The sequence below is a fragment of the Sycon ciliatum genome, chromosome 6 (genome assembly GCF_964019385.1).
Source record: "Sycon ciliatum chromosome 6, ocSycCili1.1, whole genome shotgun sequence".
Lineage (NCBI taxonomy): Eukaryota > Metazoa > Porifera > Calcarea > Leucosolenida > Sycettidae > Sycon > Sycon ciliatum.
In genome coordinates this window covers 26,495,073-27,355,072 of record NC_088648.1, presented here as the reverse complement: position 1 = coordinate 27,355,072, position 860,000 = coordinate 26,495,073, and the positions used below count along the sequence as shown (strand labels likewise).

Genomic DNA, 860,000 nt, shown 5'->3' with positions numbered 1-860,000 from the left:
GTACCGCTGTGATCAAGCCGTGGCAATAACTATAGTAGAGTTCTTGGTGGACAGCGATTACCATAAAGAAATGGTGAGATACTACAGTTGTACCCTCTACTGACACAATGCAACCACGTTGTCCAGTACATGTTCGAATCAAAAATACTTTCGTACATTCGTGACCATTTCAATTTATATTCAAGCGCGACCTCCACAATTCACTGGCTTCAGAGTCGATTGATCATTATAGAACGGCCATTCTTGACAAAATAGACAAATTTTGCGAAGGATGGCGTTCTACTGTGGAAGGGACTCGCCAAGTCACTTGAACCAATTCAACGAAAATACAAAATACTCAGGTTTTACACATTCACGTACCCGTCTGTGCCGTCCCCCATTCCTTCCAAGACATCCACATAGACTCCAACGCTTCTATTCTACTCTTTTTCCGAAGCCGACCATGGGCATGGGCAGTGCCTGCTGGAAGGGACATCCCAACACTTCTCTGACAGGTGACAATTTCCACAAGTAAAAAATGCACCTAAAAAAAGTAGCCAAGTGAAGGAGTGAAAAAAAGAAGAAAAAAGCTCACACACTCTAGACTCGATCGAGTACGAGAGTTTCGTACTCAGGCCATCTGCTCGAGCTGGACCCTTCGAAACTGGAGTGCGCTACAAGCTCGCTACGCCAACTCCGCATGCACTTTTCTCGAACGTAGGATGCGCGAGAACCTGCGCAGAAGACGAGTTTAGAAATAGGCGCGAGCCACCTTAAGTGTTGGTCAATAATGACGCCAAGATGCTTGTGTTTTTCAACGATGCAGAGCGGGGTTGTGGTGCCTGGAAAGGTGAAGGGACTGGTTACTAATGAAGATAGGTCACAGGAACAACTGGGGGGGATACACATTACAGCAGTTTTCGAAGAGTTGGGCTGCAATTTCCATTTTTCCATCCAATGAATAACGCCATCTATGTTGGACTGTAACTTGGCACTAGCCTTGGGGAGAGTGGGTGCTGTCACAAGTAGTGCTGTATCATCAGCATATAGTGATGTGTCATCCATTTCTGCCAGATCGTTTACATACATAAGAAAGAGGAGAGGCCCCAGGATTGATCCCTGAGGAACTCCAGACCGTGTTAATCCCGAAGACCGTCCGTACCTGCGTTTCTTGTGGCCCGGTCGAAGCGACAGCGATGAACTGTTAACCTGGAGGCTAACGAAACTGCCATTTGGCGTAAACTGCTCGCCATACATGCTTACTGCGGTGATTCAGCATCACTTGAAGGAGCTACGGGCGTTGTCTGCACCCAAAGAGTGAGATCGTATTGATCTCTTGCTCACGAGTTTCTACGTTGACGATTTGGTCTCTAGTGTCTCAAATGCCTCGGAAGCCAAGGAGATGCAAGAGTTCAGCGTGCGTGTGCTGACGGATGCTGGCATGGAGTTACGCAAGTGGCGAGGCAACGAAATTCCGTACGATCCAGTGGCCGGAGATAAAGTCCTCGGTCTGAAATGGAAAACCAGTGATGACTTGCTCAGCATAGCAGCGCTAGGCGAGTCCGATAGGCCGTCTGTTTGGACCCGGGAATCCCTCCTCAAGTGTGTTGCGTCAGTGTTTGATCCGCTAGGTCTAGCAGCACCGGCAGTTGTGCCGGGAAAGATACTGCTACAGGAAGCCTGGAAAGTCGGAGGCAACTGGGATGATAAGTTGCCTGATGGCATCGCAGCCGCATGTGCGCAATCGTAGGGAGAGTTGGCCGAAGTGGTGAGCATTGACATACCACGTTGGATTTGCTGCAATCTTGACACGCCGATTGCGCTTCATGCCTTCGAGGATGCCAGTGAGAAAGCGTTTGGATGTTGTTTGTATGCAGTCGTCAATGGACAGTCACACTTGGTATTTGCCAAGGCCAAAGTGGCACCCGTGTCTCCGCCCACGTTAGCCTGCCTTGAGTTACAAGCAGTATGGCTGGACTGACAGTCTCACTACCGTTCATTGGATCAGTAATCCATCGTACAAATGGAAAACATTTGTGGCTAACCGCGTCAGTCAAGTCCAAGAGATATCGAAGAAGGTCGGCATTGTGTGGAACCATTGCCCGGCCTTCACAACCCAGCATATTTACCGTCGCGTGGGAGTAGTGCACAGCAGATCCGTAGTCCGTTCTGGAGGGGCGGACCAACCTGGATCAAGGAGCCCAATGACTGGCCCACCGCATCCTCAACCGCAGCTACAGATGAGTCCGGTGTAGAAGTACGAGTGTCAGCCACCACCTGTAGTCGAGAATCTGATAAAGAATGGTGGCTCCGATTCAGTAAGTGGTCGAGGGCACAGGGCATGGTGACTCGGATGTTGCAGTGGAAGCACACTGAGCCTCGTGCTGAACGCTATTTTGCAGCAGACAACGTATTGTACCGCATCGTTCAAGCCACATGTTTCGCTGAGGATCTTGAGCTGATCAAGCAAGGTCAACCAGTGAAGCCTGGGTCGAATGTGTATCAGCTTGCACCGTTTCTGGATGAGCATGGAGTGCTCAGAGCCGGGGGACGACTTCAGCACAGCGAGTTGGCGTATGGAGCCAAGCACCCAGTCCTCTTAGGCCAACATCATCTGACCGAGTTGCTGTTGGAGAAAATGCATGTTGAAAGGATGCACCAAGGTGTAGAAGGAGTCTTGTCGTTCATCCGTCAGAAATTCTGGATTATCGGTGGTTGACGAGCGCTACGCAACATTACTCAGCGATGTGTTACATGCCGCCGCTACAAGGCTAAGGCTGCCTCAGAAGTCTGCCCGCCGCTGCCAGAAGACCGAGTTGTTCACGAGAGGCCGTTCGCAACTACCGGCATCGACTATTTTTTTTTTTTTTTTTTTTTTTTTTTTTTTTTTTATTGAAAACCACAAACCTTCAGACATGTGAATGTGCACATGATATACAGTGTACATACGTATGTATCGAGAAGGCAGCACGGAAACGGCAGTGGTGGTGAGGCCTGGGCAGCTCGTCCGACCGTGGGTCTCGGAGTCAACACTGGGCAGACGCACCGGGGGGGGGGGGGGGGGGGGGTAGCTTAGGAGATAAGGGATGAAGCCAGCATGATCATAGTATGTAATGCATATGCAGAAGTAATAATGATGTTAATCTTAAAAACAATAGTGCGGTGGACCTGCGCAGAGGAAAGGCATCATGGACATGATCTACGTGTATAACATAATAATATAATAATTAAAAGTGAGCTAGGGCACATCATACACACACACACACATATGCGCATGTTCAAATAGGAGATCAACCTGATAGGGCGTTCACCGGCCTTGGGTAATCTTGAAATAAAGATATTAATTTTATTGAAGAGATTATTATCATACGCTCACATAAACACCACATACCAACCATGTGCACCCACCCCCACACACACGCGCGCGCACACACACACACACACATGCTCGCACGCACGCACACACGCACGCACACACATACACACACATACACACACACACACACACACACGCACACACATACACACACACACACACACACACACACACACACACACGTACACACAGACAGACACACACACACACACACGTACACACAGACACACACGTGCACATTCACGCAGACGCGTAATCATACATAATATTTGTGTACAGACTCACTCTCTCACAGTAACGTCCAGAAAACCACCACGCCGAGTCCCTACAGCCGGTCGGTCGCCCAGTCCCAGTGGCTCGAGCGCAGGAATCGGTGGACGCTGCACTTGAAGGACTGCAACCTCTTCTGGTCGGGCTGATCCAGGAGGTGTTGGCGAGGCAACTGGTTCCAGGTGTCCAGCACTCCTTCAGGGAACGACCGGCGGACGTTGTTGCGAGAATTGGCTGGGATATCAGACTGCAGCTGGTAGCGGTGGCCGGCCGCCACCCGCGCCTGCTGCCTGGTGTTGGCAGGATGTTGGTCGTGGTCTGGTACTGCTTGGGAGGGGGGCAGCATTCGGGTTAGCATCTGTGGGCCTGTCAGGTAGTGGATTTTGTAGAGATAGCAGAGAGCAGCCACTTTGCGCCGGAGTTCGAGGCTTGGCAGATATGCGCCTTCGCCGATCAGATGCAGGGCTCTCCGCTGTACAGCATCGAGTTGGGCCAGCACCGTCTGAGAAGCACCCATCCAGACTAGCATGCCATGCTCTAAGACTGGGCGAACAAAGCCGTTGTAGACCGTGAGACGGCAGCCAGGGTCAAGCACTGCTGAGGCCTTCTTCAGGAAGCCCAGTCGCTGTGTGGCGCGCAGGGCTGACTGTCGAATCTGCTGGCAGAATGACTATGCTGGTCCGTTGTACGTGAGCCGTGGTGAGTCATCTCCGAAGGTATGGATAGCATTGTTTGTGTGTGCCACCACCAGAGCAGTTCACTGGGAGGTGGTCGATACTTTAAGTACTGAGTCATTCTTGATACTTGTAGTAGCTTTTCGGAAGTTTGTCGCGAGACGTAGTTTGCCGTCTCGGATCAGGTCTAACAACGCTATAACGTTCATGACGGCCTCTGACAAACTGAGTGTGCCATGGATGTTCAATCCTCCAGCTGCACCATGGCATGGAGGCTTCTATGAGCGAATGGTTGGTACAGTGAAGAGTGCCTTGAAAAAGGTAATGGGAACAGCTTTTCTGAAGGTCCAGGAGCTTGAGACCCTCTTGTATGAGGTTGAAGCAGTGGTGAATAGTCGTCCGCTAACTTATGTGTCTGATAGCCTGGATGAGCCACCAGTAACCCCTGCAATGATGATGGGTAACATCTGGATGTCGTCAGAGAAGCCAGCAGGTGCCCCGGACGCTACGCAGATGTCATCGAGATTGCGTTACCTCAGTCGGACACTGAAGCATGTCAAGAATCGTCGGGAGGTGGAGTACCTAAGTCAGCTGAACAAGCACCAACAGACCATGTCGCGCCTTTTAGCTGTGGGTGATGTTGTCTTTGTTCTCGATGATACCAAACGCAAGCAGTTCTGGCGTATGGGACAGATCATCGAGTTATTCCCTGGTCGAGATGGTAAGCGTTGTGTTGCCAAGGCTAAGTTGAGTACCAGTACCCTGTTGAGGCCAATCCAGAGGTTAGTGCCATTAGAAGTATCGTCACAGGACGTGGCTCCTGGGCTTGCTGATGCCGCTCAACCTGCTATCGTCCCTCAGCAGCCAGCGTATGAACCGTCAGCACCGTTACCACCACCACGGCAGCAGGAGATGATGCGTTCTGGGCGCGTAGTCAGAGCCCCGGATCGTTTTTGACTTGTGTGCATTGTTGTACGGCGGTGAGAAGCCCTTTGGTGGGGAGAATGTTGCAAACCACCAGTTCTCAAGTGGGAAAGGCTTTCGCGCTTTTGGCATTGTATTCGTTGCAATGTTGTATTTCGACTCCGCCGTACCGCTGATGTTGCTGCATGGCATACGCTATATGCGCTGTGTGCGTTTTGCTGTATACGCTGTTATGTCCCGTTTTATATGCGTATGTTTTGCATGTACGCTGTTTTGCATGCTATAAATAGCTGGTGTTATTAGTGTTCATTGTTAATTATTCGATGAAGTGAAATATACTGTTTAAAGGAAAAGAGTTGTCCTCGTGCCGTGTGGTCGTACGATCCTGACAATTTAGAGAATCGTAGAGGGTTCACAACACGCTATAACTACTTGGTGGTTTTAGTGTTACTTGTATTTTTATTATTCGATAAAGTGAAATACTTATACTGTCAAGAGTTAATAGTTGTCCTCGTGCCGTGTGGTCGTTCATTCCTGATTTTTAGAGAACCAGAAGGGTTCGCAACTTCTATTTACTAGGTTTTCAATAGAAATGCCACATTTTCATTTACACATGGTGGACAGGTCGCACTACCCTGCAGTCTTTTGGGATCCAGCCATATCTTAAAAACGTATAAACTCGTCCTACGTCCTCAGAAGGTGAAAGAGTTATTGTTAAGGTGGCAGCCTACCCATAAATTTCATATGACATTCAATTGACCGTAACTTTGGTGTCTCTCAATGGATTGGCCAATCCTGCCACTATGTTGGCCCTATGGTCATGATTTAAAAGTTCCTGTGCCTCACTGATAGGCTTTCCACGCCTACTGCCTAGTACTGAATCCTACCTGACTTCTTCAAATAACTCAAACTTGCCAAAGTCACTAAATCAACGTCTACTTCAATAATCAAGCCACATATCTGCACCGTCACGAGGGTGCTGGAAAAAGTCCTGCTGCACAGCGGCGAGCAAAGCCCGCCCGCGTACAGCCCGATACATGGCTAAAAAACGTGATTTTTGTACAAAAATCCTGCACACTTCTGCGTTTTCCATGATACGATAAGTTTTGCACATGGTCTCTCCAGATTCAAAATACAGTGCTGCCAAAAAATGACAGCATGCAGCAAAAAAATCTGTCCTTGCAAGGGCACATGTTCGGCAATAACTCTTGACTGGCTGGTCAGATCGAGACAAAAATTTCAGAGATTTTGCAGCTATTCATGCTCTTTCAACTGATGTGGTACTCGATATGAATATACAAATTCGATTTTTAAGGGAATTTTTGGGTATTCTGCTGCCTTCATTTTATGTCGGTGCCATGTGGAACCATGTCTTTGCAGCAAGCGATTGTGGAGCGATCCAGAAACCTGTAAATGGAATGTTCTTTACGAACGGAACTACTTATGGCTCTATGGCTTCATTCACATGCAACATTGGTTACAACCTTGCTGGCTCTTCGTCAATAACTTGTCCTGAGAGTGGAGTATGGTCGGCTACCTTCCCCAGCTGTGACCGTAAGTTCAGAGTATTACCAAAAGCTGAGCCCTCTATGCACTGGCTCCGGGGATGTTGTACTTGATAGATCACACACGGTATTGAATCACATTTCTATGAAACAACTGGCAGTCAAATATTGTATTTTTTGGGGGGGGGGGGGATAAGAGACGTCATCTGAACGATAATATCTCTGCTCACTTCAAGGGTTGTCGCCAAAGGTACTTTGTCGTCCCTTAACCCTTTGAAGGCCAGCTCGTTTTCCATAATTCCAAGGCGTTCGCACAATACAGCACGCAGCCACGGATGGGCGGTTTCAATAATTTCCAACTTCACTCGCCTGCAATGGATGTTAATGATGTCGAGATCCCAGAAAAGCTTGTTATCTTCTTCATCGAAACGTAAACAAAAGCAACGGTAGCCCCTCCAAGTCCTTTGAATGCAACTACATTGCGCCTGACTGAGATACACCACCCACATCCACAAATTCCTTTTGTTCAGGACTTGTACTCAACGCAGAATAACGAATCAAACTTCTTCATGTTGAGAAAGTTCACGCATTCGTCTTGGTACCCACTGCGCATGGGCCGCTCTGCTATGTGTCATGGGGATACCCACGGAATTTCAGCTCGAAAATTTAAAAAGTTAGCAAGCTTTCCTAACTTTGCCCCTCGGTTATTTCGTATCGCACCACAGCAAACGATGCACCTCTTCAAAGGACTTTCCCTCAGCTTCCCAATAAGCCCTGGTTTGCGAAAATCAAGCACAGAACAATCTTCACCTTCTACATGAACACAGTTTGATTATGCTGAGTGATGAGAACCTCATGCACGTACTGTGTTGATCTTGGCGCAATTTGTGAATAAAAAATGTGTCAAATTAGTTGAAGATTCTAACCGTACCTTGTCGGATAGTGAATGGGCGGTTTTTAGCTCTCAAAAACATTCTCGAAATATCATTATTACAAGAAAAGTGCAATATTACATAGAAATATACGGAATATCCCCTTCTGAACCAGAACATTTTCATTAGTCTCTAAATGTAAGGATTACATAGCTTACCGTACTCGTGTAGCGGGCCGCAGTCTCTCGGAGGCAAATGCACACGGGTCTCTGTGAACACACTGTAACTGGCAATTGAAATGTACTGGCAACGAAATTAACTGATTGGCAACTAAATTAACTAACTGGCTATAAAAGAATCGTGAGCAGCAGCTTTGATGCAAAGGCAGACTTCGTACGCTAATGTACGGGGATACGCTAACGTATGGGGATACAGTACGGGGATATGCTATACTCTAAACACTAAACGCTATACGCTTTGAAGTCACCAGCGTGCCAACGCTACACTCGCGCGGTTAGTGCCCCTGGGGCACTATTCAAGAGAGTGCACTATCTAAGAGAGGGCACTATGTTTTCAATGCAAGTACATTTGCATCATGCAGCGCAAAACAGAGCAAAACAGAGCCCAAAGCCTACTGTAAACTATCACGACTCAACAGAAACGGCATCAAGAACTGCGATGTTGATGTAGAAGCTACCAGTTCAATGATATGGACAAGAACATTACGAATAGAACACCAAACTTTAGGGTTCACAGATTGGCATGCTAGCGTCCCCAGCTACATCATGCACTTGAGAGGCGCGTGCATATACTGTACCACACAATCAGTCAGTGCTCAAATCGCATTTTCCCATCAATATCACTCACTTTGAACTCTAATGGATTCATTACGTTTGCCTGAACTTTTGAATCCACACGCACGAAAGACGTTCCAAGACTTCCACCGTTCGTATTTTTTCAAACGAGTCACCGGGTTTTCCAGTAACTTAGGGCAAAGTTCGGCAAAAAAAGGGGGAGCAGTTGCATTTCCGTAAAATATTGAACGGTAGAAGGATAGCCAAGGTCGAGAGCAAAACAACAAGCCATTATTTGTCAAAATCGAACAAGAAGCGGCTCAGCGCATCTATTTTCCGTGCACGCGCGCGCGCGTACTTTGGCCGACAAGGTGTCAGAATTTCTAAAGAAGAAGAATAACAAGAGCAGCAGCGCTCGGAACAGCTGTGCTGGATACTTCCAATCCCGACACGATGGAGCGTGTTGGCTGTCGTGAGCTGCTGAAACGACCATGACATTTCTTTTTCCTTGTATACCCTACATATCGTGACGTGCCCTTGCTCAGTTTCAGCCTCTTTACAGGAAAAATATTTTCTTCCTTGGCATCAGCGGTGGTAGGTGAGTATATCAGACCCACCACAAAGTGGTCAAAGACCGAAATCCCATTCACTGCATCCATGTTTCCCTCGTGCCAGGCCACGAGTTCCCAATTAACTGTGGGTCGCAGCACGGCTGGAAAAAATCCTTCCGCTTCCAAGCAGGACTTGAACCTGGTAGACCCAGGTGCTCGAAGTCCGTACATGGTATCCTAAGTTCGTACGCCCATAATTTCATGTTCTGTTATTGTATTCGACTCAAATATTTTATGGAGGGGACAGTGTGGTATGTTCTCCTCGCGTAGCAATTTTCAGGGATCTACGATATGCAGAAGTCCCATACCACGCGAGTGGGTTTTCGAGTGTCCATACGAAATACAAATTGGGTTACATTTCATGCAAAAATCAACTTTGCCAAGACCGATTTCGAACGGACACAGCGTCAAACAGACCTTCACTCAATCATCAAGAGCCAGCTTAGAGCTGACAATGGCCAGAGGAGAAGAATTTACAGAGAACCACCAATCCTTGCAGAAAGGTTGACACTCCTGGCATCTCCACCACTGTTTTCCCGCGGTTTTCACAGCGCAGCTGCTTCTTCTCTGAGCCGACTAAAAACAGCTTGCATTTCGGCAACAAACTACGCTTTTGCAAGAAATACTGGTGGAGGCACATGCCAAACATATCCCTTCGGTGCTTTCGTCGTAACTGAGGGATTGCAAGTTAGCAATTAGCAGAAATATGTGTGTATTTCGAGTCACCTCTGATCAGTACGGACTTAGAGTACCCTCTGCGACACCAAAATTTGATATGAAAAATCAGCGAACTCCAGAGAAACAGATCGGATCGAAAGTTGGCCTGGTTCAATCGAGCCTGGCCTCAGAACAAACTTGGACAAGATACCTTCCATCCACGAGCAGGATTCTGGCAAGTGATCACTGCTAGTGTGAGTTTCAGCTCGGCAAACACACACTGTAAAAGTGTACGGACTTCGAGCACCTGGGTCTACCCTCTGTTTCTCAATCATGGTCTTAGACCATCCCACTATGCCTGCCTGCATCTGCGCCTTGATCCAAGAGGATCCAAGAGGGTGGAGGGTGGTGGCGTTCCTGCGGATGCGGAAAACTGGGCCTTTGGCCGAGTCTCACGCGAACCGTGAATTTTTTTGCATTAGCTGCCAAACAGCAAGTAGAGCAACAGATCGAGATTTGCAGGGCAAACAAAGGATGCGTGCAGCTACATCTAGTCAGGTTCGATGCAGCTGCGCTTTGCCAGAACCTCAGCAGATAAGAAAAGACAACAAAGTGTCTCAGATGGAACTGGATCTTTCGCCAAGACCGCCACCGCCGCCATCATCAAGTCCAGGTGCTATAGGTCAGTCAGAAAAACCGAAGAAAAAATGCAAAGCCCGAGTGAAGTGAAGCCACTGAAGCCAAGGAAAAATTCTAAAAGTACGCTCTCCGGCTAGACTTCGAGTCGATATTTATTTACTTCGATAGGCGCTGTCGTGGCCTGTAGCGCGCGTCCATAATCCAAACTGGAGGCGCACGTGGCGGGTGCTTTTAGTGGCAAGCCGTGAACCCTAAACTTGCACATGCGCTTGGTTACAAACTCGGGAGGGAGGAGGGGGGGGGGGCATTATTCAGGAGAGAGAGAGACGAGAATTGGTGAGCACACATGCTCATTCCCTGGGCACTGCAAATTCACACCTCATTTCATTTCACAGAATCATTTTCAACGTTTCGGCAAATTGCCATCATCAGGATGCAATATGAAGTGGAAGTCTGCCAAGGAGCAGTTATATACACTAATTTGGTGTTCTTAGGTGTTGATAATATTTCTATGACTGCACATGTTACCTCAGTGCTAGAAATATGACATGTCTAAAACTAGTGAAAGATCACAAGTTTTCACTGACTCATATGGTGGGTGTTGGTAATAAGTTAGCACAGCGCAGATGTCACCAGATAACTTGAGAAATGTGTGAACAGGTTTCTCGTGAGTAATACATGAATGTGACCATATTAGTGGTTTCCAGAAAATTCTGTCACCTTGATAACCAGTGTGGTGCGACTGTTTCAGAGTAATGGCCATCCAGCACTGGTGTTGATCTCTGGGCCTTCGTTTCTGATCTCCACTGCCTCCCTCAATTTGCAGCTTGCCCTGTCACTGGCTCTTGCAATCACAGACACTGCTGCGAAGCTGCTGTCCCTGACGTAAAGGTTGATCCCTGCATGCTTAGCTCGCATGTCGTCACCTCATGGCTTATCAACAGTGCGCCTACGAGCTTCACTGCTGTGTTCCTCCAGTCTTGTCTCCAGTGTGCGACCCGTCTCTATGATGTATTTTTCCCTGCACAACTTGCTTTGCAGAGAGTATATCACATTCTTCCTCAAAAATATTTTCACCCCACCCAACTTACAAGTCAGACACGGACCCATTGGGCGTCCTCCTCTCTTTGTCTTTCTGATGTTGGGCTCCTTAATGCAGCTGGGCGGACTTTGTGCTGAGTGACAGAGCTGACGTTTGAGGCTACCCGCATGCTCGTAAACCACCCGGACTGGTAACTTGTGCTTCCAGATAGCTTTACTGACGCTGTGATGCACCCTGTCCGACTTATATGGCAGCTTCAGAAACGTACAACACGGATTACCTCGGCGGCGATGCTTGGGTTTCCTTGCTGCTTCTTGGGCATTAATGATGAGGCTCTCTACACAGTGGTTGAGTTGAAGTTGGTCTTGAATTTTCATTTTTACACATGGTGTCATTGGAAGACCGACGTTGTGGTCTTAAGAATTGAGACTTGGCAACTGCAAGTTTGATGTGATGGAGCACAGCAGATGCATAGTCTATTAGCAATCCACTATTGCATGGCTTTTGGAAGAGCTTGTACGTCATCTAGCCCGACTGTTGTATGGCGATCGTCCCGTCCATGTAATCAATCCAGGCTTTGCTACTGCTGAGCTCGTAGGTGAACTTGAGTCGGTCGTGTCCTGCATTGAAGTGCTGTATTATCTCCAAGATGCGTTTCTCACCGTGGGTCCAGAGAAGGATCAAATCGTCAATGTACCGTTTTTACAGTACAAGCAGAACCGGTGAATCGGCAAGAAGGCTCGTTTCCAGAGAGGGCATGAACAATATCGCGAATGGTGGGGCTAGATTATTGCCCATTGCAACTCCCTCTAGCTGGTGGTAAATCTGTCGCCCGAATCTGAAGAAATTGTTAGTGACAACAAATTGAAGCAAGTCCTTGACTTCGCTCACGTTAAGGCCGAACATGTTGATTCTTTTGAAATTCTGTTCCAATATTTCTCCCATTGCGTTGACTGCCTCTTCAATTGGAATGTTCGGGTATATACCCACGACATCCAAAGTGGCAAGAATTGTCCCCTCTGGAGCTTTGAGATCTGGGAATAAAGCGCAGATGTCCTCAAGGGCTTCATTCGTATTAGTGAGGTGTGCTGGGACATAGCTTAGCAACTTGTGTAGAATGCGTTCTAGTACGATTTATATGCCCGTGAAAGGACTATCACATGCTGACACGATGGGTCGTAGGGGTAGGTTCTGTTTATGATCCTTTGGGAGACCATAGAACTAGGGGAATCTTGTATCATTGGGGAGAGTCGACTTAACAGCTTGGAATCCATGTTCTTGCATTTGTCCCTAAGGACAGCTTCCACCCGTGTCTTGAACTCGGTTATTGTTAGGTCAACCTTTTCGTACATAGCGCTATCTGATAGCAAGGCGTCTGCCTTTTCCAGGTAGAGCGTTTGTTTCAGTGCGACTAACTTCTTACTGTTGTCTGACGGTTTGATGACTGTACTTGTGTCCTTTCGGAGTCTGGCCACACCATCTCGTACCTCCTTGGTCATGTTAGACGTCTGTAGCTTGTGTTTGGTGTAGGCAGCGAGAACATTGTCCCTGAAATTTGCAAGCTTTCTTCCTTCATCGTCACACATTTTCGGCGGTTTAAACCCATGCTGCTTGAGCTTCCAGAGTTTTCTGTCGCCCATCGTGTCTCGTCTGGAACCTCCACCTCTTGAGGCTGCGCTTGCTGCCAGCGCAATGTGTAGGCCATCCGCTCGACAGACGGGATCACGTCCAAATGCTCACGATCCGTAAACTTGCCTGTCGAAGGAACAAAGCTCGGCCCAAGCTCAAGAATCTGCCTAGTGCTGTCCGGCACAAAATCATCCACAACCAATGACCGCTGGACACTGGATCCATCACAAGTCGCCGCACTACTGGTCCGAGCGCCAAGCTGGGCTTGCGAGGCGGCTTGCGTAATGTCATGCTCTTGCTGGCCAGCTTCTGCACGAAGCTTGCCAAGCTTCCGGGCTAGCCTTGCATTCGTATCGATGCGCTCCTCTGTGGGTACACAACGCTTCACGGTACGGATCCTTATGCAGTCCTCCCGAGAGAATGACCAGAGCTTGTCCCGAAAGTGCGTGCTCTGTCTCAAGCGAAAGTCCTTCTCTGCACACTTGTCCTCTATGTCGTCGCTCAGAAGACGAAGGCAGTACTGGTGTCTTCTTCTTTGGCGAACTTCCTTTTGCCTGGAAGACCTTGGCTGTCGGGTGCACTGAGTTATAAATCGTGGAACCAAGTTTTCCCTCCGGCATTGTAGCAGAATGGACAACTGACACTCGCTCCTTTGCAACTTCCACGCCAATTGCAGATAGCGCCAGAGGGAGAAAGAGAGAGTGAGAGAGAGAGAGAGAGAAAGAGAGAGAGAGAGAGCTCTATTTGTTCACTGTCTCTTAGAGACTGGGGCACTATTCGAGAGTGGGCACTATTCAAGGGAGGGCCCTAATTGCTCGCGTACGGTATATCTTGTTGCTCCACTGCACAGGAGTCGTGTGCAACACACTGGTGAAGCCCACGCTTGGCACCGTAAGAATAGCAGCTAATGATTATCTATCCACTGCAACTTATAGTTGCAATGATGGCTATGTGTTGTCTGGTGATGCTGTGACTACGTGTCTTCTGACTGGACTTTGGTCTACATCACCACCCACCTGCCAACGTAAGTACCGACTAATGTATTACGTTTAGTTTGTGCAAGAACTTTAGGAGTTCTGCACAATAGCTATTATGGTTGTCGAAGCTAGGCATCAGGATCAATATGAGGGACATACACATAAACTTATGAAGTGGGTGTTTCGATTTTTTTCTTCAAAACAACAAAATGCATTATCCCAGTGAATACTTATGATGAATGAATAGTTGAAATCTTTTTTTGAGCCCTTTGACTGCTGCGGAATCCTGTGTCGCCAGTAAATGTACCAGGAAAGGGACTAATTTTCACTGGAAACACCCCACACCTAAAAGACCGTAATCTGGGCACCAGCTCAAAATTTACACACCGAATCACTAAAAAATCAGATGGACAGCAAAGGAAAAAATTGTAACATGGACATCTGGTTTAGTTGGTGGACTCGATCGCATATTTTGTGCTCTAATGTTTCCATGAATCACTATTGTTTCAGAATTTGCAGTAAAATGCTCACTCCTTTCTAGGGATTCCACCGTAACGTCATTTGTACTTCACCAATGTTGATGATGTTAGGTTCACTGGAAAGCTCTTAGAGAGATAAAAACACTAAGGGGTCGTCCGTAATTTTCGAAAAATTAAAAAATCCGTCCTCGTGCAGAATTGTCTCTGACCCCCCCACACCCCCCCCCCCCCCATTTTTCCCCATTAATTTTTTGATTTTTACCGATGCCGGCATGCCCAGCTCGAAAAATAAGAACTCCTGACCCCATGTTTTCTGACTGCACCTGTGTCAAGTACTAGTAGCTAAGTACAGTGAGTATTAGGTCTACCGACGTCACGGCCATGCACCGTCCTACAACTTATTGTCAACTACATGAAAAGTCATGTACATGTACATGTATATCATAGTAGATACTGGTGTTATTATTATTATTATTATTATTTATTCATATTTATTATTATTTTAATAGGGCAGTCCCCACAGACTCAAGGTCTTCTTACGGGGTACCCTAAGAATGAAAGTAATGCATGGCGAAATAAGGATGGCGATGCCGCAGTGCGGATATCAGATGGAGCACTATTCCATCTGTCTGCAGCCAAATAAGAGAGAGAAAACAGACAATCGATCCTACACTACGTCTACAGTACAGTACACAGCCAGCTATAATCAGTGCAACAAGTATGAAAGTCACTGGAGCAAAAAAACAAAAAAAGTACGAAAAATCAAAAAATTAAATTCCGCCAGCACACTTGACCACCCACCCCCTTTTTGCCTGAGGACGGATTTTTTAATTTTTCGAAAAATACGGACGACCCCTAATTACAAACTTATCAAAAGAATCAATCACTCCGAAAACTTCAGAAGTGCTGGTATATCTAATCTCCAAGTCAAGTCGTCAAACACCACATGCTGTGTAATTTCATCTCCATTCAGTCAAAGCTTCTAAATATTTTGGAAAATATTCCAATCATCCGTTGCCGTCTTCTTTAGGAATGTTTTCATACTCGTCCGCGGCAGGGACACAAAACCTGTCAGCTGTTCAAATTGTTTAAAAACTGCAAAAGTTCCACCAAGTGCAAGCTGCTCAAACGTTATCTCCAAGAATTGAACCATGTTCAAGCCAACAGACATTTCTATGGTCCGACTTCTACCGTGCGCGATAAGGAGAGTATTTTTAACAGTGCGGTGCCATCTGTATAATGATAACAATGTTGCCTGTCACCTGATCTGCATCTTCTTTTCCAACCATAGGTATACCAACATGTGCAGTCCTGACAATCGCCAATGGGGCATTCAGTGAACAGCAGACGCAGAGACTGAGCGCGGTTGCGAATGTGACATGCAACGAAGGATACAAGATCAACGGCAGTAGATCTGTTGTGTGCTTGGAAAGCGGAAAATGGTCTGACACTCCACACTGCATGGGTGAGTGAATGATACAATTCCCTACTCTATTTCTCACCTCATGGAATGGAGATCTCTGTACGCTTGTCAAATTCGCTATCCCATCTGATGCTGAGGCGATATTCTTGAATGGATTTTATGACTCCTGGGCACTGAGCCCTTACTATTATAGGATGAGTGTAGAATGCAATATCGTTTCGTGGACTGGCATGTCTCTGGGTGAGAATTGCCCGTTGGCATCTGACAGAGATGCCAGGCAGTCACACGGTGCATTTACTGCTTACACAGCTGCATAATGCCGTTTGTTATTAATATTAATTTTATTTCTATTTTTTTCGGCAATGCAGATGATGATGATTATGATATATGACAAATATATGAGCAAGAGCTGGCTGGTGAACGATTTGGCACTCTGCTTTTCAGGTGTCTGAGTTGGCGTTTTGGGAGTTTGTTGGTCCCTGCCGTAGCCCTTTACATTCTGTGGTGTGTTGGGCTTTGCCTGCTGAATTTTGATAGAGGTACTGTGGACTGGTCCATTGTAGTTTGGAGGCAGCTGTTTAGATTTGTTCAGGCTGGCCATTTTCTTTTCCATGGTTGTGTATCTGGCCTTGCCTTACGTTCTCCTGAGCTGTGCTGGAGCTGGTCCTGGCCTCCGTGCATCAGAGCTGTCAAGTGCTGGGTAGAACACATCACCTCAGGGCGTGAACTGTGTGTTGGCAGGGATACTGCCATGGATGCCACCTTGAAGCTGGACCTGGCGGTGCTCACGTTTGAGCAACTCTGTGCCGTTGCCCAGGGCCATAACGTTCGCGCACCGGACGGCCTGACTCGTGCACAGCTGGTACCGCAGCTTCGGAAAGCTGGCATTGGTGTTTTGCCGTCAATTGTGCAGTCTGGTCTTGATAGCGTCGTCAGGGGCAAATTTGATGAATTGGTGCATGCTGTGGGTTGCGTTTCAGCTGGGGAGGCTTCTGTTGTAGCAAGTCTGGACTCACAAGTCGTACACCTCGAGAGAGTGAAGTAGAGGCTCTCCGTCTTGCTTCACTTGGATCTCTCAAGGAAGACGTTTACGCCTCAGAGTCTGAATCTCGTATTCATGCGCAGGAGCCTGCTTCCTCACCACCCCCAGCCATTTCTAGGCCTCTGCCGGTGGAGTCCCGCTCTCGAGTTCAGCCTCCGTATAGCGCTGTTCTGCAGCGGATGGTGGGTTCTTGTGCTGCTGCTGCATCTGCTCGCCCTGACTCTGTTCGCACTGGTCCTGGGGCCGGTAGTTCTACGGCTTCCGGTTGGCGAGATGTCAGTCGGCGGCGACATCGCAACAAGTTTGACACAGCCCCGACTGCTGCCGCTTCAACCACCCCTAATGAGGCTCTGACCAGGACTGTCACTTCTGCCTATCAAAAGCCCACACCCGTTAATACCTCTCCGAACGTGCTAACCGGAGCTGTGCGAACCCGGAGGAAGGTTTTCTTCATCGGCAATATCACTCCTGGCTATGAGGCGACATCTATTGTCAACTGGTGTAAAGAGCGAGATGTAGAGGTGCTTGCATGCTCCGTAGCCATATAGCTGTACTTTGGCACCTCGTACGCAAGCCTAACCGTACCTGAGGAGACCACCAATCGGGTGATGGGTGACTGTTTCTGGCCGGAGACTATTCAGCATGTTGTTCGCCCATGGAGGTTCAGTGACAGGGTGGGGGTGTCTGCGGACATCGCTGCTCATTGACTGCTCTCTCCTTTCATGGCTTCGCTGAACCCAGATGCAGCGCCATTCTTCTTCCCCGAATCCCGTGTCTGTTCTAACCTTAACCCCAATGCTAGGCCGTATGCTCCTCTGCGTCATCCAGCCGGGCAAGTGAAGGAGACTAGCTTCGAGAAGCTCCTATTGTATACAACAAACTGCCGTTGAATTGTCAATAAACATGCTGAATTGTCCGTAATCGTCGAACAACACCACCCTGATGTGATTTGCTTAACTGACACTTCACTAGGGCCTACTATACCTTTCTGTATTCCGGGATACCTAACCTATCGGCGAGACAGACCGCCTGGTGAGAACAAGTCTGGCACCACCTCCTGGGCATACGGTGGTGTTGCAATCCTTGTTCTTGAACACCGTTTTAGATCCATACGATATCGCCCGGATCTACTCCGTCCTATGTGTGATTCTGTATTGGTCCAGTTCACACCCAGATCAAGCCGTACTGAACCAATTGTCGTTTGCTGTACGTATCGACCGCCTTCAACCAGGAGCTTGGACATAACTCGCTACTGCGACATGATTGGTGATTCTCTCAGGATGATTCCTGTATCGTCCTCTTACGTCATCATTGCTTGAGATTTGAATGGAAAAAAAAGCCTCTGGTGCTCAACAGACCATACATGCCCTGCTGGTGCTGCAATACAACGAGAGTTTGGCTGTTTGGTCTTCAACAACTGGTCGCCACAAACACGCACACCGCACCTTCCGACAACCAGGCATGCTTGGACCTCATCTTCAGCAATCGTAGCCAACTAGTGTCGTCCATAGACACAGCCTGTGCTCTGGGTGCATCAGATCACCTCCTCGTTTCATGCCAGTTTGATATCCCCATGGACACGCTTCCCTCTTGTGCTTCATCCAGGGATTTTGTGCAGTCATCTTCTGCCCGTAAGTACAATTTTAAGAGAGTGACACCTACCATGTGGGCGGGTATTAATGATGATCTAGCGGCAGTTGCCTGGCATACGGTTGTTACGTCAGATGTGGACGAATCACTTGCAAATATTCAGACTGTTCTAGACCGCATCTTTACGCAGCACATCAGTGTCCAGCACTATGAGCGTTGCTCCATCAAGTATACAGGGAGATCACGCCTGTCGAAACAACTTCCGCCCTGGATTAATGCGGAATTGAAAGGTGCTATCCGTCACAAGGCGGAACTTCACAGTCTGAGTAGGAAGTACCCAAGTCCTGTCAACATATATCTGTATAAAAAGCAACGAAATATTGTGAGGTCACTGTCCCGGAAATGTCACCGGGAGTATATCCGAAAACTGCAGGTCCTGATTTCCGATACCAGTAATCGCCCTTCATTGCATAAATTCATCCGCATGCAGAGATCTTCGGGAAATAGCCCTGGAATACCTGACCTCGCATCAAATGGAAAGTTGGCAGCAGACCCTGCAGCTAAAGCTGCAGCTTTGAACGAGCAATTTGCATCAGTGGCGGTTGTTGACGACCCACGCCTACCATTTCCGTCCTTAAACCAACACCATCGCCTCCCGAATGCGCTTAGTGCTCCGATAATAACCACAGCTGGAGTTCGTAAAGCTATTGCGAAGCTTAAGCTTAAGAAATCGCCTGGAATGGACGGCATCTCCAATGAAGTTGTTAAGGCTCTAGCACCATCATTATCCTATCCTCTATGTCTTCTATTTAATTTGTCTTTCAGAAAAGGGAAGTTTCCATCGGCATGGAAAGTGGCCAAAATAACGCCGATATTTAAGGGCAAAGGTAGTAAAGCTACTCCTGGAAATTACAGGCCAATCTCCCTCTTATCATGCATTTCAAAATTATGTGAATGAATATTTTATGATCAGTTGTATAGCCATGTTGCCCCTGCCATTCACCCTGCTCAGTCTTGCTTTCGTCGTGGAGACTCGACTTCACTGCAGCTGACTCGCCTTGTACAGGACATTATCGGAGCAAGAGCAGAAAAGTTGTACACGAGCATTTGCTTCTTCGATATTGCCAAGGCGTTTGACACAGTGTGGCATAGAGGTCTCTTGAGGAAGCTTCAAGTCTTCTTTAACATCTCTGACACACCGTTGAAGTGGATAGGGAGCTATCTTTCTGGGAAAAGCCAATTTGTGTCCGTGTCGGGAGCAGACTCTTCCAAAGCTACCCGTGCTGTCGGGGGTGCCTCAGGGCTCAATTCTTGGACCATTGCTTTTTGTTTTGTATGTTAATGATCTACCAAGTCATGTTCCTGGAATGTCATTGTTTGCTGACCATACAGCTGCTTTGCGCCACTGTAAAACTGTAAAACAGCTTGAGTCAGAGTTGCAACACTCGATAAATATGATTGTCACCTGGATGTCCAGTTGGAGGCTTCAGGCAAACGTTTCAAAAACCAGATTACTGTTTCTAACAGATTCTGCCTCAATGTTTAAGGTCACCTTTCCCAATTCACCCACAAAAATTCAGACGGTAAAGGAGCACAAACACCTGGGGGTAATGTTCGATTCATCCATGTCCTGGTCGGCTCATGTAGATTACATTTGTAATAAAGTCAGCCGTGCTCTTGGCTATATTAAAAGTCATTGTAAACATCTCTCTATTCCGTGCCGTTCCGCTATATATAAAATTTATCTCCTTCCATTGTTTGAATATGCTGCCACAGCCTGGTGTTGCTTAGCTAAGGTCTTATCCGATTCCATTGAAGTTCATCATAAGAAAGTCCTAACAATTTTGTTCTCGAAGAAACCTTTCTTTTCCTTCAATGAGTTGTACTTATTAGCTCAGACTACTCCGTTAGAGCAACGCCGACTAACTTGCCTCTGTATATTGGTTCATCGAATTCTCTTGGGTTGTGTCCCTGAACATAATCATAAAGCCTTATAACTGGTTTGTTTCGGGCCGCTCAACCAGAAACAAAGTGTCTCTTCCTAAGGCCAAGTCAATGCACTTCACAAGATCGCCATTCTTCCAGGGCTACTGTGCGTGGCTACAACTTCCCGACTCAGTGAAGACTTCTGCATCATCGAAAGAATTTAAAGTGAATCTGAGGGCCTGCTGATGACTGAGTGCACCATAATAATAATACTTGCAAGTAAAAAAACTAATCAATATAGCTTTTCGGCTCTTTCCTTTTCATGTATATGATCTTCTCCTTCTTTTACCATGGTTGGCTATCACCCACATCTTCCCGTTTTGGCTGCCATCGGAAGCCATAAGATGTTGAATAAATAAATAAATAAATAATGATGAGGTTGTAGAATGCATATTGACGAGAATTTACAGGAGTTAAGCGTGTTAGAATGAATAACTCTAACTTCGTGACTGCTTCTCTAATCCATTCTCCCCATGCTAATACGAAGGTTAAAGAGGAAGTTCCCGGTTTGTGATTGCAACAGTTTGTTTAAATACAGTTTGCTCAAACTTCATTGTAGATAACTTATAGTTCTTGAAACCGACAGCTCAGAATCTGCGTTGTTATTTGTTTCGAAGATTCGGATTTTACAAAGTGTTAGGAAATTAGATCCCACATGCCACGTACTGCTCTTTTCTCTCCGAAACTCAACACTTGCAAGCCAGATATGAAAGAAAGAAAAAATCATCAGTCACACCACCGAGACTCGGACCAGGGACATTGCTATTCGCGAGCAATGCACTAACCAACTGAGCTGCAGTTGCACTCTTATCCACAGTGATGGTAAATCTATCCTTCTTCGATCAATCAATATCTGGCTTGCATCATACTGGCAACTCACACCAATTAAGAGGGCCCTCGGCCATTCGCTTGATATCATGGGGAGCGCATCAAACTATGCCCACTGCAAGAAAATACAAATTGCAATTTCAAATTTGGACTTCACGGAAAATTTCACGAAGTTTTAGGAAATTAGAGGCCACATGCGAGAAAAGAGCAGTACGTGGCATGTGGCCTCTAATTTCCTAACACTTTGTGAAATTCTCCGTGAAGTCCAAATTTGAAATTGCGATTCGGATTTTGGGTGAAATTTGACTGAATTACCATCAATAGTTGCCACCCACCTACGTCAACACACAACCACATCGTGCCTGGACCTGGCCATCTCTACCTTCAGCTTAAGAGAGCATGTCTGAGAATACCAAAGTATGTGTGCAAGTGGATCTCTCCGATTTCGCTCAAAATTTGCAGGTAGGTTCCCTTTGGGGTGTGGATCAATTGTGCAAAGCCCTTGAAAAAGTTTCTGAAGGGAACCTTGAAATTTGCATACCCCTCAAAAATGGCCGAAATATCACATTATTTATGGGTCTAGAAACGAGTCACCCCACAGCGTATACGAACAAGCTATGAATAAAAATCCGTCAAGCCAACATTGCCTCACCTTAGAAGAGTTCCTGGAGCAGTACCGCTTAGCCACGCCAGCATCCCAGAAGACGAGGTCCATCACCCCCTGACGCCACAAATGATCGTCTTGAAAATAGCCAATTTACAAGCGCTGAGAAAACAGCCAGCTACGTCCTCAATTGGCCAGAACTATACTCCGGCAGATAGTAGAACACCTCTTCTAGCGCTGAGGACATGTCCCCCATCTTCCTTTTGGGGTTTTCTTGAAATAACATTTTTTGAATTTTTCCACTCGACCATGCTGAAATACGGCCAAAGTCATACCTGCGCAGGAAAGCTCGCCACTCCGCGACGTCTCCTCAGCAATTTCTACTCCAACACTACTCCCAAGGCCGCAGAACAAAGTGTAGTGTTGACTCTGACAAGGAAAAGCAGCGGTGATCACTTGTCACTCCAAACGACAAGCTTCTCCTTGCGCCACCAATAATTTTTTGTGCGACTGTTGATGCAAAAGTGACTGAAGGGCTGAGCGCAGTTTTTGAATTTTATTGCAAGATGCACGGTGAGATCGCGCGCTCTGTGACCTAGGATGACGCTTGCTGCATCACGATACGCGGCCATCGATCGCGAATGTGCCTGGAACGCTACTCGGAACAGACCATGATGGCAGAGGTAAGATGAGCTTCATTTCCTGCTTGAACTGCTGAGAACCCCCACAAACTGTCCAAGGAGTGTTGCAATGGCAGCAAGCCGTTGAAATATGCCCCGTACAGCATGGAGAGTTATTCGTCTTTCACGCTTACCTCCTGCAATCCCGAACATAGTCCAACACTAAAAGTCCCTTGTTTTCATGTCGATGCTCGACAAAAGCGGCTAGCTCGGTACGGTCCCTTTGTGTTGACTGGCGCGTGGCACGCGAGCAGCACTGGCTGCACGCACTTGTCGCGTGAACTGCATGAGAGATTTCTTACGTCATAAAGAATGTGATTTCATCATCATTTCACTGGTCTTCGACCTACATGGTCAGGGAAAGTCCCGGTTCGTAGGCCTACAACACGGTCAGCGTGTTCTTGAGCGACGTAACAAAACAAGTATGATCACTTCCAGACCAACGGGCGTTCAAGGCGAGTAACAAGCGCACTTGACAAAGGTGACTCTGAAATCTCATGAGCCGTGGGCCACGCGACTTGACATTCTTGCGTCACAAGGCACGTGATTTCACCGTGCATCTTGCAATAAAATTCAAAAACTGCGCTGAGGCCTTCAGTCACTTTTGCATCAACAGTTGCACAAAATATTATTGGTGGCGCAAGGAGAAGCTTGTCGTTTGGAGTGTATATTTGTGATATTTCGGCCATTTTGAGGGGTATGCAAATTTCAAGGTTCCCTTCAGAAACTTTTTCAAGGGCTTTGCACAATCGATCCACACCCCAAAGGAAACCTACCTGCAAATTTTGAGCGAAATCGGAGAGATCCACTTGCACACATACTTTGTTATTCTCAGACATGCTCTCTTAAGTAACATCACCATCACAAGCTTGCCTCCTTTGGGTACCTTTGATCACGTTGTCATACAAGGCAACCTACGACCTCAGCAGCACACCACCCACAGAAACAATAATTATTATAATAATGTCAAAATACAGCAATTTATAGGGCTACAGCAAAAGCATAGATCGAGAACATAGATCGAGAGCTTTACGTGCGGAAAAAATTATATTCATCAAAACAGGTCAAACACAGGGTGAAGGTAAAGGAACGACTAATTTTTCAATTTTTCCATTATTCCCTGTACTTACCCATGATGAAAAGGGAACAAAAACTTTCGGTTACCAAATTGGCTTACTTGACTGTGTGAATTGCATCGGTGCTGTCACCTTTTCTTTTGAAAATGGATACGCCTCCAATTTTTTCCTTACATTTTTTGCCCACGGATGCATCTTAGGTTACTGAGCGCGCCTTGCTCGGTAATTATTTGCATCAGCACTGCATGTGCTTGCTCAATAGCCACTAATCCTGTCTAGTAAATTGTAGGTTACATAGGTTGCTGGGCGCGCCTTGCTCAGTAATCTTTTGCATCGGCTGTACAATCATGTTCTTGTTAGTAGGCACATATCTTGTCGAGTCAATTGTAGGTTGCATGGTAATCTGTTCTCTTACAAATTACTACATGAGCCGCAGCCAGCAAAAATGGTACTATAGGGTGAATTTTTGGAAAACGGTTTTTTAAAAACACTTCTTCATATGTGAATTATCATTCCTGATAGTTTGAACGTATTCTAAGGTGCTGGGGGTGGTTAAATACCACTATATGTACAAGGGTGTCCACATTGGCAATAGCTGTCAGTTTACTTCTGCATTATAGTTAGTTATAAGTCCTCTGCCATGCCCTCGGCCTCTTCTTGGCCTGTGGCATTGCTCCAGAGTGCTTCTGAGTCTTGGCCCAGGTATTGCTTGATCTCCTTGTTCAGGTACAGCAGCCTTGTATCACTGATACCACCTGATGGCAAGGTTGTCGGCAGGCGGCTTGCAGCGACAGCAGCAGAGTTGGTGGACGAGCACATGTGCCTTATCTCAACCTCATCTGCTTGACAGTGCTTCTTCATGCAAACGACACCAGGAGATTCCCGTGCACGCAGCCGCTCACACTCACAGCGTGCGCAAACATCAGACCTCTGCTTCATGATGCATATAATAATATATGGAGTATTACTGTTAGCTTTCCAAAGCCGTTTGAACGTGGTCAGACTAATAGGATGCGCACCTTCAGAGTCACAGTATAGACACTGAATTTCTTTCTTTGTACAACTAGCAGGAAGATATGTGGGCGCCTTTGCTGCGCGTCCCCTGGGTGCTGCTGGTTGTGGCATTCCATAACGTGATGCATAGTTTTTGATAAAATGCACAACATTGTCAGCCACTGCAGTAGGTAAGATGTTGGGCGGGGGTTTGCCCTTACTCTTGCTGCTCTGTGGCGTTGTAAGTAGATGTTCAGCGTCTTCTTGTAATTTACGTAGTAGAGTATGCCACAATCCATGTGCATCTTGGAACACTTCACGGCAGACGACAACACCAAGCATTGCATATGTGAACGAAAATTTGCGAAAACTTGCAGTTGCAGCTCCAGCGCTGGGGCTAGATATTTTCATTAGAGAGGTTCCGCATAACGTAATTATGTTAGTAAAAAACGTAGTCGATCTACGGAAAGTCTTACGTAAACTGCATGCGCATCTGTGTTCCGCCATACGGAGTTTTCAAATCACGTAGCTGCCCTTGGCAACTCCGAACGCGGCAGTGTACAACCAGATCGACCTGGGGAGAGAGTCATAAATTTGTACCCCAATCCACTTACGGACCAGCTACGTTATCAGAGCCCTATCTACGTACTCTACGTAGACAACTTTCCGTAAGTGGAGTGCAAATTCGCGAATTCACGGGTTTACCCCGCCCACTAACGTAAAGTTGCTCAACTTAACGTAGTGCGGAACCTCTCTATTATCGCTGCAAGTTCGCCCAGCATGTACCACTTCAGCTCACTCCTCTTCATTGCTCTCAAGTTACATACCAGTTCCTGGAGCTGGTCCGGAGGTAGCTTGGTCCAATGATTCACTTTGCATTTGCAACCGATGTCCAGTGCGTCGCGTATCATCGCCGCTGCCGCTCCACTTGCTGCACTCGTTCCATCGCTAGTGGTATCCTCTGCATCGCTGAAATACTCGTCATCGCTGCTCTGTGACTCCAGCGGTAAATAGGTCCGCTTTTTTGCAGGTGTGTCCGAATCTGAGTCGTCTGAGCCAGACGATTCGGCAATCGTATCACTGCTGTTTAGGCCGTAAAAACTTTCGTCATGTTCCCGTAGCACAGCGAGGTCGTCAACGCTCGCCCCGCAAATTTCTAGGCTTCGTCTTCTACTCGTGCATGCCATGACAGTCTGTGGATTCTCTACTTTCAGTACGCGTCTTCCATGCACTCACACTTGTTGAAAGATGAAGTTGCGCCACTTGATAGCTTGTCAAGATGAAAACAAAATAATCTCGAAGCGATCTTCATCAAGGAGACAACTCGTTAAAAGTACAAAATCACCTCAACTCAAAAAGATTTTTTTCAATTCCGAACTTCAAACACCCATTCTGAACAATTTCCGTAATTTTCTATAGTACCTTTTTTGCTGGCCGCGGCTCACATGTTGTTTTGTTAGTGTTGACGAGTGGTGCCTGTGACCACTCATGCCTGTGTTGCGCTGGTCTTACTTCGCCCCAGTGAAGTAGGTGGCCTTGCCCACATGCTGATGGCCTGTCTATTGGCCTAAATGCAATCCATGACAAGCCTTGCTATCCTATGGTTTTTGTCGCCTCGACGGTGTTTTATCTATGTCATGCAGCGGCTTCCTGCTGCACAGTTGGAGTACTTGAATGATGTCATTGCACGCCGAGGATGCCTTAACACTGCCATATTCCACGTGCGCCTACTCAGGCAATGCCTTCAGTTTTCCGTTGCTCCGATGTACCTCCAAAAACGTGTATAGAAGTTGAAGCTACATGATTCCATCTCCATTGAGAAAGTACTGTTGAAGGGCGATTTAGAGAAAGCCAAATACAATCTGCAGAGTGCACGGTGTAAGTTTACATCTGCAAACTGCAAACTTCGCTTGTCTCTCAGTATCTTTGATTTCATTGGATTCTCTTGGCAACTGTCTGAATGTGACCGTAAACAACGCACTAAACTAACCAACAAACACTCTTACCTAATTTCCACATTGCGGATGGATCGATTTGGTGCCGCCAGCAAGAATTTTAACACTATCATCAATCTCACCGGGGTCACCCTCACTCAGATTGAGGAGAAAGTTCTCTGTGGTGGTGTGGACTTCGGTATACTTCCTCGGTTTAACCTTTTAGACATCTTGGCTGAGTTTGAGCTTTTTCAACAACAGCTATCCTCCATTCCCGCCAAATCAGACATGTCAGCAGCTTCATGCCGTGCATCATTAGCTGCGGAGGCGTATAGGTTCGCGGAATCACCTCCAGAAGCTTGTTCCTTTTCACTCACTCGCGAAAACCTTAGGGTAGCAGCCTACCCATAAATTTTATATTGCATTCAATTGACCGTAACTGTGGTGTCTCTCAATGGATTTGAGTGAAATTTTCACCACACACTCCTGCCACTATGCTGGCCCCCTGGACGTGACTTAAAAGTTCTTGCGTCTCACTGGCAGGCTTACCAGCCCGGAAAACTCCAAATTCCGGCATAGTGCCACGGTGTGGAAGCCACCCAGGAGCCAAACAAAATTTAATGCATTTACAATTTTTCACATATTCTTGCCATTAAAGCCCAGTAGCAGCCATGGGTGGTGGGATAGGGCCCCTCAACGTGGCCCTGGAATCTGTCACAACGGCACGAGTGGGCGTTCTCTCCCAGACTCCCGGGATCCCACAGACCCAAGTCAATTTTTGAATTATTTTAGGTTTAGCACGCGCTACGACGTCTTACCTTTCATACAACATCTAGTGCTGGGACCTCCATAGCAAGCCATTTCCACAGCGCTGCACACCAAATCCAGGACCCCCTCAAAATTCGGCAAGGACTGCCACTCACGTTCCACTATTGCCTAGTACCGAATCCTACCTGACTTCTTGACACGACTCAAACTTGCCGAAGTCACTAAATCATCGTCAACTACAATAATCAAGCCACATATCTGCAACGTCACGAGCGTGCTGGCAAAAGTCCTGCTGCAAGCCCGCCGATGTTCAGCCCAATACATGGCTAAAAAACGTGATCATGGCCAGCAATCAAGGACATCTGAGAGTTGTAATTTTTGTACTCCTCCGAGGTGTGATTTTTGGCGTGCTGGGCCAAGCACAAGGAAGCCATCTGCAAAAAAACTGCAGAAAATGGTTGTTGTTTGATCCTTTGGTGTAATCTTTGTTTCTAGTCGAAGCTAGTTGCTGTTTGGAGCAGAAACGCTGAAATTGACTATTTTCTGCATGTACTCATACATGTACTCATGTACTCAGGCATGCAGTCTCACTCGTATTTTAGCTATTTTTCTGGAATGGATGCTGCTCTGCGCCCCTTGGTGAACATTTCCTGCGCTCGTGGAGCAGCTGAAAAGGACCACTGGTCTGTCTGGTTCCTGGTTTGAAAGTGGAGAGTCGACTTTTGTGCCTTGAAAAAGGAGTAGAGAGCGATAAAGGTACGTCTGTGGCTGATTTTTGAGTGCTCCTCGTACATTTTTGATCGTGATAGAAATTCTCAGACCAAAGTCAGACCAAAGTCAGCGCGATGATGGTCGTACAGTTTTCTTGTGAATTTTTTAGTTGTTTCATCTCGTATCTATGTCAGTATCGTGATGGTGAAGTGGAGAGGGTGATTTTCTTCCTCTAGGCTTCGTTCGGCCGACTTTGCTTCGTCCTCGTTGAAAAGTGATCCTGAAAAAAAGGTCGATTCGCAAAATTATGTTGATTTTCAATGTACGAGATTACATGCGATTGCTGGCTATGTATCTGGACAAGTTTCGCACGGTCTGCTCACATTCAAATACAGTACTGCCAAAAAATAAAAGCGTGCAACAAAAAAATTATTCCTTCCTTGCAAGGCAACATTCTCGGCCATAACTCTTGAACTGCTGGTCAGATCGAGACAACTTTTCAGAGCTTTTGTAGCTGTTCAAACTCTTTCAACTGATGTAGCATTCGATATGAATTTAGAAATTCGATTTTTCCGGGACTTACCGCCGCGCTGCCCCTTTAGGCCATTAAGCAACTTCGTAAGAACCCAGATGTTGTTATATCCCGTCCAGACAAGGGTAGAGCTACCATGATAATGTTCAGAACGGATTATCTGACCAAAATGATGACCATCCTCGGGCCATCTTCGTGGGCCTGTGGGACGATCGACCATGATGTTTCGGGGAAGCATTCTCTGAAACGGTCTCCCCTCTGATTTTAGAGTGATATGTGTCCCTGGTCCCTTCCGAAAAGCTCTTTCTGCCATTGATATACTCACTTTGTGAATATCATCGTTAAACTTCTATTATCTGCCATAAATTCCAACCTTCTCATCTATCAATCATTTGGAGTCAGAAATAGAAAGACAATGATTTCATGGAGTCAAAGAATAGAAAGACAATTTCATGGAGTCAGGAACACGTGGTTGATTTTATAGACATGCATAATATTATTTGAAACTCGGATGTTGAGCAAATAAAAAGCGTAGAAAGGAAAAGGAAATATAGATACGAGTTGAGAGTAACTCTCCATCACTGTAACCAGATACTATATACAGTGATGGACTAGTTGTGATGGACTAGTTGACTACTAAACAAGTTGTTTCACACGACGTACGTTTCGCCGTATGGCCCGTGACGGCTCATCAGGTGTGCAATTTGAAACTCGGATGTTGAGCCAATAATACGTGTAGAAAGGAATAGATACAAGTTGAGAGTAACTCTCCATCACTGTAACCAGATGCCATATACAGTCAGAAAGTGCAACAACTAGGCACAAAACTGACAGAGTACTGAGACATTCGACGTCCTGCCACCTAGCTTCAACACATCTCCGTAGCGATAACCGACAGCCTTTCAACTTGGAAGGTTCAAGGTTATGGAAAGACCAAAGAGGGGAAGGCAAGCGCAACGAAAATGAGCACAAGCTACAGTCCCAACGGAACAAAGAATGTCGATTGTTACTGGACTATGACGAGACCAGTAGGATATTTGACAAAGCGGTCTAACTACAATTCGAAGCAGCACAGCAGCAGATATTTATGACCCACCCAAGTTGGGTGGTGTGCTGCTTTGCTGGTTCGAATTGTAGTTAGACCGCTTTGTCAAATATCCTACTGGTCTCGTCGTAAGCTGAAGCCGAAAGCTGAAAGATAAGCGACAATATCGCTCACTCGGACCAAGTAACTGGCTAAAATCTCTAGCATATCTTGGATGCGCACTCCAACAGCCTTCCAATTAGGAAGGTTCAGAAATAACATAAGGAAGGCCGGGTCAGTGTCGTGCAATGTCATCGCATACATTGAGAAGTTTTAAAGCCACTTTTCTGCCAACTATTCCTTAACTTGCAGACAGCACAATGGCGTGCCCTGAATTACTTGCCCCCGCCAACGGGCTGATAGACAATGGTAGTCTGGACCTAGGAACAGGGAGAAAGTACTCCTGTTCTGCTGGCTACACAACAATGGATCCAACAACAACGTTTTGCTTGAAAGGTGGACATTGGTCTGAACCAGCTCCAGCCTGTGCTCTCCCCTGTACATGTAAGTCGAGATTATGTTTGTTTTATACAAAAGAGAAAGGAACCAAGTTACGCTATACTGTCCACTAACATCATCAGCTACTAAGCAATCAGCTCATGCGATAACATTGCACGACACTGACCGACGGTACTGACGTTCTACAACTAACTGGCTAACGGCTCTAGCACATCTTGGATGCGCAGTCCAACAGCCTTCCTGCTTGGAAAGTTCTAAGTTATTTATTTATTTATCGTCTCCACTTCATGGCACATAATCATACATAGCCAATATAAAAAATGGGGGTGATTCCAACCACGGAGAAAAGGAAGGGAGGTGACACCATGTGTCAACAGCAGGGAGCACAATACAGTACTATTTTAGCTGAAATGCATCCTTAAAAGCTGAGAGAGACTGTGAACAGTGAATATTATAAGAAAGTTTGAGCCAAAATGTGTAGGCCATAAAGATAGGTGATTTGATCATTAGGGACAATCGAGGGGAAGGTAATGATACCTGGTGTCTTGTATTTCTCTCTCACTGGAACTAATCACATTTCTTGAAGTGCCTGGGAGTTTGCTTAAGATAAAATTTCTGAACGAGTGCACACAGGTGTGCTTGGCGTTGATCGGCAAGTGGAGAGGAGAGTACAATACGCTTACTGTTATGCATGAGGGATTATGATAATTATGCAGCCATTTACACTTTGCTTTGTGGGTATAATTATAAACCAATACTGATCCAGATTTCTCATTACTGTTTTCTGATGATTGCTTAGTGCGTGAAAATCGGATTTAAAACAATTTCTCTGTCCTCTTATTGTTTGAGGAATTTTCCAAATACTAGTAGCCGTTAATATTTTCTATGGTGAATTTCAAGCTTGGAAACAGCAGCTACACTAAGACCACACCATGCTATGTCAGCGTACTCATAATAAAGGCAGAATATAGCATCGGTAGAATAGAATCTTGCAACTGTTTGGGAGATGGGAAAAATGAGGGGAAAATGAGGGGGAGAGAATGCTGGTGACTGGCTGGAGGCACGTAATGAAGCTCTAGCTGTCGCAAGAGATGCTGTGCTGGACTGCTGGTGGCTCAGGCTCGTCAGACAATTTATGCTGACCGAGGCCGAGCACCCGAAAATTTAACAGTTGGAGACCTAGTGATGGTGTACAGGGACTTCCTCTTGATACCGGAGGCTCGGTCCCGACCATCTCACAAGCTTCGTTGATACCGCTCTGGAGACTGTCTCGCAGTCTGTCTAGACACTCATTGAACCGGAGCAGTGCAGTAGTCAGCGAATAAGGACACACCTTCAAAATGACTGGGAAGATCATTAAAAGCCATATATATATAACGAAGTGCTAACTCTAACGAGTTAACAAGGAGACATCTGTCGTTAGAATAGAAATCGTTACGCAGAAATCGATACATATACTGTCCTATTGAGCGTTGAGAATGAGTGGGAATCGTTACCTTTGGTACACGTAAGCTAGTCAATTTTGGGAAATCGCTATATATGCGCGTCGTTAGAATAACGGCTTTTACAGTACATCTAGGAAAGGGAGAGGCCCTAGGATGGATCCCTTGGGCACTCCGGACAGAACAGGTGATGCATCTGAGGGAAGTCCACCTACAAAGACAACTTGCGTTCTGCCGGATAGGTAGTCTGTAATCCACTCCAGCGCTGCGCCACACACGCCGAAACCTTTGGAAAGTTTAGCAAGTAATGCACAGTGCCACACGGTGTCGAAAGCTTTCTCGAGGTCGAAAAAGCACATGGCAACTTTCCGCCCCATATGACGATGGTCGGCAATGTTTTGGACCAGCTTGGTGAGCTGTAGAGCGGTCGAGTCACCACGACGAAACCCAGATTGCGCGGGATCCAGAGCAGGAGAAATATGATTATATAATTGATTGAAGAAGAGCCGTTTGCAAAGTTTGGAAATACAGGACAGGAGGGAAAATGGGAGGTAGTTACTAACTTGGGATTTGTTCCCTTTGCACTTGTAAATAGGCACAATTTTAGCCAGTTTACAGTCGGCAGGGAACTTGCCTGTGTTGAAGGAGAGGTTAAATAGGCGGCTAAGTGGAAAAGAAATCGCAGGAGCTAGCTTCTTTATCGTATTGTTTGTGATACCATCTAGCCCTGGCGCTTTCCCAGATTTCAGGTTTGAGATTGCTTTACGAACATCTGCTGTCGTGGTATGAACGCGGGTGAATTGGCGAGTAAGACGAGTGTCATACTGGAGAGGGGGTATTACTAAACGTGGGTCATCAGGCACCATGACAGAGGTAAACTGCTTGTTGAGGATGGTTGGTTTTTGGAAGCTGTCAGACACCAGCAGCCCATCAGGGCTTGCAATGTCAGGGATGCCAGGTTTTAGTTTGTGCGATCATTGGCTGCGGACAAACTGGTGAAGCGTAGTGCTGCCTGAGGGAAGTGTTTTTTTGATTGAACGAATGTACTGGCGGTGGTACCAGCGGGAAAGATGCCTCACCTTGTTCCGCTATGCTTTATATGCTGATAGGTTGTAGTCCGTAGGGAATTTCTTGGAGAGGCTGAATAGGACACACTTCAACTTGAAACCCATGCATGATATTTGCGTGTAGACCCTGGGGTTGAGGGGGTACGATTTGGTTTGCGGGAGCTATGAAGGGGAACATACTTGGACAGCACAGTCTGCAGGACACTGTGCAGGTTACTAAGTGCACTGTCCATGTCTGAGGATATTAATGAGTTCCAAGGTACTTAGTCTAAGTCTGCATTGACCGCCTCCCACGCAGGTGCAACGTGTCGGAGATCGAAAGACATAGGGTTAGGCTCCTGAGCTTGAGACTTTGTCTCGCGGGGAGACTGAGGCAGTGGGATGTCGAACTGGCAGTACACAATGGCATGGTGTGAGGCGCCCAGAGGGCACTCAGTTTCGACGCAAGATGAGAGATTGGCACGGTCAATCAACACCAAATCCAAGCAGGGTTGGACCCCAGAGGGTGACATGTATGTACATGTGTTGACGAGTTAGTGAAGACCAAATGAACTGTGCGTGCGATACAATTCAGCACCGGCAGTGTTGGTGGAATCTGTTGAGCACCATGAAGTGTGCTTGCTGTTAAAATCACCCGTCAAGATAACGTGAGAAGATGAAAGAGGAAGAGTAATGAGTGCGTCTTCGAGAGTCTGGCAGTACCTTGCTATATCTGTAGTCTTAGCATAAGGTGGACGATAACTGCAGCGGAGGAGGATCGGCTCAGCTGCAGCCGGATACGGCTGGAGTTGAACCCAAACGGCTTCGCACCCATCACGAGCTAGATCGGGACGCACGGCAACAGACTTTTACTTATTCTGTTGAACAAGGATAGCGACACCACCGTAACCTCTTGCACTTGTCCTGGACTTATTCTCTGCAGGGGGCCTGTCCCTCCGGAAGGTCTCATAATGCGTAATCATGATTAATCCTTTCAGCCCTGACCATAAAATCCTCTCCCAGAGTGCCAAAAATGGAGATTTTTCAAAATGCTTATTCTCGTCCAAAATTTGTTGTAGGTTGTGGGTATGTACATATGTACAGTGAATCTATTAAACGAGAGAACTTGGAAGCTCAGGGCCCTACGCTATGCTTTTTTGCCTTGATGACCTAGACAAAAAAAGCATAGGGATGTTATAAATTCTTTAAAAAAATCCTTTATTTAAAGACATAACCTGGGATTCGAACCCGCACTATCGTGCGCCCTGCATGCATCCCCCGATACACTTCGCATTCATACTAATTCTTCCAAGTTGCTCCACGTTATGATCTTGCATTTCAAAGCCCTATTTGAATATGCATTGTGGCCAGCCGTCTTTGATGGTACGGTACGGTACGGGATAGGTACGGGACATGTACGATCGAGGGTAATACGACACCGTCTACCGCCTTGATGCCGGCAAAAAAAGCATAGGGATGCTTTGCTTTACGGAAACGTATTTCATTGCGAAGAGCTGCGCTTCGGTCCTCTGAGCTGTGCTGATGAGCTCTAACAGAGCGAAACAATTGCTTTCCACAGACTTGAGCATAGGGATGTTATACATTTTTCAATTCTCCTATTTTTTCAGGCATATCCTGGGATTCGAACCCGCACTATCGCCCTACATGCATTCCCCCATACACTTCGCATTCATACCCATTCTTCCAAGTTGCTTCACGTTATGATCTTGCGTTTGAAAGCCCTACTTGAATATTGCGGCCAGCTGTATGTGGCCAGCTGTGTTTGATGGTACGGTACGGTACGGGACAGATACGGGATAGTGCCAGGCGTGACACAAACAAACAAACAAAAACACAAAATTTAATAACAAATTAAAGCTGTGTGGACCCTGGCTAGCGCCAGACGTTACTGAAGTAACGTCTTCTGCATAGCTACGGGAATAAATACAGTTGAAAGTAGGCGATTTTTGCGAATTTTCCTATAAAATCAACAATACTGGCAGATCCTTGCATTTCCCAAACAGGACTTGAAAAATCTGGCCATAATCAAGCTGTGTGTGGCACACCTTGAAGCAAGGTGCAGCACACAATCCTGGGGCAATGGGGCACTCCTCGCAGACGTATCGAGACTCCCACCGGACACCTCTTGCCGAGTATACAACGCAGCGCTTTTGTGGGCTCTCCTCCTTCGGTGTAGCGGGGAGAATTGTCGGCTGATGGCGTTCAGTGAGGCAGAGGTGTGGCTGACACTGTGGCTGCTGATGAGCTGCAGCAGTTGTGGGCAGTGGTTCATCGGCGACACGGATCTCCCGGAGCTTAACTTTCCCGGCGTCGATAAGCATGGAGCACACAACACGGATGAAGTCGTAGTGGGATAGGGTGCCGCCATTCTTCTTCTGACTTAGGTAGGCATTCAGAAGGCACTCTTCCATCACGTGTCCAGCCCACTTCTTGTACCATTTGTAAGACTGTTCCGTGCTGACGTGTAAAAGGAGAGCATCTCGTCGTTCCTGTCAACGCCACCCATGAACTTGTTGTAATCCTGCACAAGGGTCAACTTTCTCACCATCCTGCCCTGGCGGTCACGTTTCCTGATGGCGATGACATTTGCGGCGTGCATGGATGACAAAAAGCAGAATTCCTTCATGTCGCGCAGCTTGACATATAGAAGGCCATCAGAGCTGCGGCTGACGAACTCTCCCTTCTTCAACCCACCCTTGCTTGCAGTGCGCTTGGGCAACCCCAAGCGGTTCTTCCGCACTGTACCACAAACTGCGGTGCCGTTGTCAGCCAGGTATCGTGCCAAAGCCACTCCACTATACCAGTTGTCAACGAACAACTGGTATCCCTTGCCAGCGAGAGGTTTCATCAGTTTGGCGACGACAGCTCCGGATACACCGACTTGGCGGACCACATCAGCATCAAATGAGGCATTGCCTTTGCCGACATAGATAATGAAATTATACAGGTAGCCGGAGTCCTCACACAAGGCAACGATTTTGATTCCGAACCGAGCTCGCTTGGACGGAATATATTGATGGAAGCTGTGGCGCCCCTTCCAGGCCACAAGCTCCTCATCAATGCTAATGCGCGCCATGGGCATGTACACTTGCTGGAAACGGCGGTTCAGCAGTGTGATCAGTGGCTGGATCTTGGTCAACTTGTCAGATTGGTCTGCATTTGAGTTGTCGGCAAAGTGCAGGAACTGCAATATCGCCAGCCATCGGTCAGGTGGCATTGCCTTGCCGAAACCAGGTGTGCAGGTGTAGGGGTCGGTTGACCAGTAGTGGTCCAGCTCCGGTTTCCACACAAGACCTGTCATAAAATACAGGCCCATGAAGACTTTCATGTCTGCGGCGTCCACATCCTTCCAACACCCCGCGATGCTGTGTCGCGCCAATGCGTCACCTTTTTTACTGTAATATACTGTTCTGCAAACCGGTTGGTCTCCGTCACCAGCAGTGTCCAGAACTCGTCTGTGAAGTACAGCTGGACGTAGTCGAGTGTGGTGGCGTTGTATGGTAAGTACACTTTTATGCCAGCATTTCCAGTGAACTAAGGTAGGTTGTAGATATTCCCTTCCTTCTTCCATGCCCTTAAGCATTATGGTGTGCCAGGCATGTACATGCATGAAGCGTACGAATGCGTGCGCGAGCACACATACAGAGAATACACGCATGTAGCAAGCAATATCCGCATTCCTCTACTGTTGGTGTATAATGATCAGTAAAAAATAGAGATTCCTCACAAACTTTCCAACAGCACAAATATAAATTTGATTTCTTCTGTTCAAAGAGTCGGCGTGGAGAAAGCAATTTTATTAGTGCAATTAAGAGTACAAACTTTTTTGTACACAGTACCCTCATTTCCGATACTATTCACTGATGAGCGGAACACGAAAATCGATTTTGAATAACATAAAAATCCTTAAAAATTCCATGAACTCGTTGTTGTCTGGCCATGTCTGCATCGATTATACTCTTAATTGCACTAATAAAATTTCTTCTGTTGTTTAGCCTTTGTGATAGTTCTGGCAGTGTTGTGGGCACCACGTGCATAATTAGTTTGTGTACCTGCCATACTGGGTGTCACTGCACATGCATACGTGATTATTTGTACAACAGACTTCAATTTCAATTTTTTCCAATTTTCAAAAATTCTCACCTTCACTCCCATCAAACTTCATTGTATGCGACGTGACTCTTCTCTGAAGCAGCCAATCAACAGCATCGTTGTCGGAGGCACTGCCGTTACTTTCAATATCCTCCTGGTCACGCGCGTCCACTTCAGTGTCAGCTGTGACATCGTCAACGTCAACAAATTTGTCATCCTCTGAGGATGACCCTTACGCGATATCGCTGTCACCAGAATAATCCCCGGAGTCACTATCGTCTACAAACGGCTCAACATCGCTCCCAGCATCAAGGCTGACAACTTGACAAACTCAGCTGCTTGCCTTGCTGAAAAGCGCCGCTGCATCATATCGAATACTCACTTTCATGCAAACTTTTTTCTTTCTTTCTGTGATATGTGAAAAACGCACTTCAAACTATGAATCTCGTGGCCTGCAAGTTGTGCAGGCCGGTCCACCGCGGTGGCCACGTGTTGGTGAATGCCTTCTGTCCACTGAGCTGCAGCTACAGGCCCCACTGACGCTTTGGCATCGGTACAAACTCACCGTACTCTGAGGACCTAAAGATGTGTCATCAGTGGGGCAGGTGTACAGGTCATGACGTATATGTACGTTTACATTGGTGAAAGGGTTAAGAGAGCATGTCTGAGAATACCAAAGTATGTGTGCAAGTGGATCTCTCCGATTTCGCTCAAAATGTGCAGGTACGTTCCCTTTGGGGTGTGGATCAATTGTGCAAAGCCCTTGAAAATGTTTCTGAAGGGAACCTTGAAATTTGCATACCCCTCAAAAATGGCCGAAATATCACATTATTTATGGGTCTAGAAACGAGTCACGCCACAGCGTATACGAACAAGCTAATAACAAAACTCCATCAAGCCAACATTGCCTCACCTTAGAAGAGTTCCTGGAGCAGTACCGCTTAGCCACGCCAGCATCCCAGAAGACGAGGTCCATCACCCCCTGACGCCACAAATGATCGTCTTGAAAATAGCCAGCGCTGGCAAAACAGCCAGCTTCGTCCTCAATTGGCCAGAACTATACACCGGCAGATAGTAGAACACCTCTTCTAGCGCTGAGGACATGTCCCCCATCTTCCTTTTGGGGTTTTCTTGAAATAAACTTTTTTGCATTTTTCCACTCGACCATGCTGAAATACGGCCAAAGTCATACCTGCGCAGGAAAGCTCGCCCCTCCGCGACGTCTCCTCAGCAATTTCTTCTCCAACACTACTCCCAAGGCCGCAGAACAAAGTGTAGTGTTGACTCTGACAAGGAAAAGCAGCGGTGAGCACTTGTCACTCCAAACGACAAGCTTCTCCTTGCGCCACCAATAATATTTTGTGCGACTGTTGATGCAAAAGTGACTGAAGGCCTGAGCGCAGTTTTTGAATTTTATTGCAAGATGCACGGTGAAATCACGTGCCTTGTGACGCAAGAATGCCAAGTCGCGTGGCCCACGGCTCACGAGATTTCAGAGTCACCTTCGGAGCTTCGTCAAGTGCGCTTGTTACTCGCCTTGAACGCCCGTTGGTCTGGAAGTGATCACACTTTTGTTGTGAATACTGTGCTCAAGAACACCCTGACCGTGTTGTAGGCCTACGAACCGGGACTTTCCCTGACCATGTAGGTCGAAGACCAGTGAAATGATGATGAAATCACATTCTTCATGACGTAAGAAATCTCTCATGCAGTTCACGCGACAAGTGCGTGCAGCCAGTGCTGCTCGCGTGCCGGCATGCCAGTCAACACAAGTACAAAGGGACCGAGCTAGCCGCTTTTGTCGAGCATCGACATGAAAACAAGGGACTTTTAGTGTTGGACTATGTTCGGGATTGCAGGGGGTAAGTGTGAAAGACGAATAACTCTCCATGCTGTACGGGGCATATTTCAACGGCTTGCTGCCATTGCAACACTCCTAGGACAGTTTGTGGGGGTTCTCAGCAGTTCAAGCAGGAAATGAAGCTCATCTTACCTCTGCCATCATGGTCTGTTCCAAGGAGCGTTCCAGGCACATTCGCGATCGATGCCCGCGTATCGTGATGCAGCAAGCGTCATCCTACGTCACAGAGCACGCGATTTCACCGTGCATCTTGCAATAAAATTCAAAAACTGCGCTCAGGCCTTCAGTCACTTTTGCATCAACAGTCGCACAAAAAATTATTGGTGGCGCAAGGAGAAGCTTGTCGTTTGGAGTGACAAGTGCTCACCGCTGCTTTTCCTTGTCAGAGTCAACACTACACTTTGTTCTGCAGCCTTGGGAGTAGTGTTGGAGTAGAAATTGCTGAGGAGACGTCGCGGAGGGGCGAGCTTTCCTGCGCAGGTATGACTTTGGCCGTATTTCAGCATGGTCGAGTGGAAAAATTCAAAAAAGTTTATTTCAAGAAAACCCCAAAAGGAAGATGGGGGACATGTCCTCAGCGCTAGAAGAGGTGTTCTACTATCTGCCGGTGTATAGTTCTGCCCAATTGAGGACGTAGCTGGCTGTTTTGCCGGCGCTTGTAAATTGGCTATTTTCAAGACGATCATTTGTGGCGTCAGGGGGTGATGGACCTCGTCTTCTGGGATGCTGGCGTGGCTAAGCGGTACTGCTCCAGGAACTCTTCTAAGGCAAGGCAATGTTGGCTTGATGGAGTTTTGTTCATAGCTTGTTCGTATACGCTGTGGCGTGACTTGTTTCTAGACCCAAAAATAATGTGATATTTCTGCCATTTTTGAGGGGTATGCAAATTTCAAGGTTCCCTTCAGAAACTTTTTCAAGGGCTTTGCACACTCGATCCACACCCCAAAGGGAACCTACCTGCAAATTTTGAGCGAAATCGGAGAGATCCACTTGCACACATACTTTGGTATTCTCAGACATGCTTCAGTTAGGCAGATTATGTCAGGCTGCCACTCTTCAGCAACTATAGAAAGCTCTGTACACTTATTCACTACAGAACGACAGTTTGCTCATAGGAGTGTAAGCTGGGGTGGTCCAGAATGCTGGTGAGTGGGAAGGGAGTGTCTGGTAGGAAAGAACGGGTGTGCGTGTGGGTTCAGTGAGGAAGGTGGGTGTGGGTCCAATTGCATGGTTTAGTTACTAGCAGACTGATCCAAGGTTGTGCTGTCAGATGCAAATATCCATTCCCTGATGGAAACTTTGCTTGGCCAGAAATCTTCTTCGAGAACCTGGTCAGTATGCTCAGCCGGAACAACAAGGTGAGCATAAGCAGGGCATGTTCATCACAGATACGATTGTTTTATGCATTTTATGTTATGTCGCTGATCCGTTTTCTCTTCAGCGGAACAGACAACACCATCTTCAACATCGTCCAATATTGTTGCAGGAGTCATTGGTTTTCTCGCTGGATTGATTATACCTGCTGCTTTGATAATAATTTATTTGGCGCGATATCGAGGCAAGGCAAAGACTATCACCATTACAGAGAGCGAGAACGCCAAGCCATCGGCCATTTTTGTGAGTCAATTGACAGAGAACGATGCGTACGAAATGACTTCAACTGGGGTCGAAACAACCCCCGAACCGGAGTATGCAACAATGAGCACGGCATAACTTTCATTCCTTTCTATGTTTCTTTCTTTGCACAACGCACCACAGAGGAATGATAGGCGCAGTTTGCATATTGCTGCATGTTGTTTGCTGTTCGTCCTTGCTTACCATTATGGCTTCTTTTCGTTCAGTAGTAATACAAAAAATCCGCGCAGCCGGCAGATAAAGTATCAACGATATTGTTAAAGTAAAACTTGCAAAAAAAACATGCCCCTTCACCAATTTAGAACTCCTGTAATGCTTTGTTCTTTTTATCCACAGCTGCCTAAAAGGCCTTTTTTTAGCCCTGCAATGCCAGGTGCTCAAACTCTGTATTGCCAGCCATCATGCTGACAGTCAAACTCAAGTTCTGACTTCCTTGATGATGGCACTGTCTGCTGTAGAAACAAGAGCACTATGCCTTTCCTTTGCCCTTAAAGCTGCTATACATTATACTATGCTTGCGCCACCAGAAACAGCATCTGTAAATCAAGTTCTTCAGGTAGAGCTTTCCGGTTGTGTAAGAGAGTCCATGCTCATACATGTGTAGGTGTGTGCATGTTTGGGAGTTTGCCGCAGCTCTCCAGACAGCCTGTGCTGGTGTTCAGGTACTATGCATGTGCATGGCTTGCTCATTGAAATCCAGTCGCATCACTCAAGTACGTAACGGGCATTCCGCATCTGTGGCCCATGTTAAATCCGGGGTGCGAGATCGTGCACCACGCTAACTTTGGTGGCGCGACTGAACTTCATTGAGCAGCACTGTAGTTCATGACTTTTAGAAGTTAGTTTGCTTCACACTCATACAGCATACAGCCGAATATCTCTTAGGGCGCAGAGTTCACAATATCCTATACTTTCATAGCATGTGATGGGTTGCTACCCCATTGGCATTGACGCACGCATGCAACCACATGACACGTAGTTGACAGCATCTAAAACCACAAGCAAATGCTTAGAGCTTCTGAGACCAATATGCACTGATCTGGGCTGTCAACCTACAATGCGCCTGGCTCTTGACGGTCCAGTAGTAGAACAGTCCATCAGGCTGTCTACAGTGCATTCTGGTCAGCCATACATGTACATATACCTACAAGTGAAGACATCATTCTATTTACCGGGTACTGATAATGTGTTCACAGTACGATCCGTTCTACGGTCAACAAAGGCTAGCCTGCCATTGATCCGAAAACCTGTCCAAGACTATGCTGATGACGAGCATAAGCTGAGTGGGTTTCTGTTAGGGAGTGCTATGTTTTTAACTCCATTGGTAGCTGAAAAGGGCTGAGAGCGTACAACGGGAACTGTCCGAACATGACAACATGTGATGTGAGTTTTCGCGATCGGCGGAGCGTACCCCATAGAAAATGTACTGGTAGTGGTATGTAGAGTTGAACACTGATTTGTAGGCATTAGCGGATAATGCTCGAAAAGCAGTGAAAGTGGCAGAACCATACAAACCTTATGGCGGGCAATTCCTCGAATTCTGCTCCATTTCTTTATCCACATACCAAACATGCATGAAACTTACCAGAGAAAGTAGCGAATTCTGCCAAGTTTTCTGCCGGCATTATCCGCATATGCCTACTGATGGGGCTTTGGCAATCTTGCTAATACAGAGTGTGATTCGAAGCTGCAGGGTGGAACAAAGTCATCATCACCATCATCATCATCATCATGAGAAGGGCCTCTTTTACGGGCAATCCAGAGAAAACTGAATAGATTATCAGCAATGAATATTTCAATATAGTCGGGTAACCATTGAATTGAGTTAAATTAAGAATATTATTGTGCCAGATAAATATTGGAAGATTGCTGATATTGCACCAAAAATATATTGTCTAATGTAAGAATAATGATACTAATCCCACATAATTATTGAAGTGACATGCGATATTCCGCTCAAGTCAAGTGCAATGCACTAACGAGCCTGACGGCACTGAGTAACAAATGAGTTCAAACATCTTTTGTTATACGAGCCACGGCATCCACGGAAGAAAGTAACTGCCCACCGCAAAAGGCAAAATGATAATCGGGTACGCAGCATACCCATGACAACAGGGTATTTAAGATCATTATGGCGCTCTACAAAAAGGGAGGCCAAAGACTTCAAGAACTGGTAGTCGTGTGTAGCATCATCATCATGAGAAGGGCCTCTTTTACGGGCAATCCAGAGAAAACTGAATAGATTATCGTCAATCAATATGTCAATATAGCCGGGAAACGATTGAATTGAGTAAAATTCAGAATATTATTGTGCCAGATGAATATTGGATGATTGCTGGTATTGTACCAAAAATATATTATTGTCTAATGAAAGATAATAATCTCACATATTTTATTGAAGTGACATGTGCTATTCTGCTCAGGTCAAGTGCAATGCACTAACGAGCCTGATGGCACTGAGCAACAAATTAATTCAAACGTCTTTTGTTATACGAGCCACGGTATCCAGGGAAGCAAATAATTGCCCACCGCAAAAGGCAAAATGATAATCGGCATCATCATGAGAAAGGCCTCTTTTACGGGCAATCCAGAGAAAAACTGAATATATTATCATCAATGAGTATGCCAATATACCGTACTGGCAATATATGTTGCCGCAGTGAGGCCATGAAGCGTTACATTGGCACATGTTTGCCGCACGCAGGGCGTTACATGCAAAGTCGCACAGGAGCCGTTACACAGGTTTCTATATTGCCGCAGTCCTTTTTTTGCTATTGCCGCATCACTTTTTTGCTATTGCCGCATCATTTTTTTGCTATTGCCGCATCATTTTTTGCAAACTGCAATGAAAAGATCGCCGCACCCCGCCGGACGCGCGTTACAAACTCAACGAAAATTTGTCGCACTAGCCTGGTCGCGCGTTACGCCGCACCCCCCTGCGTTACGCGTTACGCGGCAACATATTTTGCCAGTACGGTAGTCGGGAAACCATTGAATTGAGTTACATTAAGAATATTATTGTGCCAGATAAATATTGGATAATTGCTGGTATTAGGAAATTTGAAGCCACATGCCACGTACTGCTCTTGTGGCCTCAAATTTCCTATTAACCTTAATCAGGCCAATGTTCCCAAAAGGGAACATATCTTTCCGCATGCGATTTGGTCAAGGGAAATTCATTTTTCCTCCGCATTTTCTGTTTATATACATATCAAGAAGGCTGATGATCATGAATCTTGGAATAATTGTCAGGCTTTTGAAATTGTCAAGTATCGGGATATAACGCGAAATGTCGTGAATTTTCGGTATTCGGCCGTACTTCAGAAATTGAGAATTCTGGTGTGAAAAACAGTCTTTATCAGGCTAATCCACACGTAAGAATTGCACTCTGCTACTATGGCCACCCAACTGGCCTGAAGATTCACCGAAAATTTGGTCATAGCACATAGAAACCCGCCGTCTTCCTTCGATGTTCCCAAAAGGGAACATTGGCCTGATCCGAGACCCAGATATACCTCATTTTCACCAGATTTCAGGAACCAGCATATCTAACGCATATGCCTTGTTTGTAACATCCGTAAACGTGGATATATAACTGATGGAGCCTTTTTGATGTTTTGATGGTGATTGGACCGTCTCCATGGTAACCAAATTTGGTCATATATTTGTGATTCACAAGCATGCGGAATACAGCAATGCTGTGCGAGCCTGACATTTGCCAAAGTAAAGATTGCTAAACAGTCTCCAAAGGGATATATTTCTGAAGTAGGTTTTCTTTTGTGTGAAAAGATTCACTTGAACAATATTCAGCAAAGTATGGGTGCTTTATGCCGTTCTCCTGGACTTTCGATGATTTTTTCCTCCGCGCGGTTGCATTTTTGTCAGAAAATATCGCTTTACCTGTAATTAGGTATGGCAGAGGGACATTTTTACAGTAGCACAGCCCTTTCTGGAAAGGGACTCAAAAGTGATTCCAATGGAAGCTAAGGGCATTGTTGAGAACTCCAACACACTTCAGGACCTAGTCATAGCGCCACCGATTACTGGCAATCTGAACGTAAGCGCTATAGGGGTAAGGCATTCTGCAGCTTCACAACTCGAAAAGAAGTGGTGAGCACACTTGCTCCTTCCCTGAGCACTGCACATTCACAACTCAGTTCACTGCATGGTGGGTATGGTTCAGTGATTCTGATGCAGTGAATTTGCTGTGCCCAGGGAAAGAGCATGTGTGCTCACCACTCTCGTTGATCTGAACATGGACGATGAACTAGAGTAGTAATCAGATGATTCAACGGATGATAAGGGTTTCATCGAACTTGCAAGATATATGGACCTAGACAACTACCAGGTGACGAATGGAGAGGATGATGATGATGTTGGTGCCTGTCCTGTTGATAGTGAGTACGACGGCAAAAAAACGCCAACCCGCTGGAGCAACGCGTTGGGTGAAATAGACTGGTGTTTACGATAGGGGTCCTGAAATAGAACTGGACAAATCCCTTCACGATCACCACGAGATCACTACAGCATCACCCACTTGCCAATTGCGAGATATACACACCCTGTACATCTCTAAACACTATTTGACGAGTAAGTACCGCGCGATACCGGCGATACGAACAAGGCCCACATTAGCTCCGAGACCGACAATCTTGAGAGATTCAGTGTACTTCATGAAGTAATTCTTTTTGTCTGGCTCCACAGTCTTACAACTGATCTGGGAGTGCCAATTTTTCAAGCAGCGACGAGCCCCAAGCCGACGTCCTACATCCAATTTCATTCCGAGATCGCCGTCCTATTTTATTATAGCCGACCCCGCCCAGAACCACCAGTGTCTTGCTGTTGATGTGCAATATAAGGGCGTTTGACAACACAGAATATGAAGAACACAATGTCGTTTTAAATGGTGCAGACAAACCACGATATGTTACTGTTCTAAGTGTGGAGTTCGACTGCATTTCGATCGTGGATCGAATACCACGGTGTATACGAGACGCGAACGGTATCAGACGAAAACACTAAGAAACATTGTTGGACACTCCTTGACGACTATTACATATTTTTTCTTCTCCATTACTGCTTGTTCATGTTTGCATTGCTCCACAAACACTTAGAAGGCAACATAATCCATTATATCATATTGCATCTTCCCTTCATAAAAACCAGGGTCTTTTTGGTACGCGATCCGGCCAACGTTCCCTTTTGGGAACATATAAATATTTCCATAACGCATGGACATATTCAGTTCAAACTTATAAACATGCTTAATTGGTCCAATACAAGCCGAAACAAAACATAAAAACTGCAAGAATACGCTGAATTCTTGTGACGGCCAAATTAAGGTTAACATTCTACTCCCCATGCTAGAGTATAGAGTAGACACACACGCATGCAGGACGCGACACACCAAAGGACACAAGAGTGAGTTTGGAAGAATGGGAATGTCGGGCAGAGTAGCTGGCCTCAATTGAGTGCGCGTTAACGAATCGTGTGGTCGGCCTACGAAGGGCAGGAGCTGTATATGACCAAGTGGGTCGGCCTGCGCTGGGCAGGAGCGGTTTGTGACCCATGCGAGTTGGTGGGTCGGCCTGCGTTGAGCAGAAGCGGTTTATGACCCATGCGAGTTTAATAGTAGTGTGCGAGAGGCCAGTTACGGAGGAGTGCCTGCATCCGTGTGTTTCAAAATATGTGGAGTGGAGTGTAAGAGTAAGAAAAGGGATGAGGAGGGTGGGTCAGAATTTTAAAGCTGACTGCAGGCAAGGAAACTGGAAATACAGCAAGCTCTGTTATGCGCACAGGAAATCTGCGCATGCGCAGAGCGTGGGCAGGTGATGTCTATGATACACAGCAGTATGTAGAGAGAGCAAGATTGTGCACACACGTAAGGAGGGTTATGCAACCCGTTATAAAGGCCAACAGCGAAGCAATGGTACAGGGCTGTTACCAACGGTTAACTCCTACGTTAACCGAACATTTACTTTGAAATTCTCCGTAAAGTCCAAATTTGAAATTGCAGATTGCTGGTATTGTACCAAAAATATATTGTGTAATGTAAGATATTAATCCCATGTAATTATTAAAGTGCCATGTGATATTCTGCTCAGGTCATCATCATCATCATTGCCATCATCATCCTCATTATCAACATGAGGGCGCTTAGAGACTCCAATGTCCGGAGAGAGCAGTGAATATTGAGCGCGGTGCCTTTGCACCCTAAGTGTTATCCGTGAATGAGGCAGCTGCGCTGGCATCCACGGCCTTCCTCAGACGCCTTTGCCTGCTTAAATCTCAATCTTCGGGAGGTAGCCATTCGTCGTTGGTGGGTTACTATCGCTGTCGGGTGTCTTTTGCGCTGCTACGTTGCGCTGTGTTGTGTGTCAGGGGTGCTCGGTCGGCCCGTCACAGTCCAGTTCATATGCTTCGTGAGTTGGCGATGGTGGAGGGTCGGGTTCACCTGCTGCGTTTGGTGCTGCACCGAGCTTTTTTTGTGTGAATGTAAAACTATTATTATTATTTGAACAAACGGCGAGCCCCACAATCAGTAATACAAGCTGGATCGACATTTGTGTACACTTTATTCATGTAATGTAAAACTGTGGTGACAATGTGCAATAAAACGATGAAAATGTGAAGAAATGGTGTAGAGAAAATGAGGATTCAAACAAATTTTCGTACAACACTCATCAGGAATCTTCGTTGTAGTAAAAGACGATGAAAACAAAATTGAACTATGATAGAAAATCTAAGTTAGAGAAATACCACTAAGAACAACAGCAGTGAAACTTACAAGTGTGAATTTTATCAATGAAAGCGAGAGCAATAACGAATGCGTATACTGACACTAAACTTGCAACTGAAAAATGAACAAAGAAGAGAAAGGGACGAAGTGATAAAAAATAACAGCAGTACATTACACCTAGAAAATGAACGGCCAAGCTTGGCCGCACAAAACAGGACACTTTACTTGAACAATAATAATTATTATTGTATTTTTATTTTTTTATTGCACATTGTCTCCACAGTTTTACTTTACATGAATAAAAAAACAGCAGTCAGTCTAAGACCAGAAAAGGTAGTTATTGCATGTGCCACAAAAGGAAAGATACTGCGGCTGACTTTACTTGTCCCATAGTGAAGTGTAAGACTATTGGACAGACCGGCCTTACTACAACATACCACCCAACTTGGGAGGCTCAAGTTTATGTGATAAACATTATAATTACTAGCTTCGTCATCATCCAGTTACTTTCGGCATTCTTTGTTGCCGTCATGCTCTTCTTCGTTGCGCTTTCCTTCCCCTCTTGGACCTTCCCGAACCTGAGTCTTCCAAGTTGGAAGGTTGTTGGTTTGAGCCTTGGAGAAGTGTTGGAGCTAGGTGTCAGGTCGCCGAATGTCTCAGTACCCCTTGTCAGTTTTGTGCCATTTTGTCGCGTGTGCTGGCTGTATAAGATCTGGTTACGTTGGTGGACAGTTTGTCATAACTCGTAACATTTTGTCCTTTTCCTTTCTTCATCATAAATAGAAGTATTACAAAAAAATAATCATCATCATCGTCATCATTATCATTCACATTCACTTTTAAGGTCTCTCATATGCGGCTGCCTGAGTTTTCGAAAGCCGGTTCGAAGAGAGTGCTACCTGGTGGTGCGGTGCCGCGTGACTATGGCCACGCAGAGGATGATGAGGAGGGGGTCAACATCGTCCCATTGGCTTTGCCCGCCTCAGCCGAGTCGGCTGATTTAATTTCTCAGTGCCGTTCGGAATCCGGGTCTACACTTCCTGCTGGGATTCAAGCACAGCCATTGCTTGAGGCTGGTTTGGGTGGAGTCGTGGATACTCCAGTGGACGAGATTTACAATAAGATCGTTCATTGGGACAAGCATTTACTCCTCGTGCCCACCGGCAGCACGGGGAAAGAATTTGTGCGGCTCATGGCTCAAGAAATACAGACAAACAGACCTTTGTAATCTCCGGTTCCATCGATGCCTTGTATAAACTGTTCGTTCTTCCTGCCTTGCCCTTGCACCGAGCTAACAGGAGTAATGGGACAAAAATGCATTCACAGCACCTTCGCCGTCGGCTAGATTTGTGGCGTTTTGGAAACCTGCATGCGCTCTTTCAGGAGGGCCTCGAATGAATGGCAGGACATTTGGCGCAATCTCGGTGGCCGATCCGGTGGTAGAAAACGCGGCGGTACTGACCAAGCCCGTGAGTTTAGGACTCGCATGGCTATGGGGAGAGTGCATGATGCACTGCGTTGCCTCGATGAGGCTATTGCTGGCACTGGACAGCAGGGTGTTTTACAGATAACGGATGAGATAACGATTGATGAAAACATTGTGTCTTTGGGCGCGGTACTTCAGAGCAAGCACCCAGACGCAGCACCCGCGGACAACAGTGCTCTACTGTCCGGGACACTGCCGTTTGTCGATCCGGTCAGATTTTCTGGAGTCAATGGTGACTTCATCCGGAAAACAGCGATGAATTTAAAGGGGGCCGCGGGTCCATCGGGTGTGGATTCCCATTTATGGCGTCGCATGTGCAAAGCATTTAAAGGTGCTACCACAGAGATTTGCGAAACTTTAGCTGCTTTTGCAAGAGCGCTGTGCTCAAAGCCAATCTCAGGTGAGGCACTACTGCCTTTCACGTATTGTCGCCTAATTGCTCTTCAATAAAAATCCAGGCGTTCGCTCCATTGGGGTTTATGAAGTGGTGCGCAGGCTTGAAGTCAAGGCTGCGATCTCAATCTCTTGCTCACAATTACAGCACGCCTGCGGTTACATTCAAACCTGTAGTGGTTTGCCGGCGGGTATTGAGGCAGCCACTCGGGTTATGCGGGATGGCTTTGCGAATCATGACACCGAGGGTGTATTGCTGGTCGATGCCAGCAACGCTTTCAATAATTTAAATAGAAATGTGGCCCTGCACAACATCCAGTATAGTTGCCAGGCTCTCTCCTTATTGGCGAATAATACGTATGCCAAACCAGCGCGGTTTTTTGTAACTGGAGGGGGGTGGGGAGTTGGCATCGGCAGAGGGTTCAACCTAAGGTGATCCTTTGGCGATGCCACTGTATGCCCTATCGACTGTTCCTCTGATCAAGGAATTACACACAGCCCACTCTGAAATACTTCAGGACTGGCATGCGCATGATTCTGCTGGTGCTGGTAGGCTGCTTGAATTGCGTAGATGGCTGGATATGCTGGCTGAACACGGCAAAGTTTATGGGTGTTAATTGGAATAAAACTAAGCTGCTTGTAAAACCTGAGTTTCTTCAGAAAGCTGAATGTGTTTTTATCGGCACGGGCATCCAGATTGTCACTAGTGGGGTGAAATATCTGGGTAGTCCTATTGGATCTGAAGAATTTGTTAACACATCCGTGCATCATGCAGTCTCCCAGTGGTGTGGTCAAATTGATAAACTACGTGGTTTCGCGGTATCTGTAACAGGTTTAATCGAACTTGAAAAGTAAGAGGCCTGGTTGAGCGTGCCTCAACCAGTCATGTGCAAAAGGTGATAGTATACATGTGGCAATGGCGCCAATGAAAGTGCTAATAGACAGGCGTAAGATGCACGAGGTGCGAGGGAGTGCAAAGTTATAGCGAACAGGGGAAAACTGTTACATCATCCCCCTCCTATGGAGAGGAAGGAGCTCATAACCCAAATGCTCAAGTGGAATAGAGTACAATAAGCGCAAACACGTGCGAGACGAAAAGGCTTCGCACTGAAGTAACACAATAAGACGACTGAAACTCCAGGCAAATAAAAGTGTAATAAGCTCCACAAATGTGTAAGGTGAAAACTAGAAGTTCAACTGCAAAACTCAGCGGGCAGAAGCCAAGATTTTGTACTTCTGAAGTGGAACAATGTCATTACCAGATTCATCCAACAAATAATGTTCAGGCTCCCAAGTGGCATCAGAGTAGCCTTGCCACTTGACTAGGTACTGAAGCTGATTCTGGCGGCGGCGGTGACTGAGAATGTTCTCCACCACGTAGCGGGCATGACCATCAAAGTCCGTGATAGGCGGAGGCGTAGGCTGTCTCCTATTAGGAATAGCGTTCTTCTCGTAGGCACGGAGTGCCGACACATTAAATAACGGGTGACAGCGGCTGGTATGTGGCAACTTGAGCTTGTAGGCATTCGGGTTATTGGAAAGGGGCCAAACCACTTGGGGCGTAATTTATGGGATGGTCGGTCCCGAGCTTCAGGAGTCAGGAGGAAATCCCCGTAGACCATTACCAAATCTCCTACGTTCAGCTTTCCCTCGACCCTTGTCCGATCTGCATAGAAGGCCTGACGAGCTTGAGCTGCCACTAGCGCATCTTGTGAGATCTTGACCGCGTCTTGTCTTGCTTACAACCAATTAGCTGAATCTCTGCCTCCCTGAATCGGGTTGAGGAAGTCGGGTGGCGCTATGGGATTTAGACCATAATGTAAGAAGAACGGTGTGTTTCCTGTAGATGATTGAGTAGCGCTGTTGATAGAAAACTCACAGAGAGGTAGGAGCATATCCCAGTTATCTTGCTTATGATTTACAAAAGCCCTCAGCACATCCTCTATTATTCTGTTTACTCGTTCAGTTAGGCCATCTGTCTGAGGGTGATTGGCAGTACTAAATGCTAAATGCTAGTTTTGTTCCTAAGCGATCAAACAATTCCTGAAAAAATGCTGCAGTAAATCTTGGATCACGATCACATACAAAACTAGAACTCAAACCATGAAGTCGAAATACATGTTGAATATACAGATCAGCACTTTCTTTAGCGTCAATAGTAGAGGAAGTAGGTGCTAAATGTACACACTTTGTCAAGTGGTCTACAAATACATATGAGCCCCAGCCAGCAGAAACCTGAACATGTGTAATTTTTTCAAAAAATATTTTTTCCCTCGAAATTGTTTCTACACTATTAATCATTCAAGTTATCAAGTTTGGTGACAATCTGATAAGCGAAAGCATGGAAAATAGAGTTTGAAGTCACACAGGTCAAGATTCGGTACAGTTGGCGCAGCATCCATGCCTAGTGACTCCATGCAAGTTGATCCTACAGTTTCTGATTGTGATGTGGAACAGGTACATGTAAGTAAATAGAATGCAAGTCAGGCTTGCCCTCTTGGTGCAGCAGGCATGAGTAGTTCAGAGGTGTGACGATATTCCGTATACATCACTACCTTCTTTACAACACCAGAGTGCAAAACGATGATTGGTGGCTGGCCTTCCAAATTGTGTTCAGGGACCTCTGTGCTGGCAGTTTGAGCGTTGTCCCAAAGCTTGCCATACTGATAGATGTACTGACCAATACCACTGACATCCACTCCCTTGCACACTTTCACTCAGACCATGATTTCAGCAGAATTGTATTTCAATGATATGAGCGAATACTCGCGTTTTGTAGCACCTGAAGATGTTGCCCCAAAGCGTTCAGCCGTTTTGAGTTTTTAGGGATCCCCTTTCTCAGCACAGGCAGCACCCAGCTTGGCGTCGTCTGGTAAGGTAGAGTACTGATAATACTACGCTCTGTTTTGCGCCGTGAGAAGCCCTCCATCAGTGTCTGCAACATCATTGTTGTCGATGTAGAAATACGGATCACTCATCGGGTCAACATTCAGCTTCTCCTCGCAGTCGCTATTACTCCCGCACTGACTATCATCGCCACCAGTATCCAGTGTCGATTTTATGAGGGCTCTTCGTTGCTATGCATATGAGACTCGCCACTGCTGGACAAACTCAGCGAGATCGCCACCAAAGAAATAATTTCGATCGCGAACTAACTTTCAGCGCCGCTTCGTACAGGGAGTAACACGCTGACAACTCTGGACCTAAGTCCTTGTCGCGACACCTGTCGCCATCGCTGTGTCTAAACTCAGCCTCCGTGTGATGAGCTCTCACCTAGCGCTAAAATCAATTGACCAGAAACATTTGAAGACACTTGAAACTCCTTTGACAACAAAGACACCCACTCGATCGAAAAAGAATCTTCAAAAGTCAGCTCACTGCGCGTCCCAAACTTTGACGTCACATTTTGATGATTGATATCAAGTACACAAGTGCTGGTTTTCGCTGGCCGGGGCTCATATATAGCATCATGACCTGTATCGGTCCTAGGCAAACCTATGATAAAATCCATCGAGATATCCGCCCACGGCTGACTGGGCACTGGTAAATTCTGCAAGAGACCAGTTTTTAGCTGGCCGCCTTTAACTCGTTGGCAGACGTCACATGACTTGACAAACGCCTTTACATCCAGTTCCATTCTGGGCCAATAGAAATATCTAGCGAGTCTAAAATAGGTGCGATCTCGACCGGGATGCCCCGCAGTCACACAGTCATGGTATTCTTGAAGCAGGGCGAGTCGGAGTTTGCTACTCTTTGGAATGCATAACCGGTTCTGTGGTGAATATCTGAGATAAAGATAACTGGGTGTTTCATTTAGAAGGTAACGGTCGTGCAGATTCTCATGGCTTGAATTTTTCAGTCTCCTGATAATGGGAGCAAGATCCTTGTCGCACTTGTAACCGCTGACAATTAACTGCGCTATGTCTGGATTAATCTCTAGGGTATGCTCTATGGCATTCAACTGAATGTTAGGAGGATAGGATGACCCGCCTATTTCAGAATCACTGAACAGATCTGGACGGCGTGAAAGCGGATCGGCAATGTTTTTCTTTCCTGGTTTGTGAAAGACCGTAAAGTCATAGTCAGCTAAAAACTCTACCCATCTTGCCTCACGCTTGGTGAGAGTCGGTTTGGTTCGTAAATAGACAACACCCATATTATCAGTCATCAGGTCAAAGTGGCGGAATAGATAGATTCTCCAGCACTTTAATGCAAATACCACAGCCAACGTTTCCCTCTCGGCCGCAGTTTAGTTGTGTTCTGCAGCTGACAGTTTCCGACTACAATAGGCTACGGGATGCAAATCCATATCTTCTCCCTGCTGCAGGAGCACGCCCGCCACGGCAAAGTCACTTGCGTCAGTTTCTACCGTGAAGCTTTTCTCAACATCGGCCAGTTGCAACACTGGCGCCTCGAGTAATGCTGATTTTAGAGACTCGAATGCCTTCTGTCTAGCAGCGCTCCATTCAAAGCGTGAATTTTTTCCGGTGATTTCTTCTAATGGACGAGAGATGGTCGAGTGTCGATCTATGAACCTTCGGAAATAGTTTGCAAAGCCAAGAAACTTCCTCACATCAGTTACTGACGACGGAGTTGGCCATGTTTCCACAGCACTTATCTTCTTGGGATCAGGGGAAATTGATGTGCCGTTGATTTTACGCCCCAAGAAGAGAACATCTCCCACGCCGAATTCGCATTTAGACTGTTTGCAATACAGCTCACTATTTCTAAGTGTTTCTAGAACTGTTTGAAGATGATGCTGATGATCTTCCCAGGTCTTGCTGAAAACTAGAATGTCATCCAGTTCTGCGGTTGCAGTATAGAGTTCATGAGTGACGAAAGGTGGCCGGGGCATTAGTCAGCCCGAATCCCATGACTCTAAATTGGAAGTGGCCGAACGGCGTATTAATGGCCGTCTTAGAAACATCCGAGTCTTGAATTCTGATTTGATTGTACCCCGACCCCAAATCCAACTTGGAGAAAATATGCACTACCCTGGATTGTGCCGTATAAGTCATCAATATTAGGAAGACAAGCTTTGTTTTTGATCGTAATTCTATTCATTTCTCGCCAATCGCACACCATTCTCAGAGTACCATCCGACTTCTTCACAAAAAAACAGAGGTGCACCGTATGGCGATTTACTTGGCTCAATGAATCCATTCTCAAGTAATTCTGACAGCTGTGACTGGAGCTCGTCCATCTCTGGTTTCGGCAAGCGGTAGGTGGGTCGAGACGGTGGTCTGGCTCCATCTTCTATCTGGATTTCATGGTCGACTGGTCTCTTCGGTGGAAGCTCATTCGGCAGCTCGTCTGGAAATAAATCCTGGTTCCTCTTGAGCAGGTTCTGGATGTCCTGTTGCTCTGATTCCTAGAGTTGTGGCCCGGAACGATTCTCCTCGTTTGCAGCAGTGACCCATGCAAGAAACCCCTCTGCTCCACTCCTCAGGGCATGACGAGCTTGTCGGCCACTGATAAACATGCTTTCCACAGTTGGCCGGTCGGCTCCCGGCGGGTTAGCTGAAGGCAATTTGGCAACAAAGGGCTCACCGTCCAACTGAACTTCGTTCGTACGGAGGTTGATGCTTGGGTTGTTCCTTGTAAGCCACGGCTTGCCAAGAACAGCGTCGTAGCGAGTCAGGAGATACACAGTAACGTGCCGTTCCTCACTGAAGCCCCCGACTGTCACCTTTAGCGTGCGTGTGGAAATCTGCGGGACCTCGCTGGTCGAGCCGTCCGCCAATGTTACGCTCAGCATTTCTGAGCTTGCATCCGTGTCAAGATGATGCTTTCGAACAAAACCGTCTGCAATGAAGTCATGCGTCGAACCGGAATCTATCAGCATCACTGCACGGTGACCGCCGATCTTTCCCTGTATGCGCAGTAGGTCGTGTTCAGGTTCATTGCCGACGCTGACATTGCTGACATGACACCTTTCTGCAACGGGACAATTTTCTACAGCTATGGGTGTCTCCGGCTTCGTAGGTTCCTGGAGAGCAACGTCTTCAACCTCCAGACCTCCGAACCGGTTAGTGACTGGTACCGGCGTGGGTGCTTGGGTCGTCGCCAATAAGCGCACCCCCTTTCTTACTGGCGACCAGCGTTTGGGTAGCGCTGTCCACCCTCAGTAGACCCAGGTGCTCGAAGTCCGTACACTTTTACAGTGTGTGTTTGCCGAGCTGAAACTCACACTAGCAATGATCACTTGCCAGAATCCTGCTCGTGGATGGAAGGTATCTTGTCCAAGTTTGTTCTGAGGCCAGGCTCGATTGAACCAGGCCATCTTTCGATCCGATCTGTTTCTCTGGAGTTCGCTAATTTTTCATATCAAATTTTGGTGTCGCAGAGGGTACTCTAAGTCCGTACTGATCAGAGGTGACTCGAAATACACACATATTTCTGCTAATTGCTAACTTGCAATCCCTCGGTTACGACGAAAGCACCGAAGGGATATGTTTGGCATGTGCCTCCACCAGTATTTCTTGCAAAAGCGTAGTTTGTTGCCGAAATGCAAGCTGTTTTTAGTCGGCTCAGAGAAGAAGCAGCTGCGCTGTGAAAACCGCGGGAAAACAGTGGTGGAGATGCCAGGAGTGTCAACCTTTCTGCAAGGATTGGTGGTTCTCTGTAAATTCTTCTCCTCTGGCCATTGTCAGCTCTAAGCTGGCTCTTGATGATTGAGTGAAGGTCTGTTTGACGCTGTGTCCGTTCGAAATCGGTCTTGGCAAAGTTGATTTTTGCATGAAATGTAACCCAATTTGTATTTCGTATGGCCACTCTAAAATCCGCTCGCGTGGTATGGGACTTCTGCTTATCGTAGATCCCTGAAAATTGCTACGCGAGGAGAACATACCACACTGTCCCCTCCATAAAATATTTGAGTCGAATACAATAACAGAACATGAAATTATGGGCGTACGAACTTAGGATACCATGTACGGACTTCGAGCACCTGGGTCTACAGTCTTTGGCGAGGTGGCCTGGCTTCCTGCAAGCAAAGCAGTGTCCCATTGCTCGCAGTTGGACACGCTCTTGGTCCGTCAGCTTGCGGAGGCCCTGACCACGGAAGCTGGGCACGGAACGCGACTCTATACTGGCTGTTGGCCCCGACGCCGGTGGCCCTGACGACTGCTCCACGGTGTTTGCTGCCATGACAGCTTGCTCCAGAGTACGTGGATGCTCACGCATGACCTGTCGCTGGATGTGCGGCACTAGACCCCTGACGAACAGCAGCGCTCTGGTGTGGTGGTCGATTTCCGGCACGTGCAGGCTGAGGCGAGTGAAAGCAGCAATGTATGCGCTGCGGAAATTAGTCCCATACGCGATGTTTCCTCGTTGTGTCGTGGTCCGTACACATCGCCAAGTGCCGCTTTCAGAGCAGGCCAGTCGGAAAACACTTGGTTAGCTTCCAATGCCGCTATCAACCAAAGACGAGCGTTTCCAGTCAAAAATCCTGCCGCGTAGTCGACACTCGGTGCCGCATTTGGGAGTGCCAACGACCGTAGGGCCATGTCCATTGCAAACGTCCATTCTTTGAATGTAGCGGAATCTCCTCCAAACACAGACGGCTCTTTCGTAAGGCGGAGTTTTGGCTCCCACGGTTCCTTTTCCTTCGTTCGGTTTCCTTGGCTAACGCGCAGAGCGGTCTTGATATCGTTTATCAGCCGAAAGACGAGTACGAGGAGCGTAAGCAGAGCGACAAGAACACCTGCCAACAGCAGAGTAGTAACCATCCTCTTGCTACCAGTGTAACAGGTTTAATCGAACTTGAAAAGTAAGAGGCCTGGTTGAGCGTGCCTCAACCAGTTATACGCAAAAGGTGATAGTATACATGTGGCAATGGCGCCAATGAAGGTGCTAATAGACAGGCGTAAGATGCACAAGGTGTGAGGAAGTGTAAAGTTATAGCGAACAGGGGAAAACTGTTACAGTATCAGAGACACATGCTGCGTATTCTGCGTTAGTACATGGGCTACGGAGTCGTTGGAATTACTTACTTCGCACCACTGCGATAGCTCCCGAGTCACTTGAGCAGCTTGATATTGCTTTGGCAGGTGCTTTCCTCCGTGCCATTACCGGACGGTCGTCCTTTACGGACACTGAGCTTTCGCCTCTTCGGCTTCCTGCTCGGCTCGGTGGCATTGGCCTGCCTTCAGTTGTCGAGATGGCGAGGGAGCAGTTGGAGGCTTCTGGCCGTATTACCGACGGCCTCGAGACGCTCATTCGGAGGCAGGAGTTCCCAAATGGTGCAGATGTGGTTGATAGAGTTTTATCCGCCGTAGCTTGCGCCAAGCGGGAGTGTCGTAAAGTTGCGGGTGAGCGACAGGCAGAGCGCCTGCGTGCTCTTCAATCGCACCTGTCTTTGGAAGTTAATCGTCGCGTGGAAGAACTGGGTCGCCCAGGTGTTTCATCATGGCTGTCGGCGCTCCCTATTGCTGAGCATGGTTTTGAATTATCGAAGGGAGACTTTCGAGCTGCCATTGCGTTACGCTATGACTGGCCGTTGCGTGACACCCCTGCTGTATGTGCTTGTGGGGTAGGTTTTTCCACTAGCCATGCTTTGAATTGTGCTTTTGGGGGATTCCCACCTATTCGACATAATGAAGTACAAGATCTTTTCGCTGCTGTCCAGACCGAGGTTTGCTCCAGTGTGTCTGTAGAGCCACCTCTCGCCCCTGTCGAGGGTGAGATTTTTCAGGCCAAGTCGACGAACACCACCGTCGAGGCTCGCCTTGATGTGAGCGCTCGAGGTTTCTGGACGGGTGGGCAATATGCATTTTTTGATGTTATTATTATTACTATTTTGCTTGTTCGCGTTGGCATCAACCTGCATAAAGCAGGTATATTGCCTTCGCTTAAGCTGCCATAAAAAAGAAAGCTCAATTTCACGTTCTTGTTCGGCATCTTGCCCAAATTCAACCGATTTTCACGATTCAAACTGCGCTGCAAAGCTGAGATCCAAGCGGTTCATTTGACGTCCATCATGCATGCGTCGTGTGAAAGGGAAATCCCCTGGCATGCCCCAAAAAACTACGAAGTCATGCACAAAAAATTTCGCGTTCGCTCAGTGCCGTGATTTCTGTGTTCATCCTGTCGCCACTCAGTGATTTTTTATCCTATTGAGACGAGCTCTATATTCCCGGACAAAAAGATGAGCTCAAGACCTTTCCAACGGTGTATTGATTGTCGCGATGCGTTTATGTTTCATGGAGTCACGATAGTGTGTACACTGGTTTATGCAGTGCGATAGAATGGGTGCTCTCTCCCGGCTGTGATTTCGGTGTTCATCTTGTCGCCGCTCAGTGATTCTTTATCCTGTTGCGACGAACTTTATATCCTCAGCAAATCCTTCACCCATACACTTCCTGCAGTGTGAAAGAAGTAGGGCACCAATCCGTAGAGGATATAACCTGGCTTTATTTCAGCATGTTGAGCTGGTATTTCTACGGGAGGTATTCGACTATCACTTTCTGGGGGTCTGATCTACTCACCTCCTATGCCTAGGACATATGCGCCGTTTTCCACAAAGGGTGGTGGCATCCACACGGATGCGAAACACTCGGCCTCCAGCCCAATTTAAAGGGAAGTTAAGCCCAAAATCCTATGTTCACCAGTTGCAGTCTTCGGGTTTGCGGAGTCAAATGCCATGGTCTTGGTCTGAGGAAGCTGAGACAATGCCTTCCTACTTTATTCCCAATCGAACTCGCCAATTCTACCGAAACTGGTGGACTGTGCCCAACTAGATGGGGATTTGCATCCAAAATGTCACCAAAAGCGCCATTTCGTTCTCATGAAAGCACGGATAACTGCGAATGGCCCACTGGTTTTGGTCCGAGAAGGCTGCGATGCAGCATTCAGTCCCTATTTCCAATCAAACATGGTTGAACAAGCGGTCATGTGCTCATGTGTACACCAGTCACCTGGTCAACTTGCCTGCAAGCCACAACTTTCACAACAAGGTTCAACTCAAAGGTTCAACTCGTGTGACAGGAACGCGCCCCAACAAGCTATAAGAAACGCGTTTCCAACTTTGCCGCTCAAGTATTTCACATAGCACCACAGCAAAGGATGCAACTCTCGAAAGGTCTTTCCCTCAGCTTTCCAATTGTAGAAATGCTGCCACACTTCCATAATTATGTTTTCTATGTTGTAGGTTTTCAATAGAAATGCCACATTTTCATTTACACGTGGTGGACAGGTTGCACTACCCTGCAGTCTTTTCGGATCCAGCTACCGTATTTCCTCGATTAATGGACCATGCTCGACTAATAGACCATGCTCAAATAGTAGACCCTCCTAGAGGCCTCACGGAAAAATAGTAGACCATGCCCGAATAAGAGACCCGGTCTCTTATTTGAGTTCATCGCTTTGCGTATGCGCACTAAGAAAGCACGTGGTGGATCAAAAAAGGACGCGATTTTAGGTTGCGCAACTACAATTTTTGTAGTGGCTAGTGCTTTCTTTTGTTATTTGAGCACGGTCCACTATATTTTCATCGGCACATCGCTGGAAATGGTGGATTTTTAACATGTCATAATATAGAACTTCTATATTATGACATGTTAAAAATCCACCATTTCCAACGATGTGCCGATGAAAATATAGTGGACCGTGCTCAAATAATGGATCATGCAAAAATAAGAGACCGGGGGTCCAGCCGCCTTCAAAAAACAAAAGACCGGGTCTATTAATCGAGGAAATACGGTATACCTAAAAAAAAACGTATAAACTCGTCCTTCGTCCTCAAGACGTGAAAGAGTTATTATTTATTTTTATGTTAATGCCATGTTGAACCATGTCTTTGCAGCAAGCGATTGTGGAGCAATCGGAGCAATCCAAAAACTTGTTGGAATGTTCTTTACAAGCGGAACTACTTATGGGGTCTACGACTTCATTCGCATCCAACATTGGACCAATTTGGTTACAACCTTGTTGGCTCTTCATCAATAACTTGTCCTGAGAGTGGAGTATTGTCGGCTACCTTCCCCAGCTGTGACCGTAAGTTCAGAGTATTACCAAAAGCTGACCACTCTATGCACTGGCTCCGGGGATGTTGTACTTGATAGATCGCACACTGTATGGAATCCCATTTCTATGAAACGACTTGCATTCAAATATCGTATTTGGGGGGGGGGCGAGGGACGTCATCTGAACGATAATATCTCTCCTCGCTTCAAGGGTTTTTACCAAAGGTACTCTGTCGTCCCTTAACCCTTTGAAGGTCAGCTGGTTTTCCATAATTCCAGGACATTCGCATCATACAGCACCCAGCCACGGATGGGCGATTTAAAAAAATTCCAACTTCACTCGCCTGCCATGGATGTTGCTGATGTTGGGGTTCTTCACTAAAAAGCTTGTGATCTCCTTCATCGAAACGTAAACAAATGCAATGGTAGCCCCTCTAAGTCCTTTGAATGCAACTCCATTGCGCCTCCATTTACTGAGATACACCATATACATCCACAATTTCCTTTGGTTCAGGACTTTTACTCAACGCAGAATAACGATTCAACCTTCTCCATGTCACCGAAGTTCACGCATTCGTCTTGGTACCCACTGCGCATGGGCCTCTGCTATGTGTCATGGGGGAACCCCATGCACGCGCAATTTCAGCTCGAAAAATTCGAAATCCGCAAGTAGAGTGTATAGAAACGCGTTCGTAACTTTGTCGCTCGGGTATTTCGCATCGCGCCACAGCACAAGACGCACCTCTTGAAAGGACTGTCCTTCAGATTTCCAATAAGCCCTGGTTTGTGAAAATCAAGTATAAACCGCCTCCTACATGAACACAGTTGGATTATGCGGAGCGATGAGAGCCTCATACACGTACTGTGTTGATCTTGGCGCAATTTGTGAATAAAAAATGTGTCAAATTAGCTGAAGTTTCTAACCGTACCTTGTCGCATAATGAATGGGCGGTTTTCCGGTCTCAAAGACATTCTTGGAAAATTATTCTTACAAGATGAGTGCAATGCTACATACAAATATACGGGATATCCCCTCCTGAAAGAGAAAGTTTGCATTAGTCTCTAAATGTAAGGATTACATAACTTACCGTACTGGCGCGATTAGTAGTACCCTTGGGGCACTATATTTTCAATTTCCATCACAGATGGGGCAGTATTCAAGAGAGTGCACTATTTATGAGAGGGCACTATGTTTTCAATGCCCGTATGCTTGCATCATGCAGCGTATAACAGAGCAAAACAGAGCCCAAAGCCTACTGTAAACTATCACGACTCAAAACAAAAAGGCACCAAGAACTGCGATGTTGATCCAGAAACCACCAGTTCAATGACATGGACAAGCACATTACCAAAAGAGCACCAAACTTGCACATACGGTTGGTTACAAGCTCGGGGGGGGGGGACTATTCAAAAGAGAGAGCTCATTTTGTTCACTGGCTCTTAGAGACTGGGGCAGTTTTCGAGATAGGGCACTATTCAAGAGAGGGCCCTAATCGCTCGCGTACGGTATGTCTTGTTGCTCTACTGTACAGGAGTCGTGTGCAGCGCACTGATGAACCCCACGCTTGGCACCGTAAGAGTTCCAGCTAATGAGTATCTATCCAAGGCAACCTACAGTTGCAATGATGGATATGTGTTGTCTGGTGATGCTGTGACTACTTGCCTACTGACTGGACTATGGTCGACATCACCACCCACATGCCAACGTAAGTGCAGAATAATGTATTACGTTTAGTTTGTGCAAGAACTTCAGGAGTTCTGCTTACTAGTTATTATGGTTGTCGAAGCAAGGCACCAGGATCAATATGAGTCACATACACATAAACTGATATGAAGTGGGTGTTCAGATTTTTTCTTCAACACAACCAAATACAAGATCCCTGTGCATATGATGAGTGAATGGTTCAAATATTTGGTTTTGACTGCTGCGGAATTCTGTCGCCAGTGCACTGAGTAAATGTACAAGGAAAGGGGATAATTTTCACTGGAAACACCCCACACCTAACAGTCTGTAATCTGGGCACCAATTATCTAAATTTTCAACCCGAATCACTAACAAATGAGAAGGAGAGCAACGGAAAAAATTGTAACTTGGACACATCTGGTTTAGCTGGTGGACTCGATCGCATAACTTGTGCCCTAATGTTTCCATGAATCACTAACATTTCAGAATTCGCAGTAAAATGCTCACTCCTTTCTAGAGATTCCACGGTAACTTCATTTGTAATTCACCAATGTTGACGATGTTAGGTTCACTGGAATGCGCTTAGAGAGATAAGAACACCAATTACAAACTTATCAAAAGAATCTATCACTGCGAAAACTTCAGAAACTGCCGATAGATCTAATCTCCAAGTCAAGTCGTCAAACAACACATGTTGTGCAATTTCATCTCCATTCAGTCAAAGCTTCTAAACATTTTGGAAAATATTCCGATCATCCTTTGCCGTCTTCATTAGGAATGTTTTCATACTCATCCGTGGCAGGGACAGAAAACTCGTCAGCTGCACAAAATGTAAAAAAACAATTGCAAACGTTCCATCAAGTGCAAGCTGATCAGAATTCATCCCCAAGAATTGAACACTGTTCAAGCCGACAGACATTTCTAGGGTGGGACTTTACCGTGCACGACAAAGAGCGAATTTGTTGAAAACAGTGCTCTGCCGTCTGTAAAATGATAACGATGATATTGCCTGTCCCTTGATCTACATCTTCTTTTCCAACCGTAGGTATACCAACATGTGCTGTCCTTACAATCGCCAATGGGGAATTCAGTGAACAGCAGACGCAGAGATTGAACGCGGTTGCGAATGTGACATGCAACGAAGGATACGAGATCAACGGCAGTAGATCTGTTGTGTGCTTGGAAAGCGGAAAATGGTCTGACACTCCACACTGCATGGGTGAGTGAATGATACAATTCCCTACTCTATTTCTCTCTTCATGGAATGGAGATGTCTATACGCTTGTCCAATCCGTTATCCAATCCGATGCTGATCCGACATCATTTTTAAAATAGATTCTAATACGCCTGTGCACTGAACCCATACTATTATACGATGAGTTTAGAATGCGTATGGATGAGAATTTCCAGGAGTTGCTCTTGTTCACATGATTCTAAATTCGTGATTGCTAACCCCATGCTAACACGAAGGTTAAAGAGGAAGTTCCCGGTTTGTGATTGCAAAAGTGTGTTCAAATACGGTTTGCTCAAACTCCATTGTAGATATATTATAGCAAGCGTACATACCGTATTTCCCCGTAAGTTAGTATGTACTAACTTTCGAACTTAGTAGCCACATGAGTACTAACTTTCGGGGGTGATACTATCTTTCGGAAAGTACTTTTTTATCGGGGGTAAATGACTCGCAGTGGGAAGCCTGCGCAACTCTAGTGTCCGTGCATACGATGTATGTACTGTACGGTGTCTGTACATGTAGGACGGGTACGAACTTACTACCTTTCGAGGGGAACTGTCTTTCGGGGTGATAACCTCGGCAATGGAAAGTGTATTTTATAGGGGGTACTAAGTCATTGGGGAGAAATTACTTACGGTGAAATACGGTAACCCCCAGAGTGTGTATCGCCGATCCAGCTGTGCATAGTGTCTTGGTCCAGCAGAATCGGATCTTCTTATGTCATGCGTACACTACACACCAGCGCAAATCCTGCCTCGAGGCAGGGCACCCTTGTTTTTGATCCGAGAGTACCCGCGACTCCCTGGGTTCCCCTGAGATGTGTAAGGTATTATGACGCAAAGATCCGATTACGCTCGACTAATACACTATGCAGAGCTGGATCACGCGTTGCACGCTGTGGGGGGTTATGTACTCTTGCTTATAGTTGTTGAAACCGACAGCTCCGAATCTGCGCTGTTATTTGTTTCGAAGATTCGGATCTCAGTTGAGATTTGACTGAATTACCATCAATAGAGTATAGTTGGGAGGGCTCAAGTTTCCATGGACCGACGTCAGGCAATCCACAATATAGGATTGATAGGTTGGAAAATAGGGCTGCTCTGTTGGTTTTTCGACCCAAGACATCACAAGCATCCATAATGATGGTGATGGGGATAAAATAATGTACACTGATCCCGCCTTATGTTTGATTTCCGTTCTTAGAGATACCGACATGTGCAGTGCTCCAAATCGCCAATGGTGCATTCAGTGAAGCGCAGACACAGAGAGTGAACAGTGCTGCTGAAGTGACGTGTAACACCGGATACCAGATCAACGGTAGTAGATCTGTTGTGTGTTTGGAAAGTGGAGTATGGTCCGACAATCCACACTGCATGGGTAAGTTGTTAATGACTTTTCCTCCTACATTTCTTACAGCCTAGAATGGAGAATGTTGTGTGCTAGTCCGATCCCTTCAATTTGATACGTTGGTTCATTGAAGTGCTCCCACCAACCATTTTGGAGAAGAGGTCACGGCCACTTTGGGGATACCGGGGTAATTGTTGAGTGCTCTACAGTCCATTTCAAAACTATAGACGCGTACCTAGGCAAAAACCGTTATGCCAGCATCTATACCACATAAAATCTGTGATCACTTTGTGCATAAATTTTTCCAAATTGGGCGTCTGTTATCCAATCCTTTAGAAACTATATGAGAGTAATTGTGGAGCGATCCTGAGCAATATTCCGAAAACTATTCTCAAAAAGTTCCAGCCAAATTTGAAATATTTCAAAAACCCTACGCGTCTATAGTTTTGAAATGTGTTCTATACTTGGGACGTCTAGCTTGTCATACCTACAGTCAAACCTTGTTAGGACGAACACTGATAAGGCGAACTTTCCATTAGTACGAACTAGGGCCAATCCTATGGTTGGCCAGGCATCATATCAAGTCAAAATGGTTCGTTTACGACGAACTCCTGTATGGCGAACTTTCGTGAAGACGAACTATTTTCCAGTGTGATTTGAATAAAATCAGCCGCGTAGTACGAACTTTGGTGTGTGCACGTGCGCTGGCTGTCTTTTTTCTTCTTCTTTTCGATAGCCGAGTCCATACATTGATTGTGCATGCCTGGGAACTCGTGGCCTGGCATGAGTAATACATGGATGTGGCAAATGGGATCGATGTCTTTGGCCTCGGGTTGGTGGATCTGATCTATCCTCCCCCACCGTTTAGGAGCCGCATCTGACGCCTGATCCTGGGGTGGTGGCGTCCCACGGAAGCGGAAAGGTGGTTCCTGACCAGGGAGTTGTACGACTCCTTGTTCTTGACCTGCCCGGTACGCGAACCCCGTCGAATTTATTTATTTTATTTATACATTGATTGTACGTACATACATAAACATAATACATGTAGATCTACGTTGTGAATCGTAGTAGACGCACTGAGGTACGTGCTTTCTAGGCATAGTAGTTTCAGCGTGCTAGCGTACACTATTCGCGTCGTTGATCGCGCTTCAGGCGAAGGTGACTTTTTTCCATTGATGTTTGCAACAACTTCAAGGTGGTCCCTGCTAGTACCAGTGTTCTAGGTGAGTTATGAAGTGAGCTGTGAAGAGATTCGTGAAGTGTTTTGTGAAGCAAAGAGCGTTGATCCGTAGAGGGTAGTGGCGTTCCTACGGATGCGGAAAACTCGGCCTCAACTGGCTCCAACCGAGTCTCACACGAACCAAGAGAGTTTTTTTGTTGAAGTATGAAACTCGGATGTTGAGGTGTTGTGTTTCACACTGTGCTTCACACTCGTAATCGCTTATATTCAATCCATGATTTCATCGTAATGTATTTGTATGTGTATGGAGGCACAGTCACATTGTACTTACCTGTTTCTGGCTTATGCTCAGAATAAATGTTTCCCATGTACCACAGTATGCACCTTCACGTAAATACAATCCATATGATATGCATAACGATTTTTTTGTCAGATCTGGATAAGAAGAACTCCCGATAAGACAAACAAAATTAATGTGTTCAGTCCCTTGAAGTTCGTCCTAGTGAGGTTTGACTGTACTTGCATTCTCACTTTATTGACCCACGACTGCCATCCCGAGGACATGAGAAACAGGTGGCACCTTCCAAATCTTCTAGAAAGCACCACTAAAAGCTAAATATGCGGTGTTTCAAAATTCCCCCTTCGTCCTCTACGCTTGAGCAGGATAAAGAAATAATTAGTGCTGAACCGGGTATAATTTTTTCGGGTTTCAGGTTCGGGTAGGTTTCCACGGGTACACAATCGGATAATGTTTCCATGGTAACAGCAGACAGATGGAACATGCTTCCACCTGGATGTCGTCAAGCTAAGCCCCTTTCTGCATTTGTCACAAGCACCAAGTCATTCGTAGGGCTCCCAGTAAAAAGGCAACGCCTGTTGCGAGTTCTCTAGTAAAATAATAAATTCTACTACGTGTACTACTACTACTACCACAATGCACCCCTCCCTTACACACTCGACACACGGAGTATTACATGAATTTGTACACGTGCACTGCACATGATGTCATGTGCGACTTCGGGTTTTCGGGTACTACACCGTATGTACCCGGTTACCCGAGGTTCTCACGGGTAGCACGGGTACCCGACTACCCGTGCACACCCCTTGAAATAATGTAGTCACATGAAGAAAATATTACTGAAATATTGCCACAAGATGATGTCATAGGATAGTCAAGTAAGCACATGATTTCAAGTAAAACCATGTACACTAGCATCTTTTGTGCACCACTTACCTGGGCCGACGTGAGGGCATCAACCTATAAGCAAGTAGACGTATCCGATTCCAAGCACGTATCCAAGCAAGTTGACTTATCCGTGGAATAATTATAATCTTTTGGCTACCGTTCTGCTTTCGTTGGGCGTGATTCTTCGAATTAATCCTGACCTTCCCAAAACATTTCGTCACTGAAAGCAGAGGGGTGCGATCAAAGATCATTGTGCACGTTCATACAAAACTTAGCTGTCGTCATCTGCTGCACACGAGTCGTCATCTCTCTCGAGTCGTTGTTCAGCTCATTTCAGCCTTGCCTCGGCTTCTTTGATCACACTTTGCTGACCTTGATGTCGCCGTCGTTCAAGTAAGTAGGTTTTCAAGCTGCTTGATCCGCACAATGGCGATTGCTCGTTTCCACCCGAGTCGTGAAAACTATTTTACGACTCCCTGGTTTCATTTTCGCTCTCCAGAACTCTGCGAAACGACAAGTAAAGGCACAGCCAAACTGATTCCATTTTCTGAATTCCCCTGCCAGCACAGAATGGCAGCGGCTAGCAAGTCCAGTCGACTTTCTTTAGCCACGAGACTCGCATCGGCATGGCGCATGCCCATCAGCATTTGAATCTGGGCTTTGCGCAGGTTGAACGAGAACTTGATTTCAGAAATATTTTCATTGAGCCGTGCGATCGAAGCAGCTCCTTGTTCACTCGCTCATTGTGTAGGCTCGCTGCTCCGTTTTATCGCTTTCTATCACTCTCTAACTTACTCAGTGCTAAAGTGGTAGAGAGGCCAGGTAGCGCAATATCCCCTCGGAGAAGTGGTATTTTAGTTTCGCTCGCCATGACTGTCATCACCTATGTTCGACAGCGCAACCATCGATTCAGCTCGGCTTGTTGTGAAGGGTCGCTTTTCTTGTATCGTACCTCTTTCATGGCATGCCAGGGAAGTCCAAGAGAGTGATTGCGACTCATTTCACGGCAGTTAGTGCCCAAATCAGCCCCTCAAAAAATCCATCACGAAGGTTTTGTTAACGGAGGAAGTAGCACAATGTTATATACCATTCTTCTGAGCTATCTGTTATCCATCAGTTTGTTTTCCGTTTCTTTTCTCTTTGCTCGCAGCCAATCCCACAACTGCTCCAGTCACGGAGGCGGCCTGGCTCGAACAATCTAACAGTCTAATCGTCATCATTGTGGTTGGCGTGCTTGGCATCCTGCTCCTATTCTTCATCATCGCCTTCATCATCGTGCGACGAGGAGCGTCTGGTCACAAGGGCGAAATCACGTTCAACAACCACCAGGCTGAGGAAAGCTATCAAATGGACGTGCAGAATAGCACCACCACCTCCACGTTCACGCAGAAAACCGATTCAGCCGCAGACATGTACGCCGTACCGGAGAAAGCGCCAAAAAAGCCCGCCCCGCAGGTTTCTGACGAAGGCATCACGTATGCAGCAGTGGAGTTTTCGGCCGACCGGAAGCCCACTATCTCGGTTTCACCCAAAGTCGACGACAACACCACCTACAGTGATGTCACATTCCTGCGAAAAACGGCCACGTAACTCAATCTTTTGCCATGTTTTACCACTATTTTTTTCATTTCCAAACCCATTGCTATGGATGCGGTATGCCAAGCTTGCCTTGGGAACTGCTTTATTTTGCTATGTCGTCACAAGATAGGATTTAAACATGGTAATTTTAACTATCAATAATATGCGTAGGCCATACACCTAATGCTACATTTGTTTCAATTACAGAGGCAATCTTTTTTGGTTTAGATCTTTTTGATGCTAGATATTCGCTTGCCATAGCTTTTTCCTTGTAGATACCCCCATTTTCATGTGTCTTCAGCATGAGCTCAATTATCTTTACATCAATGCAATTATGCTGATTACCGGTATGTGCAATGCCACATTTGGAGGAGTAATTCAGGCCTGGCCCGATTTAGTGGTGGCCTACACATATGGATCACTACAGCTGCTGCTAGCATGCATGCATAGTGGGTTGGTCTAAGACCATGATTGAGAACCAGAGGCTAGCAGGTTGAAGTTAGTTCTGCTTGGAAAGCGTAACTTTTTTCCAGCCATATGCCGCCCACAATCAATGGGGAACTCGTTGCCTCAGTCGGGCGCGAGGGATGCATGGATACAGCGAATGGGATTTTGGATCTTTGACCACATTGGTGGGTTTGATCTAGTCACTCCCCAACGCCGTAGGGCCAGGTTCCAATTCCGCTCTGCTGCTCCGCTGCATGTCATCAGCGCCATGAAACGTCATCAATACCATAGCGACGGCGGCCAGAGTTGTGCAGCGAGGCCGCGGCTGCGATTCTTGATCAAAAACTGGGAGCCGTGGTCACGGCTCGATCTGTTTCCAGAACTCTGCATTGTTTTATATGCGAGAATTTTAAAATTCTATTTTTAATTCGATGTGCCCGCCAGAACAAGCGGAATTTTTTTATATTTCTCGCACTCAGGCAGGTAAAAGACCATACAAAGAACGTGAATCACGACCGCGGTACCGCCATAGTGAGTGTCAGCGGAACCTCGCCACTCGTCTGCATACAGCGAAGTGCCATAGAGTAGTGGAGCCGCAGAGCCTTTAAAAGACCGATTCATACTTTATTTCGCGTACGAGAAACGCGTCGCGACGCGAAAAAGTTGATCTGAGCTCAACTATTTCGCGTACAGGAAAGTCATCGCGCGACGGTCGCGCGATGGCTTTCCCGTATGCGACATGAAGTATAAATCGGCTTTAAGGGATGGGTTCTCACTGCGGCTCCGCTGCCGCGGTAGGTCCCAGAGCTGCAGCTAGCAGCGTACCAGCATAATCAAACTACGCACAGTACAATTCTTGCTCAGGCTGGAGCGAAACCACAGGATCCTGTGTAAGATATCCAGTCACCCTGAGCAACTGGTTCTCGTCAGCGCTTGTTCATGTGAATGCCTGTCCTTTTATGCGAACTACAACCAGCCGGGGCGTTATGTATTATAATAACAAATCAAAACCGGTATTTTCAACACCCCTACAGGTGAAATATCCCAACTGGTACATACCGTATTACTCAGACCAACGTTTCTATAAAAAAAATGTAGAGTCACCTCCACCATTAAACTGCGCTCTTTAGCCGACTAGACACTCCTGCACACAACCATCACCATTGCGAGGACACTTCCGTAGACGATATTGATAAACTCCTTCAGAACATTATCTACAGTGTAGGTCTGCATCGTGTAGTACGTCATGAACGTGCATGGCATGACATTTTTTTTGTGTTCGCATAATTTACACTGGGTAAAACCATGCTACTGTCGTGGACATGGAAATCCGGTCGCACGTCTAGCGGTCCCACTGCGCTGCCCATGCAGCCGTGGATACGCGGTAGATCTACACCAGGGAGTGGTATTACTGTCGTGGACATGGAAATCCAGTCGATTGACCTGGGCCGCCGCCCTCAGAACGTTACGATGCATGCAGTGGACAATCATGTTGATCCGCTGCGACCAGCAGCGAATAATGCATGCGTGTGCTGCATATCTACGTAGTCTACGGCTGCATGCCGATGATGGCCAGCGCCCTGGGGCCGCTAGACGTAGATCTACGACCGGACTTCCATGCACACGACAGGAGTAGGACTCCCGGATCCCTGATGCACACACAATGCATTCGTATCGTGCGCTGCATGCAGCGTGCTGGTCGCGTCGAGATCAACATGTGCACTGCATGCAGCGTTCTGTAGATATACGCGCTGAGGCCGTAGTGAGGGCGCCGGCCCCAGTCAATCGACTGGATTTCCATGTCTTCGACAATAGATCATGGTAGATGTCTACGATCAAGAGCACATAAACACGACAATGCTCTTCCTACAATTAGTATTAATAATACAGCCGGCTGTTCAGGCTCAGACAGCACTGACTCAGTGACTGTTACTCTGTTGTGGGCATGGAAATCCGGTCACACGTCTAGTGGCCCCGGGGCTCTGGCCATGCCGCCGTGGATAAGCGGTACATACGTACATGTACATGTATCTAATATTGACTGAGTAATATTAATAATATAATAATTTGAAACTCGGATGTTGAGCCATAAATAAATGTAGAAAGGAAAAAGGATATAAGGATACGAGTTAAGAGTAACTCTCCTTCACTCTAACTGGATACTATATACAGTCAGAAAGTGCAATAACCTGGCACAAAACTGACAAGAGTACTGAGACATTCGACGTCCTGACACCTAGCTTCAACACATCTCCGTAGCGCTAACCGACAGCCTTCCAACTTGTTACTGGTCTCGTCATCGTCCAGTAACAATCGACATCCTTTGTTCCGTTGGGACTGTAGCCTTTGCTAGTTTTCGTCGCGCTTGCCTTCCCCTCTTTGGTCTTTCCATAACCTTGAACCTTCCAAGTTGGAAGGCTGTCGGTTAGCGCTACGGAGATGTGTTGAAGCTAGGTGTCAGGACGTCAAACGTCTCAGTACTCTTGTCAGTTTTGTGCCAAGTTATTGCACTTTCTGACTGTATATAGTATCCAGTTACAGTGATGGAGAGTTACTCTTAACTCGTATCCTTATGTCTTTTTCCTTTCTACAATAATAATAATAATAGTAATAATACCACAGCATGCGTAATAATATAATTATGTGGGTATAATTATACGTTCCGCTTCTGTCCTGTCTCCTATGATCAAATTGCATTATCCAGAATAATTATTAATACCGTGCACTGATGACCTGTGACGCCAGGTCATGGATTGTCGGCCAGATTTCTCCATTTAGGCTTGTCCAGAGCGATAGCCCTCACATTCTCCAGCTGATTGCTGCGCTTCAAGTCGATGTTCCTTCACTGTAAGTCGCTTGTGATGCGCGTCGCAATGGATGTCCTTGCCAAGTTGGACGTCCACGCCCAGCCTTGGCATCTCCTGCAAAATAGCCTGTCAGCGCGATCCATGGCGGCGCATCCCTGTCCATACGGAGAATATGGCCGGCTAGCTGCCATCTTCTCCTATCCTCGATGTCAGATAGTGGTTCCGTGTTGCACCTCTCATACAGCTCAGTATTTGATGTTTATATTTCCTAAATTGTATATTGACTGAGTACGAGGTCAATATACAATGAAGGAAATAAAGCCGAGTAAAGGAACAAGGCGAAGCCGAGGTCTTTTCCGAGGTTTTTATTTCCTATGCTGACCAAGTACGAAGTCAATATCGATTTATCACGACAAACAGTCCGTATTTCTAATTCCAGGACGATCCATCTCATGAATCCCGGTTTTATGATTGCACAACCGTTGCACCATCACCATGATCACCTACGCATGCAGTGACCATGCTGCACTACATATTTTAGGCACCGTTCAACTGCCCAACCCCTAAGCAGTCAATAAGCCCTTAGGAGTGAAATATGCAGGAATAGTTGACTGCTTAGGTATAGCGAAAATCAATGGGAGTCTAAGAGAGTGACAATGCATTTATGCCCTGCAGCGCGCTGGTCGTATCGGATCAACATGTGCACTGCACGCAGCGTTCTGAACGCGCTGAGGGCGCCCGCCGGCCCGGCCCCAGTCAATCGACTGGATCTCCATGTTCACTAGCGCTACAGCAGTAGACAGCGATCCTACACCATGGGCGTTTATTTTCAAATCATGGTTCATACTACAGTAATAATAATTATGCATGTTCCCAGTTTTAGGTTTGCACACTGCTTGGCTAGCCCATGCACTTCACAGGTTTGTTTGGAGTTCGCTGAGCTGTTCAAGCAGTATCTTGTCTTGACATGCACAGTCCGGTACCGCAACCCATCAACCAACAGACAACAACACCCTCGTGAGATCTTACACCTGTCATGGTCACAGCCAGCCACGCAGAGACAGTCGGCTGCCCCGAAAGACGAGTGGAGAAATCAACATGAAGTCTATGTCCAACGCACCAGTGCAGTGGTATAAAGGGTTAGGCTGCGCCCTTTGTTCGCGCTTTGTAAAGTGTTGTTTCTGTTCTGGATCAGTGCGGATCCGGATGGCAGTCTGGTACAGGGCTGCTCTCGATATAACAACTCTCACTTGTACGCAAACCTCGCTAGCACGTAAAAAACAAATAAATGACGCGCCCAACTCGCATCACTGCCATACAAATTTTGTTCTGCACAACGCAACCCTGCATAACGTAAACCTCGACATAACGTACGCTACGGCGCGGTCCCCGCCCGACGTGCGCACTCTCTACAGAACGTAGATTCACGATCACGTGCGCCGTACGATCCAGCTGTAGCTGTAGCTAGCCAGTTTAGTCCTATTGTGCATATATTCTGCGGCATTGATGGTATCTTATGTCGATGGTGTTGCAGTGTTTACAATCTTGTCTTTTACTTGTCGTCTTGACTTTTTTTACGCCTCTTATACGTGCAATCACGGAACATGATTTCACTGGCCTGACCGCGGCAACAACTGCAAAGCAAAACAAAACAAAAAATGTAAATAAAAAGAAACACACGGCGAGGAGACAACAATTTTATAACCGCAATCAATAAAACTAGCTGAACCGACATTTGTGTACTTTATTCTCGCATTGCTCTAAAGGCTCATTACTCACAGCATAGATATTCTCTGACTGGAATTCCGAACTTTTCCGTTTGAGAATTTTTTTTCCTTGAAATTTATCCTTGCTGGTTTTTTTTTCATCTAAATGTCCCGCTATTATCTGCAGAGGTGATTTCTTCCCTCGTCGATTTCTTTCCTGCTTTTATACCTCGATATTTAGGTACTTGTTTCCCTTCTTCCCATGCTTCATCTTCCACTCTCCTCTCCCCCATTTCCCCATTTTTCTTGCGATATTTATGTGGGAGACTTCCGTGATAAGCATCCATTTGCTTTTGGAGAATCCTTTTAAATAAATACAATACAATACAAATTCATGCAATGTAAAAAACGGTTGAGACGATGTGCAATAAAATGATGAAAATATGAAGAAATGGTGTAGGGAAAAATATGGATTCAAACAAGTTTTCGTACAACACTCATCAGGAATCGTCGTTGTACTAAAGGACACTGAAAGAAAAGTTGAACTATTATAGAAAATCTAAGTTAGAGAAATAACACTAAGAGCAACAACATAGTTCAACTTTTCTTTCAGTGTCCTTTAGTACAACGACGATTCCTGATGAGTGTTGTACGAAAACTTGTTTGAATCCATATTTTTTTCCCTACACCATTTCTTCATATTTTCATCATTTTATTGCACATCGTCTCAACCGTTTTTTACATTGCATGAATAAAGTACACAAATGTCGGTTCAGCTAGTTTTATTGATTGCGGTAATAAAAAGAAAATGAAACTTTACAATCTGCACAGAATGACAACTCCATTTTTAACATAGTCTCTGTTGATCAGTCAGTAAACTCAGTATCCGTTACCCGTGTTAGCTAGTTGCCAATCTTGTCTGCATGGTTGGATCCGCCTTGTAATTCCCATCATTTTGAGGTACATATTGTATTTTATACACGGCTTTCTACATAGCATACATTTCGATATACATGTAACATAGTTTTGGCGTGATCTTGGGTGGACATGAAAATGGGACGGACACACATGTAGGCATTTCCCAAATCGGAGGGCCGAAAAATTGCCCCAAAACAGTGGTTTTGAAGTAATCACCGATCTTTTCGCCGAATACGCTATTTTCGCGCTGAATTCGATGAAAATCGATGTTTTAGGGCCGCAACAGCATGCAAATACAATTTCTGTAGGCATTATGATGAATATCTGCGAAAGGTGACTGCGACTTTAGTGCATTTCCGAAAACGGTCAGCAGGAAAAGACGCCGAAATCCATGGCTGTCAAGAAATCGCCTGCAATTGCTCCGAATTTATCAATTTCGCGCTGAATTCGCCGAAAATGGATGCTCTAGTGCCTCTACAGTGTGCGTGTTAACGTACATCTACACAGCGAGAGGTGATGTCAAGTACCGCTTTGGGCCGAATTCTGACTTTGGGGCTCATTATATGGCCAAATTTGGACATTTTCTTAGCCGATTGAAAGTGGATTAGGCGAAAAAATTAGGCCGATTTGGGAAATGCCTACACACATGTCATTTAGGCGCTCGTGCAGCAATCATATGGGCAAATAATTGGTCATAGATACTATTTTTCTTTTCAATTCGGCCACAACAAAGAATCTTATTTTCACGATCAACACTTGGCATGAGTTTTAGTTTTATTCCAAGCAATGCATGTCTGCGGTGTCCAATGACCACTTTTCGTGGCGATTGCAGTGTTTTTATAACCAAACACGGCTAATACGATCATATTGAAAAGCTTCTTGTACGGGCATAACGGGAACTAGAACACAACACACATCTAAAACCATGGCAAGTACAGACATTTGGCGGACACATGGCAACAAAAATCACCAAACGTAAGCGATGACAATGTTGAAACATGCTTGCAGAACACAAAGACCTAGGCAGCCGTGCAAGAAGCCGTGGTCTGCCCTGCACCTAGGCCCCGGCGGATAATGCTCGGGAATTAGGCCCATTCTGCTTTTCATTATGCTCGCATTCTGCTCGCAAAACACCCACATTCTGCTCAATTCTGCTCCATGTCAGTGATGACATGTACATTAGAGTATTACTTGAACTTCATTATAGATCAATATAATACAATAGACAAGTTCCTCTTTTCTTGTACAAGTGGTGCGGCAAGAATTTTAAAGCAGAGGAATGCCTTTGGTGTTTTACAGATCTAGAGGTCAGCAAAGTAGGAAATAGACCTGCGAGGTGTGTGACTCCATACACTTGCTGTAGGACAGGTGGTCATTATGCAAAATCATGAGACAGAAAAGGTTACAGTCACCTTAGAATGAAATTGCTTCGCAGTATAATCTACCGGATGAGACGACGAGCATCTCGTCTGGGAATCATCCTCCACTCGCTGGTGTGGGCTAACATTCACTTTTGTGCTGCCGCCTGAGGCAACCACATCCTTTTTGCGGACGTCCGTTTCATAGACCTTACACGGGGGATTTCAGCTTCCTCCGCTATGTCCAGGCTTTGCCACTCTTCGCCAGACTGGCCTTCCGTGTCCACTGGTGTATCATCTTCGTCGTCAAGAATATCAACAATTATAAGATCTTCTTCGGCGGAATCGAAGTCGGCTGATCTGTCACGTCCATCACCGAATTCCGCCATTGCCGCACACAGAGCATATCAGGGTCGCAGGTCAAGACACTAAATTACCAGCCCACAATTCAACATCCAGGCAATGGTAATGAACTAAAGTACAACAAAAAGTAAAACATTAATATCCCTTTACAGTAGAACATCGATTATCCCGCGATCCGGCCTTTCCATTTCTGAAGGCACCAGCCCAAATTTGGGCTAAAATGGCATGTAACGATTCACAAGGTGCTGCAAAACTCCTCTATAGAGCTTATGCATACCCGTCACGTGGTCATGAACAACGACCAAAAATGTCCAAGTACAGTGAGTCTGAGCTGAGGCGAATCTTCGAACGTCCAGGGAGCCATACACGAGACCGTCCTGATTACCAAGGACTCCCAAATAGGCACCAAAACTGCAAAAGGTCCGTTACGGATATCGAAGCTGCGTGGCATGACGTCACGTCGACGTGCATAAGCTCTGCGTACTGAGAACTACAGTGCTCCGTTCTGCTCGTCTAGAGGTCGGTTCTGCTCGTCTACCGCTCTGCTCGTTTAGTGCTCGGTTCTCAGCTCGCCTACATTTGTAGTGCTCGGTTCTGCTCGTCTCATGCTCTGTTCTGCTCGTCTGGTGCTCCGTTCTGCCCGCCAATTGCCTCATTCTGCCGCATTCTGCTCCGATTTTGAAACCCCTGATTCTGCTCGAAATTCTGCCGGCATTATCCGCCGGGGCCTACCTGCACCCACGGAAGCATGTTATGGCCCAACGGGGCAAGGTAAACGACAGGAGGCTTCGAAGCTCGCCCATTGCTACTGAATAAAAATATTATGATAATTTCATAATATTTTTTATTATCATACACAACGTTTGGGCTTACACAGGTCTGCGCGATGAGATCAAATAGCACGAGTCAAGAAACCAGGGCTGCACAGCGCCCTGATTTCCTTCCAGAAATGAAACCATCTGTGACTGTGCTGGAAATCCAAAACTGCATTATAGAACGAATGAAATTCGTTCTAACCTCTATGGAATCCCTTTTGTCGAGGCCCGCGTCTGTACTGTGCAATCATAATCACTGAGTGTGTGTAGTAGCGCTAACGCTTGTAACAGTAGGGAGTTTTAGCAACTCGTAAACGAGAAAGAAAACGAAACGAGTGAGACCCATTCGATATGCATGATGCACGTCACTAATTTCCATAGTCGATATGCGCTAGCACTTTTGCGCACTGGAATTGTACGCTAAAATGCATACAAACAGGAGTTTGCAGAGGAAATCGAAGCAGTTTGGCGCAATCGTCGCGGCTGAGCTTGTCTAACCCAAGCCGAGGAAACTTCACAAATCATGCTGCTCACCATGATCATGCCGCTCACCGCGATCAATTCATCCAGTGCAAAGTAAAGGAAGACTATTTCGTCCCCATCAATGATCTTCTCGCCGTATGCCAGAAAAAGGACACGAGCATAGAAATCAACCACCATACAGTATGTGTATGTGTAGGCTCCCTGACCACGGACTCGTAACTCTACTCGTTTACGAGTTGCTAAAACTCTCTAGTATTGACATTATCCAGCGATTCGCAGCGCGGCGTGACTGTACGTCACGGACCCAAGTACCGTCGTGGACGTGGAAATCCGGTCGCAGGTCTAGCGGCCCCAGGGCGCTGGCCATGCAGCCGTAGAGCTGTTATTATGCGCTTCTGCTGGTCGCATCGGATCAACATGTGCACTGCATGCAACGACTAACGTTCTGTACGCGATGAGGGCGCCGGCCCCGGTCAATAGGGCTTGAAAGTAAACACGTCAAAAACGGCCAGGGAGTAGTAAGTTGCCATCAGATTTCTATTTTGGATCCACTAAGGTATGACTTTGCTATTGCCTCAGTATGTGGGTGCATAGCAACCCACTAATGTCGTATACAGTAGGCCTTGACGGATTATGCTAGCATAATTTTTCGCATAGTTCCTACCAAAATCGAATAATCGCAGAATTCGAGGCAAATTGCATGCGAATCGCATAAAATTGTAATAGTCCGCCTGTTCGCATCAAATTCCATACAGTTGTACATGTTGTACAAGTACAAGTAGATGCACTAGGAAGTTGTAGGTTTACGACTCCCTTGATAACATGTCCAGTCCACTACAATCAGTGATGGTCGTAGCTAGGTCGGACGGTGCGTTGACCCCGTTGTCACTTGTGCTACTACAGTACAACGCCCTCTACAAAAAAATTCTGGTGTTATTTTGCACAGAACCATTATGCATTAGCAGCATACATGTGTGTGAGCATAATGCGGCATAATATGATAACTTTTAGCATAAAAATAGCATAATTCTGCAATTTTTTCAGGAATGCCGAAAGCATAATTTCACGAAAATATTAGCATAATCCGTCAAGGCCTAGTATGCAGGGGTGACTTTTACTTCGCCACCAGTTGTAACCCCGCCCGCAGTAGCAAAATCAGTCAGTTTCACTGGCTACATCACCTTGCTGTGAGTAAGACGGCTTGAAATGTGCTTGGATCCATACAATTTTTTTGAATTTTGAAATTGTTGCTATGCTGTGACGTAGCACTTTCAAGCCCTATCGACTGGATTTCCTTGTCCACGACTGTACAGTTCATGATTCAGGCAAGGGAAATCACTGGTACCGGTATTGTACTACTTTGTAGCCTAAATAAAGGGCTTGAAAGTGCTACGTCACAGCACAGCAACAATATTTCAAAAATTCAAAAACTGGATTCACTTGGATCCAGTTTTTGTATGGATCCAAGCACATTTCAAGCCGTCTTAGGGGTAGGCCCCGGCGGATAATGCTCGGGAATTAGGCCCATTCTGCTTTTCATTATGCTCGCATTCTGCTCGCAAAACACCCACATTCTGCTCAATTCTGCTCCATGTCAGTGATGACATGTACATTAGAGTATTACTTGAACTTCATTATAGATCAATATAATACAATAGACAAGTTCCTCTTTTCTTGTACAAGTGGTGCGGCAAGAATTTTAAAGCAGAGGAATGCCTTTGGTGTTTTACAGATCTAGAGGTCAGCAAAGTAGGAAATAGACCTGCGAGGTGTGTGACTCCATACACTTGCTGTAGGACAGGTGGTCATTATGCAAAATCATGAGACAGAAAAGGTTACAGTCACCTTAGAATGAAATTGCTTCGCAGTATAATCTACCGGATGAGACGACGAGCATCTCGTCTGGGAATCATCCTCCACTCGCTGGTGTGGGCTAACATTCACTTTTGTGCTGCCGCCTGAGGCAACCACATCCTTTTTGCGGACGTCCGTTTCATAGACCTTACACGGGGGATTTCAGCTTCCTCCGCTATGTCCAGGCTTTGCCACTCTTCGCCAGACTGGCCTTCCGTGTCCACTGGTGTATCATCTTCGTCGTCAAGAATATCAACAATTATAAGATCTTCTTCGGCGGAATCGAAGTCGGCTGATCTGTCACGTCCATCACCGAATTCCGCCATTGCCGCACACAGAGCATATCAGGGTCGCAGGTCAAGACACTAAATTACCAGCCCACAATTCAACATCCAGGCAATGGTAATGAACTAAAGTACAACAAAAAGTAAAACATTAATATCCCTTTACAGTAGAACATCGATTATCCCGCGATCCGGCCTTTCCATTTCTGAAGGCACCAGCCCAAATTTGGGCTAAAATGGCATGTAACGATTCACAAGGTGCTGCAAAACTCCTCTATAGAGCTTATGCATACCCGTCACGTGGTCATGAACAACGACCAAAAATGTCCAAGTACAGTGAGTCTGAGCTGAGGCGAATCTTCGAACGTCCAGGGAGCCATACACGAGACCGTCCTGATTACCAAGGACTCCCAAATAGGCACCAAAACTGCAAAAGGTCCGTTACGGATATCGAAGCTGCGTGGCATGACGTCACGTCGACGTGCATAAGCTCTGCGTACTGAGAACTACAGTGCTCCGTTCTGCTCGTCTAGAGGTCGGTTCTGCTCGTCTACCGCTCTGCTCGTTTAGTGCTCGGTTCTCAGCTCGCCTACATTTGTAGTGCTCGGTTCTGCTCGTCTCATGCTCTGTTCTGCTCGTCTGGTGCTCCGTTCTGCCCGCCAATTGCCTCATTCTGCCGCATTCTGCTCCGATTTTGAAACCCCTGATTCTGCTCGAAATTCTGCCGGCATTATCCGCCGGGGCCTAGCCCGTACTCCAGCAAATTAGCACCTTTCGCGCCGCGGGCAATAATATTATGCTATAATGCCAACAAAAAAATAGTTTATTTGCCCGCAAAAAAATAGTTTTCACTCACAAAGCAACTGTTCAGTACATGGGGTAGTGGTCTACCAGGGCAATCACACTCACCACCGTAGTGGTTTTCCAGAAACGAGTAGAAGCAAAAAACCACACTCGCAGCCACATAATAGATGAAATAGCCGAAAAACATCTAAATCCATCAAAGAACCGCCAGCAAGCGGGAGAAAAGGCCGTATAATCGAGTGAAACAGCATGGCCAATGGTGAGCATGGGTGACTGGACGGCAGGGGAGCGCCTGAAATCAATGACTCCCTACATTCCTAGCCGCGACCGCTCAACCGGGCTAGAGGAAAAACACGACTTTCGGTTAAAAAACCTTTCTATTTCATTAATTCCTGCCCGCTGCCAGTCGGACCCAAGAATAGAGACAGCAAGAAATGGTATGTAATAACCAGTGGATGTCATAATCATAAGCCACACACATTGGCATACAGTATCAAGAAGAACAGGGGAAGACCCCATGAAACCAGGGTGGGTGGGCGGGCAACTTCAACTACCACGAGGAAAAACAAAGACCACGATGGCAGGTTCAACGGAGTGGTATGCCCCCACATGAGCGCGACCCAAAACAGCGCCGTTGACTTCAGCGCCCCCCAAAAGCCCCATCCCCATAACTGGACATCCCCAAAACAGATCACCCCGTCAGCGCGCACGCTCAAAACAGGTCGACTCATTTACACTCAAACCCAAAAGATGGACACTCGACTTGTCAAAGACTCAAATCATGATCAACTCGAAATGGCCAGTTCAGTATTGAAGGGCGATATTGCCTGGACTCAATTTATAATCAACTCTAGAAAGCAATGATGAACTAAAAAAGCAATTATCGACTCAAAAACACCAGTTCAGTATTAAATGGCGATATTGCCTGGATGGACGTTAACAGGTCCAGATACAAATAGGTTGTAGTCAACTCTAGAAGGCAATGATCAACTCAAAACAAGCAATGATCGTCTCAAAAAACAGTTCACTGTTAAAAAAAGAAAAGAAAAGACGTTAAATGGCGATATTGCCTGGAGCGAATCCATGAACAAATTGTGGGCAGAGTCACGAAATGGCTTGGACGTTAACAAGTCACTGCAGCTGCAAGAGGTGATTGTGCTTCTGCTGGCCCCGAAACAAACCCGCTGTCCGTGCCAACACGGGGCAACATGCCAGAATATGGTCAACAGTCTCCCCCCGGACCTCCGCACAAACGGCACACGTCAACCACGGAAGTGTCGCCAATGACTGACCTCTGGTAGTTCCTGGTATAAACCACCTGATCCTGAGCAGCAAATACAGATGACTTAGCAGATGGACGCAATGTGGCAGACTTTAAGAAGGAGAGAGGCATGCCCAATACACCGTCACTCGGCTGCCAATAGCGACCATGCAGGGGCTTCTGCCGCAGAGAACCTTGGGTGGTGGTTACTATAGCAGACATCAGTTGCTTCACCTCCGAAGTCCGGGATGTTGAAATGCTCCATAGCCGTGGCTGCCCGGGAGATGATCGACTTTGTAGGTGGGAGATTTTCGGGATGAGAATGCAGAGCAGCAATCAGCGGCAGGTCAGAGTGCACCTGGAGGTATATGCATATCTTTCTTAGGAATGGGTTTGCTCCTGATATCCACCATGGTAATACTAACATCAAGAGTACATAACACTGGTTATGGACTCTTGCTAACATGAGCCTGCACATTATGGGTCACGTGTGTAATGAGCTGGCTTATATTCGGACGTTAACGTAATTGGTCGCGCCAAAATGGGGCGTGCAAGAGATGAGACGAGCTGTAGTGACACCGTGTCACATTAGGTCGCGCTGTACTGGGGGTGCTAATATGAACACGCGCCGTTTATGGTTGCGCTGTTTTGGGTGTAAATCAACGGAGTTGCGCAGAACAAGAGCAAACGCATGAAAATATTTTGCCGTTGAAAAATATATTTTACACTCTTTCGCTACGCTCAGCCGTGAAAAAAACAAAACTTCATTTCAGTGGCTCTGTAGACTGTACGACTCTACGACGAGTCGCAGTGTAGCATTGATCTTTTTGAATCGAGACGAAGATGGAATTCTTCTTGGAGATGGACGTCCCGGCAATGGACATGGTCTCGGACGTCTGCCGTGTGGTGCTTGCAGGGATCATTTGTTCAGTCCTGTTGGCAGCCTGACCGTCGGTAAGCTTGTGTATAAGATTCAGTTCTGCTCGATGTGGTACTGTGATCAAAAACAATTATTTGAAATAAAACAAATTCAACTCAGCATCGTGCGTTTCAGATCCTCGCAAAGTCATTGCTTGTGTGTGGTCTTCATGTGCCACGCAGAACTCTTACCAGGCTCATCTGTCCTCTCCCTTCACCTTTGCTTGAACAACAAACACAACAATTCAGGAATGTTTTGCAATGAAAAATACAGCTATCTGGAGCTGGAAAAAAAGAAGAAAAATTGTCCTCAGAATGACACACCCACGGCTGTTTTTTTGTGCGATTTCACGCCACTTAACAATATGGCCGCCGAAAGTCTCGATTGGGCTTCAATGGCAAGAAAATTTGAATTTTCAAATCGTCAGAACACGAGTAGGCCATGGTTTCCACTGGATTTTGGAGACTAGTCAGCCCGGACAGCCCGGGGAACACGCTAATCATCTGCGTCTTGTTTCAAGCTTTCCGCTCTTACCTCACATGACTGCCTTTCCTTCAAGAAACATTTGTTCTGTGTCGTGCGACTTTGGCTTCGTTCGGGAATACTCCTTGTGTCGTCGCTGACAAACTCGGCTCCGAGAAGCCCTTCCCGATTTCTTCCCAGCTTAGATCGATTTTTTCCCAGGTAGAGGACTATCCTCTGGTTGTCTTCCCCAAGTGTCATTAGAATACGCGCGTGAACTTCTAAATACGCGCGACGAGTCAGGAGCCTGTTTTCTCTTGATTTGGAAGAATAAATGGTGTGGCCCTTTAGTTGCTGTTGAGTGTAGAAGGCTGCTTCCTGCTGTAAATTGCTTAGTCGGCATGTGGGATATCGTAGAAGAAGACAGCAGCCGGCCAAGTGAGCTTGAAATTGTGATATCTACCCTATTGTGCGTTGAACGATTACGAAATGTCTAACTTGAATGTTGTACACGCGAGCACGCCAAGCAGAGGCTGACAATCACTGGCGAGATCAATCTCCAGACTGCCAGGAGTACTTCGAGCAAGTTTGAAGCGGAAAGACAGCTAACTGGGCAGGCCAGGACGCCTTTCCACCCTCTTTCTCTCTCAAATTGCCGAAAAGTCGAGTATCTCGCTCGAGCGCTTTCAAAACTTTTCTCTTGGTTTCGCGTCCCAAATCGTGGAACCACGCGAGGATCGACATGAGTTTCTTGCAAAAACGCAAACTCATCGCGTATTTGTACTATTCGCACAATATTACATAAATCGCACCGAACAACGCCATATTGATAAGTGCCTTCACGTGAACAGCCGTGCACCAGGGAGTCGTCAAATACAGTTGTGGCAAGTGAAATCCGACACTTGCCATAGGGAGCAGCGCCACAAATGGACATCAATGATGTAATGCACTGCACCTAATTTGTACTATAGAGCCGTATGCATCCCAAACAGATCGAAAGGTCACAGGGTAGATACACACAGTTCACAAATATGGTACACATAAGGAGTATTGGTATCCAATCCGCATTCATTTTTGCCAGCACCTTTTGAACCTTGACTGTGATGAGTACGAGTTTTGTCATCAGACAGCTAAAGTTGTATGTAACACATGTACTGTACGTATGCAGGGCTGCAGGGGCTGCAGACTGCATGGTGCAGTCCCTTGCCAAGTGTTGGATTTCAGTTGCCACACCTGTACTTGCAGTACTGCATTTGACAACTTCCTGATACACATGTAAACATGAAGAGACTCTTTGTTGTAGCACTCTTAATTGTTCAACTGAAATTATGATTCTGCTGTGTTTTATTGTGGTTGCCATGTCTATTGCTATGACGATGCCGCGCCGGCACTTTTTTCTGTCTCCGTCTTTCAGTACTGTATATTCTCTGATGGCCTGTAGCAGACGTTTTGTTAGGGTGTAGGGTGTTTTGATAATGATAGCACATCAATATACATTGTGGTCATAATGTGTTGGCCTTTGGGCTAGTTTCAACAGCAGCCCAATGGTCTGCTCTGTGGGCCATGTGATAAATTTATTATCGCATGGTTGCTGCGGGCCTTATGGCATATTATTGCCCCGAGAGGTTAGCCCGAGGGCCGTAGCCCCGAGGGCTAACCTCGAGCGTCAATAAGGGCCTCGCAACCATGCGATAACATATACTTATGCAATGAATGGTTAAATTTGCTGTTCCACGGCTAGCCCTTATCGGTCCGACAAGAACGCTGTGCAGGTCCAAATTGCAATTTCACGACATATTTTACCTTCAAAGTATCACTCAATCTGCGGACAGAACTGTTTCGTCCTTTGTGGACTCGTCAGCGCAGCACAGAGGAAATGAGGCCGAACCTGATAGCAATGGAAATAAAAATTTCCAATCAGGCCCGAACGTACCTTGCCAGAGTGCTCAAACTGACAAGTCAGTGAGCTCTGCATAACGCAAACAGCAAAGGCACTACCCCACGCAAGAGTGCTCAACTGCTACAAGAGCAGGAGCGAAAAACTCAATCTGCGGATCTTCAAAGTATCATAAGTTTAGTCTCCATTTGGCCGAATTCGATGGTCTTATGCTTCCGGGAATGGTCCTTCCACGGCGAAAGCACAGAGCCCACATTCAACATCTATAAAGCCACTAGTTAAGCGCTGCCACTTGCCAAACCTGCCCCAGCGCCAGATCTTGGGGCAGATTCCAAATGTGATAGTCTCGCCATTTAAATCTCCTCCATCACTGGACTTTGAATTTTTGTGTACAGAACATTTTACTTGGTTCTTACGTCATTAGTATGTGCTTGGTGTTGTAACTGTAATGCAAAAATAGAAAAAAATCTGACTTTGAAGGGTTCCCGAGAGCAGAAAAGTCACAATTGCCGTGAATTTACTTTCGGCGGACAATGTCGTTGAAAGGGAGCGCCGTAGCTCTTCAACAATTGTTCGAGACGATAGCCTGGTGTTTTCTAATGGCGATAGACCCGTCGACCACGGAATTCGGTCAATAGATGACTGAGATAATGATGGATTTACTGATCGACGGATAGTCGTAGATTTTTGACTGTTCGGACCGATAAGGGCTAGAGATTACACGCACGCGCTCTTTGCCGCATGCCTCTCCAACGTGATCGATGCTGGGCCATTATAGAGAGTTCGTCAAGATTGTACGCATACATCAGTGTCTGCTCCAGCGCCGGGTGAGCCGGGTAATCCACCCGGTTGGGCGGCGCTTGGACCCGGTTGAAAATATAGTACCGGGTTATCTGTGACCCGGTTGGTACTTTACACTTTCGAACTTTGAAAGGACTGACTACATGGCTTGTAGTTGTACATGTATGTGTCAGATACTTCTTCTTTCGTAATTTTCTAATTCCTGTCCTCTCTTTTCTTAATTCAGCTTATCCATTCGCCTTTATATCATTGGGCCTGTAGTTCCCGTTTATTGTCCGAATTAAAATACACCAACCAACCAGTTAAATCATGTGACTCGGCTGGTGAGACAGCGCCAGGTACATGACTGTGTACCCGGCTCTGACCCGGTTGAAATGGTTGCGCCAGGTACACGTGTGCCCGGCTGTTCTACAATCCTAGAGCAGACACTGATACATGTAGTTTTATTGTATCAAGGGGCCCACTTTGTATGCACCATGTTCCAGGTACTCCCTCCCATATACTGTTGTGACGTATATAAAGGCCCATCCGCTTATGAGTGGGTTTTAGCTTTTTTTGCTATTGTTGCGCGTCGTTTTGTCTCACACATAGACGCATGCGCTTGAGTTGCTACTGTACCTTGCATAAGTATGCAAATAGTGCGATACCGCAAGGCACATTTGATTATATGAACATGGTGGTATTTGTGGTGTCCGTTTGTCACGGTATGGACTGCATCTACGTTCACCTATGAGCCCATGCTTTTTTTGTGAGGGTGCGCTTATGCCCGGGTATAGGCACATGTGCTTAAATGTGTGTCACTGCGGTGTGCATGTACACACGCACTCACACGCGAATGAGTGTCTGCACCTTGTCCCCGATTCCCAGTTCTCGATACTCGAAGTTTGACCCGCACTCCCCCCCCCCCCCACTGACATAATCCTTCTTTCCCTCGTTATCCGTTTGCTTCACAAGATACATACGCGCTCATTGTTCATGCATTTTCATAGCTACCCAGGCCCTTTATAGCTTTGTGCAGCCGTTTCAGTTGATCTCGACAATTCTTCTCATTCATGCGATCGCAATCTAATAAAGTACCAGAATGTTACAGTGTAGTAGTATCCCTAGTTTGTCCAACATTGGCAACAAGATATTATGGAGTTAGAATGTGCAACAGCTAGGAAAATACTGACTGATGCGGTACTGAGATTCAAAGACCTTATGGTATGCTCTATCAGGTCTCGAATGAGCAAACCAACAGCATTCCTACTCGGAAGGTTCTTGACATGAGCTGTGGCTGTGCTGACCTGTGGTCTTCTGTCACCAAGTTGTCAAATCTAATATTCGCTGTGATATGAATGTTACTTTTTGAAGGGATCCTTGAAACCCCTCAAAAATACCCCTCAAAAATGGACTAAAAATCACATTATTTACGAGTCTACTAACGAGTCACGCCACAGCGTACACGAACAATACCGACAAAACTTCATCAAGCCAACATTGCCCCTGCGCGATGTCTGGGATGAGGTCCTCACTTAGGAAGAATTATACACCGGCAGATAGTAGAACACCTCTTCTAGCACTGAGGACATGCTCGTCATCTTCCTTTTGAAGTTTTCTTGAAATAAACTTTTTTTAATTTGAATGAAATACAGCCAAATTCAAATCGTCGCTGGAAAGCTCGCCCCTGCACGATGTCTCCTCTTCCATTACGACGCCAACACTAATCCCAACGCTGCAGAACAAAGTGTTTTGTTGAATTTGACAAGGGAAAGCGGTGATCACTTGTCACTCCCAACTAAAAGATTTTCCTTGCGCCACCAACACTTTTGGTGGGACAGTTGATGCAAAAGCGACTGAAGTCCTGAGTGCAGTTTTTGAAATTTAAAGCAAGATGCACAGTGAAATTCCCTGCCGTGTGACGCAAGAAGGCCAAGTCGTGTGGATCCCGGTTTCCGAGATGTCAGAATCACCTTCGTCAAGTGCACTTGTTACTGGCCCTGAACACCCGTTGGTCTGGATAGTCGAGGAGCCAAGCCAGCAAAAGTCCAAGGAATAAGGAGTTAGGGTGAAAGCCTGTTCAAGGAAGGATTTTCGGCAGATAGGGAATGGCATAACAACCAGTGACTGATCCCTGAAAACCAGAATGTGCCAAAGTTCAAGAGTTATGGCCTATTTGCAAAAATGGACATGGCTACCATAGTAACGGACATGTACAATGCATCTTCATAGCTCAAGAGACATGCAATATGGGTCAATTAGATAATGAATGACTGTCAAAGCCAAAAGCGAAGATAGAAGTTCCGAAAACTGCCTTCAAAATATTATACAATTCGTAAAAAATGTGAAGTTTGTAATAGTGATGTGATTTGTACATGCTAATTGAGGACGTAGCAGTCTGTTTTATCAGCGTTTGTAAATTGGCTATTTTCAAGACGATCATTTGCGGCATCAGGGGGTGATGGCCCTCGTCTTCCGGGATGCTGGCATTACAAAGCAGTACTGCTCCAGGAACTCGTCTAAGGGTAGGCATTGTTGGCTCGATGGAGTTTTGTTCGTAGCTTGTTCGTGTACGCTGTAGGGTGACTCGTTTATAGACCCATAAATAATGTGATTTTTAGGACACTTTGAGGGGTATGCAAGTTTCAAGGTTCCCTTCAGAAACGTTTTCAAGGGCCTTGCACAGTCGAACTTCACCCCAAAGGGAACCTACCTGCAAATTTTGAGCGAAATCTGAGAGATTCACCCGCACACATATTTTGGTATTCTTCCAGTTCTCATGTTACTCTATAGTAGCAGGAAATTTTCGGACCGGATGTATTTTCGTACGATTTTGTACACGGCCTCTTTTGTACTAAATTTTCACCAGTCTTCGGGGTGCTGAGTCAAATGGTCTTGGTCCGCGGAAGCTGCGACGCTCCCTTCCTTCTTCATTCCCAATCGAACTCGCACACTTCCACCGAAACTGGGTGACTGTGCCCTACTAGATGGGGATTAATATGCAAAATCTCACTAAAAAGGCCATGTCGTTTTTATAAAAGCACGGATGACCGCGATTGGCCCATATGTTGTAGTCTTTTGGACGCTGAATCAACTGGTTTTGGTCCGAAAAGGCTGCGATGAAGCTTCCGGCCCTTATTCCCAATCGGACATGGCTGAACAAGCGGTCACGTGCTCATGCGGACCCCTGTCACCTGGTCACCGTGCCTGCAGGCTACAACTTACAGCATGTTTGAGCGAGGTTCTGTCACTCGAGTTGAACCTTTGCACCTTTGAGTTGAACCTTGATGGGAAATTTGTCGCCTGCTGGCGCGGTGATGAGGTGACTGGTGTACGTAGGAGCACGTGACCGCTTGTTCAACCATGTTCGATTGGGAATAAAGGCTGAACGCAACGTCGCAGCCTTTTCGGATCAAAACCAGGCGACTTAGTGTCCAAAAGACTACAAAATATGAGCCAATCCCGGTCATCCATACCTTTATAAGAACGAAATGGCACTTTCAGTGAAATTTTGCATACAAATCCCCATCTAGTGCGCGAGTTTGATTGGGAACAAGGGAGGAAGGGAGAGTCTCAGCTTCCTAGGACCAAGAACATTCGAATCAGCACCCCGAAGACTACAACTGGTGAAAATTTGATTATAGGCTTACCTTCTCCTTTTAACATACAACACTATACGAAAATAAAATCTATTGAAATTCGGCATTGTCCGAAAATATTCCCGTCCGGAAACTTCCTGCTATGCAGTGATTCTTAACTTAGAGCCTTCCCAGACTTTCTTTTGACAAGTTAAATAATTTATGGTTCACGTAGGTACTTGTTTGGGCCGAGTTTACCTTATCCGTATGAATGCCACCACCGTCAAGGATTAATATACAGATGCAGCTCCTAAAGGTGTGGCATGTGACTAGGTCAGATCTACCTCCAAAGTGATCAAACCGAAAATCCAATTCAATGTATTGATGTTTCGATTGTGTCAGACTGCCCACATGCTCTGAAAGGTGTAGGAACTTCGGAATGATTACATGTACTTCATCTTTCGCTTCAGAATGTTATCAGGATTTTTCTTCACACGAATTGTTTCCACGATGTCAGTGAAGTTTAGCTGTACGTTACAAGAAGGCCACAAGGAGAATCCCAGGAACCCTCTTCCAGCACCATAAAAGAAACCTGTTCTACTCGACGTTCCCGTAGAGAAGTCAATTGGAATGTGCACTTTGGTCGATTTCTGCTGGCTGTTGAATAATACCCAGCAGACCAGCAAGCATTTTCTTTGGGTGTGCCACAAAGCACTCTCTGGTCTCCCTTGCCAACTAGACATTAAGGAGTTCGAGCTTCAGCTTCTTCCTCCTAAATAATCTCACCATTTTCGTCATACCCCTTATTGCAGTCCTCTCTTTGTTTCTCTCCTTTTTATTTGGTTCGCTGTGGTTGGCTACCACCCGACTTCCAATAAATCTTGGCAGTCTTACGACGAGCAAGGAGATGTTGAATAAATATTAAGTAGAGAACCTCATCTAGAAATCTGGACCCAAAACACCCGAGGCCGCATACTCTAACCCATACATTTGCACTCTACGTGAATTCTCTACTTTCGCGTATTGCAACACCTCTGCACTGTCTCCACTTTTCTCTCTTTCTTCCCATTAGCCCACTATAATTGCAACGATGGAGGGCTTTATTTTTTAAGCCACAGCGTCTGGATCGGAACTGCTTCCTCAGGTGCAGAGGCTAGGTGTACTGCTGCCCATGCTACATTAGTGAACATGTCTGACATCACTGGAATCTGTGCTCAGTCCTATATCGCTTACATCAGCACCGCGCAGAAAAGATCCATTTCCATTTGGGTATCTGACGGAAGCGGAGGTGTTACCTGCTATCCTGCTATGGTGACACCGTGCCCATCCGGTGATGTTGTCATGTGTAAAAACGTCAGAGCTGATGCAGGTAAAATCTGAGAAATTAAGATGTATTTTTGCCAGCTAGCTAGCCTCTGCGTACACCGCACACACACCCACACACAACAGAAAGATACAGATCACAGTAGTAGTGTGGTCTTTGTTCACTCACGGTGGAAGATGGAAGAGCTTAGCGTAGTGTATACATGAGCAAGAAGAAGGGCATGCCACCTCACACATATACACGTACACGTATGTACCAGACCAACATCATGCAAGAAGTGAACCACTGTGGTGAATGGGGACGCCGGATAATTAACCAGCCCGAAGCTGGCAGAAAAAACCTCAGGACCCCGGCGGAGGCACAACCCTGAGGAAAAAGCGGTTAGCATAACCCCATAAGATATATGAACAAAACATAGCCTGTAGGACCTATCCAGAAGTGAGAATAAAGGGGAGGGTGGGTGGGAAACTACAACGAAAAGAGAAAGACCACGATGAAGAGAAAAGTTCGAGAACACTGACAAAAAAAACAGCTGACGCAATCCTGGTGCCGTAATTGTGGTGAAAATGCTGGCAAAAAATACATTTTTCTTTTCATTCGCTACGTCCAGCCAACCGAAAATAACACATTTAATCTTTCTAAAAATGGTTGTATTACGGAGCAAACTTCTAATATAACCTCAAGGTGGGAATAAAAAATAAAAAGTAATTATTGTGTCCGGGAACTCACGATGGCCGCTAGCATCCGGTAAACCCTAGCGGCAGATGCAGCCCCTAACGGTGGAGCGGGGAATAAATCTCCTTCATAATATTTATGAGTACATAATTGTGACTAAACACCATGGAAAGGTGGAAGTATCCCGCCAGCTTTCGACTGAATGGCTGAAAAATGTGAAGTGCGACCCCGCATCTTCAACAAGAGGAAAAGTTGAATTTTCATTTTTGTTCGACAACGATCTTATAGTGGCTGCTAACACCTTGAATAACTGAAGAGAATTATTATTTGAAACTCGGATGTTGAGCCATAAATAAATGTGGAAGAGAAAAAGACATATGGATACGAGTTAAGAGTAACTCTCCATCACTGTAACATGATACTATATACAGTCAGAAAGTGCAATAACTAGGCACAAAACTGACAGAGTACTGAAACATTCGACGTCCTGACACCTAGCTTTAACACATCTCCGTAGCGCTAACCGACAGCCTTCCAACTACAACAACTGTATATAGTATCATGTTACAGTGATGGAGAGTTACTCTTAACTCGTATCCATATGTCTTTTTCTCTTCCAGAATTATTATTATTATTATTATTATTATTATTCTCGTATCCGTCCCGAAAGGGTCTCACGACGGCAGAATTAACCGTGAGCATGTGTGTGTGAGAGTGGGAGAACGAAATGAAAAAGAAAAGAAGAGTCTTGTAATAAAGGTCAAATTTAAGAAGAGCAGTACTAGACTAAATGGCTGAGCAGATGTTACTCCATTGTGCCCGCGACAGAAAACTGAAGAGAATGCAGAGGGCAAAAGGAATCTTCCCATTCTCACGTACAATTTGAATCACTTGCGTAGGGTTGAATTTCACCGCCTAGAAGTTCATAGTTTTCTCAGTCTTGTAATAGTCCAGGACAGTTGGAAATGATGACCTTCTGGAGTTGCCGGTGTATAGTGTGTATTATAGTTCGCCTTAGTTTTGTATAAACTCATGTGCATCATTCAGAGGTGGACATATCATTATTTTTCCTCTTGGTGGAATTGAGCTGGGAAAAAAAATAGATAAAATCATGCACGGTCTGAGTGAGCCTCAGTTAGACTGATTTCCCCACGGTAGGATCACCATCACCTCCCAGGATTGAAGTGCATATTTACCTCAATTTACATATTGGGAGGTGACTAGATTACTCCCCCTCCCCCCCCCCCCATAATAATGATAACAATAAAAGAACAGTTCGGGTACAGGGCAGGAATTTAGTGCCAACCTTTCCGCTTCTGTCTCTATTGAGCTCTGATACATGCGATGGTTGATTGTCCACATGAAAAAGGAAAAATACCCTGAGAGAAATAAAAGTGCACAACCGGATGGAGATGGGTGCATGTAGGTACGTGCAGGCGTGTGCTAATGTGCGAGCGAGGACGGGCGTGCGTGTCTGGGGAATGGAGCGCAAGCATCAATTGTTACTGAGCGGCCAAAATTCAGCGGTGACTGGTTTTCAGCTTATCGATCATCTTGCAATCCAGACAAGGGTACGTAGAAGATGCGAGCGATGAAAATTTCTTTTTTCCAAGCCTTATGGTACGGCCTGCTCACCAAGCGAGCGGAGATTCCAGATGTCAAGGACTTTGAGATTTTCCACGATCGTGATGGAGCGGAATTCCACTCGACTCACGTCAAAGTGCGAAGGAGCCACCCATGAAATCTGTTAGTATACCGCTCCAGTCCAGTCTGACAGCTGTCATGCGGCGACTCGGATACAAGTGATAGTAATGCTATTTTTTTGTCCAAAATGGCTCAGTACACATAGAATGGATGTTTGTCTTTTCCTCTGTTTTTGTTTTTCTCTGCCGGCCCGAATGCCTTTTCCAGAAAATGTCGAACGAGTAGCATAGAATTAACTTGGTGGGCCTTAGACATAATGATGTTCGGTGCCGTATATTTCTCAATTATCGCTAATTATCCGTTCGAAAGAATGCCCACTCCTAGCATTGACTATGTAGCTCAGAGTGCAGTATCTTGACAAACCCCTTTCAGGTTTATAATGAGCATACTCCTTGTCGATGCAGACCACATCGCATCTGGAGGATGAGGGTTATCCTCGCAAATTGCATCTTGTAACCTTAGATTGTGCAAGGCATGAAGTGAATAGTCGTTTGCGAAAGTATCCATAGTTTTAGAGCCGAATATCAAATCACCAGGGTCAATAAACTGAATCCTTCTTCTGCATTGTATTTTTACCATGCAGTGTCACCACCAAGTTCACACTGTGGTACCGCCTTATCTCCTGTAGCAAAAGGAAATGTCCTCTATCCAAGTGGAGATGTATTTCCTTCACAGGCCTTCCTCGATTGTGATCTGGGATATACAAAGAGTTCCATAAATTGGTACGCAGATTGTGGAACAGGTGGCTCATGGGCACGCACGAGTGGTCCTCAGACTTGCAATGGTAAGGGAAATACTAACGACTAGCCTCCTGATCTGGTTTGTCCTAAGTCCCAGAAACGATTCAGTTTGAACCACCGATGCATTATGTGGGAAATAATGCATGCATGCACTTGTCTGGCAAATGTATGTATGAAGTGAGTTCATTGCTTTTCTACTTTCCAATACAGCTATCGTGTGCACTGCACCTACAATAACGAATGGAGTGGTTACTGGTAGTGCACCAGTATTCAATGTAACCTGCAATGCTAACTTCGGCATAGTGGGTAGTCCTACAGTGACATGTACAAGTGTAGCCACGACAACGACAGTCCCGACCTGTGAACGTTAGTACAGAATGTGTAATAACGTTATGCCAATGGCGTCACTTTAAACCTTGTGTCCATAATAGCCAGTTTCAACTCTACTTGTACAGTATAATACATAATGCAGTATCATACATAATCTAGCTAGACTAACGGCAAGTAAATATTTAGGATCAACAAAATCATGTCTAAGGGGATAACTGGGCATGTCACGGCCAGGGTGTTCTGAAGCTTCGGAACAACACCAGTGTGATCGCTTCTAGATCAGCGGTCGTTCCAGGCAACATACTGGACAAAGGTGATTCAAATATCTCGTGAGCCGTGGTCCGCGAGATTTTTTGCATCACTTTGCACGTAATTTTACCATGATTCTTCCAGGAAATTTCAAAAACTGCACTCAGGGAGGGAGAGAGAGGGAGAGAGGGAGAGAGGAAGTGAGATAGAGAGATAGAGGGAAACAGACAGAGGGAGAGACATAAAGAGTCTGGGTAGTTTTGGCAAATGTTTGCGACGAAGCGGATATGGGAAGCTACCACTACAACTGTGTGCAGCAGCAGAACTGAAGATCCTATTTCTTCATTTTGCCTGAGGAGCGCGCAAGCATGATACTCTGAGTTGCCATGAAATACGTGTTACACTTTGCCCGTGATAGTATAATTATTATATGGGCCAATTGAATGTTGCTCTTTTCTTTTTCCAACCACAGCGATTTGCCCGATCCTCAACATTCCCAATGCCAATTACAGCACAGCGAACCAACTCGTTGGTACAAATGTCAATGTCACTTGCAATGGCGGATTTGAAATGTATGGTCCTCAAACCATTACCTGCCAGGCATCTCAGTTATGGACAACCATTCCAGAATGTGAAGGTAATAGAACTGGACATGCCATGCAGTTGAAATAGCCAAATACCGAAAAGGACAGTGAATGAGAAAATGGACATCCCATCAGTTACCTTTTCATAGGAAAGTATACCTGGAACCTGTATATGGATTTAACATTTCCTTAACGACGCAAAATCTTGTAAGTTTACCATGACAGCCCTCCTTCTGACAGACAAAGCAGTGAAATAAACAAAGCAGATGCTAGGGTATTTTATTCCACTACATTACGCTACTATGTTTTAGGAAGTCGTTTATAAACTCGCCTCTTCAGTTACGTCCAAGTCTGACATACCAGAAGCCATAGGTAGAACAAAACCTGACCTAACTGACATTTGTTTAGCCCCGTGTGTGATCTCTTGGAATTATGCCTTGTCTGATCACAGCTATTGTCTGTAGTACGCTGCCTACAATCAACAATGGCAGTGCAACAGCCAGCAGCATGACAAAGTATGGTGTACTACACATCCACTGCAACACCGGCTATACATTGTCTGGAATGGCAACTTCCAAATGCCTGTCTACTGGCTTCTGGGAAAGTCCCATAGCCAGCTGTACCGGTGAGAAGACTAAAATATCTCCTTGTGTATACAGTACGTATCTATTATTGCACGATTAAAGAATATATGAAATATAGAACGAGTAAAAGACCGAGGTCCCCCGAGGTCTTTTACGAGGTCTATATTTCATATATTGACCGATTATGAGGGCAATAATAGATTTATCATGACATAGCATACCTAAAACTGTTTTTGCTTTGCTATAGGAAGAAAGGAATACTATTGTAATAGTATAATAGTATGTACATATGCCGTTTACATTGGACATTACTTCTGTGTAAACCGAAGTTTTCAGTTGTCTCTTGTAGTATGTTCCCCAAGTTCTTTGACTGAGAATCTGACAGTTTGGGTTCGAATCCCAGCAATTGGCTTCAGATTTTTCTTCTTTCAGTACTGAAGTTGAGGAAAAAGTTCTAAGTCCTCGGGCTAAGTGGTCAATAATAAGTGGTCAATATAAGCGGTCAATATATGCTGATATTTGACCGCTTAGAGATCACAAGTTTCTGTGGGGGTCAATAATAAGAGAGTGATAAAATACATTATAGTCACTAGTTGAGAGAATGGAAAAAGGTTAATAAAGTCATCCTACAGCTCAGCCTTCTCCGATGAGGTCTCAATGACTGAAACAGCAGTTAGTCTGAATAGTGTTTCAGTACTGTAGAATTACTAATTGTAACCGGTAGTTTTGTTGGCATTTTCTGAATTTAGACCAATTCTCGGTGAAATATTTTTTAATTTCGAGTTTCAGAATTAAACAAGAAGATGACTAGTGCTGTGTTGTACATAAAAGAGTTCGATTTGTGCTGCAAAACTGTTGCAAAAACATTTTTCCCTAAAATGGTTAAATTGGCATCGGTGTCATAATTAGCGGTTTTACAGTACTCCGAACCTCTTGTTGCTGTGCAAAGTATATGTGGTTGGCCACAGAGTGCAACAGTGGTGGTGGTGTAGTCAACGCAGACTTTTCAAGGGCCAAATGGTGCTGCTTGCCTTCTTCTACAGCCTAGCAGAGTAAAAGCATAAGAATACCTAATCATTTGATTATATGGGTGATATAAGCCTTTATCACTCCCTTAGTATTGACTCCCATTGATTTTCACTATACCTAAGCAGTCAAATATTCCTGCATATTTCACTCCTTAGGGCTATATTGACTGCTTATATTTGACTGCTTAGGGGTTGCGCAGTTGAACGGTGCCTAGTGCAGCATTGCCACTGCATGAGTAGGTGGCGGTGCAACGGTTGTGCAATCATAAAACCGGGATTCATAAGGTTATCGTTCTGGAATTTGAATTAATATGGACTGTTCGTCGTGATAAATCTTATATTGACTTCGTACTTGGTCAGTATAGGAAATAAAACCTCGTAACCTCGGCTTTTATTTCCTATATTGACCGCGTACTCAGTCAATATCAGATACGTATTCACCCTGAGGGGGAGGTTTGTACTTCCTCCGTATACAAAAACTTCGTGACTTTTTTTCAACTGTGTTTTGAGCAAGAACCTGCTCAACGAACCGCGCCAAAGGCTGTCATCGACAACCCACATTCATGTTGAAGTAGGTTTGGTTGATCCCGAACAGATTCTCCACGGAAGCCATGCGTGTGAGGACGTTGCCGACAAGAACTCACGAGTCAAATGAAAAAAACTAACACTTACTTTTTCGAAACTGACACCGTGACGAAGTCGAGCTCGCGGCTGGAAACACGGAGTCACGCAGCACTGGCAGTCGTGAGTCAGTCAAGTGTCAAGTAAATCGGCGGAATAGCGCGAGCTCCGGTGTGGGGAGCAAACCTTTCTTACAAATCATCGCCGAAGTCGCAACCACTACTTCGTACTGTTGTGCCCAGCGTGGGCTTGCGACTAGTTGGTTTGGAGGTGACAGCGTTGCGAATGACCGAGGGTCCTCGACGTTTGTCTCACCGTCCAGGAGCGACACTGACTCACGCTACTATCTGGTGTTCACGAGGTGTTTGTCGCGCTGGAAGCGGAGCGTCTCTGTAAGTTTGTATCCCTGGTGATGTTTGTGCCTGGAGAGCACTATATAAGTGGTGCTCTTCAGGCACAATCTTCCTCAGCCTACTCAAGCTCAACTGATGAGGGGTGAATTCCCCGAAACACTGTGTATTGAGCAGGGAGTGGCGCTTTCTTGCAGGTTTGCCGAGTCGAAGGTTCGATGGACTTCTCGTGTGCTCTGGATGGCAGTCGTGAGTCAGTCAAGTGTCAAGTAAATCGGCGGAATAGCGCGAGCTCCGGTGTGGGGAGCAAACCTTTTTTAAAGCATCCTGTAGAAAGTGACTGATACAAAGCAAAGCCCTGGCCATTCAAATATATCGAAATCCGAGCAACAGTAGAACGAATGAAGGAGATGGCGGGGTGTTTCCTCGACGCTTTCCGGTACTTCTCCCAAAGAATGACGCTATCAAAAGTTCTGCCATGTGTGTACCAATCACAGCTCGAGATAGAAGTTGCAAACTCTTAGTTTGTGTATTCTCGATAATACCGTATTTCCCCGAATATAGGTCGCACCTTTTTACACTAAACCTCACACCAACAAAGGAGGTACGACTTATAATCGAGCATGACTTACTACTGAAGTGAATATTATTGAAATGATATGACATGGACCTGAAAATGGGGATGCGACTAACAATCGGGGAAATACGGCAGGCACTGTGTAGGAAGATCCGGTCCAATGTCATAACAAGAGTAAAGGAAATAGTGGTAACGACTTCAGTGATGTTTACATAGCTTTTCCATTGACTTGACTGGAGGATGTAAGTTGTAGGTTGTCATGACTGAATTTCATTTCTAAGGTGACGTAACTTTTTGGAAAAGCGTGCGCGGCTGGGAAGTGATCAGATTGTTTTTGTTTCGACTACATCCTTGTCGTCGACAAGAAAGCGAGTGGGCGACTAGCTTTTGAAGAAGACGATCTTGAGAAAAGCTCACAAGATAGTTGGATTGAGTGTAGTGCACATGCAGAATGAGTCATCGTCGCAGTTTGGAGCCCATTGGGCTGGCTGCAGAAGAGCGAAATGCACTTGAACCACTTGACGCGAGCTACTGTCAAATTTCCGAGTCGGGCGAGTCGAGCTCCGCTGAGGGTCAAGTACAGCAGGCAGTTTCCGCGGAGGAGCACTCAGATGGCTCATCTGACAGTGATAGCAGCATCGAGTTACAGAAAAAACGCGTCGACTACGGAGAAGCCCTCCGCGGCGATTCGAGTGAGTCTGTACACAGTGAACTTTCCGCTGCTTCCGACAGCGATGACGGCGCCGGCGCGACAGGGCAGGGATCAGCAGATGAAGAGCGTGCCCTACTCGCTGCAGATATTCGAGACCTACTTGGTCCGCCCAGTTAAAATTGGCGCTTATCTTCTCACTTGGTTTTTTGGTGTTCTGCCTGTGCCACACGCCATGGAACCACCGATTCACCATCCGAACCTGACCATTGACCATTGCATCCGACGACATGGCAGCACAAACCATCACAGAAGTTGCGATCGGTTCGTTTGAGTCTTTTTGACGGAGCTGCCGCCGACGAACACTTCCGTCAGCGCAAGAAAACAGTGCAACCTCCGCTCGAGTCCGTAAAATAGGTCAGGATGGTCGCATTTCAGAGCGATGGAGAATACAGTTTCTGTCTACTTCCAGCTGTCTGATGGCAAGGATTGTTTACCCCGGGGAGGTATAGAAAAGCTGAAAAAGCGCTTCGCGACCTTGAATTTCAGTGCTTGCACAGTACAGCGCCTAGTGAAGGGCTATCACCAGCAAATTGCTGACGAAGAAACTGCAGCTCATGTCGATATCTCCAGTAAGTGAGACCAATCCGACGGACACACTTTGAAGCTCACAGAGGACAGGGCAAAGGAGCTAATCAAAGGAAACACCAAGTCCTGGGAGAAACACTCGTGCAAAGGACTTTCAGGAAACTAGCCGAAAAGCCTGGTGCACGGCGTTGTAGGTGCAGTACGCACAGGAGCTACATCAAGCGGAAGCTATCACTGCGCTGCATGTACAAGCACCAGCGGCTCGCGTGGGTACGGTGCTGATCAGCAAGTGCGACAAGCGCAAGAGGCGATTTGAAAAAAGGACGGTGATATGGCGTTGCCTTTTTGTCTCGAACAAAGTCGCATTATTACGACGAACGGGGATAACACTTACAGTCAACATGCGGGCAGTCTCACTCAGCTTCTGATGGGAAGGTGACAGGCACGCACTGCCTTTGAGCGTGATTCGAGACGAGGAGAAGTGGAACAAGCTATGAAACGACCCGTGCAGCAGCTGTCCGGATCGTACGTTTTGAGCTCTCCAGCGACGATAGTGGCGAGGAGGATGTGTAACTTGCTTGAATTTTCGACTGAGTTGCTTCCTGATATGTAAATAATCATGTATATAGTGCTTTGTGATCGTGGCTTGCTTCAAATATTCGTATTTCTTTCCTGAGATAAGTGTGAAGATAAGCGCCAATTTTAACTGGGCGGACCAAGTAAAATCATCCGGCTGCAGCTGTAAGGGCAAGAACCACTATGAATCGCTGTCGCCCAAGCTGCTGGAAGAGCTTATGTTCAGCGCGAAGCAGCTACACAAGTTCAGCGCGAAGTAGCTGAAAAAGAAAGCAAAAAAGTTTTCATCGTGGGCGTACTGACAACTGCGCTTCGCTCTGAACCTGGCTCCTTGCGACACCACTATTCACTGCTGGGATCTCAGGTTTATCAGTCTGTGGCACTCGATGTGTTTGGTCTCAGTCCTTAAATGCTGAAGTCGCTACAGAGCATTGTGGAAGATGCAAAAGCAGAACCACTCTTGCATGGCTTGGCTGGCAAATCGCCTGTGAATGTGACTCCTGCGGATGTAGCTGAGCGTGTTGTGACATTCATTAGGAAGTATGCATCCGTCCATGGGATGCCACAGCCAGCTGCACCACGGGGCAGAGCAGGAGTAGCCCCAACAAACATACCTGCCAGCATCACTGTCCAAGCTCCTTGTGTACAAGTGTTCTGCAGCGTGTGAGGAAGATGATGCAGTGTCCTATGAAGTTTTCAGAAGGACTTGGGTCAACCAGTGCTCTGTGGAGTTTATAAAGCCGCAAACAGATGTATGTGCAATTTGGGAAAAGTGTTGTTGTTGAAATTTTATTTTGTATCGCAGACCAAACGGGCAATGGTGCCCAATATTATGATGGCGATAAAGTAACGGCCGAGCGCCAAGGATAAAACAAGCAAGCCTCCACGAAAGAGAGAAAATACAGAAAAGACAGACTGCAAATACTCAAAAAGAAAAAGAGAAAGGGAAAAAAAGAAAAATGAAGAAGAAGAAAGCACAGTTGAGTCACGACTCCAAGTCCAAGCCTAGATGCTGGCTAACCATAAAAATATACCTTTAAAAGTCTCTTGAATGATCTATGGCAGGCGAGGGACTTGAACTCTTGGGGCAGGGCGTTCCATAATCTAACAGCAGAAACGAGCGGCCGACAGTCACCAGAGACTCGCCTGGTGGCAGGGAAAACATACGCATTTGGATCGTTGATCCGAGTGACGCCTTCAGTCTGGCGACGTAGGCGCTTGGACAGGAGATTACTAATTCTGGCGGTGTGGATACGAAGCATGAGGAGGCGGAGTTTACAGTGGGCGTTTTGGATGATGGGGATGAGGCCTAGACGTGTGTAGATGGATCTGTTTGGGAGGGGAATGGCTGGTTGGCAACGCAGCGGATACATCGCTTGTCGAGGACCGAAAGCTGATGCCGTTGGTGCGCAGAGAGAACCGAGAAGAAGGCATTAGATCCATACAACATGTCCGGTAGTATTAACGATCTGTAAAATAGCAGGGCTTGTTGCTCAGTTAAGCAGGAGCGAATGGCTCGCAGCACCGTCAGTTTCTGGGAAGTCTTCCGTGTAATAGTTGCAACTTGAGTCTCCCACCGAAGCTGGGTGTCGAGATGTAGACCTAGATATCGAGCTATTGTGGTCTGAGCTAGGGGATTTCCATTGCATTCTATGTTAAGTAACAAGGGCTGCCTGCGAGACGCATGAAGGGCTAGGACGTGGGTTTGGAGGGATTTAGTATTAAGCCTCTTTCTTCCAGAAAGTTGGCCAGGTTGGAGATCGAACGGGAGAGGGTTAAATTCAAGAATTCGACGGATTGACTGATGGCGTCTAGCAGGATATCATCAGCAAATAGCTGTGAGTGGGCTGGAGCTGTGATCTGTTCTATTTCCATTGTGTAGATGGAGAACAAAAGAGGACCCAGCACACTTCCCTGAGGAACACCACACTCACAGGGAGAGAGGGCGGACGACTGGCCATTGCTCAGGACGACTCGCTGACGGCGGTCAGTTAGGTAGCTCATGAACCAAATGAGCGCCGTTGAGGTAATACCAAGCTGAAATAGATCTGTAACCAAAATTTGGTGTTTGACCTTATCGAAGGCCTTGCTCATATTGACAAGTACAAGACCTGTATGGCGCTGCTGATCCGCTGCCTCCAAGTATCTGTCTACAGCCAATGTTAGGGCATGTTCTGTGGAGTGAAGTGGGCGATATGCGAACTGGTTTGCGGGGAACAAGGAATTTCCAGAGAGGAACTTACAGAGTCTCGTGTGGACTACCCGTTCTAGGACTTTGGAAACTATTGGCAATAACGATATGAGCCGTCAGATGCGAAAAGGGTGCTTCTGGCATATTTTGGTCAAATTGAGATAAGGACTCAAGCAAACTCTATAGGCTTTTATGCTTCACCTCCAAAAAACCGGACTCAAAAATCCAAACCCTTCATGAAGATATCGTCAATTTAGGTCAGGAGACAAAAGAATTTCGTTCAGAATCAGAACGGAGCTCGTGAGAACTGCGCCACAAAAAAAGGCAGTTTCTTTTGTATGTAAATCCGCCGTGCTTTGGAGTTTCAGGCCGGTTGAAGTATCTACGAAAAGCTGGGAATCTCAGCAGTGCGCTAGTGTACATACCAGCGCCGGGCCGGGGATGCACACTCACACATCATCCATATCCCCCGCAATGATCGAAATAATGACGTCACATCAAGATTCACTCATGCATGTGACAGGTACTTGACAGCCTGTCACTCTGACGCACTTTACTCTATTTGCTCTGTGATGCCATAAGCACCCTTTTCGCATCTGACGGCTCATATTGGTCTATAGTTCTTAGCGACAGCTTTGTCGCCTGACTTGAAGAGGGGACGAACATCCGCAATCTTCATAGATGCAGGAACAACACCAGAAGCCAGAGATGCATTGGTTAGTATGGTGAGGGACGGTGCAAGGACAGGAGAACAGTGTGTGGGGATTGCAGCTGGAACCTGGTCGCTGCCTGCAGCTTTGCGCACGTCGATGTTGGAGAGCAGCTTAGCGATCTCTTGCACACTTGCTGGAGCAAATTCTTCGAGGCATTCCTTCTACGTGGGACCAAATGGGGCTGAGAGACGTAGTGGTCTAGTTGGGTCTGACACAGCACCGCGGAATTGGTCACTGAGCTGTGAGACACTGACGGCTGGTGGAGCTGAGGACTTGTTACGACCGCTGAGGTAGTTGATGGTCTACCAGGCTTTTCGTGCGTTGGCCTGACTAGCAGCAAGAAGGTCCCTAAAGTAGGTGGCTCGGAGATGTCGTGACGTACGCTTGGCTTCGTCTCGGGCAGAAGTGAAGACATTGCGTAGAGCTGGGTCTGCAGGTGATGCTTTCCACCGTCGATGGGCCGCGTCACGTCGCTGGACTAGGTAATGTAGAGCTGGCGTCTTCCAGGGGAAGGATTTCCGGGTAGGAGCTCTTGGGAGGTGTAGACGAATAGGAGCATGAGTGTTCAAGGCAGCGACAAGTTTCTCCAGCCACATATCCCACATTTCATCTTCCATCCGCGCAAAGCAGAAGTTCTCTAGATCGCTATTTAGAAGGTGGTGTGCAAATTGACCCATATCAATTCTTGTAATGTTACGGCCACGTCGCACGGCCGGTGTGCAGGACGTTATGAGTCGCAAATCAAGTGCCAGAGCGAAGTGGTCACTGATTGTACAAGGTACTACGACACAAGAGTTCACATGATCGTCTCCGACCAGAGCGAGATCCAGGATTGTTTGGCTGCCTTGGGGTCCAACTCTGGTAAGACTGTCCACTTGGTTCTTGATGTCGAAATAATTACACAGGTGCAGCAAGCTGTTTAGCTGGGGGCTGTCGCGGGAGCTTACATCGACGTTGAAGTCTCCAACAAGGACCAGAGGTGACGTGGGAAGTGTGGAGATGACATTGTCTAGTGCATTTGTAGTATCCCTGCCTGGCTGATACGGAAGTAATACGGAAGTAATACGGAAGCAATACGGAGCGACCTTATGTATATTAATTTTAGTGTATCTTCGCATATAAGCGTACGGCGTTTGCTGCATAAAAGCAGCTGCGCTTTTTCTGTTTTAATTAGATTAGATTAGATTGGATAGCAATGAAAGCTAACTCGAAGAAGAAGGATTCAACCTCTAGGTGAGCACCGGAGAGAAAGTTATTTATTTTGCCGCTTCCTCTTTCACTAACAATTATATCTCAGGTGTGTACCTGAAAGTAGAATAAAAGTAATTCTTGTTGATTTCACCGCGCCTACCACTCGGCTACCCATTACACATTCGTCAAGTCTTGCCAGAATTGCACAGGAGTGCCTGGAGGACGGTACACACCACCAAGGAGAACCTTGGAAAGCTGCCCGCTGACCTCTAAAATGAGCATTTCCACCTGGGTGTCAGCCTTCACAATTCGGGCTCGGGGATGATCTCTTACATATGCTGCAAAGCCTCCGCCATGAGTTGGCCTGTCGCGTCTGACCAGGGTGTAGTTCTGTATGCGTAGGATGTCATCGGAAACGGAGGTTGTTAAGAAAGTCTCTGCCAGCATCATTATATCAACTTTATGGGAAAGAATATAATCTTCAATTTCATGCTTTTTATTGAGAAGATGGCAAACATTTAGGAATCCTATTCCTCAGGATTCCTGGAATCCTGAGGTTACTTTTAATAAATTCATGCTGTAGGGGATTTACAGTGGGGCAAATATTTCGTGGCTGAAAGATAGGTGCATGAGGGTTTAAGGGTTGAAAGGGGGCTGCGTGAGGATTTAAACAGAACATTTAGTGCTCCTCTGCAGCTCGACCAGTTGCTACACTGTCAGCCTTGAAGCGCCATTCTCGAACTCTGACGTTTGAAGGCCAGAATTCCGGTTCCAGAACAGTAGCTTTGTGTTGTATTGGCAGAATTACGTGAGCAAAGGCCAACCCGAAGTACTTTGTCTCAGATACGGAGCGCTTGATGACAGGTATATTTCGGCGTTCACACCATTTGGCAATCGATTCTGATGTGCACCCACTATTGACATTGCCCACATACAAAGCGCAACATTTTGTACGTGATCCTCCTTGTAGTTGATCAGAGCGCTTGGGCCGGTTTTCATAGTACGACGTGACCTGAGTGCGTGGGTGACTTGTTAGGGGTCGTGTAGTACTGGCCTGCTGGCTGGGGCCTCCCCGTGTGTTATCCCGTGCTCGCACTTGTGACGACTGTGCACGTGCCGCGGCACTGTACAACCTGACGCTGTCAGCAGGCGGTTGTACACGTACGCGTTGAGGTTCAGTTGTGCTAGTTTGTACAGGGTCATGATCAGAGTTCCTTTCTTTGAGAGCCGCCAATTCTCCTCGAAGGGACGACACCTCCAACTGCAAGGCAGAAATTAGGGCTACATTGGCGGCCAATTCTTTTACATTTTTTTGCAATATCGGCCAATGCCTGCTGAACAACATCGCGCACTTTGTCAGACTGACCTGCTGAGTTTGTCGACGAACCAATACCATTGTCGCGAAGAAGCTTGATTATCTAGGTACGGGAAAGTCCCGAGTGTTCTAGTCTGTGACTCTTGGCGAGATACCGGATCTCCTGATTGTCCATCACAGCAAGGTCTACATCTGCTGGTGCGGTGGGTGACTCCTCAGACGACATTGTCACATCAAGGGGCCTGTTATGCCCACCTCCGGACCGGCCTAGTGCCGGTTGGGCTTAAAAATTTGCAGAGCTCAAAAAGTCACAACTGCCCCGAACTCTGCATTCTTTGTATAATTATAGTGTGGGTGCGCGAGTTAAGCGATGGTCCTGAAAAACTTATTGAAAGCCAATGCTGGCGTTCCAGCTGGTCGCCCTGCCATCCTTGCGCCCAGTGGATCGTGACAACAGCGCTGCTCCTACCTCAACAAGGAAGTACTGCCCTACCTTAGCCAAGGCGAAGAAGCAACCTGGGCTTAGAGAACATCGTGTATGTGGAACAAACGACAGTGAAAGATGAAAATACTGTTTACGATAGTAGAATATGGACCCCAAGACATAATAAAGTGATTTTAAGCAAGATTTATGTGTCGTATCAGTCAGAAATTTAGTACAGAGGTTCAATAAGTCCATATAAACAAATTCCAATCAAAAAATTTTTTTCCCAAATTTGACCCCTTAGGTCTGTCATTGCTTTGGATGGCCCATATACGGAAATCGGTTAATGTTACCTTTGCATGGTTATTCATTAAAAATCAAAAATAAATGGCGTTGGCTCGATTGTCGTGCGGGAGGACCCGGGACTTTTGGTCTCGCCTAAATTCTACATTTCAGTCGCCTTTGTTGACACAAACGTTGGGTGTAGGGAACATACTTATCTTCTTTGACTATCCAGAGGTAACAAGAAGACGTCAGTGACGCTTAGGCTGTCACCAGACAACGGTACAAAGAGTTTTTGAGGTCGGAATCCTACACGGGGTGAAAAGGGGAGCAGAAGGAAGGGAATGGGTAGATGTGGCAGGGTGCGGTGGGGCTGGGGTGGGGTTATAATAAAAATAAAAATACATAAAAACAGAAGAAAAAGCATATCACACAAGAATGTGACAACGAGTGCAGGGCAAGAACTGTGCGTTCGGGATGGCACAACCACCCATTTTGGAATTTTCGTACAGTGAATCAATGAACGTAGTGTGATAATGGACACACTATTTTATAACTCATTCCCCATATGACTGCATGCTTTACACCAAGCCAATGCTCGTGAATAAAAACCACTCTTTCCTACCGGTTTGAGGGTTGGCACTCGCAGAATATGTTGTATGTTCTTTTTTTGTGTCACAGGAGTCCCAGAATGCCCTCTGCTAATTGTTAATAATGCTGTTGTGTCAGGAGGCTCAACTAGAGTTAACAGTATTCGCAACGTCACATGCAATGTCGGCTTTGAGATTTCGGGTCACTCGTTGGTGGCATGTCTACCCAATGGGGAGTGGACTACCTTGCCAGTTTGCAATCGTAAGTATTTGCTATTTTTGTGTGTGAGAAATACCCATGTATCATATTTTTCAAACTTAGAAGTTGCGACTTCGGCGGTATTAGTCATGAAGATGGTTGCTCCAACGAGGAGCACACGCTTCTTGCCGAACTTGACAATTCACTGACTCACGACTGCCATCCGGAGCACACGAGGAGCACGTCGCACCTTTCGCTCGGCAAACCTGAAAGAAAGGACCACTCCCTGCTCAATACACAGTGTTTCGGGGAAAAATTAATATACTTGGTCCGACTTATTAAAATGTGCGCTTCACTTCAAAACTCAAGCATATGTACAAACGAGCACCTGTACTAAAAAATCAACCAAGAGACGGTAGATAGATAACTACTGTGTCGTTTCTTGGCCTGACCTTTTAGTTTTCATCGCTGCTGGTGTCACAGGGCGCATCTGCAAGTGCGTCAACCTGCAAAACGTCGCCATTTTTTTCATCTCCTCCAAGCTACAATGCGCTTCTTTGATTTTTTCACTCCATAGGCACGATTTACACGATCGACTTCACCTCCTCCTCGTGCAGTACGACTACCAAAATAGTGGCTGTAGGTGTTTTCGCCTGAAGCTCGCACGACACCTTCAAAAGAGGTGAACCGTAAACCACCACGCATAAAAAATCACTTCTGACCACCGTGAACCGCGCGCATACTGAGTCTGAGCTGTGTCGACATGTCATGCAGTCAGACCATGCGTGCTCTTCCCTGCCTGTTTCACGAATCCACTGCACTGGCCCCGGAGACTGGCGATCTTGTGACGCATCGCGATCGCGGCTTAGCGCGGGGTCCGAGGACTCCGCACAGTATCTGCCAGATAATTCCCCCTTTCTGCGCTTCAGTTTTCCAGGCAGGTTGTCGCCTGAAAGTCGACCTCAAGGCCGGTTATATATTCCGATCAACTTCTCGACGATCTCTTCTGTGATCTTGATTCGTCGGCCGCCACATCGTGAACGACTGCGACAGAGATCAGCAAACTGACGGAGCGATGCTGCTGCTTTCTGCACGAGCTTCTGGATGATGCGTTTGCTGAAATTCTGCCTAGGAAACAGCGATTGCAGCGATTTCCATCCGCCAGGAGGCACTCGAGAACGATCGTCCAGGAGGTTTTGGTACTCCGTGACAATCCCCCATCGCAGCGGGGTGTTGATTTCAGCACCAGGCCTTCTCTGTGTTGCACGAGAAGCAACAGGAATCCTCTGACGACAAAATTTGGTCGCAAAATGCTCGAGTCGACTAGGATCCTGAGCCGCTGCGTCCGTTGGAGTTGGAGCCATTTCTTCTTCAACATCACAAATTGACAACTGAAGGATATTGTTAGGTAGTTGGAAAGTTTTATCCGTCCTGAGATTATTTGAATTTGTTTGGTTGACGTTCAAAGTGAAACGCACATTTTTAAGTCGGACCAAGTAAATGTTATTTTTAGAGACATATGCAGCAGAGACCCTATTTTGGAGTTGACCTACCCTTTTCAATGTGTATGTGGCTGCAATGGAGTCTGTGAGTGGTTACAATATTTTTGGAAATCTTGTGAATAAACTTAAAACCGATGTGTTTTGTGCGATCAATGGCCCATATCCATTATGATAGACCGTACATTCTCTTGGTCTCTTGCCTTTCAGGAGTGCTTCAATGTCCACTGTTAACTGTTAGCAACGGAATCGTGTCAGGGGGCTCCAATACAGTGAACAGCCTCCGCAGCATCACATGTAATGCAAACTTTGACCTCTCGGGAAACTCAATGGTCATATGTCTACCCACCGTGGCTTGGTCTTCAACTCCTGTGTGCAATCGTAAGTGTTTGCTATTTTCTCGTTGTGAAACGTGCCCATCTACATTGGAACTTCTAATATCCTTTGCTAAAGTCACGGTCCACTTCTTGTGTGAAAACCCGCTAGCAACCTGCCAGCGTATCATAAGTTTGCTGTTCATTGTTTGTCCATACATTGTATGCATGTCGTGACAGAAAACTGTCAGCGATGCAACAAACCGTTCGTGCAATTATAACATGGTAGATGTTTGTACTTCGTGACTACAAGTTTCGTGCGGGTGGGATAGCGACCCTCAGGTGTACCAACAACTCATATACTTTCAACTGTTCTAGATGTAACCGCAACTCATGTGTCTTCAAGCACATTCAGGATATACCAGCAGACATTATACTTTAGCCCATACACAGCCAAGCTTATAATTATTAGATTTGTTTGGCTCTAAGCTGGTTTCCAACATAGCGAAACACATCTTCTTGATCATCCATTTCCTTGCTGTAGCTTTTCAGGAAGTAGAAAGCCATTCGCCATTATTGGTGGTGCGGCACTAGGCTACAGCAAATTAATTGTTGAAATGCTTTGGGTACCGGAGGATGTACCCAGTGTGCTGACAATGCTCAACACCGCATATACTTTGAGTATTACGAATCAGCTTGGTTGACCACTCTTTCCAGTTCCTGTCAATGTTGTCTGCATTCGTCAAAAACTCGCAGTGTCTATCAGAGCTAAAGCATTCTGAACGAGACGCTTTGAGCCTGTCTTAGGGCCGGGTTCCACTGCGGCTCCGCTGCTCAGCGGCACTTGGCTGCATGCAGCGGAGCAGCGCGGTTCCACTGACACTCGCCATTCGCGGTACCGCGGTCGTGCTCCACACTTTTTGATGAAGTTTCACCTGCCTGCGCGTGCGCGCGCGCGCGCGCGAAATCAAAAAAATCATCGTGTTCTGGCCTGCGCCACGAATTAAAATTTGAATTTTAAAATTCTGGCGTACAAAACAATGAAAAATACGGGAAACAGGTCAAGCCGCGACCGCGGCTCGCAGTTTTTGGTCAAGAATCGTAGCAAAAGCTCGCGGTGAGCCGCGGACTCCCTGCTCCAGCTCGAGCCGCGGTCACTATGGTAATGATGACGTTTAAAGCTTCGAAAGACGAGCAGCGGAGCAGCGGAGCCGCAGTGGAACCCCGCCCTAAATGCCTTGTCCTTCGTTAGACTTCAGTGCAAACAGGTCGGCCAGTAACTTTAAACTTCACTGAAGATGTCTAACATGATTCAACAAACAGATCACACTTTGAATGCTCATAAAGGACAACTTCCTTCTTGGCCCTGGTCCGTGTTCGTTATTCGCAATGTGGATGGTGTTTCTTCTTATTCTGCTGTGTTACAGGAGTGGCAGAATGTCCCACGCTCACTGTTAATAACGCAGTATTGGCAGGCAGCTCAAACACAGTGACCAGTGTTCGCAACATCACATGTAATGCCGGCTTCGAGCTTTCCGGTAACTCAATGGTCACGTGTCTTCCCGGTGCGGAGTGGTCTTCCACACCATCTTGCAATAGTAAGTGTTGTGTATCTTGTACTTGAACTGTTTCTACTCGGAGCATACTATATCTATCAACAGTTGTTCTGGCCACTCTTTGACTATGTTTCTACATTGACAAAAAAACGAAAATGACAGAAAAAGCATGATATGCCACATCAACTAACCCAGCATACACATTATTAGGCAGGGTTTCCCAAGAAATACACTGTTTCAAATCCTTGCAGCCATTTGTCTCTGGCATCTATACTCCTTGATGAAAACAACCGGTCCTAGGCTTGGTAGGAAATATTTAGACTTGTCAACTGCAGCCATGCTGGCTCGTAGCAGTTCGAAGGATAGAACCACAAATCACAAATGACTTGAACCCTGACTCCCCAATGCACAAACAGTTCCCCAGTAATGCAGTACTTCCTCCGTATACAAAAACTTCGTGACTTTTTTTGAAGAATCCGCACAGCTCTGGAATCGTTCAGTTTGAGTTGGAATAACACTCATGACATTGTCTCGCCTATGTACAAGCTATATACAAATAAAAAAAGCAACTCAGATGAATGAGATGGAGTTCATCCAGCGTCTTCGTCGCTCGTGTCACTTTCACCTGATGACGCTGACTCCGCATCGTCAACAGCCGCTGCTCGCGCTTGCATTTCCTTCAGCTTCTTGTCAGCTGCAGTGAGGAAACGACGCTGGACTTTGGCTACATCGTCTTCATCTTCGGAGCTCCGTATGCCTCGGTGTCGACTGTATTCGTTCCCACCCGCGCACTCCATGATCCCGTGAAACGAGCCGTACAGACACATCCACACGCTGCGCATTTTCTCGGCAGGATACTCCTCCCAGCACTTGACAACTGCTTCGAGGAGGTCCCGGCGATTCTCCTTGGCGACAAGGGAGACGTCTGATTGAAGAGAGGCAAAGAAAGCCAGGTCGTCAACATTCAGGTCGGGGCTCTGCGCTGGTTGCACGACGACTGAAATGCTGAACCCTTTCATCTTGCCGTGCGAGCGGAACAGCTTCGTGTTCACATGCTGTGTATGTGGCCGCGCGCCGTCATGCTGTAGGTACAGGGCCTGGCCAGCTTCTGGGCAGCGAGTGCCGCGTGACTTGTGGAATTTCCACTTTCCAGCCACGAGCTCCCCGCATGGCTTTCGTACACCGCCGACGATCTTGTACCGTGCTTCAGCGTGAAACCACCACATGCGCTTCCTCATCTCGTCGTACACGCCGTCCTTGGAGATTATTTTCTGGCGATACGTTTCGGCGTTCACTGTCACGTCTTCAAGGATGAGAGTTTCTCCCATGATTGTTCCAGTTCTGATGTCGCTCCTCTTGGCCAGAATCTCTAGTGTGAAGCTCCAAATCCCGACACGTCCGTCGTAGCCGTACTCGTCTCTTGGCTTTGCGCAAGCAGCCAAGAGCATGACCTTCGGACAGCGGGACTTATGGTAGAGTTTCGGCGATGCCGGCAGTTTGTATTTGCCGTCCTTGTCAGGAAAGACGCGGCACACCTGGCCATCCTTCATGAGAAAAAACCACTTCTCGTCAGCATGTACAACGTTCTCCAGGTTGGTGAATCGTCTGGCGGAGCGGTCGATCTGGCCCAACACGAACTGCAGGCGATTTATCCGGTGAGTTGCCGTCAGCTTCGGCTTGATATACCGCCTCCGCTTCACCATTCCCAGTTCTTTGCACCATTTGCGAATTGTCATGGCTGTTACTTTGGTGCCGCGCTCCGCCAACTTTCCAGCTAAGCGCTTGAATGATAGCTGGCCCCAATGCCGATTGTTGATATCGATCAAATCTTGCGCGATACTCTCCGTAAACTTTATTGCCTCTCTTCCGCAGTGCTTTCTTTTGCGGCCCCATTCCATAGCAGATGTTGGTACGCCACCGTATTCTTGCTCTTTGTACCACTTCAGTTGCTTTCGAACAAAGTTAGGCTTCAGATTTTGGTCCGGGAAGTCCTCCTGCAGCTGGGAGAAGGCTGCTTTTGTAAGACGACCGCCGCGCGTGATTGCCGCCGCGCGAAGTGTGACATCTTTCCTTGCAGGTGTTTTGATGTCTTTTCGACCCGCGCGCTTCGCTTTGGTCATCGTAGGGGCAGTTTTCGTTTTCACAACTTTAGCAGCTATACTTCTTAGACTCTTTCTCTCCGCCATGGCGATCAGTTCGAACTAACTCCATGAGATGATGTGCTGTTGTTTTGTTTCGTCTTCTTGGGTGCACCTGTGTCAGTTTCGAGGAAGTAAGTAATGGTTTGGCTTGACTCATGAGTTCCCGTCGCGAATGTCCTCAAACGCATGGCTTCCTTGGAGGATCTGGTCGGGATCAACCAAACTTACCTCGAAATGAATGTGAGTTGTCGATGACAGCCTTTGGTGCGGTTCATTGACCGGGTTCTTGCTCAAACACACCTTTGAAAAAAAGTCACGAAGTTTTGTATACGGAGGAAGTATAAACAAACTCAAATGGTGGAGCCAACCTACGGTTGGCTGTTAGTGTCACAAAAAATGTTCCTGTCATGGCTATTGTTGCAGGAGTTGTGCAGTATGGCTTACTGCAAGTGTCCAATGGAAAGGTCTCGGATGGAGAGAACACTATCGGAAGTGTGCGAACGGCGACCTGCAATCTTGGATATGAGCTGGGCAGTGATAAGACAGCAGTGTGCTTAGCGAACGGCAATTGGTCTAGCAACCCAGTGTGTACTGGTGAGTGTGAGATAACCGCTCAAAATATTGACAGAAATCACTACCCATTCTATGCAGATGGTGGAGGTCAATTAATTTGACCTTCTGCTAAATTGCATTATCATCAGATAATGCCCAATAAATTAAAAGGAACGGCGTCGGGGGGGGGGGGGGGGGGGGGATTGTTACACGAACATGGCAGGTATAAGAACACATTGCCAATATGTCTCTATCAGCGTAAATATACCTCTGCATGTAAAACAAAATAATTGTTTCACCCCTGACAAATTCACTACTACAGAATCCTATAATTAAATGCATCTCCTGCACTTTACTTTCACCAGACAGTCTTTCGAAGTACTATACATTCCTCTTGCTCTGGACTGGCATTTTGGGCACCGTCATGCCCTACAAATTCAATATCGCCATTTACTAGTTTTCATATCAGACGTGGTGATTCTGACATCAATCTCTCTTTACATGGCCGAGGTTTCCATAGAGTGTTGAGATATTCGGAATACATGGAAGTTTGGGGGACGCAGCTTTCTCTACTTGGTCCGGGTCATCAATATAGTCGCTTAACTGTCATTTTTGTTTTATGTCGCCAAAGCTCCCTTGGCAGCTCATTTCATCCCGATATCGGTTAGTAAGGTTACTATATTTCGAGTTGATTTTGAGAGCGACGGGTGGGTGTTTCTGGTTGATATCACGCCGCAGAAAAATAAATCTTCTTGTCACACTGCGCAGACAAGAGCAGCACGATGCACACGAAAGTAATCGGCTACTCAGAATCAGTTCCATTTTGCAAAACGGCTTAGATAGCTTACATCGGACATCATTCGCCTAGCAGAGATCGCTGTTCCTTTAGGTCCATCTCAACACTCGGCTTATTGTCATCCCATGATGCACGAAGATCTAGGCAAAAAAGCCCTGAGCTTTCAAGCTCTCTCGTTTGACAATATTTTCGGACATTTGGGGCGGACTTCTTAGCAAATCATCCCCGAAACAATGTGCAAATTGGAACCTTTTCTGGCCGCTAAATCTTCACACACACTTTCTGCTGCCAATGTATTTTAATTTACAGACGGCACAAACTCATGCCCTAAATTATTCGCTCCAGCCAACGGGCGGATAGACACAGGGACGGAAGTCATCGGCATACGAAGAACGTACTCTTGTTCTGACGGGTACAAAACTATGGATCTAACAACAACGGTATGCTTGAGAGGTGGAAATTGGTCTGAACCAGCTCCAGCCTGTGTTCGCCCCTGTTCTGGTAAGTAAAGACTAAAGATCTGATTTCTTGTCAGCAATGTTAGCAAAAGGAGGTTAGTCAACTGACAACCGCTCTATTTGGTTGCAATTTACTCTTGGCGCATGCGCTGGATGCAAATTCTTTTATTATTGACGTCGAGAAAATTGTTGACGTTTTGGGCCTGTCACCTATCGTCAGAACACTTAACCCTTTATGTACGGAAAAATGTACGCAGACTGAATTTGATCTCGACTCACCTCCAATTCCAAAATTCGGGTCATAACTTTGGTCTCCTTTTGACGATTTTTTCAATCTTGGGCTTCCTGGAAAGCTCGTCGCAAGAGAAACACATTGAGCCCACACTTGCCACCACAAAGGTCAAAACGCCAGCGCTACAACCCAGCGTCTTAGTTGCAACGCCAATATTCCGACAGAAGTCGTCTTGTATCAGCCATTTCGCTCTCCTTGCTTGTTAAAACTAAGTTTTACACATTTTGAACGTGTTTCTACGTCACCGCATGGCAAGAATTATGGGGAAATCCCTCACTGAAATTTGCGCACGCGGCTATTGAGGGACAATTACCGCGATTTGACTTTCGAGCTTCGTACCTCTGGAACCGCACTTCGGAGTGCGTCCGCGATTGTTTCAATGGACAGCAGGGAGTTTTCTCTTTGACCTACATATTTTATTTTTTAGAAATAACCCAGAGATGACTGAGTTACGATCGATTGACAATTTGAAAAGTTTCGACCCCAGGGGATCGAAAGTTGTACAGTCCGTACACAAAGGGTTAACAAGCAGCGAACCTGGCCTTTTATAACAAAGGCAAGCTTTATGCGTATATATCTCCATGTTAAAAGCAAACGAAACACACGATAGCGCTATGAAATTGAGTGTATGAATTTGCATGTACAACAGACAAAGAGAAATGCGCTGAAAGAGTGGGTACGGCGCAGCTCAGCAGATAAAGTGCAGGAAATGTGTGCCCGAAGGTGTACATCACAATAATAGTGTGTACACCTCTGTAGAGACACAGCAAGATTTAGCAACTTCTTTTTGAGGGTGCTAGCGCCTTCAATGGCCATCCGAAGGAGATCTTGATTTCCGGACGACGCTCTTGAATCTCGATGGACTCCCTGATTTTTCTTCTGACATCTGGCCATCCGTGTTTCCAGAGCCTTTGGCCTCAATGAAAATCACGTCTGTGCTCTTGATGATTCCGTGCTGCTGGTGATCAGTAGCCATGTGTTTACCCCACGGTTTGTCGAGCATCCTGTGACGTGCTTCGTAGTGGTGCTACTCGAAACGGTCTCGTGCAACCCTGATGGTCTCCACAACATAGCGCTTGCGACACAGTGCACACTTCAGATAATGCCGGGGGGATCACACATACAGCTCGGCAAAACAAAGGAACATGAGATGGAAGGGGTGACCGGTCTTCCTCACCTCCGCTGGTCTCGGCGCGTCACTCGTTCTAGTGTCGCGCTGCATTTTATTTGATTCAGCGCTGACTTCACAAGGGCATCCTTGAGGTTGGGAGTGTGTTCAGACACAACATTGACCGGGAATCCCGAGCGCTCGACTGGATGCTTCGCCGTCCGCTGAATGTCTTCTGTGCGAAAGGGTAGTTGAAGTATAGCGGACTCTTTTTTAAATGGGTGGCTCATGTCGCTGGGCAGTGTGGCAACCTTTCCGACAATCTCTTTTGTGATTGCCTCGGGATAGTTGTTGCTTAACAGCAATCTGTCATACGGAGACTCTCACAGGCTTCTGCCAGTGAGGATGAATTTTTTCGAGCAGTGACGAAGTGCTGCTTACCGACCGCATACTTGACAGGGCGAAGCACTTGAGAACGAGAGAGCTTGGAAGCTCAGGGCTCTGCGCTATGCCTTTTTGCCTTGATCACCTAGACAAAATAAGCATAAGTAAGAAATTAAATTATCGTGTCCGTTCCCGAAGGGAACTCACGACGGCTGCTAACACCCGATAAACCCTAAAGCATAAAGGCATAAAAAGTATAGGGATATTATAAATTTTAATAAATCTATGAATAGGAATGAAGGCCGCAGACATCACGCAACTACGTTACTTGTTTGACATGTATTACTGTGTATTTTATAACAAAAATATTATTGAAAACCCAGAATCGATTTTCTCGTTCCTATCATCAGTGGGAAAAAAGCTATATTAAAATTATTATCTCCACGTAGGTTATTTGTATTATTATAAATTCTTATAAATTTCTACTTTTTGTTTTTAGACATAACCTGCGATTCGAACCCGCACTATCACCCTGCATGCATCCCCGATACACTTCACATACATACTAATTCTTCAAAGTTGCTTCACGTTATGATCTTTTATTTGAAAGCCCTATTTGAATACGGTTATGCCTTGTGGCCAGCCGTCTTTGATTGTACGGTTTGGTACGGGACAGGTACGGGACAGGTACGGGACAGGTACGGTCGAGGGTAAAACGACATAATCTACCGCCTTGATGACGGCAAAAAAAGCATAGGGATGTTTATAAAGTTTTCAATTTTCCTATTTTTTAAGGCATTACCTGGGATTCGAACCCGCACTATCGCCCTACATGCATTCCCCCATACACTTCGCACTCATACTCATTCTTCCAAGTTGCTTCACGTTATGATCTTGCGTTTGAAAGCCCTATTTGAATACTAGTAGTGCGGCCAGCTGTGTTTGGTGGTACGGTACGGGACAGATACGGGATAGCGCCAGGCGTGACACAAAAACACAAACAAACACCAAATTAAAGCTGTGTGGACCCTGGCTAGCGCCAGACGTTACTGAAGTAACGTCTTCTGCATAGCTATGGGAATAAAAGTTTACTTTGACGCCATCGTTACTAGGCTTCCTGAGCAGTCGGTTAGTAATGGTGCCTTTAGGGGTAACCTCAACGCGAACGTCAAGAAATGGAACGGGTCCATTTTCACTGCTATCATAAGTGAACTTGATTTTGGGGTGCTGGCGATTGTAGTGGGCAATGAATACCCAGAGAGCAGTGGAGCCACAGATCCGAATTATAATAATTGTATCATCGATGTGTAACAGGTAGCCGAGTGGTAGGCGCCGTGTAATCAAGAAGAGTTTTATTCTTCTCTTCTCTCAGGTATAATTATTAGTAAAAGAAGAAGCGGCAGATAAATAACTTTCTCTCCGGTGCACACCTAGAGGTTGACTACTACTTCTTCGAGTTAGCTTTGTCGTTGCTATAAAATCAAATCTCCTCAAAACAGAAATGCGCAGCAGTTTATATGCAGCAGACGCCGTACGCTTACATACGGAGATACACTAAATATACATCAGGCAAAGTTCCGTATTAGTTCCGTACTGCTTCCGTACTGGTCGGGCAGGGATACTACACCCTCCCTTCCTACAGATAATCACGCCCTCGTGATTTTCAAAAATAGCGAACAAAGTTATGTACTCAGCGTCAACCGGAAAATGGCAAATTATATCGGAAATGATAACGTTTAGAGTAGACAGAAGAAATGAACTGATAACAAATCATAACATAGAAGTAAAAGCACACCAGGTTCACACGATCCCTGGGGTCAAAAGGGAAAGAATGTTCATCCAAACAGGACGTGAAAGACAGCCAAATTTCTGCACATCGTGGGCTCAAACTGCCAGGAAATTCACAATTACAAAAAAATGCACTGCATCGTGGGAACTTACTCCGGTACACACCCCGAGTGTAAAAGGGGATTCTCACACACTTCTCTCACAAGGTTACTGAGGTAAACCGTGGCTCACCATGATCAGACGCCTACCAAACAAAACTGGATTCACACACTCGCATAAAGTAAGACTGAAGAGAATAGGGAGACTGAAGGAAGTCAGGAAAAATGCCATACCTGGAATCAGCGTTAGTAACCACGGCGGGGGCTGGAGCCACGGTGGAGGGCAAGCCAGGTTTTATCTTCATCTTGGTTGAGCCGGTCACTCAGAGCGGCTAGCTCGGCATCAGACAAATGACCTCCCTCCTCGTCTTGAATCGTTGTCTTCACATTGTCGATAGCATCGCTTTGCGCGACGTAAAGAGTGATGGTCTAGCCAGGAAGATTGTTGACGAAAATCTGCATCCCACCACGGAGGCGAAGTACCAAGTGAAGAGTGGGCTCCTGCTTTCGACTGCGTGCCGGCGAAAATCAAACGCTGCTGATCTTCGGGAATATCCTCCTTGTCTTGGGCAGCAGCCTGCCTGTTGTCGTCCTCATCAGCTTCGCCATCACCACCGGTAGTATACATGTAGGTAGCGGGTCGCTTGGAATCGCCATCGGAGTCTCCAGTGTGTGCCGTGCGGAGAAAAGGGTGATTCACGCTAGCACCCTGACTGTGCTGAAGGCCAATAAGCAGGGCCAGGCCCAGGAAGGCAAGAAACATGATTCTCATCTTGAATCATCGCAGGGAGCTGCAGCGGGTTGAGCCATGGGGTTCTGGGGGTCGAATCACGTTGTTTTATTAAAAAATACACACCGCTGCGACCAATGTAACAGGTAGCCGAGTGGTGGGCGCGGTGTAATCAACAAGAGTTAGTTTTATTCTTCTCTTCTCTCAGGTACACACCTGGGATATAATTATTAGTAAAAGAAGAAGCGGCAAATAAATAACTTTCTCTCCGGTGCACACCTAGAGGTTGACTACTTCTTCTTTGAGTTAGCTTTGTCGTTGTTATAAAATCTAATCTCCTCAAAACAGAAATGCGCAGCAGCTTTTATGCAGCAGACGCCATACGTTTACATACGGAGATACACTAAATGTCCATCAGGTTAAGTTCCGTATTAGTTCCGTACTACTTCCGTATTAGCCAGGCAGGGATACTACAGATGTACCTTGCATAGAGGGATGGCTGGAGGATGGCAGTCTCCAACATACGAGTCTCGACGCAGTGCATGAAGACAATAGCAATTCGAGGAGCGAGTTGGTTGCCCATGGCAACACTTTCCTTCTCCTTGTGGCGTTGATCTCCATAACAAAAATAATTGTGGGTAAAGGCAAATAACAGAGTAAGTATTAATCTTACTTCAAAGAGAAAGGAAAAAGGACTTATGGAAACGAGTAAGGAGTAACTCTCCACCACTGTAACTACATACTATATACAGTCAGAAAGTGCAACAACTAGGCACAAAACTGACAGAGTACTGAAACGTTCGACGTCCGGACACCTAGCTATGTCCTTTTCCTTTCTACTTTTATTATTGGCTCAATATCCGAGTTTCAAATTGCTTCAAGTATTATTATTATTAAAATGCTTACGTGAGAATGAAGTTGAAGACACCACTGCAGCTGTACTCATGGTTGAAAAATATGGTGATAAAGACACACCGGGCAATATGGCGGTAAACACACGCCTGCCCACACATGCTCTCCAAGCTGCAAAGTTCTAGCACAGAGCTCTCCTTCTCACCACCACCACCATCAGTACGCGCCTGGCGCCTAGTCGATGCATGGTTGGCGGTATCCGACATAGCAGGCTGGTACATCAAGTATCGCATGGCACATAGAAGATGACACAGCAACGTACGTTTCGTCCCCGCTGGACTCATCAGGCGAACTTCTTCTTGGATGTCTTCACACGGCGGTTGACTCAGGAGAATGAAGTTGAAGAAACCACTGCAGTAGTACTTATGGTTGATAAATATGGCGGTAAAGACACACCTGGCAATATGACGGTAAACACACGCCTGCCCACACACGCTCTCTAAGCTGCTAAGTTCTAGCCCAGAGCTCTCCTTCTCACCACCACCACCATCAGTTTGCGCCTGACCAGCCTGTTACGTCGCCAACCATGCATCCACTAGGCGCCAGTGCAAGAAATTCTGTGTTCAATGCTGTTCCTGCGATGTTTATTGGCCTTCTTTTGCTTTAACCGAGGATGACTGTGGCCATTCGCCATCTCTACATAGAAATTCTCGGCTAACTTTCAGAAAAGTACAAGATTATGTTGCTCGTTAATCTCCTTCACCCGTCGTCTGACTTCGCTAAAAATAACATGTCACGAGAGAAAAAGGAAGTCGCCAACAATCATTACATGCATCCATCAGGAAGTGGAAAGAGCAAACGGCATGGTCTTTGGTTGGGGGGTATGCTGAACGTCTGATTCGTCTTCACCGAGATTTCTGCACTTGGTTGTCTCTATTTTTCGCGTATCTTCTATTGTCTCCACAACCCAGCGTAGAGGATGGAGATCTTTTAAACCAGAACACGGTTCCGATCACGTCTTCTTCTTCTTTTACATGTGCATTTCAAACATTTCAAAAACTATCATTTCTCTCTCAAGTGTGTTACTATTGCAACGAGAGAGCTTGGAAGCTCAGGGCCCTACGCTATGCTTTTTTGCCTTGATGACCTATGCAAACAAAAACCATAGGGATGTTAATAACATAACCTTGGATTCGAACCTGCACTATCGTTCTCGAGTCGACGTGATGTCTGTCCTGACGTTTCCTGGGACCGGCGCTGACTCTGTCGATCACGGGCGTTCAGGAGTCGACGGGATCTCTTTTCCGACGTTTCCTGTGACCGGCGCTGAATCGCCCATTCACGCTTATTTTGGGGACAACGGGATCTCTCTTCCAAAGTATGTTTTTGCTGACGGATCCTATCACCTATTCTGCAGCTAACGTCCCTTCTAATTTCATTCCCTCCTCGTCTCCCTATTTCTTTCCAAATCTCCCCATACCTCAGGAAGTCGTATACATAATACGACGAATACGGTTGCCAGCTATTTGCGGCCAGCTGTGTTTGATGGTACGGTACGGTACGGGCCAGATATCTGGATATGGGAGCCAGCAAATATTGTGGCCAGCTTTTTTAACACTTGTCCAACCGTGGCCAGCAGTGTTTGATGGTACGGTACGGTACGGGACAGATACGGGATAGCTAAAGGCGTGACACAAACAAACAAACAAACAAACACCAAATAAAAGCTGTGTGGACCCTGGCTAGCACCAGAAGTTACTGAAGTAACGTCTTCTGCATAGCTACGGGAAGAAAGCATGATTACCGCACAGTTAGGTCTCACGATTGCTGTATTAAAGTTTCTGTCTCCGAAACGACTTTTCACCAACGTTAAAATGGGTGATTTTATGCTCATATATGGCTTTATCTAAGAGCAGAATTGGCCCAACCCTTCCAGGTGTCTAGGGCATGATTTCATATCAGCACACGAAGCACAGAAGCCATGTAATTTTTTCGACTAGGCCTTTCATTCCATTACTTTTCAGGTCGAATACAATGGTTATTGACAAGGTAGTAAGCAAGTCCTTATAACCGGCACTTTTTGGCGGGCAGAGCATTGACAAAAATGGCACTTGAAAAATAGCGCTAGTGGCGTCAACAGCATATTTCGCGGTCAGAGCATAGACCAAATAGCACTTTAAAAGATTGCAGTAGTGGCTCCAACTACACAGTGAGACAATGAATATTACCAGTATCAGACAACAGTGGGGACCACGGTACTACAATGTAAAAACAGTGACCACTTTCGCACATACTTCTTTTGCACGCACAGTTCAGGCTTCAGCTTTGCAATCTACACTGCCTGCAGCACAGCAAGGTGAGATTTGTTGCGCGCACGCGCTTGAATTGTGAAGTGAAAGTGGGTGCAATGTTTGCAGACTGCACTTAGGCAGGCTGGTGACGATGTCAGGTGACGGAGTATCGCTGAGTCCTTCTCATTATCGTCATTGTCCGTTGGTCCATTCCTGTGGTAGCTATTCTGCATCGCAGTTGTGCCGCTGGCGACTTCTCTGCAGGGCGAGGAGTCACAAACTCCTCCACATGCCAATTCTGTATCAGCCGCTTGTTCCAGAGCATTGTTGCGGAGACGCAGCCGTTCACTTTGTCTCATGACAGTTGCTGGTGTTTTGATCGCCAAATATGCTGTTGGTGCCACTTGCAAGTGCTATTTTTGTCAATGCTCTGCCCGCCAAAATGTACCGGTTATAAGGATTTGCTTACTACCTTGTTAATCATCATTGTATTCGACCTGAAAAGTAATGGAATGAAAGGCCTAGTCGAAATAATTATATGGCTTCTGAGCTTCGTGTGCTGATTCGCTTTACTCCAACCAAAATCTATTCATGATTTCATTCGATGACATGTACATTCCGTGTTCGCGCCGGTGTTGCACTGTATTGAATTCATTGTACTTCGGTTGCTCAACAGCACAATGTACTACTGCACTACAAAGATGCACGAAAAGCCGATTCTAAGGAGATAAAAGATTAAGCAAATTGTTATGGGTGTTCCAAAGTGTATTCACTGAAACTTCAGCTTTAGTGGAAGAATGAATGTTATAATAATGAATTTTTTTATTCAGTTGGGTGCGTCGGTTTGCAGTTGTTTCTGGGAACTAAAGCTATCAACAAGTCGTCTTGGGCCAAAAAGCTTGATGCTGAACGCAAGTGGCTGCTTGAGTTAATCTCCTTCCATTTTGTGAGGTGCAACCACAGAGGTGGGGAAGGTTAAGAATGCCATATTCGGTAGATGAAACCTCTCCAGAAAGGCGTTTTCTTCAATGATATAAATGTGTTATGTTATGTTTAATGTTAATGTGCTGGCTTGATTTTACTCTGCAGAGCAACAAACAATGGCATCTTCCACAACGTTCACCATTGTTGCAGGAGCTATTGGGTTTCTTGTCGGCTTGATTATTCCTGGCACTTTTATGATAGTTTATCAAGCGCGACGCAGGGGCCCGGCTAAGATCCCCACGAAAAGAGAGACTAGCACCAACGAGCCACCAACGGTTTTTACGAGCAAATTGACAGAAAATGATGCTTACGAGATGACCTCAACTGCAGTGGAAACAAACCAAGAGCCCCAGTACGAAACAATGGGCCAGATTTAGCCATACATGCTTTCTATATTTCTTCCTCTTCTCTTCTACGTTTTCTGCATCTGGAGCACTTACCACCATTTTGCATATTCTTTGCATCCAGCTTATCGCCCGTTGGAATTAGCAAAACTTCGGATATTTGAGAAAACAAGGCGCTGTTTGCCGATTCCTTACTTACTATTTCAATATATTTAGCTTTATTGTTAGAATTTGTAGCCCCATTGCAGCATGGGCATCTTTTGCACTTAACCTCCAAGCCGTTACACGTGGACTGTACGATTTTCTTTCATATCTTCACTAGGTGGCAGAATACAGCATATTGGACCAACCGCCGAGCATGGTGTGCTCGAGGACTGATACAAACCAGACTGTCCTTGAAAGTCGCCAACTGGACATTATAAATTGTCGAATACAATCAATGTGTTACTTACGGGAGGTTACGTGAAAACAGACCATTTGCTGTTCTTTTTTTGCGGGCTTTTTTTAGTACTTTTCAAGAACAGTAAGACAAAATGCAACCACATCTCCTCTTGGGTTTGACTGTCTTTAGCCTCTATGATACCTAAGGCGAAATAATTTTCTGATATCACGCTACCACGCTATCCTTTACACATTGTCAATGCTTGTAATAATTGTTTATTGCCTAGCCTGCTTGCAACATGTACGCTTTTCATGCCTTTTCTTATCGCTCATAGCTGGAGACACTTACTCTACTCTCTGCTTGCTCCACTGCAAACCCACGTAATAATTATCTTCAATTGCACCAATGATTATTAAAGTTCAGTGTCTCGCTATTCCGTTGCAATATGGGGAGTCCGCGGTCTTCCAGAGGGTGTACACTATACAGTTACTCGTGCACTAAATAATGCACTGTAACAAAGCCATAACCATAGCATGAACGAAAAATGTTCTGTTGCCAATAGTGATAATTGCAGTCTGGCCAGAAGCACAAAAGGAAAGCAGAGAGTACGAAAGGGCTAGGAATGTTGAGATAACGGTCCTTATAAAGAGAGGACTGATGGGTTTTTTTTACTGGGAACACAGCCCTATAATTATACGTATGAGAATATGGGGAGAACACCAATGAAGGGAAGAAGTATGACTCTGGAAGGGGAGGGGTGGGCGCGCAAACGAATTTGTGTACCTTCCTTCGGTCTTATGGAGTAAATATCTAAAAGATGCTTCCATTCATCTCTTTGTGAATAAAATTCCTTTTGTTCCAGTGTGAGAAGTTCAACAATCGTACAGGACAATCCAGATATATATACATGACAATCAAGTGATCCATACCGGACAATCAATTCGTCCATCTTCAACTACATATACACGCTGCCTTTAGTATAGTATTTCAATAATGACGGTGCCAGCACACAGATGAGCCACAACTCCGAGTTCTGTAACGTGCCGGACGTCAGTTAATGATATTTGCAATGACGTTTGGAACAATGAAGCAGTTCATTCTGTGAAACACTTTCCTTTTTCAATTCCTGTTGTGAACCCTCTGGTTCTCTAAAGTATCAGTAACGAACGACCCCACACGGCACGAGGACAACTATTTATTCTCAACAGGATATTTCACTTCCATCGACTAATAACAATGAACAATGAATGAATAATGAAACAACTGAATGTATAACACTAAGGGCATGTATTTTTTTTGTATTTATATCATTATCTCATGGCACATCCTGATGACGGCCAATAAAACTGAGACAAGGGTGAAAGCCAACCACAGCAGTAAAACAGATAAAAGAATACAAATAAGAGGCAAAGAAGGCAAAGGAGGAGACAAACCAGCAGGATATACATGAAACCTATAATTGAGCAGAGATTTTAGCAACAAAATTATCCATCGACGTGCTGGTCTTGGCCTGCGTTGGTAATGTTGCCCAAAACACATAGCCAGCAAAGATCGGGGATCTAGTGAATAGGGTGGAGGCAGCGCGTGGGAGACTGAGTGAGTTCCGGGTGTTCCGTGTTTCGGAGAACCAATTATAAGCCTGCATATGCAAGGGTATTTTATTTAGTAATATTTTATGTATGAGAACACAGAGGTGGAACTTATGTCGAGTGGAAAGGGGACTGATCTTGGCAATTTCGTAAAGACTAGCGGAGGGAAAGCGACGATCTTTGCTAAATAAGATTTTAAGGAGCATGCGGTTATGGGGGGTATGTTCGATTGGTAAGGATCGGGATCGGGATCCAGATCTCAGATCCGTCGGATCCTGCAGAGTCAACTGGACACTTTTTTGGGCCTTGACTGTTGCCATGTTGACGAAAGTAATAAAAAGTCGTACTCACCATGCCAGTTGTACAAAAAGTCAGCAAGGTCTATCTCGATCCACGTGTGCGTACCACAATGTGTACAAAAACGATTTTTACCCGCCATATACGCACAAAGGTCACATTTGGATCCGTTGGATCCGGTCAACCCTGCTCCCCGAGGTGGGTTGACCGGATCCAAATCCGAAGGATCCGGATCCAGATTCGACCAATCGAAAGGGTGCGAATCCAGTGGATCCGGTGGATCGGGATCCCGATCCTACCAATCGAACATGCCCTAAAACCACCAGGTAGTTATAGCGTGAAAATGACAGCGTATATGAGAAAAGCATACACATACAACATACAACTACAGCGCACACAGCAAACCGCACATGGCGCATGTAGCGTATACTGCGTCGTAATCATCAGCGGTACGGCGGAGTCGGGGTACAACTGCATTGACGCGAACACAATGTCACAAGCGAGAAGGCCTTTCACTCTCGAGAACTTGTGGTTTCACAACAATTCCTTTAACCACCAAAAATGCACCACAATCAAAAACCAATACACCAATAGGGCAGTGTTTCTTGTGGGAGTGTCTTGTTTGTTTGTTTTCGTGAGGGGGGGGGGGGTGAGGTGTGGGCATAGGTGTATTTGTGTTTGCAGGGAGGGGTACGTGTCTCGGTCTGCGCGTGCGCGTGTGTGTATGTATGTGTGTGTGTTTGTGTGTGTATGTGTGTGTGCGTGTGTGTCACATTGAGCATTGGAGTTTTGCCACTCCAATGCTCATTGCGTCAATGCCAGTTTTCGCCATCCGGTTTCAAGCCGCACAAATGCAGCCATGGCAGTCACCCTACTTGAAAACAGAGGGAAACATTCGAATGTGGGTGCCGGCTCTGCAACAAACGGTTTCGGCTTCCACTAGATCTCAACCGGCACGTGACTCACTGACTCAAGACTGCCGTTCAGAGTACATGAGAAGTCCATGGAACCTTCAACTCGGTAAACCTGCAAGAAAGCACCACCCCTTCCCCAATACACATTATTACGGGGAATTCACCCCTCACTCAGCTTGAGTAGGCTGAGGAATAGTGTGCCTGAAGAGCACCACTTATATAATGCTCTCCAGGTACAAACATCACCAGGGATACAAACTTACAGACACGCTTTATTTCCAGCGCGACAAAAACCTCATGAACACCAGATTGCAGCGGGGGACAGTGTCGCTCCTGGACGGTGTGAACGCGGGTTTGCGACTAGTTGGTTTGGAGTTGACAGCGTTGTGAATGACCGTGGGTCCTCGACATCTGTTCTCACCGTCCAGGAGCGACACTGACTCAGGCTGGTATCTGGTGTTCACGAGGTGTTGGTCTCGCTGAAAACGGAGCATGTCTCTAAGTTTGTACCCCTGGTGATGTGTGTGACTGGAGAGTACTATACAGTACATGTATAAGTGGTGCTCTTCAGGCACAATCTTCCTCAGCCTACTCAAGCTCAACTGATGAGTGGTGAATTCTCCGAAATACTGTGAGCAGGGAACGGTGCTTACTTGCAGGTTTGCCGAGTCGAAGGTTCGATGGACTTCTCGTGTGCTCTAGATGGCATTCGCGAGTCAGTCAAGTGTCAAGTCAAGTCGGCGGAATGGTGCGAGCTCCAGTGTGAGGAGCAAACCTTTTCTTACTTGTCTGAGATGTTTGCACAAATCAATAGGGTTTATCCAGTATCCATGCCTGGGTGTGTGCGTGTTCATCTGTGTGCATGTGTGTGTGTGCGTGTGTGTGTGCGTGTGTGTCCCGTATGGTGCAGTGGTATGTGCAGCGATTTCCTATCGAGAGGTGGCGGATTCGGTTCCCGACGATTATGGTCACACACGTCTTTCTTCTCTTACTCAGACTCCTCCTGACTTTTCTTTCATTCTCCTGGGTGGTTACCAACAGCCAGTGCATGCAGGAGTATGTAGTGTAATGTCAATTCTTCAACCTTGCAAGCTGTTGAATGGTGCAATCCTAGCACAGGCTTCTGCTGTAGCATCGCTATCATCGCCTCCGGCGATGGGCGTCAAATGGTCAAATGGTGTGTGTGTGTGTGTGTGTGTGTGTTTGTGTGTGTGTGTGTGTGTGTGTGTGTGTGTGTGTGTGTGTGTGTGTGTGTGTGTGTGTGAGGGAGAAGGAAGAAGGGAGGAAGCCCCAGACATCCCGTGCCCCAACTACCGCTGTGACAGAGTGTTCCATCGTCCTGGTGACCTCAAGCGGCATGCGCCATACTGCAGATTTCGAGTTTAAAGCCTCAGCGTGAGGAAGCAATCGCTATCATTGCTACGGCAATGGGCGTTCAAGGTTCAAGTTTCAAGGTGTGTGTCTGTTTGTGTGTGTGTGTGAGTGTGTGTTTGTGTGTGTGTGTGGGGGGGGGGGTGAGTGTGTGTGTGTGTGTGCATGTGTATGTGTGTGCATGTGTGGTGGTTTTGTGCTGATACTAGATATTGCTGGGAGGACAATATGACGTCGTGGTGCGTTGCGATATTGGTATTCAGTACTGCAGTATCGTCCGTGACTGCCGGGCAATATGTCAGTAAGGGAATTTGAAAGGGAATTGAAAGCAGCATAGTGAAATGACATTCACTTACTCATTTTTGACTGATTTCGAACCTTGCAGTGTACAGATGCCAGATCAAACTAAGCGGACTGGAGAGCATGGATCTGCATGGTGAACTTTGATAGAAGGCATTCCGCTGCGCCTCGTCAATGGTGACGGGACGGAAGAGAAATTAAAGAACACCTTTACATGATTAAATGCGGGAATGGAAACGAATATCCAGCATGCCTTCACGACGGACTGTATAGAATTGAGTCAACTTTGCGATCAAAATCTTCTTTAAGTAAATTGTGGTCTGAAAATATATGGACATGAAATTACTCAATCTACGATTATAACTGAAGTAGAAGAAATCACATGGGAACGAGTTATGAAGCCACTATCCACGACTGTAACAAGATAATAAGCAGTCAGAATGTGCGATAACAGGGCACAAAACGAAATGTAGTCACCTCGTCCACAATACTGTCATGCATAAGGAGTACCATTAGATACTGGCGTCTTGTTTTGTACAATTCGTTTTCGCAGAGCTTCCCGATTTCTTTATCTCTGACCCACCCAAGTTGGGTGGTGTGTTGCTTTGCTGCTTCAAATTGTAGTTAGACCGCATTGTCATGTTATTAACTGGTCCCGTCATGGTCTCGCAAAAGTCGGCATTCTTTGTTACCGTGAGACTTAGCTTTTTCACATTTTCGCCGCGCTCACCTTCACCTCATTGGTCCTACCAAAACCGTGAACCCTCCAAGATGGAAGGCGGTTGCGCGGTTGGTTTGCGTACTGGAGATGTGTGAGAGCTAGGTCACAGGTCGTTGAATGTCTCAGTAACATGACAGTTTTGTGCCCTGGTATTGCACTTACTGACTGCTTATTATCTTGTTACAGCCGTGGATAGTTGCTTCATAGCTCGTTTCCATGTGGTTTCTTCTATTTTAGTTATATTTATTGGCTCAGTACCGGAGTTAAACATGACGTATTAATGTGCATTCCCCAAACCTCGACCCCAGGTTTTCACAGCATCACTTGATTCTTATTCAAGATCGTGAAGTTGCTGACTTATATAAGTCAGAATTATGATAGCCATTGTTAAAAGAGAGCATGTCTGAGAATACCAAAGTATGTGTGCAAGTGGATCTCTCCGATTTCGCTCAAAATTTGCAGGTAGATTCCCTTTGGGGTGTGGATCGATTGTGCAAAGCCCTTGAAAAAGTTTCTGAAGGGAACCTTGAAATTTGCATACCCCTCAAAAATGGCCTAAATATCACATTATATCCGGCGTGGAGCCCGCCCCACCCAACAGGACTGACGTGACCAGACATGTTGTATGCATATTCTATTTTATTTTATACTTTGGATGAAGTTTTCCATTAGTCATATTGGTGTTGTTGCAAACGTTTTTTTACGTCACTTCTGTCATTTCATTGTATCGTATTACTCTTCAATCAATCCTGAATGGCAGTAACGAAAGTGGCACCCCCGCCACCTACACGGACATGCTTTTCATAATAATAATAATAATATATCCGGCGGGGTATAATAGTCGAGGAACGAAAGGCTCTGATTGCAACCCGCCATAAACAACCATGCATAGTGAGAACTATAATTATGCCATGCATGAATGTCCCTTCTCTTGTCTGGAAATTCCAGCCAACGTCCATTAAAACCGTGGTGCTATTGATTTCTGATATCAATAAATTCACCAGAAAAACAAGCCTGTAAAGATTTGCCGCTGCCCATGGAGTACACACCGAATAGAACAAAATTGAATTTCCACGATTGTATCCGTGGCGATCTGTTCAGAAGGAGTGCCATGAATTATTCAAGTAACCAAATAACAAAATGCAGGTGTGTGCTAATGCTTCAAAGAGTATGCTCGATTACATAACAAATAAGCAGAGCAATGTGGTCAGCTGTGGGATGTAGATGTAATCATTCATCCTGGCCACTGCAAATTCAAACTGTACGGCGAGCTACTTGACTTGAATCAAACCCTTGAGCGTTGCCCGTTCTCTCGCTGTAGACACACGAACAGCGTAGTGAGAAAGTAAACCCAACACACGAGAATGACTATTTTAAGAACAATGTGAAATAGTAGAAGTTTTTATTATTTACTAGGAGAGTCCCAACAGGCTACTGCCTTTTTACTGGGAACCCTAGGTGAAGTTTAACAATGTTAATGCAGACCATGAAGGTTCAAAAGATGCTGAGGAGCAGCTGCGAACCCACTACCACTACAAGTGCGTCAACATTATTATTGACGTTATCATTGACGTGATCATTGACATTTTCATTGACGTTAGGTTTCAGAAGTATTCACACCACCAATAACCGCGTGAAATGCAATTTCAAATGCTGTGCCAAGATATGTACTTCGAAGTATGTACATACTTTGCATGAGCAATCCCTATCAATGTTTCCTTTCTCAATGATCTCTTACTGATTCGTACTTATATAACGAACGAGATGAGACAAGCAGGCAATGCAGATCAGATGGGCATTGAGTGTTTTTTTCTCAAATGAAAGCTTCACCTGTTCTAGTAAAAGGAGAACCCTCTTTCGGGGCGATTTTAGTGAAAATCGCAGTAATTCACGTGGGGTCCACCATAAGTATAGTTATTGCACGAGGTAAATAAAATAACTTCTTGAACAAGCAAACGATTGAGCTAAAGCTGAGGTCTTTTACGATATCTATATCTCCTGTATTGACCGAGCATGAGAGATTGAGGGCAACATTAGATTTATCATGACATAGCACACTTGAACTTTGTTTCGCTTTGTTTATAGAAAGTAAGGAATTTAACTCGGTTACTGAGCCAGTATATAAAATAAAAGACATAACATGGAAACGAGTTATGAAGCATCTTTCAACGACTGTAAAAAGGTAAAAAGCAGTCAGAAAGTGAATAACATGGCACAAAGCTGACAGGCTACTGAGACATTCGAAGACCTGAGACCTAGCTCCAACACATCTCCAGTGCGCAAACCAGCAGCCTTCCAGCTTGGAAGGCTCAAGGTTATGGTACCGTAGTACCAATCAGGGTAGGTGAACGCAGCGTAAATGTGCACAAGCTAAGTCCCATGGCAACAAAGAATGCCGACCGTTGCAGGGCGATGAAGAGACAAGTTAAAAACTGGACAATGCGGTCCAACTACAATTCGAAGCAGCAAGGAAACACACCACCCAGCTTGGGTGGGCCAGCAATATCAGAGATAAAGAAAGGGGAAGCTTTGCGAAACCGAATTGTACAAAACCGGACGCCAGTATCTAACAGTACTCCAGAGTCTTCATGTATGACATGGTTGTGGACAAGTTAACTACGATAACAAGTAGTTTCACACGACATACGTTTCGCCGTATTGCTCATGTCGTGAAATAGTAAAAACAGAAGTTTCAGTAATCCAAGTCCTCTGACTAGGCATATGCGGATAATGCTGGCTGAAAAATTGGCAGAATTCAGTATTTTTCTGGTAAGTTTCACGCATTTTTGGTATGAGGATAAAGAAATGGAGCAGAATTCGAGGAATTGCCCGCCATAAGGTTTGTATGGTTCTGCCAATTCCACTGCTTTCCGAGCAGAAACTGCCACCTTTTCGAGCATTATCCGAACACCCCTACCTCTGACTGAAAATCAGACAGTTTGTGCTCAAGTCACAGCATAATTATGGTTTAAGATTATCTTCTTTCATTTCTACGTTTAGTAATAACTGACGTCAGTACCTTTATCACTACAGAGAGTAACATGATCGGGCGATAACTTTCCGGTTTTCCGAGTGGCTTGCCTGGTTTGTCTACAGGTACTACGAGGTCAATACAGGAAAGAAAAGCTTCGGTCCTTTACAGGGTTTTTATTTCCCATACTGACCAAGTACGAAGTCAATATTAGATTTATCGCGACAAACAGTCCGTATTTCAAATTCGAGAACGATAACCTCATGAATACCCGTTTTAGGATTTCACCATATCACCTACTCGATACCAGCACGTATGGTGTACTGCATGCAGCTAGTGCAACCCAGTAAAGTACAGTGACCATGCACTAGACACCGTTCAACTGCGCAACCCTAAGCAGTCAAATAGTATAAGCAGTCAATAGAGCACTAAGGAGTAAAATATGCAGGAATATTTGACTGCTTGGTATGATGGGTATAATCAAGAGAACATAACCCCCCAGAGTGTGCAACGCCTGATCCAGCTCTGTATAGGGTCTTGGTCGAGCGGAATCGGATCTTTGCGTCATAATACCGTACACATCTGAGGGGAACCCGGGGAGTCGCGGGTACTCTTGGATCAAAAACAATGGTGCCCTGCCTCGAGACCGGGCTTGAGCTGGTGTGGAGTGTACGCATGACATCAGAAGACCCTGATTCCGCTCGACCAAGACCCTATGCAGAGCTGGATCGGCGTTGCACACTCTGGGGGGTTATGCACTCTTGGTATAATGGGAGTCAATAATCAGAGGGTAGTAATAATAATTATTCCCTCAAATTTTAGTGTTTACCTGCTGCTGTTACCATTACATTATGAATATATGTGTCTGCTTTTAAACTGACAGGTCATAGCCGCCTAATCTTACCGACTGTTGGCAGGCTGGTATGCACATGGCAGCCGTAGCTCCGGGAAATACTTGGTTCCGCTGTGCCTGTGATAGTCGAGATGTACTTAATTCTCCATTGGAACTCATGGTCATGGTGTTAGCTGCTCCATTAGCATAAAAGAACAAAGTCGTTAAGTTATGCTCGGGGAATTTCTCCCTGTGCGTGTTGAGCACAAACTTGATACAGGGCAAATCAGCGGAGGTTGGCAAACGACTTTCTACATTTGCTCCGCAGTTTACAAGGTGATTGTTATAGGTTTGCAACGGATTAGCACCGCTATTGTAGAGTACGTATTGAATGCCACTTCCTGGGCATTTCAACACTAAAAGCAAAGGCAGGCATGTGCACACAAAGACACCTTGAAAACACGTAAATTACCAAATAAGCAGATCAAACGTCTTCGAAAATTCTATCACTGTCTAGTCTAGAGGGATCTTTAAAAGTCATTCTTTCTTTCTGGATTGTGTGTTGCTTACATGGAGCTCGCGCTTTCCCTGCGGCTTCAATAATTATAAGTAATTTGACTGACTCTCGACTGGCAGCTGAAGCACAGTAGGAGTTCCCGACCCATGCACTCGGCGAACCTGAAAGGAAAGGAGCCACCATTCTCTGCTCAATAAGCAGTGTTACGGTGAATTCACTATCCATCAGTTGAGCTTTAGTAGGCTAAGGACGTTTGTGCTCTAAGAGCACTGAATTATGTATTCCTCTTCCAGCTTATGCATCACAGTTAATTTTGTTCTATTTTGTTGGATAAAGAAAAAGGCAATTTTGGGTTCTCAAATGCGAAAACTAAACGGGCAACGTTCGGTGAAGGTAGCTGCAGGGTGGATTGTCTAAGGCTTTGATATTCGCGTCAACGGCCGATTTCATAGTCCAGGAACCCGGAATAGTCATACCTCGAAGATGCCATCTTGCTTTGTGGTGTGCGCGGCGGCGGTGAGTTCCCTCACGAACGAGACGATGATCCTTTTATGAACGAGTGTTTCGGAGATAGAGTCCCAGTGTTCTCTAGTAGATCATGTACACATACACTATTATACAGTACAGCTCAACGACATCCTGCCGAGTTTCTCAAGTACGCCCCGTGCACCTTTTTGCAGCCCAGTGTTCGCAGGTCTAGGGCTGCGCAACGCCCGGCGCGCACTTGAGAAACTCGACTGGATTACTCTTTCATATTGATGCAAATCCTGCCATACGTCGCCTCCATGGCTCTCCATGATTTCTAAAAAATCTTCGACTAGTACTCCTTGTAGATCCTCGTTACGGATCGTCTAACAGCATGGGAAGTTTGGTTGGGCATGCTACATGTATATGGCGTACATCTTCATGCTCGTCTGCAGCTGTATGCCATCGAAGATCCTTGTTGATATGATCAGACGTTGCCTCTACTGGATACTATGCGTAGCCTTGAACGTTTGCGGTACTGCACAGTACCAGTCGTGTGCCGTCTGCCGCCTCCCTTAAGTTTTGCTCTAACGTTATTCATTGAGCGAGCGTTCTTTGCTTTGTATTAATTCTGCTATTGTTTGCATTCGCTGTCATGTAATTGGGCGACACAGCCCGCTTGGTTCTGCTAATTGAAATAATAAACGTACCTACCTACCTACGTACTTACTTGATCTCACTACATTGCTACATAAGGTTTCTACACAAATTCATGCACGGGTGCGGTAGAATGCATGGCGAATTACTGGATATTCTTCCCGGTTGTAACTAGCATAATGCTCGTTTTGTTTATTTTTAAGATGGATGACGCTTCTATAGTCTCATGATGCCGAATGTAAAGCCGGCATTATCCGCTGGACCCTACTTGTGGATGAATTAAAGCTGCTGTCTCCAATACATTGAATATAATGCTCTTCCTTTTGTTCCATCTCTTGAGTGGTGACAACCACTGAAAATATTCTCAAGAAAACGTTCCGCTTAACTTGAATTAGACTTTCAAGTTTGTTGGGACTTGTGCGCGTATTCCACATGACAGAAAAACCAATTACTTCAAGGATAATAATCGCCTAGTGTCTCCACTGCTTTAATTGTTTAACGTGTATCTTTTTGTAGGTGTAATTCTGTAGTAATAGTAGTACTCACTTGAGGCACAGCCATCTCCCGGATATTGTACCCAGTGGTTGGGAGGATTAGATGTTAACGAGCCGCATTTGTAATGTCGACGGCGGGGAAGATATCCATTGTCACACACAGGAGTAAAGTAGGTGAACCGTGGCACGCTATTGATCCGACCATGAGGTACATTCTTTCCTTGGCACAAGAGCAGAAACGCTGTGTAATTGAAAGGTGATCAGAAAAATAACATTCACGGGTTAGACGGAAAGACACGGGAAAGGGTTGAAGATAAAGTTGATTGTCACCACCACGACAGGAACCAGAGACCTATGCTTGAGGCCAGCCATGCTCTAAATAATGAGCTATGGTGTAGCAGCAAAGACCGTTCACAGTTTCTTCAGACTTCGTAACTCACACTTCCTTGAAGTCACAGGTGGATAGGACACAGTCCTCACTCTATCCCACACTGTTCATGTAGACAATGGCACACAAGGAGCCCCAAGTGTAACAGGTTTAATCAAACTTGAAAAGTAAGAGGCCTGTTTGAGCGTGCCTCGACCAGTTATATGCAAAATGTGATAGCATACATGTGGCAATGGCGCCAATGAAGGTGCTAATAGACAGGCGTAAGACGCATGAGGTGCGAGGGAGTGTAAAGTTATAGAGAACAGGGGAAAACTGTTACATCATCCCCCTCCTATGGAGAGGAAGGAGCTTATAACCCAAATGCTCAAGTGGAATAGAGTACAATAAGCGCAAACACGTGCGAGACGAAAAAAGGCTTCGCACTGAAGTAACACAATAAGACGACTGAAACTCCATGCAAATAAAGTGTAATAAGCTCAACAAATGTGTAAGGTGAAACTAGAAGTTCAACTGCAAAACTCAGCGGGCAGAAGCCAAGGTTTTGTACTTCTGAAGTGGAACAATGTCATTACCAGATTCATCCAACAAATAATGTTCAGGCTCCCAAGTGGCATCAGAGTAGCCTTGCCACTTGACTAGGTACTGAAGCTGATTCTGCCGGCGGCGGTGACTGAGAATGTTCTCCACCACATAGCGGGCATGACCATCAAGGTCCGTGATAGGCGGAGGCGTAGGCTGTCTCCTATTAGGAATAGCGTTCTTCTCGTAGGCACGGAGTGCCGACACATTAAATACCGGGTGACAGCGGCTGGTATGAGGCAACTTGAGCTTGTAGGCATTCGGGCCGACCACATGGGTTATAGGAAAGGGGCCAAACCACTTGGGGCGTAATTTATGGGATGGTCGGTCCCGAGCTTCAGGAGTCAGGAGGAAATCCCGGTAGACCATTACCAAATCTCCCACCTTCAGCTTTCCCTCGACCCTTGTCCGATCTGCATAGAAGGCCTGACGAGCTTGAGCTGCCACTAACGCATCTTGTGAGATCTTGACCGCGTCTTGTCTTGCTTGCAACCAATCAGCTGAATCTCTGCCTCCCTGAATAGGGTTGAGGAAGTCGGGTGGCGCTCTGGGATTTAGACCGTAATTTAAGAAGAACGGTGTGTTTCCTGTAGATGATTGAGTAGCGCTGTTGATAGAAAACTCACAGAGAGGTAGGAGCATATCCCAGTTATCTTGTTTATGATTTACAAAAGCCCTCAACACATCCTCTACTATTCTGTTTACTCGTTCAGTTAGGCCATCTGTCTGAGGGTGATTGGCAGTACTAAATGCTAGTTTCGTTCCTAAGCGATCAAACAATTCCTGAAAAAATGCTGCCGTAAATCTTGGATCACGATCACATACAATACTAGAACTCAAACCATGAAGTCGAAATACATGTTGAATATACAGATCAGCACTTCCTTTAGCGTCAATAGTAGAGGAAGTAGGTGCTAAATGTACACACTTTGTCAAGCGGTCTACAAATACATATATAGCATCATGACCTGTATCGGTCCTAGGCAAACCCATGATAAAATCCATCGAGATATCCGCCCACGGCTGACTGGGCACTGGTAAATTCTGCAAGAGACCAGTTTTTAGCTGGCCGCCTTTAACTCGTTGGCAGACGTCACATGACTTGACAAACGCCTTTACATCCAGTCCCATTCTGGGCCAATAGAAATATCTAGCGAGTCTGAAATAGGTGCGATCTCGACCGGGATGCCCCGCAGTCACACAGTCATGGTATTCTTGAAGCAGGGCGAGTCGGAGTTTGCTACTCTTTGGAATGCATAACCTGTTCTGTGGTGAAGATCTGAGATAAAGATAACCGGGTGTTTCATTTAGAAGGTAACGGTCGTGCAGATTGTCATGGCTTGAATTTTTCAGTCTCCTGATAATGGGAGCAAGATCCTTGTCGCACTTGTAACCGCTGACAATTAACTGCGCTAAGTCTGGATTAATCTCTAGGGTATGCTCTATGGCATTCAACTGAATGTTAGGAGGATAGGATGACCCGCCTATTTCAGAATCACTGAACAGATCTGGACGGCGTGAAAGCGGGTCGGCAATGTTTTTCTTTCCTGGTTTGTGAAAGACCGTAAAGTCATAGTCAGCTAAAAACTCTACCCATCTTGCCTCAAGCTTGGTGAGAGTCGGTTTGGTTCGTAAATAGACAACACCCATATTATCAGTCATCAGGTCAAAGTGGCGGAATAGATAGATTCTCCAGCACTTTAATGCAAATACCACAGCCAACGTTTCCCTCTCGGCCGCAGTATAGTTGCGTTCTGCAGCTGACAGTTTCCGACTACAATAGGCTACGGGATGCAAATCCATATCTTCTCCCTGCTGCAGGAGCACACCCGCCACGGCAAAGTCACTTGCGTCAGTTTCTACCGTGAAGCTTTTCTCAACATCGGCCAGTTGCAACACTGGCGCCTCGAGTAATGCTGATTTTAGAGACTCGAATGCCTTCTGTCTAGCAGCGCTCCATTCAAAGCGTGAATTTTTTCCGGTGATTTCTTCTAATGGACGAGAGATGGTCGAGTGTCGATCTATGAACCTTCGGAAATAGTTTGCAAAGCCAAGAAACTTCCTCACATCAGTTACTGACGACGGAGTTGGCCATGTTTCCACAGCACTTATCTTCTTGGGATCAGGGGAAATTGATGTGCCGTTGATTTTATGCCCCAAGAAGAGAACTTCTCTCACGCCGAATTCGCATTTAGACTGTTTGCAATACAGCTCACTATTTCTAAGTGTTTCTAGAACTGTTTGAAGATGATGCTGATGATCTTCCCAGGTCTTGCTGAAAACTAGAATGTCATCCAAGAATACTACAACGAATTTTCGGAGATGCGGTTGCAGAATAGAGTTCATGAGTGACTGAAAGGTGGCCGGGGCATTAGTCAGCCCGAATCCTATGACTCTAAATTGGAAATGGCCGAACGGCGTATTAATGGCCGTCTTAGAAACATCCGAGTCTTGAATTCTGATTTGATTGTACCCCGACCGCAAGTCCAACTTGGAGAAATATGCACTGCCCTGGATCGTGTCGAATAAGTCATCAATATTAGGAAGACAAGCTTTGTTTTTGATCGTAATTCTATTCAATTCTCGCCAATCGCACACCATTCTCAGAGTACCATCCGACTTTTTCACAAAAAAACACAGGTGCACCGTATGGCGACTTACTTGGCTCAATGAATCCCTTCTCAAGTAATTCTGACAGCTGTGACTGGAGCTCGTCCATCTCTGGTTTCGGCAGGCGGTAGGCGGGTCGAGACGGTGGTCTGGCTCCATCTTCTATCTGGATTTCATGGTCGACTGGTCTCTTCGGTGGAAGCTCATTCGGCAGCTCGTCTGGAAATAAATCCTGGTATCTCTTGAGCAGGTTCTGGATGTCTTGTTGCTCTGATTCCTGGAGTTGTGGCCCGGAACGATTCTCCTCGTTTGTAGCAGTGACCCATGCAAGAAACCCCTCGGCTCCACTCCTCAGGGCATGACGAGCTTGTCGGCCACTGATAAACATGCTTTCCACAGATGGCCGGTCGGCTGTCGGCGGGTTAGCTGAAGGCAATTTGGCAACAAAGGGCTCACCGTCCAACTGAACTTCGTTCGTACGGAAGTTGATGCTGGGGTTGTTCCTTGTAAGCCACGGCTTGCCAAGAATAGCGTCGTAGCGAGTCAGGGGATACACAGTAAAGTGCTGTTCCTCACTGAAGCCCCCGACTGTCACCCTTAGCGTGCGTGTGGAAATCTGCGGGACCTCGCTGGTCGAGCCGTCCGCCAATGTTACGCTCAGCACTGCTGAGCTTGCATCCGTGTCAAGATGATGCTTTCGAACAAAACTGTCTGCAATGAAGTCATGCGTCGAACCGGAATCTATCAGCATCACTGCACGGCGACCGCCGATCTTTCCCTGTATGCGCAGTAGGTCGTGTTCAGGTTCATTGCCGACGCTGACGTTGCTGACATGACACCTTTCTGCAACGGGACAATTTCCTACAGCTATGGGTGTCTCCGGCTCCGTAGGTTCCTGGAGAGCAACGTCTTCAACCTCCAGAGCTCCGAACCGGTTAGCGACTGGTACCGGCGTGGGTGCTTGGGTCGTCGCCAGTAAGCGCACCCCCTTTCTTACTGGCGACCAGCGTTTGGGTAGCGCTGTCCACCCTCAGTACAGTCTTTAGCGAGGTGGCCTGGCTTCCTGCAAGCAAAGCAGTGTCCCATTGCTCGCAGTTGGACACGCTCTTGGTCCGTCAGCTTGCGGAGGCCCTGACCACGGAAGCTGGGCACGGAACGCGACTCTCTACTGGCTGGTGGCCCCGACGCCTGTGGCCCTGACGACTGCTCCACGGTGTTTGCTGCCATGACAGCTTGCTCCAGGGTACGTGGATGCTCACGCATGACCTGTCGCTGGATGTGCGGCACTAGACCCCTGACGAACAGCAGCGCTCTGGTGTGGTGGTCGATTTCCGGCACTTGCAGGCTGAGGCGAGTGAAAGCAGCAATGTATGCGTCCAGCGACCCGCGCTGCGCTGCGGAAATTAGTCCCATACGCGATGTTTCCTCGTTGTGCCGTGGTCCGTACACATCGCCAAGTGCCGCTTTCAGAGCAGGCCAGTCGGAAAACACTTGGTTAGCTTCCAATGCCGCTATCAACCAAAGACGAGCGTTTCCAGTCAAAAATCCTGCCGCGTAGTCGACCCTCTGTGCCGCATTTGGGAGTGCCAACGACCGTAGGGCCATGTCCATTGCAAACGTCCATTCTTTGAATGTAGCGGAATCTCCTCCAAACACAGGCGGCTCTTTCGTAAGGCGGGGTGTTGGCTCCCACGGTTCCGAGTTCGGATGTATCGTTCGGTTTCCTTGGCTAACGCGCTGAGCGGTCTTGATATCGTTTATCAGCCGAACGACGAGTACGAGGAGCGTAAGCAGAGCGACCAGAACACCTGCCAAAAGCAGAGTAGTAACCATCCTCTGCTACCAGTGTAACAGGTTTAATCAAACTTGAAAAGTAAGAGGCCTGTTTGAGCGTGCCTCGACCAGTTATATGCAAAATGTGATAGTATACATGTGGCAATGGCGCCAATGAAGGTGCTAATAGACAGGCGTAAGACGCATGAGGTGCGAGGGAGTGTAAAGTTATAGAGAACAGGGGAAAACTGTTACACCAAGTCACAAAAGAAGCACTGGTTTGTAGGAAAAAAGCAAACGGGACGAAATATTGACTATCAACACCAAGACTCGAATCAGGCACCTTCGCTTGAGGCCAGGGATGCTATAACCTCTGAGCTTTGGTGTAGTTGCTGTCAGAAAAAATGACATTAAAATTATTAGCACAGTGACGTTAGTAGATCTGCACTACCCCAACTGAGTTACCACAATGTCAAAACAGGAGACACGATGCTGCCCCTGTGTTTCTGTTGTTGTCTCAGTGTTGATGTTCCTGTTGCTGTCGTCTGGGTAGCAGCCAGGCTGGGAACTTGTGGCCAGGCACAAGGGGCACATGGATGTGGCTAATGGGATTTCTCGGCACTTGTGCCAGTGGGTGCGAGACGTAGCCCTTCATCCCCATCTTTAGGCGTTGAATCTGTCGCTAGGTTTTACCTGGTGTTAGCTGTCGTCGTGTGTTCGCTTCGGGCATGGACACGGTAATTTACTTTTTTGTTTTAACGATACGAAAACAAAACATAACCGATCTTGTTTCATGCTTGAGTTGGCAACGAGTCACCAACCCTCCACGATACCGATCCAATGCAATAAACCCGTTATTCTAGTGAAACTCTGTATGGACAACTTACATGCACGTTTACATACCGGAAACTGCTCGAAACTATATGATATCCCTAAAGCGACGTTCGTTGCTTTCCATCCGTTTTCCGTGCACCTAGCCTTGTATTTGGTTCTATGACCGGCGTTACACGAAACCTGAATTTCATGGTTTACAAACGTGCTATTCACAAATCCACCATTCCGCACAGCCTGGCCGAGGCACTTACGCCCTGCAATACACACAAAATCATGGCACCAAAAATATAATTAGAGACAGCCCTTAAAAAAATGAGCGTTGCTCTCGGAACACTGTTTTTCCATTTCATATTACAGAGTGAAATAATTGCATTCTAAATGGTTTATGGGACAGTAAAGTTCTTCCTGTTACGTCTTGCAGATACTGTTTACATTAGATTTTAAAATTCTTGCTACGCCTTTCGTGGCTGTCCTTGCAGCGGCAGGGTCCATCCTTGTGGAAATGTTTCAAAGCACGATACTTAGTAAGGCGTTCCATGATCTTCTGTTCAACATCATTTCCTCCCAAATCCTCCAAATAATATCATTCAAGCGCCTCATCCCCCGCTCCAGGCAACGAATCTCCTCTGCTTCGGGATTATCGCATGCCACACTCCAGGCATTTCCATGGTTAGTGCGAACTTAATGAGTTGTGAGAAGGTACCTCTTGCTGCATTATTGTCGAGCAGGAATGTGTCATATGCTCACCTGCTGCCCCTTCCGTAATCCAATTTGAAGCATCATGGATTCAGGATTGTCATCGTCTCACTTTGTCTGGATAAAACTGAATGTGGCTAACAGGAACTCTCCGCAGCTGTCGCCTGGAGGGTGTTGATGACTACTACAGGTGAAGGGGCCATTTTAGAAAGGTGCAATAGCACCTTCAGAAGGCGAATACCTCAATCGGAGGAACGGACATGTTGTAACATGAAAAAAACTTTCACAATATTTCCAACTCGGATGGTGAGCCAATGAAAGTATGGTGAAAAAAGCAGGACAACATGTTACGAGTTATGACTAACTGTCCACGACACCAACGTAACCAGATCGTATACAGTCAGCGAGTGTTGTCCTCCTTTTTTGTTGTCCTCCTTTTTTCACCATAACACATTTTATCTAACTCGGATGGGGGGAAGGATTAAAATTATGAAAAAACGAGGACCATAAGTTTACAAGTTATCCGTTTTGTCCAACACTAACGATTATAAGAAGAATACTGTTGAGTCAAAAATGAGCAACAATTAGCTCAAAACCTGACCGATGAGATCCTGACATTCAACAACCTGATGCTTAGCTGCATCACGTCTAGAATGCGCAAACCAGCAGCTAAGCATCAGGTCTTAGAATGTCAAGATCTCATCAATCACTTTTTGAGCCAATTGTTGCACATTTGTAAGTCAACAATATTCTGCTTATAACCGTTAGTGTTGGACAAAATACTTGTAAACAATATTTTTATGATCGCAATTAACAGCTGAGTGTGCATGTATAATATCTCGTTACCTTGGTGGACAGTTCATCATAACTCGTATCATATTGGTCGTTTTCTCTCTATAAAGTACCAACGGCTCAACATCCGAGGTTATTTTAATCAGTTTAAAAACTTCAGGTTCTTCAACAACATTCCAGATTGTCCGCAACCATAATGTCAATCAAACCTTTCGTTCAGTTGATGTACGGGCAAGAGAAAATGCCTGCGAACAAAAGAGGTTCAGTATCTTGCAATATACCCTATTTTGTGGAAGTAACATTTCCCTGTTGGCAAAGAGAGGTTTTCTATCCGAGGAGAGAGAAAGAGATTATCCTGTTCCTAAAATTATGATAATTATGAAACCTATTTTTGGGGAAAAATCTGGAAAGGTAAAATTAAATGTACAGTAAGTCGAGGATGTGAACTGCTTGAAAAGAGAAAGAATCGCTAGGACTCAAGCTCGGGACCTTACTTGTCTTAAGCAATGGCCAATGCTCTAATTTATGGTGGTACCTGCGTCATGGGGTCGGGCCCAGCCTAGATGGCGCTAACAAGGTTTTCCACTACAAAGGCAGGTAAAACAACGTATAAAATCCCTGATGCCAAAATGGCACATGAGTCCCTTTCCCTCCCCCAGTGGAACAACCAGGAACTCCAGGAAACCAAAGAAGTGATAGAGAGTGATACATTACAAAACTGAACGTTGATCTGAATAACCACAGACGTGCGACACTTACGGCGACATATGTAACTTCCAACGGTGTTTTCACACGTGAAACTTGGATCACAAACCTCTGGTGAGTCCTCACATTCATTTCGATCTATCTCGCATGCAACATAGAAAACAACACACGATTTCTAGTCGTCAAAATGGTTACCTATCTAACGATTATGAAGACGGCACAAACCAAATCTAGAGATTCTAGACTTTTTGCGAATACTGGTACATTGAGATTGCATCCAGTGCACCATAATCATGGGTAACCATGGTGTCAAATGATTCGAAAATAAATTTTGCATTAAAGTTCTAAACACGGTCATTCACGTTCACTACGGGCTGAAAGACACTTTATTATTACTTGTTGTATTATTTACAAGTATTTTTACTCACTGGTTTGAGGGAAAGAAACAAACGGGTAAAGTCTGAAGAAAAAATTGACTGTCACCACCAGGACTCGAACCAGGCACCCTCGGTCGTAGCCAGCGATGCTCTAACCACTGATCTATGGTGTCGTCGTCACGAAATATAACCGGACATGGCCAGATTACCGATTTCGCTCAAAGTCTGCTCCTTTTATCAAAAAAATTCTCCATTCGCCACATTGTAACAATGGCAATTACCTACCTTCCGTCTCCTTTGTACCGGACCTGCATGCACAATATACTCTGAAAATCATTGCTTTTAGGCAACTCTTCCTGGAGCCCTCGTCGACGTCTCGAGATTCGCTAGTGTTGCCAGACACTATTCGCCTTCTGGATCGGCAATAGTATTGCCTGCTCCAATCTCTGCCGAATCCATACTCAAATCTTAGTGGCTCCTTAGTAATCACGTTTCCCCCAAAAGGGCATTTTTCAGAGGACACACTTTCTGGCATGTTGCACATGGAATAGCCTGTTATTGTGTAATGACCGTTTTTTTCTATCTCTACAAAACACAAAATCTGCCCCAGGGCCAAGGCCATGCATTCCTAGTTCTCTTTTACGTCCGAGCAATTGTGAGAAACCTAAATGATAATAATAAGCTCAATAGACCTTATGCACATTATAAAGATGTACGAAGCTCTGTACTATAACCCTAGTTGCAATTTAGCTTACCTTTAGCACAAAAAAAGGTGCTAGCAGATTGGCCTGTGCTAACGCTTTCAGATTCCAGTGTGAAAACAACACCGGTCGAAGGTGATGTCTTTAACCAGGTGGTTGCCAAATTGTGAATTTTTAGCCCAGACATGATATACTGTATGAGTGCAATTCATACAACACACCCGTGTGCATATACACACATACACGAACACACGCGCACACGCACACATACATTCACAAATACACTTCAAGCTAGGTTTTCACTTTTACAGAAGAAACCTTTTACGATGTCCAGATCAGAGTGCTGTTGAGAGCGGCCCTACACACAACCTAACTTCATCATGAATTGTTCTACTTCTAAGGCCGAGCTATATCTGTTTTAGCATTCGCAAGGTTAGAACAGATCATGGTTGGGGATCATCCACCCAAGCGTCACTTTTCTGGCAATTTACAGAGGATTTCTCGCACTCACACAAATGGGCGTACACATGTTCATGGCTTTTGTAATCCAATATGTTCTTTCTTGTTGCTGTTTCTTGTTCTATGCAGGCATGTGCACTTTCATAGATAAATAAATGCTACTCGGCGCTCCAAAATTATCGATTTCACTCATACGCACAGTCTCGCATTGCCGTACACACATACCATTTTTGTGCACAAACTTACTATCAAACACTCCCATATGCAAACACTCAATCACTCACGATTGTCCACACACAATAGTCAGAGACAGACATTTTCCGACACACACACACACACACACACACACACACACACGCACACACACACACACACGCACACACACACACGCACGCACACATATACGCACACACACACATCCACACACGTATACACACTCATAAACACGCACACACAGACAATTGTCTATGCCAAAGATCAATTATCTGGCTTTTTATTTCTAGACCAACATGTCCTACCTTGGAGCACTGGGACTGTTTCAATGCATCATAGGATTGTTGCGTTAATAGCGTTGCATCGCGGCGTTCACACTCACTAATTGCATCTGCGTATAGCGCTGGGTCCGAATGGATGCTTACATTGTACCAGTTACATACAATAGGGTTATCTTCACGGGGCCAAGCAAGAAGAACAAAGAGCACAAAAATGAAATGAAATTAGGACAACCCAAAGGCATTTTGGCTGGAGATTACGACGGAATGTATTCATGCACTACCGACATTATGTGTGGTTTAAACATTTTACCCCATTTACGTATAGAATAAACACCGATGTCGTAGTGTTTAAGGGAATATAAACACTGCTGTAAAAACCGAGGCGTAGCCGAGGTTTTTATAGACAGTGTTTATATTCCCATAAACACAATACAGAGGTGTTTATTCTATTTATACCTAGCTTCGTTTTTGGCCTGAAATACTGGTCCGAAATAGCTATTTTAGTATCCCAGTATACTATAGTATACTATTATGTGTAGGTAGCACTGCGTGTTCCAGACCTAATACGTATCTTTCAACCAACATCTGCGTCAACACCCTGGTGGCTGGGTGGTCAAGATAGGTGCTTGGGAGTCTTATGGTTGCAGGTCCGATTCCTGCTGAAACTTCTTTCTTCTCTTCAATTTTTTTCTTTTTCAATTGGAGAGAAAATTTCTAAGTCCCTTGAAAGTTGAAAAGTTACAACCTCTAAGTGTGTAATAATTATTAGCAAAGTATATACAGTCAACTTCGTTTATAACGACATTCGGCGGGGCATCAAAAAAGTGTCCTTATTTGCGAAGTGTTGTTATACCCGAAGTCTCATTATTATGTATTTAATACAGTTGGATGGAACTTTGCTCTGGGCATGGAAATTCTGTCGTTATTCGCGAATTGTCGTTATATCCGGAGTCGTTATTAGCGAAGTTGACTATACCCCAAGTTAAAGTGGCGAATATGGAGATATATTCACCAGTTATAGATCACAGGAATTAGTGGGGTTAATATGAGCTGGGTATAAAGAAGATTATTTTACGAAATACTCCATTGTGAGCATAATGTTTCTCCAGTGTTCAGCAATTTAAAATACAGCACCGGTAGAAGTTTTCACCAGTGGCATACGCGGAGGGCAACAAAACGGAAAATCTAAAGAAATATGGGCCGAGTACTCAGCAAATATTCCAGTGTTCAAAGCTGACCGCCATACACTGGGAACGTGGGAAATTAGTCAACACGAAACAATGGCTGAAAAGTGGTGAAAGACGGTGGCATCGTATGAGAAGCACATCTGCGCTTAACACAACCATCCTAGACTAGAAGTGCAACTGGCATGACGAAGCCCAGTTGCAAAATTACTACTAACCTAACGTAGGAAAACAGTCAACACGAAACGATGGCTGAAAAGTGTTTGTAGACAGTGGCTTCGAATTACCAGGATATCTGCACTTAACACAACCAACCTAGACTAGTAGTGCAACTGGCATGACGACACCCAGTTTCACAATTGTTACTAACCTGGTGGACATAAGGGCTCGGAGTAGGACCAGCCAGGCTTGGTGCAAGTGGCCTTAGCGTCATATGCCTTGTAGGAGCCGTTGTTACACGTTACTTCGGCATCATGATTAACAGGCGTCTCTGCTAATGACCCGCTGCCAATTCGTTTTGCTTCGCACTGTGTTCCTGCAAAAATGATCGTAGCATGCCACCAGAAGATAATTACATTAAATTTGATAGCTATCTAAACCCAGATATTTGTAAGTGATACTTACCCATACTTGAACAAAAAATATACAGAACTGTTCTTAGCCATGGAGCGATGATTGCAGAAAATGGATTAAAGGTTGTTGCCTTCCATATATACAACCAGCACAATCTACAAGAAATTTTTTAGGGGTATCGGATACTAGCAAAATAGTAGTCGTCGAGGCCTGGATTGCCTAACCCTGAGCAACCCTGACTCTTCCTTCTTTCTGATGTTCACAAGGCTTTTATTCGTGCTTGAAAAGGACATCTTTAAAGGTTTGTATCCATGGTGAGGTTTTAGTTTGAAGAGCACTATAAGTGAAATACTTCGTGCACAATCCTCTTAAGCCCGGGTGGTGGTGGGGGGGGGGGGGGGGGGGAGTGGTGCCTTAAACACTGTATACCGGGCAGAGAGTGGTGCTTGCTTGAAGCACGGTTTACCAAACGGAGGGTATGATGGACTGCTCGTGTGCTTCTCCTAGTCCTAGGACTTACTTGATGTACATATGAATTCATTGTACGACCAGCCATTTATACCGCAAGTAGCCTTTTCTCCTAATGCACTGAATCCATCTTCGCAGATGGGTTCGACGGATGGGATGGGTTCGGCGGATATATCTACTTTCGTCCTTGCTAGTGAACCGTTGGATATCTCAATCGCGCCGCAGTGTGATCCTGCAAAAAGGCAACATGCAAAAAAGAGCTCATGACTTCAGCTAGCTGTCAAAACACGCATATTGTCACATACGAGCAACCCACAACACACCCAAGAAGGGTATTTTCACACCAAGAAGATAATTATGGCCCTGACCCTAGCTTGGTGAATGCAGAGAGGGATACCAGTTTGTGTTAACGAGCTACAGATGAAGTCAGATATTGTAAATTGAAGTCCAAAATGAATTGGGTGCCGATATTAGTAGGAATGTCTGAATAGGAGTTTTAAAAGAAACTTTTCAGCGGGCTTTGCACAGTCGATCCACAACCCAAAGGGAACCTCCTGCACATTTTGAGCGAAATCGGAGAGATTCACTTCCACATAATATACTTTGGTATTCTCGCACATGCTCTCTTAAGGGTCTTCTCGAACATTATGAAAGTTTTCTGTTTCACAAGTATACTTTCAAGCCTTCTCGTCAGGTGAAATACAGGAAAAGGGAAAGGTACAACAAGAACAGTGGATTCAGTACAGTAAGGAGGTGATAAACAGTGCCAAGCAGAAGATAGCTTTAAAAAACCAGTGAAGATGCGTGACCCACACATATACATGAAGCAATAAAGCCAGAAAGGTGCAAGTGCGAGAAAACCCAACAATCGTGAAATGTGGTGTGACAACAAGAGACCACCAATGGGCATAACGAACGAGTTTTTGACGACCTAACTAATAGTCTAACTGTTTATCAAATTTACTTCTCTTTTCATAGGTTGAATTTTTTGTGTGAATACACACAGCTTCAGAAACATGTTTACTGTTTGAATCCACTGTTTTTGTTCATGTCCATTTGCCTGTAATTACCTAACGAGAAGGCTTGAAAGTATTCTTTTGAGACCGAAAACAATCCATACTGCATTATTCACCCCAGTGAAATGATGTGGAATTTGTGAGTCAATCTGCGGATTGGACTTTTTTTGTCCTTAGTGGACTCATCAGCGCAGCACAGAGGAAATGAGGCCGAACCTGATAGCACTGAAAAATATCATCAAAAAGTATACTTTCTAGACCAAAGAGTGGTATATTTGATAACATTTAATAACGATAGAAATTTTTACGATACTTCTCCAGACGTTTCGTTGTTCTGAACAATATCGTCAGTGGATAAAGATTCTTCTTTATCCCCTGACGATGTTGTTCAGAAGAACAAAACGTCTGGAGAAGTATCGTAAAAATTTCTATCGTTATTAAATGTATCTTTAATAACGATAGAAAGTATTCTTTTGAGACCGAAAACAATCCATACTGCATTATTCACCCCAGTGAAATTATGTGGAATTTGTGAGTCAATCTGCGGATTAGACTTTTTTGTCCTTAGTGGACTCATCAGCGAAGCACAGAGGAAATGAGGCCGAACCTGGTAGCAATGAAAAATATCATCAAAAAGTATTCTTTCTAGACCAAAGAGTGGTATATTTGATAACATTTAATAACAATAGAAATTTTAACGATACTTCTCCAGACGTTTCGTTGTTCTGAACAACATCATCAGTGGATAAAGAAGAATCTTTATCCTCTGACGATGTTGTTCAGAACAACGAAACGTCTGGAGAAGCATCGTAAAAATTTCTATCGTTATTAAATGTTATCAAATATACCACTCTTTGGTCTAGAAAGAATACTTTTTGATATTACAATGAGAGTGAATAATCAACGGCTTGTCCACCAAGTCTTTAATGAGAAATAAGTTTTCCGAAATCATGACTTTGTAGTAGTGCCTAATACCGAACAGTTCTATTCTTCAAATTTGTTCTGAAACACTTTACTAACAGCAATGCAACATTCCTAGACGTTAATACTCTCAAAGCCAAAACAAGCAGCAAAGCGAAACTTACTCTCACAGCGATGAAGAGCACCGATTGCCCGTCCTTGTCTGCATTTTGCGTTAATCCCACATGGATTTGGGTGGCAAACCTGCTGTTCTACAAAAATAGCACGGAAACACTTTAAAGTATTTAATCAGTAAAGCTAGCAGAGAATTCAGCAAATACAAAACAAAACCCCTCGCTCCCCCCCCCCCCCTGACTGTTGTACTTGACATAGTCTTGGGAACGGACCACTGCCATCATATAAATGTTATGAATGTGAAACTCACAATTCCTGATAGTCAACATTGGCTAGTGTAGCCTGCGCAAACCAATGAAGCGGCTAGCCCTAGTGCTCATACATTTGGTTAGATACTCAGAATTTAAACAGAAAATTGCAGAAGGTAGAAATCATCCACATGCAAAACAAGAATTTATTCACCTTAACTGTTGTGAAAGGGAAGATTCTCCATATTGGGGGCCCAATGGCAGAAAGTGAACAATTTCAAAGCTCTTCACAACATACAATGCACGTGAAATGAGTTTCCAGAAATGCAAGACCGGCTAGCCCTATTGAATAAGCAAAGCATATCACTATTAATTTTGTTTTTGTTTCAGTGTCCGTTAGTACAACGCCGATTCCTGATGAGTGTTGTACGAAATCATGTTTGAATCCTTAATTGTTCTCTACACTATTTCTTCATTTTTTCATCCTTTTATTGCAAACTGTCTCCACCGTTTTACATTGCATGAATAAAGTGTACACAAAATTAATGTCGATTCAGCTTGTCTTATTGATTGCGGTTATCAAAATTATTAAAATAATTTGAAAAATAATTAACCTCGCTGAGATGGTGAGCCAAGCAAAATATTAAATGGAAACCTGGAAACGGTAGGGAAGGTTCATTGTGCACGTCTGACTGCGCAAAATCTGGTTTAGTTGGCGGACTCTAACGCATAAATAAGTTACGTGTGTCCGACCATTTTCAATGTTTCCATTTAAAATAAATGTACGGTAATTATAATTTACAAATAATCTACGTGGAGATAAAAGTTTAATAATAGCTATGAAAAGTATGAATGCCGCAGACATCACCACGCAACATGACAATTTGTTCAAGGTTTGGTTTTGTGTGTTTCCAAAATCGATTTTCACGCTCCGATCCTCAGTGGAAATACGGAACTAAAGAGATCAAGGGAAAAACAAAGGTTAAAAATCCAAATGATGAGGTAAGGACAGTGGCACGGGACAGACGTAGGAAGGAGAACATGGATGGTATCAGACGACTGACTGGTGGTGAATATGAGTTGGGTGATGATGCGGCGGATGACGAGAATACAGATGACGACGAGGCGGATGACGGCGAGGATACAGATGACGACGAGGTGGGTGATGACGAGGCGGATGACGATGAGACGGCTGGTGGTGATGGTGATAAAACGGACGAGGAGGAGTCAGGTGGCAGGGAATGTGATGGAGCTGATGAGGGTGAAATTCGTAAGAAGTCAGCTGTGTACTTGCATTTGTTATCTCGTCCCGATTGTTTGAGTGTGTATGATGATTCCCACTTCTCTGTACTGTGTCGTGCCCGTTATGTCCAGCAGTTGAAGGTCCTTGAAGCTGTTTGTATTCGTCGCATAAGCCCGATTTGTGTAAGCAAAAAGAACATGTTTTAGCACTTAGGCTATTTTCGTGAGTTTGCAACCCGTGTTCATGAGTTGTTTCTGCACTGTTCATGCCCGTTTGTCACACTTACTCTTTATTTCAGCTCTCACATTTTGGAATATTTACCACAAGTTACCCGTCATGAGTCACACTTCTTTGGATTTTTAACCTTTATTTTTCCCTTGATCTCTTTAGTTCCGTATTTCCACTGATGATCGGAGCGTGAAAATCGATTTTGGAAACACACAAAACCAAACCTTGAACAAATTGTCATGTTGCGTGGTGATGTCTGCGGCATTCATACTTTTCATAGCTATTATTAGATATAATTTCACAGTTTTAACTTAAAATAAAATAGAAGAAAACACAAGGGAACGAGGTTTGAAGCAACTATTCTCTACTGTAACAAGTTTGCAAGCAGGGCCCTTTAATATAGTTGATCCATACGTCGCGTTCCTTTGCACCCTACCAAAATAATGTGATAGGCGTTAAATGAGGTAATGGGACACATCATGACGCCGCATGTCATTTTCTAGGGCGGGAGCATTTGTTTCACGTTGCCCCTTATAACCTTCTTCAATCTTGCACCCACACCGAGACAAGAACTATCACGTAGAAGGGATATCTCTTGCATCTTTACAGCATACGCTTCAGTAAAAAAGAAGTTAACACTCACTTGAACGGCAGATACCGGCACCCTGGGCCTTTTGGTTTTGCCCTTCACTTGCATTACCACTTTTGAGATTGATGAGGGTTTTCCCGGACAACCAGATTGCGGCAATCTTTCCCTGGAGGTCTCCTAATAGTTCCTGGATAGACGCAAAGATTGCAGAATTAAAGTTGAGAACGGCAGAAGTAACATTGAGGGTACCAATGTACGTTTTACAGTTAGATTCCTGCTAGACAGGATCAGAACAAATGTCTCAGCATTGGCATCCGGCAGTGAACCAGGTGGAGTATTCAACTTCGTTAAGGAACAACTTTCACGCTTATGTTTTCGCAATACTTTCCACAGGTACGACAACGGCACCACAACTATTAATAACTTCCCTCTCAGCCTATCCGCCTTTTATTAGCATACTACAATGCAAAAAACCTTCAAGGCTCTGAACATCAAAACCTAGGTGTGGCGGTATTTTTTTCATCATACTATTGGTTCAACTGAGCAATATAGACATTACATTGGTGTTATTGAAAATAGGATACATGTATAGGCAAAATATCAATTGAAAGGAAAATGTCTACACATGCATGGACGTCAGCACGTACAAGAGCTGTCAACCCCACGATAGGCGGTCCTTGACCAAAACGCCGCGGCCACGTTTCAAATCGTGACGGCGACCTCCAGAGAGGTGTGCCACGTCTTGGCGGCAACATGATCGTAGACGTGAAGCGTATTTGTGTTCAACCTTGGCCTGAAGTATGCTCAATTTCTCAAATTCCAGTGTGTTGATTCATGAAATTCGGCGGTTGTCGATGTCATCCTCGACATTTGCACATTTTGATTTGTAGTTGCGGTCCTCATGCACGCACCGCCATAATTATATGCATTCTTTGCCCTTTTTGGACAATGTCAATTTTGTTTTTAGTTGCTTCGTTATCAGTTGTTCGGGTCAGTGACCAATTTCTACAGTGTACTCGTTCAATGAAAGTGCACAACCGAATAGAGGTGTTTATGGAGATCGGTGTATGTAAGTACCCGCATGCGTGTGCTAGTGTGCGTGCGGGGTGGTATCCGTGCGCGTGTGGGAAACGGAGTGCAAGCACCAATAGTCTCTATCGGGTTGTGCACATTCATTTCTCTCGAGGTTTTTTTCCTTTTTTCACAACCATCACATGTAGCAGAGCTCAAAAGAGACAGAAGCGGAAAGGTTAGCATTTGCTGCCTTGTACGCGAACTGTTTATTATTTATTATTTGAACTCGTAACATGTTGTCCTTTTCCTTTCTTCATCATACTTGGTCCGGCTCATCGCAATTGTCGCTTATCTATCGCCACTAAGAACTGGAGTTTTGTTGCCGCTCTGTGAAATTTTCAATGGGCATAGTGAGGAAGCATGATACATGAATACTCTCCGCCACAAGAAACAAAATTCAGCCCTGGAATCAGGTGAAGCGAGTCATAGAAGGGAAGCAAGGTAAGCAAAATGCATGAAATAAATCAGCGAAGGAGCGCTCTTGCACTCACACTCCTACAGGTCCAGACGCTATATTTAACTCTCCATCACTCGAGCTGCCGCCGTTACATGGGCTGACATTAAAGTGCTGGTGTCTTGCTGCTGGCGTAAACTGATACAGTATCTCTTGCTTTGTCAGCCTGTCGAGTGTCGTATGGCAGCAATGGAAAAGGAACAGTTGTGTCTGTCACTTCGGTGCTTGAACAGTTGGAGGAACCGTGGGCAGTGTGACCTATGTGTCACCACAGTGTGTTTCAACAAAGCCTTCGAATGAGGCATACAGGCGTCTCCAGACAGCTGTCATACGCTCCGCTGGATACGCTGACGACGACTCTTGTAATGCTGCTGCCAGGTCCACGAAGGAACAAAAGGAACAACCAAAACTTCCCTCGCATGCGTGCATCGCATCGAAAACACCTTTCTTCTTCAGCATAACGCTCATACTCCTCTGCCGTGCACGCATGCCTGTCACGCTCTTCAGGATGTCAGTTGCCCCTGCTACAGTTCCGGTCTTCGGGTCGCTGCGCTTGGCTTTTTTGGCAACACAGACAGTGAATGGCCAGATTTCCACTTCCCAAAAAAGTCGAACACATCGCGAATCAAAGCGCTAGTCGCGATCATTTTTTCTTTGGTGCCTCATTTGATCTTGCCATCACAACCTCCCAAGCAAAAGTAAGTTAGATATCGTGATTGGACTGGGTTTTACCTGTCAAAAAATGCGGAGGAGATAAGCGACAATTGCGATGAGCCGGCCCAAGTATTTATTATTTTTTAATTTTTTATTCGTGTTGGGTTTAACTACTCATTGTACTGATACATGGTGATGATTGTGCTTTGCTTTGCCCGCAAAAGAGGCCTTACAACAACGGGAATTTCCACTGCACTGGCACTTGCTCTGACGACGAGGCCAGGAAAGCCATAGCGCTTGGATATCAGCCCCTCAAGAGTCCATACCTACATGATTGTATGAATTATTTTCGTCGACTTCAAGAATACGAGCCACGAGGCACTTCCACCGACATGCAACATGCGAAAATTACATCCAAACGGGCCACAACTTTATTTGGAAACGCACGAACTCTTTTGGATACGAACTGCAATTCGTAAAGTTTGTGCGACAACTTCACGTCTACGTGTGTACGAGACCTAGTGCGAGCACGACTGCCACGTTTCTGGGTTTTGCTGACACATGGACGCGTCCTCATGGTCGCAGTGTGATCGCGCCTTAAGTAAAGTTCCCCGAAATTTCATATCCACCATAAGTACCACGCGTCTGGATTGTTTTAACTAATAGTTTCATGCCAGATGGCAATCTTCAGACAACTGATCAATTGTCTGAAGATTGCCATCTGGCATGAAACTATTAGTTAAAACAATCCAGACGCATGGTACTCTGCGACTCATGTGTTACTGCTCTGCTTCCGCATTGAGCACTCTATCGAACCGGAGGACTCCGCTCTCTGTAACTGCTGCTACATATATAACAAATTTCACATCTTACCCTATAGCACCGGTGATTCTTCTTCAAAGAGTCATGTTCTTTGCGTCTCACGAGTACACACCTAAACTGGTTGACCGCATCTCCATATCCAGTTTGCTCAAGCCTGATGGTGAAATTCACCTCGGCACATATCTTGGAATATACCGGTGCTGTTGTGGAGCCACAATGCACATACAGCAACAAATAAATGTTGGCAACAGTCCAAAAGCAAAGCCACACAATTTTCAAATTACTTTATTGTCAGCAAAGTTTCCTTTTAAAACTAACGGACGGACGCTTTCCAAATATCTTCGCATTCACTTTGTTCTCTAATTTTCCTACTTAGCTTTCATCCTGGTTGATATAGGCTGGTGCGTTCACAATATGCTTAGCCTTTATCATCCCGACCCTTCAAGGATTTATTCTTTCATTTCGAGATTTGTCACGCAAGTGTTTTTTGTTGTTGTTTAACCCCAGAGGTTAACATAGCTGGGTTAGAGGGATGTTCCCATTTGGGAACAATGGGATAACGGGCGCATAAAAATACCCAATTTGGATGATAACGTTCCTATTGAGAGTGATCGGATTCATCCAAATGGATTGGTGAGAGAAACATTTCCCAGGTTCCCTAGTGCCAAAATTGCCCAAAAGCAATTGCCAAAAGCAATTCACAGGGAAGAACTAGTGAACTAAAGATAAAACTAAATCCCACAGTTACAACTACATGTGATCATTAGTCGTATGGAATAATCTTTTACTTCAACTGCTTCACTTCTTGTCATAGCGGGGAAAAACTAAGGAAGTTAAATGGGGTACGCATGCTGCTCTCAACATTTAAATCATTCTTGTTATTCTAATTGCGTTTTGTGGCTAAATCCTATGAAAGGAATGATCCGCAAAAGGGAATGGTCAAGTTGTAATCGGGGGTTGCCAAGAGGCATATTATCACCAGCCGCCTGACCTAATTTTGTGGTATATCTTTACCTGATAAGCCTCCTGTCTGTGTCAGTATCTTGTAGTTATGGTGATTTCCATGGTGATTACCTTAGGCCGAAGTTCCGTAGACATTACGTCAATGCATACTGGTTAGTTACTTTTGTGATGTCTCTTCAGGCGATAGATATGAAAATCAGACTAGTACTTATTTTAGGGAAAAGTGCAGCGCTACATGGGAAATGGCAGGGGTGTTATTAATGTGGTACCAAGAGTACATAACCCCCCGGGGGGGGGGGGGGTATGGACTCTTGATGGTACAATTGAAGGTGTGGTCAATCATGAGAGTGGGTATTTGCCAAAGGTGAAGAAGACGTTGGTGTGACTTCGCGATAAATGAGGCATTGTGTGTTGCTCCCTACGTGGGAGCTTGCAAGTGAGAATTCAAGTCGGCAGGAATAGCGCAAGCTCCCACGAAAGGAGCAATACAAAATTCTTTTTAAAGCTGATAGAATAATAAAAACAATATAAAGGTTCTTCGTAAAGAATATTCCAGGTGAAGGCCTGATAAACATTTCAATGAACGCCGCTTGCGACACTTACCACGACACATGTAACTTCCAATGGTGTTTGTACAATTGAAACCTGGATCGCAAACATCTGGCGAGTCCTCACACTCATTTCGATCTATCTCGCATGCAACATAGAAAACAAGACACGATTTATAGACGTGAAAATGGTTATCTTTCTAACGGATCTGAGGCCGGCACAAACAAAATCTAGACTTGTTGAGAAATGCCTCATTTCTTGTTGAATGAGAGCAACGAAGTAAACAAGAAATGCTGTTCTTTTCGAAACGCGAGTGCACAGTCCAGAGTTCACGGACTGTGCTGGGTATGCGGTACGCACTGGCTGCACAGTGCGGAGTTGCAGCATGCACATGAAGGTGCATGCTGGTCTGAAGACAGTGTTCTTTTTGTTCTTGCGCGACCCTGCAGTTCTATTGCTGTTGTTGTTGTTGTTGTGGTGTGTACAAGAGAGTCGAAAAGAATACATGCAATGCACCATAATCATAGGTAATCCAGGTGCCAAATGGTTCGAAAATGAATTTGCATTTTAATGCAATATTCAATTTAAAAAGTTCCAAACACCGTCATTCACGTTATTAATTACAGGCCGAAAGACACTTCAGAAGTCAGAAAACACTAAAGATCAGGGCAATTTCGCTGATATTGGCCTAATAGTTCAGATGCGGTTTCTTTGTGTCGTAAACAAAGCATAAACATAATTCATCGAACTACGGTATAGGGAGAACCGGGATACACTTCGACATTAAAATAGAGGAATTTTTTGGGATGCAAAGCAAAGAGCGAAAACACGATGGACCGAAGATGAAAGCGTCATGGCGGCATCATTTCGCCAGCGGAGTAGTGTTAACATGATCACCACACATATCTTTGAGTAGTTTAATGCGCTGCAGCTACGCATGTAAGAGAAATCCGCTCTCGGTCCACGTATCGAGCTCAATGGTTTTTCTTACATCCCACGAGCCAACGGCTAGTTTATCATGGCACCAAGCGGCGACCACACAAAACTCAAGCGTTCAGGGGCTTTGCAAAACCTTGCACTAGCTTCCCAGGACAGGAGAACTGTGCGGGCCATCTTGCGCCACTGTTTCGCTGATTTGTTGTGGTGGAGCAGTTCTTCTTTCTCGTCTTGTTGAGCTGTTGATCAGCAAGTGACTCTTCGCGGCGGCTTTCATTCGAGTTTCTGGGAGCGCTGGGGTTATTCCCATGGTTTCTAAGTGGTGGGAGCGAAATGGCATTTGTAGGCGGTTGAATTCAGTTAGTGCATGACCGTGGAAGAGAAATTTGAAATTTTTCTCAAGTGATATTAATTTTAGTGAATAAATTTATTCAAGACCACTAAAGTCTTGTCGGCGCTTGGGGACATGTTGTAGCAGACTATGGTGGTGGTCTACCCCACATTTCAAAACGTAGTCTCGCCCTTGAAGATGGCCTTCGCAATGGCCGCCTTTGGACAGTTTAAATAGATCGATTAGTTCGAGGGACTCAGCAAGTCGTCAGTCGAAAGTTGGATAGCTAAATATTACTAATTTACTAGGTAACTGGAATCGGCTTGCGAAGATAGTTTGTTCGGCTGCGCTTTATTGTGGTGTGCAACGGTGGCCCATCCTTCTTGTAAGTGGTTTGAATACTTGGCGAATATTTTTTCGATTATTTAATTTTGGAGCATATCGAAGGAACGCAGCGTTTTGGGACCAAACTGTCCTGCTGGGTAAATGAAGTCCACCAGGGGTTAAAAGGAGGCAATGTTCCAACGGCCTATCATTTGCGGAGATTGGAGAAAGGACAGCAGAGTTGCGATAATTTGAGCACTGGTTTATATGCACTGTACAAATGTATGCACAGTAAGAACGAGTTTACTCGTCCTCGTAAATACAGCGTACATAATTTGGACGAGTTAACTCGTGCTCGGTCCTCAAAGGGTTAATAGTCAACATCTTTAACCACCAAATATTTTCGGACATGGCCAGATTACCGAATTCGCTCAAAGTTCGCTCCTTTTGTCAAAACAATTCCCCATTCGCCACATTGTAACAATGGCATTACTTACTTTCCGTGTCCTTAGTACCTGCATGCACAATTTATTATTATATTATTAAAAGCATGTCCGCGTAGGTGGCGGGGGTGCCACTTTCGCTTATGCCATTCAGGATTGATGTCTGAAGAAGAATACGATACAATGCACAATATTCTCTGAAAATCACTGCTTTAGACAACTCTTCTTGGAGCCCTCGCCGACGTCGTCCCGAATTGTATTGCAAGGCCCACCGACAGGCATGACCACTCGAGGTCAATTGGGACGCAACCTTCCACTCCCCCTGGCCCACAGTGCTTCTGGCGCATGCCGACCGCTTCAAGCCAGCTGCTGACTCTGGAATGGCCTGCCCGACTGTATGAAGTCCATAGTATGTGTCCGTGAATTCAAGCGCACGCTACGCGTATTTTACTTCGGTTAAATGTAATGGCTTTCGTAACCTGCTGATCAGGCTCGATAGAATCATGCTACGATGACCCGACTTGTAAATTTGAGATCCATTTTTTTCTGCTCGTCTTGACCCTGCCTCCCCTCATTGCTACTTCCATTTTCGTATTTTTATTTTCATTTATTTTCCTCTTCATTTCCGACTCCTCTTACTGGTTGTCATCGCTTCCATAATAACGTTATTGGGCAGAACTGCCCGTTTGCCTTGCGATGTAAAATAAATAAACAACAACAACAACAACGTCTCGAGATTGGCTAATGTTGACGCTCCTGACCCGAGAGCCAGACAATATCCGCCCTCGGATCGGTAATAATATTGCTCGATCCAATCTCTACAGTAGCCATACTCAAATCTTATATACTCGTGAAAATCATTTCAATGAGTGCCGAGGCAAGACCGTTCCTCGAACAAACAGCAGATCACGTAGCCTACCTTCACACTTGTAAGTCCCTTTGCCATTGACACAGATTTCTCCTTGAGGACATGGATCAGTGCTGCACTCATCCCAATCTTACACATGGAGAAAAAAGTGATTATACAGAGCAATGAGAGCACGGTCATGCAGTGGAGACAGAATCCAAGGACTCTTTCTTCAAGGTTGTAATACATTTAGTGCATATGAATTCAAAAACGGAATCACAAAAATGTCCATCAATATGCTAGTGTGCAGTATGCCCCGCCGAGTGTCGTTATACGCAAAGTTGAGTGTATAATTATAATAGAAGCATTTTGTTTGGACAAGTGAATTGGCAAAACTGTGACTTGTGAAAATACTGCCACTGGCTTAACGAAATGGTTTCGGTCGAGGAAACAAGCACCATCCCGAATGGCGTTCGCCAGTTCGAAAATTTATCTTGAATGCGCCACGGAACAAAGAAAATATGGATCTCGTGATTCCCAGAGTGAGATACTGCTATATATGTCCTCATTATGAGAAACCAATTTATGTACATCGCTTACCTCTTGCACATATGAATGGTCTGGGCGTATCGTCCGGCTGCTCAGTGATCCTGGACATCTTGATATCAAGAGAACCTTTTCCCTGTCTATTGTAAAGCCATATATGTTGTAGTCCCCGCCTGACAAGTCTGTCTATTACTTTCTGGAATCAAATTTAAAGCAGGCAGGCACAGTGGGTTGGTCAAAGACCATGATTGAGATACCAGAGATACCTGGTTCAAGTCTTGCTTGGGAACGGTTTTTCCAGCCGTGCTGCTACCCACAGTCAACTGGGAACTTGTTGCCAGGCACAAGGGGAACATGGATGCGGCTAATGAGGTTTCTCAGCACTTGTGCGAGTGGTGGTGAGACTTATCCACTCACCCCCACCGTAATGCGCTGCATCTGCGGCTAGGGTTTACCAGGTGTTAGCGGCCTTCGTGAGTTCCCTTGGGAAGAGACACGATAATTTACTTTTAATCAAATTTAAAGAGCGCTTTCAGAGTTGGTCAGCAACATTGCACATCAAGTTCTTATCCCCGTCACACCATGGTAAGTGAATCATGCTTGCTTTCTCATTTTGCAAGTTTTATATATCGATCTTGTTTGCAATAAATATGCATTGCTTTGATCATCCAGTCAAAACGAGAATGTAAAGTTACATTACCATCTAAGTTGGAACGCTGTTGGTTTGCGCATTCGAGTAGTTGTAGAGATGACGTGGAAGTTTTTGTTTGTTTGAATTTTATTACCATCGCAAACCAAACGGGCGGTCCTTGAACATCATGACGACATCAGTGAGCGTTGTGCTAAATTTTACATCCTCTCACTGCACACATTTGGCGCTTTCAATTACACAGTTTGGTCCAAGTTTTATAATTCTCGAATGCAGTTAACGGATTGCGGCCATGTGAACGAACGACTACACTTAGAAATCGTAAAATGGGATCACGTGATGATTCCTGTGCACACCTCACACGTGCAACTAGCATGGCGTTTTGGAGGTTTCGCTCTACGGAATTACGGATAAAAATCGAGAGGTTCTGCTATACGTGAAACGCAGAGAAATCACGTAGGCCCGGGTAGTCTCTTCGCGTTCCCGTAAAGTAAAGAAAAGCTGTTCTGCTCTACGTTCACGTAGAGAAATCACGTAAAATGTGTAGTGGGACTTTCACCTTCCATATTTTGGCAGTTTTCTGCCTGCAGTTGATCAATGCCCAGCAGATCCATACGCATTTTCTCGTCGTGTGCCACAACGACGTTACGTAGAGAACCTCATCTCCGCGTAGAAATCTGGACCCAAAACACGCGAAGCCGTAGACTCTAACCCAGACACCTGCTCTCTGCGTGATTTCTCTACGTTTCACGTATAGCATTTTTTTATGTTTTATTGAAAAACCACAAAACTTCAGACATGTGAGTGTGCACATGATATACAGTGTACATACGTATGTATCGAGAAGGCAGCACAGAAACGGCAGTGGTGGTGAGGCCTGGGCAGCTCGTCCGACGGTGGGTCCCAGAGTCAACACTGGGCAGACGCACCAGGGGGGGGGGGGGGGGGTGGTAGCTTAGGAGATAAGGGATGGAGCCAGCATAACCTCCCTGATAACGTTACATAGGAACAGCACGGACTTTTCAAACGTCAAAATCAGAGCTACTAGGGAGGTTCTGCTCTACGTTTTGGAAAAACGATGCAAAGAATCACGCGAACTCTCTTCGCGCTCCCATAACCTAAAGAAATCCTGTTCTGCTCTACGTTGACGTAGAGAAGTCACGTGGAATGTGTACTGGTAATTTCGCCTGCACTCCTAATGATACCCAGCAGATCCGTACGCATTTTCTTTGCGTGTGCCACAACGACGTTACGTAGAGAACCTCATCTACGCGCGGAAACCTGGACCCAAAACACGCGAAGCCGTAGACTCTAACCCAGACATCTGCTCTCTACGTGATTTCCCTACGTTTCACGTAAAGCAGAACCTCCCTGTTGACTTTCACTCTACGTGATTTCTCAACGACTGCTAAACATGCGTGGTTGCTTTGGAGACGCTTTGGCTGCATGCGCCCACCGAATGCACCACGAACAGAAACCGCATTTACCCTTTTATTTTGCACGTGGTGTACGGTGTGTGTACCTTGTGTTTCGCGCGGCTTGAACGTTGCCATGCATGGCATGGACAAATCCGGAAAACGGGAAATATATTTCAAAAAGGACCCAACGTAGGAAACAGCTTTCCTACGGAAATCCGTAGAGAGATTTACGTGTAACCGAACGGTGCATCCACCATAACTAACTCTTAAATTGATCGAAATGTGTGTAATCTATTAAACGCACTCAATATGACAATAACTTAGAAAGCCATGGTCTTTCCGCGTCTTCGGCTGGGTTACAACGAAGAGTGACTGGAATGGAAAGAAATCGTTGCGGTTACTACTATCATTAACACGATAATGCCGAAAACGCACCCGAAACCGAACGAAAATGGAAACGCACTTCAAAGTAGTTTGAAATGTTTTCAAAACGCTTCCGCTCTATTTTAAACACTGAAAACGATTGGAAAAGGAGCGCGGTCATGGAAACCATTCCGCGCGGCAATATACATGATAAACATGTATGGTGTGGACAATATTCAAACCAAGAGCTCAAAACAGCGTTCATGAGCTAGAAAACTGCAACTAGCGTGTTGATTCGCGCAAATGGTTTGAAAACAATTCGAGGGCAGTTCCGTTTCATTTCGTTTCGGTTCGTCTCCGTGTAAACGCTGTCTTAATTAATTGTTATCATTGTCTCTCCATCCAAGTCTAGCATGCACAGTGGTTCCATTGCTATTAGGGATAATGACTTTATTGATTTTGATACTGCAAAGGCAGTATTGAGTATCGGCTCTATTTCTAGGTCTATTGAAAAAATGTTAATCTTTCGCTACCTGGAAAAGCCAGGAACCGCACGTACTTCCTACATTTATAAGCCAACCCCACAAGAAACAGTATCAGTATGAGTCCATAACACTCGTGCTCTTGAGAACTGTTCAGAAGCATTCCAGAGCATTGAACATTAAATGTTTTCAACAAGTACCGATCAATCGCCAAAGGATAATTTTGGATCTCTTCAGGGAACTTTAGGCGGCCTATAACACAAAGCCTACAGTCCATTCATCGGAAACAGTCCCGCAGACTTTTGAAAGTCCGATTTGGGCCGAATTGAGGATCAAAACTCCAATTTTTAATTGAAGAAATCTGGGTTTGGTATCTGCTTTTCCAAACATTTTGCCATGCCATACCTGTCCTTATTTTGTAAAACCTTGCTGAATTTCTATTTCTCTGTTCCTGGACCTTTCTGCCCTCAACTGTGGCAAGGAGTACATGTAATTGCAAGGGTCACACAATGCAGGATGTACTGTTGTTTTCACGATATCTACAACTATGTGCGGGAGACACCAAAAAGTTAGGGTGCCAGTTTCCAATGAATGGACTGTAGAACAAACGATAGGGCATTGTGTTGGGAGTGAACAGGAAATTCTCATCATGGCACTTAGTGTCTGATAGCAGTCCTACAGACCGAATTAAACATATCTAATAACCACAGTGCCTTGACAAACGAAATAATGTGAATGCCTTATTGGTTTGATGAGGGTGTTGGTATTATAGTGATTGAGTGCAGAATGTTTTCAGAACTTTTAAACGTGCTAAATTCTTACCTTGTAGCACCGGGATTTTTTCAGCAAGTTATGTTCTTTGATTCTAAGAAGCCCTATGTTCTGTTCCGAACAGGCGCTACGGGCACCTCCGTACGAAAGTTTGTTGGTATTGATGCTAACATTGAATCCGTCACAGAAAAATGTCCTCGCTGTGGAGAAAGATCACAATGGGCACATCGTATCTGTCATTTTACGCAGCTGGCGTTGTTTCGTCAACAATTCTGAATGTATCATTGTATTTACAGATACATATACGTCATGTATAAAATCAGCAAACGAAGCACAGATGCCATAATGATTATTATAGTTTAAACTAGACCTTTCGTACCATACTTTTCAAGTCGAATAAAATGGTGGTAAGCTTGTAGTCAAGCCACAACACAGACACCCCATATGCACATTATCAGCCAACATACATTGTAGTAGTGCACTTGCACTGGGTTTTACCACCCTTTAGCAGCAGCAAGTTATCAGATATTGGCGCCTCGAACCAAGTGGCATTCTCACCTTCACATTCCTGTAGCACAGCCATGGCGGCCAAGGAGACTAACACCAGCACGGGGAGAAGTGGCACTCGCATGTTGAAACAGGTACGCGAAATGTGGTTTCTACGTTTGGGAGAGAAGAAAAAGAAAGTTTGCATTTCCGTAACGTATCATAACACAATTGAATATTATAATAGCGAACAATTATGCTGCACAACAGTGAGACCAATTTTGCGATGCAACAAAACATCCATCAATGTTCATAAGCGCACTGAAAAAATCTAACAGCTATTATGCCAGGCCACAGTTAAGAGGATGCCATACAAGATGCACCGACCCCAGAGTATAGCAATAATTCAGGCGTTTTACCTTTCTCAGCAAGGGGTTCAGATCGCTGCCCGAAGGGATGGCAGTAGACAGATCAGTACACCAACCTTACCCAACGAAGAGCAAGGAGAACTGGGACGACTATTTCACTATCACTGTTTTATAAGTCTTGTTGTTCCTGGCGTTGGTCCAAACATGGGCTTGCAGCAATCGATTCCAAATACGGTAGATAGGATCATGGGGCCTAGGAGATGAAGTTGTGGGCCTAGGCAGTGATCCTGTTCTGCCTAATATGGGGCTAGAAAATTGCTCTTGAGGCAGCATCACTTTAAACAGGATATTCAACGCATAATGATGTCCATGCTGCTGAAGTACCTGTACACCCGTATAAAGCACTCCTGCCTCGGAGTATTTTTAACATCCGGTTTGCCACGTTACAGATTGCGACACGAAAACGTGCCTCCAATTCATCCTACAGAGTGTCCGATAGCTCTGATATGAGTGCACAGAATGAAGCCGTTGAATTCTCACCAAAGAAATGTACTGCTCTTTAGATTCTTATTATGACTCCTTATAGGAAGGAGATGGGACATTATGAAAACGAACTTTGAGCATAATTAGTTCCAAAGATGCAACCGGACAATATACTGTCAGAAAGTGAAACAAATAGGGAAAAAAGACACAGATACATGTGCAATACACGAGTGTGATGGGCCTGCGTTTAGCCGCGAGCTAACACATGCAAGCAGTCATGACCTGGCGTTACCATGTGTCACTGATCACTTTCAATAACATTACACCTGGCGCTAACACATGTCCGAAGTCCAGATTTACAACTTTCGAGCCGCGGACGTTCACCTTTATCGAAAGACCATATGATCTCGTCTCCTCTTCATCCTGTAATGTGTATGCAGTATCAGTAGACTCGAATAGTTGCTATAATGCTCATTCCTGTTCCATCAACCTTCCCCTCTTTGGCCTCTCGTGAGCATTCCAATTTGGTTGTGTTTTCTTTCGCACTATGGAGATCTGTTGGAGATAGGTGTCTGGGCCGATTTAAAAAGCTTTGTTGTTCATTAGACTTCATTAGACTTCATTTTGATTTGAGCTGATAAGGTCACGTGATACGTACTTAAGACCGAATCCAGGTACGCCTTTATCTGAATACATATAGTTTGCTTCACAACATGATCGCCAAACTTCAAGGTTGTTCACTCAGGTTTAATATTAGTATTCTGCTTGTTCGCGTTAGGCCTGGGCGGATAATGGAAGTTATTTTGCGGGATAATGCTACCGGCAATGCCAGTAAAACTGTATCATCATGCTACTTATAAGACTATGTTTATTCTCTTTCTTTGCTCACCTATTGCTCATTACTTCTTTTACAGATTTGGTATTATGAAAAGTTTGGAAACCCCCTCGATAGGCGAAAGCCTTTGGGGAATCCTTAAACAATAAAAATGGAAGTTTTCGGAGGAGGGAACTGTTATCACCAACCGTCACCGCGCTCAGCTCGGGCCGCATGCCGCGTGCGACCTGAGCTGGGCGCCCTGCTGGCCCTGGGCCAGCGACATATTTGGCACCCCTGTGTGCCGCCTACGGGATCCCAGCTACGACAAGCGCTCAAGGCAACATCGTCACACCCCCCCCCCCCCACCCCCCCCCCCCCCCCAGGCTGGTCGCGTACGCGGCAGCCTGGCGCGCGACCTGCAAGGTCGCATGCGCATTTGTATCACGGAAGCGACACAGGCGCTTGGGCCGAAACCCGGGTTACATCAGGGAAGCCTTCTGGGGCTCAGGCAGCTCGGTAGGTGTACCGTATACAGGTATGTGTAGGCGTAGTAGCAGGGAAAGATGCCTGCTGGAGGTGCAGCACCATCCGGAAGGCCTCACGGTCGAGTGGCCTTTACACAACTGGCACTTCTTACTGTTGCAGCTTGCAGAAAGCCAGGTTATTTTTTTTATTACGATAATGCTGCTGCGTTTTCTCACCAGCCGTCCTTTTGCGGCGCACTACCACCTGCGTTGCGCTGTAGTTGATGTGGAACCAACAGAAGACCTTCAACGGCAGAGCAAGACCTGAAAGGGGTGTGTGTGGGGGGGGGGGGGGGGTGGTGTCCATTATGAACACCATATTTAGAATATTGTCACAGCATGGGTTGCCGATAGGTACAACGTGTCTATTTGCCTACACTTCAGAAGCCGGCGCTGCGGCGCACTTCCACCTGCAGTTCGCTGAAGTCGATTTCGCCTCGACCTCAGACGGTCAGGTGACAAGGCATGGCGGCAAAGCAAAGCCTGGCCCGTATTTGGCAAAGCCCTACCTATTTACGGTGAGAAGGGGAATACTAGTATTCCTCTGAGGTTTGTGAGAGCCGAAAAAGGGGGCCCCTGCCTCTGCCCTAACATGCCAAATACAAGAAGTGCAGATCCGTGTCGAACACCATTCAGAAAAGCATCCATTTTTGGCTTAATAGCATGGCCATGCTGCAGGATAAAACCATGCATGTTAGTCAAGAATGCTTCAGTCGCTTTCTTTGTGTAGCGGAATTTTCATTTCCAGTCATTCAAGGAGACGAATTTCCTGATCGATAGAAGGTAAGAGTTCTGTAGCCTGTGTTAGCCCGCGTCCAGTACTCTAAAACTAGTGCACATTTCCAGTGCATTACATCCTATACATGTGTTTATGCCATAGATCTTATCTTCCTTTTCGTCGAGTATGCTTGTGTAAGCTGAAAGATTAGTGTTCGTAGAAGTGAAGCAGTTTTGGATACTAGCGATGTAAAATTATATAACGTTCAGTGTTATGATATCGTTCGTATTTTGGCATTTGTCCCTTGCAGGCAAACATGTCACGTGCTACCTACAGTATGCAACTGCCACTTCTACAAGTGTTCGGGTTGCTGGCTGTAAGCGTACTGGTGTTACTACACGAAATTGAAGGTGAGATTAAGTGAATGAATTTTTGTAACATGGAAATTGTGGGTACACGTTATGCGATCGAGTCCACCAACTAAACCAGATACTAAACTTGTGCCCACAATTTCCATGTTAAAACTTTTTCCTTGGATCACCATCTGAGTTGTGAATATATTTAGCCGGAATTTCCGGTCTACAGCCTCACAATATCAGGGCCAGCCTTTAATGCCAATGTTGTTGCTGCTTAAAATCACTTGGTTCATTGCGCTTGGTTCTCCAGTCTTCCCAAACCATGTACATAATTCCCGTCCCTTTGTCCTGTCCGCCAAATAGACGTTGCACTCCCTTTAATCAATTCATAATATGTATTGATTAAAGGGAGTGCAACGTCTATTTGGCGTGTACTTAGTATGCGGTATATTATACCGCATACTAAGTACACGTCTTTCCAAGTGGTGAATCCCTGGACAGGCGATCTGCCCTTTGCGTCATTCCGAAACATTTTATTGGGAAATAATTCCTCGAGGTCACGTCGGTTTGTTTCGCTCTTATAGAGTTTGATATCATGTAGCAAAAATTACTTAAGTAGAAATGAAAGGACATGTGGATACGAGTTAAGAGTAGCTGTCCACCACTGTAACTACATTTAGATAGCAGAGAAGTTCTGCAAAAGGAAAATGGGCACCAAATTTCACTCCACATCATGAAGTGAGAAACTTCGCACGAACGTTCGCAACTTTGGACGCGAAACTTGCAGGGAAAGCGAAATGAACTTTCGTGGGAAGTTTCGTGAGATTGGGTCATGGTGTACGTGCAATTGGCGCGTGCAAACTAGGAAAATGTGCAGAACTCAAAGTTCGTGCGAAAATTCATATATACATTTTCGCAAGGCCTGTCGCGAAACTTCGCTCAATTTTTTGTTTTGTAGAAGTCACTAAGAATCCCTCTACTGTATACAGTCAAAAAGTGCAATGAAGATATGTTTTAAAGCTAGGTGTCAGGTCGTCGAATGTCTCAGTACATTGTCAGTTGTGTGCCTAGTTGTTGCACGTTCTGACTGTAGATAGTATTTAGTTGCAGTGTTGGACAGTTACTCTTAACTCGTATCCATAATTATGTCCCATTCCTTTCTACATTTATTATTGGATCAACATCCGAGTTTCAAAAATTATTCTGTAGTTGATTTAAAAAGAGAAAGACCAAGGAACTACAAGTTACGCTATACTGTCCACTAACACCACCAGTTACTAAACAATCAATGTTATCAACGTGCAATGTTATCGCATCAGCTGATTGTTTAGTAACTGGTGGTATTAGTGGACAGTATAGCGTAACTTGTAGTTCCTTGGTCTTTCTCTTTCGTATAAATTAAACATTGGCTCTCCATCTGAGTTGATTTTTCTGTTTGACAAAAACCGCAGTGCGTCCAATGAACGTACTTTTGCGCAAATCAAAAATTACCGTTTTTGCTTCGTTTTCTTGAACCAGCTTCTGAATTATACTGCAACGGATTCAACATCAGTAGCCATTTGGATCCGACGGATTACAAATCTGCTCGATCAGTCTGCTCTCGGGAGCAGTTAACGCTCCTCAGGATCAAAGATCACAATCGTTTGCGAAGGTCAACATGTTACAGCGTAAGTATTGTCGAACGATTCTAGGTTTCAGATGATTAGTGGGGAGTAATACCAAGAGTACATAACCCCCAGAGAGTGCAAAGCTTGATCCAGCTCTGCATAGGGTCCTTGTTGAGCGTAATTGGATCTTTGCGTCATAATGCCGTACAGATCTGAGGGGAATCCCCCGGGGAGTCGCGGATCAAAAGCAACGATGCCCTGCCTCTAAACCGGCGTTGCGCTCGTGTGGAGTGCACGCATGACCCCAGAAGATCCGATTACATTCGTCCAAGACCCTATGCAGAGCTGGATCAGGCGTTGCACACTCTGGGGGTTATGTACTCTTGGTAATACATAATTGGACAGAAAGCAGCAGCTTTCAGACGTTGACAATGCTGAGTTGACACCACTGTTGCGCTCTTTGGCCGACAAACATTCTACTTTCCACAAAAGGAAAAACTGGTTCCTTAGTATTGAAATGGTATTCCTTTTGACAGATGTTTCCGTCATTGCAAACTCATCAGAGAAAGTTGAATACACCCGAGCGGTAGCTGCAGTAGCTCACCCGACTCCTAGCATACAATTTGCTGACGATATTGCACTGTACCAAAGTGGTTCCAACACGGCAACTATTTCACTGGGACTCTCGTCATCCGTCACTGCGCTGGCCGACTGGCTCGAAAACCGCGGCCTGATATTGAATGAACGCAAAAGTCAAGTTCTGTCCATCTGTGGGAGGGATGCGCAAACCAGTATCGCTGTAAATTGCCATCAGACCCGCTTACCTGCTTGTACTGCGGCCAAGTACTTGGGTTTAACCATCACCGAGCAACTGACCTGGGACCCTCATATCCACGATGTTACAGCGAAGGTGAACAGGAAAGTCGGAGCATTGTGGCGAGCCCGGCGATCCCTTTCCCAGAAGGCCAGGGTCCAATACCTAAAATCCGTTGTGATGCCCGACCTATTATATGGAAGTGTGGCCTATAGCACGTCCCTCTCAGCTTTCGCTCTAGGGAAACTCCAACGTCTTCAGAACCGTGCCATCCGCGCTGTGTTCAGCCTACCACCCACATCTTCGGTAAGCCACCAAAGGGAGAGCATATCCCTCCGGAAAATCGAGGAGACACAACACCACCGACTCCTCGATCTCATCTGGCGCGGCCTGAACGGCCAATGTAGTACAGCGCTTTCAAAGCAGCTGAAGCCCGCAACCACGGCCCCAACTCGACATCAAGCCAACGCAGGGCTCATTCTCCCGCTGGCCAGGACGAATACAGGCACTCGCCGACCGTTCTTCCGTGGACCTGCGCTGTGGAACACTCTGCCAGCCAGTGTACGTTCCTGCAAAGCCGTGGCCGATTTCGCAGCAGCCGTGTACCCGCACACTCTCAGGCCATAAACGTTTTTAAAAGAAGAGAAACAGTGACATGCCCCCCCCCCCCCCCACACACACACGGACAGTATGTACAGGCATATAACGAACGGTCTTTTCCTGTTAGCTCTGTTTGTCCAATACATGAGATATAACGTCTTTCTTGTTGTTTTTCCTTCTCCATGTAGCTGCTTCCAGCATGGTAAACGACAGTACCATGGCCTTTTCAGATTTTCATTGTATCTATTTGTAGTACCTCCCGGGATCAGTATTTTCCACTTGAAATAACATCCACCCCAATGCCTCATTCTTAGCATTCTTTTATTCGCTTCCATGTAATTGGGCTTATTGCCCGTTTGGTATTGCGAATTCAAATAAAAAACAACAACAATTGTAAAATGAATGGAAAATCACCTATTTTATACTGACGCTTGAAATACGGATGGCGCAATAATGAGCGCCAATGAGGTAATGATGCACAAAGTTGTTGCTTAACGGGATCACACATATCGCCAAGAATGGAAGCAAACAACAACAACAACAAAAAGAGAATAGAGATTTGAAACAACAACAACAACAACAACAACAACAACAACAACAACAACAACAACAACAACAACAACAAGAACAACAACAACACGACGTGAGAATAAAAATTTGAAACAACAGCAAGAGAACATAGGGGACTACAAAGGGCGTGTCCGTGCTATAAAGCTGTGAGGTGAAGTGCGCTCTCCGACCAATAGTTTCGGGATCAAGGCACACATCATGCACCATGGGGGAGAGAGAGAGAGAAGAAAGACTGTGGATGAAAAAGTGAGAGCCTGATTGCGCCTTGAAGAACCATAACACTAGGAAAGAGTGCACACGTAAGACTCTTGAACCACAACATTTTGAAAACATTTATCGAGTTTATTTTTAAAGCCTTTCTGTTACGGTGAAGTACAAGCAAGAGTATAGGAACGTATTGATAGCCGAAAGGAATTAATTTCCGCCCATCCACACAGAGGATGACGTAAGGTTGCAGTGGACATAGGTAACGCGTTGTTGACGACTTGTCTAAACCTACGTGTGAATTTGTATCTCACTTGGTTAGCCTAGCTATATATATACTATGAAGAGAAGGCGGATATGTATTACACTTTTAAAAGGAATTCTCGTGACATTTTAAACATATGGAAGAAGCTGCAGTGTGCATTTCCTCCTTCAGACCATCTTTAACTCTGTAGAAAACTTTCGTAGCTATTCATAGTTTCTTCGTCTTCTTTGATTCACAGAGTGTACTAGAACCTTTCCAATCTAGAGGCATAGACGTTATTTGGCTGGACAACTTACGTAGCAAGAGTGCTCTCCGCATTTCCACCTACAACAGCATGGTTGAGCCCACTGATGAGCCTAAACCGTTCATCTGTGCAAAAGGTAAGAGTTCCCCATTTGCTTTCTGAACACAAAAGCCCCATCAAGGCTAAAATTTGTTGCAATATCACATCGGGGGCCCCCGGCCTATTTTACCTGTGATTTGGAACCAAAATGTGAGATTGTGTCTCAGAAGTCAGCCGGGGATGATGAAGGGGGAAATCTGTTTACTTCTTTCAAGTTCTTCGTTAAGTTTTAAATCCACTTCCCAGGGCCACCAAATATACTTGTACATTATGGCAGATTATGCTTCCACATGACCAGTACCTTGCTTTACAGGCAATCGGAATGAGAGTTTGCATAATAAAATTGAGAAGAAGGACACACTTCAGCCTCTCGATCAACTGAAGTGTGTCTTTCTTCTCTGTGTTATTGCATTCTTGGGGATTGTTAAGGCAAACTGGTATCTTGAAAATTTGAATGTGAAGATTCCAAATTGCCTGGGCGATCTGCAGATTGTGCGCGCAATCTGGGGTGACACAAAAGTAAGTGTGGCACGATAATATTTTTATTTTTATTTTTACAATGATCACAGCTCACAGGCAAAGACAAAAAATTGCATAGTGGGAGCATAGTGATGGTGAGGCTTTTTGCCCTCAGCCGACCTGAGGTCTCGACGTCATGGGGACATAAAACGTACCAAAAAAAGAAGAAAAATGAAAGGAGTGACAGGTACATGATACGAAATGTTAGGAGGAGAGACAGTACATTAGAAGGAGGGGAATGATAAGACAGACCGTGCTAGGAGGAGGAGGAGAGAAAAGAAGAACAGACGTTATTGGGAATAGTATGTCGAGCGGAATTTGGAAGTCATGGGGTGAGGCAGATATGATGCTGATGATCAGAGATGGTCATGTGCCCACGACCAGTCGTTGGTCTTCAAATAGCGGTTGGCTGCAACTTTGAAGTGTTACAAGTTCTTGGTGCAGAAAGGACCAGAGAAGACTCCGGCGGGCAGCTGGTTCCAGACGGGGACAACTGCGTGAGGGTAGGCTCGACACAGGTTGTTGCGGGAACGGACTGGAAGTTCATTGGCCAGTTGGTGTGCGTGAGCATTACATCTCTGGAATGTACTACGGGTGGAGTGGACTGTTCGGTGTTGGGGCTGCTGGGGTGGCAGCATCCTCTGTAGAAGGGGATGCGCATCCGGACAATGCATCTTGTACAGGAGGCAAAGTGCTGCAACCATCCGACGAAGAGCAAGACTTGGCAGCCAACACATTGGGGCGATGGCACGGATGGCCCAGGCTTGCACACGGTCGAGTCTTGCAAGATGGGATGGGGCCGCTCCCATCCAGACAATAGGGCAGTACTCCATCACTGGGCGCACAAAAGCATTGTAGGCTTGGATGCGACCGGGCACGTCTAGGAGGTGGAAAGCCTTACGCAAAGCACCAAGTCGTTGTGTTGCCCGGAGGGCTACGGTACGAAGGTGGCGCCGGAAGGTAAGCTTGTTGCAAAAGAAGGATCCACGAGCGGGATTCGAACCCAGCACCCCTGTCTTTCCGGGACAGTGCCCTACCGATTAGGCTACCGGGGATCACACACCATCGAAACTGATGCCCAAGATTTTGAACTCCTCCTGTTCCGTCACATTTGATCCGTTGAAGTCAATCGGTGGCATGCCCCATTGGGTGCGGTGGAAACTGACGGTCAGTGCCTGGGATTTGGCTGGTTCAAATTTTATTTTCCATTCTTGACCCAAGCGGGAGATGTTGTTGACTGCTAGCTGGAGGGCTTGGGTGGTATCTTCTTAGGTGGTGGGGTTGATGTTGGCATACAGCGTAGTGTCGTCTGCGAACGAGGCTAGGTCAGCACCGGCTGGTACGTGGTCCTCGCAGTCGTTCACGTACATTGTTGTTGTTGTTGTGTTTATTTAAATTCGCAAACCGAACGGACTGAACATGTCCAATGACAAGGAAGCGAATGAATTCCAAATAACCCAGGAATGGGGACAGAGATGAAAAGAAAATAATGGGAACAGAAGGTTCTCGGCAAGGGAAGAAGAGAAAGGAAGGAAAGAAAAATAATAATGGAGAAGAAGAAGAAGAAAAATCGTGGTCACGGCGAGAAGAAAGCTTTTAGCAAAAAAGACAAAGGAAAGGATGAAGGAGAAAATGGGGAGACACATCGTGGTCACGGCCAAAGCCGGAGTAGCGGCAGGACACAGTAGACAAAACAACACCAGGAACAAGCACGCATGAAGCATGGGCCATGCCGGCCCAGAAGCGGGAGACCCCGAAAGGAAGAGAGAAGAGAAGAGAAGATAGAGAAATCGAAGCATTGCACATCTACATGTACGCCCACACATCCACACATCCACACACCCACACATCCACACACCCACACATCCACACACCCACACATCCACACACCCACACACCCACACATCCACACATCCGCACCTACACCCACAAACACACACACATACATCTACATGTACATACCCACACCTACGCACCAATACACACATACTTAGACACATACCCCCCCCCCACACACACACACGCGCGTGCACACACGCGCGTGCACACACACACACAACACACACACACACACACACACACACACACACACACACACATGTACATTGACAGCCACACATACAATTGCTTTGCAATGTTCTCAGTTCATAGAAGAAACGGGACTGCGGCAGTACGGAATTGACGAGGAACAGAGATGGAGCGAATACAGCTTGGCAGGTTGTTCCAGCATAGCGCACCCTGGAAGGCGAATGTCCCCTTTCCAGAGTTGCTGCGGGCGGGTGGCAGGCAGAGACCCATGCTGGAGTCCAGGCGCGTGGACCGGCCACAAGCTGGCAGTAAGAGAACCTGAAGCTCAGGACTTGCTTGGCCGTAACGGCAGCGCCATGCAAGGAATGCCAGCTTCTGCTTGTACACTTCGGTAACCCGATACAGTGAAAGGCGCTCCAGTAGGTCATGTGCGGATGTCCACGGCGGGCGTCCGAACACTACACGGGCACCACGGTTTTGCAGAACCTGTAGTCGATGACAGTGCCTGGCTGCCAGAGATGTCGAAAATGCATTTGATCCATATAGAAGATCGGGCATTATGATGGACTGGAAATAAGTGATCCGACCCTGTGTGCTGAGGCAACGCCGCATCCTCCACAGGACTCCGATCTTTCGTGATACACGGTTTGCACAGCGGGTTACGTGGTCATCCCAAGACATGTTGCTATCAAATGTTACGCCAAGGTACCTGGCAGACTCCACAAGAGGCAGCAGGGTCCCGTTACAGTTCACCGAGAGTGGAGTATGCTTCTCAGGTAGGTTCCCGGAAATGGAGATCACCTGGCTTTTGGAAGCATTCAGGATCAAGCCACGGTCGTTTAGCCAGTTAGCAATAGCTGAAGCTGACGCAGACAGAATTGCAGACACTTCAGACTTAGTCGGTTTGCTGCAAGTGAGACCAATGTCATCTGCAAACTGCAAAGACAAAGCATGTCCAGCAACATAGGGTATTTCCCGAGTGTATATGTTGAACAAAATAGGGCCGAGCACAGATCCCTGTGGCACTCCGCAGGTGCAGAGAGTGATAGTGCTGCGTGATGGTCCGATACACACACGCTGGGTCCGTTCGGAGAGGTAAGAAATGAACCACCGCAGGGCTGTGGCCGTGACACCAACATTGAAGAGGTCGAGAATTAGTTGGTGATGTCTAACTTTATCGAATGCTTTGGACATGTCCAGTAAGCAGACACCTGTGTACATTCGTTTGTCCCGGGCAGTAAGGATACGGTTGGTGATGAGAGCTAGTGCATCCTCAGTGGAATGGCCGCTGCGAAATGCAAACTGAGTGGAGGGAAGTGACTCCGTGATGTTCATGACTGATACAAGTTCCTTCTGCACTAGCTTCTCTAAAAGCTTGGACAGGATTGGGAGAAGGGAAATGGGACGGAAGTGAGTGGGAACTGCTGGGTCACCAGCTTTATATAGCGGTGATACGTGTGCAAGCTTGAAGGCAGAGGGTACTGTACCACGGGATAGTGAGGCATTGAAGAGAGCAGCAACAGACGGAGCAATGATATCAGCACAGCACTTCAGAAGTACTCCTGGGATGCTGTCACTGCCTGTGGCCTTGGCTGCATTGATGCCTCTCAGGAGACGATAAACAGAGTTGGTTCGGACATACTGGAAAGCTGATAACGCTGTGGGGCGTGATGGACCCTGTGGCATGGTGAGCACAGGGGGTCTATCATTATCAGTCACAACTTTACTGAAGGCTGTGGCGACATCCTCCACATCACACGTTGGCTCAATACGTTGGCGAGTTCGAGATGTTACAGTGTTGATGATATGCCACAGTTTGCGTGGATTGCGACTATGTTCAGCACATTGGATTTGGAAATACTCATTGCGTTTCCTACGATAGGCATTTCTGGCAGCCGCACGGGCACGCCTGAATGCCGAGTAGAGATGGGTGCTGTCCTTCTTCTGAAGCCACTGGTGATGTAGCCTTTTCTTGCGACACTGGAGTTGGTACAATTCCCTGTCAGACCATGGGGGATATGAGCTCGCCTTCCTGCTGGTGGATTTGAGAGGGGCATACATGAGGAAGAGAGTAGGACCCAGAATACTGCCCTGGGGGACTCCAGCCTGAATTGGGAGCCTTGAGGATGTCTGGCCACAAATGACCACTTGAAGGTAGCGTTCACTGAGGTAGCTGCTGAGCCACTGGTGCAGTTGCCCACGCAGGCCGTATACGCCGGACTTGTGTAGCACACCGGGGTGTGATACGCGATCAAACGCACCGGCGATGTCAATGGCGAATATGCGTGCTGCGCCTTTCTCCCCGGCTGTATGTAGCCACTGGTGGTGGAGGCTGGTAAGGAGGTCGGCTGCACTATGACCATGGCGAAATCCAAACTGTCTGGTGGAGAAGACGTTGTTCGACTCGAGGAAATTTGTGATTGTTCTGTTGATGATTGTCTCCATCACCTTGGACAGAATACACAAGAGCGAAACTGGACGGTAATTGGAGGGTAGAGACTTTGATTTCCGTTTGAATATAGAGACTATGTTGGCAATCTTCCATGTCTTGGGCTGTATCCCAGTTTGGAAGCATTGGGTAAACAGTATGGAAAGCGGTTGCGCCAGTTCAGCAGAGCAGGCTTTCAACACTCGTGCTGGTATCCTATCCGGCCCGGTTGCCTTTGATGGGTTGAGCTGGCGAAGGGTGCGTTCAACAGCAGCGACGCGGAAACGGACGTCCGAAAGAGCCTGGTCAGTTCGAGGTATGACATATGGGAATGGGGCGGACAGGTTATCTTGTGCGAGACTGCATTTGCTTGCAAAATAGCGGGCCGTGCATTCTGCTTTGTCTGCGCTGGCTGTGTACTCTCGTCCATCGGGATCACGTAATGTCGGAACAGATTCACTACGCCCATTGCCAGAGGCACGCTTGACGGTGCGCCACCAGTCACTGGGTGGCAGCTGCTTTGAGGTCATTTTCTGTCTCAGTTTCGCCATGAAAGCACTCTTGGCAGTTTTGAGACAGGCAATCGCGAGCCGTGCATCTTGGTAGGCTGACTGCCGATCGTGGTCAGACTGGTCGTCTCTCAGGCACCTCCATGCACGTCGTTTCCTCACTGTGTCAGCAGTGCACTCAGGGGTCCACCATGGAGGATCTGATGCTCGGGTTTTCAGAATTTTAGAGGGGATGAATCTCTTCATACCCTCCAGGATTCTCTCTGCGATGCCAGTGCATGACAGGTCTGGATCAGTCCGAGCAATAGCTGCCCAATTGGTGGTTCTGAAGAAGTGACGGAGCCTGGCCCAATCAGCATGCTGATAACTCCATACTGTTCTTGATATGGGAGGCTCGCGTGATGCACGGATCTGGAAGTCAGCAAGTATACAGGCATGGTCAGATTTGCCAAGAGGTGGCAAGACAGTAGACAATGATTATACGGGTAGGTTGGACATAATCAGGTAAATCCGTGCCTCTGAGCTACTGTGAGACATCTAGGAACACACCCAAGTGCGCGTGGTGCAAAATTGACGTGTGTGGGTCATGCAATTTGTGGATATTGTTGAAAACCTGAAGAGGACGTGGAATACATGTGGGGCGCAATCTGTAGGCGCAATCTTTGAATTTTGTTGCAAAACATGAAGTGCAAGCGAATCGGTGCGGGGCGCAATTTGTGTTTTTCGTTGAAAACCACAGTGAAGAGCACAGCGACTCTATTTGGGTCGCAATCTGTGGGTTGCGTTGAAAAAATGAAGACCACAGAAAATCCAGGTTTGGGTGCAATCTGTGGCGCAAACTGTGGATTTCGTTCAAAACACGACGAGTACAGTGAATCCGTGTGGGCAATCTGAAAATTCCCAGAATTCACAAGCAGTCATTATCACGATTTATTTTCACTATTTGAAATCGAAACAACACCGTTAGTAGTCCGGATTTAGGATAATCCTATAACAGCATTAAGAGAGGTGCTTGTGGTTCTAGGGCCGGTTGAAACTGCGGGAAAGGTTTGTCAGGTTTGGATTGCGCAGCGGAATCTCCAGTTTCTCCAGCAAACTATCAGAATGAGCGGAACAAATACGAGGCTTCTCACATTCAAGCCGACGAAATTTGACGTTGATATAACAACCTTATTTGGAATACAGGTTACCAGCCTTACGAAGGATATGCCTTGTTCCATGTTTTCATTAAGATAGAAGCCTGAACCCTCCAAGGTGGAAGGCTGTTGGTGTGCGGACTGGAGGTGTGTTAGAGCTTGGTCTCAGGGCGTTGAATTTCTAGTAACAGGTCAGTGATGTGTCCTGTTATCACACTTTCTGACTGCCCATTATCTTGTTTCAGTCGTGGATAGTTGTTTCATAACTCGTTTCCATGTGATCTCTTCCATTATAATTATGTTTATTGGCTCAGAATCCGAGTAAGCGTAAGTTCGATTTGTATTGGTTTCTTAGATTTTAATGAATGCAAAGATGCGGATATTAGGCAAGTAGACCTGTGCCCAAATGGATACACGTGTGAGAATACCAAAGGAAGTTACACATGTGAAGGTAGGTGTACCTCCTCGCGATGTCATAGCTCATATTATCGTGGGGAACTGTGCTGATTAGACTTGGGATAGCTATTTTTCACATTGAAGTTTGGCATAAAACGTTTTCAATGTTCGCATCCAAAACTTGAGATCTGATGGCCATAATGTGATTTCTAAATGAACATCGCCAACCTAACGATATGCATATCTTGCACTATATATATTCTAGAGAGAAACGAATGCGAAGAGGCGGAAACTAACGGCGTAGACCTCTGTCCCAGTGGATATACGTGTAAGAATACTAACGGCGGTTACCAATGCGAAGGTAGGTGTACTTGCTTTCTTTGTTTGCGCATATGCTTAATATTATAATTATAACCGGGGCTTCGGATGACGTTTAAGCAAGGAACCTGCTAGTTCTGTTTCCATACAGATATGAGGAGAAAGGCGCAGCAATGTGACTGACATGTATGGTGCTGTTGTGGAATAAACACGAATGGATGAAGCACGGAGGTGGAAATCTGCCAAATTTTATTGGGTCTGAGGAGATTTTTACCTCGCACATACGTATTTACTTCACCACAATCACTTCATATCTAGTCCCGCACGCAAATTGTTTAGTAGATGGTGAATGTCGCTGTCTGATGATCGGTAAAATTCGTGAACCTACTTCACGTTTAAGCTCCACAGTCATTGGTGTCCGGTGCTGGTGTACTGAGTGTGTTACTTGCTGGTTCAGGGTTCTCTAACTAGAGTGCAGTTAGCCATGGCGTCTCGGGGCCTTGTAACTAACAGACAGTTACTGTAGATGTTTTTATTTTATTATATTTTTTTACTAGAGCCACGTAAACCCGTCATGTGTGAGCCATGAATAAGGGGAGTGGTGGCGTGGTCTGGGATGCTCTGCCGACCTTGGGTCTCGGCCTCATCACAACCAGGCGCGCCAATAGCAGACAGAAAGAAAGAAAGAGAGAGAGAGAGAGTCAGAGAAAGAAAGAGAGAGAGAGAGAGAGAGAGAGAGAGAGAGAGAGAGAGAAAGAGAGAGCGAGTGAGAGAGAGAGAGAGAGAGAGAGCTGAGAGAAAGAGAGAGAGAAAGGGGGAGGGTTGGGGAGCAAGAGAGGGGGGAGAACTAAATATAGTATAATTACATAATGCGTAAGGGGTGTACATTCAGATCCAGAGAAAAGAGTAAGCAGGGCACAAGGCGTATGGCAATATGCAACAGTGTGTAGGCAGATGTATACATATTACAGAGTGTCAGTGGCCCAGTGCCATTGCTGAGCACTGAGGTGCCTGAAGACAGACACTTTGAAACTTTGCAGCCGTTTCCAGTCAGGTGGCTGGTTGAGGACGGCGGGAGGTAGGGCATTCCATACAGGGACAGCACAGGCGTGGAAGGCTCTATGGCAACTTTCCCGGCTGTTGACAGGTAACCCTGTCTCAAGCTGGTCGTTATGCATGTCGAGACGGACGAGAGAGAGACGAGTGGGTCGAACATGGGCTGGTCGGGGGGGGGGGGGGGGGGGGCTTGAGAGAGAGGCAAGAGCTGGTTGCTTAGGGTTCTAAACGTAGACTGAATTGTGGCTTTAGTAGGCTTCCAAGGTTAACGTGTATAGTGGCTTAGGGTTCCTATAGACCTGGTGGGCAGTTCTATGCTCATAGTGATGCACTCTGCGTAACTTGAAGAATGCCGTATGTTCGTGTTGTGTTTTTCGCTACAGGTTTATGCGGCGGATATAACATAAGTATCCATACAAACAAACTGACTTACCGAGAGACCCGGGCTGTATGTCATGGGCAGGACTTACGGAGACTGAAGATGAAAGATCACAACCGGTTGAGAAAGTCCGAGTGCTACAACGTAAGAATATAAAGTGTAAAAACTAGCGTTCTCGCATGTATGTGCTTGATGCAACCAGCCGCAGTTGCGTGCACTCCTAAAGCGTTCTCATGTGTGATGACTGTTTATAACGCCACTCAAGTAGCATGGATATGCTGATTGTGGAATTTCAATGCGCACGGCCGCACACTTGACGGATAGTAGCCAACACTAAATTATAACTCGAGTACTGACTACTACTGAGGAAATATAAAAATAAAATAAAACGTTTTTCTTGAGGTTTAAAAGAACGTTCTATTCTGATGATCATCATTTTGAAAATACATGACAATAGGGAATACAAGAAAGGAAATGTTTTAAAATAAGTACCGTAAATAAACTCGGGTGGAGAGCCAACGACTAATTCATAAGAAGAAATGAGGACCAAGGAAAATCTTCCAAGTTGGAAGGCTGTTGGAGTGTGAATCGAAGATGTACTAGAGCTGATTGTCAGTTAGGTGTACAAGTAGAATGTCAGTACCGTCGGTCAGTGTCGTGCAATGCTATCGTATGAGCTGATTGTTAAGTAACTGGCGGTTTTAATGGACATTTTAGTGGAACTTGTAGTTCCTTGGTCCTCATTTCTTCATACAAAAATATGCAAATTATGGAGAATGTCACCTGTGCGAAACATTTAGGTGAGACAGTGTGTTGGTATCTCAACGTCGATTGTAAGAAATAAATAGCTTGTATTTTGCCGGACAAACACCACTGAAATTGTGAATATGCGCTCTGATAAACTGTGACTGCACTGTTCTCATCATTTGACTGCCAGGGCGCACTGCAATCTATGCTAGATGAAGGTATAACAAATATTTGGCTGGACAACTATCGGGATAAAGATGTTCTTAACATTTCTACCCACAATAGCACGGCTGAGCTAACTGACCAACCTAAACCCTTCATTTGTGCCAAAGGTAAGCCCCTGAACTTGGTTTGGAAACATGACCTACTTCTGTGAAAATACTATCGTTGCAAATTATAGCAGGACCAAACTGACATTGTTGTTTAAATATCGTTGAGACTTATGTGAAACGCTCTTCTGACACCATTGCTCAGCCTTTACATGCAAGGCCTACTTTTTATGGTTTCGTGGCTGCTTTGAGTTGAACTATAAGACGGCCATACTCGGTTAGACCTTGTAATTTATGTTACTATTTATTAGCACAATATGTTTTTTATTTTATTTTCACGGAGAAGGTGGAGAGCCCGAACGTGCCGGTAAAAAATCAGAAAGGAAGGAGAAAGACGAATCCGGTTGTAAACCTGAAGAGGCCTTTCGTACCTTTACTTTTCGAATCAGTACACATGATGGTATGAGTTATGCCAAACACTGTAGTAGAAGAGCTATACCATGAAGGAGGGAAGTCCGCATAGCACTCTTTCCCTAACATATTCCTTCTTTGTACAAAGCTGCGGCGATAACTTGGCAATGTGAACAGCCTGTACCACATGTAGGTGGCATTCGCTGCTCGCCGACGCGTGAATCTTGAAGCGCTCCGGAATGTTCTTACACACTGCCGGGACACGAAAAGATCTGTTGTTATTTATTGTCCGAACATTCTTTTTGTTAAGCTGGTGGGTTGTGTTTGCACTTACACGGGATAGTGTGAGTGCCCTGGACCAGGTAACCAGCCAACCTATCCAAGCCCATGTTCAAAGCTAGAAAAAACTTAACTAGAAAAACCAGCAGTTTGATAGCCTACCGAATCACGTTTGTCTGTACGCTTCTGATTGGATTGTTAGATTTTGATGAATGTTCAAATGGAGGCACTAACCTGTGTCCGAATGGAACTCGGTGTCAAAACCAGAAAGGCACTTACTCCTGCGAAGGTAAGTGTTGCATTTCTCCTATAATTATTTGGTTGAGTTCTCCGCGGAAATGTCAATTGCAAAGGATCCTGATGCTGCTCGTGACTTTCTACAACCTGCCGCTTGGCAGTGACAGTGCTGGCAACTGAAATCCGCCCCCCCCTGGGCCGTGCGTTCACATTCTAGCGGTCTCTATTTCGTAGTTTTGCAATTGCGTGTTGGGTCGTTGCGATGTTAGCGAGGGGGTCGGATTTCAGTTGTTAGATCTCATTATCTTAGCTTGGAGGTACTGGCAGAAGCGATTGCGATGAAACCTTTTGAAACCGGCTCCGTCCCTCTTTATTTGAAACCGCCATAGTCAGCGTGCTTTAACTGGGCTAGATTCAGCCAGATTTTTCAGAAGGAGATACATGTGACGCTTGCCTTGATCCTTGAAGGGTGGTCTCGTTCCTATGGATGCGGAAAACTCCGCCTTTAGCCGAATCTGACGTGAACCGTGAATTTTTCTTATCTGAAGGATGGCTCATTCAAACCAAGGCAACTGAGATTTATATTCAATCTCCGAACAGCCAGCCGTTTCCATCTTTTTGGAGATTGTCGGCAGAGTTCACATTGGCAAGCCAATGACAACGAAGTCTATTGCATGACACAGCCTTTCTCAACTGGCTCCAAGCATCAAGGCGATATTTCTCTACCTATAATATTTCTGGCAGATGCAGATCGAGAAACGAGACGCTTTGAAATTGACACAACAGTCCCAAGGTGATTGTGCGCAGTTACTTCAATTCTCCTCTACCTCTTCCTTTTAAAATGGCAATCAATAAGATTAATTGTGCACTCATTACAACAGCAAAAAATGAAGAAAGTTAAGTTCCATAACGTTTCTTGTGACTTTCATTGGAGTGGAGTGGAGGTGGAGGTTGAGAGTAGTGATGAGGAGGAGTTTGATGTGGACAAGAGGAAGACTGCAGTGTACAAGCATTTGGTGTCCAGTCCAGAATGTCGTAAGGTGTTTGACGATTCCTGGTTTAGTGTTACATATTCGTTGCGCACGTTTCTTCAAGCAATTGCAGGTGTTGGAAGCAGTGTATATTCGTACTCGTGACCCTGTGCTATGTAAACAGAAAGAAAACGTTGTATCACTCGCACTCTTTAAGTAATACACACGCACCACATTCATTCACACAGTATCACATTCTTCTGCCACTGCGTTTCTCTCATACACTATATTCACACATTGCAAAGGTGCAAACTTCGCCCGTCTGTACTTGCTGGCTGCTGTATTTCTACCTGAAACCATATTAGCTACATGTATATAAGTGTGTGTTTAGTTATTATATTTTGATGTGACGACGTTCCACTGATGAAAGTCACAAGAAAATGTTATGAAACTTAGCTTTAATAGCAATGAAAAATATCAATTGTGCACTCATAACCATGTATAAACAATTAAAATGAAACAATTCCAGAACGTTTTCGTGTGACCATCATCAGTGGAACATCGTCATATAGTAAGAATCACTAAAACAACCAGTTATATAGCTAGAGTAATATGAAAAGAAGCGTGAGAATGCAGCACAGCTAGCGGTTATGCATAACGCGTGTAGTGTGAACCTTTGCAGTGTATCTGAGAATGGTAGCAGTAGATGAATGTGGCAGCTGTGAGTGCGTGTGCACAAAAACTGGTGAGTGCGTACTATTTAAAAAGTGTGAGTGCTACAACATTTTCTTTTTGCTTGCATAGAACAGGGTCACGTGTGCGAATATATACAGCTTCCAACACCTGCAACTGCTTAAAGAAACGCGCGCGACAAATAACACTAAACCAGGAATCGTCAAACAACTTACGACAATCCGGACTGGACACCAAATGCTTGTAGATGGCAGACTTGCTCTTGTCGATGTCGAACTCCTCCTCGTCCGTATCACTCTCATCCTCCACTTCCTGTTCCTGCTCACCCTTGCTTTCCTCATGACCATCATGTTCATCCCCATCATCATCCTCCATCTCCATCTCCTCATGCCATCGCTTCTTTCTCCTTGAAGTGTTCACTGCACTCACCAGTTTTTGTTCACACGCACTCACAGCTGCCACATTCATCTACTGCTACCATTCTCAGATACACTGCAAAGGTTCACACTACACGCGTTATGCATAACCGCTAGCTGTGCTGCCTTCTCACGCTTCTTTTCATATTACTCTAGCTATATAACTGGTTGTTTTAGTGATTCTTACTATGTGACGATGTTCCACTGATGATGGTCACACGAAAACGTTCTGGAATTGTTTCATTTTATTTGTTTATACATGGTTATGAGTGCACAATTGATATTTTTCATTGCTATTTTACGACTGTTGTCTCCTCGTCGGTTATTTAAAAACTTAGCTTTCTTCATTTTTTGGTGTTGTTATGAGTGCACAATTTATCTTATTTATTGCCATTTAACGACTATTGTCTCCTCTTCGATTGTTTAAATACCTCTTCATAAATTAATTGAAATATCTTAACATGTACAACATAAGCATGGGACATAGAAGAAGAATTATCGACAGGCGTGTAACGCCGTATCGCAAAACTCGCAAACAAAGCAGCTAGAGTTTGCCGTACAATGTCCGCAAAACAGGGTAATACGTATCGCAGAGTGCCTGCGTTCAACGTTCATCATATCTATGTGTCGATGCGTGGACTGGACTTGTATAGGTAAACGTGGCGGGTACGTGGCGGGTAGATCCTTCACACATGTTTTCTAGATCTACATGTAGGTCCGTCTCGGAAATTGTTGTACATGCGGCCATTGTCGGTATCTTTGCAAACCGTAGCGTGACAGCAGCGTGACCGGAACGAGGGAAGCTGAGTATGAACGTGAAGCAGGGAGTAGCAAGTACTGGTGTTTTACTGCTCCCTGGTGTGAATTGACTATACTGCGCTCTTTTTTGGTCCAACTTGCTGCTCTCTGCAATTCGAGGAAAAGAAGCACGTCTGCAAGTCTAAATGTCGTAACCTCCTGCAAAACGTGTGTAAGAAGCAGACGATGGTACATGTACTGTAGTTTAAGATCAAAGGAGAATGATGTATAATGTACATGTAGTCTACTGAATGAGACTCGTTTCTGAGAGTGCTGTTTACAGAAAAATTCAAAATAAAAGAAGCTGGACGAGCCAGTATCCTTGGCTGCAAAAATGAAAATAGGGACTTCTGTACACTATAATTATGACGTCACATGACCTTTTTAACAGTTTGAAAAGGGCTACGCTACGCCCCTGATCAAGATAATATGCTTGTTAATATGCCTATTTTCTACCTCAATTATCGACCAAGGGCTGCTGTGCTGAGCGCCCGAATTGCTCTATAAACCGCTTGTAGCTTTATGTCGTGCGATTCACGAAAATTAGGTTGAAATAGACGAACGAAGCATTTTCTTCAACTTTCATTCAGGGAGGTTCCTGAATTCATGTCATTTGGACGGCATGATTCTACTCACACCTATCCATACAGTCCATAAAGGTTTGTTCTTCCCGATTTGTTGAAATCTATCCTCCATTTTATCGTTTTTACAGCGGCCGAGTGCCTTGAAACTACTATTCCTAATGGCGTAATGCGCAAGGTTGCACATCTTGAGGCGGGCTATCCTCTTTGCGATAGCGGTTACATGGCCATTGGACAAGCCAGATGTGTCTCGAATGAATGGCGAGAGTTCAAGACTCCAGAAGGTCTTCCGCTGTGTCAGCAACGTAAGTATTTGTACTGTCTTGTTTTTGGAAAAACTGCATGAAAATATCAATTACAAATCAAAGTAATTGTGGAGGGATAGAGAGGAGGAAATAGGAACGCTGGCCGGTGATAACGATCGGCAACTTCAATCTCGTGTCCCTATTGCTGTTTGCATTACCAAGGGATCCAACTGCCAGTGGTTATTACGTGGCTTTCCATGCCGCAGGTTCGCTGAAGTATCTGAAAAATATCACTATATCCATTGATAGAGATAAAGAGATAGAGACAGAGATAGATACATAGATAGATACCGTAAAGTCTTGTATAAAAGCCGCACTTGAATAGAAGCCGCCCTCGAATAGAAGCCGCAATTTTGGGCCCATCAAATCACACATAAGCCGGATTTAGGGTTGACATATATAGAAATACCTGTCTTGTATAGAAGCCTGTCTCATATAGAAGCCTGCAAAATTTCACCAAGAAAGTCATAGAAGCCTTTTAGACAAGACTTAACGGTAGATAGAGAGATAGAGAGATAAAGAGATAAAGAAACAGGAGATAAAGAGATGAAGAGATAGATAGAGATAGATAGAGATAGATAGAGATAGATAGAGATAGATAGAGATAGATAGAGATAGATAGAGATAGATAGAGATAGAAAGATGTAGAAAGATGTAGAGAGATAGAGATAGATATTAAAGGGAGGTAGATATAATTATGGAGAAAGAAAAAGAGAGAGATAGGGCCACACTCGCACTAACCTCCTGAAAATTCACCATACATTGAATATCACAGGAGTATTTAATGTTGTTTTTTACCTAATTTGTTGTGTACAAGCCGGTAACCATGTTGCCTTGTTGTTTCCGTATCTGTTTACATTTTCAGTGAGCACTTGCCCAGGACCGGACGGTTCCAAGTACTTCATTCACCGAGAACCAGATATGAATCAAACTTACCACACTCATTTCGAACGGTGCACAATCGGTTTTGACAGTCGTTTGCCAGCGTCCATGGACATTCCTTGCCTGCAGCAAATCCTCACCCAGTCTCTGGCAAACGAACCAGAGAAGGGCTTTCGAAGTATATTCTTGCATGGTACAAACGCTGGCCATGTCCTGAGCATAGATGATGATGGTGCATTCACTGCAACTACTCTATCCAGTGATCAGAAGGACGAGTTCTTTCCTGGAGCAACACACAAAGTCTGCATGCCATTCTGCCAACAAACGGTAAGCGTGGAAAATAACCTAGATCACCTTCGCACTAACTGCGTTTTATAGGAAAATTCTCTAAGCCTGAAAAGCCAGTGTCTATGTGGTAGAAGAACATGGATAGAATGTGTTCCCTATCGCCTTCCTCAGTTGCTCTTTGAAGCCCTTCTGCATATTACAAAAATGTACAAAGAGATTCCGGCTGAACTTGGCGGTTGGCTTACTTCTAAATTGTTCATTTGAGGTAGATCTCTTCCTATGTCTTGTATTACTCCCCTGAAAAGGAAACGCCAAGGTATCAAGACGAACACAACTAAATACAATGGGAACATTATGAGCCTTTCATTCTTTATTTCAATCCTGTGCAATCCATCCCATTCTATAATACCCTAATAGTTTTACTTCTGTTCAATGTCGCTGCCACATTCTTGTTTGTTCCCTCAGGTAACTAACAGACATCATTACTTGGATTGAGTCAAGGCAACTTATGAATGCGCTCTGCTCGTTGCATTGGTAAAAGCCGCGAGATCGCAGCTGGCGGCGTTTGGGGTATACCGGTACCAAGCCGCTGCTGGATGGCTTTGATATTTGGTTTATAGATGATAGCATGATAGTTCTGTGTGTGCACTGTGCAGCAGTCTGGTCATCTGATAAGTCGATACAGATCTGACAGGCAGATAATCCTGCCATCGCGATATCTCCAAAACTAGCAAATTTGTATTGGCAACATTTCACTGTGCAAAGTCTCCCACTTACACACCTTGTTGAAGGTCGATTTACAATTTTAAATGCTTGTTCCGCATCCATGTTTTGGTCTTCGCGCAACACTGGGGAACATTAATTTTATACGTCGCGGAATGCGAGGAATTGTGTAGTGAACGATAAGTGACAGGATAGTGAAACCAACTGCATAGATATATGAAGAAGTTCGTTCCAGCAGAATTCAAGCAGGTCTCCCTCGTGATAACTAAAAGTCTGTAGTGTACGCACTAGATATGCACTTTACGGATCTGCAAATTTCGCACTTAATTTGGCGGAAATCGATGCTATGATTCATCTGAAGCATAAAAAAATAACTCGTTTTGTCCTTTCCTTTCATCCATAATAATAGTAGTTAGCTTGAATTTTCCCTTAGCTGTGCGAAACGCGGAAAGGCGATAAAATAATGGGGACTTCTTGCCAGCGGTTTTGTATGCACCAATTATTATTATGATGCAATCCAGAAATCAGTTCGTGATAGATATCCATGCAGTAAGGTCAGAAACTGCGCACGCTTGGTTTCATGTCCTCTTAATCTGAGTGAGAAGTCCTAACTCAAAACGAAAAACATTGTATAAGAAGAAATTTGTACCAAGGAGCTACAAGTTACGCTATGATATCCACTAACACCACCAATTACTTTACAGTCAGATCAGGCGATAACATTGCACGGCACTGACCAACCATACTGACGTTCTACACCTAACTGGCTAACATCTCTAGCACATCTGGATTGCGAATCGTGGTTTGACCGTTTTGTCATAGTCTTACCGACCGGTCTAGTCCTCCACATACATGTACATCCACCAACGTCCTTCACAGCTGAGACTTTTAGCTGGTGCTTGTCTTGGTTGCGTTCACCTTCCCCTCCTTACGTGATTTCTATAACTTAGAACCTTCCAAGTTGGAAGGCTGTTGGAGTGCGTATCCGAGATGTGCTATAGCTGATTGCCAGTTAGTTGTAGAACGTCAGTATCGTTGGTCAGTGTCGTGTAGTGTTATCGCATGAGGTGACCGTAAAGTAATTGGCGATGTTTGTGGATATTATAACGTAACTTTGTAACTCTTTGGGCCTCTTTTCTTCATATAAATTAACCCTTGGCTCTCCACGCGAGTCCAAAAACCTTTTCCAATTTTTGGGAAATACCAGGATCGATTGCACAGCAGATGCTTAACAAGAGAAATTCGTTCCTGAAATTTCCCGTTGTACGCAACCACAATACGCGGTCACATAGGCCATCTCAGACCAGGCTGCTGCTGATATTGCCTTTCCATCATTGGCAACATTTCAGTTAGAGTATGTTCATGATAATATTGCTCACATTTCCTACTGTTGCACCCTTTGACTTCCCTCTAGCGCTGTTCCTCTTTTTACTAGGAAGAAATATCACTATTTCTAGCATTAATTCATTGTTATCATGCTTTCAACCTTTTTCCGGACATGTATCTCTGGTTGGTTGGTTTTTCTTTTACTTCACACATTCAAACGGGATGACAACCCAATAAAAATGATGCTAATAATATTCGAGTAAACGGAGGTGGGGGTGGGGGGGGGGGGCGGGAGGGAGGGAGGGGAGAGAACACCATGTATACATCTTTGATACTACGTGAGGATTACTGAACTGCACGGGGAGGCAGAGCACAGCGATCAGCAGAAACTCGAACTACTCCCTACAGGCGTATGGTACACATGCAGGAACTTCTACATCCAGCCACTGCATGGCCTGCATGCACTGACATGCAATCCAGGCAGTTGCTTACAAAATAGACTCTTGCCACGAAGAGTACATATTATGGGGTATAATATGCACTCTTGTTGCTACCTGCATGAAGATATCCAGATATCGCAACAAACATGAAGAATATTGTGAACGGTGTATCGCTGTCGCAGCTCGTCGCATGTGTCGCAAGTCGAATGTTGCGTCGCAAGAAATAAGTTGTATTGTGAATCGGCCAAGTCTTGCCAAGCGCGTTGTGCGCGAATGGAGTGCAGTTCACTAGGCTGGGTGCACGTGAGGGTACTACGCACTGCCCTTAGATGTCACAGAAACAAAACAGATTATGAATCGTCTGTCGCGGTTGCAGCTCATCGCAGGTGTTGCATGTTGCGCATCGTGGAAAGTTTGTTGTTTGTTTGTTTGTATTTATTTTGATTCGCAAATTCAAACAAGCATAGAACCCAATAAGTTATAACATGAAAGCAAATTTGAAAGTTATAATGAGAATGAGATGTGTGGCCGGGATTTTCCCTGATTACGTCACCTGTTGACAAGGCTACACCGATTCAACTTCAAACGTGTGTTCCCGGGAGTCTCTACGAAAAAATTTAAGTTTGATACGAGCAACAGGAGTGAAATGGTGGAGAGAGATAGATCTTGAGCGTGAGCCCAGCGCTGGTGGGCCTTCCCTGGCTTGCAGCGCTGGGCCAGTGCAGCCCGTAGAGTCGAGTGTACGCTCATTGCGCTCCTCTCGTCAAGGCCTTTCCAGGATGCCCAAGATCGTGGAATTTACCCAGTGCAAACTAAAGTTACGTCCAATTTAGGTACAGGTTTGGCGATTGCGTGGGCTTGTGTGGTTGGCTAACACCCTCTCTCTTTGTATTGGGCGGTGTTTTCACTGTGCTATGAGATGCTGTAATGAATAAATAAATCAAGGGGGTCTCCGAGAATAAATACACGTGCACAATACGTGTACAATAGTGTGCAATGTTTAAAAGGAAGAAAATATTGAGAAAAAAAGATTAATGTGAAGAAATTAATTAAGAGGTCTGAGTAGAAGCAAGCGAAAAGGGAACTGGCAAAGAAGGGGGTAGTCAGGAAGTAATAAAACCTCGAGGATGGAATCTATAATTATCTGTGGAAATGTGACTTAACGCGCCCGCTAAATACACTATTAACGTCTTTTTTACTGAAGCATATGGTGAAAAGATGCAAGAGATATATCGTCTACGTGATAGTTGTTGTCTCAGTATGGGGGCAAGAAGAACATAAGGGCAATGTGAAACAAATGCTCCCGCCCTAGAAAATGACATGCGGCGTCATGGTGTGCCCCATTACGTCATTTAGCGCCTATCACATTTGGTAGGGCGCGAAGTAACGCGACGTATGGATCAACTATATTAAAGGGCCCTGCTTGCAAACTTGTTACAGTAGAGAATATTTGCTTCAAACTTCGTTCCCTTGTGTTTTCTTCTACTTCATTTTAATGTTAAACTCTGAAATTATGAAGTAAATGTTGATTGTTCCTACTAGGAACACACGCTTCTTGCCGAACTTGACACTTGACTGACTCACGACTGCTATCCGAAGCACACGAGGAGGCGTCGCACCTTCCACTCGGCAAACCTGCAAGAAAGCACCTCTCCTTGCTCAATACACAGTGTTTCTGGGAATTCACCCCTCATCAGTTGAGCTTGAGTAGGCTGAGGAAAATTGTGCATGAAAAGCACCACTTATATACTGCTCTCCAGGCCAAACCATTCCCACGCATACAAACGTACAGAGACGCTTTGTTTCCAGCGCGACAAACACCTCGTGAAGCCCCAGGTAGCAGCGTGAGTCAGAGTCGCTCATGGAGTTGTGCTAAACAGACGTTGAGAGCCAGTATAGCTATTCACAACGCTGTCACCTCCAAAAACTAGTCGCACACCCGCATGAGGGACAACAATACGAACTTAGAAGTTGCGACTTCGGCGTTAATAGTCATGAAGTTGATTGTTCCTAATAGGAACACACGCTTCCTGCCGAACTTCACACTTGACTGACTCACGACTGCCATCCGGAGCACACGAGGAGCACGTCGCACCTTCCTCTCGGCAAACTTGCAAGAAGGCACCACTCCCTGCTCAATACACAGTGTTTCGGGGAATTAACCCCTCATCAGTTTGGCCTGGAGAGCAGTGCATAAGTGGTGCTTTTCAGGCACAATCTTCCTCACCCTACTCAAGCCCAACTAATGAGGGGTGAATTCCCCGAAACACTGTGTATTAAGCAGGGAGTGGTGCTTTCTTGCAGGTTTGCATTATCCGCACACCCCTACAGTCGGGGGTAGGGGTGTGCGGATTCTGCTCGAAAAGGTGGCAGATTCTGCTCGGAAAGCAGTAACATTGGCAGAACCATACAAACCGTATGGCGGGCAATTACTCGAATTCTGCTCCATTTATTTATCCACATACCAAAAATGCATGAAACTTACCAGACAAAGTATCGAATTCTGCCATTTTTTCTGCCTGCATTATCCGCATAATGCCTAGTCGGGGGGAGGGGGGGGGGGGAGGGGGTTGCGAAGGGTTTTGTGTTGTATTTACTGGATTCTCCACTAGCTTTAGCGATTAAATACTTCAAAGTGTTCTATCCAATTTCCGTACTCTTTTTGTAGAACAGTTGCTTTGCGACCAAAATCCATGCGGTATTAACGAAAAATGCAAAGAAATATGGGCAATCGGTAGTCTTCATCGCCGTGAGAGTAAGTTTCGCTTTGCTGCTTGTTTTGGCTTTGAGAGTATTAACGTCTAGGAATGTTGCATTGCTGTTAGTATTGTGTTTCAGAACAAATTAATTCTGAAGAGTAGGACTGTTCGGTATAATAGGCACTACTACAAAATCAAAATTTTATGACTGAATGTCATCTTCATCTTGTCCTTACATTTAAAAAGAAGAAAAGACACACTTCAAGCTCTTTTTTCTTTTTCTACAAATTCCACAATCATTATCTCCAGACACTGGGGTGAATAATGGAGTGTGTTGATGGGGCCCATTACGCTAAGCCCACCAGAGGTGTCGACTTTATAGTCTTTACGAATATCTTCAAAGTTTTTGGTCTCAAAAGAATACGTTCAAGCCAACTCCTCCGGTAATTACATGTTCACGGAAAGGGAAAGGAACAAGAACAGACTAAGTACATTAAGGTGATCGAACAGAGCAAACAATTTCTCACGCTATGTATATTCACACAAACAAAGCCAACCTTTGAAAACAAATCACGGTTCGCTTGAGACTCGGTTGGAAAGCGAGTTTTCCGCATCCGTAGGAGCGCCACCACCCTTCAAGGATCCAGGCGCAGATGCAGCGCCTAAAGCGGTGAGAAGTGAGTAGATCAGCTCACCAGCAAGTGGTCAAAGACCGAAAACCCCATTCACTGCATCCATGTTTTCCTCGTGCCAGGCCACGAGTTCCCAATTAACCGTGGGTCGCTGCACGGCTGGAAAAAAATCCTTTCGCTTCCAGGCAAGACTTGAAACTGGTACCCTGTGCTTCTCAATCATGATGTTAGCCAATCCCACTAGGCCTGCCTGCCAACCTTTGAAAACAGAAGCAAATTTGATTTAGATTTAGACTGTTGGTTAGGTCGTGAAAAAAACCCGCAGGTTTCTGACGAGGGCATCACGTATGCAGCAGTGAAGTTTTCCGCCGACCGGAAGCCCACTATCTCGGTTTCACCCAAAGTCGACGACAACACCACCTACAGTGATGTCACATTCCTGCGGAAAACGGCCACGTACATGTAACTCTTTTGCCATGTTTTACCACTATTTTTCACATTTCCAAACCCATTGCTATTGATGCGGTATGCCAAGCTTGCCTTGCGAAATGCTTTTTTTGCTATGTCCGTCACAGGATAGGATTTAAACATAGTAATTTTAACTATCACTATGCGTAGGCCATACAGCTAGTGCTACATGTACATATCAATAAAGGTCCTAGTAAAATGATTTATCTAGAGACAGAAAGACATTTGTTTCAATCACAGAGGCAATCTGTTATGGTTTAGATCTTTTTGATGCTAGATATTCGCTTGCCATAGCTTTTTCCTTGTAGATACCCCCATTTTCATGTGTCTTCAGCATGAGCTCAATTATCTTTACATCAATGCAATTATGCTGATTACCGGTATGTGCAATGCCACATTCGGACGAGTAATTCAGGCCTGGCCCGATTTAGTGGTGGTCTACACATATTATGGATCACTACAGCTTCGGCTAGCATGCATGCATAGTGGGTTGGTATAAGACCAAGATTGAGAACCCGAGGCTAGCAGGTTCAAGTTAGTTCTCCTTGGAAAGCGTAACCTTTTTTCCAGCCGTGTGCCGCCCAAAATCAATGAGGAACTCGTTGCCTCATTCGGGCGCGAGGGATGCATGGATACAGCGAATGGGATTTTGGATCTTTGACCACATTGGTGGGTTCGATCTAGTCACTCCCCAACGCCATAGGGCCGGGTTCCAATTACGCTCTGTTGCTCCGCTGCATGTCATCAGCGGCATGAAACGTCGTCATTACCATAGCGACGGCGGCCAGAGCTGGGCGACAAGGCCGCGGCTGCGATTCTGGATATAAAAAAACTGGGAGCCGTGGTCACGGCTCGATCTGTTTCCCGAACTCTGCATTGTGTTATATGTGATAATTTGAAAATTCTATTTTTAATTCGTTGTGCCCTCCAGAAAAAGCAGATTTTTATGTATTTCTCGCACTCAGGCAGGTAAAAGATCATACAAAAACGTGAATCACGACCGCGGTACCGCAATGGTGAGTGTCAGCGGAACCTCGCCACTCGTCTGCATACAGCGAAGTGCCATAGAGTAGTGGAGCCGCAGAGCAGGGCTGTGCAGTGGCACTGCTCAGCCAGCGGCGGAGACATAGAGCTAGCCGTGGACTGAATGAATAACATGCAGATACATGTACAGATGTACTGATGTGGACATGGAAATCCGGTCACACGTGTAGCGACACCTGCGCGCTGGCCATGCAGCCGTGGATACGCAGTAGATCTACACCAGGGAGTGGTATACTACAGTACTGACGCAGCCTACTGTCGTGGACATGGAAATCCAGTCGATTGACCTGGGCCGCCGCCCTCAGAACGTTGCGATGCATGCAGTGCACAACCATGTTGACCCGCTGCGACCAGCAGCGCATAATGCATGCGTGCGCTGCATATCTACATGTACGTAGTCTACGGCTGCATGCCGATGATGGCCAGCGCCCTGGGGCCGCTAGACGTAGATCTACGACCGGACTTCCATGCACACGACAGGAGTATGACTCCCGGATCCCTGACGCACACACAATGCATTCGTATCGTGCGCTGCATGTAGCGTGCTGGTCGTGTCAAGATCAACATGTGCACTGCATGCAGCGTTCTGTAGAACTACGCGCTGAGGCCGTAGTGAGGGCGCCGGCCCCAGTCAATCGACTGGATTTCCATGTCCTCGACAATAGATCATGGTAGATGTCTACGATCAAGAGCACATAAACACGTCAATGCTCTTCCTACAATTATTAGTGAGGTTTTGCATTCCGAAATTCGGCAAAAAGATTCGGCACGCGGGAGCGAGGTCGAAAATGCACATGAAGATTCGGCTTGTTTGTTCGGAAAAAGCTCTTTTTGGCGAATATATTTTTCGGATGCATTTTCTTGTAGAAGAGCGCTAGCGCGTGATTTATTCAAATAGGTTTCTTATCTCGGCATCGCTTGGCAGGCGTCTTTGGCGATATAGCATCGTCAGCTACCTCTGATTGCTCCTCTCCACTGCCTGTCTACTCTCTTTTTCGCCTGGAGTGTCCTCACCGTCATCTGTGTGGCTGAAAAGACTATGGCGACACCCATAAAATTTGACTTGGCCATGGAGTTGGTTTTTCTGAGGCGACTGAGGAGGCAGGTTTGGCCCTCGACTCTTTGGGCAATCAAAGTTCGTTGGGAGCAGCAAGAAAAGGAGCACGGGACAGGACGTTGCTGATGCTGGGGCTCACGAAATGAAAACACATCATTTTCGACTTGCAAAACAAACGTTGGTGCGAAAATTCGACATTTTGATGTTCGACAAATGACCGAAGAACGCAGTACCGAAATTCGGAATGCAAAACCTCACTAGCACTGACTCAGTGACTGTTACTCTGTTGTGGACACGGAAATCCGGTCACACGTCTAGTGGCCCCGGGGCGCTGGCCATGCCGCCGTGGATAAGCGGTACATACGTACATGTACACCCCATGCTGTAGACAGCATGTACATGTATCTAATATTGACTGAGTAATAATAATAATACTTCAAAATACGAAGTAGTGGTTGCGAGCTCCGGTGTGGGGAGCAAACCTTTCTTACAAATACTTCAAAATAATAATAATAATAATAATAATACGGAGGATTAGCAAGACGAAATTCGCGTTCGCGTTCGCTCTCCAAGGAAAGTCGAACTCAGTGACGGAATTCGCGTTATGAGAAGGATTATTACTATTATTATTCTCAATTCATGGATGACATGGTGTCAACCAATATTATGTATGAGGGCTACCAGCCATTAGCAAACAGAATTCGCACATGCATGACGTTCACGCTACGTACATTGTGTACAGGTAGTACAGCGTGGTAAATTTATGACTGCCCCGACACGAATCCGCGATTCGTGTTCTGACTACTTTTCTGAACGAAAAATGCGAAAGTTCGCAGTCCAGTTCGCGAACTGAAAAATGTTTGCGAACGCGAACGCGAATTTCGTCTTGTTAATCCTCCGTAATAATACCACAACACGCGTAATAATATATTATTATGTGGGTACATGTATAATTATACGTTCCGCTTCTGTCCTATCTCCTATGATCAAATTCCATTATCAAGATAATTTTTTTTTAAATACGGTGCACTGATGACCTGTGACGCCAGATCATGGATTGTGGACCAGATTTCTCCATGTAGGCTTGTCCAGAGCGATGGCCCTCACATTCTCCAGCTGATTGCTGCGCTTCAAGTCGATGTTCCTTCTCTGTAAGTCGCTTGTGATGCGCATCGCAATGGATGTCCTTGCCAAGTTGGACGTCCACGCCCAGCCTTGGATCTCCTGCAAAATCCATGGCGGCGCATCCCTGTCCATACGGAGAATATGGCCGGTTAGCTGCCATCTTCTCCTGTCCACGATGTCAGATAGTGGTTCCGTGTTGCACCTCTCATAGAGCTCAGTATTTGATGTCTTTACTAGTATTTCCTAAATTGTATATTGACTGAGTACGAGGTCAATATACAATGTAGGAAATAAAAGCCGAGTAAAAGAACGAGGCGAAGCCGTGGTCTTTTACGAGGTTTTTATTTCCTATACTGACCAAGTACAAACTAGATTTATCACAACAAACAGTCCGTATTTCTAATTCCAGAACGATCCAACTCATGAATCCCGGTTTTATGATTGCACAACCGTTGCACCATCACCTACGCATGCAGTGACCATGCTGCACTACATAGTTTAGGCACCGTTCAATTGCCCAACCCCTAAGCAGTCAAATAATTATAAGCAGTCAATACATGTAGCCCTAAGGAGTGAAATATGCAGGAATATTTGACTGCTTAGGTATAGCGAAAATCAATGGGAGTCTAAGAGAGTGATCAATGCATTTATGCGCTGCAGCGCGCTGGTCGCATCGGATCAACAAGTGCACTGCACGCAGCGTTCTGAACGCGCTGAGGGCGCCGCCCGACCCGGCCCCAGTCAATACAATAGACTGGATTTCCATGTCCGCTAGCGCTACAGTAGTAAACAGCGATCCTACACCATGGGCGTTGATTTTCAAATCACGGTTCATAATAATAATTCATATGCATGTTCCCAGTGTTAGGTTTGCACAGCGCGTGGCTCGCCTGTACTTCACAGGTTTGTTTTGAGTTCGCTGAACAGCAGATCTGCGGAGTCTTGTCTTGACATGCACAGTCCGGTACCGCAACCCATCAACTAACAGACAACAACACCCTCGTGAGATCTTACACCTGTCATGGTCACAGCCAGCCGCGCAGAGACAGTCTGCTGCCCCGAAAGACGAGTGGAGAAATCAACATGAAGTCTAGACTATGTCCACTGCACCCAGTGCAGTGGTAACCAAGGGTTAGGCTGCGCCCTTTGTTCGTGCTTTGTGAAGTGTTGTCTGTTCTGGATCAGTGCCGATCCGGATGGCAGTCTGGTATAGGTCTGCTCTCGATATAACAACTCTCACTTGTAAGCAAACCTCGCTAGCACGTAAAAAACAAATAAATGACGCGCCCATCACTGCCATACAAATTTTGTTCTGCACAACGCAACCTTGCATAACGTTAACATCGACATAACGTACGCTACGGCGCGGTCGCCGACCGACGTGCGCACCCTCCACAGAACGCAGATTCACGATCACGTGCGCGGTACGATCAAGCTGTAGCTGTAGCTAGCCAGTTTAGTCCTATGCCATGGTGCACATATTCTGCGGCATTGACTGCATCTGATGTCGATGGTGTTGCAGTGTTTACAATCTTGTCTGCATGGTTGGATCCGCCTTGTAATACTAATACATGTACCCATCATTTGGAGGTACATGTACAGTGCTGGAAACTGAAATCCGACCACCTTGCCAGGGCGCCGCGCCGGCAAGGGGGTCGGATTTCAGTTGCAAGCACTGTATTTTTATACACGGCTTTCTACATAGCATAAATTTCGATTTAACATAGTTTTTGCTTGATCTCAGAGATTAGGTTACGTGGAGAGTAGAACTCAGACCTGTGCTGTAGATCTACTAAAATGGGACGGACAGTCGGACACACGTGTATAGCCCTTTCTCAAAGGAGCTTTTTTAATTCGCACTTAGTGGTTTTCGCGTCCCTCAAAATATGCTGAAAAAGTGCTCTTTTTTCACTGAAAACAGGCAAAAAGTGCTCTTTTTCAGTGAAGCATAGCCATGATACATGTTCTGATATGAACTCAAGATGAGAAATGAATACGCACTATTCCAGTTATGGGTCCTAGAAAGGCAAACCAGAAGTAAAGTTCAAAAAACCCACTTTTTACAGCATTGTGTACACCGGGTACAAGCTTCACCAACTTGTTACCCCCATGGGCCCCCAAAAAAAGCTGATCGCATGCATGAGCAAACAGAATTTAGCACTTTTTCAGCTAAAAAAGCTCAAAAAGGGCGATATTCACAAAAAACGCAATAAAGGGCGAAAGAAACGGGCTTTTCCAAAAAGGGCCAAAAAGGACGAAAAAGGGGCGAGCACCTTTGGGAAAGGGCTACACGTGTAGGCATTTCCCAAATCGGCCGGCCGAAAAATTATGATATCATACATAACGTTTGGCCTTACACAGGTGTACGAATCAAGAAACCATGGCTTCACAGCGCCCTGATTTCCTTACAGAAATGAAACCACCTGTGACTGTGCTGGAAATCCAAAACTGCATTATAGAACGAATGAAATTCGGTGTAACCTCCATGGAATCCCTTTTGTCGAGGCCCGCGTCTGTACATGTGCAATCATAATCACTGAGTGTGTGTAGTAGCGCTAACACTAATACCGGTAACAGTATTGACATTATCCAGCGATTCGCAGCGCGGCGTGACTGTACATCACCGACCCAAGTACAGTTCATGATTCAGGCAAGGGAAATCACAGGTATTATTACTAGACCGCATTAGTTAGAACCGCCGCGGTCCGTTTGGATTTGGTAGTAGCCTGTTGGGTTCAGCGCCCAGCACTACTTTATCATGATGCATCGATGTCGAGTTCCTTTTCGAATTTCAGGATTAATACTGTGCGTTTCACTACATCGTGTAGACAGCTGTACTCATTGCACGCGTCTACGTGACACCGGGTAGAGCTAGCATGTAGCATTCGCCTGTGCATGCAGCGTCACCATGGGTGATCTCATCTGACATGGCATTTTGTATGTATTTCTTCACTGCACTCACGAAGGGTAGTTCTATCGATTTCAGAGCAAAACGTGAGGAGTTTTGCACCAAAGGACACGGTTTCATATCCTCGTGCGGATTGCCGAAAACACGAGCACTGCTAGTGCTAGCATGTGGTGCTGCCTGCCCGGGCGGTGCCAGCTGACACCTCGTCATGAGTTAGTCGCACCAAAAATAATTATTGTACTTCAGGCTTCAGCAGAGGTCGCAGAAGCCAGGCATAAACACACGCTACAGCGGCAAGGGCTAGGACGACGCTTGACATGCACCTACTGCCTTCCCCCGACAATGCTGAGATTCTTTTGGGAATAGAGTGGACATTCCTCTCTGGTCGATGTCCTGAGTTTAGGACCTCGTAATCAAGACAAATATCCTTTCCACCTAAGTCGTAGGCTAGGCTTAGCGGAGTATCGTGTGCGTGTTATGCAGCAGAAGAGTTGAAACACGGAGATCTAGCTCAAATTATCCTTCCAAGGTGCTGCGACCATTCATTCCACCCACCTGTTTTGTGGACAGAGCTAGAGAGAGAGAGAGAGAGAGAGGTAGAGACAGAGAGAGGATTTCCAACACCTGGATTTACTGATTGTTTGCAGAGAAGCTGAGGAGTGTATCTGCTGGACGCCAGGCAGGGAGTGCTCCCGTTGGTATAGTGACCAGTGACGGAGGTAGGGACGAGTAAACATTGCAATGACTGTCACGCGGGTCGCTGGTTTCATTCAAGAAATCACACCCAGTTGTATCGTCCACTTTTTTCATTGCACCACATGTTCGCTTTTACCCGCGCCAGTATTTGATTGTAAACGAGGGACCCACAAACCTTGTATCTTCCGCCCTTTCTGTAATAAATGGGTGCAAGAGGAGCGCTGGTAATGGAATGCAGTGAACATGTACTACTGTCGTGGACATGGAAATCCAGTCGAATGACTGGAACCGGCGCTCTCAGCGCGTACAGAACGTTGCAGGCAGTGCACATGTTGATCCAATGCGACCAGCGCCCTGCAGCGCATAGTGTCTGTTTTTACTGCTTACTCCCGCCGCCAGGGCTGCATGGCCAGCGCCCTGGGGCCACTAGACCTGCGAGCGGATTTCCATATCCACGACAGTAGTATGATTGTACTCAGAAACGCCAGACAGTACTGTGGGCACGCGAGAGTGTCCCTATTTCGCATTTCACAGGTGACCGCATTTTCAAGTGTACTTGCGAAATACACACAAAGTCAATAGGACTGCGATGAGTGCGATGAGCTGTCTTCAATAGACCAATCCCGAAAAGATTGTCTGGGTTCGAAAGGGGGCATGTCAACTGAGAGTACACTGTACAACACATACATGGCACTACCTGATCAGCATGCGGCACAGGACGTGTTTGATAGTTCGCGTGTGAATGCGAGGGTAAGTACACGATTTTCTCGTTAGTTGCATGCAAGAGAGACGATGCGACAGAAAGCGAAGCCCTTTGTAGTTTTCTCTCTCGCACTGGTAATGGTCTGCTGTTGGAGTTGAAATGCTAAGACATAATCCTTGTTTCGCTCTTCTGTGTAGTGTGAAGAGGTCAACGAACATGTAGAGCTCACTTTGATGAAGTAGGCAAGGCTGTGAGCGCTGTGGCTCAAAGCGATAGGCCCTAAATCTTACGAGATATTTCGAGTGCTATTGTTTGTTGCGAGCGCTTCGTCTTCGATGAGTCCTGCCTCTTTCCTGGCAGCTGCCCTCCTATAGGACCAACCACGAAGTGACTGTACTCATCTGCAGCCGATCAATGTTATATTGCACAAGAAGATATCGTTTTCGCCAAGCCAGTGCCCCGCCAAAGACCATCGCCGTGTCACACCGTCGGAACGAGTTCATGATGAGAAACATCATTCGCGCGAGCGTGATGAAGAAATATTTCGAAAGACAACATAGTCTTTACCCCCGGGACGACAACTATGTGCACGTCCTGCAAGGGGAGAATGTCACCAGCGACATCAACGAAGACGACGGCAGCATTTCGGAAACCTGGAGGCAGCGGAGGTCGTCAAGCTCCTCCGCGACCCGGTACATGTACAGTATGTGACATGTCGACACGAGCGTGCGGAAACACAGCATACTCTGTAGTACTGTTGCGAGAGTTTGCGGAAGGAGTCCAAGTCGGGAAATCCATCAGCTCCAAAAGCTACCTGTAGGTGGGCGATGAGACTCCAGCTTCAGACTACAACAGTCAGGACTTGTAAATAGTTGAACTTTGTGAAGCATCAGATCGAGAAGTTAGCTGAAATCGTAGCTGTTGCAGTATGTCGGCGCTATGTAGCTTGCATTTTTTACGGAGAGTCGATCGCCACGCGAATGTTTCTCTCCTCACCGAGAGCTATCTGGCCTCCAAACTCCGTCAGGGTCTGCCTAAGGTACCGAAGGTCCTTTGACTAGCTGCTGGCAGGACTCCATCAAATCCTTTAGCTTCAGCTCGGCGAGCAAAAGTCTCTCTCTCCTCCGCCATGAGCTGACACACACAAACTGAATACAAAACGATACACTTCACACGTGCTGGCTTGCACGCGTGCCCCCTTTCACGAACCCAGACAATCTTTTCGGGATTGGTCTATTTGCATGTGTCCATTTGTCTCAGCTATAGGCAAGGACAGGTTTGACTGAATTATGAATATGGCAACAAACGAGTCTAGCTTTTACACTTGCAAATACCTGAAATATATACAGGAAGCTCTCGAATGGAATTCTCAATAGGTTGGAAGTATTTAGAGTATCAATATTTATTGAGCATCAGAGGAGAGTTGCACCAAGACCAATAGGGCTGTGTTTCTTGTGGGAGTCTCTTGTTTCTTTGTTTGTTTTTGCGAGGGGGGGGGGTAAGGTGTGGACAAAGGTGTATGTGTGTTTGCAGGGAGGGGTACGTGTCTCGGTCTGCGCGCGCGCGCGCGCGCGTGTGCGTGTGTGTGTGTGTGTGCGTGTATCACATTGAGCATTGGAGTTTTGCCACTCCATTGCTCAATGCGTCAACACCAGTTTTCGCCATCCGGTTTCCGGCTGCACAAATGCAGCCATGGCAGTCACCCTACTTGAAAACAGAGGGAAACCTTCGGATGTGGGCCGGCTCTGCAACAAACGTTTTCGGCTTCCACTAGATCTCAACCGGCACGTGGCTCACTGACTCAAGACTGCCACCCAGAGTACATGAGAAGTCCATGGAACCTTCAACTTGGCAAACTTGCAAGAAAGCACCACTCCCTCCTCAATACACATTATTACGGGGAATTCACCCCTCACCAGTTGAGCTTGAGTAGGCTGAGGAAGAGTGTGCCTGGAGAGCCCCACTTATATTATGCTCTCCAGGTACAAACATCACCAGGGATACAAACTTACAGGCACGCTTCATTTCCAGCGCGACAAACACCTCGTGAACCCCAGATTGCAGCGTGAGACATTGTCGCTCCTGGACGATGAGAACGCGGGTTTGCGACTAGTTGGTTTGGAGGTGACAGCGTTGTGAATGACCTAGACATCTGTTCTCAACGTCCAGGAGCGACACTGACTGTTATCTGGTGTTCCCGAGGTGTTTGTCTCGCTGAAAACGGATCGTGTCTGTAAGTTTGTACCCCTGGTGATGTGTGTGACTTGAGAGCACTATACAGTACACGTATAAGTGGTGTTCATGGAGGTGTTAGTCGCCCTGGAAACGGAGCGTCTCTGTAAATTTGTATCCCAGGTGATGTTTGTGGTTGGAGAGCACAATAAAAGTGTTGCTCAACAGGCACAATCTTCCTCAGCCTAATCAAGCTCAACTAATGAGGGGTAAATTCCCCGAAACACTGTGTATTGAGCAGGGAGTGTTGCTTTCTTGCAGGTTTGCGGAGTCGAAGGTTCGATGGACTTCTCATGTGCTCTAGATGGCATTCGCGAGTCAGTCAAGTGTCAAGTCAAGTCGGCGGAATGGTGTGAGCTCCAGTGTGGGGAGCAAACCTTTTCTTACTTGTCTGAGATGTTTGCACAAATCAATAGGGTTTATCCAGTATCCATGCCTGGTTGTGTGGGTGAGTGTGCATGTGTGTGTCCCATATGGTGCAGTGGTATGTGCGGCGATTTCTTGTCTAGAGGTTGCGGATTCGATTCCCGAAGATTATGGTTACACACGTCTTTCTTCTCTTTCTCAGACTCCTCCTTTCATTCTCCTGTGTGGTTACCAACAGCCAGTGCATGCCGGAGTATGTGGTGTGGTGGTCAATTCAAGCTGTTGAATGGTGCAATCCTAGCACAAGCTCCTATGGCTTCTGCTGTAGCATCGCTATCATCACCTCCGGTGATGGGCGTCAAATGGTGTGTGTGTGTGTGTGTGTTTGTGTATGTGTGTGTGTGTGTGTGTGTGTGTGTGTGTGTGTGTGTGTGTGTGTGTGTGTGTGTGTGTGTGTGTGTGTGTGTGTGCATGTGTGGTGGTTTCGTGCTGATACTAGATATCGCTGGGAGGACAATATGACGTCGTGGTGCGTTGCGATATTGGTATTCAGTACTGCAGTATCGTCCGTGACTGCCGTGCAATATGTCGGTAAGGGAATTTGAAAGGGAATTTGAAAGCCGCATAGTGAAATGACATTCACTCACTCATTTTTGACTGATTTGGTACCTTGCAGTCTACAGATGCCAGATCAAACTAAGCGGGCTGGAGAGCATGAATCTGCATGGTGAACTTTGATAGAAGGCATTCCGCTGCATCTCGTCAATGGTGACGGGCCGGAAGAGAAATTAAAGCACACCTTTACATGATTAAATGCAGGAATGGCAACGAATATCCAGCATGCCTTCACGACGGACTGTATAGAATTGAGTCAACTGTACGATCACAGTCTTGTTTAGGTCAATTCAACTCAATTGTGGTCTGAAAATATATGGACATGAAATTACTCAATCTACGATTATAACTGAAGAAGAAGAAATCAAATGGGAACAAGTTATGAAGCCACTATCCACGACTGTAACCAGATAATAAGCTGTCAGAATGTGCGATAGCAGGGCACAAAACGAAATGTAGTCACCTCGTCCCCAATACTGTCATGCATAAGGAGTACCGTTAGATACTGGCGTCCGGTTTTGTACAATTCGTTTTCGCAAAGATTCCCGATTTCTTTATCTCTGACCCACCCAAGTTGGGTGGTGTGTTGCTTTTTATTTTATTTTTTTATTGAAAAACCACAAACCCTCAGAAAATTGAATGTGCACATGATAAACAGTGTGCATACATATGTATCGAGAAGGCAGCACAGAACCGGCAGTGGTGGTGAGGCCTGCGCAGCTCGTCCGACCGTCTTTGCTGCTTCGAATTGTAGTTAGACCGCATTGCCATGTTATTACCGTATTTTTCCGGTTGTAAGTCGACCTTTTACGACTGAAAATAGAAGGAGAAAGGGTGGGGGTCGACTTACAACCGGGATTCGACTTATAACCGGGAACTATCAGTATCTTACAAAAAATGACCTGCACTGCATGCACGAGTGCACCATGTTTATACATTTTTGCCAGTTTATTGGCCTTTTTCAAGGATTGGGACGTTATCCTCCAATAAGGAATGTTTACATGATTTGTTGATGTGTTAGTAGCAGGAGGTGGTTAGTAGTGCTTCTTTGGGTGAAAACTTTGAAACGCAGAATTGTGACCTCCAGAAAGGGGGGTCGACTTATAACCGGGGTCGACTTACAACCGGTAAAATACGGTAATTAACTGGTCCCGTCATGGTCTTGTAACAGTCGGCTTTCTTTGGTACCGTGAGACTTAGCTTGTGCACATTTTTTGCTGCGCTCACCTTCACCTCATTGGTCCTACCAAAACCGTGAACCCTCCAAGATGGAAGGCGGTTGCGCGTTTGGTTTGCTCACTGGAGGTGTGTGAGAGCTAGGTCACAGGTCGTTGAATGTCTCAGTAACATGACAGTTTTTTGTGCCCTGTTATTGCACTTTCTGACTGCTTACAGCCGTAGATAATGGCTTCATAACTCGTTTCCATGTGGTTTCTTCTATATTAGTTATATTTATTGGCTCAGTATCCGAGTTAAACATGTATAAAAGTGCATTCGCCAAACCTTGACCCATAGGTTTTTCACAGCATCACTTCATTCTTATTCAAGATCGTGAAGTTGCTGACATAATTATCAGAATTATGAAAGCCATTGTTTTAAGCCGAAAATAAAGTGAATGCGGTTAAAATTGATCAAGATATGTGCAAAACAATTTTTTTCAGATACCTAACTGTGACAGATCGCATTTCATAATGCATTGACACAATACATATGATAATTATAAGCATTATGCAATGAATGGTTTCATTGCTGTTCCTCGGCTAGCCCTCATCCGTCCGACAAAATCGCTGCGCAGGCCCAAATTGCAATTTCATGACATAATTTACCTTCAAAGTTTAGTCTCCATTGGCCGAATTCGATGGTCTTAAGCTTCCTGGAAAGATCCTTCCGCGGCGAAAGCACAGAGCCCACATTCACCATCTATAAAGCCACAAGTCCAGCGCAGTCACTTGCCAAACCTGTCCCAGCGCCAGATCTGGAGGCAGAATCCCAATTATATTGCCTCGCCATTTCAATCTCCTCCATCACTGGACTTAGATTTTTTGTGTACAGAACATTTTACTTGGTTCTTACGTCATGAGTATGTGCTTGGTGGTGTAACTGTAATGCAAAAAAAGAAAAAAAATCTGATGTTGAAGTGTTCCCGAGAGCAGAAAAGTCACAATTGCCGTGACTCATGATTACTTTCGGCGGACAATGTCGTTGAAAAGGAGCACCGTAGCTCTTCGACAATTGTTCGAGACGATAGCCTGGTGTTTTCTAATGGCGATAGACCCTTCGACCACGGAATTTGGTCAAGAAATGACTGAGATAATGATGGATTTACTGATCGACGGATAGTCGTAGATTTTTGACTGGTCGGACGGATACGGGCTAGAGATTACACGCACCCGTTCTTTGCCGCATGCCTCTCCAAGGTGATCGATGCTGGGCCATTATGGAGAGTTCGTCAAGATTGTACGCATACATGTAGTATTTTAGTGTATCAAGGGGCCCACTTTGCATGCACCATGTTCCAGATACTCCATCCCATATACTGTTGTGACGCATATAAAGGCCCATCAGCTTATGAGTGGGTTTTAGCTTTTTTGCTATTGTTGCGCGTCGTTTTGTCTCGCACATAGACGCATGCGCTTGAGTTGCTAGTGTGCCTTGCATAATTATGCAAATAGTGTGATACCGCAATGCACATTTGATTATATCAACATAGTGGTATTTGTGGTGTCTGTTTGTCACGGGATGGACTGCATTTACGTTCACCTATGAGTCCATGCGTGTATTTGTGAGGGTGCGGTTATGCCCGGGTATAGGCACATGCGCTTAAATGTGTGTCACTGCGGTGTGCATGTACACATGCACTCACACGCGAATGCGTGCATGAACCTTGTTCCCGCTTCCCATTTCTCGATACTCGAAGTTTGACCCGCACTCCCCTCCCCCTCTCCCACGCACACATAATCCCTCTTTCCCTCGTTATCCGTTTGCTTGACTAGCTACTTCCTCCGCGTCATCGAAATTGTCGCAGTTTGACTAGTGACTTGTCACTTGTTACTGACAACTCCATAAGCAAAGCTATTCAAAACTTATCACACAGTATGATAGTCTGAAGACTAGAGTAACGTTTCAGGACAGTTGGACTGAGAGTTTTCATGCAGAGATGAAGTCCTCGTCGTCGCTGATGTCAATGGACGCAAAAACATGGTTCCGAAATATTTCAAGGAAGGTTGAAAGTTGGTCGCGCCTCATCTCAAACGCTTTGACTTTCTCCACAGGACAAGAGCTGCTATGCTTGTCGTCTGCTAGCTCTGGATGATTTCGACTTCACCACCAACGAAGCCTAGTAAGAATACACGATCGTTGTAAGGTCGGTTGATTACCGTCGGCGGAATCACCTTGATCTTGAAATGAACTTTTTTAGCCGTGGCATGCCCATTTATTTTAGCTGTGTGGTCACAGCTCATGCAGGTAAGTGTACTATCACGTCCAGCGCGCCCTCGTTTTCAGCATCACTGCCGGCCCGGCCCTGATTCACTGGTATACCATGGTACGGCACCTGCGCATGCATCACTAGTACAGACACTAGCACTACGTGTAGAGTCTACACGGCACTTGCAGGTACAATCATGTACTGGGTGTCTCGGCCAGAGCGACACATTTTATCGCTGGTGCAGGCATTTAGTTTGCTGACCCCTCGATGTTTCTCCAAGCGCTGCCACTTGTTCCACGAAGTCATTCTCACCCCAGCTAAGGTAAAACAGTGATTAGGCTTGAGTAAATGGTCATAAGCACGAGAAATGTGCAGGCTGCAACGCCTGACTGATCTCAGCGAGTCGAAATTACCATCGCAGCGACATCAGCGAAGAAATTGCGTCTAGTTCAAAAATTCCAGCTTCCAATAACAGAAATAATAGAACTTTGCCGTCACCGTATACTGATGACCGTCGCCTATGTCTGATTCCTTGCCTCTGGTACGAGTGCTGGTGAGTAAAAAACCCGTTTTATATCGAAAGTCAAACTGCGACAATTTCGATGACTCGGAGGAAGTACATCCGCTCTCATCATTCATGCATTGCCATAGCTACCCAGGCCATTTATAGCCTTGTGCATCCGTAGAGCCTTTTATCTCCTTGTGCACCATAAAGGAAACCTGTTCTACTCGACGTTCACGTAGAGAAGTCAATTGGAATGTGCACTTTGGTAGATTTCTGCTGGCTGTTGAATAATACCCAGCAGATCCGTAAGCATTTTCTTTGGGTGTACCACAAAGCACTCTCTGGTCTCCCCTGCCAACTTTGCCTTAAAGTTTGCACAGACATTAAGGACTTCAAGCTTCAGCTTCTTCGTCCTAAATAATCTCACCATTTTCGTGGTTACCCTTATTACAGTTCTCTCTTTTTTTCTCTCCTTTTTATTTGGTTCGCTATGGTTGGCTACCACCCGACTTCCAAATTTTTTGGCAATATTACGACGAGCAAGGAGATGTTGAATAAATATTAAGTAGAGAATCTCATCTAGAAATTTGGACCCAAAACACCCGAGGCCGCATACTCTAACCCATACATTTGCGCTCTACGTGAATTCTCTACTTTCACGTATAGCAACACCTCTGCACTGTCTCCACTTTTCTCTCTTTCTTCCCATTAGCCCACTATAATTGCAACGATGGAGGGCTTTATTTTGTAAGCAACAGCGCCTGGATCGGAACTGATTCATCAGGTGCAGAAGCCAGGTGTACTACTGCTGGTGCTACAATCGTGACAATGTCTGATATCACTGGAACCTGTGCTCAGTCCTATATCGCTTACATCACCACCCTGCAAAAAAGATCCATTTCCGTTTGGATATCGGACGGAAGTGGAGGTGTTACCTGCTATCCCAAGGTGACACCGTGTCCAGCCGGTGATGTTGTCATGTGTAAAAACATCAGAGCTGATGCAGGTAAAATCTGAGAAATTAAGATGTTTTTTGCCAGCTAGCTAGCCTCTGCGTACACCGCAGACACATCCACGCACAACAGAAAGATGCAGATCACAGTAGTAGTGTGGTCTTTGTTCACTCACGGTGGAAGATGGAAGAGCTTAGCGTAGTGTATACATGAGCAAGAAGAAGGGCATGCCACCTCCCACATATACATGTACATGTATGTACCAGACCAACATGATGCAAAAAGTGAACCACTGTGGTGAATGAGGCCGCCGGATAATTAACCAGCCCGAAGCTGGCGGAAAAAAACCTCAGGACCCCGGCGGAGGCACAACCCTGAGGAAAAACCGGTTAGCATAACCCCATAAGATAAATGAACAAAACATAGCCTGTAGGATCTATCCAGAAGTGAGAATAAAGGGGAAGGCGGGTGGGAAACTACAACGAAAAGAGAAAGACCACGATGAAGAGAAAAGCGTGAGAACACTGACAAAAAACCAGCTGACGCAATCCTGGTGCCGTAACTGCGGTGAAAATGCTGGCAAAAAATGCATTTTTCTTTTCATTCGCTACGCTCAGCCAACGAAAATAACACATTTAATATTTCTAAAATGGTTGTATTACGGAGCAAACTTCCAATATAACCTCAAGGTGGGAATAAAAAATAAAAAGTAATTATTGTGTCCGTTCCCGAAGGTAACTCACGATGGCCGCTAGCACCCGGTAAACCCTAGCGGCAGATGCAGCTCCTAACGGTGGAGCTGAGAATAAATCTCCTTCATATCATGAGTATATAATTGTGACTAAACACCTTTCGACGTAGCGGAAATATAACCGGTGATCATTAAGACAAAAATGGAAAAAAGGAGCGCAATTCAGCTGCTACCATGGAAAGGTGGAAGTATTCCGCCAGGTTTCGGCTGAATGGCTGAAAAGCGTGAAGTGCGACCCCGCATTTTGAACAAGAGAAAAAGTTGAATTTTCATTTTTGTTCGAGACGGATCTTATAGTGGCTGCTAGCACCTTGAATAACTGAAGAGAATGCAGAGGGCAAAAGGAATCTTCCCATTATCACGTCAGGGGCGTAGCAGCCGCTCCGGCCGGTCCGGCTTTGGCCACTTTTTCGCCCGACCACGACCACCATAGTAAAACAATGCCAAAACTTGCCCAGAATGCAGGATTTTGCACCCTAATTTCAAAAATATACTCAGGGGGGACACGTCAGGCGAAATAGCACGTCATAGTACATTTGAGATCAGCGGGAAGAAGATGACGACGTCCACTAATTTAGTATCTGTGCACACGAATCTGCTGTGTGTGTGACTCTGTGTGTCAGCTATGATATCATCTTCTGTGGTTCCATGCCCAGCATGTACGTCTGAACCATCCTGCAAAGTTTGAATGACGTAGGTTGAGCGATCGCTCCGCGAAACATACTTTTTGAAATTCTCTTCATAGTATATCTTCCACCAATGAAATTTCGAATTTCTTCAAAAAAAGTGCTGAGAGGGGTGGCTTGCAACCTCGATATGGCTTGTTCCAGGCATGCTTTGGAGCCATCTTCTGTTGAAGTAGTGGCGGGGATCTGCCCTGCAACTGCTACAACAAAAAATGATTCGATCTGAGAAAGGGTGAGTCCGCGAATCTCGGTTAAATATTGAGTATTTCAAGCCTTGTCACGACGAAGATGGAGTTCTTTTTGGAGATGGACATCGCGGCAAAGGACATGGTGTCCGACTTCTGGCGTCAGGTGAAGCCAGGGATCATTTGTCCAGTCAGATCGGCAGCCTAACCGTCGGTAAGCTTGTGTTTGGATCCCGTTCTGCTCGATGTGGTAGATCACAAACAATTTGATATCGCACAAATTGATCTCAGCATCGTGCGTACGGTATTTTATATTCAGAAAATCCCAAAGTGTCTCTGTGTGGCCGTCCTATGCCACGAGAAACTCCAATCAGGCTCCTATGTCCTCTGCCTTCATGATTGAATGTCCACTTCGTTTGAACAACGAACACAACAATCGAGGACGGCTTTGCAATGAAAAATACAGCTATACTGGAGCTGAAAAAAAGAAGAAAAAACGTGCTCAGGATGAGACTCGAGTACACGCATACTCTCCCAGCAGGTGAAACGCAAATTTTTGTGAAAAATGCGTGTCGCCGACTGACCAGTAATTTCGCCTGACGATCCCCCCGCACCCCCTGGCCGGACCACTGCCAACGGCGGTGCTACGTGCCTGCACGTACAATTTGAATCACTTGCGTAGGGTTGAATTTCACCGCCTAGAAGTTAATAGTTTGCTCAATCTTGTAATAGTCCAGCACAGTTGGAAATGATGACCTTCTGGAGTTGCCGGTGTATAGTGTGTATTATAGTTCGCCTTAGTTTTGTATAAACTCATGTACATCATTCAGAGGTGGACATACCATTATTTTTCCTCTTGGTGGAATTGAGCTGGGGAAAAAAATGATAAAATAATGCACGGTCTGAGTGAGACTCAGTTAGACTGAGTTCCCCACGGTAGGATCACCATCACCCCCCAGGATTGAAGTGCAGATGTACCTCCTTTTACATATTGGGAGGTGACTAGATTACTCCCCTTCCCCCCCCCCCCCCCTAATAATGATAACAATAATAGAACAGTTTGGGTACAGGGCAGGAATTTAGTGCCAACCTTTCCGCTTCTGTCTCTATTGAGCTCTGATACATGTGATGGTTGATTGTCCACATGAAAAAAGGAAAAATACCCTGAGAGAAATAATAGTGCACAACCGGATGGAGATGGGTGCATGTAAGTACGTGCAGGCGTGTGCTAATGCGCGCGCGGAGACGGGCGTGCGTGTCTGGGGAATGGAGCGCAAGCATCAATTGTTACTGAGCGGCCAAAATGCAGCGGTTACTGGTTATCAGCTTATCGATCATCTTGCAATCCAGACGAGGGTACGTAGAAGATGCGAGCGATGAAAATTTATTTTTTCCAAGCCTTATGGTACGGCCTGCTCACCAATCGAGCGGAGATTCCAGATGTCAAGGACTTTGAGATTTTCCACGATCGTGATGGAGCGGAATTCCACTCGACTCACGTCAAAGTGCGAAGGAGCCGCCCATGAAATCTGGTAATGTACCGCTCCAGCCCAGTCTACCAGCTGACATGCGGAGACTTTTTGCCGATTCGGATACAAGTGATAGTAATGCTATTTTTTGTCCAAAATGGCTCAGTACACATAGAATGGATGTTTGTCTTTTCCTCTGTTTTTGTTTTTCTCTGCCGGCCCGAATGCCTTTTCCAGAAAATGTCGAACGAGTAGCATAGAAATAACTTGGTGGGCCTTAGACATAATGATGTTCGGTGCAGTATATTTCTCAATTATCGCTAATTATCCGTTCGAAAGAATGCCCACTCCTAGCATACACTATGTAGCTCAGAGTGCAGTATCTTGACAAACCCCTTTCAGGTTTATAATGAGCATACTCCTTGTCCATGCAGACCCCATTACATCTGGAGGATGAGGGTTATCCTCGCAAATTGCATCGTGTAACCTTAGATTGTGCAAGGCATGAAGTGAATAGTCGTTTGCGAAAGTATCCATAGTTTTACAGCAGAATATCAAATCACCAGGGGCAATAAACTGAATCCTTCTTCTTAACACTGAATCCTTCTTCTGCTTTGAATTTTTACCATGCAGTGTCACCACCAAGTACACACTGTGGTACCGACCTATCTCCTGTAGCAAACGGAACTCTCACCTATCCAAGTGGAGATGTATTTCCTTCGCAGGCCTTCCTCGTTTGTAATTTGGGATATACAAAAAGTTCTGTTAATTGGTACGCAGATTGTGGGGGCAGTGGCTCGTGGCAATTAACGACAGGTCCTCAGATGTGCAACGGTAAGTAAACTACTTACAACTAGCATCCTAAACTGTAATTTTGGGAACATGTACCGTACTTACCTAATTGCCAAGACAATGATCAGTTTGACCCACCGATGCAATACGTTAGTTTACAAAATCAATCAGCTACTACTTCCAAGGGGATAATATGATGAAACAATAAAAAAGCAAATAATGCATTGTCCTTTTATGTTTGAAATCAGTTCATTGCTTTCCTACTTTCCAATACAGCTATCGTGTGCACTGCGCCTATAATAACGAATGGATTGGTTACTGGTACTGCACCAGTATTCAATGTAACCTGCAATGCTAACTTCGGCATCGTGGGTAGTCCCACAGTGACATGTACAAGTGTAGCCACGACAACAACAGTCCCGACCTGTAACCGTAAGTACAGAATGTGTAATAACGTTATGCCAATAGCTTCACTTTAAACCACGTGTCCATAATAGCCAATTTCAACTCTACTTGTGTAGTATAATACATAATGCAGTATCATAAATAATCTAGCTAGACTAACGGCAAGTAAATATTTGGGATCAACAAAATCATGTCCAGGTTGATAAGGCGTAAATATTCTAAGGAGATAACTAGGCATGTTACGGCAAGGGTGTTCTGAAGCTTCGGAACAGCACCAGTGTGATCGCTTCTAGACCAGCGGCCGTTCCAGGCAACATACTGGACAAAGGTGATTCGGATGTCTCGGGAGCCGTGGTCCGCGAGATTTTTGCATCACTATGCACGTGATTTTACCATGATTCTTCCAGGAAATTTCAAAAACTGCACTCAGGGAGGGAGAAAGAGGGAGAGAGGGAGGGAGGAAGAGAGAGAGAGAGAGAGAGAGAGAGAGAGAGAGAGAGAGAGACAGATAGAGATAGAGATAGAGAGATAGAGAGAGCGAGAGAGAGAGTGAGAGAGAGAGATAGAGGGAAACAGACAGAGGGAGAGACATAAAGAGCCTGGGTAGTTATGGCAAATGTTTGCGAAGAAGCAGATATGGGAAGCTACCACTGCAACTGTGTGCAGCAGCCGAACTGAAGATCCTATTTCTTGATTTTGCCTGAGGAGCGCGAAAGCGTGATACTCTGAGTTGCCATGAAATATGTGTTCCACTTTGCTGGTGATAGTATATTATATGGGGCAATTGAATGTTGCTCTTTTCTTTTTCCAACCACAGCGATTTGCCCGATCCTCAACATTCCCAATGCCAATTACAGCACAGCGAACCAACTCGTTGGTACAAATGTCAATGTCACTTGCAATAGCGGATTTGAAATGTTTGGTCCTCAAACCGTCACCTGCCAGGCATCTCAGTTATGGACAACCATTCCAGAATGTGAAGGTAATAGAACTGGACATGCCATGCAGTTGAATTAGCGAAATACCGAAAAGGACAGTGAATGGGAAAATGGACATCCCATCAATTACCTTGCCATAGGAAAGTATACCTGAAACCTGTATATGGATTTTACATTTCCTTAACGACGTAAATTCTTGAAAGTTTATCATGATAGCCAGCCTTCTGACAGAAAAAGCAGAGAAATAAACAAAGGAGATGCTATGGTATTTTATTCCACTACATTGCGCTACTATGTTTTAGGAAGTCGTTTATAAACTGGCCTCTTCAGTTACATCCAAGTCTGACATACCAGAAGCCATAGGTAGAACAAAACCTGACCTAACTGATATTTGTTTAGCCCCGTGTGTGTGATCTCTTGGAATTATGCCTTGTCTGCTTACAGCTATTGTCTGCAAGACCTTGCCTACAATCAACAATGGCGGTGCAACAGCCAGCAGCATGACAAAGTATGGTGTACTACACGTCCACTGCAACACCGGCTATAAGTTGTCGGGAATGGCAACTTCCAAATGCCTGTCTACTGGCTCCTGGGAAATTCCCATAGCCAGCTGTACCGGTGAGAAGACTAAAATATCTCCTTGTGTATACAGTACATACATTACATTCACTAGTTGAGAGAATGGAAAATGGTTAATTAAGTCATACTAAAGCTCAGCGTTCTCCGATGAGGTCTCAATGACCGAAACAGCTGTTAGTCGGAATAGTGTTTCAGTACTGTAGAATGAAAAATTGTAGCCGGTAATTTTGTTGCCTTTCTCTGGATTTAGACCAATTCGTGGTGAAATTTTCAAGGGTCAAATGGTGCTGCTTGCCTTCTTTTACAGCCTAGCAGAGTAAAACCATAAGAATACCAAATCATTTGATTATATGGATGATAAAAGCCTTTATCATTCCCTTAGTATTGACTCCCATTGATTTTCGCTATACCTAAGCAGTCAGATATTCCTGCATATTTCACTCCTTAGGGCTACATTGACTGCTTATATTTGACTGCTTATGGGTTGTGCAGTTGAACGGTGCCTAGTGCAGCATTGTCACTGCATGAGTAGGTGGTGGTGCAACGGTTGTGCAATCATAAAACCGGGATTCATGAGGTTATCGTTCTGGAATTTGAAATACGGATTTTTGTGTCGTGATAAATCTAATATTGATTTCGTACTTGGTCAGTATAGGAAATAAAAACGTCGTAAAAGACCCCGGCTTCGCCTCGGTCTTTTACTCGGCATTTATTTCCTATATTGACCTCGTTCTCAGTCAATATTAGATACTTATTACATGTCAGGTGACCGTTTCCAGGTCTACAGCCAATCAGCGACCAGATAGAGCGGGCAATATTTCTCTATACAAGCCCGCTCAGGCGGTCCAATATTACACGATATTGCCCGGCATTTGACCCCATACACACTGTACACATACACATACAAGAGGTGCGCATGTAGATATAATACGAGTTGGATACATGTGCCTCGCAGTTTTTCGTAGTACCATGATTCCGAATTCCACGTGTGAAGGCAGTGTACGTTTATGAGTACATCAAATTAGGAAAGTATGCATGTCGTAAATGTGTTATTAGCCTCGTAGTACGGGCAATACCGGCTACGATATCTGCCGGTATTGCCCTGATACTCGGGTAATAACACATACGTATTCACCCTGAGGGGGAGGTTTGTACATGTAAATTGATTAATGTTGTAGATGACATGTTATGTTCTGTATCTTTATAGGTTGTATGTTGTTATAACTGAACTTCATTACTATTGCGATAATATCTATCTATGGGTTGGAAATTGCATGGATATCTACTCTGCATAGCATGTTTTGCCTGAAAAGAGCTCTAGAATAGTTGTAGCCTTTTTTGTTGTACATGTATAATTATTAGTGTGTCTGTGGGTGTGTTTGCTATATGCAGAGATCACATGCACTTCTCCAACAACAGCACCAGCAAATGGTGCTGTAACCACTGGTACCAATACACTTTCATCAGTACTTCAGTACAGTTGCAACGAAGGTTATCAATTGAGTGGAACGAGTTACACAGTATGTCAAGCCGATGGGTCTTGGTCAACTGCCAATCCAATGTGCACACGTGAGTATCATACTTTCTGCACTACTATTCATTGCATATAGCTGGTATGGTGAGTCAATAAATTTACGGCACATGTGTATTTTCGGCTATCTTTGGCCTGATCATATCTGGCCGAAAATTTGTTGCAGCTCTAATGTGTTTTAGCCCTGGGAGTCCGAAATTTGAATGGGGCGAACATTTGTCGACTTACAGTATTCTGTAGAGAGTGACTGCTGAAAAGCATAGCCCTGGGCAATCAAACAAATCGAACATCACACAACACGAGCACGAAAGAACGAGACGGCTGGGCGCTCTCGGAACGCATTTCCTTCCCTGAAGGACTCGAATTTCGGCAGCAGCGAAGCTCTGCAGAAATTCAAAAAATATTGAGCAAATCTCAATTTGTGCGATTAAAGCATGATATTTTTGGGTCCGGAAACTGGCCGTGCGCCGACCTCCACTTGACATTGCAGATCGAGGTGATCGATGATTAAGATCAGAAAACGTAGAACCCTTTTTACGAGACATGTCCTGGGTGGTGGTAGTGGAGATAGTCCACTGTCCTGCAGTGCAAGTTTCAGGACAATAGACGACGTAAGTGGTTCCCGCCGTGGCCCTCGAAATTTCGCTATTTTAGCGATGCAAATTAGTGATATTTGGAGATGATAGCCATTGCTTTCCTGGATGTAGCCATGGCTCTATGTGGTGGTAATGCGAAGACTACTCAGGTTAGGTAATGTTGGCATGGTGCTGGTTTGTTTTCAGCTCCTTGTGTATGCTGTACCAGCGCTAGTTTTTGGACCCAAAATTCAGTCGTATTTTGGGCCCATTTCGAGGTGGTCCCAGTTCCAAGGTGTCCGTAAGTTATGGAGCAAGCCCTTTTGCATGGTTGTTGTAGACCCCAAAGGAAACGTACTTGCAAAACTTGATCGAAATCTAAGAGATGGCCCAGCCCAGCTTTTCTGGGTTTCTCAGACATACTCTGAAATTTCTCCAAACACGTGACCGACTGTACGGGTCAAAAACTGTGGCTGAATTATGAGACAACTGCCCGTTTGGAATTTTCACCGTGAGACCTGAACGTAGAAGAGAGTCGGTGAACGTAGTTTAATGACAGCCTCAACGAGTACATCATATACATGTTTCACTGTATTTAATCACCTGTATCTAATGTGTGCAATTCACTGCTATAAAAGCACATGTCCTTGTCTTTTGACTACAGAGATTACATGTCCTTTGGCTACGCCACCTCCAGTAAGCGGCACTGTGTCCAGTTCTGCAAACACCTATTTATCATCTCGTCAGTACTCCTGCATGACCGGATATATGCTGACTGGTAGTACAGATACGGTTTGTTTGTCAAATGGAAAATGGTCCGGCACTCAGCCCACGTGTTCAAGTAAGTGGAAATGCCAATGTTATCATTATTTGCGAATTGGTGTTGCTACTTTTTTTGTGTTTATTAGAATTCGGATAGCTCAACAGTACAGAAGTACAACTACAAAGAGTACCGAATAGAAGGCCCCGAGAGCGGGAAACCAAAAACAAAACAAAACTAAAACAGCAACATCAATTTACTGATTATGCACATTGCTTGAAGGAAATTAAGAGTTAAGCTGTTTTTAGCCAAATAGCCAATTTGACGCGGAAATCTGCGATAGTAGCAGGACTTCAGGTCGTCTGGTAAATAATTCCAAACAAGTGCCGATTTACTTGAAAAAAGCCAGACATAGATCTATAGCGATTGATACTCATGTTATGAGTTGTTGAGTCGCGAGTAGTTCGGGTAGACGTACAGATGGGAAAGAGGGACTGCAAGCAAACAGTTGGCTTAATACAGTAACAGTGGAAAATGAATACAAGGAACATAAATACTGATCGATATTGGAAAGAGGAAACATTGAGGAGGTGAAGAAGTGGCATGACATTAGCTTGGGGTGATGCGCCACAAGCAACTCATGAAGCGCGCCGGTGGAGTGAGGCTAGCTTGTTTCTATTTTTAGCGGATATAAACGAAAGGTATACAGCGAGAGCATATTCTAGATCAAGCTGAATAACACCGACAACGAAAGTACGGCGGGCAAACAGGTTCATCTGGCTACTGAAGTCGTATTTCATGTGCATGGGTGATCAAGTGAGGAACTTCGATGATTGCTTTCCCATTACCGTATTTTCCGGGGCATAAGCCGCCCTTTTTTCTCTAAAAATCGGACCAAAATCGCCCCTGCGGCTTATACACCGAATATGCTTGCACGAATGAATTCTTAGCATACATCACATACATATGCATGCTGACGTCATGTGACATGTCGTTCGACTCAGCTTCACGCCTGTGTTGCTGATCAAAATCAGTGGCACTGGCAGCGAGACTGAAGATAGTGCAGATGACATGGAGTGATCTGTAGTCAACACAGCAATACACCAACATCTCTGCAGCAACCTGTGGTGCACTAACACTTCATAATCTGATCTAACATGGTATTTAGCTCCATAACCATAGTAAATTTGTAGAAAGGCCATTTGTCAATGAGTGTGAAAAACCTTGGTTTGTGGGTGCGGCTTATACTCCGAATACCAACTTTTAGTCAATATTTTGCCTCAAAAAGGGGGGGGGGGGCGGCTTATACCCCGGAAAATACGGTATTTTTTCTTCTTCAACAGGAATTATGTGTTCGGCACCAATTCCACAAGTAACCGATGGTGGTGTAGAAATGGGAGGGACAACATATTTGACAGTGCGAGGATTTTTTTGTAACCCAGGCAATGCCCTCAGTGGAAGTAGGTACACTGTCTGCCAGGCTGACGGTACATGGTCAACAGCAAATTCAAATTGCACAAATAATGACATTTGTAAAATGTAATTCTGGTTGCATAATGCAATGCGATGGTGTATGCATGGAGCACCGAAATGGCCGATAAAGCTTTTCGTTCAGATGTGAAATTTCTTGTTATCTCTCTAGATAATTATGTTTCCACGCTCTTATGTCCACAGTAAACATATGCCGGATTCTATCGGCCCCTACCAATGGATATGTCTACGTGGATGACTTAACTTTTGGTTCAAAGGCAAGTTTTAGCTGCAATGTTGGATATCGGTTAACGGGCGCGTCAAGTGTTACGTGTCTCACCAGTCAGAGCTGGTCTGCAATCAGTCCAACGTGTACAAGTAAGTAACAAACACTTTCCAACACATAATGTAACACATTTCTTTGTGCTGCGGTTAGTTACACTGGCATGAGAGTCGGATTGAAGACCATAAGGCCAAGGATCTGCTAAAACCACCCTTTGGTGCTATTTTGCCGAAAATGAGTTTTTGGCGGGAAGTTCGTCAGGCGAAATTACTGGTCAGTCGGCGTCACGCATTTTTCACAAAAATTTGCATTTCACCTGCTGGGAGAGTATGCGTGTACTCGAGTCTCATCCTGAGCCGTTTTTTTTCTTCTTTTTTCAGCTCTAGTATAGCTGTATTTTTCATTGCACAGCCGTCCTCGATTGTTGTGTTCAAACGAAGTGGACATTCAATCATGAAGGCAGAGGACATAGGAGCCTGATTGGAGTTTCTCGTGGCATAGGACGGCCACACAGAGACACTTTGGGATTTTCTGAATATAAAATACCGTACGCACGATGCTGAAATCAATTTGTGCGATGCTCAAATTGTTTGTGATCTACCACATCGAGCAGAACGGGATCCAAACACAAGCTTACCGACGGTTAGGCTGCCGACCTGACTGGACAAATGATCCCTGGCTTCACCAGACGCCAGAAGTCGGACACCATGTCCTTTGTCGCGACGTCCATCTCCAAAAAGAACTCCATCTTCGTCGTGAAAAGGCTTGAAATACTCAATACTCAACCGAGATTCGCGGACTCGCGCTTTCTCGGATCGATTAATTTCCTGCTGGAACAGTTGCAGGGCAGCTTCCCGCCACTGTTTCAACAGGCGATGGCTCCAAAGCATGCCTGGAACAAGCCATATCGAGGTTGCAAGCCACCCCTCCCAGCAAAAAATTCGAAGAAATTCGAAATTTCAATGGTGGAAGATATACTATGAAGAGAATTTCAAAAAGCATGTTTCGCGGAGCGATCGCTCAACCTACGTCATTCAAACTTTGTAGGATGGTTCAGACGTACATGCTAGGCATGGAACCACAGGCGATGATGCCATAGCTGACACACAGAGTAGCACACACAGCAGAATCGTGTGCACAGATACTAAATTAGTGGACGTCGTCATCTTCTTCCCGCTGATCTCGAATGTACTATGACGTGCTATTTCGCCTGACGGGTCCCTGGCCATTGCCCGAACATATGGTGAAGTATTAGGCTCAAATTGTATATATTCATTGAAATATGACCGATCTTATGCAAGCTTTTGGTGCATAAAAATGCCGAAAATAATTGATATTAACACTATAATTCGTATCTGAGGCTTCATACACCTGTCATACACCTGTCTATGTACAGAGAAAAACTATTTTGCACAGTTATCCAGTATTCTACTATGTATGTTCCGAACATATAATTAGGACGTTGGCTCTGCTTGGTCTGGTGCTGGGCATGTGATATCTCTGCTCTCTGCGTGGCAGTGCTGACGAATCTGTTGGTGCAAGTACTTTGCACGCTTGGTGAGATTCCAGCCGTCTCGAGCGTCACTGGCAGATGATCAGATGCCAGGCAGTAATACACTTTTGATAACGGTCACGGGCCACGTTAGCTTCATCAGTATGAGCTTTGAGTGCGTCAGTAAGCTTAAGCGAGTTTCTGCCGTTCTTGCCCTTACAATCTGAGACTGCAAATCGGAACATACACCGCACACATCTTCTTTTGGCCTCATAATTATCACATCACTGCACTCTCTGCTCCATATTTTCAGGAACGTTGTGTATGCTGCTGTTCCTCTAGCCTTGATATATTCAGTATGCGCATGCTTCTTGGTAGTAGCAAATGGCAGTTAAGTTGGAGTGGGCCTCTGGCCCTGGGGCAGCAGGCTGGGGAAGTCCATTGATGTCACCATAGTTGCAGGAAGTGCATTCCAGGGCAAAGTACCCTCATGTGCGTGCTGAGGGGGAGCGACAGCATGCTCATACTCATAGACATCCGCCGTTTTAGCTTCCACTCCTTTACATAATTATTATGTGCGTACATGAAAACTATCTGGCACACTTCGTCATCCTCCACTTCATAGCGATAAGTGGACCGGACCTCTCTCCGCGCTGCATCCGTTGTGCGATGCTTCCATGGTGAGAAGTAACTGCACCGCGTCGTCTAAACACATCGAGCTTTCCAGCGACGTAACAGTACAGCTCCTCGTTCGTCATTGCGAGCGCTGTGTTGCGTGCAGTGAGTAGAGTATCCTGTGACAAGTTAGTTCTTGAAACAGTTGACATCGGCACAACTGCAGCCCTTGTCCACTCCCGCCTGTACCTCTTCAACAGTACTGGGCGCCGCCTGGCCACGGGATTTCTTATGTTGGCCCTGTCCTCGGGCGGCGAGGGCTTGTGCTGGCTGTAGCGCTGGCGCCTCGTCCAAATTCTCCTTCGCATCGATCGCAAGCGCGATCGGCAGGGTCACGAGCGAAGAGACGTTGGTCGATTCGTTATCGCTCTGGTCGTCAGAATCTTGATCTGACCACCCGAAGAACGATCTATCGTCATTTTGGAAGCGCTGACGACCCCGCTGCCGAGAATCCGACAACAGTTTGTGCGAACGAGCGCCGTCATCCTCCTTCCGCCATAACTGTCACCTGCGATGATGAGAAAATCGAGACGTGCTGACGTTTTCATCATTTTCTCCGAAAAATTACACAGCACCGAAGGGTGGTTTTAGCAGATCGCGGGCCATAAGGTACCAGTCACAGTCAAGATGCAGCCCAAGTTAACTTTTCTCTGAACCGATAACATGATGCCATGCCCGAGAAATGCAAGTTGAAGATCACGAAGCCCAAAGGGGAATTTTTAAGTTCCATTTGAAAGTACGGAGAACGATCGCGGTGAAAAGTGCGCTTTTCAATTTCAGCGCTCTACGATATATTTTAGCAATTTCGAACATGTTTCTGTTCGTTTACACTGCTTCTATCGGAAGTATAGCTTGCTCTAGCTGTTGTCGATGTGTACTAGTGATGGTGAATGCCTGGAGAGAGTTGTAGCAACGATATAGTCTCAGGGTCTGAATCGAAAATGAGAATTTCCATCGCTGAAGCCATTGCAGTATTCGCTCTCCAAGCAGCAGCGAAAGGGAGCACAGCGATGGCCTGAAATAATCAAGGCAGGTGAAATTCCTCACCCAGTGACTATTCCTGGTCTTTTCAATCACCAAGACCCTCGTTGGACGTGAGTAGCTAAGCGAAAGGTACATACTCAAATCTGACACAATTTCAATACCGGTAGACTCCATTTAATTTGAACCTCAAATTGCCAGGCGCTAACTTCGAATTATCCTGAACTTCTAATTATCCAAATGCAGCCCCATGCACTGATATGTATGTCAAAATGCTTGAAAGTACATGCTGAATATTTTTTCCACATTTTTATTTGCATCAACGAAACATAGGTGGTCGTACCGGTCATGTACAACCAAGAGTCCATAAACGTTTATGCACTCTTGCCTTGGTACAACGGATCATCAAAACACTGGATCGACACAAAATCATTTTGACATTATCTTCATCTTCTAGTGAAGAAGTTGTCAGTCACTGCAGCTTTCCTGAAACAATTTCAACGGAAAAGAACTGCGCTGTCTAATCCGCGTCGTGAAAGGCCGTCGGACAGCAGCACGTCGTTCTGAAGAACGGAAGTGAAGCATAGGATAGGCATAGACAATATTTACAACAATAGTGTTGTTGTGCGCCAACATCTCCGCGCACGAGCTGGCGCGGGAAGAAAGGCCATCGAGATCTGCGAAGAGAGTCAGCCACCTGGAAGAAGTCGTCTTCAATGAAACCTTTGCAATTCGCCTCGCACGGGCTTGAATCAAATTTCGAGAGAAGGTGGGTTTCTTGAACGCGATAGTCGATCCTGCAGCGGACCATCGATCGATTTTTGAGCTACTCTTGGCGAGAGAAGGAGAAAAGAATGAACTTCGAATTACAAGGATAGCAACTCAATCTCACTTCGAAATAAGCGTTCAAAGGACATAGCCAATGTACTGTAAACAGCTCTTCTGTACGAAGACTGGGTTCGAATTATCCAACCGGCGCACTGTTCGTACTTCGAATTATGCATTCGATTTTGACTTGAAGTGACTTGCAGAAGATGGAAACGACGAAAAAGTTCGAATTACACGGAATGTTCGAATTATACCGTATTCGAATTAGAGTGAGTCTACCTGTATTTTGAAATTTTGATGCAAATGTTTGGCACCTGGTATTTACGCATTATGGCTCTTTTCCGTCCATTTTGCTATTGTTCAAGCAGGCAAAGGGCGGCTGTACTCTAGTACAGTGGTCTCCTGTCGCTCAGTGCGAAGCAGGGCAATGTTAGCAAGTCTATACACGATTCAAAAGTACACTGATCTAAATTGTCAGAAATATGGACAATGGACTCAGAAATTGGTATTCCAGGTATGGCCTGTATCTGTAGTGGTGGTGCTCGGTCAAAATATTTTTAGTACCCGGACACATTGATACCAACAGATTAAGAAAAACATAACTTCCATAGACAACATGTGTCTTAGTTTCACGCTATAGGTCCATCATTACCGATGAGTACCCTGCGGATACAGTAGATGCCTGGTACACAAAGGGTTAAGAAAAATTGCAAAGGGAAAAGTCATCCAACAGCTGAGCTTTCTCCAATAAGGTCTCAATGACCGAAAGAGCAGTTAGTCGGAAGAGTGTTTCAGTACTGTAGAATTACTAATTGTAACCGGTAATTTTGTTGGCTTTCTCTGGATTTACACCAATTCGCGGTGATTTTTTCAATTTCGAGTTTCAGAATTGAACAAGAAGATGACAAGTGCTGTATTATGCATGAAATAGTTCGATTAGTGCTGCTTCAACTGTAGCAAAAACATTCCTTTCGATAAAATGGCAAAATTATCACCGGTGCTATAAATACTGGTTTTACAGTACTCCAAAGGAATCTCTTAAAAATCTCAGATTTTGAGTTTTTTTAACTCCATACATAATTCTATTTTCATTATTTTATTGGTTTGGTGAGACTCTCATGATAGGTATCCATTTACCTCTGGAGAATCCGTAAATAAACAAACAAAACCAAACTGTTGTTGTTGTGGGAAGTATATGAGCCGTCAGATGAGAAAACAGACCTTATCGAAAAACTGTACAGTGCAGAAAAGTGCACTTGAAAGTTGGCGAGTTTACCCACTGGTGCGTCTGGACAACCAAGCTACAAACCGTCGTATTTCAGTCAAATATCGGTCTTTTGGGACAATCCAAGTATGTAAATCGAAGAGAAAACTCCAGGGAATCCAATGCAGCAAGCGCGATCGCGGCACGATGACGCGTTCCCGAGATGCGAAGCCTGCAAGATACGTCACGGCACTTTGCATTTCTACACGCGAGTCAAACGCTCCAGACCAGGGATTTCCCCCTTTTCAAGCAATCAACGATCTCGGCAACAGGCTCAGACGTCTTGGAAGCTCTCACTGCATCTTCACGAAAAAAATTGGGCGTCCTGGGATAATGGAGATGGAAATGGCGAGCGATTTTCGTGTGACGGCGCAAGTCTAGCGCTGAAGCGATGTTTGTAGCTTGTTGCGCTGGAGCTGTGCTTTATTTGCTATCGGATTAGGGCCCAACGGGTTGCTTGTAGCCAGAGCTTTCCAGAAAGCCCAAGTTTGTGGAAATCGGTCAAAGGAAACAGAAAATATTATCCAAAGTAGGTGAAACAATTGTTGGTATTGCACCCAAAATTGAGGTGCAATTTGTAATGGTCTCCTACTGTCAAGGCTATAACTTTACTTTCCCTGGTCCAAATCAACTCTGGTTTTCTGCATACGATTCCTGGTGCTCCTGGCAATCAGATAGCACCACAAACAAAAATATGACTTTTTTGTGATAAGGTCTGTTTTCTCATCTGACGGCTCATATGATTGTGGTCGGCCACAGAGTGCAGCAGTGATAGTGGTGTATTCAACGCAGACTTTTCGAGGGCCAAATGGTGCTTCTTGCCTTCTTCTATAGCCTAGCTCTGTATAGGCATAAGAAAACCTAATGATTTGATTACAGTGTTGATATCAACATATATTCACACTGAGGTGGAGGTTTGTGCATATAAAATGATTAATATTGTGGATGACTTGCTATGTTCTGTATCTGTATAGGTTGTATGTGGTCATGACTAACTTTCATTCCTATTGCTATAATAGCTATCTCTGTGTTGGACATTGTTGGAAATTGCTTGCACTTCTACTCTCCATTGCATGTTGTGCTTGAAAAGAGCTCCAGAATGGTGGTAGCCATTCTTTTGTTGTACATGTGTATTTGTGTGTCTGTGGGTGTGTTTGCCCTATGCAGAGATCACTTGCCCTTCTCCACCAGCAGCACTGACAAATGGTGCTGTGTCCAGCGGAACTAATACATTTTCATCAGTGCGTCAGTACAGTTGTATGGAAGGTTATCAATTGAGTGGTACGAGTTACACAATATGTCAAGGCGACGGGTCATGGTCAACTGCCAATCCAATGTGCACACGTGAGTACCATACCCTCTGTGCTGCTTTTCTTTGCATATAGCTTGTACTGTAAGTCAGCAAATGTTCGGCCCATGTGAATTTTCGGCTATCTTCGGCCTGATCATATCTGGCCGAAAATTTGTTGCAGCCGAAATGTGTTTTAGCCCTGGGAGGCCGAAATTTGAATAGGCCGTGCATTTGTTCACTTACAGTATTCTGTGGAGAGTGACTCCTCAAAACCATAGCCCTGGTCAATGAAACAAATCGAACTTCGCACAACACGAGCACGAAAGAACGAGACGGCTGGGCGCTCTCGGGACACATTCCAGTACTTCTCCCAAAGAATGACGCTATCAACAGTTCTTCCATGGATGGACCAATCACAGCTCGAGATAGAAGTTTCAAACTCTTAGTTCATGTATTCCCGATAGCATGGACTGTGTAGGAAGAGCCGATCCAATGTCATAACATAATTTTAATTCTAAAGAAAGGAAATAGTGGTAACGACTTCGGCAATGGTAACACACTTTACTCTCCACACCGGAGTTCAAGCTTTTCCGTGGACTTGACTTGAGACTAGACTGACTCATGACTAGCATCGAGAGCATGCAATACGTGCAACAAGCTTTTATTTCCGGAAACTTGCAAGAAAGTGCAACTCCTTGCTCAGTACATGCTTTTTGGAGAATTCATCCCTCATCAGTAAGGGCTAGTTAAGTTGGCGGAAAAGCGGCAGATCCAGTGTGGGGAGCGAAAACCATTCCGATATAAAGAAAGGGGAGATTCAGACAATCCACCCTGGTGAATCAGAAGTGGAGTAATGCGCGAGTGCTACAATTGTAAAGACTCTCTCCATTCCAGTAAACTCATGCCCGGTGTGCCAGTGGACATGTAGTTCACCCTACTTTGTCATGCTGCTGGCTGTTGCTCCGCCATTGTTGATTGATGGCAAAGTCATGCAGACATTAGCTGTAATAAGAAAAGGCATATTACATGAGATCACGCACTGGGCCCAAGTAAATATTAATAATATTGCACGACTATAGCGCGGGTTATGTTATTCTTATGGCTTCTCGTACATCACAATAGGTCATATACGGAGAGTCGAATTTTAGTACCACTTTATGCTGGGATAAAAGAGCATGGCACTTCCTATGTTTAATTTTTCAGTTTATTTTCCTGACCAAAAAGGAAAGCTCAACAATTAACAGCTACTCTTGAATGCAAATATTCCCTGTTTTTTATGCACGGTTATGGGTAGCGGCACACATTTATTTATTTATTTATTTATTTCACCTTCCCGTGGCCAGAGAATATAGGCCAATGTGGAGGGAGGTGGGGGATTGGTGGGGGGGGGGGGGGGTTGTTGGTAGCCAGCCATGGCAATAAACAAAAACAAAGCAAAAATAAATAAAAATAACGCATTACTGGAGGCAAAGAGAAACAAATCTCGATGAAGAATTAGCAGTTATTAAAAACGAGCTTCATGTTGGCCTCGAAATCATTTAGCATACAAGACGATTTCACTTATAGAGGCAGAGCCAGCCAGAGAGAATAGGCAGCGAAAAACGGAGATCTGGTATAAGCTGATGTTCGGGCTTTTGGCAAAGTGCAGTGATTGCGCCTAGGACGAGTGGAAAAAACCAGTTATATTTACGCAAGTGTGGCAGGGCTTTGTTAAGACGAATAGAATGAACAACAATACACAGTTTTTGATCCGTTTGACTAGAGATATTAACCCTTTCAGCCCTGACCGGAAAATCACCTCCCACTGGGCCAAAAATGACATTTTTTGAAAATGCATATTCTGGTCCAAAATTGATTGGAGATGTTGGGTATGGACATACGCACTGTGAATCCTAAGAAATTTTGAAGGATTTCATTGTACGAGACTCATAACACCATATTTAGATTTAGATTAGACTTTTGGCGATCTTTCCTCAAAATTCATTCAATTTAGGCAATTGACGACAAAGATCAGACAAGCAATGGCAAGCAGTGCTATAACTGGTCAGTGTTGACTTCAGAATGGAGAAATGTCATTATAACATGCTTGATATGATCCTGGTGTTCTACGGCAACCTAGACTAGAGTACAGCAACTCTCGGCGTATACGGCGCTTGCATCATATGCGACTTCGCGATCCAGAATGGGTCTTTCTTTTTCTTGGGCGCCTCGTAAAGCTTGAATCCTCAAGCAACCCTACCTACTTCAAGAAAAATGATGGACAGTGAGGATGCCAAGTAACTGGAGTAGCAACCACAGCAACTGCATCAGCTATAATAGCAGCCAGTGCAGTGGCAGCGGTTGGCTCACTGTGCTCGGCGCATCCCAGGGTGAATCATCACTGGCCGCACGCGTCTCCATTGTGTACGCTGTACCAGGGCTAATTTTTGGAAACAAAATTCAGTCGTATTTTAGGCCCACTTCGAGGTGGTTCCCAGTTCCAAGGTGTCCGTAAGTTATGCAGCGAGCCCTTTTGCATGGTTGTTGTAGACCCCAAAGGAGACATACTTACAAAACTTGAGCGAAGTCGAAGAGATAACCCAGCCCAGCTTTTCTGGGTTTATCAGACATGCTCTCAATTTCTCCAAAAACGTGACCGCATGTACGGGTCAAAAACTGTGGCTGAATGGAATGATGAGACAACCGCCCGTTTGGAATTTTCACCGTGAGACCTGGACGTAGAAGAGAGTCGGTGAACGTAGTTTAATGACAGCCTCAACGAGTACATCATCTACATGTTTCACTGTATTTAATCATCTGTATCTAATGTGTGCAGTTTATCGCGATAAAAGCACATTTCCATCTGTATCTAATGTGTGCAATTCACTGCTATAAAAGCACATGTCCTTGTCTTTTGACTACGAAACATAGGTGGTCGTACCGGTCATGTACAACCAAGAGTCCATAAACGTGTGTGCACTCTTGCCTTGGTACAACGGATCATCAAAACACTGGATCGACACAAAATCATTTTGACATTATCTTCATCTTCTAGTGAAGAAGTTGTCAGTCACTGCAGCTTTCCTGAAACAATTTCAACGGAAAAGAACTGCGTTGTCTAATCCGCGTCATGAAAGGCCGTCGGACAGCAGCACGTCGTTCTGAAGAACGGAAGTGAAGCATAGGCTAGGCATAGACAATATTTACAACAATAGTGTTGTTGTGCCCCAACATCTCTGTGCACGAGCTGGCGCGGTAGGAAAGGCCATCAAGATCTGCGAAGAGAGTCAGCCACCTGGAAGAAGTCGTCTTCAATCAAACCTTTGCAAATCGCCTCGCACGAGCTGGAATCAAATTTCGAGAGAAGGTGGGTTTCTTGAACGCTATAGTCGATCCTGCAGCGGACCATCGATCGATTTTTGAGCTACTCTTGGCTAGAGAAGAAGAAAAAAATGAACTTCGAATTACAAGGATAGCAACTCAATCTCACTTCGAAATAAGCGTTCAAAGGACATAGCCAATGTACTGTAAACAGCTCTTCTGTACGAAGACTGGGTTCGAATTATCCAACCGGCGCACTTTTCGTACTTCGAATTATGCATTCGATTTTGACTTGAAGTGACTTGCAGAAGATCGGAACGACGAAAAAGTTCAAATTACGCGGAATGTTCGAATTATACCGTATTCGAATTAGAGGGAGTCTACCTGTATTTTGAAATTTTGATGCAGTTGTTTGGCACCTGGTATTTACGCAATATGGCTCTTTTCCGTCCATTTTGCTATTGTTCAAGCAATGGCGGCTGTACTCTAGTGCAGTGGTCTCCTGTCGCTCTGTGTGAAGCAGGGCAATGTTAGCAAGTCTCTACACGATTCAAAAGTACACTGATCTAAATTGTCAGGAATATGGACAATTGACTCAGAAATAGGTATTTCAGGTATGGCCTGTATCTATAGTTGTGGTGCTCGGTCAAATATTTTCTTACCTGGACACATTTGATACCAACAGATTCAGAAAAGCATAACTTCCATAGACAAAATGTGTCTTAGTTTCATGCTATAGGTCCATTATTACCGATGAGTACCCTGCGCATACAGTGTACACAAAGGGTTAAGAAAAATTGGAAAGGGAAAATCATCCAAAGACCGAACGAAAAAATTAGAAAGGGAAAAGTCATCCAACAGCTGAGCTTTCTCCAATAACCTCTCAATGACCAAAGGAGCAGTTAGTCGGAAGAGTGTTTCAGTACTGTAGAATTACTAATTGTAACCATTAATTTTGTTGCCTTTCTCTGGATTTACACCAATTCGCGGTGATTTTTTTTCAATTTCGAGTTTCAGAATTGAACAGGAAGACGACAAGTGCTATATTACGCATGCAATAGTTCGATTAGTGCTGCTTTAACTGTAGCAAAAAAATTCCTTTCGATAAAATGGCAAAATTACCACCGGTGCTATAAATACTGGTTTTACAGTACTCCAAAGGAATCTCTTAAAAATCTCAGATTTTGAGTTTTTTTAACTCTATACATAATTTTATTTTCATTATTTTTTTGGAAAAGGACATATGGAAACGAGTTAGGAGTAACTCTCCACCACTGTAACTAGATACTATATACAGTCAGAAAGTGCAACAACTAGGCACAAAACTGACAGAGTACTGAGACATTCGACGTCCTGACACCTAGCTTCTAGTTACAGTGGTGGAGAGTTACTCCTAACTCGTTTCCATATGTCCTTTTCCTTTCTACTTTTATTATTGGCTCAATACCCGAGTTTCAAATTATTTTTTTGGTTTGGGGAGACTCTCATGATAGGTATCCATTTACCTCTGCAGAATCCGTAAATAAACAAACAAAACCAAACTCTTGTTGTTGTGGGAAGTATATGATTGTGGTCGGCCACAGAGTGCAGCAGTGATAGTGGTGTATTCAACGCAGACTTTTCGAGGGCCAAATGGTGCTTCTTGCCTTCTTCTATAGCCTAGCTCTGTATAGGCATAAGAAAACCTAATGATTTGATTACAGTGGTGATATCAACATATATTCACACTGAAGTGGAGGTTTGTGCATATAAAATGATTAAGAGAGCATGTCTGAGAATACCAAAGTATGTGTGCAAGTGGATCTCGCCGATTTCGCTCAAAATTTGCAGGTAGGTTGCCTTTGGGGTGTGGATCGATTGGGCAAAGCCCTTGAAAAAGTTTCTGAAGGGAACCTTGAAATTTGCATACCCCTCAAAAATTGCCGAAATATCACATTATTTATGGGTCTAGAAACGAGTCACACCACAGCGTATAAGAACAAGCTATGAACAAAACTCCATCAAGCCAACATTGCCTCACCTTAGAAGAGTTCCTGGAGCAGTACCGCTTAGCCACGCCAGCATCCCAGAAGACGAGGTCCATCACCCCCTGACGCCACAAATGATCGTCTTGAAAATAGCCAATTTACAAGCGCTGGCAAAACAGCCAGCTACGTCCTCAATTGGTCAGAACTATACACCGGCAGATAGTAGAACACCTCTTCTAGCGCTGAGGACATGTCCCCCATCTTCCTTTTGGGGTTTTCTTGAAATAAACTTTTTTGAATTTTTCCACTCGACCCTGCTGAAATACGGTCAAAGTCATACCTGCGCAGGAAAGCTCGCCACTCCGGGACGTCTCCTCAGCAATTTCTACTCCAACACTACTCCCAAGGCTGCAGAACAAAGTGTAGTGTTGACTCTGACAAGGAAAAGCAGCGGTGATCACTTGTCACTCCAAACGACAAGCTTCTCCTTGCGCTACCAATAATTTTTTGTGCTACTGTTGATGCAAAAGTGACTGAAGTCCTGAGCGCAGTTTTTGAATTTTATTGCAAGATGCACTTTGAGATCGCGTGCTCTATGACGTAGGATGACGCTTCCTGCATGCATCGATACGCGGCCATCGATCGCGAATGTGCCTGGAACGCTACTCGGAACAGACCATGATGGCAGAGGTAAGATGAGCTTCATTTCCTGCTTGAAATGCTGAGAACCCCCACTAACTGTCCTCGGAGTGTTGCAATGGCAGCAAGCCGTTGAAATATGACCCGTACAGCATGGAGAGTTATTCGTCTTTCACACTTACCTCCTGCAATCCCGAACATAGTCCAACAGTAAAAGTCCCTTGTTTTCATGTCGATGCTCGACAAAAGCGGCTAGCTCGGTCCCTTTGTGTTGACTGGCACGCGAGCAGCACTGGCTGCACGCACTTGTCGCGTGAACTGCATGAGAGATTTCTTACGTCATAAAGAATGTGATTTCATCATCATTTCACTGGTCTTCGACCTACATGGTCAGGGAAAGTCCCGGTTCGTAGGCCTACAACACGGTCAGCGCGTTCTTGAGCGCAGTAACAACACAAGTGTGATCACTTCCAGACCGACGGGCGTTCAAGGCGAGTAACAAGCGAACTTGATAAAGGTGACTCTGAAATCTCGTGAGCCGTGGGCCACGCGACTTGGCATTCTTGCGTCACAAGGCACGTGATTTCACCGTGCATCTTGCAATAAAATTCAAAAACTGCGCTCAGGCCTTCAGTCACTTTTGCATCAACAGTCGCACAAAAAATTATTGGTGGCGCAAGGAGAAGCTTGTAAATGGAGTGACAAGTGATCACCGCTGCTTTTCCTTGTCAGAGTCAACACTACACTTTGTTCTGCGGCCTTGGGAGTAGTGTTGGAGTAGAAATTGCTGAGGAGACGTCGCGGAGGGGCGAGCTTTCCTGCGCAGGTATGACTTTGGCCGTATTTCAGCATGGTCGAGTGGAAAAATTCAAAAAAGTTTATTTCAAGAAAACCCCAAAAGGAAGATGGGGGACATGTCCTCAGCGCTGGAAGAGGTGTTCTACTATCTGCCGGTGTATAGTTCTGGCCAATTGAGGACGTAGCTGGCTGTTTTGCCAGTGCTTGTAAATTGGCTATTTTCAAGACGATCATTTGTGGCGTCAGGGGGTGATGGACCTCGTCTTCTGGGATGCTGGCGTGGCTAAGCGGTACTGCTCCAGGAACTCTTCTAAGGTGAGGGAATGTTGGCTTGATGGAGTTTTGTTCATAGCTTGTTCGTATACGCTGTGGCGTGACTCGTTTCTAGACCCATAAATAATGTGATATTTCGGCAATTTTTGAGGGGTATGCAAATTTCAAGGTTCCCTTCAGAAACTTTTTCAAGGGCTTTGCCCAATCGATCCACACCCCAAAGGGAACCTACGTGCAAATTTTGAGCGAAATCGGAGAGATCCACTTGCACACATACTTTGGTATTCTCAGACATGCTCTCTTAATATTGTGGATGACTTGCTATGTTCTGTATCTTTATAGGTTGTATGTGGTCATGACTGACTTTCATTCCTATTGCTATAATAGCTATCTCTGTGTTGGACATTGTTGGAAATTGCTTGCACTTCTGCTCTCCATTGCATGTTGTGCTTGAAAAGAGCTCCAGAATGGTGGTAGCCATTCTTTTGTTGTACATGTGTATTTGTGTGTCTGTGGGTGTGTTTGCCCTATGCAGAGATCACTTGCCCTTCTCCACCAGCAGCACTGACAAATGGTACTGTGTCCAGCGGTACTAATACATTTTCAGCAGTGCGTCAGTACAGTTGTATGGAAGGTTATCAATTGAGTGGTACGAGTTACACAATATGTCAAGCCGACGGGTCATGGTCAACTGCCAATCCAATGTGCACACGTGAGTACCATACCCTCTGTGCTGCTTTTCTTTGCATATAGCTTGTACTGTAAGTCAGCAAATGTTCGGCCCATGTGTATTTTCGGCTATCTTCGGCCTGATCATATATGGCCGAAAATTTGTTGCAGCCGAAATGTGTTTTAGCCCTGGGAGCCCGAAATTTGAATAGGCCGTGCATTTGTTCACTTACAGTATTCTGTGGAGAGTGACTGCTGAAAAGCATAGCCATGGACAATCAAACAAATCGAACTTCGCACAACACGAGCACGAAAGAACGAGACGGCTGGGCGCTCTCGGGACACATTCCAGTACTTCTCCCAAAGAATGACTCTATCAACAGTTCTTCCATGGATGGACCAATCCCAGCTCGAGATAGAAGTTGCAAACTCTTAGTTCATGTATTCCCGATAGTATGCACTGTGTAGGAAGAGCCGGACCAATGTCATTATATAATTTTAATTATAAAGAAAGGAAATAGTGGTAACGACTTCGGCAATGGTAACACACTTTACTCTCCACACCGGAGTTCAAGCTTTTCCGTGGACTTGACTTGAGACTTGACTGACTCATGACTAGCATCGAGAGCATGCAATACGTGCAACAAGCTTTTATTTCCGGAAACTTGCAAGAAAGTGCAACTCCTTGCTCAGTACATGCGTTTTGGAGAATTCATCCCTCATCAGTAAGGTCTAGTTAAGTTGGCGGAAAAGCGGCAGATACAGTGTGGGGAGCGAAAACCATTCCGATATAAAGAAAGGGGAGATTCAGACAATCCAACCAGGTGAATCAGAAGTGGCGTAATGCGCGAGTGCTATAATTGTAAAGACTCTCTCCATTCCAGACAACTCATACCCGGTGTGCCAGTGGACGTGTAGGTCACCATACTTTGTCACGCTGCTGGCTGTTGCTCCGCCATTGTTGATTGATGGCAAAGTCATGCAGACATTAGCTGTAATGACAAAAGGCATATTATATGAGATCACGCACTGGGCCCAAGTAAATATTAATAATATCGTATTGCACGACTATAGCGCGGGTTATCTTCTTTTTATGGCTTCTCGTACATCACACTTGGTCATATACGGAGAGTCGAATTTTACTACCACTTTGTGCTGGAATAAAACAGCATGGCACCTCCTATGTTTAATTTTTCAGTTTATTTTCCTGACCAAAAAGCTCAAACATTTACAGCTACTCACGAATGCAAATATTCCCTGTTTTTTCCGTTAATCGTTTTTCTTTGTAATTTTCCATTCATTTTCTGCTTTAATTCATATTTGCTTTGTTTTGCTAGCTTACTATTGCCGTGGCTGGCTCAACGCCCTTGTCTCAGGGGATTCTGTCCCTGCATTAGCTATGCTTGTCACATGCTATGAGATTATGTCTAATAATAATAATAATAATGCACGGTTATGGGTAACGGCACACATTTATTTATTTATTTATTTCACCTTCCCGTGGCCAGAGAATATAGGCCAATATTGACGGAGAGGGGGGGGGGGGGCGGTAGCCAGCCATGGCAGTTAACAAAAACAAAGCAAAAATAAATAAATATTACAAATTACTGGGGGCAAAGAGAAACAAATCTCGATGTGGAATTACCAGTTATTAGAACACGAGCTTCATGTTGGCCTTGAAATCATTTAGCGTACAAGGCGATTTTACTGATAGAGGCACTGTCCTGCTGTGCAAATTTCAGGACAATAGACGCTGTAAGTGGTTCCCGCTATGGCCCTTGAATTTTCGCTATTTTAGGGATGCGAATTAGTGATATTTGGAGATGATAGCCATTGCTTTCCTGGATGTAGCCATTGCTCTATGTGGTGGTAATGCGAAGACTACTCAGGTGAGGTAATGTTGGCATGGTGATAGTTTGTTCTCAGCTCCATTGTGTACGCTGTACCAGCGCTAGTTTTTGGAACCAAAATTCAGTCGTATTTTGGGCCCATTTCGAGGTGGTCCCCAGCTGCAAGGTGTCCGTAAGTAATGCAGCGAGCCCTTTTGCATGGTTGTTGTAGACCCCAAAGGAAACATACTTGCAAAACTTGAGCGAAATCGAAAAGATGGCCCAGCCCAGCTTTTCTGGGTTTCTCAGACATGCTCTCAATTTCTCCAAAAACGTGACCACATGTACGGCTCAAAAACTATGGCTGAATTATGAGGCAACCGCCTGTTTGGAATTTTCACCGTGAGACCTGAATGTAGAAGAGAGTCGGTGAACGTAGTTTAACGACAGCATCAACGAGTACATCATCTACATGTTTCACTGTATTTAATCATCTGTATCTAATGTGTGCAATTTATCGCGATAAAAGCACATTTCCATCTGTATCTAATGTGTGCAATTTATCGCGATAAAAGCACATTTCCTTGTCTTTTGACTACAGAGATTACATGTCCTATGGCTACGCCACCTCCAGCAAACGGCACTGTGTCCAGTTCTGCAAACACCTATTTATCATCTCGTCAGTACTCCTGCATGACCGGATATATGCTGACTGGTAGTACAGATACGGTTTGTTTGTCAAATGGAAAATGGTCCGGCACTCAACCCACGTGTTCAAGTAAGTGGAAATGCCAGTGTTATTATAGCAATGTCCCTTTTTATGGTAGCAGCCTGGTCGTAAATTTCATATGGCATTCAATTGACCGTAACCTTAGTGTCTCTCAATGGATTTGAGTGAAATTTGCACCACACACTCCTGCCACTATGCTGGCCCTCTGGACATGACTTAAAAGATCTTGCGCCTCACTGACAGGCTTTTCAGGCCGGAATTTTGGCATAGTGCCACGGTGTGCGAGCCACCACGGAGGCAAAAATATGCATTTACAATGTGTTCACATTTTCTTGCCCCTTCTGTCCATGCGCGGGATCCAAACCTAAAAGAAGTCCAGAAGCAGCCATGGGTGGTGGGATAGGGCCCCTCAACTTCGCCCTGGAATCTGTTACAACCGCAAAAGTGGGCGTTCTCTCACAGACTCCCACAGACCCAAGTCAATTTTTGATTTTTTTTGGTTTAAGGCGTGCTACGAGGTCGTACCTTTGATACAACATCTAATGCTGGGACCTCCACAGCAAGCCATTTCCACAGCGCTGCAAACCAAATCCAGGATACCCTCAAAAATCAGCAAAGACTACCACTCACGTTCCACTATTGCCTAGTGCTGAATCCTACCTGATTTCTTGACACGACTCAAACTTGCCAAAGTCACTAAATCAACGTCAAATACAATAATCAAGCCACATATCTCCAACGTCACGAGGGTGCTGGCAAAAATCCTGCTGCGCGGTGGCGGGCCGGTGCCGTGCAACCCAATACATGGCCTTAAAAACGCGATTTATGGACTTGGAGCAAAATTCGTTGCGCACAGTCTGCTCACATTCAAATACAGCGCTGCCCCAAAATTACAGCGTGCAACAAAACAATCTTTCCTTGCAAGGGCACATTTTCGGCCATAACTCTTGAATGCCTGGTCAGATCGAAACAAAATTTTCAGAGATTTTGCACCTGTTCGTGCTCTCTCAACTGATGTAGCACTCGACATGAATTTACAAACTCGATTTTTCAGGGATTTTACGACCAGGCTGACCACTTAATTCAGGACTTCACAAAACAGGAAAACCTTTCAAAAACCAAAACGTTCTGAGATTTTTTTAATCCTGCACCCTCCCTTATCTATCATAACTTCCAGGGAGCAAACGGTGCCGGATTTTTACCCACATCTGTACATAGGGAATATTTGCATTCGCGAGTGGTCGTTTTTGGTTTAGTTTTGAGTTTTCCTTTTTGGTCAGGCTGAAAGCATGAAGTCAAATTGCCACTATATCCGGACAAATGTTAACTATTTGTGAATTGGTGTTGCTACGGATTTCGAATTTCATGTGCATGGGCGATCAAGTGAGGAACTTCCATGATTGCTTTCCCATTATTTTTTCTTCTTCAACAGGAATTCTGTGTCCGGCACCAATCCCTCCAGTAACAAATGGTGGTGTAGAGATGGGAGGGACCACATATTTGACAGTGCGAGGATTTTTTTGTAACCCAGGCAAAGCACTCAGTGGAAGTAGGTACACTGTTTGTCAGGCTGATGGAACATGGTCAACAGCAAGTCCAATTTGTACAGGTAATGACATTTGTAAAATGTAATTCTGACTGCATAATGCAATGCGATGGTGTATGCATGGGGCACCTAAATGGCAGATAAAGCTTTTCGTTCAGATGTGAAATTTCTTGTTATCTCTCTAGATAATTATGTTTCCACACTCTTATGTCCACAGAAAACATATGCCGGACTCCACTGACGCCTATCAATGGATATGTCTACATAGATGACACGACTGTTGGTTCAAAGGCAAGTTTTAGCTGCAATGCTGGATATCGGTTAACGGGTGTGTCAAGTGTTACATGTCTCACCAATCAGACCTGGTCTGCAATCAGTCCAACGTGTACAAGTAAGTAACAAACACTTTCCAATACATGTAATGCTTTTCTTTGTGCTGCGGTTATTTACACTGGCATGAGAGTCAGATTGAAGACCCTAAGGTATCAGTCACAATAAGATGCAGCCCAAGTTAACTTTTCCCTGAGCAGCTCGCATGATGCCATGCCCAAGAAATGCATGTTGAAGATCATTAAGACCAAAGCGGAATTTTAAGTTCACCAGGAATTCTCGAAAGCATCCAAAAACAGAATTCACCATATCAATAGGTTTGTTCCTGTACTTGCGCCCAAACAAACCTTTAAGCCCTTGACATAGCCAAAAACTTCCTCTTCATCTAACAGGCACCTCCTTATTGGGGCTCTCCTATTCAATCAGGTCATGCGATAACAGTGTCGTGCAATGTTATCGCATGAGCTGATTGTAAAGTAACTGGGAGTGTTAGTGCATGTTCTAAAGTAAATTGTAGCTCTTTGGTTCTCTTTTCTCCTTATAAATGAATCCTTGGCTCTCCACCCGAGTCACACAAATTTTTCATGTAATTTTAGCCAACTTTGAGGTAGATCACGTTCGATTTTAACGCTAGCCATAAGGCACTTAAGCATTTTTTCACGGTGGGAACCATCAAGCATGGTCCGTGACAGAATGACTTTCGAACATAATTACAATTTATAATTAATTATCTTCCAATGAAGCCTAAACCATGTAGTACAATAATTCCGTTCCTATTCCTCATGTCCATATCGGTTACCTTCAGACCATCCCGTTGGTTCCCATAATTCCCCAAGTTAAGTCCAGTTGCGCCACTTGGAAGGTGAATTAAACTTTGTACTGGGAGGATGTGGTTCTAGCATGTATGTAGTAATGAGTGTTTGATTTCGAAGGATGAATTTAGTGGCATAACCAAACCAGAATGTCTGGAGAGGTCACATGATTAGGTGCATTGGTATGGTGGTTCTGTCAATGTTCAGTGGTCCTCAGTGAAATCCAGTTGTATCCCTCAAGTTTGTGTCTTGCATCATTCTGCAGCCCAGTGTTCGCAGGTCTCTGGCTGCGCAACGCTCCGCACATACTGGAGTTACGTAGATGGATTTCATTGAGCATCACAGTATATTCTGTGTATTCACTTGCAGACATCACCTGCCCAGTGCTGGCTACACCACCCAATGCAATAGTATCTGCTGGCCCAGTGGATTTCCAGGCCAAACGTACATTCTCCTGCAGTGATGGATATACCCTGTCGGGGGATTCACAACTGGTCTGTCTGTTGAATGGATCTTGGTCTGCCCCACTTCCAAACTGTTCCAGTAAGTGCTTGTGGACATTCTACTCTCACCTTTCAATCACATCAGGATTAACCCTTTGCATGCTGAGCCCCTTTTCTCCAATCCACTGGCTTCCCAGCGCACTGACTCTCTTGGTGGAGTATGCATTCACAGCTCCGAACGAAATTTATTCTCATTTCACTCAACCTTGATGGATTTTCATCGTCCTAGGCTCGTTGGAAAGGTCAGGACCAAGCGAATCCATCCTGGCAGCTCTCAGCTCCATAGACACATCAGGGACACTTCCACGTCCTCTCCAAACTACTCCACCATGCCTCGGAACGGCACCACAACTCCATTACACATTCTTGTTCGGCTTGTTGCCCAAATTCAACACATTTTCACAATTCAAACTGCGCTGCAAAGCTCAGATCCAAGCGCTTCATTTGATGTCCATCACGCATGCGCCGTGCCAAAGGGAAATCCCCTGGCACGCTCCTCAACAAACAGAATTCAAGAACAAAACAATTCGCGTTCACTCTGGGCCGTGATTTTTGTGTTCATCTTGTCGCCGCTCAATGAATTCTTATCCTATCGCGAAGAATTTATCCCCGGAAAGATGAGGCCAAGACCTTTCCAACGGTGTATTGAAAATCGCGGTGCGTTTATGTTTGACGAAGTTACGAAAGTTTGTACACTGGTCTATGCACTGCGATATATCGCGCGAATTTTTTTGCGAGTTAACTCGTACGTAGTGGATCAGGTCATGCATAAAGTGCGAGTTAACTCGTACTCAGCACACAAAGGGTTAAAAAATATTCCCACATGACACTGGGTATGATGCTCCATGTGTTGGGGCCTTAAGTTAATTTGGTATGCTTAAACCTGAGGGACAGATTTCTTTGTCATAGATTGGGAAACTGCCCGAAATCGATGAAAGACACAACCTGACATGCTTCCGACGAAGTTTTGGGAAGCGTTCTGGAGGCAGGGTACAAGAAAATAGCCCACTCTTTTTTCATGGTTCCATTGATATCCGCACACTAAAAAAAATTAAAAAAATCCGTGGTTACCATGGATATTTACCGCTGAGCGGGACATTTGAGAGATTTAATCCATTCGATGAAAATAGCTCAAGGCCTTGCTTTTCCGCCGAATATTATAATCATCCGCGGCTTCCAATGGATTTCTTTGAGTTCCCTTGTTTTTTATTGCGCTATGAAGTGGAGCGATACTCTAGATCTGGCCTGATGCAGCTCTGGCCCAGGAGCGTGGCTGACAGACTGCCAGAAGCGAATAGTGACAAAAAATAGCTAGTGTGGGTCAGATTTTGTTCATTGTGCGTATCCAGTGTGGCCGTGATGAAAAGTAGAAAACATATTCCCGGTTTATAACCTGCGGATTGTTCCCCCAATGTGACCGGCCCCTTAGATCAGCATCAAGAATCAAGGTACAGATACAGATAATAATTTTACATAAGATACAGAAATCGGTTAACTTTTCATTTGCATGGCTTTCCGTGTCCACTAGGAAATGTGATGACATTAGGATAGCAATGGTGAAAAAAGTATCACCGAAGTCGTACCAACCTCTTCTTCACAATGGTGACAAAGCTTCCAAAAATAATTATATTTCACACAGATGACCGCACATTGTATCTGCTTGTGTGTGCGCGTATCCATGGCCATAACCGATTTATCCTCATTGCGACGGATTAGAAAAGGGGAAAGGTCTGCGACTTAATTCACTCTCACCATCAGTGTGCGTGTATGTTTGTGAATGTGTATTAGACTGCTAAAACAGACACGCTAATTTGACTATTCAATTTACCTCGACATGCTCTGGTTAAATCCAGATGTACAGTGTCGCTCAGTGATATCCAGTCGTATCACTCAAGTATGTGCCGGGCGTTGAGGAGCGTTGAGGAGCCCTGAGCAGCATCGTGTTTAGTCCATGTTATTTACCTGCGAGTGATGGGCAAAGTCACCCATTATCTTCATTATCTCCATTATCTTCATTATCTTCATTGTTGCAGACCGTCAAAAGCAAGTGCGGTGCAAAAAGAATTGTTGTATGGGTTCATTTGACATTTAGAAGCAACAATGTGTTGCTGGAATGTTTTTGATACTTGTTGATAGATGGCATAAATGCGTGAATGCGTGAAAAAGCAGTGTCTGTTCATACTTAGGATGCTATTTTTTCTGAGAACCAGTTTACAGCCGGTTGACTGGAACCAAAAAGCGGTTAACCCTCCAAGGACGAGATACCTCGCCATGAAACAACCACCCCTGAATGGCCAAGGACGATGTAACTCGTCATGCACACGGAGCATATATAAATGAGCATAGACCACTGAGGATTGGCACTCACAGCATATGCTGTATTTTCTTTGGGTCCTTTGTGTCACAGGAGTACCAGAATGCCCTCAGCTAATTGTTACTAACGCAGTTGTGTCAGGAGGCTCAACTAGAGTTAACGGTATTCGCAACATCACATGCAATGGCGGCTTTGAGCTTTCGGGTCACTCGTTGGTAACATGTCTACCCAGTGGGGAGTGGACTACCTTGCCAGTTTGCAATCGTAAGTGTTCGCTTTTCTGTGTTTGCGACATAACCAATTACTCTAATTTCAGAAATTTTCGGAGCTCAATATTTTCGGTATGAGGGCAACATGCTAGGTTCGGTGAACAGAAATTTTCGGTACAGAGAAGCAGTTCCCCATTGGATTATGTGTGTTAGTGTTTGTTCGGTGTATTGAAATTTATGTATGAAACAGACGCACCGAAAGTACCAAAAATAAAAGTACACCGAAAATTTGTGAAATTACAGTACCTAATTTTGAACCCGAAAATAGTTGCTGCTCCGCTACTGTTGTGGACATTGAGATCGATTGAAAAATCAAGCGGGCATGGGGCGCTGGTAAGGCAGTCGCGAGCAATGCATCCCAATATCCCAACCTGCTTTTAGATTGGAATAATATGAACTTCCGTTTTTTTATGTATGCGATAAGGCAGTACCCGTATTTTTCGGAGTATAGTGCGCACCTTTGTATAATGCGCACCCCCAATCTTCATTGGGGGTGCTCACTTCAATCTTCATTGAAGTACATGCATTTCATATTCGAAGCGTAGTGAGCACCTGCGATTTAGGGCCTAAAATAGCACATCTAAAGTGCGCACTATACTCCGGAAAATACGGTAAGGGTGCGATCTTTGTTCCTTTAGCGGGATTTCAATGTCCACAATAGTAAGATGGTCATAACAACGGTGAGAAACGTAGCACGTCCTAGGACGTGCGACTGCCAAACAAAATGCAAAAGTACGCCATGACGGTCAATACGCTCAAGGCCTTTACTTTAGATATAGTGCTCGAAGTTGGATCATGGAACTATCAAAGCATACCTTGGCAGCCATAACGCTTGCTTCAATTTGAGAATCACTGAAGCAGCCGAGGAAGTGAGCAATCTGGCAGCTGGTCGTAAATTTGGCATTGATTTCATTTCCATACATTGTACTTCCTCCACGTCATCGAAATTGTCGCAGTTTGACTTTTGATATAAAACGGGGTATATACTCACCAGCAGTCGTACCACAGTTAAGGAATCGAACATAGACGATAGTCATCAGTATAGGACGACGCCAAAGTTCTATTTTCTGTTGTTGGAAGCTGAACATTTTGAACAAGATGCGATTTCTTCGCTGATGTTGCTGCGATGGTACTTTCGACTCGCTGAGACCAGTCAGGCGTTGCAGCCTGCACATTTCCCGCGTTTATAGCAATTCAGTCAAAACCTCGTCACTGTTTTACCTGAGCTGGGGTGAGAATGACTTTGTGGAACAAGCGGCAGCGCTTGGAGAAACATCGAGGGGTCAGCAAACTAATGCATGCAAGAGCGATAAAATGTAACGCTCTTGCATTCCTGCAAGGAAAGCTGAGATACCGAGTAGTAAGACAGTACCTGCAAGGGTCGTGTAGACTCTGCGTGTACACTGTAGTGCTAGTCATGCACGTGCAAGTACCGTACCAGTGGCCGTGATGCTGAAAAGAAGTGCACGCTGGACCTGATAGTACATTTCCCTGCATGAGCAGTGACCACACAGCTAACATGAATGGGTATCCCACGGCTAAAAAAAGTTCATTTCAAGATGGAGGTGATTCCGAAGACGGTAATCAACCGACCTCGCAATGATCGTGTATTCTTACTGCGTTGCTGGTGAAGTAGAAATCATCCAGAGCTAGCAGACGACAAGCATAGCAGCTCTTGTCCTGTGGAGAATGTCAAAGCGTTCGAGATGAGGCGCGACCAACTATTTACAACCTTCCTGGATATTTCGCCGAACGATATTTTTTCGTCCATTGACATCAGCGACGACGAGGCCTTCAGCTCCGTGTGAAACTCTCAGTCCCACTGTCCTGGAACGTTACTCTAGACTTCAACCTATCATCCTGTGCAATAATCTTTGTATGGTTGAGCTTATGGAGTTGTCAGTAACACGTGACAAGTCACTAGTCAAACTGCGACAATTTCGATGACGCCGAGGAAGTATGCAATTCACGACAGAAAGCTGTCACTGTGGCAGCATACTGTGTGTGCAGCGAGTCGAGGAGGCAGCGTGCACACAATTATGGTACATCAGGGCCGCTGGAATCGGTCCGGTCGGTCCGGTGATAACCGGCAGGCTTAAAAAAAATAAAAATAAAATTGGCCTTGGGATTCCTCTAAAACCGGGGAGGAAAACTTCTGGGTACATACATGTCCAGTGTATTATGTACTATCAATCATGCATACATGCACCCATACTCCCATAGTTTTGCCCGTAAAAAAGGCCGTTACCCCCGAAAAAAGAAGAAAAAAACCTCCCATAGTAGGCCATACATTGTACAGTCATGGACATTGATATCCATGCAAATTTATTCCTTGTAGTGGGTTCTGAAAACTCGTGAAAGGGCCAAATTCTGCTATTTCCGACCGGATTTGTCAACAAATTCACGGCCGAGATCCCCCCCCCCCCCCTCAAACCGGACCAACTCCGCCCGCCTTCCGGTAGGCCTGTACATATCTGTACTCCGGGATTATACTGGTCAATTGAACCTCTTGTATTGTGTGTTACAGTCAATAAACAACCCCGGTGTACCAAAACCAACACCTGAACGAAAACCCTCCTCAAAACCCACTTGCCATGCTTCTGCTACGTTAAACCTTACATAGGATATCTCTACTCCAATATACGTTCTCTCTGCTGCATACGTTACTATAAAATTAATAATAACGAGAGAGCTTGGAAGCTCAGGGCCCTACGCTATGCTTTCTTGCCTATCTCATCGCGCATGTTATTAGAACTGATGGAAATGTTTTTTTCCTCTGATTGGCTACATCATTTTATTGCAAAAACGTTTCAATCAGTTTGAATATGAGTTAGGCAAAAGTATTCGTAGAATTTATTGCGAATCGTTATTTTTCTCTCTCTTAAACGGGCTGTACTCGGATCGTTTTCAAACCGTTTATACGAGAACGGCAAATTGTTTTGAACCGTTTACACGAAAACGAAAAACAGGCGATCAGCGGCCTGGAGAGTGGAGTTATCACGTGCTGGCTTGGCGCAAGGGCGGGAAACAACACATTAGTTAAAGTTGGTAAATGCTGGTGGTCGCAAGGGTTGGGTATTTCCCACGAAATATAGTCCTGTGCGGAATGGTTTCCATGTCCGCGCTCTGTTTCCAATCGTTTTCACTGTTTTCACCGTTTACACGAGAATGGAAACGGTTCAAAACACTTTGAAGTGCATTTCCATTTCGTTCCGTTTAGGCATCGTTTTCGGGCGTTGTCGTGTTGTCATATACCAAGCCGTACCGCTTATCGAGACAGATCAGATGCGGTAGAACCCTGGATATGAAAGAGCAGCCATACTTCACAGCATACCGGTGCATTCAGATTTCTCTCATGATGCGACGCTTGACACGCGGCGCGCTATCTGGGCACTCGTAAATAGCCAATTTGATAACAGTTAGACTGAGGCCTGGAAAGGGCAGCCATACTTCACCGCATACCGGTGCATGCAGATTTCTCTCAGGATGCGACGTTTGACACGCGCCGCGCTTTCTGGACACTCGTAAACACCCAGTTTTCCTGGGGCCTCGTTCGACAGACTTGACGAGAAGGATCTCTGTCTTAGCTTGCTTGACCAGTATCGTGTCTACTCTATGCAACTCTTGAATGATCGATGCACTGCACTATCAGCCTGCATGCATTCCCCCGATACACTTTGCATACATACTCATTCTCTTGATGGTACGGTGCTCTTGATGATACTGGACAGGTACGGGATAGCGCCAGGCATGCCGATGGCACAAACAAACAAACAAATAAATAAACACCAAATTAAAGCTGTGTGGACCCTGGCTAGCCCTGAAGTAACGTCTTCGGCATAGCTACGGGAATAAAATGTTAATTTTAGTGACTTATGCATCAAAGAGAACCTATTGAAGTTGATGTACTCTCTTAAATGTCTAAGTGGCTGCAATGGAGTCTGCGGGTGGCTAGAATTTTTTGTAGTGATGTAGGGGATATTCGAATTATTCGAATTTTCTAGAAGACCGTTCTTTGATTACAAAAGTTTTTTGACTTCTGTTTTCTTCTTCTCCGAGAAGCTAGAGAAAATAAGAAAGTATCTTTAAATTGTGACATTCGGGCCCAGTCACCAGAGTCCCGATGCACCTAATAGATGTTTTCAGCCATGAAGAGCAGATGCAGTTTTTGCCTCTCCCTGGATTTGAAAATTTCTATCGTGTAGGTTCATTCCTTACGGGCAAGCGCAGTGAGTGGAATGCCTGTAAATCAGTAAGCCGACTGAGTAGTTGTATTGGTAGGTGCTTTTTCCTCGTCCCACCATGGATCTCGAGGAGTTTGCAGTTATTACAGATGGTCAGCTCAAGGAGTTCGTCAAGTCGTACAAAATTTCTGACCGTGCGAAGGCCCCCCGATTAGAGCTGCTCTCGCCCCTCCGTACGCACAAGCAAGTCGTTGCAAGTCCGTCTGACAATAATAATGATGCTCACGAGGGGGATGGGGAGGTGTCCAACCTGTCAAAGGCCATTGCAGAATTAACATTACTGATAAAAGATCTACGCAGCGAAATGGCTCAAATTCGGGAAAATTCTAGTGCTGAAATTCAAGCTTTTGAGGGAAGGGATAAGCTGCGTGGTGTACGGAGTTCATTCAATAATATACGGTCACGGGGTCCAAGTTTGAACATGTTGGACCATCACGAGCAGAGGCTTGATGAACAAGCTACATGTAGTGCTAGTACAACTACACGTACAAGAGATGCTAGGTCCCGACCTGCACCTCCACCTCGGACGTACAGTAATGCCGTCTCTACCAACCCGGACCCCGGCCCTTCTCCGTTTCAACTACCCCGTACACGCGATGTATCATACTTCCACCGCCGACCAATACCAACTGAGAAACTGTCTTCGGGTGAGAGGGTCAGGTGTTTCCCCCTTTACGCCGGCAATCTAAACTCCGGAGTTTCATCTGACACCATTGTCCATCACTGCGAACGCAAATCAGTCCACGTTATCAAGTGCTCGGTATCTGAGACGAAGTATTTTGGACTTTCCTTTGCCCATGTTGTTGTCCCCGAAGAGCATCGGGCAACTGTTCTCAGGGAGGACTTCTGGCCATCAGAGGTGCGCGTCAGGGAATGGAGATTCAAATCAGACCGCATCGCAAACGAACCATCACCCACCCTAGCAAAAGGCTAACCATTTGAATTATTCTGTGTCCCACCAGACTTCAACTCTAGATCTCCACGCACCCCTTTTGTTTCTCGTTCAACTACCTGTCTCACCTCACTTCCCATTGGCTGTATCAATGCCCGTTCACTTAGGACCAAATGTGCCGAACCGGTAGATTTTTGTGCCACAATACTAATTTTTTATCTTAAGAAGTGAATAATATAAAGGATTAATGGGTGAGGCAGTTTTCTGGTTAATATTCACTTCTTACAGCAGATCCTATGTCTAATTTTGAACTTTGGATAGGGGATGCCTAATTGGCTGGACTTTATACAGGAAGTGTTGTCCACATAAAGACCCTTTTTAGTTGATTTCAAAGTTTGGCCTCTGTTCAGTTGATTTTGGACAAATGGACTCTATATAGGGGTTCGACATCATATAGGGGCTGGACGATCTACTGAGTCCAACATAGAGAATATTCTTTCGTTCTTCAAAGCAATATTCGAGAGAATATTCGTTGGAAGAAAACATACTTGGTCCGCCCAGTTAAAATTGGCGCTTATCTTCTCACTTGGTTTTTTGGTGTTCTGCCTGTGCCACACGGCATGGAACCACCGATTCACCATCCGAACATGACCATTGACCATTGCATCCGACGACATGGCAGCACAAACCATCACAGAAGTTGCGATCGGTTCGTTTGAGTCTTTTTGACGGAGCTGCCGCCGACGAACACTTCCGTCAGCGCAAGAAAACAGTGCAACCTCCGCTCGAGTCCGTAAAATAGGTCAGGATGGTCGCATTTCAGAGCGATGGAGAATACAGTTTCTGTCTACTTCCAGCTGTCTGATGGCAGGGATTGTTTACCCCGGGGAGGTATAGAAAAGCTGAAAAAGCGCTTCGCGAGCTTGAATTTCAGTGCTTGCACAGTACAGCGCCTAGTGAAGGGCTATCACCAGCAAATCGCTGACGAAGAAACTGCAGCTCATGTCGATATCTCCAGGAAGTGAGACCAATCCGGCGGACACACTTTGAAGCTCACAGAGGACAGGGCAAAGGAGCTAATCAAATGAAACACCAAGTCCTGAGAGAAACACTCGTGCAAAGGACTTTCAGGAAACTAGCCGAAAAGCCTGGTGCACGGCGTTGTAGGTGCAGTACGCACAGGAGCTACATCAAGCGGAAGCTATCACTGCGCTGCATGTACAAGCACCAGCGGCTCGCGTGGGTACGGTGCTGATCAGCAAGTACGACAAGCGCAAGAGGCGATTTGAAAAAAGGACACTGATATGGCGTTGCCTTTTTGTCTCGAACAAAGTCGCTTATTGCGACGAACGGGGATAACACTTACAGTCAACATGCGGGCAGTCTCACTCAGCTTCTGATGGGAAGGTGACAGGCACGCACTGCCTTTGAGCGTGATTCGAGACGAGGAGAAGTGGAACAAGCTATGAAACGACCCGTGCAGCAGCTGTCCGGATCGTACATTTTGAGCTCTCCAGCGACGATAGTGGCGAGGAGGATGTGTAACTTGCTTGAATTTTCGACTGAGTTGCTTACTGATATGTAAATAATCATGTATATAGTGCTTTGTGATCGTGGCTTGCTTCAAATATTCGTATTTCTTTCCTGAGATAAGTGTGAAGATAAGCGCCAATTTTAACTGGGCGGACCAAGTAGTTCATTACATCACTATTTTTTTTCTTGTGAATTGAAACCATTATATTTTGCACAATCAAGGGCCAAAATTCATAAGGTGGACTGTACTTTCTCTTGGTCTCTTGCCTTTCAGGGGCGCCTGAATGTCCACTGTTAAGTGTTAGCAACGGAATCGTGTCAGGGGGCTCAAATACAGTGAACAGCATCCGCAGCATCACATGTAATGCCAACTTTGACCTCTCGGGAAACTCAATGGTCATATGTCTAGCCACCGCAGCTTGGTCGTCAACTCCTGTGTGCAATCGTAAGTGTTTGCTATTTTCTGTTTGTGAAACGTACCCATCTACAATGGAACGTCTAATATCCTTTGCTAAAGTCACAGTCCACTTCTTGTGTGACAACTCGCTAGTAACCTGCCAGCGGATCATAAGTTTGCTTTTCATTGTTTGCCCATACATTGTATGCATTTCGTGACAGAAAACTGTTAGCGATGCAACAAACCGTTCGTGCTGCAAGTGAGGGAGACAGTCTGCACAAAAATTTTAACATGGTAGATGTTTGTACTTCGTGACTACAAGTTTCGTGCGGGTGGCATAGCGACCCTCAGGTGTACCAACAACTCATATAATTTCAACTGTTCCAGATGTAACCGCAACTCGTGTGCGTCTTCAAGTACTTTCAGTATATACCAGCAGACATTATACTTTAGCCCATACACAGCTCAGCTTATTTTAGATTTGTTTGGCTCTCAGCTGGTTTCCAACACAGCGAAACACATCTTCTTGATCATCCATTTCTTTTCGACACTCTCGTACACACCACAACAACAACAACAATAGTACTGCAGGGTCGTAGCAACAGCTGCTCCAAGAACAAAAAGAACTGTACAGCAGCAGTGCAAGAACAAAAAGAAGACTGTCTTCAGACCAGCATGCACCTTCATGTGCATGCTGCAACTCCGCACTGTGCAGCCAGTGCGTACCGCACTCCCAGCACAGTCCGTGAACTCTGGACTGTGCACTCGCGTTTCGAAAAGAACAGCATTTCTTGTTTACTTTGTTGCTCTCATCCAACAAGAAATGAGGCATTTCCTTGCTGTAGCTTTTCAGGAAGTAGAAAGTCATTCGCCATTATTGGTGGTGCGGCACTAGGCTACAGCAAATTAAATGTTGAAATGCTTTGGGTACGGGAGCATATACCCAGTGTGCTGACAATGCTCAACACCCCAAATACTTTGAGTATTACGAATCAGCTTGGTTGACCACTCTTTCCGGTTCCTGTCAACATTGTCTGCATTCGTGAAAAACTCGCAGTGCCTATCGCAGTTAAAGCACTCTGATCTTGATGCTTTGAGCTTGTTTAACCCTTTCCATGCCGGGCCCCTTTTCTCCAATCGGCCAGCTGTCTAGCACACTGACTCTGTTGGTGTAGTTTGCGCGCAGAGCTCTGAACGAAATTTAATCTCATTTCACTCCACCTTGATGGATTTCCATCATCCTGGGCTCGTTCAAAAGATCAGGACCAAGCGAATCCATCATGGTATATCTCAGCGACATAGACACACCAGGGCCACTTCCACCTCCTCCCCAAAGTACTCCACCGTTCCTCGGAACGGCACAACAACTCAATTTCACGTTCTTTTTCAACATCTTGCCCAAATTCAACCGATTTTCACGATTCGAACTGCGTTGCAAAGCTGAAATCCTAGCGCTTCATTTGATGTCCATCATGCATGCATTATGCCAAAGGTAAATAAATCCCCTAGCACGCTCCAAAAAACTGCGAAGTCATGATCAAAAAAATTCTCGTTCGCTCCGGGCCGTGATTTTGGTGTTAATCATGTCGCTGGTCAGCGATTGTTTATCCTATCGCGACGCACTAGATATCCCCGGAAAGATGAGCTCAAGACCTTTACAACGTTGTACTGGTTGTGGCGATGCGGTTTTGTTTCACGGAGTTACGATAGTTTTTACACTGTTCTATGCACTGCGATATAATGCGCGCTCGCTCCCGGCCATGATTGCGGTGTTCATCCTGTCACCGCCCAGTGATTCTTTATCCTATCGCGACGAACTTTATATTCTCGGAAAGACGAGCTCAAGACCTTTTCAATGGTGTATCTATTGTCGCGATTGCGTTTATAGTTCATGAAATTATGATAGTTTGTACACTGCGATATAATGTGCGTTCGCTTCGGGCCGTGATTTTGGTGTTCATCCTGTTGCCGCTTAGTGATTCTTTATCCTATCGCGACGAACTTTATATCCCAAGAAAGATGAACTCAAGACCTTTCCAACGGTATATTGGTGGTCACGATGTGTTTATGTTTGACGGAGTTACGATCGTTTGTACACTAGTCTATGCACCGCGATATAATGCGCGAGTTTTTTTGCGCATGTATGCGCTCATGGCCAAGCACGTCATAGTTTCAGAGTGCATATATGCCCTCATGGCTCGAAAAGGGTTAAACGCCTTGTCGGTCATTACACTTCAGTGCAATCAGTTAGTCCAGTAACTTTAAACTTCACTGAAGATATCTAACAAAATTGCAACAAACAGATAACACTTTGAATGCTCATAAAGAACAACTTACTTCTTGGCCCTGATCCAGGTTCGCTGTTCGCAATGTGAATTGTGTCTCTTGTTATTCTGCGGTGTTACAGCAGTGGCAGAATGTCCCATGCTCACTGTTAGTGATGCGGTACTGGCTGGCAGCTCAAATACAGTGACAGGGGTTCGCAATATCACATGTAATGCCGGCTTCGAGCTTTCCGGTAACTCAATGGTCACATGTCTTCCCGGTGCGGTGTGGTCTTCCACACCATCTTGCAATCGTAAGTGTTGTGTATCTTGTACTTGGACTGTTTCCACTCAGAGCATACTATATCCTTCAACAATCGGTCTAGCCACTGTTTGACCCGATCAAAGAAGTTCTGTTTCCAATGTTTCTACATTGACAAAAAACGAAATTGACAGAAATAACATGATATGCCACATCAACTAACCCAGCATCAATTAAACAAGCATACACATTATTAGGCAGGGTTTCCCAAGAACTACACTGTTTCAAATCCTTGCAGCCATTCGTCTCTGGCATCTATACTTCGTCTTTACCTTGATGAAAAAAAAACCGGTCCTAGGCTTGGTAGGAAATACTTAGACTTGTCAACTGCAGCAATACTGGCCCATAGCAGTTCTTAGGATAGAGCCCCTAAACTCAAATGATTGCAACCCTGTTTCCCTATTATATGGGCCGCGATCAGCTAAAACATGTCTTTGGGGTTTCGTAAAAAAGTTTGGAAATGACGAAATGAAAAAAATGTATTTTTTGGAGCGCGTTCACTCTGCACTTCATTCAAATGATTCATGATGTGGCGATCATCTTCTCAAATTTTATTCAAACACCTGTTCGGCGTTCTACTTCAAGTAGCTGGCGAGCAAAGACTGACAATGTCCGCATCTAGTGATACAAGAGCAGCTCGCACGGCCAGATGATCGCTGTGCATGGCCCAGGTTTGTTCAGGTGTCTGCAAGTCCGTGGCGGCGGGTCTGCAGAGCGACGCTGACAATTTGTTGGGATCTCATTGATGTTGATGTCGACAGCGAAGCTGAATCGTCCCCGTCGTCTCCAGTAGCGAAGAGGCACAAGTTGTGGGCTAGTACATAATCATTTAGGCGGCGAACCGGCTGCCTTACGACGTTACTTGCGTTCAGCTCTCATGAGGCGTCTGACGCAGTCTGGGAAACGCAGGCGACGATCGAAAGTGTCACTGCCAGAATCGAAAGAGTATGCAAGTGCAGCGCCGCCCAGCGCATCGTGTTGCTTTCCAGGAAGAACTTGGGCCATGCCTTTGAACTGATGTCGTTGACATGCTCAAGTCGGTGTCAACATCTTTAGTTCCGTTGTATTGTGCTCCGCCACAAAAGCCACTAAGTAATAGTTTGTCGCTTTGTGCCAGACTGTGCGAAAACTGTCATTTTTTAAGTACATATTTTGAAAGCGGTGTTTGGGGCACTTGTAGACTACTTTTCTGCCCTGTATCACCTTCAAGGGGTCAAGTAAGGTCCCAAGAACTGTTTTCTAGAGGAAAACAAAATTTGAAAATTTCCACCCTAAGACATGTTTTAGCTGGTTGTGGCCCATATATATATGCAGTTTCCTCTGACACAAAAAAGCGATAATACTCATGAAAAGGACACACATCCCTTGCCTGTATTTCAGCTGATGAGACGGCTTGAAAGTATATTTGTGAAACCAAAAGCTTTCATGATGTTCGTAATGAGCCTGAAGTGTGTCCTTTTTATGAGTAATAATTATATACCTGCACATACATTTCCCCAGTGATGCCCTATCAACAAACTCCAATGGTGGAGCCAAACTACGGTTGGCTCTTAGTGTCACAAAAAATGTTTCTGTGATGGCTATTGTTGCAGGAGTTGTGCAGTGTGGCTCACTGCAAGTGTCCAATGGAAAGGTCTCGGATGGAGAGAACACTATCGGCAGTGTGCGAACGGCGACATGCAATCTTGGATACGAGCTGGGCAGTGATCAGACGGCAGTGTGCTTGGCGAATGGCAATTGGTCTAGCAACCCCGTGTGTACTGGTGAGTGTCAGAACAGTACTCTGATGGATACCATTTCTAGTTTGTTGAGCGGGGCAACGGAGGGGGGGGGGGGGGAGTTGAATCTCTGGGGGTGAACTATCCCCTGGAAGGGTCAAATGTATTATACTGACAAATATGGTGGGGGGGGGGGGGGGCAGGGGGCACGATATGTGACATGGAGATTGTGAGGTGAAGCACATTTTCATTTTCATACTATTATTATTATACAACTCTGCATGACTGGACCTCCCCACGGAAGGCAGAGATCTGATGTTTGTTGGCTTTCATGATGTCTGGTTTCAACTAGGCCGACATTTTGGCCAATGCTTCGACACAAACTCCGGCATGATATCGGCGAACTTCATGTGACATTTTGGACTGCCTGCTTATGTCTGGTACACGCTAGGCCGATTTTTTGGGGGGACTTGGAGTTTCACGTCAAATCGTCAGACAACAGCGAAAATCACCTGTTGTGGACGATATTGTCGCACAAGATTTCGACAGTTCTGTGGCAATTTTTTTGTCATGCCAGTATGATTTTCCGTCGAAATTTTGGCTGGTCATTATCAGGCCCAAAAGTCGGCAAATTTGTGGTGTTTATGGTGTTTGTGGTGGCTTGGACCTCCAAACAATGACTGATGGTTTTTCACCATGACACCAAAGGCCGTAGGCAGAGAACCGTCTGCACTGGATTGCTGCTAGACATCTCTTCACGCCTTTGAACCTGAAGCTTGTGCAAAACGATATTATTTCCGCTCTCTGGAGTCTACTGTCGTCCAACTTTGTACTACCATTACATGCGTGAACACACAGGACAACTAGAAAGAAGAGAATCATGGTTCGCGTCGGACTCCGCAGTGTCTTTTGCATGAGTAGGAACGCGCAGAACTAGTCTAATCGAAACCGCCAGCCGTGTAGTGCGAACACCTAGTCCGACTCTTACGACACAGTCTGCCGATTTCATGTCGGAGTCGGCGCCGTGGCAATGGCTGAAAAATTGACCAAGTGTGGAATTAGGCACAACATAACGGCGAGCAATTTTGCTCGTCTGTCACACACTCACACGTCGTGGACCACGGTAGTCACCAAGGAGGAAATGATATTGTTTTACATGAGGTATATTAACCAAAGCGAGAAAAAAAAGCTAGCATCTACTTATGATCCAGTGTAGCCAATTCATGCTGTGGACTGCTCACGTCTGTTGTGATGGAGAAAAGCCGTCAGGGATTGGTTGGAGGCCCGCTGCAAAAGGTGCAAGGCCTATAATGAAGCCAACATTTTGGCCAAAATGTCCACTAGTCCATACTTGGTCGAAAAAATCGTAGGACTAGGAACTCGCCGCAAATTTGTCGGTGACAGATCGCGGAGGATTTTAGTGCTGATAATGAGGATTGTTGGTACGATTCTATGTTCGGCCGAAAACGCTATGCAGTGTTAGCAAGGCAAAAGACGTGTGTCACCCCTGATAAAGCCACTACTATAATCCATTGCCAACGTGTTCTACACATTTGTGTTCCTCTTGACTGGCTACTGTATAAGTCCGTAAATAAGTCGTACACTCGGACAGAGTAGCAGAGAAGGTAGTATCTTGCAGTTGTATATGCTACAGGCGCCATCTCCGCACCATACCTGTACTTAGTTAGGACAGTATATTATTTTATCGTGCTTTACGGCGAGCTCAGACTTTCGAAAAAACTGATGGAAAGGGACAGTTTCAAAGATGATTTGATCACGTAACTTTACTGGCACTTTGCCGGCGGAAAGGTGTTACTACGCCGGTTGCTGCGGCAGTAACAACATTCCTTCAGCCTGTAAAACCCGGTGCTGAGGCTGGGGGTACAGAATAATTCCTTATCAGTGCAGCGGTGGGAGCTGCAGAAGTAACGATAGCTTATCGCCGTTCACGGTTTGACGGGATTCTCGGTAGTCTTTAACCCTTTCAGTGCCAGGCCAGATATACGCTGTTGGTCGGGCCATTCAAAAAAAAATAGATTTTTTTAAAATTAGTTGTATCAACTCAAACCGACTTGTTGCCCTGCGCTGGCGTAGCTTGTGCTGCTGCGACCTGCTCAAACTCGACATCGACATCTCCGATATCCTCAGGGCCGTCCAAGGCGACCACAGCAGTAGGTACGACATCGACCACGGCGGACTCGTCTGCGAAATTTGTTCCGTCACGATCGTGGGTGCCTATGTCCGAGTCTATGAATGTCTGAGTCTATGATGGACTGGAGCACCTCTTCAGCCTACGTGCAGCGACTCGCCGTGCCTGAGTGACAGCTAGAGAGACCTAAAGTACGTTCCGTCAATCAAATTTTTCTGAATCGAACAAATTTTTTTCGCCCGAGCGCTCTGAATGTATGCTGCTGCGCGCTTCCCTACTCAAACACGGCGAGTGAGGTCTTATTCAGCAGGGGAAAATCTTTAGTTTCCCCTCGAAGAGCCACAATATGCCAAGCTAGATTGTAGTGCATGGCCGGTGAGATATAGTAGTGCGTACTACGGGGACGAGATATCTCGTCCTTGGCCAATCGCGCGGGGGTCTGTAGGACGAGTTATCTCGTCCTTGGCACTGAGAGGGTTAACGTGTCCTAACTTTACTTCACAGAGCCAGAGAAAGAATTAAGGGAGCATTTGAAATTTATTTCGGGCGGGCGTTTTTTTAAAAGTATTCTGAAGTCTTCTGTTGCCATTGGTTACTTTTCAAACTCCCCTCGAACGCATCTGCTAGGGTTGGTTGCCACCCACTGTCTTTATATTGCCCAGCGTCACCACAATGCATTGAAAAGTTACAAAGCATAACTACAAGGTTGGAAAACGGAATCTTCGCTAGCAGCTATTCTTTCTTTCTGCTCCATTTCCATGTACTCTGCAGTGATAGCAACAACTGTGCCGCCTACCGTTCAAGGAGCAACAGAAGCCTCGTCGTTCTTCAGTCAGAGCGGCAGTGTTGCTCTCATCGCTGTGATTGCAGTCCTAGCCGTGCTTCTTATACTCGCCATCGTCGGAATCATCGTAATGCGGAGACAGTCGCCAGACCGTAAAGGCGAAATGACTGTCACGTTCAACAACAAGGGAATCGACGGGGAGGTCGCCACGGTCTCCGAAACGCCACAGTTGTCCAAAATGCCTCGATCCGACCCCTCGGGTGTGAGTTTGTATGCCACACCAGCGAAGAATAGCCCGGCGCCTCAGAGCAAGCAGGACATCACCTACGCAGCCGTGGAGTTCGGCGGGGGTGCCAGGAAGAACACGGTGGTCGCTCCCAACCCCCGCACCGATGACACCACCATGTACAGTGACGTGACATTTAAAGCCCCTACTTCTTAGGTTACTCACGCAGTTGCTAAGAGCTTGGCTGAATGTGTGAAGCAAAGTACGCGTCCCTTAGGGTACGTACTGTATATGAATTTCATTTCAGTAGTCTCCTTGTGTTTGTGTTTAATTAGAGTATGAAATGTATGACATCATGTATGACATCATGTATGACATCATGTCAGTTAAACTAGGATATGTGTGTGCAAAAAAATGTTATCATACCTCTACAGATTTCTGATAGTAGACTGAAGCTAACAGTCTTGGCATGTCCATCGCATGTCCCGTTTTCTCTCTCACATGTATTCAGGCTTGCGTTGTGCATCTTTTGTAATGACATCAGCAAGGTGTTGGCAGGAAAAGAATTGTGGCTCTCTTTGTTGGAATTTTCGTTCAAGTATGGCGGTTCTCTGCTGATTTATACTATTTTTTTACATAATTGTTTTCTTCCAACTCCTACTGGAGTCCTCCCCAATCCATTGGTGTCGAAATTTAAAAATTCCATATGTCCAATTATTTCAAGTCCCTAAAACTTCGAAATCTTCGAAATGTAGAAATATTCTAGGTCATATTTCCTTAAATGGCTATTATTCCAATGTAGAGAAATATTTGCTTTGTGATACATCAGTGGTCTTGCCTGTAACTTCGTGTGTGTGGGTGGGTGTTTGGGGAAGAACGGATGGGGGGGGGGGGGGGGGGGAGTGACATCGTCAATGGATTGCATGTGTTTTATTTGGAGGCCATCTCGGTCACCGTTTAGGTCCGTTGAGGAGCCGCAGCTGACGCCTAATCATACGGTGGTGGCGTCCCACGGAAGCGGAAAGGTGGTTCTTGACCAGGGAGTTGGGCGACTCCTTGTTCTTGACCTGCCCGGTACGCGAACCCGTCGAATTTATTATTATTTATTCCCGTAGCTATGCAGAAGACGTTACTTCAGTAATGTCTGGCGCTAGCCAGGGTCCACGCAGCTTTAATTTGGTGTTTGTTTTTTTGTGTCACGCCTGGCGCTATCCCGTATCTGTCCCGTACCGTATCGCACCATCAAACACAGCTGGCCATTTGATGGCTCCAGTATCTGTCCCGTACCGTACCGTACCATCAAACACAGCTGGCCACAAACAGCTGGCCGCAATATTGGTCGTATTATGTACATGTATACGACTCCCTGTGTGTTGCAACTGTGCTTGAAGGGGACGGTTGCACTTTTTGTAGCTCCGTTTTATCTGAGTTTTCAGTCGTTCCCCTTACTTGTCTTGCCAAGGGGGTGGCTCTGGTTCCACCAGAGTCGCCCCTGGCGTGTTTCTGAATTTGCTGGGGCGAGGGTTCCGCGACGCGGTCGCCAAGACAGTGTCTTTTCAGTCACGACCGTTGTTGTCCTCGTCTCTCCATTCGCGGTGGTGTAGCTGACCCCCGAATGGTTTCAAACTGCGAAGCTCAGAGGAGTACAGTGGTGGCAGAGGCATGAGCTGTGAGTGGAGACGGTTGCTGGAGATGGATGGTGATGTAGGGAGAAGAGTTACGCTGCCTGACGGCGCGTGGGAAATGGTTTGAACCTACAATTTCAGTTCGAGCGCGGTGGACTTCTAGACGAGATCCCTTTCCGTAGTAGTGTGGATGACGGTTGGACATTTTTTAGCTCCGCGGGTCGGAGTATTTTGGGTGTCGTGTAATCAGTACTAATCACCCAGATTCGGCGCATGCTGAAGACCTCCTCTCCTCACTAGTGACTAACACAGACATGTCTAAACAGCTAGCAAACCCCTGGATTACCTCCGAACGACGCAGGAGACCCAGTCCCAATGCGGAATCCTCACCTGATTTCAAAAATTCCAAAAAACAAAAAAGGGAGCAACAACACATCGACCCTGGCCAAAGCCAACCCCTTGCCCCAGCACAGGGCTCACGCTTCAGCCCAATGGTGTCACAGGTTACCCAATCCTAGCGCTGTCCTCCACACAATATCAGTGAGAACCATACCTTCAATTGCGGAAATACCAAAAAAACCAAACAAATTACAAAAATAATAATAATAAATAATGGAAGTCGCGAATTTCATCAGATCGAACGTCAGGTGCCTGTTTTAACAAGATGGACGAGCTTAGCCATGTGGCAGAGTTTCAACAACCGTCAATAATCGCCATCCAGGAAACCTGGGCTGATCCATCGGACAGCGACGGGATGTACGCCATCAACGGCTACAAACTCATAAGAGCGGACCCGGACACCTTTGGTCGAGGAGTCGCCACATACATACCACACAGCTGCCAACACGAGACAATTACCATTCCCATGACTCAAGCGGAATGTATTTGAATTAGAATAACAACCGGCCATCCCTCCCTTGTGGTAGGGAACATCTACCGTCCCTCACGGTCCGACCCGGCAGAGTTCGTGATGGAACTGGAGAGAGCCATACAGCTAGTTGAAGACCCCAGGATGAGTTACATCTCCTTGGCGATTTCAACGCCAAGAACTGCTTGTGGCACCCCAGCGACACCACTGATGCCTTAGGTGAGGACCTGCATTGGCTGTGCGAGACTCGTGGTCTCACACAACACGTCTCCTTTGCCACCCACGTACGCCAACACACACCTACATCGTGCCTGGACCTGGCCATCTCTAGCTTCAGCCGCAATAATACCACCATCACAAGCCTGCCCCCTATGGGTGCCTTTGATCATGTTGTCATACAAGGCAACCTACGACCCCAGCAGCACACCGCCCACAGAAACAATAATACCAATAATAATGTAGAAGAGAAAGGACATATGGATACGAGTTAAGAGTAACTCTCCATCACTGTAACTGGATACTATATACAGTCAGAAAGTGCAATAACTAGGCACAAAACTGACAGAGTACTGAAACATTCGACGTCCTGACACCTAGCTTCAACACATCGCCGTAGCGCTAACCGACAGCCTTCCAACTTGGAAGGTTCAAGGTTATGGAGAGACCAAAGAGAGGAAGTTGAAAGGCTGTCGGTTAGCGCTACGGAGATGTGTTGAAGCTAGGTGTCAGGACGTCGAATGTTTCAGTACTCTGTCAGTTTTGTGCCTAGTTATTGCACTTTCTGACTGTATATAGTATCCAGTTACAGTGATGGAGAGTTACTCTTAACTCGTGTACATATGTCCTTTTCTCTTCAACATTTATTTATGGCTCAACATCCGAGTGCTAATTATAATAATAATAATAATAATAATAGATGAGAGCAGTACTACACAGCAAGTACCTCCAGCACATACTGGTTGTGGAGCGAGGAAGGCATTGCCTCCCTGCGTGAAGCTCTTGCTACCTGCAATCTGCAGTACGATCCACATCCCACTGATCCTCAGCCAGTAACCTCATTCTGGAACTTCTGGAGAGACCAGATACTGAAACTAGCCGTGCACCACTGCCAAGTGACCAGAAGCCAATCTCGCAAAAATACTACGCCCACTCGTCCCTGGATGACGAAGGATCTCCTCAGCCAGGTCAAAACAAAGCACAAACAGTTCCGCACCTACAAGGCGACCGAGCTAGACTCAGATTGGAAACTGTTCACAGTCCAGCGTAACCGAGTAACCGCTCTTTTGCAACAGGCTTAGTCCGATTTTGTTCAGCAAACAACGTCAACGGGTACAAATCTCCACTGTCTACTGAAGCACATGAAGAAACCGCGTAAGAAACAAATTCCCACACTATCGACAGCCAACTCCACTGCAGCCACGGCCATGGAAAAGGCAACAGCTCTCAACAAGTTCTTTATCTCCCAAAGCCAACAGTCCATCGACAAGACGGCCTGTACTACACCAGACATCAACACTACCCTTGACATCAGTCATACTCTAAATACAATCGCAGCCACAGTGGAAGAGGTCGAGAAGCTTCTAAGCAGTCCAGACACTGGCAAGAGCCCAGGCTTTGATAACATCTCAACTCGGCTCCTGAAAGAAACTACAAAGGAAATCTCCCCATCTCTCATTAGTCTCTACAATCTGTCCTTCAGAACCGGAGAAATACCACAGGATTGGAAAGACGCAACTATTACACCCACCCCCAAGTTGGACAACCCCTCCCATCCTACCAACTACCGACCCATCTCCCTGCTCAGTATAATATCAAAAACACAAGAAAATATAGTCCACTCTCGTCTGTACAATCACATAGCACCGCACTTACCCTCCGACCAATCCGGCTTCAGGAAACAAGACGGGACCGAACTGCAACTCGCACGGATCGTCCAACAGATATCCACAGCTAGGGATGCTGGGAAGCACGTTGTTACGTGTTTCTTCGATCTCAGTAAAGCCTTTGATCGTGTATGGCATCAAGGCTCGCTGAAAAAGCTGAGCCACTACGGTGTCGACGGCAAGGCTCACAAGTGGCTCGAAGCCTACTTGACAGGACGCAGACAGCGGGTGCAGGTTGAAGGCACAACATCCGCCTTCATACCAATACCAGCGAGAGTGCCCCAGGGCTCTGTCCTGGGACCACTTCTGTTCCTGGTGTACACCATTGACCTGCCCACTGGCTGTGAAAATGCTACAACCTCGTGTAGCCAGTTCGCGGACGACACCGAACTAATTGCCATTGCAGGTAGCTACATTGAGTGTGAGGCTGCGCTACAAAGAAGCGTCGATGCTGCAGCAGAATGGCTAGAGCGCTGGCACCTGCTAGTCAATAAAACGAAAACCGTCATCCTCCCGTTTTACCATGCTAACCGACCCCCACCACGACTACCCGAAATAAAACTTGGGCAAACCCTACTAGAAACAGTAACACAACATCGTCACCTCGGCATCATCTTTCAGCAGCCTAAGATGGTCAGCCCGCCTTGACTTTGTGCTGTACTACACACTAAATCACTCTCTCTCTCATTTGCAAAACATAATATCCTGCCTATAATAGAAAATGCATGCATTGCTGTCACCCCGCTCTCAATCGCAGCCCTTGACCGTCTTGAGTGAATCCAGCGCAAAGCGGCCAGAATCTGCCTCCGTCTTGCCCTCTACACTCCTCTGAATCATTCAACAATGCTCCATCGGCTCAAATGGCCGACAATGTTCTCTCGCCGCAAAGTGAAGCTCACCCTTCTTGCCCACTCCATAAAATACCAATATGCCCCACAACACATACGCATGCTCAACACCCCCGCTCAAGTTACGGCCCAGTACAGCCTTCGACACGCACGCACTTGGCACCTGCCACCCTCCAGAACCGATCGCTGTAAAGACTCCCCACTGCATGGGCGTAGGAACCAGTCCGGCAGGCCCGGCGGTCGTCATTTTTTTTTTTAACATTTCAACTTTGTTGATGGCTTGTCGACTCTTGTACAGGTACCATGTTTTACATCGACAATGCGGTGTATCATCAGCATGCATACTCTTATTTCTCATATTATTCTGTAGCATAAAATATTGCCTTTTAGGCCCAATTTTCAAAACAAATCCCGCGGGATCCGGGAGGACCCCGGACCCCCTCTCACAATTTCGCCGCACCAATATTAAACTGCTTCCTACGCCCCTGCACTGTGCAAGTCCCTAGAATACTACAATGCCCTCCCTGCTAGCATTCGTGATGTCTCCTCCCAACCTGCTTTGAAACAAGAAATCTGCTCACTGCTGATTAACTCAATCTGCTCCTGCAGCGCTCACCCTCTCCCATACTTGTAAAAGTCAAAGTGATGTAAATCACTTTCCAAATGCATAACCCACAATCTCACCTTCTCATAAATTTATCTCTTATTGGCGATGGTGCCATCGTGAGAATAAAGAATTCAAACCAAACAACCTTCGACAGACAACGACCTACTCCATCGGACACGCACACACACAAACACGCACCGAGATTCCGCCATCAACAGTGCCCTCACCCTCTACAACCCACTACCTATCGACATCGCAACCCAACATCGTAGAAATTATTTCCGAAACAATGCATCCAGTCTTTTTTGGAGCAGTACCTGTTCCTGCTCCGCGCACCCACTGGTTTCTGATATCTCGAACGTGTAATTAACTACCTCGATCACCCCTGCGAACGTTTTTCCTCCGCTTGTTTTTCATGATCCATTGCTTCTTGCCTCCCCGGGTTATTTCCATCTAGCTGTTTCTGGATAGTATCAGTTCTCCCACACTTATCAATCGTCCTTATTGGCGTCACGCCATCGTGGAATAAAGGAATGAATTATAATAGTTCTGTCCGGTCTGTTTCACTTCGCGTTCGCGTAACTGCACTTCCGAAAGCTGATTGGTCTTGTAGCTGCCCGCATGTACTTCCAAATTCAAAATTAATAAAGAAACCAATGCGCACAGAAACACTCTACTTGTAAACTAGATCACACGAATCTCGCCATCCTTGCACAGGTTAGCAGCCACGAGCCAATCAAGCAACGAACCGAAGAACAAGTACGATTAAGACTAAGACATTGAGATCACAAACAGTTAGTGAAGTAGAAACGTACCTGAACTAGGTCGCCAATTGAAGTATTTCACAGTAACGCACCGGGATGAAAAAAACACTTGGGAGAGGAATTTTAAGGTGGTAGAAAACCGAGTCCGGTGTCCGGTAGAAACTGAGTAAATAGTACCATTGTTGACAGATCTGAACGGTAATAGCCCTCGCCGAATCAAACGAAAACTTTCTTTGCAAACAGGTTGTCGTTCTGTGAGCAACAAACTTTCTGCCGTTGCCGTTGCTTCTGTTGTTTCATTCTCGATCTCGATACTTCTCATTTGTTGCTTTTTTTCCTGCGTCTATATTTGGCATAGTCACTGGCATGGCTCGTGAACAATACATGCATGGTAGATCCACAATCACGGACACTTCGTGAATAGTAGTCACAATCACGGATACTTCGTGAATAGTGCGGTCATGTACATGTAGATCCACCGCGAGTAGATAAACGTTTCCCGTATGTCACGTGATTGTCGCCTTGGAGTTGACCAATGACAGATCAAACAGCGCGGGCTGGAAAGCGCGGTCCTGCCTGCTCAAAGGTGATGGAACTGGATCCACTGCCCGTCGTCAAGTGACGACGGGCAGGAACGGATTCCACTGCCCGTCGTCAAGTGACGACGGGCAGGAACGGATTCCACTGCCCGTCGTCACTTGACGACGGGCAGGAACGGATTCAACTGGCCGTCGCCGGGCAGTAGCCACTGGACTGACTCTACTTCAAGGTCTTTCAAGTTTCATTGGTTACTAATAAAATAACTAAAGCAGAAGAGCGACTGTTTGCAACCACAACTGTCATCATGGCGCTCCAACATTTGATCTGGAACTGGGAGAAAAGAAGCCCCTTTGTTGAACGATATTGGCGATGCGAATGAGCTCCTCCGAAAAGTTGAGGAAGAGACTGAAACTTTTATTGCGGAGTCGCTCGCGAAGGAGATCTTGGACGAGCCGGATGAGCCTCAACCAAAGCGCGCAATGCTCAGCAACCTGCAGGATCCGCGCAATTTGCCGAGGTTTCCGATCAAGACGTGTAGTGGGAAAAATCCGTAGGAACAGAACAGCCAGAATGCCCGATGCCCAGTCGACAATGTCAATGGCCGCGCGAGAAAAAAAGCACTATGGACTACTACAAAAAACTGTACCAGAAAACAATCACAAAACACAATGCAGGTGTGTCTGTCATGTATCTCTTTATTTGGCTTGGGTGCACACGGGAAACACGTTCCAGTCACTCATACTCGGCCAGTACCGCTGTTCATCCAGCCCTTGCCGCTATCGCGGCGCGGGCTGGATTCCGCGGTACTGGCCTCGTACTCGTGCAGGAACCTGTACTTACTGTAAAACCAGATAGTCTATAACGAGCCACAAAGTCTAACGTTTTGTCGAGCAATTTTTTTCGTTACATTTGAAGAAACGTTATGGCGAACCAGGTTGGAGATGACTGTGTAAAGATACGCATACAGATGGGTGGCCAGGTAGCCGCCATCGTTAAGCTATAATGGGGCTGTTAAGTGTGACGTCACTGCTCCTTCGATATGCATAGCAAGGAGAGCACTGGGGACAAACAAAGTCGCGTCCTCTGGATGGAACGTGATGTCAAGGGCAACAGCATCTACATGTATATAACTGGAGATACAGCAGTTTTTTTTTGCTTTTTCTTCAAGCAATAGGTGTTGCTCTTTACTTATTATTATTATTATTAAATTTTTGATAGGGCAATCCCCACAGGCCTAAGGCCTTTTGACAGGGTACCCTAAAAAATGAAGAACAGAATTACGGAAGGTATGCAAGGAAGAACTTGAGCGGACCTCCGCTGGGAGGGCATTCCAGCGGTCAGAGCCAAGGAAAGTGACAGAAAATAAACCATAGCGACGTTTGGCTGTCGGAAGAGCAAGGGAAGAGGACACTTGAGAGCGGGTGCGAGAACTAGTGCAGGTAGAAACTTCTTGTTCTGTCCTCTAGAAATCTCCTGAAGTCGTCGAGGTCCTTCATGATGGCTGTGTAATTGGGTACCCCGTAAGAATACCTTGAGTCTGTGGGGATTGCCCTATCAAAATATGAATAAATAATAATAATAATAATAATAATTTGATAACCGCAATCAATAAAACTAGCTGAACCGACATTTGTGTACTTTATTCATGCAATGTAAAAACGGTGGAGACGATGTGCAATAAAACGATGAAAATATGAATTATTTATCATATTTTTCCCTACACCATTTCTTCATATTTTCATCGTTTTATTGCACATCGTCTCCACCGTTTTTACATTGCATGAATAAAGTACACAAATGTCGGTTCAGCTAGTTTTATTGATTGCGGTTATCAAATTATTGTCTCCTCGCCGTGTGTTTAAATAATAATAATAATAATAATAATAATTGGCTGCCCCTGTAAAACTCCGTGTTTAAGAGTGCTTTGAAGATTTTTTCGTCCTGATGTATCAAAGTATGAGCGCTCCCTGTGGATTCGGTTATATAGTAGGTGAGTCGTTCAAGAAATCAGTGTCATCTTTCTGTCTCTGTCCTTACGCTGGCACAAAATCAGCCTCTATATCCATGACAGTTCGCATCTCCCGTAAACTGCATGACTTGAATGAATATATTTTCGCCCTCCGTGGTGATTGAAGACCCATGGAAGAAGTTATTATGATGTACTAAGAAAATGAAATAAGATAATTCTACGGAATTGTCACAGGGTATTTTTGGAAGGATGGAGACCGAGAGAGAGAGAGAGAGCCCTGTTTGAAGTGTTCGTCTCACTGTTATTACTCCAGATTATTGAATGGTGTATAATCTACTCTATATTTTCCACAATGTTTTTTCCTGATTTGCGGGATCTCTTCTTTGGCTTTTTGCCTGTTTACAGGAAGTGACTGTCCAGTGTAACTGCACCAGATCCTGGGGAAATTAAGTCAGATGCAAGGGTGGGGTCGTCCAGTGGTGCAAAACTGCCGTTCTGTGTGCAACGTGACCGCTAATTCCACCGGCGAAAACACAAAAAGACAAACACGTGAAAAGACTGCAGTATTGACCGCTCTGCTAATAAATCCATGACTGCTCGGACAGTCGATCATCGAAACACAGAGCACCAGCATGATGTTTTCATATTGGGAACCACACAACAGCTCAATTCTCAAGCCCAAAAATTGATGAATACAAAAGAGCAACGCAACAAGAGATCATCCAGCAACCAAACCAACCTGGGTCTAATGCACTGAATAGTCCTGAGATGCGCAGGTCAGACAAAGCAGTGCATGCACATAATGTTACCAGGTACGTGCGTTGAAGAAGAAAGTGTAACCAAAGATACACAGGGTTATCGCTGCACACTTTTGTATGTGCTCGCTCGCCCCAAGAACACACAATCATGATGATAGAAACAATCCGGGGGAAACACGCTAACACCAAATTGAGCATCAACACGAAAATAGTGCAGCTCTGAAAAAGTAAAAAATTACTTTGACATTTACATTGATGAGCCGAGTAGTATCATCCTTGATTACTCATCCAACCAAGACGTTATCAGGATCCAGGTCCTAGACGCGGAGATCGCACGCCGAATGTGAAGTGCATTTAGCCTTGAACCTGTCGCACAAGGCACACACATATGGCAACATAACATTCACTCTGATTATTTCCAGAGGCCAATCATGACAGAACGCAGAAATGAAACCACGGGCTCAACCAAGTTAACGCAAAGGAAGTAATCCATGCAGTGCTCTTTTAATTGCAGCGCTGACTCCAGTGTGGCGTCGTAGCCCGATATCCGCTGAGCACAGACACAAACTCCATTCGACAGGGGTAAGATGACACTCTTTTGAAATAAAGTCATAAAGTACAGCATTCCAAAGACATGACGTACACCTCGTGCAAATGCATGGTCTGTTCATCTGGCCGACTCGGCCACGCATGAGAGTGTGTGCATGTACGTGCGCGTACATACAAGCGTGCGCGCGCACACACAAAAACGATGTATTCGGTGCGTATGGCGTACCAGTTGCGGGGCAATAAAGATGGAATCATTATCATGATGTGACATGTACATATACAGTGTATGTTTGAGTGTAAATTTATTATATTTTTTATTTCACATTTCTTCGACGCAATTTACTTCACATCTTAGCATTTCTCATAATCAATCCACCTACACTCCGTATCAGTCGAGCAAAAATCTCCGAGATATTCACTAGTCACCACTGCCATGTGATGACATCGGGATGGGCGCCAAGCACGATTGCATGCTCCAGTTACAATATAGTTGCCCAGATTATCTGTGAAGACGAAATGCAATGCACAGCGGCAATCGATGGATGAAGAGAGAGTTTGTGAACACAAATATCTTTCCACTTGGTCAGGAGCTTACCTTTTGGAGTTCACATCGTTTACACGATCTCTCATGCTGTCTAGCACCTTGGCTTTTTTGACCATCGATACGCCATCCAAGAAAACATTCTACATGAGCTACTAATGCAGAGCGTTTTTCATGCTCGATCTGGGCGATCTACATTGTCAACCCCAATAAAATCCTCCGTGACACTGGCTACAGTCACAAGAGACGTCTCAGTAAGGTAATGAGCAGGAAAACACCGTCGCCATCAAGGTCAAAGGGAAAACAATACACTCACTGAAAACAGCAAAGAAGAAACGAAGACAAGTACAGGATTATATATGTTGCCACTCACAACTGGTTCGGTGGAGACGACGCTAATTTTGTTTGTCCCCAGAGGGATCGTTGTTATCCGTATCGAAGGAACTGTAACGTCATCACTTAACAGCCCCAGAGTAAGGGTGGGGAAATTTTGGCTCTGGTCGCCCCCCAGCCCAACCCCACGCTGGGGGGACACTTGTTCGATTCCGCACACGAATGCATACAAATGCGTGGAAAAGAAGTTTCTCTAATCACTGGAACTTGTGAGTTTCTTTCGATATAGACTACTGGTCTTCAAGGTATACAATAGTAGTGACCCAACGAAGTGGAATTTGCGGAATACAACGTTCGAGACGGCTCAACAAGTCAAGAGTAAATTGCGAATTTACTATGTACGCAAATGAGAAAACCTACTTGTTTCCCCGCCGCGCTACCAGTCACGTGCGCCTTCAGTGAATACGTGCCATTGGCTTGGCCGCCCCAGTGTGGGTTCGAATGATCAGTCCGCCACACTTGCAGTGGCAGAAGCGCATATTGAATAGATATTTTGCCATAGCCTTGTTTCCGGTCGGCAACCCCTCAAAAAGGAGACTCGATCGGCATGTCGGCATGACATGTGTTACTTCCAGAAAAACTCCAAACAATTGTGAATGTTCGGTGTACGGTACATCACAGAACGTCGCTAGCGCCAGACGATACAATCATGTATACAGTATGTAACGTCTATTGCATACATTTAGCCACGGGAATAAAGCCTAATGTATCATGTACAAAATGCACCTATACATGACGTCGTGGGTGCACTTTCTCAATCAATAGACAATACTCGCGTTTGTGGTACTGTTCTGCAAAGCACAGTCTAGTACTAAACTAGTAAAAGGAGGGATTCTCTAGCTGTTTCATATCCCCGTATCACATCCCTGTATCACATCCCTGTATCATATCCCTGTATCATATCCCGTCTGACAGTGACAGACACTATGGTTATAGACTCAATGCCAGCCATCACCTTGATCATTCATTCATCATGCATCCAGCGTTGGGTACGCTTTGCAGTCCTAGTGCACTGTGAAGCTGTGTGAAAAGTAGTTTATGCACAACAGGGCTATAGATAGCACTGTCGCGGACATGGGCATATATGGACATCCAGTCGATTGACGGGGCCGGCGCCCTCAGCGCGTGCAGAACGTAAGTCGTTGCATGCAGTGCACAATCATTGTTGATCCTGGCCTATGCGACCAGCAGCTAGCAGCGTATACATGCTACGGCTGCATGGCCAGCGCCCTGTGGCAGATAGACGTGCGACCAGATTTCCATGTCCACGGCAGAAGTAGCACTGTAGTTCACTTTTTGAACAGCTGGGTGACACCATGACCAAAAATTGGCATCCTTTTAGTGACACCTTACCTTGACAGCAGCTGTAGCGGCCGTGGCAGGGCCAGGTGAAGCACCCGGAACAGGAGTCCATGCATTCAGCGACCTCAAGTTTAGCGTCAACCAGGTGAGCGCGGCCGTGTCAGCGCTGTGAACGTAAGCGCCAAATCGTATAGCGCCAAATATTTCAGCGCCAGCAGCTAAGCACCGAATAGCTCAGACTAGTCCGAACCAGATACATGTACTGTATGTCCGCGCCAAATACGTCAGCCACATATCTCAGCGCTATGTATATGAGAGTCAATTAAAGACGGCTCATTAATTAAATTAATTAATTAATTTAAAAAGTCAATTAAAGACGGTTGGAGTGCGCATCCAAGATATGCTAGAGCTGTTAGCCAGTTAGTTGTAGAACGTCAGTACCGTCGGTCAATGTCGTGCAACGTTACCGCATGATCTGATTATTTAGTAACTGGTGATGTAAGTGGACAGTATAGCGTAACTTGTAGCTCCTTGGTCTTTCTCTTTGTATAAATTAGAGTCAATTAAGTTTTTATTATTTATTATACCGAACTTGTAAGACGAACTTAGAAGTTGCGACTTCCGCGGTAATAGTCATGAAGTTGATTGTAACTTGTAATAGTATAAGCATTATTGTCATGTACACCGGAGGATGTACCCAGTGTGCTGACAGTGCTCAACACCACCGAGGCAGAGCGTAATACAAAACAACGAGGACAATAAAGGCTTGATTGCTGCTACATCAAGTTTCTTGAAGTAGAAGCAAACTTGATTGTCCTGGTTGTTTTGAAATGTCATGTACATGTACATGTAATCTCCTGCCAAGTTAATAGTTGGTACAGACGCTGCAGAAGTGGGTGAGGCACGTCATAATAAGCACCCTGCCATTCCGAAATACAACGCAGACATGGGCAATAAACTGGAGACTCTGACGCAGCAAAACACGGAACCAGTGCAGTGGTTCCGCCTGGATAACATGGTACACTGGTCGGGTTTGCTGCAGAGTCATCTCTGTGGCGATCAGGCGAGTAGGACAACTGGTTTGTATGTTAGTTTGTATACTTTATTTGAATTCGTTAATCCAAACGAGCACAAATACTCAATGACAAGCCAGCTAATATATTATTATGATACAGGGAAGGAGGGTTGGGGAGAAGATCAGGAGAACAAAGAGAGATTGACAGATATCTCAATGAAGAGCGAAGCGTTATCAAAACTACAAGTAAGCCAGCGAACGACAGTTCTGTAACCCACCTAATAAACTAAGTACTTTTTTTCGGCGTGCAATGGACTGTCATTAAAGCAGAAACAGAAAAAAATGATAATAAGGGTTGAACTGTTCATGGACGGAATTTCAATGTGGCTCCTAGAATCCCCGTCTAGTAATACTAAGTGTTTCGCCAGCTGTACATGATTCTTGCCTGTGTGCAGGAAAAGGTTCTCCTTGCAACTTTCCTGGCACACTGTACATGAACATGGCCGGTAATGAATGTGACTGTGCAACTGTATACATGCATATTGTTGCAATGACAGCATGAGACAAGGACACTGTGTTCGGAAACAGTGACCTTGCTACAACCTTCCGCGGTGTCCACCTTGTTTCAAGCTGTCAATCTACCAATATGCGTGAACTATAACAAGGTTGATCTAATACTATTTCTGAGCTAGTATTGGGTTATACATGTACTACGTGTACAGTCATGTGTCATATTGGCTTCGCGCTGTACTTTATCGCGCTTACATTCTTCGCGCAGAACTTCCTCGCGCTGTAAAATACGGCGCCTTTTTCTTCGCGCTGATTCATTGCGCAAATTCTGATCGCCCCTTACCGTATTTATGCTGAAGAAACTGAGGTGACAAGGCGCCAAACAGTTCACATGTATACGCTCAACGGGATTTTCATGTGTTTACGCACGTTGCTCCTGCTAGCATGGCAAGTGTCTGCTCAGAGCTAGAGGCGAGTGAAATTGAATGAAATTTGATATATGTCCCAACGTCACACTGAGCTCAACCCGCTGGAACATCGCAAGCGAACGGTCGACGGACGCTAAAGGAGTGGTTGCGGAGGAGAGATTTCCAGTGCTGCTATTTCAGCGTACTCTGCCAAACCTACTCGTCACTTGCGCTGAGCGACTGCGTCGTGCGCTAATCCAAAAGGTATTGTTAGCGGGTTTCCCATGTATGATAATAACAATGATTCGAAGAGGATCGCATAAGAGAAAGAATGAGTATTTGAAGCGTGCTGGTGTGCTACTGACCGGACCGCCATGTGCCCTAAGCAACAATACTAGCAGCTGCTTATATACCCTCTTCCGCATCCTTTACAGTTTACAGTCTATGAATGAAGTAAACCAAGCCCGTCTGCAGATATGCGCATGTTCTAGTAATAGAAATTCAGAGAGTACATGCTTTGTTTTGTTTTAAATTTCGGCCAGTCGGCCATTAATTTTCGTCTTGGGGGTTAGACAAGGGGAAGTAGCCATGTAGGGGCGTTAGCCCGCCTTTCGGCACCGGGAGTTGCAGCTCGCTCGAATTGACTCTACTGAGTGCAGAGGACCCACACCTTGATCTGGTGAGCTGCGTCGTGGGGATTTTGCAGTCAGATGTGCGACTGCAGGGCTCGAACCCGCGACCTCTGGGGTCGCAGGCAAGTGCAGTACCCAATGTACTACCGGGGAGGCCCCCATGTATTTGAGAGTGGGGAAGGCACGTTGAAGACAGACCCCGGTTACCACATCAGTGTCCGTCTTGGAAAAGCTCAAGTCCAGAACCATGCACGTAATCGTTGCAAGTCTCTTACACCGACGCACACAGCACACGTTGAAGTGCTTACGGTCCAGCGGATAATGTCGGCATTATTTTCGGCATTATGAGATTATCCGTCGGAGACTCGGAGTAGCAGTCTGCAAGCAGAGCAGCTTGGAGCACTAGATTGAAGAAAAAAGAGAGCATTATGTGAAGTTTGAGTGGCACTACGAGTTGCACAGTGCCCTAGTGGAGAATATCGGGAAATCTCTGTTTTTTCGCAACAACTGGCTACATACAGGCATGTGATCCAACCTTCATCCTGTCTGAAATGCGTGCAACCGTAATTCATTTTACGAGTTCATGACGATATTGACACGTAACACTTTTAGCACTTAGGCCGCTGTATGTAGCAACGCAGTCAGGTGCGTACCGGTAAATGTATAGTCACGTACACTCCTACAATTGTAGCCAAAGAAATCCAATCCACACTATAAGTCAAAAGCAGCACCAAAACGGTGCTCGGATGGGTTTTTGGACGATGCAAGATGTACGGTATTGGATTGAAATTGCGAAATAGTACTTGTTTCAGTCTGAGTAGTAGTAGCAGTATTATTTTTATTTTTTTTATTAGGGCAATCCCCACAGACTTTGAGTCTTTTTAGAGGGTACCCTGAGTGTTGACTCATGGGTCAGATTCCTTTGGCCACGGCATAAAATACCCAACCAAAGCTATTCCACAAATCCGAAACGATTATTTGCACGGAGTAGGTGTTTTGTTAAGAAGTCATGCAGAGCCATGGAGGAGACAGACGAAGAGGAGTGTTCTCGTTGTGCCTCAGGCTCTGGCGATAGCGCTTCCACAAGATGTAGCGATACTGAAGTAGACACTGATCCATTGATAAAGTTGGACCAGGATGAAGGAGCGGCAATGAATAGAAAGCGGAGCGCGTTTCAAAGAACTGCCATTGCCGAGTCCATCCCAGGCCAGCGGGTTGGAAAAAACTAGATTAGCTCGTGGACTCAGTACCAAGTCCACATGAGCTCTAAGCTTGGCATGTTCGACTTTCCTTGTGAAGCACTCACAGGGACTGAAGTAGTTATGCACGGTTATAGTACCAAGCCTGCAGTCAAGTGCTATCAAAGAAGAGGTGTATGGTGGCCATGCATTCATCTACACAACACCACCGGGGAAGAAGACAACACAAGAATTGTTGCAAAGGCTGTAGAGTGGAAGAATAGCTGCGGACATCATGTTTCCAGGCTTTCCACCAATGGGAGGAATCTCAATCCGTGGTGCCTCCTCCGCCAGAAAACAGCAGTCGGCTACCATGTGGATACCTTTCTGTGACCAGCATCGTTCTAGATGCGACAGAGTTACAGAAACGTATCACTATTAGCACAGTAGCAGCGTTCCTCGCAGCAACCATGTGCAAGATGAAGGTGTTTATCGATCTCAAGGACATCACCAGCTTGGTTTGGCAATCTCAAATCTACAGGTCAGCTGACCCGGTCATGCCCATCCCTCTTAATGCGAGGCATGGTCATATTAATCTGATTTGTTCACGGATCACTGCGAATAAAGGAGCGAAAAGTCGCTCGAATATCTTCTATGGTTTGCTCATGACTGTGTCCTGTTTTGCCTGGCACTTGAGAACCTAGATATGTTTTGGCTTCTAAAGAGTGCAAAGTACCGTTACTCCCCCATCACTGGCCATAGCCAACTTAACCATCACTGGCCATAGCCAACTCGACCATCACTGGCCATAGCCAACTCCCCCATCACTTGCCATAGTCAACTCCCCCATCGCTGCCATAGCCAAACTCCCTCATCACTGCCATATCCAACTCTCCCATCACTTGCCATATCCAACTCCCCCATCACTTGCCATTGCCAACTCCCCGATCACTTGCCATAGCCAACTCCCCCATCACTTGCCATATCCAACTCCCCCATCACTTGCCATAGCCAACTCCCCCATCACTTGCCATAGCCAACTCCCCCATCACTTGCCATAGCCAACTCCCCCATCACTTGCCATAGCCAACTCCCCCATCACTTGCCATAGCCAACTCCCCCATCACTGCCATAGCCAACTCCCCCATCACTGCCATAGCCAACTCCCCCATCACTTGCCATAGCCAACTCCCCCATCACTGGCCATATCCAACTCCCCCATCACTTGCCATAGCCAACTCCCCCATCACTGGCCATAGCCAACTCCCCCATCACTTGCCATAGCCAACTCCCCCATCACTTGCCATAGCCAACTCCCCCATCACTTGCCATAGCCAACTCCCCCATTACTTGCCATAGCCAACTCCCCCATCACTTGCCATAGCCAACTCCCCCATCACCGCCATAGCCAACTCCCCCATCACTTGCCATAGCCAACTCCCCCCTCACTGCCATTCAGATGTATACAGGCAGGTAGGTAGCATGACGTTGGTTGTTTCAAAGAGGGACACACGCTTCTTGCCGAACTTGACACTTGACTTAGTCGTGAGTCAGTCAAGTGTCAAGTTCAGCAAGAAGCGTGTGTTCCTCGTTGAAACAACCAACTTCATGACTAGTACCGCCGAAGTCACAACTTCTAAGTTAGGAAGGTAGCAGCCATGATAAAGGGTAGGGTGGCAACTACCCAGGTTAGTAAACCTATTCACCCAGTACAACCCTCTAAACTGTCCAAGTACACGGGTTGGTGGGCAGATGTTCATCAGACAGTGGTTCATCTATTGCAAACGTGTGTTGATGGGGGTTAGGGGGGGGGGGGGGCAGAAACATGGGATTGTGGATATGCATAGGTATTTGTGTATGTGTGTGTGTGTGTGTGTGTGTGGGTGGGTGGGTGGTTGTATGTATGTGGGGGGGGGGGGGGGGTGCGGGTGTGTGTGTGGGGGGGGGGGGGGTGGGTGTATGTGTGTACGTCTGCATGGTTGCGTGCGTTGATGTGTGCTTGTCCCAACCAATGCATGGATTAATGTTCTACTATATTTGAGTCTTTTTGGTGGTCTCGCTTGCTGACTTGTATTTGTATGCATTTTGTGATATGTGTTTGCCCTTCTCTATTGACTTTGGAATGCTCTATAGGTCAACAAAACCTCCTGGATTGACTACAACACTATGTTGCCTGTTGCTGTCTTCATTGTCCTTATTACAACATGGATGTCCGTTCCGGCATCTGCTGGTAAGAATAGGACAAAAGCGTTATTTACAAGCATTGCAGGGGCTTCGGAAGGTTTTTTAGGGTGGTACGGTCACACATCTGAAGTACAATTTACTCGTGGGGGGAGTGGTGGCGGAGCCGAATATTTTGGAATTTTAGATCCCAGCTCAGTGTATTTTATTGATTCACTGGTATCTGGGGCAAAAAGTGGTACGGTCAATACCGTAGTGACCATCAGTGTCTGCTCTAGGATTGTAGGACAGCCGGGTACACGTGTACCTGGCGCAACCATTTCAACCGGGTCGTAACCGGGTACACATGTACCTGGCGCTGTCTCACCAGCCGAGGCACATGCTTTAACTGGTTGGTTGGTTTATTTTAATTCGGACAATAAACGGGAACTAAGTCCAATGACATAAAGGCGAATGGATAAGCCGCATTTAGAAAAGAGAGGGCAGGAATTAGAAAAGCACGAAAGAAGAAGAAATATCTGACACATACAAGCCATGTGGTCAGTCCTTTCAAAGTTCGAAAGTGTAAAGTACCAACCGGGTCACAGGTGACCCGGTACTATATTTTCAACCGGGTCCAAGCGCCGCCCAACCGGGTGGATTACCTGGCTCACCCGGCGCTGGAGCAGGCACTGACCATACCATGTGCGACGCCCCTGCATTGCGATATGTTTATAGAAAAGAAAAAGTACCAAGGAAGTACATGTTAGGCTATAATGTCCACTAACACCACCAGTTACTAAATAATCAGCTCATGCGATAGCATTGCACAAAACTGACCAACGGCACTGACGCTCTATGTACAACTAACTAGCAAACAGCTCTAGTACATATTGGATGCGCACTCCAACAGCCTTCCAAAGATAAGCACAAGCTGAAAGTCTCAGCTGTGAAGGACGTTGGCGGATGTTCATGCATGTCGATGATGATCCTGGCAAGACCGTTGGACAATACGGTCAAACCATGATTCAAGGACGCAAAGCAACATTCCAAACCACTTGTGTGGCTCAAAGGATGCGAAGATCAATAAAAGGTCAGGTTGTCAGATGCGTGCAATGTTACCGCACGAGCTGATTGTTTAGTAACTGGTGGTGTTAGCGAACATAACAGCGTAACTTGTAGTTCCTTGGTCCTTTTTCTTTTCCAGAAATTATTCCTTGGCTCTCCATCCAGTCCATTATTTGTATAATTAATATACCGAAATAATGGAAAAAAGAATGCCAAGCCTTACTGGACGATGGCGAGGCTAGTACGACAATTGGAGATACTGGTCTTACTGCACTTCGACGACGCAAAGCAACAGATCACCTAATTTGGGAGGCTCAAGTGTATGTAACATCGTTGGGTAGTCTGTTGATTTCCGTTGTTGTATTATAGTTAGGCCTCAGTACAATCACTTGTGGATCCAGGGTGAATTCATACTACCGTATTCCCCATATTTTAGTACGTACTAACTTTCAAACTTAGCAGCCACAGGAGTACTAACTTTCGGGGGTGGTACTATCTTTCGGGGAGTACTTTTTTATCGGGGGTAAATGACACGCAGTGGGAAGCCTGCACAACTCTAGTGTCCGTGCATATGATATATGTACTGTACGGTGTCTGTACATGTAGGACGGGTACAAACTTACTATCTTTCGGGGGGGGGGGAGGACTATCTTTCGGGGTGATAACCTTTGCAGTGGAAAGTGTATTTTTTATAGGGGGTACTAAGGGCATGTTCGATTGGTAGGATTGGGATCCCGATCCACCGGATCCACTGGATTCGCACCCTTTCGATTGGTCGAATCCGGATCCGGATCCTTTGGATTTGGATCCGGTCAACCCACCTCGGGGAGCAGGGTTGACCGGATCCAATGGATCCAAATGTGACCTTTGTGCGTATATGGCGGGTAAAAATCATTTTTGTACACATTGTGGTACGCACACGTGGATGGAGATAGAGCTTGTTGACTTTTTGTACGACGCACGCGATGAGTACGACGTTCACCCTTTTGGGTGCCTTGTGAGCGCCATTTTCAACATGGCAACAGTCAAGGTCCAAGATATAGCGTTCAGTTGAATCTGAAGGATCCGAGGGATCTGAGATCTGGATCCCGATCCCGATCCTTACCAATCGAACATGCCCTAAGTCATTGGGGAGAACTAACTTACGGGGAAATACGGTACTGCCAATTAAGGATTCATTCATACTATGGGATAGAGCAGCAGTATAGGGGAAATCACCCTGGGAGTGTTCGAAATTGCCGCCCACCAGTAACAGCTTTTCAGTTTCTCCCGACCCCTTTGGAAGGGTTTGGGATAGGCACCGGCGAATTATGCTCGAAAAGGTGGCAGATTCTGCTCGAAAAGCAGTGAAATTGGCAGAACCGTACAAACTTTATGGCGGGCAATTCTTCGAATTCTGCTCCACTTCTTTATCCACATACCAAACATGCATGAAACTTACCAGAAAAAGTACCGAATTCTGCCTATTTTTCTGCCGGCATTATCCGCCGCTGACTAGTTTGGGAAACTTTTTACTGTCGGAAAAACATTAGTAAAAAACTGACACTCAGTGCTACGATAGGTACAGACCGCTGCACACGCAGTACTAAAACCACGGTACTGCCAGCCCTTTCAGGACGACTGATGATTCCACGTATTCCCGCCTGGGCACACGCTGATGCGTGCCTCAGCCAGAGTACGAAAAAAAAGTTTTGCAAGTTCTGCAAAGTTTTATAATTTAACTCACCAATGCCAGAATTTCTCCATCTTGGGCTCATCAGCGTTCTACAGAACTCCTCTTTCCTAATCATGCAACTAGATGCCCAGCAGGAGCAACGGAATCGCCTTCATGCCATTTGAGGGCTGCCCCATTGCGCCTGACTGAGGTACTTTGCCTGCCCCGACAAATTTCTTCAGTTCCGAAGTTTTACTCAACGCAGAACAACTATCATGGCCAGCAATCGAGGACATCTGAGAGTTGTAATTTTTGTACTCCTCCGAGGTGTGATTTTTGGCGTGCTGGGCCAAGCACAAGGAAGCCATCTGCAAAAAAACTGCAGAAAATGGTTGTTGTTTGATCCTTTGGTGTAATCTTTGTTTCTAGTCGAAGCTAGTTGCTGTTTGGAGCAGAAACGCTGAAATTGACTATTTTCTGCATGTACTCATACATGTACTCATGTACTCAGGCATGCAGTCTTACTCGTATTTTAGCTCTTTTTCTGGAATGGATGCTGCTCTGCGCCCCTTGGTGAACATTTCCTGCGCTCGTGGAGCAGCTGAAAAGGACCACTGGTATGTCTAGTTCCTGGTTTGAAAGTGGAGAGTCGACTTTTGTGCCTTGAAAAAGGAGTAGAGAGCGATAAAGGTACGTCTGTGACTTATTTTTGAGTGCTCCTCGTACATTTTTGATCGTGATAGAAATTCTCAGACCAAAGTCAGCGCGATGATGGCCGTACAGTTTTCTTGTAGATTTTTTAGTTGTTTCATCTCGTATCTATGTCAGTATCGTGATGGTGAAGTGGAGAGGGTGATTTTCTTCCTCTAGGCTTCGTTCAGCTGACTTTGCTTCGTCCTCGTTGAAAAGTGATCCTGAAAAAAAGGTCGATTCGCAAAATTATGTTGATTTTGAATGTACGTGATGACATACGATTGCTGGCTATGTCAAAGTTCTCCAGATTCATGAAGCTCAAGCGAAACCTTTGAGCTCTACTTCGCATGCGCTGTGCAACGACGAGTCATAGGGAAAGTCCCCGTTTGAGAGATACTGATAAGTGCAGATCACTGCGCACACAATTTGTCAAAAAATTCAAATTCCAAACTTCTCTTTTTTTGTTTCGCTCTTCGGAGCTCCGTGAATCCACATTGCGCTATATCAAACGACATATCGCTGGAGAGCTTATTTTCTCAGCTTTCCAACATGCTATCATTTGCGATGATCGGAGAAAGGATACCAGAGTTACAGTAATTTGAACACTGGTGTATATACACTGAACAAATGATTGCACTCTCAGAATGAGTATACCGGTACTTGTCCTCGGGAATACAGCGTACATTTTTGGACGAGTTAACTCGTCCTCGGTCCTCAAAGTGTTAACTTAATTAAACTGACTTCCCATTTTCAACTTCTTAATATTTTTTTTACGCACCAAGTTATCAGTATAGGATAGTGCACGGATCCGAGGAGAATATTTTTCATACTCCCCAAGGCGCGCAGCGCCGCGGGGATTATGAAAAATATTCTTCCGAGGACCAATCCGTGCACTATCTGTATATAGCTCGACTTGTCAGGGGTCAGCGCAGCCATCACGGTACACAGCTTTTGGCTTTCACACTTTTTCAGTTGTAAGCATGCAGGGAGTACAGTACATGTACTCAGTACGTACTTTTTCAAGCTCACAAAAAAGGAAAGGCAAGGAAACATGACACAGGAACAAAACACAATCTGACAAATGAAAAAACAATACCTGATATTTTTTCTCTTTACATTGCCTCACCCTGTTATGGCCCGGTTTTCTTCAGGGAGTATTGTACTACTCCCTGGTTTTCTTCTTGTTCTGGTGGGAGTTCAGGCCCCACATGTTGTGCCGGTACTCTTGTAAGTCCTGATCTGTGCGTTTTTCTCTTTGAATTTTCTCAGCCAATTAATTTTTGAGGGGGAGGGAGGGAGGGTGATGCCTGATGGGCAGTATGACCAGTCTTCAGTTTCCATGGCAACATTGTTGTTGAGATCGAAATGCGGGCGTGTTGGATTTCTTGCGAATTCAAAATACAAAGAACAACATTTCTCTTGTTTAGGTTCCATAGTAAACCTATTTACGATACAATACAATGTATTTGCTTTCATTTGTTGTTCAGTTCCCATGGCAACGTTGTCGTTGACGTTGCAGACACATGTACCTTGTTGCCAATTATTATTCATGAGTAGCTGTAATTGCACGTTCACATCCATGTTCATCTAATACAAAAACATATTCACGGTGCTCATGTAAGAGTTTTGTAAATATGTCCACTTGTTCAATTACCTTCCTATAACAAGATCATTTGATTGAGATATCACACAGCGGCTTCCAGGCTGGCTCTTTGGGGTTTGTTTGGCTAGCTTGCTTTTGGCCTACTCTCGCTAGGTATAGTGAGAGCAGTCCAAACGGACCAAAGTCTTGGGCTTTTTCCCCTCACCTAGGGGATTATGAAGAATAATCCCCTGGGTCAGGGGATTATCAGCCCTAAAACGCTTAACGAGTCGAGCTATTGACTTATATTGTTTGTGAGTCTGCCAGCTTTTGTATCAATTTAGAAAGCCGATGGTCCAATTGAACAATGGTCCGAAATACCAGTTTTCGATGAAGTGAAGGGACGAAATTGGGTTTATGGTAGGGGTCAAACGGGTGTACCGGGTACCCGCCCGTTAATCTCAGGTACCGTTAGTAAAAGGGTACCCGTTTGTAAAAAAAAAAAAAAAAAAAAAAAAAAAATGATGTGAAAAGTGATCCTATCGTATTCCAAGACTCAAAATAGGAGTGCGGATACTCTTTTCCTTTTTCCTGTGCATTCCCGCTTTCGACTTTATCAGGCAGGAGCAGGCTGAAAGACAGACTTGACAGTTGTTCTCTCCACTCTAGTGCAAGTAAAAATCCTCGTACTGGAGGTTTTTGATTGTGATGTGAGAAGATGCAAGACTTGAAACTCGTTCGAGGTGGCAGCTGAGTAACTAGAAAGTAACTTAGTTATGATGGTTCTCCGACATCGAACCTGCCACAGTACTTGATGAACTAGTGTCACCAGGCTGAGTGACCAGTCGGAGTGTCACAAACGGTGATGTCCGTAGGTGGTAGCTACATGTATGATACTCATGGTTGTAGTTTGTTCCTTCAATCGACGAGTTGAAAAGTAGTTCGAAATATTGCATACAAGATTACGGATTTGTGAAGATTCATTTCACGAGTTCAACAAGCTAGCACTAGCAGCTAGCTGGCCAGCAGCACATCAGCTGTGTCAGGCACCCCAGCTAGCTATGGGCGCGAACATCTTCTGAATGCAACGAGTACCAGTTCTCTGCGAACATAGCAAATAGGATTGCGTGAGATCACGGAAGTTTTGCAAAACCACTCTGTCCTTGCATGCATGGCTTGAATCACATCGATCTGCAGTTGATTTGCGTAGTGTATCAAAATACATGTAGCTTGTAGGACCATCTACATGTACGATTGTAAGTTACTGCCTGTGAAGTTATGTACATGGGCAAATGCACGGATGACATTCATTTGGAACCTTTATTGCCATAATAATATTATGATACACGAATCAATTGCGAATCATAATGTAGTATCAAAATACAACCTGAGAATATACAAATTAAAATCATGATTTATGTGAGAAATGCGCCAAAAAATAATATGGCTGCTAAAGGGTACCCGTTAACCCGCCCGTTAAGGAAATTACCCGTTCGTTAGTTAAAGGTACACCCGTTTGACCCCTAGTTTATGGCCATTTTCCCCACCAGAAGCAGCATTGATTGAATTGGTGCACAAGATGTTTTAGAGTAGGTTTGGGGGGGGGGGGGGACAATGTATCACAGTAGAGTCATGATGAAGAAATAAAGTGTGTCTAGTTCCTGTGGAACAACCGAACAAAATGAGAAATGAAAGCAACATGAGGGAAGGTACATGTCCCAGGTGGATGTGTGACTGCCTCCTTAACCAAACCTTCTCCGCATCCGAACCGCCTGCCCGCGCGCCCAGGGTTGCGTATAATCGGCACTCTATAAAATAAACTAACCCTACAGTTTGATAAGTCGAATCAAGTAGCCGATGTCTATCCTCGCTAAGTGTGAACGATGGAATTGTATAGTAATGGTTCTTCACACTCCGCGGAACTGTTTCATTCCCTACGGATGGTGGATCGGTGATACTAGTGAGCCTTGCTTCATTAACCCTCATCCGAACAACAAAGTGTACTAATTATTACAGTCAACTTCGCTTATAACGACACTCGGCGGGGCATCAAAAAGGTGTCCTTATTCGCGAAGTGTCGTTATACCCGAAGTCTCATCATTATGTATTACAGTGGGATGGGAATTTGCTCTGGGCATGGAAGTTCTGCCGTTATTCGCGAATTGTCGTTATATCCGCAGTCGTTATTCGCGTAGTTGACTGCAGTCTCAGAGAGACGCCGCGACTCATTTCGATGACAACTTTACAGGGGTGTTTCTGGTCCAGGTTTTAAGGGTGCGCCGACCACATATGTGCAGGATGCCTGGTGCATGTCATTCATGCTCATTATGTTGAAATATTTAGGAGGTGCACATCCCAACCCCCCCCCCCCCTCCAACGCCGAAGCCCCATGTGAGCTACACGACTGACTTTAGGTTCCCTTAAGTGATGTTGACAATTTTGGCCTTTTTGGAAAGGCATGAGGAGGTCTCTAGAAATTAGGGTACCCCGTAAGGAGACTATGGGTATGTGAAGACTGCCCTAGAGAAATATGAATATATATTAGAAAAAAAATGTCGAACAGTCTCTGCTGGGATAACGGCTACACCATAGCTCACTGGTTGGAGCATCGCTGGCTACAAGCGAGGGTCCCCGGTTAGACTGGCTACAAGCGAGGGTCCCCGGTTAGACTGGCTACAAGCGAGGGTCCCCGGTTAGACTGGCTACAAGCGAGGGTCCCCGGTTAGATTGGCTACAAGCGAGGGTCCCCTGTTAGACTGGCTACAAGCGAGGGTCCCCGGTTAGACTGGCTACAAGCGAGGGTCCCCGGTTAGACTGGCTACAAGCGAGGGTCCCCGGTTCCAGTTCTGGTATGACAGTCATTTTGTTATTCAGACTTTCCAGTTTACATCCTTTCCCTCAAAAAAGTAGAAAGTAATTACAAAATCATAATTATAGAAAAGAAAAGACCAAGGAACTACAAGTTACGCTATAATGTCCACTAACACCACAAGTTACTTGACAATCAGGTTATGCGATAGCATTGCACAAACCTGCTTGACAGTACCCAGCCTGTACATCTACTTGTAACTGGCTCTCATCTCTAGCCAGTCTTGGCTGCGCAATCCAAAAGCCTTCGATCCAACTTGGAAGGTTGCAAATTATAGGAACACATAGGATGGGGAAAAATAATAATAGAGACAAGTTCTAGCCTTCAACTGCAAGAGGAACAAAAACTCTTCATGAATTTCTTTTTTGAAGAGAAGTATGGCTCATCTATATGTGGGCTTTTTGAAGTCCCTTTCACTGCCACTGTCGACTGAATTCATGCACTCTGAATGACATAGTCGACGTGCGTCGACCAGCAAACATGCAGTTCCCGGTGATACTGTCGACTTCCGTCCACAGGCAGACTTCACCCAGTTTGGGCCTCTATATTTGAATGGTGGAGATTCTTTGTAGAGGTAGAGGGCCATTGGCCCTGAAAGAGGTCCATACCCATCAAAATACGCTGCCAGACGTATGAGTTTCTATTTGAAGAAAAAAACCCGAACCAGCGTCGTTGCAAATGTGCATCCAATTTTGAAGGTAGGCATGGAAGAAATCGGTTCTAACACACCTCACCTTGAGTTGTCAGCTGGCAGTGAAAGTGCTTAATTTGTAATAATGCTAAAAAATGAATGTGCCATCAAGGAAGACTCTAGGCAGAGTTTTAGAAGGACAACATAATCATTGCCAACGTTCCACCATGTGGAAACTTCTTTCTTACGCAGCATGAAACAGACCTCTTTCAGAGACTTAAAACTTTTTTGTGGAACAAGATAAGACGGTCGTTTTTTTGAAAATGAATGGTAGGTCTTTCCTGCTTCTTTTGCTACCAAAGGTGATTTACGTATCTAATATTGACGGAGTACGAGGTCAATATAGGAAATAAAAGCGCAGTAAATGACCGAGGCGAAGCCGAGGTCTTTTACGAAGTTTGTATTTCCTATACTGACCAAGTACAATTTTTTTTAGATTTATCACGACAAACTGTCGGTATTTCAAATTCCATAACCTCATGAATCCCGGTTTTATGATTGCACAACCGTTGCACTATGCACCGCAGGACACCGTTCAACTGCGCAACCCATAAGCAGTCAAATATAAGCAGTCAATATAGCCCCAAGGAGTGAAATATGCAGGAATATTTGGCTGCTTAGGTATAGCGAAAATCAATGGGAGTCAATACTATAAGGGAGTGATAAAGCGTGTTAACATCATTGACCGATAGTTTTCAATTTTGCCTGGCGGGTCAGTTATGGGTTAAGGACCAAATTTGGAGACAAATTCCTGGTGCGGTCAGTTTCGAACATTGTGTGTGTGTGTGTGTGCGTTGTGTGTGTGTGTGCGTTGTGTGTGTGTGAGTGTGTGTGTGTGTGTGTGTGTGTGTGTGTAATGTGTGTGTGTGTGTGTGTGTGTGTGTGTGTGTGTGTGTGCATGTGTGCGTGCTTCCTATTGTGTGTGCGCGTGTGTCTGTGTGTGTGAGTCTACATGTGTATATGTGTGCCTGTGTTTATGTGTGTGTGCGTGTTTGTGTGCACTGTTTCCAACCAGCCACATGTTCTTCAACACCAAACCTCTCGAACGGATATTATACTACCAGTATTAGCAGTTTTACAAATGGTGGCATAGCGTTTGCTGCTTGTTGTCCAGGATACCAGGTAAATCGACCATTGACAATCACGTGTGGTAATGGCACTTGGCCTAGTGGTGGATCTCGTCCAACTTGTACATGTAAGTGGAACATAGTGTACTTGGTCTGATAAACATATCTACATACACAGTGCTGCCTTGGATGGCAGTGCAATTGCTTTATCCATCTGCCATTGCTTGTGAGCCATAAACAGCTCTTGGCATTGTCCAATGGTTTTCATGCTGATGAGGTTGTCCTCATTATGAGTGATAACGAGAATGCGGGCCCTGCATGGCATGTTTTTTTTGTGGTGTAATTTACAGTGCGATTATGTGCAGTTCACATTTACTAGCAAGTAGTTCGATTGCAATACGGCACTTCATATTTGCATACTCTGAAGTATGATAAACTTATGACTTTAATATACGCGGACGATACAGCGCTCCATATAACCGATCCAGGATTATTACAAGCCTGCGACTCGCTACAGTATCACATTAATCAAGTTGTGATCTGGATGTCGAAGTGAAAACTCCGCCCCAATGTGTCGAAAACGGCAATCCTTTATATCCCCCCACGACCCTCCAGTGACCTCACCCTCTTTACGACTCGGCTTTTTACTTTCCCTGATGATCCTATTGCTATCAACATCGTTAAAAATCACAAACACCTTGGTATATTTCTTGATGAACACTTGTCCTGGGATTCGCACGTAACCTATATTGAAAAGCGGGTTTGCTGCGCGATAGGCTGCATTTCTCCTCAAATCTCCCATCTACACCATGGTAGTCGAATACAAATTTATCACTCTTATGTTCTTCCTTTGTTTGATGTTTGATTCCTTTGTTTGGTCCTCCGGTCTATCCTCCGCTCTTATGCATCGGTTAGAAGTCACCCACTGTAAATTACTTCGATTAATATTTCGCATGTCCCCTCTGACCTCCTCTCAGACGCTATACATTTTGGCTTCCTCTTCCCCTCTCTCAGAACGCTTTCCCCGCTCGGCATGCAAATTCATTCACCGTATTAAGCTTCAACTTGCTCCTCCTCATGCACTTGCACATTTAAGCTGGTTCAATAATAGCTCGCGTACTAGATGTTCTCTCCATTTCCCACTTGCCAGATCATCGATCCTTTTAAAATCCCCTCTGTTCAAGTCCTATTCTCATTGGTCTCGGCTTCCGCAGGAGGTAAAGTCTCGTGACACCTTCGCTGCATTTTGTTCCATTCTGCCCGCGCCTAAGTCGAATTGAATTGAGTTCGTTGTTTTCCATTGCTAGCCTAATCTTCATACTGCTCTCTCCAGGTTCCTATAGTACTTCTTTTGTTTTGTTTTCTTTTCTCTCTTTTTTTCTCCTTCTTTTTCTCAGTTGTCCCCACCATGGCTGGTTAAAATCGCCCGCATCACATGCTTATTGGCACTATGTCATCGTGATTGTGGAATAATAATAATAATAATAATAATACGAAGTAGTGGTTGCGACTTCGGCGATGATTTGTAAGAAAGGTTTGCTCCCCACAAGTGTCAAGAAAAGTCGGCGGAATAGCGCGAGCTCCGGTGTGGAGAGCAAACCTTTCTTACAAATAATAATAATAATACTAATTACAAAAAATGTATTATCTACGCATGCATCTACGCAAGAGTCACCACCAGCCAATTAGGACATGTGTAGTATCCCTGCCCGACCAATACGGAAGTAGTACGGAACTAATACGGAGCTTTGCCTGATGTATATTTAGTGTATCTCCGTATGTAAGCGTACGGCGTCTGCTGCATAAAAGCGGCTGCGCATTTCTGTTTTGATGAAGATGAGATTTTGATAATAACGAGCTATCCGACCTCCAGGTGTGCACCGGAGAGAAAGTCAGTTATTTTGCCGCTTCTTCTTTCACTAATAATAATATCTCAGGTGTGTACCTGAAAGTAGAATAAAAGTAATTATTGTTGATTTCACCGCGCCTACCACTCGGCTACCCATTACATTGGTGGCAGCGGTGTAGTTTTAAATAAAACAACGTGATTCGACCCCAGACTCCCATGGCTCAAACCGCTACAGCTCCGTGCGACGAATCAAGATGAGAATCATGTTTCTTGCCTTCCTCGGCCTGGCACTGCTTATTTGCCTGCAGCTCAGTCAGGGTGCTAGCGTGGATCACCCTTCTCTCCGCACGGCACACACTGGAGACTCCGATGGCGATTCCAAGTGACCCGCTACCTACATGTTTTCTACCGGTGGTGATGGCGAAGCTGATGAGGACGACAACAGGCAGGCTGGTACCCAAGACAAGGAGGGTATTCACCAAGACCAGCAGCGTTTGATTTTCGCCGGCACGCAGTCGGAAGCAGGAGCCCACTCTTCACTTGGTACTTCGCCTCCGTAGTGGGATGCAGATTTTGTCATCACTCTTTACGTCGCGCCAAGCGATTCTATCGACAATGTGAAGACCACGATTCAAGACGAGGAGGGAGTGATCTGTCTGACGCCGAGCTAGCCGCTCTGAGTGACCGGCTCAACCAAGATGAAGATAAAACCTGGCTTGCTCTCCGCCGTAGCTCCAGCCGCCGCCGTGGTTACTAACGCTGATTCCAGGTATGGCATTTTCTTTCCTCTCTTCCTTCAGTCTCCCTGTTCTTTTCAGTCTTCCTTTATGCGAGTGTGTGAATCCAGTTTAGTTTGGTAGGCGTCTGATCATGGTGAGCCACGGCTTACCCAGCTAACGTGGGACAATGTGTGTGACAACGCCCCTTATAGTTATAGTGTATTCAGTTCGGTTTTTGAACTGCGATGTTCCTGGCGGGTTGTGCCAGCGTAGTGCAGCAAGAGTGCTGTGGTTTCAGGTCCTATTTGGAGGACAGTTCTTTCCCTTTTGACCCCGTGAGATCGTGTGAACCTGGTGTGCTTCTACTTTATGATTTGTTATCAGTTCATTTCTTCTGTCTACTCTAAACGTTATCATTTCCGATATAATTTGCCATCTTCCGGTTGACGCTGTGTTCGTAACTCTTCACTAATTTTTGAAAATCACGAGGGCGTGATAATCTTTAGGAAGGGAGGGTGTAGTATCCCTACCCGACCAATACGGAAGTAGTACGGAACTAATGCGGAGCTTTGCCTGATGTATATTTAGTGTATCTCCGTATGTAAGCGTACGGCGTCTGCTGCATAAAAGCGGCTGCGCATTTCTGTTTTGATGAAGATGAGATTTTGATAATAACGAGCTATCCAACCTCCAGGTGTGCACCGGAGAGAAAGTCAGTTATTTTGCCGCTTCTTCTTTCACTAATAATAATATCTCAGGTGTGTACCTGAAAGTAGAATAAAAGTAATTATTGTTGATTTCACCGCGCCTACCACTCGGCTACCCATTACACATGTGTCAAAGTATTGAACGTTTTCGTTCCCTTCTTGTCAAAACACTACAGGGAATGATGGAAATAAGCTAAAAGACTACAACTATAAGGAAAAGAAGTTCAGAACTTCTTTTCCTTATAGTTGTAGTCTTTTAGCTTATTTCCATCATTCCCTGTAGTGTTTTGACAAGAAGGGAACGAAAACGTTCAATACTTTGACACATGTCCTAATTGGCTGGTGGTGACTCTTGCGTAGATGCATGCGTAGATAATACATTTTTTGTAATATTTTCTGCCTCCGTCCTACTTTCAAATAATACTAATAATAATAATAATAATAATAATACTGCTATTTTGCCTGTCTCTAAATCCGATCAGTGGCGAGTTGACCAGGACGGGTCTTGGCTACCGCTGTGGCCCACCGGCCCAGGTGTGCCCTGTATCGCACCTGTGGTACATGGACGACATGAAGCTCTTCGCCCGAAACGACAATAATCTGCTCTCCATGACCAATGTTGTGGAGTCAATGGGCGACTGCATTGGTATGCGATTTAACCCATCAAAGTCTAGCTGGCTCACCATGAAACGGGGAAGAGCCCAGAGCGATCAGCATTCTGCTCTCCAGACACTCCAGGGTCACGCCATTGCTAAGCTGCAGGCGGAGGAGTCCTACAGGTACCTTGGTGTCCCGGAATCAGCACATTTTCACGCCACCGAACTGAAGACCACAGCAAAGGCTGAGTTCGGCCGCCGCCTTCAATTGATATGCTCGTCTCAATTGAACGCCAGGAACTTGGTCAAAGCCATCAACACCTTTGCCATTCCAGTCATCCTCTACTCTCTGTGCATCGTTGAGTGGACAAAGGCAGAGATAGAGGAACTCGACCGACAGACCCGCCAAGCACTGTTTAAAGCACATGCCCGTCACCCCAAGGACTCTGCCGCCAGGGTCCACCTGCCTCGTGACATGGGTGGTCGAGGAATTCTATCATTCCGGGATCTCCTGGATAGAACCCGTGTCCGGGTGGCGCGGTACCTACAAGCCCACCCAAACGTGCCACTGTTGGCTGCTGTTAAGCGCCATCACGACAATGATGTGGCACCGTCAAAATCAGTTACACGTCAAGCCTCCAGACTTCTGGGTGAACTTGACCTACCCGACTTGGAGACTGCCACAAAAGTAATTGTCAAGAAGGCCATTGCTCTCCGGTGCCTGGCCGTTATCCAAGGTAAGCCTCTCCATGGCCAGTTCTGGAGACGAGCTTCTGATGCTGGCTTGGACCTGGGCTTGAGTTTTCGCTGGCTGAAATCGCCAACGATCAGGCCTGCGACAGAGGGACTCTTGCTGGCTGTACAGGATCAGGCCATTGCGACCAGGCACTATCAGGTCACGGTCATTGGACGGGGAGACGTTGTGGACATTTGTCGAGTTTGCGGCACTCGCGGAGAAGCAGTTGATCACATTGTGGCCTGTTGCCCAGCCCTAGCCAAAACACTGTATATCGAACGGCATGACACGCTCGTCAAGTTGGTGCATTGGGCACTATGCAAGCGGCATGGTCTGGGTCAGCCGGGAAGCAACCCGCTGAAGCATCATCTTGTGCCTGTCACGGAAAATCCTGACATGAAGCTCCTGTGGGAGTTCAATATCCCAACGGATACGCAAGTGCGCCACAACCGTCCAGACCTGGTGTTGCGGTCCAGCACACAGGTGCTGCTGATGGATGTCAGTGTTCCACTGGACCAGAATGTGCCCACAAAAATCGCCGAAAAAATAACAAAGTACGCTCCCCTTTGCCAAGAGCTGCGGCGCATCTGGCATGTGGATGATGTCCGCGTTGTGCCCCTGGTTGTTGGGGCGCTTGGTGGACTGACTGGTGTGTCCCTGTCACACTTTGTGTTGGCATTGGCAGGCACTCTGCGCATTGAAAGGGCTCAGCAATGTGCTATCCTGGGCACGCTGAACATCATCAAGTCGGTTCTTGGCATTCGGCATTAGGCTCCTCATGTTACGGGTAGAGCTAGTCTGTATAAACCTCCAATACCGCATTTGCTTTGACATCCATGAATGTGCAGTATGACGGTTCTCACAGCCTGATTTTTCTCTTGCCATTTGAGTATGTCCAGCATTCATCTCTTCCTCTATTTCTACAGGTCTATTCCTGTACTGGTAGTCCATTTTTGTGATTACTCTTTTTGTATTCGAATATGTCCTGTCCTCCTCCATCTTTTTGTATTCGAATATGTCCTGGCATCCTCCATCGTACTGCTTATTTCTGTCCGTCTCTCAGTTTCTGCGTCGGCTTTCAATATTTTTGCTTTGGTTTTTACAATCCTTTTTGCTTCGGCTTCATTGCGTTGGCCATTTTTTTTTCTCTCATTACCCTTGGTCTCTTTGGCCCGGTGATGGGGTTCTTACCTCATGTCATGACAACGTGAGTGAAATAAAGCCAACATAATAATAATTAGGGGTCAAAGGGGTGTTCCGGGTACCCTGGTACCCGCCCGTTAATCTCTGGTACCGTTAGTAAAAGGGTACCCGTTTGGATTTCGATGATCCAGTCAGTACGGAACAACACCGCTGGGATCGCGCATTCCCGGCGGGAATCAATTATTTACAACTCCACCCTGCCGGCCTGGATGTCTGCATGCATTGTTGTTGCATTTTCGCACCTAGTAGGTCTGCCTCTGCAACTATCAGACACAAATAAATTCGCGAATCACAATGTGATATCAAAATGCATCCGGAGACCAGATACAAATGTAAATTAAAATCATTATTTATGTAAAAAACGCGCAAAAATTAAACATGGCTGCTAAAGGGTACCCGTTTACCCGCCCGGTAAGAAAATTACCCGTTCATTAGTTAAAGGTACACCCGTTTGACCCCTACTTCATAGCTGTGTGGTGTACACCGGGCTGAATGTATGTATGTATGTATGTATGTATGTATGTATGTATGTATGTATAACTCATAATCACAAGGTGATCGTAGAGGCATTAATCAGCGAGAGAATTAGTGGTGGTCAATTCTTCAGCCTTGCAAGCTGTTGAATGGTGCAATCCCAGCACAAGCTGCTATGGCTTCTGCTGTAGTATCGCTATCATCGCCTCCGGCAATGCGTGTGTGTGTGTGTGTGTGTGTGTGTGTGTGTGTGTGTGTGTGCATGTGCGTGCATGTGTACGCGAATGCGTGTGTGTGCATTAAATCAACTATTTACAACTAGCAACTACATGTTCTGCAGCACCACCAATCGCTAACGGCTATCTTACTTTCAACAGTAGGAGTTTTATGGATGGAGGTTCAACAACTGCCAATTGTTTTCCAGGATACCAGTTGAATGGAACAGCTGCTATTACTTGTACAAGTGGCCAGTGGCCTAGTAATGCTTCTCTTCCAACTTGTACACGTAAGTTGAATGAACTAGACATGATACAATACATTATCTTCTTCATAGTTTTAACCCTTTCAGGATCACAGTGCATTTATAGCATCTGGGCACTGTGATCCAGTGCATCAGTGCAATTGTGGAGACAACGGCAAAGATATTGTCATAAAATGAACTCGGATGGAGAGCCAAGGATTATTTGTAAAAAGTGAAAAGAACCAATGAACTACAAATTACGCTATAATGTCCACTAACAGCACCAGTCACTCAACAATCAGAAAACATTGCACGACACTGGCCGACTGTACTAAGGTTTTACAACTAGCTGGCTAGCCGCTCTAGCACATCTTGAGTGCGCACTCCAACAGTCTTCCAATATCCGGTATGCCAATTTCTGTTGGCTCTTGAAGGGATGGAAAGGGTTTTTTGGTCATGTTCACCTACCGAAGCACCATTGAAGGGGTGCACAAGATATATTCTGCAACAGTGAGAGTGACAATGTATGACAATAGAGTAATTTTGAAGAACTAGGGTGTGTCTACTTCTTGTGGAACTGATGAAGATAATACAAAAAATTAATGATGGCAACATGAGAGAGTGTGCATGTCTTAGGTGGAGGTGTGACTACCCCCTTATCTAAATCTTCTCCCCAGCTGAACCCGTTGATTATTAGCACTCTGCTGTAATGTGGTGTTATTGAAATAGTGTACATGTGAGTACTGTTCTTGGGCAGTAATAGGTCAATAACGTGCAGCAGAGCTGGCACAAATACCCGCTTGAGCACATGGAGAAATGGACTCGGTTGGAGAGCCAAGGATAAATTTATAGAAAAGAATTTTAGCAATGTTATTGCATGAGCTGCTTGTTTAGTAACTGGTGGTGTTAGTGGACATATTAGTGCGTTACTTGTAGTTCCTGAAAGGGCTAAGTGTGTACATGTGTGTATGCCTGTGTTTATGTGTGCGTGTGTGTTTGTGTGCATATTTCGAATCAACTGTTTCCAACCAGCCACATGTCCTTCAACACCAAACCTCTCGAACGGATATTACATTACAAGTAGTAGCGATTGCTAATTGTTTTCCAGGTTACCAGAGAAATGGACCATTGGTAATCACTTGTATTTTTTTCTACAAAATCCACATATCTCCAGATACAGGGGTGAATGATGGAGTGTGGTGGTGGGGCCCATTAATCTCCGCCGACCTGAGGTCTCGGCCTCATAGCTCCATGGACGCACCAAAGGGAGATTGGGTAGGGAGGATTAAATTGAAAAAGAAAACAGAAGAAAGAAAATGGAAAGTTTGTACTGCTCAGTGAGCAAAAGAATAAGTTGAGTATTGATAACGCTGTTAGACTTTTAAATTCAAGAGGAGACTGTCTGTGAGGAGAGATTACATGTATGACCAAGCAGGGTAGGACACTGTACCCTCTTACTCGCGTATGCTATGAGTGGCCCAGTGCCAGTTCGTTCTGAGGAGGTGGTGGTAAGCTGCTGTCTTGAATTTTGGATGTTCTTTGGGTGAAAAGGGTGGGAATGACAGAGGAAGGCAGCTGGTTCCAAATTGGGATGATGGAGTGGGGAAAGGCTCGGCTCACATTGTTCCGGGAATTGGCCGGAAGAACATTCTGTAACTGATGGGGATGCACGGTGGACAGTCGTACAGCCTGGCAGGTGAGGCGTGTGGTCCTGGGTTGGTGTGTCGGGGGTGGAGCCATTCTCGAGAGAAGAGAGGGAGAATTATCGCAAAGGGCTTTATACAGGAGGCAGAGGGCAGCGATGGTGCGGCGAATTATGAGGCTAGGAAGCCAGCATTGCGGATGTATTGCCTTGATTGCTCGCTCCTGCACCCAGTCCAGCCGGTTCAAGTGGGAAGGAGCTGCAACCATCCAGACGATTGGGCAGTACTCCATAACCGGCCGGACAAAGGCTTTGTAGGCTCGATGCCTGTCAGGAATAGCCAGCAAGTGAAATGCCTTGCGCAAGGCTCCAAGTCTCTGCGTTGCTCGGACTACAACAGTTCGGATATGCTGGCTGAATTTTAGCTGATGGTCAAACATGACGCCGAGTACTTTGATGGAGGGCTGCTCCTCGACAGGAGTTCCATTGAAGACAATGGGGGATATTGGCCAGTCCCGAAGATGGTGGGAAATTGTAAGGGCCTGAGATTTGGCTGGCTCGCACTGCACTTTCCAATCCAAGCCCCAACTGGATACTAGGTCAACAGCAGCCTGGAATACTCTAGCGTTGTCAGGAACAGCAGTGAGAGTTGCAATTTCGGCGTATAGGGTTGTGTTGTCGGCGAATGAGGCAAGGCTGGAGCCGATTGGGAGGTGGTCTTCAAGGTCTTTGACGTAGACCAAGAATAAGGTGGGGCCCAGGATACTGCCCTGTAGCACCCCAGCCTTAACTGAGCGTCTGGCTGATGTCTGGCCGGAGATGAGGACTTGAAGTGTGCGGTTGCAGAGGTAGTGTTGGAGCCACCGATGAAGGTCTCCCGAGATGCCATACACTCTAGCCTTGTGCAACACACCTGTGTGAGACACCCGGTCAAATGCTCCAGCAATGTCGATGGCCAGCACTCGAGAAGCTCCTTTAACTCCTGCGGTGTGCACCCACTGGTGGTGGAGAGCAGTCAGCAGATCTGCTGCACTGTGGCCGCGACGGAAGCCAAATTGCCGTTCTGACAGGACGTGATTCGTCTCCATGAAGTTGCTCATTGCCCTGTTGACTATGGTCTCCATGACCTTGGAGAGGACGCTCAGTAACGACACTGGTCGATAGTTTGATGGCGACGATGTAGACTTGCGCTTTTGGACTGGAACCACGTTTGCAGCCTTCCAATGTTGCGGCTGGATGCCGGAGCGAAGATAGCTTGTAAATAGTTTTGAAAGCGGTCGTGCCAATTCTGTAGAGCAAGCTTTCAAGACGCGGGCAGGTATCCCATCTGGACCAGTGGCCTTGGTGGGGTAGAGCTGGCGGAGAGTTTGCTCGACTGTGGTCTCGCAAAACCGGACGGTGCAGAGGTTGCGGTCAGTATGTGGTCGGACGTGAGGAAATGGAGTGGATAGGTCGTCTGTCCCTAGACTGCATTTGTTGGCGAAGTGTTCGTCCATGCACTTTGCTTTGCTGCGGTTGGTGTCGTGCTCCGTGCCATCGGTGCTGCGGAGAGTAGGTATGGATGGGCTGTTTCCGTCGCCAGAGGCCTTCTTGATGGTTCGCCACCATTCACCAGATGCCATACACCCAGAGGCTAACTTCTGCGCCAAGCTTGCTGTGAATGCCTGCTTGGTAGTTTCCAGGCAATGGTTAGCTGAGTGCTTGGCGACATTGTAACGGGCTTGCAGCTGGGCACTTGACCAGTCGGCGCAGAGTCTCCTCCATGCTTATTGTTTCTGTGCTACAGCCTCAGTGCATTCCGGTGTACACCAAGAGGGATTAGATGGTTTCATTCACAACTGCTTAGATGGCATGTATCGGCGCATTCTTTCCAGAATGTTCTGGGTCAAGTGCATACACATTGCATCAGGATCATCACTGACGGTGGACTGCCAATCTGTCGTTCTAAAGAATTGGCGGAGTCTGTCCCAGTCTGCGCGTTGGTAACGCCAGACAGTTCTGGTCACTGGTGGTTCCTCTGTCGTGCTTACATGAAAGTCAGCTAGGACACAGGCATGGTCAGAGTTTCCCAGAGGTGCTAAGGTATTGACTATCGCATCTCCCGGTAGGTCAGTCATTATTAAGTCGAGTGGGTTAAGGCCCCTGGTGGGCTCATGCACGTGCTGCTCCAAGCAGTGAAAAGCACACATGTCTTCAGTGTACACACCTGCATGAGTTGTCTTGGTGCTGCCGAGGCAATCCACGTTGTGTACGTTAAAATCTCCAGCCAATACCACATATTGACAAGGTTTACGGGCCAGGTCTATGCCAGCACTGATGGCTTCAAGGGTACTGATGTCATTGTCGTGGCAGGAGCCAGAGTGATATGCAGCACACACAGCCACTGACTTCTTATCCACAGTTCTGACACCCAGCCATGTTAGCTCCTCATTACCGACCTGGATATCATCGAGTTCCCGGAGGGCCAGACCGGCTTTAACCCAAACCGCAACTCCTCCTCCATGAGCTGTTCGATCCTTCCGCAGTGGGAGTAGTAGCCAGGCAAGGACAGTTCGGAATCAGTAGCCTTCTCAGGGGTTAGCTTGCTCTCTGTGACAATGGCAATGTCAGGTTGGTGAATGTGTACAGCATGGTGAAAGTCACCCAGTTTACTCAGTAGTCCAAATGTGTTCGTCAGTAGGATCCGAAAGGATCTAATTGGAGCTTTGAGCTTGAGTGTCGGAGGACTCGGAGAGAGCGTCACTGTGTGAGCCGGACAAGTTGTCCCCCTTCGGACGCTCACGGTGGCGCCAAACCCGCACGTACAGTGGGCGAGGCCAAAAGTTTGGAGCAGTGGCGATTTCACGTTCAGTCGCATCGATCATCAAGCGGGCAGACACTTTCCCATCTTCTGTGGTGCGTATGCTGCACTGGTGAACCTTCACCGGCTTGTTCACTGCTGCAGAGTGTTGCTCAGTGAATTCCTTGACACTTTCTTCACTGCTATGTTGATCGACAAGTGGATGCTGCAAGTGAATCGCCTGGCGGAGGTGGCTTCCAACCAGCCACATGCTGCGTATGAGGTGTTTGTAAAGGGCCTCGTGTCCAAGTGGCGGTATCACTTGCGCGTCCTATCTTGCCCGGCGAATCTCTTTGGACCGTCTCGACGCCGCCATTACGACCAAGCTGCTGCCAGCGCTCAGCGGCCATTCCTGTTCGGATGAGTCGGCACTGAGAAAGCTGCTATCGCTACCAGCGCGGTTTGGTGGCATGGCAATCCCTGTGCCCTCGGTGGAGGCCAAGAAAGAGTTTTCTGCATCCAGATTGATTGTGGCTCCTGTGGCTTCCTGCACACGACCACCAGCACCCCCAACAAGCACTAATGAGACTACCCAAACAGACCAGCTGAACGAGGCAATAGCCCTCAGCAGGCAGGAGGCCGGGCGTATTCGCAGGGAGAGAGCTACCCAAGCGACGGATTTTACGGTACTACTAAACTTCTATTTGAGAAGAGTGGTTTACTGCCGCTAAATTCACAGGATGTGTGTAATGCTGACACTGAAGAGACTGTGAAGGAGACCTTACAGAAAAAGCATCCTGCCCTGGCCGAGCCTCAGCTCGGGTGTTCTCCTTCCTGGTGAGCCATCAGAACCTTAATCCATTATTTATGAAGCGGCAGATGTTGTTAAGAAAAGAGTCATGCAGTCCGCCGGGCCTTGATATGCAGGCATGGGAACGTATGCTGTCCTCCTTCAAGGGTGCGTCGTCCAACCTTGCTGCTGCCATGGCTGCTGCCGCAAGGAAGTTGTGTACGGATCAAGTCAGAGGTGCAGGAGTGGATGCATTTTTTAGCAGCGCGTTTGGTGGCTTTCAACAAAAAACCCTGGCGTACGCCCCAGAGCTGTTGGCGAAGTGTATCGCAGGATAATTGCCCAGGCTATTCTGGCATTGCTGCTGCTGTTGTGCCGCATCAGCTATGTGTTGACATTCCCTCGGCTTGTGAACCTGCCACTACAGAGGGTTTGCATTACGATTTGCGGAATTATTTTTCGGAATGTGGCAGGAGTCGAAAAAGTAGTCGAACTTTCGGAAGTGTGGCGGCGAAAGTGCATGGTTTTCCGAAAATGGATTTTCGGCTCTTTACTGTTTGGCAGCGCGTATTTGAATAATTTTCATGTGTGTATTTTTGTTTTCTGCTGCATCCATGATCTCCCTGATTATAATTATTTGAAAATTGTCCACGTGTGTAGTTTTGGTTTTTGCTGGTTTTTGCTGCTCTCGCTCATCTCGCCATGTTGACTAGATCTTCTCACACTCCATTACACTCTATCTTCCTCTGCCATGGAGCCTACTGACATTATAAGACAGTAGTTCGCCAACCTCGTCTTCAGCTGTTGCATCACTCAGCCCACCATCAGTCCGTCCTCAAACCGCACAAATTCATTTTGACCTGCACATGGATTTGATCCTGCTCAGGCAACTCAAATTTTGTGCTCAACCCCTTTTGGTCGCGGCTCTGTGGGATCCGAGGAGACTGCAAAGGTTCTAGTCTCGTGAGACGAAAAGTTTGCTGGTGTCACCAGGAAGTCCGTCAGAGACCACCACGCTGCTGCTGTTGAATGTTGGACCAGCACGCCTCAAAACCGAATTTGTAAGATTCGGACGCAAAACGGTTTCGGTTTTGGCGCCTTCGAAGCTCTCCATTTTGTTTTGCATGGCAACCCTTGGAAACGAAGTCGAATCATATCTTCGGAATGCAAAACACTGAAAATGCCGTTTTTCGGCATGCACTTTTTTTCGGAAAAGCACAGTCGAAAAACATTCCGAAATTCAGAATGAAAAACCACTCTAGTATCTCGGTGCATTCTCAATATTCCAGTGAGGAGACTGATGCAAATCTCCTCATTGATGCTATCATCTATTATGCCTTATTGCGAAACTATCTAACTGTGCCAATAATCTTGAATTGGGCTCTAAAGAAAATGTAATATGGTAACTAATTAATTTAAATTCAAAGCATAACATCTGGAGGGTAGCAAGAGGGAAAGTGGTTAGGCGTGAATTTGTGTGGGTGTGTGTGGGGGGGGGGGGGGGGCTGCATGCGCGCGTGTGTGTGTGTGTGTATGTGTGTGTCTGTGTGTGTGTTTGTGTGTGTGTGTGTGCGTGTGTGTGTGTGTGCGTGTGTGTGTGTGTATGTTTTGGCGTGTTTGTTTGTGTGTTTCAGTTCGTGCACATGCATGTATGTGTGTTTGTGGGGGGGGGGGGTAACTGGCCAGAAAAAGCCACGTTATATCTGTGTGGTGTAGACCAGGCTGAAAAGTGGCGGCCAATTCTTCAGCCTTGCAAGCTGTTGAAGGGTACAATCCCAGCACGAGCTGCTATGGCTTTTGCTGTAGCATCGCTATCATCACCTCCGGCGATGAGTATCAGATAGTCAAGTGATGTGTGTGTGTGTGCATGTGTGTGTGTGTGTGGTTGTGTGTGTATATAATTATATGTGTGTGTGTGTGTCCCATAGGTTGCAATGGTATGTGCAGTCGATTTCCACTCGAGAGGCTGCGGGTTCAATTCCCAGCGATTATGGTCACACACGTATTTCTTCTCTTTCTCACTCTCCTAGCTCTTATTTCATTCTCCTGGTTGGTTACCAACAGCCAGTGTATGCCGGAGTAGGTGTTGTGGCGTGTGTGTGTAAAAGAAGGAATGAAAATGGAAATATTAAAATGAAAAAATGACAAAATGGAAAATAGGGATTCACTGGCCAGATAATGCCACTGCAATCAGCTGTGTGGTGGATACCAGGCTAAAATTAGTGGCGGTCAATTCATCAGCCTTGCAAGCTGTTCAATGGTGTAATCCCAGCAGAAGTTTATATGTCACACAGCTGTTCACTATCATAACTTCCGCGATGGGCAGGTCTAAGGTCTGAGGTGTGTGTGTGTGTATTTGTGTGTGTGTGTGTGTGTGTGTGTGTGTGTGTGTGTGTGTGTGTGTGTGTGTGTGTGTGTGTGTGTGTGTGTGTGTGTGTGTGTGTGTGTGTGTATCTTCACTCGTATGGTGGCGTACAGCACTCTCGACATGCCCTCCCCTCACTGTGGATAATGGAGATGTGTCAAGCGGCTCAGGCAACTTGAACAACATTCACGGTGTCACATGTACTTCTGGCTTCGAGCTAATGGGAAACTCAATAGTGATCTGCCTTGACGATGGCAATTGGTCTAGCATACCTGAGTGTGTCCGTAAGTGTGTTCTCTACTTTACATGTGTGCCGCAAATTGATATTCGGTGAAACCACTTTAACGATATGGACACTGAACAAAGTGAATCCAGGATGACAAAATGGAAGGACAAATTGTTATGCGTTGTGAGTTATGACGAACTGTCTACTTTTAAAGAGAGCATGTCTGAGAAAACCAGAACATATGTGCAAGTCGATCTCTCAGATTTCGCTCAAATTTTGCAGGTAGGTTTGCTTTGGGGTGTAGATCGACATTCCAAAGCCCGCGCAAAATCTTTTGAAGGGAACCATGACATTGGCATACCCCTCAATATTGGCCCAATATTGGCACGATTTATGGGTCTACAAACGAGCCACGGCACAGCGTACAAGAACAAGCTACGAACAAAACTCCATCAAGCCAATATTACCTCACCTTAGAAGAGTTCTTGGGGCAGCACCACTTAGCCACGGCAGCATCTCAGAAGACGAGGGCAATCATCCCTTGACGCCACAAATGATGGTCTTGAAAATAGCCAGATTACAAGCGCTGATAAAACGGCGAGCTTCATCCTCAATTAGCAAACACTATACACCAGCAGATAGTAGAACACCTCTTCTAGCACTGAGGACATGTCCCCCATCATCCTTTTTGGGTTTTCTTGAAATATACAATTTTGAATTTTTCCACTGGACCATTCTGAAATACGTCCCAACTCATACCTGCGCAGGAAAGCTCGCCCCTCCGCGACGTCTAGTCAGCAATTTCTACTCCAACACCACTCCCAACGCTGCAGAACAAAGTGTATTGTTGACTCTGACAAGGAAAAGCAGCGGTGATCACTTGTCACTCCAAACAACAAGCTTCTCCTTGCGCCACCAACATTTTTTGGTGCAACAGTTGAGGCAAAAGTGACTGAATTTTTGCGTGTAGTATTTGGATTTTACTGCAAGAATAATGATGAAATCATGTGGTCCGTGACACAAGAATGCCAGGTCTCGTAGATCACGGTTCAGCAGTTGTTCCGAGTCACCTTGATCAAGCGCACCTGCACTTACATGGATCACCCGTTGATCTAGATCGGATCAAGTGCATCTTGATGTCCAGCTCAAAGAGCACGCATGTCGTGTTGTAGGCCTTCCAGCCGGGACTTTCCCTCAACATGCAGCACACAGACTAGGGCGAGCAGGGTCAAATCACGTTGTTCATGACGTAAGAAATCTGCCATGTGGGCGCGCCACATACCCAACCAGTGTAGGCCGAGCACTGGTCAACTCCAAGCCGCAAGCGACCTTGATGGCATGGACAACGGTAATTCCTTGCTGTTGCAGATCTATGTGGATCATCAGCATGTAAACTAGCAGAAGTTCCTGTTGAACCCTGTTCGGGATGAGCGAGGTTAGTGTGAAAAATGCATCCCTGTTCTTACTGCAAGAGGAAATATCTCAAAGAATTCTTGCCAATGCAATACTGCTAGTGCTATAACGATAGTTTCTGAATGTTCTGAGCAGAGCATGCAAGAAATATAATGCATCTTACCTCCTCCCTCATGGTCCGTTTCGAATAGCGCCTCGGGAACGATCGTGATCATGTGCATTGTGTCGTGCACCCGAAAGCATTATTGTACGTCACAATGAACGTGAATTCTTCATTCCTCTTGCAGTAAAATCCAAAAACTTACACGCAAAAATTCAGTCACTTTTGCATCAACTGTTGCACCGAAAAATGTTGGTGGCGCAAGGAGAAGCTTGTCGTTTGGAGTGACAAGTGATCACTGCTGCTTTTCCTTGTCAGAGTCAACAATACGCTTTGTTCTGCAGCGTTGGGAGTGGTGTTGGAGTAGAAATTGCTGACTAGATGTCGCGGAGGAGCGAGCTTTCCTGCGCAGGTATGAGTTTGGACGTATTTCAGAATGGTCGAGTGGAAAAATTCAAAATTTTTTATTTCAAGAAAACCCAAAAAGGATGATGGGGGACATGTGCTCAGTGCTAGAAGAGGTGTTCTACTATCTGCCGGTGTATAGTGTTAGCTAATTGAGGACGTGGCTCGCAGTTTTATCAGCGCTTGTAATTTGGCTATTTTCAAGACGATCATTTGTGGCGTCAAGGGATGATTGCCCTCGTCTTCTGGGATGCTGTCGATCAACACCCGAAAGCAAACCTACCTGCAAAATGTGAGCGAAATCTGAGAGATCGACTTGCACATATGTTCTGGTTTTCTCAGACATGCTCTCTTTAAAAGTAAACAGATCATAATGTTAGAGTAAAGAAAATACAACCAAGAAACTACAAGTTACGCCATAATGTCCACTATCACCATTAGTTACTATACAATCAGCTCATGCGATAACATTGCACGACACTGACCGACGGTACTGACGTTCTACAACTAACTACATGTAGTTTCTTGGTCCTATTTTCTTTACTATACATGTTTCCTTGGCTCTCCATCCGAATGTTAGAGTAGTGCAACAACAAGGAAGAAAACTGACAGGGAGTACTGAGGCATCGAAATCCATGCCACCAAGCTCCTACACATATACTGGGCTCAATCAAACAACCTTATAACTTGGAAGCAAAACCCTCTGTTCTTTGGATATTGACAAAAACCAAAAAATCGAAAAACAGGAACTGAAACCCCCTTAAAACAAGGTACAAGACCGATGGGTGGCTGCTGCTCACAATAATACAGCACAGCCGAACACACTATACGAATAAGCGTCTCGGAGAAAATAATTTTAATAATTTTAGCAATCAGCAGAATCAGCGAAGCGGACATCGGACGTAGTATTGAACAAGAATAAAATATGGTTGAACTCGGATGTTGAGCCAATTCAATTATGATAAAAAAGGAAATCTGGTTACGTTGGTGGACAGTTTGTGATAACTAGTAACATTTTGACCTTTTCCTTACTTTTCGTAATATAATATGGAGAATAAAATTTCTTACCATTTTTTCTAGAGACAGTCATTAGGGAAATACGTCTCAATCATGAATTCTAGCCGTGAACAAGAATAATATAACCATGGAAGAGTACGAAATGCACTATGTGCAAGAAAAATCGGAAGAGAGAAGGTGAAGTACGAAAGACTAGAGAAGTGTGAACTATTAACAGGGTAGACGAAGAGAAAAAAATTGTGATGAAGTGAGAAATATTAACAATGCGAGACAATGAGAGGGCAAAGTGTAAGGAGTACGAGTGTGAGTATGTATCGCACATCGATCCAAACTACCTAGTACTGTTTAGCCATCCAACTTTCGTCTGGTGACTTGCTGAGTCCCTCAAACGAATCGATGAATTCAGCCCGTTGAATGCCGGGCGGCCATCACAAAGGCCATCTTCAAGGGCCAGCGCCTCCATATATACCTTGTCGCTATGCTACCAGCACTAAGACATCATGGGATCCTTGCCCTCGAAGACACTCGAATACTAATAAAGCCGCCCCAAGCGCCACTTGCTGAACAACAGCCCAATATGACGAGACAGAAGTACTGCTCATCTGGAAAAAATGGAGGGGAACGAGGTGAGGAGAGGACTAACGAGGAGAGGGTTAGGCCCCGGTCACACCGAAACAAGCCACTTTGGGCTTGTTATCGCTGGCGCTCAGCTGGCTTGCGTGATCCTTGTGACGCGGTCACACCAGACCTTGAGTGCAAAGCTTGAATGGCTTGTTTTTCTTACCCGCCAAATAATTTTGAATATCTCGAAACACACCAATGTTTGCAAGAAACTGGAGAGCAGAACGTTCGCGATCTAAAACTGTACTTGTTCTAGTGTTCAGTTTTGATGAAGAAGCAAAGGAAGCCCGGATTCTGAATTGCGAAGTCGTGCTCTTTTTATTTGTTCGGTGTGCATGGACGCGATGGTTCGGGTGGTGTTTCCTGATGTCGAGCTTTCTGCCCCGCCGGTTGCCGTTATTGAACTCATTTGCAATCCACTCTCTTCTTCGTACCCGGCTTTCTTCATGATTTCGGTCGTGAGTGTGGTGCCTTGTCTTGGCCTCAAACCACAGCTCCAACAATCTACGCAGCAGTCTAGAGGCACAGCGGCAGAAATCCATGGTCGTCGGACAAAATCCAAATCAAACTGAATACAGTGTAGTTGGGGTAGACAGACTCACGGTCAAAACCAAAGCCAAAGGCACATGGATAGCACGGTTCCACGGACACAAGAAAGAACATCAGTTCATCATGTCAACTACATGGTGTGCTCCGGAGCTCCAAGCGCACTCAAATTATTTTTTGAATTTCGGCTTTCAGCCGCTTGTACAAGCTGTGGCTGAAACAAGCCGGAAAAAAACGGCTGAGAGTCAGCCACGGCTGAAAGTCGCTTGTAGGACATTTTTCAGCCATTTCCATGGTAATAGTGACGTAAACAAGCGCTTGTTTCGGCTGAACGGCTGAATCGAGCTCGGTGTGACCGCGGCCTAAGGGTATAGGAACAGGGACAGGGAGCGGTAGCAGGCGAGCAAAAGCCAGATGAAGAGTTCAAAGGAGAGGAATTTGGCTGGCTATACCTGGGTCTGACTTCATCTCAAAGTGCGCTAGCATTTATGATGAGTATCATCATCCCCGATAGGCAAAGTAGAATGCAAAGACTCTGTCTTTAAAATTGATGATTTTTGAGAACTGAAGCCCAGCAGTACTGTGTTTGTGGTTTGTTTACACAGAATCTGTGGAGTGCAGCTCCCTCACGGTTGCCAATGGACAAGTCTCTCAAGGACAGAACACGGTTGGCAGTGTGAGGACAGTGTCGTGCGATGATGAATATGAGCCCAAAAGCGATAGGACAATAGTCTGCTCGGTGAATGGCAGCTGGTCCAGCAGTCCAACGTGTCAAGGTGAGTGTGCGGCAAATCTTGCAAGTACAAAATTTACGACCCTCCACTTACTGTGGACAGCCGTAACAGAACCGTAGCGGGAGTAGACAATTGGGTAATTAACCTAAGAAATGACTTGGATTCAAATTTGCATCCTTAGCTCTCCTTATTGGCTTTTCTTGACAAATGACCTTCCTATTTCGTGCGCGATCACTGCTCTGATGTGTCTGAACAACGCAGAGCAGCGGCTTTTTTCTTTTTCTTTTGCAAAACAACCATGCATACCATACAAATGTTTGCCGTATCGATCGACTGAAGTTTGTTGAAATTGGAAAAGACGACCATCCGCCATGCGCGCATTTCAAGAATGCGAGTGTATCTCTTGGGGCCGTGTTTGACAAGCGCTCTGAGAGCAGTAACATCACCCGTCCAGGCTGGATGTCCCGGGAGGTTTTGCAGTGTAGTGTGTTGAGAAAAAGAGCTCCGTTGAGTCCTGCTAGTTCAAAAATATATCGTCCACGAATGAAGAAACAAAATTCTCCAAACAGAGAGGAAGCCTTCTTGCTGCCGACACGGCGACAGCGACTGTCACAAGGACTCGTCAGGTGCGATCAGCTGATTCGCCTGGCCGTGAGAATCACGGCATGCGTAAGCTCGCGCCTGAGTACTCATCTGAGCGAGAGTGAATCTGACGCGAGCAGCGCTGAGATGAACAAACCGAAGCTGCGATATCGTGCAATGGAAATTGCTGCTGCTGGCGTATCGCCGATGGCGAGGTGTTGGTGTTCAATGGCGGTATTGTAGAGAGCCTACATTTCTTGTAAAGACGTAGCCCTTACCTGATTGTTTATCGTACGACTTCAGCTCCATCACGAACTTGGTATGCCCTTCGTGCTGTGATATTCGTGTATTTCATTCGCAATTGTATTTTCTCTCAACTTGAAGGGCTACCATGGGCCCTATCCTTGCCTGGACCTAGTCATATTTGAATTTTCTGGACGCGTTCAGGCACACAGATTTTGAAAATATATGGTTTACCCATACCTACATCACATGGTTCTTGAGTTATTGCTGGTTGTGTGTACATGTATTTGCGTGACCACCCCTCACATACATTGAGTTAGACCGGCAAAGGGTTAACTAATAAACTAAACCCTACTAATAATGAGGAAAAGAGTACAACTGAAGTGACACTGGACAACAAGACAAAGGGGAGTAGGGGCGATGTACCGATGTGGTTTGTGAGGCTCGTCTGCTCGGAGATCTCGCAATTATCGCGCACGACCAGGCATCAATAGAAATGCATCTAGGGAGGGTGGGAGGGAGATCCAGTGAGATTAGAGAGAGAGAGAGCGATAGAGACAGAGAGAGAGAGAGAGAGAGAGAGAGAGAGAGAGAGAGAGAGAAAGAGAGAGAGAAAGAGAGAGAGAGAGATGATAGAAAAAGAGAGATAGAGAGAGAGATAGGAAAAGAGAGAGAGAGAGATAGAGAGAGGTAGAACGATAAAGAGTGATAGAGACAGAGAGAGCCGCTTGAAAGAGAAAGATAAGCGAGAGAGCTTGGAAGCTCAGGGCCCTACGCTATGCTTTTTTTTGCTATTATGCATGTTATTAGAAACGTTCTTTTTGCACTTGAATAGTTTTCAGGCAACCAGCCTACACTCAAGAGAGCACTGCATTTCACACAAATCCATTAGAGGTATCGTTTCAACGTGTCGGTCTTCATGACCATCATCAGGAATGAGGTGAACATGTAAACAACAGCAGTATAAAAGAAGGCAGCAAAGCGCGGTACCTAGTGACAATGTGCGTAGAGAAGTGCAAAAGCACATCGTGGCGGTTTCTGTTTGCATTCGAGGTTAATACGACACCGTCTACCACCTTTATCACCTAGGCAAACAAAGCATAGGGATGTTATACATTTTTGATTTCTCCTATTTTTTAAGACATGCATGCATTCCCCCGATACACCCCATTCCCATGCATTCCCCTGATAAACTTCGCATACATACTCATTCTGCCAAGTTGCTTTCCGTTATGATCTTGCATTTGAAAACCCTATTAATATTGTGGATAGCTTTCTTTGATGGCACAGTACGGAACAGGTACGGGATAGCGCCAGGCACAAACACGGAATTAAAGCTGTGTAGACCCTGGTTAGCGCCAGACGTTACTGAAGTAACGTCTTTTGCAAAGCTACGGGAATAAGATAAAATAACTCAGACGGTGAGCCAAGGAAAAAATTGTAACATGGAAAAAGGTGGGCACAAGTTATGCGATCAAGTCCACCAACTAAACCACATGTTTGAACAAATCTGACAAGGAGAACGAAGACATTCCACGGCATGAAAGTCAGCTTGAGCACTGCTCCATAGCGCAAACCAACGGCCTTCTAGTTTGATAAAGTTCATGGATATTTTAAAATGCCAAGTTTTAGGGAATTGTTGTTTGACAGTTTTGTCTTGCGGTCCCTTTATCGTACCAAGCAAGCATTCCTTGACACCTTGGAATCATGTGTAGTTGGTCGTCGAATCGATGGCGCTCACCTTCCCCACTTTGGATTTAGCACAAATATACATGCACCTTCTCAAGTTGGAAGGTTGTTGGAATGTTCTTCATTTGTTAGTGTTTGTCTTCGTTTAACATGTATATTACTCAGCATGTCGTAATTGGACACTGCTCGATTATTCTCACATTGTGCATTTCACTATTTGTAACGTGGCTCCTCTGCTTCAGTTTTCGTTCTATCTCTCTGGCAGGCGCATTCACCACCCGTCTGGTGGGTGCCAGCATCCTCCGGCAGTTGCGCTGGGACTCTACGATACATTCTTGTTCTTCGATAATTAGAAATCTGCCTTTCTAGTTCTTCGCTGTTTGAATTATAATTTTATTTGTGCAGTTTCTTGTTGCACTTGCTTTTGTGTAGATTTGACCTTTTGTGCATGTCCGAGTGAGCACAGATGACATCATGCATTATTTTCTGTCACGTGTTTTGCTTTGCGCGTGTCGTTCAAGATGTGTGAAATGCGCCCTCTGGCAGGTTTTCTTTGCTTGCTGTTTTCTTTGCCAGTCAAGCGTGGGGACGCTACGGTGTCGTCCTCCTGGGAAGTGCGTCCGGTACGGGGCCGGGTACGTGCGTCCCCAGCTCTCCGTTCTTTGTTCTTTTTGAGTTGGTTTCTTCAATGGTGTTTTGAGAACATGTTTGGTAATACAGTCTTCTAATAGTTCGATGCCTCCAATGGTTTTTCGAGGGTCTGGGTGCATACACTGCAGCCTCGACGGAGCTTGAGCGCTAGTTTGGTGGTTTCGATCGCCATCTTGTCTTGCTAGAGAGGAAGATTCTGAATCACCCGCGCATTGCCTCTGAAAGGGACACCGAGTCTGTCCGGAAGTTTGCTGTCAAGCTCAGAAATGTGCTCGTGAACCTGGACTTGGCTGGAGAGACCCCTGGTAGGGAGCTATTCCTAAGTGCGCTTGAGAAGTTACCCAGAAGTGTAGTTATACGATTTTACGAACAACATCCAGACAGCAAATGCAACGCAACCACGCTGTCATTCTGGCTGGTAATACGGGTCCAGAACGCTAAGCGAGCCGATGACATCTTGGCGACAGTCAGCACAGAGAAGTTGAACAAGACACCTCCTGCGGTCCCGCCAAAGCCTAGGTCATCTGCTGTGTATGCTGTGGAGCTCAGTACTCAGCAGTGTACCAAGTGCAGCGAGAGCCATGTCACAGCAGAGTGTCCGGAATTCAGGGCGCTGACAACCAAGCGCCGCTGGGACCTGGTCAAGCGTGCCAAGCTGTGTAGCTGTTGTTTGAAGCATGGACACTGGGGGCGTGAGTGCCAGAAGCTGAAACGTTGCCACTGTGGAGAGAGGCACCACTCACTTCTGCACTACAGCAAGTCAGTACAGCCACAACAAGCTGTAGCGCAGAATCCCGCTACGATGCTACCAGCAGCTATGGCACCTCGGCTGGAAAGTTCTCACCATGCTAGTATTAGCGTGCCGCAGACTACCACTTTCGCTACCGTGCCAGTGAAAATTATTGGCCCAACTGGCACGTCGGCAATCTGTACAGCCATGCTGGACTCAGGCTCGACTGCAAGCTTCATACGGGATGATGTAGCCCATGAGTTGGACATGGCAGGTGAAGTTCACATGTTGAACACATCCACGATTGGTGCGCAGCAGACCTCCGGCTATCGGGAACTGGTCAATGAACAGATGGAATCCATTGATGGAACAGTGTCATACCCGCTCAAGGCATGCGTATATGATCGTGTGACCAAAAAGACGCAGGTCGTCGACTGGAACCGGTACAAGTCCAGCTATGAGCATCTGAAATTCATAGACTTTCCCGAAATCTCCAGCACCATGGTCGACGTCCTGATTGGTCTAGACGTCATTGATGCCCACACCACACTCACGGAGTACAGAAGCAGCAGCGGTGGACCAATTGCCCGCAAGACGCCACTGGGATGGGTGTGTTTGGGCCCAACGTCCAGTGCACCCGGTGATGACGAGTTGTCCGCCAACTTCGTGCATGCTCTATACGGCGAATGCAACATAGACAGCCTGGTCCAGAATTTCTGGAATCTGGAGGCAGTCGGTATGAAGCACGAAGGCACCTACATCACCCCTGCAGAGAAGCTGGCTGAGGAGATTGTTGAGAAATCCATCAGCTTCCATGATCCGCGATTCACCATGGCAATCCCATGGGTCCACAGCAACGGCGAGCCTGGTGTCACTGCTAATCGCGCCATGGCAGACCATCGCCTGCGCATGCTAGAGAAATTGCTGGACAAGCGTCCAGAGCTGAAGGCTCCGGACAAAACAAGGACGTGACAAGACCCAGCTCAAGAGGTACCTCTGTGTCTTCTGTTGTTTGCAATCTCGAGCCTGTCATTTCGAGATGGCATATATCCTGGACACCGAGTCATTTTTGCTAGCATTCACCTGTTTCTGCAAGCGCAGAGGCGTGTCAGCTGAGGTCGTGTCAGACAACGGGACCAAATTTGTCGGTGCAGAGCGCGAGCTAAGAGAAGCCGTTCAAGCACTAGGTTCTGATGAAGTGGCCGCAAGTATGACCAGCCAAGGAGTTCACTGGCGCTTCAATCCGCCTCTCGCTCCGCACTTTGGCGGCGTACTTTAGTGTGTTGTCAAGGCAGCAAAGCGCTCAATTATGGCAACTCTGTACCAGGCCAATCTCACTGATGAGGAACTTGTAACTGCCATGGTGAGTGCGGAAGGCCTACTCAACTCGCGTTCATTGACCGCTGTCCGGACTGACGTGGATGACGCCGCTCCGCTTACACTGATGCACTTCCTAGCTGGACAGTGCGAGCTGACTCTGCCACTCGAAGAAGTCGCTGAGTTGCACCCACAGCGTCGTTGGCGGCTCCTCCAACAGCTCCTACGCGAGGTATGGCGGTGATGGCTTCGAGAAATAGTGCCTCGGCTGAATGTGCTTCAGTGATGGTCTCGACGCAGCCGCAACATCAAGCCGGGTGACATTGTCCTCTGCATGGACAAGTCTCCTCAAAGAGAGCGTTGGCCGCTAGCCAAGGTGATGGAAGTGTTCGCCGGATTGATGGATTGGTCCGTGTGGTAAACATCAGAATTGGCGCCAAGCAGTCCAAGTGGCCGATAACGCAGTTGGTGCCATTGGAAGTTGAACCTATCAATGAAGGTACTGGTCAGTATGATGATCTCATGACTTCCGATTAGTCTGGAATCGTTCGTGAGAGGGAAAATGTTGGAACGTTCTCCTTTTGTTCGTGTTTGTCTTTTCATGTATAATACTCAGTATGTCGTAGTTGGACACTGCTCGATTATTCTTACCTTGTGCGTTTCACTATTTTTAACGTGGCTCCTCTGCTTCGGTATTCTATCTCTCTGGCAGGGGCAGCCACCACCCGTCTGGTGTGTGCCAGCATCCTCCGGCAGTTGCGCAGGGACTCTACGATACATTCTTGTTCTACAATAATTAGAAATCTTTCTTTCTAGTTCTTCACTGTTTGAATTATTATATATTTTGTGCTGTTTCTTTGCGGCACTCGCTTTTGTGCAGATTTGACCTTTTTTGCATGTCCGCATGAGTACAGATGACATCGTGCATTGTTTTCTGTCACGTGCTTTGCTTTGCCCGTGTCGTTCAAGATGTGTAAACTGCGCCCGCTGGCAGATTTTCTTTGCTTGCTGTTTTCTTTGCCAGTTAAGCGTGGGGACGCTACGGTGTCGTCCTCCTTGGCTGTGTGTCTGCTACGGGGCCGGGTACGTGCGTCCCCAGCTCTCCGTTCTTTGTTTTTTTGGAGTTGGATTCTTCAATGGTGTTTTGAGAACATGTTTGGTAATGCAGTCTTCTAATAGTTCGATGCCTCCAATTGTTGTGTCTGATGTAAGTGTGGGTTTGCGAGGGAACCGGTGAAATAAAGGTTGTGGTTTAGTTGGTGGACTCGATCGCATAACTTGTGCCCACATTTTCCATGTTAAAATAATATATAAAAGAAAGAGATAATGGACGAGGGTAGTTGCTCTTTGTCGGGTGACGTAGCCTCACAGGAAGTCCGTTGCCCTTGCTGTTAACAGCATTCCTAGGCTGGAGATGATGGCCGCAGCTCCGGTTTTGCGGCTTTGAAGAATCTTCCACCTCCTCTCGATCTCATGATGAGTACTGTCACGTTCTGGTCTGACAGTGCTGATGTCCTCTACTGGATTCGTGGACAGAGTCGACAGCACATGCCGTTCCTTGCCCAGAGAGTGGGCACGATTCAGATAGCGAGTGTACCTGAGTAGTGAAGGCATCCATCTACTTGTTTTAAGCCAGCCGACAGGCCGCTGCATGCATGTCCGCTAGTCATGCAGCTGCCGGAATCCCTGATCTGATGATTTGGTCCAGATATGTTCGCATTGCACACGCAGACCCCAGGAATGGCATTTTCCACAACAGCAGCGCTCAATCTAAAGAAGCCCATGATCAAGATAGCTCACGTCAGTTGTCTGGCTCGCGCCGCTTCATCCGGAGCACCACAGAAGCCTTGCAAAGACAGGGGAGGGTGATTTTGACCGACCCTTCACTCATTGTGTGGTCTGTCAGGTTCAATTGGTTGTGACATATTAAAAATATACTGGTTACGGGTCAGATCGAGTATGTATATATTTTTAAAATATTTTACATCGGAAGTCAAACGGACAATCGTGCCCAATGTTATGATGAGTGAAAGACAGGGTTCCGTAGTTCAATGAAAAAATCGCACTCGATGAAAAATCGCACCCCTTTTTTCAGATTTTAGCCATAATGCTTTGATATCTTCACTACAGTAATAAGGAATGCTGGATTGTAAGTCGTATCCCATTTTTTAGCTTTGAATTTTAGAGCGAACAGGTATATTCTGGGAAATAACGTAGTTAGTAAAGTCCAGTGGATTTCTAGGATTTCACCACGACCGATTGTGAAATTAACTGGTTTGTGTTTTTGCATTTTCATAATCGACATTTTGATGATTTTTGCGAAGAATAGCAATAGCCCATTTCACTGCTCTTTTGCTGCATGTCTTTTGTTATTTCCGTACTTTTGTTTTTTTGCAGCTACTACTACTACTACTACTACTACTACCACTATAGGTACACAGGCGCATGCGGAGGGAACTATGGCTGATGCTTCATTCCTGAGCCAGGGTGGCGCTGTGGCTCTGATTGTTGTCATCGCTGTCTTAATTATGATGCTTGTGATCGCTGTCATCGCCATCATCAAGATGGCAAGACGCGTCTATGAACCTAGACGTGACGACAATGTCTGCTATAACAATAAGTTAGACCACGAGCAGGTAGCAGTGACTGTAGATACACAAGACTCGTCTGAACCACCTCGACCAATCGCCGTGTACGCCACTCCGAACAAGACGACTCAGCGGATGCCTGGAGGCGAAAACGCAACTAACTATGCGGCCATCGAATTTGCACCCAGGGCCAGCCCCAACGAACAGTGAAGTGGCAACTACAAATTTAAATTGTTGTTTTTCCACCATGATTAGAGCATTTGTTGGGCTACTTTTTTGTTATTCTCTTATTAGCTTATCGCCAGCATGTTATTCACGACATTAGATTGCATAGCTCAAGTTTAGTTTTGGGTAATCCTACACAGGTTTTCACCTTACGTGACTTTTTTGGCAGCTAGGTGAGCGATGTACATGTACATGTAGCTCAAAATTTCCCTAATGGCGAGGCGTCGCTTTATGTTTTTCTTGCTCCAGCTTGCATACAAATTTTGAAAATGTCAGGCAGGGATCTTGTGGTTTTATTCATTTCAAACCGGTCTCCTTTTCACTGGAAATTTGCTATCTATGAAGTTCATAATTTCATACTACGGATTTCTTCTGAGATTTTCCCTCTTTGGGATCAGCACATCTGATATCTCACAGAGTCACAGGTGGAACTTTCTAATTTGCGATGCATTGTACAATTCTACTGGTCTTGTATGAGTAACCCAGTTTTCGCACACCTCCCAATATTTCTCTTCGTTACTTTATCTGTTATTGATATGTGCTACTAGTAGCTTTGCATATCATGCTGGCAACATCCAAATGTACGTTTCCCATTTCACCATGCCATCTGCAGATAGCTAACACGTGACACATCTAGCATCAGCAACAACGCTTTGCTGTCTCTACTGTGTACACGTTCGTAGTAGTAAGTGCGGGGCGGGTTCTGGTGCACTTTTTGACCTTTGACCTTTGGGCCAAATAAGGCACACTGTGTCGGGCTCGTTTGGTCTGGCTCGGGGACTCCCCCAGGGTTTGACCTTTGACCTTTGGGTTAAATAAGGCACACTGTGTCGGGCGCGCTTGGTCTGGCCCCGGGACTCCCCCAGGGTTCGACCTTTGGCCCTGCCATGCCATAAATGTCATCATGTTCTTTTCCGTGGCGACCGTGCACTTGTGCAAGTTCGGTGCATTCGCACCGGGGAGTAGTAAAATACGTACTACTCCCTGATTTGCACATCGTAGATGTGCAGTGACATATTGCGCATGCGCGCATACGCACGCGGAGCGTGCGACCTTCAGTGGCCCTGCGTGTGGAAAAGACGTATACACAAGGTGTACTAGTACACGTGTCATTTCGATTTTGACAGCATGTTACAAGGCGAGGACGCGTAGTGCTCCTGACTACAACCATAAACCGGTTGGCAGAGTCCCGGTCTTGCGACCATTTGAACCGTATTGGGAAAACCCAGGTTCGGACCCTCGTTACTCTACGGGTTGGTAGGATTTTTATAATTTTCGTTTTTTTGTGTTGTAGAATCCATCTACAACCTTCTCTTCGACTCTTGTTTCCGAACAACACAGCGCTCAGCAGGCAGTACCACGCGAACAGATTACAGCATCCATTCACCTAGAGACTAGACAGTTACAATAGGGGCGCCAATATTTACTGCACTCTGCAGCTCTCGCTATACACAACAGGCACACTCGACCGCCGGCCGGATCGAGCCGTTTTCCTCGGACCGGAGATCATTTTCGATCTCCACCAAAATAAAATAATTAATCCACCACACACGGTTCACGTGGTAGATTCGTACTCGGACCTGACCACCGCAAACCCAGATCAACGGAGACCGCACAACACATCCAGAACAAGCGGTATGGACAACGCCCGGGTCAAATATTGACCCCAACGGCGGAGATGCAACGCACACTCGCGAAAGAAGCAAGTCCGCAAGTACGACTCACCATTGTCGGAACGACGAGGACGACAAACGCCCCGGAGCACCACGCGCGCCAGCATCACCGCACGCAGATCTACGCGCGATCCCCGCGCACGACCTACGACACCACGCAAGATCGACGTCTCCAGAACACAACTCGCGAAGACAACAAGAAGCCATCACGTCGTGTCCGACTACACTCCACATATCTTCCTCAGCCTACGTTCACCTTCGACGTCGACGACCATCTTACCAGCTCCTCGGACAACCTGGAGAGATCTCCCGGTAAGTCCAAAGTCAACACGTGTGTCTCTCTCAGAGACCCGCCAGTGAGACTTCTCTTCTCCTTCGATACACCAATAACCGCCGTCCTGTCTGTGTGTTTTATAGCTCCGTCCACCTGACAGAAGACTCAGCCCACGCCACGAAGAACGTGATACAACACTAACCCCTTCATCAATAATTAATTAGTAAACAATTTCTCGTTCAACAAAGGATTAATACCGGAGAGCCCAAACCCCCTGGGGGGACGCACAATTAATTAACTACGAGTGAACCCAAGACGGTCCAGCGCAACAGCCGAGGTAAGCAATGCTGACTTCCGACATTTGATCCCCAAAAACCGGTGTACCTCACCTGAACAACATACTGGAAGCTGCACTGAACTTATGTTTCCATGTTACCAATTGCAACATTCCACAAATCATTCATAATTGAAGGAAAAGTAACCCTGAAGCTGATTCAAGAAATATAACTCTGTTTTATTTGTGGAATTCATGAGGTCCGTGAACAAGACTATTAGTATTACCAAGACCAACAGCAACAACGAGAACAACACTAAGGAGAACAACAACAACAACAACAACAACAACAACAACAACAACAATCAACGACAATTACAACGACAACAACTATTACAACAACATCAACGTCCATCAACACCCAGACCCCAACACCAACGTGCAGACGGGGTGTTCCGACGTGGTGAAGGCCTACCCATGGCCTCGTCGGGACATCACCAACCTCGTCGGCAGCGAGCACCTTCTCACAACAGTCGTCATGGTGATGACTATGACTGTTACAGCTGACGAGCTGAGAGAAGGACGCCATGGGCAGAAGTTGAAAAAAGACAAGAAAAAAGAAAAAGAACAAAAGAACAAAAAAAGAAAAAAGAAATAAATCACAAATAATTTAATTACAGAGGAAGACAAGAAAATAACATCACAAATCCTTCCAGACGTGATCCCTGCAGCGGCAGCAACGTGAACAATACTACGGCGGCAACACGACGACTTCTACAACACAAAAAAACGAAAATTATAAAAATCCTACCAACCCGTAGAGTAACGAGGGTCCGAACCTGGGTTTTCCCAATACGGTTCAAATGGTCGCAAGACCGGGACTCTGCCAACCGGTTTATGGTTGTAGTCAGGAGCACTACGCGTCCTCGCCTTGTAACATGCTGTCAAAATCGAAAAACATGTTAACTACCAAGCAAGGCTTCTGTATATACTACACGTGTCATTGTAGGGTGATAGCCGACCTCATATACGCTGTACGGGGAGATTATTTCCTCAGTATGTTGTAGGCAGTGCTGGAGGTGACGTGACGATGGCGGAGCCAAGTGCAAAACGATCTAGGCAGCCCAGACAGCCCACCTCGAGTGCCGTGCGTGGGTTTTTGAAAAAGTTTTCTTTGCCAGGTTCAGGCACTGATCCTCTCGTCTTTTTCAGCAGCCATCATGACGAGCTCAGACAGGTTCTCCTCGAGGAGCTTCAGTCTCACCCTTTCAAGGTGGTTTTAGTTTTGAGGGTGGAGATGACACGAGAGTCGGCCACGGGTAGTACGTCTGCCGTCCCGTTTTTTAGAAGTAGACCGGCTCGGATCCTCAGCGAAGGGGATATTGATAGTGCAGTCAAGACGATGGTGGCGAGGATCACTGGTCTTATTGATAAGTGGGTGCAGAACGGATCCGACTGGACCGTTTCTCGAGTGAGACAGCTGGATGTGTCGACAGCAAAGTACACTCCTCTTCGAGGTGAGTTTCTGTTCATCCGGCAGTGTTTGTTCGAAGCCTGTCGAATTTCTTGTGGAAAGTTGTAGATGTTTTGTACTAGATGTACAGTTTTTCGTGATTGTCGAGAGGGTGTAGTTGTGATGTGGTGTTACTCTGAGCAAAGCCTTCGTTGTATTTTTGTGGTGTACTGTAGGTGGTGCAGCTGATATCCCACCGAAATTAGAAAAAAAGAAGGCCATCATTAACGTAAAGAACAACGATGACAGGTGTTTGATGTGGGCGTTGTTGTCAGCGCTGCACCCCGTCGAACAGAATGCTGAGCGGGCATCCAAGTACACCCAGTATGTTGATGAGCTGCGGTTCGATGGTGTGATGTTCCCTGCAACGCTCCGTGATGTACCCAAAGTGGAGTTACAGAATGGTCTTGCAATCAATGTGTTTGGCTACGAGGGGAATCTGTACCCACTCTATCTCAGCGAGCGACATGAGACTCCAATCAACCTCCTTCTACATGACAACCACTTCACATGGATAAAAAACTTCAGTCGTGCATGTGAGAATAAGAACAAGCGGGCAACACACTACTGCTTGCGATGCCTCTCCGCACACAAAACAGCAGACTCCCTGCAGCATCACAGCGAGAGATGTCAGGTGATGAAGCCCGTGCCAGTCGTCATGCCCACAGCAAAGGACAGCATCCTCAAATATACAAATTTAAAGCACAGGATGGTGGCTCCATATATCATTTACGCTGATACGGAGGCCATCATTGAGCCGATGGAGGAACAGCATGGCAGCAGCACTGTACGCACAGCACGTCACGTGCCATGCAGCATCAGGTATGTTTTGTTGTTGGTGTTGTTTTTGACTAATGTTTGCTGTACTCGGGCCTGCACAGTGCTTGCTGTTATTCCTTCTTGTCTTGTTCACAAATTAGGTGTTCGTGTTGTAGTATGTGCATTTTGTGTGATTCCATTTTTTCAAAATCACTTATTCTTACTTTCCCTCTTCTTTTATGCTCTTGTAGATATGCTGCCATCCGATCCAACGGTGAAGTCCGGGGCGAGTTTGACGACTGCAGTGAGAATGCCATTCACAACTTTTTCGACAGTCTCAAAGAGTTGGAAGGCAGTATCCAGGAGGATTTGGCTGATATCAAGCCAATCCGCATGACAGCAGAACTGGAGCTTGAGTTTCAGAACGCAGTCAACTGCTGGATATGTGACGAAGTACTTGGAGAAGATCGTGTTCGTGATCATGATCATCTCACTGGTAAGTATTATAATTTGTTTGTTTATTTTTGTTGTTTTGCAGTTGTGTGTAGATATGCACATGATGTGTATAGTGCATTTTCATGTCTTTGTAGCTGTTTGCGTCTGTGTTTTATCACGGTGTATTGAATTGTATTGTCTGTGGTATCACCTTCATTGTAGATGTTTACTATGTTTGTGTATTCCCCTCTTTCTGAATATCTGCACAGGCGACTATCGTGGTGCTGCACACTACCAGTGTAATATTCAGCTGAGTATCTACCCAGATCGCCAGATCATTCCGGTTGTGTTTCACAACCTGAAAGGGTATGATGCCCACCACCTCATCGCCCACATTGGTATGACCGAGGTTGAAGAGGTGGAGTACGAGGACTCTAACCAGCGTAAGCGGATTAGGAAGGTTGGTGAGATCAGTGTCATCGCCAACAACATGGAGAAATATATTTCATTCAAGTGGCGTCAGTACCGCTTCATTGACTCCATGGCCTTCTTGAACTCCTCTCTTGACTCGTTGGTGAGCAACACCCCGGAAGATGCCTTCAAGCTTACTCGTACATTAGCCCATCATGACCTTCTCCGGCGTAAGGGTGTCTACCCCTATGAGTACATGGACTCCTTTGCTCGGTTTGATGAGACACAGCTGCCACCTAAATCAGCATTTGAGTCTAGTTTGACTGGAGAAGGTATCAGTGATGCCGACTATGCCCATGCTCAGAACGTATGGCAGGTAAGCAGCTTGTGCCTTCTGTATTGACCCTCGGAATTTCCCTGATGCCATGCTTTTTGCATTATTGTGCTCTACTTATGACTTTGTATGCTGTTGTGATGTGCCCTACACATTTTTTTTGTACTCATTGCTCTCTATCCGTGGATATGTGGATGCTTGTGTGTATGGATGTGTGCATGCGTGTGTGCGTTGCTGTTTTTTGTTTTGTTTGTTTTTTGTTTTGCAGACATTTGAGTGCAGTACAATGGAGGCCTATCATGACCTCTATTTGCAAACAGATGTCTATCTTCTAGCAGATGTCTTTGAGCATTTCCGCAAGACGGCATACAAGACGTATGGGTTGGATCCAGCTCATTACCTTACTCTCCCAGGTATGTGCATCAGTCTTTGTTGTTGTCCAATGTATTCTCTCCTTTAGATGGTGTTCTCTGTTAGTATTCTTGTGCTTTCTTGTCGGTGTATTTTTATACTTTTTGCATGGTGTATTGACTTTCGTGTTTGTGTTCTGGTGTGTTGCATGGTGTTATGTAGGATATGCATGGGATGCTCTACTACGGTTCACCCAGATTGAACTGCAGCTGCTCACGGATGTAGACATGCATCTGTTTGTCGAAGCCGGTCTACGTGGGGGCATCTCAATGGCGTCGCAGCGGTACGGCAAGGCCAACAACCCAACGATGGGTCAGTACAATCCTGCCGAGCCCACATCATACCTGCTATACCTTGATGCCAACAACCTGTATGGCTGGGCTATGTGCCAAAGTATGCCGACATCTGAGTTTGCCTGGTGTGACAAGAACCTGTCCGAGATACTGGCACACCCTGTAGATTCGAGCACTGGGTTCATTGTGGAGTGTGATCTTGAGGTACCCTCTTCGCTGCACCACTACTTCAATGATTATCCACTCGCACCGGAAGTGATGAGAACATTCTCAGATAAGCTATCACCATACCAACAAGCACTTGTGGAGGAGCTCAAAGTGTCAGCCGTAGATGGAGTCAAGTTGACACCCAGTCTCCTACCCAAGTCCAAGTATGTGTTACACTACCGTACACTGCAGCTGTATTCGCGTCTGGGCATGGTGGTGACCGCTGTTCACAAGGTGTTGGGATTTCAGCAGAGTGCCTGGATGGCTCCCTACATCAATCTGAACACTGCACTTCGCACGAGGGCTACAACCGACTTTGAGAAGAGCTTTTACAAGGTAAATGCAACCGTTGTGTGCAGTCCCGTATGTTGTTGTTGTTGTTTTGTCACAATGTCATATACATGTATGGTGCAAGTGTGACGTGGAGTATGCTAATTGAAAATATGCTGGTGTGAAGGAATGGCATGATATGATTCTCATGTGTCATGTTTGCCTGTTTGTGTGCTGCAGCTGATGAACAACTCAGTCTTTGGCAAGACGATGGAGAACGTTCGTAATCGAACACGCATCGATCTCTTGCGAGAAGAAAGTGAGGAGCAGGTACTGAGGGCAGTGAGCAAGCCTACATATGTGCGGCATGACATTTTCCCGAACGGGCTTGTCGGAATAGAAAAGCAGTACACTGAGATCAAGCTCAACAAGCCGGTCTATGTGGGTATGTCGATACTAGACCTGTCAAAGGTACACATGTACTCCTTCTACTACGATGTGCTGAAGGAGCAGTATGGTAGCAGAATCCGGCTGTTGTACACCGACACCGACTCTGTTATTGTGCACATAACCACCGGTGATGTTTATGCAGAGATGGATCTGTCTCTGTATGACACCAGCAACTTTCCCACTGACCATCCTCAGTACACTTCTGCCAATAAGAAAGTGGTTGGCAAATTCAAAGATGAGCTTGGTGGGAAATCCATGGTGGAGTTTGTAGGTCTAAGATCGAAGATGTACTCCTACATCGGGCAGGAATCGGCCAAACGAGCCAAGGGTGTTCGGAAGGCAGTCCTGGCAAATACCATCGCCCACAAGGACTATGTAGATGCACTGCTCAGTCATCGTGTGTCTGCCAGGCCTATGACGGGTCTCCGATCACATTGCCACACAGTGTATGAGGAGGTAACCACCAAGGTGGCATTGTCTCCATTCGACTGCAAGCGGTATATACTGGATGATGGCATGGCCACACTTGCATATGGTCACAAGGACATTTAATGGGCAGGACCCCACATTGAACATGTTTCATCATTTTCATGCAAAACTCCCCGCCATTCTTCTGTCTAATATTCCTCCTTTCTTGACGTGTGGAGCTGGCTCCAACACTCTACATTTTTGTTAAATATTTCAGGCTTGTGCCTCAATTATATTGCAGGATATAGTGCATTGTGCGGTATAATAATCTTCATCGCATCATAAAATATTACCCTACATACTTTGGTTTGCAGTGTGTGCGCAGCATAGTCCATATATCATCAAATTGATCAAGTTCAGTATCTGCGGGCATATATTTCCCCAGCTTGAGAAAATGCTTATATACTTGCGTAAATTTATGCTCACAATGATGACATAAAAATGAGATTAAAGTCCATATGATGGCCAGTATGAATGTAGTTATGATGCTTGTTCTTTCGGCTGGTGAGGTTTGAGTGGATTTCTCTGCCACCACATTGCTGGCTCCGAACAGCACTGGTGCAAGCAGGAGTAGTTGTTGAGTAAGTTTAACTTTATTCAAACGCCCCTTCACTTTCTCATAGGCTTCGCTGTTGCTCGTAGTTGATGGCTCGGCTGATGGGGTGGCATTGCTTGAGGAGTCCATCTTGATCTTACTGTACCGGGAATTTTTTCTCACATCCATTCAACCATTAGTATGAGAAAAATTATGGCCAAAAAGGCTGAACGGGGATGAGTCCATACTGAGCGATTTGACCAGTTGAAGTCGTGTGTAAGGGTGTTTTCAAAACTTTGCCAACCTCCTTTTTCCGCCAACCAGGGCGAAACATTGGTGGTCATGTAATCTAAGTGCCAGGTCATGACATGATGTACATAGTGCAATCCCAGTTCCGCTGAATTCTCCATACAGATGTTCGCTAACTCGCTGCTGAATAAGTACAGGGCCACAATTTTAACATGGCTGATACCGTTTTTAAATAGTTCTTTTGCAAATGTAAGAAATTGCGTACGACCCGTTCTGGAGTTGAAACACAGTTGCTGCATCAGCACCTGAAATCTCGATCCACTGCACCTGACTAAGCGACACACTCGTACCAAAACTCTAGAAAGCCGAGATGGTTTCGACTCCGGCGACGATACACATTGTGGTAGGTCTACATGACCTTGTTCTGCCAGTCGATCAGCAATAACAGCAGAAAGCAGATTTCTTGCAGTAGTCTGCATTGTGCACTGCATCATCGTTTCCCTCTACTACTATCCTTGGAAATATACCTCATTTCTTTCTGCGATACCCATTGGTTGAACTTTTCGGGGTATCCCTTCCACTTGACCAGCAAACTACCCTTACGTCTTTTCAACACCTTATCGATTCGAAATGTAGCTTGCGCAGTCTTCATGAGCTGCTGTTTGTAGAAGCTTCCTGTGATGGGTTCATCCGCAAGGTCTTTCACTTTGTAGGTGACCGGATAAGTGGGGAGAACCTTACGAATCACAAATACCTCTTCGGTCCAGTTGGGTGTGTATCCCTTCGCAAACATTCTTTTTTCCACTGTAATGCGAACTTTATCTCCGACTTGAAAGACAGGCTCATCCGCAATGGGCTCATACAGTTGCTCAATCGGTTTCCCTAGGGAGGCTTCCATGGGGGTCATCCCAATTGTACGGTGTTTACTATTGTTGTAGTTGTCGACAAGTTTTTGCAGCACATCGATGTAGACGTTGGTCGAGCGAGCGGTGAAGTGCTTCCACATACGAGATTTTAGCGTTCTGTTGAAACGTTCAACGACGACGGCTTTTCCTTCATTCTCTGTACTGTACATGTGAATGTCGTTTTTCTTCAACCACTCCTTGAACGTTTTGTTATAAAATTCCGAGCCATGGTCCACCCATAGTAGCTTAGGTTTCCGATTGGTTGTGACGGTTTTAAAGGCTGAGACAACACTATCCCCGGTTTTGCTCTTAAGTGGCACACTCCAAGCATACTTCGTGTATATGTCTATAACATTGAGAATATATCTAATTCCTTCGTTATATTCGCTAAAGGGCTGCATTTCTACGAGATCAGCACTCCATACATCGTCCTTGCCGTAAACGTCCACTTTTCTGCGTGGGAAATGTACTCGCTTAGGTTTATGTAGCTCATCGGCAAGATCATCTTGCCAATCCCCACCAACCATGACTTGATCGTTGTGAAGGGTATCGTGAGAGAACGTACAGGAGAGGAATTCCAATACTCCGTCTATACCAGTCTTTGAGAAGACTTTCGCTACCAGGATGGCATAACGTCCGCAGACCGCTGTGCTTCTATCTTGAATGACTTGCGTATTGGTGTACAGGTTGCAGCCGGAATAAACATTAAGAAAACATTGTTTTAGTTCCGGTTCTTTATAGTCTTCGGCCATCTGCATCAATGCACGCCCGAAGCTGTCAAATATCAGAACATTATCGCCTTCCCTACACACCGTCAGCCAATGGTGTCCCCCTTCGGGTTTGTCCAATATCGGGAGTATGTTGTCCGTGTTACACACACAAAACTCGCCATGGTTTAAGGCAGGCAGGAGATCATAGCTAGTCACACCTCGGAACCCGCGAATGTGTTTCAGCGCAGACTCGATGTCCACGTTGCTCAGCTCCACATCCATACCTAGTATACCAGGGATTTTCCTTTCAGAATAGCAAGTGTTCGGTAATAGGGACTCCTTGTATTGCTAGCCACTTGCCGATTCTTGAAGACACTTTTGATAAAGGTGGCATCATCAGCCATGTACTCTTTGAGACCTAACATAAATTGTTCTGCGTTGATAAGTTTTGCTTCTTTGGTTCGAGTGTAGGCGTTGATCATATCTCCTATACCGGAATATTTGTCTGCGGATCCTGGTATGGCTAGAAGCTGAGTTCTTATTGCAGCCAATTTCACATTACTCCTCGAGTGGTTTGGAAGCGCATTAAGGTTGGCTGCTGCTGCAATCTGCTGGAATGGATAACGCGACAGGTGAAACTGATTGATTTGGTTGACCAGAGTAGCATAGTCTTTGAGGATTTGAAATTCGAGGGTATCTCTAGTGTTTTCCATTCTACCTCTGAGCCCCTGCTCATCCTCCTGATAGACTTGGTGTAGTTGCGGCCTTGCACTGAAGTGGCTGCTTTGCAGAAAGGCTTCCGGTATCTTATGATCTACTAGGAGTTTACCAAATGTATTTATCACTATTCTATCAAACTTTGGCTCCATGGCGGTTTGCAGTGGGATACTAGCGGCAGAGATGTTTCGCCTCATTCTAGCCTCTGCTATGGACCCTCTTGCCATTCCAGAACTCTGATCATAATCGAGGAGATTCGATGCAACAGCATTAGTAACCGAGGATGGGTTTATCAGATCCGGATTGTTCTTAAATGTTCTATCATACATAGCCTTTACTCGAGGGTTTGATTTCACTTGGGAGATAGGAAATGGGCGATCTTCTTCGGGGATATAGGCCAGTGCTTCTCTCACTTGCCCGGAAAATTTCTTATAATCTCCACCTCGTACTGGAGGAGTACCTTGAACCTCCCACACGGTGTCACCTTTACTCAGGATATCCTGGGGGTTTTGTAATATCATCTTCATGGTCTCGTCTCTCTTCTCTGGTGGTATTGGGTGAGTACGGCCGTTGCACTCGATGCAGATAGGTTGGAAGTGCACCCGTATTCGCTCCATTTCTGTACAACGGGCTTAATCAATCTCATCCACTCCTACCCCCCGTGCTTCACAGCCAGCAATCCACTCAAAACTATCAACTTCGGATTCGATTTGGACAATTAATTTTACTCTAGGGAATGTGACCTCCCAGGTGTCTCCAATCTTAGTGACGGTAACCGCATCCCACTCACTGTGGGTGGGTATAATGCGAACACTGACACCATCCATACTTACTATAGGCAGAAAATATTTTATTCAAACACAACCTTCGATGTTATAGAATCACAGTGAGTATAAAACTCATTGCGTGATGCATCGACCGCTAGAAAGGGTCTCCAACAAGCTTCTAATAGTTTTTCATAGAGTTTATAGACAAGATTAGCTTTCAAACAGGATCCGCCAAATAAAGTATGAAGATAGCGTTTGATGTTGGATTTATCTGTAAAGCGAAAAAGATAGAGGAAGTTGGTATTTATCTTCATATCTTTGATGTTATCAAAGCTTTGAGAGAGAAAGAACACATTAAGTTCATAATGATGGCTATACATGGTGAAAAACTTGTAAAGACATTCCCTCTGACTGCCATGCTTCAGTCCCATGACACGTATATCATCTATAATGACAAAGGACTTGGGCTGAATGTCCGTCTCTTCGATACACTCAGGCATTGCACTGTAATGTTTCAACTCCGTGCCTTCCTGCCTGTATTGCTCCGGTGAAGTATTGGAGATGACGTAAAGTCGTTCCGGCAATTTTCGCTGTTTACTTTAGCTATCTTCTTTCTTTCTTTCTTTCTTTTTGCGCTGTTTTACCACCTTCTTACTGTATTTAATCCACTGTTCCTGTTCCTTTTCCCTTGCCTGTATTTCACCTGATGAGAAGGCTTGAAAGTATACTTGTGAAGACGAAAACTTTCAAGATGTTTGTAATGAGCCTGAAGTGTGTCCTTTTTATGAGTATTATGGCTTTACCTCTCGAAGTATTTCCTTGAGGTAATGGGATTTCCCCATGCTGCTCTGACCCAGAAATAGCACATTTTGTCCCCATGTTTGGAGGGAGGGGAGAATCTCAGAGTACTTGGGTTGAGATCGTAGAGACAGGCCTGCTACGCGGAGTAAAGAGGCAGACCCTCCTTTCAGAGACAGCAGTGATGAAAAGTCCATACTTACTATAACGAGAAAAAATTAAATGTTAAAGCTCTGAGGTATAAACGAAGGGTTATGGGTATTTTCTATGCGAGTTCGGATACGGTCAGTAATGGTTTCTGGAGGGTTTGAGGATCGTCGTCTTCTACCTCTCTTCTTAGCTCCTGACTTGATGCCGGACTGTACTCTCGACTTTGCATGTTCAAACAGCTGCCTTCCCAGACCTTCAACCTCCCTCTTCAAACCGTCTCCTTTGCGCTTCCTTGCACGTTGCCCCCTGGAGAATTTGTTAGTGGGTGGTAGCTTCGATCGTCTTTTCTGAGATCGTCTCTTGCTTGCTCGAGTACTGCTTTTTCTACTATTTCCCTTTCGACCCCGGCCAAATACCTTGTCCACCAGATTGTCACCGACGGACGCTAGCGCCCCCATAGCTAAGGGTGCACCAACGGTTTTCAATATGGGTAGGGCTTTAGCCACGAGTCCCGGTGGAATGCTCAGTCCGCCTCGCTGCATCATGGGTTCACGGCCGGCTACCATCTGACGTCTGATGGACTCGCCGTCTTGACCTCGACCCAAGAGCATGGGAAGAAGCGACATGCCTAACATCGCCCCCATCCCAAGCCCACCCCTCTGGGTGAGCTTTTGGCCTTGTTCGGGGTCTTGCATTCTTTTTCGAAGCTCCTCAGCCTGTGCACCTCCAAAGATGTTTTTGATGAAGCCCCAGATACCAGACCCGTATTGTCTTTCCAAAGTCTGTAGATCACCTCCCCACGCTCGGGGTGTGGTTTCCAAATCTCCTCCCTGCATTGTTACTATAACGTGGAAATATTTACACAGTCTCCCACTTGATGCCTTCTTCCTTGCTCATGGTATACATATACTGGTCGAGACATAATAAATTGACCTTGATCGATGTGCTTGCGTGACTGGGTACATTGATCGGGGCGTTGGCCACATTGGCGAATTGATAATCGAGTGACATGTTACCCCCGACCTTTTCATTGTCCAGCATCCTGTCTAGATTGAGGTTGATTGGTATCATAAAGTAATGGTTACAGTAATCCGAGGCTGTGATAGGTATTTCAGCCCCATAGGTCTTTCCAAAGAACTCTTGAACCAAGTTGTATCCACGTAAATAGCTCGACTTGTTATAGTCATAATAGTGCTTGGCATCACTGTTTTCGGAACACTCCCATCTGAACTTCAGCGGACTGTCGAACACAGATTCATCGTTAATGGTTACTCTGAGTTGGGAAAGATTCGCATGTACCATGGCCAGGCGATTGCTGAAATTACTGGCAGCGCCGCCACCCAAGACAGCATCTTCTCCGAGTTTCAGATCAGAAAAGAACAGGATCATCCTCCTAGGAATATCTGAATTGTGGAGTAGCTCCAGAGTACCTGCATCGTCTGTCAAACTCTTCTGTACAAGCCGAGGGCACCAGGTATGGAAATATAGTTCTTTAGGCAGACGCACTTGATCTACGTATGCCTTATCCATTCTATAGGTAGGGTAAACAAAGTCCAGCTGCAGCAGATCAATGTTGACAGGCCCAACACCTGTTAGACTGTTTCCTCCTCCGCCTCTATCCGAGACAATCATATATCTAGAGAGCTGGGTTTGCGGTAAATCAAACCGTATTTTGATTTGTGTTCCTGGAGGCAACCACGCATCATCCACATTGAAGAAGGGAAGGAATGGTCTCATTTTGAACTGGAAATGCCCTGATGTCACACGGGCAACGTTTTCCAGAACAGTATTACTGAAGTTCTCCTCATTCGACAGGTGGACAGTGGGCCGTCTTTTCAGTGTCGTACCATCGAAATCATCTTCGCCATCTGTGTTTGTTGCAAACGCATAGGCGTGCGAGCGTTTTACACCATACCGATAATTCCCTAGAGGTATATCTTTAACACACTTCTGGGGGTCGAGTTTCTGAAGTCCGTACAGATCAGAATCGGAATATTGGAGTTTAGCCACGTCACTCTCCATAAGGCTAAGAATGTGTTGCACACTCTGCATATCTTGCACCTTGCTAGATTGCGTCACCTCCGTGCCATTTAGTTCCACGCGGATATTCTTGAACCATGAAAATGCAGGGGAGGTGGTACACACCCAGTGTGGATATGATCTGGCTCCATTAGCCCGACTATCACTAACTTCATACCGGAGTTTGACGATAAAGTAACTTTCACTCAAGGCAATGAAATTTGGTGATGATATATCCAATTCGCTGTTCAGAGAGGGTGGTGAACCATTTCGAGAATACAGTCTTACAAAGTTTCTCCCCTCTAGGAGTGATATCTTCTTTTCGGTTCGCTCTAGGATGCTATTCTGCACCACTTTAGTTTTCGACAGCAGCCCCTTAAAGGGGTCTGGGATCTGAGTGGCCACGACGTGCTGCGCCATTCTTACTTGTACGTGGAAAAATTTACTCGATTCTCAGATCCAATAACGCCGGGTACCCCGTGGTGATAAACTCTCCAGTGTTGTACTTCAGCCAAAATGATATTTCCGTAACGCTTGAGTGCGGAAGTAGAGCGCGTTTGTCTCTCTCTCCAAATATGTAATTGTTGATACCGTTGTGAGTTTGAATGGGGAACGTCTTCAAAATCCTCGAGTCCTGATTGTCTTCATATTCCACGGCCTGGGCGATCAGGTCTGTATACAACAACACAAACCTTCTCCCTCTAGTCAGATCAACTGCATACGGTGATGTGAAAAGACCAGGTTGTATGGTCACGGATTCTGCAATCGATCCCAAGCCCAGAACGACACTGGGGGAGTGGGGTTTCAGGATAATTTTTTTCCCGACAGGTACGCTGATGCTCGCTCGGCTTGTATAGCGGGAATAGGAAAACACAATATCTGGGTGATTTGCACTTTTCAGTGCCTCGTTAATGACTGTAATGAGATCTGCAATATCCGCGTGAGTTCCTGTTAGGATGGAGAGTTGAACTTCCCCTTCTTGCGTCTCCACGTACAATTTGTTACTCTCCGTATCAACGTTTTCAGAATGAAGTTCGAACTGGGCAGTGTCCAAACTGATGTGTTTCCCTATGGTATTCAAAGACCTGATACGCAGTGTAAAATGAGGCGTGAACGCACCGGCTATAACGGCAGAAGCGTTGTTTACTGCAGACAGTACCACCGCCATACCTACTGTACAGGGGAAATATTTCCCCATAATAACAAGGATGGCGTTTTGGAGCATGCATTTCCACAAGAGCCCGTCTGAGGAAACCTCCAGCCGAACAATAAGAACCTTGAAGGATGATATTGCGCAACTCAAAACTCTGGTGGGTAACGATAACACCAAAAACACCCTGATGTACAATGTCGGGGCACTACAGAACAGCAAGTTGAATAAAACAGATGCTGAGATCATGGAGGGTCGAATCAAAGAATTCGCGGAGTCAACGGTGATAGATGACGAAACCCATTTGAAAACGGATGGCAGCGTGAGGATGAGAGGAAATCTGCACATGTAGTAGTAAGTGCGGGGCGGGTTCTGGTGCACTTTTTGACCTTTGACCTTTGGGCCAAATAAGGCACACTGTGTCGGGCTCGTTTGGTCTGGCTCGGGGACTCCCCCAGGGTTTGACCTTTGACCTTTGGGTTAAATAAGGCACACTGTGTCGGGCGCGCTTGGTCTGGCTCCGGGACTCCCCCAGGGTTCGACCTTTGGCCCTGCCATGCCATAAATGTCATCATGTTCTTTTCCGTGGCGACCGTGCACTTGTGCAAGTTCGGTGCATTCGCACCGGGGAGTAGTAAAATACGTACTACTCCCTGATTTGCACATCGTAGATGTGCAGTGACATATTGCGCATGCGCGCATACGCACGCGGAGCGTGCGACCTTCAGTGGCCCTGCGTGTGGAAAAGACGTATACACAAGGTGTACTAGTACACGTGTCATTTCGATTTTGACAGCATGTTACAAGGCGAGGACGCGTAGTGCTCCTGACTACAACCATAAACCGGTTGGCAGAGTCCCGGTCTTGCGACCATTTGAACCGTATTGGGAAAACCCAGGTTCGGACCCTCGTTACTCTACGGGTTGGTAGGATTTTTATAATTTTCGTTTTTTTGTGTTGTAGAATCCATCTACAACCTTCTCTTCGACTCTTGTTTCCGAACAACACAGCGCTCAGCAGGCAGTACCACGCGAACAGATTACAGCATCCATTTACCTAGAGACTAGACAGTTACAATAGGGGCGCCAATATTTACTGCACTCTGCAGCTCTCGCTATACACAACAGGCACACTCGACCGCCGGCCGGATCGAGCCGTTTTCCTCGGACCGGAGATCATTTTCGATCTCCACCAAAATAAAATAATTAATCCACCACACACGGTTCACGTGGTAGATTCGTACTCGGACCTGACCACCGCAAACCCAGATCAACGGAGACCGCACAACACATCCAGAACAAGCGGTATGGACAACGCCCGGGTCAAATATTGACCCCAACGGCGGAGATGCAACGCACAATCGCGAAAGAAGCAAGTCCGCAAGTACGACTCACCATTGTCGGAACGACGAGGACGACAAACGCCCCGGAGCACCACGCGCGCCAGCATCACCGCACGCAGATCTACGCGCGATCCCCGCGCACGACCTACGACACCACGCAAGATCGACGTCTCCAGAACACAACTCGCGAAGACAACAAGAAGCCATCACGTCGTGTCCGACTACACTCCACATATCTTCCTCAGCCTACGTTCACCTTCGACGTCGACGACCATCTTACCAGCTCCTCGGACAACCTGGAGAGATCTCCCGGTAAGTCCAAAGTCAACACGTGTGTCTCTCTCAGAGACCCGCCAGTGAGACTTCTCTTCTCCTTCGATACACCAATAACCGCCGTCCTGTCTGTGTGTTTTATAGCTCCGTCCACCTGACAGAAGACTCAGCCCACGCCACGAAGAACGTGATACAACACTAACCCCTTCATCAATAATTAATTAGTAAACAATTTCTCGTTCAACAAAGGATTAATACCGGAGAGCCCAAACCCCCTGGGGGGACGCACAATTAATTAACTACGAGTGAACCCAAGACGGTCCAGCGCAACAGCCGAGGTAAGCAATGCTGACTTCCGACATTTGATCCCCAAAAACCGGTGTACCTCACCTGAACAACATACTGGAAGCTGCACTGAACTTATGTTTCCATGTTACCAATTGCAACATTCCACAAATCATTCATAATTGAAGGAAAAGTAACCCTAAAGCTGATTCAAGAAATATAACTCTGTTTTATTTGTGGAATTCATGAGGTCCGTGAACAAGACTATTAGTATTACCAAGACCAACAGCAACAACGAGAACAACACTAAGGAGAACAACAACAACAACAACAACAACAACAACAACAATCAACGACAATTACAACGACAACAACTATTACAACAACATCAACGTCCATCAACACCCAGACCACAACACCAACGTGCAGACGGGGTGTTCCGACGTGGTGAAGGCCTACCCATGGCCTCGTCGGGACATCACCAACCTCGTCGGCAGCGAGCACCTTCTCACAACAGTCGTCATGGTGATGACTATGACTGTTACAGCTGACGAGCTGAGAGAAGGACGCCATGGGCAGAAGTTGAAAAAAGACAAGAAAAAAGAAAAAGAACAAAAGAACAAAAAAAGAAAAAAGAAATAAATCACAAATAATTTAATTACAGAGGAAGACAAGAAAATAACATCACAAATCCTTCCAGACGTGATCCCTGCAGCGGCAGCAACGTGAACAATACTACGGCGGCAACACGACGACTTCTACAACACAAAAAAACGAAAATTATAAAAATCCTACCAACCCGTAGAGTAACGAGGGTCCGAACCTGGGTTTTCCCAATACGGTTCAAATGGTCGCAAGACCGGGACTCTGCCAACCGGTTTATGGTTGTAGTCAGGAGCACTACGCGTCCTCGCCTTGTAACATGCTGTCAAAATCGAAAAACATGTTAACTACCAAGCAAGGCTTCTGTATATACTACACGTGTCATTGTAGGGTGATAGCCGACCTCATATACGCTGTACGGGGAGATTATTTCCTCAGTATGTTGTAGGCAGTGCTGGAGGTGACGTGACGATGGCGGAGCCAAGTGCAAAACGATCTAGGCAGCCCAGACAGCCCACCTCGAGTGCCGTGCGTGGGTTTTTGAAAAAGTTTTCTTTGCCAGGTTCAGGCACTGATCCTCTCGTCTTTTTCAGCAGCCATCATGACGAGCTCAGACAGGTTCTCCTCGAGGAGCTTCAGTCTCACCCTTTCAAGGTGGTTTTAGTTTTGAGGGTGGAGATGACACGAGAGTCGGCCACGGGTAGTACGTCTGCCGTCCCGTTTTTTAGAAGTAGACCGGCTCGGATCCTCAGCGAAGGGGATATTGATAGTGCAGTCAAGACGATGGTGGCGAGGATCACTGGTCTTATTGATAAGTGGGTGCAGAACGGATCCGACTGGACCGTTTCTCGAGTGAGACAGCTGGATGTGTCGACAGCAAAGTACACTCCTCTTCGAGGTGAGTTTCTGTTCATCCGGCAGTGTTTGTTCGAAGCCTGTCGAATTTCTTGTGGAAAGTTGTAGATGTTTTGTACTAGATGTACAGTTTTTCGTGATTGTCGAGAGGGTGTAGTTGTGATGTGGTGTTACTCTGAGCAAAGCCTTCGTTGTATTTTTGTGGTGTACTGTAGGTGGTGCAGCTGATATCCCACCGAAATTAGAAAAAAAGAAGGCCATCATTAACGTAAAGAACAACGATGACAGGTGTTTGATGTGGGCGTTGTTGTCAGCGCTGCACCCCGTCGAACAGAATGCTGAGCGGGCATCCAAGTACACCCAGTATGTTGATGAGCTGCGGTTCGATGGTGTGATGTTCCCTGCAACGCTCCGTGATGTACCCAAAGTGGAGTTACAGAATGGTCTTGCAATCAATGTGTTTGGCTACGAGGGGAATCTGTACCCACTCTATCTCAGCGAGCGACATGAGACTCCAATCAACCTCCTTCTACATGACAACCACTTCACATGGATAAAAAACTTCAGTCGTGCATGTGAGAATAAGAACAAGCGGGCAACACACTACTGCTTGCGATGCCTCTCCGCACACAAAACAGCAGACTCCCTGCAGCATCACAGCGAGAGATGTCAGGTGATGAAGCCCGTGCCAGTCGTCATGCCCACAGCAAAGGACAGCATCCTCAAATATACAAATTTGAAGCACAGGATGGTGGCTCCATATATCATTTACGCTGATACGGAGGCCATCATTGAGCCGATGGAGGAACAGCATGGCAGCAGCACTGTACGCACAGCACGTCACGTGCCATGCAGCATCAGGTATGTTTTGTTGTTGGTGTTGTTTTTGACTAATGTTTGCTGTACTCGGGCCTGCACAGTGCTTGCTGTTATTCCTTCTTGTCTTGTTCACAAATTAGGTGTTCGTGTTGTAGTATGTGCATTTTGTGTGATTCCATTTTTTCAAAATCACTTATTCTTACTTTCCCTCTTCTTTTATGCTCTTGTAGATATGCTGCCATCCGATCCAACGGTGAAGTCCGGGGCGAGTTTGACGACTGCAGTGAGAATGCCATTCACAACTTTTTCGACAGTCTCAAAGAGTTGGAAGGCAGTATCCAGGAGGATTTGGCTGATATCAAGCCAATCCGCATGACAGCAGAACTGGAGCTTGAGTTTCAGAACGCAGTCAACTGCTGGATATGTGACGAAGTACTTGGAGAAGATCGTGTTCGTGATCATGATCATCTCACTGGTAAGTATTATAATTTGTTTGTTTATTTTTGTTGTTTTGCAGTTGTGTGTAGATATGCACATGATGTGTATAGTGCATTTTCATGTCTTTGTAGCTGTTTGCGTCTGTGTTTTATCACGGTGTATTGAATTGTATTGTCTGTGGTATCACCTTCATTGTAGATGTTTACTATGTTTGTGTATTCCCCTCTTTCTGAATATCTGCACAGGCGACTATCGTGGTGCTGCACACTACCAGTGTAATATTCAGCTGAGTATCTACCCAGATCGCCAGATCATTCCGGTTGTGTTTCACAACCTGAAAGGGTATGATGCCCACCACCTCATCGCCCACATTGGTATGACCGAGGTTGAAGAGGTGGAGTACGAGGACTCTAACCAGCGTAAGCGGATTAGGAAGGTTGGTGAGATCAGTGTCATCGCCAACAACATGGAGAAATATATTTCATTCAAGTGGCGTCAGTACCGCTTCATTGACTCCATGGCCTTCTTGAACTCCTCTCTTGACTCGTTGGTGAGCAACACCCCGGAAGATGCCTTCAAGCTTACTCGTACATTAGCCCATCATGACCTTCTCCGGCGTAAGGGTGTCTACCCCTATGAGTACATGGACTCCTTTGCTCGGTTTGATGAGACACAGCTGCCACCTAAATCAGCATTTGAGTCTAGTTTGACTGGAGAAGGTATCAGTGATGCCGACTATGCCCATGCTCAGAACGTATGGCAGGTAAGCAGCTTGTGCCTTCTGTATTGACCCTCGGAATTTCCCTGATGCCATGCTTTTTGCATTATTGTGCTCTACTTATGACTTTGTATGCTGTTGTGATGTGCCCTACACATTTTTTTGTACTCATTGCTCTCTATCCGTGGATATGTGGATGCTTGTGTGTATGGATGTGTGCATGCGTGTGTGCGTTGCTGTTTTTTGTTTTGTTTGTTTTTTGTTTTGCAGACATTTGAGTGCAGTACAATGGAGGCCTATCATGACCTCTATTTGCAAACAGATGTCTATCTTCTAGCAGATGTCTTTGAGCATTTCCGCAAGACGGCATACAAGACGTATGGGTTGGATCCAGCTCATTACCTTACTCTCCCAGGTATGTGCATCAGTCTTTGTTGTTGTCCAATGTATTCTCTCCTTTAGATGGTGTTCTCTGTTAGTATTCTTGTGCTTTCTTGTCGGTGTATTTTTATACTTTTTGCATGGTGTATTGACTTTCGTGTTTGTGTTCTGGTGTGTTGCATGGTGTTATGTAGGATATGCATGGGATGCTCTACTACGGTTCACCCAGATTGAACTGCAGCTGCTCACGGATGTAGACATGCATCTGTTTGTCGAAGCCGGTCTACGTGGGGGCATCTCAATGGCGTCGCAGCGGTACGGCAAGGCCAACAACCCAACGATGGGTCAGTACAATCCTGCCGAGCCCACATCATACCTGCTATACCTTGATGCCAACAACCTGTATGGCTGGGCTATGTGCCAAAGTATGCCGACATCTGAGTTTGCCTGGTGTGACAAGAACCTGTCCGAGATACTGGCACACCCTGTAGATTCGAGCACTGGGTTCATTGTGGAGTGTGATCTTGAGGTACCCTCTTCGCTGCACCACTACTTCAATGATTATCCACTCGCACCGGAAGTGATGAGAACATTCTCAGATAAGCTATCACCATACCAACAAGCACTTGTGGAGGAGCTCAAAGTGTCAGCCGTAGATGGAGTCAAGTTGACACCCAGTCTCCTACCCAAGTCCAAGTATGTGTTACACTACCGTACACTGCAGCTGTATTCGCGTCTGGGCATGGTGGTGACCGCTGTTCACAAGGTGTTGGGATTTCAGCAGAGTGCCTGGATGGCTCCCTACATCAATCTGAACACTGCACTTCGCACCAGGGCTACAACCGACTTTGAGAAGAGCTTTTACAAGGTAAATGCAACCGTTGTGTGCAGTCCCGTATGTTGTTGTTGTTGTTTTGTCACAATGTCATATACATGTATGGTGCAAGTGTGACGTGGAGTATGCTAATTGAAAATATGCTGGTGTGAAGGAATGGCATGATATGATTCTCATGTGTCATGTTTGCCTGTTTGTGTGCTGCAGCTGATGAACAACTCAGTCTTTGGCAAGACGATGGAGAACGTTCGTAATCGAACACGCATCGATCTCTTGCGAGAAGAAAGTGAGGAGCAGGTACTGAGGGCAGTGAGCAAGCCTACATATGTGCGGCATGACATTTTCCCGAACGGGCTTGTCGGAATAGAAAAGCAGTACACTGAGATCAAGCTCAACAAGCCGGTCTATGTGGGTATGTCGATACTAGACCTGTCAAAGGTACACATGTACTCCTTCTACTACGATGTGCTGAAGGAGCAGTATGGTAGCAGAATCCGGCTGTTGTACACCGACACCGACTCTGTTATTGTGCACATAACCACCGGTGATGTTTATGCAGAGATGGATCTGTCTCTGTATGACACCAGCAACTTTCCCACTGACCATCCTCAGTACACTTCTGCCAATAAGAAAGTGGTTGGCAAATTCAAAGATGAGCTTGGTGGGAAATCCATGGTGGAGTTTGTAGGTCTAAGATCGAAGATGTACTCCTACATCGGGCAGGAATCGGCCAAACGAGCCAAGGGTGTTCGGAAGGCAGTCCTGGCAAATACCATCGCCCACAAGGACTATGTAGATGCACTGCTCAGTCATCGTGTGTCTGCCAGGCCTATGACGGGTCTCCGATCACATTGCCACACAGTGTATGAGGAGGTAACCACCAAGGTGGCATTGTCTCCATTCGACTGCAAGCGGTATATACTGGATGATGGCATGGCCACACTTGCATATGGTCACAAGGACATTTAATGGGCAGGACCCCACATTGAACATGTTTCATCATTTTCATGCAAAACTCCCCGCCATTCTTCTGTCTAATATTCCTCCTTTCTTGACGTGTGGAGCTGGCTCCAACACTCTACATTTTTGTTAAATATTTCAGGCTTGTGCCTCAATTATATTGCAGGATATAGTGCATTGTGCGGTATAATAATCTTCATCGCATCATAAAATATTACCCTACATACTTTGGTTTGCAGTGTGTGCGCAGCATAGTCCATATATCATCAAATTGATCAAGTTCAGTATCTGCGGGCATATATTTCCCCAGCTTGAGAAAATGCTTATATACTTGCGTAAATTTATGCTCACAATGATGACATAAAAATGAGATTAAAGTCCATATGATGGCCAGTATGAATGTAGTTATGATGCTTGTTCTTTCGGCTGGTGAGGTTTGAGTGGATTTCTCTGCCACCACATTGCTGGCTCCGAACAGCACTGGTGCAAGCAGGAGTAGTTGTTGAGTAAGTTTAACTTTATTCAAACGCCCCTTCACTTTCTCATAGGCTTCGCTGTTGCTCGTAGTTGATGGCTCGGCTGATGGGGTGGCATTGCTTGAGGAGTCCATCTTGATCTTACTGTACCGGGAATTTTTTCTCACATCCATTCAACCATTAGTATGAGAAAAATTATGGCCAAAAAGGCTGAACGGGGATGAGTCCATACTGAGCGATTTGACCAGTTGAAGTCGTGTGTAAGGGTGTTTTCAAAACTTTGCCAACCTCCTTTTTCCGCCAACCAGGGCGAAACATTGGTGGTCATGTAATCTAAGTGCCAGGTCATGACATGATGTACATAGTGCAATCCCAGTTCCGCTGAATTCTCCATACAGATGTTCGCTAACTCGCTGCTGAATAAGTACAGGGCCACAATTTTAACATGGCTGATACCGTTTTTAAATAGTTCTTTTGCAAATGTAAGAAATTGCGTACGACCCGTTCTGGAGTTGAAACACAGTTGCTGCATCAGCACCTGAAATCTCGATCCACTGCACCTGACTAAGCGACACACTCGTACCAAAACTCTAGAAAGCCGAGATGGTTTCGACTCCGGCGACGATACACATTGTGGTAGGTCTACATGACCTTGTTCTGCCAGTCGATCAGCAATAACAGCAGAAAGCAGATTTCTTGCAGTAGTCTGCATTGTGCACTGCATCATCGTTTCCCTCTACTACTATCCTTGGAAATATACCTCATTTCTTTCTGCGATACCCATTGGTTGAACTTTTCGGGGTATCCCTTCCACTTGACCAGCAAACTACCCTTACGTCTTTTCAACACCTTATCGATTCGAAATGTAGCTTGCGCAGTCTTCATGAGCTGCTGTTTGTAGAAGCTTCCTGTGATGGGTTCATCCGCAAGGTCTTTCACTTTGTAGGTGACCGGATAAGTGGGGAGAACCTTACGAATCACAAATACCTCTTCGGTCCAGTTGGGTGTGTATCCCTTCGCAAACATTCTTTTTTCCACTGTAATGCGAACTTTATCTCCGACTTGAAAGACAGGCTCATCCGCAATGGGCTCATACAGTTGCTCAATCGGTTTCCCTAGGGAGGCTTCCATGGGGGTCATCCCAATTGTACGGTGTTTACTATTGTTGTAGTTGTCGACAAGTTTTTGCAGCACATCGATGTAGACGTTGGTCGAGCGAGCGGTGAAGTGCTTCCACATACGAGATTTTAGCGTTCTGTTGAAACGTTCAACGACGACGGCTTTTCCTTCATTCTCTGTACTGTACATGTGAATGTCGTTTTTCTTCAACCACTCCTTGAACGTTTTGTTATAAAATTCCGAGCCATGGTCCACCCATAGTAGCTTAGGTTTCCGATTGGTTGTGACGGTTTTAAAGGCTGAGACAACACTATCCCCGGTTTTGCTCTTAAGTGGCACACTCCAAGCATACTTCGTGTATATGTCTATAACATTGAGAATATATCTAATTCCTTCGTTATATTCGCTAAAGGGCTGCATTTCTACGAGATCAGCACTCCATACATCGTCCTTGCCGTAAACGTCCACTTTTCTGCGTGGGAAATGTACTCGCTTAGGTTTATGTAGCTCATCGGCAAGATCATCTTGCCAATCCCCACCAACCATGACTTGATCGTTGTGAAGGGTATCGTGAGAGAACGTACAGGAGAGGAATTCCAATACTCCGTCTATACCAGTCTTTGAGAAGACTTTCGCTACCAGGATGGCATAACGTCCGCAGACCGCTGTGCTTCTATCTTGAATGACTTGCGTATTGGTGTACAGGTTGCAGCCGGAATAAACATTAAGAAAACATTGTTTTAGTTCCGGTTCTTTATAGTCTTCGGCCATCTGCATCAATGCACGCCCGAAGCTGTCAAATATCAGAACATTATCGCCTTCCCTACACACCGTCAGCCAATGGTGTCCCCCTTCGGGTTTGTCCAATATCGGGAGTATGTTGTCCGTGTTACACACACAAAACTCGCCATGGTTTAAGGCAGGCAGGAGATCATAGCTAGTCACACCTCGGAACCCGCGAATGTGTTTCAGCGCAGACTCGATGTCCACGTTGCTCAGCTCCACATCCATACCTAGTATACCAGGGATTTTCCTTTCAGAATAGCAAGTGTTCGGTAATAGGGACTCCTTGCATTGCTAGCCACTTGCCGATTCTTGAAGACACTTTTGATAAAGGTGGCATCATCAGCCATGTACTCTTTGAGACCTAACATAAATTGTTCTGCGTTGATAAGTTTTGCTTCTTTGGTTCGAGTGTAGGCGTTGATCATATCTCCTATACCGGAATATTTGTCTGCGGATCCTGGTATGGCTAGAAGCTGAGTTCTTATTGCAGCCAATTTCACATTACTCCTCGAGTGGTTTGGAAGCGCATTAAGGTTGGCTGCTGCTGCAATCTGCTGGAATGGATAACGCGACAGGTGAAACTGATTGATTTGGTTGACCAGAGTAGCATAGTCTTTGAGGATTTGAAATTCGAGGGTATCTCTAGTGTTTTCCATTCTACCTCTGAGCCCCTGCTCATCCTCCTGATAGACTTGGTGTAGTTGCGGCCTTGCACTGAAGTGGCTGCTTTGCAGAAAGGCTTCCGGTATCTTATGGTCTACTAGGAGTTTACCAAATGTATTTATCACTATTCTATCAAACTTTGGCTCCATGGCGGTTTGCAGTGGGATACTAGCGGCAGAGATGTTTCGCCTCATTCTAGCCTCTGCTATGGACCCTCTTGCCATTCCAGAACTCTGATCATAATCGAGGAGATTCGATGCAACAGCATTAGTAACCGAGGATGGGTTTATCAGATCCGGATTGTTCTTAAATGTTCTATCATACATAGCCTTTACTCGAGGGTTTGATTTCACTTGGGAGATAGGAAATGGGCGATCTTCTTCGGGGATATAGGCCAGTGCTTCTCTCACTTGCCCGGAAAATTTCTTATAATCTCCACCTCGTACTGGAGGAGTACCTTGAACCTCCCACACGGTGTCACCTTTACTCAGGATATCCTGGGGGTTTTGTAATATCATCTTCATGGTCTCGTCTCTCTTCTCTGGTGGTATTGGGTGAGTACGGCCGTTGCACTCGATGCAGATAGGTTGGAAGTGCACCCGTATTCGCTCCATTTCTGTACAACGGGCTTAATCAATCTCATCCACTCCTACCCCCCGTGCTTCACAGCCAGCAATCCACTCAAAACTATCAACTTCGGATTCGATTTGGACAATTAGTTTTACTCTAGGGAATGTGACCTCCCAGGTGTCTCCAATCTTAGTGACGGTAACCGCATCCCACTCACTGTGGGTGGGTATAATGCGAACACTGACACCATCCATACTTACTATAGGCAGAAAATATTTTATTCAAACACAACCTTCGATGTTATAGAATCACAGTGAGTATAAAACTCATTGCGTGATGCATCGACCGCTAGAAAGGGTCTCCAACAAGCTTCTAATAGTTTTTCATAGAGTTTATAGACAAGATTAGCTTTCAAACAGGATCCGCCAAATAAAGTATGAAGATAGCGTTTGATGTTGGATTTATCTGTAAAGCGAAAAAGATAGAGGAAGTTGGTATTTATCTTCATATCTTTGATGTTATCAAAGCTTTGAGAGAGAAAGAACACATTAAGTTCATAATGATGGCTATACATGGTGAAAAACTTGTAAAGACATTCCCTCTGACTGCCATGCTTCAGTCCCATGACACGTATATCATCTATAATGACAAAGGACTTGGGCTGAATGTCCGTCTCTTCGATACACTCAGGCATTGCACTGTAATGTTTCAACTCCGTGCCTTCCTGCCTGTATTGCTCCGGTGAAGTATTGGAGATGACGTAAAGTCGTTCCGGCTTTACCTCTCGAAGTATTTCCTTGAGGTAATGGGATTTCCCCATGCTGCTCTGACCCAGAAATAGCACATTTTGTCCCCATGTTTGGAGGGAGGGGAGAATCTCAGAGTACTTGGGTTGAGATCGTAGAGACAGGCCTGCTACGCGGAGTAAAGAGGCAGACCCTCCTTTCAGAGACAGCAGTGATGAAAAGTCCATACTTACTATAACGAGAAAAAATTAAATGTTAAAGCTCTGAGGTATAAACGAAGGGTTATGGGTATTTTCTATGCGAGTTCGGATACGGTCAGTAATGGTTTCTGGAGGGTTTGAGGATCGTCGTCTTCTACCTCTCTTCTTAGCTCCTGACTTGATGCCGGACTGTACTCTCGACTTTGCATGTTCAAACAGCTGCCTTCCCAGACCTTCAACCTCCCTCTTCAAACCGTCTCCTTTGCGCTTCCTTGCACGTTGCCCCCTGGAGAATTTGTTAGTGGGTGGTAGCTTCGATCGTCTTTTCTGAGATCGTCTCTTGCTTGCTCGAGTACTGCTTTTTCTACTATTTCCCTTTCGACCCCGGCCAAATACCTTGTCCACCAGATTGTCACCGACGGACGCTAGCGCCCCCATAGCTAAGGGTGCACCAACGGTTTTCAATATGGGTAGGGCTTTAGCCACGAGTCCCGGTGGAATGCTCAGTCCGCCTCGCTGCATCATGGGTTCACGGCCGGCTACCATCTGACGTCTGATGGACTCGCCGTCTTGACCTCGACCCAAGAGCATGGGAAGAAGCGACATGCCTAACATCGCCCCCATCCCAAGCCCACCCCTCTGGGTGAGCTTTTGGCCTTGTTCGGGGTCTTGCATTCTTTTTCGAAGCTCCTCAGCCTGTGCACCTCCAAAGATGTTTTTGATGAAGCCCCAGATACCAGACCCGTATTGTCTTTCCAAAGTCTGTAGATCACCTCCCCACGCTCGGGGTGTGGTTTCCAAATCTCCTCCCTGCATTGTTACTATAACGTGGAAATATTTACACAGTCTCCCACTTGATGCCTTCTTCCTTGCTCATGGTATACATATACTGGTCGAGACATAATAAATTGACCTTGATCGATGTGCTTGCGTGACTGGGTACATTGATCGGGGCGTTGGCCACATTGGCGAATTGATAATCGAGTGACATGTTACCCCTGACCTTTTCATTGTCCAGCATCCTGTCTAGATTGAGGTTGATTGGTATCATAAAGTAATGGTTACAGTAATCCGAGGCTGTGATAGGTATTTCAGCCCCATAGGTCTTTCCAAAGAACTCTTGAACCAAGTTGTATCCACGTAAATAGCTCGACTTGTTATAGTCATAATAGTGCTTGGCATCACTTTTTTCGGAACACTCCCATCTGAACTTCAGCGGACTGTCGAACACAGATTCATCGTTAATGGTTACTCTGAGTTGGGAAAGATTCGCATGTACCATGGCCAGGCGATTGCTGAAATTACTGGCAGCGCCGCCACCCAAGACAGCATCTTCTCCGAGTTTCAGATCAGAAAAGAACAGGATCATCCTCCTAGGAATATCTGAATTGTGGAGTAGCTCCAGAGTACCTGCATCGTCTGTCAAACTCTTCTGTACAAGCCGAGGGCACCAGGTATGGAAATATAGTTCTTTAGGCAGACGCACTTGATCTACGTATGCCTTATCCATTCTATAGGTAGGGTAAACAAAGTCCAGCTGCAGCAGATCAATGTTGACAGGCCCAACACCTGTTAGACTGTTTCCTCCTCCGCCTCTATCCGAGACAATCATATATCTAGAGAGCTGGGTTTGCGGTAAATCAAACCGTATTTTGATTTGTGTTCCTGGAGGCAACCACGCATCATCCACATTGAAGAAGGGAAGGAATGGTCTCATTTTGAACTGGAAATGCGCTGATGTCACACGGGCAACGTTTTCCAGAACAGTATTACTGAAGTTCTCCTCATTCGACAGGTGGACAGTGGGCCGTCTTTTCAGTGTCGTACCATCGAAATCATCTTCGCCATCTGTGTTTGTTGCAAACGCATAGGCGTGCGAGCGTTTTACACCATACCGATAATTCCCTAGAGGTATATCTTTAACACACTTCTGGGGGTCGAGTTTCTGAAGTCCGTACAGATCAGAATCGGAATATTGGAGTTTAGCCACGTCACTCTCCATAAGGCTAAGAATGTGTTGCACACTCTGCATATCTTGCACCTTGCTAGATTGCGTCACCTCCGTGCCATTTAGTTCCACGCGGATATTCTTGAACCATGAAAATGCAGGGGAGGTGGTACACACCCAGTGTGGATATGATCTGGCTCCATTAGCCCGACTATCACTAACTTCATACCGGAGTTTGACGATAAAGTAACTTTCACTCAAGGCAATGAAATTTGGTGATGATATATCCAATTCGCTGTTCAGAGAGGGTGGTGAACCATTTCGAGAATACAGTCTTACAAAGTTTCTCCCCTCTAGGAGTGATATCTTCTTTTCGGTTCGCTCTAGGATGCTATTCTGCACCACTTTAGTTTTCGACAGCAGCCCCTTAAAGGGGTCTGGGATCTGAGTGGCCACGACGTGCTGCGCCATTCTTACTTGTACGTGGAAAAATTTACTCGATTCTCAGATCCAATAACGCCGGGTACCCCGTGGTGATAAACTCTCCAGTGTTGTACTTCAGCCAAAATGATATTTCCGTAACGCTTGAGTGCGGAAGTAGAGCGCGTTTGTCTCTCTCTCCAAATATGTAATTGTTGATACCGTTGTGAGTTTGAATGGGGAACGTCTTCAAAATCCTCGAGTCCTGATTGTCTTCATATTCCACGGCCTGGGCGATCAGGTCTGTATACAACAACACAAACCTTCTCCCTCTAGTCAGATCAACTGCATACGGTGATGTGAAAAGACCAGGTTGTATGGTCACGGATTCTGCAATCGATCCCAAGCCCAGAACGACACTGGGGGAGTGGGGTTTCAGGATAATTTTTTTCCCGACAGGTACGCTGATGCTCGCTCGGCTTGTATAGCGGGAATAGGAAAACACAATATCTGGGTGATTTGCACTTTTCAGTGCCTCGTTAATGACTGTAATGAGATCTGCAATATCCGCGTGAGTTCCTGTTAGGATGGAGAGTTGAACTTCCCCTTCTTGCGTCTCCACGTACAATTTGTTACTCTCCGTATCAACGTTTTCAGAATGAAGTTCGAACTGGGCAGTGTCCAAACTGATGTGTTTCCCTATGGTATTCAAAGACCTGATACGCAGTGTAAAATGAGGCGTGAACGCACCGGCTATAACGGCAGAAGCGTTGTTTACTGCAGACAGTACCACCGCCATACCTACTGTACAGGGGAAATATTTCCCCATAATAACAAGGATGGCGTTTTGGAGCATGCATTTCCACAAGAGCCCGTCTGAGGAAACCTCCAGCCGAACAATAAGAACCTTGAAGGATGATATTGCGCAACTCAAAACTCTGGTGGGTAACGATAACACCAAAAACACCCTGATGTACAATGTCGGGGCACTACAGAACAGCAAGTTGAATAAAACAGATGCTGAGATCATGGAGGGTCGAATCAAAGAATTCGCGGAGTCAACGGTGATAGATGACGAAACCCATTTGAAAACGGATGGCAGCGTGAGGATGAGAGGAAATCTGCACATGAATGGCAAACGTTTATGCTGGCTGGATTACGACGGTGTGTCGGACACCTGTGCTGTACCTGCTGGGTGGGTGAAGAAGGAATTAGCCCAAATCCGCAAAATGAAAGGTCCTAAAGGTGATCCAGGATTTGGTTGGTATAGCGGAGCAGACCCTCCGTCGCCACCCATCGGCAGACAGGGTGACTTCTATTTGGATGCTACCACCCTCGTTGTATATAAAAAACTCATTGCGGGTTGGACTGCATTCGGATCACTTAAAGGACATCGAGGAAGACCAGGGGTTCCTGGACCAAAAGGAAGTCCTGGCCCGACTGGGGAATCTGGATTGCAAGGTTTAAGGGGCCACACAGGACTGCAAGGACCCCAAGGGCCATCAGGACACATAGGTGCTACAGGGCCGCAAGGACCCCCAGGAAACATAGGGCCCCAAGGACCTGAAGGATCGCCAGGCCCTCAGGGTGACGTGGGACCGCCGGGGCCCAGAGGTCCTCGGGGCCACAGTGCAAAGAGTCTTCCAATACTTTTTCCATAATACGAAAAACCAGAGTGAGATTATAGAAATGTTTCCTTTCTTTTCAATTCAACGAATTCATGCAATGGATGGTTTGATTACGGTTGAAATTGACTGTATGATTCATAAAGAACAATATTCTCCAAGCAAGTGATGACACGTGCACCTTAAATCAGTTTAGAATGCCTGCACAATGGTGGATAGTATATAGATCAATGCATCTGGATAGTCATCATAAGCCAGTGAGGCAGCAAGTGGTAGCTTCGGTTCAACTCCATAATGTTGGATGAGTTCAATCATTAGCTGTTCTTCTTGCTCTGTCATATCCACCGTCCTCTCAATAAACCGTTCAAAGTGAGCCTTACGTAGTTTCTTTGGGGTTATGACCTTCATCCACATTTTGAAGAACACTGGGGAAGTCTTGAATAGGGAAGCATTTCTCATCCATGCATCTTTGCTTCTGGGGAGATGAAGACTGAGTATCTGCACCATCTCTTCATCTTCATAGTAAATGCATGACAGGGCGATGGCATAATTCAGAGCTCTATACTCACTGCCCTTCTTCATAGCGTAGAGGCGTTGCCGAGTTTCAAAAAGCCATGGGTATAGCGGCTTACACACTCCCACCTTCTCGATAAAAGCCCCCAGACTTTTATCCACTGATTCCAGTCGCTGCACATCTGTGTAAGGCTTACTGGGCAGCATTACACGCTCTGCTACATTTGCCTCTGGCGCACACAAAGAGCCCAAGACTAGACCACATTTCATGCAAACGACAGCTTCTTCCGTTTCTATTTCTTCATGGTTACACCCATCACAAAATTCAACTTCCTCCTGAAACTCCATGGTGCCAAATGCAACTGTAATGATCCTGACGCATTACTTTATCCCTTCCACTAATTGTTATCGACCAATCAGCATACTCTCGTCACCTCACATCCAATCAGCATACCCCACGTCACACTAAGGTTACACACACTTGTGTCATATATGCGAAAAAATGGTACTGGATCATAGCAAAATCCTCCTGGATAATGAACAAAATAACGATTAAAACACAATACACAATAACGACAACAACCGACAACAACAACCAACAACAACCGACAACAACCGACAACATCCGACAACAACAACCAACAACAACCAACAACAGCCAACAACAACCAACAACAACCAACAACAACCAACAACAACCAACAACAACCAACAACAACCAACAACAACCAACAACAACCAACAACAACAACCAACAACAACCAACAACAACCAACAACAACCAACAACAACACCAGCATTATAATGCATGGATAGTGCATGCAGGGTCAGGGACTGAAAGTCGCACGCTAAGTAAGGGCAACTTGTCAGTGCACATCTACGATGTGCGAATAAAACGAATGCAAGGAAAGTGAACTTGTTGCTGCACATCTACGAAGTGCGAATCAGGGATTAGTATAATGACACGTGTACTAGTCCACCTTGTGTATACGTCTTTTCCACACGCAGGGCCACTGAAGGTCGCACGCTCCGCGTGCGTATGCGCGCATGCGCAATATGTCACTGCACATCTACGATGTGCAAATCAGGGAGTAGTACGTATTTTACTACTCCCCGGTGCGAATGCACCGAACTTGCACAAGTGCACGGTCGCCACGGAAAAGAACATGATGACATTTATGGCATGGCAGGGCCAAAGGTCGAACCCTGGGGGAGTCCCGGGGCCAGACCAAGCGCGCCCGACACAGTGTGCCTTATTTAACCCAAAGGTCAAAGGTCAAACCCTGGGGGAGTCCCCGAGCCAGACCAAACGAGCCCGACACAGTGTGCCTTATTTGGCCCAAAGGTCAAAGGTCAAAAAGTGCACCAGAACCCGCCCCGCACTTACTACTGTTCGTTTCCTCTGTTCAGACTCTTCGGAATGTTGGCATTGTTCAATATAGTATGGTTCTAGACTCTGCATAGGTGCACCTTTTCGACTTGTGGAAATATGCCTGTGTCCTTGTGTGAATATGCCACCGAACAGAGAATGGCGTCCCCGCACGCTTCAGATTCCACACATTGTTTGACAGTTCAGTCTTGTTCTGATACAGTTCATGGCGGAAGCCCATTGTATGATTTTTGTACCGGTTCTTGAAGAGAGGCCCGATCAGTCCGCTGTACTCTCTATCGCCATTTACTGTTTCTTGATACAGAAGAAACGAACTACACGCGTTCGATTAGGCATGCGAACTGATTCCCCAATCAATGGATTTGCGCTATTCACACCACCCCATGCTTTAAAGGGGAACTCCACGAAAAAATGAAACTTTGATAGCCTGTAGAGTTTCGGGCGCTGAGTCGAATGGTCTTGGTCCGAAGTCTCTACGACGAAGCGTTCTTGAGATATTTCACTTTGAAATTGCAAAAACGGGGGCCGCGCCCTGACGTCATGCGGCCATTTGGTTACATCATCACGGGCTGCCTACGTCATTGTGGCAAAGTCGTTTCTCTTCGCCAGTCTACAAGCACTAATTTTAGTTGGTATTTCAAGGGAAGATGGGCGATTCCGAACAATCCTCTGTCCCCAGCAATGAAGGCAGCGATGCTGAGGCCAGTGAGGACGACCAACAGCCCACCGCCGCGTATGGTTGGGGCAGGGAGCCCAGATACTCTGCTGAGGAGCTGCCATCGCGTGTAACAAATGTGGAGGAAGAAGATGCGTCAGCAGCTGCGTCCGACAGAAGACGAGTAGCTTGGCCACCAGAATCTCGATTCGTTTGGGACTCCGACTGGTGCGAGCGTGGACAAAAGTGTATAGCCATGCCCAGCCGGCGGGAATGATTTTGCTGGTAGGATGCTGCCGTCGCTGTCGACAAGACGGCCCAAGGTTTCTTGCGTAGCGGACCTCGCAGATTACGAGATCGTATCCTTGCATTAGGCTGTGCTCATCACTGCTCTTCGAGGTTATCTCGACATGCAGAAGCCGCCAATGCCAGTGACAGAAGAGTCTGACATTAGGTAAGCCTCAATTAGTTTGCCTTGACTTGTCTTGTGTGGATCGCGTATCAGCATGATACACTTATTCTTATTTTTTGGGGGAAATTTATTGTTGTCAGGCGCACTACAGTAGGCGTCGCAAAAGAAAAACATTGTACTGGTAGTTATCACAAGTTTCATGCATGACACAAACAAATTTCTCTTTGCTCCGAGTATGTCTTGACTTATCTTGTGAGGATCGATGCGCGTAATGTTTTGTGTGTAACTAATTATTGTTGTCAGGCATAGCACGAACAACGTTGTTCTGTACTATAGACCGTGCTATCACAAGTTTTCATGCATGACTCACATTTGTCTTTGTCATTTTCCCTTGGATTGGTACAAGATCTACAAAGTATGGTAGGTAGTGTTCTGTTGGTGAAGAGAGCACTGCACACAGTTTATGAGCACCATGGGTGCATTAATTTTGATCACACCCGAACCCATACTTTATCGTTTCAAGCGATAGACTTTGTCAATAAACTCGTTTTCTAGTATACCATGGCATGCAACGTACAAGCGTGGGGTCAAGAAAGCGTACACCAAAATAATGCACAAATTCTGGCAGGAGAGTAAGAAATCTGTACTTTCTGACCAAGACATCTCTGTACTAGTGGGTAATCGAACGCGTCCTAATCAGTATTCATCCCCCAGATCATTGGAATTCAATTTGAAATCAGCAATTATGGTAAATTCTACAAGACCCTCCATCTTTGTACCAGTGGACACTAAATTAGTATGGCGCGCGCACTGAAAGTGCAGGTAGGTACCGGTAGGTGCAATACAGCGCATATGTAGAGTAAATGAGTATTTGACTATAATAATTATTACGGTACAGCAATGTGGTATGTGTACAAGCACTCATCATACACATTCCATATGACATTCTGTGTTTGTGTAGATCTCTACGCTATGCGGCACACAGGCAGTACACACTATGTACACGGCAAATTGGGCAAGCACGTTCGTTGTCGTCTTCCAGCCTGCGTTGTGAATACCATCAGGCAAAGATATCCAAATCCTGCACCACCTCAGCCTTCTCAGGAGGCTTCCACCTGGAATTTGGCAGGGAAACACGCTTCTCCAAGACAGGAACATGGAGGTTGCCATTTGCAACCGCTACCACCTCACACATGAGCTTGTCAACATACTCATAGCTCTTTCTGTCGTATAATTTTCTATTTGGCCACAGTCTTCTTTATGCTTTGAGAACTGGACTTTATACCTTCCTATCGCGGTCTTTTTGGTTGTGCTGTGGCGACGGTTGACATTGACGTCGTCAAGAGCTGCGAGATGTGCGTGTCCAATCATCCCCAGAATTGAGAAACGAATGCGTTTGAGAATGTAGTTTGGCATGACACTGTGATATACCTGCATGGCAAAAAGAATGTGGAGAAAACACACTTGCTTAGACAATATACTGCTGTATGAGAAAATGGAAACTTCACCGTACAGGACGACTCTTGTTCTCAATTGCATTGTTCGTTTCATTCCCTGTGTTGCCCATAAGAGACGGGAGCAAAAATGTTGCAGCAGATGTTTGTTGTCTTCTGGCGTGGAGTGGCGGCGTCATTAGATGTACACATAGTCATTTCACTAAGTATACCACTACTACAGCATAATTATGTACTATCCTTAGGCTAGCGTGCGTGCGAGTGAGTTTGAGTATGTGGGTGCGTATGTGTGTGTGTTGTTGTGTTTGTGTGTGTGCACGCACACGCACGCGCGCGCATGTGGGTGATGGTGTGAGTGCATGTGTATAATATGTGTAGTTCCCACTGTATTCCGTGCACAATAGGTCTTCACTTACTTTTCTTTCGCATACAACCAGAACCCATTCCTTGTTCGAAATTAGATTTTTTTTGGCCTGGTGATCCCGCAAGCGTGGAACTCGGAGTGTAATATATTTTTGTTTCACTTTACTTGCACTATTCCAAGGCTGTCCAGACTTCTAACAACTGCTCTGAGTGATATGGTATTCATGCAACCATGCCTAGAAGTAGGGTAGCTGTTATAAATAGAGACATATCCACGCAATCAACTTACACTGGTTCAGTTTGGCAGGATTGGTGAGACAGTTCGTCGTGCATGCTGCCTGCACATCGCAAGCAAACAGTTCTGTAACCTTCGTACTTGCTGGGGGTCTGTCTGTTTGCGTCCCAGTTGATGACAGATGTGCACAGTTTGAGTACTGGTATGCGCAAAGTTACTGGGGTAATATCGATCATCAGCTAGCTGCAGTCGGAGTTGATGGGGTGATGTACTCTTCTGATCCTGATGGGACGTATCTCGCCCTGCTTTCTCAGTTGCAGCTTGTTGAGTTCGCTTTGCTGGAGGCTCACGGTTCGGAGGGCACTGGTACACTGATGAGGGCTTTCCTGGACGGCGTACTCGTCAAAACTCAGCTCTCAAGTCCCTCTGGATCATAAATGCAGCGAGCAAACATAGCTCGTGCTGCGAAAATAGGCTTGAAATTTTCACGACGCATTGCAACATCTCGGCGCTTTGCCAGGTCTCCATCCTTTGGGAATATGAGAAAACTAACCCCAGGAGGATGATGTGATACTGGCACAATCAACAACACAACAATTTGGCATTGCAGCGGCTCAGGCGACTTGGCAAACTACTTTCTGAAGTGACTTTCGTCCTGAAGAAAGTGAGATTCAAAATCCAAGTATTTTCGCACATTGCCACAATGACGTCACACATACATTGGTATGGGGCGTGGCTAAAATTGAAATATCTCAAGAACGCTTTCTCGTAGAGACTTCGGACCAAGACCATTCGACTCAGCGCCCGAAACTCTACAGGCTATCAAATTTTCATTTTTTCGTGGAGTTCCCCTTTAATAGGAGGAATGCATTCCGAATCGATTCCAGGGCTCATGACATGAAATCGAACGACTTGAATGCATGCGAGTGGATTCATGAATCGATTCAAATGCATAATCGAACGCAGCCAGTGGAACACGTCGCATCCAGTCGCAACTGCCGCGCAAGGACAGTACCCGGCACAGTCATGGCTGGGTTCGGCAAATAATATCAGTGCCAACCATGACTGGTTTAGCATACGTCAGTGCCAACATTATCCCTCACATCATCCATAAGATCTGTGTGATATAGGCCTTCATTCGGTATTCGCGTAGAGTAATGATAATGTAAGCGCCACGTATCGTTGTATTTTTTCGCCGGCGGAGCGCAGCGAGATAGGCGAGAACCTACAACCAGGCATCGATAGGAATGCAGCAAGGGATGGAGGGAGATCAAGTGAGAGAGAGAGAGAGAGAGAGAGAGAGAGAGAGAGACAGGGAGAGGGAGAGAGAGAGGGAGAGGGAGAGAGAGAGGGAGATAGAGAGAGAGATAGATAGATAGAGATAGAGAGAGAGAGAGAGAAAGAGAGAGAAATAAAGAAATAGATAGATAGATAGAGAGAGAGAGAGAGAGAGAGAGAGAGAGAGAGAGAGTGAGAGAGGGAGAGATAGCTAGCTAGATAGATAGATAGAGAGAGAGAGAGCCACGAGAAGAAATACAATGAAACAAGAAAGAGATGAGAAGAGAAAGAAAATAAAACAAGAAAGAGATGATGGACGAGGGTAGTTGCTCATTGACGGGTGGCATAGCCTCACAGAAAGTCCGTAGCCCAGAGCCAATTCTTTTGACGCAAGTGGCCAAGGACCTTCGTCTTGAAGGATCGGAGAGACTTCAACTAGGGCATCGGATCCGGAAACATGTCTTGCGGAAGCCTGTTCCATTCATCCACTACACCATATGGGATCGAACGCTGGAGAAAGTTGGGGGCCGTAGGGAGGAGCACTGCTTGTAGCTGATGCTGGTGGCGGACACGGAGCTGCGACCTTGTCCACGGGACGAGGCTAGTTTCCTGGCGAGGCAGCACGAGCGCAGAGAGATCTGGGTGGTCTTGAAGGCACATTAGCTTGTACATGTACGTGAGAGCGTACCTTTGGCGGCGGGCAGCTAGGCTCTGCAGCAAGGCGTCAGGACCAATGATAGCAAGGGCCTTCCGCTGTACTCGGTCGAGACTTTGCAGGTGAGAGTTGGCTGCGCCCATCCATGTTAATGGTGCGTATTCGAGTACAGGGCGTACGAAGCCTCTGTACGTTGTCAAGCGTCCTCCACGACCAAGGAAACTTGATGCTCGACGGAGAAATCCTAGCCGGGCTACAGCACGAAGAGAAACGTTGCGGAGATGGCATCTGAAGGTGAGTTTGCTGTCAAAGGTCACTCCCAGGAGCTTCAGCTCGTCCCCGCAGGGAATATCATGGGCTCCGAACGTTAGGTCTGGTAGTGGCCAGGGGTTGCGGTGGTGGCCAATATGCAGCAGCTGCGACTTTGTCGGCTCAAAGCGAACTCGCCATTGTTCTTCCCAGCTACTCAATCGATCCAGGCTAGATTGCATGTCTGCAATACCGCCAGCAGAGTCATTCTCCTCCTGTACACATAGTTGTGAATCAATGTAGTTAACGAATATACACAGCTTCTAACACAGCAATATGTGACGTAGGGCATCCAAGGTTGACGGAGTTAGGAGATCGGACATCGTCCATCAACCGTAATTTGTCGGGCAATGTTAGTTGTCCTAAATTGTATTGGGACTATATCTTTTCGATTCTAACTCGTAGAAGGTCTACGTTTCATCTTGTTGTTTTAGAACCTCTGTATATTCGTTTCAGTTGTTTTGTGTCACACCTCGTGACCAGTATTTCCTAATGTGTTCAACATATTGGACTACTACTTGCAGCTTCTGTTTTTGAGTTTTTAGCATATGAGCACGTTATAATAATAGTACGTTAGAAGGTGTCTGAGAGTGGGGAATGCCAAGGTGAAGGCATTAATGTCTGCTCACGTGAGAACCATTCCGAGCAGATCCAGAAACATGCACGACTCTAGCACCGACTCACAGAGCACCCGATGAAGTCTTCCCATGATTACAACATCAGCATTCAGGAAGCATCCATGTACGAGATGTAGGGGTGCTTATTGATCTCAAACAGCTCACCACCTTGGTTTGGTAATCTCAACCGCACAGGTCAGCTGACGTGGTCAGACACTTATTGCTTGCTCTGAGGCCTTGTCATATGAATTCGATTTGTTTACGGATCACTCCGAATAACGGAACCAAAGCCGCTCCATTATCTTAGATGATTTGTTTAAAACTGTGCCGTAATCTTTTGTCTGAGTCTTGAGAACCTAGCTGAAGGGTCCCGTTCCGTTGGGTATAGCCAGCTCCTCAATTCAGCCATTCAGATTTGTACAGAAAGAAAAGGAAAGACGTGATAACGGGTGGGTTACAACTACGCAGGTTTGGCAGGCGACGGACTGACCAACAAGCCTCTCCCCCATTTTGCAATGACCAGAAACCTCTCCACCATCTTACATAGCGCATCATTTATATTTTATCCGGGCCTATGATACCCTAAATTTGGTTCGCTTTTTATACCATGTTTGTAGTCCAAGTATCAACCTCTACACTGTATCCCTATACGGATTGGTGGCCACTTGTTTATCAGACAATGGTTCAACTCTTGCTGTGGTTGTGATAATTCTCACCTTTACCTATCAAAATATTGCAAGCATTTCACACCCCTCTCTCATGCAGACAGTATTCACACTTCCTTCCTACTTGACACTTCGGTTCTTCTCATATTCTCATTGGTGTTCTCTCTATCACTTTGTGCTATAAAACAAGGCGCTTCTCAGTTTAAAGGGTGTGTTATTTCCAAGCTACTAATGCAATCTATTACATTGGTAGTAGAGGATGGTTTCTGTCCTGGAGCTCTGTGCCTTCGCGTTGGCATTCATCTCAGGATGTGCGGTCACTTGGAAGATAGCAAGTCGTCTCCACCGAGCTGCGCGGCAACCCAAGGAGAGGACTCCAGAAAGAAGGCTTCGCCATCGGGATCCTCCTCCGCACACTGGCAAGCCGGTGGAATTCAAGAAGTGGCTTCTCATCGAATTCCCCGCGGAAAGCAGCAGTACTTGGTAAAATGGTAGGGTTACGATGAGCGGACCTGGGAGCCTGCAACCTACTTGATGGATGAATCCGGATCACCAATCTTGCCGTTCAGGCAGTATCTTCGGAACTAAATTGAATGGGAGGGTAGTAGTGTTATAGTTCTCACTTTTACCTATCAATGTATTCCATGCATTTCACACCCTCATGCAGACAGTACTCACACTTCCTTCCTACTTGAGACTTCGGTTCTTCTCACATTCTCATTGGTTTACTCTCTATCACCTTGTGCTATAGAACAAGGCGCTTCTCAGTCGAGAGGGTGTGATATTTCCAAGCTACTAATGCAATCTATTACAGTGGTGGTGGTGGTGGTGGTGGTGGTGCGTGAGTATGTGATTGTGAGCCCTTTAGTATGTGTGTGTCTGCGTACTTGGCTTGCATGTGTGTGTGTGCGTTGGTGTGTGCTTGTGTCAGCAAATGCTGGTTCTAATTTTCAACTATAACCTTCGCGTCATCGAAATAGTCACAGTTCGACTAGTGACCTGTCACTTATTACTAACAACTCCATAAGCTAAGTCATACAAAACGTATTACACAATATGATAGTCTGAAGGCTAGAGTAACGTTCCAGGACAGTTGGACTGAGAGTTTTCACGCAGAGATGAAGGCCACGTCGTCGCTGATGTCAATGGACGCAAAATATCGTTCCTAATTTTTCAGGAAGGTTGTAAGTTGGTCGCTCCTCATCTCAAACGCTTTGACTTTCTCCACAGGACAAGGAGCTGGTATGCTTGTCGTCAGCCAGCTCTGGATGATTTCTACTTCACCACCTACGAAGTAAGAATACACGATCGTTGAGAGGTCGTTTGATTACAGTCGGCGGAATCAACTCGATCTTGAAGTGAATTTGTTTAGCCGTGGCACGCCCATTTATTTTAGCTGTGTGGTCACAACTCATGCAGGTAATTGTACTATCACGTCCAGTGCGCTCTCTTTTTCCGCATCACTGGTTTGCACCTGCGCGTGCATCACTTGTACTACACGTAGAGTCTACACAGATCTTGTAGGTACAATCGTGTACTGAGTGTCTCAGCCAGAACGACACATTTTATCGCTCTTGCATGCATTTAGTTTGCTGACCCCTCGATGTTTCTCCAAGCGCTGTCCTTCTCACCCCAGCTAAGGTACAGTGATGAGGCTTTGAGTGAAACGCTATAAGTACGAGAAATGGGCAGGTTGCAACGCCTGACTGATCTCAGCGAGTCGAAAGTACCATCGCAGCGACACCAGCAAAGAAATTGCGTCTAGTTTAAAAATGTCAGCTTCCAATAACTTCCGAAAATTGAACTTTGCCGTCACCCTATACTGATGACTACCGCATATATCCGATTTCTTATCTGTGGTACGAGTGCTAATGAGTATATACCCCGTTTCATATCAAAAATCAAACTGCGACAAATTTCAATGACTCCGAGGAAGTATATTTTGTGTCTTTCAGTCTTCCTGTTAGCTTGCTTGCTTACTTGTATGTGTCTGTGTTTTTGATAATAATGTGTTTGTCTTTTTCTATGGACTTTTTGATTTTCTATAGGTCAACGTGACTTCTAGGGTTCAGTACAACACTATGTGGCGTGTTATCCCACTCGTTGTTCTTAGTGCAACATGGATGTCTGTTCCGGCATTTGCAGGTAAGAAAGGGATTAAATTGCCGTTTTAAACAACAGTGATATATACCTATAATTGGAAGAAAAAAAAGATTTCGGAGCGTAACTGGATGATGACGAGACTAATAAGACAATTGGACAAAACCGTCTTACTGCAACTGGACGACGCAAAGCAACAGATGACCTAATTTGGGAGGCTCAAGTTTATGTAATAAAGTTTGGTTGTTTGTTGCTTTCATTTTCATTTCATTTCGACTTTATTTGAAGGATTCTCCAAAAGTAAATGGATACATATCCGGGGAGTTTCCTGGAAGGGTGGATGAGACGAAAGGCAAGTGAAAAGGGAGAAGGGAAAATAGTACTTAGCAGAAACATTGCTCAGGGAAAACAACAGGTAAAACCACCAGGGAGAAACAGAATACATGACGAGAGCTAGATACGAAAATCAGGAATTCCAGTGGTGGAGAATTTGAACGTTAAAATAATGGTCCATCAGGAAAAACCGAAACTTAGCAGAAGATCGCTCCCTGCGTAGGCTCTCAGGAAGCTTGTTCCAGACAACTGATAAACCGAAAAGAGGAGATTTATAGAAATGAGTTCCAGAACGAGTCAAAACGATAGAGGAAGGGTGGCGGTAGCTGCTGGAGATGGTGAAAATAAACTGGCTCAGTAGTGCTGGAACTTGGTAGAATACATGATGAAAAGAAACTAGAGAGAGAATTTGACGACGCCATTGGAGCGATTCCCATTCACACAGATGATTCAAAACATTCTTGGATGTTATCCAAGAGGGAAGCTGTCGGGTCTTACGCATTAGGTAGGATCGGGCAGCTGTAGCTTGTAGTCGATCCAATGTGCAGGATTGCGTAGACGACATGGCGAACAGCCAAACAGGGACAGCATACTCCAGTAAGGGTCTCACGTAACATCTATACAGTAAATTGATGGTTGATGCGGGGAGACAACGGGTCATGTGGCATAATAGAAATACTCTACTGCGATACTTACAAGTGATTTCAGTAGTATGGTCAGAGAAACTAAGGTTCGGGGAAAGGGTAATACCAAGGTGACAGGGCCTGTCAGCCGTCGTAACCTCAGTGTCATTCATTTTGAAGGGGGTGGGCAGGGAGTCACAGCATGTTTCCGAAAGGACACATGAACACACTTGCTGGTGTTAAATTTCATGGCAGTGGTTCTTGACCATTTGAGGCAATATCAGCTTGAAAGCTGGCACGGTGAGTGGGCACTGACGTTTTAGGCGGGGAAACAAGGATTAAATTGGAGTCGTCAGCAAAAAGAGAGAGAGTACTGGCCACAGGGGCATCAGGAAAAGAGTTTATGCATAGATTAAAGAGGAGGGGGCCGAGATGAGACCCCTGAGGCACCCCAGCTGTGATGGGCAACGGATCAGATCGACTTTTCCCAACTCGGACACAGATATTACGGTCACTGATGAAGTCTTTAATCCAATCGCAAGCGTTTGACAAGCACCACCCGGAAACCGACTCCAGGATCAAGTTGTGGCTGACCCTGTCGAATGCCTTGGAGAAATCCAGGAAAAGCTGATCGCAAGGTTATTTCATGTCAACAGCGCACGAAAGCGTGGTTGTAAGCTGAACAAGTTGGTCGACTGTTGACTTTGTTCTGCAGAATCCGAATTGGTTTTCACTAATAAGCTTATGTTTCTCAACAAACGAATAGAACTGGCGACTGACAATTGACTCATACACCATAGCGATTCCATTTACCAGAGAGATGGGGCGGTAGTTGCTCGGTTCGGCTGGGCAGCCTTTACCTTTAAAGATGGGTACCACAATGGCAGATTTGCATTCGCGAGGCTGTGCTTTGGCGAGTAAACAGCGGTTGAAGAGGACTGCGAGGGATTTGGAAGTAGCTTCAGCAGTTTCTTTGAGAATTCGGTTACACAACTTACCAGCAGTAGAGCGATATGTGGACAGTCTAAGTAAACTATCGAATACGGATTGGGCAGAGAAGGGCTGAATGGAAAATTTCTCGGTGGAAGTCGGTAGCAAGATGGCAGAGTGCAGATCAGGCTGTGACAAGGGAGCCTGGCTGTAACTGGCAAACTTCCTAGCGAGGAGGGCGGCCTTGTCTGCACTGCTAGTCACTGGCTTGATCTGGTTGTCTTCCTGGAGGTCGGGATAGCAGAGGTCGGGCGATTAATGTTGCAAAGGAGTTTCGCTTTTCGCCACCATGAGTAGTACTCACGGTGGTTTTGCAGGTCTCTGGCCATCTTTTCGTGGAAGTGGCGCTTGGCTTTGCGAATTGCAGAGTTAAGGGTGCATTCATACTACGGGATAGAGAAGCAGTATAGGGAACGTCGGCGTGACAGTTTTGCAATGGCACGTATGCATAATTTTCGCGCGGATTTTTGCTGCGGGGCATCTTCTGCATCTGCTGCAGGCCAGTGCAATGCAGGTGCAGAGAGCTAGAGCTAGAGGTAGAGAGTAGTCAGTAATGCTGTTGCAGATTTTGTTTCTCGTCCCTTGCTGTTGTCTGGCTGTACTTGTAGTGTTGAGCAGCCTAGGCTAGATAATAGTTATGTCCTTCCCACTGGTGGAAGTTGTCTCAAGCAGTCTCGTCTTGTCGCCGTTCGCCGTTTTCTTCTAAAAAAAGTTTTAAAAAAATAAAATGCCTGGGCATTGCCATTGCATTGTTCCTGGTTGCTCCGACAGGAAGAATACTTGTAAGTTCGGACTGTTTCCTTCCAACCCTGATGATGGAAAAGTAGTATACCAGAAGCAGAGGCTTTGTGGATCGACTGCGGATAGGATAGGTTGCGGCGGAAGTGATCCAGCTTGCAAAAACTTGTCGTTTCATCGCCTCCCTCCTGACACTGACAAACAAAGAGAATGTCGCCGTCAGTGGCTGGCAAAAATCCCAAGAACCAATGTACCTCTTTCAGCCAACTCCTATGTCTGTGCCGTCCATTTCGCTGGAGGACGTCGCTCCAGTGCTGACGAAGCTCCAACTGTATTCGTTTCCCGTGCTGTCGTGAAGGAAAGGCAAACTAGGACAGCTCTTGGATTGGTGGCGCCTGTCAGTCAGGAAGTTTTAGAGCCTGAGACTGAGGATTGTGAGAGTGATGTTCAAAGGGCTGATATGACAGTTGAGCACGACTATGGGAAAGTGCTGATGGACAAACGTGTGGAAGATCTGGAGAGAGAAGTTAAACGCCTTACCTGCAAACTAGACAACTGCACGTATGATCTGGCGCAGACGAAGACGCTACTGGAGAAATGCCAGTTGAGTTACGGCACAATGCGGCAGGATCCTGCTAAACTCTTGTTTTACACTGGTTTGACAGTGGCTGGCTACGATGCTTTACTCAACCTGATGATGGATAACATGGGTGGGATGAGCTATAAGTGGGATGTGGATGAGGATTTCCTTGGCAAAGATCAGCGCGGTCGGCCACGCACACTGTCCATGGAGAACGAGCTTCTCCTCACTGTTATCAAGCTGCGACACAATTTTCCAGAGTCCGACCTTGGCAATCGCTTTGGAATAACGCAGTCATCAGTATCTCGTATCTTTGCCGCAGTTCTGAAGTGCATGTACTTCACTTTCCAGGAGTTGGACATTTGCCCATGTAGGGAGCTGGTTGATCGGTTCATGCCCTCTGAGTTCCGGAAGAAGTTCCCCCGTACAAGGGTTGTTATCGACGCAACGGAATTTCCCATTGACAAGCCCGCTAACCCCAAGGTTCAGGCTACGACTTGGTCCAACTATAAGAACAAGAATACTCTCAAACTGCTCGTCGGCGTGACCCCAAATGGCTCCATTTCATTTCTATCATCTCTATGGGGTGGCCGTATTTCCGACAAGGAGATTACCAAGCGCAGTGGCATTCTTGATAAGCTGGAGAAATGGGATGCCATAATGGCTGACCGGGGATTTGACATTGCGTCCCTACTTCCTGATGGTGTCGAGCTGAATATTCCCCCGTTCTTGGGAACACGGGATCAACTTGAACCTGAGGAAGTCGTTGCTACAAGACGGATTGCGACGTTGCGCATCCATGTCGAACGTGCCATCGAGCGCATCAAGAACTACACAATCACGCACTTCATTCCGTCGTCTCTCATGTCTCTGGCCGAGCCTATCATCACTGTGTGCGCTTTCCTCACACTTTTCATGGAGCCGCTAGTTCCGCCGCCGGTTCAGGAGCAGGACCAACTCACCAGCAGCGTAACTCCACCACCTGCGCCCAGTTGTGTTCCAACATCATCGTCTAGCACCGACGGAACAGCTCAGCCATCGGTGGATGACACTGACCGCCATGGATCTGCAGATGTCCAAGAAGTGATGCTCACGCAAACGGCTGTGTCGCCCTCCACAACAGTAGTTCAAGAAGGCAAGACGAGTGAAGAGAAACCACCGGAACCTGATGCCAGCATCTCACATAGTGTCAGTGCTAGTGCTACCAATGTCGAAAATGTGTGTTTCTCCTGTGGCGTGGGAGATCAGCGAGTCCTCAGGGTATGTAAAGGTTGCCATCGCCGCTACCACCATATGTGTCAAAATGATGACGATGAGACTGGACATTTCTGTAACAGGTGCTTCGCCTCCGGTGGATAACTGACTGTTTTTCAGCATGTCAGATTTCATTTTCTTTGTGTGTATGTGTGTATGTATGTAAGTATGTGTGTGTGCCCGTGTGCACATGTGCATGCACTCTGTGTGTGGGTGTGCATTCGCTGTTGGTCATGCTCAACAGTAAAAAAAAAAGTATGAAGTGTTAACTCATTATTGGTACGTGAAAACCCAGTGCAGCACCGTGTACCGTGTATCTATCATTCTTTTTTTTCTTCTTTTTTTTCATCGTTCCTACAGTAAATTTTATTACCCATTCCGGACTGGGGTTACATGGCTGCTAATTATCTTAGTTTATTTCACCTGTTGAATATTCAGCCAATATTGGATATTGGTAAGTGACCCAGTTTTGGAGCAATGTGTGAAATGGGTACCCTTTTGCGTTGACGGTATTATTGATAGCTGTGTAGTATTTTGTCCTGTAAAGAATGACTTGGAGCCAGACATACTTCACATTCGTTCTGTGTTGTGAAGGTAGTGAAATAGCCAGTACACATACCAACATTGAACTGAGCTTGGCATGTGGAAAATAGTGACTATATTCCGGCAAGCTTCCAAGTGATGGAGAACAAAGAAATGACCACCGTGATGCCAAGAAAAAAGACCAAAGTGATAAACTGTACACCATAGTGACGTGCATAACAGAATGTGTCTACCGGTATATCTGGACATAAGTATACCCTCACTACTAAGCGCATATGCATATATCGGGATATAAGCACACTCTTGCTTCTGGTAAGAGAATGTATTTGTACCCACACCACTTACAACCATGAACATTCCTACAGCATTGCGCTACATCCACACGTTGCCCAATAGCACACACTTACATGTACATGTACAGGCGCACACAAAGAAGAGAAAACGAACCTATTTCTTTGTGTGGACAGAAGGGTCCAATGACCTATGATAACAACTTGTGGACAGAAGGGTCCAACCGCCTATAAATTAAAAACACGGAAAAAAGAACTGAAGCATTGCAGGGCCCAACGACCTATGATAACAACTTGTGGACAGAAGGGTCCAACCGCCTATAAAATAAAAACATGGAAAAAAAGAAGTGAAGCACTGCAGGGTTCAATGATCTATGATAACAACTTGTGGACAGAAGGGTCTAACCACCTATAAATTATAAACATGGAAAAAAAAGAACTCAGGCAGTATAACTGCAACTGGGCCGAATCATTCAGTATGGCACTTGCTCACAGCATCATGACATGGCAGCTTTCGGCAATACATGCTGAAAATAGAAAGCTGTCAGTGTGGCAAGGTTGCAACGAATAAGCTCATCATCCCTTGCGATACGATCAATCTTTGTCCCACCAGTGCGTGACCATACAATGAAATCACAAGAAGATAAAACAGTGACAAAGAGCTGCATTTGCACTTGGTAATAGTATGCATGCTTGCGCTTCAATGTGTAGTGTGAGCCATCATACTGCATACAAAAGTTCTTAACTGACCTCAGAGCTTCGTCAAACGACATGTTGCGTGCGGAATACGGACACTTGATCTCTAGAACCACTTGTGTCTTGCCATCATCTGCAATACCGTCTGGACTAGCTCCAAACCAAGGCTCCTCCGGATTGACGATCAGGCCACACTTCGACACGTGCACGACGTCGCCAGACTTCCCGCGTTCCTCTACATAGGCCTCCCTGGCCACATCCTCATTCGCGATTCCCCAATCCGTTGCAGCTGATGAGAAGAACGGCCGGTCCGTGATGGCACTAACAAGCCTCGCGGGATCAGTCGAACTTCTTCGGCGAGCAACAGTCTTTGCTATAGAAGCTGTGATCCGCAACTTGCGTTGCCTCATCCAGAGGTCACTTCCATGCTGATCCGATGTTCTGACATGAAGTTCATGTGCCTGCTCAGGTGTTACAACTACATTGTCTTGGTACCAATGCCATTGCTTGTCATTGTCATCCATCCACTCAGTGTCTGATGGAACAGGCGTGGTGTCATCAATGGCGTCAGCATCCATCCACTCACAATCGGATGGAAGAGGGGTGGCATCATCGTCGGTCACAGTGGTGTCACAGTTCCCATCTAAGAACACATCACAGTCGCAGGTCGTTGACAGATCGTCTGGAAGATCGGATTCCTCAGCATAGACTGCAACGTCATTACGTAATTCCAGCCACGGTGCCTGTTGGTCCCTCTGCCGTTGCCACCTCCTCTCGCGGTCGATATCCGTCATAGCAGTGCTGCCACAGACCAAAGAAAGCCCAAACAGAGGTGCACTGCCGTGGAATGACTGATATGCCAATTCCCTAACACTGTCCCGTACAAGACCACGCTTGCTTGGTGATCGAGGGTCTTGTAGCTCCGCTGCTGTGTGCTTTCGCTTCCGCTTAGCCTGGTCGGACTTAGGCGCAGGTCTCAAGCCGTCCATCTCCTCCACCGTCATCGGCTCACTTTTCTTGTTACTGGGTTGATTCCCGGTCTGAAGGACATCAGTGCATGTTGGACTGTCAATGTAGCCACACCTTGTGAAATGCTCCAGGGCATACATGAGAGCTGCCAAGTGCTTACAGCTGGCTTGGGGGCCTTTACCAGCAGGACACGAGCAATCAGCAAAGCTAATCTCAGCTACGTTGCCACTGTCACCTATTCTCACGCACATCCTCAGCTTGTAGTCGCTCCTTGACTTCATTTCAGGCATGCAGCGTGCTCTGTAACAGACGACGTTGTTCAACTTGTGCAGCTCAATTTTCTGCACATATCCACTGGTGAAAAGACGACGAGACTTCTGGTCAGTTGAAGCAATAGCTTTAAAGTTTCTGTTGGTTCCATCTCCGCACGGTGTCTCCGTTTGAACAAAATACGCTATCAAGTGAGACTGGGTGAAAGCAGCGGATTGCGATCGACCTGACACCAACGATTTCCAGCCAGACACAGGAAATGCCAGTGGTTCTGGGGAATCCAGGGACGAGCTCGATGGACTTCCTGATGTGAGTGCAGTGCCGCCTTCCGGAACATGGCTCTCCAATCTGCAACACGAACATAGTAGGCAAGACACGCATCGATGTTGAAAACCAAAAGAGTTCCTCACAGTATTACAACAAGAAATACTTCGAACTTACCTCGTCAGTAAATCTTGCTTTTTCCCCGACTTCTTCAACCCCAGCCGCTCACACTCAGCCTTCAAAAGATTCACAGTCCACTTCGAGTAGTCGACAGCATCAGCAGATGAAGCCATCACCGAAATCTCTAAGAAACTCCGGGCCACTTCCTCCCACAAAAGAAACTACTTCGACATGAGAATACTTTTCACTTTTTTTCAAACACTTTTCAAAAGATGCCCCGCAGCCGGATTTGGACGCGCCGACGCCATGTTTTATGCATACGTGCCATTGGCCCTCAGCAGTAGGAGCAGTTCAGTTTTCCCAACCCCTTTGGTAGAGTTTGGAAACCTGTTTTTTTGTCGGAAACGGACCAGTGCAGCACCAATACTACTGTTAGATACCTCCTCCCGTGCCTTTTCTAGCTGGCCTGCATGCACTCGTGCACTCATCTTTTGTCTCCTTTTGTTCCGTTGGCCTGGGTAGCTACTTGCGCGCCCATAATTGCCATAGCTACCCAGGCCCTTTATCTTGCCGTTCAGACTTGATCTCTCTCTCTCTTTTCTCACTCTTCAATAATCACCATGTAGTCGTTTCGTTCGTCTTGGTCTCTTGTCTCGTCGTCTATAATAAATGTCGTTCCACCAACCTACCTGTTCTTATTTATTCTTCTTTTACTAGGGAATTCCCAACAGGCGTCAGCGCCTTTTTACAGGGAACCCTGGGTATAATTTGATGGATGAGCGAAAACCTGTTCCCGTTGTAATGTCTGGATAATGTGTCGTCAGTCGTCCTTTCTCGTATTCTACATTGGCGCCCGATTATTGATCGACCCACGACCCTGAGATTATCCCATGCCCAGTCGTCCTCAATCGCCATTCGTCTCGTCTTTGTCAACCTCGTCTCGTCCATGTCCATCTCGTCTCGAACCGCTTCTCGTCTATGTCAACCTCGTCTCTTCTATGTCAACCTCGTCTCGTCCAAGTCATGCAGGTATGCTACTTTCTTTATTTCTCTCTTTCTTTTTCATCCGTCCTTCGTCGTAAAATTTATTTTCGGTTTATTATTATTTTGTGATTTTTGTAGTGTGTGTGTGTGCGCGGGTGTCCTTTATTAATATTAGGGGTCCGATCATGGTGAGCCACGCTCTTTTATTTATGTCGTATATTAAAGTGTAACTAGGCTGTATTAGCCCAGCAAAATACTATTCATCAGAATATAATTCAAGTCCCTCGTCGAACTCCAATAATCATTTTTGTGCCATGTTTTTGAAGGGGTGTTTGGGCCCGTTGGTATTATAATTTTTTTATTTTTATTTTTTTCACTCAACTCATGACCAATTGGCACGCAAAGGGCGAGAGAGGGTGATAGTCAACCATGGCAAGAAAAGAAAGGAATATAGAAAAAGAGAAGAAAGAAGGATAGACAAGAATCCAGCAAGGAGATCCTATCGTACTACATTATGCGATCGGAGTGCATTTTTAAAGCTGGAAAGACATTTTGATGTCTTAACATGCTGGGGAAGTTGCAGCCAAAGGCTGTAGGACAAAAACAGAGGAGAGTTGGTAAATGCGGCTGAATTAGCACGGGGAAGTGAGAGACTATTACGAGTGGACTGGGACAGAAAAAACCAATTGAATACGGAGAGATGAATAGGAATTTTACCTTGGCGAATTCTGTGGATCAAAACGTTATTGGCCATGTACACACTCTAAGTAGTACAGGAACGTTGACCGTTGTAATGATCTGTAGTGCGTTTTTAGTACACACTTTTGTGAGGTCCGTGCGTTGTGTGTGTGTGTGTTTTTGTCGTTTTTTTTCTTCTCTTCTTCCTCGGTCATTGTTTCTCTCTATTTTTCTCATCGTCTTATTATTTCCCGCGAGGTTGCGGCTATTTTTTCACTCAGGGGAGGTATGTTATGTACCTCCTCCCGTACCTTTTCTAGCTGGCCTGCATGCACTGGCGTACTCACCTTTTGTCTCCTTTTGTTCCGTTGGCCTGGGTAGCTACTTGCGCGCCCATAATTGCCATAGCTACCCAGGCCCTTTACCTTGCCATTCAGACTTGCTCTCTCTCTCTTTACTCACTCTTCAATAAACACTATGTAGTCGTTTCGTTCGTCTTGGTCTTTCGTCCCGTCTCTAATAAATGTCGTTCCACCAACCTACCTGTTACCGTTGTAATGTCTGGATAATGACTGTGTCGTCAGTTGTCCTTTCTCGTATTCAACACTACCACTAAAACGTCCAGACCACTGCACAAAGTACAAGGAATTGTGATCTTGGTCATTATCCCCACTCGAGTACCATTCAATTGGTACTCAAAATGTTTTGCAACAGATTGACGTGACAATGTATCGCAGTAGAGTCATTTTGAATGGCGATTATCCGAACAAACACATATCCGGTATGCCAATTTCCGTTGTCTCTTGAAGGGACGGAAATGGGCTTTTGGTCATGTTCGCCAATCGAAGCACCATTGAAGGGGTGCACAAGATATATTCTGCAACAGTGAGAGTGACAATGTATGACAATAGAGTCATTTTGAGGAACTACAGTGTGTCTACATCCTGGGGAACTGATGAAGAGACTACGAAATGATGGCAACATGAGAGAGTGTGCATGTCTTAGGTGGATGCGTGACTACCCCCTTATCTAAACCTTCTCCACATCTGAACCCGTAGATTATTGGCACTCTACTGTGTTGTGGTGTTATTGAAATATTACCTGTGAGTTCGGTTCTTGGACATTAACAAGTCAATAACGTTCAACAGAGCTGGCACAAATACCCACTGGAGCACATGGAGAAATGGACTCGGATGGAGAGCCAAGGATAAATTTATAGAAAAGAATGTTACTCAATGATGCAGACAGCCAGATTGTTTCGGCCAAGGAGGCCTCATCAGTGCAACTCCGAGCTTAAAATAGGATTGAACTGTCAGCCATGGCTACGAGAACCACAGACATTAGGACAGCTCGTAGCGGGCAAAACATAAAGCCAACCAGCGCAAGTGCGTCCTATTGTTAGTGCTCTACAAGATCGAAATATAAACGAATGTTAGCATTGGTATCGCAGGAGCTGATTGCTTAGTAACTGGTGGTGTTAGTGGACATATTATTGCCTTACTTGTAGTTCCTGAAAGGGCTAAGTGTGTGCATGTGTGTATGCCTGTGTTTATGTGTGCGCGTGTGTTTGTGTGCATATGTCGAATCCACTGTTTTCAACCAGCCACATGTCCTCCAACACCAAACCTCTCGAACGGATATTATACTACCAGTATTAAAAGTTTTACAAATGGTGGCACAGCTACTGCTAATTGTTTTCCAGGATACCAGAGAAATAGATCATATGTGATTACGTGTGGTAGTAATGGCACTTGGCCTAGTGGTGCTTCTCTTCCAACTTGTACATGTAAGTCGAACCAACTGGACATGATCCAATACATTCTTTTCATGTAGAAAGTGCACAAATGCGCCACTTTACTTCATTCCCTTATCTGCTATTCATTCGTTATCTCCCTCAACTGAGGAGAATTTAAAACGAGCGAAACAGAGGTCTGGACTCTGGGGGCTATGAAACATCTACCCAAGAACGAACTTCTTCGCTATTGAGAGGTGTTGTGATTGTGGGCAAGCTGTTTCGGCCATAAAGGCCTCATCAGTACAGCTACGAGCTAAATAGGCCGAGCTACCAGCCATGCTGCAAATGAGACACCACAGACATTAAGATAGCTCGTCGCTCTAGCGCCAGAGTGCTCAAACTGCAAAAAGTAGCTGGCGTTGCATGATGCAGCAGCACTAGAGCAGCCTACTGAGAGTGCTCAACAAGACGAAAGCCGAGGAGCGCAATACCCAATGCTGTAGACAGCAAGCTCTGAATATTTATAATTTTGACTTCAATATCAGTGATTCACCAAACTCTGATCGCCAATTTTTTAAACAAGTTGTCATATGTAGTAGGAGTATAGTAGTAGTAGTATTTATTTTATTTACCATCGGATGCCTCAACAGTGATACACACAACTCTTAAGAGGGCCGATAACGGGGTAAGTGGAAAGGAAAAGAAAAGAAAAATAGAAAAAAATTGGAATCCAGACATCAAGCAGTAGAAGTTTAGGAATTTAGTTTCAGCTACTTCAGAGTACTGTGTTGCCGGAAATTTTCGGACGAAAATATTTTCGGACCATTAAAGCCGAGTTTTGACCTTTTGTACGGATTCTATTTTCGTATAGTGGTGCATGCTAAAATAATGAACGTGTTTGCAGGCGGTATGTATGCATAGACCACTTTCACGACGTGCACGTGATCTGACGCCCACGGCGCAGCGTAAGGCAAAAGATCGGTTTTTTTTGTGGTGTATGCACATCATTTTGTATTGAGAACAATTGCTGTCGTTGACATTTCCTTTCTCTCTCCGACATGGCATCCCTCGAGGAGCTTGTCGAGGCAGTGCAGTCTCAACAGGATGATGTCGAAAAGTGGAGGAAACGCTTAGAGTCAGCAAACGTGCCTGTGCTGAAGGAGCTGTGCAGACATTTCAAAATTGTCCACAGCAATAAAAGGAAGACTGAGCTGGTGGAGACCGTTGCTGGACTTGCTGAGACGTCTTCTGCAGCCTCAGCGCCGCCACATGTTGCGCCAGAAGTGTCCGCGAAAACAGTGGAGATCGCGGCAGAATTGGAAGCCTTGCCAACGTATGATTCTGTCTCGTGTTGGGTACACGATTTCCTTGTTGATAATTTTAGTTACGAGGACATACACACGTACCTCGTGGAAGTGAGGTACAAATCCTCGTCTGACCGTCAGTGCAGCAACTTCAAGTCACTGAAAGGCTATAGCTATTTCACCAGTGGGTGGGTTTCCAATGTTTGGATGTGCTGCCCTGATTCCGTGAAGCCCTAGTACATCTATGCTAGAGGGCATGTGCACCAGTCCTATCCGTCAGGGGAGAAATCGGCCTACCCAGTTTTTATTACTATGTCGCCTCAAGGGGCTGTGTATAGTGCCAGATGCAAGTGTGCTGCTGGACTGGGGGAGAGCTGCAGTCATGTCGCCGCGCTCCTGTTCTACCTCCTTGACTGTAAGGAGAAAGGTGCCACAACGATACAGGCAGACGCAACATGCACTGGATGCTTGATGTCGGGGCATCATCCTCCACTCCAGCTATCAGTACCTCCTGTCCCATTGGCGGACGCTGTGTTTGTGGCCACTGCCTATGGCAAGGAATCCCGCAAGGTCTGTGGAGGTTCTATGTCCACCTTTGAACCGAGAGCTGCTCAAGACCTTGCTGTGGACGACCATTGTGTCCAGGAATTACTGGATACATTTGCATCAAAGCTGCCAACATCTGGCTTGTTCCAATTCTGGAACCACCCATCTTTGGCCAAGAAGGATGCTATGCACACTTTCGACAAGCAGGCTAAGCAGTTGGTTATGTCACGACACCCTAGGACAGATCATTTCAGTGATGACGTGGATGAGGAAGTTGGTGTGGCGATGTGCACTGATCTTGCTAATGACAGCTCCATTGATAGCAGCCTGGCCTCCTATATCGAGAGTGTCACGAAGAAGCAGTCAAGATCGCCACTTTGGCGTGACATTCGGGTTGGCCGCATCACTTCCTCTATTTTTCATGTTGTCGTAAACCGTAGGGAGACTACATCACCAGACAGCTTGGTGAAGACGATCATGGGTTACTGCAAGATGCCAAAGACAACGGCTATTCAATGGGGTATAATGCATGAAGCGAAGGCCGTGGAGGACTACTTGCGACTTGTGAATTTTGTTTTTGAGTCAGATATTGCTGTACGTCACATGCCATCTGCTGTTACACTTCATCAAGAGTACTCCTTCATCGGTGAGAAGAGTACTCCTTCATCGGTGCTTCTTCCCATGGGCTGTACGATCCTGCTCCGTCCGATCTCTCCCCCATTTTGCAATGACCAGAAACATTCTCCACCATCTTACATAGCGCATCATTTATATTTTATCCGGGCCTATGATACCCTAAATTTGGTTCGCTTTTTTATACCATGTTTGTAGTCCAAGTATCAACCTCTACACTGTATCCCTATACGGATTGGTGGCCACTTGTTTATCAGACAATGGTTCAACTCTTGCTGTGGTTGTGATAATTCTCACCTTTACCTATCAAAATATTGCAAGCATTTCACACCCCTCTCTCATGCAGACAGTATTCACACTTCCTTCCTACTTGACACTTCGGTTCTTCTCATATTCTCATTGGTGTTCTCTCTATCACTTTGTGCTATAAAACAAGGCGCTTCTCAGTTTAAAGGGTGTGTTATTTCCAAGCTACTAATGCAATCTATTACATTGGTAGTAGAGGATGGTTTCTGTCCTGGAGCTCTGTGCCTTCGCGTTGGCATTCATCTCAGGATGTGCGGTCACTTGGAAGATAGCAAGTCGTCTCCACCGAGCTGCGCGGCAACCCAAGGAGAGGACTCCAGAAAGAAGGCTTCGCCATCGGGATCCTCCTCCGCACACTGGCAAGCCGGTGGAATTCAAGAAGTGGCTTCTCATCGAATTCCCCGCGGAAAGCAGCAGTACTTAGGTAGGGTTACGATGAGCGGACCTGGGAGCCTGCAACCTACTTGATGGATGAATCCGGATCACCAATCTTGCCGTTCAGGCAGTATCTTCGGAACTAAATTGAATGGGAGGGTAGTAGTGTTATAGTTCTCACTTTTACCTATCAATGTATTCCATGCATTTCACACCCTCATGCAGACAGTACTCACACTTCCTTCCTACTTGAGACTTCGGTTCTTCTCACATTCTCATTGGTTTACTCTCTATCACCTTGTGCTATAGAACAAGGCGCTTCTCAGTTGAGAGGGTGTGATATTTCCAAGCTACTAATGCAATCTATTACAGTGGTGGTGGTGGTGGTGGTGGTGCGTGAGTATGTGATTGTGAGCCCTTTAGTATGTGTGTGTCTGCGTACTTGGCTTGCATGCGTGTGTGTGCGTTGGTGTGTGCTTGTGTCAGCAAATGCTGGTTCTAATTTTCAACTATAACCTTCGCGTCATCGAAATAGTCACAGTTCGACTAGTGACCTGTCACTTATTACTAACAACTCCATAAGCTAAGTCATACAAAACGTATTACACAATATGATAGTCTGAAGGCTAGAGTAACGTTCCAGGACAGTTGGACTGAGAGTTTTCACGCAGAGATGAAGGCCACGTCGTCGCTGATGTCAATGGACGCAAAATATCGTTCCTAATTTTTCAGGAAGGTTGTAAGTTGGTCGCTCCTCATCTCAAACGCTTTGACTTTCTCCACAGGACAAGGAGCTGGTATGCTTGTCGTCAGCCAGCTCTGGATGATTTCTACTTCACCACCTACGAAGTAAGAATACACGATCGTTGAGAGGTCGTTTGATTACAGTCGGCGGAATCAACTCGATCTTGAAGTGAATTTTTTTAGCCGTGGCACGCCCATTTATTTTAGCTGTGTGGTCACAACTCATGCAGGTAATTGTACTATCACGTCCAGTGCGCACTCTTTTTCCGCATCACTGGTTTGCACCTGCGCGTGCATCACTTGTACTACACGTAGAGTCTACAAAGATCTTGTAGGTACAATCGTGTACTGAGTGTCTCAGCCAGAACGACACATTTTATCGCTCTTGCATGCATTTAGTTTGCTGACCCCTCGATGTTTCTCCAAGCGCTGTCCTTCTCACCCCAGCTAAGGTACAGTGATGAGGATTTGAGTGAAACGCTATAAGTACGAGAAATGGGCAGGTTGCAACGCCTGACTGATCTCAGCGAGTCGAAAGTACCATCGCAGCGACACCAGCAAAGAAATTGCGTCTAGTTTAAAAATGTCAGCTTCCAATAACTTCCGAAAATTGAACTTTGCCGTCACCCTATACTGATGACTACCGCATATATCCGATTTCTTATCTGTGGTACGAGTGCTAATGAGTATATACCCCGTTTCATATCAAAAATCAAACTGCGACAAATTTCAATGACTCCGAGGAAGTATATTTTGTGTCTTTCAGTCTTCCTGTTAGCTTGCTTGCTTACTTGTATGTGTCTGTGTTTTTGATAATAATGTGTTTGTCTTTTTCTATTGACTTTTTGATTTTCTATAGGTCAACGTGACTTCTAGGGTTCAGTACAACACTATGTGGCGTGTTATCCCACTCGTTGTTCTTAGTGCAACATGGATGTCTGTTCCGGCATTTGCAGGTAAGAAAGGGATTAAATTGCCGTTTTAAACAACAGTGATATATACCTATAATTGGAAGAAAAAAAGATTTCGGAGCGTAACTGGATGATGACGAGACTAATAAGACAATTGGACAAAACCGTCTTACTGCAACTGGACGACGCAAAGCAACAGATGACCTAATTTGGGAGGCTCAAGTTTATGTAATAAAGTTTGGTTGTTTGTTGCTTTCATTTTCATTTCATTTCGACTTTATTTGAAGGATTCTCCAAAAGTAAATGGATACATATCCGGGGAGTTTCCTGGAAGGGTGGATGAGACGAAAGGCAAGTGAAAAGGGAGAAGGGAAAATAGTACTTAGCAGAAACACTGCTCAGGGAAAACAACAGGTAAAACCACCAGGGAGAAACAGAATACATGACGAGAGCTAGATACGAAAATCAGGAATTCCAGTGGTGGAGAATTTGAACGTTAAAATAATGGTCCATCAGGAAAAACCGAAACTTAGCAGAAGATCGCTCCCTGCGTAGGCTCTCAGGAAGCTTGTTCCAGACAACTGATAAACCGAAAAGAGGAGATTTATAGAAATGAGTTCCAGAACGAGGCAAAACGATAGAGGAAGGGTGGCGGTAGCTGCTGGAGATGGTGAAAATAAACTGGCTCAGTAGTGCTGGAACTTGGTAGAATACATGATGAAAATAAACTAGAGAGAGAATTTGACGACGCCATTGGAGCGATTCCCATTCACACAGATGATTCAAAACATTCTTGGATGTTATCCAAGAGGGAAGCTGTCGGGTCTTACGCATTAGGTAGGATCGGGCAGCTGTAGCTTGTAGTCGATCCAATGTGCAGGATTGCGTAGACGACATGGCGAACAGCCAAACAGGGACAGCATACTCCAGTAAGGGTCTCACGTAACATCTATACAGTAAATTGATGGTTGATGCGGGGAGACAACGGGTCATGTGGCATAATAGAAATACTCTACTGCGATACTTACAAGTGATTTCAGTAATATGGTCAGAGAAACTAAGGTTCGGGGAAAGGGTAATACCAAGGTGACAGAGCCTGTCAGCCGTCGTAACCTCAGTGTCATTCATTTTGAAGGGGGTGGGCAGGGAGTCACAGCATGTTTCCGAAAGGACACATGAACACACTTGCTGGTGTTAAATTTCATGGCAGTGGTTCTTGACCATTTGAGGCAATATCAGCTTGAAAGCTGGCACGGTGAGTAGGCACTGACGTTTTAGGCGGGGAAACAAGGATTAAATTGGAGTCGTCAGCAAAAAGAGAGAGAGTACTGGCCACAGGGGCATCAGGAAAAGAGTTTATGCATAGATTAAAGAGGAGGGGGCCGAGATGAGACCCCTGAGGCACCCCAGCTGTGATGGGCAACGGATCAGATCGACTTTTCCCAACTCGGACACAGATATTACGGTCACTGATGAAGTCTTTAATCCAATCGCAAGCGTTTGACAAGCACCACCCGGAAACCGACTCCAGGATCAAGTTGTGGCTGACCCTGTCGAATGCCTTGGAGAAATCCAGGAAAAGCTGATCGCAAGGTTATTTCATGTCAACAGCGCACGAAAGCGTGGTTGTAAGCTGAACAAGTTGGTCGACTGTTGACTTTGTTCTGCAGAATCCGAATTGGTTTTCACTAATAAGCTTATGTTTCTCAACAAACGAATAGAACTGGCGACTGACAATTGACTCATACACCATAGCGATTCCATTTACCAGAGAGATGGGGCGGTAGTTGCTCGGTTCGGCTGGGCAGCCTTTACCTTTAAAGATGGGTACCACAATGGCAGATTTGCATTCGCGAGGCTGTGCTTTGGCGAGTAAACAGCGGTTGAAGAGGACTGCGAGGGATTTGGAAGTAGCTTCAGCAGTTTCTTTGAGAATTCGGTTACACAACTTACCAGCAGTAGAGCGATATGTGGACAGTCTAAGTAAACTATCGAATACGGATTGGGCAGAGAAGGGCTGAATGGAAAATTTCTCGGTGGAAGTCGGTAGCAAGATGGCAGAGTGCAGATCAGGCTGTGACAAGGGAGCCTGGCTGTAACTGGCAAACTTCCTAGCGAGGAGGGCGGCCTTGTCTGCACTGCTAGTCACTGGCTTGATCTGGTTGTCTTCCTGGAGGTCGGGATAGCAGAGGTCGGGCGATTAATGTTGCAAAGGAGTTTCGCTTTTCGCCACCATGAGTAGTACTCACGGTGGTTTTGCAGGTCTCTGGCCATCTTTTCGTGGAAGTGGCGCTTGGCTTTGCGAATTGCAGAGTTAAGGGTGCATTCATACTACGGGATAGAGAAGCAGTATAGGGAACGTCGGCGTGACAGTTTTGCAATGGCACGTATGCATAATTTTCGCGCGGATTTTTGCTGCGGGGCATCTTCTGCATCTGCTGCAGGCCAGTGCAATGCAGGTGCAGAGAGCTAGAGCTAGAGGTAGAGAGTAGTCAGTAATGCTGTTGCAGATTTTGTTTCTCGTCCCTTGCTGTTGTCTGGCTGTACTTGTAGTGTTGAGCAGCCTAGGCTAGATAATAGTTATGTCCTTCCCACTGGTGGAAGTTGTCTCAAGCAGTCTCGTCTTGTCGCCGTTTGCCGTTTTCTTCTAAAAAAAGTTTAAAAAAAATAAAATGCCTGGGCATTGCCATTGCATTGTTCCTGGTTGCTCCAACAGGAAGAATACTTGTAAGTTCGGACTGTTTCCTTCCAACCCTGATGATGGAAAAGTAGTATACCAGAAGCAGAGGCTTTGTGGATCGACTGCGGATAGGATAGGTTGCGGCGGAAGTGATCCAGCTTGCAAAAACTTGTCGTTTCATCGCCTCCCTCCTGACACTGACAAACAAAGAGAATGTCGCCGTCAGTGGCTGGCAAAAATCCCAAGAACCAATGTACCTCTTTCAGCCAACTCCTATGTCTGTGCCGTCCATTTCGCTGGAGGACGTCGCTCCAGTGCTGACGAAGCTCCAACTGTATTCGTTTCCCGTGCTGTCGTGAAGGAAAGGCAAACTAGGACAGCTCTTGGATTGGTGGCGCCTGTCAGTCAGGAAGTTTTAGAGCCTGAGACTGAGGATTGTGAGAGTGATGTTCAAAGTGCTAATATGACAGTTGAGCACGACTATGGGAAAGTGCTGATGGACAAACGTGTGGAAGATCTGGAGAAAGAAGTTAAACGCCTTACCTGCAAACTAGACAACTGCACGTATGATCTGGCGCAGACGAAGACGCTACTGGAGAAATGCCAGTTGAGTTACGGCACAATGCGGCAGGATCCTGCTAAACTCTTGTTTTACACTGGTTTGACAGTGGCTGGCTACGATGCTTTACTCAACCTGATGATGGATAACATGGGTGGGATGAGCTATAAGTGGGATGTGGATGAGGATTTCCTTGGCAAAGATCAGCGCGGTCGGCCACGCACACTGTCCATGGAGAACGAGCTTCTCCTCACTGTTATCAAGCTGCGACACAATTTTCCAGAGTCCGACCTTGGCAATCGCTTTGGAATAACGCAGTCATCAGTATCTCGTATCTTTGCCGCAGTTCTGAAGTGCATGTACTTCACTTTCCAGGAGTTGGACATTTGCCCATGTAGGGAGCTGGTTGATCGGTTCATGCCCTCTGAGTTCCGGAAGAAGTTCCCCCGTACAAGGGTTGTTATCGACGCAACGGAATTTCCCATTGACAAGCCCGCTAACCCCAAGGTTCAGGCTACGACTTGGTCCAACTATAAGAACAAGAATACTCTCAAACTGCTCGTCGGCGTGACCCCAAATGGCTCCATTTCATTTCTATCATCTCTATGGGGTGGCCGTATTTCCGACAAGGAGATTACCAAGCGCAGTGGCATTCTTGATAAGCTGGAGAAAGGGGATGCCATAATGGCTGACCGGGGATTTGACATTGCGTCCCTACTTCCTGATGGTGTCGAGCTGAATATTCCCCCGTTCTTGGGAACACGGGATCAACTTGAACCTGAGGAAGTCGTTGCTACAAGACGGATTGCGACGTTGCGCATCCATGTCGAACGTGCCATCGAGCGCATCAAGAACTACACAATCACGCACTTCATTCCGTCGTCTCTCATGTCTCTGGCCGAGCCTATCATCACTGTGTGCGCTTTCCTCACACTTTTCATGGAGCCGCTAGTTCCGCCGCCGGTTCAGGAGCAGGACCAACTCACCAGCAGCGTAACTCCACCACCTGCGCCCAGTTGTGTTCCAACATCATCGTCTAGCACCGACGGAACAGCTCAGCCATCGGTGGATGACACTGACCGCCATGGATCTGCAGATGTCCAAGAAGTGATGCTCACGCAAACGGCTGTGTCGTCCTCCACAACAGTAGTTCAAGAAGGCAAGACGAGTGAAGAGAAACCACCGGAACCTGATGCCAGCATCTCACATAGTGTCAGTGCTAGTGCTACCAATGTCGAAAATGTGTGTTTCTCCTGTGGCGTGGGAGATCAGCGAGTCCTCAGGGTATGTAAAGGTTGCCATCGCCGCTACCACCATATGTGTCAAAACGATGACGATGAGACTGGACATTTCTGTAACAGGTGCTTCGCCTCCGGTGGATAACTGACTGTTTTTCAGCATGTCAGATTTCATTTTCTTTGTGTGTATGTGTGTATGTATGTAAGTATGTGTGTGTGCCCGTGTGCACATGTGCATGCACTCTGTGTGTGGGTGTGCATTCGCTGTTGGTCATGCTCAACAGTAAAAAAAAAAAGTATGAAGTGTTAACTCATTATTGGTACGTGAAAACCCAGTGCAGCACCGTGTACCGTGTATCTATCATTCTTTTTTTTCTTCTTTTTTTTCATCGTTCCTACAGTAAATTTTATTACCCATTCCGGACTGGGGTTACATGGCTGCTAATTATCTTAGTTTATTTCACCTGTTGAATATTCAGCCAATATTGGATATTGGTAAGTGACCCAGTTTTGGAGCAATGTGTGAAATGGGTACCCTTTTGCGTTGACGGTATTATTGATAGCTGTGTAGTATTTTGTCCTGTAAAGAATGACTTGGAGCCAGACATACTTCACATTCGTTCTGTGTTGTGAAGGTAGTGAAATAGCCAGTACACATACCAACATTGAACTGAGCTTGGCATGTGGAAAATAGTGACTATATTCCGGCAAGCTTCCAAGTGATGGAGAACAAAGAAATGACCACCGTGATGCCAAGAAAAAAGACCAAAGTGATAAACTGTACACCATAGTGACGTGCATAACAGAATGTGTCTACCGGTATATCTGGACATAAGTATACCCTCACTACTAAGCGCATATGCATATATCGGGATATAAGCACACTCTTGCTTCTGGTAAGAGAATGTATTTGTACCCACACCACTTACAACCATGAACATTCCTACAGCATTGCGCTACATCCACACGTTGCCCAATAGCACACACTTACATGTACATGTACAGGCGCACACAAAGAAGAGAAAACGAACCTATTTCTTTGTGTGGACAGAAGGGTCCAATGACCTATGATAACAACTTGTGGACAGAAGGGTTCAACCGCCTATAAATTAAAAACACGGAAAAAAGAACTGAAGCATTGCAGGGCCCAACGACCTATGATAACAACTTGTGGACAGAAGGGTCCAACCGCCTATAAAATAAAAACATGGAAAAAAAGAAGTGAAGCACTGCAGGGTTCAATGATCTATGATAACAACTTGTGGACAGAAGGGTCTAACCACCTATAAATTATAAACATGGAAAAAAAAGAACTCAGGCAGTATAACTGCAACTGGGCCGAATCATTCAGTATGGCACTTGCTCACAGCATCATGACATGGCAGCTTTCGGCAATACATGCTGAAAATAGAAAGCTGTCAGTGTGGCAAGGTTGCAACGAATAAGCTCATCATCCCTTGCGATACGATCAATCTTTGTCCCACCAGTGCGTGACCATACAATGAAATCACAAGAAGATAAAACAGTGACAAAGAGCTGCATTTGCACTTGGTAATAGTATGCATGCTTGCGCTTCAATGTGTAGTGTGAGCCATCATACTGCAAACAAAAGTTCTTAACTGACCTCACAGCTTCGTCAAACGACATGTTGCGTGCGGAATACGGACACTTGATCTCTAGAACCACTTGTGTCTTGCCATCATCTGCAATACCGTCTGGACTAGCTCCAAACCAAGGCTCCTCCGGATTGACGATCAGGCCACACTTCGACACGTGCACGACGTCGCCAGACTTCCCGCGTTCCTCTACATAGGCCTCCCTGGCCACATCCTCATTCGCGATTCCCCAATCCGTTGCAGCTGATGAGAAGAACGGCCGGTCCGTGATGGCACTAACAAGCCTCGCGGGATCAGTCGAACTTCTTCGGCGAGCAACAGTCTTTGCTATAGAAGCTGTGATCCGCAACTTGCGTTGCCTCATCCAGAGGTCACTTCCATGCTGATCCGATGTTCTGACATGAAGTTCGTGTGCCTGCTCAGGTGTTACAACTACATTGTCTTGGTACCAATGCCATTGCTTGTCGTTGTCATCCATCCACTCAGTGTCTGATGGAACAGGCGTGGTGTCATCAATGGCGTCAGCATCCATCCACTCACAATCGGATGGAAGAGGGGTGGCATCATCGTCGGTCACAGTGGTGTCACAGTTCCCATCTAAGAACACATCACAGTCGCAGGTCGTTGACAGATCGTCTGGAAGATCGGATTCCTCAGCATAGACTGCAACGTCATTACGTAATTCCAGCCACGGTGCCTGTTGGTCCCTCTGCCGTTGCCACCTCCTCTCGCGGTCGATATCCGTCATAGCAGTGCTGCCACAGACCAAAGAAAGCCCAAACAGAGGTGCACTGCCGTGGAATGACTGATATGCCAATTCGCTAACACTGTCCCGTACAAGACCACGCTTGCTTGATGATCGAGGGTCTTGTAGCTCCGCTGCTGTGTGCTTTCGCTTCCGCTTAGCCTGGTCGGACTTAGGCGCAGGTCTCAAGCCGTCCATCTCCTTCACCGTCATCGGCTCACTTTTCTTGTTGCTGGGTTGATTCCAAGTCTGAAGGACATCAGTGCATGTTGGACTGTCAATGTAGCCACACCTTGTGAAATGCTCCAGGGCATACATGAGAGCTGCCAAGTGCTTACAGCTGGTTTGGGGGCCTTTACCAGCAGGACACGAGCAATCAGCAAAGCTAATCTCAGCTACGTTGCCACTGTCACCTATTCTCACGCACATCCTCAGCTTGTAGTCGCTCCTTGACTTCATTTCAGGCATGCAGCGTGCTCTGTAACAGACGACGTTGTTCAACTTGTGCAGCTCAATGTTCTGCACATATCCACTGGTGAAAAGACGACGAGACTTCTGGTCAGTTGAAGCAATAGCTTTAAAGTTTCTGTTGGTTCCATCTCCGCACGGTGTCTCCGTTTGAACAAAATACGCTATCAAGTGAGACTGGGTGAAAGCAGCGGATTGCGATCGACCTGACACCAACGATTTCCAGCCAGACACAGGAAATGCCAGTGGTTCTGGGGAATCCAGGGACGAGCTCGATGGACTTCCTGATGTGAGTGCAGTGCCGCCTTCCGGAACATGGCTCTCCAATCTGCAACACGAACATAGTAGGCAAGACACGCATCGATGTTGAAAACCAAAAGAGTTCCTCACAGCATTACAACAAGAAATACTTCGAACTTACCTCGTCAGTAAATCTTGCTTTTTCCCCGACTTCTTCAACCCCAGCCGCTCACACTCAGCCTTCAAAAGATTCACAGTCCACTTCGAGTAGTCGACAGCATCAGCAGATGAAGCCATCACCGAAATCTCTAAGAAACTCCGGGCCACTTCCTCCCACAAAAGAAACTACTTCAACATGAGAATACTTTTCACTTTTTTTCAAACACTTTTCAAAAGATGCCCCGCAGCCGGATTTGGACGCGCCGCCGCCATGTTTTATGCATACGTGCCATTGGCCCTCAGCAGTAGGAGCAGTTCAGTTTTCCCAACCCCTTTGGTAGAGTTTGGAAACCTGTTTTTTTGTCGGAAACGGACCAGTGCAGCACCAATACTACTGTTAGATACCTCCTCCCGTGCCTTTTCTAGCTGGCCTGCATGCACTCGTGCACTCATCTTTTGTCTCCTTTTGTTCCGTTGGCCTGGGTAGCTACTTGCGCGCCCATAATTGCCATAGCTACCCAGGCCCTTTATCTTGCCGTTCAGACTTGATCTCTCTCTCTCTTTTCTCACTCTTCAATAATCACCATGTAGTCGTTTCGTTCGTCTTGGTCTCTTGTCTCGTCGTCTATAATAAATGTCGTTCCACCAACCTACCTGTTCTTATTTATTCTTCTTTTACTAGGGAATTCCCAACAGGCGTCAGCGCCTTTTTACAGGGAACCCTGGGTATAATTTGATGGATGAGCGAAAACCTGTTCCCGTTGTAATGTCTGGATAATGTGTCGTCAGTCGTCCTTTCTCGTATTCTACATTGGCGCCCGATTATTGATCGACCCACGACCCTGAGATTATCCCATGCCCAGTCGTCCTCAATCGCCATTCGTCTCGTCTTTGTCAACCTCGTCTCGTCCATGTCCATCTCGTCTCGAACCGCTTCTCGTCTATGTCAACCTCGTCTCTTCTATGTCAACCTCGTCTCGTCCAAGTCATGCAGGTATGCTACTTTCTTTATTTCTCTCTTTCTTTTTCATCCGTCCTTCGTCGTAAAATTTATTTTCGGTTTATTATTATTTTGTGATTTTTGTAGTGTGTGTGTGTGCGCGGGTGTCCTTTATTAATATTAGGGGTCCGATCATGGTGAGCCACGCTCTTTTATTTATGTCGTATATTAAAGTGTAACTAGGCTGTATTAGCCCAGCAAAATACTATTCATCAGAATATAATTCAAGTCCCTCGTCGAACTCCAATAATCATTTTTGTGCCATGTTTTTGAAGGGGTGTTTGGGCCCGTTGGTATTATAATTTTTTTATTTTTATTTTTTTCACTCAACTCATGACCAATTGGCACGCAAAGGGCGAGAGAGGGTGATAGTCAACCATGGCAAGAAAAGAAAGGAATATAGAAAAAGAGAAGAAAGAAGGATAGACAAGAATCCAGCAAGGAGATCCTATCGTACTACATTATGCGATCGGAGTGCATTTTTAAAGCTGGAAAGACATTTTGATGTCTTAACATGCTGGGGAAGTTGCAGCCAAAGGCTGTAGGACAAAAACAGAGGAGAGTTGGTAAATGCGGCTGAATTAGCACGGGGAAGTGAGAGACTATTACGAGTGGACTGGGACAGAAAAAACCAATTGAATACGGAGAGATGAATAGGAATTTTACCTTGGCGAATTCTGTGGATCAAAACGTTATTGGCCATGTACACACTCTAAGTAGTACAGGAACGTTGACCGTTGTAATGATCTGTAGTGCGTTTTTAGTACACACTTTTGTGAGGTCCGTGCGTTGTGTGTGTGTGTGTTTTTGTCGTTTTTTTTTCTTCTCTTCTTCCTCGGTCATTGTTTCTCTCTATTTTTCTCATCGTCTTATTATTTCCCGCGAGGTTGCGGCTATTTTTTCACTCAGGGGAGGTATGTTATGTACCTCCTCCCGTACCTTTTCTAGCTGGCCTGCATGCACTGGCGTACTCACCTTTTGTCTCCTTTTGTTCCGTTGGCCTGGGTAGCTACTTGCGCGCCCATAATTGCCATAGCTACCCAGGCCCTTTACCTTGCCATTCAGACTTGCTCTCTTTCTCTTTACTCACTCTTCAATAAACACTATGTAGTCGTTTCGTTCGTCTTGGTCTTTCGTCCCGTCTCTAATAAATGTCGTTCCACCAACCTACCTGTTACCGTTGTAATGTCTGGATAATGACTGTGTCGTCAGTTGTCCTTTCTCGTATTCAACACTACCACTAAAACGTCCAGACCACTGCACAAAGTACAAGGAATTGTGATCTTGGTCATTATCCCCACTCGAGTACCATTCAATTGGTACTCAAAATGTTTTGCAACAGATTGACGTGACAATGTATCGCAGTAGAGTCTTTTGAATGGCGATTATCCGAACAAACACATATCCGGTATGCCAATTTCCGTTGTCTCTTGAAGGGACGGAAATGGGCTTTTGGTCATGTTCGCCAATCGAAGCACCATTGAAGGGGTGCACAAGATATATTCTGCAACAGTGAGAGTGACAATGTATGACAATAGAGTCATTTTGAGGAACTACAGTGTGTCTACATCCTGGGGAACTGATGAAGAGACTACGAAATGATGGCAACATGAGAGAGTGTGCATGTCTTAGGTGGATGCGTGACTACCCCCTTATCTAAACCTTCTCCACATCTGAACCCGTAGATTATTGGCACTCTACTGTGTTGTGGTGTTATTGAAATATTACCTGTGAGTTCGGTTCTTGGACATTAACAAGTCAATAACGTTCAACAGAGCTGGCACAAATACCCACTGGAGCACATGGAGAAATGGACTCGGATGGAGAGCCAAGGATAAATTTATAGAAAAGAATGTTACTCAATGATGCAGACAGCCAGATTGTTTCGGCCAAGGAGGCCTCATCAGTGCAACTCCGAGCTTAAAATAGGATTGAACTGTCAGCCATGGCTACGAGAACCACAGACATTAGGACAGCTCGTAGCGGGCAAAACATAAAGCCAACCAGCGCAAGTGCGTCCTATTGTTAGTGCTCTACAAGATCGAAATATAAACGAATGTTAGCATTGGTATCGCAGGAGCTGATTGCTTAGTAACTGGTGGTGTTAGTGGACATATTATTGCCTTACTTGTAGTTCCTGAAAGGGCTAAGTGTGTGCATGTGTGTATGCCTGTGTTTATGTGTGCGCGTGTGTTTGTGTGCATATGTCGAATCCACTGTTTTCAACCAGCCACATGTCCTCCAACACCAAACCTCTCGAACGGATATTATACTACCAGTATTAAAAGTTTTACAAATGGTGGCACAGCTACTGCTAATTGTTTTCCAGGATACCAGAGAAATAGATCATATGTGATTACGTGTGGTAGTAATGGCACTTGGCCTAGTGGTGCTTCTCTTCCAACTTGTACATGTAAGTCGAACCAACTGGACATGATCCAATACATTCTTTTCATGTAGAAAGTGCACAAATGCGCCACTTTACTTCATTCCCTTATCTGCTATTCATTCGTTATCTCCCTCAACTGAGGAGAATTTAAAATGAGCGAAACAGAGGTCTGGACTCTGGGGGCTATGAAACATCTACCCAAGAACGAACTTCTTCGCTATTGAGAGGTGTTGTGAATGTGGGCAAGCTGTTTCGGCCATAAAGGCCTCATCAGTACAGCTACGAGCTAAATAGGCCGAGCTACCAGCCATGCTGCAAATGAGACACCACAGACATTAAGATAGCTCGTCGCTCTAGCGCCAGAGTGCTCAAACTGCAAAAAGTAGCTGGCGTTGCATGATGCAGCAGCACTAGAGCAGCCTACTGAGAGTGCTCAACAAGACGAAAGCCGAGGAGCGCAATACCCAATGCTGTAGACAGCAAGCTCTGAATATTTATAATTTTGACTTCAATATCAGTGATTCACCAAACTCTGATCGCCAATTTTTTAAACAAGTTGTCATATGTAGTAGGAGTATAGTAGTAGTAGTATTTATTTTATTTACCATCGGATGCCTCAACAGTGATACACACAACTCTTAAGAGGGCCGATAACGGGGTAAGTGGAAAGGAAAAGAAAAGAAAAATAGAAAAAAATTGGAATCCAGACATCAAGCAGTAGAAGTTTAGGAATTTAGTTTCAGCTACTTCAGAGTACTGTGTTGCCGGAAATTTTCGGACGAAAATATTTTCGGACCATTAAAGCCGAGTTTTGACCTTTTGTACGGATTCTATTTTCGTATAGTGGTGCATGCTAAAATAATGAACGTGTTTGCAGGCGGTATGTATGCATAGACCACTTTCACGACGTGCACGTGATCTGACGCCCACGGCGCAGCGTAAGGCAAAAGATCGGTTTTTTTTGTGGTGTATGCACATCATTTTGTATTGAGAACAATTGCTGTCGTTGACATTTCCTTTCTCTCTCCGACATGGCATCCCTCGAGGAGCTTGTCGAGGCAGTGCAGTCTCAACAGGATGATGTCGAAAAGTGGAGGAAACGCTTAGAGTCAGCAAACGTGCCTGTGCTGAAGGAGCTGTGCAGACATTTCAAAATTGTCCACAGCAATAAAAGGAAGACTGAGCTGGTGGAGACCGTTGCTGGACTTGCTGAGACGTCTTCTGCAGCCTCAGCGCCGCCACATGTTGCGCCAGAAGCGTCCGCGAAAACAGTGGAGATCGCGGCAGAATTGGAAGCCTTGCCAACGTATGATTCTGTCTCGTGTTGGGTACACGATTTCCTTGTTGATAATTTTAGTTACGAGGACATACACACGTACCTCGTGGAAGTGAGGTACAAATCCTCGTCTGACCGTCAGTGCAGCAACTTCAAGTCACTGAAAGGCTATAGCTATTTCACCAGTGGGTGGGTTTCCAATGTTTGGATGTGCTGCCCTGATTCCGTGAAGCCCTAGTACATCTATGCTAGAGGGCATGTGCACCAGTCCTATCCGTCAGGGGAGAAATCGGCCTACCCAGTTTTTATTACTATGTCGCCTCAAGGGGCTGTGTATAGTGCCAGATGCAAGTGTGCTGCTGGACTGGGGGAGAGCTGCAGTCATGTCGCCGCGCTCCTGTTCTACCTCCTTGACTGTAAGGAGAAAGGTGCCACAACGATACAGGCAGACGCAACATGCACTGGATGCTTGATGTCGGGGCATCATCCTCCACTCCAGCTATCAGTACCTCCTGTCCCATTGGCGGACGCTGTGTTTGTGGCCACTGCCTATGGCAAGGAATCCCGCAAGGTCTGTGGAGGTTCTATGTCCACCTTTGAACCGAGAGCTGCTCAAGACCTTGCTGTGGACGACCATTGTGTCCAGGAATTACTGGATACATTTGCATCAAAGCTGCCAACATCTGGCTTGTTCCAATTCTGGAACCACCCATCTTTGGCCAAGAAGGATGCTATGCACACTTTCGACAAGCAGGCTAAGCAGTTGGTTATGTCACGACACCCTAGGACAGATCATTTCAGTGATGACGTGGATGAGGAAGTTGGTGTGGCGATGTGCACTGATCTTGCTAATGACAGCTCCATTGATAGCAGCCTGGCCTCCTATATCGAGAGTGTCACGAAGAAGCAGTCAAGATCGCCACTTTGGCGTGACATTCGGGTTGGCCGCATCACTTCCTCTATTTTTCATGTTGTCGTAAACCGTAGGGAGACTACATCACCAGACAGCTTGGTGAAGACGATCATGGGTTACTGCAAGATGCCAAAGACAACGGCTATTCAATGGGGTATAATGCATGAAGCGAAGGCCGTGGAGGACTACTTGCGACTTGTGAATTTTGTTTTTGAGTCAGATATTGCTGTACGTCACATGCCATCTGCTGTTACACTTCATCAAGAGTACTCCTTCATCGGTGAGAAGAGTACTCCTTCATCGGTGCTTCTTCCCATGGGCTGCTGTACGATCCTGCTCCGTCCGATCTGCATGGCCTAATTGAGGTGAAATGTCCCTTTCAATCGATGGCGTGTCCGTTAACAAGATGTCTCCTGCGGCCAACCAGTTTGGGCATAAGTTTCGCTTGACTACAAGCGACGGAGGCAAGTTGCTATTGCGAAGAACTCACTAGTTCTGCACGCGGGTGCAGGGAGGATTGGCCGTGATGGACAAGGAGTGGGCAGACTTTGTCATGCGGACCGACGCGCCTTATCCCACCAATCTTCACATTGAGAGGATATTTCGTGACAGTGTACTGTGGAATGATACTTTGCTACCGAAGTTGAAAGCATTCTACATAACATCAGCCATATCTTACCAGAGATCCACTCCAGAAAGCTGTTCACTGAACATCAGAAGTCAACAGCTTCTGCAATGCCTTCGCTGGTTATGCCTATCGCTGTGCCGTCACCTTCTGGAGTGTCATAAGTTGCTGCAGTGCCGTCACCTGCTGCAGTGCCGTCACTTGCTGCAGTGTCGTCAATTGCTGCAGTGCCGTCACCTGCTGCAGCGTCGGCACCTACAGCACCATTGCCTGTTGCGGGTCGGTCACCTGCTTTGTCTCAGAAATTGGCACCTCGTGCTGCCGTGCCATCACCTGCTGCAGTGTCGTCAGTTGCTGCAGTGTCGTCACCTGCTGCAATGTCGTCACTTTCAGCACCATTGCCTGTTGCGGGTCGGTCACCTGCTTTGTCTCAGAAGTTGGCACCTCCTATTGCATGTTGCTCTCAAACGTGTGCGTTTCCTGGGCTTAAACCAAAGGCATGTCGTGACAGCCACTGCGCACATTATTTTCATCATTATATGGACAACGGATGATATGGGGAACTACTGTATGCATTGCTTTGTCGATAGTGATACTGATAATCTGTGGGAAGATCTTAGACTGGTTGAACAGTGTTGGTACCGACTCTTGTGAAACCTGCGACGCCCGTATCACTCCTTTTATCCTTTTTCCATTATTGTTTTGCTGTTTCCCACACGAGAACATACTCTTCTTGTTATAGTTTAAATCATTCTTTAATTCTGTTGAACAGTTTCGGCACCTGATGCTGTGCCGCGGTGCCAACCTGCTATGTCCATGCTTATTCCTCATGTCATTAGAGTTCTTTTTGTTTCACGGAGAAGGCGAAGAGTCCGAACGTGCCGGGTTTAATAAAAAAGAAAGAATAAAATTTGAGGTGAGTGTCTGTTATCCGGCACCCTCAACCTCAGGACTGGACAGTGTAGGCCCGTAGCAGCACCATTTTGGTTGGTCCGACAAGATCCGACTTCGATCCATATTCCTCATGTCATTAGAGTTCTTTTTGTTTCACGGAGAAGGCGGAGAGCCCGAACGTGCCGGGTTTAATAAAAAAGGAAGAATAAAATTTGAGGTGAGTGTCTGTTATCTGGCACCCTTAAAGGAGAAGTGCATAGATATTTCAAGTAGGGCTCAGATGAAAGACAATTTCATATCGGTTCCGATGGTATATCTCTCGCCTCCGTACGATATTGAAAACTTGCCATATCGCCGATTTTCTGATTGCGTTTCCATGGCGACTACAGGTGATGACGCACATTCTGCTTAGCTCCGTGAGAGAAAAGGTCGATCACTTCAGAATTGTGTCATTTTCAGTTGTCTTATTGTATTCACGAAGTGAAATATGTGCTGTGTTCAGTGCTGTTAGCGCCGTGAACTGTTTATTAGTAGTCCTCTCCGTTGTGTACTGGGACGTGACACCGACAGGAGAAAGCTGGAGGGCGGAGACGCTAGCTGGCAAGCGAAGATCGTGACGAACCAAGTGCTGACATCTTGGTTGGGACAAATCAAACGTTCATCATTTACCTCAACCAAGGACATTGTCGTTTGCTCTTTCCATTTCCTGACGATGGATGCGCTGCCTGCTGGAGACTCTCTTAACTCTCATTACATGTTCTGAAGCCACGTGAGACGACGGGTAACGGTAATTAGCGAACGAAACAATGTCGTGCGTTTTGATATTTGGCTGAATCGTGACCATGCAGATTGACATAGTGCGAGAAAAGGAAGAAGGATGTTCAGCATGAGTCAGGAAAAAGGGCGGTATGTTGTGTCCGTCCAAATAGAACTTGTTCAAGCCTATGGAAGCATAGCAACAGTATCTAAATGCATGTCGTAAAAGAACCAAAATGGACCTTTGGAGGAGGAAAAAGGATATTGCAATGGAAAATCTTTGGTACAAACTCAGTAGGGGCGAAAGGGGTGATCCGGGTAACCCGGGTACCCGTCTGTTTAGCTGCTGATCCGTTAGCAAACGAGTACCCGATAGTCGTGTAGGATTGTAGGGTACAGTACTAGAAGCTTGCTTGTACAGTTGTACTGTTCGGTGCACAGTTTTGAGTGTTTTTCCTCGTTCAATCCTGCTACATATCACGGTATCCATTGTAGCTACGACAATTTCGACTGTTAGCAAGTAGCGCAAAGATTGTGCACACTGTGCTTGTCGCGGTGTAGTGTACTTGTATGACTTCGCATATCCTCCTGGCGTGAAATCCGGAAGGCTACTATAGCAATTGTTGCCCGAAAATCGCTCTCCTATCAGAATGCCTGCAAAAGACATGTTGTGCTTACAATCCCAAGCAAATGCAATGTTTTGGGAAAAAGTATGGCGCATAAAGGGTACCCGATAACCCGCCCGTTAAACCAGATACCCGTTTGTTACCTTAAAGGGTAACCGTTTCACCCCTTTCTAGATAACGTTTGTACTTTGTACTTTGTACTACAAAGTACAAAGTACAAACGTTATCTAGAAATGTACGGATCAAGTCAGAGGTGCCGGATTGGAGGCATTTGTAGCAGCGCGTTTGGTGGCTTTGAACAAAAACCCCGGTGTACGTCCCATTGCTGTTGGCGAAGTGTATCGCAGGATCATCGCCAAGGCTATTCTCACACGTGTCTCTTCCGACATTGCTGCTGCTGTTATGCCGCATCAACTATGTGTTGGCATTCCCTCGGCTTGTGAGGCTGCCACTATCTCGGTGCAGTCTCAATATTCCAGTGTGGAGACTGAGGCAATTCTCCTCATTGATGCGCCCAACGCATTTAATGCAATTAACGCAAAGCTGCTCTACATAACATCAGCCACCTATGTCCTTCACTGGCCAACTTTATTGCCAATACGTATGGTGCACCCATTCCGCTATTTCTGTCTGGCGGCGGCATGATTTTGTCTCGGGAGGGCACGTGCCAGGGATCACCTAGACAATGGCGAAGTTTACGTTAGCAATGACACCTATGATTCGTGACCTTCAGCAACAACACACGGATACTCAGCAGTGCTGGTATGCGAGCGACGGCGAAGCAGGTGGTCGGCTGTTGGCAGTTCATGCGTTTTGGCGTGAAACCACCTCCCTTGGTCCACAGTATGGATACAATTCAAATGCTGCTAAGACTAAGTTACTAGTCAAGCATGGATTGGAGGAGGAAACAAGTATCTTGTTTGCTGACACACCAATTGATATACAGTGTGATGGTGTCCGTTATCTGGGTGGCGCAATTGGCATGCAGGAGTACATCACAGGAAGTCTGTGCCGTCATGTAGCATTGTGGAGTAAGGAGGTACGCGAATTGGCATCGTTTGCCAGGACGCAACCATATGCGGCTTACAGTGCTTTTACGAGAGGCCTGCGTGGGAAGTGGCATTATCATGTGCGATCCCACAAAGCCCCAGAATCTGCGTCTTTTAATGAACTGGATAGTGTCATTGGAAGAGACCTGGTTCCGGACCTCACTGGTCGTCCCAGCCTGTCGGATACTGAACGCAAACTCTTGGCACTGCGTGTCAGGTTCGGTGGCCTCGCCCTCCCAAGTATTACCCAGGACGCCAGTTAACAGCGAAGAGTGAGTCTGAGGGTAACACGGCCCATTGTGGACATAATAGAGTGCACGGGCTCAGGCAGGGGCTCTCAGCAAGGGTGAGCAGAAGTTGCGTGCGTCTGCATATCGTCAGTTGCAGGTGGACATGTCCTCAGGGTTGTGCAATAAGCAGAAGCTGCTGGTGGAATGTTCTGCTCAACCTGGGGTTTCAAGCTGGCTGATTGCTGAGCCCCTGGCAGAGAGTGGCTTTATCCTAAACAAGGTGGAGCTTGTTGACGCATTGTCAATACGATATGGCTGGCCCTTGCGGGACATTCCAAGCTCGTGCGTGTGTAGTGCGGACCTCAGGGTCGATCATGCGGCAACGTGCCCTACTGGGGGGCACCCCACTCTTGGGCACAATGCTGTGCGTGCCGCATAACAGGAAAATTCCTCTTCGTCTGTTTGATATTCACTTTGCGTACGTCTAGCCTCCTCCATGGCTAGGCTCTCCGTGATTTCTTAAAAGAGGATTCCTCGTAAATCATCGTTACGGATTTTGTGTAACAGCCTCAGCTACAACGGTTGGGCATGCTACATCACCTTTACATTTACCTGACTACATTGCGGAGAATTTGTTACATAAAAAAGTTATGTAGCAATGGCCTTACATGTATGTAGTCAGCCTCGAATGAATGTAGCATTAGTGCTAAAGGTGTTACGTGTCTACAAAATCACAAAGTCATGTACCGGTACAATACATGGCGCTGCACCTCATGGCTTTAGCCGATTGTTTCAAAAGACCTAAGATTTCCCGACATTATCCACTATGAAACTCGTTATGCCGCTCAAACCTCACAATCATAATGCTCGTCTTGTTACTTTCTAATGCTCCATAAAGCTCTGATGCCCGGAAGGTCTCATAATGCTGAATATAATGCCGGCGTTATCCGCTGGACCCTAGCAGTGTTGAATCTGAGCAGACCCTGAGGCACGACAGCTTGTATACTTAATGTGTACTGTGTGTATGTCGACACTGATTTCCAGCGAAATGCTGTTATCCATGGACAATAAGAACGTTTAGCAACTCGAAAGTTGGAAAGAAATTCGAGTCTGGGAATGAGTACAGAAACAAAGCTCGAAACTTCGAAAACTTGGACCCGAAGCCGCAGGGATTTGTGAAAGTCACTTTCTCTTTTCTCGGTACGCATTTGACTACAGGAGTAGCAATTTATGAGCCTCCTGTTTGAGACTGAGCTGCATATACGGTACGGTAATGTAACATTCAAGCAACTTTGTACTTTGTACTTTGTAGTACAAAGTACAAAGTACAAACGTTATCGAGAAAGAGTCATTTCGCATTGCTAAACGTCACAAGTTTTCTTTTTCGAAATAGATTTTCGCGGAATATCACCACCACCAAAATTCTAATTTTCGCATGCTAAACATCCGTTTAATATTCACCAATATCCTTTATCTAGAGCCCGAAGGCTATCCAATTCCTCAGGATTCGTGGCGTCACTATTTTCGTTTTTTCCGCGTTTTGGCTTGAGTCACTTTTGCATCAACTGTCGCACAAAAAATTATTGGTGGCGCAAGGAGAAGCTTGTCGTTTGGAGTGACAAGTGATTACCGCTGCTTTTCCTTGTCAGAGTCAACAATACACTTTTTTCTGCGGCTTTGGGAGTAGTGTTGGAGTAGAAATTGCGGAGGAGACTTCGCGGAGGGGCGAGCTTTCCTGCGCAGGTATGACTTTGGCCGTATTTCAGCATGATCGAGTGTAAAAATTCAAAAAAGTTTATTTCAAGAAAACCCCAAAAGGAAGATGAGGGACATGTCCTCAGCGCTAGAAGAGGTGTTCTACTATCTGCCGGTGTATAGTTCTGGCCAATTGAGGACGTAGCTGGCTGTTTTGCCAGCGCTTGTAAATTGGCTATTTTCAAGACGATCATTTGTGGCGTCAGGGGGTGATGGACCTCGTCTTCTGGGATCCTGGCGTGGCTAAGCGGTACTGCTCCAGGAACTCTTCTAAGGTGAGGCAATGTCGGCTTGATGGAGTTTTGTTCATAGCTTGTTTAGATACGCTGTGGCGTGACTCGTTTCTAGACCCATAAATAATGTGATATTTCGGCCATTTTTGAGGGGTATGCAAATTTCAAGGTTCCCTTCAGAAACTTTTTCAAGGGCTTTGCACAATCAATCCACACGCCAAAGGGAGCCTACCTGCAAATTTTGAGCGAAATCGGAGAGATCAACTTGCACACATACTTTGGTATTCTCAGACATGCTCTCTGGAGTAGTACATGTAGTAGTTTGTGTGTGTGTGTTTGTTTGTGTATGTGTGCGTTTCTGTGTGTGTCTGTGCGTGTGTGTGTGCGTGTGTGTGCATGTGTGTATGTGTGTGTTTCTACGTGTGTATGTGTGTGCATGTGCTATGTGTGTGTGCGTGTGTATGCGTGTGTGTATGTGTTTGTTTCTGTGTGTGTGCGTGTGGGTGTGTGTGTGTGTGTGTGTGTGTGTGTGCATTGAATCAACTATATCCAACTAGCGACTACATGTCCTGCAGCACCAACAATCCCTAATGGCTATGTTACTCTAGCCAGGGGGCGGCAAGATTATGAGGATGGAGGCTCAGCGAGTGTCTCATGTTTTCCAGGTTACCAGGTGATAGGATCAGCAGCTACATTCGCCTGTAAAACTGGTCAATGGCCTACTGCTGCATCTCTTCCAATGTGTACAGGTAGGTTTAATCAACTGTACTTGGTGTGATACATTATCTTCATCACACTGCTACCTGGTATAGAATTTTGTGTTTGGCATGTCTAATGGTTTGCACGGGTTGTTTGTTACGTCGTCACCAAGAACACTGGCTGTAGCGTGAGGCGTGCATGGCATGTTGTGTGTGTGTGTTTGTGCAATTTACAATTAGGTCAGCACACGAAGCATTGAAGCCATAATAGTTTCGACTAGGTCTTTCGTACCATTACTTTTCAAGTCTATTACAAATTTGAGCAACAAGGCACCTAGCAAGTCCATGTAGCTTGTATCATCGGAGCATTGCTAGTTGACAACATTCGCGGTAGGAGCCGTCATTAAGTGGTGCTGTGAACTGCACCTGAAAATCGTATGCTTGAAATGCCTGTCTATTTTTTACGCGTTGGATTGGTTTCTAGATGTAGTTCTTCCTGATAGATCGATCAAAAGAATCCTCAATTATATACAACTACTGTAGGCCAACAGAAGTCTTGTAAAGTTGTTTTTCTGAATGGATGCAGCCTCAGAAAGAAGTTGGGAGATATCCAAAACTTTATTAACTACCACAATGTAGACATCTTCAGCATTGGTGAAACGTGGCTTCACAGTACGTTCTCTGACTCACACATTCCTATACCACAATATAGACTCTTTAGCGCGATCACGGGAACAGACCTAGTGGCGGTATAGCTGATACAGTCGAGATACCCTTTCCAAACACGCTGAACTGGAGAATCCACAATGGAAAACCTGATACTCACAAATCCGGTGAACTCATCACCCTAGGTAGACAGCTTCTAGCACCTACAACTGCCTAAAGAAACGCGCACAACAAATAACACTTAACCAGGACTCATCAAATACCTTAAGACATTCCGGACTGGACAACAAATGCTTGTAGACGGCAGACTTCTACTTGTCGATGTCAAATTCCTACTCAGGTGCAGTTGCTAGAAGCATATAATAATTTTGTACCTGGACATTTTGTGTGCTGTGTAGTATTCATTACGAGCTGTACTGAATTCCTTTCGAACTAAACTGCAATTCACTTGTTACCTTTTTCCATTTTTAGTGTGACAATAAAGAAGAAAGACTCACCGTAGTAAAGAGACATTCAACAGTCCGACACCTATCTCCAACATAGGTACGAAGCCCTAAACGGCAACCTTCAGCTCCACTGAGGGGAAGGCAAGTGCAACGGAGAGTTGCACGATCTACATCCGAATTCAACAAATTGCAACTTTTCCCTACTAAAGCCTTCCAAATTGGAAGGTAGCTATCTGGGCTTCATAAATTAAGGCTACATATGGGTGTCAGGTTGTTGAATGTCTCAGTGCTCCTATCATTTATTATGCCTTATTGCGACACTATCTAACTGTGCCAATAATCTTGAATTGGGCTCTAAAGATAATGTAATATCGTAACTTATTAATTCAAATTCAAAGCACAACATCTGGAGGGTAGCAAGAGGTGAAGTGGTTAGGGGTAAATGTGTGCGTGTGTGCGTGGGGGGGGGGGGGTGCATGTGTGTATGTGTGTGCGTGTGTGTGTGGGGGGGGGGTGTGCCTGTGCATATGTGCATGTGTATGTGGGTATGTTTTGGCGTGTTTGTTTGATTGTTTCAGTTCGTGCACATGCATGTATGAGGGGGGAGGGGGGGTAACTGGCCCGAAAAAGCCACTTCATAGCTGTGTGGTGTAGACCAGGCTGAAAAGTAGCGGCCAATTCTTCAGCCTTGCAAGCTGTTGAAGGGTGCAATCCCAGCACGAGCTGCTATGGCTTCTGCTGTAGCATCGCTATCATCACCTCCAGCGATGAGTGTCAAATGGTCAAGTGGTGTGTGTGTGTGTGCATGTGTGTGTGTGTGTGTGTGTGTGTGTGTGTGTGTGTGTGTGTGTGTGTGTGTGTGTGTGTGTGTGTGTGTGTGTGTGTGTGTGTGTGTGTGTGGGTGGGTGTGTGTGTGTGGGTGGGTGTGTGTGTGTGTGTGTGTGTGGTTGTGTGTTTATATATATATAGTGTGTGGGTTACAGTGAGGGCTGCGTACCACCCGCCTGTGTGGATTCACAGGAAGTGTGAGTTACGAAGTCTGAAGAAAATGTTGAGCAGTCTCTGCTGGGATGACGACTACACCATAGCTCAGTGGTTAGAGCATCGCTGGCTACAAGCGAGGGTCCCTGGTTCGAGTCCTGGTGGTGACGGTCAATTTTTTCTTCAGACTTTTCCCGTTTGTCTCTTTCCCTCAAACCAGTTAATATATATATATAGTTCAAAAAGAACGAAACAGCATGCTGTCCGCAGATTGAGTATTTCGCTCCTGCTCTTGTAGCAGTTGAGCACTCTTGCGTGGGGTAGTGCCTTTGCTGTTTGCGTTATGCAGAGCTCACTGACTTGTCAGTTTGAGCACTCTGGCAAGGTACGTTCGGGCCTGATTGGAAATTTTTATTTCCATTGCTATCAGGTTCGGCCTCATTTCCTCTGTGCTGCGCTGATGAGTTCAAAAAGAACGAAACAGCATGCTGTCCGCAGATTGAGTATTTCGCTCCTGCTCTTGTAGCAGTTGAGCACTCTTGCGTGGGGTAGTGCCTTTGCTGTTTGCGTTATGCAGAGCTCACTGACTTGTCAGTTTGAGCACTCTGGCAAGGTACGTTCGGGCCTGATTGGAAATTTTTATTTCCATTGCTATCAGGTTCGGCCTCATTTCCTCTGTGCTGCGCTGATGAGTTCAAAAAGAACGAAACAGCATGCTGTCCGCAGATTGAGTATATATATGTAGGACTCAGTGAGCAGTCACGTCTCTATGACCGATCACGATCCCCGTGACCAATCAAACAGTCACAAATCCCCGAAGAGCAGTCATAAAGTCACACACCAGTTTGAATCCCGATGACCAGTCAGAAACAGCCGCGACTTTCTCTGTGAACGGTCACAGGATCCACGTCAAAATATTACGACTCAACTGTAGGCATTCACGCATTCAGCATACTTTTTTTCCTTCACAGGTTTCAGAAGTGAGCAAGAAAGATTTCGATCAACTCTCGATCTCCGCGTAGTTCACTTGTAGCTCGAGTCTGGTGTGTGTGGGCTCCTCTCCAAAACGAAGGGTGGTCGAAAATCTTGCAGGCTTCAGATAGAATCTCTTTTGAGAGGACGTTCTGGCTAGTAGGTTGTGCTATTCATCATTATTTGAAGAACAAACTTTGTCGTTCAGGAAAGCTATTTCGGAATATTTTCAGTCATGTAATTTTTGCATGCCGATCTTGCTAGAGCAGAGACTGACTTCAACTGATCCAGCATGCAAGCAGCACTCGATTTGTGTTTTTGGGGAGGATGGGTGACAAGATTACGGAGTCAGAAGTGGACATCGTGGACGATGCAGAGACGAAAATATAATGAAGATGGACATGAAAATATGTTCATTTCCAAAAAAGGTACTGAGTACATCAAGCACCTTCGTGTGTGTAGCTCTGTCTTTCTTGTGGAAGACTCCACAGAAAAACAATGTCCAGCTTGTTGAAACTGAAACTGCCTCTCAGTTGAAGTCGTTCAGGAAGACATCTATTCAAGACATCATTGATCCATTCTCAAGAACCATCGTAAGAAATTAAATCAAATCATGTTTATCGATAAGAATGGCGAACTAGACCAGAGAAGTGTGAGTGTCTTGTTTTGACTGCAGGAAACTGTATTTCAATATTCTGGCTCAACGTAGTGCTTACGCAGTTTACTGCTTCGAACACATCTTCATTCCTACTCCCAAAATAACTCTGTAAAATGTATTGATGCCACATTATGCATCATGGTCTTTCTCGTTGTGCTGCTATAACGTGTATTAAAAGTACATGCATACGAGTACTGTGTACCGTTTACTGTCTCCTTGTCAGTGTGTTTGGGCGATCCTCCACACCTTCATTTGTCTTCCAATTATTAATTTTATAGAAATATTCACTCACTTCAACTTCTTTTGATTGCTGGTGCGAATGTAGCCTGCGATGCCTGCTTGTTAGTGAGAGTGCACCAGACATGTATCGATATGCATGTCTGACGAGATGTTCTTGAACTGGCATGCTGCTTTGCTTAGATAAGGTTTAGAATTGGGTGCTCAATGGCCTGGAGGAATTAATCATGTTTGCGATCAGTATCACCAAGAGTACGGTTCTTCCGTCTACGCATTTCTTCTTGGCTTGTGGATTGGTTGAAAAGAGATAAAATAATAATACAGAAGTACTTGTGTCCAAGTATCGTCATGAAAACAGGTTCTACCTCCGTAACTTTGTCCGCAAGGTCACGTGAATCTAGCTGGTAGTCCCGCTGCCTATTTGTGTGTGTGTGTGTGTGTGTGTGTGTGTGTGTGTGTGTGTGTGTGTGTGTGTGTGAGTAAGTGTGCGCGCGCATGTGTGAGTGTGTGTGTGTGTGTGTGTGCATGCGTGAGAAAGAGAGTGTGTGTGTGAGAGAGAGAGAATGTGTGTGTGTGTGTGTGAGATTTAGAGAATGTGTGTGTGTTTGTGTGTGCGTGCGTGGATGTGTGTGTGTGTGTGTGTGTGTGTGTGTGTGTGTGTGTGTGTGTGTGTGGATGTGTGTGTGTGTGTCTCAAACTCTCTCTTCTACTCTCCCCCTGTCTCGGGGGCGGCGTGGCCAAGCATTTGGCAGCTGTACACCAGGCCAGGTGTGTGTGTGTGTGTGTGTATGTGTGTGTGTGGATGTGTGTGTGTGTGTGTGTGGATGTGTGTGTGTCTCAAACTCTCTCTTCCACTCTCCCCCTGTCTCGGGGGCGGCGTGGCTAAGCATTTGGCAGCTGTACACCAGGCCAGGTGTGTGTGTGTGTGTGTGATGTAGAGAATGAATGACATATGTGCGTGTGTGTGAGAGAGAGAGATTTAGAGAATGATTGTGTGTGTGTGTGTGTGCGCGTGTGAGTGTATGTGAGAAAAGGGAGAGAGTGTGGGTGTATGTGTGTGTAATGGTGTGGGCATGTGTGGTCCCCAGCTCTATTCTATGTCATTCACGCTGGAACTGCTGCTGCATAGCCCCAAGTCTGAAGACTTGGCAACTTCATGCCTGTACCTGACTCTTGCACTATAATACCCGTCGCCTATGATACCCCTCAGAATTTCCCACCTTGCTCCCCCTTATGTTCAGGCTGCCCGTTTAGGAGCCATCAGTTGCCTGACGATCGTAGTAATACGTGAAACTCAGAGTTGTGACAAAGCCTCCAATCTCTCTTGTAATACAGAAATACCTATATTCTGCCTGTGACTACTCACAGAGAAAGAGTGGTCACAACTGTACATTCCGCATGTAACTGTTCGCATGGAATTATTGTGGTCACAACTGTATTCTGTGACCGCTCATAGGGAATTATAGTTTCCACAACAAATCCTGCAGTACGAAGCACCCTGCGAGCAGTCACGAACTGTGTACTTTACACAGGTACATGTATGGTGATTTGTGACTGGTCATGGGGCATTGTGACTGGTAAACTAATTTGTGACTGGTCATGGGGGGTTTGTGACTGTTTGACTGGTCACGGGGACCGTGATTGGTCACGGGGCCTTGACTGGTCACTGAGTCCTACATATATATATATATACTCAATCTGCGGACAGCATGCTGTTTCGTTCTTTTTGAACTCATCAGCGCAGCACAGAGAAAATGAGGTCGAACCTGATAGCAATGGAAATAAAAATTTCCAATCAGGCCCGAACGTACCTTGCCAGAGTGCTCAAACTGACAAGTCAGTGAGCTCTGCATAACGCAAACAGCAAAGGCACTACCCCACGCAAGAGTGCTCAACTGCTACAAGAGCAGGAGCGAAGTACTCAATCTGCGGACAGCATGCTGTTTCGTTCTTTTTGAACTCATCAGCGCAGCACAGAGAAAATGAGGCCGAACCTGATAGCAATGGAAATAAAAATTTCCAATCAGGCCCGAACGTACCTTGCCAGAGTGCTCAAACTGACAAGTCAGTGAGCTCTGCATAACGCAAACAGCAAAGGCACTACCCCACGCAAGAGTGCTCAACTGCTACAAGAGCAGGAGCGAAGTACTCAATCTGCGGACAGCATGCTGTTTCGTTCTTTTTGAACTCATCAGCGCAGCACAGAGAAAATGAGGCCGAACCTGATAGCAATGGAAATAAAAATTTCCAATCAAGCCCGAACGTACCTTGCCAGAGTGCTCAAACTGACAAGTCAGTGAGCTCTGCATAACGCAAACAGCAAAGGCACTACCCCACGCAAGAGTGCTCAACTGCTACAAGAGCAGGAGCGAAGTACTCAATCTGCGGACAGCATGCTGTTTCGTTCTTTTTGAACTCATCAGCGCAGCACAGAGAAAATGAGGCCGAACCTGATAGCAATGGAAATAAAAATTTCCAATCAGGCCCGAACGTACCTTGCCAGAGTGCTCAAACTGACAAGTCAGTGAGCTCTGCATAACGCAAACAGCAAAGGCACTACCCCACGCAAGAGTGCTCAACTGCTACAAGAGCAGGAGCGAAGTACTCAATCTGCGGACAGCATGCTGTTTCGTTCTTTTTGAACTCATCAGCGCAGCACAGAGAAAATGAGGCCGAATATATATAATATACACACAACAACAAGGTTGTCAATTTCTTAATACTAAAAGCTTTTGACCCATTTCCATCAGTAGTTACATGGGAATGAGCAAGAACGAAAACATAGCCAGAAATTATACTGGGGGTAGAGTATCAGCAAGAATATTCTTACGCGCCTCAAGTTCACACTACACTACCATAAGAATGTACGAAGCGGTGGAAAAATGCGGGAAACAACACAACTACCTCCGGTATAAATTCTGGCTTCGTTTTCGTTCTTGCTCATTCCCATGTAACTACTGATGAAAATGGGTGAAACGCTTTTAGTATTATGAAATTGACAACCTTGTTGTTGTGTTTATATGTTGGACTCAGTAGAGCGTACAGCCCCTATATGATGTCCAACCCCAATATAGAGTCCTTTGGTGCAAAATCCACTGTACCGAGTCCAAACTTTGAAATCAACTATACAGAGTCTTTATGCGGACAACACTCCCTGTAGAAAGTCCAGCCAATTAGTCATCCACTATCCAGAGTTCAAAATTAGACATAGGATCTGCTGTGAGCAGTGAATATTAACCATAAAACTGCCTCTCCCTTTAATCCTTTATATCATTCACTTCTCAAGATAAAAATTAAACTTATACGTAGTATTGAGGCTCCACTCCAGCCACTTCATTACATGATAACCCCTACCAACACCATCCTCAAATCAAGTGATCTCTTCGCAGACGCTGCAAATTACAATATCGTGTAGTGTTCTCAAATCATTGTGCACGCACACTCACATACACACACATGCACACACCCACACAACGCCAAGAAAATACCAAGAAAAATACCAAGAATCGAAAGAGAATAGGCTATGATGGAAAGCCAAGGATTTAAAAAAAACACACACACACACTCAAACACACACACAAACAAACTTATACAACGCCAAGAAAATACCAAGAAAAGAGTAGAGACACAATACACACGCAGCTCCAACGGCCATGCAAACGTCCACCCATTTACACGTTTAAAAGTAAAGGGGGATAACAAATAATTATACGAAACGAATGCAGACGTGGACGGGTGCACGCACGTTTACATACATGTACTAGTGTAAGAGAGTAACATGGCGCAGTAGTCAGCATAATACTAGCACATGCTGAGAGTGCAATAGCAAGCTTTGCTCATGGCCATGCAAATGTTCAGCAGCAGTCAGTTCCGCAAGCTCCTGAAGATCAGCACACCTGCAACAAATAGATAGTACAAGGATACGCTTATTACCGGAATGATGAATGGATGCACGCAACTATCAAGTTTTCAACGAATGTGATGCTCAATGAAAATCCATCCACTGAAAGACCTGAGAACAGGTGATGGTGGGGACCATAATCTATTACATGTAGTAATACGAGGAGTAAGATCGTTTGCGCACGCTCAGGACGCACAGACACACCAACATACATGTAGTGTACTCCGCAGTGTTTCACTTCACTGCAACTAAATTGAGATGAGATGATTTGTAAACCATCTATACAGCGTTACCGTCGGTCAAACAGTCTTCCCTAAGATGGAAATGCCATGAATTGTTGTCACGAGGCAATTTCACTGACACAATGTCATGTTTGTGACATCAAAACGGTAAGTTTTTCTGCTTTAAAAATTGTTTTTTACAAAAACACCACACACCATTTGACGGCACAAAGCAGCAAGGCAGCGATGAGACATATGGAATGGCAGGAGTGGGAGAGAAGCAGGGGCAGCTTGACCGACCATAGGGTCTCGGCTTCATTGCAACCCAAGCGCTCCACAAAAACAAAAAGATTACGGAAAATACGCAGGGGGGGGGGTAACTGGGGTTTACGAGGGAATGTACATTAAAAGGTTATCAGAGAGTCAACGAAGTGAATGGAGGAGGGAACAGAGTTAGAGCTTTTTTTGGTCTTTTTTCTTTGATTCATAGCCTATCCGTTTCCCACTCCCAGCGGGTAAGGCGCAGGGTGGGCATTGACCTTTTCTTTGAACGTCTGAAGTCCTTACCTTGTTGGCTGGTCCAGCAGAACGCACTGCGGGAGCTCGTTCCAGACCTCCACAACAGCGTCAGGGAAGGACTGAAGGACATCATTCCGTGCTCTGGGCGGAAGAGTGGAAGTGAGCTGAAACTGGTGTGAGGAATGCTTTTGTGTGCGTCGGCTATAGCGTGATGTTGTGGTCACTCGGGGTGGAAGAAGGGTGAGAAGCATGTCTGGGCCATTTGAAAAGTGGAGCTTGTACAGAAAGCAGAGTGCTCCGACCATTCTGAGGATGTCGAAGCTAGGGAGGTAGGAACCATCACCGATTAGGTGAAGGCCACGGCGTTGGATGGCAGTGAGGCGAGCCAGAGTGGTGGGTGCAGAGCTCATCCACATGAGCATGCCGTACTCCAAAACCGGGCGGACAAAGCCCTTATAGATCACTCCACGGCACCTGGAGTCTAGCACTCGTGAGGCTTTCCGGAGGAAGCTGAGACGCTGCGAGCCTCGAATAGCCAATTGCCTGATATGAGCTGTGAAGGACAGGTGTTGGTCAAACAGCACACCCAGCAGCTTCAGCTGGTCGACTTCCGGAACAACTGTGCCCTGGAATACAATCGGTGGGACGACGACTGTGTTGCGATGATGAGAAATCAGGAGGGACTGAGACTTTGTAGGTTCAAACCTAATGTGCCAGGCCTTTCCCCAGTCTGCCTGCGCATTTACAGCAAGCTGGAGTGTGGTAACATCTTCAGGTACGGCAGTATTGGTCGATATGCACTTGTACAATGTGGTGTCATCAGCATATGCAGCAAGCTGGGCCCCAGCAGGTAGATGATCCTCAGCATCATTTGTATAGAGAAGGGATAAATTCGGGCCCGAAATGCTACCCTGGGGGACGCCTGACATGATGGGGTAAGCAGAGGAGGACTGTCTGCTCACTACAGCCTGGAGCATGCGGTTGGTGAGGTAGCTTCTGAGCCAGGCAAGAAGATGTCCCTGGAGCCCATACCGCTCAGCTTTGTTCAGGACACCTGGGTGCGACACTTTGTCGAACGCCCCACAATATCCACTGCCAGGACGCGCACCAGTCCTCAGCTGTTGGCAACTCGGCTCCACTTCATGGAATACGAGTATTATCTTGAGAAGCTTTTTCTTGTCATCGGCATACAAGCAATCCTCCTCCTCCTACTGCTAGTACACTGGCCCTGCGTTTGTCGCTCCCATTGTATTCGACATCACATTAGAGGAAGAGTGTCGTGAAGTTCACATAATTATCACAGGACAAAAATACATTTCTCATGAAATAAAATTGATGATAACTAGACGATTGATGCGAAGTCCTCGCAATCTTTGAGGACTGATAGTATTGTCACGCAATTATCTACGAAGTCGTTGATTACTTTTAGGGCATTCATTCAAGCAACATCAAACAAACGCGATACGTTCCTTGAAAATGGAAAACAATTCAAGCATACCGATAGAAAAGCAGACCAATCGAAACGAGTAAAAGCTTCCTTACCTCAGTCATTGTCCTGCGATGTACTTGGACAGCCGTTTGACATGGTGGTAGACTACAGGCAGCTCTTGTCCAGTCAAACAGGGTATCCTTGTGGCGTCGAACGGAAGAGAGTGTCAGTGTATTCTGACTCGTCAGATTGGAACTGTGCTGAACTTTTCTCGTTCCCCGCTTTCTGCTTTCATCCCGCGCACTGATGAAACCGTTCAAACGTCTTACTGTCAGCAACTGCACAGCAGAACTGGCAGCCATGGCCAGTCAAACAGGGGATTCTTGTGGCGTCGAACGAAAGAGAGTGTCAGTGTACCTGACTCGTCAGATTTGAACTGTGGTGAATTTTCTCGTTCTCCAATTTCTGCTTTCATCCTGCGCAGCGGTGAAACGTCTTCAGAGAACCACAACTCGCTTTCCAGATTTGATTTTGAACGTATCCTTTTCCTCCTTGGTTACCTCGAGACATATTACTGTCAGCAACTGCACAGGATAACTGGCAGCCATGGCTGCAGTGAAGAAAGGAATGCGCCGCCAAACGGAAAAGGTGTTTGTTCTTTTGTTTTTACTACACACAGGATGGTGTGACTGGATAAACTGGACTCATGGACCGTGAATAGGGGACTTGTAGAAAAAGTATGCTCCTTTTAGGGGATTGCGCGGCTGGATGGAGCTGATCAAAATTGAGTGGACTCCGGAACTCTGTATAGTGGATTTTGGACCAATGGACTCTATGTAGGGCGCTGGACATCATATAGTGCATGGACTTTTAACTGAGTCCAACATATAAATGAAAGGGATAATGGATTAGGGTTGTTGCTCAATGGCATAGCCACACAGGGAGTCCGTTTCCCTTGCTGTTAACAGCATTTCTAGGTTGGAGTTGATGGCCGCAGCTCCGGTTTTGCGGCTTTTGAAGAATCATCCACCTCCGTTTGATCTCATGATGAGTACTGATACATTCTGGTATGACAGTGCTGATATCCTCTACTCGATTCGTGGTCAGAGTCGAAAGTACATGCCGTTCCTTGCCCAGTGAGTCGCATGATTCAAACAGCGAGTGATCCTGAGCAGTGGAGGCATGTAGCTACTTGTTTTAAACCAGCCGACCGGCCGATGCGGCTATGTCTGCTAGTCATGCAGCTGCAGGAATCCCAGTTCTGATGATGTGGTCCAAGTATGTCCGCATTGCACACGCAGATCCCAGGAATGGCATTTTCCACAACAGCAGCGCTGGATCTAAAGAAGCCCATGATCAAGATAGCTCACGTCAGTTATCTGGCTCGCGCCGCATCATCCGGAGCACCACAGAAGCCTTACAAAGACAGGGGAATTTTGACCGTCCCTTCGCTCATTGTGTGGTCCGTCAGGTTCAATTAGTTGTGACATATTAAAAAATATTCTGCTACGGGTCAGATCGAGGATGTATATCTTAAATATTTTACATCGCAAGTCGATGAACATAAGCACCTTTGTATAATTATTGACGACTGTCTAACAATGGCTCCTCATGTAGACTATATTTGCAAGAAAACTAGTAGTGTTCTCGGCACACTACATCCTCATCGTTCTCATTTGCCAAATACATGCCGTTGTATGTTTTATCCTCTCGTATCTATTACCTATTTTTCAGTATGCATGTCAGTCTTGGTGTAGTCTAAGTCAACATTTTGTGAAAAAACTTGAAATCCAACATAAATCTCTTCTTAAAATATTGTTTAACAAGCAGCGTTTATTTCCTAGTCTTGAGCTCTATTGTATCAGCAATACTCAGCCACTGCAAGATAATCGCAAACACCAGCTTTGCATTTTGATCCACAGAATTCACCTAGGTAAAATTCCCATTCATCTCTCCGTATTCAATTGGTTTTCTCTGTCCCGGTCCACTCGTAATAGTCTCTCACTTCCCCGTGCTAATTCAGCCGCATTAACCAAATCTCCTCTGTTTTTGTCCTCCAGCCTTTGGCTGCAACTTCCCCAGCATGTTAAGACATCAAAATGTCTTTCCAGCTTTAAAATTGCACTCCGATCACATAATGTAGTACAAAAGTACAATAGTACGATAGTACGACAGGATCTCATTGCTAGATTCTTGTCTATCCTTCTTTCTTCTCTTTTTCTATTATTCCTTTCTTTTCTTTTCTTGCCGCGGTTGGCTATCACCCCTCTCTCGCACTTTGCGTGCCAATTGGTCATGAACCACGAGTTGAGTGAAATAAATAAAAAAATAAAATAAAAAGTCAAACGGACAATCGTGCCCGATGTTATGATGAATGAAAGACAGGGTTCCGTTGTTCAATGAAAAAACCGCACTCGATGATAAATCGCACCCCTATTTTCAGATTTTAGCCATAATGCTTTGATATCATTCTATGAAGTTGATAATTTTAACGGATTTCTTCTGAGATTTTTCACTCTTTGGGATCAGCGCATCTGATATCTCACAGAGCCAAAGGTGGAACTTTCAAATTAGCGATGCATCGTCCAATTCTACTGGTCTTGTATGAGTAACCTAGTTTTCGCACACATCGCAATATTTCTCTATGACTTGTTACTTTATTTGGTCGGCTCATGTAGATTACATTTGTAATAAAGTCAGCCGTGCTCTTGGCTATATTAAAAGTCATTGTAAACATCTCTCTATTCCGTGCCGTTCCGCTATATATAAAATTTATCTCCTTCCATTGTTTGAATATGCTGCCACAGCCTGGTGTGGCCTAATAATAATAATAATAATAATAATGACAGTTCGCATTTCACTCATTGCATGAGGTCAACGCATCTGTTAACAATTATCAAGCACCCCCTGGTGTGGCCTAGCTAAGGTCTTATCCGATTCCATTGAAGTTCATCATAAGAAAGTTCTAAAAATTTCGTTCTCGAAGAAACCTTCCTTTCCCTCCAATGAGTTGTACTTATTAGCTCAGACTACTCCGTTAGAACAACGCCGACGTCGCTTTCTGTTTTTTTCGCTCCAGCTGGCATACAAATTTTGAAAATGTCAGGCAGGGATCTTGTGCTTTTAGTCATTTCAAACCGGTCTCCTTTTCATTGGAAATTTGCTATCATTCTATGAAGTTGATAATTTTAACGGATTTCTTCTGAGATTTTTCACTCTTTGGGATCAGCGCATCTGATATCTCACAGAGCCAAAGGTGGAACTTTCAAATTAGCGATGCATCGTCCAATTCTACTGGTCTTGTATGAGTAACCTAGTTTTCGCACACATCGCAATATTTCTCTATGACTTGTTACTTTATTTGGTCGGCTCATGTAGATTACATTTGTAATAAAGTCAGCCGTGCTCTTGGCTATATTAAAAGTCATTGTAAACATCTCTCTATTCCGTGCCGTTCCGCTATATATAAAATTTATCTCCTTCCATTGTTTGAATATGCTGTCACAGCCTGGTGTGGCCTAGCTAAGGTCTTATCCGATTCCATTGAAGTTCATCATAAGAAAGTTCTAAAAATTTCGTTCTCGAAGAAACCTTCCTTTCCCTCCAATGAGTTGTACTTATTAGCTCAGACTACTCCGTTAGAACAACGCCGACTAACTTGCCTCTGTATATTGGTTCATCGAATGCTCTTGGGTTGTGTTTCTGAACATATAAAGCCTTATAACTGGTTTGTTTCGGGCCGCTCAACCAGAAACAAAGTGTCTCTTCCCAAGGCCAAGTCAACGCAATTCACAAGATCGCCATTCTTCCAGGGCAACTGTGCATGGCTACAACTTCCCGAATCAGTGAAGACTTCTGCATCATTGAAAGAATTTAAAGTAAAAAGTCTCTCTACAGAACTACCCCTCCCCATTATTGCTTAGAACTAATAGAAGAGACCAACAGTACCAATGGCGACAAACGAAGGCATGGACCTGGCTTTGGTTGGCTATGAGGAGCTCATCAAGATCGGCGAGCAAATGTCTGTGGATAAAGCCTCGAGCCTCTCCCGGCCGGATCTGGTGAGCGAGCTGAGGAAGCGTGGAGTGGGCGTGTTGGCGCAGAGTTCGCTACCCACATCGGAGCTCCAACTTGCAATTGTAAGCCTTACTGACTCAATTAGCTGCATGTCACAGGAAATTGTCTCCTTGAGACAGGATAGAGCCGACAAAATCCTGAGTCTGGAATTAGAAGTGCAACAACTCAGGCGGGAAGTTCAGGGGCTCCAACAACCGGAAATCTGTGTACACCCTCTCGTACAGGAAGCACAGCAAAATTTGGCAATGTCCGGCGGGAAGTTGTACAGCACCGCCGTAGGAGACTTGAATCCCCCACGTGCACGCACCCATATTTCCTCTGGTCCTATGCAGTACACACAGGGTAGAACGGGTTCTAGTACTCACCATATGACCCCCGCTCACACCACCTCCAGCCATTTGTCGCAGCCTGTTTTGTCAATGCATGGCACCAGACCACACCCACCTGAGCAATCCAACCCAGGGTCGTGTGCTGCAGGTGCAGAGTGGTCGGAAGTCACACGCCGTAGGGTTACGTCACGCTACGTGAAACCACAGCCCAGGGCAGCCGACCCGCGTGTGCTAACAGGGCCTGAACGTACAAAGAAGCTTATTCTGTATGTTGGAAATGTCAGTCCGGATTGCAGGGCAGAGTCAATAGGGAGGTTCTGCTATACGTGAAACGTAGAGAAATCACGTAGAGAGCAGGTGTCTGGGTTAGAGTCTACGGCTTCGCGTGTTTTGGCTCCAGATTTCTACGCGGAGATGGGGTTCTCTACGTTGTGGCACACGCAGAGAAATGCGTACGGATTTGCTGGGTATCGATCAACTGCATGCAGAAAACTGCCAAATATGGAAGGGGAAATTCCCAGTACACATTCCACGTGACTTCTCTAGGTGAAACGTAGAGCAGAACAGCATTTCTTTACGTTACGGGAACGCGAAGAAAGTTCGCGTGATTCTTTGCATCGCGTTCCCAAAACGTAGAGCAGAACCTCCCTAATAACAGCGTGGTGCAAGGCCCGCCAAGTTGACGTACTGAACTGTTCGATTTCAGAAAACACGTACCTGGGTACTAGCCATGCTCGCGTAACCGTGGCAGCATCGGACGAGGACAAAGTTCTCGACTCCAAATTCTGGCCGGCCACCATCCAGCACACAGTGCGAAAGTGGCGCTTAGCTGATGCCCAAGGTAACACGTCGTCTTCTACTTCGCGGCGAGGCAGTGATGATCAATCCTGAACTGTCATGCTAACAAACCAACATACACAACGATGCAGCAACAACGACTAAATCCCAACGCCCCTGTATTCAGCCCACGATCGAAATTAGCCCGCCCGCTCCACCCCGCTCAGCCCTCCTCTGGCCGACCCGCACACATTGCATGTCCAGCGCTAAATCCATCAGCGTTCCCTTTTTTCCCTAAATCCCAGCGTGATTTAACCCTAGTATCTCTGAATTGTCGCTCGGTTGTCAACAAGTTGTCTGAGCTCTGCGTTATTGCCGAATGTGCTAAGCCTGACATAATCTGCCTAACAGAGACGTGGCTCTGTCCCTCGAACCCGCTCTCACTGTCAGGCTATATCTGCATCCGCAGAGATCGACCTCCGGAAGACAATCAGTCAGCACATTGTAGCCGTGGGTATGGGGGTGTTGCCGTACTTGTCCGTTCGGACTCCTTTCCGTACGTCTCCCCTCGTGCCGACCTTCAACGCCCTGGCTGCGAGTCTGTGTGGCTTGAACTTGGCTCCCCCTCTACTCAATCTCAGAATCCCATCTTACTATGCTGCATGTATCGACCACCCTCACAGAGCACAATGCAATTGTCGTGCTTTTGTGACATGTTTGTTGAGGCATTACAGTCAGTCTGTTTAGATTCTTATGATCTGCTAGTGACTGGCGATTTCAACGCCCACAACTCAAGCTGGTGTCCCACCGATTCTACCTCGAAGGCTGGTGATCTCCTTAGCACAGTATTTGCTGCTCTTGGGCTCCACCAGATGGTTGACTGGCTCTGTTTCGTGTCTGGACTTGGTGATCACCAACCGACCACGCCTCGTGCGCTCAATTGATCAAGCACCTCCCTTGGGTATGTCTGACCATATAGAGATTGTTTGCACTTTATGTTACGCCCCTATTTCGAACTACTTCCCCAACTCTGCCACTGGTCCTCCCTCTTCACTGTATCGCTTCAAACAAGTACCTTCGCACCTTTGGCAATTAATCAACGCTGATTTAGCTGGCTACAACTGGTCCTCTCTGAACTCGTACACTGATGTTAATGACGCACTTCATCACTTTGATTGTGAGCTCCAGTCCGCCTTCCGTCGGCACCTCACTTCATTCGGAGCCACCCACACTGTGACATCTCCACGACCCCGCATGCAATCTCCACCATGGGTTACTGCTGAGCTCAGGTCTGCTGTAAAACGCAAGCGTGATCTATATAGTGTGTACAAAAAATATCCGACAGCAGTAAATCATGCAGCTTATAACCGACAAAGGAATGCTGTAAAGCACCTGTCTCGGCAAGCACATCGTCAATATATACGCTCCATCCAAGCATCACTAACGTCACCGAATCGACCTTCACTCTTTCAGTTTGTGCGAGCACAGCGGCACACTTCCGGCTGTGTCATGCCCCAAACGATGATAGCATCCGACGGTACGGTCGCCACGTCCCCCAAGAGCATAGCTGATGTTCTGAACACTCAGTTCACCTCATTTGGGCTACCTGATGATCCTTCGTGGCGCATTACACCTTTGTCCCAGTCGCCTTTCATATCTGTTCCGTTCCGTACAATCATTGTCACTACGTTTCAAGTTCGGAAATATCTGAAGCGCCTGAAATGTGGAAAGTCTCCCGGCTCAGATGGGATCCCGAATGAAGTGCTGCAGTCTCTTGCACCATCAATAGCCTATCCTCTCGCCATTATTTTTAATATGTCATTTCGAACTGGTACATTCCCACAGGATTGGAAATCCGCCATCGTGACACCGCTTTACAAGTATAAAGGGTCCCGTGCTTGCCCGGCAAACTACCGCCCCATCTCTCTGCTGCGCACAGTTTCCAAACTTTGTGAGCGTATTGTATTCGATTCCCTCTACCTGCACATCGCTCCGGCTCTCTCACCAGCTCAGTCGGGATTCTGCCGTGGTGACTCAACTCAATACCAGGTGACTCGACTCGTCTCGACATAGCGACAAAGAGGAACTGTGGGGAGCACGTGGGAATGGTGTTTTTCGACTTGGCCAAGGCATTCGACACCGTTTGGCATCGTGGCTTACTTGTCAAGTTGAAGGTCACCTTCCGGGTGGAGGATGCTGCCTTGCGTTGGATATCCTCGTATCTGTCTGCTCGTTCTCAGGCTGTTCGCTTGTTCTATTTCTTGTCTGATCCCCTCCCTGTAACGTCTGGAGTGCCCCAAGGTTCCATTCTGGGTCCTTTGTTATTCTTGCTTTACGTTAATGACCTACCTTCAGTTGTCCCCGATGTTAGTTTGTATGCGGATGACACTGGCCTTATCTGTTCTGATTCCTCCCCTGCACAATTACTCCTTACCATGCAGCATCGCATCGACAGCACTGTCATGTGGATGCAAACGTGGAAACTCCAGCCCAATTTAGACAAGACAGAAGCCATGTATATTTCTTAATCCCCTCCTGATCAACCATTATACTTCCCTGACTCGACTATGCCTATCCGTGTTGTTACTCAGCACAAACATCTAGGTGTGATGTTTGACTGAAAACTCTCTTGGGCTGCACATGTCAACTGTGTATGCAAGCGAACCAGTTCAGCCTTAGGGGTACTACAACCACATTGCACTCATTTGCCCATCCAGTGTAAACTATTATTTTATCAGTGCTATATTCTCCCTATATTCGACTATTGCGATACCGATTGGTGTGGCCTTTGTGACCCAACTCTGAGCCAATTAGAAGTCCACCATAGATTTATACTTAAAATTCTTTACAACAAGGATCGATGTTTTCCTTCGGATGCCCTTTATCGACTTGCACACACATCTCCTCTCTCCGTTCGTCATAAGCACCATCTCTGTACACTGGTTCATAAGATATTTCTTCATAAAACCCCTTCACACATGATGAAGTACAATTGGTTTTCGACAAGCTCAACCCGTAACGCGCTCACCCTGCCTCTTGTTAAGTCAGCCCAGTATCTAAAGTCCCCTTTGTTTTCCGGCTACTCTCATTGGTTATCATTACCATACGGTCTGAAAACTTGTTCTTCTATTGGTCAGTTTAAAGATCTACTATCACAACTGAACTAGACGCAATAATTATCATCGAAGAACATTCTCGAATACCTGGGTGATGCACGAATTTTGATAGTGCTCACTTCCGTCAATCGTTTTTCTTTGTAATTTTCCATTCATTTTCTGCTTTAATTCATATTTGCTTTGTTTTCCTAGCTTACTATTGCCGTGGCTGGCTCAACGCCCTTATCTCAGGGGATTCTGTCCCTGCATTAGCTATGCTTGTCACATGCTATGAGATTGTGTCTAATAATAATAATAATAATAAATCTGAGGGCCTGCTGATGACTGAGTGCACCATAATAATAATACTTGCAAGTAAAAACTAATCAATATAGCTTTTCGGCTGTTTCCTTTTCATGTATATATAATCTTCTCCTTCTTTTACCATGGTTGGCTATCTCCCACATCTTCCCGTTTAGGCTGCCATTGGAAGCCATAAGATGTTGAATAAATAAATAAATAAAAACACTTTGCTGTCTCTACTGTGTACACTAGTTCTTTTCCTCTGTTCAGACCCCAGCTGATTCTATTTATTGCCCTCCTAAAACTGTTGTCACCGCTTCGCCTGTTCACAATTTCTGAATTTTTGACTGCTTAAAAAAAGTAAATTATCGTGTCCGTTCCCGAAGGGAACTCACGACGGCCGCTACCATCCGGTAAATCCTAGCGGCAGATGCAGCGCCTAACGGTGGAGGTGAGTGGATAAGTCTCACAACCACTGAACTTGACTGCTTAGGTATAGCGAAAATCAATGGGAATCAATACTAGGAGAGTGATAACGCCGAATATTGACATTTTCGTAGTCAATCAAAAAGGCGTTCAGGCGAAAAAAATCGAGCCAATTTGAGAAATGCCTACTACCAAAGCAATTACTAGTTTCTTTCTCAGTCATTGCTCACGTTTGTTGTACTATTCTGGAAAGCACCGTTTTCTAATTTGTTTTACTATGTTCACATACCCGACTCGTAAAAATAATGATGAAAGACAATGGTACTGAGACAAGGACAAACGTGACAACTACTGAGTAGGGGCTGCACCGAGACGCAGCAGTGATGGTGGGGGGGGGGGGGGCTTTGATGGCTCTGCCGACCTGAGGTCTCGGCATCAAGGCCAGAAATACGCACCAAAAACAAAAGATAGAGCTCTAGGGGTCAGCAAATTAAAAAGAGCAAGGGCTAACATCAGCTAGTGTGCAGCGCATTCATAGCAAAGGGAGTTGTTGACGGGGCACTAGAATGTAGGTGGCTCGACAAACAGAATGTCTGTGGATCATCGCCAATCCTTTCGGCGGAGGTATTCGTTTACGTTGCATTTAAACGTTTGAAGATTTTACGAGTTGGAGCGGAGTCTAAAAAAGCTGGCGGCACGGAATTCCACAGCTGGATTGCACAAGACGGGAAACTGCGGAGAATGGTGTCTGGTGCTTGACGCGGCAGGGGATTTCTTAGCTGGTAACTGTGGCCGGTGGTCGTGTGGACATCGGTTCGAGTGCGAGTGACGTCACGGGGCTCAAGCCTTCGTGGGAGAACTGCTAGAAATTGAGTCGGACCGGTGATGAAAATGCAATTGGTACGTTTATGTAAATGCAGAAACATATCGCCGCTGGCTGAGGCTCTGGAGCTCCGTCCCGGGACCAATGATGCGTAATGCACGGCGTTGGATGCTGTCTGGGCGTGCAAGATGGCAGGGAGCAGCTACCATCCAGACGAGCGGAGCATACTCGAAAATGGGCCGTACAAACCCGTTGTACACCGTGAGGCGGCTTTGTCGGGAGAGATAGGGCACAGTGCAGGTGTCAAAGGAGGGATTCTTTGGCTGTATCGTATACCTGTATCATATCCCTTCTGACAATGACTGGCACTACAGAACTGTCGGTCGTCGAAGAACTGGGGATCAGCCTCCTAGCCTACTCCGTTCTTATTTTCATGTACTACTGTCGGTGGGCAGTGGAGTCCTCGTGTATACATTGGTATGCTGTGCTTGATGAAATTCTAGCCTGGCCGTTCTCGGGCGCTCCGTTCTTCAGCGCCTGACAGTACTGCACGCTTGTAATACTCAATGCCAAGGATCACCTTTATCATTCATTCATTCACCGTGCAACGTTGGGTACGGATGCGCTTTGCACAATGTTGCACGGTGAAGCTGTACAGTGTTGCTCTGTGAAGCTGTACAGTGTTGCTCTGTAAAGCTGTACAGTGTTGCTCTGTGAAGCTGTACAGTGTTGCTCTGTGAAGCTGTACAGTGTTGCTCTGTAAAGCTGTACAGTGTTGCTCTGTGAAGCTGTACAGTGTTGCTCTGTAGAGCTGTACAGTGTTGCTCTGTGAAGCTGAGTGAAAAGTCTGTGTACAACAGTGCTAGTGCGCTTTGTCAACAAGTGGGTGACACCATGGGCAGAAATTGGCTTCCTTTTAGTGACACCCGACCTTGACAGTAGCTGTCAAGTAGCGTTGGGAGGCCCAGGTGAAGCGCTGAGAGCAATAACGATTGATTCAATGCAATCACTGCCATCACGTTCAGCGCCAACTAGGTGAACGGGACCGTTTCAGCGACGTGTACATAACTTCATAAGCGTCGAATCTAACAGCGCCACAATGCTTCCGCAATTATTATACTTCAGCGCCTGCACAATTCAGAGCCACATAGGTATGTCAGAGCCAAGTACGTCAGGCCTTGACAGCAGCCTGTAGGGGCCAAGGCAGGGCCAGATGAAGCGCTGAAAACAGTCTTGATGGAGTGCACGCATTCAGTACCCTCAGGTAATTCAGCGCCAAGTAGGTGAAACGCGACAGTTTCAGCGACGTGAACGCGCGCGTCGAATCTTACAGCACCATAATACGTCAGCAAATCAGCCAAAGCAAATCCCTTATTCACGCACCGGGTTTCTCTTATTTTCTCTCAGGTGCCTTATTTTAAGAATGGTGTGTTGCTCCCTACATGCAAGCTCGCGCTTTTCCTGCTGACTTAGATTCTCGCTTGACTGACTCACGACTGCCATCCAGAGCACAGGAGAAGTCAACCGAATCGTCAATTCGGCAAACCTGCAAGAACGCACCACTCACGTCCCAATACACAGTGTTTTAGGGAATTCACCCCTCATCAGTTGAGCTTGAGTAGGTTGAGGAAGAACCTCTCTATCTCTTATTATAGCGCTGAGATTTGGGGCTGAGTTAGACTCAGCCCCAAATTTCAGCGCTATGTATATCAGCGCCCCTTTTTTCATATACCAAACTAGTACTATTTATTTGCGAATTCGGGTTGTCTTTTTGTTTTGGTACTTACATGTACTTCATGGTTTCACGCGATTCGTGTTGTGAATAAACTCGTTTTCAATATAGAATGTCATGTTCATAGACTCCCTAGATTTCAGCTAAGGCCTCTGGAGAATCAATAAAACAAATACAAAAAAAATACTCATCAGGTGTGCAGGAATAGATTCGGATGGAGAGCCAAGGATTAATTTATAGAAAGAAAATGGACCAAGGAACCGCCAGTTAGTTGCAGAACGTGAGTCCGTCGGTCAATGTCGTGCAATGTTATCGCATGAGCAGATTGTTTAGGACCTGGTGGTGTTTGTGGATATAACAGCGTAACGTATAGTTCCTTGGTCAATTTTTCTTTTCTACAAAAAATACAAAAATACAAAATTAAATTAGATGTACCCTCCGTGCCCAGTTCGTCCAGCCTCTGGAGGAGTAGGCGTCCAACGGCACAGTACGTACCCTGCCATTGCGAACGACAACGCCAATATGGGCGCTAGGCCGGAGACTCTGACACTACAAAACGCAACCAGTGGTTCCTTCCCGATAACGCGCTAGTGTACATGTTACTAAATCCTCTTGTACTGGCAAAAACACCATCATGATCAATGAATAGAAAATGCAACTAAAACCCCAAAAAACAATGAAAAGAACTCAAAGCAAATGAAAATAGTTAACTATCGCAATAGGGAGGACGAGCTGAGATGACATTGGGTTACATTTTAAACAATGTCAAACGATAGAATTGTTGTTGATGGAATTGTTCGAATCATCTATTTTTCCATCGCTTTTTCTTCTTACATGTACTTCTCCTTACCTTTTAGATTGTTTTCACATCGTCTCCATCTTTTTACATTGTTTTCACATCGTCTCCATTTTTTTAGATTGCTTTCCCATCGTCTCCATCGCTTGACATTGTTTAACCCTAAAGTAGTCGAATGTCACTTCAGCTTGTCCTCTTTATTTCGATGTTAAAATTGCTGCCTCCTCGCCGATTATTTAAGAGAATTAAAGCTAAGGAAAAGAACCCAACCAGCCGGACACGGTGCACACAAAAGGCAACGGCATTCAACACTGAGATGAGACGAACCTGTCAAAGGTAAATGGGTTGGACCTCGATAACATGCTACACTCGGCCGGGTTTGCTGCAGAGTCATTCATGCATCCTAGAGTTATGTACTCTCGCTGCAGCGTATAACGTTATACTGCTTCTTTTTTGAAGTACCTGTCTCGCACGCAGTACATGACTCGTGTCTGTGTACAGGAAACGATTCTCCCTACAACTGGACATTCTCATAAACATCGCCTGTAATGACTATGCCTGTACGCGGGTAATAACTTCGCGCCCTACTGTATCACCTTGTACTCTTTCGCGCTTAAATTCTTCGCGCTCAACTGATATTATTTCCTCGGGCTGTAGCTTACGGCTCCTCGCTTTTTCGCGCTGACGTCCTTGCGCTGAACTTGACCGCGCTGTACGTTATTGCCCTGCACAAGGAGACATTGTAAAATCAGGCGGTGAAGTGCTGGTACTGATATGTAACGAACGGTTCCGCTGAAGTGACAAGTCAACGAACATTTCACGTGTACCGTTACGCGCTCCAAGTTATCGCCCAGTGTTCACGCACTTCGCTCCAGCCAGCACGGGAAGTGTCTGCTCAGAGGAAAGTGGATTTGAATGAAAAAATTCCAAAGTCGCATTGAGCTCCACCCGCTGGAATATTGCAAGCGAATGTACGGCCGCAATCAAAGGAGTTGTTACTGAACACAGTTTTCCACTGCAGTTTTCAGGGTACTCCGGCAGACCCACCCATCACTTGACCTGAACGACTGCGTCGCGCGCTAATCAAAAGGTATTGTTAGCTGTCTTCCTGTTTATGATTATCATAACAACAACTAGAGAGCTTGGAAGCTCAGGGCTCTACGCTATAATTTTTTGCATAGCTCATCATGCATTTTATTACAACTGATGGAATCTTTTTTTCCATTGATTGGCTACAACAAACGTTCTCTTTGAATTCGAGGGTAATACGACACCGAATACCACCTTAATGACCTAGAAAAAGAAGCAAAGGGATGTTATTAATAATTGTGAAAAGAAGACGGACAAAATGTTACGAGTTATGACTAACAGTCCACTAACGTAATCAGATCTTAGAGAGTCAGAATACATACTACGTTCCAGCTGATGTTTGTCCCTGCCACTAATATAGAGCTTGATGTCATCTGCAAACTGAACTGTCCGCACACAGTGTGGGTTCGAATGATCAATCCGCCGCACTTGCAGTGGCAGAAGCGCATATTGAATAGATATTTTGCACAATGCTCAGTTGTGCAATTGTCCTTGCTTTTTCTCACCATGCGGTACTTCCAGTCCATTTGAAAACTCCAAAAAATTGTGAACGTTTGGTGTACGGTACATCACAGAACATCGCTTGCGCCAGACGATACAATCATCAGTCATGTATACAGTATGCAAAGTCTTTTGCATACGTAAAATGTAGCCACGGGTATCAAACCTAATCATGTACAAAATGCACCTGTACATGACGTCGTGAGTACACTTTCTCATTCAATACTCGCGTTTGTGGTACTTGGACGCTTTCGTGAGAGCACAGAAATGGGCGTGACAAGGTTCACAGCGCATCATGGGCGGTGTCTTGTTTCAGAGAATGGCACCAGTGAACTGGATCGTACCTCGACCAGAAGGACCGGGCCAGAAGGGTACCTGCAATAGGTTTTGGTCAGCTCCACGGGTGCGATCACTCTGTGTTCTGGTATAGTTATTCCTAAACATAGCCTGTCCCTGTATACATTCACGCGATTACTCCTCTCGCTATCGTATTATCACACCTCTATCGACTTAGATATACCAGCGCTGCCTCCTAGTCCATTATCGTTGTCTGATGATTGGTTCAGCCATGAAACTCTGAGTCACAACGGAATTAATTTGCCAAGGTTTTCATTTTGTGCCTTTGTATAAACAGGACACTTGAACGGCCATAAATGCAGCGGCGAACGAATGTTAGGATTTTCGCTGCCAGGGCGTCCTCGAGGGTAGGAAGACAGAGTCTCTCGAAGAGCCCTGCAGTGGAAGTCCACGGCGGAAAGCTAAAGAAGGCACGGATTGTAGCTTTAGTCATTCGAGTGAGGGCGTCCATGCTGTGTGAAAAGTCTATGCAAAACAGTGCTATACCGGTAGTAGTGGCACTGTAGTTCGCTCTGTGAACAGCTGGGTGACACCATGAGCAGAAATTGGCTTCCTTTTAGTGACACTTTACCTTGACAGCAGCTGTAGCGGCCGTGGCAGGGCAAGGTGAAGCACTGCGAACAGGATTCCATGCATTCAGTGACCTCAAGTTCAGCGCCAAGCAGGTGAGCGCGGCCGTGTCAGCGCTGTGAACGTAAGCGCCAAATCGTCTAGCGCCAAACATTTCAGCGCCAGCAGCTAAGCACCGAATAACTCAAACTAGTCCGAACCAAAATTCACATATACTGTATGTCCGCGCCAAATACGTCAGCCACATATGCGCTGCACAGTAGTACTAGCTGCTGCTTGCCCTTGCTTTCTTTTTATTTTTGCCGACCCTTACAGCTCTATCTTTTGTTTTTGGTGCGTGTTTCTGGCCGTGATGCCGAGACCTCAGGTCGGCAGAGCCATCAATGCCCCACCATCACTGCTGCACCTCGGTGCAGCCCCTTCTCAGTAGTTGTCACGTTTGTCCTTGTCTCAGTACCATTGTCTTCTGTATTATTTATGAGTTGGGTATGTGAACGTAGTAAAAAATAAAAAATAAAAAAATCTCAGCGCTATGTATATGAGAGTCAATTAATTCTTTTTTTTATTATACCGAACTTGTAATTGTATAATTGTCATGTACACCGGAGGATGTACCCAGTGTGCTGACAGTGCTCAAAACCACCGATACAGAGCGTAATACAAAACAACAAGGACAATCAAGGCTTGTTTGCTGCTACTTCAAGTTTCTTGATATAGAAGCAAACTTCATTTTGCTGGTTGTTTTGTAATGTCATCAGGTACATGTAATCTCCTGCCAAGTTAATAGTTTGTACAGACACTGCAGGAGTAGGTGAGGCACGTCATAATAAGCACCCTGCCATTCCGAAATACAATGCAGACATGGGCAATAAACTGGAGGCTCTGACGCAGCCAAACACGGAACCAGTGGTTCCGCCTGGATAACATGGTACACTGGTCGAGTTTGCTGCAAAGTCATCTCAGTGGCGATCAGGCGAGTAGGACAACTGGTTTGTGTGTTTGTTTGTATACTTTATTTGAATTCGTTAATCCAAACGAGCACAAATACTCAATGACAAGGCAGCGAATATAATATTATTATTATGATACAGGGAAGGAGGGTTGGGGAGACGATCAGGAGAACAAAGAGAGATTGACAGATATCTCAATGAAGAGCGAAGCGTTATCAAAACTACAAGTAAGCCAGCGAACAACAGTTCTGTAACCCACTTAATAAACTAAGTACTTTTTTTCGGCGTGCAATGGACTGTCATTAAAGCAGAAACAGAAAAATGATATTAAGGGTTGAACCGTTCATGGACGGAATTTCAATGTGGCTCCTAGAATCCCCGTCTAGTAATACTAAGTGTTTCGCCAGCTGTACATGATTCTTGCCTGTGTACACGGAAAGGTCTCCTTGCAACTTTCCTGGCACACTGTACATGAACATGGCCGGTAATGAATGTGACTGTGCAACTGTATACATGCATATTGTTGCAATGACAGCATGAAACAAGGACACTGTGTTCGGAAACAGTGACCTTGCTACAACCTTCCGCGGTGTCCACCTTGTTTCAAGCTGTCAATCTACCAATATGCGTGAACCATAACAAGGTTGATCTAAGACTAGTTCTGAACTAGTATTGGGTTTTACATGTCCTACGTATACAGTCATGTACTACATATTGGCTTCGCGCTGTACTTTATCGCGCTTACATTCTTCGCGCAGAACTTCCTCGAGCTGTAAACTACGGCGCTTTTTTCTTCGCGCTGATTCCTTGCGCAAATTCTGATCGCCCCTTACCGTATTTATGCGGAAGAAACTGAAGCGACAAGTCGCCAAACAGTTTACATGTATACGCTCAACGGGATTTTCATTTGTTTACGCACGTTGCTCCTGCTAGCATGGCAAGTGTCTGCTCAGAGCTAGAGGCGAGTGAAATTGAATGAAATTAGATATATTTCCAACGTCACACTGAGCACAACCCGCTGGAACATCGCAAGCGAACGGTCGACGGACGCTAAAGGAGTGGTTGCGGAGGAGAGATTTCCAGTGCTGTTATTTCAGCGTACTCTGCCAAACCTACTCGTCACTTGCGCTGAGCTACTGCATCGTGCGCTAATCCAAAAGGTATTGTTAGCGGGTTTCCCATGTATGATAATAACAATGATTCGAAGAGGATCGCATAAGAGAAAGAATGAGTAATTGAAGCGTGCTGGTGTGCTACTGACCGGACTGCCATGTGCCATAAGCAATACTACTAGCAGTTGCTTATGTACACTCTTCCGCATCCTTTACAGTCAATGAATGAAGAAAACCAAGCCCGTCTGCAGATATGCGCACGTTCTAGTAATAAAACTTAAGAGAGTACATGTATTTGAGAGTGGGGAAAGCACGTTGAAGACAGACCCTGATTTGCACATCAGTGACCGTCTTGGAAAAGCTCAAGTCCAGAACCATGCACGTAATCGCCGCAGGTCTCTAACACCGACGCACACAGCACACGTGGAAGTGAATACGGTCCAGCGGATAATGCTGGCATTATTTTCGGCGTTATGAGACTATCCATGGGAGTAGCAGTCTGCAAGCAGAGCATCATGGAGCACTAGCTTGAAGAAAAAAAAGAGAGCAGTGTGTGAAGTTTGAGTGGCACTATGAGTTGCACAGTGCACTAGTGGAGAATATCGGGAAATCTCTGTTGCGCAAGGAGGGGGCTAATCTTCTCGCAGAAAAGGGGGAAAAGGGGAGAAAAAGGGGGAAAAAGAGGGGGAAAAGAAGAGCGGGAAATTGAAAAAGAGGGGGTAAAGAATGGCGGGAAAAGGAAAAAGAGGGGGAAAAGGATGGCGGGAAGCATCCACCGTTTGAATGTGCATACATCTAAAGTGAGGCTTTTTCCAGGCTCTGCACAAGTACACGTCCACCACGGCCTCTCGCAGCCTCCTCCTCTTCCTCTCCCCCCCCCCCCCATCACACACAATGTGCCGATTATCCTAATATCAACTATCCAAATGATTAATTATCCAAAATAATTGCTTCCATTTAATTGAGGGGTAGAAGATGAGTTTCAAGTTGTTGATTTTCGTCGCTCAGGGCACCATTGAAGCGATTCACAAGATGTATTACAACAGGTTTGAGTCAAAATGTGTAATAATAGTGTCATTAATTTAGAGGAGCTTGAGTGCACCTAGTTCCTATTGCACTGCTGAAGAGAATGAAAATGATGAAAACATGCTGGAATATGCATGATTTAGATTGATGTGTGACTACTCTCTTATCCGAACATTCTTCTCATCTGAACCCTCTGGAGACAGCCTGCGCCCCGAGGGGTGGGGATAATCGGCACTCTCCTGTACATCTAATTCTATTCTTAAATTATATACATATTGTAGAGCTCTTTCTGCTGCCGGGAATGAGAAAACACATCCCAGGTAAGGATACGCCCCTCAAGGAAACACAGCTGGTGGATTCCAACAGTCAGGGGCGTCGCACACGGTACGGTCACTACGGTATTGACCGTACCACTTTTTGCCCCAGATACCCGTGAATCAACAAAATACACTGATCTGGGATTTAAAATTCCAAAATTTTCGGCTCAGCCACCACTCCCCCACGAGTCAATTGTACTTCAGATGGCTGACCGTACCACACTAAAATACCTTCCGACGCCCCTGACAGTGGTATGAAACTCATACACAATCAATTAGAAAATAAACCTTTGTTGGTGAAACAAAGTTGGGCGAGAGTATGATGTTCAAGTAAAACAATACTAAAGTGCCGTAACGTGAAGAAAGGAACGTAGCGCACAAGTCAATGAAGATAAATTCACATACAGAACACAATATGCCCAGATGTGGAAATTTAAGTCAAGATGAGCAGAATATACGCACATGCAAACACATACACACACAAGCGTGTGCACACAAACGCAAACACACACACACACACACACACACATACGCGCGCACACACACACACATACACACACACACACACACACACACACACTGTTGGCTGCTATAATGCGATGGCCTAGACAGAGGAAACAAAGTTTACACAAACAAATTCCTACTCTTTCTCTTTCTTTGTCTTCTTCTTCTTCTTCTTCCTCATATTCGATTCAAGGCAGGCTCTTCTATTTTTTTGCTTCGGCCAACCTCGTTTTGGGATCTGACCCACTTTATTGGGGCAGTACAGGTACCCTGAACCTGAGAGTGTCCTTCTGATGTCATCGCTCTCCTACATTTTCTGCACGTCTATATTATTCTTTCTACGAGGACAGCAGAAGGACAGAAACAAAGACATCCACACCATTTTTAAGACTGCATCTTCCAAAGAACACATCAAAAAGCAAATTCTACACGCCAAGCATCAGTTCACGCTGTAACAAATCTCCACGCTATGAAAAATTCGATCGAATGCCTGGTGGGAGATGCTTTTAAAAGGCTTGCATACATTTTCACAAAAGACATTGTTGTGGCTGCCACCGGATTCGTACAAAAATATGTCAACTTCTAATCAAGGACTGTAATAAGTTCTGCCTTAAATATTAAAGGGGAAGTCTGCTGAATTTTTTTAATTTCAGGACCCGTAGATTCGGGGCGCTGAGTTGAATGTTCTTTTCCAAGGAGGCTGCGGTCCATGGTTCGTCAGATACGCCAAATCGAACATGAGCGAACGTGAGCACGCAGTCTACCTGATCCAGGTGATAAGGTCACAGTGTGCAGCCAGGTAGCCACACCATCTATTTGTGTGCAAAATGGCCAATATTCGAAACGCGTTCGATTTGAGAACCATCTGTTGCAGCTTCTCCGGACCAAGAGCATTCGACTCACTGTTACAAGCCCTACGTACCCTGTGATTTTCAGCTCGGCAAAATTTGAGGATATCCCGTTTAAGCCGTTTCCGATTTAGACTTTTTACATCCGCTGGCTTCTGCGTGCATGCCATAGTCAACAAACATACGGAACACTACACTACAGTACTGCCGGGCGCCGAAGAACGGGGTCAGGGTTCTAGCCTAGCCCGTTCTCATTTTTAGCGAACACAGCAGTTTCGTTCTTATTCGATGGTACAGTCTTACATGCACATTTATGCGTCTGAGTGTACATCATATTCATATTGTACATTACGTTTCTACCTAGACCGTTCTTAAAAAATGGCGAAATTATAGCCTGGCCGTTCATCGGCGGTCCGTTCTTCGGCGCCCGGCAGTACTGTAGTAGTAGTAGTAGTAGTAGTAGTAGTAGTAGTAGTAGTAGTAGTAGTAGTAGTAGTAGTAGTAGTAGTAGTAGTAGTAGTAGTAGTAGTAGTAGTAGTAGTAGTAGTAGTAGTAGTAGTAGTAGTAGTAGTAGTAGTAGTAGTAGTAGTAGTAGTAGTAGTAGTAGTAGTAGTAGTAGTAGTAGTAGTAGTAGTAGTAGTAGTAGTAGTAGTAGTAGTAGTAGTAGTAGTAGTAGTAGTAGTAGTAGTAGTAGTAGTAGTAGTAGTAGTAGTAGTAGTAGTAGTAGTAGTAGTAGTAGTAGTAGTAGTAGTAGTAGTAGTAGTAGTAGTAGTAGTAGTAGTAGTAGTAGTAGTAGTAGTAGTAGTAGTAGTAGTAGTAGTAGTAGTAGTAGTAGTAGTAGTAGTAGTAGTAGTAGTAGTAGTAGTAGTAGTAGTAGTAGTAGTAGTAGTAGTAGTAGTAGTAGTAGTAGTAGTAGTAGTAGTAGTAGTAGTAGTAGTAGTAGTAGTAGTAGTAGTAGTAGTAGTAGTAGTAGTAGTAGTAGTAGTAGTAGTAGTAGTAGTAGTAGTAGTAGTAGTAGTAGTAGTAGTAGTAGTAGTAGTAGTAGTAGTAGTAGTAGTAGTAGTAGTAGTAGTAGTAGTAGTAGTAGTAGTAGTAGTAGTAGTAGTAGTAGTAGTAGTAGTAGTAGTAGTAGTAGTAGTAGTAGTAGTAGTAGTAGTAGTAGTAGTAGTAGTAGTAGTAGTAGTAGTAGTAGTAGTAGTAGTAGTAGTAGTAGTAGTAGTAGTAGTAGTAGTAGTAGTAGTAGTAGTAGTAGTAGTAGTAGTAGTAGTAGTAGTAGTAGTAGTAGTAGTAGTAGTAGTAGTAGTAGTAGTAGTAGTAGTAGTAGTAGTAGTAGTAGTAGTAGTAGTAGTAGTAGTAGTAGTAGTAGTAGTAGTAGTAGTAGTAGTAGTAGTAGTAGTAGTAGTAGTAGTAGTAGTAGTAGTAGTAGTAGTAGTAGTAGTAGTAGTAGTAGTAGTAGTAGTAGTAGTAGTAGTAGTAGTAGTAGTAGTAGTAGTAGTAGTAGTAGTAGTAGTAGTAGTAGTAGTAGTAGTAGTAGTAGTAGTAGTAGTAGTAGTAGTAGTAGTAGTAGTAGTAGTAGTAGTAGTAGTAGTAGTAGTAGTAGTAGTAGTAGTAGTAGTAGTAGTAGTAGTAGTAGTAGTAGTAGTAGTAGTAGTAGTAGTAGTAGTAGTAGTAGTAGTAGTAGTAGTAGTAGTAGTAGTAGTAGTAGTAGTAGTAGTAGTAGTAGTAGTAGTAGTAGTAGTAGTAGTAGTAGTAGTAGTAGTAGTAGTAGTAGTAGTAGTAGTAGTAGTAGTAGTAGTAGTAGTAGTAGTAGTAGTAGTAGTAGTAGTAGTAGTAGTAGTAGTAGTAGTAGTAGTAGTAGTAGTAGTAGTAGTAGTAGTAGTAGTAGTAGTAGTAGTAGTAGTAGTAGTAGTAGTAGTAGTAGTAGTAGTAGTAGTAGTAGTAGTAGTAGTAGTAGTAGTAGTAGTAGTAGTAGTAGTAGTACATGACTACACCCGCACTGCTGTGCTAGCGCTACGCGAGTCGTGTGGTAGATCTAAATGTACAAGAGACTAGTCAATACACGGACGTGTCATGTACTGCACCCGGTATGTAGTTAGAGAAGGTGTGCTCCTCCGGGCCGGTGATTGTGCTTTGAGAAAGAAATATTTTAGTTTTCCGCTTGGAATAGTCCAGCCTCATTTATGCTACAATGATGAGTCCACAACCGTGACAAGCGACAAAACCGCGAACAGCTCCCGGACCTAAAACGTTCAGATCCCGAAGTGTTGTGAGCCTTGAATCGAAGAGTCGTGTCCGTGGTTCCAAGAACCTGCATTGCATATCCAATCGAGCAGCGTCTGAGCTATGTTTGCACCAAAAATCGTGAAATTTTCCACTGTATCATGGAAATGCCACACCCTGCAGTCCCGCTGTTACCATATTTTACCGGTATAAGTCGACTTATTGAATTGGATTCAGTGCAAACAGGAATTTCGGATAATTGACCGTTTGGACAGTTGACATTCGGATAATCGGCATTCTACTGTAATCCTAGTGCATGCAATGAAACATACTTGACTGTTGGGAGTCTTGCTGCGTCAGTGCAAATTGGCAGTTAATGCTAGAAGCTGCAGTGAACAACATCACAAATAGAAAATATAGAAAAGCAAATACAACTGAACTTTGATACAGTTGAACATCGATTATCCGCACATCGACTATCCGACCATTCGATTATCCGTAACAGTTTTTTTGGGCGCACGTGCCGTAGAGTACGCACTGTGCATGTAGTGAGCCATTCAAAAAATACGAAAATTTTGAAAAGTAGCACTCTATTCTATTTACAATGTACATGTACATGTATTTACAGTGTGTTTTCTTATCCGGAACATTTGCCTTATCTGAACACCGCCTGACAGTTGTCTGCCCAGAGGTGGTCGGATAATCGATGTTCAACTGTACTGGAAATTACAGATCTGCTGCCCGCATCCACATGTCCATATTCTACATGTGCGATTGATCCTGCAAGATCTTCACTGCCCGTCTAATTGAGGATGGCACCCCGAATAGAACAGGCCGCTTCTAAACCAATCCAAGACCCAGGTTGTTATACTCCAGCAACCGGGCAAAGACCTGTCACCCATCCATGACCCATCAGCCCATCTCCTTATGCTCACATTTTGGTGTAGTAGTTGAGCACCTGTCCTTCCTTCATCAAGTGGATATCCTAAGCATGTGACTTACCGCTGGTATATCTCTGCACATCCATCTTGACTGGTTGTCAAGTCCCTTTCCGGAGAGGTAGAGTGGATGGTAGGGTCAGTGCAGTCCTGGCCACGCCATGAGAAAGAAGACATTTTCCCATCAGGAGAAGGCCAACATCCTCCCTCTGGGTAGTGCCTTGATACCTGCAGTGCAGTGCAGTAACATTAAACTGCAATTGAAACTGTCTCCATGCCATTGTTAAGCCCAGTTCACATTCGACGGGGCGCAACGGGACGCGACATAAGGATCGACGGGAAACGCCGGGACGGTCACCCCGTCACGGACTGTGCCTTATGACTCGCACCATTCGCTGTTGAACATCGCAAAGACTGGAGCATGTCGTGTCGTACGAATTGTACAAGATTTTACAGCTCACCCCAGCCGTCACAGGCCCTTACGTCCCGTACCGTCAGCGTTGCGTCGAAAGAGAACTAGGCTTTAGAAAGATTACGTGTTGGTATGTGCTCCTAATTACACACAAATATACAAAAGGTATATAAAGAGAAAGCATGATCCACCCCATCATTGACACCAACAGCCCGGCACAAGAGCAGCAGCACCTGCATTCTATTAACCCAAAGTTCATCTGCGAATATACTCACAGAGTCGTCTCCTTTACTGTGCCCGACCTTAGAAGAAAACAACACAGCAACGTAGTGTTGGTTTCGGTGAGGGCTTCTACGTTCACATGAACACACAGAAAAGCACAATATATTTCCAAACAGACGCCAACTAGTATAACCAAACAGCAACGACAACACCACAAAGACCTAACAGTCTCTTGAGCACAAAGTGTCTGGGATAAAAAAAGAGCAGAAGTTCACCATCGACACTGGTATTATAAAACTTTCTACAACTGCTGCAGAGGCAGCAGCAGGGTTCTAGTGCCCGGACCCAAAGCTCATCTGAGAATTTTCGCCATTGATACAAAGCAACGACCATGGTAGCAGCAGAGAGTAACAGCAGCAGCCGTTTGAGCAGCAGTATCAGCAGTCTCCAGCTTCAAGGGATTGACCTAGCAAATTTTACAGTAACATGAAAAGTGCAACTGCACTCTTTCCGGCACCAAATATGCCATGCTGTCCCCCGCTGCAAAATAGAGGACAACTCTCAACTGTCGCCAACACCTTGGCCCAGAGGGAGTCTTTCCTTCGACATTCGCCCCGGCCAAAGAAGGTCAAAACCCAAGTGGTGTAATCATGTATCTGCTTCTCCTATCGAGACACTGGCAAGGCTTGTATAGGCATGATAAATTGATAATACTGTATGCATATAACAAAGGCAAACGCACATACGCACAAACTCACGTCCATGCACATGTGCACAGACGGTGTCGTTGGCGTACACACACACACACACACACACACACGCGCGCGCGCCCAAGCCCACGCATGCACAGGACAAAGGCATGTGCAAAGGAGCATGCTCATAAAAGCACAGGACAGGCACACGACTGATCTACGGATGTATCACGACATTGAAGGGACGGAGCTTGCAGCAAGCCTTCACCCTCTGGAGATTCCTGAAATACATAAATACATGTCAGCAGTAAATAGTTGCAGCATAAACATTTCCACGGGGACTGTGCAGCTTCACTAACCTTAACTTCAGTCTCCCCAGAATGCAGCAATCAGACAACGGCTACGAAGAGGTGCAGGAAATTTGAACAACTGTTTCAAAAGCAGTCCTCCAAGCCTTCTGCACCAACAGGTGATTCAGTTCGTGCTCTTATACCATCCTGGCAGGTAGAGACATTTTCTAATAACACGAAGAGCACAATCATCAAGGTGGGCAAATCCTCAAGAGAGAGTGCACCCTAACTTACACTACAAATCATTTACTGGACACTACTGGACAGAGTGTCCAGTCCATTCAGTCCAGGGGAGAAGAGGCAAAGGCATAGGGCTCCTGAGAAGATGAAAGGGCAACACATTATCATTACTACATTAATTTTATTATTGGGGGCAGACGTCTTCTCTGTAAAATATGAGGACGAAAGGCACATCAGTACTCACATCCCTGCTCATATCACTGCTCATCCCTGTCCTCTACGAGGGCAATGCATTTAGGGCTGAAACAAGTATACAGATAACTCGCAAACCGATCGTTTTAAGAGCGCAATCGATAATCGTTAGGGTTCAAAGCGAATGCAAACGATTTTTTATGCATGCATACCAGTGGCAGTATTCTAGCCCTTGCCCTCCATCCAATTGTGGATACGAGTGCAATTGGTACTTTCAAGCGCAGTAATATTGATGCGTGGCTATGAAAGAGATCGGGAGTCAAGACGGTATCTTTTCGATTGATTCGTTGCGGAAGTTGGTGATAAGAGCTTCAAGCCAAAGGGTGACGACAAGCCTGATTCTTCGTTCTAGAAACAACAACATGAACTCCTCTAGTTCATATTGATAAAGCCTAGTTCAAATTCGACGGGACGCGGCGTAAGGATCGATGGGAAGCGACAGGACGGTCTGACGGCGTCCAATGTGAACACCAGGAACGGGAACGCAACCATACTACCGTACGGATCGGGAAGTGTTGGATCAGTTCAACTTTTCATACCGTAGACGGGCATAGACGGAGACGCAAGCGTACAAAACGGCTGCATTTTGAGTGAGAACAGGAGGCGGCGTCGTGCGCCATCCACTCCCGATTCGTACTGGGAAATTTTTAGGATTTCGAACACTGCGCTTCCCATGATAACTCGCAGAATGGCTAACACGACTTAAGTTGAATTTTAGCAAGATAAGATCTCATGTCACTTATGGTATTTAGGGATAGTTTAGGAGAATGACAGATGAACTGTTTTATCATTTCCTAGGGCTACTATTCGAATGGCACAACTTTCAGGGCTACTTTTTTGTCTCCATGAAAAACTGGTATTGTGAATTTGATTTCGCTTCATTCAAGGAGAAATAATTGAAAAGAAGTCCCGAAAAACAAGAAATTAGGTCCGAAAGTCACCCCGTCACGGACTGTGCCTTATGACTCGCGCCGTTCGCTGGAGAACATCGCAACGACTTCAGCATGTCGTGTCGTACGAATCGTAAAAGGTTTTACAGCTCACCCCAGCCGTCCCGACAGGCCCTTACGTCCTGTACCGTCAGTGTTACGTCGAATGTGAACTAGGCTTTAGACCAGTCAGATGTCTACAGGTGTCGACACAATTGCCTGAAATGTTTACAGAATACCAAACACTGAGCGGTAGCCTGGGTATATTTAGAGTGTTTGACTGGTGGCCACAGCTAATGTAGCAAAGGCATCATGGAATTTCTTCATAGTCTTGTGTTCGAGGTGCACGACTACAGCCGGAAAGAATCTATAATTATGAACCAACAATTATAATTGACCTCAATGTCTCAGTACTCATACTCCTTGTCAGTTTTGTGCTAGATTGTGCACGTCTGACTATTCGAAATCTGGTTTAGTTGGTCGACTCGATTGCATAACTTGTGCCCACATTTTTCTATGTTACAATGATATTCATCGCTAAAGAGATTGGTTGATCGCTTGGAGTTATTGAATGATCGTTTCAGCCCTAATTTATTTTCACCCTGGCCACAGCACTAGGCGAAATTCTCTGACACGGCCTTTACCTGCATCCACTGCTCTTTCGCATCACGACGAAGGACATGCAGGGGTTCTCTCTGAGCAGAGGAAAGTAGCCATCGCCACCACCACCATCACCATTCACCGACAATACTAGAGAGACTATTTTCCCCGTCGTGGGTACTTCCAATAAAGTAATTCCACTTACATAGGTACCGTCAGCGGCGCCACCATGTTCCCAACAGTGTATTCCTATCGTGGGTACTTCCACGGGCAATAAATTCGGCTCGTGCTGTCACTCGCAAGCCATCAAATTCCTATCTCCCTTGCGCGAATTGCCTCTGCAAACAAAATTATTTCAATGATTGGATTAATTCAGTTCTTTTCGCTCGTGCACGTCACGCCGGGTGCACTGCGCGCGCGGCCCATCTCCGCCCGTACATTGTTTCATCTTGTTTCATCTTGTTTCATTCGCGGCCCATCTACGCCCGTACTTCGAGTTTCATTTGGTTTCATCTTGTTTCATCTTGTTTCATTTTGTTTCATTTTGTTTCATTTCGTTTCATCTCGGCCCCATCTGCGCCCGTACATTGGCGTTTCATCTTGTTTCATCTCGTTTCATCTCGTTTCATCTCGTTTCATCTTGTTTCATCTGTTTCATCTGGGGGGAAGACGGGCCCGTCAACCTTGTTTAAGGAGGGGGCTAATCTTCTCGCAGAAAAGGGGGAAAAGGGGAGAAAAAGGGGGAAAAAGAGGGGGAAAAGAAGAGCGGGAAATTGAAAAAGAGGGGGTAAAGAATGGCGGGAAAAGGAAAAAGAGGGGGAAAAGGATGGCGGGAAGCATCCACCGTTTGAATGTGCATACATCTAAAGTGAGGCTTTTTCCAGGCTCTGCACAAGTACACGTCCACCACGGCCTCTCGCAGCCTCCTCCTCTTCCTCTCCCCCCCCCCCCCCCCATCACACACAATGTGCCGATTATCCTAATATCAACTATCCAAATGATTAATTATCCAAAATAATTGCTTCCATTTAATTGAGGGGTAGAAGATGAGTTTCAAGTTGTTGATTTTCGTCGCTCAGGGCACCATTGAAGCGATTCACAAGATGTATTACAACAGGTTTGAGTCAAAATGTGTAATAATAGTGTCATTAATTTAGAGGAGCTTGAGTGCACCTAGTTCCTATTGCACTGCTGAAGAGAATGAAAATGATGAAAACATGCTGGAATATGCATGATTTAGATTGATGTGTGACTACTCTCTTATCCGAACATTCTTCTCATCTGAACCCTCTGGAGACAGCCTGCGCCCCGAGGGGTGGGGATAATCGGCACTCTCCTGTACATCTAATTCTATTCTTAAATTATATACATATTGTAGAGCTCTTTCTGCTGCCGGGAATGAGAAAACACATCCCAGGTAAGGATACGCCCCTCAAGGAAACACAGCTGGTGGATTCCAACAGTCAGGGGCGTCGCACACGGTACGGTCACTACGGTATTGACCGTACCACTTTTTGCCCCAGATACCCGTGAATCAACAAAATACACTGATCTGGGATTTAAAATTCCAAAATTTTCGGCTCAGCCACCACTCCCCCACGAGTCAATTGTACTTCAGATGGCTGACCGTACCACACTAAAATACCTTCCGACGCCCCTGACAGTGGTATGAAACTCATACACAATCAATTAGAAAATAAACCTTTGTTGGTGAAACAAAGTTGGGCGAGAGTATGATGTTCAAGTAAAACAATACTAAAGTGCCGTAACGTGAAGAAAGGAACGTAGCGCACAAGTCAATGAAGATAAATTCACATACAGAACACAATATGCCCAGATGTGGAAATTTAAGTCAAGATGAGCAGAATATACGCACATGCAAACACATACACACACAAGCGTGTGCACACAAACGCAAACACACACACACACACACACACACATACGCGCGCACACACACACACATACACACACACACACACACACACACACACTGTTGGCTGCTATAATGCGATGGCCTAGACAGAGGAAACAAAGTTTACACAAACAAATTCCTACTCTTTCTCTTTCTTTGTCTTCTTCTTCTTCTTCTTCCTCATATTCGATTCAAGGCAGGCTCTTCTATTTTTTTGCTTCGGCCAACCTCGTTTTGGGATCTGACCCACTTTATTGGGGCAGTACAGGTACCCTGAACCTGAGAGTGTCCTTCTGATGTCATCGCTCTCCTACATTTTCTGCACGTCTATATTATTCTTTCTACGAGGACAGCAGAAGGACAGAAACAAAGACATCCACACCATTTTTAAGACTGCATCTTCCAAAGAACACATCAAAAAGCAAATTCTACACGCCAAGCATCAGTTCACGCTGTAACAAATCTCCACGCTATGAAAAATTCGATCGAATGCCTGGTGGGAGATGCTTTTAAAAGGCTTGCATACATTTTCACAAAAGACATTGTTGTGGCTGCCACCGGATTCGTACAAAAATATGTCAACTTCTAATCAAGGACTGTAATAAGTTCTGCCTTAAATATTAAAGGGGAAGTCTGCTGAATTTTTTTAATTTCAGGACCCGTAGATTCGGGGCGCTGAGTTGAATGTTCTTTTCCAAGGAGGCTGCGGTCCATGGTTCGTCAGATACGCCAAATCGAACATGAGCGAACGTGAGCACGCAGTCTACCTGATCCAGGTGATAAGGTCACAGTGTGCAGCCAGGTAGCCACACCATCTATTTGTGTGCAAAATGGCCAATATTCGAAACGCGTTCGATTTGAGAACCATCTGTTGCAGCTTCTCCGGACCAAGAGCATTCGACTCACTGTTACAAGCCCTACGTACCCTGTGATTTTCAGCTCGGCAAAATTTGAGGATATCCCGTTTAAGCCGTTTCCGATTTAGACTTTTTACATCCGCTGGCTTCTGCGTGCATGCCATAGTCAACAAACATACGGAACACTACACTACAGTACTGCCGGGCGCCGAAGAACGGGGTCAGGGTTCTAGCCTAGCCCGTTCTCATTTTTAGCGAACACAGCAGTTTCGTTCTTATTCGATGGTACAGTCTTACATGCACATTTATGCGTCTGAGTGTACATCATATTCATATTGTACATTACGTTTCTACCTAGACCGTTCTTAACCTGGCCGTTCATCGGCGGTCCGTTCTTCGGCGCCCGGCAGTACTGTAGTAGTAGTAGTAGTAGTAGTAGTAGTAGTAGTAGTAGTAGTAGTAGTAGTAGTAGTAGTAGTAGTAGTAGTAGTAGTAGTAGTAGTAGTAGTAGTAGTAGTAGTAGTAGTAGTAGTAGTAGTAGTAGTAGTAGTAGTAGTAGTAGTAGTAGTAGTAGTAGTAGTAGTAGTAGTAGTAGTAGTAGTAGTAGTAGTAGTAGTAGTAGTAGTAGTAGTAGTAGTAGTAGTAGTAGTAGTAGTAGTAGTAGTAGTAGTAGTAGTAGTAGTAGTAGTAGTAGTAGTAGTAGTAGTAGTAGTAGTAGTAGTAGTAGTAGTAGTAGTAGTAGTAGTAGTAGTAGTAGTAGTAGTAGTAGTAGTAGTAGTAGTAGTAGTAGTAGTAGTAGTAGTAGTAGTAGTAGTAGTAGTAGTAGTAGTAGTAGTAGTAGTAGTAGTAGTAGTAGTAGTAGTAGTAGTAGTAGTAGTAGTAGTAGTAGTAGTAGTAGTAGTAGTAGTAGTAGTAGTAGTAGTAGTAGTAGTAGTAGTAGTAGTAGTAGTAGTAGTAGTAGTAGTAGTAGTAGTAGTAGTAGTAGTAGTAGTAGTAGTAGTAGTAGTAGTAGTAGTAGTAGTAGTAGTAGTAGTAGTAGTAGTAGTAGTAGTAGTAGTAGTAGTAGTAGTAGTAGTAGTAGTAGTAGTAGTAGTAGTAGTAGTAGTAGTAGTAGTAGTAGTAGTAGTAGTAGTAGTAGTAGTAGTAGTAGTAGTAGTAGTAGTAGTAGTAGTAGTAGTAGTAGTAGTAGTAGTAGTAGTAGTAGTAGTAGTAGTAGTAGTAGTAGTAGTAGTAGTAGTAGTAGTAGTAGTAGTAGTAGTAGTAGTAGTAGTAGTAGTAGTAGTAGTAGTAGTAGTAGTAGTAGTAGTAGTAGTAGTAGTAGTAGTAGTAGTAGTAGTAGTAGTAGTAGTAGTAGTAGTAGTAGTAGTAGTAGTAGTAGTAGTAGTAGTAGTAGTAGTAGTAGTAGTAGTAGTAGTAGTAGTAGTAGTAGTAGTAGTAGTAGTAGTAGTAGTAGTAGTAGTAGTAGTAGTAGTAGTAGTAGTAGTAGTAGTAGTAGTAGTAGTAGTAGTAGTAGTAGTAGTAGTAGTAGTAGTAGTAGTAGTAGTAGTAGTAGTAGTAGTAGTAGTAGTAGTAGTAGTAGTAGTAGTAGTAGTAGTAGTAGTAGTAGTAGTAGTAGTAGTAGTAGTAGTAGTAGTAGTAGTAGTAGTAGTAGTAGTAGTAGTAGTAGTAGTAGTAGTAGTAGTAGTAGTAGTAGTAGTAGTAGTAGTAGTAGTAGTAGTAGTAGTAGTAGTAGTAGTAGTAGTAGTAGTAGTAGTAGTAGTAGTAGTAGTCAAAGAACTTTATTGAAAATCCATGATAATGTGATCGGAAAGATGATTGAAGAACAAATCCAAACTCGAGTCAAATCCAGGCAAATATTAGCAGTCACTACTAGCAAAGCAGATCACTATTCACAATAGCGCAACTTGGAAAGCCGGCCAAAGAGGAAGATATTGAAATTAACCGAAGGCTTCCGTGCACAGCACATGGAGGACCTTATAATTATATTCCCACTCACAACTGGAGCAAACGGCATTGGTCCAGGAATGAAATTGCTACACGCTTTCGGCAGTATGAAGCTCTGCACCCACGAAAGCAAGTAATCAGCCAGCGGAGCAAAGTAAAAGAGATCCTGCAGCGCAAATGCGACATTACTATTGCATAACTAAGCTCTGGCTGCTTCTCGACAATGAGCTGAACAATGTTCTTTAGAGCACGGGAACATTCGGAAGCGCACATACCATTGGTCGCGAAAACCAAAGGTGTGAAGGTGCCTCGCTCAACATCAATCACACGTTGTAGATAGGCCCGTTTCTTCTGTGCTTCGTTACGAGACAACTGGGCAAGTACATCCGATCTCGACAGCAAGGACGCCGAGGGGTGGGTGACCCTCACATCAAAAAATGCATCTTGCTGTCGAGACCAGAAGCCCCTTGCACAAATGTCCAAACGAGCCTCAGGAGAACGATTGGCAGTGGCACAATCCAATGACTCACCAGTCAAAGGCAGCAACGTAGGCTCTATCCTTACATCAGAAATGACAGCCGAAAACACCTCCGCCAGCAGGTCCCGGATCTCATTATGGCGTAGACTTGGGTAGCCCCCTGTTGGACATACTGCAGCGTGATCAAGCGTCATGGCCACTCCACATACGCAGGATGATGGTAATTCATCAAGTGGCCAGCCGTAACGAATTGCCACTGCATCACGAAAGTCGGACTTGTTCAAGACGAATCCACAGGAGGCAAGCGGCTCCGCCGTAAGCCAACTTCCCACACCGGCATCTCTGGAGGTTTCCAGCAGAACACGCTGAGGGCCACTTAGGGCAGGGGCCAGCTCTGACAGCTGGGTCCTATGCATATCAGCACGTTGATTGTTTTGATGTCTCCGGAGAACGCTGGTGTCGGAAACAACCCGAGCCGGCGTCAACTCATTGGACCCCGACCGCAGCATTCGCACGACGGGCCCAGTGACAACTTCACTTATCCGGCGCTGCACCTCTGCGTCCTCCGACACCACAGGAATAGCGAGGCCACCATATCGCACTGGTAATGCCAGCAGCTTCCGCTCCGAATCAGAAACCTCCGTCCGGCCAGTTAAGGTAGGGATATATTTATTATTTATGACATCATCCAGTGGTCTGTACGAAGAAGCCGACCCTGGATGACTTCGGATGTGATAATTCCACTTGCTCTTCATACCACGGACAAATGCGGAATATGCGGCGTGGGGCTGTGTAAGCGAGATGTCAGCCAAGAGGCTCATCTCCCGCACCCAACTCGCAATGTGGCTATCGAGATTATCGGCAATGAACGTCGACTGGCCAACAGCACCTCCCAGGTACCTCGCTCCACCGGTTCGTATTGCAATACCAGTGGCATCGAACATGTCAACGGCCGCCCGCTCAAAATCCGGCTTGACAAGGAGTGTCGTCTTTGAGGCATTGGGGAAATAACCATACTCCGGTCCAATGTCAGACAAAGCCAACCAAAACTTGTGCACGTCCATCATCCTTCCACCAGCCTCGCCGTCATCCGCATACCAGCACTGGCCAATAGATGGGTGGTCACTTGACAGGCGTCTGATCATAGGGCTAATAGCCAGCGCAAACAGTGCCATGGCCAAAGGATCGCCCTGGCAAGTACCCTCTCGAGACAAGATCCTGTCACCACCCGGCAGAAACAACGATATTGGAGCGCCATATGTGTTTTGGAAGATTGTGGATACGGCAGGACACACCCGAGGAACGTTATGAAGCGCTGCCTGTCTGTTAACAGCATTAAATGCATTAGACGCATCTATGAACAAAATGGCCTCTGTTTCCGGATCCAAATACTGGCTCTGCACAGCAAGGACCGCAGCCTCACACGCAGATGGCATGCCCACACAAACCTGAAATGGGGCTACAGCCGCAACAACATCAGTGGAGACGCAGTCCAATATAGCTTTAGCGATAATACGGCGGTGTACTTCACCAACAGCTATCGGTCTCACACCTATACTGGAAGTAGCGCCAGCAGCATCACCAGCAGACTTCTCCAAGGGAACAAGGCGAGCTGCCACGAACGCTGACAGAATCTGAGGATCGACAACCTCCCTGCAGAGTCGCTTCGCCGCGGCAGCCAACGCCGATGCAAGGTTCGCCGATGCTCCCTTGAACACAGTGAGCATTCTCTGCCAGGCAGCGACATCCAGTCCCGATGGACCCCCCGACCCAGAACTCTTCATGCGGCCAGCTGTCTTTTTGATTTTTTCTGCTGAAATCGTTTCAAACATAATCTGGTTAGGAAGATCTGGTTCACAGTCCAACAATATTCCCTCGGCTGGATCCACAGGAGCAGGGTGCTTCTTTTGAAGCACGTCACGGACCGTCTCACCCGAGGATTGCACCGCAATATCATCAGCCCGGAGAGGTTTGCCACACCGCCCCTCTGACAAACCAGACAGAGCCTGACCCAGCCGACCACCGTGCACTAGCTTAGCAAAATCCGTGTCCGACATTCCACTGTCTCCACCACCGCCAGCAGACCCCGAGCGGGGACGCAAGTGAGCCTGGACGCAACGGGACTCCTCCAACAGTGGCTGCAAGTCACCAGCAGCCCACATGTCCATGCGCCGCTGCAGATGCTCTGTATTCTCCTTGCTTCTGCTGTGCGGCTCAGGTCGCTGCAACAAGAGGTGACTAGCAACCGCCACACACTCCCAAGCGACACAGGCAGCTGGACCACCAGATGCAAACGTGTTTATGAAGTCCGCGATAATGTTAACGAAACGCTTGCCAGTGGAACCCGAGGGGGTCATAAAAAGGTTCCGCTGCCAGCACACAACCTGTCCATATGCAGTCCGCATCCAAATAGCCAACTCCGCATGCCGTGACCATAGAGGAGCAACTAGGGGAGCATCAGCAACCCCAGCAACGACATGGTCGCCACCATCCCCAGACTGCACAGGGCGACTCGCCCCCGAACATCGTGGGGGCGGCAGATCCACGCGCAAACACTCCGAAGACACCGGCGCAGGCGCAGGAGCAGACGCATGAGTATCTCCTGTTGCTCGATCACGGGAAGACTGAGGCCCGGAACTTGGCACATGACCAACCATGCCGCGGCGAGGCAGCGCAGATGCAGAGGCAGGAACAGACACCTGAGGATCTCCTAATGCGCCATCACGGGAAGACTGATGTCCGGAACTTGGCGCAGACCCAGCCGTCACCGCCGAGGCAGAGCTCCGAGTTGCTATTGTGCGAGAGTGTGAGCCAGATGGCGGAGGAACAGAGCCCAACACATCCCGGGAACCATGGGGCACCCAGCCAGGAGGTCGAAAAGGTGGAGCGCTACACACGGATTCGTCCGCACCCACTCCAACAACTGCGGTCTGCAGATTCACGTTGCCAAAATTTGTACATTTATTATCTCTGCCAGGGTAACAGTTGCTGCAGCAGCGTCCATCCGACGCACACGAACATGACTTGCAAGTCCCAGACGCTCTGCTGCAAGCGCAGCACGGTCGACCGCTCACAGCGCGTGACCGCGACATCCCATAGACACAGCACGGGCACACTGCATGCAAGGACTTAGCCCTAGCCTTAGGTGTAAACAGTGCGTCTACATGCAATGAGTAGTGTCACCTCGACTCGTCCCATACCAAGTATGCATCCAGAGCGCCATTGCAGGCAGTACAGGGCCAAACCACAACGTGTGCACAGCACAGCAAGCCAGCTCAAACAGGGCCCAAGGCCCGCACGCTCAAACGTGCCCAACACGGACCAACAGCTATAATGGCCGATTCGCAGCACAAGAAACTAGCTGGATGAAGGACTGGCGGGCTGGACGAGCCCAGAAGGAAGCAAACTACTCGAGCCGACTCCACATGTCACAAGGAAAGTAATTGAAAAGGTTTCAAACCGATTGAATTGAACAGTGGAGTAGAAAGTTAGACAATAACGGAGGAGCAAAAAGCCCAACCGGCCAGTAGTAGTAGTAGTAGTAGTAGTAGTAGTAGTAGTAGTAGTAGTAGTAGTAGTAGTAGTAGTAGTAGTAGTAGTAGTAGTAGTAGTAGTAGTAGTAGTAGTAGTAGTAGTAGTAGTAGTAGTAGTAGTAGTAGTAGTAGTAGTAGTAGTAGTAGTAGTAGTAGTAGTAGTAGTAGTAGTAGTAGTAGTAGTAGTAGTAGTAGTAGTAGTAGTAGTAGTAGTAGTAGTAGTAGTAGTAGTAGTAGTAGTAGTAGTAGTAGTAGTAGTAGTAGTAGTAGTAGTAGTAGTAGTAGTAGTAGTAGTAGTAGTAGTAGTAGTAGTAGTAGTAGTAGTAGTAGTAGTAGTAGTAGTAGTAGTAGTACATGACTACACCCGCACTGCTGTGCTAGCGCTACGCGAGTCGTGTGGTAGATCTAAATGTACAAGAGACTAGTCAATACACGGACGTGTCATGTACTGCACCCGGTATGTAGTTAGAGAAGGTGTGCTCCTCCGGGCCGGTGATTGTGCTTTGAGAAAGAAATATTTTAGTTTTCCGCTTGGAATAGTCCAGCCTCATTTATGCTACAATGATGAGTCCACAACCGTGACAAGCGACAAAACCGCGAACAGCTCCCGGACCTAAAACGTTCAGATCCCGAAGTGTTGTGAGCCTTGAATCGAAGAGTCGTGTCCGTGGTTCCAAGAACCTGCATTGCATATCCAATCGAGCAGCGTCTGAGCTATGTTTGCACCAAAAATCGTGAAATTTTCCACTGTATCATGGAAATGCCACACCCTGCAGTCCCGCTGTTACCATATTTTACCGGTATAAGTCGACTTATTGAATTGGATTCAGTGCAAACAGGAATTTCGGATAATTGACCGTTTGGACAGTTGACATTCGGATAATCGGCATTCTACTGTAATCCTAGTGCATGCAATGAAACATACTTGACTGTTGGGAGTCTTGCTGCGTCAGTGCAAATTGGCAGTTAATGCTAGAAGCTGCAGTGAACAACATCACAAATAGAAAATATAGAAAAGCAAATACAACTGAACTTTGATACAGTTGAACATCGATTATCCGCACATCGACTATCCGACCATTCGATTATCCGTAACAGTTTTTTTGGGCGCACGTGCCGTAGAGTACGCACTGTGCATGTAGTGAGCCATTCAAAAAATACGAAAATTTTGAAAAGTAGCACTCTATTCTATTTACAATGTACATGTACATGTATTTACAGTGTGTTTTCTTATCCGGAACATTTGCCTTATCTGAACACCGCCTGACAGTTGTCTGCCCAGAGGTGGTCGGATAATCGATGTTCAACTGTACTGGAAATTACAGATCTGCTGCCCGCATCCACATGTCCATATTCTACATGTGCGATTGATCCTGCAAGATCTTCACTGCCCGTCTAATTGAGGATGGCACCCCGAATAGAACAGGCCGCTTCTAAACCAATCCAAGACCCAGGTTGTTATACTCCAGCAACCGGGCAAAGACCTGTCACCCATCCATGACCCATCAGCCCATCTCCTTATGCTCACATTTTGGTGTAGTAGTTGAGCACCTGTCCTTCCTTCATCAAGTGGATATCCTAAGCATGTGACTTACCGCTGGTATATCTCTGCACATCCATCTTGACTGGTTGTCAAGTCCCTTTCCGGAGAGGTAGAGTGGATGGTAGGGTCAGTGCAGTCCTGGCCACGCCATGAGAAAGAAGACATTTTCCCATCAGGAGAAGGCCAACATCCTCCCTCTGGGTAGTGCCTTGATACCTGCAGTGCAGTGCAGTAACATTAAACTGCAATTGAAACTGTCTCCATGCCATTGTTAAGCCCAGTTCACATTCGACGGGGCGCAACGGGACGCGACATAAGGATCGACGGGAAACGCCGGGACGGTCACCCCGTCACGGACTGTGCCTTATGACTCGCACCATTCGCTGTTGAACATCGCAAAGACTGGAGCATGTCGTGTCGTACGAATTGTACAAGATTTTACAGCTCACCCCAGCCGTCACAGGCCCGTACCGTCAGCGTTGCGTCGAAAGAGAACTAGGCTTTAGAAAGATTACGTGTTGGTATGTGCTCCTAATTACACACAAATATACAAAAGGTATATAAAGAGAAAGCATGATCCACCCCATCATTGACACCAACAGCCCGGCACAAGAGCAGCAGCACCTGCATTCTATTAACCCAAAGTTCATCTGCGAATATACTCACAGAGTCGTCTCCTTTACTGTGCCCGACCTTAGAAGAAAACAACACAGCAACGTAGTGTTGGTTTCGGTGAGGGCTTCTACGTTCACATGAACACACAGAAAAGCACAATATATTTCCAAACAGACGCCAACTAGTATAACCAAACAGCAACGACAACACCACAAAGACCTAACAGTCTCTTGAGCACAAAGTGTCTGGGATAAAAAAAGAGCAGAAGTTCACCATCGACACTGGTATTATAAAACTTTCTACAACTGCTGCAGAGGCAGCAGCAGGGTTCTAGTGCCCGGACCCAAAGCTCATCTGAGAATTTTCGCCATTGATACAAAGCAACGACCATGGTAGCAGCAGAGAGTAACAGCAGCAGCCGTTTGAGCAGCAGTATCAGCAGTCTCCAGCTTCAAGGGATTGACCTAGCAAATTTTACAGTAACATGAAAAGTGCAACTGCACTCTTTCCGGCACCAAATATGCCATGCTGTCCCCCGCTGCAAAATAGAGGACAACTCTCAACTGTCGCCAACACCTTGGCCCAGAGGGAGTCTTTCCTTCGACATTCGCCCCGGCCAAAGAAGGTCAAAACCCAAGTGGTGTAATCATGTATCTGCTTCTCCTATCGAGACACTGGCAAGGCTTGTATAGGCATGATAAATTGATAATACTGTATGCATATAACAAAGGCAAACGCACATACGCACAAACTCACGTCCATGCACATGTGCACAGACGGTGTCGTTGGCGTACACACACACACACACACACACACACGCGCGCGCGCCCAAGCCCACGCATGCACAGGACAAAGGCATGTGCAAAGGAGCATGCTCATAAAAGCACAGGACAGGCACACGACTGATCTACGGATGTATCACGACATTGAAGGGACGGAGCTTGCAGCAAGCCTTCACCCTCTGGAGATTCCTGAAATACATAAATACATGTCAGCAGTAAATAGTTGCAGCATAAACATTTCCACGGGGACTGTGCAGCTTCACTAACCTTAACTTCAGTCTCCCCAGAATGCAGCAATCAGACAACGGCTACGAAGAGGTGCAGGAAATTTGAACAACTGTTTCAAAAGCAGTCCTCCAAGCCTTCTGCACCAACAGGTGATTCAGTTCGTGCTCTTATACCATCCTGGCAGGTAGAGACATTTTCTAATAACACGAAGAGCACAATCATCAAGGTGGGCAAATCCTCAAGAGAGAGTGCACCCTAACTTACACTACAAATCATTTACTGGACACTACTGGACAGAGTGTCCAGTCCATTCAGTCCAGGGGAGAAGAGGCAAAGGCATAGGGCTCCTGAGAAGATGAAAGGGCAACACATTATCATTACTACATTAATTTTATTATTGGGGGCAGACGTCTTCTCTGTAAAATATGAGGACGAAAGGCACATCAGTACTCACATCCCTGCTCATATCACTGCTCATCCCTGTCCTCTACGAGGGCAATGCATTTAGGGCTGAAACAAGTATACAGATAACTCGCAAACCGATCGTTTTAAGAGCGCAATCGATAATCGTTAGGGTTCAAAGCGAATGCAAACGATTTTTTATGCATTCATACCAGTGGCAGTATTCTAGCCCTTGCCCTCCATCCAATTGTGGATACGAGTGCAATTGGTACTTTCAAGCGCAGTAATATTGATGCGTGGCTATGAAAGAGATCGGGAGTCAAGACGGTATCTTTTCGATTGATTCGTTGCGGAAGTTGGTGATAAGAGCTTCAAGCCAAAGGGTGACGACAAGCCTGATTCTTCGTTCTAGAAACAACAACATGAACTCCTCTAGTTCATATTGATAAAGCCTAGTTCAAATTCGACGGGACGCGGCGTAAGGATCGATGGGAAGCGACAGGACGGTCTGACGGCGTCCAATGTGAACACCAGGAACGGGAACGCAACCATACTACCGTACGGATCGGGAAGTGTTGGATCAGTTCAACTTTTCATACCGTAGACGGGCATAGACGGAGACGCAAGCGTACAAAACGGCTGCATTTTGAGTGAGAACAGGAGGCGGCGTCGTGCGCCATCCACTCCCGATTCGTACTGGGAAATTTTTAGGATTTCGAACACTGCGCTTCCCATGATAACTCGCAGAATGGCTAACACGACTTAAGTTGAATTTTAGCAAGATAAGATCTCATGTCACTTATGGTATTTAGGGATAGTTTAGGAGAATGACAGATGAACTGTTTTATCATTTCCTAGGGCTACTATTCGAATGGCACAACTTTCAGGGCTACTTTTTTGTCTCCATGAAAAACTGGTATTGTGAATTTGATTTCGCTTCATTCAAGGAGAAATAATTGAAAAGAAGTCCCGAAAAACAAGAAATTAGGTCCGAAAGTCACCCCGTCACGGACTGTGCCTTATGACTCGCGCCGTTCGCTGGAGAACATCGCAACGACTTCAGCATGTCGTGTCGTACGAATCGTAAAAGGTTTTACAGCTCACCCCAGCCGTCCCGACAGGCCCTTACGTCCTGTACCGTCAGTGTTACGTCGAATGTGAACTAGGCTTTAGACCAGTCAGATGTCTACAGGTGTCGACACAATTGCCTGAAATGTTTACAGAATACCAAACACTGAGCGGTAGCCTGGGTATATTTAGAGTGTTTGACTGGTGGCCACAGCTAATGTAGCAAAGGCATCATGGAATTTCTTCATAGTCTTGTGTTCGAGGTGCACGACTACAGCCGGAAAGAATCTATAATTATGAACCAACAATTATAATTGACCTCAATGTCTCAGTACTCATACTCCTTGTCAGTTTTGTGCTAGATTGTGCACGTCTGACTATTCGAAATCTGGTTTAGTTGGTCGACTCGATTGCATAACTTGTGCCCACATTTTTCTATGTTACAATGATATTCATCGCTAAAGAGATTGGTTGATCGCTTGGAGTTATTGAATGATCGTTTCAGCCCTAATTTATTTTCACCCTGGCCACAGCACTAGGCGAAATTCTCTGACACGGCCTTTACCTGCATCCACTGCTCTTTCGCATCACGACGAAGGACATGCAGGGGTTCTCTCTGAGCAGAGGAAAGTAGCCATCGCCACCACCACCATCACCATTCACCGACAATACTAGAGAGACTATTTTCCCCGTCGTGGGTACTTCCAATAAAGTAATTCCACTTACATAGGTACCGTCAGCGGCGCCACCATGTTCCCAACAGTGTATTCCTATCGTGGGTACTTCCACGGGCAATAAATTCGGCTCGTGCTGTCACTCGCAAGCCATCAAATTCCTATCTCCCTTGCGCGAATTGCCTCTGCAAACAAAATTATTTCAATGATTGGATTAATTCAGTTCTTTTCGCTCGTGCACGTCACGCCGGGTGCACTGCGCGCGCGGCCCATCTCCGCCCGTACATTGTTTCATCTTGTTTCATCTTGTTTCATTCGCGGCCCATCTACGCCCGTACTTCGAGTTTCATTTGGTTTCATCTTGTTTCATCTTGTTTCATTTTGTTTCATTTTGTTTCATTTCGTTTCATCTCGGCCCCATCTGCGCCCGTACATTGGCGTTTCATCTTGTTTCATCTCGTTTCATCTCGTTTCATCTCGTTTCATCTTGTTTCATCTGTTTCATCTGGGGGGAAGACGGGCCCGTCAACCTTGTTTTTCGCAACAACTGGCTACATACAGTCATGTGATCCAACCTTCATCGTGTCTGAAATGCGTGCAACTGGAACGCATTGTACGAGTTCATGACGTTGTGGACACGTAACACTTTTAGCACTTTGGCCACTGTATGTAGCAACGCAGTCAGGTGCGTACCGGTAAATATACAGTCATGTACACTCGTACAATTGTAGCCAAAGAAATCCAATCCACACTATAAGTCAAAAGCAGCACCAATACGGTGCTCGGATGGGTTTTTGGACGATGCAGGATGTACGGTATTGGATTGAAATTGCGAAATAGCACTTGTTTCAGTCTGAGTAGTAGTAGTAGTATTAATTATTTTACTAGGGAAACCCCCACAGACTGTGAGTCTTTTTACAGGGTACACTGAGTGTTGACTCATGGGTCAAATTCCTTTGGCCACGGCATAAAATACCAAACCAAAGCTATTCCACTAATCCGAAATGATTATTTGCACCGAGTAGGTGTTTTGTTAAGAAGTCATGGAGAGCCATGGAGGAGACATACGAAGAGGAGTGTTCTCGTTGTGCCTCAGGCTCTGGCGATAGAGCCTCCACAAGATGTAGCGAAACTGAAGTAGACACTGATCCATTGATAAAGTTGGACCAGGATGAAGGAGCGGCAATGAATAGAAAGCGGAGCGCGTTTCAAAGAACTGCCATTGCCGAGTCCATCCCAGGCCAGCGGGTTGGAAAAAACTAGATTAGCTCGTGGACTCAGTACCAAGTCCACATGAGCTCTAAGCCGGGCGTGTTCGACTTTCCTTGTGAAGCACTCACAGGGACTGAAGTAGTTATGCACGGTTATAGTACCAAGCCTGCAGTCAAGTGCTATCAAAGAAGAGGAGTATGGTGGCCATGCATTCATCTACACAACACCACCGGGGAAGAAGACAACACAAGCATTGTTGCAAAGGTGGAAGAATAGCTGCGGACATCATGTTTCCAGGCTTTCCACCAATGGGAGGAATCTCAATCCGTGGTGCCTCCTCCACCAGAAAACAGCAGTCGGCTACCATGTGGATACCTTTCTGTGACCAGCATCGCTCTAGATGCGACAGAGTTACAGAAACGTATCACTATTAGCACAGTAGCAGCGTTCCACGCAGCAACCATGTGCAAGATGAAGGTGTTTATCGATCTCAAGGACATCACCAGCTTGGTTTGGCAATCTCAAATCTACAGGTCAGCTGACCCGGTCATGCCCATCCCTCTTAATGCGAGGCATGGTCATATTAATCTGATTTGGTCACGGATCACTGCGAATAAAGGAGCGAAAAGTCGCTCGAATATCTTCTATGGTTTGTTCATGACTGTGTCCTAACGTTTAGCCTGGCACTTGAGAACCTAGATATGTTTTGGCTTCTAAAGAGTGCAAAGTACTGTTACTCCCCCATCACTGGCCATAGCCAACTTAACCATCACTGGCCATAGCCAACTCGACCATCACTGGCCATAGCCAACTCCCCCATCACTTGCCATAGTCAACTCCCCCATCGCTGCCATAGTCAAACTCCCTCATCACTGCCATATCCAACTCCCCCATCACTTGCCATATCCAACTCCCCCATCACTTGCCATAGCCAACTCCCCGATCACTTGCCATAGCCAACTCCCCCATCACTTGCCATATCCAACTCCCCCATCACTTGCCATAGCCAACTCCCCCATCACTTGCCATAGCCAACTCCACCATCACTTGCCATAGCCAACTCCCCCATCACTTGCCATAGCCAACTTCCCCATCACCTGCCATAGCCAACTCCCCCATCACTTGCCATAGCCAACTCCCCCATCACTGGCGATAGCCAACTCCCCCATCACTTACCATAGCCAACTCCCCCATCACTTGCCATAGCCAACTCCCCCATCACTTGCCATAGCCAACTCCCCCATCACTTGCCATAGCCAACTCCCCCATCACTTGCCATAGCCAACTCCCCCATCACTGGCCATAGCCAACTCCCCCATCACTTGCCATAGCCAACTCCCCCATCACTTGCCATAGCCTACTCCCCCATCACTTGCCATAACCAACTCCCCCATTACTTGCCATAGCCAACTCCCCCATCACTTGCCATATCCAACTCCCCCCTCACTGCCATTCAGATGTATACAGGCAGGTAGGTAGCATGACGTTGGTTGTTTCAAAGAGGGACACACGCTTCTTGCCGAACTTGACACTTGACTTAGTCGTGAGTCAGTCAAGTGTCAAGTTCAGCAAGAAGCGTGTGTTCCTCGTTGAAACAACCAACTTCGTGACTAGTACCGCCGAAGTCGCAACTTCTAAGTTAGGAAGGTAGCAGCCATGATAAAGGGTAGGGTGGCAACTACCCAGGTTAATTAACCTGTCCACCCTAAACTGTCCACGTACACGGGTTGGTGGGCACATGTTCATCAGACAGTGGTTCATCTATTGCAAACGTGTGTTGATGGGTGTTAGGGGGGGGGCAGAAACATGGGATTGTGGATATGCATAGGTATTTGTGTATGTGTGTGTGTGTGTGTGTGTTTGTGTGTGTGTGTGGGTGGATGTGTGGTTGTATGTATGTGGGGGGGGTGGGGGGGGGGGTGGGTGTGCGGGTGTGTGTGTGTGGGGGGGGGGGGGGGTGGTTGTATGTATGTAGGGGGGGGGGGGGTGCGGGTGTGTGTGTGTGTGTGGTGGGAGGGGGGGGGGTGTATGTGTGTATGTCTGCATGGTTGCGTGCGTTGATGTGTGCTTGTCCCAACCAATGCATGGATTAATGTTCTACTATATTTGAGTCTTTTTGGTGGTCTCGCTTGCTGACTTGTATTTGTATGCATTTTGTGATATGTGTTTGTCCTTCTCTATTGACTTTGGAATGCTCTATAGGTCAACAAAACCTCCTGGATTGACTACAACACTATGTTGCCTGTTGCTCTCTTCGTTGTCCTTATTACAACATGGATGTCCGTTCCGGCATCTGCTGGTAAGAACAGGACCAAAGCGTTATTTACAAGCATTGCAGGGGCTTCGGAAGGTTTTTTAGGGTGGTACGGTCACACATCTGAAGTACAATTTACTCGTGGGGGAGTGGTGGCGGAGCCGAATATTTTGGAATTTTAGATCCCAGCTCAGTGTATTTTATTGATTCACTGGTATCTGGGGCAAAAAGTGGTACGGTCAATACCGTAGTGACCATCAATGTCTGCTCTAGGATTGTAGGACAGCCGGGTGCACGTGTACCTGGCGCAACCATTTCAACCGGGTCGTAACCGGGTACACATGTACCTGGCGCTGTCTCACCAGCCGAGGCACATGCTTTAACTGGTTGGTGGGTTTATTTTAATTCGGACAATAAACGGGAACTAAGTCCAATGACATAAAGGCGAATGGATAAGCCGCGTTTAGAAAAGAGAGGGCAGGAATTAGAAAATTATGAAAGAAGAAGAAGTATCTGACACATACAAGCCATGTGGTCAGTCCTTTCAAAGTTCGAAAGTGTAAAGTACCAACCGGGTCACAGGTGACCCGGTACTATATTTTCAACCGGGTCCAAGCGCCGCCCAACCGGGTGGATTACCCGGCTCACCCGGCGCTGGAGCAGGCACTGACCATACCGTGTGCGACGCCCCTGCATTGCGATATGTTTACAGAAAAGAAAAAGTATCAAGGAACTACATGTTAGGCTATAATGTCCACTAACACCACCAGTTACTAAATAATCAGCTCATGCGATAGCATTGCACAAAACTGACCAACGGCACTGACGCTCTATGGACAACTAACTAGCAAACAGCTCTAGTACATATTGGATGCGCACTCCAACAGCCTTCCAAAGATAAGCACAAGCTGAAAGTCTCAGCTGTGAAGGACGTTGGCGGATGTTCATGCATGTCGATGATGATCCTGGCAAGACTGTTGGACAATACGGTCAAACCATGATTCAAGGACGCAAAGCAACATTCCAAACCACTTGTGTGGCTCAAAAGATGCGAAGATCAATAAAAGGTCAGGTTGTCAGATGCGTGCAATGTTACCGCACGAGCTGATTGTTTAGTAACTGGTGGTGTTAGCGAACATTACAGCGTAACTTGTAGTTCCTTGGTCCTTTTTCTTTTACAGAAATTATTCCTTGGCTCTCCATCCAGTCCATTATTTGTATAATTAATATGCCGAAATAATGGAAAAAAGAATGCCAAGCCTTACTGGACGATGGCGAGGCTAGTACGACAATTGGAGATACTGGTCTTACTGCACTTCGACGACGCAAAGCAACAGATCACCTAACTTGGCAGGCTCAAGTGTATGTAATATCGTTGGGTAGTCTGTTGATTTCCGTTGTTGTATTGTAGTAAGGCCTCAGTACAATCACTTGTGGATCCAGGGTGAATTCATACTACCGTATTCCCCGTAAGTTAGTACGTACTAACTTTCGAACTTAGCAGCCACAGGAGTACTAACTTTCGGGGGTGGTACTATCTTTCGGGGAGTACTTTTTTATCGGGGGTAAATGACACGCAGTGGGAAGCCTGCGCAACTCTAGTGTCCGTGCATATGATATATGTACTGTACGGTGTCTGTACATGTAGGACGGGTACAAACTTACTATCTTTCGGGGGGGTGGGGAGGACTATCTTTCGGGGTGATAACCTTTGCAGTGGAAAGTGTATTTTTTATAGGGGGTACTAAGGGCATGTTTGATTGGTAGGATTGGGATTCCGATCCACCGGATCCACTGGATTCGCACCCTTTCGATTGGTCGAATCCGGATCCGGATCCTTTGGATTTGGATCCGGTCAACCCACCTCGGGGAGCAGGGTTGACCGGATCCAATGGATCCAAACGTGACCTTTGTGCGTATATGGCGGGTAAAAATCATTTTTGTACACATTGTGGTACGCACACGTGGATGGAGATAGAGCTTGTTGACTTTTTGTACGACGCACACGATGAGTACGATGATCACCTTTTGGGTGCCTTGTGAGCGCCATTTTCAACATGGCAACAGTCAAGGTCCAAGATATAGCGTTCAGTTGAATCTGAAGGATCCGAGGGATCTGAGATCTGGATCCCGATCCCGATCCTTACCAATCGAACATGCCCTAAGTCATTGGGGAGAACTAACTTATGGGGAAATACGGTACTGCCAATTAAGGATTCATTCATACTATGGGATAGAGCAGCAGTATAGGGGAAATCACCCTGGGAGTGTTCGAAATTGCCGCCCACCAGTAACAGCTTTTCAGTTTCTCCCGACCCCTTTGGAAGGGTTTGGGATAGGCACCGGCGAATTATGCTCGAAAAGGTGGCAGATTCTGCTCGAAAAGCAGTGAAATTGGCAGAACCAGACAAACTTTTTGGCGGGCAATTCTTCGAATTCTGCTCCATTTCTTTATCCTCATACCAAACATGCATGAAACTCACCAGAAAAAGTACCGAATTCTGCCTATTTTTCTGCCGGCATTGTGTTAACTTAATTAAACTGACTTCCCATTTTCAACTTCTTAATATTTTTTTTACGCACCAAGTTATCATGACTTATATTGCTTGTGAATCTGCCAGCTTTTCTATCAATTTAGAAAGCCGATTGTTACAGACCCTTGCACATGAATTCACAATTATTATATTTGCTCGTTCGAATTTATTTGTATTTTGTTTCTCTCACCTTTCACTATTCCCGAGTTGATCACGTACGTGCGTGCTCCACTCTGCTGCAGTTAGAGGCAGCTACTCTACATGCAGTCGAGTCGATTCTATTGTGTATCTGCATGTCTCCTTGATAATTCCTGTCCAGCTCTAAATAATTAGAATTAAATTCCTGCTCTCTTCTCTCTCGCTTCTTCTCTTTGATTTATTTAGTTTCGCTTCTCTCAGTTATTTTTGTTTTGTTTGTACTTTGTACGCTATCGCTCTATCTGCATGACGCGATGCAGTTTATGTATGTCGTCACTCCTTGGGGCGCCGTGCCTGCACCTTTGGGGCGCAGTGCACCGGATGTGCAGTGACCTCTACGATGTACGCCAGAGCTAGGCATCTTTTTGGCTGCATGTTTCCTTTTGCGCGGCCAGCTTTTCTGCTTGAGGCTACATGTATGCGTGTCACGCTTTGCTTTTCAGAACTCTTTGAGATTCAGTTTTATTCCACTTTGTAAAGAACAAGAACAAGCAATGGTTCGAAGGAAATCTTGTCTACCATGGCCACAGGGCCGCAACATGGTCCTTCGAGCCGGATGAGCAGTTCTAAAGAAATATACAGTCTTCGGATTACAGAAACACAGCAATGTTGCTGCGAAATCGTAGAGGGAAGGGCGAAACGGATATGGCCGATGTCGCCGAGCAGGCTGCTGAGCTGGAGTTGCCAGCATCCCCTGCCTCACTCGCCTCATCGATGAGATCGTCCTCCTCCGTTAAACGGCAAAAAGCGGAGGCCAATTTGGAGATGGCACGACGTTTGATGGCAATTGAGGAGGCGGATGCGCAAGAACGACTGGACAGGCAGAGGCGTTTGCTTGAATTGGAGTTGGAGGCGCGCCATGCCCAAATCGAAAACACCTCGTCCTCTCGTTCGCGACGATCGTCTCGTCCTGCATCCAGTGCGCCGACTCAGCATTTGAGGCCGTTGTTGGCATCGTCGACTACCCGATCAGCAGCGTCGTTGATCAGCTCTGGCCAGGAGAATAAAGTAGAAGTAAGGTCATCTCAGCCCCGATTAGAAACAGTGTGTAAACTTCCGGGAAAGTCCGCCTTGACAGCTACTAGGCATTGGGTAGAGACCCAGAAACCCGTCACTGCACACGCCACATTTGCGCCAGTTGCGGCAGGGACAACAGCAACAAAGCCAGCTCAGGAGAGTCCTGAGGCTGGAGGCCTGCACCCAGCGCAAGCAGCCAACGGCATGCAGAAGTTTCTGATCCGACAGACGGTTGGTCGTGACTTGCCGGCATTCTCTGGCGACTCGGAGGAGTGGCCCATATTCGCCTCGACCTACCAGAGGACGTCAGACGAGTGTGGGTTTTCGCCATCGGAAAATGTAATTCGGCTGCAACGTTGCCTAAAAGGCCCAGCCAAGGCTGCCGTCGGAGCGATGCTCACCGTGCCGGAGAACCTGCCGACGGTACTCCAAGTCCTCGAAAGCCGGTTTGGTCGACCGGATGCTGTGATTGCTGCCATCATCGGGAAAGCCAAGGCCATTGGACAGGTCAAGCCAGGAGACTTTGATAGTCTTATCAACCTGTCCACTGCTGTGACAACTCTAGTTACTACCATGGAGCACCTTCGAAGTGAAGGTCACATGTACAACCCTCAGCTACGTCAAGAGCTTGTTGGTAGGTTGCCAACATCCCTGCGACTGCAGTGGGGAGAAGTACTTGTGCGTCAGGGTAGCCATGACATCAGCTTGCGAGTGTTTTCTTTGTGGCTGGCGGACAAGGCCGAAGCAGCTGTGCGCGTCGTGGATCTGCCGGGTACCCGAACCGACAAAACGCAGCGGGTTTACAGTCACCAGGAAGTTTCGACAGTACACAGCACAGCAGCAGCGACGGCACCAGCAAGTGCAACCAGTAAAACTCAGTCAGCCTGCCTTTGCTGCAAACAAGTGCAGCATGCCCTCAGTAAGTGTTCAACATTCACGAAGCTTGGCCAGAAAGCCCGTTTTGAGCTGGTAAAACGTCATCGTCTTTGCTTTTCTTGCCTGGCTAGTGGACACGCTACCAGGGAGTGTGGCAGCAGGAAGCAGTGCAGTGAGCCTGACTGCAAGTACCACCATCATGTGCTCCTGCACAAGGGCACGGCCGCAGAGAAGCCAGTCGACACTTGTGGGCACACTGGTATTCCTGGTACAACCAGAGTGTTGCTGAGAGTGTTGCCAGTGACGGTTAGTGGCCCAAAGGGCTGTGTGGAGACACTTGCTCTGCTGGACGAAGCCTCAACTGTCACGCTAATGGACAAGGCCTTAGCGGATGACATAGGCGCTGTTGGACAGTCGGATCCCCTGCATATGGCATGGACGAATTCGACGACGCACACGGACAACTCGTCATGCAGAGTCTCTGTATCGGTCAATGGCAGCGATGGCACCCAGCATCAAATGGATGATGTGAGAACAGCCAAGGACCTCAAGTTGCATTCGCAGTCAATAGATGGCAGAGGGCTGGCGAGTCGATGGCCTCATTTATATGACTCCAGAGTGGCGTCGTACCCAGCAGTACAACCGAGGATGCTCATTGGGCAAGACAATGGACACCTCACAGTGGCACGTGAAGTCGTCGAAGGCCCGCCAAATGCACCTATGCTGACGAGAACCCTTCTTGGTTGGGTAGTGCATGTTCGCATTGGAGCCCGGACTCACCAAGATCAACTCGAACCGGAGGCGATCTACCACATCTGGCAGCCTGAGTCGGATTTGCACCAACTAGTGAAAGAGTCATTCACCATTGAGAACTTTGGCGTTGTACCGTCTGCTTCTGCTGGCAAGCCAAAGGCCATGATCCGTGCTGAACGTATCCTGAACGACACCATGGTTCGCGTTGGTGACCGGTATGAGACAGGCCTCCTCTGGAAGTCAGATCAGCCCAAGCTTCCGTCCAGCCAAGACATGGCTTTCAACCGTCTATTGGGCATAGAAAGAAAGATGGCTAAGTCTCCAGAATTCGCAGCAGAGTATGCCCAGAAGATCGATGAGTACGTTCAGAAAGGCTACGCTCGTAAGCTAACACCAGCAGAGGCTGCCGAGCAAACCGCACATACTTGGTACTTACCACATTTCGCTGTGTTCAATCCGAACAAGCCCGGGAAGCTGCGTTTCGTATTCGACGCGGCCGCCAAAGCTAGAGGGATGTCGCTAAATGACGCACTGCTCCCAGGCCCAGATTTGCTGAACCAGCTCGTGGGTGTCCTGATGAAGTTCCGCCAACGTGCTATTGCCTTTGCGGCTGACATCAAAGAGATGTTTCATCAAGTTCGGATACGCCTAGAAGACCAGCCAGCTCAGCGCTTCTTGTGGCGACAACCTGGTGAGACTGGCCCGCCTGCCACGTACGTCATGGAAGTCATGATCTTTGGCGCAGTGTCATCGCCATGCTCCGCACAGTTCACGATGCGGCGCAATGCTGAGGAGCACCGCGAGGAATTCGCTGCTGTAGCCGCAGCATGTGAGGAGAACTACTACATGGACGACTACCTGGACAGCGTCGACACTACCGACCAGGCGGTACAGCGTGTAGCCGATACAATTGAGATCCAGCAGCGAGGCGGGTTTACGATCCGCAACTGGATTAGCAATTGTAACGAAGTGATGATGAGTGTGCCAGCTGATATGAGAGCAGCAGGAGTCGTTGACCTCAGCTCACAACTGCCTGTGGAGCGCATGCTGGGTCTTCGGTGGGACCCGAACAGTGACGAGTTCCTGTTTCAACTCAACGTGACACGCCGAGAGCAGCTGTCTGCCGCGCATCCCACCAAGCGATCCCTACTCAGCATCGTCATGTCAGTTTTCGACCCGCTAGGCTTCCTGGCTGCGTTTGTCATTGCCGCACGGATACTCCTCCAGGACATCTGGTTGAGCGGCATCGGTTGGGATGATGAGATTCCACCCGAGCTGCTATCGCGCTGGCAGATCTGGTGTGGACAGCTGCTGGAGATCAGCAAGTTCAGAATCTCACGTGCGTACTCCTGTTTCACGTCGTCCGCTACTGACTTGTCTCTACATGTGTTCTGCGATGCCAGCAGTAAAGCGTTTGCGGCAGTGGCGTACCTGAGAGTGGAGCACGCAGCTGACGTCGAGTGCAGCTTGGTTGCCGCCAAGACTAGAGTAGCCCCGCTGACACCAACATCCATTCCACGTCTGGAACTCCAAGCTGCAGTGCTTGGCTGTCGACTCGCCCAGATGTTAGCTCAAGAGCATGGGCTTAAGTGGCACAGCACCTGTTTCTGGTCAGACTCCAGAACTGTTCTCCAATGGATCAAGTCAGATGCGCGACAGTTCAAGCCGTTTGTCGCTCACCGAGTAGCTGAGATCTGCGACGCCAGTGAGGCCAGCAGTTGGCACTGGGTACCAACACTGCTAAATGTTGCAGATGATGCATCTCGTGGTATCTCCATGCACGAGCTGAGCTGCGGCCGATGGAAGTCTGGTCCGAGATTTCTAATGCAGTCACGGGAAGCGTGGCCAGCTGCACCCGCAACGTCGGATGAGTGCATCGACACGACCGAAGTGAAGAAGGAGTTTGTTGCGGCGACAACATCCCCGCCAAGGCCCCAGCAAATTGCCGAAGCGCTGCCTGACGTCAACCGATTCTCGTCATGGAAACGTCTCATCTGCACAACCGCGTATGTTGCCAGGTTCATCGCAAACACACGGGCCAGAGTTCGCGGCCAAACTGTCGAATCAACCGCAGCCATCTCAGCCAAGGAAATGGATGCGGCCGAGCAGCTCTGGATGAAATCTGTGCAGGCAGAGTGTTTTGCCGAAGAAGTGGCTTTGTTGAGCGATGGCCAGCCTGTCAGCACCAGCAGTCGTCTACGACAGCTAGCGCCAGCCATTGATGAGGACGGGATCCTGCGGGTTCAGGGTCGCCTCACACATGCGACGGAAATGACGAACAGTGCGAAACATTCGGCTATCCTGTGTCCGAAGCATATGTACACACAGCTCCTAGTCCATGAATACCATCTGCGTTCTGGCCATCATGGACACGAGAGGACATTGAATGAGCTTCGCCAGCAGTACTGGGTGACGACAGGTCGAGCAGCTGTGAAGCGAGCAGGGTCTGAGTGTCAATACTGCAAGAACCAACGAGCCAATCCCAAGCCACCTGTAATGGGAAATCTACCTGTCCAGCGCTTGGCCCCGTTCCTGCGACCATTCACGTTCACCGGGCTGGACTATTTCGGGCCGTTGCACATCAAGATCGGGAGGCGCCGCGAACTACGCTACGGTGCGTTGTTCACATGTCTGAGTACCCGCGCTGTACATTTGGAAGTGGCTCACTCTCTGAACACTGATAGTGCCATCATGGCAATCAGGCGAATGTGCGCCCGGCGAGGTTGCCCCCAAGAAATCCACTCGGATAATGGAACCAATTTCCGAGGAGCTGACAGGGAGCTGAAGGCGGCATTGGAAGATTTCCGCCAAGACCGACTAGCTGCTGAGTGTTCCAGTAAGGGCATCTCATGGCACTTCAACCCGCCACTTGCTCCCCACATGGGTGGAAGCTGGGAGCGCCTCGTCAGAGCAGTGAAGATCGCTATGAAATCCGTCATGAAGGAGCGTGTCGTGACAGAAGAAGTACTAGCCACAGTCTTCGCTGAAGCCGAGCAGCTCGTGAATAGTCGGCCGCTGACTCACGTCTCAGTAGATCCTGATGATGACGAGTCCCTCACACCCAACCACTTCCTCATTGGGTCCAGTAGTGCAACTAGTCGGCCAGGCGTGTTTGTAGATGCTGATTTGTGCCTGAGGAAGCACTGGCGGATTGCACAGAAGATCACCGACGAATTCTGGAAGAGGTGGATTTTGGAATACCGGCCAGAACTCACCAGGCGGAGGAAGTGGCAGGACGGCACACCGTCACTGGCTGTAGGTGATGTTGTGGTGGTCGTCGACAGCAACCAGCCACGAGGGCAGTGGCCTCGGGGCCAACTAGAGGCTGTACACCCGGGCAGTGATGGTGTTGTGCGGGTGGCAGATGTGCGCACCAAGTCTGGACTGTACCGGCGCCCAGTCGTTAAGCTTGCCAAGCTGGACGTGCTGCGCTAACTTTGTTTGTGACTTGTAACAGGTCATCGGTTCCCTGTTACCAGGGGGGAGAATGTTACAGACCCTTGCACATGAATTCACAATTATTATATTTGCTCGTTCGAATTTATTTGTATTTTGTTTCTCTCACCTTTCACTATTCCCGAGTTGATCACGTACGTGCATGCTCCACTCTGCTGCAGTTAGAGGCAGCTACTCTACATGCAGTCGAGTCGATTCTATTGTGTATCTGCATGTCTCCTTGATAATTCCTGTCCAGCTCTAAATAATTAGAATTAAATTCCTGCTCTCTTCTCTCTCGCTTCTTCTCTTTGATTTATTTATTTTCGCTTCTCTCAGTTATTTTTGTTTTGTTTGTACTTTGTACGCTATCGCTCTATCTGCATGACGCGATGCAGTTTATGTATGTCGTCACTCCTTGGGGCGCCGTGCCTGCACCTTTGGGGCGCAGTGCACCGGATGTGCAGTGACCTCTACGATGTACGCCAGAGCTAGGCATCTTTTTGGCTGCATGTTTCCTTTTGCGCGGCCAGCTTTTCTGCTTGAGGCTACATGTATGCGTGTCACGCTTTGCTTTTCAGAACTCTTTGAGATTCAGTTTTATTCCACTTTGTGAAGAACAAGAACAAGCAATGGTTCGAAGGAAATCTTGTCTACCATGGCCACAGGGCCGCAACACCGATGGTCCGATTGAACAATGGTCCGAAATGCCAGTTTTCGATGAAATGAAGGGATGAAAATGGGTTTTTGGCCATTTTCCCCACCAGAAGCAGCATTGATTGAATTGGTGCACAAGATGTTTTAGAGTAGGTTGGGGGGGGGGGCAATGTATCACAGTAGAGTCATGATGAGGAAATAATGTGTGTCTAGTTCTTGTGGAACAACCGAACAAAATGAGAAATGAAAGCAACATGAGGGAAGGTACATGTCCCAGGTGGATGTGTGACTGCCTCCTTAACCAAACCTTCTCCGCATCCGAACCGCCTGCCCGCGCGCCCAGGGTTGCGTATAATCGGCACTCTATAAAATAAAATAACCCTACAGTTTGATAAGTCGAATCAAGTAGCCGATGTCTATCCTCGCTAAGTGTGAACGATGTAATGGTATAGTAATGGTTCTTCACACTCCGCGGAACTGTTTCATTCCCTACGGATGGTGGATCAGTGATACTAGCGAGCCTTGCTTCATTAACCCTCATCCGAACAACAAAGTGTACTAATTATTACAGTCTCAGAGAGACGCCGCGACCCATTTCGATGACAACTTTACAGGGGTGTTTCTGGTCCAGGTTTTAAGGGTGCGCCGGCCACATATAGGATGCCTGGTGCATGTCATTCATGCTCATTATGTTGAAATATTTAGGAGGTGCACATCCCAACCCCCCCCCCCCCCCCCCCCTCCAACGCCGAAGCCCCATGTGAGCTACACGACTGACTTAAGGTTCCCTTAAATGATGTTGACAATTTTGGCCTTTTTGGAAAGGCATGAGGAGGTCTCTAGAAATTAGGGTACCCCGTAAGGAGACTATGGGTATGCGAAGACTGCCCTAGAGAAATATGAATATATATTAGAAAAAAATGTCGAACAGTCTCTGCTGGGATAACGGCTACACCATAGCTCACTGGTTGGAGCATCGCTGGCTACAAGCGAGGGTCCCCGGTTAGACTGGCTACAAGCGAGGGTCCACGGTTAGACTGGCTACAAGCGAGGGTCCCCGGTTAGACTGGCTACAAGCGAGGGTCCCCGGTTAGATTGGCTACAAGCGAGGGTCCCCTGTTAGACTGGCTACAAGCGAGGGTCCCTGGTTAGACTGGCTACAAGCGAGGGTCCCCGGTTAGACTGGCTACAAGCGAGGGTCCCCGGTTCCAGTCCTGGTATGACAGTCATTTTGTTCTTCAGACTTTCCAGTTTACATCCTTTCCCTCAAAAAAGTAGAAAGTAATTACAAAATCATAATTATAGAAAAGAAAAGACCAAGGAACTACAAATTACGCTATAATGTCCACTAACACCACAAGTTACTTGACAATCAGGTCATGCGATAGCATTGCACAAACCTGCTTGACAGTACCCAGGCTGTACATCTACTTGTAACTGGCTCTCATCTCTAGCCAGTCTTGGCTGCGCAATCCAAAAGCCTTTGATCCAACTTGGAAGGTTGCAAATTATAGGAAAACATAGGATGGGGAAAAATAATAATAGAGACAAGTTCTAGCTTTCAACTGCAAGAGGAACAAAAACTCTTCATGAATTTCTTTTTTGAAGAGAAGTATGGCTCATCTATATGTGGGCTTTTTGAAGTCCCTTTCACTGCCACTGTCGACTGAATTCATGCACTCTGAATGACATAGTCGACGTGCGTCGACCAGCAAACATGCAGTTCCCAGTGATACTGTCGACTTCCGTCCACAGGCAGACTTCACCCAGTTTGGGCCTCTATATTTGAATGGTGGAGATTCTTTGTAGAGGTAGAGGGCCATTGGCCCTGAAAGAGGTCCATACCCATCAAAATACGCTGCCAGACGTATGAGTTTCTATTTGAAAAAAACCCGAACCAGCGTCGTTGCAAATGTGCATCCAATTTTAGAAGGTAGGCATGGAAGAAATCGGTTCTAACACACCTCACCTTGAGTTGTCAGCTGGCAGTGAAAGTGCTTAATTTGTAATAATGCTAAAAAATGAATGTGCCATCAAGGAAGACTCTAGGCAGAGTCTTAGAAGGACAACATAATCATTGCCAACGTTCCACCATGTGGAAACTTCTTTCTTACGCAGCATGAAACAGACCTCTTTCAGAGACTTATAACTTTTTTGTGGAACAAGATAAGACGGTCGTTTTTTTGCAAATGAATGGTGGGTCTTTCCTGCTTCTTTTGCTACCAAAGGTGATTTACGTATCTAATATTGACGGAGTACGAGGTCAATATAGGAAATAAAAGCGCAGTAAATGACCGAGGCGAAGCCGAGGTCTTTTACGAGGTTTGTATTTCCTATACTGACCAAGTACAATTTTTTTTTAGATTTATCACGACAAACTGTCGGTATTTCAAATTCCATAACCTCATGAATCCCGGTTTTATGATTGCACAACCGTTGCACTATGCACCGCAGGACACCGTTCAACTGCGCAACCCATAAGCAGTCAAATATAAGCAGTCAATATAGCCCCGAGGAGTGAAATATGCAGGAATATTTGGCTGCTTAGGTATAGCGAAAATCAATGGGAGTCAATACTATAAGGGAGTGATAAAGCGTGTTAACATCATTGACCGATAGTTTTCAATTTTGCCTGGCGGGTCAGTTATGGGTTAAGGACCAAATTTGGAGACAAATTCCTGGTGCGGTCAGTTTCGAACATTGTGTGTGTGTGTGTGTGTGTGTGTGTGTGTGCGTTGTGTGTGTGTGTGTGTGCGTTGTGTGTGTGTGTGCGTTGTGTGTGTGTGAGTGTGTGTGTGTGTGTGTGTGTGTGTGTGTGTGTGTGTGTGTAATGTGTGTGTGTGTGTGTGTGTGTGTGTGTGTGCATGTGTGCGTGCTTCCTATTGTGTGTGCGCGTGTGTCTGTGTGTGTGAGTCTACATGTGTATATGTGTGCCTGTGTTTATGTGTGTGTGCGTGTTTGTGTGCACTGTTTCCAACCAGCCACATGTCCTTCAACACCAAACCTCTTGAACGGATATTATACTACCAGTATTAGCAGTTTTACAAATGGTGGCATAGCGTTTCCTGCTTGTTGTCCAGGATACCAGAGAAATAGACCATCGACAATCACTTGTAATGGCACTTGGCCTAGTGGTGCTTCTCTTCCAACTTGTACATGTAAGTGGAGCATAGTGTACTTGGTCTGATAGAATTATCTACATACACAGTGCTGTCTGGGATGGCAGTGCAATTGCTTTATCCATCGGCCATTGCATGTGAGCCATAAACAGCTCTTGGCATTGTCCAATGGTTTTCACGCTGATGAGGTTGTCCTCATTATGAGTGATAACCAGAATGCGGGCCCTGCATGGCATGTTTTTTTGTGGTGTAATTTACAGTGCGATTATGTGCAGTTCACAGTTACTAGCAAGCAGTTCGATTGCAATACGGCACTTCATATTTGCATACTCTGAAGTATGATAAACTTATGACCTCAATATCAGCAATTCACCAAAACTCTGTTTGCCAGGTTTTGAAGAAGTTCTGGCCACAGGAAGGTGAAATAAATGAATAAAGTTTTCACATGGAAAAAATTAGGAATTTAGTTTCATCTATAATATCCCAATCACCTGTACTCACTCTATGTGAAGGATGGATCTGTCATGACTCCTCACCCATGGTCTATAAGTAAGAAACTGCTTCATTCTTTACAAATGGAAAATTACTTAGTCATAGTCTAGATTGGTTTCGGTACGGATCAGGTCTTCACACAATGTTTCGCTAATATCAGATTCAAACCTTTTACATGTGATTGTGTGCATATATGTGCGTGTGTGTGTGTGTGTGTGTGTCCCAAACGGTGCACTCAGACTCCTCTTGACCTTTCTTTCATTTTCCTGGGTGGTTACCAACAGCCTGTGCATGCCGGAGTATGTGATGTGTGTGCGGGAAAAAAATATGAAAAAGACCAAAAAGTAGGGATTCACTGGCAAGAAAAAGCCACTTCATAGCTGTGTGGTGTAGACTGGGCTGAAAAGTGGTGGTCAATTCTTCAGCCTTGCAAGCTGTTGAATGGTGCAATCCCAGCACAAGCTGCTATGGCTTCTGCTGTAGCATGGCTATCATCGCCTCCGACGATGGGCGTCCAATGGTGTGCGTGTGTGTGTGTGTGCGTGCGTGTGTGTGTGCGTGTGCGTGCGTGTGCGCATGCGTGCGTGTGCGTGTGTGTGTGTGTGTGTGGGTGGGTGCGTGTGCGTGCATGCGCGCATGCGTGTGTGTGCTTTGAATCAACTATTTCCAACTAGCAACTACATGTTCTGCAGCACCAACAATCGCTTACGGCTATCTTACTTTCAACAGTGGGAGTTTTACGGATGGAGGTTTTGCAACTGCCAGTTGTTTTCCAGGATACCAGTTGAAAGGACCACCTACAATCAGTTGTAGAGGTGGCCAGTGGCCTATTAATGGTTCTCTTCCAACTTGTACATGTAAGTTGAATCAACTAGACACGATACAAAACATTATGTTCATCATAGTGTTAACTCTTTCAGGGTCACAGTGCATTTATAGCATATGGGCACTGTGATCCAGTGCATCAGTGCAATTGTGGAGACAACGGCAAAGATATTGTCATAAAATGAACTCGGTCGAGAGCCAAGGATTATAAAAAGTGAAAAGGACCAAGGAACTACAAATTACACTATAATGTCCACTAAGAGCACCAGTCACTCGACAATCAGAAAACATTGCACGACACTGACCGACGGTACTAAGGTTTTACAACTAGCTGGCTAGCAGCTCTAGCACATCTTGGATGCGCACTCCAACAATTTTCCAATATCCGGTATGCCAATTTCCGTTGGCTCTTGAAGGGATGGAAATGGGGGCTTGGTCATGTTCAAAAACCGAAGCACCATTGAAGGGATGCACAATATTTTCAGCAACAGTAAGAGTGACAATGTATGAGAGTAGAGTCATTTTGAAGAACAAGCGTGTGGCTACTTCCTATGGAACTGATGAAGATAATACGAAATGATGGCAACATGAGCGAGTGTGCATGTCTTAGATGGAGGTGTGACTACCCCCTTATCTAAACCTTCTCCACATCTGAACCCGTAGATTATTGGCACTCTACTGTGTTGTGGTGTTATTGAAATAGTACCTGTGAGTACGGTTCTTGGGCTTTAACAAGTCAAAAACGTGCAGCAGAGCTGGCACAACTACCCGCTGGAGGATATGGAGAAATGGACTAGGATCGAGAGCCACGGATAAAATTATAGAAAAGAATGTTACTCAATGATGCAGACAGCCAGACTGTTTCGCCAATGAGGACTCATCAGTGCAACTCCGGAGCTTAAAATAGGATTGAACTGTCAGCCATGGCTACGAGAACCACAGACATTAGGACAGCTCGTAGCGGGCAAAACATAAAGCTAACCAGCGCAATCGCGTCCTATTGTGAGTGCTCTACAAGATCGAAATAGAAAAGAATGTTAGCAATGTTATCGCAGGAGGTGATTGCTTAGTAACTGGTGGTGTTAGTGGACATATTATTGCCTAACTTGTAGTTCCTGAAAGGGCTAAGTGTGTGCATGTGTGTGTGCCTGTGTGTATGTGTGCCTGTGTGTTTGTGTGCATATGCCGAATCCACTGTTTTCAACCAGCCACATGTCCTCCAACACCAAACCTCTCGAACGGATATTACACTACCAATATTGGCAGTTTTACAAATGGTGACACAGCGACTCCTAATTGTTTTCCAGGATACCAGAGAAATGGCCCATTGGTAATCACTTGTAATGGCGCTTGGCCTAGTGGTGCTTCTCTTCCAACTTGTACATGTAAGTCGAACCAACTGGACATGATCCAATACATTATTTTCATGTAGAAAGTGCACAAATGCGCCACTTTACTCCATTCCCTTATCTGCTATTCATTCCTTATCTCCCTCAACTGAGGAGCATTTAAAATGATCGAAACAGCTGTCTGGAGGCTATGGAACATCTACCCAAGGACGAACTTCTTCGCTGTGGAGAGGTGTTGTGAATGTGGGCAGGCTGTTTCGGCCATAAAGGCCTCATCAGTACAGCTACGAGCTGAATAGGCCGAGCTACCAGCCATGCTGCAAATGTGGCACCACAGACATTAAGATAGCTCGTCGCTCTAGCGCCAGAGTGCTCAAACTGCAAAAAATAGCTGGCGTTGCATGGTGCAGCAGCACTAGAGCAGCCTACTGAGAGTGATCAACAAGACGAAAGCTGAGGAGCGCAATACCCAATGCTGTAGGCGGCAAGCTCTGAATATTTATAATTATGACTTCAATATCAGTGATTCACAAAACTCTGATCGCCAATTTTAAACAAATTGTCATATGTAGCAGTTTAGGAATTTAGTTTCAGCTACTTTAGTGTACTGCATTGCAGGAAATTTTCAGACGGAAATATTTTCGGACCATTAAAGCCGAATTTCGAACTTTCTTACAGATTTTATTTTCGTACAGTGGTGCATGCTAAAGGCACGTGTTTGCAGGCGGTACGCATAGACCACTTTCACAAAGTGCACGTGACCTGAGGCCCACGGCGTAGCGTAAGGTAAAAGACTCGTTTTTTGTCGTGTAAGCACAACTTTTTGTATTGAGAACAATTGCTGTCGTTGACATTTCCTTTCTCTTTCCGACATGGCATCCCTCGAGCAGCTTGTCGATGCAGTGCAGTCTCAACAGGGTGATGTCGAAAAGTTGAGGAAACGCTTGGAGTCAGCAAACGTGCCTGTGCTGAAGGAGCTGTGCAGACATTTCAAAATTGTCCACAGCAAAAAAAGGAAGACTGAGCTGGTGGAGACCCTTGTTGGACTTGCTGAGACGTCTTCTGCAGCCTCAGCGCCGCCACATGTTGCGCTAGTAGCGTCCGCGAAAACAGTGGAGATCACGGCAGAATTGGAAGCCTTGCCAAGGTATGATTATGTCTCGTGTTGGGTACACGATTTCCTTGTTGAGAATTTCAGTTAAGAGGACAATATACACGTACCTTGTCGAATTAAGGGACAAATCCTCGTCTGACCGTCCGCGCAGCAACTTCAAGTCACTGAAAGGCTATCGCTATTTCACCAGTGGGTGGGTTTCCAATGTGTGGATGTGTTGCCCCGATCCCGTGAGGCCCCAGTATATCTATGCTAGAGGGTATGTGCACCAGTCCTATTCGTCACGGGAGAAATCGGCCTACCCAGTTTTTATTACTATGTCGCCTCAAGGGGCTGTGTATAGTGCAAGATGCACGTGTGCTGCTGGACTGGTGGAGAGCTTCAGTCATGTCGCCGCGCTCCTGTTCTACCTACTGGACTGTGAGGAGAAAAACGCCACAACGATACAGGCAGACGCAACATGCACTGGACCCTTGATGTCGTTGCTTCGTCCTCAAGCTAACGGTACCTGCTGTCCCGTTGGCGGTTGGTGTTTGAGGCCACTGCCTATAGCCAGGAATCGCAAGGTCTGTGGAGGTTATCTGTCCACCTTTGAACCGAGAGCTGCTCAAGACCTTGCTGTGGACGACCAGTGTGTCCAGGAATTACTGGATACATTTCCATCAAAGCTGCCAACATCTGGCTTGTTCCAATTCTGGAACCACCCGTCTTTGGCCAAGAAGGACGCTATGCACACTTTGGACAAGCAGGCTGAGCAGTTGGTTATTTCACGACACCCTAGGACAGATCAGTTCAGTGAGGATGTTGTTTTGGCGATGTGCACTCATCTTGCTAATTATAGCTCCATTGACAGCAGCCTGGCATCATATATCAAGAGTGTCACGAAGAAGCAGTCAAGATCGCCACTTCGGCGTGACATTCGGGTTGGCCGCATCACTTCCTCTATTTTTCATGTCGTCGTAAACCGTAGAGAGACCACATCACCAGACAGCTTGGTGAAGACGATCATGGTTTACTCCAAAATGCCGAAGACAACGGCTATTCCATGGGGTATAATGCATGAAGCGAAGGCCGTGGAGGACTACCTGCGACTTGTGAATTATATTTTTGAGTCAGATATTGCCGTACGTCACACGCCATCTGCTGTTATGTTCTATCAAGAGTACTCCTTCATCGGTGCTTCTTCCGATGGACTGCTGTACGATCCTGCTTTGTCCGATCCGCATGGATTAATTGAGGTGAAATGTCCCTTTTCAATAGATGGCGTGTCCGTTAACAAGATGTCTCCTGCGGCCAAACAGTTTGGGCATAAGTTTTGCTCGACTAGAAGCGACGGAGGCAAGTGGCTATTTCGAAGAACTCACAAGTTCTACATGCAAGTGCAGAGAGAATTGGCCGTGATGGACACGGAATGGGCAGACTTCGTCATGTGGACCGACGCGCCTTATCCCACCAATCTTCACATTGAGAGGATATTTCGTGACAGTGTACTGTGGAATGATACTTTGCTACCGAAGTTGAAAGCGTTCTACACCAGCCATGTCTTACCAGAGATCCACTCCAGGAAGCTGTTCACTGAACATCAGAAGTCAACAGCTGCTGCAATACCGTCGCTGGCTATGCCTATCACTGTGCCGTCACCTTCTGCAGTGTCGTCAGTTGCTGCAGTGCCGTCACCTGCTGCAGTGTCGTCCCCTGCTGCAGTGCCGTCACTTGCTGCAGTGTCGTCCCCTGCTGCAGTACCGTCACCGGCTGCAGTGCCGTCACCGGCTGCAGTGCCGTCACCTGCTGCAGTGTCGTCACTTGCTGCAGTGTCGTCACCTTCAGCACTATTGCCTGTTGCGGGTCGGTCACCTGCTTTGTCTGAGAAGTTGGCACCTCCTGCGGTGTCGTCAGTTGCTGCAGTGTCGTCACCTGCTGCAGTGTCGTCACCTGCTTCAGTGTCGTCACTTGCAGCACCATTGCCTGTTGTGGGTCGGTCACCTGGTTTGTCTCAGAAGTTGGCACCTCCTGCTGCCGTGCCATCACCTGCTGCTGTGTCGTCACCTGCTGCCGTGTCGTCAGTTGCTGCAGACTCGTCACTTTCTGCACCATTGCCTGTTGCGGGTCGGTCACCTGGTTTGTCTCAGAAGTTGGCACCTCGTATTCCATGTTGCTCTCAAACGCGTGTGTTTCCTGGGCTTAAACCAAAGGCATGTCGTAACAGCCACTGCGCACATTATTTTTATCTTGTATGCACTACTGATGATATGGGGAACTACTGTATGCATTGCTTTGTCGATATATATAATCTGTAGGAAGATCTTAGACTGGTTGAACAGTGTTGGTACCGACTCTTGTGAAACCTGCGATGCCCGCATCGCTCCTTTTATCCCTTTTCAAATAATGTTTTGCTGTTTCCCACACGAGAACACACTCTTCTTGTTATAGTTTAAATCTTTAATTCTGTTGAACTGTTTCGGCACCTGATGCTGTGCTGTGGTGCCAACCTGCTATGTCCATGCTAATTCCCCATGTTGTCATTAGAGTTCTTTTTGTGTCACGGAGAAGGCGGAGAGCCCGAACGTGCTGCAGTGTCGTCACTTGCTGCAGTGTCGTGCTGGGTTTCATAAAAACGAAAGAATAAAATTTGAGGTGAGTGTCTGTTATCCGGCACCCTCAAGCTCAGGACTGGACAGTGGACACTGTTTGATATTCTGGATGACTGAAACTACATAGCCATCTTGTGTTCACACATCAAAAGGACTGTAGAGAATGTTTTTTGCCTGTATTTTGCATGCTCTGTTACTATCCCGAGACACTGGTCGTGTTCAACTATAGACTCACTTGTAAGCAACGTCAACGATGTTCAATGTCTTGATTCTTGAAGTATATGGGGACAGTGAACATACTGATTATACAGTGTGTGAGCCAGAACAACTGACATGGTGGATGACGGACCACCGGATAAATGACATGCAACTGTATACTAAGAAAAAGGTGATCATGAACCACATATTCAGTGGCAGAGGGAATGGAAAAGGGAACACAGCGTTAATTAATGAAGAACCCTACACCACCACAAACGCAAATGCCAAGTAACGTTAGTCTCTTCGCTGCAAACCAGTTTAGTTTCAATAAGATTTGGGCCAGAAGCCATCATCAGGATGGAGTCGAAAACTGGTGAGGTGGATCAAACAAAACAAAATGAAATGCTTTACGACGTACGCGATGAAAGTACAAGTACAGCATCATTGAATGATGCCTCTTTCACAGACTCAGGCACACACACACACACGCGCACACACACACACGCACACACTTGCCCTAACCCCCCACCGCACACACACACATACACGCACAGGTGTGAATAACGAATGAAGAAGCCAAGAAACAAACAAACAAACAAAACACTGTGACAATACATCGCGACTTGCAGTGTCACAATGTGAAAGATCTTTGTGCTCACCAGTACCGCTGCTGGCAAAATTGAAAATTTAATGAAGCACTGGTGACTGACAAATGGGCGAAACTCAGTGCTCATCTGCCACCAGAGGATCAGAAATATGTGTGACGAGAGTGCAGACAGTAACGATGTCATTAGCAATAGGGGCAAGTGTGATGGGGAGTGTCCCGCGTAAAACCCGGAAACACCGAAGACGGGCAATTGCTCGTTCCACGTGAATACGAAGGGCAGCAATTATGCGTGTATCGTCCACTTTCTGGCCAGTGAATTGGCTTCGTTGTTGGCCCAGGAATGGTGGGATGTTGAGAGTGGCACGTTTAGGCAGGAGAAGATCCCGAATTTCGAAGCCTTTGTCCGCCATCACATTATCACCATGTAGTTATAGGTTTTCATTTGACCCGACGAGACCAACCGACGCTTGCAGATCACAGCACGAACAGTTCACCAGCCACACTCCCCGAGAGCAAGTAGTTGTACTCTTGACAAGTCTTGTTTCGTTCCATAGAGGTAATAACGGGGAACTCATCAGAGGAGAAGCAGTTGTTTAATGAAGGGGTTTAGCTGAATATTACTATTTTATAGAAAAGATGTTTGTGCACTGAGGTGTAATCACTCAACTAACTCACATAATATGTGAGTTAGTTGAGTGATTATGTGACATATCAACACAAAAGGAATAGTGCAGAATGGAGGTGTTGTGACCCCTACCAGACATAACTATCACAAGTGCTAAATCATTCACAATGAGGAGGGGAGGTACACAGGAATAGGTTGCGCTAGTTCACACGCTACAAATGGTACTGAGGTAGTGACAAAGATAGGTGAAAAGTAGACGCCAAGTGAAAGCCAACAAATCGTCACGGACGTCTAACGTCACATCTGAAGATTGCTAGCTGCACAAGACAAATACTTCACAAACCTCGATAATTGAAATTCATCCAGTGGTATAGGTAAAAGGAAGGCTACTGGGTGTGAAATAGAACTGTGGGCTGCTGAGGCGACGTATCCATCTTGATCTTGACTGCAGGGTTGGCGTCTAACGCTATAATCCGAGCAGCAGGTCAAATCCTTCCTCTGGTCAATGGCAGATTTCCTGGTCCAGGAGAAGTAATATTTCTTTGTTAACATCTTCACTAGGTCTGTCAAAAACAGTAGTTATGGGTTTTTCATTTTACCCGACGGACCTAGTGAAGATGGCAACAAAGAAGTATGACTTCTCCTGGACCAGGAAATCTGCCATTGACCAGAGGAAGGATTTGATCTGCTGCTCGGATTAAAGCGTTAGACGCCAACCCTGCAGTCAAGATCAAGATAGATACGTCGCCTCAGCAGCCCACAGTTCTATGTCACACCCAGCAGGCTTCCTTTCACCTATACCACTGGCTGAATTTCAGCTATCAAGGTTTGTGAAGTATTTTTCTTGTGCAGCTAGCAATCTTCAGATGTGACGTTAGACGTCCGTGATGATTTGTTCGCTTTCACTTGGCGTCTACTTTTCACCGATCTTTGTCACTACCTCAGTACCATTTGTGACATGTAAACTAGCGCAACCTATTCCTGTGTACCTCTCCTTCTCATTGTGAATAATTTAGCACTTGTGATAGTTATGCCTGGTAGGGTTCAGAACACCTACATTCTGCACTATTCCTTTTGTGTTGATATGTCACATGTGTGCGTTAGTTTAGTGTTTACACCTCAGAGCATCAATATCTTTTCTATAAAATAGCATTATTCAGCTAAACCCCTTCATTCCACAACTCCTTCTCCTCTGATGAGTTCCTCGTTATTGTTCGTGCTGTGATCTGCAAGCGTCGTGTGGTCTCGTCGGGTCAAATGAAAACCTATAACTACTGTATTTGACGGACCTAGTGAAGATGGCAACATAGAAATATTATCACCATGCTCGATCAGATCAAGAAAACCATTGTGAGACACAATGAACTTGTTTGAAGCACGTCCAGTAAAAAAACTTGGATAGATATTATGACACCGCCACCAGGGCTGATTCCAATCAGAGCTTTGAACGTCGAGTGGTTCCTGCAGCGAGAGAACATCTGGCAGTTCACACGGAGAGCAGATGAACGCTCAATAAAATTAGTTCAAAGCAGTCAATTATTACTCTAGTGCTTGGATACTTGTAAATTGTGGTGGGGTGTGGAAGCGAACCTGCTCAGCAGATGGCCAGGGAAACAGTAAAGCCAACTTCTTCGACAAGAACACTATCCACGTTGTGAAGATCTTTGAGAACTAGGTGGCAGAAATGCCGAACAGGAAGCAAACATCTTCCACCAGCAATCCTAGCCCCAGCCGCATCATGACAGCCAGAAACTCATCTACTACTTCCTCCGCGTCATCGAAATTGTCGCAGTTTGACTTTTGATATAAAACGGGGTATGTACTCACCAGCACTCGTACCAGAGGCAAGGAATCGGACATAGGCGATAATCATCAGGATAGGGTGACGGCAAAGTTCTATTTTCTGATATTGGAAGCTGGAATTTTTGAACTAGACGCAATTTCTTCGCTGATGTAGCTGCGATGGTAATTTCGACTCGCTGAGATCAGTCAGGCGTTGCAGCCTGCACATTTCTCGTGCTTATGGCCATTCACTCAAGCCTCATTACTGCTTTACCTTAGCTGGGGTGAGAATGACTTCGTGGAACAAGTGGCAGCGCTTGGAGAAACATCGAGGGGTCATCAAAGTAAATGCCTGCAACAGCGATAACATTTGTCGCTCTGGCTGAGACACTCAGCACATGATTGTACCTGCAAGAGCCGTGTAGACTCTACACGTAGTGCTAGTGATGCACGCGCAGGTGCCGTACTATGGTATATCAGTACTGCATGCAGTGATGCTGAAAAAGAGGGCGCGCTGGGCGTGATAGTACACTTACCTGCATGAGCTGTGACCACACAGCTAAAATAAATGGGCATGCAACGGCTAAAAAATGTTCATTAGCCCCATCCCTCACACAAACAAGTCAACAAAGAGGCATCTTTGGATTGAGGAGTGCTGGTTTCGAAACAACTGGTTTGAAGCTCAAAGTAGAGCTGGTGTTAGCTCAGAGCAGAGCTGCTGTTAGCTCAGAGCAGAGCTGCTGTTAGCTCAAAGTAGAGCTGCTGTTAGCTCAAAGTAGAGCTGCTGTTAGCTCAAAGTAGAGCTGCGATTAGCTCAAAGTAGAGCTGGTGTTAGCTCAAAGTAGAGCTGCTGTTAGCTCAAAGTAGAGCTGCTGTTAGCTCAAGGTAGAGCTGCTGTTAGCTCAAAGTAGAGCTGCTGTTAGCTCAAAGTAGAGCTGCGGTTAGCTCAAAGTAGAGCTGTTGTTAGCTCAAAGTAGAGCTGCTGTTAGCTCAAAGTAGAGCTGCGGTTAGCTCAAAGTAGAGCTGCTGTTAGCTCAAAGTAGAGCTGCTGTTAGCTCAAAGTAGAGCTGCTGTTAGCTCAACGTAGAGCTGCAATGCTAAAATGGATGTAATATAGCGCAAGGCAGAGCCGCAGCAAATAGCTAGATAACACCAGTTGTGAGAGTGGACCCGATTAGTGGGTATGATAATTATGATGGTGTGAATAAGTTGGATAGGGAGGGATGGTGGGAAAAGAAACACTGCTGAAGCACGATCCGTTGTCTGGAAGAGCACAACAGGGCAAGCAAGATTTTTTTTCTTTTCCGCAAAATGGGCTGGTGCCATTTGTGATTACGCAGCAAAACAAAGCGCATGACGTCAGTCTTGAATGCAGTACAAAGCAATGCAGTGCAGTGTGTGCGCTAGTTCGGATTGTTGCTAACAAGTACTAGCACAGCTAGTACACCATTAGCCCCATCCCTCACACAAACAAGTCAACAAAAAGGCATCTTTGGATTGAGGAGTGCTGGTTTCGAAACAACTGGTTTGAAGCTCAAAGTAGAGCTGGTGTTAGCTCAGAGCAGAGCTGCTGTTAGCTCAGAGCAGAGCTGCTGTTAGCTCAAAGTAGAGCTGCTGTTAGCTCAAAGTAGAGCTGCTCTTAGCTCAAAGTAGAGCTGCGGTTAGCTCAAAGTAGAGCTGCTGTTAGCTCAAAGTAGAGCTGCGATTAGCTCAAAGTAGAACTGCTGTTAGCTCAAAGTAGAGCTGCTGTTAGCTCAAAGTAGAGCTGCTGTTAGCTCAAGGTAGAGCTGCTGTTAGCTCAAAGTAGAGCTGCTGTTAGCTCAAAGTAGAGCTGCGGTTAGCTCAAAGTAGAGCTGCTGTTAGCTCAAAGTAGAGCTGCTATTAGCTCAAAGTAGAGCTGCGGTTAGCTCAAAGTAGAGCTGCTGTTAGCTCAAAGTAGAGCTGCTGTTAGCTCAAAGTAGAGCTGCTGTTAGCTCAACGTAGAGCTGCATTGCTAAATGGATGTAATATAGCGCAAGGCAGAGCCGCAGCAAATAGCTAGACAACACCAGTTGTGAGAGTGGACCCATGAAACCAGCACTCCGTTAGCTAAGCACTATTGACGCACAGCAAGGGTCAATTAATGTCTGCACAGGCAAGCATTGTGCAGCTAGAGTTCAGTAGCTTATTACTCACCCGAGTTGGGGATCATGTCATCCATAGCACGGCAGCAAGCCGGGACGATAGCTGGCGCTTACCGCTTGTTGTAGTCCGAATGTAGCATAGACACACATCGCTCTTTCCACTGACCTGCCACTCGGAAGAAGGAGTCGGGGGCACTAGCCATAGCAGCGGTGGGGGCTGCACCAATGTGGACCAAATGCCCGGAGTAGTTCGACTGGGATGGTACACCGGCCGCAACGACAAGAGACAATACTGTTACTGTGAATGACTGCCTGGTCAGCTGCTGTCTGTTCGAGAGTACGAACAAGAGTTGCTCCGGTCCCTCGCGACGAGTGACAAATGGGTAGCTAACAATGGCACGGACCGGGCAGTACGGCGGTACAGACAGGCCAATGTCACTAGTAACGCCTTTACCGAATGGGTCCGTCTTGGAGGAAAGCACGAAGAGTTGCAGGCGTCCATCACCAGGGGAGCTAGTACAGCCCCGTGTGATGCCATTAGTGAATTCAGCACACCGAAGAAATCCAAAGAAGCAGCATGGCGGCTTGGTAGAGCAGCTTGTCATGGCCATTCAGGATACTACTTTTCCGGCGTGCATCCGTCAGGTGTCGTAGGATTGGCATAGTTATAGGAAGGCGAGGGGTGAGTACAGCCGTACCATGGCATTGCTGGATGCCCTTCAACACCCTCTTCAGAAGCCACGCATCTACTAAGGGGCCGGCAAACCCATTCTCAAGGTGGGCTTTATGCACCGCACTCGCATACACAGATACAGTTCAGGGCACGCTGATCATAGTTCACGCATGAATGTGTGTCCAGGAACGATGACTCGGGCAGCAAAAGTGAGCTTCCCCAGGAGGGACTCGAGTTGACGCTGGCCGATGCTGCGCTCGCTGATAGTAGCCATGAGTGGCGCACGGATCTCGGACAGCTTGTCCTCTGGTAGCCGAGCTTCGTGGCGCTCGCAGTCTAGGACAATACCAGGGAAGGTCAATGATGGTGGTGGCCCTTCGAGCTGGGATGGAGCAAAGAGGAGTGCCGAGACACGTGAATGCCCGGAGGGGGATGGTGAGTTGCTGGTTGGCTGCAGCCAAACCAGTGGAGATATGGAGAAAGTCGTCGAGGTAATGAAGCTGGTGATCTATAGCAAACTCGTGCTGCATGATCCAGTTGACTGCTGTGGCTACTGAGTCAAAGACGGCTGGGCTGGAGCGGAGGCCGAAAAGGCAGAAAGCGCTCGTAGTAGTAGGAGCCTTCCCAGCGAAGTCCTGACGGCGGACTGGGATCTGCCGAAATGCACTGCGTACATCGAGCTTGGACAAATACACAGGCTGTGGGCATGACCTGATGATGTTGATCGCGTTGTCAATGCTCGCGTAGTGCAGAGAGAGCGGCTCGGCAGGAATGCTGTCGTTCGCGCCGGTGCCTTCCGGACTAGACAGATGGTGGATCATTCGCAGCTTGCCGTTCTTTTTGGGGATGGCGCCAATACCAGAGTGGCGCATGAACTGAAATGGAGGTGACGGAAATGGGCCTGTGGTCTCGCTGCGGGCGCAGGAAGCAGCTAATTGCTCGGATATAAATGCCGAGTGAGTGAAAGCCAAGGGTAGATTATTAGAGAAAACCGAAATGTCGTGTTGGCCGGCAGATCCAAGAGTAAAGCCACGGCGCAGGCCATGGAGAACATACGCAACACATGATTGATCTGAGTGGTTACGTAACAGGCGGGCAAAGTGGTCAGCTAGCAGTGTGGTGTCTGCAGAGTGTATAGGAAAGAAGCTACGTACCGAGTCAGGTTCAAGTAGCCCATCAGATTGCTCCGTCATCGACTACCTAGACAGCTCATTACCTGCAGCACAGCAACTCGGTGACCATGTAGTCATTGCAGGGGACTTTAATGTCCACAATTCCGCCTGGCTCAAAAGTAGTAAAACAACATTGGCTGGTCTTGCACTGGAGGATCTAGCATCTGCTTATTGCCTCACGCAGCATATCACGGATCCCACTAGAGGTGATGCCATTCTAGACCTTGTCCTTTCAGACTTGCCTGGGCATGTGAGCACTTCTATCTGTAAGCCCCTTGGACGCTCTGACCATGCGGTCATCATCGCAGACTTCTTGACAGTTTCTCCGTCAGAGGAGGAGAGCTCTACTAGAACAGTATGGCGCTACAACAAAGCCGATTGGTCGAGACTGAGGGCACACTTCAGATCCGTAGATTGGCTGCAAGTCACTGCTCCCCATACCGACTGCAACAAGGTCTGGGATGTCATCTCAGAGACAATTCTAGTGGGGATGCACCGATTTATCCCGTGCAAGCAATACACTGCAACACCCTCTGACCCTCCATGGTGGAACCCAGAGTGTCTGGACGCAGTAGTCCTCAAGGAACAGGCCTGGCGGCGCTGGAGGAGATTTCCATCTTCTGAGCCTCTGAAGCAGACATTTTTACAATCAGTCAACCATGCCTCAACTGTGATGGACACGGCCCGCCTAGCTTGGGAACGGCGTGTCCGGGCTAAGCTCTGTGCGGGTAATCTGCGTGACAAACAGTGGTGGTCGGTGATGAAATCAGTCGCTGGTGTTAAGCGCTCCTCTGATATCCCAACCCTGATTGATGCACATGGGCAGGAATGCGCAACCAACCTGGCAAAGGCAAACTGCTTTGGATCATTCTTTTCCAAGAAATGCAGTCTTGCCTCCGACATATCAGTGGACAGCCTGCCTGCTGCCTCTGGCGACAGTAAAACTCCATCAGTCACAAGGATCCATTTCCGGGCTGACACAGTACGACGACATCTGGCAAGACTCGACTCCTCCAAAGCCACTGGACCGGACAATATCCCAGCTAGGGTACTCAAGGAATGCGCAACTGAGCTTGCGGGGCCCCTAGCACGCCTCTTCTCCCTGTCTTTCAGTACTGGCCACCAACCACAGGCATGGAAGGTTGCCCGAGTAGTTCAAGTATACAAAAAGTCCTCCAAATCCGCTGAAAAGAATTACCGACCAGTCTCGCTGCTTTCTATATGTTCCAAAGTAATGGAGTCCATCATCAACCGCCAGTTAATGAACTTTCTGGAGGGACAAAACCTCCTATCACCAAGGCAATTTGGCTTTCGCCGAGGCCTAGGTCCATCCGATCTACTTACGGGACTACACCACAAGTGGTCGGCCACATCTGGCCTTGGTGGATCTGTGGAGGTGCTTGCTGTCGACATCGCCGGGGCTTTTGACAAAGTCTCCCACACAGGTGTACTGCACAAGTTGCGGAACATCGGTGTGAAGGGCCCCCTCCTGGACTGGCTTAGAGATTACTTAACAGGTCGTTCGCTGGAAGTGGTCATCGGCGGCAAGAGCTCCGATCGCTATCCGATCTCTGCAGGAGTACCACAAGGCAGCATCCTTGGACCGTCCTTGTTCCTAGTATATGCAAATGATGCTGATAGCTGTCTGGCTCCAGGGTCTGAAATGGGAACATTTGCAGACGACACCACGCTGTATGCCTGCGTCAATACACGCGATGATGCCATACACCAAGCTGACAGTCTTCAAGCTTCCGTTAATGCGTTACATGCATGGGGAACAAAGTGGCATGTTAAGTTTGAACCATCCAAGTCGCAGCTCCTACGAATCTCCTGCCATCGCCAGCAGCCTTGGCCTGTCCCCGCAATAAACTTTGGAGGGGAAGTCATCCCACAACAGCCACACCTCAAGCTCCTCGGAGTTATGGTTGACTCCAAGCTATCCTTTTCCGCCCATCTCCGGTCAGTTGCTGCCAGGGCAAACTCACGTCTTGGCCTCCTACGTAGAGCTGCTCGTGTTCTGGACTGCCGTGGCATGCTGGCCGTGTATCACGGCTTCGTCCGGCCCCTGCTCGAGTACGCTCCCCTTGTCTGGATGGGAGCTGCTCCCACTAACCTTGAACACCTTAACAGAGTGCAGAGGCGTGCCCTCCACATCCTGGGACCCAACATCTTGCTACAGAGCCTAGAGGCCCGACGGACAGTGGCGGCACTGACTTTCGTCTACAAGCTGCTGGGCCAACCAGGTCCTCCTCTGCTGAGATCCATGGTCCCCCTCTCGTCGTCCACCATGCCGCACCTGTAACCCGGAGACAATGCCAACAGTCTGCTTCACACCCCTTCCAACTGGAAAATGTTCTCCCTCCAGGCGCTCCTAACTACCTAAGACGCGCCTTTCCATACAACATCATCAACACCTGGAATGCGCTGCCATCCTCCCTCTTCACCAAACCACCATCTCCTAAGGGCCTACAATCCTTCAAAGCGAACGTCCACTACCATCTTCGCCGAAGCCAGTGGCTTTGGGCCACAGACTCCCTCTAACAGTTCAGAACTATTTCCATCCTGAAGCTCCCCCCCCCCCCAAGCATTGCATGATGTTCACTGCATCTGAACTGCCTTTGAATCTATTTTTCTCTCTTCTTGTTCTCTCTCCACCCCCACCCCCCCCTCTCTCTCTCACTCTCTCTCTCACTCTCTCTCTCTCTCTCTCTCTCTCTCTCTCTCTCTCTCTCTTTCTCCACCCCCCTCTCTCTCTCTCTTTCTTTCTCCTCATCCATTCTACCTCACCTTCTCTTGTCTTTATCGCACTAAATCACCCCCCTCTTTTAGGCTATGGTGCGTAAGCTCACGTTAACGCCGAGACCATAGGTCGGTGTTGTGGGCTTGCCTCACTAGCACAGGCTTGCTTTGCAGCCCCTACTCTCCCTGCTGTTTTGTCATTGTATACTCTGTTGTCTTCTCCCCTTCTGACGAGTAGGTTGTGTACTTAGTAAAAAAAAAAAAAAAAAAAAAAAGTGATTCAGTAGCCATTCTGCTAGGAGCGGCGGGGTGGCCGGTTGGCTCCGCGCTGCTGCTGGTTGCACATGATGCATGGGTGGTCCTTGCCACACTGGCTGCAAGGTGTGGGAGAAGCGGCACGACGACGAAGAACAGCGACCTCCATTGAAGTTGCGGCAGATTTCTTGGCCGTCGCTAGTATGGTTGCGACCACTGGAGGTAAATGCTGCTGGCTTGGAGACGAAAAGGACACAAACCGCCCCTGGATGGAACATCTTACATTGAGCGCATTTTGGGTGTGCATGGCCTGTGACAGCTATCTGCCATAGGTTCACGTCGATGGTGTTCAACCTCTTCGTGCCTGGTTACTGGGCCACGAGCATCCGCAGCTGGCGGTCGTACTCTAGCCACGCGCTTGGGAAGAACTGGCGGTTAGCAGTCAGGATCAACTGCTGGTACGCAATCAGTTCAGCAGTTCAGCAGTGCGGTGTAGGGCAGCAGCCGTGATAACAGACATGTATGTGGTCCAACCCTCGAGCCGGGTAGCCACATGTATAATTATCGTGAACCTTGCGACGCACCTGCTTCGCGTCATCCGACTCAATGATATTTAGCTGGCTATCGTTATTCGGGCTGTGCACCAGCTGGAATGTTGGGCCGGAAGGGTGCAAGAATTTCAGGCAACAAACTTGAAAAATCTTCGAACTCCCCTCGCAAGATACGTTCTTGCACAGCCTTGGGCACAGCTGGTGCAGGTGGCTGATCGGGTGGGTTACAGGAGCTTGACCTGGCGTAGTGGCGGCAGCTGCCGCATTGCCTTGGCCTTGGGTGAGGAGCGGCACAATGCTCTCCGATAATAATAAAATGGCGGCCGACAAAGCCGACTACACCTCGTCCCATACGGGAGCGCAGAGATCCGTTGAGCCCGCGTCGCCTGAGCTGGCGGAGGAGGCATTGGTGCACGTCGGGCTTCTGGGCTCGCGAGCCGTGTCCGCACTGTCATGTTGCTGGTTCTCCTGGCCGGAGCTACCAAGGGCTAGTTGTGCCAGCAAACGGTGCTGTAAATACTTTTACTAAGTTTCCTTTCGGATTCAAGCCGTGCTGAGAAGGCTCGCCGCGGAGGGCTTGGCAAGGCATTGCCCTGACAGTGTCGACAGTAACGTCAGACATACTGGAGAAATACAGTGTCGAGGTGACACTCGGGCTGGCAGCAAAGCTACGAAAGGAAAAGAAACACTGCTGAAGCACGATCCGTTGTCTGGAAGAGCACAACAGGGCAAGCAAGATTTGTTTTCTTTTCCGCAAAATGGGCTGGTGCCATTTGTGATTACGCAGCAAAACAAAGCGCATGACGTCAGTCTTGAATGCAGTACAAAGCAATGCAGTGCAGTGTGTGCGCTAGTTCGGATTGTTGCTAACAAGTACTAGCACAGCTAGTACACCATTACAAGATCGAGGTGATTCCGCCGACGGTAATCAACCGACCTCGCAACAATCGTGTATTCTTACTAGGCTTCGTTGGTGGTGAAGTAGAAATCATCGAAAGCTAGCAGACGACAAGCATAGCAGCTCTTGTCCTGTGGAGAAAGTCAAAGCGTTTGAGATGAGGCGCGACCAACTTTCAACCTTCCTTGAAATATTTCGGAACGATATTTTTGCGTCCATTGACATCAGCGACGACGAGGACTTCATCTCTGCATGAAAACTCTCAGTCCAACAGTCCTGGAACGTTACTCTAGTCTTCAGACTATCATACTGTGTAATAAGCTTTGAATGGCTTAGCTTATGGAGTTGTCAGTAACAAGTGACAAGTCACTAGTCAAACTGCGACAAATTTCGATGACGCGGAGGAAGTAACTCCAGCTGCCTACCAGCGTACTGCATCGTTTGCCGACCTGTCACACTTGTTGCGGAACGAAATGCTTCTTCTTTCTGACCACGCCAGATATGGAGACGCCCAGCTTTCCCAGACAGGTAATGGAAGAAGGAAAAGAAGGCGGCGTACGAAGGGAAACCAGTGTTTAAACGAACCAGTTTATCCTTGCCTTCAAGGTCATGTGCCGAGATAGACTGCTTGCGGCTGGCTGCTGCTCTGTAGGTGTCCAGCTCACTGGTAACCTCACAAGCGTGCGTCTCCAATTGGTGGACACGCAATTCCAAATGCCGTATACGTGCCGCAAGCCCATCTGTGGTCTCCGGCAATGACGCATGAATCACAGGACTTTCAGCAGCACTGACAGGTTCATATTGAGATAATTCCTCTGGTTGAGCAGCAACAGCAGCAGCTTCATCCGGCTGATCTCCCTTCCTCTGTTCCCTTCGGAATTGTCGCTTTTTTCTGCCATCAGCTTGAACAGCTAGCTCTTCAGTTTTGGGCTTGCTATCCACAATTGTCGTGATGTAGTCCACGTCATGTGAAGAGTCGGAGGGTTCTTCAGTCAAAAAAATAAAATGCTTCCCGCAAATGCGCATACCATCGGATGGCCACCAGCCAACTGGACGACGATGGCAAACTGAAGCTATCCACATCTGACATCGTTCTCAATCTGATTTTGGAAATCTAAAAAAGCGGTAAGGACAGTCTGCTGAAGCACGATTTGCCCAGCTGTCCGCAGCGCAGGACGACGGCATTGTTGGTAACAGCGAGGAAATAATTCCAAACACCTACACATGGCGGGAAGAAAATTCTCACGGGTGTTCGAAGGGTGCTGATGATCCTGAAGCATTCGTTACCGTGCAAACTTCGTATCCGTAGTAGCATGCACCGTACCTATCATCATGGCCAGCCGCAAACATGCTGTACAGGTGCCGTAGCTTTGAGCACGTTGCACGAAACTGCCCCAGGAAATCAGCTGCCCCTGAAGACCGTACATACGCTAGCAGCTGTCTAGTACAGGACAGGCAAGTTACACCTTCAGGAGACCCCGCCAGGTCCAGCGAAGTACCTGTGGATGACCCTGAAGAGACCACAAAGCCGAACAAGAAAATAGAACCTGAACAATCGTATCATCAGAATGATAGTAGCAGCAGTGGGGAGACCACTGTATCGCAGATCACTGTACCACAGCAGCCACAGCAGCCTGGAAGGGTCCGCCCAAGAGCGTCGCAAATACCTCGACCACGGGAACAGAGTGTAGAGCATGCAACACCAGCCACGCCTGCCTTTGCCCGACCACGTGGGAAATCACGCCACGCCTCCCCTGATGATGAGGGTTTTGTTCTAGCGACGGGGAAGCACACATTCTCCGCCGCGGTCGTATCTCCAATGGCCTCTTCTCTGACCGACCGTCACATAGCATGGATGGAAGAGAGCGCTACTCGTGAGCGCCAGAGATTTGCCCCAATAATGCATCAAAGACGCTCAAGCCACTAGCTCCTGACTGACTCGTCAGCTGACAACAGTTACTGTCACCACAATGACATTGTCGTGAGAAGGTGCTCTCTGTAGACGAGGTTGGTGATGCTTCATTCTTTGTGCAATGTACATATAGTGACATATACCCAGCTAATGTCTCTGCTTCGTTCAGGAATTCAGAATAGGAAAACTGCTGAACCACCCGCTCTTTTCTTTTTACTTTTAAAAGCGATTATTTGTAACATGGAAATTATTCATTTTCTTCTGCCCCGGTTATTTCTTTTATTATTACCGGTATTATTTGCTTTGCCTCCGCTTTATAGTTATTGGGCAACTTGCCGGTTAAAATCTGCGAAGTAAAATAAACAACAACAACAACAAAACGGCCTTCAAAACGATGAGAGAAACAATACATTATCCACAAACAACTAAATTCTAATAGCTTTCAGTACAGAAACAGTGCATCTTTTGAATTATTTTGCCTTACGCTGCGCCGTGGGCGTCAGGTCACGTGCACATTGTGAGAAAGGTATATGTACAGTGTACTTGGTCCGCCCAGTTAAAATTGGCGCTTATCTTCTCACTTGATTTTTTGGTGTTCTGCCTGTGCCATACGGCATGGAACCACCGATTCACCATCCGAACATGACCATTGACCATTGCATCCGACGACATGGCAGCACAAACCATCACAGAAGTTGCGATCAGTCCGTTTGAGTCTTTTTGACGGAGCTGCCGCCGACGAACACTTCCGTCAGCGCAAGAAAACACTGCAACCTCCGCTCGAGTCCGTAAAATAGGTCAGGATGTTCGCATTTCAGAGCGATGGACAATACAGTTTCTGTCTACTTCCAGCTGTCTGATGGCAAGGATTGTTTACTCCGGGGAGGTATAGAAAAGCTGAAAAAGCGCTTCGCGAGCTTGATTTTCAGTGCTTGCACAGTACAGCGCCTAGTGAAGGGCTATCACCAGCAAATCGCTGACGAAGAAACTGCAGCTCATGTCGATGTCTCCAGTAAGTGAGACCAATCCGGCGGACACACTTTGAAGCTCACAGAGGACAGGGCAAAGGAGCTAATCAAAGGAAACACCAAGTCCTGAGAGAAACACTCGTGCAAAGGTCTTTCAGGAAACTAGCCGAAAAGCCTGGTGCACGGCGTTGTAGGTGCAGTACGCACAGGTGCTACATCAAGCGGAAGCTATCACTGCGCTGCCTGTACAAGCACCAGCGGCTCGCGTGGGTACGCGTGCTGATCAGCAAGTCCGACAAGCGCAAGAGGCGATTTGAAAAAAGGACACTGATATGGCGTTGCCTTTTTGTCTCAAACAAAGTCGCATTATTGCGACGAACGGGGATAACACTTACAGTCAACATGCGGGCAGTCTCACTCAGCTTCTGAGGTGACAGGCACGCACTGCCTTTGAGCGTGATTCGAGACGAGGAGAAGTGGAACTAGCTATGAAACGACCTGTGCAGCAGCTGTCCGGATCGTACGTTTTGAGCTCTTCCTCCAGCGACGATAGTGGCGAGGAGGATGTGTAACTTGCTTGAATTTTCGACTGAGTTGCTTACTGACATGTAAATAATCATGTATATAGTGCTTTGTGATCGTAGCTTGCTTCAAATATTAGTATTTCTTTCCTGAGACAAGTGTGAAGATAAGCGCCAATTTTAGCTGGGCGGACCAAGTACATAACTTCACAGGAACAAATTTTAGTCCAGAATTTATTTTAGTGCAAAAGAGGCCGTGTACGAAATCGTGAGAAAATAAATTCTTTCCGAAAATTTCTCTGCTAGACAGTGTCAAGTCCAAATCATCTGTACTCACTCTATGTGCATGACGGATCTGTCACGACTTCTCACCCTTGTTGAATATGTAAGAAACTGCTTCATTCCCTACAGATGGTTACTCAGTCATAGTCTAGAACTCTAGATTGGTTTCGGTACGGATCAGGTCTTCACGCAATGTTCCGCTAATATCAGATTCAAACCTATTACATGTGCGTATGTGCATACCGGTATACATGTACGTGTGTGTGTGTGTGTGACTGTATGTGTTTGCGTGTGTGTGCGTGTGTGTGCGTGTGTGTGCATGTGTGTGTGTGCGTGCGTGTGGGTGCGTGTGTGTGTGCGTGTGTGTGTTGTCTGTGTGTGCGTGCGTGCGTGCGCGCATGCCTGTGTTTGCATTGAATCAACTATTTCCAACTAGCAACTACATGTGCTGCAGCACCAACAATCGCTAACGGCTATCTTACTTTCAACAGTGGGAGTTTTATGGATGGAGGCTCAGCAATTGCCGGTTGTTTTCCAGGATACCAGTTGACAGGATCAGCTACAATCAGGTGTGGAAGTGGCCAGTGGCCTAGTGGTGCTTTTCGTCCAACTTGTACACGTAAGTTGAATCAACTAGACATGATACAATACATTATCTTCATCATAGTGTTAACTCTTTCAGGGTCACAGTGCATTTATAGCATCTGGGCACTGTGATCCAGTGCATCAGCGCAATTGTGGAGATGACGGCCAAGATATTGTCATACTTCCTCCGCCCAAGCAACATTTTCGCTTATCTTTACATTTTTACTGATACATTCCAGGTTCTCAGAACGGCTTGTAAAGAATTAGAATGAGTTGAGGAGCCGTTTAACATCAAAAGAAACTCTCCAAGTCGAAACATGTTGAAGTCAACCTTTGCACTTGTTGTCGAGAAGTACTTCGCACTTTCCAGAAGCGCAAATATTTCGGATCGACACTTTTCCAAGTGCTTCACCTCACCACCCTTCATGAGTACTATCGTTTGTGTTTCTTACCAGCTGAAGCTGACGAGCTCAGCATCGCTTTGCATAATTATTCACGCTGACATCAGGCGAATGAACTGGGTGAGTGACAACCCTGTCATCGAAGCCTTTCTTTTCCCCCTGTTTTGCCCAGCTTCGATTCTGGTTCATGTTGCAGTATGTGGGCGAGCGTCCCTGAATGGCTTTCTCAGCTTCAGGCTCACGTGCACTTAACTGTACACACATCTTGTGCCGGATGCAAACAAACACTCGGGCTTTTCGCAACAGGACACCTCTGCTCTGTACTCCAGTGGTACTCTAGCAGCACGAACCTTGAGCAGTGACTGACTTCGTGTCTTTTTTACCAGTTCACTCGCTTTCAACGCGCTCTACTCTAGGTGTTTCTTTACTCTTTGCCGACTTCGCCGACTTGTTTGGAACTGGTGTGCCAGAACCAGCAGATTTGGGTGATGGTGATGTGCACAAGATGCAAAAATTGCTGTCAGACAACTGTCATTGGGCTGAAGGAGATAAGCGAAATTTTTTGCCCTGGGCGGAGGAAGTATAATGAACTCGGATGGAGAGCCAAGGATTTTTATAAAAAGTAAAAAGTACCAAGGAACTACAAATTACACTACAATGTCCACTAACACCACCGGTTACTCAACAATCAGCTAATGCGATAACATTACACGACACTGACCGACGGTACTGACGTTCTACAACTAACTGGCTAACAGCTCTAGCACATCTTGGATGTGCACTCCAACAGCCTTCCAATTTGGCAGGTTCTAAGTTATAGAATTACATAAGGAGGGGAAGGTGAGCGCAAACAAGGTAAGCACGAGCTGAAAGTCTCAGCTGTGAAGGACGTTGGCGGATGTTCATGCATGTCGATGATGATAGTGCTAAGACCATCGACAATACGGTCAAACCACGATTCAAGGACGCAAAGTAACATTCCACAAAACTTGTGTGGCTCAAAAGATGCAAAGATGAAGAAATGGGGAAGCTATTCGAACAAGAAGCATGCAAAACCGAACTTATCAGCAAAACAGTACTGCACTTTGACTATGACACTTTAAATGGACAATAAGCAGCGGTAGCAAACAGCAGTTTCACACGACGATCGTTTCACCATATAGATAAGGACGGCACATCAGTTGTGCAAGAATGAATTCGGATGGAGAGCCAAGGATTATTATATTATAAAAGGTGAAAAGGACCAAGGAACTTAAGGTTACACTAAAATATCCACTAACACCACCAGTCACTAAACAATCAGCTCATGCGATAACATTTCACGTCACTGACCGACGGTACTGACGTTCCACAACTAACTGGCGAGCAGCTCTAGTACAACTTGGATGCGCACTCCAACAGTCTTCCTACTTGGAAGGATCTATGTTATAGAAATTCAGCTCATGCTTATCTTCGTTGCGCTCAACGTCCCCTCCTGCGGTAATTTCTATGAATTAGAACCCTCCAAGTTGGCAGGCTGTTGGAGTGCGCATCCAAGATTTCCTAGAGCTGTTAGTCAGTAAGTTGTCGAAAGTCAGTACAGTCGGTCAGTGTCGTGCAATGTTATCGGATGAGCTGATTGTTTAGTAACGGGTGGTGTCAGTGGACATTACAGTGTACCTTGTAATTCCTTGGTCCTTTTTACTTTTTATAAATATTGACATAACATTATTGTTTCTCAACGGATTATCACAATTATTTAAGGCTTCCTGGAAAGCTCTCTTCTTGCTGGTCATCTCCCAAGTGCAGTAAAATCCAAAAACTACACGCAAAAATTCAGTCACTTTTGCATCAACTTTTGCATCGAAGAATGTTGGTGGCGCAAGAAGAAGCTTGTCGTTTGGAGTGACAAGTGATCACCGCTGCTTTTCCTCGTCAGAGTCAACAACTCAATTTGTTCTGCAGCGTTGGGAGTGGTGTTGGAGTAGAAATTGCTGACTAGACGTCGCGGAGGGGCGAGCTTTCCTGCGCAGGTATGAGTTTGGACGTATTTCAGAATGGTCGAGTGGAAAATTCAAAATTGTTTATTTCAAGAAAACCCAAAAAGAATGATGGGGGACATGTCCTCAGTGCTTGAAGACGTGTTCTACTATCTGCCGGTGTATAGCGTTTGCTTATTGAGGACGTAGCTCGCAGTTTTACCAGCGCTTCTAATTAGGTAATTTTCAAGACGATCATTTGTGGCGTCAAGGGAAGATTGGCCTCGTCTTCTGGGATGCTGGCGTGGCTAAGTGGTGCTGCCCCAAGAACTCTTCTAAGGTGAGGTAATGTTGACTTTATGGAGTTTTAGTTCGTAGCTTGTTCTTGTACGCTGTGCCGTAGCTCGTTTGTAGACCCATAAATCGTGCCAATATTGGGCCAATATTGAGGGGTATGTCAATTTCATGGTTCCCTTCTGAAGATTTTGTGCGGGCTTTGGAATGTCGATCTACACCCCAAAACAAACCTACCTGCAAAATTTGAGCGAAATCTGAGATATCGACTTGCACATATGTTCTGGTTTTCTCAGACATGCTATAGAGTGTTGGAACTATTTTCTTCGTCTCTTTCATTTATTATAAGCACGTCCGCGTAGTGGGCGGGTTTGCCCACCTCGCTTGTGCCAAACTGTGCTACGTGTCTGTATAAAAATGAGAGATGGGAGAACAAAACAAAAACAAGCACACAAAAGAGAAAAAAACTAAAAAAAAAATAGGAAAGTAGCGATGAAGGACAAAATGGAGGAACAGAACAGACCAAACCCGAGTAATATACATGTATAACAGGAGGGTGGCAGAAGACTACATCATGCAGCATCCACGAACGCGGAAAATCGACCGAGGGACGTGATAAAGGGGAAAGAAAGAGTATGAGGACCGGGGATGGGGGAAACAGAGAAAGAGAAAGAGAGAGATACGATGAACAAAATACAAAAATTGGAAAGAACTAACGCTACAAACGAAGACAACAGGACATGGCGTGCTGACTTGGCGAGCAGCTGGATGATGATGACTCCTTGACAGCTGCACAAGCTCTGACAGTGATGGCGGCCTTCAGCATGCACCGACTCCACGACAGATGCGCATCATTCCATCCACACACAATTCCTTCATCCCTATACTAAATGAGCCGAGCCAAGCTAAAAGGTGGCTTAGGCATAATTTTTGGAAATTTCTTTTTTCATGCCAAAGTGATGTTTATATATCCAACTTCCATCATGGAAATTTTGGTGCCCATCTGAAATGTATATGTGCCATAAATAAGCATACATTGTGCACATGTCACAGAATGGCTGGTATCAATGACACTAAGGAATCCAAGACCTTCCCAAACTCCAAGAAAACATGGGACACCAAGTAGAGACAAAGCTTAGCAGGTGTGCAAGCAATAAAAGAAGAATGGGCACTTGTGTTCTACTTAGAAGATCCAAGAAAGAAGAAATAACAGGTCTACATTAAATTTTCACCATGACTCATGTCATTTTATTACCCAATACGAATTTCCATATCATTCAACATGATGTTGTTGGGACTAGATGTTTCCCTGCGTTGGCGAACGTCGCATCTTACCAAGATAGTCCGTCATACTCTCTCCAATCACCTATGCCAGAATGAATTAATCTTTTCATTTAGCTGGTAGTGCTGTGCCAGAGATCTAGCTCCATTGGTGTACTGCCCTCGCACCTGCATAGGTCCAGTAGACTGCACATCGCTAACAAGCGGCACTGATTCTTTGTCCGTCCTAGTCCATGTCATTCTCCTTCCCTGCCAAGGATACTGGTAGAAGGCGCCACGGAACAATATGCTAGCAGGTAGAGTCAATGCATCGCTTCGTCGTGTGGCACTATTTCCTTGAAACGAGGAAATTTTGGAATCCAGTACGCCACGTCATGAACACTAAATTGAAGGTAGCCGAAACAAAGTGAAACATCGCAGCAAGAGCCAACTCACCAGGCCGGTTGTCAGAATGATAGTCGGAATTTTCTGGCTTGTAGACGTCTCCCCATAGCTACACTCGCCACTCTAGTCGTGGCCACGATAAGAAACACAGCCACTATGAATGAGCGACTCTTCCTCGTCAAGTAGGTTTTGGCTCACACGTATGCAGAATGTCATCCTGCTCACCTCCACAGTCTCTAGAAGCTCCATTACGATCTATGGCAGCGCTGAGGAATCCCCACAACGATGAAAGAGGGAACACTGAAGAAGTGTTGCTCAAACATAAAAAAGGTTTCTCTCTTCATCCGCTTGCAAACTGGAAAGGGAATATTTTCGCGATCGCGCTCGAGTAGAATTTTGCCAACTGTGACGTTTTGGTGAATTTCTCGATTTGTTGGCAAAACACGAATGCCACTTTTTAGCTTGGCGCGGCTCAAATATGTAATGTATAATGGCAGTACGTGCATGCCAATGCGCACTACACTATCTTAAACCCAATGTTCCAGCAAAAAGCTCTTCGTCTCTCACCATCCTCATCAGCATCTGCACAGTGCTTAGTAGAAGCATGACTGGTCACATCCTTACACTTCTAAACCTTGTTCTTTTTCCAATGCACAGAGATCACCTGCTCTGATTCAGTGGCTGTGCCGGCTCATGGTCAAGCGACCAACGGTAGCAATACGTTGTCATCAGTACGTCTGTTCTCCTGCATGGACGGTTATGAACTGAGTGGTTTGAGTTACACAACATGTTTGTCAAATGGCTCATGGTCAAGTGCCAATCCAGTCTGCAATCGTGAGTAACAGAAGGGATAATTATAACCCGTCCTCATTGTTTCAGCGTTCTCTAGAGGTCCAAATACGGCGAATCTGGATTCGGGGTGCATGGACTCGTACAATCGAAAGTTCTCGGGTTCTCAGGTCGTTGAATGTCTGAGTAGCTTGTCTATTTTGTTCCTTGTTATCGCATTTTCCGACTGCTCATCACATTGTAAAATCCTGTCGAGTTGTCCCCTTGCGTTTTCTTCTATTCTACATTATTCTACATTATAATTTATTTCGACACTTTTTAGGTTGTTTTGGTGTCATGTATGCACTAGAACTCGTCATTGTGAATTGCGTTGTTAGATACTTTTCAGCTTGTTCTGAAAAATTAATATGGATGTGATTTCAGAAGATGCTGCTCGGAGACGCCAACTGGCCACCGCCGCCTTCCACTCACTCCTTAAGGTGGCAGCCTGGTCGTAAAATCCCTCAAAAATCGAATTTGGAAATTCGTATCAAGTGCTACATCAGTTGAAAGAGCATAAACAGCTGCAGAATCTCTGAACAGTTTGTCTCGATCTGACCAGCCGTTCAAGAGTTATGGCCGAAAATGTGCCCTTGCAAAGGAAAGATTTTCTTGTTGCACGCTGTCATTTGCTGGCAGCACTGTACTTGAATGTGAGCAGACCGTGCGCAACTTATCGCATCATGGAAACACGCGAAAGTGTGCAGAATTTTGCTCCAAGTTCAAAAAAGTCCAAAAAATTAATATGGATGTAATTTCAGAAGATACTGCTTGGAGACGCCAACTGGCCACCGCCGCCTTCCACTCACTCATTTGAAAATTCGTATCGAGTGCTAGATCAGTTGAAAGAGCATGACAGCTGCAACATCTCTGAAAAAATTGTATCGATCTGACCAGCCGTTCAAGAGTTATGGCCGAAAACGTGCCCTTGCAAAGGAAAGGTTTTCTTGTTGCACGCTGTCATTTGCTGGCATCCCTTTGAAGAATGCCAGAGACCTAGAAGGAGCACGAGCATTTCCTGCAGACAAGTCGAAATGGAGATCAGACATTGTTTATGGAGAGTTTTACTTGACTGGAGACAAAAGCGGACTTGGCTTAATTTACGTGTATTCTCATGCATTGTTCTTTGGCCTTTGTACGCGCTCAGTGGTATGATTATTATTATTATTATTTGAACAAACGGCGAGGAGACAACAATTTGATAACCGCAATCAGTAATACAAGCCGGATCGACATTTGTGTACACTTTATTCATGCAATATAAAACTGTGGAGACAATGTGCAATAAAACGATGAAAATGGGAAGAAACGGTGTAGAGAAAATGAGGATTCAAACAAGTTTTACATTACATGAATAAAGTGTACACAAATGTCGATCCAGCTTGTATTACTGATTGCGGTTATCAAATTATTATTATTATTTCTGTATTTGAATGTGAGCAGACCGTGCGCCACTTGTCGCATCATGGAAACACGCGAAAGTGTGCAGAATTTTGCTCCAAGTCCAAAAAAAAGTCCAAAAACCACGTTAAAAAACCACGTATTGGGCTGCACGGCGGCGGCCGAAGCCCACCGCCGTGCAGCAGGACTTTTGCCAGCACCCTCGTGACGTTGCAGATATGTGGCTTGGTTATTATAATTGACGGTGATTTAGTAACTTTGGCAAATTTGAGTCGTGTCTAGAAGTCAGGTAGGATTCAGTACTATGCAGTAGTGGAACGTGATTGGCAGTCCTTGCCGATTTGGGAGGGTATCCTGGATTCGGTTTGAAGCGCTGTGGAAATGGGTTGTGGAGGTCCAGTGGCGTGTCCAAGATTTGGCTGAGGGGGGGGGGGGGGGGGGTTGCGGCCGGGATCAAGGCGGGATGGGGTGGGGGTACATGACATCATGCTACTGTCCCAGGTCAGCCATTTTGAAAGCCGATGTCAAGAAGCTCCTCCTGTAGCCCCCTTCTTCAAAAGTAAATTAATAATATAATAATAACTTATTCACCCGAACGGCCCCAGAGACTGTTCCGGAGGATCAGCGCACCACACGGGGACAAGTGTCGAACTTGCTTCAACTTCAAGTTCCCTTTCTTCGTGGGCCTGCGGGACGATCGACCATGATGTTTCGGGGAAGCATTCTCTGCAACGCTCTCCCCTCTGATTTTAGAGTGATACTTTCCCTGGTCCCTTCCGAAAAGCTCTTTCTGCCATTGATATACTTACTTTGTGAATATCCTCGTTAAACTTTTATTATCTGCCATAAATTCCAACCTTCTCATCTATCAATCATTTGTGCATGCATATTATAATCAACCAGGTGTTCCTGACTCCATGAAATTGTCTTCATCTAAATTTTTCCTTTTCTTCTTTTGATCCTTTCTGTCTTATAAGTTATTATCATTAATTTCTTGTTTTCCCTTGCATATCATCCCTTCATCATTCTGTGTGACCTGTCCTATGGGCAGGTGAGAAGGCATCTCTGCCTGTTCATTTGGTGAAGTAAAATAAACAACAGCAACAACAACAACAAGCCGTACAACTCACACACCACGAGCAGTATTTCTGTACACGCAGCAACAATGTACATTGTAAACTTAAAATTTATGTGAGCGAATCAACTGCAATTATTTATGCGAGTCCAACAATTTCTCACCACTTTCAAAGCACCCTTTACATAGGCAGCGGGACTTGTGACTGTGCGCTGTTCTTCATGTTCTGGCTGCTCGCTGACAACAGGTACGTCTAGCGGGGTGTGACTGTCAGTCAGCTCCGAAAGTTCAACTGGAATAGCAGCGACTTCATCACTCCCACTGTTTCCTGTTGGAGCGGCAGCAGGAGTTGCGCCGCGACAGGAACGCTTTACAAAAATTCCAGGCTCTGCTGGCTAGAGCTTGGCCTTTTGGTATGTCCCTGAGACATCGAAGAAAAGCCTTCGAGTCAACCAAAACACGATTCGAACGAGGATGATCGCCTGAGCCCTCGGCATTCGAATTGTGTTTTGGTTGACTCGATCGAAGACTTTTCCTCGATGTTTGTACCGTTGAAGTCATGAAGACGCGTCGAGCGCGTCCCAGCAGGGATCACACTGTACAACAGTACACAGTCAGGTCACCGTGTAGTCGTGCATGCTCACTGTACGTAGACTCTACTCTGTAGACTGTACTGTACTACTACTAGTCTGTAGCGTGCACAATCAACACCAGCTCGAGCACCGTACCGTCAACCGCTTTTGGACAATCGTTTCAGGCCGCCCGCGCCCCAAGCCTAGTCTAGCTAGACCCGGCGCCCTGCCTTTTATTTTTCGAAACCTAGGTCGAAATTTTTTGAGGGGGGGGGGGGCGCGCGCCCCCCGCGCCCCCCCCCCCCTAAACCCGCCACTGAGGTCCCAGCACTGGTTGTTGTATCAAAGGTACGACCTCGTAGCACGCCCTGAACCTTAAAAAAATTAAAAAATTGACTTGGGTCTGTGGGAGTCTGTAACAGAACACCCACTCCTGCTGTTTTGACAGATTCCAGGGCCACGTTGAAGGGCCCTATCCCACCACCCATGGCTGCTCCTGGACGGTTTTTAGGTTTGGATCCTGAGCACGGACAGAATTGGCTAGAAAATATTAAAAAATTGTAAATGCATTTGTTTGGCTCCTGGGTGGCTCGCCAACTGTGGCACTATGCCAGAATTTTGACTTTTTTCCGGCCTGTAAAGCCTGTCAGTGAGACGCAAGAACTTTTAAATCATGTCCAGCGGGCCAGCACAGTGGCAGGAGTGTGTGGTGCAAATTTCACTCAAATCCATTGAGAGACACCAAAGTCACGGTCAATTGAATGCCATATGAAATTTAGGACCAGGCTGCTACCTTAATTAAGTTAGGATCTGTACCCGGAGACTCCAGATCAGTGAATGTCTTTGGCAGAAGCTCCACAACGCTTACGTTATCCCTGTTCTTACCTACAACTGCATCACTTGGCGGCTACCGACGTCGGAGCTCATGCGAATGGATTCGTTCAACAGCACCCAGCTAAGGAGCTTCATCTACATGCGATATCCAAAGAGAATCAGCAATGCTACTTTGTACAAGCGCTGCGGGGCTGCCCCCTTAGTGAGATGATCACAAGGCAGCGCTACAGTCTCGCTGGCCATATCTTTCGTTTGGCCCCGATTGCCCCTCCACAGCTAGCAGTGGATATGTATCTTCGCTGGCCAAAGACAGGACAGAAAATTTCAGAGGTCAACCTCGCTCAACTTTGTTAGCGGTCTTGCAGGCGGAATTGTCATCATGACATGGACTTACCCTCCACCAGCAGGTGGATATTGACGCATTCCGCACAACGGCAGCGGACCTACAGGCATGGCGTGGAGCCCGCCTCACCAAACAAGACAGATTCTCGTCATTCACGTGATTCCGCCAGACATGTTGTATGTATATTCTATTTTTATACTTTCGATTAAGTTTTCTATAAGGCCAATAGGTAATGTTGCTAACGGGGTTTTGTCAACATCAATTCCGTCATTTCATTGTATTGTTTTACTCTTCAGAAATCAATCCTGAATGGCATAAGCGAAAGTGGCACCCCGCCAACAACGCGGACATGCTTCTAATTAATAATAGGTCAGCAACTTTCACTTGTTTGGCATGGTTGCGAAAAGTAGCTTTTCTGGGAAAGGGCTAACTGTAGGCCTTGATTAGGGAAATGGAAACCTTTTTCTTTTAGTGCAGATGGATACATATCCCAGCTGGTATAATTATTGTGTGCTTCTGCGTGTTATTTCTGCAGAAATATACGCAAGTGCACCATCATCTGCACCATCAACTGCAGGGCCTATAGCCGAAGCGCATCAACCAAGTACAATGTTGGCAGCCGGCGCAGTTGGACTAGGTATCGGGTCTGTCGCCATGGCCATTCCATTCATAATTGTTCTGCTATGTATCCGTAGATCAATGGCTTACAATGGCAAGAAGCAGCACCCAACTACAGCACCAAAAGAAATAATCAACATGACATCAAATACAGCCTATGGAGACGTTATGATTTCAAATCCAGGGTCAGTTTACGAACAAATCAACGCATAGGCCGATGCCTTCTTACACCTACTCTTACACGTATTAAGTACAATAATGTGAATTGTCCCAATCATCTAATTTTTAAGGTTCAGCCAGAATCTACGTGGGGACAAAAATAATGTTGTATGCGAACTATGATTTTTTTATGAAAGCTGCAGACATCAACGTGCAACTTCAATTTGTTCATAATAGTATCTTTTTGTTTGATGTTGTCATTGCTGCCTTCCCCGCTCACAGTGCCTGTGATAGTTACGAACGATTCTGCGTCTTTCTACTTGTAAGTGCATATGTGTTCCCTCGGTGAGACTTTTGCGCGCCACCGGTATGCTTCTCGCTTCCATGCTAGTGCTATTCTAGTTGCATTTTCTCTATTTCTTCTTTGTACCTACAATGCATTTTCGCTTCCCTATTACAGTACATTCATATTGAATCCATTCCATTGCATATGTTCACAGAAGACGTATCTAGCAACGGGTTTGAACACGTCTTTTTACATGTAAATTTCAGTTTAGGTCTTCCATCGAATGTCTTTTAATCAGCCTAAGGTTTGTGCTACCCTAGTCTTCTGAATTCCTTCCAGCGATCTTTAAACTGACTGCTTGTGAGTCCAGAGCGAAATCCAACTTACCTTGTCATTCTATGGCGTATTGCATCTGGCGGCAGCTATGTTATCCTCGTCGCTCGGCCATCGCAGTACTTAGGGAGCTACTCCTCGTCATTTTCGACTCTATACTGTTAGACCAGTAATGTTCAGAAACATTTTCAATCTAGCGAGTCGACGGAAAAAAGACCTGTGGAGTGCAATTCCCCGACGGTTGCGATTGGGAGAGTCTCTGTAGGAAATAACACTGTTGGCAGTATAAGGACAGCAACATGCGATTCTGACCCGGAACTCAAATTTGATAGGACAACAGTATGTCTGGAGAATGGTAATTGGTCCAATATTCAAACCTGTAATGGTGAAGAGGATGCAAACGCTATGATCACAACATAATAGGTTTAATCACATGAGCGCCAGCAAATGTCGCATGGCTCATCTCAGCGCCAACAATGCATAGCATAATTTTTTCAGCGCCAAATACACTGAACGCAGGATTGGAAAAGTTGATTAATGTGAAAATAATATAATGCATACTCAGTAATGCTCATACAAGCGATTCGTCATGACAATTTTTTATGAGAAGTTAACAGGCAATGCCGTCTCAGACATGGAGAAAATTGCCCACTGCGGATAAGAAGTGAGGCATGTTGTTGATGTGCCTTTATTTATAGTCGCTCAACCAAACAGGCAATGGTACCTTCTCACAAGGAAACTTAGAAGAGGAGAGGGGAGAAAAAACAGGCAGGGAAGGGAGATAGAATGGAGAGGATAATGTAGTGTTGAATTCGATTTTAGTGTCAGATCTGCAATCAGTAGTATAGGGGGAGGGGGTTCTGGCTCACCTTCCAGGTGAGCCAAAATCGACTTTCTCGATCGGCCCTTCGGGCCTCCCTCCAAAGTCTCCCCCTCCCCCTATACTACTAGGGGAACGTGTGAGATAATGACTCTGTGAGAGAATGACTGTGAGATAATGACTCTTACCAGGAGATAGGTCTGCCATACAGTTCCCCCTCTCCTACCCTATAGTTCTAACCCTTCAATACACTTCTTATTCTTTATAGTAAGAAATGTGTGTGTGAGATCCAAGTACTAATATTACAACCCCAAGTACTAATTTTACAACTCCAACCACTGATCCCATGTTGGCTCAACCCCGTTCCAGAAAAGTGAGTCAACTTGCTGTCTCCGAGAAAATCGGAAGTGAGCCAACTTGAGCTTTTTCACTTACCCCATCTTGGCTCACTTCGAGGGATGATGTGGGATCGGTTCCTGAGCGAACTTTGGGTGGTCCAGCTATGGATGATTTACCACCAATTTCCCATCTTCTAGCTCTCTTTGTTATGAACCCTCTAAGATTCTCTAAATTGTCAGGATCGTACGACCACACGGCACGAGGACAATTGTTTCCTTTACACGGTATATTTCACTTCATCTGATAATTAACAATGAATACTAATAACACCAGGTATTTATAGCATGCAAAAACAGCGTACATGCAAAACATAAGCATATAAAACTGGACATAACAGCGTATACAGCAAAAACACACACAGCGCATATAGCGTATGCCATGCAGCAACATCAGCGGTACGGCGGAGTCGAAAGACAACATTGCGACGAATACAATGGCATAAGCGCGAAGGCCTTTCCCAATTGAGAACTGGTGGTTTACAACATTCTCCCCACCAAAGGGCTTCTCACCGCCGTACAACAATGCACACAAGTCAAAAACGATCCGGGGCTCTGACTACGCGCCCAGAACGCGTTATCTCCTGCTGCCGTGGTGGTGGTAACGGTGCTGACGGTTCATACGCTGGCTGCTGAGGGACGATAACAGGTTGAGCGGTATCTGCAAGCCCAGGAGCCACGTCCTGTGACGATACTTCTAACGGCACTATCCTTTGGATCGGCCTCAACAGGGTACTGGTACTCAACTTAACCTTGGCAACACGACGCTTACCATCTCGACCAGGGAATAACTCGATGATCCGTCCCAAACGCCAGAACTGTTTGCGCTTGGTATCATCGAGAACAAAGACAACATCACCCACAGCTAAAGGGCGCGACATGGTCTGTTGGTGGTTGTTCAGCTGACTTAGGTACTCCACCTCCCAACGATTCTTGACATGCTCCAGTGTCCGACTGAGGTAACGCAATCTCGATGACATCTGCGCAGCGTCCAGGGTACCTGCTGGCTTCTCTGACGACATCCAGATGTCACCCATCATCATTGCAGGGGTTACTGGTGGCTCATCCAGGCTATCAGACACATAAGTTAGCGGACGACTATTCACCACTGCTTCAACCTCATACAAGAGGGTCTCAAGCTCCTGGACCTTCAGAAACGCTGTTCCCATTACCTTTTTCAAGGCACTCTTCACTGTACCAACCATTCGCTCATAGAAGCCTCCATGCCATGGTGCAGCTGGAGGATTGAACATCCATGGCACACCCAGTTTGTCAGATGCCGCCTTGAACGTTGTAGCGTTGTCAGACCTGATCCGAGACGGCAAACTACGTCTCGCGACAAACTTCCGAAATGCCATCAAGAATGACTCGGTACTTAAACTATCGACCACCTCCAAGTGAACTGCTCTGGTGGTGGCACACACAAACAATGCTATCCATACCTTCGGAGATGACTCACCACGGCGCACGTACAACGGACCAGCATAGTCGATGCCGGTAGTTGCGAACGGCCTCTCGTGAACAACTCGGTCTTCCGGCAGCGGCGGGCAGACTTCTGAGGCAGCCTTAGCCTTGTAGCGGCGGCATGTAACACATCGCTGAGTAATGTTGCGTAGCGCCCGTCGACCACCGATAATCCAAAATTTCTGACGGATGAACGACAAGACTCCTTCTACACCTTGGTGCATCCTTTCAACATGCATTTTCTCCAACAGCAACTCGGTCGGATGATGTTTGCCTAACAGGACTGGGTGCTTGGCTCCATACGCCAACTCGCTGTGCTGAAGTCGTCCCCCGGCTCTGAGCACTCCATGCTCATCCAGAAACGGTGCAAGCTGATACACCTTCGACCCGGGCTTCACTGGTTGACCTTGCTTGATCAGCTCAAGATCCTCAGCGAAACATGCGGCTTGAACGATGCGGTACAATACGTTGTCTGCTGCAAAATAGAGTTCAGCACGAGGCTCAGTGTGCTTCCACTGCAACATCCGAGTCACCATGCCCTGTGCCCTCGACCATTTACTGAATCGGAGCCACCATTCCTTATCAGATTCTCGACTACAGGTGGTGGCTGACACTCGTACTTCTACACTGGACTCATCTGTAGCTGCGGTTGAGGATGCGGTGGGCCAGTCATTGGGCTCCGTGATCCAGGTTGGTCCGCCCCTCCAGAACGGACTACGGATCTGCTGTGCACTACTCCCACGCGACGGTAAATCTGCTGGGTTGTGAAGGCCTGGGCAATGGTTCCACACAATGCCGACCTTCTTCGATATCTCTTGGACTTGACTGACGCGGTTAGCCACAAATGTTTTCCATTTGTACGATGGATTACTGATCCAATGAACGGTAGTGAGACTGTCAGTCCAGCCATAGACTTGCGTGACGGTCACACGCAGCTCCTTCACCACAAACTCAGCGTAGCGAGCCGCTAGACATACTGCTTGTAACTCAAGGCGGGCTAACGTGGGTGGAGACACGGGTACCACTTTGGCCTTGGCAAATACCAAGTGCGACTGTCCATTGACGACTGCATACAAACAACATCCAAACGCTTTCTCACTGGCATCGGCGAAGGCATGCAGCGCAATCGGCGTGTCAAGATTGCAGCAAATCCAACGTGGTATGTCAATGCTCACCACTTCGGCCAACTCTCCCCACCATTGCGCGCATGCGGCTGCGATGCCATCAGGCAACTTATCATCCCAGTCGCCTCCGACTTTCCAGGCTTGCTGTAGCAGTATCTTTCCGGGCACAACTGCCGGTGCTGCTAGACCTAGCGGATCAAACACTGACGCAACACACTTGAGGAGGGATCGCCGGGTCCAAACAGACGGCCTATCGGACTCGCCTAGCGCTGCTATGCTGAGCAAGTCATCACTGGTTTTCCATTTCAGACCGAGAACTTTATCTCCGGCCTCTGGATCGCACGGGATTTCGTTGCCTCGCCACTTGCGTAACTCCATGCCAGCATCCGTAAGCACACGCACGCTGAACTCTTGCATCTCCTTAGCTTCCGAGGCATTTGAGACACTAGAGACCAAATCGTCAACGTAGAAACTCGTGAGCAAGAGATCAATACGATCTCGCTCTTTGGGTGCAGACAAGGCCCGTAGCTCCTTCAAGTGATGCTGAATCACCGCAGTAAGCATGTATGGCGAGCAGTTTACGCCAAATGGCAGTTTCGTTAGCCTCCAGGTTAACAGTTCATCGCTGTCGCTTCGACCGGGCCACAAGAAACGCAGGTACGGACGGTCTTCGGGATTAACCGCGACCATGAAGAAAGCCTTGCGGATGTCCGCTTGCAGCGCGCTCTTATATTCACGGAACCGTAATAGCATACCTGCGAGACTCGGCAATAGCGACGGTCCAGGGTCAACCATGTCGTTCAACGACTTGCCATCTGGCGCCGTCGCCGAGGCATTGAACACCACTCTTAACTTCGTGGTTGCAGCGTGCTCGCGGAACACACCATGATGCGGTACATAGTACCCGGCATCGCTCTCACATGGCTCCAGCTCAATTGCTCCAAGCTCGCGGTACTCCCTGATCAGCACATCATCATAGAGCACACGCTTCCCATTCCTCTTCAGCTTTTCAAGAAGCCGCGTTGCGATGACTCTAGCTTGAGCAAAGTTATCCGTTGGCCGACGCTCATTTCGCCACAAGAGACCCACTTGGTACCCGCTGCCCTGGCGACATAGCGGGAACGATGGCAGGTGCTGATGTTGTTCTGGAGGTTCATCCAACTGCCATAGTTTGTCGATGTGGGCTGTGACACATGACACGGTCACCGGCTGACTGTTTCGACTTGGTGCAGACGCTGGACCAGATAATACATTACCTATCTCTGTGTTCCACACCGTCTCACCATTAACTTCCTTCTTGCTGTGCAGTACCGCGTTGATATAGTCTGCACCAATCAGCATATGTATTTCGTCTGATGTCCCTTGTTGAGGCTTGTCACTCAGCTCTACTCCCCAACTGTGCCACTGCGCAATGGTCTGCGGACTTGCGCACTTCAGGTCCAGCTCAAGCGTTGGTTTCACGAACGCGCGTACCCGAATGCTAGCGGAGCTACCCTGGATCGTGATGGCGTACTTATCCATGCGCTGTTGGGTTGGTTCCGCGCCGAACGGCTTCACCTCTACATTTTCAACCCCAACGTGTTCTGCATCGATTGCTGACACCAACGCTGCAGTCACGAATGACGCCTCAGCACCCGAGTCCAGGAACACGCGAACCTTCGCGTTTCGAGTTCTTCCCTCAACTCGTGCCACTCCGGTCATCAGCCGCACACTTGGCGAGTGTAGACAGCACGACCCAACATTCTTCTCCGTAACTATCTCAGTCGGTTTCTCCCGGCTGTAACCTGCTCTATCCAACACATCATGTAGTAGCAGGTGGTGTTTCCTCTGGCATTTCGTGCATCTCGAGCCTGACCGACATTCTCTGAACATATGGCCATACTTAAGGCAGTTCCAGCAGAGTCTCTCTCGCTGCAGAAAACCCTTTCTCCCTTCCTGTGGCAGCGACTTTAGCTGCTTCTCTGCATCTGCGACCGATATCGCCATGCACTGTGCCGACGCCGTGGGCCTTGGCACGGATCGTTCTACTGGCTTCCTGGCAGTATCACCCTGTCGTCCGTGCGCGACCTGGTAAGACGCGCCGTGCTCCTGTACCTGGCGCAGTGACATCCCGTAGCACTGCCGTTCGACCAGGTACGTCTTCATCTCAGGTCCGCATTGCTCCAAGATTACCTGCTTTGCCATTGCTTGCAGCACCGGGGACATTTTTCCTATATCGGCGCTATACTTGGTGTCCACCTCGCCATCTTCTGTCATAGCGAGTGTGGCCCACACCTCTACCTCTCGGCAAACACGGACAACGTATTGATGAAACGACTCATCTGACCGCTGCTTGCCTGTCAGCAATGTCTTCCACGCTTTATCCGGAGTCTTTCCGAGCGAGGCAAGCAACTCTCGTTTTGCTTCCTCGTAATTATTGCATCCAATACATATCCTCTCCGCTTTGCTACCCGCTAGCGCAATGCGCAGTCGCAGCAGCCATTCGCTTTCTTCGAACTCGTTCTTGGAACAGATGTCCTCGAACAGGTCAAGATAACGCTCCACTGGCTGCGTTCCATCATATGAGGGGATTTTCATCACCGGTTGACGCCCACCGCTGTGACTGGGAGATTCCTCTGTACCTCCCATCGTGGCTTTACCCTCACCCTCCTGCGCATTGGCGATGCGCTCGTTAATCTCCTTTAGTGTTTTGGCAAACTCGGTGCGGAGCGCCTCCTCTCGCCGTCTGGCACTGCGCTCCTCACGCTCCGCGTACTGTAGGAGCCTCTGCTCCACATGTACCTTCAACAACTCGCCTTCTAATCCTAACCGCTCTCCATTGTCGATAAAGCTGGCTTCCAAATTGTTCCATAGTTCCTCTGCCATGCTCGCTCGTATCCTGGCGTGGTCGCCAAATGTTATGAACCCTCTAAGATTCTCTAAATTGTCAGGATCGTACGACCACACGGCACGAGGACAATTGTTTCCTTTACACGGTATATTTCACTTCATCTGATAATTAACAATGAACACTAATAACACCAGCTATTTATAGCATGCAAAAACAGCGTACATGCAAAACATAAGCATATAAAACTGGACATAACAGCGTATACAGCAAAAACACACACAGCGCATATAGCGTATGCCATGCAGCAACATCAGCGGTACGGCGGAGTCGAAAGACAACATTGCGACGAATACAATGGCATAAGCGCGAAGGCCTTTCCCAATTGAGAACTGGTGGTTTACAACACTCTTGATATATTTCCAGCATATACAACTGTTTCCTGTTTTAGTTTTGCTAAGGGATGGATCATTTCCACATATATCTTTTCTTGTTTTTCATCAGCTTTTTTTGTAATAGGGGGTCTCCATCCTGAGTTGAGTGTTGCTCTCCCCTTAGCAAGGGTTTCTTTTGTGGGTATGAAAGTCATATTTTTCACCTGATCATCTTTACATGAGGTGGGTGGTTTCGTGAGTAAGAAGGTTCTCATCCTTCTTTCTATGATATTTTTTTTATTTGTCTATGAAATCCAACAGCAGCAATGGGGATGAGAAGAAGAAGGAAAAGGAGGTATATCAAGTTGTTTGATTTTCCCGATGTATTTCCCGATGTTCCCGATGTTTCCGATGTAATTCCCGATGTATTTCCCGATGTTCCCGATGTTTCCGATGTAATTCCCGATGTAATTCCCGATGTTCCCGATGTAATTCCCGATGTTCCCGATGTAATTCCCGATGTTCCCGATGTAATTCCCGACATTCCCGGTGTAATTCCCGATGTTCCCGATGTAATTCCCGATGTTCCCGATGTAATTCCCAATGTTGTCGGTGTTGTCGGTGTAAATCCCGATGTTCCCGATGTAATTCCCGATATTCCCGATGTAATTCCCGATGTTGTCGGTGTTGTGGGTGTTGTCGGTGTTGCCGGTGTTGTTGGAGCTACCGTTGTTGGTATTAATCTTGTTGTTGGCTTTGCCGTTGTTAGCGGTGCTACCGATACTGCTGGTACATTATCAGGAGGAAAAAGTGGTTGAGAAGGAACACAGGCTATATGATCACCATCTACCCAACATATATTTCCAGGAATTGGAAGGAAATGTGAAACACTACACAACATGACAATTTCTAAGAGAACAGATATCATTTTCAGTTTCATCATTTTTTACTCTATCATAAACCGTTTTCTTTCTCTCCATCAGACTATACCAGTTACATCAAAGGTTGAAAGTGATTTTGGTAGATTGATCGTACCAAGCACATCTGATAATGGTATCGGATCAAAATCTAACCTAGGCTGATGTTGTAAATTTCTTGGATCATTTTCAGGGTCAACACTCATCGAACAGCTGGAACGTTTTATGAGATATAAAACAGCACCAACTATAGGAATAACAATCAGAGATAAAAGATAAAGATTGGGGTCTGTCAAATGAGGGTTATCCCCGTTTATTGGTTTCGTCTGATCGTAAGGTGGTTGTGTAGTGATATGATCTGTTGGTGGTGATGTTTCACTAGGGATGTCAACCGGAGTTGGTCTTTCACTTTGGATAACAGTAGGAGGTTTCGTTGTCAAGCGGAGTCCATCCTTATCCAACGGATCACGAATACAGCCAAGAGTAAATGGTAGCATGGTCAACAGTATTAACAAATGAGGTATTTCCATTTTTTATCTACATATAATTAAGATTTTCAGTACTCATGATAAACCAGCTCCCAATCATCAATGAGATTGTACCCACTCACAGTTGGTAATGTCAATGTGTTGTTGATGAAGGTCAGATATGCCGTTGTTATATCATGTTCAGTAATGTATCGGATTACCGCTTTTTCTCCCAACACATCTCGATATGATACACGAAAACGTCTTCTGCTACCACTTGTTTCTTGACCGACTATGAAGAGATCCTCAATGACTATCAGTTTGTTGGTTGGACTTTTGTAAATAGGAAAGACATGAAGTGTGGCTTCTGGTGGAGTGGTTGATGAGCTCGGGATGATATTCTTCAATTTTTTGACTTTCACCTTTCCATCCTTTCTGTCAACATACTCCTTCGTTGTTGCTGAGTCATCCTCTGTTGTCTGTCGGAGATTGATGATGTGATTCAACCCCATGTCAAGATTTCCTTTCATCTGGTTGAGTCCACTAGTCCAGAGAGTCCGACTTTGGGCTGTGTTGAGATATTCTGATGTTACCACAGATGTACTTGTTGATGGTTGCTTCACATTCACAATTTCCATTCCACCCATGTCAAGATTTCCTTCATTTTCAGTGTGCCACTCACCTTCAGTCGTGTTTCATCGTCATCAACATGCGTCCTCAATGAAGTATCCACTTTTCCTATCTCACTTGTGACCCACCCAGTTGGTGCCGCACAAGTGGTACTTATTCCATCATAACCAAGAAAGCAGATGCTATGATAGTTCATGTCAATATGTCCCTCCATATCTCCACCAGCTTTATCCAGCTTTTCTTCACTGATGACAAATAACTCCCTCTTTTTGGCATAGGAATCAAGATTGATCGAATTAGCTTCCAAGGCTGTTCCAAATTTTGAACTCATCTTCCTTATCTATCTATATAGTCTTTCTTGAGAGTGTTGGAACAATAAAAAATGATCCTTTATAGGTATAAACCATGGAAATGATCAACTTTGATGAGCACAAGGAGAAACCAACAAAGCATCACTACTTGCTTCCTGATTGCCACGACATGATGATCGGACAAACGGGGTGTGGGAAGACAAACACCCTGTGTAATATGCTTCTATAATCATGGTTGAAGTGTGATAAGGTCATCCTTCACACAATAAATCCTCAACAACCAAAATATCAACTTCTTGATGGGTTTTACAATGGAATATCTCCTGGTAATCGTATCATTGGACAACCAGACAAGGTTTGTCCAGTGGAGGATCTCGATGATCAGGAAAATAAGGTGATAATTTTTGATGACATCAAGATTGACAAAAGGAACATGACAAAGGTGATGGAATACTTCAGTCTTTCTCGGAACAAGAAATGTAACTGTATATATCTTTGCCAATCATACTATGATGTACCGAAATATATCCGGAGGAATACCAAGTGCTTCCTCCTGTACAAGGGCTTAGACAACAGAGATGTCCAGTGTCTAGCACATGATCACTCCAAAAATCTTAAGAAAACCGAGTTTGCGGAGGCCTATGAAATGGCAACAGAGAAACCACATTCATTTTTCATGCTTGATAAAACAGCAACATATCAGCCAGAGATGTACCGATGTGGATTCGATAGGTTCTTGGAGAAGTGAGAAGAAAAAAAGTATTGGTAGATAAGCATGCCACGTTTTACTCAAGTAGAAAATCCAGAACATAGGAAGGAAGTCATTGACACCTTTCTCAAGCAACGTCAACTGGAAAAAAGGATCGGCAAGCAACAGCAGGAGGAGTTTGTAGAAGAGTTCCAAAAACCTGTTGTTAAAAATTTAACCAAACAAAGTGAGGAATACGATAAACGGCAGGATGCGCTCCTTGGACAACTTCAGACTAACCAAGCAGCAATCACATCAGCCCTCCATCAAATTCCATCGGTTGTGGGTTCATTCATCAAACCCATCGAAAATAGTACTCCAGAACCGGGTGGTGAAACTTCTCGGATCAGAGAAACTAATATCTCATTCAACCAGAGTGATATTGACCTCATCAATAAGTATAGGGGGGGGGGGTAATCATCCAATATCACCAGCAGGAGAGATCAAAGAAGGTGAGGATTTGAAAGAAATGAAGAATATTCTTGGAAGAATAAGAGGGGCACAACTGCGCTCTGGTTCATCAAGTGATAAAGATGGAAACATGAAACATGTGATAAACTCCATAGAGGTGAGGGAATGTATAGACTTCATGATCAGTGCTAACGGTAGTAGAGTGAAACCAGTACAAGATCAGAAAGCAGATCGAGCAACTCAATCATCACCACAGTCCACTAAGAAAAGAAAAGAAACAGAAGGAAAGGTATCAATCCAAAAAGTCCAGAACTCTCAAGTCCAGTTCCGAAAGCAGATCAAGCAGTTAGGTTTAATGATTTTGATTCGACACAGTCCACTAAGCCAGGGAAAAGATACAGATATGTTGAAGGTAAAAGTCCAGAATTATTTTGGTTAGATCGACTACTACCACCAGAATCAGATTTCTCAGAAGGAGATTTTCACTCGGTAGGAAGTGGAATCAGATTTTACAAATCACATGATGAGTTAGTAAACAGACTGGGTTTACTTTGCGCTTCCCGAGAGGCAGGAAATACATCAAAGAAAGTCATTAACGAACTAGTTGAGATCTTGGATCGTTTGTTGAATGATAAAGTGATAAAAAATATTGAATAAAAGAAGATCTATAAATCTTATGTATAGATAGAACCATGGAAACCATTCTATTTTTTGACAGTCACAGTTCACAAATCACAGGGATAAATCAAAACTTCCAAGCATCTTTCAACCCTCCATTACTACTTGATGAAAAGAAGACCTATGAAATTGCTCTGATCAATTCTACCATCTGGTATAGTTGGTTCAACATCAACACCTCAAACAACCAAATTCGGATTTTTGATGGGAAAACCTGGAAAACTCATCTCATTCATCGATATATCCAGAGAAAAATCGAAAATGAAGATGGGATAACGATTGAACCAAACTTCAACACTCTACGCAGTGAAATTTACCTCAAACATGGATACAAGGTTGACTTTGACATCCCGTCATCACTTGCTCCTGTGCTCGGATTTTCAAAGAAACTGGTTGATACAACTTCTACATCTGACTTCATTGTGAATATCACTGACACTCACAACATCCTCATTCACTGTAGTTTGGTAAGTGAGGCATACCTCAATGGTTGAACTGGTGATGTCATTTACTCATTTTCACCGGATAAACCTCCTGGATTCCAACTCAACATCCAACCGAATGAGAAGACGTTTTTACCATTGACGAAAACTGACAGAATATCAGATGTAATAATGAGGATAACTGATCAAGATGGGAAGGAACTGAACCTCAACAATGAAAGAACCACGTTCAGTCTTCATCTCCGGGAAAGAAAATAAGACTAGATAGATGACATCATGTTCTTGAAACGAAACCAGCTTACCAGACAGAAGGTTATCGGTGGAAGTCTTCTTGGGAATCTATACAACAAAGCCAAAGGTGTACTATACAACACCAGCAAAATCTTAGCACCAAAGGTTAAATCCATAGGAAAAATGACAGCTCAGAAAGCTTTGGAGGCAACAAAAGAACAGATCACTCCAGACATGGTCTTTGATTTAGCAAAAGATCTTGCTAAGGGTGATAGAAAATCAGTAAAAATGAAAGTAAAGAAAGAGGCAAAGCAGCTTGCTACTACTATTGGTAAAGACAAAGCTATCAACCCACATGTTAGAGATACCATCAATCAATTATCAAACAACAAGGACATCAAACGAGTTTTGTTGGATAAGAGTAAAGAGCTTCTCCAAGATAATCAGAGAGCTATCCTATCAAACATCATTGCTGGTTCAGGAACAAAGAGGTTGTAGAAAAAAAAAGAAAAAGAAAAAGAAAAACATATATAGGTAGAAACCATGGCCTCTTACACAAGTCCACATTTCGATCTTTTCACAGACCCGCCAAAGGATGAATCAACAACTGAGTATGAGTACATAGAATATCTACCCAGGAACAGCAATGACATGAATAAAGATCAGCATATCATAGAAACCAAGGATCTTGATGAGTACTTCCTTCCTCATAAAGCACTGCTTGAGGTTCGTGGGCGTCTCGTCAAAGCAGCAGATGGCTCCAATTATGATCCTAATGATATCATTACTCTTACCAACAACGGATGGTCACTCTTCAAGACTGTTGAGTATCAACTTGACAACAATATGGTAGAGAGAGTTGATAGTCATGTACCACAAGCTTCTACCATTCTCAATCTGGTCCAGTTTAGTGATGATTATGGGAGAAGTTCTGCTACCAACATGCTCTGGTACAAGGACACAGGAATCGGAGGAGCATCTCCTAATGAGTTCCGTGCTATCGCTGATATGGTGATAACAACCAATGTCCCAAACGCAACACAACTTACTGGAGCAAATTTCAGACAACATTTTCAGACAGGAGCTCTAAAGAATCCTGCTTACAATACCGGATTCAGAGCCCGACAACTCATCACGACTGGAAATAAGGATACAACCATGTTGCTTCCTTTATCATCACTGTTCGGTTTTTGTAAAGATATTGATACGGTATTCATGGGAGTCAAGCATACACTCAATCTTACTAGAGAATCATCAGCCAACTACATTCACAGAGCAAATGGTGTTGATCCAGGAAGGTTTGACATCAAACATCTTTCTTTATGGATACCAAAGGTGAGACCATCACTCCAACTAGCTAGTAAGATCGAAAGTAAGTTGGTTAAGTCCACCCTCCGAGATCTGTACTTCGAGCAAGTCCGGGTTTATAGAAATCAGTATGGATCAACGGAGACAAACCCATCCTGGAGAGTGACTACTCACAGCAATGAGGAACTCCCAACTCATATCTTCTTTGCCATCCAAGCAGCCAATCGAAGTGGGAATGAAGAACAGAACAACCAGGTTTTCGATAATGCTGACCTCAGAAGCTTGTCTGTGTACATCAACAGTGATAGATTCCCAGAACGTGATTTGGATATGAATTTCAGTCCAGCTACTCGGAATTATATAAGAGCATACATGCTTTTCCAAGAAGCCATCCAAAAATATGCTGACACAGACAGTGGAAGTCAGGTAAGTGTGGAGGATTTTGCCTCTTTGTACACCATCATTCATGTAGATGTGAGTAAGCATAAGGAGAAGCTGAGGAACAGCTCTGCTGATATCGAACCGTCGATGGAGACTTGGAAAACCGTTTGAGTTTCCCACTGGTACAGCTTCTTCTGACCAAACCATCTGTTTGATTCTCTCCGAACGTCCTCTCAAACTCAATGGTATGAATGGCAAAATGAGTGTTGTGGTGTAAGAAAAAAGATAATAGTAGATAGGAACCATGAATGAGTTGGAAAAGGACATTGAGATTTTATTAACAAAGGAACTAACACAGAAGAAAGGTGGTAGTATCGGTTCTGTGATCGGAAGATTGGTTGGGAAGATATCTCCACTTGTGATCAAGCATGCTCCCCACGTCCTTGGTACACTTGGACTGGCTGGTATTTCTGGTGCTATTTCTGGAAGCACACACAGAGCCACAGCTGGTCGGGGAATTGGTCAGTATGTGGTATATGGATTGATGCTAACTCCAAACCAAAAGAAGAAACTTGGTAGTGCTCATGATGGAATCAGACTTCGGTTAACAAAAAATCAGTTATCCGGAAATGACATGCTTTTGCTCACAAACCGACAGGTTACCAAAATCCAAAAATCCAAGCAAAAAGGAGTAGGAATGGATTTCAAGTTATCCAGTACTCAACTCAAGAAGCAAGGAGGGTTTCTCGAAGCATTAGCAGCTGGATTATTAGCACCAGCTTTGGGAAAAATGATAGGTTTAGGAAACACTGGTGAAGGATTACAACTTCCCGGAACACGGAGGGGTAGAGGGGTAAAAAAAGACCAAAAAGGAAAGGGATTGCGTCTACCGGGAACGTGAGACCACTGACCAACTTTGACATTGATGAAATTCTGAGATAGTAGTAGTAGATTTTATTATTTTACTAGGGGAGTCCCAACAGGCGTTGCCTTTTTACTGGGAACCCTAGGTGAATTTTTACCATGTTTACATACAGAGTAAGAGACGGGGCCTGACGGCAGTCAGTGGGAAGAGCATTCCATCTGTCTGCCGCCAGGAAAGAAATAGAACGCATGCCATATTGCGTAGAAACAGGCGGAAGAACTAATGCGCGCTGTGCCTGGCCGCGGGTGCGAGCCTGGTGTCCAGGCACAGCAGCCCTAAGCTGGAACAAGGATTGGAGAAGGGGACTAGCAAGATGTGGGGTCAAGCAGCGGTACACGAAAACATAGAGTTTAAGATTTGTGCGCTGTTCAAAAGAATAGAGATGATATTTGCGGAGAACAATTTCAGTAGACATCATACGGTCAAACCCAAAAACTTTCTTCATTGCTATGTGACTGACCGTCACGATTTTATTGAACAGGGTGGCGCTGAGACAGTGCAGATAAGCGTTACTGGCATAGTCGAGAGTCGATTGCACAATGGATAAATAGAACGTCCTCTTCGCTTCAGGTGTTAGGTTTTTTCGGCCATGTCTGAAGGCGGCAATCTTGCCGAACACCGCACCGCAGACCTTCTCGACTTGCGGCTGGAAGGTGAGATGCTCGTTGATGAGTAGTCCGAGATACTTCACGGTGGCTGCAGGGGTGAGGGGCTTGCCTTTACAAACTAGGGGGATTGGTAGATGCGGCACAGGTTGGCGTGGGCGCCGAAGGACCAGGAACTGCGTCTTGTCAGGGTTCATGAGAAGTCCTTTGATCTATTCCACATTTCAGAGGAACTTTTAGCAAAGATCAGCTTCCACCATCTCTATCATCAAAGGATTGTTTGGTAATCAATCTCCAAGATTTCTTGGATGGTGGTGGTACTCACTGGATTTGTGTGTTTGGTAATGAATATTTTGACAGCTTTGGCTTATCACCACCAGAGGAGGTAGTTGGGTGGATGAAGAAGCACCATAAAAAATGTTGGTATAACTCATCAAAGACACAGATGAATGATAGTGTCCTGTGTGGATACTACTGTATACATTTCATAGAAGAAAGAAACAAAGGTAGAAGTGCTCTTGATGTCTTGTTGGATTTCACTCAGCACCCCAGTCAAGAAAATGAGCAGTTGGTATTGTAAAAAAAGGGAGGAGAAAAAAAGAGATAAAAAAGATAAAAAAAGGAAAACACAAAAACTTTTTTTTCTTTCACTAGTTCCTTTTTCTTTTTGGTATTCATTGTATAAGCATCATCAATTTTATCATTCACAGAGCTTGTGGAACATCGTTTTTTCATGATGGGATTTGTTGTTTCTTGAATACGACTTCTGACATTTCTCACAGACAATTCTTTCATTGGCATTTTGTTTGATTTTCTCGTGATTATCTTGATACAACTCTGATTGGGATCTTCCAGGCTTGTTTTTATTCACGGTATCCAGTTTTTCGATCCAGTATCGTTCTCTCCTCTTAAGTTCATCTTCATCAAACATTGACAGAGAGTCGATCTGGACAATTTCTACATGTCCGAGATCAAGCAGAATGAATGAGGTTATAAAACCCCGTTTACCTTTTTGGTATGCTTTGTAAGCTGATCTGTGACAGTACATCCTATTTTTCAGTGGTAGACAAGTGGAGCCAACGTATACCTGATCGGTGTGTTGGCTCACAAGTTTGTAAATCTTACAAGGAGAAGTCATCTTTGCTGATAGAAAATCTTTGGAACTTGTTGGATCTTACCCTATAGTATGTGCAGTTTAGATAACATAATTGGTGATATGGGTGAAAAGAAAGAAAAAAAGATAGATAGACAAACATGAAAATGCATCACATAATCTGCCGTGGGACAGTTGGGTTTGGATATTCTCTCTCCAACATTCCACATTTCCGTGGAAATATTCTGGGGGTGAGTTTGGATCTCACGAAAGATGATCAGGAGCATGACACGATCAACATCCACATATTTACCATAAATCCACAGATTTTTCTATCATTGACAAAAGCTGAGCTTGACAAGATGGATAATGGAAATTTCAGACTTGTTTGTGCTGAAAAGATTGATGAGAGCTTGGAAGATCACTGTGAAAATATGGGATTGTTGAAACATCTTTGTATACATGAGAAATAAAAAAGTAGATAGATAGATAAAGATGAATGTTCATTGCCTATCGTGTAAGAAAAAGCAACAGATGAGGGGAATACAAGGAGAAGTCACATCAACTGGTCAACCATATGTCAAGGGTAAGTGCTCAGTATGTGGTCGATCGTGTTCACAATTTATCAAGAAATCGGAAATCAGAGAAGGTGGATTCCTGTCCGGTTTGTTCAAGATGATAGGTTTAGGAGTAAAAAAAAGATAGATACGAAATGGACTGACGATCTGGCTGATGAGTTACACAAGCCAAAGCGTGTGAATTTCACAAGGAGACAAGTGACTGTGAGTGAGATTGATGAAATCTGGTCTGCTGATCTCGTGGACATGACAGTTTTTCGTAAATACAATGATGAAATCAAATTTCTGCTTACTGTCATTGATCTGTTCAGCCGATGTGCTTGGGTTGTTCCACTCGAATCCAAGAAAGGTGTTGACATCCAATCAGCATTTCAATCCATCGTGAAAACCAGCAGCAGGAAACCACGTAAGCTGTGGGTTGATCAGGGTACCGAGTTCTATAATCGAACGTTCAAACACTGGCTTGATGAGAATCAGATCACGATGTACAGCACTCACAACGAAGGAAAGGCTGTTGTAGTTGAGCGTTTCAACCAAACTCTGAAAACCAGGATGTGGAAATACTTCAGTGCTAACTCCACCAGCAGGTACATCGATGTCCTTCCACATTTGGTAGAGAAGTACAACACGACAAAACACAGAGGTGTTCGGATGACACCAACTGAGGCATCACGGGAGAAGAACGCCGATCGAATCCGTGACTCACTGGATGAGAAATCCCCACTATCCAGATCCACTAAATTCCAGATAGATGACCACGTCCGACTGGCGAAGCAGAAACGACATTTCGAGAAAGGATACACTCCGAACTGGACCGAGGAGGTATTCAGGATCACCAATATTCTCCCGACCAGACCCACTACGTACTCTGTCAAGGACCTCGATGGTGAGCCCGTTGATGGGTCGTTCTATGAACAAGAGCTCCAGAAAACTACTCAAGAAATCTACCGGATCGAGAAAGTGCTCCGAAAGGACAACAAGAAGAAACAAGCCCTTGTGAGGTGGAAAGGCTACTCAGCAAGATTCGACAGCTGGGTGCCGTTTGATCAACTCAGCTGGTTGTGATCACGGATCACAGCAGCAGATTTGTTTGTAGAAAAAAAATCTGCTTCATGAGCTTGATCTGGGCAGATTCCCCTGGAATGCCCAGATTTTCCATTTTTGGGGAATCCGGGCGGTCACATGACACTGACGGGTTGAGCAACTCATTCCTTGCTCAAAGAGTTTACAGTTGACTATGATCACGGACCACGTGTTCGGGTGGGTGACACCAGTAGATGTACCAGTAGATGTCACGTGAAGTCAAGAAACACGCTGAAACTCCGAGAAAGGTCAAATCTCACAGTGATGTCAGCTGATGATGACTGTGTCTCCAATCACAAGATCGTGGGTTCGAATCTAGGTTTGGACACCCCGTTCTTTTTTTCTTTCTTTCTAGGATGTAGATTAATGTATATTAGAGGGTTGTGATATACAGTAATGCTATCACTGATTGAAAAAATCCTTGTGTAGTGTAAAGATGGAATTTGACCTGAGCAAACTCACTATCACCTATGATGGGAAGAAAGCTTACATCCTTTCTGACCGATCACAGTATTCTCCCTGACTCGCAGTTCGCGTACAGGAAGAACCACAGTACGGAGGACGCTCTTGTGCTAGCTGTCAATCGCTGGCTGAAAGCGAAGTATGAGCGCAAACTCACAGGTGTGATATTCGTGGATATGTCGAAGGCTTTCGACTGTGTCAAACACACCATCTTGGCACAGGAGCTATCCGACATTGGGGTCGGCGGTACTGTCCAGATATGGTTCACTAGTTACCTGAGTGAGCGGCTTCAACGCGTAGTCGTGGGCGGAAATTGCTCGGAATACGTCGCATGCAGTCGAGGGGTGCCGCAAGGATCCGTCCTCGGCCCCCTCCTGTTCACACTATACATCCGTAACCTTCAATGCTGCTTGCCCCAGCAGGTCACAAACCAGGAATTTGCAGACGACATTGCAATTGAAGCCTCGGGCAGTTGCGAACAAGTGTGCTCTTCTCTAAGCTCAGCCATCACTGGCCTGTCGCAGTGGTTGGAGGACCGCGGGCTAATGCTGAACCAAAAGAAAACGCAAGCTCTGTTGATTACCCCAAGAGGCCCAGCCCTTGACACAGATAACATTCGAATTCGCTGTGGGAATGCAGCCCTTGCAGTTGTGGAACAAGCGCGGTACCTGGGCGTAATGGTAGATGGGCAGCTCTCCTGGGAGCCTCACGTCAATCACACAATCCAGCAGGTGCGGAAGTCAGTAGGTGCGCTGTGGCGGAGCCGCCGAAGCCTCACCCTGGCGTCAAAGATCCTGTTTTACAGGTCGATGATCCAGGGTAGGTTGTCGTACGCTTCCAACGCCTTTTATCCGTCACTTCAAATTGGCAACATTGAACCCCTCACACGTCTAACGAAGTGCGCTATCCGCGGCTCCTTCGGTCTGCCACCGTGGTCGCGCACGAGCCCGATCTTTGAACAGCTCCGCCTCACCACCCTGGAGGACATGTTTAACATTAAGCTCCTCATCTTTGTCCGTCGTTGTCTGTTCTCCCGAGCTAGCTCCCTCTTCACCAGCTTCTTCGTGAGAGTTACTGGTGACCGCACTCGGGGAGCAGCACATCACCTCGTTCGAGTACCATTTTGGCCCGGTCCTGCGGGTCGAGCGACCATGCAGTTCATCGGCGCAGTCCTGTGGAACCAGCTCCCGCCTGATCTCCGTTCCGAGCCCAGCCACCTTCCGTTCTGTGCCCTGCTAAAAGCGCATCATGGCTCCGTTTAAATGCTTTTCGGCTAGTGTGTTTCTGTGGTATAGCGGACTGAAGAATAGTAAACGTGTTTTGCAATATATGTATGAAGCTATTTTGTATATAGTATGTTCCCATTCCATTTTTGCTTTGGTGTAGCCCTGAGGTTGATTGCTTATTTATTTCTACCCTTCCTCTCTCCATACTTCTGTCCCCCCCTCTCTCTCATTCCTTCTGTCGTCCACATGTATCAAAGGAGGCGAAATCGCCTGTTTGTGGTGCGACGTTAAATAAACTTCTACAACAACTACAAACTCAAGACTGAGAAACAACTCCAGTGGATTCACAAAAAATTAGAGCAAAGAAAGAATCGGGAACTTCTCAAGAAACGGATTCGGAAGAATCGGAAGAATCGAAGGAGGAAACCGATCGTCACACCACCGTTCACAATCTCAAAGTCAGTACCCAAAGGGATTCTGAAATCGTTCATCTATGAACCGAAAGAGAATCATCCAGATCTGTATATATTCTTTGACACACCATACTTCAGGAGTGGACCAATGACAATCACAACATCTCATGAGATTGATAACAGCATTCAAACGGCGCACTCACAAATTCATAGAAATATCGATAAGTGGGTACAGAATGGATCAAACTGGCACATCAATCATATCGTCGGATTTTACGTTGATGTAGCAGCATAGCAACCAATGAGAGGTACATCCTACATTGATTTACCGAACGACCTCAAGAAAAAGAAGGCAATCATCAATGTCAAGAATAAAGATGGTAAATGTCTGATGTGGGCACTGCTCTCAGCTATGTATCCAGCAAAGAAAAATGGTGACAGGGTAACTCAGTATACAGACTATATCAACAAACTTGATCTGTTCGGAATCGATTTTCCAACACCACTGAGTCAAATTTCCAAAGTCGAGAAGCAAAACAGCCTAGCTATCAATGTCTTTGGGTATGAGGATAACGTGATCTATGCACTACTGCTGACAAAGAAAAGAGGTGAGAAAGTGATCAATCTTCTACTCTACCAAAAAGAAGATCAGAATCACTACTGTTGGATCAAAGATTTCAGCAGATTGTGCTACGATCAGTCAAAGCATAAAGCCAGGAAATTCTTCTGTACAAGATGTCTCCAACCACACAACACAGAGAAATCCCTGAGCAACCATCAGGAGTATTGTGATAATGTCAGTGGATTATCAGCACATATGGTACTACCAGAACCGGATGAAGATGGAAATCTACCAACACTGAAGTTCATTAATCATCACAAAATGCTACAATGTCCCTATGTAATCTATGCTGACACTGAGGCACGGATCAAGAAAATTGATGGAGTGAAAAGCCAACACACCAGCCGGGATTCACAGCATGTTCCTTGTGGTTTTGGTTATGTCGTGGTGCGTTCTGACGGAGTGATGACAAGTCAGTGTTTCTACCTTCTACCGGGGTGCTGATGCTATGGATGTATTCTTTGATAAACTCAAAAATGAGGAGAAGAACATCCAATCAGCACTCAATAATCCAGCACCGATGGATCTCTCTAAGGATCAAGAAAAATTGTTCAGAGAGATAGAAGACTGTTGGATTTGTAAAAAGAAACTTGGGGATGACAGAGTCCGTGATCACGACCATATCACTGGTGATTTCCGCGGTGCCGCACACAATGATTGTAACATCAAACTGAGAATTTTTCCATGCAAGCAGCACATCCCTGTGGTTTTTCACAACCTGAAAGGCTATGATAGTCATCATCTCATCGGAGCAACCGGAAAGACAGATGTTGAGACCGTCACATACACAAACAAGGACGGTGTATGTAAGAGTAAAACTGTGGGTGAGATATCAGTCATTCCCAACAACATGGAGAAATTCATCTCATTCACATGGAGACAGTTCCGGTTCATCGATAGCTGCCAGTTTCTCAATGCGTCACTCGATAGACTTGTGAAAACGACACCAGATGAGTCATTCACTCACACCAAGACGTTGTCAAACCATCAGCTGTTGATGAGGAAAGGGGTATACCCCTATGAGTACATGAACAGCTTCTCCAGGTTCGATGAGACTCAGCTACCAGCACAGAGTAAGTTCTATTCTTCACTGCCTGATGAGGGGGTGAGTGATGATGACTACAAACATGCTGAGACAATTTGGATGCAATTTGACTGTCAGACTCTTGGTGATTATCACGACTTGTATCTCAAGACCGACGTGTTTCTCTTGGCTGACATCTTTGAGAATTTCAGAGTAGAAGCTGTCAGAACGTATCAGCTGGATCCAGCAAATTACTACACTCTGCCTGGATTTGCCTGGGATGCTCTGTTAATGTACTCAGGTGTGTCCTTGGAATTACTAACAGACTATGATCAGCACTTGGTTGTAGAATCAGGAATGAGAGGCGGTGTGTCGATGGTCTCCCAACGATATGCTGCTGCTAATAATCACTATCAGGAGAAATTTGATGTTGATCAGTCGTCGTCATTTATCCAGTATCTCGATGCCAACAATCTCTATGGTTGGGCAATATCACAGCATCTCCCAGTGTCTGATTTTCAGTGGGAGAAACCATCAGAGAAACTCCTGTACAAGATCCTGAATACTCAAGATGATTCCTCATCGGGGTATATCGTCGAGTGTGATCTGGAATATCCATACGAACTTCATGAGGAGCACAACGATTATCCAGTTGCTCCGGAACGTCTTTCCGTCAATGAGGATATGTTATCTCCATATCAGCAGGAGCTTGTTGATAGACTCAATTCTTCCGGAGTAAATGCTCTCAAACTTGTACCAAACTTGAGGGATAAGACAAAGTACGTTCTCCATTATCGAAACTTGAAACTCTACACTCAGCTTGGACTACGTTGTGTCAAAATCCATCGTGTTCTGAAATTTACTCACAAACCGTGGATGAGAAACTACATCGAGAAGAATACAGACCTCCGGAGGAAGGCAAAGGATGATTTCTCCAAAGACTTCTATAAACTGATGAACAATGCGGTGTTTGGGAAAACTATGGAGAACGTTCGGAGGAGAGTCAACATAAAATTGCTGAGAAGTCGTGAGGAGAAAAAATCAAACAGCTTGTTGCCAAACCAACGTACAACCGCCATGTGATCTTCAACGATGACCTGGTCGGAGTACAAAGTAACAGGACAAAGGTCGTCCTCAACAAGCCCATATATGTTGGGATGTCGATTTTGGATCTCTCAAAGACGCTCATGTATGACTTTTACTACAATCACCTGAAAGAGTTGTATGGCTCTGATGTGAAACTCTTGTACACCGATACAGACAGCTTGGTTCTTCATTTCTTTACTGATGATCTGTTTGATGACATGAGTGAGTTTCTTGATAAGTATGATACAAGCAATTATGATCAATCACATCCGTTATATTCCGAGCAAAATAAGAAAGTTGTTGGCCTGTTCAAAGATGAACTCGGTGGAAAACTGATCACTGAGTTTGTAGGACTTCGCTCCAAGATGTACAGTTACTCTGGTGAGGAAAGTGGAAAAAGAGCAAAGGGGGTGAAAACAGCAGTGCTCAAGAAAACTATCACACATGATGATTTCCGAAATTGTCTCTTGGATCAATCCGTGTTCCATCGAGAAATGACAACACTCCGGAGTCATAGACACGTCATTTTTGGAGAAACAGTTAATAAGATAGCTTTATCACCATTGGACACAAAACGATATATCACAGAAGATGGATGTAGTACGTTAGCGTTCGGACACCATGAAATACCAAGATATCTGGCTGAGGAGGGGTTTGATAGTAGCATTTCATTCATGAGTTATGCTCCGGATATGATGAAGCAGTTTGTCCAGTGATCATGAGAAAAAAAAAGATTTTTTTTTTTTTACTTTTCTTATACATTCGATTCTCTATAGTTCTCCCATATGGTATCATGTCTTTGTTGTGATTTTTTACACTTTGGAATGAATGGTTTGATCTTGTTCACATCATCTTCATCATCAATGAGTTTCGAAAGTAGGAATGGATAACTCACTATAGACCAGTGTCATTGCTCCCTATTCTGTCCCGGATTTTGGAGTTCTTTGTAAAGAAGCAACTCACAGCATACCTCACGCAACATAGCATATTACCTAGCAGTCAGTTTGCCTACCGGAAAATGCACTCTACCGAAGATGCATTAGTTCTAGCCGCCAACCGTTGGCTGTTGGCCAAACAAGAGCGAAAATACACAGGTATAGTGATGGTTGACATGTCAAAAGCGTTTGACCGTGTCCAACATCAACGTCTGATTGATAAACTATTCACCCTGGGAGTCAATGGCAGAGTATTGTTATGGTTGGCTAGCTATCTGTCTGGTCGTACTCAGCGTGTCAAGGTGTGTGAGGCTCTCTCTGATGCAGTCCCATGCACAAGAGGTGTGCCCCAAGGCAGTGTTCTTGGGCCGCTTCTCTTTGTCCTTTACACGAGTGACATTTCCGACGTCATACCTTGCATTGTTGTTCATCAGGAGTTCGTGGACGACATCATCCTAGATTATTCTGATTCAGATCTGGACACTGTTTGCAAGACGTTGACTACAGCTGTGACACGTCTGTCTGACTGGCTCTCCGAAATTGGGCTTCTGCTGAACACCGGCAAAACCCAAGTCATGGTAATTCAACCTCGGGGACTGACTGGCGACATACCAGTCGTGAAATGTAAGGATCAAGCCTTAACTGTTACCTCCACTGCCAAATACCTTGGCGTAACCATTGATGACCAGCTATCCTGGCAGCCACATGTCACCAGTGTTGTGCAGAAGGCGTCAGTCGCCATCAGCCAGCTATGGCGCCATGGGCGATCTCTGCCCATAAGAGCCCGCAGACTTTGGTACATTGGCATTGTGCAAGCACGACTAACGTACGCATCCAATGCATTCTTCCCGTCGCTGGCACAGCAGCTGCAGAGTCGTTTAATAAAATCCAGCAAATCCGGAATTCGTGCAATTTTCCGACTCTCCAGCCGTGCATCCACAGCCCCCCTCCTCGTGCGCTTATCTATTCGATCCCTAACTCACATTTTTAACTACAAGGTTTTGTTTTTTGTTTTCCGTTGCCTACATGATCTTGCAAGTCCTCTTTTCTGCACCTACTTTCAGTTGATGGCTAACACAGGCCAAGCATCCCGGGATGATCGCCGAATTACTCGAGGACAGGAGCAGCGGCTACTGCAAGTGCCTTTCCTTCCTGGACCTTCCGGTTGTCAGTCATTGACATTTGTGGGAAGCACTCTTTGGAATGCCCTTCCCAGCGATATTCGCCTTTACAGTGCGGCGGTTGCCTTTAAACTGGCTCTGAACAGAATTAATTGTAATTTGTAACCACCTTGCTCGGCATCCCTAAACATTACTGCATGTTTTCTCGGTGTTTTCTTCACTGCGTGCTTACACATACACACACCCATTTGAATTATATACAAACTTTGTGCTTTGGAATTATCATGTTATGATTCTTTTAAATATTTCCTTCTCTCATAATATTATATTCGTTCTTAGCAGGAACTGGAGGTTTTTCCTCTGGTGAGAAGGCAGAATTGCCTGTGCTCTAAACGAATTCAAATAAAAGAAACAAACAAACTTTGACTTTTTTCTCTTTATTTGCTACTTCTTTGATCCTCTGAATTTCATCAACAAGATTGTTGAATGGGGTTTTGCTAAGATATTTTGGTAAACCAACCTTGTTCAGGGTTATCTCCAACCTTGTTTCGATTCCTATTCTGGTTTTGGATTTTTCTGTTTCTTCCAAGTAAATTGTGGTATCATACAGATCATTTTTCTTCATCTCATACACCTCAAGATCCTGTGGAGTTACTTCATTTTCCAAAATAATCAATTCTATATCTGTAGGAAACCATACCTGGTTTCTATAGTCAATGTAGTCCGCTATCATCTTATCTTTCCTGGTGGAGTGTTCATCATCTATCCATGTATCCATGACTTCTTCTTCTTCTTCTTCTTTGTTTATAGAGCAGTCGTCATCAAACCACGCATTCATGATTTCACTTCTAAAAATATATATTTTACTTTTTTTGTTTTTGTGAATTGTTTGACTATTTTTTCCAAATCGTTTGCTGAGAATTTCACTTCTTCTTTCTGGAAATGCTTTATAGCGACAACAACAAGTTTGAGACTCAGAGTGTCATCAGTCTTGTCTTTGTAAACCCACTTCAGGTGAACGATACCATTGACGGTGTCACCTTGCTTGATCTTGTTGGTTTTTGATGGTTTGTTGCCCTCATCAAAGATATCACAATCAGGAGAAATTTGAAGAAACAGGATTGGGTGGTCACACTTTGCTGTGTTAATCCTGCTTCTAACCGTATTTCCTTCGGATTCGATCTTCTTCTCGATACAACGGATGGATTTACAAATGTCACTGCCAGAAGAAAATTTCAGAGAGTCCTCTTGTCCTTTCTTCACAACATTCATGATATTTGTCTCATCAGTAAATTTTTTGTATGGTTCCTTACCATTGATGGTCAGTGATCCACATTTATTCTCATCCTTGATTGTAATTCGACACTCAATGGAGTCAGTGAGAACATCAGCTGTGTCAAACGGGGTTGGCTTCTTACTTGTCATCTTGGAAAGATTGTGTAGAATCGTTGGTTATACCTATGGCAACCGTTCCTCTAATATAGAATAATTAGGATCATCATCCATAGCTGGACCACCCAAAGTTGGCTCAGAAACCGACCCCACATCAGTCCTCGAAGTGAGCCAAGATGGGGTAAGTGAAAAAGCTCAAGTTGGCTCACTTCCGATTTTCTCGGAGACAGCAAGTTGACTCACTTTTCTGGAACGGGGTTGAGCCAACATGGGATCAGTGGTTGGAGTTGTAAAATTAGTACTTGGGGTTGTAATATTAGTACTTGGATCTCACACACATTTCTTACCATAAAGAATAAGAAGTGTTTTGAAGGGTTAGAACTATAGGGTAGGAGAGGGGAACTGTATGGCAGACCTATCTCCTGGTAAGAGTCATTATCTCACAGAGTCATTATCTCACACGTTCCCCTAGTAGTATAGGGGGAGGGGGAGACTTTGGAGGGAGGCCCGAAGGGCCGATCGAGCAAGTCGATTTTAGCTCACCTGGAAGGTGAGCCAGAACCCCCTCCCCCTATACTACATGTACATACTTCGAGTGAGAGTCGAGAGAGCGAGTTGAAGAGAGAAGCAACACAGTATAAAGGGCCTGGGTAGCTATGTCCAACATTGGCGCGCAAGTAGCTACCCAGGCCAACGGAACGAAAGGTGAGTCTGACGTAGTACAGGTACATGCAGGCCGGCTGGAAAAGGAACGGGAGTAATTACCTAACATACCTCCCCTGAACAAAAAAAGAACCGCGACCTCGCGGAAAATAATAAGACGAAGAGAAAAATAGAGAAATAATCTACGTGGAGATAATAATATTAATATAGCTATGAATAGGATGAAGGCCGCAGACATCACGCAACTACGTTACTTGTTCGACATGTATTTACTGTGTATTTTATAACAAAAATATTATTGAAAATCCATAATCGATTTTCTTGTTCCTATCATCAGTGGGAAGAATACGGAACTAAGGGTGTCTGCGGTCTTCATCCTATTCATAGCTATATTAGAAAAAAAGAGATAAAAAATGACTAAGGCCAAAAACCACACATACCCTGCACGCGTGGACGGATCTCACAAATGTGTTTACTTGTAGTATCATGCATCACAGTTATTGTTCCTCTACTTCTCTAATGTCGCAGTAATGTAGTTAGTGTGTGTTAGCATCCACCGATCACACTGCCATGTTTGCATCTGCCGCGCACCGCTGCATCGGTGCATTGTGCACTGCACTCACAGTGCCAGCGCATAGATTCGGGCACGCTTGGCCTGACGTCACACAACTGCTTCCTTTGAACTTTTGCTCACTGCACTCACACTAGTACACTGCCAGCGCATGGATTCGGGCGCGCTTAGCCTGACGTCGTACAACTGCTTCCTTTGAACTTTCTCTTTCTTTCTTGCTGTTGGCTTCACTTCAAAGACTAGTCTAATCAGTGGTGACTTTTAGCTTGTGCCAGCACCAAATTTTCGCTTGTGCCAGCACCAAATTTTCAGTTTGGCTTCTAGCTTGTGGTAGCTTTGAGTAACTAATTAGCCAGACGCTTCGATTGTGTTCAGCTCGTACTGTTGGCGCCTGAAACAATGTCGTCTATTGTGCATCGGATGCGGGTGGCAGAACTGCGAGCCGAGCTGGACGATCGAGGTCTGCTGACCACCGGAAAGAAATCCATTCTGGTTCAGAGATTGCTGGACGACATGGAGAGAGAAAACCTGGGTCCAACTCAACCTTCAGCAAACGACTCTGCCGAACCCACTGTGGATACATGCGAGGTGCTCGCCGATCCCCCGGTCACCTTGGATCCGACTGGTATTCGCGAACTTATTCGGGCTGAAGTTCGTTCTGCCATCACAGACGAGATTGGAGCCTCTCTTCTGTCGCAGCCAAGTGCGGCACCAGCGCCACCAGCTGCGTCATCCGACATTGGCATGGGTGCTGCGTGCTCCACACCGCCTCACGCTGGAAATCTGCACGTCCCAAAGTCGGTGCAGGATAGGATATTGCGAGGTGAGTTTGTGGACTTCGACCAATTGTTGCCTGAGATCTTGGGGGCAGTTGATAGCAATAAGTCGTTCGAGCTCAGATCCAGTTCATTCGGGGTGCACTGGAAGTCGTAGAGGTGAACACCACTCGTCCGGTTCGTAGACGTGTGCACGATATCGCCACTTGGTTAGAAGCATGGTCTCTGTATATGCATGTTGTGATCAGCAATGCACCCCACCGCACAGCAGAACTCCTGTCATACCAGTGCATGATCTTGGCGGCCAACAGGCAGTATTTTGCAGAGGCTTGGCTTATGTTTGACCAGCAATTTCGAAGGCTTGTCGCTTCACAACCTGGCAAGCGCTTTGATACGATTGACATAAAATGGAGGCGGGAGGCCAAAACCGAGCTGCAGGCTCTACTGCATTTGCCTTCAAGCTTGACGATGACTGGCCAAGCCAGCACATGTTCTATATAGACAACCTCATGAGCAGCGGAATTGCGGTCTCTGACATCCTGCAGATCGACCTCCACGGCCGTCGTGGATTTTGTTCAGTAACTGTCTCGAGCGTGGCGGTCCGGGATCGTGTGCTTTCCCAAGGCATCTCTGTTGCTGGTAAGCCCGTTCAGTTAACTATCAGTGGCGCTGACGTTGTCAGCGTCCATGTATTTGGATGCCCCCATTCCCTGTCGGATAGTGCTGTCGCAGCCTCATTCCTGAAATTTGGCTCAGTGATAGGGGTCCCTCAGCGAGGAAAATTCTGGGTTGAGAACTTCGAAATTGAAACCGGCACCAGGTACGTCACCATTCTACCGCGTACAGTCGTACCTTCGTGTGTAGCAGTCGGCCAGCTGAAACTGCGTACATGGCACAAAGGACAGGCTAAAACATGCTGGCACTGCAACAAGCCAAGTCATGAGGCAAGGGACTGCCCCGTACTGAGTACGAAGGGAAAGAAGCGTGGCTGGGAGAAAACCTCCAGTCCGGAAATTGGTCTCAGTGACGACACGCAGCAGCAGCAGCAAGTGACGTCCACGGACATTACTGCTGGAACAGCGGACGCACATGGCATTACTGGTGCGGCAACTCCCCACAGCGAGGCACGTCATGCGCCAGCCCAAGGGCAGCAGGCCGATCCCCAGCAGCCGCGGCTACCACTGCCTAAGCAGCAGCAGCAGGAACAGCAGCAGCAACCAGAGCAGAAGCAGGGATCCAGGATTCCCAGTAGCCAAACTACACCTGTTATTCCAGCCTTCCGGCTGGCATCCCGGGGCAAAGCGGCCCATGCGTCTCCGGATGAGGAAGGTTTCACCCTGGCCTCAGGTAAACACACATTCCATCCCCGCGTCCTCACCCGTGAGCAGTATCCCCAGCCGACAACGGCAGCAGTCAACATGATGATCCGCTGCCGCAGAGAAAGCTGCTAACGGCTACAGTGTCCTGCAAGGTAACTATTCTAGTATATCCACGCTATAACTTTCTTATCATTATTCTCACCTATGTCTGACCTTAATCCTAATGCCGCCCCCTTTTTTCCGGGTCTTTTCACTCAATCCCGTAACCCTTTGCATCATCATCATAGTTTAGGTACTAGATCTCAACCACCCCCGATCTCCAGTGCTAGTAGTGCTTCTCAGTCTGAGATAGCGGGCCTCCAGATTAGTTTCCTCAACATTTGTCACTTGCTTAACAAGAAGGACGAGGTCGAGGAATTCATCCAGAAGCACAACATAGACATAATGTGTCTTGCCGAGACATTCCTGACCTCAGAGACCCCGGACAGCCTTGTCAACATCCCAAACTATAAACTTGTCCGTCAAGACAGACCTGGCTTCGGTGGTGGAGTAGCGGCCTATGTACGGAGCTCACTTCATGTTACTCGGCTAGAGGACTTTGCTCGTGGTGATCTTGAACTTCTCTTTCTCCTCGTTCACGGCCTCAATGGTAAACTAATCCTCGGCACAGTCTACCGACCTCCTGGGTCGCTGGTCTCGTACTGGGACAAGCTGACTGACGCTGTGGACTCAGTCCACGCGCCCAGGGCCGGCACGCCTATTGCTTTGGTCGGAGATTTCAATATCGACACATCGTCTTCCAGAGCCGCCCAGCTGACGCATCTTCAACACTTCTGCGGTAACTTTTGTATTTCGAACCACGTCACTGAATCGACGCGTGTTGGACGTGGTGGGTCCAGAACCACCATAGACCTCCTATTGGCTGAGGACGGTGCAGTGGGCTCTTGCCGCGTTCTCCCGCATAGCCTCAGTGACCACCTCCCCATCTTGGCTACCCTTGCCTTCGAAATGCCAACCGTGCCAGTACTCAGAGCTAGCCGAAACATCAGAGGAATAAATCTTCCGCAGCTCTGCCAGGACTTGGTCAACTCTCGTCTAGAAGACTTCAGCACAGCGAAATCCTTGGAAGATATGTGGCAGCTATGGTATGACAAGGTCACCTCACTCCTTGACAGGCATGCTCCTGTCCAGGAGCACCGCTTATCCAGCTCTAGACATCAGATTCTTACAAGATCCCCATGGATAACGGCCGTTTACCATGATGCAGTCCGCGAACGAAATCATGCCCACCATCGTTGGCTCCGAAAACCTACGGACACGGAACTTTACGACACATTTTCAGATGCCCGCAAAGCAGCAAAGCGGCTTGCTCGTCAGCTGAAATCATCCTACTATACACAACTACTGGACACGTGTCAATCCAACCCCCGTAAAGCTTGGAAGGTCCTCAACGACCTCTGCGGTCGGAAGAAATCGTCAACTCCTACTCGACTCACTGCGTCTGCCCTCAATGCCCAATTCAGTTCAGTTGTCAGTGATCCGCAGCGACCTGATGTCCTATCCCAACCTGAGGGACCGGGCATAGCAGATGGCTTGAACCGCTTCGAACCAGCCACATGCGAAGAAGTGCTTGCTCTCCTACTGAAGGTAGACGAGAGGAAGGCCACGGGTAGCGACGGAATTCCCTGCTATGTGTTGCGACACTGCGCTCGGGTCCTGGCCCCGTCACTGACTATCTTGATGAACGCGTCACTGGCCATGGGAAAGGTTCCGATGATGCTGAAATTGGCCCATATTCGCCCCATTTTCAAGGCAGGAGACCCCGAAACTGCTAAGAACTACCGCCCTATATCTTTGCTCCCGGTTGTTTCAAAGATCCTGGAAAGGATTGTGCATAAAAGGCTCTGTGTGCTCCTAACCGAACATGACCTCCTTCCTGCCGAGCAATTCGCTTACCGAGCCCACCACTCCACAGAGGACGCAGTCTTGTTGGCTGTAGATCAATTTTACGAAGCCGCAGACCAGCACCTGCATACCGGCGTGGTGCTCATTGATATGAGCAAAGCTTTCGACAAGGTCCAACATCAGACCTTGCTCCAGGATCTCTTCGAACTTGGTGTCTCCTCTACGGCACTGGACTGGTTTGCGGACTACCTCAGCTCACGACGCCAGTGTGTGGTCACTGCCAACGGTACACGCTCAGAGGAAACAGCTTGCACGTGCGGTGTCCCCCAGGGAAGCGTGCTTGGTCCGATATTATTCGCGATCTACACGAGATGTGTCGCATCAGTAGCTGACCCGGTGCGTACACTAATGTTCGCGGACGACATCATGCTGTACCTGAGCCACGCTAGCGCTCACGCCATCAACATCACCCTTTCCGCAGCAGTGTCGGCTGTCGCCAGGCTACTCGATGCCAAAGGGCTTATCCTCAACACCGGAAAGACGCAAGTGCTTGCAATCAAAGCTGGACGGCAGGCACACCTCGACCTCCACATTACTTGCACTGGCACGCCTCTTGCCCAGACCAGTACGGCTCGCTACCTCGGAGTCACTCTGGACGAAAATCTTCGCTGGTCACCGCAAGTCACCTCTATCGTCCGACGCACGGCTATGAAGCTGCGGATCCTCCGCCAGATCCGGCACTGCCTAACAGTGAGGCAGGCGATGCTGTATTACTCTGCCCTTGTCATACCGGATATTCTATATGCGTCGAATGCGTTTCTCCCAGGACTGTCCGCTGAGCAGCGGAACACAGTAGCCAAACTGGATAAACGTTGTATCCGTTGCGTGGCCGATGAGCACCCATTGGCCCACACTCTTCCCCTGTACACCAGGCTGGGTGTCTGCTCAGCGCTGGAACGAGGAGAATGCAAGCTCCGACTCCTGACATTTAGAATCCGTTCTGGAATCGTCAGTGAGCTGTTGTCGTCCCGAATTGTATTGCAAGGCCCGCCGACAGGCATGACCACTCGAGGTCAATTGGGACGCAACCTTCCCCTCCCCCTGGCCCACAGTGCTTCTGGCGCATGCCGACCGCTTCTAGCCAGCTGCCGACTCTGGAATGGCCTGCCCGACTGTATGAAGTCCATAGTATCTGTCCGTGAATTCAAACGCATGCTGCGCGTATTTTACTTCGGTTAAATGTCATGGCTTTTGTAACCTGCTGATGAGGCTCGATAGAATCATGCTACGATGACCCGACTTGTAAATTTGAGATCCATTTTTTTCTGCTCGTCTTGACCCTGCCTCCCCTCATTGCTACTTCCATTTTCGTATTTCTATTTTCATTTATTTTTCTCTTCATTTCTGACTCCTCTTACTGGTTGTCATCGCTTCCATAATATTGGGCAGAACTGCCCGTTTGCCTTGCGATGTAAAATAAATAAACAACAACAACAACAACATAAATACATGGCAGCTGTGCATCACAGGCAAGGCCAGGCATAGATGTCAGTCGTGCAGCCTTGTCCACCCAGCGGCTGCAAGCAACATGTGTCCTTTTCGTCCCAAACATGCACACCAAGCTCAAACATCATCATCCTCACTGCTCACCCGCAACAACGCAGGTGCCGTCATCTGCCGAAACTTCAACCTTGGCAAGTGTAGCTGGTCAAAGTTCTCCCACATCTGAAACCGCTGTGGCAAGGACCACCCCCGCAGCAAGTGTTCCGGCAAAGGTCAGCGACCAGCCCAGTAGTTCGGGATTGCAATCCCAGCCTGAGCAACCAATAACTGTTGCATGTGTACATAATTTTGTTCCCCCTCACATTAATAATTCCTCTGTACATACCCCTTTGCATGTCTCTCGTTTTGAGCTTCTATTGCGTCATCACCCCGATAAAGAATTTGCTTCCTATGTGCTAAACGGGCTGCGCTACGGCTTTAGCATAGGTTTCACTGCTTCACGCGACGTTTCTGTCCAGTCTGCTAATCTGCCATCTTCTGCTGCTTGTGCCTCCTTTATTTCTGACCAGCTTTATGCTTCTTGCCAGCGTGGCGAAACTGCTGGTCCTTTTAGTGCAGCCCCGTTCACCTCCATGCGCTGCTCTGGTGTCGGCGCGGTACCTAAGAAGAACGGCAAGCTTCGTATGATTCACCATCTTTCTAGCCCCGCCGGTAATAGTGTGAACGACGGAGTTCCAGCTGACCAGTTTTCCCTGCACTACATCAGTATTGACGATGCAATCGAGTCTATTATGTCCTCACCTCAGCCGGTGTACCTCGCAAAGCTGGACATCAAAAGTGCATTCCGGCAAATCCCAGTTCGTGCTGAAGACCACTCACTACTCGGCATATTCTGGCAAGGCAACTACTATTACGATCGGGTGCTACCCTTTGGGCTTCGCTCCAGCCCAGCCATTTTCGATTCCGTTGCCTCGGCCATAGAGTGGATTATCCGGAACCATTTCTCCATTGCCGACCTATTCCACTACTTGGACGACTTCCTAAACGTCACAACTGGCCATACTGTCGCCCAGCGTCAACTAGCAATCCTGCTGCGAGCCTTCATCTATTTGGGCGTGCCGCTAGCGCCAGCAAAGGTGGAAGGTCCCGCGAGATCACTGACGTTCCTCGGCATTATTCTGGACTGCGAGCGGCTCGAGGCCAGGCTCCCCATGGACAAGCTCAACGACCTCCGATCGCTTTTGGCCAGCACGATCAACAGCCGGAAGATATCCCAACGCCAACTCGAGTCCCTATTGGGTAAGCTCTCGTTTGCTGCCCGTGTCATCACTCCAGGCCGTACCTTCATGCGTCGTCTGTGGTCCCTCTGCTCACGGTTTCAGCAATCACACTACTCAATAACTTTGACCCAAGAATGCGTGGATGACCTGCTATGGTGGATGAGGCTACTAAGTGAGTGGAACGGGAAGTCCTTCTTCTTGCACCCTAACTGGACCCCATCACCAGATCTCCAGCTATACACAGATGCAAGTGGCACTCACGGCTGGGGTGCTTACAACAACGGGAAATGGATTCAAGGTTCATGGAACAGTGCCCAGATGCTGCAGTCTATTGAGTGGAAGGAGCTGTTTGCCCTCGTGGCAGCCTGCGCCACATGGGGCGACGAATGGGCTAAGCTCCGGATTCGGGTACACTGCGACAACTCGGCGGTAGTGGACTGCATCCGTTCGGGCACGTGCAAAGCCCCAGCTGTGATGAAGTTGCTACGCGAACTGTTCTTGGTTTGCTATGAGTTCAACTTTCATGTTAGCGCTGTGCACATTGCTGGCTCCAAGAATGTCATTGCAGATTGCCTTTCTCGTTTTCTTATGCAGGAATTTCGACGTCATGCTCCGTTAGCGCGGCCGAGTCCAGACCGTGCTCGTCTTCCAGCAGTTTTGTGAGTGAAGTTACTAAGTACGCTGCCTGTGCAATTGCTGCTAATACCAGACGCACCTACTCTGCCGGTGAACGTCGTTTTGTCAGTTTCTGCTCCCTTTGCAATCTGCAACCTTACCCAGCTTCTGATCTTACCCTCAGCTGCTTTTGCGCTTTTCTTGCTCGCTCTGTCCGCCCTTGCACGATATCTGTTTATTTGCAAGCTGTACGGGATGCACACATTGAACAGGGTCTAGAGGATCCCCTGATCGAGACCTGGCTTCTCAAGAGAGTGTTGAAGGGTGTTCAGCGGTGCCATGGGACCGAGACAGTAAAGCCTAGATTGCCCATAACAATGCCAACTCTAAGGAAATTAGTCGATGCCTGTGATCACCTCCCCGTGTTGCCCGAGCATGACCGAGTTCTCTTCAAGTCTGCTGTGCTGTTGGCATTCTTTGGTTTCCTAAGGTGCTCCGAATTTACAGAGGGCCTTACAAGAGAGTGTATCAGATTTGAGTCGGGCAGCATGACCATCCTGCTAAAGAGATCAAAGACAGACCAATTTGGAAAGGGAGTCCATATTGTCATTGGACCGGCCGGTCGCCTTTACTGCCCTGTGTATGCTATGCTACGCTACCTGGCGATGATTGGCAGTCGAAATGCATCCACTCCTCTGTATGTACTTGCCAAGGGTGTGCCGTTATCCAGAGCTGTTTTCACCAGTACTGTGCCCTTGCTGCTTGAAAAGGCTGCGGTGCCAAACATCGAACTCTACTCGGGGCACTCATTCCGAATTGGCGCAGCTACTACTGCTGCCATGGCAGGGATACCTGATTCGCTGATTCGTTCTGCCGGCAGGTGGCAGAGCGATGTGTGTCTACGCTATATGCGAATTCCAATGGAGACCAAGTCCAAGATCTCGGCTCAGCATGCCTCAGTGAGTGACCTTATCTGATTCTTTGCACGGACAGTTTATGTTCCATCCCTGAAGTCCTAGCATAGGAATGTCACTGCTCGATAATTTCTTAATGCTGGGCGGGGGGTTGTTCGGGGATAGTGTTGCTGCTTTGTGGAGCTCTATCGCTCCTAACTGGTCACTTGCTTCGCTAGTTGCGGCTCTTCAGGAGCCAGTTGTTGCCAATTGCATTGGCTTTGCCTTGCAACCCCATTGTGGCACAATGTGGGGTTATTGCGGCTCCTCGCGAGCCAGTTGCTGCCAGTGGCCTGGCATTGTTTTCCAGGTCTTCGAGCTTTTGCATTACAAGACCAGTTACTCGAAGCAGCACACTATCTCCAAAACAATTCCTTGTTGCCTTGGCCTGAGTATGAGTGTGTGAGGGATATGGTGCTAATGTCGCAGTAATGTAGTTAGTGTGTGTTAGCATCCACCGATCACACTGCCATGTTTGCATCTGCCGCGCACCGCTGCATCGGTGCATTGTGCACTGCACTCACAGTGCCAGCGCATAGATTCGGGCACGCTTGGCCTGACGTCACACAACTGCTTCCTTTGAACTTTTGCTCACTGCACTCACACTAGTACACTGCCAGCGCATGGATTCGGGCGCGCTTAGCCTGACGTCGTACAACTGCTTCCTTTGAACTTTCTCTTTCTTTCTTGCTGTTGGCTTCACTTCAAAGACTAGTCTAATTGGTGGTGACTTTTAGCTTGTGCCAGCACCAAATTTTCACCCTCCATCCCTCCCATTTTATCATCTTGCTAATGGTACTATGGAACATTTAGCTCTATCGCTCCTAACTGGTCACTTGCTTCGCTAGTTGCGGCTCTTCACTAGCCAGTTGTTGCCAATTGCATTGGCTTTGCCTTGCAACCCCATTGTGGCACAATGAAGGTTTATTGCGGCTCCTCGCGAGCCAGTTGCTGCCAGTGGCCTGGCATTGTTTTCCAGCTCTTCGAGTTTTGCATTACAAGACCAGTTACTCGAAGCAGCACACTATCTCCAAAACAATTCCTTGTTGCCTTGGGCTGAGTATGAGTGTGTGAGGGATATGGTGCTAAGTCTAAAGGAAAAGAAACTAGACATGATGAGGAACCTACTGATACTGCTTGCATGGCTAAAAAGAGCGTAGTTGCACTTCTGCTAAACATCAAAAATTAGAGCGTGGCTAACCATGATCGGACCTCTAATTACTAACATTTTATGAAGAACACACGCGCACACACACTACAAAAAATCACGAAATAAATAAACCGAAAATAAATTTGACGACGAAGGACGGATGAAAAAGAAAGAGAGAAATAAAGGAAGTAGCTGGCCGGAATGACTTGGACGAGACGAGGTTGACATCGAAGAAGCGAGGTAGAAGATGAGACGAGGTTGGCGACGAGACGAGACTGACAACGAGACGAATGCCGGGTCGTTTGTTCGGAGTAATGGTCGGGCCGGCGCCAATTTTGAGTCCGAAGAAGGACGACATTGCGCGACGACACCGCGTGACAACAAAGCACGACGACACAGCTCCACGACGAACACGGACAGGGATGACGATTAAACAAGGACAGTCCAGCAGTGACGGGAACAACACTACACGTAAATTACATCTCAGGGCCGTGAGCTGCGGAGACAGAACTCCGCGTCGAGTAACGTTGGGCGCCAATGTTGCGCCCGAAGCATCAGAGCATTAGGGAACATTAGATAGGATGAAAACGAACCTTTTGCGAGATTTTAGTGGCATTTGGAGTTTCATAGTGAATAATATCGGGAAATCCCGGCGTTTGTTTGGCAACAATCGGCTACACTCTCGAGGTAGGTGCAATCCTCCTCGTGTTACTGGGTAGTACTGGTAGATCGCTCTGTATAGACACGTAACAATTTTTGGCACTTGATGCAGCTAACAATGACTATTTCGTCAGGTCAATTATTATGTATGTGTGCCCAACCAAAGCGGTTGAACAAATTCAAAACAAGATTTCGCAAGGAGGATTGTTTTGTCGAAAACACATAGAGCCATCAAGGAGACGTGAAGTGAGTATCGAACCGCCGAAGATGATATTTCTCGTTGTGCCTCAGCCCGTGGCGACATTGTCTCAAGGCTAGTGGCAACACTGACGCCGATTCATTGATAACTTTGGACTAGGCTGAAGGAGCAGCTGCAAGCACAAAAATCTACATGTCATGTTGTTCCGACGAACTGCCCTTGCGGGAGTCCAGCCGAGCTGGCTCGAAAAGGACTAGAATTACTCATGGACTCAGTACTAAGTCGTTATGAGCACTCTGCAGCAGCGTGTGTCTGAATGTCCTGATGAAACACACACAGTTAGATGTGGACAGCTGTACTCCCAAGACAGCAGTCAAAAGCTACAAAAAAAGAAGATTGTTCTTTTCCATGTGGCCAACTCCTTTGTCTAAACTCCACAGGGAGGAGAATACGCACGTATAAGAAGTAGAGCAGAAAAATAACCTGGCCGCACTTTTTCAGGCTTACCGCGGATGCAAGCGATTTTGATCCGAAATCAGCCAAATTGTGGTTGTTTCAGATGAAGATATTATTCACAGAATCAACGCAGTTACAGCTTTTTGTTGGCATCCAGGACTGCCGCTTCCAGGATAAACTGAAGCGCACAGGGTAGGCACTGGAGAAGTCAATCCTGCTTGACTCAAATAAATCAACCAGAATGCATAGAATGGCTGAAATCAACTGAAGATATGCGATGGAAACTGACGGCGTGAAATACAAAGTACATGTAGTGAGAATAAAGAGCGTGCAAGTGTACAGAGTACCAAGAGTGCATATGCCACATTAGGCGAGAGTGATAAAAGTAAGAGCTGTCTGTATCTGGTGAAGGTGACGCATGCATTAGCACGCATCCTACAAAAGTAACAACACTGCATCCAAATGATTTCTAACATAGTGTAAACCGTCGAAGCTGCAATAGACCGGTGCTTTCGTGCAGGGCTGCCAACAGGAGGGTTGAGCATTCTTCTCGTGCGCTACAGACTCGGTCGTGAGCCAGTGACCGTGTTAATCAGTCGGCGGCACGTGCGAGATCCAACGGTTGGAGCCGGTATTTTTTTGTATAACAACAAAGAGAAAAAAGACACGTCAGCTTGGCAACTAAAACCAGAAGGTTCAGTATGCAAGGGTTACATTTACCCTTGCACACGAACTTAGAGGAAATCCACTGCACAATAATATCTACTTGTACCTCGATGCATAACATATTCACAGGTTTGAGGGAAAGAACAAACGAGAAACAATCGGATAGCAATTTCCTCTCAAAAAAGGTCTGGTTTCAAAGCTGATCAAGGCATACGCATTCATTAATATGATTTTCCAACTCTGAATGCAAGCTGGAGCAAAGGTGCAACAAAAAAGCTGGAAAGAAAAGCCTCATCCTGATGGCAACTCACAGCTATATAACCTTATTTGAGATAGCTGGAATGAAGACCAGGCAAGTGAGTAAGAAAAACAAGGGCAAGTAGCAGTTTTCGGCGTTGTACGGGTTGTACAACCCACGGATGTGTCGCTTTGCCGATGGCGCGCTGTGGCAATGTGTCGAGGTCGGCTGGAGAGTGCAGTTGTGGGGTGATGATGGATGGAGAAAAAAAGCAAGTGAACATACAAGAATATGATTGTATGGAAGCACGACCTATCGGTCTGCTTAAGTATGCGCAAACTCATATCACATGGAATCTATCATGAATGCAACAGATCAATAAAAAAACACGAGCCACTACGTCAATGAAATTCATATCAATGCTTGAATAGCGCCTCGTTACACCTGAGAGCCAGCTGGAGAGTCGGCTGGAGGGGTGGTAAATGTGAGATCCGTGTAGGCAACTTCCATCTGGACTGCAGGTGTCGCGCTCTGCGGCTTGTTCACTGTGGCATACAGGTTGTTTTCTGGAATCGGCGCCGAGTGAGTGAGGGTCACCATTTGTCCTTTCTCTCTCTTGTTGTTGTAGCTGACGGCAACCTCGTGCATATGCTCGGGGAAGTCCCGCCGAAGCCGGATGATGGCGATGACGGCGATCAAAAGCATCATAAATAAGACACCAATGAAAACAATCAGAGCCACACTGCCACCCTGGCTCAAGAATGTTGAGGTGGCTGCAGTAGGTTCCGGGACCTCCGTCGATGGGATGAGTGCCACAGGAGGACCAGTAGCTGCAAAGCACATCGTTGGAATACACACACACTACTAAGTAGCCGCAATAGAATCCCTGTGATTAGTGTAAGAGAATGGTGCAGAAAAATTCAAGTGTGAAGAAACACTTTGACACCTAAAGCTTTGTTCACAACTGGGGTGTGGATGCGGTACGCTCATGGTGAATGCGTGGCCCAACACGCGCACAGGCTTTCACAAAAAAAACCCAATTCGAGTCGTGGTTAGGGAGTGCGACAGCCTCCAGTACATGTACTGATGTTTTGACGCCGCCAGTCAAAATGACTGGCATATGCGCCGGTACGCGTCTGATACGTGCTGAAAAACATGACATGTTGGAATTTCCATTTTGGCACGTTTCCATATACGCATGACGCCCCGAAAGTCAGCAAAACACGCACAAACGCGTCGTTCACACGTACACTCGCCTCTCCTCTTGCAATCCAGCTGTTGCCTTTCGAACCAATTCGCATGCTCACTTTTCCTTACAAACACTTATGTTAATCCCAACATACGAGCGTAATTCAGCAGTTTTTCAAATGGCTACTAAGCTAATTATGCCCGTGCAAGATCAGCGCTGGCTGTGAATTCGCCGAATAATCTCAACTGATGATGTAATCGAAGGTTTCAATAGTTTCTCATCCATTGGCCACTGGTCATTGTGAAAATAAAGGTTCTCGCTCCACATGCACCGACATGCCGACATAGACACAGACAACGGAGGCAGGAGCACACAAAGTGAGGTGCAATAGGCTGCAGTCAGATGTGACTGACACAGGTGGTACTAAAAATATATACTGAAGAAGTCAGGCAAAAAGAACATCGCGAAAGATGTTGCGACATCGGTGGTGATTGGTGAAGACAGTGTCTGCTCAGAATGTCGGAATGTCGGAGCAAAGGACAGAGAAAACACATCAGACACCATTTTGGGAAGAGGAAAAAAGTGTTACACGAGAAATCACTTCTGGCCTATCTCGCTCCACTCGGCCGGCGAGAAATATAACATTTCAAATGCGCAGTCTTATTCTCACCTTTACACGTTGAACTCCTGGACCAGCTGCCGTCCTCCAAGCAGACTATTGTCCTATCGCCGCTGAGTTCATGATCAGCATTGCACAACACTGTTCTAATACTGCCAACAGTGTTCTGTCCTTCAGAGACTTTCCCATTCGTAACCATCAGGGGATTGCACTCCACAAGGTCTGTGCAAACACAACAAACATCCAGTACCGACGAGTTACAATTCTCCAAGTAAAGTGAACAGATTCTTCATTTTCTGTGGGTGTCTGCTGGACCACCCCAATATGCAGATTGCGGTGTTTGTAGGTATTGTGTGCCGGAGCATCGTGAAACCCAATGCTAAAACAGCAGTGTATTCTACCAGTAGCAAAACGCTCGACAAAACAATCTGCATATTAGGGTGGTCCAGCACACAACTGAGCGTTGTCATAGCAACCTAGCAACACAACCAAGTTAGCGATTGCCCCAAAATCCTCTGGCGCCTTGTCAGACTGCCAAATTATGCCCGTTGATGTGCAAAGGCTTAGAAAGCTCAGTTGAATAACAGGGAGGTCTGGAATGCGGCGAGACCTGTGCATTATACGGTGAGAGGGTCTTTGACTGAGTGGCGAGATAGAGTACTTGAGTGAGTGTGAGATAGATAGAGAGTAGAGAGGTTTTGCGGAGCGAACGTACGCGCGAATTATCGTTTGACATCACGAAAAGCGAAACTTCGTGCGAACGTTCGCAGTTTTGAACGCGAAAGTTGCAAGCAACGCGAAGTAAACTTTCGCAGTAACTTTCGCTCTTTGTAGACCACTGGTCAGCCTGGTGCACGGTGAGCCACCCTCAATCTTCATGTTTGTGCTTGATCTCTACTCTTGGCTTGGTCCGCGGGTGCTAGCTTTCCTCTACTTGTGGCAGCCCGTGTTGCTTCATCTCCAGAACCACCTCCGATCTCCTGCTTCCTCGTCTTCTCACTGCTCAGAGTCGGTTTCATCAATGATGCCTTTTTGAATCTCAGGTGTTGATGCGCAAGATTACAGCACAAGCCAACCCAGCCCGTTTGTCTGTTGGTCTTCGGCCATGGACAACGTAGTCAAAGAGCTCTCGTCTCAGGCCGTAACTCAGGGTAACTGGAGCGCATGCCGCCACTCGCAACAAACAAATCGGGTGAAGACCACTTCTCAAACTTGAACAAGCGAGTGCACACAAAACCTGTCGCAGTACTTTTCGCTCTTTGTGGACTGTTCGTGCACGGTGAGCCACCCTCAATCTTCATGTTTGTTCTTGATCTCTACTCTTGGCTTGGTCCGCGGGTGCTAGCTTTCCTATACTTGTGGCAGCCCGTGTTGCTTCATCTCCGGAACCATCTCCGATCTCCTGCTTGCTCGTCTTCTCACTGCTCAGAGTCGGTTACATCAACGATGCCTTTTTGAATTTCAGGTGTTGATGCGCCAGATTACGGCACAACCCAACCCGTTTGTCTGTGGGTCTCCGGCCATGGACAAGGTAGTCATCGAGCTCTCATCTCAGGCCGTGACTCAGGGTGCCGCAACTCGCGACAACAAAATAATCGGATGAAGACCACTTCTCAAACAAGCGAGTGCACGCGAAAATTTCTTGGAGCGAAAAACATGCAAAACACAAATTTCGCGCGAAAGTTCGCAATAGTCTCCGCAACCCGGAACGCGAAAATCATTGCGAACGGTCGCTCTGCAAAACCTCTGTAGTGACTGAGAGAGTTTTTTTCATTTTTTTCTACAAAAATCCACATATCTACAGTAGCCCTTGGTGGATTATGCTCCGGCATAATATTTGGCATAATCTTGGGATTTTTTGCACTTGAAAACACCGCCATTCAGGCAACAGGCTCTCAGCTGCACCAAATAAATAACTTTGCCAATATTTCGCCCATTGGGCATCAATGGCGAAATATTGGCAAAGTCATTTATTTGGTGCCGCTGAGAGCCTGTTGCCGGAAGGGCGGTGTTTTCAAGTGCAAGGAATACGCTGCAATGGAGTTTGGAAATTCTGAGGAAATCTTGGGATTTCGTCAAAAATTTATGCTCCGGCATAATATACGGATTCCAACGTGTAAGTTCGGCATAATCTTTCGGTTTAGATAAAAATTAAGCTTAGGGGCATAATACAGCTTTGTCAGAAAGCCTGCAGATGTTGTTTTTTAATACCCCAGTTACGACTCCTTGTCATAGCCCTTGGCGGATTATGCCGGCATACTATTTGGCATAATCTTGGGATTTCGTCCAAAAATTATGCTCCGGCGTAATATACGGATTCGAACGTGTAAGGTCGGCATAATTTTTCGGTTTAGACAAAAATTATGCTTAGGGCATGGCCGTGTGTGTATGCGTGGTTTCTCATTCTTCTATGTACAGTGTGAATATATAGTGGAACGGAGCGCATCCACTGCATCAATTCATTCGCATGCAGAGATCTTCGGGAAATAGCCCTGGGATACCTGATCTCGAATCAAATGGAAAGTTGGCAGCAGACCCTGCAGCTAAAGCTGCAGCTTTGAACGAGCAATTTGCATCAGTGGCGGTTATTGACGACCCACACATGCCATTGCCGTCCTTAGGCCAACACCCTTGCCTCCCGAATGCGTTTCGTGCTCCGATAATAACCACAGCTGGAGTGCACAAAGCTATTGCGAAGCGTAAGCTTAACAAATCGCCTGGTATGGACGGGATCTCCAATGAAGTTGTTAAGGCTCTAGTACCATTTTTATCATGTCGTTTATGTCTTCTATTTAATTTGTCTTTCAGAAAAGGGAAGTTTCCATCGGCATGGAAAGTGGCCAAAATAACGCCGATATTTAAGGGTAAAGGTGGTAAAGCTACTCCTGGAAATTACAGGCCAATCTCTCTCTTATCATGCATTTCAAAATTATGTGAACGAATATTTTATGATCAGTTGTATAGCCATGTTGCCCCTGCCATTCACCCTGCTCAATCTGGCTTTCGTCGTGGAGACTCGACTTCACTGCAGCTGACTGGAGCTGACTCACCTTGTACAGGACATTACCGGAGCAAGAGCAGAAAAGTTGTACACGGGCATTTGCTTCTTCGATCTTGCCAAGGCGTTTGCCACAGTGTAGCATAGAGGTCTTGAGGGAGCTTCAAGTCATCTTTTACATCTCTGACACACCGTTGAAGTGGATAGAGAGCTATCTTTCTGGGAGAAGCCAGTTTGTGTCCGTGTCGGGAGCAGACTCTCCAAAGCTACCCGTGCTGTCGGGGGTGCCTCAAGACTCAATTATTGGACCATTGCTTTTTGTTTTGTATGTTAATGATCTACCAAGTCAAGCTTCTGGAATGTCATTGTTTGCTGACGATACAGCTGCTTTGCGCCACTGTAAAACTGTCAAACAGCTTGAGTCAGAGTTGCAAGACGCGATAAATATGATTGGCACGTAGATGTCCAGTTGCAGGCTTCAGGCAAACGTTTCAAAACCCAGAGTACTGTTTCTAACAGATTCTGCCTCAATGTTTAAGGTCACCTTTCCCAATTCACCCACAGAAATTCAGACGGCTAGATTTGCCATTTATTTGGTCCCGTTGAAGGCAGACGGCATGATTCAGGTGTTCTCTTGGAAAGTGGTTTGCTGCCTAGGCTGCAACAGTTTGCCAGGAAACCAAATGGTCAGCCATGTGCACTGTATGGAGATCCCGCATACCCACTGTCGCCGTTTCTTATGAAGGGCTATCAAGGAGCTGCGTTAACAGCTGAGCAACAGGAATTCAATACAGCTATGAATTCTGCACGTATGGTGGTGGAATGGAGCTTTGGTGATGTCGTTGCACAGTGGGCGTTCAATGATTTCAAGAAGCAGCAGAAGATCATGCTTCAGCCCGTTGCTGCCTACTACAAGGTGTCTGCACTCCTCACAAATTGCCGTACCATCTGCCGAGAAGGCAACAAGACATCAAAGTATTTCAACTTATCTCCACCTACCTTAGCAGAGTATCTACAATGATGTCAGCACTACATCATTCTGTTGCTGTGCCATCTCTCCATTTTACAACAAACACTTAGACCATGAAAGAACTGTAAACATCTTGGCTGTGGATATTGCCTCTACTTAGCAGTTTTAAAAACAGACTACGTTAAGTCATTCATTCAATTATGGAATGGTGAAGACTCTGTTATATCTGTTCAATGAAATTCCATGGTGAAATTGGTCAAAAGGCATTGATAACACTGGTTAGAATGACGTTAACATTGGAATGGTTACAGGTATACAACTGTGAAGTGCTGGGTGAAAGCGGGACTAGTGGATAAGCTACAAAGCAAGGGCTGTTCCTTCGTGAAGAAGTGAAAAAGCTATTGCATTTTTTTTGACAGTGGCTGCCATTAGCTGCAGAAACATACTGCGTTCCTCGCGGTCCTGTTCTGCCTTTTGCTTGCGATCTTGACGGTCATCTTCTGCTTTCTTGCTCTCTTCTTGTTCCTTTTCCTTTTTTGACGCAAGCTCGTCCCGTTGAGCCTCTTCCTTCAGGGCCATCTCCCTCTCCTGGGTAACATGAACAGAATCACCAACAGAAATCAGAAAATTCAATAAACAAAAAAACAATTGAACACATGAACAATTTGAAGCATTTTCTCTTGAAATTTATTCTATACAGCATGAAAGTAAAAATGGGTCATACCTGCAGCGCGAGTCTTCGCTCCTCCAGTGCGACTGCATTTGCACCATGAGAAGCAGCAAACTTCTCCTCCTCCAAATACACTTTTCTCTCCTCAATCTTGAGAAGAGCATCATTTTTCTTCTCGAGGTACGTAATAATAGGATCCGCTTGATCGTACGTGCTGCTCCGCTTGGTTTTCTGGGGCCGGTCTTCCGCTGAAGATTTCTCCGAAAGGGTCCTACAAGCATCGGCTCGCATCTGCTCGGCCACAGCCTTTTCCGCATGCTTGGCTGTCACCACTGCCACTGCGGCTTGCTCCTTCTCGGCTTTCAGCTCCTGTAGCTCGGTTAGAAGCACGTCTGCTTCGGAGAAGTCCTCTACAATACCAGAGGCCGATTTGCTTTTGCTATCTTTGGATTTCTGCTTCGACATCAGCAGGTGCAGCCTATCTGAAGCGCCTTTCTTTTTTAAATTGCCGAATCGCTGGTCTTGTGAGGATAGTTCATCCACGACATCATCCATTACCGACGAACCACGGACAAAAGGATTTCCTGATCCACGAATCTGTCTGAGCAGGACCAAGTCCATGCCTGAGTCCCAAACTATCCGTTGCCTATCCGGTGTAATAGGTGTCGGAGGAACAGGTGCAGGTAAATTTGAAGCCATAGTACACTGACACGTTTACGGTTAGGGATAAGAGAAAGAGTAGAGGGAAAAGTCTGAAAAATCTGAAACAAATCCCGCCAAACAAGAACGAAAGCAATATTCGTTGAAAGTGGCTTTTTCCGTCCAGATCAGACGAACTTCCGTAAGATCTTCGTAACCTCGTTCCCGCACTACGAAAATGGTGTACGAAAATCGTTAGCGAAAGGTCTCTAATGATGTGGCCAATCAACGGAATAAAATATTTCCATCAGGTCTAATAACATGTACGATGAGCTAGGCAAAAAAGCATAAAAGCATAACCTAGGGCCCTGAGCTTCCAAGCTCTCTCGTTACAAGAATGTTCAATTCCCATTCATTATTACTAGTTATCAGGATCTCTCAGAATCTACTATGTTGCATATGTGTCCCCTGATGCGAATTTTGCGGGCCACAGCTGTGCTTCCACTTCCTTGCTCCTTTTAGCGCTATTCTAGCTGTCTTTATTCCCCTATTCATTTTAGCACCTATTTCAGTTTCCCCACAATAGTGTGTTTAAATCGGTATTCCATCCATAATAATTTCATACGTTGATAGAAGATTGTAGCGAGAAAACGGTTCACTTCTTTTTGCAGAATATTTCAGTTCAGTTTTTGCATCGAATGTCTTCAGTTCAATCTTTTTAATCAACCTAATGTCTGTTCTACTTAGTCTTCTGAATCACTTCGCTCAATCTCTAGACAATCCACTCGTGTGTCCTGACAGATAAGCTAGTTTGCCTTGTTCATTCCGTGGCGCATTGTGTACATTTGGTGGCATCAATGTTGTCTTCTGCGTCCGTCCGTCGAAGTGCTTCGGGACGTTTGCCTCATTGTCTTCGATTCTGGCCTGGTAGTTGCAGTTGCTTTTGCCCTCCTCGTCTCAAATCATGCTCAGTAGCAGTGTGCCACGCTGCTATCCAAGTATTCATGAAAATGTAGGGCAATTCTTTGCTAAGCTTGCTTCGTTAGGTCTCTTTGTAGCCTATTCAGTGTTGCCCTGTAAGCTAACTGCTCATTGCCACTTGCTCTTTGCACTGCTCGTTCTAGAACTGTTGCTTCACTGGAGTAGGTTTTTAAAAGTCCTTGCGTGTGTCCCGTTCTTGCCTAGTTCTCGTATTTGATTATATCTATAGCTACTTTTAGATACAAAACACGATTTGTACGTATTTCTTGCCGGCCAAGTGAAGCAAGATAGGCGAGAAAAGATTTCTCGTTCACCTTTCATCTCCGATTGCGAGTATGGCGTCTGATGTTTGGCTTTGGTATTATTTTTTCCTCTTTGCATCTTTCTGTCAAGCCAAGGAATATTGAAATTATGTGTACGACTTGGGATTCCCCGCGTGGTGGAAAGTGACGCACTTGGCTCGTCTGATAAGTTTAACTAGGCTCAACTCCCCGCGATGCGACCTGCGACGGAGTTGCGACAACCTGATTCCAAATTTTGCAAGACAAAACTCACGTTTGCATCGCTCGTCGCTCATCGTATCGCAGAAGTGATATTGTGCATCACGCTTTAGGATTAGCCTCTCGCATTCACAACCGGTCTACGTGAGTCGGCTGCTTTCCAGTTTCAAAGAGTTGTCTTATATTTTGCTGGCACTGATGTTTGCAAACATTTCCTCCAGACCAATTCTCAGCATGACCAACCTTTACGTGTACGAAAGTGAACGAAACCCCATAACACTCACATTGCCGGCTGGATGGGTGCAGCAAGGTGTTATGGTAACGGGGTCCATGCCAAAACATTCTCCGAAAGACTTTACAATGGAGCCAGTCAGTTGAGAACATTTAAAAAAAATGTACGTTTGGGAGCAGTAGATAAAAACGAAGGAGAAAAGCCGAAGGTGGTCTTGAACGAATCTAACGTTTAAAAATGTTTTCGGCACTGCGGCTACCCTCGTTCCATGTTAGTTATAGCTGTGCCGAAATCAATGTTCCTACTGGTTGTTGGGCTCCTTTCGCCAACATATTTATTCCAAGACGAATGGATGGAAAATTTTGAAATTTGAGAAAAATCGAGAAGACCAAAATATTTACGGTGCAATTCTCCGTGTCATAGTTGAAATCGCACGTATTGGACTAAAACCCACTCGTTGCAGTCATGAAGAGTAGACCCTCCGAACTTGTCAAACGTGAGTATGTTTCGCGTGGTCAGGACGGGACTCTAACCCAGCTCCCCATTCGCGTTGCCGTTTCACGGCTTGCTACAGGTCCCTAGTAGTTTGACACAATGTAGATGTACGTATAGCCGTGTGGCTCGTCAGGCCTCATCACGTATGCAGAACTCGGGTATCAAAATAAATAATAATTATGAGCATGCCATCATCTAGAGTGCGGATGCAAGTTTTTGCGCTCCGCGGTCGAGTTTGTTTCACCGGTGTAGCTGCCTTCGGCAGGACCGCACCTACACTGATTTGTTCTAGTGTTGATGTATGACTCAATAATATGGCGACTAACGAAGATATGGACTTAGCTCTGCTGACATACGAGGAGCTGCTCACAGTTGCCCGAGCTACAGGACTGACCAACCCGGAGACAATGGGCCGACAAGACTTGGTTGTTGCCCTTCGCAAGGAAGGACTAGGAATACGGAAGTCACCAGACCAAATGGTAAGCGACCTGCTCTCCACTTTTCAGCTCCTTAACGAGACTATAAAAGGTATGGCTTCAGAAATAGAATGTCTTCGAACGAGCAAGACAGACGCCATTGTCTCCTTGCAAGTGGAAGTTGCTCAACTGAAGGGAGTAGTAGAGAGAATGCAGTCCACAAATCCCGTACCCGTAGCGTCCCCAGCTTGCACTGACCAAGAGAAATTGTACAGTAGCACTGCAAGGAAAGCTGCCTCACCAACAGGCACACACACCAGCACGGACGGTAGTACACGTACTACTACAAGAAGTAGTACCCCAACGGCCAGACCTGACCTGCCCGCCAAACCTCAAACGCAAGATACAAGCACAAGCGACAATGGGTGGCAAAACCCACACCGCCGCCGCCCTGCACAAGCCGACACCAACACTACCGGTAGTCCACTGAAACGCACTATCACAAGCCAGTTCACAAAAGAGCCAGCCCGTACCAAACGCACTGACCTTCAGGGCGTGGAGCGGGTGAAGCGCACGGCTTTCTACCTTGGCAATGTAGACCTTGGATGCGATGCTGCCTCAATTGAACTGTGGTGTAAAAAGAAAGATGTCGAAGTTTTTCACTGCTCAATCTCAGAATCACGGTACTTTGGTACAGCTTATGCCCACCTGGTTGTGGGAGAGAACTGTGTAGACAAGATCCAAGGGCCTGGTTTCTGGCCTGACAAAATTAGTATCCGGAAATGGAGGTTCCACACTGACCAGGCTGAATCTGAACAATGAGTAAACCAACACCTCAACTTGACCCTAACGCAACACCCTTCTATCCTTCAACGCCCCTAGCCTCCTTTCCCGTAGCCTGTATCAATGCACGTTCCCTTAGAAACAAATCTGCTGAGCTATCCGACTTTCTCACGACCAGCTGTCCCCTTGTTGTTTGCATAACTGAAACCTGGTTGTGTCCACAAATTTCCCTCTCCTTCCCAGGCTATGAATGTTTTCGAAGGGATCGACCCACCTCCGAGAATAAAATTAACACCAACGACTTCCTGGCCTATGGCGGTGTTGCTATCTTAGTAAAATCAAGTGCATTTGGTCCTATTACCCACCGTACAGACCTACATATTCCGCAATTCGAAGCTACCTGGGTAGAGATATCGCCATCCACTGGAACCTCTGCTTGCCCCACGCGCCAGCAGCCCATCCAAATTGCGGCTGTCTACCGCCCACCGTCCACCGACCCGTCGGTGATAGATAACTTTTACGCCTCGTTTCAAAGCTGCTTGACTAAAATACGGACCCCTGGCTCGCCAGTCCTCATCATGGGAGATTTCAATGCTAAATGTTCCACCTGGTATGGAACAACAACAGACACTGCAGGCCACCACCTTTCATGTCTTCTTGACATGTTTGCCTTGCAGCAACACGTCACATTCTCGACCCACCGCTCCCACAAAGGCAATGAGGCTGCTCTGGACCTGATGATCACTGACACTGCAGCCAGCATCTGCGATCCGCGCCCCTCAGCCCCTCTCGGTCAGTCGGACCACTCAATTGTTCTCGGCCGTTTGTGCATCCCGACATGTACCGCATCACCACCTGCACCCAACACTACACTGCCCTCCCATTCCTTCCAGATACCTGACTTCAGTCAGTTTGACATCTCCTCCATTCTTCCCACTCATCTAGTTGCTCTAAATGAATCCATTGCTAATTTGAACTGGCATGCTGCTCTCCAGTTGAAGCTTGGAGATCCAAACCGTACTGCTCCAGCATTTTATGACATCCTTCATAGTCTATGCTCCGCTTTCCTACCCACCCGGTCGCGCTCTTCAGCCCCTAGACGACGTACACCAAGTCCCCCGTGGCTGACACGTGCTGTTAAAGCTCAGCTGAAGAGGAAGCGAGACTCGTACAGCTTGTATCGCAAGTATCCTACCCCTAGCAATCACGAGCATTACAAGTGCGAACGTAACAGAGCACGAATCCTATCTAGAGAGGCTCACCGCCAGTATGTGTCCTCCATTAGCACTAACCCCTCATCCATTATTGCATCCACCCCTAGTTTGTTCAAGTTTGTTAAGCAGCTTCGTTCGCCGACCCTTGTTGGAAACCCTATCATCACTGAACTCCATGAAAATAACACAGTACACAACGACCCTACCCAGATTGCCAATGCTCTGAATCGCCAATTCATCAGCTTTGGAACACCGGATGATCCTGCATGGTCTCTCCCTGGTATTCCACACCACGGGCTCCCAGCACTACCCTCTTTTAGCACTACTCCCACCGCCATTGCCCACCACATCCGTCGCCTAAAGCCCAAGAAGGCGGCAGGTGCAGATGGCATATCCCATGAACTGCTAAAAGCCCTGTCTCCTAGTATAGCTATCCCTCTCAGCCTAGTTTTCAACCAGTCCTTCACCACCGGAATCTTCCCTGATGTCTGGAAGGCAGCTGTGGTTGTGCCTATTTACAAGAATAAAGGCAGTAAACTGTCTGCATCCAATTACCGGCCGATTTCACTCCTTTCCACCATTTCAAAGCTCTGTGAACGTGTGGCATTTGGCCACTTATACCAACATGTGAACCCGGTCCTTGACCCGTCACAGTCTGGATTTCGGCGAGGCGATTCGACCGCCTGGCAGTTGCTGAGGCTTGTGCAGAAGCTATATGAATGCAAGGATCAGAAGCAATTTAGCCTCCTATGTTTTTTCGACCTCAGCAAAGCATTTGACACTGTCTGGACAAGGGGTCTCCTCCATAAGTTAGCAGCGTTTGGCGTAGCCGGGACGTGTCTGCAGTGGCTCACCAGCTATCTCACTGAACGTCGACAGAGTGTCCGAATTGGACATGCCCTGTCCGCCCCTCAAACAGTCCACTCTGGAGTGCCCCAGGGCTCTATCTTGGGGCCTCTATTGTTCATCGTATACGTTAATGATTTGGCAGGTTTGGATCATACCTCACTCTACGCGGACGATACAGCGCTCCATATAACCGAGCCAGGCTTATTGCAAGCCTGCGACTCGCTACAGTATCACATTAATCAAGTTGTGCGCTGGATGTCGAAGTGGAAACTCCGCCCCAATGTGTCGAAAACGGCAATCCTTTGTAACCACCCACGACCCTCCAGTGACCTCACCCTCCTTACGACTCGGCTTTTTACTTTCCCTGATGATCCCATTGCTATCAACATTGTTAAAAATCACAAACACCTTGGTATATTTCTTGATGAACACTTGTCCTGGGATTCGCACGTAACCTATATTGAAAAGCGAGTTTGCTCCGCGATAGGCTGCATTTCTCCTCACATCTCCCATCTACACCATGGTTGTCGAATACAAATTTATCACTCTTATGTTCTTCCTTTGTTTGATTACTGCTCTCTCGTTTGGTCCTCCGGTCTATCCTCCGCTCTTATGCATCGGTTAGAAGTCACCCACCGTAAATTACTTCGATTAATATTTCGCATGCCCCCTCTGACCTCCTCTCAGACGCTATACATTTTGGCTTCCTCTTCCCCTCTCTCAGAACGCTTTCCCCACTCGGCATGCAAATTCATTCACCGTATTAAGCTTCAACTTGCTCCTCCTCATGCACTTGCGCATTTAAGCTGGTTCAATAATAGCTCGCGTACTAGATGTTCTCTCCATTTCCTATTTGCCAGGTCATCGATCCTTTTAAAATCCCCTCTGTTCAAGTCCTATTCTCATTGGTCTCGGCTTCCGCAGGAGGTAAAGTCTCGTGACACCTTCGCTGCATTTTGTTCCATTCTGCCCGCGCCTAAGTTGAATTGAATTGAATTCGTTGTTTTCCATTGCTAGCCTAATCTTCATACTGCTCTCTCCAGGTTCCTATAGTACTCCTTTTGTTTTGTTTTCTTTTCTCTTTTTCTTCTCCTTCTTTTTCTCAGTTGTCCCCACCATGGCTGGTTAAAATCGCCCGCATCACATGCTTATTGGCACTATGTCATCGTGATTGTGAAATAATAATAATAATAATGAGTTCAGCAAGTGCGATGTCCAAGCAAAAACCCTGACAGACTACTGAGACATTTCAACGACCTGTCAGTTCAGAGACAGTTTTACGACTTACCAGGGCGTTGAATATCTCTGACCTGGCTTATTATCTAGTAAACTACATGTGTGTATCCTTTCACACCATAATGTGAAGGATTATTATGATTTTGGTTTTATTTCGGTCGTTCGCGTTGACATTGCCAATCAAGTTAGGCTAGTCTTCGCATAAGCCAAATGAAGAAAAGAAAAATTGGACGATCGAGGCCAATGAGTTGAACACATGCGTGCATACTGCCTTCACAATCCATGATTTTCTCAAATATTTTGGCTGCGCATTATACTCCGGGTATACCTTGGATTGCCAAAACGTTGGCCATTAAGGGGATACGCATTCTGCTCAAGTGCGTGTTATACTCCTACAAATACAGTATCTCTTACAACTGTACCTTACATTTACCGGTATTGTCCGTAGTGCCGGTACCGTCCGCCTACTGTCGAGCTAGTACTGGTCTTCTGTGAACTGACCAGCGTAATTCTCGAGAGAAGTTAAACTCACACAAACCCTGTGTGCAGTGTGTAATGTAAGCCCAAGAAAGCTCACACATACATGTACCTAAGATCAGAAACCCACAGAGCAAAAGAAAGAAAGTATGGCAACAGAGTGGAATGTAAGCCCCAGAAATGTACAATAGGTATCCTGTCAGCTAGGCGCGTGACAATTCGACGGGAGCCAATTCAAGGTGGTCAATTCATCGAATGACACTTCGCGACTGTGCTGTTTCACAGCTTGATTTTTTCGCCGCCTAAAGCCTAGTTCACATTTGACGGGGCGCGACGGGACGCGACGTAAGGATCGACGGGAATCGACGGGACAGTCTGACGGCGTGCAATATGAACACCAGGAACGGGAGCGCAACCGTACTGTGGAATTCACATCGCCGCAGAGAACCCTTTACAGTCTTCTATTTTGAAGCTTACCCTGTTTCGCGAAAAAATCATTCGCCTTTGCCATTTCCACAGGCAATGGATACCCACAGTGTCATCCAGCGAAAGCATCGTGGCGCCAACAAAATGCAGCCTTAAAGGGGAAGTATACCCTAAAATCAAATTTTCACCAGTTGTAGTCTTCGGGGTGCTGAGTCGAATGGTCTTGGTCCGAGGAAGCTGAGACGCTCCCTTCCTCCTTTATTCCCAATCGAACTCGCGCACTTCCACCGAAACTGGGTGACTGCACCCTACTAGATGGGAATTTGTATGCAAAATGTCACTAAAAGCGCCATTTCGTTCTTATAAAAGCACGGATGACCGCGATTGGCCCATTGTAGTCTTTTGGACGCTGAGTCGACTGGTTTTGGTCCGAAAAGGCTGCGATGCAGCGTTCCTCCTTTATTCCCAATCGAACATGGTTGAACAAGCGGTCGCGTGCTCCTGCGTACACCAGTCACCTGGTCACCGTGCCTGCAGGGTACAACTTACTAGCCTATTTGACCTTTTTTGGGTGCAGTCCTGTCACTCGAGTTGAACTCGAGTTGAACCTTGGTGTGAAAGTTGTCGCCTGCTGGCGCGGTGACCAGGTGATTTGGGCACCCAGGAGCACGTGACCGCTTGTTCAACCATGTTCGATTGGGAATAAAGGAGGAACGCTGCATCGCAGCTTTTTCGGACCAAAGCCAGTCGACTCAGCGTCCAAAAGACTACAACATATGGGCCAATCGCGGTCATCCGTGCTTTTATAAGAACGAAATGGCGCTTTTAGTGACATTTTGCATACAAATCCCCATCTAGTAGGGCGCAGTCACCCAGTTTAGGTGGAAGTGCGCGAGTTCGATTGGGATTCAAGTAGGAAGGGAGCGTCGCAGCTTCCTCGGACCAAGACCATTCGACTCAGCACCCAGAAGACTACAACTGGTGAAAATTTGATTTCAGGGTATACTTCCCCTTTAATCACATGAGCGCCAGCGAAATGTCGCATGGCTCATCTCAGCGCCAACAATGCACAGCATAATTTTTTCAGCGCCAAATACACTGAACGCAGGATTGGAAAAGTTGATTAATGTGAAATATAATGCATACTCAGTAATGCTCATACAAGCGATTCGTCATGACAATTTTTTTATGAGAAGTTAACAGGCAATGCCGTCTCAGAAATGGAGAAAATTGCCCACTGCGGATAAGAAGTGAGGCATGTTGTTGATTTGCCTTTATTTATAGTCGCTCAACCAAACAGGCAATGGCACCTTCTCACAAGGAAACTTAGAAGAGAAGAGGGGAGAAAAAACAGGCACGGAAGGGAGATAGAATGGAGAGGATAATGTAGTGTTGAATTCGATTTTAGTGGCAGATCTGCAATCATTCGAGTGAGAGTCGAGAGAGCGAGTTGAAGAGAGGAGCAACACAATATAAAGGGCCTGGGTAGCTATGTCAAACATGTGCGCGCAAGTAGCTACCCAGGCCAACGGAACGAAAGGTGAGTATGACGTAGTACAGGTACATGCAGGCCGGCTGGAAAAGGAACGGGAGTAATTACCTAACATACCTCCCCTGAACAAAAAAAGAACCGCGACCTCGCGGAAAATAATAAGACGAAGAGAAGTGGACGTGGAGATAATAATATTAATATAGCTATGAATAGGATGAAGGCCGCAGACATCACGCAACTACGTAACTTGTTCGACATGTATTTACTGTGTATTTTATAACAAAAATATTATTGAAAATCCATAATCGATTTTCTTGTTCCTATCATCAGTGGGAAAAATACGGAACTAAGGATACAACGATCGTGATGATCGTGAGGATGACGAGCGGAACGAGGAAGAGGATGATGAGATGGACGAGGAGGAGTCGGGTGGGAAGGAGCGAGATGAGGCGGATGAATGTGTTGATCGTAAGAAGTCAGCTGTGTATTTACACTTGTTATCTCGTCTTAGTGTGTATGATGACTCTCATTTTTCTGTACTGTGTCGTGCGCGTTATGTCCAACAGTTGAAAGTCCTTGTGGCAGTCTGTATACGTATTCATAAGCCTGTTTTGTGTAAGCAGAAGGAGCACGTTGTTGCACTGAATTTGTATTCGTAGGTTGACACTTCGTTTAGCGCCTTCTCGCCTTTGGTTACGTAATCTTGTTACCTTTTTGCGTTTCCTCTAGTGGTTTTATTGCATTTGTATTTTTTTGTTATTTCTAACACATTTCTATTTACAGTACTTAACTTCAGTTTCTTTGGTTGTATCCTTAGTTCCGTATTTTTCCCACTGATGATAGGAACAAGAAAATCGATTATGGGTTTTCAATAATATTTTTGTTATAAAATACACAGTAAATACATGTCGAACAAGCAACGTAGTTGCGTGATGTCTGCGGCCTTCATCCTATTCATAGCTATATTAGAAAAATAGAGATAAAAAATGCCTAAAGCCAAAAACCACACATACACTGCACACGTGGATGGTTCTCACAAAAGTGTTTACTTGTGGTATCATGCATCACAGTTATTGTTCCTGTACTTCTCTAAGTCTAAAGAAAAAGAAACTAGACATGACGAGGAACCTACTGATACTGCTTGCATGGCTAAAAAGAGCGTAGTTGCACTTCTGTTAAACATCTAAAATTAGAGCGTGGCTAACCATGATCGGACCTCTAATTACTAACATTTTATGAAGAACACACGCGCACACACACTACAAAAAAATCACGAAATAAATGAACCGAAAATAAATTTGACGACGAAGGACGGATGAAAAAGAAAGAGAGAAATAAAGGAAGTAGCTGACCGGAATGACTTGGACGAGACGAGGTTGACATCGAAGAAGCGGGGTTGAAGATGAGACGAGGTTGGCGACGAGACGAGACTGACGACGAGACGAATGCCGGGTCGTTTGTTCCGAGCAATGGTCGGGCAGGCGCCAATTTTTAGTCCGAAGAAGGACGACATTGCGCGACGACACCGCGTGACAACACAGCACGGCGACACAGCTCCACGACAAACACGGACAGGGATGACGAATAAACAAGGACAGTCCAGCAGTGACGGGAACAACACTACACGTAAATTACATCTCAGGGCCGTGAGCTGCGGAGACAGAACTCTGCGTCGAGTAACGTTGGGCGCCAATGCTGCGTCTGAAGCATCAGAGCATTAGGGAACATTAGATAGGATGAAAACGAACCTTTTGCGAGATTTTAGTGGCATTTGGAGTTTCATAGTGAATAATATTGGGAAATCCCGGCGTTTGCTTGGCAACAATCGGCTACACTCTTGAGGTAGGTGCAACCCTCCTTGTGTTACTGGGTGATACTGGTAGATCGCTTTGTATAGACACGTAACTCTTTTTGGCACTTGATGTAGCTAACAATGACTATTTCGTCAGGTCAATTATTATGTACGTGTGCCCTACCAAAGCGGTTGAACAAATTCAAAACAAGTTGAACAAATTCAAAACAAGATTTCGCAAGGAGGATTGTTTTGTCGAAAACACATAGAGCCATCAAGGAGACGTGAAGTGAGTATCGAACCGCCGAAGATGATATTTCTCGTTGTGCCTCAGCCCGTGGCGACATTGTCTCAAGGCTAGTGGCAACACTGACGCCGATTCATTGATAACTTTGGACTAGGCTGAAGGAGCAGCTGCAAGCACAAATATGTACATGTTGTTCCGACGAACTGCCTTTGCGGGAGTCCAGCCGAGCTTGCTCGAAAAGGACTAGAATTACTCATGGACTCAGTACTAAGTCGTTATGAGCACTCTGCAGCAGCGTGTGTCTGAATGTCCTGATGAAACACACACATTTAGATGTGGACAGCTGTACTCCCAAGACAGCAGTCAAAAGCTACAAAAAAAGAAGATTGTTCTTTTCCATGTGGCCAACTCCTTTGTCTAAACACCACAGGGAGGAGAATACGCACGTATAAGAAGTAGAGCAGAAAAATAACCTGGCCGCACTTTTTCAGGCTTACCGCGGATGCAAGCGATCTTGATCCGAAATCAGCCAAATTGTGGTTGTTTCAGATGAAGATATTTTTCACAGAATCAACGAAGTTACAGCTTTTTGTTGGCATCCAGGACTGCCGCTTCCAGGATAAACTGAAGCGCACAGGGTAGGCACTGGAGAAGTCAATCATGCTTGACTCAAATAATTCAACCAGAATGCATAGAATGGCTGAAATCAACTGAAGATATGCGATGGAAACTGACGGCGTGAAATACAAAGTACATGTAGTGGGAATAAAGAGCGTGCAAGTGTACAGAGTACCAAGAGTGCATATGCCACATTAGGCGAGAGTGATAAAAGTAAGAGCTGTATCTGGTGAAGGTGACGCATGCATTAGCACGCATCCTACAAAAGTAACAACACTGCATCCAAATGATTTCTAACATAGTGTAAACCGTCGAAGCTGCAATAGACCGGTGCTTTCGTGCAGGGCTGCCAACAGGAGGGTTGAGCATTCTTCTCGTGCGCTACAGACTCGGTCGTGAGCCAGTGACCATGTTAATCAGTCGGCGGCACGCCGGGATTTTCTTGTACAACAACAAAGAGAAAACAGACACCTCAGCTTGGCAACTAAAACCAGCAGGTTCAGTATACAAGGGTTACATTTATCCTTGCACACGAACTTAGAGGAAATCCACTGCACAATAATATACACCTCAATGCATAACATATTCACAGGTTTGAGGGAAAGATGCAAGCGAGAAAGAATCGGATAGCAATTTCCTCTCAAAAAAGGTCTGGTTTCAAAGCTGATCAAGGCATACGCATTCATTAATATGATTTTCCAACTCTGAATGCAAGCTGGAGCAAAGGTGCAAGCAAAAAAGCTGGAAAGAAAAGCCTCATCCTGATGGCAACTCACAGCTATATAACCTTATTTGAGATAGCTGGAATGAAGACCAGGCAAGTGAGTAAAAAAACAAGGGCAAGTAGCAGATTACGGCGTTGTACGGGTTGTACAACCCACGGATGTGTCGCTTTGCCGATAGCGCGCTGTGGCAATGTGTCGCGGTCGGCTGGAGAGTGCAGTTGTGGGGTGATGATGGATGGAGAAAAAAAGCAAGTGAACATACAAGAATATGATTGTATGGAAGCACGACCTATCGGTCTGCTTAAGTATGCGCAAACTCATATCACATGCAATCTATCATGATTGCAACAGATCAATAACAAAACAAGAGCCACTACGTCAATGAAATTCATATCAATGCTTGAATAGCGCCTCGTTACACCTGAGAGCCAGCTGGAGAGTCGGCTGGAGGGGTGGTAAATGTGAGATCCGTGTAGGCAACTTCCATCTGGACTGCAGGCGTCGCGCTCTGCGGCTTGTTCACTGTGGCATACAGGTTGTTTTCTGGAATCGGCGCCGAGTGAGTGAGGGTCACCATTTGTCTTTTCTCTCTCTTGTTGTTGTAGCTCAGGGCAACCTCGTGCATATGCTCGGGGAAGTCCCGCCGAAGCCGGACGATGGCGATGACGGCGATCAAAAGCATCATAAATAAGACACCAATGAAAACAATCAGAGCCACACTGCCACCCTGGCTCAAGAATGTTGAGGCGGCTTCAGTAGGTTCCGGGACCTCCGTCGATGGGATGAGTGCCACAGGAGGACCAGTAGCTGCAAAGCACATCGTTGGAATACACACACACTACTAAGTAGCCGCAATAGAATCCCTGTGATTAGTGTAAGAGAATTATTATTATTATTAGACACAATCTCATAGCATGTGACAAGCATAGCTAATGCAGGGACAGAATCCCCGGAGACAAGGGCGTTGAGCCAGCCACGGCAATAGTAAGCTAGGAAAACAAAGCAAATATGAATTAGAGCAGAAAATGAATGGAAAATTACAAAGAAAAACGATTAACGGAAGTGAGCACTATCAAAATTCGTGCATCACCCAGGTATTCGAGAATGTTCTTCGATGATAATTATTGCGTCTAGTTCAGTTGTGATAGTAGATCTTTAAACTGACCAATAGAAGAACAAGTTTTCAGACCGTATGGTAATGATAACCAATGAGAGTAGCCGGAAAACAAAGGGGACTTTAGATACTGGGCTGACTTAACAAGAGGCAGGATGAGCGCGTTACGGGTTGAGCTTGTCGAAAACCAATTGTACTTCATCATGTGTGAAGGGGTTTTATGAAGAAATATTTTATGAACCAGTGTACAGAGATGGTGCTTATGACGAACGGAGAGAGGAGAAGTGTGTGCAAGTCGATAAAGGGCATCCGAAGGAAAACATCGATCCTTGTTGTAAAGAATTTTAAGTATAAATCTATGGTGGACTTCTAATTGGTTCAGAGTTGTGTCAGAAAGGCCACACCAAGCGGTATCGCAATAGTCGAATATAGGGAGAATATAGCACTGATAAAATAATAGTTTACACTGGATGGGCAAATGAGTGCAATGTGGTTGTAGTACCCCTAATGCTGAACTGGTTCGCTTGCATACACAGTTGACATGTGCAGCCCAAGAGAGTTTGCAGTCAAACATCACACCGAGATGTTTGTGCTGAGTAACAACACGGATAGGCATAGTCGAGTCAGGGAAGTATAATGGTTGATCAGGAGGGGATGAAGAAATATACATGGCTTCTGTCTTGTCTAAATTGGGCTGGAGTTTCCACGTTTGCATCCACATGACAGTGCTGTTGATGCGATGCTGCATGGTAAGGAGTAATTGTGCAGGGGAGGAATCAGAACAGATAAGGCCAGTGTCATCCGCATACAAACTAACATCGGGGACAACTGAAGGTAGGTCATTAACGTAAAGCAAGAATAACAAAGGACCCAGAATGGAACCTTGGGGCACTCCAGACGTTACAGGGAGGGGATCAGACAAGAAATAAGACAAGCGAACAGCCTGAGAACGAGCAGACAGATACGAGGATATCCAACGCAAGGCAGCATCCTCCACCCGGAAGGTGACCTCCAACTTGGCAAGTAAGCCACGATGCCAAACGGTGTCGAATGCCTTAGCCAAGTCGAAAAACACCATTCCCACATGCTCCCCACAGTTCCTCTTTGTCGCTATGTCTTGGACAAGTCGAGTCACCTGGTATTGAGTTGAGTCACCACGGCAGAATCCCGACTGAGCTGGTGAGAGAGCCGGAGCGATGTGCAGGTAGAGGGAATCGAACACAATACGCTCACAAAGTTTGGAAACTGTGCGCAGCAGAGAGATGGGGCGGTAGTTTGCCGGGCAAGCACGGGAGCCTTTATTCTTGTAAAGCGGTGTCACGATGGCGGATTTCCAATCCTGTGGGAATGTACCAGTTCGAAATGACATATTAAAAATAATGGCGAGAGGATAGGCTATTGATGGTGCAAGAGACTGCAGCACTTCATTCGGGATCCCATCTGAGCCGGGAGACTTTCCACATTTCAGGCGCTTCAGATATTTCCGAACTTGAAACGTAGTGACAGTGATTGTACGGAACGGAACAGATATGAAAGGCGACTGGGACAAAGGGGGAATGCGCCACGAAGGATCATCAGGTAGCCCAAATGAGGTGAACTGAGTGTTCAGAACATCACCTATGCTCTTGGGGGACGTGGCGACCGTACCGTCGGATGCTATCATCGTTTGGGGTATGACACGGCCGGAAGTGTGCCGCTGTGCTCGCACAAACTGAAAGAGTGTAGGTCGATTCGGTGACGTTAGTGATGCTTGGATGGAGCGTATATATTGACGATGTGCTTGCCGAGACAGGTGCTTTACAGCATTCCTTTGTCGGTTATAAGCTGCATGATTTACTGCTGTCGGATATTTTTTGTACACACTGTATAGATCACGCTTGCGTTTTACAGCAGACCTGAGCTCAGCAGTAACCCATGGTGGAGATTGCATGCGGGGTCGTGGAGATGTCACAGTGTGGGTGGCTCCGAATGAGGTGAGGTGACGACGGAAGGCGGACTGGAGCTCACAATCAAAGTGATGAAGTGCGTCATTAACATCAGTGTACGAGTTCAGAGAGGACCAGTTGTAGCCAGCTAAATCAGAGTTGATTAATTGCCAAAGGTGCGAAGGTACTTGTTTGAAGCGATACAGTGAAGAGGGAGGACCAGTGGAAGAGTTGGGGAAGTAGTTCGAAATAGGGGCGTAACATAAAGTGCAAACAATCTGTATATGGTCAGACATACCCAAGGGAGGTGCTTGATCAATTGAGCGCACGAGGCGTGGTCGGTTGGTGATCACCAAGTCCAGACACGAAACAGAGCCATTAGGCGAGGAATGAGTGGGGAAGTCAACCATCTGGTGGAGCCCAAGAGCAGAAAATACGGTGCTAAGGAGATCACCAGCCTTCGAGGTAGAATCGGTGTGACACCAGCTTGAGTTGTGGGCGTTGAAATCGCCAGTCACTAACAGATCATAAGAATCTAAACAGACTGACTGTAATGCCTCAACAAACATGTCACAAAAGTACGACAATTGCATTGTGCTCTGTGAATGGTGCAGAAAAATTCAAGTGTGAAGAAACACTTTGACACCTAAAGCTTTGTTCACAACTGGGGTGTGGATGCGGTACGCTCATGGTGAATGCGTGGCCCAACACGCGCACAGGCTTTCACAAAAAAACCCAATTCGAGTCGTGGTTAGGGAGTGCGACAACCTCCAGTACATGTACTGATGTTTTGACGCCGCCAGTCAAAATGACTGGCATATGCGCCGGTACGCGTCTGATACGTGCTGAAAAACATGACATGTTGGAATTTCCATTTTGGCACGTTTCCATATACGCATGACGCCCCGAAAGTCAGCAAAACACGCACAAACGCGTCGTTCACACGTACACTCGCCTCTCCTCTTGCAATCCAGCTGTTGCCTTTCGAACCAATTCGCATGCTCACTTTTCCTTACAAACACTTATGTTAATCACAACATACGAGCGTAATTCAGCAGTTTTTCAAATGGCTACTAAGCTAATTATGCCCGTGCAAGATCAGCGCTGGCTGTGAATTCGCCGAATAATCTCAACTGATGATGTAATCGAAGGTTTCAATAGTTTCTCATCCATTGGTCACTGGTCATTGTGAAAATAAAGGTTCTCGCTCCACATGCACCGACATGCCGACATAGACACAGACAACGGAGGCAGGAGCACACAAAGTGAGGTGCAATAGGCTGCAGTCAGATGTGACTGACACAGGTGGTACTAAAAATATATACTGAAGAAGTCAGGCAAAAAGAACAACGCGAAAGATGTTGCGACATCGGTGGTGATTGGTGAAGACAGTGTCTGCTCAGAGTGTCGGAATGTCGGAGCAAAGGACAGAGAAAACACATCAGACACCATTTTGGGAAGAGGAAAAAAGTGTTACACGAGAACTCACTTCTGGCCTATCTCGCTCCACTCGGCCGGCGAGAAATATAACATTTCAAATGCACAGTCTTATTCTCACCTTTACACGTTGAACTGCTGGACCAGCTGCCGTCCTCCAAGCAGACTATTGTCCTATCGCCGCTGAGTTCATGATCAGCATTGCACAACACTGTTCTAATACTGCCAACAGTGTTCTGTCCTTCAGAGACTTTCCCATTCGTAACCATCAGGGGATTGCAGTCCACAAGGTCTGTGCAAACACAACAAACATCCAGTACTGACGAGTTACAATTCTCCAAGTAAAGTGAACAGATTCTTCGTTTTCTGTCGGTGTCTGCTGGACCACCCCAATATGCAGATTGCGGTGTTTGTAGGTATTGTGTGCCGGAGCATCGTGAAGCCCAATGCTAAAACAGCAGTGTATTCTACCAGTAGCAAAATGCTCGACAAAACAATCTGCATATTGGGGTGGTCCAGCACACAACTGAGCGTTGTCATAGCAACCTAGCAACACAACCAAGTTAGCGATTGCCCCAAAATCCTCTGGCGCCTTGTCAGACTGCCAAATTATGCCCGTGGATGTACAAAGGCTTAGAAAGCTCAGTTGAATAACAGGGAGGTCTGAAATGCGGCGAGACCTGTGCATTATACGGTGAGAGGGTCTTTGACTGAGTGGCGAGATAGAGTACTTGAGTGAGTGTGAGATAGATAGAGAGTAGAGAGGTTTTGCGGAGCGAACGTACGCGCGAATTATCGTTTGACATCACGAAAAGCGAAACTTCGTGCGAACGTTCGCAGTTTTGAACGCGAAAGTTGCAAGCAACGCGAAGCAAACTTTCGCTGTAACTTTCGCTCTTTGTAGACCACTGGTCAGCCTGGTGCACGGTGAGCCACCCTCAATCTTCATGTTTGTGCTTGATCTCTACTCTTGGCTTGGTCCGCGGGTGCTAGCTTTCCTCTACTTGTGGCAGCCCGTGTTGCTTCATCTCCAGAACCACCTCCGATCTCCTGCTTCCTCGTCTTCTCACTGCTCAGAGTCGGTTTCATCAATGATGCCTTTTTGAATCTCAGGTGTTGATGCGCAAGATTACAGCACAAGCCAACCCAGCCCGTTTGTCTGTTGGTCTTCGGCCATGGGCAACGTAGTCAAAGAGCTCTCGTCTCAGGCCGTAACTCAGGGTAACTGGAGCGCATGCCGCCACTCGCAACAAACAAATCGGGTGAAGACCACTTCTCAAACTTGAACAAGCGAGTGCACACAAAACCTGTCGCAGTACTTTTCGCTCTTTGTGGACTGTTCGTGCACGGTGAGCCACCCTCAATCTTCATGTTTGTTCTTGATCTCTACTCTTGGCTTGGTCCGCGGGTGCTAGCTTTCCTATACTTGTGGCAGCCCGTGTTGCTTCATCTCCGGAACCATCTCCGATCTCCTGCCTGCTCGTCTTCTCACTGCTCAGAGTCGGTTACATCAACGATGCCTTTTTGAATTTCAGGTGTTGATGCGCCAGATTACGGCACAACCCAACCCGTTTGTCTGTGGGTCTCCGGCCATGGACAAGGTAGTCATCGAGCTCTCATCTCAGGCCGTGACTCAGGGTGCCGCCACTCGCAACAACAAAATAATCGGATGAAGACCACTTCTCAAACAAGCGAGTGCACGCGAAAATTTCTTGGAGCGAAAAACATGCAAAACACAAATTTCGCGCGAACGTTCGCAATAGTCTCCGCAACCCGGAACGCGAAAATCATTGCGAACGTTCTCTCTGCAAAACCTCTGTAGTGACTGAGAGAGTTTTTTCTTTTTTTTCTACAAAATGCACATATCTACAGTAGCCCTTGGCGGATTATGCTCCGGCATAATATCCGGCATAATATTTGGCATAATATTTGGCATAATCTTGGGATTTGTTGCACTTTAAAACACCGCCATTCAGGCAACAGGCTCTCAGCTGCACCAAATAAATAACTTTGCCAATATTTCGCCCATTGGGCATCAATGGCGAAATATTGGCAAAGTCATTTATTTGGTGCAGCTGAGAGCCTGTTGCCGGAAGGGCGGTGTTTTCAAGTGCAAGGAATACGCTGCAATGGAGTTTGGAAATTCTGAGGAAATCTTGGGATTTCGTCAAAAAGTTATGCTCCGGCATAATATACGGATTCCAACGTGTAAGGTCGGCATAATCTTTCGGTTTAGATAAAAATTAAGCTTAGGGGCATAATACAGCTTTGTCAGAAAGTCTGCAGATGTTGTTTTTTAATACCCCAGTTACGACTCCTTGTCATAGCCCTTGGCGGATTATGCCGGCATACTATTTGGCATAATCTTGGGATTTCGTCCAAAAATTATGCTCCGGCGTAATATACGGATTCGAACGTGTAAGGTCGGCATAATTTTTCGGTTTAGACAAAAATTATGCTTAGGGCATGGCCGTGTGTGTATGCGTGGTTTCTCATTCTTCTATGTACAGTGTGAATATATAGTGGAACGGAGCGCATCCACTGCATCAATTCATTCGCATGCAGAGATCTTCGGGAAATAGCCCTGGGATACCTGATCTCGAATCAAATGGAAAGTTGGCAGCAGACCCTGCAGCTAAAGCTGCAGCTTTGAACGAGCAATTTGCATCAGTGGCGGTTATTGACGACCCACACATGCCATTGCCGTCCTTAGGCCAACACCCTTGCCTCCCGAATGCGTTTCGTGCTCCGATAATAACCACAGCTGGAGTGCACAAAGCTATTGCGAAGCGTAAGCTTAACAAATCGCCTGGTATGGACGGCATCTCCAATGAAGTTGTTAAGGCTCTAGTACCATTTTTATCATGTCCTCTATGTCTTCTATTTAATTTGTCTTTCAGAAAAGGGAAGTTTCCATTGGCATGGAAAGTGGCCAAAATAACGCCGATATTTAAGGGCTAAGGTGGTAAAGCTACTCCTGGAAATTACAGGCCAATCTCTCTCTTATCATGCATTTCAAAATTATGTGAACGAATAGTTTATGATCAGTTGTATAGCCATGTTGCCCCTGCCATTCACCCTGCTCAATCTGGCTTTCGTCGTGGAGACTCGACTTCACTGCAGCTGACTGGAGCTGACTCACCTTGTACAGGACATTATCGGAGCAAGAGCAGAAAAGTTGTACACGTGCATTTGCTTCTTCGATCTTGCCAAGGCGTTTGCCACAGTGTAGCATAGAGGTCTTGAGGAAGCTTCAAGTCATCTTTAACATCTCTGACACACCGTTGAAGTAGATAGAGAGCTATCTTTCTGGGAGAAGCCAGTTTGTGTCCGTGTCGGGAGCAGACTCTCCAAAGCTACCCGTGCTGTCGGGGGTGCCTCAAGACTCAATTATTGGACCATTGCTTTTTGTTTTGTATGTTAATGATCTACCAAGTCAAGCGTCTGGAATGTCATTGTTTGCTGACGATACAGCTGCTTTGCGCCACTGTAAAACTGTCAAACAGCTTGAGTCAGAGTTGCAAGACGCGATAAATATGATTGGCACGTAGATGTCCAGTTGCAGGCTTCAGGCCAACGTTTCAAAACCCAGAGTACTGTTTCTAACAGATTCTGCCTCAATGTTTAAGGTCACCTTTCCCAATTCACCCACAGAAATTCAGACGGAAAAGGAGTACAAACATCTAGGGGTAATGTTCGATTCATCCATGTTCTGGTCGGCTCATGTAGATCACATTTGTAATAAAGTCAGCCGTGCTCTGGGCTTTATTAAAAGTCATTGTAAACATCTCTCTATTCCGTGCCGTTCAGCTATATATATAATTTATCTCCTTCTATTGTCTGAATATGCTGCCACAGCCTGGTGTGGCCTAGCTATGGTCTTATCCGATTCCATTGAAGTTCATCATAAAAAAAGTTCTAAAAATTTTGTTCTCAAAGAAACCTTCCATTCCCTCCAATGAGTTGTACTTAGTACCTCAGACTACTCCGTTAGAGCAACGCCGACTAACTTGCCTCTGTATATTGGTTCATCCAATGCTCTTGGGTTGTGTTCCTGAACATATAAAGCCTTATAACTGGTTTGTTTCGGGCCGCTCAACCAGAAACAAAGTGTCTCTTCCCCAGGCCAAGTCAACGCAATTCACAAGATCGCCATTCTTCCAGGGCTACTGTGCGTGGCTACAACTTCCCGACTCATTGAAGACTTCTGCATCATTGAAATAATTTAAAGTGAATCTGAGTGCCTGCTGATGACTCAGTGCACCATAATAATAATAAAAACTTATCAACAAAGCTTTTCGGCGGTTTCCTTTTCATGTATATAATCTTCTCCTTCTTTTACCATGGTTGGCTATCACCCACATCTTCCCTTTTGGCTGCCATCGGAAGCCATAAGATGTTGAATAAATAAATAAATAAAATTAATAAATAATTCAGCATATTTGTTGGCAAAATTGTGGCATAATCAAAAGCATAATTTGACGATTGGCCGAGCATAGTCTGTCAATGGCTAATCTGCAGACACAGGGGTGAGTAATGGAGTGTGGTGGTGGGACCCATTACGCTCCGCCGACCAGAGGTCTCGGCTTCATAGCTCCATGGACGCACCAAAGGGAGATTGGGTAGGGAGGATTAAATTGAAAAAGAAAACAGAAGAAAGAAAATGGAAAGTTTGTACTGCTCAGTGAGCAAAAGAATAAGTTGAGTATTGATGTGAACGCTGTAAGACTTTTAAATTCAAGAGGAGACTGTCTGTGAGGAGAGATTATGTCCAAGCAGGGTAGGACGCTGTACCCTCTTACTCACAATATGCTATGAGTGGCCCAATGCCAGTTTGTTCTGAGGAGATGGTGATAAGCTGCTGTATTGGACTTTTGGATGTTCTTTGGGTGAAATGGGTGAGGAATGATAAAGGAAGGCAGCTGGTTCCAAATTGGGATGACGAAATGAATGAATGAGACAGTGAATGAATGTGGGAGATAACGAGATTGTGTGAGAGAGCAAGAGGAAGAGGGTGAGAGAGTGGGTCGATGACCCATGCCGTAACTGTACTGAGGTGCTTTCTACCACTGAAAACTATGCTCTTGGTTTGTAAGTGAAGCTCGAATCTAGACCGGAATCCTTTGAGGCACTACAGATATCCCTCACCAGACAGGTTAGAAGCCTATGCATCAGTTGTTTCAGTTCAAACGTATTCCCTAAAGAGGCTCACTTGTTTCTTTGAATACCAAGCTGAGGCTTGCATGTAGAGTGAAGCACATACTTACGGATGCAGATAGGTATGCTAGACCAATTGCCATCGTCAAGGCAGACCACCATTGAGTCACCCAACATCTCAAAGCCTGGAGTACAAGTGACAACACGAGTGCTGTTCACTTTGCTTGAGCCGCTTAACACATCTGCATTATCCACAGTGAGGTCAGGGCATTCCGGCAGTTCTGCACCAAAACATGCAAGCACATACATGTACATAAATGTGCACACATATACAGGCATAAACAAACAAAATTACACATACACACATAAAAACACACATACACGCACATGCACGCACACACACACACATATACACACATGGAATTCACTCCTAACCACTCGAGCTCTTAGTTCTGCCGTGCTATTTTGTGCTACAAGTTGAATTGGTTCCACATTTTTAGTTCTCATTATTTGGGCTTACTTCGAGATTGTTGAGATAGTCTGGTAGTGCGACAAATAAGGCACACCCATTGATAGTATGGACTGAGATATTCAACGACCTGAAACATAGCCTCAACACATTTATGAAGCGCAAAATAGAAACACTCAAAGTTGGAAGGCTAAGGGTACGCAAATTGCAATTTGTGGCCGTCGGACATAGGTTGTGCAAGTCTCCGTTGCGCTTGCCCTCTTATTTTGATCTTTTCGTAACGGAGACTTCAACGTTGGAAGTTCTTTGGTTTGCGCTTCGTAGACGCGTAGGTGGTGGGTGTCAAGTCATTCTAGATCTCACTACCACTGTCAGGAATTTGTTGCCTTTCAGTCACACTCAAAGGTAATTATTGTTTTCATTCCCAAGGGGAACTCACGACGACTACTAACACGCAAACCACTCCCCCCCCCCCCTTCCCGTCCAGGTTGGCTCTCACCTTTCGATTCACATTCATTTGTCATTGGGAGTCCTTTGACGAACCAGGAAAATGTTGAACAAATACAAAAAGGAAACGGTTCGTGGCCAACCCACTGTGCCTACCTGGTCACGCTACCTGTCGTTACCTTGGTGGACTGTCATGCATAACTCCTAACATTCTAGCCTAGGCCTCCATTGTATACATCAGCATCAGATTATCTATATCGATATATTCTTAAGATGAATTATAGCAGCAGTCACACTAGACATCGACAATAGAGACCTGCTATGAGAATACCCACCGGTAGTGGAAAAATTCCGTAACAAAGTCCGTAGGAAAGGAAGGCGTGAATGCTTGGACTAGTATTTAAATGTTGATTGACTACTGTTGAGCCTCACCTGCACATGTGGGTGTACCAGAGGTCCAATTGTATGCCGTAATCAAACACATCGGAGATGGATCGCCTATGATGGCAAATCCATCGTCGCATGCGAAATCCGTCCGAAGAGGACTGCTAGATACGATGGAACCATTTCCGGGAGCATCGAGCGGCAAGCATCCCATCACTGCCAAGACAGAAGAAGGAAAAGTTTTTTTCAGGAAAAATGCAGCAGATGAACTCTCTGCAACAACCATGCACAAGGATTTGTTGCTCAACTTACAGAAACTTTTCACCTGAGGAACAACTACTTCAAGTAGAAAGATCGGCTAAAAATACGACCGGATTATGAGACCAAAAGTGAACCCTAGTACAGCAGTCAGAGCGGAACTAAATAAAAACCATTGCCATGCCAACATGATGATAGCACATCACACAATGTAGCAAAATTACAGGCATACAGTCTAACCAGTTAGTTTGTCTTATCCCAAGGTCTTCTTATCCAGATCTTATCAAAAATTGATATGCTATAAGTATCACAAGGATCGTATTTATGTGAAGGTGCGTTCTGTGGCACATGTAAATCATTTATTGATAGTATAAGCCAGCAAAAGTTAAGTACAATGTGCATTGAATTTGTGAAAGCATGTCCGCCGCCTTTTAAGTAACCTTTCCAGGGCCACTACTGATTCTACGCATTCCCGCCAGGGCACACGCTGCCGCACGCCTCAGCTCGATTACGCAGCTGGAACATTTTCTACTTGATCCGCATCAGCAAAATTGTCGCTTATTTTTCAGAGTTGTTTTTATATCGTGAATGCTCACTTGGCAGCCCATTTCGTCCCAATTTTGGTTTGGAATGATAAGTATAGCTTTCACTCAGTTCTCCAGACACAACGGACAACGGGACAGGTAGGTAGAACGACATTTATTGGGGTAGACGAATAGACGGAGACAAAGACTAACTACTGCTCCAGTTTATTCATAGCAATCATGTCATCATCTCACTGCCTACCCTAACTGAATTATTTCCATCGATCACAACAGGCCTTAGAACTAGAAGCCACTCTAATGCTTCCATTGCCATATCTAAGCACCGGACAACTGATGGAGTAAATTCTTTTTCTAATCGTGCCGCAATTTTCTTTAATACACTGCCTGCCGAGTGGCGCAGACACCACCGTACCTCTACATTTGCAAACCATCTCAGGGATCTTTTAAAGACCCAGTGGCATTTTAGAGGTATTTTGACCTTCTTTTTGGAATCTGTTGAGTTTCTCGATGATCTTGATAGTTCTTGTACTAAGCTTGAAGTTGACTTGGTGTTTGATTACTTCACTGCTTGATGTCTGGATTCCAATTTTTTCTATTTTTCTTTTCTTTTCTTTTCCTTTCCAATTACCCCGTTATCGGCCCTCTTAAGAGTTGTGCGTATCACTGTTGAGGCATCCGATGGTAAATAAAATAAATACTTCTATACTACTACGATTACATTGTGGGAGAGAGAGAGCGAGTCGACAGGAGAGCATGCAAGATAAAGGGCCTGTGTTGCTATGGCAAAGATGGGCGCGCAAGTAGCTCACAAGAAAGTCTCACATTCCATCTAATAATGGTAGTGCGGTGCAAACCTCGATCTAAGGACCACCTGCCACTAAAAACCGCTTTCTTTGGCCCCAAGGGGTGGTCATTAGTCACAGGTTTTACTGTCGTTGAAGAGCTAGAATGCTAAACTCGCTAAATTCATAAGCTGATTGTGTAAGATAGAAGATGGTATGTTACTCACGTGTGCACACTGGACTAGCAGTTGACCATGTACCATTTGCCAGACATATAGTGTAACTTGTGCCACTCAGTTGATAACCTTCCATGCAAGAGAACTGACGTACTGACGAGAATGTATTGCCATTTCCGGTCACATGACCATTTGTAGGTGCTGTCACTGAGCCAGAACACATAATTTCTGAACAACGGAGCAGCGGAACAGGAAAACAAGAAAACACAACAAAACCGCCTAGATGTGTTTCACAGGAAACAGCTGAGGTGAACCCTTGGAATTACCTACCCAGATGTCATCTCGAATGCACATTTATATGCTGCTACTGGACAGTGCTCTGTATCTGAAATGGCCATGGCAAGTGATATCCCTGCAAATGTTTCTCTCACTGCTTTCTGTACGTATGTTACCAGTCAGCCCTTTCGAATAACAGTTAGGTGAACCCCGCTCTTGCCTGACCACATGTATCCAGCGAGACGTCTGCCTCATACTTATCTGCATTTTTGAACCCAGCTGCCTTCGTGATCTTGGCAGCAATGCACGCGACAGAAAAAGATGGAGTAACATCTGCTCAGCCATTTTAGTCTAGTACTGCTCTTCTTAAATTTGACCTTTATTACAGGACCCTCTTTTCTTTTTCCTTTCGTTTTCCCGCTCTCTCACGAACGCATATGCTCACAGTCAGTATACACCGTCGTGAGTCCCATTCAGGACGAATATGAGAATCATAATGTCAGTGGTCAGACAGACAAGTGGTGGAAAGTCTCCTGGAAAAGGTTCAACATTTCCTGGACAATGATGGAAGCAACCAAAGTGATGATTGGTTTGACTATGATACAGGAATATAAATTTATCGTCTTCACATAGGAATACGTTCACTGCAATGAGCTCATCATACTCTTACCTTGGCAAGTTGGTGCTGGTTGTGACCATGATCCAGATGAGGTGCACACAGATGCACTTGTGCCCACTAATGCAAATCCTGAGTTACAGGTGAAGTATGTTGCACCACCAACGTCATTTGAGCTGCTGGCTATTTTACCATAGACGGGAGAAGTCAAAGGTGGTGAACATGTGATATCTAATTGCAGTGGAAAAGGAAAAAAAGAAATACAACTTTGTCACCTTGCAAAGAAATGAATTCTGCAGACACAATGAAATTTCATTTTTGAGTTGAAACTTGTCGAAGTATATATGCTTCCTTATCAAAACGTAATGACTCTAATGCCAATGTAATGACCGTCCAGCAAAATACCAACGGAACATAGAGGCTACAGTAATCTTTAAATCAGATCCTTACTCTGGCACATTGGTGGCAAAGTTGACCAAGTTCCAGTTGGTAGACAAACAGATGCACTGCTGCCGACTAAATTGTATCCCGAATTGCAAGTGAAAATTGTTGCACCATTGATCTCCAAGGACATACTGGCAATAGCTCCATTAGAAGGGGCAGCGTGACTGCTACACAACACACCTGCCAAAAAAATCAAGAAGTCGCAAAATTATGCTTGAATTCAAGAAAGTAGAAAATTGAAAAGTAAAAATGTAATAGAACAAACATTAACTGAAACAGCATAGCCTGGGTTTGAACTGCAGTTGATCGTTGAGTTCTATGTTTTTTGGTGGAACGGCTTCAAATTCTCGAATTCAAAGTTCTCGAGTTGAAAGTTGCCGGCGTATTAATTTTATGCATCCCTATCAAAATCAGCTCAACAGAGTGTTGTTAGTAAAGAAAATGCCAGTAGAATACAGAGGCTACAGTATCCTTTAAATGAGATCCTTACGCTGGCCAGTTGGTGGAGCAAATGGAACTGCACTTCAATTTGAAAGAATCGGGAGGTCAAATTGAAATGGTTTGGTCTTTGACTTGCTTCTCAACCTTTTAAAATGAATCACTTTCCTTCACCTCCGACAACACGTTCCTGAACCTGACTGTAATTGGTCCCAAGTAGTATCCAATCAGTTGGAAACTTATTGTCACATTTCATAATGCGCAAATTCCACTGTCTATGACAATAATGGGAATGGTGGTGACGGGGGGAGGATATGCATATACGGCCAGTTAAAATGGTGACGTGGAGCTGCAAAAAATCCAACGACTTGCTAGTGACTAAGAACTGCACATTATCTCATTTTAAACTACACAACAAAACATGCCATGCATGCCACATGTCCGGGCTTAAGATGAGTGTACTCGTCACGTAGACCGCATCGCATCCGAGCAACAACGATTATACTTGAGCTATACTTCTTATGCAGTGCACCTACTGTACACACTGGATAGATCACTGCACAAACAGCTCTACTCTAGCTCGGAATATCGCATCGCCATGATCAATAGCTCATTGGGAGGACCTTCCAGACATGTTTTCGGTGTGGCGATAGCTCAACAGATGATTGAGTGGCGATAGAACTGAACACGCCAGAGGAGGGCTCTGGACATCATCGGCCCAGGCACCCTCCTGGACTCCCTCAGTCTACGCCGCTCGGTGGCTGGCCTCACGTATCTGTACAAGCTACGCTCCACTGATGGCCCAGCGCAACTCACCGCAATGCTTCCACCTCCGGAACCGCCACGGCCTCATCCCAAGACTAGACGGCAGCTCGACGCCAGCCGCCACCCTGCCTACATGAAGCTTGACCTCCCACACGGTGCCCCTAACTACATCCGCCGGTCATTTCCCTTCTGCCTCGTGGAAGTGTGGAACAGCCTCCCAGCAGAGATGCTCGCCAACCTCCAGGTTAAGAAAATGCAGGCGTTCAAAGTGAATGTTCACAGACACTTGCGCCACAAGGCACTGGCTTTGGGCAACGGACAACAACTAGCGCCACCGATAATTCTCTCTCTCTCTTTCTCTCTCTCTCTCTCCTTTGAGAAACAATAATGTTTTGACAAGTTGTTTGCTGTTATCTCCACAATAGCACTGATGTACTCGGTCACAGTGCCCAGATGCTAGTTATGCACTGTGACCCTGAAAGAGTTAACACTATGATGAAGATAATGTATTGTATCATGTCTAGTTGATTCAACTTACGTGTACAAGTTGGAAGAAAAGCACCACTAGACCACTGGCCACTTCCACAACTGATTGTAGGTGATCTTGTCAACTTGTATCCTGGAAAACAACTGGCAGTTGCTGAACCTCCATCCATAAAACTCTCACTGTTGAAAGTAAGATAGCCGTTAGCCATTGTTGGTGCTGCAGAACATGTAGTTGCTAGTTGGAAATAGTTGATTCAATGCACACACATGCGCGTACGCATGCACACACATGCACACACACACACGCACACAACCACGCACACACACACACGCACACACACGCACACACACACGCACACGTAAACACACAAACAAAAACACGTACAGTCAACTTCGATCATAACGACACTCGGCGGGGCATCAGAATAGTGTCGTTATTCACAAAGTGTCGTTATACTCGAAGTCTCATTATAATTATTAATTACAGTTGGATGGGACTGAGCTCTGGCCATGGAAATTCTGTCGTTATTCGCGAATTGTCGTTATATCCGCAGTCGTTATTCGCGAAGTTGACTGTGTATGCACACACCCACATGTAATAGACTTGAATCTGATATTAGCGGAACATTGTCTGAAGACCTGATCCGTAGTGAAACCAATCTAGACCATAACTAAGTATCCATCTGTAGAGAATAAAGCAGTTTCTTAAATATTGACCAAGAGTGAGGAGTCATGACAGATCCATCATGCACATAGAATGAGTACAGATGATTGTGACATAATAGCAGGAAAATTTCGGACGGAATTTATTCTCGTACGATTTCGTACACGGCCTCTTTTGTACTAAAATTAATTCCGTACTAAAATTTGTTCCCGTGAAGTTATGTGCACTGTACATGCGTACCGCCTGCAAACACGTGCATTTAGCATGCACCACTGTACGAAAGGTCGAAATTCGGCTTTAATTAGACATCCTTAGCAAAAGTACGATAACGCTAACTTTTACGGTACTCACTCCCAGCCGTGACAAAAGACGTTATCTGATAACGGAAAAACGTTACAGAGCTCAAAATAACGGGCCGACGTTCGTTATGGAAATTCTGCAAAAAATGCAAAAACTCGCATTGTTTTGTAACTGGCGGGAGATAAAAAGCACGTCGCGTCGTCGTGCAGATCGAGATGAGATCGAGAGTCGAGATTGCTTCCTCTTGTGACATTTAGCTTTTTTGGCGAGTTTTGCCTTTCAGTTGACAATTTCTGCGTCCTCTGCTTCGTGCCTTTCTCCCTCTATCCCATCTGGGAAACAAAGGACCAGTTCCACGGCACTCCTGAGGAAGAAATTCATCGGCCTCTCCCAGACGTGCTGGAGCTGGAGAACCCTTACAGTCTTCGGTGCTGCGTTTAGGAAAGGGTTTCCAAGGACCTGGGAACAGCGAAAACTCATTTTCGCCGTGCTTTTGCTATTCCAGAGTGAAAGAGCTCGCCAAGGTATGCTTTCGGAACGACAGCAAACTAATCCCTGGTTCAAAATTTTGAATTTCCCGCACCTGTTTCCACGAAAATTCATATCGCCATGGTTGTCACGACTACTTCGTCTCAACTATAACGTACTTTGTGCTAAGGGAAAAGTCAGCTTGAACGATCCGAAGTACGGAAAGGTTTGCGTTTACGTTAGCGTTTTTTTAGCTAAGGATATCTAATAGTCCGAAAACATTTCTGTCCGAAATTTTCCTGCAATACAGTACTCTGAAGTAGCTGAAAGTAAATTCCTAAACTTCTACATATGACAACTTGTTTAAAATTGGCGCTCAGAGTTTGGTGAATCACTGAGATTGAAGTCATAATTATAAATATTTAGAGCTTGCTGCCTACAGCTTTGGGTATTGCGTTTCTCGGCTTTCGTCTTGTTGAGCACTCTCAGTAGGCTGCTCTAGTGCTGCTGCATCATGCAACGCCAGCTACGTTTTGTAGTTCGAGCACTCTGGCGTTAGAGCGACGAGCTATCGTAATGTCTGTGGTGCATCATTTGCAGCATGGCTGGTAGCTCGGCCTATTTAGCTCGTAGCTGTACTGATGAGGCCTTTATGGTCGAAACAGCTTGCCCACATTCACAACACCACTCCATAGCGAAGAAATTCGTTATTGGGAAGATGTTCCATAGCCTCCAGATAGCTGTTACGCTCATTTTAAATGCTCCTCAGTTGACGGAGATAACGAATGAATAGCAGATAAGGGAATGGAGTAAAGTGGCGCATTTGTGCACTTTCTACATGAAAATAATGTATTGGATCATGTCCAGTTGGTTCGACTTACATGTACAAGTTGGAAGAGAAGAAGCACCACTAGGCCAAGTGCCATTACTACCACACGTGATAAAATACGGTCTATTTCTCTGGTATCCTGGAAAACAATTAGCAGTCGCTGTGCCACCACTTGTAAAACTGCTAATACTGGTAGTATAATATCCGTCCGAGAGGTTTGGTGTTAGAGGACATGTGGCTGGTTGAAAACAGTGAATTCGACATATGCACACAAACACACACGCACACATAAACACAGGCATACACACATGTACACACTTAGCCCTTTCAGGAACTACAAGTTACGCACTAATATGTCCACTAACACCACCAGGTACTAAACACTCAGCTCCTGCGATATCATTGCTTATATTCGTTTCTGTAAATTTATCCTTGGCTCTCCAACCGAGTCCATTTCTCCATGTGCTCCAGTGGGTATTTTTGCCAGCTCTGCTAATTGTTATTGACTTGTTAATGCCCGAGAACAGTACTCACAGGTACTATTTCAATAACACCACAATACAGTAGAGGGCCAATAACCTACGGAAAGTCTACAGGGGGTTCAGATGGGGAGAAGGTTTAGATAAGGGGGTAGTCACACATCCACCTAAGACATGCACACTCTCTCATGTTGCCATCATTAAATTTCTAGTCTCTTCATCAGTTCCACAGGAAGTACTTTTACGTAGACACACTCCAGTTCCTCAAAATGACTACTGTCATTATATTATCACTTCAACCTGTTGCAAAACATCTTGTGCACCAATTCAATGGTACTTCGGGCGGGGAAATGACCAAAACTCATTTCGTTGCACTTTGTGCAGTGGTCTGGGCGTAGTGTCGTGGCAGTGTCGGTGTTATACTGATGCATTTCCGACAGTGAAGTGGTTACCAAACTGCTCCAAAGGGGCGGGAAAAACTGAACTGCTGCTGCTACGGCTGAGTGCCAATTTCTAAAACTGTAATGATGCCTTTTCCTACACTGCTGATCTATCCCGTAGTATGAATGCACCCTTAATGGATCCAAAATTTATTGTGTCGGTCTTACTACATCTTGACGACGCGAATCAATAGGCAGTCCAGCTTTATCACATAAACTTGAGCCTACCAAGTTGGGTGGTCTGTTGCTTTGCGTTGTCGAGTTGTTGGAAGACCGATATGTCCAATAGTCTTACTAACTCGTCCTCAGCCAGTAACGCCAGTATTTGCCAAGGTACATATCACAATTTTTGCAAACGACACTTTTGTCTTCTTTGTCTTACCTGCAGATGCCGGAACAGACATCCATGTTGCACTAAGAACAACGAGTAGGACAACAAGCCACATACTGTTGTACTCCACCCAAGAGTTTATATTGACCTATAGACATCCAAAAGTAAACAGAACAGGAAAACACGTATGACTACACACTGACAGATACAAGTAAGCAAGCAAGCCAACAGGCAGACCAGAAGATGCAGTTACCGTAGAACATTAGAATATACATTCGCTAGCACAAGCGCACACCAGCGCACGCGCGCGCACACGCACACACACACACACATGCACACACGCACATACACACACACCACACAAACATGAAAACACACACACGCATAGCCCCACCCACATAATCCTGCCCCCTCCCCCAACACCACCCCCACCCAACAAACACTAACACTCGTTTGAAGGAGAAGTACCGCTGTCTGATAATCACCTGTCCACCAGTCCTTAGCTGGACCGTTATGAGGGGGATAATGAGGCTAGGTACCCTTTAGAAGGCACAGCAATTTACTGGTCTCAAATGCCTGGTAAAATACGACTAGGGTACAGTCGTGTACAAGTCATGTAGGATGGTGGAGAGGCATTTCGCTGTCTACCAACCTGTGTAGTCGTTACCCCACCCCTTTACTATGATTTTTCCATTAACACTGCAATACTTCAATTTATTTCACAATATTACAGCGTTTCGTCAAATTGCCTTCATCAGGTTCACACTGCTACTACTCTGTCTGCATCAATCTGAATGGTGGGGGGTGGCAGAGTTGACTGTGGCCAGCAGTAGGAGACTTCCGGCTCGGACTCGAACCCAAAACATCTCTAGGTTCTCAAGGACCCAACAAAAGATCAGGGCACAATAATAAACAACTGGTGTATGATATTGGAGCGGCTTTTTGCTTCGTTATTCAGAGTGATCCGTAAAAAACACCGGGATTCATATGACCAGGCTGCTCAGAGCAGGCAAGATGTGTATGACTGGGTGAGCTGACCTGCAGAGTTGAGATTGCCAAACCAAGCTGGTGAGCTCCTTGACATCAAGGAACACCTTCATATCGCTCATGGTTGCTGCGTGGAACGCTGCTTCTGTGCTCATAGTGATTAGTCTCTGTGACACTGTAGCATCTGGAACATTGCTCGTCACAGAAAGGTATCCACATGGTAGCTGACTGCTGTGTTTTCTGCCGGAGAACGCACCAAGCAGGTCTGCATCTCAAACTTTTCCTGGCCCACAGGCTACATTTAGCGGATCATGTCGTCAGCTAAGAATCGTACATATTATCAGTGGGGCACAACTTCATAATCATCGCCAGCAGTATTAGCCATGGGTGTTGTCTTGCATTGCTGCGCTCCTGTTCGTGGGTACACCAGCAGCAGATAATCATAGGCTGAAGCGTCGCCTGTGATTTATAAAGCGTCATCATCAGCTGCATTATCCGACAAGCCACAATTCCTTCCTCAACGATATTCTCAGCATCCCACATACTATAATCGTGGACAGCCTCGCTGTCGCTATCCTCAGCAATCTTTACCAGGACGTCATCCGCACTCAGATTCTGGCTCGAATGGCGTTCGAACTCCCTTCTATATTATGCTCAAGCATAGCTTCCACAGAAAGGACATAATCGCACTTGAAGCGAAAACAAATTCAAGTACAGTCAGATCTACTACATTATGTAGTACAATCATGCATACTGAGAAGTAATAATATTGCACCGGTAAGTATTAAACGATTACGTTGTGGTACACGCAGTCACGCACTGCATGACATGTATGATGTAGATCTACTGCATGTAGATCTACCAGTACGGCAGTAGTATACATGTACTAGTGCCGTTTACATGACATTTAGAAAAGCGATCCTGTCAGCTTTTCTATTATTGTGTTCACATGGCAAGAAAAACGACACCGCTATACTACGTAAGTTTCTACGTAAGGTGCTCGGTATTTCACTTTGGCTACGTAAGTCTCTACGTAAGGTGCTCGGTATTTAGATCTACCAACGGGTGGTACCCGCGTGCTGTGCACGTGCACGACAGACATTGTGTTGCAGTGCAGTCCGTGTTCGCATGTGCATGCGCAAGGAACTTCCTCCTTTGGAACTGCTTCTTGTATGAGCTGTTTCGGATATTTCGTCTCCTGGCCTGGCTTATTTCGTTTCGGCGCTGCTGAGACCTCCTTTCGCGGAATATTACTCAATGACAGGTGAGTTGACCAATTTCCTTTGATTCATTTGCTTGTGTTGACTCTTTCATTTACAAAAGTGTGTTGATTTTGGGCGGAATGCAATAAATAATGGAAAAGCTGGCAGGATCTCTTTTCTAAATTTAGCTTTTCCGCTGCCGAGGCCTCCTTTTACGGAATACTCGATGACAGGTGATCTCTGAGTTGACCGGTTCCCTTCGATTCATTTGCTTATGCTCACCCTTTCATTTACGGAAACGTGTGCTGATTTTATTCGGATTTAGATCCATTTTTATCTCTTTGCCCTTGTCTACAGTGTGCGAAGAACGCGAGTTCACCTTCTTGACGGTAAGGCTTATGTTAGATGTGTTGTCGAAATACTCATATTCATTGTACATTGGTACGTTACAAGTAAGGCACTGGTCAGTGGCATACTATCGTTGGCAGTTCCCAATCTGGAGGGAAAGGTTCAAGGACCCATTGACCAAGTTTGCAAAATAAATTCGCATATCAGGGAAAATCTCCGTTGTGGAGAGGTTCAGTAAACTTGTTTGCTTCATACGAAACAAGCCAATGGGTGCAGTCTCGTCTCGTGAAGACCTCGTACTTGTATGATTGGATTTGTTTAGTCGAGTCTGGGCTGTTTGATTTATTATTTGTGAGTACCGCCGAGATTGCACTGCCCCAAATAAAGTTTCGCGCCGCCAAAGCAAGAATTACGATCTGCAATCTGTTTGTAGTGCCTGCAAGAATGTGCTGTACATGTATCGTACTTTCTCTGTTGCTGTTTCAGTTGCCGTCATGTTGCTAAAGAAACGTTCCGTAGAGAGGTTCTGCAAAACGAAAATTCGAACGAAGTTTCGCGACAGTCCTTGCGAAACTGTGTACGAATTTTTGCACAAACTTTGCGTTCTGCACATTTTCGTAGTTTGCGCGGGCCAAGTGCACGTACGCCATGACCAGATCTCACGAAAGTCTGTACGACAGTTCATTTCGCGTCCAAAGTGGCGAAAGTTCGTGCGAAGTTTCGCACTTCATGACGTAGAACGAAAGTTTGTACGCATTTTCGTTTTGCAGAACCTCTCTAGTGACTCATTTGTTTCACACGAGACGAGTCAATGAGTTGTTGTGGCTTAGAATCTTTCGCTGTAGAAGAAATCTATTCGTATGTCTATTGGAGAAATAATTGTATTCACTGGTTATAAAATAGGTTAAGACAAACTCACAGAATAAATACCATCGGTCCCTTGGTGTTCGTCCTAAAGAGGTTCGACTGGATATCATTCATACTCACCCAAAGTCGTGTAACATTTTTATTATTATGGAGTGCCTTGTTTATCTCTCAGTACCTCCAACTATAGCCTTGCCACTTTTATCCTCAGGATCAGTGTAGTTGTTGGAACGAGGTGTCGGACTCACCAATGTGTTTGTTTACATTTTAATACATGTTTATTGTTCCTCCTTTGCTGTGTTGTTTTAGAAAATCGTGGACTAACAGTTTGAAGTCATTGAACTACTTGCAAAAGTTGTATCGACATCAACAAGATTACGATTTCAGTGCAATATGATGCAGGATGACCTTATCACGATAACCCATGATTAAACACAGAATCAACAAAAACATCTGCGACACGCACCTGGTTACATTTCTCAAATAAATCTGATCGAGGGTGGGGAAATCTGAAATATCTGAAAGGCAAGACAATTTTATGACAGAGTCATGAAATTCTGCTACAGCAACATGCACAGAATGACCTCCGTATAAAAAAAGTATCGCCACGGTCCACCACTACTCACATGTTTCCTTGCAGAAGAACATGCCAGTGCCATTTTCTACAAGAAAAGGCTTGCACATCAATGCGTATAATACGGTATTAATATGATGTGAAGGCCATCGATTGATATAGGGCATTCCATTGATTGGTGACAGAAAAAAACAAAAGAAATTATAGCAATAAAAACTGCTTTATGGCAGTTTTCTAAAAAAAGTTATTGTGTTCTAGTCCATGGACCCCGTCTAAAAAGTAAGAAATTAACGAAATGTGATAGCCGAAAAATTAAAATTTCACACAAAACCTCACAATAATCTCACACAGAATGAAAAGCTACATGTAGAAGACCTTTTACCCTCGTGATCCTCTTTCCTATGCATGCATGACTGCATGTTGCCAATTGTTGATGCAGTACAAGTTTAGTGTTGAAAGGAGCATTTCAAGTGTTGTGATTATTGTGAGGTTTTGTGTGAAATTTTAATTTTTCGGCTATCACATTTCGTTAATTTCTTACTTTTTAGACGGGGTCCATGGACTAGAACACAATAACTTTTTTTAGAAAACTGCCATAAAGCAGTTTTTATTGCTATAATTGTCATTGTACAAGCCATGTAGTCTAGATGTAGTGGGACGACCTGGAAACAGTCAATCCCAGCTACAGCTGTAACTAGTCTATGGCATGCACTGACGGACCTGTCGGTGCATGCCCTGGCCCGGTCCCACCACATATGCACTTGAGAGTTGCGGATCCGCGGATCCACTGCATGCAGCGCAGCGGTGTCGCATGTGCATGTCGCAGCAGCTTGTACCGGTATCACCATGGAAACTGCGAGTAGCGAAACTTCCGCGGTGGCGGAAAGATCGAATCCGCTACTCCAGAATATTTGGAGCGTATACTAGTACTCTCCTGCGGAAGTTCCGCTCCTGCGACACTCCGACATAGTGAGCGATTTGTATTGTTCGATTATTTTTATTATCGATCGTGAAGTGGACACTTGACTTGGGTCAGACTCAGAGCAGCTACTGCTGCAGTTGTACATGAACCTGTATGTATGTTGAAGTCAAGACTCGTTTTGACAAAGGAATGAAGAGAGATACGGAGCAGGAAGTCGTGTATACCAGGTATACTAGCACCCTGAAATACGGAGCGGTATATGGATAGCCGAGAAGCTGAAACTGAAACCGACGACTGCGACGTCGGCCAAAGACCAAATCCCGGACCCGTGGCGTGAGCAGCCAAGCATGGCCATCGCGTAAACCCACGTAGGGGTCCACTGTTATGTACATGTACATGTACATGTAGGTCTGGCAAGAGCTACACGTACATGTACTAGTGTAATATCCCTGACTGTCAGTAATCACACAGCCAAGTCTCTACCATTAGTAGTTCACAGGTGCATTCTATCTAAGTGCTTCTCACGCGCAACCACTTAGGACTAGATAGCCCTGCTAGCTGCTTGCAAGACCGGTACGGCATGACCTATTGCATTCATGCTGTACTAATACATTACATTGATTCCTGTGTAATCTGTTTCCCATCCGTTTGCTCATGCATGCAATTAATCACAGTTTCCGAGTGCTCGATGGGCCTTGGCACGCCGCTTTTTTTTGGGGGGGGGGGGGGGTGGCAACAAGTTGGTGAAGCTTGTACACAAGCTTCAATGCTGTACACAATGCTGTGACAAGTGGGTTTTTTTGAACTTTACTTCCTGTTTTGCCTTTCGTGGACCCATAAATGGAAGAGTGCGTATTAATTTCTCAGCTTGGGTTCATAGCGGAAATTCTGAACATGTACATGTATTATGGCTATGCTTCACTGAAAACAGAGCGCTTTTTGCCTGTTTTCACTGAAAAAAGAGCACTTTTTCTGCATATTTTGAGGGACACGAAAAGCACTAAGTGCGAATAGGTCTTATGCACATTTCGTCATCGATGACGTCAGGCTGCCTCGCGTCGACCCGCTTGGGGGGATCGATTCGAGCACTGCACTGCGGAAGTAAAAAAGTGAGTTTGGTTCTTCTTCACTTCCCATATTTCCTGCCTCAGTGCCTGATTTGTTCGAAGCTCTTGTTAGTTTGGTGTTAGCTAGGTCCAGGTCATCCTCTCCGCTTTTGAAGCAGGAGCCACCGTGGTCTGCCGAACACACACCCTAGTTCCCACCGCCACTGCCTTCTCTTATGCGTGTGCTGGTGTTGTAGTCATTTTGTCAGCTTTTGAATTTCAGCAGTCGATTCTTGTAGTTTTGATTGTCACGTTCACAAATGGATCTGTTGCTTGTGGAGAACGATATTCCGGGACATCATTGCTTATGTGTAATATGCATAACAAATTGGTGCAAATTAAATTCGGAAGATGCCACTGATCTACTGTCACGTATAATCACCGATATTATTGCATGTGTGTAATACACATAAAACCATTTTGTGCAAATTAAATTCGGAAGATGCCACTGAACTGCTAGCACGTACAATCACCGATATTATTGCATGCATGTAAATACGCATAACCAATTTGTCCATAATAAATTCGGTAAATGCCACTGAACTACTATGATCACATGCAATCATTATGTGTTGCGTTGGGCTTCAACAGACTGACGGCGAGAACCGGCAAAGTTTCTAAAAGAGTACTATGGCCGTTTAGGCGATAACTGCCAGGTCAAACAGGCAGTGGTTCAGAACACTACAGTCTTTCAAATGCAAATGCATAGTCTGTCCAGACCACTAGCTGATGATCAACTGAGAACTAAGCTACAAGGGCACCTTCAAAGTTTGTCAGCATAGCACAGACAAAGACCAGAGTGTGTATGTGGTCAAACAATGTGTTCTCTATGTTGCCAGCCAGAATCTTGTATGCCTTGATTCGTTGCATTTTCCGTTCGACATGAATTCGTACTGCCGCTATCTTTTTAGTGGCCAGGAGGTCTTCCGGGGCCATCTGCCGGTCACCGGACTTGAACGGGGGAATGTTCAAGAGAACACCAACATCCAGGAGCAAGGCCTTTATCTCAACGCCCTTGTCCGCCATGACTGAATCACCAGCTTCCAGGAGGGTGATCAGACCACTGCTCTCGGTGATGGCCTTGTCCGAGATTGACCCTTCGTAGGCATCAGAGACAAAAGTCACATGGCCATGCGGCGCGATGCCGATGAGAACCTTCACTGTATTGTGGCTCTTGTAATTAGACCAGGTAGCGGATTGACGGGCCAGAGAGGTTGGTGTTTGGATGAAGAACTCAGTGCAGTCAATAATTACTCTAGTCGTGGGGTACCAGACCTTGAAGCAGGGTGGCATCAGTGAATTCACTGTCCGCCTCGGCAACCAGACAGGTAGCTGCTTAAACTTATGGTACATTAGAGAGACCCATGATGTTACGAGACGGGACACAGTGGACTGCGAGATCTCGAAGCGGAACGGCAGGTCAACTTCGCCGAGTCCAAGGCGAAGGCGCATCATGACCAGCAAGAATTGGTCAACGAGAGATAGCTTTGGCTTCGGGCCACGCTTCTGGCCTTCTTGAGATCGGTCCTCTGGAGCAGACGCCGAACCCTTCCACAACCTCATAGACTGGGCCGCTTGGTGCAGGAAGTTGAAGCATGCCATAAACATTAGGGCTGAGCTAAACCCGCTGTAATAGTTCACCAAATGGTGGTCCTGTTTGATGCGGTCATATGACATGGCACTTGGATGCGTAGGGTTAGAAAAGTACTTCTCCTGCTCCAGCGCATCGTACCTAGTTTGCAGCTCCTCTAGCTTCGCGTCAGCTAGCTCGAGCTTGTCCTGGAGCTTTTTGAAGCACGAGCAATCGTGATCCACCTCACACACCCCCCTGCTCACACCGTCACTGCCGTCTCCCACGAGCGTACTGCTGCTCTCACCTGGCAAAGTGAGAACGTCGTCCTCGCTGCCACCGCATGCAGCTACTGGGCTCTCCTCCACGATCTTCGTCTCGACCTTCTTGCGCGTGGCTGGTGGCGGTGCAGAACGAACTGCAGACTCCTTCCGCTTCGGCTTGTTGCTGTCTGTCCAAGCAAATATTGAAGGAAAAACTTTTGCTCTCCGGTTTAAATTTCTCCTCGATATATCAGTCTTCTTATCTGCACGCTTTCGATCTCCGGGGCAGTAATCTTCCGGTTTGAAATGGGCAGAACATATTTTGGTAGAATCCGTCACTTTGAAGTATTCCGGGTGATCGTCGGCCACATCGGTTCGCTCATCTCGCCGGATCTTCACTAGCCACGTTTTCTTTTCCACAGGATCCTTCGGAAAGCCATGCCAAGCAAGATCAGGGTGCGTATCTGCTTGATTGGTGCAGAGAGGGACGCAGCAGCCGTGAACCATGTTGAATAAACGGCTACTAAATCTACACACTCAAGGGAACTCCAAACAACCAGACTAGGAAGAGATTTATTTGGGACGAACACCAAAAAGCCGAAGGAAGACAAAGGAAAATGCAGTTGTCGAGTGACAGCCGGCTTGTTTCACTTTTCCGTCCCCCCAAGCCGGTCGCGAGCTCCACCAAAGCGATGATGTCATGCGAAGCGTGACGTCAATGTGCATAAGAGCTATTAAAAGAGTACCTTTGGGAAAGGGCTACACGCGAGCATTTTGTCGCTGGAGAGGTGCGACACCACAGCGGATCCGCCACTGCATGTGGGTAGCCCTTTCCCAAAGGTGCTCTTTTAATTATTATTATTATTATTATTATTATTTTAACTGGTTTGAGGGAAAGAGACAAACGGGAAAAGTCTGAAGAAAAAATTGACTGCCACCACCAGGACTCGAACCAGGGACCCTCGCTTGTAGCCAGCGATGCTCTAGCCACTGAGCTATGGTGTAGTCGTCATCCCAGCAGAGGCCGTTGAACGTTTTCTTCAGACTTCGTAACTCACACTTCCTGTGTATCCACACAGGCGGGTGGGACGCAGCCCTCACTGTAAAGCCTAGTTCACATTCGACGGGGCGCGACGGGACGCAACGTAAGGATCGACGGGAAGCGACGGGACGGTCTGACGGCGTCCAATGTGAACACCAGGAACGGGAACGCAACCGTACTACCGTACAGATCGGGAAGCGACGGGAAGAGTTGGATCGATCCAACTTTTCATACCGTATACGGGCGTAGACGGGGACGCAAGCGTACAAAACAGCTGCAATTCGAGTGTGAACAGGAGACGGCGTCGTGCGCCGACTGCTCCCGATTCGTACTTGGAAATTTTTAGCATTTCGAACACTGCGCTTCCCATGATAAATCAAAGAATGGCTAGCACGACTTGAGTTGAATTTTAGCAACATATGATCTCATGTCACTTATTGTATTTAGGGATAATTCAGAAGCGTGACAGACGAACTATTCTATCATTTCCTGGGGCTATTATTTGAATGCCACAACTTTGAGGGCTACTTTTTTGGTCTTCACGAAAAACTGGTATTGTGAACTTGATTCCGCTTCTTTCAAGGAGAAATAATTGAAAAGAAGTCCCGAAAAACGAGAAATTAGGTCCAAAAGTCACCCCGTCACGGACCGTGCCTTATGACTCGCGCCGTTCGACGGTGAACGTCGCAACGACTGCTGCATGTCGTGTCGTACGAATCGTACAGGATTTTACAGCTCACCCCAGCCCTCCCGACAAGCCCTTACGTCCCGTACCGTCGGCGTTGCGTGGAATGTGAACTAGGCTTTACCCACACACTTCACGTACAAACTAGTACGCGGGGAGCCCCAAGTCATAAAATATTAACTGGTTTGAGGGAAAGAGACAACGGGAAAAGTCTGAAGAAAAAATTGACTGCCACCAACAGGACTCGAATAAGTGACCCTCGCTTGTAGCCAGCGATGCTCTAACCACTGAGGTATGGTGTAGTCGCCATCCCAGCAGAGGCCGTTCATTATTATTTATTATTATTTCTTTTACATCGGAAGCTCAACAGTGCAGCTGCACAAATGTGAAGAGGCCGATGGGACCAAAAATAAAAAATAAAAAAATAAAAATAAACAATGTATATACATGTACATCAGTGTAAATGTTTAGAAAAAAGGGGGATGAGTGGTGAACATAAAGAGAAAAGAAGAAAACGTATGCTGAATGAACCTGGGCAATATATACATTATTATTATTATTATTATTATTAACTGGTTTGAGGGAAAGAGACAAACGGGAAAAGTCTGAAGAAAAAATTGACTGTCACCACCAGGACTCGAACCAGGGACCTTCGCTTGTAGCCAGCGATGCTCTAACCACTGAGCTATGGTGTAGTCGTCATCCCAGCAGAGGACGTTCAACATTTTCTTCAGACTTCGTATTATTATTATTATTATTAAAATCGGCGGAATAGCGCGAGCTCCGGTGTGGGGAGCAAACCCTTTTCTTACAAATCATCGCCGAGGTCGCAACCACTACTTCGTGAGTCAGTCAAGTGTCAAGTAAAATCGGCGGAATAGCGCGAGCTCCGGTGTGGGGAGCAAACCCTTTTATTATTATTATTATTATTATTATTATTATTATTATTATTACATGTACAGTGTAGCTGGTGAGAGACTAAACTTTGCCAACGTTGTCAAACAAAATTGCATGATATCGTTCAAACCAAACTGGATCATCCATTAAATAAGGCGCTTTTAAAAGGTGGCAGACTACCCAAAAATTTGCTGAAAATTGAATTTGTAAATTCATATTGAGTGCTACGTCAGTTGAAAGAGCATGAATAGCTGCAAATTCTCTGAAAATTGTGTCCCTATCTGACCAGCCGTTCAAGAGTTATGGCCAAAAATGTGCCCTTGGAAGGAAAGAATTTTTTGTTGCATGCTGTCATTTGTTGGCAGCACTGTATTTGCATGTGAGCAGACCGTGCGCAACTTGTCGTATTATGGAAACACGCGAAAGTGTGCAGAAGTCCAAAAAAGTCCAAAAATCACGTTAAAAAACCACGTATTGGGCTGCACGGCGGCGGGCGAAGCCCGCCGCCGTGCAGCAGGACTTTTGCCAGCACCCTCGTGACGTTGCAGATATGTGGCTTGATTATTGTAGTTGACGTTGATTTAGTGACTTTGGCAAGTTTGAGTTGTGTCAAGAAGTCAGGTAGGATTCAGTACTAGGCCTTGGCGGATAATGCTCGAAAAGGTGGCAGATTCTGCTTTTTTGCACCGAAATTGGCAGAACCATACAAACCTAATGGCGGGCATTTCCTCGAATTCTGCTCCATTTCTTTATCCACATACCAAACATGAATGAAACTTACCAGAAAAAGTACCGAATTCTGCCAATTTTTCTGCCGGCATTATCCGCCAAGGCCTATTCAGTACAAGGCAGTAGTGAAACGTGAGTGGCACTCTTTGCCGGTTTCTGAGGGCATCCTGGATTTGGTGTGCAGCGCTGTGTAAATGGCTTGCTGTGGAGGTCCCAGCACTGGATGTTGTATCAAGGGTACGACCCCGTAGCACGTGCTTAATTAACCTAAAAAAATTCAAAAATTGACTTGGGTCTGTGGGAGTCCGTGAGAGAACGCCCACTCGTTCCGTTGTGACAGATTCCAGGGCCACGTTGAGGGGCCCTACCCCACCACCCATGGCTGCTTATGGACTTGTTTTAGGTTTGGGTCCCGCGCACGGACAGAATGGGCACGAAAATGTGAAAAAATTGTAAATGCATTTGTTTGGATCCTGGGTGGCTCGCACACCGTGGCACTATGCCGGAAATTTGAGTTTTTCCGGCCTGGAAAGCCTGTCACTGAGGCGCAAGAACTTGTAAATCATGTCCTGAGGGCCAGCATAGTGGCAGGAGTGTGTGGTCAAAATTTCAGTCAAATCCACTGAGAAACACCAAAGTTACGGTCAATTGAATGCCATATGAAATTTATGGGTAGGCTGCCCCCTTAAAACCACGATCGAACTGAGAGGTAAACAAAGAGGATTCGCACTTAGTGCTTTTCGCATCCCTCAAAATATGTTGAAAAAGTGCTCTTTTTTCAGTGAAAACTGAAAACAGGCAAAAAGTGCTCTTTTTTCAGTGAAGCATAGGCATGGTCCATGTTCAGATATGAACTCAAGCTGAGAAATGAATACGCACTCTTCCATTTATGGGTCCACGAAAGGCAAAACAGGAAGTAAAGTGCAAAAACCCATTTTGTACAGCATTGTGTAGGGTACAAGCTTCACCAACTTGTTGCCCCCCCCCCCCCAGCCAGAAAAGCGGCGTGCCAAGGCCCATTGAGCACTGAGAAACTGTGATCGCATGCATGAGCAAACAGATTTTAGCACTTTTTCAGCTAAAAAAGCTCAAAACCGCATTAAAGGGCGAAAGAAACGGGCTTTTCCAAAAAGGGTCAAAAAGTGCGAAAAAAGGGCGAGCACCTTTGGGAAAGGGCTACATGTACATGTACGTATGTGGGACGGGGCCCGGACTCTCTTCATCTTGAGCAGCAAAATAGGGACTTTCCCCCGGCCATAAGGTTATGTCATGTATAAAGACTGTATTGGTACATCAATTAATTGTATTTTTTATGGAATTATAATTGTTATGTTGCATGTTTTTTGTTTTTTTTTGTTTTTACAAAATACACAGCTCATCGGCAGGCACATGGGGCTAGCATGGGGGTGAGATGGTGCTGGTGGGGCTCGCCATGCTCAACCGACCAGAGATCTCGGCATCTTCACATGGCAGGCGCACCAAATTCGGGACGGAAGCATAAGCACGAGGGAAAAAAAGCACCTGAGAAAATGGAAGATTTATAACGAAGGAGAGGATCTAACTTTGCATGTGCCTGCATCCAGAACCCATCCGATACGTGGCCAAATTAAATGCCTAATCGCTCTGGGCTACATCAGTAACGTAACCGTTACATGTAACAAGATCGTCCATACAGCTGCTGCTAGAACAGTAAGTAATTAGCTAGTTGAGCACTTGTTTTACAAGTTCAGTAAAACCCGTAACTAAAGAGCACCATAACTAGCGACCAGCCCGTACAGCAGACCACTTTGCCAGGCATACATGTAAATTAATGGTCTCACATTTTGGTTGTGAAGTGCAAACCTTTAACTATAATTATTGGCTCACCATTCGAGTTCAACTTTGCACACCTGAAAAGTTTTGGGGGTTTGTCAACTGACAACCGCTCTTTATACATGTAGTAGCTATTCACTCTTTAGATGATAATTCTTTTATTAATGATATCGAAAAATTATTGACGTTTCGGGCCAGTCACCCATCGTCAGAACAATGTACAAGGAGCGAGCCCGGCCTTTTACAACGAAGGCAAGCGAGAGCGTATGTACATGTACATGTATGGCCATGATATAATCCAAAACTGGTAAACCAGTATTAGATAAACCTAGGTGTCGTTCACGCAATTGTGAGATTGACAGCATGAAACAAGGAGGAGGACACTGTGTTCGAAAACAACGACCTTACTACAACCTTCCGCGGTTCAAATGGTCCGCAGGGACCGGGGCTCTACCAACCGCGGAGGTTGTGGTAAGGCCACTGTTTTCGAACACACTGTCCTCCTCCTTGTTTCATGTTTTCAATCTAACAATTGTATGTCCATGTACAAAACCAACGAAACACACAATAGCCGTATGCAATTGAGCGTATGACTTTGCATGTACAAGGAGAAGTGCGCTGAAAGAGTGGGTATGCAACAGCTCAGCAGATACATGTAAAACGGAGGAAATGTGTGTACGAAGGTGTATAGCACGATCATTGTGTGTACAACCCTGTACAGACACAGCAAGATTATAATATTGATGCTGTTAAAATGACCGCTGATAGCAGAAAAGGTAAGTCTGTTCCGGGAGCATGTGTCCCCCCCCCCCCTCCCATGATTCTCACGTGAGCAGAAATACATGTACAATGTACGTTCAGTGCTTTATGTTGACGTTGCCTACTCACAGATACATGATTGTATTTTCGTACTTTCTAAAGTTATATTATTATAACGTGCGCATATCTGCAGACCGGTTTCGTTTGATTTCATTGATTGACTGTAAAGTGTAAAGAAAGTGGAAGAGTGTATAATTATGTACTTGCATAAGCAGCTCCTCTTATTGTTGCTTATGGCATCTGACCCTCCAGCACAGACCACAGCAGCACGCTTCAAATACTTATTCTATCTCTTATGCGATCCTATTTCAATCATTATTATTGTTAAATGTTAATTAATATTATTATTATCAAAAATGGGAAGACCAATAACAGTACCTTTTGGATTAGCGCACGACGCAGTCACTCAACGACAGTGACGGGTAGGTTTGGCAGAGTACTACTAGTACCCTGAAAGAACAGCAGTGAAACTCTCTCTTGAGTAACCACTCCCCTAGCGTAAGTCTTACATTTGCCAGCCTTGACAGATTCCAGCGGCGTCAGCTACATGTCCCTTTGGAAATATTTCCATTCAATTCCACTCTGACTCTGACTCTGAGCAGACACATCCAGTGCTGGAAGTGACAAGAGCAATGTGGGTACATGTACACACATAGAAATCCCGTTCAACGTGCAGGCAGGCATGTGTGTACTCAGCGCTCCTCCACCTGGCCCTGCCACGGCCGCTACGGCTGCTGTCACAGTCACCGAGTCAGTTGTCACTGTTCAGTATTCTAGAAAAAGGAAGCCAATTATTTCTGCCGATGGTGACACGGCCTGTTGACAAAGGGCACTAGCACACAGACTTTTCACACAGCTTCACAGTCCACCACCGTGTACGCGTAACTCAGGGCTGGCTCGACAGGACTGTGCAAAACGTACGCAACGGCTGCGTGATAGCGTACTACTGGTATACATGACAGTATTGCAGTCTGCTGTGGCATTGCAGTGCGTTTTTGTTGTAAAAACAGCCTTGCGAACTGGACATAGAGATTAAACTAAAGTACTACATGTACATGTACCACGCTGTGTACGCATCCTGAGTGTCTTCGACAGCGCGCGTGCTCTAGAACTTCACAGATTTACACCAGTGTGAGTGTGACTCAAGCTGACATCTCCTTTGACCAGTACAGTAGTATCACTAACAGTTCGCGCTAGAAGTAAACTGGTGGGCGGTCACGGCGATGCAGTATTCATTGCTGGTGCACTGATGCGGAACACAGTTGGGAATACAGTCATGTAAACGTGTACTGTATAGCTGTAGATCTAGACTATAGAACTGAGAATATGACAGCTTGGCAAATACGTGAAAACGCGACAGATCGACGGAGCCGGAGAGCAAGCCAGTGCATGCAACGCACACGAAGCAAACCCACTCCTACATGTAGAGTGTGAAACTAAGACTGTGCGGGTGGGACTCTTACTAAGTCTTAGTTTGCGTTTGCCACGCTGTTATCTTCTCTGCTGTTGTTGTACAAGACAATAGCCTGAATAGGATTCTCGTGTATGTATATGTATACATGTCATGTTGTATAGTATACTATAATGGCACTGGGCTCAAGAGCAGCACCAGTTGCTCAGAACAGTAAAAGAGAATGACTTTTAACTGTGGGAGTAAGCAATATCAAACCGCTGTGATATTGCAAGAAACCAAGGAAAACTCCAGTTACATATATGGCTGAGGACAGTGACGTCAAGAAGCACACCGCCTTCAAACGCTGGAAACGGATGCACATTAATTCATAATGCACAAGTCATGTACAATGTACATACATCAGTGCAAACTGTTGAAGTACCAAAATACAAAATCCAAGGTCAAGGATGTACAATGTATAAATTGTTGCGAGACCTAGACGCATAAACATGTACATGTATGCGCATACATGATATGTGCATAATATTGTACAACATGCGTTGCAAACAGAGCAAAACTCCCAAAAAATGGTTTGTTTATAATACATGTAGCAGGGATATGTGGCAGACTAGGTGACAGCTACTCTCAGATTGGTCATGACTGGATAGGATCGCCAGCCTGCCTCGGGGAAGGAGCTGCTTGTTGACGTTGATAGAGGGAGAGATATTGACGTCCGACTGGCTTGCGGCGGGAGGGGGTTGGCAGGCACTATTTCGTTAACGTTACACACGTAAAGGTAAGGCGGCAGTCCTGCAGCTGTTCAGTGCCAATGGTTTTCCTTCAGATATCGAGTCAGTGGCACAATGCCCTTGGGAGGCTGTTCGGCATGCACATTCAGAAAGAGATGATCCGTATTCCGTAAGACTGACTGAGTCCATATACATGTACATGAACATGTAAGATAGACGACTTTGTGCATTCAGCGAGTACTTTATTTTTAGGGATAAGAAAATAGAACTCTGCCACTGAGTTAAAATGTAAAAGAAAGTACACAATGGTTTACGAGATAATACGCCAGGTCAGCGATAATCAACGCCCTGCGCCCTGGCAAATCATTGAATGTCTTTGAACTGATAGGTCCCTAAATGTCTCAGTGGTCTGTCAGCTTTGTGCTCAGATAGCGCACTTTCTGACTGCTTGTTATGTTATAGTTATTTATCTTGTTAACCGAGTTCAATTCTGCACACCTAATGAGGCGTCGAGAACCATACGGCGGGCGAAACGTACGTCGTGTGAAACTATAAGTACTTGTTATCGTAGTAAACTTGTCCGCAATAGTGTCATGCATGAGGAGTACCGTTAAGGTTTATGGCGTTCGGGTTTCCACAATTTCTTGTTTGCAAAGCGTCCAAATTTTCTATTTACCTAACGGGGCAGAACAACAGAGACCAAAAATCCTTCTCGCACCTCCGAATTTCGTGTTTCAAAAAACATTCATCAGACGCTCTGTTTTTCTGCCCCGTGTGGTAAGCTCTGCCCCTTTTTGAGGTACATGTACATCATGTACATGTACTGAGCACTGTTTACAGACACTGTGTATTTACCTTTAAGATATTTGACCCACGCGCGATGGGTTGTGTGTTGCTTGGAAATGTACTTACATTTATACCGCATTGTCAAGTTATAAACTTGTCTCGTCATCGTCCAGTAACAGTCGACATGATTGTATTGTTGCTGTGGCCAGTACTGTGCGACATACCCCATACATGTGCATGGCTTGCGCACATGTTCGTCGCGCTCATCTTCCCCACATACATGTGCATAATTTTAACTCATACCATAATCTTAAGTCTTCCAGCCTAGGGAGGTGAAAGGCTGTTGTTTGCGCACTGGAGATGTGTTTGATTGTAGATATGTACATGTACATGTCATGTAGGTGTCAGGTCGTTCAACGCCTCAGTAGTAAAACAAAGTCTGTCAGTTTTGTGCTAAATAAGTGTTCGCCCTTTCTGACCGCTTAATATCCTAGTACAGTCACACCTCGCTAATCCGTATCGCCGAAGTCGCATCAGCCTCTTCTTCACATCCTATTACAGTAGTCAACAGTTACTCCTCATACATGCAACTGATAAAACATTGGAATGGGGATGTGGAAAGACAAGCCAACAGTATTACTATTAGTGTTACGTTCATGTCCAGCTAGCAATCGAATGAATGAACAAGGATTGCATAATTATCGGAGCTTCAAGCTGTACATGTACTGTACATGACTGTATACCAACACAAAATTCCGCTCCGTCGCTCTTCATATTGTAACAATACCCACTTCACATCACACTGCATGAGTGCATCATTGGCATTGCTTGTACGTGTAAAATGAGAATTACATTGTGTGACTCTGCACAGACTGCACTGAAGAATGAGGATGCGCCCGGTGGGCTGAGAGGAACAGCGCTGGGACAAAGTGCATGAGGTGCGGAGGAGTGTATAGACTCTGTACAAATAATTACAATGTCATGGACTAGTAGTGACAGTCGAGTCAAGTGTCAAAGTAAAGTCGGCGGAATAGCGCGAGCTCCGGTGTGGGGAGCAAACCCTTTCTTACAAATCATCGCCGAAGTCGCAACCACTACTTCGTAATAATAATGACAGTTCGCATATCACTCATTGCATGAGGTCAACGCATCTGTTGACAATTTCGAGCCAAGCAGCTCTATCAGAAGCAGATTGCACAACATCCAAAAGCGAGAGATTAATGCATTGTAAGTCTTTCTTGAAATAAAAAAGGATTAAATGTTTACATGTGGTGAGGCCGACTGAGGGTACACAGTACAGCACCAAGCAGATACCGCGTGTATACTTGGTACAAAATAGCAGGAGACGGAACAAGCTGGGTGATGCACACATTTTGCATTATTCAATGGAATACGTTATTTCACACATGCTGTGGACTCTGAGGTGGGTGGAAGGAATACTCGATCTGCTGGCATTTTCCAGCCAACAGAGGATTTCTCCGGTGTTCTCTTTACGGATGTGTCAACTGTCATTGAACTTACATTGTATACAGTCAGTGGAATTGTGTTCGTCATACAGATAATTGCATGTTTCCAGATCAAATGAATGGCTGCAGCCGGCAATAATTATATTATTGCCATACTTTACTATGGGGTATTCCGTGTTTGTTTAGAGGAGATTTGAGAGTCTCTTGAGACCGCGCAGTGCTTGCAGGAAACGCCACTCACTAACTGCTGCAGCAGCACTGCACTACCGGACATCGACACTGGATCTTGATAGCAAAACGTGGTGCTGAATCTACAAGGCAAGCGTGAATCTGTGCAGTACATGATTGTGTACTGTATTATTATACGATACCAGTACAAACTACAAATAGTACAATGACTACTCGATCTGTAACTACTTCGTGTAAGTGCGCAGCGCAGCTGACACTTGACAGTGCATTATATGAGTGTTGTGTCTGCCATGCCCATGGTCTACAAGTAAAACCCACGAAGTCACACAGATACTGTACTTAGTACATGTACTTGTACATGTACATGTCATGTACATGGGATTCACTGGCCAGAAAATGTCACTCCAAATAGCTGTATGGTGTAGACCAGGCTGAATAGTGACGGTCAATTCTTCAGCCTTGCAAGCTGTTGAATGGTGTAATCCCAGCACAAGTTGCTATGGCTTCTGCCGTAGCATTGCTATCATCGCCTACGGCGATGGGCGTCAAAGGTCAAGGTCAAGGTCATGTACATGTACAAGTCATGTACTTCAAACCAGACAGTGCTCTGCGCTAGATCAGTCGCGTCATGTCACGGTGCTGACGGAGGATTAAGACGAAATTCGCGTTCGCGTTCGCAAACATTTTTCAGTTCGCGAACTGGATTGCGAACTTTCGCATTTTTCGTTCGGAAAAGTAGTCGGAACACGAATCGCAGATTCGTGTCAGGGCAGTCATAAATTTACCATGCTGTACTGTCTGTACACAATGTACATGTACGTCGTGTCAACGACTTACGTCATGCATGTGCGAATTCTGTTTGCTAAAATGCTAATCCTTCTCATAACGCGAATTCCATCACTGAGGTCGACTTTCCTTGGAGAGCGAACGCGAACCCGAATTTCGTCTTGCTAATCCTCCGTATTAGTTCTGTCCCACTGCACTGCGCGCACATGAAGCGTTTCTGAATGTGCACGGCCGCGACGCGTAGATCTACTCATTAAGCATCGACGCGTGTCATGATGCACATCGCACACGTCGACTAGTCGACTTGTACAGTACTGTGACTACCTAGTTACTGTCCCTACTGTACTAGTCCTAGTCCATGACATTGTAATTATTTGTACAGAGTCTATACACTCCTCCGCACCTCATGCACTTAAATCTTTGTCCCAGCGCTCTTCCTCTCAGCCCGCCTGCACCGGGCGCATCCTCATTTCTCAGGCTCAGTCTGTGCAGAGTCACACAATGACTATGTACTTCTCATTTTTACATTGTACTGTACAAGCAATGCCAATGATGCACTCATGCAGTGTGATGTGAAGTGGGTATTGTTACAATATGAAGAGCGACGGAGCGGAATTTCGGGTTGATATACATGTACATGTACATGATTGTACAGCTTGAAGCTCCGATATGCAATCCATGTTCATTCATTCGATTGCTGGACATGAACGTAATAGTAATACTGTTGGCTTGTCTTTCCACATCCCCATTCCAATGTTTTATCAGTTGCATGTTTAAGGAGTAACTGTTTACTACTGTAATAGGATGTGAAGAAGAGGCTGATGCGACTTCGGCGATACGGATTAGCGAGGTGTGACTGTACTACTACTTACTAGGATAGATAATAAGCGGTCAGAAAGGGCGAAAACTTATTTAGCACAAAACTGACAGACTTTTTTTACTACTGAGGCGTTGAACGACCTGACACCTACATGTACATGTACAGGACTGTACATGATAATATTATAATCCAACACTGGTAAACCAGCAGTAGATAAACCTTGTTGTAGTTCACGTCTAACAATTGCACGACTGTACATGTACATGTACATGTACAATCAAACACATCTCCAGACCAGTGGCAGTGCGGAAGCAACAGCCTTCCACCTCCCTGGAAGACTGAATGTTATCGTATGAGTTACAATTACATAATATACGTATGTACATGTATGTACATGTATGTGGGGAAGATGAGCTTGACGAACATGTAGACAAGCTACATAAAAAATATAGGGTATCTCCCACACTGGCCACAGCAACAATACCGTCATGTCGACTGTTACAGGACGATGACGAGACAAGTTTATAACTTGACAATGCGGTATACATGTACATGATTGTAAGTATATTTCCAAACAACAACCACCACACAGTGACACAGGCGCACTACCCAGCGCGCGTGGGTCAGAATTATCTAAGCCTAAGGTACTGCAAACACAGAATGGGAAGCTTTGCAATCAAGAAATTTTGCAAACCCGAGCGCCATAAACCTTAACAGTACTCATCATGCATGACACTATTATGATGAAATGACCCAAAGGCAATGTGCCTATCGAGGGGTTCATTTGATTGAAAGAACAGTAGATGTAGATGTATGTACAAAGACAAGTAGGGATTGATGAGGAGAGAAATGGGGAAAATCAACTGCAAGGTGGCGGAATTCCGTTGATTACATAAGCATAGTGAGCTGTAAATTTCCTGAGGGCAGCTTTGAACTTATAGAGCGAGGCTTCCGATGTTAGACTAGGGGGTAAACAGTTCCATAGAATAGCAGTTCGGAACATGAAGAGAGACTTAGACAATGATTTAAATTTGGGAAGAATGATTTTATTTGGTCGTCGCTCACTATTCGTCTATTGTGGACAAGTATTAGTTGCCTACGATAACAAGTAGTTTCACACGACGTACGTTTTGCCCGCCGTATGGTTCTCGACGCCTCATCAGGTGTGCAGAATTGAACTCGGTTAACAAGATACATGTAATAACTATAATTAAAGATAACAAGCGGTCAGAAAGTGCGCTATCTAAGCACAAAGCTGACAGACCACTGAGACATTCAGGGACCTGTCAGTTCAGACACATTCAATGATTTGCCAGGACGCAGGGCGTTCATTATCGCTGACCTGGCATATTATCTCGTAAACCCCCCCTCCCCCTCCTTTCTTTTGCATTTTAACTAAGTGGCAGAGTTCCATTTTGTAAGGCTGCATTCACACACGGTACAAAAATTCGCGTTTACATGACGGTACAAGCCACTTGCAACGCCTGTGCATTCACACAGTCAAATGCAGTGCATGCCAAACACGTAAAAAGTGACCCGCGTGACCCATTATGCATACTCCCATAGCGAAGAGCCGGAATTTTGATTTCTGCATGAGCTGAGCGCACCGTACCGGTACCAATACGGCTAAACATTTCAAAAATACTATTTCTTGGTCCGCTAGTATGATCTTGGTGGAACGCCTTCACAACTGGTGTATTCCTCTGAGTGTGCTGGAGTTGTGAACGATAGCGGAATTAAACATATTTTGATTTCTGCATGACCTGAGCGCACCGGTACGGCTAAACATTTCAAAAATACTATTTCTTGGTCCGCTAGTATGATCTCGGTGGAACGCCTCCACAACTGGTGTATTCCTCTGAGTGTGCTGGAGTTGTGAACCATAGCGGCCGGGGGTAGGCCGTGTATATCATTTCCTGATCACTCCGGGTAGCTGCTTTGCGCACAGATTCAGCTCATTTGCAATCCTCTTCTCGGCAACAGCTCTTTTCATCATAGTTTCACTTTTCTCGCTTGTATTTTCCCCATAGTTCTATCAGCCGTAGCTCCGCCTCGGCAGAAAACACAACTCGAGGCATGGTACTACCGGAATCTCCAAAAACTAACAACAAAAACTCTGCGCACTCGACACACACAACCACTTGTTTCGACTTGCCTGAAAACTAAAAGCCGAAATCCGCTTTCAAAGCCGCCTTCAAAGCCGCTCCGGGATGGCTTTGAACGTTGATGTGATTTTTCACTTTTCGCGCATGTTTCCATACGGTACAAAACCGCATACAAGCATCATGTTCTTTGAAGTGGGCATGAAAACATGCGCGAAAAGTGAAAAATCACATCAACGTTCAAAGCCATCCCGGAGCGGCTTTGAAGGCGGCTTTGAAAGCGGATTTCGGCTTTTAGTTTTCAGGCAAGTCGAAACAAGTGGTTTAGTTTGTCGAGTGCGCAGAGTTTTTGTTAGTTTTTGGAGAGTCCGGTAGTACCATGCCTCGAGTTGTCTTTTCTGCCGAGGCGGAGCTACGGCTGATAGAACTATGGGGAAAATACAAGCGAGAAAAGTGAAACTATGATGAAAAGAGCTGTTGCCGAGAAGAGGATTGCAGATGAGCTGAATCTGTGCGCAAAGCAGCTACCCGGACTGGCCGGAGTGATCAGGAAATGATATACACGGCCTACCCACGGCCGCTATCGTTCACAACTCCAGCACACTCAGAGGAATACACCAATTGTGGAGGCGTTCCACCGAGATCATACTAGCGGACCAAGAAATAGTATTTTTGAAATGTTTAGCCGTACCGGTGCGCTCAGCTCATGCAGAAATCAAAATATTTTCATTCCGCTATCGTTCACAACTCCAGCACACTCAGAGGAATACACCAGTTGTGGAGGCATTCCACCAAGATCATACTAGCGGACCAAGAAATAGTATTTTTGAAATGTTTAGCCGTACCGGTGCGCTCTGCTCATGCAGAAATCAAAATATTTTCATTCCGCTATCGTTCACAACTCCAGCACACTCAGAGGAATACACCAGTTGTGGAGGCGTTCCACCAAGATCATACTAGCGGACCAAGAAATAGTATTTTTGAAATGTTTAGCCGTACCGGTACCGGTACGGTGCGCTCAGCTCATGCAGAAATCAAAATTCCGGCTCTTCGCTATGGGAGTATGGGTCACGCGGGTCACTTTTTACGTGTTTGGCATGCACTGCATTTGACTGTGTGAATGCACAGGCGTTGCAAGTGGCTTGTACCGTCATGTAAACGCGAATTTTTGTACCGTGTGTGAATGCAGCTATCCCTAAAAATAAAGTACTCGCTGAATGCACAAAGTCTTCTATCATACATATACATGTATATGGACTCAGTCAGTCTTACGGAATACGGATCATCTCTTTCCGAATGTGAATGCCGAACAGCCTCCCAAGGGCATTGTGCCACTGACTCGATATCTGAAGGAAAGCCACTGGCACTGACACTGACCAGCTGCAGGACTGCCGCCTTACCTTTACGTACGTATAGCGTTCACGAAAGAGTGCCTGCCAACCCCCTCCCCCGCAAGCCAGTCGGACGTCAATATCTCTCTCTCTCTCTCTATCAACGCCAACAAGCAGCTCCTTCCCCAAGGCAGGCTGGCGATCCTATCCAGTCCTTACCAATCTGACAGTAGCTGTCACCTAGTCTGCCACATATCCCTGCTAAAGTAAACAAACCATTTTTTGGGATTTTTGCCATGTTCGCACCGCATGTTGTACAATATTATGAACATATACATGTATATGCGTCTATATATATATGTAGTTATTTATACGAAGTACATCCTTGACCTTGGATTTGTATTTTGGTACTTCAACAGTTTGCACTGATGTATGTACATTGTACCAAGAGTACATAACTTATGTACTCTTGCTCTGAGGGGTTATGTACTCTTGATTGTACATCATACATGACTTGTGCATTATTGAATTTATGTGCATCCATTTCCAGCGTTTGAAGGCGGTGTGGTTCTTGACGTCACTGTCCTGAGCCATAACTGGAGTTTTCCTTAGTTTCTTGCAATATCACAGCGGTGTGATATTGCTTGCTCCCACATTTAAAAGTCATTCTCTTTTACTGTTCTGAGCAACTGGTGCTGCTTTTGAGCCCTGTGCCAGTATAGTATACAACATGACACGTTCACACATGTGTACATACACGAGAATCCTATCGCCTTGTACAACAACAACAGAGAAGATAACAGCGTGGCAAAACGCAAACTAAGACTTAGTAAGAGTCCCACCCGCACAGTCTTAGTTTCACACTATACAATGTAGGAGTGGGTTTGCTTCGTGTGCGTTGCACTGGCTTGCTCTCCGTCAATCTGTCACGTTTTCACCTGTTTGCCACGCTGTCATATTCTCAGTTATAAATCTACATGACTGTATTCCCAACTGTGTTCCGCATCGGTGCACCAGCAATGAACACGGCATCGCCGTGACCGCCCACCAGTTTACTTCTAGCGCGCACTCTTTGTGATACTACTGCCGGTCAAAGGAGATGTCAGCTTGAGTCACACTCACACTGGTGTAAATCTGTGAGGTTCTACTTCTAGAGCACTCGCGCTGTCGAAGACACTCAGAATGCGTACGCGGCGTAGTACATGTACATGTACTACGCTGCTCAATGAAATCCAGTCGTGTCACTCAAGTGCGCGCCGGGCGTAGCGCAGCCCTAGACCTGCGAACACTGACTCTCAGTCACTGGTATGGGCTTCGGAATGGTCCAAGGCGCAAACTGTGCCGTGACTGGATTTCATTGAGCAGGACTGTAGCACTTTAATCTCTATGTCCAGGTCACAAGGCTGTTTTTACAACAAAAACGCACTGCAATGCCACAGTGGCACAACAGACTGCAATAGGTAAACTGGGTACGGGTTGACTGCACAACTGACTGCAATACAATAAAAAAAACTGCAATACTGTCATGTACCATACGCAATGGTGATGGCGTTGCTGCATTGTCGTCTTGGTTTTGGTCTCCTGCGTGCCAGTGTTGCCTGCCTTCGCGGTGCCCGGCGGATGCGCCGCGTCAATGATCAGTCTCCTGTTCTCGCAACCGCGGATGCTGCATTGATTTAACTTTCTTTGCAACTCCTGCAGTCTAGGTACTGAGTATAATTGTTATCACGTGTGTGTGTGTGTATGTGTGTATGCGTGAGTCAACAGCTTTGATAACGTTATTGTGTTTACCCCTCTTGTTTTCTCATCATTGTGTTGTTTTTATTTTTTAATCTTGCCCGTAAAAGACGCTGTTGAATACTGTCATGTATACCTGTACGCCATTACGCAGCCGTTGCGTACGCTTTGCACAGTCCTGTCGAGCCGGCCCTGAGTTACGGTGGTGGACATTGAAGCTGTGTGAAAAGTCTGTGTGCTAGTGCCCTTTGTCAACAGGCCGTGTCACCATCGGCAGAAATCGTTGGCTTCCTTTTTCTAGAATGCTGAATAGTGACACCAGTTGCTCAGAACAGTAAAAGAGAATGACTTTTAACTGTGGGAGTAAGCACTATCAGACCGCTGTGATATTGCAAGAAACTAAGGAAAACTCCAGTTACATTGTATGGCTGAGGACAGTGACGTCAAGAAGCACACCGCCTTCAAACGCTGGAAACGGATGCACATTAATTCATTATGCACAAGTCATGTACAATGTACATACATCAGTGCAAACTGTTGAAGTACCAAAATACAAAATCCAAGGTCAAGGATGTACAATGTATAAATTGTTGCGAGAACTAGACGCATATACATGTACATGTATGCGCATACATGACATGTGCATAATATTTATTTTACAACATGCGTTGCAAACAGAGCAAAACTCCCAAAAAATGGTTTGTTTATAATAGCAGGGATATGTGGCAGACTAGGTGACAGCTACTCTCAGATTGGTCATGACTGGATAGGATCGCCAGCCTGCCTCGGGGAAGGAGCTGCTTGTTGGCGTTGATAGAGGGAGAGATATTGACGTCCGACTGGCTTGCGGCGGGAGGGGGTTGGCAGGCACTATTTCGTTAACGCTACACACGTAAAGGTAAGGCGGCAGTCCTGCAGCTGTTCAGTGCCAATGGTTTTCCTTCAGATATCGAGTCAGTGGCACAATGCCCTTGGGAGGCTGTTCGGCATGCACATTCGGAAAGAGATGATCCGTATTCCGTAAGACTGACTGAGTCCATATACAATGTACATGTACATGTACATGTAAGATAGACGACTTTGTGCATTCAGCGAGTACTTTATTTTAGGGATAACAAAATGGAACTCTGCCACTGAGTTAAAATGTAAAAGAAAGGACACAATGGTTTACGAGATAATACGCCAGGTCAGCGATAATCAACGCCCTGCGCCCTGGCAAATCATTGAATGTCTTTGAACTGATAGGTCCCTAAATGTCTCAGTGGTCTGTCAGCTTTGTGCTCAGATAGCGCACTTTCTGACTGCTTGTTATGTTATAGTTATTTATCTTGTTAACCGAGTTCAATTCTGCACACCTAATGAGGCGTCGAGAACCATACGGCGGGCGAAACGTACGTCGTGTGAAACTATAAGTACTTGTTATCGTAGTAAACTTGTCCGCAATAGTGTCATGCATGAGGAGTACCGTTAAGGTTTATGGCGTTCGGGTTTCCACAATTTCTTGTTTGCAAAGCGTCCAAATTTTCTATTTACCTAACGGGGCAGAGCAACAGAGACCAAAAATCCTTCTCGCACCTCCGAATTTCGTGTTTCAAAAAACATTCATCAGAGGCTCTGTTTTTCTGCCCCGTGTGATAAGCTCTGCCCCTTTTTGAGGTACATGTACATCATGTACATGTACTGAGCACTGTTTACAGACACTGTGTATTTACCTTTAAGATATTTGACCCACGCGCGATGGGTTGTGTGTTGCTTGGAAATGTACTTACATTTATACCGCATTGTCAAGTTATAAACTTGTCTCGTCATCGTCCAGTAACAGTCGACATGATTGTATTGTTGCTGTGGCCAGTACTGTGCGACAGGCCTATACATGTACATGTACATGTACATTATGTGCATGTAGCTTGCGCACATGTTCCTCACGCTCATCTTCCCCACATACATGTACAGAATTGTAACTCATACCATAATCTTGGGTCTTCCAGCCTAGGCTAGGGAGATGGAAGGCTGTTGTGTGCGCACTGGAGATGTGTTTGATTGTAGATGCCTACATCTACATGTCATGTACATGTAGGTGTCATGAAGGTGTCAGGTCGTTCAACGCCTCAGTAGTAAAACAAAGTCTGTCAGTTTTGTGCTAAATAAGTTTTCGCCCTTTCTGACCGCTTATTATCTATCCTAGTAAGTAGTAGTACAGTCACACCTCGCTAATCCGTATCGCCGAAGTCGCATCAGCCTCTTCTTCACATCCTATTACAGTAGTAAACAGTTACTCCTTATACATGCAACTGATAAAACATTGGAATGGGGATGTGGAAAGACAAGCCAACAGTATTGCAAGCCAACAGTATTACTATTAGTGTTACGTTCATGTCCAGCTAGCAATCGAATGAATGAACAAGGATTGCATAATTATCGGAGCTTCAAGCTGTACATGTACATGACTGTATACCAACCCAAAATTCCACTCCGTCGCTCTTCATATTGTAACAATACCCACTTCACATCACACTGCATGAGTGCATCATTGGCATTGCTTGTACGTGTAAAATGAGCATTACATTGTGTGACTCTGCACAGACTGCACTGAGGAATGAGGATGCGCCCGGTGGGCTGAGAGGAACAGCGCTGGGACAAAGTGCATGAGGTGCGGAGGAGTGTATAGACTCTGTACAAATAATTACAATGTCATGGACTAGTAGTGACAGTCGAGTCAAGTGTCAAAGTAAAGTCGGCGGAATAGCGCGAGCTCCGGTGTGGGGAGCAAACCCTTTCTTACAAATCATCGCCGAAGTCGCAACCACTACTTCGTAATAATAATGACAGTTCGCATATCACTCATTGCACTCATTGCATGAGGTCAACGCATCTGTTGACAATTTCGAGCTAAGCAGCTCTATCAGAAGCAGATTGCACAGCATCCAAAAGCGAGAGATTAATGCATTGTAAGCCTTTCTTGAAATATAAAAGGATTAAATGTTTACATGTGGTGAGGCCGACTGAGGGTACACAGTACAGCACCAAGCAGATACCTCGTGTATACTTGGTACAAAATAGCAGGAGACGGAACAAGCTGGGTGATGCACACATTTTGCATTATTCAATGGAATACGTTAGTTCACACATGCTGTGGACTCTGAGGTGGGTGGAAGGAATACTCGATCTGCTGGCATTTTCCAGCCAACAGAGGATTTCTCCGGTGTTCTCTTTACGGATGTGTCAACTGTCATTGAACTTACATTGTATACAGTCAGTGGAATTGTGTTCGTCATACAGATAATTGCATGTTTCCAGATCAAATGAATGGCTGCAGCCGGCAATAATTATATTATTGCCATACTTTACTATGGGGTATTCCGTGTTTGTTTAGAGGAGATTTGAGAGTCTCTTGAGACCGCGCAGTGCTTGCAGGAAACGCCACTCACTAACTGCTGCAGCAGCACGGCACTACCGGACATCGACACTGGATCTTGATAGCAAAACGTGGTGCTGAATCTACAAGGCAAGCGTGAATCTGTGCAGTACATGATTGTGTACTGTATTATTATACGATACCAGTACAAACTACAATGACTACTCGATCTGTAACTACTTCGTGTAAGTGCGCAGCGCAGCTGACACTTGACAGTGCATTTTATGAGTGTTGTGTCTACCATGCCCATGGTCTACAAGTAAAACCTACGAAGTCACACAGATACTTAGTACATGTACTTGTACATGTACATGTACTTCAAACCAGACAGTGCTCTGCGCTAGATCAGTCGCGTCATGTCACGGAGCTGACGGAGGATTAAGACGAAATTCGCGTTCGCGTTCGCAAACATTTTTCAGTTCGCGAACTGGATTGCGAACTTTCGCATTGTTCGTTCGGAAAAGTAGTCGGAACACGAATCGCAGATTCGTGTCAGGGCAGTCATAAATTTACCACGCTGTACTGTCTGTACACAATGTACGTCGTGTCAACGACTTACGTCATGCATGTGCGAATTCTGTTTGCTAACATGCTAATCCTTCTCATAACGCGAATTCCATCACTGAGTTTGACTTTCTTTGGAGTGCGAACGCGAACCCGAATTTCGTCTTGCTAATCCTCCGTATTAGTTCTGTCCCACTGCACTGCGCGCACATGAAGCGTTTCTGAATGTGCACGGCCGCGACGCGTAGATCTACTCATTAATTAAGCATCGACGCGTGTCATGATGCACATCGCACACGTCGACTAGTCGACTTGTACAGTACTGTGACTACCTAGTTACTGTCCCTACTGTACTAGTCCTAGTCCATGACATTGTAATTATTTGTACAGAGTCTATACACTCCTCCGCACCTCATGCACTTAAATCTTTGTCCCAGCGCTCTTCCTCTCAGCCCGCCTGCACCGGGCGCATCCTCATTTCTCAGGCTCAGTCTGTGCAGAGTCACACAATGACTATGTACTTCTCATTTTTACATTGTACTGTACAAGCAATGCCAATGATGCACTCATGCAGTGTGATGTGAAGTGGGTATTGTTACAATATGAAGAGCGACGGAGCGGAATTTCGGGTTGATATACATGATTGTACAGCTTGAAGCTCCGATATGCAATCCATGTTCATTCATTCGATTGCTGAACATGAACGTAATAGTAATACTGTTGGCTTGTCTTTCCACATCCCCATTCCAATGTTTTATCAGTTGCATGTATAAGAAGTAACTGTTTACTACTGTAATAGGATGTGAAGAAGAGGCTGATGCGACTTCGGCGATACGGATTAGCGAGGTGTGACTGTACTACTACTTACTAGGATAGATAATAAGCGGTCAGAAAGGGCGAAAACTTATTTAGCACAAAACTGACAGACTTTTTTTACTACTGAGGCGTTGAACGACCTGACACCTACATGTACAGGACTGTACATGATAATATTATAATCCAACACTGGTAAACCAGCAGTAGATAAACCTTGTTGTAGTTCACGTCTAACAATTGCACGACTGTACATGTACATGTACATGTACAATCAAACACATCTCCAGACCAGTGGCAGTGCGGAAGCAACAGCCTTCCACCTCCCTGGAAGACTGAATGTTATCGTATGAGTTACAATTACATAATATACGTATGTACATGTATGTACATGTATGTGGGGAAGATGAGCTTGACGAACATGTAGACAAGCTACATAAAAAATATAGGGTATCTCCCACACTGGCCACAGCAACAATACCGTCATGTCGACTGTTACAGGACGATGACGAGACAAGTTTATAACTTGACAATGCGGTATACATGTACATGATTGTAAGTATATTTCCAAACAACAACCACCACACAGTGACACAGGCGCACTACCCAGCGCGCGTGGGTCAGAATTATCTAAGCCTAAGGTACTGCAAACACAGAATGGGAAGCTTTGCAATCAAGAAATTTTGCAAACCCGAGCGCCATAAACCTTAACAGTACTCATCATGCATGACACTATTATGATGAAATGACACAAAGGCAATGTGCCTATCGAGGGGTTCATTTGATTGAAAGAACAGTACATGTAGATGTATGTACAAAGACAAGTAGGGATTGATGAGGAGAGAAATGGGGAAAATCAACTGCAAGGTGGCGGAATCCCGTTGATTGCATAAGCATAGTCAGCTGTAAATTTCCTGAGGGCAGCTTTGAACTTATAGAGCGAGGCTTCCGATGTTAGACTGGGAGGTAAACAGTCCCATAGAATAGCAGTTCGGAACATGAAGAGAGACTTAGACAAAGATTTAAATTTGGGAAGAATGATTTTATTTGGTCGTCGCTCACTATTCGTCTATTGTGGACAAGTATTAGTTGCCTACGATAACAAGTAGTTTCACACGACGTACGTTTTGCCCGCCGTATGGTTCTCGACGCCTCATCAGGTGTGCAGAATTGAACTCGGTTAACAAGATACATCTAATAACTATATTTAAATATAACAAGCGGTCAGAAAGTGCGCTATCTAGGAACAAAGCTGACAGACCACTGAGACATTCAGGGACCTGTCAGTTCAGAGACATTCAATGATTTGCCAGGGCGCAGGGCGTTCATTATCGCTGACCTGGCATATTATCTCGTAAACCATGTGTCCTTTCTTTTGCATTTTAACTAAGTGGCAGAGTTCCATTTAAGGCCCTATTCACATAGGGTACAAAACCGCATACAAGCATCATGTTCTTTGAAGTGGGCATGGAAACATGCGCGAAAAGTGAAAAATCACATCAACGTTCAAAGCCATCCCGGAGCGGCTTTGAAGGCGGCTTTGAAAGCGGATTTCGGCTTTTAGTTTTCAGGCAAGTCGAAACAAGTGGTTTGGTTTGTCGAGTGCGCAGAGTTTTTGTTAGTTTTTGGAGAGTCCGGTAGTACCATGCCTCGAGTTGTCTTTTCTGCCGAGGCGGAGCTACGGCTGATAGAACTATGGGGAAAATACAAGCGAGAAAAGTGAAACTATGATGAAAAGAGCTGTTGCCGAGAAGAGGATTGCAGATGAGCTGAATCTGTGCGCAAAGCAGCTACCCGGAGTGATCAGGAAATGATATACACGGCCTACCCACGGCCGCTATCGTTCACAACTCCAGCACACTCAGAGGAATACACCAGTTGTGGAGGCGTTCCACCGAGATCATACTAGCGGACCAAGAAATAGTATTTTTGAAATGTTTAGCCGTACCGGTGCGCTCAGCTCATGCAGAAATCAAAATATTTTCATTCCGCTATGGTTCTCAACTCCAGCACACTCAGAGGAATACACCAGTTGTGGAGGCGTTCCACCAAGATCATACTAGCGGACCAAGAAATAGTATTTTTGAAATGTTTAGCCGTACCGGTACCGGTACGGTGCGCTCAGCTCATGCAGAAATCAAAATTCCGGCTCTTCGCTAGTATGGGAGTATGGGTCACGCGGGTCACTTTTTACGTGTTTGGTATGCACTGCATTTGACTGTGCTAATGCACAGGCGTTGCAAGTGGCTTGTACCGTCATGTAAACGCGAATTTTTGTACCGTGTGTGAATGCAGCTATCCCTAAAAATAAAGTACTCGCTGAATGCACAAAGTCTTCTATCATACGTATACATGTATATGGACTCAGTCAGTCTTACGGAATACGGATCATCTCTTTCCGAATGTGAATGCCGAACAGCCTCCCAAGGCATTGTGCCACTGACTCGATATCTGAAGGAAAGCCACTGGCACTGACACTGACCAGCTGCAGGACTGCCGCCTTACCTTTACGTACGTATAGCGTTCACGAAAGAGTGCCTGCCAACCCCCTCCCCCGCAAGCCAGTCGGACGTCAATATCTCTCTCTCTCTATCAACGCCAACAAGCAGCTCCTTCCCCGAGGCAGGCTGGCGATCCTATCCAGTCCTTACCAATCTGACAGTAGCTGTCACCTAGTCTGCCACATATCCCTGCTAAAGTAAACAAACCATTTTTTGGGATTTTTGCCATGTTCGCACCGCATGTTGTACAATATTATGCACATATACATGTATATGCGTCTAGTTATTTATACGAAGTACATCCTTGACCTTGGATTTGTATTTTGGTACTTCAACAGTTTGCACTGATGTATGTACATTGTACCAAGAGTACATAACTTATGTACTCTTGCTCTGAGGGGTTATGTACTCTTGATTGTACATCATACATGACTTGTGCATTATTGAATTTATGTGCATCCATTTCCAGCGTTTGAAGGCGGTGTGCTTCTTGACGTCACTGTCCTCAGCCATAACTGGAGTTTTCCTTAGTTTCTTGCAATATCACAGCGGTGTGATATTCCGCATCGGTGCACCAGCAATGAACACGGCATCGCCGTGACAGTGGTGACCGCCCACCAGTTTACTTCTAGCGCGCACTGTTAGTGATACTACTGCCGGTCAAAGGAGATATCAGCTTGATTCACACTCACACTGGTGTAAATCTGTGAGGTTCTACTTCTAGAGCACTCGCGCTGTCGAAGACACTCAGAATGCGTACGCAGCGTAGTACATGTACATGTACTACGCTGCTCAATGAAATCCAGTCGTGTCACTCAAGTGCACGCCGGGCGTAGCGCAGCCCTAGACCTGCGAACACTGACTCTCACTGGTATGGGCTTCGGAATGGTGCAAGGCGCAAACTGTGCCGTGACTGGATTTCATTGAGCAGGACTGTAGCACTTTAATCTCTATGTCCAGGTCACAAGGCTGTTTTTACAACAAAAACGCACTGCAATGCCACAACAGACTGCAATAGGTAAACTGGGTACGGGTTGACTGCACAACTGACTGCAATACAATAAAAAAAACTGCAATACTGTCATGTACCATACGCAATGGTGATGGCGTTGCTGCATTGTCGTCTTGGTTTTGGTCTCCTGCGTGCCAGTGTTGCCTGCCTTCGCGGTGCCCGGCGGATGCGCCGCGTCAATGATCAGTCTGCTGTTCTCGCAAACGCGGATACTGCATTGATTTAACTTTCTTTGCAACTCCTGCAGTCTAGGTACTGAGTATCATTGTTATCTCGTGTGTGTGTGTATGTGTGTATGCGTGAGTCAACAGCTTTGATAACGTTATTGTGTTTACCCCTCTTGTTTTCTCATCATTGTGTTGCTTTTAATTTTTAATCTTGCCCGTAAAAGACGCTGTTGAATACTGTCATGTATTTATTTATTTTTTTGTAAAGGTTAGAGTGCGTACTTGCGTGGTATCAGTCAAGTACAACTACTGTGTACCTGTACGCCATTACGTTGCGTACGCTTTGCACAGTCCTGTCGAGCCGGCCCTGAGTTACGGTGGTGGACAGTGAAGCTGTGTGAAAAGTCTGTGTGCTAGTGCCCTTTGTCAACAGGCCGTGTCACCATCGGCAGAAATCGTTGGCTTCCTTTTTCTAGAATGCTGAATAGTGACAACTGACTCGGTGACTGTGACAGCAGCCGTAGCGGCCGCGGCAGGGCCAGGTGGCGGAGCGCTGAGTACACACATGCATGCCTGCACGGTGAACGGGATTTCTATGTGTGTACATGTACCAACATTGCTCTTGTCACTTCCAGCACTGGATGTGTCTGCTCAGAGTCAGAGTCAGAGTGGAATTGAATAGAAATATTTCCAAAGGGACATTGAGCTGAAGCCGCTGGAATCTTTCAAGGCTGGCGAATGTAAGACTTACGCTAGGGGAGTGGTTACTCAAGACAGAGTTTCACTGCTGTTCTTTCAGGGTACTAGTACTCTGCCAAACCTACCCGTCTCTGTCGTTGAGCGACTGCGTCGTGCGCTAATCAAAAAGGTACTGTTATTGGTCTTCCCGTTTTTGATAATAATAATAATAATATTAATTAACAATAATAATGATTGAAAGAGGATCGCATAAGAGAAAGAATATGTATTTGAAGCGTGGTGCTGTGTTCTTTGCCGGAGGGTCAGATGCCATGAGCAACAATAAGAGGAGCTGCTTATGCAAGTACCGTAAAGTACCGCCAGAGCGCCCCGTCTCGCGAGAGCGCCCCACCTTGATTTTACAGGCAGAGAAAGGAAAATCGTATGGCAGAGTGCAACGAAGTTTGTACGATGTGAGAATCTTAGTGTACTAAGGTCACACTTGGCAGGGTTTTGTGTGGAGCTTGTGTTCGCTCCAAGGTACGGATTGACTGCAAAACGTGCAATATGTGTACAAGGTTCATGTCGTATGACCTACAGACAGCAGACCACCTCCACAATACGACCACGAAAGGACGAGATGGTGGGGCGCTCTGGCGGTACTTTACTGTACATAATTATACACTCTTCCACTTTCTTTACACTTACAGTCAATCAATGAAATAAACGAAGCTGGTCTGCAGATATGCGCACGTTATATTAATAGAACTTTAGAAAGTACGAAAGTACAATCATGTATCTGATGTATCTGTGAGTAGGCAACGTCCACATAAAGCACTGAACGTACATTGTACATGTATTTCTGCTCACGTGAGAATCATGGGGGGGGGGGGAAACATGCTCCCGCAACAGACTTACCTTTTCTGCTATCAGCGGTCATTTCAACAGCATCAATATTATAATCTTGCTGTGTCTGTACAGGGTTGTACACACAATGATCGTGCTATACACCTTCGTACACACATTTCCTGCGCTTTATCTGCTGAGCTGTTGCATACCCACTCTTTCAGCGCACTTCTCCTTGTACATGCAAATTCATACACTGAATTGCATACGGCTATTGTGTGTTTCGTTGGTTTTGTACATGGACATACAATTGTTAGATTGACAGCATGAAACAAGGAGGAGGACACTGTGTTCGAAAACAGTGGCCTTACTACAACCTTGCTTCTACTCAGACTTCTTATTTAACCTCTTCACATTAATCTTTTTTTATCGTAATATTTTCTTTCTTTTAAGAATTGCACCCTATTGCACACGCATTGTACACGTATATTTTTTCTCTGAGACCCCTTGATTTAGGCTTCGGCCTTTGGGGAATCCCTCAAATAATAATAATAAAACCTCCGCGGTTGGTAGAGCCCCCGGTCCCTGCGGACCATTTGAACCGCGGAAGGTTGTAGTAAGGTCACTATTTTCGAACACAGTGTCCTCCTCCTTGTTTCATGCTGTCGATCTAACAATTGCGTGAACGACAAGGTTTACCTAATACTGGTTTACCAGTTTTGGATTATATCATGGACATTCATGTACATGTACATGTACATACGCTCTCGCTTGCCTTCGTTGTAAAAGGCCGGGTTCACCCCTTGTACATTGTTCTGACGATGGGTGACTGGCCCGAAACGTCAATAATTTTTCGACATCATTAATAAAAGAATTATCATCTAAAGAGTGAATAGCTACTATATAGAGCGGTTGTCAGTTGACAAACCCCCCAAAACTTTTCAGGTATGCAAAGTTGAACTGGGATGGTGAGCCAATAATTATAGTAAAAGGTTTGCACTGCACAACCATAATGTGAGACCATAATATATGCCTGGCAAAGTGGTCTGCTGTACGGGCTGGTCGCTAGTTATGGTGCTCTTTAGTTACAGGTTTTACTGAACTTGTAAAACAAGTGCTCAACTAGCTAATTACTTACTGTTCTAGCAGCAGCTGTATGGAAGATCTTGTTACATGTAACGGTTACGTTACTGATGCAGCCCAGAGCGATTAGGCATTTAATTTGGCCACGTATCGTGCTTTTTTCCCCTCATGCTTATGCTTCCCTCCCGAATTTGGTGCGCCTGCCATGTGAAGATGCCGAGATCTAGGCCTTGACGGATTATGCTAATATTTTCGTGAAATTATGCTTTTCGCATTGCTGAAAAAATTGCAGAATTATGCTATTTTTATGCTAAAAGTTATACATATTATGCCGCATTATGCTCACATATGCTGCTAATGTATATGATGGTTGTGTGCTAAATAACAGGGGAATTTTTTGTAGAGGGCGCTGTACTATAGTAGCAAAAGTTCAACGGGGTCAACGCACCGTCCGACCTAGCTACGACCGTCACTGATTGTAGTGGACTGGACATGTTAGGGAGTCGTAAACCTACGACTTCCTGGTGCATCAACTTGTACTTGTACTTGTAGAACATGTAAAACTGTATGGAATTTGATGCGAACAGGCGGATAGGCCTTGACGGATTATGCTAGCATAATTTTTCGCATAATTCCTACCAAAATCGAATAATCGCATAATTCGAGGCAAATTGCATACGAATCGCATAAAATTGGAATAATCCGCCTGTTCGCATCAAATTCCATACAGCTGTACATGTTCTACAAGTACAAGTACAAGTAGATGCACTAGGAAGTAAGTTGTAGGTTTACGACTCCCTTGATAACATGTCCAGTCCACTACAATCAGTGATGGTCGTAGCTAGGTCGGACGGTGCGTTGATCCCGTTGAACTTTTGCTACTACAGTACATGTACAACGCCCTCTACAAAAAAATTCCCCTGTTATTTTGCACAGAACCATTATGCATTAGCAGCATATGTGAGCATAATGAGGCATAATATGATAACTTTTAGCATAAAACTAGCATAATTCTGCAATTTTTTCAGCAATGCGAAAAGCATAACTTCACGAAAATATTAGCATAATCCGTCAAGGCCTACAGGCGGATTATTCCAATTTATGCGATTCGTATGCAATTTGAATCGAATTACGCGATTATTCGATTTTGGTAGGAATTATGCGAAAAATTATGCTAGCATAATCCGTCAAGGCCTACCGAGATCTCTGGTCGGTTGAGTATGGCAAGCCCCACCAGCACCATCTCACCCCCATGCTAGCCCCATGTGCCTGCCGGTGAGTTGGTTATTTTGTAAAAAATAAAAAATATAAAACATGCAACATAACATAAATAATGCTACCTGGAGCTTCACGAGGTGTTTGTCGCGCTGGAAACAAAGCGTCTCTGTAAGTTTGTATCCCTGGTGATGGTTTGGCCTGGAGAGCAGTATATAAGTGGTGCTTTTCAGGCACAATATTCCTCAGCCTACTCAAGCTCACTTGATGAGGGGTGAATTCCCCGAAACACCGTGTATTGAGCAGGGAGTGGTGCTTTCTTGCAGGTTTGCCGAGTGGAAAATGCGACGTGCTCCTCGTGTACTCCGGATGGCAGTCGTGAGTCAGTCAAGTGTCAAGTTCGGCAAGAAGCGTGTGTTCCTGGTTGGAACAATCAACTTCAAAACATTATTATTCCAAAAAAATATTATTCCATAAAAAATACAATTAATTGATGTACTAATACAGTCTTTATACATGACATAACCTAATGGCCGGGGGAAAGTCCCTATTTTGCTGCTCAAGATGAAGAGAGTCCGGGCCCCGTCCCACACTTCCCAAAGGTGCTCGCCCTTTTTTCGCCCTTTTTGGAAAAGCCCGTTTCATTCGCCCTTTAATGCGTTTATTATTATTATTTATTAAATTTTTAATAGGGCATTCCCACAGGCCTAAGGCCTTTTTTTGGTGCATATCGACCTTTTTGAGCTTTTTTAGCTGAAAAAGTGCTAAAATCTGTTTGCTCATGCATGCGATCACAGTTTCTCAGTGCTCGATGGGCCTTGGCAAGCCGCTTTTCTGGGGGGGGGGGGCAACAAGATGGTGAAGCTTGTACCCTACACAATGCTGTAAAAAGTGGGGTTTTTGAATTTTACTTCATGTTTTGCCTTTCTTGGACCCATAAATGGAAGAGTGCGTATTCATTTCTCAGCTTGAGTTCATATCTGAACATGTACCATGCCTATGCTTCGCTGAAAAAAGAGCACTTTTTGCTTGTTTTTAGTTTTCACTGAAAAAAGAGCACTTTTTGTGTCGCACCTCTCCTGCGACAAAATGCTCGCGTGTAGCCCTTTCCCAAAGGTGCTCTTTTAATTCGCACTTAGTGCTTTTCGTGTCCCTCGAAATATGCTGAAAAAGTGCTCTTTTTCCAGTGAAAACAGGCAAAAAGCGCTCTTTTTCAGTGAAGCATAGCCATGATACATGTTCAGAATTTCAGATACATGTATGAACCCAAGCTGAGAAATGAATACGCACTCTTCCATAAATGGGTCCACGAAAGGCAAAACAGGAAGTAAAGTTCAAAAAACCCACTTTTCACAGCATTGTGTACAGCATTGAAGCTTGTGTACAAGCTTCACCAACTTGTTGCCCCCCCCCCCCCCCCCAAAAAAAGCGGCGTGCCAAGGCCCATAAAGCACTCGGAAACTGTGATCGCATGCATGAGCAAACGGATTTTATCACTTTTTCAGCTAAAACAGCTCAAAAAGGGTGATATTCACCAAAACACGCAATAAAGGGCGAAAGAAACGGGCTTTTCCAAAAAGGGCCAAAAGGGCGAGCACCTCCTTTGGGAAAGGGCTACTCGCGTGGTCTAACATGATCATGCGTGCACGGCGAACGAAGCGAGCGCGCCTCTTTGACTTCCAAACATTTCACTGCAGCTCTCCTGCAACTCAAGCATGCTTTCACTTCGAAGTACGCCTACACGTACTTATACTAGAGAGGTTCTGCTATACGTGAAACGTAGAGAAATCACGTAGAGAGCAGGTGTCTGGTTTAGAGTCTACGGCTTCGCGTATTTTGGCTCCAGATTTCTACGCGGAGATGAGGTTCTCTACGTTGGGGCACACGCAGAGAAAATGCGTACAGATTTGCTGGGTAATCGATCAACTGCATGCAGAAAACTGCCAAATATGGAAGGGGAAATTCCCAGTACACATTCCACGTGACTTCTGTAGGTGAAACTTAGAGCAGAACAGGATTTCTTTACGGTACGGAAACGCGAAGAAAGTTCGCGTGATTCTTTGCATCGCGTTCCCAAAACGTAGAGCAGAACCTTCCTACTGTACAGTACATGTACTGTGTCTGTGGATAGAACTGTTTCGTCCTTTGTGGACACATCAACGCAGCACTGATGTACTGATGATGTAGATACTACAGTGCTGGCAACTGAAATCCGACCCCCTTGCCGGCGCGCCGCGCCGGCGAGGGGGTCGGATTTCAGTTGCCAGTACTGTAGGTGTTTCAAATCTTTATTCTCACGGTGTTGGACAGATGGTTGTTTTTTGTTGAGTATCAAGCTACATGTCGTGGGTTAGGTATTTTTGACTTTGACTCTTTATTCTGTATGATCTGAAAGAAAGTATTTTCCGTTCGGTAGAGGTCGATTGGCGAGACGTTGTCGACAGGCAATGGAGACCGCAGCGATATTTTTTGCTGCTGAATACTACACTTGTAGTAGTACAAACTTGTCGAGCGCGAGCAGCACGTCGACGATAACTGCTACAGATACTAGTACATGTGTACATGTAGCTCTTACCAGACCTACATGTACTTCGAAGTACATGTATGATATAGACGTACATGACAGTGCCAGTGGTCCCCCTACGTACATGTAGGTTTACACGATGGCCATGCTTGGCTGCTCACGCAACGGGTCCGGGATTTGGTCTTTGGCCTTTTTTTTCCTTTTTTTTAGGCCTCGGTCACACTACGGCAAAAATGCTGCGTCAGCGTCAGAATCATGAGCTTTTCCATGGCAACTGACGCAACCGCGGGAAGTTTGAGCGTCAGACGCTGCTGCGTCTGACGTAGGGAAATCGGCTGCGTTGCCGCTGATGGGAGTGACGCTTGGCGGAAAACAGTGTCTTTTCAAGTAAAATTAGTTTCAAGACAGTTGCTTGAGTTGAGCAGTCATTCGACATTCGTCTTTTCAAGGTTTGTTTTGTTCCCTCTTTTTTTCGAGATGAGTCCGTGGACCTACGAGGCCGAGGCTGCTCTGCTCCGAACCTGGCGGAAGAGCGAGGCGTTTTCTGAGAAGAAAATGATGTCGAGAAAGGACCAGTTGTTCGAGTGGGTCATCGGCCAACATGAGCCTGTTGACTTGTAAGTGTTGTGTTATCGTCAAAAGCCCCAAAAGGTACAACCAATATGACGAAGTCAGGAGAAACACAGCTGCGATGCGGACTTTTCTTGCTTGATCCATGAACCTACAACTGAAAATGGCTTCCAATTCGGAAAGAAACATCAGCGATCGTGCACGCGCGTACGCGTGGACCTTTCGTCTTCTCATCATCAAAAATCAATGTATGTATAATAAGCAAAAGGCCGGTTTCCGTGGGAATCCGTGTCGTCATTGAGTTTCCCTGGTAATTTGTGACGTAGACAAATGCGTCAGGCCGCGGCAGTCATGAGCTGCAAAAAAACAAAACACTGTGTGACCCCGCGTCCGCGTCAAGTGCTGCGTCTTGACGCTGCGTCCAGCTTCAAACTTGCCGTAGTGTGACCGAGGCCTTACTATGTCGGAGTGTCACAGGAGCGGAACTTCCGCAGGAGAGTATACGCTCCGAATATTCTGGAGTAGCGGATTCGATCTTTCCGCCAGGGCGGAAGTTCCGCTACTCGCAGTTTCCATGGTGATACACGCTGTTGCGACATGCACATGCGACACCGCTGCAGCGGAGATCCCGCAACTCTCAAGTGCATGTGGTGGGACCGGGCCAGGGCACCGTCAGTGCATGCATGCCATAGTTACAGCTGTAGCTGGGAATGACTGTTTCCACGTCGTCCCACTACATCTAGACTACACGAAGTGTACAATATCATGTAAACGGCACTATTAGTGGTACATGTACATGTACTGGTAGATCTACATCATACATGACCACAACGTTACTTACTATGACTAGTCTGCATGTACTACTTGTAGTAGATCTACATGACTGTACATGATTGTGTACTTGAATTTTTTTTCGCTTCAAGTGCAATGTCCTTCCTTTGGAAGCTATGCTTGAGCATAGAAGGGAGCTCGAACGCCATTCAAGCCAGAATCTGAGTGCGGATGACGTCCTGGTAAAGATGGCTGAGGATAGTGACAGCGAGGCTGTCCACGATAGTATGTGGGATGCTGAGACTATCGTTGAGGAAGGAATTGTGGCTTGTCGGATAATGCAGCCGATGATGACGCTTTAGAAATCACAGGCGACGCTTCAGCCTATGATTATAGCTGCTGCTGGTGTACCCACGAACAGGAACGCAGCAATGCCAGACAACACCCACGGCTAATACTGCCGGCAATGATTATGAAGTTGTGGCCCACTGATAATATGTACGATTTTTGGAATTTCTGCAAAGGGAAGATATCAAAGCACTTTTCTTAGCTGACGACATGATCCGCTAAATGTAGCCTGTGGGCCAGGAAAAGTTTGAGATGCAGACCTGCTTGGTACGTTCTCCGGCAGAAAACACAGCAGTCAGCTACCATGTGGATACCTTTCTGTGACGAGCAATGTTCCAGATGCGACAGTGTCACAGAGACTAATCACTATGAGCACAGAAGCAGCGTTCCACGCAGCAACCATGTGCGATATGAAGGTGTTTCTTGATCTCAAGGAGCTCACCATCTTGGTTTGGCAATCTCAACTCTGCAGGTCAGCTCACCCAGTCATATACATCTTGCCTGCTCTGAGCAGCCTGGTCATATGAATCCGGTTTTTTTATGGATCACTCCGAATAGCGAAGCAAAAAGCCGCTCCAATGTATCATACGCCAGTTGTTTATTATTGTGCCCTGATCTTTTGTTGGGTCCTTGAGAACCTCGGTATGTTTTGACTTCGAGTCCGAGTCGGAAGTCTCCTACTTCTGGCCACAGTCAACTCTGCCATCCCCCCCCCCCCCCCCCGCACCATTCAGATTGATGCGGACAGAGTAGTAGCAGTGTGAACCTGGTGAAGGCAATTTGCCGAAACGATGTAATATTGTGAAATGAATTGAAGTATTGCAGTGTTAATGGAAGAGTCATGATAAAGGGGTGGGGTAACGACTACACAGGTTGGTAGACTGCGAAATGCCTCTCCACCATCCTACATGACTTGTACACGACTGTACCCTAGTCGTATTTTACCAGGCATTTGAGACCAGTAAATTGCTGTGCCTTCTAAAGGGTACCTAGCCTCATTATCACCCTCAAAACGGTCCAGCTACGGACTGGTGAACACATGTTTATCAGACAGCGGTACGTCTCCTTCAAACAAATGTTTGTGTTTGTTGGGTGGGGGTGGTGTTGGGGGAGGGGGCAGGAATATGTGGGTGGGGTTATGTGTGTGTGTTTTCATTTTTGCGTGGTGTGCGTGTGTGCATGTGTGTGTGTGTGTGTGTGTGTGTGTGTGTGTATGTGTGTGTGTGTGTGTGTGTGTGTGTGTGTGTGTGTGTGTGTGTGTGTGTGTGTGTGTGTGTGTGTGTGTGTGTGTGTGTGTGTGTGTGTGTGTGCGTTGGTGCGTGCTTGTGCTAGCGAATCCATATTCTAATGTTCTACGGTAATTGCGTCTTCTGGTCTGCCTGTCGGCTTGCTTGTTTACTTGTGTCTGCCTGTGTGTTGCCTTATGTGTTTGTCCTCTTCTGTTGACCTTTGGATGTTCTATAGGTCAATATAAATTCTTGGGTCGAGTACAGCACTATGTGGCGTGTTGTCCTACTCGTTGTTCTTAGTGCAACATGGATGTCTGTTCCGGCATCTGCAGGTAAGAAAAGGACAAAAGTGTCGTTTGCAAAAATAGTGACATGTACCTTGGCAATTACTGGCGTTACTGGCTGAGGTCGAGCTAGTAAGACTTTTGGACATATCGGTCTTTCTACAACTCGACAACGCAAAGCAACAGACCACCCAACTTGGTAGGCTCAAGTTTATGTGATAAAGCTGGACTGCCTATTGATTAGCGTCGTCAAGATGTAGTAAGACCGATACAATAAATTTTGGATCCATTAAGGGTGCATTCATACTACGGGATAGAGCAGCAGTGTAGGAAAAGTCATCATGACAGTTTTAGAAATTGGCACTCAGCCGTAGCAGCAGTTCAGTTTTTCCCGACCCCTTTGGAAGAGTTCGGTGACCTCTTTACTGTCGGAAATTTGCACTGAGCCGTAGCAGCAGCAGTTCAGTTTTTCCCGACCCCTTTGGAAGAGTTTGGTAACCTCTTTATTGTCGGAAATGCATCAGTAAAACATCGGCACTGCCACAAAACGTACAGACCACTGCACAAAGTGCGACGAAATGAGTTTTGGGTCATTTTCCCGCCCGAAGTACTATTGAATTGGTGCACAAGATGTTTAGCAACAGGTTGAAGTGATAATATAATGACAGTAGTCATTTTGAGGAACTGGAGTGTGTCTACTTAAAGTACTTCCTGTGGAACTGGTGAAGAGACTGCGAAAATTAATGATGGCAACATGAGAGAGTGTGCATGTCTTAGGTGGAGGTGTGACTACCCCCTTATCTAAACACTCTCCCCATCTGAACTGTAGACTCTCCGTAGGTGTTATTGGCACTCTACTGTATTGTGGTGTTATTGAAATAGTACCTGTGAGTACTGTTCTTGGGAATTAACAGGTCAATAACGTGCAGCTGAGCTGGCACAAATACCCGCTGGAGCACACGGAGAAATGGACTTGGTTGGAGAGCCAAGGATAAATTTACAGAAACGAATGTAAGCAATGTTATCGCAGGTGCTGATTGTTTAGTAACTGGTGGTGTTAGTGGACATATTAGTGCGTAACTTGTAGTTCCTGAAAGGGTTAAGTGTGTACATGTGTGTATGCCTGTGTTTATGTGTGCGTGTGTGTTTGTGTGCATATGTCGAATCCACTGTTTTCAACCAGCCACATGTCAGCCGACACCAAACCTCTCGAATGGATATTATACTACCAGTATTAGCTCTTTTACAAATGGTGGCACAGCGACTGCTCATTGTTTTCCAGGATACCAGGGAAATAGACCAAATTCTATCACGTGTGTTAATGGCACTTGGCCTATGGTTGCTTCTTCTCTTCCAACTTGTACATGTAAGTCGAACCAACTAGACATGATCCAATACATTATTTTCATGTAGAAAGTGCACAAATGCGCCACTTTACTCCATTCCCTTATCTGCTATTCAGTCGTTCTCCCTCAACTGAGGAGCATTTAAAATGAGCGTAACAGCTGTCTGGGGGCTATGGAACATCTTCCCAAGAACGAACTTCTTCGCTATGGAGTGGTGTTGTGAATGTGGGCAAGCTGTTTCGGCCATAAAGGCCTCATCAGTACAGCTACGAGCTAAATAGGCCGAGCTACCAGCCATGCTGCAAATGAGGCACCACAGACATTAAGATAGCTCGTCGCTCTAGCGCAAAAAGTAGCTGGCGTTGCATGATGCAGCATGATGCAGCATGATGCAGCAGCACTAGAGCACGAGAGCAGCGTACTGAGAGTGCTCAAGTGCTCAACAAGACGAAAGCCGAGGAGCGCAATACCCAATGATGTAGGCAGCAAGCTCTGAATATTTTATAATTATGACTTCAATATCAGTGATTCACCAAACTCTGATCGCCAATTTTTGAACAAGTTGTCATATGTAGAAGTTTAGGAATTTAGTTTCAGCTACTTCAGAGTACTGTATTGCAGGAAATTTTCGGACAGAAATGTTTTCGGACTATTAAAGCCGAAATTCGACCTCTTGTACGGATTCTATTTTCGTACAGTGGTGCATGCTAAATGCACGTGTTTGCAGGCGGTACGCATGTACGGTGTACATAACTTCACAGGAACAAATTTTAGTACGGAATTTACTTTAGTACAAAAGAGGCCGTGTACGAAATCGTACGAAAATAAATTCCGTCTGAAAATTTCCTGCTGTTATGTCACAATCATCTGTACTCACTCTATGTGCATGATGGATCTGTCAGGACTCCTCACTCTTGGTGAATAAGTAAAAAACTGCTTCATTCTGTACAAAAGGATACTTTGTCATAGTCTAGGTTGGTTTCGGTACGGAACAGGTCTTCAGACAATGTTCTGCTAATATCAGATTCAAACCTATTACATGTGCGTATGTACATATACGTGTGTGTGTATGTGTGCGTGTGCGCGTGTGTGTGTGTGTGCATGTGTGTGCATGTGTGTGCATGTGTGTGCGTGTGTGTGTGCGTGTGTGTGTGTGTGTGCGTGTGTGTGCGTGTGTGTGTTCGCGTGTGTGTGTGTGTGTGTGTGTGTGTGTGTGTGTGTGTGTGTGTGTGTGTGTGTGTGTGCGTGTGCATGTGCATGCGTGCGTGCATGCGTGTGTGTGCATGTGCGTGCGTGCGCGCATGTGTGTGTGTGCATTGAATCAACTATTTCCAACTAGCAATTACATGTTCTGCAGCACCAACAATCGCTAACGGCTATCTTACTTTCAACAGTGGGAGTTTTATGGATGGAGGTTTAGCAACTGTCAGTTGTTTTCCAGGATACAATTTGACAGGATCAGCTACAATCAGTTGTAGAGGTGGCCAGTGGCCTAGTGGTGCTTTTCGTCCAACTTGTACACGTAAGTTGAATCAACTAGACATGATACAATACATTATCTTCATCATAGTGTGAGCCCTTTCAGGGTCACAGTGCATTTCCAGCATCTGAGCACCGTGATCCAGTGCATCTGTGCAATTGTGGAGATAACAGCGAAGAAATCGTCATAACATTGTTGTTTCCCAACGGATTTTCACAATGTTTGGCTTCCTGGAAAGCTCTTTTCCTGCTGGTCATTTCCCATGTGCTTTCAGATCACACAACATCCCGTAACCTCGCCAACAGTGTCCGCATTTTCCTCCGGTTTGGCATCAAGACCATGCACAACAATTTTCTTCGGTTTGGGGCTCATACTTGAAGCAAAACTACTATTCAAGCTGCACCGAACTCGTGAGATTCAAGCGATTCAAACAAAGTGCTCATCCGTCATTTTGCCTTTGACATGTCATTGGGAAATCCCCTTTAATGCTTTGAAAGTCGGTAAAATTCCTTATTGGAAATAAGAAAAATGTTGAGATCGAAGTCGCGTGTTCAATTTATCTCAGCTCAATCATCTGTAGAGCTATCGCCCTCCCAATGAGCTATTGATCATGGCAATGCGATATTTTGTTCTAGAGTATGGCTGTTTGTACAGTGATCTATACAATGTGTACAGTATGTGCACTGTACAAAAAGTATAACTCAAGTATAATCGTCGTTGCACAGATGCGATGCAGTCTACGTGACGAGTATACTCATCTTAAACCCGGACGTGTGGCATGCATGGCATGTTTTGTTGTGTAGTTTAAAATGAGATAATGTGCAGTTCTTAGTCACTAGCAAGTCGTTGGATTTTTTGCAGCTCCACGTCACCATTTTAACTGGACATAATTATTTGCATATCCTCCGCCCGTCACCACCATACGCAATATTGTCATAGACAGTGGAATTTGCGCATTATGAAATGTGACAATAAGTTTCCAACTGATTGGATACTTCTTGGGACCAATTACAGTCAGGTTCGGGAACGTGCTGTCAGAGGTGAAGGAAAGTGATTCATTTTAAAAGGTTTAGAAGCAAGTCAAAGACGAACCCATTTGAATTTGACCTCCCGATTCTTTCAAATTGAAGTGCACTTTCATTTTTTCCACCAACTTGCCAGCGTAAGGATCTGATTTAAAGGATACTGTAGCCTCTGTATTCTACTGGCATTTTCTTTACTAACAACACTCTGTTGAGCTGATTTTGATAGGGAAGCATAAAATTAATACGCAGACAATTTTGAACTCGAGAACTTTGAATTCGAGAATTTGGAACTCAAAAATCAATTTTGACTATGTTTGCCGAAGTAATTTCTTTCCAAGGTGACACAGTTGCTTTTCTTTCTTTTTCTTTTCCGGTGCAACTAGAAATCACATGTACACCACCTCTTACTTCTCCCGCCAATGGTAAAATAGGCAGCAGCTCAAATGTCGTTGGTGGTGCAACCTACTTTACCTGTAACTCAGGATATACACTAGTGGGAAAAAGTTCATCTGTGTGCACCACATCTGGATCATGGTCACAACCAGCACCAACCTGCCAAGGTAAGAGTATGATGATCTCATTGCAGTGAACGTATTTCTATGTGAAGACGATAAATTTATATTCCTGTATCATAGTCAAACCAATCATCACTTTGGTTGCTTCCATCATTGTACGGGAAATTTTGAACCGTTTCCAGGAGACTATCTACCACTTGTCTGTCTGTTCACTGACATTATGATTCTCATATCCGTCCTGAATGGGACTCACGACGGTATATTTGACTGTGAGCGTGTGTGTGTGTGTGTGATAGTGGGAAAACGAAAGGAAAAAGAAAAGTAGGGTCCTGTAATAAAGGTCAAATTTAAGAAGAGCAGTACTAGACTAAAATGGCTGAGCAGATGTTACTCCATCGTTTTCTGTCGTGTGCATTGCTGCCGAGATCACGAAGGCAGCTGGGCTTGAAAATGCAGATAAGTGAGAGGTGGACTTCTTGCTGGAGACATGTGGCAAGGCAAGAGTGGGGTTCACCTGTTATTCGAAAGGGCTGACTGGTAGCATACGTACAGAAAGCAGTGAAAGAAACATTTGCAGGGAGATCACCTGCCATGGCCATTTCAGATACAGAGCACTGTCCAGTAGCAGCATATAAATGTGCATTCGAGATGACATCTGGGTAGGTAATTCCAAGGGTTCACCTCAGCTGTTTCCTGTGAAACACATCTAGGCAGTTTTCTTGTGTTTTCTTGTTTTCCTGTTCCGCTGCTCCGTTGTTCAGAAATTATGTGTTCTGGCTCAGTGACAGCACCTACAAATGGTCATGTGACCGGAAATGGCAATACATTGTCATCAGTACGTCAGTTCTCTTGTATGGAAGGTTATCAACTGAGTGGCGCAAGTTACACTATATGTCTGGCAGATGGTACATGGTCAACTGCTAATCCAGTGTGCACACGTGAGTAACACACCATCTTCTATCTTACACAATCAGCTTATGGATTTAGCGAGTTTAGCATTCTAGCTCTTCAACGACAGTAAAACCTGTGACTAACGACCACCCCTGGGGGCCAAAGAAGGCGGTATTTAGTGGCACGGGGTCCTTAGATCGAGGTTTGCACCGCACTACCATTATTAGATGGAATGTGAGACTTTCTTGTGAGCTACTTGCGCTCCCATCTTTGCCATAGCTACCCAGGCCCTTTATCTTGCAGGCTCTCCTGTCGACTCGCTTTCTCTCCCATAATTTAGTCGTTGGAATGCAGCTCCACGTCACCATTTTTACTGGACAAATTTGCATATCCTCCCCCGTCACCGACATCCCCAGTATTGTCATAGACAGTGGAATTTGCGGCATGCGCATTATGAAATGTGACAATAAGTTTCCAACTGATTGGATACTTCTTGGGACCAATTACAGTCAGGTTCGGGAACGTGCTGTCAGAGGTGAAGGAAAGTGATTCATTTTAAAAGGTTTAGAAGCAAGTCAAAGACCAAACCATTTGAATTTGACCTCCCGATTCTTTCAAATTGAGGTGCAGTTCCACTTGCTCCACCAACTTGCCAGCGTAAGGATCTGATTGAAAGGATACTGTAGCCTCTGTATTCTAGGTGGACTTCTTGCTGGAGACATGTGGTAAGGCAAGAGTGGGGTTCACCTAACTGTTATTCGAAAGGGCTGACTGGTAGGATACGTACAGAAAGCAGTGAGAGAAACATTTGCAGGGAGACCACTTGCCATGGCCATTTCAGATACAGAGCACTGTCCAGTAGCAGCATATAAATGTGCATTCGAGATGACATCTGAGTAGGTAATTCCAAGGGTTCACCTCAGCTGTTTCCTGTGAAACACATCTAGGCGGTTTTGTTGTGTTTTCTTGTTTCCTGTTCCGCTGCTCTGTTGTGCAGAAATTATGTGTTCTGGCTCAGTGACAGCACCGACAAATGGTAATGTGACCAGTGCTGGCAATACATTGTCATTAGTACGTCAGTTCTCTTGCATGGATGGTTATCAACTGAGTGGCACAAGTTACACTATATGTCAGGCGAATGGTACATGGTCAACTGCTAGTCCAGTGTGCACACGTGAGTAACACACCATCTTCTATCTTACGCAACCAGCTTATGGATTTAGCGAGTTTTGCATTCCAGCTCTTCAACCATAGTAAAACCTGTGACTAACGACCACCCCTTGGGGCCAAAGAAAGCGGTCTTTAGAGGCAGGTGGTCCTTAGTTCGAGGTTTGCACCGCACTACCATATGATATGGAGTGTGAGACTTTCTTGTGAGCTACTTGCGCGGCCATCTTTGCCATAGCTACCCAGGCCCTTTATCTTGCAGGCTCTCCTGTCGACTCGCTTTCTCTCCCATAATTTAGATCACACAACACCCCGTAACCTCGCCAACAGTGTCCGCATTTTCCACCGGTTTGGCATCAAGACCATGCACAACAATTTTCTTCGGTTTGGGGCTCATACTTGAAGCAAAACTACTATTAAAGCTGCACCGAACTCGTGAGATTCAAGCGATTCAAACAAAGTGCTCATCCGTCATTTTGCCTTTGACATGTAATTTAGGAAATCCCCTTTAATGCTTTGAAAGTCGGTAAAATTCCTTAATGGAAATAAGAAAAATGTTGAGATCGAAGTCGCGTGTTCAATTTATCTCAGCTCAATCATCTGTAGAGCTATCGCCCTCCCAATGAGCTATTGATCATGGCGAAGCGATATTCCGGGCTGGAGTAGAGCTGTTTGTACAGTGATCTATCCAGTGTGTACAGTATGTGCACTGTACAAAAAGTATAACTCAAGTATAATCGTCGTTGCTCGGATGCGATGCGGTCTGCGTGACGAGTATACTCATCTTAAACCCGGACGTATGGCATGCATGGCATGTTTTGTTGTGTAGTTTAAAATGAGATAATGTGCAGTTCTTAGTCGCTAGCAAGTCGTTGGATTTTTTGCAGCTCCACGTCACCATTTTAACTGGCCGTATATGCATATCCTCCAGCCGTCACCACCAATCCCAATATTGTCATAGACAGTGGAATTTGCACATTATGAAATGTGACAATAAGTTTCCAACTGATTGGATACTTCTTGGGACCCATTACAGTCAGGTTCTGGAATGTGCTGTCAGAGATGAAGGAAAGTGATTCATTTTCAAAGGTTTAGAAGCAAGTCAAAGACCAAACCATTTCAATTTGACCTCCCGATTCTTTCAAATTGAAGTGCAGTTCCATTTGCTCCACCAACTTGCCAGCGTAAGGATCTGACTTAAAGGATACTGTAGCCTCTGTATTCTACTGGCATTTTCTTTACTAACAACACTCTGTTGAGCTGATTTTGATAGGGAAGCATAAAATTAATACGCCGACAACTTTGAACTCGAGAACTTTGAATTCGAGAATTTGGAACTCAAAAATTAATTTTGAATGTGTATGCAGAAGTAACTTCATTCCAAGGTGACACAGTTGCATTTCTTTCTTTTTCTTTTCCGGTGCAACTAGAAATCACATGTACACCACCTCTTACTTCTCCCGCCAATGGTAAAATAGGCAGCAGCTCAAATGTCGTTGGTGGTGCGACCTACTTCACGTGTAACTCAGGATTTACACTAGTGGGCACAAGTGCATCTGTGTGCACCACATCTGGATCATGGTCACAACCAGCACCAACTTGCCAAGGTAAGAGTATGATGAGCTCATTGCAGAGAACGTATTTCTATATGAAGACGATAAATTTATATTCCTGTATCATAGTCAAACCAATCATCACTTTGGTTGCTTCCATCATTGTACGGGAAATTTTGAACCGTTTCCAGGAGACTTTCTACCACTTGTCTGTCTGTTCACTGACATTATGATTCTCATATCCGTCCTGAATGGGACTCACGACGGTATATTTGACTGTGAGCATGTGTGTGTGTGTGTGTGTGTGTGTGATAGTGGGAAAACGAAAGGAAAAAGAAAAGTAGGGTCCTGTAATAAAGGTCAAATTTAAGAAGAGCAGTACTAGACTAAAATGGCTGAGCAGATGTTACTCCATCGTTTTCTGTCGCGTGCATTGCTGCCGAGATCACGAAGGCAGCTGGGCTTGAAAATGCAGATAAGTGAGAGGTGGACTTCTTGTTGGAGACATGTGGTAAGGCAAGAGCGGGGTTCACCTAACTGTTATTCGAAAGGGCTGACTGGTAGCATACGTACAGAAAGCAGTGAGAGAAACATTTGCAGGGAGATCACTTGCCATGGCCATTTCAGATACAGAGCACTGTCCAGTAGCAGCATATAAATGTGCATTCGAGATGACATCTGAGTAGGTAATTCCAAGGGTTCACCTCAGCTGTTTCCTGTGAAACACATCTAGGCGGTTTTGTTGTGTTTTCTTGTTTCCTGTTCCGCTGCTCTGTTGTGCAGAAATTATGTGTTCTGGCTCAGTGACAGCACCGACAAATGGTAATGTGACCAGTGCTGGCAATACATTGTCATCAGTACGTCAGTTCTCTTGCATGGATGGTTATCAACTGAGTGGCACAAGTTACACTATATGTCAGGCGAATGGTACATGGTCAACTGCTAGTCCAGTGTGCACACGTGAGTAACACACCATCTTCTATCTTACGCAACCAGCTTATGGATTTAGCGAGTTTTGCATTCCAGCTCTTCAACCATAGTAAAACCTGTGACTAACGACCACCCCTTGGGGCCAAAGAAAGCGGTCTTTAGAGGCAGGTGGTCCTTAGTTCGAGGTTTGCACCGCACTACCATATGATATGGAGTGTGAGACTTTCTTGTGAGCTACTTGCGCGGCCATCTTTGCCATAGCTACCCAGGCCCTTTATCTTGCAGGCTCTCCTGTTGACTCGCTTTCTCTCCCATAATTTAGATCACACAACACCCCGTAACCTCGCCAACAGTGTCCGCATTTTCCTCCGGTTTGTCATCAAGACCATGCACAACAATTTTCTTCGGTTTGGGGCTCATACTTGAAGCAAAACTACTATTAAAGCTGCACCGAACTCGTGAGATTCAAGCGATTCAAACAAAGTGCTCATCCGTCATTTTGCCTTTGACATGTAATTTAGGAAATCCCCTTTAATGCTTTGAAAGTCGGTAAAATTCCTTAATGGAAATAAGAAAAATGTTGAGATCGAAGTCGCGTGTTCAATTTATCTCAGCTCAATCATCTGTAGAGCTATCGCCCTCCCAATGAGCTATTGATCATGGCGAAGCGATATTCCGAGCTGGAGTAGAGCTGTTTGTACAGTGATCTATCCAGTGTGTACAGTATGTGCACTGTACAAAAAGTATAACTCAAGTATAATCGTCGTTGCTCGGATGCGATGCGGTCTGCGTGACGAGTATACTCATCTTAAACCCGGACGTATGGCATGCATGGCATGTTTTGTTGTGTAGTTTAAAATGAGATAATGTGCAGTTCTTAGTCGCTAGCAAGTCGTTGGATTTTTTTGCAGCTCCACGTCACCATTTTAACTGGCCGTATATGCATATCCACCAGCCGTCACCACCAATCCCAATATTGTCATATACAGTGGAATTTACACATTATGAAATGTGACAATAAGTTTCCAACTGATTGGATACTTCTTGGGACCCATTACAGTCAGGTTCTGGAATGTGCTGTCAGAGATGAAGGAAAGTGATTCATTTTCAAAGGTTTAGAAGCAAGTCAAAGACCAAACCATTTCAATTTGACCTCCCGATTCTTTCAAATTGAAGTGCAGTTCCATTTGCTCCACCAACTTGCCAGCGTAAGGATCTGACTTAAAGGATACTGTAGCCTCTGTATTCTACTGGCATTTTCTTTACTAACAACACTCTGTTGAGCTGACTTTGATAGGGAAGCATAACATTAATACGCCGACAAATTTGAACTCGAGAACTTTGAATTCGAGAATTTGGAACTCAAAAATTAATTTTGAATGTGTATGCACAAGTAACTTCATTCCAAGGTGACACAGTTGCATTTCTTTCTTTTTCTTTTCCGGTGCAACTAGAAATCACATGTACACCACCTCTTACTTCTCCCGCCAATGGCAAAATAGGCAGCAGCTCAAATGTCGTTGGTGGTGCAACCTACTTCACGTGTAACTCAGGATTTACACTAGTGGGCACAAGTGCATCTGTGTGCACCACATCTGGATCATGGTCACAACCAGCACCAACTTGCCAAGGTAAGAGTATGATGAGCTTATTGCAATGAACGTATTTCTATATGAAGACGATAAATTTATATTCCTGTATCATAGTCAAACCAATCATCACTTTGGTTGCTTCCATCATTGTACGGGAAATTTTGAACCGTTTCCAGGAGACTTTCTACCACTTGTCTGTCTGTTCACTGACATTATGATTCTCATATCCGTCCTGAATGGGACTCACGACGGTATAATTGACTGTGAGCATGTGTGTGTGTGTGTGTGTGATAGTGGGAAAACGAAAGGAAAAAGAAAAGTAGGGTCCTGTAATAAAGGTCAATTTTAAGAAGAGCAGTACTAGACTAAAATGGCTGAGCAGATGTTACTCCATCGTTATCTGTTGCGTGCATTGTTGCCGAGATTACGAAGGCAGCTGGCCTTGAAAATGCAGATAAGTGAGAGGTGGACTTCTTGCTGGAGACATGTGGTAAGGCAAGAGCGGGGTTCACCTAACTGTTTTTCGAAAGGGCTGACTGGTAGCATACGTACAGAAAGCAGTGAGAGAAACATTTGCAGGGAGATCACTTGCCATGGCCATTTCAGATACAGAGCACTGTCCAGTAGCAGCATATAAATGTGCATTCGAGATGACATCTGGGTAGGTAATTCCAAGGGTTCACCTCAGCTGTTTCCTGTGAAACACATCTAGGCGGTTTTCTTGTGTTTTCTTGTTTCCTGTTCCGCTGCTCCGTTGTGCAGAAATTATGTGTTCTGGCTCAGTGACAGCACCGACAAATGGTAATGTGACCAGTGCTGGCAATACATTGTCATCAGTACGTCAGTTCTCTTGCATGGATGGTTATCAACTGGCAGGCACAAGTTACACTATATGTCAGGCGAATGGTACATGGTCAACTGCTAGTCCAGTGTGCACACGTGAGTAACACACCATCTTCTATCTTACACAATCAGCTTATGGATTTAGCGAGTTTTGCATTCCAGCTCTTCAACCATAGTAAAACCTGTGACTAACGACCACCCCTTGGGGCCAAAGAAAGCGGTCTTTAGTGGCAGGTGGTCCTTAGTTCGAGGTTTGCACCGCACTACCATATGATATGGAGTGTGAGACTTTCTTGTGAGCTACTTGCGCGGCCATCTTTGCCATAGCTACCCAGGCCCTTTATCTTGCAGGCTCTCCTGTCGACTCGCTTTCTCTCCCATAATTTAGATCACACAACACCCCGTAACCTCGCCAACAGTGTCCGCATTTTCCTCCGGTTTGGCATCAAGACCATGCACAACAATTTTCTTCGGTTTGGGGCTCATACTTAAAGCAAAACTACTATTCAAGCTGCACCGAACTCGTGAGATTCAAGCGATTCAAACAAAGTGCTCATCCGTCATTTTGCCTTTGACATGTCATTGGGAAATCCCCTTTAATGCTTTGAAAGTCGGTAAAATTCCTTAATGGAAATAAGAAAAATGTTGAGATCGAAGTCGCGTGTTCAATTTATCTCAGCTCAATCATCTGTAGAGCTATCGCCCTCCCAATGAGCTATTGGTCATGGCGAAGCGATATTCCGAGCTGGAGTAGAGCTGTTTGTACAGTGATCTATCCAGTGTGTACAGTATGTGCACTGTACAAAAAGTATAACTCAAGTATAATCGTCGTTGCTCGGATGCGATGCGTTCTGCGTAACGAGTATACTCATCTTAAACCCGGACGTATGGCATGCATGGCATGTTTTGTTGTGTAGTTTAAAATGAGATAATGTGCAGTTCTTAGTCGCTAGCAAGTCGTTGGATTTTTTGCAGCTCCACGTCACCATTTTAACTGGCCGTATATGCATATCCTCCAGCCGTCACCACCAATCCCAATATTGTCATAGACAGTGGAATTTGCACATTATGAAATGTGACAATAAGTTTCCAACTGATTGGATACTTCTTGGGACCCATTACAGTCAGGTTCTGGAATGTGCTGTCAGAGATGAAGGAAAGTGATTCATTTTCAAAGGTTTAGAAGCAAGTCAAAGACCAAACCATTTCAATTTGACCTCCCGATTCTTTCAAATTGAAGTGCAGTTCCATTTGCTCCATCAACTTGCCAGCGTAAGGATCTGACTTAAAGGATACTGTAGCCTCTGTATTCTACTGGCATTTTCTTTACTAACAACACTCTGTTGAGCTGATTTTGATATGGAAGCATAAAATTAATACGCCGACAACTTTGAACTCGAGAACTTTGAATTCGAGAATTTGGAACTCAAAAATTAATTTTGAATGTGTATGCAGAAGTAACTTCATTCCAAGGTGACCCAGTTTCATTTCTTTCTTTTTCTTTTCCGGTGCAACTAGAAATCACATGTACACCACCTCTTACTTCTCCCGCCAATGGTAAAATAGGCAGCAGCTCAAATGTCGTTGGTGGTGCGACCTACTTGACGTGTAACTCAGGATTTACACTAGTGGGCACAAGTGCATCTGTGTGCACCACATCTGGATCATGGTCACAACCAGCACCAACTTGCCAAGGTAAGAGTATGGTGATCTCATTGCAGAGAAGGTATTTCTATATGAAGACGATAAATGTATATTCCTGTATCATAGTCAAACCAATCATCACTTTGGTTGCTTCCATCATTGTACGGGAAATTTTGAACCGTTTCCAGGAGACTTTCTATACCACTTTTCTGTCTGTTCACTGACATTATGATTCTCATATCCGTCCTGAATGGGACTCACGACGGTATAATTGACTTCGAGCATGTGTGTGTGTGTGTGATAGTGGGAAAACGAAAGGAAAAAGAAAAGTAGGGTCCTGTAATAAAGGTCAAATTTAAGAAGAGCAGTACTAGACTAAAATGGCTGAGCAGATGTTACTCCATCGTTTTCTGTCGCGTGCATTGCTGCCGAGATCACGAAGGCAGTTGGGCTTGAAAATGCAGATAAGTGAGACGTGGACTTCTTGCTGGAGACATGTGGCAAGGCAAGAGTGGGGTTCACCTAACTGTTATTCGAAAGGGCTGACTGGTAGCATACGTACAGAAAGCAGTGAGAGAAACATTTGCAGGGAGATCACTTACCATGGCCATTTCAGATACAGAGCACTGTCCAGTAGCAGCATATAAATGTGCATTCGAGATGACATCTGAGTAGGTAATTCCAAGGGTTCACCTCAGCTGTTTCCTGTGAAACACATCTAGGCGGTTTTGTTGTGTTTTCTTGTTTCCTGTTCCGCTGCTCCGTTGTGCAGAAATTATGTGTTCTGGCTCAGTGACAGCACCGACAAATGGTAATGTAACCGGAAATGGCAATACATTGTCATCAGTACGTCAGTTCTCTTGCATGGAAGGTTATCAACTGAGTGGCACAAGTTACACGATATGTCTGGCAAATGGTACATGGTCAACTGCTAATCCAGTGTGCACACGTGAGTAACATACCTTTTTCTGTTTTACACTATCAGCTTATGGATTTAGCAAGTTTAGCATTCCAGCTCTTCAACGACAATAAAACCTGTGACTAACGACCACCCCTTGGGGCCAAAGAAAACGGTTTTTAGTGGCAGGTGGTCCTTAGATCGAGGTTTGCACCGCACTACCCTTATTAGATGGAATGTGAGACTTTCTTGTGAGCTACTTGCGCGGCCATCTTTGCCATAGCTACCCAGGCCCTTTATCTTGCAGGCTCTCCTGTCGACTCGCTTTCTCTCCCATAATTTAGTCGTTGGATTGCAGCTCCACGTCACCATTTTTACTGGACAAATTTGCATATCCTCCCCCGTCACCACCATCCCCAGTATTGTCATAGACAGTGGAATTTGCGGCATGCGCATTATGAAATGTGACAATAAGTTTCCAACTGATTGGATACTTCTTGGGACCAATTACAGTCAGGTTCGGGAACGTGCTGTCAGAGGTGAAGGAAAGTGATTCATTTTAAAAGGTTTAGAAGCAAGTCAAAGACCAACCCATTTGAATTTGACCTCCCGATTCTTTCAAATTGAAGTGCACTTTCATTTTTTCCATCAACTTGCCAGCGTATAGATCTGACTTAAAGGATACTGTGGCCTCTGTATTCTACTGGCATTTTCTTTACTAACAACACTCTGTTGAGCTGATTTTGATAGGGAAGCATAAAATTAATACGCCGACAACTTTGAACTCGAGAACTTTGAATTCGAGAATTTGGAACTCAAAAATTAATTTTGAATGTGTATGCAGAAGTAACTTCATTCCAAGGTGACACAGTTGCATTTCTTTCTTTTTCTTTTCCGGTGCAACTAGACTTCACTTGTACACCACCTCTTACTTCTCCCGCCAATGGTAAAATAGGCAGCAGCTCAAATGTCGTTGGTGGTGCGACCTACTTCACGTGTAACTCAGGATTTACACTAGTGGGCACAAGTGCATCTGTGTGCACCACATCTGGATCATGGTCACAACCAGCACCAACTTGCCAAGGTAAGAGTATGATGAGCTCATTGCAGTGAACGTATTTCTATATGAAGACGATAAATTTATATTCCTGTATCATAGTCAAACCAATCATCACTTTGGTTGCTTCCATCATTGTACGGGAAATTTTGAACCATTTCCAGGAGACTTTCTACCACTTGTCTGTCTGTTCACTGACATTATGATTCTCATATCCGTCCTGAATGGGACTCACGACGGTATAATTGACTGTGAGCATGTGTGTGTGTGTGTGTGTGTGATAGTGGGAAAACGAAAGGAAAAAGAAAAGTAGAGTCCTGTAATAAAGGTAAAATTTAAGAAAAGCAGTACTAGACTAAAATGGCTGAGCAGATGTTACTCCATCGTTTTCTGTCGCGTGCATTGCTGCCGAGATCACGAAGGCAGCTGGGCTTGAAAATGCAGATAAGTGAGAGGTGGACTTCTTGCTGGAGACATGTGGTAAGGCAAGAGCGGGGTTCACCTAACTGTTATTCGAAAGGGCTGACTGGTAGCATACGTACAGAAAGCAGTGAGAGAAACATTTGCAGGGAGATCACTTGCCATGGCCATTTCAGATACAGAGCACTGTCCAGTAGCAGCATATAAATGTGCATTCGAGATGACATCTGGGTAGGTAATTCGAAGGGTTCACCTCAGCTGTTTCCTGTGAAACACATCTAAGCGGTTTTGTTGTGTTTTCTTGTTTCCTGTTCCGCTGCTCCGTTGTGCAGAAATTATGTGTTCTGGCTCAGTGACAGCACCGACAAATGGTAATGTGACCAGTGCTGGCAATACATTGTCATCAGTACGTCAGTTCTCTTGCATGGATGGTTATCAACTGAGTGGCACAAGTTACACTATATGTCAGGCGAATGGTACATGGTCAACTGCTAGTCCAGTGTGCACACGTGAGTAACACACCATCTTCTATCTTACACAATCAGCTTATGGATTTAGCGAGTTTTGCATTCCAGCTCTTCAACCATAGTAAAACCTGTGACTAATGACCACCCCTTGGGGCCAAAAAAAGCGGTCTTTAGTGGCAGGTGGTCCTTAGTTCGAGGTTTGCACCGCACTACCATATGATATGGAGTGTGAGACTTTCTTGTGAGCTACTTGCGCGGCCATCTTTGCCATAGCTACCCAGGCCCTTTATCTTGCAGGCTCTCCTGTCGACTCGCTTTCTCTCCCATAATTTAGATCACACAACACCCCGTAACCTCGCCAACAGTGTCCGCATTTTCCTCCGGTTTGGCATCAAGACCATGCACAACAATTTTCTTCGGTTTGGGGCTCATACTTGAAGCAAAACTACTATTCAAGCTGCACCGAACTCGTGAGATTCAAGCGATTCAAACAAAGTGCTCATCCGTCATTTTGCCTTTGACATGTCATTGGGAAATCCCCTTTAATGCTTTGAAAGTCGGTAAAATTCCTTAATGGAAATAAGAAAAATGTTGAGATCGAAGTCGCGTGTTCAATTTATCTCAGCTCAATCATCTGTAGAACTATCGCCCTCCCAATGAGCTATTGATCATGGCGAAGCGATATTCCGAGCTGGAGTAGAGCTGTTTGTACAGTGATCTATCCAGTGTGTACAGTATGTGCACTGTACAAAAAGTATAACTCAAGTATAATCGTCGATGCTCGGATGCGATGCGGTCTACGTAACGAGTATACTCATCTTAAACCCGGACGTATGGCATGCATGGCATGTTTTGTTGTGTAGTTTAAAATGAGATAATGTGCAGTTCTTAGTCGCTAGCAAGTCGTTGGATTTTTTGCAGCTCCATGTCACCATTTTAACTGGCCGTATATGCATATCCTCCAGCCGTCACCACCATGCGCAATATTGTCATAGACAGTGGAATTTGCACATTATGAAATGTGACAATAAGTTTCCAACTGATTGGATACTTCTTGGGACCCATTACAGTCAGGTTCTGGAATGTGCTGTCAGAGATGAAGGAAAGTGATTCATTTTCAAAGGTTTAGAAGCAAGTCAAAGACCAAACCATTTCAATTTGACCTCCCGATTCTTTCAAATTGAAGTGCAGTTCCATTTGCTCCACCACATTGCGCGAAATCGCGCATCTATGAGCGACATCCACATAAACTGCTGGGACCATGGTTGTGTACTCGAATCTCATTCTGAGCACCCTTTTTTCTTCCTTTTTTCTGCCGTTTTTTTGCAAAAAGTCCTCGAGCTCGATTTTTTTGATCGATCGTTCTTCAAGGAAGACGAGTGGACAATCGATCAACAGGGCCGAGGACGAATGCGTCTGGTTGGAGTTCTTGCGTGGCACAGGATGACCAGACACACATATAGATACATTGCGACGATCTAATCTGCACAGTGTTTCCTAATACCGCACGCACGACGGTAAGTACAATTCATGTGATTTCAAATTGTTTGTGATCTACAACGTCGCGAGAAGGACGGAAATACAGCAACAGCCTGACAACCGAAATACCAGGCAGTAACCAACAGTCACCTCCGTCACATTCTCCAGATCAGAAGACAAATGAGGCAGTGAACATGAAGAAATAAAGTATGAAAGAATGAAAAGTGTATAATTCAAAAATCTCAGAAACGTTGAACGTAAAAAACACTGAGAACAAGAAAAGTGACATACTTCGATGGCAAAAGACAAAGCGAATGTTCCTCGTATGGACCTGGCTCTTGCGGAATCAGCCACACTGTGGAACCATGTGTTTGATTCCACAAGGGATGGCTACCTGCTCCTCACCAACCAGCCTCCACGACGGTGGTAAAGTCGCCAAAAATACGAAAGTTGAACATTTTGTGCATGCATGCAATAGAAAATTTGTGCTGAGTATGTCGAGTGGCCATTCGCACAGGACAAAGCCGTTGCGCAAGCTGTGACCCTGAAATTTCGTCCATTGGTAGCGAGGGTAACCCTGAGCTGGAAAGTGTAAGGGATGGCATGCTACACTCCCTCGCATACGCTTGACAGCACGATTTGAGGCGTGGAGTAGTAATATACCAGTATCTTACTACCCCCTGATACCTGATGCATGGACGTCGTCATCTTCATCCCGCAGATCGAAAATGTACAGGTGTCGCGTGATTTCGCGCAATGAACTTGCCAGCGTAAGGATCTGACTTAAAGGATACTGTAGCCTCTGTATTCGACTGGCATTTTCTTTACTAACAACACTCTGTTGAGCTGATTTTGATAGGGAAGCATAAAATTAATACGCCGACAACTTTGAACTCGAGAACTTTGAATTCGAGAATTTGGAACTCAAAAATTAATTTTGAATGTGTATGCAGAAGTAACTTCATTCCAAGGTGACACAGTTGCATTTCTTTCTTTTTCTTTTCCGGTGCAACTAGAAATCACATGTACACCACCTCTTACTTCTCCCGCCAATGGTAAAATAGGCAGCAGCTCAAATGTCGTTGGTGGTGCGACCTACTTCACGTGTAACTCAGGATTTACACTAGTGGGCACAGGTGCATCTGTGTGCACCACATCTGGATCATGGTCACAACCAGCACCAACTTGCCAAGGTAAGAGTATGATGAGCTCATTGCAGTGAACGTATTTCTATATGAAGACGATAAATTTATATTCCTGTATCATAGTCAAACCAATCATCACTTTGGTTGCTTCCATCATTGTGCGGGAAATTTTGAACCGTTTCCAGGAGACTTTCTACCACTTGTCTGTCTGTTCACTGACATTATGATTCTCATATCCGTCCTGAATGGGACTCACGACGATATATTTGACTGTGAGCGTGTGTGTGTGTGTGTGATAGTGGGAAAACGAAAAGAAAAAGAAAAGTAGGGTCCTGTAATAAAGGTCAAATTTAAGAAGAGCAGTACTAGACTAAAATGGCTGAGCAGATGTTACTCCATCGTTTTCTGTCGCGTGCATTGCTGCCGAGATCACGAAGGCAGCTGGGCTTGAAAATGCAGATAAGTGAGAGGTGGACTTCTTGCTGGAGACATGTGGTAAGGCAAGAGCGGGGTTCACCTAACTGTTTTTCGAAAGGGCTGACTGGTAGCATACGTACAGAAAGCAGTGAGAGAAACATTTGCAGGGAGATCACTTGCCATGGCCATTTCAGATACAGAGCACTGTCCAGTAGCAGCATATAAATGTGCATTCGAGATGACATCTGGGTAGGTAATTCCAAGGGTTCACCTCAGCTGTTTCCTGTGAAACACATCTAGGCGGTTTTCTTGTGTTTTCTTGTTTCCTGTTCCGCTGCTCCGTTGTGCAGAAATTATGTGTTCTGGCTCAGTGACAGCACCGACAAATGGTAATGTGACCAGTGCTGGCAATACATTGTCATTAGTACGTCAGTTCTCTTGCATGGATGGTTATCAACTGAGTGGCACAAGTTACACTATATGTCAGGCGAATGGTACATGGTCAACTGCTAGTCCAGTGTGCACACGTGAGTAACACACCATCTTCTATCTTACACAATCAGCTTATGGATTTAGCGAGTTTTGCATTCCAGCTCTTCAACCATAGTAAAATCTGTGACTAACGACCACCCCTTGGGGCCAAAGAAAGCGGTCTTTAGTGGCAGGTGGTCCTTAGTTCGAGGTTTGCACCGCACTACCATATGATATGGAGTGTGAGACTTTCTTGTGAGCTACTTGCGCGGCCATCTTTGCCATAGCTACCCAGGCCCTTTATCTTGCAGGCTCTCCTGTCGACTCGCTTTCTCTCCCATAATTTAGATCACACAACACCCCGTAACCTCGCCAACAGTGTCCGCATTTTCCTCCGGTTTGGCATCAAGACCATGCACAACAATTTTCTTCGGTTTGGGGCTCATACTTGAAGCAAAACTACTATTCAAGCTGCACCGAACTCGTGAGATTCAAGCGATTCAAACAAAGTGCTCATCCGTCATTTTGCCTTTGACATGTCATTGGGAAATCCCCTTTAATGCTTTGAAAGTCGGTAAAATTCCTTAATGGAAATAAGAAAAATGTTGAGATCGAAGTCGCGTGTTCAATTTATCTCAGCTCAATCATCTGTAGAGCTATCGCCCTCCCAATGAGCTATTGATCATGGCGAAGCGATATTCCGAGCTGGAGTAGAGCTGTTTGTACAGTGATCTATCCAGTGTGTACAGTATGTGCACTGTACAAAAAGTATAACTCAAGTATAATCGTCGTTGCTCGGATGCGATGCGGTCTACGTAACGAGTATACTCATCTTAAACCCGGACGTATGGCATGCATGGCATGTTTTGTTGTGTAGTTTAAAATGAGATAATGTGCAGTTCTTAGTCGCTAGCAAGTCGTTGGATTTTTTGCAGCTCCACGTCACCATTTTAACTGGCCGTATATGCATATCCTCCAGCCGTCACCACCAATCCCAATATTGTCATAGACAGTGGAATTTGCACATTATGAAATGTGACAATAAGTTTCCAACTGATTGGATACTTCTTGGGACCCATTACAGTCAGGTTCTGGAATGTGCTGTCAGAGATGAAGGAAAGTGATTCATTTTCAAAGGTTTAGAAGCAAGTCAAAGACCAAACCATTTCAATTTGACCTCCCGATTCTTTCAAATTGAAGTGCAGTTCCATTTGCTCCACCACATTGCGCGAAATCGCGCATCTATGAGCGACATCCACATAAACTGCTGGGACCATGGTTGTGTACTCGAATCTCATTCTGAGCACCCTTTTTTCTTCCTTTTTTCTGCCGTTTTTTTGCAAAAAGTCCTCGAGCTCGATTTTTTTGATCGATCGTTCTTCAAGGAAGACGAGTGGACAATCGATCAACAGGGCCGAGGACGAATGCGTCTGGTTGGAGTTCTTGCGTGGCACAGGATGACCAGACACACATATAGATACATTGCGACGATCTAATCTGCACAGTGTTTCCTAATACCGCACGCACGACGGTAAGTACAATTCATGTGATTTCAAATTGTTTGTGATCTACAACGTCGCGAGAAGGACGGAAATACAGCAACAGCACGACAACCGAAATACCAGGCAGTAACCAACAGTCACCTCCGTCACATTCTCCAGATCAGAAGACAAATGAGGCAGTGAACATGAAGAAATAAAATATGAAAGAATGAAAAGTGTATAATTCAAAAATCTCAGAAACGTTGAACGTAAAAAACACTGAGAACAAGAAAAGTGACTTACTTCGATGGCAAAAGACAAAGCGAATGTTCCTCGTATGGACCTGGCTCTTGCGGAATCAGCCACACTGTGGAACCATGTGTTTGATTCCACAAGGGATGGCTACCTGCTCCTCACCAACCAGCCTCCACGACGGTGGTAAAGTCGCCAAAAATACGAAAGTTGAACATTTTGTGCATGCATGCAATAGAAAATTTGTGCTGAGTATGTCGAGTGGCCATTCGCACAGGACAAAGCCGTTGCGCAAGCTGTGACCCTGAAATTTCGTCCATTGGTAGCGAGGGTAACCCTGAGCTGGAAAGTGTAAGGGATGGCATGCTACACTCCCTCGCATACGCTTGACAGCACGATTTGAGGCATGGAGTAGTAATATACCAGTATCTTACTACCCCCTGATACCTGATGCATGGACGTCGACATCTTCATTCCGCAGATCGAAAATGTACAGGTGTCGCGTGATTTCGCGCAATGAACTTGCCAGCGTAAGGATCTGACTTAAAGGATACTGTAGCCTCTGTATTCTACTGGCATTTTCTTTACTAACAACACTCTGTTGAGCTGATTTTGATAGGGAAGCATAAAATTAATACGCCGACAACTTTGAACTCGAGAACTTTGAATTCGAGAATTTGGAACTCAAAAATTAATTTTGAATGTGTATGCAGAAGTAACTTCATTCCAAGGTGACACAGTTGCATTTCTTTCTTTTTCTTTTCCGGTGCAACTAGAAATCACATGTACACCACCTCTTACTTCTCCCGCCAATGGTAAAATAGGCAGCAGCTCAAATGTCGTTGGTGGTGCGACCTACTTCACGTGTAACTCAGGATTTACACTAGTGGGCACAAGTGCATCTGTGTGCACCACATCTGGATCATGGTCACAACCAGCACCAACTTGCCAAGGTAAGAGTATGATGAGCTCATTGCAGTGAACGTATTTCTATATGAAGACGATAAATTTATATTCCTGTATCATAGTCAAACCAATCATCACTTTGGTTGCTTCCATCATTGTACGGGAAATTTTGAACCGTTTCCAGGAGACTTTCTACCACTTGTCTGTCTGTTCACTGACATTATGATTCTCATATCCGTCCTGAATGGGACTCACGACGATATATTTGACTGTGAGCGTGTGTGTGTGTGTGTGATAGTGGGAAAACGAAAAGAAAAAGAAAAGTAGGGTCCTGTAATAAAGGTCAAATTTAAGAAGAGCAGTACTAGACTAAAATGGCTGAGCAGATGTTACTCCATCGTTTTCTGTCGCGTGCATTGCTGCCGAGATCACGAAGGCAGCTGGGCTTGAAAATGCAGATAAGTGAGAGGTGGACTTCTTGCTGGAGACATGTGGTAAGGCAAGAGCGGGGTTCACCTAACTGTTTTTCGAAAGGGCTGACTGGTAGCATACGTACAGAAAGCAGTGAGAGAAACATTTGCAGGGAGATCACTTGCCATGGCCATTTCAGATACAGAGCACTGTCCAGTAGCAGCATATAAATGTGCATTCGAGATGACATCTGGGTAGGTAATTCCAAGGGTTCACCTCAGCTGTTTCCTGTGAAACACATCTAGGCGGTTTTGTTGTGTTTTCTTGTTTCCTGTTCCGCTGCTCCGTTGTGCAGAAATTATGTGTTCTGGCTCAGTGACAGCACCGACAAATGGTAATGTGACCAGTGCTGGCAATACATTGTCATCAGTACGTCAGTTCTCTTGCATGGATGGTTATCAACTGAGTGGCACAAGTTACACTATATGTCAGGCGAATGGTACATGGTCAACTGCTAGTCCAGTGTGCACACGTGAGTAACACACCATCTTCTATCTTACACAATCAGCTTATGGATTTAGCGAGTTTTGCATTCCAGCTCTTCAACCATAGTAAAACCTGTGACTAACGACCACCCCTTGGGGCCAAAGAAAGCGGTCTTTAGTGGCAGGTGGTCCTTAGTTCGAGGTTTGCACCGCACTACCATATGATATGGAGTGTGAGACTTTCTTGTGAGCTACTTGCGCGGCCATCTTTGCCATAGCTACCCAGGCCCTTTATCTTGCAGGCTCTCCTGTCGACTCGCTTTCTCTCCCATAATTTAGATCACACAACACCCCGTAACCTCGCCAACAGTGTCCGCATTTTCCTTCGGTTTGGCATCAAGACCATGCACAACAATTTTCTTCGGTTTGGGGCTCATACTTGAAGCAAAACTACTATTCAAGCTGCACCGAACTCGTGAGATTCAAGCGATTCAAACAAAGTGCTCATCCGTCATTTTGCCTTTGACATGTCATTGGGAAATCCCCTTTAATGCTTTGAAAGTCGGTAAAATTCCTTATTGGAAATAAGAAAAATGTTGAGATCGAAGTCGCGTGTTCAATTTATCTCAGCTCAATCATCTGTAGAGCTATCGCCCTCCCAATGAGCTATTGATCATGGCGAAGCGATATTCCGAGCTGGAGTAGAGCTGTTTGTACAGTGATCTATCCAGTGTGTACAGTATGTGCACTGTACAAAAAGTATAACTCAAGTATAATCGTCGTTGCTCGGATGCGATGCGGTCTACGTAACGAGTATACTCATCTTAAACCCGGACGTATGGCATGCATGGCATGTTTTGTTGTGTAGTTTAAAATGAGATAATGTGCAGTTCTTAGTCACTAGCAAGTCGTTGGATTTTTTGCAGCTCCACGTCACCATTTTAACTGGCCGTATATGCATATCCTCCAGCCGTCACCACCAATCCCAATATTGTCATAGACAGTGGAATTTGCACATTATGAAATGTGACAATAAGTTTCCAACTGATTGGATACTTCTTGGGACCCATTACAGTCAGGTTCTGGAATGTGTTGTCAGAGATGAAGGAAAGTGATTCATTTTCAAAGGTTTAGAAGCAAGTCAAAGACCAAACCATTTCAATTTGACCTCCCGATTCTTTCAAATTGAAGTGCAGTTCCATTTGCTCCACCAACTTGCCAGCGTAAGGATCTGACTTAAAGGATACTGTAGCCTCTGTATTCTACTGGCATTTTCTTTACTAACAACACTCTGTTGAGCTGATTTTGATAGGGAAGCATAAAATTAATACGCCGACAACTTTGAACTCGAGAACTTTGAATTCGAGAATTTGGAACTCAAAAATTAATTTTGAATGTGTATGCAGAAGTAACTTCATTCCAAGGTGACACAGTTGCATTTCTTTCTTTTTCTTTTCCGGTGCAACTAGAAATCACATGTACACCACCTCTTACTTCTCCCGCTAATGGTAAAATAGGCAGCAGCTCAAATGTCGTTGGTGGTGCGACCTCCTTCACGTGTAACTCAGGATTTACACTAGTGGGCACAAGTGCATCTGTGTGCACCACATCTGGATCATGGTCACAACCAGCACCAACTTGCCAAGGTAAGAGTATGATGAGCTCATTGCAGTGAACGTATTCCTATGTGAAGACGATAAATGTATATTCCTGTATCATAGTCAAACCAACCATCACTTTGGTTGCTTCCATCATTGTCTGGGAAAATTTGAACCTTTTCCAGGAGACTTTCCACCACTTGTCTGTCTGGCCACTGACATTATGATTCTCATATCCGTCCTGAATGGGACTCACGACGGTATATATTGACTGTGAGCATATGCGTGTGAGAGAGAGCGGCAAAACGAAAGGAAAAAGAAAGAGGGTGTTGTAATAAAGGTCAAATTTAAGAAGAGCAGTACTAGACTAAAATGGCTGAGCAGATGTTACTCCATCGTTTTCTGTCGCGTGCATTGCTGCCGAGATCACGAAGGCAGCTGGGCTTGAAAATGCAGATAAGTGTGAGGCAGATGTCTCGCTGGATACATGTGGTAAGGCAAGAGCGGGGTTCACCTAACTGTTATTCGAAAGGGCTGACTGGTAACATACGTACAGAAAGCAGTGAGAGAAACATTTGCGGGGACATCACTTGCCATGGCCATTTCAGATACAGAGCACTGTCCAGTAGCAGCATATAAATGTGCATTCGAGATGACATCTGGGTAGGTAATTCCAAGGGTTCACCTCAGCTGTTTCCTGTGAAACACATCTAGGCGGTTTTCTTGTGTTTTCTTGTTTCCTGTTCCGCTGCTCCGTTGTGCAGAAATTATGTGTTCTGGCTCAGTGACAGCACCGACAAATGGTAATGTGACCAGTGCTGGCAATACATTGTCATCAGTACGTCAGTTCTCTTGCATGGAAGGTTATCAACTTAGTGGCACAAGTTACACTATATGTCAGGCGAATGGTACATGGTCAACTGCTAGTCCAGTGTGCACACGTGAGTAACACACCATCTTCTATCTTACACAATCAGCTTATGGATTTAGCGAGTTTTGCATTCCAGCTCTTCCACCATAGTAAAACCTGTGACTAACGACCACCCCTTGGGGCCAAAGAAAGCAGTCTTTAGTGGCAGGTGGTCCTTAGTTCGAGGTTTGCACAGCACTACCATATTATATGGAATGTGAGACTTTCTTGTGAGCTACTTGCGCGGCCATCTTTGCCATAGCTACCCAGGCCCTTTATCTTGCAGGCTCTCCTGTCGACTCGCTTTCTCTCCCATAATTTAGTCGTAGTAGTTCGCCTTTGTCTCCGTCTCTTCGTCTACCCCAATAAATGTCGTTCTACCTACCTGTCCCGTTGTCCGTTGTGTCTGGGGAATTGAGTGAAAGCTATACTTAACATTACTAACCAAACTTGGGACGGAACGGGCTGCCAAGTGAGCATTCGCAACATCAAAATAAATCTGAAAGATAAGCGACAATTTTGCAGACCAAGTAGAAAATTTTACAGCTGCGTAATCGAGCTGAGGCGCGCGTCAGCGTGTGCCCTGGCGGCAATGCCTAGAATCAGTAGTGGCCCTGAAAAGGTTAAGTAAAAGGCGGAGGACATGCTTTCACAAATTCAATGCAAATTGTACTTACCTTTTGCTGGGTTATGCTGTCAATAAATGCTTTACATGTGCCACAGCGTGCACCTTCACATAAATACGATCCTTATGATATGCATATCAATTTTTGATCAGATCTGGATAAGAAGACCTTGGGATAAGACAAACTAACTGGTTAGACTGTATGCCTGTAATTTTGCTACATTGTGTGATGTGCTATCATCATGTTGGCATGGCAATGGTTTTTAATTAGTTCCGCTCTGTTTGCTGTACTAGGGTTCGCTTTTGGTTCCATAATCCGGTCGTATTTGTAGCGGATCTTTCTACTTGAAGAAGTTGTTCCAGAAGTTGAAAAGTTTCTGTAGGTTGAGCAACAAATCCTTGTGCATGGTTGTTGCAGAGAGTTCATCTGCTGCATTTTTCCTGAAAAAAACTTGTTTCTACTTCTTTCTGGGCAGTGATAGGATGCTTGCCGCTCGATGCTCCCGGAAATGGTTCCATCGTATCTAGCAGTCCTCTTCGGACGGATTTCGCATGCGACCAAGGATTTGCCATCATAGGCGATCCATCTCCGATGTGTTTGACTACGGCATACAATTGGACCTCTGGTACACCCACATGTGCAGGTGAGGCTCAACAGTAGTCAATCAATTTTTAAATACTAGTCCTAGCATTCACGCCTTCCTTTCCTTTAAATTGTTACGGACTGTTTCCACTATGGGTCGGTATTCTTAAAGCAGTTCCCTATTGTCGTTGTCTAGTGTGACTGCCGCTATAATTCATCTTTTTAAGGAGAATCTGATGCTGATGTATACAATGGAGGCCTAGAATGTTAGGAGTTATGCATGACAGTCCACCAAGGTAACGACAGGTAGCGTGACCAGGTAGGCACAGTGGGTTGGCCTTGGACCGTTTCGTATTTGTATTTGTTCAATATTTTCCTGGTTCGTCAAAGGACTCCCAATGACAAATGAATGTGAATCGAAGGGTGAGAGCCAACCTGGACGGGAAGGGGGGGGGGGGAGTGGTTCGTGTGTTAGTAGTCGTCGTGAGTTCCCCTCGGGAATGAACACAATAATTACCTTTGAGTGTGACTGAAAGGCAACAAATACCTGACAGTGGTAGTGAGATATACAACAACTTGACACCTAGCACCTGCGCGTCTACGAGGCAAAAAACCAACAACCTTCCAACGTTGAGTCTCCGGTGCGAAAAGATCAAATTCAGGGAAGGCAAGCGCAACGAATACTTGCACAACCTATGTCCGACGGCCACAAATTGCAATTTGCGTACCCTTTGCCTTCCAATTTTGAGTGTTTCTATTTTACGTTTCATAAATGTGCTGAGGCTATGTTTCAGGTCGTTGAATATCTCAGTACATACTATCAATTGGTGTGCCTTATTTGTCGCACTACCAGACTATCTCAACAATCTCGAAATAAGCCCAAATAATGAAAACTAAAAACATGGAACCAATTCAACTTGTAGCACAAAATAGCACGGCAGAACTAAGAGCTCGAGTGGTTAGAAGTGAATTCCATGTGTGTATTTGTGTGTGTGCATGTGTGTGTGTGTGTGTGTGTGTGTGTGTGTGTGTGTGTGTGTGTGTGTGTGTGTGTGTGTGTGTGCGTGTGTGTACGCCTGTGTGCGTGCACACGCGTGCGCGTGTATGTTTGGTATGGTATATTTTATTTTACTTCGCCCGAATGAACAGGCATTGCTGCCTTCTTGCCTGGACAAGTGGATTGTCCAAGCTCAAACAAAAAGACGAAGAATGTGCGTGCATGTGCGTGTATGTGTGTTTTTATGTGTGTATGTGTAATTTTGTTTGTTCATGCCTGTATATGTGTGCACATTTATGTACATGTATGTGCTTACATGTTTTGGTGCAGAACTGCCGGAATGCCCTGACCTCACTGTGGATAATGCAGATGTGTTAAGCGGCTCAAGCAAAGTGAACAGCACTCGTGTTGTCACTTGTACTCCAGGCTTTGAGATGTTGGGTGACTCAATGGTGGTCTGCCTTGACGATGGCAATTGGTCTAGCATACCTATCTGCTTCCGTAAGTATGTGCTTCACTCTACATGCAAACCTCAACTTGGTATTCAAAGAAAACAAGTGAGCCTCTTTAGGGAATGAGTTTGAACTGAAACAACTGATTCATAGGCTTCTAACCTGTCAGATGAGGGATATCTGTAGTGCCTCAAAGGATTCCGGTCTAGATTCGAGCTTCACTTACAAACCAAGAGCATAGTTTTCAGTGGTAGAAAGCACCTCAGAACAGTTACGGTATGGGTCACCGACTCACTCTCTCACCCTCTTTGTAGTGCTCTCTCACACAATCTCGTTCTCTCCCACATTCACTCACTCTCTCACTCATTCATTCCGTCATCCCAATTTGGAACCAGCTGCCTTCCTCTATCATCCCCCACCCATTTCACCCAAAGAACATCCAAAAGTTCAAGACAGCAGCTTATCACCATCTCCTCAGAACGAACTGGCACTGGGCCACTCATAGCATATGCAAGTAAGAGGGCACATTGTCCTACCCTGCTTGGACATAATCTCTCCTCAGATACAGTCTCCGCTTGAATATAAAAGTCTTACAGCGTTCACATCCGAATACACAACTTATTCTTTTGCTCCCTGAGTAATACAATATTTCCATTTTCTTTCTTCTGTTTTCTTTTTCAACTTAATCCTCCCTACCCAATCTCCCTTTGATGCGTCCATGGAGCTATGAAGCCGAGACCCCTGGTCGGCGGCGCTTAATGGGCCCCACCACCACACTCCATTATTCACCCCAGTGTCTGCAGATATGTGGATTTTGTGGAAAAAAAGAAAAACAACCCTCTCAATCAATATCTATCTCACACTCAATCAAGTAATCCATCTCTCCTCTCCGGCTGTGTTTACATGAGACGTTTCAACCCGGTTGAGTTCGACCCGGGTCAGATTTCAACCCGCCATATACACAAAATGAATGGCGCGTTTACATGACGCATTGCGCTTGGCCTTGGTTGAAATTTGACCTGGGTCAAGAAGATCGTACAAACGTACTTCTGTGCGTATCTCGCGCCAGGTTTGAACAGCACTGCACATGCAAATTCCGCGCAAACGGATTCACGTGACCATGCAGGACTCTAGAAGTGGACTTTTGGCGGCATATCAGTATTTGACCCGGGTCAACTGTCTTCATGTAAACGCTTAGGGCGCGCTCACACTGCGACCAAAACCAGCGTCCATGCGGCCATGCGGCCAAGTTGCATGGCAACGGCATGAACTTGGCCAAAACGTCGCGGCCACGTTTCAAATCGTGACCCCGACCTCCGGAGGGGGGTGCCACAACTTGGCGGCAACATGATCGTAGACGTGAAGCGTATTTGTGTACAACCTGGCCTGAAGTATGTTCAATTTCTCAAAATCCGGTGTGTTGATTCATGAAACTCGGCGGTTGTCGATCCTCGACATTTGCACATTTATAAAATTTTGTAGTTGTGGTCCTGCACGCACGCACCGCCATACATGCATTCGTTGCCCTTTTTGGACGATGTCAATTTTGGTGTTGTTTTTGTAGTTGCTTCGTTGTCAGTTGATCGGGTCAGTGACCAATTTCTACAGTGTACTCGTTCAATACGATGGTAGCTTGGCCTGGCTTTTCGGTTTGGGGAATCATCTTTCTCTACTTTTCTGCGATGATGGAATGCCATACCTCAAGACATTTCAGTTACATATCATCGGAAAATACAGTTCTCATCTCGGCAACAGACGAAAGAAACCACTACCGGAATTTCCACTGCACTGGCACTTGCTCTGACCACGAGGTCAGGAAAGCGAAAGCGCTTGGATGTCAGCGGCAGTCTCTCAAGAGTCCAAACCTACCCGATTGTATGACTTATTTTCGTCGAATTCAACAGTACGAGCCACGAGGCACTTCCTCCAAAATGCAACATGCGAAAAATTACATCCAAAACGGGCCACAACTTTATTAGGAAACGCACGAACTCTTTTGGATACGAACTGCAATTCGTAAAGTTTGTATGACAACTTCACGTCTACGCGTGTACGAGGCCTAGTGTGAGCATGACTAAGGGCGCGCACACTGCGACCATGAGCACGCGTCCATGCGTCAGCAAAACGCAGAAACGTGGCAGTCGTATTGAACGAGTAAACTGTAGTGTAGAAACTGTTTGAGCGCGCCCTTACCTATTTTGTCTATCGTACAGACTTTCAACCCGGGCTGAACTCGACCCGGGTTGAAATTTCTCACGTAAACACAGCCTTGCTCACAGACCCTCTCACCGTATAATGCACATGTCTCGCTGCATTTCAGACCTCCCTGTTATTCAACTGAGCTTTCTAAGCCTTTGTACATCCACGGGCATATGATTTGGCAGTCTGACAAGGCGCCAGAGGATTTTGGGGCAATCGCTAGCTTGGTTGTGTTGCTAGGCTGCTATGACAACGCTCAGTTGTGTGCTGGACCAGCCCAATATGCAGATTGTTTTGTCGAGCATTTTGCTACTGGTAGAATACACTGCTGTTTTAGCATTGGGTTTCACGATGCTCCGGCACACAATACCATTGTAGGAGTGTGAGGGGTGGGGATATAGTTTTTAGCATAGCTGGCAAAGGTCAAGTAATTTCTCATGGCTTATATACATGGGATTGATTTCTTGCCAAGTATAATTCTTGCATCGAACCCGAGACAACGACAGAAAATGAAGAATCTGCTCACTTTACTTGGAGAATTGTAACTCGTCAGTACTGGATATTTGTTGTGTTTGCACAGAACCTGTGGAGTTCAATCCCCTGATGGTTACGAATGGGAAAGTCTCTGAAGGACAGAACACTGTTGGCAGTATTAGAACAGTGATGTGCAATGCTGACCATAAACTCAGCGGCGATAGGACAATAGTCTGCTTGGAGGACGGCAGCTGGTCCAGCAGTTCAACGTGTAAAGGTGAGAATGAGACTGTGGATTTGAAATGTTATATTTCTCGCCGGCCGAGTTGAGCGAGATAGGCGTTGAACCCAGGGCGTTTTTATGACACCCGGAGATTGCCGCACAACACGTCACTTTCGGAAGTTCTCTCATGCCAGAAATGATTTCTCGTGTAACACTTTTTTCCCCTTCCCAATATGGCGTCTGATGTTTTTTCTCTGTCCTTTGCTCCGACATTCCGACGCTCTGAGCAGACACTGTCGTCACCAATCGCAACATCTTTCGCGTTGTTCTTTTTGCCTGACTTCTTCAGTATATATTTTTAGTCTCAACGGTGTCAGTCACATCTGAGTGAAGCCTACTGCACCTCACTGTGTGTGCTCCTGCCTCCGTTGTCTATGTCTATGTCGGCATGTCGGTGCATGTGGAGCGAGAACCTTTATTTTCATAATGACCAGTGACCAATGGATGAGAAACTATTGAAACTATTCGATTACATCATCAGTTGAGATTATTCGGCGAATTCACAGCCAGCGTTGCACTTGCACTAGCATAATTAGCTAAGTGGCCATTCGAAAAACAGCTGAATTACGCTCGTATGTTGTGATTAACATAAGTGTTTGTAAGGGAAACTGAGCATGCGAGTTGGTTCGAAAGGCAACAGCTGGATTGCAAGAGGAGGGGCGAGTGTACGTGCGAACGACACGTTTGGGCGTATTTTGCTGACTGTTGGGGTGTCATTCGTATGTGGAAACGTGCCAAAATGGAAATTCCAATGTGTTATGTTTTCAGCACGCATCAGACGCGTACCGGCGCATATGCCAGTCACTTTGACTGGCGGCGTCAAAAATCAGTACATGTGTTGGAGGCTGTCACACACCCTAACTACGACTCGAATTGTTTTTTTTTGTGATAGCCTGTGCGCGTGCTAGGGAACGCATTAACCATGAGCGTACCACATCCACACCCCAGTTGTGAACAAAGCTTTAGGTGTAAACGTGTTTTTTTCATACTTGAATCTCGGCAACAGACGAAAGAAACCACTACCGGAATTTCCACTGCACTGGCACTTGCTCTGACCACGAGGTCAGGAAAGCGAAAGCGCTTGGATGTCAGCGGCAGTCTCTCAAGAGTCCAAACCTACCCGATTGTATGAATTATTTTCGTAGAATTCAACAGTACGAGCCACGAGGCACTTCCTCCAAAATGCAACATGCGAAAAATTACATCCAAAACCGGCCACAACTTTATTAGGAAACGCACGAACTCTTTTGGATACGAACTGCAATTCGTAAAGTTTGTATGACAACTTCACGTCTACGCGTGTACGAGGCCTAGTGTGAGCATGACTAAGGGCGCGCTCACACTGCAACCATGAGCACGCGTCCATGCGTCAGCAAAACGCAGAAACGTGGCAGTCGTATTGAACGAGTAAACTGTAGTGTAGAAACTGTTTGAGCGCGCCCTTACCTGTTTTGTCTATCGTACAGACTTTCAACCCGGGCTGAACTCGACCCGGGTTGAAATTTCTCACGTAAACACAGCCTTGCTCACAGACCCTCTCACCGTATAATGCACATGTCTCGCTGCATTTCAGACCTCCCTGTTATTCAACTGAGCTTTCTAAGCCTTTGTACATCCACGGGCATATGATTTGGCAGTCTGACAAGGCGCCAGAGGATTTTGGGGCAATCGCTAGCTTGGTTGTGTTGCTAGGCTGCTATGACAACGCTCAGTTGTGTGCTGGACCAGCCCAATATGCAGATTGTTTTGTCGAGCATTTTGCTACTGGTAGAATACACTGCTGTTTTAGCATTGGGTTTCACGATGCTCCGGCACACAATACCGTTGTAGGAGTGTGAGGGGTGGGGATATAGTTTTTAGCATAGCTGGCAAAGGTCAAGTAATTTCTCATGGCTTATATACATGGGATTGATTTCTTGCCAAGTATAATTCTTGCATCGAACCCGAGACAACGCCAGAAAATGAAGAATCTGTTCACTTTACTTGGAGAATTGTAACTCGTCAGTACTGGATGTTTGTTGTGTTTGCACAGAACCTGTGGAGTGCAATCCCCTGATGGTTACGAATGGGAAAGTCTCTGAAGGACAGAACACTGTTGGCAGTATTAGAACAGTGATGTGCAATGCTGACCATAAACTCAGCGGCGATAGGACAATAGTCTGCTTGGAGGACGGCAGCTGGTCCAGCAGTTCAACGTGTAAAGGTGAGAATGAGACTGTGGATTTGAAATGTTATATTTCTCGCCGGCCGAGTTGAGCGAGATAGGCGTTGAACCCAGGGCGTTTTTATGACACCCGGAGATTGCCGCACAACACGTCACTTTCGGAAGTTCTCTCATGCCAGAAATGATTTCTCGTGTAACACTTTTTTCCCCTTCCCAATATGGCGTCTGATGTTTTTTCTCTGTCCTTTGCTCCGACATTCCGACGCTCTGAGCAGACACTGTCGTCACCAATCGCAACATCTTTCGCGTTGTTCTTTTTGCCTGACTTCTTCAGTATATATTTTTAGTCTCAACGGTGTCAGTCACATCTGAGTGAAGCCTACTGCACCTCACTGTGTGTGCTCCTGCCTCCGTTGTCTATGTCTATGTCGGCATGTCGGTGCATGTGGAGCGAGAACCTTTATTTTCATAATGACCAGTGACCAATGGATGAGAAAATATTGAAACTATTCGATTACATCATCAGTTGAGATTATTCGGCGAATTCACAGCCAGCGTTGCACTTGCACTAGCATAATTAGCTAAGTGGCCATTCGAAAAACAGCTGAATTACGCTCGTATGTTGTGATTAACATAAGTGTTTGTAAGGGAAACTGAGCATGCGAGTTGGTTCGAAAGGCAACAGCTGGATTGCAAGAGGAGGGGCGAGTGTACGTGCGAACGACACGTTTGGGCGTATTTTGCTGACTGTTGGGGCGTCATTCGTATGTGGAAACGTGCCAAAATGGAAATTCCAATGTGTTATGTTTTCAGCACGCATCAGACGCGTACCGGCGCATATGCCAGTCACTTTGACTGGCGGCGTCAAAAATCAGTACATGTGTTGGAGGCTGTCACACACCCTAACTACGACTCGAATTGTTTTTTTTTGTGATAGCCTGTGCGCGTGCTAGGGAACGCATTAACCATGAGCGTACCACATCCACACCCCAGTTGTGAACAAAGCTTTAGGTGTAAACGTGTTTTTTTCATACTTGAATTTTTCTGCACCATTCTCTCACAATAATCACAGGGATTCTATTGCGGCTACTTAGTAGTGTGTGTGTGTTCCTACGATCTGCTTTGCAGCTACTGGTCCTCCTGTGGCACTCATACCATCGACGGAGATCCAGGAACCTACTGCAGCCGCCTCAACATTCTTGAGCCAGGGTGGCAGTGTGGCTCTGATTGTTGTCATCGCTGTCTTATTTATGATGCTTTTGATCGCCGTCATCGCCATCATCCGGCTGCGGCGGGACTTCCCCGAGCATCATAAGCACGAGAGTCCCGTCAGCTACAACAACAAGAGAGAGAACGTGCAGATTGCGACCCTCACTCACACGCCGCCGATTCCAGAAAGCAACCTGTATGCCACGTTGAACAAACCGCACAGCGCGACGCCTGCAGTCCAGATGGAAGTTGCCTACACGGATCTCACATTTACCACCCCTCCAGCCGACTCTCCAGCTAACTCTCAGGTGTAACGAGGCGCTATTCAAGCATTGATCTGAATTTCATTGACGTAGTGGCTCGTGTTTTTTTTATTGATCTGTTGCATTCATGATAGATTCCATGTGATATGAGGTTGCGCATACATAAGCAGACCGATAGGTCGTGCTTCCATACAATCATATTCTTGTACGTTCACTTGCTTTTTTTCTCCATCCATCATCACCCCACAACTGCACTCTCCAGCCGACCTCGACACATTGCCACAGCGCGCTATCGGCAAAGCGACACATCCGTGGGTTGTACAACCCGTACAACGCCGTAATCTGCTACTTGCCCTTGTTTTTTAGTCACTTGCCTGGTCTTCTTTCCAGCTATCTCAATAAGATTATAATTATAGCTGTGAGTTGCCATGATGATGAGACTTTTCTTCCAGCTTTTTTGCTTGCACCTTGGCTCCAGCTTGCATTCAGAGTTGGAAAATCATATAAATGAATGCGTGTGCCTTGATTCGCTTTGAAACTAGACTTTTTTTAGAGGAAATTGCTATCAGATTGTTTCTCGTTTGCATCTTTCCCTCAAACCTGTGAATATGTTATGCATTGAGGTAGATATTTTTGTGCAGTGGATTTCCTCTAAGTTCGTGTGCAAGCGTAAATGTAACCCTTGCATACTGAACCTTCTGGTTTTAGTTGCCAAGCTGAGGTGTATTTTTCTCTTTGTTGTTGTAGAAGAAAATCCCGGCTCCTACCGTTGGATCTCGCACGTGGCACCGACTGACTAACACGGTCACTGGCTCACGACCGAGTCTGTAGCGCACGAAAAGAATGCTAAACCCTCCTGTTGGCAGCCCTGCACGAAAGCACCGGTCCCTGCTCAATATGCAGTGCTTCTGGCAATTCACCACGCAGCAATTGAGCTTAATTAGGCTACCATGATTCACGCTGTGAGAGCACCGCAGTATGTAGGTTTCCCCTGCCAGAACATTGCTGGGAGTACCTTCTAATACAGACGATCTATTTCCATGGCAACTAAAATATTGTGAATACAAGGAAGCATTGTGTGTTGGGGGTTGCACATGTACTGGTAGTTGTGAGCACAGACCCCGAGAGAGCGGCTTGACCATTGCTGACCATTCGCAATGCTGTCATGCACATCTGATACGGAGACTTCACTGAAAAAGAGTATTTTGAATTGTCCAGGGCCCTGCAGCATCTGTCCACTTGGGACTATGTCTCAGTATGCAACCCGGGTCTCACGATGATTCAGTTGCCTCGGAAACAGAGTGCATCTGATGACAATTTCCATCCCTGACCTGCATGCGTGAATTCTGAACGCACCCCGTGGAGCATCGGTTATCTAGACATTGGATATCCGGACGTCGATTATCTAAAACAGTTCACACCCCTTACTCCCCCCCCCCCCCTGGCAAGATCTGCTCACTGCAGGACTTGTAGTTCAGCATACCAGATCTTCGAGTCCGCAGACGCACCAATTACAATGTATGTACATGTATGCTGGCACCGCTGGCATGCCCGTCAATGCATGGTAGAAGTAGTCAATTCCCTTTTACGCTGAAAACCATAATCGGACGTCGAAGAAATCGGGAGGCTGCTCTTGCAATCAAATTGGCACTGGGAAGAAGAAAGGCAATAGACAAGTATGATATGCAAAAAATCATGCCCCCTCCCTCACACACACACACACGCACACCTAAAATACACATGCGCCCCATCCCCACTCACAAAACGATGGCACTCCCCCCCCCCCCCCCCCGCACAACACACGGACACATACAGAACGCGAACCCGCATGACCCCCTCTTCCGCACGTACACGCAAGCACGCACGCACACGCACCCCCCCCCCCCCACACACACACACACCGACGCACAGCGAAGCCGATATCACACATACACCCCAGGAAGTACACCAACACACTCCCCCCCCCCCCCCCCACCACACACAACCACACCCTCACCCACATCACATCATTATAATACACCCACATCCCCCCCCCCCCCCCCCCCACACACACACCCATCACCACCACAAACACAGAACACATGATCACGCCCAACACACAAGTGACACACCCACCCACGTGAAGCACTACAAATTGGACCTGATTCTCGCATAAGGATTGCCAGCAGACAACCTCGTGTCAAGACATTACATGCTGGCGTACATCACAGACATGCACTAAATTCCAACGTATCACAAGTCAATTTCTCCCCCAGCCACGAGCATGCACAACCACACATTCACAACCACTATGGACAATAGAGAGTGTAATTCGGTTTCACTTGAACTAAAACAATCTTCGACATTCAAATTCAGACTTCTATGTGCCAGTGAAGGACTCGATATATATAGTAAATAATCGTGTCCGTTCCTGAAGAGAACTCACGACGGCCGCTAACACCCGGTAAACCCTGGCGGCAGATGCAGCGCCCAACCGTGGGGGTGAGTGCATAAGTCTCACAACCACTGGCACAAGTGCCGAGAAATCCCATTAGCCGCATTCATGTACCCCTTGTGCCTGGCCACAAGTTCCCAGCTTACTGTGGGTAGCAGCGCGGTGGGGAAAACCGCTCGCAGGCAGGACTTGAATCAGGTACCCCTCGTATTTCAATCATGGCCTTTGACCAACCCACTGTGCCTGACTCGACCTAGAACAAACAATAATAAAACCAGTTAAAATAATAATAATAATAATAATCCATTGGTATCGTTACAACGTTTCGGTCATAGAGTCCGAAACGTTGTAACGATACCAATGGATTTGTGTGAAATGCAGTGCTCTCTTGAGTGTAGGCAGGTTGCCTGCAAACAATTCAAGTAATAATAAATTATAATGAAGCTGCGTGAAGCGTCCTTCAAAATTTTGAAATAATAATGATAATAATAATAAGGCTCAAACCTGAAAGTGCTGCGTGTGACTTGTAATGGGATGGGAATATTAATCGGGGGAATATCGTACATGCGTATGCCAGTGAACTTGCCTCAGTCCCACAAGGCAGCATCCTGGGGCCAACCATGTTTCTCATCTACATTAACGACGTATCAACCTGCCTTGCTGGGAACAGGCAGCTGGAAGCCTATGCTGACTATACGACATTGTACACTCTTCTCCGTAACCTTCTCCCCACTGCTGCTGCCTTGCTTCTGGACACCGTCAATCGTCTGTCAGACTGGGGCAAGGAATGGCGCGTAGCGTTTGAGCCATCGAAATCCCAGGCTATGACAGTCACGCTGCAAAGAGCCCAGCTAGCCTTGCCCTCTCTCCTCTTTGGAGGCAACCCTGTGCCTGAGTCATCCACAATAGAGCGCTTGGGGGTGACTTTTGATCCAAAGCTGTCCTTCGCGGAGCACATCCGCGCAGTGTATATACGTGGTAAACAGCACCTGGGCCTCCTGCGGGGAGCTGCGCTCTATCTCTCCCGAGAAGGCCGCCTCCCGGTGTACAGGGGGTTTGTACGACCCGTTTTGGAGTATGCTCCGCTCGTCTGGATGGGAGCTGCTCCCTCAGATACTGCACTCCTAGACAGCATCCAACGCCGTGCATTGCGCATCATTGGTCCCGGGACGGAGCTCCAGAGCCTCAGCCTACGGCGATATGTTGCTGCATTAACACACATGTACAAACTGCATTTCATCACCGGTCCAATTGCTAGCAGTCCTCCCACCAAGGCTTGAGCCCCGTGACGCCACTCGCACTCGAACCGATGTCCGCACGGCCGCTGGCCACAGTTACCAGCTAAGAAATCCCCTACCGCGTCAAGCACCAGACACCATTCTCTGCAGTTTCCCGTATTGTGCAATCCAGCTGTGGAATTCCCTGACGCCAGCTTTTCTAGACTCCGCCCCAACTCGCAAAAATCTTCAAATGTTTAAATGCAACGTCAACGAATACTTCCGCCGACAGGATTGGCGATGTTCCACGGACATTCTGCCTGTCGACCTGCCTACATTCTAGCGCCCCGTCAACGACTCCCATTGCTACAAATGTGCTGCACACTAGTACTAGCTGTTATTAGCCCTTGCTTTCTTTTTATGTTGCTGACCCTTACAGCTCTATCTTTTCTTTTTGGTGAGTGTTTCTGGCCGTGATGCCGAGACTTCAGGTCGGCAGAGCCATCAATGCCCCACCATCACTGCTGTATCTCGCTGCAGCCCCTTCTCAGTAGTTGTCACGTTTGTCCTTGTCTCAGTACCATTGTCTCGGTACCATTGTCTTTCATTGGGCGCTTTCGATTACACGTTAACACAATTCTGGAACTGGGTTTTGTAATTCTCGAATGACCAAAATTTACGAATTCCGGCCATGTAAACGAACGACTGGAATTCACAACGCATTTTATTCATGGCATATCACAAACAATTGGTCGTAAAAGGATATCACATACACCCTCGCGCGCGTGTCGACACAGCTTCGCGTACCGGTCCATCCCGGCGAAGGCACGTACGTCGCAATCGAGCTATGTCGTTGCTGTGTCATCATCTATGTGCCATGCGCTACTTGATGTACCAGCCTGCTATGCCGGATACCGCCAGCCATGCATCGACCAGGCGCCAGGCGCGAACTGATGGTGGTGGTGGTGAGAAGGAGAGCTCTGTGCCAGAACTTTGCAGCCTAGAGAGCGTGTGTGGGCAGGCGTGTGTTTACCGCCATATTGCCAGGTGTGTCTTTACCACCATATTTATCAACCGTGTGTGTGAAAGGACCACCCAAAACGATCTGGTCTAATAATCAGCTCCCAGCGGAAACTCAACTGAGGCAATTAGCTTTTCGGGAAGACAACAGTAGCAATTACATGCAGCTGTAGCCCTGCTTTCGCGCCACACCGGCCAGGGAGGTTCTTCCTTGACTTGAGTCATGCATGACCAGACCGGTAACACACCGATTGTGCAATTCTGGCGCCAGAATTAGAGAAATTCCGCCCTCTCTTCAGAAGTGACGGGATTTGACGGAATTGGACAAAATTAATTCTAAAGACGGAATTTGTCACTTTTTGTGTAATCGAACTGTGCATCAACAGTAACTAATTCTAGAATTGACCGAAATGCGTGTAATCGTAAGCGCGCATTATTATTTACGAGTTGGGTATGTGAACATAGTAAAAAAAAAGAAAATGTCAGGAGTACGATATCGTGGCATTGAACAATCACACTATTTTCTGTACACGGAACACTACGTAGACGTACTGAGTAGTGATGTTTGCATTCAGTATGCCAAGCTTAATTGTTCCCCGCAAGGAGCATCCCTGAGCCATCACAAGAAGAGAGCACCGTAGGACCTATGCCGGCCAGTCGCATGAACTGCCACGACCCTCTAGTGATGGTCAAAGTGCACCAAGCTCGACAGCAAGACATTCCATTATGTACATATTCCGTGGAAATACATGGGCCGCGATCAGCTAAAACATGTCTTTGGGGTTTCGTAAAAAAAGTTGGGAAATGACGAAATGAAAAAAATGTTTTTTTTGGAGCGCGTTCACTCTGCACTTCATTCATGATGTGGCGATCATCTTCTCAAATTTTGTTCAAACACTTGTTTGGCGGTCTAGTTCAAGTAGCTGGCGAGCAAAGACTGACAATGTCCGCATCTAGTGATACTAGAGCAGCTCGCAGGGCCAGACGATCGCTGTGCATGGCCCAGGTTTGTTCAGGTGCCTGCAAGTCCGTGGCGGCGGGTCTGCAGAGCGACGCTAACAATTTGTTGGGATCTCAGTGATGTTGATGTCGACAGCGAAGCTGAATCGTCCCCGTCGTCTCCAGTAGCGAAGAGGCACAAGTTGTGGGCTAGTACATAATCATTAGGCGGCGAACCGGCTGCCTTACGACGTTACTTGCGTTCAGCTCTCATGAGTCGTCTGACGCAGTCTCGGAAGCGCAGGCGATGATCGAAAGTGTCACTACCAGAATCGAAAGAGTATGCAAGTGCAACGCCTCCCAGAGCATCGTGTTGCTTTCCAGGAAGAACTTGGGCCATGCCTTTGAACTAATGTCGTTGACATGCTCAAGTCTGCGTCAACATATTTAGTTCCGTTGTATTGTGCTCCGCCACAAAAGCCACAAAGTAATAATAGTTTGTCTCTTTGTGTCAGACTGTGTGAAAACTGTCATTTTCTATTTCAAAGTACATATTTTGAAAGTGGTGTTTGGGGCACTTGTATATTACTTTTCTTCCCTGTATCACCTTCAAGAGGTCAAGTAAGGTCCCAAGAACTGTTTTCTGGAGGAAAACAAAATTTGAAAAATTTCACTCTAAGACATGTTTTAGCTGGTTGTGGCCCACATAAGTAGTGGAATAGGTAGTGCAATAGGTAGTGCAATGGAATAGATGGAATCGATATTAAGTTACCTTGGACACAGCATTCAAAGACATGCCAACGGACAGACTGAATAGGAGAGAAACAGACAGACTGAGTGGGAGAAAGGGACAGACTGAACGCCTCCTCATATTCACAACATCGAAGCTTCTCGCATATGCTATTCCCATAGCGGGCGCGTATAGAGGTGTACATGCTTTACTTGCGATCTTCTGGAGGTGCACTTCACTCATGTGCGGAATTTGGTCCCATCCGCAGCTGTAATCGTGGTGTATCTGTGTATTTGCCCGAGTTGATGCCTTGTACATGTACATGTACATGACATGCTTGGATCGTGCCAGTGCTGCCAGCTTTCACATGCAAGTGGCTCCTGGTTGAACAACATCAGCGCAACAGGAGGAGAAAGCCCACGTAAAGCACGATTCTCCAACGAGGCTTACTGATTCTACGCAAATATTGACTTAGATACCGTTTGTTACAATAAAATTAGATTTTATAAGGCTAGAACTTGGGGTGGTGGCGTCCCACGGAAGCGGAAAGGTGGTTCTTGACCAGGGAGTTGCACGACTCCTTGTTCTTGACCTGCCCGGTACGCGAACCCGTCGAATATATTTTTATGTTTTAGAACATGACCCCATACTGGCTAGAATGATGGTATTTTATGGCGCGCACAAACAAGTGAAGTACTGTGCCACAGCGGGTCACTTACAGTTGGGGTGCTGTTGGTTGGTTCTCGGCTAGCTGTTCAACCACTGCTAAGATAGTCTTGCTCGAGGTTCTCACCCGCTTCAGAATCCCGACTTGCCCCTTCACGAGTCTGGAAAAGGTTGGCTCGCCACCTGGTTTTCGGGTCAAGACAAAGTACTTCATCTCCAGCTCACTGTCAGCTGCCCGCACTGCAACTGATTTGAACGGTGGACAGCCACTTTTGCTGGTGCTCAGCGAACTGCATCACAGAACATGCTGATGCCAAATTGACGGCGTGCTGGATGATATTGGCGTCAGCGCTAGAGCCGTAACATCAGCATCAGCATCATGAGCTGAGAACTCTCTCCCATCTACTCTACTGTGAGGCTGCAGCTTGGGAGCTTTGGTATCGTGGCTTTCATTGCAGGAACGGTTTCACATAACCCGTGAACCAACTCCGCAAGACTCTCACAGATACGATGCTTCCTGCCAGCATGCAGCAGGACTTGCATATCAAATCTGTGGCAGTTGTGCGCAGCCAGGAAGCAAGAGCAACTCAAAGATTCCAACTACAGTAGTTTTGCGGTCTACAAACTCAGTGACTCCGTCCAACTGCGAATGCGCAGACACACCACCAGTGGCTTTGGTGGTGGAGATCGCCCTTTCCGTATTCAGGTACTCGATCGATTGGTTTGACTTCACGAAATATCCCCCTCCTCGGCTTCTGAACCAGAACGGAAAATGCGAGGCTGCGTCGTGGGTGACGGGTTACTCTGCCCCTTATTCATCTCCACGAAAGGTCGGCAGGAAAACCAACCTATCGGCCAAAAACCGGCGATGTCAAAACAAATCCTCAGGGCACTAGTGGCAGATCTTCTCCCTCAAATCATGTCAAACTTCAAATCGTTTCGACTCAAGCACGAGTTCAAACTGTGTTGATCGGGCGCGATCGCGTCCCATTTTTCCACTCCACAAGGCATCGATGGTGCTGCTCTCCACACTGTCTACTATAAGCTTTTTTGAGAACACTCCATTTTTTCAGAAGAGAGCGGCTAGAGTATCAGATCCCCAGCATGTTTTCGTTCCAAGGACTAAACCACCAGACTACTTTTTACAGTTACCAGGTTACACTGGATACTAGCTACCGGTACAACAAGAACAGGGATTTTCAACTCGGGTCATCTGTGATCGACTCGATGGTCTCTGGGCCAAATCCTCATAGACCGCATGGGATGACTCATAGAAAGTCAGGAATTCCAAGAAGGACTGTCGCTGTCGACATGTCGCGGACTCGCCGTGGGTGACACGACCCACGGCCACGCCGCCGCGGGCCAAGGCCACCATAGCCTATGCCATATGCATGATATGGCCATATGGACCTGTCAGTCCATCGCTCACTTGAACTCAGGTACCAGGAGATGACCCCAATATTGTTTGAGTTCACAAAAATGGAGCGATGGTACAAAAGTGGTATAATACCAGCATGCACGACTAGACTATGCAGAGGATACACCGGGAAGGATTTTTCTTACAGCCGGTGTCATTGAACTAACTTACTTCATGGTAATCTTGGAGAATGTCGAGGAGAGTTTGTTTCTCGCCAGTCTGTAGCAGAACGAGTTCTAGACACCATCAGTTAGGTCACAACGCAGCTGGAGAATCCACGGAGTTCGAAAGATAGATGAGGGTGAGTGCGCCGTTGTGTGTAAGTCTCTCTCGTCCAACCTACCATTAGCTCGTTTCTCGTAATTACAAACAACTTACATGAATATAGGACACCGTGTCCTGTATTCAGTAGAAACAGCTCGCAGAGCACATTTTATCCTGGCGTAAAGCATCCATGCACGTCAAAGCTCTTTCGTCGGTAGGCTATCGCTGGCTCCCCTCGCATGTCCGCCGCGGAACCTTCCCCCCCGCGGAGACTCGCCGATGTCTTGTACTAATTCAACAACGAAAATTATAGATGTTCCGCTGCACATTCAGTAGTGTCAGCTCTGTCGTCCTACATGCTTCCGGGCCGGCTTTCTTCAGGTTATGGCGAAATTCACGACCAGCCAGTCATCGCAGACGCATCCGTAAAACACCACCTCAGCCGAAAAAGTGCTGAGCGAACGAGGGATATGATTATTTTGATTTGCTTAATTCAACTTGAGTACTATTACGGAAGGATCATACCATGATTACGAGTGATACCAAGAGTACATAACTCCCCCCCCCCCCCCCCCCCCAGAGTGTGCAGCGCCTGATCCAGCTCTGCATAGAGTCTTGGTCGAGCGTAATCCGATCTTTGCGTCATAGTACCGTTCACATCTGACGGGAACCCGGTGATCGGCGGATCAAATGATAACTGCCTCGAGACAGGCCTTGGTGTGGAGTGTACGCATGGCATCAGAAGATCCGACTACGCTCAACCAAGACCCTGTGCGGAGGAGCTGGATCACGCGTTGCAGACTCTGGGGGGTTATGTACCCTTGGTAATATGCACCGAATATTTTCCTGATTGTGTGGCAGAGTGATGTAAAGACTCCCGTGCAGGGCCATAACAAATTATGTAGCAGAGAAAGTGCGTAGTATGAGGGGGGAAGATGAGACATAGTATACACAAAGTTAGAATGATAATCCCATGGTGAACCCTGACTTACACTAAAAAAACGTGTTTACTTTTTGCGTGGCCTAGGTGAACGGGGTACAGTCAAATTCGCTAATAACGACTGCGAATATAACGACAATTCGCGAATAACGACCGAATTTCCATGCCCAGAGCAAAGTCCCATCTAACTGTATACATTTAACTTCGGATATAACGACTATCTGAATAACGACAATTCGCGTATAGCGACATGCTTTTAGTGCCCCGAGGTCATATTCACTGCTTGAATAACGACTTTCTGGGCTTTTGACAGCTATTTCAAGTACCTGTCAGTCAAGTACATGTACCTGTCATGCAGAAGTACCAGAACCTATGGTGATGGATATTATTAATAATATTATAAAGGCACACATGCAAGAAAATGCAGCCAAGGGGGGGGGGGGCTTTTTCTTCCTTTTTTATGTTGGCTTCAAAATTGTTGGATTTACCAGCACACCTATATGTATACAATGTACATGTAGTTGTACATGATTGTACAGTAATCATCATACATGCACATGTCCCTGGCCCTGTAGAGTGCTCAAAAAGGCATATTTTTCAATTGATTTCCCTTGCATATTGAATTTTTAGTTCCTTTCAACTGCAATATGAAAATAAAGTACACATTGACATAGAGCAAGAGCTTGACAAGAGCTTGATTTTGATATGCATGTCATACTAAACAAAATATGGGTTCACATACATTCAAATGGGACTTCGGATATAAGGACACTTCGCGAATAAGGACACTTTTCTGATGCCCCGCCGAATGTCGTTATTGGCGAAGTTGACTGTATAGTGTAAAATCGGAAAGTCTAACGAGTCACAAAGTCTATCATTTTAACGACCAATTTTTATTCGCTATTTAAAGAAACGTTATCCCAAACCCAATGTGTGAAAATACGCATACATCGATGCATATTCTTGGTGGCCAGGTAGCCATTGTTAAATTTTCTGCACGTTATCAGGCCAAAATGACAAACAAGTTAAACATTTTGGTCGTTAGACTTTCCGGTTTTACGGTAGCGATTTGGGTAATTTCAGCCGTCCTAAGCGGGGCATTTCCAGCAATATACTAGCTCCGTTCAAATTTTCATCCCATTCTGTTCAAGCCATGCTCCGCTCAGTTCACACGATATCCATTCTGTTCAAACTTACCATCCCGCTCGGTCCACATGGGTCAGTCCAAAAGTAAAACAGGGAGCTGTATATGTTGGCCACGCTCTATATTTGCAAAAGTGAGCACAATGAATTGCACTCAAAAGTGAGAGAAAGAGAGAGAGAGAGAGAGAGAGAGAGAGAGAGAGAGAGAGAGAGAGAGAGAGAGAGAGAGAGAGAGAGAGAGAGAGAGTTGCACGTATCTGAGGCGTCCGGATTAGAAACGTTTGAGTTCATACCCGTCATACTCTGTGTATACCTTGTCTCTCATATTTCCCCTTTCAGAAAAATATTCTACAGTGCCTCCCCCCCCCCCTCCCTAATACATTCATATACAGGTCCTCCCTCATTATAACGAGTCCGGTTAGTACATAAACCCCGATAGTAAATAGAAATCTGAAATCCCCTGGCAAAACGTGGTCTATACAACTGTTTACAGGTCCGGTTACAACATAATCCGTTAGTACATAAAAGTCGTTATAACGACCCTTTGCCCAGGTCCCTGGAGTGCCAAACCCTCAGTATAAGATAATACTGACCATGCAGGACCAAGGCCAAAACAGCTAGGATAAAGCAGAAGGACCAAACGTAATTATATCTATGTATTCGCGAATATGGACGATCCTTTTCATCCAAGGAAGAGTTATGTTGAAGATTTTCAATTGTCTTATAACGAGTTGAAGCATTGATAATTTTTGTTGTATCGAGGGTAGCCCCAGTAAGTACGAAGTAGTGCCTACTTCACCTTTAGCTGCAAGTCCTGCTACAAGATAAGTCTCGTTATAAGATAACTTTTTCGATGGCCCAGAGATTATCTACTAACGAGGGAGGACCTGTACCCAGGTCCAACTGGCCGTTGATTGGCTGAAATTGCCAAAGTCATACAATGTATCTTATAATGGAAATTATGAAATACAATAAAGCTCAGAGCTCCAACAGCAAGCATAGCTTGCACTGGGATTAAGACATTGAATAAGGTCCATACACACACCATGTACACACACATACACACGCTCATGCACACACAGGCACACACGTGCGCACACACAGACACACACATGCACACACACGCACGCACATGCACACACACACACACACACACACACACACACCCACCCACACACACACATAACCGTCCTGTCCTGTAGAGCCACTGCCACAGGGGTCACGTGGGCCCCGGAGGGGCATCAGAGAGGAAGATGGAGCACGCAGCCTGATGACGCCGGAGATGGTGGGGCAGACGGAACCGGCGAGAACACACGCATACATGACTGAACGAATTACGCTGCCGGGCAGTCGGGCGCGGGCCAGTCCTCGAGCACCGGTGACGACCGCGGCCTTGCACAGACCGAAAACAGCGGGCACACACAGCACAGTGCGCAGCACAGCAGGCATCCTGCACATAGACTTGCCGGGGCTCGGGAGGCTGAGGCTGAGGTGCGGAACAGCGGTGAACAGCTAGACCACCCTTGCTGCGAAACCAACGCCCACAATCTCCACAGTGGCAAGCCCCTCGCTGCTCAGCAATCGGCTTTGCCCGCTCAACCACACATTTGTGGCAAGCACGATCTCCAGGGCGCGAGAATGAATGATTGCAATCCGCACATACCACTGGGTCAGGCTAAGGCACATTCTCCACAGGCTCGGCGTACATAGTCCGCCAGTCAGCGCGGGACTCACAGGCGATAGGGTACCATTCCTTGGTGAGGCCACGAACTCTTAGGTCGGAGACAACGCAATCCTTCCAGTGCTTGCGAGGGCCATGTGCTGGGCGGCGTGTGGGAAGTGAGCCAAACAGGATCTGTCTCGGCATCCGGCTACTGTCCATTCGGGCATCATGGCCCAGCCACTCTAGGCGCGCACACGCACACACACACACACACACACACACACACACACACACACACACACACACACACACACACACACACACACACACACACACACACACACACTACTACTACTACTACTACTACTACTACTACTATTGACAGCTGCCAGAAATGGCCACGCCGCTCCCCAAAGGGAGGCACTGCACACACACGCACGCGCACACACACACACACACACACACACACACACACACACACACACACACACACACACACACACACACACACATGGCGTACGTTTCTCCGTATAGGTCATGTATAGATCCTTGTCAGTTTTATGCCATTTTCTCGCACTCGTTGATTGTATGTGATCTGGTTACAGTTAGTCATAACTCGCAACCTTGTGTCCTTCTAATTTTTTTACCAATACATTGAATTTGTTGTGAAAATTAATAGAGTGCGTCTTGAATAGAGACACGTTGCCTGCAAATTGATTTTGTCATGACCGTGTGTTTGGAGTATCACTATTGGATTATACTAGCTGCTTCACCGTGTGTATGTCTGTGCCTGCTTTGGTGCATGCACTTGAATGTGTTTGCATGTATTTTTGTTGTGTGCACTAGGACGGTGATGCACTCTGGTTGGTTAGGAAAGCGGTTATGACTTTTCAGCGGCTATGTGATGCAGACATAGATCATTCTCATAGTGGACCCCAGTAGAACCTTGATTTCCGCAACTGCTGAGGCACCTGAAACTAGAGGTAAGATATATGTGTTGGCGGGTTTGTGACCAGACTTAGGTCAGTCTAGTGGCTACCCAGGTAGACAACCAATATAGTCGCCACCCAAGTTAGCTAGCTCACACAGAACGACAGGTTTCTAATTCCACTTGAACGGTGTTTGATGAACCATTGCAGTGCTAGATCGAAAGATCAAGTGTGAAGATTCAAAGACCCAAAGCAGGAAAGAGTCGGAGTGACTCTCTCACAATCGAGAGTCAATCGGAGGAGTAGTGAGCTCCCCGAGAGTCGAGGATGAATGCCAGCAAAACAGCTCTTTATATTATGTGATCAAAAGTACCCAGCGGGAAGAATGCGTAAGGATTACTGTAAAAGCAGAAATTTTCGTTCGTGTTGTATTTTCGGTAATTTCGGTGCCGAAATTTTTACCGAAAATAAAACGCACCGAAAATGCCGAAATAGTACTAGTACACTTATCTGAAACGCGGGTTTACCGAAAATTTCCCTCCGCCGAACTGCCGATTTTGGAGAATACCGAAAATATTACACCACCGAAAATTTCTGCTTTTACAGTATTTCTATAATTCAAACAGCGGTACAATCAGCCTAGCTAGAACAGAGTACAAAGATCACCTCTCACCCAAAACGAATATTACTTATCTCCAAAATACTTCCATGATCTTGGTCCGCGATCCGATGCACTGCGATGCATTGCAGCAGGCGGGAAGCGTAGCTACGTCCTTCTTGTAGGTTCACCCAATGTGGGCTCTTCCCCCCAAACATAGCTGCAGGCGGCAATGCCGTGATCCTTCCAAAAGGGTACGGAGTCCACAGTACACAGGGGATTGCAGACCCTTTACGTCATACGACGCGAGAAGAGGCGCCACTCCTGCTCAAGAGGCGCCACTCTTGCTCAATCAACAAGGGTATCGGCTCTAGGCAACAAGTTGTAAAAGCCATGATTGCTCAACTAACGAAAGTACCAAATCTTTCGAAGGACTAATCATGGCTCTTACAGAACTCTAGAATATTTCGAAGCCCAGTTTTTGGCTGCTGAACTCAATGCGTGGTTGCTTTCACCACGAGTCAGGTTCGGGTCATGACAAATGCAAGGTTGTACAAATTCTATCATGCACAATTAACATCGGCATGCTTACATTAAGTGGCCAAGCGTAGGCGAGAGGGCATAGCGAACAGTTCAGCAATTTTGCCCTCGCATCACTTTGCTCTAGAGCTGGTTTCCAGCATTGTGGAGGCTTGCAGTATGGTATGCAGTATCTAGCATGCGTGCATGAATGGACTCCAGTGATAAGTCAGAAAATGAAGGTGTTCATCAGTCTGGAAGTGCTGAGGAGCATAAAAAAAGAAATAAATTATCGTGTCCATTTCCGAAGGGAACTCTCAATGGCTGCTAACATCCGGTAAACCCTAGCAGCAGATGCAGCGCCTAACGGTGGGGGGGGGGGGGGGGGGGAGGGGGGGATAAGTCTCACAACCACTGGCTATAAGTTCCCAGTTGACCGTGGGTAGCCGCACAGCTGGAAAAAACGCTCCCAAGCAGGACATGAACAAGCTCATAATTATTTATTTTACGAGTTGGGTTTGTGAATAATAGTAAAAAAAAAAAAAAAAAAAAAAAAAAAAAGCTACCTCTCATATCTCAATCATGGTATTTGACCAACCCACTATGCCCGCCTGGCTCACGAGCTTGGTTTGGAATTTTCTCAATTTTGCAGCCACCTGACACCTGTGCAGACCCCTGCTTGTGCTGCGGTCTTGGCATGGCAAACCGGCTTTACACGATGTCTGCAGAACGGATCAAACATTTGGTCCACTGTCATCCTTAGGTTGTTCATGGTAGCGACCTAACCCGTTGCAGGGTTATAGCCCGAAGAAACTGAAGCGGGGGGGGGGGATCATCGGACCCGATTGTGATTTTACCCCTATTTTCGGCTGCCAATTTGGCCACTACTTTCACCGACACCAGGAAGCAAACGATAATTTTCCATTCCACGTGGTTTTCACCAGCCAAGGCACCTCAGAAGTAGCCTAGATCGTGAAATTGCTTTCTGAGAGTTTTCTCATTTGATGCCAGACTGATTTGACTAAATGCAGCTGTAGCTCTACCAGGCTTGCTGGCTGCAGGTGTTCGTGATAGTGCTGCTGTGCTGGTTGTCCACACACACACACGCGCGCACGCACATACGCACGCACGCACACACACACACACTCACACACACTCACTTGCAGCTGATTGGCTGGCAGGCATAGCTGGCTGGCAGTCAGATGGGAGAACATCAGGCACAAGTAATTCGGTAAGATCAGGGACTTTATCTGGAGCGCCTGAAGCCGAAGCAGAAGCCAGCAGTTGTGGCAACGCTGCCGCAAACATTTCCTGCAGTGTCTGCGCCTAAGGGCCGGGTTCACTGCGGCTCCACAGCTCCGCTGCTCGTCTTTCGCGGCTTGAACGTCATCATTACCATTTTCCTGTACCAGCACATTTTTTCCAGGTGTCAGGGGCCCAGCCTCCCTGCCCATCCAACTCGCAACACACAACAGCGCAACTGAACTAAAAGTTCTACATATTATCTTGACAAGACGAAGACGGACAGACAAGAAGACCGGACACGACGAGGCACAACTGAAGAAAAGGACAAACGTTGCGGCAGCATATATGAGCATGCGCGCGCGCGTGCGCACGAAATAATGTTGCACGCGCGAGGATGACGTAAGCGTTCCATGGTGTATACATGTACAGAAGACTGCACATGCAACCAAAACAATGCAACAAAGTCAAGACTTAACCACTACGAAATAAAAATAAAGAACAATATAAATAAGCCATGAAAAGTCTTTCACTCTAGACCCGTTGCGCAACATACTCCCCGCCAAAGACCTTTTCAAGGCTCAAGGAGGCTGCAAACTGTACTATAATCTATGCTGCACGCATAGATAATCTAAACTCACAAACGGCAAAATAAATAAAAACAAATGAACGATCAAGGGGCTAACAGAAAATACAAACGGAAGTCAGCTTCCGAACTGTCACCAGGCACCAGCAAATCAAGGCAATAAACTACAGTCAACATCCGAGCCATCACCAGGCCAAGCACAAACAAATAACCTACAGAGCCAACAATACATCCGACCTATCACCAGGCCAGGCACCAACACATCGAGTACAGATCAAACAAATCGAGCAAATCAAAACTACAAACTTTTACAACAAATCAAAGCAGGAGCACCTTCTAAACTCCCTCACACTCACTGCGGGTTATTTGTTCACGATGCATTTTCCTTCGCGCCCTCCATGTCCTTTTTCTTGTCATCGAGAAGAGCGCCCTGCAGGGTTCCTCCACTGTGGACGACCGTACCGTGGGTTATTTGATTTCGATGCGTTTTCCTTCGCACCGTCCTTGTCGGATTCAAGCAGCTCCCTCAGAGGTCACACAATCCCAGGTACAAACTGCGGACAACGGCGCAGCTCCCTCGTTGGTCACTCTTCCACTCGTGCACGGGGTAAACTGCTTCCCAACGACGTAGACGTACAGATGGTTATTTTATTTCGATGCGTTTTCCTTTGCACCGTCCTTGTCGTCGGACTCAAGCAGCTCCCTCGGAGGTCACACAATCCCAGGTACAAACTGTGGACCACGGCGCAGCTCCCTCGTTGGTCACTCGTCCACGCATGCACGGCGCAAACTGCCTCCCAACGACGTAGAGATACAGATGGTTATTTTATTTCGATGCGTTTTCCTTCGCACAGTCCTTGTCGTCGGACTCAAGCAGCTCCCTCGGAGGTCACACAATCCCAGATACAAACTGCGGACAACGGCGCAGCTCCCTCAATGGTCACTCGTCCACGCATGCACGGTGCAAACTGCCTCCCAACGACGTAGACGTACTAATTGTTATTTGTTCTCGATGTGTTTTCCTTCGCACCAGAGTGCCTGCATTTTCCTCGTCTTCCTGACAATCCTGGCGTGGTTGCCAATTTCCTGCACCAGCACATATTCTCCAGCCGTCAGGGGCCAAGCCTCCCCGCCCATCCGACTTGCCACACACAACAGCGAAACTGAACTAAAAGTTCTACATTTCTTGACAAGACGAAGACGGGCAGACAAGAAGACCGGACACGACGAGGCAAAATTGATAACTGAAGAAAAGGACAAACGTTGCGGCAGCATATATGAGCATGCGCGCGAAATAATGTTGCACGCGCGACAATGACATAAGCGTTCCATGGTGTATACATATACAGAAGACTGCGCATCCAACCAAAACAATGCAACAAAGTCAAGACTAAACCACTACGAAATAAAACTAAAGAACAACATAAATAAGCCATGAAACGTCTTTCACTCTAGACCCGTTGCGCAACAACCATAGTGACAGCGGCTCTAGCTGGAGCAGCGAGGCCGCGGCTCACCGCGAGCTTTCGCTATGATTCTTGACCAAAAACTGTGAGTTTCCCTTACTTTGCATTGTTTTGTACACAAGAATTTTAAAATTCAAAATTTAATTCGTTGCGCTGGCCAGAACACGAGGATTTTTTTTGATTTTGCGCGCACGCGCGCGCAGGCAGGTGAAATATAAACAAAAAGTGTGGCCCACGACCGCGGTACCGCGAATGGCGAGTGTCAGTGGAACCGTGCTGCTCTGCTGCATGCAGCCAAGTGCCGCGGAGCAGCGGAGCTGCGGAGCCGCAGTGGAACCCGGCCCTAAGCTGAGTGATTTGCAGTAAAGTTGCCCCACGACGATGCAGACTAGCAAGAATACACCACCAGGAGACACTGCTAATGACTAGCAGCAAACAAATTTGACAAGTAAAATGATCTGCTGATGCCATCCAAAGCCGTCACGTTAAAAAACCATGTACAGGAACAAAGTTTCATTGATGGCGTGCCAAGTGACGAACCCGTGAACACATGCATCCGTAGGCTAACTTTGCTGTTCTGTTGACATTTTACTGCTCTCCAGATTTTTGGGCACGTCTTGGATTGAGTACAGTATGATGACGTGGGTTATAATACTCACCCTTTTCACTGCCACATGGATGTCAGTTGTGGCAGAGGGTACACCATACGTAGGTAAGGGAAATATTAAGTTAAAAAAATGAAATCCTTCTTTCGATGTACCTGTACGATATGTGTACGGAACGTACAACTTTCGATCCCCTGGGATCGAAACGTTTCAAATTTTCAATCGATCGTAACTCAGTCATTTCTGGGTTATTTCCAAAACCTAAATTATGTACGTCGAAGAGAAAACTCCCAGCCGTCCATTGAAACAATCTCAGAAACACTCCGATGTGCGGTTCCAGAGTTACGGAGCTCGAAAGTCAAATCGCGGCAATTGTCGCTCGATAGCCGAGTGCGCAGATTTGAATAAGGGATTTCCCCCATCTTTCTGGGTATCCAGTGACGTAGAAACACATTCAAAATGGCAAACGGACTCATGGCAGATTGTGAAATTTTTGGAAGTAAAAATTAGTTGTTACAAGCAAGGAGAGCGAAATGGCTGATACAAGACGACTTCTGTCGGAATATTGGCGTTGCAACTAAGACGCTGGGCTGTAGCGCTGGAGTTTTGAGTTCTTCCCATTTACAACTTTCCCCAAACTGATGAGAATCATTTTTCTTTGACTTTTACTGCTGCAGTGCTTGCTGATTTGTTGTTGTAAGCGCTGGTGCTTCAACTCTTATGTATTTTTTCCATAGCTTTCTATGAAGCCAAAAACTATAACATTTGGAGAATGGATACCTGAGTTGCGGACTTTTACGTGTGGCTTGTTTTCAGTAGAAAATGACCCGTTTTTGTTGGTACTTAGAGTGCTGGCAGCAGTATCAGCAGGAGTCAAAGGGTAACCCCTACAGCAATAAGCCCATTGGGCAAATAAGGTAATCTGTACCATCAACACCCCACACAGCCACCTCGGCATGGCCGTCTGGGGTGTTGAACAGTGCATTGCAGATCACAGCGTACTCACACGCATTACGCATACCTTCCATATTTGGCAATGTACAATCGGCTTATTGCGGTCGTGGTGAAAATACCTGTGCCCATTTCCATCTCTCGGAGATTTGAACAAGTGACGATAAATTGAAAGTGTCCCCCCCCCCTCAACATCAGTGTTGGATCAATGTACGGGCCACCCAATAACTGGATAAAAACTCATCAGCAAATACTTGTGATCACTTTTACCACTCTTTAAATAGCACCACCGTTTGTACAACAACAAAGTGCGAGAAGGCTTTTGAATGATTCATCCATGCTGCTCTTGCCCTGACCTCTGCCTCCGTGCAGTTGCATTTGAGATGGATATGTGAAAGAAGGAGAGTGTAGGGCCAGAATATGCCGCAAAACAATATTTGCTTTGCTCATCGGAGTAATATCCAGGAGGCACTAACAAGAACGCAAACACAACTATATGTGCTCAAAACGTCTAACATTGTGAATCAAATTCCTGTTAGACACACAATTTCCTTGATTATTTTAACCATTCTCTCTCTCTCTCTCTCTCTCTCTCTTTTTTTTCTCTGTTCCAAGAAAAGTACAACTGCAATGACGAAGGGAAATACCTAATAAGCACTGGAACTGTAGCACTTGGTAGTGCAAAGATGTCCTGTACTAGTCAAAGTTACGATCTCCTACAACAAAAACACATCAATACTTCATGTATTCAAGGCTATCTGGCTCATATCAATACAGTGCTAAGCAAGGTGGTAACGCTCTATGTGTCTAATGGAATGGGATCTGTAACTTGTGATCCTTTGGCAACGCCATGTCCAGCCAATGCTCTTGTCATCTGCAACCATACATTAAGTAAGACCCTAGCCTAAACTTTAATCACAGGTAGACAAACAGATGGACAGACAGACAGACAGGCATGCACACAGACACACAGACAGACAGACAGACACACAGACAGACAGACACACCGACAGACACACCGACGCACACACAAACACACACACATACATGAACACACACTCATGCACATACACACAAACACACGCACACATGCACACACACACATACAAAAACACATATACACAAACACACACACACATACGCACACATACACACACACACACACACACACACACACACACACACACACACACACACACACACACACATACATACAAATGCAATCTGTGGGCGCAATCTGTGGATTTCTTTAAAAAAAACATGAAGAGTACAGCGAATCCGCGTGGGGGGCAATCTGTAACCAATTTCACTGAAAACAAAAACAAAAAGAGGAGCACAGCGAATCCATGTGGGACGCAATCTGTGGATTTCCCTGAAAGAGCATGAAGATGACAGGGAGTCCATGTGCGGATGGGGGGGGGGGGGGGGAGGGGGGGGGGAAATCTGTGACCGATTCTCTGCATGTTCTGTTTCAGGGAAATCGGGCCACAGATATCCCCTATATGGATTGTCTGTGTTGTAAACCACCAGTTCTCAATTGGGAAAGGCCTTCGCGCTTCTGGCATTGTATTCGTTGAAATTTTGTATTTCGACTCCGCCATACCGCTGATGTTGCTGCATGGCATACGCTATATGCGTTGTGTGCGTTTTGCTGTATACACTGTTATGTCCAGTTTTATTTGCTTATGTTTTGCATGTACGCTGTTTTTGCATGCTATAAATAGCTGGTGTTATTAGTGTTCATTGTTAATTATTCGATGAGGTGAAATATACTGTCTGAAGGAAAAGAGTTGTCCTCGTGCCGTGTGGTCGTACGATCCTGACAATTTAGAGAATCTTAGAGGGTTCATAACATTTGGCGACCACGCCAGGATAGGAGCGAGCATGGCAGAGGAACTATGGAACAATTTGGAAGCCAGCTTTATCGACAATGGAGAGCGGTTAGGATTAGAAGGCGGGTTGTTGAAGGTACATGTGGAGCAGAGGCTCCAACAGTACGCGGAGCGTGAGGAGCGCAGTGCCAGACGGCGAGAGGAGGCGCTCCGCACCGAGTTTGCCAAAACACTAAAGGAGATTAACGAGCGCATCGCCAATGCGCATGAGGGTGAGGGTAAAGCCGCGATGGGAGGTACAGAGGAATCTCCCAGTCACAGCGGTGGGCGTCAACCGTTGATGAAAATCCCCTCATATGATGGAACGCAGCCATTGGAGCGTTATCTTGACCTGTTCGCGGACATCTGTTCCAAGAACGAGTTCGAAGAAAGCGAATGGCTGCTGCGACTGCGCATCGCGCTAGCGGGTAGCGAAGCGGAGGATATGTATTGGATGCAATAATTACGAGGAAGCAAAACGAGAGCTGCTTGCCTCGCTCGGAAAGACTCCGCATAAAGCGTGGAAGACATTGCTGACAGGCAAGCAGCGGTCAGATGAGTCGTTTCAACAATACGTTGTCCGTGTTTGCCGAGAGGTAGAGGTGTGGGCCACACTCGCTATGACAGAAGATGGCGAGGTGGACACCAAGTATAGCGCCGATATAGGAAAAATGTCCCCGGTGCTGCAAGCAATGGCAAAGCAGGTAATCTTGGAGCAATGCGGACCTGAGATGAAGACGTACCTGGTCGAACGGCAGTGCTACGGGATGTCACTGCGCCAGGTACAGGAGCACGGCGCGTCTTACCAGGTCGCGCACGGACGACAGGGTGATACTGCCAGGAAGCCAGTAGAACGATCCGTGCCAAGGCCCACGGCGTCGGCACAGTGCATGGCGATATCGGTCGCAGATGCAGAGAAGCAGCTAAAGTCGCTGCCACAGGAAGGGAGAAAGGGTTTTCTGCAGCGAGAGAGACTCTGCTGGAACTGCCTTAAGTATGGCCATATGGCCAGAGAATGTCGGTCAGGCTCGAGATGCACGAAATGCCAGAGGAAACACCACCTGCTAATACATGATGTGTTGGATAGAGCAGGTTACAGCCGGGAGAAACCGACTGAGATAGTTACGGAGAAGAATGTTGGGTCGTGCTGTCTACACTCGCCAAGTGTGCGGCTGATGACCGGAGTGGCACGAGTTGAGGGAAGAACTCGAAACGCGAAGGTTCGCGTGTTCCTGGACTCGGGTGCTGAGGCGTCATTCGTGACTGCAGCGTTGGTGTCAGCAATCGATGCAGAACACGTTGGGGTTGAAAATGTAGAGGTGAAGCCGTTCGGCGCGGAACCAACCCAACAGCGCATGGATAAGTACGCCATCACGATCCAGGGTAGCTCCGCTAGCATTCGGGTACGCGCGTTCGTGAAACCAACGCTTGAGCTGGACCTGAAGTGCGCAAGTCCCCAGACCATTGCGCAGTGGCACACTTGGGGAGTAGAGCTGAGTGACAAGCCTCAACAAGGGACATCAGACGAAATACATATGCTGATTGGTGCAGACTATATCAACGCGGTACTGCACAGCAAGAAGGAAGTTAACCCTTTCCATGCCGGGGCCCCTTTTCTCCAATCGGCCAGCTGTCCAGTGCACTGACTCTCTTGGTGAGTTTGCGCGCACAGCTCTGAATGGAATTTATTCCCATTTCACTCCACCATGATGGATTTTCATCATCCTGGGCTCGTTGGAAAGATCAGGACCAAGCGAATCCATCATGGTAGATCTCAGCAACATAGACACAACAGGGCCACTTCCACCTTCTCTCCGAACTACTCCACCGTGCCTCGGAACGGCACAACAACTCAATCTCACGTTCTTGTTCGGCATCTTGCCCAAATAATTCAACCGATTTTCACCATTCGAACTGCGCTGCAAAGCTGAGATCCAAGCGCTTCATTTGATGTCCATCACGCATGCGTCGTGCAAAAGGGAAATCCCCTAGCACGCTCCAAAAAACTGCGAAGTCATGAACAAAAAAAATCGTGTTCGATCCGGCCCGTGATTTTGGTGTTCATCCTGTCGCCGCTCAGTGATTCTTTATCCCATCGCGACGCACATTATATGCACGGAAAGATGAGCTCAAGACCTTTCCAACGGTGTATTGATTGTTGCGATGCGTTTATGTTTCACAGAGTTACGATAGTTTGTACACTAGTCTATGCACTGCAATGTAACGTGCGCACTACGAGGACGAGATATCTCGTCCTTGGCCAATCGCGTGGGGGTCTGTAGGACGAGTTATCTCGTCCTTGGCACTGAAAGGGTTAATGGTGAGACGGTGTGGAACACAGAGATAGGTAATGTATTATCTGGTCCAGCGTCTGCACCAAGTCGAAACAGTCAGGCGGTGACCGTGTCATGTGTCACAGCCCACATCGACAAACTATGGCAGTTGGATGAACCTCCAGAACAACATCAGCACCTGCCATCTTTCCCGCTATGTCGCCAGGGCAGCGGGTACCAAGTGGGTCTCTTGTGGCGAAATGAGCGTCGCCCAACGGATAACTATGCTCAAGCTAGAGCCATCGCAACGCGGCTTCTTGAAAAGCTGAAGAGGAATGGGAAGCCTGCGCTCTATGATGATGTGCTGATCAGGGAGTACCGCGAGCTTGGAGCAATTGAGCTGGAGCCATGTGAGAGCGATGCCGGTAACTATGTACCGCATCATGGTGTATTCCGCGAGCACGCTGCAACCACGAAGTTAAGAGTGGTGTTCAATGCCTCGGCGACGGCGCCAGATGGCAAGTCGTTGAACGACATGGTTGACCCTGGACCGTCGCTATTGCCGAGTCTCGCAGGTATGCTATTACGGTTCCGTGAATATAAGAGCGCGCTGCAAGCGGACATCCGCAAGGCTTTCTTCATGGTCGCGGTTAATCCCGAAGACCGTCCGTACCTGCGTTTCTTGTGGCCCGGTCGAAGTGACAGCGATGAACTGTTAACCTGGAGGCTAACGAAACTGCCATTTGGCGTAAACTGCTCGCCATACATGCTTACTGCGGTGATTCAGCATCACTTGAAGGAGCTACGGGCGTTGTCTGCACCCAAAGAGCGAGATCGTATTGATCTCTTGCTCACGAGTTTCTACGTTGACGATTTGGTCTCTAGTGTCTCAAATGCCTCGGATGCTAAGGAGATGCAAGAGTTCAGCGTGCGTGTGCTTACGGATGCTGGCATGGAGTTACGCAAGTGGCGAGGCAACGAAATCCCGTGCGATCCAGAGGCCGGGGATAAAGTTCTCGGTCTGAAATGGAAAACCAGTGATGTCTTGCTCAGCATAGCAGCGCTAGGCGAGTCCGATAGGCCGTCTGTTTGGACACGGCGATCCCTCCTCAAGTGTGTTGCGTCAGTGTTTGATCCGCTAGGTCTAGCAGCACCGGCAGTTGTGCCGGGAAAGATACTGCTACAGCAAGCCTGGAAAGTCGGAGGCGACTGGGAAGATAAGTTGCCTGATGGCATCGCAGCCGCATGCGCGCAATGGTGGGGAGAGTTGGCCGAAGTGGTGAGCATTGACATACCATGTTGGATTTGCTGCAATCTTGACACGCCGATTGCGCTTCATGCCTTCGCCGATGCCAGTGAGAAAGCGTTTGGATGTTGTTTGTATGCAGTCGTCAATGGACAGTCGCACTTGGTATTTGCCAAGGCCAAAGTGGTACCCGTGTCTCCACCCACGTTAGCCCGCCTTGAGTTACAAGCAGTATGTCTAGCGGTTCGCTACGCTGAGTTTGTGGTGAAGGAGCTGCGTGTGACCATCACGCAAGTCTATGGCTGGACTGACAGTCTCACTACCGTTCATTGGATCAGTAATCCATCGTACAAATGGAAAACATTTGTGGCTAACCGCGTCCGTCAAGTCCAAGAGATATCGAAAAGGGTCGGCATTGTGTGGAACCATTGCCCGGGCCTTCACAATCCAGCAGATTTACCGTCGCGTGGGAGTAGTGCACAGCAGATCCGTAGTCCGTTCTGGAGGGGCGGACCAACCTGGATCACGGAGCCCAATGACTGGCCCACCGCATCCTCAACCGCAGCTACAGATGAGTCCAGTGTAGAAGTACGAGTGTCAGCCACCACCTGTAGTCGAGAATCTGATAAGGAATGGTGGCTCCGATTCAGTAAATGGTCGAGGGCACAGGGCATGGTGACTCGGATGTTGCAGTGGAAGCACACTGAGCCTCGTGCTGAACTCTATTTTGCAGCAGACAACGTATTGTACCGCATCGTTCAAGCCGCATGTTTCGCTGAGGATCTTGAGCTGATCAAGCAAGGTCAACCAGTGAAGCCTGGGTCGAAGGTGTATCAGCTTGCACCGTTTCTGGATGAGCATGGAGTGCTCAGAGCCGGGGGACGACTTCAGCACAGCGAGTTGGCGTATGGAGCCAAGCACCCAGTCCTGTTAGGCAAACATCATCTGACCGAGTTGCTGTTGGAGAAAATGCATGTTGAAAGGATGCACCAAGGTGTAAAAGGAGTCTTGTCGTTCATCCGTCAGAAATTCTGGATTATCGGTGGTCGACGGGCGCTACGCAACATTACTCAGCGATGTGTTACATGCCGCCGCTACACGGCTAAGGCTGCCTCAGAAGTCTGCCCGCCGCTGCCGGAAGACCGAGTTGTTCACGAGAGGCCGTTCGCAACTACCGGCATCGACTATGCTGGTCCGTTGTACGTGCGCCGTGGTGAGTCATCTCCGAAGGTATGGATAGCATTGTTTGTGTGTGCCACCACCAGAGCAGTTCACTTGGAGGTGGTCGATAGTTTAAGTACTGAGTCATTCTTGATAGCATTTCGGAAGTTTGTCGCGAGACGTAGTTTGCCGTCTCGGATCAGGTCTGACAACGCTACAACGTTCAAGGCGGCATCTGACAAACTGAGTGTGCCATGGATGTTCAATCCTCCAGCTGCACCATGGCATGGAGGCTTCTATGAGAGAATGGTTGGTACAGTGAAGAGTGCCTTGAAAAAGGTAATGGGAACAGCGTTTCTGAAGGTCCAGGAGCTTGAGACCCTCTTGTATGAGGTTGACGCAGTGGTGAATAGTCGTCCGCTAACTTATGTGTCTGATAGCCTGGATGAGCCACCAGTAACCCCTGCAATGATGATGGGTGACATCTGGATGTCGTCAGAGAAGCCAGCAGGTACCCTGGACGCTGCGCAGATGTCATCGAGATTGCGTTACCTCAGTCGGACACTGGAGCATGTCAAGAATCGTTGGGAGGTGGAGTACCTAAGTCAGCTGAACAAACACCAACAGACCATGTCGCGCCCTTTAGCTGTGGGTGATGTTGTCTTTGTTCTCGATGATACCAAGCGCAAACAGTTCTGGCGTTTGGGACGGATCATCGAGTTATTCCCTGGTCGAGATGGTAAGCGTCGTGTTGCCAAGGTTAAGTTGAGTACCAGTACCCTGTTGAGGCCGATCCAAAGGTTAGTGCCGTTAGAAGTATCGTCACAGGACGTGGCTCCTGGCCTTGCTGATACCGCTCAACCTGCTATCGTCCCTCAGCAGCCAGCGTATGAACCGCCAGCACCGTTACCACCACCACGGCAGCAGGAGATGACGCGTTCTGGGCGCGTAGTCAGAGTCCCGGATCGTTTTTGACTTGTGTGCATTGTTGTACGGCGGTGAGAAGCCCTTTGGTGGGGAGAATGTTGTAAACCACCAGTTCTCAATTGGGAAAGGCCTTCGCGCTTATGGCATTGTATTCGTTGAAATGTTGTATTTCGACTCCGCCGTACCGCTGATGTTGCTGCATGGCATACGCTATATGCGTTGTGTGCGTTTTGCTGTATACGCTGTTATGTCCAGTTTTATATGCTTATGTTTTGCATGTACGCTGTTTTTGCATGCTATAAATAGCTGGTGTTATTAGTGTTCATTGTTAATTATTCGATGAGGTGAAATATACTGTCTAAAGGAAAAGAGTTGTCCTCGTGCCGTGTGGTCGTACGATCCTGACAATTTAGAGAATCTTAGAGGGTTCATAACACTCTGTGCTTTTCATGATTTTCAACGAAATCAACACTTTAGCGCATTTGGGGAATTCTCAGATTGCGCGGATGAGCCGCGCCAAGCTAAAAAGTGGCTTCGTTTTGCCAAAAAATCGAGAAATGACCAAAACGTCACGATTAACAAAAAAAATCGTGCGAGGGACAGCAATGATTCAAAATTTGAAATGGAGAGAGAAGACAGCTAGCTGTTGATCACGCGTTTGTTTTGTTTCCGAGGCTGTTAGTATTGTTCTGTGCTCGGTCATGGAGCGCAGGAAAAGCCTTAGCTTCTGAGGAGCTGAGCAGGATGATATTGAGGCCCTTCGTCGCCACGACGAATATTTTTTACGGGTTCGCTAAACCAGACGCCAGTGACTGCGCTGTCTCTGGAGAATCTGACAGCAGTTCGAGCGAGTCCGATAGTGAAGAGAGCGCTGATGACTCCACAATGGAGTGGAGCATGAATGAAGACGAACCTTATAGCAAGGACGAAGATTTGTCAGCTACCGCTGGTGCATACCCTCTTCGCGGCGAGGTGGCTGGTAGCGCGACTCGTGGCTACTTTCAGGCAAAGGTGCGAGACAGTCGCACTTAAGGGTGTAAATGCACGGGAAAAAACCACTGGATGGCGGAGCCTGCTGCTTCTCTGGAGCTGCTGATGTCCAATGTGGCAGCTATGCCCAGGCCAGCAAGAAAGCAGTACATTCTGGGTGAGTTTGCTGCAATGGTGAATTTGTCGACGTCGTCACGTGCGCATGTTGACGGCACTATTCTGGGTCAGCCCTCATGCAGGAAAGAATTTCTAAAAGTCCATGGGATTTCTAAGAAGACCCTGGAAGTATTGCTTTCATGTGTTGAGCAACAGCATACACAGCCTTCTCTCTATGGCACACTGGGTCAAGCAGCTCCAAACAGGCTTGACCCAGCGACAACTGACCAGATGAAACATTTTCTGAACAACTTTGCATCTTGTCATGGCCTACCACAACCTGCGGCAGCAAGGGGTAGAGGTAAGCCTGCACCTGTGTACCTACCCCCATAAAACCGTTGTGGCATATCTGTGCTGGAGAATTCTTCGCGGATTGTCGGATGACATCACATTGTCTTTCATGCGTGTTGGACATACCCGCTGTAGTGTAGAAGCGAAATTCGGAAGGCTGAAGCAGTCCTTCCGAAAGTCAGAAGTTGACACAATGTCTGATGTAGTGACCACTATTGACGAGTCCTGTGAAGTTAACATTCCACTGCGCTACTGCTGGTCCTGGCAAAAATGGGACACATTTCTTGCCGAATTCTTTAAGCCCATTAAGGGTATTACCGGCTTCCAGCATTTCAATGTCACTAAATGCAAGCCAGGAGTTGTTCTCCTGAAGAAAAGCTGCCACGCTGCTGTGGTTGTGGAGCTCTGTCTACTACGACCTGGCAATACTGCAATCTCAGTTGCAAATGGTGGTACGCCAGTGACCCTTCCAACTGCTGGCATCTCGGATACCAGGCGGGTCTATCTGCAGCGTGAAATAGAACAAAATCTGTCTGAAGGTGCACTGCCACCCTGGTATGCAGTTGGACCAGCCAGTGAGGGCAGTGACACCACCTAGAAACAGTAAAAGTGCAAAACAGTCCATTGCTCCAACCATGTACATATTCTGTACTACACTCCATACAAGCAAGAGTAGATAAACAAGAGTGTGCAACTCCGGGATGGGTTAGCCCGCGGCGGAATTTTTTGTTGACGTAATCTTTTCGACGATGCACGCGCTGCGAGTCTTTTGGAAAGTTTTGCCTCGTGCACTTGGCCGGGCTTTACGTTACAAAGTCGGTGCCCAGCACGTGCTCTCACATTGCTCTGGGGCAATATGCTCGTTCTTCTGAAAAAAGGTGACGTCAACAAAAATTCCGACGCAGGCGGGTGCATATGCAGATTGTGCAGAAGAGATCCGGAGTTGCACACTCTTGTGTATCTACTCTATACAAGCCGTAGGAGGACAGAGAAAGTGTTTTTACTCCGAGTAAAAACACTTTCTCTGTCCTCTTTTGGTTTGAACCAGCTCTACCATTCGGTATTGAGCACTCTCTTGGACAGCCTGGAGCCTCTCTGTTTTACACTCCACACAAATAGTTACTTGACAGCATTTTTATACCACTTCCGAAGTATACCATTCAGATAGCTCTAAAACGTTGCAGGGTGAAAGTACGTTAGTTCAACAAAATTTGCTGAAAACCCAATTTCGAAATTTTATGCCTAAGCCACCTTTTAGCATGGGCCTCAACCAGCGAAATCAGCCCTTAGGGTCAAAAGTTCATTTTTGGTTGGAAATTTGTTGAAACACATCTACTGAAGGACCTCAGCCAAGAAAATGTTCAATATTCCGATTCAAAACGGGTGTACACACCAAAATACAAGGTGTACTTCAAATTGGTGCAATGCATGTATACGATGTATGTGTACAATGAATATTCAGCATTCTAAGGTGGGTGGGCAGCTTGAATACCTTTGAACTAGTGAAGCATGCAGCTATAATGACAAAGAATAGCTGATGAGTGTGGATAAATGATCCACATATACGTAGCTGCACCCTGCTTGGAGTCGTTCCGCAATCTCGTCTTCCATTTCTTCCTCCACAGCTGAAGACAGGTTGTCGCTGCCGTCACTAGCCCCAGACTCAGAATTTATCTCAGGTGACGACTCCTCATCTTCCTACTCTGACAAATCATCGGCCACCTTGAGCCGCATCGCAGCAGGAGATGACGGCTGCGATTCCGCCTCGCTGTCGACATCGATGTTGGAACCGAAGAACGTCTCATCCTCACTCTGAACTTCAGCGGCTACTTCAGCATCCGCTCCCCACCAGGCTAGAGCTAGCTGTACTGAATGACTGCCGTGTGTGCTCTGCGAACAGCTCTGGCGTCCGCAGCCATCGCAACAAGATCAAGGAACATTCGAGTCGCCACTTGACACCACTTCTTCAAAATAAATTACTTCAACCAAGGAGTTCAAGAAGAACTCGTCGCGCTGTTTGCAGCGCGATCAATGAGCGCAGTGTAATGGTGGAGGTGACTCAACATTTTCTTCAATGGCCGAGAGCTCTGTCGCAACCTGTAATAATATTCATTATTATTCATTATGTTATTTATAAGAAGAAAAGGAGCAAAGAGCTACAAGTTACACTATAACATCCGCTAACACCACCAGTTACTTTGCAAGCAGCTCATGGGATAGCATTGTACGCCATATTAGTAAAACATTCTCAGACCAAAGTCAGCGCGGCGGTGGGCATACAATTTTATTGTGGGTTCTTTAGTAGTTTCGTCTCGTACCTATGTCAGTATCGTGATGGTGAAGTGGACAGGATGATGATCTTCCTCTAGGCTTTGTTCGGCCGACTTTGCTTCTTTCTCGTCGAAAAGTAATGCTGAGAAAGAGTCGATTGGCAAAATTATGTTGATTTTCAACTTCAATGAAAGTGATGACATGCGATTGCTGGCTATGTGCTTTGTTGCCGAGGGACATAGCTCGTGCACATGTCCGTGGTGCATTCCTTATCCTGATTGGAACTTTGTGCATCTGAGCCTTCCTAGTTGGAATGATGTTGTACTATCATACAAGAGGCAGGATCATAATCCAACTGCCTAACAGTGATTTTACACACCAGACAGTGCCAGAAATCACTGTATATCCCATGATGTCTATAGACGTCATCAGCGCATGGGGGGCATTTTCAATGACGTCCATAGACGTCATCAGCGTTCAATGGGTTAATCAAAGCAGGCAAAGAAGCATGCAACTGCAACAGTAAGCATAGCAGTACATCCATTTCATGGTTTGTGTACTGTATGTTGTGCTAGCTTAAGATTCTTCTCTTCTGAACATGATGGTGTTGTTGTTCTTGTCTTCTCCCTGAAACAGCATTGACCATGGACACCATGTGCAATGACACTCTTCAAGTTGCCAATGGCAAGATAACATACCCTTCTGGATTGCAGTTCCCATCGGAAGCATTCCTCTCATGTGACACAGGATATGACAAAAGTTCAGCCGGAAAATACGCGAGTTGTCCAGAAGAAGGTGATGACTGGTCAGACGTATCAGGGCAGGTTTGCAATGGTAAGGGCTCTTTATAGCACAGGCACATCAGGGACGTAGGCAGGGAGGTGTGTGTGTGTGGGGGGGGGGGGTGGAGGATGGGGTGAGGGTGTGTGTGTGTGTGTGGGGGGGGGGGGTGTGGGGGGGGGGGGGGGCAGGGCATAGCTTAAGGATTTCATTTAGCTCAGACAAATGTCCTTCCGTTTTGAAATCTGTCCGGACACGCCCGGACATTTTCCACAACACATTTTCAGGGTGTTTCTTTTTTGTCAGTAGTAGTACTGAAGTATATTCACAATGACTCATTATGTGGACGTATCTCACGCATAGTAATGTACAATTGGCAATTTGTACAATTTGTATTAGAAACTGAACTATTTACTGACGACAAATGTATGTACAAGAAAGCGTTGCAGTCAAGAATTTTGCAAACGCGATTTGCTCCTTGCAGAGAAGGTAAGTCAGTTCGAATTTGCGTCGTGCAATAGCGGCAGCACCATCGTCCATCTTGCACAGTGCCTTCGCAATTGGAGCGAATTCGAGGGCATTTCGAGCGGGACACTCTTGCCTGCGGAAAAGATTCATTGCTCGTTTATGCATCTCCGTTCCAGCATGATCCTTGAATGCTGATGTTCTCAGGTTCTTGGATCCGGTTATGAAAGCCTCGTTGAAGTTTTTACAACTGCGGACTCTGTCTACAAACTTGATGCACCCGGAACACTTCAAACATTCTGCTAACAGCCGATCGTTCTTCTGCCGGTCATAAATCAGCCAGGCGGAAGTAGTCAGCTCTGCATCATTGTCCGAGAACCACTTATCGCAAGTAGCGGCCTTCACACCACGGACATTTTTGCCCGGCGGCAAGTCCTCTGAATCTCCCTTTCGCTTTCCGGAAGACATTCTAAAAGACTATCTGCATTCCTGGTCAGTGAAAGAGTGAAAAATAAAAGATGACATCTTCCTCTCAAGAGCGAACAACTGCACTGCAGACTGCAGTTCAACCCAACGATTCAAGTGGGAAGTCGACACAATGTACCAAAGGTCGAAAGTGTGAATTGACTGTAGCAACCGTGTTGCTACAGGTGGATCAAGTAAATCTGGTGAAGTCTACGCCTGAGGCTACGGTGTAGATGTGCTAGTTGTACGATATGCAAGTCACATTTGGCACGAAGCTCCGAAGAAAGCCCAACTCTGCATAAAAAGGTCGAAAGGTCGCTGCGCTTTTTTTCCTTTTTGACCGGACACTATGTCCGGTGAAATTGAAAACGTCCGGTCAGTGGCCGAAAATGGTCGGAAAATGTCCGATGTCTGGCCGTTAATCTATGCCCTGGGGGGGGGGGGGAGAAACCTGACCTAAGTTGGACAGACACCTATGGCACGTGGCCTGCTGACCACACGTGCAACTCTGCAGAACGCGCATTGACCATGTAGATGTCCACAACGGTCCCAGTTTAGATGTTCATGTATGTGTTTTCCATCATCTGAAATCAAACTACTGCTAAGGGTCTGTAGTGGCACGGTGTGAGCACTTGCTTGGTGCATAGCAGTATAGCACCTGCCGGAAATGTGTTTAGTAGCGGCGCCAAAGCGGGATTCGCTGCCTCATTACCGGGTGTGCCGGGGAACATGGGATTGCAAAGTAAAGGTGTTCGCAATGGCGGTTCAGTGGCACTTGGCTCATATTTCGTAGTGTAAGAAACCTGTCACGTGACTCTGCGGAGAGGGGATACGTCTCTCAACCAGACAGCCGTGTAACTTTATTTAGTAAAGTTGGTAAGTTTGATCAACGGGTCAAGTTTGCTGTACTACCCAAGGAGACGAAGAGAAAGAGAGTCCAAAATTCTGACTGTTTGAGTGCTCATATCCCAGCGATTTAGAAGTTGCCGCCGCACGTTGAGCCTTGAGTGTGAAAAGATTTAAAATCGCTCTGGGAAGCCACAATTTAACCCTTTGGAGTCTATAGCTTTTTGCTTCCTCGGAATTTGTGGCAGTGACGAAAATTCGCACTCAATTTCAAACATGACTTTGGTTATACTTCACCGATTTTGAAGATCTTGGGCTCGTTGGAAAGCTCTTGATGAGAGAAATACAATGAGCCCAAACTCGCCAAGAGCAATACTCATTGTCCGCCACAACGCGCTCCAAACGCGAGTCCAGCTCCAGATCTGAGACGAAATCGGTCTCCTGCAGCCATTTCACTGAATCTAGCTCGGAACTGTTCAAATTTTTTCGAGTAGAAGCTTACCTTGCCGTGACTTCGCGCTGTTCCGGTCCTGGCACGTGCCGCCAGTCATGAAGCTGGGAAAATCCCTTTTTTCACGCACTGCTGACTCGCAGCACGCAGCGCAGAAAATTCAAAATGTTTGATCGCTCGCCGCTCACTCAAACTTAATCGGAGAGACATCGGACCTGTTCGAGGCAATAGCTGAGAGTTTTCTCTACCACCTAGACCCTTTGATTCTCGAATTTGGCCGAGAAACGAAAGTTTGGCTGCACCCACATGCATACAAAATGCCCATGGTTCGAAATCGAACCATGGACTCCAAAGGGTTAATGACGCGGAGGAAGTAGTAAGGTTGCATGCTCGACATGACATTTTTCTTCTTCTTTGTGTGTGTCTGTGTGTGTTTTTTGTTGTTGTTGTTGTGTTGTTGTTGTGTTGTTGTTGTGTTGTTGTTGTGTTGTTGTTGTTGTTGTTGTCGTCGTCGTCGTCGTCGTCGTCGTCGTCGTCGTCGTCGTCGTCGTCGTCGTCGTCGTCGTCGTCGTCGTCGTCGTCGTCGTCGTCGTCGTCGTCGTCGTCGTCGTCGTCGTCGTCGTCGTCGTCGTCGTCGTCGTCGTCGTCGTCGTCGTCGTCGTCGTCGTCGTCGTCGTCGTCGTCGTCGTCGTCGTCGTCGTCGTCGTCGTCGTCGTCGTCGTCGTCGTCGTCGTCGTCGTCGTCGTCGTCGTCGTCGTCGTCGTCGTCGTCGTCGTCGTCGTCGTCGTCGTCGTCGTCGTCGTCGTCGTCGTCGTCGTCGTCGTCGTCGTCGTCGTCGTCGTCGTCGTCGTCGTCGTCGTCGTCGTCGTCGTCGTCGTCGTCGTCGTCGTCGTCGTCGTCGTCGTCGTCGTCGTCGTCGTCGTCGTCGTCGTCGTCGTCGTCGTCGTCGTCGTCGTCGTCGTCGTCGTCGTCGTCGTCGTCGTCGTCGTTGACGTTGTCGTTGTTGCTGCTGCTGTTGTGAAAACACAGCTATCATTTGCCCTAAGCCCTCAATAATGAATGGCCGACTAATTGGTACTGCTCCGAAATTCTTCGTAGTCTGCAATGCAGACCATGTCATTACAGGAGACCCTGTTGTGTCGTGTACAAGCCATAATACCACAACTATACTTCCATCTTGTCAACGTTAGTATACTTGAATTCTTGATTTGGATTGTAATTTTTGGGACTGTGCTCTTCGAATTTGAAAATAAAAGATGATAATGGTAAACATAGCCAGCAATCGCATGTCCTCACGTACATTGAAAATCAAAATAATGTTGCGAATCGACCTTTTTTTCAGCATCACTTTTCAACGAGGACGAAGCAAAGTCCGCCGAACGAAGCCTAGAGGAAGGGAATCACCCTGTCCAGTTCACCATCACGATACTGACATAGGTACGAGACGAAACAACTAAAAAATGTACAAGAAAAGTGTACGGCCATCTTCGTGCTGACTTTGGTCTGAGAATTTTCTGTCACGATCAAAAGTGTACAAGAAGCACTCAAAATAAGCTACACGCGTACCTTTATCGCTCTCTACTCCTTTTTCAGGGCACAAAAGTCGACTGTCCACTTTCAAACCAGGAACCAGACATACCAGTGGTCCTTTTCAGCTGCTCCACGAGCACAGGTAATGTTCACCAAGGGGGCGCAGAGCAGCATCCATTCCCGAAAAAGAGCTAAGATACGTGTGAGACTGCATGCCTGAGTACATGAGTACATGCAGGAGTATTATTATTATTATAATGCATTCCCGCGGCAGCGTCAACAGTGGAAATGCAAGTCGCCCATGTGCAAGTCACCCATGTAACCAAGTCACCCATGTCACCCATGCACAAACACGCACAAACATGCACAAACACAGTCCACACGTTCGCTTATGCTGGACATGGTAATACATGCATGAGTACATGCAGAAAATAGTCGATTTCAGCGTTTCTGCTCCAAACAGCAACTAGCTTCGACTAGCTACAAAGATTACACTAAAGGATCAAACAACCACCATTTTCTTTAGTTTTTTGGCAGATGGCTTCCTTGTGCTTGGCCAAGCACACTTCGGAGGAGTACAAAAATTACAACTCTCAGATGTCCTTGATTGCTGGCCATGAAAAGGAGTAGGACAAAATGTAACGAGTTATGACTAACTGTCCACCAACGTAACCAGATTATATACAATCAGCGAGTGCGACAAAATGGCACAAAACTGACAAGAAGTACTGAGACATTCAGCAACCTGACACTTAGCTCATACACCTCTCCAAGATAATAAATTGCGCAACAGATTGCGTATGTCCATATAAAGGGATTTCAAGAAAGTCCGAAAATCAGTACCATACCGGGGCACTATTTTTTTCAATTTCAATCACAGATGGGGCACTATTCAAGAGAGGGCACTATTCAAGAGAGGGCACTATTCAAGAGAGGGCAACATTCAAGAGGGGACCTACTTCCTCCGTTAACAAAAACTTCGTGATGGATTTTTGAGGGGCTGGTTTGCGCACAAACTGCCGTGAAATGAGTCGCAATCACTTTCTTGGCCTTCCCTGGAGGCCCAGTGGCGGGGCATGAAGAAGGTACGATTCAAGGAAAGCGACCTTTCACAACAAGCCGAGCGGAATCGATGGTTGCGCTGTGGAAACATAGGTGATGACAGTTATGGCGAGCGAAACTGAAATACCACTTCTCCGAGGGTATATTGCGTTGCCAAGCCTCTCTACTACTCTAGCACTGAGTAAGTTGGAGAGTGATAAAGAGCGATCAAACGGAGCAACGAGTCCACACAATGAGCGAGTGAACAAGGAGCTGCTCCGATCGCACGGCTCAATGAAAATAATTCTGAGCTCAAGTTCTTGTTCAACCTGCGCAAAGCCCAGATTCGAATGCTGATGACCATGTATTCTTTCAGAAGTCTGCAGTCCGATGCAAGTCTCGTGGCTAAAGAAAGTCGACTGGACTAGCTAGCTGCCGCCGTTCAGTGCTGGCAGGGGATCCATCAGAGTTTGATGGATACCCCTGTTTTGGCTGTGCCTCTACTCCTCGTTTCGCGGAGATCTGGAGAGCGAAGATGAAACCAGGGAGTCGTAAAATATTTTTACGACTCCCTGGTGGAAACGAGGAATCACCATCGCGGTGGATCACGCAGCTTGAAAGCCAACTTACTTGAACGACGGCAACATCAAGGTCAGCGGAGTCTGATCAAAGAAGCCGAGGCAAGGCTGAAACGAGCTGAACAATGATTCGAGAGAGATGACGACTCGCGTGCAGCAGATGACGACAGCGACGCAGGGTCAAAAATGAGTCGAGCGAAAGCGACGCAAACTGAACTCTCTGCTCATTCCGCCAACAGATTCTCTTGTAAAGACGCTGTACATGGCTGAATCACCTTCGTCCAGTAATTTGCAGTCGATACAAACTGTTACTCACCTGTTCTAAGCGCTTTCATATCCATCAAAATCCATCACGAAGTTTTTGTTAACGGAGGAAGTAATTTTTTCACTACTGGTACTTTTACGTTATCCCGCATAAAAAAAAGAATGCAAAGAAAGAGCCTAAAGTTGTAAACTATCACGACTCAACAGAAAGGGCGACAAGAACTGTGATTGTGATCCTTAACCCCTTCACTGCTGGCCTAGTTTCCCCCTGCCGGCTAAGCTTTCAGCACACTTGCTTTCATTTTGAACCCTGCATGCAAGTCGTCGAGCAAAATCTTTCACCATTTTTGATTTTATTGATGGATTTCCATGATCTATGGCTTGTTGGAAAGGCCTGAGCCAAGCGAAGACTCCCTGGTAGTTCTCAGCTCTACGGGCATGCGAGGGTCACTTCTGTGTGCTCTAGAAAATGCCCTTCCTTGTCTCAGAATCGCTAATCAACTATATAATACATTTTTGTTCCCCATGTCGCTCAAACTAAACCAAGCTTCACGATTCAAACTGCATTGTAATGCTGAGATCCAAGCGCTTTGTTTGATGTCCAATCCGCATCCGCCGTAGCAAAGGGAAATCCCCTACCTGTAAAAAAGGGAGTCGCGAGCAAAACGTTTGAACAGAGGGCCAGAAAGCGTATTTATGTTTTGTTGTAATTCTTTTTGCCAGCTAGCCGGCCTCTGCGTACACCGAAGGCACACCCACACACAACAGGATTGACTGCAACAGAATTGAAGTGCTCTGAACGGCTGAAGCAAGCGCATGTAGTCAAGAGAAGTGACAAGTTTAGGGTTCACGGCTTGCCACTAAAAGCACCCGTCACGTGCGCCTCCATTTTGGATTATGGACGCGCGCTACAGGCCGCGACAGCGCCTATCGAAGTAAAAAAATATCGACTCGAAGTCTAGCCGGAGAGCGTACTTTTTGAATTTTTCCTTGGCTTCAGTGGCTTCACTTCACTCGGGCTTTGCATTTTTCTGACTGACCTGGACTTGATGATGGCGGCGGTCGCAGTTTTGGCGAAAGATCCAGCTCCATCTGAGACACTCTGTCGTCTTTTCTTATCTGCTGAGGTTCTGGCAAAGCGCAGCTGCATCGAACCTGACTAGATGTAGCTGCACGCATCCTTTGTTTGCCCTGCAAATCTCGATCTGTTGCTCTTCTTGCTGTTTGGCCGCTGATGCCATGGAAGAAAATATTCTTCCTGTAAAGAGGCCGAAACTGAGCTAGGGCACGTCAAGATATCTAGGGTATACAAAGAAAAAGAAATGTCATGGTCGTTTCAGCAGCTCACGACAGCCAACACGCTCCATCGTCGGGATTGGAAGTATCCAGCACGGCTGTTCCGAGCGCTGCTGCTCTTGTTATTCTTCTTCTTCAGAAATTCTCCACGCCTTGTCGGCCAAAGTACGCGCGCGCGTGCACGGAAAATAGATGCGCTGAGCCGTTTCTTGTTCGATTTTGACAAATAATGGCTTGTTGTTTTGCTCTCGACCTTGGCTATCCTTCTACCGTTCAGTATTTTACGGAAACGCAACGGCTCCCCCTGTTTTTTTAGCCGAACTTTGGCCAAAGTTACTGGAAAACCTGGAACTCGTTTGAAAAAATACGAACGGTGGAAGTCTTGGAACGTCTTTCGTGCGTGTGGATTCAAAAATTCAGGCAGTTTGAGCCAACCGTAATGAATCCCGTAGAGTTGAAAGTGAGTGATATTGATGGGAAAATGCGATTTGAGCACTGACCGATTGTGTGGTACAGTATATGCACGCGCCTGTCACGTGCATGATGTAGCTGGCGACGTTAGCATGCCAATCCGTGAACCCTAAAGTTACAGTGCAGGAAGCGCTACATGCACTTGAGTGAGGTGTACTTTGCTTGCATGAAAGTATTCTATGCTCCACGCCTGTCAATAGGAGTACATGTACGTACACGATCCGATATGCCACGAATGTATGAGACCTGGTTCTAAAGACCACCTGGCTTTAACGACCGCTTTTGTTTGCACCTGGGGGGGGGGGGGGGGCTTAAGCCAGGTTTTACTGCAGCTGTATTTTGCATTGTCAAATGAAGTGGACGTGCAATCAAGACGGCAGAGGACTTTTACGGTACCTGCGAGGTTTGTTTAAATTATTTCAGTGAGTTACTTGTGAGATACACATCGGTCGAGATTTTGGAGGATTTTGACCGTCTGTTGTGAACCCTCTGGTTCTCTAAAGTGTCAGGAACGAACGACCCCACACGGCACGAGGACAACTATTTATTCTCAACAGTATATTTCACTTCCATCGACTAATACTAATGAACAATGAATGAACAACTGAATAACTAACACTAAAACCACCAGGTAGTTATAGCGTGAAAATGACAGCGTATATGAGAAAGCATACACATACAACATACAACTACAGCGCACACAGCAAACGGCACATAGCGCATGTAGCGTATACTACGTCGTAATCATCAGCGGTACTGCGGAGTCGGGATACAACTGCATTGACACGAACACAATGTCACAAGCGAGAAGGCCTTTCACTCTCGAGAACTTGTGGTTTCACAACATTCTCCCCACCAAAGGGCTTCTCACCGCCGTACTACAACTCACAAGTCAAACGATTTGGGGCTTACTACGCGTCATCTTCTGCTGCGGTGGTGGCCATGGTAGAATATCACTAATGCCTACCACTTCGGCCAACTCGATTTCGCGAAGCTTGCCGCTGTGGGTTGTTGCACACGACACTGTCACCGATCCACTTCGACATGGGGCGGACGATGGACCAGACAACACACAACCGATAAGCTTGCAGATCTTGGCTGTCACACATGACACCGTTACTGGGCCACTGCCTCGTGGGGCGGACGCTGGACCGGATAACATACATCTAATCTCCATGTTCCACACAGTCTCGCCGCTCACTTTTCCGTGCCAACTTCTTCCGTGCTAACCAGTATCGCCCTTCGCATTTCCTTAGCTTCTACGCCTTGCGCTTCTACGTCTTGCGCTTCTACGTCTTGCGCTTCTACGTCTTACGCTTCTACGTCTTGCGCCTCTACGTCTTGAGCCTCTACGTCTTGCGCCTCTACGTCTTGCGCCTCTACGTCTTCCGCCTCTACGTCGTTCAGCCGAGACTCTAGCTGCTTCTGAGTGTCTCCAACCGATGTCGCCATGCTCTGTACCGACGCAGTGGGCCTTGGATCTGATCTTCCCACTGGCTTCAAGTACTCTTCTGACCGCTGCTTGTCTGTAAGCAAAGTCTTACACGCCTTGTCCGGCGTCCTTCCGGGCGAGGCAAGCAAATCTCGCTTTGCTTCCTCATAATATGTACTGACGGCGATGCGCTCGGCCATCTTCTTGAGCTTTTCGTTAAACTCTGTGCGGAGCGCACACTCTTGCCGTCTAGCACTGCGCTCTTCAAACTCCTCGCTCTGTTGGAGCCTCTTCTCCACGTATTCTCTCAACCTATCGCCTTCGAATCCATACCGAATTCCTTTGGCGATAAAGCTGGCTTCAATGATCCATAGTTCCTGTGCCATGCTCGCTTCGTATCCTGGCGTGGTCGCCAAATGTTGTGAACCCTCTGGTTCTCTAAAGTGTCAGGAACGAACGACCCCACACGGCACGAGGACAACTATTTATTCTCAACAGTATATTTCACTTCCATCGACTAATACTGTCGCGTCCCTGGCTCAGAGTGACCGGACCCCGAAATCACTACGAGCGGCGACTGAATATAGACGTGTGGCCTCACGACAAGCTCAACACAACCCAGGGGCCAACCAATATAGCTGGCTTGGTCCAAGTTCAACCCCACACGATCAACAGACAGAGACTGTTAGTTTTACGTTGTGAGTAGTATCAAATCCGAGCTCAAAGTAAACGAAGACAGAGAGCTGAGACCGAGTCTCGACTGCTAGACTAGACTAAAAACTGAACTAAAAGAGAGAATGAGAGCTTTTTTTATAGGGTGCTTCAGAGATATATGGCGTGATCATTGCGAGGTAATTCAAGGAAATAGCAGAACAAGTCAAACCGGAATGTGCGCAGCCAGTCAGCAGAAATGCAGAATATACGTACGGTGATCATTCGAGAAGAAAGAGAAAGAAAGACATCGAGAGAAGAAAGACCAAATTGGGACGTGGGGAGCCCGCTCACCCACGTCAGAGTACAATGTGAGTATATGAGGGTCACGTTGGGGAGCCCGCTCACCCAACGTGCCATAGTTCAGCGGCTTCTTATGGTAAGTTCTGCTGCATTCTTGGTCTTGCTTGCATGATACTCTGACCTCTTGTTGCGCGGTGACGGTTTTGGTTCTTGCACACGTCTCCTGTCTTGCACTTAGCTCTTGTTATACAATGTCATATTAGTCTTGGCTCTTTGCACGAAGCGCCGAGGCATCGTGGAAACCTGTAGAACGTTGTAGTGACGTGGTTTTGCACAAAGCCTGGAGTTACATTTCCAGGAAGTGAAGCACTTCCAGGAAACGTACAACGCGAGAACCTACCTGACCAGGTTCCGGCCTTGGATCACATGATGTGTCATGCCAAGAAGGCATGTCACCTACGTGGGAAAGCGTGTGTCGCTCAACCTACATGCTAAGCACGTGGGACAAGACACTGGCCAAACCACATTGTACCAAAAGGGTGTGACAGCTCAGCACAGAGCTGCTCACTATGTAGATCCTGCTGTCACAGGACTATCAGGCAGCAGTCGTCACGTTCAGGGACGTGACATTTCCCCCGCCGTTGAAGAATCACGTCCCCGTGATTATCCTCAACCGATATGGTAGTCGGTGAGATACCGCGACGTTGCCAGTTCCGGACGTGTCCGATCCACCAGGCTCCGCGACGGATACAATAGGTTAGTCAACTGGAGATGCAGGATGCAAGTCCAATCCACCACAGGTTTTGGTGCGAACACCATTGTCATCAGCCGAATACAGCATACTTAGCACTTGTATCGGGCTCATACGACTGAACAATAACACTGACTGCTCACGAGGAAATACAAATTCCTCGCCAGGTGCCAGGCACATAAAGCATTCACTCAATCCGATGGTGCTACACAGTTGTGACACAAGATCGGTAAAGAGCTCGTAGTAAAATCCATCCGGTAACGAGCAAATTGGGACCTCACTCGCAACAACTCATCATCATCCCCAGATGAGTCTCGCCTACCAGGCTCCTCGACACAGGGCGTCCCCTGATCAGCCAACACTGTGCCCGACGGATCCAGATCCAAATCATCCTCTCCCACCACAGCCTTTCCACTTCAGTTCTAGGACCTCGTCCTATATGAAGCGCAGACCATACTTCTTCGGTCTCAGGAATCCCATCCTGGCCTGTATGGTCACCACCGTCCCCTTCTCCGTTGCTCACTACGCAAGCTCATCACCACCAACCGAAATTGGCTACAACTGACCAATCCGGGCGCCTCATCCACAGAGACCAACTGACTCCTCTGAGCAGTACACAACCCGAACCGGTGCACCTGGTCACAGCACCAAATGTCGCGTCCCTGGCTCAGAGTGACCGGACCCGGAAATCACTACGAGCGGCGACTGAATATAGACGTGTGGCCTCACGACAAGCCCAACACAACCCAGGGGCCAACCAATATAGCTGGCTTGGTCCAAGTTCAACCCCACACGATCAACAGACAAAGACTGTTAGTTTTACGTTGTGAGTAGTATCAAATCCGAGCTCAAAGTAAACGAAGACAGAGAGCTGAGACCGAGTTCTAGTCTAGTCTAGTCTAGTCTAGTCTAGTCTAGTCTAGTCTAGCAGTCGAGACTCGGTCTCAGCTCTCTGTCTTCGTTTACTTTGAGCTCGGATTTGATACTACTCACAACGTAAAACTAACAGTCTTTGTCTGTTGATCGTGTGGGGTTGAACTTGGACCAAGCCAGCTATATTGGTTGGCCCCTAGGTTGTGTTGGGCTTGTCGTGAGGCCACACGTCTATATTCAGTCGCCGCTCGTAGTGATTTCGGGGTCCGGTCACTCTGAGCCAGGGACGCGACAATACTAATGAACAATGAATGAACAACTGAATAACTAACACTAAAACCACCAGGTAGTTATACCATGAAAATGACAGCGTATATGAGAAAGCATACACATACAACATACAACTACAGCGCACACAGCAAATGGCACATAGCGCATGTAGCGTATACTACGTCGTAATCATCAGCGGTACTGCGGAGTCGGAATACAACTGCATTGACACGAACACAATGTCACAAGCGAGAAGGCCTTTCACTCTCGAGAACTTGTGGTTTCACAACACCGTCAGCGGCGTTGGACACGGTACGGTCACTACAGTATTGACCGTACCACTTTTTGCCCCAGATACCCATTGAATCAATGAAATACACTGATCTGGGCTCTAACTTTCCAAATTCTTCAGCTCAGCCAACATTCCTTTCGATTTTCGCCATGCCTTACTTTCATTCTTTGGGTACCCCATAAGAAGACTTTGAGTCTGTGGGGACTGCCCTATTAATAATAATAATAATTCCCCACGAGCAAAATTGTACTTCAGATGGCTGACCATACCACACTAAAATACCTTCCGACCACCCTGCTGATGATGTTATTGGACAGGTTACACTGCACACCTTTTGCCGTAACACACAATTTCACATCAAATTTGGGTTAAAATTCGTAATTTCGACGACGATACAGGTCACTGGAGTTGTTTTTCAACGCGAGAGCCAAATAATTAGTTAAACTCGGATACTGAGCCAGTAATAAAATTAATAATGTAAAAAAGAGAAGAAACACATGAGAACTGTTGGTTTGCGCACTGGAGATGTGTTAGAGCTAGGTCTCGGGTCGCTGAATGTCTCAGTAGCCTGTCAGTTTTGTGCCCTATTATCGCACTTTCTGGCCGCTTATCATCTTGTTAAAGTCGTGGAAAGTTGCTGCATAACTCGTTCTCATGTGTTTCTTCTCTTTTTTTACAGATTATTATTACTATTATTATTTTAACTGGTTTGAGGGAAAGAGACAAACGGGAAAAGTCTGAAGAAAAAATTGACTGTCACCATCAGGACTCGAACCAGGGACCCTCGCTTGTAGCCAGCGATGCTCTAACCACTGAGCTATGGTGTAGTCGTCATCCCAACAGAGGCCGTTCAACATTTTCTTCAGACTTCGTAACTCACACTTCCTGTGAATCCACACAGGCGGGTGGGACGCAGCCCGCACTGTAACCCACACACTTCACGTACAAACTAGCACGCGGGGAGCCCCAAGTCATAAAATATTAACTGGTTTGAGGGAAAGAGACAAACGGGAAAAGTCTGAAGAAAAAATTGACTGTCACCACCAGGACTCGAACCAGGGACCCTACTATTATTATTATTATTTTAAAACGAAGGTAAGTTATGGGTCGCAAATATCCACGCAAACACACATCCAGTCATAATAAGGCACTTGTCATAAGTATCCGAACGTTTTCGGTCCCTTCTCATCAAGGATTATACAGGGAATGGCTCAAGCTGGAAAGACTAAAACTTATATAGCGTAAAGATAATTAGATAACAACACTCGTGACAAGGTGGAAAATTATCAAGTTTAGCACGACACAAAACTCGAAGGAAAATAATAATAGTGACAACAACATAGTGAGGAAATTAAGTTACATTGTTACCACCTCGACGAGGAGTAACACCAAACAATTGTAGCGACAACACATTTTCTTTCTGTACGCAAAGTTCAGGATCTAACTTACGGATATACAAAGCTTCTAACACAGCCAAATGTAACGCACATCTACCACGTGACAATATTGAGAAAACATTATCACTGTACAACTCACGACAATTGGTACGGGCTGACAGATGTTGCTTGATTGACGAAGTGCGATTCTTAGCTTAACTTAACGGCACATGTTGATGAATGCGTGCGCCCAGGTGCTGAAGGGTTCTACCTACATACCGATCTTCACATTGTCGGCATTGAAAGAAACATTCGTCAACATGTGCCGTTAAGTTGTGTTCCGCTTGATGCGCGCGATTGTCGTCCTCGCCGTGGTCGTCCTCCAAAATGTGCTGTCCAGTCCATCGGAGGATCTTCCTCTTCCCGTGAAGATGTGACTGCATGCCCGTCCTCCTCTGCGTGTGTAGGACACGGGCCAGCTGAGAACAGCATAAAAGATGGTGAAAGACCCACACGTAAACCACCGAAACTGACAAAGGATCTGTCGGCGTCGGAAAGGGTGACGAGAAGCCAAGTGAAAATACGGACTGATGAGGACGAACGTACAACGACAACGGAAGTGACAACAACAGTCAATATTCGAAAACGTGGTAGACCGCGAAAACTAACCTCAATATCGGACACCGGACAAGTTGGAGTAAGAAGCTCAATAGAAATCCGCAATGGAGGAGACGTAACGGAAAGGACACCGGGTATCGCGCACCCAACGGTTAGTGTCAAGAAACGTGGAAGGCCGCGGAAACGCGAAGAGACAGATAGTGGTGCTGCCACGAAGAGGCGAGATGACGGGACATTTGAGGAGACAACACCCAATGGAGCTAAGAATCGCACTTCGTCAATCAAGCAACATCTGTCAGCCCGTACCAATTGTCGTGAGTTGTACAGTGATAATGTTTTCTCAATATTGTCACGTGGTAGATGTGCGTTACATTTGGCTGTGTTAGAAGCTTTGTATATCCGTAAGTTAGATCCTGAACTTTGCGTACAGAAAGAAAATGTGTTGTCGCTACAATTGTTTGGTGTTACTCCTCGTCGAGGTGGTAACAATGTAACTTAATTTCCTCACTATGTTGTTGTCACTATTATTATTTTCCTTCGAGTTTTGTGTCGTGCTAAACTTGATAATTTTCCACCTTGTCACGAGTGTTGTTATCTAATTATCTTTACGCTTTATAAGTTTTAGTCTTTCCAGCTTGAGCCATTTCCTGTATAATCCTTGATGAGAAGGGACCGAAAACGTTCGGATACTTATGACAAGTGCCTTATTATGACTGGATGTGTGTTTGCGTGGACATGTGCGACCCATAACTTACCTTCGTTTTAAAGTATTATCCGCCTCCGACCTCTTTTAAAAAATTATTATTATTATTATTATTATTCTCGTATCCGTCCCGAATGGGACTCCCGACGGCAGAATTAACTATGAGCATGTGTGTGTGTGTGAGAGTGGGAGAACGAAATAAAAATGAAAATAGGAGTCTTAGCCAAATAGTGCGAGCTAAACTTTCTCGTCACATGAAAATAAAGTTCACCTTCACCTCGCTGTTGAGTGGAATGACAAAGTGATGATGAAGTATGTGCGGAGGATGAACACAAGATGATGTTGTTGCGGAGCAAAACCGGATGCCTACTGCGAAAAAGAGCACCACGAGCAAGCCTGGGCCGAATATATCTTTCAGTCGATAAAAAAAGGAAACCTTTTTTTTGCAAGAGCAGCAGCTACTGCGCCCAGCTTAAAGTCTTGCGTCTAGATGGAAATCGGAGCGGCCTCCGCTGGAAGACAGACGGCATGGCGAGTTTTAACAAAAGGGGACGGCTGATGGCTCTTTCGACTTCGAAGCAGCTGGACCCTGAAGGAGTTGGAGACGACGACAACATTCCATTCAAAATTTCTACGCCTTGGCTTTGGCCATGCCAGTTCATATTGAACAGTCTCATCACCAGACCAAAATGAATGGCCACTGCCACTTTCAGTGTTAAGCCAGGTTAGCAGGGGTAGGGCATGCTGTGTTCTGCAACCGAGTGTTCTAGCATCAATAATTATAATCTATTCTTGTTTTATGTGCAGCAAATTGCTTTGCTCCGGGAATTCCTCATGCCAGGTTAAGCTCGACGCAGATACATGTCGGGACAGTACTAAACATAACGTGCGACTGTGGATATGAAATATCTGGTCCTCAAGAGATCACCTGCCAGGATTCACAAGTATGGACTCAAATGCCTACCTGCCAAGGTAATGTTAATGCTCATGAGCTGCTTCTATTAGCAGTGCTGCCAACCTTCCGTATTTTTTCTGTATTGGAACGGAAATCACTTCTTTACACAGGTTAAGTGGAAATAAGATAACACCTGTCATGATAGCCGATTTTTTTTTTAGAACACTTTTGGCAGCCAATATAAATAGTCTCATTTTTAATACGGGCAATCAGGATCACAACCTAGTCATGTAACAGAGAGGTTCCGGAATACGATTAGTCGTGCCAAAATCCGTGGAGGCACTACGGGTTTTTTTTTAAAACGTCGTTTTCCAGCAGTGAAATGTTCTGGAGTACGGAACTTATGTGTTTGCCGTAATTGCCTACGTTACGATCGCAAACACGTCGCATTCCCGCGCTATGCATTTTTATTTTGAAAATTTGTACCGAAATCAAAACTTGCCGCGGAAAATCAATGTTTCTCGTACCCAATTTGTACGTGAAAAATCTTTCTGCACCCGATGGGTCAGCAACGACGCAAAATCTCTATACGAAACATGGTTCGCATGAAAGCCAGTCCACACGGATTCTCTGCGCCGAATAATCGTATGGAGCACGCCTAGAAAACACCCATAGCACCCATACGGATTTTGGCACGGAAGATCGTACCCGGGACCTCTCTAATAGCCAAAGGTGTGGCAGTGTGGGTGGGGAGGTGGGAAGGGGGGAGTACGCGGTATATATGTTGCGATAGAATGTCTCCGGAATGAGGGATAGTAGAGCATAAGCATGGCAAAAGACTAAAAGTAGTTGAGGTGTATTACGGTTGTGTCAGCATGTACTCAAATCAGTCTGAATGGTAATTGGCATGACAGTAAATTCGACCAGACATGAAGTGCATAATAGCAACAATCCGGCAGGCATTTTAATTTACTCCTTTATTGACAAAGAAAATTGTTGTGGAAGATGCGGCATTCAATTGAATGCTATAACCCAAGAACGGTTATGATTTTTATATATACTAGTTGTATGCAGATCGGTTTAGATGGACAAAGCTTTCATATTAAAATGACCAGACCGAATTCGGATCAATGAAACTTGCCAAAGTGGAGTGTTGAAACGCTTTTGAGATACATTGAGATTGAATGCACTGGTAAGTGTGCAGTGGTTAGTGGCATTTTTCGCGAACTTTCTTACTTGTGACGTACGTAGTTTTATGCTCATTCAACCCGCATTCATCTCAGCTGTAGATTTGTAGAAAAAATCGAAAAGCGATGAAAATGGCTTGCTGAAATCCCGCTTGAAGGTTCGATCATATATGATATAAAGTTGTGCCATTGTCCATAAAAGGTTAAAGCTAAGGAGTCACGGGATAGTCTATACATGAGAAGGCACAAGGTTGCACAGAACCGCACTTGCCAATATTGGCCGGTATTTGCCGCCGGCCCGAGTGAGACTGTGCGTGCAGAGCAGCCCTCGTGTTTGCCGGCAATGTGTCCTTTTGTATGTTCAACGAGAGCATAGAGTAGCTGGGAAGGAATCAATGCTTGCTCGAAGTTGCCTGAACATGAACACGACCAGCTTACAATGGCAGAGTTTGATGAGGTGGAACAGACAGTTTTTTTCAGCTTCTCACCGGAAAAACTGTTGCATTGACCATTTTCGGTGCGCAATCTGCATGGCTTTTACTCTGGATATTTGCCAAAATGCTGCCTCTCCGTGCGCACTAAATAGTCGCATCATAGCTTGTCATAGGAGTGGGAATGTAGAGTCAGCAGAGGTTTGATGGTGAATAATTGACACACTGTGCGCCTGGATCCCTTTCTATTTTTGTGTGTTGAATGCAGAGATCATGTGTACTGGTTCAGTATCTGCGCCGATGAATGGTCTCGTGACCAGCGGAGGCAATACGTTGTCAGCAGTACGTCAGTTCACTTGCATGGAAGGTTATGAACTGAGCGGTGCAACTTACACGATATGTCAGACAGATGGGTCATGGTCAGCTGCTAGTCCAATGTGCACACGTGAGTACGCAACTCTCTGTAATTCTAACTAACAAATTTAGTCGATGTGGAGATACGAATTAAAATAAAGATATGAATAAAATCAACTGCACACTTAATGCTTCACATTCTATGCACTTAAAAACATATTCCTTCTTTTTATTTTGAAGCCTCCCCCACTTTTACTTATGTTCCTTCTTGTATTAGTCAGTGTGAGGTGTGAGGTAATTTCCAACTGATGATAATCACATCACGTTTTGGAAAATTAGGGACCTACCGTAAAAGTCCGTAAATAAGTACCTGCCCGAAAGAAATACCCCCTTCATTCTTTTGGCTCTGTCTGTTGAAGTCTAGTCAAGCCCGATAAACATACTGTCCGAAATAAGTACCGGTATGGTGTGCACATGCAGCACGTAGCATGTACATCGACATGATTCATGAAAATGACTTCTCCACTACACACAAGTCAGGTCCGAAAGTTAGTTCGTGCCCGAAAGTCAGTACCCGCCCGAAAGTTAGTACGGGTGTGGTCACTAAATTCGAAAGTAAATACGTACTTATTTACGGACTTTTACGGTACTTTGCCTTGTGTGTCGGAGTAATAAGTGCGCACCTGATTTTATTCATACATGTAGCTTTAATCAAATTAAATCTTAAACATTCCAGATATCCTGCTCCTACTGGTGGTTCACATGATGTGACTGCCTGGGTCTGGCACACCAAGCACATGGTCTCAAATTCATTCTGACAGACTGGGCAGCCCATCTAGGGCTGAAATACCGTACATCTGCGTCTCTTCACATGACGGTAGAAGGACCAATGGCAAGCACAATAGCCGTATGGCCTGAGTAACTGGATTTTTGAACTTTGGGGATAAAGCAGCCAAGAATGTCAGCATACAAAAAGGAGGAACAAAGGTTGAAGGACTGGAAAGTTCATCCCACTAGCATACAAAACCTGGTGTCATTTTCAGTTGAGATGAAAAGAAGAAGTCAAGTTTGCAACCGGTAAGAGGGACCATACATGTTTGCAAGGCATTGGCTGCGTAGGGCCCGGAGCATACCCAACTTGAGCTATAGCTTGTGTGTTTTCCAGGGTTCTATGAAGGCAAGGTCAACCTTACTACTTCCTCCGTTAACAAAAAAACTGCAAGATGGATATTATCAAAAGTACATTAGGCCAAGTAAAAATAATTGATTGTTGATCGTCAGCGCCCGCCCCGATTTTTCAGTCCGTCCCGGGATTTATTTTATTTTTTATTTTCGTGATCAACGGTAGAAAACTCGTGTGTTTAGCGAAACGCGGACCTTTTTTAGCAGTACACGCGTATGCGAGCTCTCATGTACAGCGTCAACGTGCTTTTACCGTAGCAACATCACGCATGCAGTGTGATTCCAGTGTACTTGTGTGAAATCTGGCAACTACAATACATGACACTGTAGTCTGTACAGTGTACAGTGTACCACCTGATATCTACGCCTGCATACATGGAAACTGTGCAGCCAACGCGTACCGCGTCCGAAGCTGTTGTTGATCGATGAACCCGTACTCATGCTCTTGAAAAGGTCCGCACTGTGAAGAAAAGTCGCACGCACGCCGCCGTTTGCCCTCTCTTTCGCCGACATTCTTCGAGTGTAATTTGTCTTTGTGAAGTCTGAAAGAGTTCCTTGACAACTTTTCAAAGTAGTAGTTCCTTTGTTGGTTTCAGACAGTGGAACTTCAGAAGGATGCCGTTTGTGATCACCCGGATTCGTCATGGTGCGAATCATCTGCACATGTTCAAAGTGTTTGGAGTGTGCCCAGGCAGACTGGTAGCAGTCACAACCAACAATGGTAGTACACCCATAACCCCATAGATGTAATACATGCTAAGATTTCAAGATGTCCGGTCGATGCAGGTATAAAAAAAGTTTAAAAACAAAAATATAACCCTCCCGTCCGCCCCGATTTTTCGGAAAATTCTGACGATCAACAATCTTTTTTTTTTACTCGGCCTAACCCCCAAGAGTGTGCAACTGCCTGCACAACCTCTATGCTGTGCTGCGACGGCAGAACTTCACATCACGTGACATGGTTCAAAATGTTATGCTGGCAAACAGTGCAAAGTGACCACAAGAGAGTTGTACCCAAAGCTGGGTTGCGTACAACCCTGTATCTATCATGCACAGAGTGCAAATAATGTGTACGGGTTCATCACGTGATGTGAAATTCTGCCGTCGCAGACCCCATAGCCAGAGTTGCACACTCTTGGGGATTTTGTACTCTTGATATTATTGAGGGACTGGTTTGCGCACTAACTGCCCTGAAATGAGCCGGTATCTCTTTCTCGGCATTTCCTGGCATGGCATGGAAGAGATACGATGCGAAGAAAGCGACCTTTCAAAACAAACCGAGTTGTATCGATGGTTGCGCTGTGGCAACATAGGTGATGACAGCCATGGCGACCGTAAATGAAATACCACTTCTCCGAGGTCATAATGCACTGATTGGCCTCTCTCGTGAGTTTGAGAGTGATAGAGAGCAATGGAATGGAGCAGCGATCCCACACAATGAGTGAATGAACAAGCAGCTGTTCCGATTGGACGGAGCATTGGAAATTAATGATTGTTTAAACTTCGGAAAGCCCAGATTTGAGTGCTGATGACCATGCATTCTATAGAATTCTGCAGTCCGACGTTAGTCTTGTGGCTAAGGAAAGTCGATGGGACTTGCTAGCTGCTGGCGTTCAGTGCTGGCAGGAGCATGCAACAGATGAATGGAATCAGTTGGGCTGTGCCTTTACTCCTCATTTCGCGGAGATCTGGAGAGTGGAGGTGAACCCAGGGAGTCATGAAATATTTTTACGACTCCTGGTGGAAATTAGTAATCGCCACTGCGACGGATCATGCAGCTTGAAAGCCAACTTGAACGACGGCGGCAGCACCAAAGTGGAGTGTGATCAAAGAAGCCAAGGCAAGGCTGAAAGGAGCTGAACAACAACGCTAGAGAGATGACGACTTACATGCAGCATATGACGACAGCGACGGAGGGTCAACATGAGTCGAGCAAAAGCGATGCAAACTGAACTCTCTCCTCATTTCGCCAACAGTTTCTTTGGTAAAGATGCTGTACATAGGCTTAGCTATTTTCACCCAGTGATTTACAGTCGATACAAATTGTTCTTGACCTGTTCTAAGCGTTTCCTTCGAAATCAATAACGACGTTTTTGCTAACCGAGGAAGTATTATTATGTAACAGCTTGCCGGCGTCGGTCACTTCGTCGTTGTGAATGGTTGAAAGAAATTGTACCATTTTTTGATATCCTCTAGTTGAAGTACGATAAGGCCATCATAGCTTCTGTGTATGAACTCGCCTTTCTTGAGTCCTTTGTAGTCCACTAAGGGGCCATCCGTAAATACCGATATTTATTTAGAAACGAAAATAGTCGTTTCTCTTCAACCCCCTCTCCCCTCCCTCAGAAACGAACACATACAAACGATGCATAGGATCGACATTTTTCCTTTTCTTTTCTGGACGTGCCCACACATACAAACTGTGCATCGATATTTTTCGAGAAACGAACAGGCGCTCAACCCCCTCCCCCTAAACGACTAGTTTTCGTTTCTAAATAAATATCTACATTACGGATGGCCCCTAAGCGTTTAGGTAGCCCACACCGATTCTTCCTGACTGTGGCGCACATCGCCGTCCCGTTCTCAGCCACATACCGTGTTAACCCTTTACCGGTCTACCATAAGCGTACCGATACTATAGTATCGGTACGTTTGGCCCTCATTTTTGGGGGGTCTTGTTGCTAGGAGACACCTAAAATGGCGCTCTACGCGTAGCTGAGGTCCAAGGCTTTCTGACGATGTGCAAAACAACCATGCTTACCATACAAATTTTTGCCGTATCGATCGACTGAAGTTTGTTGAAATTGGAAAAGACGACTATCCGCCATGCGCGCATTTCAAGAATGCGAGTGCATCTCTTGGGGCCGTGTTTGACAAGCGCTCTGAGAGCAGTAACATCACCAGTCCAGGCTGGATGTCCCGGGAGGTTTTGCAGTGTAGTGTGTTGAGAAAAAGAGTTCCGTTGAGTCCTGCTAGTTCAAAAATATATCGTCCACGAATGAAGAAACGAAATTCTCCAAACAGAGAGGAAGCTTTCTTGCTGCCGACACCGCTACAGCGACTGTCACAAGGACTCGTCAGGTGCGATCAGCTGATTCGCCTGGCCGTGAGAATCACGGCATGCGTAAGCTCGCGCCTGAGTACTCATCTGAGCGAGAGTGAATCTGACGCGAGCAGCGCTGAGATGAACAAACCGAAACTGCGATATCGTGCAATGGGAATTGCTGCTGCTGGCGTATCGCCGATGGCGAGGTGTTGGTGTTCAATGGCGGTATTGTAGAGAGCCTACATTTCTTGTAAAGACGTAGCCCTTACCTGATTGTTTATCGTACGACTTCAGCTCCATCACGAACTTGGTATGCCCTTCGTGCTGTGATATTCGTGTATTTCATTCGCAATTGTATTTTCTCTCAACTTGAAGGGCTACCATGGGCCCTATCCTTGCCTGGACCTAGTCATATTTGAATTTTCTGGACGCGTTCAGGCACACAGATTTTGAAAATATATGGTTTACCCATACCTACATCACATGGTTCTTGAGTTATTGCTGGTTGTGTGTACATGTATTTGCGTGACCACCCCTCACATACATTGAGTTAGACCGGCAAAGGGTTAACTTGACACTGGTGTACCAATTGACGACAAAATCGATATTCCTAGGTGACAAATTGGTCCGTCAGCTGAGCCACCACTGCTCCAGATGTACCAATCTGACGTATCACGTCGGCATCGACGGTTTCAACATCCTTGCCAATGTAGACAATGAAATTGGGCATACGCCCTCTAAGGTTCGAAGAGAGAACACCTATATTCCAGAGCTCTCTTTGACGGAATGTACTGACGAAACAGGAGGCGACCGCATCAAGCGACCAGCTCTTTACCAATGTAGGTGTTTGTTCCTGATGTGTATGCTCCCACGAACTGATCGGTCGTGAATTTCAGTATAGGTTTCACCTTCCGCAATTAATCGAACCCGCGCTATCGCCCTACATGCATTCCCCCAATACACTTCTCATCCATGCACATTCTTCGGACTCGAGCGGAGGTTGCAGTGTTTTCTTGCGCTGACGGAAGTGTTCGTCGGCGACAGCTCTGTCAAAAAGACTCAAACGAACCGATCGCAACTAATACTTCTGCGATGGTTTGTGCTGCCATGTCGTCGGATGCAATGGTCAATGGTTATGTTCGGACGTTGAATCGGTGGTTCCATGCTGTGTGACACAGGCAGAACACCGAAAAACCAAGTGAGAAGATATGCGCCAATTTTAGCTTGGCGGACCAAGTACATGAAAAGTACCGAAGGATGTACAGATTTTTGTCTACTGTTTAATATTCGTCTTCTGTGCAGAAATCACCTGTACAGCTTCAGTGTCAACACCAACAAATGGTCATGTGACCAGCGGTGGCAATACATTGTCATCAGTACGTCAGTTCTCTTGCATTGAAGGTTTTAGAATGAGTGGTGAAGGTTACACTATATGTCAAGCAGATAGTTCCTGGTCAACTGCTAATCCTGTGTGCACAAGTGAGTGACAGAGTATATTGTTTCTTGTCCTATCCAGATATTTTCTTCCTTACAAAAGCATATTATGTCAACAAACAAGCTCTTCCACCAAGTATATAGCCCTAAGTTGGCCTTCTCTTATACTCATGAATAAGCATTCGGAATCCTTAGAGAAAGTTACCTGGCAGCAAACTCAGATCACCGGCAATGGCTTAATTTTAAGTTCAGAGTATTAGACTTTCCAATTCTACTACTTTGCTTATCCTTGCCATACAAGTACAGATGTTTATGTTCATCCAGCACTCTATTTGTGATTTTCATAAAAGTGGGGTGGGGAGGGAGGTGGGGGAATACAACGAAGTCACCACTACCGAAGGTATAAAAATGACTGCACTGGCAGAATTTTTTATATAGCGGCTTTCAATCAATTATCCCGGAGATGATCAGGGATTTTGTTTCACTACTCGTATCCGTCTTCTGTGCAGAAATCACCTGTACAGGTTCAGTGTCAGCACCTACAAATGGTCTTGTGACCAGTGGTGGCAATACGTTGTCATCAGTACGTCAGTTCTCTTGCATTGAAGGTTATCAGCTGAGTGGTATGAGTTACACAACATGTCTATCAAACGGGTCTTGGTCATCTGCCATGCCAGTCTGCACACGTGAGTACCTATCTGTCTGAAATTCCATTTTCTAAGACTAGCAAAAACAAAGTTTGAATCCAGTAGATGAACTTGAGCTAGTCGCTGTTGGAAGAGTGTGCGGGTAATAAAGCACCTTTCCGTTTTCGTGGGACGTCACCACCCCCGATCAGGCATCAGATGCGTCTCCTAAACCGTGGGGAGGAAAGGTCAGATCCACCAATCAGAGGCCAAAGGCCGAAATCCCATTTGTCACATCCATGTTCTCCTCGTGCCAGGTCACGGGTTCGCAATTCACTATGGGTATCCGAATGGTTGGAAAAAATCATTCCACTTCAAAGCAGAACTTGAACCTGGTGCCTCTCACGCCATGAACTGTGGTGATTTATAAGCTTCTCTTCAAATTTCAGGGAAATATCAGTCGATAACCAATCAATAGTCAGTCAATAGCATTCGTTAGGCAAAATAGCACGTCATCGTACATTTGAGACCAGCGGGAAGAAGATGACGACGTCCAGTAAATTAGTATCTGTGCACACGAATGTACTGTGTGTGTGACTTTGTGTGTGTCAGCTATGACATCAAACCCTGTGGTTCCATGCCTACCGTGTAGGTCAGAACCATCCTGCAAAGTTTGAATGACGTAGGTAGAATGATCGCGCCGCGAACCATACCTTTTGAAATTATGTTCGTAGTATACCTTCCACCATTGAAATTTCGAATTTCTTGCTGAGAGGGGTAGCTTGCAACCTCGATATGGCTTGTTCCAGGCATGCTGTGAAGCAAAACCCTGTTGAAGTAGTGGCGGGATCTGCCCTGCAACTGCTACAACAAAACATGATTCGATCTGAGAAAGCGTCAGACCGCGAATCTCAGTTGAGTATTGAGTATTTCAAGCCGTTTCATGACGAAGATGGAGTTCTCTTTGGAGATGGACGTCGCGGCAAAGGACATGGTTTCCGACTTCTGGCGTCTGGTGAAGCCAGGGATCATTTTTCCAGTCAGGTCGGCAGCCTAACCGTCGGTGAGGTTGTGATTGGATCGCATTCTGCTCAATGTGGTGGATCACAAACAATTTTGATATCGTACAAATTGAACTCTCCATTGTGCATATGGTATTTTTGATTTAGAAAATCGCAAAGTGTCTCTGACTCTCTGTGTGGCCGTCTTTTGCCACGAGAAACTCCAATCAGGCTCCTATGTCCTGTGCATTCTTGATTGAATATCCACCTCGTTTGAACAACGACCACAACAATCGGGGACGGCTTTGCAATGAAAAATACAGCTATACTGGAGCTGAAAAAAAGAAGAAAAAGCGTGCTCAGGATGAGACTCGAGTACACGCATACTCTCCCAGCAGGTTTTGTGGATGTCGCTCATAGATGCTTAATTTCGCATGACGTGGTTCTAGTCGATAAGGAACCTGTTGCACTCGTTTAACCCCTAATCTTATAATTATGATACTTTCAATTTTAATGAATGGTTGGCAGGGATTGGCAATGGAGTAATGATATAATTAATTTGAAAATGGATGATAGAAGGGGTGTGGAGAGAATATCGTACTGGTGCCACCAGTTCTCTATTAACCTTTTGAGTACGAGTGACGTTCTGACACTTCATGACCACTGCCACTGTGACACGCGTGACGTTCTAGAACGTCACGAGTCAGTACGGAACTACATCAATTCCGCACTTCTTCCGTGGCATGGCATCGAGCACATTTTTCGCGCTTATAGCTATTCAGTCAAAAACTCATCACTGTTTTACCGGAGCCGGGATGAAAATGAATTCGTGGAGCAAGCGGCAGCGCTTGGAGAAACATCGAGGGGTCAGCAAGCTAATGCATGCAAGAGCGACACAATATAATAATATATAATATGCCAAATAACGTGCAACTAGACTTGAGAGGGCATCTCATACAAGTTGGATACACATCATTCTACAATGTGTACACGGTAGGCCCTGAGCTCTGCAGGAATACTAGTCACAGGTACCTGTACAACTCTGAACGTTGTATGCAACTACTCTGCAATGCCCTCCAAAGTCTAGTTGCACGTTATTTGTAATAATTATCATCTATTTATCGCTCTTGCATTCCTGCAAGGAAAGCTGAGATACCGAGTAGTAAGACCGTACCTGCAAGGGTCGTGTAGACTCTGCGTGTACACTGTAGTGCTAGTGATGCACGTGCAAGTACCGTACCAGTGGCCGTGATGCTGAAAAGGAGTGCACGCTGGACGTGATAGTACACTTGCCTGCATGAGCTGTGACCACACAACTAAAATGAATGGGTATCCCACGGCTACAAAAGAGTTCATTTCAAGATCGAGGTGATTCCTCCGACGGTAATCAACCAACCTCGCAACGATTGCGTTTTCTTACTGCGTTGGTGGTGAAGTAGAAATCATCCAGAGCTAGCAGACGACAAGCATAGCAGCTCTTGTCCTGTTGGGATTGTCAAAGCGTTTGAGATAAGGCGCGACCAACTTACAACCTTCCTGGAAAATTTGCGGAACGATATTTTTTTCGTCCGTAGACATCAGCTCTGTGTTAATTTTAAACTCTCAGTCCAGCTGTCCTGGAACGTTACTCTAGACTTCAGACTATCATACTGTGTAAAAATTTGTGTATGATTTAGCTTATGGAGTGGTCAGTAACAAGTGACAAGTCACTAGTCAAGCTGGAAAAAAATCGATGACGCAGAGGAAATAAAATTTAGATTTGGTTCGGACATGCATATCAGGTTTGAATAACTGTGCTTCTGCTTATTTCTGAACAGTGATCAAATGTCCGGCACTTCGTCCACTACCATCTGGCAAGACTGTAGAAAGCTTTCCAGGCATCGTCTTCTATGCATGCAATGCAGGATTTCAACTTGTAGGCACATCAGCTTCAAGGTGTATGGCTAATGGAACCTGGTCGACTAGTATGCCTCGATGCAACCGTAAGATATCCAGCGTGCTCTTACACAGTAATATCTTATTTCACCAAAGCACATTTAGAACCTTCCACACCTTGCCCAGTACACTCGGTATTTCATATCAACTGGGATGCGCAAGGGGGACGTAGTTCAAAGCAAACGAACAATTGATTGGGCAAGGTAGGCGGCTTCTGTTTGTAATATGCCTAAACATTATTACGAGGCAGCCTCATACACACCTAGAAGCCATGACCTAACGAACCCTTTCTTTCTAAGTGTTGTTTAATATACCCCATCTATTTGTGCAATTGCTCTAAAAATAACTTCCGTAGAGACGAGTGGCATATGAGGGACGGAAAACAACAATTTTCAAGCTATTCATTACCACTATCACCAATGTGGACTCCTAAATTCATGAACCAGTTTTCGGACATTCTTTCCAAAGGAATTACAAGAAACCAGAACCAAGGAAACATAGGGATAAGTAGCATAACAAGGGTTATAACCATTACAAGTAGGTGATAAATGTCGAGAATAATTTACCGGTATGCACCTGGGGGATAAGAAAAAAAGGGGATAGGGAGAACGAGACGGTGAGAAGTGAGACAAGAGGAGCTACATGCAGACTGTGTGAAAACAAACACCAAATGGACGCTGCACTAACTAGTGGGGAGAGGTTCTCAGTAAACAACAGTTGAAGTTGAGGGATCGATTTCGTTTTTCTTTTAGTTAGGCCACACGTCTTTATTTCTATGTTTCTCGTCACCTGAAAATCTGAAAACGTATGCGAGAGGTGGAAAAATAATAAAAAAATGACCTAAAAAGGAAAAAAAGTTTATTTGATTTTTTAGGAAATATAAAATTGCAATAATTATATTAGATCTTTGTTCACACTAAAATCCACCAATACACCGTGCAAAATAGCATCCATAGTTAGCAACTAGTATGTGGTAGGAGCTTCTGTCACAATCTGTGCATGTGCAGCTAGATTGTGCACAAAAAAAGGCGACCTCGCATCATGTTTCGCGCAGGCCAGGCCACATTATGTACATGTGCATGAGTGTGCTGGTCCCCACATGCACAGTCAGTGCAGCACATTTTTTTTCTTTTTTTCTTCCAGACTCCTGAATCGTATGCGCGCGGGCGACGAGAAACATAGAAATAAAACGTGTGGCCTTACATAAAGGTGGCTGGGAAGTGTAAATATAAATTTTTCTAACACGTTCAGATTGCCGAGACCGCGACCACGGGCACGTGACAAAACAATCAGATGTGTCCTGTCTAGACTATGCTGATATTCTTGCAGCCGGCAGCATATCATTTGTTGTTGACACTTACATTGACTCTGGTGGTGACGCTGCCAGTGACCCTGCAGTTGGCGGTGTCACTGAACCTACCGCTAGAGACACACCGCTTGTAATTGATTTGAAGAGAACGCTTGAAAGCGGTTCATGAATTTTGGAATCTTTATTGATGATGATGTTGATGACTAGCTTGAGATTTGTAGTTTCTTGCTCAACATATACTGGCGCACACAGAGATATAGACAGAAATGGCGCCGACACACAAATCGAACAGTAGTTGGCTGCAGCCAGATGTGACTGCCAGATACATACGTCTATCATCATTGCCATTGTTAGACCTATCCAGGGTGCTGGTGTCAGTCGCCACTCCTTGACCAATAACACATGTGGGAATACAGCCTGCTCGCTAGTCCGTCAGGCGAAATAGCACGTCGTAGTACATTTGAGACCAGCGGGAAGAAGATGACGACGTCCACTAATTTAGTATCTATGCACACGAATGTGCTGTGTGTGTGACTCTGTGTGTGAGCTATGACATAAAAGCCTGTGGTTCCATGCCTAGCATGTAGGTCAGAACCATCCTGCAAAGTCTGAATGATGTAGGTTGAACGATCGCGTCGCGAACTATACTTTTTGAAATTCTCTTCATAGTATATATTCCAGTATTCAAATTTCGATTTTTTTTGCTGAGAGGGGTGGCTTGCAACCTCAATATGGCTTGTTCCAGGCATGTTATGGAGCCTAACCCTGTTGAAGTAGTGGCGGGGATCTGCCCTGCAACTGCTACAACAAAAAGTCATTCGATCTGAGAAACCGTGAGACCGCGAATCTCGCTTGAATATTGAGCATTTCAAGCCTTTTTAGACAAAGATGTTCTTTTTGGAGATGGACGTCGCGGCAAAGGACATGGTTTCCGACTTCTGGCGTCTGGTGAAGCCAGGGATTATTTGTCCAGTCATGTCGACAGCCTAACCGTCGGTAAGCTTGTGTTTGGATCCCGTTCTGCTCGATGTGGTAGATCACGAACAATTTTGATATCGCACAAATTGAAGTCTGCATCGTGGGTACGGTATTTTATATTCAGAAAATCGCAAAGTGGCTCTGTATGGCCGTCCTATGCCACGAGAAACTCCTATCAGGCTCTTATGTCCTCTGCCTTCTTGATTAAATGTCCACTTCGTTTGAACAACCAACACAACAATCGAGGTCGGCTTTGCAATGAAAAATACAGCTATACTGGGGCTGAAAAAAAGAATCAAAAACGTGCTCAGGATGAGACTCGAGTACACGCGTACTCTCCCAGCAGGTTCTGTGGATGTCGCTCATAGATGCGTAATTTCGCACAGGAGGTTTTGTAAAGGCGGAGTTAACTAAAAATGGATCAATGTCAATCGTTCCTGGATAGGAAAACTATCACTCTCAGAGAGGCGAAAGCTGATTCATGTTTTGTTCTCTTCTCACCAGCAATTCAATGCGCACCACTTGCTCCACCCACAGATGGTACACTTGTAAGAAGTTCACGGCAGGTGTTTGGCATCACTGAGTTTGCATGCAACAAAGGATTTGCACTAAAGGGGCAAGGAGCTGCAGTATGTAAGGAGGATGGAACCTGGTCATCTAACACACCCATGTGTGAAGGTAAGATGCTTGGTTTATTGGTAAATGTAGTGCAATAGCCTAGAGAGCCCATTGCACTGCATAATGGAACCAGAGAGCATACCTTGCTGGCGGCTTGTGTATCCTTCCTTATTATCTGTTTCTTTCTTTCTTCCTTTCCTTTTCCTTCTGGTGGTTGGCCATCACCCCTCTCTTGCACTTTGTCTGCAAGAAAAAAAGTACAAACTAAATCATAATCGCGGGACCTCTAGAGCTATAACAAGGATCCTGCATCACTGTCATCTGTTCAATGCCTTTATTCTCCTAGCTGTGCAAATGAAGTTACATAAGGTCTGGTGTTAGCCATGGTCCATACAGCATTATTCCCGTAGCTATGCAAAAGACGTTACTTCAGTAACGTCTGGCGCCAGCCAGGATCCACACAGCTTTAATTCCGTGTTTGTTTGTTGGTGTCATCGGCATGCCCGGCGCATCCCGTACCTGTCCCAGACTGTATCGGACCATCAAAGACACCTGGCCACAATATTCAAATAGGGCTTTCAAATGCAAGATCATAATAACGTGAAGCAACTTGGAAGAATGAGTATGTATGCAAAGTGTATCGGGGGAATACATGCAGGTGATAGTGCAGGTTCGAATCCCAGGTTGTCTTAAAAAAAAGGAGAAACGAAAAATTTATAACATCTCTATGCTTTTTTTTGTCTTGGTCATCAAGGTGGTAGACAGTGTCGTGTTACCCTTGAATGCAAAGAGAAAGTTTATGTCTTTCGCTCAGGGCCCTACGCTATGCTTTTTGCCTAGCTCATCATGCATGTTCTTCGAACACAACGAAACGTTTTGCAATACAATGATGTAGCCGATCAGTTCGTTGTGGTATGGTTGGGCATTGTACCCGTCATGGTCGACGTAAAACACTATTTACATACACAAGCTCGGGGAGGAAAAGTCTCTCTGTCCCATAAGCTGCCACATACATGTACAGTTGTCCCTCTCTAATCCGGCATTTTCTGCTGGATAAACAAGGGCGCTGGATTATCAAATCCTGTCCTCCAACCGGGCCCAGCTACTAACATGTCATGTTTGTGTCGTACTTCAAGACGCAGTGATTTTCCGTGTCAATCCAAGTACTTTGTGGAATGCATGTCTATACAGTGCATAGGATATTCCCAAGGGTATGTTACATGTGTAGAATGCTCCCTGATGTTCATGCACTCACCAAACTGACATAGCTGTGCTCCGGTACGGCATGCGATGTGCAACTGCTGGATTCGAAAACCGAATTGTGTACAGTTTGAGGGATTTGTTGCAGAAAATCGCTGCTGGGGGCGGAAATCAAGTGCCGGATTAAAGCGTACACGATGAACTGAAAAAAACCCGTTTTGCCAGAAAGTGTGCTGGTTTGCAACGGTGCTGGATAAACGCCCGATTAAAGAGGGACAACTGTACATGTACAAACATACATGCATGATGAGCTAGGCAAAAAAGCATAGCATATGGCCCTGAGCTTCCAAGCTCTCTCAATTCGATATGTGTTAGTGCCTGACAACGGCATGCCTAGCCCTATCTCGTGTACGTCTCGTACCGTACCACCAAAGATAGTTGGCTTTCAATTGCAAGATCATAACGAGAAGCAACATGGAAGAATGTGTACGTATGTGAAGTCTATTGGGGGAAATGCATGCAGGGCGATGGTCCGGGTTCGAATCCCATGTTAGCCCAAGCCAAAGAACATACTTCACGACCACCCTTTTTATTCAGAAACAAATAGGGAGGGCGGGAGGCTTTTTATGTTCATGATTAGAAAAGACAGCTGGCCACCATATTCAAAGAGGGGTTTCAACTACAAGATCATAGCGTGAAGCCACTAAGAAAATGTGTATGTATGCGAAGTGTATCGGGAGAATGCAAAAGGGGCGATAGTGCGGGTTCGGATCCCATGTTAGGCCAAGCCAAAGAATATACTTCATGATCGTGCTTTTTTTTAAAGAAAAACGGGGAGGAAGGCCATACTTTCATTGTAAAGGACAGCTGGCCATCTTATTGAAATAGGGCTTTCGACTTCAAGATAATAACGTGAAGCAACTTGGAAAACTGTTTATGTATGCTAAGTGCAGGGCGATAGTGCGGTTCGAATCCCATGTCAGGCCAAGCCAGGGAATACAATGCCATGTAGTGCATGGTCGTCTTGTTTTCGGAAAGGAATGGGGAGGGTGGGCGTATTTTCATTTTTTATCATAATTCATTGCACTGCAGGGAATAATTTACTTTCAATCTTTTGCATAGCAATGTCGCTACACAAAATCAAACTTGCATAGCAATTCGAAAATGTTGCATAGCAATTTTCTTGAACACTTGACAACATTGTCATTCTGGAGAGCTGATCAGAGTGTAAGCTCAGACCACAAGTACACTGTAACACCTTAGTTGCAAACTTAGCCTAGTGCCCGAATGCTTAGCTCAGCACTTTCGAAATTTCGTGCATTTACTTCATCCCTAAAGCACACCCGGCATGTACACTGTGCTTCATAGGGTACAGTGAAAAATCAATATCCATCACAATTTTCTGCAGCACATATTGGAAGTTGCTTCGCACCTCAGAAGATTAATTTTGTGGAGCAAACTGCGATGCAATACCGGTTAAATTATTCCCTGTACTGCAAAAACGTTTCCAGCAGTATGAATAGCATACATGATGACCAAAGCAAAAAAAGTATAGCGAGGGCCCTGAGGTCCAAGCTCTCTAATTTTTTTCCAATGTGCAGAGATCACTTGCTCTGCTGTAATCACAGCCCCGACAAATGGCCGTGTTACCGGTAGCGGCACTAAATTGTCATCTGTACACCAGTTCTCTTGCATGGAAGGTTATCAACTGAGTGGTACGAGTTACACAACATGTCTATCAAATGGGTCTTGGTCGTTTGCCAAGCCAGCCTGCACACGTGAGTACCTTCTTGCCTGAAATTCCATCTTTTCCAGCGAGCACGACTCAACGTTTGAATCCAGTACTTGGTCCAAATCAACAATTTTGTTGCTCATCTTTCAGCTTTGTTTTTTGTGTCACCAATGCTCACTTGGCAGCCCATTTCATCCCAATTTTGCTTAATTTACTAGTACCTGAAAGATCAAGCTAGATTTCGAGTGGATTTCGAGAGCGACGGGTGGGCGATTTTGATTGATACAGCACCGCATCAAAATCGATTTTCTTGTTACGCTGTGCAGCCAAGTCCTATAGAGAAGGTGACCGTCACGATTGACTTCCCTTTAGAAAATAGCTAGGCAGTGGAGAGGAAGAGGGATAAGCTTGTGAAAGCGAGAGAGTTGATCCCGAGCAAAAAATATTTGTCACCAGCGCCGAGATCAGCGACGAGGAGGACCAAAAAAGGATTAACCCTTCCTTGGGCAATAATTCCTAATTGGTTAGTTGTCATTCTTTACCTTACCTTCCATTGTACTAAGTTTTATCACCACGTGTTATCAAGTGCACGCGTTGATGTCCAACGTCTAAGTTCAAATTGTCAAAAGATAAGCAACAATATTGATGACCCGGATCAAGTAGATGAACCTGAGCAAATCGCTGGTGGAAGAATCTGTTTCCTTGTAGCTCTTTGAAGTCATACACGAGGGAATTGTTCACCCTTTCCTCTGACCAGTGAAAAAAATGGACACTTCGCATATCGGGCAGGTCAAGAATCACTTTTCAGCTTCCGTGGGACGGTACGACCCCATGATCAGGCGTCAGATTTTGCTCCCAAACAGCGGGGGAGAATTGATCAGATCCATCAACCCTAGGACAATCCACCAAGCAGAGAAATCCCATTTGCCAATTCCTTTTTTAATCGTGACAGACCAATTCACTGTGGGACGCAGCATGGCTGGAATGGTTCCTTCCATTTCCAAGCAGGACTTTTGAACCTGGTAACTCTTGTTTCTCAATCATGGTCTTAGACTCATCCACTGTGCCGGCCTGGAGCCAGTGAAGAGAAGAAGAAAAAAGGTGGCATTTGATGACATCAACATCAAGCATGTTTACATAAGTGGAGAATGCTCTTGAATATTTCAATGGCTGGATTTGAAGTTGCAGCAAAGTTTGAAGTAAATGAGGCATTTCGCGCTGCTCCCTACATGAGGGTTCACACACATTTTTCTGACTTGAACAAACGCATCCATGCTCAATTCACAGTATTTCAGGGGACTCACCCTTTGTCAGGTCTGTGTGAGTCTTCCCTAAGAGAGTACTGAATTATCAGTCCTGGGTATCCCTTGTTTAGGGAACACTTGACATTGTCTGGTCGCCAAGGTGATCATGGTGATCCGTAGCTGCGCGTAGGCCCGCGTAGCCGCCTTGCCGGCCTCGGCCCTTTTACCTCGGCAGACCGCACCGGAAAAAAGATGACGACGCTGTTTTGGTGAATATTTTCTTCGCGCTCGATGGTCTGTGCGCCAAATTCAAAAAAAAGTCGAAAGCCTTTTCTTCTTTCTCGAGTGATCCTTGGTGATTTTTCAAGCTCCCTCGCAGTGTTCAACACCCAATGGCTCAGGAGAAGAAAAGTCGAAAAAGTGTAGTCACTGGCCTCGTTTCAAGTGACAGCAGGAGAAGAAATTTCCTTTCAAAACGGAAGAATGGACTCCTAAAAAAGGTAAGTTGAATGCACATCGCAATTCTGAACTTGCGCAATTTGTCATGAAGACTTCGCTTCATTTGTGTTCTGCAGGCCGCAGAGTTGCATGTTGGAAGTGGAGCCAAGGTTTTGGTCGTGGTGGTCGCTCCTTCTGGAGTTCGACACACGTACAGCTCGCATCCTGTGGACGAGATTTTGCCCTCAACCAGCTCAAGTGTCACAACAGCAAGAGCTGACCCAGTGGCATGCTCTGCAAGAAGCAGTTCATATCCCACCGCGATGAACACCCCAGATTCCACCACGAGCCCCACTGAAGAATGAAAATAAAATTTGGACTGCTGGTCCTTCAAACATCACCTGTTGGATACTTGTTGTGTGCAAACACCATAGTCTGGTATCAATTCACCTCAGAATGTCAACATTGAAATAATAATGTATGCGTCATCAGAAATTGACACTTTCTGGACAACAGAACAATGCTAGTAGTCACAAACATCACACTGAACCACTATGAATAGGAGCACTGGTTTGTACCACATGTACATGCACCTCAGTGTCTCAAATGGAAATAGAGGAAATAGCCGTGATCATGGTGATAGCCGGGCCATGATGCAGAACCACTTGGGGCCGTCAGATTAATTCCTGGACCGAGCCAGCCGGGAAAAAACCCTCGCGCTGACGGACGCAGTAGTGAGGGAAAAAACCGGGTGTATATCCCCAACGGCGACATAGGAGTAACGGATAAGACCACGGCGACTCGAGGTAGCCACGACCCTTGTTCGAGGTACAGCGTCTCTGCACTGGAGTCTCCCACTGCTTGAGCCAGCTGCTCAATGAAGTGGAAAGTATATAAATGGAGAAGACATGGTGTCAATAAGAAGTGTAGCGCTCGCACTTGACAATGCAAAGTGTGTGGCATGACGCAAAATGCACATTGAAGAACTACGGAAGCCAGGACCAGCCCTCCCTTGGCGAGTACACCGACTGTGAAGCAGTCACTGCAAGGAAAGTGCACACACAAGAACAACACAGAAAGCTACTTGAGCAAAATATTGCTCATCCATGCATACTATGGACACAATCGGACTGCATTCGAGCGAGGCAAACATCTTTTCTTTGCATGTTGGAACACTGTACAAGACACATAAAGACACACATGTCTACTAACTGAAATAAATTTATTGCACAGAAAAGTCAATATGAGTGTGTCCGAATGTACCTTTGAATAGACAAAAGCACATAAACCGCACACCAATGGATGAAAGTGGCGAAAGAAATGCAAGGCACAAAGCACTCACCACTCATGGAGGCATATCATCAGCTGCATTGCCGCCGTCAGCCATGCACGAAACCATATCCCGCATCTGGCGCACGACCTTCAACACTGCTGGCTGGGTGGAAGCCTGCTCCAGTTCATCGCACAATGCAGAGGCGGCATTGTTGTCGGGCGCGAGATGTAGTAGCTGCTGGAATTCTTTCCTGAGGGAAGCCATAGTCCGTCTCGTATCACTCCCGTGTTTCTCGGCCTCTTCGGTGGTCAGAAAGTGTGGTGGCTGAGACTGCCTGGACAGCGGATAGGCACCATCTCCAAATAATGTCGCTAGCTGCTTCCGTCTGGCTTTACCCACAGCAGTGAGGTTCACAGCATCCGGCACCAATTCCTCACCAGGACTGAAGGATTGCAGTGGTCTTGAAAACGCTAGCTCACCATTGGGAACCAACATTGTTCTCAGACGCGCACGCCACACCAGAAGTTCCTTAGCATAACCGGGACGGGCTCTCGATTCCGACTTGGGATCTGGCAGCTGTAGGGCACTGAATACTTTGGAGCGGAGCTTCATGAGCTGCTCATGGTTACGGATCACCCGGCGCCACATGTTGGAGTCTTTCTCCCCTGACACCCATGACTTCACATTGGCATTTAGCTCTTCGACGATAGCATCAAGTGCCTGGTGGAGGTCACCCTTTCCTGACCTGCTGAGGAAGAGAGTGCTGTCAATGAGACTTCGCAAATCTGTTGAGAGCGAGAGGCGACGGACTTCCTCGGACATGTCAATCACTTGATATGTTGTGTGATTCCTCGCATGCAGCAATGGAGAGAGAACTCTGCGAGACTCAATGAACAGTGGTACGTCGTTGTGCCGTGCTCCCCGCCGAAGCATGAATAGTGGAAAGCAGTACTGAGTGCACAGCTCCAGCAGCCAGGAATACGTATGATTGTTGGTGAACTGCTTGCACCAAACGAAGAAACCCTCTGCTGAAGGGGTGTTGCTGCCAGATTCCTGGGCGAGTACATATGGCCGCAGAAGTTCGTCAAAGCAGCCATCCGTGAAACGGCTCAGCTCATCGTATGTGCGGTGGTGGTCTTTGGCTTTGAAGGCCCAATCCAATTGCTTAGGAGAAGTATATCCCTGGCTAATAGCGAACTCCTTATAGGCAAATGGCCACAGAGACTTGACAATGCACTGGATGATGTTCATCTCCCAGTGCAAGCCACCTGAAATGGGTAGTACCCAATCAAACTCCCCATCAGGAATGTTTGTTGGGGGCATCAATTCACCCTTCTCAACCAGATCATCTAAAAACTTCCTCAGCCTCTCACGTAACGTACTCATGTTCCCTGTTACACCCAAGCCCCTTGTACTGCATGCACTCTTCAGGTCAGCCTTCGACATTGAGTCGACATGCAATATTCCTGCTTCATGGTTAGCCAATTTGGCTGCATCACGCCTTGCCTCCTCCATCACAGTCAATATGAGGGAGTACGGCAAGCCGTCACACACAACAGTGAGCCATTCCCTCACCCCCTCGTCACCTACACATTGTTTTACCCTTGCACGCTTCCCAACATCGCGCAATACAATGCGAACAGCTTCATGGGAGTTGGGGTTGACAAAAATGGGCTCTAGAAACCCAACATCTGCCGGGGACACAAGGGGCACATCTTCACCACTGGTCTTTGAGGACACTCTGCTTAACGAAACACCGGTACTGCTGTCCACATGCGGTACATACACAAACTCGGTGCCTGACTTTAGTGTGCCTGGCTTGGTGACTTTGATGTGCTCGGTCGACACCACTGATTTGCCTTGGTCAGCTTGCAATGCCTGCCTAACATTTACCCTGCATGTCGCATTGGGACACAAATGCAGCCTGCGCTCCATCTGTGTGCAACATTTAGGGCAGATCAGGTACCGTCTTTCTCGTTCCAATGATGCAAGATGGCTATCAACTGGGTCAGCTGATAGCCTCTGCTCAGACACAAGAGCTTCAATCCTTTTGTTCATGAAACTCAGCAAGTGTGGCTTAATCAAAGATTCTTGATCTAGAGGATCCGGTACCTGATCTATTGCACATTGAATCTCAGTGACAGTTGGAAATTTCCAATTTCGGAAATGGAAATCTCCCTTTTCTTGGGAAGGAACATGGGAATGACGGGCATAGACAACATTGGTCAGAACCTCATACGTGGAACGATTGCTGCCACGGGAGAGGTACGACTTAAGTTGTCGTTGCTCATTGTCAAACCCAACACTCACGAACCCTTCAGGAACTTGCAGCTCGCTACCACCCAACCCAGCCAACCAATCTTTCACGAGCTTATAACTCCCCCCCGACCCTAGGTGACCAAAAATGTCGAGGGTTGTCTTGCTTTGGGTGATGCTGTACACTATCGCCTGGAGCAAAACATGGAATTCTGCACAGTAATTCAAGTTAGCAGCAGCATAGAGAGACTCCATGGCTTGCGCTTGAAGAACTGTGCGGCGGTCGGCAACGGAGAAGTCAAGTGCAAACGTGCTGGAGGTCATGCCCGTCACAAACGTCTCAACAAACTTGTTGTAGGGTTTGTTGCTGAACTGACCCGTCGGGATGGACAGCAAGTTCTGCAATGATCTACTTGACTTTGCTGACTCAACAGCACTCAACACATCTGCTTTGAACTGCGGCTGCTCAGCCACACACAGCCTACGTAGCAAGTCCAAGCGACCTTCCGAGGTGCTCAGAAGCGAACCTACACTTTCCTTTTTCATACTAATTATTTCCTTCTCAAGTAATTCAATTTTGCTATCCTTCTGCAAATGCATCTTCGACAATGCAGCCAACGCACAGTTTTTGGCCACCAACACTCTCTCTAAACGCTTCAAAGAATCAACATTTTCAACATTATCAACATTTTCAACATTATCTACCGGTACTTCGTTTGAGGCTGAGGAGGTTTCTCGGGACTGGCTGAAGACAGGGGGAAAAGAATCATCTACATCATCGCAGGAGCTTACCTCTGGGAGAGCCTGAGGAACATCATCGCTGGCATCTACCATGTCTACAGAGTCCCCATAGCTATCGCCCCTCCGAGGCTCGTACAGAGGGTGGTTGGTGATTAAATCCTTCAAGTCAGCCAGTCGTCCGCAGCTCCTACAAATTGCAGATACGTCTCGTCCAGAGAGCGCTGACAACACTGCCAGGATACACTTGCGAACCCGAACATCCTTGGAGCTATGCCGAGGCGATTCCCACTCATCGTGGAAGGGATTCTTGCACGCAAACTGGTATTGAGAACCTCCAGAGTGTCTCTTCTTCGTGGATATCTTGCCCATGATGACAAAATGTTGAAAATGCAAAACGGGCTTCTTCTCGTCGCTTCTCTCTCGAGAACGACATGGCAGAGTTCAATTTTTTTTCGGGCAAAACCTCCATAAACCCCTACAGGCCAGGCTAAAACACTGTCCAACCTCCGCACTTTTGGGGTTACCTCCGCAAAGTTACCTAAAGAGGGACTGATATTTCAAGGCAAATCGAAATTGTGCCACATCTCTTTCAATGAGAACAGAGGCCTTCGCAGCGCATCCATCTTCCTCTTTTTCGGGCCGCGGGCGCACGGCGGGCGCACGGCGCGATTTGACCGTGCGTACTTGTCAATCTCCATATCAACGCCTGAGTTTTCGTGTAAAAACCGAATGTTCCCTGAACAAGGGATTCCCTCGACTGATTATGGGTTATGTACGGTGTCAATCCACGTCTGGTTATGTCACTGAAACCCTTGTGCACTCTCTCTCTCTCTCTCTCTCTCTCTCTCTCTCTCTCTCTCTCAGAAGGAGCACCGATACGGTTGTTTTTTTGTCCATTGCACACGAAGAAGAAGAAGATCTACGTGGCAGTGTGAATATGAACATAAGTTTCCCTGGAAAAATAAAACGTGCAGTCGCACCACAACTGTGCATTGAGCACGAAGCTGTACTTTGCACAGTGGAAGGTTTGACGTACTTTTCGCTTGCCCTATAGTAGATGGGCGCGGATGCGCCAGGTAGTGTTGAAACGATCTCATTGGGTACTCGTTAGCTCGCTCGCCAGAAACTCGGCTTGTTTCTGCGACCAGTTTGGTGGCACTAACGAACACCGTACACATGGCAGTACTTCTCGACCGTGGAAACGTGAAATATGTTACGACCCCCTGGTTGAGAGTTCAGTCCAGCACAAAGTGAAAATCACACGCAATTACAGTGACTGTAGGCCTGCATGACACTGAGTTGTTTCAGTTGTCGTTGAAGCTTTGGTGGACTCCTCCAGTGTCTTTTTCCGCATCTGCAGACCTGTCGCAGGACATGCTTCTGTCAATTCTCCATTCGAGTGAAAGTCATGCTCAGTCGTTGGGAAGTTTTCTCCCGCGATGCAGCGAAGAACAGGGCTACTTGCAATATTTGCAAAACGGTCTATAAAGTTACAGCGGCTGCGGAAAGACAGCGCTGAAAAGACATCTCTACACCAAACAGCAGGCCAAAACGAAGCAACAGAAGCCCCAAACGCTGGCAATGATAATTTGAACCAGCTGATTTGAAAACTCGAACTCGGAACAAAAATATTTACAAGTAAAAAATCATATTTGGTCGCTAGGTCGCTCCACAGCTTGCTCGTTAGTGGAACTGTTCGCTCGTTTGTTATAGATATGCTCGTTTCAACACTAGCATCAGGTCTCTCACACAGCAATAGGTCCCACAAGCTCATCGTCATCATCCCAAAATGTTCCACGTTCTTTGTTGCCGAGGGGCATAGCTCGTGCACATCTTCGTGGCGCATCCCTTCCCCTCATTGGAACTTTCCACACCTATCCCTTCCAAGTTGGAAGATTGTCGGTTTGCGCATCGTAGATGTGTTGGAACAAGGTGTCAAGCCATTGAATGTGGCATTATCCTTTTGTCGATATCCGCAATAATGTTGCATGTTTTCCCGATTGCACAGTTTATCCATGGGGACATTGAACCTCTGTTTTTTGAATTGACTTTCGACCATAACACTATTAGCAAACAATTAGTAATAGAGTTCTGCTGTAATGGTCTTTCTCCTCGTGCAGAAATTATATGTTCTGGCTCAGTGACAGCACCAACGAATGGTGAAGTGACCGGTACTGGCAATACATTGTCATCAGGGCGTCAGTTCACATGCATGGAAGGTTATCGAATGAGTGGTACAAGTTATGCAATATGTCAAGCAAATAGTTTTTGGTCAACTGGCAGACCAATTTGCACAAGTGAGTAACAAACAGTTGCGTATCCAATTCCATCCAGATACCTTTATTTCCTTTACACCACATCTTCCACCGGCCATGTAGCCAGAAGTTGGCCTCCTCTGATATGCACGAATATGCACATAGAATCCCGAGATAACGCTACGGTGAATGCGGACATTTTTGGTGGTGTGTTATTTTCGGTAACTTGGGTGCCGAAATGTTTATCGAAAATAAAACACACCGAAAATTTCGGTACTAGTACTAGTACACTTACCTGGAAAACTGGTTCACCGAAAATTTCCCTCCACCAAACCGCCGATTTTGGAGAAAAGCGAAAATATCGCTCCACTGAAAAATTCTGCTTTTGCAGTAAGTGGAAGCATAATCACTTTACTCACAATGGCCTAACTTCAAGTTTAGAGTATTAATTGTACTCCTACTTTGCATATCCTTGCCCAGAAGGAACAGACATTTAGGCACATCAAGCACCCTGCAGGTGGTTTTTATGGGGAGGGTCGTGGGAGGGTGCACACAACAAACTCACCACTATAAAACTGATAAAACTGACTGCATTGACAAAATAACGTCAATTTACATTTCATCATTGAGAGAAAGACGCAAACGGGAAAAGTTGGAACAAATGGACTGTCACCGCCAGGATTTGAACCAGGGACCTTCGCTTGAGGCCAGCGATGCTCTAACCACTGAGCTAAGGTGTAGCGGTCACTCCAGCAGAGACCGTTCAATATTCTCTTCATACTTCGTTCGAATTTTATATCCCATGAGGTTAGAATTATGCTAGAGATCTTGAATCAATTATTAGTCCAGAGTTGATATGGGGTTTTGTTTCACTGCCCGTGTACAGTAGACTGTGGCCCGCTACACTTGTATCCTGATTTTTGTCTCCTGTTTGGTGTCTGTCTTGTGTGCAGAAATCACCTGTACAGCTCCCGTGTCAACACCTACAAATGGTCATGTGACCGGTGGTGGCAATACGTTGTCATCAGTACGTCAGTTCTCTTGCACTGAAGGTTATCAACTGAGTGGTATGAGCTACACAACATGTCTATCAAACGGGTCTTGGTCACTTGCCAAGCCAGTCTGCACACGTGAGTACATCTCTGTCTGACATTATGTCTTTTTTCCAACTAGCACGACTGAACGTTAATTTGCAGCAGATGAACTTGAACCAGTGGAAGAGTGTTCTTTTCCTAGCTCAAGTTTGTATGTGAAGTGTGTGGGTTACAGTATGGGCTGCGACCCAACCGCTTGTGTGGATTCACCGGAAGAGTGAGTTTTCAAAATCCTAACCATCTCTCCGTATTGTATTGGTGTTCTTTTTCCCGGTCAACTCATAATAGTCTACCACTTCTTCGTACTAATGTAGCTGCATTTACACACTCCCTTCTGGTTCTGTCCTACACATTTGGGCGTCAACTTCCTCTGGAAGCCAAGATATCCCATTTTATTCCAGCTTAAGCCATGCTCTCTGATCGCATTATGTAGTACAACGCATTGACCTCTATTCAACAACACTGTTTCAGTGCTAACTGTGATAGTGTTCACATGGCGGGAGCCAGTCAAGTGTCAGTCAGTTCGACAGGAAGCGCTAGCTCCAACAACAACAATTCGTTTGGTGCTTGATCACCAAAACAATGGAAAAAACTCAAAAAAATTGTATTTGAAGATAAAGTATCAGTCCGGGAGTGAACTGCCTGAAAAGAGAAAAAACCTAGACCCGCTAGGACTCAAACCCAGGACCTTGCTTGCCATGAGCAATGCTCCAACAACTGGGCTATGGGACCAGGCTGAACCTTGCTGACAAGTGTTCACTCCAAAGACAGCTCACAACACGTGCCACACATCCTGATGCACTTGGGGATTTCCCCCTCCACAAGAGGACTAACCATGGTCAGTTTCTGGATGGTACTACCAGAGGTGCAAGAAAGTGATTAATTTTGGAAAAGATTGGGAGAACTTCAAATTCAAAGGATTAGTCGGAGAAGTGAGCTGCCTGAAAAGAGAAAAAATCGCCAGACCCACCAGGACTTGAACCCAGGACCTTGCTTGTCATGAGCCATGCTCTAACGACTGAAGTATGGGACCAGGTTGAACTTAGAAGACACACAGATTTGCCGTGCTCTTCATGTTTTTATTTAAAGAAATCCACATATTATGCCCACAGATGACAAATGTATGACTCTCTCCCTAGTTAGATCCGGCCGTACACTGCTGCGTTTGGAGTTGCCAAGGGCAGCTACGCGACTTTAAAACTCTGTATGGCGGAACGCAGATCCGCATACAGTTTACGTACTACATTCCGTAGATCGACTACGTTTTTTACTAACATAATTACGTTAAGCGGAGCCCCTCTATTAATTGCTTTATCAACATATTTACTGCTTGTATTTTGTCCGGTGTGCAGAAATCACCTGTACTAGTGCAGTGACAGCACCGGCAAATGGTCAAGCTACCGGCACTGGCTCTACATTGTCAGCAGTACGTCAGTTCATTTGCAATGAGGGTTATCAATTGAGTGGTTCAAGCTACACAAAATGCCTTTCTGATGGGTCATGGTCAACTGCCATTCCAATGTGTAACCGTGAGTTGCACACTTTTTAGAACTCTGTTTTTCACAACTATCAGCACTGTTTTGTGCGTTAAAGTACAAGCAGTACTTTGCATACTGAGTATTACTTAGCTTGCGCTCTTGAAGCGTGCTGATCTACTGCATACATGTATTAGTTAACTCGCAAAAAACCCAGACCACAACTGGAGAAAATTTCATTTTATCTCTTGCTTGCCCTTTAACCATGATGTTTAATTGTTGGCGGTGAGAAAGTCATTTGCCCGTTTTTTCTGAGATTTTAATTGTAAATTGTTTCTTGAATAGATTTCAGGCAACCTGCCTACACTCAAGATAGCACTGCTTTTCACCCAAATCCACTAGAAGTAACGTTTCAACGTTTCAGTTTTCATGACCATCATCAAGATTTTGAAATTGTTTCTGGGTACAGAAATAACATGTGCCGCATCAACGAATGCCCCCAGGAATGGTTCAGTGTCATCTTCAACAAATGCATACTTCTCTATAAGAAGGTACTCCTGTACGACTGGGTATACATTGATTGCAAGTGAAGAAACTGTTAGTATGTGAAAATATCACACCACCAAAATTTTATGCTTTTACAGTACCTGGCAGCATAATAACAACACTCACAATGGCCTAACTTCAAGTTTAGAGTTTTAATTGTATTCCTCTCTTTGCGTATCCTTGCCCAGAAGGTACAGACGTTTAGGCACATCAAGTGCCCTGCAGGTGATTTGTACGGGAGTGGGCGGGAGGGTGCACCAAACAAGCTCATCGCTATGAAACTGGTAAAACTGACTGCATTGACAAAATAATGTCAATTTATATTTCATCATTAACTGGTTTGAGAGAAAGACACAAACGGGAAAAGTCTGAAAAATGGACTGTCACAACCAGGACTCAAACCAGGGACCTTCGTTTGAGGCCAGCGATGCTCTAACCACCGAGCTAAGGTGTAGCGCTCATTCCAAAAGAGACGGTTCAACGTAAGAATTTTTATTCCCATGAGGTTAGAATTATGCTAGAGATCTTGAATCAATTAGTGCAGAGTTGATAAGGGGTTTAGTTTCACTGCTCGTGTAGCGTAGACTGTGGCCCGCTACACTTGTATCCTGATTTTTGTCTCCTGTTTGGTGTCTGTCTTGTGTGCAGAAATCACCTGTACAGCTTCCGTGTCAGCACCAACAAATGGTCTTGTGACCAGTGGTGGCAATACGTTGTCATCAGTACGTCAGTTCTCTTGCACTGAAGGTTATCGACTGAGTGGTATGAGCTACACAACATGTCTATCCAACAGGTCTTGGTCATCTGCCAAGCCAGTCTGCACACGTGAGTACATCTCTCTCTGACAGTCTGTCTTTTCTAACTAGCACGACTCAACTATTATTTGCAGCAGATGAACTTGAACCCGTGGAAGAGTGTTCTTGTCCTAGCTCAAGTTTGTATGTGCTGTGTGTGGGTTACAGTATGGGCTGCGACTCAACCGCTTGTGTGCATTCTTCACCAATTTTGTCTCTCGGCAACAAAGGTCCCACAAGTCTCATCATTATCATCCCGTAATGTTCGACGTTCTTTGATGCCGAGGGGCATAGCTCGTGCACATCTTCGTGGCGCATCCCTTCCCCTCATTGGAACTTTCCGCACCTATGCCTTCCAAGTTGGAAGATTGTTGGTTTGCGCTTCGTAGATGTGTTGGAACAAGGTGTGAAGCCATCGAATGTGTCAATATCCTTGTCAGTTTTGTGCCTTGTTGTCGCACTATCTGATTTTATATTATCTCATTACATTGGAAGCCAACAGTACTGCCGGGCACTGAAGAACGGACCGCCGAAGAACGGCCATGCTAGAACTTCACCAATTTTTAAGAACAATCTAGGCTGGTATTTTTCCAGATGAGAACTGACACCAAAATGTACACGGTAATGTACACTCAGGCGTGTAACTCTGCATAAATGTACATGTAAGAGTGTACCATCGAATAGGAATGAAAATGATGTGTTCGCTAAAAATAAGAATGGGCTAGGGTAGAACCAAGAGTCCATAACCCAAGAGTATGCAACTGTGATCTCTTTTCTATGGGCCAACCGCGCGCCGCGCTGCCTTCATTACATCATTCAGCTGCAGTCCGCGCACAGCGGAAAATCAAACACCGCACTTTCCCTCTAGTTTGACATGAACTTTCGTACGGAACTGGAGTTCACGCGCCAGAATTCAGAGATTGTGTAGGTACTGGAACGAATCGAGCAAAAACGGATGGGCTCGTGCGAGAAATTGAGAGTTTGAATGCATGCTTTCAGAGCGTGATGAAGGCAAGTTACGTAATGAAGGCAGCGCGCCACGCATGCACCCATAATCACAGTTGCATACTCTTGGGTTATGGACTCTTGGTAGAACCCTATCCCCCGGCGCCCGGCGTCCGGCACCTGGCAGTACTATAACCATTGGTTTTTCACGTTTGCTGATGAGAAGAGCTCGCTGAGTGGCAAATACTTGAGCAGGTCAAGGAATACCACCGGGCATCTATGTAATGTTGATACTCTGATACATCAAGTAAGGTAAAACCCTGGTATGACCAGAGTAGTGGGTAAATTGTTGATGTGACAAGATGAGGATCCTTTGAGGCCATTTGAGGACAGCCCCATATTCCAATGCGTCGTAACTGACAATTTCAAATGCAAAAACTCTGCGGATCGTAACTCAATCGAATCTCGCCAAAATCAGCAATCAAAATGATACAGGTAGAAGAGAAAGCCCTCACCTGCCCATAGAAATAATCCCCGGAGCGCTACGAGCAACGGTCCTTGAGATAACCACCCATAAGTTGGGCCGAGATCTTGCCAATTTGAAAGGTGGACAGTGTGACCTGAGTATTTAGAAGTTTGAGACTTTTCGTTACGCTGAATTACTCAACAATTTGAACGGGTTTCACTCGTGACATATGTATAATCGAGTTGATCAATGATCAAGATCAGAATCAAAGTCGATGACTGAGGCCGATCAGCCGGAGTTCGCTGCATGCACCGAGGTGTAGGGTTTCCTCGGGTTCGGTGGAGAGTGAGCATTAGTCTGCTTCTTGTTACTTTCTTGTCGAGCAACTATTTGTTTCTAAAAAGTCGACACTCTAATCAGTGACAATGCAGGGCTGGTTGACCACGCAGCGTTTGGTCTCAGCGTTACTACATCGAACTGACAAGGAGTATATTTTGAAATTCAACTCGTAATGAAAATTCGATTTCTAGGGCCCGGAAGACTATGCTCGAAACCCCATAATGTGTTGAGCTTATGATGTTTGCTAGTTACAGAATATAGATCTGCTGGGAATGGAGACGTTATGTAGACAAGGCCGTCACAGCCGAGGCGGCTGGGGCCGCCCCACTTTTTTGGTGTTTTTTTTTTTAGCACACTGCAACAAAGCGCGATGATCGTACCTCAGCCCAAATCCTTGTCCCCGATCTTGGTTTATTGCAGAATCAAAATTAATAGTCTTTCATTGCAGTTGCAGTGTACACTGAAATGACACTAAATGCCTGAAAATGCTTGCAATTGGCTTCAATTTTTGAATTTTTTCCCGGGGAGGATAATGAAGAGCCCTTGTCCTCGATCGTAGCGCCTTCTTGGTTTGTTGCAGAATCAAAAGTCCAGCAAAATCATTGTGTTTGACACTGAAATGGCACCAAATGCCCGGAAATGTTTTGCAGGTGGCTTCAATTTTTGAATTTTTTCGCACCCCCTTCCATGGCCGCCCCACCTCCAAAGTCGGCGCGACGGGCCTGGTAGATAAAAATCGACAGGATTATCTTTGCCCAGCTAGCTAAGCCAAACCGATTTCATACTTGCTACCAACACAGGATTACTGTTGGCATCATCAAGAAATGCACGAGACACACGACTTACGTACCGGATACACGAAATAGCCGTGGATGTATTCCTGTAGCCAACAGGTCGAACTCTCCCGAGTGCACCTGAAAGGAATGTGATCAAACCTGCAGCGATTCCGTGGTCGAAAAGACAGACGAACTGCCAGGAAAATAAGTTGCAGCTAGCCCCATATATCGAGCATTCTACTGCATCATGCCATTGTCGTCCACGCAAACAGAATGCCATCATACATCGTAGCATCGTCGAAATAATGTTGCTGATCAATCCGATTATCCAGATTTTGATTCTGATCTTGAATTTCTGATGAAGCCAGGGATAATTTGTTCAGTCATGTCAGCAGCCGAACATTCGCTAAGCTTGTGACTAGCATCCTGTTCTGCAGGATGTGGTATATTACAAACAAATTTGATATCGCACAGATTGAACTCTGCATTTTGCTTACGGTATTCTTTATTCAGAAAATGACAAAGAGTCTCTGTGTGGCCGTCCTATGCCACGAGAAACTCCAATCAGACTCCTAAGTCCTCTGCCTTCTTGATTGAATGTCCGCTTCATTTGAACAATGAACAAAACAATTGAGGACGGCTTTGCAATGAAAAATTCAACTACATTGGAGCTGAAAAAAGAAGAAACGTGCTCAGGTTGAGACTCAAGTAGTATGGTACGCAGTAGTCTTCTTTCTTATTCACAATCATGTTGCATGTTTTCCCGGTTGCACAGTTTATCCGTGGGGACATTGAACCTCCGTGTTTTGAATTGACTTTCGACCACAAAACTATTAGGAAACAATTCGTTATAGAGTTCTGCTGTAATGGTCTTTCTCCTCGTGCAGAAATTATATGTTCTGGCTCAGTGACAGCACCAACGAATGTTCATGTGACCGGTACTGGCAATACATTGTCATCAGGGCGTCAGTTCACATGCATGGAAGGTTATCAAATGAGTGGTACAAGTTATGCAATATGTCAAGCAAATGGTTTTTGGTCAACTGGCAGACCAATTTGCACAAGTGAGTAACAAACAGTTGCGTATCCAATTCCATCCAGATACGTTTTATTTCCTTTACACCACATCTTCCACCGGCCATGTAGCCAGAAGTTGGCCTCCTGTGATATGCACGAATATGCACATAGAATCCCGAGATAACGCTACGGTAAATGCGGACACTTTTGGTGGTGTGTTATTTTCGGTAACTTGGGTGCCGAAATGTTTATCGAAAATAAAACACACCGAAAATTTCGGTACTAGTACTAGTACACTTACCTGGAAAACTGGTTCACCGAAAATTTCCCTCCACCAAACCGCCGATTTTGGAGAAAAGCGAAAATATTGCTCCACTGAAAAATTCTGCTTTTGCAGTAAGTGGAAGCATAATCACTTTACTCACAATGGCCTAACTTCAAGTTTAGAGTATTAATTGTACTCCTACTTTGCATATCCTTGCCCAGAAGGAACAGACATTTAGGCACATCAAGCACCCTGCAGGTGGTTTTTATGGGGAGGGTCGTGGGAGGGTGCATACAACAAACTCACCACTATAAAACTGATAAAACTGACTGCATTGACAAAATAACGTCAATTTACATTTCATCATTGAGAGAAAGACGCAAACGGGAAAAGTTGGAACAAATGGACTGTCACTGCCAGGATTTGAACCAGGGACCTTCGCTTGAGACCAGCGATGCTCTAACCACTGAGCTAAGGTGTAGCGGTCACTCCAGCAGAGACCGTTCAATATTCTCTTCATACTTCGTTCGAATTTTAAATCCCATGAGGTTAGAATTATGCTAGAGATCTTGAATCAATTATTAGTCCAGAGTTGATAAGGGGTTTTATTTCACTGCTCGTATACTGTAGACTGTGGCCCGCTACACTTGTATCCTGATTTTCGTCCTCTGTTTGGTGTCTGTCTTGTGTGCAGAAATCACCTGTACAGCTCCCGTGTCAGCACCTACAAATGGTCATGTGACCGGAAATGGCAATACGTTGTCATCAGTACGTCAGTTCTCTTGCACTGAAGGTTATGAGATGATTGGTATGAGTTACACAACATGTCTATCAAATGGGTCTTGGTCATCTGCTATGCCAGTCTGCACACGTGAGTACATCTCTCTCTGACATTCCGTCTTTTCCAACTAGCACGACTGAACGTTAATTTGCAGCAGATGAACTTGAACCAGTGGAAGAGTGTTCTTGTCCTAGCTCAAGTTTGTATGTGAAGTGTGTGGGTTACAGTATGGGCTGCGACCCAACCGCTTGTGTGGATTCACCGAGTGAGTTTCCAAAATCCTAACCATCTCTCCGTATTGTATTGGTGTTCTTTTTCCCGGTCAACTCATAATAGTCTACCACTTCTTCGTACTAATGTAGCTGCATTTACACACTCCCTTCTGGTTCTGTCCTACACACTTGGGCTGCAACTTCTTCTGGAAGCCAAGATATCCCATTTTATTCCAGCTTAAGGCATGGTCTCTGATCGTATTATGTAGTACACCGCATTGACCGCTATTCAACAACACTGTTTCAGTGCTAACTGTGATAGTGTTCACATGGCGGGAGTCAGTCAAGTGTCAGTCAGTTCGACAGGAAGTGCGAGCTCCAACAACAACAAGTCGTTTGGTGCTTGATCACCAAAACAATGGAAAAAACTCAAAAAAATTGTATTTGAAGATAAAGTATCAGTCCGGGAGTGAACTGCCTGAAAAGAGAAAAAAACCCCAGACCCGCTAGGACTCAAACCCAGGACCTTGCTTGTCATGAGCAATGCTCCAACAACTGGGCTATGAGACCAGGCTGAACCTAGCTGACAAGTTGGATTTTCCCCTCCCCTTGGAAGGTACACACCAGAGGTGAAAGAAAGTGATTAAATTTGGAAAGGATTGGGAGAACTTCAAATTCAATGGATCAGTCGGAGAAGTGAACTGCCTGAAAAGAGAAAAAAATCGGCAGACCCACCAGGACTCGAACCCAGGACCTTGCTTGTCATGAGCCATGCTCTAACGACTGAGGTATGGGACCAGGTTGAACTTAGAAGACACACGGATGTGCCGTGCTCTTCATGTTTTGATTTAAAGAAATCCACAGATTACGCCCACAGATGACAAATGTATGACTCTCTTCCTAGTTAGATCCGGCCGTACACTGCCGCATTTGGAGTTGCCAAGGGGAGCTACGCGACTTGACAACTCTGTATGGCGGAACGCAGATCCGAATACAGTTTACGTACTACATTCCGTAGACCGACTACGTTTTTTACTAACATAATTACGTTAAGCTATTAGTGACATGAAAATCGATTCTGGAAAACATTTGACTTCATTGATGTACGGAGATGACGGCAGAGTTTGTTCTTTATATTGCTTTATCAACATATTCACTGTTTGCATTTTGTCCGGTGTGCAGAAATCACCTGTACTGGTGCAGTGACAGCACCGGCAAATGGTCAAGTTACCGGCACTGGCTCTACATTGTCAGCAGTACGTCAGTTCACATGCAATGAGGGTTATCAATTGAGTGGTTCAAGCTACACAAAATGCCTTTCTGATGGGTCATGGTCAACTGCCAATCCAATGTGTAAACGTGAGTTGCACACTTTTTTTAACTCTGTTTTTCACAACTATCAGTACTGTTTTGTGGGTTAAAGTATAAGCCAGACTTTGCTTGCTGAGTATCACTTAACTCGCGCTTTTGAAAGGTGCTGATCTACGGCGTACATGTATGAGTTAACTCGCAAAAAAAGACTACAACTGGAGAAAATTTGATTTTAGCCTTTACTTCCCCTTTAACCATTACGTTTAATTGTTAGAGGTGAGAATGCCATTTGCCGTGTTTCCTGAGATTTTAATTGTAAATTGTTTCTTGAATAGATTTCAAGGAATCTGCCTACACTCAAGATAGCCCTGCATTTCACACAAATCCATTACAAGTATCGTTTCAATGTTTCAGTCTTCACGACCATCATCAATATTTTGAAATTGTTTCTGGGTACAGAAATAACGTGTGCCGCATCAACGAATGCCCCCACGAATGGTTCAGTGTCATCTTCAACAAATACATACTTCTCTATAAGAAGGTACTCCTGTACGACTGGGTATACATTGATCGGAAGTAAAGACACTGTTTGTATGTCCGATGGGCAATGGTCGGGTACTACACCCACATGTTCACGTAAGTAGTATTGGCAATGTTTATTGTTTTTGTTTTCAATGACAACAGCCATAAGGTCCAGGGAGTCGATAGAAAGAAAACCCTCATCATTTTGTACATATGGAATACGTCTTGAAGATGTGCACGAGCTATATCCTTCGGCCACAATGGTCCTACTAGTCTTGTTGCAGAGGGACATAATTCGTGCACAGCTTTGTGGCGCATTCCCTTCCTTTGTTCCAACCAACTATGCTCACGCAACTCAGTTTGGTGACCTTTGCATTGCAGGAAAATACATGGTACAGGTGAAAACAAGAGAAAAAGACAACTAGAGGTACCCGTCCATCATGGAAGGAACAACAACTTACCAGAACAGTAAAACATCGAAGAAACAAGCAGCGCAAGCAAAAGCCAAAACGGTCTCATCAGTAGAACGTGCATGTACACGTGCGCCTACAAAGCACACACAACAGTGCAAACGAAGGCAACATGCTACACTAATCTACATGCATCAAATAAGGATTCCAAATCGCAAACGAAAAAATGGCCAGATCGGCAAAAAGATACGCAACTGAGTAGAGTCCGCAAAACCCTGGAACATGATGACATCAACCAAGAAAAACAGGAGAGCCGTGCCTGATAGACAATAACTAGACTGAACGCAAATTCCAACAACAAACTACAGTCCATTTCAAAAAGATTTGCAATCCTGGCGATCGCCCGCGGGGTTTGGCGTCTTACAGTATGGGCACTCGAGCGCTGCCTGGAAAAACTCACTGTGAACTCGAAGAAATATTCCGCGCGAAAGCAGGAAAAATGACAACTCACTCACCTTGATACAGTCATGTACGTCTACGTCTGTCGTCTGGTTTACAACAAACGAGTTCTTCCTCGTATCGATAATGGAGTCAGAGAGGACATGTCGAAACGAAAGTGTTGAAAATGTTGACGAGCGGCATGGGTCCCAATTCGTTTTGTGACCAAAATAGTTTCTTTGAGCTGCGATGCAATTTACTCACCGTGTGACTTCGACGACATCGACACGAACTCATTCCCAACGCCATGACTTGGCAAAGCTATCCGTGTGACTTCGACGACATTTTGAGAAAAACAGACGCTTGTGAACACTGATAGAAGATGGCGTTGACTGCTAAATTCAAATATATTGGCGATCCGTACTAGAATAAATCTCCAAAAGCTAGAGCGCCATGACTTCCATATTCACTCACACCATTGCAGTGTTGTGGGTGTGTTCACATGGCCTGAGCCAGTCAAGTGTCAGTCAGTTCGGAAGGAAGCGCAAGCTCCAACAACAACAACAACTAGTCGTTTGGTGCAGCCATCTTCTTTGTCTTGCACCAGCTTGATCACCAAAACAATGAAGAAAAAAAGTGTGACTTGAGGATAGTTTGGGATTTGAACTCACAACTTCATGGTCAGCAGACAGCATTCATAACCACAAGGCCAAAAAGGTAAGGATAAATCGTGGGTTTTGATAAAAAATCGATACTGGCTTCCTGGGCAAATTGTAAAGCATGGGAAAAGGCCGGAAACCTGGCCGAAATTCTAACTCCTTAACGGCTGATCCAATTGTTCGGAAACCTTCACAGAACAATTTGCCGTGTCCTAAAAAGCCATTCTATGTACTTTGTTGTCCAAATTTCCCTTATCTTCATACTTTTTAAGACCCAAACCTGATTGTAAATCTTTTTGAAACAGACTATAGTAGGATAACGATAAACTAGTAACACTGAGACAATTCGACTGTCACAAATTACAACAAAATACCATCCACGAAGTCCTTTCACTTTGTCCACCGCTCGTTGCAAGATATCACTCTACACCAAGGGTCTTCCTGGGGATCACAATCCTAAACAGACGAATGTACGCACACTGCAGCCGTCTCTGGTATCCCGCATGTGGCAGCATGTGAGCATGCGCGCAAAACAAAACCCGACACATGACAATGACGTAACTGTTCCATGGTGCACAGAAGACTGCACGTGCAACCCAACCAATGCAACGAAGTCAAGACTAAAACAATACAAAATAGAACTAAAGAACAACCTAAATTTAAGCCATGAAAAGACTTTCACTCTAGACCCGGTGCGCGACAAGTGCCATAGGGGCACTGTATTTGTCACAGTCCATCACAGATGGCACTATGTTTAAGAGAGGGCATTAGTTTTTCAACGCTGGTAAATATATGCCATCCAGCACAAACAAATGAAGGAAAAGGGAGCCTAAGGGCATGATCGATTTGGCGAATCCCAAGCAAGTGCGCTCAGAGTGACCGTGATCGATTGGTCGATTCCAGCCGAATCCGGAGTAGGTGTACTTGGAGTGGAATCCGACCACACCGGCCCCCACACCGGGAGTGGCTGCAGTGGAAATGGACTTTGGCTTTTTTTTACAGCTTTCACAGAACCTTTGTATGATATGCACTGTGCGCACTACACCCTTGTTCTGTTCAATTGGGCCAACCTAAAGTTTACTGTATGTCAACACAACACAAACGGCGACAAGAACTGCGACTTAGATCCTGAGACCGTCAGTGGAGTGTCATAGACAAAAAAGTACCAGCACCAAACTTGGCTACGCGCTTGGTTAGAAGCCCGGGGGGGGGGGGGGGGGGCACTATTCAAGTAGGTTTTTATTTTTTTCATTGGCTCTCCAAAACTGGGGCGCTATTCGAGAGAGAGCCCTATTCAAGAGAGGGCTCTAATCGCGCCAGTACGTTAGTTGAGAAATCATTACCATCGCGACATAGACGTCGTGCTTGTACGTGGTGACGCCGAGGATGAAGACGCCATCATCACTCGTAACACATCATGTTACGAGGGATTCTGCCTCACTGGCATTTCTTCACATGTATTTTTGTCCCTGCACAGAGATCACCTGTACAGATTCCGTTTCAGCACCAACCAATGGTCACGTGACCGGTAGCGGCAATACATTTTCAGTAGTACGTCAGTTCATATGCAACGAAGGTTATCAAATGAGTGGTACCAATTACACGATATGTCAAGCAGACGGCTTGTGGTCAACTGCGACACCAATGTGCACGAGTAAGTAACAACAATGATAATAATTATGATTGCAAATAACGCTGAGTAATTACTGTGAAACCCGAAAGTTTAACGCCCAAAAAGTATAAAATTTTCGTAATTTTGGCATGATTACTAGTTGATTACGTGCAGAAAGTTTAACGATGGCCACCTAGCCACCCATCTGTATGCGCACTTTTACAAAGGCATCTAGCGATTTTTCGAATAACGAAAAAATAATTGGTCTTTAAGACGTTACACTTTGTGATTCGTTAGACTTTCCGGGTTTACAGTACTTCCTCCGCGTCATCGAAATTGTCGCCGTTTGACTAGTGACTTGTCTTTTGTTACTGACAGCTCCTTAAACTAAGCCATTCAAAATTTATTACACAGTATGATAGTCTGAAGACTAGAGTAACGTTCCAGGACAACTGGACTGAGAGTTTTCATGCAGAGATGAAGTCCTCGTCGTCGCTGATGTCAATGGACGCAAAAATATCGTTCCGAAATATTTCAAGGAAGGTTGAAAGTTGGTCGCGCCTCATCTCAAACGCTTTGACTTTCTCCACAGGACAAGAGCTGCTATGCTTGTTGTCTGCTAGCTCTGGATGATTTCTACTTCACCACCAACGAAGCCTAGTAAGAATACACGATCGTTGCGAGGTCGGTTGATTACTGTCGGTGGAATCACCTCGGCATCACCTCGATCTTGAAATGAACTTCATTTAGCCGTGGCATGCCCCCAGCTCATGCAGGCAAGTGTAGTATCACGTCCAGCGCGCCCTCTTTTTCAGCATCACTAGCACTGGTATACCATGGTACGGCACCTGCGCGTGCATCACTAGCACTACGTGTAGAGTCTACACAGCTCTTGCATGTACAATCATGTACTAGTACTGAGTGTCTTAGCCAGAGGGAAAAAATTTATCGCTGTTGCAGGCATTTAGTTTGCCGACCCCTCGATGTTTCTCCAAGCGCTGCCACTTGTTCCACGAAGTCATTCTCACCTCAGCTAAGGTAAAACAGTGATGGGGCTTGAGTGAATGGCTATAAGCACGAGAAATGTACAGGCTGCAATGCCTGACTGATCTCAGCGAGTCGAAATTACCAGCGCAGCGACATCAGCGAAGAAATTGCGTCTAGTTCAAAATTCAAGCTTCCAATAACAGAAAATAGAACTTTGCCGTCACCCTATACTGATGACTATCGCCTATGTCCGATTCCTTGCCTCTGGTGCGAGTGCTGGTGAGTAAATACCGCGTTTTACATCAAAAGTCAAACTGCGACAATTTCGATGACGCGGAGGAAGTACAATGGAAGGTAATAACCCTAACAAAAATGAAACTGGCCACAAAACTTCTATGCATACATGTACATACATCAATGAAAAGTTCATGGATAAGCTCCAAGAATGTGTTCTTGTGATTGCGATCAGTTTGATTTACAATACATCATCACTACGAAGGAATCAACGCAGGGTGATAGAGAAAATGTGCCATTTTCCAACAAGAAAGACAGTATGAGAGACATTTTGAAAACAAGCCGGGTTGGTACAAAATGATTTAAATTGGCTGTAGCACCTGATGCGTTTGTTGCAGCACATGATGTGTTTTAGATACATTGCAAACACTGAGAAAACAGCATGGAATACTGTACATGAGAACTATAGAGAACTATGGAAAGGGTGAGAATGTAGTTACCAATATGTTTTGGATGCTTATGTCTGGTCGTCGATTGTGGACACACACAGCTTCTAAAACCTCCAGTTCAGAGAAATTACGAGCCCAACGCACGACACTAAAAGATGAATTTATGTACTCTTGCCAATATGAATGACAGTGTACGGTGATTGGATCAACTAACATGGGAAGTGCATTGGTGCGCATGTAATACCAGTTGGACACATGTGCCTCGTAGTTTTTCGTAGTACTGATCCCGAATTCCACGTGTGAAGGCAGTGTACGTTGATGAGTACATCAAATTAGGGAAGTATGCATGTAATAAATGTGTTATTAGCCTCGTAGTACGGGCAATACCGGCTACGATATCTGCCCTCACGCTGACGCCGTTCGGGCAGATATCGGCCGGTATTGCCCTGATACTCGGCTAATAACACATACTTACACGATAACACTGCTCGTAAGAATTATGAAAATATGAGAGGTCATTCTTGTAGGCAGTACCATATTTCCCCGACTATAAATCGCACTTGATTATAAGTCGCACCCCCATTTTCAGCTTTGAGCAATATTGATTTGATATAGTGACCTCTGTAGTAAGCCACGCTCGATTTTAAGTTGCACTCCCTTTTTACCCTTGAATTTTAGAGTAATATGGTGCGACTTATATTCGGGGAAATACGGTATATTATTTTACATGACCACAGTGTAACCGATACGCACTATACCGGTGGAATCCTGATAATTCAAATATGGCTTAATTCGAACATACCGCTTAATTAGAAGTTTTTCCAGGACCGATTTCTAGCAATACGATTCCCACATAAACAATTTCTGATTATTCGAACCTCAAACTGGATATGTCCGGTTAATTAGAAGTTCCACAGATTCCACTTACATAGAAAATGTGTGGGATTTGTGCTGATAATTCGAAGTTAGCAAAGTGTAATTCGAAGTTCACTGTACACTGTACAGGTCAGTTCAGTTTGCATGGGCAGGCTGTGACAGTCAGTTCAGTATCCGTGAAATATGTGTCCAAGGTCCATAGCGCAGCTCTGCGTGACCATGAAAGCATTTTGACATACATATTGTGTTGTGGGTGCATGTTTGGATAATTAGAATGTCCGGATAATTAGAAGTTTTTCCCTGGCATTTTGAGGTTCGAATTATCAGGATTCCACCTGTATTTGCATGTTTCGTATTCCTTCTACAGAAATATTGTGTACTGGATTCACATTCCCAGAGAATGCCCAAGTATCTGGTTCAGGTAATGCGTATCTCTCTGTTCGTCGATTCTCTTGTTACACTGGATATGCGCTCCTTGGAGATACATGTACTGTTTGTATGTCCAATGGGCAATGGTCCAAAAGCAAGACAACATGTTCACGTAAGTGGCATGACCGATGTGTTCGCATGGACTAAACCATCCTTTCTTTTCTCCCAGCTGGTTTGGGTGTCACTGGCCTCAAGCGACAGTAGCTAGTTTGAGTGCTGGTGGCGACAGCCAAGTGTGCTTCTGACATTTTTTCCCTTCAAAGTTCCATGGAAGTGCATGTGGTACATGAATTCCATTACACATACTTGGTCCGGCTCATCGCAATTGTCGCTTATCTCCCACGCACTTTTGGACAGGTAAAACCCAGTCCAATCACGATATTTAACTTACTTTTGCTTGGGAGGTTGTGATGGCAAGATCCAAGGAGGCACCAAAGAAAAATGATCGCGACTAGCGCTTTGAATCGCGATGTGTTCGACTTTTTTGGGAAGTGGGAATCTGGCCATTCACTGTCGACATGTCTGTGTTGCCAAAAGCCAAGCACAGCCACCCGAAGACCGGAACTGTGGTAGGGGGCAACTGACAACCTGGAGAGCGTGACAGGCACACGTGCACGGCAGAGAAGTATGAGCGTCATGCTGAAGAAGAAAGGTGTTTTTTATGCGATGCGCCCGGCCGATGTGTTGGTTGTTCCTTCGCTTGGTGGACCTAGCAGCAGCATTACAAGAGTCGTGGTCAGCGTATCCAGCGGAGCGTATGACAGTTGTGTGGAGAGGCCTGTATGCCTCGTTCGATCGAAGGCTTTGTTGAAACACACTGTGGCGACACACAGTCACAGGTCACACTGCCCACGGTTCCTTCAAGCACCGAAGTGACAGCCACAACTGTTCCTTTCCCATTGCTGCCATACGACAGGCTGAGAAAGCAAGAGATACTCTACCACTACCAGTCTACGCCAGCAGCTAGACACCAACGTGTCACGTAATGGTGGTGCAGCAGCTCGAGTGATGCAGTGTTGAATGAACTCTTGACCTGTAAGAGTGTGAGTGCAAGAACGAGCTCCTTCGCTGATTTATTTCGTGCATTTTGCTTACCTTGCTTCCTTTCTTGGACTCGCCTCACCTGATTCCATTGCTGAATTTTTTTTCTTGTGGCGGAGAGTATTCATGTATCATGCTTCCTCACTATGCCTATGGAAATTTCACAGAGCGGTAAAAAAACTCCTGTTCTTAGTGGGGATCGATAAGCGACAATTGCGATGAGCCGGACCAAGTAGAAGGATACCACGATGAAGGAACATTTTGTATGTACAAGTTTTGTTCTTCTGACAGTCTGATAATGCGTTTTGACTTTTTGAAAAAATAATTTTCACATACCACACACATGCGTTGTGCCATATTGGCACATATACATGGAAAACACGGAAAATTGTACAATTGCTGGTTCAGTTCCGAAATGGGGATGATGCTGCGACTTCAGGGGGGGGGGGGGGAGGAATCGCCAAAGCAATCAAAGACTTCAGCGGCCGTGCTTCGCTCACCATATAGATCAGCATCACCCAGAAGCGCTGTTGGACAGCTGAGGAAGGGCGCGAGCAGGCCACGCTGTGCTGCAGTATCTCAGGTTTTTTTTAACACATGAATCGGTATCCATTATGGAACTGTTCCTTTTCCCTTGCCCGTATTTCACCTGATGAGAAGGCTTGAAAGTACACTTGTGAAACCAAAAACTTTCAAGATGTTCGTAAAGAGCCTGAAGTGTGTCTTTTTTATGAGTATTATCACAGTATGGAATTATTTAGCGTCACTCAACATCTGATTACACCGCATGAGGCTGTGTACCCAAAAACAAGCAAAGCAAAAAGGGCAAAATACAGATACGGTCACTTAGGTACATTATTATGTAGATGGCCTTTCGTCGCTTGGAGACTGTCGGCATGGAGATCAATCTCCATGTCTTCCCCACCCTCAGAGAAGTAATCCGAGGATGGAAGTACCTCACTGTGCAAGCCAATCTGCGTGTTTTCCCGTAAGTTTTCGATCACGCATTTCTCAATGAAATCAAGCGGGACTTGCGTCGATCTCTTTAGCTACCGAAAGTATCATGCCTAGGCTGTGTGAGAGCTGTGGGATATCCTCATCGGCTGATGCTTCCTGTCGTGCCAGGCATGGTTTTGACTGTGGCTTGAGTACGTCGATATAGACGTGCTCCAAGCATGTGCGTCCCTTAATGGGTTAACTCTTTATGCTTGCAGTTATTTCGGTGAAGGGCAATGAATAGGCCTAGCAATGAATAAACACAGTCATGGTGACGATGGTAAACAGGGTTAAGGTGTACATATTGCCAGTATGTAAGGGCTATGTTTTACCTGCATAATAATTACCCATGAATTACTCAACCAAATAGAATGCTATGATCACATCGGACCCATGCCGGGTGTGCGTTTACAGGCAAAGTATTCTTCAAGATAGCTAAATTTGGATTCCCTGGCAATCAGCTTTGAACACTTTTGACTGCGAACGATAACTCCTACAATCAGGGCACAAAGCCATGAAATAAGGAACAGAACCAATTTAGTTTGGACCTGACCGGCGGTTACAGACAGCGGTGCAAAAACTAAGTGAGTTACACATGTACTTCCTCTGTTAAGCAAAACTTCGTTGCTTTTTTACAGTTTAGTCCAAACCATTCTATGGCTACGAATATGCTTTGGAAAGTGGAAAACAAGGCATCATATGCTATTTATTTTACAGATGTTACACAGCTCGTTTCAAAGCAGCCCAGCTTCACTCTTCGTCTGAATCTGATGCCGACCAACTCCCTGATGACATCGAGTCTGCATCCTCGCTGACTGTCGCCGCCAGCGCTGCCAACTTTTGTTCCGCAGCCTTTACAAGTTTCCAGGACACGATTATTTTGATCGTGGAGATCGCCAAATGCTTCGCTGGAACTATGAGCTTGACGACCTGCAAGGTGGCGCTGATAGTTGTGGCCACTCGCCGGAACGCCATGAAAGAAGCCATACAGACCCAAACAAACGCTCGCCATTTTCGCAGCGCTGTAGTCGTGCCAGCAAGTTTCCAGACCCTACTGAAGCTCTTTTCTGGTTTCCTTCGCCACGAGTGACATGTTTGTCTACAGACTGTGGAAGAACGCCAAGTCGTCGATGTTGAGATCAGGATTTTGCGCCGACTGAACGACAACCTGAATGTCGAGCGCATTTGATTTCCCCTGCGCTGCAAACACAAGTGCATTGATTTGGGCTGTGTGCAGATACCCACCATCGACTCATGCTAGTACAGCAGTGCCTGAGCGCTGGCCGGCTCCTGGACACTTCTTCGGCCCACGCGGTCTTTCAAAGTATTTCTCATTTTCGCACTTTGGTGTCATGAGTGCGCGCCTGTGTTGTGTTCTGGTGACATCCTGTCGAGAAACGTTTCAGCTTCGCCGATTTTTTTCAAAGGAATCCACGCTCTTCGGAGGTTCAAAAGCCTGTCAGAGCAATGGACGACAACCCAGCTACCCTATGTAGGAGATAGATCACTACCATGCATGTATAATGCGGACAGAACTATCATAACAAGAACACTAAAAGTGCAACGAAGTTTTGCTAAGCGGAGGAAGTGACTTCATCTTGTGCTGGTTTATTTTGCATTGAAATAATTATAACTTGGGAAAAAAAGGTTTCAGAGCAGACTCGCTATCTTCCCATTCACTCTACAAACTGTAACTCATTCCTCAATCAATTATTTCAACGTTTCGGCAAGATTGCCCTCGTCAGGTATGCAATGGTGTGCAAGTTTGCAAAGGAGCACACACACACACTGTGCGGAATGAAGTTAGGTTGGGTACAGCGAGTGGGAGAGCTAAGGGTGAGTTCAAACCACACAAGGATATAGAGTATTGAAACAGTTTCCGTTTCTTTGAAGTGATGTGGCAAGTGCGAAGAAGCTTGCTGTAGCCCCGAGGTGAAACGGAAAAAGACTAACTCAACAGAAAAGAACAAGATGGATGTCATGTCGTGGTCGACACGCGGTGGTCTGGGTGTGAGCCCAGAATGGCGAACTCGCGAGGTACTACGTATGTAACTGTAAGTGAAAAACGAGGAGAAAAAAAGGTGAAGCCAGATCGCGACTCCTGTACATGTAGTAATATGATGACTTGCATTGCATTATGTGTATAGCTGGAATAGAATCACGACACGCATCTTGACACACACACACACACACACACACACACACACACACACACACACACACACACACACACCTGGTCCTGGTCCTGGTAAACACTGCCATTATGGTCATGTGTCCCCTTTCGGGGCCGACGACTTGGAAACGACGAGCGACGGCAGAAAGTCGGCAGTCTGTCGAGAGATCATGGACCATGTTCAATCGGCACGCCTATAGAGCCATCTTTGGCAGCTATGGATTTGTAATCCACGAGTAGAGCGGCAGCACCGACCACAGGCCACACAGTGCGCCTTGCAGCATGAGAGGGCGAGCCGCACATGCGGCGGCGGAGGAGTCGCCTGAGCAGCAATGGTAGACACCGCCGCCCGGCACGGAGCCTGAGACGATGTCACGGGGAGAGTCCAGGAGTTGGGGCTCTTGTGGACCGCCAAACCTCCGGCACTGCGGAACCAGCGCTCGCAGGAAGAACATTGTCGGCTACCTCTCTGTTCTGATACAGGTTTGCGGCGCTCATCGAGGCATTTGTGACAAGGCAAACCACTCCTGGAGAAGAGGCGACCACACTCGGCACAAGGTATCCGCAGGGGCTCACAAACGGGTTCGGGCGGGGGCAGAACATTGTAAGCGGCCCGCCATTCCCGCCTATCCTCGGCCAAGTCGTACCATTCGTCGATGCCTAACCCTGCCAGATCCTTCCGCGCAGCATCGCGCCACCTTTTCCTCGGGCCGCACATTGGGCGGACAGGATGTAGGGTGCCAAACAGTAGCTGATGCGGGGCACGCTCTTCATGCATTCGCACAACATGCCCAAGCCACTCCATGCTGCGCGATGTCAGCAGGCTGCGAATGTCACGGGGCTGACGCGGATTCCACCGCTTCAGAATATCACCCCTGCTCAGTCGTTCGTCCCAGACATTCCGCTGGCTGATACCCATCACGGAACGGATGCAGCGCAGATGGAAAGAGCACAGTGCATCAAGGTCAGGCTTCAACGGCACCCCGAACTCAGCACAGTACAGAAGCAGAGACGACACGCATGCCCCTGTACACAAGCCGCTTTGTAGCAAGGGAGAGGTTGCTGATGCACAGTTAATGCGCGAGCTGATATTTGGGGTGGATCGGCCATTCGTGTGAACGAGAGAGCCAAGAAAACTATCTACACACTCGACCACCTCACCCGCCAAGTCCAGGGGCGTCCGGTCTTCTTCCGTGAGTCCAAATCCAGCAGCCATCACCGTTGTCTTGTTCAGGTTGACTGTCAAGCTGAAAGAAGACGCCACATGTATGAATAGGTCAAGGGCCCGCTGTGCACCATCATGAGTGGTAGCCAGCAGAGCAGAGTCATCCGCAAATTGACATACACACACACACACACACAAACACACAGATACACACACACACACACACACCTCAAACACCTCAGACTTGCCCATCGCGGAAGCGATGATAGCGAACAGCTATGTTAGACATAGCAACTTGTGCTGGGATTACAACATTCAACAGCTTGCAAGGCTGTTGAATTGACCGCCACTATTTTTAGCCTGGTATCCACCACACAGCTGATTGAAGTGACTTTTTCTGGCCAGTGAATCCCTATTTTTCATTTTTCTTTTTCTTTTTTCTACACACACACCACACCACATGCTCCGGCATACACTGGCTGCTGGTAACCACCCAGGAGAATGAAAGAAGAGTCAGGAAGTGTCCGAGAAAGAGAAGAAAGACGTGTGTGACCATAATCGTCGGGAATTGAACCTGCAACCTCTCGATTGGAAATCGACTGCAAATACCACTGCACCATATGGGACACATATGGGGCACACACACACACACACACACACACACACACACACACACACACACACACACACACACACACACACACACACACACACACACACACACACACACACACACACACACACACACACACACACACACACACACACACACACACACACACACACACACACACACACACACACACACACACACACACACACACACACACACACACACACACACACACACACACACACACACACACACACACACACACACACACACACACACACACACACACACACACACACACACACACACACACACACACACACACACACACACACACACACACACACACACTGCTTGCCCTGTCACCTTCCCTGGCTTAAACTGACACATCTGCAAAAACAGTATCCCCCAGCGCCAGTCTCCTTTGGGCATGCTTGGTGCGCTTGCGCTCAATCCAGGGTTTGTCGTGGGTGCAGCGGCGCGCTTTTTTTATTTATTTTTTATTATTTTATTTTTATACGAAAGTCTACTGTGTTCCCGAATACGTGCGAGAAGTGGTGGCGGGGCCAGGCTGCTCTGCCGACTTCAAAGGTCTCCGCGTCTACGCAGACAAAGCGCGCCATAATGCAGTAAAACCATGAGGAGGGGAGAAAGAGGGGAGAAAGAGGGGAAATGAATAATAGCGAGGAACGAGGACAATGGGTAGATGGTCGTGAGAAAAGCAGAGTGAAAGATAACATCACATTGTGGTAAGAGGGTGGGGATGCTAGTGAGGCGCTGGTCTTAACCGTTTCATAGGACGTCGGTGGCTGCTTGCCAGTTCAGGAGCAGCAGATACTTGTTGCATTTTCCTTGAAGGGTTGGAGCTGTCTGGGTTGCGGCCGTGCTGGTAGAATGGTCGCTGGTAGGCTTTCCACAAGGGAGTAATGCATTCTGGGTAGGAACCCTGGAGGCTGCTACGAATGCGCACGGGCAGCGTCGACTTGAGCTGGAGCGGGTGTCAGTGGGCAGTCTCCGTTCCTAACCTAGTGGATCGACCCCCCACTAGATGGGGGTTGGCTGGAGGTGGGAGGATGGGCTTCAGGGGCTTGTTGTTAGAAGGTAGGACAGCTTGAACGTGAACGAAAGCGCAGCAACCAGTCGGCGGTGTTTCAGGCTGGGGAGCCAGGCGCCTAGGCCGATCACCTTCAGTGCCTTTTGCTGGATTTTGTCCAGCCTGGATGTGCCTGACCCCATCCACACCAGGCAGAAGTATTCGATTATTGGCTGCACGAAGCCTTTGGAGACTGCCATGCGGCCGCTAGAGTCCAACAGGGGTGCAACCTTTCTCAGGATGTGTAGGCATTGGGCAGCCTTTGAGGCCAAGGCCCGGAGGTGGGCTGAAAAGGACAGTTGCGAGTCGAATGCTACGCCCAGAAGTTTAATTTCCTTCTCTTAAGGAGCAGTCACTCCATTGAAGAGGACTGGCGGGAACGCTGGGGGAGCCTTGCAGTGGTCGATGATGAGGGGCTGAGATTTGGATGGCTCGAAGGTGACCTTCCACATGGAACCCCATTGGGAGACGGCGTCCACTGCTTCCTGGAATTGTGCTGCAGAGTCGGATATGCTGCCGGTGGCAGAGATACACTGATACAGTGTTGTGTCATCTGCATAGGTGGCAAGCTCAGCACCAGCAGGCAAGGTGTCCTCGCAGTCATTTACGCACATGAGGAATAGCGTAGGTCCAAGGATGCTACCTTGTGGTACCCCTGCTTGGATACGGTGCAGGGAGGAATCTTGGCCGCCTACAACAGCCTGCAGGCGCCGGTTGCGCAGGTAGCTTTCCAGCCATCCGAGAAGTGGGCCGTCTAGACAGGACAAGGAAGCCTTGTGCAGCAGGCCAGCATGGCTGACTTTATCAATGGCGCCTGCTATATCTATCGCCAAAACATGGGCGACTCCTCCAAGGCCGGCTGCTCTGGACCATTCACAGTGGAGCTTGGTTAAGACGTCAGCTGTGCTCAGGTCCAAACTGAACTGAATTGTTTCGCAGAGATGACATTGTGGGATTCCAGGAAACTGGTTATCTGACGATTGACAATTGTTTCCTTCACTTTGGATATTATAGACAGCAGAGACACAGGTCTGTAGTGTTGAGGCAGAATCTTGGGTTTCTTCTTGTGAATGGGTGTGACTCTAGCTGTCTTCCAGGATGTCGGCATAGCCATGCTGTAGAAGCTAGGGGAGAACAGTTTGGAGAGTGGCGCTTTTCCATTATGCTCCATCAGTCGAGTTTCCAATGATCTCTCAGTCTCTCCGACGTAGTGTTCGCAGCACCACTTGCATCAAAAATGGTAGATCACATTATTTAGCATACACACTCGCTCACCTCCGGACTTAAAGGTCAAACACGGGCGTAAAAGGAAGTTTAGAGAAGCTGTGGAGATAAGGAACTTGGGACCACAAATTAACACCAACCCTGGCTAGGGACGTCTGTGAGCATGAGAGTTTGCTCAGTGTTACTCAATATCGCACCTAGAAAAAATATTACTGTGCGTTGAGTTACTCACTCTTGATATAGGGTTTATCGGGTGTTAGCGGCCGTCGTGAGTCCCCTCCGGGAACGGACACGATAATTAACTCTTTTTTTAAAAATATGTGGGCACTGAGGTGACATCTGACACTACCTGGTATTTTTGCTATATCATACACCACCGCACTGTACATTATCATATTATATTCTTGGATTGTGTGTGTGAGTGTGTTTGTGTGTGTGTGTGTGTGTGTGTGTGTGTGTGTGTGTGTGTGTGTGTGTGTGTGTGTGTGCGTGTGCGTGTGCGTGTGCGTGTGTGTGTGTGTGTGTGAATATTTGTGTGTGTGTTTATGTGTCTGTGTGTGTGTGTATATGTGTCTGTGTGTGTGTATCTGTGTCTGTGTGTGTATGTGTGTGTGCATGGGTGTCTTCTTTTAATAATTGTTGTTAGCATCGTACTTCTTTTAGCTATCATTATCTTTATGATTCTGTCATGGTGGGTGCGATGTAGCACATCATAGCATCACAAATTGCATGTATATGACTGCTCCTTTGCATACGTGATGAGGGCAATTTTGCCAAAATGTTGTAATAATTGATAGAGAAATGAGTTCGAGTTTGCAGTGCGAATGGGAGGAGAGCGAGTCTGCTCTGAAACCTTTTTTCCTCAGATAAATGAAGCTGCAGGAAGCCTCACCACTGCTACTATTAATTGTTCCTGTTATGCCTCATATCTAAAATTATTTATTATGACCTTGGTCTTTCACAGCAATAGTGTGTCCTGGATCTACACCTGCTCCAACACATGGCACTGTGTCCTCATCAGAGAATAGTTTTCTCTCAACTCGTCAGTACTCCTGCTTGACTGGATATAAACTAATAGGACGTAAAGACATTGTTTGCATGTCCACCGGGTTTTGGTCTTCTCCAGCCCCCAGCTGCTCACGTAAGATAATTTGCCTATTTGAGTGCCATGATTGTTTCTTTATACAGGAAAGTACTAACATGTTTCATGTTATGACTAACAACCAACCAAAGTATTATAATAGCGATATAATTCGTAATCATTTAGTTCAATTTCGTCCTAATTTGACTGAAATGTTTTTATTCTGTTTTTGTTGCTAAGTGTGGAAAGCATGATCTAGAATCATAGGGTGAGTGGACTGGTTTTATCCCGGAATGCTGCGATGCAGCGTTCGGCCCTTATTCCCAATCGGCCATGGTCGAGTCAGCAGTCTACAACTTTCAGACCAAGGCTCAACTCGAGTGACAGGAACGCGCGCAAACAGGCTGTACGTTGTAGCTTGCAGACATGGTGACCGGGTGACTGGTGTGAACATCAGCATATTACCGCTTACTCAACCATGTTCAATTGGGACTAAGGGCCGGACACCGCATCATAGCCTTCTCGGACCAAAACCGGTCGACTCAGTAGCCTACAAGACATGGACCTAGTTTAGCTCATGCATGCTTCTATAAAATCCTATCTATTAGGGCGGAGTCACCCAGTGCTGGTGGAAGTGCGCGAGTTCGATTGGGAAAGAAGGAGGAATGGAGCGTCTCAACTTTCTCGGTCCAAGACCATTCAACTCACTACCCTGTAGACTGCGAGTAGTGACATTTTGATTCTAGACCATCCTTCTCCTTCAACACTTTTTAAGTCCATAGTCGGATCAGCAATAGACACAATTCAAGAGTATGTGTTTTTTCTTCTATTTCGAGATCACGGTTGATAAACATTGGTGATGTAACAAACCATGAATTTTACGAACAAATCATCTGGCGAATACCACTACGATTATTCTATTAAACGAATGCGAAGTGTACATGTTGCAAACACACAACACAAAAGCTCAGACTGGAGTCAGAGTACAAGTTGAGTCTACCATGGTCGACCACGCGTAGTCTAAATGTAGTCATTGTCCACAACACAGTACAGTACAAAGTAAAACTATGCATTCAAGTCAAGAGATCTACAAAGTAGGGTCACTTGCGCGGTATCCAACGCACGGACTCCACCCGACTGAGAATATTCGAATTTTCGGACCCCCGACCTAGATTATCCAATCGATTATTCGTTGAAGTCCAAGAGATCGAGGAAATTCGAATAATTGTTACATCGCTTATACGCATCAAGGCTGGCCACCATCTGTATCACTTTTTGAAATTAATTCCACCGTACTCACTGAGCGCTTATTTCCTTTCAACGACTGCCAGGTTTCTTTAGGCTCTAGAATGCTATGCTGTGGCAATATCACAATCATTTTACGTACAATTCCCTACAAAAATATTCAAGACAAACCTTGGCAGCATGCCAGAAAGTGTGGCTACCCGTGAAGCCCCATTTATTTATTTCACCTTCCCGTGGCCAGAGAATATAGGCCAATATAGAGGGATTAGCCACCAGCAAACCATATGCTGCGCCTTGGGATTAGCACTGCCTAGTCTAGTGCTCCAGCTGTTGAGCTTTGCATTGGGTAGTGAAATTCGCACTGAGAGCTCGATTCGGTAGTTGCATGCATTGTGTATGCTTTGTTTTCATGACATTTAGGTAGTGGACGTTTTTCTATGTGATTCGTACGCTGCTGCATTTTGTAACGTAACTGCCACTTTGGTAATGAATGTGTAAAGTTGATTGTCTGTAGCAAAGTATTACATCCCGTGTGACGAGTCTACAGACTCACGAGTCCTCACGACAATGGTGGATTGGGGTTTTGAACTATTCAGTATTCACAAAGGTGTTTTCTATCGCAAAATTACGAATGTCCAATATGCGTGTCAGATCCATACTTGACATGATACTCAATTCATGGCACTGATGGTGAAGCACAATAAGTGACTGTCTGCATCCTCAGTTTGCATTGACAGCTATTACAATGGACTCACGAGCTCCACAATTGTACTATACCTGCAGACGTGCTCGGTGATATCCGACGCAGCGTGCAAAACTACCGCCTGCATTATTTGCTCATCACATCACTGCATTCGTACATGTGTATGTCCAGCAGCATTCGTATCACTTCCAGGACGTCAAGGGCTGTGGAATAAGACAGCAACAGGCATGGGTTATTGGTCAGATTGAATGGAGTGCAAATGCTTATTTAGCATTTCATATGACTCATCAACTGCTGTTTTTCTTTGGCCCATGCGCAGAGATCATTTGTGCTGCTTCAGCGACAGTTCCTACGAATGGTCGAGTAGCCAGTAGTGGTAATACACTGTCGGCGGTACGTCAGTTCACTTGCAATGAAGGTTATCAATTGAATGGTACCAGCTTCAGCACATGTCTGGAAAGTGGTGCATGGTCAACGGCCAATCCAGTTTGCACAAGTGAGTACACCACACAGTATGAGTCGTTTCTTTGCTGCTATCAAGAAATATTTCCAGAACTAGAGACCATAATGTTTCAAAGTTTCGGGCGCTTATATTTGACTTGATGAGAAGTGCTGCATGAAATGCAAGGACATTTGTGTGGGGGCATTTGAATTTTTCTGAAAGAAGGAAGACACTAATCGACCAAGCTGATGTAATCAACAGCATGCATCTAACTCAAGAGAGCATTATGTTGTGATTGTAAGTTCTTCTCACCAGACATCAGATCGACTGCCCAACCTGCTGGCAAGAAAGTTAACGAACAATAATACTGGCCCAGCACAGTGAGAGATACTAGCAACAATATATGTTTATAGAAAGCTTTTCACTCTAAGTATTCGAGCATCAGGATAAAATGTGTATACAGAACATGTGCACAGATCAGTCCGGGTAGGGGAAAGTTAAATTCCTACATCTGAATTTCAAGCTCTAGGCATTTCTTGGGCGACTGGAGGGAGTTACTTCAAGATCACTCCGACAGCAAAATCAATAGTTGTGAATTTGTTCAGTTAGTAGTGTACCTGAGCACACACACACACACACACACACACACACACACACACACACACACACACATGAACACATGAACACACTTTATGTCTATCTCTCTATTTCTTTTAAAAATCGACGAGGAGACAATACGAACTTAGAGTTTGTATCCCTGGTGATGGTTTGGCCTGGAGAGCAGTATATAAGTGGTGCTTTTCAGGCACAATCTTCCTCAGCCTACTCAAGCTCAACTGATGAGGGGTGAATTCCCCGAAACACTGTGTATTGAGCAGGGAGTGGTGCTTTCTTTCAGGTTTGCCGAGCGGAAGGTGCGACGTGCTCCTGGTGTGCCCCGGATGGCAGTCGTGAGTCAGTCAAGTGTCAAGTTCGGCAAGAAGCGTGTGCTCCTCGTTGGAGCAACCAACTTCATGAGGAGACAATTGTTGTAAAATGGCACTAAATAAGATATATTGTGCACTCATAACAACAGCAAAAATGAAGAAAGTCAAGTTCCATAACGTTTTCTTGTGACTGTCTTCAGTGGACCGCCGTCATATAAAAAATAATAACTAAAACAAACACTTATATACATGAAGCTAATATGGTTTCAGGTAGAAATACAGCAGCTAACAAGTACAAAAAGCGAAGAAAAAAAACGAAAAAAACGTTGTATCACTCACATTCTTCAAGTAATATACACGCACCATTACATTCATTCACTCAGTATCACATTCATCTGCCACTACCTTTCTCACATAAACTATATTCACACATTGCAAAAGTGCAAACGTCGCTTTTTGTACTTGTTAGCTGCTGTATTTCTACCTGAAACCATATTAGCTTCATGTATATAAGTGTGTTTTAGTTATTACATTTTTATGTGACGACGTTCCACTGATGACAGTCACAAGAAAACGTTATGGAACTTGACTTTCTTCACTTGTTGCTGTTGTTATGAGTGCACAATTTATCTTATTTATTGCCAATCTCTATTTCTTCCTCTCTAAACATTACTATTTCACTGGAAATGTATTTCCAAATTCTGCCAATGGTGTTGGAGCCGTTACCTGGTGTCAAGATTACTATAGATAGAATTGGTTAGCAACTTGTTTGACTTTATTGCATCTCTTTCATAGAAATATTGTGCCGCGGATCAACACCGCCACCAGAAAACGGCACTGTGTCGAGCTCATCCCAAACCTATTTTTCGGTCCGTCGTTACGCCTGTATGACTGGATACAAACTAAATGGAAGTTCGCACACTGTTTGTATGTCCGATGGACAATGGTCGGGCAGTACACCCACATGCTCACGTAAGTGCTTCAACCAATGTTTCAAGAATGAAGTGATCCTCCCTGATAATGTTTCATTCCTCTGGAGCCAAGACCCATTTCATTGAGGTTGTCATGAGGTCTCTGATTTGTTGACAGTGTTGAGCAGTCTTCTGGCATAGGAGCACTTTCTTAATTACATGGATGTGACCTCATTGCTATTTATTTATTTATTTATTTCATTTTCCCGTGGCCAGGGAGCTATGGTCAATCAGAGGGAAATACGAATAATGAATATTGTACTGCCTTAAAAAATACACCTGTTACACAAGTAAGGTGGAACATTATTATGTCATGACTCATAGTTGGGTGGATATTAGTCTACTGATGATTGTTTGACTAGGCATGAAACTCGGGAGAGAGTCTGAATATTTATATAAATCTTACCTGGACCTAAATAATCACACCCTGCAAGAATAAGAGTCATCAGACCCCCCCCCCCTCTCCCCTCCATCCAACCCCCATGCCTGAATTAAATTTTCTTTTTCTCTTATTGGCCAGAGGCCATCATGAGAGTAAAAGATTGCATACACCCTGCCATAGGTATTGAACACAGGGACGTGGCCTTTGTTAATACTCAAGTAAGTAACTATTGTGTTTGACTCCATGGCGTGACTTCTGCAGGAATATTGTGTGTCGAATCAACGCCACCTCCAGAAAACGGAACTGTGTCTAATTCATCCAATACCTATTTCTCTGTTCGCCGTTATAGTTGTATGATTGGATACGAGCTGAGTGGAAGTTCACACACTGTTTGCATGTCCAATGGGCAATGGTCGGGCAGTGCACCCATATGCTCAGGTAAGTGCTTCATCCATTGGTTTCCAGAATGATTATAGCTCCATTTTGTTTCATTTATTATATTTTTCAATTTTTCATTTCTCAGGTGTCAAAACGGGACATAATTATGTACGGTGTAACATGAAATTTCCGGACCGAATTTATTTTCGTACGATTTCGTACAAGGCCTATTTTGTACTAAAATTAATTCCGTACTCAAATTTGTTCATGTAAATTATGACCGCTGTGTACATTATGTACATCCTGAACTGACTCCCGTTCAGGACTAGTTCATATGCCTAGTGGCGCAGTCAATATCATAGTACAGCGAGCTAGCTAGCCATAACACGCATGCTATGTGCCTTGGCGCGCACGTACTGCATGCGACGACGTGCACTTAACATGCACCACTACACGAAAATAAAATCCGTCCGAAAGGTCGAAAAATATTAACGTCCGAAAATGTCCAGCTATACAGTAACTGGACTTGAGGTCTCTGTGCATTTGAAATCATTGTGAAGCTCCTACTCTACACAACGTCTCAACCTTGTATGGACTTCTATTGTCATGAGCAATTCTTCAATTAAACAAGCGTTTCGGGGAAAGCAGTACTATTCTAGCTGTTAACAACGAGCAAAGAGAAAAGGACCAATAAGTTACTAGTTATGATTAACTGTCCACCAAGGTAACGAGATAATATACAATCCGCTAGTGCCACAAAAAGGCACAAAACTGACAAGGATATTGAGACATTTGACGACCTGACATATTTGAAAGGCTGAGGTGCGGAAAGTTCCAATGAGGGGAAGGGATGTGACATGAAGATGTGCACGAGGTATTTCCCACGGCAACAAATAATGTCGTTGATCCTCCCAAGTTGAGTGGTCTGTTGCCTTGCGTTTTCGAGTTGTAGTTAAACCGCTTTGTCCAATAGTCTTACTTTTCTGCTCATCATCATCCCATAGCGTTGCCGAGGGACATAGCTCATGCACATCTTCGTGGCGCATGCCTTCCCTACATTGGAGGTTTCTGCATCTGAGCGTTCCAAGTTGGAAGGTTGTTGGTTCGCGCTTCGTAGATGTGTTTCAGCTAGGTGTTAGGTCGTTGAATGTCTCAGTATCCTTGTTAGTTTTGTGCTTTGTTGTCGAACTAGCTTACTGTCTAGTATCGCGTTACCTTGGTGGACTGTTAGTCATAACTAGTAACTTATACCATTAAGGGCAGAGCCCACACGCTCTCTTCATTGACACTGCAAAAGACAAACTCATTTCCCAATACTTATCCCAGCGTTTCGGCAAATTGCCTTCATCAGGTTCACAATGATGTGCAAGCTCCCAAACCAGCATTGATAAAGGTCAACTCCCCTGTCAGTAAGAGGTAGTACCTTATGGGTCCTTTTCTCTTTACATATATCTATTGGCTCAACATAGGAGTTCTTCTGAACAACAAGGACTACAAATTACACTGTAAGCATGTCCTAAATGTACAAGTAAAGTGCAAAACAATGATCGCAAGGCACACAACGAAAGGGAAAGAGAGGATTTTTGGATGAATGTGACAAGAAGCCCTCTGAACAAATCCTCTATGTCCCTTGTCTTGTGTGCCTTGCGATTATCGTTTCAAATTTTACACTTACAGGTCAACCTTTAGGAAACGCTTACTTGGTCCGCTTCAGCAATATTGTCGCTTATCTTTCAGCTTTGGTTTTATGTCACCAATGCTCACTTGGCAGCCCATTTCATCCCAATTTTGGTTAGTAAGTCAGTTTACTATTACCTGAAAGGTCTAGCTAGAGTCGAGTGGATTTCAAGAGCGACGGGTGGGTGATTCCGATTGATACAGCGGCACATGAAAATTATCTTGTCACACTACGCAGAAAAGAGCAGCTCGACGCAAGAGAAGGTAATTGGCTACTCGAAATCAGTTCCACTTTGCAAAATGACAGAGATTGCTCACCTCAGGGATCGCTTGCCAAGCTGAGATCGCAGTTCCCTCACCTCCCGCTCAACGCTCGGAGTATCCAGCGCATCGTGGAGATTTGCAAGTACTGTACACGTTGTCGTCATTCAAAATACATCTTGCAAAGAAAGGCCACTGATTTGAACCACACAGGCAGTCGTACTGCTCACGCTATAGAGAAGGCGACTGTCACGGTCGACCACCCTTTAGAAAATAGCCAGGCAGCGAGAGGAAGAGAGATGAGCTTGCGAAAGCGAGAGTGTCGATCCCAAGCTAAAAATATTTGTCACCAGTGCCGAGAGAAGCGACGAGGAGGACCAAAAACAAAGAATTAGCCCTTTGATGGAGAGTTACTCGTATCCATATGTCCTTTTCCTTTCTACATTTATTTATGGCTCAACATCCGAGTTTCATATTAGCCCTTCCTTGGACAATACATTCCTCATGGCCAGTTGTCATTCTGTACCTTATCTTCCATCATACATATATACGTTTTATCATCACCAGATTGATGACCAAAGTCTAAGTTCAAACCGTCGAACGATAAGCGACAATATTGCTGATGCGGACCAAGAACAGTACAATTAGTCATCCTTGTTGTTATTATTAATTCTTTAGTTGTACCACTGTTACACCTATGTACGTGTTGTGTGCAGAGATCATCTGTACTGATCAAGTGACAGCACCGACTGATGGTCAAGTAACCAATGGTGGCAATACATTGTCAGTAGTACGCCAGTTCTCTTGCATGGAAGGTTATCAACTGAGTGGCGAAAGCTACACACGATGTCAGGAGAATGGATCCTGGTCCACTGCCAAGCCAGTGTGCACACGTAAGTACCCCATTTTGCGGCGTATAAGGCTCAAAATTTACCGGCAAAATGTTGGAGCAGCTTATACTCCGATGATGAAATTTCCTGCGATAAATAGGGTAAATTTATAGAAAAGAGAAGAGACAAAGGAACGACAAGTTATGCTATATTGTCCACTAACTCTACCAGTTACTAAACAATCAGCTCATGCGATAAAATTGACGACACTGACCGACGGTACTGACGTTCTACCACTAACTGTCTCTCAGCTCAAGCACATCTCTGATGCGCAATCCAACAGCCAACTTGGAAGGTTCTGAGTTATATGATAACATAGAGGAGGGGAAGGTGAGCGCAACCAAGACAAGCACGAGCTGAAAGTCTCAGCTGTGAAAGACGTTGTCGGATGTACATGCATGTCGGTGACGATACTGACAAGATCCTTGGACAAGACGTGCTAGAGCTCGTAGTCAGTTAGTTGTAGAACATCAGTACCGTCGGTTAGTGTCGTGCAATGTTATCGCATGAGCAGATAGTTTAGTAACTGGTGGTGTTAGTGGACATTACACTGTAACGTTAGATCGTAACTTGTAGTTCCTTGGTATATTTCCATTTCTTTAAATTTATCCTTGACTCTCTATCTGAGTCCATAAATAGGGTGGACGTCTGCATTACGGAACAAGAATGGTAGGGGTGCGGCTCATACTCCTGAAAATGTGCTAAGCTAGCAGCAGTTGGCGCTGTGTAAGATAGGGGCACCGTATGTCAGTTCTGAATGCTGTGTGTTTCCTGCTCTAGTAGTTTTACTCCTTAGCAGCGCCTTTCAATTTTGGATTGACTAATACCGCCATAATCGCCTTCTAAGTTCCAACCTTAACCTAGGTTGTGAAAACCTACAAATATCCGCAACACTCATTGCAATCGAAAAGCAATAAAGAGGATAACCTTGTTCCGTTGTAAACTTGTATTGTTTTTGCTTGGTTCTTTTCAAACAGAAATAATCTGTCCCCAGCCAACAATTGATCCAGACTACGGCAGCGTCTCCATTTCATTGAACACCTATCGTTCAGTTCGCCAGTACTCCTGTGGGGCTGGATATTCGCTGAATGGCAGTACGGACACCGTGTGCATGGCCAACGCTCAATGGTCTGCAAGTACACCCACATGCCAAGGTAAGACGATCCGCCAAACATATCATACAGATACATCCATGAAGTGAAAGCACTAGCAATTTACTTGTTTCAACTTGGATGGAGAGCCAGGGATTATTCAAAAAATGTAAAAAAGGATCAAGATCCAAGATGTCCTACAGCTGTTAGCCAGGTAGTTGTAGAACGTCAGTACCGTCGGTCAGTGTCGTGCAATGTTATCGCATGACCTGATTGTTTAGTAACTGGTGGTGTTAGCGGACATTATACTGTAACTTGTAGTTCCTTGCTCCTTTTTACTTTTTAAAGGCTTTTCTTGTTACCGTATTTTTCCTGTTGTAAGTCGTCCTTTTACGACTAAAATTAGAAGGAGAAAGGGTGATGTCGACTTACAACCGGGATTCGACTTATAACCGGGAACTATCAGTATCTTGCAAAAACATGACCTGCACTGCATGTACGAGTGCACCGTGTGTAAACATTTGTGCAAGTTTATTAGCCTTTTTTTTTTTTCAAGGATTGGGACGTTATACCCTCCAGTAAGGAATGTTTACATGATTTGTTGATGTGTTAGTAGCAGGGAATCGTTAATAGTGCTTCATTGGGAGGAAACTTTAAAGAGCAGAATTGAGACCTCCGGATACGGGGTTGACCTATAACCGGGGGTCGACTTACAACTGGTAAAATACAGTATGACAAACAATGGACAGGGAAGTGTTAGTTATATCTTGTAACTTATTGCTCCTTTCTCTTTACATGAATTGTTTTTACTATTGGCTCAAAATCGGAGTTATATTTGATTCATCTGTGTAATTTTGATTCCTAAAGCATTTTTAGTCTTTTGTGACACAACCCATAGGGGTTGTGAGTATTTGCTGTTTAGGTTCGACAAGTCTGGAAGCGAGCCCATCATATCATCAAGTTCAATATCAGGCCGACAATGTTGTTGGTCTACATCAGATTTTTCTGTACATGCATGTGTGCCTTAATTTGTGTTTCGTGTGTGTATGCGTGTGTTTCTGTCTTTCATGTGTGTGTGTGTGTGTGTGTGTGTGTGTGTGTGTGTGTGTGTGTATGTGTGTGTGTGTGTGTGTGTGTGTGTGTGTGTGTGCCTGTCTTTGTGTTTGCATTCACATTGTGTTGCCGTATGCCGTTGTGTTATGTACGCCCACGGCTATGCCGGTATGATATTTGATGGCTCAGAGTTGCCCAGATGCAAGATTCCACATGTCAGCAATGCTGTCGTGTCAGATGGCACAAATTGGGAGAACAGCGTCCGCAACATCTCATGTAATGAAGGGTTTGAGTTGGCAGGCAACTCGGTAGTCGTCTGCCTAGCAAGTGGGTTCTGGTCTAGCATACCCATTTGCAACCGTAAGTACCTAATCAGTTCATGATACAGGTCCTCCCTTGTTAGTAGATGATCTCTGGGCCAGCGAAAAATTCATCTTATAACGAGACTAATCTTGTAGCAGGACTTGCAGCCAAAGGCCCTACTTCGTACTTACCGGGACTACCCTCGATACAACATAAATTATCGATGCTTCAACTCGTTATAAGATAATTGAAAGTCTCCAACATAACTCTTCCTTGGATGCAAAGGATCGCCCATATCCACGAATACATAGACATAATACGTTTCCTCTTTCTGCTTTATCCTACTTGTTTTGGCCTTGGTCCTGCATGGTCAATATTATCTTATACTGAGGGTTTGACACTCCAGGGACCTGGGCAAAGGGTCGTTATAACGTATTTTATGTACTAATGGATTATGTTGTAACCGGACCTGTAAACAGTTGTATAGACCACGTTTTGCCAGGGATTTCAGATTTCTATTTACTAACGGGGTTGATGTACTAACCGGACTCGTTACAATGAGAGAGGACCTGTATAAGAAAGATACAATTTGTTATACTCTGCACCACAATCATCAGGACTCAATTAGTCGATTTTTGCTATTTTGTCGCTAACCTGATCACTTAGTTCCTTATTTACCCATACTGTTCGGTTCTATTTGCTTGTAACTCACTTGAAGAGATTGCACGAAATATTGTTTTTGAAAATGTTATTGAGTCCTGATGATGGTGGCAAAGAGCATTACATTTGTATTTTTTGGATACAGCAATCAGTACAGGAATGGGTTTGCTCCCACACTGGAGCTCGCGCTATTCCGCCGACGACTTGACCCTTGACTGACTCACGATGCCATCTAGACAACACGAGAAGTCCATCGAACCTTCGACTCGGCAAACCTGCAAGAAAGCACCGCTCCCTGCTCAATACACAGTGTTTCGGGGAATTCATACCTCATCAGTTGAGCTTGAGTAGGCTGAGGAAGATTGTGTCTGAAGAGCACCACATATAATTATAGTGCTGTCCACGCACAAACAACACCAGGGATACAAACTTACAGAGACACTCCGTTTCCAGCGCTGCAAACACCTCGTGAACACCAGACAGCAGCGTGAGTCAGTTATCAGTCCTGGACGGTGAGAACAGACGTAGAGGACCCACGGTCATTCACAACGCTGTCACCTCCAAACCAGCTAGTCGCACGCCCGCGCCGGGCACAACAGTACGAAGTAGAGTTACTCAAGCTCAACTGATGAGGGGTGAATTCCCCGAAACACTGTGTATTGAGCAGGGAGTGGTGCTTTCTTGCAGGTTTGCCGACTCGAAGGTTCGATGGACTTCTCGTGTTCTCTGGATGGCAGTCGTGAGTCAGTCAAGTGTTAAGTCGTCGGCGGAATAGCGCGAGCTCCAGTGTGGGAGCAAACCCATTCATTAAAAAATCATCGCCGAAGTCGCAACCCCTATTTCGCAATCAGTACTTTGCAAAATTGTGATGATTCCGGATAGAGAACAAAATGATGGCCAATATTTTACCCAGTTCAGAATTCATTAGCCGGGATAGCAGCAACCAGCCATCCAGGTTCATCCAATTTGGGCAGTATGATTCTCTGGTTTCTGCACACTAGGATGAAATGCTCACCCAGATAACACATACCGTCGAAATTAACCTACGGGATAATGTCTTAGAACACCGAAGATTGTTTCTCATACACCCAGGTCGTCAAGATTCTTGAACAACTTGAATTCTCCCGCCACTCTACTATGTGATGGCACGGTATACTCGTGGCTGCTGTTATGGTGCAGGAACGCCACACTACCTGTATGAACTCGAAGGATCAGGGTGATTGCAAAAAGCATGAAACTCAGAGCAGTGGGAAAATAGCCCTGATTGCCCTTTTTGTTCTTTGTGATGTTCAAAGTAGACAAAAAGTAGTCATTTGCGGTACACAGTATCAATTCTGCAGTCATGACTCGAAATTGTTGTGCTATCAGCGCTGACATACACACGTCTTCCTTCTACCTTGTTTGTTCAGGAATTGTGGTGTGCAAAGACCCGCTGGTCGCCAATGGAAACGTGTCGCAAGGACAGAACAACGTTGGCAGCTCAAGAAGAGTGATGTGCAATGCTCCCTTTGAGTTACAAAGTGATAAGACGATCGTGTGCACGTCCGATGGCACTTGGTCAAGCAATCCTATGTGTAATGGTGAGTGTGAGAGCCTGAATTTGAGAGAATAGTTGGGAAGATCCTCCAAAACTGTTCGAACCGATATTTATTCGGTTTTTCAAAGAAATCAGTGATGGGAGTTCAAACGACGATATCCAGATTTCCCACATCACCTAAGGGTTTTTTGGCTGTTTGGATCCATTCTCGATCATTTGTTACTCTTGTTTTGTCATTGCCGCTATTATTTTCTTACACGTTTTCTTGTCCTTGTTTTTCTGTTATGCCCTGAACAGCGACAGTAGCTACATCAGCGCCATCGTTTTTCAGCCAGAGTGCCAGTATACCTTTGATAACCCTCATCGGTGGCCTGGGCGTCCTGTTTGCCATCACAGTTACCACAACCATCCTGAAGCGTAGACGCTCGTCTGCTGTGGCTATCACCTTAGATCACAAGCACGCTGGCAAGCGCGCTGGCAAGAAAACCCGAAGCATGTCTCATTCGGATTTGTTCAAGCGAGCTACTTCACTGGACTTATACGGCCAGCAAGGGCGCAAGTCAAGCTCTGCACCGATTGATGCTAACAAAGACGAGTATTCAACTCCGATAGACGGCCATGCGATCGATACCTTCAAGGGCAATGGTAATGCACCTTCAGAGCTCACGTCTAAGGCCAATGGTGATGCACCTTCAAAACTCACGTCTAAAGCATCCTGCTCCCCTCCGGCAGAGGAATATGACCTGTACGCCAGTTTAAGCAAAGGGCCCACTCCAGTACCCGAGATCAACACGGAAGCCAGCTACTCGTGCACAGTAGGTGACTTACAGGGACAAGATGAGTACTCTGCCCCGATAGATGGCAATGCCCCGGAAAAACACACTTCGAAAGCAAGTTCCTCCCAACCGCCGGAGGAATATGACCTGTACGCCAGTCTTAGCAAAGGGCCCACTCCAGTGCCTGAGAATGACACGGATGCCAACTACTCATGCACAGCAGGTGGCCCACAGGGACATGCCACTAGTCTCACTTTGCCAACCTTCCTTAGGCCCTCTACTTCCCCTGATCTGTATGAAACTCTCACACGAGATGAGAGCCCAGCGCCTGACAGCGATATGTATAGCACATATTCAGTGTCATCCGGTATGGTGATATCGGCCGGACCCAAGCGCACTGATGACGCATCCACCGAAGCCAAAATCCAACCTTCACCCCAGCCAACAAAAGAGATGGAATTGTACGCTACTCCGAGAAAGGAGCACAGCCTAATGCCTGAGAACGAAGGTAACAAGGATATATGCTCATCTCCTTTATACGCTCGTGCAGGCAGTGAGGCCAGGGGGCCTCGCCCGGAATCCTCGGATTACATTGGCCCGGTCTCGCCCAACCCAAATCTCGACTTGTACGCAACTCCCAACAAAGAACAGAGCCGTGTGGTTGGGGGCAGTCAGAACACCATCTACTCGTCTCCCATGCCGGTGACGGCGGATAATGCTCACACAAGCAGTGACGGTGTACACACTGGACCCACTGGTTAACTTTCATACTTTGATACCTCTGATATTTTTGTGCAACTTGAAACTTTGGAAATCTTGAATGCTTGATCGACATGTATATTTAGGTGGAGTAGGATGGGATTTTGCAGTAATAAGCAACAGTTTTTGAGTTAAAATAGAGACAATCAAAAGACCGATTGTTTTAGCAGTGAAGCTAAACCATGTGTATCATATATTCTATTTTTGCAATGCTGTTGGTTTGATGCCTTCTATTCAGGTGTTTCCACCCTTATGACATAAGAGTGAGAAACCCCTATATTATCGAGTATTTTCCTAAACGGTTACCCATACTTAGAACCCCACCAAAGAGGACGGATAGGTTCAAGCCTGTTTCATTATTATCGTGATTTCAACCCATTTTGAGCCATCTTCAATAGACATAGGTACATTAGTTTCTCTCCTCGCGCTGTTATCGCTATTATTCTGCATGTACCATTGTGACAATGGTTAAGAATGAAGTTGACAGAGGTCAACCTATGATTGAAACACGTTTTTGTGTTCAGGCCACGTAAAAAAACACTGTTTCACCAATGCGTGTGTCGATAGCCATGATTACAGCGCACTGAGGACTTCACATTGGCCCCAAAATTACAATGATTCGATGGAGCGGCGTCTCTCAATTTGCTATGTGGCCGGCTGATTCTATGCAGAGGTCAAGCTCCCTTCCCACCTTGTCACTTGGAGCCCTTCGAACCTTTCTCTGGGAAACCTTCAAACTGCAACACCTCCCTACTTCACATTCTTCTATATTCGAGGCCAGTCACCTCTCGTCAGCACATTGTGAGCTAATGAGAATACAAATGAATATTTGCTCCTTGGTCACTTCATTTACACATCCTATTAAAGCCTTTTAGGCATCACAAGGGATACAAGCTACAGTTGTGCCACGTGTCCAGCATGACAAACACTTCATAAGCCAATGTCCGCAATTTTTAATAGTAAATGACTAAATGCTCATAAAATGTCTTCTGGACATGGGTTCTTTGAGAAACAAATGTTGCGAACCCTGTTTACAGAGAAAGTGACATGTAGTAAGGAGTACAGGCTCGCAAGTTCAAAGCACATGCCACCATGATAGGACAACATAAAGCCCAGACCAATAGTATTCAACAACACCCGGGAAAGAGTATGTAATCTTAGGGCCCAGCCATGCAAAGGGGATGGGTTCATATCCCAAAAAGCACTGTGGGCGAGAGGAAAGGGATAAGAATGGATATAAATCAGACGAAAATCAACACTTGAACAGGCGGCGAGGTGACAACAATTTTCAGATGGCAAAGAACAGAGTCAGCTGAAGCGACATGTTACGACGGTTTTATTGGAATGTAAAGTGATGATGGACAACGAAATAGCTGTGATAGAACTGTAATGTAAACAATCGACGAGGAGACAGTAGTCGTAAAATGGCAATATATAAGATAAATTGTGCACTCATAACAACAGCAAAAATAAGAAAGTCAAGTTCCATAATGTTTTCTTGTGACTGTCATCAGTGAAACGCCGTCACATAAAAATATAATAACTGAGACACACACTTACATGTATATACATTCAAATAATACACACGCACTATTACATTCATTCACACAGTATCACATTCATCTGCCACTACCTTTCTCACATACACTATATTCACACATTGCAAAGGTGCAAACTTCGCTTTTTGTACTTGTTAGCTGCTGTATTTCTACCTGAAACCATATTAGCTACATGTATATAAGTGTGTGTTTTAGTTATTACATTTTTATGTGACAGCGTTCCACTGATGACAGTCACAAGAAAACGTTATGGAACTTGACTTTGAAACTCGGATGTTGAGCCATAAATAAATGTGGAAAGGAAAAGGACATATATATATACGAGTTAGGAGTAACTCTCCATCACTGTAACTGGATACTATATACAGTCAGAAAGTGCAATAACTAGGCACAAAACTGACAAGTTGGAAGGCTGTCGGTTAGCGCTACGGAGATGTGTCGAAGCTAGGTGTCAGGACGTCGAATGTCTCAGTACTCTGCCAGTTTTGTGCACTTTCTGACTGTATATTATAGTATCCAGTTACAGTGATGGAGAGTTACTCCTAACTCGTATATATATGCCCTTTTCCTTTCCGAACTTGACTTTCTTCATTTTAGCTGTTGAACTGTAATGTGAAAAACATTAATAGGAACGATGAAAAAGATATGTGAACATGCATCGAACTAGCTTTCGCACAATGCTCATCAGGAAGCATCGTTGTACTAATTAACAAAATTATAGTTCCATCACAGTTACATTTCAATAAAACCTTCGTAACATGTCGCTTCAGCTGATTCCGTTCATTGCCATCTTAAAATCAACACTCGTAACCATAAATGAAAGGGTGAACACAAGCAAATGAATGGAAGGGAACTGATCAACGCACATTGACCTGTCACTGAGTTTTGTTCGTAAAGGAGGTTTCTACTCGGAAAAGCTAATTTTAGGAAAGAGCTCCTGTCAGCTTTTCCATTATTTAGTTTACGTTTTGGCATCCCACCTCAAGTCAGCACACCTTTCGTAAATGAACGACTCAACATATGCAATTATATAGAAGCGAAGTGGACAACCTACCTGTCGTTGAGCAATAACAAGGTCTCAGAAAGGTCTCAGCAGCACTAAGCCGAAATACGCCAGGAGACGAAATATCCGAAAGGGCTCTTTCAAGAATCAGTTCCAAAGAAGGAAGTTCCTCGTGCATCCACATCCGCATCCATCAACAAAAGGACTGCATTGGAAAGGCTGCCTGTCTGAAGCCTTTCCATACTGGTACTCGATGTTCCAGTTTTGTGACACGAGAATGGCACGAGAATTAGTGTACCGCTGAGTGTACCGCTATACACTTGGTTGACACTTTGTCGACACATTGTTGATACTTTGTTGACACGTGACCCCGTCAGCGATCTGCTTTGTCCCAATGCAGAAGTCGACGAAGACGAACGAGGAGGCGCCTTTCGGTACCCCTGACGGGAAGGAGAACTGCAGACGTCGAACGAGGAGGCCCCTTTCCGTACCCCGTACCGCAAAGTGCCATTGATGAATGTCTTCTGCACCTGGAACGCCCCGTAAACGCTGTCGCATAGGCGGACTGAATGCACAGGGCAAAAAGAATTGCTGCAAAGACGTCCGCTCTAGGCCTTTGGAGACATCCTGGGAACTCCTTTCGGCACCCCCGTACCGCAAAGTGCCATTGATGATCGATGAATGTCTTCTGCAAGTGGAACGACCCCGTAAACGCTGTCGCGTCGGCGGGCTGAATGCGCAGGACGAAAAATATTGCTGCAGAGACGTCCGTTCTAGGCCTTTGGAGACATGGTGCGAACTCCTTCCGGTACCCCCGTACCGCAAAGTGCCATTGATGAATGTCTTCTGCAACTGGATCATGGAACGGCCCCGTAAACGCTGTCCCGTCCACCGACGAAAAATATTGCTGCAAAGACGTCCGCTCTAGGCCTTTGGAGGCATCGTGCGAACTCCTTCCGGTACCCCCGTCCCGAAAAGTGGCATTGAGAAATTAATGAGAATGCACTGACCTGACGCCGTGACGGGGAGGAGAACGGCAGAAGTGGACGCAGGTGAACGAGGAGGAATCTGGACGAGCGAGCAATGGCAGGACTGTAAGTAATAGCTCAATTAGAAATGAGAACTTGGCATTCATGGCACTTGCCACTGCATATTTCTTGTCCACTCACAATGTCTTTCCTCTGCCCCTGTGTGCCCACGGACCTGTTGCTGCACTGGCCCGATGAATCGAATGTCTTCTGCAACTGGAACGGGCCCGTAAACTCTGTCGCGTCGGCGGACTGAATACGCAGGACGAAAAACATTGCTGCGAAGACGTCCCCTCTAGGCGACGGTAAGGCATCCCTTGATATGTTGCCAGTGTGTGCCAGGGTATCGCGAGATGGTGAATGAGGAATGATGAAGGGTACGGTTAGGTGGGACGGTATACCTGTTATCATTCAACACGTTATCAGGTCGACAGCGCATTGTACTAACTCTATTCTTGTAGTTCGTTACGTTTAAGGTGTATGTGTATATCTTGCCAATAGTTAATGGTGTACAGTCGCACGCTACAGACGCCATGTTCATTTGCAGGGTTTGCAAACTGTACGTGAAGAAAGACAGCATGCCGCCATCTTGCGTTCTCAATGACTTGAACCTTCACCCTGTACCCCAGTGCTTGTCGCGACTAAACTCATTCGAAAAATTACTCATTCAAAAAGTGGAACCCTTCCAGATAAGTTACAAGCTAGACACAAAGCATGGCAGTCGACCGCATTCAAAGCGAGTGAGGTGCCAAGAACAAAATACTCCACCTTCCATTGCCAATTGACGGCAACCCGCGTCTCATGCATGACTTGTGTGCTGACAATACAAACATCATAGTGAACTGTGTACCAACCAGTGCGAAGATTGTCTGGAAGCACCTTGTCAGGCCGAAGGTTGTCGTCGCAGCCTTGCAGTGGTTAGCTGAGGAGACGAGACGAAAGATTCATGAATTGCTTGCACATTTGTACCAGTTGTACCGGCTATGCGAGTGCCATGGTAACAAACGCATTCCTATTGAGCTTTGAGACACATGTCAGGAGGGCGTTGTTGCATCACTGACCTCTTGCAGTCATTCCGTGAATGATATTTTGCGCGAGTTTGCATCGCACGCAGCGTCGCAGATCGTGTCAAATTACGCATCACACTGCAAAATTGCTCCTCATACAAGTGGATTTCATTGCACTTCTCAGTTTGGGAAATGCTCAAATATGATAATTCTGCGTGTGAGTGCACTAGCCCTGAACATACAATCATCAGTCATGTAGGTGACCCGTTTGTGCGGGTGTCTCATAGCCTACCTCACGACCTTCTGCTTTCTTTCTGCATCACTTGTATCTTGCAGGTATATCACCCTGTGACGACCACATTGAAGTCTGAATTTGAAGTGTGAAGATGCTTCAGCAACCACACCATACTTTTCCATTGCTTTCATTGTGCTTCTACTGTGCATGTGTGTAAGTTGTGGGGTATACTTGTGATGACATTGTGTGCTGGCGACACGGTCAGATTTTGTCCATGCGTGTAACGTACACCTGCATGTTATGCATTGAAAAGGATCTGCCACTTACGATCCTGGGACGAGTATCAGGTCAGCTTTGTCTTGTGTGGGCTGTACCAGATTGCTGTTCACTTCTCTATCTGTGGGATATGTGACTTTCTGCAAGTTTCTGGTGTATGGTGGCCACTTCCTTGCTTGTCACTTTGTATGATATTACATTCTGTATTCGCTGCTTCCATGGCGTGGTCTGCAAACTGCAATCCCAAGTTGAGCAAATGTCATGTTTGCTATGTTGTTCTTTGGCCGTCAGCTTGTCTACACATTGTACAGTCAACTTTGCGTATAACGACACTCGGCGGGGCATCAGAAAAGTGTCCTTATTCGCGAAGTGTCGTTATACCAGAAGTCCCATCATATGATTGTATTACAGTTGGATGGGACTTTGCTCTGGGCATGGAAATTCTGTCGTTATTCGCGAATTGTCATTATATCCGCAGTCGTTATTAGCTAAGTTGACTGTAGTTGAATTATTTTGTTTCACAACTGACTTTCTCAAATACGGTGGCCACTGCTTTGCATGGAATTATAATTGGCCCAGTATCTGCGGAAATGGACCTTAGGGTGATTTTTCACAAAATGACTTTTTTTTGCTGTTGTCATCTATAGGTATCTAGTGATCACATGCCAAAATATTAGACCGAACAAAGCAATATTGGTGACCCAGAAGCTTCTCAAACAAGGATAGGTACATATCAGGAAATACACAATCTGCGGACAGCATGCTATATCAGGAAATACAACAATTTGTCACAGTGTTTTCCACATCAGAATACGATGTGTGACAGTGAAATAAATAAAAAATAGACAATGTAATAAATCATCCATCCAGTTTTTGTTGTGAAACAACTCTTGGGCAACCTCTGGCATAGAGCATGGATGGCCTTGATCCTCATCACTGCATACCAATGAAAACTGTTTGAACGCCATCCCAAGTCTGCTGAAAATCCACAGAAGTGCAGAACAGGAGGGAGGGTGGCTACAACTACACCTGGAGTCCAAATCTGTACATCCCACAGGGAATATGACACAGGCACAACTTTCTAACACCCCACACTTCATCTCATACACGATTTAGAGGTAGTCCATCACTGCTGCACCTCTGTGAAATTTGAGCTCTGTGGGAACTGGCGGCATGCGCGTCAGTGCGCCATGATTCCAGCACTGCGCGCAGAGAGTTCGTAGCTCATCAATCAATGTTCAGCTCTTGCCCCGTCCAAGGGGTTTGGTGTTCACCACGGAGTCCAGTGTGGGAGCCTGGAAAATTTCAGATCATGTCACTAGCGGCAGCGCTCTTTCGTCCTGACTCGAGTTGATCCAGGGCGTTTCAGTTCGTCTACCTCTGTTGCCGTCGCCTCACTAGTTTCTCCTCGTTGAGTATTTCTCCTGAGCGGAGCTGTACTAAATTCAGAAGGGCCCTACAAGGATTTTCAGATGTCAGAAAGTACTTTTGCCAGCAGAGAGCTCCTTTGGCGGAGCGCCCAAGTCAAGTTGAAATTCTCGTCGCTAAATAGGAATTGCGCGTCGACAAAAACATCTTCTGGAAACTGTCGTCGTTCTCTATCAGACGCGACGATTCCTGCCTAGGAAATCCAATGACTTCTGGCAGAGCCGGACGGCAACTAGCTGGCCATCGTGAACGAACTCTCCTGCAACTTGGAAGGTTCTGAGTTATATGATAACATAGGGGAGGGGAAGGTGAGCGCAACCAAGACAAGCACGAGCTGAAAGTCTCAGCTGTGAAAGACGTTGTCGGATGTACATGCATGTCGGTGACGATACTGACAAGATCCTTGGACAAGACGTGCTAGAGCTCGTAGTCAGTTAGTTGTAGAACATCAGTGCCGTCGGTTAGTGTCGTGCAATGTTATCGCATGAGCAGATAGTTTAGTAACTGGTGGTGTTGGTGGACATTACACTGTAACGTTAGATCGTAACTTGTAGTTCCTTGGTATATTTCCATTTCTTTAAATTTATCCTTGACTCTCTATCTGAGTCCATAAATAGGGTCGACGTCTGTATTACGGAACAAGAATGGGTTGGGTGCGGCTTATACTCCTGAAAATGTGCTAAGCTAGCAGCAGTTGGCGCTGTGTAAGATAGGGGCACCGTATGTCAGTTCTGAATGCTGTGTGTTTCCTGCTCTAGTAGTTTTACTCCTTAGCAGCGCCTTTCAATTTTGGATTGACTAATACCGCCATAGTCGCCTTCTAAGTTCCAACCTTAACCTAGGTTGTGAAAACCTACAAATATCCGCAACACTCATTGCAATCGAAAAGCAATAAAGAGGATAACCTTGTTCCGTTGTAAACTTGTATTGTTTTTGGTTGGTTCTTTTCAAACAGAAATAATCTGTCCCCAGCCAACAATTGATCCAGACTACGGCAGCGTCTCCATTTCATTGAACACCTATCGTTCAGTTCGCCAGTACTCCTGTGGGGCTGGATATTTGCTGAATGGCAGTACGGACACCGTTTGCATGGCCAACGCTCAATGGTCTGGAAGTACACCCACATGCCAAGGTAAGACGATCCGCCAAACATATCATACATATACATCCATGAAGTGAAAGCACTAGCACTTTACTTGTTTCAACTTGGATGGAGAGCCAAGGATTATTCAAAAAAAGTAAAAAAGGATCAAGATCCAAGATGTCCTACAGCTGTTAGCCAGGTAGTTGTAGAACGTCAGTACCGTCGGTCAGTGTCGTGCAATGTTATCGCATGACCTGATTGTTTAGTAACTGGTGGTGTTAGCGGACATTATACTGTAACTTGTAGTTCCTTGCTCCTTTTTACTTTTTAAAGGCTTTACTTGTTACCGTATTTTTCCTGTTGTAAGTCGACCTTTTACGACTAAAATTAGAAGGAGAAAGGGTGGGGTCGACTTACAACCGGGATTCGACTTATAACCGGGAACTATCAGTATCTTGCAAAAACATGACCTGCACTGCATGTACAAGTGCACCGTGTGTAAACATTTGTGCAAGTTTATTGGCCTTTTTTTTTCAAGGATTGGGACGTTATACCCTCCAGTAAGGAATGTTTACATGATTTGTTGATGTGTTAGTAGCAGGGAATCGTTAATAGTGCTGCATTGGCAGGAAACTTTAAAGAGCAGAATTGAGACCTCCGGATACGGGGTTGACCTATAACCGGGGGTCGACTTACAACTGGTAAAATGCAGTATGACAACGAATGGACAGGGAAGTGTTAGTTATATCTTGTAACTTATTGCTCCTTTCTCTTTACATTAATTGTTTTTACTATTGGCTCAAAATCGGAGTTGTATTTGATTCATCTGTGTAATTGTGATTCCTAAAGCATTTTAGTCTTTTGTGACACAACCCACAGGGGTTCTGAGTATTTTCTGTTTAGGTTCGACAAAGTCTGGAAGCGAGCCAATCATATCATCAAGTTCAATATCAGGCCGACAATGTTGTTGGTCTACATCAGATTTTTCTGTACATGCATGTGTGCCTTAATTTGTGTTTCGTGTGTGTATGCGTGTGTTTCTGTCTTTCATGCGTGTGTGTGTGTGTGTGTGTGTGTGTGTGTGTGTGTGTGTGTGTGTGTGTGTGTGTGTGTGTGTGCCTGTCTTTGTGTTTGCATTCACATTGTGTTGCCATATGCCGTTGTGTTATGTACGCCCACGGCTATGCCGGTATGATATTTGATGGCTCAGAGTTGCCCAGATGCAAGATTCCACATGTCAGCAATGCTGTCGTGTCAGATGGCACAAATTGGGAGAACAGCGTCCGCAACATCTCATGTAATGAAGGGTTTGAGTTGGCAGGCAACTCGGTAGTTGTCTGCCTAGCAAGTGGGTTCTGGTCTAGCATACCCATTTGCAACCGTAAGTACCTAATCAGTTCATGATACAGGTCCTCCCTTGTTAGTAGATGATCTCTGGGCCAGCGAAAAATTCATCTTATAACGAGACTAATCTTGTAGCAGGACTTGCAGCCAAAGGCCCTACTTCGTACTTACCGGGACTACCCTCGATACAACATAAATTATCGATGCTTCAACTCGTTATAAGATAATTGAAAGTCTCCAACATAACTCTTCCTTGGATGCAAAGGATCGTCCATATCCACGAATACATAGACATAATACGTTTCCTCTTTCTGCTTTATCCTACGTGTTTTGGCCTTGGTCCTGCATGGTCAATATTATCTTATACTGAGGGTTTGACACTCCAGGGACCTGGGCAAAGGGTCGTTATAACGTATTTTATGTACTAATGGATTATGTTGTAACCGGACCTGTAAACAGTTGTATAGACCACGTTTTGCCAGGGATTTCAGATTTCTATTTACTAACGGGGTTGATGTACTAACCGGACTCGTTACAATGAGGGAGGACCTGTATAAGAAAGATACAATTTGTTATACTCTGCACCACAATCATCAGGACTCAATTAGTCGATTTTTGCTATTTTGTCGCTAACCTGATCACTTAGTTCCTTATTCACCCATACTGTTCGGTTCTATTTGCTTGTAACTCACTTGAAGAGATTGCACGAAATATTGTTTTTGAAAATGTTATTGAGTCCTGATGATGGTGGCAAAGAGCATTACATTTGTATTTTTTGGACACAGCAATCAGTACAGGAATGGGTTTGCTCCCACACTGGAGCTCGCGCTATTCCGCCGACGACTTGACCCTTGACTGACTCACGATGCCATCTAGACAACACGAGAAGTCCATCGAACCTTCGACTCGGCAAACCTGCAAGAAAGCACCGCTCCCTGCTCAATACACAGTGTTTCGGGGAATTCATCCCTCATCAGTTGAGCTTGAGTAGGCTGAGGAAGATTGTGTCTGAAGAGCACCACATATAATTATAGTGCTGTCCACGCACAAACAACACCAGGGATACAAACTTACAGAGACACTCCTTTTCCAGCGCTGCAAACACCTCGTGAACACCAGACAGCAGCGTGAGTCAGTTATCGGTCCTGGACGGTGAGAACAGACGTAGAGGACCCACGGTCATTCACAACGCTGTCACCTCCAAACCAGCTAGTCGCACGCCCGCGCCGGGCACAACAGTATGAAGTAGAGGTACTCAAGCTCAACTGATGAGGGGTGAATTCCCCGAAACACTGTGTATTGAGCAGGGAGTGGTGCTTTCTTGCAGGTTTGCCGACTCGAAGGTTCGATGGACTTCTCGTGTTCTCTGGATGGCAGTCGTGAGTCAGTCAAGTGTTAAGTCGTCGGCGGAATAGCGCGAGCTCCAGTGTGGGAGCAAACCCATTCATTAAAAAATCATTGCCGAAGTCGCAACCCCTATTTCGCAATCAGTACTTTGCAAAATTGTGATGATTCCGGATAGAGAACAAAATGATGGCCAATATTTTACCCAGTTCAGAATTCATTAGCCGGGATAGCAGCAACCAGCCATCCAGGTTCATCCAATTTGGGCAGTATGATTCTCTGGTTTCTGCACACTAGGATGAAATGCTCACCCAGATAACACATACCGTCGAAATTAACCTACGGGATAATGTCTTAGAACACCGAAGATTGTTTCTCATACACCCAGGTCGTCAAGATTCTTGAACAACTTGAATTCTCCCGCCACTCTACTATGTGATGGCACGGTATACTCGTGGCTGCTGTTATGGTGCAGGAACGCCACACTACCTGTATGAACTCGAAGGATCCGGGTGATTGCAAAAAGCATGAAACTCAGAGCAGTGGGAAAATAGCCCTGATTGCCCTTTTTGTTCTTTGTGATGTTGAAAGTAGACAAAAAGTAGTCATTTGCTGTACACAGTATCAATTCTGCAGTCATGACTCGAAATTGTTGTGCTATCAGCGCTGACATACACACGTCTTCCTTCTACCTTGTTTGTTCAGGAATTGTGGTGTGCAAAGACCCGCTGGTCGCCAATGGAAACGTGTCGCAAGGACAGAACAACGTTGGCAGCTCAAGAAGAGTGATGTGCAATGCTCCCTTTGAGTTACAAAGTGATAAGACGATCGTGTGCACGTCCGATGGCACTTGGTCAAGCAATCCTATGTGTAATGGTGAGTGTGAGAGCCTGAATTTGAGAGAATAGTTGGGAAGATCCTCCAAAACTGTTCGAACCGATATTTATTCGGTTTTTCAAAGAAATCAGTGATGGGAGTTCAAACGACGATATCCAGATTTCCCACATCACCTAAGGGTTTTTTGGCTGTTTGGATCCATTCTCGATCATTTGTTACTCTTGTTTTGTCATTGCCGCTATTATTTTCTTACACGTTTTCTTGTCCTTGTTTTTCTGTTATGCCCTGAACAGCGACAGTAGCTACATCAGCGCCATCGTTTTTCAGCCAGAGTGCCAGTATACCTTTGATAACCCTCATCGGTGGCCTGGGCGTCCTGTTTGCCATCGCAGTTACCACAACCATCCTGAAGCGTAGACGCTCGTCTGCTGTGGCTATCACCTTAGATCACAAGCACGCTGGCAAGCGCGCTGGCAAGAAAACCCGAAGCATGTCTCATTCGGATTTGTTCAAGCGAGCTACTTCACTGGACTTATACGGCCAGCAAGGGCGCAAGTCAAGCTCTGCACCGATTGATGCTAACAAAGACGAGTATTCAACTCCGATAGACGGCCATGCGATCGATACCTTCAAGGGCAATGGTAATGCACCTTCAGAACTCACGTCTAAAGCATCCTGCTCCCCTCCGGCAGAGGAATATGACCTGTACGCCAGTTTGAGCAAAGGGCCCACTCCAGTACCCGAGATCAACACGGAAGCCAGCTACTCGTGCACAGTAGGTGACTTACAGGGACAAGATGAGTACTCTGCCCCGATAGATGGCAATGCCCCGGAAAAACACACTTCGAAAGCAAGTTCCTCCCAACCGCCGGAGGAATATGACCTGTACGCCAGTCTTAGCAAAGGGCCCACTCCAGGGCCTGAGAATGACACGGATGCCAACTACTCATGTGCAGCAGGTGGCCTACAGGGACATGCCACTAGTCTCACTTTGCCAACCTTCCTTAGGCCCTCTACTTCCCCTGATCTGTATGAAACTCTCACACGAGATGAGAGCCCAGCGCCTGACAGCGATATGTATAGCACATATTCAGTGTCATCCGGTATGGTGATATCGGCCGGACCCAAGCGCACTGATGACGCATCCACGGAAGCCAAAATCCAACCTTCACCCCAGCCAACAAAAGAGATGGAATTGTACGCTACTCCGAGAAAGGAGCACAGCCTAATGCCTGAGAACGAAGGTAACAAGGATATATGCTCATCTCCTTTATACGCTCGTGCAGGCAGTGAGGCCAGGGGGCCTCGCCCGGAATCCTCGGATTACATTGGCCCGGTCTCGCCCAACCCAAATCTCGACTTGTACGCAACTCCCAACAAAGAACAGAGCCGTGTGGTTGGGGGCAGTCAGAACACCATCTACTCGTCTCCCATGCCGGTGACGGCGGATAATGCTCACACAAGCAGTGACGGTGTACACACTGGACCCACTGGTTAACTTTCATACTTTGATACCTCTGATATTTTTGTGCAACTTGAAACTTTGGAAATCTTGAATGCTTGATCGACATGTATATTTAGGTGGAGTAGGATGGGATTTTGCAGTAATAAGCAACAGTTTTTCAGTTAAAATAGAGACAATCAAAAGACCGATTGTTTTAGCAGTGAAGCTAAACCATGTGTATTATATATTCTATTTTTGCAATGCTATTGGTTTGATGCCTTCTATTCAGGTGTTTCCACCCTTATGACATAAGAGTGAGAAAACCCTATATTATCGAGTATTTTCCTAAACGATTACCCATACTTAGAACCCCACCAAAGAGGACGGATAGGTTCAAGCCTGTTTCATTATTATCGTGATTTCAACCCATTTTGAGCCATCTTCAATAGACATAGGTACATTAGTTTCTCTCCTCGCGCTGTTATCGCTATTATTCTGCATGTGCCATTGTGACAATGGTTAAGAATGAAGTTGACAGAGGTCAACCTATGATTGAAACACGTTTTTGTGTTCAGGCCACGTAAAAAAACACTGTTTCACCAATGCGTGTGTCGATAGCTATGATTACAGCGCACTGAGGACTTCACATTGGCCCCAAAATTACAATGATTCGATGGAGCGGCGTCTCTCAATTTGCTATGTGGCCGGCTGATTCTATGCAGAGGTCAAGCTCCCTTCCCACCTTGTCACTTGGAGCCCTTCGAACCTTTCTCTGGGAAACCTTCAAACTGCAACACCTCCCTACTTCATATTCTTCTATATTCGAGGCCAGTCACCTCTCGTCAGCACATTGTGAGCTAATGAGAATACAAATGAATATTTGCTCCTTGGTCACTTCATTTACACATGCTATTAAAGCCTTTTAGGCATCACAAGGGATACAAGCTACAGTTGTGCCACGTGTCAAGCATGACAAACACTTCATAAGCCAATGTCCGCAATTTTTAATAGTAAATGACTAAATGCTCATAAAATGTCTTCTGGACATGGGTTCTTTGAGAAACAAATGTTGTGAACCCTGTTTACAGAGAAAGTGACATGTAGTAAGGAGTACAGGCTCGCAAGTTCAAAGCACATGCCACCATGATAGGACAACATAAAGCCCAGACCAATAGTATTCAACAACACCCGGGAAAGAGTATGTAATCTTAGGGCCCAGCCATGCAAAGGGGATGGGCTCATATCCCAAAAAGCACTGTGGGCGAGAGGAAAGGGATAAGAATGGATATAAATCTGACGAAAATCAACACTTGAACAGGCGGCGAGGTGACAACAATTTTAAGATGGCAAAGAACGGAGTCAGCTGAAGCGACATGTTACGACGGTTTTATTGGAATGTAAAGTGATGATGGACAACGAAATAGCTGTGATAGAACTGTAATGTAAACAATCGACGGGGAGACAGTAGTCGTAAAATGGCAATATATAAGATAAATTGTGCACTCATAACAACAGCAAAAATACGAAAGTCAAGTTCCATGATGTTTTCTTGTGACTGTCATCAGTGAAACGCCGTCACATAAAAATATAATAACTGAAACACACACTTATATACATTCAAGTAATACACACGCACTATTACATTCATTCACACAGTATCACATTCATCTGCCACTACCTTTCTCACATACACTATATTCACACATTGCAAAGGTGCAAACTTCGCTTTTTGTACTTGTTAGCTGCTGTATTTCTACCTGAAACCATATTAGCTACATGTATATAAGTGTGTGTTTTAGTTATTACATTTTTATGTGACAGCGTTCCACTGATGACAGTCACAAGAAAACGTTATGGAACTTGACTTTGAAACTCGGATGTTGAGCCATAAATAAATGTGGAAAGGAAAAGGACACATGTATACGAGTTAGGAGTAACTCTCCATCACCGTAACTGGATACTACATACAGTCAGAAAATGCAATAACTAGGCACAAAACTGACAAGTTGGAAGGCTGTCGGTTAGCGCTACGGAGATGTGTTGAAGCTAGGTGTCAGGACGTCGAATGTCTCAGTACTCTTGTCAGTTTTGTGCACTTTCTGACTGTATATTATAGTATCCAGTTACAGTGATGGAGAGTTACTCCTAACTCGTATCCATATGCCCTTTTCCTTTCCGAACTTGACTTTCTTCATTTTTGCTGTTGAACTGTAATGTGAAAAACATTAATAGGAACGATGAAAAAGATATGTGAACATGCATCGAACTAGCTTTCGCACAATGCTCATCAGGAAGCATCGTTGTACTAATTAACAAAATTATAGTTCCATCACAGTTACTTCGTTTTCCATCACCACTTTACATTTCAATAAAACCTTCGTAACATGTCGCTTCAGCTGATTCCGTTCATTGCCATCTTAAAATCAACACTCGTAACCATAAATGAAAGGGTGAACACAAGCAAATGAATGGAAGGGAACTGATCAACGCACATTGACCTGTCACTGAGTTTTGTTCGTAAAGGAGGTTTCTACTCGGAAAAGCTAATTTTAGGAAAGAGCTCCTGTCAGCTTTTCCATTATTTAGTTTACGTTTTGGCATCCCACCTCAAGTCAGCACACCTTTCGTAAACGAACGACTCAACATATGCAATTATATAGAAGGGAAGTGGACAACCTACCTGTCGTTGAGCAATAACAAGGTCTCAGAAAGGTCTCAGCAGCACTAAGCCGAAATACGCCAGGAGACGAAATATCCGAAAGGGCGCTTTCAAGAATCAGTTCCAAAGAAGGAAGTTCCTCGTGCATCCACATCCGCATCCATCAACAAAAGGACTGCATTGGAAAGGCTTCCTGTCTGAAGCCTTTCCATACTGGTACTCGATGTTCCAGTTTTGTGACACGAGAATGGCACGAGAATTAGTGTACCGCTGAGTGTACCGCTATACACTTGGTTGACACTTTGTCGACACATTGTTGATACTTTGTTGACACGTGACCCCGTCAGCGATCTGCTTTGTGCCAATACAGAAGTCGACGAAGACGAACGAGGAGGCGCCTTTCGGTACCCCTGACGGGAAGGAGAACTGCAGACGTCGAACGAGGAGGCCCCTTTCCGTACCCCGTACCGCAAAGTGCCATTGATGAATGTCTTCTGCACCTGGAACGCCCCGTAAACGCTGTCGCATAGGCGGACTGAATGCACAGGGCAAAAAGAATTGCTGCAAAGACGTCCGCTCTAGGCCTTTGGAGACATCGTGGGAACTCCTTCCGGCACCCCCGTACCGCAAAGTGCCATTGATGATCGATGAATGTCTTCTGCAAGTTGAACGACCCCGTAAACGCTGTCGCGTCGGCGGGCTGAATGCGCAGGACGAAAAATATTGCTGCAGAGACGTCCGTTCTAGGCCTTTGGAGACATGGTGCGAACTCCTTCCGGTACCCCCGTACCGCAAAGTGCCATTGATGAATGTCTTCTGCAACTGGATCATGGAACGGCCCCGTAAACGCTGTCCCGTCCACCGACGAAAACTATTGCTGCAAAGACGTCCGCTCGCGCTCTAGGCCTTTGGAGGCATCGTGCGAACTCCTTCCGGTACCCCCGTCCCGAAAAGTGCCATTGAGAAATTAATGAGAATGCACTGACCTGACGCCGTGACGGGGAGGAGAACGGCAGAAGTGGACGCAGGTGAACGAGGAGGAATCTGGACGAGCGAGCAATGGCAGGACTGTAAGTAATAGCTCAATTAGAAATGAGAACTTGACATTCATGGCACTTGCCACTGCATATTTCTTGTCCACTCACAATGTCTTTCCTCTGCCCCTGTGTGCCCACGGACCTGTTGCTGCACTGGCCCGATGAATCGATTGTCTTCTGCAACTGGAACGGGCCCGTAAACTCTGTCGCGTCGGCGGACTGAATGCGCAGGACGAAAAACATTGCTGCGAAGACGTCCCCTCTAGGCGACGGTAAGGCATCCCTTGATATGTTGCCAGTGTGTGCCAGGGTATCGCGAGATGGTGAATGAGGAATGATGAAGGGTACGGTTAGGTGGGACGGTATACCTGTTATCATTCAACACGTTATCAGGTCGACAGCGCATTGTACTAACTCTATTCTTGTAGTTCGTTACGTTTAAGGTGTATGTGTATATCTTGCCAATAGTTAATGGTGTACAGTCGCACGCTACAGACGCCATGTTCATTTACAGGGTTTGCAAACTGTACGTGAAGAAAGACAGCATGCCGCCATCTTGCGTTCTCAATGACTTGAACCTTCACCCTGTACCCCAGTGCTTGTCGCGACTAAACTCATTCGAAAAATTACTCATTCAAAAAGTGGAACCCTTCCAGATATGTTACAAGCTAGACACAAAGCATGGCAGTCGACCGCATTCAAAGCGAGTGAGGTGCCAAGAACAAAATACTCCACCTTCCATTGCCAATTGACGGCAACCCGCGTCTCATGCATGACTTGTGTGCTGACAATACAAACATCATAGTGAACTGTGTACCAACCAGTGCGAAGATTGTCTGGAAGCACCTTGTCAGGCCGAAGGTTGTCGTCGCAGCCTTGCAGTGGTTAGCTGAGGAGACGAGACGAAAGATTCATGAATTGCTTGCACATTTGTACCAGTTGTACCGGCTATGCGAGTGCCATGGTAACAAACGCATTCCTATTGAGCTTTGAGACACATGTCAGGAGGGCGTTGTTGCATCACTGACCTCTTGCAGTCATTCCGTGAATGATATTTTGCGCGAGTTTGCATCGCACGCAGCGTCGCAGATCGTGTCAAATTACGCATCACACTGCAAAATTGCTCCTCATGCAAGTGGATTTCATTGCACTTCTCAGTTTGGGAAATGCTCAAATATGATAATTCTGCGTGTGAGTGCACTAGCCCTGAACATACAATCATCAGTCATGTAGGTGACCCGTTTGTGCGGGTGTCTCATAGCCTACCTCACGACCTTCTGCTTTCTTTCTGCATCACTTGTATCTTGCAGGTATATCACCCTGTGACGACCACATTGAAGTCTGAATTTGAAGTGTGAAGATGCTTCAGCAACCACACCATACTTTTCCATTGCTTTCATTGTGCTTCTACTGTGCATGTGTGTAAGTTGTGGGGTATACTTGTGATGACATTGTGTGCTGGCGACACGGTCAGATTTTGTCCATGCGTGTAACGTACACCTGCATGTTATGCATTGAAAAGGATCTGCCACTTACGATCCTGGGACGCGTATCAGGTCAGCTTTGTCTTGTGTGGGCTGTACCAGATTGCTGTTCACTTCTCTATCTGTGGGATATGTGACTTTCTGCAAGTTTCTGGTGTATGGTGGCCACTTCCTTGCTTGTCACTTTGTATGATATTACATTCTGTATTCGCTGCTTCCATGGCGTGGTCTGCAAACTGCAATCCCAAGTTGAGCAAATGTCATGTTTGCTATGTTGTTCTTTGGCCGTCAGCTTGTTTACACATTGTACAGTCAACTTTGCGTATAACGACACTCGGCGGGCCATCAGAAAAGTGTCCTTATTCGCGAAGTGTCGTTATACCAGAAGTCCCATCATATGATTGTATTACAGTTGGATGGGACTTTGCTCTGGGCATGGAAATTCTGTCGTTATTCGCGAATTGTCATTATATCCGCAGTCGTTATTAGCTAAGTTGACTGTAGTTGAATTATTTTGTTTCACAACTGACTTTCTCAAATACGGTGGCCACTGCTTTGCATGGCATTATAATTATTATATGAAGAATTTCCTGTTTGTTTCGTGTGCATGTGCGTGGCCACGTGTGTGTGTGCCGTGTGCATACGCATGTTTGTGTATATGTGTGCGGGGTAGCGAGGCGGGGAGGGCTGGTATGTATCAGTGTGTTATTGCAGTCTCATGGCTACATACAGTACATCGCGCGCGTGGTCATCATCTTTACCTTCGGGGCTGGGGTGGGGAGGGAACGGAAAAAGAACTGAAACTATCCATATAAAAACCGCTCTGTGAGCGGTTCTGAAAAACCTTTACTGGTACTGCCCCGTCATAAAAGTAAGGAATTAGAATTGGCCCATTGTCCCCCTAAATGCGAACTGATCCATATAAATCGCGAATGACGGGACCCGAACGCACCAGTAGCACGAGGTTCCTACCTGTGGATGCAGATGGGTACGTTGGTCAGGACTATAGGCCATGTACTGTACTAGCGGTAGGTGGTGTTACCCTATGATAATTGCTGTCCTGTGCCCTCCCGACCTCGTGCTACTGGTGCGTTCGGGTCCCGTCATTCGCGATTTAGGTGGATCAGTTCGCATTTGGGGGGTCAATGGGCCAGTTCAAATTTCTTACTTTTATGACGGGGCAGTACCAGTAAAGGTTTTTCAGAACCGCTCACAGAGCGGTTTTTATATGGATAATTTGTATAATTATAATAATAGAGTGGCTACGATAGTAAAGATCATTATTCCCGTAGCTATGCAGAAGACGTTACATCAGTAACGTCTGGCGCTATCCCGTATCTGTCCGGTACCGTACCGTACCATCAAACACAGTTGGCCACAAACAGCTGGCCGCACTATTAAAATAGGGCTTTCAAACGCAAGATCATAACGTGAAGCAACTTAGTAGTAGTAGTAGTAGTATTTATTATTTGACTAGGGGAGTCCCAACAGGCATGGCCTTGTTACAGGGAACCCTAGGTGAATCTTTGTGAGGTGAGCAAAAGTACCAGCAGATTGTGCCTGACGACAGTTTGGAGGAAGAGTGTTCCACCGACCTGCCGCCAGAAAAGAAACTGAGCGCAGTCCATACCCAATATGTACAGTAGGTAATACTAAGGCAGCTGTATCCTGGCCACGAGTACGAGCATTTGTGTGCGGGCCAACTGAACGCAGGAGAAACAGTGACTGAAGGAGGGGGCTAGTAATTGATGACAAGCAGCGATAGACCAAAACGTACACAACTTGAAAGAATGAGTATGAATGCGAAGTGTATGGGGGAATATATGTAGGGCGATAGTGCGAGTTCGAATCCCAGGTAATGCCTGAAAAAATAGGAGAATCGAAAAAATTATAGCATCCCTATGCTTTTTTTGCCGTCATCAAGGCGGTAGATGGTGCCGTATTACCCTCGACCGTACCTGTCCGGTACCTATCCCGTACCGTACCGTACAATCAAAGACGGCTGGCCACAATGCATAATTATTCAAATAGGGCTTTCAAATACAAGATCATAACGTGAAGCAACTTGGAAGAATTAGTATGTATGCGAAGTGTATCGGGGGATGCATGCAGGGCGATAGTGCGGGTTCGAATCCCGGGTTTAATATAATATGCTTAAAAAAAAAGTAGAAATTTATCAGAATTTATAACATCCCTATGCTTCTTCTTGTCTAGGTCATCAAAGCAAACAAGCATAGCGTAGGGCCCTGAGCTTCCAAGCGCTCTCGTTTCTACCGAAAAGGATGCAAGCATGTTGGGGCTAAGCAAACGAACCAAGTACAAAACACTTTGAACACCAACCTGGGGATAATGTAACGGAGTTCAGCCAGGTGTGAGCAGCACAGCATGGCAAGTGGGAACGTGAGAGGCCCGGGAGGCATGAAATCCGTCCACTCCCTCACCACACCGCACCTCAATGTCGTCATATAACAGGCATTCTTCTGTTTCCATGATACTGCTGGAGCTTAGGAAGAAAGTGGAAGTGTTGACAAACAAACACACTCAGAAAATATCCCCGTTTTGCCCGCATTATGAGCTTGACTCTAATCGGTGCGGTCTTGATCGCTAAGTTGGTTGATTTCTATTCTACTTCTCGCATTCAAGCTGGATGACAATGCAATAAAATGATGGCGACAGCTTAGCCTAGAAGTGGCTATGCAAGCACATAGTAAAGGCTATGCAAGCACATAGTAAAGGCTACGCAAGCACATAGTAAAGGCTATGCAAGCACATAGTAAGAGTTCAGATATCCGTTTTATTATCGTCGTCACGTTGTAGGAAGTTGGTTGTTCCAATTAAGGAACACGCGCTTCCTGCCGAACTTGACACTTGACTGACTCAGGACTGCCATCCGGAGCACATAACGTCATAAGGAGCACGACGCACTATGCACTCGGCAAACCTGCAAGAAAGCACCAATCCCTGCTCAATTCACAATGTTCCGGGGAATTGATCCCTCATCAGTTGAGCTTGAGTAGGCTGAGGTGGATTGTGCATGAAAAGCACCACTCTCCAGGCGAAACCACCACCAGAGATACAAACGTACAGATACGCTTTGTTTCCGGCGCCACAAACACCTAGGTAGGCCCAGGTAGCAGCGTGAGTCGCTTATGGTGTTATGTTAAACAGATGTTGAGAGGCAGTAGCTACTCGCAGTGCTGTCACCTCCGACTACTAGTCGCACGTCCGCGAGAGGGACAACAATACGAACTTAGACGTTGCGACTTCGGCGGTATTTGTCTTGAAGTTGGGTGATCCAACGAGGAACACACGCTTGCTGCCGCACTTGACACTGGACTGGCTCACGGCTGCCAACCGGAGCACACGACGACCACATCGCACCTTCTGTAATGGGTAGCCAGTCTCTCCGGAGGCGTGGGTTCGAATCCCACCGATGCCACCAATGTAATGGGTAGCCGAGTGGTAGGCGCGGTGAAATCAACACGAATTACTTTTATTCTACTTTCAGGTACACACCTGAGATATAATCGTTAGTGAAAGAAGAAGCGGCAAAATAAATAACTTTCTCTCCGGTGCTCACCTAGAGGTTGAATCCTTATTCTTCGAGTTAGCTTTCATTGCTATCCAATCTAATCTAATCTAATCTTCTCTTCATCAAAACAGAAATGCGCAGCCGCTTATATGCAGCAGACGCCGTACGCTTACATACGGAGATACACTAAATATACATCAGGCAAAGCTCCGTATTAGTTCCGTACTGCTTCCGTATTGGTCGGGCAGGGATACTACACTTCCACTCGGGAAATCTGCAAGAAAGCACCACTCCCTGCTCATTACACATTGTTTCGGGGAATTAACCCCTCATCACTTGAGCTTGAGCAGGCTGAGGAAGATTGTGCCTGAAAAGCACTACTTACAGGGCTGCCACACTTGGAGGGAGAAAAATCTGACGGTGATCGGGGACCGGTGAAAATATTTAGGAAAATGGCTTTCTGTTGGGGTCCCAGAGCACATTTTTAGTCCACACACATGCAAGCACGCGTGCATTTTACAGCTCCATGTACATGTACATGTACAATGACCGGCCAAAAAAATTGGGAACAAAATCGGTCGGTTTGTCCGACAGGCGATCACCCCCCCCCCCCCGATTTCCGAAAAATCGGAGCAAGTGGCAGCCCTGCACTTATATAGTGCTCTCCAGGCTACTCCATCACTGTGTATTGAGCAGGGAGTGGTGCTTTCTTCTACCAGGTTTGCCGAGTGGAAGTTGCGACGTGCTCCCCGTGTGCTCCGGATGGCAGTAGTGAGTCAGTCAAGAGTCATATTCGGCAAGAAGCATGTGTTCCTCAAGAAGCATGTGTTCCTCAAGAAGCATGTGTTCCTAGTCCTCGACCAGCCAACATCGTGACTAAGACCGCCCAAGTCGCAACATCTAAGTTCGCCTTGTAGGAGTATAATCCGTTGAGCTGAGAGATGTTTCACTTCACCAGCAATCGGACGCAACCCTTCCGAGCACAAGTTCGAACAAAATCAGATCTTTTAAGATCTGATTTAGTTGGAACTTGTGTTTGGAAAATATCCTAGGATTTTGCGATAATTATATCCACTGACGTACCTAGTGTGCACGGTCGTCTGGCGCTGCACGTCTCCAATGGAATCAACACGTGTGTTTCACATGTTCACCATAATTTTTGATAATGAGTTCCAGCAAGCGTGTTGCGTTCTCTCGACAGATGGCCAACGCTGCCAGTGCAGTCGCATCCAAGCGAAACGTTAGCACATGCATTGCCATCATGAGATATAATTAGAGGGTCAGTCATGCAAGTCAACAGGCTGCACCAGTTGCGCAATCCAGTTCCTTCTGCATACCATCGCGATTGTGTGCTTCTAACACGCAGGCAGGACGAGTCAGTGAATCCTTTCTCAGTTATCAACGATATACTCACGGCGCGTAATCCTTTAGCCAGAAGGATTGGGGGGGGGGGGGAACACTGCATATCGGCAATCTCATTCAACTGGCCGCTAATCCAGGAGACGAAGCAGTTTTATTGCTGGCACTGCTACCTGGCTTATTGTTTCCTTTCCTTCATGAATGACGAGTGCCGCGTGGTGTCCTCATAGAAGACATGAAGCGCTTTCGCTATTTGCTGACGATCCTATCAATCATGTGTGCAGTTATCCTGCCACTATCGACAGCCAGTAAACTAGCAGACTCATCTCCTTTCGAATACGTCGGTAAGTCATCATGTCATGAGCGAATTTTCTTCAGCATCGGAAAATACACGATTACTAAAGATAATGGCCGTGTCGTCTTTTGTTGCGGTAGTTTCTCTAGCCTTCGGATGTAGGCACCAGGTAGGCATCACTCTTTGATTATCATAACTCCTGGTGATCAGGAGCGAAGGACTAAAATACAGTTTGATTTCTGTCTCCTTCCAAAGGCAGTAGTGGGTTCCGCCGTTCCTATGAATGAGAGCAGTATCTTGGAGAATTATCTTCAACCTACTGCACAAGATTCATACTGCTCCTTCGAGTTCCCCTACGGTTACGTTGGTTCGTGGCAAGTCACAAAATTGTGGCTTTCTGCGTGTAGCGCAGTTCCAATCAGAATCAAAGCTCGTGGTACAGCAGTCCTCCTGCTCGACTACTGGAGCAGGTGATTTCTATTGCAACCATTGCAACCATTTGGCGAAAATTGGCAGGTGTACCCGCTTGACGGCAGTTGGGTACATATGCTCTTTGGGCATGTAAGTTTGTTTTAGGAGAGTGATCGTAAATGCCATGAAGACTTTAGCATAGTTACTGGCATTTCAACTCCAGCACAGGAAGCAGGGCACAATCGTGAATGCCAGGAGACGGTTTTGATCAAGAAACAACGGGAAAGCTGGTGGTGAGCTGTGACCCTACCGTGGCAGCGCGGGCACTATTGTAATGGCGACTTTACAGTTTACACATCGCACGTGTAGTGCCGCGTAGAGCCCTTCTATTGATGAGAAGGAATCGCAAATCCACGAATGTTTTTGAAAGGCTGTAGGGAATGGATTGTTTTAGTTTTCATGTTACAGGATGAATTGTAAGGTCATTTTGTGCATTTTACCTTTAGTTCCGTCATTTTCCACTGACGAGCGGAACCCAAAAATCTAGATTTTGGAAACATTGATGACTTCGTTGATGTATGGTGATGACGGCAGAATTTCGTTTTACCGCTATTTAGAATTGATCGTTTTGCTTCTGTGGTGTCTTCAATATCACATTATTTTGATAAGAAGAGATTTTGTTGTATTGGCTCCAGAACTTATGAGTATCGGTCTAGTTGCCTTTTGTTCGTTTTCAATATTAGTTTTGCTTGGATGATAGCATTGTGGTTCTTCTCATGCTCTTGCCGCATCTCCATCCGGTATTCGTTCTGCCTATCTTGGTGCTTGACGCGCACTGGCCTACTACACAACCGTTGCATGGGTACCATGTCCGTGTTGCAGGCTTTGGGCGCTGCTCGTGTATTGCTGTTACATTGATCGATAGCAATAGTTGCTGCTCCTTTCCCCTCCGTAGTGTGGTGTAGAAAGTTATCCCGGTGTCGTATAAGAACCCGTTGACCCCTCCCATTGCCATTAATCTATGTCTGACTAGCGACCTCACGCATAGACAAAGGTCAAACATGATCACAAATATGGATCCAGCTCCACTAAAGAAGCCTATCCAGAGTTTTAGAGACATGTTTTCGTGCCGTTCTATTTACTTCAGCCGTGAGATGTTTGCAATTATCTATTCTCTCGCGATGTGATACCAAAGTTAGTTGAGAGTACGAAAGATCAAAGTTGTCCTGTGAACTTTGTCGTGAGCAAACTGGGCTCCGGGCTCGTCACCATCAACTTTCTTATGCCCTCTGAATGCAGCTCACTTCAATTGCAATCACACAGGAGCATACTTGATTAGCGATAGCCGGTTGTTTGCTGACTCGTACTCTAAGGCAGATGAGAAGTGCACCGAAAAGAACGGATACAGCCTCATATCTGAGACCAACGCGACTTCGCAATGCGGCAACTCCTATATCAAGCATATTGAAGAACGTCTTGGAAAGAAAATAAAAATCTGGGTGAATTCTAGCGAATCGGGTCCTAGTTGCTTGCCGAAGAACTCCTCTTGCGACTCCAATGACACGGTGATCTTATGTGAGAACTTTGACATAAAAGCAGGTAAGTCTCACATTACAGAAGCAAGTAAAAAAAGGACTATTTACCAAGTTACCCGTATAAACTTTAACCTGATTCCAAACAAGAAAAATGGAGCGTATAACCTTCCCGTGATTTACTGTGTGTACCTTTCGCTAGAGTTTGTACTGGTCTGCACCTGATTGTCTATTCATAAACCCAGGAACCCATTGTTGCGAGTAGGTTAGGTCCAAATTATATGACCATGGGTGTGCCCTTTCCAGTATCTGAGTGGTCTGGTTTTTGTGGCATATTTCAGTAAATTGTTCTCTGTGCATCGTATAGCTGCATTACATGGGAATCGTCTTCCTCCGAATACTTGCAGCTAACAAGACCAACTGTTCGCAGTCGCTATTGATTGAAAATGGAACTCTGCAATTCCCATCGGGATACAGCTTTCCGTCGGAAGTCTATGCCACATGTGACAGTGGTTATGCGAAGAATCAGACAGGAGTTTTCGCTCAGTGTGGATCACAACCATTGAGGTGGCTAACAACAGGACAGGTTTGTGCTGGTAAGGCATCGTGTTCTATTGGTCAATTTCAATTTCTACGTCGCTCCCCCACATAGCTGTCTACACCAGCTAAACAGAAGTTTGAACTTGCATTTTGACCCAATGTTGTCCTGGATTATACACGGAGGAACAAAGAGGTAACTGGATTATGAGTTTTGAGTGACTGTCCATCAAAGTCCCCAGATTATAAATAACCCTTTATTGCCTGGCCCATACATTGATCGAACACCGATGTTCGAAGAGGTGGGCATTTTGAAATTATCGTAAAATGGTCGAATCGTTTGGAAAGATTGAAGTATGTATGTCGAAAGGAAAACTCTCTGCTGTCGCCTCGAACAATTTTCAAAGCCATAGGAACAGAGGTTCATGAGTTCTATTGGCACTTATAATGTTGGTCCCGGAAAATTTGCTCTCAGAGCGAGATGCGTGGGTCAACAGCTGGGGATTTCCCTGCTTACGAGACGTGTTGACAAGGCTACACCCATTCAACTTCAAAAGTAGGTCCCCGGGAGTTTCTATCGATAAAATTGAGTTTGATACGAGGTACAGGAGGGACATGGTGGAAGGAGATCGATCTGGAGCGTGAACCCAACGCTGGCGCGCCTTTCCTGGCTTGCGGCGCTGGGGCAGTGCATCCCGTCAAGGACTTTCCAGGATGCCCAAGTTCGTGGAATTTGTCCAGTGCAAATTACTAAGTAAATATACGTCCGATCTAGGTACAGATTTGGTGATTGTATAAAGAGAAACCCGAGTGCGACAGCAAGGCACAAACATGATTGGCATTACTGACACATTCAATGAGTTGACACCTACAAGTAGCTTCACCACATCTACCAGGCATGAACCAACAACCTTTCAACTTGGAGTGTTCGGGATAGGAAGTTTTACCTTGTTGAAAATTCAACAACACAATGCATTCAGTTGACCTTTGAGCAATACCTGCTCCTGCTCCACGTATCCTCCAATTCTCGGATAACTCGCACAGGCCACAAGCGGTTGAATAACTCCACCTATCCCGGTGTTCTCCACGCACTTGTTCATTGCCCATAGTTACTTGCCCGTTCACATCTGAATTGCCAAATGCCTGTTTCCAACTAGAAGCAACAGTACCACAATAAGTCTGATCAATCATACCTTTGGGCGTTTTGCCACTACGGAACGAAGCTATACGAAATGTGGAAAAGATTGGGTTAAAGCTTGGTCCATGCACTGTACTGAATGTTTTGCACTTTCGATAATTGTGCCTTTCGAATACCAGCCATTGAATGCAATATAAGTGGGAAATTGCCGAGTGGACATTTTTCTGGACACGCTCCTGTTTACTGGGCACATTGTAACGATCGACATCAACTTATTGGCAATGCTTCGGTCAGATGCATCGCTGTCAATACCACAACGCCTTTACCATCCTGCAAACGTAAGCATATATTTGACTAGTTATAGTGTGTCTCTATGCGTGTAATTCTTCACTTGTTGCTTGGAATACAAATATAAAGCACATAACGACGGTTCTATATTCACATCATAATTATATGGTTAAATGAAAAGGCGACGAGGACTAAAAAATATACTAAAAATATACTAAAAATTATATGGTTGGAATTCAACGTAATGCTATCTCATACAGTCCAGTACTAGCATAAAGACACAGCGCAGTGTGAAATTTAAATCTGAGTTTGCTATCTGTCCAGCTGTGTGTCCACAACTCTCAATCTCAAATGCACAACTCAACACAAGCTCTCGACTTGATGGCACAGTGGTGCATGTTAATTGCAGCTCTATGTTTGAAACGCTCGGCCCTGAGACGATGACATGCAATCTGCACAACTGGACGACTCAGCCACACTGTGAAGGTACTTAGGCGAGTGTTATAATATATTATATAAAAAGGTCCTCAGCAGCATAAATATCTGTTCAATCCTGCACTCCGGTAATGCCATCCCACAAATATTATTGCTGGCTTGACCCATCAATAGGGTGTGAGCATGTCTTCATGCATTACAGTAATGGATATTGCATTGATTTTAGTTTAATTAACCCTGGCCAAAATAATGATTGAATAGGTAACTCAATCATATCTCGGAGGCACTACGTAACAATAGTACCATTTCGTTTGAGTTGTTTGGTTGCTTCGCATGTCAATCAGTGATATGCAACCTCAATGTCACATGTAAGAGCCACAATATCTCGTGACCTTGCTGGACTGTTAGTCATAGTTAGTAACTTATAGATCCTTTCCTCTTTACATACTACTATATTAGGAATGGGTTTGCTCGCACACTGGAGCTACCGATATTCCTCGGACGACTTGACACTTGACTGACTCACGACTGCCATCCAGAGAACACGAGAAGTCCATCGAACCTTCGAGTGTGGGAGCAAATCCATTCCTAAACAAAATCATCGCCGAAGTCGCAACCTCTATTCCATATTACTATAATATTATTTTAAATATGCTCAAGAACCGGGTTTTCAATAGGGAACATACTATTAATTGCATTTTCAGAGAAATTCTCTAACGCCGGGTAACGATCGATGTTTTTGATGAAAAACTCTTGATTCGCACTATTTCGCAAAAAGGCAGATGATACATGTTCTCATTTGTGAGGCCTTATAAGGGTGCTAAAACAACTGTCAAACTTTTGTCTTTCTCCACAGAGATTCGTTGCAAACCTCCCCCTCCAGTTAATAACGGATTACAAGTTTGGAGCAGCCGGACAGGTTACGGAGTTCTACGACTTAAATGCGTGCCAGGGTATGAACTGGTTGGAATGAACACGACTAGATGTCTACATAACAGATCATGGTCTCCACCAATAGGGCAATGTATTCGTAAGTTGGTCTCAACATATCTGGTAATCTGCATGCTGTCTACTCTACAAGTGTATGGGCGAATAACAGGCATTCCATCATTCTATGCTGTGCACACACTGCAATATGTTAGAGAAATGATGAAGAGACGGAAGATATGTTGGTAGTTTGGAGTACCCATCATGCCTTGCATCGTATAGGGAAAGTAGGCATGGTAATGCTAAGTAAGGCTTTAAGTACGGCTTTGAGTAAGGCTTTAAGTACGGCCCGTAAGAAATCCAGTTGTGATACATGTTTGAACAACTTTGCCTTTGAAAAGGCGGCAAGGTGACAACAGTTTAAGGGTTGCATTAAAAGAACTAGCTTAAGCGTCATTTCACGACGCTTTTATTGGTTTCTCGGTATTGGTATTGGTTTTAGTTAGGCTTTAGCATTAGCCCTTTAAGTTAATTAAGAGCTGCCCCACACTTGAATGCAAAACTTCAAAAGATCGTAACTCAGTCCAATCTTTTAAGGTTCACATTACGTTTCCATCGGAGTTATTTCTTTGTGCATATCCACTTTCTCTAGAATTTTGTTCGTGACATCTCATTAAAACCTTCGTGAAACAACGCATCCGCTAGTTCTCCTATTTATTGAAAACCTTTCATTTCACACAAAAAGGGCACAGCGGAGGTTTACAGAGTTGTCGCAACTCGGAGTTGCGACAATTCTGTAAACCTCCGTTGTGCCTTTTTGTGTGTAATAGTGCTCCACATTATTGTGTTGACCCCTCTCCGATGGCAGACGTAAGTTTTCCTCCTTGTAAGAAGACATTTCGATAGAGCAAGCATTGAAAAATCTTTCATAGCTGTGAAGTATTGTGAGATTCGTGACCCTCGTCAACGAGTCCAGTCGTATTTAGCCCTATTCGTGCGCGGGTGTTGTGATTGGCTATACCCAATGTGTACATGTAATCACGCGAATTTGTTTCGGTGTGTGTGCATGCGTGTGATTATGTGTACATGCAGAAAAGGCATGCTCGGAAAATGTTCTCCCACCAGAGAATGGTGAAGTACCTCCTGGAAACTCTACGTACTTGTCAGTTCGCCATTTGCAATGCAACGAAGGTTACCAACTGCACGGTGATCCCTACACGTTGTGCTTGGCAAATGGATCATGGCTACATACTAACACGACCTGTTCAGGTATGCTAGTGAACTGCAAGAACTACTAGTAGTATCGATTGTTGGAATAAATTTTGATCCGCAAATGATGTCTGTGTCGGTTTCAATCAAATGGTACTAACGGTACTTCTATTCAGATCGCTGATACCTGATATTCGACGTTGAAATTAGAGCAGCATGCTGCGCTCAAGACATTTCAAGCACCATATTGAGTGCTATGTTAGATGTAGCTACATGTACACCGGTGTTCAGGACAGTACGGACAACACAAGTCACGACCGCACATCGGAAACTACTGCTCGCTTGAAGACTGTATAAAGTGTATTCACAAACACCAACAAAAACTGAAAACTGAAAAACTCTCAAAAGGAAACTAAACCAAAATGCAAGGAGGTCCGCTCGGCGCCTCCGCACCAAGACCATCTACGGGAATGGAGTCGTCGCAGTTCGCCCTCAAGTAAACAGCAACTATCGCAGCTAAGCGGTGAAAACTGCAAGAAAGCGAAAGCTATAGATCTCGAACACAACAGAAAAAGACTGTACCAAAGAAAGCGCATCGCTAACCGCGCAGCATTGTACATACACAGCGCACATTGCACTGTATATTTGGCAAAAAAACATAAAAGAAAATCAAGACAGTTCAGTGCGCAAAAACACATGGTCACGTCATGTTCAAGGAAATTCAAACTCTCTGACAGCATCTTTCTTTTTTTTTTTTTTTTTTTTCCTTTTAGCTTGCCGTGGTTGGCTATCACCTGACCTCTCATGTTTATTGGCAGTCTTCGGACGGGCCAGGAGATGTTGAATAAATAAATAAATAAAAACGAAGAGAAAAGAGAACAGAGAAGTTTAGAGAAGTACAAGAACGAAGGAATGGAGAAGAGAATCGTTCTTGAAAATAAGAGTGGAGAGAAGACCAGAGAGACCAGAGAGACAGACTGGAAAGAAGATCTACACAAGACGTGAGAGAGAAGAAAGGTGAGAGAATAGGCAGAACGAAAATAGCAAAGACAAAGTCCACAACAAATTCAAACAATGTTGACCTTGTTCACAAGTTCAACCTTCAGGCAGGAACAACCGGTGTATGCACTGCACTCAGTCACGATCAATATATTATGACTACTGCACCAATCTTCAGTCGTTTGTTTCTCAGAATGAGTTGGCTAAAGGGTTTTAAAAGATTTCCAATAACCGTATAGGGAGAAAATGCGTGCATTCCAAACCTCGACAAAAGAGGAAATGGAGAAAAAATACAGCGTGGAATGTGTGTCAAGTCCACGGTTCATCGAAAATCGTTTACATTTGAGAGACATGACTATAATACTACTTGGTCCGGCCAGTTACAATTCACTCTTATCTTCACACTTGTCTCAGGAAGAAAATACAAATATACGAGGGATGACACGATCACAAACCACCATGTACATGATAATGTACATGTCAGTAAGCAACTCAGCAAAATATTCAAGCAAGTTACACTTCTTCCTGGCCATTATCGTCACTGGAGGAAGAGCTCAAAACATTGGATCTGGACAGGTTCTGCACGTTTCATAGCTTGTTCCACTTCTCATTGTCTGGAATCACACTCAAAGACAGTGCGTGGCTGTCACCTTGCCACTCAGAAGCTGAGTGAGACTGCCCGCATGTTGGCTGTACGTGTTATCCCCATTCGTCACAATAATGCCTTTGTTTGAGACAAAAAGGCAACGCAACATCAGCACTGTACATTTTTAAACAGCCTCTTGCGCTTGTCGTACTTGCTGATCAGCACCCATACGAGCCGGTGGTGCTTGTGCACGCAGCCCAGTAATAGCTTCCGCTTGATGTAGCACCTCAGTGACCTTTGGCTGTGCGCACTACAACTAGTCCTAACGCTTTGTGCTTTTCTATACCTCCCCGCGCGGTAAACCATCCTTGCCACCGGACAGCTGTAAGTAGGCAGAAACTGTGTTCTCCATCGCTCTGAAATGCGAACATCCCGACCAATTTTACGGGCTTGAGCGGAGGTTGCATCGTTTTCTTGCGCTGACGGAAATGTTTGTCGGTGGCAGCTACAGTCAAAAAGACTCGAACGAACCAATCGCAACTTCTGTGATGGTTTGTGCTGCCATGTCGTCAGATGCAATGGCCAATGTTTATGGTCGGAGGGTGAATAGGTGGTTCCATGCCGTATGACACAGGCAGAACACCGAACAGTCAAGTGCAAAGATAAGCGCCAATTTTAACTTGGCGGACCAAATTAGTTCCATTATCTTTCTGCAATGGACGTTCGCCCATCCATACAGCGGTTTCCTATCTTCGATAGATTCGATACACTAGATAATTCTATTCATTCCACTAAACCAACTTTGTACTCACGCGAATTTGTTTCGGTGTGTGTGCATGCGTGTGATTATGTGTACATGCAGAAAAGGCATGCTCGGAAAATGTTCTCCCACCAGAGAATGGTAAAGTACCTCCTGGAAACTCTACGTACTTGTCAGTTCGCCATTTTCAATGCAACGAAGGTTACCAACTGCACGGTGATTCCTACACGTTGTGCTTGACAAATGGATCATGGCTACATACTAACACTACCTGTTCTGGTAAGCTAGTAAAGTGCACGAAACACTAGTAGCATCGATTGTTATAATAAAGTTTGATCCGCAAATGATGTCTGCGGCGGTTTCAATCAAATGGTACTAACGGTACTTCTATTCAGATCGCTGATACCTGATATTAGACGTTGAGAATATAGCAGCATGCTGAGTTTCAGACCTTTAAAGCACCGTACTGAGTGCTATATTGGACGGAGATACATATATACTGGTGTATGCACCGCACTCAGTCACGATCCATTTGGACGACTGCACAAATCCTCAGTCGTTTTTCTTTCTTTCTCAGAATGAGTTTCCTAAGGTTCTGCAATGGACTTGCGCCCATCCATAACGCGGTTTCCCATCTCTTAAACTGTAACCAGGAAATCCTATATAATTATAGGATTTGCTTTCTGGATAAAGGATTTCGCTAGACAACCTATGAAAATTGATGAAAATTTTATGGTTTCATGAGGTGTTTGGAACTGTTTTCCATATATATTCGTAGGAATAATCCAACCTTCAAGCCGACCGGCCAATTTTCAGGGTGAAGCTTTCGCTCTAGTACGGTTAACAGCACTAAATATGCCACCCTGTGGCAGTGCTCCCCAATCAATCACAGACATCTATTCATGGTATCTGCGTACTTATTCAGCGTGTTAGGCATTCTATACTACTTTCCCTGCCAGTTCTATCGTCATCTGCATTTATTACAACACTCTGGATATTGTAGAATACTCAAATCCTATTCAATAATCCGAGAAAGAAACTGACAGGTCCTCACTAAAACGGCCCTATAAGTCAAGTGATAATACTGGCACTCTTGAAAACTTATGTAGAGAACCTACTGATACTGCCCTAACACCTTACAATACAATTTAGGCACACAACATATCCCTGGCAGAAGCATGGTCATGATTATTGGAAATTTTTCAAAAAATCCTATAGGATTTGACAGTTTAGCAGATCTTCGATAGAATCGATACACTAGATAATACTCTTCATTCCACAAACCTAACCTTGTAATGACGCGAATTTGTTTCGGTGTATATACATGAGTGTGACTAAATCCGTTGATCCCCGAGCTCAAAAGAGTGCTCAATGTCAGAGACAGAGCTTAGTTCATAGCAGATTCAACGGAGGACGTTCAGGTTGGTTGTAACTCTGAGTTTCATGCCGCTAGGCAGTCATCAGACAACTGATACTCGGAACTACCCAACAGTATGCTTATAAACACATAGTTCCACAAGCATAAACAAATCTAGCGCTAAATCTGCTGTTAGGTAGGGGGAGAAAGTTGGCGCGGGCCAAGGCGCGACAGTAGAAGTGGCAGGAGGGTGGCGTGCAACCACAGATGTGAGCATGAAAGCCCAGAAAGAGGCAATGAGAATGCAGTGTACAGCAGACGGGTGGAGGTGCCAGGAGGATGGCAGGCAATGGGTCAGTGAGATATCTAGGGGTATTTGGATGACGTGTGGGCGTGAGCAGAGTGGCATAGCTAACAACAATTTCATTGTGTTATTAATAATTGATGTCGGGGTGCTCAGGCAAAGTGCAGTACAGTACTTGGTCAGTTCATTTGATAGGTGTGAAATTTGCCAGACGGAACTTTTTTTCATGCCTGCATTTCGAGATCATCTCAGACAGCTTGTTGAGCAGGAGCTTCTTCGGTGTCGTCAGGATGTAGAATTTTTCTGTGCTACATAGATTGTATACATTTTGACTCACATCTGTAAGATCGGCTCTTCTCGCGTGTGATAATGTGTATATGCAGAAAAGGCATGCTCGAAACTTGTTCGCCCACTAGAGAATGGTGAAGTACCTCCTGGAAACTCGACCCACTTGTCAGTTCGCCATTTTCAATGCAATGAAGGTTACCAACTGCACGGTGATTCCTACACGTTGTGCTTGACAAATGGATCATGGCTACATACTAACACTACCTGTTCAGGTAAGCTAGCGAAGTGGAAGAACTACCGGTAGCATCGCATATAGCAGCATGCTGCGTTTCAGACCTTTCAAGCACCGTATTGATTGCTATGTTTGACGGAGACATGTTTACACTGGTGTATGCAACGCACTCAGTCACGATCAATTATGACTACTGCACAAATCCTCAGTCGTTTTTCTCAGACTGGTGAGTTAGCTAAAGGATTAAGATTTCCAAAAACCGCATAGTGAGAAAAAGTGAAAAAGTGTACATTCCAAATCTCGACACGAGAGAAAAAGGAGAAACAATACAGCGTGGAATGTGTGTAAACTGCAAAGGCCATGGTTCATCAAAAATTGTTTGCATTTGAGAGACATGACTGTATACTACAATACTGGCAAGTGAAATCCGACCTCTGGCCGGCGCGGCGCACCGGCCAGAGGTCGGATTTCACTTGCCAGCATTGTAGTTCTACTTCGTAGTAACATCTTTCTGTTGCGGACTTGGGTAAAGCGGTTTCCTATCTTCGATAGAATCGAGTTTTTGAGCATACATGGTGTTGAACCAAACTGCCTGTGCTGATGGTCTGTGAGCTTGACTGTGCTGGGGCCTAGAGTGGAAGGAGTGAGTTTGATTGATTGGTTCTCCCACGAAGTGGAGAAGTATAGAATTCGAAATTTTCTGCTTTGGTGTTCCTTAAAAACATAGGTTTGGAATTGGATTAGAAAATACACAGAGGTACATGTACCAACATGCAAGATCTTGCCTTGCATTAATTCACAAAGTACTGCTGGGCATCAATTTTGATCTGCTGATACTCTGCGTGCTTTGTTTTCCCAGCCGTAATCACACTGGCACAAGGGAAGACCAACAGCGCTGCTCTCATTGCCTTTGTATCACTACTAGCTGTGCTTCTACTGATAGCGCTTGCAGTTATCTTGATGATGAGGCGAAGTTCCTTCAAATGCACAGGTGACCTCATGATGCCACTGTTTGGCACATGTGGAGGGAGCAAAGAGTGCAACAATTCGAGCAGGTCACAGGAGCTGTCGTCACAGGCAACACGAGACAACACGTATGCTGTACCCAAGCCGGAAAGAGGAGCTAATCAAGATACGCAACTCACCGAAGACGTCACCTACACGTCTGTTGTGATAGCTGGTGCTGATAAGCGCCCACAGCACGCACCATCCACGCCAGCCGCCGAGACGACAACTATCTATAGTGATGTCGTAATTCGGCAGAAGCCAAGCTAGATTTCATTTTCATGAGAATGATAAAGAGCTGATTTCTGTTCTTTTTTCTCCTCTTTGCTATTCTGAACACATTCTTCATTTTTCTCTGCTCTAACTTGTACTTCCACTGAAGAAAAGTCTGGAAAGTTTAACTGTGAAAAGTTGCTAGATGTTTTTGAAAATCTGAAGTGCTTTCTTCTCTTCTCTTTTTAAGCGTTCTGGCATTCCTGTCTCCAATGAATCTGTTTGCACCTGTCTTCCTACACGATTTTCAGTTTATAATGCATAGTTGACTTCTTGGGTAAGCAGAGTCCATAACAAGGCCACTTCGGCTCACGTGAGATTTCTGTCGCACGTCGTGGCTTCAAGTCTCCATGTATTGATTTTGCCTCATTTATAATCTATTATCACGATAGCGCGGAAAGCACATTTAATTTTTTTAACTGCATATCATTTTTAAAAGATCGCTCAACACACACACACACATATCCGGTCTCTGAACTTTAAAAAAATTAAAATATAATTCTCCATCAATATTTCGGTCTTGGGCCATCATCAGGATTGATGTCCTTCTCATGTTATTACTAGCTTTAGGGTTATTTAGCGTTTACCGTTAGGCGCTGCATCTGGGGTTTACCCTGTGTTAACGGCCGTCCTGAGTTCAATTCGGGAACAGGCACGATACTTTCCATCTTTCCTTTTTTTTTTCAATTTTGGCGCCTAATTATGTTCAGGCCGTATCCAGCCATTTCTTCACTTGCGTGTTTTGCCACCTATTTTTCCTTTAGTTAAAGCATGTTCCTGCACTGGTCTTGCTGAATTTGAACTTCGCATGAGTCCTAGGTTTCCTTTTTTCTTTGTCTTTTCCTTTCCTCAATTATACCAGTTCTCAAAACCGATGAATAGAGGCGGCAGGAAGGGGTATCTGTGCCAAAGTGCTAGGTAAGCTCATGTGGACAAATACTATATTATCGAAATATGTACACGAGGGATTTTACGGCGAGAGAAAATTTGAAGTACCTGAATTGATAACACAAAGTAACTAAGGAGAGCAGCAAACCTTTAGTAATCTAACGCGAACACAGGAGCAACTAAATATTGCGACAGAGCTTGCGGCCATAATTCCAATTTATTGCATTCCCAACTCGTGACAACCACGTGCTCTTAGCCGAACCAAACACTACACCGCTAAGACACTTCCGTTGAGAGAAAATATTTTTCCAAGCCTCTAGACAGCTGTTTCGCTCCCTGCCGGAGCCCATCAGTAGAGGATGATAATGATGATAATGGAGTGTGAAGGAATGATCATTCTTATACAGTAGAAATGGCGCAAGTGCGCTTTTCCACATAGAACAATGGCATATAAGAACAATAATACAAGAAACTAACTCTCCTCCTCCATGCGCTCTAAAGCCGACCATTGCTACCCTCCGTAGCCATTACTCACACCAATAACTTCAAACAACAAAGGGGTCACGGGTAAAACATTTCCTTCTGACAGCTGTTTCGCCTATCAAAGGCTCGTCAGAGAAGGTGATACTGATATTGTAATTGACATGGCATACTGATTTTATACGGTGTTAGTATTATGGGCGCAAGAAAGAAAATAGGCAAGGTGTAACACTGAGAAGTTCCAAGAACATTCTCAAAGCCCTTGGTTCTAGGAAAATAACAGGTGGGAAACTGTATTCGTCCACTCACAAGCTGCTAACATTTTGCATGGCTCGATAATGCAGCACAGATACAGACTACGAGTGTGTAAATATTCGTAACTGATCATGGAAAAGAAAAGAGTTTTGGCAAGGAACTAAACAAGAATATTAATATAAAAATTATTATGAATACTGAACGCCCTCATGCTCACGTGAAAGGTCGCAGCTCGACAGCACACCCCTAGCCCATGCATCACCGGACGGCATGCACGCACCACGACGACTGTCCCCGCAGAGTCCCCTCAGGCGTTCTCTCGAGCGACAGACCTTCGCTGGCCGTTACATCACGCCCGCTGTGTGGACCGACCGGTTCCGCCAGCGCTCGATAGCGACACATTCTGCTTGCTGCCATTGATGGTCGGGACAAACCAAACCAAGCGTAGCGGCGGACAGAAATGGGAGTCCTAACTGGGGGAATTCACCCGCTGTCACCACCGCTCCTCTCCCGAATCGTCGCGACGGGTCTTCGCCATGCTCCTCACGGTATTGACGCCGCTCCCTTCCCTTTCTCCCACTACGGTACCGTTCGTACGGCGCACATACGAAAATCAATAAAATGTTCAACGGTACCTTTCGGCTGTTGATTAATACAAGAAACTAACTCTACTCCTCCATGCGCTCTAAAGCCGACCATTGCTACCCTCGGTAGCCATTACTCACACTTTTGACATGTCTAGGCCGAGGATGTGGCAATCCCAACGGTACCGTTATCGCCTTGGCAGAGAGATATCTCTGCGTCCATACTACATCTGCTGTACTGCGACCAGCTCTGAATCCAGATTGCGTGTCGCCAAGGTGCCCGGAGACCTGCCTGGAAATACGGCTGAGTACGACCAGAGAGAGGAGTTTTCGTATGGTGTTTAACAGAATGATGGGACGCATGTTAGCGAAAATGCAAGCTGCTAACGGGTAAAAATTAATGTGAGAACAGTGATAAGAACTATTGTACGCGTCCCATTGGTGTAGGAACACGCCACACAGGCAACGCAAATCTTACGCGGAATAATGATGCCACTGGAAAGTACATGTATTTTGTTCATAGTGATAACTATTATGATGGTGCAATGCCCCTGTTTGCAGGCGAGGCGAGACTCACTGCCGAGATTCCCCAACGTGACAGGCTCGGTTGCCGTTCAGGATTCACACCGACCTGTCCGCCCTTCAACAGGACCGATGCCGATGTCGATGTGCACCAGGAAAATTGTAGTCGCGAGTGTGATACTAGCAGGTCTAGTTGCAACCACTGACAAACGAGAGGCCAGCTGGGGCATTCACTCCAGTCATGGCTGCTTCGTCGACGCTTCGTATCAGCAGCTAAGCTCAGTTTGATCAAACCTATAGATGTTGAGGATGTGTCTTGCTTTTCTCCTTCCTTCTTCACCGACTCGTCTTATCATATCTCTGTCTTTCTTCACCGACTCGTCGTGTCCACTCTGCTCCGCCACTAACGGCGCATTAAAACTTCACAACTAAATATTGCGACAGAGCGTTCGGCCATATTTCCAATTTAGTGCATTCCCAACTCGTCACAACCACGCGCTATTAGCCGAACCATACAGACACCAGCAAGGACACTTCCGTTGAGAGATAATAATTTTCCACGCCTCTAGACAGCTGTTTTGCTCCCTGCCAGTGCTCATCAGTAGAGGATGATAATGACGATAATGCGTTTTCCACATAGAACAATGGCATATGCAAGCTGCTAAATAGTAAACGTGAGAACAGCAAGAAGAACTATTGTACACGCTCATTGGTGGAGGCGACGCAAATCTTACGCAGAATAATGATGCCACAGACAAGCAGCGGTCAGAGCAGTATTTGAAGCCAGTGGGAGGATCAGATCCAAGGCCCACTGCGTTGGTGCAGTGCTTGGCGATATCGGTCGGAGATGCTGAGAAGCAGCTTGAGTCTGGGCCAAAGGAAAGGAGGAGGGCGTTTTTGCGGCAAGAGAAGCCTTGATTGGCAGTTGTGGTACGATGGTGAGAAGCCCTTTGGTGGGGAGAATGATATGAAACCACAAGTTCTCAAATGTGAAAGGCCTTCTCAATTGTGACATTGTGCTCGTTTCAATGTAGTTGTACTCGTGCCGTGTGGTCGTTCGTTCCTGACTTTTAGAGAACGAGAAGAGTTCACATCAGTGAGGGTTCTATCTCTCGATTTCCCACTCTCACAACTCAGCGTAGTAAGTAGCTTAGGGGTTGGATATTATTTTGAATATCTGTCCTACCTGCAATTTAATAATAGCAATGAAAAGTATGAATGCCGCAGACATCACCACGCAACATGACAATTTGTTCAAGGTTTGGTTTTGTGTGTTTCCAAAATCGATTTTCACGTTCCGATCATCAGTGGAAATACGGAACTAAAGAGATCAAGGGAAAAACAAAGGTTAAAAATCCAAAGAAGTGTGACACACGACGGGTAACTTGTAGTAAGTATTACAAAAAGTGAGAACTAAAATGAAGAGTAAGTGTGACAAACGGGCATGAACAGTGCAGAAACAACTCATGAACACGGGGTGCAAACTCACGAAAATAACCTAAGTGCTAAAACATGTTCTTTTTGCTTACACAAATCGGGCTTATGCGTACGAATACAAACAGCTTCAAGGACCTTCAACTGCTGGACATAACGGGCACGACACAGTACAGAGAAGTGGGAATCATCATACACACTCAAACAATCGGGACGAGATAACAAATGCAAATACACAGCTGACTTCTTACGAATTTCACCCTCATCAGCTCCATCACCTTCCCTGCCACCTGACTCCTCCTCGTCCGTTTTATCACCATCACCACCAGCCGTCTCACCGTCATCCGCCTCGTCTTCATCCGCCGCCTCGTCATCACCCGCCTCGTCGTCATCTGTATCCTCGCCGTCATCCGCCTCGTCGTCATCTGTATTCTCGTCATCCGCCGCATCATCACCCAACTCATAGTCACCACCAGTCAGTCGTCTGATACCATCCATGTTCTCCTTCCTACGTCTGTCCCGTGTCACTGTCCTTACCTCATCTACGTCCCGAGATTGTGTTCCGTTTTGCCCCCGGCTTCCGGTCTCCTTCGATGCTCCGCGTGGGCCTTGGCCATTCCTAGCATATATTACGGTTGAATAATTGGCGGTCGACCTCCGTGGTCTCTGGACCCACGGATCAAGCGCCGGAGGGTGCTGCGGTGTCCGCACAGCCGGATACTGTGTCAAAGAAATGGGCTCAATTTCTGTGATTGGTGGTACTGTTGTTGTTGCCGACTCCTCCCCAACCCCAGCCACCAACGGCACTGGTGGTGGCTCCGGTGGCGGCAAGGGCAACGGTGGAGAAGGCACATTCGGTTGGCTTAGTGATCCACCACTCTTCCTCTGCACCGTGTGTTCGACTTGCTCTGGTTGTGTCGGTGGTAGAGGGAGCGGGTTCTTGCGTGGTCTTCCCCGCTTCGGGCGCTTCGCTTTTGCTGCGTCCGGCAGCATGTGAAGTGGTACATGCTGCTTGATACGTGCGCTCAGGTGTTGAAGGGTCCTACCAACGTACCGGCTATCACAATTCCGGCACTCAAATTGGTAGACCAAGTGGCTCAATAGGTGGGATGGTAGGACATCCTTCCTCACCGTGAACGCACGTATCGTAGTGAACACAGGGATGAAGTGCGCCGCAAAGTATGTTTGTGTAACTAGCGTTTTGATTGTGCGGCACAATGTCTGTGATGCCTCTCCTTTCCAAGGTAAGGAAAGGTAGACTGGGCAACGACTTGGACCAATGATGACGACCTTTGGTTTTGATGCTGATTTTAGTAGCTTGTTTAGCAGTTCCTCCGGGTAACCATTTTTGAGAAACACAGATTTCAGAAAACCTAGCTCATCCTTGAGTCGAGTGGGGGAACAGATTCGCCGCGCTCTATCCACCAGATTCTTCACCAGGTTGACCTTGACTTCTCTGTACTGTGTCGTGCCCGTTATGTCCAGCAGTTGAAGGTCCTTGAAGCTGTTTGTATTCGTACGCATAAGCCCGATTTGTGTAAGCAAAAAGAACATGTTTTAGCACTTAGGTTATTTTCGTGAGTTTGCACCCCGTGTTCATGAGTTGTTTCTGCACTGTTCATGCCCGTTTGTCACACTTACTCTTTATTTTAGTTCTCACTTTTTGTAATACTTACCACAAGTTACCCGTCGTGTGTCACACTTCTTTGGATTTTTAACCTTTGTTTTTCCCTTGATCTCTTTAGTTCCGTATTTCCACGGATGATCGGAACGTGAAAATCGATTTTGGAAACACACAAAACCAAACCTTGAACAAATTGTCATGTTGCGTGGTGATGTCTGCGGCATTCATACTTTTCATTGCTATTATTAAACTTTTATCTCCACGTAGATTATTTACCTGCAATTTCAAAATTAATTTTGGACTTCACGGAGAATTTTGAAGTCTTAGGAAAGTATAGACCACATGCCTCGTACTGCTCCTTTCTCTCCGACACTCAACACTTGCAAGCCAGATAAGAAAGAAAGAAAAATCATCAGTAACACCACCAGGACTCGACCCAGGGTCCTTCCTAATCGCGCGCCGTGCTCTAACCAACTGAGGAACAGTATGACGCATATCCTTCTTCAAAATATTCCAGTACACAAGCATGCTCACATAGAGGTAAGTTCGAGTGCGAATTACGAGGGTGTGAACTTTACAAGCGCGAGGAAATACACCTCATTAGCACTCTCGGAGTCACTGTGGTTAGTGAACTTGATCTGTATTAGTCCTTGGTGCAAAGCCCGGGCAGCATGGCCTTGACTTTTTTTGCCAGTGTTATGTGATAATTGTAATACCAATCGGCGGAGAAAGGCGAAGTTTCCCAACAATCGAAAAGAACGTACCAAAACTTCAGGTTTAGTTGTGCAACAGTGATAATAATAATTATTATTATCGTCCTGTATTCGAGTTTCGGGAGCACAGAATGCGATTTACGAAGCGTGAATTTCAAAATGGCGATAGATTGGACGATGAGCACTTCGGGAGGGCTCTCACTGGCTGGCCGAGGTGAGCTGCAGGAAGTCTCAGCAGTCATGACCTGAGGGCGTTGATAACACCTGGCATGAGCTTTCCGCGTGTTCTTTATACGGTCTTTCAAACTCTTTGTTGTACATGATTTAGCACCGTCGGGTTGTCGACTGGTACACAGGTGGCGGCAACACAATCCTTCAGAAGAAGAGAAAAAAGGCATTGGCTGGATGCAACCGTGCCTGTGTTCTAGAAGCTGAGACGCAGGAGTTAGATGCTTCATGCCCCTATGAATTCCAAATAACGTTGAGATGTGAAAACGGTTCCATGCCTTCATATGATAGTCTGTTGAGAGCCGAAAATCAGATTCAGAATCGCAATAGCACAGCTAGGACGTCAAAGAAGTAGTGTATGTAGAATCTTGGTTATAAGAGGTTTTGATTTGTCATTAATTTTTCATCACTGCAACTCCGGCTGGTCCTGTGCTATCGGCGCGTACGTATATCCATCGTGATCCAAATGTTGCGTGTAAGTAGCCAGCTTGCCCGTTATCTGCCTCTATATCAGAACAAAACATTCTTCTCCTGTGTTTAGACCCTTGAAACGAAAAACGGTATGCTTGAACCTGCACAATCTATTGCACTACCAATCCACAGAGTATTACAAGCGAAATTCGATGTATCTTGCAATCAGGATTAAACCTTATCCATCCTATGCCTTGCTCTTTATTCATTCTATCCATTTCAGAGTTCTATTCAAAGAATATTGTTAATGATAATGAAGGTGAAAAGCGTATTCAGCTGTTTTGCTTCCTTGCGTTGTCGTGTTCGGAGCACAGGTATGCGTTTGCGGATGTTCCTCTTTTTTTTCCAGGGTCAGCATTTCATGGGGATATGGTTTTTGGTTTTCATCTTATCACAACTATGCAGCATCAGTTTTTCAGTCTCTGTAGGTGAGTGGTATTTTCGAGTATAATGTAACAAGTCACCGACATTTATATGGAACTCCCATTTCATTGAGTTTTATGTTTGCAAGCCCTTACATTGGTGGGCTGTGTATCGTTCCTGTCAATATCTATAAACACTTAAAGGCAGAACTTTCTTTACAAAAAGGTGTTTTGGTTGGCATCGGGCGTGGCAATAAGAAGAGCGATGAAAAATGCTTTGCATTGGAATACAGAGAACGAAACTTGACTAATCATTATTATTAGCCTTTTCGCGTTGACATCGTCAGCACGCTTGGCTAGTCTTGTCTTAGGCCAATTGGAATTTGTTCCATAGTAATATTTAATTATGCGTAAGAGAGGGAATTTAGAGGGCGGAAATCGAAAAGAGAGCAAAATTGAATTCCAAGCCGATTTTTGCAGTACTGTATTTGGCATTTCATCAACAATATTGTAGGGAGCGACACACAATTCGCCAAGCACCGCCGAAGTCTCACAAACCTCTTCTTCACAATATGTTATCATTTTACGAACATAAACACAAACCGGCAAATAACATTACAAAGAATATCTCCATCCTTGTAACCATCTAATTCACCGCCCATCTTGTATATTTTGTCAGCAATTAGCCCATGAATTGCAGTGTGTAGCGCTTTTACTTGTACCTTTGTTACACTTGTTTTTCAATTGTACCTTTTCAATTCTTCTTTTGTTCCGCCAAATCAAAGAAAGATTCCAAATGCCTCTGGTGGAACTCAATGTGTCGACGCCAACATTGAGTGAGTTAACGTGCCACGCCCTTGGTTCAAACAGTACCTCTCAAACAGTACCTATCAAGTCGCCAACAGCAAGTGTGCATTGGCTCCGGACTGGCTTGTTAATAATAATAATTTTTACTTCAGGATTGCTTGTTACGGGCACCTGTGTTGTTCCGCATGGTTCGGTCAGCATCAAAACTAGAGACGTAACCTACTGTCACCTCCCCGACTATGTCAATCCAGTTTGCAAACGATATAGCCTTGACTTCCAGCCGCCGCAGCGCTGACCTCGTTTCGTCTCAGCTCACAACAGCCATCTCTAGCCTAGTTCGCTGGCTATGTACCCTTGTAAGCAGTTATTCCTTAGTCAAAGGAGTGTAGGTGGGTTGCAGAACTGCTATTCGCAGGCTTTACTAGTTTGGATAACGCTTCGCTCTTCATTGAGATAGCTATCATTCTCTCTTCTTTTTCATTCTCTCTTCTCCCGTTCACACTCTCTCTTTCATTCTCTCTTCTTTTTCATTATGTTCTCCCTGTAACACAATAACATATTCGCTGCCTTGTCATTGAGCATTTGTGCTCGTTTGGATTTGCGAAATCAAAGAATTATAGTATATTAACAAACTGGCCGGACCCTAACCAGTCGCACTCTTTACAAACCCTTTTCACATGAAAGGCTGGCACAGTCGAGGCCCTATCCCTAATCCATATACCGTTAGAAATAGCCCAGCGTGGCTACACATGTAAATCACAGTTTGGCTTGACATTTCCACCCGTCTCTTCTCCTCGTCCCCAAACCCAGTTTCACGTTCTGTGTTCTTGCAGGACACTGGTCTTGCGACGATGACGCCTTAACGGCGTTCATCAGTCCCAGGAGTTATGAAAACCTCACAGAAGAACAGGCGAGGACCACTTTCAATGGGTTTACAAATTCCAAGTTACTGACAAGGGCCGCAACTACTACGCAATGTTTCCAGGAATACTATGCTCACATCAATCCATCACAGCCAACCCCAATATGGCTAATGGGGGGCACCACTGCATCATGCTACCCACAGCTGATTGTCTGTCCCAAAAGAATGAGATTAATCCTACAGTACAATTTCGTGACTCAACCCAGTAAGTCTGAATTGAAAACCCCAATCGGATATAGAGAACGTGCATAATGCTGCCTTTAGATCCTGTAGGTATTGTTCCAACCAGAAATATGGCTGTACGGTATAACGTGGCTGTCTTGAATCTTAGTGGAGGCTCCTGGGCTTACGTGCGTGCCGTAATTTTATCTAACAACATACCTTTTTGTGTTACAAAGGCTCCCGCAGCGTAATAGTTGAATGGGAATACTGAGGAGAGCAATTTTAATTCATGTTACTAATATTCAGTTGGTTTAACCCCTTCCGATGTTACTTCTCTTCAGGCTACTGTTCCAGTGCAGAAATGGTAGACAACGCGTTTGTCACGTACCCGTCAGGTAGAAGACATCCTTCTGAAGCTTTAGTAACATGTGACAGTCAGAGTTACCTGGTGGGGTCTGCCACAGTCAGCTGCCAATCGAATGGAGAATGGTCCACATCACCCAAATGCGAACGTAAGATGCATCATCAACGAATACCAGCATTATACCGGTAGTCTTTAACATCCACTATCCCTCCAAAAGGGAACGCTTTGGTGTCGAAGCCAATGAGATTTTGTCTCAAGCCTGTCATCATAATTGTTGTATATAGAATGCACATAACCACCCAGAACCTGATTTCATTTGCGAGAATCAATGTCTATCACGGGAAAAGGATATTCATTCTTGTAAAATAACTTTAAATAAGCTAATCGTAATAATAACTGGGCGGACTTTCGTCTGATCATCACATTTTCAATTATCCGGGGCCGCGTTTAAATTAATTTCTTCTTGAAAAATTGTCAACTGGTCTTCTCTTTACGCAGGATTCAAATGCTCCTATAAGCCGGGTATAGCCAACGGGAAGTTCAGTTCTACAGGAGTGCTCGAGGGCGATAAGGCAAAGGTGGTGTGCAATGAAGGCTTTCATCTGGATGCTGGCATGGACAGACAGTACACCTGTGATCATGACGGCTGGCCCAACGTTTCATCCTCTTGCAAGCGTAAGCAAACAACATATAGGACACGAGCAGTACAATCGTAGAAAATTGCTGATTTTACCAGGGGAGACACACCAGGCGTGTTTGTAGGAACACTAAGAAACCTGTATACTGGGCCTATTGACAGCCAGCTTGAAGAGCATTATCAGCATTCAGCCATGAAAGAAGTAGAATGGCACACAATAATACTGGAAAGTAAAGGGATTCATTGCCTTCCAACATTAACTCGTGTAAGTAAACTGATTTTTTCGCCAATATTGTCCCACTTAGAATTACACAAGTATTATACACAATCCAGCTGCAGCCATAGTCATTGTTCCTTGAAACGTATTGCACAGTGTATTTCTGAAATTCTACATTTATTATGGGCATGAATACCGGAATGGCGGCGGAATGGAGGTATTTTCAAGTGCATGAATACCTTCTTAGGGGTTTTCGGGTTTCTGCGTGTCGATTTGATCCGTTTTTCAGGAATCACGTGTCGAAGCCCAAACAGATCGAGGAATACAAACGTGCTTCCGCAGAGAGCAGCCTTCGTCTACAATGAAGTTGTGAACTTCTCCTGCGCTGTGGGGTACTCTCTGGTGGGAGCTGCCACAGCGACATGCAAGCGTTTGGGGTGGACCCAGATTCCCCATTGCGAAAGTAAGGACCAGGATATCTCACCCTGAAGTATTAGATTTGAAATGTTCACTGAATTATTTTCATTTTCTACGTTTTTGGCTATACTACTGTGCTTAGCAGATAATCGTTTTCATCTAATGTTTTGCAGAAATCGGTTGCGTGGCCAATATCAACAACACATCAGGGTACTTGGTGTTCAGCGGTCTGACTAGCGGCAGTACAGGTAGATTACACTGTTATGCAGGCCACGAATTGCGGGGAGATCCCACCACGATCTGTGACGAGTGGGGTGACTGGAGGTCAATCAAAGGCCACTGTGAAGGTAATAAGATATTAATTTTGTCGGGTGTGATCTAAAAACCTTATCCAACTCTTGCTTTGGATTATAAACACGATATAGCGTGTGTATGGCTAGCGTTGCTCAGACGGCCCCTCTGCTCTCGTTGAACGTGTATGTACTAAACCCCTGGCAATACAGGACCGTCGCATATATTTGGTTCGAAAAGCCTTATGACTTGTGATATAGAGATTGCGTTATCAGTATATTATAAATATACCAGCCCATAGTATGCTGCGCCAACTCAAAACTTCTAGTTATTCACGATCACCACACATCAGGAATCATCAGCCTGATGATTCCTGATGACTCTAGACCCTACCCAAGGTTGCACAGCTGATTTCCTCTCCATTACGCACTAGTGCACATGTATCTCTCTCTTTCTCTCTCTCTCTCACACACACTCTCTCTGTCTCTCTCTCTCTGTCTCTCTCTCTTTCTCTCTCTCTCTCACACTCTCTCTCCCTCCCTCTCTGTCCCTTCTTTCTTTTTCTCTCTCTCTCTCTCACACTCTCTCTCCTTCCCTCTCTGTCTCTTTCTCTCTCTCACACTCTCTCTCCCTCTCTGTCTCATTCTCTTTCTCTCTCTCACACTCTCTCTCCCTCCCTCTCTGTCTCTTTCTCTCTCTCTCTCACACACTCTCTCTACCTTCCTCTCTGTCTCTGTCTCTTTCTCTCTCTTTCTCTCTCTCTCTCTCTCTCTCTCTCTCTCTCTTTCTCTCTCTCTCTCTCTCTCTCTCTCTCTCTCTCTCTCTCTCTCTCTCTCTCTCTCTCTCTCTCTCTCTCTCTGTCTCTCTGTCTTTCTGTCTCTCTCCCTCTCTCTAACTCTCTCTCTCTCTCTATCCCTCTCTCTTCCCTATTCCGATTTCTACAGCCATGTCCTGCAGACCACCACAGCTGAACGACTTCCTCCGCATAGAGAATGAGACTGGCAATAGGTCTTACCGTCTGAAAGAAGTGGTTTATTTCTCCTGTGCTGAGGCGTACATACTGAGAGGAAAAAACTGGACAGTATGCACTGAGCATGGCAGATGGACTCAAGTTCCGTACTGCATTGGTAAGTTCAAGTGTAAGGCTGCATATAGAGGTGTCATATTTAAAAGAAAACAGAATTAAGGAACATTGCAACAAAAGTTCCTTGTCAATGTGAACTGGATGTCTGTGCAGCCTCGTCACTTTAGGTACTCATATTTGTGATACCTCCTCCCAGGGTTTAGAGGGTTAGAAGAACATAATTGGATGCATTAGGTTTATGCTGTCATGTGATGATTTAATTCTTCAAACAAGCCACAAACTTTTCCTTTTCGAAACCCTATTTATGACTCCGGTAAAACACATCCCTGAAGGTATTGAAATATCAATGATCTTTCTGCCTTCTTCAATTTTTGGTTTTACTGTCGTTCATTTTAGAGATATCGTACCCGTTTGTTACTGTCCAACCTGGAACGCCGCATAGCGGACAGCAGCCAGACTGGAAGAGTGTTGGCGGAAGCAGAGCAATACTAGTTGCAATTGCCTTCTGCGGAGCAACAGCATGCGTCATGGGTATAGCGTTGTTTTTGTCCAGCAGAGGGATCATGCCCAAGGCAATACCAAGACTGCTAGGGAGGTTGGAGACCCTGCCACGGCAGTTGGCGGAAAGGTTCACAAATCTCACACCATCCAGCCCTAACCCCGTCACTGCTAGTACGACGTCCACACTGCCAGTTGTCACCTACTCTAACAGTCACTGTTCCTCAGCAATGCCTAACTCTAGGACATTTGCCAGTGATGATGGTACCAGCAATCCAGGTCGCGAGCGTGAGAGCTCCCACGAATTACAGTCCCAGCATGTTCACAGCTCGATCGCACTTCTGGGCGTCGTACACAGACCCCAGGCAGAAGATGATGTGTACGCGACGGTCGATGCACCCACTGAAGGGAACGAGGGAGATTCTGTCCAAGATAGCTCACCCTATGAAGCCATATACTCCCAGGTGAAGAAGATTGGGAGCGCACAAAATCAACAGCAGGTCGCACCCAAGTACGCCGAGGTCAAGAAAAAAACACAGCCCGAAGTCAATCCAGTGAATACATCACAAGCATCTGTGAGCAATGATCTGTATAGTAAGGTGAACAAATGTCGTACATAGATATCTATGTAGTCACAACCAACTCTGGCCGTAAATGCATGGCTTACATGTGCATCTTCATCTCACGAATGTTAAGCAATGACCACATTCAGCACTTAGTCAATGTCAATTGTATCTACTCACACTTGTTTAATGAACTCCAAGCTAGCAATCAATAATAGACTGTGGTGCTACCTAATTCCGCCAATGCAACGTAAACGAATTTATGATATCACTCCTCCTTATATCCACTTTCAGTGAATGAAAATTACCTCTTGTCATCAAGCCATTTATAAGGATTTCTATCCGTTTAGAGCATTCTTTGCCAAACTACATCATACACTCATAAGTAAAATATAACATTGAACATTTTCTGGTTTGAGGGAAAGACACAAATGGGAAAAGAATTATGAACTGGTCGTATACTGCCGGCATAAACAAATCATACGCTGTTTATTTTTTTCTTCATACAATTATCCTCTTCATTTGTGTTAACATCCTTTATCTTTGCAAATTGTGTTTTGTTGCCCGTAAAAGAGGCTTTTGTAACAAATCATACGGGGTTCATGCATCCGTCAATGATGGTTAACCAGAGTTGCTTTTTGGTGGCGAGATTCAGGCATTCCAGAATCGGCACATTTAGAGGCTAGTGGTCTTCTTTGATGTTGTCGACCTATCTCTTGTGGAGTCGTCCACGAGGTGCTGGATGTCCGAAGAATTGATACATGCATTGTACTCACTGTAAAAGTCTGAATAAAAACGTGACTGTCACCGCCAGGGCTCGAACCAGGAATCTTCCCTTCAGGCCAGTGATGCTCTAACCACTGAGTTATGGTGTAGCCGTCATCTCAGTAGAGACCGGTCAACATTCTCTTCCGACTTCGTAACTTTGTCATCCAGACAGGCGGGTGGGACGCACCCCTCACTGTAAACCACACACTTCACCTACAAGCTAGTGCGCGAGACAAGCTAGCGCGCGGGATGCATTGTACCTTGTTGAATTCCAATTCCCTCATATGTTGCTCAAAAACTGTGACATCATCAGGACAGTGTGGAAAGAATCTGAAATTAGCTGGATGTCAGGCATGTACTTTGGATGTCAAAATCAATAATAATATTATTATCAATGGTGTTACCGACAGATTGATATTCGCCTTTATGTATCGAGTCGCAAGAGAATGGGGAGCTACGAAAACTGTACTACTATAGTACTATACGGACGTGTCAGCAGAATATGAGCCTTTAGATAAACGTGACCAAACACTGTTCTTCTTATGAACAAACAACTCTGCACGCGGTCGTCGGTTGGTGAAGGAGTAGGATTACCGGGGTATGTACAGGGATTAAGGTTCACCTGAAGTAATGTATCAAGTAAACAGAAAACAGGAATTCTCTGTAGTATCGGCCTGGGGGACAAATTGAATGATCGATATACATGTTAGCCACACCAACGTTTGAGCACCAGAGAAATGTAATGGCAGATCATGGATTAGCCGCCAAGGCATGCTGCCCTAGGGAAGGATGGGACTTTGGGCATGAGAAGGCCAAACGTCTGGCGAAAACCAGCACTGGTTGCTAACAGTAGTGCGATGCGTTGTAACCACCTGGCATATTGGCATATTCAAAATAGGCGCAGAAATCCAAGTCTCATGAACCTTGCGCACTAGCATGCATTCTGAGAAAAGTATTATTCATAGCCGTGTTCATAACCTCAAATGAGTACCGAATTCCTTGATAGGACCGTGCAGTTTGACTTTGGAAAGTTTTCCGTATTTCCAATTTCTGAAATTTAGCATTCAGTTGCCTTCCACGTATTACCGAATCGTGCGTAGAGTCCTCCGTACATTGCAAATCCCGTTTACTTGGTTAGAAGCTGAGTCTTCATATTTCTTCGGCAAATGGGAGAATCAACATCTCCTTGGAAAAATGTCACTATCTGGAGTCTGTGCGATGTCTTTCGTAGCCATTATGTTGTGCTGCGTTCTCAGGTCGTCAATGGCATCTTCCAGTTCTGTTGGTACGTAACATTATCGAGAACAGCCTGTAATAAGTTGTAATGGAGAAATACTCAACCCACAATTGCAGGACTTTTCTAAACAATTATTCTAAGATTATGGATTTTGTGCCCGTTTGAGTTGGAATTTGCTCGCATCTGATCTTACACGGACTCGCTAATCTTCTGGACTATGCATCAGCGTGGCTACGCTTCACCTAGGTTTCCAAGTAAAAGGCTAAGGTCTGAGTTGAATGGTAAAATCTGCCTGTGCTGCTAACGTTTATATGACGAATGTTGTCTACTGCTCAGGTCATTGGTACTGCAACGATGACGCATTCACAGCACTTGTCAGTCCTCCGTCGTTTGACAAAGTAAGCAAAGCTCTAGCAAGAACCCTTACCGTGAAGCAAGCACATCACAGGATGCTAACGTGGTCGGACACGCGTGAGGTGTGCTTCCAAGACTTCTATCATCACATCTATGGTAGCGAGAACCTTTCCGTTTGGGTGAATGACACCAGCCTGATGTGCTACCCAACGTCAGCTACTTGCCCATCTAGAATGAGACTAATGCTTGTTTCTAAACTTCCACAGTCACCACGTAAGTAGGATACACCATTTACAGGGCAGGATTGAGCATACTAGTATCCAAGTTTCAAAAAACTAATTAAACCAAGCGATCGCGATGTGTTGAATTGACCACCATAGTAATACTATCTTCATAAAATTTGAAATTGTTTTCGGCCTGTGATTCGGGGTACTTGCTCTTCATCCGAAGAGCAAGTACCCCGAATCACGCTGCGTTGCGCAAGGTGCTGCGAATTCGAAAAAAACCCACTTTGGCTTTGTCTATGACATAGGTAATTCAGATAATTATGTGGTTGGTTTTACTAGTAGTGTTAAATAAAAATTAAATTTAATATTGCTTTACATGGCTGTCTGTATGTTATGACCGTAGCCGTTTGCAAGCCTCTTGTGAACCCGGACGGAGGCTACATTCAATACCCTAGCGGACGTCGCCATCCTTCGGAGGCTCAGTATTTCTGCACGCGTGGATTCCAACTACAGGGCGGTCCAACTGTGAAATGTGACTACAAAGGGGATTGGACGAAGCCGTATCCGACGTGTAAAGGTTAGCTTGTTGCCTTACAAGAGAAAGTTGCAGAAACCTCCGGCTGTACGGGACATATGGCGATATAAGTGATGCATTGATTATTATTATTTATTATTTATTGCAACATCTCAAGACTCGGCGGAAACACCGGCCAATATTACGAGAGTGGGTGATTGCCAACCACGGCGATAAATAGAAAGAAGGGGAGGGAAAAAGAAAGAGTAGCAAAACGAACAGCATTGATGCATTGATTCCCAAAAAAAACACCTGCTCACGAACGACTACCTCAATATTAAGCTCGCGGAAATTGTTGCTTGGCAAAACCGAGAACCAATATGTTGCTAAACAGGATGGACGTGTACTCGGCTATAAACTATATCGACTTGCGCAAAGGCAAAGAACAGGGGCGGGCACAACCAGGTGTAAAATGCCCCTATGTAGAATGAGCGGCAACTCTCTGTCCACTGTAGAATATTAGAGTATTACCTTTTCCCTCTTCACTCTGTGCGTGTATAACCTTGGCAACTCGCATTGAATGTTGTTGAATGTCAGTACTCCTGGAGTTTTGTTCCATTTTTCCTTCTTCGCTCACTGTATATGATGTGGTTGCATGGGTGGTACGAGTTAGTCATAACTCATAACATTTTCTCCTCCTTCCTTTCATCCGTAACTCACATTCTAAGTTGTTTTTGTGTTCCGGGTTTTTACTCCTCGTATATCCAGCTGGAGAGTGTTTAGAACGTCCACGGTTTGCGAATGGATTGTTTATTATCAGTGGAAGGAAACCTGGAGATAATGCCACCCTTTCATGCAACGATGGCTTTCGCCTGGCTGGTCATAACACTGCAGCGTGTTCAACATTAGGAATGTGGATCATAACCAGCCGGTGTGAAGGTACAGTGAGGGCAACTGACATCCGACCCCCTAGCGGTGCGTTCACTTTCTAGCTGTCTCTGTTTCGTAGTTTTACCATCCCGTGTTGGGTCTTTTGCGATGTGAGCGCTGCTCCGCTCAGGGGTCGGATTTCAGTTGCCAACCCTTTACATGTAAATGTGGAGCGATAGTGAGAGATTCACTGGACACATAGGCCGTATTTGGCTTCTTGAAAATCTAGAATCTGAGTATACGATATGCATAAAACGGAAGGGCGACATGTTGCGATGTATTACTAATTGTCCTCCAAGGTAATAGTGTCGCTTGAATCCCGACGCTGTCCGAAAAGTGATTGAACATCGATTGAAATAGTACAGGTTCGAAACGCACAGAGCCTTAAGAGAGCATGTCTGAGAATACCAAAGTATGTGTGCAAGTGGATCTCTCCGATTTCGCTCAAAATTTGCAGGTAGGTTGCCTTTGGGGTGTGGATCGACTGTGCAAAGCCCTTGAAAAAGTTTCTGAAGGGAACCTTGAAATTCGCATACCCCTCAAAAAATGGCCGAAATATCACATTATTTATGGGTCTAGAAACGAGTCACGCCACAGCGTATACGAACAAGCTATGAACAAAACTACATCAAGCCAACATTGCCTCACCTTAGAAGAGTTCCTGGAGCAGTACCGCTTAGCCACGCCAGCATCCCAGAAGACGAGGTCCATCACCCCCTGACGCCACAAATGATCGTCTTGAAAATAGCCAATTTACAAGCGCTGGCAAAACAGCCAGCTACGTCCTCAATTGGCCAGAACTATATACCGGCAGATAGTAGAACACCTCTTCTAGCTCTGAGGACATGTCCCCCATCTTCCTTTGGGGGTTTTCTTGAAATAAACATTTTTGAATTTTTCCACTCGACCATGCTGAAATACGGCCAAAGTCATACCTGCGCAGGAAAGCTCGCCCCGTCGCGACGTCTCCTCAGCAATTTCTACTCCAACACTACTCCCAAGGCCGCAGAACAAAGTGTAGTTTTGACTCTGACAAGGAAAAGCAGCGGTGATCACTTGTCACTCCAAACGACAAGCTTCTCCTTGCGCCACCAATAATTTTTTGTGCGACTGTTGATGCAAAAGTGACTGAAGGCCTGAGCGCAGTTTTTGAATTTTATTGCAAGATGCACGGTGAAATCACGTGCCTTATGACGCAAGAATGCCAAGTCGCGCGGCCCACGGCTCACGAGATTTCAGAGTCACCTTTGTCAAGTGCGCTTGTTACTCGCCTTGAACGCCCGTTGGTCTGGAAGTCATCCCACTTGTGTTGTTACTGCGCTAAAGTCGTAAAGAACACGCTGGGAGTGTTGTAGGCCTACGAACCGGGACTTTCCCTGACCATGTAGGTGGAAGACCAGTGAAATGATGATGAAATCACATTCTTTATGACGTAAGAAATCTCTCATACAGTTCACGCGACAAGTGCGTGCAGTCAGTGCTACTCGCGTGCCAGTCAACACAGGGACCGAGCTAGCCGCTTTTGTCGAGCATCGACATGAAAACAAGGGACTTTTACTGTTGGACTATGTTCGGGATTGCAGGAGGTAAGTGTGAAAGACGAATAACTCTCCATGCTGTACGGGGCATATTTCAACGGCTTGCTGCCATTGCAACACTCCTAGGACAGTTTGTTGGGGTACTCAGCAGTTCAAGCAGGAAATGAAGCTCATCTTACCTCTGCCATCATGGTCTGTTCCGAGTAGCGTTCCAGGCACTTTCACGATCGTTGGCCGCGTATCGTGATGCAGGAAGCGTCATCCTACGTCACAGAGCACGCGATCTCACCGTGCATCTTGCAATAAAATTCAAAAACTGCGGTCAGGCCTTCAGTCACTTTTGCATCAACAGTCGCACAAAAAATTATTGGTGGCGCAAGGAGAAGCTTGTCGTTTGGAGTGACAAGTCATCACCGCTGCTTTTCCTTGTCAGAGTCAACACTATGCTTTGTTCTGCGGCCTTGGGAGTAGTGTTGGAGTAGAAATTGCTGAGGAGACGTCGCGGAGGGGCGAGCTTTCCTGCGCAGGTATGACTTTGGCCGTATTTCAGCATGGTCGAGTGGAAAAATTCAAAAAAGTTTATTTCAATAAAACCCCAAAAGGAAGATGGGAGACATGTCCTCAGCGCTAGAAGAGGTGTTCTACTATCTGCCGGTGTATAGTTCTGGCCAATTGAGGACGTAGCTGGCTGTTTTGCCAGCGCTTGTAAATTGGCTATTTTCAAGACGATCATTTGTGGCGTCAGGGGGTGATGGACCTCGTCTTCTGGGATGCTGGCGTGGGTAAGCGGTACTGCTCCAGGAACTCTTCTAAGGTGAGGCAATGTTGGCTTGATGTAGTTTTGTTCATAGCTTGCTCGTATACGCTGTGGCGTGACTCGTTTCTAGACCCATAAATAATGTGATATTTCGGCCATTTTTGAGGGGTATGCAAATTTCAAGGTTCCCTTCAGAAACTTTTTCAAGGGCTTTGCACAGTCAATCCACACCCCAAAGGCAACCTACCTGCAAATTTTGAGCGAAATCGGAGAGTACCACTTGCACACATACTTTGGTATTCTCAGACATGCTCTCTTAAGTGTGTAAAGGTGTAGTGGATGCCAATGTTGACATCATTTAGAACATATTTTCTTGCCTGATGCTAACCCCTTGTCCCAACTTCATTGTGCCTTTCAGAAATATTCTGCCATACGCCACGTCTTGCAAATGGTATGGTGGCTTTCAAGAGAAACATTACGGATAATTACAAGTACAACGGGACTGTGATGCTTTCTTGCGAACAAAACTACAAACTGATCGGTCCAAACTCTGCTCGATGCAACGATGACGGATGGTCTCAATTGCCACATTGCAGGGGTAAGTATTTTGCGTTGCGGATGTCAACAGCGAAAGTGGACGTTACCGTATTACAATAATGGTATTCCTCATAAACCCTGAAACTAAATAATTGAATCAACAGTTTACAATCGTTGTATTTTGAACCAAACAGTTTCTGCGTTTCCCTTCTGCTCTTGTACCGTTTGCTCCTGATTGTGATAATAAGCAGTGTCCACGTGTAGCGTCAGTATGCTGCCGCCACAGCTTTGCATGGTGAATGGCTTGGGTGAGTGAAGAGGGAAGAGAAAGCAGCGAGGCAACCAAGACCAACCAAGATGTGTGTCACAATACCATGAAGAGTACCAATCTACAATGCATGACTGCATAAGAACAGAAAAGACAAATGTCTGCTTACATTATGCTGTATCCTCTTTATTTTGTGATACGCCCCTTCGCTAGGCACTGCCTTCGTGAATAGAAACCGGGCTTATTCCCGCAGGAGCCGATATCAGAGCTAGACCTCTGTTCACATCAGTCTATTATTCAAACCAGCGTTGCAACGATCCGTACATATCAATGTACGGATCGTTACAGATGCTTCACGTCGTCTATAAACCGAGCTAAATCGCACCCTCAATTCATATTCATGTGTGCCGTACCTTTCCAATGTTGTTTGTCCTTTCAGAGGTTAAGTGCACTACAAATGTCTCTATTCTGAACGGACAGGTTGCCTACCAAGGGCTCTCCATTGGCGATAAAGCTCTTTATATCTGCGATCCAGGCTACACCCTAGTAGGGACCGACTCGATTTGGTGCCGTCCTCCCGGATCTTGGGAACACACCGGAAGTCACTGTGAACGTACGTATCAACTTTTAACCCATTCAGGACTGACTTGTTGCAGGCAGATTGCTACATGCACTACGTATGTAAGCATTCTGGATCACAAATCGGTTTTCCTTTTATCGATTTGGATAGTCTTGGGCTTCCTGTTTTAAACTATTTGAATCATCTCTGTTGCTTGTTTGCGCTGGGCACTTTAATAAGTGCCCAGCGCAAACAAGCAACAGAGATAATTCTGGTTTGGTGTGTAGACGATGCCATTCAGAATATATGTATTTGAGCTGCCCGCATGCACCGCATGAAAATATTCCATTTGATTAAATCTTTCGTTCCAATATTCCCCCTATATTTGTTTTTTTTTTTTATAAATCAGGCGCTTCTTGTGCCTTAGGCCCTGAATCGGAGCATTTCCAATTGTCTAGCAACTCGTCCAATTATGAAGCTGGCTCTGTGGTCAACGTGACCTGCAAAGAGGGGCTCTCTCTTTATGGACCGGCATCATTTACCTGCAGTGCAACGGGACAATGGTCGCAACTCCCATTGTGCGAAGGTAATGACGGGTTTAATATGCGTGATTCTAGGCCCAGGAAACCTAACAAGGTCGGAATACCTGATTTCACACATGCATGCACACCCATGTGACTGAAAACATGTGTGATTATGCACGCGTGTGATTGTAGATCATGAATGATTATAGGTTTTAAAATACGTCCAATTTCGTGAGGCAGTCGACGTAGCTAGCAGCGTCGACGTGTTGTAGCTGAATAGGACATGCAAAGCCAGTTCTACACATGATGAGATTGGCAGAGCTTTCCAATTTGTTACTGCTCCCGTTGCTTTACGAATTGAGACGGGCCTTTGAAAGATAAGGGGAACTGTTTCAGTGTTAAAGCCCGGAGAGTTTACTTTCTAGACCTTGTGCCGTCCCAATGTCACAACGTTAAGCCCTGAAGACAATAGAGACGTCTGTTATATCAGTACGTGTTTTTATTTTGCTATAGGACAGTTGCTCCCTACTCTTGAGCTCGCACCATGCCGCCGACTGACTTGATACTTTTTTTTTACTGGTTCACTACTTTTTTTTCCTAGTTCACTACTTTTTTGTACTGGGTCACTACTTTTTTTTACTGGTTCACTACTTTGCAAATCAACCTTATCAGTCCAAAAACAACAAATAACTCCAAAGCATGAAAAAGGCCAAAAACGTAAACCAAGAACATGTGCAATAACATGTTATTCAGAAAGACAGGACAAGTGAATGATTAGTCAGTCCATTGTTCATGACGGTCTCCGACAGTTACGTCGGCAAGCGAGCCTCCACCACTGCCAAAGCAGCGTGGGCTCTGCAGGAGGGTTCAAATTTCAAACTTGAAGTTATACGCCTACAACCGCGAATGCACATGATACAGGACTGACTTGATACTAGACTGACTCACGACTGCCATCCAGAGCACATGAGAGGTCTGTCTACACTCCTACTCGGCAAATCTCCATTATAGCACAAAGCCCTTCTCAACAAACAGTGTTGATATTGTCCACACAAATCTTAAAATATGGACTGGAATGGTCAGTCTCGGTCAGTGTCGTGCCACGTTATCGCATGAGCGAGCTGATTGTTTATTAACCGGTGATGGTAGTGGACATTACAACCTAACTTGTAATTCCTTCTTCCTTTTTTTCTTTTCTAACAATTTTGAGTATTATGAAGTAAAGTATATACGATCGTAATGCAAATTTACCCAGCGGCCACGAAGAAAATACTAGAGAGGTTAACAGTAAAGTATGTTTCTTGTGTGTGTGTTTTTCAGCTACGCTCTTGGGGCCAGCTGCAACAACAAGCCATTCACCGCCTCCAGTTTATGATGGCAATTGGATTGGAGCCCCAGCAAGTATTGCTTCCGTTTGTATTCTCGTGATAATCCTTGCAACATTGGTAGTGCTTTCCATGGTCTGCCGGATCCTAGGAAAGAGAAAGAAAAGCAGAGATCAAATCCGCCATCACAACCAAGCCCCAAACCCTGCTGTAGATGCAGCCGCAACAAGGAGACGCGTAGAAACATCACAGCCAAGGGCTAGTCGCCCTGGTACGGAACAGGCAGGGCAACTAACGACAATTGACACTCTCAACTCCGAAAAAGCAACTGGAGAAGGAGAGCCGACATATGATATCGTCAAGTAAGGCCTAACCAAGCCCACTGTAAACACGTGTGAGGAACGTGAAGATGTGTACCAGGATTGGGCAGCAAGGTCATCATTGTGTAAATAGAATCCCAACTTTAGACTGTAGATCGAGATAAGCAGAGCACGGGAAGGACAACGCGAAAAACACCATCATTATTAGAATGCATTTTGGCGATCGCATGCGTTTTTCTACTTTATAACACTGCTTGTTCATTCTATTTTGCTCTACTCTTACTCATCGGCAGATATTTTTCCAATTTGTCCCTTTTCCATTCAATCCATCTACTGATATTTGATTTTCATTCTCATGCGTGTAGGAGAGATTGTCTTAGAACACCAAAGTATGTGTGCAAGTCGAAATTTGCAGTTGGGTTCCCTTTGGGGGGGGGGGGTAGATCGACTGACTGTGCAAAGAGAAAATGGTTCTGAAGGGAACCTTGAAACTTGCATACCCCTCGAAAATGGCCGAAAAATCAATTTATTTAAGGGTCTACAAACCAGTCACGCCACAGAGTAAACGAAAAAGCTACGAACAAAACTCCATCAAGCCAACATTGCCTCAAATTAGAAGAGTACTTGAAGCAGTACCGCTTAGCGATGCCAGCGTTTCAGAAGACGAGGTCCATCACTCCTGGCGCCCCAAATGATCATCTTGAAAATAGACAATTTACAAGCGCTGATAAAATAGCTAGCTACGTCCTCGATTAGCAAACACTCTACACCGACAGCTAATAGAATACATCTATTAACACTGAAGACATGTCCTCCATCTTCATTTTGGAGGTTTCTTGAAATAATGTTTTTGAATTTTTCCACTCAGCCATGCTGAGGCCCGGCCAAACTTATACCTGCGCAGGAAAGCTCGCCCCTCCGCGACGTCTCCTAGGCAATTTCTACTCCAATACTATTCCCAACGCTGAAGAACAAAGTGTATTGTTGACTCTGACAAGGAACAGCAGGGTTGGTAACTTGTCACCCCAAACCACACGCTTCTCCTTGCGCCACCGACGATTTTGGTGCGACAAATGATGCAACAGTCCCTGAAGGCCTGGTTGCAGTTTTTGAATTTTATTCCAAGATGAACGATGGCCACACACGGACGAAAACTGGCAAAATGGAACGCAGTTATAGTTGGATATGATCGAGTGGTTGAGAATAGCATATCTATAGGTATTCAGGAAAAGTGTGTTGCTCCCTACATGGGAGCTCGCGGTTTTCCTGCCGACTTGAATTCTCACTTGACTGACTCACGAGTGCCATCCAGAGCACGCGAGAATTCCATCGAACTGTCCACTCGGCAAACCTGCGACAAAGCACCACACCCTGTTCCGAGCCCAGCCACCTTCAGTTCTGTGCCCTGCTAAAAGCGCATCATGGCTCCGTTTAAATGTTTTTCGGCTAGTGTGTTTCTGTGGTATAGCGGACTGAAGAATAGTAAACGTGTTTTGCAATATACTTCATATAATATAATATAATATAATAATATAATAGTACAAGTATGTTCCCATTCCGTTTTTGCTTTGGTGTAGCCCTGAGGTTGATTGCTTATTTATTTCTACCCTTCCTCTCTCCATACTTCTGTCCCCCCCCCTCTCTCTCACTCCTTCTGTCGTCCACATGTATCAAAGGAGACGAAATCGCCTGTTTGTGGTGCGACGTTAAATAAACTTCTACAACAACAACAACAACAACAACAACAACAACAACCCTGCTCAATACACAGTGTTTCGTTGAATTAACTCCTCATCAGTTGAGCTTGAGTAGGCTGAGGAATATTTTACCTGAAGGGCACCACTTATGGTATATTGCTCTCCAGATACAAATATCACCAGGGATACAAACTTACATTGACGCTCCGTTTCCAGCGGGACAAACACCTCGTGAACACCAGATAGCGGCGTGAGTCAGTGTCGCTCGTGGAGGTGCTGAACAAGCGCTGAGGACCATCGGCCATTCACAACGTTGTTGCCTCCAAAACATTTAATTCGCAAGACCACGCTGGGTACAACAATGTGAAGAAGAGGTTCGGCGATATTTGGGGAATTGTGTGTTCCTCATGTTGATAGGCAACCTGTGTAGATCTGGGATCACGCACACATATATAGAGAGAAGAAAACATTGCCCTTCTGTGAATCTCTGCAATACGTGTATTGCATCAATGCCCTCTTGGTCATTGAATGATCCTCTAGAATCACCTATCTTTGAACCGTACATTCAATTTGAATCGCACGGTATTTCCTGAAGTAAAGTGCACTGCGGATATACATGTATAATTATTAAGGTTTTGTACCTGAGATTTATGGGTTTCAATAAGAGATATTATACCTCATTCCATATTCACCCAAATACAATTGGCCATCTACATAAGTGGTGAATATTGCTGAATATTCACCACTTGTATTCCCCACTGACCTCACATTCACCACTTATATTCACCAATTATATTCACCACTTCTCGACTTGCTGTACGTGTAAGTTTAAAGAGAGCAGTACTCGGTGCTGCGCTTGATTCCTCTTCAGTCAGCGCACCGGAGCTGCCGAGTGCCCTAGAAAATTTCTACGCTAACTTCCGTAAACAGGACTTTTCTGAGAACAAACGAAATTCCTTGCTTGCCAGATGCCGCTGGATCCGCATGTGACCAGGTGCTGGCAAGTCATCAACCAACAGTGAGCATCTTCACAGACGGAGCGTTCCAGCGAGCAAACAAGATTTTGAACGCTCAACATGTCAATGGCCCGATGATTGCGGATCAAGCGGCAAGCCAGGAATTTCGTTTGTACTCAGAACAACCCTATTCACGGACGTTAGCGTAGAATTTTCCTACGGCACACAACACATCCGAAGCGCAGCCTGAAAAGAAAAGAAGTGAGGGTAGAACCGCTTGGCTCGCTGCTTATAAACGGACTCCTGAATTGGCGCGATTATCGCGGATTGGTCAAATCTTCGCGTGAAACGAAACCTCTCTCGGATTGGTCAAATCTCCGCGTGAAACGAAACCTCTCTAATGATTGGCTTCCGCCACAAAGCTGCACGAGCGTGTTCTCCATGGTGATTGGCACGAGGGTGTTCACCATGGTGATTGGCACGAGCGTGTTCTCCATGGTGATTGGCACGAGCGTGTTCACCATGGTGATTGGCACGAGCGTGTTCACCATGGTGATTGGCACGAGCGTGTTCTCCAAGGTCGTCACCTCCCATGCCACATGCACCAGTACGTGTGCACGATCGATTGAACAAGATTCTGGACACGCCGCCCTCGGATTCAGGCAAGAACACGCCAGTTTGTTTACGATACTGAAGCAACAACGACTTACGTTAGTTCTGCGTACATGTACATGTATGACCAACAGGACTCGTTTGTTGGGTTTTAGGGACGAGAGGGTGAATTTGGAGAGGTATAAGTCTAATATTACTTTCAGCCTCGTGAATATGGGCGAATATTCACTAGTTATGCAAACCCCGGCTTCGCCTCGGTTTGTATACGTATAGGATATTGACCAAGACGAGGTCTATATTTCCCATATAGACTGAAGTCGAGGTCAATATCCTATTTATCACGATTCCTTTGCCATAACCCCAAAATTTGAACCTTTTGGAGCTATTTTAACATTTTAGTATAGCATTTGTAATAGTGTACATAGGATGTTGCCTATTTTGGGTACAAGACTGTAAGAACAACAGAGTTCAGTATCTGCAGCACAGTGGCTGGGTGGTATATGGAGTTGCTTGAGATTCATAATGTTGTGAGTTCAAATCCTGGTTGTTCTCTTCCTTTGTCTTCTTTCTTTCAATTTTCTAAGTCCCTCCAAAGTCGAAAGATTACAATGCCTAAGTGGTCGATACAAGCGGTCGATATAAGCGGTTGATATTGCGGCGATATGGGTAATATAGGACCAATCAAGGATCACGAGAATTAGTGGAGGTCGATATAGAAGAGTGATAATAGTAAATATTCGCCCATATTCACTGGCCTTAAGGTAATATTATGTATATATGTAGGACTCAGTGACCAGTCAAGGCCCCGTGACCAATCACGGTCCCCGTGACCAGTCAAACAGTCACAAACCCCCCATGACCAGTCACAAAATAGTTTACCAGTCACAATGCCCCGTGACCAGTCACAAATCACCATACATGTACATGTGTAAAGTACACAGTTCGTGACTGCTCGCAGGGTGCTTCGTACTGCAGGATTTGTTGTGGAAACTATAATTCCCTATGACCGGTCACAGAATACAGTTGTGACCACTATAATTCCATGCGAACAGTTACATGTGGAATGTACAGTTGTGACCACTCTTTCTCTGTGAGTAGTCACAGGCAGAATATAGGTATTTCTGTATTACAAGAGAGATTGGAGGCTTTGTCACAACTCTGAGTTTCACGTATTACTGCGATCGTCAGGCAACTGATGGCTCCTAAACGGGCAGCCTGAACATTAGGGGGAGCAAGGTGGGAAATTCTGAGGGGTATCATAGGCGACGGGTATTATAGTGCAAGAGTCAGGTGCAGGCGTGAAGTTGCCAAGTCTTCAGACTTGGGGCTATGCAGCAGCAGTTCCAGCGTGAATGACATAGAATAGAGCTGGGGACCACACATGCCCACACCATTACGCACACATACACCCACACTCTCTCCCTTTTCTCACATACACTCACACGCGCGCGCGCGCACACACACACACGCACACCTGGCCTGGTGTACAGCAGCCAAATGCTTAGCCACGCCACCCCCGAGACAGGGGGAGAGTAGAAGAGAGAGTTTGAGACACACGCACACACACAAACACACACACACACACACAAACACACACACACACACCTGGCCTGGTGTACAGCTGCCAAATGCTTGGCCACGCCGCCCCCGAGACAGGGGGAGAGTAGAAGAGAGAGTTTGAGACACACACACACACACATCCACACACACACACACACACACACACACACACACACACACACACACACATCCGTACACACACACACACACCCACCCACACACACACACACATTCTCTAAATCTCACACACACACACACACATTCTCTCTCTCTCACACACACACTCTCTTTCTCACGCATGCACACACACACACACACACTCACACATGCGCGCGCACACTTACTCACACACACACACACACACACACACACACACACACACACACACACACAAATAGGCAGCGGGACTACCAGCTAGATTCACGTGACCTTGCGGACAAAGTTACGGAGGTAGAACTTGTTTTCATGACGACACTTGGACACAAGTACTTCTGTATTATTATTTTATCTCTTTTCAACCAATCCACAAGCCAAGAAGAGATGCGTAGACGGAAGAACCGTACTCTTGGTGATACTGATCGCAAACATGATTAATTCCTCCAGGCCATTGAGCACCCAATTCTAAACCTTATCTAAGCAAAGCAGCATGCCAGTTCAAGAACATCTCGTCAGACATACATATCGATACATGTCTGGTGCACTCTCACTAACAAGCAGGCATCGCAGGCTACATTCGCACCAGCAATCAAAAGAAGTTGAAGTGAGTGAATATTTCTATAAAATTAATAATTGGAAGACAAATGAAGGTGTGGAGGATCGCCCAAAAACACTGACAAGGAGACAGTAAACGGTACACAGTACTCGTATGCATGTACTTATACACGTTATAGCAGCACAACGAGAAAGACCATGATGCATAATGTTGCATCAATAAATTTTACAGAGTTATTTTGGGAGTAAAAATGAAGATGTGTTCAAAGCAGTAAACTGCGTAAGCACTACGTTGAGCCAGAATATTGAAATACAGCTTCCTGTAGTCAAAACAAGACACTCACACTTCTCTGGTCTAGTTCGCCATTCTTATCGATAAACATGACTTGATTTAATTTCTTACGATGGTTCTTGAGAATGGATCAATGATGTCTTGAATAGATGTCTTCCTGAACGACTTCAACTGAGAGGCAGTTTCAGTTTCAACAAGCTGGACATTGTTTTTCTGTGGAGTCTTCCACAAGAAAGACAGAGCTACACACACGAAGGTGCTTGATGTACTCAGTACCTTCTTGGAAATGAACATAATTATTTTCATTTCCATCTTCATTATATTTTCGTCTCTGCATCGTCGACGATGTCCACTTCTGACTCCGTAATCTTGTCACCCATCCTCTCCAAAAACACAAATCGAGTGCTGCTTGCATGCTGGATCAGTTGAAGTCAGTCTCTGCTCTAGCAAGATCGGCATGCAAAAATTACATGACTGAAAATATTCCGAAATAGCTTTTCTGAACGACGAAGTTCGTTCTTCAAATATGATGAATAGCACAACCTACTAGCCAGAACATCCTCTCAAAAGAGATTCTATCTGAAGCCTGCAAGATTTTCGACCACCCTTCGTTTTGGAGAGGAGCCCACACACACCAGACTCGAGCTACAAGTAAACTACGCGGAGATCGAGAGTTGATCGAAATCTTTCTTGCTCACTTCTGAAACCTGTGAAGGAAAAAAGTATGCTGAACGCGTGAATGCCTACAGTTGAGTCGTAATATTTTGACGTGGATCCTGTGACCGTTCACAGAGAAAGTCGCGGCTGTTTCTGACTTGTCATCGGGATTCAAACTGGTGTGTGACTTTATGACTGCTCTTCGGGGATTTGTGACTGTTTGATTGGTCAGGGGGTCGTGATCGGTCATCGAGACGTGACTGCTCACTGAGTCCTACATATATATACATATTTCCAAGGATGGAACTGTCATGTCCTGCATGATATACTCCACACTCTGTGGCACAACAAGTGACTCAGTCCTTTTAGTGTTGAGTTCAGCCATTGCTGTGACCTAACGGTACATTACTGAATGATATAGGTGCTGACGTGAGCAATGACGTGCATAGTGACTCATTCCTCTTCTACACAAGGCTCCTTTTTGTCACCAAGAAATACCCTTTTTAGATGTGACTGGAAATGATCGTCATGATGCGCAGCAGGTTCAGTGCAGTAGACTCAATCTGCCGAGTAACATTATCCAGCAATAGCTTGATACCTGTATTGCGTCGAGTTTCCTACACCAAACACAAGTCTCGCCCCACGACATCCCCAAAAAACAATCTCTCTGGTTATTTAAAATCACAAAGTACTCCCGCTCACAGCATGTAATAATTATGGGTACATATTTTGGTGCATGGCGTGCTGTATTGAAAGCATTTAGCACAGATGTAATGAACCTTTATTGTAAAGTCGAAAATATGCATTGCCTAACGGACAAGAATTTTTACACTAAGAGGGTGTTAAGGCCAGTTCTGTATATGAAGCTAGCGAGATTACTGTGGTTTCTAGTCCTGGAAATGCATAGCCTCATCTCCTAGTTATTTATTCTCAGTTACTTTCTGTCATGCCGAACATCTTTTGTCTCTTATATGAATCATACAGCGTGTGATTTTCATCACCTTCAAAGCGAATCCTTCATTAGATAAGGAGTTGCTGGACAAACGGCCTTGTAAGTGGGCAGCGGAGTGTTCCTCGAAGATAATTATCTCGCAACTATGTCGTGGACATAACCCCTGCGCCTTCGTACAATCCACATACCAGCTCGCTGTGGATTTTGTTGCGTTTCAGGACTTGCTGATGACTGCTGTGCCTCGGTGAGCGGAACAGATGGATTCGGATGGTGGCCAGTCGAAATGTTTTCGGAAACCAGATGGCCTCTGTGTGTGTGTGTGTGTGTGTGTTGTGTGCGTGCGTGTGTGTGTGTGTATCGTGTAGGAACGACAAGTCTTGATACGAATTAGCACGAGTGCAAGAAATGAATAGAAAAGCATGGCACCACTTGTGGATAAGGGCTCCATGTGGACAACGAACACCAATTTGAATTCTTTCCGGTTTGCATGCTCGTTCGGTGGATCCATGTGTATTGCCTATTTTTCCCGGCTGTTCCACTGGTCTTACGTAGCTGTGCTGTGCACTAGATACAGTGTGTAGGCGAAGAAGCACTTGTGTGCAAAACTCCGTGTGTAGCCTTTAATCAGGATACCGCATGCATGTTGCTCATGTGTTGTCTGGTGATCGGAACATGGAGCATCATTGTACGTTTCCCTGATCCAAGGTTGCACGAAAGCTTCCAGTTAGCTATATGTACACAAATTGTATGTTGCGTGTACTGCTTTTGAAGCATTCCTTGTTTGTATCGTGTACTTGTACTTGTCGCTCACTGCCAAAACTGGTCACGTGGGTCTCCCCGGGAGAGGGGAGAGAGACTCAAAAGGAATCTTGGAAAGATGACTCAACTGGCTATTGAACCGCCCAACGGCCGACACCCCCTGAAATCCCCCAAACTCTGGGTGGACTTGCAAATGATCCCACTTATGGGCTCACCACACCTCAGTAAGTGGGTGAGGACAAGGTGCAGAAAAAGGATTGACGCATCAGGGTATCCATCCAGGGATCCAACTGCAGTTACCCCTGCCCCCACTGAAGGTAATACTTGCTACTAGTGTGGGTGGCTAAATCAGAGTGGATCTGATCAAACCGTCACTAGCATCATTGATTACACAAGAGTTAATCTAGCCAGAAGCAGTCCATGGTTAACAGGTATGTATACTTCAAATAGAAAGTAACCTGAAACCAACAAAGGTGGCAGATACAAAAATACACCTTTAAGCAGCCGAGGCTGTTGGCAACAGACCCAACACAATCAAGCATAAGTGTACCCACCAACCGGACTAGCTGGCATCGTGTACACACCTATACACAGCCGTTTTCCCATTTTCAGCGTTCTGTGTTATGGCGGTATTAGTTCGCTCGTTGGCAACGTCCCAAGCTTTCCGCAGAAACCTGTTCGAGAGTAGTGGGCGGATAGTTGGACCACGTGTTGTGGGAAACTGACCAGGTGTATAAGGGAGGCTGGGGAGGGAGTATTTGTACACGCATTTGGACACACCAGCGTGTATGTTCGTGTCTGCTTGATGCTGGTGTATGTCATAAAGTGCCGTCGTTCGCAACCATTTTTTATATCTTCTACTATAGTATGGAGAATACCAAAAAAATATGGAGAAAACTATCAGATTCCTCTACCTGACGGTCTTCCATTGCGCATCTACAAGTACATGCAATCATGAAGTGAATCCAAATAATTTAAATAGCACACTGAGTTTCATACGCCCTCATAGAATGACATTCAACAAGCTACTAACGCCGGTTGAACTCATGAATTTCCAGCATCATACGTTGGCTAGAGATAATGGATTCGTGAAAAAGCAAGAAAGCTAGAGGACGTTGCATTAGTGAGCAACCTTTATAACGTACTGGCCTCATTCTTCTCCAGCTAGCAAACTGAATATGTTTGTACGTAGGAATTTCTGTTATTCGCACATGTGAAGAGGTAGACAAAAAATGAAACGTGATAAGGTTTGGTTGAAAACTAAACAAGAATTGTTGCCAAGCAGCGAAATAACTGAAATGTCCTGAAACGGCAAAACCTTGCTGAACATATTTTCTGCAGTGAGAATCATGGTCATATTGGGGAAGAGTTATATGAATAGTTTCATGCATTCCGTGCAAAATATACGTCCAGGAGAGAAAAAATGTGGCGGAAGGCACCTTAATAGGAGTATGTGATGCAGAATTGTGATAAACTGAAAGTCAGGCAGAAAGCGATTATGCTGCAATTTCACACGAGTCTGAGCATTGCTTAAAAGCAAAATGTTCAGGGATTTAAAAAGAATACATGTGCTCATGCACAGAAATTCACAAAAGAATATGTTTGCAGCGAAATAGGAAGTGTACCTTTGTCACAACACGTATAAGCATGATTATTTAGACCTTAAGAGTAGCCTATAATGTTACAGTATGCGCCAATCGTAAAAAAAAGAAGTGGCAATAGCAACATGAGATGATGATGCATACGGAATCACGTGACCTTTTGTGAAATGCGATTATTTAGGGGTTTGGAAAAACGCATGTGCAAATGCATTTGTACAATGCAAACCAAATGCATAAGCAGAAAGTTGATGGTACATATAGCCTACAGGGTACGGTGTGTGCAATTAGAAAAGAGAAGTTGCAGTGGGAACATGAGGAGATGGTGCATACAGAGCCATGGAACATGGGGTGAAATGCTAAGGTGTAACATTCTGGGAAAGAAAAAGAACACGCCCAATGAAGTGCATTGCGTAATGCAGTGGGACAGCCACTTTCCAGCTAACGATCACTTCGCATCGCCTTTACATCAATGGAGGCATACGTGGTGGACTCGTCTTCGCAGGTTGGAGCAGGTGTGCCATTTGGTCCCTTTGTGATTTGTACGGTCGTGTACAGGATTTCAGGCTCCTCAGATGCTGCTCCTGTATCTGCATGTCCGTTGCCTAGCGTGGTCTCATCATTGGTCTCTGGTTGGGGTTTTCTCGGTGGAGGTTTAGTAATGACCACTTCCTCGTAATCATTCGTAGCTACCGGGCTTGTTGTATCCGGTTGAGCGTCTGCTTCGTCTGGGCAGGATTGAGCAGTCTTGGCTGTATCCGAGGAAATACCTGTGACATCAGTAGTGCTCGCATAGACAACATTTTCCACATCACTACAAGCATCGCCAATGGTGCCGTACTCCAATCCACTCTCGGCGGCCTGTTCGGAATTTTGTTTCCAGCGAGACCCTGCGGATGATGCTTCATTGTCAAGAACTGTCATTTCATCTGCGACCATAAGCTTTCCTACGCCTGAACGCTGCCGTATGAAGAGAGCAATGACGATTATAACCAAGATGACTACGATAAATCCGAGGCAGCCAATCACAATCAGATACGGAACACTGTCAGAGCCATTCTCCAGCTGTGAATCCTTGTCGGGTATGTTTGGCAAGGCTGAAAGTACAGTGAGAAAAGAACTGCATTGTTAGTCCCAGGACAAGCATCATAGAACACCAAGGATAGGCAATATATTGAAGCCACCGTGTTCAATAGTGGAAGGAACCAAGACCATAAACAATGCACTGTCAATGGATGCCGATTCGTCTTCCCAGGAACGAGTTTATCCTCATTTCGCCGGTGACTGTTTCTAGAAATAACCATAAAAATACGTAATAGAAGGATACTTGGAAAACCATTTCTGTTAAAGCGATGTCTTTGGAAGTTGAAACAGGCGACATGGAGAAGATCGTATTAAAGGGGCACGCCGGCTTCATTTTCGACGCCGAGTTTTCGATGCCAAGACGAAGGTAGGTGAAAGAGAAGACCCCTCGAACAAGAACGAGTCTCCAGAAGCGATCGAGTCGAGCAGGAGGACGACTTTTGAATTTCGCCGAGCGAGCGCTGATGACGTAATGAGGGATTAGCTTGCCAGTGGTAGGCTTGTCCACAAAATGTTTTCAATTATTTTTGAATTTTGGTAGGATTTTCGCACTTTGATTTTTTTTGGAATTTTGGCCCCATCAGGATTGAATTTTTGGCCGTTTTTGGAGAACGACAGTGCTGTCACATCTGGAGAGTACATGTGCTGCTAAATAGTACCAAGTTTGACATGTGAAAAAACAGTAATTTCAAATACACACACCTTTGACCTTTGACCTTTTGACACCCATCCCCGAATTTGGAAGCACACAGACACACATAATAAGCAGTTTGTGGATTTTCTGTTTCTGTTTGGAACTATTGGGTATGAGTACTGTAAAAACCATGGCAACAGATCGAATTTCTGCATTTTGGGGAATTTTTTGAATTTTCTTAAAACATTTTGACCGTTTTTTTCGCTTTTTGAATTTCAATTTTGGACAAAATAATTCGCATGATGTGGCCACCCTTAGCCAGTGGACATGAATCTGCGCACATACATTTCACATACTTTTTGGCCAATTTTCAATCGAAGAGGAGGTTGTTTTCTATGTTCTCTCAACGTCGTGAGCGATCCCGTCTTCTACACCCTTCCAGGTACCCTCAAGGTCCTCCAGTGGAGAATATTATTTATCTCCAGCGAAGCGTTGTTGATCCGCTAAATTCATCTCGAGAGACATTCACCCAGTGCAGTGCTGATAAATGTAGAATGTTGAATCTGTGATAATTGTTGACGATGGAGAGAGAGGCTTATAGCCGCTGTCGCAGGGAGTAACAAGTAACAACGGGGAGCCCGTTTGTATCACCTGAACAACCAGACTGGAAAGCAGATGTGATGCTAACAACAACGCTTCGCTGGAGATAAATTCTCCTCTGGAGGACCTTGAGGGTACCTGGAAGGGTATAGAAGACTGGATCGCTCACGACGTTGAGAGAACATAGAAAACAACCTCCTCTTCGATTGAAAATTGGCCAAAAGGTATGTGAAATGTATGTGCGCAGATGCATTTCCACTGGCAAGCTAATCCCTCATTACGTCATCAGCGCTCGCTCGGCGAAATTCAAAAGTCGTCTTCCTGCTCGACTCGATCGCTTCTGGAGACTCGTTCTTGTTCGAGGGGTCTTCTCTTTCACCTACCTTCGTCGGCGTTGAAAATATAGCCGGAGTGCCCCTTTGAATTTATTATATCAGGTAGGAGTTGATGTGGATTGCTTGCTTCTTCTCATGTTTTCTGTATCTGACCCACATATCGTTTTCTGTATCTGACCCACATATTGTTTTCTGTATCTGACACACATATCGTTTTCTGTATCTGACACACATATCGTTTTCTGTATCTGACACACATATCTACTGGGTTTAATCTAATCTGTGCAAGGCTTGTGACTTTCCTATTGCCGTTCTTGGGAACTCACTCATGCAAGCATCAGCAATTTTTATCCAAATTGTATATTAGACCAGGGTGGAGAGCCAATGATTAATTTATAAGAATAAATGAGGAGCAAGGAACTACAAGTGGTGTACATTATAGCGTAACTTGTAGTTCCTTGGTTCTGATTTCTTCTTACATATTGTGCAAGATAACAATACATCAATAACTTAGTTACAGAGCGTTGTCCTGTCACCGTTTTCAATGGATTCTGCAACCTTCAACTCTAGTGTATATGTTATATCCTACTACTGTTTATCTATTTTTTGTCAGTTACGAAATAAATGTGACAGGAATTGTGAGTCAAGTCAAGTCTGCGGCATAACGCGAGCTCAAGTGTGGGAAGCAAACCCATTTCTAATAATCGTCGCCGAATTCGCAATCACTATTTCGTACTTTTGTGCCCAGCGCAGGCTTGCGATTAGCTTGTTTGGAGGTGACAGCGTTGGGAATGACCAAGGGTCCTGGACGCCTGCTCTCACCGTCCAGGAGTGACACTGACTCGCGCTGCTATCTTGTGATCACGAGGTGTTTGTGGAAACGAAGCGTGTCTGTGAGTTTGTATCCCTTGGGACGTTTGGGCCTGGAGAGCATTATAATATAAATGATGCTCTTCAGGCACAACCTCCCTCAGCGTACTCAAGCTCAACTGACGGGGGTTGAATTCCCGAAACTTAGTCTATTGAACAGGGATTGGTGTTTTCTTGCAGGTTTGCCGAATCTAAGGTTCGATAGATGTTTGGTGTTCTCTGGATGGCAGTCTTGAGTCAGTCAAATGTCAGGTGAAATCAGCAGAATAGCGGTAGCTCCAGTGTGGGGAGCAAAACCAGTTCTAATAATCAAGGCGGAAGTCACAGCCACTACTTCTGACTATTATCATAGCTATAATAATAATAATGCATATTTCTATCCACCGTAAAGGGAGCTGGGTATGTGGGCTGTGGGAGCTGTTGGGCTGTTGGCCGGTTAAATTTTGACAAGTAGCAGACAAGTAGCAGAGCAGCGGTGATCCATTTTTGGCAATCTTCTTCTCAGCAACCTTAAATTAATTTAGAAAACTCTGACTATAATCCCCTTCTGATTTTGTCTATTGAATTAAAGAAAATCATCATGCCACAAAACTGACAATGATATAATTATTGCCTAGCACAACATGTATATGTGAAAGTAAATATAGCAATATTGCTAAAGAGCGTTACTTACGTCTACAATCGGGAAGAGACGTTGTGTCCCAGCTGCCGTCCTCGGCACATTGAACTGTTCTATTGCTATAAAGATGGAATCCAGGGTTACAGACCGCAATAGAAGTTGCATTTATCGTGTGAATATTATTTAATGAAATGATGCTTCCGTTGTTGACGGCGGGAACATCCTTGCACAGAATACCTGGGTACAAGTGACAAAACCAATAGATATATTTCTGGAGGTTATTTTTTATAATGTGGGATATTACTCGAAAGGAATTCGGGTGGACACAACCATTCAAACTAACACATGTAGCCCAGCCATTTCGCGTGCTTTACAAAATTCATGATTTACACAGGTAGTTGAGAGCAATGATACAGTACAATTTTATCCAGAGAATCACGGTACTGAATTATATCACACATGTGCAGGGGAGGCTGCCAAAATTGCCCAGAGACACTGCATGGGGAAACTATGACTGTGCAAATGCAGAACCGTGGGCCCCAATGCACAGTTCTCGTATCTATCAACAGATAATGGACGCCAGAACCAGAATGACAGCTTCTGGCTTTGTCTTATTGATATGTACAAGGTTATTGGTGCACCAGCAAACTGCTCTATATCTCCACTCCTGTTCCGTTTTGTTCGTCCAAACTCACAACGCCTGTGTTCAAATTTAATATGTGTCAACATGCGATAGTCCGTCATTTCAATTGTCCCTCAGCTGGCTCCATCGGAACACCTTACTGTAAATCACAAGCGGAAACAGTACTTACTTTCACAAGACGGAGTAGCAGTTGACCAGTTACCAGATGGAAGACAAATTGAGCTGATGTCGCCAATAAGTTGATATCCCGGGTTACACGAATATGTTATGACATCGAACAATTTATTGGAGATGAATGTCGCAGCTCCATGATCCGGTGTAGCCAGGTCACTACTGCATCGAATTTCTGGGTACCAATGACAGAGGGGACAGCCAGAAAGTCTCCATACTAGGTTCATCAAGGCCTATCTCTTGATCAACTATGGAAAAAAAGTCTCATCAAGATCCGACAAACAATCATACCCTAACAACCAGCTTCAAAACAAATGACAGTTAATTTTTTGAAACTTAGTATGCACAGAACTTGGTGCAAAAACTCAGTTTGGTAATCCGAGCTGTCTTTGGTTTATAATGGTAACCGTATTGATGGAATCAGGTTCTGATGTCTCCCTCAGCTTAGCAAGCTTCGCCACTGGCCCTTCTTTAGCTTTTCAAAAATCGGTAATTGTAGTTTATATAATCCAATATTTTGCGAAAGCCTAACGTTAAACAAAACCTCTCACCTCAATCTGTGCTACACCCAAAATTAATATTGCTGATCAAACCAAGACGTTTTGATATCAGCTGTAATGTAAAACCGCGCATCGGTCGGCACCAAGCCGCTGTTATTGGGGGCATTTTGATATTCCTTTGTAGAGAAAACACAAATCAGTTGCACCTCTTTAAATCCTGGTGACTAGGAAAAAAGGTTGGATCCGGGTGGGAATGACATGCTTGTTGGCTAGAATGACAATGGTGGTCGGTGCTATCATTGGACGAACTGTTGCATTCTTTCGAAAATCAACAGGTTTTTATGACCCGTGTGAAGGTGCAATCCCAATCTGAAACCAAAAAAATGAGAGATGTTTTTTTATTGCTACTGGCCCCGAAGGAAAATGTCGTCCGAACTTGTCAGCGCAAACGAAGTCAATGACAAGTCCATCCTTTCTGCTGCGTGGAACTAAGCAGTGTAGTACCGGAAAAAATGTGTGGTGAATTGATAGGAAACTCACCTTGACACTTTGGAGCATCAGATGACCAATATCCCTTGCTCATGCAGACTGATGATGAATTGCCTACGAGTAAGTATCCTTCATCGCATGCGAATTCAGTGACACCAAGGACAGCGTGAGAGTTTCTGACAATGGTTCCGTTAGCAGGTTCACCCAATTTTGGGCACTGGATCACTATTCAGGCAGAATAAAATGCAAGGAAAAATGCACACAAATTCAACAAACGTTTCACTGTTTACGTCCTGGGAAACACATGGATGTACCTAATATTTCGACTTACATCTGGTTGCACAGGAAAGGACACGGTAAAACGCAAGCACACAAGGGTATCTATTGTACACTTCGTTGGTACAAAATATGCACCAGGTTCTACAAACTGAACCAGATTTCCTCGATAAACCTCGCACACATATACATCCCACCAAGTTGCATCACTTTGGGATCCCGACTTTTTAAAGCCCTATTTGTGTGTTTCATCAACTTTCCGTTTCATGTACTTGGTCCGTGTCAGCAATATTGTCGCTTAACTTTCGACAATTTGAACTTAGACTTTGGACATGAACGCGTGCACTTGAAGTGATAAAACTTGGTACGATGAACGTTAAGGTATAGAATGACAACTAGCTGCGAGGAATTTATTGTCCAAGGAAGGGTTCCTACTTTTTTCGGTCCTCCTCGTCGCTGCTCTCGTCGCTGGCGACAAATATTTTTGCTCGATATCGACTCTCTTGCTTTTGCAAGCTCATCTCTCTTCCTCTCCGCTGCCTGGCTATTTTCTAAAGAGAAGTCGATCGTGACGGTCGCCTTCTCTATATAGGACTTCGCGTGGGCAGCACGACAGCCTGTATGGTTCACATCAGACGCCGTTCTTTGCAAGATTTTATTTTGAACGACGACGACGCGTACAGTACTTGCAAATCTCCACGATGCGCTGGATACTCCGAGCGTTGAGCTGGAGGTAAGGGAGCTGCGATCTCAGCTTGATGAGCGATCCCTGAGGTGAGCGATCTCGGCCGTTCAGCAAAATGGAGCTGATTCCGAGTAGCCGATTACTTTCTTGTGGCTTACGCTGCTCTTGCCTGCACGGCGTAAAAAGATAATCTATTTTGATGCGGCGCTGTATCAATCTGAATCGCCCACCTGTCGCTCTTGAAATCCACTCGAACTCTAGCTAGACCTTTCAGGTACTAGCAAACTAACTGGCTAACCAAAATTGGGATGAAACGGGCTGCCAAGTAAGCATTGGCGACATATAAACAAAGCTGAAAGATAAGCGACAATATCGCTGACGCGGACCAAGTACAGGAGACGTCACTCATATCGGTATAGTATGCTTGGGGTTGCTAAGCTTTGGCTTAACAAGAATACAACCATCTTACCTTCTTCACACATGGGTGTTTTAGATGACCAGGTTTCATTCTCCTTACATACTGCAGCTCTTTGCCCATTGAGTGCGTATCCATCGTTGCACGCAAACTCGATGATGCCAAATAGCACTAGAGAACTTCTTACAACGGTACCATTCTTGGGTGGAGCAAGTTGTGAGCATCGAATTGCTGGTTAGAACAGAACAAACATGAATCATCTGTCACCTTTCTGATAGTGGTAGATTTCCTATCCAAGTACGATAGACATCAATCCATTTTTAGCCTATGCAAACGTCATGTCGAGCGTTTTGTATGCAGCTCTCCTACTGACTAGCGAGCAGGCTGTATTACCACAGGTGTTACTGGCCAGGGAGAGGCGACTGAAAACAGCACTCTGCATAGATCTAACAATGGCAATGTTGATAGGCGCATGAATCTAGCAGTCACATCTGGCTGCGGCCAACTTCTCTTCGATTTGTGTGTTGTGATTTTTGTCTACGTCCCTGCGTGTGCCAGTATTATGTCGAGCAAGACAATACAAATCTCGAGCTATTCATCAACATCATCAACATCATCATCAATACGGAATCCAAACTAATTCATGAACCAGTTTGGAAAAATCTCTTCAAATTTATTACATGCGGTGAGCCTCTAGTGGCCGGTTTAGTGACACCACCGACTGCAGGGTCACTGGCAGCGTCGCCACCAGAGTCAACGAAAGTGTCAACAACAACCAGGAAGCTGGTGACTTCTGCGCCTGCAAGAATATTAGCAGAGTTTAGACACCGACCATCTAACTGTGAACCTACCTCAAGTATCAATGTTTGTTCTCTTAATCGTGAATATGATTATTCTGTAAGCGACTACCTCGCTGCGAATGGTGATTGTGCTCGACTGAATTCTTATAGCTGTTGCTCTGTTTTGTCACGTGACTTTGGTCGTCTTGCCCATCTGAAGGTTTTAAAAGAAATTATATTTACACTACCCAGCCACCTTTACATAACAAAAAGAAATTGAATTATCTTTCAAGTTCAACTGTAGTTTACTGACACCCTCTTTCCACTAGTCAATACCAGCATGTATTTGATATTTGTTTTCAAAGAGTCTGCGTTTTAGTTTCTCTTGCCTCGCTTCTCACGTTCTCGTTCTTTGGTACCTAAGTATCAGTCGGGGAAGTGTACTGCCTGAAAAGAGAAAAAAATTGCCACACCCGTCAGGACTCGAACCCAGAGCCTTGCTTGTCACGAGCAACGCTCTGACCACTGAGCTAAGGGACCAGGCTGAACCTAGGAGGCGGGGACAAGTTTGTCACTCCAAAGGCAGCTCACAACATAAACCACACAATAATAATTGTCATACGGATGGCACTTCGGTCTTCCCCCCCCCCCCCCTCCCAGGGGACCAACCACGGTCAGTTTCTGGACCCTACCATAAGTGAAAAATAATTTTGTTTTTTGAAAGGATTGGAAGAACTTCAAATTCAAAGTATCAGTCGGGGAAGTGAACTGCCGGAAAGGAGAAAAAGTTGCCAGACCCACCAGGACTCGAGCCCGGAACCTTGCTTGTCATGATCAACGCTGTAACGACTGAGCTATGGGACCAGGCTGAACCTAGAAGGCGGGGACAAGTTTTTCACTCCTAAGGCAGCTCACAACACGGTCCACACCTACTGATGGTACTTGGGCCTTTTCCCTTCCCCACGGGACCAACCACGGTCAGTTACTGTACCCTACCAGAAGTGAACGAAGGTGATCAATTTTTTTGAAAGGATTAGGATAACATCAAATAATTATTGAAATTATCAGTCGGGGAAGTGAACCGCCTGAAAGGAGAAAACATTGCCAGACCTACCAGGGTTCGAACCCAGGACCTTGCTTGTCATGAGCAATGCTCTAACCACGTATTGTGAGCTGCCTATGGACGGAAAAACTTGTCAGCACCTTCTAGGTTCAGCCTAGTCCCATAGCTCAGTGGTTAGAGCATTCCTCATGACAAGCAAGGTCCCGGGTTCGAGTCCTGGTGGGTCTGGCAACTTTTCCTCTTTTGAGGAAGTTAATTTCCCCGACAGATACTTTGAATTTGAAGTTCTCCCAATCTTACAAAAAATTAACCACTTCCTTTCACTTCCGGTCCGGTCCAGAAACTGACCGTGTTTGGTCCCCTGGGGAGGGAAAAAGACCCAAGTGCCATCAGTATGTGTGGCACGTGTTATGAGCTGCCTTTGGAGTGAAAATCCTGTCAGTGCCTTCTAGGTTCAGCCTGGTACCATAGCTCAGTGGTTAGAGCATTGCTCTTGGCAAGCAAAATCCCGGGTTCAAGTTCTGGTGGGTCTGGCAATTTTTTTCTCTTTTCAGGCAGTTCACTTCCCTAACTGATACTTTGAATTTGTAGTTCTCCCAATCTTTTCAAAGTACAGCTTGACATTTTGTTGTTTTCCGTCCCTCATTTCTCCCACCCTCTAAGAATGTTATTTCAGAGCAATTGTACAAATATTGCGAGTAGGTGAGGTCTAATAAGCAGCACTAGAAAGAAAGAGGATGTTCGTCAGGGCCCGGCTGCTAAAGTTCTGAGGCTGCTTCATAATTTTGTCTACTTGAAGTAGGCATATCACACACAGAAGGACAAACTACGGACAACATGTAACATTTTGTTTCTTTTTTCCTAAGAGCAAGCTGCATATCTTATCATTGAATTGGGGCATACTGGACAACCTGCTTTCATTAGCCATACACCTGACAGCTGAGTTTAAATCCTTCCCAGCTTGCAAAGACCAAGACGTCTGGAAAGCTTCCTACAGCCATGCAAAATCTTAGTACAGGAAATGCGGTATAGTGATACTGAGGGGGGGGGGGGGGTGCGTTCTTAAATTCTCTAGCTTCTAGGAGAAGAAGAAAAGAGAAGTCGAAGAAACTGGGATTCTTCAAGAACGGGTCTCGAAGAAATCAGAGATATTTTGCAGCTGTCAAGCAAAATGAAGCGCCAAATGGGCCGCGATCTTGAGTGCCACGAAAACATGTAAAGTATGCGCTGTGCGTATGCGAAAAGGGAAATGATCAACACGTGTATTTTAGCCTAGTTCGCATGCGCTGATCCCAAACCGCGGGAATCTCCAAGTTTTAACCACCTCTGAAGCTTGGAGAGCTTGGAGAGCTTTGGAGAGCCTCCTAAAATTCGGCGAGGATAAAAGAACAGCTGTCGAACTTTTCGGAGAGTCTCCCACTTTTCCGAGAGGAATTAAGAACGCACCCTAAGTGTCAGGTCGCTTAGACAATGTAGGTCTCAGTTCTCCTAACTGTTAGTCAGTTGTGTTCCTTTTTGTCCCACGCGCAGACTGTATATGATCTGGTTACGTTGGTTAACATTTTGGCCTTCGCCTTTGTACTAGATAACTTATCGCTACGAAAGTCGTGGACATCACGCAACTGCGTTTTAAAGAAAACGGGGTTTGTCAACTGACAACGGCTCTATTCAGTTGCTATTCACATTCGGCCTAAGGCCCTGGATGGTAAATTCTTAATTTGTGATGTCTAAAAATGATAAAGTCAGTGATTACATTGCATGATATTGACAATCGGTAGTGACCAATGGTACTTTTTTTCCTATACTTTAATCCTTGGCCTTTTCAGTGTTCATAAAATGCTTACGACAGCATGCCGGAGAATACCAAAGTATGTGGGCAAGTGGATCTCTCCGATGTCGCTCAAATTTTGCAGATATGTTCCCTTTGGGGTGTAGATCGATTGTGCAAAGCGCTTGAAAACGCCTTTGAAGGGAACCTTGAAACTTGCATACCCCTCACAAATGGCCGAAATATCACACTATTTATGGGTCTACAATCGAGCCTCGCCACAGCGTATATGAACATACTACGAACAAAACTCCATCAAAGCGACATTGCCTCACCTTAGAAGAGTTCCTGGAGCGGTAGCGTTTAGCCAGGCAAGGATCCCAGAAGACGAGGGTCATCACCCCCTGGCGCCACAAATGATTGTATTGAAAATAGCGTATTTACAAGCGCTGGCAAAACAGCCAGCTACGTCCACAAATGGCAAGAACTATACACCGGCAGATAGTAGAACACCTCGTCTAGCGCTGAGGACATGTCCCCCATCTTACGCCTGAGTTTTGTTTTAGATAAACTCTTTTGAATTTTTCCACTCCACCATGCTGAAATACGGCCAAAGTCATACCTGCGCAGGAAAGCTCACCACTCCGCGATTTCTCCTCGACAATTTCTACTCCAACACCACTCCCAACGCTGCAGAACAAAGTGTATTGTAGACTCTGACAAGGAAAAGCAGCGGTGATCACTTGTCACTCCAAACGACAAGCATCTCCTTGCGCCACAAATTTTCCCGCACAGCAAGGAGAGTTATGGATCCTTCACACTTCCCCCTTGTAATTCCGAACATAGTCCAACACTAAAATTCCCTTGTTTCGTGCCGATCCTCGACAAGAGCGGCTAGCTCGGTCCCTTTGTGTTGACTGGTACATGGTACGCTAACAGCACTGGCTGCATGCGGCTGTCGCGTGAACTGCATGGCAGATTTCTTACGTCATAAAGGATGTGACTTCATCATCAGTTCACTGGTCTTCGAGCTACTGTACATGGTAAGGGAAAGTCCCGGTTAGTAGGCCTGCAACACGGTCAAGGTGTTCTTGAGTGCAGTAACGACATGAGTGTGATCGCTTCCAGACCAACGGGCGTTCAAGGCGAGTAAAAAGCGCACATGATGAAGGTGACTCTGAAATCTCGTGATCCATGATCCACTTGGCAGTCTTGCGTCACAAGGCACGTGTTTTCACCGTGCCTCTTGCAAAAAAAATCAAAACTGCGCTCAGGACTTCAGTCACTTTTACATCAACGATCGCACCAAAAATTGTCGGTGGCGTGACTCGTTTGTAGACCCATAAATAGTGTGATATTTCGACCATTTTTGAGGGGTATTCAAGTTTCAAGGTTCCCTTCAGAAACTTTTTCAAGGGCTTTGCAACCGATCTACACCCCAAAGGGAACAAACCTGCAAAATTTGAGCGAAATCGGAAAGATCCACTTGCACATATACTTTGGTATTCTCAAACATGCTCCCTTAAAGTACGAAACGTGTCGGCCGAATTTCGTTTCACGTATAGGATACGACACTGGTGACGGTATGGTATGTTTGGGATGGCTCAACTTGGGCTTAACCAAGAATACAACGATCTTACCTTCACACGAGGGTGCGTTAGATGACCAGGTTCCATCCTCCTTACATACTGAAGATCTCTGCCCTTTGAGTGCGTATCCTTCGTTGCATGCAAACTCGGTGATGCCAAACACCCTCCGTGAACTTCGTACAAATGTACCATTCTTGGGTGGAGCAAATGGTAAGCATAGAATTGCTGGTGAGAAGAGAACAAAACATGAAGCAGCTCAGCCTCTCACCTTTCCAATACTGCTAGTGTTCTTATCCAAGTACGAAAGACAGCGATCCTATTTCAGTGAACTTCGCCCTTCCAAAAGCGCCCTACGATCGTTTTTGTGCAGGTCCCCCAATGATTAGCGAGCAGACTGTATTCCCAAATGTGTTATTGGTCAAGCAATGGCGACGGACAACAGCACCCTGGATAGATCTAATCATGGCAATTGTGATAGATGCATGTATCTGGGAGTCACATCTGGCTTCGGCGAACTTCACTTCGTCTTGCTTGTTGTCGCCATTTGTGTCTATGTCTCCGTGTGTGTCAGTATAATTATGCTAGACAAGAAACTACAAATCTGAAGTTATTCATCATCATTATTGTAGTGTTATCTTGCGTTCAAAGAACACTACAATCCTCATCAATAAGAAATTAAAAATGCATGAACCAGTTTCAGGCATCCTCTTCAAATGAATTACATGCAATGTGTCTCTAGTGGCAGGTTCAGTGACACTGCCAAGTGCAGGGTCACTGGCAGCGTCGCCACCAGAGTCAATGGAAGTGTCAACTGATGTGCTGCAAAGTTCTGCGCCTGGAAGAATATCAGTGGAGCAAACATAGGATACGCCTGACTGTGAACCTAGCTCAAGTGTCAATGTTTGTTCTCTGGATCGTGAAGTCTGTTAGTGACCACTCCATTGCCAATGCTGATTGTGCGGATGTGCATTCCAATAGCCACTTCTCTGTTTTGTGCCATGCGTGTGGTCGCGTCCTGGCCCAATTCAACAGGTTAGAAGAAATTATATTCATAATATAGAGCCACATTTTTTACCAAAAGAAACATGTACTTAATTTCTCTCAGGTTCAACTGTTGTTTACTGATATGTTCTCTCCGTGAGTTGATGCACCGTCCATTAGGTGCTTTATCCCACACTGTTTGCGTTTAGTTTCTCTTGTGTCACTTTCCACCTTCTCGTTCTCCCTTTCTCCTTTCTCCCATCCCCACTGGAGCATATTTGTTCCCTACACTTATCACCTAGTTGCAATGGTAACCACCCTTGTTATGCTACTTATCGACATGTTTCCTTGGTTCTGGTTTCTTGTAATTCATTTGAAGAGGATGCCCGAAAACTGGTTGATGAATTTTGGCGTCCTTATTAAAGATGATGGTAATGAACTTTGGTTTTCTGTCCCTTATAGGCTTCCCGTCTCTAAGAGCAATTGTACAAATAGGTGGAATATAATATAAAGCACTTTTAAAACCCTTTATTACCGGATTACTTGCACAGCATGCACCAGGATTACGAATTTCAGCACAATTTCCAACTTCACCAGGTCATAAATTTTGTCTCCTTCACTTGATTTTCACAATCTAGGGCTCGTTGGAAAGCTGTTGGCCAGAGCAACGCCAGTGTACCAAGCTCCATTATCCAGTCGCCACAGATCAGGCGCGGTAACATAGCAAAGCCGTTCCTTAGAATTTGAAGTTCTCCCAATCCTTTCAAAATTTATCACTCTCTTTTCACTTCTGGTAGGGTCCAGAAACTGACCGTGGTTGGTCCCCTGGGGAGGGAGAAAGACCCAAGTGCCACCAGTATGTGTGGCACGTGTTGTGAGCTGCCTTTGAAGTGAAAATCTTGTCAGCGCCTTTGGGGTTCAGCCCGGTCCCATAGCTCAGTGGTTAGAGCATTACCCATGACAAGCAAGGTCCCGTTTTCGAGTCCTGGTGGGTCTGGCGATTTTTTCTTTTTCAGGCAGTTCACTTCCCCAATTGATCCTTTGAATAATAATAATACCGTAAAATCCCGCCAGAGCGGCCCGTCTCTCCTATCCGCCCTCCCTGACTTCTTGTCAGGGACGTGATTTCTCGTATCTCTGTCGCAGTCTGTGATGCCGTACTGTATTGCAGACGCGTGCTCGACCCCGTTGGAAATGTACGCAACAGTGCCCACTCTCTTGACTAGGGATCGCACAAACCCTTTTTGACGGATCTGTACGACTCGTGGCTCTTGACCTTTGGTCGGTGTACGAGATGCACGAACAGTTTTCGTAGGTTGCGTACCTTTTCATGTAGCACTGAATGCCGCAAGTAGGACTCGCCCATCCGCCCCTCCCCACCTGAAGCGCCGAGGAGGTAGGGGCGCTCTGGCCGGATTTTACGGTAATGATAATAATGTGCTTTGGTGAAATATGATATTACTATGGAAGAGCTTGCTGGATATCTTACGGTCGCATCGAGGCATACTAGTCGACCAGTTTCCATTAGCCATACACCTTGAAGCTGATGTGCCTACAAGTTTAAATCCTGCATTGCATGCATAGAAGACGATGCCTGGAAAGCTTTCTACAGTCTTGCCAGATGGTAGTGGACGAAGTGCCGGACATTTGATCTCTGTTCAGAAATAAGCAGAAGCACAGTTATTCAAACCAGATCCACATGTCCGAGCCAAATCTAAACCATACATCACGTATCTACCAAAATTCATGTTGCCTTCTTCACGCTCATCACATCACCCTGTATGCCTCTGGAAAGTGTCAATGCACAATCATGTCCTGTTTTCTGTTGAGAAGCGGCACGCCACAGGTTGTAGTCTGCTTCTAAACTCATGCAAGATAAAGGTACTCAATATCCACAGCAAACGCTCACATCATCCACTTAACCCGACCATTGTCTGTGGCTCGACTGTGATCAGCCAGTGGGACGAGGTAATGCAACTGATGATAACTCTAGACTCAGGCTGCGTTTACACGCCAACGATTGAAAACGATTTGCGTTTACACGACAATGAAGTACCAAATCGTTGCGTTTACTACGAATGTTTACACGATAACGCCCGAAACGATACCTAAACGGACCAAAATGGAAAAACACTGTGTTTTGAAACGTTTTCAAAACTGTTTTCAAAACGTTTTCGTTCTCGTGTAAACAGGAAAGCTATTGGAAAGAGAGCGAGGTCATGCAGAACATTTGCAGCGGGACTATATTTCGCGGGAAATACCCAACCCTTGCGACCACCGCACGTACCAACTCCAACTAACGTGTCACTTCCCGCCCTTGCGGCAAGCCAGCAAGTGCTAACTCCACCCTGTTCGCCCATTTTCCGTTTTCGTGTAAACGGTTCAAAACGATCTGCCGTTCTCGTGTAAATGGTTTGAAAACGATTCGAGGCCAGCCCGTTTTCGTTCCGTTTATGTTTCGTTTCGTCTCCGTGTAAACGCAGCCTCAGTGCCAACGACTAGGCCTCGGCGGGTAATGCTAGCATTGTCACTGGCATTACGAGCATCGTTTTGAGAACTAGCAATGCTCCAGCATTGTACCCGATTTTGGAACCAAAACAAGCATTAGCGCCCAAAAGTGTCATTTTCTCACTTCATGAGCGTGCATTACTGAATAAAACAGGAGCTCTACAATGTAACGTACACACTGTACTTTGTACCAGCGGCTTTTGGCAGTTTTGCTTAACCCTAGAACTACCAAAATTTCAACTACCCTAGAAGTACCGGAGGCATCATATGACTCCACTGGACTTAAACATACCTGCTTGGAATTATTTTCGGCAATATGTGTAGAAACCGAAGTCCTTGGGGTAAAAGGTACCTTTTAAAAGGAAGAACCAATAACAGGTGCACTATCTTGGAGACCAGCAGCTGGCATTGCGCGCAGCGAAAGGGCGACCTCTCGTCAGTTTACGGAAAAAGAGAAGAGCATTTGCCTGCCATGCTTATCCTGCAAACTCTACATGTCAGTCCATTACCCTGGAAATGGCTGCTGCTGGGCCAACTTGCTGGATTTTTCTCAGCCAGGTTGGTCATTCTTTGACTGCTGTGATAATTACATATTTTACGAGCAAAAGGAGAACGTGGTGTCGCGACTCATAGCAATCGAATAATTTCCGTTCGACGTCGTGTCCGGAGACCATCTTCGTGATCCAACCTCAAGTAGCAGAGTATCGTATTTCCCCGTAAGTTAGTACGTACTAACTTTCGAACTTAGCAGCCACATGAGTACTAACTTTCGGGGGTGCAGATGACCTATGTGATGCTCTCGCCAGCTGTGCCCGGCAAATTGCCACACAGTACGTAAGCCCAGCATCGAAGGAAGCCTACACGGCGTGCCGGCTTATCCCTCTAGATAAGAAACCGGGTGTGCGCCCAATAGGCATCGGCGAAACCGTCCGTCGTATTTTCGGCAAGGCTATTCTGAGAGTGGCGGGGAACTCTGTTCGTGAGGCGACAGGGTCACTGCAGATGTGCGGAGGCCAGGAATGTGGCATTGAGGCGGCCATTCACGCCATGCACGACACATTCCATGAAGAAGACGTAGACGCTGTGCTAATGGCGGATGCATCCAATGCGTTCCATCGCCTTAACAGAGAAGCATGTATGCGCAACGTAGCGCACCTCTGTCCAGCCATCACACCCGCTATCGTAAACTGCTACCGTCAGCCAGCCTGCCTATTCGTGGACGGGGAGTGCCTCCTATCGCGAGAAGGCGCAACGCAGGGAGATCCTCTTGCTTTGCCGATGTACGCTTTGGGGGTACTCCCCCTGGTGCGCAGAGTGGCAACCCCAGGAACACGCCAGAGCTGGTATGCGGATGACTCGTCCCTGGGTGGCGGGCTCGAACCTCTCCGCCAGTGGTGGGACCGACTCGTCGGGGATGGGCCGGCGTTCGGGTATTTCATTAACCCCAGCAAGTCCGTCCTCGTCGTCAAGCGGGACAAGCTAGAGGCAACCGAGACCATCTTCGCCGGTACCGGTGTGTCTATCACCACTGACGGGTGCCGCCACCTTGGACCAGCCATCGGAACTGATCAGTTTGTGCAGGAGTTTGTGGCTTCCAATGTGGCCGGCCACCGGGTCGAAGGAGCTGTGCAAGCTGACAGATTTCGCCCGGTCACAGCCTCAAGCCGCTTACTCTGCACTGGTGAGCAGCCTCCAACACCGGTGGTCCTTCCTGTGTCGGGTTCTCGATGGTGCTGCAGAACAGCTGGCACCCCTGGAGGACATCATCCACCGCCGCCTAATCCCTGCCATTAGTGGACGGACGGCGCCCAGTGAAGCTGAGCGCATTTTGCTCACTTTCCCCTGCCGGCATGGAGGCCTCGGCGTGGCCAGCCCTACCACTTTTGGCTCAATCACCACTGCCCTGTACACCAAGATCATGACGCAAGAGGAGCACCTCGATGATGCTCTTGCCTGTGTCTGCAGGGCCAAGAGTCAGGCTCGCTCTGAGGCCAGAAGGGCAATGAAGATAGCTGCCGATACGTTCCGAGCACAGCCAACTCGATCTCGCTATCAGTCTGGCAGAGGAGAAGGAAGCATCAAGCTGGCTCACCTGCCGAACCATCGCTCGCCATGGCTTCGCTTTGTTGAAGGGGGAATTCCGGGATGGCCTCTGCCTCTGTTACGGTTAGACGCCTTCTCGCCTGCCCACCACCTGTGTTTGCGAAAAGGCATTCACTACTGCTCACGCCTTGTCCTGTCCTTTCAGTGGGTTCCCCTCGATCCGCGAGAACGAGGTGCGCGACATACTGGCAAGCTCATTGAAGGGTGTCTCCCACATCGTCGCAGTGGAGACACATCTGCAACCCCAGACTGGGGAGCAGTTTCAGCTCCGGTCAGCATCAACCGAGGATCAAGCTCGTTTGGTTGTGGTGGCCAGTGGAGTTGGGAGGGGGGGGGGGTCGGCTCGAACGCACTTTTATTGATGTACGGGTGTTCAACCCTTATACGTCTTCGAACCACACCTCCTCTCTCTCTGCCTGCTACCAGCACTACGAGCAGGAGAAACGGCGTCGATATGATCGGAGAGTCCGAGAAGTGGAGCGATCCACTTTTCTCCCCTTTGTGCTCTCTTCCACTGGAGGATGCGGCAAGGGTGCCGCTGCACTGGTGAGCCGGATTGCACATCTCCAGTCGCTACTTGGGAAGGAGGCGTATTCTGTGCTAATTGCCCACCTCCGCTGCAGGCTGTATTTCGCCCTGCTGCGTTCGAGTGCCATGTGTCTGCGTGGGGCTCGCCGAGTTTGGCAGCCTCCAATGGATGGCTGTGCCTCCCTGGCTGTCGTGGAGGCTAGGGTGTCTCGTTGGGCCTTGGCCCGTGATTGTGCGGATTATGCTGTGCTTCTCTTGCTGTCTGATCACATGTGACGTCATCATTATGTGATTTGTTTTCAATACTCCGCCATGGAAAATTGTGTTTTGTTCGCCTGTAAAAGAGGCTTTTATAAGTAAAAAAAACTAACTTTCGGGGTGGTAGTATCTCTCGGGGAGTACTTTTTTATCGGGTTAAATGGCACGCAGTGGGAAGCCTGCGCATCTCTAGTGTCCGTGCATATGATGTATGTACTGTACGGTGTCTGTACATGTAGGACGGGTACGAACTTACTATCTTTCGGAGGGAACTGTCTTTCGGGGTGATAACCTCGGCAGTGGAAAGTGTATTTTTTATAGGGGGGTACTAAGTTATTTACGGGGAAATACGGTAGTTCCTGGAAACTATTTTTAGGGATTTTACCTGATTATATGGCGTCCATTCCTATCCAGCCTAAGGGCCGTCGGCAGATTATTGCGGGTACAGAGGATGCCTCTTGCGTAAATTTGCGAAACCAATGCCATGATATTGCCTTCACTCAAAGTAGAGTCCTCTCCAATTTTCTGTTTCCCTCCTACCTTGTGCACTTGATCATATTCCGGTCAATAAATGCAAATAATGCATCTGTCCCATCTTCAAAATTGTGAATATCTCGGAAAAGCCCGCAAACTTCGGAAGCAACAACAGGTTGCGCGCGTCCGCGCTTGCTTGGTGCAACACATTTTCCACTATCTACCAATTTTGCCAGAGAACCCAGCTTCATGAAGGAAATCCTGCCCGAGTTTTGGAGATTGATGTTCTGTTATGTGTATGGCTCCATAGCTTTATCACCACCATTATCTGCTTGCTCCCTCGACTCCGGTTCCGTATCAGACTGATCGAGAAGCCGGAGCAATTAGTATTATATATATCTTCATCTGGAGCATATAACTATGTGTCTCTGTGTTCGGTCACTTCTAATTGCTCACGCACAATCCTCCAGGCACTCTCCTCGCATTTATCCACAAACTCCTGCCCAAAAGATTTTAACATCAAATGAAATGCTTTATCGGCAGTGACACTGCGCCTACTGAACATGGCTTCCGCCAGACCAACCTAAACTCAAAGGACGTTCCTAGAAGGTTATAACTGCCCTGGCACTTCATATCGTTCTATGCTGCAGATGACATAGTGAATCACTTTCCAAACTTAGGACAAACAAATTTGTCTGTTTCGACAGGATTCGAGATTGCGATATTGACCGTAACGACACGTGAAATGTACATATTAGCATGCCCATATGTACAAATCAGCACCTTCATGGTCCTCAATCTCCTTGCTTCCAAATGTATTCCTCTTCACGTTATTCACGTGTGATTCTAAGCCAAATTCGCCCTTTATTGATGCTTATGGTATGTGGGGTCATATGAGGCGCGCGGTAGTTCTAGGTAGCACCCCCTAGCATTTCCGAACTGTACTAAATGTTTGAAACCACAACCCACTGCCATTAACAAAATACAAAATAAATAAAAGTCACAAAATGTGGGGAGATTCTAAGTCCCAATATAACAGCAATACCATTTTGAAATTCGCAAATGCATCATATGATGCCTCCGGTACTTCTAGGGTTAAACGTTAGCCTGCGACTTCGCAACGTGCGTCTCTAAAAGCCAGTTAGGCCAGTAAAGGAAATGATAATACAGCGGGCAGTGGCATTACTGAAAAGCAGTATGTGCTGGGAGGGATCGCATGAATGGGTGGTACTGTGGGTTTTTCCTGATGTCGGGCTGGAGCCTGTTCCACAGTGATACACATCGGAATGAGGCAGAATGTGTGCCAGCGGATGTCTTAGTGACTGGAAATTTAAGTGCTGGATTTCCCTGACTACGTGTAGCACGGCGGGCATTAAGGGGACTGAAAATATCGGTAAGCAATGTGCTGCATTTACCCTGAAGACAGCGCGAAGTGTAGCCAAGGAGCTTGTGGCAGTACATAACGTTTAGCGAGTGCAAGTGCAATTGGCAATACAGCAGCGCAGATGGGGATGCAAACGGAGCGTTGTAAACACAGCGGACTGCGCGCTTGAGTAGACGCTCTAGTCGCTCGGGCTGATGTGAGGTGAGGCCAGCAGAGAAACAGTTACTAGCATACAGAAGTCAGGAAGGGTCAGGGACTTCAGGTACGTGATGCGGCACGGGAGGGGCATGCAGCGCCTGTTTCTAAACAGTACAGCTTTTTTACAGGCAGCTCGCTTGGCGATCTGGTTGACCATGGGGGTCCAATTGAGATCGCGGTGCATGTGGACACCGAGATACTTTGCGGATTCTACTTGTGCCAGTTGAACTCCAGAGCACAAAATGCTGACACGAGGATTCACAGAACGATTGGCAGGGATGAACAAAATCTGGGTTTTACTCTCGTTTAGTACCAGGTTCCTGCTGGCAAGCCATCTGGCCAGGTGCGTAACTGCAGAAGATATACTACGTTCCAGCAGATGTTTGTCACGCTACTAATTTAGAGCATGATGTCATCTGCAAATTGAACTGTCCGCAGTCTCCGCACACCATACGGTTGCACTTCAGCTGCCACACGAGGTCGTGGCCCAGGCAGGACCAAAATGTCACGGCTTGATCACACATTAGAGCTTGCGGTAATGTAGGTTAACACATTGCACAAGCAACCACTTCACACGCACTCCAGCGGCTTCCAAAGAGCCCGCAGATCCCACGCTATTCATTGATGCATGTCAAGTAACACGTACATGCACGCTGTGGTGGCATGTAACATGCCGGAACTCACCTGAACTCGCCAGCCAACCAGCCATATGCGGCTGCAGCACACATCGGAGCTTAAACTCGTAACGCATACACCATACTTCGCGCCGGCCACATTGCCACTTCATATTTGCTTTGCTTGGGTAGTGAGAAGAACACCGGTTTGTTCCTTTCTCACCCACCCACCTTTGTGCGTGGACATACATACACACTATCATACAGGCCGTCCACACTCCGCCCAGTTCATGGGTGCCCATTTCATGGGCTGCACCTCGTGCGTGGACTATATCCTACATGATTATCACATGCCAGATTCGGTTGCCCACCACTCCATGAATCCTCCATATGATGTGTGCTCTCCACTGGTCTGCAATAGCGAGTGCATGCGTGTTATTATTTCATGGACTGCACTTGAGGTGCAGTCTCTGCTCGTTGCTGCACGCGATCGATTTTTACGGTGCTCGCTTGTTCATACTTGCTCTGTGACGCCCTGACGGCCCTAGGGCTATGGGCTTATGATGATAATGATGACTGTCGTGGAAAATTGCTTCAAAGGTCTTTCCCATTTTTTCTATTTGGAAATCAAGGACTCTTCCACCTATTGAAGCGTCCGCTTCTATACCAGATTGTCAGTTTCCCTTCAGAAATACAAAAATATACGAGGGAACACTGCATATCTTACCATTGCATCGGGGTGTAATTGACGACCAGCTTCCATCAGTCATGCATACTCTAGCTGACTTGCCTGCGATTACGTATCCTTCATTGCAGACAAACTCAGTGATACCGAAGAGGCCTTGAGAGCTTCTAACAATAGTGCCGTTATCAGGTGGGTGAAGAGGCAGACATTTGATTTCTGTTCAGAATAATGAGAATAATTATAAAAATATTCGCGGACCCACGTGATAATCAATTCTAAAATGTATTTAATGTGTGAATGGAGAATCACATACTTGGAGGGTCTTTATACCACTGGCCTCTACGTTTAGCTGTGTGCCTTTGGTGAGTTTCAAAGCCCATTGACAGGGATGTTAAGCAATTAATTTTGTAGAAAAAAAGGACCAAGGAAATTCAAGTTACGCTACAATGTCGGCTTACACCACCAGCCCAATTCATCAATCAGTCCAATTAATTTTGTCACTATCTTTCGCCATTTTTATGTCAAATCATTACCAGGTTATGCGATGTTGCGATTGTGATCGTGAATAGGACTCCTCTGTTTCCAAGTACCTCATAATCAATACTGGTTGCACTCTGGTGTTTGCTGATAGTAACATTTCTGTCGCTTTGAAAAACTGCCTTTCGGCCTAGAAAAGCCTCTGTGATTAAAATAACTGTGCTGATGAGGCCTTTATGGCCGAAACAGCTTGCTGTCTACAGCATTTGGGTATTACGCTCCTCGGATTTCGTCTGGTTGAGCACTGTGGGTAGGCGGCGCTAGTGCTGCTGCATCACGCATTGCCCGCTACTTTTCGCAGTTTTGAGCACTCTGGCGCTAGAGCGAGGAGCTATCATTATGTCGGTGGTGCCTCCTTGCACCATTGCTGGTAGCTCGGCCTATTTAGCTCGTAGATGTACTGCTGAGGCCTTTATGGCCGAAATAGCTTGTTGTCTACAGCATTGTGTAAAAAAGTATACATTTTAACCTTTTCGTAACTCCGAGTTTCACGAACTTAATCGATCATCAGACGAAAATTGGAATGTTCGTCTGATGATCGCAGGATGCTCGAGAAAGCAGCCGAGTATGCCTATAAGCTTTAGAAAAAAGAGCAAAACAACAGATAATCATCAGGAAAAGGACTCAGATCATTGTCATGATATGGACTGGGAGCTTTGTGAAAGTACAAGACAATATGCAAGAGCAATACCTAATTCACAAGCACACGCTGAACGTTAGGGAAATGTCCTCTGGTGGCTGTTAAAATGATATTCCAAATCGACAAGCAGCGCTTTGTATGGACCTTCAAGAGCAGGTGTGTACATAACAGCCTCATTTGGCATCAAACCCTGTTTTTCGGATGCCATTTTTTACTCCTTCTCAAAAAGGATCTGATTATGTCAAAAATGATGCCTTCTATAGTAGGTGCGCATAACAGCCTCATTGGGCATCTGCTCTTGGTTTTATGCTTCTGCTAAACAAAGTAGATAAATATGGTGGTTCACACACCTGGCAATATGGCGGTAAACACACGCCTACGCACGCACGCCCTCTAGGCTGCAAAGTTCTGGCACAGAGCTCTCCTTCTTTGCACCACCACCACCACCATCACCATCAGTTCGAGCCTGGCGCGGGGTCGAAACGTACGTAGCAATCATGCTATGTCGTTGCTGTGTCGTCTTTATTATTATTATTTTTTATATTTCACGATGGCGTAACGCCAATAAGGACTATTGATAAGTGTGATAGAACTGATACAAGCCAGGAACAGCCAGATGCCAGAATTCACCTCGGAGGCAAGAAGCAATGGATCATGAAAAACAAGCGAGGGCAATAACGTTAGCAGGGGTGATCGAGATAGTTAAGTACACGTTCGAGATACCAAAAACCAGGGGGATGCGCGGAGCAGGAACAGGAACCGTTCAAAAGAAGACTGGATGCATTGTTTCGGAAAAAATTCCACGAAGTTGGGTTGTGACGTCAACAGGGAGTGGGTTGTAGAGGGTGAGGGCACTGTCGATGTGGGAATCTCGGTGCCTGTTTGTGTTTGCATCTCCTTGTCTGTCGAAGGGTGTATAATTGGTGTTGATGTTGTGGTGCAAGATGTGGTTGCTGCAGGTGTAGTGGGGAGGTTTGGTCTTCTTCTATGTGCCATGCGCGATTTGATGTACCAGCCTGCTACTGTATAGCAGGAAATTTTCGGACGGAATTTATTTTCGTACGATTTCGTACACGGCTTCTTTTGTACTAAAATTAATTCCGTACTAAAATTTGTTTATGTGAAAGTATGTACATCATACATATGCGTACTACATGCAAACACGTGTATTTAGCATGCAGCACTGTACGAAAATATAATCCGTACGAAAGGTCGAAATTCGGCTTTGTCCGAAAATTTCCTGCTATACAGTATATCTTATACCGCCAACCATGCATCGACTAGGCGCCAGGCGCAAACTGATGGTGGTGGTGGGGAGAAGGAGAGCTCTGTGTTGGAACTCTGCAGCCTAGAGAGCGTGTGCGGGCGGGCGTGTGTTTACCGCCATATCGCCAGGTGTGTTTTACCACCATATTTATCAACCATACGTACAGCTGCAGTGGTGTCTTCAACTTCATTCTGCTCAAAAAAGAACCCTCATTATGCCAAATATTATACAGGCATAATCCGTTTACCCCTACTATTGGACCATAAACCTCCCCAATGTGACATTACACAACGAAGCAAGGTTCAATATCGAGCAGCCAGTGGTTCTCCAAGCAAAACAGCGACTACTTCTGGACACTGACCCAAGTTACCTTGTGAGGTTTAGCTAACCAGCTGGCGCCTATCGACATCTTGGGTCGTTGGAACCAAAAGATGAAGTCAACCTGGCAATTGTAATAAGAGTTATACAATTGCTATTCGCAGTGGCTTTTGCTCCACCGGGAGACGAAGCGCCCTTCTATTTTAACATAATCCAGGCATGCTTTCCTTTCGATCACAGTTTTGGTCTTTTTGCTGGTACATAATTGCTTCTTTTCCTTTTCTGTCTGCCTTCTTACCGCTTTCCTTGTTACACGTGGTTGTAAAAACCCTGCAATCACCACTCAAAGTTGTCATTGGTTTCTCCAAACAGGTATAGCTTGGAATAAAACTAAACTGAACTAAACTAAACTACATAATGAAGAATGGTTGAGTCCAGATATTAGTTCTTGACCAGCGCTATATTTTGCCACAATATGTTTTGAACCAGTTGAGTCCAGAAATTTGTTCTTGACGAGCGCTATAATTTGCCACAACATGTTTTTAACCACAATTATTATCAGTCTAGGATTAAGGCTTTTCTAACAGAAGTGACACCATGCAACTCTTCGTTACCCCGCCAATATTGAGGCACAAGACCTGGCGTCATGGAAACTTGAATTACCCGATATGAAGTTTCACATGCATCAGCATGACGAGAGAAAAGGCTTGGTGAAAAAAGGAAATTAGTAAGTAAACGAAAGATATTGTAATAGGTAGCCGAGTGGTAGGCGCGGTGAAATCAACAATAATTACTTTTATTCTACTTTCAGGTACACACCTGAGATATAATCGTTCGTGAAAGAAGAAGCAGCAAAATAACTGACTTTCTCTCCGGTGCTCACCTAGAGGCTGAATCCTTATTCTTCGAGTTAGCTTTCATTGCTATCCAATCTAATCTAATCTTCTCTTCATCAAAACAGAAATGCGCAGCCGCTTATATGCAGCAGACGCCGTACGCTTACATACGGAGATACACTAAATATACATCAGGCAAAGCTCCGTATTAGTTCCGTACTGCTTCCGTATTGGTCGGGCAGGGATACTACACCCTCCCTTCCTACAGATAATCACGCCCTCGTGATTTTCAAAAAATTAGTGAGGAGTTACGAACAACAGCGTCAACCGGAAGATGGCAAATTATATCGGAAATGATAACGTTTAGAGTAGACAGAAGAAATGAACTGATAACAAATCATAAAATAGAAGTAAAAGCACACCAGGTTCACACGATCTCACGGGGTCAAAAGGGAAAGAACTGTCCTCCAAATAGGACCTGAAACCACAGCACTCTTGCTGCACGCTGGCACAACCCGCCAGGAACATCGCAGTTCAAAAACCGAACTGGATACACTATAACTATAAGGGGCGTTGTCACACACATTGTCCCACGTTAGCTGGGTAAACCGTGGCTCACCATGATCAGACGCCTACCAAACTAAACTGGATTCACACACTCGCATAAAGGAAGACTGAAGAGAAAAGGGAGACTGAAGGAAGACAGGAAAGAAAATGCCATACCTGGAATCAGCGTTAGTAACCACGGCGGCGGCTGGAGCTATGGCGGAGGGCAAGCCAGGTTTTATCTTCATCTTGGTTGAGCCGGTGACTCAGAGCGGCTAGCTCGGCGTCAGACAAATAACCTCCCTCCTCGTCTTGAATCGTGGTCTTCACGTTGTCGATTGCATCGCTTTGCGCGACGTAAAGAGTGATTGTCTAGCCAGGAAGAGTGTTGACGAAAATCTGCATCCCACCACGGAGGCGAAGTACCAAGTGAAGAGTGGGCTCCTGCTTCCGACTGCGTGCCGGCGAAAATCAAACGCTGCTGGTCTTGGGGACTACCCTCCTTGTCTTGGGCAGCAGACTGCCTGTTGTCGTCCTCATCAGCTTCGCCATCACCACCGGTAGTATACATGTAGGTTGCGGGTCGCTTGGAATCGCCATCGGAGTCTCCAGTGGACGCCATGCGGAGGGAAGGGTGATCCACGCTAGCATCCTCACTGTGCTGCAAGCTAATAAGCAGGGTCAAGCCCAGGAAGGCAAGAAACATGATTCTCATCATGATTCGTCGCAGGGAGCTGCAGCGGGTTGAGCCATGGGGGTCTGGGGTCGAATCACGTTGTTTTATTTAAAACTACACCGCTGCCACCAATGTAATAGGTAGCCGAGTGGTAGGCGCGGTGAAATCAACAATAATTACTTTTATTCTACTTTCAGGTACACACCTGAGATATAATCGTTCGTGAAAGAAGAAGCGGCAAAATAACTGACTTTCTCTCCGGTGCTCACCTAGAGGCTGAATCCTTATTCTTCGAGTTAGCTTTCATTGCTATCCAATCTAATCTAATCTTCTCTTCATCAAAACAGAAATGCGCAGCCGCTTATATGCAGCAGACGCCGTACGCTTACATACGGAGATACACTAAATATACATCAGGCAAAGCTCCGTATTAGTTCCGTACTGCTTCCGTATTGGTCGGGCAGGGATACTACAATATTGCGATATCAGCGGTGATTTGTGAAGACAGCGACTGCTCCGAACGTCGGAACTCACGCGTCCTGCTGACTAACATGTCACTTGACTGACTCACGACTGCGTCTGGAGCACAGGAAATGCCAGTTGCACCCTCCATTCCGCAAACCTGCAAGAAAACACCACTTCCTCAGCCTGCTCAACACACAGTGTATGGTGGAATTAATCCTTAATCAGTTGAGCTTGAGTAGGGTAATGAAATATGTGCTCAGAGAACAATCGTATTATGTATTGCTATCAGGACCAAAGGATCACTAGGGATTCCAACTTCCTGCGATGTTTCGCTTCCAGCACGACAGACACCTCCTGAGCACCAGGCTGCAGCGTGAGTCAGTGTCGTACATGGAGTCGTGAGTACAGACGTAGAGAGCCATTGGCCATTCCCAATGCTGTCACCTCCAGCCACCTACTTCCATTCCCAAGCAAGGGACAACAGCACGCAAGGTGCTACGACATCTGCGGTGATTGGTAAAGAAAGTGTCTGCTCCGAACGTCGGGGATCACGACACTGAGAGCCCACCATCTAGTCGCATTCCCAAAGAGGAGGTGACAGACTTGTGAATGGCATTTTAGCCCTGAATGTCTGTTGTCACAACTCCATGTGCGACATAGACTAACGCTACTTCCTCGTGCTCACATGTAGTGTGTTTGTCTGGAAGAGGAGCGTCACTGTACGTTGGTATTCCTCTTGATCTTTTGGCTTGTGAACACGCCATAATGCAGTGCTCTCCCAGCGGATAGTCTACGGGTCTACTCAAGCTCAACTGCTGGGGGCGAATTCCCCGAAGCACTGTGTATTGAGCAGGGAGTGGGGCTCTCTTTCAGTTTTGGCGAGTGGAAGGTTCTGAGGTTTCCTCGTGTGCTCCAGATGAAGTCTTGAGCCAGTCAAGCACCAATTCAGTCGGCAGGAAGGTCGACCTCCGAAGTTCGGAGCAGACACTTGTTTCATTAGCAAGAGCGGTCCGCAAATTAAGTGCGTTTGGTATAGACACATTGAGGGCTGTGGTTCACCAACCAATAGCTGATATTGCAAGAAGCGCACTTTAAGACGCGCAGATGTTTGAGCAAAGATTGCCTGAACTGAAAGTCCTTCGTCATTTTACTGGTGGCAGTTTCTCTTTGGACTTCTTTCCCTTTTCACCCTAATTTGCTGCGTACATGACTGTAGTGTGAGCAACCTCTATCATTTCACTTACCTGAGCACGTAGGTGATGAACTGGACCATTGTCCACTGACAGTACATGAAGTATAGGATTGACCAATAAGCTTGTAGCCTGTGTGGCAGGAGAATGTAGCAATGTCGTACCCTTTGTGTGACGAGTAACTAACATTGCCGTTTGAAGGCGCGTCTGGAGAGGGACAAGCCACCCCTGAGACAGTAGGTTGAAATGGGGAGATAGAAACACGTCAAAATCAAAGTCGATTTGGGGGTATATGGTAGCAAATAGAGTAATGAATTCCTTTTGTAAATTCATTTCCGTGGAGGAAATTTACCTATTTACCCCACACTTGATCTTTAATTTGTTTTAAAGGAAGTAACGATCATTACTCAAACGGCTAGTTATAAAACTTGCCACAAGAATTATAACTTGCTCTCACCCTGTACTGTTGTCTCACAATTCCTTTTCGAGAAAGATTTTCCTTCATCAGTTCAAGACCAAACCCAGTTCAATAGAAACTCGTAATCTAAATGTACATTTAACGGCAATTGTCTTAGAGTTTAGAATTAATTACTCGTATCAATGCAGTCACTCCTGGCTTACAAGGTAATTCTCGTCGGAACACACTCCTACGGGGTTAAAAATAATTGACAAGACACTTTTTAGATGTTTGCCTGGGGGTATGAAGCCAATGAGAAAACCTAATGAGCACTTGGTACCTTAAGCCAAATGTGACCAAAACCGAGCTCCTCCTGTTTCCCCCTCCCACAGATCCAGTGCCCATCTTCCACTTTCCCGATGATCCCGGTCACCCTATCTCTGTAGCGCCCCACCATAAACACCTTGGCATTGTCATAGATTCCGCCCTCTCCTGGTCTCACCATGCTGATCATGTGTCGTCCAAAGTATGCCGATCTGTCGGCATAATGTCAAGTCACTTGTCCCATTTGCCCAAAAATTGCCGGATTAATTTTTATAAATCATACATTCTTCCCCTCTTCACGTACGGCTTCCCTGCCTGGTCCACCATTAACAAAACCGACATAGGTAAATTAGAAGTTCTCCATCGCCGTATACTGCGAATCATATTCCGTACTGATCGTTATACCTCAAATCTAGACTTGTATGCTGCTGCATCCACTACCACTCTGCAACATTACCTTGATGCTTCCAAGTGCACCCTGGCGCATTCAATTTTCCTTGACCAGCACCCTGCTCATATACAGTCCCTTAATTGGTTCCATTCAGGTGGCTCCACCCGAAGCTGCGTTCGTCTCCCCCTAGCTAGGTCTACCCTATTCGTAAATTCCCCTTTCTTTTCCTCCTACTCCACGTGGCTCCAACTGCCTCCCAGTGTTAGACAAGCTCCAGATATGCCCAAATTCCGTACCCTCGTCAGACAGCACTTCAGTATCTCCCAGTAAGCAAAGTCACAGTCACCACTTCCGCTGCATAGCTCGCTGAGCATCCCATTGCTTTGTAAGTTGCTAATCCCTTCCCACTTTGTGTACGTGCTCTTAATTTTCTTTTTTTCTCTTCTTCCGTGGTTGGTCTCACCCTCTCCTCAATTCCATTGGCTGTCTTGACATGCCACGAGGTGCAGAAATAAATAATAATAATAATAATTGAATTGTTTGCAGGCAACCTGCCTACACTCAAGAGAGCACTGCATTTCACACAAATCCATTGGTATCGTTACAACGTTTCGGTCTTTATGACCATCATCAGGAATGAAGTGGACATGGAAAGAACAGCAGTATAAAAGAAGGAGGCAAGCAAGCAAAGCGCGGTACATAGTGACAGCGCGCGTAGAGAAGTGCAAAGCACGTCATGGCGGGTGTGCATTACTACATATACATGACAACACAAGCACAAACGGCGAGGAAAGTAGATACTGCGCTACAGCAGTGATAACAGCCCAGTTACAGTCTCACACCACCAGTGAGGTATCTAGAGCCCCGCGCCACTCGCAGTAAGGTGGTGTTATAGCAGATCCCAGCCACTGTTGTTATTAATTTCCGGGGATCGCTCCCTGATATTGATGGCCTCCCGGATCCTCCTCCTGGGGCGGTCACGCTCAGAACCGAGAACCCGGATACCTGAGAACGCCGTTGCTCCCAATGGCAATGGGTCAGATGCATGCTTGGCCGCGAAATGCTCACCCAGCGCGGTGCCGCTCACTGTGTTGCGTGCGTCGTCGTTGTGTTCTTTTGTCCTGGTAGCGAGGCTGCGGTACGTCTCTCCGACATATTTATCACCACATTTGCACTCGAGGTGGTATACCACGTTTCGCTCTGTGCATGCTTCTGAACCGGACATGCAGGCGACACAAGCAGCCTTGGGCCGCCCCCGTTTACGGGGCTTGGACGGGTCTACATACCTGCGGCATGGTGGTTTGCGGAGGGCAGACGTGCAAATCATAGAACTTAGACGGCGGTTCCTGTAAATCAGCTGGGCATTTATCTTGTACTTCCGGAGTAATTTATGAATTTTGTTGTGGATATACTCGGTGTGAAACGGTAGGTTGAGGGTGACACGGTATTCATTCTGCACTCTGACACGTCGGGGGCGCATAGCTCGTTCACGTGCCGAAACTATAACTGACTCTGGGAAGTTGTTGAATTTTAGGATGTTGGTTACTTTTTCTTCACTTCTTTTTAGGGTGTCGGCATCGGAGGATAGGCGGACGGCACGCAGGAACTCAGAGGAAGCAATTGCTTTCTTTTGCTGGTTGGGAACTGACGAGTTGTAGTCTGATACCAGTCCGCTGTGACATGGCTTGCTGTATAGTTCATAGGATATAGATCCATCTGGTGAGACATGGACGGTCGTGTCCATGAAATTGATTGAGCCAGTCAACTCCGTGGATTGGTGAGTGAATTTAATATTAGGATCGGCATTATTGAAGTGATCTAGGAAACTCTGCAGAAGTTCCGGACCGAGGTTCCACACAATGAAAACATCATCGATGTAGCGCTTGTACAGAACTGGGCTGGCAGGTGCACTACGCAAGAGCGAACTCTCTAGGTCATGCATGTACAGGATGGCAAAGGGGGGCGCTAGGTTATTGCCCATAGCCACACCATCCTTCTGGTGGTACACCTGCGCTCCAAACCGGAAGTAGTTGGAGCTCAGCACATGTGCGAGGAGCTCCTTGACCTGCCCAATTCGGAAACCGAACAGATCGATGCTGCCCTCGTGTTGTCGGAGGACTCTCATGACTGCTGCAATGCCATCGTTAATCGGGATGCTAGGGTAAAGGGCCACCACATCCATAGTCACAATGATGGTGCCGGGCGGGGCCTTGAGGTTGGGAAACGCGCTCCTCATACACTGGAGTGCTTCAACAGTGTTCTCCAGGTGTGCTGGCACGAACTGGAGACATTGATTGAGGATGCGTTCGAGGACTATGGAGATGTTTGTAACTGGGCTGCCGCAGGCCGCGACGACTGGTCTGAGAGGAATATTGGACTTGTGGTCTTTTGGAAGACCGTACATTTCAGGGAAGCTGTTGTCACCCGGCATCACGGCTGTGTATAAATCCTTTTCCAAGGATCCCTCGCAAACTCGGCGGAGTATGTTTCGGGTCTCCTCCTCCCACTGGTCGATAGTAAGCTCAACCTTCTCAAACCGGGACTCGTCCGACAACAGGGATTCTGCCTTCTCCAGGTAAGTGGTCATTTTCATTGCTACAAATTTGTTGCTTTTATCAGATTTTTTTATGATGACCGACTCGTCCTTGCCGACCTTCATGAGCTGCTCACGATCAGAGTGAGACAGGTTCGGCTGCGGCACTCGCGAGTTTTTGTACAGGGCCATTGCTTCGCGCTTGAAGCTCGCCAGGCTGTACTCTTCGTCCTTGGACAGTTTAGGGCCCTGCTGGAAACCATGTGCCTTCAGGTGCCAGATCTTGGGTTCAAATTTGGCGGGACCTCCGTCAGCCATAGATGGCTGCTGTTCCGAGGACTGCCTCCACCAGCGAAGAGAGTACGCCATTCTTTCGACGCCCACCTCGACGTCTTGCATAACTCTCTGGTTGGCTTTGCCAGCCGACGGAACAAAGCCCGGCCCGAGTCTAAGGAGGTCCAGCGCCTCACTCGACACACAGTTGTCTAAGTCAAGAGCACATCCAGAGCGGTCTTGCGTCGTGACATTGTTGCGGTGACCACCTGCAGGCAGCTGGCAATGTAGACCCGTCCAAGCCCCGTAAACGGGGGCGGCCCAAGGCTGCTTGTGTCGCCTGCATGTCCGGTTCAGAAGCATGCACAGAGCGAAACGTGGTATACCACCTCGAGTGCAAATGTGGTGATAAATATGTCGGAGAGACGTACCGCAGCCTCGCTACCAGGACAAAAGAACACAACGACGACGCACGCAACACAGTGAGCGGCACCGCGCTGGGTGAGCATTTCGCGGCCAAGCATGCATCTGACCCATTGCCATTGGGAGCAACGGCGTTCTCAGGTATCCGGGTTCTCGGTTCTGAGCGTGACCGCCCCAGGAGGAGGATCCGGGAGGCCATCAATATCAGGGAGCGATCCCCGGAAATTAATAACAACAGTGGCTGGGATCTGCTATAACACCACCTTACTGCGAGTGGCGCGGGGCTCTAGATACCTCACTGGTGGTGTGAGACTGTAACTGGGCTGTTATCACTGCTGTAGCGCAGTATCTACTTTCCTCGCCGTTTGTGCTTGTGTTGTCATGTATATGTAGTAATGCACACCCGCCATGACGTGCTTTGCACTTCTCTACGCGCGCTGTCACTATGTACCGCGCTTTGCTTGCTTGCCTCCTTCTTTTATACTGCTGTTCTTTCCATGTCCACTTCATTCCTGATGATGGTCATAAAGACCGAAACGTTGTAACGATACCAATGGATTTGTGTGAAATGCAGTGCTCTCTTGAGTGTAGGCAGGTTGCCTGCAAACAATTCAAGTATAATGAAGCTGCGTGAAGCGTCCTTCAAAATTTTGAAATAATAATAATAATAATAATAATAACGGCAGTGCTTTGAACACAGTCTGTTAGGACTATCTGCTGCTGCAGTATCTGGCATACATTACTCACTTGTGCACATAGGTGGCGTTCCAGACCAATTTCCACTAGCCTCGCACGTTGCACTGGCATTGCCTTGCTGTGTATAACCATTGTTGCAGCTGTAAGATGCTTTGCTCAAAGCGTTGTATGAGGAAGCATTTGTTAATCCGTTGACCGGAATTGGAGGAGCACCGCATGTAATTTCTAAGAAGATTAAAAAAAAAAGAACTTAGAATTTGCGACTTCGGCGGTAACAGTCATGAAGTTGATTGTTCCAACTAGGAACACACGCTTCTTACCGAACTGGGCACTTGACTGACTCGCGACTGCCATCCGGAGCACACGAGGAGCACGTCGCACCTTCCTCTCGGCAAACCTGCAATAATGCACCACTCCCTGCTCAATACACAGTGTTTCGGGGCATTCACCCCTCATCAGTTGAGCTTGAGTAGGCTGAGTAAGATTGTGCCAGAAAAGCACCACTTTTATATTGCTCTCCAGGCCAAACCATCACCAGGGGCACAAACGTACAGAGATGCTTCGTTTTCAGCGCGACAAACCCCTCGTGAAGCCCCAGGTAGC

At 45.9% G+C, this 860,000-nt stretch overlaps 19 protein-coding genes and 5 long non-coding RNA genes across 32 annotated transcripts in view; 19 read left to right on the top strand and 5 right to left on the bottom strand.

Annotated features, from left to right (window-relative positions):
• Positions 1–40,796, top strand: part of LOC135819830 (sushi, von Willebrand factor type A, EGF and pentraxin domain-containing protein 1-like) — a 109,399-nt gene extending 68,603 nt beyond the window's left edge. For all 3 annotated transcript variants that reach the window (XM_065333111.1, XM_065333110.1, XM_065333112.1), the window contains 5 exons: positions 6,604–6,777; positions 13,823–13,996; positions 15,720–15,893; positions 29,992–30,183; positions 40,042–40,796. In XM_065333111.1, coding sequence (XP_065189183.1) covers positions 6,604–6,777; positions 13,823–13,996; positions 15,720–15,893; positions 29,992–30,183; positions 40,042–40,313 — 986 coding nt within the window. In that variant the 3' untranslated portion in view covers positions 40,314–40,796. The remainder of the gene's footprint in view (positions 1–6,603; positions 6,778–13,822; positions 13,997–15,719; positions 15,894–29,991; positions 30,184–40,041) is intronic.
• Positions 40,797–61,334: 20,538 nt separating this feature from the next.
• Positions 61,335–68,444, top strand: LOC135819834 (sushi, von Willebrand factor type A, EGF and pentraxin domain-containing protein 1-like). Its single transcript, XM_065333118.1, has 4 exons — positions 61,335–61,523; positions 62,547–62,720; positions 63,939–64,112; positions 67,599–68,444. Exons 1-4 carry the CDS (start codon positions 61,370–61,372, stop codon positions 68,036–68,038), a joined length of 942 nt encoding a protein of 313 aa, XP_065189190.1. The 5' UTR covers positions 61,335–61,369; the 3' UTR covers positions 68,039–68,444.
• A 23,729-nt stretch (positions 68,445–92,173) lies between these two features.
• Positions 92,174–95,052, top strand: LOC135819022 (protein lev-9-like). The gene is made up of 5 exons (XM_065332171.1): positions 92,174–92,183; positions 93,049–93,249; positions 93,416–93,571; positions 94,257–94,421; positions 94,820–95,052. Exons 1-5 carry the CDS (start codon positions 92,174–92,176, stop codon positions 95,050–95,052), a joined length of 765 nt encoding a protein of 254 aa, XP_065188243.1.
• Positions 95,053–112,153: 17,101 nt separating this feature from the next.
• LOC135818929 (sushi, von Willebrand factor type A, EGF and pentraxin domain-containing protein 1-like) lies at positions 112,154–122,982 on the top strand. The gene is made up of 3 exons (XM_065332113.1): positions 112,154–112,350; positions 113,414–113,605; positions 122,195–122,982. Exons 1-3 carry the CDS (start codon positions 112,164–112,166, stop codon positions 122,464–122,466), a joined length of 651 nt encoding a protein of 216 aa, XP_065188185.1. The 5' UTR covers positions 112,154–112,163; the 3' UTR covers positions 122,467–122,982.
• A 5,944-nt stretch (positions 122,983–128,926) lies between these two features.
• Positions 128,927–163,557, bottom strand: LOC135818928 (neurogenic locus notch homolog protein 2-like). The gene is made up of 18 exons (XM_065332111.1): positions 163,470–163,557; positions 163,123–163,223; positions 162,616–162,764; positions 158,936–159,077; positions 158,408–158,485; positions 155,509–155,592; positions 153,994–154,142; positions 150,993–151,125; positions 148,681–148,767; positions 146,632–146,811; positions 145,909–146,073; positions 144,379–144,527; positions 143,456–143,594; positions 142,378–142,461; positions 140,184–140,384; positions 133,996–134,184; positions 131,883–132,226; positions 128,927–129,322 (listed from the first exon to the last, which is right to left on the bottom strand). The coding sequence occupies exons 2-18, from the start codon at positions 163,193–163,195 to the stop codon at positions 129,293–129,295; spliced, it is 2,376 nt and encodes a 791-aa protein (XP_065188183.1). The 5' UTR covers positions 163,196–163,223; positions 163,470–163,557; the 3' UTR covers positions 128,927–129,292.
• Positions 163,558–165,968: 2,411 nt separating this feature from the next.
• On the top strand, positions 165,969–186,997 carry LOC135818927 (fibulin-1-like). The gene is made up of 12 exons (XM_065332110.1): positions 165,969–166,025; positions 166,271–166,370; positions 167,835–167,983; positions 170,615–170,756; positions 177,695–177,790; positions 178,001–178,096; positions 179,493–179,632; positions 180,426–180,567; positions 181,397–181,483; positions 185,022–185,195; positions 186,061–186,404; positions 186,831–186,997. Exons 2-12 carry the CDS (start codon positions 166,277–166,279, stop codon positions 186,858–186,860), a joined length of 1,494 nt encoding a protein of 497 aa, XP_065188182.1. The 5' UTR covers positions 165,969–166,025; positions 166,271–166,276; the 3' UTR covers positions 186,861–186,997.
• A 12,100-nt stretch (positions 186,998–199,097) lies between these two features.
• On the top strand, positions 199,098–256,572 carry LOC135819831 (sushi, von Willebrand factor type A, EGF and pentraxin domain-containing protein 1-like). 4 transcript variants are annotated; one of them, XM_065333114.1, is made up of 22 exons: positions 199,098–199,316; positions 199,435–199,506; positions 203,284–203,375; positions 208,044–208,337; positions 212,009–212,209; positions 212,444–212,599; positions 213,390–213,554; positions 213,955–214,128; positions 215,482–215,658; positions 216,860–217,036; positions 218,630–218,803; positions 225,116–225,292; positions 232,752–232,928; positions 235,316–235,492; positions 236,877–237,053; positions 237,208–237,381; positions 238,502–238,675; positions 241,043–241,213; positions 248,162–248,332; positions 250,692–250,862; positions 252,463–252,633; positions 255,509–256,572. In XM_065333114.1, exons 3-22 carry the CDS (start codon positions 203,303–203,305, stop codon positions 255,961–255,963), a joined length of 3,786 nt encoding a protein of 1,261 aa, XP_065189186.1. In that variant the 5' UTR covers positions 199,098–199,316; positions 199,435–199,506; positions 203,284–203,302; the 3' UTR covers positions 255,964–256,572. The 4 variants fall into 4 exon arrangements, with proteins under 4 accessions (XP_065189186.1, XP_065189187.1, XP_065189185.1 ...); XM_065333115.1 differs by having other exon boundaries at positions 199,098–199,506; positions 250,695–250,862; XM_065333113.1 differs by having other exon boundaries at positions 199,098–199,506.
• Positions 256,573–270,318: 13,746 nt separating this feature from the next.
• On the top strand, positions 270,319–489,483 carry LOC135819827 (sushi, von Willebrand factor type A, EGF and pentraxin domain-containing protein 1-like). 2 transcript variants are annotated; one of them, XM_065333108.1, is made up of 7 exons: positions 270,319–270,590; positions 274,270–274,366; positions 283,869–284,048; positions 290,527–290,709; positions 298,354–298,524; positions 303,174–303,344; positions 488,562–489,483. In XM_065333108.1, the coding sequence occupies exons 1-7, from the start codon at positions 270,405–270,407 to the stop codon at positions 488,855–488,857; spliced, it is 1,284 nt and encodes a 427-aa protein (XP_065189180.1). In that variant the 5' UTR covers positions 270,319–270,404; the 3' UTR covers positions 488,858–489,483. The 2 variants fall into 2 exon arrangements, with proteins under 2 accessions (XP_065189180.1, XP_065189179.1); XM_065333107.1 differs by lacking the exon at positions 488,562–489,483 and adding an exon at positions 310,912–311,925 and having other exon boundaries at positions 270,360–270,590.
• On the top strand, positions 314,602–319,578 carry LOC135819821 (uncharacterized). Its single transcript, XM_065333101.1, has 7 exons — positions 314,602–315,065; positions 315,238–315,883; positions 316,072–316,316; positions 316,525–317,042; positions 317,269–317,413; positions 317,574–318,247; positions 318,422–319,578. The coding sequence occupies exons 1-7, from the start codon at positions 314,639–314,641 to the stop codon at positions 319,181–319,183; spliced, it is 3,417 nt and encodes a 1,138-aa protein (XP_065189173.1). The 5' UTR covers positions 314,602–314,638; the 3' UTR covers positions 319,184–319,578.
• On the top strand, positions 330,037–335,012 carry LOC135819020 (uncharacterized). The gene is made up of 7 exons (XM_065332170.1): positions 330,037–330,500; positions 330,673–331,318; positions 331,507–331,751; positions 331,960–332,477; positions 332,703–332,847; positions 333,008–333,681; positions 333,856–335,012. The coding sequence occupies exons 1-7, from the start codon at positions 330,074–330,076 to the stop codon at positions 334,615–334,617; spliced, it is 3,417 nt and encodes a 1,138-aa protein (XP_065188242.1). The 5' UTR covers positions 330,037–330,073; the 3' UTR covers positions 334,618–335,012.
• On the top strand, positions 345,468–347,421 carry LOC135819820 (uncharacterized). The gene is made up of 2 exons (XR_010553988.1): positions 345,468–346,173; positions 347,093–347,421. It is a non-coding gene; the product is annotated as an uncharacterized LOC135819820 (long non-coding RNA).
• On the top strand, positions 353,290–364,919 carry LOC135818926 (uncharacterized). Its single transcript, XR_010553823.1, has 3 exons — positions 353,290–353,348; positions 353,756–353,852; positions 364,743–364,919. It is a non-coding gene; the product is annotated as an uncharacterized LOC135818926 (long non-coding RNA).
• LOC135818925 (uncharacterized) lies at positions 369,176–380,805 on the top strand. The gene is made up of 3 exons (XR_010553822.1): positions 369,176–369,234; positions 369,642–369,738; positions 380,629–380,805. It is a non-coding gene; the product is annotated as an uncharacterized LOC135818925 (long non-coding RNA).
• On the top strand, positions 416,850–645,813 carry LOC135819823 (sushi, von Willebrand factor type A, EGF and pentraxin domain-containing protein 1-like). The gene is made up of 26 exons (XM_065333103.1): positions 416,850–416,857; positions 610,359–610,455; positions 611,591–611,773; positions 613,093–613,275; positions 614,642–614,818; positions 615,535–615,711; positions 616,662–616,838; positions 618,262–618,438; positions 619,168–619,344; positions 620,769–620,945; positions 621,669–621,845; positions 623,268–623,444; positions 624,166–624,342; positions 625,199–625,375; positions 626,101–626,277; positions 628,731–628,907; positions 629,627–629,803; positions 632,257–632,433; positions 633,153–633,329; positions 634,752–634,928; positions 635,645–635,821; positions 636,892–637,059; positions 638,326–638,496; positions 641,227–641,397; positions 643,436–643,606; positions 644,696–645,813. The coding sequence occupies exons 2-26, from the start codon at positions 610,392–610,394 to the stop codon at positions 645,088–645,090; spliced, it is 4,515 nt and encodes a 1,504-aa protein (XP_065189175.1). The 5' UTR covers positions 416,850–416,857; positions 610,359–610,391; the 3' UTR covers positions 645,091–645,813.
• On the bottom strand, positions 418,710–440,570 carry LOC135819828 (uncharacterized). The gene is made up of 10 exons (XR_010553989.1): positions 440,230–440,570; positions 438,234–438,391; positions 437,236–437,311; positions 436,622–436,785; positions 435,952–436,005; positions 424,348–424,505; positions 423,350–423,425; positions 422,727–422,890; positions 422,057–422,110; positions 418,710–418,994 (listed from the first exon to the last, which is right to left on the bottom strand). It is a non-coding gene; the product is annotated as an uncharacterized LOC135819828 (long non-coding RNA).
• On the bottom strand, positions 528,396–567,412 carry LOC135819825 (sushi, von Willebrand factor type A, EGF and pentraxin domain-containing protein 1-like). Of its 2 annotated transcripts, none has more exons than XM_065333105.1 (10): positions 567,320–567,412; positions 566,071–566,256; positions 563,810–563,992; positions 562,075–562,248; positions 561,679–561,855; positions 560,784–560,960; positions 559,020–559,187; positions 557,782–557,952; positions 530,330–530,500; positions 528,396–529,300 (listed from the first exon to the last, which is right to left on the bottom strand). In XM_065333105.1, the coding sequence occupies exons 1-10, from the start codon at positions 567,381–567,383 to the stop codon at positions 528,909–528,911; spliced, it is 1,863 nt and encodes a 620-aa protein (XP_065189177.1). In that variant the 5' UTR covers positions 567,384–567,412; the 3' UTR covers positions 528,396–528,908. The 2 variants fall into 2 exon arrangements, with proteins under 2 accessions (XP_065189177.1, XP_065189178.1); XM_065333106.1 differs by lacking the exons at positions 528,396–529,300; positions 530,330–530,500 and adding exons at positions 547,417–548,845; positions 552,636–552,806.
• A 7,833-nt stretch (positions 645,814–653,646) lies between the features above and the next one.
• LOC135819822 (sushi, von Willebrand factor type A, EGF and pentraxin domain-containing protein 1-like) lies at positions 653,647–757,972 on the top strand. Its single transcript, XM_065333102.1, has 32 exons — positions 653,647–653,763; positions 658,319–658,455; positions 663,415–663,524; positions 664,984–665,259; positions 676,191–676,388; positions 679,591–679,746; positions 691,818–691,982; positions 693,792–693,968; positions 699,408–699,584; positions 700,049–700,225; positions 702,984–703,148; positions 705,893–706,066; positions 708,808–708,984; positions 717,011–717,187; positions 718,099–718,275; positions 719,592–719,768; positions 720,909–721,085; positions 724,468–724,644; positions 725,557–725,733; positions 727,038–727,214; positions 727,626–727,802; positions 730,673–730,849; positions 733,721–733,894; positions 743,052–743,228; positions 745,436–745,612; positions 747,280–747,456; positions 748,099–748,275; positions 750,870–751,046; positions 752,021–752,197; positions 753,377–753,547; positions 755,560–755,730; positions 755,985–757,972. Exons 3-32 carry the CDS (start codon positions 663,446–663,448, stop codon positions 757,223–757,225), a joined length of 6,333 nt encoding a protein of 2,110 aa, XP_065189174.1. The 5' UTR covers positions 653,647–653,763; positions 658,319–658,455; positions 663,415–663,445; the 3' UTR covers positions 757,226–757,972.
• LOC135819829 (uncharacterized) lies at positions 710,291–711,017 on the top strand. Its single transcript, XR_010553990.1, has 2 exons — positions 710,291–710,682; positions 710,758–711,017. It is a non-coding gene; the product is annotated as an uncharacterized LOC135819829 (long non-coding RNA).
• On the bottom strand, positions 710,989–715,494 carry LOC135819824 (uncharacterized). Its single transcript, XM_065333104.1, has 2 exons — positions 711,963–715,494; positions 710,989–711,662 (listed from the first exon to the last, which is right to left on the bottom strand). The coding sequence occupies exon 1, from the start codon at positions 715,257–715,259 to the stop codon at positions 711,966–711,968; it is 3,294 nt and encodes a 1,097-aa protein (XP_065189176.1). The 5' UTR covers positions 715,260–715,494; the 3' UTR covers positions 710,989–711,662; positions 711,963–711,965.
• Positions 757,973–764,130: 6,158 nt separating the features above from the next.
• Positions 764,131–769,978, top strand: LOC135820168 (uncharacterized). The gene is made up of 5 exons (XM_065333480.1): positions 764,131–764,191; positions 764,714–764,890; positions 766,053–766,223; positions 768,236–768,406; positions 768,661–769,978. Exons 1-5 carry the CDS (start codon positions 764,131–764,133, stop codon positions 769,863–769,865), a joined length of 1,785 nt encoding a protein of 594 aa, XP_065189552.1. The 3' UTR covers positions 769,866–769,978.
• Positions 769,979–780,012: 10,034 nt separating this feature from the next.
• On the top strand, positions 780,013–793,333 carry LOC135819819 (sushi, von Willebrand factor type A, EGF and pentraxin domain-containing protein 1-like). Its single transcript, XM_065333100.1, has 10 exons — positions 780,013–780,226; positions 781,888–782,187; positions 782,528–782,716; positions 783,975–784,133; positions 784,408–784,569; positions 785,375–785,548; positions 786,538–786,714; positions 789,102–789,278; positions 791,044–791,220; positions 792,040–793,333. Exons 1-10 carry the CDS (start codon positions 780,118–780,120, stop codon positions 792,453–792,455), a joined length of 2,040 nt encoding a protein of 679 aa, XP_065189172.1. The 5' UTR covers positions 780,013–780,117; the 3' UTR covers positions 792,456–793,333.
• A 6,135-nt stretch (positions 793,334–799,468) lies between these two features.
• LOC135819818 (CUB and sushi domain-containing protein 1-like) lies at positions 799,469–806,570 on the top strand. Of its 2 annotated transcripts, XM_065333097.1 has the most exons (9): positions 799,469–799,661; positions 800,007–800,085; positions 801,660–801,953; positions 802,252–802,422; positions 802,773–802,949; positions 803,418–803,591; positions 803,719–803,892; positions 804,781–804,963; positions 805,317–806,570. In XM_065333097.1, the coding sequence occupies exons 1-9, from the start codon at positions 799,653–799,655 to the stop codon at positions 806,036–806,038; spliced, it is 1,983 nt and encodes a 660-aa protein (XP_065189169.1). In that variant the 5' UTR covers positions 799,469–799,652; the 3' UTR covers positions 806,039–806,570. The 2 variants fall into 2 exon arrangements, with proteins under 2 accessions (XP_065189169.1, XP_065189170.1); XM_065333098.1 differs by lacking the exon at positions 801,660–801,953.
• Positions 806,571–807,791: 1,221 nt separating this feature from the next.
• LOC135818924 (E-selectin-like) lies at positions 807,792–816,203 on the top strand. The gene is made up of 8 exons (XM_065332109.1): positions 807,792–808,034; positions 808,323–808,613; positions 808,971–809,144; positions 809,850–810,020; positions 812,725–812,904; positions 813,551–813,724; positions 814,080–814,256; positions 815,515–816,203. The coding sequence occupies exons 1-8, from the start codon at positions 807,944–807,946 to the stop codon at positions 815,883–815,885; spliced, it is 1,629 nt and encodes a 542-aa protein (XP_065188181.1). The 5' UTR covers positions 807,792–807,943; the 3' UTR covers positions 815,886–816,203.
• Positions 816,204–824,995: 8,792 nt separating this feature from the next.
• Positions 824,996–860,000, bottom strand: part of LOC135819816 (P-selectin-like) — a 69,748-nt gene continuing 34,743 nt past the window's right edge. The window contains exons 7-16 of the mRNA XM_065333094.1: positions 859,449–859,622; positions 854,415–854,588; positions 847,928–848,101; positions 840,623–840,787; positions 838,204–838,377; positions 833,008–833,184; positions 831,629–831,802; positions 830,587–830,763; positions 829,829–830,011; positions 824,996–826,730 (exon numbers count right to left, since the gene is read on the bottom strand). Of these exons, the coding sequence (XP_065189166.1) occupies positions 826,075–826,730; positions 829,829–830,011; positions 830,587–830,763; positions 831,629–831,802; positions 833,008–833,184; positions 838,204–838,377; positions 840,623–840,787; positions 847,928–848,101; positions 854,415–854,588; positions 859,449–859,622 (2,228 nt within the window). The 3' untranslated portion in view covers positions 824,996–826,074. The remainder of the gene's footprint in view (positions 826,731–829,828; positions 830,012–830,586; positions 830,764–831,628; positions 831,803–833,007; positions 833,185–838,203; positions 838,378–840,622; positions 840,788–847,927; positions 848,102–854,414; positions 854,589–859,448; positions 859,623–860,000) is intronic.

Bases quoted from the DNA above. Each gene is read 5' to 3' on its own strand.
- LOC135818929 (XM_065332113.1), top strand. From the start codon at position 112,164: ATGGCTATTGTTGCAGGAGTTGTGCAGTATGGCTTACTGCAAGTGTCC. The intron at 112,351-113,413 runs GTGAGTGTGAGA...TTTAATTTACAG, and splicing joins TAGCAACCCAGTGTGTACTG to ACGGCACAAACTCATGCCCT. The intron at 113,606-122,194 runs GTAAGTAAAGAC...TTTACTCTGCAG, and splicing joins CTGTGTTCGCCCCTGTTCTG to AGCAACAAACAATGGCATCT.
- LOC135819827 (XM_065333107.1), top strand. From the start codon at position 270,405: ATGAAATTTGATATATGTCCCAACGTCACACTGAGCTCAACCCGCTGG. The intron at 290,710-298,353 runs GTAAGTTGAATG...GGTGGCGTACAG, and splicing joins TTCTCTTCCAACTTGTACAC to CACTCTCGACATGCCCTCCC. The intron at 303,345-310,911 runs GTGAGTGTGCGG...GTTTTTTTGCAG, and splicing joins CAGCAGTCCAACGTGTCAAG to CTACTACTACTACTACTACT.
- LOC135819831 (XM_065333114.1), top strand. From the start codon at position 203,303: ATGACGTCGTGGTGCGTTGCGATATTGGTATTCAGTACTGCAGTATCG. The intron at 212,210-212,443 runs GTAAGTAAACTA...TTTCCAATACAG, and splicing joins AGGTCCTCAGATGTGCAACG to CTATCGTGTGCACTGCGCCT. The intron at 215,659-216,859 runs GTGAGTATCATA...TTTTGACTACAG, and splicing joins TGCCAATCCAATGTGCACAC to AGATTACATGTCCTTTGGCT.
- LOC135819823 (XM_065333103.1), top strand. From the start codon at position 610,392: ATGTGGCGTGTTGTCCTACTCGTTGTTCTTAGTGCAACATGGATGTCT. The intron at 613,276-614,641 runs GTAAGTTGAATC...CGGTGCAACTAG, and splicing joins TTTTCGTCCAACTTGTACAC to AAATCACATGTACACCACCT. The intron at 625,376-626,100 runs GTAAGAGTATGA...TCCGTTGTGCAG, and splicing joins ACCAGCACCAACTTGCCAAG to AAATTATGTGTTCTGGCTCA.
- LOC135819020 (XM_065332170.1), top strand. From the start codon at position 330,074: ATGGCGGAGCCAAGTGCAAAACGATCTAGGCAGCCCAGACAGCCCACC. The intron at 330,501-330,672 runs GTGAGTTTCTGT...GGTGTACTGTAG, and splicing joins AAAGTACACTCCTCTTCGAG to GTGGTGCAGCTGATATCCCA. The intron at 333,682-333,855 runs GTAAATGCAACC...TGTGTGCTGCAG, and splicing joins TTGAGAAGAGCTTTTACAAG to CTGATGAACAACTCAGTCTT.
- LOC135819821 (XM_065333101.1), top strand. From the start codon at position 314,639: ATGGCGGAGCCAAGTGCAAAACGATCTAGGCAGCCCAGACAGCCCACC. The intron at 316,317-316,524 runs GTAAGTATTATA...ATATCTGCACAG, and splicing joins TGATCATGATCATCTCACTG to GCGACTATCGTGGTGCTGCA. The intron at 317,414-317,573 runs GTATGTGCATCA...GGTGTTATGTAG, and splicing joins TCATTACCTTACTCTCCCAG to GATATGCATGGGATGCTCTA.
- LOC135819818 (XM_065333097.1), top strand. The intron at 802,423-802,772 runs GTAAGATGCATC...CTCTTTACGCAG, and splicing joins CACATCACCCAAATGCGAAC to GATTCAAATGCTCCTATAAG. The intron at 802,950-803,417 runs GTAAGCAAACAA...TCCGTTTTTCAG, and splicing joins CGTTTCATCCTCTTGCAAGC to GAATCACGTGTCGAAGCCCA.
- LOC135818924 (XM_065332109.1), top strand. From the start codon at position 807,944: ATGTCACTATCTGGAGTCTGTGCGATGTCTTTCGTAGCCATTATGTTG. The intron at 808,614-808,970 runs GTAAGTAGGATA...TTATGACCGTAG, and splicing joins TAAACTTCCACAGTCACCAC to CCGTTTGCAAGCCTCTTGTG. The intron at 814,257-815,514 runs GTAATGACGGGT...TGTGTTTTTCAG, and splicing joins GCAACTCCCATTGTGCGAAG to CTACGCTCTTGGGGCCAGCT.
- LOC135818928 (XM_065332111.1), bottom strand. From the start codon at position 163,195: ATGCGAGTGCCACTTCTCCCCGTGCTGGTGTTAGTCTCCTTGGCCGCC. The intron at 158,486-158,935 runs GTAAGCGATGTA...TCCATGTGTAAG, and splicing joins ACCATTCATATGTGCAAGAG to ATTGGGATGAGTGCAGCACT. The intron at 144,528-145,908 runs GTTAGTAACAAT...GGCCCCGTGAAG, and splicing joins CGAGCCCTTATGTCCACCAG to ATAACCCTATTGTATGTAAC.
- LOC135819834 (XM_065333118.1), top strand. From the start codon at position 61,370: ATGAACCCCACGCTTGGCACCGTAAGAGTTCCAGCTAATGAGTATCTA. The intron at 61,524-62,546 runs GTAAGTGCAGAA...TTCCAACCGTAG, and splicing joins ATCACCACCCACATGCCAAC to GTATACCAACATGTGCTGTC. The intron at 64,113-67,598 runs GTAAGTTGTTAA...CTTTGCTCGCAG, and splicing joins CGACAATCCACACTGCATGG to CCAATCCCACAACTGCTCCA.
- LOC135818927 (XM_065332110.1), top strand. From the start codon at position 166,277: ATGTCACGTGCTACCTACAGTATGCAACTGCCACTTCTACAAGTGTTC. The intron at 170,757-177,694 runs GTAAGAGTTCCC...TTGGTTTCTTAG, and splicing joins ACCGTTCATCTGTGCAAAAG to ATTTTAATGAATGCAAAGAT. The intron at 180,568-181,396 runs GTAAGCCCCTGA...TTGGATTGTTAG, and splicing joins ACCCTTCATTTGTGCCAAAG to ATTTTGATGAATGTTCAAAT.
- LOC135819824 (XM_065333104.1), bottom strand. From the start codon at position 715,259: ATGGGCAAGATATCCACGAAGAAGAGACACTCTGGAGGTTCTCAATAC.
- LOC135820168 (XM_065333480.1), top strand. From the start codon at position 764,131: ATGCATGTCGGTGACGATACTGACAAGATCCTTGGACAAGACGTGCTA. The intron at 764,192-764,713 runs GTTAGTTGTAGA...CTTTTCAAACAG, and splicing joins CGTGCTAGAGCTCGTAGTCA to AAATAATCTGTCCCCAGCCA. The intron at 766,224-768,235 runs GTAAGTACCTAA...TTGTTTGTTCAG, and splicing joins TAGCATACCCATTTGCAACC to GAATTGTGGTGTGCAAAGAC.
- LOC135819825 (XM_065333105.1), bottom strand. From the start codon at position 567,383: ATGTGGCTTGTTGTCCTACTCGTTGTTCTTAGTGCAACATGGATGTCT. The intron at 562,249-563,809 runs GTAAGTTGAATC...TTTTTTTGGCAG, and splicing joins TTTTCTTCCAACTTGTACAC to GTGTGTTGTGTAGCAGTCAC. The intron at 560,961-561,678 runs GTAAGAGTATGA...TCCGTTGTTCAG, and splicing joins ACCAGCACCAACTTGCCAAG to AAATTATGTGTTCTGGCTCA.
- LOC135819822 (XM_065333102.1), top strand. From the start codon at position 663,446: ATGATGACGTGGGTTATAATACTCACCCTTTTCACTGCCACATGGATG. The intron at 733,895-743,051 runs GTAAGTGGCATG...GGTCTTTCACAG, and splicing joins AAGCAAGACAACATGTTCAC to CAATAGTGTGTCCTGGATCT. The intron at 751,047-752,020 runs GTAAGTACCCCA...CTTTTCAAACAG, and splicing joins TGCCAAGCCAGTGTGCACAC to AAATAATCTGTCCCCAGCCA.
- LOC135819022 (XM_065332171.1), top strand. The intron at 93,250-93,415 runs GTAAGGGAAATA...TTTCCAATACAG, and splicing joins TGGTCCTCAGACTTGCAATG to CTATCGTGTGCACTGCACCT. The intron at 94,422-94,819 runs GTAATAGAACTG...GTCTGATCACAG, and splicing joins AACCATTCCAGAATGTGAAG to CTATTGTCTGTAGTACGCTG.
- LOC135819819 (XM_065333100.1), top strand. From the start codon at position 780,118: ATGAAGCGCTTTCGCTATTTGCTGACGATCCTATCAATCATGTGTGCA. The intron at 782,188-782,527 runs GTAAGTCTCACA...GAATACTTGCAG, and splicing joins GAACTTTGACATAAAAGCAG to CTAACAAGACCAACTGTTCG. The intron at 786,715-789,101 runs GTATGCTAGTGA...GTGTACATGCAG, and splicing joins TACTAACACGACCTGTTCAG to AAAAGGCATGCTCGGAAAAT.